Here is a 913129-nt window from a genome sequence, read left to right as displayed (position 1 = left end):
TGCACTGATATCTAGGGCTCGGATGAACACACATTTGGGTGGAGCTGGAAATAAAGATATAGGATATTGAACGATATTGATTTAAAATATTGAAGTGTCCGTCGTAAAAAAGTCCTGCTGCTCGATTGGAGCGAGCACCAGGGTGGAGTAGACGCAGCTCTGCTAAAAACTGTTTGGTTTTGTTCTCCCACGAACGAACGATAAAAATCACCCATGAAACGTCAGATGCCACCAAAATAGCACCACGCGGGTTATGTGGGGTTGCGAAGCAACTGATAGCTACAGGATTTGCAGGGTTGGATAGAGAATCAATCCGAACATCATAGGATAAAGACTCTATCCAAGACCTGCAAGGTTGAGTTGAGGATGAAGAAGGAAGAAGGAAGAAGAAGCGGAAGAGGAAAAATCGAAGACTAAAGGAAAAAATTCACGTGACCCAACTAGTGCTCACGTGACCCCTCCTATTTTGTGCGGAATTTTCAGCGCTTTCAACCTTCTTTCTCTCTTTACACTTTTTACCTCGAACGCATTTAATCAACCTCCAATTTCCTTTTTATCATAGGATGGCAGGTCATATTGGCGTACTAGAAGAAATCATGGGCAACTTAAGGCTCCTCTACCGGACTGGGAGGGTTCCGACTCTCTTGAGTGCAATGGTGGTTGGCGTCACCTGCTGCCCTGACATCTCTATCGGCTTAAATTAGACGTAGTAGTGCTAATACATGACCTAATATGACTTCATTTTACTACCGGATATGTCGTATACCTGAATAATATCGATATAGTACGCAATAAGTTAGACAAAACTTGCTTCATAGGGCAATGACAGGTCTGGACCAGTCTCAGTCCGAGCCCCGGCTCCGCGGGGATGAATACTGTGAAAGATAAACTTCCCAATTCAATCTTCTACTTGATTAAGGACTGAGCAGGCAGTACTAAGTAGGTATCCAACTGGTATTGAAGGGTCGTTCTTTGCCCCTCGCAGATTTCGGGCCGTTAGTCTTCTCCGCCTAGAATCTCCGCAACCCTTGTTCTCCTTTCCCCTTAAACCTTTACTTTCCTCAATCATTTGTATTGTGTCCATTCCTTCATCATGCCTAATGGCATAAGCAAGCGCCAGCAGCTGCGGAACGAGAAGACTCTCGCCGAGCTTGTCCGCACCGTCCCTGGCAACGACCGCTGTGCCGATTGCGATGCTCTAAGTCCAGGTATTTCCCCTGAATATCCATTGACTACACATGTAACTGACATTTTCTCATAGGATGGGCAAGCTGGAATGTACGAGTCTTCCTTCCCTCTGATTTTAGCTCCCCCCTCGAATCCATTTACTTATCATTTCTCTCTAGATGGGTCTTTTCCTGTGCATGCGGTGCGCCACACTCCACCGCAAGCTCGGTACTCATATATCCAAGGTCAAGTCCTTATCAATGGATACATGGTCGTCAGAACAGGTTGACGTGAGTGCGCTATCTAATCTCATGCCATTATTTCCTCGCAACTGACATGATCAAGAGCATGAAATCGCACGGTAACCTTCTCATGAACAAAATCTACAACCCCAAAAATGTCAAGCCACCGGTCCCCAGCGATATTGACGAGTCTGACTCGGCCATGGAACGTTTCATTCGACAAAAATACCAGTACCGAACACTGGCAGATGGAAAGCCCAAGCCTCCGAGCCGGGATGATAGCTACACCAATCGCCGCGAGGATTCTAACCGAGACGATGGCAACTATAGCAGACGTTACGAAGAATCCAGCCGAGACGAATTCGACTTCGGCAGTCGTCGTGATAGATCGAGACGCAACAGATCTCCGGACGACTCTCCCCCTCCGCTTCCACCTAAGACGGGCTCGTCGGGCTCGGGCGCGGCCAAATTCTTTGGATTTGGTTTAAGGGGATCTGCCTCGACATCAAATCTTCGTCGGGCTAGTAATAAACCTAAGCAATCGTCCTATGATGATGACTGGTCTCCTCCCCCACCGGTCAGGAAGACGAGTGGTTTGGGTGCACCGGTTATTGATGGAACAACAGCGTCGTTCGAGGCAAAGATGGCAGCGATGCATGATATGGGTTTCACCAACGACCGGCGGAACGAGATGGTTCTCAGGGGATTCAATGAGGATTTGGATCGGGCTGTCGAGACAATGACGAAATTGGGCGAAGGAAGCCAGAGCTCGTCACGCTCTCGGACTCCGGCGTCAGTCAACGGGGCATCTATCCGTCCCATGGCCGCGGTTTCCAAGCCAGAGACATCGAACAACCCATTCGACAGGACAGTCTCGAACCCATTTCCCCAGCAAGCTCAGTCGACGCCCTACAACCCGTTCGACCAGCCAACTCAGGCTCCGGCACCGACACAGGCGTTGGAGAACTCCTTCCAGAACCTCCAGGTCTCCCAGCCATTGTTCCCGCATTCGACTGGTGGATATCCGCAGTCAACCATGCCACAGGCTATGTATCAGGCACCATTTACCCCACCAGTCACCGCAACATTCTCGCAGAGTGGCTATGTTTCTTCGCCCCAGCCTTTGGACAACAGTTTCAACCCATTTTTCCCGAACTCAGCTCAGCCACAAGCTCAAATTCAACCAAACCCAGCACAGAACAATCCATTTTTTAACGCGACACAGCAGAATCCTTCTCTGCAGCCGCAACAGCAGCAACAGCAGTCGGCCGCATCTGTGTTCTCCCCACCTCAGCTACAGCATGCCAATACCATGCCCGCTGTTTCCTCCAACTCACCATATGGTACTTCTCCTTTCGGAGCGACGCAATCTTATCAAACCCAGCCACAGCAGCAGCAGCAACAACAACAACAAGTCCAAAATACTGGCCAAGCTTCCTACAACCCGTTCATGCAGCAGTCAATGGGACAGCAGCCTCCCCAGAATGTAGGCGGATTACAGAACCCATATCAACAGCAGCAACTACAACTACAACAACTACAACAACAACAACAGCAGCAGTATCAGCAGCAGCAGCAGCAGCTTGCTCCCCAACCTACTGGCCTTATGAACAAGAACAGCATTCTCAATCTGTACAGCCTCAACTCCACCAACTCCCCCATCTCCTCAATTCCCGAACAGTCTCAGTCTCAGTTCCAGCCAAACATGGGAGTTAGCCCTGTACCACCCCTCTCAAACTCTATGAACTCCACCCCACAATCCATGCCCGGTTTCAGCCTACAGACTCCCCCGTCTAATGCCTCTCGCAACCCCTTCGGCCAGGCACCAACCGGAGCTGGCTCAGGTCTAGCAGCGCAGGCAGGTATAACAACTTTCCAATCTCCAGGCTTGGGCATTGGAATGGGCACCAATGGTGCCACTACCCCAGCCATGGGATCCAACGTGGGTATGGGTATGCCAATTAACGCAACTGGCCCACCACAAACCAGCTCAAACTACGCCAGACCCCCTCACATGAGTCAACCAAGTATGGACATCAACGGCCTCCAATCAGGCCGTCACAGCCCAGATGCCTTTGCTAGCCTCAGCGCTCGCTACGGCTAAACGTATGGCCAAGCTTTTCGATGAAGTGAGATGAGAAATGGCCATGTTTTGCGCTTTTTACCACGGGCTTTACCATGGAATGACCTTTTGCGACCCGTTTCATCATTCATACGGATTTCATTGACTTCATATTGATACTAATCATTAACCCTCCTACTTTCCCAAGACATGGATCAACGAGATGTGAATATGCCTTGCTTTTTCATTTCCTCAAAAGTTATGTGCATCTTATAACAACGTGCTTTTTCTGTCTGGGCCTTCTGATTCAAACTTTCATTCTTTACTTTCCTTATGTCTTCTTCTTTCCTGTGATTTATTCTTACTTTATTCTTTATTCTGTCTTTTTTGTTATTTCCTTTCCTTTCCTTTCTTTTTTTTCTCTTAACCTTTATAGACTGTAATTTATCTTATTAGTTTTCTTCTTCATACACCCAGGCATACAATATACGTTGTACAGTGACTTGAGTTCTACTGTTGATATCATAATACTGTACATACAAACATCCTTGGGCTCTACTATAGCCCTGGGAATGCATAAAGCCCTGTTCAAGTACAATCAATCCTAAACTTGAAACAAGTAAAGCCATATTACAAGGGAGAGAAATGAAATCAATCATGTCAATAATATGTAGTATCAAAAATTAAGAGAAAAGTAGTACTTACTACATGTAAAACATGGTTAGCTCAAGACCATAACTCACGCTCAGAGAGCTGTCTCTTCTTCTTGGATGTACCCGGTTTACCACCCAACGAACGAGGCAAACTAGACGAAACCCAAGAAACAGCCTTCTCCCATGTACTCGGTTGACGGCGAGCAAACTTGCTCAAGATAGCTTCAGAAAGGGAAGGCGAGCTACTACTCCACGGCCAATTTCTGCTAGAAATAGCTGAGAAAAATGACGAGAAGCCCCTTTTCCAAAACTTGAGAGACAATGGCGTGGGCGCGGTGGGCTGGGGAAGCCGACTAGCGCATACCAATCGCTGACAGGGGGTTCGCTTTTCATGGCCTCAAGGATGCGCGCGACGCGCTTGGCAGAATCTGCGGAAGCCTTTGCCAGGCGCTTCTTTTGAGTCTGTACGCGCCATTTGTCTTGTTCGGCTCCGTTGACGCACCAGACTACGACGTCGCCGCGTCGGCGCCAGTCGTCGTGAGCGTCTGAGTTCATGATACGCTGACATTCACTATATGAAGAGCTTCTTAGAAGGTCCTTGAGAGTGGGTTCGAGCTGCGCGAAAAATATGAGGTAATCGGGCCATTCGTTAAGCTTCTTAGGACCTCTGCCTGAGTACGATGTGTAGAACTGGGGCCCCGTGTTGGCACTTGGGCGAGTAGGGAAGTAACGAAGACCGCCAGCCATGTTATCCTGGAGATAATGTTTCGGGTCATCGTAGAACTGGTCAGCATTATCCCGGTACACGGCTCTTTGGGTTTCGTTGAGATTGATGGGTGGTTCGCAAGAGAGGGCCCACGCGTCGATGGTTGGGTATATCAGATGCGAGCGCCAAGGGGTACTATGGCAGGGCATGAGGAAGCCCGCTGTGATGCCGCTCGTTGATGGCTTGGGCTCGTAGTTCACGCCATAGAAGGTTTTGGTCGAGGCAGCGTGGAGGTCATGTTGCTGGCGAAGGTAGGTCATGACTTCAATCACTCCCGAGGCATGGCGGGTAGTTGTGTACAGCGCAACTGCCAAGTGTGCAAGCACGATGAAGAGAAATATGAGTCTCCGGGGGGTGAAGTGAGCGCCATATGAGAAGAAAGCTGGCCAGAAAAATCGTACAAGGGGCGCCGCAGCCAAAATGTGTAGTGAGGGCAGCAATGGGTAGATGAAGCGCACTTCCTTGTGCGAGATGAAGGAGAGCGCGAATGGCATCAATAAGCATACCGTCGCCAACTGGACTCGAATTGAGGTTTGCAATTCGTCAGTGGCCGTGGAGGCGCGGGTCGTCAATGTTAAGTAGAGACCACAAATGGCGAAGGGGAGATATCCCAAAAGGAGGAGCGGATAGCCTTGCGTTGCGTAGTAATGCCAATCGTTCCGGCCATAGAAAACGGCTAACGACTGGACGATATTGAATTGCAGGAAACTTAGAGGTGGAAAGGTCCAGACCTTATAAAAGTAGCGGTCTGCAAGGGCTGACATAGCCAAGACTGTCGATCTGAGCCAGAGTAAGTTATTTAATTCTGGCTATATAACCAAGAAGAATATAAAAATGGAGCTGACTTACCCCAACATTAGGACCTCACGAACAAAGATTTTGCGGCGGCCCCAAGTGGTCTGATACAACGTAAAGCTGGCCAGGGTCAACCAAATCAAAATATTCGTAGGTCGGAGGATACATGCAAATGCGGCAAGCACTAGGCATTTGCGGAAACTATGCAATACGTCAGCAGCTGCATGGATGAACTGTTTTGTGTCATACATTACCTCAATAGGAGTGCGTGGTCGCTGCGGCCGTTGTCAGCCGAAGTGACTGACCATTTCCAAGGCCAGAGCTCCAATGCGACAATTGTAATCGTGGTCTCGAGGCAGTTCGACAGCGTTCGCGTGGAACAGAACCATTGCCATGGGCTAAGGGTCGTGGCAACTAACTATAAACCAAGTCAACACGCGTTATTCATCATAAACTCAAGTTATGAGGGTTTACTTACCGTCGCCCAAGAACCGCGTGAGTCCTCGCCATATATCTGGGTTGCAAGTTTCCAAGTGTAGAAATCTCCGACTGCCGCCACAATAGCCTGCGCGGTTTTGGGTGCCTGGATGAGAAGGTTTGCGCGTGTCGCAGGCGAGAGCTGGAGGATAGACGCGACGAAATCACCGACTTTGTAGATGGCGGCAAAGAGGAGAGGGTGCAAGGAGGAACGAAGGTGATTTTTCCATTCCTATACACTACCATTAGCTCCAGTAACATCGACCTCGCACCTAGTTACCCACTCACCCAGGTTATCCAAGTGCCCTGATCTTGTCCAAACGCAGTAAACCAAGCGGGCTCCAATGACTGGAAGAATTCATCCGGCTGGAAAAACGTTCGAACAACGACCGAATTTAGCAGGCGGAATGCGACTAGAAAGAGGATGACGTGAGTTTCGTTAATGGGAGAGAAGACGGGCGCGACGCGCTTTGAAGAAGTTAGAGACATTAGAAAAATGGGGAGCTTTGAGGCTCTACACAAAAGCCCAATCTCACGATTCTCACTGGCTCAGTTCAAAGCGTGCCAAACACGAAGAATGACATCAGAGGAAGAGCTTCGTGTTCCGGTTGCCGGAGAATAAAAGCTGATTGGAAGAAAATAAGGAAAATTCGAACAACTGGAGATGTTCAGGGATAGTTCTCGTGTAATCCTGCGCTTAGGGAATAGTGGAGGTCGAGGGATGAATGATGCTCGCGACAACCTGCACTTAGGAGAAATCACTTGCACTTAGCGGAATAGCGGAGTAGTACTCCGTATACGCCACTCTCCCCCTCCTGATTTATTTCACAGTACTTAAACTCCGAATTCCCTTCTTCTTTCTATTTTTCCTTCTTTTGTTCAATCGATTCTTTTGAAATTTAGATTTCATTTTTTCATTTTTTCATTTTTCCTTTCTTCCTTTGAAGTTTTAACATTGAATTTGGTTTATTCTCCAATTCTCAATTATCACATCTCCAACTTCTTCCCCGCAATTCATCATGACCTCCAACGGGTCCGAGGTCTTTGCTCACTATCACGCTGCTTCCAGCGACGCAGCAATTCAGGCTGAGAAGAAATATGCCGCTCACAACTATCACCCATTGCCCGTTGTCTTTGCTCGTGCTCAAGGTACTTCAGTCTGGGATCCTGAAGGTCGTCACTATCTCGACTTCCTCTCCGCCTACTCGGCTGTGAACCAGGGTCACTGCCACCCCAAGCTGATCGCTGCTTTGGTGGATCAGGCTTCCCGGGTGACACTGAGCTCGCGCGCGTTCTACAACGATGTTTTCCCTCGATTTGCCGAGTTTGTCACTCAATACTTCGGCTTTGACATGGTCATGCCTATGAACACTGGTGCGGAGGCGGTCGAGACTGGTATTAAGATCGCCCGTAAGTGGGGCTACAAAGTTAAGGGCATTCCAGAGAACCAGGCTATCGTATTGAGTGCTGAAAACAACTTCCACGGCCGTACTGTAAGTCTACCCCTGCCTATCTATGACGTGCTCGTGCAACCTTTAAAACAAAAGAAACGTGGCTGATCGTCCCTTGCATTAGTTCGCAGCCATCTCCATGTCATCGGACCCAGAATCGCGTGACAACTACGGACCTTACCTACCTGGTATTGGGAGCCTCATTCCCGGCACCGAGAAGCCCATCACCTACAATGACAAGGCCGCTTTACACGAAGCCTTTGAGAAGGCTGGCCCTAACCTGGCTGCGTTCCTGGTCGAGCCCATCCAGGGTGAAGCTGGTATTGTCGTACCTGATAACGACTACTTACAGGAGGCTCGCGCACTGTGCGACAAGTACAATGCGCTCTTGATCTGCGATGAGATCCAAACGGGTATTGCTCGAACCGGAAAGCTCTTGTGCCACGAGTGGAGCGGTATCAAGCCTGATCTGGTTTTGCTGGGCAAGGCCATCTCCGGTGGCATGTACCCCGTCTCCGCTGTACTGGGAAGGGAAGACGTTATGCTGACTGTCGAGCCTGGCACTCACGGCTCAACCTACGGTGGCAACCCTCTGGGTTGTGCGGTTGCCATCCGCGCCTTGGAGGTGGTCCGTGAAGAGAACATGGTTGAGCGCGCAGAGCAACTGGGTCACGTCTTCCGAAAGGGAATTGAGGATCTCAAGAGTCCCCTCATCCAAACCGTGCGCGGTAAGGGCCTGCTCAATGCTATTGTTATTGACGAATCCAAGACCAATGGGCACTCTGCCTGGGAATTGTGTCTGTTGATGAAGGAGAAGGGCTTGCTGGTATGTAATCTCTTTAACCATCATTATAATGCCTGTATGTTGTGAACTAACCATCTTTCCCCTTCCAGGCCAAGCCTACTCACGAAAACATAATCCGTCTGGCACCACCGCTCGTCATCACCGACGAGGAGATTCAGCAGGCACTGAAGATCATCCAGGAGGCACTGACTGAGCTCCCAACTATTAAGGGAAATATTGAAGAAGACGTGATTCCGCCCCTGGAGAAGAAGGCCAAGTTTAGTGAGAACTAAGACGACTTGTGAAACGGGATACAGGGACCAATGGCGTTCAACCGATTATAAATAGATTCGTCCTATACGATAGTCTGACGATGGAGCGAGCGGCTTCAAAAGGTTGAAGTTTCAATTCTAACCTTGCTTATGATACGTTGTACGTTCGTAGTTAAGCATCTCGGTACGGAGATAAATCAAAATACCGATTGGCCGATACCCACATGGACTGTAAACTTAGACCAATCATATTACTTCGGAGTTCATTCGAATTCCGATCCTCCGCTTTGATTTTAGGCGAGAGCGAGTACGCGGTCCCAAACTAGGCCAATGGACGACTTGACTGCCGTAGTAATCAATGTGAGTTATCCTTCAAGCTTCTGAGAGGCGTTGCTTCGTTGTTCCGCTCACCGTCCGTTCCCCCGTTGAACCATCCCGTAGATAACATGATTTAGCCATCAAATAAAATTCAATTTCTTCATTTTAATTCAACTTCCCTTCTTAAATACCTCAGATTTCATTTCATCTTTCTATTGTTGATCTACCTACTTCACAGAGTCCGTTTTCAGGGATTCCCTTCCCAAGCTTTGATTGCCCCACATTAGTTTGATGGATTCGCATCCCAACTCCGAATCCCTAAACTACTTAATCTCTTGTTCCCTTGAACAATTTTAGATCTAGACTTGGCTCATTCTAAATCGCCATGTCGGCGCCGGAGCCTTTACATGAGGTTGTCGTCAACGATGAAAAACGACCCGATAGCAATGCTTCGACAGAGAATACTTTGACTGAAACTCAAGAAAAGAAATGGTATGGGAATTTGAATCCGCTGCGATGGCAGACAATCCCGCCTGTGCCAAAAGAACGAACAGTTTCAAAAGAATATGGCGCTTCGTTCTTCAGTATCATTTCCTTCCAGTGGATGTCCCCATTGATGAAAGTCGGATATTTGCGTCCCCTCGAACTTCAGGATATCTGGACTGTGAACCCTGATCGCACAGTGGATGTTCTATCAGATCGTCTAGATGTCGCATTGCAGAAGCGCAACGAGAGCGGCAGTAAGCGCCCACTAGTCTCGGCCTTATACGACACATTCCGCTTCGAGTTCGTTCTTGGTGGCTTCTGCCAGCTCCTGAGCTCACTGCTTCTCGTTTTTGCACCCTATTTGACCCGTTACTTGATCGCCTTTGCTACAGAAGCATGGGAGGCCAAGCAATATGGCACCGCCGCTCCTCATATCGGGAAAGGTATGGGGTTTGTCGTCGGTATATCCTGCATGCAGGCCCTCCAGAGCGTATGCACAAATCAGTTTCTGTATCGCGGCCAAATGGTCGGTGGTCAGATTCGTGCTGTGCTCATTTCGCAAATCTTCAACAAGGCTATGAAGCTTTCGGCGCGTGCAAAGGCTGGAGGTCAGGCGACGACTGAGGAGATTGAGGCATTGAAGTCTACAAAAGAAGACCTTTTGAAGGAGGAGGGTAATGGTGGTAAAAAAACCCCCCGAATAAAGCCGTTGATGTTGCAACGGGTGTCGCAGGTGATGGACGTGGATGGAGTAATGGTAGGATCATTGCTTTGATGAGTATTGATGTTGACCGTATCAATCTTGCTTGCGGCATGTTCCACATGATCTGGAGCGCCCCGATCTCCATCATCGTGACATTAGTTCTGCTGCTTGTGAACATTGGCTACAGCTGTCTCTCTGGGTATGCATTGTTGGTAATCGGCATGCCACTGCTGACCTATGCCATTCGCATCTTGATCGTACGACGACGAAACATTAATAAGATCACCGACCAGCGAGTATCTCTCACGCAAGAAATTCTACAGACTGTGCGCTTCGTCAAGTTCTTTGGATGGGAGAGCAGCTTCCTGGGTCGATTGGAAGAGATTCGCACGCGAGAGATCCGATCAATCCAGACTCTCATGGCTATTCGAAATGCCATCATGTGTGTTTCCATGGCTATCCCGGTCTTCGCCTCTATGCTTTCCTTCATCACCTACTCTCTGACAAACCATGACTTACAGGCTGCTGCGATTTTCTCATCGCTTGCTTTGTTCAACTCACTGCGTATGCCGCTGAATATGATGCCTATGGTTCTGGGTCAAGTGACTGATGCCTGGACTGCCCTCAACCGAATCCAAGAGTTCCTCCTTGCAGAGGAGCAAAAGGAAGATATCACAAAGGATACTGAAATGAAGAATGCCATCGAGATCGAAAACGCCTCTTTCACTTGGGAACGACTACCAACCGACAAAGATGACGAGAAGCCTGGCAAGAAAGCCGCGAAATTAATTGCGGCTCAGGCGAAGATGAATGGCAAGGATGAAAAGAAAGAGGCAGTTGCTGCGGAGCCGTTCAAGTTGAAAAACGTCACTTTGGAAGTAGGACGAAATGAACTATTGGCCGTGATTGGAACAGTCGGTTGCGGCAAGAGTTCCCTTCTGTCTGCTCTGGCAGGCGACATGCGAGTGGTTGACGGTCAAGTCCGAATGAGCACAACTAGGGCCTTCTGCCCGCAGTATGCCTGGATTCAAAATGCGACAGTCCGCAACAACATTCTCTTCGGTAATGATTACGATGAATCCTGGTACAATCAAGTCATCGATGCTTGTGCTCTATCTCCTGACCTTGAAATCCTTCCCAATGGCGACCAGACTGAGATTGGTGAGCGTGGAATCACAGTCTCTGGAGGACAGAAGCAACGTCTGAATATCGCTCGTGCCATCTACTTCAACGCGGAGCTTGTACTTATGGATGATCCACTATCAGCTGTTGATGCCCATGTTGGCCGTCACATTATGGACAAGGCCATCTGCGGTCTTTTGAAAGATCGGTGCAGAATTCTGGCCACTCACCAGCTCCATGTGCTGAGTCGGTGCGACAGGATTGTCGTCATGGATGAGGGTCGCATCCATGCTGTCGATACCTTTGACAACCTGATGCGAGACAACGAGCTTTTCAAGCGATTGATGTCTACATCTGGACAAGAGAACTCGAATGACAACGCTGAAGAGGCTGCCGAGGAAGTCGAGGAGGAGGCTAGTAAACCTGATGCGGATCTAAAGGCAGCTATACCAGGCAAAAAGACTACTGCGTTGATGCAACAGGAAGAAAAAGCCACAGCTGGTGTTGGTTGGAAGGTCTGGAAAGCGTACATCAGCGCATCTGGCAGTTACTTCAATGCTTTTATGGTCATCTTTCTGGTCTGTATCTCAAACGTCGCCAGTATCTGGACTAGTCTGTGGCTGTCCTACTGGACATCTGACAAATATTCGCTGTCCACTGGCCAATACATAGGTATCTACGCAGGTCTGGGCGCTGCAAGCGTTCTTCTCATGTTTGCGTTCTCAACTTGGACGTCTATTTGTGGCACAAATGCCAGCAAGAAGATGCTCGCGCGTGCTATGTTCCGTGCCCTACGTGCCCCGATGTCTTTCTTCGATACTACGCCCCTCGGTCGCATCACCAATCGTTTCTCAAAGGATATTCAAGTCATGGACAATGAGCTATCCGACGCAATCCGCATGTACGCTCTGACAATGGTTATGATAATCTCTATCATGATCCTAATCATCGTCTTCTTCTACTACGTAAGTTATTATACCTCCTCAAAGAAGAGAACCCATGTGCTAATAATACTATATAGTTTGTTATTGCCCTGGTGCCTTTGTTTATCCTCTTTCTACTTGCTGCGGACTATTACCGCGCCTCAGCCCGCGAGATGAAGCGGCACGAAGCCCTCCTGCGATCAGTGGTCTATGCCCGGTTTGGCGAAGCCATCACCGGTGTAGCATGTATCCGTGCCTACGGAGTCGAGAACAAATTCCGCGATAGTATTCGCAGTTCTATCGACACCATGAACGGCGCTTACTTCTTGACATTTTCTAATCAGCGCTGGCTCACTGTGCGTCTGGACGCCGTGGGAACCTGTCTGGTTTTTGTCACCGGTGTTTTGGTCGTCACATCACGTTTCAATGTATCGCCTAGCATATCCGGCCTGGTATTATCATACATTCTGTCTATTGCACAAATGCTGCAGTTCACAGTTCGACAGCTCGCGGAAGTTGAGAACGATATGAACGCTACCGAACGACTCCACTACTACGGAACCGAGCTGGAAGAAGAGGCCCCCTTGCACAGAGACCCCGTTCCCGATAGCTGGCCTGAAAAGGCTCATATTAAATTTGACGGTGTAAAGATGCGGTATCGAGCTGGGCTACCGCTCGTGCTCAAGGGTCTTAGTATGGAAGTTCAAGGAGGCGAGCGAGTCGGTATTGTTGGCCGGACTGGCGCCGGCAAGTCGAGTATCATGTCCGCTCTATTCCGTCTGACTGAGCTGTCAGAGGGCAGTATCAAGATTGACGGAATTGATATCTCGACTATTGGCCTGTCTGATCTGCGATCCCGCCTGGCGATCATCCCCCAAGATCCTGCTCTCTTTAAAGGCACAATACGATCCAACCTGGATCCATTTAACGAACATACTGACCTGGAACTCTGGTCATCGCTACGCAAGGCCTATTTAATCGGAGATGAGACAATGGGTCTTGACGCAGAAGGTCTAATCAATGAACCTGCCTCCGGCACCGCAACACCGGCCACAGACTTCGATGCCAAACCTCGAAACAGACTGACTCTCGAGTCACCTGTTGATGAAGAGGGTCTCAACTTCTCACTGGGCCAACGCCAGCTCATGGCACTTGCTCGCGCACTCGTCCGTGACGCCCGCATCATCGTCTGCGACGAAGCTACCTCTTCAGTCGACTTCGAGACGGATCAGATGATCCAGCGCACCATGGCCCAGGGATTCCACGGAAAGACACTGCTTTGTATTGCCCATCGTCTGCGGACGATCATCCACTACGATCGCATCTGTGTGATGGACCAGGGCCAGATTGCCGAGATGGACTCTCCGCTTGCACTATGGAATAAGACGGACGGTATTTTCCGGGGGATGTGCGACCGCAGTGGAATTACTCGCGATGATATTTTGACCGTGGATTGAATCTGATCTGATAAAAGACGGCGTCCTTGCATATAATTTTTATTCACATAGCACATAATAATTCGATACCTAGATACTCTCGCTTCTCAATGCATCATATTTCACCTGAATAACAGTACATGGACTTACTCCTTATCTAACTCACATACAAGCTCCATCCCAAGATTTCTCATTATCCCCTCTACACCAGCCTCCTTCCACCCCTCGACATCTCTCCTATCCAACTCAACCTTCTCTTGCACCTCCGATAACCCTCCTACCGGAAACCCAGTAAATTTGATTGGCAAACCAGGCGCAGTCTCAACAACCCGCATCCTCAACCCAGTAAGCACACTTCTCAAATGATCAGCCGCTTTCCCACCCCCTCGCGATCCATACGACACAATCGCAGCCGGCTTCCCCTTCCACTCAAAGTAGAGATAATCAAGCGCATTCTTCAGACTAGCCGGTATACTCCAATTATACTGCGGTGTGACGAAGATGAAGGCGTCGTACTCGCGCACAACGGCAGACCAGGCTCGCGTGTGCGCTTTGCTGTAGTGGGGCGTAGGGTCTGCGGGTGGGAGGCTAGCTGGGATTACAGATTCGTCGTAGAGGGGCAGAGATTGGGCTGCTAGATCCAGGATTGAGAATGTTACGTGGCGGGCATCTGTGTCGTTGGGGGTTGGGCTTATTGGGAGCGATTTGTCTGTCGTTAAGACGTCATAGACGTATTGGCTTATTGTGGGGTTGATGCGAAGACTGCGGGTGCTGCTTGTTACAATGGCGATTCGTTTGGCCATGGTGGTTGATGATTTTGAGAAATAGGGTTGAGGTGGGTTTATCTGGACTCTAGAGAAGAATGAAAGTTTGGAATTCAGAGAGTGAGCAGGTGAGTAGGATAGAGCTGTTCATATACTTTTTCGGTGTGGAGCTAACGAATAAGCTTACGGTTTTTATATAGTTGCCTATTGCTATTATTAGCTCATAACTTATCTGGCAGCATATCGGCTTCTCGCCTATGTCAATCTAAGAATTTCAACGGCTAAAGTATTTCACCACTGAACGGGTCACACTACTGAACGGGTCACCCCACCAATTTTACGCGTCAGTCTGGTGTTTCCATTTTCAACTACCCACCATGCCCCCCCTAAATGCTCTATATGTCCAAGACAAACAGGATCAGGAGAATAGGGTCTTATTAGCTTACCAAGCTTACAAGAATGGCGATATATCATCAATGCGTAAAGCTGCAGCTATGTTTAATATACCATTTTCAACCCTCCAACGCCGCCATTCTGGTGTCCAATTTCGTCTTGAAACACACCCACCGCAGTCTAAACTGACTGAATCTGAAGAGGATTCATTACTTCAATGGGTCGTCTCTCTAGATGATCGCGGCTGTGCTCCTAGAACTAAAGATGTTGGTAGAATGGCTAATATCCTACTCGCCGACCGCGGAACCAACCCTCCTCTTACGATCGGTAAAAACTGGGTTACTAGGTTTGCGACGCGTTTACCTGAACTTAAGACGACCTATTCAACACCGCGCGATTTTACACGTGCGCGTCAAGAGGACTATAATGTGATCAATAATTGGTTCAAACTGGTTGAAAACACGATCGCAAAATATGGTATCACCACCGACGATATCTATAATTTTGACGAGACTGGGTTTGCGATGGGACGATGTGCGACCGCGAGAGTGGTTACTAGAGCTGGTTATTATGGTAAACGCGCAAAAAAACAGCCTGGTAACCGGGAATGGGTTACTGTGATAGAGTGTTTAGGCGCGTCTGGTTACGCACCTCCACCCTGTATTATCTTTAAGGGTAAGGTGATGATGCAGAGCTGGTTTGCTCCTGATCTAGGTTTACCACCTAATTGGCGTCTTGAGATTAGTCCTAATGGCTGGACATCAAATCAAATAGGGCTCCGTTGGCTTGAAAAGCTCTTTATACCTGCTACTGCTCGTACTAAAGGACGGTATCGCCTTCTGATCTTAGATGGCCATGGTAGCCATTTAACACCTGATTTCGACAAAATCTGCCAGGAGCATGATATTATACCATTATGTATGCCTGCGCATGCGTCTCATCTTCTTCAACCTCTTGATGTTGGGTGTTTTGCGGTGTTAAAACGCTCTTATTCTCGGCTGGTTGAGTCTAGAGTAGAGCTTGGTTTTTCCCACATTAGTAAAGGAGATTTCCTAGAGATATATCCTACTGCGCGTATTGAAGCATTTGCATCTGCTTCTAATGCGTTTGCTGCAACTGGAATCGTGCCACTTGACCCTACTAGGGTGTTAAAAAAGCTTACTATGCGCGTCGATACACCACCACCACCACCCTCTATAGGAAGCGATTCAAGTCGAAATTGGACACCTAAGACGCCTAGGACGCAGAAAGATTTACGACGTCAACACCAAGCTATATTACGCACTGTATCTCGAACGCCACCAACACCATCTAAGAGAGCATTAGACCAGATAGTAAAGGGTGCAAATTACCTATATCAAGAGAATGCTCTCTTACGCCTGGAAAACAGAGATTTACGCGCCGCCCATGAGAAAAAGAAAAAACAAAAAGAACGTCCGAATCGTCAATTAACAGTAGTAGGGGGTCTTACAATTCAGGAGGGATTAGACCTGGTTGACGCGTCGAATGGTGGCCCTAAACTTAATGATGCCAATTTACAAGAGGGCCAGGCGCCTGTAAGGGCGCCTGTAACCCAACGCCGGTGTGGGATATGTAAGACACCTGGACATAGGAGGGAAACCTGTCCTAGTAGGCCCATTCAGTAGTTTTTTTTTACTATATTACATAGTAAATAATGGAGTTATTGGGATTCATAAAAATAAGTGGGTCAAACTGACCCGTTCAGTAGTGTGACCCGTTCAGTGGTGAAATACTTTACCTATTTATGATGGCATATCTGTATTAATAAACTAGAAGGTCTAGACCGGATTAAGTTAGTATGAGACGTGGACGGTGGAACTACTTAGTACGGTTCGCATTACCCTATTCGGGTCGCAGATATCCTTTTATTATACAGTACAAATTCACCTGCTACTGTCCGGAGATGATTGTACCTTTTGAAAATAGAGATCCAAATAGGAAGCCTATTTTATAGCATAGAAAACACTTATTACCTTAAGTAGTCGGTTTCAGGGCTATGAATTTACATGGGTAGATAGTAATTTCGGTCAAGTAAATCGTTAAAATCATTCTAGTAAACATAACACAAGCATTATTTATTAAATATTTAAGTTATCATGAATCAAACCTCCTGGGGGTTCTGCTGGAATTGGAGCATTCTGGGACAGGGTCACTCCGGATCTGACGGATTGGAGTTGATCTGTAAATTTCAGAGTCAGACCGAAGATCAACCATTTGTAAAGGGAAGTCTAACCACATTACTTTCTCTTCTCCTGACCCGCATATCTGCCAGGTGGGAAGTTGTATTCGTCGTCCCAGTCTTCCTTGGCAGCCATAAGAGGCCCCCAAGTCTTCTGCAGATTTCGAAGATGTACCTTGAAACGCGAAATAGCAGAAGCGCTTTCTGAAATACTGGACGTAGCGCTAGAGACATTTGAGCCACTTGTAGACTTCGTGATGGATGAATTGCGCATGTTGTGAAGGCTCAGATAATCACTTGGGCAAAGGCGATATTGATTGACACGGTTTTATCCAGGTGTCCAGGTCAAAATTTCCTAGTTATAGGGGCCTCAAGTGCAAGATAGTGGTTATTAGGTGCTGTAGTCAACCTAGAATACTAGGGAAATGTAGCTTATTTAAGTCTTTGACTCTCATGATGTCAGGTTTTTTTTTTTTTAGTTCGGCTTTCGCTCGGCATGAAAATTCCTCACCAAAGTGCGGCCGAGATATCTCCATGTATACAATGAACAATGCGTGAGTTTATCATGATAAGGACATGATTTATTGCTGATATAGATTATATAAGCTTGTTATTTGTGGTACATATCACTAGCTAAGATAATCTGCTTTACCTGGAAACGGTCGGTGGTCTCATACACACCTTCCTACCCAGTACTCCAGGGCTATTTCAGGACTACAGTACTTGTGTCGGGTGAATGGATTATTCTATAAATGGGTATATGGCCCCAAGGTTAATTGATGTTGCAGCATCTGCTTCTCAATTGCCTAATAAACCCTCAAACCATGGAAAATCTACCTATCCATCCATGGATGGAACCCATCGCTGGGAGGCAGACAACAGAAGTATCATATTGTTATCTAGAGGCAATTTCGCCATGTAAACGACTTTCTAGGGCTCTTATCTTTGTCATTGAGTACAAAAAGAGGTCTTGTTTCAGTCCGACAGAGTTTCTGGCGCACATTAGCAAGCTCGATATGGATGTGAGGCCTCCACCAACGATGACGTGAATATACATTGATAGCTTTAATAATGGCGTCCAGAAATTTCGCCCATATGTTCCGCACTCGTGAACTAAATCAAACTAAATGATTAAATTTTCAACCCGAATAGTCACAAATAGGTGGGCGAAGCATAACAAAGTGGTAGATGCTTACCATCTACCTAGGTACTCACCCTCTGCTCACCCTTAGCTCACCCAGCCTGATCGCGCGGCATATAGGGTTTCGCGAAATCAATATTGAGTATTTTATCTCATAAGACATTTTTCAGGTGCTTATGCCTTTGAAATGGGGTCGTCAAATGTTCCGTCAGATAATTTTCACATTTAATACATTATATAGAGAGGACGAAAGAAGCTGGTGGGGGAAATCCTTTTTCGGAAATACTGTTTTCGCCTTGGTCAAATACTTCCATCATTTACATAGATACATGGTTCGCTTTGGCACAGTTCCCAAGGAAAATTCCCTCCCCTTAAGGATTCATCTTTCCCTTCTTTTCCTCCTGTCAGAATCAATCCCACCTCCACACGTTGTCCGGTGAAAGTGCAAGGCGTTTTGTTCATACATCTTCGATTGTCAGTATCATTGCTGGTACCCATTCTTTGATATACTCGTTATTTAGATGTTGACCCATAATTGTAATTGAGGCGATTCTTTTCAACCCAAGCTGATTCTTATGTTGAATGAGCATCCAACTTGTTCCTGAGGCTACAGGAGTTCCAAGTAAAGCTTCAAACGTCGCGCCACCAGTGAACTTCTTGCCGTCCTTATACTTTTCCCAATCAACATCAGTACCAGACTCGTCAAGCGCGGTTGGGAGAATTTCTAAGGTTTCACTGTTGACGATATGACTTTGAACTACATGTTTCAAGCTCTGGACGGAAGCTCCATAAATAGAGCACAAATTCTGCCATTCCAAAAATGACACATCAGACCACACACTCAGAGGAACCAAAGGATCAACCAAAGGTTTACCATCATCGCAGTTCTCAATGTAAGACGTATATGCGGGGCTTTGAGAATGGTCTGCTATGATAGTTCCACCGGGAAGGTTGTAAGCGTTGTTATAGAAGCCCCCAGTAGACTATATGATCGTTAGCAATGAACAGAAATAATTAGATGGCTTCTATGGACATAGATAATAGTACATACTTCGTACAGTACGTTGTTCACTTCCACGGATTCGTCATGTATCCACTTGATGAACCACGAGTTACTAGAAGAGATACCGAGGACGCGTTCGATGGGAAGAAGAGATGATTCATCTGCGGACATTTCGCTAACATCCTCAACATCACGAGCCCAGCCCCATGTGCTCAGCTCGGAATAACTTAGAAATTTACTTGCGATCTGTTGCGGCCGTTTCCCCGCTGGGAAACAATCGAGTGCCAATTTGTCGCTTTTCTGCATAGCACAAACCAGCAATTGACCCTTGCTCTTCGCATCGTCCCAGGTCAGCTTTTTACCAAAAGCTCGAGATTGGAGATCGGACTGCTCTTCATTACGCTCAAGCTGCTGGTAAAACTGTTTATCCTGGAAGGTGTTGTTTATAAAAAGCTTTCCAATGGATGAGTAGAATATGAAGACAGTTGCTGTAACGAGGAGAATTGTCTTTATCAGTCGGCTGTGAAGCAGACGGTTAAGCCTCTTTATTTCAGTGGTCGTTGAGTTCATACTTAGGCAGGTATGTAGAATCAAGTTGACCTGGATAAACGAATGAAAAGATTTTGCCCCTAATAATAGAAGCTGTGGAAGAGCTATGGAAGATTCTACTTGTTTATATAGGCATAGGTTTAATCTATTGTGAAGGAACCTTGAACAAAGTACTAGCATCGGATGGGGCCAACCATCAAGGCTGGCCCCAATAATCATGCCAAGTATGCGATAAAAATTATCTATGCCTGTACTTGGAACATTAGAACGGAAATATCGACCTATGGTTAGTATGCTCATACTACTCGTGGACACTCAGGATGACGGTATGAATATTTAGTGCGACGCTGAATGAAAATTTGAATATGAGTCTTTCAGGATTCTGATACATCAAGATTCAAATAGAAGCCTCCTTAGAAGGAATCAGCACTCTAAATAGGCATTCATCTAATATATGAATCCAATTACCGTATGATCTTCCAATCCTTGCACTTGGAACCTCTAAAGGTCCAGACACTTGTTGCTACTCACCTGCCTAATAGGTAAGGGAACAACATCACAGAAAATTAGTTAGCGCGATCCTTCCAAGTCCCATACATGTCTAAGTATCAGCAGTTCGCAATAAGCCAACACCAAGACCTCTTATGCAACTGCCAACTTCCTAAGCCACCTCCTGCCCGGGTCCTAATCCTATCTTTTGAAATTTTTGCTTTGGCCTAGTCCGCCGCTGTATAATGCTTCACGCTCCACTATGGCGGCCATTCAGATTGCTGCAGACCAGGATGTACCTGGTTTATATCTCTTGCTTCGGCCCAAACAATTCCCTGCGAGGAAGCGTTAGTTGGTCTGCCAACTTTTAGGATAATGGGGGACTGATCAGAAAAGGCATAGATAGTTGAATGCTATTATCTCCGAATTTTATACTTCTTATGTAGCTTTTGTACTACCTTGGTTAGATATACTCTAATGTATAGCCTTTTGGTGGCTTAAACCTAAGCAGTACTTCCTATTAATAACGTGATACATAATGACCATATACGTTTATCTGAATAAAGACATCTGATAACCTAAGCTAAGAAGGGCTAGTTTCGTCCTAGCTAAAAGCTTCTGTGACGACGCATAAAGAACCAGTATTTGGAAATGAGATTTCCTCTGGAACCATATCAGGACTCGCTAAGAAAACCATGGGAAAGACTCAGTAGTCTTGGGTCATAGAACCCTTGGGGTAACCAGGATCGGCTCATATGAGAACACTTATATATCTTTCATTATAGCCTGATTCCGACAAGTAATCTCCAAATTGCTCAATTTTTACAATGGAAATACATCAATTGCAGTCAGTTACGCCAGCACTGATAAGACATAATTGGGATTTGAAGCCAACTTTGTGGATTATCGAGATCAGATTAGATGGCCCGCCCAAATTCGCCCCCACGAATTTTTGTAGCAACCCTTCCCAAACCTGAAGCCAACTGTGTGGATTATCGAGATCAGATTAGATGGTTCGCTCAAATTCGCCCCCACGAATTTTTACAGCAAGCCTTCCCAAATCTGGCTGAATTGACCCATTGAATTATTTATTCAAGTGCATGGCATTGTCTGGTACGTTCACAAAATGACCCTAGGTTCAAATTTTGCCAGCCGTATCGAAGCCACCTTTCAAGGCCAATTACGCTGGAGCAACTGAGTAACTGCCATAGAGCATTAGGAAGACTATCAAATTCCCCCAAATTAATCACTACCTGGGATGAAGAGGCTACAAAAGGCCGCCTACACAATCAATTGGGCCATTTTTTTTTTATCTAAAGTCTTTAAAGCACAACAGATCGGGTTTTAATCCGGTGAATTTAAGAGTCATAATAGCAACTATTACCTTAAATCTGACATTAATCTACTTGACACAGCGAATATGAATGTAAAAGGATCCAGAGAATTGAAGACTGTGGATGAGGAACCATGACCAGGGTAACATGAGTGGCGGAGTGCGAAGATGAGCCTTTGCCTAGACACTGCGCGATATGTATGAGCTTGACATACAGTATAGCTTTATAAGACAAGATATGCCTTTAATTCGTGCGATATAGCGGATGGATAAACGTGAATATTTTGTCACAATTGAAGACAAGTTTGCCATTATCGATGATTTAACCCTCGTACTCCTTAGATTGCTGGCTGCCCTCTGCTCACTCCCAGTCACGCGACCTTAAATCAACCCTGTTAGGGTCAGGTGACCTAGGCTACATAGTGATAATGCATCATCTTTCACCACTCAACCTCTCAGCTTAACAACTGGTAGCATGTCCAAACAGTCCAGGAGTTATCCTGGGCTTACACCGAATTGACGAAGTGTCGGAACATGGATATTGCAATCGTGCAATACCATAAACCCGGGACGGAACAAACAGGCCCCCGAGCACGGGAGAACGACTATATTAGGAACTCAAGTAGCTACATGAATCGAACACATTTCACACCACTTTGCACAACGTATATACTAAGAATCTAGGACGAACCATACCCTTTTCCAGTGTATATAGTGCAACGTGTGAACCCTGTCCTTTCAACGTAGTTGATCGACACGAAGAGTAAAATGATCAATTCTACTAAGCTTCGACAGCGCTGTGTGACACGCCGCTGCAAGTCTTAATCTCAACACGTTCTGTGCATCATTCTCGCTGCTGCACCTACGCGTTTATTTCAAAACGATACGTATCGCTCGGCATCGAATAAAACGAATAGATTTTTGGATTATTCGAATTCGAATTCGTTTCAGATAGCCATTATTCGAATTCGTATTCGATTGGGGTAGCATTATTCGTATTCGATTCGTTTTATTCGTTTTATTTATTCTGCTACCGCCTATACTATGTCATGTATGCGCCCATATGTTCAGCTAAGGTATCAGTGGAGAGATTGTTCAGTCAAGTTCGGGATACAATTAGTGTTCGTCGATATTCTTTGAATGGTCAGACGATGAGGAAGTTAGTTCTATTAAGAGATTTATATACAGAGACTGTTTTTGAAAATTGAATGCGTGCGCTATTGTTTCTAAAATTTGAAAGGGTGTCATACCTTCTCACGTTCTACCAAATGAATGTCTATTATATAGTTATAACTGGAGTGACCTCCATTTGACACTAGTCTTGTGTCAAATAGAATTTCGACCGTCCAACCACCATTGGTTGACGAAACTGGATTGTCTATGTAGGGAGTAAAACCCGCTTAAATACACACATTGTGGATCCTGCAAACAGTACAAACATACCCCCTATATCGGTCCTTTGACATCTTGGTATGACCACGTGACAAATGAATCGAATATTCGATATCTTTGCCGAGCACTAACGATACGTCATCGCTCGTCCCCAAATCCCAAAAGTTTTTTATCCGAGAAGGAACTGGCCACGTAGCCGATCAGCGCAGCTCCAGTCATGGCGAATATCACCTTATCAGATCAGTAGCTCGAGCAGATTATCGCCCGAGCAGTGCAGACGGCCTATAGGGTCCACCCGGCCCACCTAGAGAAAATGGCCTCAACACACGACCTCAAACTGGAAGAGTCCCATAGTGATAATGCATCATATTTCACAACTCATCCTCTCGGCTTAACACTCACCCATTCTCACCTAGGCGATACCCAAATGGCCATTAACCACGCTCAAGTCACACACCGGTCAGTTAGTACTATGGACCTATATATTGAATGGCTACATGTGAAACGAGATTGTTGTATGTTTTATTTTTGTAATTTTTTGTTTTTTTATGCCTGGAAGAGAGAAGGTAATGGCGGTCAAGTAAAAATCAGGGATGGCGTGCATTTATGGTCAGAGTAAATGGACCTCCAGAGTTTGGAGCATATGAGGGTGTTCTTAGGTACCTATAAATCAGACAGGAGTCGCTACATACAGCTTCGGACTTCGGGAAAAGAGCCGGCTTGAAAAACGGAAGATGTCTCCGAGCCGATCAGCGTAATGCTATTGGTAGAACAAGCGACCTAAGGATCCACATAAAGGAAATGTCAAGTGAAAGGCGTCGGCAGAATGAGAATGGTCCATGTCCATCTATACTGGGGTATAAATAGTTTGGGATTGAGGCTATCTTTTTGAGCGAACGAAGTTGCGATACAGAATTTTTTCACAGTGCACGCAACCAAGGAGTTTTTTTTTTGACACGTCTTGGGGCATTATTGCTTCTAATCACTTGAAAAAATGGTTTGCCTTGATTCAGAACACGAATTGAAGAAACCATGGATCGAAACACCTTTGATTGAGTCAATAGCACTCTCAAAGGCCGCTGGATGGTAATATTGATCATTGATATTTTCACCAATCAATATAAGTCGATGCTGAAGAGGAAGTGTAGTAGAATCTTTCTCAAAATAGAGTCGCTCCAACCTTCTGGCTCATTTAAATCACGGTGAGTTCGCATTCAATGGCTATTATAGCTAGTTCTAAGAGGCAGGAAGCATAATCTAAACAGCTACAGGGGCATTGGAAACTTGATCCTCACATCCCTCTCTGATCCATTGAATATTGGCAGAACCCTGCATTTCTTCTGCTCCTCAGCAGGTAATGCAGGGCTTGCAGCTGTTATAGCCGCTCGGGATCTCGGCTGTTCTTGTACTGTTGTTGTACCCACTACTGCAGAGCCCATGATGATCAAAAAATTATATGCTGCGGGGGCTTCGGATGTTCTTCGACATGGGGCCAGCTGGTTTGAAGCCGACACGTTCCTAAGAGAAACCTTTATTGAAAATGAAGACAGCAAGTCTGATTCCATTACCAGGAATATCTACGTCCCACCATTCGATCACCGTGATATCTGGCGAGGCGCAGGGACTCTGGTTGATGAGTTAGTCAAGCAACTACCCCCAAGACACTGCAATGAAACTGCTAGCTCTTGCTCATTCCCAGCAGATGCAATCGTTTGCAGCGTTGGCGGGGGTGGTCTTTTGAACGGGATTGTTGACGGCCTTGAAAGGCATTTACCTCTTTATCAACCGACGGTGAAGAATGTTCAGATCATCGCTGTTGAAACAGCTGGAGCGGATTCGCTGGCGCACTCACTAAGCAAGGGTTCCTGGAAATCTCTATCTGCAATTACATCAAAGGCAATCACTCTGGGGGCACTCCGTGTGGCTCAACAGACGTTTAAAAACGCACACTCTCCTCCACCGGGTATCAAAGTCACCAGTATTGTGGGTACCGACGCTGATGCTGCGATGGGAGTTGTGCGTTTGTGTGATGAGCTACGGCTAGAGGTAGAGCTGGCATGCGGAATAAGTGTCCAAGTTGGATTGGATAGGTTAAGAGAGGCCATGACAGACCTAACACCGGATAGCCGAGTTGTTATCGTAATTTGTGGGGGAAGCGGTGTTACTTCTGAAATGATTGTGGATTACCGTCAGAGGCTTCAAAATGGTTGGAAATGAAGGATGACCAATATAGGTACGGTATTCAAGGCAGAATTATAGAATAGAATGAAATGGTGGTATATGAACAATATTTTGGGTCAACCTACTGTCTCCTTCACGGCTTCGGTCAGATGAAAACACAGAGAAGATCAGCGTGGTCCCTGTTCTAAGAATGACATTCTGGATATAAAAGAAGCTACTAATTTGGTCATCAATGGGCCATATGTGAAAGCATTCTTTTATAAAGATTGAAGCGACATAACCTTGAAATCTTGACACTTGAGGGCGATAAGATCGATATTATGAGTACCTGGGCATAGTCATTGACAAAAGACCATTGATTTGTGTATAAATTTTGATATTTCAAAGATACCGGGCCATATAAGAAGATCTTGTGGTCTGTAGGTAGAAATTAAATGAAAACTATGACTTGAAATGTTTGTTTTCAGCAGAATGAGAAAGAGTCACGCCAGCAGTAAAAGCATGACACATCTCTTCTCAATTACCAGACCGGCATCAGCCTCTTCTTCCATAACAGTAGTGAGTACAGTAATCAATTCCAACAACTCTAAATCAGTGAACCCGATAGACCTGTGAAACCCTTTGTTCCGAGGTATATTACGAAAAGTGATCAAAGTAATAGATGAACGCCCTGAAGAGATCACCCACTGCTTCGCCGCTTCCATCAAGCGCCAGCCAATTCCTTTGCCTTGGCACTTGAAATAAACCAAGACTTTGCAAATGTGCAAATTTTGGTCGGTTATGTTGCCATTGCAAAATCCAATTGGTAAGTCGGCATCAACAGCTACCGATGCGACCCCACACTTCATCAGCTCTTGATTTTCTTCAGCAGATTGCACACTCGCTCTAGCTAGCCATGAGAGTTATGGGCCTTGTAATAATAATTGTGTTGCTGAACGAGAAGCGGCGCATCTCTTGTTTCTGTCGGTCTGATTTCGACCAGACTCATGCCCCAGTGGCTGTGTAAGTGGGTCACAGGTATAATGGGGACTTTATGCTTACAAGTAAGCCATTGTTCTGATTCCGAGGTTTATTGTCAGCTTACTCGTCAGGGGAAATAAACGATGCAGGTATTGAATAAAGTTCGTGGCGTCGTAGGCTCAAATACTTATAGACGAGCCAACCAATGAATGTTCCAAACGTCGTAAGGTCCTTAATTAAAACACGTGAGCGAGGTAAAATACCGTATAAAATACAAGGGTAAAACAGGGTCCGTCGCTAAACTCACAGAAATCAACTAAACAATTATGAAACCACGTTCTTCCTTGATGAGACTTGTTCAATTACTTATACGCTCATATAACCATGCAAACATTATAGACTGAATATTGACTATAAGACCTGAGTAGAAATCTGATTCAGGGGCAATATACCCTCCAGTAATAGAGTTTCATCCGTATTACATGCCCTTTTGGGGAAAATGGAGTCGGAAGTAAGCTCAATCAAGTTAGTAAATGATCCTTCATTTGCCGGTTATTTCTGGGGCAGGATCTTTTCACAGCCTTGCGCGTCTTATATATGGAACCTATTCCCCAGAAGGATTTTCCTTCCAGGCCAACATCCGTTCTACTCATACCTAATATTCACGTTCTACACGACACCCTCTCTTAACAGAATAATAATATCCGTCGCCATCATGCAGTACAAGCTCCTTTCCACGCTTCTATTTATTGCTCCGGCTCTTGCCAGCCCCGTCGCCACCGAGACTGAATCGGCCGACTCTTTGGACATTGATCTCGGAGTTCCCAGCTCCATTCTTGCTGTTTTGGAAACTGCTATTCCTGAATCATTCTTCACACAGATCGAGGATCCAGCATACCAGTCCTCCCTCGAAAGTGACCTCGCAGCCGGTACCTACCCTGCCTGGTACAACAGCCTTCCCGAGAGCGTCAAGGCATGGGCTACCTCCTACGACAGTGATCTCTTCGGTAGTGATGTTACTACCACCGCTGATAACACTGCCGCTTCTACTGCCGCTGCTACTGCAACTGCCACTGGCGCCGCTAGCTCTAGTGCCGTTGCTACTGGAACTGCCGACTCGACAGCTGCTGCTTCCTCTGATGCTGCTACCACTGGCACTACCACTGGCGCTACTACCTCTGGTGAGACTGCTACCAAGTCCACTGCTTCATCGTCTACCTCTACTGGTGGTGCCCCTGCTGCCACCGCTGGCGTTGCTATGAGCTTTGCCGGTGCTGCTGGCCTGCTGGGTTTTGCCCTCGCTCTGTAAGGTATTTGATTCGTTCATTGACGTCTCAGAACATGTACAAAGGAGTGATGCCCCGTGGCTAACTCGACATCTGTTTTTATGTAATAAAAACCATATCCTGCATAATATTATAAATTTGTTACAATATTTGATCTGAATCAAATGCAATCGTGTCAATCATATCCGGAATATCCCAGAAATCCAAATCTCCAAATCCGAGCCCAGGAAACTAAAACAAATTGTGGTTAGAATTGATTCCACCATACTGAAGATATATTTCAATCGATGAGCATGACTTACTGCAACTCCAGAGTCCAAGCTAGACGCAATATCACTGTCAGGCATCCACTGATTCCCGGGGGTAACTAGTGTTTTACCGTCATCGGGTGAAAATTGCGAAGTCTTGGTAATATGCTGCTGAAGTAGCGTGCGGCAAGTCTGCATACTCTCAATGAGTGCCTCACGGATGTGTGTCCAGTCACCCTGATCCCCATGAGGCACGCATTGGATCTGAGCGAGAACACCTCCCAAGATGCAATACCGTTTCATGCTTGGGATCCCAGCTGCCAAGCTCTGGTACAATTGATTCCGTATTCTCTCAAGGGCTTGGATGAGTGGCGCACGAGCAGCCTGGGCCACTTTGTTCATTGCATCGGTAAGCTGAGACGAACCTGTTGGCTGCGTAGCGGCCTCTTCTTCGAATTGCGTTATTAGTTCTAGACATATCGTGATCAAAACGTCTTGTGAGAGGTGGCATTTGAAGAAACCTGCGCCTGATAAGGCTAGGCGGTAGAAATCTTGGTATGAGGTCAAGTCTGTGGCTGGTGCATCAGTGGGGGAGTCTCCGTATGAAAATATAATTAGCGCAGAGTCAAGACTGAGTTTTCGTGCAAGATATAAGCGTGGATCACGAGAGGCTTGAATTGCAAATGGGCGGTAAAGATATATCAAGAAACGGCGCAGCAGGGTATCCATGAGGTGATAGTGGAGTTGGGTTGGCCGAGGTCTTGAGTCGCTCGAACAAGCAGGGTATTTCTGGAAAAAAGCAGCTATTTCTTTGCATGATATGTTTAGCTCGTTGCCAAGCTTCAACGCATTCTCAAAAGAATGCTCATGTCCACACTCATTGATCGTTCGAGTGATCTGTAGTCGGATGGCGAAGGATCGTAGCAGAAGAATTTGTAAGGACGAATCAGTTAAAGAACTTTTGGGATGGGATGATATCGTTGAGCTTAGAGGGTGAAAGTCTTCGTCGTCCAAGTTTGAAGGAGGACTGGTATCAAAATCATCTGAACTTAACAGTGGAGGCATTGCGACGTCAATACTTAATGTCACATTGAGTTCTAATACAACCGCCCATATACGACGTCTCATCTCACATTCAAAAAAGGAAAGGCTCGGAAAATGACTTGGATCTCGATGAAAGCCTTGCCGTATTGCCAACCGCAGCAAAGTGCCAGCCGATATCCAGCTCGAGTCTTTTTCAATGGCATAAGCCTGTCGGCAAATAATCAGCAGACAATGCACCTGCAAACCAGTCAAGTTCATTGTCTCCTTCTGGGATGAGCCAGAAAGCCAACATTGCACCGCATGGATCCAGAGGTAAATCGGAAGGCCCAACTCATTCACAGGCCCTGGGTTGCAATAAAATACGGACCCAATCGCAAGAATCAATAAGAGCTTCATGATAAATCCCTTCGAAGCGGATGTGGGCGTCTTCCAAAAGCTCTCATATTCTTGGTAGAACGTAGGTACATGGATCACTCTGTACATGAATCCCAATGTGCGTAGGTAGTATTGCACCAGATCATCGCAGATTTCTCTTGAGGGGATCTCATTCAGTAAATCCGGTGCCGGGTCTGTCAAGAACTGGAGATTTTTCTTTTTAATACGATTTCTCAGCCCCCTAATTTCTCTGATCCGTTCGCCGACTTCATCTTGATTACCATCAGTACAACTGGCTGTGCCACGTGCCTGGCGCAGCAGGTGAAACTACATTGGAAGTTAGCATCACAAGATGGACTTCATGAACAGAATGATCTACCTGCTGGAAAACCATTGCCCAGTGGGTTGTGCCGAAAAGCTTCGTTTTCTCTCCAAAACTCTTGAGTCGAAGCTCTAGTGGTGGAATAAGTGTTGGAGGCTGTTCAGATTGACCAGACCTTGCAGGACGCTTTCCGTCTCTGATACTTTCGTTTCCCAGTCGCCGCACATCCCCACTATCAATGCGTTGTTGTAGATCTTGCACTTGCCCTTGAAGAGCAGAAACAGTGCGTTCAAGCTGCATTATCCGATCGATATCTGGGGTCTGACCAGCTACAATCCTTTGATCTTGTCCACTAGAGGGCGACTCATGGTCATTATCAGTAGCCGTAGATGGGCCCATTGACTCCAATCTGGCATCTAATAAAACTTTGCCTTCATCAACATACGAGCACATTGACGAGGACTGAACCTTGATGCAAGGCCTACAAGGAAAGCCCCGGTCGCATCGTATCTTTTTTGCCCTACACTGCTGGCAAGACAAGGCAGGTCGCCGGCGTTTACGTACTGGCTGAGTCTCTCTGCTTCTCATAGCAAAAAATTGAACAGATTGAAAATGCAATTGTTATGATTTAGTTGTCATCTGCTGAGCTGACGTCTTTTTCTTCGAAATTAACGTCCGGCAAATTCGGGTGTTTCCGGGAAATGGCGGTGAACACAGTCCATCTAGACAATTAATGAGAGATTGATCTAAGATACTTCGAAATTCTCGGTTGTAAATGCAGTTGATTTCACTAATAAGCTAAGGTAGTCATAGGAATGACCTCAGGCATAATCCTCAGATATATTCCTCCCACTTATGGGAAGTATGTCTTGATGGTCGACAACATGCCCTCATACGCAGTGCCATCAGGAGGCTCCATACTGAAGATATAGTCACCCCACCATGGCCCAGCAGACCACCACATGGCACCCTTCCAGTATTCAGAATTCTCCTGCATATAAGTCAGCATACCAGTGATAGCCTCCTTGCAATCAGTGTTGACGCCGCCAGCAAATTCGCCGAGAATGGCCTTTTTGTCTTCTGCCTTGAGCCATGCTGTCGCCGACTCAAGACGCTCCTGGCCGATAGTAGACGAGACGCAAGTTGCACTGGTACCTGAGCCATCTTCATCGAGGTACTGGTGCATCTCGTAGATGATCTTGTCCTCCGTGTCGGTGAGAGTAGACATGTCAGTGTTGTACTCCTCCCAGGTCCAGGCGCCGGTGTAGTAGTTGCCTTCTACGAAAATGAACTGCTCTGTGGCACCTGCAGCACGAATACCATTGATGGCGGCTTGGTTCAGTTCCACGACAAGGGACTGCGTCATGTCATGGTACTCGTTGTCTTTGCATGAGTTAATAAAGATAACCAAGAGGAATTTCCTGATAGAACTTACTCGTGTCGAAGATGACCTTAGAGTTCGACTTGAATTCCGCAGCAACAGTTTTCCAGAATGCCTCGAAGTTTGAAGTGCTGTTAATAATATCGCCATAGCTTGTGGTTCATTAGAGAAATCCGTTATCTTGGGGTTAACAGGCATCTTACTATCGACCAAAGTTCTGTGCGCAGATAACTGCATAGGCATCCTCTCCTGTGATGTAGCTCACAACCTGATAACATCAGCAACAAGCCCGCAATGTTTCTTGACAGGGATACGAACAGTCTCCAGACGGGACAGGTAGGTGCTATCGATTGACCCAGTCATCTCAGTCGGCACCATTCGTTCCATCAGGAATGGAATACGGAAGATGTTCATACCCTCATCAATCAAGACCTGGATATTGATGGTGGAGGGGAAGGTGTAATCAGTTCCCTTCAGAAACGATTAATCTACTGCTTTTCTCCAAGGGGATGAATAGGTCACTCACATAAGTGCCGGGGATTTCACCTGTGCCGAACTCTGCACCAGACTCATTGCTCCCAAACCCTTGCAATTTCATCAGTTCCGATCATGAATTTGTATACACAGCTGGAAACTTACATGTGAATGTGGAAGACTTCTTCTCGAGTGCGGACGATGCTACTGCCGTCCCAGCCATACCAAGGACAAGAGTATTGCTCAATCTCATGCTGAGGGGCTGAATGGAGTGACCAAATCGATGAGAAACTTAAGAAGGACCGAACTCAATGTGACTCGGTGGACCTGTTCTTCACATGAAGTGCTCTTTATACCTAAGTACCTATCCATAAACGTGTCAAGATGAGCACTGAGGAGTAATTCGGGGTTTCATCACACCACATTCAAGACAATTTCCGCACCTAGGAATAGAGATGTTACATAGTTTGTTGCAAACAATATGGAGGAACTATATGCCGGTCTATTCCTAAAAGGATATGAGGCCCGAAATGGCACTGGCAAACTCCGGCGGGGTATTGATCCTTGAAGCAACCACTAACTATCATAGTGAGTTAAACCTTGAACTAGGCAGCAATATTGCGATCAGTTTCCAATTTATTTCAATTACAAGGTTGTCTAGTTTATCTGAACTTGGACGGATGTGAGTAGTGCCTAGGTGTAGATAGCTAGGTGGATACCTAAAAGTTACTAAATACGATATTAAGCTTGCGTTTCATCGTCAGCTGCTATGGCCTATAGGGGCTCCACACATGGCACTTGAGAGTTTCTTCAGACCTCGGGATAGTATTATTGAGGTGCTAGTATTCACAGCCGCTTTGCAGAACTTCCGAGGTTAACCTGGAATGGCCTGTGTAAAAAGTACTGACCTCGGGAGTACATTGTCACTAAATAGGCAGATTCTGGCATTGGGAGTTATGATAAGGTCTGTTAAGCTCTAAAATTAAGCTTCCTGAACCGTTGAAGGATTGATCTTAGCGACAGATAACGGTGAGAACAATAGTCTATAAGTGCACTGACACCTAAAATAAGAAACAATATCCAAAACAATAATGTTTCAATATCGGAGAAATTTTAGCCGTGTATGTGTGTAAGAGAGAGGCGTAAGAGAGAGGCGACATTAAACTACAAATCTCTAATCGGGATACCACTTCCAATGAAGGCTAGGCCACGGTCCTTGGAATACAACCCTACTAAAAGATATGTCGTCACGTGGTCTACTTTCTATAGCTTCATGGAAGTCGTACTTCTTATCAAAACATGTCTACAGATAGCAGGGCCACACCTTGGCACCCTGTCACCTGTCAAAACACCCGGATCTCCGGCTATTTTATAAGATGAAACTTACGTTCACAATACTGAGTTTACAATGTAAAATATTCCAAGGCTTCAAGGGTGTTTTGGGTATCTCTGAGCTGTAAAGAATCTGTCTTCAGCGTATGTTAAAAGGGAGTGCAAAAAGACATTGTAGCCATCCCAAACACCGAACTCATGCTCCGTAAATCAAAACGCCGTAGATAAAAGTTGAAGAGAGTTTTTTAAAGGCTGAAAGACATAGATCGCTGCTTAGGGACTCTATTGCGAGCCTGAGCTTCAGTCTCGCGACTGCCAGTACCCATCCGACCCATAGCCAGAGTCTCAAGCGTAGCGGGCTGTCCACCCCAAATCAAGTTCTGGCTTCTTTTCTCCTGGAGAGATGGAATCCAATAATGCGTAACCAATGCTCCCAAAAGCATACAGCCGCTGAAAACAAAGGAAATAATGCCATGGTGACGGGTTGACGTTTCGCTTGGTCCGCTGATTTGATAGTACATTGAGGAGACTTGGATCAAAATTGAGCCGAGTTTGCCTGCAGCTGCACTGATTCCATAGCAGGTACCTCGATAGCGAGTCGGGAAAAGCTCGGCGGGTATCATGTAGGTTGTTGCATTTGGACCTTATATATGTCAGTGGATGTACTTTTTCTGCTGTGGCAGGTGGAAAATGGGTACTTACCAAAATTGAAAAGGATCTGGCCGACAATGTAGAGCGCTATTATTGCCGAAGTGCTCTCCTTTAAGGTGAAGAATAGACAGCCTAGGGCAATAAAAAGTGCGGCCAAAAGAATGAACATGTACTTCTGGAGAGCAACACGGTTGATGCGATAGGCGAAGATGATAAACATCAGTCCACCGACAAAGCTTCCAACGTTCAGAATGACCAGCCCGCGGGTGGAGCTGTCAAAGAACATTTGGTACACATTAGCATTTGGGTTGGAGTCGATCATCCAATACGGCTCAGAGCGGACAGTGTTGAGCTGACCCCATGTCTTCGCAAGAAACTGTGGACTCGAAAGACTGATGCCGTAGAATCCAAAATCCATCAACAACCATGCGAGAGATGTGCCTGCCAAAGTACGCCAATTGCCCTCTGTCCAGAAATATCGGATGATATCCGACTTTGCAAGACGCCAGTGTGAGTTCAAGGTAGCAGGTGACAAATGGGAATAAGAATCGGATTGGGAATACCGAGCTTCAAGGCGAGATTCTCCACTGGTCATCGATGCAATTGATGGTAGCTGCATCGAACTTCCGACAACGGTCGTCATCACTCCAATCCCAGTCGAATTATCGAAGATACCAGGGCTAGGAAGAGGTTCGCTGAATAGAGTTGTTGCGTCGAATTCGGCAGATGTGGGATCATCCTCAACATCAACGAGGTAGCGAGGACTCTCGGGAATAGCGAACCGGAATAGCGTTGCAATCACACCTGGAATGACACCGATGCCCAGGACCCAACGCCACATACTATCCACCACTTTCGTAGAATCTGCGCTTCCGTTGTGATGGGCGATGGCGGAAACAACAAGTGAAACGATATTTCCTGCGATCTGGCCGAGTGGCTGCATAAAGAAGACACTGGCCATCATTCGGGCTCGATGCTTAGTTGGAGCGAATCTAGTCATCCATGTCAGCTGTCTTTCTCATAGTCGCAGGGCATAGCATTTAAGAACGCACTCAGAGGTAATGACGGCGCTCAAAGGATAGTCGGCACCAACGCCGATACCAACACATAGTCTCCACCATATCAACCAAGCGTAGACGTTCATGCTATCGTTCTCGCCGCTGGACGACATAACGACTCCAACGGTGGCTGTAATCAGCAGCACCAGCTCGACACCATACATCTTCTTCCGTCCATTTTTATCAGCGAGGAATCCGAACAACACCATTCCAAAGAGGGTTCCGGCAAGGGTAGCGATGTTGAAGCAAGCATAGCGAACAGAGGAGGTATCGTCTCTCCAGTAAACATAAGCAATCATCGGCAAGGCCATGTTACTCGCAAAGAGCTGTAAAAACTTGTCAGTAACGTTATTCCATCAACTGGGCAAGCGACGCACCGTGTAGCCATCGAGGAAGAAACCTAGGCCAGCAACCAACACGACAATCCATTGGAAGCTCTGTCGATCGATAGTTTCATAGATCTGTCGTGTGCGCACATGGCGATCCTGTGGATAAGATGGAACTATTAGATTAAACCGCTTGATAATTTTCAACCGCCAAATGATTAGAAGACTTTAAATCCCACCTGTTCATGATCAAAGTCCCGTGCACGATCCGTCTTATAGAGACGGGCATGAAACTTGCCCATATTAATGTTGGACACGCAGTTGTTCAAGTTGCATAGTATGTGACCTGTCTGTTTAATGAGAGATGTAAAAACAACAATTGCGAGAGCTCGTGCTTGAACATTTATTTGGGGCGACCAATGAGGAAGAAAGAGTGAGGCTCCGCTAAGATTGATGTTTCCAAGATTTAGACCCACAGCGCAATCAACCAATTTCAAGCTGTCCTTGCTCCACGTGCAGGAGGCTATTTGACTGCGGGAACCCCCACTTTCTTACTTAGGAAACACGTGGAGCTATCAGAGGGCTAACGAATCCTACTTTAATGAGAGTTGGTTCTAACAGGGCTGAATTGCCGAAATTCATTCAAACTATCATCTAATAGTACACCACTCCGTATGGTATCATCTAAAACATCACACGATTATCGCTAAAAAAAACATACTCCATTATACAAGAAATCCAAGCCAAAATGCCGCCAAAACTCCGGAAATTACGTTCTGTTCATTAAAGGGTATTTAGGAAATCGCCGAATGCTTTCGAGTCTAGAAAGAATAAGCGGTCAGCGGGGCTTCGGGCGCTAGTATGAGGGATATACTAACCATCCTCGTTCAAGAAAGAGATTTGTAGGCTGCGCATTGAGATAAGAATGTCGAAATTTGGAGACAGTTCCAGCAAAAAAAGGCTTCCCCTTCTTCTTTGGGGGCTTGAAATCAGAAATGCAGTCCACTGTTTCAAGAAATTCTCATGTCAGCTGATGGTGAATTCACAGGTTTCAAGGTGTTCGCTTACTCGGAATAGACACGTAGCGCTTCAAGTCTTTGCGCTGTGAATTGGCGAAATATATCATCACTTGCTTGCCATTTTTTCCGCGCAGAATACGTAGGTTCTGGCTTATGCATTCCTCTCCACGACCTTTTGACTTCGCCTCGCTGATACCTGCCATCAGAATGATCTTCGAACAAAGCAACACCTCTTGGAATCGGCAGCAGTCTATATCTCGCTTGTTAGTCCATCATACTAACAAATTATTCCATCTCTATAGTCGCGTACCTTCCCAATTTTCAAATTGGTAAGATAGTTGTGTCATAAACACGATCTGGGCGGTCTGAACAGTTTGTTGATCCAAGAAGGAGATCCGGAGGGGGTACTCGGCAGAGTCTTTCGGATGTTCGATGTGAGGAAGTGGTAGTCGTGTATTATTGACTAAAGAGATCAGAATTCTCCTTTAAAACGAAGCGCGAATGTACTTGTTGTGACTTACATGCATGTGTAAAGGGTTTTTGCTGCCCCAATCCTCCTCCAAGCTCCAAACACTTCAAGGCACCCGAGGAATCCTTGCAGATATCAATGAATGTGTAAGCGAGTTTGAACAACTGTCCATTTTTCATGAAAGAACTGTATATGAACTAGTTAGCCGCGCGTAACGACAGGAAAGCGTAAGCAGGAATTGGAATTCTCACATGGTCACGGCGGGGGTCAAGATCAGTCGGACAACAACATCGTAAAGTTGCCAGCTTTCTTTGCGAAAGCTGGGAGAGTTGGGTGTAGGCAGCGCAATGCTGGTGGCAGTGGTCGACACGGTGAGTACTGAAGCCGCGCTCTCTCGGCGCGAAGAGAAGTTGCTTGGAAGCTGTTCAAGGGCCCGGGAAACTTCGTCCTCCATAGCCTTGTCGACTTGGTCGACAAATATGGATGGTGATCTTTCCACTTCTGTCTCTTCTGTTTCAATGGTATCTGTGAGGCTTGGTGTGTGTCGTTTGATGTGAAAGTATCCAGCCAGCTTAGAGATCGGCGCTGGAGGAGACATGCTGATCGCAGTGGGTATCAATGCTAATAAGAGATCTGGAAGGACAGGAAAGAGTAAAAGGTGGAGTTGTGAGTGGAGAGTGTGGATAGAAATGGGAAAAACGTGCCAAAATGACTGGCTCTGAAAATTCCCCAAATTAAAAAAGCCCACCCCACCATGTGGCATTTCACGTGGAGGCCAATTCAATCTGTTTGGAGGACTGCACTCAAACAATATAATTGTATTAGAGCTGCCGGTACGGTACTTGTAAAGATATATCAATAATGTGGATCCATGTCCTGTCGCTGAGATTTTACCCGAGTGCCTATATACCTGTATTAAGAAAGAACGAGAGTGAGATATTCGCACCGTTTCGATGTCTGCTAATTTACAGTATTTCCAATTCCATGGAACCTGTGGAATCCACTTGGACCTGAACCAAGTGCTGGAGTAGTCGATCCATTTAATAATTTATCAAGATCTTCCAAGGGGAAATGAAATGGAAAGGAGAGGATATTTAGAAGAAATGTTCAACTCCATGAACAAGCCAAAAGCAAACGTTAATTTTTATCATTAATTATGAGGTCATTTCAAGGTTTCTGGAAATCGCCGAAAGTCAATCTCTATCACGGCAACATTAACTTAACATCCTTCCAAAGTTAACTGAAAATAAGACAGTGGGACTCTGATCATTCAAGGCTTGGTATAAGTGAGTTGAAAGAAGATCCGAAATCCAAAGTCCTGCCTCTAATGCTATCGTTAATCTATCTTGCCTATTATGTTTGTACATCGGGCTTTCGAATTCGAATACCCTCACTCCATCCTAGCCAACCCTTTTGCGCCGGTCCACGTGCAAGACAGATCAAAAATGCAGCTCCTGCAAAGGCAACACTCACCGACCCAGACACTATCCATCCACTCTGATCATAGACTCTATTCCCAACTGCCGTTCCCATCAATTGTCCACAAAATGAAACAAACGTAAATGTAGTATTGAGTCTACTACGCGACTTGGGATCAATGCTGTAAATAGCAGCGCGATTGGCAACTTGGGACATTTGCAGACCAAAGTCTTGTAAGGCAGATTGGAGAACCGGGCCCGCAGCTGTAATAGTGCCCGTATAAGTGCCAATACAGATGCCAGTTATGACAATCGTCAGGCATATCAGGAGTGAGACTGTCACCACAAATTTATCGATGACGTAGCGGCCGAAAAAAGGTCCCATGATCATGGGCGTTAGTCCGGCTAGCGAGTATAATCCGATGGTGATCGTGCTGTAGTTGTATCGACCCGATAGGAGGAAGGTTAATGTTGTCCAGAAGCTGGTAAATGTCGCAGAGAGGAAAAAGTTCATGGATGCAGCTTGTACAAGGACAGGCTCTGTGAACAGGTATCGCACAATCGAGACAAGCATTCGGGGATAGGATAGACCTTTATTTGTTTGCGGATAATCAGGCATAAACAGCCAAAGGAGGAAAACAATGGTGTATTGAAGGGCTAGTGCTAGCCAGTATATAGTCCTCCAGGTGGAGTACTGGGCAACGATTCCAGATAGAAGACGGGCGAATAGTAAGCCAAGAACCAGCCCGGATGAAACGATGGATAACGCTGTCGCACGTCGGTTAGCGGGTGCAAGATCTCCCACTAAAGGTAGCATAACTTGAGGGGTGACGGTAGTGATTGAGCTCAGGTATGTTATCGCGAGGAATACGTTGAATGATCTGGTAATGCAAATTCCAATCCATAACGTAGCCGTCATAAACATTAATGAAAGGACAAATGGTCTTCTTCGGAGCAAGTCTCCAAGTGGGCAGAGAAATATTAGCCCAGTGGCATACCCAGCCTGGCTACATGTTGGGACCAATGAAGCCCGTTCATGGGTGACGCCAAAATACTGAGCTAGCTCATCTAGAAGCGGCTGTGCGTAGTATAGATTGGCAACCTTGAGACACAGAATTAGTCGTATTTCTTTGAAACACAGATAATGTGACGCATACCGTAAAAGTACCAGCAAATGCAAATAAGATGTTTATCCATACGTTAAATTTAGGCGGGTTCTTAGGGTCCCACCGACACCAAGGCGGGGCCCATAGGAGTGGATTGCGTGTTGACCTTGGGCTTTGATCTTCTGAATCTGAATCTTGTTTCGTTATCTTCTCATTTTGCAACTCATCTTCACCAGGAGTCACCGTCCCACTTGAAGGTGAATCTTCAGGAATGTCTTTTCTTTGCGAGCTCGGGTTCGGGCTTGGCTCCTGGCTCATTATTTCCGGATCCTGATCTTTCATTATACAATTCTATCAATTTCAGATCATGAGAGTCAATAATGAAAGAAAATACGAGTCATAAATTTGAACAAAGACCTTAAAGAGGAACAGAGGTCAAAATGATCTTCTACCCCGCGGGAATAGACGGGTGTGGGTTTAGCCTAGAGTGGGGTTGCGTTCTATGCGAAATGTTTCCGCACCCGGACATTTTCAAGAGCGCACACGGAGATACGGAGCACAGATGGGTACAGGGAATGAATCATACAAAAAATAACTTTTTTATGGTCTGCATTGAGTCTCTCTCTCTCTCTCTCTCTCTCTCTCGCGGGAAGAACAGCAGCCTTCAAGTTTCCTGATATCGAACAATGAAGTATCTTTCAACTTAACCCCCTTTAACTCTACAACTGCACATGCATCACCTAGTACATGCTAGTACCTATGAATGGGTATGAAATACTCTAGTTACTGTAGACCATATTAAGCTTGAATATAATTGGCAGAGATGAGATGTCTGATTCTTTGTAACTGTCATATATGAACATTGATATCCAATTCACGTCTAGAAATTCCCATAAGCAATATCATCTTCAAACCACTCCGGGCCTACCTCAAACCCATAACACCCCTCAAAGTCCGCCAATTTCATATTAAGCAACACAGCCTCCAATCCAATTTCAACTGATTTTGAAATTGTCTCCTGTCCCAAGTCCCTCATCCCTGTCAAAGAGCAATAAGGACACTGATCCTTGATAGCGTATTGTCTCAGACTCATGCCATGGCTCGTATTCGGTATATGCCGTTGAAGACACACTTCACACTGCGAACAAGAGATACAATATAGTCCTCTCTGACAAAACTTCTCACAGCGGCCGCAAATCTCTACATGTTGCGTGGTAACTTCGACGAGTTGTTGTCCTGGTTGGTAGATCCGTTCTCCCAAGTCGCAATCGATGCACATGCGACGATTACTTTCTGAGCTCCCTTTGCTTCTTTTTCGTCCTTTTTGCTTATCCGAAAATTTTTCTTCATGGCGGAGCTTCAGACAATATTTGCAGGACCAATAGTCTTTGTATCTGATTCAGTCAGTTTTGCAAAGACTTATACTGCGCTTTCAAAAACCTACTCCGGCCATGTTTCTGCAGTGCATAGGAAGTTTAATCTTTCCAATTCTTCAATATGGATGGTAGAATTGAGGAATTTGCTGGTTTCTGAAAGAGAAAGACGTGTTGGATAGTCAAGATAGCTAATAACATGCTGCTGTAGCTCAACAGGCAAGTGAAGAAGGTTGAAAAATTGTTGATCCTCCATATTAAATATTAGCACTGCGTAGATTTCGCAGATTGATGATAGAGACTTGAGTCGGTACAATTACTTATGTACACTCTCCATCTACAAAGTACATTTGAGTCATGTAGGTAGACTAAACGGTTAGGCATCGGAGCCCCGGATTTGGGCAGTAAAGCGTCAAGACAGTATCGAAGAGTCTCAAAAATAGCCGCTAGTGGGAATGTGCAGATACGATTGGTATTTGTTTTTCTTTCTCAGCCCGCAGAAGTGAACCAAAGTTCTTTGCAGCTTCTTGATAAGAACTGACGTTGCCTTCAATAGACAGGTCGCATATTACAGGCGTCTGCATGAGCAGAGCGGGGAATGAACAGTTCTCGTCTATGATAGCAACATTTGACGAAATAATGAGATCCTTTTTGGCCGATGAGATGTGAGTCTAATATAGAGTCTCAGGACTCGGGGTAAGATTTTTAATGCTCAGTAGACAAAAGATATAGCAAAGAGAAATATATCCTGAGGACAGCCTGCAACTTGAGGCCTCAATTGAGCATGTGTCAACTTTTAGAAGAGAGTGGAACCAAATCTCATCAGAATCAACAAATCGAATGCGTTTGCGCGTTATCTAAAGGACTGAAAGGAATGCTGACTAGATAAGCTAAACCAAATGCAGAATTACAGTCAGGGTAGGCCCAAGGCTTAGAATAGTGCGAAGCTGAATTTTCATCTCCACGATTTAAACTTACGAATCTACAGCATCTGGACAAAAGTTTCGTATGGCGCCCCACTTTGCCAAGAGAAAGATACATTCTGAGATTGTACCCTCAAATATATATCTCAGCATCATTTTCACCCCTGATGTTAAAACTGCAGCCATACACCACCTGTTTATTTATAAATTATAACATTATATGATATAAAGAATTGATCAAATAATCCAGATTTAACCTACACAGTAATATGAAACATACTACCCTCTGCAGCGATACGCGTCGCAGATGTGTTTTGTCTCCACTTTTTAGTGGAGCCATACAAAAACTTTTGTCCTAGAACTGTACTTGGTCTTCCTGCAAATACTTTGACCGACCTTCCTTTCTTCATCTTTTTACCGTTTTTCACTTTCTCTGTATTGAAGATTCACTTGATTCCATCAACCTATACGGACTCTTCGGCTTCATATCTCGGTTTACTGGCTTTATTTCTTCCTCAAGCTCAAACTTGAAGCTGAACCCTCAACTCTCTTTACCATTGACACTTCTGCGATACTCATTTTCAATCATGAGTAAAAAAGGTGCTCACTCTCGTTGTGAGGTTTAACTAATCAGTGATCGTGGAATTTTAGTAAAGTGGGCCCCATTTGAGCTCGTTCGGTTCCTGCCATCAGGCTAGAGAGAGATGGTCTGATACCATTATTTGGCTGCTCTTCATACCGTGGGACACGAGAAACTCCCGCCAGGAAGGAATCATTATTTTTACCTTGTCATCGGCAATTACCTGTTCGCATCAACATTACGCTGTCTTATTCCGTTGCCGCAACTGGGATTCCAGAAGGATCGAAGGCATTCATAACTGCTAGCTTTCTACAGCACTTACACTTGCTTTTTTCAGAGAACTTTGTGCAAATTTCAGTATCGAGTCGTGTGAAAGTCCGAGACTCTTTTGACTTGCTTATCCAGCACGAACGTCACCAGTATGAGTTCAATGCCGGGTGCGAAGACTGAGGATTCTGGACAGACGACCCACTTGCACTATTACAGACGGCGGGCCTAATTGCCAATCATTCTGAAATCCAACAGGCTAGAGAAGGAATTCTGACAAAGTGGCCAAGTCAAGTGAGATACTTTCTGGCTGTCGAAAGCTACCATTAGCTGTCAATTTACAAGCCTTACTAGATCCTGGTTTAGTTTCTTGGATTAGAAGTTTCCGCATCTCGATTAAGAATAGGACAATATTCATTATGCGCTCGTTATGACCCCTCCGTGGATCAGTAAATTCATGATTCCACTTTCTTTTCTTCATCTTTACCACATGTTCTAGAACCCTCGGGATTTTTAACTGCTCTAAGCTTACATATATGGTGATATTATGATATGGAATGCAATCCATTATCTAGTAGTACTGCGATATGCATTGAGTTTCTTCACCGACACCCCGCTCTACCGTCATAAGCAAAGAGAGTATATGCGAGGCTCGCTCTCAGAGCAAATACCTTTGACAGTCAGCCGAATACATTTTTGTATGTCCGACGATAACTTCAGTATCTAAGTAGATAGAATTCCAAGATGAAGAAGTTCAATCATCTCGCTTAATGACTCATTAGATGTTGCTTCTTGCCGTCTTCTCAACCAGCTCAAATCAGAAGGACCATTTAAGGGACCTTAATTGTTAGCAGCTCGTGCTGCCTACTCACTTTTACGCCTAGAGCCCCAACTTCAGAATGCGGACTTGGAGGATTCAGATAAATGAATCTAGGTTTGAATGCGGAAGTAAAGGCAAGCTGAAGCATACAGAAGACGAAGGTTCTGCATCAATGTATCAGCAATTGGATATCTAATAGAGTTCAAAAACCGGAGCCCTGTACATGCTTTTGGTCTATTAGACGAAGGGCCTTGACTGTGTTGATACCCAATTAAGTAAGGATAATCTTCAAGATTTCCGGAGCGTGGTGAAGTCCATAATGGTGGATGGAATTCACTTTGGGTTGAGAATTCTTAGTAGAGGGGACTTTGTGACCTATCGAATGACCAGTTGACAGCGTTGCTGGAGGCCTGACGCCATCCCGCGTAACCTTGGGTAAATGGAATAATTCTAGAATGCTTAGTCAACCCCTTGGAATGCTTGTCTCAACTTCCAGGGTTAATTTATTAGATCAGTAAATTTGATCAATTACAATTCCGACCGACTCGTCACTTGACCCCACCCCGTACGAGTTTATTTCGTAAATTGAACAAGTATTAAGCACAGAAATAAAGAATACTGTATGTTTGGAATATGATGTCTAAAAGATAACAATTCATATCGAACTAGCATCATTGGTCTAGTGGTAGAATTCGTCGTTGCCATCGACGAGGCCCGTGTTCGATTCACGGATGATGCATATCTTTTTGCTCCATATCATTTTTAATTAATCTTGGCGTTTCTTTCCCCCATTAAGATAATTTGCCTAGTTTAGGGTTCGTGTTTTATCTTTTTTTCGTTATTTTTCTTTTCTTTTTGTGGATGCATTTAGATCAATATAAAGGACTAAAACTTGACCTGCACTGCGGGGTTTTCCAATTTTCTCTTCCACACACCAGGAACCTCGGGGGACTTCAATCATTCTACTTTTGCTGTCACTACCCTGCACAATTACCCCTCACATTCCAATGTCCCTGCCCACCTTCGTACCTAGGTTACTTTGGTTACAGGTTGATGCATGTACCTGTAGGCTACGTGGTAAACTTCTTGGTAATATCCCACCGAAGTTTGTACAGGACTTCCAAGCCTCGGGGATTACCAGTATCTATGTACCTGATATATGAAGTAGCATTGCTACTCGGCCAATAACCAGGGTTGTAGTTTTGGATATTTGAAGATCAGGTCGCCTCGAGAATCATTAACTCTCAAGCCTATCGTTCAATGACACTGAGGAGAAAAGGTCAATGTGCCTATGTGTAACAAGTGGCCCTGGAGCTATTGGGAATTGATTGCATCACACCCTTCATTCAATTGGAAGCTGGAAACTCTGGAGCAAAAGGGCCTGTCACTGCAGCCGGACTTCGGGGCTCCGGAATATCTCCAGCTTCCCCAGCCCTGGAGGTTCCAAGGTTAGCAAAAGAACTAGACTGCGGGGTTAGTGCATATATTGCTCAAGGCATTCTCACACGGACTACCCAGGTAATTTCCTTCTATTTTTCGCTCGAAACCACATCTCATCTGAAAATATGGCTGTAGTCGAAGCTGTGCTTGGAACCAATCAGGCCAATATCCCTTCACGATACAGAGTGGAACCAGGCTCCTGCGATATTGCCATTGGTATCTACCCCGAAACAAGCACATCAACCCCCTCAAATCCCGACAATCTCGCAACAGACGTAATCAACAAAGCAAACATCGCTCTGGAAAAGAAAGATGCCAGCGCCCTTTCTGCACTATTCATAGAAAATAGCTACTGGCGAGACCACTTATGCCTGTCATGGGATTTCCGAACTGTAAAGGGCCGCGAGGCGCTAGTCAAATATGCCACTGCAAGCTCATCATCCCTCAACATCCAAATTGACCGGTCTTCTCCTTTTAAAGCGCCGCGTACTGGACCCATTGATGCCTTTGGAGATGTGCATGGAATTGAATTCTTCATTCTGGTTACTACTGACCTTGGCTCTGGGACTGGGGTTGTGCGATTAGCACAGCAGGGGGATCAGTGGAAAATTTTTACGATTTTCACTTCCTTGCGAGAGTTGACCGGCTATGAAGAGGTAACTGGAAGACATAGACCGCTTGGTGCTCTGCATGGAGCGCAGCATGGGAGGAAGAACTGGCTGGATCGGAGGAATGCAGATGTGAGCTTTGAGGAGAAAGATCCTGCAGTTCTAATAATCGGTACGTATTTGGTTTTGTTGATCAACGTGTATACATCACTGATGCAAGACAGGTGCTGGCCAGGGTGGCCTTACTGCTGCTGCGCGTCTCAAGATGCTAGACGTTGACACATTGATCATCGATCAAGAAGATAGAATCGGAGATAGTTGGCGACGTCGCTATCACCAGCTTGTTCTGCATGACCCTGTCTGGTTTGACCAAATGCCCTATCTCCCATTCCCATCGTCTTGGCCTGTTTTCACGCCCAAGGACAAACTTGCCGAGTTCTTCGAGTCCTACGTGAAACTGCTTGAGCTGAATGTCTGGGTAAAGACTGAGCTGAAGTCCTCAGCTTGGGATGAGAGCAAGAAGCAGTGGACCGTTGTCCTGCAGCGCGAAAAAGAAGACGGTTCAACTGAATCCCGCACTCTCCATCCGCGCCATGTTATCCAGGCCACTGGTCATTCCGGGAAGAAGAAGGCTCCTGATTTTCCTGGAATAGAGAACTTCAAGGGTTATCGCATCTGTCATAGCTCTGAATTTCCTGGCGCAGACTCGAATGCGAAGGGCAAGAAGGCTGTTGTGATTGGATCTTGTAATTCTGGTCACGATATCGCACAGGATTACTTTGAGAAGGGATACGATGTCACAATGGTGCAGCGCAGCTCAACCTGCGTCGTGAGTTCAAAGTCTATTACTGAAATATCCATGAAGGGTCTGTACGAGGAGGGTGGACCTCCGACGGAAGATGCAGATATCTATCTTTGGAGTATTGCACCCGAGCTGTTCAAAGCGCAGCAGCTCAAGGTCTCGAAAGCAGTGGGCCAGAACGATGCGAAAATCCTTGCTGGATTGGAGAAGGTCGGTTTCAAGGTTGACTCTGGCCCTATGGAGACTGGACTCATGATGAAATACTTCCAGCGAGGCGGTGGCTATTACATTGATGTAGGAGGTAGCCAGTTGATCATTGATGGGAAGATAAAGGTGAAACAAGGACAGGAGATAAGTGAAATTCTTCCTCACGGAATCCTCTTTGCGGATGGATCGCAGTTGGAGGCGGATGAAATTGTCTTTGCGACCGGCTATCAGAATATGAGGAGCCAGGCTCAAATGATCTTTGGAGATGAAGTCGCAGACCGTGTCGGCGATGTCTGGGGATTAGACACCGAGGGTGAGTTCCGCACTATATGGCGTCGCAGTGGTCATCCCGGTTTCTGGTTTATGGGTGGCAATCTTGCTCTATGCAGATACTACTCGCGACTATTGGCGTTGCAGATAAAAGCGCTAGAAGTAGGTATTGCTACCTAAGTACGTAATAGCTAGTCGAAATTCTACTATACATAGCCAGCTATAAAGGCCAATTCCAAGGTTTCTTAGTAAAATACACCTAAGCTAGTCTAATTATTTATTATTTACTTAGATGCCCCAAACCAGTTTTCCTGATTAGCAACCCACACCCCAAACGTAAGGACATGTGTATACAACCAAGTCTCCAACTCCTGCTTCTCTGCCGGCCCAGTGAGCTGCATACATGTCTCCAAACTGTCTATAATAGAATCCTTCCGCACAAGGATCTCCAATCCCGACCGTCGCATAGTAGTGATACGACTTTTTTTCTTCAAACTGCGATCAATCAAAACAAGCACAAAGTGCTCACCATCCGACTCATTCTTGCCACTCCGCTTCTCCCACTGCAAAATCATCCGTCCAGGATCGGTAGAATCCTGGTCCTCGTCATTCTTCATCGTAAATCTATAACACGGCGTACGCGCGGGCCCAGCCGTGCTCGCACTGACTTGCCAACTGCACCGTGTGTCGCGAAAGTATATAGTAGATGGAGTCTGGGCATTGCACAATGCCGCGACGATATCCTGATCTGCAACGTCGTGGTCTGAGTGATAATGGCCCTTTGTATCGCTGCTGCTGCTGCTTTGTGTTGTATCCGACGAGGATTGTTTGTGTTTGTAGACGGGATTAGAGATTGAAGTGAAACCTTCGGCGTGAGTCGCGTATAGATCACCCGAGCGGAGCTTGGGGCGATGATGAAAGTCTCGAGTTAATTTGCCCTTGCGGAAAGGTGGTTGCCAACATTCTAAAACGGCAATTGGGCGGTGATTTGGGAGGACTTGTTGGACTTGGAGGACGAGTTTGGGACTTAGGCAGAATGTGGATTTTGGTGGTCGACAGGCGATTTGGAAATGAGCTTGAATTTTAGTTGAAGAGGTTTGGCCTGGCCTGAATAGAGGTTATTATGAGCATTTCATCCAGTTTTCAAGCTTCAATATTGACGACCAAGCGAGTGGTCATACCTTTCATCCCCTCCTGTGTCGCTTTCATAGTTTACTGATATGGCCGAAGCACGCAACACGGGCGGTTGTAGGTAAAGGCTCATGTTGGAGATGATAGTAGGAAGTAAGCACGGTGGACTAAGAACTAAGGGTAGTCTAATCCTTTATGATCCCCTTTCTAATCCCTCACCGACTTTATTAAATAGCCCTCTTAGTTTCTTGGCCTTAGCTCAACGGTATGCGAGCCGTGTGGAGTTTCAGGTGTTCGGAGGCCGAGGCTATTTGCTTTTTTCGTAACGAACTTAGGGCAAATCCTTCTCGCATCGGCCTTCGGGTCAATATTTGCCAGCCTTGTCATGCTGTCATCCAAAAAGTACCATGGATTAGAGCCGCTTACCTAGTTACTAAGTCGACGGTAGCCAATAGCCTTATTATTAGGGCGAACCGTCTAAGGGTCCACAGTTCATAACCGAGTCAGGTCTTTTCATTTGCTCTTGAAGCGCCCGGGAATTCCCTCGTCATCAATGCAGAAGTAAGCAGAATAAGGAATAATAAGGAAGTAAACGGACTGACTCTTATTCCCGAGGTCCGTACTACACGAAAAAAATATTTGCGGAGATAATCTACCCCCTAGGAGCCGCTAAGAGTATGACAGGTGTTAAACTCCCAGGGCTGAAAAGATGGCGTAGATCAACTAGCCCGGATTATGTCATTCAAGAACACTCATTTAGCATTCAACGGTGGAACAGACCCAATGTGGAGGATATTTATAGCTTTTTCATGGACCTTTGAGCTCAAGCTTGAGGACCTAGGTGCTCGGGGCATTCATTCAGTCCGATGTTAAAGTTATGAAGGTATTAAGTAGGGTATCAATATTCCAGTGGCCAGGAGCGTAAAGAAAAACACCGAAATGACGTTCAAGGTGATGGGTCCAAGGATACCTATGCATCTGGCAGACCCTTTTGCGTGAATTGCGCAATTGATAGCGCCAGAAATGAGATAATCGCTGAAATAACAGAAAGGAAAAAACCGACAAAAAAAGGAAAACAGGAAACAGAAAAGGAAAAACCTAAATAGAGATTCCCAAGACGGATTATCAGGACAAAATCATCCGACCATACGTGTCAACAGTCAAACAATTGACTTGTCCAGACCTTGATATCAAATGGCTGATCACTGATCGCCAATTTAGGTCCTGCCAACCAAGTACAAATCCAATCTATTTTCATCCAGCCATCCATCGTATAAAGTATTCCATCATGGGGATCGTGTGATGGTGTGCTTAATGAGTCGTATTCGCGGTCGCAGCAGGGACAGAGGGGACAGGAAGTTCAGATTCTTGAGTAGCATGCGCTTCCTTTCCGACAACATGAGGTTGCTTTTCTGAGTAGTTGACTTCATGTTCCAAATAAGGTGTTTCGACATAGGGAGTTTCCACATAGGGAGTTTCCACGTACGGAGTCTCGACATAAGCAGACGGAGTTTCTGGCCCGTAGTAAGACTCGTATTGACTGAATTGTTGACTGGGGTTGTTGTGACCATAAGGATAGCCGCCATTCAATTCAGCTTGGGAGTCTATAATTGGGAGAAGACAAGAAGTTAGAAGAGGTGGAAAGCCAATTGTAATATGGGCTGACACATACATCGAGCTTCGACATCCTGTCCGCTCATGGACGCGTGTTTCAGATGTCCATAGTTCCGTTCCCGTACTGTCCTCATGTATTTATCTTGTTCGACTGATGCATTATATGCAGACACAGTAGTCTCTTCGGGGGGTTGGTAGTGCTTAAATAGGGCTGCGCAGACAGCTATAACGGCCAGACAGCACACTAAGACGATAACGATAATAGCGGAATTTGAAAGCGTCATTTTGACGTATATGTATATGTATATGCTTCCAAGGGTTGAAAGATATTCAGATATTCAGATATTCAGATATTCAAATATTCAAATATTCAAATATTCAAATATCCGGCCTCGTCTGTGTCGCAATCGGGATTGTATGTACAGCGTTATACAGCGTATTGGTATTTGACGTTCTCAGGTGGTCAGTGCATCAGTCGGGGGGTTGGTCGATATGCTACCTAGGTACAGGTATTGTAGAATGAAATCAAATTGAAGAGAAGACTGTATGTACAGGGAGTCGAGGGAGGAAATAGAGATAAATAAAGAGGGGAAAAAGAGGGAAAAAAAGAAATTGACCAAAGGGCAGGGATGTGGATACATGTATAAGAGGGAAAATCAGGCTTACGCTAACGTGGATGGTTCACAATCGCAAATCTGATGTGTTATGTTTGTCCAATCAATAGGCATGATTGGCTGGTTAAAAGCGCGTCCCTGGCAAACTCCGGGCCGAAAAGGACAATCCCTTTAAACCAAATCTCCGTATGGACTCCATAGTTACTCCGTATTAAACTCTCGGCTCATGGTTGCGGATCGGGCGGATTCTGTTGCCTGATTATTGGAAGTATAGGATTACACGGATTACGGAGTAATTATTGCTTCATTCTATTACATAGAGTACGATATAATAGATTATGGCAATATGGCATGGAGGTATTCCAACTAAGATAACCCCCAAATTTACCATAAATAGAACGTATATTTGGGACTTGGTTCCAGTACTTTTCCCAGGACAAGAAGTGGAGACAGAACAAGTACCAAGCCACTCACATCGTGATACAGCAACAGTGGAGCTGCCGTTTCAGAGTCGGTCGCAGAGCTGAATCCATCAGCCTTTGACCACAATCTACAAATTATTACTAGTCCAACTGTGTACTAGTATTATCGTGACTAAATACTAGTCACAGTTGACAACGTCATATGAAGTTCAGGCTGCCAGAGTAGGATGATCGATCAGGTTCAAACATAGATAACGATAACAAAAGCATGGAAAGAACAGAAAAGTAAATGCAGTAGATAACATGTAGAAAACAGGTTGAAGACCGGTGAAGGATTTACCCAAGACAAAATCTGAGTCAATCAAAACCTTGGAAGAATCTGTACATAATTCGAATCCACTTTACTCTGTGGTTCGTGCACATTCCAACCCCACTGATAGCCACATGGTACAACAAGCTTAATCAGGCAACAACAGCTCTGGTCATAGAAAAGGAGTTTTGCCAATGAATTGACTCAGAACAACTGGTTAGCTAAAAATCAATAGGATGTGTCAAAATGGAAGGATCGGCATTGATGGGCTTGAAAGGGTTAGTCAGCTGACGCAGCTCACATCTTGATTCATGCTTCTGCAAGCTAATCTACCATTCAAAGTTTCCATGGATCGGCAAGTTAGGCTCTCGATGAGTCCCAATAAAGTGAAGGTGTTCGGTTTCTCGGAAATCCTCTTGACTTTGTGAGAGATGGCAATGTTGGGTTAATTCTTATGGGACATACCCTGCCTTTCATTCGTCTTTATCCTGGTGCACTTTGCAGGTACTCGATACATTCTTTTCCATTGGCGACATGGAAGAGGACTGGCCTTAGTTAGTATCAATTGACTATCATTTTAGGTGGTGGTTAAGTACCTCTGGCTGTGAGTATCCAAGTGTATGGTCTTCATTTCGAAGCAGTTGAATAAGAAATAGGCCTGAGCTTGTGTCTCTGTCCTTAAGGGTGGCGAAATCAGCTGGACGGACGGCTTCTTGATTACTCCGACTTAGGGCTTCAAGGTTTCCAAAATAATGAGAAATCCGAGAGCTCTTATGACTAGCTAATCGTGTCTTGATCAGTTACTGGAATTTTTCATAGACCAAAAAAGTCTGTGGACCAGGACGGACCGTCCGCAAGGTTCCACACGGAATTGGAACTTGTCCAGCGATCAAAAAAACTTACAAGGAATAGATGCAATGGAATGTAGTATAGAGGAGGTGGGATAGTACCTGGTACTTATATATATATATATATATATATATATGCCTTTTTGCAAACAAGCAAAGTACTTGAGATATTCAGAAGGCCCGAGGGCTTGATCAGATTGCTTGAGGTTGAGTGATTTTCAAGATATCCAGTGACAGGAATGTCCTATTTATGCGGAAAATATCACAGCCTTTTCAAAATGTCCTGATCTCAATGTCATCACTGAGTAACGTGAAGAATGACCAAGTCGTGTTGTCGGCGCCTATACTTCCTTTGCTGCTGCGCCAGTATACATGATTTGCACATAAAAATTAATACACAAGGAAGCTGGCCAGTAGTGATTGTCTGTTTTCTGCTGGTGCTTGAAATAGCCAATCATGGCGAGCGTTTTGTTGGTATGGCAATCATGCGATGGCGGCCTCGGGCTACCTCGGCGAACATAATGGCACAAAGAAATGTAACAGCATTGATATAGTTATGCAGGACGGTGACTTCGAAAGCGGGGATTTATGTACTTTTTGGTCCTATCACATGTGTGAGCGTTCTGCAAGGTTATTTTCTAGGTATTGAAGACGTTTGGCGTGATAGCTTTAAGCGCCCAGTACACCTTGTGCAAATACGCGTTAGTTTGTTTCTCCCCCAGTTCCTATAGCTGCGAAATAAACATTTTCAAAAGACTAAAGACAGATTCAATGAGTTGTCCGAGGTATCATACCAGAAATTCCGTCGCTATTCAAATCGACTTTCTCACCACGATTGACAGCATACTCACCTATGAGCAGATCACTAGGCATATCGAAGTGGCGTAAGTTCTTCGAGGGGCTCAACTTCTAAATCCAAACTTCAAAATGGCTTTGAAGTTAAGGGTCTCGTACCTTAGATAGGATTATGAGAACGGGCGCCGAAAAAAAGGATCTGATCATTTTGATGCGGTGTTCTAGGCCATAAGACTGCGAAAAGCCGGGCAAGTCTCCGAAAAATATGCCCAAGTGTTCCTAATTCCACACTACCAACTAATTCCTGTCAGGGGTCTTATGGAAGCTCAAGATTTTCAAGGGTTGTTGGATGCGGGGATCAGGAAGCTTCTCATCTCATGGAAGGACAATATGTCGGACCAGCGAGGGCTCTATGGGTGCGTTATTGGTGCTATTGGAGAATCCACTGATCCTTTTACGATTGAGTTTGACTAGAGTGTCACTGGACTATTATGATATTGCTATTAAATCGTCAACACCCTATCATAGTGAATTTTGAGAGTATCCGCATCTCTTTACTCAAGAAAAGAGTAAATATATAAGAGCTTTAACATAAGGCTCCTGATATCAGGTTTTGTACTCCTCTCGTAAACTGGCGTCTCTCGTATAACTAGACCTTGATTTTGGGTTTGCGAATCATGCAGTACAGCTGATTCAGTTCTAGTAAGTCACTAAGCAAGATTCCGGATTAGTGAGAGACTTACTTTGCAAGCATCACCTCCTTCCACACATTCTATCTCTTTGATAAGTTCAAATCCCATCTTCTCATACATGGGCACATTGGGATACGACTTGGAGCTTTCGAGATAGCACGGTACACACTCTCGATCTGCCTTTTCCATAACAGTCTGCATGAGACGCTTACCGATCCCCATGCCGCGAGCCTGGGAGCTGACGGCTACGATATTGCAAAAATAATATCCACAACGATCTGTCCAGAGAGCTTCATGTGCAGCCTGTTGCGTTTGTTTCCAGACCCAGAATCGGTTGACATTAAGGCCACCACGACCAAGGAAGCGAATGTTGTTCATAAGCTGTCGGAAGGAGAGGAGCCATCCTTGTGCCCATATAGACCAAGTCTGTGGCTCAGAAGCTGCTCGAGGAGAATGCCACCAAACAAGACCGACGACAGTTCCTGGAGGGATCTGGAGTTCGCGATCTGTTTTCTGATTGCCAGTTGCGCGGGTGACTCTGGCGATGGAAATGGGCTCGCCTAAGTTAATCCCGTAATGAAAATGTGCTGCAAGTGAGGCTGCGTTTCGTTGGACACTGAACTAATCGACAACAATTGTCAGGCCTTTCTTAAACTGTCATAAATGGAATGAAATTGAATCGTTTAGAATTCCAAAGTTGTCACACTTGGGTAGTATTATTTCATACCTTGGATGGATCATTAAATGCCCACAGGAAGTAAGGGTCATCGGTGAATGCTCTCTGTACACATTCTACAGCGCCGGGGACATCAGCCTCAGTCAAGGGAACAATCTCGATTAACATGGTCTTTGCCTTGCCTCTACAGTCTCGGCTCACAAGGGTAGCTGATTTACAGCACGGGTATAGATAAGCGAGAACCGGATCTACTAGCCCCGTGACTGGGCTGAGACAATGATATAGTATAGGCGTGCGTATGAGGCCGTAGAGGATAGCGTGATAAAACCGCCATCTAAGTAAAGCTGAAGTGGTATGCAGCCACTAGATAAGGAATGGTAGGATGAGATAAAAGAGGTTGTAAGTTCTATGTGTATGTGCACCAGTGGTGGAAGGCTAGAAAGTTTTATTTCGGTGAATTGTTTGATTATAGTTTGGAGATTCTGGGGCGGAGAAGAGTCTATATAAGTAGGGAGGACGGAGTATTCAACAATTAATTATCTGTGATCCACTTGTCAATCTCAACCATTTAGGGACAGTTCTTCGGCAAAGGCGGGTGTTCAAAATAGGGCGTAATTTTTGGTGCTTCAGAGTATGGGCTCTCGCAATAACCGCCAAAAGTCTGGTCCAGACCAGCAAAGGCTCAGTCAGTAGCTTGAGATGGTTGATCTTGCATTTCTGTAAGAACGCGGGGTCGCCCAAGGCTTATGTGGGGACGCGCTATTCAAAATTGGGAAGGTGACCGCGCACCTTGTCGCCTGGTTTATCAGGCCAATAAATGATTACTAATATCAACGCGAAGGATGAATTGATCCCAATTCCAGCTAAACCTCAGATCTATTCTTTGGAGTACTTTTTCATACATTCTTGCATATTCCATCTTCATTGGAATGACAATGGAACCCAAAATTTCGCAAAATCCCCCGCCTCCAAATAGACGACGGGATAAGCCACAACTATCATGCAACTTCTGTAGGATAAGAAAGTATGACTCCTGTGTCTACTTTCCGATCGATCGTACTTTTACAGAGACGCCATATTAATTGATCCACAGATTGCGATGTGACCGACTTGACCCTTGCTCATCTTGCAAACACCGCGGGCTGCCAGCTTGTACTTATCCCGAGCCAAAACGTCTTGGCTCAGATCGTGTGGCCAAAGAGAAAAAGCAAACAAATGCTTCAAACTTGACAGACCGGATTGGTCATCTAGAGAGACTCATCACATCATTTGTGGAGAATTCCAACTCACCAACGGTGCTAAGCCAGATTGAAACCGATTTATCGAAAGACCTTGGAATCGAAGGATCCCAATTGGAGAAGATTGAGCCCACCAAATCCTTTGGCCATATCTCACTGCAGGGTAGCAAGGCCACATACGTTGATGACACCCATTGGTCAGCAATATTAGACGAAGTAAGTCGACCTTCCTCAGTCCTAGTCTTGTTGATTGACTGAAGGAGAGCCATAGATATCAGAGATCAAAAGCTTTGTCCAAAATGACGCTGCTAGCAGTAGTCAGGTGTCAGTTATGGCCGGTACACCAGACCTGCTGTTCCCAGACTGTGAATCCGCGACCAAAGAAGAGATTTTGGCCGGACTGCCGTCGAAGGAATTAAGTGACAGACTCGTAGCTGAGTATTTTCGCGGCAAACATCTTCCAGGTGCGATTGAATACCCTAGGAATAAATTGAAATGCAAGCTTACCTTCGCTAAAACACAGTGATTCACGGTCCGTCATTTCTTAGACATGTAATGAATAGCGTCTCCCCTTGGTATGATGAATACTTACTTTTTAAACAGTACGAAAGATTCTGGAAGAATCCTGGAGAAACCCCGATCATGTGGATTGGGAAACTATATGGCATCCTATGCGTGGCTATAACGTGCCAGGACAAGAGCAATCCAATCATACCAAATCTGACAGGCGTGCTTGAGAAGTACACCCATAAGATCAACCAATGTTTGATCATAGGAAAATACGATGAATGCCCACCAGATACAATCGAAACTCTTTCTTTCGCATTGGGCACTCGATTTGTTCAAAAGCAGGATCCAAATATTGGAAACTTGATCCTTCTTGGTGTTGTGATAAGAATGGCTCGGCGCATGGGCTACCACCGTGATGCATCATACTTTCCTAAGATTTCCCCTTTCGACGGTGAAATGCGACGAAGAGTGTGGCACTTGATCACGGATATGGATACTATGATGTCCCTTTCCGTTGGGCTCCCTCGGCTGTTGAAAGAGTCCCAATCAGATACCGCTCGTCCTCGAAATCTGCTAGATGAGGATTTTGACGAAGACTCGACTGCACTCCCTCCATCACGGCCCGACCACCTCCATACACCCTGCCAATGGTTACTTGCGAACAATAAGATGAATTCTGTTTTTGGTGCTATTGCCGATTTCTCAACCTCAGTCCGACTTCCAAGTTACGCAGATGCTATGAAGCTGGATAAACTGCTTGATGATACGTACGCTTCACTTCCAGAAAATCTCCATGAACGGTCGCTGGAAATGTCACTATTGGATGATACGCGTATAATCTTTCATCGTATATTACTCGCTCTTACTCGTTCAAGGGCAAAGTGCGTCTTGCATTATCGCTATCTAGCACCTGCAAGAACTGAAGAAAAGTTCTCATACTCGCGCGACGCCTGCGTTCACGCATGTCTTCACATCCATGAATACCATTGTCTAGTCAATAAAGAGATCCAGCCCGGTGGGCGACTCTTTTCCGATCGATGGAGGACAAGAGGTCCAATGATAAATGGCATGTTTATGTCGGCAACAACCATGCTCTGTCTAGAACTGAACTATGATATTTTAGTTGATCTTGCGGATTCAAAGCATATACCACTGGCTGAAAACTTGAGAATGCAAATAGTGGAGGCCTTGCAAAACTCATACCAACACTGGGCTGCATCTAGCGAAGGGTCAGATGGATCTAAAAAAACAGTTCAAGTTTTGGATTTGATACTCATTAAGATTCGTGGTCAGAAACAGACCACTCCATCTGGGCCTGCTGCGAGCATTCCGACATTTCCTGGCCCATTAACCCAATCAACCTCACCTGCCTGGCATGCATTGGATCAGGGGTTAAGTAATCCACTTGATCACGAGCCGTACCATTCTGCCCCATATTCAAATATGGAACCTGGATTTCTGGACCTGGTATGTACATTTGATTTCATGTGTTTCCAGACCAACCGCTGACTTTTGACAGACACAAAGTCTTGATGACATGCTGGGAGCTTCCATGAACTACCCCCGAATGTTTGATTATCCATTTTCATTCTGAAATGTGACTGCCTACCTTGATATTGTCATCTCCAGCAAAAATCTCAGCCATCGACTTCTGCTCCATAAGGTAGGAACATTGACCAGTTAGACTAATCTTCGGTAGTATTTCAAAGATACGCAGTAATTGGATGCAAGATCAATTTTCAATAGCGATCGATTTTTTTTCCTTTTTTTTTTTTTTTTTTGGTGGGCTTTGGGCGGCTTAGACTCACTTTTGGGGCTGCCTCAATGTAGACCCCTATGATGAGTCACGTCGCTAACCCCCTTCGGGTTCCCGCTATTGACATGAGGCCCTTAGCTCACAGCACAGTCGTAAAAGATGTAGGATATAACCTTGAAGAATCCCCCTAATATGAGTACTTACTCAACATTCATCATTCTAATTTTCGCTTGCTTTTTTTCCTTTTCACCGTTTTCCATATCCTAGATGGAAGAATGGTATGGCTACAGATGTTGAGACAAGGTTGACATACCTCCAATGGCAACCCAGTTATGCCAATACTCGCCCATATCGCATTAGTCAATTTGTTGGACGGAGAAAGCCAACCAAACAGCGTGAAAAGACGACAAACTTAGTATTTTGTGTGGCGGAACATGCAGAGACTATAAGAGACATCAGGGGATTGACTGAAGGTCCTCCATTCACTCTGGACACCAATGGCTTCGCCTATAGAAGGTGCCCCCGGCCGGCTCTCACCAAAGCATATGAATATTCGGACCCAAAAAATATTGAAAATATATTTTTGCCAGAATGCGAGGCTATTTTTAAAAAGGAGGTTGAAGGAGCTGATGAGGTAATGATATTCGATTGGAAAGTAGGTGACCACAATGCAACTTTGCCTCCAGCCACCAAAAAATAACAATCTTGGTAGATCAGAAAGAAAAAAAGTGCAAAAGAGCAACGACGGAGAAACCCAAATTTGCAAGGCTTCGCCCATCAGGTTCATATTGGTAAGTTACGGATCGACTATATCGAATCAGCATAGATGTTTGCTGACAATCTTCAAGACACACTTCTAACTCGGGACAAAATTGGAACCCCGATGATGGAACGTATTAGAAATCATCTTCCCAAAGAATCTCAATACCTTCTATCTGGGCGAGTCCGACTGATCAAGTGAGTAACAGTATCTACAGGATTCTAGCTCTTGTCTCCCCTCAAGGCCTATGCAGTCAGACTGCAGATTGAAAGAATAGTCCTGACTTGAGAAAATAGTCTTTGGCGACCAATTAGTGGGCCGATTGAGGACCACCCTCTGGCTGTGTGTGATAGACGAACCTTGGACTCGTCTAAATTGATTGAAACTGATATGATACGCGGTAATTATACTGGCACCATGCTCTATCCACAGTATGAGCCGAATGATACATGTCAATGGTACTATACGAGTAGACAGGACGTGGAAGATGTAATTCTGTTTAAGGGGTTTGACACGAGTGAGGACAGTGTTAAATGTAAGTGGCTGGCCATTCGTACTGTCGGTTTTTCCTCTATCATGAGCCATTACAAGCTTGTAGTATGGAGAGTCCAGATAAGGTACACCGTTCTGACAATATTTGCTGCAGATACTCCTCATACGTCCTTTATGTCCCTGAATACCCTAAAGATGCCGAGTCCTAGGGTCAGCGTCGAAGTGAGGGCATTGGTCTTTTCGCACCCGAAGTAAGCATACCCAGGTATATATGGTGCATATATATTAGTCTGACTGCAGTCAAAAATTACCTAGGTAACTGTATGTTGGAACCAATGGAATCTGGTTTGCTGAAGTGAATGAACTCGGGAAGTGAATGAAACTAGTGGAATCGGGGCATACCCGATTCCATCGCGGGAACTTAGAATGAACACACATCTTACCGCATAACTTGTCACACGTACAACATAGTAGTAATAGTGCATCAAGATCCCTGTGAACCGACACTGTATGTAGCAGATTTCCTTTCCCCGGTGGGGCTTCCCTAAAACAGCTACCGCCGCTTTAATGAGAGCGCTCAGAGTCAAGCTCAATGAGTAAATTTCAGTAGAATGCACTGCATTCCAGCAACCCCCATGTGTTAGGGAAGCACAATATTCTTGTCAAGAAGTTGAGCAGAATTTATTGCTAGAAAAAGAAAAGTGCCATAGCAGCACAGAAGTATCTTATAACTGGTGAGATAACTTTGGCGAGAGGATATATAACATCGCATCTATATTTTGACCAATACATATTTGATGACTAAAGTACTCAAACACATAAACAGCGGTATTCTGATCTCGTGTACTGTATTCACCTTCACAATTATTTATATATGGATAAAAACTACGCACCAGTTACCTCTTGTCATCCTGTGACAACAATATCTTTCATCAATCAACTCCACTCGTAAGACAGACCCTTACGCCCGGCGAATCTAGTTGCGGAAATGGAAAGAGAAGGCCATGTACAGGTCGAACCGCATCTTCGTTTGTCTCGTGAAGTATCATACGTGGGGCTAGCGGACCGTACAGCTTTCCGATGGTGTGGTAAATAGTCATGTCGACAAGACTGTCGAAATTGTGAGTCCCAAGCTGCTTTATAGTGGGTAATAACTTACTTCTTAGCCAGACATGCACGAGACCCTTTTGAAAATGGAACGAAGTAGTCGTACATTAGCTTGACTTTATCTTGGTTCCCCAGCCAACGTTCTGGCTCGAACTTTCTTGGGTCTGGGAAGATATCGGCATCCATGTGAATCCAGTGGTTCGTCATTGAGATAGGAGTCTGTGTGAATTTGTTATGAAATTAATCGGGATATATTGAAGGGTGACTCATCACTTACTCCCTTAGGAATTTTCCAGCCACTGCATTCCAGTTCGACGTCTGGTGACCTCCGTACTTGGCGGTGTAGTAGACCCATCGAAATTCTGATTATAAAATAGGATGAGTTGATTTCTTTTTGTTAAAGTGATAGCAAGTTACCTTAGTGCTTCTTGGTAACATGCCTTCAAATATGGCAACTTTTCTAGTTGTCGCCACGTGATATGGTTCTGGGTGTTCTCGTCATAGAAAGCCTGAAGTTCTTCACGAAGTCATTTTTCTATATCCGGATTCAGCCCCAGATATGTCACCAAAGTCACCAGTGTTGTGGAAACATTATGGGTTCCAGCTTGCTGGATCAACTGCCAATTGTAAGCCCAGAATCGAGTGTCTCTACTATGATATGGGTTACTCGTCTTACCTGTGATAGGCGAGAAAACCCGCCGTTGCCGAATATTGACTCCACCAGATCACTATGCACAAGATGGTCAAAGAAAGTGGTATCACTTCGATTCTTGGCCTCATCTGCTGGTCGAAGTCGAGATTTGACCATTTGCCTGCGAGCTTTCTAGCAAAGTATTAGAATCCAGACCAAAATTAATTATTATAGAAGATAGTTGCACTCACATCGTCCCAAATCCTCCATTTGGTTATCCTCTCAGATAAAGCCCTTACTACAGGCATTACCAAAAGCCTATTAACCAATCATTGAATTAGAAAAGACATAACAGCGGAAGGAAATGATGTACTTCGCAAACCATGGCATATGTGCCAGCAAAGGAATTGTCACAGCGCCCTTTTTCAGCACTTCAAACCTTCAAAGAAGTTAGCTTCATCCACATGATAAGGACAAACCCTTACCATTCTGCATTGAATGTAGGATCGTTTAGATAATCACTAGGCTCTTCAAACAGCATACAAGAAACGATATCTGATATATCCCAGTTGTCAAGTTTCATCCTATAGTGGTAAAGGACTTTTATACGCACCGGTCATAAGCGAGTTAAATGCATGGGTAATGTTGACTGGTATTCCCGTGTTTACAAATCCATTCAGTCGGCTACGCAACTGCTCCACCCGCTGGACAGCGCGTTCTTCGACACGTGCGATTCCAGCAATGGAAAAGAAAGGATTAAGAAGGGCTCTGGTGACGCGATGCATGTCGTGTGTGGTGGAAACGGCGACCATGTCTTCATTCAGAATTAGCAGGTTCTTTTCAATCTTCAATCTAGTAGCAATAATGGGAATTAAGTTACCCTCAAATCCAGTTCCTTCTGCAAATCTTGGGTAAGCTTCCATCTTTCGAACAGCACCCATGACAAAGAGCTCATGGTAGAAAACCGGGTCGCGAACGTGAATCTCGGCAGGTGTGATGCGTACGACTGGGCCTGCAGACAGATATAAGAAACTCGATTTGAATGTGTATGAAAGAAGTTCTAACCGTATTTTCGGTGCATGCGCTCAATCTCCATGTAATACTGTCCGGTTTGTACCCAGTCATAGTAGAACTCGTACCAAAATGTACTCCGGGCGAGTAAAGGCCCTGGAAAAGATGCAATTGGACTGAAATATAGACGGTGAACGACTAGACCAATGATGTACAGCGTGAGAGAGGTTCCAGCAAACGCAAAGCATCCCAATACTGAAGTGAGTCAAGCACACTCATTGTGAGGAACTAATATCTTGTCTTTTTTCCCCTTTCGCTGGGAGTTCAAGGAGAGAAAAATCTAAGCTTCGCTAAGTCACAAACTCACTGACGCGCTACCCAAATTTATAATTGCGATGGAGCATGAAAACTGGATCATAAATTTCACACATCCACGTTTCCTTTAGAGGGTAATGATATGTCGAAGTATGATTGAACTTAATGTGGAGGCAAGAACACCCCACAAATTTCGACAATTTCACCACATATCTCCATTTACTTTGTTCAAGCAGTGATTTCAGGATATCGCAGAAATTATCCATTCTACAGAAAAACACTATGCTGATAAAAACAGTTTTCTTAAATCTTGCAAACTAAATTGGACGCTTCTTTTGTTAACGGAAATTATGCGCTGATCATTAATCGATCGGCGCTTGATGATCTCAACGATGTCACGGAAACTCTCGCCCAGACTAGTTATTCCCACTTATTTCAAGATTAACCAAGAGCATGGACCACTCTCTGTCCAAAGATCTGGAGAACCCTGATTCAACATAGATCTCTAGTTCGATCAAGATGCCTACGCCCATTTTCTGATTTGTAATATGATTCATCACTTTCTACATCTTCAAGTCAATGTAACGCCTGAAAATAGTCACCGTGTCGCCAACATAGTTATTTGATTCCCGTGTAAAAAGCTCCGATCTCATCACGCAATTGCAACTAACTTCACGTAGACACTCGTGAGTGAGAACAATATGGCTTCTACTTCATTATCATCCTGGTTAATAATCAGTGTATTGAGAATGTTGAATTTCTTGTTGAGTTGTTTCCATCGATTGTTTAGAGTACCGCGATTACCACCTCTTGCCCCAAGTCATTATCAATGGCAGCAGTCGCCAATGGATTCTGGTTTGTGGTAACGACGTGCAATTGGAACTGAAGCCATTGTCGGATCCCGATCCAGCATTGAGAAAGGCGAAAATGACATGGACTTAATGAGTTCAGTGCAATTCCATTGCCGGGGACTGACATTAGCAGTACTGCACATGGCTCTGAAAGAAGCCTATATACATATGCGATATACACACTCAGTGATCTCTCACACCACCAAGTGGGATGATTATGGCTTTCCTTGGATTCAACATCAAGTTTTCTCGGGCAAGTGCGAACTTGAAGCCTGGGTATCTGGTATTATCAAAGTGGAAGTCAGTAGCCGACAAGCTTACGAACTGCGTGATGAGAGTAAGAAACGTTGCGCCGTCGATAATAAAGGCAACGCCCGAGCTTTCGCGACTCATTTAGCAGCACCGGTGGATAGTATGACCGACCTACTGGACACCAAGCATGTGCAATTTCTTTTTCACGCCAACCACATCCACTTTGACGGTATGGGGTTTCGCAAGTTCGTCGGTGACCTGTTGCGTGTTCTCGCAGAGGTTGTTTCTGGCAATATAACACCCTGCCAACACAATGAGACATCTCGCCCATGCTGCCATATTTGCCACCGTTCTGAAACTTAACCCACCTGGACCCGATGTGCCTGAAACCCAGACACACCTCGCACTATCTCCGTTCAATGGCCGGCATCACCTCACAAATGAATATTCCACCGGCATCAAGAATCTTTACTCTGTTTGCATCAGCACCACACCAATATTGTTTCAGAATATCAAGTCTTATAACGTCGTCAATGCGGGTAGGCCTGAACTCAATACTCTTCTGATTCGAGCATGCTCCGTTGTAAAGACTTCATACGAATTTTGGATCAACCAGCCATGTCAGCTACCGGTTTCAATTTCGATTTCAAATCTGATCGCGTACCTCATAATACGGTAGGCTATATCTCATTTACAAAGAATGGCTGAAATTTCTAATAGACTCGGTTTTTTAAATTACTCCAGTGGTGTATTGCCGCGTGATCATTTCACTGCACCGGTAAGCTGGTGCTTCATGAGAGTGGGCTCTACAGACTAGTAACTAAACTCCTGTTTTCTTTGAGCAGGTATTCGCTAGCGATGGCATTATTGAAGCATGCATCCCACGAGATGTTTACAAGAAAAATAGTCAAAATTCTATCTTAACAGTCAAAGATGTCCAGTTCTCATTGAATCAGTACCTACCATATATCTGTGAGTTCCGACTGTTGTTCAAACACAGATCTTGAAGTGCACCCAATACTACTAATATCTAGTGAGATAGTTCGTTACGGCTCGAAAGCTGGCGAGATTGCAGTACTATCTCAATTGATTATAACGATGCAAATTACAGCGAAGAAGACGTAAAGATATTTTTGAATGAGATGGTAGACATGATGATGCTTTTCAGAGGTTGATTTGGCTTTGTCAATTGAACAACTATAGTTATTGTTGGAGTATCGGACAAACGACATCCCGGTTTAAACTACATCACGAATCCCTGTTCAGAGTGCATCGCAAACGACAACTTTGAGCAGTATGCATTTACAACAGTGATATCCCGTTTTTATCGACTCTTCTGTTCTAGACGATAGAACATATTCGTCTCAGACAGAAGAGCAACTTATACAATAAATAGCTAGTCCTCACTATGAATGAAAGACCAGGCTTTTACAACCTGTCGCTCAATAGAGTGATATTAGAATATCGTAACTGAGAATAGTGTTCGAGTTTACTGTAGTAAGCAAGGAGTTGGTGAGCTCCAACTAACCACTACTCAACACCGTAGACAATCCACCGATCTAGTAGTGGATGCTACAATACTGAATGCTGTGGTTGTTGTGAAGTCTGGTCTTTCATTGACGGAGAGAACTAGCTACTTATAGTACATGATGGTTCCTCCATCCTGGACGAATGTAACCATTCATCCAAGACAGAAGACGGAATACCACTATCGTGAATGCACATCGCTCAAGGGTATCGTTTGTTATGAATGCATATCGTTCAAGGATGCTGTGATATACTAATCTAGTTCTTCCGAGTAAGTACGGAGTAAATCTCATACGAACGGGACACATAGGCGAACGGGACAACTAGACCCACTTATATATTTGAATCCCAATAACTCCATTAAATACTATATAATAGTAAAAAAACTATTAAATCGGTCGGTCAGGACAGGTTTCCCTCCTATGACCAGAATTCCTGCATATCCCACATCGGCGTTGGGGCGCCTGGCCCTCTGATGGTAAATTGGCATCACTAGGTTTAGGAGCAGTATTTAAGGCGTCAACCACATCCATTCCCTCCTGAATTGTAACCCCTTCTACTACTGCCATTTTTCAATTTGGACGTGCTTTTTGCTTCTTTTTTTTTCCTCATGCGCGGCGCGTAAATCCCTATTTTCCTGGCGTAGAAGAGCATTCTCCTGATATAGGGTATTTGCACCCTTTATTATCTGGTCTAATGCTCTCCTAGATGACGATGGTGGTGTTCGAGATACTGTGCGGAGTATAGCTTTATGTTGACGCCGTAAATCTTTTTGTGTTTTAGGGGTTCTTGGTGTCCAATTTCGGCTTGAATCACTCCCCCTAGAAGGTGGTGGTGGTGGTGTTAGGACGCGCATATTAAGCTTTTTAAGCACTCTAATAAGGTCAAGTAGCACGATTCCGGTCGCGGCGAACGCTTTAGATGCAGATGTAAGAGCTTCAACACGTGCGAAAGAATATATCTCTAGAAAATCTTCCTTATTGATGTGGCTGAAGCCAAGCTCTACTCTAGACTCAACCAGCCGAGTATAAGAGCGTTTCAACATCGCAAAACACCCAACATCAAGAGGCTGTGGAAGATGTGAAGCATGCGCAGGCATAAAAAGTGGTATAATATCATGTTTTTTGCATATCCGGTCGAAATCAGGGGTTAAATGGCTACCATGACCATCTAGGATTAGGAGTCGATACCGTCCTTTAGTACGCGCAGTAGCAGGTATAAAGAGCTTTTCAAGCCATCGGAGCCCTATTTGATCTGATATCCAGCCATTGGGGCTTATCTCGATTCGCTAATTAGATGGTAATCCAAGGTCAGGAGCAAACCAGCTCTGCATCATCACCTTTCCTTTAAAGATGATACAGGGTGGAGGCGTGTAACCAGACGCGCCTAAACACTCAATAACAGTAACCCATTCGCGGTTTCCAGGCTGTTTTTAAGCTCTCTTACCATAATATCCAGCTCTAGTAACCACTCTTGCGGTCGCACATCGTCCCATCGCGAATCCTGTCTCGTCAAAATTATAGATATCGTGTTTTCAACCAATTTAAACCAATTATTTATCACATCATAGTCCTCTTGGCGCGCACGTTGCCAATCGCGTGGCTTTGAATAGGTAGCTTGAATTTCAGGTAAACGTGTAGTAAAGTTGGTGACCCAGTTTCGTCCGATCGTAAGAGGGGGGTGGTTCCGCGGTCGGCGAGCAAAATATTGGCCATTCTACCAACCTCTTTAGTCCTAGGAGCACATCCGCGATCGTTTAGAGAGACGACCCATTGAATTAATGAATCCTCTTCAAATTCAGTCAATTTATGGTTGTTTGCGCGTATTTCAAGCCGAGATCGAACACCAGATTGGCGGCGATGGAGAGTCGACTTAGGTATATTAAATATAGCTGCAGCTTGGCGTATTGACAATATTTGACCATTTTTTAGAGCTTGTAAAGCTAACAAGACATTCCTCTCCTGTTCCTGTTTATCTTGAATGATAGGAGCTATTTTTGGAGGCATGGTGGGTAGTTGAAAATAAGAGACACGAGACTAACGCGTAAATTCGGTGGGGTGTCCCGTTCGTATAGGATTTACTTTAGTTACTCCGAACCGAATGTTACAGCCTTTGGCAGAAGCATTTCTGCCGAAATGCTTTCTGCCTTAGCGGTTATGTGTCGTCAACCTTGTTTCTCATGCGGCTGTCGCAACACAACCACTCCAAGAGAATACATAGATATTATAGGGGCATAAAGCGTTATCTATAATGTTAGAAGTGGGCGTTAGCTTCTCATCAACCTTATTGAAACCATCGTTGTACCGACCGATACATACATATATGGGTGTCGACTCCTAGGCTCAACTAAACTAAACCAAAATTGATACATAGAATACACCTGGGCATATAGGAACAACCAACTACGTTAGGTCATAAGTCTGTGTTGGAATATGGAACAAAGCAGTCATGTGATCAAATCGTCACTTTATAATAGTAAGCAAACTAAGAATGAAACTCAGACTTTACAATCACTTCAAGAGGACATATAGATATCATAGGAGCGTAAAGCGTTACCTGTGATAGGTGTCAGAAATGGGCATTAGCCTCTTGTTTACCATATCGAATAGCTATTCTACACTCGGTACTGGTGTACAGTCTGTACACACACGGGAATTAGCCCCACCCACCCCAAATATATATAATTACTTCAACCACCTATACTTACACCAATATTATAGCAATAGCTGTATAGTATATGTATTTATATAGGCAAATGACATGAGAACAGAATTTTATTCAATATCTAGTATAATATTCCCTATAGTTACGTACAGCGGCTAATCTACATGGCATAGACCTAATTATGCTATCAATCATCGCCTGTGGAATGGCATCCCAAGCTTCGCAAATACAGGCCTTAAAATAGGCCCAATCAGCTGCAGTTTGGCCCATTGCGACCAATTCGGGGTGTAGCTTTCTTAATTTACACTTTAGAAGATACCAACATGGTTCGACCGGGCTCATACCAGGCGATCGTGCAGGCCATTTTTCAAGACGAATCCTCCGACGTCGAAACCACCTTCCTGCTTCCTTTAATGTATGGATTTTAGTATTATCCTGCTAAAATATATCATCATCCTCATAGTGTAGTAAAAGGCCCTTTCCTAGGGCTTTAATGTATGGTTTACTAGTAACTCCTTTACCTTTAGACCTAGAATCACGCTCCATAACCACTATCTAGCTACCAAGGTAGTATTGGATCCCAGAACGAGCGCGATAATTAGTACCTAGATACAGTATTGGTCATCATTTGAATACTTGACTAACTATAGCAGCATGTTGGCTGAAATTGTGATAACCGGCCTTGAAAAGACCCTAGACTTCAGATGTATTAACGCGAGGAAATACCGACGATCGGAAAAGCAAACTCTCGGAGAGGATTGGGTATGGACGGCAGTGCCGTTAAGGTAGGCTGCAGCTTAAAGAGGTACATCTGCACCTGCCAATGATGCGATCTTCACTATGGACCAAATCAAGGTGGGATCCTCACATTGTGGGTTGAAGGGACACAAACACAGCCTATGAGAGGGATAGGTTTCAAGGTCGGTGATAAGGAGCAGCGGAGGGCATGTGTACGAAGGAGAGTAAATCCAATGAACGTGCAATACAATCTGCAAGGAGAGAAAATCCTTCCATCTTGTGAGGACAAGGAAGGACAAGGAATGCCCTCAAGGTGGGACAAGATGGGAAAGGGGCGATAATATTCAGACCTTGCATTCCAGCACATTTCAGATTCCAACAGGGGTGCGTTCATAGATTCCTTACAAAATCCAGATCTACGAAGCCTACGGAAGGAGGAAACCATTTGCAAAAATAACAGGAAGTTACTACCCAATTCTTTTTTCGCAAACACCTGTGCGGTGTAAATTACTCTATCACCTCTATTTCCATTTTTGAAGTCTGAAAGTCTGAGTGATGAGACTACCGCGGTCTACTTGGACTTGGAGTGCATTTCAAGTTGATACGGGATTGTTTATGTTTGGCGGAGTCCCAACGGTAATCATTCCTGTCGAAGCAGTCACTCAAGATCCTAAACCCTGCAAAACCAAAACCAAGAAATCCAACCAAGAATCCAGGCGCAAGAGTCTACGTCGTTCAATCTCCAACCTCTCTGATCTCTCCTCCATCTCCAGCCTTTCTTCAAACTTCTCCTCAAAAAAGGAATTAACCAAGAAAGAACTGCGGAGGCTGTCCAAAATATTTTGAAGGGTATCTTTACCCTTCAGCCCACGCATAGATGAGTCTGCATGGGCTAGGAGTGATTGGGGCCCAGGTGGCCGCATCAATCAAGAGCAGCGACGAGAAACGATCCCCCAAGATAGCACACCCTTCATCTCTACCCCCTTCGCCACACGAAGCCACGCGTTCCTTTGAATTTGACCCCTCCATCGGCGCCAAACCTCATTCACCGTTCTACTCTCATGCTGCGGCGACTGTGTCATACGAAGAACTTACTTTCACAACCAAGACCGCCGACCATGATGGCTGCGAGCTTCGCGACCTTGAGAATGCCGGACCATACAAACCAAGTCGGACAGGTAGCCCACGGCGATCCAAGCTGTGGGACAAACAAGAGAATCCACCACGTTCATGCTTTCACAGACTCAGCCACCGTCAACGGATGATCATCAAAGCCATCATTGCCGTCGGCACCGTGGGCACCATGATTGCAATCGCCCTAGGTATCACGGCGGCAGTTGGAGGAGCAACCTGGAGGGATGGTGCCTCGAAGGCATCACTTGGCGGATAAACATGGGAGTCGCAGAGTTAGTAGAAGTGGACGAGCATGGAATTGACCACCATAGTACGGATCTTCAGCGTTTTTCTTTTTCTGTGCACTGGTGGCCGATCAACATATTGGATGGAGGGATTTCACCCGGTCGCCTGAGCTCTTGAAGGAGCTTGAGAGCTCAATAATTGTCACTCTTTTCTTTCAATCTTTTTGCCTTGTTTGCCAAGCCTTGCGCGTTGCAATGGGGATTCACGATTTCATTTGTCGGAAGGAGTTAAATGCATTCGTTTTTATCATTCTTAGTAATGACATCATTCATCAAAATTGATAGATCAGTACGTATTGATAGTGTCAATAGCGAATACACAATCTAGCAGAGGATATCAAATTGACGACGAGAGGTAGGGAACGTACACGGAGCAACTTAGAACCGAGAATATACTGGTATATACGCTAAACGCAACATGATTGGTCTCCCAGGAATAACGACGGCCCGACCACGTGATCAAAGGCACCTACAAAAGTGAGAAATTTTCTCCCAACTTTCTTTTTCCTTTCCTCATCAAAAAAGCAACAGAGCCCGCCACGACCGTCGTTCTGTCCTCGTGACAAATTCCACGACGATGTGTTGCCTTCGATCCTGTAGAACTTCGGTTTTATAGGGTTGTTCGGCTCTGGAGAGTAATTTCCCAATAGGAAGTTTGTCTCCCTGATCCTCTTAAGTGAAGACTGTGGGAGGGGAATGTCGAAGACGGGATACACAACTCCTCTTATGGAAGGAGTATCTACATAGCGAGTCAATGGAATCTTCATTGCGTAGTCACTTGAATTAAGATCTGCTAGGGTTCCCTTCCATGCCAATACTGTAGTCCTGCTGCGGAGCTTGAAGTTCCGAAAGGGTTCTCCAGGCCACACCGATGCCCAGAAGCTCGGAGATTTTGAATATTTGTTTACTCACAAACGATACCGACGACGGTCAGTGCATGTCCATGTTGTCTTTTGACATCATTGGGAATCTCGATGTCTGGGATCTTGTCTCGTCTCTTGTATTTTGAAACTCTCAAAGAGGCGACGGGACGGAGCGAGGGTATGCATTGTGCGTTAGCTATAATCACGCCCCTGGGTGCTTGACAACGCGAATGCCGTCATGCTATTTCTCCGGTGGAAAAATGATTGGAAATAGCAGGACAATCGAAGCTCAAGCCTACTCCTGGTTGGAAGATAGTCTCCCTAATGAATTCTGTGATCCCTCGGCAGTCCTGGGAATGTTGCTCGGACTCGCTCCATCTACACAAGGAGCCGCACGGCCATTGTTTACCCTTCCAAACGACCACAGGGGGGGGTCCATACATACACAATGATGATGTTTACCCATTCTCGCCGACATTCTGATGAAACGCGGGCGGCTTGGCCCTGCGTAGCCGGGTTGATCCCGTGGACTAACATTCCAACAGGCATGGGATGATGGTCATCGCGAATGTAACGGAACTACTAAAAGCTCTAGTGATCTCCCACATCAAAAATGACAGAGCCTCTGAGGATCATATCGACAATTTTCGCCGTTCATTCGCTCTATCTCGTAAATCCATTTTTACTGTCACTCATTTGATCGAATATCGGACGTGACCTGTCCCTACCTTATCTGTAATACCTAACTTCTCTCAACCGCCATTATGAAGGGACTTGTTGGTGGTATTCCTCTGGCTCTGCTGGTTGCAGCCCTCCAGGCCCAGGCCATGGAGCAAGGCACTGTGAGTAAATCTTCCACGAGGACATGGAGATTATGATGTTAATATTGAAAACAGGGCCATGTTGATGCTGCTCTGCCCTACAAAGCTAAAGCCGGTGGCACTGCGATTGGAGGTCCTTCAGGCCATGACTTGGATTCAACCTTTGGCCCGCTCAGCAAAACTGTAAACACGAATACCAACGGTTATGAAAAGACGACAGACGACCACTCCATCAAGATCAGTGACAAGACCAGCCCTGCGACGTACGGTGTTGCTCTTGGTCCTGGCGCCGGCCCATTTCCTAAGCTCCCACCTGGCGGTGCTGCTGGAGCTGGTCCTTTCCACAAGCGCGACTGGCCTCGCGGTGGCACTGCCATTGGAGGCCCATCTGGTGATGATGAAGGCCAGAGCTTCAACTTGCCCATCACCGGTGTCTTTAACACTGAGGTGACTGAGATCAACAAGGACGATCACTCTATTAAGGTCAAGGACAAGAACATTAACGCTCCTGTGGTCATTAGCCACCCTGGCCCGGAGTTCGTCCATGGACCTGAGACTGGTTATCGCACAGCCTCTGGCGACGACGCTAAACCTGAACACTTCCACGTCCCTGCCACTGAGTACGGCAAACGTTGGGACGAATTTGGTGGAACCGCCATCGGTGGACCCAGTGGTGGTGATGGCGACAACTTTGATGAAGGCCATGGTGATGCTTCCCCGCCCCCATATGTCGGCGGAGGAACTGCTCTTGGCGGTCCTTCCGGCGATGATGAAGGCATTAGCTTTGGCGCCCCGGTGAACGTTGGCATCAACACCAAGGTTAAGGAGTACAGCAAGGACGATCACTCCATCAATCTGAAGCATGAGGATATTTGGTACAAGCGTGACTGGGACCCAAGGGACGGAACCCCCTTCGGCGGCCCTAACGGCCTTGACGAGTTCGGCGACGCCGCCCCATATGAATCTGAGGGCGGTGCCCCCAGCCGTGATGAAAGCCACCCTGGAAACCATCCAGACGTCGTCGGCGGCACTGCCATCGGCGGTCCTTCAGGAAATGATGGCGGCCAGAGTTTCAACATGCCCATCTCTATTGAGACCAACACTGATATCAAGGAGAAGTACCAGGACGACCACTCCATTGATATCAAGCACGAGGAAGTCTATGCACCACCACACTTCGGTGGCGGCCCCGGCCCCTACGTTCCCGAGGGTGGTATCTTGCCATTCGACCGTCGAGCAGTCAGAAACCCAGCCCCTACTGCTGACCGTGTCGCTGAAGGTCCCGGTGGTGGTGGTGGTGGTACCGCTGAGGGTGGCCCTTCCGGTGATGACGATGGAATCGATTTCAACGACCCCGAGAACCTTGGTATCAGCACAGATGTCGACGAGAAACACCAAGACAATCATGCCATCAAGATTGATGATACTGATATTCACGCCCCTCAACCGGTATATGCAGAAGTTCCTGAGATGCCATGGATGTCGTATCCTTCTCAGCCTAAGCAGCCACAGCCAGAGGCTCCTAAACCTCATGCTCATATCACTCCTAAGCCTCCTGTTGCTGAGCCAGCTCCTCCTGCTCCGGCTCCTGAGGAACCAGAGACACCGAAGGAAGCGTGGAGTGCTCCTCCGGCACCACCAGCGCCTGCTGTTGCCCCTCCATCAGAAGCTCCCCAGGAGTCAAAAGAAGAGTGGACTGCTCCTCCAGCACCTGCTGCTGCCCCTCCGTCAGAGGCTCCCCAGGAGCCAAAAGAAGCATGGAGTGCCCCTCCAGCTCCAGTCGTTGAGGAGGCACATGTTACCCCCGAGCCTCAAACTCCCCCTTGTACAACAAGGACTGAGGAGATTCTGCTCACTGTGACCAGGACTGCACACAAGCAGGTCCACCCGACTGAGACTGTATATGCAGAGCTTGTTCCCTCTCATGCCGTCGAGACCGCCCCGTCTGTCGCTGTGCCCGTGGCTAATGAACCCGCTGCGAAGGTCGTGGAGTCTACCGCCGCTGTACCTCCCCCGGCCGCAGCCCCAACGCCATTCGACGAGTCCCCTGGGTCTTCTTCCAGCTGGTCTCCTGCCTCCGCCCCAACCGACGCTTGGTCTTCTCCTCCCGCTCCAACTGATTCCTGGTCTTCTGCTCCCACTCCCACAGAAACTCCTTTCCAAGCACCAAAGGAAGAATGGAGCGCCACTCCAACGGGTTCTTGGTCTTCTGCTCCCACTTCAACTGATGCTTGGTCTTCTCCTCCCGCCCCAACTGATTCCTGGTCTTCTGCTCCCGCTCCCACAGAAACTCCTTTCCAAGCACCAAAGGAAGAATGGAGCGCCACTCCAACCGGTTCTTGGTCTTCTACTCCCACTTCGGCTAATGCTTGGTCTTCTGCTCCTACTCCTACAGAAACCGCCTTCCAAGCGCCAAAGGAAGAATGGAGTGCCACCCCAACCGGTTCTTGGTCCTCTACTCCCACCCCAACCGATTCTTGGTCTTCTAATCCCACTTCAGCTGATGCTTGGTCTTCTGCACCCACTCCAGCCGATTCTTGGTCCTCTACGTCCACTCCAACTGAAGCTTGGTCTTCTGCTCCTACTCCTACAGAAACCGCCTTCCAAGCGCCAAAGGAAGAATGGAGTGCCACCCCAACCGGTTCTTGGTCCTCTACTCCAACCCCAGCCGACTCTTGGTCCTCTACTCCCGCTCCAACTGATGCTTGGACTTCTCCCGCTGCTTCATCCCCCATTCCTACTCCTGAAACCCCTAGCTCTGAATCTGAGGCCCCATTGAGCCCCAGCGCCGCATGGTCCATGGTTCCCGTCAATGTCCCCACTAGCTCCATGGTTTCCATGGTCATGGCAACTCCATCCGCAAGCATGGCCGCCATGGTTCCTAACGGTGTTTCACCCGACCCAAGTTCGTTCGCCGGGCCCTCACCCTCCTCCATCGCTGTGTTCAAGGGTGCGGCTACTCATGTCACTGGTGGAATTGTCTCAGTTGCTGCGGCAGTTGTCGGTGTTCTTGCTTTCATCCTGTAAACTATCTTGGGATCTACCCCCTGTCACTCGTTGAAATACCTACTCATGCATTTTACTTATGTCATGTATTTCTGTATACTTCTGCGATTATCGCCCGCCTTTAATTTCTACTTCCCATTTCCGAGCTGCTGTGTATATTTACTTCAAGCATCATCATTATTCTCATCAGTCACACTGTCGTGGAATGAATGTTCAGTAAAACATATTCAAAATCTGTAGCTACCTTCGTATCTAATAATTCAATGATCACCACCCGGGATTTTCCCGAACGGAATATTAGGAGCTGCGAATGACTTGTACATGTCGTCTAGCACATCACGCTTCCTCTTACGATATTCTTCATCTTCAGCAGGTTCTGCATCCGGCTGCCCAGAAACCCAAGCCCGAATCGTCCCATCACCATGCGCAGAGAAAAGCTCTAACCCTTGACCTGACGCACCATTCCCTCCGTTGCTGCGCCAGGCCAAATCATTGATTCGCCCCGCACTGCCAGCAGTGAGCGCACCGGGCCGGCTTTGGGTATGTGATGTACCCACAAGACCAGGCACATGGAGTCGCTTGATGAGCGTACCCTCGGCAATCTCAAACATGTACATATCGCCCTTGTCGTCTCCATTCGTGAAGTTAGGCCATATGAAGCTTTCGTAGCCTGGTAGCATGAAACTTTTAGGTATGAGCAGCGGTGGTCGCTCTACTAATTGTGCAGAAACTGCATTTCGGACACGAGGTCCAAAGTGCACTAATGTGTTTGCGCCTGTGCTTGTATCCCACACTCTTATGCGGGAGTCTTGGCCCGATGTGACGAGTTTGCTGCCAGTAGACGTCCAGCGGACTCCTGTTACAGCTCCGTTGTGTGCACGGGCTTGTGTGGAGTACGCTGGTCGACTTACTGTCGCTGATGACCCGGGTGGTACTAATCCGACTGGGTCATCCATGTCAAAGCTTGCGATGGCAGAGTTAAAGCCACCGCGTCGGACATCGAATATTATCACTCTGTGGTCGACCGAGCCAGAAGCTAGCAGGTAGGGCCGATGCGGTGCCCAGTCTACTGACAGCACAGGGCCGGTGTGCCCTGGCAGACCTTGTGTCGCTAGTCCTGATCGTAGATCCACTAGGCGGACGGCGTTCTCTGATGTACCCACCGCAACGAGTAACGTTGAATGAGGCTTGGAGGAGAACGCATGCGCGTGTGGCGTGCAATGGAGCTTGAATGTGTGGACCGGCTTGATAGCTGCCGGTCCCAGCACTGAAAGCTTCAATGTCTGGTCATAGGATGTGGTGAAAATATTCGTAGGAACGGGGTCGAACGGGTAGATAGACAACGAAGTGATGGAGTGAGTATGCGCGTCCGGGTGTGCCGATTTACTGATTGATGCATGAGACCGGTGGATATAATTTAGCTCTGCGCCTCTCGTTTCAAGGTCCCAGAGATGGATAGATGGATCTGCGCCGGCAGAGACCATGCTAGTCTGGTTAGAGATGTTACATGCGGGGGTAGGTTGAGCCTACTATCTTCCTTCAAATTCATCGATTGCAAGGCAATTCACGCCGGATTTGTGAGCGTACGTTTCTTCTGGTAAGGATAAGATATTATGAGATTGATTGGCTTTGCGACTCGAGAATCGGATACCCGGGGCCGGTTCAATGTTGTAGATTAGCTGTTGAGTTTGATAGGAATTAAAAGAACTTGGCGTAATCGTCCCGAGGGATCTACCAAGTAGCTGGCTATTCATTAATTCATTAACGTTGATGCTCTGCTGTATAGGGTAGAGAAGTAGAAGCAGAATGGGATGCTCTAAGCTACTACTATGTATGTCAGTGACCTCATCGGATTAATGTTGTACCGGCGCATCTTTAATTTTGAATAATGCAATCTGCCGACTGTCAATTTTAACTTGAGGGTTTCGCCTGGCCAGATGTGACCAGAAATGCTCGAGGATGTCGACTGATGTCTATAGCCAGAATGAAGGCTCTCATAGAAAGCCTACAGCTGAGAGCTCCGAAGTCAGAGAAAATGTCGCAACGAGTCGGGCGCAGTCTCGAGTCAGGTTCAAGCTGCCAGACTCGCCGCCCCAAGCGCGCCCACGGAACAGCGGTAACAGGCAAATGGCAAATGTCTATCATGCTGTAGCTGGTATGGACCATCAGCCCGTTTATATTCAGAACAAGTCTAACTATCACAGGTCGTGTCAACAAAAATGGCTTCCACCCATCCAAACCCTATGCTTCACGGCACCACGACACAGCGTCGTCTGGAGCTCGAGATCTCCGCCCGGAAGAAATTCTCTACCGCTCAAAACCCAAGCTTCTGAAGAAAATTCTCGAAGACGAGTCCTACTTTGCACATGAAAAGCTCCCACCCAGCCAGCCACTACCGAACTCGAGTATCCTCGAGGCCATCCACGCTTACAGTGCCGACTTCTACCAAAGCCAGACAAGGAAGCAAGGCAAGTATGACCATCATACTATGGATGAGTCGGCCTTGCTTGCCATGGGAATTTTAGTGGAGGAGTTGGCGAAAGAAGAGATGGGTGAAACTGGTGACATGGTTCTTGTTGAAGGACAGTATTCCGACAACGAAGAGGGCGAGGGCTGGGCAACTGATGAATCTACTGCCTCGCGAATACCACGCAAACACAGGAAGAGGTCAAGACCGACTGCTGTTGACGGGCCGATGGCCTCGAATGACTCGTTGCAGGGCGTACGAAAGAAGTTTAAACGTCGCAGACACAAGCTTACCGACGCCAACACCGATTAGGAAGTACGACTGGAGGAAAATTCAGATCCAGGGGTCCTGAAAAAACCTTCCTACATCCACAAAGGCGAGGACGGCGATATACAAAATCAATCAAACCGGGCTTAGTCAGGTGCTGCATTGCCCTAAGCCTATCTTCTACTGACACCATGATGACATCGGCGTTTATTCCACCACGGTTGCACAGTCTCTGACTATATGGCATCTGATACAACCTCAGAAAACCTTCGTCCACGCGACGTTGTCCGAGGTGATTCGGGGGATTTGATCTTGTGAGACCTGAGGCTAGAATTTGATAGAGATTCTGCCAGTAACAGCGAGACTCATTGATAGCACTATGCAGAAAACTCGGTATTAGCTCAACCTGTACATAGTAGAGTCCAGCACCCACTTAATCAGCATTATCAATCTTCAGTCTAAATAGGTGCTGATCATCAAACAGACTCATTAGTAATATACCAACAATGTAAGATTGAATAAGTGAGAAAAGAAATGGTTATATGTAAAATTCTATGAAAAATTAAGTTGAGGTGTCGTGACTTGACTTGACTTCACTTTCTTCTATCATTACTTACCTCAAAACAGCAAACCTTGCACAACATAAGCTTCTTGGGCCGAGGAGTCAGTGGGTCGTGCCCATCAAACGGGAATATGGTACGTGGCACCGGCTTAGATTTCATCAAGCACTAGGTACGCTGACGCGTCTTTTTCTTCCTCCAGCCGGCCAAGCCCACAAAAACCGAGAAACTCGCACTAATTGTAACTCATCTTCGTTCATCCGGCACTTGCTTCACTCTGAAGGAGCTGGAAAAGAAGCTACCGGCCATTGCCTCCATCAATGGCATCCAAGTCAAGGAATTCATTCAGGCGCTAACGGATGAAGGCCAACTCCGAGTAGAAAAGATCGGCAGCGGCAATTGGTACTGGAGTTTTGACAGTGACGAAAAGCTTGAGCGCGAACGGCAGTTGGACCGGGTGAAGACGGAGGTGGAGAAGACCCGGAAGTCATTCACCGATCAAGAGGCCGCTCTAGCCACTGAGACCATGCGACGCCAAGATGAGCCGGACCATGCTGATGTTGACGAGCAACGACAGGTCTTACTTGATACGAAAGCTGAGGTTCAGGCTGAGCTTCTTCGACTTCAGACTGCAGAGTCCCAGTCCGGCGATTCGGTCAGCCACAAAGGCGTCAATCAACTTCGATCAGACCTTGTACGGTTCAGGCAGCAAGCCATACAGTGGACGGATAATCTACATATCCTTGAGCAGTACATGAACAAGCTGACCGGAGACCGACAAGCCGTTGATGCAGTCTTACGTGATTGTTATGGAGACGAGTACGTGGACGGAGAGGGTCTTCGAGAGCTATATTGAAGTAATATTGTATTCCTATTCCTGATATCTGAATCATATGAAGGATTAAGCCAAGAAAAGGCAAAAGCTTAGCATGATCAATCAACTTAGTACGTAAGATGAAACAAAGTGATAATCGATGCAAAAGAAGACTAGTCAATCCCGCGAAGCTTGACTTTGTGACACGCGAATTAAACACTTTCTCCGCCTTTTAAAGAACTGGGGCTTACCTCTCTCTCTCTACCTTCACTTCCTCTTCCCCCCCCCTCATATCTTCACATCCCTTCTACTCTTAATATTTCTCTTTCCTACTACTCACTCCTTGTTTAATACTGCATTTCCCCCCCCTCCTTCTCCCCTACCTATTTTGCGCCACATCTTTAGTACCCCCACATTCTTCAACTTATCCGACTCCTCTAGGCCTCCCCGGAAATTTCATTTGGCCCCTTCCAGACCTAATACTCAACTTATTCGCCTACCTCATTATTATTATATATACATCACGTCCTATATCTATACCGAATAGATTCTCGCCGGATACGTTCTCCGTCCTGGCCTCGTGCTTCGGTCGTATACCGTGGAACAATGTGGTCCTGTGGTTCTTGATAATACCCAGCCCTCTCATCCCCGGGGAATTTCTTCCGAAAATATAATACGCATACCGTGGCTTACAATTGAACGGTACTCGAGGACATATTCTGGACGTCCGAGTCCATTTCGAGGTCGATCTGTCTATTCTGTGTCGGTAGAATTGGACTAGGCAGCAACGCGCCTAGAGAGCGACCCAACTTGTTCGACACTTTTCACCGCGCCATTTTACTCCATCGATCGCGTTGGCCCAGGCCGTGCAGCTAGGGTGTTCCCCCCATCCCCTTTTCTCCTGTCGCCACGCTATCTTGTATAGATGCAGCAAACACTGACTGTGTGTCATGTCCTCCAACCCTCCATCCAACCCCACGCCGCTGGCCAGTCGAAATCGCAGCTTCTTCCTCTCAAAACTCCGCTCTCCTCTCGGCCAACGCAACCGAAGCATCACCGACTATTATATAGATCTCGATGATCCATGGCGCTCATACTTTCCGGGGGATACCATCAAAGGCACTGTCATCGTGACGGTCGTGCGGCCGGTTCGCATCACCCATATAGTTGTCTGTCTTCACGGATGTGTGAAAGTGTTCAAGAATGCGGTCCCTGCCGGGGAGAAGAACCCGGATCTAGGCTTTCTAGGGCCCGGGCGCGGTCGGCGAGGCGCAGAATATATGGGCAACGGTCTGGCGACATTGTTTGAAGACGAAGTCGTTCTCTGCGGCGATGGACGTCTGAAAGAGGGAATCTACAAGTTTCGCTTTGAAATGACACTACCGCCCTACGCGTTGCCCAGCAGTATAAACGTATGTCGCTATGAGACCTAATCTCTTCGTATCTGTGCTAACCGTACCATGCAGTTTGAACGGGGCGCAATCTCTTACTCATTAACATCCACCCTCACCCGACCGACCACTATGAATCCAACCATGACCTGCCGACGACGGGTCAATGTCCTAGAAAACATTGATATCGCATCATTCCCAGCCCCAAAAGCCCGCATTGTCACTCTTGAACCTGTCACGAAGCGATCAAAACCAAAAGGCAAAGCCAAAAGCCCGTCATCAACTCCATCAACGTCCACAATTTCAGACGCGACCGCGGCGCCAGACGATATATCTTCTATAGATATAGGAAGCTGCACAGTTGCTTCGATAGACCGCCCACCGCTGAGCCCCTCACCAAGCAATGTCAGTTCTATAAGTCGACCGAGCGAAAGCAGTCAAAGTTTCAGAATCACAAGTGAGCCGAGCACAGGAGGAGGTAATAGCGAAAGCCGTAGTGCGACGCCTTCAATCTCAGATAAAACCATCACGACAAAGACGGAGGTCTTACGCGCCGGCGTACTACCAGGGGACACTTTGCCCATCAAAGTCACCATCAACCATTGGAAACAGGTGCGCAGTGCGCATGGTATTGTCGTTACTCTATACCGACAGGGCCGCATCGACCTTCACCCTGCTATCCCTATTGGCTCTTCAACAGACGGGAAGAAGCCGGTCTACGAAGATTGCTACCCACGGTCACGAACTGGACTTGGGGGCCTGACTCTCGGCACCAGTCGTACCACCAGCACATTCCGCAAGGATCTGTCACAAACATTCGCACCGTTGATCGTGGATCCGAACACCATGACTGCCGAGATCAAGACCTCCATTCGAGTCCCGGAGGACGCATTCCCGACAATCACTCGTGTGCCCGGAGCCATGATCAACTTCCGATACTACGTCGAGGTTGCCGTGGACCTCCGAGGCAAGATTACTTCGCCCGATCGCTTTATCCCACGCTTCAATATGGTTTCAGGTGGCAGCACATTCTCGCCTAGCGGGCAGATTTTGAACCCAGCTGATGTGAACGGGGGTGGTATCACCGCCAATTGGGCTGGTAATATATTGGACACTGACCAGATTCGCCGAGAGAAAGGTGTTATCTCGGTAGCTTTCGAGATTGTTGTCGGCACACGGGATTCTCAGCGTCGCCAAGCTGCGTTTGAACGTACGCTATCAAATGCAGCAGAGTCTACGACGTCATATCCTTACGTTCAAACCAATAGTAATCCCGTGAATGGAGAGGAGTGGCCAGAGTCAAGCTCAATGCACAATTCACAGCTCGAATATACCGGGCAGGAGGGTTACGAAAACGAAGAAGAGTGGGGAGAGTATCCTGGAGACTATGGAGACTACGAAGACTACAACCAACAACCCCATCCTGTCGGCTCTATCGTCCCTCAACCAGAGTTAGAAGAACCTGTGGACGAAAAGACGAGGATGCGACGCCACGAAGAAGCTTTGTTGCCCAGCCAGCCCCCAGAAGAAGATGAAGCAGGACCATCCACGGCTGTAGATGCTCCGACCGCTCCAGTATTATCAGATGATCATCACCTCCAAGATTATCAGCATCTGCCATCACCAACAACCAACGGCCTATCGCATACAGTCCGTTCCAACGAGTCGCTTCAGACCGTAATTGTGCAAAATAATTATGCTGTTCCCAGCGAACTCTTTCCATCCGGTGAAGACAAACAGGAGCTGGAACGCCAGCGACTCATACAACAGGCTAGTGCACCTAGTGCGCCCGGCGCCCCTCCAGAAGAACCCAATGACAGCCCAGGCGAGGGCCCTAGTGCGCCGGTCTTCGACGAAGACGATCAACTCGTTGGCGGAACAGCGCATGCAGATGAATCTCTGCCTCGATACCAGCGATGAATCTATTATAATTTATTCGACATACACCTTTTTCCATGTATATTTGCATTTTTGAGGGATATTGCTCAGGAAGATACCAACTCGCATATTTTATGAAGGGCGCGAAAGCATGTAACAATACTGATATTTAACTTGAAATCTACTGAAGCGTTGAGTAGTCATGAGTTTATCATAATTTCTAATCTTTTTCTAATCTTTTCTTTCTTATCTACTCCGTACTTTCTATCTAATTCCGGTAGAATCTTATAATCTTGGGGCGCTAGTCTTGGCGCTCCCGACGTCCTCCAACTCCCCCTGTTCCTCGTCTCCTCTTCCCTCTTTTCTCTCAAATTCACCTTCACAATGGCTTTTTCCACCGGGTCGTTTGCGACCTTCCTGATTGTCTGCCGTAGGCCTCCCCAACCCTGAGCTACACGAGACAACAAAAACCTCATAGCTCCCCACACACCCCAGATCTAAAAAAAAAAAAAAAAAAGCTAACCAAACATGACACGTTCCAGCGACATGCTTCTTTCTGGGCATCGTTTTCTCATTGTTCCCCTACGACTATCCAGTCCTCTGGTCCGCAATCCCAACCCCGGATTCCCACTATGACTACCTTGAAGCCCACCTGCGCTTCCTCCACGCCTCGCCCCCGCTCATCCCGCGCATCCTCCACATAGTGATCTTCCTCGGTCTCGCAGGCCTAGTGACGAAGCTCTATCGCCCCTCCGAATCCAACATGCTCTTCGACGGCGCCTCCCTAGTTCTCTACATGTGCGGCGTGACCATCTACATCGCGAACATCGTCAAGGGCATGCGCCTTGCCACTGCTGGCAAGTATGGCGCCGCTCTGGCCACCAACCCGGATGACAGCGAGCAGATCCTCGGTCGCGAGGACTCACTTAAGGTGCTTTCAGCTAGTAATACTATCTTAGCGCTTGTCCTTGTTGGTATTCTCATCTTGCAGGCTGGTCAGTGGTATGCTGAGCGCAAGGATGCGCAGGATATTGCCAAGTTTGCTGCTAGCAAGAAGGAGGAGGAGAAGGAGGAAGTAGTCGTTCCTGTTACGGCTACTGCTACTACTTCCGGTGCTTCGACTACTAGAGCTACTCGGTCGAGTCAACGTAAGAAGAGCAACTGAGCTGCTTTTTTTCGTCTGCATCTCAAAATCCCCATCTCTGCTTGATGCCTCGTCTTGCTTTCTCAGTTCTCAGATCATCGCAAAGTTGTTATGATCCGTGCAGTTGTAAGATTTTTAATCAGGCTCAAAGAAAAAGAAAAAAAAAGCGCATCGGAGATAAAACTACCTACAATATCTTCAATGAATGTGCTTATCTTGTGGAGTTTTATCAGTGTACACCAAACCTTGTCTCAATCCACAATATAGGAAATAATAAATAATAGAAACGAAGGCGAAGATGCAATATTTTCAACGCTGGACGTCCTCATGGATGGATCTATGGACCCGTAACGAATGGGACAAAAAAATGATGGAGAATAATATCATCACATCGCAGAAGGGGAATCATTGTCATAAGGAAACGATATTAGAAAGAAAAAAAAAACACCAGTCTCAAGCATGAGCAAGCGACCAGGGTATTAAGCGAATGAGAAAGGGCTGCGGGGAAGATCGGGCGAACGAGGACTAAGAGCCTTTGCGAATAGGTCATCGCCTGATTCAGTACTCGAGGTACGGACGAGTGAGCTCATTGAATCTAGAGTGTTCATTGAGCTGAATCCATCAGGTCCGGAGTTCTGCTGAGCTTCCTGGACAGACTCGGGAGGAAAGTGAGCGACTGCCCTGAGAGACTCGAGACCTGATACGTGCAGTGGTGTGTTCGGGGTTGGCATGGAGTGCAGGGGTTGATTGGTAATATTGCGAAACGATCTGAACGAGGATACTGCTACATCAGGTGATTTAGGGGAGAGAAGGTGTTCTGGATCCGAGCCTGATATTTGACAACGATTAGCCTCCCACGGTGAGAGTTTGAGAATGGGAAAAGTATCACCTTCGTGAACAGACAATTCTCTCTCGCTAGTCTGAAGTTTCAACCCCCTAAGTTTGTCGCCAAGTTTTGTTCCGCTGACGGGTGATACTGGCGTGGCCGGTGCAGCGGGGTAGGCGTTGTTTGAGGCAGGAGAATCATGGCTACCTGCAACGCTCTCAGTGCCGTGTGCGGTGACCCCAAAGTTAGTCTCGATCCATTCCTTCTCCTGTACGGCCATGTGAAGAGCGATTCCCTCGGCATTGTTGAGAGCTTCATTCTCAATCTCATCTTCGAGAACGCGCAGTCGTTTCTTACCCCAGATGGTATGTAGCACACCCTTTTTACCAGCAGCACGGCCCGTTGCTCCCAGCTCGGGGGGAAATATGGCAGGCAGAGGGTTCAACTGTAGGGACTCGCGGACCTTTGACGACGGAGTTGCGGCTGCGTTGGCATTGTCGATTGACTCGGAGGGTTCATACGATAGTGTGACGACAGGGGGGATGGTGGTATGGGGCGGAAGCAAAAAGTAGAAGCGACGAGTGTGGGCATTTGGACGTTCATCAGCGGGGAGGATTGTAGTCTTTCCCGCCCACGAAACATGCCACGAGCCATCTGCTGAGACTCGGGTGAGATCATCATCTTCCCATTCTATCATGAGAACCTTCGTGCCCTCGTTACCCTTGCCAGCCTCGAATTCAAACCGGGCCATCGCAGTGATAGACAGAGTACCGGGGTTGGGAGCGCGTGGGGTTTCCATGTCAGCGAACTCGCTGTCTGGGGTGAAGGTGCGCAATGCTTGATCCATCATAGCGGCTCTGATGAGATTTATGTAGATCACAGAATTCAAATCACAGAATGGGTTGAGTCGGCGGCAGGATCACGGGAAATAGAGAGTGAGAGAACTGGCACTGGGGGGAGTGGCTGTTATGCATGCGGATGCAGAAATGGGTAGAGGAGGGGTTACAACTCGAGTTGGGCCGATCACAAGGGTTTGACTGGGTGGTTCGAATTTACTGTGGAGTTTGATCGCGTAGTTTCATCCTCTGCTTGTAGAGGTGGGAGTGTGAAGTGGGAGGGGGGTACATGATGCTAGTATTTAGCCTCTAATTATAGAAAGCGTTTCTTGGCAATGTATGTTTTTAAGCGCATCAAAGAATGCGCCCTACATTTTGGCATTGAAGTCTATAAAGAACGCTCTTTCAAATTTCGACTTCCTAATGAATATATTTTTAATATGATGTTAGCTGGAATGCCCTGTCTAGGACTTTTACCCGGCAAATTTTCATAGAAGGATTTCGCCACTGTTTACCTGCCGCATTCGGATCCATGGGCCTCTGCTTTGTGGTCAACTGGCCGAAACTAACAAAGGTTAGGAAAGGATTCTCAGGGTGAAGATATCTTGAAGTCAAAGGTTTCCAATTTTCCAATTCTTGTATCACCACCCGAGCAGCTATTACCTAGGTATAAATATCCAAGTAGTAAATCAAGATAGTCTTAGAGGTGGAGAGGTGGAATCGCATGGTATTCTTTGGTTGTCATGGACATCCCAATTGTCATGGACATTCCAAGGTTGAACTCTAGAATAATAAACTAGGCCGAGGTATTCGAGATTCGAACTGGCAAGATAGCATCAAGGGGGTTCTTTTGATATGCACCTGATTAGCTAGAGCCTGAGAGGCGATGACTTGTTGAAGCCGGATTCCAAATTGCAGTTGAGTAGCTAGATAGGTAAAGTTGCAACAGTCATGCCAAAAAAGATAAATATAGCCATTTGAAACTCCGGGATGCTCGTTAATTGACCAAAAGTACGTCAATATTGGGTGACTGAAAGCTCAATCATTATACAAGATGTATTGTATGGTATCATACCTCTTGTAATGAGAATTTCTTTCGGTTTTCGATCCAGAGGATGTTGATAGCCACCGATACGGGCTTATAAAGTGATGATCAGGGTCAAAAATAGACTCAATGGCGCTACATGATGCTATTCTTGGATTGAAGTAGTGGTTCTGTGATAGTGAAGGGTCAGCTTGGACCTCGGAGGATAGAAATCTCCGGGTGATAGTTGCAGGTCAAAATAATGGATCGTGAACGACACACTGGATAGGGCCACCCAATGTATGCGGAACATGAAGTGTGAGATGAAAATCGGTGGAGTCAGGGGTACTTAAGGTTAGTGTGAGCTATTTGATAGATCAAAAGATTGACTGGGTGCTCATACGATCTTTTTTATGTGAACTTAGGATTCGCTTTTGAAATATCTTTGTGGTATACCGAGAAACGATTTTCCAGCCGATAAGAACGTCCACGGGTGTCGAGGATTGCGTAAATAGTTGTGAGAGATTCTAGGATCAAAGTATCATACGAACGTGATATCCTAGGTATAGATAGCTATGCCTTCCTACTGAGAGATACTAATTGATATTGAGAAGTCAACGCTACTATGACGCCGAGTTCTATATATGGTATAGATAATATTAGCACGGAGATGAGTTAAATATGCAAGACTACCTAATACTTGGTCTTGGTACTACCCACGAACGTGGATCTATTGCTAAAAATAAAACACACTTCATTTGGACTCGTGCATAACCCGACATAAGTACCCCTCATTTCCTTAGTCAAGGGATGTCAGAAGACATGATGCGGTCAGCGGCATTAATTAATCTGTAAATGCCTTAGATATTTTTGTGGTAACCTTAGAAGGCCCAATTACTTTCCACGGTAAACGATAGTCCTCTTTATTTAATACGTGCCTCCGTAGATGAGCCTTTGAATGTTCAGAATAGATTTAAGCTAGATAAAGCAGCCATAATTCAATTTAATTGTCGTAGGCCACCAATCCTCTACCTAAATTAACACTCGAGAGTGATTTGGCTTGAGTCAATAGCAAAGACATTGAAAGCTGCTGGCTCCCAAGTGAATTGTGGATTGTGATGAGCCAAGTATTAACAGAAACCCTCGGCGGTAAGAACACGAGTTCAACATTACCACGTCAGCTATCACCGCACAGCTGCATACAGAATAAGAAGCAATTCAACAACTGGCTATAAGCAGGATCCACTGTCCGAGCACTTGTGGGGCCAAGTGTCACTTATCGTTCCACTATTCTAATATGGCAAAGCGCCGGCGCTTAATTCATTCGATCACTACTGTCACATCACACGCTGATTGGCGATTGATTCATGTATGTTATTCTTGTCTGTCCGTCCTTGTGATGGCATCAAGTAAAACCAGCCAATATAAACTCTTTCTATATTGAAACCCTATTCCAAATATATCATACCACTCATGTAGCTGCTTTGTGGGTTGCAAAGGCTGGTAAGGAGCTCTTCCCGGATCGAGTGACCATTCCAAGGTTATCTATATCTTTTGATCTGAGGTCCATGCACCAAATTATGAGCGGTATTCAAGTAGAAAACTCAGATACTTGTATTTATGGTGGGTGAAACGATCTCGGATGACTTCCAAATACGTAGTAGTTCTTCAAACAGAACTCAGGGGAATAGCCTTGGTACATACATACTTCCCCTGGCTCTGTTTCTTCAGCGATAATATGAAACAAAGTATGCTTTTGATGCCCAATAAAATGAGATCTTTCAGTTCTCCTACTGCAGCCCTCTGCACCTAAGATATCACTGGGAACATCAGCTTACCTCGAAAAAGTGGGAACTAACTTTTAGCTAGAGCTTAGAACGTGGTGATTGGTAGATTTAAGTGAAGTGGGAATCTCCTTTCACATGCATGACTTGAAAATGAGATGTGAATTAGACTCGAACAAGCTCTGTCCCCGAATTGAGTACTGAGAATATAGTAGCACAATCCTTAGATCGTACCTAGGTGAAGGTCAGACGCTAGGGTAAATGATACTGGGACCATTGGTATTTTATGTACTGTAATATTACAATGCATGGGTCCATTTGAGTCTTGTATAAATTCTGCATATCGAGTTATTAAATCCGTACCACTAGATGCTTGGAAATTTACGTGAGGGCATCATTGGCTATCAATGTGTCCCTAGAACAGTGTCTACCATCAGCTAGAATGCAGTATCTGGGAAAATTCTACGCCAAACACAAATTAGCCTCCACGGAACATCTCAAGCATCTTTTTACATACTGTAGTGAGGTGATTACTAGGAGTCCCTAATTAATTCTGCTCTCACATTAAATGTTATTTGCCTAGGTAGAGTTCCAAGATCCACACAACACAATTGCCAAGATTGCTATTCGAGGCGTTTTCAAGACCACCTACTGCATGCATGGGGCGAAGAATTATGATCTATGCTGGCATCACGACAAACTTAGAAGCAGCGGCAAATGGTAAATCTCACCGAGAATTTTATATGCACCCATGGTGGTTTGATACGGCCCGCATCTAAGGCTTGAGATAAACAATAGCTGACCGGAGAAACAGTGTTATGCATCTTTGAGAGCTCTGGATATCACACTGAAGCTTCACAATTTTGGCTTAGCGAAGTTTTCATCCACCTAGAGCCGCCCAGAGCCTCCCAGAGCCTCTTTACCGACAATTTGGACGATGTGAATCAACTAAAATTCTACATCCAATGGAACCTTAGAATGGATGACGCCAACACTTAATTTGAGTATACTCTGATAAAGAGTGTTGGTTTTTACTGGTCTAGGCTTAGTGGGCTTCTGGCTTATTGTATTTACCGGGGTCAACTTCCGCGGCCCCGCGTGAACTAACGGAGGCTCATTTCTAAGCTCTGTCCTATCCGCTTCATGAGTCAGTGTTGGTTTAAGACCAAGAGCGCGGGCCCTAAAATCTAGTAACGCTTCCGATTTGATACTTTTCTTTTATCCATCAATGACTAAATAGGGGCGAGGCTCTCCAACCCCCGTGAGTTGGCAATACATACCTAAGGATGGTGAGATACAGGGATGAATTCCACCTAACAAGCGCATCTAAGCCCAGTTGAGCTCTACGTTCCGATTCTAAGGAATTATTAAGAAACTTATAGACGCATTATGTATTGAAAAGGTATTGATCATAAACCCGTCTGATATTATAAAGTAAATTCAAGTCACCAAAAGACAAAGCGTACCATGTAAACAAATGTAAACGACTGCACTTGATGACCGAAATAGCTAGACCAGTCAGACAGTTCCAAAAATACTATAATTCCAGTTTTGAACAATAACGCCCCCCTCTACAACGCCCATGCCTCGCTAACAGCTTTCAAAATAACCCAATACAAGGAAAAAGTATCATCTCACGGCGTGCGCGAAGTAGACCAGAGACTAGACTTCTTTGGGCTCCTGGATGAGTTTGGGCTCTTTGGGCTCTTTAGGCTCTTTGACCTCTTTGGTATCATGGGTATCTCGGCACTTGCGACGCTTTCCCTTCGGTGGGGCATCAAGCTGAGTGCGCTTATACGTCACAGTGCGGGTGATAACTTGCTTGACACTGACTAGTTTCCCTGTGGCACTGCGTGGAGCTTCATTATAACGTTGCTTCCAATCATAAGCTGATAAGGGCGTATGAAGGGGGGTCGCGCTTGTTGGTGAGTCAGTAGTGGGCGAGTACATCGCCGATGTGGGGATGCGAAGACGACGGGGAAATGGAAAACCCCTTCTCGAAGATACCGCAGATCCGGGTGTCGGTGGTGGGAGCGATATAGTTGGTGATTGCGTTGAAGGGCTGAATTTGAACGAGCTGCTCAATGAGCTCGCAGGCTGAGAAGTTGGAGACGCATTCTTCGGTTCGAACTGGAACCTGTGGGTGCCTCCGGCACTAACGGGGCTAAAGACGGGCGTGAAGGCTTCCAAGAATTCTGCGTAAACCTTTGGGAGCTGGATGGACGAGTGCGGTGTAATTGGAGTGTCCGAATCCTCTTGTTTGATTGAAGAGGAGGATATACTGGAGACGGAGCCATCGTGGAGTTCCGATGGAAAGCTTGCACTCTTAGGTGTTTTGAGAGGAGGAAGAATTGGTTTGACGTTCGGCATGATGGGGTAAATAGAAATCAACAAATCTCTATTAGATAGCTCAGGAGTAGAAATAATTCCAAAAAGTAAGGCAGATTTGCGGGAGTTATGAAAGTCGTGGCAATTAAATGGAATAGGTAGTTGAAAGAGTCTCAAAAGTCCGTGCTCAGAAGTGTAGGACGGTGTATAGAACGACCGTCGACACAAGAATATAATAGGATATATCCTTGATAGGTTGAACAAGGAGTGTGAGGTAGAAGTTGAACGGAATTTTTTTGCTGGCCAGCAACAAGAGAGAAAAAGGGAAGGTGGAGGGAGAGAAGGAGTGTTTTGATCTATATAATCAAGGCAACTGTATGGAACCCCGATAAGTGATACAGCTCAATACCGTAAATACAGATCTGTAATATTTCATGTCAGTTACCATAATTAGCCAAGCTGAACTAGGCTTAGACTGGGTTCAGTGGGGGTCTACTCAGCCCCCCAGAATCCTTCCAGAAAATAACACGGCGGTAAAGTAGGCATCGGAGTAACTTACATTTTCAGATTGGTTTACTGAAGATCAAAATTTAAACAGAAAAGAAGTTCACCAAATTCAAAGAATGACAGGTCTAGCCTATCGCAAGAAATAAAGGGGACTCGACTGGAGCCCAGAGACGACTCAATCGTCTGAAAAAAGTAAGAAGCACAAGAGAGAATTGATATTTTCTGAAATTATCAGGGAGGTATCTAGCTGGTCTCTTATATCTCCTTCTACATGGCATTGTTCTGGCAGTCAAAACACTTCATCTGCGGCGCCAATATACACAAATCATTGTCGCGCGCAATCTGAAGCAGCAGTCATTGAAAGGCTTCAATAGCCGCCAAACAAGGCGACTGTTGTCACGAGCAACACTTTTTCACAAGCCACCTTTTTCGATATGAGGCCCTGCCTGGCTAGGGCGTTAACAGCTGCAGCTTTCCACGACGGCGCCTCGCTTTCAGGGGATAGTCGAGTCTTGAAACCTCAAAAAGCTGTCTCTAGACGCCTTTTTCAATTACATGCAGCACATTACTTACTGAATCTCAATAAATTTGTGTCAAATATCAAATTATGTGCGCCCTTCCCCACCATGGGCCACTAACTAAGTCCAGTCATCTACGGAACTTCCCTAGGACCCTGGTCACTCTTCGCGCCTCCAAGGTTCTTCAGGAAATGCATGAAATAAATAGCGCTGAAACCTTACTGCACATGTTTGGCCCAATGTGAATATTACTGCTTCAGATAACTTATCGTAAGAAGTTAAAGTGCTCTCTACCTATGGAGGAAGGATACGAATTTCTTGGCGCAACAATTTCAGCAACGGTGTTCTGAGGTTGACCTATGCCGCCAAGGCAATATTGATATCTAGAACGTAAAGGCGCCCACCCATCAAGATTATCAATGACCTTGGAACCCAGGCAGCTTTAAGTTAGACTGCTTACCTAGGTAATTTTGTAAATAGTTCTTATGGTATATAGTCTTAATCAGGCAGGATGTTCCATACATGTGTTTTCTAAGGTGAACACAAACCCACTTCCAAAATCACTCGTGGACCTCGTTATAACTAGGTAGTAGACTTTAGGATACCCTTGAAGATCTGGGCACAATCTCCAGAATTCACATAGATGTGTAGTCGAGCCAACTGGTATATTGACCTCAGACTTTGGCCCGAAAAGTTCCAATGTTTTAGATTTAAAATATGAATTTCCAACCCTGAGGTAATGTGACTTACAAGGTTGAAACACGGAACCTCGGGAATCTTGGAAGTTCAAAACTTTAGCCATGAGATTATATTTGTGTAGATAAGGTATGGAGTATTGTGTCAGTTTTATAATTTTTGAATTCAAAATAGTCAAAGCTATGCTTCTAGCAATAGATGACCGTGAACAGTATATAGATAAGCAAAGGCCAGCCAATGCCATCAGATACTTTAGAAATCAGACTTCACTCGATCCAAGTCCATCCCAGAGGTAACAGTAGTACATAAGTGGCAGAAATGTAAAAATATAAAAGGAAACGCCGAAAATGGGTTCGTATGCTGCAGCATCTAGTCGCGAAGTGGGTATAGTTCACCAGAAAAATAAGGTCGTAAAGCATGATCAGAGCCAGCCCTAAGATAAAAGAAAACGAACAAAAGGACAAATGAAGAAAATAGAACTAAAAGATTAAATAAGAACGAAATTCCACTCCTTCTTCTCCATAACCTTCCTCCAATGGACTTCTTGACGTTTGATCTCCCTTCCACCCAGAGTGGCACCAGTCCCTGTGAGAGAGAAAGGGTCGGATCTGTCAAGTTTTGAGATAGGACTTGTGAGAGAGGAGCTGTAATCTTCGTTACGCGTACCCTTCTTATAGCAAGGGGAATCTGAGAGTCGCCACACTTCATCAAGAAGGCGGCACAATCTTCCAAAGCCACCAAGGTCGATATGGTCACCCATTATCCCACGACGGTGACTAAGTGTGACCCGGAATTGACTACCCTGTGAAGAATTCACACCCGCCATGAGGAGTGGCCAGACAAGAGAGCGATCGAAACCTTGAGGTCCATAAGGAATATATTCAAGATCATCGTTGATCTTCTGGACGAGATCCTGAACTGACTTTTGGTGGCGGTCATATCCTGGTAACAAGCTGCACAGATAAATTCGAGCTGCAGTACGGAAAATTGATGAAATAATTTTGGTGAGTATTTGGGGGCATATTTCACCAGTCTTTGGTGAGTATGGATGCTCAAGAGTTGGATTTTCAGGCTCAGTGTACTGCAATTGTGCTTCTAGTGCCTCAACATGACTGTGAAGGGTCATGCTGTCAACTGTACCATCGTTCTTCAAAGATTCGAGGCAGGCAATCTCGGAAATGAGATAAATAATTCTGTCATCACATCCCATCAACTCTTGCAAGCCCAGTGGTTTCCCGCTCAGGTGGTGATTGCGGTAGGTGTCGGAAAACTCAGGACGACCTCCTGTCATTGTCGCACCGAGAATGTCAACCCAGGCAGCCAGTGCCATGCTGTGTATTCCATTGACATACTCGAAGGGATTTTCGTACAGGTGCATCTCTCTCACGATGTCTCGAATAACCTTGAGTTGATCTCCGCACGGCAGAATAACCTCATCAGATGAGCCTAGAGAGCAGTGATACAGGAGCATCGCAAGTGATCCATCGAGGACCTTCTTATATTCATCCTTATCCTGGGTGTCATTGACAACCTGTACTGAATCAAAAAGATCACGAAGGGCTGCCAGACGGTGCTGTATAATGTCTGTGTCGATTTCAGGTCCTGATAGGCCCTGTGTAACCTTGAGATGAACCGCTGCTCGACACAAGCAAGTGTGCAGGTAAGTTAAGCTGCTTGCCATCGACTGTAGCATGTTTTGGGAATGGACATGTCCTTGTGGATGAGCTCCCAAAACTGGAAATATTTGATGCATAACGTTGGTTGCGAAGTAATCAAGAAGAGGTCTATCCTTCTCTTCGACGGGAATGTTCATGAGAAGTCGCTGCTCCTCACTCTGATCGTCTTGGAAGTAATATGGAGTGGGATCCGCGGATAAGTAGGGGTCGATAAAGGCCTCAGGCTCACCGGTGAAGTAGTTATAAGGGATGCTGTATGTTTTTTGCTCGGGGGGGAACTCGAAGTATGGCGCTTGTGGACCGCATACATCAGGATTAAATGTGTTGAAGGTGGATGTGGAGGTAATATGGCTCATTTGAACATCTCCCACAAATTCCCGTCTATCCTCTTGAACTACCCAGTGACCTTGTTGATATGTTGCACTATATGGATCTGTCATGTCAAATACTCCGATGTGATTGGTAGGGTTGCTGTCATAAGAAGGGGACCTGGAAGGCGATGGCAGACATGGATTAGATCGTCGATACCGATCTATAAATGAGACCATTATTAGCATATTTCAGATACAAAATTCAAGTATTCATGAAGCTCACCAGAACTGTTTCCACTTCGCTCAAGGGACTTGGTCTGCTTGATCTTGTTCTTTATGCGCTCCTTTTGAATCCTTCGCTGCTCTGCATTTCCCCACCATGCTGGACGATTGTATTCACATGTCACACTGAGATTCACACAAGCACCGCATTTTCCGCGCTTTTCATCACACTTTTTTCGGCGCAAGCGACAAGTATAGCAGCCTACTCATTGTTAGAAATTAGTTAATGCATTGGAATCCTTTGGAGGAAACTTGACGTACCAGACCGAGATCGCTTATGCGCTCTATTGTTTGTCCGATCACCAGATGCATGAACTTGAGTAGTAGAGCAGTCGGATGAGGTACTAGATTTAGTCACCCTGCTCATCGAAGCGGGCATGTAGTTAGTCTTTGTTGATGTAGACATTGTGATTAAGAGGCGGTCGAAGTAGTGGTGAGAGAGTATGAGTTCCCAGTTTTAGGTGTATGGGCTGTATTATGGAAAGTCTGAACCAGCAGGCTTTTACCGTCTAAATGATATAGAAGGAATGAAATTCTTGGTTGGCCGTGCAACTGAATGGTGAATAGAATTCGGGATTGGTTACGATGGGATCAGAGAAGCTTTAAAGCCTAGATAGCTTTGTGGAATACAGTGAGCTGTTTCTATTTTGGAATTCTACGCTTTTGCACTAGTATAATCACTGCAGGTTCGGGACAATTGGGGGGTTGTGTTGGTGATTGTGGGGCTGGGATCACCGCATAATCTCCTCTAAACTAGAAAATTATACACGATGAACGAATAAAACTCCAGAGAAGGCATGCTAATGTTGCAATCAGGTGGTGGGAAGCTAATTTTGGGACAATTAGCCATCTTTTTTTAGTGTCATAGGGTCGCATGGCGGCATTGGCATCATGCACCTCGATATCGAGCCCCTCGAGGGATTGGCACGGACTGGGTAGAGATAACCCAGCTAGGGATGGCTGTTGTGCGTTCAAACAGGGGTGCATACAGGTGATCTATGCACACTCTCGCTCACTCATTGGATCCTGTTAACTTTCAGCGTTTTCTAAAAGTGATGTCCCACAACCAACGGCGCTCTGAGATGTTGGTTTTTGCGGCGGCGTGCCAAGTACAGAATTAATACTACATTTTGAACATAGAAACCTTTCAATGAGTCCTCTCAAGTACAGCCTATTCTTTAACCGAGTGAGAACGCCCAAAAACTCGAAAAATCTATCACTGCAGCTAAGCGTGTGATTCGAATCGACCGTACTGCATATTCTCCTGTTAAGTTGCTAAATCTAGAAAATGCCGCAAATTAAATATCGTACACTTTGTAGCCGTCAGACTGATGGGCCATTATGCAACATTGAATGGGTCTTCACAATAGGATCAGTCAACTCTAGAACTGTGGGGGGTATACCATTCCTCATACATCACTGGTTAGCTGACCATGCACAGCGGTGTGACAAAAAAGACGAAGAACGTCAAGCTTCGGTTCCTGAAATTTTGATTGGACAACCGGCTGGGTTCTGGAAATTGTCCATGCTTGATGCAGAAAGTAGGAACGCTGTCGGACCACTAGGATGTACCATGGTATGGGAATAGAGGTGTGATGTGATAAGATTGTCTTGGCGCATTTCCCCGACTTTTATTTTGCAAGAAATATCCTTAATTAGTATCAATTAGCCGCCAACACTAATCAGAATATTGGCTAATTTTCTTCAAAGTTTTCTTCAAAGCTTCCTTCTTAGTGAATTGATGATGCAAGTTGCATATGTTACGAATAATTTTGGTATAATCTTACTATTAATAAATTCGGGTAAATATTACTCGATGGTCTAGAATAGAAGAAAATAACACATATTAGAAATAGGTCAATGCCCAATGCCTTCAGGCATTTCTTCCAAATCCCCCCAAAAATTAGCTCATCTTCTGATACTTTCGCTAATGTGGAATAAAGGCTGTCTACACTATAGTTTACACCCACAAGTCTAGCTTATAGACTAATAAGCACTGGTATCTACATCAAAGACCTACAAGTAGTGGGGTCCCATGTTCAAAATTATAAATCCGTCAACCTATTTGTGCTGGTTTAGATTTCATATCGGAGGCTGGGCATCATCAGATTGACAGTATTCTCACCTGGGCACTCCGAAATTGCGCGTTATCTGTGGTATACCGAACTTCCAAGGTAAAACGTTGAATATCACACCCAACTGGCTGGTAAACTGTCAGAGCCCTGTTGCTTGGTTCATCTCATGAGAGGCTTCTTGAGTATATCAAGATATATATATACATCATGAGCGCCTAGGCATCAATAATTTATCCAAATTTTGGCCCCGAGGACCTCGGGACACATTAGGGCATTAGGCTAATGTTGAACCAAAATCTCTGCCCAGACTTAGCTCGCTATTTTTAAAATCAGTTTCTGTCAAGCTATAGTTATGAACAATGAATTGGGCTGCTATCTCGATTGGAATTCCATGTGCCCACAAGTACAGAGTACCTCTTGCTGCCTGGAGATATTGTAAAACCAACATAGTAGCCGTGGATATGCACTTCCACCTATAGATGCGCATGAAGTTGTCCAAATCCAGGTACGGTGTTCATTTTGGAATGACAAGGGTGATACGATACAACCTTCCAAGATTGAAAGGTTGGAACATAACTATCGTTTCACATAACCTGCAATCTGCTTTCTATTCCAGCATCATGTTGTAAATTCAATATAAATCTACATGTTCGACTCCGAGATCAAATAAGTTGTTGAGTTTGTGTTGGTTTTTTGGCATGTAGCAATGTAGATAATTTCAACTCAAAGATACTTTACGAATTTGCCCAAGATTGAATGTTGGATCCTGGTTACTGACCGTCAATTTGTTGTTGGGTAGGAATTACTCCATACAGCTTCTTAAGTAGACATGTATGCTCAACCACATAAATAGTGGCTTACTTTTCAGGTTATAATAGTAGTCTAGGAAATTGAGGATAACTTGTCTTTCCAAGGTAGCTCCATTCTACACCATTTATAAATTCTCATCGGCACATATTGGTCCAAGTAACAAGTAATAAAGATAAAAGGAGGTCTGAAGACTGGGAAAGCGTGAAGGCCTTGGAACAGTTACACCAAGATCCAGGCCTGACAGTCCGAAAAATCAATACCTAAGTCAAAGAATACTTGGTCAGATCAACATGCAGCAATGCTTCCCGGGCAACAAGATGGAAATTATCGAGCCCGAAGAACGCAATTCACGCAGTGTGGTTTCATGCTCGCATATCACATCGCGTTCAATATACCCGGAGCGGGGCCACATACAATACATCCAGTAAAAAAGAGTAATCAAATGACAAACCAGGGAATATACAATTACCATCGGAGGAGGGAACGTAAATATTTTTAAACATTAGTAATAGTACGAACCCAACAAGAACCACAAGTTCTATCTCCCTATCCTCTGAGCGTGGAGAAAAACCAGGAATATGACTCGGAGTGCAGGACCGAGAGCATCTAAATATCCCATTCAGGATAGCGTTAGTTAAGAAATTGAAGAATCTACAAGGCGCTAATTCAGGACTGATGTATGGTCGTCACAATGCCCTAAGTGGGTCCTGACCGATCAACGCCGCCGTCCGGTCAGCGCTAACTGCAGGCCAGTCACATTCCCCCGCCTCACCATCAACAAACTTTGAAAGACGCTCGGACTAAGGCTAGCCGTTATTGTTATACCTTTCAACATCCATAATCCAGTTTCAAACCCAGCAACTCTCGCTGTGTTTTGTCCTGATTGGATGACTATGCATGTAACGTGCTTAACAGCGTAAACTGCTGCAGGCAGATCACTCTCTATCACATCACAATCTATTCTCGTGTTCTTTGGCCACTCGGCTTGACCCTCGCGTGCTGAATGCCTGGACAGTAGCTCCCCGTTTCACCATGCACCTCACAGACATTTGATTCTGTTGAATTATTGGAGCCGGCCGACATTAATGGATGCCATTTTCGCCTTACCGCTTCCTCTAGCGCATAATGTTTCATGATTCCCCCCTTCGATCCGAAAATATACGGTACATATACCCCAAATCCCCACTTGGCCCAGTATTCATCCTTGACTCTTACTTTATCCTTTTACTGAATACACTCAGGTTCACCTGCTGTTTATTGAATGGCATACCGTTGACGGAAGCCAAATCATACTAATTTTTATTGTATCTGGTATACTATACAAAGGCCCGTAGGGTGGTAGACGTACTGTCAAAGGAAGCTATGGTGAGTAACTCATTTCTAAGTTGAGAAACAACATTCTTACATTACTAGGATTCGCTACGATCTCGAAGAAAGGCAGCGCCTGCTTCGATCAGTATGGAGAATCATGATCGGTTTTACCCTGCAAAGACAACATTTGTTCACAACCGGCTTTCCAGGACCACAAACTTTGATGACACAGATTATGAGGCTAGTGATTCAGATGAGGAATCCCTACGGCAGAGCCTTCAGTCGGTAAGTCTACCATTGAATGACGAACAACTTTTTATGATCTAACAAAATCTTCTCTAGCTTGGGTATGAAAGCAATACTACTCTTTCTTCACCGCCCTCAACACCCGACGATGCTCCAAAGAAAATGCATATCGCAGATGATAATTCAATGGTTGCAGGACCTAGTGGCCCGCATCTCTTCAAAGAGCCTCTTAGTTCTCGGTCATCATCTATGTATGAATCATCAGCTTATGAGCCTTCGAGCGATGAACCCTTAACGGCAGAGATACCGCTATTTTTGCAGCAATCTCCATTGATGTCCGGTATCTCTCGATCTGTGGATACCCCAAACCAATATCCGTTCTCTCCGAACACTCCCTATCGCTTTCCATTCTCGCCCAAGACACCAAAGGCTTTTAAGAATGTGCAACATCCCGATGTATCTCAGGTAGATGAAGAGGAGATCCTCAGTTGGAAGCCAAGCAAGGTTGCACACTGGCTTTACATCGCCAACTACAAGCCTTCCGTCATCGAGAATTTCATTGCAAATGACATCGATGGTGCTATTCTTCTCAGTCTGCAGATCAATGACTTGAAAGAGCTGAACATTCAATCATTTGGCATTCGTCACCAGATCATGGCTTCAATCAACCATTTAAAGAACACCATGTCTAAGGGCGGTGTCCTTCCTGAGCCTTCGCCGGCTTTTTCTGAAGATGCGCTTTCTTATCAAAGTGCCGGTTCAGACCACCCTTCTCTTCCAAATCGTTCATCTTCTCCGGAGTATCGCCCTGCCCCAGAACATCGTTCTTCTCCTGAGCACCGCTCTTCCTCAGAACAACGTTCTTACGTCATGTCCGTGTCCCCCAACGGTGAAGTTCTTTCTCGGCATCTCAATGGCCAAAATGGGTTTCAAGTAACTCCCGCGGAGTCTGTATCAATTGTTGGTATTGAGCAAATTCTACCTAAGCCGCACAGCTGCTCTAAGGGTGAGAACTGCTCAAAGTACCAACGGCGACAAAGAGAAATTGAAAGGATCGCTGCTGAATTTCCAGGTGCTATCATTCATGATGGTGCAATTATTTCTGGTAGCCCTGGAAATCCGGAAACAGCAAGAAATATGTTGCGGCCAAACTCCGACTCTCTACCATCAGTGGTGGCCTCCTCTGCTGCGTTCGCTTACACTCCTGGTATACGACTTTCGGAGGCAACGCTCAGTGAAGTGCAGAGAGTTGATCCTCAAGAAACTATTCGAAATTTCCTCAACTATCAGCATGTTGACGGTACATCTAAACCTGCGCCGCCTAACTTGGATACTTCTAACCTATTTCCTCCGAGGCCGTTCGAGGGGTTGTCGCCACCTAACGTGCACCCAAACACTATTGCGGCACACCTTCGCAGTCTTCCCAAGTTGACTATCCCAACTAGCCCTTTGACAGAAGACATGACAACTGCCGTCACCACCAACCACTCAATGAGCCCTGACAGAGAGTTGTATGGGTCCCCAACAGCGGTGCAGCAGTATGGCCCTTTCACTCAAGGCCGAAGCATGGATGTTTACCGCCAAGGAACTCCATTCTCTGAGATGGATGCTCCTATCACGGCTATCCCAGCTCAAGACCCTGTTATAAGAGATACCTCTCAGTCAGTGCCCCCGGATATGCAGTATGGAAACTTATTCCATCAATACCGGAACCCAATTCCACGTAGTGCTTCTGCTCGTCCCCGGCATCCTCAGTCTCTCGGCCGGGTCCAGGAGGGTAAACCACTAACTCCAATTGAGGGTCCCGCGGACTTGATCCGCAGCCCCCGTGTTAACCAAAACGGCTACAGCTCTTCCAAATCATCGCTTGCATCTGATCCAGATGTTACTCAAAGCGGATATATGAAGAAGCGCAAGACTACTCGTCTGTTGCGTCACGAATGGCAGGATGCCCACTTCACGCTCCGTGGCACCAACCTTGCCATGCACAAGGACGAAGCGGATGCTCGCCACATGTCCCGTGCATTGGATTCGTTTGACGTTGACGATTATGCCGTTGCTTGCTCGTCGCTGGCGACTAGCTCAAAGCTTACGGCTGCGTTCAAGAAATCCGTTCTTCGCAGTGGCAAGGACCTGGGCAATAGAAGTGACAACACTGCTTTCGCTTTCTCGCTCATTCCTGCTCCCAAAGAAAACGAACGTAGGAATTTGTTTTCCAAAGACGGTGCTAAGCCCCACCACTTTGCTGTTAAGTCTCGCGAAGAGCGGATTGATTGGATGCGAGAACTCATGCTCGCCAGGGCCCTCAAAAAGGGCAAAGAAAGTGGCGAAGAAATTCTTCTTAACGGAAACATGATTTGAATGACCTTTCCTTGAATCTCGTGTATCACTAACTCTCATTTTCGCATCTGTTGGATATTTGTCCCTCTTCCATACAATTTGTCCCCGTTGTTTCTTCGTGCATAAAACATTTTCACACATTCTTTTTGTTATTGGCCATGAATAAAGACGCATTGTCGCAGGTCGGCAGGAACAAACGGAATACCCACTTTGATTAAGATAGTTAGCTAAGTAGTTATCAGTTTCGAAAAATCACATTTACTTATTAATAAAGTCAATTCTTCAGTTTTTTTCGTATTTCCAAATTAAGTTCTTAGCAATTTATTTCTAAACCATATTTTATAGGCATATAGAGCGATTACCAGACCCAGTCCCCTTGGCTTGAGGCGAGGCTGGATCCCTCAGCGCCCATCTCCGGCCGACGAGAAGTTCGAAAAATATCACCCTCGATGTTTGAGATGAACCATTTCCCCAGATTTACTTTCAAGTAGTGAAATATTACACAAAATTCGTCTAAAGGCTACAAAGTATGGCGAATATCAGGGTGGAATGAGGAATTAGGCAATTTATGCACTCATGCTCTACTACTCGACTTCCAAGGTTTCCCGACATCTCTTTCTCAGGTCTCCTACATCTAAAATAGAATCATTCCGTCTAGATCTAGCTACTATGAACAGTGTACGGATTCTCTAATATGCAGCGGTATATATTTAAGCTAAGTTACATAATTCTATCTAAATTTATGCAAGTCTTTTATCGTAAAATCGTCATGACGGTAATTGAAACTTTGATAGGTTAGCCCTCATTCCATAGATCATTAAAGATATTCCACTTACCGATCAGTACCGGAATAGCCATAACCCAGAGCTCCACTGGTGCTGATTGAGATGAGAGGCTGGCTATTCTAAGGACAGGCTGAGCTGGGGCTGTATATGAAGGCAGATCCGGGTCCTTGGTACTGTCATCAAGTTTCTTTTCACGAAATTCCGTGATGGTATAGTTGAAGTCCTGGATCATGTTTTCTCTGTTGGCCTCTTTAATAGCCGCCCACCATACAGAGGCCATCTTTTTATATCCCTCATCCGTCGGATGGGTGCTATCGTTCAAGTCTTTGTGCGTGATAAACTTGCTCATGTCGGCCAGGACGATACGGTCTTTTCTTGCGCGCCGATAGGCGACAACATCTCGATATTGCTTGCTTATGCTTGTTGTTCGAGATTGTTGCTGCTTGTTTGGCAATAAAGTTGACAAGATGATGGTCGTTCCAGGGATCGAGTCGAATAGTAGTGTTAGGAGAGAATCCATTCGCTGCCCGGTAGTGCTGACCTTATGATTTTGTAGAGCATCGTTCGCACCGCAACTGTTAATCATTAGATTTAAGTAAAGGTCGCGTTATGTGCGTGGGTAAACTGACTTTATGAGTATCAGATTAGGTTTATGGGAAATTGTCTTCATGGCTTGTTTTGGTAGTTGATCTACTCTAAAGCCAACATGGCCTTCGTTATACTGTAGGACACCAAGTCAGATCTGAGGTGTAATAAGTTGATGCGATGCAATCACTTACATTGTCATTCATTGTCCCATTCTCCAGACTTCCGACCATCTCGACTTCCCAGCCAGAATATCGAAGCTGTTGTCGGATCCACTCTCGATAACCATTTCCATCTGTTGATTTCCACCCATTGGTGATTGATGCGCCGAGTGGCATGATCCGAAGAAGAAAGTCCGACCCATTGTGACGTGATAGCGTAGGGAAGTGTGAATCGGAACCAGATACTGCCACATCTGAGGGAGACAGAGATAATGCAGTCGTAAGTAGTGGTATAAAGGCCAGCGATAAGAGCCAAACAAAAGCCCAACGGGGCGTTACTGTAGTATGTTTCATTGAGGTAATTGTTCTGAGTGATTATGCGGTCGAAGGTCACATTTCTTGGCCATTTATTATTATCCGAAATGAGGGAAAAAAAGAAAGAAAGCTAAGACGGAGGATCTCCGCTGTTTACTTTATTTAGTATTGCTTTTTGCTTTGAAATTGCCCCACTTCTAGGGGGCTGAGGCTGATTAAATTGATTTTGGATGGTGTCATTATTCTCCAGTATGAATGGACCACAGTCTAGGTAGCCTCGCCAAATCTAACCGGAAATATATAGTTTATGACAAAACCACGGGCCATCCCTCATCACGTTAGACGAACCTTTAGAAGACTCCAATCTTAGTCATCCTTTGATCAGTCATGGTGCCTGCTTGAGTGCCTGAAACTCAAAACTTTATTATTCGCTAGGAAAAGCAGTTGAAGGAATATTCGGAATATGTATGCAGCATGCTTTCAAAGTGAGCCGTCCTATCAGAATCAGTGGAAGTTTCTGCCCGACTACACTTTGTGCGATTATAGCAAAGTCGAGAGAACTTTCGATTTTAATATCAACTGCCTGCCCTATTGAGGTAACACAGACTCTCATGGACGTCGACAGAGCACAGGGAGCAATTACCAAGAATCACTTTTCAGATCTTCTAGGCCCGCATGTAAGGTTTCCAAGTTGCTGATTGGAATTATCCATGGTTATACATCATAATCCTCGACATAACCCCGAAGGAATTGCCTTTTCCTTTTGATTTTGGTGATTGTTTTCCTAGCTCATGAAATGGTATGGAAAAGAAGAATCGAAATGAAGTCTCACAAGATATGACAGCCTTTGTTCCAATTTCGGCCCTTAACTAAGTACTCATTATGATTATGTCAGCTTCAAAAGTAGTATCCACTAGTTAACGTGAATCCATCGGTCGTTCCGGAAACCTAATCAAAATATCATCTCTATGGCAACCCTCTAGTTTCAAACACCATGCCAACAATTCGTTCAAAAAAAAAAAAATGAAAAAATGAAAAAATGAAAAAGAAAGAAATCTGTCGATCAGTAGGGCTGTATGGAACTGACCATTGAAGCTATTTAGGTATTAAAAAGGGCAGATTTCCCTCCGTCTTAGCTGCTCCTTGTCTATGTTGAGAGATAACCATGGATGGTTTGAATTAGTTAAAAAACGATCCGAGATTATGGTACCGTTCGGTCGATATCTTTAATTTTATGAATCTGGGTTCGGGATAGGGATAACTATAACTCAAAAAAGCTATCATATCTACTTAATACCACAGTTGGAGAGCTCTTTTATAAGCTAGTAGTCACGAATAGGTCACTATCATTGAATATGTAAGGGCTTTTGGGGTTTCTCTATCGCTATATATTATTTTTGAAGGCAAGGCCTTTAAAGCCACTACCGCAGAGGCTCCAGTGGCGGTGCCGGGGATTCTAAACAATTTGATCCCTTCAAAGGTTTTGTGCCAGGTAAGAATGACTTCAACTATCCATATGTGGGGTGGGGTAGTTTCCTCTTCCTCTGCTTGAAAAAGTTAAGCCACCTCGCCACTCGAGATGGGTACACAAAGAGATTTCATCAAAAGTGCGCAGAAGCTTCCTGAGGATTGAAACTCTGAGCCAGATCTCGATGACAGGTAAGTCATTTTGCAAAAAAAAAAAAAAAAAAAGAATGAGAGATGGAACTTTAAGCTGATGTCTTGTCGTAGTGATCTTGAGGCATAAACGGAGAGATGCAATGAGAGAACCAAGGACAATATCATGGTCTCACAGTTTCAGAACAAACTTGCCAGTTATAAAAAGCGCTAAGATCGTCGAAAGTAAAGCATGTTCAGTGAATAGCCCGCCCTCATCCTTTCCCCAGAGAATTTCAAATGATTGAATTGCTAAGTACTTTACGCGGATCTAAATGCAGAAAAAGCTACCATCTATCCGAACAGCTCCTTTAACAGATGACAATCTCCACTATGTATGTGTTTTATACCAAGATAATCAAACCAAGTTACTGGGTTCCAAGTTGCGAGCTATAAATGATATATTTAGATGGACTTTAAGTCCAGGCCAACGGCCTTGCATCACTCATTTTTTAAATCCACAGACCCCTGGCCAAACACCTGTCTCTGAGTAACGAAAAGATTCACTATACTAGATAACACTGGTTGTCCAAATGTCATCCTATCCATGGAAGATATGAAACAGCTAATGAATCCGGTGCCCTCGTCTTTCCCAGTCACATTTATTCTTGGTGTAAAACGCTATCCATATGCGGATAACAAATATTCCAGATCTCTCCAATCTTCGCTGGAAGTTCGTTTCAAAAGCGGTATAAGGTATTTTTTGATTGGAGGTGAATTCAAATTGGGTTAGAACAGGGAATATACGACACTGATGGTGTTCCGGGACTTGCTAGCCCACTCTTCCGGATGGGACGCTACATATGTATGCTGCTAGTAGTAGAGATCCCATCTATAGAAGTTTACCAAGTCGCACCATGAAAAATCTAACCCTCCGCGGCATGGAGCCACTGACTAGACAAAATGATAGCGACCTTGATAACCTAAAGTGGCCCTCCAGCTAAGGATGCTGATATCCTGCGGCTATATCTACCAAGAGACAACGAATCTTTTATCATGTTTGTCAATTATGATATAATGACTCAATCGATGTTTCAACTTCAGATATAAGACTGATAGGTATCGGGTGACTCGATCAAAGGAACAATTGTCAAAATAGGCAAGATTGGTCTATTCACATGACCCATTCTTATGTGGATTTAGGACAGATTTTGCACTAGTTAGGAAATTCAGTTTCATTCATTTATGGCATTCGAATGATTGGTCAGGTTAGATTCTCAAAGTTGACAACGATGTAGAATCACGTGACTGGCAATAGCCCTTGACTATGCGAAGACGATGGGAAATCCTGTGTCGCCGTTTTCTTCCCATGTATTCTTTAGAGATGAATCTTGTTTTGTTCTTATTGCCTTCCTAATTTTGTTGAAACATGAAAAGCTACAAAAACATTGCGAGTATTTCATAATCGTCAGGATCAATCATGACAAAGTTGCGTTCATGTTCATCTATATACAAATGCTAAATGTGACTGTACAAAATTCTATAGTTATAAAAATGAGAAAGATGATCATTTAGGCCGTTTCCGCGCCTGAGGAGTCATCCTGGTTTTCTCGGTGGAAGACACCATCTTCCTTGACATCGTGTCGGAATTGAATCTCCTCTTCCTTGAGCTCGGCCTTGAGTTTCTTGTTCGCGGTCCAGATGGGCTTGAGCTCAAACAGTCTGTCGACGTGTTCCAGGGGGATACCACTGGTCTCAGGAATAAGGAAGAAGGCGAAGAAGAAGGCGAGGAAGGACAGCGATGCAAAGAACATGTATACACCGTAGCCCATGGCCGCGAACATCTGCTCAGTGAAGCGAGACACCAGGAAGTTGAACAGCCAGTTGCTGGCAGTAGTGAAAGCCTGGGCGAGAGATCGGTAGCTAGGGTCGAAAAATTCCTAAACACATGTTAGTGATGGTTCGAGATATGGTTGAAGTGTTTGCAAACTTACAGAGTTGATGACCCAAGGGGTTCCGTTCCAAGAAGGAGTGTACACGGCAGTCCAGAGGTAGAAAAAGAAGATGGCAGCAGTACCACTGGGGGTCAGATGGGACAGCTTGTTATTGACGGGCTCGACAATGTAGATGTAGGCACCGATGAACCACATGCAGCATGAGCCGGTGACGGCACCGAAAAGCAAAAGCTTGCGGCGACCGAGTTGATCAACCAAGAGCAACAGCCAGATGACAGTCATGAGAGCCTTGACTACACCGAAAATACCAGTCATCAAGTTCACAGTGTTTGTGTCAACACCCAAACTCTATAAAAAGGGTCAGTCCCAATTCCATTGTCGAATTCAGGAAATCAAATTTGATTTAAAAAACTTACCTGGAAAATGGTGGGAGAGTAGTAGTTGATAGCATTGATACCGGAGCCGTTCTGCCAGAAGAAGAGCATGCAACCCAAGAACAGACGCCACATGAGGTGAGGGTGGTGGCTGATTGCCTGGAAGGGCGACCAGAAGCCGAAACCCACATTGGTCTTCTGGTGCTCATGGGCAGCGTCAATTCCAGCAATCTCTTCAGTGATATAAATATCAGTAGGGGTCAATTGGCGGACCCAGCAGAGGTTTTCCATGGCTTGCTTGCGGCGGCCGTGCAAAAATAGCCAACGGGGAGATTCCCGCATCCAGATAGAGCCGATGAACAGCAAACCCGAGGGAATCAGCTGGATAGCAAAAGGAATGATCCATTGCTCGCGGGTAGATGGCATATGAAGTTCAATGCCATACTTCAAGTAGCAAGTTAGCATCGCAAAACGAAAAATTGAAAATGGAAAATTTCAGGGGCAGTATGACTCACGTTAATCCAGAAGCCAACCATACCACCAATCTGCCAGCCAAGCTCATAGAGACCGACAAGACGTCCTCGAATTGCTGGAGGAGCCAGCTCGGCGAGGTATATAGGGACAATATTGGAAGCAACACCAGTACCGAGACCGGAGAGAACACGTCCACCATACAAGATACCCAGACCAGTTTTGGAAGAAGCACCACACTGGAGACCAGCACCTAGAATAAAAACAGCTGAAGCGATAGTCAAACACCATTTGCGGCCAATCCAGTGGCTAAGACCATAAGTGAAGATAGCACCGAAAAAGGCACCAGCAATGAAGAGCGAGACAATATTTTCACTGATTAGATCTGTTTGTGTCTTGGTCATCGTGTCCATGCCAAAATCGGCCTTGAACGATGAGAGTGTGATTGTTGTGCCAATGAAGGCACTAGTATAACCGATCATATTTGAGCCACATGATGCAATACCGGCGAGCAGGTAGATACGCCAATTGTAGACTGAGGGAGGTGTTGGTCGATCCTCAACCAGATGGAGGATACCACCCATAGCTGTTATATTATTTTATAACAAATACTTGTGGATATAGGTTGAAAATTGGAGATGTAGATGGAGTTGAGAATTGGGAATTGAGAGTTGAGAGGAAAAGAGAAAAATCTGCGGATTGAATTGATAATGAAAAAAAGGACGGGGGCCAGTAATTAACTTCACCGGTGAGGAGTGGATAATCCAACGATTCCCCACAAGCTCGCGTATGTCCTTCCCCGTCTCTCTGGGGCAGTATGGGGTTAGGTATAAGACTAAGGAAGCTTGCAGGGGGGGTCTGGTAAGAATTACGGAGTTACAAGGCTCTAATTACAGATTCGTACAGATTTCCACAGATTGCTCACAGGAGGTGGATATTACTTTGGCGCCGGGGTAGCGTTTTCCCCGGAAAGAAACGTATAGCCGGGATAAATGATTGGCTACTACTACTTAGCAGTATAGATACATCTGACTTTGTGGGGGGAGGAATTTCTTTTTTCTTTTTCTTTTTATGGAATAGTTTCAATTCCAAGAGATTAATAGATTGGAACGAGACTCCAGAGGAAAGGAGATGTTATTACTTGATATTGAAGCTCGGCCACTACGTTTACCCGCAAAACAAAGGGGGGATCAAGTACGAGCTCTGGGGGCCCAACTCGGATTTTCTCCTCGGTGGGAATCTAGGGGTGAGTAATTATGAATTGACTAATATAGGTATAATAACCCCAGATTAGACGGACCTTGAACTCTGCGGAGAAAAGAACCTGGGGGATATCGAAATTCCGAAATCAAAACCCCGCAAGTGATGACTTTGGGGTAGATTTAATTTGCTAGATACATCACTGTTCGGGGTTTAACTACGTACTCCATACATCTGTAAAGATTTTCGTGTCATTGATCTACATACCAACCTCGTAAGTGGCTAACTGGGGGAGAACCCTTAACCCTCAGTGAGGTCAGAATGTAGCCGAAACTCAAGGCGGAAGAACGGCAAAATATGAAAACCTTTCCACGCTAACTATGCCGACCTCCATGTCACGTGAATATGGAGTTCTAGTACGTAAACCTGTCATCATTGGTCACTGACGTGGAGAAAGAATATTGAATCTCAGTGGGGTAGTTTGACTCGCCCTCGGACAAAACCACATGTCTTGAAAGCCGATGCGCAGCATCATCTCGTAAGCGACCGTTACCAAGCTCCACCAAGAATGTACAATGCATTTACAGCATGTAGTTACATTTGAGGAGAAAACTCTTGAGGAGAAAGTCCTGCCAACATTATAATCTTGCTGTACAAGTCACTTTCCCTTTCTTGACCGATTTACTGTGGCGAGACGTGTTCCTCTACCTCTACCTGTCAGACTGTATGTCCCGTGGCAGCTATCATTGGCTGGGATGAGTCCAGGGCATGTGGAGATATAAAACCTTGGAATTTAAACTCGTCTGGCATTTTTGCTCACCGGTAAGATACTCAAAACCTTAGTATGTATGGAAACTCGGGCTATCTTTAATGATGGGGCTGACGCATGTCGGGCCAGGCTATAAGTGCGTATAAGGTATGGCGAGGAATCCACGTTTCGAACCCCCTATCTAAGTAGTGACAGTAGTAGCCAATACTACTGTACCTGAACTCTATCTAGGCAAGCTTCAGGCGTATCTGGGCAGCACCATTTAGGCGTAAACCGAAAGCAAAACATGGATTAGTAAGAAAATAACCTTTAACAAGGCATCTAGAACCCTGGAACATTAATTATTCTTGCTGCATAATCATCATAACTCAATAAATGGTCCTTGCTTCCAACTGATAGGCCCCTATTCCTTGAACCCAAAAGACGCGCGAGGGATGGTCAAGGAGCGCTATTTGCGGATCCAATGCCCTAGATATCCCGGTAGATCCGCATAAGCAATGTTAGAACATGAGCAGAACACGGGCAGAACACGGGTGGAATTCCTAATTTGATATTTGGCACGGGCCACACTGTGCATTAAACACCGTATTGAAATCCCATATTCCTTCCGTCAAGCAAGACAATGGAATATTGCCAATTACTAAGTAATCCTAGTTGGGTGGGGCCTGAAGAAAATCTGGCGGCTAGAAACGAAATAACTGGGCTTTAGGTCGTTTTCCCTCCTACAGAGTAGCTTGTATACTGAATCCGGATCGCTGTACAGGGTACGGGATAACTCCTTAATGCGCTGGGCTGATCATTGGAGCTTATCGGAACTTCGGCACATTGGCTGCAGGCTCTGTGATGAAACGTGTCGCAGGCGTCTCGTATATGCTCAGAATACCGCACATGGCCACCCATAGATTGATCCACAGCCACATGACTTCTACAAGCTCTCAGCAAGTGAGGGAATAAAATCGAGAACACGTTTGATGGCATTCTTTAAAATTATGGATTGGTGCCAGCGCTTTTTCTTCTCAGAAACACGCGCAGCATTGGAAATGTTGCCCGGGGTGGCCTCTTTATCTTTCTTTTGGTCAAAGATGAATTAGTCAGGCATTCAAGCCTTGAAATCAAATTTAATGAGCAGACATCAGCTCATACTTGCTGAAAGGTTTTTTTGAATCTACATTAAATAAGCAAAAAAGCTCCGGAACGGTCACGCTTTTCGGAAAATGTTACATTGATCGGATATTGTCTTGAATCAACAGGCAGCCGCACGGCATATATGTACGTGAGTGCTTCAAGTCGAGAACGCTGAGATACACATGCGCGGATTTTGTTCGAAGCGGCCTGTCTGGCTGCATTGGGCAGGTGGCCAACATCTGAATGTCTACTTGAGATATAAATGCTGGATTTGGTTTGTGTCTCCATTCCCGAGGTTATTTCGTCTTGACCTAGAGCTCAGTTAATCTGCTGGCGATGCAAGTCTTACTATTCTAGTCGCCATGAGTGTATTCCCTCCAATATTTCTTTGTTTGTTAGTCGTCGGAATCGCGCACTGGAGCAGATTTCGGAGTCTCGGGTGATTAGAAGGAAGCGAGAAAATAATATGGATATTTGGTTCATGAAAAAAACTGAAATCAGGTCGGGGAAACAGACACTTGGAAGATTAAACTACAAAATTTAGTGATGTGACCAAACAGATATTAGAGAGTCGTTGTCGGTTTAAAACATCAAGGTCAAGATTATAGCTTCTCAGTACTATGAGGCCTTTTGAGAGCGGAGAGTGCCATCTTGATCATCGCAAGCGATTAGAGACAAAACATAATCAAGGGCTGAGCTTAATGGTTAAGACATTCCTGACTTTAAAGTCTGGTCCTTATTGTGGCAACATCTGCTTAGGCCAATATGCTTTAGCACACTAAGTAGTCATTTAACTATGGTAATGCTACCATGCGTTTGCTGTAAAATTTCTATACAGTCGGACGTTGATATAGACAATAAGGGTTGCAATGGGGTTGTTTAATTGGTGGCCTAAATCAAGTCACGTGGGGTCGCGCGGCTTAACGACCGACACAGCTCACTCTATCAACAGCATTCGTGACATAATGCTGAATCGCTGATTCCAGTCGGAATGAATACCATATCGGCATAGCTTATGTGGACAGTCAGTCTCTTAGATCATGATCCCCATTTCAGCAAGACAATTACGATCTCGAACTCTTGTTTATTGACACCCCCCACTTGTGCATCAGTAGATCCCCTCAACTGTTGATCTGTGCAAATTTGCATTGCATAGACTTCAGCTGATCTGAGGTAAGATCTTGGAGTAACGACTTATCTTCGCCATAGTCAGCCGACTCGGCTCAGAATGGAGAAAGTATCACTATCCACAATTCAGAGAAGTGTGTGGGACGGACGGATACCTCTGCAGATTGTCTTAGCCCCTTCAGAGAGTCGAAGTTACAATAAGACCGATCCATATCTCGTAAGTTTTTCCATAATCACGTATCCTCTAATATTAGCTGTATTAATGCTTATCAGATCTCATTTCCTCGTATCTCATATCTCCCCTCTTTGTTACCAAGGCTCCGAGCCTTTTACTCATCTTCTTTGATCAATCCAAATTCTCAGCACCATGAAGGCTGGTTTGAATTTGAGGGCGTGCCTCTAAAATGGCACTACCCAGTTGGCCTGCTTTTCGACCTGTACGCTGGAGTAGATCCAGCCACCAAGCGAGCCAATATGGGCGACGATTCCCGAAACAGCCAATCTTCATTATCATGGACGTTGACAGTTCACTTCAGTGACTGGCCTTCTGAAGATCTCGTTCGCCTAGATCCAGACGGCATGGTTATGAATGACGCATTTATCAACAGCGTCAAAGAGGCAGATTTCCTCCGGAACGGCACAGCCAAAGGCATTATGAGTCTTTCCAAGGAGGACTCTTCAGGTCTCTGGCAAGCTGTCGAAAATGGTATGATAAAATCCAGAATTGAACAAATTGTATTTGCTAAGCTTAATAGTGGATCTCCCTTCCTTTCAACGCATCTCACATGTTCTCCTCCCGCCATTATCACAACCATTTCGCAATGTCCCGATTCGGATATTCTTGCCCCTACCACCTGATGAAGACTCTTCCTCACTAAAGGTTGTTCAGTCACCGCTTCCACCTTCAGTAGCGACTAATCTTCAGGCCAGTCAGGCAATCAGCCCTCGATCAAGTCCCAGTACGCAAGTTCAAACTGTGGGCGGTATCTTGAATAAGCTACTTCCCAACCTTTTTCCTAGTCGAAGAACACCAGTTCTTGCGAAGCCGGTATTACATGGTGCCGTACTTCCCATGTCAGCTCCAATCGAAGAGGTGGTGAGAAGCTCAGCTTATGGAGACGGGTGGGCATACTTGGTTGTTCGAATGATGGGATGATGGGATGGTCAGGCTAAGATGACATGATGAATAATCGACATCTTCTAGATAAAAAATGTCAGTCTGGTCTTATTATCAGTCTTAACTGACGATTCAACTCATCAACTCGGAATAATGCATGATACCAGTCTTTAATCTAGCGAGCAAGGCTTCCGTACGTGTATATAACATCCAGTGAAATCAGTGTCTACAGTTGTGAGAAGTACATTTGCCGAAGTCAAAATTTGCACTTCAGATCGTCGATACATACTTGAAACCCAGGTTGTCATGAGCACGTCATCCGTTTTTTCTCAGTAGATATTACAAATAATCGACTTTATCCGACTTCTTAATGCGGATTTGAAACGATATGTTGTCTTAAGGTCCGTTCGTGATCCCAAGAATCCGATTGCTCTGCATGTTGCGGCAAACTAAGATCTCCGAGTTTAAGTCAATACCATTGATCTGGAGGAATTTTCGTACCGTTCATTACAGTAATAGGGCTGCATGCATAATGCACTTTTTGAGCCCCATTATAGCAACATCTTTACCTTCGTGGTTCGGGGACCTACCTAATTCAGTACAGATATCTCCAAAATTTAATCTGGCTAAACTTGAGAATAGATATTTACGACTACAGCTGCTGATGTTGCCGTTGTTAGTGCCACTGCTCAGGTATTTTTAATCATGGTAGAATATGTAAGCTGCCAGCATTGAGCTGTCCAGGTAGCGTTAACCTAGTCACCGTATCAAGGCCGTGTGTTCAACAACGCTGCTCGTTACTTTGACCAGGGTGGTGCCTTTGCCCTGATAAGCCATTTTAGTAAATCACACCGATATTCAAGCGATGTTTGCGATGCGGTGAACGACTTGATCCGGAAGAGCCCAAAACTTATGATTGGATTCAAGCGCCATACTCTGGGTCTCCCGTGGCAATTACGCATGTGTCGTTTTCACCGCTTGTTAGTTTGTCCAGGTGTCAGCTTATTGGATGGTGATATCCCATGGCTGAAGGGGATAATTCGCCCGTGCGGAGTCTGGAAAGAGTGAAACAGGAATTATTCCTTGTTCATTGAGCTGCCAACGCGTATCTCACACCGAACCAACTTAAGATCTCAGTACAATAACGCCAAGAACAGGATGTCCCCCTAAGTGCTGACTTCAAACATGCTAGCAATGCCATGCACCAATTATTGAATTTCTGCTAACCGATTTTTCCTCTTCAGCTCAATCCCTTGGTCATCCTTCTAGAATAGAAAATAACAAAGAGAAGATAATCAAGATGAAGATGACAATTTCCATGAGAAATTTCTTATTTAACCCCGGCAAAAGTACACATTTTTTTTTTTAGTTTTCTAAACCTTCTTTAAATCATCTTCTACCTAGTAAGATACATTTCTTTGCTCTTTAATATGACGTCTTTGCCGAGGTGCAGCTCTACAGCTCAGGCTTCGAACCAAAACTGGGGAATAAGGCCAGTCTGCACATGTGTGGAGTGTGCATACTCCACCAAAGTTATTTCATCAGCTGTGAACTCTCAATATAATTCTCATCTCCAATTCACCTCAATTGAAAAGGACAGCACGGTGAAAACTTCATTTTTCCCAAACGATCAAGCGTTCGTTATGCAGGAATTCAACAATGGCAGACCAACTTTGTCTCCTCATGTAGACGAAAATCAACCAGCGATTCCTTTGGAAAGATATGGGACGTACGAATACAATGAGCTGTTCACAAATGATGTCCCTCTCATTGTTCACAACAATAATGAAGATTTGGGTCAAACTTTAGAATTTTCTCAGGAAGCTGACAGGGCCAGGTTTGTCACATATCTTGTGGACTTCATTCTTCCATCTTCCTCTAACCAGGTACTAGTGATCATTCACAGCCCATTATATGTAACTGGAAGGGATGTGGATACCATGGGACTTTCTCTCGCGACACTTGCCTTTGGCGGCATATCAAGTCAACTCATGTGTCCCCGAATGAGCTCAAATGTCCCCACTGTAACAAAACCTTTGGTCGTGGACGAAAAGACAAATTGCGAGCACATGTACAACTCGTACATGTGCGTACCCAGGTGGCTAGCTAATTTTGTACAGTGTTTCGGTCATTCTTCTTGGTTGGCTTTACAGTCATTGGGCATTTCAACTATTAAAAAAGAGCAAAAAAAAAAAACAGTTTTTGTTCACGGCGGGGAGTCAGCCTTCATTGATCCAGAAACCTAGTATCATTTTGATATTGCATTTGAACAATGAGCTTTTGGTCATATTTACTATCAAGCTTGCTTTCGTTGATTCTAAGGCGTATTTAAATCAAAATCTTGGAGAAAGAGAAAACGCTGCGTTCATTCCGAGCTTGAAAATCAAAGCAAGCCAGCAATTATATAATGGGTATCAAGTCAGACTTCGCTCCACTAAGCCTCAATATTCTGGTTCACGCCAGTTTGCAACATTTCAACTGCCAGAGTATACGCCTCATCCTTTGCCTTGCATTGAGAGGTGCCCCTAACAACCTCCTTATCCCACCCATGAGCACAGCCATCCATCCTGCAACACACCGTGAGTTTTCCTTCTATACCACCATCTAAACTACCAATTTTCTCTGCTAACTTCTCACCTTCGATAGCAAAAGAGCATTGCGCAGCTGTTATGATCAAAACATGATCTGGGAAATTCTGTGGGTCAGCGGACCCAGGAGACATTCGAAGATCTGTTGGATCGGCACCATTCATGAGAAGACATTTGTGACACAGATGCGAGAAAGATGGAAAGATCCTCCGCATAATGAAATTGGAAGTATCGGGCATGGGTTTGATCGGCGTTTCCAGAGCCATATCTGTAATTCCATAGAATGATATGACTGTATTGAAGATATTTCCCTTTTCTGTCGATTTGAATAATGAAGATGAGGAAGAAATTGCAAGGGCGATGTTTCCACCCGCACTGAAACCTGATAGTGACAGGTGGGATAGATCAAAGCGATCTGGTTGCGATCTTATCCAGGTCACTACATCCTCTGCATCTTCAAATGCTGCTGGGAACGGGTGCTCTGGGGCGAGTCGGTACTGAACATCGATTACTGTATAATCTGTTTGGTCTGCGATTAATCGACAGTATTCGTCATCTGTCCCGAATGTGCGCAGGACGAACCCGCTTCCGCAGAAATTTACTAGAACTGGACTAGGTGTTTTCTTTGAAGCTGATTTGTAGACATGAGTTTTAATGGTGCGGTCGCTTTGGCGGGATGGAATAGAAACTGTTTCATCTGGCTTTGGGTTGAGGTGAAGTCTGGGTTTAACAAGGCCACGAAGAAATAATGCGATCGCCTTGTGATAAGCATAAGCTAGACCCATATCTAGATCAAGGGTCGTGTGGGGATAACTAGTTTTTTTTCACTATGACCAAGGAAATGGAGTCAAAAACTAGATCCAAGTGTTACCAAGATCAAACAAGAAAAGGGAAACTATTTATATAGAGGAGTTGATCTCATTCATGTTGCGTCATTCATTCATTCGAGAGAAGATCATCGGTAGTAAACTACGTCATTTCAAGATTGATGCCCCGCAAAATCTCATTTAATGAAATCGCATATCACTTTTCCGTTATCTACCATTACCTTGATAAATAATGCAGATTTTAGAATATCACTTTCAAGCTCAGGCTTCTGTTACGTATGTTGTTAGTTAATTGCTTGTTATAGTATAAAGAGTTCCTATGTGGACACCGCCAGAATCTAACTATTAGCGTTGTAACTATTTACCTAGGTATTTACATACATCTTAGCCTTTTATTATGTTGAGTTTACTTAGTACATCATTTTCTCAGAATCCACTAGATGAGTGGACTATGTTTCACAATCATCACAGATATAGCCGATCAAATAAGTAAACCAACATGGTACTCCTTACACTCCTTATAACTCTCGTTCTACATCCTAAACGTCACCATTTATTGCAACAATTGGAAACGGTTTTATCTTCATCCACCTGAGTATCCTTTATCAGAAACCTAAATGATTAAATCCCTTCTTGTCATGCTACAACGTTCTTCTTGAAGAGTGTACATCATATATACGAGCTCGTGAAATGTTGGTCATTGATCGGTGTGACATTCTCCCATATAGGATCTTATATTGTGGAAGATTATTTGTTCCATTAGTGCGCGAAGATAAGGCTTCAGTGTTCGAACGACCATGGCGATATGGAGTTCAGAAACTATTAGGTAGGCACTCATGAAATCTACGTTCATTTTTATACTATATAGGTATAAGAAAAGAATGCGATCATTAGGGGGGTGTGACAAGTGTCCATAAAACTCATTTGCATATTCTGAGCAGTGCACCGCTTTCGGGGGTTATATCAGTAAGAGAATAGGGAGCAAACGTTACTATTTAAGGCAAGTTTCAGAGTAAGCAAGGTGTCGTCTCAACGCTGTAAGAAATTTATTTATTCTTAGACAGTTGACTTCGCAAAATGGAAGAATCGTTGAAAGCACAGTGAACATTACTTAAAAGGGGTTTAAGACGTCCAAGAATAAAACCCTAATTAAGATACTAGAAAAGGAAGTCGGTATCTAGGTATTCAGAAAGAGACGACATTCAAGGCTGAGCCTTGAGAATTTATGACGATCATTTATGGCTTGTCTCTGGCTCACCTGTGGACCAATCTCATCAATCGAACTTAGGATCCATACCGACCTCGGATGTCCCTTTTGAGATATGGCTTATAATCGAAATTGATGACCCATATTCCAGCTGGCATCTACTAGCATTTCTCAACTTGAGCTGATGTTTCAGCCTAACTATGAATGGCCAGTTCTACCGATGTGGGGTTTCGAGGCTATTTTCACCTAGCTGTGCTCGCTTTGAGAAAAAAGAAAGCATAGATAGCCTAGAAGAAAAAGCATTGCGCTGAACACCAAATAGCTGGGTTTAGTCGGAGCCGAAAGTTATGGCATACATCAAAATCAAGCCTCAGTAGCACAGGTCAGTCTCTGGGCAAGCTGATTTTTATTGTAATGGCATTTTAATATCAGTGTGGCTTGGCTGAGTTCGAAGGGGGGGGGCTTCGGCCGAAGACAAGCCACACGGATATTGCGATCCTCGTATTTTGTTCTCATCTGGAAACCAATGTTTTATCATTCCACGGTGCAAGGAGGCAGGAATCTATCGGCATTAGGGCTTCGGACTTATAGTCATGGAATTGATATTATTCAGGGTCGACTGGGACTCGGGTGTAATCGGACATATGAAATTGCAGGGAAGGGGGTGAGCGGTTAAATGATGAAATTCTCGCGTGGCGCATGGTAAATACCTAAGCGATCAAGCATTGAGTTTCTATCGCTCAGCCATGTTGCGGTGGCAACGTACAGAGGCTCTTCGGAATCTATGCCGGCGTTCGCCGTTGCAAAAAGTGATGGAGATGAGCTTCGCGTTTCAGACTGCGCTGTCTCGCCTATAATTGGTGTGGGCTAACAATGTCAAGGGATGATCATATGTAGTGGTTGATGATCTTTACCTGTCTAATAGGTATTGATAATCACTAGCGGAGACTGTGATACGTACAAAGTTAAATTAAAGCCAAGATGAGCTCTGATCTGCAAGATGCATTAAACCTGCGGACTTTTTGATCCTGCTAGTCTAAGATCTTGGCTGTTATGTTCAAAATAATGTAGGGCTGAGCTATCAACAAATGTACGGAGTACTCCGTATGACGAACCAAAAATGGAAGATTGAATAGTAGTACAACCACCCAAAATCAGCTGGACTTTCAACTTAAGGAACTCAATCACCCTGAGACATAGTCAAAGTCAAAGAGGACGAGGGAATACTATGTACAAAATTTGTAAATAGATCACTTAATGATCGCTTAGCGAACCTCTAGAGATAAGGTTGGTGGGCCTTGCATTGCGGGCCCGCTCCAAACATGAAGGCTGGAATGATCAAAGCTCAAGAACGCGTGGGAAAAGCAAGCTCATGATCTGAAACGATGGATCTCATATGGCTCTAAGGCCTTTGTGGTTAGCATACCCCAAGGCACTAGCCTAGTAAGTTACGGGTGGGGCGGACCGAAGCCACACCCAGAGTGTTTCATTTCCCCACGCTTCTAGGATGCTTCACATTTTGAAATCCGTCCTGGTTTCTTTATTATTTAACAATGAAGTATTCAAGCAATTATTGGGAAATTTGATCAATGAAGTACGAAATATCTAGGCAAAGATTTTCGATAGTGAAATATAGAGTAGGGTCTATCTAGTAGATGACGTAGAGTGAAGCTAAATTCATCTTCTGTGGGGATCCGGGACGTTACTCGTCACAGCCCATTTTTAGAGTGTATTACATATTCCACGTGCGCCTCTGTAGACCCTTGATCACTCTGAAACACAATCGCGTGTTCGCCGATCTCCTCTCCCTTAGTATTTGCTAAATGCGTCAATATTGGATGGTCATAGCATTCCGGAGATATTCATAATCACAAATCACCTGGTCAAATTATGAAGAGAAAGTAGTCTGTACGTACCTTTGTAGACATGAAACTGAGTCCCTTAATTCCCATACCCCGGTCTTCTGTCAATTGATGCAAGAATATCCCAAGTTGATAGGGCACTCAAAGCCCTAGAGTCGAGTATAGTGAAGAATGTTGAAAATTTGATTCCAGTCTAAACTACTCCAATCAGCTTACCCCGTCTATAAAATCTTCAATGACTAGATTCTATTATAGCCATGTGATCAGCCACGTTTATTCCTCTAAAAGCTCTAACTCTCTCTCTCTCTCTCTCTCTCTCTCTCTCTCTCTCTCTCTCTCTCTCTGAAAGAGAAAGAAATGGAAAAAAACGAGAAAAGGAAAAAAGGAAAAAAGGAAAAAATTAAAGCCAAATTACCACGCGAGACGTACATTGCAGCAACGCGCACTAGCTTACTTTACCGACAAGGATCTACTAAATCTGGATGATCTAGACCTCTAGACCAGTTTGAGACCTCGCGTGAAATGGCTTTTTATCCCTTGTTCGACCTCTCACTGAAAATCCCACCGTTGAACTTGCATAAACTCCCCTTCCCTCATTCCACGGTACATTTACTAGATCTGGTTACTCCCACTCTGAAACATGTGGCTCGCCATGTGCCGTATACAAAAATGTTGATCATTCAGTTTTATTGCTTCCCGTATTCAGCCGTACTCGGACATCGAGGACGCGATAGTTGTCCCCCCATGCATCTAGTACCTGCCTTATTGGCCGCAGTCTCTGACCTGCACCCTAATAGTCTCACCCTAGTCGCTTGTTTTGTATGAATCCGGTGCATATTCAGCCCTCCCCAACTATACTTCGTTATTTTTGGTATGAGTTTTCCTGCTTGGAAATTCCTGGCGGTCATCCGTTCTAGCTCTATTCGTCTCCAGCCTTACTGGAATGGTATCACAGGGTGGATCATCTCCACCTGTTTGCGATGCAGTGCATGCATCATGAAGATCCTTTCCTTCATTCCTTTCTTCTTTCGGTTCCACTTTGGCCATGTGGGCCATGCGGGCTGTCGTTAAGCTCGCGTGTTTCAAGGTATGCCTCTGGCTCGGACATAGCCTCGCATTGCTACTTAAAGAGCGCAATTCTCCTACTCAAATGCCATTATTATACAATTCAAGCTTCTCAAACAAGATCCTCCTCAATAGTCTATCAATATCCTCTAGTCAACTTACTAGATCATATAATCCGCTTTTACTCTACTGTCCTGTGAGATCATTGGCAAGGATAAACTTTTCTTCAACTCAAAATCATGTCTGTCCCAGAAGCTCAATCATCGTAAGTCCTGACGTCCACCTATTAAAGTGAAGTAAAAGACTAACGACGTCAATTACAGTTCTAGCAATGGCAATGGCAGTGGCAACACATCCAACATTCTCAGCCAAAGCAACGTCGTCAAGATCCAAAAAGCGAGCCGCACTAGCCTTGATCGATTTGTCCATGAATCAGCATCTGAGGGGCCCTACTATATCGGAGCACGGATGGCAGACCGATCAAATCACATCGACAGACTTACAAATCAATGCAATGCAATGAATGAAATCTTAAAGCGAAGGACCGAGGCCTGAACGTGAATAAGCTGTGGGAAGGGGCCTGGAGCTCCGGATCTTGAAATTTTCTAAAGCGTGATATCCTTGTGTGCATGTGTGTAATTAAATTAAACCTATTGAACTACTTGCTATGGAAAGATACCTTGTCAATTGAACCGAACGAAAAAAAAAAAAAAAAAAAAAAAAAAAAGATTGAACAGTGTTTCATATAAATTTGAAGATATATTGCGCGATATCTTCATACTTGGTGCTGGGGAATTCGTGGCCAGCTTCAAAGAACTTGAAAACCGCATTACCGCCAAGAACAGCTGTGGCATCTGAGACGAGCTCGTCCTTGATGATTATGGCATCGTTATTGCCACATAGAATATGAACCTTGTCAGCAGGTAGACCTGGCACTTTTTCGGTTTTGTTATCTGGCGAGAGGCTCTGTGCACTAAGATATTCTCCCAGTTGGGCCCATGTACTCGATTGACGTTCTGCCAGGAGGGGACCATGACGCATGCTGGACATAAAAGCATGCACAAATCCAGGGTGATTCTTCACCTGCCACGTAACAGTAGATATGGAATTGATATCAGGGTATTCCCTCGAGAGAATCTGAACGTCTGCTCCATTTTGTGATGGAAATTCTTCGGATAGTGCAGCTGACGCGCTAATCTTCTCGTTCTTGGGCTTAGGCTTCATCAAGGGACCGGCTTCTAGGCGACGGCCTGCAATATAACCCAGGATGCTGTCGGGTATAATGCCTGCAGTGTAGAGAAGACGGCTCTGGAAGGTTATCTGCGACTCGCGTATTAGGCCGGCCGGAGCGAGGAGAAACAACGCCGATAGGAGCTGAGGGAAGTAAGACGCAAACGCAGCAGAAATACCACCTCCCAGAGAGTAACCGACGAGGCTAAATTTGCCGGACTGGGCGCCAGTCCAAGAGATGGGCGATGAGACTAAAGCCAGCATGATCTGTGTCGCGAACAGCCGACTATCTTGGGGGAGATCGGCCGGGCAATCGGAGTACCCACGACCAAACCTAATTCACTGTCAGATCGATCTGTTTAAGTACCAGTCAGTCGGTGGGACAACATACAGGTCGAAAAGCATAACACGGCAACCCCGGTCAACCAGTGCATGGGCCAACCCGCCTAGTGCGATACATGGCGTGGTGATACCGTGTACGAGTAACACCTTAGGGCCATCTTCCCGACCCCATTCATATACCCTGATTGAACCATATGGGGAGGCGACATCGCGCGCACCGGGCAAAGCATCCAAGGGAAGAGGTAGTTCACGATTCTTTTCCTCCGTCAGCCCCTGAAGGAGTCTTTCGCGGGGTGAAGGCAACACCTTTACATCAGGTGCCGCACCACTCAAAAGCGATCGAAGCAGAAGTCCAAAGGTGAATGAAGCCCCTGTTACAGCTAGTAATGGGAGATGTGTTCGCTGATTCGTCCAGGAGTCGGTCAAGAAATCCAATGTCTGGTTGTACAGCGCCATGGTTACGGTATAGCTCCCCACTGAATCGAGTCAATGGGTGTGATTATGTATAGTATGAAGATATGATTCCCACGACTGGGAGCCCTGGATAATGAATGCTGCAAGCGCTGATGGGAATATGGAAATGAGGGAATGCGCCTTGTTGATTGTTGGGTAAAAAGATCAAGGCTCATCGATAAGATGGAGAAGTTGGTTACGTCATCAGACGTGCTGATTTCGAACTACGAATACAACAATACGTCCTGGTTGCAAATTGCGATTCAAGGTAATTAATAGTTCAATTTCATCATAAAATTTCATATAATCTAACCATCAGCTAGAAGATCCTCCTCACTAAGTATCTGGTATCAACTATCTGAACGCCAACTACTCCATACCCCGCGTCAGCAATATAATCATCCTAAAACAACCCGACTCAATTACTGCACTCAGCATATATATATAACTGCTTTAAAATAGCTGGAGTTCATATTGGGATAGACAATGCAATCCACAAAGTGTTATTAGGAGATCTGTTAAGATTAGCCTTGAGACGATGCTTGCATGAAATGTAGATTAATAAGTTGCAACACCTGAGCTCCCTTGCAGATTTAGCTGCACTTGTCTCTTGAGGAGGTGAAGGCCCTGAGGTAGAGAATATAGGGAGCTTCATATGCCAAAAATTCGTAGAAAAGAGTACAATTTTGGCATTCCCTCGTACGTTGTGGAAATAATAGATTTAGATTGATAGTGAGATAGCTGTTTCATATTAAGCTTATCCCATCCGTTGATGTCATTCGTCTAAGCGGAAGATCCTCGGCCCGCAGAAAAAAAAGGCAGCTTTAACCTTCAAGCTTCCTTCTTCAATTTCGATACAGATCTAAAACAGCTATATCCTTGAGTGATCAATTCCTGATCCCTCATATACACACTCAGTTATGTTCGATACAGTGTGCACATTGCCGCTCTCGTCGGACCTGTTCGCACAGGCTATTCACTCACGGGAGCCTGTCGTATCCGTCGGTCTAGCTAGCGGCCACGTCCAGACCTTCCGATTGCCATCTGAAGATGCTGACGAAGATGACACAGCGTCCAATTCATCCTCGCGCAATGGTAAGGGTCACATTGACACAATGTGGACCACAAGACGACACAAGGGCAGCTGCCGGTGCTTGGGCTTTGGAGTTGACGGAGATATGCTTTACTCTGCTGGCACTGACGGCCTGGTGAAGATTGCCAAGACTGAAAGTGGTCGGGTTGAGAACAAGATTGCAATCCCTCTTGAGAAAAGCGGGTAGGGCTTAGTAAAACTTTGCAGCACTTCATTGAAGCTGATATGTTTTCCAGAGCGATTGATTCTCCGACCGTGATTCACGCACTTTCTCCCCAGACTCTTCTACTCGCGACAGACTCCAGTGCTTTACATCTTTATGATCTGCGAATCCCTTACTCTAAAATTTCAGCTCGGCCTGAACAGTCCTACCATCCCCATGACGACTATATCTCATCTCTGACTCCCCTACCAGCGTCTGAAACTAGCACTTCTGGCTTCAGTAAGCAATGGGTCACCACTGGCGGAACAACGCTGGCTGTGACAGATCTACGGAGAGGAGTGCTAGTGCGCAGCGAGGATCAAGAGGAGGAACCCATCAGCTCGGCCTACATGGGAGGCTTGGCTTGCAGCGGAACCAGTCGGGGTGAGAAGATCATCGTTGGTGGATCCAACGGTGTTGTGACACTATGGGAGAAGGGCGCGTGGGACGACCAAGACGAGCGAATCTACGTTCGTGGTGGTGATGATGGCGGCGAGTCAATTGAGACATTGGCCGTCGTACCCAATGACCTTGGAATGGGCAAGATGGTTGGAGCTGGTCTAGCCAACGGATTAGTCAAGTTTATTCGCATTGGACCCAACAAGGTCGTGTCAGAGGTCCAGCATGACGAGACTGAGGGTGTCGTGGGTCTTGGATTTGATGTTGAGGGTCGCATGGTTTCCGGTGGTGGACAGATAGTCAAAGTTTGGCATGAAGCTGCCGTTGGGGGTGATTCCCTGGCCGGTGAAAAGCATGAGCTTGGTAGCGACGACAGTGATGATTCTGATTCTGATGACAGTGACCGTGAGGTTCGTCAAAGCGCAAAGGAGAACAAGAAGCGGAAGAAGACCAAGAAGGACCGCAGTGGTGGACAGCATGTCATGGCTTTCCACGATTTGGACTGATACTTCAAGACTCCATTATCTGATACCCACTACATACCACTACCCAGCATGGAGTATACATATATTCATCATCCACAACCGAGACCGACTAAGCTCCACTCGAAGTAGTCCGATTTGACTATTTCCGAGGTCTTAATGCTCCCTCGTGCTCGGATTAGGGGGATTTCCGTGATTCTTCATCCGAACTTTGCGGGGAAAGATTGATGCCTCGACAAGCCAATGCGAATATTCCAACTCAGAAAACAGAGATATTAAGGGTTTCGCAATTGATCAGTAATCGCAATTGACAGATTAGTAGTAGAATTGCTCAATATAAGATTAAAATAGAAACTAAAGCTTGATCGAAATGAGGCTTACCTGATCTACCACCCCACAGGCCCCGCGGCGACTTATGAAATCAGAGTGGGTCTTAGGAGAATAAATAAGACTGCGGCTCTCCTTCTTCTTTAAATATCTTAGTACATTTTTTTTAATTTCAAAATGGACGCATTCGAGTACACCCCCAATCCCGGCCGTGTCATATTCGGCAGTGGGACTCTTCAGAAACTCCCCGAGGAGATCGCCCGCCTACAACTGAAAGCTCCGCTGGTTCTTTCCACTCCTCAACAGGTCAGCCATGCCGAGACCGTGAAAGATGTTTTGAAGGGCCAGGTTGCTGGCATCTTCGGCGAAGCAACCATGCACACTCCCACAAACATTACCGACAAGGCACTCGAGTATGCGAAGGCACAGGGTGCCGACTCGGTCATCTCCATTGGCGGCGGAAGCACCATCGGCCTCGGCAAGGCGATTAGCATTCGGACTGGACTACCTCATATTTGCATCCCTACTACCTATGCTGGTAGTGAGATGACTCCCATCCTAGGCGAGACCGCCGACGGTCTGAAAAAGACTCGTTCTGACCCTAAGATCCTGCCTGGTACCGTCATCTATGATGTTGACTTGACCATGACTCTGCCCGCATCTATGAGCGCTACCAGCGGTGTCAATGCGATTGCCCATGCTGGTAAGTTATAAATACAAGCATCATAATCGTAAGCCTCAAGCCACTAATACAGCTTCGAAATAGTCGAGGCCCTCTACGCGCGCAACACCAACCCAATCATCAAGATGATGGCCATTGAAGGCACCAAGGCACTCGCGTCCGCTCTTCCAGAAATTGTCCAAAACCCCTCCTCTCAATCAGCCCGATCGAAGGCTCTATACGGTGCCTGGTTGTGTGGAACTTGCCTGGGCAGCGTGGGCATGTCTATCCACCACAAGCTGTGCCACACCCTAGGTGGCAGCTTCAACCTCCCCCACGCAGAGACTCACACTGCCGTGTTGCCCCACGCCATCTCCTACAACGCCCCCAACATCCCAGATGCCATGAAATCGCTTGCTGAGGCACTTCCCGAGAGCAACGGTGATGCGATTCACGGCCTCAATGTTCTTCTGGAGAAGTTGCAGGTTAAGCGCGGATTGAAGGAATACGGTCTGAAGGAGGAGGATGTCGACAAGGCTGCTGATATCGCTGTCTCAAACGCTTACTGGAACCCCCGACCGATTGAACGCGAACCCATTCGCGAGGTTATTCGTAGAGTTTGGGCGGGTGAACCCGCTCGTGCGGATTTATAGATAGCTGTATATATAACATGGATGATTTGATCAAAATATAAAATTATATATATTCACGGGATTAATATTGTAATTGTATCTTGGATATAAGCTTGAAGAGTTGACAGTTGGGCTCCGATCGGCTGCTGGTAATTGTTATCTCCGGCGGGCAAAGTGGGGGTTCATTTTTTCTCCGAACATTTTCACAATTTCGCACGTTCACTCAACCGTCACTTAAAACACCCCAACCCTATTTTCCGGAGAGAATGGGGTCAGAAATGGAGGCAGCACCCGTACTATCAACCCCCGACGATCGAATCCTCGAAGAAAGGGAGCCCGTAGCCGTGAGCACAGGGTCGCAACCAATCTCCGATGACGAACTCTCCATCACCTACGACATCGAGCGCACACTGAAGGAGATCCGTGATGCACGATACAAGCGCATTGCACTTCAGTTCCCTGATGATATGCTCCCGGATGCGCCTCGGATTTTCCAATTGCTGAGCCGTGGCCTCATCTCCGAAGTTAACATCAAATCAAATGACAATACCGAGGCAGGAACCATCACCGAGTCTGTTGCTCAACTATCTGTGGATCATACGGAGAAGTGGTCTCCTCGTCTTTATATTCTGGCCGACACCTCGTACGGGACCTGCTGTGTCGATGAGGTAGCCGCGGAGCATGTGGATGCAGACATCGTGGTACACTACGGAAGATCTTGCCTTTCGCCAACAGCAAGACTGCCAGTGATCCATGTCTTTACCCGCAAACCTCTGAACTTGAACCCGGTTGTGAATGCCTTTAAAGCGACCTATTCTGACCTGACCACCAAGGTCATCATCGGGGCAGATGTCACATTCATCGATTATGTGGCTATGCTACACGATCGCCTGGTCGAGGATGGATATACCAATCTGTTCGCTACAAAGCTGCTCCATGAACCCTCTTCACCTATTCCCAATCGTACAGTCCCCGAGTCTGTTAGTGAAGCACCGGAGACCTTGTCAGACTGGCAACTGTTCCACATCTCCGACCCACCGACTGCTCTTCTGTTAACTCTTGCATCTCGTGTTGCTGCCATTCATATTTATCCTACAAACAACCCGGGCAACGGCGATGTCAAGCCACTACCAGCATCCACAGCTGCAGCCTTGCGGCGACGCTATGCCCTGTTGACATCTTTGACCACGGTTCCCATCTGGGGAATTTTGATCAACACCTTGAGTGTGAAGAACTACCTACACATCGTGGAGCATGTCAAGGAACGAATTGCGTCAGCAGGAAAGAAAAGCTACATGTTTGTCGTCGGCAAACTGAACGCTGCCAAGATTGCCAACTTCAGCGAGATTGGTGGTTGGGTAGTCATTGGCTGCTGGGAGAGCTCACTTGTTGATAGCAAGGACTTCTGGAAGCCCGTTATTACTCCATTCGAACTAGAGCTAGCCCTGAAGAGCGATGCAGAGCGGCTGTGGACAGGAGCATGGCAGAGTGATTTCCAGGCTATCCTTGATCAGCCCGCTGAAGAGAAGAGCGATGAACAGAAGATGTCAAATGACAATGCAGAGTATGATGAGGGCGATATGTCAGAACCTGAGTCTGCACCTCCAGAGTTTGACTTGCGTACTGGGCGTTATGTTTCGCATTCACGGCCCATGCGCGATACTACACCATCGGTTTCTCAGGTTGATGGATCTTCTAAGCCATCTGCTGCTAGGGCTTTGGCTCGGAGGACTAAGGGTGATATTGCAATGATTGGTAACTCTATATCTCCAGCGGCGGAATTCCTCAAGTCGCAGCGCACATGGAAGGGACTTGGAAGTGACTTCGATATCCGATATGATGATGAGGACGGGGATGATAGCACATTGGTCAAAGAAGGGCGCAAGGGTATTGCTAGGGGGATACACTGCCGGTGGCTCAGATGAGAAGCATTAAGCATTCTCCATTATACATCTATCAACCAATCTACATTCATGACTTGAAATTGGCTACTTCGTTATAGTCTGTCCGAGACTAACCTTACTTTCACTATGACTTGAGATTAATATCACTATTCTCTTTTATTTCGCTGCTTATTCATTCTACTAATTATTTGATTTGAATTCATGGTATAAAACCGACTCTTCTAAAGAACTTGACTTTCCTTTCTCCACACCTCTCTGATTATCCCCACTATAGTGGATATTCTTCCACTGTCATTTACCTAAGTATGCGGTTTCCCTGATAAACTTCTCATTATGATATTTATGCCGTTGGACATCGACTCGAATAAGCAGCGAAGATTCCGCACCAACTACACGTGAGCACGAACTCTCATTTTCGGCTCCAATTTGGAAATTTCATTCCTTCCACCAGCAGTTGTGGCGTACAGGTACTATTATATCAGGTTTTATGCCTCCATATTCCCTCGTCATCATCACCGGCACTTTTCCTAACACTTTCCATCAAATCTTTCTATCGGTTCTGAGCAGTTTCCATCAGGAGTTTCCCTCATGGCGGGGCCTTCCATCCGTCCAGATGACTTGGAGTCCTTTAACGTTATGGGACGGCAAACTGGAACTGAAAGAGAATTGTCAGGAAGAGAGTTCCTAACGCATTGCCCGCCCGATATTCCTCCGCACCATCGCATACTCGCCCTTCTGACCATCACTGATGTTAAAAATATCGCATCTCCTGCCCACAAATCGGATGTATGGATTGTATCAGATTTCTACCTTTCCACCACTTACTTTCCCCTGGCTTTCCCACCAGTAAGTCCCTCTTGGTCTAATCTCTTTTGCGCTTTAGCTGATAGTCAGTACTAGTACGACCTAGCCAGCTTTGGATGACATGTGAGGATCCATCGCGTCTGGTAGACAAGTACACTGAGTATGCTCATGGTGAACGACGAGTCGTCCTCGATGCTGGAATGCTGCCAAAGATCGATGTCGCTCAGAATATTCGGGTGGTTTCCAGAGAGAACTTGTCGGAACGGTACCTTGGCACGCTTCGAGAGCAAGCTCAAGAGGCAGCAGTTAATGGAGAACACTTGATAATTCTCATCTTCGGCCATGGGACGACCACATACGAGGTGGCCACTTGCTACTGGTGGTTTAGTTATTGGAAAGGAGCCTATTTTTCAAATGAAAGATGTCCATAACCTGCTACAGCTTTCAAGCCCGGTCACTCTATTCATCACATCATGTTATTCTTATGGGTGGCTATTGAACCCTGATATTAATGTACGGTTCATGAATGCGACATCGGTCGCAGCAGCAGATGATTTCGGTGAATCCTCGTCATGGAGCGCTAGTGGAAGTGTTGGTCGTATTGGTGGTATGGCGCGGAGTTCCAGCCATTTAGCCTTATAGCTTGCGAGTAGAAGGCCTCAGGGAGGCTTCGAGTAATACAACATATGTCCATGATAGCGTGAAATGGATGGGCTTGCTGGCGAGCAGCAGCAGATATTCTTCGCTGCATAAGACGACGATTGGGAAAGCAGCTATAAGAAACGCCTAGGCCTTCCACTCGCAAGCTACAAGGCTAAATGGCCGGAACCCCGCGCCATACCACCATTTCCATCAGGGGAAGATGAGTTGAAGAAGCTATGTCTGCTGGACGGTCGACTCAACGGGCTCGTATTCTTGCACACGAATACCTGACGTCCTTCCCAGGGTTTGACGAACTCGGCCCATATATAGCTACTCATTATGGGTTGAAAGATATCCTGAAAGGTGTTTAGATGCTAAAGGACGAGCTAGGTGACCTCACGCAAGCAGTAGTCTATCGACTAGGCTCGATGCATGAAACCGACTACTTTCGGGAATTAGCTAGCGCAGACTTTCCGTCGATTTTCAAAATTGATATTCCTTGGGGATGGTTCAGAAATAAAGACCATAACCCCCTCTACGTCCGGACGAGGACTTTGCTTTCCGAATTAGAGGTGTTGACGTATTAATTCCCAGTCAAGTGGTCCACACGTGGGGACTTATTTTTGAGTGCTTCGTGTGTGGTACCGCACCTTGTCAAGCGAAATGAAAGCAATAACATTCCATATGTCACATTCACCAGAGGGATCCCAACAATGAACTAAGTTTCAGATCTAGTGGGAAGGGTAAAACTGTCTACAATGTTGGGGTTGAGAGGAGGAAAGCTGAGTATGTTGGTGGGAAAGGTTTGGAGGGCAGTGTGTGAAGAAAGCGCGAGGTCTGAAGTCCAAAATCAAAATGGGTAAACAAGGAAAAGAAGAAATTCCATCGCGCGAGTGAGCTGCGTGTTAATGACCATAAAAGCCTGCACATCTCTGTTTTGCTCATATTGAGTTATGCCAGCATTATTTTCAAGTCTAGCAGTCAACTATAACAAGAAGTACGAACCACTCCAAGCACTTGGAAGTGAGAAGCTGATAAATTTCAAATTTCAGTCACATCTATGAGCTGAGGCCAAATAGAATTTATTGAAAACTTGCAATGATTTGATATACCAAATTAAATTTCTCGTCGTGATTAGGTAGGATGAACGTAGAAGTTAGGGCTCTTTCTAGAGCTCCACATAGCCCGAGAACATATATAACCCGTTCAAAGGTATCAAAATTACCTGAGTATCCTCATAGAAATGAGCAATGAGCATGTTCTTAGATTCAAACGCTAATATAAATTCAAACGAACCCTAAAATACCTGCTCTAGCGCTGTGATCTGTGTTAGGGCCTGATATGTCAGGTGTCAATGTCAAGAATCTGGATGCCTGCGGCTGCCTCAAATAATCTACCCTCTTCCACAGCTCTCTTTTTCTTTCCCTCATAATCGTGACTGAAATTCTCACCTGAGGCTTTCCATTTATTTTCCCCCTCCCAAGGTCCTATCTCAGAGGCTTCTGATACCTATGGGGAATACTCCATAGCTACTACATCGCTATACGAAATTGCAGCTAAATCTACCATATTATCGTTACAACTGTCTTCAATACGGGATGATATAGCTTCAAATTCAGATTTAATTTCTCTGAGAACATTTTGCTCTCTCTACTCACTTCAACGGACCTCGGGAATTTCTCACTTCTGCATCCAACTGCCCAAAGCATCAACCAGCAATGTCATTGCTAACGATGCTCTGCGGGTGCCTCACCCGCGGGGAGGATACCCAACTGCCCTCTGAACCCAAGACACCAGGAGTGAATTCTCAGAATCACACTCGCCACGGTATTCACACAGGCCAGTTCATTCTCTCAGCTGAGGGCGGATTCACCCGAGCCTCAACTCCGAATCTGACGGGTTTGCACGGACCCCCGCCCGATGGCTCGGACGATGGGGGCTATGCAAGTGTGGTCCCGCTTCCGCAGTACACTCCGCGCCCGATGAGCATCAACGAAAAGACGCTTGAGTCACACCTACGCGATCCCCCAATATCGTCAGAGACTGGCTTCCAATATGAGAAGGATATCTATGATGGAGATGATACATCAGACAATTCTTCCGATATCTCTTACCCGAGTAGTTATGGTAATACTTCTACTGCAACCAGGGAAACTCCACCGCCTGCTTACTCTCCACGTCAATCGTCTGTGTTTACTCGTTCTCGATCAATCTCTGTGTCTTCCTCTATGGTAGTTCCAATCAATACCCTGCCTTTGGCTCGGGTGCATGATGGGCGAACGTCGGCACCACATTCAGAGGCGGATGATCAATCTATTCGTCGTCACCGAAGGACCTCATGGGAGAGCAGGTGATTGACTTTTAACCTTACGACTGTATGAAAACATACTTGCTTAATTTGTGCTAGCTGCTGGACCGCATGATACTCGAGCTGGACTCGCTTATCACAGCATTTTGCGTTTCTTTTTTGCTCTGCTGCCTCGCCTCTTTTTTTTTTGGTGCGACTCTACATACGATACTACGACTGGGTTAAAGGGATAAAGGGAATATTGGAATCCCTTGGTAATTGGGTTCTTGATCAATTTATTCAAGTGTGCTGGTGGTCAGCATTTGACATAAATATATGGATATATATTGGGTCACTTCGACAGAAAAATTCCATCACTACCGTCAAAATGTTCCAAGGCTGTGAATATCTTAAGAAACAATATTGGAATAATTCATGGATGTCAATGGTAATCAACGCAATAGTACCTGGGTGGTTAGGTAGGTATGGATGGACTGATTAATGTCCATGGTAACCCCTCATCACGTAACCTCCAGGGGTGCCGTTGAAAAAAGGACCCGTTGCGTGATAGCCCTGGGAAGAGTCATCCTTGTCAGGCTATGCTGGTGTATATCCCATCAGGTGGATAGCGTCGCCGGCAATATTCCGCAGGTTGTCAAGGTGTAGGGTAAAGGTGTCCGCGGGATTTCTTCCGGGTAAGATTGATTGCCCAAAAATCTCCATACGCGTCAAGTTGACAGTCTGAAGGTGCCCATTGGTGGGCCGAGGAAAAATTTGCTATCAAGATCAGAAAGTGACTTGAACAGAAATTTAACATACCTTAATATACCAGAGTTTGACTCAGGGTCTTTTGTCCCTGGTCCCATTTCCAGACTTGCATGTTTCCTGCAACTCTGTTTCTAACATGTTTTCGCCATGATATTATCATGACGGTTTGGCATGCTCCCTGGCTTCCATCTAAAAGGAGCTCTTTATCTCGAAGGAGCCGCGGAAATGACTCACTCCACCCAGTCTCGATTGAGAAGGTCGGCAACGTGGTCCGATTAACCCAAAAATACAAATCTGGCTGCATTTTAGATCCTTTGATGAAGTCAATTGTTGTGCCGACGTTGGAACGACAAAGCTCCACCTCCGCTCGACTGAGAAGATTTGCAAATTGCCACTCCATCATCTCGCTGTGTACCCAGCCAATATGGGCATCATGGACCTGAACCGGCATTGTTTTAATTCGGAGCTCAAACTCCGTTGAATTCAGGGTTTGACTAATTCAGATATATTAGCTTAAGATATTATTATAATATCAGGGTTCAACTTACCGGAATCGAAACTCATCGTTGACTTGAGCAAAAACTGTTTCTCCCCAAGATGGTGGTACGTCGGTAAAGAGGTGGTCATGCGACACCGTCAAGCTCAATAATAATCTGACGTACTTTTGGAAGCCCTCAATAGTATCAAATTCGTTCACCGAAAGACTTGTCAAGTAATTGTCATTCAAGTCTTCATCATGGTTCGACTCATGGGGGGGGGGGGGGGTTCAAATACGGATAGGGACATGATGAAAGACGAAGGAAATAGAATTGGAGGGAGCTGGTATAGTTCTAGAAAAGGAAGGTGCAGTAGTTAACTCGTCATGAAATGCTGACTAAAGAATTCCGTAGAGTTAGGCTTCTTCTCCCTTTCAGTTACGACTATACTATGTAGAAATTCCCTGCAGGCTTTCTTCAAGCTACATGGACCTATCGAGTCTCCACCCAGGAGGCCACTGTGGGCTGCCTTCTAGGCCCACAGTACCTAAATAGGCATTACTGTTGATAATATTCTTCTCGTAAGGATTTGGGTACTTGTCCCCGTCAGTGTTCCGTAAAGCCTGAAATCAGGATTTGGTATTCACCAATTGAGCCTAACGTTGGAATAATCTGACCATCCCAGCTCTGGAGGAACTCTCTGGAACATAGGTAACAGTTTTTTTTTTTTTTTTTTTTTTTTGGCTTGGTGTAGAAGTTCCTACATCTGTAGCCCAAGTGATGCTTTTGCGTAGTATATGATTTGTAGGTATATAATGGTAAAAACTGCCATCCAATCATACAATAACAGCCCGGGTGGTCTAGTGGTATGATTCGCGCTTAGGGCAGCAACTCCTAAGCACTCCTGCGCGAGGTCCCGCGTTCGATCCGCGGCTCGGGCCTGTTTATTCTTAAATCCGACATGGTGTAGTGGTTAACATCGTCCTCTTTCACAGGACAGCCCGGGGTTCGATTCCCCGTATCGGAGATTTTTTGCTCTTTAGTTTTTAAACTATTTTGAGATTTATTGTCAGTTGGAGTCGAAATTCTTTCTTGTGTTGTGGGAAGTTGAAGGCGGTCAGTGGATAGTTAGTGACAATATTCAATTACTAATATTACTTAGCTATCTACGGATTTTCTATCCTAACACGGAAGAACCCTAGATGTATTACTTACCTGTGGCTTAATACTGCCTCCAAGTTTCATTTGAATCTTTTTTTTACTCGAAAATATAAAATCATAGTACGGAGTATCATGCCGGTGTTGCGAAGTACTAACGTTTTTCTTTTGTTTTACCAGTGTTGACAGCGAACTACTTTTAATAACTACAGCGTACAACCTTGTAACTAGATGATCGACAAGATCAACGAACCCAATCCTTAGGCTAATTACTGTGCAGATCAGGTCGGACGCCTGATTAACACTCTAGACCATCCATGAAATCTTCTGAGAGGAATTTTCCCTTACATGGGCCCAAGAGACCGGGAAGATGCATATTGTTCCACTCCACTGGTAAAATGGAGTTCTTTATCAAGTAGCGGACATGTCAAATCGGAGCCAGGGATGTAAGGTGTATGGAGTGGACTGATACGAGGATTGCAGTACTTACTAAACTCCACAGCCAGAACCAGGCCCTTCTAGCTAGACCTGGCCTAACATTAGATTGGAAATTACTGCAAAGCAACTGAGTTTTCTCAAGAGAGCATATTCAATTGGTGGTGAGAATCAAGGGAATTGGATATCATTTATGGATTGCTAGGGTAATCTTCGTATCTAGGTATCCTTACAGAGTGGGGAGTGGGACTTAGTTTTTATCTTACGGGATCTATGAAACAGCCCAATCTAACTATACTCATGGATTCAATGGCTGAATTTAACAGACATGGATGAATTCTAGAGGGTTGAGAGCTGCTTACGGGGGACTGGTACTACCTCCGGGCTGTGAGGTTGTCTTGACGATTGGGTCCATGAGATATTGAGCAGCAAAAGTAAAATCATACAGGTAGAACAGTCGGAAAAGACCAGCCCAGATCTTGTTATTTTCTGGGATGATGGACATCATGCATCTCATCATTCATTTGGGACCAACGCCATCAAACTTGAAGGCGTATAATTCATGATTCGTAGTCTATTCGGGAGACCTGCATATTCTGCATCGTTTTGAAGGGAGTCGATAATACAAACTCGGATCTAGCCAATCTGCGCATTGGAGAAGTCCATTTCTGCTGAATATTAGCCCACATCCTCAATATTCGGCAACTAGCCAGATGATAACTCTAACATACCGGGATGCTCGGCCTGGAACTTCTTCAGAAGATCCATCTTCTTCTGTTCATCACTTGTCGGGCCACCGGCTTCCTTCTGTCGCTGGTCATACATCATCTTCTCCACCATAGCGCGGGTCTCTCCGTCAAGATCGCTCAAGCTCGAGTTCTCGGGTGTGATCTTCGTGACGTCGATCTTAGGAGCAGTCTTGACAACATGGGGCCACCACTCCATCTTATTCACCTTGTCAAGGTGCACGCTGACTTCCTTGCCGGGCGGGGTGGGTGTGGTTTCGAGGGTCCAAGAGGATTCATCGACGAGAATAGGATAAGGAAAATCACCCTGAATTATGTGGTCAGTGCCAAGTCACTTTTCTCCGATGATCTGCCAGCGTACCTCGATGATAGGGTCCTGTCCCTTGATGCCAACCTGGATCTTGCTCTTGGTAAGCACGACGACCATGTCGCGGCCCTTGATGTTGGCCGGAATAGGCGCTGTGAGCTCGAGGTCGCGAATAGTCTGGGTCCATTTGTAAGGCAGCTTGGCCTGCTCGGCTTCCTGCTGATCCTTGCGCTCTTGCTCCTTACGATCACGTTCAGCTAATTCTGCCGGGGAGAGGTTCTGTTCAGGATCGGCGGAAGACATGGTGTAGTGTGAAGCGTTGTTGTAGATGTGGGATGTATTTTGCCAAGAAAGGAAAGATGGAAGTTCGAGGAAGCTTGGACTTTAATATGATTGGTCACGCTTATTGATTTCTACTTCAAGTCTATTACTGGGCTAACTATACATTTGAACTAAGTGATAAGATATCGTTATGGTCAATGCTTTATTTGATTTCACTTTGAAAAGAAAAAAGAAAAATCCAATTGCATATATCATTTCTGCCCTTCAAAGGATCATACGATAACCGCGCTATACGCGTCTCACATTCTCCACTCCTTGCGTCACAGAAGACTGGTCTATTAGTTATGACATATCTCTATCTATCGTATCTTGACCCAGAAATCAAACTTCAAAGGAGCGAATGGTATCCACTTAACTTGATTGATCGACACCTTACAACGCTACGGAACTGCTGTCAACTTAGCACTTGTCCGGCGATGGCACTAACGCTGGGCACCAAAATACACATGCTCTTTCAAGCCTGTAGATGTAGGTCACACCGCTGCGACAATAGCATTGTGAGAGGCTGGCTGAAATGCAGTTTGAAACCCTTCAATGTGCTCTCTCGTATGTGTTTCGTATGCGGCCCCAAGCTCCCGGTATTGGAAAAAGCAAAGAGATGAAAATGGAGAAGATGTAAGCCGAGAATTATTTTGGCAGCTGGATTGAAAGCTGCCTAATGTGCCTAAATACGCCCACGAGTGTACATTAAAGACAGCTCTCCGGTTAATCATACGTGCAGTATCGGATCTACGAATGAAATATGTCGAATCCGACGTCCGAGATCTTTAGATCTTAGAGGACAGGACAAAGAACTTGTAAAATTGTTAATTGGTCGGCTATAAAATCGATACAGCTGGCCCAGCGTAATTGTGGCTGTATAATTCCAAATTCATATCCCTGCTCTAGCCAGAACGAACCAATGAAACAGAAACTCCAAAATGAATGTTATCCTTTCCCATACCTTTGCTTAACCCATGCAAACCAAAAAATAGAAACAGAGAAGAAAAAAGAAAATATAAGCACGAAAAGAAAGGTTCCGTATATATTCCGAGTGGAGCAAGACGGGAAAAAAGAATGGAGAATGGATCAATTCATTTCCTTCTTGGCCGCCCGTCGTTCATCCTCAAGTCTCTCTTGCTCTAAGATATTATTAGCTGATGATTTTGATCACCTTCCAAGGTTGGAAGGCGTGTTGTATTGTATATCGTACCTCTGATTCTGGCAATCTGTCGGTCGGTATCTTCTCTCATCTTTGCCCATTTTTGCTGGTAGAATTCAACACAGTGAACACCTTTGCGATCCTCCTCAACTCTGGGCTTTTCGGCTTTGACGATTGGGTCCATGGTGGATGATGGATGATGGATGATGGATGATGGATGATGGATGATAGATGACGGATGATGGATGATGGAAGGTGGATGGTGGATGGTTGATAGTTGATGGTTGATGATAGATGTATGAGGTGTGTGAGTCGAGAAGACGATAATAGTTTAGACTTCAAAGATTATCAGAATCCTTGTTCAGTGTAGATTTGAATGCTTAGAAAATAGAAAAAGCTTTGAGGTATAAGGAACCCCCTTTATATAGTCGAAAGGCAAGTACAAAGGAAAGTACGTAGATGATGAAATAACTAATAAATCAAAAACAAAAATAAATAATGATAAATTACAGGTTTTCAAGACACTGGTCACGAGCCACAAATCATACAATTAGTAATTTTTGCTTTCTAGATTGTACACAATAGACTCACCGTCTCTTTTTAACCCCCTGGATTCATTCCCGACCCGGCACTACGGTCCGTTGAACCTCTACCTAATCACTCTTGATCCCGAAAGCCCGAGATATGTACTGTGATTTTGACCATCGTCTAGTTATGGGCTAAACTATTCATCTAAAGTATGAATATTTCGAAAGAAACATTGACCTACCATCGTTCAAGACTGATCTGTGGGTAGGTACTCCTTATCTATACATCACACACTCCACTTCAAGTTTGAACTTCAGAACCTGGAAACACCGGGGCAAGTTGGTGCCCGGGTGCCCAGGTGTGAGTATTTTAGCACAGCCACACTGATCCAAGCTCCAAGAGTCCCTTCCCCACTTAGCGTATAGGATGCCAGTCAGTTCTGTACCAATCGGGGACACTACAAGCTTCCGTGCCAACCGATCTGAATTAACGAAAGTTGGGATCCAAACAGGATTGTGGGCTAATTGGTCCATGTGGAGAAAGCTACTCCGTAGAGTACAAGTTAAAGGTCCAAGATAAAAAGAGAGAGATACATAGAGAAGAAAAATGTGGAGTCAGCTAGTATGAATGAATTCAAGCCTGATCGCCGATCTACATAGACAGTGATACGATCTACACCGCCAATAAGACCCTGCACAATTGGGGCGTTGCATTTCCTTCTGTTTTTCTTTTACTTCTCTTTTTTTTTACTAAATCCACCCCACGTGGTTGCATGCCGCAAGGTCGCCGTTGACTCCAGTCTTGACCACATCACTCTATGCCCAGGTGGGACCAGTCACCAGATACGTTGAGACACGTACTCGAGCTTGCCGCTCTGTCACTTTGCAGCCTCATGCTTCTTTTTTACATCTTTGTTGACAGCTGGTAAGTGACGCGACACCGGCCCGGCTCTACCCCGGTTAATAGAATCTGTCGATCAGAGCCCAAAGAGTTATTATTATACTGCTCAATAGTCGGATTCACGGAGTTAGAGATCTGAATAAGGTTTTAAGGAACAGGTTCGGAATCTCTAATTTCTAGATTTACGGTTTGGTGATTGATTCGATGGAGTACATAGGATTACACTCTCCAATCACCTGGTTCTGTTGTAAATCGAACTAGGTACGAACCATCCCAAGATTCTCTTTGTCCTTAGAGTATTAGATACATTGAATCTCCATCTGAACTACTTAGGCATATATCAGAAGCAATACTACCTGTTTGAGATTAGGCACAATTAATCGGTGAACAGCAAAGCTTCCCTCATCAGACCCCCACAACACCAACCCTAACCTCAAGAAAAAGTCAACGGCCCGGAAATATGATCATCGAACCTAAATCCAAAATGCTAGAATACTAACTGATAAAAATACCAGAATAAACTCGAAACACACGTGTCGTCATACAAGCGGATGTAGAAGCTGTCCTATTCTTCAAGTGGGAAAGATCTTTTTTTTTTTTTTAAAAAAAAGGGACTTTTGCACGCTAGGGAGGTGAGCCGAAGCACAGCTCACGGCCCTAGCGTCGGTGCAGATGTTCATATTTGACCAAGGTAAAAGAAAAAAAAGCATAGATGATACATGGCCAGCTGAAGTGAGAAGGTACACGGGAGCTGCGCTTTGCAGCATCTGATTTTCGGGTGAGGGGATATGTTCGTGTATTTCCTTCACCGACCATCCTATGCACCCCGTCGCCCAATACACCGGATCTTCATGCTTAGAGTCGGGTCGGTTTCGTATTACCAGGCAGTTATTTGGTCGGAAAGCTTGGACCACTAGTGAGTCAGTGACTGCAATATATTCTTTCGAGATGGTACTTTCTTAGTCTTACGAATATCTCGGTTAATAAGAGATGTAGGAGTATGGAAAACTCCACCCCTGCTACCTGAACTGAATGTCAAGGTTGCCTTACCCTAGTAGGTATCCTGGGTGCTTTGGATATCATTTGAGTTGGAAATTCTACGTCACGTTAGGATATCGAGTCATGAGTATACGTTGAAAGCTTGAGGTTCGATTCATTAACTCCAAACAAGCAAAGCTCACCAAATTACAAAATGAGCAGGTCAGAATCGAGTCACATACGCCTATGAGACATGGATAATAAGGCAACCTTGAAACTACCTACTTTTGCAAGGACCCTCTTCACGTACTCCTTTCCAAGACTCTTCTTCCTCAATACGCAATTTTCGATCTGCATTTGGGCAATATTCCCTGTCATAACTAGGTACCACTCCAAATAAGGAGCTACCCCCGCGAATATCATATTGCTTTTTTGATTACCAGCACCGGCCTTGGGCACAGATCACACACTCGGACTTTGGTCACAATAGGGGAAAGCTCATAGCCAATGCCATACACAGGGGTCGTAATAAGGAAGAGATACGCACCTGCCAGAAACGGACACGATGAAGTACCAAATCTTGAACTTTAGCTTGATATTTCTGAGGTTCGGACCGTCCCATACCATTGTATGGCTCTCTTAATATGGTTTAGTTCCGATAAGATGGATTAGATGACTAGTTAAAATCTCCAATCAGCGATACTTTCAATGATCTGACAGGCTGTTAGCCAATCATTTTTTAGCGCCCAGGCAGATCCATGGATCTAATCACCTCATCGCAGCTTCGTGATATGTGAAGCATGCATGATATATGTCATGTGATGGTCAGAGCCCTCAGACTATCTACCTTGGAAGTGATGGACAATGCGGAGTAGCTCCGTAGAAGTCTAATTCATGTATGACATAATTTGTGTTTTTATAGGGTCAAACGGGAGATCCTTAGAACATGGAACAAGGTTGCAAGTCACTATCAATGCCTCGATAATGACATCAACATGATAAAGCAAGATACTTCTCAATATATTCCGGCATTCGGCTAGGTCAAAAGTTCACCTGAAGAGATATTAGCGAAAATCGGAGTAATGTGCTAGAGATATTCGGTAACAAATAAGAAGCCTCAGATTATATATGGGGCAGACGATTGTGGAATGAAAATAGAAGACCGCTGGGTTGGTGCCTGCATCCATTGATTAGCCATGTCGTCAGAGTGACTCGCTTGATGTAACTTGCAACTTGTAAGCTCGCTACTCTAAGCATTTCTGCAGTCTTGGTTTTGTTTGAAAGGAGGGGTCGATGGAATTAGAAAAAACGTCCGAGATATTACCTGCTATATCTCTAGTTGCTGCATGATATTCTGTTGAGGTATGTGCTTGATAGGGGTGAATACGAGGTGGTGATTCACTTTGCATGTGTAAGGATGGACTTAATATGCAAGGGTGTCAGAAAAAAGAAATTATGCGGAGAAAAGGGTAATTAGGATGGATGCAGAAGCATGATATGATGGCTGTTTTACTTAGGTATTAAGATATCCGGCAAATGAGAGACGGTGCTCATCTTTATCATACCTATCTAGCCCTAAATGGCTCACTAATAGCCAGAGAGGAGCTTCGAAAGGCTGCTGGCTTACTATGTGGCGTGCAGATAATAGTGGCACAGGAAATATTGCATTTGAGATCTTTATGTCTAAGTATGACTGGCTACTCCGTATCTGGTCTGTCCATCCCGAGGTCACGCCCAATTTTGAAAGCAAAATCCCTGAACCACATGACGAGGTGTATGTGGTATGATTGTTGCGGTCACACTAGGTTGATATGTTGGCCCCCGAAAGACTCACTAGTGCCATGAGAAAGAATTTAATTTGTTGCTAGCCAATAATCTCTATCAATGCTTTGGAGACGGCATTTGACTTCTGCTTCTGGTTTATGATGTCAAAGGGCAGCCGTAGATCAAACATGAATGAACATATTAGCAGCTTTTCCGATGAAACATGTATAGAGTCGTGAAGGGATGACTGTAAAGGCAAAAGGGCTGTGATCCAGTCCACCATCGGGCGGATGACCGCTCACTGTCTCATTCACATCTCAGTCTATTGGGTGTCTCTCTTGCTGATCATTCATTTGAGAGTGGCAAGCTGCTGTATATCAGAATTTGGATTTCTGAAACGCTGCACCACAGTATTTCAGATGATATGGGGGATAGGGTGAACAGCCATGATATCAATATGGGAATTATGATGGCTTTCATGAAGAGTATTCCAAGATTAGGTGGCTCAGATGAGAACGAATGCTGGTACCCACAGACTCTTTAAGTGCACTCAGATAACCACCAGAAGAGTGTGAGGGATTTCACTGCTCTACCAGTGCTTCCTTTCGGAGTTGGTACTATAATAGAGACCAAACTCTACCGAGCTTTTCATTGATGTAAATAGAGCTCCGTTTCCATGCCAGATGTCTGTTTTCAAGAGGATGAAATCCACAGGTGATGTGCTTTCTATTGTGGCAATAGTAGGAAAAGAGAGCTGGAGATAAAAGTGTGTGTTGGAAGGAGAGAACACTTCAGCATTTGAAGTGATTGAAAGTGAAATGATAGTTGAAGTTGAGGTGAAATCAAAGTCGATGCACTTTGTAAATATTTTGTCTAGCCTCGAGAAACCAGCCCATAACCCTCATTAGGAGACTGTGCTACGAAGGTTGTATTATCCATCCTATCTGAACATGCTGTTGTGGTTAGTTTAGTCTAGCGCTCCCATAAGTTGCTCTTCGGTCAACTCGGTAAAGTCATGATCATATGGTTTTTACTGATCTTAATCCATACTTATTTGATTAAAAAGCCCGAACGCTTTTATGGACATGTTTCTCTCCTTTGGCCTGGCTCTCCACAAGTCCCACACCCGTGTTGATTACATTGAGGGGCCTGCAAAGTTGAAGGGCCCTAGCCTACATGATGAACAATTTGCTTCAACCACACTGTATTCTTCTCCTACAAGTGACTACATTTTCGGGTTCTCCGAGGCCTATATTCCTCCAGGACGGTAGCTTGCGTTCCTTCCACTTCTGTTGGCTTAGAACTCACCCTCCTGCGTCGCATCTTCTTCCATTTCGACCCGGAAGTCTCGGTGGGACGCGAAGTAAGCCATGAAATTGATAATCTTCATGAGTACCTACTGTCTTTTGAATGGCTTTTCGGTATGCATCGAGTGACGATATCCTATCATTGACAGAAGTAATTCCTATATCCCGCGTACCGAGGATTGAACATGCTTTGGGCGGTGTCCAATATCACTTGTACAATTTGATACTGATATACCTTAGACGGTGCATCTTTGCCTTTGAACTGACCAAGAATGTGGAAATCAACTTAATAAAGGTTGTCGAGGACACGTTGCAAGAACTTCTCATCAATCATTTCAACATCTTTAGTCACGGTGGTGATGATCGTATCTGACATACACACAGGAGTGATTAGCACGCTTTATGAAACGAAAATTAGGCAGGATATACTAGTGACTCACCATAGTGAAGGATCCATAGCCACAATTGGCTCACCACCGAAATTTGGGTTTCTTCAATCGTTGCCCTTTTCTATCTCGTGTCTTTGGGTCTCGGTCACTCCATATATCTGACCTTCTTGCGATTGTTGTGGAACAGTACCTGTACGCCACAACCGACACCCCGGTTTCCGTCACGACGGAACTAGCAGATAAGATAGCATATCTCTAACACTGAGGACCCCGTCTTTATGTATTAAATGATTAGAATACGGTTTTCAAGTTGTAAAATACCATTTAGGTTTTTTTGGTTGATGCCTGAATCTTAACTTTTGATCCTTATTTTTTTTTTTTTTTTCAAATTTCCCGGGGTCAACAAATTTATTGAACTTGTCTTCACCTTACTTCCAGTGACTACCCTCGTTTTAGACCAGTGATCAGCACAATGCCTATCACTGATCCTACTGTTCGTGACTTCATTCAAAATGTGCAACCACCACAAGTCACCCCTCAGCGCTCTCACGACCCCTCCAACAATATGAAGCGTAGCGATCCCTTCCAATTTGGATCCCGATACCTCGAGCAGGGCGATAATGTGTTTGAATTTAATGCTTGGGACCATGTTGAACCCGATGACGAGTTCAAAGCTTTTGCCGAGGGCCAGTATGAGAAGCAGCGCTCAGCACCTGTCTCTGAATTCGACCAGAACCGCTTCAACAACGACCCGGCCAAATGGTGGAATTTGTTCTATAAGAATAATACCTCCAACTTTTTCAAGGACCGTAAATGGCTTCGCCAGGAGTTTCCGGTCTTGGCAGATGTGACACAGAAGGATGCTGGCCCTCAGGTTGTTCTGGAGGTTGGCGCGGGTGCAGGCAACACTGCCTTCCCACTGATCCAGAACAATGAGAATGACCAGTTGATGGTACATGCTTGTGACTTTTCCAAGTATGCTGTACAGGTTATGCGGGACAGCGAACATTACGATACCAAGCATATGGTCGCCGATGTCTGGGACGCTGCTTCTGTCCCCACTGAGGAGGTCGATTCTTTACCTCCTGGTCTGACAGAGGGCTCTGTCGATGTCGTTATTCTTATTTTTATCTTCTCTGCGTTGAATCCTAAGCAGTGGGATCATGCTATTCGCAATATTTACCGCCTACTTAAGCCTGGTGGCCGTGTCTTGTTCCGTGATTACGGCCGTGGGGACTTGGCTCAAGTGCGCTTCAAGAAGGGCCGCTATATGGAGGAGAATTTTTACGTTAGAGGCGATGGTACCCGCGTCTACTTCTTCGATAAGGAGGAGTTGGTCCAAATGTGGAGTCGCTGGACACCAGAGAACGGCCTACAGATCGATCTGGAAAAGACCGAGGAGGAGTCTCAAAATAAAATTGCAAATGGTGTTTTCAATGTTGTGCATATTGGCATTGACCGGCGACTACTGGTCAATCGCCAAACTAAGTTGAAGATGTATCGCTGCTGGATGCAGGGCCACTTCCAGAAACATGGTGGTGCCATTGCTGCCAAGGCAGAGACTAGCGAGTGAACTTGTTGAAAAATTATGATACCCAAAAGAAATTTTCAGTTCTTTACCACCATATGCTTCTGGCTAGCGGTACTCAGTTTTGCATTGGCCGAGTGAATCTCCAGCCACAACAGGAGATCATAGCATTCAACTTCGATGTCATACAACCAGCACTGTTTTGCCTTGTACGCTGATAGTGATTTCCGATGTGAAGGCGATCGATTCCAAATATATGGATCAGAGGAATCCAGGGGAGTCGAGAGCCAAAGACCACGTGGATGTTTCAGGTGTCAACCACTAGCAGGCTGTCCATACCACTATGTAATCAATGAAATATAGTAACTACGATTTAACATTGCCGCTGACATAAGAGTCTTGAAAGTTGTTGATAAGCCGTGGTTGGGAATGCTGATTTTGAACGATTGACGGTGAATAAACGTGATATATTTTCTTGCTTTCGCCCTCATTCTGCCAAAATTGATAGAAATTTCCAAGTCGACATGGATTATAAAGAATCGATGATCATGGTCGAGGTCAAACACATGTCCTATCGGATATCATTTCGACAGTGACCTTTATATATCGGGAACTGTAGGTCATATTTCATGGAAGGTTTAGTTGAGCTTTAGGAGAGAAGATAACATAGGCACATTAATTCCAGTGCATTTCTTCGAACTATGTTCTTAAATCGCGATACCTAGATATCTTTTCCAAGGTTAGATGTTGACCGAGAGATGGATAGATATTCTTCGAGTAGAGGCCAGAAGTTGGATCAGCTCACAGCAATCCTAGGAAAAGGATGTCGGCTTTATTTTATCATTAAGGCACTCGTAATGATGCTGATTCGCCATTATATTGGGGATATATTTCTTCCGAAAGGGGATCCAAGTTGTCACCCAGAGAAGATGATCAAATCTGAAAAGTACTTTTGATATCTTATTTTGAAATAAGATATCTCGGTAAAAGTGAGGATAGAATAAGATAATTGGATTTCTGGGGGATCTGATATCTATTGAACGGGTCTACAGTTGACCTTGGAAGTCCAAAGTAGAAAATCGAAGTCGACTCAAGGCAAATGGAAGATGAAAACAAACCAGATTCTTCTCCAAGTAATAAGATAAACCAAAGCACTTGATGAAAAAAGAGTAGGGAACACCATACCTAGGTAGTAACGAACTATGAAGACATCGATAATTTTCTAGGTAGACTTGGATATAATTAGGGCCTTGCTGAAAATAGACCAGCATGTCTCGCAGTACTACTACTCCTTATGACTTTTCTGCGGACTTTGTTCAGTTGACTCAGATGACTTTTAGGAATTCAAAGCAAACCGAAAGTAAGACTAAATATAACAGTAAATAGTAATAAATACAAGGAACTAGTGGCACTGTGCTGTTTGAAGTAAAAGAAACTCTAGAGCAAGCAAAGACGAGTCTTGAATTCTCCAAAATCCGACGAAAAGAAAAGGAATTTGAAAAGGTAAGAAAGAAAGATAAAAGAACAACTCCGTCTATGTCTAAAAAGAGATAAAAGCTATGTATATTTATTGAATGCCACCGATGTAGAATTTGCGGATTGAAAAGAAAGTTTGTCTAGGGGTTTTTTTTTTTAGATCTTGTCGTTTACCTGTCTCCATTTATCATGCTTATATGCCATAGAAAGGAAACGAAGAGATCATACGAAGTCCACCAAGTCTTGAACTATCATTTTATGACAGCAAACCGGGACATTCGCCTGCGGCACGCAGAAAAGCGCCTGTGAAAAGATCCTGCATAGCGTGGTAGTGAAAGAGGATACCTCCCAGGACTGCCAAATGCCAGATGTTGTGGCTGCCGCCAACGTAATCGAACAGACCGGGCTTCCACCGTTCGGGGATCTTGGAGGCGTAGATGCAAGCACCAACAAAGTAAACCATGATACTCTTCATGACGGGGGCATAGAAGTAGGTGCACCATTCAAAGCCACGAGTCCATGATAGTTGGGCAATGGGAGCGAAGCCAGTCAAGGCTAGAGTGACAAAGAAGCCGACACGGGCCCAAGCCATGTCGTGACGGTTGAATGTGGGGTGCCAGGGGAGGATGACACCACCGATACCCAGAGTCATGGTCAGGAGCATATAGGTCCAGCGCGAGACCGGCTCACAGTAGAAAGCGGTGTACTCAGTCGTCATGATCGAAGCGGCAACCAGCATTGAGATACCGGTGTAGTCGACGCAGGCGAAACGCTCCATCAGGGATTGGGAGGCGATGCTGTTCATGGTGTGCCAGATGGTACTGCAGACGAGGCATTTGCATGCAGCGAAGAAAAAGACGGCGGCGATCGTCACATCTGTGTTTGTGCTCATGCTGAAGTTGGTGTGAAGGGGATAGAAATAGAAGGCAATGGCGAGGACAATGATGAGGCCGATGACATGGGACCAGATGTTGACCATTTCATTAGAGAAATGGAAAGCGGACGACACACATTCCACCTTGGAATGTGTGAATCGGTATCCCCGCACTATGTGGGGATTAACCCGCCAAGGATCGGGAAGATCGTGATAGGTGATCAAACGGTTCTTCTGGGCCAAAGCAAGTGCAGATTCAATATTCTCAAGGACTGTGTCACGAGCATGGCGCGCTCGCTCCATTGCCTCGTCCACAATTTCTTGGGCATGTACCATTGTTGAATCCACAGCCTTCCACCCATCATCCAAGGTTCCAGATAGACCACGGCTACGGACGGTGTGTGCTCGAGACTCAAGTTCCGACAAGAACGACTCCATCAGGCGAACTCCGACATGTGCCTTTTGTTCGAGGGTTTCCTTGGTCGCCATCGCTTCGTTGTATCGATCCTCCAGAGTCTCCACCAATATCTTGGCACTTCTCTTGCCGCTACCCATGATTTCACCCGATGCGACAGAACACCGGTCTCTCACGGCCTCCAAAGCCGCATAGCCCCGCTTTAGACTGGCATCGATCGGACCCATGTGAGATTTGCGGTATTGTTCGATCCAGTGCATACGCCGTTCAAGTTCAGCAAGGAAGAGTTCGACCTGAACTATAGTTAGATCCAAATTCTAACATTGATTCCCGGAGAAAAATTGGAAACCTTACCCGAAGGAAGACGGTGTCTGGATCTGAGTAGTCGCATGATAGTTTCCTAGGGGCATGATTGGAGTGTCTCCGCCGATCTTTCAGAGAAATTTCCTCGGCTTCTGCGGGGGTTGAGATGGAGGACGAGATCGCCTCAGGATGGGATTCGACCGTCATAGAGGATACTGAGCAGGCCATTCTAGCCCGTAAATATAAAGTGAGAGTCAAGTAGTAGAGGTGTGCAGGAACCAGCGGACCCGGGGGTATCCGGGGTGAGACTCGGGTCTGGATAGATAGAAATGAGGGAAAGCACCGAGAGGACTCAAGAGAAGGATTCTGTTAGGGCGGAGTCTATATACACATAATGTAAAGTGTAAGGTGGGGTGGAAGAGGAAAAGGAAGAGAAAGAAAAAAGAGGAAGAGAAAGAGGAAGGTGGTGAAAGTAGAATTAGGCGAAAGTTGATTTCCCCAACCATCTGCGGCCGAGCATTCACATGGGCATCTGATTGATGGATCTTCCACTATCCCCTACTAACCCTCTTCTCCACTTAATCCGACTTTAATCCCTTTAGTTTTTCCCCCTTCCCAAGGTACCTTTCGCCACGAACGCCACCCATCTACCAACGTCAAACGTTAAGATGGCTATCGGCGAAATTGTCACCGAGGATTCGCTGTTACCAGTCCTGAATGCGAGCACCGAAACCCTCCTTCAGTGTCAGCATCTTCTGACCCTGCTTAATCCCGCCGGTGCCCCCGAGCCCTCCCAGCTCCACGAATTTTCGCTCGGCGTCGCAAAGCAACAGAAAGTGCTCATTTCTTTACTGTCGCAGCTTCGTGGTAAAAACCGCGACGCCATCCACAGTGTGCGCGAGACAAAACAGGCTACTGCTGAAGCCCGTCAGGAAATCGACCGTCTGCACCTTCAACTACAGAACTTGTATTATGAACAGAAACACCTGACCGGCGAAATCGCTGCGTGTGACGCTTATGAGTAAGTCCAAATCATGCGCTCGCTATTTGGGGATAGCCAACTAACTCTACTCTCCACCTGAAGTCACAAGTACCGTTTGCTGCCCTTGATTCCCGTCGAAGAGTTCCTTCAGATATTTCCCGAGCATGAGCAGACTAGTGAACATGATCTGATGATTGCCCGAATTAGCCACGAACATGCTGAACGGGAAAAACTCGAACAAGGCCGTCAGGAGTTGTTGAAGCGCAAACAGGCGCTTATTGCCGAGAACAAGAAACGCAAAGATGACCTCGCCAGCTTGGACAAGGATCTTGAAAAGTTCATTGATGTTCGCTACCTTCATCACTTGATTTATGGGTTCTTACTAATTTATTCCTATCATCCAGGCTGCCAAACCGATCCAGAAGATTTTCGAGAAGGAATACTAGGGAATCCATTCAGATTGTTTCAAAGGTTTGGTCGATTATGACCACCGCATTAATTCGGCGTTATTTGGACAGGATACCCATTTGATTTAGTGTAATAGGACATCAAAATATACTTATTTTGTCCGAACCTAGTTGCATCGCTCATTGAGTAGAGAACGCTGTGGATAATTTAGAAAAAAAGGTAATACCCAGGTAAAAAAGACATCGACATAGAAAATGTCATCATCGAACTATGCATGATTCCTCCAATATTGCGTTCATAAATCAAAAACTCACTCAGGGAGGGGTCCCTCCATTTTGCGAAAGTTGATCTACTCTAGTTGCACTCAATGCGGCAGAGCCACCTGGTCCCTTCTCCGCCTTCATCTTCCCCAAACACCAACACTCCTCCACTCAGGTCTGGTCTGGGCTGATCTTGATTTAGAATACAAAGCATGTCCCCGACATGACCGACACAAAGGGAGAAGGATCTGTGGCTTTGACCGCATCACCCCCAACATCTAGCGCCCAGCGCGTCCCACCCCCGAGACACCAGAGGCCATTCAAACACGATTCAGGGTGATCGCGGCTTTTTGGGCTGTGATCGTCTTTCTGGGATTTCCAATATGGTGGCAGACAACCTCAATCTACAGGGCACATCTGCCAATCCAGGATATGGTGGACTGGGCTGATGGCAAGGTATGGCTTCTCCCTAATACCAATAAATAATTGGGCAGCTCACTGACTACTCCAGGCTTGTCGTCCTGTCTTCCCTCTCGAGATCCATGTCGCTACACCAGCAATGCAATTGTCTGAATCTCAGCATCTTCTCCGCACAACACAGCATTCCCTCGACGATCTCAACGAGTTCGCCGCTCACCACCTCCGGCTTAAATTAGCGAACTACACCGGTTCTTCGACCGTACAAAATGGCGAATATATCTCAGACAGTGTCCACAATGGAGCTTTCGAGGGAGGGGATATCGCATTAACTGTTCGCGTTCTCCCCGAGGAGGGCCTGTCTGCCCCCAGATCTGAATTGCATTCGGATACTACTCAGCTTGATATATTCTACCCCCCAAGCCAGGTCCCTGCGCCGTCTTCTTCCAGCCCACCCCTCTCCGCGTACATTGCAGAAGAACTTCAGCGACTTTACGGGGAGGAAAAAGCCACTATTGCTTACATCCTCTCGGGAGAAACTACCGGACTTGATTCGGTCCCCCCTCAACTAGCAGAGAGTATCGGCCGACGGTTGCGCCGCTCGATGAAGTACGCGGATACCTATCATTTATCATTTTCTTTATTCACGCCAGGCCCTCAGCCCTCATCCTGGGATATTGAAGCTGCTGTTCAGGAGTACCTAAGTCCTCTCCTCCATGCATTTGCTCCTATTAGCAACTTTACCGTCGATACCCAAGTCCAGCTGTATGCGACATTTTCCCCCATGGCACCACCACCTGTCTACGATGAGACTGAAGCGGCATGGACTCTGAAGAAAGAGGATCTAAGTGCATTCATCAACGCTGCCGAGTGGCCACTGAATCCTAGTATTGGCAGCGGACCTACTCTCAACTTCATTCTCTATGTCCCGGATCCGTCGCAGGCGCCGCTGGTTGTTAAAGAGAATCGGGCCTCTAGCTGGATTGTTCCGCAATGGGGTGGCGTGTTTCTTCTCAATCCATCACTTGCCCAAACCGAAGGAGACACTATCAAAACCAACCCTGACCATCTTTCTCATGAATCATTGAGGCCTGCATTCATGACATTCTCCCACCAACTATTAACCCTACTTGGCACCCCTACAACTCCATCCTCTCTGCCTCTTCGCCTGCAAACACTGATCCGTGTTCGGGCTGCCGCTCTTCTCCTTTCTGCCTCATCTACCATGGGCTCTCTTGCCCGTCTCACAGAATCTCTCCCATCCATCCCCATCCCTGCTACCGTAGCAACCTCAGTCTCTACGACTCTCTCACATCTTTCTGCTACTTGCTCCCACCTTCGTGAGGGCCAATTCGAAGCTGGACTAGCCACGGCTCGAATCGCAGAAAAAGAGGCTGAGCGCAGCTTCTTCGAGAAGAGTATGGTCGGCCAGGCGTACTTCCCAGATGAGCACAAGGTTGCTGTGTATCTACCACTGCTAGGACCCATTGGCGTTCCCTTAGCCGTGGGTTTATTGAAAGAACTGAAACGAATTGTTGCATCGTGGAAAGCCCAAAGGCGCTCCACATAGACCAGTTACAGTTACAGTCACAGTCACAGCATCGTTGTCTAATTATAGAAGCTATCGTGTAAATCATCATGTAAATCAATATTTCTATACTCAATCGAATATGCTAATTTTGAATTAGACCTATGGAATATGCAAGTCCAATGACTCCTGAAAAGCATGCGCCAACCGATAAATATGCTTGCCTCAATTAATTAGAAATCCCCTACTCGAACTCACACAGATAAATGTCTGCCTCAAATAGACGCCTCCGTCACCTTGACCGTAGGAGGAGGCTTTTTTTCATTCTTTCCGCTGTCTTGAGTCTTGCCCAGCTGCATAAAGTCTGAGAAGGTTGTATCCGGTCGAGCAATGGAACTAGGATACGGCTCGGGCCCGAGAAACTTTCGTGACTGCGCGAATGCTGCTCCAGGCGGGGTGTACACCTTGATACTCTCAGTGCTGGGTTGGCGCTGTCGAGGGGGTGTAACAGGGTTTGCAGCCATAGGAAGCGGTGGGACCTGTTTATCCAGCTCTGGGATTCCAGAGAAAAGACTTCGCACTCGGGTTCGCACAGAGTGAGAGGATCTTCCCCCGAGTGAACTGCGTCTGGTCGGTGTTGGACGGAGGATAAATGGGCGGAGGAGGAAGTCCGAGCGGTAGGAGGTATCTTCTGACGATATTGGGTTGGAAATACGCAGTCGTTGGGACCAGTGGTGTGTCTGGTTTGGATCTTTCTCTTGAAGTTCTTTCTTCAAGGCACGGCGACGAAGACACGTGGAGATTAGGAGGGCGAGAATGACACCGAAGATAGCCCCTGGGAAAAAGCCTGCTGCTACAGCTTTGCTTGGGAATGATGGGCAGGAGGTGATGGTACTTGAGTTTGTTGAATTTTCAGAGGCGGAGACTGAAGGCGCAGAAATCGGAACGAAAGTCGCACCAATGATCCCTGTTGAGGTTGTTTTTGAGGTCGCTTCTGTGGTTGTTTGTGTGCTTGAAGTCTTTTTGTTCAAGACACAGGTACTTTCACCTTGGCAGGTGTATCCGAATGGACAGCAGGCGTCTCCACATGTCGTAAGAGAGTCGCCCAGCTTCGTAGTGTGGATAGGGCTTTTGGGATGGGCAGTCACATTCTGCTCCTGGATATCACATATTATCGGTGAGATGTAGTCGCAGGTAGAGCCGGATGGACAGCAGATGGCCGAGCTGTCATCGTCCAGGGATATACATGTGGAGGAAGAAGGGCAGCAGAATGTGTCCGGCAACTTGCTGCTACATGATTTATACGAGCTTGGGCAGTTTGAGTCTCTTGAGAATAGTTCAAAAGGCCCATGTGCGTAGCTTGACTCGATAAAAGTAATGAGAATCAATAGCAAAATAGTCATCTGTCTAGAGACATAACGCGTAGTCGGTGTTGCCATTCTAGCGTGAATATCTCAATTTTGAGACTGTTGAGACGACAATACAGTTATGAGATGAAAAGAGAGGGAAGAACAATCGACTCCAGGTCGATATGCACTTTCAAAATAACAAACACAGATATTGCCAGTAGAAAGAATGATGGGTTGACAAAGGAGAAAAGAAAAAAACTAGACGATAATAGGATTTACCGGATGGAACTAAAGTGACAATGGAACTATGAAGGCAAAGTATTTCAGGCCCAAAGAAGCTATTATAGGCGCCGAGCTTCTATAAAAGGAGTCTGGGGTTTCAAGTTGGACAATATGATCTTAGCTTGGCCATCACCCGAGCACTAAACCGGATCCTGTGTAACAGGCTATGTTGCAGAAATGGCAATCTCTGCAGCTGCAGTAATGTTTGAAGTGTAGATCAATAGCTCGGCGCTTAAAATGTTGGTCGATATAGAAGTAGTTATATGTCTTCTAATTGGTCGGGTTATGTAATATACGCTACACTCAATGAGGAAGTCTTATGTCGGAAAGGAAATTCTTCGAGGCTTCAATTGCAGGCGTATTAATTCCACCTTTAAATACATTATGTTTAGCCGACTTGTCCGGCCGGGCGCTTTGCGCGCGGCTTCGCTCTCTCAGGTATGATATACTCTTTTACCGGCCTCAATTCCTCGCCCGTTGCAGGAACTGATCGCGTTACTTTGCAGACAACTACCTCCGCCCTCTCACGCTTCCAGGTCCGTGGCCTTCACGCCATCCCTCAATTACAGCATGATGCTACTTTCCGAAAGGATGGTATCTCGGAATTCATGTCTCCGGAGGCCTTTAACTTTGCCTGGACCGATTACCAGACCCATCTCGTGGACAAGCTGAACCTGTTGACAGAAGGTAAGTTCCGGCTTCCTTGAGGAGTTACCTCCGAGCTCTTGAAGACAGGTTACCTGAGACTTCGATGCGAATGGAATTGGAATCTCATACTCTCTTTTCTCATAGACACCGTGGATGCGAACACCAAGCCCGGAGATTTGCTGGTCAAGTACTCCAAGCGCCCGGAGATGGCCTCTGTCTTCAACTATGCCTCAATGGCTCACAACAACCACTTTTTCTTCAACTGCCTGGTAAGCTCAACAATTGGCTTGCTTCTTCACACCGCACCATTTCAACTTGACTGATTTTCTTCCGCAGGCCCCAACTCGCACTGAGATCCCCGAGAAGTTCGCTATGAGCATCGTCGACACCTGCTCCTCCGTGGAATCCCTGAAGTTGGACTTCCTAGCCACCGCCAACGCCATGTTCGGCCCCGGCTTCGTCTGGCTCGCCAAGAACCTTGAGCGCGAGGGCCTGTTGCAGATCTTCTGTACCTATAACGCGGGCTCGCCCTACCCGGCTGCCCACGCCCGGCGGCAATCTGTCGACATGGCCACCGCATCACCCGCAGCAACCGGAAACCAATTCGCCGGCTCGATGGGCGCACACGCACAGAACCAGAAAGCCCTCGCACCCGGCGCGGTCGACCTGCAGCCCATCCTGTGTGTCAACACCTGGGAGCATGCGTGGATGATGGACTACGGTATCCGTGGAAAGGAAGAGTACTTGGAGCGCTGGTGGAACCGAATTGACTGGGAAGTTGTCCTGCACAACCACGATGCCGTTGGCACCTTGAGGTCTGCGCGGAGTTCGATTGCCCGTAGATTTTAAGGCGGCATGATATAACATTGGAAGCGAAGCCCTTGTCTGGATAATCTGTACTATATACTATCATGTTCTTTTCTTTTGGTGCATTTAACTTCTGAATTATGTTGAAATTGTACAGTCGGTTCCAAAGAAATGATCCGGATGTAGGTTTCAGGTTCATCTTATATAGCGATGAAAAGATATTACCGCTGATGGAGGCTTGTCAGTGAGAACATAATAACTGACTAACTAAGCGGGATTCATATATGACTAATCAATATAGTGCCGAACAACCTAGTTGACTGCTGTCGAAATAGAGTTGTTAGAAAGTGGTATATCTGAAAGATGTAAATATTCCAAATTCAGATGTTTTTCTCTTTAATTTATATAGTCAAATATGCCGAGGTTGTTCAATGTCACGGTCCTGTAGTGTAGCGGTTAGCACGCCAGATTTTGAGAAATCAAAAACCTTCTGGAATCCTGGGATCGAATCCCAGCCGGACCTGATCTTTACGTTTTTTTTTTTTGGGCTTCTGTGCTTATTTCTCCCAATTTCAACAACCATCAAAATTAACAAAAACAAGCTGAGTGCTATACCAATATCTGTACATTTATCTACACGTTCTTCAACCTTCTATCTACATCGTATAAGGTTGAGGTTGAGATAAAGGAACCTTGTAAGATACAAAACAACCCTGGAGCATTATATAGCTCTTTATACATTAAGTGGGATACTTTGTATACTCTACAGACCCTTACCATGCATCTCCTGAATACGTTTCTCAAACGCCTCAATCATGATCCCAGCCATCTGCCCCTCAACTGTACTCATAACAGTAGCATGCAACGGGTTCCGGAACTCGAATTTCACCTCAAGAGTCACCATAGTCTGCGGTCCGCTAGACGCATTCTCAGGAGAAACGGTCACCAACTCCCACCGAGTAGAGAGGTACTCAAAAATACCCTCGTTAGCGCCAGGGAACAATCCACTTAGTCCAGACTTACTGCTTACAGCAGCCTGACCCGATGCCGATTCTGCATACTTCGCGCCGCTGCGTGCTTCGACTACCCCGGTAGCTGGGTCACAGTCTACGCGTGACGTGAAAGTCTCGCTCAGCGGGCCGTAGCCGATAGTCAAGAAGGCTTGGGTTGGATAACCGGTTTCAGGGTCTCGGGCTGTGACAGTTGATGCGGTGAGGAAGGGGAGGAATTGCGAGTATGATTCCACAGAGGAGATTACTTTGAACAGTACGGCTGGTTTGTAGGGCAGTGTGCGGTTTGCGGTCAGGACGCGCTTAAGAGAGTTGTTGCCGTTGTTGTTGCCATTGGGGAGGAGAGATGCGAGGGATGAGAGATTGAATTCTCTGCGGGTGGTGTATGTGTTTCCTTTTGCTTTTAATTGTAGTTCTGGGTGCCGTTGTGTTGTGCTGATTGTTCGTGGTGTTACTGGTCCGCGCTGTGGGATTTGGGGCTTTGGCGGGAACGCGCTTGTATGACTTGAAAGTCGCAGAGTTCGGACTAGACGCATGGAGGGGATTGGTAGGCTTCAGAGGGAATTGTGGTTAAAGTTGCGATGAAGATGTCTAGATTATGGAACAACCTTGGAAAAATCGCCGTTCCGCGGATCGGCACTTGCAGCCGCGGCTAAGTAATATCAATACTGTCTAGGTAACACATTACGGTTCATTCTATAAGCTTCTGCCTCTATAATTTATACGATTCTATTAGACCAGGTCAGTCCCTATTCCAGAGCCTACTGATACTTACCGGGTACCGAATTGGCTCACTAGACAATTACCAAAGCGTAGAAGATATCTAGATGCCTATACTGGATACTTGGGGTGTGAGAATTTAGGTCAGAATGAAGTATCGCGATACGAGCTAGTGCTTATGAGTTTTGCACGGCTGAAACTCCTGTTCATCAAAGGTACTCCCTAGTTCCAATTCATACTGCTCCCCGGGGGCGAAAAGATTCGTTATATCCGACAATGGATACCTAGGTAAGTATTTGGATGTTCAAGTCACGCAATCGACAGAAGATCGCAACCTATTTAGAAGTCAGCATGCCTGCAGAAGTACTATATCAATATCAGCCCCAAGTTCGATACTTGTGCCGTCGGCAATAAATAGAAAATTGGCAAAGGGATAAAGCCTCTAAGATTTCCTGTAGACTATCTAGAAGTCCACTCTTTTTGACCAAAAATGCTCTTTGGAATTCTACTACAAGGCCTTTTCATATTCTTGGTGTTAGCCACTTCTCTACCCTCAAGAAACATCCAACCTATCGAGAAGCGTACTTCTCCCCAGATAAAAGGATACGACAGCTTACAAAGGACTCAGATCAAAGATGGACTCACCGATGCCCTCACAATGGCGAAGACTGTTCTAACCGCTGATGATGCCTCTGTGGACAATATCTTGAAGAAATACTTCCCAATCGCCGACAAGTCTAAGATTGTTGGTGAGTCTTATAATGCGTTCTTAATCTCATATCAGAGCTAATCAGTTTCTAGGTGTGTTCGAAAAGATTACAGGTGGGGAGTCGATGGAATATGAGGGCGCCGCTATACTCCGTCGCCTAACCATCGCTGATGACGACGAGGATATAACAGAAGAAGAAAGAGAAGACGAAGGAGTCCTTCTGAACTATAAGAGTATGAACGCGATTATGGTTCTCTTCCCGTATGCATTCGAGAAGGGTGGAATCGATAAAGGCTACACTGGCGTCGCTGCCGTGACCTGCCAAACTATTGGGAATCAACTGAGCGAGAGTATGGAAACAACAGGATCCGTGATCTTGCATGAGTTTATGCATTGGCATTACTTAACAGTTCCGCCGTTGAGTACTGAGGCAGATGATCTTGATAATGGTTATGGTCCCTATAACGTGAGGTATACGGTTCCTCGGGATCAGGCCATCAAGAACGCTGATAGCTTCACCTGGTTCGCGATTGAGACTTTTTGGACAAAGCACTGTAGCCATGAGTTTGAAGACCCCGATAATTGTTTGGAGTATGAATAGTCGATAGCATGTTATATATTGAGTGAAAATTATCGACAACTTTATACAAGTTCTTCTAGAGGCAAGGAAATGTACCGTTCATCCACTTGAATGATTGAGCTACATTTCGGAGGGCCCCGAAGGATAAAGCCCAAAGTCCATAGTAGATAGATCAGCAGATTCTGGGATCCATTTATCGCGATTTGTAGTTTCAACTCCGTACATGCGGCTGTCGTAAAGGCTCTGTAGTCAAAGGTTAGTCTTGAAGTGGCAACGCTATGAAGAGAAATCTTACCCAGTCCATCTGAGCAGGAGTATTGAGCATGTCTTCAATTACACCCAGTGACGAATAGGAGGGTGTTTCTGTCGATTGCATTATATCCTGCATTTCAGCGAAGGAGAAAGGGTACTGCTGCTGGTCCATTGTGGTGGGCATCAGTTGGAGGCCCACTATGAAATTGAACCCATGATTAGTGCTTCTGGTTCAAAATATGGAACAGTGCGACATACCATCAACTGAATTAGTTGGTTGCTCGAGGCTTTCGATCTGGGTACCTTTCACTCGACTGAGCATTATGCCCAAAGCGACATACGCACGCTGTACGTCGACAGACCGGCCTTTTTTCTGCCCAAATATTCCATAGGTTGTCTCAACCAATGCAAGAAGTTCTTTTTGTTCATGGACTTCCAAGCGAGATGAACTCCCACCTTCATTATCCTGTATCAATGCCAGACACAACACCATGGACGAAAGCATGAAGTCCGTGTTTTGGAGAGAATTGATCAGGAATCGATCGGTATACAACTGACCACCGGTTAACGACTCGATCCAAATCTCGCTATGATGTTGCAAAGTTTGCTTGGCCGCGTTTAGACAAACGTTTCTGGAGTAGCAATACTTGTCCTGCGTATCGGCCATGTACCTGCGATGCAGGACTATACGGGCTTTTTGATAGAGAAGTTCAAGAGCGTATCGAGAAATTATTAAAGATGACGGATCCCCTATTGATTCCGCCATGGGCCGTATCTTGAAGAATGGCGGAAGTCGTTTGCGCGCCTCATCCAGCCGACGATCGAGGGTCTTGATTTTATCGTAGGATGCGGGTTCTCGGGTATATGCCAGGTCAACAATCTCTCCAAAGACATCCATGAGATATGATTTAGCCTTTGTATATGAAGAAGGTGTCCGTTCTTCTATTGGCCTTGGAAATGGCAGTTTATTAGAGCTTTCGTCAAAGTCCGTGTCCAGAAGATTAGAAGGCGGCTCAGCATCGCAGTAAGAAGAAAGGATGGTTCGTGGAAGTCCAACTTGGAACGAGATGAGGACATCAAGCTGACAAAGGACAGCCCATAGGCGTCGACGCATTTCACCGGCCCATGGTGACAGGTTGGAATAGTGGCTTGGATCGCGATGGTAGCCCATACGCATAGCTAGGCGGATAGTCATGCCGAATAAATGTGAAACTCCTATCTGCGCATCTTGATTGCGATAGAATTCAACCATGGAATATAAGAACATGGCCTCGCATTTGTGTCTACCCGGTGAGAGGTAATTGCCCTGCACGAGACACTGAGAAGCTCGCTTCCGAAATACATCCCAGGTGTTCATTGGGTCTTGCATGTCTAGTGGTAGAGGTTCCTCACTTCGAATGTACACTACGACTGCTAGATTGATAATTGAGTACAGATATCCAATCCAGGTCAGCGACATATCGTCAGGATTGCTCCAGAAGCGTTCATATTCCTTGCGAAATGTGGGCACATGTATGGTAACTGGGTTTGGATTAGCAGTAATTCATATGATCTTCAATGAAATCTCACTCAATACTGGCTCTGTGGTCTTAAGGAATCGAGAGACGAGTCGATCGCTGATTGAGCGCGGCGGAATGTCCGACAGCAGTTCTTCCCTGGACACAGGCTTGCTCATTCCAAGCAGTAAAACGGGTGATGATTTATCATATGGATCACCCTCAAATCCATTCTTACTGTAAGTTTCTTCCTGCTCATTTAGGTATTCCTTTACTCCATTGATCTACGCCATGGGTCAATCAGCTCCATGTAGACAGACACGAAGGATGAAAACAAACCTCTTCCAGGATAACACGCCAGTTCGCACTGTCGATATAGCTAGTGACTTCATCCTTCACGACCAGTTTACCTGTATCATGAGCTGATGATCTTGTTTCGCGATTACTGGTGGAAGGTGGAGTATTATAGACTGCGACATTTTCTGGTCGGCCAGTATTGAAGTCGGTTATTTGCTCATTCGGTATCTGTATCTTTGCCAAAGACATAACCATATTCTCCAGGTGCTTCAAGCGGTCTTGCACCACTGTAGAACTAGAGCACCCTGTTTGGCTCTTGCCTCGAGGCCCGCGGCCAACAAAAGTGCATGAAGCCTCCTCGCCGCGCTTTTTACAATTAGTGCATGGATACGAGCGACAGCATTTCAGTCTAGTTTTGATTCTTAGGTATATAGCATATTGATTAAAATCATAGGAAGCTTACTTTCGAATTCGACATGTTGTGCATGAAAGCTGGACCCGAGTTCTTTTTTTCGGTGCTGAATCAGACCCCGCACTCGGGTCAATATTAATATGCGTAGTGTCAGACATGACAGTTGATAATGGACAAAGACTTGTGATATCTAGCTCAGGTCGATCAATAATTTGATGTTAAAAGTATTTGCACTGCTCGCAAGGGTTGATATCTCGCTGGCGCAAAATGGGATGAGGAGTTGAAGTGGCAAGTCAGCTCCCGCTTCGAACTGTTTGGTTTAACAATGCGGGCTCAACCTTCAAATATCAACTTATTTCTTATGTTCCTGGTTTTTTGTTGATATAGACCAGTGATGTACTTCTATCAGTCTCAATTGAGCTTGGGATACGAGTACATTCAAATTTCATTTTTGTACGGTAAATATATGTATTTGGACCATTCAATCGCTAACAGCCTTCGAGTTACCTATGTAGGGTTAATCATTGACAAAAGCGCCAGTCTCATGCCCTGGTGGTCTGTAGCCCACCTGAGTACCTGCACACTACTACCTAGGTACCACTTACTACAGACTTCGGGATATCTTCAGTACCTAAGTACCCAGGCAAGCTTGCCCAAAGATACACCACAATCTACGGAAGTAGCTCAACCTTCCTTCTACCTGATCTTAAGGGAGAACATATCCTCCATCAATCAACAGATCACTACCTGTCATGTATGTCGAGGCATCGCTAGCGAGGTAAAGGTATAATCCCTTGATCTCCCTCGTGTGACCCTGTCGTCCTAGAGCCGCCATACGATAGGCCTCATTAACAGCCGAGGGACCGGCCCCCATCTTGGTATCGAAGAATCCAGGAGAGACAATATTTACGCGTGCAAATTCACGCCATTCTCGTGCAAGTGATTTACCGAAATGAGTGACAAATGCTTTGGTTGCGTTGTACACAGGCTGATCAACTGGTACATTGACAATGTGTGCACTCATACTTGATGTAATGATGAGGTTGCCGTATCCCTGATCTTTGAATAGGCTGCCAACATATTTGGAGCAATGGACAATGCCATCGACATTCACGGACATCTGCGTACGGTACTCCTCGAGAGTTTGTTCCAATATAGGTTTCGATATAGACATTCCTTTTGATAGATTAATTAGTATACTGAAGGAGAAGTGACCTTAGAATGAGATAAATAATCACCCGCATTAGCAATAAAGACATCAATCGCACCAAACTCATGCACAACTTTGGCTATGGCAAATTGAACCTGAGCAGGATCCGAAACTGCTCCCAACATTAAATCATAAGCACTTCGTATTATTCTAGAAGTCTTTAGGAGACAACTCACCATCAACCTTGTAGGTAGATGTTTTAACATTATGCAAAGCAGCCAGGTCCTTAGCTTTGAGGATTGCAGCGTCATTCCTACAAGATTACAACGTGAGCTCACTTTGCTTTTGGGCAATTCACTGTATACTACTCACGAGTGATACCAAAAGGCAACATCAGCTCCAGCTTCAGCCATAGCCTCGCACACTGCTAAGCCAATTCCATCTGCAGCTCCAGTCACAACCACTACCTTCCCATTCAGCTTGAATTGGTCTACGGCGTTGGATGGGATATCAGGGACAGGACGAGGAAATCCCTCGCGGGCACGAACACAATCTTCAACGGTCATAGACATGTTTGCGTGTCTTGAAATATCGTTAAAAGCTCGGTGTATGTTTTGTGGGATGTATCATGTCTTTTGTAGAATGAAATCAGTTGATCGACCTCAGGAGATCAGGTACTGTGAGGGGTTGTACTGTCTACGTCACTTTCGGGGTTATCCAACTCCGAAACGACGAAAAATAAAAGTACAATGTACACATCCAAGTAAAAACGAATCAAATAAATAATAATGTCACAGTATGCAATAGTCAGGAGGTAAGCAGTAATTTAAAAAGGCTGTCTGATAGATAAAAACTTGCATTATCTAGATATTGAATATATAATCTGATGAATTATCGGTTACGAACTAAAATTAATATTTACTATATTATTTACCTCCCTTATTGGCTTGAATGCGGGGAAGCACGTGACGCAATAGGACACGCATGACTAATACTCCGCACATGTCAAGACTCCGCATTAATAGAGGATGAGTAAAGTGCAGCAGTCTGATCACGAATAAGCTACGTTTGTGAACCTCTCAAGTCTATTGTATTTGAATAATCAGCTCCCACTCACGCCCAAATTCAAAAATCCAGCGATATGGTAAAGATTGAAGCATTTGCAGTAGAACAGGTGTGCCTGAGTTACCCTAAACTTTTAGTCATGTTTTGTGATGGAAGCTGACATTCTTGTTTTTTAGTGGATGGATGAGTACGAGAATACAGCCAAGTACAACATAGCCGAGACCTGCTGTGCATCTATCTCCGTTGACGACCTCCAAGCGCTATCAGAGGACAAAGATACCAACCCATTAAGCCAACTACAATCTACAAAGCTCACATATGGGGCAATCCGTGGCTCTAAACGTATTCGAGGGATCTTGGCTGATCTATACTCCGTGAAAACACCAACGCCATTGCCAGCAAGCAATATTCTGATTACTGCTGGCGCAATCCAGGCCAACTTCCTAGCCCTGTACTCCCTGATTGGACCAGGTGATCATGTTGTCTGCCATTATCCGACATACCAGCAACTATACTCTATACCAGCATCACTAGGTGCTGATGTTAGTTTTTGGAAGTCGAAAGCAGCCAATGGCTGGCAGTTAGATTTGGAAGAGTTGAAGGGTCTGATACGTCCCAACACCAAATTGATTATCATCAAGTATGGCCCAAGCTGTAACGATCCTTGAACCATCTCTAACAATACGGTAGTAACCCACAAAACCCCACTGGTGCCATCATACCGCGGGAAGTTCTCCAGAATTTGGTCTATATCGCCCGCGAGTCCTCTATCATTCTCTTCGCTGATGAAGTATATCGGCCACTCTTTCACAATATCAGTCCCATGGACTCGCAGTTTCCTCCATCGCTTTTGTCACTTGGCTATGAACATACCATAGTCACAGGATCCATTTCCAAAGCCTACAGCCTTGCGGGTCTTCGAGTAGGCTGGATAGCCTCACGAGATAGTTCGATAATTGAGACCTGTGCTAGTTCTCGAGACTACACTACTATCTCAGTTGGCCAGATTGATGATGCCATTGCGAGGTTTGCCCTTGCACCAGAATGCATACATAATCTCCTTAAGCGGAATTTGGAACTGGCTCGAACAAATCTGGCTATTCTTGAGAAGTTCATTGAGTCACATCGATGGGCATGTGAATGGGTCAAGCCTCGTGCTGGAACAACTGCATTCGTGCGCTTCTCAAAAATGGGGAAGCCAGTGGATGATGTTGCCTTTTGTGAGAGGCTTCTTGAGAAGACTGGTGTGATGCTTGTTCCGGGAAGTAGATGCTTCGGAGAGGAATTTGCAGGATATGTTAGATTTGGGTATGTTAGTGAGACTGAAGTGCTAACCAAGGGATTGGATGCCTTGCGAGAGTTTATGGACACGGAGTATACACAACTGTGATTACTTCATTTTCCACAGCTATCACGAGAACCCCTGAATCATACGATTCAGTCATATCCTTTTCAACAGTTAATCACCCCCTGTAACCTCCAGTGTCTAATTTGGAATTCTGGCACATAAAAAGAAGTCTCATTACGCTAGAGATGTTACATGGTCTTAGTACCCGTGCAATGAGACACTCTATAGAGCATAAACATAAAGAAATGCACACCCAAGCTGAGCTTGCTCAGACATTAGCACAAATGAGGTAGAAATGAATATAAAAGTGATCTACACAGTAGAAGTGATCGGCAAGTATCCGAATGCGGCTAGTGCCAATATTTGGCGTGAGCCGGTTCAGCCGGGCGTGGAGCCAACCTTCCCAACGTACCCGTACCTCGGTACTTTTGGACATGGTGTAATCAATCCCTCATCTTTCGAATTCCAAGGTTGTTTTCTCATTGCATGATTTTTGCTTTTTCAATCTACTGCAAGGGAAATCTTATAATACCGACATAATTCTTAACTCTAAGACGCCACTTCTAAGGTCCTGCAACATACTGGCCAATAGTCTTTGATTATGTCGCTTACCGCCGCATTAGCTGGTATGTATCCCGGCTCCTTCAGGTAAATTAACCTGTTAATCACTCGATTTATCACAGATGTTCCCTTGAGCATTGCTCTTCCCGCCGCTGCAACAGCCTTGGCCTACCTTAACGCAAAATGCGCCCTCTACTATGACATGGGCCTTGTAGGCTCAGCCATCAAAATGAATGTGAAAATAAAGTTCGCCCAGCGTCGCGATCGCATGAATCTCTTTTACACCCTCGAGGATCACGCCCTTTCTCCCAAGACTGCTGGTAAAGCGTTTCTTGTATATAATGGCAGATCATGGACCTTCCATGCGGCGTACATAATGGCCCTACGATACGGAACGTGGTTCAAAAATACTCACGGTGTTCAGCAAAAGGATATTGTGGCATTGGACTTTATGAACTCCGATACATTCCTCCTCATGACTCTTGGTCTATGGAGCATTGGAGCAGTCCCGGCATTTATCAACTACAATTTAACCGGCAAACCTCTGACACACTCCATTCGTACATCGAGTGCAAAGCTGCTTATTGTGGATGAAGAGTTGAAAAGCTCCTTCCCACCAGAGCAACTAGAAATCCTCTGCTCTCCTAGTTTCCGCGATGGGAAGGGTGGAGTGAATGTGATTATCGCTACTTCTGAGGTGGAGGCACAGGTTCTGGCGACAGAGCCGGCAAGGGATGATGACAAGGTGCGAGGTGGCTTGGTGCCACGCGATATGGCCTTGTTGATTTATACTAGTGGAACCACTGGCCTTCCGAAACCGGCCATTGTAAGCTGGAAGAAATGCTGGACTGGAGCTGTATACTTCGGCGATTGGATTGATCTCAGTTCATCAGACCGCTTCTTCACAGTAAGATCATAGTGACTCTGCGATGTCCACGGTCAAATACTAACGATTTATAGTGCATGCCCCTTTACCACTCTTCTGCTTTTTTGCTTGGATTCATGCCAAGTTTAAGTTTCGGCGCTACTATAATCATCGGTCGGAAGTTTTCCGCTCGAAACTTCATGAAAGAGGCCCGTGAAAACAATGCAACAGTGATCCAATATGTGGGCGAGACACTTCGTTACATCCTAGGTGTACCGCCGGAGATCGATGCGGTTACGGGCGAGGACTTGGACAAGAAGCACAACATTCGATTGGCAATTGGAAATGGTCTTCGGCCCGATATTTGGAATCGCGTTAAAGACCGCTTCAATATCGAAACTATTGCTGAATTTTACACTGCCACCGAGGCGAATTTTGGTTCATGGAACAAGTCACGCAATGATTTTACCGCCGGCGCCATTGGCCGTAACGGATTTATTGGAAATAAAGTATTCGCGCATCGAACTGCAATCGTGTACGTTGAGTATGAGACACAGGAGCCATGGCGCGACCCAAAGACTGGTTTCTGCAAGAACGTACCCCGAGGCGAGCCTGGCGAGCTTTTATTTGTCATTGACGCGAATGACACCAGAGCCGAATTCCAGGGATATTTCGAGAACTCCAAGGCTACCGATAGCAAGATTATTCGCAACGTTTTGAAGAAGGGTGACGCGTATTTCCGCACTGGAGATATGGTTCGATGGGACTTGGAGGGACGCTGGTTCTTCTCCGACAGACTGGGTGATACATTCCGGTGGAAGAGCGAGAATGTCTCCACCAGTGAAGTGGCTGAGATTGTAGGCACCCATCCCGATGTACATGAATGCAACGTCTATGGTGTAGCTCTCCCCCACCACGATGGTCGTGCTGGGTGTGCTGCTCTTGTACTCAACCAGCAAATCGCGAGCGGCAACACATCCGATCCGGCACTGGAGCCATCTCGCCAAATGCTCGACAGTTTGGCTGCCCACATCTCCAAGAACCTTCCGCGCTTTGCAGCTCCGCTGTTCCTGCGTGTGATGCCACAGATGCAGTCCACTGGTAATAATAAGCAGCAGAAAAGTGTTCTCCGTACAGAAGGGGTGGATATTACGCAAGTTTCAAAGAATGATCGCCTGTACTGGCTACAGGACAATACATACACTCCCTTCGAACAGAAACACTGGGATCGCTTGAATGGGGGCCAAGTTCGACTTTAAGTGAACTTGGAAGTTGTTCTGTTGTTCTTCTCTCTTGTCTGTTTGAACATTATTTTCTTCTATGTTTAAACCCCTCTTGAGATACCCTTGAATAGAATTATCGCTATCTCATGCACTACCAGACATTTCAATTATCTATTCCCGAGGTCAGAATAACAATTTAATGTTTATATTGTTGTGGAAGGTTTAAGCTAAGCCTATTTGGGATAGATATCCACTATCGACTATGACGTCAGTTTACCGTATTTATTGTTACTCCATATTTATTCACTTACCTAGGTAGATATGTAGTATCTGACTCCTTACAGGGCTAGCTGTATCTAATCAAATCAAATTAGACATGAAAAAGCTCCAATTTCGAGACACCGAGAAGGAACTCTGACATCTTGCAGTTTTGGAGTATGTGGGTAATTGTTTTACTTACTACGATCTATTATAGCCACCTTCAATCCATTTCCAAGGTTATGAAAAGAGCACTAGAGGCAAAAATGCAAAAGACCTGAAATCTCAAAGATCCGTGAATGGGTTTAGGAAGAATGAAGACCTTGTACTTTGTGTCACTGCATATGCATATTGACACATGGATCCAAGGTTAGCCAATAAGATTGATCCACTTGAGCACTCCGCCAAACACCCCAACCTCCGTCTCCAACCTCTATGTACCTGCTGTCTATCAACAACCTCGGAAGATGCGACCAACTGCATTTCTTCCAGTGATCGCTCTGGTCTCCCAAGCGATCCTGACAGTAGCATGGAGTGATGTTTCTGATCCAAATCTTGTTTACCAACCTTATTCCCTCTTCGATGATCGACCCGCCGAATGTCCTCCATGCTTCAACTGTCTGCTAGACGCCTCCAACTGCACCCACTACGCAGCCTGCAATCAATACAATGGCAAATGCATTTGTCCACCTGGTTTTGGTGGAGATGACTGCTCTCTGCCTGTCTGCGGCTCACTCGCTGACGGCCAGAATCGCCCCCAGCGGAAAGGCCAGTCCTGTGATTGCAAGGATGGCTGGGGAGGTATCAACTGCAATGTCTGCCAAAATGATAACGCTTGTGATGCGATGATGCCTGAGGGTAAAGATGGCGCATGCTACAAGGAAGGTGTTACGATCAAGGAGAACTTCCAAATGTGTGACGTGACCAACCGAAAAATCATTGATCAACTGGATGGACGGAAGCCACAGGTGACATTTTCCTGCGAGGCCAACAATCATACCTGCAATTTCCAATTCTGGGTCGCGCAGAAGGAGTCCTTCTTCTGCGAATTGGATAATTGTAAATGGGACATGCAGAATGATTATGACGTCAACTCTACCAGCTACAAGTGCCAAGATCTCCGCTGCAGCTGTATTCCAGGTCGCTTTCTTTGTGGTGAGAATGGCTCCATTGATCTTGGGGACTTCCTTGACCAGATGATCAAGGGTCCAGCTACCTTCTCCACCAAATCAGACTCGAAAGGCAGCACAAGTGTTTTCTCAGAGCCCCAGATGAACTACTTGATCAGTAGTGTCTTTGGTGACCCGAGCATCTTTCTGAAATGTGATGCAGGAGAGTGTCTGTACAAGACCGATATGCCAGGTTACGAACGCCCTATCAAGCGAATCAACACACCATTGATTGCGGGTGTGATTGCAGGCTCTGCTCTTTTCGTCGTTGCTGTCATCTTAATCGTCTGGTACTTGACTCGCCGGGCTGCCAGCCGTGGCTACATCAACCTTTCTCTGTCAGATGACTCTGACGACGAATCGGCGAGACTTCAGGCAGAATACAGACCAGCCAGCTTGTCCTGGGAAAACGTTTCGTATTATCTGAATCATCGAGAAATTCTTTCTAATATCCAGGGAGCATCTCACCCTGGTCAAATCACTGCAATTATGGGAGCTTCCGGTGCGGGAAAGACGACTTTTCTGGATATACTAGCTCGCAAGAATAAACGGGGTACGGTGCAGGGTGACTTCTATGTCAACGGCGAGCAGATTGGAGACCAGGATTTCAAGAACTTAATCGGATTTGTGGACCAAGAGGACACAATGCTTCCGACGTTAACTGTGCATGAGACCATCTTGACCAGTGCCCTGCTGAGACTGCCACGGGATATGAGTCGAGCCCTCAAAGAGCAGAGAGTCATAGAAGTTGAGAAACAATTAGGCATTCACCACATCGGAGACCAACTTATCGGGTCAGAGGAAAGTGGAGGCCGTGGAATTTCTGGTGGTGAGAAACGCCGAGTCGGTATTGCTTGTGAGCTGGTCACCAGCCCCAGCATTCTGTTTCTGGATGAACCGACTAGTGGATTGGTATGTGTCTTCATCATAGTACTTACTCAGACTTACCGACTAACAAATCTACCTTTAGGATGCGTTTAACGCTTTTAACGTAGTTGAATGCTTGGTCACTTTGGCCAAAACCTATAATCGCACGGTCATTTTCACCATCCATCAACCACGCTCGAACATTGTGGCTCTTTTCGATCGATTGATCCTTCTTGCAAGCGGACGAACTGTCTACTCTGGACCTTTCTCTTCGTGTCAGCGTTACTTTGACCAAATTGGGTACTCGTGCCCACCTGGATTCAACATCGCGGATTACCTAGTTGATCTTACCATGCACGCTGGGGTTCATTCATACAGAGATGATGTGGATGGCTCCATCGACGGTCGTCCGCCAAAGACTGCTACGAGCAGTTTGAGGGGTATCAAATCTGTCGCCAGTGCATCTAACGTAAGCGTGAGCATCGAAGACAACGCTAGTGGCACTACGGAGACCAACTTGAAACCACCGAACAAACGGCGTATTTCTCTGAAGCAGCAGCAGGATAACCAACTTTATTCACGACGCAAGGAATCGGCTCGCTCTATCACATCAAAGTCTATTGCATCAAAGTCTATCGCGTCCAAGACTGATGAAGAGGATTCTGTACCCGATGTGACTGACACTAATAACCAATGGCTACGTCTTTCTCGCCAACAAAGCAATGCTCCCCCACAAATTCTTCTTGATCCAGACCAGATTCCACCTCCAGCGAACTCTGTGACCGATCTTGATATTTTGGTGGCTAGCTATGCTGATTCTGACGTATGCCATTCAGTTCATGAGGAGATTTTGGCGGCCGTTGAGTCTGCCCAGGCTGCAAATGGTTCGTCAAACTCGAACATCGTGTCTGGTCTGACTGGAGCGCAGTCGAAGAGCTATGCCCGGATCGGTCTGGCTAGGCAATTTGTCATTCTGTCGCAACGCACATGGCGTAACCTATACCGTAACCCTATGCTGATGCTTACCCACTATGCAATCTCCATTCTGCTAGCTGTGCTTTCTGGATATCTTTTCTATGGACTGACTGATGACATCAAGGGTTTCCAAAACCGCCTTGGTCTCTTCTTCTTTGTTCTTGCCCTGTTTGGGTTCAGCACTCTCACTAGTCTCACAACCTTCTCGACTGAAAGACTGCTATTTGTCCGCGAGCGTGCTAATGGCTACTACCACCCCTTTACATACTTTGCTGCCAAGGTCGTCTTCGATATTGTGCCACTGCGACTCTTCCCACCCATGATTATGGGTATCATTGTTTACCCTATGACTGGACTTATCCCCGCATGGCCTGAGTTCCTACGATTCCTGCTGGTTTTGGTACTGTTTAATCTTGCAGCTGCCACTATCTCGCTGTTGGTTGGCATCATATTCCGCGATGGTGGGGTTGCCAACTTGATTGGCAGTCTAGTGATGCTGTTCAGCCTTCTCTTCGCTGGTCTTCTGCTAAACCGTGAAGCAATTCCAGCATCTGCATTGTGGCTACAAAGTGTAGGTCTACTCGTTTACCCCCTCATGAAATCACCTTACTAAAAACCCTCTTAGCTTTCTATCTTCCACTATGCCTTTGAAGCTCTCATCGTTAACGAGGTCACTTTCCTCACCTTGATTGACCACAAGTACGGCCTGGACATTGAAGTTCCCGGCGCATCAATTCTCAGTGCATTTGGATTCAATACACTTGCCTATTGGAACGACGTTGTTGGCCTCGCTGTTATTGCAGGGGCCTGTCTTATTATTGCGTATGCAGCGATGCATTTCTTGCTTATTGAGAAGCGCTAGCTTCTATTTCGGTCGGCAATACCTGCCTTCGATCACTGTGATAATTTATCATTCACTTTCGGCTTTTTTTTTAGGGTATTATATTTCGTTGGCTTTACAGTTGATGTTGTGTATTGAAGTGAAGACGAACTCGCTTGTATCAAAGATTAAAGTGTATTTATTTAGGCTGGTCTTGACTCGGACTGAACTGAGTAGATGTATGTATATCGTGCCCTATGACCATGAATTTTCCAAATCATATAGAAAATAAGAATACACTGATAGACTTGGTAATGTGGAGACACGTGTTCGACGTCATACGGTTGGTCATCCAAAATGTAACCTCGACATGATTTTCCAAGCCCTGTACGCGCTTATATCTTCACTTACACCTGGGCCATTTGATATAACAAACTTACCCTCAGTGTCTGGTACAACATTGGAAAGTATATCTACTACAGTCTCCAGCTCCTCGGTTTGGTATTAGCGCACTAATACCCGCAGTTGCTGCCCACCGCCCGGAGCTCGCTAACCACCTCCTCACTTCCAAGGCTCTGCAGATTTCGTACTTCAATTATCTCCACCTGCCGCTCTAAATTCACGCAGGTCCCGATTTGTGAGTGTGGCCCCGATCTCTGCCTCAATTCTCTGCGCTCTTCCTTGGGCCGAGAACCCCACAAAACTATCTCCAATTCCGGCCTCCGGCTTGGAACCCCCGACTTACCTCCATCCTCTTTCTACTTGTCGAAGTGGTCATTAGCTAATAAAAAGGTGCTGTTTAGTAATTGAAATTTGAGCCATTCCTTCTGAGGAATCAATACCGTGCCCATGATGTCTGGCGAAGCGTGGCTTTACCTGTTGTCGGTGTTGATCAACGCCGTCAACCTCTTCTTGCAGGTCTTCTTCACGATCATGTATAGCGACTTGGAATGGTAAGTCTTCTGTCTTCAATTCAATCAGCCTTCGATTGAATAATCCTCGGTCTGGCTGGACACGATTAACTTGCGCTTCCCCTTTTCGCGTAGTGACTACATCAATCCCATCGATCTGTGCAACCGCCTCAACGCCTACATAATCCCTGAGGCTGCCGTCCACGGCTTCCTGACTATCCTCTTCATCATCAATGGCTACTGGGTCGCCATCGTCCTGAACTTGCCCCTTCTAGCCTACAATGCGAAGAAGTAAGTACCCTCCCGGCTTGAAGTCCCCCCCCCCGGCCGCACAATAACTAATTTTTTTTTTTTCGTGTAGGATCTATGACAACCAGCACCTGCTGGATGCGACAGAGATCTTCCGCAAGCTGAATGTGCACAAGAAGGTCAGTAGCTGTCTTGCCTCGCCCATGACCGATAATCGAAGCTAACTTGTGTGCGCGTATCTATAGGAATCGTTCATCAAGCTAGGATTCCACCTCTTGATGTTCTTCTTCTACCTCTACAGCATGATCGTCGCTCTGATCCGCGACGAGGGCCACTGATTTATTTCAGAGACCAATCATGCCATGCGCCATGGACCTCGCAACTAGCATGACATCGGCAACGTACTCTCAACGGCGTAGTTGCTTCTATATCATCTTACTAGTGCCTGTGATTTTGGCCTAATTATTGTTTGACACGTTACGAATACGCTCTCCAGCCAGTCTCCCTCCCACGGTTATCTGGCAGTTACTCGCTGCTTAGGCTGTCTGGTCAGGATGAATCTAATGTCTGATGTTTGTGCGCTACATTTTTTCTCTATCTTGATATAGAGGGTTTAATTCCGGGTGCAGTGACGATTAATAGAGATTATCTGCTGGCTATTTTCCGATGTGGCGAGTGATGGGTGATAGCATGGAATGGTTCGAAGACATCCTCTTCTGACGTCTTTCTCTGGTTTTATACTTCCTTATTTTTTTTTTCTATCCTTCGTGAACCATGCTATCTCGGCTTGTAAGTTGTATATACTCCTAAGCGGTTTGGAAATGCATCGCGTATGATACCCAGTCTTGTCTCTAATGTACGGAGTAGACAGAAGTAATTATGGAGCAAGCTAAGATTTGCTTGGAGTATCTAAGGTGTCTTTGTGATGTTTCTCTTACTTCTAAGGTTTTTATATCTTACAGGCTCTAGAGTCTATCTAAATAAATAAATGGCCACTTTAATTATTAAGCAGTTAATTTGTCTTACATCAATGGCGGTGGGCTACGCGCAACGGCAAAGTTTCACCGCCTACATACTCTCATTTCTTCATCTACTCACTCCCTCCTTCTCGTGCTCCACCATAGACAATATGGCGTCTTTACTAGGCGCTCACTATGATTCAAGCGACGATGATTCTATCTTGGTCAAAGCCCCCGATACCACTGCTACCCAGGTGATTGCGGCGCCAGAAGTTAATACAGAGGTTTGGTCCCCTACACCCCAGCACTCGCTATTGCAATCAATCCAATGGCACCAAATACACAGTTCTCTGATCGGGTAAAACTAACTACCCTTTAGGATCAAGAAAATTTGGCGTTGACCCTAGCCAACGCATCATCCACCGAGCTCACCTTCAACGCCACCTACGATGATTTGACACGGCCGGTGCAAGGCCCAATAAACCCTTTCAAAGGAGCCGGTCCTGGAAACGGCATTGCGCGCAAGAACCTTCCGACAGGTTTTGCTCAAGAAATAGCTATGAGCGAGTCGACCTTCAGGACGCAACATCAAACATTTCAGAATTTGGGATACGCCCGCAACCCGACCAGGCCGACTGAATTTGTTGGCGACATGGAAAACGTTGAGAAATATGGAGGCCTCAATGTTGTACAATACAAGCACAAAGGGGGAGTGAAGCGCAAGCGGGAAGCAAGGGGAAAGGCGAATATTCTCGAAGGCGAGGGCGCGTACCTTGGTCCGTGGGCAAAATGGGAGAAGGAAGATGAATACGAAGAGTATGAAGGGGACGCGGATCGCCCTCTGGCCAGTGATGAGGAATATGTCGAAGAGGATGAGACCCTTGCTACCGCGCCCGCTGCGGAAGGACCCGCTGGTATCTACCAGGGCGATTTGTCAAAGGTCGAACATACCGAGTTCCATGGCTCCGAGGAGCACGACTACCTTGGTCGTACTTATATGCATGTTCCTCGGGACTTGGATATCGATTTGCACAAGGAGGTTGGCAGTATCAAGAACTACGTGCCCAAGAAACTGGTGCATACATGGAAGTCGGAAGCCTCGGTCATCACATCTTTGCGCTTTTTCCCTACCTCGGGTCACTTGTTGCTCTCATCTGCTGCCGATGGAAAAGCCAAGATCTGGGATGTCTACCATCAGCGTGAGCTTCTGCGCACTTTCTCCGGACACAACAAGGGAATCACAGCCACAGACTTCGACCCGACAGGGAAGACATTCCTTACTGCTTCATTCGATCGAAACATCAAGCTGTGGGACACAGAGTATGGCAAATGTCTGGGTCGGTTCACAACAGGCAAGACAGCGCACGTAGTGCGCTTTAACCCAAACCCAGAGCACTCGCACGAGTTTTTGGCAGGCATGTCCAACAAGAAAATTGTGCAATTCGATACCCGCTCCGGCAAGCTGATCCAAGAATACGACCACCATCTAGCAGCTGTCAACACTCTTACCTTCGTGGACAACAATCGCCGCTTCATCTCTACATCCGATGACAAGTCCCTGCGCGCATGGGAATATGGTATTCCCGTTCCGATTAAGTTCATTGCCGAACCCTACATGTTCGCATTGAATCGCGCCGCTCCCCACCCCAATGGAAAGTACGTTGCATTCCAATCAGCCGATAATCAGATCTTGGTCTACGGAGCCACAGACAAATTCCGACAGAATCGAAAGAAATGCTTCCGCGGTCATAATAATGCTGGCTACGCTATCGATCTTCAATTTTCACCCGATGGCCAGTTTATTGTCTCGGGTGATAGCGGCGGCTATGTTTGCTTCTGGGATTGGAAGACTGGCAAAATGTATCATAAAATGCAAGCTGGTAAGGATGGTAGTGCAGTTACTTGCTTGGACTGGCATCCGCAAGAGACGAGCAAGGTAGTTACTGGTGGACTGGATGGCCTTATCAAGTATTGGGATTAGTCGGTTAATCTTTACCAACCTTCCTGGAGCCAGTACCTGGGTATTTTGGCCCTTCATCTTTCAATGGTCATGCAAGTGCAGTCTTGTCTTGTTTACTTGCCTACTCAATCTGTAGATAACCCTTAGTCCAACTACTAATGCCTAAGCATATGCATGTTTACCTCCCTTTTTACTTAGATTAAGATATTTAACATTATTGTTAACACTGGGCAGTCAGTCAATCAACAACAACCCATCGTATTATCATATTACTAAGTTTATGTACTTATGTATAGTTACGAAAAATCAACTAGTTCGGCCCTTTTGGCATTGTTTGTCCGTCGATCGTCCGTAAGCAACGGATTATCGAAGTAATTAACTAGCCCTAGTTAAATAGAGCTCGGATAGCTTGGTAAGCACTCAATTTTCGGTCTTTCGGAGGATGTAAATTTGTAATCGATCTATACCAAAGATCATGTCACAGGAGGATGAGGGGATCGAAGAACAGATCCCCAAAATTATATATCATGATGGTATAAAGAGAGGCTCCTGGGATCTCAATCTTGGAAGTCATTAAAAAACAAGCAACACACTTCACTGAACTATTCCTATCTCTATTGCAATATACTTATTATGCCAGCCACAGTCAAGTTTATCTTCGGGGGCGGCCTCATCGAAAGCGAGGCTTTATTCCCCTCTCTCGATTATATCAATGAGGTTTTGAACCTGGCAGCTAGCAGAGGAATCAAAACAATTGATACTGCCACAATCTATGGCAAGTCAGAGGAGCTACTTGGAAACGTTGATGCTAAATCCCGTTTCGCCATTGATACAAAGTACCCCGGTGGTTTCTCCCCTGTCCCGTCTACTAAAGAATCTGTTCTGGCTACTGTGGATCAGAGTTTGAAGCAGCTCAAAACAGATCAGGTAAATCTCGCACTACCTCCAATCTATCAGGCGGGACCTTTACTTATTGAGTCATAGATTGATGTGTATTATATTCATGGTCCAGATCGTCGAATTTCACTAGAAACCCTTCTAGAGGCCGTCAACTCCGCTTATCAGGATGGAAAATTCAAACGATTTGGCCTCTCAAACTATCTAGCTGAAGAGGTGGAAGAAGTAGTTCGTATCTGTCGCGAGAAAGGCTATGTCCTCCCAAGCATCTATCAAGGCAATTACTCTGCTGTTGCTCGTCGAGCAGAGAAAGAGATATTGCCTACCCTGCGGAAGCACAAAATTGCATTTTACGCTTACTCGCCAATTGCAGGGGGGTTTCTGACCAAAGACGTCGAGAACTTTGAAGTAGTTGGTGGTCGGTGGGAGAAGACTTCAAAAATTGGTGGAGTGTACCACAGGCTTTACAACAAGCCGGCCCTGTTGGAAGGTCTGAAATTGTGGGAGAAGATTTCGAAAGAATCAGGTATTCCCAAGGCTGAATTGGCATATCGATGGGTCGCTCACAACTCCGCTCTCAGCGGCGAGCTTGGTGATGGTGTGGTTGTTGGCTCGCGCACTATAGAGCAGCTCAATCAAACTTTTGATGGCCTTGATAAGGGGCCTCTTGATGTAAAGCTCGCGGAGCAGGTTGCGGAGGTGTGGAAAACTGTGGAGAATGAGTCTCCCCTGGATAATCTGAACGCTTGATTCCAAGATCCTTTCAGTCACCCAGTCTAGGGGTCTTATCACGTATAGTGTTCATATTTCGAATTAAAAGGATTTCTCGCTATAATTCAATGTACAGTCAATTTTCACTTTATAATTACAAGTATGGCAACATTTCTCGAACAAAACGAAAGAGTAATCGCCTTTTTCACGCTGAAATGTGCATGAACAAATCAGTTCTTTCTTGTAGCACGCGCCAAGAATCCTGCCAGCTGATGTATGGAGGATCGAATAAGGCCCATAGGCGAAAAGTACCGTGGATATTTCCACATGAGTACTGAGAAGGCGCCGGCAGTAGTGACCAGCGTTGTGACAAGACAAATTCCTAACGTCTGGCTTTGATGCTGTACAGCTCGGACAATCTCTGCGTACGGCTGGTTACTGAAACTGACGCGGGCATATTGGGTCTTCCAGCCCAGGAACGGAAATCGTTGGTCGATGGTTTCCTCAATTATTTTCCGCAGCTTGTATAGCGGTGACTTGACACCCCACCTCATCTCCAGATAGTTCTGCTTGGACAGGTCGTTGATCGCATGTGTGTCGTCACAGCGCTGCTTGGTGTACTCCTGGAATGCAGCGCCACGTCGCACACTGCGGGTGTAAACGCTAATATTGCTGTCATAGACACCAAAGTTATCCAGGAGCTCGAACAGAACACGAACATCTTCCAATCCGGCGTTCAGTCCCTGGCCATAGAACGGGAGTACAGCGTGGGCTGCATCACCTATAATGGCGACGCTAGCGCTGAAATGATGCGGCTTGCATTTGAGACTGATTAAAGGGAGATGAGGATTCAACGTGAACTGCTCGCTCAGCGCTTCTGGTTCAATAAGCTCGGGGCATATACCTGGGAAATGCAGGTCAAAGAATTCATGAAGAGCCTTTGGTGCGTTTTCTAAGGGGGCCAAGTGTGATTCCGGTGCGAACAATGTGCAAGTGAACGACTTATCTGCCGACGGAAGCGCGATGAACATGAACTCGCGGCCTGGCCAGATATGCAAATGATTTGGCGATATTGAGAAGTCACCATTCTCAGTGGGCGGAATGCGAAACTCGCACCACACTGTATCGATATACTCCTGTTGGTAGTCGACACGTGCGAACTTCATCATATGGAACCGGCTAGCAGAGTGCGCGCCATCGGCACCAATGAGATAGTCGAAGGACACCTCAATCTCAGGTACTCGTCCAGCCACACCGAGATCATCACACTGAGGAGTTTCTCCGGGAATACGGCGTTCAAACCAAGCCTTGTTGGTGTTGAAGTCTGCACCTGTCAGTTTGTGGTTGAAGAATAGCTTCACGTTGGGGCTACGCTCTAACTCATCGAGAAGAGCGTTGTTGAGAGAGCTTCTATCAACGGCATTAATAGCCTATATATTTTGCATAAATCAGATTAGCAATATTGCGTGGATATACGCGGTGGGTGCATCTACCCGGCCATGGATATCGTAGGCCTGAGCGGCCTTCCATAAAGTCCCCCGCTCTCGACCATGAATCATGCGCCCATACATGGGGATGGTATCACGTAGAATATCATCGGTCAGACCCTGGCGGTAGGACTGTCGAATAGAGTGAATTCCCCGTTCCGAAAGAGCCAAGTTGATAGACTTGGTGAAATTGAGTGGAATTGTGGTTGGGTCTCGGAGATCTACGGAGAAATGATTAGTACTTTGTCCGGCTAAATACGGCAATTGAACTTGTTGAGTGGCATGATAGGAGTATTTGCCATCGCGATTGTGGTAGAAATCAATATCCAGATCACAATGTGCACGTGAGGTTTGAACTTTGGATAGATCGCACTAGCATCGACTTCGATCCTGCCAACATTGAAGTTGACATAATGGTACTTGCCAGAAGTTATAACCAGTCAAAGTCATGCTTCAGGCTTTCTATATGTTGCGTTTATATATTCTTCGCATTATCACGAGAGAGGGGTGATGATAGCAAAAAACAGATAGATTTAGAACATACCTCCGCGCAAGTCATATACTTCGACCTGATCTCCTCGGGAAGCTGCATATAGCGCGGCCAGGGACCCCACTGGCCCTGCACCCACCACAACCACCTTCTGCTTAGGTGGAGCTGCCATAACACAGCTGTCGCAATGAAGAGAGTCGATTCCAGAAGCGAGAGAAATAAGGAAGCGAGATGAGAAGGAGGAACAAGGAATAACTTCACGTGATGTCGAAAGACAAATTTTAAAGGACCGATAAATTCCCGTGATTGGTTTATGGTCTGAGTGCCTTGTTGCCTTATTGCCTTACTGCCTGAAACATCACTTGACATACGCTAAGCCTATTGAAGACTAGGTAGTCCATTTCTCTAAAGTCTTCAAGTTCCCTCAGAATACATACTGAGTGACTTTCTTTTTACCTCTTAAGTTCCTTTTATCTGTGCCACAAAATCAAGATGGCTGTTGCTCCTCGCAAATGCATTGGCGTTGATTGCGGGAAAGACGCAGGAACCCTACAATGTCCAACCTGTCTCAAGAAGGGCACCGACAGCTTCTTCTGCTCGCAAGACTGTTTTAAGCGGAGCTGGGTAGGTAGGCGCACTTGAATAAACGCACATCTAGTGATCCTATAAGCATTTTCGCTGATTTGTTATATTAGAGCGAACACAAGGCCACCCATAAGACTGGTAATATTCTCACCAATCTCTTTCCTCCAAAGGTAGTTTCTGAACCTGATCCAGCTACCGGCAACTTCAATCCTTTCCCATCTTTCAACTACGCCGGATCTTTGCGCCCCGTATACCCGTTGTCAGCAACCCGCACCGTCCCCAAGTCGATCCCGTACCCGGATTACGCCCGTGATGGCATTCCCCGCTCTGAGCAGAAACTGTTTGGTCAACACAGCATCAAGATTTTGAATAAGGCGGAGCAAGAGGGCGTGCGCAAGGTTTGCCGCCTTGCTCGTGAGGTTCTGGATATTGCTGGAGCCGCGGCGAAGCCTGGTGTGACCACCGACTATATCGATGAGTTGGTCCACAAGGCTTGTCTCGAGCGCGACGTGAGTTAATCCATGGAATGGATTCATTTCAAGATTTATATATTGACCTGCAATATTTCAGTCTTATCCCTCCCCACTCAACTACATGCACTTCCCCAAATCTGTCTGTACTTCTATCAACGAGGCCATTTGTCACGGTATTCCCGACCAACGGCCCCTCGAGGATGGCGATATCATCAACATTGATGTGACATTATACCACAATGGGTTCCACGGTGATATTAACGAGACCTACTATGTGGGTGAGAAAGCTCTTGCAAACCCAGACGCTGTGCGAGTCGTCGAGACTTCGCGTGAATGTCTGGATCAGTCGATTGCGCTCGTTAAGCCTGGCATGCTTTTCCGTGATCCCGGTACCGTGATCGAAAAGCACGCCAAGTCCCGCAAATGTAGTGTCGTAAAGAGCTACTGCGGTCACGGCATCAACCAACTCTTCCACTGTGCCCCCAATATTCCTCACTATGCCAAGAACAAGGCCGTGGGTACCGCTAAGCCCGGTATGTGCTTTACCATTGAGCCTATGATCAACATTGGCACATATCGAGACCGTACATGGCCAGATGACTGGACCAGCACCACTGCGGATGGATCGCTTTCTGCTCAATTTGAGCACACTCTTCTTGTCACTGAGGACGGAGTGGAGGTACTGACAGCTCGTCTGCCAGGATCCCCCGGTGGTCCCGTTCCTATGCCCATCACAGAAGTGGCTGAGACTGAAAAGTAGATATGTACAGGATATTTTATGAGACATTTTATATCTGTTTAGATTTATAATACCCTGAGAAAATTTATGAACTTTCAATGTCTCTGATATTGAATTGAATATCGCTTAACGTCACAATTATACTACGTCAAAGATTATATAGCTACGCCAGTCATACTGCCAGTCTTTCCAAGGTAGTCTTTAAGTATTTTCGGCAGTGGTTGTTTAAGCTGGATCGGAGTTAGTTCTGTCCACTCATAGGCCTGGCTGGCCTCAGCATCGAAATGGGCTCTAAAGCAGACAATACACTGGCCTAGATAAGAACTAGGTCATGTGCAGAATTTGAAGTTATAAAGGACAAAAGGCTTACATAGTGGCGCTGGTGATAACAAGACGTAATAGCCACATAAGAAAGGCGTGTCTGGAAGTCGGAAGCGAGGCATTATTTTCTGCCGGAGTTGATCCCGTTTTGTATTGAGTAAGAACGTGTCTGCTGGAGAAAAATGGCATAATTGGAAGACTCAGGTGTTGATCTGATTTAACAGTATACGGAGAGGCAGACAAGCGTGACTTGACTAAGAAGGATGTGTATATAAGTGATACCTATGTTTCAGGGATCATCTGACTTCTTTTCTTCTATGAGCTTCTCCTAGGTCTCCTTCTTCATCTACCCCTCCGCTCCCTGCGTCCGATACATCGCTTTACGGGAAGCCCTAATTTTGGGACGATGCGCAGAATTCAAACAGACTCAAACAGACTCTGCAAGAATTAGAATCCAACCATGAATTATCACTTATATCTGGAGACAATTTTGTTTCCTTTGTTTTGGCTCTGATTTCCAATAACACTTCCTAATCTATCAGTTGTTCCTGTTGTCTCCACAGAGTAAGCTCGATTTGCTCGTTTGTCCTGCTAATTTCTGTTTTTTGTCGTTTAAATCCCGAAAAAGCTTGTTTTAAATGTTAGCATTCTGAGACTTGGACTTACTTCATGGGAATTCATAGGTTTTGCTTGGGGTACTATATAAATAGGGATCGAAAAATGATTTCTTTTTATTTGAGATGATTTGTTTTAAGTACACTGCTTCCATTTAACTGAACATTGGTCAGTTTCTAGCATCCCGATCCATCCTGGCCATTCCAAATAGCAGGTATATTTATATCGAGACCTTGACGGCTCCAAGCTAAATCCACAATCCTGGCTTTCACTTTCTGCGAAACAGTATTCCCTCTTCTCAAACTTGAATCTATCGACAACCAGTACGCGGCAAGTCCGGAAACAATAGGTGCAGCAAGGGAAGTGCCTTCTTGCTTAACCACACCATACTGGATGTCTTCCTCATTTGAGCTTGTAGTACTGCCTGCGGCACACTCAATACCTTCTTCTTTTGAGTAACGTTCCCCAGGTGCATAAACCGAGACAAGATCTCCAGTCTTCGAAAAGTCTGATACGTGACCATGGACATCGACTGACCCAACCACAATCATATTCTGAAGAGATCCCACCAGAGCAGCTGGGTAGTCTGTCACTTGCTTACTCATTCCTGGTCTCCAATTCCCGGCTGCTGCTACCATAACAACATCCAGGTCGTGGATCTCTTTAAAAAGATCATAGTAATCCGATTGTACCAGTGTTGAAAAAGGCCCCGTAAGCACATAGCTGAAATTAACTACTGCCATAAAGTTGGGGTCCTTTTCTCTCTCCTTTTTGATGTCCTTGATAATAGTTCTTAGGCCAGCTTGCAGCCAAAAGTCAGAACTTATACTTACGACAGGGACCATCTTGAGACTGGCACCTTTAGCCACGCCAAACATTTGACCCACAATCTTGTCTGCAACACACGTGCCATGCCCGATAGGATCATGTGTTGGCTCTGTGATCCAGCTTCCCCATGGAATAGACTCAAGGTCAAAATCAGGGTATAGCCATTCAATAGTTCCCTTTTGTACATCTGGAGGTGATGCTAATGTAAACTCGGCATGTTGAAGATTTATCCCGCTATCGTGGACATATACAGTCACGCCTGAGCCAGCACCACTCAGAAAAGCATAACCCGCGTTGGCATAATATTCCTCTGTTGGCTCTATTTCATCCGGTGATGAAACAAACTTCAGTTCGTCACCTGCTTCTTCTTGAAGAAGGAGCTGATACAAGTCTCGTTTGGTGGCACGCGAAGTTTCAAGATATTCGTACTCGGGAGTAGAATGGATATATCTGGTAATATTATCTGGGATTCTACCAAAATCGACCCTGATAGTCGCATTTGAAGATGTTTCGTTAGAGGAACTTGGAAGTGCCGTGACTGTCAAGGCGTGTATTTGCAGAAATATCGTCGTCAAAAGAGATGAGTGTGATAAAAGCATCTATAAAGCAAAGTGTGAGCAAAATCTCAATACTCCAGTATCAAATATCGCACGAGATCTTCAATATTATCATAAAGCTGGCATCATCATGCCCAGAGCCGGAATCGATGAAGCAACTCATACCTCCAATTGTTGAAGCCCTGAGCCTCTAATAGACGCGATACTTAGGTGTTATCTCGCGCCAGTTTCAACCTTGAGAGCTTCTCGATCAATGCCCAGGTAATAATCATTCATAATGTCCCCTGCTATATAGAAACTTGGAAAAGCAAATGCCGAAGGAAGAACTGGGGGCGGTAAAATATCTATGCAGAGGAGCCTCGTGGCCCCCAACTCAGGACCTCAGGAATATAATGAAACCTGGGATATGACATTGAAATAGAGTGCTAAAGCATTATATTAAGCCGCTGTTCGGTCGCGTAAATAAATAGTTGTTTAGAAAAATCTAACCAGTAAGCGCCCAGCCTGTAACATGTGCTTCTTTGAAACCAAAGCGATCCTTGATTAGGTAGAAAAGGATTTCTTAGGTGAGAAAACAAGCAGTTTTAACTATAGTTAGCTTTGATCTAGAGCGCTAACAGCCATGAAAGGCTTTCTAGATCTCGGCCTATCCCGTCGATCAATCTTGAAAATATAAACTAAAAGTTTTTGATCATCGGGACGATGTGAATGGAGATTCAAATCACTCTGCTCAATTAGCTCTAAACATGATCAAAAAAGTAAAACAATACAAGAATAAATAATAAAAAATTGAGAAATGATGTCAATGCGTGTGGATATCTCATGCCTCCGCGCCAATATGTGCCAATATAGCGGGACTGAGGATGATGTCTTGCTCAATACCTCGGGGCGCTCGATTTAAGATATTATCGAAAGGTATAGTTAATGGCCCGCCGGTAATTTGGCCGTCTTGGTATTGGGCCCTTTGGGTGCATTGTAGGACCTGTTGTGGACGAGATTTTGTGAACGGAGCGAGTGATGTATTGGGCACCTCGGACCAGACTTCGAAAGCCACATGAAGGACGGGGCTGTGCGATATGCTGATAAGAACGATTACCTTGGTGTTTGCATTACTATACCACCAAGCAGCATCATTTAGGAGACTGGCATAAGACTGCGAGAATCCGACTTCAAGAACAAGAGAGGGGTTGATCGTGTTCTTGGGAGCCATGGCCCAGGCTGGCTCTTTACTTGATGAATCTCCATAGATCCTGGTGGAACCAATTGCCTCAAACTCTCCATTCCACGTAGCAACACCCATAGAGCGCAGTTTCGTCTTTATTTCCTCGGCAAATCTCTCAGTAATCGATTCATGATCGCGTCCTGGTGATATCTTGAGTAATATTTCCGATTGCTTATGCACGATATGGGCTTGGACACCTTGAAAGAGGCCAGTGTCATTTTCAATTTTGTTGAGGAGTGGCGATGGAATGTTCATGACGTGAATAAATTGTGAGGACGGCGGCTTATCGGATTCAAATTGGTCTTTTAGAAGACCAATAGCCTTGAAGATGTCGTCGAGGGATGATGGGTGAATTTCACATGCATCTGGGGGTACAACAAGAACGCTCGGAGGATTTGCCCGAAGTTGATCAAATCGAGTCAAGTCAGGACGTATTTCTGCAGTAGATGATTGAGAAGACGCCCCAACATCACCGGCTGCAAAATCCTTCATATTGGTTAGCTTAGGTGGATCTGAGTCCGGTTATCGATTGAATTCCAAGGTATGAAGTTCGTTGATGAAGTTATATTCGTACAGCTGAGCGAGTCAAAAAGCACCAATTACGTCGAAAATGGGTCATTGATTGTGACTTTATAGAAGATCATAGCGAGTGGTTTTTATTAGTTGTTTCCACAGCTTAAGGATTTAGGTCCATGGTTCGCAAGTATCTACATGTTTATCTATTATCTGGTAGCTGTCTTATGATGTTGATCAGGCAGCGACGGAAATCCACCTGCAAAGAAATAGCAGCCGCCTTATAACCAAGAGTAATTTCCCCAAGCACAGTCTGTTTATTCCTTGGAACTATCACCATAATTCCCCCATGTCTACAACGTCCGATGTTTCAAAAACAACCCCGCAATCCATCGATTGCGCCAACTCGGCCGAGCACAAAGATGCTTTTAAAATACCTCATCACAGGACTGACATTAATTTTCATCTACTACCTTTGGCCGTCGAGCGTACCATACGAAATGGATCGAATGATGTTATCAAACCGATCAATAGGCATTTCTCTCACGGCTTCATATGAGTATGGTGCTACCTACCTTGAGTGGAAATGAAATCACACTCACAAAAATATTATAGGACTATACAGCTATATTCGAAAACAGACCTACGAAAGGCCATCACCTCCAGAGAATAGAATTTGCCTTAATTTCTTAAAGACACTTTGTCGTTTTGAGAAGTCTTGATTACAACCAGATCCTAAGTTAATCTCACGAATCGAATGAATAGTTCGGTGATATTTTATTGATTTTTCTTAAAATGGATTGTGCTAAGGAATAGCCTTAGTCGTCTTCGTATAGATTTCATAGTAGAGTTGAATAGCGATCAAACGCGTACACGAGATAGTAAGATTATCATCGTACTTTTTGCCATAGATAACTAATAGCCAATCAGAGCTATTTGTTATTGGTTGATAAGCATTCCAAGGTTGCTATCAGCCAGTCATAACTATATATTCTACTCTGATATGCTTTCACTCCTCCGACAGCACAAGGGATAAGCTTCGAAAATAGCAACAATACAGTAGCTAATTGGTGCATAGGTCTAGCTTTGGAACCCTCCAACACTACACCAATTAACTAGCAGGAGTTGTTGTACATTTACTTGGACTTTATTTAGTACTTATTGTTGCAAAGGGCAGCACGCAAGCAAGGCGGGGAATTTCACCACGTGACCCGTGAAGGGATTTACTCATATTTCCTGCGAGAGAATTGATTCTAGTTCTTACAGTTTTCAGTCTTTTAATCTCTCGCATGGTGGCCACGTCTGGCGATGGTTTCTGAATATATTCCCTCCGAGACATCCCCATTGCTGGCTCCCAGCAATGGAGCTGATATCCACCATGAATCAGAAGAGTCAGGAGAATCCGTTGAGGACCAGATTAAGGCGCCTTTCCCAGATGCAAGAAAGCAACTTAAGTTTATATTGCCCGCGGTTTCAATAGGAGTATGATACCTCTCTTTTAATCCGCCTCATTGGGCCTGATTCATCGCAGTAGCTCATATGTTTTCAGATCTTCCTATCGGCTGCCGACCAAACCATTATCATGGCAAGTTATGGTCAAATTGGGAGTGATCTCAATGCTCTCAACTTGACTAGTTGGATTGCGACTTCATACTTCCTCACTCTTACCTCATTTCAGCCGCTTTATGGGAAGCTGAGTGATATATTTGGGCGAAAGCATTGTCTCCTCTTTGCGTATGCGATATTTGGAATTGGATGTTTGTGTTGTGGACTAGCACGCAATATCAATGAGCTAATTGCCGCTCGTGTATGTTGGAGATCCCAACCCGTCATAAAATATTAATCATGCTAATTCGGTCTATTTAGGTCTTCCAAGGTATTGGAGGTGGTGGTATGACTACAGTCGTCAGTATCTTGATGAGTGATATAGTACCCCTACGCGAGAGAGGACTTTGGCAAGGTATAATTAATATCATCTGGGCTACTGGATCCGCTACCGGTGCACCTCTGGGTGGAATATTAGCTGATTATATCGGCTGGCGCTGGTCCTTCCTCGCACAATTTCCTCTATGTCTTTTGGCTTTTGCTGCGGTTTCATTTATGCTGAAGCTCCCTGAGCATGAAAGTGCTCACTGGAAGACTAAACTACATCGCATTGACTTCCTTGGTGCTATCGTCCTTGTAGCAGCGGTGTTCGGCCTCCTCCTTGGATTGGACCGTGGCAGTAATGTGTCGTGGAAGAACCCACTGACGACCATATCACTGGGCATCTCGGCGTTCATGTTTGTTCTATTCATCCTGGTTGAAGTCTACATTGCGGCTGAGCCTTTCGCCCCTGGCCATATCATCTTCAACCGCACCTTCTTTGCTCTTTACGCATGCAACTTCTTCAGTTTTGGAGGTTGGATGGCAGCAATGTTCTATATCCCGCTATATTTCCAGGCTACCGATGGGGTCTCTGCCACTGTTGCCGGCCTACGTCTCTTGCCAAGTATCCTGGCCGGTGTCTCTGGCTCCCTCTTTGCCGGATTCGTGATGAAACGGACCGGTAGATATTTCTGGCTTACAGTAATAGGCTACTCATTGCTCACATCTGGATGCTTTATTATTTTCCTTTTCTCGGGCGGCATGACGATAAGTTTAGTTCCAATGATTATTGGAATGGTCATGTCTGCCTTCGGAAATGGAATCGGGGTCACCACGACTCTGATCGGTCTAAGTGAGATCTTGGCTCATTATTTCTCCTCCGTCAAGTTTCTAACATTTTTACCAGTATCTAACGCAACATCTGAAGATCAAGCAGTCGTAACTGCTTGTTCTTATCTTTTCCGGTCTCTTGGCTCAGTTATTGGTCTTTCTCTTTCATCGACTGTTGTCCAGCAACTTCTCCGAGAGCGATTAAGATCCGATCTGAAGGGCAACAAAGACATTGATAGCATCGTGAATGGTGTACGACAAAGTCTCGACTTCATCAAGAAACTAGATCCTGATGTTGCCAGGATCGTCCGCAGTTGCTATGGTTGGTCAACAAACAAGGGCTTTGCCGTTACAGCTTCTGTCGTCTTCTTTGCCTTATTCTGCAGCCTTTTTATTCGTGAACAGAAACTCAACCGCTAGAGAATACCCTATCTCTCGACTAAAAGTTCTACATATCATTGGGGGACTATCTAGGTAGAACTAGAGTGAGACATATTACTTAGATTGATTATGCGCAGCTTGGGAGTTTGAAGTTCAGTATTATCGTGGATTTGTACTTGATTAAGTGGCAAGATTTCGCGAAATCTTTAAAATTTAAATTGATGCTTTATATTACTTTATAGAGATATACACCCTGTGCTATAGTTGTCTAGATAGAGAGTTAAGTTTGATAATTTAATTTGATAGTTTCGGAGTAGATCTCACCGCCCGCCATCGCGCTTCGAAATTGTGCCACACGTTCTTCGTCAAGACATCACTGCCTGATATTTGTAAGGATTACCTCCGTATTCAAAAATCTCAGATTTGTTGAAAAAATGATCCTCATCCCTATACTTTAACGGCGTCTGTGTAGCTTGTATCAGGGCAGATATTGCTATGGCTGAATCTCGCTCGGGGCCGGTGTCACTCGCGCGATACCGACCCATTCTTTACCTCTTTACTGGTGTTGCAGCTGCCTATGCCATCTTATACATTCACAGCAACATCATTTCACCAGTGACGGATGGCCCACTCCGCCGCCGAAATGCTGTCCGCCGCTCAAGACGCTCCGACGCAGACGAGCTTGGCATCACTCAGTCTCCCTCCTACCGGGCGATTACCCATCTCGAACAACTGGAACGCCAGAACGGAGTTTATGGGACATTTCGAATTGAAACAGAGGACGGAAGACGTGTGGAAAGTGGGCTTCTGCCTTCACTGCTTGCTACTCGCGACCAGTTAATGGAGGAAGTTGGTGTTCCACCAGCTCATGCAGAGCGCATGCGCGAGATGATGGAGGATACCTTTCTTGAATCTTTCCTCGCGTTAGACTTTCCTTCTTCTCATACCCTCCTTGATGATAGTGCCGAACGGAATTATCTGACTGAGCAGCTGCAGCGACGAGGAATATCGCGCGCGGGCATTGAGCGAGCTTTGATAAGATTCAACGATGATGAAAACTATGGAGACGAACTGCGACAAAGACGCCAGAATGGGGAACGTGTTACTCTGTCAACATCTACCTTTCCCGACGCGACTGTTCCTGCCGCAAACCTTGATGGTGGTGAAACCGTCGTTGATGACCAGAGTGTTTTCTCTTGGCGGGACGGAAATAACGATTCTTCGCCCACGCGCGAGGGCCAGAATCTTCTTAATTTGCTTTATCATATTGCCGAAGACCAGTCGCGGAGGGATGGTTACATTCATCGTGGGGTGACTTGTAATAGTTGCGGTGCCATGCCTATCCAAGGTATTCGGTATCGCTGCGCAAACTGCATTGACTATGATTTGTGTGAAACATGCGAGGCAATGCAGGTTCACATCAAGACACATCTGTTCTACAAGGTCCGCATCCCATCTCCATTCTTGGGAAACCCGCGCCAGTCACTCCCAGTGTGGTATCCAGGGAAACCTGCGCTACTGCCAAGAAGCCTTCCACGGCCTCTTGCAAATCGCTTGATGCGAGAGACAAACTTCGAAAACACTGAGCTCGATGCTCTTTGGGATCAGTTCCGCTGTCTTGCCAACTACGAATGGTCAGACGACCCTAACAAACTACACATGGCCATCGACCGTAAGACCTTTGATCGTTGCTTTGTGCCTAACACATCCATTCGTCCACCTCCACCGAGTCTTATCTACGATCGCATGTTCGCATTTTATGACACGAACGGCGATAATCTTATCGGATTCGAAGAATTTTTAAAAGGTCTGGCCAGTCTTAACAACAAGAGCAATGACGAGCGACTGCGGCGTGTTTTCCGTGGATATGACATTGACAGCGATGGCTTTGTTGAGCGAAAGGACTTTCTCCGAGTTTTCAGGGCATATTATACCCTTAGTCGGGAACTCACGCGAGATATGGTTGCTGGTATGGAAGATGATTTCCTCGAGGGTGGTGTTCGTGACGTGGTTCTTGGAAGCCAGCCTCTGAGTTCTGCATTCCCAGGGAGCATTCCTTCCGGCGAGACTTCACGTATAGGTGAAGGGAAGCGTGTCAATGCTAACGGTGACATGGAAATCGTCGACAATGAAGGGATATTGCGGCGAGACGGTGCAGACCTTGGTGACCGGCATTCGGTTGTAGGCGATGCTGCAATTAGAAACCAATTCGGTCGAACAAGACCGGTATTCCCCTCCACCTTGCAATTACCAACTACTCAGTCCGAGACTCGTTCGTCTCGACACTTCCGCGGGGATGATGCCGATGATGATGACGACGATGATGACGATGCTAGTGGGTCTGATGATTCCGCCTCGTCCGATGCTAGTGGCCTATGGCCAGGAACAGAACATCTCATTGAGGAAGATATCGTTGAGGCACTAGGACAGTATTTTCCGCCTCATGAAATCACTAGACCGATTGATAGGGCTCGGATCGAGACCGTCCTATCCAACAGGTTACGAGATGAAAATCAAAGACGAATTAATGACAGCCGCAGGAATGGAATCGACGAACGTTGGAGGCGTAGAGCTTTTTATACCGATGAAGAAGATGGTGCCACTGCACCAGATGGTTATGAAAAAGATCCAGCATTTGATGATAGGAGCGACGATGAAGAGTTCCTTGACGATTTACCGCCAGTTGAATCGCTTTTCCGATCACGCTCTTCTTCTAAGGTCCGTTTCCAGGATGATGTTATTGATGACTATGACGTTCGATCCAATCCTTCGACTTCTTCGCGAAGTGTTGGTGAGCGTTGGGGCGGGTTTGAGATTCCAGAGGTCGAGAAAGATGTAGGCAAGGAAATTCTCTACCAAGTTACACAACAGGGCTTCAACGAGCTGCTTGATGTTCTTTTCAAACAAAAGGAGGACTTGCTCATGGAAGCTTACCGGACACGCTCAGAACGTAAGACTTGGGCCCGTGAAATTGAGATTGTGCAAGCATCTGGTCCTCAGACGACTGCAAAAGAGCGGGATGAGAATGAGCTCCGTGCTCGCACAACTGAGAGATCGCTCGATGAACTGCTGAGACATACGGGCTATGGATTGCATAGCGCACCCGTGAGCACAGGTCCAGTATTGGCACCTCCATCTCCATTGTTCATGAATCAAGACGATGAGAATGATGATGTCCTCCCAGCGCATCTTGTCAACCCTGAGAATGACGAGAGTTTCGGACAATCTCATAGTCAGATTTTCGAAGACAACTCCGACATAGCTTCTACCACTGGCTCATCTAACAGTGATGATCAATCACAAATTTACGAGGTCGCTTCCTCTCATCAATCTGACGATGATGATGATGACGACGACGATGATGACGATAGCGACGATGACGAGAAACCTCCACACTACGATCCAACTCTTCCCCAATTCCGTCCCGATACAGTAACACCACGCCCTCGCCTTTCGTTCCGTGATGATCCTGTGATTATGGTGGCTTCACCAGTCTCGGACGATAGCCAATCCGGCCTCCCAGACCACCTCCGTCTTCAGCCAGATCACGCCATCCCCCTATCCCTTTCATCGCCACAGGCTGAAGCAACAGCCCCTAAGCCTCCTTCTCCTGTGCAAACACTTCCATCACCTCGAACTAAGTCGGCTCCATTGCCAGAGGCATCTACACTTCCTCGTCGACCATCAGACCGGACTCTTTCCCGATGGGCTTTTCTGAACCAGGTCGAGCTCGAGGCCAAGGAACGTGGTGGCAGTGGAGCGAAACTTAACTTTGAAGAGTTCTCGCGCCGTATGGCAGCCGATAAAGAACGCCGGCTGCAGTTTGTTGCAAGCTGGATTGAAATGGCCAGCTTCTAGCGATTTTTCGTGCATTATTATAAAATTTATCTCTAAAAATTGAGCAAGGGAATCGTGTCAACAATAATATTATTCTCAGGATTTGGCAATGAGACTTCATTGCATTGCATGTACTATACCGTATTATTATGATTATTATTGGCAGTCTACAAATATATCACTATCTAGTATGTCCCACGTTCTAAATGCCCAGAGAGACAACCAACAGGATGTTTAAGCACCAACTGCCAACAAAGAGTCAATCGTATCCTTGACGGTTTGGCTCAGTGGCCGATACTTCAGGCCCAATACCTCCACTGACTTCTTGTTGTCAATGTCAAAGACGGACTCAGGGTTAGGGAAATCTCCTTCCACGTCCTGGGGAGGAAGTTTGGAACCGAGCTCTGGATGCGTCTCGCGGGCAAGCTCGACAATTTGCTTGTTGTTGTAGTGACCAGCGGTAATGAAGAAGCGCTGGCCTCCAGCCTCGGGCACCTCGATAGCTCGGACATGTGCAAGCGCAATATCACGAACATCCACCCATATGATGACTTCGGTAGGAGCGATTTGTTCCTTCATCTTGCCCTGGATGAGATCACGGAAACGCTGGTTGGAGGTATTGACGGCATCTAGAGAGTTCAAATAGTGAACAATAGGGCCAAATACCATTGGAGGGTTCACAGTTGCAAGGTCGAAGCTGGGCTTCTCCTTTTCCACAAAATCCCAAGCAGCCTTCTCAGCAAAAGTCTTAAGTCAAGAGTTAAGTCAGCTTGGGTTATCAATTACTTATTACTCGTCCATTAGAACTCACCTTGCTAGCCAAGTAAGTTTGAGAGGGGTGCAAAGCCTCCTCCCAAGTAACAGGGTTCCAGACTGTTTCATTATAAAGCTTCGGGTGCTGCTTGGAGTTCAAAATGGCGGCGAAGGACGAAGTAACGACAACTCGCTTGACACTGGGTGCGTGGGCCTTGACGGCTTTCAAGATGCTGGTAGTTCCCTTTATAGCGGGATCGAGGAAGTCCCTGACAGGGTCCTGAACATTATTATGGAATGGGGATGCAGTGTGCAAAACATAGTCGAATGGCGGGTCCGATTTGACGGCCTTTTAGAAATCATTAGTTTTGAGCTCAGCCGTAACTTCAGTCGATATCCGATACCTCATCAAATGCTCCATCTTGAGCTATATCCTTCACAATCACATAGGAAAGCTTCTCTTTGGGAGTAGACGGGTGGGCACCGAGAATTCGCTGTCCCTTTTCATCCGAACGAACAGTAACCACAGTATCGAAGCTAGTAGAGATAAGTTTAGCGTTTGCAAAGATAATGTGGAAGTGACATATTATACCCATGTTCAAGTAGGATATCAATAATATGGGCCGCGATGAAGCCGCTGCCGCCTATTGGACGTAATTAGTTTCGTTGACCCAGGTAATACTGCAATATCATGCATTTGCATACCGGTCAGAAGAACTTTCACCATTTTGATGATTTTGACGAGAGTTATAATTGAATTATCAAATGTGTTTCAGAGCACGAAGCGATATCTTGTGGCCTTTATAGGCCTTTCAATCCCGTCATAGGCACTGCGTCATTAGTACTGTGTCAGTATCCACTGCCAAACACGCCACCGCGGTCCACTGAACATGATCCGGATGTGAACAAACAATTAGACAAGTAGCGGACTACTAAGGATAGTAAAGTTTACTCCACCTTCTTGGTCAGCTTCATCATGATCGGAGTAAACATCGGACTTAAGAGACCCACTTGGTCATCACAAACATGAAAAGGGGAATTGATAAAAGGGACATCATGCTGAAGATGATATATCAACACATTGCATGATTTAAAAGCTAATCATATTTAGCATAGCACCGCGCATTACTATCAGCGTTGCCTACTATTAACAGGTATATACCATGATCGAATCAATGTCCTATTGTTCACAGACGTCTGAAGGATAGAGTCTTTACTTTCCACAAGTCCAGCCTGGAGGGAGGTTACTCGACCTAAGCAGTTCCATTGTATCTAGCTATTGGGATATGACTCGCTTACTACAGTGAACCATGGCGGCCACATACTCCATATGTCAGTCCAATGTATTTGACAATAGATATTTTCCTACAGGAACGGTCTGATGATCAAGAGGACTGTGAGAGTCGAGGGCGACGAAACCAACCAACTCTATTTACAGGCGTCACTAACTGATGCGAGTTGACTCCATTTACAAATTATCGGCTCCATGGCAGTGCCCCCTCACCCCCAGCGGAGAGGCATTTAGAATAAATTCTATAAAACTTGTAAAACTAAGCTAGAAATCATCGAATCCTTTGGCCGCGTCAATAATATCGTTCGATTCCTATCCCAATACATGATTTCATTGACCAGGCTCAAATACATAGATGAACTAAATACACTCACACAGGTCTTAGGCATTCCCATGACCTCAAACTAGGCCGTTCCGATCTCTTGGATCATCATGACATTCCAAGTGCGAACAACCTTTTGACCCTGCACTGTGATTTTAGTCACGGTCTTACCCTTGCCCAATTTACTTTGATGCTGGCTTAGCATATACCCGAGACCGCGACCATTGGGAGAGCCCAGAAGTGCGTTGAAATTGTCAGTGCCAGGTAGGAACTCCTGTGCATCCTCAATCTTCGACCAATCCTCCTCATTCGCAGCAAGACCGCAGGCCTTCCGAATGACCGCCTTGGTAGCCGCATTATCGATTTCGCTCCGAATCATATACTTGAGACCATCAACGGACGTTCCTGCGAGCTTTTGCCACTCAAGGAAAACCACATCAGAAAATTTTGCCAGCGGTACGACATCGTCGCAGTCGTTTCCATCTTCAAATCTTTTTTCCCGGGGACTTTTATTATCGTTTGCGATGATAACGCCAGCCTTGACATTGTAGGTATTTTTATAGAAGCCGTTACTTGCCTGTAGATCAAATAATAAATCATTAGCTATTTTCAAATTTGGCTCAACTTGTACAAAGCTGGCACGGGATAAAATACCAAATATTCTGTTCCATCGACTGTGACATCTTGGTCTTGGATGAGTGTTATAATCGTGTTATCAGCTCGATCCAGGCCGATGGACGTGAAAACTGCGCTCAGAGATTTGAAGGTCTCGGGGTCATCAACTTGATCAGTCCAACCGTTTGTCTCCAAACTGTTGACATTGGTCCACTTGGATTGTGTCGGGGTACCAGTAAAGTCAGCCGCTATCTTCTTTCCAGCGTTCAGGGCCTTATCCCAGTCGGAATCCTCTCTTTTAGCAAGATGAAGGGGCTGGTCTCTCGGTACATGGGGTATAGCATAGCAGAAAGAAAAGAAGATAGATGAGACCAGAATCGCTAAACTGCCGATTCCCTCCTTAGACATGTTGTGGGCTTTGAGATTCATTTTCACAGCCTTAGAACTCGTAGGTCGGCAAGGATATTCTAGTGAAATAAGAAACTCGAATTGCTACATGGACTTTATATAACATTACTAGAAGGTCTCAGAACATACCTTCTTAAGTAGGTACATGATCGTCGCTTCGGTAATGGCGAGTATCTACTAAATACCCCGTTTTCTGGGCTAATGGTAGAGTAGAGTTTTACTAGTGATAAAAGGGGTTGTTTCATCGTAATATCATCTCCCGACTTTCCGTACCTTTTTCATCCTGCAGTATAGTGTTAGACCTCAGGAGTCATCGTAGTTGGTTCGATGCTTGAGCCAATTCTCAAAGTCTTTTGCTCAAGTTCTTTAACCCATGGACAGATACATATCACGATAATTCGAGTTATTTGCAACTTTTATCTTTATGCTTCAATGCGTATGAAGAATGAAAATGTACCTATAAAGGCCAAACTGTACTATTTGAAGGTTCCGAGGCTACCACATAGGTCGCTGATACCTACCAAGTATGTGGGTAATGTCAGATCACAGCCTTGCCATGTAAAGCCCGATTTCCTTGAAGCTCATGCTTAAATATGTAAGTCTACATGCAAGACCGAGACTTTAAGCTCTAGACCTGGTCAAGTATGGTGTGGTCTTATAGTTACATCAACCGTCGACATTTGTGGCAGTATAAGCGCTGTCCATTTCTTGAGTCATTTATACCTAAATAGTCTACAACATAAAAGGATTTCTGTAGCTTTAACCATCAAAACACTAACTTGTTGAGCATGTCAAATGAAGATAAGAATCGATAGGAAATTCAGCCCCAGAAAATCTTGGATTCTGTGGGTCCAGTAGCGCATGTTGGAAATGAGCTTATATCATAAGCTGCACGAACCTATAGATAGTAAACATGTACCCCACCGGGGACAGATAATCAAATTTATTTGACTACTCATACTTCGTAGATGGTGCATCGTAAGATTGTAAGCTCAGCTGTACTTTTGAGAGCTCACAAAATTGGGTTTCACATGGGGTACCACTTTGAATGACAGACTTGTTTGGACTTTCTTTGAATCTACAGAGTACTCCACACTGGATAGTGTCAGCAACTCCTGTCAGCAGCCCCTGTCAGATTACCTAGATACGCCAGCCTTTTGAATGATGGTACAGTAAGAGATGCTCCGCTATTCTTTAACAACTTCATAAATCGAGGGGCTTCCAAGACACTAATATTACCATTTAAGTGTAGGCACCAGGGAAGCGAATATCTAGTGAATTCAAGGTTACCTTTCAGATGGAGAAGACCTTGGGGCTGTATTGAGAGTCTGTTTCAAGATATCCCATTCAAATTGGATAGATAGCCTTGGGGCTCTTTAATATTACGTGGACGTGAGCCATAAAAATAGGATTTAGGTACTAATATTGAGTTACATACAAAATTATACCAGGCACTATATGAATGGATGACTTTCTAAGATACTATTGGAATATGGAACAAAGCAGTCATGTGATCAAATTGTTACTTTATAATAGATAGCAAACTAAGAATGAAAACCAGACTTTACAACCACTTCAAGAGGACACAAAGATATCATAGGGGCGTAAAGCGTTACCTGTGATAGGTGTCAGAAGTAGGCGTTAGCCTCATCACCTTTATCGAATAGCTATTCCACACTTGATACAGGTGTACCGACAGATACTATCAAACTCATGAAAATAGGCTTGCCGCATATTGAAGCAGATTAACCTTCGCCGATACTGAGACGGCTTTAATCGCTGCGGTGAAGTACGGAATGTCCTGTCCGTTATAGTCACAACTATAACCCTGAATACCAACAGTGATTATACCAAACCCGTCCGCACTCAGAACAGCCTGTTCAACAAGCATCGTCTCATCGACTTGTCCAAGGACTTCAGTGCTGCTGGTATTCTGCGCAAGTACCAGGTTAGGGAGATCGAAAAATCCCGCGGATGAATTTCCAATAGTGAGATTGAAAATGATGTGGCCCTACAGACATTGATCTAAATAAGTACAACCGAGATTTCAATATTACCATTGACTGGGAAAATACCATTTCGACCACAAAAAGTGTTGGGTTGTGGAGAGTGATTGTAGCGTTAAAGTTGTAGCCATTTACTGGAGGATTCAGGAGACTGAGACTTGTAATGTTGATTGCCCCTGGAGTGTTCGCCAAATCTGGGTGGAGAGTCAGCAATGAATTATCCAGACTATGTTTATAGATGTCAGTCTTTACCAGTGAAATTGTATCCTATCTACTATTAGCTAACATTTTCCACGTGTTTCATATAGAAAGCAGGACTGACCTTTCATTTTCATCATGTTGTGAATATTCAAATGAGCCGTGGGAAGAGAACCAATTTTCAAATCAGGTTTCCCTTTTAATAACACCGAAACGTTGTTGTCCGTAGCAGCCGAAGTAAGGACCTGTGAAAAACAGTCCACACATGTTAAATGCAGATCGTGGTCAATACTGATGCTTCCACCATCTTTGAGGTCGATTTCAGGGACTTGCAGAACTGCAAATTCCTGGTTATCGGCCGTATTCAAACTAGCATTGAAAGTTGAGAGTTGCCCACTGCCACTAAACCCGTTCATGCTGATCTTTTGAGACTGGCTAACATGGAAGGCAGTAGGTTGTGGGTTGCTAATTGTAAGACCATCTAAATCAAATTGATATTTGTTGATATAATCGTTTGCAATGTGAGGTACCCCAACGTAGACGCTACCTAGGTATCAGTGTATGTGATCTTGGGATAGAGAAAGAGACCTACACTGGAAGAATGACTATCAGAACTATGCAAATAAATGCCAATAAGTAAGCCCACCACCATCTTCGCAGATGTGTTTTTAGTTTCTGCCCAAACGTAGGTTTGTCTTCAGGTGTTACTTTTGCAAGATCTGTAGTGGACGCTCCCGAGGCTGGTGTATCGCTAGGGATTGACATTATGATATTGGGAAAAAAGGGACAGAGCTCCTGAAATTAATATTGATTTCTCGCTTGTAACAAGAACAGCATAGATTGTTGGGATGGCGCAATGGGAGAATGAGGATGGAATTTCACAGACACGAGGCATTGGCTTGAGACGAGATATTATCTTCATATGTATGACGTCATTCACATTCGACCTCCGAATTTCCATCTCTGCACCCTGCCGAGGCCAATCGGCGTGGCGTAGGTACTAGTAAGCGGCGGTTTTGGTCATATTAGCGATGGTGGTCTGAATAGAAATAAGACAAGAAATCTAGGGGAAAGGGATAATTCACAGTTCTGTGAGCTATCGAAATTAACCTACCTAGGGTATTTGTCCCTTTATACTAAAAGACTGTTGAAAGAGACAAATCAAATTCTATAATGAAGAGGAGACTCGGTCTTGAGCGACCTCCAGGGCTACATGTTGGCAGACTTTTTAAGGTTGATACAATATTGAAATCTAAAACAATTATCACATATAATTATGTGGAATCTATAATCTATAGCAAATATAAGATACCCTGAAAGTATTAACCAATTAGCGACTCACATTGAAATTTCAATGTGCAATATTTTCCCCTGCCAAATCACAGGCCAAGATCTACTTGGACTTCCAGAAGAACCAGCCAAAGGAGATGAAGAACTTGAAGCCTGCTGCCATCCAGAGCGCAGATTCCATACCACCACTGCTACGACTCAACCAACCACCAGCGATAGCACCAACCAGCAATGCGACCACACCTCCTATGCGACGGTTTCGCTTCGCGTTAGCCGTGGGCGCAGCCAAGAGTTTGTCATCTGTGGCAATATCGAAGTATACACTGGTCAGCACGATCGTAGGGATCTCGTTATATCCAAGGAGTCGACTGCTAGTCATGCTGCCAGCTGATTGGAATGCCAAGAGCGCAATAGGGATGAGCTCCAAGAAAAGAGGACCATGGTCAAGGGAGGCATCGCTTGAAGTGTGCGGAATCAGATCGGCCTGGATCAGAGCAACGGCAATGATAATCAAGCAGACCTGGGCAAAGAAAGAGAGGAACAGAGTACCGCGACGGAGGGGTCCGATGGATCGCATGGTGAAGTTGAAAAAGAACGCGCCAGTGACGAAGGACGCAATTGAGCAAAGGGATTTCAGCCAGCCCCAGGGCTTGGTAGTAGGTTGATTTGAGGCGCCAAGACCAAGGAAAACAGTATTACCTAATGCGTAATATAAGTTAGTTATCGTCGTACTTGGCGTGAGGGGAAGGGGGGTTGGCGAGAAGAGAGGAGGCGAGAGTTGTTGCCATACCAGTTTGCATGCCCAAGAAGCAGGACCAGGCATTGTATGCACTACTGTCGCATAATCCTGTCAAGAAACAGAGCAAGATACAGACCAGGTCGGCATAGGCGGGATCTACTGTCTGCTTCCATCGTCGCGTGAGGCCCGATTCTCTAGATTTCTCCTGTGAAGGGCTAGCCTCGAGATCGAGAGACGGCTGTACAGGCTTCTCCATTTTGTTTATGGCCCAAATTGGCACTAAGTGATGCAGCTCACAGTTGGTAGTTGAGAAAGTGAAAATTTTCAAGATGTCGCAAGGAGGCAAATGGCGTAAAAAAGAAAACCAAATTGCCCAAGTGAACCTCGGTACTTTCCCGCGGAACCGGAGCCGACCAACCGCTCTCTGTAAGCGGCTCGTAGGGCTGAGATTTTCCTGATATATTTAGGAATAAGGAGTCCTTTGAAGAGGGTGGAAATTTGAAGAGAAAAAATCAGGGTCTAGGGCAAAAATCCCTCGACACTTTAGTTATACTACGTAACTCGGGTATACGCGGGAGAATACATACTTTCCAAGACGAATAGAGTCAGCAAGTATAATACTCTGTGATAATATTAATTACGTTACATCTGAGTACTACCTGCGCTATGGAATTGAGTTAGTGCAGTGGTAAATCAGCTTGAGTTCTTGGGCCTGTCGTGCCACCTAGAAATCCAGGAATGTTCACCGAGTACTTCGTATAGATATAACGCAATATCACCAATAATTGGAGGGCACATTGAACTAGATTCAGAGGTTTGAACTCTTTAGGATTGCGTTCGTTTCGAAATTGTAAATATTAGTAGAATCCGAACTTTATAAGTTAGAAAAACTTATTCACTCTAATTGTATGAGCTTTTAAATAACAGCAGCCAAGGAACATGGAAAAGTTACTCAAGTAGGTATGGGCGAATTAAAGACGGTATAGCAACAGAATAAACTTGAGCAGATTGATCAGCATAATGCCACGCTGGCTGAAATGTAAAAAAAGGCCTTGGAATACAAACTTGGAAAACTCCAAAAAACAGGGGATATCGAGATCAGAGTCAACTATCTACTCATCAGCCATTATTCCAAGATTCACAAAGTCAACCTCGACCGGCTCTTTGTGTCCCACTAATCGATATATCCCATTGAGATCGCGATGGCGCCAGCTTCGGACAGCAGCGTAATAAATTCCATAAAGAAGACATCCAGTGGCGAACAATATAGCGACCCAATAATACGGGGCTATTTTCTCATGCAGAGGATATCGTCTAAGCAGCTCCGTTGTGCCGATAGTCTGACCATTTGAATTAATGGCGCTGACTTTGAAGAACTTTGAGCTGACAGCAGTAATAGCGATTTCAGTCTCAAAGCCACTTCGTGCGACCTCCTCAATCAACGAACACTGCATATCTCGCATGTCTTGGCCGTCACAAGCTTCGAGTCGCCATTGATCGACTTCCGTCGCGCCGTTCCAGCTCACATATACAGTATTTCCTGAGATGACTGCGTCGGGTAATGTATCCGGAGTGCCGACCCAATATCCCTTGTATACGCGATAGGAGACAACCCGACCAAAAGAGAAGTAGGCCGAGGCACCAAAGTGTACATCACAAAGCAAATCTCCATCAGCCGAGAATTCTGTGAAGGCGCCACTGTGTCCCCAGCCCACTATGACGTTCCCTGTATCCAGGATTTGCAAGTTGCCCTGCGAAAAAGACAGGAGCTCCTGCGGGTGGACATAGCTTGCCACTAATCTCGCTTGTCGTGCATCAATGTCCAGATCGATCCAAAGACCACGACTTTTCGATGCATCCGCATTTTTTTGGGGGGAGTTGGCGGCATTGTCGAACAAAGTCAATGAGCTACTTCCTTGCCAGCGAGCATCATGCTGCCATGCAAAGTCGGTGGCAGACCCATTTGACAGATCAGAAAATTCATTGCCCTTTCCCCCCAAAGTCCAAAGTACATCACCTGTGAAACTGTCCACGCAGGTGACAGTGTGAGTATGTCGACCGGAAATTAGAATACGGCCTTGGTCATCTTTGTCTGCGCTATTCAAATGGAAGAAGTCATAACTTAAGCTCCGTTCGGAGCCCCCATTCTCTATTGGCTGAAAGCTAGACTCGGGCGGGTAGAAGTTGGAAGCTCTCCATTCAAACAGGAGCTCTCCGGTGGCAATGTCAATTTCCTGTACGATGGAATCATACATCCAGCCAATTTCGGGCCCGCCAATGGATGTCAGGTTGTATAGAATAGGTTCATATACTGAGACAAGAGCGGTATCGTTACAAGTGACTGTAAACTCGTGTAGGTCGCCATCAATAGTCCCGACAGGGGAAATAACAAATCGTTGTTTGTAGTTTGAATCAAGCTGCGGGAAGCAGGAAAATTCCTGATATCAGTCTTTTATGCCATATGACGAAAAGCTAGATACGAGCAAACGATCTGGAAACGGCCAAGGGACTAGTCCTACCATATACCATGAACCCAATCCATGTCCTTCTTCCTCATCTCCTTCCCAATAAGTCAAATAATCCTGGCCCTTATATCGCTGCAATTTGAAATCTTGTGTTGTAGCTGCGTTGTGTTTCATCCACACCAAGTCACCCTGCGCATCAAGGATCATTGGACCGGGATGTGCAACAGAATCGCCTCTAGGAGCGAAAAAGGTAAATCGAGGGTCGCATTGTGCATCCGCTGGAGATATCTCCACGAATCGAGACTCCTTATCGAAGGACACAAAGTCCTGAGAAGGTCCAAAGCCATATAACCCTAGATCATACCAGCTCAGTCCTGCACGGAATCGAAATCGGATAAGTTGCGGCGCTAGAATGAGGTATAAAAAGATCAATCCTCCGATGACTGTCGGAACTAGGGCAATGAGGTAGCGGGGACGTGAACGGCCATGGTTAAGCCAGAAGCTTAGATGGAGAGCGGAATCCCGCATCAACATTGGCGAAGAATTGAGAAAAGGTGAGCATCAAGTAGTTAATTTTATATCAGGTTATAAATTCCGAGATAGCCGGGACGGAGTTGGCGGATCCCCATATAAATGATATGATACCTTTATGAAGTTTAATAGACGTCCGGATAGGTTTCTCATTTATATTAAACCCCTAAGCCCTCGACGCGTCAGTGCTACGAATCCTCCACCCGTGATGACTGCTTCCCGATATCCGGATTGTTAAAAGCATCAGAAATGCCGCCAAATGGATAACATTTCTTGAGCGTTTCCTCCTCTTGGCAGCGGTCAGTGGATATTGATGGTAGATATTGGGCCAATAAAAGTGTGTATTCCCTGAATTTTCTTGGATCGAGGAACTAGCAATACGCCCGCTCCACTCGTAGTTGCGTACACTTCTTCGTAATGGGCAGAATAAGCTCGGAGGCTTGGAATTATTCTTTTCATTTGATAAGCTTTCAGTGCTTTATTGGAAATATCAATAATATTATGACTCCAGAGCCGTAGACCCTGGAAATTGTTCACTTTAAATGAATTATACAAATTCAACATCGTTTAAAGATGTGATCTGAATATCTGCTGGCTCGGTGGATTCGACTCCTTTTTTCTTTCCATTATCTTTTTTCTGTTTGTGCATGTGCATGGATACAGACTCGGAGGAACCCCTATTTTCACTATTCTTCCCTATAGTTATTCCGTACTCCAAGAGAAATTGCCTTCCAATGTTTGTAATCAAGAAGGATTCAGAAGGTGGAGACGAGGAAAAGATGCTTAAATAATTATAACTTCGTGGCGCAGAAATTAAACGTAAGCACCAGCTTAATTCCTACGTCGTTGTCTGAGGACTGGTCAAAAGGACGGAGGACTTTGACGTGAACCGCATTATCTGGCAATACGGAATTATGCTCGGAATTATACCTTACGTAATCAAATCAGAATTCAACTGGCGACGGCGCCTCCCGTTTTGACTGCACAGAGTTAGTTAAGCTTAAACCGTCACTTGGCTCAATATTTAGTTGGCACTTAGTCTATTTAGTCACAGTGGGAGTCACACTGAATTCAAAAAGACGGTCACCATAACTACATTGGAGGGCTATAGTGCAACAGAGCTAGGGAAGTCATATATACTTGGAGGTCTAATAGGCTAAGTGAGTAGCATTCAGGTTGTTTCTCCGTGTATGCAAATTCCTGGCAATTTTCTGGTCTTGCTATGGCTACCTGGACTTTTAAAAATACAAGTTCATACAAGTTCATACGTTTCTTTCTTCCTTCAAAATTCCACTCGCCTGTTTCTCCAAACATATTTATTTTCCATATCTTTTTAAAATGTCTGGCTTAACTCTATAATCTGCCGAGGTATTGGCACTTTACTCATTGCCCTTGTGTATCCAGCACCGTATCTAAGCATTGTTCAGTTTTCCTTCTACGGGACCATTTCGCCCCACGGTCAGTTCCACTCTGCACTCACCTTGAAATTACACAGTACACCAGCATGTTATAGCACCTGGGAACAACCCCACAACAAACACCAGTAACCGAGTCAAAAGTACGGAATACGGTGAACTGTTTCATGTTATTTCCTCTCCATTTTTTCGCTCGGTCAATTTTACCTAATTCCCTCGCCCAAGTGGAATGCCATGTTCGAAGCGCTAATGTCTGATGGTGAGGTGCCAAGACTGCCAAGACTCGAAACACATGTCATCGATGTCACACTTCAGATAGGGTTCGCTTACTTACATGTGCATGGATTCTGCAGAGATCGAGATTCTATTACTAAGCAAGAGCTTGACGGGGAAGGAGATTTCAATTGAAAATGGTCCAGGGTTTCAGCTAGTTAACGAGAAATGAACATGAATGGAGACATTGACAGTAAAATACTCCATTTGTTCTCCATTATTTCTCCATTCGTTCTCCATTTCAATTAGATTTTTTCCAGTTTCATCAATGATCGGCATGCCAAGAACCCCACTTATATGGACAATTTAGGCATGATGATTGGCCCAGGCCTACCAATTTTCACTATGGACCCCCCCCCCTGTTCCTTCATAAGTCTCCCTAATTCATGCGTTTCCATTCTCTAGACCTTGACCGACTACTTCAAAATGTCAAGAGACAAAGAGCTGGTGGCCCATGAGGTTGGCGTAGATGTCACTGCCCAAGATGAAAAGGATATGGAGCGATTGGGGAAATCTCAGCAGTTCAAGGTCGGTAGGCCGAAAGCTTGTGGCGAGGTCGAGCCCTAACTGCGCGGGACTAACTGGCAACAGAGAAACTTCAAGTTCTACTCCATTTTGGGTTTCACTACGACGTTGATGGCTACTTGGGAGTCTATCCTACTGTGAGGACGAATATGCTTGGTTTAATATCATCTTACTGACTGCTCGCAGCACAAGTAATTATGGCTTGACAGATGGGGGCCGGGCCGGCATGATTTATGTCTATATTGCCTCTTTTGTAGGCTTTTTTGCCGCTGTCATTTCCATGGCTGAGATTGCTTCCATGTATGATCCTCATCTTCAGCCTTGAGTTTGGAGAACAATGGTACTGACAATAATAGTGCACCAACCTCGGCAGGTCAATATCACTGGGTAAGTGAATTTGCTGCACCAAAATGGCAGAGATTTTTGAGTTATCTCACCGGTAAGTTCACTTGATTAGAGTAAGCCACTTGAACGCTGGAAGCTTACATACCTGATATATGCAGGCTGGCTATCGGTGCTGGGATGGCAAGCTGCATACGCTAGTATTTGCTTTCTCTGCGGAACTTTGATTCAAGGATTGCTCGTCTTCAACTACTCTGGCGACACAGGTTACGTGTATGGCTATGAACGCTGGCATGGAACCCTTTTGACAATCGCGATCGCGGCCGGTGGAACCCTGATCAACACATACGGTGCAAAGATACTTCCTAAAATCGAGATCATCATCTTGGGTCTTCACCTTCTCGGCTTCGTGGCTGTTCTAGTCGTTATGTGGTCCATGACCAAGGAGACTTCTACGTCCGAAACTGTTTGGAAGGAATTTACCAACTCGGGTGGTTGGTCAAGTATGGGACTGGCTTGTTTGGTAGGCCAGTTGACACCCATCTTCTCATGGACAGGCCCTGATGCGGCGACCCATATGTGTAAGTCAGCTATATACGATCTCAAGAGCCAAGTGCTAACTGCCACAAAGCTGAGGAGGTCCAAAATGCTTCGTTCGTTATCCCGTGGTGCATGGTCTCGACTGCCCTAATCAACGGAGCTCTGGGCTTCGTCATCCTCATCACACTTCTATATAAAATGGGGCCTATAGATGATGTGCTCAATGCCGCAAGTGGATTCTCCTTCATCTCAGCAGTGAACCACGCTACCGACTCCGCAGCTGCCACCAACGGTGTAGCAGCCATCATCCTCGTCATGGAGGTATGCAGCGCAATCAGTATTCTCGCAACAGCTTCACGTCAGACATTTGCCTTTGCCAGAGACAACGCTTTGCCCTTCTCTCGTGCCCTAGCCCACATCAACCACCGCACCCAGGTTCCAGTAACCGCCGTCCTGGTTTCGACAATCATCACCGTCTTGCTGAGCTTGATTAACATCGGCTCCACGGCTGCTTTCAACGCCATTGCCTCAGTTATGATCGCAGCCCTCTTCATTACTTACATCTTGCCCATCTGCGCTTTCATCCGTGTTCGCTTCTTACCGGGTGGGATCCCGCGCGCGCGGTTCTCACTCGGCCGGCTGGGTTTGCCTTTGAACATCTTCTCTGTTGCTTATCTCTGCTTCGCTATCATCTTCACTTTCTTCCCTACTGCTGCTGATCCGACACCTGTCGATATGAACTGGTCTATTCTTGTGTTTGGCGTTGTGGTTATTTTCGCCATCGTGCAATATTTGGTTCACGGTCGACACACCTATCAGGCTCCTGTCACACAGGTGCGCAAGTCCATGTAAAAAAGTCATTTTGTGTTGGGATGTACAGAAATTCTTTTGTCCCGGTCGCAACTGTACAAAATAGCGTTTTTATGGAATGTAGGGCACATCATTGGACTGGCAGTATAGGCTGGCTCATACCCTAAATGTACATGCTAAATTTAATTGGCATCTGGATATGCCATATAACAACTGTTTGTTCGTCGTAACCATCAGACTAATGAAAAGAATTCGTCGCAAAGCTTAACATATCTCCCAATTCCTCAGAGTAATTAACTCCCAATGATGGTATCATATCAAAACCAGGCATAACAGTATGATCCAGCGTCATCTCAGACCAATGCGAACGTTCAAGCGATCGTACCGTTCTCCTTGGTCGACCAGATTGATTAGTCTCATCTTGTTCATAGAACGCTCGAATGATCGCCGTGAGATTAACCCCATTTTCCCGCGATGGTATATCAGGATTCCTTGGCCCTAGTAATTCAGCAGCCAGACACTTTTCTCTGAACTTAGAGTCCTCGGCATCGAGCATTGATTTCAAAAGCGATACACCCCGTTGCGCAATCATGTCTGACTCGCAACTTGAGAGAATTTCTATTCCATCTTTTATGAGCTGGCGGTGCTCGGTGCATTGGTGGTCGGGACCTGATTGATGGAACATATCTAAACATAATATGATCTTCTGATTCTCAGCTCGTCTATTCAGTATACTTCAGAGATTATTCATGGACTTACACTCGCTGTGACGCTGAACGCCTGATTGATCCACATCACAGGTCCACCCTCATGAGCTGCTTCCTTCTGTTCTTTGATAATAGTCCTCGAGGCTGCCACGCATGTCTTTCGTGTGAATTCAAACATAGGGTTGACGAAGCTCAGACTGAGAAACTTCCTATGGATCATAATCACCTTGTGAGCTGAACTGATTGCCAAGCTCCGTCGTGCCCAGGGCACGTAGCACGGCCAGGATGGATCTAATGGGACATTTTGCAAATAGTGTGGGAGGTGGGTTGCCAGCGTGCGTAGGCGACGGTCAAACTTAAGGACCTCTTCGTAGCGGGTATATAGAGTATTGCATGATATTAACTCATCCTGCAGCTCCGGCATCAATGCGGCTATATCATATTTCACGCGCGAGTAGCCGGTGACGGTCGGGTAGTCTTCGGGGAGAGCTGTTATCTCATCGTCGCAGTTTTGCGGCTTGTGGGTGTTGAAACTGAGGCGGTGGATTAAATAGCTTTCTGTAAATGGGATGGAGAACCAGTCTTGGATACAAAGTTGACACCATATTCGTCGGCCGATTTCCCGATTTAGTAGACCTGCTGGCTGGGTATCGTATTCGCTTCCGAGTCGATGTAAGCCGAGTCCCTGGGCTATGCGAACTGCCGAAGCAAGTAGTACGGAGAATCCATTCGAGTGACCGAGCATATGGACGGATATTGTAAGTGTTGCAATAGCTTCAACAGAGGAGATAGAGTGGCAGGCCATGTAGTCAGCATGATGGAGACATGCGATAGTTGCCTTAAGCCAGCGTTTTGATAGACTGTCTTGCTCGCGGCTATGGAAGCCCCATGACTGGGTAATTCGCCTCGGTGCACAGGTCATTGATCCGGTTAGAACTGCAAATAGAAGTGCGATCCACTGACCATCAACTCCCGGCCCATCTATCCGCCCTTCACCCTTTCTGTAAAACTCATCTAACTCCCTACGAAAAGTCCTTGCATGGAAAGCTCCATGGTACCATAGTAGACTCTCACAATGGTACTCGACCAACTGATAAACCTTTTGCTTGACTGGCAACAAAGTTTGACATATAGCCGTTGGCGACAGGCCATTCATACTGGTGTTTTCCCACTCGTTTCCAGTGGGGATATCTCCAGGGGAGCGCTCTATATTGCTCTGTCTTGCAATCTCATCCTGGTAGGTAGGATCCTTGCGACGGCCCCAGGCTAGGAACTCGAGAATAGTGGCGGCGTCCTCTACCTCATTCGAAGTATTTTCAGCTACATTATGTGTCGCATCTTGCACAGAAAGGGGTGAGGGATGTACAGGCGTCGATTCTACCGGAGAAAACGAATCAAGGTTGGAGCAACGGTCAGAGTCTGACCTGTGCGGACGTATTGCAGCCTCAGTGGCTTCTTGAAGGGCAGCTTCGAGTTGGTTGACCCGAGACTGAAGAATCTCAATGAGAGTCGAGGCATTAGTATTTGGGCTCGGCCGTGCCAGAATGGGTCGTTCATTTCGTGCCTCAGGCTGAGAAGTGCTGGGGCTTGGAGTCGGGGAATCTCGCTCGCGCGGCCGAGTGCATGATATTCCTTTTCTGGTGCAGTTGCGACATGGTAAGATCTTGTCACATTTGACTTTACGTCTTGTGCATTCTACACATGCCAATCGCTTTCTGTGGATGTTGAAGCTCATACCTAATTAGGGCTGTGTAGTGATGAAGCACAGTGTAGATGCTGGATTTGCCTTATCGGTGGCACAATTTGTTTCCACCAATGATTTTTCGTTATTACGCAGCGAATCCAACCGCCTTATTCCGCAAAGAGAAAGGCTGCTAGATATGCTGACAGCTGCTGGTGATACCGAATTGATGGAGAAAAGTAAATTGGATAGTCAAATCAAGACCTCACTAGGTTCTTATCAGCCCTTCGGCCGGCCGACGATTCTCGGCCGAACTGATAAGAACCATTCCTTGACCAAACAATTGATTATAATTTCTATCTCTCTATATATTGACTGTAAGTATTTCTTTCGTATGTTTCCCAGAATCATACATATATACGTCTATTGAATCCAACTCAGCTCAACTTGAACCATTCAAATTTGAAGAAAAAAAAATGTCTCAAACCAGATATGTGGACAGGCCGATTCCTCAAATCTCCCTAGCCGACTTCGAAAACCGAATCGAAGAACTGACCGCAGAGCTAATTGACGCTGCGGAAAATGTGGGATTCTTCACATTAGTCAATCACGGTATCACGAAAGAAGACGTTGATGCGATATTTGCGACGTCAAAATCCTTCTTCGACCTACCTGACGAAGCCAAAGCGACTGTTCCCTGGAACGCGAACAACGTCGGCTGGGAGAAGAACTCTCAGATCCGTCCATCAACCGGAAAACCCGACAGCAAAGAGTCATACCAAATGCAGTTCGGTGAAAACATGAAAGACCTATGGGTTTCTGAAAAGCATCTTCCCGGGTTTCAAACTACATCCCTTGAATTCATGAAGCGAGTGCAAAGTATATCGGAATGTCTCATGCGATGCTTTGCACGCGGACTTGGATTCCCAGAGGATTTCTTCGTTCAATGCCATGATGTATCACGACCAGACTCGCAGACCACCATGCGACTACTTCATTACTTTGCGCTGCCAGAGGAAGCAGATGGAAATGTGTATCATCGCGCTGGGGCACATGCTGACTGGGATTTCCTGACTTTACTGTTTCAGAAGGAAGGACAGAGCGGGCTGGAGATCTGTCCGGGGCGCGAGTCGGTCACGGAGTTTGGTATTGGGGACCAGTGGACTAAGGTGGAAGCAAAGACTGGGGAGATCGTTTGCAATATTGGGGACTTACTCATGTCTTGGTCGGATGATCGGTTCAAGTCGACATTTCATCGCGTGAAGGCGCCGTGTGAGGCTGGGGATTATTATGGGGACCGGTACAGCATTGCATTTTTCAATCAGCCTTGCAAGGATTCTTTGATTCAGGGACCGTTGAAGAAGTATCCCATGGTTACTGGGGCTCAATTTAATGAGAATGCCATGAAGAGAAATTTTGCTGCGCTGCAGGTAAAGTTGCAGGCTGTTGAGGCATAAATTGGATATGGGATTGTGATCGTGAGTATATGTAGCTTGCATAGGGTTCATCTGGGCGCTGTTTTTTTGTCAGTGACTCTAGCTCAAGGGCAAAGCTGTGGCTAAGCACATAGAAAATCAATCCGAGGAAATGAATGAACCTGGTAAAGCGTGTCAAAGTAGAAATGCAATAGATCATTATTATACTGTCATAAGTTTCCGAAATCCCACCACGTGGAAAACCCCTCCACATTTCCCAATGTGGATTCAGGTTCTGCAAAGCCTAGATTTTCCAGGTCAACATACTGTGAATGATCAGCCCATAGCCAGGGGGTGTTGGCCATGAGACTGTCTGCTGGTGCTACAAGCTTTTCTACGAGGTCCTCAGCTGTGCTTGCAGGTGATGCTGGTAGTGATGTGGCCAGCGGGCGACAACGAGGCTTTGGCGGTACATGAGCAGCCGAGCCTCCATCAGCCGTGTTGACCGTCACCTCTGGTGACATGGCGACGATAATTTCAAGCGTTGTAGTCGAGTTTTCCATCTCTTCCGGAATAGCGACCGGTGTGAGCGAGGAATGAAGTAAGCCACCTGTAGCATTCTCATATGACGAGGGCGAACAGTTGACTTGCAGAAGATCCCACATCAGAGGGATACTAAGATGAATTTTCGAGGGTTCCCAATCAAAGTCAATCTTTTCTGAGCCAGATGCTACTTGAGTCATTCGATCCAGTGTTTGGTCCTGGAGAATGTTAGCTCCAAATTTCTTTAATTCGACTTTCTGAATGTTTAGCCATACCAAAGCTTCACAAGCAGGTGAAAATGGAACAAAACTTTTCAAAAACTTCCTGCATTTTGCAAAGTCTATTTTGGACTTGTATTTTAACCTTGGGTCAGCAGCGCAGCAATAGTAGAGATGGACAGTTGCAGCAATGGCGGCTGCATGTCCAAAGAAGGGATCGATCAGTCGCATTTTTTTCTCAGTTACCATATCAATCATGCGAACAATCCAGGTTGCATGCAACAAGACCAACTCAGAAGATCTTCGCCAAAATGTATTGGGTATTGTCAGGTTTTCATTGTCCTGAGATGCGACTATGTAAAGGAAAGGGTGATTGAGTACAGTCAAGATGGTATGATAGGTGAATTGTAGTTTGAGCCAGGAAGCCCAATAATCTCTATTCCCTCTCACCTCTTCTGCTCTCCGTTCGTAGAATTTGACCGAGTCATATCGGTGACATGGAGAAAGTTTATTCTCGAGCTCTGTTAGATCAGACAGAACCATGGCATACATCGAGTCGTGCCGCCAGGGCTCCTGTAATTTATTCTGGGCACAATCTGAGACGAAGGTTCTTATCCTCGTCCAGACCCATCCGAAATGTAAAGCCAGGTTCCAGATTCCCATGTCACTTGAGCTGGTGCAGCCAAGCTCGTCATATGGTAGTGGTGGAGGATTTCCAGCCGTTGTGAAATTTTGGTCCTTGACATTGGAAACGTAAAAGGACCGCAGTACGCCCGATGGGACACTCAAAATACCATTTATCTGTCCATAGGCTTGCTCTAGAGTTTGTAAACTCCAGAATATTCGTTTCTTTCGCTCGGGAGCTGCGCAGTCAATGCCATATGACGATTCGAGATCTAGCATGGCAGAGCGACACAGTTGAAGTGCGAGGCCGAGGTGAAAGCGCCCAACATGGCCATTACCATCTATCAATGTCAGCAGCCATAAATACCTAGCACGGGATATTACCATACCCAAGAATGCAGAATACGAAAGTAGACATAAACTCTCGATCGTATCCAGTTCAACAGTTCCATTTGCTATACGAAGCATCACCAAAGTTCGTGCTGTGTCACCATAGTGTTGCAGATCATCTCGGTCTTGAGAGAAACGTGACGTGAGCGTGATGATACTGCAGGCAAGTTCTTCTGAGGTGGTATTGGCATCCTTGACTTCTTCACGGTCAAAGCACCAGATCGGCTGCCTGTGACAATATTGAAAATAGAGCTCTATAGCATGAAGAAGACAAGATTCAGGGTTTGTTTTTGAGTCCTCGAGCCCAATTCCCAGGAGGAAAGGGTCGTTCGAACAAGCTCTTTCTCCAGAAGAAAGACCCGAGACGACTGAGTAGGCTCGGGCTCGTTCAGGAATCTCATTAAATCCCTGATTCTGCTGGCCATTTAAGATCAGATTCACCTTCTCTTCAAGATAGGCTAGCCGATCAGCCTATCATATATTAGTTAGAGGACCATTCACTCCGTTAATCATAAGGGATCCATACAGATGGACCGCCACGAGAGCCCCTTTGGATTGCCGTGTACGAACATGCCTGATTAAGGCGGACACAGCTTGAACATGCCGGTTTTTCGGCCGGACACCTTGTTTTCTTCCTTCTATTTCATATTATGAGTATGAGATCCACAATTACGCTAAGCAAGCCACGGAGATCGTACCTGCAATTCAGACAAGCCTCATGAGAACGCAATCTACCACCACGACTGCCTTCCCTCGGCATTATATGGCCGAAAAGAAGCGCGTAGTTGGAGGGTTGAAAACAGGAGGCGACAAGTAGCTTGTAATTGCCTCTTTCCTATTGCTCAGAATAGGGTTTCAGTAGATAACAGTACCAAGATATCAGATCCGAAGTAGAAATGAATGTAAGAAAGTACGTAGAAGGGGGAGAAGGGAATGACGATGATAAGAGCGTGCGGGGAAGAGGGGGTTGTATGGTACCTTTTTTGGGCGGAATTGAACCGATGGTAATCTGAATAGATACAATCAATAGCCGCGATTGAGTTGTCATAAAGTGGCGTCGACCAACTGTCGCATATTTGAAATGGCCCGTACTCGTACTAAAAAGTGGAATGTAACTTTTTAAATTCGTGACTTGTTTATGCTTAAAGGGGAAATATGATCCCGATATTGATGCTAATACGCTACTGTTACAGGTATCCTGGCTGTATATCCATCAGGGTCCACAGTGCAACCAATGAAATTTTGTTGGAGGTCTTTATCTCGTATTGTAACATTTTGTGACTATCTAACCATGTAATCAGGTAATTATCAAGAATCTTAATCTGAGGACAAAAGATTGTCAGGATAAGGCTTGATAGGAGGCGATTCAATCGCCAATTGAATCAATCCTTGTCAGTAGTGGATAGAATATTTATTTCCGTAATTCATAAATGGAATTGAATATACTAAGAAGTATGACAATCATGATGCTAAATGCGCTAATAAATGCAATACGAAGATGAACTCAATCAATAAACGAGAGAAGCATTTCCGCTTTGACAAGCTGTTCCACCGCAACATCCGCTTGGAGCCTGCTTAGAAGTCTTAAGCTTATCACAGAAGTCAATTTCCATCTCAGAGTCAGCAGCAGTTTCAGGTAGGGTTTGCCGAGAAGGCCAAATCTCCCGTTTAGCTTCTTCTTCACGCTTCTGATGATCTATCACTAGACCTCTCACCAAGGACTGGAAGTAAAGAGGGGCCTTCTCCACTGTGGAGTCAAGCTCACTCAGATTGTTCTGGGTGCTAGTGTAGAGTTCCTGGTTGGCGAAAATAATGCCCTTGAAAGTCTTGGTTGCAGACTCGAAATCTTGAGTGCTTGAGGCCTTGTGACGGTAGATCTCGTAGCGAACCAAGGTGCTCGTGGCTGACATGGGTACCACACGTTGCATAGCGAAGAAGTGGGGCCTGATTTTTTGGAAGGGTCCGTAAGTAATGATCATGGGACAGGTTCGTGAATGATAAAAAACTTACGCGACAGTCAATGAAGCATTGGGGAAGTAATAAGTACGGGCATTCTTGAGGCCTTCCTCAGTATCAAGATTGGTCAAGGTGGCACCGGACTGGGTGTTCTGGGATTCATTGTAGCTATCAGCGACAAGCTTCCAGTTGAATGAACCCTCCAAATCCTCATTGTGGTCAAAATGGTAGTCGTCAAAGTTGATGTTCTTGAATTGCGACTGCAAGCCGTTTCCCTTCAAGTCATCGGCCCACGAGAATTTGGGCTTTTCAGCACCATCCAGGTTCACCCAAACGAAGCCATTATCGTCTGTATGTAAGTGAATAGTAAAGAGACCGTTCTGGCTCTTGTCAAAGCCATCCAGATCTTGGTATCCCGGTGCCTTGGCAAGTTTGCCATTGAGACCGTAAGACCAACCATGGTACTTGCACGAGAAGATTCTGGCCGTGCCCAATTCCTCAGTTACAACGGGGAAAGCGCGATGCCTGCAGACATTGTGGAATGCACTGATGTTGCCGTCGCGGCCCTTGACGACGATGAAAGGGAATCCGGCGATATCATACTTTATAAAGTTGCCAGTCTCAGGGAAGCGCATCTTATGTGTGGTCAAAAGCCACTTCTGGGAGAAGACTGCTCGTCGCTCGAGCTCATAATTGTCCTTAGACGTGTAAGCAGCAGCAGATAGAGGTGTCGTCGATGACATGTTGACTATTGGAAGTCTGGTGGAGTATATTCGTGGGAAAACTGAGATTCTCAGAATTTGATCCTATGAAGCTCAACATGGTTAATGGAACTTGTATATATAATTATCGTTATCTTTGGTATGTTGACGTTAAAGGAAGAGTCCGGGGTCAAACCGATCACGGGATCGGAATATGGAGGTCAAGCGTCGATACCGAATCAGCGTCGCGGGGCTTTGAGAATTGAACGGTGACCGGTTGGTACAGCCGGACTATATGAAACGCCACCGGGGCTTTTCGGCTCATACACCGTTCCTCTAACACGTTTCAGTCAACATTATTTGAATAAGCTGTTGGTTGTTATGCTTATCAGTGCTGATTCCTCGCGTATCTACAACGCAAATCTGCGCAACATTATACTGATTACGCCGTTTTTCAACTTAGGCGGTGCATTTTAAATTTCTTCCAAAATTAAAGCTATGGTACTACTGTTGGAACATATTCATGGACGATTTGCCAAGTGTCCGCAGCCAGGCGCCGGTTCATAGTGAAGCGCAAGAATACCTCATGCCGGCCATTATACCTTGCAATGTCTTCCTCGTTCGTTCCGATTGGAAGTCCGTCTCGTGGCCGGAACATACAAATTGGTCCGATACGCGCTTCTTCTGGGATAAATACTGTCGATGGTACCCTGTTTGGATTTTCAGGGATAGGACAGATAGTCGGAACATGTTCGGACTCTGGGTCTGCAAAAACGCTCAGATCGTATCCAGAACAACTGCTGCTTTGTCCTGGGCTACGGGATGGAGATCGCTGAGGTGAATCTGGAGCGTCGCATATTGGAGCTGTAGCATTGACAACTCCCTGATCCATGTTCATTGTCATTCCGAACTTTTCTTCTAACATCATCATTCTTTCACCAAAAGTTGCCGCAGAGACGGAGGTTGAGAGCCCCTGCACTGGGGTCGATTGGCGCAAAAGAGCTATAGCCTGACGTCGTATACTGGGTTCGCGACATCTCAGGCACACGAACCAGAGCGGAAGACCAACGCTCAGTTCGAATGTGAATGGTGGTTGTGTGCCATCCAATCGCAGAGAAGCATTGAGAACAACGCTACTCCGATCGATTATACTTTGGAAGGTTGTTTCATAAGTATCAGTAATACTCAGCGATGGCGATGAGCAAGTTGTGATGATTATGAGAAGCATATCGTAGTAATTCAAAAGAAGAGCACATGTACCTGTCTGTTGTGGTGGTAAGACTTTTTGTCTGTCATTCAGTGATTCCATCAAGTGCGTAAATTCAATGTACCAACGTCTGAGTCTAGCTGAGAGAATGGTTTGCTGGTCTTCCAATTCCCGTGGTACCCTATATGTGGATAGATTGAAGGAGCCTGCCTTTTGTAGATATTCATCGCAAGCCCGTTGTACGACTTGTATTTCTGTAGACAAGATAACGATGGCTTCTCGAGCAGACTTGAGCGCCTCTTGAGGCGATTTAGGGGAAATGAACAGCGATTCTACCGATGGGTTTCCTGCATCAGTTTGGAAAGTATTCGTTGGAATACCAGAGATAGGGGGAGCTATTGTTCCCAACCGAACGAAGATGGGGATGATTGTTTCCTCCAACAAAGAAGCCTGAGCAGGTAGGGCTCCGCAGGAAATCTGGGCACGTAAAGTAAGAGCGAGTTGCACGCCCTGCATATAGAGATAAAAGGCTTCTTCGGTTGCCCCTTGAATGGCTTCAATGCAGATGAACAAAATACAAGTGATCAATCCAACAAAGGTATCTATACGACCATCCTCGATCCGCCGACGCATCGAGGAGACAGAGCGTGAATACCAAGACAATGCGTCTCGGTGATTTTGATTGAGAGCTTGAAAAGTAACCCCACGAATGGAAGCGGGATTTGGATATGGTTCAGGACTCTCAAACAGCGCGCCAATAGATATGATGGCATCCCACACAGCGGGTTCACTCCGGCAAATCTGCGGGACAATAGTGCTCCAGAAACCAATATCTAGCCCACCACCAATAAAGGGTGCAGCTTGATGGAAATAATAGGCAAATGCGCGACGCTCTCGCCATACTGTGTTTGGTAATAGTGCAAGTGGGTTTTCGAGAATAGACAGCGCGCTTTCTTCATATTCACATTTGCGACCTGTAGAGGTACATCGTAGACAATGGGGTTTCTCTTCTCCACACTTGACTTTACGAATTCTAGGAAAACTTTTATTTAGTGAGGTTTCTTTTTGGTGATAACAAGGCAAGTACCTACTTGCAAGTTTTGCATCCACGTCTCGATCTCGTACGCTCAGGTTTACCACTTTTCTGCCCAGTTGATGGGGTGGGCGTCATTTCGAAATTTGAAACTCATCGAGTAATTGTCGTGATTGACGGTATTAATATTTAGAATTCATCCGGTGAATAGTCCGTATTAAAAGTCGCTCCCCACACGTCACGTGAAATATTTAGCCCCCACTGTAATAGTATTTCATGTTATCTATGATACATTCAGTGGATAACGTATATTACAGTATTATACTTGTTACTGAAATACCGACCTACGTGCCGTCTGACAAAATGTGAGCCCCCTTTACAGACCCCTGTTTTACGGCCGGGCAGAAACCTCTGGGATTCAATTCAAATTCAAATAGTCAAGTAGAATTCGGTATGACAGCCATGGGTTTTGAATTTTGATCACCTCTGCTACTCCATGGGGCATAGTATTAGCTAGAAACTCAAAGATTTAGATATCGAGACTTGCCTAGGCTTGTTAAGTAGGTATCAAAAGATATAAATAGAGTAGTATCATTACTTGGTAAATATGGGTAGTAGCTCTGGCAGCATCTCCAACCTTGGAATTCTTTTGCTTTTAATAGCGCCCACGAGTTCTCAATTGGATTTAAATTTGGCAAATATGGTGGCCATACCATCATGTTAAATTTTAGCTCTTCAAGTGTAAATAGCCCTTGATATGTTCACATTATGGACAGCATTATCCTGAAAAAAAAAATATTTAAAGAACAGTATCTGTGTCATCGCGAAGTAAAGTAGATAATATATCGCGATATGATCTATCAATAATTCTTGAAGAGACTCCTCCGTGGGCTGCTTCAGGGTCTCCATAAAGAGGAATAAGAGCAGTACGCTGTGGTTGCCCAGAAAATAAAGCCCAAGACATCTGTTTAATCAGAGCCCCACGCTTGGGACTCCCGAGACACTCAATAAATAGACTTGGCGCTAATCATTAGGCGAAAACTTTGATATCAAGACCATAAATTACCTTAAGATAAGGCCCTGGGCCTTTTTTTCTTCCGCCATTTTCAAATATTCATAGCCTGGCATAGACGCTGAAGAGAATCGCGGCAGATCTTATTATCAATGATAGTAAGGAGCTCTATAATAATAATAATAATAATACCGGGATTGTCATCAATAGCATCAAATATTCGCTGCTGCTCTTCTTCGGAGAAAGAGATCTCCGCCGACCAGAGCCAGGGATTCTTTGATTATCAACCCTTAATCGCTCTATTTTTAGAGATCTTTGAATCGTCGATAATAGCCAGGAAGCGCATTGAGAATACGATTTACCCCTTAATTATTGACCCTTTTAAGCTACCATATTCTACAGTGGGTTTGCAGGGTGAGCTATGGCTTTCGAACACGGGGTAGAGATGGTGTAGCAGGCATTATATACCATAAAAAAAAATGCAGATGAAGGTAGAAATAGAAGGAGAATCGCGAAAAGTCTCACTATTTTTATTACTTTCTTGTAGAGGTGGTCAGTAAAAGTGGTCAGAGCCCCTAAGTACAGGGCACGCAGGTCTCACTTTTTGTTATCCACTAAAGCTTTTGTCGCTGATGAAATACCCTCTGATATTACATAAATCGCGAAGTCTAGAAAGAGATACTGAGGATCCAAATCGCAAAGCAGAGCTTACTCATTGCTTAATGTTTTGGATTCCCACCACAACGCAGCCCTTTTGAAGCAACCCGAAGTGTAAGTGATCACTCCTTGATAGCAGTTTTTCATCAACAGCTTTGCTTGTCTCCAGTTGTTGCTTGACTATACCATCATGTCCATTCTCCGCGGCCAACGCGGCGCCCAGTCATGGTCTTTTTAGGTCGACGTCAACCTAGGGCCTGCGCCTCGGCAGCAGTGAGGAGCAGAAGTTTTAAATTCTCGAAATATCAAAATCGAGCAGAAATTGCAGATTTAAGGACCTAACTATAAGTAATTTGTAATTTTCCCCAGACCTTCAACTCTTCAAAGAAGCAAACCGAGGCTAAGGCATGATCGACCTGATAGGACATGGCGTCGGTCCTATAAACCCAGGCCCGGCGCGGTGGCGGGGCTGGACATCCGAGCTGATAAGCATGAAAACAGAAGGTGCTGTAGATAATATTCTGCATCCTTGGCCTGATCATTAAAGAACACGTCAGCTTGTATATTTTCTTTTTTTTCCCTGATTCTTCACTTCGATGATTGCTTACATATGCTGTCTTACCTCGGCATATCCGTACTGTGCTGCCCCGCATGGAGATACAGCACTAAGACCGCGTCCGTATTTTCATTCTGTTTAATTCCCACTGACTTATTATCACATAGTTGACATACTCATATCTCTGGTACCGCACAAAGCGACCGTGTACTCAAAAGTCAAGCTCAAAATCACTGGAACCTGGAGGTATTATTAGGGAAGTTGCAATATAATGAGCCCGACGAGTAACAATTACACTATCCATAAAGTTTTTCTCAAAAGAACAAGACAAGCATGTGGTACATGCCGGTATGCTTGAAGAATCGATTTAGTGGAATATGAAGCTAATTCCCCATTTCAGTCGGAAGAAGGCTCGTTGTCCTGGCGAAAAGCCGAATTGTTCGCTGTGTCAACGACTTGGCCAGCAATGTACATATGAGACCCAGCCAACCCCAAATAGACCTGGTACACAAAAGCCACTCTCAGGTAATGGCAATGGTCATGGTGTAGAGGTATGAGAATACAACCTAGTTATAGGAACACGGTTTGGCTAAAATAGAACGTAGGGAAACTATTCAGATCCCGCGAGCATAAAGCGCCTCCAGCATATCGAACAGAGGTTGGAAGAAATTTCATCCATGCTTCGGTGAGACTTGAATGTTATGTTTTTCAACCACCACCCTCTAACCGCGCACAGTTCATCTATCGGAAACCAAGAATCCCGTGCAGATGAATTATCCGAGGCTTTGAGAGAATATATGCCTTCTCGTGACGATGATGGAAACGAAGAGGTTGGAATATCCCCTGAAATAGCACCTTCGATAGGGCATCAAGATATGATGGCATAGTATGTTACAAGAAACCCCATCCTTCTATTCAGGCTCACTAAATGGCACCAGCTCTCCATTATCACCCGCTTTCATCGAATCTGAGGTACAAGTCTATCTGAATGACTTCCAAGACCAACCTTATTGCGTGTTTGATAAGGATTGGCTTCTAGAAAATGCGTGTTTGCTACCTTCAGAAGTTGTCTTTCCATTAGTCGCTTTGACTCGCCGACTTTCTGTCAATTCCCCCGGAATCCCAGGAAGAAAAATATCGACTGGCAAATACTGCGCTGAAAGAGCCTGGCGAATACTATCAACACAGTACAGAGATGGCAAAACCGGTCTCTCATTCTTGCAAGGTACATTTCTAGTCGCCCAGCTAGACTTCGCGGGTGGGAATGCTCACCGAGGATGCAATTCTGTTGCTCTTGGATTGAGACTCATTCAATCTGCTGGACTGAATCAGGGCAAAAATTTACCACTACTCAGCAAATCTGAAGGAGAGGCGACCCGGCGAATCATATGGGCCTACTTCATGCTTGATCGCGCATACAATGCATCACGAAATTATTCGCTGTGTCTTTCCGACAACCACTTTATACTATCGTATCCCTCCTCAGGTGGCTTCTCCAGTCATGGACCACTATATGAGAAATCCATCAAACAAGGACAGAAAGACGATCAAAACATCCTCGCATGCCTTCTGAAGCTATACTTACTGTGGGGCAAAGCAACAGAGTGGGTATTCGAGCCCATGGTCTCAAGCACCCTCCCCCCATGGCAAACAGGATCTGCCCTTTCAATTCTCGAGTCAGAATGGATGGACTTTGAGACAGAGTTCGTCGACACACACCGATACGTGAACGTTGATTTTAGACGCCGGGCCCGCGAAGATCCCAAATCACGACCATACTTATCCACCTGGCTATGTGTGCAATTTTTGTTTCATGGGATTCAATGCCTTCTTCATCATCCGTTTGTAACCATGATCAAACTGCGAGAGATGAGCGGAAACATTTCTGCCACATTCTTACAAAAGTCATTCGAGACCTCCTTACTTCATTCACGATGGATCGCCAGATTTATCCGAGAAATGTCCGAGGTCGACCTGCGACTCTGCGATCCATTTTTCGGATACCTCGCTGCGATTGCGGCTACAATTCAAGTCGAGCATACAGGAAATAAAAACCCGCAGGTTGCTATTTTAGTCAATAATGAGTATCATGTTCTCTTGGGTTTCATAACCGAGCTTTCAACCCAATGGGAAAATATGGGAGTCTTGGTAGGCCCTTTTTCTGCCTTCCTTGATAGATCTCTTATCTAACTCCCTTATTTAGGTGAATCGAGTAAACAAATTAGCTTCTAGACGCCAGAACCACGGATCTCTGTTCTATAATCAAGATAGGTATTCAGGTGCTCTATCTACTATTCCAACACCGTCAAATTTACCAAGAATGTCAACGGAGGATGAGGCCCTCATGTGGGATATTCTCGACCTTACTTCTTCATCTAGCCTTCCTGTGGCAGCAGGAGCAGCTGATGTTGTATCCGGATATGGAGAAGAACAGCAGTCAAAAACAATAACTAAAATTAACATTCCAGCACCGCCTATCCAGGCAGAACCCAAGCAAATCGTCCGTGATCCAAAATCAAATAAACCAAGTATCGCAGAGACCATCATTGGTGGACTTCCGCAGCTGGTAGAAGAAACATCAACTCCGCAGTGGCCGTTTGCAAGAAGTGGAAATATGGGGCCAAGTGCAGGTATGCCTGATATCCCGGATTGGGTGCTTTTCGGAGACTTCATAACAGATCATCCTTAAATTTCCAAATATCGCAGTGCAGGAATCAAAGAATCTGAAAGAGGCAGACAAAATGTGCTGAAGAAAAGAAAATTCGTAATTCATAATTGGGTTGGTGCATTGTTAAATCTGGCATTGTCTGGCAGAGGCCGCTAGGGCAGCATCGAATGTACCAAGCTCGCTGTAAGAAATTTCTCTTCTCTCTGGGCGACCACAGCTGCCATCTCCAGTAAATGCATTCTCTTGGAAACGCTCGTGGAATGGAGTCTGGAATTTCCACTTGTCGAGCAAGTCTTTTGGAAGACTACGCTGCAAGCTTTCAGCCACAGAGTTGATAGCATGCCACAGTTGGCCACATCGATCAAGACGCGCTTAGTTTTTCACTGTACTCCTGAGCTCTGGGCTGTGTTGGCTGCTCAGGGGTACCTTCTTGACATACCCACAAACAAGTTGTGGGATAGAATGCATCAGAGAATTCTGGGGCTGACCAAGGATCGAACGCCTTCTTCAAAATACGGGTGTAGATAGCATCGCTGTAGTCAAAGCGGATAACCCGTGAAATATCATTACTGGATCCATCTGGCACTGGAGGAATTGACCGATCGAGAACAGTCACGGAAGTATGGCCTTCTTTCTTTAGTCTGAGAGCAGTGCTGAGGCCGAAGACACCGGCTCTGAAGATCACGATGCGCTCATTTTAAGAAATGTAATTGAGCAGAACGATTGGAGAATTGTTTTCAGGATATTTCATTGAACTTATATCTCGCCCCTCACGGTCCGTATTTCGGAATTGAGAGCGATAGCTGCCGAATGGACCGTTGGTAAGAGACGGGTCCGGACACGGTCCGTCCGGTTAAGGCCTTTTAAAACCTCTGAACAACTGATTTTATTGTGCTTAGTTACATATAATTCAACTGTAGTTATTTAAATTATTTATCAGGATTGTTATCAATTAGGAAGCGACGAACGGTCGCTCTCATGCTCAGCCTTCTTAACATCATAAGGAAGTAAGAGGTTCAAGAAAACACCAACCACAGCAGCAGCAACAAATGGCGTCTCTACCACGAGATTGATGCCCTGTTCAAATCCTTGTAAGCTGACGTTAGACCCACTGTAGTCTAAGATGCTGCTGAACCACTCAGGTGATGTGATATCCATGAAGCCAATGCCCAGGGCCACTGTGAGAATGAACCGATTTCGCCTGGTAAATTCTACCAAGCTTAGTACTCGTACACCAGCTACCGCGATAGTGCTATATAGAAAGACTTGCATTCCGCCAAGAACGGATGGGGGCATGCTCCCAAAAACACTTCCGAACTTGCCAAAGATTCCCATCAGGATGAGAAAGGCAGACGCACACCAACCTGCTCGCCGGCTCTGGATTGCGTTCTCAGTATATTGAAATGAAGTGTCTTGTGAAAGTACTTACTGCACATCCAGTCAAAGAGATGACCCCGTTGTTTCCTGCTTGGCTGACCATCGGCAAACCCGTACCTAGAGCGCTAATAAGACTCCCAAGGCCGTCGCAAAGAATTCCACCTTGAATGCGACTGTTGAACTCGACGCCATCAATATCAACCCCAGATATCTCAGCAGTTGCTAGGATATCCGGCATGCAGCTTACTGCCTCGCAAACGAACATAATCAACAGTGGCAGAACTAGTGCCCCGTCAACCGATAGCTTGAAAGTGTGAACCCAGAGGAAGGTCGCGACAGGTGCAGCATCGATATTAGTACGAGACCAGTATCCTGTCGCTCCAGATATAGCACATCCAACAGCAAGTCCAAACACGACCGAAGCTGAGCGCATGATAGGAGAGCCAAAGAGCTCAACGATGACAATTGTCACGAACACACTGAATCCAAGCCCAATGAGTTTCGGGTCTCCCCTATTGGCGAATATTAGATTTGGGTCAAATGCTAGTTTAATGAACGACAAAAACATACCAAGGCAGTGGCCGTGGCGCTGCTGTATTCGGGCATAGAGCATAATAGCCCGTCCCACCATTACAGTTAGAACTTCCCCCAAAGTTCTGCATTCCACTAGAAACCAGGTAGACGCCAACAAGCAAAAGCAGAGTACCGGTGACAACTTTTGGGAATATACGATTCAGAGTTTTGGGCGGGACAAATGATAGCAGGATCTGAATCCAAACTGTGCAAAGAATGGTACCTAACATAGCCCCGTATGCTTCAGGGCACGGTAGTTTGGTCCCATCTGAAGATGTAGGACAAGTACCGTTTGCATATCGCATATCCGTATAACTGAAGGCAATGGCGAGGATGTCGAAAGTCGGGCCAACCACCGAGAGAAGTCCAGTTCCGATATAGAACGGAGTTTTGGCTAGATGAACACGAGTCACTTGGAGTGCCGTTGCAATTCCGGTGGTGATGAATGCAGCGGAGACGAGGTACTGGCTTTTTTCTGCATCTAGGTAAAAGGCACCACTAGCAATGGCGAGAGGAGGAGACACGATCGATCCGATCATGGTCAATGCATGCTGTAGGCCTAGGATGATTGTCAAGAGGATAGGAACCTCATCATTCAACCCGTAAAAGGGAGTTTCATAATCTTTGTACTTCTTGTTGAATGGCCAGATGTTCGGAGTAACGAGATATTCGTAGTCCTTTAATCATGTCAGTGACTGAATGGCTGGGAAAGTTCAACCTTTGATTGGCATACGTAGTCCCCGACCCATCCCTGTCTAGTTGTGAAGTACCGGTAAAGATAGTGCCATTTTGATTCTGAGCAGGGAAGGACTTCCATCACTCCTGGTCCTCTGTCAAATGCCTCAAAAGATGAATCGACTGGTGTGTTCAATGCGCCTTTTTCAGGCAGTCTTGGATTTTCATCCATCTGATTGGTCATGAGCGGAGAGTTTTCAATTCTAAATAGTAGTGGACATCTAATTGACCATGAAATCCTTCTTATATAACATCCTGTCAGCCAGGATCGAGTCTAGATATGTTGCTGATAGGGAAGTATAGTAGCATTGATTCCGATTGGACAAATCTCAATCTCGGGAGTCCTGATTGTTGATAAGAGGGAAAAGCTTGGCGCTCGGCCGAGGATTATGGAGTCGGTGAGTTCCAGGAACCAACGCACTGGGTCTCTGGTTTTATTCTTAATTCCCCATACCCGTGAGCAGTAGACTATTGGTTAGCTATCAATTCGCCCTCTTGTTCTTTTCACGTCAAAATGTCTCCCGAAATTGCTTCAGACCCTAAACTTTTCTTCAATGCTACCATACTTACTGTTAACGCGAGTCGCGAAGTGATCCTAAACGGCTTTCTTTTAGTAGAAGGAGACAGGATTTCGGCCATAGGGAAATGCCCATATCCTACGATCTTGCCTTCTGGAACTCGTGAAATCGACTGCCAAGACAAAATCATCATACCCGGGCTGATTAACACTCATGCCCATTTGGTGCAATCGCTGCTGAGAGGTCTTGCAGAGGATCTACCCCTTCATAACTGGCTTTGTGATGCAGTGTGGCCGCTCGAAGCAGCTTTCGACGCCGATGATGGCTACCACGCAGCCCGATTGACCATGGCGGAGATGTTGAAGACTGGGACAACATGTTTTCTTGATCCCATGTTGACATATCGCGCAGGATTCGATCGAGTATGCCAGGCCATGACTGAGATGGGAATTCGAGGCTGCTTGGTAAGTCAAAATGTATATCCACTGTAAGTAGAATTATGCTCATATCTATTTGTTTGTTTCAGGGAAAGCTGGTAAAATTTACGGAGACAAATCGGCAGCTGTCAATATCCGACCCCAGAGACCAAGATTTGCTTGCCATGTCAATCCCTGAACTTCTCAATGCGCACCAGAAATATCATAATGGCAATAACGGAAGGATTCATGTCTGGGCTGCAGCTGGCACACCCAGGGGCGCACCTATTTCTCAGTACCTCGAGCTGGGCGAAACATGTTCCAGTAACGGTATATCAGTGACAATGCACTGTGCTGAGGCTCCTCGCGATCGTGAGATCTACCATGAGTCATACGGCTGTAGCTCCATGGAGTTCATTCAGCAGGCAAAGCTATGTCCACAGTCAAACCCCGACCGGGTTGATAAGCTAAGCCATCGGCTAGTTCTCGCCCACATGGTTAATCTCGACAATGAGATTGATATCCCACTTCTTGCCAGTTCCCAAACTTCAGTGGCTCATAACCCTACTTCAAATTTGAAGTTGGCCTCGGGCGTCGCGCCGGTCCCTGCCATGATCTCCGGTCCGTCTGCGGTCAACGTATCGCTGGGAACAGACGGGGCCCCCTGCTGCAACTCCTACGATATGATCCAAGAAATGCATCTAGCGGGAATCCTTCACAAGGGTGTCAACCATGACGCCGCGCTTATTCCAGCTGAGACTGCCTTAGAAATGGCGACGATCAATGGAGCCCGTGCACTGGGTCTTGAGAGTGATATTGGCAGCCTAGAAGTGGGAAAGAAGGCTGACTTGGTCCTGCTTGATCCATATAGACGTGGGAATCTTGCAGCAGCTCCCTGGAGCTGCGAACATTCGGGACAAGGTGTGAGCCCCGCTACGGCAGTTGTACATGCATGCACGGGCCGCGACGTGGATATGACGGTGGTAAACGGTGAGATTTTGGTGGAGCAGGGGAGATTAGTGCATGGAGGGTCTGTTAAAGAGGTGGAGATTGTTCAATTTGCGCAGAGGGCTGTAAAGGATCTGTTGAGCCGTTGCAATGACGGTCGCGAAGATGTGGTTGGAGCAAAGCTTCAGAGTGGGTGGAATTATGTTTAGTCATCGTTCAGATTGGACTAGTGTAAGCGAGGGTGCGTTGCTGATTGGCTGGCTCGGGTAAACAGAGTCCGTGCTTTGAGTGATATGCGAGTTGTTCTGATGCCTCAAGCTTCGCCTCAACCAAAATAGAAAGTTGTTTGAAAATTCCAACAAATTGTATACTAGAGTTATGGTATATAAGATGATAATGAGACTGCCTTGATTTCTATATCCATAGAACTTCATTTCTTTTCAATTTTTTCACTTTTCAATTGTCCGGTCTTTTGTTCGTCCTTTTACTATGGCTCCTACAGCGACATCAGTTTCTACGGCTTCCTCTACAGCTACTGCTAGTTGCATAGCAAGTATGACTCCTGGCAAAAATGGATATCTTCCCCCAGAATCATGTGATGCCAATCTCTACTACGTGCCATCATATGCCGCTGCCATTGTATTCTGCATTTTCTTCTCTGCAACCACAATAGCACATCTTGTCCAAGCCATTCTCTACAAGAAGGTTCGATCAAATAACTTCACCATCTGAGCGCCGCTAACAGTAAGCAGGGATATGTGTGGGTAATAATCATGGGAGCAGCATGGGAATTACTTGCATTTATTTTCCGCGCTCTCTTGACACGGCATCAAAACAGTGCCACCTACGACACACTCTATACAGTCTTCTTTCTCCTAGCACCAATTTGTGAGCATTTTTGCACAAAAATCTCGGAACTTTCAAAGGTTCTTCATGCTCACAAATGTTACAGGGATCAATGCCTTTTTATACATGACGCTCGGCCGAATGATTCATTTCTACATTCCCGAGAAGCGATTTTGGGGAATCCCCGCCCCTCGCTTCGGTGTGATTTTTGTCTGCCTTGACATCGTTGCTTTCATCGTGCAAGCAGCTGGTGCTATGATGACTAGTGCACAGGGTGACGTGAAGGTCGTAATGAATGGATTGCATCTCTATATGGGTGGTATTGGTCTCCAAGAAGCATTTATTATTTGCTTTACTGTCATGACAATCCATTTTCATCGACGATTGATTCACATGGAGAACATTGCGGCGACCTTCAAGTTAACACAAAGTCCGTTTCCTTGGCGATGGCTTTTCTATACTATCTATTTCGCCTTGGTCATGATCACTGTATGTTTCGGCTCATATCTTTCTGATTTAAGTGCTTTGATGCTTGGATATATGCTTATAATACTGGACAGGTTCGAATCATTTTCCGTATTTCTCAATATGGACAGGGAACTTCTACATCAAACCAAGTTCTCACAAACGAAGCCTATGAATATGTCTTTGATGCTACTCCAATGCTCCTCGCATTAATCGCACTCAACGTCCTCAATCCGGGCCAGATTCTCCAGGGAGAGGATGCAAAGTTTGAAAAACTGAGCCGCGGAGAGAAGAAACAGAGGAAGATGATGGAGAAGATGGAGAAACAGAGCAATACAAATGGGTTGAGCGTTGACAATGAGAGGCAGGACACAAATACTTCGTATTTTCCAGTTCCTACTGAGAGCTACGAAATACCAACAACAGCACGTGATGGGTACTTCCACGCCTAATCGCGTAATTTTGTTGAAATGATAGTGATCGTCAAGTTATGCATTTGTTTGTTCGACTCGAGGCTTTCTCTTCCAAGATTATTACCAAGCGTGATAGAATTCGTTTGATCGCGACAGGCAGTAGTACTTCATGTAATGTAACTTCCATATACTATTTTTCTTCTCGAGTTCCCTCTTAAGGTCGCTTTGAATGGCAGTAAATTGATTCAATAGGAACGGGATCTTCGTTTGAGTGATCGCCTGGAGCGAGTATAGTGTTTCGACCAGTGCAATTGGGGCCACTTTTGATAGAAATAAAGTTAGTACCTAGATATAAGGGCAATCGATGCATAGAAGGGCACTTACGTGAATACACGACAGTATTTTTGGACGGAAACGGTGAAAACCTCGCTGTATATCTTTAGAAGACGTCAAATAAGCCAAGATTGGTACAGAAAACTTACTCCTCGTTAATTGCATGGCAGTCATCTAGATTAACCATGACTGCACGGCTGCTCTTGTCGGTACCAAGTCCAATCTACCAGGGTTAGCATATGAGAAAAACATTTTGACTAGACGCTAAAAGGTCAATACCGTTGTCTGCTTGACATCCTTCGCAGAAACCGAGAGGAACATGAAGCTCAGAGCAGCAATTTGCTTCAGACCGTACATGATAGAATCGAAACTAGCTTCCCAGAATCACTTTTGTGTAGTAGGAAATATTTGTTGATGCACTCCGTTCTCAAGACCAAGTACTACACCAAAGGATAACTAATTCAAAGGGTTTCAATAGTCTGACATCCCTTGCATCTATTCCGACTCCGAGATACCTGGAAGTAACTTCATAAAGAGTCCCTTTTTGAAGAAATACGTGGCAAGGGATGAAGACAGCCGCAAATCAAAGCCCTTGAATGCCCCCTTTCCACCCTTGTATGAGTTAGCTCGCGACATATGCTTGAAACCCCGAGCCACATAAACCACTGAGTCTCGGGTTTCAAACTTCGCGAACAAATTTTTTTCCGCCGCAAAATCGAAACAACATAGGCCGTACGAGCCAAATAGCAATGCTGCTACATTGAATGATCTCGATCACTGTGCCGAGCACGGAACCCACCACTAGTTCTCCATTCATCCACAATTCCAGCATAAACCGATGGCTCATAGACACCCGTCATTTCTCTCTTGAGCCCGCCACCCAAGCGGTTGGGGTTCAATCCCAAATCCTGCATGAGCATATCGTTATACTATCCCACGAGTTAGAATCGAGTTTACCAAGAAAAAATAAATGTTGAAAACATACGTGAATTGAATCCACCTCAAGACCACTGCCTGTGAGAGAGCCTAGAACCACATCTTCTGCAATGCTTCGGTCCATTGCCTTACGAGATAGCGTAGTCAAGTGGAGGACTCCATCATGCCTAGGAGCCTCAATCACCTCATCGTCAAACCCGCCGGTCAAAAAGGCCGTTACCCAGAGTGCCTGGACTTCGGCAATAATCGGAACAGTAGACGATAGTAAAACACCTACTATGGCAAATGACCGATCCCCACTAGCAACCAATTCTGGGGCTACCATGCGTCGAAAGAGGCGATACGGCAGGACATCAAGGTCATCTGCCCATGAGGGTGTAGATTGTTCAGCTCGAGGACATCCGGCCATTTTTAATGATTTCCAAATTCGTGGTTCCTCCCGCTGATCCATAATTTCCCAATGGTGAATATGAGTTTTTGAGACCAAGTCAAATGGGATCAATCCGTCAATAGTTTGCAAGCTCTCAAGATTGTCAGTGTCGTGTGAACTTTTATTCACAAGACTTAAAAGGCCAAGAGTTAGACGAAAGCTAGGCGGTTCAAAGTTAATGGGAACCACTGGCTTATATCCAGTAGCATGGACAACAAGGTCGACATCCGGAATCACAGTACCATCCGAGAGCGATACGGTAGCACAGTCAAACAAAGCTTCTCCATCAAATATGGCTGTGATACTTGACCGGTAAACCTTGACATGCGAAGACCGGATTACTTTCCACAAATCTAGCTGGTTGGCAATACCAATGCTGGCACCGCAAGTGTAAATGCTAATTGACGTCAGATGTCTAAATCATGTCAGCAATGAGCACATGCATACCTCCTATCCGGTCGAAGTTTTTGCATCTTTGAATCCGATCCGTACATTGCCCAATCCTCAATGCTCTGATTGATCGATTTCCAAAGTTTACGAATATAAATTCGACCAATGAAGTTTCCGTTAAGCACACGTGCTATCCAAGATCCTTTCAGGCACAATTTCCATCCTCGAACGAGAAGATGCTTTGGTGTTTCGTAAGAGCATGGATGAAGGTAATGGAGAAGTCTGGTACTCGTCGCTTTATCGCTCGGCCCAGTCTCACCATCAGGGAGAAGCGTAGTTGGCGGTACCATCCACGCTGGCCCTCTTCCATTTTCCCGGATAATCCAATGGACTTGGACTCGCTGCCAATCTACCATCTCCATATATCTGGCTTTATCCTTGAAATGGAGCTTGGCGAACAAATGAACCAGGTCGAACGAAGTCTTAGCACCACCATAGATCACAACAGAGGTCACCCTTGAGGAAATATTGGCTGGTAGTTGATGATCCTGAGTGTTCTCCGTAAAATCTGGAATGGGTCGATATCCTAGATTTTCACGCGCCCATTTACCGATGTCTTTCGCGTGGATAATGGGATCTCTGATTGTTTCTGGTTGGCTGATGATAGGAGTATTGGGTACGGAGGTCAGCCCAGTGGCCAAAATCAATTTATCGCAAATGATGGTAATATTCCGGGGAGTCGTTGTGGTGATAGTAATCGCTAAGCGCCACTCTTTGCTCTCGAGGCGACAAATGCTATCAACCTCGTGGAAGTTAAGTAACCCATTCGACCGATTCCACTTATATGAAGGCATACCTTCCACTTCAACCTGATATGTTGTTTCAATCTCCACTTTTCAATCCATGCGTGCAGATAGCGATTGATGCTCCAGCCAGGAATGAATGGGCCTCTTCCCTGCTCACTTGGATAAGGTTGAAGAGACATATCGCTGAACTCATATGAACCGTATGAGCTTTGACTCAGCAGATTTGGGTATAGGCGTTCCTCCGCCCATGTTCCTCCAGCATCTGACAAGGCATCGATTACCAGCAGCTGGCAGCCAGGCGCAATCAACGCGTTTTGCTTGACATTACTGAAGCATACAGGGATCTCTTCGATGATTTCGGCTTCTTTAAACTGGACTCCATTGTCGTAAACACCGGCGACCTCTAAGTAAGTTTTGGCAGTTATGAGACCGTAGAGGCCTGGATTTATCAGTATTTGGATTATATCATTGATTAAGACTGCACTTCGTACCTGCACCGACAATAACGACTCTATCCATGAATGGAGCTGTTGGAATAAAGGGTACAAAAATATGTGAAAGATAGAAATAGAAGTTGAAATGATGAAATTGAAATGATGGAATTGAAAAAAGAGTGGGTGCTTGGTCTCACGCGTTGAAAAGTGCAACTTTTACGAACCACATGAACAGCACCTGCCACTTTCTCATTCAAGGTAACTATTTTGTGAGCTATAAAGGGGGAAAAGATCCGATAGAAACATCCATCGCTATGTTGTTATTCACTCATGACTAGGGAAAGAGACAAGAGTAGAAGCAGAAGAGGGGACTAATCAGCACTGGGCTATCTCTAGACTGTCTTCCCTCGATTCAATCCCAGGCCATCTCATGACAGTAATTAAAATTATTCAATCTATAAAAAAGCTCAATTGGGGGGATCATCATCGCTCAATATGTACCGGCAGCTGATACAGAGCAGAAATCCTTATTTGCGGCTGGATGAAAAGAAGGATGAGGCGCGCTCTTTAATGGATTTTGACTTGCGAGAGATTTTCGAATTTTTTGTGTTCACGCGGTCAATGTCATACGGATTTTCATCGTATATCGTCTCGACACGCTCCAGTGCGGAATGAGCGGAATGAGAAGTATTCGACCTGGTCAGGGCTTCGATATCAACATCGACTTCAATATCGGTAGACTCCCCAGGTGTTTTGGGAATCTCTTTCTCGATATACTGATGAGGCTTCTCTTGAGAAGCCTCCTGAGCCTTCTGTGCCAACGAACGCATGAAGTTATCCGATTCCGCGGAATACTTGCACTTGCGACGAATAGCTGCCCCATATTTATAGAAGATAAATGGGAACGGAACGCAAATAAGAGCCAAGAATGCCGGGATACATGACGCCCAGTGAATTCCCAGATTGCGATACATGTAGGTCGTGAACAGGGGGAAAACGGCACCGAAAAGCGAACGGATTATCGAGTTCGCTGCCAGAACAGATGCGGCATAGATGGTGTATGCATCGATAAGGTAGTTCATGATTCCTAGGAAAACGAACACCATACCGAAGCCGAAGGGCGCTGTTGCTAGCACACACACAATCCATGGAATAGAGGTATAGTTAGTCCATGCAAACCAAAACAAACCGATAGGAATGGCAATTCCTCCGAACATTGTTGGCGGTAGTCGAGCTTCGGGTGGTGCGAAACCGTTGTGCTTTTTATGGATGCGAACATAGCGCTTATTGTCGTGCATGTTAATCCCGACTGCGATCATCATTCCGATCATGACAGCGAGGAAGGGCAAGCTTCCAATACCCTCGCTCCAGCCGCGAATCTCTTGGAAGACAATCGGGAAAGCATCAAAGAGCATGTACAAAGTACCGTACACAATGGCCATATAAGTTGATAGCAGGAGAACGATAGGTTCTGCGAAGAGAAGAATCCAGGGTCGTCGCAGTGCGGTTCCAAATGCAGCACCAGCGGTCACTGGGCCACGATCAATATCCAACTTACTGAGGTAACATTTTCCAGTGATTTGGGAAAGACGCTGAGCCCGCTTGCGAAGCAGCACGGGTGCATAGGTTTCTGGCACCACCAAGCAGTGAATAATCCAGATAACTCCAGTGAACATGGCTAAGAAACCTTGCACCCATCGCCATCCCGCATTCTCAGATATAAAACCACCGATGATAGGGCCGACTGAGGGACCTAGGAAAGGTGCGCCGGCAAACAGACTAGTGGCCAATCCACGCTGGTCAGCGTGAAAGATGTCTGCAATGACACCTCCAGCATTCGAGAAGGGAGACGAACCAAACGATGCGGCGAAAAATCGGATTATGACCAGACTCCAGATATTTTGACAGCCTGCTGCGCCTGCGCAGAATGCCGCGAGGGCGAAAAATGTGCCCATAAATACGTACTGTCGCCCGATAAGCTCACTGAGAGGGGCCCAGATCAGCGGTCCGACTGCAAAGCCTAGTACGAAGAGTGATACACCAAGAGTGGCGACTTCTTCGCCAACATGCAAACCTGTCAATATTTCAGCGATGCCTCCAGCATAGGCAGATGACGCAAGAGACACCGCAAGGGTCGCGAACGCAACAGTAATTGTGTAGGTCCATTTGAGGTTTATATCAAAGTTCATAGGGTTGCGAGGGTCATTTGGAATCCATTCGACGACATACGGATCGGCTTCAGTCCCAGAGCCAGCATAGTGATGATCGATTATTTCTGGAGTCACAACCCCTTGATCCACCACAATTCGCCAATAAGGAATGCGCTGTGGAGCCGGAGCCTCGACCGAGTCTTGATCCATCAGGGACATGACGGGTGATATAAAGAAAGAACTACTGTCGCAATCGCTTTTCTTCACAGCGAAGACGAAGAATTTTATTTCTGAAGAAAAGATTCCTGCGCACCCAACGACCTACTGATTATGTATGGTCTGATCTGCATTAATGTGAAGAGATCTATTGATCTTGATTGAACAGCCGTGGTGGATATTGTGGATCTTTTGTGCCGATTTTCCGGTAGTTACAAAGTATTAGACCTTGTATGATACAAGAAATTGTGAAACAGCGGCCCGCAGCCGAGGCTCTGTGAATCGGCTTACCGACACTTACAGAGAAAAACCGACCTTCGTGACAGACTACCAGCTTGATATTCGGCTTTGGCTTGTTGCCGACAATTTCAATTTCAGGTCATGATTGTTTCAGCAAGGTTAAGTATATTGACCCCTGGATTTGACAATGCATAAAAATGAAGTATAATTGATCTGGATTCAAACTGTTTCTTAACAGCTTACCAGTGGTCTAAGCCCACAGCTAAAAACAATGATGTATAATTTTTGACATGCTAACAAGTTAGTAAATATTTCCATCTAATAGTGGTCCTCAAACCATATGTTTGTCCAACAGTTCAAAGGTCCCAAATACAAACTTAAACCGGACCCCACTTCTCAGGAGGTACAGTGACCCACCACAGGGACTTACAACCAGTTCAACTGCCGTGTAACAACTGATACTCCTCCGACAAGTGCTGTGGCACCTGTGCATACAATAAGAGCGCCATACCCATTTCCATATTTTCCCCATGTTCTAGTATCGGCCTGGAGAAGTGACACGCTGAGTGGTCCACTGACTATGTTGCCAATACCGCGACCCAATTCCATGAACGGAAAGATCACAGTAGAATCTGAGCCGGGGCATGCTCGTTGAATGTCTTCAGCGATACCAGCCCAAGTTGATGAATAGCCACCAGCTAGAAGACCATATGCGACACAGAACACATATAGACAAGGTATGGAAGAGGAAAATCCCCATAAAAAGAACACAGCAAGGACAGTGCCCACCGTGGACATGAAGAGACATGTAGTGATATGGTATCGATCCGACAAGAAGCCTGCGATAACCGAACTGAAGACGGATGCGAGGTTGACGAGCGTAACTGTGAGCGATGACATGAACTCATTCGCCCCCAAGCTGCGTGCCTGCGATGGAAGGTAAATTGTTGGCAGAAAGAACCCCAGCGCTTCAATTGTATTTCCGAACTGATAGATGACGTATCTTTTGCTGTATAAAAAACGGAAGTTGAGTCTTTCATGGCAAACGGTTTCAGAGGGAGGAAGACGAGGCCGGTGGAAGTAAAGGAATGGAGCTGCAAGAATGAAGAGAGCCACTGCTGAAATTTGTAGTGTCGCTTCTATTCCATACTTTCCAAGCAACCATTCAATTACCAATGGAAAGATAACGCCTGAAATACCGGAACCAGCCTATCATCAAGTCAGCCAATGCACCCGTAAATCTCAGAACGATGGTCGTCACATACCCAGACAAATCCAAAGGCTAACCCTCGACGCTCCACAAACCATTCAGACATGTAAAGAATAGATGGCGTATAAGCCATACAGCCACCCAGTCCGAAGCCAACACCTTGGGATAAGATCAAATGGGTAACGTTTGATGCAAAAGAGCTCAGTGCCAATGAAAGACACATGATCACAACACCTGTTGTCGAAACCCATCGTGCGAGACGAGGCACTAGAATCATCGTGACAATCGCTAGTGGAGCACCAAGGTATGCAAGTCCCTATGTGTTTGATTTAGCAAATATCGTTGAGGAATAGTGATTGATTGTTTCTATACCATAGCGCATGTACCAATGATGGCAATGTTATTAGATCCTTCAAAGGGTTTGTGCGTGGTATAGTAATCTTGAAATATCCCAAAGGCGAAGGCGTACCCTATAAGTCAATTCGTTAGTCTTATGGTCAGCTTGATTAAACCAAAAATTCCGAGTACATACCCCAGACCAAGGCTTCTAGCATCGCAGAAGCTATGAGAAATAACCACGCCTGGAGGCCACCATCAATGCGAGGTAGTTTATGATCATCTGCGAGAGTTTTGATATTACCCTCCTCACACGAGGAGGCCGTAGTGCAGCTTGATGAGTACTCTTTGAATTCATCTAGATATTCTCTGGAATCATTGCTCTTGTAATTTTTCATCGGAGCCATATCGAATATAGAGGCTTTGTCGTCTTGTCATAAATTAATTGGACCTCGGAATTTTCATGAGCGAGACTCATGTATAAAGCAAGTAATATCGGGGAAGTCTGGGTATCACAGGCAAGATAAAGCTTGCTAGACCGTCAGATATGACGAATTAAACTAATTCAATCCGACTTCTCATTCAAAGGGGTTGTTATATAGCAGTGAAAGTACCGCAATGGCCATCCGTGCGGTCGATGCGCGCATCCACTCAGGGAGTAATGCACGTACGTAGCTTCATTCTCTAGATCATCCCCTTCGAGCTCCCATCCTTGAAACCTTGAAAAGCTCGTTAGTCTTTTTTCTTGCAAGATGATCTCTACTTCTTTCCCGGCTGGTTCACTTTCATAACTACTTTTATAATCGGTTTTTTTCCGGTTCTGTACATCGTAGTTTTCATATTGATTAGGATATGAGGATCGATCTACTAAAGTCAAAAAGCTACCCAGGCTCAAAAGAAATAAAGTGGTGACATAGTGGATCCTCAGCAGAGGTTGTCCGGGGGTTTAAAATGGGCAATGGAATGTGGAGTAGAGCCAATTAGGTCACAACCGATGCTGTAGCACCCAACTTCTGTTGATCACTCGGGAGTTGTTTTCAAGGTTAAATCATCGCCAAATTGGACAAGGATAAGCACAAGGGGATGGAACCAAGCACAAGCTTTTTCCCTTGTTTGGCGAGCTTGCGTTTCACATCAAAAAGCTTGGCTTGATCGTCGCTTGATCGTCGCTAAAATTCGTACCCATAAGGCTTCCGTTGCGTCACTTTGCAGCTCAAGTATGATGGAAGTTTTGGAAATTTCCAATCTTGATCCATTGAGTGCGTGTTAAGTCCGGGGAAATCCAATGAGGGATATCTTTTGATCAACTGATGAGGCCTCCGATAAACTAACATTCCGAGTTTGAGGTTCCAAGGAACTGCATGTGACGGCGAACTTTCGTGGAAAATTGCATGCTCAACATATTCAGACGAATATATAGTTCATGTTCCGTTATTGTGGTACCTTCCACCAAGTCCTGCAGGCCCGGGGCTTTGCTCCCGGGCTGGGTCAGTAGTATTACAAAAAACCTTGGAATAATTATACAAATTTTTTTCGACTTGTATAATATAAAGATTCCGGAGCTATTATCTCCCACCACACAGAGAAAATGCTGTGATTTATGCCACTACGGCATGAGTTCACATAGATAGTTACCCCTTTCTAGGTGCGGCAAGCCTGAAAGATAAGCATTTGAAGTGTCTACGGGCACCTAGGTACTATCAGTATGGCTACATACAAGATCGAATTCAATGATTATGATTATGTAATATGATTAGGTTTTCCATGCACTAGGGCTTCAGGGCTCCATATCAATGTATAGAGAGACGAGCATACGTATGTGTTATAGAGGGTATGCACAGCTGTCAAGTTGTAAAGTCATGCGGGCTTCATTGGGATTCCTAAACATCTTCCGGAGCCGATATCCATGTCACCGGGACCTCGCTAATAAAACCTATATTCACTTAAATCCACTCGATATCTAGACAACGATATTATATGGTTACCAAGGTATGTATTCAGGGTCAGTTCGGCTACGTTACAAGGCTGATAGGCATGAATAGATGCGAACGGAAAATCCAATTATGCACATTGGAATAAACCTTAGAAAAGAAACTGATCGGTACAAAGGTACCTAGGTATGTAAATTTATGTTCAAGTGATCAAAACTTTCTCTTATCAATGGCGTACCATGCTAAGTACAGGTGGACTATGCCCCAGGTGGTCAACACTCAAGGGGTGAAGAGAAAACCTTGCAGTCGTGTGATAGAATACCTAAGGGACAAGAAGACCGTTGAGGTGGGGAGCGGAGGTATGTGATCAATGCCCCCATCTAAGAATAGAAGTTGTTGATATGTTTGTTATGTTTACATTAATGTCGGTTGACTAGGTTATTACCGAAGCAGACAGCTATTGATATCGTTTCTGTACGTATATAATAGGTGTATGCATATTGGGTAAAAGTGAAGTTTCATTCTAAAATGCTCAGATGGAAGAAGATATAGTAGCTGCCATGCCAAGATCACATGATCTTGGTATGTCAGCTGATATTCGTTCCAACAATTAACTATATACAGTAAATTCTAGCCAATCAATCATAACTATTAGTTATTGTCGGTTGACTAGGTTATTACCGAAGCAGACAGCTATTGATATCGTTTCTGTATGTATATAATAGGTGTATGCATATTGGGTAAAAGTGAAGTGTCATTCTAAAATGCTCAGATGAAGGAAGATATAGTAGCTGCCATGCCAAGATCACATGATCTTGGTATGTCAGCTGATATTCGTTCCAACACTGGGCAAACTTAAAGAAGGGATGAAAAACGCGGTCAGAGCACAAAAGTCAAGAAAGAAACACAAACTCGTACAGCAGTCACAAAATCCAGTCTTCTGCTTTTGAAAACAAAGTCTCTCTGTCCCGCTTAGTCAGAACATTCAACCCAACCGATAGCTTGTAAATTAATGCGGTTGGTGTTAATCAATTGCTTTAACGCGTCGCAGGGTTTGTCCTTGGTCATCGCGTCTGCAGGATTCGAGTTCCCATCGATCCATTTGATCTCAGTGATCTGGCGATGTTTGTATGCTTGTCTAAGGCACATCACGTCGATCATTAGTCGTTTCTCTTGTGTGGAGTTCAGTCTCACAAGACAGTCATATAGCGACTTTGAGTTAGTGTAGAGAACTATTGGGATATTGGCCTATAGCATTTGGTCTAGAGTCGACTTTATTGCGAAAGCGATGTCTGAGCCATGAGCCATAGTGTATAGCTCTGATGCTAGGACGCTGCGGGTGACTCGTTTGCATTTGGTCGAGCTCTAGTGGATGGTATTGGCGTTTACTGTGGTGTCATTGTCTTTTGGAGCGTCTCTCTTATCGGCTAGCGCGATGATATAGCCGATCTGGGATGAGAGGTCTTTATTGTTCGCAAATGATGCGTCTGTGAAGACTACTAGCTGCAGGGAGTCTAAGTCTAGGTTGACAAAGCTAAGTCCTCTGGCGGAATTCTCTTTTTGCCAATGCAGTCGTTTGTTCAATAACCTATAATTGTCTTTGCTCAAGTCGGTCGCTTGAGCAGCGAATGCCAAGTCGAAAGCAGCTTCAGGTTGACATACTGAAGCTATATAGGCGCCTCTCGCGCGTTCGGTAATATATTCATCTTTGGTGTTGGCAAGGGAGATCTTATCGCATTGGCCCTTCTGCTTAAGGGTGATGCTTCCATCTGTTACCAATTCGATGACTCCACCATTGAATTTCAGTGGATTTTCAATGGTTAGTTGCTTACGCTCTTTTGCCGCGAAGTTTGCCTTTTATAGCTCCTGTTTTTCTGCTTCTGCAAATTCGTTATCTATAAGGATAAGAGTATCATCTGTTTGAAGTCCGACGATACCAAATCCTTTCGAATCTGTTGTATATAGAAGGCATAGGTCAAATGTCGACTGGTTTATTTTCAGGTTTATCAAATGGTAGGAGTGATATATCCTGAACCAGTAGTTTCCTGCTTCGGGGATGCCATAGAGTGGCTTGATGACCTTCAGAAGTGTGTTTTTCCCGAGGTGGCCTATCAGTTCCTTCGGTGGGCGTGCGTAAAATTCACGGTTTAGTGTGGTCTTTGACTGGATGTATACCTAGGAGATATCGCGGAGGAATAGCTTGGATTCAGCGGCAATGCCTTAGCGACTTACAGCGATGTAAAGGATTAGTCTCTGACTGACACATTGAATCGTTGGCGATTGAGTCAAAACCAGGTCTTTCTCTTGGTCGTTATATGCTTAAATGACCAGTCTTGATTTTTCGAAAGCCCGCTCTATGCCTTTATTCTTGATATCGTCAACGAATCTTGAATTAAATAGTCGTATACTAGGTGGGGCTTCTGTGACAAGCTCAAAGACTCCCTTTTCAAGTAACCCATTGATTTCTTTTTGTCTTGAATCTCGGAACTGAGTATTGGTGCTGCTCTCCTCTTGCAAAAAGATAGTTATGGGCGGAAAGTGTTTACGCGGGCGACCTAGGCCACGTTTTTGCGCTTCTTTAGGGATAGGGGCAGTTACAGGTATCGGGTGCTTACGTGGACGGCCTAGGCTACGCTTCTATGGCTACGTGGGCTGCGAGGGAGTAGGGGCAAGTTCTTGTTCTTGATTATCTACCCGTGTTCGGCCAGAGCGTCTAGGTTCTGGCTGTGATCCAGCGTGTTCAGAGAGGGTTTTAGTTTTGGCTTCTGGTGCCATCAGGTCGATTTCGTCTATTCCCTATGGTTCTGGGTTTAGAGTCGGCGATTCTGTGTAAAATGGTTTAACCACTATCGATCGAAATGCTGTTAGTCTATTTGGTAGTTTGACTATGCAGTTTTCGTCTTTAATCGATAGCAGTATATATGGCCTAGTCCAATTACCTGTTTTTCCTATGTTTCCTTCTCTCTAGACAAGAACTGGTGAATTCAGTGGCAAATCATGGATTACGGTTGTGTTTGGGCCGTTTCTCATGTTTAATGCATCAGCGATTTGGCGTTCTGCTAGGAGCTTCTGTATCTCGGCCATCGCCTTTCTAACTGCTGTAGCACGCTATGTGATTGATGGTAAAGGGGAATCTAAGTCAATCATTCAGGGGTATGCGCCAAAAACGAGTAGTATAGGGACTAAACCTCCTGGTCCAGCTGTGTCGTTAATTGCTTTAAAGGCCATTTAGAGGGCTATTTCTCGGTCGATTCTAGGGATTTCAGCAATGATAATCTGGTAGGCGCGGCATAGGGGGCCGTGGTATCGTTCAACCATGCTGATTGAGTTATACGCTTTAATAGGCACACTTCTTGTGTTTATGCCTATGGCTTTTGCATAAGTCTTGAATTCCTTACTAATAAAGTTCTTTCTAGTGTTGTAGGTGATCTAGTCTAGAGGGCCTAAATATATGTCGATCCAGCATGATCGTAGTTTATCCCAGGTGTTTTTGGCACTAATGTCGTCTAGCCATCGGCCTGATTGAAAGTGTGTTGCTTCGTTAATAATATGAAGGAGGGGCATGTTTACGATGTATATAATATCGACTATAATATTGAAGTTGAATCTTATGTCATCTGGGTCCTTTAGGGTGAAGCGGAATCTTCCTGGCGATTTTCCAAACTTCTGGCAGAATTGACAAAATTTGGTGAGGTATTCCAGTGCCGTGGTGTTTGTTTCATGGCCTACGTTCTAGAGCAACTTTTGGAGTCGGCTGACTGATGGATGGCTAAAGCGACGGTGTAGTCGTCTAAGCTTAGTATCGGTCAGGAAGCAAGGGTTTATGCTGAACGATATGCTGAGGTACGAGGAGAGGGGTGCGTCCTATAGCATAAAGGGGTATCTAAATCGGCGAATGATAGGTATTTCATTTTGTTTGCCTGGTTTTGAAGTGATGACTATGTTCCTAAGGTTGTTGTAGTATACTCCAAGGTTGTCCATGTCCGCTAGGCATAATAGGAATAGAGTGTCTGTATTAACGATATGGAATTGAACGTTGCTAATAGGAGTAGGGATTTTTGCTGATCCGATTAAAGAGGTTGTTCCAATTCCGAATTGGACATTAACTTCGCTAGCTATGGAGGGATCCAATTTGATGTTCTCAATCCTCTGAAGCGCTTAGAACTAACCAACTCCGGCTGTAGATTTTCTTGAGGCGCCGGTATCGATCATGATTCCCATAAATATTTAGGAATTATATCGGCTAGTGGGCGTGGTGGTGTAGCTGAATAGGTCAATGTCTTATAGCGGAGTGTCTCCTTATATAGGCGATGGTTTCTCTGATAACCAGTGCAAGAATGCTTTATTAGAGAGCTCTAAGCTTATTTCTATACCCTATTCAGCATTAATTTGGCTAAATAAAGTGAAGAAGCTATCGATTGGATCATATTCGTCTTCATTAGGGTCTGTTTCGTTGGTCTGGAGGCTAATTGTTTGAGCGTCAGCCAAGAGAGCTTCGAAAGCTTCAACTTGTTCGGTTTCGTCATTTCCTTCGCAATAGAGCATGTATTGCCTATATCTCCTGTTGAAATCGCCGTTTTTCTCCTTATTCTGGTTGAATCCTTGAAGGAAATTTTGTTTTGATTGCTTTTGTTCTTCTTCAGTATGTCTCCAAGATCGACATGATGGTTTTTGGCAGACATAGCATTTTCCCTATGGGTTTCTTTTAGTCTGATTCCTGGTGAGTCCTCTTCCTTGATTGCCGTCTCTATGGTATCGTCTATCAGTATAGAATATTTCTTCTAAGGCGAATGCTGCTTGCCTCTCGGGGTTTTCTTTCTCCCAGGTGGTGATTGATGACTATAGTTTATTAATCAATACCGCGAGGTCTTCTGGTAGATCAGAAAGTACGTTACTACACGCTAGGACTCCTCTATAGGCTATGATAAGCTTATTGATGAGGTTCATGTTGCTCCTGAGTTCTGGGTGAAGACCATGTCGCTTTCTAAGGAGGTCACTAAGCATGGATTGGAAATTCTGATAGATTGAGTTTAGGCTGTTAGAGTTGTTGTTTATCACTCTTTGTAGTATGATGTCGTTCCATTTGATCAAGTTTTGGCGGTAGAATTCGGGACCTTTAAAGAATTAGTGTAGGTGGTTACACGCTTCTTGGAATGTTCGCGAAGGTAAATCACTACTATAGTAATGATCTTCAGCAATTCTAGTGAGCATCGTTGGCAGTGCTGTGTTGTATCCGTCTAGTGTTATCCTAACTCTTTTGTAAATGGTGTAAAAGATTTTGAGCTTCCAATCAAAGCTGCTGTTGTCTGTCCCACTATATCTCTGTTTCTTAGTATAAATCTTTGATATAGAGTTGATCTCCTTAGTGAAATCAGTCTTCAACTTCTTGGTTTCAAAGATAAATGGACTAGTCTCTAGAGAAAACTGATTAGGAATGCCTAGGGTGCTCTATGGCAAGAATTCGTTATTTCCTGGATCGGATTGGTTGCTTCTGGGGGCGGAGGAGTTGATCTTTGGATCAATTGGCTGGTCCCTTTGGGAGGGGGGTTTTCCTTAAGAAGGTTGTTTCAATCCGTCGTAGGTCGGGTTAAGGCGTTTTCTGAGTTTCGCAGTGACCATTGGAAGAGAGAATTCTTCAAAGAAATCTTCTATATCGCTGTCTGTCCATAGGTGAAACTCTTCTTGCTGAGCTACCATAGATAGAAGGGCGTATATTGGCATTTTGCGATCAGGGCGGGGGACGAATACTCCGTGTTGAAGTAGGTTCGCCCGTAATGCTGATCGTCTTGATGGGGTCACTTGTTTAAAGTGCTCAGGTTCCCATTTTTCGAATAACTCGTAGTATAGGATCCAGAGGTTGTAATCCAGTATCTGGTTGTTGAAAATCATGTTTTTCTCAACGTAGTCATTCATCTCTTATTTTATAGCCGTTGACAAATCAATTTCCCAGTCACCATCATCGTCATCGACTGGTTGAATTGAATCGGCGGCGGAAAATGGGATAGATATGGTTGATCCGTTTTTATGGCAGCTTAATGAAGGTGATGATGGTATAATGATAGTAAACAGTGGGGAAAATAGCAATGGTGTAATGGACGGCAGGTAAGCCGGCCGGGTAGTATGGAAAGTGATATAGCGAATGAGTGGGGTGGTTATAGCAGTGTGTTCCTTAATATAGGGATGATACGGTGATCTATGAGATAGATCACTTATTGGGTTTTTGGTGGTTGTTTTGGGAGTAGCCTTTGTTTCAGGATATGCAGGAGTAAAAAGGTTGCAGAAATGAGGGTATTTTTGAGAACTGATGGAAATGGAAGAAAAATGAGGGAAAATGTGGGAAATATGGTGTTTTTCTGTGTTTTTGGACGTTCTTCATAGACCTTCGGGCTTCTATGAAGTGGGTTCTTAGCAAGATGGTGCAATTGTCGGCGATCGTTCAAGCCTCCAATTGTCACGATCTTCTCCTTCGACTGAGATATGGCAAGAACTTAGCGAATCTGGAAAAACAGCTTTTGAAGACTGTTCAACGCGCTCGAGCTTCGTAGATGCGTATTTCCTGATCTGTACGTCTACTGATCAGTGTCGGTTGACTAGGTTATTACCGAAGCAGACAGCTATTGATATCGTTTCTGTACGTATATAATAGGTGTATGCATATTGGGTAAAAGTGAAGTGTCATTCTAAAATGCTCAGATGAAGGAAGATATAGTAGCTGCCATGCCAAGATCACATGATCTTGGTATGTCAGCTGATATTCGTTCCAACAGTTATGTTCGCCAATTAATACCTATCAGCAATTCTGTTAATTAATCTAGTAACTAATACGCATTTCATTCGTTGATTCCTACGGGATTTGGTTCCACCTCTCTTCTAAAAGTTGATAAGTTCAACTGGTCACGTGAATAATATACTAGTTCTCATCTTCCAATGTTTTCGTTTAATCTATGTCATGATCTATATATTTCCCCGGTGATACCACCTTCTACTACCATCAGGCTCACCGGATAAGCAGTGGAACCGGTGGGCTCACATTTCGTTTATGGATCAAACTTATCAAGATCCATACTTATAAATTTTCGTGCCGAACAGATCCGATCTATGGATATACAAGGTTCCATACACCATCAACTCAAGAAGGCCAAATTGAATCATTATCATTTCAATCTAGTACTGTATAAATCTGAACATTTCAATAGGTATGGCTTATTATTTATATTGCTATTCATCGTAGATATGCAGAAACAGTTGATGTATTGATTGTATAGCTGATGACGCAATATGGCGTGATTTGGCCAGGAATGTCGTTGCTGCAAGTTTGCCGACGAGCCGATACCGCCGTACAATCACTAAGAAATGGTAGAGTATTGATAGTTTCAGGGACCGAGCCGACTGACCGATGTGGAGTCTACTATAGAATTACATTTTCACAATTGAGTGTAGGTATATAAGGAGGAGTCCTCAAGCAAACCTTAAAATTAAATAAATATTACTTTAAGTCTATTTGACCTCAACATTGAATAAACTCCTCAAAATGGCAACTCTTACAGAGAATGAGACCGAAACTGCTCTGTCTGGAGCTGATATCTCCATTTTCCCTGATGGCTTCAAGACTTCGGGACAACATCCTCCTATCTATTCACGAGTTCGCCCTTACACTGATTTTCCAAAGGTTCAGTACGGCCCTACTCTGTGGAAAGCAGAGGAGTATCGCAATAACCCTGAGCTCTGGAACCACAAATTCACCGACGAGGAAATTAAAGAGCTCAGCGATGCAAGCGATGAATTCATCAAACAGGGCATCCCATTGACCGGAATTTCTCAGGTGAGTTCTCGCAATATTAAGCTCAAGTAAACTTTCTAACGACACTCGGAAGGCTCGGTTCCCTCTTCCAAACCTTTCCAAGCGTCTTGGAGTGCTGCGGAAAGACTTGATTGATGGAAAGGGATTTTTCCTTTTCAAGGGTATTCCAGTTAACGAGTGGGACCTCCAAAAGTGTGCTACAGCATACATGGGTCTCGGCACCTACATTGGTTACTTCACAAGTCAGAACAGCCGTGGTCACGTTCTTGGCCACGTCAAGGACCTTGGGGAGGACCCAACCAAGACTGAAAGAGTGCGAATCTATCGTACAAATGCTCGGTATGTCAAATATAGTAACAGCCTTATAACATGCATCACTAACTTTGATTCCAGTCAATACTTCCACACGGATGGATCTGATATCGTTGGCCTTCTCTGCATCGCCAAGTCTCTCTCCGGTGGTGAATCAGACATTGTTTCAACACACTCTGTGTACAATCTGCTCCAGGAACGCCACCCTGATGTGGTTGAGACTCTTGTCAGCCCTATTTGGTACTTTGACCGCAAGGGCGAGGTCTCAGAAGGCGAAGAGGAATGGCTCCGCGGCAGCATCCTCTACCTAGAAAATGAACGGAGCGAGAATCCCCGAGTTTACGCCCGACTTGACCCCAATAACGTCACCAGTCTTTCCCGATACAACTCTGGCCCGGATGCGCGTATTCCGCCCTTATCTGAAAAGCAGAAGTATGCCATTAAGATTTGGGAGGAGACCTGTGCCGAGCTTGCTCTTCACATGGTTTTGGCACCTGGTGACATCCAGTTTGTCAGCAACTCTCATGTCTTCCATGCGCGTACTGCCTACACAGACCACCCCCATGATGCTGTTGATGAGAATGGCAAGCCTATCCGCAGACGCCACCTGATGCGTCTCTGGCTGTCTGCTCCTGAATCCGAGGGTGGCTGGAAGCTCCCTTATCATGATACTCTTGAGAAGAAGCGCGGTGGAATCCAGGTTAACAACAACCCCCCAACCTGCCCCTTGGATGCCGAATAAGATCTTTTGATTACCTTGCCTCTTCTCCAAATACCTAAGCTGTACATATTATTAATTTAGCATCAAAATCTCAATGTATATATTGTCCGAGAATACATGTTTCCCTAAAGTGTGGATCTTCTTTTCCAGGTCTACCTGGGCATTTCACAGTCTAAAATTCCAGATCATCAAAAATCAATTCTGCTGAGGGAATGGGAAAACCGGCAACCATGGCTCTGCTTGTGTAACAGGATATCCGCCGGCCCATGGCAAAAGGCCGGCCCCCTCAATTCCAGATCCGACTGCTGTATCTGCAGGTTGCCATGCCCAGCCAAGGTCTGACATGAACAAATTTTGAATCTCTTCGAGACTTGCCTGGCCTAGTTCTATATCAACATTTTGAGTAAGAGACCCATCTGTGGAACTATCAAAGTTAGAACTTGAATCCGGTCTCGAGCTGTTAGGTCCAGATGAGCTCGTCGTTGCCTTCTCCGGGGCGTGTCTTTCCGGTACAGACTTTCGTGCTAGACGAAAAATACTCAAGGGGTTAAGAACATAATCAGGTGCACTTTGAACTGGTGTCCCAGGAAGACTCTCGCTAGAAATTTCATAAGTCCAATGTCATAAAAAATTGGTTGTTGAGGATTCCCTACTTTGTTTCGTCCTCCTCTATCGGCTCGTACGGGTCGTCGGGTATGCTGTTCCTAGCTATCACCTCAGAACCAATACCAGATCTTTCGAACATTGTTTCAGCTGCAGATGCCTGATAGAAAATTCAAGTCAATTATGATAAAAATATAAAAAACAACCAGGGGTTGGTGCATCTGCCACGTACCAATGAGTTGGCAATAACGTAAAGACAGCCCATGGATTTCAAACATTTGATGTTACTCCTCAAATGCGGCACACTCTGCATCATGAGGATCTTGGATTCCTCTAAGCTAGGATCAAGAATCTGGGTCAAGTGGTACACAATGATCCGAGAGCTGTCGTATGTAATGGTGGGAAGCCATGAATCTGCTAACATTCGGGTCCCATGGCGGGCCGTCTCTCCAACTATGTTCGCAATGGTTCTTGCTGCATCGAACAATATCTTTTGTAAATGGCGAAGAAATACTTGCTGCTCTGGTGGAAATTCGAAGGCAGATCGAAGCTTATAAAGTGCCGGTGCACCCAACCGGTACAAATCGCATATTGTCTGATAATGAGCGCAGTGTAGAGCACACAGAGCGCCAAGCTGGGATGAGTCTTTTCGAACATATATTGAATCTGATGTGAACTGCAGACGTGCTGGCAAAGAATCATACCATGCGTGGCATTCTGCAGCTAGAATTGCAAATTCAGACTCAGGTTCCCAAGGTACCATAGCTTCATCGAGATGCTTGATATACCTAAGAACCTTCTTGCGAATAGCAATATGGCGTATGAAAATTGCCATAATTCCCATATTCGGCATCATTAAATTCAGTTGCTCATTTGGAATGAATTTCAGACAGTTTCCAGGGTCCAATATCTCTGTAGGATATGCGATTTTCTGGATGAAGTTTCGTTCGTTGCACGGAAGTTGAATCTTCATGTCCCTTTCATCAACTAGGGTTAATTGATCAACACCACTACCCACCAGAGCATCTGTCACATAGCAGCACCACATAAGTCGTCGGCGGGATTCCCGTTCTGTAACAGAAGGCCCTACTTCTGTGTTCTGGCAAAGAATATCTGTGTTATACTCTAGATTGATCTGTAAGGCCTGAGTCATGCGAGTAATGAGACCACTAAGCATAAATGCGTTAGCGAAGTTGCCCATCCTAATGGCATAATCGTGGAGTAAAACAGATGCCTATGTGAAATTTAGCTTCAGGGTTTGACTTGAAGATGATTTGAAGCTGACCATTAGGTTCTCGACTGTGACCGTGTCAAGGCTCTCGAGGATTAACCGCTGAGCTGTTTTTGACCACTGACTCCCAGCGTGAAGTATGAATCTTGGCAGAAGGGGAGCCACACTCTCGCTGTATGAAAGCGCATGGAACCTAAATTCAACTTGTCAATTCAAGATCGAGAAATATGCCAGTAAACCTTGAAACTAACTGGGCACCCAATGCACATATTATATGCAATAAAGCATGTTCCTGGTAGTTTTGTGATAAATCTTTATCGAATGTTTGCAAAAATGAAGGCCTGTGGATAAATGCAAAGCATCGCAAGGGGTGAATATTGTTGAAGTAGTCTTCCACCAAAAGCCCTACTTTCCATGGGCCAGGTAGCTGAGGAGCTGTAAGCCTAAAAACTCTACATCAGAAATGAGAACAAAATAAATGTAGCCAGTGACAGACCTACCAATTTAATGGTGAATTGGCTCGTCCAGTTACCTCTATCGAAGGAGACTGCTCATATGATATGTAGGCTGATTGCGGTGTGGCATTTTGTTCACTTGTCTGTACTGAAGAAGGTTCAAGCTGGTCGCTTGGTGAGTTTTCAGGCACCGAATATGGAATTTGAAGAGACGCGGCTTTGGAAATGGGTTCAACCCGCCGTATCCAGCTAGGCTGGGAAGATTCAGAATAGAAGCAGCTTTCGGCTTTGTCTTGACATCTTTTGCATGAAGGTCGCTCGCCTGAACACTTGGTCTTGGATGTGCGACATGACATACAAGATCGGTATGTTCGTTTTCGCTTTGAACTCTCCACCCTATCCCTTGCAATATCTTGGACTTGAGACTTTGGAGATGTGGAGTAGCCTGAGCATACTAAGCGTAACCGTACACAATTACCACATTCACCAGGATGTTCATCACATTTGACCTATTATAAAGAGAGAGTTAATTGGAACCCTGGAATATATCTAATTGTAGTTTTAACGATGGATCTCACTTTACGAGCTCGGCAAGTGCGACAACCTATTTACAAGTCAACCAGCAGAACTGCATTTTTACACAGGTTTAACTCACCAAATCGCGACCGTGATGATTTAGGAGTTTCACTCATGCTTGTTCTCGATTAATATCTGCGACTTTCTGCGAAGTCGTACCCTTTTTGCTAGGAATACATTCAATGTTCGCATCATCGGCAAAATAGCGGTTAGTCGGCTATGAAGCTGATGAAATTGATATGGGGAATGACACCATTATAAGGCGGTGAAATACTTTCTGCCGGGTTCTTCTAACCTGATATTTATTTTTAGGTTCTTCATGTCTTAATCCAGAGTAGTTTAATCTGGTGAACCCAATTTGGTCCATACAAGTGAGTATTATTTATGACAGCACGATTTTAACACACCTGGGCACTTCATGGACCATACTTTGAAATTAGATAATTTTCATCCTTGTAAGTGATCAATTTTCGTGTGCGGTGCCTTTTCTTCAAACCTTTGACGATGCTTTTATTCATGAACATCTATCACATTAATATAATTCAATCCCATCTCAATGTCTCCAAATCCAGGGAGCGAATGTATATGCGTTTTCTCTGGTGATTGGGTATGGAAATCTCTAGGTATACCAGTTTGATTGACGTCGAGAGTAGTGACTGATCTGGGGTTGAAGTTTTAGTACTTGTTCCTTATCGATTCGTTTATTTTGTAAAATGATAGTCTGCGTGGCATCCAGCATAAGTTTTGCCAATCACGAGGCCATTCTAACCATCAAAGGCACTCATTGCTACTTTCTGTCAGTTCCCTGACTTCAAAGCCGTGAAAAACCTCTTTCCAACTCAAATATACTAACGGGATAGTCAGAAAACGCTCTATTATACAAGATGAGCTAGACGCACTAGAGTTACTGGGAAGGAAGTAGACATACTAAGCCCCATTTTTCTACTAAGTTTTAAGAGTGTTTCGATTGGGTGCAGCCATCATTAAAAAAAGGAAAAGGGGAAAATAACAGATGGCTTTTTTTTTTTTTTCCAACAAAATAGCTACTGAGCCTGTTGAATATTCTACTTATCACACTCTATTGGCATTTGAGTTCTCAGGCTCATATCGGTTTCGGATTATGCGGTTCTACGCACTTCAGACTCAAGAATTTCCCGAGGGAAGCTATACGACTTATGCTCACAGACCCAACTTCGGGCATTATATAGCTAAAACACTCTAATAGGGTCGTTATTATGAGATGATTTCTCTTTATTGTATGTTCTTAGTCTTTGCCAGGGGTATTGAGGGAATTGGTCATAGACCAGTGGGCTCTTTGACAAGCTGTCCTAAACAGCTCATAGTCTCCTTCAGCGAAATCCCACACGTGACATGCTCCTGCGTCATAACAAGATCCCGAATAGATGCCACAGGACTATTCTCCATGATAAACACAGCTGGACTAGACTCTCCGTCAACCTCACAACAGGGGCCAGAAGACATTCCAAGAGCCCTTTCAATCTTTGCCAGCATGTCCGAGCTTAGTTCAATCAAGACTTGAATTTGAACCGTGAGACTCCCCTCCATATGAAATTGCCCAAATTTGAAATTTGGTAGCAAAAGGAATGGGGCAGCATAATGCGGAGGAATAACGAGGAGTAGTTGATAAAGCTGAGTGAAAACGGCACGATATACTCGATTAAGATGAGAGTAAGTAGACAAAATACTCAAAGCTGTGGAAATGTCAAGGCTTGCCTGATTATGGATCTGGCCTTGATTCACGGGTGATGCCATCACGGTAAGGTAGCCTGAATCGTATGAAGAAGCTGTATTTGCAGCATCCTCCATGTAGTTCTCCAATGTATCTACCGGTGCACATTTCATTTCATCAAAAGGGCTTTGGCTGATATCAACAGACGGGAAGCTGAATCTGTCTCTCAAAGTGACTAATTCACGCTGAAGAATCTCAATAAACTGTGTAGAGTGGTTGAGCATTCGAAAGATTGGGAGATCAAGCTTTCTAACCATGGGATTGATGTCTTCTCTCAACAGAGATGACGACCCAAAGATGAATTTTTCGGTCTCCAGGAACTCCAGATCATCAATCAGCTCCATTCCTAACCTCAAAAGGCTCTTCCGCAGACTGCACGAGTTCATAAAATGCGAGTCCACTGCAGGTTTTGGCAGCTCTTCGTCTCTCGTTGGTTGAAGACTGTTCTCCCAGGAAGATTCCCAGCCGGAATCGGAAAGAAGTATGGAATCTGGAACAATGCTATTTAGTCTCTCTGTGGATAGAGAAGCTGTTTCGATGCTGGTACTATTTTGAATGCTTCGGGAATAGTCTATCATAGGCGTATCCGAGAATGAGAGCTGGCTCCTGAGACGATGATCGGGTTCAAACATGAAATCATCTATCAAAGGCTATATTCATTTGATCAGATAAATATATTAGAAGAATAGTACGGAATAACCTACCACCTGGAACGGGGTTGCCGTCCATGGCGACATTTGATCTCCCCAAGGCTCAAACGGGAAAGTTCCAACAGGATGAGAAGCACACTGAAAGCTTTGATCTTCTATGAAGCGACTCCGTTCCCCGGTAGGATAAGGGATTTTCTCCGAATCACCCCAATAATGGAGGCCAAGATGATCGTGCCTTCGGCTAGTGCTGGAGGATATGCTTGGCTTCTTCACTTTTGAGATAGAGGGCTTGTGAAGAATGGGCATAGCATGTTGCTCGCTGCTTATATACCGGCCATCAAAATCTCTTGACAATGTCCAAGAATTGCTCTTTGACGGTAGATAATTTGTAGCAGGCTGACCGATATTGGTAGTACATACCACCTGAGCTTTGAGGCACCTCTCGCATGATCTGCCATTTCCTTGATCGCGTTCACAGCGGAGCTTGAATCCGCGACATCGATCACACGCAGATCGTCGAGACTGTCTATAGTTCATGGCTGAGTGCATTATGGGAATTGAGTTCACAGATTGTGTCTGGATTTTTCAAAGGCACACTGGTTCATTGGATAGATGGAGATGTTGTTCTCATTCTTGCACTTTCATATCACCTGATATTTGCCTGAGATGTCGCCTTGACTGGTTTGAATGCAAGAAGCTTGTAGACTAGACCAAGCACTCAGCTTAAAAATGGGCCGCTGCGTTCGAAACACATGTCCAAGGTACCTATGTATTGGATCATAAAACATGTGCGAAACATGGACTATCTGCAAGAAGCCATTGAGGTATGCGTGATTTGAAAACCACATGGATCCAATTTGTCATACCCAAGTATGATACTTATCTTGCTCGAGTGCTCGTTATTTCTACTAGATGCTACTGTAAAGCTAGCGTTGATTCTAAGTGAAATAGATACTGGCTCTTTAAATAATTTAGAATAGTGGGTGTAAATTTCGTTTCAATGAAGTTTAAGTTGGCAGTTTTCTGAGCACAGTTCCAAGGTTGAGTCTTAAGCCGAGCCGAGCCGCTTGAGCTAAAAATCTTAACTTAGAACTAGCTCACCTGGTAAAGGAAGATATGACAGATTACTGGCTATTATCTTTCTATGCAAATAAGATTGTCCTGAATCTAGTGAGAACAAAACTGATGCCCAACCAACACACTGCTCACTTTGTTTTCCAAATTAGGATGTTGAGACAGATGGAGGATAACGCCACGCGTTGATGTAAATCTAGGATCCCATGTGAGCAGCCATGGATGCGGTCTGACAAGGACAAGTTGACAACACATTGTGCAGGGCCCAGGTACTTGGTTTGGGAATTAGCGCTTGGCATCTAGGTAGTACACGCCCCAGCCGACCGGAATATCATAACTTCAACTAGGCAAGGATTAACCTGGATATCCGGAGAATCCCCGTCTTAATTAGTAGCCGGTTGCACCACCTTGTTCTCACATGAACCTCAACACGCCAATAGCTTGGCACTAGGCTGTTATAGTACTCAGGTTGCACGGCTCCTGCAGACTAAGCTCAGACTTAAATATGCATGTACGTACAAGGTCAAAAATACTGCAGGGCCTAGATTATTTCAAGGTTCAGGCTCCGGAATACTGTTTTTTGATCTATGGAGTTACTAGAAAGGGCTTGGTCCAAAATATCATCTCGCCATTCCCCGTCTTCCCGTGGGACAACGGCTGCACTGACTGTACTACCGCAGGCTATCTAGGTACTTGAACGGCTATTTACTCCCAGGTTCAAGGTTCTTTACATATACATATTTTCATAAACGTGCCTAGGCAAGCTCCTATCATAGCTTTCCAATACTCATGAACATAATTTAGACATAGCCTCTATCCTTTTCCGTTGAAAAATCCTACTAAAAAACTAACTTAAGTAGCTTTGGTCATACTACAACCATACATACATAGGGACTAGACTTCGTATTTGAACCTATAAATTTCGTACGGGAAGAGCTATTATTCACCTGTGTAATCAAATCACCCTTGCAAGCTTGGGTACGTTCGCTTGTTTTAGCGCAGACCCTAGTCATCTTTCTAAAACATGAGATGCTTAGATTGGACTGGATTGGCTTATGTTTTAGCAACGCCTCAAGAACCTTGGAATGAAGTTTCGAAATGATGTGCAGGGCCCAATGCAGATGCAGCTATAATTCCAATCCAGCAACACTGATGGTTCCAACCTTGGAAGGTACGGCCCGGCCAATCGTTGAGCAAGTATAACATTCAAGAGCAATAGTAGAATAACTGAGTAGAAGTGATAACATATGAGCATCATTAAATCGACAATAAATGAGGAATACGTTGCTCAAGGGTACGGATTTGATACAGACATTCTATGTTCAGTGACTATCAAGCAACTATGTACACTGCCTTAACATATTTTCACAAAATCACTTTTTGTTTAATGGTATATCGTTGCTGAAAATCAGGTAGTAGAGATTTAAGATCACAGAATCGGAGGAGCGACGAAAGATTCCGGAATGCCATCAAAAACCCAGTTAAGAGAGTCGAACACTTCTGAGAAGCCAGCTTCGCCAAAAAAGCCGCCGCTTTCGTCAAATTGGGCAGCTAACATCAGAGAGGAGTCTTCGAGAGAACTAGTTTGCTGCTGTGTCAAGGGGCCAGTTGTTGTTGTAATATCCTGGTTCGCTGCTGCTGCTGCTGCTGTATAATTATGTGAGTTTCAAAGATAGAAAACTTTGGATCCAAGGTGAGTAAATACCTTGCATTTCCTCTATCGTTTTGATAGGCCTGAAACGTTGTCTCCAGCGCCAAACGGTGTCGTAAACATGACTCATGCTCATCCTACAACGAACCTTGAGCTGAAGGGTATCGTCATCGGCGAGTTCTGGGCCAGTGGCATTCCACATTTGCGCAAGGATATCAGCTAGGCGAATGGGTCGATCGTGATCCATGACGCTGATTCTGCGAATAGCCGAGATGGCTCCATTGAACAGCAGCTTGCCGTGATTGAAATCAATATGCCGGCTGAAGCTACTCTTTAACAGTTTCATCAGAGCAAAGGCCGCCGAAACGATCATTTGAAGAATATAATTGGTGGAGTGGCTGATCAACTCGCCTGGCGCTGTTTCGAGATCAAGAACTCGACCCAGGAACGACGTTGTTGCGATGTACAGCTTAGTGAGGTCGTCAATCCGTGTGGTAGATCCGAGGAACAGGAAATACCGGAAGTGTAGTTCTGCTGCGCGTAAATGAATCCTGTTGATCGCTGTAACACAATGTTAGACAACAGTTCAAAAAAGATGGGCCAAAGTGATATACCTGATATTTCTTGACCAAATTCGACTTCCATCTCTCTCAATTCACTTTCAAGAATTTGCACAAGGACCAGCTTCTCGACGCTGATAAATTCTGCCTGCTCGGGTTTGCTACTATACAGGGATTTGGTGACACGATCGCAAAATTTCTCGATGCGTAGCCGAATGGCCAAGTCATCCGGTAGGTGATAGTCAGCATCTTTCAACGATGCTGGTTCCAGAGCCCAATCGTATATTGTACTTGGAGGCTGCCCATAGCCAGTCGCAACACTTATAGATCGTTATTTTCGGGTTGGCAAGTATTGTCATGCAGTACTTACTTCTGAGCAACTATGTTGCAGATGACCCACGTATGAAGACGGTCTTTTAATGCTTCACCTTGAACCTCCATCTGGAATGTGGTGAACTCCTCTGCTTGGACTGGGCGGTGCAGCCCTAACTGCATAGCTATCTGCATCATTAAGCCACTGAGCATAAAAGTCGTGTCTGTCCTTTGACTTGTCGTTGGCAGAGGCCATGTACACAAAACACATAGTGCCTTGACCACACGGTAGTTCTGCGGCACACTAGTGATAGTGGACCACAGCAGACGATTGAATGGACCTGACAGCGCACTCAACAAGCCAGGTTCACATGGAGACCTTCGACTAGCCACACAGATGAGAGTCCACGCAAGCAAGGGACATCGGTTCAAATAGGCCTCAGGTGGCTTTGGGGGGTTGAGAAGAGGAAGAAATGGATGGTAGTAAGTGAAGTATCTTCAATAAACGTTAGCCTTAGGTTCAAGCAAACGACCGAAACGTCCGGTTTCTTACTGTTCGAATAAGCGGGCTACTCGGGCTCGGGAGAGGGTGATGTCCTCCAGCCTCCATGGGGTGTTTTCTTCCTGTGACAGAATAGATCCAGACCTTTGCACGGTCAATGGAGTAGTGATAGAAGAGTGTGGTTCCACTGGCACAGATACTGGCCGAGATCGATTTAAACCAGAGGGATCCTGGTGTGCGAACACATCTGAGCATGGGGAAAGATCGTCACTGGCATGAGGCTCAGCTAGTTGCTCATCTGCATTGCTAGCTAAGCGAAGCCGAAGATCTGCGATCTCCTTCTCCATTTCCGCATTTCGCCTGTGTATCAATGAGTGAGGTGAAGAGCCAAGGAGCGATATGAGAATTTTTCACCTTCTCTTGGAGATCCGCTTAAATGACTGTTCAACTTTGCAGTCGATCCCAAGTCTACGGCAGCGCGAACACTCCGCAGCGGGATTTTGTACAATGTCACATCGGAGCTGTATAATTTTTTTTAGCACAATTTGATTGCTGTGATGGTGGGAGGAGTGCCCAGTTTAGCGTATCCTGAGTCAAGGTGGCATAAGTGACATGCTATACATCTAACTCACCTTCTGTTGTTTACATTCATTACATGCTTTTCGGCTTCCGCCTCGGCGCTTTCCTGTTACAGGAGGAGTTTTGTCCATTCCTCCGGAATCCGGGCTTCTTTTCATAAAATCAACCCCCGGGGGTGGCCCGGTTAGCTTGGGAGCCCGAAAGTCAGTGGGGGGATGAATTGTGGCCCATCTGGTGCCAACAAATTTCGGTAAGTAAAGTCCATTCGGTTCGGCCTGCGTTCGTCCGATATAAAACCCCATCGAACAAGAGCTTGTGCTCGTGATGCGCATCTGCCGGAAATCGGAGAAATCAGCAAAGCGCGGGGAGGTTAAATGTAAGCCAGGGATTTCTGGTGGAGTCCTTGTGTGGACGATGATTCGAGGTTGGAACGAAACTCGGCAGTTGTTACTGAGTAAGCATTATCACGTGATGATATATGAAGGAAATCATCTAGGCATGAATTCATTTGCAAATCAGGCCTTGGAAGCCATTTTCAAAAGTCAAGGCCATCTTTGTCTTAGTTTACATGGATCAGAACTAAGGACTATGTCAACCAGTAGCTGACAGGGTCGGGCTGTTATAGGTAGTGATGGCAGGGATACGACGTATCAAGACTAAATAAACACGGTGTCCAGAAAGAAATGGTACCTAAGTACCTTATTTTGGATTGAGTCGAGATTTCTTTCATGCGTACATATCATGATTTCACGGGCATCTCACTGTACCAAAGTAACATTAGCGATACCGTCGTGTAACTATCTCAAGACTATTTGATAGTGTTCCTACCTAGAGACACCGTGTCTGACATTATTGAGGCACGGGTTTTGGGTTATACATGCATTTAACACTGTATTGATACTACATTGATACCATGTCAAATCCAGGAAGCCATGTCATCTCAATGTTGAACCGACTTGACGTGATTTCATGAAGTACATAAACAGCTTGATTGACATAATGTCGACTAATGACATAGATAGGTATGCAATCATTCTGAGACAGAAAAAAAGAAAAAATCCCCTCCCCCCGGTATTGGAATATTGAATTTTGAATTCATATATGATGAATTGATGTCGGTGAAAAATATAATTGCTAAAATAAAAAACAATTGATGCTCACAAGCGGATTTGAACCGCTGACCTCGTGATTACTAGTCACGCGCTCTACCAACTGAGCTATGCGAGCTGGTGCTTGAGAAAAACGTCGAGCTTAGAAGTGATCAAGGATCTTATCTGATCAAACTAGATCCTTCCAAGGTTGCGTTGAACTAAACCAGACACACTAATGATTTCCTAGGCACAGGGAAAATTTACTAGTTGTACCTGTTACAAACCAAAATTATATATTTGTGTTTTCTTTCCTTTCCAGGTTTAGTTTACCTAAGAACAATCCATTTCCGCCTATTAAAACTGTGCTGTGACGCAGGCCTAGTGGGTTAACCAACCGAAAGCGGAAACCGGCACAGAATGTAAAATTTTTTGAAGAAATTTGCTTAGGGTATTTAAATTTAGATACGTAGATATCCTTCGATGGCTATATTGATGTCGTCTTGTATCTTACTCGTGTTGAACATAACAATCTGCGCAGTGCTGGACCAATATGTCGTTTAGAAATGCCGCCTCGGGACCGTCTCCGGCAAGCTGGTCCTCTACAGCTGTCGATTTTGGCAATGACACCAAGATGGTTTCTCAGGATCTGAAGGTTGCCGATATGGAGGAGAATCACACACCCGAGTCAGGACCGGGAGAGTTGAAGCGCAGGTTAAAAAGTCGTCACCTTCAAATGATTGCAATTGGTTCGTTTCACTATCCCTTTTGATATTGCTGTATAATGGCTCTAACGAGTAATGTTAGGTGGAACAATTGGAACTGGTAAGCTTTTAACCTTGGAACTGGTTTGATCAACTGAACCCAATATCTAGCCCTAACTTGTGTAGGCCTCTTCATCTCAAGTGGTACTGCAATAGCCTACTCTGGGCCTGTAGGAGCGCTCATTGCATATTCTTTTGTTGGCACTATCGTGCTCTCTGTTATGACGTCTCTCGGTGAAGTTACAACTTATATACCGATTCCTGGTGCATTCACTTCATACGCGACTCGCTTGATAGATCCTAGTCTCGGCTTTGCAATGGGCTGGATTTACTGGTTTAACTGGGCCTCTACTTTCGCTGTCGAGTTGACCGCAACAGGAACCCTTATTCAATACTGGGACCCAAATTTAAATATCGCAATCTTCATTGGAGTCTTCTGGGCTTCCATCACTGCTCTGAACTTCCTTCCTGTGGGATTCTATGGTGAAGTAGAATTTTGGTTCTCCACTATTAAGGTTGCTACCGTGATTGGCTTCATGATCTTTGCTATCTGTATTGATACCGGTGCTGGAGAACAAGGCTATATCGGATTTCACTACTGGCATAATCCCGGTGCCTTTGCTGAGCATGTGGTCGAGGGTGCTGTTGGTAAATTCGTTGGGTTCTGGGCAGTGCTGATCCAGGCTGGATTCTCCTACCAAGGAACAGAGCTTGTTGGTATCGCAGCTGGAGAGACTGAGAATCCTCAAAAGACTATGCCTTCCGCCATCCGCAAGACATTTTTTCGTATTCTACTATTTTTTGTCTTGACCATCTTCTTTATTGGTCTTGTGGTTCCTTATAATAATAGCTCGCTCACTACGGACAAAACTGACGCTTCCGCCTCGCCTATGGTTATTGCAGCCAATCTTGCTGGAGTGAAGGTACTGCCAAGCTTGATCAATGCTGTCCTTTTGACCGTCGTGTTGTCCGCAGCAAACTCGAACGTGTATAGTGGAAGCCGCATCTTGACTGGTCTGGCCCACGAGGGATTCGCTCCTAAATTCTTCACTCTTATCACTGAAAAAGGTGTCCCATATGTCAGTGTGGGCTTCACTGCTTTCTTCGGACTACTCGGATTCATGAATGTTTCCGACGATGCGGGAGCAGTCTTCAACTGGCTAGTGAATCTTTCTAGTGTGGCTGGATTTATCACATGGTCTTGTCTGAATGCTTCGCACATTGCTTTCATGCGAGCATGTGTTGCACAGGGAATCTCTCGCGGTGATCTACCTTATAAAACCATGTTTCAGCCTTACATGGCTTGGTACGGTCTGTTCTTCAACGTCTTGATCGCCCTCACCCAAGGCTTTACATCATTTATCCCAACATTGGACGTGACGAACTTCTTCATCGCTTACATTTGCATCATTGTGTTTGTTCTTCTTTATGTCGGACATAAAGTCTGGGCCCGGTCATCTTTTGTGAATCCTGCCGAGGCGGATCTGGCTACTGGCCGAATCTTCTTCCAGAAAGAGATCGAGATTCCTATGACTTGGTACAAAAAAGCTTGGGGCTGGGTAGCAAAATAAAATTTGCCATGAGAGGATATTTAATGTCAAGTCTATTTGTATATCAGTCCATAAGTTGATAAAAAAGGTGCACTGGTGGTAACTTCGCAAGTCAACATAAATTCCAATCTTCAGCATCGCTCTCATCCACATCAACTGGAAGTGGTAGGACAAAAAATCTATAGATACGAAGCAATATGAATATATCATTGGAAGATCCCTTATCGTGAGATCGTGAACCACTTCAAGAAGATCTCTATTGGTATTGTGTTCTATAATCATCAGGACACTGCCTCTTGCGTGAAAAATTTGTTAGGTACAAATATTCAATTTTCCCTTCGTCAAAACAGACATATCGAATTTTGAATATACCGAAATGGAACCAAACACGAATTAGATTCCGAGGTAGAGCAAAAGCTAAGCGCAAGAAATCCAAACGTGACACAGGCTTGACGCTTCATACAATGTCGGGATTGTATTTGTTGATAGAAAAGGGGAATGAAACTTATAGGGTGCTACGGCGGTAGGAGACACCTTCAATAGCGGGGAAATCAGTGAACCAGCTCACTTTTTCACCAGCGCCTCGGTTGATCAAAGTTGATGGGAGACTATGTCCCTCTTCGGAATCAAAAATAGCTTTCATAATGTCTTTCTTGCCGCTGCCGGTGGCAATGAACGCAATCTGGATAGCAGAAGTGACAACAGGCAGAGTGAGAGTGATGCGCTTGGGCGGGGGCTTAGGCGAGTCGGAGATGGCTGCGACCCAAGCGTCCTTCTCGCGTAATAGATCGTGGCCAGGGAACAGACTGCAAGTGTGGCCGTCAGGACCACAGCCCAACAGGATCAGGTCGAAGATAGGCAGCTTGACGCTATCCTTACTGGCAAAGGTGCGCATAAGATCCTCCTGGTACAAGTCGGCAAGTTCTTGGGGATCCGCATCTTGGTTGGCGTACTTTTGATCAATAGGATGCACGGTCGGAACTCCAAGCTCCGCCGGGATTTTGCTCAAAAGCTCCTGCTTCAACAGGGAGTAGTTGCTATCGGGATGATCAAGAGGCACAGCGCGCTCGTCGGCGAAGAAGATATCCCACTTATCAAATTCAGGAGTGTCTTCTGGAGTACCGTTGCTGGTAGCAAGTAGTGCGCGGGCCAGCACGGTGGGCAAGGAACCGCCGGATACAGCCAGGCGGAAGGTATTGTGGCGGGTTAGAGCCGCGGTCTGAGCCTGGAGAACATAGGGCCTTAATTTCTGAGCCAGAGCATCAGCATTCTCGAAGCTGTAAAGATTGGATTGTGTGCTGGCCATGGTGGATGAATGTGGTGAGTTGAAACGGAGAAGATCCGGTGAATGTTCGCTCTTGCAAAGTACGTGGGGTTGGGGCGGGATGACCAGGGTGATAATTTGGCCGCACAAGGTATTTATGGCTGAAAAGGGACAATATTTTAAGAGTGACGTCGTCTATACTCCGTATTCAAGCAGCTATCTTCGTTCGGTCTTTTGAATTGCTTCAATCCGGATGGTCGCAACATTGGAAACGTGTCACGTGGTATGATAGCAGTGACGTAGTTGATCGACGGATTGCGGCATCACGTGACATGCCCTCAAGTGTGCCTACATCATTCTCAAGCCTTCTTTGAATCCCCCTTTTCTTCTGTAACCTTGGAAATGTGTAGAGATTATTTCTAAACCAGAGCATGCCAATCAATTGCAATGATTGCCATTTATTCAATGCTCATGATGCTGAAATATATATCTACGGCTCTATCACTAATCGATCCTTTAAATCTTTCCCAAGGTCATTTCCCACGGTATCTTCCAAGATTGCGCATATTGACTCCGGATCTGATACTTGCTTAGCCCTGGAACCCTGAATTTAACTCAATTGAGAGATATGCATGATTTTAACCCAACCTTAGAAGTTGGCTTCAGGCCAGATGGCGCATTATTCCAATATTGCATCCTAAGAACTTGATATTTTAGTCATAGTGAGCTTGACTTTCGGCATATGCTTCAAGATCGGTTGGATTTCTTTCCGTTTCACTGTCAGTCTTCCTTCTTCTGACAATGGGCAAAGAGTCGAAGCTCAAAAGGTACATGTACCAGTAATAAGTTCCTAATAATAATCTTTAGTCAAATCGGCTCAAAAATCCGAATGGAAAGTTGCTATACTTACCGCTGAATAGTGCACCACCAATGATATTACCCAACAATGCGGGAACTATCCCCTTCCAGATGTACAGACCAACAGTGATATTAGGTGCCTCAAGCCAGATACCCAAGGGAATAAAGGTCATGTTGGCAACAACGTGATCGAATCCAAGCGAAACGAAGGCAAATACAGGCCACCAGATGCCGATGACTTTGGATGCAAGATCCCGCCCTTGCATGCCGAAAAAGCAGGCCAGACAAACAAGCCAATTACAGCCAATCGCCCGCAGAAATATCATGCGGAAATTGGGAGTCACTTGCTTTTTGGTAGCAAAGGTAATAACAGCAGATTTGAATGGGTCTGTGGCAAAGACGTTGCCATCTATGGAAAATTAGTTAGTATTCGATTGAAAAAATAAGGTTTCAAAGAAGTGCAACTGACAGCCGAAGATGATAGCTACTACGAAAAGGGATCCTGCCAAATTGCCGAGGAATGTTATGGTCCAGTGCATTAACATCTTCCACCATGGAAGTTTCCTTTGTAACGCTGCAGCAGTTGTGTACTGGTTGCGGTCAGAATGACTCAGACAATTTGAAAATACGAGGATCATAACATACCATGAAGGAACCCGTACAGAGATCAGCTCCCGTTAATATAATCATCACAAGTCCATAAGGGAATACAAGAGCGCTGATTGTGCGGATTAACCCAGGTGCATTTTCTTGGAACCATGGCGAGGCATCAGTACTGAGAGTGGTGCCACAGGCAAAGGAAAGTAGACATCCAGCAGAGACACCGCTCAAGAAGATTTTGTCTGCTCGCATATTACCCTTCATAACCCCAGCCCTTGAGACGGCCTCAATGACTTCCACAGGGGTAAATGAGTCAAAAGACGGCATATTGATAGATCAAGTATCCTTCTACTCAATGGAGTTGGGAAGAAAGACCTCTTCGCAGATCAAGAGGCTCGTTTGATTTTTTAAGCCTTAGAAGGTGATTTTTGCAACGCAGGAGAAGATGAATGAAAACGATTATCGGCATACTTAGGCAGTTTTGCCTGTTCTCGTCTGGTCCCGATTCCCGAGTGACTGTCATGTGACCCTACCTTTGAGATGTGCGTAATATTACTATTTTTCCTTCATGAAAAAGCCAACCGGATATTACTAATAGTTCAAGTCAAGTTCAACTTGTCCAAGTAGTTGTCGATGCAACGAGCTTAACCCGAATAAGCCATATTGTGGGGTGAATTGAAGCTTTTAATTCGTGCATTTTGTAGAACTCTAAAAGATGGATCCTAACCAAACTTTAAAACCGCCCTTTTAATTTCACCGCCTCTTTTTGGTAGATCGAGCTTTTTTAAGTGGATCTATTAAAAAATTTTCTACTCTGTAGACTCAGACTTATGAATGTGATCCGGATCCAGATCCGGATCCATCTTTCTGAAAAAAATTACTGGTGGGTTCCGAGTTGTGAAGATCTGACTGAACTAACATGAGGCGAAGACAAGGTCCACAATGCTGGAACAGTCGCAAAGAGGCCGGGGTGAAACAAAATGCGATCAAAGATAGGTGACCCACTTCAGCTTGTCTCTGCGGGAACTCACTGACGGAAATCTCAAGGCCTCAGCCTCTTTTCGAATCTGTACTTTCCCTTGAAGATTAACTAATTGCACTGTGGAAATCGTAGATGGTTGAGAAGTTGAACTTTTAGGATCGAGAAACATGACGTGAGATCCACGACAGATACTTCCAAGATTCAAACAAATGCTCATAAATTGGCCCCTATATTGAAGTTATTGATTACATCCTACATAATCGCAGTCATACAAAACAAAAGCGGTGAAAGACAGAAAGAGTTAAGCCACCAACAAAGGGCACTTTATTCCACGTGATTAAGATTAACTTTTTAACAGCAAGTTTAATTAATTAGCCAACATAATAAATAAATATTTACTTATCTATTATCTCCAACTACTTCTTCCTACTTAAGGTGGAATATATGCGAGTGGCCCACCGCAAAATATCATACTACTTTGTAAATCTGGTAAACCCCAATGTTATATATATCTCAACAGCTAGACTTCGAATTATTCTCTAATATCATAGTTTAAATATTTACTGAAGTTGTTGCGACAGCCGAGAAACAAGGCCATCAACAGACGGAAAGTGTTTCGGCCGAAAAAGCTTCTACCGAGACAGCGACTCCGGAACTGGATTAGTATATCACGGCATCCTTGAACGATATGCATTCATCGCAAACGACACCCTTGAGCGATGCGCATTTGCGACAGTAATGTCCCGTCTTCACCGTCTCTTCTGTCTCGGACGAATGTTGACATTCGTCCAGGGCAGAGGGGCACCCATATACTATAAGTAGCTAGTTCTTTCATCAATGAAAAAGCAGACTTCACAACAACCACAATATTCAGTACTGTAGAGACCACTACACTTGGTGGTTTGTCTACGGTGTTGAGTAGTGGTTCGTTGGAGCTCACTGTTCTCAGTAACGAGCGATTAGCTAGCTACGCTCGCTAAGCGAGCGACAGAAGTATCTATGTCAATTTTGAAAAATTATAATGTGGCTTTATCGAGATATACATATATAGAGTTAAATGCAAAATTAAGCCGTAATTTATGATATCATTATAATGTAATAGTTTAACATGCTTTAAACTCGATTAATCATTCTTTAAATACTTAACTATCGGTGCACAATAATTATTAGTCACACGTTATCGACTTTGTGGTTGTTGAGATATAACATTAAGAATTCTCGCATTTAGTATGGTGTTTTGTGGTGGACCACTCGCTTGTATGGGCCACTCGCATATGTTCTACCTATAGTAGTGACTTCGTTGGCTGAAATAAGGAGACACCATTGGACAATGTATCTGAAAGGTGAATCGTGCCAATACTCTTTCTTATTTGTGTTTACTAACACGTATTCTCAACGGGCTGGGTTATAAGCCTGAGTAATTTGGAAAATTGTCCAAACTTCTGAGCAGAATCCCAACCAACTGGGCAGGGTTATATGGTTATTAGGACTAATAACTTATAAATTGACCATATGTGTCGCGTAGTCTCTCTCCCACTACAAGATACATCGGACCGAAGAGGAGTGCCAAGTACATTCACAACCTTGCCTGGCATCAAAAGCCGACATGATGCGCCGAGTAATTTGAGGAAGAAGGGAAGGATTACTTGGTTCACCTGGATCTCTAGTCAAGAGTATCCATCACTAAACTAACCTTAACAATGTTTGTTTTTAGATTGATCCACGTCACGAAAGGCCATCATGACTTGATTTTACGATGAACGGCGTTTGAAATTTCCCCATTCAACACGAGAATACGTCTGAGGAGGACAGGTGATCAGGCCATTTTGACCCATTTTCAGCCATTGGGAAGGATCCGAGTCTGTTATTGGTTCACAGATCGGTGTTGAAACCGGGGAAAGACAATAGCCGACCTTTAATGACGCCTCGGCAACCCGGGGTAAAGGGGAACGCGGGGAAAACCCCCACAAGTATTATCGGTAACAACGTGGGGGCAAAAAGTGGTAAAATTTAAATAATTCGACCTCGCTGCTGTTAAGCTTCTGTGTATAGTGGTCAAGTTCAATATCAGTACCTCAATTATGTCTAAAGAAGAAACTTTTCACGATGAAGTGGCTGGCAAGCCAGTGGACGAAATGGTACAACGCGTAACGTTGACGGAGGAGGACAATAAGCGCATTTGTCGCAAGACTGACAAAACGATTCTTCTCGTCTTGATGTGGGTGTATTTCCTTCAAATACTCGACAAGTCCGTGCTGGGATACGGTGCCACATTTGGATTGAAGACAGACACTGGTTTGACTGGAAACCAATACTCCTTGGTTGGCTCCATTGCCCCAATTGCCCAGTTATGTTGGCAGCCATTCTCCTCAATTCTCATCGTCAAGGTCCCGCCCAAGATTCTTATGCCTGTGCTTTGCCTTGGTTGGGGGATTTCACAGACGTGTATGGCAGCATGTCATAACTTTAGAGAATTGATGGCCGCTCGCTTCTTCCTCGGGTTGTTCGAAGCTGGATGCCTTCCTCTGTTTGGTGTTATCACTAGTCAATGGTACCTTCGTTCAGAGCAGCCGATCCGTATCGCGGCATGGTACGGTACGAACGGACTGGCAACCATCGTGGCAGCTGCGCTATCATATGGCCTATCCCACATTAAGTCGGATGTGCTGGAATCATGGCAAATGTAAGTTACTGGATGCGAGACATTACTCTTTACCTTTCTAACTGTACTTAGAATCTTTTTGTTTGTCGGTCTCCTCACCATCGTCTCGGCACCGGTGGTATATTGGCGACTGGATAACGATGTATCATCTGCCCGTTTCTTGACGGAATTGGAGAGGGAACAGGGAATGGAGCGCTTACTTGCCAACCAGACTGGCACAGGAAGCAATGAGTTCAAGTTCAGCCACGTCCTGGAAGCAGTGTTGGAACCCAAAACATACCTGTGGATTGCAATTACACTGCTTCTCAACGTCGGTGCCAGTGTGACCAATACATTTGGTCCGCTTATCATCGGCGGACTTGGCTATGACAAATACCGGACCAGTCTACTGACAATGCCCTTTGGTGCGATGCAGACTATATTGATTCTCATTTCCAGTTATCTTGCCCAGACTGCACGGTTAAAGGGTGCAGTTTTCGCCGTCTTCATGCTTCCTGTAGTCGCAGGCTTGGCCATTCTGTACGCCATGCCTCGTACACAATCTGCCCAGAGCGGACTGCTCGGTGGATACTATCTGCTTGCATTCATGTTTGGTGGAAATCCTCTGGTTGTGACCTGGATTGTTGGTAATACGGCTGGAAGCACCAAGAAATCTGTGGCCATGAGTTTGTACAATGCTGCTAGTGCTGCTGGCAACATTGTGGGTCCTCTTTTGTTCAATTCAAAAGATGCACCATCTTATCAACCTGGTCTACGAGGCTGTTTGGCTATTTTTAGCGCACTGGTTGCTGCTGTACTCATTCAATGGGCCAATTTGTGGTATCTAAACAAATCACAGGCTCGCCGTCGTGTCCGCAATGGCAAATCTGCCAAAATCATCGATCACTCCATGCAAAGCCATTTCCACGGCATCGATGAGAATAAGACAGAGACAGGCGAGGAAGTAGCCCATGCAGGGGCAAATGCCGGTAAAGATCTCACAGATCGTGAGAATGATGAATTCGTGTATATTTACTAGGATGTTTATAACGAACCTTTATTATTCAATGAACATGCTTTACGATCAGCTACGAGATATCTCTACAAAATAATTTTCAAGTTTCAAAATTCTATAGTTATAGTAATGCCTTTTCCGATGTCACTATGATTCCACAGGCTTGTCAAAGAGCTTTTACAAGCTCCTGATCCTCAGATACGGTCAAATTTCTGAAGTTCCAGGTTTCATATTTCAGAAAATATTATTAAAATTCAAAAGATGAAACTATTGAACCCTTGCACCCCTCCAGGGCTTATATAAATTTGAAATAGAACTGGACTAGCACATATCCCAGAGCTCAGGTAATGTGCAAGGTACACGGGTATTTCCAACAGGGAAATAGCCACGCATGGCAGAATGGGCTGACATGGATTCAAAAGTAGCTGTCATACTCAAGGTAAGATTCATTGAGAGACCATACATACTGTGCTACCATAACCTGCTAAATATGGAGTTCTATCTAGTCTCGGATTCGGTCTCGGATTCGGTATTCCGTTTGCCCCTGCAAGTTTCATACCCAATATCCCAAAAATTGCTGCCAACATCCTCGTGGTGTTATAGATGAAAATTAAACACGAGAACACAAATCTAAAATACCACATGGATTATGCAAAAGCAGTGCATATCAACAAGAGATTAAGCTCATAGCGTCATATACTGCACAATGATTTGCCTGTTTTACATCAAGCCAACAAGTAAGATATCGGAGTCGGGTTTGATTCAATGCAATTTCAATCTTGTTCCAAGATGATTGTCCGATATCATGTCCGATCTACTGGTCTTCTTTAAACCTCGGTACATTGATATGTCCAAGACATCGCAGGCCTGGAAAAATATTCACTCAACATTGTTTCCTCGGCTTTTCAGGATTACTAAACTAGTTATATCTTCATTGCAGACCGACAGTCACACACTGGTAGCACCACTCCCTGGAAAATCCTTGAATCTCAACACCAACAATGTCCAACAGTCGCCAAGCTAGCAACGAGCCTATCGCCATCGTGGGGAGCGCTTGTCGGTTTCCCGGTGACGCAGTATCCTCTTCTAAACTCTGGGACTTGCTCAAAGAACCTCGAGATGTCTTGACTGAGATCCCAAGCAACCGATTCAACCCCGACGCTTTCTATCATCCTGATGGCTCCCATCACGGTACTAGCAATGTTAGACATTCGTATGTACTGTCCGATGATTATCGGTTGTTCGATGCCCAATTCTTTGGCACTATGCCGGTAGAAGCGAAATCTATCGACCCTCAGCAGCGACTGCTGCTGGAAACTGTCTATGAAGGCCTCGAGGTCGCTGGTATTCCTATGGAGCAATTGCAAGGCTCCAACACTGGTGTGTATGTTGGATTGATGACGAACGACTATGCTGAACTTGTTGGTCGGGATATCCAAAGCTTTCCTACGTACTTTGCATCAGGAGCGGCACGAAGCATCCTTTCCAACAGGATATCTTACTTCTTTGATTGGCATGGACCCTCTATGACAATCGACACTGCTTGCTCTGCTAGTCTAGTTGCTCTTCATCAGGCTGTGCTAGGCCTACGTAGTGGCGAAAGCAATATGGCTGTAGCCGCTGGAACGAACCTTCTCTTAGGGCCGGAACAATACATTGCTGAGAGTAAGTTGAAAATGCTCTCACCACATGGTCGGTCTCGCATGTGGGATAAAGACGCGAATGGCTACGCCCGTGGAGAAGGAATTGCTGCTGTTGTTCTGAAGCCTCTGAGCGTCGCGCTGGCCGACGGCGATCACATAGAGTGCATCATCCGAGAAACAGGAATCAATCAGGATGGACGTACCAAAGGAATTACCATGCCGAATCCTATGGCTCAGGCAGATTTGATCCGACAAACATATGCGAAGGCAGGACTTGATTTATCCAAGCCTTCTGATCGACCGCAATACTTTGAGGCCCACGGAACTGGTATGTGGAAGAGATACTGCAACTATGTTTGGTTCAACTTTGGCTAATCCCAACAGGTACACCGGCTGGAGATCCAGTCGAGGCGGAAGCCATCAGCAAGGCTTTCTTCGGATCAAAAGCCAACTACTACCGCAAGGATGACCAGGAGTCACCTTTGTATGTTGGCTCAATCAAGACAGTCATCGGCCATACTGAAGGCACAGCTGGTATAGCTGCAGTCATGAAAGCTTCATTGGCCCTGCAGCATGGTGTTATACCACCTAACCTTTTGCTCAATGAGCTTAATCCAAATGTGAGACCGTTCTACAATGACCTCCAAATTGTGACCGCTGCACAGGGATGGCCAACCCTTCCAAGTAAAGGGATCCGCCGTGCTAGTGTCAATAGTTTTGGCTTTGGAGGCGCCAACGCGCATGCAATTCTAGAGTCATTTGAGCCTTCCACTGTCACGGATAAGAAGCTTGACTCTGGCGCGTCTGTATTCACTCCATTCAATTTCTCTGCATCATCAGGAAAATCACTCGTTGCAACTCTTCAGACCTACTCAAATTACCTCAAAGGTAAACATGTGCCAGAGCTTCGAGACTTGTCATGGACCCTAAACTGTCGCCGATCCACACTACCAGCTCGTTTTTCGGTCGCCGCTTTGGATCTCACAGATTTCATCACCCAACTTGAGAAAGCGGTTGAGTCGCCAGCGGAAATTCTTTCGGCGACACAGGCCACAAGTATCAAGACGCCCAAGCTTCTTGGCATTTTCACTGGTCAAGGTGCTCAATGGGCTGGAATGGGAGCAGAGCTGCTTAACCAGTCCCCAATGGCTGCAGAGTGCATTACTCGACTTGATTCAGCTCTCCAAAAACTACCCCTGGATCATCGTCCCCAATGGTCGTTGAAGGAGGAGATTATGAAAGATGCTGCTGCATCTCGCATCGGAGAGGCCTTATTTTCACAATCTCTTTGTACCGCAGTTCAGATTATGCTTGTCGATCATCTCCGAGCAGCTGGCGTTGTCTTCAATTCTGTTGTTGGACATTCATCTGGAGAAATTGCCGCTGCTTACGCGTCCGGGTATGTTTGTGCCGAAGATGCCATGAAAATCGCCTACTATCGAGGATGGTCACTGCAGTTCGCTGGTGACAATGGCGGCGTTAAGGGCGCAATGATGGCAGTGGGCACCTCTCTTGAGGATGCAAAAGAACTGTGTGAGATGGCATCCCTTGAAGGGAGAATCTGCGTTGCTGCCAGTAATTCTTCTGCTAGTGTCACATTGTCCGGTGACGCTGATGCAGTCGAAGAGGCCAAGGAAATATTCGAGGATGAAAAGAAGTTCGCACGTTTGCTGAAAGTGGACAAAGCTTATCATTCCCACCACATGCTTCCTTGCTCCGCCCCCTATATTGAAGCTATACAGAAGTGTGGCATCAAGATTCTAAAGCCGACCAATGCTCACCCAACATGGATTTCTAGTGTTTATGGGAAGGAAATTGAAAGTGTAAACGATAACTTGGGTGATACTTACTGGAGTAACAACATGGTCAACCCAGTTCTATTTTCACAAGCTGTCAGTTTTGCCATTGGTGTTGGTGGTCCATTTGACATGGCCGTGGAAGTCGGCCCTCATCCAGCACTGAAAGGCCCCGCGCTACAAACAATTCAAGAGATATCTGGCTTGACATTACCATACTCGGGAACTCTCAGTCGAGGCCAAGATGCTCGAAAATCCTTTGCATCCACGCTCGGAGCTTTGTGGGTATCTCTTGGTGAGCAAGTTGTTGACTTTGCGGGCCTTCAGAGCAAAGTCACCCCGAATGCGCCACCACCAAAGCTGCTTAAAGATCTCCCCTCATATTCTTGGGACCATGATCGTCTGCACTGGCACGAGTCACGAATTTCAGCTGAATTCCGTGGTGGAAATCAAAAGTTTCACCAGCTCCTGGGTATGAAAGAGGATAGCACGCAAAAGGAGATCAGGTGGCGAAATATCCTCCATACCCGCGAAATATCTTGGCTGTCTCATCATCAAGTCCAGGGTCAGATGGTTTTCCCTGCGGCTGGATACATATCGGCAGCAGTAGAAATGGTTCTGGAGGAGTATGGACTGGAGTCTATTCAACTGATCGATTTCGAGGATGCGATTGTTGGACAGGCTTTAGTTCTAGAAGACAGCTCCGAGGTTGAGATAGTATTCACTTTGACTATTGTTGAGTCACAGGGAGAAACCCTGAGAGCTCTTTTCAACTGTTATTCTGACTCCAACAAAGGATCGTCGTCCATGTCTCTTCATGCCTCTTCTCATTTGAAGATTGTTCTTGGGGGCGCAGCTCAGGAAAGTCTTCCCCTTCCATATTCCTCTAATAATCGAGACCAATTCTTGGACCTTGACGAGGACCGATTCTACAATACAGTGTTAGGGCTTGGATTTGGCTATACTGGTCCATTCCGTGCACTCTCTGGATTAAGCAGAAAGATGGACGAAGCAACTGGCATGATTGCTGTGCCAGATAGAGAAGACGGCGAAAAGCCTCTACTTATTCATCCAGGATCTCTTGATGGTGCTATTCAATCAATCATGCTAGCATACTGCTTTCCAGGAGATGGCCGCATGCGCACACTCTATCTTCCCACAAAGATTGACAGAATCAGGATTAATCCACGAGGCTGCATGGATCTAGCAGGGCCAGGTTCATCTCTGCCATTCTACTCATCTGTCGCTGATGCAAGATTTTCCGAACTCTCTGGCGATGTTGATATCTATTCTTCTGACGGCAAATCTACAGTGGTACAACTGCAAGGACTTCACACTACTCCTCTCACTCCCCTCACACCAGCAGATGATGTTCTTATGTTTACAGAACTTACCTGGAACTCAGAGGAGCCCGTTGGGAATTATGGCAAGACCAGGCCTAACCTTTTGCCAGAAGACTGCTCGCTATCTCTGAGTCTGGATCGAGTTGCTCACTTCTATCTCAAGGAGCTTGACTCATCTTTCACCAGCACTGAGAAGTCTGTTGTTCAATGGCATCACGCTCATTTCCTGTCTTACGCGGCCAGTTGTGCCTCACTTGTTAAATCCGGAGAACACCCTTTTGGCAACTCGCAGTGGGCAAACGATACTGTAGAAGATATTTCCAAGATTTTTGCAGAGTAAGTATTGAAGCTGAACATTTCTGATATCGATTTAGATGCTAAATAGGACTAGGAATCCGGATAACATCGATCTCAAAATCATCCGCACAGTTGGTGAAAATATCAATGCAGTCATCCGTGGTGAGGGTAATCTTCTAGAAATCCTCATGACTGACAACCTTCTGAGTCAATTCTATGCTCGGACTCTTGGGATTCAATCTTATCTGGAAGAAGCTGGTCATATTGCGAGTCAACTTAGCCACAGATTCCCACACATGAACGTTCTGGAAATTGGTAAGCATCAAGAAAACCAATCGGATAGGCTGCATACTGACAATTTGGAATAGGGGCTGGTGCTGGTGAAGCAACTGAATATATACTTCGTGGAATGGGAACTGCTTTTAGCTCCTACTCATTCACAGACATTGTGGATTCTCAGTTTGAGCCTGCGCAAGAGAGATTCAAACAGCACCAAAACAAAATGGCATTCAAAACCCTCGACATCGAAAAAGACATCACAGAGCAAGAATACACCGGAGAGACTTTTGATTTGGTGGTGGCTTCATTAGCTCTCTACGCCACAAAGAGCCTTGAGGCTACCCTTTCAAACGTTCGACGCATGATAAAACCGGGTGGATATCTCCTGCTTCTGGAGATTACTGACTCAAGCGCCATACGTTTTGGTCTTGTTCTTGGTGGTCTTCCTGCATGGTGGCTTGGACATCCCGAAGGACGGACAATGTCTCCAAGTGTGTCAGTTGACAAATGGAGCGAGTTAATGCAAAAGGCCGGATTTGCCGGAGTTGATACCGTGGTACCACATAACCCAGAGTTTCCAGTACCGTTTTCTGTGATGTTGGCCCAGGCCGTGAACAACCAGGTAACATTTTTGCGAAATCCTTTGGCTGCAGACCAACAAACGCTTGACGTTGAGCGGTTGGCAATCATTGGTGGCACCACTCCATTGACTGCGAATTTGGTGTCTGGTATCAAGAAATCAATCGCTCCGCACTACACTCAAGTGAGTGTTTTCCCTTCTCTTGCCGATGTAATTCCGGATGAGCTTCCAGCCATGGGGACTGTTCTGTGCTTGGCAGATCTAGAGGGGCCAACATTCGTGTCGCTTACTCCAGAAAAGCTCAAGTTCTTCCAAGAGCTGTTCAAGAAATCGAAAAGTTTCCTGTGGGTTGGACATGGTGCTCAGGGTGACAACCCGTTCAGCCATATGTTTGTCGGAATTCAACGAACATTAGTCACGGAAATGATTCATTTGAGAATCCAATTCTTGAATCTTGATTCACTTGATGAAGCAAATGGAGATCTTATCTCGGCTAAGCTTCTCAATCTGGAAGCTGCAGATCTTTGGGAGCAAAAAGGACAGATGAAAAATATCTTGTGGTACACGGAGCGCGAACTCTGGCTGAAGGATGGCAAGTTCCTCATCCCTCGGCTCAAACTAAATTCGGAAAGAAATGACCGGTACAATTCCTCAAGACGACTTATAGTCAAGAACGTTGACCGCAAAGACTCTATTGTTACTCTCCGGAGGTCTGAGAACTCTTACCAAATTCTTGAAACGAATATTCCGAGCTCGCTAGCCCTAGCCAATCAAGCCGAGATTCAGGCTCATAGCTCCCTCCTTCGAGCAGTCAAAATAACTGAAGTCGATCGCCTGTTTCTAATTGCTGGAAATGATGCCAAAACTGGTGAAGATGTTATCGCCTTGTCTGAGACCTTGGACTCATGCACCCATGTCCCTTCAGGCTGGGTTGTTAGATGTGGACACTCTAAAGGTGAAGCTACCAAAACGATGATCAATCTTTATACCCACTTTTTGGTTCAATCGCTGTTCAGAGGTATCCAGCCAGGCAGCAAAATTGGAGTGTTGGATCCAGAATTCTCCATTGCAGCTGTACTTGCGCAACAAGGAAGCCGACTGGGTATACAAATGGTGTTTTTCACAACACAACAAAGCAAATTACCAGGTCCAAGTATTTATGTCCATCACCATGCCACGCGCCGTGAACTAGCGAGCAAGATTCCCAGAAATATTGCTCGACTATTCAGTGCCGGTAGCGGTGACGATACACTACTGTCATTATTGAAGAGCCTGCTGCCGGCGGATTGCCAAGTGGAAACCGAACAGACTTTGACAATGGAAGGATCATATCTTTCAAACCTCTCTCATGTGGATCAAGTTACTTCTCAACTTCAACGACTATGGATTCAAGCTCATGCTGATGATTTACCTGTTAACAATCACAGACTTCAGAGCCTGAGCCTTAGAGATCTCATTGAGAATTATCCACAACCAACCCAGCAGTCTCTTGTTGTGTGGGGAGAAGAGGCTCTACCTACTCAAGTGTGCCCTGCGACAAAGGTGGTCCAGTTCTCAAAAAACAAAACATACTGGCTTGTTGGCCTGACTGCAGGACTTGGCCTTTCTTTGTGTCAGTGGATGGTTCGTCAGGGAGCACGTTACATTGCTTTATCTAGCCGAAATCCCAAGGTTGACCAGAGCTGTATTGAAAATATGGCACGCGATGGCTGCACGATCAGAGTCTTTTCATGGTAAGTTCAGTGATGCTTTGAATTAAACTTACGTGGTCACTCACTCTTACCGATATAGTGACATTACGGATCGAGACTCAGTCCACAAGGCATACAGTCAGATTACTGATTGTATGCCTCCAATTGGGGGTGTTGCTCAAGGTGCAATGGTTCTTCAAGATACGATGTTCTTCGATCTGGATTTACCTCGATTTGAGAAAGTGCTTCGACCGAAGGTACAAGGAAGTATTCTGCTCGATGAACTGTTCTCAAAAAATACTTTGGACTTCATGATATTTTTCTCGTCCATGGCTGCTGTGACAGGAAATCCTGGTCAAGTCGCCTATAATGCCGCAAACATGTTCATGGCTAGTCTTGCTGCTCAACGTCAAAAACGTGGTCTTCCCACACATGCAATCAACATCGGTGCGATTGTTGGCAATGGATATGTTACCAGAGAGCTCAACATGGGCCAGCAATCATATCTTTACCGTGTTGGTCATACTTGGATGTCTGAGCAAGACTTCCATGAGGTCTTTGCAGAAGGTGTTCTCTCATGCTTGAAAGGATCTAGTTCTCACGACCTCTGCAGCGGTCTCAGAATAGATGATGATGACACTAAGAACTGGGTAACCAATCCCATTTTCCAGCACTTGGTCATCAAAGCCGATGCCTCTGTCACAATCGATAAAAAGGGCAAGGCAGGAGCTCCAGTTAGACTACGTTTGCTGGAATGCACGTCGATGGATGATGTCATGGAGGTTCTACAAGGTACTTAATTCTTTTCACAGCTTGTCTAGGAGAACACATATCTAACAGCTACAGATGGATTTCTTCTCAAACTCCAGGCAGCTATTCAAATTGATCCAACCCAGGCCGACAGTATTCTTGCTTCTAGCCCTGATGATCTTGGAATTGATTCTTTACGCGCTGTTGACTTACGATCCTGGTTCCTCAAAGAGCTTTCAGTCGATGTACCAGTTCTTAAAATATTCAATTCTGCATCCATACAGGATTTACTGAGCTTCTCTGCTGGTCTTCTGCCGGAAGCCTCAATTCCGATGATAAATGGCGATGGGGAAGCCCAGCCAAAAGTCTCAGAGCCAAACCAGTCAGATGGATCAACAGAAACCAACACCTCTAACTTCCACACACCAATGAACGGATCCACCTCATCAGAGATAGGTGTTGAGCCCAAGGGTTTTAACCTCGAATATCTTCCATCACATGCCAATGGGGGTGGGAGCTCCTCAGATTCTTTAAATGCAGGAGACTCCAGCTCAGAGCCTAACGATGTTTCTTCGTCCAGTTCTGTTGACGATGACTCCGAGCCTACCCAGAAAAATGAGATCCAGAAAAGAGTTCCGATGTCTTTTTCTCAGTCGCGATTTTGGTTCCTCAAGCTTTTCGTCCCTAATCAAACAACATTTAATGTGACGGCGTTATATGAGCTGAGTGGAAAGTTTAGACTCGAGGACTTTACCCGAGCATTTGATTTTGTTGCTCAACGTCATGAATCGCTGAGGACGTTCTTTTACTCTGATAATGACCAGCAACCTATGCAGGGAATTTGGGCGAAATCTCGCTTGCGTCTAGAGCACCAGGCTATCAATGACAAGAAGGCGGTCGACGTTGCTGTCGAAGAAATGAAGAAACATGTTTTCAATATCTCTGATGGCGAGACCGTTCGTGTTCAACTTCTTTCATTGTCTCCCGACAAAAATTATATTATCACAGCTTTCCATCACATTAACATGGATGGAATCAGCTTTGATATATTTTGGTCTGATGTAGACAAGGCTTATCGTGGCGAGACGTTACCCTCGGGTATTCTTCAATATCCGGAATTTACCCTGAGACAGATGAATGAGTATCAAGGAGGTTCATGGTCAAAAAGCCTTGCCTACTGGCGCGAGCAGTTCGTCCAGATTCCGCCGGTCATCCCATTGCTTCCATTTGCTCGTCGAGCTATCCGTCCAAACATCTCTAGTTTTGGATCTGACTATGCATCCATCGAATTTGACACCAGCATTATCAATGACATTGATAACTGCTGTCGACTCTTCAAGGTCACACCCTTCCATTTCCACTTAACAGTTTGGAAGATTCTTCTCCTGCGACAGCTCGACATTGAATCTATTTGCATCGGTCTCAGCGATGCAAACCGCACCGATGCTGATATTCTGCAAAGCATCGGATTGTTCCTCAACGCTCTGCCAATCCAAATGCATCGTCAATCCACGCAGTCATTCAGCGAGTCGGTCAAAGAGACAAAGAATGTGGCTCAACAAGCATTCCAAAACTCGCGTGTGCCCTTCGATGTGATTCTGACCGAGTTGAACGTTCCACGTTCTGCTGCGCATAACCCTATGTTCCAAATCTTTTACAATTATCGTCGAGTTGAAGAATTCCGCAACCTTTGTGGCTGTGAGGCCAAGGGTTCATTGTTAACTCTCAGCGAGACTTCCTATGATCTTCATTTGGATATCGTCGAGTTTGGCGGAGGCAAGGTTTCGGCATATATCTTCGCCCAGAAGGATCTCTATGGGCAAGAGCATGCGGAGATTCTTCTTCGGAGCTACTGCCACCTTGTGAAAGCCTTCACACAGAACCCTGCTACCAGGGTGGAATGGCCTCCGATGTTCACCAAAGATGATGTAGAAGAAGGGTTGATGGCTGGCAGAGGCATGTAAATGTTCACTCTTCCGTAGTATAAATTTTCTAACCGATTGGCAGGATCTGAGATGGAAGACCAGTGGCCACAAACCGTGGTACATCGGGTTGACGACATCTTGTCAACTCATTCTGATCATATTGCTCTGAAAAACGAGAATGAAACTTTTAAGATGAGTTATGTGGACTTACAAAGGCGGGTAGCCTTCATTTCGAACGAACTAAGTCGCAAGGGAGTTGATATTGGGTCCCGAGTTGCAGTTTTCCAATCACCCAGTACGGACTGGATCTGTTCCATCCTTGCGATTTGGAGGGCTGGTGGAACATATGTCGCCATGGACAAAAAGGTTGGACTTGATCGACTAGTCATGATCGCCTCAAGATCGGAACCTACAGTGGTTATCGTGGACTCATCAACAGCACCTGAATTCCCGCAACTTCACACATCCGCGCTGCCACTGAATATAAGTACTCTCAGTGCCTCCAAAATAGAGTCGGCTCCGAATCTCGCAACAGCGAACCAAGTTGCAGCTATCATGTTTACCAGCGGCTCAACGGGTATCCCGAAGGGTGTTCCAATTACGCACGCAGGATTATCCCATCATATCCAAGCTTTCAGCCACACATTGGGTATTGAAGAGAGAAAAGAAACCATTCTCCACCAAGCTTCATATGCATGGGATTTGTCACTTTATCAAATTTTGCTTTCGCTTTGCAATTGTGAGACTTTGATAGTTGCCAATAGTCAAACCCGTGGTGATCCTATTGCCATTTCCGAGTTGATCGAGAAGCAAAATGTAACGATGACATTTGCAACTCCGACTGAATATCTGGCTTGGACACGAAATGGTCGCACTAATCTGCAAAATTCCGTCCTGAAAACAGCGCTGTGTGGTGGTGAGACTTTGCCAAATGGTCTGATTCGGGATTTTCAGTCTCTCAAAAAATCCGATCTGAAGCTCTTTAATGTCTACGGTCCGGCGGAATCAACGTTCGCCTGTGCTATGGCAGAAGTTGATTACACGGATATTGATACTATTTCGGGCAACAATACTCTGACCCTGCGCACACTGCCCAATTATTCGGTCTATATTGTCGATGAAAATTTGAATCCAGTTCCCCTGGAGATGCCGGGTGAAGTGATCATCGGAGGTGCTGGAACTGTGAAGGGCTATCTCAATGACGAGAAATCCAAGGAGCGGTTCATGCCAGATCAATACGCAAGTTCTTTCTTCCAAAGCCGGGAATGGACAACTGCTCATCGCAGTGGCGAGCTTGGTCGACTCACCAAAAATGGTGATCTTGTTTTACTTGGTCGTATTGATGGTGATAATCAAGTGAAAATAGGTGGAATCCGTGTCAACGTGGAAGAAATCGAGGAAGTCATCGTTCGCACGTCGAGTGGCCGGATTTCTCAGGCTGTGGTCTCCCCTCGATCTGCAAACGAGCAAACCTTCTTCATTGCTTTTGTCACTTTGGCTGACAGCGATGTTACTGATGAGTCAAGACGGTTTTTGGAGGATTTCTCGAGAGAGTTACCGGTTCCGCAATATATGCGTCCTGCTGCCATGATTCATATTGACTCCATTCCGCAAAACAGTTCGGGCAAGGTCGATCGACGCGCCGTTAATGATCTCTCATTGCCACAAAACGCAGCTGAACACACCGATAATAATCATTTGGCACCATTGGAGGAAACACTGGAAAAGCTTTGGAAGGCAGCAATTCCTGACGATCTCAGCTCCCTTTACTCCATTCACTCAGACTCGGACTTCTTTCATGTCGGCGGAAGTTCAATTTCTCTAGTGAGCCTGCAGGCTCTTATCAAGAACAGCTTGGGTGTATCGGTGCCATTGTATCAATTGTTTGAAGCAAGTACACTGAAAGGAATGGCACATCGTATTCAGAACCTCTTCTCTGCCGACGCTGGGACTGCAGTGAATTGGAATGAGGAAATTGAAACTCTGCTTGGTTCTTCTACATCGCTGAATATCGATAGCAGCATTGCTCCTTCTAAAGCTTCTGTCATTGTGCTCACCGGCGCGACTGGGTTTATTGGCAGAGAGGTTCTACAAAATCTTATTGACGACGAGAAGACTCAGACCATATACTGCCTTGCTGTGCGAAAGCCAGTCGCCCAGCTTCCCGCCATCTTTACTAATCCAAAGGTTCATGTCTACAGCGGGAATCTCGGGACAGCCCGACTCGGACTCTCCGAGTCCGACGCAGTCTCGATATTTAACCAAGCAGACGTGGTGATTCACAACGGAGCCGATGTCTCTTTTATGAAGAGCTACCAGTCTCTCAAACTCACCAACGTTGCTTCGACAAAGGAGCTTATGACATTGGCTTTGCCGCGAAAAATCCCCTTCCACTTCATCTCTTCCGCTGGTGTTACTCGTCTCGCGAAGCAGGAGAGCTTTGGAGAGAGCTCGTTGGCTTCTTACCCGCCACCTGATATCACCGATGATGGCTACACAGCATCTAAATGGGTGTGCGAGGTATATCTAGAGCAGGCCAGCGAACGTTTCGGCGTCCCTGTCTGGATTCATCGCCCATCAAGTACTACTGGAGCCAACGCACCCGAGCTTGACTTGATGAGCAATATCATGCGATACTGCCAAAAGACCAAAAAGATCCCGGATTCAAACTCTTGGACAGGCGTTTTCGATTTGATCTCCGTGCAGTCAGTTGCTACCCAGATCATTGAAGCAGTGCATCTCTCTGGGGGATCTGAGGGAGAGAAGGCAAGTGTTCAGTTCCGCCATGAGTCTGGAGAGACTCAACTGGGGCATTTAGAGGTACAATCCATGCTGGAAAATGAAACAAATCAGCACTTTGAGATGGTTTCGGTATCTGAGTGGGTTAATGAGGCTGAAAGGATGGGGATGAGCCCTCTGCTCGGCTTATACCTGCGCAAGGCTTCTGGTGGACAAATCTTGTTCCCTAAATTGTTGAAAGGACAGTAGGAGAGTGGAACAGCTAGGTAGATCACTTTGTTCGATACCTGAGTAGTCGATGAAGAGAATGAGATTTTGCTTCGTATTGACGAGGAACTTGAGCTAGCGATTCTCAGTAATCACCTAGGTAACATTTTGGCCTCGGCCCTCTTGGATACTAGGCACTCCGGTTCAACCCTACAAGACTGGAATCTCTAGGTCCGATAATAGCCGTGAGCGCCGGTACCGGCTAAAAATGGTTCATGTCATAGGGAAATTCTTCAAACTAACCGGTTTTAACAAGTCCGATGTCGCTGAATAATAATTAATGGGGAAGTGGGGCGAATTCCCCGCCTATTGGCCTCAGGCGACAATCGAGGTAGCAGTTGCTTTGACTCATTGGTTCTTCAAGAAAACCTAGACTTTCTTCCAAGGTTACTCTCGTTCCTTCATTTGTTTCTCTTCTTTTTATTCTTTTCATTATTCATATTACTTCATTCACAATGGCTTCTAAGAACGAATCCTCCGACTTTGCCGTCAAGGCTGGCTTAGCGCAGATGCTGAAGGGCGGCGTCATTATGGACGTTGTCAACCTAGAGCAGGTATGATCTGAGATCAAGAATTGAATATACAAAATGATTGACAAGATACTAAAAACTTGAATTCGATTCCATAGGCTCGTATTGCTGAAGAGGCCGGTGCCGCTGCCGTCATGGCTCTTGAGCGCGTTCCCGCCGATATTCGCATCCAGGGAGGCGTTGCGCGCATGTCTGACCCCGGAATGATCAAGGAAATTATGGATGCTGTCACAATTCCAGTCATGGCCAAGGCTCGTATTGGACACTTTGTCGAGTGCCAGGTTCGTTTCGTTCAATGCACCAAACGCACGGACGCTAATTTATACTTGCCGTCCCACTTAGATCCTCGAAGCTCTGGGAGTGGATTACATCGATGAGTCCGAAGTTCTCACCCCAGCCGACGATGTTTACCATGTTACCAAATCCACATTCAAAGTCCCCTTTGTTTGTGGTTGTCGTAACTTAGGCGAGGCCCTGCGTCGCATTTCAGAGGGCGCTGCCATGATACGTACTAAGGGCGAGGCCGGTACTGGTGACGTTGTCGAGGCCGTGAAGCATATGCGGACTGTTAATGCCCAGATTTCCCGCGCTCGTGGTATTCTTCAGGCAAGCCAAGATCCTGAACCCGAACTGCGCGCTTTCGCCCGTGAGCTGGAGGTCCCCTACAACCTCCTGCGCGAGACTGCTGAGCTAGGACGTCTACCAGTGGTTAATTTTGCGGCTGGTGGTATTGCTACTCCTGCTGATGCGGCACTGATGATGCAGCTGGGCTGCGACGGTGTCTTTGTCGGCTCTGGTATCTTCAAGTCCGGTGATGCTAGGAAACGCGCTCGTGCCATTGTGCAAGCTGTGACTCACTTCAAGGACGCTAAAATTCTGGCTGAGGTGAGCGAGGGCCTAGGTGAGGCCATGGTTGGTATCAATGTGCAGAAAATGCCCGAAGCTGACAAGATGGCTGGGCGTGGTTGGTGATTTTTCCCGTGCTTCAGCATGAACTTGGGCTGTATTATGTTTGCCCTCCAGGGCTATTTTTTTTTTTTTTTACAGGACACCAAAACCAATTAGAAAGAAGAAAGAAGGTATTCCTGGACTCTGAACTTGATTACTGAATCACAGAAAAGGTACCTTACCATCTATGAATGAGACCAACCTGGCGTTAATGGTATTCGTTAAATAAAAATGGGATGAGAATGTCTTTTTGCCTAAAAGGATAAGGCATCCACGGGCCGGGGATAAATATGGATGCGGGGATGGTTTAATTGGTTTAATGTTTTTCCGTACTACATTAGGCAATACGAGTATACAGAAGTCTAGCTTCCAATTTCAGATTTGCTGCAAGGGCTATTGGTTTGTGGTTAACCATTAATAATCGTATTGATTCTCTGCTTGTCTTAGCCGGTGATGTAAGAGGTGGATGAATCACAATATACGCACCATCCTTGCATAGTCCTGAAGTATTATTGGAATAAGCAATTGTAATCTATAGTGGCAAAGGTGGTCTTGATATTTTTCTATTTTTCCGACGTAGTGTCGCGATTGAAATGCGCAAGTTATAAATAGCAAGAAAGAACGAGTGCCGCTTGCTCAACACATTAACTAATCAAAACTGAATCAAAATTATTCTTTTTCATCCTTGCTCCCTTCATTGAAAGGCAGCTTGATTCAACACAAAGGCTCTTGCTACGTCTTTTCCTAATATTGGACATTACTCAATATTGCACTCTCTTTCCCGCACTGACCCTTCGCCATGGTTTCCACGAACGTTCCCGGAACACAAACGGAGCCAAATATGAAGCCCGACTATGAGGTTAAGCTCTTGCTCAATACAAGGGCGGTCCTCACTTCAACAAACGAGCTAATTGACTCCGTTCTATCGACCTTCAATATGCCAACTACCAGTATGAAGCTGAATTTTCAGTTCCTCGACACGAACTCCAAGGATCTCTATACTGCCAGCTGGATAGCCCGCATTCGCAAGCCCGATAATCAGGACGACTTCGAGTTGACGTATAAAAGGCGTTACGCTATCTCGGGCGGTAACATTGATGCCGCTCTCACCGCGGCTAATCATGATGGCTTCAACGCTGGTAGCAAGAAATATAAGGCGCAAGTCGATTGGGGCTACAGCAAACAGACACTTTCTATTAGTCGCGATAAGACTTTCGCGGATCCTAAGAGAAGTAAAACGGACCTTCCAGGAACAAGCGACTCGCGTAAAATGCTGATCGATGAAGCGCCGGATAAGTTCGCAAATTGGAAGCTCGACAAATGGGGTACTACCGTGTTAGCAGAATCACGTATTTTCGGGCCACTTCTTACCAGGCGCTTCATTGGCTTGTGGAACAAGATGCCGCTAGATATCGAAATCCTGCCAATCCGGAACCTTGCAGGAACAGAAGTCGATTACATTGTTGAAGCTTCTTTCAAGACCAAGAGCCACACGACTGCTTTGACTGAGCAGAGTAATCTAGCCGCCTTCCTAAAGAGCAAGGATTGGCTTCTTGCAGAGGACTCGCTTAAGACACAGCTAATTATGGATCGTTATTGACTGGGAGAATGACCAGACTATTATGTACTCATTTTTGTTTCTTTTAAAAAGCCTGGATCTTGAGCTTTGAGCTTTGAGCGTGATATTCAAGCTTCAAAATCGCCGTTTGCTAGTAATACAGTATGATCAAAGGGTTTCCATATCTCAATCAATTCAAGATCATAGCTTTCGATTCACCTTCCATTCAAGTATCTAAAGTCCAAGCCAGAATCTCGTCTTCCCAACTTCAAACTCGCCACGAAGCTCCTCATCTCCGGTACCAGTCACCAACACCTCATAGTGGCCCTTCTCCGAGATCCACTGGTCACGCTGCTCGTCCCACCAGCTGGTTGCCAATTTCTTTTCAACAATAACCTGCACTGTCTTGGACTCACCGGGCTGCAAGAAAACTTTCTTGAAGCCCTTCAACTCACGAACAGGCCGTTTAACATCGGTAGCTGGGGGGACAACCCATAGTTGAACAACTTCAGCACCAGCAACGCTGCCTGTGTTGGTGACTGTCACAGATGCGGTGATAGGCTCACCAGATTCCGAATACTTCGGCTGTTCTGACACAGTCTTGATAGCCAGGTCGGAGCGCTTGAATGTTGTGTATGACAAGCCATGGCCGAAGGGGAAAGCAGGGGCAAGGTCGGCCTTCTCGAAGTAGCGGTATCCAACATAGATATCCTCTCCGTATAGAACGCGACCGCGCTCTGAGCGGAAGTTGATGTAGGATGGGTTATCCTGCAGACGGGTGGGAAACGAAATGGGCAGCTTGGCGGACGGGTTGACGTCGCCATAGAGCACGTCTGCGATGCCGTTTCCACACTCGCTACCGCCGAACCAGGCCTGCAGAAGCGAGCCTGCTTCTGCCACCCATGGCATTGTGACGGGAGTACCGGATTGGATGACAACGACTGCATTTGGATTGGCGGCTAGAACCCGAGTGATCAACTCGTCAGTTCCCGGAGGCAAGTCCATGTGCGCGCGGTCGTAACCCTCAGTCTCCCACTCGCCAGTCAAGCCCGCAAAGATAACGACCTGGTCAGCCTTGGTAGCCTGTTCGACAGCATTTGAAATCAGTTCCTCCTGGCTGACTTGGAGAGAGGAACCGAAGCGGAATCCACCCGGCCCAAACACAACAACGCCATGCCTGTCTAGATCTGAAGTGGGAGCGGTGCCGAACTGGAACAAGACCTTAGCTGTTTGGCCTGCTTTAAGCTCCTTCGTTCCGATTTTCTCGGCGGTAGCAGCGCCAAAGAAGGAAGATCCTTGCACTTGGTTAATGGTGTTGTCAACTACCAGCTCACCGTCGACATAAAGACGTCCTGTTCCGACAACAGTGACACCAAATTCGTATATGCCGCTTACTTCAGGGGTGAAAAAACCTTCCATGTCGACATAGTATGTCAGCGACTTGAGCTTGGGATTTTTATAGTCCATCAGAATTCCCAATGAGTCATCAAGCCGTAGCTCATCAATCAAAACGCGCTCCTTCCCAGCGCTTGAGGGTTCATTGTATACCTTGAAGGTGAACCCGTCCTCACCATTGGCAGTCTTAACCAAGGGACCCTTCATAAGAGGCAAATCCTTGTGCGAATACACACCCTGTGCGTATGTGACCTCGCCCTTGCTTTTCGCAGAGACACCATCGAACGGAGTCACGGTGTAGTAAGGGGCCAGTGACGCCGAGCCACCACCACAATAGGCGGCAATCTTGGCGTTCGGGCCAATAACCAGCAAAGATTTATCCTTCTTCAGAGGAAGGACGCCAGCATCTTTCTTCAAGAGAACGACTGACTCTGCGGCGGCCCGGCGCATCAGGGCTTGGTCCTCTGGTCGGTTCAGTGTCTTCTCTGGGGCTCTTTCAGGGACGCCCAGAGGCTCGAGCCAGTTCACCAAATTCAGGATATTGCGCACGCGTTCATCCAATGTATACGATGCGACCTTGTTTGAAGACATGGCATGTCCGAGAGCAGATCCACGCCAGCAGGTTGGACCCGGCATTTCAATATCGAGGCCAGCATTGATGGCCTCCGATGTGCTATATGTGCCAAACCTACAGTTCATTCAATTAATTAGTTTAAAACTAAATTCGGATGAGTTATGGAAAAGTGCAAACCTACCAATCGCTCATAATCAGACCATCCCACCCCCACTCCTTTCGGAGGATGGCATCAATGAGGTCTTTGCTCTCACTGACATGGGTTCCATTGACTTTATTATAAGAAGTCATGACACAGGCCGTGCGGCAGATTCGCATAGCAAGTTGGAAAGGAAGCAAGTAGATCTCGCGTAGAGCTCGGTCGGTGACGATACTGCTCACGGCCATTCTCTCGTGCTCCTGATCGTTGCAGACGAAGTGTTTCAGCGTAGCTGCAACACCCCTACCTTGGATACCTTTGCAGATGTGGCCTGCCAAAGTACCAGAAAGAACTCCATCTTCTGAGAACGACTCAAACCCACGGCCGCCCAGGGGGGACCGCTGGATATTGATTGTTGGTCCCAGCAGAATATGGGTACCTTTGGCAATTGCCTCGTCGCCCATTAGTGAGCCGATCTCGGACAGGAGGTCTACATCCCAAGTAGCACCTAGAGCGGTGGCACATGGGAAACAAGCGGCAGAAATTCCCTGGAAAAATCTAGTTCCACGGACACCATTAGGGCCATCTGACATGCGCAATGCCGGGATATTGAGTCGCGGCACAGAGACTGTGTGCCAAAAATCGCTTCCTAGAAAACGTAAGCCGTGAACGCAACAATTGTGGGCGAGATTAAGTGCCTACCAGCTGTGAGTGCAATCTTCTCAAGTTGTGTCAGCTCCTCAATCGTCTTTTCCACATCTATAGGAGCCATGATGTCTATGTTCCAAGCCTATTAACTGCCCCGCGTTGTGAAGGATGCTCGGCTTGCAGCGGTTAGTTGGTTGCTAAGTAATTTATATCAATATGATATATCTGCTTAACACGTAGAGTGTGGTTTTCTCAGACTCCTCTACAGCAGCAGGACGTTTAGCGATAATGGCTACCTAGGTAGATAATGAAAGGTGTCTGGACTGAGGGGAGCGGAGCTTTTGAAGCTCAACGGTGCAAGGTTCAAGTGGGGCGGTGGAGCCCTCAAGAACCTCCGATATTTAACCGGACCATACGGTGTTAATGAATTCCCGGCAGGCACACAATATCGTGATAAGAGCCGTGACTGTGAGATATGCTTTCCAAGGTTCCAAGGAGTGGGAAAATCGAGATTACGTAGGTATCTCTATAGACATATCCCTATAGCCACGGATAGTCCGAAGTCAGATAGCTACTAGGTCCTCTAGGTCAGTACCTGTTATAAGAAATGAAATATTTATTTAACGGCAAACTAAGGTATAAACGCCACCTGCACGTCATATGTACGGAATATGAACAATGGAAGTGATCAACGTTCTAATTTTCCATATTCCCATACTTCGTTTTTGTCTAAAATCACGTTTACTCCGCACAATATGAATAATTTCTAATGTAGATTGAAAAGAAGAAACCCCATTCAAGTAAAGGCAAGCATTTACATAGGTACGGATCTACCTAGATCAATATTAGACGGAAGGAACCTGTTGGGTCACACAGTGCAGCGCACCCCCCGTAAGCTGGATGGCGTTGATATATACTTGTCGAATAACTCTCTCAGGAAGTAAAGCCTGCATTATTTCCAGGGCATTTTGGTCTCTCTCCTCATCCCCAAACTTAGGAAGAACCAAACCGCCGTTCACAAAATAAAAATTGACATAGCTAGCGGCGAGTTCATCAAAAGGAGTTTTGTCCAGGATCTGAGGATCTGGTTCCTCAATAGTGTGAATCTCAAGATGTCGGCCCTTGGCATCTGTCTCGGTGTCAAGAGTCTCTTCGATCTCATCCAGCATATCCTTCCATAGGTCAAGCGCAGTGCCATGGGGTTTGGAGCAGACGATAACTCCTGGCCGGACAAACCGTGCCTCAACGTGCAAATTTTCATCCGTGACGTCGCTCCGTCGACTTGGGAGCCATATCACTTTCTCAATTCCCAAGAGGCGCTTCAATTCTCTCTCAATACTGAACTTGGTCATCATGGGATTTCGTTTGTCGCATATGACACTACATTCTGTGATGAGCAGTGTACCCTCTCCATCAGTGATTAGATCGCCTCCCTCCATGCAAATAGGGGAATCAATACGAGTGACCGGAGTCGGGTCAATATCATGATCGATAACCCAACGCGCAAAGTCAGAGTTTTCCTGAATGGCCCTTTTGTCCATGACCGACCATTGCTGACCGATGTATGTGCCATCATCATCTGCATTTTCTCCTCGCCACTCTTTAAAGCGACCGTTCAATGCAAATCGTTTGTTAAACCATGATTCTGTGGCTTCATGAACGTAGATTGGGCCTGTATCGCGAACCCAACAATGGTTGATGGGACATGGGATAAGCATAACTTTTGAAACATCCTTCGCAGCCATCATGATCAGAGACTCGGCCAGGTCCTTGTCCTCGGGGCGCACATACATGCGGACGGGTTCGAAGTCGGAAATTGCCGAGGCTAACTCGACTAGTTCATTGCAGACGGCATCATATTGACTAGGAGGTAAAGAACACCGAGATGGAAACCCCATCATCGTGGCCAGATGATGTTCGCCTTCAGCCGGGAGTATGTATTTCCCTTGTTGGTGGTCTTCAGTCTCGTCAGGATCATTTTGAAGGAGTTGGCGGTCTTTCTGCTGTGAAGGGAAGATTCGAAGAACCTTTGGAACGATCTTGCGTAGCTTCGATAAAAGCTTCATTTTTGAAAGTGCCGATCCAGGTGCTTACCGGGCATCCATGGATGACATGCCATATTTAGAATCATCTCGATGTAGACCAAGGTCAGAGCGAAAATTTAACTTGATTGGATTTCAAGCCGAGTGTAACAATGAAGAGACGGTATCACAATTCATCTTTGACCGCTTGATTAGTATTGAATCGAGACAGTACAAATTTAGGTGGACCCTGGCTAATGGCCAAACACGAAACCATGTCGGCAAGCGCCATAGTCGGCAGCAGAAATGTCCCTTGATATTAGGTAGTGCAAGTACGGAGTATCAGACACAGTGAGCAAAAAAAATATTCTGATTGCTTTGTCAATCCTTCTCAATAAGATTCTTGAAGATTGGGCCAATTGATTTCGCACTTTTCTTTAAAATCCTCTTCTGGTCATTTTTATAATCAACGTAAGTGACACCGAAGCGGGTTTCATATCCCTCAGCCCACTCGAAGTTACTTTTCAAGTAATTAGTAATTCTCCCCGTCGATTGGAAATAGAGGATAAGAAACTTACTCCAACAAACTCCACGCCATATAAGCGTGAACATTCACTCCATCACGGGTATACGCGTTGGCCATGGCATGGATGTAGTCATCAAAGTACTTCACACGGAACTCATCATTGAGAATCTGTTCCACTGGCAAGTCATTCTCACCTAACACACAAGTACCGTTCTCCGTGACATAAATTTTCGGATAGCCGTATCGTTCACTGAGCCACTTGAGCAAATGACGAAAGCCTAAGGCATATGGCCGTAACCAGGATGACTGCGTGACCGGTCCAATAGATTTACCGGCTTTATTTTCATGTAGCAGATCCACATTCCCCTCGAAATCATCGAGGTTGGGTTCGCTAGTTTTGGTGCGAACATAAGTTGTGCAATAGTGATTCATTCCGAAGAAGTCATTACTATTCCTTACAAGAGCAATCTCTTCCGGTTCCCAGGTAGGAAGTCGATTTCCGAGCTGCTTGACCATGCTATCAGGATATTTACCATGATAAATCGGGTCTGCAAACCACGACATAGCAAACTCGAGTCTACGAGTGCATGCTTCCACGTCAGCGGGGTTTTCAGGATCCCAAGGTTCAGCCCAGTCGCCTAAAATCATTAAGATGTCAGCTCCCAATCGTTTTAGCATTCCATAATTTTCTGTCTTTATACCATTTAGTGTGATTCCAATCTGGCCATCTTCTCCCTTGAATTCGTCGCGGTAGATCTTAACCACTGTACCATGGGCTATTAGGATATTGTGACCCACTATCCACGGCTCCGTTGCGCTATTGCCGATGGGACTCTTGCTTCGATCGCTTGTGCGACCAGGAGCAAACGATCCTGTGCTATATCCTAGCACACTGCTGCACCAAGGCTCATTGAATGTAATCCAATGTTTGACTTTTGACCCAAGCACATTAAAAACTAGTCGGGCGTAATGCGCGAAGTCGGCAACGAACTCTTCCTTGTTTAAAAAGCCACCATAGCGTTTATCGAGTTCGTCAGGGAGATCCCAGTGGAAAAGGGTGATCATCGGGGTGATACCGGCAGCAAGCAGATCATCGACGAATTTAATATAGAACTGCAAACCCTTTTCATTGACAGGGTCATTACGTCCGCCGAGAGGAATAATCCGAGACCTAGTTATTCGTTAATATCAGTGGAGGTCTAAGATGCCTTGTTCTCAAGCTTTTGAACATACCAGGAGAGTGAGAATCGATATGCAGGCGCACCACATTCCTTCAACAAGGCAATATCTTCGTGAGCTCGATTGTAAGAGGCGCATGCGACCTCGCCCGAGCTGCCATCAGCGATCTTCCCAGGGATCTTGCAAAAAGAATCCCAAATCGAGGGGCCACGACCATCCACATTGGTCGCACCTTCAATTTGATAACTGGCCGTTGCGAACCCCCAAATAAAATCGGGTGGAAGAGTGGACGTAGGGTACCCCATGATGAAGTGTACGTCAGGACTTCGCCTCAATTCGAACTGTTTTAGGCTTTAAATTTGAATTTTTCAGTTGCGGCTCTGTTTTAGTCTCTCTAGACTACTTCTCGCGAACTAGGCAGATTCATTTCAGCCCAGGCAGAACTATTAATGGACTATTTCAAGGTTAAACAGTAGACTTGTTTCGGCCCCTTGCCGAAGCATTCACTCCGCTCCGTTTATTTTTATTAAGCAGGTCAAAGCAGTAAACCAATAGTATCTGTGGATATCCTCTTAGTGAACAATTTATACTGGATGGATCCACTTAATCATTAGATTGGCTCCGGTCGGACATCTGAGCGTGGTGGCTGTACCTCGGCTGACTAATTTTTACCCAATGCCACAGTCTGGGTTCAAGATAACTCATGACTAGAATTTCCTATTCGTTTGTTGCTACTATTCCGATGAATCCGACCCCTGGCTTACATATGGTCGAGACCGGCCCATAAACTCAAATCTGATACATAACATGCAAGTCTCATGATGAGCTGTGTGCGTATTGGTCCAGAAATGTACTAAATACAATAGTTACCGCTGATTTTTGCTCCAAGTGATCGGCTTTTACCGTATGATATCGATCATCTAAGGGGCTTCATTGGCCAATTGACGGTCAAGTGGGGCCCATGACAACCTTGGAACGTTCTTTGGAACGATCAAGATTGTGATATTGATTTTCAGCCAAGTTTTCAATTTGAAGTCGGTTCCAAGATTGATTGTCAAGATTACGTTCTTTGCCTTGTTTCCATACCACATATCCAGAGTTCCTGGACAAAGAGGAAGGAATTGACAAGCAGAAGGATCATTGAAGATCCATGCTACGTAGGGTCCTACAGGATGGAACTAGTAGAGACAATTCCCACAGCTAGTCTCCATACTATGCCGGTACAATTATTTCAAAAATAAATCACTCCAGGCACCAAAAAACATAGTGAATTGGAATACAATACCATTATATTTTCATTTCAAAGAATTCAAACCTAAAAGCTTGATCGACGTTCAAATCCTGGTATATGGCCATTGATCGACAATGAAGACCACCTGCATACAAAGCGGTTTACATTTCAAATGAACAAAAATGAATTGCGATGGATAACAACCTTGGAAACCTTGAGACAATTAATCTTGAGACAATTCCTGTGCAGATGACATAAAACTTACCTTACCGAGGCTCCGAGCAGCAAATAGTACTATACCGAATTATAACTCTGCGTAAGTGGTATCTTGCCCTCCTGGTCTGTATCCGTTCTAAGCTGGCTCGGATACCAAATGAAAAAGACAATCATAACACTCGCCATCGGCACACTGTCGAAGATATAAATCGTCCACTCGTGCATTAATGGATAGCCATCATTACCAAGGGCATACTCCACAATTCTGAAGATAGAGCGTACAATGATCAGAGCACTGACAAAGTATAGCATATGTAAGAATTTCTCCCAAGAAAACGAGGTCGACTCATCTGTGGAAGAGCGACGAATTCGTTTCGCGAAAACGATGGCTGTCAACCAGAAAAGTGAAAATGAGACAAGTTGAATCACTAATCCGAGAATGACGAGAACCTTTGCCCATTTTGCATATCCCATCACTGAAAGAGAGGATGAGCTGCCCTGGACGACGAAGGATAGGACATCACCTGCCACAAAAGTCTTTGTCAAGCGAGAGACGCGGATTGGAGAAAGATGCTCCCCTTTCACGCGGCGCATGAGACGACCGAGGGTCATGTATATGGAAGCAGCAAAGAGCGTTGGGCCGAGTAGAATGAATATGTATGAAATTATGTATGGACCCATTGTTGTTGTGTTGTTGTGGGCAATGCAGCGGCCTATATAGCCGATTATCTCAACTGCGATACAGGGTTTAACACGATTTCCTCTCAAATTGGATATGGCACATCGAGAAGTGAACTTACACAATCCGCCAACAGTGAAAGGGATGCAAAATATGGTTTTAGCCTTCATGATCTTCCAGAGATGAAGGCATGTCAAGACAACAAATATCAGCATGAAAATGACAGCGGCGGGTATCGAGGGCGCATAGTCCCAAAATTTATATGAACGAGTAATGAGGGTGTGCATGTTGGACTTTGCGCGAACTTCGAAGGAGATAAGTTAGGATGTGCAAGAAATAGCTCAAGAGAAAAATTTGGAAGTCTCCGATGATTTTTGTAAGAGAAACTTATGCTCAAAAGAGATCTTTCAAGATTTGAAAACCTCCATCTCTTATACAAAATCATAGTGAAAATAACTGTTCAGTCTTTCTGTAGATGCTGAATACGCGTATAGAATCTCTGGTGAAGTCGAGATTTAAAGTTTGCCAAGGCTGTATAAGCTTGAAATAGAAGAGCTCGCTTATCTAGATCCAAAACCACTTAAGATCATACGCGTATCCGTTCCTAGGTTCAGTCAATTTCAGGCATCCACATAATGACAAAGATTACTAACGTGCCAAGAGTTTTTGCCTTTGCTCGAATACGCGTATAGAGATCAAGATGAAGAATAAGTAAATTGCGAATGAATGCTCTGGGCTATGTAAGATTTTATGCGGCCAATATATCGATAAGGAGACCCAAAACACACCATTAAATGTCAAGATGCAAAACCTCTTATATCTACTCAGTCATATCGTCAAATTCCCATCTCTCTGTGTCGATGTCTGAGCAACCACACGAGGCGTATCCCAGATGGACTTCGAGAGAGCAAACATCTTATCAATCTCCTGTATAGCGAAGCCTTGGAAGCTGAATCAGGATCCATACATGATACCTATTTTACCTCCGGAGACACAGGTACCCTCGTCGTGGCTATCACACTCCTTTTCATTTTTCGGTTTATTTTCACGATGGTATATACCGGCTTAATTTCCATTTCAGGTCCGTGCTACTGTCAATGCCGTCTCAACTTCGACCTGTTGATGTTTATTCTGGCTGAGGTGACGCCTGCTAGGATTGATACGATTTCCAATCATAAATATATGATTTTCAAACACGGCTAGTATAGTATGTGCATTTCTTCTTCCCGAAGACAAAGGGATGCTCCCTGCAGGCTTCAATTTCCCGAGGTCATGTACGCTACCTAAGTATCTGTAATAATTACTTAATCACATATCTACGTCTAGCGCTGTACCTGATAAACTCACAAATTTAGAGGTTCGTCTAGGTGACTCCGGGAAGAGTGATAGATAGGGACCATCGCGATCAGCGGCAAGACAATTTAGAGATACCAAGCTAATCGTGTTGATACGATGGACTGAAAGTGGTTTCAATCACGAGTGGAGCCCAGATTTACTGCAGTAATACTGCAATAAATCTTTGGCACCTAATTGGTTTTGTCGGTTGATAAATGGGGAACTACTTTAGGCAGTTCTGGAGTAGACTTGAATAATACACCTCTTACAACTCACAACAATACATTTACAAAGTAGATGCATATGAAACAGTAAGACGTGTCAGTATTCCGACAAATCGCTAATCTGATAAAATAAAAGCAAAGATCAATCTATAGTACAGTAATGACACCAATACCAACGAAACTACCAAGGTACTTTTTTTGCTGCTAAATACAATTGAATCAATAAATAGGGAAGTTTTTAACCAAGCTTTGGATAAATAACAAAAGATAATGTCAGTGAAAGCAAAAGCTAATCAATCAAGACCCTTGGAACGGCAGCCACCTCACATCTAGGGAGACATCTCCTTAATGTCAAATCGCATGAAACAAGTAGCACATCTGAATCCTGGCCAGATAGTAATTTGTGTGATTTGTCGAGTACCTCTATTAAATCCACCCAAAACTACATATGAAGCCAGTTTTCCGATTCGCGTGCCCATCAAGGTGTCGTATACATCCGTGTCGGGTTTCCAACTTTGCTTGTACTTTTCCTCTTCTGTGAAATCGTCATAGACAGATGAGCTGGAGTTTGTCCAGAGCCTCTCACTGATGTATGTTAGCGTCTCATAATTGACCACGTTTGTGAAAAAAATGTGTTTTAGACCTGCAAGGGTGAAGTCTTTCTGATACACCACCAGAGCTAGTTCGGCGAAGAATGGTCTGGGAGCTTCTCCAGCTCGGTGCTTGGTGATATAATCAAAAACAATCAAGCCTGGTCCAGTGTATGCTTGGAAAGTAAAATCATCATGCTCGATTACGAAAACTCTATATGCAGACTTGGACTGGCATTCAGATGCAGGTAAATATTCCGGGAGTCCGAGCTCGACAATCTGGTTGTGGTAAGTACCATCAATATCATCAGGCCTAGTGTGTACTTCATAAATCGCTTCAAGATCAGCATACGTCAATGTGCACTTACCAATCTTACAGTCAACATCGTCAGAGCTTTCTATCCATCGACGCCGTTTTGCCCCTTCTATTGCAAATTGTTTCTCAATTGCTGTATCTGACAGGGATGGAGGATAAAACATCAGAATTCCCTTGCTGGTTGGAGATAGTTCTGATTCTTTTTATTGGTGAATTTTGTAATTTGGGATCTTGGTACTGTTTAAGCTGGTATTCTGATATGGGTAACTCGACCCTTTTTTTATCTCTTGCTCGAGATTAGATGATATACTTGGCGCAGGAATTCATTCAATATTGACTTTATCCATGGATCCATCAATGCTTTCTTTTCGTAATCTAAGACTGCATTAGAGAACAAAGAATATCTCAAATGTTTCATTCCTTTGTAATACAATTAAATGGTGAGTTGAGAATGATTCCATTGAGGAGATAAATTGGTGCTCTGGAAAGGACAAAGACATTGTTCAGGAAGTCTGAACTCAAGAAAATTGCAACTTGCAACTAGATAAAACACAAAAATCTAGCTAGAGGTAGAGAATTTCAGACGGGCTTGGAACTTTGACTGGCAGGTTCCTAGCTATCGATGGATATCTCACCTTGAAAGACGTCTATAAGGTAGCTCTCAGAAAACCTTGTGAGTAATATGTCTATATGTGGTGGAAATATTTCGATCAGTAAAAACGGAAGACCTGGATAGTGCATAATTTACAAACATGTTTAAGGCAAGTAGGTAAATTAACTACTTGACCGAGCGAGGTTCTTCCCTCTTTTCTTCCTTTCGCTCTTCACATCTCTTAGCTCCAACTTACACAAGCTAAAAACTTCAAAAATTGACAGTCAAGACAGTTAAACTTCTTATTTCAACTCGTCACCGACATTTTCTCAAAGAATGACTCACCCAAGCAGATAAAATGCCATTTAATTGGTGCTGCAAACCCACGACCTATAGAATGAAAGAAGTTTATTTGCTATAATCTGGATTTTTACTGCCACTTGCTACCCTGCAAAACTTGTACCAGATTTTTTGTAGCCTTAAATGTAGTCGAACAACAAATAGATGCCTCTGGACACTGGGAGTCAAAATACGACCGTGATCGCTTGTTCCCAAAAGCTACCCAAGCACATAATATGAAGCATAAGCTGCCTTAAGTTTAAGTGTGAGACCTGTCGCCGAGAATGATGTTTCTTGGGAGCAGCTGATCAGCACATGGATGCTTTTTATCCTTGTCGTAAGAACTACGACTGTCGGATTTATAAAACCATTGGAATTAAGGGACTAGCGAAAGGCCATCTATTTCTTACAAAACCTTCACGTGCCTGCGAAACCAAGCTGAGAAGAAGCTTTTATGCCGTACAAAGATATACATGGCACTAAACAAATGCTCCACTTAATCTCATTTTCATACAACATATTTCTTACTTGACCCGGTGATTCTTCAAAGGTTCTTCATCTGAGTACATGGTTTGATCTCTTCCATTAAAGCCTACGCTCCCATAGGACTTAGCGACGAGAAGATTCCTCGTGCTACAGCTATAAGCAAAGAAGACCCTAAGAAATGGTTCCCCGATTCAGCAAGCCCATATATAAATCCCTGTTTAGTGGTAAAGTTTCAACGCTAGAGGATGGCTTACATAACTGCTTCTAATCTGTAATCGGTATTTTTTAAGATTCTATAAATCATTCTAATAGGTTGGATTGTAGCTGAAGTATCGGAATTGCTTGTCTAGATTTAAATTTAAGTGAATAAGCAGAGAAGATACAAGAAAGAAAAACCTTGGAAAGTGAGTGAGAGGTGAGAGTTTAGTAAAAGCTTAACTGGGGGTTGCTAATGAATTGTGCAAATCTCAGAAAGCCAGAAGCTCTTGCCATAGCAACCGTTCTAGTAAGCACTTCGTATATGGGGTTATCAAGAGCCTTGCGGTCAGTGAGATACATATGGGACATGCTATCTTCAGTACTGGCCCTCCAGATCAGCTTGCAGTTTTGAATTGCCATCGTCTCATGCATTTCTCGAACGTGGTTAGTGTTTTCTTGAGGGGCTGTGATCCGAACCACTGTTTTCAGACCCTCTAACAAGCCACGGGTCATCATCACACAGTCGATAAAAGCGAGATGGGGGCTTCCGTGAGAGGGAATAAAGGCATGCAGAGTGTTGTCGTTATAAATTGCGGTATGCTCTGCAATGAGATAGCCTGCCATCCCATCCTGAACTGCCCCATTCATTGCGAGCCATCTGGCCGAGTCGATACACTTCGCCTTGAGAGCACAATCCCAGGGAGTTCTATTCTCTACATTACTGGCACTCATGGAAAGAGAAGAGCGCTGGCGCAGCCAACTGAGGAACGCAGGCTCATTGTGGACTCCAGCGTGGTATGAAGTATCGCCGTATTTATTTTGGAAGTCATAGATGGGTAGACCAATCTTGCATAGCTGTTCGGCAACAAAAGGGGTCACAAAAGTACAGAGCTCCAGCTCCAAACCGGAAAGGATGTTGTGATTGTCGCGTGGGTTTCCAAACTCGTGGAGTCTTGATCCGGACAATCTAAATATAATTTTTAGGTTGTGGAGATCCTTGTTTCTCACAAGGATTTCTAAAGGGCTTGGCGTAATAAATTGGGCATTCCCTGGAGAAATAAGCAAATGAACAGTACTGTCTTCCAAGTGAGAAGTGCTCAGCAATCGCTCAAGAATGCGAGATGATCCAGAGAATGCTGCAAGTGCGACAAGGCTCCATCCGAATTGATTGGTTGCACTTTTTCTCATTGTCGGGTGTTGACTGCAAATCAGGTCAAAGCATTCAAGGCAGTCGTTGAGAACTGCCTCTGTAAGGGCATCATTTGCATGATCTAAGTTGGGCTGGACATGAAGAGGGACAATTTCACTAGGTAGCCGGTTGAAAGATTGAAGGGTACGGTAATCCAACCAGGGGATCTTACTCATTTCGGAATTGAACAGTCGGCTACTGGCTTGATAAGTTAGCACAAGTTGGGCTGCTTTCATGCTAGTCAGTCCAATCTTCCTGATATGACAGAGGCTATTGTGTGTTAACCGTGTGGAGAACGTGATAATTTGATTGAAAATCTTCCACACCATCTCATCTGATAGCTGATCAATCGTTTCGGGAGTTGACTGTATCCAGGTAGTAGAGTCTTGAGGGATAGTACAGTCAAAATATTTGACCTTAGTTTGGCTTGTACTTGGGGGCGAAGATAGCGCAGGGAAAGGCGCATCACCCACCCGGGCCATAACTTGGTTGGAGTGGATAAGTTTGAAGCTTTAGAAGGTTGTTTGATTTGGAATGATGATACTGGTATTGAGAGAATATGAACGATGAATAATGTATTTGAGTCGAAAATCGAGGCCTTTTAAATACTTCGGGTCGAGACATTCGAGTATCAATGTTTATTGTGAGTGTATTCTTAGCCACAAAATGCCTTGCAGAAAACCTCGGCTTTGACAAAATCATATACAAACAATGCTTGTGAACTCTTTATAAATTATTGAAAACAATTTAAACAAACAAACCTTAGATGATTTTTGCATTGAATATTTTTGGTCCTTTGATTAGGCACTTCAAAGAGAGGGTTCGAGTCGGACGAAAGCGTGACTGACGTAGATTTTATTTATGCGGAGAGCATCCTGATCAGGCCTAGCGTAGGTTGCATAAAAACTACTCGATAAAGTCACGTGCTTATAACAGCGGGGATCTTTTTTTCTTATCTCAACTTCTGCCCCTCTGCAACCACAATGGAACAGCTACGCCAACCTAGGAAGCGCTTTGGCGCCAGGCGTCCTGCCCAGAAAGATTCAAATAGCCCTGATGTCGAGTCCACGGCCGTTCAAACGGGTAGGATCAGTCAATGATCATCCGCAGAGCCAAATGTGATCACTAACAGTTTTTATTAATAGCTGGACCTCGACGGGCACCCCGAATACTGAATCAGGTACCTCCAGAAATTGTTAATGACCCTGAAATTCAAGCCGCTATTGAATTACTTCCCAAAAATTACCACTTTGAGATCCCAAAGACGATCCACCGAGTCCGCTCTTCGGGGGCAACACGAGTCGCTCTCCAATTCCCAGAGGGACTGCTCATCTTCGCAACAACCATATCGGATATCCTTACCCAGTTCTGCCCGGGTATTGAGACTTTGATCATGGGAGATGTAACATACGGCGCCTGCTGTATAGATGATTATACAGCTCGCGCCCTCGGCTGCGACCTTCTCGTTCACTATGCGCACAGCTGTCTAATCCCAGTGGATGTTACGAAGATCAAGACCCTTTATATTTTCGTTGATATTACTATCGATACAGCTCACCTGCTTGCAACCCTCGAACGTAACTTCAAGCCTGGCCAGAGCATCGCCACTGTTGGCACAATCCAGTTTAACGCGACCCTGCATGGCCTCAAATCTGTTCTGGAACGTGCTGGCTTCCGTGTCATAGTTCCACAAATCATGCCACTTTCAAAGGGCGAGATCCTAGGCTGTACATCACCTAAACTTCCCGAATCTGAAGTCGACGTTATCCTTTATCTCGGTGACGGCCACTTCCACCTCGAGTCCGCCATGATACATAATCCATCTATCCCCGCCTACCGCTATGATCCTTATTCACGCACCCTGACCCGTGAATCCTACGATCACGATGAAATGCACACACTGCGACGCGATGCGATTGCTTCCGCAAAGACCGCCAAAAAGTGGGGGATCATCCTCGGCTCGCTTGGGCGCCAGGGCAATCCTCACACAATGGCGATGATTGAGCGCCATCTGGCTGAGCGAGGTATTCCCGTGATCAATCTTTTACTAAGCGAGATCTTCCCCGGCAAATTGGCTTCTATGTCTGACGTTGAGTGCTGGGTTCAGATCGCTTGCCCACGTCTCAGTATCGACTGGGGCTATGCATTCTCACGTCCATTACTCACACCATATGAGGCTTTGATTGCTCTTGGTGAGCGTGAGGACTGGGGCAAGGCTAACAAAGGTGTATATCCGATGGACTTTTATGCCAAGGAAGGATTGGGCCGAACACGACCTGAGCAGGCTATCAGCTCCTAGTTCAAGGTTTTGTTGAATTTATGTGTTATCATGAACGAAGTATTTATTATACCCCAGACTACAATCTAAGGCGGCAGGGCTGTCTGATGAGAAAATGATTTGATGCTGTCTTGTGATCTCAGTCAATATCCTACGATGGAGGTTTCCAGGCTGAATGCAAACTGGCTTCGAAATACCCAAAGCGAAAAAGACAGGAAAGAAGAAGAAAATGGGCCAAAGGACCTTTCATCCCATCCTGTATTTGAGTAGTTGTAGGAATTTGGGTTGCGAGAGGATGGTTGCTACTGACTTTCAGAGCGAGAAGATTGGAACGCTATTAAGTAGCGAAATCAAGAGGAAAGAATTAAGTACCATCAGGCAACTAAACTTTGGGCATCCAATGTCCACCTGCGTCCATGTGTTGTTTGGCTATGGCGAAGGAAATTGGTTTTCACAGGCTTCACAATTCTATGTGGCGGGCTCTCCAGTGGTTTTTACCTTTCATGTGCTGATCTGTAGCGATAATGGAAAAAAACCCTTGTCAAATTTTTCACGCTTGAATCTGTTGCTAGTGACACGCTGTACTCATATGGCTTTCGGCAGCTGAAAGTATTTTAACCCGGTATACATTTCATAGTAATATTTGCGAAACAGGAGAGGGGAAAAGTTCACTCAAACTAACTCACCTGTTCACATCAATCAGGTGGTCATTAATTCGTCTCTCAAAACTAAATTTGATGGTACTCAATTCTGTTTGTTTACTTTCTGTTACTTATACCCCAGTATTACTATATTTGGTTAGCGCCAAACCGAGCCTCATTATGTCAGCAAAGGAAAAGTGGGGGAAAAAGAAGGAACCGTAACTCCGTATCCCGTATTTAATCAACAATCCAGCTTTCGATTGTTCTCACACAATGAAATATCAATAAAATCCCCCATTCAAATGCACATATAATTACTTCATCCTTGGACACTCTCCGTCCGCATAACCTTCGCTTCAATTTCCACCATGACTATCCGCGACGCGATAACCTCTAGCTCCCAGCCAACTCAAGGCGACCCCAACATCTCATGGCCGATCGAACGTCTCTCCAACCCCTCCGATGAATGGCATCCTTTATACCCCTCTGGCTCTGCTGACCACGACAGCAACCCTTCCTCTGAAAGCAGCGATGAATCATCCGTGGACAGCTCCATCTACCCCGATGGAACGAAATCGCTTTCTGGCATCTCTCTACGCGCCTTTCTGCTCGGTATAACCCTCAGCTTGGCTACTAGTCTCACTATCCTTTTAATGACTATCTTTCCAACTCCATTCTGGCGTGTCCCATCCTTCATCGCCACCCTGAGCCTCTTCCACTTCCTCGAGTTTTTCGTTACGGCCCGGTACAACACACACGCTGCGACAGTGAGCGCATTCCTGCTATCCTCAAATGGATGGGCCTACAATGTCGCGCACGGCTCTGCCATTGTAGAGTGTATCGTAACAAACTGGCTGTGGCCCGATTGGAGCAATCAGACCACTCTCGGAAAGTTATTGACGGTGAAAGAGCCGCTTTTCGGATCTTCAATCTCGCTGCCCCTCGTTGTAGGCTTGCTTATAACGGCTGTCGGACAGGTGGTGCGTACTATTGCCATGGCACAGGCTGGAAGTAACTTCAATCACCACGTGCAGTCTGAGCACCGGGCTGGCCATGTACTTGTCACGAAAGGGTTGTATCATATTTTGCGCCATCCGAGCTACTTTGGATTCTTTTGGTGGGGAATCGGTACTCAGCTGGTTCTGGGTAATGTTGTGTGCTTGGTCGCTTATGCTGCTGTGTTGTGGAGATTCTTCTCGACCCGAATTAAGCGCGAGGAGGCGTTTTTGATCCGCTTCTTTGGTGCTGAGTATGTGCAGTACAGACAGGCTACCCCGGTCGGTATTCCTGGCATTCATTGATACAGTGATTGATTTGAGGAGTATACTTATTCTCACATTCTAATGCCTCTGGAGAGAAAGTTGAGCTTTCGCTACATCGTAATATGGCTTGAAGGCGCATGCACACACCTTATTTTGCTTCAAATTATATTTCTATAGAAACTTAGTTATTTCTTAAATTTTTCTTACTCAAACTCGTCTCAGTAGATCCGTCATTGTATCGATTCGTAAGTCTAAGCTATACTATAAGATAATGTACGGTTGACATGATACCATTGTGAAATGAACCCCCTTTTAAGAAATGAGATCGTCCTTATAAAAATGAGAATGAAAAAAAGAAGATAGATGTACTGACATCTATGAGCTGGCTGCGACCGGCACGGCAGCCTCGGCGTCGGGAATTGGAGGCACGGCAGTGGCAGACTTGAGCTCGGGCTTCTCGAAACTCTTCATGGGGTAATAACCCCACTTCTCGAACATAGCCCGGTCCTCGTCCCAACCGCTGCAGTCAGTAGTCAACATTTTCTCACCAGTGAAAATAGCATTGGCACCGGCTTGGAAGCAAGCGACCTGCTGCTCTTCGGAAAGTGCGATGCGACCGGCAGCGAGACGAACAATGGTGGCAGGCATGACAATACGAGCTGTCGCAATAGTCCGGAGCACACGATCGAAGGGAATCATTTTGCGGTCACCGAGGGGTGTGCCGGGGATGGGAACAAGAGCATTGACGGGGAAGGACTCCGGGTGTGATGGGAGACTGGAAACAGTGTGCAGGAGGCCAACGCGGTCAGTGTCGGACTCGCCTAGGCCCAGGATGCCGCCCGAGCAGACATTGATGCCGGCATCGCGGACGTTTGAGATGGTCTGAAGGCGCTCGTCATATGAGCGTGTGGTGATAACCTTAGGGTAGTACTCGCGAGAGGTGTCGAGGTTGTGGTTGTAGGCTGTCAAGCCAGCTTCCTTCAGCTCCTTCGCCTGGTTCTGATCAATCATGCCTAGCGTCACGCAGACTTCCATGTTCATCTCGCGGATTCCAGATATCATAGCTTTTACATTTTTCAGACTAGTTTTCCGGCCGCGCATATCGCGCCATGCAGCACCCATACAGAAGCGTGTGCTGCCGTTTGACTTAGCCATGCGGGCCTTCTCGAGCACCTCGTCTACAGGGCTCATCTTTGTTGCCTTGAGGCCGGTGTTGTACTTAGAAGACTGGGCACAGTATGAACAGTCCTCACTGCAGCCACCGGTTTTGATGTTCATCAAAGTGCACATCTGAATCGCTGATGGGTCGTGGAATTGGCGGTGCACCGCAGCCTAGATGGGAGATAGGATTAGCCCAACTCTGAAATTCCAGTGTTCTGAATACCAGCACTCACTGAGGCATAGGTGAGGTGACTCAAAGGGGTGTTATAGACCTGGTCTACTTCCTCACGAGTCCAGTTGGTTCGTGGGGAAGTGGCACCAATAGCCTCAACCAGGACACTGGGGATGCGACTGGCAATTGAGGCAGCACTGAGTGAACTCTGGACGGTCCCGTAGGACCGAAGGGCCGTCCGTGGCAATGAGCGAGATAGAGAGAATGACATTTTTGTTGAACAGAGAGATGGAGAGAGGGAGCTTTCGGTAAGAAGTTGAAGATGTGGGGAGAAGAACAGCCTCGGTCATCATGCATGATATCTTGGTTGACCCCAACAAGTCAATCCATTTCAACTTTCGGGTTTTCAACTTTCACAGTTTATTTAGTAGTTATCAATTTAGTGCGTATTTTAATCAACTTAAGCTATTCACCATATATTAGTAGTTCAATATTAGTAGTTCAATATTGTTCAATTTCAATTCCCCACAGTTGGATCGACCAATGACTGTCTTTCTATTATAACTTGAGATCCAATGTTGAGGTTCTATACAAACTTGTGTACCTGTTATCTTCTTTTCTATTTAATTTAAATCTTAAATACACTCACAGCATCTAGGCAGCCAGGATGCGAGTGAGAACTATCATTTCACCTGATGAAGGCTGCGAGCCAAACTTTTTCGTTGGCTTCTCCAAAAGTACTTAGCCGAGGTAACAGCCCGAGAGTCAGTGAACCAAAATCAAAACAGTTTTTTTCTACTTTCTTGATATGAGAAATCGAAAGGCTTATGGCCCCACGTTGGTTTATCGATGTTCAATATCATGCGCTTGGTTGGAAGAGAGTAGTGACAGGGTTATACGTCAATTCCCTTGCGTTGAGTGCGCTAGGATCGCCTTTGGCGCATCCCGTGAGATGAGTGTCACATTGTGAGGTGATATACAAGTTCGAAGCTAGCAGATATGAGAATGGATTAGAATCATACTTGCATGCGTAGACATCGAGGGTTCGAGGATATCAGCCTTATCCATGTGTTGTGTTATACAACAACTTCCTGATTTGGACTCTTGCAGGTGACCAGGTGACTTGTAGTTGAGCAATTGAATTAGCCCTCATTTATATTGTTCCTCACAGAAAGGTATCTCCTCCACGTGCGTTGGCCAGCACATCAATATGGACTGTTAATTGATTCGAGTAATTTTTGTACGAAAGTGTAGGTTTTTTTGACTGGGAAACACATCCTTCTGGAGAATCCTGCTATGAAAACTAATGGGCAGGGATGAGCATGCCCGGGGTTTTCAATTTATACTCATTATGCATACGGTTGCCTCGTCCATCAATCAATCAGCGACAATATCGCATCCGGAATCCCGAGCAGCTTGTGCGCTGGCTCGCATATGGGGCGCATTGTATTTGATAAGGCAACCGAGCATACCCGAAAAGAGTGGAGTAGTTCTGTTCCTCTGCGCTACAGATTGCGGCTCTGTACACATATTTCTAAGACTCGCATCATATGGCATTTTCTCTAGTTAACGTGTTATATGCACTACTTTCTTGGCACACGTATCACAACCATTCAAAAATTGTGTCGAGATACTCAAACCATCTTTTCAACAGGCGTTGAAAAGGACATCTGGTACATGTTATCACTATATGGACCTGCGCATGTGATACCTATAAAGATGCCTTTGAAATCCAGCTTTAGATGGCCATCTCCCGTGGTTTTCCTTCTAGCACTTTCATAAAATCTGAACCTTCAAGACTTAGAAGGAAATAAGATTTTCATGAATCTCTCGTTCCCACTACAAAATCGACACAATGGACTCTTCCACAGAGACAACAGTAACCCCTTCAAAGGGTCCTTCTTCGAAGGAGCGTCCAATTCCTCAGAGAGGCACTGCAAATCACGGTAGTGGCTATTCCAGGTAGGTCTATTGCCTTTCTGCAGTTTCTACGTTTGGAGAAATTCATTACTAACAGAGACAGCAACTCCACGCTCCAGAGTACCATGAGTCAGGACTTGCAGGGAATTGGTGCTTGGGTTAGATATGAAATATTGCTCTTGAACTTGAAATCATTTCACTAATTTGATCAAGGTAAAATCCAAGACCTGACTTTGCCTCGGTCGACGGCATATCATCCGTGGGGGAATAAGAACCTAAGGAATGGCCACCACGGAAGAAACAAGGATGATCCAACAACTACGTGCTACCTTACTGCCAATTTCGCTCACATCCGAGAATAAGCATCCACTTGCATTTCAAGCTGCCCAAATGCAAGCTTCCCCTCTTTTAGCTCGCTTTTCATCGCGATTCATTCCTGTTTTTCTTATTACATTTCTTGCGTGCGACCCACCATATTCAATGAGATCCCCGACGTACTCCAGGATTGCATTAAAGATGCATACCTACTTAGGGGTACCATTTGTTAACCTATTTCCTTCCAAGGCTGGTATAACTACCATACCTTCCAGATGGGTCCATGCCATTATGTATATAGCTTCAGTAAAGCAGGTACCTGTGGTATTTGCGCATCAGAATGACCAGGCTCTCCCTTAACAGCTCTAAAACCACTATCATCTTAATCTAAGATAATTTGAGTAGCAATGTCTTTAAAAGTAATCCAATATTTAGGTGTTTTGTTTCGAAGTGTTCATTATTATGTAGAGCCTGAAATACAAGGCTGCATATCTAATCTAATCAGTTGTTGCCTTAAGGCACTAAATATGCATGAGACGCGTTGTTGGACGCGTCAATAATTGATTTATCAAATAAAGGAATATCATGAGAACTTGTTGATCCAGGGATATTGGAACGTCGCTTCTCAAAGTGCTTGTTTGGTTCCACAAACAGACTGACCCCCTCGGTCACCAGCTGCCTCACAATGTCTGTGGCAGACTCACAGTCGGACTACTTTGACGATGATGACTTCGTTATTCCCGACTATGATTCCGATGATTTGCCCACCTCTCGACCGACCAAGCGTCAACGTGTGGAACATCCGATTGGATCCAATGAAATTAATCACATTGTTACCTCTGACATGGAAGACAATGTGATAAGCGAGCCTGAATCACCAGAAAATCACGAGAAGCAACAATCGCGAAAATCCCGAAGCTTTGTCACCAAACACAGCAACATTCAGGAGAACATATTTGTCACACAATTGACGCAACCCTTCTCTAGCCCCGAACGGATACGAGGGCCGAAGTGGAAGAAGCCTGATCCCTCAGAACTCGAACTCTCTTCGCCAGAGAGGACCATCCTAACACCGGTGTTGAACAAGACAAGACCTCAGGCTGATCAACTCTCGGAAACCCAATTTTCAGATGACAATGATGCGGAAATGAGGGCCGCATTAGCGGCTTCACTAGACATATTCGAACAAGATTCACCAGAGAGGACCACCCCACCGACGTTAAACAATACAAACCCCCAGGCCGACCATTTTTCAGATAACGAGGACGAGGATATGAGGGCTGCATTAGCGGCTTCACTCGACGCATTCGAACAAGATCAAACTATAAGAAATGCTCTCCAACCATGTACTTCGAGCGCATCCAGCTCTCGGCCTGCTGTGCAGTCTCTTCAACTACAGCAACCTTGCTCGGAGAATGTTTCGTTTGAATTTGAGGATATTCCCGAGGACGCGTTTGACTCATCTCCATTGTCTCCAATAACACAGCCGGTTCAGCGGACCCCATTTCAAACTACTGCGAACCAGGCCAGGGCTCTTCGACAAAGCACTCTCTTCGGCATGATTGCACGGAACCCAAACTTATCATCACAGCAAGAACAAAATCGATTACCGTCAGAGAGGAACGAACCGCCAACCCACCATAAATTAAACCATGATGAACTCAACACGTGGTGGTACCCTACAAATATCGGTTCCATCCGAGACTATCAATTTAACATCACCCAGACTGGTCTTTTCCACAACTTACTGGTTGCTTTGCCGACTGGTCTAGGAAAAACCTTCATCGCTGCAGCAGTCATGTTGAATTGGTTTCGATGGACGAAGGATGCACAGATTATCTTTGTAGCGCCAACAAAGCCTTTGGTCTCACAACAGGTTTCGGCATGTTTGGAGATTGCTGGAATTCCTCGTTCAGAGACAACTATGCTTACTGGCGGAGCAGCACCTGGTTTACGTGCGCTAGAGTGGCAGAGCAAGCGAGTATTTTTCATGACACCGCAGACACTGATCAACGACCTTAAGACCGGAATTGCCGATCCCAAACGTATTATATTGGTTGTTGTTGATGAAGCGCATCGAGCCACTGGAGGATACGCTTATGTCGAAGTTGTCAGTTTCTTGCGGCGATTCAACAACAGTTTCCGTGTTCTCGCACTGACAGCTACTCCTGGATCAACCGTAGAATCAGTGCAGGCTGTCGTCGACGGATTGAATATCTCACGAGTTGAGATTCGTACAGAACATTCCATTGATATCCGAGAATACGTACATTCTCGAAACATCGAGATTGAGACATTCGAAAACTCAGAGGAAATGACGTTCTGCTTGGATCTAATGTCTACAGCTCTACAACCTCTGGTGGACCAGCTTCGAACGATGAATGCATACTGGGGAAAAGATCCTTTGATGTTGACGGCGTTCGGTCTCACGAAAGCGCGACAGCAATGGATGGGCTCCGACGCTGGACGAAGTGCCGGTTTTGGTCTCAAGGGGATGGTGAATGCTATTTTCACCGTTCTTGCAAGTTTGGCGCACTCCATCGACCTGTTGAAGTACCATGGAATCACGCCATTCTATCGCCATTTAATGCATTTCAAATCAAATATGGAGAGTCAGAAGGGCGGGGGCGGGAAATATCAGAAGCAAGTCGTGCAAAATGAAAGCTTCAAGAAGCTCTGCAACCACCTGGGCCCTTGGACTAAGAACCCAGAATTCATCGGCCATCCCAAACTGGAGTACTTGAAGTCCGTCATTCTGAACCACTTCATGGACGCGGGCGAAGGACAAGATAATGCCGACAATGCTCAGTCATCTACTCGGGTGATGATCTTCGTTCATTTCCGTGACAGCGCTGAAGAAGTGGTGCGAGTTCTGAAGCGATATGGCCCAATGATCCGGCCACATATCTTCGTGGGCCAGAGCAGTGCCAAGGGATCTGAGGGTATGAACCAAAAGACCCAGCTTCAAATTATCAAGGAATTCAAGACAGGAACCTACAATACGATTGTGGCCACTTCGATCGGTGAAGAAGGTCTGGATATTGGTGAGGTGGACCGGATTGTTTGTTACGACTCTTCCGCATCACCCATCCGAATGCTCCAACGAATGGGTCGAACGGGTCGTAAGAGAGCAGGAAATATCACTCTTCTGCTAATGAAGGGCAAAGAGGAAGAATCATACGCAAAGGCGAAGGACAACTACGAGAAAATGCAGGAAATGATCGCCAGCGGCACCCGATTTACCTTTCACGATGACCGATCTCCTCGTATTCTCCCTGCTGGTATACGCCCAGTCGTTGAGAAGCGGATAATCGACATTCCCCCAGAGAACTCCCAAGCAGATCTTCCCGAGCCCAAGCGCAAGGGCCGAGTGCCCAAGCGACCACCGAAGAAGTTCCAAATGCCAGATGATGTGGAAACAGGCTTCACTCGGGCTTCAATTCTGGGGGACGACGTATCACACAAGACGAAGGCGAAGCCAAAGAAGACCGATACGAAGAAGGCTGATCCAAAGAAAGCTGATCCAAAGAAGACCGATACGAAGAAGGCTGATCCAAAGAAGGCTGATCCAAAGAAGGTTGATTCAAAGAAGGCCGAACAAACGAAAGCCGAGCGAAAGAAGATTGCCACGCCAAAAATCCCATCTCACGCCCCTTCACCTGATCTGGTAGATATCCCACCTAAGCAGGTTGCTCTCACTCCAAAGATGCAGAAGTTCTACGAAGAATCTTGGCAGAGTTATCAGGCGACTGCACCAGCTGAAGCTAGTGTTGTAGCCACTATGCAGAGATCAGCCAGGCCTACGAAGAAGATACCGCATGGGTCATTAACGAACCGCATGCTTTCAACATTCAACAAGTTCAAAGAGCACAAGTCTGGGGATGGCTATCACTTTGAAGACATCCTGGCATCTCACGACTCCGCTTTTGAGTTTTGAACGTATTCTATGTCGATTATGGTCAGCTCCTCTGGTGCGAAGTGAAAAGGATTGTGAATGTCTTAGCTACGAGCAATTTCGGGATTTATTTCTTGCTAATACTGGTAATTTTAAAATTTGATACCCACAGCGTCACGATGAAAACGCAGATTTACGAGAAGACTACCGCATTTGTATCCAATAGCCCTATTAGTATCACTGATCAGGAACAAACTTCCCGGATCACCATTCATCCATGTAGACAATAGTGCAGTCCTGGGATTATGGCGGGATTCGAAGAACCAGAAAAGAGTATTGACAACTTTTGCTTGACTTCCACGTCATCCAGGGTTTCTGGATATAGATGCACGTATCTAGAGTACGTGATATCACAAATTTTTGGCCTAATAATGTGAATTTTTGATCATTTATTATTAAACAGTGAGCTTACAACCAGTTCTAGTCTGCTTGAATGAGATTTCGACGCCTTCCCCTTTCGCTGTACCCGTATCAACACAAAATGCTGCCTACATCACCATCCACTCCAGCTTCTAGTTACGCGGCCAAATTTCCTATCCCACAAGGAGCGCTTATGCTTCTGTATACCACACTTTCAGCTATCAGGAAATCAATTTCGAAAATACTGATTGACCTCCACAGCGGCGAAAACGACCAGCAGTATATAGTACTGCAATAGGGATGGTAACGGATTGACGGATTTTTTGGAATTTGGAATTTCATTATTCCAACGTACGATAGTTATGAAGGGGAGCAAATAACCAACTGAACTAAAAGACTACGACGTATGTAATCACCTTCACTCTCGCTTTAGCTCACTTTCTCATATTTATTAACTGCTCAAGTTCGAGGTCGGCACGGATACATATCCGTAAGATTTTGGATTATTCGTATCCGTAAAACCGTGCCGACCTCTAGCTCAAGTACTCTAGGTGCTACTATATAAGGAGGCTTCTCCCTCGTGAGATTATTCTCTTCTATAGTAATCTTCGATTACCTCTTCCACCCTGCAAATGACGTCACGTGAATCAGTCCCCTTGTCAAATGGGTGGTGGTTTAGGCTCGATTGGGCCTAGTTAGCCTTATTTGGCCCGGTTTGTAGGGTTTGCATTACCCACTTTGTATTACTATTTTAGGCGAACTTCATCTCTAGTTTAGTAATTCAGTTTTCATTCATTTGTGGCATTTGAATGATTGGTCAGTCCGAACCAATCGACTTGACACCCCTCAACTTCATTACCTAAAGATAACCTAAAGATAACCAAAATCGAGCCGTATCTGTATTAGCTAGCGGGTCCGCAATCTGGTATAAATGCTACCTTCTCCAAAATTTGAACCTGGAAAGATTCTATAGTAGCCAGCAGATTCTAACTTCTCTGCAACATCGCATACCATGGCAGCTCAAGTAGAAAATCCCGTTCCCAGCTATATTGCAGAGAAAGGCTCTGTCCTCCATGCCAATCGTGCCTTCTACACCAGCATTGCAGAGGCAACCGCCCGTGAAAAGGTCGAGGACTTCATCATCCCAATCAGGAGCGGAAAAGCCTGGGTGGTTCCCGCCGGGCACATCTGCCGCATCAGCACGCCTGAAGGTCCTCAAGTCGGTGATTTGAACATCTGGGGTCTGCAAAACCCTAGGGAGAAGTTCTGGGCGAGCAGAACGAAGCAATTGCATGCCGCTCACGTATCTACCTTTGATAGGTTATGGAGCTGTTTACCCTTTCTAAGGCCGATGGTTACGATTATAGCTGACACTCTGGGTGGGAACAAGTATGGGACTGATGCTGTCGGGGGAAGAGTGCATGATTTGCTGGGGACGAGGTGTGATCCTTATGGTACGTTCATTTTGACAATATTTAGCGTTGTGGAGTTGATGCCAATTACCAAATAGTTAACAAGATGTTGACTGGCGACGACTTTGATTATCACTGCCATTCAAATCTTACCAGGGCGATCATGCCATTTGGACTAACCGAATATGATGTCCATGACGTGATCAATCTATTTCAGGTCACAGGGCTAAACCAGGATGACAAATACTTCATGTAAGACTCTATAGTACTGACATTCTATCTGTTTACAAAGCTGACTGTTGATAGGCGACCTTGTCCGGCAAAGGCTGGAGACTACATTGAGTTCTTCGCTGAGATTGACGTCATCATGGCTCTGTCCACATGCCCTGGAGGTGACCTCTCAGCCTGGGGCTTCGGAGGTGGTGCGGTTGACATGCTCGCCACTTGTCGTCCGCTCGGGGTGGAAGTGTGGAAGATCACAGATGAAACTTTGCTGAAGGATTGGGAACCTTCTAAGTCGCCGGCATATAAGGGGCTCCATGGGATTAACTTGCCCACATTTTAGAAGCCGATATGGAAGCTCGAACAACTGCCTGAAAATAAGCTGAAATTCAGAAGTTACTGTGGTACGGAGCAAGGGACCATTGAGAGTTTCAAGACGTGAAGATTTATATAACTCTTGGGATTGACCTCGGGAGCCAAATTTAGAGTCTGGTTGAGATTAAAAACAACTGATCTCATACCCGGTTCCATCCCTGGACTCTTATAACATGGTTGCTTTTTTGCTATTGGTATAATCAACATATTACATAGATAACATCAAGATACTACTAGTAAACAAGTAAACCTCGTTGAGTGTCATCAAATACCCGTGGACATGAAAATAAGGCATTGCACACTTCGTCAAAAAGGTCAATCTACAGATTCTAGCGATTATGTTTTCGACTTTTATTGTTCTTGCTCCAACTTTAGCATGAGATAATTGCTAAAATACTCAAAATATTCAAAATATTCAGACCAAGATTGAAATTTCATCCACCTAAGTATAGTCATGCAATTATTATTCACCTTGTCCAGTGTCATTGAATATGTCTTTGACACAGACTCAGTCTTGGATTTTGGATTGAAGATCGATCTTGCCTTCACTCTTAACAACTCCTACTCGATCAAGACACATACGTGCCCGGACGTATGGATCCAACTTCCAGTAGTTAGACCGCAGACGTTCAATAAGATCGTCTCTTCGGCTTTCAACGGACTTAGTTAGTGACTCATCTTTAGAGTCGGTGACTTTGATCCAATCAATAGTCGCAGCAAGAAACTCTTCACTGATTTGGCGTCTTTCCTCGCAGAGAGCGTCTCGGGTCGTGGTATCCTCCATCTTTGCGTTCTCATTCTCTTCGGGCTCGATGTATTTGTACGTCCATTCGTCAGTACCGCCGATCTCTTTAGGAAAATTATCGCGGTCGATATATTTGGCTATATCGTCTGCCGAATTGGTGAATTGGACTTTGGCCGCAATTTCAGGATCCATCCAGCCTCGTATCAGTCTCCAGATGCCTGTATTAGATTCGTCAGAAGATACAAATAGAAAACTTCTAAGACCAGACCAACCAGAGAATGCCCACGGAGAATTGTGGATGATCATAGTGCCCAGACACTCTGGGTAGTTTGCCTCGAAACACTTTAGAACGAAGTTGACAGGCGGGTATTCCTACAGTAGCCAAGTCTTAGTAGTCGTACCTATGGAATCTTCGTTCTTTGCATACCATATTGGACAAAGAGAAACCAGTCATGTCGAAGATAGCGGCCTATGAAAGGGTTAGCAAACTCACTTTTGCAATAGTACGCGATCCTTACGGCTGTCTCCAATGGAGGAGAAAGATTGAGTCGCACAGACTCAATTAGATGAACAATGAAACGCTCAAGAGTCTCTTCACTCTGTGCGCCAGGCTTATGCAGCCGAACCCGAACAACGACAATTGGACGACCCGCCTTGTCAGTTCCGTGGACGTAACCCTTTCCTAGGCGCAATTGCGCCAAAAAGTCTTCTCCAGCCTTCTTCTCGCTAGGATCTGATTTATTTTGCGCTTGCTTCCATGCGTGCAGCTCACCCTTAACCAGTATGTCATCATCAACGTGCATCTCCTTTGCTCTCCAGACGATGGCTTCCATCATCATGAGGAAGGCATTGCTGATGTTCCATTTACGGGCGCGAAGGAAGCGCAGTAGTGTAGCATCTGGATGATCTTGCTTGAGAGTTTCGAAAATTGCACTGCCCAATTCGCTGGGGGAAATTGCTGAAAATGACTTTTGGAGTCTCTTTGTCTCTTGCGCACCGATTCCGGCTTGTTTCAGATCATCAAGGACTTGTTGCGAGCAAGGACTGAGTGCGGGTTTGCTGGAAACCTTGTTTTGTGCGGGTTCAGATGTCTTCTCGTCGACATCTCCGCTTGACGACTTATCGGCATCAGTCGCCTTGAGTACGATTGTCCACAGTTTCCGTAGCTTGGCTTGTTGTTCGGGATTCAGGTTCCCCAAAAAGCCAGGACGAGGTCCTTCTGTGGCCATTATGCGGGTACTTCGATGTTGGTGTGGGTTGATTGAAGATGAAAAGGGCGGTCAGAAATTGGCGATATAGCCCCGCTATAATGACGCTGATACCGATCGTTACCGCCTACAACATACCGTTGTGGCGTATGTGGGCCCTGGCGTCCTTAGGCGATCGTCCCCACCGGTTCCCCAGATCTCAAGATCTCACAGGCGTCAAGACTTTACTCTGGTGTTAGCATTGAATATGTCAACCTTCTAATTTTAGAACTTAGGCTATAAGTAGTTGTTGCTGTTATCACCATTTTATCATGATAGCAATCTTGGGGAAATTGTCATTTTGAATTCCATTCTGCTTCACAGAAACCACAAGTGCGATCAATTATATACAAAGCGTCCTCATACACCCGGTTATGCAGCCTCAACCACGCCCATGAACTGCGGTCTTTGACACGACCAAGGTCCTAGGTAATCGGGAATGGATGTATCTGTGGATTCAATTAAACTCAAAGTAAAGAAGCAACAATCCCGCAGACGCCACCGATCAAAGGGAGACAGCTCCTGGCCCGATTAAGCGAAGTCCACTTCTCCATCAACTCCAGGACACTAGAATCAGCCAATGGAGCAACTGGGAGGCCCAAAAGAGCGTTATTTGTGCTGGCCATCATCACGAGAGTAAATGGTACAATTCCAACAACAAAGCAAGCCGCTACACTGTAGAGAGCGCTGCGACTAACTCGTGCGTTCTTGAAGAAATGTGTCCCTGCGCGCACGGACCAGGCCATATACAAAAATGAGGCTGCTACAGTGACTGCAATAGGTGGAGCTCTAGCCTTTCCCGTTGCATAAAGGCAGCTCCATTGCTGAGCAAGCGTTGTGACGGTAATGATCTGTTCTCCTTGTGCTTGGAGCAGAGCAGGCATAGTTATTGTACTGACCGATGCAATTGTTCCTGAGGAAATGATTAGTTTCAAGTTTCTGGACCGGCTTAGGCATCAAGAAAGGCCATTGGAGAAATCATATCCAAAGTATGCTCCAATTCAAATTCCAAGTTCACGACATACCTGATAGCCATAGGGCACCACCTACTCCTATGGACTGCGCCAGCTGAAGACCTAGTGGGAAAGGGGCCATGATTTGAAGTTTGAGTTGATTTAGTAAATTCAGTTGTGCCCAGATGATGAATTAAGGCCTCAATTGACTGGGAAGAAACTTGCTACGGAGAAGCTGAAGAGTTGAAATTTTTTAATTTTCGAAGTTCCATTTTTATACACAAAAAGCAAGTATGGGTATGGGCCAATCTTCATTTCTGATATACGGAGTGTCAGTCGGCTTTAACGGCTTTTGTTGTTTTCCGAAAACTAGCATATTCCCGGATAACCAGCCACTAAGATTATACTCTGTACTACGACCATAATTTGGAGTGGGCCCATGTCTACAATTACCTAGAGTTAAAAAATTGTCTGCAGATTTTATTCAGCAAAATGACTGCATTCCATTGCGTTGTTGATTATTCTTGGTTTAAATAGAAAGTCCTAGAACTCGAAACTGAAATTGGGGTCACTCACCTGATATGTTTCTTCTGGCTTCTTACCAGAAACCCTTCTTGTGCATTGCTGACATTCACAGTCATCCTGAGGAGCATTCAAACGCAGCCAAATAGCAATGATATCGCGTTGAGCTGTTGTGGCAGCTTCAGCCTTGGAAACATCAAACGACTTTAGTTTTTGTGTGGTATAATAAGCCTCAAACTCATACCCATGCGCACTGGCATCAGAATAATCATATCCACGAATGGACAGTCTTCCTATCTGGATAATTAGCATGTTTAAAACCAGTGCAGCATGAGGGGCGAGATGTAACGAGCCGTCGAGGATACTGCATGCAGTTGATACCTCTTTTTTGATGAGATCTAATCTCTTACCTAGACAGGGTGGTAGATTTGTATCTGTACAAAGTGCTTGACGACGTAGCTCATCCATATCACCCGTGCCCTCGGTGAGACGGTTTGCTAGATGCTTGAAAAGACCAGGACTTTCTGCGAGTTGCTTGGAGATATCATCGATGAAGTTGATGAGTTCCTTTCTGCTCTGTTGGAAGGATTGTTCAAGGTACTCGATGCTCACCGCTGAAGGAGACGGGGGGTCAGACTCGGAAATGTGGGTGACTGGGATACCCGGAGAGGATGTCTTGGGAGAACTGATCTTGGGAGAAGACCCCCTGGTTGGAGACTTATTTTGAGAAGACATGGTAGTAGTTGTTATCGGGTTATTAATTTAAATTCGGTTCAGATGTAATTGAGATTTTGTTTGTAGCTTTGATATCTTCTCTGATAGTGGAGTACCCTCGTTTTATAATCGAGAGATTAGGTCGACATCGGAAGATTTGAATTGTAGTCTCGGGTCTTGAACAAAGCCCTATTGTGATTTCTACACAATAATGAAAGCAACAATGATCTTTGTTAAAAGGATGTGTGGCTTTAAAACAAAGCTATTGTCTGACTTCTGGCAAGAAGCTTAGAAATGCGGCGGGAAGAATACGCTTCAACAAAGAATTATAATTACGATGGTCAAGAATAATAGATTGTCATTGAAAGGCGTATCATGTCTTCCATATTATTTCCATGTTATGCTATCTCCATGATTATAAACAATTACAGTTATGGTGGGCCGGGAAGACAGAATTTCTATCTTTTTGAGATACAAATGAGCATATATGACTTGGCCAAAAAGAAGAGCGAGCCAATAAAGCGGAACAGATATAGTCCAATAGTCGCCCAAACAACGGCCAGAACATAATTCAACGTCCGTTTGGTAGGACCGGCCTGTCAAGAATTTCCGTCAGTGTTGTAATAACATAACTTCAGCAGATGAAATAGACTTACATCAAGGCACATCTGTTTGATGCCGTGGCTTTGGATCAAAAGCACCATGAGCAAATTACTGAAAATAAAAGCTCCAACAAGCCATGTCCGGAAAGCCTTGAACGAGTCATCAATACTAGGTTCATCTTCATCCGGTGGAGCTACGAATGGGGCTAGTGCTCGCTTGACCGTAGTCTCAAAGAGAGTATCGATATCAATTTGCGGTTTCTCCTCCTCTTCAACGAACGTTGATTTGGCATCCTTCTTGGTTTGCGCCTCGGGCAGTGACTTGCTCGTGTTGGCCACTTTCACTCCCAAGATAACGTCGTGCCAGTTGGAGAAGGAATATACCATTAATATGTTGGATGTGCACGTCATTCCGGTATAAGCGGCCCAGAAGGATGTGACAATGTGCCATGGATCCAGATATAAGAGACTTGCGACAAAGTGGGTTCCATATGTGCAAATTATAGTGAGCAAAATCATGTCGGAGCCTAGTGTATTCCAGGGCTTTGATATTATGGCGTCCTCATCCATAGCCCAGTCGATGGTACTGCTTGTTGTGTTTGTGCCGACCATGTAGAATGCCAGGACCGAAACATACAACTGGATGAATCCAAATATCATGAAAGAAAAGGTGTAGGCTAGACGGGATCTATAAAAAATGGATTAGTGGTGATTTGATAAGAACATACTTGTATACTAACCCTTGTGGCCGGTTCCCTAAGGACAGAATGAATTGAACCCCCACACAGATAACATAGCCATATTTGAAGAAGTTATGCACGATTGGAGTAGCTATATTTCCAAATGGCCATCCTCTATTTTTATTGGCGGGTGAAGCATCGCCTACTAGGTCAAGAATGACCCAATTGACTATCCAGAACGAAGCTGCTGCTTGTTAGTGATGGGCAAAATCTAGAAAAGGGATAACCATACCGAGAGAGAACCAATTTAGTACAAAACGAGCAACATTGTACACCATTTGAATATGGAGTAGCAACAAGGTGAAAATGTTGTGACGACTTTTGTAGATCCGAGCAAAATGAATAATCGCATAAAGATTAGCAGCAAAAGAGCCATTCAGCCATCGGCGTTGAAAGTTAATGAACTCTGCATAATCATCTGCGACTTCAGTTTCAGCTATTGAGGCTTTGACAAAGGTCAATTGCCACTTAAACCCGGCCTTGGCGATCAATTCAAAAGACAGAATCCGATCACCTGCCAAGAACATGTTTTTCTTGAAAATATTCATCCCTTCGATACCTTTTTTGCCGAGCTGCTTCGCTAGAGTCGGATCACCGTGTAGATATTGCTCCAGAGGTCGGCCCATGATGGCTCGATATCGGTAGGCGGAAAAAGCACTCGCGCTCACGTGTCCAAATACACTCTCTAAAGGCTTGTCGAGAATGTTGGACTCCATGTACTGGAAGTCTTGGGCAGCAACAAAGGGGTTGATTATGTTGCGCTTATGGCGGAGGGCGCGAACTTCGCCGCAAGCTCCACCAAGGTTCTCGTTGTTGTAAAAGGACTGCCATAGCGCAAGAAAAGATCTCCTGCTAGGCTTGGTACCGGCGTCAAGAAGAATGACTACCTCCGGATTGATTAAGCGACCGATTGCGTTGAAGATCCAGCGGTGCGAGTTGATCTTGTTGCTGCTTTTTTGTTTCAAGCAGAGGATCATCTGAACTGGTGGGAGATTAGCAGAGTCGTCACCGTTGGGTCGTACTAGTTGCTGATTTGGAGTGACCGAAAGCTGTGTTGTGTACTCAAACTACATCTAATGTTAGTTTTTTGCTCTTCCAAGATTTGAAGTTGATTCAATCTATGTGCATGTCTTACTATATGAGCTTCAACATCCTTGCCATCGATGGATCGCTTCATGATGCCCTCTTGGTAGATGCCAATGGTCGCCAATACATCGAGAACATTCTTGTCGCAAGGGTCGAATCCATCGAAAACCAAAGAGACCACAATCTTCTGCCATGTCGGTCCACCTTTATCCCAGAATTCTGTCTTCTTGATTTTGGTGATATCGCGAATATTCTGCATAACCGCATGCAAAGTTCGCGCTGTGAGAACCTTGTTTTCACTATGATAGGTTATGGCGATCAACAATTCTGTGTGTCGGTTATACATAGATGGTCGAAGGTTATATCCGTTTCGCATAACGAATTCGTCGGGATCGCATGTTGCCGCGGTGTCTAGTCAATCAGCCTCGGTTGGCAACCTTTAAACGCGACGGGGAAACACACAGCGAAGGTGAGAGAATTCTTCAGAAAACTCCTTAGAGTCGCGATACTCTGATTGTATCGCATTTTGAATTGCGCTGGGGACCGGGTAGTCTGCACTGAGCACATTATCTTGGCCCAATTTAATTTTTCGTGTCGGATAGCGGCGGACTCCTAGGCCCATTGAGCGTCGTTGAGGTACTGCATCGCCCATAGGCATAGATGAGAATCTTCGACTGTTTCGTTTGGTAGATCGGCGCACCCCCTGGAGCTCTTCGATTTGGCTCATCTAGACAATATTAATTAATATGCCTTGTAAACTGTACAAAAAATTCATCAGGTGTATTTGTGAGCGTACCTCGGAATAGACATTATCTTGATTGATGCTCTCTCGCAAATGTTGTCCGTGAAGTGAGGTTGTAGAACCATAGGGAGATGCCGTATAGGGCTTTGTGATGGGCATGGTGTATAGTTCCGCCCAAAGTCAAGTACGGAGCAAAGTTAGTCAACTGTTCCAAGTTGAAAGGTTGAATGGAAACTCTGGGAACCTGAAACAGCGGATTATTAATTAAGCGAAAATTCCGGGGGGAATGGTAAACTGGCAAAGATGAAGCTTAACTAGAGGGCGGAAAAAAAGTGAATTTTGAAGTTGCCGGACGATCGTTGCCATAAGAACAACTACAACAAAGCTCATGATCCATCAGACGACAATTTTCTGATACATTTAAGTAATTATGTCTTTCAGTCTTACCTAAATGGATTATTATTTTGTTCTTTTTTTGGAGGTAGTCTTTGATTGGAGGCTCATTGCGGGCCGTAAAAGGCAAAAGACGTACGTAATGGCCTCGTGGAACCTCGTGGTGGTTGAATCGGGATTTGGGTCCATATTGCATGATCTGGGATCTACAGTGTAGATAATCACGTAAGGTGTAAATAGTCAACCGTGGAACTCCATATTAGTCTAGCTACAGCTGAATGGAGATCTTCGTCCAAAGCCTGCATTTATTTAGCTTAAAATAAACCTCGCAGGATCTCATCGATTAGCGTCTCTGGGGCGTACCTGGGTGATGTGGGGGCTCATCTGCGGGTACGAGGAATCTTGAGGATTTGTTTTCAATTGATATGGACGAATCAAATGTATCTACTATATTTGGCCTTCCTGGTTAAATCTGTACCTAATAACCGTTAGCAGATCCTTAGCTTTGTTTAGTGTAAATGAAGTGTTGTTATTACTCCGCACTTATTGTAATTTCAGATCCTTGAAACAATACTAACCACAGTATAGGTTTATACTGGGAGTTAGATTTCCACGCAAAAGAAACCCATTCATCACTCGATTTTATAACTTCTTTCAAAAAACCATTTCCAGGATCTCCAATACTTGACCCTTTTCTTTGAGCGGAACTGGGTTGGTCTTACACCACCGGTCATCAAGGCTATGCTCTGCAAGGCCATCGAGTCTGTCGCGGCTCACTCACACATCCCTCAACGACCGTGGCATACCAAGCTCACGAATAATAGCATCCAGAACGTCTCCAAGGTCAGCTTTGGCAATGTCCACCGAACGCTCCTTCAAAACACCTAATACAGCCGGCTCATGAATAAGGAGTTTACGCACGTGCTCTTGACGGCCGCGGTTTGCATCGTACGCAGCGTTAAACTTACACACGGCTGGGAGGAGAATACAGCTAGTCTCACCGTGGCCGACACCCAGCGGCCCAAGCTGTCAAAAATGTAAGATTACTGTATCCAGAAAAAAGACAATTAAAGCGTTCCACATACTTGATGTCCAATACCATGGCTAGCTCCTAGCTCCACCGAACCACTTGTACAAGCTGCCATGGCATCAACAGACCCAAGCTGGCACAATAGGTAGGCATCATGATCTTTTTGGGTTTTCTTACACTGAAGCAAGCCTGGTACCAGTAGTAGCAGGGCACGCTCTGCCAATTTGTCCGATGCTGGCGATACACCAACCACTGCACACAGCGTTTCGACGCAATGGTCGACTGCACGCATACCTGTACTCAACCAGATAGAGTCGGGCGTTTTTGTGACAAGATCAGGATCAAGGATGACAAGCTGAGGGCCACGACACGGTGCTTGAAAGCTATACTTGCGGCGAGAGCGGTCATCAGTACCACCTGCAAAATCAGAGTACTCGCCAGCAGAAAGTGACGTAGGAATTGATATAATTTGGACAGACGGGCCAAGTATTTCCGACCGTCTGTTTGGACCTTGAGCAAGACTTTTGAGATCATCGGCGGTCCGTACATCATTAGCAAGAGCCTATGGAATTTATTAACGTAGCTATACATATGCGGTTAAATTAAGTGCGCACCAATGCGGTTATTTTCGCTCCATCAGTCAAGCTCCCCGCACCAAGAGTTAGGAGCAGATCAGCCTTCACATTTCTGGCATCCTTGACGATTTCCAACACCTCCGACCAAAGAGTGTGAGTCTGCATGCCGATCCGACGCCCTGCAACATTCTCAGGGCCCAGAGCGGCAATCAACCGATCTAGTGCATCGGTGTTTCGCGACAAAGAGCCTGAACAGATCACATAAACCCGCGAGGCACGGAAGGTCTCGGTGATGTGGTGAACCGCGGCAGCCGGGAATTCAATGCCGTATGATAGTAGAGGACGTTCGCGACCAGGGAATGCTGGGCGGACTGTTTCTGATTTTTTAGACATAGTCTTTGAATCTTCTCAGTTTTGGTATCAATGACTAGTTATCAAGTTCTCTAATAGTGTCAAAGAAGGATATCTTCTCGCTCTTCATTAGCATATGTGGGGTAATGTGAGTTTCCATCTCTCGGAGAGAAAACCTAGATTGGGTTCCTGACTAAGCTTAATGTAGAACATTCTTCTCCACTTCTCACTCTGTCAAATCAACTCTACTTGTTTCAGTAAACAACTATCTAGTATCATCCGTGGATCCGGATTCATTCAATTTGAAGATTTTTTTAACACAGTCACTGCTGACACAGGGATGGCATTCGGATCCATCAAAGCCGGATGATATATCGACCGGCACAGATATCAGATTCCTGTGGCCTTGATCCTTACCTGAATACCGCGCTTCTGTCTAGACGTAGATCTTCAAGCTATATCTTAGTCATCTATCTGATAGTGAGAACTGATTTTGTTCCACTCCTCGCCTGATGATTCCTAATACGTAAATGCCTGAGCCCACATCCTGATATGAACTTGGTCTAACTTTCCATTCACATCGTCCCGATAATCTTCAAAAACTTTTGGTGCATATTTTCAAGATTGATCAACAGGATAGGTCAAGGCCCAGAAAGCCTTTCAAGGCTATTAGCTTTCTTGAAAAATAGTTACTAATAGCTAACTAAGCATAAAGCTTCTATTTTCTTATTTAGCATCATATAATAAATCCTTCCTTTTAACAAATTTCGAAGTATTGTTTTGGCTTGAAAGAAGGACATTTTACGGGCTAGACGTTTACTTGTAGTTCTTTTTAAACAACTATCTACTTACGCTAACTAATAGTGGCTTAAAATACCGAGATAATAATTCATTTCAGTATCAGTCATACTAAATGATTTCAGGGTCTTCCTGGGGTCCTGAGTTGGGGGCCAAGGGGCTCCTCTGCATATGTATTTTAGCGCCCCAGTCCTTCTTTGAGCATTTATAGCTTGAGCGAAGCGATAAGCTATTTACTCCAACAGTAGCCTCGTCATGTGACCCCTTGGTAGCCTTTTTTTCCCTAATTGTGGATCCCAATACCTAGGTATCCAGCATTTATCCAATAGGAGTCGAATATTTCAGTTGCTCCAATCATAATGTCTGATCCGATGTGGATCTATTTTTCGGTCCAATCATAATTGTTGTACTTACGTGACCCGTACTACGGATTTACGCGTATATTTGAGACTCCGGGAAATGCTCACTCTTTCTGCCGTGGTTGTTTCACCGCCGGGATTGTCCAATCAGAGTCTATATTGAATATTGTATCCACTTTCATAGATTTAACCCGATTGTTGACTATACTCGCGTTTTTCATTTCATCTTTTCTATCTATCTTATATCATTAATCTTCTCTTTCTCCTACTTCCATCTTTCATCCTTTCCCTGATATTCAACCACTTCTTAATCTTTCTGGATGGATCCACTAACACAGAAGTGCACTAAGTGCAAGAAACACCTACCTCTTACTCAGTTTGTTCCAGAGAGGGGAACTAAAACCCTTTCGCAATGTGCATCATGTCGCGCTAGTAAAAAAGCTGCTGTTGCCAAGAAGAAGAGTAACGCCGCGAACACAGTTACCGACGGATTCCAAGTCTGTAATAGCTGTCACTCCTTAAAGCCTCTAGATCAGTATATCCCGGAATCAGGAAGACGCAGACTCAAGATTACAACATGTCTTACCTGCCGCCAGTATCTCAAGGCTTCAGATGTGAGAAGAGCTACAGCACTCCACGAACCTCCCCAAGTCGAACATCCTCCAGTTGAAGCTCACCCAGTTGAAGCTCCCCAAGTTGAACACTCCCTAGTTGAATTAGCTGAAGATCCACTGGCGATATTACCGTACGATCCTATTGCCGCTTTATAGAACCCAACAGACGCAGTCTCGCCAAGAGAGTGGGCAATGATCTTAGCTTTTCGAGAGGGGTTATCAGCTGAGAAGATGGATACCTATTTACACTATGATGAGACATGGTTTAGCATGAACGTGAAAGATAATATCTGTGCTCGGTGCCGTAAAGTTGACTTAGATGCTACTCAATGTCATCTCTTTAGCAAGGAGAATAATATGCACCCTGGCCAGCTACCAACCCTACCAGAGTTAACGCAAGTTGAGGAGATGTTAATTGCTCGTGTGCATGTTTTCATGGAAGTGCGACTCGTTCGGGGTCAACAGTTCAAATATCGAGGCCATATTGTCAACTTCCTACGGGATATTGGTAAAGTTTTTACTTAACTACCACTACTCCCTATTGAGCTAGATATCTTGATCCTTCGCCCTCCGAATTCAGATTCAGACCCAAACCTAGCGCGCCAATTTATACAGGATTTTCGAGTCAGACGTTTTGTTGTTCAGGATTGGCTATTCTTCTTGTAAAGAAACCACCCTGGATATCGGGGTATTCAAATATAAGAGGATCGGCTATCTCAACTGCCAATTGATGGTAATATCATGAATGAAATCCTAAGCCAGGATGGTATTATCTCTCACTCCTTTACCTCCGCCGGTTTAGCGTCAGGTCCTAGCAATATAGATGATCTAGAGGATGGGACTAAGTTCCTAGTGGTTGCAGCTATTCCAAATCTCTCTATAAGAGAAGCTGAAATAGACACTATTATTGATATGATCGCGCCAAAGAGATAACTCACTATGCCACCATTTCGTCACACACCTTTAAGTGAGTTTGACAACTCTTAGGCACTGCTCTCACTTGCATTCCCTAGTCTATACCTATATGGAGATGCGGAATTCACTACTCCAAGACAACGAACGGTCAAATATGAGGACTACATCACCTATCTCATGAAGCATTCTACTGGCCGATTTGCCCGTCATCCGAGGTTTCGATATGTCGCCTTTAACACAATAATGCGGCATAAAAGCTCTGTTCGTGCCGGATTCTTTGTTTCTTGGTCTAGACAACAGAATTTCTCACTTGAGGACTTATAAGCTATCTTCTTAGCCGAGGACGAGGAAATGCACTCAATAGTTAACTCTATCTCTCGATTTTCTAGCTTTATTCCTGGCTCTCGCCCTTTCTAGGGAGCTCGGCGTAAGGAGTTAGAAGCGATGATTCGACACCTTAGGCCATCATAGCTATTTATCACTATATCTGCTGCAGACCTTCATTGGGATGACCTGATGCAGCACTTACCAAGATACAATGAGTGGCTTCTTGCTTCTACTCAGTTACGCATGTCAATTGCTTGTGTCAACTTACGTGAAAACCCGCATATTATGGCCCAATGGCTCACGATTCGTTTTGAATGTTTTAAAAAGCATGTTATCAACCCTTATTTTAATGTTCAAGATGAATGGGATCGATATGAGTGGCAGGGTAGGGGTTCAGGCCATAGTCATAGGACGTATTGGGTGACTGGCTCTAATGGTCTTGGTGCTCCGCCTGACTCAGATAACTTGCTTTCTAAGGATAGTCGCGCCATATTTGTAAACTACTAGGGTATCCAAATATCTGCAGTGAACGATAATGTCGGCCTACCTGCTCCATATCGAGATATCTATCCTGTTATGCAGTTAGCTGGCAAGGACCAGCAAAACACCCGGTTTATGTTGGCAGCATTAGTTAGTCGTGTATAGGCTCATTGCTATAACGACTACTATCTACGCATCAATAAAATAACTGCTCAACAAGAGTGTCGATTTCGATTCCCATTTGAAGTCCGCGATATGCCTCTACTAATACGACCAGTAGGCTCGACATTCTGGCGAATGATGCCTATTCGAAACGATCCTCATCTGAACTGTTACTGTGTAGTGCTAAGTCTCGCGTGGTTGACTAATATTGATATTGCCCCTTGCACTGGCACCCGGGCTATCCTGAATTACCTAAGTAAATATATTAGGAAGGCTGAGACAAAAACCACTGCCTACCACTCTATTATGAAAGACATCGTTTCACACGTTCCAGCCGATTCTCAAAATCCACTACGCACAGCAGTAACTAAGCTTATGAACGCACTTATCAGTGAGAGGGATTGGTCCGCGCAAGAAGTCTGTCACATCCTGCTTGGGATACCGCTCCAAAACTCTAGCAGAATCACAGTTCATGTTGACTGTACACATCCAGATCACCAGGACAAGCTTATATGGTTAGTAATGAGGGCAATGAGGAAGATGCTATCACAGCAAAGTCTAAAATCAAGAGGTATCTTTCACGTCCTATCTCACTTGAGGATGTGTCTTACTTAACCTGGCTTCGAGACTACGATTGGTATAAGTATCGGTTAAGAGGGGTTCGTGGTGCAAAACCCCGTGTTTTAAACTACTACCCAGTCTACCGTGAGCAGGAGGAAGTTGCACGTGTGAAGCTTACTCTACATCATCCGTTCAGGAAGGTGAGTGATCTCCTTTAAATAGGAGCTCACCAGTTTAGTTCGTTTTCAGAGGCGTACAGCCATTGCCGGGTAGTGTATACCCATCCAGATGACAAATATGGCAAGGAGCTTGACACTTCAGAGGATGATGCTTTATTCGAAGATATTGATGATCCAATTGATAATCCATAAGGTTGGGAGATTCTTGCAGGAGATGCACCAATGCGAGATATTACACGTCGAGATGATCCAGATAGCTTAGGAAGCCGCGATATCAATCGCGGATATGACTGGAGCCCCTATATTAGGAAGTACGTTGTTGAAAACGACTATTGGAAGCAGCTTAAGGCGCAGTATCTGGTCGAGATGAGGAGTGATGTACTATCGACACCAGACGAGCTGAACACACAGCAGCGTCTTCTATATGATACAGTGACTAACCACTATATAAGCTTCCTGAATGGCTTTCAACCTTCCCAGTTGCTTATAAACCTTGACGGAAAAGCTGGCACTGGAAAGTCGTTTCTGATTATGCTCCTCTCGAAGGATCTACAAAATATGGCGCCAACTACGACTGGTGGAGATCAACTAAATCCAGTAAAGCGAGCTGCTCCGACTGGCGTGGCGGCATATGGTATTAGTGGTCAGACTCTGCATTCGATGTTCAAGCTGCCAGTTGTGCTAGCATCACAATATCAGCCACTATCACCTGGCCATTTATTATCGTTACAGTCCGATTTTCGACACACTACATATCTTATTATCGACGAAAAATCGATGATCGGTATCCCTGCCCTGTTTTGGATTGATCAAAGATGTAGAGAGATCTTCATGTGTGACAGTGATAAACCATTTAGTGGCTTAAACATCATTCTTGCTGGTGACTTTTATCAACTACCACCTATTATGTCGAAGGCACTATTTGACACACGTGAACTACCTACAATTGAGATGATAGCTGGCCGACAGGCTTACCATAGCTTCGATAAGACAATTGAATTAACCACAATCGTACGACAGCAAGGTGATGCAACCTTCATGTTCCGTCAGGCATTAGAACACTTACGACTTCATACTGTCACTAAGGATGACTGGCTATTATTATCGACTAGGGCACAGTCTGTCCTTACAGATGAAGAGATTCGACTGTTTGATACTGCAATTCGAATATATGCTACCCATGATGCTGTCGATGAGTATAATCTACGGCGTCTACGTGAGCTACGTTCACCGGTGATCAGACTAGACGCTATAAGTATAGGCCAGGGCGCTAAGACTGCTTCTAGCGATGATGCTGGGAATCTACTCGAGATACTTAGTATTTCAATTGGCGCCAGGATAATGCTAACCGAAAATCTTTGGACTGCATTTAGGTTAGTAAATGGTGCTTTTGGCACTATTACTGAGATTGTGTGGCCAGCTAGGACTACTGATCCTAGGTCAACACAGCCTTTAGCTTTGATGGTTCACTTTGACAGCTATACTAGGCCAGCATTCTTCACTGATACTGATAGGAGGAAGATTGTTCCAATTTTGCCATCCCGGCGGGAGTTTACTCTTAACTCTATAGCCTGCAGCCGTACACAATTTTCTGTAGTACTTGCATACGCGATAACTGTTCATAAAGCTCAGGGGATAACTGTGCTACGGGCAGTCTTGAACATCAAAAAGCATGACTTCTGTCCAGGTCTGGCGTATGTCGCCGTATCCCGTGTTCGTTCAATTGAAGGGATAATGTTCGATGAGTCATTTGACTTCGAACAGTTTTCGGTGCGGCACCATTTGTCACTTGAAATGCGCTTAGCTGATGCCCTTCGCCGACGAGCCCAGCATATTATTGGTAGTGTGCATACTCCTCCTGTTACCCATGCTTGGTCTACATCAGAGGGAGTCCAGCGATCTCCAGGAGCACTCATCCGGTCACTCCAGCAGCAACGTAGTCAACGCCTCCAAGATGACATGGATACAGACTCGGACTAGGGCTACAATTTGTCCGCCTCCACGGTAGTGGCCCCCGGAGGGAAAGGCGGTGGGATAATTTAGGCAGAAATAGTGAACGTTTCCCGGAGTCTCATATCTACACATCGAATCCGTAGTATATATCACGTAAAATACGTATAAAAATTTGGAATTCCCAGGTTCGGCGACCGATAAGGCGCGGAACATGGTTGTTCCGGTTATGATAAGGGTTATCCTTATGTTTAATTGGTCTAAAGAACACGGATTTGGCTAAATTCCCCGCTCAAGCTTCACCGAGGCATTTCATTTACGCCTCGTTCTAGTCATCTAATTTTCTATAATATTAGCTATTATGCATGATTATTACCTAGGCAATTGGTCCAAAAGTTCTCAAGGTTGAGACGGGGCAACACCTAGGTATCACGACTATGAAAGGCTCGGGGCCGAAAAAATCCTGGCTTATCACCAGCCAATATATCAAGGTATCTACCTAGTAGGCAGTATTTCAGATTTCCCGAGATTAATAGAAGGGATACGGGAGCTGAGTAACCTCATGAATATATGCTCGCAGCCTTGAAAAGATTGCCGAGATGTGTAAAAGTCAAATCTTCCTACTCAGATTTCTTAGTCCACTTGGTTTGGCCCCAAGGTGGTGTCCATGGGTAAGCCCTAGCCTGTTATAGATAGTAAAGAAAAATCTAGATAAATTTTAAGATTGATAATAACTTGGCGGGAGGCTTACTTGCTGACTTGGCTTGCCTTCTCTCAAAGTTCTTTTATTGCTATACACAATACTATAAATATGCTGAACTCTTTGAGAATATCCTCTATATTATTTGCTGTTACATGTTTTTTTGCCCGACCTGTTATAAGTCTAGCATTAGACAACTCAGTGAAATGGGCGTGGACTGACGAAAGCTGCAATGGTAAACTTGACGCCCTCAACGAGGCAAGCAAAGAATACTTTCAGCTTGCAAAAACAGCATATGACTCTTTGGGTGATGGAATTACAACCGTAAACAAGGCAACTTTAAAGACCTTTTTTGGAGTCACTGACACAAAAGGCTTGCTCATTCAAAGTAAGTATGTCCATTTAAGCTGGTGTGATTCAACTAACCAGATTCAAATTACAATAGGCAAATATGACACCCTTCAAAAACTTGGAGGTGGAGTAACTATTCCGTACTCAATCTACTGCGATGGTTCTGCTTTCAAGTGGGTTGACACCGAATGTGAAGACGGAGAAGAAGGTAGAACAACTCATCGATTATCCATGCCAAGTTTACCTCCTAATAAATAATTGCACAATATTCAGGTCAATGGTACGCGACTCGACGTGATCCTACCAAATCAGCCCCCGATATCAAAGGCAGCAAAGCGAATGATATCTGCGAACAAGTCGAGAATCCAAATGCTATAGGTTCGATCAGGGGCAACGCTCTGATATTATGCCCCCGTATATTCAACAAGCGGACAAATAAAGTATTTCACCACTGAACGGGTCACACTACTGAACGGGTCAGTTTGACCCACTTATTTTTATGAATCCCAATAACTCCATTATTTACTATGTAATATAGTAAAAAAAAACTACTGAATGGGCCTACTAGGACAGGTTTCCCTCCTATGTCCAGGTGTCTTACATATCCCACACCGGCGTTGGGTTACAGGCGCCCTTACAGGCGCCTGGCCCTCTTGTAAATTGGCATCATTAAGTTTAGGGCCACCATTCGACGCGTCAACCAGGTCTAATCCCTCCTGAATTGTAAGACCCCCTACTACTGTTAATTGACGATTCGGACGTTCTTTTTGTTTTTTCTTTTTCTCATGGGCGGCGCGTAAATCTCTGTTTTCCAGGCGTAAGAGAGCATTCTCTTGATATAGGTAATTTGCACCCTTTACTATCTGGTCTAATGCTCTCTTAGATGGTGTTGGTGGCGTTCGAGATACAGTGCGTAATATAGCTTGGTGTTGACGTCGTAAATCTTTCTGCGTCCTAGGCGTCTTAGGTGTCCAATTTCGACTTGAATCGCTTCCTATAGAGGGTGGTGGTGGTGGTGTATCGACGCGCATAGTAAGCTTTTTTAACACCCTAGTAGGGTCAAGTGGCACGATTCCAGTTGCAGCAAACGCATTAGAAGCAGATGCAAATGCTTCAATACGCGCAGTAGGATATATCTCTAGGAAATCTCCTTTACTAATGTGGGAAAAACCAAGCTCTACTCTAGACTCAACCAGCCGAGAATAAGAGCGTTTTAACACCGCAAAACACCCAACATCAAGAGGTTGAAGAAGATGAGACGCATGCGCAGGCATACATAATGGTATAATATCATGCTCCTGGCAGATTTTGTCGAAATCAGGTGTTAAATGGCTACCATGGCCATCTAAGATCAGAAGGCGATACCGTCCTTTAGTACGAGCAGTAGCAGGTATAAAGAGCTTTTCAAGCCAACGGAGCCCTATTTGATTTGATGTCCAGCCATTAGGACTAATCTCAAGACGCCAATTAGGTGGTAAACCTAGATCAGGAGCAAACCAGCTCTGCATCATCACCTTACCCTTAAAGATAATACAGGGTGGAGGTGCGTAACCAGACGCGCCTAAACACTCTATCACAGTAACCCATTCCCGGTTACCAGGCTGTTTTTTTGCGCGTTTACCATAATAACCAGCTCTAGTAACCACTCTCGCGGTCGCACATCGTCCCATCGCAAACCTAGTCTTGTCAAAATTATAGATATCGTCGGTGGTGATACCATATTTTGCGATCGTGTTTTCAACCAGTTTGAACCAATTATTGATCACATTATAGTCCTCTTGACGCGCACGTGTAAAATCGCGCGGTGTTGAATAGGTCGTCTTAAGTTCAGGTAAACGCGTCGCAAACCTAGTAACCCAGTTTTTACCGATCGTAAGAGGAGGGTTGGTTCCGCGGTCGGCGAGTAGGATATTAGCCATTCTACCAACATCTTTAGTTCTAGGAGCACAGCCGCGATCATCTAGAGAGACGACCCATTGAAGTAATGAATCCTCTTCAGATTCAGTCAGTTTAGACTGCGGTGGGTGTGTTTCAAGACGAAATTGGACACCAGAATGGCGGCGTTGGAGGGTTGAAAATGGTATATTAAACATAGCTGCAGCTTTACGCATTGATGATATATCGCCATTCTTGTAAGCTTGGTAAGCTAATAAGACCCTATTCTCCTGATCCTGTTTGTCTTGGACATATAGAGCATTTAGGGGGGGCATGGTGGGTAGTTGAAAATGGAAACACCAGACTGACGCGTAAAATTGGTGGGGTGACCCGTTCAGTAGTGTGACCCGTTCAGTGGTGAAATACTTTATCGGTGCCCTTAAAGACCAGGTGCAGACCACAGGTACTTCGTTAGACAGCATGGTGTCCCTAAGCTCGATCATTCTACACGAGATAACTCACCTTGCCCTTGGAAGTAAGTTGCAACTTTGAGTTTGAAGCGCTAGAGATTCACTGACTGATTTTATCTATAACTATCTATAGCTCAAGATATCAAGTACGATACCTTTGCTTGTATTCATTTAGCACTGAAATATCCCGCACAAACGAGGTATAATGCTGACACCTACGAGATTTTTGCCTTAGGTGAGACTTCGATCAGTTTTAGGAGAAGTCACTTAATCATTTGCGCTAACGAGCATCTTATAAGCGATGTATCTCAAGAAAAATGACTGGTCAAGACTTGGATTGGCGCGGCCGCTTACCTAGAAGCACCTGGAAATTAAATAAGGCCTTCACGACGTGTGATACTAAACGCAGGTGTCCTCTCTGACCCGAGTTATGTATATTGGAAGGAATCCGACTCGGGTCAGCTGATCTAGAGCTTGGGTGAAAGATCTGCAGGGCGAGTTTCTTATTTTGGGAGAATAGCTACACAGTAGGTATCAGAACCTTCGAAGTTGCTTCTCATTAGCAGGCAGGCAAAACAGTGTCCGTGGTATTGCTATTAAATCGGTTGATCAGTTAACCTTTAAGGTTGAAAGATGGATTTTTTAAATCAGAACGTGTCTCATAGACACTTAACCGATAATGTGGCATAGTAGGCACTTTCTTCCACAAAGACTCAAAGACTCCCTTCATTGGCTTGAGGCTCTCAGCACATTAAGGAGCTTGCCAGATGTAGTAGCTTCGATGCTAAAGTTCGAGGGTTTTCTGTTTTAATAAATTTATTTTAGACAATGGATGACGCGCGGCCACTTAACAGAGTTCGAGATACATGCTGGTTATCCAACTATCGATCAAGTACGTTGAAAGGACAGGGTTCACACGTTACACTAAATATACTGGAGTAGGGAATGGGTCGTCCTATATTCTTAGTATATACGTTGTGCAAGGTGGTGTGAGATGTGTTCGATTTATCTAGCTACTCGAGGTGCTGATATAGTGATTCCCCCGTGACTCGATCTACTTGTTCCGTTATGAGTAATAGTATTATCAACACTATAAAAAACCTATTGAGAGCTACCCGCTTAAGATATACGCTTCAGGACTGATCTTTACTCTAGCTAGCTAGCAGCACAACGAGGGCTCAGTTCGAAGTACAGCAACTAGAGTATATAATTGAAAGCCAGTTATGATTTAGATGTAAATAGAATTCCGGAGACTGCCATAATATACATGGGTATTCCACATCCCCAGTAAAGCTAGAGCACCGGCGGGCTAGAGCCATGGTGTTGGACGTCTCCAGCTGGGGACAAACCTTCTGCTATGACCATACTTCAAGACCCAACCCACAGATCATACCACAGAAATTGAAACTCATAAAACGACTTCTTGAACAAAAAACGTTCAAGTCTAGAAGATATCTTGAAGGAAGCCATACATGATGATTTGAGTGCCTTACGATGAATCTGTCCACACTAGGTTGAAGGTATTTTTGAATGAATTGTCTACACCCGGAGGGTCAATTTGGGAAAATAGTGTCAATTATTGCAGGGCTATCATAGATGCACCAGGGCATGATGTTGAGATCGAATCGGTGGTGAACAAAAACCCACTTCTAATGCTATTACCAACGTAACGATGTCGGTTGCTCATTTCATCCTTCTTCGATCCCCATGGCCATTGGCTGTTGTCAATTATGGATGGTAACGAATTCACGGATTGAATCCGTCAAATCTGTCAATTGTACCTAATGTTGTGAATCTGGAGTGGGAACATCGGCATGGTTGAAACCCAAATCAGCAGTTCTGCTGAGCAATATGGTGACCTTCATACAGTAAGCTACGGTAATTTCGAGAGAAATGGATCGAACTTTTGAGGATTATCGCCAATCGTTCGGGCTTGGCCTGACTCCGTAAAGTACCTCCGGAAAGCTTTGAGGACGGGAAAGATGAGGCTTCTGTGCAAGCAGTGGACTGATAATTTTGAAGATCATGGCCTTATCCAAGAGAAAAGGAGCTAAATCTAAAATCTTATTACCACTGGGAAGATATGGTTATTCGACGCTCTTAACAAAGAGGTTGACCTAGTTGATCAATCTGCTGGCTGGGTATAGATGCACGGGAAATTATTGCACTTTGCGACCTCAATCACTCATCTCATGCTGAAGTTCTTGATTAAAAATACGTACTGTATTGAACTTCTGCAAGCAAGGAAACTATTTTGATCTGAAATGTGGGCAGCCAACTCTTCATCAGTTGGGAAGTCTCTTCCTTCTTATATCTACTTGCCGGCTTCTACCATCGTTCATTTCGATTGTCTCATACCTTCTATTTTATTAAAATTCAGTCTTTAACTCCTCTGCCCCCGGGTTATAGATTTTATTTGCATTCGGTCATTGTGTACAACACACATTCCGGATATAGTCACTATAAGTACTCCACTTTATCCTATTTTAGAACTATCGAATATGGATATTTTTTCGCTTCAATCAACGTTCCTCAAGTACTTCTCTACTCTGATGTGCCCTTCAGTTTTCTTTTCTATGATCTTTCAAGACTACAAGGCGAAGTTCTATTCACATTAACTCCCAGATGTTGGATAGAGTGGTATTTAAGTAGGTGCTGGCCATCCCAATCAACATTTCTCTATGTATAGAAATGTCGTTATCACATCTTGGAAACTATCTGATCAAGATATTTCTTGGCGTTTGAAAGTATGTAGCAACTGTTGATAACTGGGATCTTTTGAAATTCGGGAATAAGAAGCTCCCGTAAGGAAGAAGGGTTTGAGATAACTAACCCCTTGGTATAAGTCCACAGCTAACTTGGGTCACCTATGATCTCATGATAAGCTCTGCTTAACTTTATTTTCCGGGATCGACAGCCATCGTTAAAAATGATCATGCCCTAGTTACATTCCCAAGTTCGGAGTTCCGCATACAAGCGGTTTCGAGTACGAGCCATCCTCAGAAGATAGATTGGTAGAATGAAGTCGAAATTTCCAGTAGCTATTGATAACTAAGCTCTCTGATCTCTGTATACGACGTCTAGCTATAGATTATGTCTATTGAGGCCATGATACCTCGGGCGGTAGTTTATAAGGTTGCCCAGGTGGTGGATGGCTTTGAAGGTCCACATACTTTCAAGATCGTCGAGTTACAATGCAAATTCCCGGTCCAATCGCATGATATTATTTACTCTAAAAACCGGCTGTTAAATCTACGGAGAAAGGGTCTATATGGAGTATTGTAATAGAGCTTGCGTTTACAGGTACGACTACATGCCAATGAAGTTGCCGGACACCCTGTTGCTTGACTAAGTAGAAGAAGATTTCTCATCCCTTTTTAATTACACTTCATAAAAAGGATTGTAGAATGTGAGATTACAAAGATTTTGTCTGACGTAGGACTTATTCTTAGTACCTAGGTAGCCATATAAGCTGATTTTTCCATGGCGAGATGATTGATCAAAGCCAACGCCAACCCATTAACACCATGGAGTCCGAAAAAACATTATCTCGACAATCAAGTCTAGCTGACACAGTTTCACTACCTCTGTGTAATAGAAAATTACCGAGTGTCTACGATGAGAAAGACTTTCCTCCCATGGATGGCGGTTTCCATGCATGGATGTTTTTAGCAGCTTGTACCATGTTCGATGCGTTAGTTTGGGGTAAGTTAACAAACGTCATGATTTTGTTTGGCGAAGCTCACGAAACGCTCAGGTTTTGCCTTTTCTTTCGGTGTTTTCCAAAACTATTATAGACACGATGATCGGTTTGAAGGATCGCCCATGATCGCCGTCATAGGAACTTGCGCTGCGGTTAGAAGACCCTGTTCCCTTGTTTATTGAACGTTCTAATAGGTTGTCTAGGGTGTCGCATATCTGAGCTGTCCTATAGCTATTGTTGCAATGATACTCATTCCCAGCATGTCCAGGTGGTTTTCGACAATTGGATTGAGCATAATGTGCTTCTCTTTAGCGATGGCATCCTTCTCGTCAAATGTTACACATCTTGTGCTCTCGCAGGGCATTGGCTTTGGTATTGGTGGCTGTATTGCATATAGTCCGTCCATCTTATTCATGCCTGAATGGTTTGATAGACGTCGTGGGCTTGCATTCGGTGTGGTGTGGGCTGGGTCCGGATTATCGGGAATTGTCTTTCCAATTGTGTTGGGGAAGCTTCTGCATCACCTGGGATTTCGAACAACATTGAGAATTTGTTCTGTTTTATTGTTTGTGATGGCCGCTCCATTCTTATACTATCACAAAGCTCGGCTGCCAAGATCAAGTAAGGTCGATCACAATAGGCTGAATACTCAGTTCATATTCAGCCGGGTCTTTGTTACCTATAATCTCGGGAACATTCTCGAAGCACTTGGATTCTTTCTCCCAGGAATTTATCTCCCATCTTTTGCGCACCGCATTGGCGCGACAGAGCTCGTGGCCTCACTCACGGTCACAGTCCTAAATTTGGCATCGGTTTTTGGCAGTGTTGCTTTGGGATTCTTGACCGATCGCTTTCATGTACTGACCTGCATTGCAATATCTACTGTCGGTACTGTGATCTCGGTCTTCCTTCTCTGGGGATTTTCAACCACAGTTCCTGTTCTGTTGGTATTCTGTGTCGCATATGGACTCTTTGCGGGTAGTTATTCAGCAACGTGGTCTGGGATGATACGCGAGGTTCAGAAGGTTGATTCAGCTGCAGATCCGACTATCATCTTTTCTCTCATTGCGTTTGGACGGGGAATTGGAAATGTTGTCAGTGGGCCTTTTAGTGAGTTCTTGCTGAGGAAGGACAGCAGGAATGAACATATGCTTGGGGCTTATGGCAGTGGTTTTGGGTTAGTTATTGGATGTACAGGTTTGACTGCATTTCTGGGTGGATTGTGTTTAGTGGCCCGGTTGTTCAAGTACATATAGTCGTCGTAATATACTCAAGGAGCTCCATTGGTCTTTGCTGAATTATTATGTGGATCAAATCGAATCATTTCCCATATTGTGGATCAACTTACAATGCATCACAACGATGGAATAGAATTTGAAGCATGCAGAGAAAAGGACAGTGAGAGGTGAACAATAGTTACTAAATACTGATCCTGGTACTTCGAATACTGAAATAGGTGGAGCGCATGGCCTAAACATTACCTATCGTGTTGATGAAGAACATGGTATGCTAATGGAAGTGGCTTGTGTCAACTTGATCTAGGAAGTGGGATTATAAGAACCAATCAGAAGAATTCACAATCTCAAATATATGTGAAGAGTGTGCGGAAGCTGACTAATAAAGAACACTAGACTAAAAAAGGATTGTCCATTTGACAGCTTGTGAAAATCACGTGATTGAGCACTAACTACCCGGGATAGCTTCGAGTTCCACCAGCTCTCCTACTTATTTGATAGTAACTGATGCCAAATGGTCGACTCTCGTGACGGCCGTAGTGACCGGCAACGCTCACCCTCCAACCATTCAGATCGTCATCGTGATCGATCACGGCGAGACCTTGAAGACGACCACCGAAGCTCTCGCAGGCGAGATTACGACCGCGAAAGTTCTCGCCAAAAAAGTCCACGCCGCCACTCCCACAGCAGGACCAGAGCAGAAAATGACCGTGGTGATCGAAGGCGAGATAGACGTGAAATAAGACAGCGCAGAGACCGCTCTTCAGATGACGATCGTCGGAAGCGCACCCATCGCAGTCGCCGTCACGAGGATCAGGATCGCGATCGGGATGATAACAGGTCTTCAAGAAGACGGCGAAGCCCACAATCCCGATCGCGCTCCCCACGACGGCGCTCTCCGCGACGATCACCAAGTCCTCCAAAGGCATTGCAACGACGCGGCCCTCTGCCTTCACAGTCCGACGCATTTACAGGGTCAGACATGATACCTTCTGAGGACGGACCTCCACCAGAAAAGCAGAAGCCCAACTTTAATAACTCTGGTCGTCTTGCCGCTGAGAGTAACACGGTACAAGTTGCGGGGGGAGCAAATGGACAGGGACAGGGAATCGTTCTCAAATATCATGAACCACCCGAGGCGCGAAAACCGCCGCCAAAGGAGCCATGGCGAATCTATGTCTTCAAGGGTCCTGATATGCTGGAAATGGTGGAGCTGGGTGGGCGGAGTTGCTGGCTGCTCGGGCGGGAGCATGTCATTGTGGACTTTCCGCTTGAACATCCCAGCTGCTCGAAGCAACACGCTGCGCTTCAGTTCCGGTTCGTCGAAAAGAAGAATGAATACGGTGACAAGGTCGGCAAGGTTAAGCCCTATCTCATTGATCTTGAGAGCGCAAACGGGTCTAGTCTCAACGGCGACCCTGTCCCAGCCGGCCGTTACGTAGAAGTGAGGGACAAAGATGTGCTTCGTTTCGGATTGAGCTCACGAGAATATGTCATGATGCTTCCGCCAAGTTGAAATGTCGGATTTTATGGTTTGGCAACCTAGACATAATTAATTGATATCCCAAGAAGAATACCCTTGATACATTGTGATTGCAATGAAAATGTCTCTCCAAAAATCAAAACAAAATATTATTCGCAAGAAAGCCGCAAAGAAACCCAAGCAGTAATCTGGTGCTAATTCACTTCTTGCTTTTGAGCCAATATCGGCTTGATATAACACATCCCATCCATCCACTCACTCCCTTGAACAATTCATGGAGAAGTCTTTCATCGATCCTCAAAACCTATAAATATCGCTATTACTGTTTTGACAAGTTAGTCATTCGTTCATTGTAAGTTATGCGGAATAGGTTTAAGCTGAGTACTTTACTTACAAAGGTCGAGTAAGATCATGTCTACCTTTTGCCTTGCTGTCAACCCAGACGCTAACACTCTTCGCAGAAACAGGAAAGACGCCATAGCCTCGACGGTCGATGATGACAGTCCCGATGCACCACCCAAGAATATCCGTCCATTCCGCCCCAGCATGATTTATCCCGACATACATCAATTTATATGTTGAAACGGTGTTGCTGATGATGCAGGCGAGACCCCAAGGGTGATGGATGTTGCCATATCGCACAAAGCCTGAATAGGCACAGTTAGTACAAATACTGTCCGCTAGAAAACGGTACCAACCAATACAGTTCCGCTTATCAAAATAGTCGCACTGCTCTCCGTAGGCATAAAGCCTGCGGGCACGCATCAGGATCGGAAGCTTTCCCTTGCAAGAGGGGCAGTCTAATGGGCCAGGCCCACCCCTAATACCGTAAAGGTCACCATAGAACACGCAGGGTTGGCCGTGGGCTCGTAGAAGAATCAAGGCGTACGCAATTGGTTTGAAAAATGGTGCGATGATGGTCTAGTCAGCTAATGATTAGCTTGAGACACCAAGGACAGCTCGTTAAACATACCTCTAGAGATTGACCAGGTTGCTGGAAACGAAATAAGCTTATCAGATCTCCAGCTCGAGCCCCTAATTCATTGACTTACAGTATCATGGTTGCCAACGAAAGTCTATGGCAAAACTTAGCATCCAATACCTAGATGTCTGATGATAGAATTCTTACTACTGCGTGCTTCGGGCTCTTTTCCACCAATGTCCCCTTGAATATCTTTCGCAAGTCGCCACCTTCTGCCTTCGAAACCAGGGAGAAGCGTCCTAGAAGCGGTACGTCAAATAGGGAAATTTGAAAGTCTGTCCTTTTAAGGTACTTCAGTAGAAAGGTTACATCTCCTCTCCAGTACTCGCCAAACAGGTAATACTCGGCACCGACTGTACTCCGTAGATGATCGACAAAGTCCTTCTGGAAGGCAGCAGAGTAGTGTTTGGCAGCATCGATTCGCATACCGTTGATTGGTAGCTCAGTTCCAATCCATTCCGACCATTTGAAGATGTCCGCTCGCACTTCCGGATTGGTGTGATCCAGGTTGGCAAACATCAGGTAGTCATAGTTACCATGCTCAAGGCTAACATCATTGGCCCATCGTTTGCAGGGACCAGGACCAGCGATCTTGTATATTGCTTGTCGATTCTGGAGATGGTCCCAATCAACCGCATTGAAATGTTCACGGCGATACTCCATAGAGCTATACTTCCCTGCACGACCAGGAAAGTCAAACCCTACCCAACCAGCGATAGTCTCTGGCTGTGAAATCTCAACATTGCGGTCTATCAGTCAAGAGTGAGAAACTTAGTACATTGGTTATTGTAAGAACCAGAAAAGAAAAATTCATACCCTCATTGTCGACCTTGATCGCTTGGAATCGCTCGGTGAAATCCGCGCCAGCTTTATGATTTAAAACCGTGTCCCAATAAACTCCTATACCTGTTTCCTGTGCTGCTTGCGTAAGTTCCTGCAGGTCTTCCTTTGGACCCCAGCGTGTGGCTCTGGCACCCTTTTGGTCGAATTCTCCTAGATCGTACAGGTCGTATACGTCGTAACCCGTTCCTACTGGGTTCATTCCCTTGCATCCAGGGGGTAACCAGATATTATCTACCCCTATATCTTTGAGATTTGGCAGTTCCTTCCTAAGGCGCCTCCAGTGGCGTTGATCTGCTGGAACATGCCATTCAAAGCCCTGTATCATAAGACTGTTCTGAGAAGTGGCCCATGATGGCTCCTTCTCTAGACTGTCTGCGATAGCTTTGGTAGGTTAGGTTATTAAGAACCGAAGAGATATCCAATTTCGAGAGGAAAAGTCTACTGACCTTCAATCTCCTGCCACTTGCTTGTCTTACGCCCCATTTTCAGATCGGAGGCGAGGATCAGAGCACTGCTGCCACTACGTGCCTTGACAGGGATTGAATCAATTCAACGTGACTCTACGTATGTCCAAGTCAACCAAGCAATATGGCGGCATTCTTCAATGTTCTGAGATATATTTAACGTGAGATTAGAGGATTCGAGAGGTAGTCACACTAATGCCCCTGCTGTGCGATTATACCTTGCCGAGGATGTCAAGATTTCACTCGACAATTAACATCGAATCTCCAAACACGTAAAATACTTGGATTAGAAGTACAACTTCAAATCCTTACTAATAACGCTTTTAATTTCTGCAGCATAGTACCTAGATAGAATCAATAGACTCCCCTGGTCAGTTTGAGGAGTTGGAAAGAACACTCAACCAAGTACCTGTCAAACAAGATAGCGAAATCATCAATGCTTTGAGACACTGTCACGAAGAATGGAATACGCACAGACACAGATATTAAGGGCTCAGATGGGCAAGGTCTTCCAACATGCATGGGCCCTACGAGGCGAAGCTGAACAACAGCGAATTAGTGTGGAAGTAGAACCTTGATAGTGAGAAAAGGCCCCTTATTCGGACAAACATAGGTAGACCGTTTGATGTATATAGATAAGGCCAAACGTGAGGAATAATACGGTGTTTGCAATAGTCTTGGCGCCGTGATCTAAATAGATTGGTTTTGATTTAAATTATACTCTTCTCTATCCGATCCGTGTCAATTTGGCAATTGATGGCCGCATGGTTACCTGATTGGAACCGATATTTTAATAAGCGGGCTACTACTAATAGTTATGGTAGGTCTTTTTGACAGGGGAACGGTGCAAGAACGAGATCTAGATGTCGACTTATCAAGCCTTCTCACCAAGACCAAACATCCTAGTAGAATTCTCCCAAGCTCTATCAGGAAATGTTAGCAAATGCTTCATCAAGTTCAATACTAGAAGTGACTTACGCTTCGCAGACCTCCTCGACAGAAATCTCCTTGACTGCAGCAATGACATGAGCAACCTGGGAAATAGCTACAGGCTCATTCCGACCCTTGACCATACAGCCCTTTGCCCATTTCTCCTTCTTGACAGTCTTTGGCAACTCAGGCGCGCCATTCAAAAATTTAGACGATGCATGCGACGGACGAATTTCGCACTGGAAAGAGAAAAAGTCAGCAGTGACAGATGAATAGTCGTGTGGAACGGCCTACCCAAGGTCCATCTGTCTCAATCTGAATTCGATTCAATGGAATAGCCTTCACGACTTCGAGGTTTTCGACTGTTTTCATGCTGCATCCGTTGACGCCAATGTCTAGGCCGAGGGCGACCAACCCTTCCATTTCTTCCATGGTTCCCGTGAAGCTATGCACAAGTCCACGCTTCGGAAGCTTATCAAGTCGAGAACGGATCAGTCGCTCAAAGTCCTCACCTGCAGCCCGAGAATGGAGAAACAGGGGCAACTGTATTTCAACGGCTAGATCAAGTTGCTGCTCGAAATATTTTAACTGTGATTCTTTGTCACTGTGCTCCAGTCGATCATAGTCAAGTCCGATTTCACCGAAGGCTACTGTCAAGCCTGACTCCTTAGACTCAATTGCCAGTTTGCGGAGCTCCTCCAGCATCTTGGAGGGACCATCTGGGTGTTTATCGAAATGATTTGCGCAACAGGGGTGTACACCAACTGTTGCATAACAGAAGCCCGCTAGAGGTATGTTAGACAATGAATTGAAAATTAGAACGAAGAGTGAAGAAACTGACGGTAATCACGGGCTATTTGAATTGCCGTGGCTGATTCAACAAGATCACTTCCAGTGACCATAAACTTCTCACATCCGGCCTCTTGAGCACGCTGAATCACATCGCCCAGGTCATCTTCGTGGGCCTGCTTGCCACGATAATTGCCCCGGAACATGGGATCACTCAAATTGATACCAATCTAGCAAGTGCCTCAGTCAGCTCAAGCGAACAAATCATCATCTCAAATTGAGAAGGATCCGAGAGAACGGAAGGTGCTAACATCAACATATCGAAGCTTTTTACTTGTCTCCTCCATGGCTGCGGGATATTTCCTGTCGATACAGGTAGAAAGGAGTGACCTGAATGAAGTTGAACGATTAAAGTAACTTGGTGTGGTATGCCCTGTCGCGTTGTGAGAAACACTTCAAGATAGCCGACTGAGCCTCGTTTGATCTCCTTTTGAAAACGTACTGATGCTGCAAAAGGCTTTTTGAGCGATTCTCCGACTACTTATAGTCGAACTGATACGCATCGAACAATAAATCAAGTTGTGAGTCACCTAAGCATCAAAGTACGAACGCGATAGTTGATTCGGGACTTAAATTAGAAATCTACAGCCACAGCAACTTTGGTGTGGCTCACCATGGTTGCCTTGGTGCCTTGGTGCCTTGATACCTTATATTCACAAACGGGAGAATTATTTTTTCCTAATAGAACTTCATCTGCGGATATATTACAGAAAACCAATTTTGAAGCACATCATAAATTGAAGACTGGCTCAAATGCAGGGTAATGACAACTTTTGAAGAGATGCGCTCACAATGGAGAGGTAAAGTACAGAAAGTATTCTCCGACTGAGGCAGACCCCTGCCAGAATCACAAGAACAAGATTGAATCAATGAATGAACACATTAACATCCTTCTGTCAAGACAACTGTCCATCGCGAATTCGCAGAATGAAATTGACCACGACAGCACATAGTAGTGCAACAGCAAGAACAGTAGGACCAAATCGATCATCGAAACCGCTTTGACCGCGGCGACGGATACTTTGAGCACGCCAATGGAATGTGAAGACGGCATATATCATAGCCGCCATGGCGATGAGAGTGAAGAGAACAGCGGAGATTCGGCCAATTCGATCACCAAAATTAAGAAGTCCGACAGCCAGGCCACCGAGGATGACGGTGAAGTTCAGCCATGAGAGGAATGTTCGCTCATTTGCGAAAAAGACTTTGGGCTCAACACGTGTTGGCAGTGCGATGAGCTTGCCTGAATGAGATTAGTTAGTTGATCTGTATATCCATAGTTTCAAACTTTGAAATTTCTGATAATGCGATTGAAGTGTTCAAGGCTTTATAATGGTGTCTGTATAGGCACTTCCAAGCACAATATTCCAAGGTTGTTTCAAGGTTCTAAGGTTACTATCCATGTACTTACCTGGGGCAGTTTCAAGAAGAGGTTGGGAAGACATGACGGGAATCTTTAGAACGAGAATATTATTCAATTCAACTATGGAAGAGGAGGTAGAGGCTGGTCTTTTTAAAAGCAATAGTCCATAAAACTAGAAACTGCCTACGATGCCACAGCTGACGAGTTCGATTAAGATGGAAAGTAAATATGCGAGGCTAAATGGTGGGCCCACCACGTGCATCAACCATTCGCTATGATTGAAAATAACTCACAGATAAGTTACATAAGTTATCAGTAGAAACAACGATCTAACTAGATATATGCGCCGGGCCTACTTCGGATGTTCCTCCCCGTAATAAGCGTCCACAGTGGATTCTTGACAGAATCCGTTATTGAGCACACGACCAATTGCCAGACTTGGGGCTTAATCCTTGGAGTGCTTAAACATCCTGGACTCAAACTCGCTGTCAAACTAATCGGTTTGACTTGAAGTTATTTCAGATCTCCTATCCTTAGTAATTACGGAATTTGAGGGTCTTCACTGTTTGATGCCTCGAACCCTGAAAATCTGTCCCATTTTACGTCGGCTATAAGCGGGACTTCAGTAATATCCGGGATCAATTTGAGCCCCATCGGAGTGGAGATTATTGCTTCTAGGCCTAGCCGACAACGCTATTCGATGGCTGTATTGGGAGCAAAAGTGAGTTTCAAATTTTGATTCGCCAGTGGAGTTGCCTTTGTTGTGTATATAAATGCTGATGGAAACTTCCGATACCACATGATACTTTGAGATCCCACAGTCGCGGCATTTGAAGCGGTAGTCGATCTTGGAAGTTCGTTGAGAGGAGATTAAAGAGGAGAGTATATTTTTGTGTCTAACAGGCTCTATCCCTCAAAAACGTTATGATTCAGTTCTACACCCATATCCTTAGCAATTCCCTGCATCTGACGCTCGAGTTCATCTTCCATACCCCTACCTAGATGCAGGAACTGGCGCACCTTGGTGAAGTAGAAGAAGATATCGGTAGTAAACAACACAAAGCGGAATATCAGATGTCGACCCAGATTGCGCATCTTCTCTGGAAAGGGTAGGTCTGGGGATTCTACCAACGCACGCGAAGCCCATAAACCGGTGATCTTGACCCGATTCACCGGCGATCCGAGAAACTGGTTGTTTCCCTGTACGATACGCAGATTCCGTCCGATGAAGATCAGCTCCTGGGGCCATTTCGTCTCATCACCCAGAACCTCACGGATGGCCTTGCGCGCAGCCTGTTGCATTTCGTATTGCCGCTCTGCGCGCTCCGCCTTACTCAGACCCTTGATGCCATGGTAAGTTGACATGTCACCGCCATTATAAGGGCGCATCAGGGTCGCCGAAGCGAAGATGTCGGAGTTTTTCACACCCCAACTTTGAGCGATCTCGCCCAGCGTTTTATTATCAAATGTCAGCAGCGCTTTCCAAAAGCGTGCATACTGGTGTCGAAAGCCCGGTTCCATGTGAATGTAAAGTCCATGGTCGATGAGGACCAGCTCAGGCTGCCCTGAGGGCTGGCGGCGGATGAAAATATTTCCAGGATGTGGGTCGCAATGTACCCATCCCCAAAGGAACATCTGAGCCGAGAATAAGTCGACCATTGTGGTCATCACATCTTTCAGAGACAGACCTAGTCCGCCGCGGTTGTTTCGGCCCCGCCAGTCATTACGTTCCGGCTTGACGTTCGCTGCGCTTGAATCCTGGAATCTATGTGTTGGGGAGTCCAAGGGCGTTCCATGACATCCTGGACTTCCCTGACGCCAGCCACCTCGCCACGACCGTGTGATAGCATCCTTGTCCCAGAGACGTACCCCTTCAATCCACTCAGCGGTCATGACTCGTTTCGAGGTAAGCTCCCGGTATACTTTGGGGATGTACACCCGATCGCGCAACCGGGGCTCCCCTGCCACCAGTCGAGCCATGTTCTCTGAGTTGGTCGCTTCATTTTCAAAGTCGGTCTCCAACGATAATCTTTCGGTGATATATGGTACCAAGCTGTAGAATGGAATGTCGAACAGTTTACTGTAGATATATGTGACGGCCCTGGTCGTTATTAGATTCCAATGCTTGGAGCTCTCGCGAGGGAAACTTACTTGAAAGCCCACAGATCCCAAGCCAACTGTTGTACGATCTCCCGCTTCTGAATCTTGATAGCCACCTCCCTACCATCATGAAGACGTGCCCAATGTACCTGAGCCACACTAGCACTTGCACGGGCCCTACGTTCCATCACACCTTTACCAGGCTCTCCGGTAAACGAGACACCGAATACCTCCTCGGGCGACTGGCCAAAGTCCTCCCAAATAACCTTCTCAACATCCTTCCAGTCATTCTGCGGCGCATCATCGAACATGCGCGAGAACATTCGCTGGAATTCTGGTGGCAGAATCGCCGACTGCATGCCAATTGCCTGGCCGATCTTGAGATAGAGACCACCATTATGACGTAGCAGGTCCGACAACCGCTCCGCATTACGAGCATGTACAGCAGCGATTGAGCTGGCAAGTGGAGGGTTCGGTCGGAAATTAATCTTGTAGTCTAGCGCAACGAGAAGACCCAAGGAGAAAGTCCGGGTTGTACGGGTCAATGACGAGGCGTAGAACTGCTTGTCGATTCCGTAGATAATGCCTGTGGTCAATGACACGTAGAATAGCCGTCGGAGCCATTTTAGGGTGCGGGTATATGTCTTGGCTGGTGTGGGCTTGCCTAGGGAGCTTGGTGTCGGAGGGACAAATGGTTGATACTGGCCGGCGTGAAGTCGGCGGAATAAAGCGCGTCGGAGTGAGACTCGTGGTGCGACGGGTCGCAAAGAGCCAAGTAGCGTCGCGTGCGCCATGATCAATGGGTAGGGGCTATCAGCGCATTGTGTCCTTTATTATTCGGATGAAACCTGTAGGAAACCTAGGTTGAGGGTGAAATTTTGAAGTGGAAAGTGAAAGGTTGCGGAGTTTAAGATGATGACTTGATTTATGCGGAGTTCGGAGAGAAAGTAACGCCAAAAAATGCTATTTGTACGCAACACATCCTCTCTTGATATTACAGATATACCTGTACCACACAATATGACGTTGGATTTATCATTTACAATTCATCGCTCTTGAGAGTCGACTGATTCCATCTTATTTCACGATATGAAATGCGAAGAAACAGCGAACTGTCCACCAAGAAGATATCTAAGCTACTTATATTTCCCCTTTGATAGACGCAGCTCTACGAAGGATTTCATGCATTGGGTATCTGAGCTGATGATCATATCTAGCTATCCAGCAGAGGAGGTACTTTCTCGCACAAGTACTCAACAATAGCGTCAGGACCGCGCTCGACCTGCAAGCCGGTGGGAATAGCATGCAGCTTTATGTCCGGATTGATCGACTTGGCGATTCCATGGATCTGTTTGGCCTCATCGGCTGTCCACATCGATGCGCTGAACTGAAGGTGATGTCAGACATGCTCAATTTGATGGCCGAAAGGAGACTCACCAGGACGTCCGGCATGTGCTCCTTCACCTTAGGCTCCACTTCTTCAATTTCTGCCTGATTTTAGTATCAGCTCGTCATTTATCCTGCTAGACACATACTCTCGCAGTTGTCGACATGGATGATGGTGTACCGGTCACTCAACGTCTCGGCGAGACGACCGATGAGTCGTTTGGCACGCTCCGGTGCAGTATTGACAGTAACCAAACGGAAAGGACCTTTAGGATCAGACATAATGGCGATATAAACTGGAAGAAGTGCAATCAGCGAGATGGCGCAACTTTATCGCATTCTATGATGAGCATCTTTCTCCCACAATTTAGTGGAGAAGCTAAAACCGGGGTCAGACATCTTCCGCCGATAAGAAGAGTTGCTTTTCCCTCTTTTTTTTTGTATTTTGACAATTGCTGAGTAGAATACATCATGTCGAAGATAGCATCTACTTTTACGCGTGGGTTTCCAAATATTATACTATATATTCGATCCAACTGATGATATTCAGGCCTGGTGCGCTTCATTCCCAAGTCCAACCCCACCAAAGTTCTTATCGGCGAGCCGGTTGATGCGCAATTGGATGTGGGGTTAGCTTTGTATCAGGGCAAGGAGGTGGAAGTTCGCCCATTCTCAGGCTCTTCGGTCTTGAGACCAGGTCAGGCGACCGGAGAAACTGAGAGTATTGCGCGTATCTTGTCGCCGCTTGCTCAGAGCGAAGTTGGGTCGATTCGCTGCATTGGCTTGAATGTAAGTGACGTTCTTGTACTCCCAAGGCTCATCGTGACGCTTTGTGTTAATCCAAGTTTATATAGTATGCATCGCATGCAAGGGAGATGTCCCTTGCGATCCCAGAGGTCCCTACCCTGTTCATTAAGCCTTCCTCATCTCTTGCCGATCCATGGCCTTCGCCCACTGTTCTACCCAAGATCACCCAAGCGGATAACACTGGCGATTATGAATCTGAAATGGTAATTGTCATTGGTCGTGATGCCAAGGATGTATCTGAATCTGAAGCCCTTGACTACGTCCTGGGTTATACTGCCGCCAACGATGTATCTAGTCGCACCTGCCAGATGAATCAGAGCCAGTGGTGTTTCTCTAAGGGATTTGACGGCTCTTGCCCAATCGGTAATTATTACTACTATATGGTTATACCTTTTAACTAATTCACTCATCACAGGCCCGGTTCTTGTCTCCACTACCCTAGTTCCTGATGCAACGAAGTTCCAGATCCGCGGCCTGAAGAGCGGCCGCGTGATGCAAGACTGTCCCTTGACGTTAGTTCTATTTAGCCACTTATAATAGCTCTGGCTAACTGATTACTAGTGACTTGATTTTTACCGTTCCCCAGCTGATTAGCTTTCTTTCTCAGGGCACTACATTGCCCGCTGGCACTATTATTCTCACCGGCACCCCGCCTGGCGTTGGTGCGGCCAAGAAACCGAAGGAGTTCATTAGCGCTGGAGACGAATTTGCAGTGGAGCTACTGCCCTACGTGGGCACGCTCATCAACAAGATAGAGCACCAGTAAAAAGGATAATGGGTAGATTGTTTGATGACGAACATCTTTATAGATATCTATTGAGAGCTTTGTCGGAATAAAATCAAAGGTTTTTCGATTTCTATGTACGTGACGTTACACTTGATCTGACTTGACTTACCAGAATAATGAAAGAGTACTTTTGTGGCCTGATCACTTCGCCATTAGCCCTACTTCTTCGTGTTGCTTCTATTCCCATATACGGCCTACTTATCCCGGTTCCTCTAACTCTTTTATCTTGTCCATTTCCTTTAATATGCTATCTTGAAACGCTGTTCTGCTGCTCATCATAACAGTAACTTAGTTAGTATCTTCTTCGTGGGTAAAATTCGGGGAAACCCCTAGACCTAGGATACCTCAACCGCAAGAACTTTAGGGCCTGAGCACATCTAGGTCCAAGCACAAAATCATCCAGTAACTTCTAATGTAGAATTCACTCACTTCTAGCCGATATCAAAGCGGGATTAATTGCATGATGTACAAAGTTTCTCATTCTCATTCCAAGGTTCTCTTCAATGGCACACTGTCACCATATGACTCTCACTGGCTGATCTTGTCCCTAAGCCCACCGATCCTGCACCCTGGATAACCCACAAACTTGCGAAAAGACACTAAGGAGGTAGTGTTCTTTTTGGTCCTCTCTGTAATTCATGACAATTTCAGAAAATCGCGCAATTTCCCCGCTTATATCTCTCAACTGGGGAAGTAAACTAACGGCCTCCGCCACTGACTAGCCCTCTGCTAGCTTGACAATAGCAGAATCTCGGCTTACCTTAATACGGAGTGCCGAGATATACAGAGTACATCTCACATCTTCAATAACCTTGACAGATGTGTGGATTAGATTTTGATCTTCTACTAGGTATGAAAGGCTACATTAGCGGAAACTAAAGCCTCTTCATCCCATGTAGAGCATAACAAGATCACCTGGTACAATTGCCGGTAAACCCCGCATAAATGGAAGATGATCTATAGGCCGATGCCCATGTGCATATGTCAGGCCCAAAACCTCCTTGGCCATCATGACACCTACCTATCACAACCCCAGTACATCAGAAAATCAATCAGAAAATCACCAGCGCCCGCATGGACCTACAGACCTTGCGGGGTTCTTAGTTCTGACCTGCAGGGCATGTCCCCGGATCCTTTCTTTTCTTCCAAGCCTTTTTCCCAATTAAATCTTCCATTCTACTCTTCGTAATTCATTCCAAGGCTGATTCTCACGCCTAACATGCACTTCCCTGCTTCTTTACCTGCGTTATCCCGGCATTCAAAGCTTCTCTGTCCGTCATGACTCTGGCTTCTCCATCTAAGTTACCCTTAAAACAAGCTTGCGACAATTGCAGGCGTCGCAAGATCAAATGCTCGCGCGAACTACCATGCGATAAATGTCAGCGCTTGTTTCTTTCATGTTCTTATAGCGATGTACTTCGTCGCAAAGGTCCTAAATTTCGAACTCTGTATCCATTAGCACCTGGGCATCCACTTGCCACTGGAAATTATTCAGTTATACAACCGTTCTGTGCTATGCAAGACGGCTGTTCAGATGCTCCGTACTTTGGGCTCAATGTGCCCTCTTCTCCCACTCCACCGCCCTCGGATACCAGTGCGCAATTCCCACTGTATTCAATTTGTGATGATGTTCCTCAGTCATCACACACGGAGTCGGTATCGTCGCCAGACTCGATCGATTTTTCAGGAGCGTCAATCTTAAGCCCAACCCTCCCTCAGGCAGGCCGTTTATCACCTGAAATATTACTGGCACATTTCAATGCTCACCAGAGATATCTACTCCCCATTATGCCAGTCGTATATGGTGAGCGACTGCACATGGACTGTCAGCAGCCAGAATGGCTGTCTCCTCAACGATACTCATTTCTAGCCTCCCTCTGTGCAGCAACGCATATTCAACTAAAGCTAGATGATACTGTTCCATCACAGGACTTGGATGGCTTTCAGAGGTGGACTGGCTCTCACCAACGTATTTCTGGAGAAATGCTGCTGGAAGAGGTTTTGCGCGCTAGACGTGAATATGATATTGTGGAGGATAGAAGCATTGAGAACCTTCTTACCTCTTTCTTCTTATATGCATCTTATGGAAATATGGACAAGCAAGATCACGCGTGGTTTTATTTGTGCCAGGCCACATCAATGGCGTTTACTCTGGGCCTTCATCGTGAGTCGACCTATGAGGATTTTACCGTCGAGGAAGCTGAGGAACGACGACGGGTTTTTTGGCTGCTTTTCATCACAGAAAGGTGAGCAGCTCACAAAGAATATCCATGAATATACCAAACCCTCATGCTGATTTAAAAAGGGGATATGCACTTCAACAATCAAAGCCTCTTATGCTGCCCAGATCTATCCAGAAACCCCAGGCGCTCTGCTCTGAGAATCCAATTCTAGCGTATGGCTTCGTCAACCTAATCAACATATTCGACAAACTCACGGCCAGTATCTATGATGGTGTACTGGAAGCTCAAGATTTTGATATTCTCATAGTGCAGCAGTGGCTGCAAACTATGATGTGGAAGATACCAGTCAGCAGCCCACAGCCAAGACTTCAAGACAACGCGCTCTTATCTTTTCATCTACCCGTAATGTCGGAAAAAGCTTCCATGCGCGTCATAAGCATCGTATCCCCGGGATCTACAGATCCGCATAGCATAGAGATGGTAAGTGGCCATTCTCACCCTAATAGCTAGGTATAGTACTGGAATTAATAGGGTGGATCTAGGAGCAAAGGACATTTAATGCGGCCGCATCTATCAACGTGAAAAGTTCGTTTGATCAAAACTTTACACAGCCGATAGTCGATCCTCGTGAGCTTCTGTGGAGTATATTACAAACTGTTTCACAGATTCGGGGCTCGCCTTCGTATCGATTTCCGGTACTTTTAGAACGCTGCAAGGCTTTACTTGAACTCAATTGCTCGGTAGCGATTGGGAATCCTTTACCTTCCTTTGCTACAACTCTACCTAACCAATCCACCGCTTGGGCTAGAGAGGCTGGAGAGGCTGGAGATGGATGCGACTCGGTTGGGGTTCCTATATATCAACCAAATCTTGACGTTGCTGGTGAGGGTGAGGTTATTGAGTCTCACCTTTCTCGGAGGATTGGATGTGAATTTCATGATTGCATTCCGCCATAACTGTAGGCAGAGAGCTCGTGTGGCTCCAAATACGCCACTTGAAAGCTTTGGAACCACTTCTGAGCCACAGTAGCAGTCGTTTATGTATAAATCGACCTCGATAGCCCAAACCAAATATCTTTTCTCATCTCCATTCTTATCTAATATCTACAAAACCCCAGAGTAATATAGTGAATGGATCGTACCTTAGTAAAATTCGTATGTAGTAAGTGTGCTTAATCAAGAAAATCCAGTTTCATTCGAATTACGTCTCAAAAGCTGAACGATCCACTCTTCCGCTTTCCATAAGGACAAATCACAAGTGCAGCGACAAACACCTCAATTGTGATGTCAAAGTCCACTTGAATCATGTCAAACCTCAGACTAAAGATGGAGGTTGAAGACAAGCCTGTACCCAGCCCATCGCTATCCTGGCCAAGCGACGATATATTTCTGTAGATAAGATGAATATTTGAAAAGTCGCGTGAGATCTACGTCCTGCTCGATGCGGACAAGTTTCACTCCAGTCGTTCTCGTCAATGAATCATCAAATGCCATGATCATATAGGTAGAGAAATTGAATATCAATCTACAGCACTTCTGAAGTCATATACGCATACCTGGGTCAGAAAGGCGAAGCTAGGCAATGAATGCAACGAACTCTTTTAATCTATGGGTGGGGCCCTAAACAACATTATCGCCCTGCAAAGCTGCCATCAGCAGATCACTTAAGTCTTATCTAAGTAGTGGAATCATAGTTTGTGAATTTATAGGATAACTTTGCAGACTTTGGCATTATACTCACCTTATACTTGATAGTGTTCTTGACCTAGATTAACGTCGCATAGCAGAGGTATTCAATGATTACTGATTTGGTTGAAGGAAGCTTGCATAGATTTTAGTACAGTTGCTTTTAGAGTCTCAAAGGATCCTGAATCAGATGGCAGCCTACAATCATTGCTCGAATTTGCTCCATCAAGTTGTCCAACAGTTTAAGCCAACGGACACGTTGGATCTCTGCTTAGTCATTCCGCAAGACCTCGGCAAGAATCCCGAACATGGTTCCGACAAGTTTGTTGGGCTGGAAGTCTCACGATACTCAATTATTCAGTCCGAATTAACAAGAATCAAGCTTTATGTTCGCTCGAACAGCCGCCCGGAGTGCCATAGGCATCCGTGCGTTCTCAACCGCGCGAGTTTGCCGAGGCGAGCTAGCATACCAGGTCTACGGGCCAGAGGGCGAACAGGCCGTCCGGGACCCCATCGTGTTCCTGCATGGTCTTTTTGGCTCTAAGCAGAACAATCGGGGTATCAGTAAGTATGTTTTCAGCTCTAAACTGTATTGATGGATGCTTGTGCTAAATCTTGCCTTAGGGTTCTGGCTCGGGACTTGAAATGCCAAATCTTTACGCTGGTATGTTTCGGTCTTATCTTCCGATTATTGGAAGATAACGGCGAGGACTTTACATTGGATTATGTATTGACCTGAAATTCCAGGATTTGCGCAATCATGGTCAGTCCTTCCATGCCCAGGAACATAACTATTCCGTTATGGCCGAGGACGTGCAGGAGTTCATGCAACAGCAAAAGCTAGACAAAGCTGTTCTAATGGGTCATTCAATGTAAGTTCTGCTGAGATATTGTGTCTCGTGAGGAACACAAACTTGAAGATCTGTTTTTCAAAGTTTCCTGCTGGTGCACGATTTATACTAAATAATGAAAAGGGGCGCTAAAGTTGCGATGACGGTGGCTCTCAACAAGCCAGAAACCGTGTCGGCTTTGATTCCAGTTGACAACGCCCCAGTCAGCAAAACTCTCAAGAGTGACTTCCACAAATATGTCCGAGGAATGCAGCACGTGGAACAAGCTAGAGTTTCAAAGCAGTCAGAAGCTTACAAACTCATGGAGCCATATGAAGAGGTGAGATTTGATTCATTCTAAGTATACCGCGTCCTTTCGAGATGGAAGCTGACTATCAATGTTCAGTCACTTCCTATTCGCCAGTTCCTACTCACCAACATGGTCCGCTCTGAAGAGGACAATGTGTTCAAGTTTCGCGTGCCATTAGATGTCCTTGGTCGCTCGCTTGATAATATGGCTGAGTTTCCTTTCGATTCGAAATCCGCTCAATATGATGGACCTACGCTATTCGTCAGGGGGACAAAGTCTCGTTATATCACAGATGATACTATCCCTGCTATCAAGAATTTTTTCCCCAGGGCAGAGGTTGCGGATGTTGAGGCAGGACACTGGCTTATCTCGGAGAACCCTGAAGCCTTCCGCAAAGGTGAGTTCTCCCGATCCACTCGGCTCATAGAACTTATGCTAACCTTGTGTTCCAACAGCGGTGGTGAAATTCCTGGGATCATCTTAATCTTCTTCGCAAGTATCAAAGATTGAAATTTAACTAATTGATAGACAGATAAATTGATAGAATAAAATCTGCCTTGGCTACCCTTCAAACATTGGACATAATGCTTGCCTATATCCTCCAAGATTTACCAATAAAAAGAACAAAGCGTAAGTATACTGAAAGTACAATGATTTCTATCGACTTTGGACAATCTACATTTACTAATAGTAGGCTCACCATTGTTTCACCACACGCTGAAACCGAGGTGGCTGGCGCGTGAACTTCTCAGGTGTATCACGGGCGCCTTCTTTCCAGTAGTCGAATTCCATCCAAGCATTCTCTGGCATCTGTGCTTCTGTAGCCTCCAAGAACTGCCCCAGATCGGGACATAGAGGAACGACACCTGTCTCAATAACGTACTGGTCCCAAAGCTTAAGCAACATCTTCAGCTTCTCGGGCTCCTGCTTCGAGAGATCATGCACCTCGCCCGGATCTTTCTCGAGGTTGTATAGCTGCCAGAGTTCAGGGCCCTTGGGCTTCGGAATAAACACAATCTTCCAGTCTGCACAGCGCAGTGCGGCCCGACCGCAGGTTTCCCAGCCTTGGATGAAATCACGCGGGTGGATACGCTCAGCCTCTCCTACGGCCCAGCGGTAGAAGCTGCGGCCACGCATGGAGACCACCTCACGACCCTGATATGTTGGGGCCGGGTGCTTTACCCCTGCCATTTCCAAGATAGATGGAGCCAGGTCCATGACTGTTGCGAATTGATCGGTAATTCCTCCTTTGGGCGTTGTGGCATCGCCCGGCTTCAAGTTTATGTTTTTCGGGAAACGGCAGGTGAAGGGCACGCGCACACCTCCTTCGGTTGTGTAGGCCTTGTACAGGCGCGAAGGGGCAGTGGAGGCCTGCGCCCAGCGCGGGCCATACCAGATGAATGAGTTGCCAGCACCCAGATTTTCCAGGCTGTTGTCGTAATACTTCTGCAAGTGTGGCATCACGCCGTTTTTGACCATGGGGTAGGCTTCATATGCCGCACCCTCAGCACCATTGTCAGACATGAAACAGACAAATGTGTTATCAAGCTCGTCAATGGACTTTAGGTAATCGACTACCTTACCGACGTTGAAGTCGATACACTCGACCATGCCTGCGAAGACTTCCATTGCTGTCGCAGACTTCTTCTTCTCCTCCGGCGTGTATTCCTCCCACGGCTTGACTTCGTCCGCGTCAACAGGGTATGGCTCGACATCGTCACGGATCATTCCTAGATCCTTCAGACGCTGCAGTCGCTTCTGACGCAGTATATCGGGACCTTCGTCGTAGACACCACGATAGTGATCGATATATTCGCGTGGTGCCTGTAAAGGCCAATGTGGTGCTGTAAAGGGTAGATAGCCAAAGAAAGGGCGATCTCCCTTTCCATCTGGACCTTCACTGCCGCCGGATTTCTTCCACTCGCGCAGGTAATCGATCATTTTATCACCATATCCGTTGGAAGAGTACCAGCCCTCTGGAAGATAACGCACATACTCTCCATCTTCCATGTGCAGACCGATGTAGCTCGCTTCAATGAATGTGGGGATCAGATCCTCGTCGCGAAGCTCCGGTTCAAAGGCATAATGGTTCGAACATGCAGGGAGATGGGCAAAGGATCTGGTAAACCCTCGCTTCTTTGGTGATCGCTCTGGAGTTAGGCCCAGGTGCCATTTGCCTGACATGACAGTATGATATCCTGCATCCTGTAGGAGCTCTGGCAACGCAACGACCCTCTCATTTAGATATCCCTCATATCCGGGCATTCCTCGTTGTGGTGCGGTACTCATGGCTGAGCCTTTGGGCCCGTTTTGACCAGAGATATTTGTCCATTCGATCAGATTACCGAGGCCTGCTATGTGATGATCTGTACCAGTCATGATCATAGCACGGGTGGGACTGACATCCAATAAATATATTAGCTATCGCTATCTAGGAAATTCAAAATCATACTTACGAGCATGCTGCCGCAGCATGAAAATCCGTGAATCTCAATCCCTCTTTAGCAATCTGATCGACGTTGGGAGTACGAATCTCTCCACCGAAACATCCCACATCAGAGAATCCCAAGTCATCGGCGACGATAACTAAGAAATTGGGACGTTTCGCCATGATTATAGATTAAGGGTTCTAAGAAATGAGAACAGAGAAGGTCAAATAACAAGGGGAGGAAGAGGAGAGAGAGAACATTTATACAAAAACAAACAAAAACTATGCAGTTTAGCACTACGCGTTATCATACAATCTTTAACTATTCATCGTCGTCAATCGGCCCTCGGCTGCAAGAGAAAGTGGATTATGTGGATCTGATCCAACTTGATAACGCGGGGAAGCTAACTATTTACCCCTCGCGCTACGGAGTATAATCATTGCTCGTCACATCTCTAGTAGAGCTTCTTTCATTGACATCCAAGCAGATTAGCTAACTAATCTTGAACTTATCGTAGCTACTCCTTAATTGAATCGTCCATTATCCCTCGAAATCGGAATGTCCTAGTGTAACGCTCCTGTATGGCGTGATCACTCCACTGAGTTACGCATCGGCTCTCGGCTGCCTTCAATTATTGTATACAAAATGCCAAAATGAGATGAGTTATAGACCTCGAAACTGACCTCTGGAGCTCTTGTGTCATCTCGTAAATAAGCCATGTACGGAGGGTAAGATATGGACGAGAATAGCCCGCATTGACGGAGTACCTACTAAAGTGAGCACTACAATCTGACGTCAAATACCTATTTTGTACTAGATGTTTCATTCTGGTCAGTCAGTCTTCTCGAAACTACCTTTCTTGAAATGAGAATTCGAGAGCCATCATACCTACATACCTACCTAGGTACCGAGAAATTACACGTGGACCTAATCTTCATGTTATATCATCGTCAGAGTATCCGGAAGTCCCTCAACAGGTTCTCATTCCAGGTCTTACTTTTGTAATCAGGGAATTCAAGCTATTCACATTTTATAGTCAGGACTTTACTCACAAGGCTATCTTTCTCTATTCAATGGCTATCACCACTTTTTAGTTGGCAAGTTTACGATGCCGAAGGGAGAGTATTCCTCGTCCTGTATGGACGTTGCTAAAGCTCTGGGGGCTATAATGTTGACCGTCATAATTGTATAATTGATGAAACATTCCACTGGTCACAAGTTGCCTTCGAAATATGTAGGTAAGGGAGTCTAGCTACCTAGATATTTATGTAGATAGGTATGCCTATGTTAGTAGAGATCTACAAACAGCTAACCTTAGAAGTAACGCAAGGAATCCATGAAAAATGTTACCTAGGTACAAATTAGGGATTCCAAGGTTGATACATCAACACTAGAAGCGGCTTATTGACCCCCTTGATCCATGAAAATCAACAACCATTATGTTTATTTGGGTATCGACAAATTAACTAAATACCTTCCACATTCAATGGTTTTTATTCAGGCATGTCTGTATAATTATCATGCCTAGTCATAAAATCCAGAAAAATTCTTTCAACAATATCCTTGCCATCTAAGCGGCTGTTTCTCGCTTTCTCGAGGGCTGGAGGGCTTATGTTGCTGAAGGTTCAATGGGCGAATACAGATCTGTGAATATTTTCGGAGAGAGGCCTTTGAAAGAAGACTGGAGCTCAAGAATTTCTCTCCATGGTTTATCATTGAAGCTGTCAACAAGCCCCATAAAGGCATTCGCAACATTGCTGTACAGATTACCACAATTTTGAGGTTTGCTGGAGTGCCTAGGAACTTCTAATCGGAGCCGATCATCCTTTTCGTCTTATTCTTATGTGCAGCTTGGTTCATCATAATATTTGAACGGCGAACTAAAGAATGATAGGTACTAAGAGACGTGATCTACAGTCGGGTAATCGACATATGTTTTTCTTTGTTCTATCATGACATTACGTGACAACAAGACCTGGCATTTGAAAAGCTTCACATCTGCTTCTACTCTCTGTATTATTCTTCAATATATTCCACTGCAGTTCCAAACAACGATTCCCAGAACTCTTTTCCAATTTCTCTGTGTCGAGACACAAAGAAATATCCCTGTAGAATTGGCAATGCACTAGCCCAATCTTCCACACAAAGTCGCCTCGCAAAGCTCTGCAGACCTGATACCAACCATTGGTGACATCTTAACCCTGTAGTTCCGAGAGCACCCAAGAAATACATCCAAAATAAGAGCTCGGGGGCAGTCTCCTCAAGAAGTGAAATACCCACTTCCAAACTGTACCGAACGCCTTCAATAGCATATTCCATGCATGGCTTCCCTCGGAACCCCCATATCCGGACGGAAGAATATAGCAAAATAGACACTCGGATGACTTCGTCCAAAGGTTTCAACGAGTATTCGTAAGGCATAGAAGATAATCGATGGACCAAGAGCAGTAAATAATCATTCTCTACTGCCATAAGACGGCGATCCGCCTCGCAGATGGCCTCGAATAGAAGAATCAGTTGTTGGAATGACTTGATAATGCTTTGAAGTTCTGGACGTATGTCTGCAGACCATGCCGAGTCGAAAAATCGGTTCCCGATCGGACAGGATTTATTGCAGAGACGACTCGCCTCGGCAATTATGGACTTTGTTAGGACTCTATGCTCCCATTTCTCGCAAATTTCAAATGTGGGAGGTCCTTGCTTCAGAAGTCCAATTACAAGATCGCAACTGCCAATAGTTAGAGAGATTCTCTTCTAGAAGGAACTGGTAAATCTTACCAATATATTGTGGAAAGAGTATGCTGTGAAAAAACTTCTAGCCCTCCCATTGCATGTATGATCTTCTTGAGACCTTCTGCATGAGCCTCGACTGCAGGTACGTTACCTTCCGAGCCCTATAGATCAAGGTCAGCAAGCGCAGGATGTTCATATTATCTCAAACTTTACCTCAATGCAAAGCAAATGGGTTACCACTAGGATGGTCAACTCCGAGTAAACCTCCTTGGGGCTTTGTAATATATTTTGAAGTGATCTGAAAGTTCTTGAACGCAGCCGGAGTGCATCGTGGGCAGATCGATGCACAATATGTGAAGGGGCCCCCCGCACCCACAGACCCGTAGTTCGGCTGGAAGCGCTCATTAATAGCATCGCCTCTATCAACGCTGGTTGATTAATTGCCTTCTTAATCATCCAGCTGGTCATATCGGTTGAGCTTAATGGGTAGCATGCTTTGGAGACGAAATGACAGTCTGTCAGAATGGTTAGATAGTGAATATTTAAATGCGGGGCAAAATTAAGGAGGCAATACACTCCATCAATACTGACAATGACGGAGATAGTAGTCCATAGATTTATCCGTGGACAATGATAGAGAAGGAAAGGCCTTTACAATGCCTGTTTCCGCCGGTTGATATACTAGAAGTTCAGATTTGATCGACCCTGGTCGTTGGCTCTTTTCGCAACGGTCGGAAACTGCGGCAATTGAGGACTTAGAGCTTTTGGAGACTTTGGTGAAAGGAGGGGTTACAGAAGTCTTGAACTTCTCCTGCTCTGTTTCTTTCTTTAGTCGATGATATCTCTTGCGTATGAAGGCTTGTTTGGCCCGAGATGAGGCATCTTGAGAGTTTTCTTCGTGGTTCACCCACAAGAAATCTCCGGCTGGTTGAGCTGCTTGACGTGAGGCAGGGTTACTTGGTGCAGCACGCATAGCAAGTCTTTTTGGTACTTTACCGCGATCGGATGCCATTGGTGAGTTCTAAAATATTTGGTGGGTTGAATTTGGAGGATCTTAAGGTAGGGGGGTAAAAGGATGGTTAGCCCCCACAAGTCTTTTCTTAAATCCTCGTTTTACCTAACTTTTATCAAGATCTATCCATGCATGTACACGAAATGTTACAAATCTTTGATCTATGGATTATGCTGACGGGTTTAAAGCAGGAATGTGGCTGATGCATAAAAAGTTAAGTTTAAGCCACCTCCTGGACGAACCTGGTCCATTGTGATTGCATTTGATATGATGATTCTGGTCTACTTGATCACCATTTTAAATCTCAACTAGAAGGTATTTACGTTGTCAATCATACGCCATTTAACTGTTGATGTATTTCTATCTCTTATGTTGGATCAATTCTAACGCAAATCACCTTGAATAGGGGGCAAGTTACCGTTTTCGGATGTCCATTGGAATGCCACAACCATCTTCGGCCATAACGCTCTTCGAAATCTCGAAGCTGATGGATGCTCCAAAACATATCCCTGATCCGGTGAATTCTGATCATGGTTATTTGTAGATAGTGCAGCCTAGTGAGGCTAAGCACGCTGAATGCGGTAAACAGCTCATGAGCATCTTTCTTTAGGCCCCGGGGGGATATCCTTTCCCTCCCTGCTCACCTTTAAGAACCAGCATCTAGAATTTGAAGAGGGGTCGCTTGTTCCCTATATTGATTGCGTCTATTATCTGTTGAGAGGCGCTCGTCATGGTGAGGCCGAGACACTACCAGTTCTTGACGGCGGCAGCTACTATTGCTTTCGGGCTATGGTTCCTGACATCCAGGCTGCGTGTACTTCAGATAGACTGGGGAAAACATTCTGGTATAGACCTTTTTGACGGAAGCCTACCACCAGTGCCAAATTATGACCCCGAAAATGAGGCGGAACTGTATGATACGGATCCCACTGAACCGGAATCTGGATATCAGGCGACAACAACGGAGAATGAATTAGTAAAAGCTCCAAGTCCCACATCAGCACTAGAATGGAACTCTGGTTGGGATGACCAAGAACCATGGCCCGAATGGTCACAGACGACTACGACAACAAGCTCCGAATCGCCTCAGCCCACAACCCATGTTTCACAGGAGGAGTTGGAGAAATATCTTCATGCTATCTTGGATTACAAAGACACTTCATTTGAGCAAGTTCCATGTCCAGTAAATATTGGAAACCGATACAAGGAGCTACAGGCTACCGCCAGTGGTAATGGACAAATTCGATATTTCTTTGCGCTGGATCTATACCAGTCAGCCGCGATTATTCCACGATTATTCAGCAGTATTATCGAGGCGATCCGATTCCTAGGCCCGGAACACTGCGCCATCTCCATTGTCGAGGGTCGATCCGAAGATGGAACATACGAAATCCTCGCAGCCCTGAAGTCACGCGTAGAGGTCATGGGTGCGCATGTCTTCCTCTCGACTAGCACAATCAATCCATTGAATGGCAAATTGAACCGCATTGAGGCTCTGTCAAAACTGCGAAACAAGGCTCTGGACCCATTGAAGGCCCAAGGTCCCTCTGGTCTTATGCCAGAGTTGGCAGACATGTACTCGCCCGAAGCTGTAATCATATTCATCAACGACATCGCTTTATGCCCGGAAGATATTTTGGAGTTGGTGTTTCAACATGTCAATCAGGAAGCGCACATGACGTGCGCTTTTGACTGGATCTTTAACGGAACGCTGTTTTACGATTCTTGGGTTTCACGGTCGTTAGTCGGGAATACCTTCTTTGAAGTGCCACACGACGGGTCATGGGACTACAGCAAGGACATGTTCTTTGATGATCCAGAGAGTAAGAGTCGGTACGAAGCATTTCAGCCTGTGCAGGTTTACTCTTGCTGGGGTGGTATGGTCACCTTGGATGCGGTCTCATTTGCAGAAGACACTATCAAGTTCCGTTCATCCGAAGAAGGTGAATGCTACATGGGTGAGCCCACACTATTGGGCAAGGATCTATATCGTTTGAAGCTTGGAAAGATTCTTGCTATCCCTTCTGTCAATGTTGCTTACTCGGATAAGGAGGCTGTGGGAACCAAGTATGTTCGAGGGCATGTAAGCGATCATGTCAATGTCACAATGTCGGTGATGCATAAGGAGGAAAAGGTGAAGTGGAAAGTGGCCCCTCCTGGCATGGTCAAGTGCCTTCCCAACTTCAACCAGCCTTCTTGGTCAGAGTCAATTTGAAATATCCCCATATTTTCAGTCTCTTCTAGGGTTGACTATCATAAACAGTATCTTTTCTGTGTCCAATTTCTGCTTCCATGTACATATCCTGCATCTCAACTTTGGAACTGGAGGATGTTCTTCTATCTTGAGCATTTTTAATTCAGATTATGACATATTTAGTGACTGAATATTGGCTTTTTAATAAATCTCTTTATTTTCAGCAAATAATTGATGTTTGGAGCTGAACTCGTATTGACCAATCCTGTCATGACGTCGATGATAACTAATCCCCTCCGACCGCCCGGCAGATCTTCACCATCCCACCTTGTATCATCATCTACCTGGGTATATCACCGCGCATTCACGATGGCTGACTCTCTCAATCCACCGCTCTCCTACGAGGCTTCGGCCAGTACAACTCATCAGCATGAAGCTACCTCTCTGCCATCAGAGGTTGTCCAATGCCTGAAGAACTCTCGTTTCGTATGCGAGCTTCCAAGCCACTCCCAATCACCAATATACTAATCCTCTCCTCATAATTAGCTCCATCTGGCCACATGTGATAATGATCTTACTCCCCATATCTCCCTTATGTCCTACACCTACCTTCCCTCGACCCCCTACGATCCGTACCCCACCATCATCATGACCACGAACCCCACATCGCGCAAAACCAACCACCTACTTTCCAACCCGCGTGTATCGCTCTTGGTCCACGACTGGGTCTCTCATCGCCCACCAACCCGGACTCCGAACCCTGGTGGACGTGATGGGTCTCCCCCGCCTGCTGCCAGCCGGTCATCGTTGGCCACCATGTTGCTCAATCTGAACACTAGTGCTCTTTCCAGTATCTCCACTACTATTACCGGTAACGCACGGTTCCTGGAGCCCGGTTCGGAGGAAGAAGATTGGTGTAAGGAACGGCATCTCGAGAACAATACCTTTGACGAGGAAGAGATCAGTATGTTTGGTCAACGACAGCCCCAGGACCCAAGTCAGCGTCGGCCTAGCCTGGCTATTGACGATGATGTTCGCGTAGTCATTGTACAAGTTCGTGAGGGTCGCATTGCAGACTGGAAGGGTGGAGTTCGGGACTGGGTCTTGCTTCCTACGTCAGAGCAGGAGCAGCTAGTCAACGGGGTGTAGTTTGAAACTCCTAATTAAAACAGAAAGGATACTGTTATTTAAGTGAGTACATAGATTAGGATTAAATGAATTTGATTTTGTGTCAAATTCTCCTGCACTATAGCATAAATCGAGAGCGAGAGAAAGAGAGATAAAATGCGGACAATGGGTTTAAGTCTGAAACCTATTATAGAGTAAATACTGACAGCGGGTGTTTCAGACTTATTGGTCTTTGAATCTAAGCGTTATCCGCTTATCATCTGACTCGCAGCTTCTCCGCAAACCTAAAATCCTATTAGTTTCTTAACTTCACAACTGGGACCTCAATCTTAATCTCAACCCACATTAACCTATATAACCCAGCCACCATGAGGCTCGCTCACCTACATCTCCCTAACACGACTCCATTTGTGCGGGTATCCGAAATTCAACAAGCCCTCACAACCCGCCTCCTCACTCACAAAAAGATTGCCTCACCAGGCTCAATATCCTCACAAGAAATATCTACAACCGGCCGATTACCCTCAAATGCCTACCCACCACCCCCAGATTCCACAATTATTACGTTCACTCCGAATCCCGTGTATACAACAGGCCGCCGCGACTTGCCACCGTCAAACACATCACCTCCATCCCTCGTCAACATATCATTGCCACCTCCCCTTGAGCCCATTCGGTCAATTCTGACACCAGACGGATCTAATGGCTCCAAGGCAGAATACCATCCTACACTACGCGGGGGTCAAACAACATACCACGGCCCCGGCCAGATGGTCGCATACACAATCCTAGATCTCCGACGTTTAGGACTCTCTCCCCGGTGTCACATCCGCGTTCTAGAAAATAGTGTGATCGATCTACTCAAAAGTTACGGAGTAAATGGTTTCGTCACGGAAGATCCAGGCGTCTGGGTTAACGACCCATCTCTGCCCGCGGATCAGCTTCCGAAAAAGATCACTGCAGTCGGTGTGCATCTCCGTCGTAATATTAGTAGCTTTGGTGTCGGGCTGAATGTTACCGAGGAGCCGATGTGGTTTTTCAAGCAAATTGTTCCTTGTGGGTTGGACGGGCGAGAAGCGACGAGCTTGGAAGGCGTTGGTGTGCGAGGGATCAGTGTCGATGAGGTGGCGCATGGGTTTGTCGAGCGGTTTGTTAGTCGTGTTAATGAGGATTTTGCATGTAAATCCTCTCGAGAGAAGATTGACGAGATTTATGCTGTTCAAGAATCAGATCTCCTTCTTCATAAGTAGGTAGTACCTCTGCTCCATCCCCATTAATATGCCTCTGACCTATTGTGCTTACCTAGGCATTCATGAATGATCACTGCCCAGGAGGAAAATATATCGCTACCTAGGTACGAAGTCATCCATTTCCGAGGTGTCGATGTTATACTGGCATGATCAAAGGCAACGTTTAAAAGCGTGATTAAATGTAGACCTTAGAAAGCTGGCTTACCCGTGAGCCAAACCAATTCATTCTAAAACTACTAGTAAGTATTCCAAGGTTCAAATGTTGTGATGGCAGAAATAGAAATAGTTAGCGATATAGATCAGAGTCATGTGATATATTAGTCAGCACTGAGTTCCACCAATCACAGAGTGTCTTCTGTCCTTTCAATGGAGTAATGCGTATGCACTATCTAGATAATATTGACCAGATTACCCTTGAGCAAGGTTGTCGCACGCCCTCATTGACTGATACGCGTAAAACTCAGATCTTAAACGGAATTGATCCGAATTGACTGGATTAATTTCCAATTGACCTTAATTCACGTAAGTATCCATCCATCTATCTGATTCAGCCGCCCCCATTTACGAAGCTCCTCCGCCCGCGTGTTCATCGCTGACTGTTTCATCTTCTCTTTCTCCAGTCAATTGCGCTTCCTACTCTCTCTTTCATTTTTCCGTGAGGTGTTGATATATATATGTTCGTCGGCCCATCGGCGAAATGTCCTCAAAGTCGCGATTCACGAGACTAGACGCCTTCGCCAAAACCGTCGAGGATGCCCGCATTCGGACCAACTCTGGTGGCATTATCACTGTCGCCTCATTGCTAGTGGTGCTATGGCTAGTGTTTGGAGAATGGGCAGATTATCGCCGAATCGTTGTACAGCCGGAGCTCATTGTTGACAAGTCGAGAGGTAAGAATTATCGGACAGTTTGCGCTCAAGTGGTAGAGACGGCATTACTGACATGGACGACCGAACTGAATAGGCGAGAGAATGGAGATTCATCTAAACATGACTTTCCCGCGACTGCCCTGTGAGCTTTTGACTCTGGATGTCATGGATGTCTCGGGAGAACAGCAGGTTGGTGTCGCGCATGGTGTAAACAAAGTTCGCCTGAGTTCTGTTGCCGATGGTAGTAAAGTCATTGAAGTCCAATCTCTGGATTTGTAAGTTTACATATCCAATTATAATATTTTGATCTTTTGCGCAGCAAAAATCCAATGGAATCAAGCTGACACCATGTTACCTCGTTTTCTAGACACTCTCCTCAAGACGCTGCCCAACATCTGGATCCTGATTACTGTGGTGATTGCTACGGAGCCCCATCACCAGAAAACGCCATCAAGCCGGGTTGCTGTTCGACCTGTGACGAGGTTCGAGAGGCTTATGCGAATAAGCAATGGGCATTTGGTATCGGAGAGAACGTAGAGCAGTGCACTCGCGAAGGATATGGAGAGCGACTAACAGCACAGCGACGAGAGGGCTGCCGTGTCGAGGGTGTACTGCGCGTAAACAAGGTGGTTGGCAATTTCCACATCGCACCAGGCCGCAGCTTCACGAACATGAACATGCATGCGCACGATCTCGAGAACTACTTCCTGCCGGGCCAATCAGCAGAGGACCAGCACACAATGACCCACCAGATCCACGAGCTTCGATTTGGACCTCAGCTCCCTGCTGAACTAGCTAGCCGGTGGCAGTGGAGTGATCACCATCACACCAACCCGCTTGACGATACGGAGCAAATAACCGCTGAGCCTGCATACAACTTCATGTACTTCGTCAAGGTTGTCTCGACCTCCTATCTCCCTCTTGGCTGGGATCCGTCATTCTCATCTGCCATCCACAGCGCCTATGACAAGGCCCCTCTTGGCTCCCATGGTCTTGCGTATGGCTCTCAAGGTAGCATTGAGGCCCATCAGTACTCTGTTACTTCACACAAGCGCTCACTGATGGGCGGTACCGATGCCGCTGACGGCCACGATGAGCGCATGCACGCCGCTGGCGGTATTCCAGGCGTTTTCTTCAACTACGACATTTCCCCCATGAAGGTGGTCAACCGCGAGACTCGGCCCAAGACCTTCGTTGGCTTCCTGACTGGCGTTTGCGCGATCATTGGTGGTACTTTGACGGTCGCTGCAGCCTTGGACCGCGGATTCTACGAGGGTAGCCAGCGTATCAAGAAATCGCACTCAAGCTAGATTGTCTTCTTAATGATATTTGGCATATTGACTTGCTGAAAAGTCTGGTTCTTGTAGCATTTCGGGATTGAAGATATTCAGGAAGTGTGGCGTTTTTGGGATACCTTTCATACATTGTTTTCGTTCTTGACTTTTTACCCTTTGTTCGCATGTATGTATTCTCTTAGATAGTTGGGTGATTTCAACAGGGATGCACTATTTTTAACACGATTCTTCTACTATTTTGAAAATCTACAAAATATCCAACTCAGTAACGACTATACCTGAAAAGAATGGGTTCGTTCCACCTGTGGACACAGTTCATCACTCATTCTTCCACAAGACATGAATCGATGCCCCACAATGTCCCTTGAACTTATCTATCAAGACAGGGACATTGTTCCTGAGGTCCTGGCACTTTCTAGACACGCTATTCAGGTACCAAGGCGGGCCGCAGCGCAGGCCCAAGGAGAACCATTCTCTTCTACCGGAAAGGGATAAAGGTTACAACAACATCCCAATGTAACAACTTGCTCAGTAAGCTCGCTTGCAGCCAGAGCTTCCGCCGCCCTGTCAATTCAGATAGTAGTAAATGATTGGGTCAATTGAGGGATAGAGACTCCAGTTTTAACCCAGACGATTGTGCAGGAGACTTGACAGCTCCCTGCCCGCATTCCACAACGATCCTCATCATGGAACGGGGTCTAACTGAACCATTGGAACCATGGTATCTGAAAGACCCAGGGTTACAATTCTGCCATTTTAACACCTGTTTCTGTGAATCATACGACTTACCCTTGGGAATATGCTCTTTGCAGTTGGCTCTACACTCCTGATGAAGGGAGTCGAGGGATACACGCCTTGTTACCATACCAGTAAAAAAGGAATTGGAATGTGATCAGTTTGGCTCAATTATCCCCACAGGGTCTAAGTTGGATCCTTGAATCTTCTTCATCTTCTTGTTCACGGCTTTGTCTTGTCAATTTGATAGTGAATTGAACAGTGAACACCTATTGAATCCATCGGTGTTTGATGATCAATTGATGTTATTGAGCACTCTGAGCACCTATCAACTTGGAGAAGCTCATTACTGGCATAACTCTACATATCTTGGCTAAGAAAACTGCTATACTGCCGGTCATGCTCGTAATAGGCCAAGCATCTCGCCCATCATGGGGTGGATTGTTGACGATGGCTCTTCTTGGAGCCTCAAGAACAACATGGGCTGTAGAATTGGATATTGAAAGTGGAGGTCAGTTAGCCGGCGCGCATATCTGATACGATCTCTAACTTAGGCTCATAGATTCCCTCAAAAAGGCCGCGAAGGCAGTCGCCACAAATATGATGACCTATTATACTGGCATGAACCCCGGAGATAACCCCGGTAACCTTCCAGATCCATACTACTGGTGGGAAGCTGGAGCGATGTTCAACAGCTTGATTGACTACTGGTATTTCACTGGCGACGACACATGGAATAATATCACCACACAAGGACTACTCTGGCAAGCTGGACCCAACGCAGCGTTCATGCCAAACAATCAGACCAAGACAGAAGGAAATGACGATCAAGCCTTTTGGGGATTCGCAGCTATGTCTGCCGCAGAGCGCAACTTTCCCAATCCCCCAAGTAGTCAACCACAATGGTTGGAAATGGCTCAAGCAACATTCAATACCCAGGCCGCGCGGTGGGATACTTCGACATGCGGTGGAGGTTTGCGATGGCAGATTTTTACATGGAACAATGGATACACCTACAAGAACACAATATCTACTGGCGGGTTTTTCAATTTGGCTGCACGCTTGGCGAGGTATACTGGCAACAATACGTATACGGAATGGGCTGAGAAAGCGTGGGATTGGACGTATGACGTCGGCTTCATGACTCCCGAGTACCACTTCTGGGATGGCGCGAGTGATTTATCTAATTGTACGGACATGAACAAGATCGAATGGACGTATAATACTGGTGTTTTCCTGCTAGGAGCAGCAAATATGTGGAATGTGGTGAGTTTTATACCAGCCAAGATGCGATACTGAGAATTTCTTCTAACACGGACAACAGACGGAAGATCCCAAATGGAAAGATCGCATCACGAAAACACTAAAGGCAGCAGATATATTCTTTGAGAAGGACGTCTTGCTTGAACGTGCCTGTGAGACCGTCAATACTTGCATGGTTGATCAGCGATCTTTCAAAGGTTATCTAGCCCGATGGATGGCCGCCACGACTCAGGTAGCACCGTTCACTTACGACTTGATTATGCCCAAACTCAAGGCGTCCGCCTCTGCAGCTGCTAAGTCTTGCAGTGGCGGAGAGGCAGGGACAACATGTGGTCTCAAATGGACTGATCAGAAATGGGACAGCACGAAAGACTTTGGACAGCAAATGGCTGCTCTGGAAGTTATTCAGAGTAATTTGATTACTCGCGTTGATCCACCTGTTACCAGTGACAACGGCGGCACTAGCAAAGGTAACCCTAGTGCCGGTGGCATGCCTCAGCAGCCGAAGCCCCATGCTCTTTCATATGCCATCACAACTGCCGATAGAGCTGGCGCCGGCATCCTGACATTAATGATGATCGTCGCTATTGGGGGATCTGTTGGGTGGATGGCCTGGGACTGACAATTTTCTGTTTTTATATCCCTTGCTGGCGTTTTGCGAAGACTAGCTTTCAAATTGATATCCCTTCATCCAGTTGAATTACAGTACTAAGGATTCAAGATCAAGAATAGCTGTGAGATGTTTGATATATGAATTAAGAAATATAGCGACCTAATAATGGGCGTACTGATAGTATGGGCTAGTCCTATCCCAACGGGGTATATGCAGCGCTAGAATGGGGGGAAACCCAGGAAGAAAAAACCAGAACCCATTATACACATCGCCCCGCCGTTCATCATGTAAGTTAGTATGGGAGGGTTCGTAAGAATGAAAATGATAAAAACGCAAGGAGAAAGGAGAATGGCAAATCGTGGTGGCACATGCAAGAAGGAGTACACATTAAATAAGTACTAATCAGACAGAAAAGAGGAAAGGACATAAGTGGGAGAAATAGATTTAATCGAGATCCCAAGGATCTGATTTCTTGGATATTTCTGCATTCTCATATTCAGAAGATTCGCGCTCCAAGGGGAAGCTGAAATCATCGATAAGAGGCGATTTAAGAGGCTGAAATTTCGAGCTCGACTCGAAGTTAGAGTTGCTGGTTTGGTTAATGACAATGCGCGCGGCAATGTGCATTAATATTATAAAAAGAGAGATCGGTGGCACCAGAACAAGGGTTAGCGCTTTGGAGACCATTGATACAGCCTCCTTAGTTGGTGATGGCGGCCTGTATAAAGTGGAAATGGGCGGCATCGGGGAGAAATCCCGTGTTCGTGTTGCTCGATTTCGCCGACGGAACTCGACACTCATGTGGGTAAAATCTGTGGTGGGAGATGTCTCTAGAGATGTATCTTTCTGTGACATCTGATTGCTCGAAGGGATGCTGAGAGAAGACGTTGAGATGCATTCTCGGGTTGGATATGGCTTGTCCGAAACGCTATGACAAGGAGCTTCAAGATTTTGAGTCAAAGACAGCTGACTGTCTCCAGAAAGTGGTATTGTAGACGATGCTGAACTAGTTTCATAATGCTTCTGGGCCCAGTCATCGTATTCCACGGGAGTAGCGAGATCCAACACAGAAGTTGATCGAGAGGGGGAACCAGCAGAATGAAATGAATCGGGGCTGGATGCTACCGAGATGTAGTTATCAGCTTGGGGTTTGGTATCCACTCTGGATATGCCCTCCTCCAATTTGATGTCCTCCAACTTGATTTGGTGACCAATTTCAAGGTTCAACTTGGTCATGGCTCCAGTTCTAGGTGGAGTGCTAGCCGTTTTAGCATTAGCCTCTACCTTCAAGTTGGGCTCGTAAGTCGCTTCCAAAGCGGGGCTAGTTGTTCTAAATTCATCACATACTCGAGGATGGTCGGCCTCGGATAGATTAGTAACAGCAAGACTGTCCATCTCAGCTTCAACACCGCCGTTTATTCCATCCAGAAACGGAATCCCAGCGGTCGCTTCGTCTATGGATGCAACGGCCGCTTTCACGATAACCTCCGGCTTAGATTTACTTTCGTTTTCAGATTGAAGCATGACATGTGGCTTAGTCTCAGATACAGGCTGAGATTTGCGTTCAGATTCAGCTTCGGCTTCGACAATAGCGTCGAGCTCGAGCTTTTCCGATTCAAACTCGGATGTCGGTTCAGTGCGTGATTCTAGGACAGAAGAAATCTCGGCAACTGCCTCGCTCTGCCGAACAGGGGTCGCATCAAATTTGGCTCGCAAGCTGGTAAAAGTCTGGGGTGTGTCTGTCACTGATCGTTTAAGAGGTTTGATCTTCGGAAATTCACATGCGCTAGAAGTAGATGGGGATAAATCATCAGCAGCAAACGTTTCGGATTTTTTGCTATTGGCTCCGAAGTAGGTCACTATACTTTCGTCCGTAGTGGTGCCATCGGTATCCTCTCCCGCACTGCCATACTCCGGAAATTCCAGTTTTATTTCTGCAAGGGAAGCTTGGCTCCTCCCTGTGACCAAGGATTTCCGTTTGGGTTGCCATGCTTTCTTGCGCCTGGGTGCTGTTGCATACTCGGGGAGATCAACCGTAAACGCACGTTTGAAGGGACATGGCGTGACCTCATATCGCAGAACTGTAGGTAACGCAGTCTTCAAATCCCCCACCAGTTTTTGATTGTCTTCAGTCTCATGTGGCAGCTCTATGCGGTAGTAGGTAAGTGGGCGAATGCGCAAGACAAACTTGGACACCCCATCTACACACCAGCACTGGGAGTTTTTCAAAATGGCGTGAACAACGTTTCCACATTTTAGGAATGCTGTAATTCCATGGATCCTTTCCAGCCTCAGAGGAGCGGTTGCGACAGTCCGCTCTGCAGCAGAGCGCCAAGGCAGGGTCTCAATGGTATCAACGGGGTAATCGAAATCGGATGGGGCAGAACTTGAAGGGATTGGGACTAGGGCTCTAGGCGCAAAGTGGACGATTTTAGCGGAAGGATGATAGAATATGACATTTTCCGAAAGATTTGGCGCCGGTGAAATACGTTGCGCGTGAGGGTTTAGCTTGGGTGGAAGGGTGGCCGAGCGCCGGATAGATTGGATCTGATCCTGATCCAGATCCAAGAACTCGCTAGGAGACTCGGGCATTATAAAGAGGCTAGACAGGCAAGAAGGTATACATGAGTGGGACCCATGAAAGAGAGTGGACGGGGAAGAGACAAAGAAGGAGAAGGTTTGCTTAGAAGGTTTTCTTAGTAACTTTCTTTATCGCATTTTCTCCAGTTTATTTTCCCAACGCGCGGGGACGCATAGTGGCCTTATTGCCTTGTTGCCTTGCACTGACATCACAGTCAGGTGACTCTCACGGTCCACATTCTATTTGGATGCCTACACACTTCACTCTGCGAACACTTTTCAGAAGTTTCTGATATTCATGAAACTTGTTTTATTGAACTCCACCAATATCAAAAGGCTTTGAAAGTCCACTGACTTGCAAATGTCAAATTTCGAGCCCAATGCCGTCATCCGCGGCTTCCAGCTCACGGTGGTAGGAAGTACGTTTCCCCAAGTTTGCATTGCGCGACCCTGAGCCATTCAAGATCGGAGCTCTTGGCGGTTTGAGACTCAGATAGCTATTGATATCATGTACATTTAAGAGATGCGAGATATAGCTATTAAATGCGTTAACGGCTGCTCTCTTCAATGGCAGACAGGACAATACCTTCCGCGTTCTTCTATCGAGTTGTAATGCTAACTGATTTGATCTTCTCTTCATAGCTGTGCGAGCCTTGAGAAATCCTGAACTCTTCAAATATGATCATTTTCGACAGGCTGCTCTGGCCATAGCTGTGGGAGTCATTATTCAACTTATCATTCAGATCCCAGTAGGTCTCGTGCCCTCTTACTCTTTGTGAAAAACTTCTGACTTTCTGCAGATAATTGCCTTGAAGTTCGGTTTGTATATACTGTCATGGATTATTAATCTTGATCGTTCGACCTGGGATGAGACTCTTCTTAGTGGCCTAAACTTCCTGAGCAAAACTGTGCTTCAAGTCCCATTCCTGTTAATGACCTTGATGAGCTACGTAACACCTACACTTGATGAGATGTAAGTATTAAGTCTCCTGCTCATTCAACCCTGCTTGAAGCTCATTATCCTGCTAGATTCATGGAATCAATTCAGTGGGTAGACAAGACATACACCAACAAGCACAAGTCTGAAGATCCCAACACTCTACGTGCTATGTACTACCCCAACTTGGTCCTTTTCAAGAGCTCTAGGGGCCCCCGCTCTAGCCGGCCCATGTCCGAAGCCCTCATGGCTTTCGCCCACCGGTATGGAAAGAAAATGGGAATGCTACTAGGTGTTTACTTGCTCTCTACGGCCCCCTTGGTTGGTCGCTTTGTAATGCCAGCCTTGAGTTTTTACACTTTCAAAAACTACGTTGGCACCGTCCCAGCGGCTGCTATTTTCGGTACAGGCCTCATTTTGCCCAAGGCATATCTTGTCCTATTCTTCCATACCTACTATTCGTCGCGTAGTCTTATGCGAGAGCTTGTGAGTTTGATTCCTTGGGATTTTTTAATCGGACCTATCTGACAACTTCCCAGCTCGAACCATATTTCCGCCGAATCAAGTTCACTCCTGAGCAAAAAAAACTTTGGTTCCGTGATCGCGAGGGTGTTCTATTTGGCTTTGCCTTTGCCTTTACCATTGTTTTGAAGACACCTTTCATTGGCGTTCTTATGTATGGTGTTGCCGAGGCTTCTACGGCATATCTCATCACTAAGATCACAGACCCCCCGCCGTCTCCTACTGAAAGTGAGGGCTTTCCGGAAAGCCAGGTGAAATGGAAGAACAAGCATGACTTCCTACGCTTGTCCCTTGATCAGTTAGACAAGCTTAATGAAGTGACTGACAAGGTTCCTGCTAAGGATGAGTCTTCCATTCATACGGAGAGGAAGTTCATTTAGAAGACTTAAGGCATAGACAGGAGGCATGGGATCTGCGAATGCTGGAACTTATTTAGGAACCTCTATTGTAAAAATAGAAATAATCCCGTCATATCACTCCTCGTCTCCGATTTGCTACCCAATACCAGCTTCCAAAAGGTCGACAGTGTCCATGCGCTTGGAGTCTTTGTGCACTCCCAATCACTGCAAGCTATGAGGACCCATTCTAAGATACCAGCACAGTAAAGGGCAACACACTGAACGATCCAGAAACCGCGAATTCCTCAACGATTGAAGGCAGGATAGATGCCCAGAGGTAGCGCAAATCAAGATTAACTCACTATATCAACGGTAGCACCGAGATTTTGGCGTCTCGTACCTCGAAGAATACCACCACAGCTTCCGTTAGTTCCATCAGCAATCTGGAATAGGGCCACCAAGAGTATGATGTCCGCTACCAGCTCTACAAATTGAGTGTCATTGTCGGAGATTTTGGCAAAGTGGTATCGAGTACTTATCAGAATAGCTAAAAAACGCTAAAGAAGACGGCTAGAATAGCGGATGAGTGGGCAGAATGAACGGCACCCTTTGCATTCCGCGATCCCAGCAAGTTACCAATGCGAGAGGATGTTGCAACACCGACGCAGGGAATTGTGTTCATAATCTGATCGGCCGTCATTATGACGCTCTGGGCAGGTAGTGACAAGGTAGGCGACCTGCTACTAGAGCGACAATCTCTAATCTCAGGACGGTTTCTGGCCGAGAATTAGGATGCACAATTGATACTTTGTACCTGCATCATAAGGTTCTAAATTATGGTAACCAAATCGAGTGGCACGTACTTTTGTCGCATGGCCAATTGCGACTCAACTTCCTCAATAGTGCAGTCAGCAACAAGACCAAGATCAAGATGTCAGCAACTCGGTGATTGGTTAGTTCATATCGGCAAAGAAGCCTGCTATTTCAACATTAGAAGATGCTGGCGATTCCAATATTACGTCACTTTCCTATTGTAAAGGATGGGATATCCAGATTCCAACTTCCGAATCCCTGTACTGGAATAATGAGAACGAGACGAGGTTTACCGCAGTGTACAGGCTCCTTCCCCAGAACGCATTGTTTACATCTACAGATGGAAGGTTGTCGGAGCGGTGACGTTCTTACGGTGCATATGCAACTAGTATTCTCGATGGAATAGATCTAGGTGCGTCGATGCGAAGTTGTAAGAGGAGTGTTATTCAATCTTGTCCTCGCTGTAACTAAATAGATAAAACTCGCTAGATTCACTTCCATGTCGGACCAACAGCATCGTAACCATTCTTTCTCATTAGCCCTGTGCCCCACTTTGGTCTAGTGGTATCGACAAAGGTGCAGACCTACATCTCCAGGGCTGTGATGTATGTACATCATGATCAGATCTAAGGCACATATTTGGTGCCTAAGTGGCTGAGGAGGAATTTGAAAAGTTTCTCTAGCTTGTTGTTTCGACCTCTCCATTGGCACAGAAACAGACAAAAAGCCATCAATAACTAGTATGCATACGATCATGGATACATCTTGTGCTTGCAAATTCCTCAAATTCAGTACCGATACTAGCTAAGGGTCGATATACTCCTTAATTAAATCAGGAAGCAAAGAAGACTATCTAATTGAAATGGTATAGGTATCACCACCAACTAGCTCACTTAACACATATCGGACGAATAATTCCATTGGTGCCGTTTCTGCGTCTTCAAAGCTCCAGATCGGCGAATATTGTAAGACCAGTGCCTTTCCATCATATAAAGCTTGAATAATTCTCGCCTGCCTATCACCCATACAAGAGAGAACCAAAACATATAATTTTTAGATATGCATCATCACATCATTACACGCAAAAGATCTTACTGGATGAATATGGCATGTGCTGAACGGCTTATGATTCACTCGAAGAAGCATCGCATATACGATAACACATAGCTCATGTGTAGTGATTCCACGACCTGTCTTGGTGGGACAAATAGTAGATATGCATGATAAGACCGAATGTGGTTTGCGAGGGTGATCGGTGTACCAGTAATGACTAACCAGTTCCCACATTGTTGAGGGAGTAGGAAAGTCCATATCAGAAGGGTCGTTTTCTTTGGGTGGAGGACTGTAAGAAGGTTTTTAGTCTAATATACATATATAGAGCATGCATAGACTTCTTTCCAAGGTTGTAGTATACTCACTACCAGTCTATTTGGTTTTTAAGGTCAGTGAGTGTGAAGTACTCGAATGGGCCTTGCCTAAAAGCGCGTAGGTGAGTATCGACAACACCCTCTAACTCAGTGACTAGGCTTTCAGGATCCCGTGCTTGATCAAAATCGGAACGGTCCTCTTTTCTAAGATTCTCAAGGATTGGTGCGACTTCAGAGGGGTACTTCTCCAAGGCCCTATCCATGATATCCCGTACGCTAGGAAGATGAGACAACTTCATAGAGTCTCCCGGGTCCCATTCTAGATGCATAGGGTTTAAAGGGTACATTTGAAAAAGTTTACCTGGTTGAGGTTCAAAGAAGCACGGGTTAAATTTCAGAATTTCATATTTCGCCGTATCCAAGGACACTTGAAATGCTTGGATTTCAAGTGCTTGCAGAATTTCAGGAGAAGGGAAGTCAGCCTCAAGATTATTAACATGTTGAAAGAGGGACCAGAGAAAGGAATGCAGTTGTGCTTGAGATAGTGTCATGTTGACGAAATGAAATCAAGTGAATGAAGAAGATTGAAGTAGAGATGATATGAGAGGAAGAGGCGGCGTAGATAGCTCAGCATTTGTCAAAAAGTGGAGGATGGATGAGTTACCTCTTTCGTGGTCTATTTGATGTCGTGATTAGTCCGTAATATAACTTAAAAATGTCTAGCAGTGCTCCACGGAGTTGATTGGTGCCTATGTTAATTCTGCGTATCCACGCCATTTGACTAATGCTTCGTGCCACTGACTACTTCTAATTCTATCTGTTCGTGCTTATAATATCTCTTTCACTTCGTATTCTAGTTCTCCCTTGACTACCAGCGGTGAATCGTCCACGATTTATGATAGTAATAGGTCTGTTGTTGTAGATCTTATCAGGTCGATATGGAAGACTAGGTATGTGTTACGGGATGAATACAGAAAGTGGTACGCTGTAGAGACCCGATTTTAAACAAGAATCTAATTCAAGAAGGTAAGTGCATATGCTCTGTATAGGAGCTAGAAGAATAGTCCCTATAAGGGACTAGGCATACTATCGGGTATTTACCCGTCACATTATCCCCCTCCTTTCCAAGGCGTAGACATAGTGGCCGCGAGGCTTGTGGGTAAATATGTATAGATTAATTACTGAGAGATACTGGGAGATATCTACAAACAAATTAGGCTATCTAGATAATTCAGACCAAAGTGAAAATTGGAAGACACTGGAAGGTTTCGATAGTTGAAAGCTATGCCAAGTTGGTAATCCCTATAACAGCCACTCGCACCTTATGAGTTCCGGCATAACTGTCACGGGGCGGGCAGGTGAGTAGAATTATACTAGAACTGGACAGACAGTATTGCATTAACTGGCAGGCTAAGACGAAGACGTAGCTTGAAGAGCTACATTCAGACAAGGTTCTGAGTTTACATGAGGTTGCGGGTCACGTGGCCCGCACTATCTAATCAATCAGTAGTCGTCTGAGCTGGCACCGTGACAATAACACCCTAAGACATAAACACATGCGAGATTGAAAAGAGTTCCGTAAGAAACTAGCGGATCTCGTCATCTGTCTCGTGTGACTGATCTCGTAAGGTCGCTAATGCTGGTCGCGTAAACCTATGATACTCGCTATCTTGGTCCCGATAGCGTTCACTGATCACTTCCTCAAAGCTTCCCTATTCACGGCCCTTCTAATCCATTAGACTCTCTACCTAAAACCAAATTCTCTTCTCGCAGTAGCCTGGGAACCATTCACAGAATAATGTTATGTCGATAACTCCCCTTCTCTTCGCCATCTTCTTAATTCTTTTGATGGTGTCTATCACATCCTTGTCCTCGAAATAGGGAGCTCCTAGAGACCCTGGTTCCGGCATAGTCGCACTAGAGAGAGACGTCTATGCTAGTCTTGTAGGCTGGGTAAACATAGGATCCTCTAGTAGGAACTTCACAATCATTTCTAATAGGGACTGGACCTACCTAGGTGGTAGAGGGGTACCTTGCCATAGGGCACTGTCGGTTCACAGGGATCTCGATGCACTATTACTACTACATTTATATGTAGAGTAAGTGTGCGGTAAGATGTGTGTTCATTATAAGTTCCAACGATGGAATCGGATATGGCCCGATTCCATTAGTTCTATTCACATCTCGGGTCCATTCACTGCAGTAAACCAGATTCCGTTGGTTCTAACAGGCACTCTTGGCCACTGGCGACTAAGGAGTTTCTCAATCTCCTTATGACCATCTTCGCCAGACGTTTCTGACTAAATCCGATCTGGTTCGCGATACCCTCTAAAGGAGGGCAGGACAGCACCAGGAGACATGCTGTCCGCACTAGTTGGTATAGACGATGGAGTAATAGGGCTCATATTGCTAGAGGTCGATGATGAACAGGTAGACAAATAAGAGTAACACGAATCTAAGTTGAAAAATGTAGTTCCCATGGGCCAATCAAAACCAGCTCCCGTAGTTCGCTCGTTTCTGTTAGCATGCTTGCTAAGAGATAACGTAGTAGCTAGAGGCATTCGTGGCACAGCGCGACCATTCTGTATCTTTGCCTAATCAGTCGTCCGGTAAAAAAAACTCATCTACTGATTTCAACTGAAGCTAAACCGCCGCTCCTAAATGGATTCTCGGGGTCAAGCTTGTCTGCCACTTTTCTGATGACCCAACTCTTTCTTTTCCTCCCTTACTTCACTAGCGATTTCTCCATTCGTAATTCTTCCTGCGTATTCAGCAACCTGCGTAAGTCACCATATGAAACGGGGAACGTTCTAGGCAGCACGGTAGGAAAGTGCAGCTCGATTCAGCCAAGAAAAACCAACCACAACCACGAGGGAAGCTCAATGAAAGGAGGGAGTCAAAAAATGAAGAGGTCTAAAAGGGTGTTTATTCTGTAAGTAAATATCACAACTTCTAGATAAATGGTACCACTCGGTTCTGCTGTCACAGACCGCTTTCTCCTTCATACTACTGTATATCCCCACTACAATAGTTAAGGACTGTATATAGTGGGGAAGCAGTTAGTATTATGGTTTATGAAGGCGGTGTGAGGTCAGAGTAGCGGCGGCAGTATAGCTGGCGAGTATAGATGGGTTAGCCCATTATGTTCCATTCCCCTGTTGTTAGTGCAGTTCCGAAACCTAATTCCTATCTGAATTGACCTGTGCATTTTACTGCACTGCCGACGAACGTTCCCCGTATCAGGACGTATTATACCAAACATCCTAAGCGCCGCTCCCGATGCCGCTCCCCTCACTTCCTATATTCTTGGCAGCTCAGCAGCACTCGCGCAGCGACCCTAGCAAAATTGCTGTCATTGACACCACCAAGCAGCAATCCTTCACATTTACACAGCTTCTAGAAGATGTCGATACTCTGCGAAAGAAGATTCTTGATCTTCTAGGATTAACGGTAGATCTAGACGAGCGGCGCATTGCGTTCCTAGTCCCCAGTGGATACGACTACGTTGTTACACAATGGGCTATCTGGGCATCTGGCGGCGTGTGTGTACCTCTTTGTATGTCATCCGATCAGATTCAAGCCTGATATACCGTGAACTAACATAGCCATAGGTACAAGTCACCCAGTCAAGGAGCTTCTATACGCAATTGGCGACTCGGATCCGTCACTACTTATTATTCACCCAACATTCGAGAAAATAGGGCCATCCTTACGCGAGGGTATCAAGGCCGAGCTTCCATTCATGGGACTTGATCCAATTAACACCAACGATTCACTCACTCTACCCACATTCTCGCCTTCGTTCTCTCTCGACCGTCGCGCCCTAATCATCTATACATCTGGAACAACGGGCAATCCTAAAGGAGGCGTGTCTACCCATGAAAACATCACATTCCAAGCATCTTCTCTCGTCAAGGCTTGGGAATATAGCTCGTCAGACCATTTGATTCATGTGCTTCCACTCCACCACGTCCATGGTATTATCAACGGCTTGACGGCAAGTCTTCTCAGCGGCGCAACGGTCGAAATGCACCCGAAGTTTGATCCAAAGGTTGTCTGGGAGCGGTGGTCTGATGCTGGCTCTTCTACTTTGTTCATGGCTGTGCCGACAGTGTACTCCCGTCTAAACGACTACTTCAATGCCCACATCCGCGGTACAAGCAACGAAGAAGCTGCTCGAACTGGTGCGCGCAGCCTGCGTCTGCTTGTCAGTGGGTCAGCGGCCCTGCCAACACCCATCAAGACTGAATTCGCTGAAATCACCGGGCAGATTCTACTGGAACGCTATGGGATGACTGAGATTGGTATGGCGCTTAGTTGTGGGTTGGATCTAGACAAACGCGTCGATGGAAGTGTTGGTTGGCCGCTCCCTGAAGTGCAGGTCCGTTTGACGGAGAAAGAGACCGGCCGTGTCATTGATGGAATCGATGAAGATGGCATGATTGAAATCAAGGGTGGCAACGTGTTCCGAGAATATTGGCGCAAACCCGAGGCTACAGCGGCAGAATTTACGGACGACGGATGGTTTAAGACTGGCGATGTGGCAAGACGGGACTCTACGGGCGCTTATTTCATTCAAGGGCGTGCATCTGTTGATTTGATTAAGTCTGGTGGATATAAGATATCCGCTTTGGATGTGGAGCGCAAGATGCTCTCGTTAAAATGCATTCAAGAGGTTGCTGTTGTTGGACTTGCGGATCAGGAATGGGGCCAACGAGTGGCTGCAGTGGTCAAGTTCCGTGAAGGGGTAGGTTTTCGAAATCCGAGACTATGATATATTTATTTTCCGCTGATTGCTTTTTTAGACTGCGCCGCTGGAATTGCCTGAGTTGCGTGCCAAACTGAAGAGTGAAATGGCTACATACAAGGTCCCGACGGTTTTGAAGGTTGTCGATGGCATTGAGCGCAATGCGATGGGCAAGGTGAACAAGAAGGTCATTATTCAGAAGTATTGGCCGGAACTTGTCTGATTGACATGATGTGCGGTAATTCAGTAACGGGAAAAGATACTAAAGGTACTATAGATCTTCAAAGTCTACCTAGGTAGTTCATATATCAACCATGTATAGTTTATATTTAACGAAACTGAAATTACTGCGGGTTAAAGTTCCACGCGTTTATATTGTACAAGATTCGTATATGCTAAAAGGTACTGTCCTTATGGCGCATTGTCCAATGAGCTACTGGCAGCAGCACCAGCACCCTTCTGCTGGCGCAACTTCTCCTCGAACTTGGAGAATTCATGCATAGAGATCACTTCTTCTTCATCCATCACCTGTTCGACGCCCTTAACCTCCTCAATCTAGAAAAAAGAAAGACATTAGTATAGATCTCGGTCCGAACAAGCAGGAAACTCACATAATGCATCAACATCGACTCAATACCATTCTTGAGCGTCACAGTGCTGGAATCACAAGTTCTACAGGCACCACGCAGCTTCAACTTCACGATACCGTCGTCAAATCCCCGGAGCTCAATATCACCGCCATCCTCTTGGATAGCAGGCCGGATGCGGGTCTCCAACAGCTCCTTGATCATTCCGACAACCTCATCGTCATCTTCGTTGTAGGCCAATGAGTCTTCCTCTGTTCCCTGGCCGTTCTCACCATCAAGGCTTTCGACTACTGATACGATAGTCTCTCCCGAAGTCACGGCCTGCGTGATGAGACTGAATACTTCGGGCTTAATGTGAGCCCAGTTGACATCGCCAGACTTGGTCACTGTAATAAAGTCTGGTCCATAAAAGACTGAGGTGACACCTTCAACATCAAACAGCTTTGCAGCGAGTGGAGAGGGGTGAGGGGGTGCGATGGTTGATCTTGGGGAAAGGTATTCGAGGAAAGAAGTCGGGAACTCTTCAGGAAGAACTCGGTGATTGGGGATAAATTTCAAAGCCTAGTTAAAGGTAAAAGAAAAGTGTCAGAAGTGACATAATTGAAAATTTGTACGCCTGAATTGGAAATGATCACTAACATCGGGATTGGGGGTGTTCTCGGTTTGGATGAAGATAGTGCGCTTGTTTGTGGGCAACAGGCCGTTCATGCCAGTCTGGGACACGGACAGTTGGTGTGACTGTACTGATGGTCGGCGACGAGTCTCAGAGGCTGTGATGGTGGGCAATCGAGCGGCATTTGATACATTTCTGCAACCAAGTACCGCGGGTCTGATGGACCGGCTGCCAGCTCTCGAAACGGGAGCAGCCAACCGAGCGCTCAAAATTGTGCGACGGAAGATGTTTGTAGATGATAAGCTTGCTGCCATCTTTGAATTTCCACGGGTGAGTTGAATCAAAAATGTACAGCACAAGATAAAATGTTGGACATCGCAAGTCCAAGGCTCTGACGCAATTCCATGGTCACGTGATAATGGACAATTTGAATGACAAATCATGTGTCCAATCAGAGGCAACTAGTTTGAATGCCGTAGTATGTTTATGTGCCGATATTCGGACACTCTCTGTGAAGGGCATCCGGTCAAAGACTTCAAGCTGTTTAGCTGTACTGCTTGAACTGAGAACATGGTAGAATTGGGAGGCAACTTTTCATACTTGTTGAAACACTGAGTATATACTTAGGTAGGAGGCTATGGGTGGTAAAAGGGTTTAGTGCTCCATATCAGGTGATAGCTTTGTTATATTTGAAAATATATCACTATACATGACCCAACTCACCTGAAGTCAGATGAGAGAAAGCCAGCGATGCTTGATGAGCAGTTTTGATGTGCATCTAGAGACATGGGCCCATTATATACTGCCTGGAATTCCAGGCACCAAAGGCCTTATCGCAATCTTCGGTAGAACATTTAGCGCTAGAATTTCGTTCTATTGGAGTGCCCTCTCACATTCACATGGAAATTCAACGTGCCATATATTCGCTATACTGAAACTATCTACTTGAATAGTTTTAGAATGTCCGGCTCCTGTGAAGTCTGTTCTTTGGAGCCCTTCAAGTATCGCTGTCCAACATGTGAAGTAAAGAGGTAATCCTTCAATTCTCCACGCGCTGCGCAGAGTTACTTTTTCAAACAGCTGCTTAATTAATTTACTACCAGCTGCTCGCTTGCATGCACGCAAGCCCATAAGATATACTGCACTCCCAAACCTGTCCTACCAATCGAGAGCCAACCTCCTTCAGATACAAGTCAACTTCAATTTCAAAATGGAGAAAGTCACCAAGCTACAGCTAGCTCAGCGCCAAACACCAAGCAGGACAAGAGCCCCGCTGGTGGAATAGATAAATATACAGAACTCAAGGAACTCCTCGACCGTTTCCCGCAACTTCGCTCCCAGCTACGAGAAATATACGAGGCCACGCAGGAAGAGAAATGGGTAGAATGGTACAGGCCGCCTATGCGAGGTCGCCCATCTGCTCGTGGAAGATCACAAGGCAAAAAGAGCAGGGGACCTTGGACAGCCGAGAAAGGTTTCAAGCGCGGCCTTGGGAAAGTGCGGAAATTTAGACAGGACTGTGATGATGAGGAGGAGACTGGGACTCCTGCTGAGGCGTTTATGAGATTTTATGACCTGGCCATTGAAGGTATGCTGCCTAAATGAGCTCAACAGATTTAATTGGGTTGGACAAAAGTTTTTTATGTTAATGGAAGGTTCGTGGCAATCTAACATCATTGCGGGACAATAAGATGGAAGATGGGATACCCTGTCATGTACGATTACGATGATATTGCATTTTGGAGTTTTCTCAATACTACAGCTTGACCAGTTTGCAAATATGTTCGCTGGGGGAATTGACCTCATGGCTTCCGTTTCAAATCGTTAAACCAGGCAATGGGCGCAATGAATGCAATGAATGCAGGCCGAAATAGATATTTACAGTCAAGCGAAAGCGGCCATTTCAATAATCTCCCTCAATATCATTGGGTTATAGGCCCTTTTATGAATCATTAGATCCATGAGACTTGTATCTCCTAATCTATGATATCCATCTTCACTGCTTCGTCGATAGCCGTGTTCTCGGTAGCTGAAGTCTAAAGCTCGTGATCGAAGGGCTTGCGTGCCCACACACGTCGTCTATACAAGTCAGTATCGATCACACGGCCGATAATAACTATAAACTTACGCTCGCTGGTAAAGGTGGTAGCGTGGGTTTTTCAATTCAGCACGCATCTTAGCCACATACACGCGCACCTGCTCGTTCGTCCACGGCTCAGGCTTGCCGAACTTTGTCAGTAGCCACATACACCACCCTTCCATACCAATCATCCAATGTTGGAAGTTGACAGTTCCAGCTTCCTTGAACTTTTGTTCAAGGGGCCAGGGTCCAATTGGCCACTTGTAGTTCTTGACGTTGAAGTCCACGAATCCGGCCTTGGCCATGGCGGCGTCCATTGTGTCGACTGTATCGCAGTCACGTCCAGCTGCCAGGCCACATGCTAGCATGGTAGGGCCCCAGTTGTTGAGGACGCTATCACTATCTGCAGGCAGACTGCCGTCATCACACAAGATGACCGGGCTGGCTTCTATCTGTTCAATCCAGCCTCCTGGTTGAAGTTTGCTATGAGCAAAGTCGTTAGGATACTTGTTAATTACAGGAGGAATGGGATGGGATGGTTTACTCGTAGCACTGCTTGTAGACGCGATCCCACTCCTTTTGATCAAAAGATCCGATCATGATCCGCATGTGAATCAGGTCGAAGGGCTGTTTCCAGGTCCAGTCTTGTAGAATATTGTCCACTTCCAATACACAGTTGGGCGGCGACCAGGTCACTGGCGGCGGGAAAAGGTCGACGCCACGGACCGTCGCTAAGAATTGGTCAACTTTCCGCACAGGCGTAGAGGTATGGAGTTGGTAGCATACCCTCTGGGAACATGTCGGCGACATCACTATCAAGCTGTCAGTCCCAAAATCCAATTTTACTGATTTAGATTTGAGCATACATAGCCCAGACGCCTTTTCCAGTACCAATATCGAGAATGTGCTTCGGGTTGTTTCCAATAGGGGCCCGGAATAGAGGATTCTCTCTTTCTGAATCCAGAACCATTGTTAATAGATGTCTAGGACTGTTAGTATAGCTATTTTCATTCATAAAGACGGGCTCAGGCATACACGACTTCATAGGACTCGAACATCTGATCATCGGAAGGGATCCTATATCAGCGGTTAGAGGATAGATTCTGAGGGAAATATAAGGTTGTCCATTATTATTTTTTTTCTCGTACAAATACTCCTTGTTACTCAGTGTTTGGTATCTGTGGCACGATCAGCAACGACTTTTTAGAATTCTAAAAGGATACTTACCGTCGGCCATTCTCAATCAAACCTCGATAGATCGAGGAACCGATGGAGGTTGTTTCCCTAATCTGGTGAGAAGCGATGTACGAATTGAATGCTATCACACACTTACGACTGCCAGTCATCAGGGTAGTAGGCACCCTCGGCGGTATAAACGTCGACGTCCTACTATCTGTCAGGAGAAAGACGACAAGAATGAAGAATATCAGTACATACCACAGCAATGTGTTGATCGGCCATGATTTCAGTATCTAAGCAGATAAAACCAAGAAATCAGAGAAATTGAAGGGATTTAAAGATGAACAGTTCAACAAGTGGCGGCCTATTTCCTTCTATTTTGGCTTCTGATAGTATGCCCCGCACTAACCCTAATTCTGAGATATGATTGATTAGAATGACCAAAACATACGGTGTTTCTTTACTTTTACTCAATGAGTATAAGTTGTACTTGACTATATAACTTAAGCTATATTAGCTTGACGGGGAAAAGGGATTGCCAGTTCCGTAATGAACTTGCGGTATTATCCAATCCTTTTAGCCCTAATTGGTGGGGTTTGTCAATTATCATGGTAAGCGCACGGAGTATACGTAGTACGAGGTACTTTGGCTAAGTCTAAGTGGAGGGCATTTCTGATCTACTCAGAAGGAAGAGGGGAAGAGGGGAAGAGAGGAAGAAGAGAGAGTCCCGTCCTGCAAATGTTTCCTTTACTATTTTAGAATTGACCGCTCTTTTCACTTCTCACATACTACACATCAAATTACTTTCATATAGTTATAAGCTGCAGAAGATTCTTCACAATTATGCAATCGTTGCCACGTGTCAAACATCCCCAAAATATATCAATTTCAGCCAACCAGAGTTGCTGAAGCGGAAACAGAATCCGAAACGTAAAAACGTGAACAAAAAAACAAGTCGCTATTTAATGCAATATCATAATTAAAATCTTTAGTAGTTCCATTTTAGGCCCATCGCCAGCCAGATTCTTGGGAGCCTTGGAACTGTAACAGGCTCCTCTTTCCTCGTGGTGCGAATGGGTTGATTTCTCGTTTCGTTTTCTCCATGAGAAGCTGCTCTGCAGCTTTCACGTCGATACCCTCGCCGGTATCGGTGATCTTCAGAGCCCACTTCACGTCTTCTTCGTCAAATCCAAGTTCTGTCACCATGCGTGTAATGGCACGGTCAACTGGGTCTTGAATTTGAGGTCGTAGAGGTGCTGGGGCAAGAGAGGATGTTGAGGAGTTGGATGGTTGAGATGATGTAGCTGAATGTTTAGGGGTACGAGGAGCTGTGCTGGAAGTGGATGTAGATGCACGATCGAGTATCAGCGCTGGTACGGGTGGAACAGGTCCACTGGAGGTCCCGTTCAGGTTGTGGAGGACAGTACTGAATTGAGACATGGGACGCTCATCGGCAAGTAGGATGTCCAGCTCATGAGGCTTGAAGCTTCCTCGCAACCGACGGGTTCGAAGCTCGAGCGAGAATGCGCATTGTCGTTCGCGGTCCTGCTCGCGTGACTCTGAGTCCCCGGAGGATAACTCGTGGGGGCTAGCAGTGTCAGGGGAGGCAAAACGGACATTGTCTTCGTAGACAAGAGAAAGAGCTTCCTTCAGGAAGGATGCCCTGGTCGTCTCAGTATCTGTCAGTTCCCACTTAGTGAGACCAGCCGCCTGAGCTGTCTCGAATGTAGCAAGAGTGGCCTCTGCGGGACAGATAGAACTGAGAACCAAGACTGCCGACATACCGAGAGTGAGAATGTAGGATGTCCATTCCTCTATTCGTAAGGATTAGCATAGTGCGTTGAGTACGGGTGTAATTTGAACTTACCAAGAACAGTCTGCTCTCTGTTCGCATCTCCCTCAGGCACATCCATGCCGTCATAGATGCCCACCTTACGAGCCTCAATGCATTTACCGTGCAAAGGCTGCAACAAAACTGCCAGGCAGGTCCAAATTTCCGTCATGTCATAAAGCTGCTTTGGCGACAGGCCCTCAATATTTCCAAGACCAAATCCCTTTGGCGGCTCAAATAGAACTTTGTTCATGCCAAAGGGCTCTGTCATGGTTGATGCGGCGCCCGCAAAAGCACGAGCCTTAGCGCCACCCTTCAACCAGTCTACTTGGCCTTCCAGGTCTGCCTCGCGACCCTTGCCGCTACCGAAAATGCGACAGAATGTCCAGATGCGCCAGAAGGCATCATCGACCTCTTCGGCACGGGCGTAGTCCATGCCCGATAGGCCGCGAACAGTGTCATGACGCAAGAATGGAACACATCGAACCAGCATCATAGACTTGAGCTTTGCTAATGCATAGATATCCTGGGCATATCGCTCCAAGTAGGTGGTGGGCGTATACTCTGGTACCTGGGCGTCTGGATCACGGTGCAGCACCTCAGTGTCCCATGGAGGACTCATCTCGCGCAGCTCCCAGGCAGGTGGTGACATCTTGAAAACGGCGCTCTTGATTAGTGACATCTCTTGCTCTTTAAAGACACGGTAGAATTGACGGTTGACAATTGCCAAACTGAAGAGATCATCAAGGGAAGTCGCATTTTGCATCAGTGTCATGATGATGTGATCTGGTAAGTTTTCAGACCAGTTTGCAATAATGAATTTTTGGCTAAACAGTGGCTCCATCACCTGTTGAAAAGTAAAAGGTGTCGGTGGTGTGGCATCCAGCTCGTAGACAGGGTCCAAAGCGATCTGATTGCTAGGTTTGGGGATAGGGATGGCTGAATGTGTTTGATGAATGCTGTCAAACGTAACTGGGATTTTTTCTTCCTCTGAAAGAGTCGCTCGTAGTTCCAGGCTGGGCTTTTTGGAAGGTACTGGCGGAACAACATTGCCCTCCAACTCCGCGTCTGCAGTCTGCCTCTGGCGATCTGACGGAACAGAACCATAAGGCGGGGATAAATCGAGATTGCTTGTTTGTAATCGTGGTAGTTGTTTACGCAAACGTTCTCGTGGGTTTTTGATAGGGCTGGAGATGGCTTCGTCGTCGGACTTGGAAACAAAAGGCAACGAGTTGGATCGCTCACTCAATGGCTTAAGCGCTCCTTCGATTACCAACGAGGCTTCCGATCGTGAAGCTAGCATGCTCATTCGAATCTCCTCCACTCGAGGAAGGGACTGTTTGCGATGAAACAAACTGAATGACTTTTTGAGCTTCCACTGTTCGTCTTTTCGCTTTTCCTTTCCATCACTAGGCTGACGGGAATGGCTGCTTGAATATTTCACTTTGGATAAGTCCTTCTTGGACTCTTTCTTCGAGAGTTTGGGTTTGCTGTGCTCTTTGGGTTTGCTCTGCTCTTTGGGTTTACTGTGCTCTTTGGCCTTGGTGTGCTTGTGTCCCTTCTCTTCTCGAGCTTGCTGGGCCTTCATCTCGTCAACTCGGCTCGACCTGCTCTTTTTGGGTGTCTGTGGCAGCTCTGGAGACAATTGGGAGTTTAATCTTGAATATGGAGATTTCATTGGAGGAGGTAGAGGTGCGCGTCGCGTTGCGACAAGCTCGCCGTTATTCCGACTGATTTGGAGTGGCCCGTCTAGAATCAACACTGTCTTTCCTTCCTTCTCAAGATCCGCCAGCGTAGCCTCCAGCTCCTCTGCTGCCTGTGACATTGTGCGGCCATCACCACGCATATCAGTCCGGCTTGAGTTCTGAGAAGGTGCCGCTTGGCGTTCTTGATGATGGCGATGTCCAGCTGGTCCTGCACTTACATGATATGCGTGGTCGGCTGGTCTCCAGTGTGGGTTTAACATCGACTGCTCCTCCATTTGAAATGCAGGAGAGAAAAGTGAAGGCTGTGATTCATACTGGCGGATTGATAAAGGGTTGGGCTCAATAATGGGCTCGAGAGATGGTTCAAGGGGTAGAGGCTTGTTCCTCCAATCTTCTATTGTTACTCTCGAGGTAAGTGAGTTGCTGCGACTCGGCCTGGAGAAGCTAATTCGTCTCGATGGGTGGCGTGGTATCGCTGGTGGTATTCGTTCTGCGCTCGACGACTTCATTATCTGTCCCGTCGATATGCTACGTGATAGATTTTGTGAAGGCCGTGCTGCGGATTGAGGGCGTGTTGTAGATAGAGTCCGTGAAGTCAGTGGCCGTGAATTTAAAACCGAAGCTGCATCATCAAACACTCCAGCAGCAGCAGGAGACATAATCGAGAAGGCATCGGCTGAGCAGCACCTGCCTGCTTCATCACCGCCCACATATCCACCATCAACACTCATGAATGATGCCCGCCTGCTGTAGCAGGACGACGCTCCATCGAAAATGTTCTCTTCAGATGAGTTGTGAATCTGCAATTCAAAAGAAGACTCATATCCATCCTCTCCAACTGCAGCATCCTCCGAGTTCATGTACAGACTGTTTACTCGACGTTCAAGCTCATTGCGAAAGTCGGATGGTGTCTCGGTCTTCTTCATCTTCTTTTCATACAACCCCACTGGAGGAGCCAAAGAGATGTTGTTTGTAAGCTCTGGGAAAAACCGGGCCAAAACAGAAGCAGAGCGGGCAGATGGTCGATCCGACAGTGGAGAGATATCAGAATCGTCAGAGTCGTGAGGAGAATCCAGGTAGGTGATAGTAGGTACAGATCCTTGTGGAGAGTTGTCGTCTGCAAAGGCCAGGAATGATCTTTGACACGGAATTCTAGGAGTTGTTCCCATGTCCACCTCACTGAATGCAGAATTGGGAACTGATGGCATACCGAGCTTTTCATGAGCCTTGGATTGGCTCTTTGGCGGGACTATCAGCTTCATCTTCTCTTTCTCTTTTTTTGAAGCTTTGCCCCCGTCAGAAAGCCATCTTGGCTTGTCACTTGAGTCCTCCTCCGCCTTGAAAAAGCTTCCCTTGATCTTTATCGGTGGTGGACGGCGTGTCTTCTTCCTCCAGTTTGAGAGAGGCGTGGAAACCATCTTGCAAAACTGTTTCCCGCTTCGATAATTCTAATTAAAGTGTGGCGGCCGAGGGCATTGTCGAATGTCTTTGTTTAATTCTATATTTGCATTAGATCCAAGCCAGTAATTCACTGCTCCCCTTATCAAAGAACTTACTATATTAGAATGTCTTGGTAAATTCGTGGACTTGGCTGAACGGTTCTTTGTATAAAAACGTGGTAAGGAAACAAAAACGGAAACTTCGGAACTCGTAGATCTCCCTGAATTGTTTATAAAACCTTACTTTGGAAAAAAGCGGAAAAAGAAAAGAAAGATTACATGTTTTTTGGGGCAGGTCAGAAGCATTTTCCTTTAGGGGAGTAGGTGAATGGGGGCGATGAATCAAACGCATGTCTATAGCCACATGGCTTTTCGGCCCCGGAATAGTGGAGCCCTGATTGCGCAAAATAGTAGGCCTCGATATGTATGGGCTGTCGAGTCTGCAGGAACCTCTCCAACTGACGGAGCACGGCCTTGCGAAGCACGGCCTTACGGAGCACGGAGAATACAGTGAACCGATGTTGGGGCCAAATCTGCACAAGTGCATATTCCCGATACGGAATTTCAGGAATGCCAAGTACAAGCTACAATAATAGATGTTTTGTAGTCTTTTATATATTCGATAATGTGTTGTAAAGTACTCTTAATTGTCCACGTCGTTGTAGAAATTCTGCTGGAAATGCAATATTTACAATCTCACGTCGGATATGCATGTATGTAACCTGAAGAATCTCGTAGGCAAGCACGGCTTATCAAAGACATGCTGTCAGGGGTAGTCTATGCATGAAAGAGCAGGTTTATGGGAAAGGGACCAATAGATTGACCACTTTTGCTTGTAATCTCCACTACTTTCATGAAGGATGATCCTGGATTGGTGCTAGTGCTGACTACAGACTTAGTGCTAAGACTTTTGAATTAAAGTGGAGTTTGCATATCATACTCCACCTCTAAAAAAAAGTCATGTAACTTCCTAGTGCTAGTAGTAACTAGTTCATCACTGCAATGTACCTTATCAGTCTTTATTGACCCCTGAACTAGGTCGTGCACAGTTATTCGCCACAGGAAGAGACGCCGTTACCCGAGATACACGCTTTGTTGACACTTTCTATACCAAATAAGGTAGTTCGAATCGAGGGGAGTTATCGCCCCCAAAAAGGGTCAGGGATTTCCTGTGGTGATTGATATCTCCCCATCTATTACTGTGATATGGAGCCTAAGAGGCATCATCTTTCAGATTCTGGAATGGGTTTTCACCCGGATTTTCACGGAAGATCATCAGCTTATTACATGTCTCCTCCGGAATCCACAACTGAGGTCAGATCATGGAACAAGGAATTATAGACTACAACCACATATCCACCTACCCACATTTTGAATGAAGCCCAAATAAGCAGCCTTTAGGTCTTCAGCGTCACTTAGTTTCATCATATCCACCCTTGTTATGGTCAGCTTACAGTTGGACTGTCACTGGCACTGGCGGATGACGGGGCAACCAGCATGGGGGCGAGCAGCACCTGGGTAGCTTTGTACTTCTGTGTATGTCTCTAAAATCTCAATGATTAAACCTTGGAAGTGTCTACCAGTTGCCTAGGAGACGCCCATAAGTGTTTATGATCCTGTAGCTGCGCCGCAATCTCTTCTGGATCAATCTTGTCAATTATCTAATGATAAGCCCTGGTTTGAGATAAATATATCGCAGATCTGGCATCAACAAAATATTGAACAATGGGACTTGTATTAGGGAGTGGAAATCTAGCTGACTACCTACGAAGTCACACAAGTGCTTATATGACGAGCCTTTTCACGTAAGCCAAGTATTTTGAAGTGGACAGGGATACATGTGCATGGATACCTAGACAATGAACACCGAAGTATTAACCTTCCAAGTCGAGATCATTCCAAGTTTGACCAGCATGACGAAACATCAGCCCTTACGCTGACAAGGGTCTCTCACGAGTGATTTGTTTTACTAGCAATGATCCTTCTCAGTTAATCCCACTAGATCCTCTAGAATCCAAGATATCCAGATAAATGAAGGAATGGAGTCTACTGTCCCGTCCGGGCCAGGATCCCGTATATTAGATATCAGAGGCCCCCCAAGCGCCACTTGAGATTTATAATTACACGGCTCGGATCAATTCCTCCCTGTCAAATAGCAGTTCAAGAGTGGAATCCATGAATAATAAGAACCTACTGCAGATCAGCTGTAACTAGCTCACTCTTCCCCGCATTGCCAATGCCATCAGCTTCCTTCCCATCAGCCATGGTCAATGTGGCAGCTATTGAACCTCAGCCAGTTGCATTTCCCACTTGACAAGGGTCTTAAATTTAGAACTGTTTGGGTCAGAGGGTTGAAGTTTGAGTCAATTTCTAATAAAAGTGGTGGATCTCAATCCTCTAGGGCCTTGTTCGATGGCTGGGAGTCCTTCAAGTTTCAAGTTCTTCTCGAGCCGAGTCAGAATTTCTCCAAGCCACCATGACCATAACTAATAGATATATTTATCTGCGAGTCAAAATTCCTTCTTAGCTTCTTCCCTCCAGCCTTATATATTCGTAAACTGCTTGAATATCTATAATATCTTTGGGCCATCTTGAACCACAGAAATCGCGCGTTCCGTGACAATGCCATCGTCCACAAGTTTCTGGACAAAGGCCAGGATCCAGTCATGGCAGGTAAGTGCCTATATAAAAACTCAGTCAGAATCCTGTGCTTCTTGTAATTCTTATATAGCACATACTAATGGGTCAGAGAGGTCGAGATTGCTTTTAGGAGGCTCAACTACTAAAGCAATCGACTCCAATTGGTCCCGTGCAGTTGTATCCATTCCTTCATTCCCATTACCCACTGTATCTTTGATGCACTGATCTTCCACCTCCCCAAGCGGCAGGGTGACGTACTTGCGGTTGTCTGTTAAGAAGTTGTAGTTACGCTTGAATTGTAGACAAAATCCGGTGGTAGGATTCCCAGTGACATGAATCACCTTTCCTACCTCGCCGGTATCGCCTGTAGGAACAAAGATAGCTTGATGAGCGGGTTGCAATCCGTTTGAGAATACGGCCAGATAGATCAAGCGAGGCATCTTGATGGTCACTTCTAAATACAAAAAGTTTCAATATTCTTGCTCCTTTAAGGAGAGAATGCAAGTGTTATTATGGCCGATTACCAACCAGGTCATAAAAACACGATATCCTGGTTCTTAGGGTGTAAACAGAAATAAAGGCATCACCACGACGTACGTTGTAGATATAACCGAAATGAGGGGTATGCCAAGTAGAACGTATCCATGGATCTGTTGAGCGGGACCTCGGAAGATATGCTTCAACTTGTATGATTGACTAAGTTAGAGAATAAGCGGAGAAGTTCCAAGGTTGAAGTCAGTCATTTATACTCTATGATTTCAGCCGATGGTGGTCAAGCTCGCCGATGATATCAACACCTGCCCCTCGTCGCTTGAAGAATAAATTCTATCCTCATTCCAGACTGGTATTCGTACGCAGTCTTTTTGAGGCTGCTTTGCTAAAGACTTCATGACGCAATAATTCCACTAAGGGCTCCGATGAAAGTGACATTCCATTTCATTTCATTCTCGCGTTCTGACATGGTATGCGGTCAATGCAAACTAGACCGAGCCTACATATGAAGTCAGGTGCATCTATCCCTTCTACGCCCTTGAATTAGAAGATCAGAATGAAATTTACCTATAGAATACTGACTAGCGAAGTAAAAGAGACTCCTGCTCTAACCTAACAAGCCAGTGCTAACTACAGGTTCCAAGGTTCCTACCTAGGTATGAATTAACATTCTTTATTGCCGAAGTATATAAGTACGACATGAATCCAGTATGTACCTAGATCGAATCGCATGTCAGCCCGAGACATGGAATTCTTGAATCATAAAAGATATCTGTCTCTTCAGATTTCTCATGATAGTAACAATAACTTCAGTAAGCGATGTGAGGTGGATATCGGTTGAAGATAGCCGTTTTTCAATCTAGATGATACTGAGTGGAGACAGAAAGGCCCGCAAACACAGCAAACTTCCCGCTTTGGGCTGAAATTGCGGAGAAGTAAACAAAGTCCTTTTGTTTTGTTTTCAATTTTCACCTTCTTTTTCTAATCAGCGATTTCATGTCTTTCCTTTTGTTTTGATTATCTCGGATTCATTGCGCAACCCTTGAAGGGCAAAGAGGGCGCCTGTCTAAGGGATATTCCAGGACCTCTAATAGGTGGGTTCCCCTTGCACCATCGTATCCAGGGCACATTTCTTATTGATCGCAATGAAATGAAATGAACATATTGTGCTGACTCTCCCTTTCAACCAGCTCTGAGACTCAAGTTTACCAGCTCGCTATGGATGCCGACTCCACTCCCGTACAGCAGCACTCCTCGCGCAAACATTTACGCAACAGCGACGAAGACAACGAATCGGACCTGAGTTCCGATGTCTCAGGACGGTTTGACGATGCCGAGGAACTGGTCATAGAGCTAGACAGCTGCAATTCCCCGTCGGCAAAATCGTCCAAACGGCGTCGATCGAGCGATTGGCCGTTGCCAGATGAGGCCGCAGACTATGGACACCATGATCGTCGCAACGTCCAGAAAATGGGAAATCCGACGATTAGCTACAGAGCCTCACCAAAGGCATCACCGCGTATTTCAGTCGCATCTTTTCGCAACAGGCATAAAGCAGCATCTTCAACCAGTCCTCGTAGCCGCCTAGGCCGGCGTTCACGTTTCGTCGAGGCGACAATGAGCGACAGTGTCAGTGAGAAGCCACCTAGCATATTCTTTCGCGAAGGAAAAGGGAATGGCCAGAATCGAGGATCAGGGATCTTTCGATTTGGTAAAACAATCGCAGCAGCCTTTAATCCGTTTGGAGTCTGGGGCAAGCACCCGCCTGAACATGCAGCCAAGCCTGAGTCCGAGACGGACGCCCTTACCCAAGCTGAAGCGGCATATGCCGAACTAAAGAAGGCAGGCTTTAAAGGTACCAATAAAGGTGCATACACGCAAAAACAGCGTGTCGACCCGGCCATAGCGGATGAGACCTGGCAGGCAATTGCAGATAAGATGGGCATGAATACCGCGATTGGAAACCCAATGCCCAAATCTAATGATCAAAATAACCATATCACATCTCCACGGGCTGCTTCTAAGGCTCATAAGCATTCATCCCATGATTTCTTCCTTTCAAGCCCACCGTCACTGCCTTTTATCAAACATGAATCGACCGTTCCGTCGACATATCCGTACCCTGAGCAGTCCCAAGACTTTGAAAACAACATAGTCAGACGACAGAAGTCCCGCAAGGAGCTGACACGCCAGGCCAAGCTTCTCAAGAAAGTTAGCAATCTCGAGGACAAACTAGAACGCGCACGGAGAGAACTTCGCACTCTTGCTGGCAACGAGGTAACGCTGCCCCCCGTTTCTAAAGAGACAAAACATGTCGATCTGGAAATGGATCCAGTTGTTTATCCTCGGAAATTTGTTCCTGGCGCACTGCCCAGCCTTCCGTCAGAACGACTTCTTGACCAACAAGATATCCTTGCCGATATGCCCCAATTCGACGTCGAACAACACACCGCTTTCACCCCGATGCAAGAAGGTAGCGCGTGCCTCGAAGAAAACCAATCAGCTTATAGCACAAAGGTGGTCACTAAGTCCCCAAGACGGCGTGAATCCCGACCATCGATCCTGGGTAAGGAAAGCTCTTCCCTTAAAAGGAAGTCTCCCGATCCTGAACCTGTCGCTAGTCGGAAACCTCATCAGCCCATCCCGACGGGCCACCTGGACGAACAACCAAACGAACTCGAGCAATTAATCGACGCCGGTCTCCTCAGCCCATCACGCCAAGCAAAATGGCAAAAATCCGACGCCGGCGACAGCCCGGGAACGGTAGAACGCACAAGAAGTGAGAATCAGGACGGCACTCCAACAAAGATGTACACCCAATCCTGTCTGTCTTCTCCCAACCAAACTCGCCCGTCAACTGTCAGATCTCCGCTTCTGGTCCGTACGTCGCGGGGCTCGTTTGACTTGCGCTCTATTTCTATTGACTCTATTCCGGATCCAATAAGTAATGATCTTGTGTTTTCGCCATCCCCGCCGCCCATTGAAACCCATCAAGCCTTCTATTTCCAACAGCACTCTCAACTTGATCCAGGACGTACTGCGCATTCGAACTTTAGTCCCAGTCAAACACGGGGCTCCAAGTACGATGAGGAAGTTCCTCCTGTACCTCCTCTGCCGAAAGAACTTCCCACAGCTGCCTTCAAAGAGAACAAATTACCCAAGAAGAAAGCATCTGGAAGAAAGGCTACGGCGCTTTCTCCACAGAATTCGTCGGTACAGAATCAACATCAAGCTCAACAGCCTGCTTTCCTGTGGCCGGAGGACTGTTTTTGATACTCTGTTCAACGTGGTAAAGAGATATGTGGTGGAATTTGACGTTTCGAAGGTTTTGGTTCGATCAACGAAGTAATTCCTGCTGTTCGCTAGGCGTGAGTGACGAGGTAATGACTTGCTATGGATACCCTGGAGTTTATGTCTTAGGCTTATTGCTTTAAATCTACAATTTTGATATTTCAATGCCTCACAATCCAATTAATTTTTGAGTGGACATAATGACATCTGTAGAAGTATTTTATAGCCTATGGGGCGGGTCCCCCGCACTCCCACACATCATCTTTTCTCCATCTCCAACCATGTCCAGTATCGCAGCCTGGGCTTTGCCCCGACTCGGTCAGCTTCTTCCAATCGATGAGGAGTCACTGTCACAGATCATAGATTACTCTGCCAGTCTATCCAAAGAGGCCTGTGCCGACCACCTCAAGAACCTCCTTGGAGACTCGCCCGCAGCTCTAGAATTTATCTCCTCGTTCAACGCGCGCCAGAATAGCCGACCGGCGACCTCATCTACCCCTCCTGTCCAGAATACGCAAAATAATGCGCCGCCATCAAATAATGAGCGACCGAGGGGAAAGAAGAAGAAGGAGAAGAAGCCGCTACATAGCGCAGGCCCAGTGCGCCGACCAGCGAACTATGGTGATGTGGGAGGAGGCTACGTGAAGGCTGACAAGGAAGAGGACTATATGGCTGCCAACAAACGGCCCTCAAACCCCAGTCTCTCTGCGCCAGGCCCCTTCATATCCTCCCAATCTCAATCAACCCTGTCTGCTCCCACGCCGAAACAACCTCCCTCCGCTTCCGGTCCCTTGCTCTCGGACATGCTTCCAAATGTGCGATCAAAAACGAGCAAAACGAATCGAAATACTGGAGGTTCAGCAGGCCAATCAAAAGGCAAAGGCTCTATCACTACAAATGATATTTCTGACCTGACAGCTGCGATCGCCGCATTAGAAGTCTCAACAAATCCAACCCTAGGTACGGGACAGCGACAATGCTCCTGCTACGCCACCATACACCCCCTCTTCGACCCGGCCCCGAACTGTTTGAACTGTGGGAAGATTATATGCTCATTGGAAGGGTTGCAACCATGCTCCTTCTGCAGTACGCCGCTCCTCTCCGCAGAAGAAGTCCAAATCATGATTCGTGAACTACGAGCGGAGCGTGGACAAGAAAAGATGCGCGCTCACAATGACGGCGCTCATCACGATTCCGGCCCTAAACCGACCGGATCTGCGCTCGCGACACCGAACAACCTGGATGCAGCCAAAGCCCATCGCGATAGATTGCTCCAATTCCAGGCCCAGAATGCTCGACGAACAAAGGTGGTCGACGAAGCGGCTGATTTCGAGACGCCTAATGTGGCTTCGACGCTCTGGATGAGTCCGGCTCAGCGCGCACTTGCGCTGAAAAAGCAACAGCGCATTCAACGCGAGATGGAGGAAGCAGCACGTCCAGAGTGGGAAAAGAAGAAGACTGTCATGAGCCTTGATATCAAGGGTGGCAAGGTCCGCAGGGTCTATCAATCTTCCGTTGTTGAATCAACCCCAGATGTCATTGAGCCTGATCCTGTGGATGTTGGTGCCGAAGGGCCGTCTGAAGGCAAGGGACATGCTTTCAGTCGAAATCCGCTTCTTGCCGCTGGAGGTTTGATGCGTCCTGTTTGGCGCACTCCAGAAGCTAAGGCTGTAGATGGAGTGGATCGGGCAGAACGTAAGCAGACATGGCGACGTGTGCAAGACGATAATGAGGATAATGAGCAGTGGATTTTAGATGGGGGAGTTCGTGGACATCAAGAAGAGGAATCAATATAGCCTAAACTAGATACTAAATTTTGTATTCTGCCATGTCCAATTAGGACCTTCTGATCTGTTAGTGTCACTACAAGATATACACCTCATACTCCACATAGCCACTGCTGGTCTAGGCCGCGGCAAATAACATTGGAAAGAGAATCAGGTTATAGCAAACTCATTTGTCGAGCAGCTGTCATAGCGGCGAGAATCTAGCCAGCTTATATTTCCATATCGGTAAACGTGCTCCAATTATGGTTAGTAGTTCATATTAAAGAACCTTGGAAGTAAGCTATCTACACTCTAGTCATCCATGGTATATTTTGGGCAATTCCGAGACCATGGACGGATTATTACTTGTAAAATACGAAGTAAATCATACCATCGACTGTAGATATCTGATATACTTAGGTATTAAAAAATGTAATCTGGATCATCATTTCGTTAATAGAGTATATCACTGCTCAGAAAAGTGTCCAGGACTTGAAGAAACTCTGGATGTTGAACGCTAAAAGGAAGAGTATCCTTTATGAATATCGCTAGATATCATATTAAGCAGGGAGTATATGTATTAGATATTCTCCAAGGATGTAGAGTATATCTAGTTTCCCATGAATAGATAGCCTTATAACTTGTGGAATGTAATTATCAAGTATGTAACATGGCTCAATGTTTCTCATTACTTAAGTTGAAACGGACAAGCCTGTTTCTAACGTTGATGAAAGCTAGTGGAATATCGCTGTCCACCTGCAGTTGGGTTCAATTCAACAAGAGAAATCAGCATCCTTATTTGTGTCCATGAGTAGGTAGCGCACTAATATTAATGATTCTAGCTAGGTAATGTTAGAGCTGAGGTCACCTGGGTGTCTGTCTAGGGAAACAGGTCCTCTCTTAAGTAGTATGTATAAATTCCACTTCCAAGGTTGAAACTACCACATAGATATATTGTGCAAATGAAGCTTCGAACACAGTTCCAGAGGTCTTACAACTATGAATCTTAGGACACTTTTTAAAAATCAACCTTTTGGACAGGGTATCATTGATATGTGAAAGCTATACATGTTACCCTGCATTCTTCCAAGGTCCTCACCTAGGTGACTATAGGTACCTGATTTCTTCTGCCTGAGGCTTTCTATTCCAGTGTACAGTTGTTTAAAAAGGTCTGACCTGGATGTGTTTGGCCCATAGAAATCCTAGATTCAAAGGTGTATCAGGGCATTAGATAATGCATTGGAACTTAAAAGGCCCATAATTTCACTAATACTATCATCATTATTAGGCCTTACCACGAATAGTTATATTAAAGTCAAATACTAGGTGTATGTAAGCAAGTTGAGAGCGGCTTACTCCACGCTTTATGCGCACGCACCTTAAAATAGTACATTGCTTAACTCACCGCGCATTTCCTCCTCCATTTTGATCAGACAGTTTCATCTCCCCAACTACCACAGGATTGAATCAACATGGTCCTCGAAAGCAAGATCGAGATTGATGCCCCACCTGCCACGGTGCGCGAAGTGGTACGCGATCAACTTGATTCCCACCTATCTATGAAAAAGGGGTTGAGATATTGGGAGTACTAGTACTGACACTACCTTCTGTCTAGCTACTCAACTTCTCATCCTTTCCCGAATGGCATACCGAGTGGCTAAAGAGCATCGAGATCCTGGATAAGAGCAAGACTGGAGAGACCCTCACAGCGGGTGATAAAGTCAAAGTTTGCATCGAAGGGTTTAAGTTCGTGGCTGAGATCAAGGTGAGTACCCCTAAGGATTATTAGAAGCAAAGTACTCTGTCCATAGGGCTGACAAAAAGGCTTTTTATAGGAGAACTCTGAAGAATTATTCTCGTGGCAGGGCCCACCAGTCTTCACTATTGCTGGTCTTCATGGATTCCGCATGGAACCTATTAAGGACGGCAAGGCGACCTTGTTTACACAGTCGGAGGACCTGAAGGGTCTGTTGTCCTTCTTGATGAGCCCTTCGTTCCTTGGAAAGAGGATGCGCGCCGACTATGCTGTTTTCAATAAGCACCTCAAGGCCCGCGCCGAGGCTGCTGTCTCTTCCTCGTCCGAGCCAGCTTCTGAAACTGCTGCTCCCCTTCCCGAGTCAACTTCCACTTAATGTGGCGTTAAGCCAGGGGTGATCTGCAAAGATGTTGATGTTGTTGAGCACAGATATCGCATTATGAGCACGCACCTCTGGCATGATTCTTATGGACTTGGTTTCGTTCCGCCTTTCTATGTATACCCCATTTTGTGTGTAATTTCCCTAGCTATATGCTTTAAATTGACTTTGAACTTCATTATAATGTGATTCCTCTCTGCTGAAAACATCCTGTCATTCAGTTGCCGGGTTTAGGAATTTCGTCAAAACAGTCGGGACATTTGGCCTTTTAGCCCCCAAACAAGAAATCTCCACCTCGATATTAATCCTGCAGCGATGAGTGGCAATTTGAAACCAAAATACATATCTGCAGGGCCACAACGTGGCACGATACATTTTACGAAATATATGGATAGAAGATGCGTCACATCCATACTGAACTCCCGGACGTGAACTAGGTCCTGTTCTAGTTGTAAGGCCGCGTACATAAGTTCTTCCGGCTATTATTTAAGCATAAGTACGCGCTTATGTAGTATTTATAGAACTCTCAAGTTAATTTAGATCATCATTCATGGTACCTGCTGACCTGGATTGTGGACCCTTGGGTATCTTAGCAAAACCCATTACCTCCCTTCTTCCAACAGTAAGTATCCATGGATGCCCAAGTGTGTCGCTCACTGTAAATATGGATATTATCGAGATAATCAGGATAGCTTCCAGGTCAAAGGCATTTTTGTGTGCATTCCAATGTTTATACTGATTGAAACTACTGCAAAATTGATATATCCAAGGCTATGTTTGAGCCCTAGAGTTACTCAGGTAGGTATATATCTGTGGTCTGGGAGTAATAATACTCAGTAAACATCCATCAATTGTACCTTGGTACCTACCCAGGGGAAACCTTCCAGGATTGCCCGGGTGGAATTGAGTTGAATAAGGGCAGTGGACCTTGGATATGTCTGTAGAATAATTTGCTTTCTATCTCCAAGCTCCATCTCCCAAGGGAGAGATTGATAATTCCAGCTCCAGTAATAAACTCAACGCAAGTAATACCCAAGGCCAATAATATGTGTGCCGATACCCTGGATCTAGATACCCATATCGATTTATTGTTATCATGTAGATCCTGGAATTGGATCCCAGGATTGACTCCGTCTAAAGTATTTAGGCACAACTGTCGTATCCTGGTAATAGCTCAGAATGCCGTGAATGTCCTCCGCCTTTCCTACTTCTGCCAAGACCAGGCGTTTCCACGAAGGAGTAGAATAACAATGGATCGACAAAGCTTAATACCACCTGCTGCTGCTACCTATGCAAGGTGGGCACTGGGAAACTACCAATCTGAATAGTGCGCTGATAGCATGATTTTTCGATTTACAGACATGGCATCCAGTGTCACGAACCCGGATATATTGTTTCTCTTTAATGTAGACTGGCTTGTCACGAAACTCCTTTACGCACCAGTCCCAAGCCGCTTCACTAATGAGAGGACCGCTGATCATAACGGCTTCTGCTAATTTAACATCGTTACAAAAGGCCTCATCACACTAGCCAGAATATTACTTCAATTTGCTCATCACAACTACCATAGCCAGCTCGCGAACCGTTGCTCCAGGCGCTTGACCATTCAATGCCATTCGCAAAGCAGGATTCGGATTGAGCTCGTAATGAATTGGAGTGCTTCTGAAACTAGGGAGTGGACCTTGGCTCCTATGATCGAATAAAATGGTGGTATCATCGGATAGATCGACCATACCGTCTCTTAACTCTTGTGTCATTGCTAATAGCGCTTGAATTTGAGAGAGAATAGTTATCGTGGTGATGGGAATCATGGAGAAAGATGAAAAAAGAGTATCCGAATCTGACCATGCGTCGTCCATTTGTTTAACTGATCATTTGACTAAATACTCTACGACTTGCTTGTATCAACTAACTACCTAGGTTGTCCCGGAGAAAGATTAAGATTAGTACAAGGCTAACAGCTACCTAGTCTGGTGTGAAGTATTCTTATAAGAGTTCGAGACTTCGTAGGATTGGGTCATAGACTATATAGTACTCTGTATTCGAGGGCTGTTGTTTTATTGTCGCGTAACTTCCAAGGTACCAAGGCCACCCAGAGAAATGTGCCTCGCGAGTTTAATGATAGGTAACGGTATATCGCATCACGGGTGTCCTCCTTATATCTTTTCCTAGACAGAAGCAGGAACTGCTTCTACAGGGCATCTGAATCAAGAGTTATGGGAGCTCTGATCTCAATGTCGTACAAATGTCATAAACGGTAATGCGCAGTAACACCCATGAAGTCAAATAGGTATAGGTCTAATATTAATGCCGAGGCAGAAAATTAATGTAAAAAAAGCCCATCACGAATGGCGCAAGACAACACCAACGGTCTTCGTCCCCTTATATCCAGTTTCCAATCATACACAAAAAGTAAAGCCGAAGTAAAGCCGCAATCCGAAAATATACGGCCTTCCTCAGACCTCACTTTACAAAGCGAAGGCAATGGCACCGGCGAATAGGCCGGCAGCAGCGGCCGGGCCTGCGAAGAGAGCAACGGCGGCACCAGTGGAAGTCTGCGCGGCGGAGGAAGAGGTGGTAGTCGAGGTACCAGTTGAGGTACCAGTAGATGTACCAGTAGAGGTACCGGTGGAGGTACCAGTAGCAGCAGTACCAGTAGTGGTGGTGCTATCAGATGTACTGGTGGTGGTGGTCAGGCCAGAGGCAGTAGAGGTGGAAAGACTAGTGGTGGTGCTGCTGTCAGTGGTAGAAGAAGAAGAAGAAGAAGCCGATCCAGTAATGTTGAACTGTCCAGACTGAGCGAGGATTCCAGAGCTGGTATCGGTGACGCCCAGCAGGTTGATCTGGAAGCCGTGACTGATTTGCAAGTTAGTGTCCAATCGCCAAAGAGCCTCATAGTCATGTGCTTACCCGTCAGAAACACCGCTGACGCTATCAATGGTGTAAGAGCCCTTGGAAGTTTCAACGTCGGTGGCGACGGTCTTGCTCACAGTGGGGTAGACTGCGTTGTTGACAAGCAAGATATCAAACTTGGAGGCATCAGAGCTGTCTATTGTTAGTGATGCATAAACGTATATCAAAAGTAGCTGAACATACTCGACAGAGGTCCACTTCACAGTGAGCGAGCTTGAAAGAGCGACATCCTCACCAGTGGTGGGCTCAGTAACCTTGATAGCTATAAAAATTCATTAGAAAATCTTCGGCGCAAAAGTACAGACGGACCTACCAGCAACGGAGAGGGCCAAAGGCACAATAGAAGCGAGTGAGAAACGCATATTTACGAGATGCGAGATTATAGCGAGTGGATAAAAGGTGAGTTTAGATAGAAGAGATTCAATGTTAAAGAGAGGAAGATTCAGATCTCTAGAAAGAGTGGGAGTGATAATGCTAATTAAGTAGAAAAAGACACGGCAGAAGTCATGCCAAGCGATGATCAAAAAAATAATAAAAATTAAAAGTAAGCATGCAAGGTGGAACGAGGTTCAGTAAACGGGTCTAATAATATCTGAATCAACTTTGAATTACTGGCATTGCGCGGAGTACCGAGGATGATATTGCGGAAATGACTGTTATGCTGTGTCGACGTTCGTGAACATTCACTCCAGGAACCACCTACGTAGGGTAACCATGGACCCTCAAGTCGAAAATCGAACTAGTTTCAGAATTGACAGTTGAAAACTCATATTCAGCCAGGAACAGCGGAATCCGCATCCACAGTTACTAGGAGAACGCCCCTTCACGGAACACTCTGTATCCGGTCTCCGTACGAAGGTAACAATGAAATTGAAGGCCATATACAGCTCTATGCCGTATCTTGAATTAGATGATTGGGCCGATAAGAAGTATAACCATTAGTTGGATTTAGCGCAAAAAGACCCTGTGCCAAGGCGCTATGTGTATTTGGCTATACTATATCAAGACAAATATCGCATTAGTTACTGTACGGGCTGTGCGTTGGTGGTATCACAGCCGTGCCAACTTGCAAAATTTTAGGTGTGTAAATTTGCAAACACAGAGTGTAAAATACATAACACTCCACTAATCAGGTAATCACTCCACAGGGTAATCACTCCACAAGGTAATCGTTCCTGTTAAACCCTGTAAGGAAGACCTACAAAATTTGCCAGTTATTTGCCAGTTACTTGCCAGTTTAAGCATTTCTGAAAAAAGGGGTTCAGAGATAAGACGCAATTTCCACAAAAAGCCCTCAATCAAGTAGATAAGACACCAGTTTAAGTCCCTTAAAAATGAGTAGCTCTTTTATTTCTGTCCAATAGGTGTTAAACAAGGGTAGTATTTACCCCACTCAGAGTGGAGTGCCCAAGTGTGCTATATTAAACCTCATTTCTTTACAGTAGATTAATCATGTCTTTTTGGTAACGGAGTACGGGGTCCGGAGGAACTTTGGACGGTCAACGGCGATTACAAACCAAGTCCAGTAAATTCCGTAAGTCATCACTTAGCTAACGCAGGAACAGACCATTTACTAAATAGGAAGAGGCATAGCCAACTGTTTAGCGTAACTTAGGGGTTCACTTCCGAAGACTAAGTGGAGCCGGAAAAAAAAGAAAACTAACGATTCATTGGTCGGGATTCATGGAACACTTCGGATATCTTAAGTGAGACATCCATGGTCGTTTCTCCCTATTTCAGGAACAGGCAATTTTCTGGTCTTTTTCCACAATTGCCCCAGACGTGCAGTGCCTGACACCTTAACGCTCCAACCATTTCTGCTATTTCGTTAAGGACAGATAAGCGCTAAAGCCATTGTATAGTTTCAATCTAAATCATCGCTTGAAAGTGAGAAAATACCGGAATTTCGGATGCATAAGTTGAAAATATTATCTTAAATCCGTGGTTGAAAAAACTACTTTTGAGAGAATTTATGGCTGTAGCCTTGGCTATATCAACCAAGGACTGAGAAAAGTCTAGTATTTATAAATATCGACGTCACTACCAGACAGTGTCAGCAGCCACAAGTGGAGAAGGAAAGGATAGTTCGTACAAATTTGGATGCAAGTTCACAGTGCTTGAATCAACCCAGACACTAACACTCATTGAAGTGACCGGAAAAATACCGTAACCCCATTTGTCAATACTGACTGGGACGTGATGGTTCCCCAATATGTCAATCCAACTCTGACTCGTATTCCATACACCGACGTACATGCGTTTCTTTGCGGGCCCTGCATTGCTAATGCAACATGCAAGGCCTGAGGTGTGATTGGCATTACCATATCGAACAAAACCTACAACTTGGGTCAGTTGGGACGAGCCTGATTTTAAAGGGGTGGCACACACCTATGCAATTTGGTTGGTCGAAATAGTCTTCTTGTTCACCATATGCATATTGTTTTCTCGCTTGAGTTAGAATGGGAAGTTTACCGCCACAGGATGGGGTCATCAGTTGCTTGACATTAGCTCGAATCCCATACATGTCACCGTAAAATATGCAAGGATGCCCATCCTTCCGGAGAAGAATTAACGCGTACGCTAGTAATTTGAATGATGAGGCTACAGGTGTCTGGAGATGCGGTTAGTCACGAAGGCCCCGACATGATCAAGTCGATGAGATTGTTCCCCTTACCTCAAGCATCTGCCCAGGTTGCTTCAAGCAGTCAGCATACATCTTATGTACGGTGATATATAGTTCGACTGTACTTACTGTATCGTGATTTGCAACAAAAGTCTTTGATGTGGCATTGATTAGTGACATCGGGCACGGTGAGCTTCAGAATTACTTACCACAGCTTGGTCCGGCCTGGTCCGTACTAATGTATCATTGAAAACACCACGAAGATCTCCGCCTTGTATCTTGGATAATTTGGAGAAATTATAGACTAAAGGAACGTCGTACGCGGCAATCTTGTTCTCGACATCATCTAGATACCGATGAAGATCTCGTAAGTTTCCGCTCCAATATTCGCCTATCACAAAGAGGTCCTTGTTGGCAGTTTTTCGAACATGGTCAACGAAATCCTTCTGGAAGGCAGAAGAGAAATGCTTGGACGCATCAAATCTCATTCCATGGAGAGATAAAGTGTTCGTAATCCAAGTGCCCCAATTGAGGAGATCTCCGCGGACTTCGGGATGCGAAAGATCTAGATCGGCAAACATCAGATAGTCGTAGTTTCCATTTTCATCGGAGACATCTGCTGCCCAGTCCTTGGCCGGCCCAAGAATCTTATAGATGGCCTCTTTCTTGCTCTTTTCATCCCAGTCAACGCCGCTGAAGTGTTGCCAGTGATATTTCATAGAACTATATAGATCACCACGACCGGGAAAATTAAATCCAACCCAGCCTTCTATGTCTGCTGGTTCAGATATTTCAACATCCCGTCCTGGAAAAGAAATAAGATCAATATCAATCTAAATAAACGAAAAAATGCCAAGATAACACTTACTTTTAGGATCGACCTTTACGGCCGGGCATATCTCCGGAAAGTCCGCGCCAGCCTTGTGATTGAGAACGGCGTCCCAAATGATACCAATTCCCATACTCTGGGCTTGATGCACAAAGTCCTCAAGCTCTTTCCTGGTGCCCCACTTGGTAGAGATGGATCCCTTTTGATCAAACTCGCCCAAGTCAAACAAGTCATAAATGTCGTACCCATTACCTGAGGGGTCCATGCCTTTACATCCTGGAGGGACCCAAAGCTGATCAACACCAATGGCTTTAAAACCTGGGAGGGCAGCTTTGAGCCGATTCCAATGTCGCTTATCAGAGGGCACATGCCATTCGAACGCCTGCATAATTAGCGTATTATCTGGTGCAGTCCACGAGGGGAGCCGATCCAGATGTTTAGCGGCATCTTTCCATATAGGCCAAATGTCAGAAGCTGTATCGAATGAGAAGCTCTGAAAATAACCTACCTTCTCTCTCAAGCATCCGGCTGTTCCGCCGGGGGCGTAAGGCATGATATTAAAGAGAACATTCTGTAATATACAATATTCCAATGTCAACGATTGTTTCTGCTCTTCTCTTTTCTCCCTGTATTTGAATGTGAAGATAGGGTAAAATAGAATAGATGCCAATTTTAATAGAAGTGATTAAAGGGGCTGATTTTGCGTAGCCAGGCCACGCATTCGCATCCATTGTAATGGGATTGTACTTATTCGTATCCCTAGAATAGAATCGCATGGTCGTTGAAAATTTCAAATTGTGGGGCTTTCCATGTTTCACTTTACCAGATATTACACGCTCGTATTGGCCACCCAAAGTAGCCCCTGGCTACAAACATGATTGAAGGACGCTGAATAGTCAGAAATAAGTAATATACCCTTAGGTAACGTGATATTTGAAGGTTTCGATCTTGTAACAAGAGAGGGAATGTGTTATGTATGTACAAAACAAGTTGGCCGATATAGACAAAGCAAAAAAAAAAACCCCTTGAAAAAAAACAGACCCGCGCAAGAAAAATGATTCAAATGTTTGAAAGCCATGCCGATCGTGGAAAGATGGATGAAGAAGCAGAATTTGGTATATTAGAAAATGTCATCAGCGAGTTCCGAACATTGGAGATCAAAAATGGAAGAAGTCCTTGTTATGCTCAAAGAATCGTCATGAAGGCCATCGCGGTTGAAAGCAAAGCGACCCAAATAGCATAATCAGAAGCGCCTTTGTTCAGGACCCCAGCACTGTAGCGAGACGTTGCCAGGTCTTCGTAAGAAATGTTATTGGAAGAGTGACCGCATAGTCCACTGCCAGGCATCAAATAGGTGGGGTAAAACACATGGGGTAGTCCCTTGTCCAGAGTCAGTTCGATCTCTGCGTATTCATTGACCGTGTAGTTGGCGCAAGTCAGGACGTCTGTGACAGTCGTATTTCCGGCGTAGGTGTTGGTCAACTTGAAGTCGTAGGAACCGCCATTTGCTCCCTGGTTGTTTAAAAGCATGATCATTTGTTGTCCTTCAACACCCTTTGTGAAAGCGATCTCACTACTTCCTTGGTAGATAGGGTAGCTTGCAGTGTCCGCAAAAGTAGGCGATAGCTTATTGGCCTGTCTCCGAATGAGATTGAGCGTCTTGATGAATTTATAAAGCGGCGCATCGGTATTGTAGCCACCATCACTAAGCCATATAGCCTCTCGGTTCCCTGGGACACCGTTTCCACTGAGATGTTGTTCCTGTCCCTGGTATATTAATGGAACGCCATCGAACAAAATTGTAAATGCCAGGATGTTTTTGGCAAGCTAGACAGGTCAGTTAGACACGGGATTCTGAGGGATGTTTGTTGATGGATTTTAGCTTGACATACCGACATATCCTTAGTCTTGCTGGCAATACGGGCTTGATCGTGATTTTCAGAGAACATGGAGAGCGCTGTAACGTCCGGACATGACGACTTCATCACTTGCGAAATTTGTCCGAGCCTGGAGACATTTCCAAGTGTGAAGGCCTCCAGCATGGCGTAATAGATCGGGTAATTGGGAAGACTTTCGATATATTTTTCTTGATAGCTGCAAATAATGTTGGGATCTTGTTCCAGGACTTCTCCAGTCATGAAACCGCCAACCTTGTCGCCAAAATTCTTTAAAAAACTCGGGGTGACGTGCTTGGCGGCATCGATACGCAGCCCATCAATGGAATATGTGTCGATTGCGGACGAGGCCCAGTTTTCCAAGAGTGTCTGAACGTCCTCGTGCTCTGTATAGAGATCAGGCAAGGCTACAGAAGTGTCACCCGTTTGACAAAGCTGTGCATTTGTCATATTCTCCCAATCTGTAATTTTGCAATACGTGTGGAAGTAGTCTGCGTTGTTGAAAGGCTTGAAGACAGAATAATCAATGTGCGTGGCCGGGTTTTCTCCATTAGTGATATATGCCATGTTGTTAATGACAGTATCCATCAACAAGTACATGTCGCGATCGTGAAGGGCGGCACTGAGGTCTAGCAAGTCTTGCTTCGTTCCGAAGTTGGTGTTGAGAGCATTAAAGTCCGATGGCCAATATCCATGGTACGCTTCACCGTACGAGACGCTACCAGCAATGTTTTCAATGATTGGTGAGATCATCACCGCGTCGAAACCCATTCCTTGAATGTAGTCCAGGTGATTGATCATGCCTCTCCACGTTCCTCCACAGTAAAGCCCTGCTGTGGTATTGCACGCATGTGTTGTTGAGCCGTCTGTACGAGCGAATCGATCCGTCATGGTTTGATACACCGATCGTCTTTTCCATTCTGCAGTGCTTGCAGCTAATGTAGAACCAAAGAAACCAGTGACAGAGATGAATCCTGCCCAACAGCAGAGACTCGGCTGTAGTAGCATGTCGCTGATTATCTTTTAAAAAAACCCCGCCAAAGTGGTATTATAAGGAAGTTGATGCAACAGAGGTGTGAGATACAGGGGAAAGCGAGAGTTTGAGTGGGACAAGCGTGAAATAACGAGAGTTGTCAAATAGAAGGAGTCTGAACGAGTGGCTGGCCTATTGGAGTTAAAAAAAGCATTGGTCTGAAGTCTGAGAAAGCATAAAGAAGGAATGTTCAAACAGATTAAAGAAAGTAAAAAGCGCTAGGGGTGGAGAGCAGGACAAAAGTTGGAGGTAAGTGAAGGCTAGCCAAGGAGTGAAGAAACCAAGAGGGGCAACATCGCGTGAGGCTTGTCAATACAAGCCCTAAGTCATTTTAGTGCCTGCAGGCCCGCGATTCGAAGAGGTATTCCTTGGTTCAAAGGCCAGTCTAGCCGAGTGTAGGTTTAGATACTCCGCACATGCATCGCGTGGCCCGTCGGGATTAACTTTTTTGCTTATCTAATTCTGGATAAATCAATTGTTTCCATGAAATTTATCAAAAACATCCATATAAAACCCGAATGAGAGACAGAGAAAAAGGGACATTGTAGGGGGTATTCTAGGGTATAGGACGGTTGATGTGTAAGGGGTGGGGAAATTAAAGTATAGTTCGTCAAAAAGCTTGGAAAACAGCATCCACTGATCCGAACTAGTTTCAGATATCAAAATATAACGGAACATCCGGCTATCCACCCTTGAGATATTGTATGTTTCTGCCATATTTTAGCACCTACAATGGCAATTGGAGAGCAGAAGATCGAGGATTTTAAGGAGGGTTGTGGCAAACGAGGAAAACAAAGGTCACAATCTGAGGGATCATCCCGAGGTCAGGAACAAGAGTCGAGCCCGGCCCATGTTAGCTGCTGATTCGTGATATTAGGTACCAAGGTTTCTCCCCTTGTCCACCTACCCTGGTCAGACATTTAGTCTCTGAATCCACTTCACAATAGCTATGAATCCAACTGGGCACCGTTGGGACACAAAATGGAGAAAAGACTGAGACATTGAACAAGTGGAACTTGGTTTCGGCATACCCGAAGCTGAAAGCCGGGGTTCAACGTTCAAAGTGAGGGGACAAACATCCTTTTAACCTTGATAGATTGAGATTATAGATAAGCATGGGAAGGGCTACATAAATTGGCTATTTAGAAGTGTTTCGAATGGACGAACTTTACGGATGTCAGAACCTTGGGAGGTATGGCCACTCGAAAACAGAAGATTGAGTGGAGAGCAATAAGAGACGAGCCTTGCGCACCTGGGGGTGTAGCTTTGCAGATCTCCTATGTCTGTTGTACAGGCCCTTGGGACCTTATCCACTAGCGCAGAGGTTCCTGCGTCTGGTGGCTTCTACGACTATCTTGAACCAATGGAACAATATTTAGGTCAATTTTGGTGGCGTACGGGTTTCAGGGGGCAGTGGTGCTACCTATTAAAAAGAAATCACATATCTCTGAAAGTAACTTGCATTGCATCTATATGCATGCATGTTGGAAGGTCACAATGGATGCATAAAGTGAGCACTTGCATGAGACTTGACTCGGAATGGATCCCACTTAGATTGTGAGTGGGCATATTGTCTACATTGACCCCTTTTCATGTTGCACGATTACTCTTCTACCACGTAGTGAAAGTAACATAAAATGAAACTGGCACCTATACCAATCAGGCCAGTTCAGAGAAAAAGCATGTCTGATAGGGCTAGCGTATTTAAGTCGGGCGTGGTCCGTACTTTTAAGGGATCGCCATTGGTTTCGATTGACTTCGGTAACAGTTTTCTGGTTTCCGGAGTAAAGCCGATCAGACCTAGATAGATGTATCTGTATTTACCTCGGTATTTATGTATTTTAAGTGAGGCTTGAAAATTACTCGGTTGGTACTCCACTATGTATTTGTATTTCAGGATTAAAATCCGACTAATCGGTTAGACCCACAGATGGATTGCGGCCCGTATCTTGTATTCCCTTCTATCGTGATATCGAGCACGAGGCAAATCTTACTGCATTTGAGAACCTGCGTTTGGACGAAATTGAAATTAGCTTATCTACCTATGTAACAAACCTGAATTTTACCGCGCATGAAATGGGGGAACTTTGGCGCAAGTCTCTCGGTACATTATATATCTAGTGAAATAAGTAAATCAAATAATGAAAATGAAAAGGGGAAGTCTCCGATATGAGGTGTGGGCGAAGATGGATCCATCCAAAAAAAAAAAAAAAAAAAAGAAATGGGGCTCTCAAAAATAAATTATTATGAATATAGCAAAAATAGAAAAACTAGAAAAAAATGCTACACCCTAGTTAGGCCAGATACGAGAACAACTCGCCTCATACCCATTTTGGACAATTGAAGCGGGATTTAACGTCTTCAAACCAATGGCAGGTTGCTTAATTCTGCGGTTCAAAGGCAAAATAGCGAGATATGTAAGAAATAATAGATCTATCAAATCAAAAATAGAAAATCAAATTTCAAATCAGGGCTTGGCGGAGGGCGAACCAGGCTCAAGTCGACCTCTTTACAGGTCTTTTACAGGAGGTCTCTTCTAGCAGCACGAGGTATGCATTAATGCCAAGCTCCTATTCTCTGGTCTCGCCTCGTTTAGCTGGTAAATTATGTCTCATCCACCCGTACTAAATCTATTCAGCCAGTTATTTTTATCGAGAGCTTCAACTGCAAGCCACTAGACTGACCGCGTCTTAGCAAGGTTTGGCTATGGGATTGAACCCTTTTCTTTATCTTAATCTTTTTCTTCGTCTAACACTTATCCTCCTTGTTGCATCTTTTCTGTCACCTTCTGCATTTTATTGAATGCCGTCCACTCGTTTTTGACAAAAGAAGCTATTTTTGGCCATCTCAAGATACTCGTGCTATACGTATCTATTAGCTAGGAACACCAAACGCCTGTTCCCTGACTGAAAACATCAGCCCTACAACCTCCAAATCTACCAATTTCTAGACCTTCCAACCGGTGTGGTGGGTATATAGAAAGATCGCATATCACCGATAATCATGGGGTGGCTGCGCTCCAGTGGGCTCATTGCCCTACTCGCAGCGACTGCAACAGCTTGGCCGTACGACCCAGATTTGACAGAATACAATCTGAACGAAAATAAAACAGCAACCAATCCTGCAGACTACTATGGATACTGGACCGGTCACGATTTCCATCCTTCCCCAGAAAACTGGCGTGTCCCATTCTACACGCTATTCTTGGATCGTTTCGTCAATGGTGATCCTACAAACGATAATATCAATGACACGTATTTCGAACATGACCTGAATTCAAACCAAATGCGCCATGGTGGTGATGTGGCTGGACTGCTGGATACACTGGACTACCTACAAGGAATGGGAATTAAGGTTAGCCCTACAACTCTGAACTGTGACCGCAGCGGAATCGCTATTAATGCAACGAAATTACCTAGGCCCTCTACATCGCCGGAACCTCCTTGATGAATCAGCCTTGGGGATTCGACGGATACTCAGCTCTTGATACCACCTTGCTCGACCAACACTACGCTACTATTACTGCGTGGAGAAATGCCATCACCGAGATTCACAAACGTGGAATGTATGTTGTCTTTGACAACACAATTGCAACGTAAGTGCTTGGTTTCAGTACCTAGGTATGAAGAATTGAAGTGACTAACGAGATGCTTTCTTAGCATGGGTGATTTGATCGGATTCGAAGGCCATCTTAACACCACGACCCCCTTTTCTGAGAAGGAATACAAGACTGTCTGGAAGACTAATCGTCAATACGTTGATTTCAATATGGGAGAAACGTACAACAAAACCTGCAACTACCCTCGATTCTGGTTCGAAAATGGATACCCCGTTGTGCAGACACAGATTCAAAACTTGGTTGGCTGCTACGACAGTGATTTCGATCAATACGGTGATGTCGAGGCTTTCGGTGTGTTCCCTGATTGGGAGCGTCAGTTGGCCAAGTTCGCCTCCGTGCAAGATCGTCTCCGTGAATGGATTCCGAGCGTGCGAGAGAGATTGATTCGTCACTCCTGTATCATTATCCAATCGCTGGATATCGATGGCTTCCGTTATGATAAAGCTACGCAGTCAACAGTAGATGCTTTGGCAGATATGTCAGCAGCCTATCGAGAGTGCGCGCGAGAAGTTGGCAAAGAAAACTTTTTCATTGCGGGTGAAATCACTGGTGGTAACACCTTCGGATCCGTGTACCTTGGACGAGGCCGGCAACCCGATCAGCGTCCTGGCAACTACACTGATGGTATGCTCATGACAAACGAATCGTCGTCTATATATTTCCTCCGTGAACAAGGCAAAGAGGCTATCGATGGTGCGGCCTTCCACTACTCGACTTATCGTGCCTTGACCCGATTTCTTGGTATGGACGGTGAGCTTTCAGCGGGTTACGATGTGCCTGTCAACTGGGTTGATGCATGGCACGATATGCTTGTGAGCAATGACCTTGTCAATGCCAACACCGGAAAATTTGATCCCCGACACATGTTTGGTTCTACCAACCAGGATGTTTTCCGTTGGCCTTCTGTTCAGTATGGTATCGAAAGACAGCTCCTGGGTTCATTTGTGACTACCTTGCTTATGCCTGGAATCCCACTTCTCCTGTGGGGTGAGGAACAAGCTTTCTACATTCTTGATGCTACTGCGGAGAATTATATCTATGGTAGACAGGCTATGTCAGCCGCAACGGCCTGGCAAACTCATGGCTGCTTCTCCTTAAACTCTTCTCAGTACTACAATTGGCCTATTGAGGCTGCCCGTCACGGTTGCAGTGATGACACAGTCTCATACGACCATCGTGATCCCACTCACCCACTGCGCAATATCTACAAGCACATGTATCAACTCCGTGAACAATACCCTGTATTCAATGACGGTTATGCCCTCGGAAACTTGTCAAACATCACTTCCTTTGTGCAATATCCCGGTTCAAGTGGAACACCTACAGAAACCGGAATGTGGTCCGTCATTCGGAGTGCTCAACTCGACGTCCAGGATCTTGGCTCGGCTGCCGACAACCAGGCCATCTGGCTTGTATACCAAAATGTCAACCGTACCCAGGATTACACGTTCGACTGCACTAATATCAACACTTCTCTGGTATCTGCTTTCCCGACAGGTACCAAGGTCAAGAACCTCTTCTACCCGTATGATGAGTTGACCCTTATTGATTCCCCGAAGAAAACATACTACAATGGGTCTCAAAAATGGAATGGTTGCTATCCCAACATGACTATGAAAGCGTACGAATTCCGCGCATACGTTCCTTATGATTCTTTCAAACTTCCGAGGCCCATGGTGACCAAATTCACACCCGGTCATGACTACCCTTTGAAGTCAACAGTGGCTCCCAACCTTTCGGAAGACGTTGAGATCGAGTTCTACTTCTCACAGGTGATGGAATGTGATTCCATCACCAATGGTTTGTCGATGAATTCCTCGACTGAGATAGGGCAAATCCCAGAAATCAGATCAAGCACTATCAAATGTACCAATATCACCACTACTTCGACCACATACACCGGTCAAATCCCTAGCGTCTGGAAGTGGTCGGCAAATTTGACCAATGTTTACAACGGCGTTCATCGATTGACCCTTACAAATGTCACCAACAATCTCGGAGATGATAAAACCAACGCAGTCGACCACTTCTTGTTCCGCATTGGCCAGCACGATAATCCTATGGTCTACTCATCCGCCAACTATTCCACCAGTCTGCTTCACCGGGATGCCAACGACACTCTTTTCATCGAGCACCACGCTGCAGGCGCTGATAAATACCGTTATACCACCAATTGGGGTACTTCGTGGTCGAAATGGATCACGTATAATGGAGGCAATGACACGATCACTGAACTTGCTTGGACTGGATCCAAGAAACAGGACTGGAAGGGTGATCACGTTCGTGTAGAGTACTGGAGTCACTGGACCGGTAGCAGCGACTATGTACAAGAAGGTGATACCAACTGGGGTCACTCAGTTTCGCGTCGTTGGCCGCATGCCTGGTTCAATGGTCCTTATAACCAGTATGGATACGACGGCGGTCTAGATTCAGACATTAAGCTTGACACCAAGGACGGGATTTGGAAGTATCATTTCACATATGAATGGCCAGCTGTCGGTCAAGTTAATATCTGGGGCATGAACCCTAACGGAAAGCCGGACGAGAGCTGGGTGTTGGGTGATGCCGATGGTGATGGCATCTTGGACAGAATGCCACCATCTTCCCTATCAACTACTGTCATCAACATTACCGAGCCTCCACCATCCCCACATCTGTCATGGCAGGTTAACATCAACGATGGCAGCTATCGCTTTACTCTTACACCCGTTGGATCGCAGTCATGGCAAATCGCTCTTTACATTCTCTTCTGGATCATCCCACCCATTACCGGTGCAGCATGTGTCTACATCTTTATGAAGTCGTTCTACAAGGTCAAGTTCAACGAAGTTGGCATCAGCGAGAAGCACAACTTTGCTCCCATGGTGTTCTTGAAGAAACTTAAGCCGTTCGGTAGTTCGACCGATGGATCTGGAAGCGCTCTTACACGTTTTGGCAACAAATCTGGTTTCATGCAGAGTACCACCGCTTTAGGGGCCATGGGAACTGGCAAGCGTCGCACCGTTCTGATCGCTACTATGGAGTACGACATCGAGGATTGGGCCATCAAGATTAAAATTGGAGGTCTTGGTGTCATGGCACAGCTGATGGGAAAGACCCTTGGACATCAAGATCTGATCTGGGTCGTTCCTTGCGTCGGTGGTATTGACTACCCTGTTGATCAAGTGGCGGACCCAATGGAGGTCACCATTCTTGGCAGCAAATATCAAATTCAAGTCCAATATCACGTTCTTAACAACATCACTTACGTGTTGCTCGACGCTCCAGTGTTCCGCCAGCAGTCAAAGTCCGAGCCATATCCCGCTCGTATGGATGACCTTGACAGTGCAGTGTACTACTCTGCTTGGAACCAATGTATTGCACTTGCGATCAAGCGTTTCCCCATCGATCTTTACCACATTAACGATTATCACGGATCTGTTGCTCCACTTTATCTCCTCCCCGAAACCATCCCCGCCTGTCTCTCTCTCCACAACGCCGAGTTCCAAGGTCTTTGGCCAATGCGCACCCAAAAGGAGCGTGATGAAGTTTGCAAAGTGTTCAATCTTGACGAGGAGGTAGCTCGGCGCTACGTCCAGTTCGGTGAAGTTTTCAATCTGCTTCACGCAGGTGCCAGTTATCTACGTGTTCAACAGCAAGGTTTCGGAGCTGTCGGTGTGTCTAAGAAGTACGGTAAACGATCTTACGCTAGATATCCCATTTTCTGGGGTTTGCGAAAGGTCGGTAACTTGCCCAACCCTGATCCTTCTGATGTTGGTGAATGGACTAAGCAGCCCACCAAGGAGGAAGATATCACAGTTGATCAGCAGTACGAAGCTGGCCGCGGTGAACTCAAACGACAGGCCCAGGAGTGGGCAGGTCTGCAGCAAAACCCAGACGCTGATTTGCTTGTTTTCGTCGGTCGCTGGTCTATGCAAAAGGGTGTTGATTTGATCGCTGATGCCATGCCTGCTGTCCTCGAGTCCCGCCCCAATGTACAAATCATCTGCATTGGTCCAGTTATCGATCTTTATGGAAAATTCGCTGCTCTGAAGCTTGGTCGCATGATGGAGGTCTACCCTGGTAGAGTCTTCTCGAAGCCAGAATTCACTGCCCTCCCCCCATTCATCTTCTCTGGCGCTGAATTCGCCCTTATTCCGTCCCGTGATGAGCCTTTCGGTCTTGTTGCCGTCGAGTTCGGTCGTAAGGGTGCCCTCGGTATTGGTGCCCGTGTCGGTGGTCTTGGTCAAATGCCCGGATGGTGGTATAACGTCGAATCAACCTCCACATCGCACTTGCTCACGCAGTTCAAGTTGGCCATCGAAGCTGCATTGAACTCCAAGGAGTCTACCCGTGCAATGATGCGTGCCAGATCTGCGAAGCAGCGTTTCCCCGTTGCCCAGTGGGTCGAGGATCTCGAGATCTTGCAAAACACCGCCATCGAAGTTCACAAGAAGGAAGTGGCCAAGGGCCACGGTCGCCCTCTTACTTCAAACGGTGGTTTCGGTGCTATTGGTACCCTTAAATCCCCTCCTCTGGGTGGTCTCAGCCCCATGCCTCCCTCACCCGGCCCCGGCTTTGGTGGCTTCCCTCACTCCAGAGATAGCAGCTACTCCAACTTTAGTCAGGTACTCGAGCTGGGTCCTCAGAAGCGGAGCACCATTTACAGTCGAGACATTAGTCCTTCAGATATGGAGAAGCCGAAGTCTGGTCTTGGCCGCTCTCTCTCCCTGGGTGTGCGTTCCGGTCCTGGTCACCGGGGCCGTCAGGGCCGCCCACAGCAAGAGGGAGGTCTTGAAGAAGGAAACGAAAGCTCCGTTGAGAGTGATTACGAAACCAGCGACGATGAAATAGGACACAGCATGTATGGCGATGATGAGTACACCCTCACACCTCAACAGGTTGAAGAAGAACGACGGGCACAGGCTGCCCTAAGAAACCATGGCAATACTCTCGCTGGTCTCTCTCAGTCATCGAGACAATACAGTCAGGACTCTTTGGCACAGCCAAGGTGGCCTTTACCTCCCTCTAGCCCCATCACACCTCCAGTGGCTACTGACTCCCTTCTCCTGCCTCCTCGACCTTTGACTGAAAGTCACAGATATAGCAATGCGTCTGTCCTGTCCCTTGATTCCGTCGTTGGTGACAAGAAGGACTTCAAGCTGCAGAAGGTTGATCCCTTCTTCACTGACAATACAGGCGAATATTACCACAACTTCGAGGACAAGCTGAAGGCCCTAAATGGTTCCAACTCGGAGAGTCAGCTCTGTATCGAAGAGTTCTTGGTGAAGAGTGAACAGGAATGGTTCGACAGATTCCGCAATGCTAAACTGGGTCGCCACAAGTCACCAACACCATCCATGTACCGCGGAAAGCACAACGCATCGCCTGCCGTCTCTATGGTTAATGACGAGGCATTCTCTCACATCGCTGATAGTGATCCGGAGTCTGAGGACGACGAGTTCCTTTTAGGAAAAGACTACATCGCTCCCACTGGTTTGAAGAAGTGGATGCAGATCAAGATTGGTGACTGGCCCGTCTACTCCATCTTCCTTGCCGTCGGTCAAATCATCGCCGCCAACTCTTACCAGATCACCTTGTTGACTGGAGAGGTTGGTGAAACCGCAGAAAAGTTGTATGGTATCGCGACTACATACGCCATCACCTCTGTCCTTTGGTGGCTTTGTTACCGGTACTTCAAGTCTGTCGTGTCTCTGTCTCTCCCTTGGTTCCTCTATGCTCTTGCTTTCCTCCTGATCGGTTCCGCTCACTGGGTTGATGATAGCTTCAACCGTGGATGGGTTCAAAATATTGGAAGCGCTATTTATGCTGCGGCTTCATCCAGTGGATCGCTCTTCTTCGCCTCCAATTTCGGCGACGAAGGTGGTGCTCCTGTTGAAACCTGGATCTTCCGTGCCTGTATTATTCAAGGTGTCCAGCAGGCATACGTTATCGCACTTTGGTACTGGGGATCTACATTGAGCCAGGCATCTAGCTCTGGTACTTTGGATTCCGACTCTATGATTTCAAATAGCTGGAAGATGTCTGCTATCTGCTACCCGATTACTCTCCTCCTTTGCGCAATCGGTGTTCTCATGATCTTCGGTCTACCTAACTACTACCGCCAAAAGCCAGGAAAGGTTCCATCTTTCTACAAGTCCTTGGTCCGCAGAAAGATTGTCCTGTGGAACTTTGTTGTCGTCATCCTGCAAAATTTCTTCCTAAGTGCTCCTTATGGTCGTAACTGGAGCTTCCTTTGGACCTCTGCCCACACCCACGGATGGCAGATTGTTATCTTGTGTATTGTATTTTTTGGCTTTGTTTGGTGCATCTTTCTCTACATCATCAGCAGATTCTCCAAGCGCCACACCTGGTTCCTGCCTGTGTTCGCCTGCGGTCTCGGTGCTCCTCGTTTCATCCAGATCTGGTGGGGTGTCTCTGGTATCGGTTACTACTTGCCCTGGGTGGCCGGTGGGTACACTGGTGGAGCCCTTGCATCCCGTAGTCTATGGCTATGGCTGGGAGTGATGGATTCAATCCAAGGCCTTGGATTTGGTGTGATTCTTCTACAGACCCTCACCCGTGTGCATATGTTGTTCGCCCTGATTGCTTCTCAAGTTATCGGTTCCGCTGCCACAATTTGTGCTCGAGCTTTCGGCCCCAATGCAACTGGCCCCGGTCCTATCTCTCCTGATGTAACAAAGGGTGGCCAGGCCTTTGCAAACGCCTGGTTCTGGGTAGCTCTGTTCTGCCAACTGCTTTGCTGGTAAGTTCTTTCTAATCACTATTTCATCTTCAAACCCGAGAACATATGGCTAACGATATCACCTTATAGCGGCGGCTTCTTGCTTTTCTTCCGGAAAGAACAGCTCTCGAAGCCTTAATTTTTCCCACATGATTTTGCATTGCATCTAGAGTTGATTTACTTAGAACGTCCAATCGCGAATTTGTGGGCTGTATATCTGTCACTACTAAAGCTTGTTACGATTTCAAGCCGTCACTCTCTTTTGATTTCTTTCCATATATCACATCACACACACGCATCATGCCTTGGAGTGATCGGCTCCATATTGGCTTGACGACTGTTCATCTGCATCGGCTGGCTTGCTGCATTACATGGATCTCGACTTCCCTATCTCTATTCCATCCATTGAATTATTCACTCTTTCTTTCCTGGCGGTGATGTTGTTACTTACATATAGCACTTTTTCTTCCCCCCCCCCCCCCCCCCCCCCCCCCCCCCTACCCTTACCTTACCTACCAAAGCATTTTATTTCCAAGGTTGCATGTAATGTTACTATGTATACTTGAGACTCATTTACAGTTCAATACCACTCTACGGTGGAAATGCCATACAATGTTTAACTTTTTTTGCATTCTTAAATATGTAAACTACACTTCTAAATTCCACCTCTATGTAAACTGCGGATCATCGTCATGCGGTTGGGCAAAAACGTACTCGTAATATTCATCGACCTGATCGCAAAGATCATTCTTATCTTCCCAAGTTTTGAAATCAAATGGGAAATTGCAAGTAACCCACTTGGCTTCTTCCCAGTAGGCCTTCTCGGCATCCCAGCCAAACCGCCGTATAGCATCGGCGGGTTCAGTCCATATGCGTCCGAAGGAGCCATCAGTGTTCGTGGTAGCGGTACTTGAATCGCGGTTCGGATTAAGTATTCCAGTTCCCACGTTGAATTTTGGATAATTTGCATGAATGAAGAACATCCGGGGCGCCGGGGCGATGGATGGATCTTTGACACGCCATTTGCCCTGCTGTGTGAGGGCGTAATCTTCGCGCGGATCTGATTGGGCCATGCCAAAACCGACTAGATTTTCTTTACCTCGCGAATGCCCGATCCTCTGGACACTTTCACTGACAGTGTAGAAGGGTTCACCCATTACGGAAGCAGCCTGCAGAAATGTCTCTTTGTCGCCTTCGCCAGGGGCTCCCTGGGTGAAAAGTCGATAGTAGTGAGATGGACCATAGTAGTTGTAGTAGGCCGAGAGCAAGAGAGACAGGAAGTGGGACTTTTTGGACACGAGGATGAAACCGGTCTCTGAAGACTGGCGGGCTATCATGGCTGGAACCTCTTGATTTGAAACCTTGTAGTAAATAGGAGCTGTCGAGGAATACCAGAAGTCGGGCCAAATTACCAAACCAGTGGAATTGAAGGGGTCCGAGTCGAGTAGCTCCTCGGGTTTGAAAAGAGGGAAACAATCCGCATCCATCCAGACGACCTCCTCAAAGGACGAAAGGAGAATTGCAAAGACCTTTATTTGAAATTGCTGCTCAATTTGGGTCTCTAACACGTCGCTCAGCACGAAGCATTGCGCATTCAATGCCGGAAGCACCTCGTCACAGATCTTTTTTTCGTACTCTGTTGCATCGTGCATGTACAACTCAACGGGTAATGTCGATCCTGTCCGGCGAAGCATACGTAATGAGGCAACAAAAACAGGTAGATACTCTCTACCTGCAGCAGATACCAATCCTCGCGTCCCCGCCGTGTGAACAGGTTTTAAATCATCCTTAGCACTTCGAATATCCTGTATAAAAGAAGAATGGCTGGAGGTCATCGCCCACTCGCACTCTTCTGTTAATTGCAACAGATCAGGCCGAGGAATTTCATTTTTGGCATCGAAGGCTAAGGCGCCCACCCCAATTTTATCTGTGGAAGGTGGGCAGAAGGGATTGTGAAGGTTTAGAATTGGATGAAAGGCACTCCAAAACTCCATTTGTCGGTCTACCAGAGGATGATCGATAATACGGTCCGGTATTTTGGGGGCCGGGGCTTCTTTATTCGGGGTATAATATAGGTATATAATGCATATTGACAATGCAATGACGGCGAGGACGATAGGCTTCGCCCGCGCCAGCCTGATCATTTTGATAGGCCGTGGCGAGACTGGTTATAGGATCCTTTGATTTGCAGCTTATTGTCGTATATACAGGCTTGGATCGTTGAACGTCCGAATGTGGCGCCCCTAGCCGTGGATTGCGAAGTTGTGAGAGGAGGGCCGAGGCTTGGTCAGTAAACGGATGGAAGTGGAATAGCCTCTGACTATTGTTGGCTTTGGAAGAATTGAGCAGACATTGCGTAGAATTGTGATGACAAATGAGCACAGCTCAATCAAATAAGTTCAGAATAATAAGGTCCGGAACAACTTCATTCATGGTGCCACGGATGTTGAGAACGTGACATTGCTGCCATTTTTATTAGGCAAGACTATATTGACACCTTGAAACTAGAGTTTATGCCTCAATAATTAGGTGTCAATCATACTGAACTCTGTATATGGATAACTTTTTGAATCAAGGGCCAAAGACTTGAAATTATTAGTCGGCAAGCAATAAGATGAGTATAAATGCTGTATTCATAGCACCTTCTTTCTCATTAAGCCCACAGGTGGGAACTTCCTCATAATGAAGAACAAATCTCGGTATCATTTCCGTGGATCCACATTGATAAGGATGGATCTAGAATATCTCGCCCGAGAAAACGAATCTTGAAACTAACTTCTCCGCATCTCCGCACAGTGATTTTCGAAAGGAAAATGGCGAAGCCAAATGAGGACACAGAGTTTAAGGGCCCTGCAAAATATCATGCTGGCTGGCGACGTGTTGTTCGAAACTTTAGTCCATCGTGCGCAATCCTCCTCCCCTATATGAGGTATATAGGCTAAGACTGACAACAGATGGTTCTCAACAACAATGGGCACGGGTATTGTTGCGGTCTTATTCCATTCAATACCCTTTCATAGCCCGGTCTTGACTTATTTCTCTATTGTCTTTTTCGTGCTCAATGTGATCATCTTCTCGTTGGCCTCAATCACCTCTATCCTTCGATACAGTTTGTATCCAGAGATCTGGCGAGTGATGATCCAAGATCCTATCAACTCAACATTCCTGGCAACTATTCCAATGGGATTTGCAACACTAATAGAGATGTGGGTTTTCATCTGTGTTCCACGCTGGGGAGAATGGGCTACGACGTTTGTGTGGGTGCTATGGATGATTGATGTGGTAGCATCGGCCTCTGTGACAATCTCGCTATCATTTGTCTTGTCAGTATCAAAGTTTTCAGATATAAGTGACAAAATATCTGACTTTATAACAGAATATCTCAACGCCACATCGTATCGTTAGATCGCTTTACTGCGCTTCAATTACTACCCATTGCGGCTACAATGGTCGCAGCAGGCGTGGGTGCTAAAATCGCCGATATTCTGCCAAATCATGAACATGCAACTGCGACACTCCTGGTTTCATTCATTCTCTGGGGCATGGGTACCCCTCTGGCAATGATCGTGCTAGTAATCTACTACCAGCGATTAGCAGTACATAAACTTCCCCCAAGGGAGATGATAGTGAGCTGTTTCTTACCACTGGGACCTCTTGGATTCGGTGGCTTTGGGTAAGTACTTCTGTGGATCTTACAAGTTTATTTCGAAGGTTGCTTATCTGTCATAGGATTTTGTATATTGGAAAAGTAGCCCGCGTGCTCCTCGAGGACAGCAATGTCTTAGATCCCGTTGCGGGACTAATACTATATGTTCTGGGTGTTATCACATCACTACTGATGTGGAGCTTTGGAATTACATGGCTTATATTTGCCTTGGCGACAGTCTTGTACAGCACCCCGTTTCCTTTCAACATGGGATGGTGGGGATTTACTTTCCCACTTGGGGTTTATGCTGCAAATACAATCCAACTCGGGATTGAGTTTGATATGATGTTCTTTAAAGTATTCGGAACTGTGAGTCTGTTAACGATCATTGAAATTGTTCAAGACTAACAACTTTCTTCAGGTCTTAAGCACTGCTGTCCTACTTCTCTGGGTACTGGTGGGGACAAACACATTACTTGGAGCCTGGCGTGGAAATCTGTTCTATGCTCCCTGTCTCAAAAATTTGACTTTTAAAGATAACCTGGAATAGTAATGATGCAGTCCCCCTCAAGGCATAGCATTTATTTAGAGTGAAAATAGAATAATCAATATGTACTAGGCTAAAAGGCTATGATTGGTAAAATTCGAAATAAATACCTGGGAAAGCCTGGATATAGATATATTCATACACAGTACCTTGAATTATAGTTGTAGATCAGGTACTTGACGTTAATCTACCAGAAAACGTAGCCGCTGTGGGGCGGAAAGCGTCGGCTATTCATGGCTAACTGCCCATTCAATCCCCTCCAACTTTCCTTTCAGCCACCCAACACCAATTATTCATGACATTTGGACTTTCTCGATCTTCCTTCCGTGATCTGTCGGATCCATTCAGCCGGTCTTAGAGTACTAGAATATGGATGGGGCTAGGCCAAACCGCCCAGATCGGCCGTATCAGCGCACCTACAAAGCATGCATCCCTTGCCGACAGCGCAAAGCCAAGTGTGACTTAGGTACCGGTCCGGATGGATTACCGACGGGTCCACCATGTGCAAGATGTCGCAGGGAGATGAGGGAGTGTGTATTTCCGGAGAAACGCGCTTGGGAGAGATCCCGCAAACGTAGTACGTGATGTTATCTGTGCGTCGTACGACTGTTTGACTAACGTCTCGTCTTAAGCCCGGTCTGAGGAAGATCAAGATAATGACTTATCACCGAGCAGTCGCACAGTATCAGATACACCGGAGAGGGCAAATGGTCAACCTAAGTATGGTAATTCTACTCTTTACCCGGGTGCGAGGGCCCCATTCCACCAATCGTGGATGTTAAATGGGCACCAAGCATCTCCACAAAATGATCAACGTTCCCAAATTGGTATTAGTCCAACCTCAGTATCAGACACCACAACTAGCAAGTCCCCGTCGCAGATATATCGTGACCGATATCGGTCAAACTCTACTTTGGCCAATTCCATGATGCGAACGGTCGTCGCTAGTGGGAATGATGCTCTCAATATCTTATTTGAGGCAGCTACTGCGCATGAGCAGGAAGGCAACTCCTCTAATGAATTAAGCCCAACAACCGAAGATGGCACACGACAGGGAAGTTTGATCTCCCAAAAACGAGCCACTCCAAAGGAAAAAGAAAGTCCAATCGCATTTCAATCCGGTCCGCGAATTGTACCTCAGCTCAACGTGTCAGATGTTACGCAGGAGACTCTCCAAGTATGGGAGGCTTGCCGTTTTGTCAAAATGGGTTGGTTTTCTGCTAGAGAAGCAGTCACTTTCATCGACCTGTGAGTTTGATCGCTTAAAACAGCAAGCAGTACATCCTTGAGTAATAGTTTACTTACCCCAACATAGCTTTTTCAAGAACATGTCTTGTTTGTCTCCTATATTGACGGACTTCTATTCAAGTCATCAAAATCACTACTGGCTCATTACTCGAGAGCCTGTGCTTTGCTCTACCATTCTTATGATCTCTTCACGCTACCATATCCTCCCTGGAGCTAGTGGCGAGTCAAGAAACTTTTTCATTCATCATCGGCTCGGGCAATATTGCCAGCAGTTAACCATGCGATTAATATGGGGGCAAGAACAGTCCACAAAATCCAAAATTAGAAGTCTTGGTACAGTCGAGGCACTTCTACTAATGTCCGAATGGCATCCCCGCTCACTACACTTTCCGCCTGAAGCGGATGGTTGGGATGACGACCTAATCGCAACAGCTCCTAAGCCACCTGAGAGTGCAGAAAATAGTGAATCAGCCAACCGATGGCTTGATGAAATGGTTGAGACGTCAAGAAGATCAGACCAGATGTCGTGGATGTTACTTGGTTGTGCCCTTTCCCTCTCCCACGCTTTAGGCCTTTTTGAGACTGAGAACAACGACTCAGCAGAAGAGGAATATCAGTGGAAGGAGCTCATGAATATTCGCAGACATAGAGTTCAGCGTCTACTCTATGTCTATATCAACCAACTTTCCTGGCGCATCGGGTGTGTGTCGCCTATTCCTCAGTCGCTGAACCATGCGGTTCTAAGCGGGCGCAAGCCTAGAGGGCTAAGTCAACCGGGCAGCACTTGGCTAATCTTCATGGACTCTTGGATCGAGCTCACTAAACTCGCTCAGTCAGTCACTGACATGTTTTTCCCATCGGCCAAATTTGCTCGTCAACAAATATACAGCGGTCGTTACGTCGGACTACTCGAGCATATTCGACCCCTGCTTAACCAATGGAAAGACAAGTATCTGCAGCCAGGTCTCCTGGACACAGCATTCTATAGTGACTTGTTCATTGAGTATCATTTTGTACGTGTCTACACTCATTCCGTGGGGATGCAGGCAGTTGTCGAACGGGCCGTGGCCGACGCAGATTCAAACTTTGATGAAATGCGACCAATGACAATCGACGCGACCGACTATGAATATATTCAAGAAGTAATTGATGGATGCTGCCAGATCTTACAGGCAGTCACCAATTTGGCCGAAACAGGCGCGCTGCAATTCTCACCTGTTCGTATCGTCCTTCGATTCCTCAGCGCCTCCATCTACTTGATGAAAGCACTCAGTATAGGCACTAGGGAAGCAATACTGCGAGATTCCCTTGAAGTGCTGGAGAAGAGTATTATTGCGCTCAAGTCCAATGCATTGGATGATGTCCACCTCAGCACCCACTTTGCAGCGCTGTTGGATATCCACGTCTCACGTCTGCGCCGCAACCTCCTCGCATCCTCTAGAAATATCAAAAACAGTCGAACGCCTCGTCGATCACCAATGGGTCCCCCGCCATGGCCGGGCTCTGAAGATCGGACAAATCAAGTTAATACACCTGTCTCCCAAGATCTCACAGAATTGGGATTCAATCCGTCTTTTAGCGGTGGGGCTGATGACTGGTTGTCTCTTCCTTTTGATCCGTCTATGGCCCCATTCAGTACTTCCGCAGCAGGGCTGGGAGCGTCTGGTGGTCAGTTTCCAATGTATGAAGGTGGTGGATTGGATTTCATCTGGAATCTCCCATCCTGAGTACACATCTTTTCCAGTTGCGATGATACAATACCCCTTATGCATACCCATTCATAAACAATAAATAAATTACGTTTGAAATGATCTTGGCTGTTTTTATGTCACTCTTTTTCTAGTTATAAGCCAGCTAGAGAACTACTACATAGATACCTAGGTAACTTCACACTAACTATATGGAGAAAATGCAGTTAACATTACCGATGGTAACTTCAGCCGACAGATGAACGAGCTCTTTGTTGGTGGGCCTGATCTAACTAAATAGAGTGAGACATACGGTGAAGAACCCCATTTAGGTATGCTCTGAGTAGATAAGTAGTCATTAGCCCTGAGGTAACCCCGCATGGGCATAACAGGAGAAGCAAAATGAAAAATAAAATTCAACCACTCACCCTTCAATTTCTTAATTACTGTCTATGTTCTAATACCTAACCTAGGTATACTCGAAGGATTGGCCTTACACATTGCACTGTCCTGAGAATCACCGTCAAATCATTGCAAAATATTGTATCACATTGATTTGATGACACACATTCCTAATTTGGCAAATGCATAGCTTGCTTACCTAGAGGTTACAATGTTTAATCCCGAGTTTAATCCCGAGTTTAATCCCCGGACTTAGGATTATCTAGTCCAAAGTACTGAATATTGAAGTCGTAGAACATACTAGAGTCGGACCATTGTCTCCATCAGGATATCAGCTCAATAATCTCAATGCTTATTGAAGTGAATACCGGGGCTAGCTTGTGTGTAGCCTAGATTACGAAACGGATGTGGATAGGAAAGATATATAAGAAGTCATTTATTCTGCTCTTCCAAGGCTCCCTTATTGGCCGTCTTCCAAAGTTCCTTTCGAATCATACCAGTTCTCGCTTCCATCTCAGACATCACGATGCCTAAGGTAGACAGACCCTTCTCTCCAACAATCTCCGAATCTAACAAAATGGACTAGATTATTACTGTTCTCTGCACCCTGGTAGCTGCCGCAGTGGCAACTAATCCGACCATAAGTTATGGTGGATCCTTCTATAATGATTGTAGCAGCGTCAGCACCAGTGCCAGCGTCTACGATGGATCCTGCGTCAATATCGAAAATTTCCCCCTCAAGTCCTTCAGTGCCTACATTGCTTCTGGCACTTGTCCTGATGGAACATCTGCTGTGTTCAGCACTTATACTGCCTCTGGTTGTGATAACTCGACCTTGTATGAGGCTGTCAGTGTGGACAGTGACAAGCAATGCTTTGAGGCCGATGTCACTTTGATTAGCCTGAGTGCTGCTTGTGTCTAGATAGGAAAATTGTAGCTGACTGGCGGATGTAATTTGCCATTAGATATGAGTCATCTTTGGTCATATCTAGGTAGCTGTGTTTGTATTCTTGATGTGAATTTGGAATTCGGGAACGCCGATATTAGGTCAAAAAAGACTCCAGACTGCATACCTAGATTATTCAAAAGTTGTGTGGAATTTGAAGGTTGATGTCTACATGCTAGTAGGTGGGCCACCTGAGCATGGTTTAATTGATTGAGCCTTTGACTTTGATTTGATGATTAGTCTTTCCGGTCTTAGTAGTAAATTCCTAGTTTCAATGACTTCCAGGTTGACAAACGCTTATCCAAAGGGCCGATGTGTGTTACTATCGACTCTTCTCTCGGTCCCATTCCATATTACCAGCATGCTGTAGCTTACGCTCTCGCTCGCGATCACGTTCTAGACCTACTCGCCGGCGTCCAGTACCCACCAATTCCTTCTCTTTCTCGCGTGGATCCACTACCATCAGGGTGTCAAGATCATCTCTATGGTCCTGTTTCCATTTCAAATCTTTACCCAAAGTATCTTTGCCGAATCGAAGTTGGTGGGACAACCAGCCCTTGTCATCGTCATTGTGATCATCCGTTGCCGCAGTCTCGTCATCATCCCAGGACTTGCAGGATTGGCAATTGACGATAAAATGAAGGTCGCAAAGTTGCTCTTCTTCATCCTCAACTTGCTCTGGCTTATGAGTAACTTCCTTCCCCGATTTTGAACTGACATTCTTAGTTGCGTCGGCCGATTGCAACTTAGCTTTGAACGCATTGAACATGCGTAGTGCTTCAGATTCTGCGGAATTCTTAGGTGCTGTGCCGCCACTGTTAGCGGAGCCTGGGGGAGGTCGCCTGCGGGCTCGAGTCGCAGTGCTAGGCATCATTTCTTCGATGGCTGATTTCTTTTTCCCGGTATCAGAAGGGCCCGTGTCGACGGTGCGACGCATGGATGCCATGAGGGACTCAATCTCCGCATTTGTCCGTGATAGCTTGGATTCATTTTTCGGTGGGGGACTGGGCGAGCGACTTGGTGATTCGAGGTTCTGAAGTGGCAGTTGGCTCACTGGGTCTGGGCTCTTAGGACGTTTTCTGCGTTCCGCTGATGGAGAGCGCTGTGGGGAGGGAGATCTCGGTCGTTTCCGCGGCTGTTGGGATTCTGTAGGTTGTGATTTTGAGGTTTTTTGCACTTCCATTGTCGCTCCAGGCGCATCCGTGACGAGCGTCGCGTTATATTTTGGCTTAGCCGGCCGTATGGGCATGTCTTCGTCGCCTTCATCACCAAAGCTCAGCAGGGTTCTTCCTTTTCCTGCCTTCTTCTTTTTCTTGGGAGCTTGTTTCTCGCTTGGCATTGCTATTGATGAAGCAGACATTCTGTCCTTCAACTTGCCTGCCAATGGACCCAATTCTCCGACCTCGCATGATGTCACCTTCACTGGATACACAGGCCGCTCAGTGCCCTCAATGCGATCCGCATCCGCGATCTTCAACACGTTAAAGATACTATCTCCTTCCAACCGTCCGAACATTGTACATTGCCCATTCATCTCTGCCTCGGTGTTGGCGAGTGTGATAAAGAACTGACTGCCATAAGACCCATCTTCACTCTTGGCCATTCCGACAAGTCCTCGCCTGTTGAAACGCAGGCGACTGTGTATTTCATCTTGGAGAACAACCCGCTCTGTTGGGTCGCGGGCTTCAGGATCATATTCGAATTCAGGATACTCGTAGATGGAGGTACCACCAGACCCAGTACCTGATGGATCACCGCCTTGAATCACAAAGTCAGGCACCACACGATGGAATACTGTTCCGGCATAGTAATTGTCCTTGCAGTGTTGGAGGAAGCTTTTGCAGGTGAGAGGGGCCTGGTTTGCGAACAATGAGATTTGAATGGGTCCAATGGTGGTATGTAGAGTCGCTGATGCTGTAGGATTTGGTTCGTTGGTGTAGGAGCTTGACATGGCGAATGGTGGTCGTAGGAGCTAGTGCACGAAATCAAAGAATGACGATTGAAGCAATCAGTCAAATAGGGTCACGTGATCGATATGGCTCCGAACTATGGGAATCCAACGTTGTTTATAAATTTAGAATGCCCTCTACACCAGACTCAGAAAACTTCTTATTACCACTAACTCCATTTAAATCTAATTTTGATCCTTATTTTGAAGAAGTAGAAAGCGGTGGATTCAGAGAAGAGCCCACGTGTGTAAGAAGCAACAGCTCTGGAGAAAAGAATTTAAATAGAATAAGAGGGAGAAATCGTAATTATCAAGAATACGGCTGTATTGATGGCCTTCTGGTCCACGTCTTCTCCGTCAAATAAGCAAATTTCAATTCTTCGAGTAGCTTACCTTGATCTTCTCTCTCTCTCTCTTTCTCTCTCTCTCTCTCTCTCTCTCTCTCTCTCTCTCTCTCTCTCTCTCTGTCTTCTTCTCATTCTTTTTCTCCCTCGACCTAGGTGTACCACAATAGAGTATTCTATTAGAAGACATAAACTATGATTCTCATCTAGATGGGTATTAATATATGAACGAAAGTATGATTATCTCTAATCATCAAACACACTCTTGCGGAAAAATGCCACAATCTTTCGCGCAGCTTCTTTGCCAACAAGCGGGTCCAACTGATCGAAGTCCATATTGGCAACTTCGGTCAGGTTCTCTGTCTCTAGAATTAATCTCTCAAGAGCCTGGGGAGTTACACCCGGAACAGCTCGCAGCATATCTTGTGGAAGCTGATTAAAGATACGGGTCTCGATTCCAGATACACCCATAATACCACTGGACCCAGCCGCAGATTCAGAAATGTCAATGTCAAGTCCTATCTGAACGGAGCGAAGAGGGTCAGGCTCCTCAGAATTCTTTTTTAGCTCAGCAAAGATCTCGGCTGTTTGGTATGGAGAGGAAGACCAGACAATCTTCAGCCTGGGAAAGGCAAGGGTGAGAAGGACAAGCATGTGCTGAGCAGATTTTGGGTTTGATGAGTTAGCAAGTGCGCTACTGCTGGTTGCTTGCCCGCTGGATGTGAAGCCTGTTTCTGTCACGAAACTAGTAGCTGATGTTGCAGAGGCAAAAGCATCAAATGTGAATGACTTATTTTGGTCAAACTCAATCAGCAGCACTGGGTACTTGTAGTGCTGGAGCATTGTTTCGGCCTGGTTGTAAAGACGTCCATTCCGGAGAGATGAGATTAAGTCAGGAAGGGATTTGCGCTCTACGGCGATTTCTGGAGTTAGAATGTAGTCTCCCACTGTCAGTTGGCAGGGGATCACAACCATGTTGTTACCATGCAACAGGGACGGGAGAGCACTTCTAAACTCTCGCACGTCGACTACTACCCTAGGAGGGGTAGCCGTGGCTGTTAATCGGCCTCCTCCGGCAATCCGAGTGTTGACAGTGCGGAGAAACTGTTCTTGCGGGTCTTCGGCGCGTTTATCATGTGTCAATGTGACAGCCATGTTCTGGAGAGGTTAGCCTACCTGCAAGGAGACTGAACCCGTGATACTTACACCCTTTTCTTTAATCAGCTTGGTGAAGGAGTCTTTTTCTCGCCGCACTGCACTCAGATATCGTTGTTCCTCAACAGACCCACCGTAGTAAATAAAGTAGACTTTCACATTTCGTCCTGAGTGAGAGCTGCGGTATACTTCTACCCGACGAATGAAGGCGGCATCTGGCTCATACATGATAATGTATCGTGGCCGAGCTTCTTCCAAGATGTGTTCATCCATGTCCCCATCGTATGAATGTATCATGACCAAATCGTCCATATCATAAAGCTCGTAATAATCGTCCATATATTCCAGATCATCAATAGTGATCTCTTCCTTCTGAGTTTCCTCTACCTCTGTTGGTTGAATTTCATTGAGTAGGTTGATCACTTGATCAGGCTGTTCCACCACAGTCTGTACGCTACTAGTTGGCACACGTCCCGCTGCAGAATTTACTGCGCCTCCTCCGCGAACTCGACGGCGCTTAGGTGGTGGGGGTTTTCCCTGTGGTCTTGATGGAGTTGATGCTGACCCGTTAGGTCCACCGGAACTCCCTTCAACTCCGGGCTGAGATAGGTTTTTGTTGACATTAGATAGTGAGCGCTTCCAATTCAGATAGTCACGTAATCGGCGTCGCATCATTACCTCCGCCGATGATTGTTCTTTTTCGTCATCTGAGTCTTTTGATTGGTGGCCAACTCTGGCGTGCATGCTTCCAATAAATTCTCGAAGTTGACGACATATCCGTTGATCACTGCACATGATCAGGATTGTGCTATGAGATTCATCTCCACCCACTGGATGAACGTAGGCATCATACTCGATCTCCTCAAGCACTTCTGCTAGAACTTTCCACTTTGGTAGGGGCTCAAGAACGGATTGTAGCTCTGCAGCAAATGTAGTTGAGAAAGTAGGGCGTGACGAATCATTGCCAATTCTTCCTTCATACGCCCTCGCCTTGGCTGTTTGAAACATGACGTGGGCTGCATCAAGGAAGAGCCAAGGTGAATAATTGTGCTTATTCGAACCAGGCGGGGGTGAGTGGGCTGCCACAATGGTGTCCAGGTACTTAACAAAAGATACCGAGTCATAAGTGAGTAGAGCATGAAGAATCGCTCGAAGATCAGAAAGATCGCTAACGATCTGTCTTGTTCTGTAGCTGACACGATGCCAGATTGGATCCATTTGCCGCCGTATTGATACATCGAAGTTTCGATGCAAAGCACTATCCAGCGTCCATTCCTCCATGTCAAGACCAGTGTTCGATTTTCTGAGCTCAGTAATACTGATCTCCACACATTCGAGGACTGCATTCTGAATTTCTTGCATTTTCGAGCTCATTGGGACCTCTAATTCGATCACTTCAGCCTTCCGATCTCCTTCCAAAGCCTCAGCGACAGATACGTGAAATCTGGGCCAAAGTGATGCTTTTCGCAAGAAAAGGTTACGAAGCATGTTGGCTAACGGGGCAAATCCCGTGGTAAATGGCTCGGGAGAATCAGAGAAAGCTTTCAAGAAACTCTGCTTGTTCGCATGTCGGTAAATACGAACGATGAACGCCTCCAATGATGTAGCAACGACTCTATTACACATATCAGTCCTGTTAAATACTGAAATGATGACCAAGTCTTACTTATCAGCATGTAGAATAATCATGCCTGAGACTTTCTCAGCGTCGAGAAGTCCTATTAGATGAATTAGCTCACTTCTCTTCCTTCATGACCTGACGCACGTACCTGATAGCAAATCAACCACTAATATTCTAGATGTGACGCTCAGGATCCCACCTTCGGCATAGATTCGCTCTCTGTTTTGTAATACCATCAGCTCCTTTCGGCAACCAACAAGAGACAACATATACGGACCGCGTCGATATAGTCGCTTTCTCAGTGTTTATCACTTTTAACCCCCTAGCATTCGGAGACTTGCTAACAGCATAGTGCTCAGCGAGCGCTATTGATATCCTGTAAGCGGTAGTCCAGACGCAGATCTCACACACATACCCTCTCCGATCCAGTCATTCTCCCTATTATTTGCACCCACCAGCAATACCAAGTTATTACCGGCCGCATCGTAAAAGTGTAGGAGGTTCGTGATAAGATGAAGTAGGCCTAGGCCACGAGCAAGGATAATCAATTCATCCTCGGAGCGCAGTTCGTTGAAGATGTCTTGCTGATATTGCTGGACTGCGAGTCAGTGATCGATATTTAAATACGTCAAGAAACTCCGACCCCTTACCAGAGGCAGTGACAACTTCACCGGCGCGTTTGTTCGTTCTGGGGGCATGATGAGCCCTTGGTGACGCGTCGAGGAAAAGGGCTGATGAACGTCATTAGATAGTCGCGAGATCACGTGTTTTATGATACATGTCAGACTAATTCGTTAGTCATTCATATTTGTTTAACTAGTTTGCATTAAATAACTAAGTGATGCGTTTTAGAGATTAGACCATCAGGCACATTCTCTTCTATGAGCTTCTCCTAAGTCTCCTTCTTCATCTCCCACTACCCCTCCGATCCTGCGTCCATTTGGGGAGTGTCTGGTTCGCAGGTAGACCTATCCCTCAGTTCAATACCTAGGTACCTCATTGATAGTTTCTAAACTTCGACACATCTACAAATCTTAATGTCATACCATTGAAGACGCAAAGGTAAACCGTTCATTGCTGCAGGGACAAGACCACTTGTCCGATTCGAATCAAGCTTGTTTTCTTGATTAATAGCAAATATTTTCGTTCTCAAAAGACCAACGCCCCGTAGCAAACGACAGATTCTATGGATTTTTTGGCTTTTTGGACCTCAATCTACCCATTAGTATCGATCATATCCAGACGACCGCGTTGCGGATTCAGGACCATATGATTTGGGAGGATCATGATCGGCTCCAAGCCAACCACCCCACCGACTGCTGGTGTGTCGGTTGGAGCGGTTCTCCAGATCATCATCATCAACTACGTCAAAGGAATTATCACTGCGGTTCTTCCGCAAAGACACACCGCCACCACCATAGGCGAGATCTTCTGTGTCGTGGTCGTTGTGATCCATCGATTGTTCCTCCCTTGCCAAGGTTGATCGCAGAAAATCAAGCACCTGTCGCTGAGACGAGATATACTGCGCCTTTTCGATGGGGGTCATGGATTGAATCTGCCGTTGGAGCAGATTTCCACTAGCTGAAAGCTCCTCCTGTTGCTCTTCATGAGACTTGCCTGTGGCAGTGACAGAGCGTAGAGCCGAGGTCATATATGAAGTCCAGTCATTTGATGTGGTGTTAGAAGGCTCCGCAGTAGCGGGTAGGTTGAATCGAGACAGCAACGACTGAGCATAGGAGACAGGCCCGCTGGGAGATGGACTTGGAGGTGCTTTTTGCTGGTGAGGGAGACCGAGAATTTTTTCCCGAAAAAGATCAACAACCATGTAGAAGTACTGGAGGCCTAGCGCCTTGGCCTGTGCATGGGTGTGACCGATAAGCTCCTCAATTTCTCGCTCGTGGTGTTCCAAGAAGGGATCCACATATTGTTGGTATATTAACCGTGCGCCTTGGGTTTGGGGCAAGACAAGATAGCCCATAAAAAAGAGACGAATCCAACTATAGAATGGGAACCTGGATGGACATTGTCAGATTATACATGCCTTGGTGGGTCGCAAAAACTGCATCATACCATCCGATAATAAATACTGTCCAGGATTCCGCTAGCAAAATAACAGACAGTACAACCCAGTACATCAGCCATGGTGCGAGTTGGGAGGGATCAGACGAGCGGAGTGCTTTATAGGATGCAAATACGGGAAAAAAGATGGTGATGACGGAGCTGTCAGACAGCAGGAGTTAGATATTTCCATTTTCACAGGATTTGGTAGATGATATACGCACGACATCAAGTCCGCAAGAAGACCGAACATCTTAGAGAGCGGAAGTGGAGAAGAGCACGCGGGGTTGGTAAATCAACGGTGGAAGTGCGGAATTCCCTCTCCAAACAGGGTTTAAAGAACTATAGATAGGAACTTAGAGGGGGTTGAAGTCTTATGTTTTATAATTAAAGGTGATCCCCGTTCTGTAGAGAAAGAAAGGGGTGGTCCAGTGGAGATGGATGTGAAAGAAGAAAAGTGAATCCACTTGTGACCCCGGATCAATTAGCGTTTCGTTTGACAACTTGACGTCACGGGACATCAACTACAAAGGAAAGATCTCTTATCGATAAGCCGCTCTTATCGCGCTCGCGCTCAACAATCCATCTTGAACACCAAGTTATTGTCAGCCTAACAATGCCCAGGGTCTTTAATTCTTTCTTTTACGGACCCGCTCTTCTGAAGTTCTGATTCATAAGCAATCTCGACTTGCATCACGTCTTTGTGTCGATCTTAAACACATCCTGTTTACTGTCTCACGCTCTCCAACATTGTCACGAGATTAGCAATGTGCATCGCCTTAATCTCCACCGCTCATCCGGATTACTCACTGATCATCATTGATAATCGAGATGTATGTACTAGTTGTTGAAGATCGCATTAATTCAGACTAATATTTCCTAGGAATTTCTCCATCGACCAACCTCGTTGCCAGACTGGTGGGAGGAGCCATTCGTGCATGTTCTAGGCTCACGGGATCTAGCCCGCTCCACTCAAGGCACCTGGATGGGTGTTACAAGGCAAGGCAAAGTGGCCGTTCTGACGAATTATCGTGAGCCTACGGCCACTGCTGCAGTCGGGGCGTATAGTCGCGGTCGAATCGTGAACAGCTGGCTGACTGCTTCCCCCAACGAGAAGCATTCGACCCACAGCTTCGTGCAGGCAATGGTCAATGGCCCTGAAGCCAAAAGTGTAGGAGGTTTCAGCCTAGTCTGTGGTCGTATCAACGAGCCACTGGCAATTGTGTCCAATCGTTCTTCCAGCATGAATCATATCACCTGGGTGGCCGCCGAAAAGAACCAAACCCTCGGCCTCAGCAATACAAGCGTGGATGACCGTTCTTGGCCCAAAATTATTAATGGAGAAAAGCTTATAGCGGCTGCTATTGATGACCATGTGCAATCGCAAGAAAATGAGGATGTTTTAATCGAATGTCTCCTCCGCGTTCTAAGCACTGATACCCTGCCAAAATACGAAGGTCCTACTCCAATTGATACCGATGCTTTCAGCATAAACTTCCGCAAGAGTATCTTCATTCCTGGCCTCGGAATCCAAGATCATGATGATCGTAAGGTCGAGGAGAGTTCTACAGGACATGGTGAGGGTGAAACTGGCAAGTCACAATTGAATGGGCATCTGGACCAGAATTATTCCAGCGGACCATACGGCACACAGAAGCAAACTATTCTTCTCGCGCAGGCAGATGGTCGCATACGATATTTTGAACGGACGCTCTACGATAATAATGCCAAGGCTATACCAATTGGACAGGGTGACCGAAACTTTGACTTTTATATTGAAAAGTAGCTCTAGTCCCACGCGGTCTTAGGAGGGCTCAAGGGCATACATTGAACTGTCCAGCTTCATGAAGCGTTTTTAGTCTTTTGTCTTTTGAGAGACACACATGCAAGTAAGCTTGTCACTAAACGAACTTATTGAACTCCATTTATTTTCTTTTCTATGATTAAGGAAATTGTAGATTCGACAGATTTGAAGGCCTGAGGATTTACCCCTGGCTCCTCTAAACATGTAGAACTACCTGCCCTTACCTCAATAAATGACTGGGTCGGAAATCAAGATTTCATCAGATTTTAAGTAACTCGCCAGAGAATGACCCAAATCAGGGCAGAATCAGACTACTTAATTAGTTACTTGATTGATCATACTAGGAAGTATGGTCACAAGACTGCTGACTTATTATTGTAGGTATGGGGAGGATGAAAAAAATAACATTCGAAATTTCAGAGTTAGACCCAATATCTAGGCATGAATTATCTACACAGTAAGAATCTAGATTTGGCCCGATGCGATCTGAAGTGATAAGCCTATTTACATCCACCAACATATTCAACCTTCTAGCCAATCTTCCAAGGTTGGATTACATGCAGAATCGGCCATTTGTAGAATCAGTTACAACACTTATCACGCCATAGAAATATTCGTTCTTAGCATTCTTCTCGGCTCTCGAGTCTCGGCTTTCGCTTTCTACCCCTCAGGGGAGGAAATGATCTGAGGCTCATCATACCGCACTAGATGGCGTGCTTGCATCGTCACAAACCTTGACGTGAACAGACCTCTGTTGAATTCACTACTATCAAACACCAAATTACATGTTCTTCCCCACCTTCTAATCAGTTCATGAGCCGACTGATGTGCGTGAACGTTGTTTTCGCGCAAGCTATACTAGAGATGTAGTGATCAGAACCCTGGAATAAACCGAATCTCCCGCAAGCATCGTATGAAAATTGAAATTATATAAAACAGTAGACGGAACGATCCCCGTTTTCAGATCTCGAAGAATGCAAGGCTTCTACAATTTATCTTACATAACCCTGGATTCGAAGCAATTTGTCCTCTCACCCCCTTGATCGGCCTTCACTTGATAGAATCAAGCACTGATCAACACGGTGTATTGTGTCCACGTGCAGCTATGTTTTCAGGCGTCATCAAGGCACTTGCCTTGTTGAGTTCATACCTCACTGTAGGTGGTGATGCTATCACTTATTCTCCTTTGAAGGCTCCGTCATATCCATTGGCTGTGCGCAGCCCATATCTGTCAGGTGTGTTGATACTATGCTTTCCGTGAGGAATGGATCGACTTTGCTAACTGATCGAAAGCATGGATACCAGGAAACTCGGTAGCATCATTTCCAAACACCAATGCGCAGTTTTGGTCCGGCAATAGCCTCATTTGGACTGTGATAGCACGTGTGGATGGCACTACGTACAACCTGTTCGGCGTGGCTAGCCCTAATAGTGGCACAAAATCAGCCACAGTCACTGCGGCCACTTACACATCAACCCATTCGACATTCCAGGTGACTGCTGGATCGCGCTCATTTACTCTGGACTTTTTCTCGCCCGTATCGCCAAAAAACTATCTGCGTCAATCGCTGCCATTTTCCTATCTTACAGTTACTCTAGCTGCTGGCTCTTCGAGTTCTGTGCAAATTTACTCTGATATTGACTCGAGCTGGACTGGCCAAACAAGTGATTCTAGCTGGAGTTATTCCACAAATGGATCGACAGATATTTTTCAGATCGAGACAGTTGGCGCGTCCACCTACTCTCAAAATAGCAACTCACAGGCTCTATGGGGAAGCGCTGTATACGCCTCCCGCCCGTCGGGGAGCAGCAGCCTTTCCACTGGAGCCGGTCCTCGGGTTTCGACGAGAGAGCTCTTCGTCAACAATGGAAAACTGGATGGCAACCATGCAAACTGGGCTTCTGGATCAGTTGTAGCATTTGCCCACGATTTGGGTAAAACTGCTGCTTCCTCGGCAGTTACTTTTGCGATTGGTCATGTCCGCGAAGAATCTATCAACTTTCTGGGGACTACGCAGACTGGGTACTATCGAGCAACTTATGCTGACACAGTTGATGCCGTCTCACACTTCCTCGATGACTATTCGGCCGCCAATACTGAGTCTACAGCTTTCGATAAACTGATTCAGAAAACGGGATTGTCCAGCTACGGGTCAAACTATTCCGATATCCTCGCACTCACTGTGCGACAAGTCTACGGTGCCATCGAAGTGACAGTTCCTCTCGAATCGTTTGACACCAGCAGCACCCGCGCCTTTATCAAGGAGATCTCAAGTGATGGAAACATTAACACCATAGATGTGATCTACGCAGCATTCCCAATCTTTTATGTTCTGAGCCCCAACTATATTAAGCTGCTTCTCGGTCCAGTATTCGAATACCAGGCCAGTGACGCTTACTCCAAGTCATACGCAGTCCATGATTTGGGTGCAAATTATCCAAATGCAACAGGCCACCTCTCCAACGGCGAGTCAATGCCAATTGAAGAGAGCGGTAATCTGATTCTCTTGACCTATGCTTATCAGAAAGCCAGTGGGAACACAGATCTCTCGACAACTTATGCATCCCAACTGAAGCAGTATGCAGAATATCTCTATGAGCATGGTTTATATCCAAGCTCCCAACTATCTCTAAATGATGCTCTGGGTGCACTTGCAAATCAAACCAACCTGGCGGTCAAGGCTGTGGTTGGCCTTGCGAGCTACGATGCATTGTTTGACGAAACAACTTACACCACTACTGCAAAAGAATGGGGTACAAAGATTTGGACAGACCGCCTCGGAACTGACGCTAACGGCACTCACTTCCTGATCCAATACGATACAAACCCTTGGTTCCTTGTCTTCAATCACTATGCGGACAAGTTGTTTGACTTGAATGTCTTCCCCACTGCGGTTTATACAGCCACCACAAAGTTCTACCCCACTGTACGGGAGACCGCAGGTGTTCCACTGGATGGCTCATTAGGCTGGGGCCAAACAAACTGGCAGTCATTCGTAGCGGCGACAGTCACCGGAAATGCCCGGGACATCTTCATCAATGATCTTCACGCCTATATCTCGAATGGACTGAGTACAGCTCCTTTCTCGGATCGATACTGGGTCACTTCCGGTAGCGGGCATACAGCTGGACAATCCTATGATTTCCGTGCTAGACCCGCAGTTGGCAGCCACTTTGCTCTCGCAGGTTTGTCTAGTGCTAACATTTGGTCTTCTTGACTGGATCGTTGAGTTTCAGGGGTATAAACCTGAATACCACTTAGCTTGGACATAATGACGGCTCGTTTACACCTCAGCTATCGGTTAGTTTTTTTCTCATTCGTGACAATATTTCAATACAGCTTTTTTTGTGTGTATATTTCTCTCTGGTAGACGCATACTACCTACCTGGGTAGGTAGAGTCTAGCGCGTAATATCTCAAGTTAGAGACTTTATATTCCAAAAAGCTACTAAATCCTGATGTCAGCTGAAGCGAGCAAGCCATTGTGCAGCCATAATGTTGAAAATAGGTTTATAAGGGAATGCGTGGCGATGTATGGCCAAGCTCATATCAAGTCCGGGGTAAGAAGCGAGCATAAGCCTTCGAAGGCTGTCAGCTGACCCACATAATATATATCATTTGCTTCTACAACTTCCTTGGCTATAACCGATACGCTTCAAAAGTTGACTCATCTTTTCATTCACATCTTATCCATAAAGAGAAGTGAGCCAGCCCTGAAGAAGCCTTTCACAAACCTACCTAGGTATCTAGTTAATTTCTTAACCTCGAGATAAATATACGTGACATAGTATTCAAATACTAACTTAACACCAGAAACTATTGCCATATTTGAAATATGGCAACACAAGTGGCAACTGGTAATCAACTGGAATTGGTGACCTCTTCTCATGGCTATCATTGATCCACGTTGGTCATGTTGGTCGTGGTGGTATTTTGTTCTTTGAACTGTGATACTGCGAGATATCTGTGAAGTTGGGGTGAAAAGTGAGTAGACTGGAAATCTGATAGATACCCGCTACTTATATACTGAAATACTTTGATACGATCAGTTTACTATTCGTAAGCTTTATCATAGCTTTATATTCCTGTAGCTTTTTGATAAGGACGGAAGATTGCCGGCTGCGGAAAGAAGTCCGTTCCCTATTGACATTGGAGTTATTCCGAGGTATCACTCCATCCTAGCATTGACATCTTCTTCAACTATCCCAATCATTTGGAATTTATCATGGTACTTCTATCAGCCCAACAAGTCACGAAACACAACTCACCTGGGGACTGCTGGATTGTGGTCGACAAACAGGTATGGGATGTGACCGACTTCCTCGATGAACATCCTGGCGGCCCCGCAAGTATGACGATTCCAGATTTTGGACCTCAGTATCTATCCTAATCAGTATATCAGTCATCTTGAAGCATGCAGGCCGCGATGCAACTCGGGCATACGCACAAGTCCATGCCTCAAGTGTGCTTACATCAAATCTTCAACCGGACAAGCTGAAGGGTGTTCTCGATGAATCTACAATTGACGCAAACTGGACTAAGCCGCCAATCAAAAGCCCGCAAATGCTCTTGGAAGACAACAAGCCGTATCTGCACACTTTAATCAACACCCACGACTTCGAGGTTGTAGCGTCCAAAACTGCTGACAAGAAGACATGGGCGTTCTACTCGAGTGCAGCCACAGACCTCATCACTCGAGACGCCAATAAGTCATATTTTGATCGCATATGGTTCCGACCGCGTGTACTGCGAAATGTTCGATCTGTCGATACCAGGACTGATATCCTTGGTGGTCACTACAATCTGCCGCTCTTCGTGAGTCCTGCCGCTATGGCCAAACTGATTCATCCTGATGGCGAGTGTGCCATTGCACGGGCGTGTGAGAACAAGGGTATAATGCAAGGAGTATGTGTTATTCCAAAATTGTGTCACTAAATGCTAAAGTTCGCTCAGATTTCCAATAACTCTTCCTACACAATGGAGGAACTGCGAACAGCGGCACCATCAGCAGACTTCTTTTTCCAGCTATATGTCAATCGCGACCGAGAAAAGTCAGCTGCTTTACTTCGTGAATGCTCTGCAAATCCCAATATCAAAGCTATCTTTGTGACGGTAGACGCAGCCTGGCCTGGTAAGCGTGAGGCTGATGAACGCGTCAAAGCCGATGAAACCCTCTCTGTGCCCATGGCCCCATCAAAAGTACAAAATGATAAGAAAGGCGGCGGTCTAGCCCGAGTAATGTCTAGCTTTATCGATCCAGGCCTCACATGGGAAGATCTGAAATGGGTGCGTCAGCACACTCACAAACCAGTGTGTTTGAAGGGCGTTATGTCTGCAGATGATGCCATTATGGCTATGAAAATAGGACTAGATGGAATCCTGCTCAGCAATCACGGCGGCAGAAATCTAGATACGAGCCCACCATCCATCGTCACGCTGCTCGAGATCCATCGGCGATGCCCAGAAGTCTTTGACTCAATGGAAGTGTACGTTGACAGTGGCATTCGTCGTGGAACAGATATCCTCAAAGCTGTGTGTTTGGGTGCAACGGCCGTTGGAATGGGTCGAAGTATGTTGTTCGCTACCAATTATGGACAAGATGGAGTTGAGCATCTGATTGATAGTGAGTTTTTATCCTGTAGAGTCTGTTATACTAAGCTGACCTCAATACAGTTATGCGAGATGAACTGGAGACTGCGATGCGAAATATTGGAATTACCTCTTTAGATGAGGCGTCTCCTGACTTTGTTCACACTGGGGATATAGATCATTTGATCTCTGTTTCAAGCTCTCACCCATACGCTCGAGCTATAGCGAGAGGCCGGCGCTACAAACTGTAGATTATCTCTTAAGGAGTCTACATAGGAAACACTACAGAAACACAGAATTTCTCTTAACTTCTTTGAACCCTGAGTGAGGCATCCATTGATTTATATGACATCCGATACGCAGGAGGATGATTTGACACCTAGGAAGTAAAATATAGATGCGTCTATTTGAGAAACTCTTATGTTCACCAGGGTACTGGTTTTAAATGAAAAAAGCGGAGGTCCACTAGTTATACTGAGTTCGCCAGCAGCAGTCATTTCTCTATAAAAATTTTTAATATTAAGGCCTTGGAAACTTGTGCCTTCATATCATATCTTCTTTACTCCATACGTGATCCTCGGCTCGGCTTTCTTTTCACCCCGCAAACGTTCAACTTACGATCGGCTGTCTATTACTAATTTAAACATTAGTTAATCCTATCTCGGCAATCTTTTATCTGGATCAACACAGCAGCGGACTATAGTCCGAAATAAAAGGTCCCAATCCACTTTACGGATGAAATGCTATAAAGTTCTCCTAGTGAACACACAACATTAACATTGGAATTATCCCTCTACACAATGGAAACTTCTCGGCGACCCTACCTGAAATCACTTGCCCAACGCGGCTTCGTCCAAGGTGTCACAATCTCTGTGCCGGGAGACGACGGCCCTGATCTCTGCCACTACTTCGGCGGCGTCCGCTATGCACTGCCCCCATCACAGCGATGGCGACTTGCCCAGCCATTGCCACCAACATTCACCTACGGCACCCAGGAAATTCCAGGTAAATGTGACGGCGGGGCAGGAGTATGTCCACAGCCAGCGTTCTGGGACATTGCACCCGAGAACGAGAACGAGGATGCATGGACAGAAGACTGCTTTCAATGTAATGTATGGGTGCCGATAGGAGAGGCGCCGCAAGACGGGTGGCCCGTTTTTATATTTATTCGTAAGTTTTCAACTGCCTTCTTATAATTGGATATGTTTTGATTCTTTGCAGATGGCGGTTGGCTTCAATTCGGCTCTCCTAATTCTTTCAACGTTGCTGCGCTGATTGGCGAAACCGACTTTAAGTGCGTGATCGTCATGCCTGCTTATAGGGTGAATCTCTTTGGCTTCTTGTACTCGGCTGAGTTGGAACTGGACGCTGCAGAGGCAGGGGAAACAGTTGGGAATCATGGCTTCTGGGACCAGAGACTTGCAATGGAGTGGACGAAGGAGAATATTCACTTGTTTAGTGGCAATGGAAGCAACATTACCATCGCTGGTTACTCTGCAGGTAAGATATATCTGCAATGATCGGATAACGCGTGGCTACAGATTTCTTAACACTATCAATTCAGGTGCAAATTCAGTTTTCCATCAATTGGCCTATGATCTACGCCAGCCAGATGACCAGTCAATTATCCGACAAGCATGCATCTGGTCCAATTCCCCAGCAGTGCAACCAAAGTATCCAAAAGAAACCCAACTCCAATTCAACGAGCTACTGGCGGCACTGAGCATTTCGCCGAATCTACCCGCAGCTGAAAAGCTGTCTCTTCTCCGTTCTATCCCAGCAAAAAAGTTGATAGACGTAACCAAAACACTGGAAATGCACCAATTCCGCCCAACATCAGACACAGGCTTCGTTAGCGCAACCTTATTTGATGCCCTAGACAATGGAGATTTTGCCCGTAAATTACTGGAGCGGAATATCCGGTTGATTCTGGGCGAGTGTTGCGACGAGCATTTCGTCTATAGCGTGTGGTACCCTCCAAAGGCCGATACCCTACCTGCCCTTCGCAAGCGTCTTATTGCAGACTATCCAGAACGCTTCGTCGATGCACTTCTGACGCTGCATTATCCGGATGGAAAGCTACCATCCGACTGCAGAGATTGGGTATCGGATGCATGGGGGAAGATATATGCCGACATGCAAGTCCACGAAATGCAACGCGGGTTCATTTACGCCCTGACTTCTAATACGGGCGGGGTGGATGCTTCACGGCTGCTACATCGATATCGGGTTGAGTTTCGCGCGAAGTGTGTGGATAAGTCCTTTCCGCCGGAGTGGGGGGTTACTCACTCGTCTGACTATCCGTTGTGGTTTTGGGGTAATGGGGATGTGTTGAGCTCGGATGAGAAGAAGATTGCTCTGGAGGCTTTCGTCGGTCCGCTGAGTCGCTTCGTTCAGGGGGTTGCAGCTGGCGCTGATGAATTTGGCTGGAACACGAGTGGTTGGAAGGGTATGCGAACCTTGAAATCTGATGGGGTTGTAGAGACTAGAGAAGACCCGACATGGGAACAGGGCGTGAGAGTTTGGAAAGGACTGAGAAAGGTTGATGCAGCTACGTAGAAGACTGTGCACTAGAACAATTTCGCAATCTTATGGATAAAGTGATACTGCTAGATTCTGAAACGCCAAATCCAAATAGCCTAGTAAATCTTCACATAATCGTGCATTGGCCTCGCTGGCATAGCTCGAGGTATGACAAATCTCCAGTTAAGTTGGAATAATCGCCTGCTTTGCGCTTGACTCCTTCGATCTTGATTTGCTGCTCTCCTTCAGCGTGCCACCATCTCAACCGCTGAACCCGGATGGTCTGAATATCGTAAAACTCAATCTCCCACTTCCCGCCACTGACTGAGACAGCAGTGTCCTCGGCCGGGAAATGGAATTCAGGGAGGTAGATCTCAGTCGGTGCATCTGTCCGTGTGGCTGATGGAGCGGTCAGCGACATGCTGAAGATGCAGCTCTTGAGATCAAACACATGGTTTTCTAAGGTGCTGTGAACGTATATTGGGCTTGGACGAAGATATGCCTCTGCCGCACGATATCCCTTAAATGCCCGTTCCGCCTTTGATTGAACGCTGGAGATGGAGGGTGCTGCGAGAGCACCTTTGAGATTGTGTGGCTCAACTCCTGGCTCGTCTGCACTATTGTGGCTATCAGAGTACGCTGGAGAGGTGGGGTCTAATGAAACGCCAGCGCTAGATATCGGGAGTTCCGAATCGTCAGAAGAAAAGATTGACAAATCCTCTCCATTCCACTGATCTCCCCACTCATGATTGTTCTGGGCATTGTTAGCCTGGATTTAGTTTCTAGGGAGAGTGGAATATATACCTCTGTCTCATACACCCACAAAGTGAATCCATTAGAAGTGCTGCCCTCAAGGGCGAAATGATTAGCGTCCATGGCACTGATCTGACTGCTGTAATCACCGGTCTTGTATGCATGCTTGTCATCCATATCATAAGGAATTCCGATTTCGGTGAAAACCAGGGGGTGGTTGCCCATGTAATTGAAACTCTCATCACGGAGAAATTTGAGCTGATCACGCAAACAGTTTCGAATCGCCGTTTCGCCGAATTTTACTGCAAACGCCGGCGCTAAGTATTTGCCCCGAAGAACACCGATGACATCTACATTATACAAACGGTTCCTGTCATCGTTAGCGGTGGGTGGAACTGGTTTCTTGAAGCAGTACTCACCAATGTTTCGTCAAAAGCGTGAGACCATCATAATAATGAGCTGCATGAACCATATTTGGATCATCATCGATGGTTCCTTTCAGATCAGGCGGGATTTCCATCACAGGGGGTTGGCATAGTAGAATGGCTTCCGGCCACGAGCTGCGAATAGCATCCCGATACGCCCTGTAGTGTTGCATGAAGTAAGTATTCGTGAATACCTCATAGTTTAATGGATCCCCTGTGCTTGGTACTTTCGAGAAGTAGTCCTTCTGTAGCAGTGTATCGGTTTCTGGATCCCATACACCATGCTGGGCCCAGATACATTCTCCAAGCTTCCAGCTAGGGTCTCTTTGCCAGCCATATTTGCTGTCATCATAATCGGCTGGCAGCCAGGCTAATTCTCCTTCTGGATCCACAAGCTCTCTGCCCGTTTGGGTTGGGCCAAAATTGCCAAAGGCCCAAGTTGTTTGTTCACAAGCTCTTCCAGATCCAGTTAATATTGCTTGAAACGCCGTTGGGGATGTTCCAAGCTTCAGCTGCTGGTCCGCTGGGACCACTGAAATATCCTGGAATCCAATCAAGCCACGATGTGGCTCGTTCATGGTTTCCCAGCCAATGATCACATCATGTTCCAGATCCCCAGCTTCGTGAATCTTCTGCGCCAGATGTTTACAAGATTCGATGAAATGACTCTGAAGGTAGTCTTGGATGTTCACACCGTCGATTATGGCCTTTGGCGCAAAGTCTCGTCCAGCCCAGAAGAGCGTGAAGATGGTCTGGCAGGCAAGTCGGGTGTAGTTTGTGCTCCAAATCATTTTAGGATACTCAGCCGGGATATCATATGTATTGTGAACAAAGGCAGCTCCAGTCTTCTTGAAACTTTGAGGATTCAGCCCCGCTGCATACAGCGTCCACAAGGGAGCACCTGATCCCCCTGAGAACCGGGACCACTTATCGATAGTCAGTATTTCTCTCGCCAGGTGAATCGTATAGAACTTACGACATCCTGATGCGGGTCCATGAAAACATAAAACTCATATTGCTTCGCGATACGAAGGACTTCGATAGTGAAGGCAATCCATTCATCGTCATAGATCCCAGGCCCAGAATGCTCGATGGCTTCCCATGTAAAGATGTATCTGATAGTATTGTATCCCAGCTTTCTCAACCGTTTGAAGTGTGTATGCGAGTCCTCAATAGAGAATGGCCGTCCAACAAAGGAGACGTCGTCCCCCTCGAAGAACTTGTCTCCAAAGTGAGATGGGATATCCGGAGTCCTGGGATACTTGGCATCGGCAGCCACGTTGATGCCCCTCAAAATGATCTCCCGATCGTGGGGATCTCTAAAGGACTTGCCATCGACGCGGAGCCGCAGCACCATCTTGGTGATTCTCGGATATCGTGGAATAGAAGGTTTGGTGATCACAAGGCGCAGGAGAATGAAGATGACAAATATAACATCTAAGCTGGGCAAGCCTTTGTGAAATAATTCCTATTTATGTTAATCAAAGTCGATCAATTCAGTCTCCAGATTACACTGATCATGCGGGGCATTGCGGTCGGACCCAGCTGGAAGACACCCATAAAATATATCAAACGACTGACCTTTTGAGTGAGTTCAAATTATCCCAAGTTTGAAAAGGATAAGGGGCCGACAATGAGTGTTAATAGGGTACAATAGCTACTTCGGTAGATGGTGATTGCATACAAGTGTGGAGGTGAAGGTGCCGAGTGGAGAGCTTGGAACGATAAGAGTACGATAAGGCATCATCACAACTCTACCGCTCATGTATACTGCCGCTCTCATTTGGTTGAAACTTCCAAAGATAAAATAGACACTAGATATAGTAAAGTATTTAAACAGATAGATCCATCGACAGGACCTCGGGATGACGCATGTATAAAATCATGGCAAAATATTTCACAGACAGATAACATAAATAACTATACATATCGACCTTAGCTTCGTTCGGCAATTTGATCCTCTGTCCATTCCCAGAGCTTCTTGGCTATATCATGTCTTCGAACAAAGGCTGTACCCTTACTGCGATTCCCAACGGGTGTATAGTAAGCACCATTAGACAGGTTGTCCAATGGTGCGGTAGCAGCCCATAGGGAATTGAGAGCGCCACTGGCTACATTTCGGAAGAAAATAGACTCCACAACTGACAGAGTATGCTGCACGTAAGAGCTGGTATATTTGACATGATCGTAGAGAGGAGTTTTGACCACGCCCGGGTGCACAGCGACAGACATGATCTCTGGATACCGACGGGACAACTCAGCAGCGAACAATATATTCGCACCTTTCGAGGCGCCATAGCGGGTCCAAGTACTAGCCTCTAACAACGAGGATGTAGACGTCATTTCTTCAAATGAGGTTGGACAGACAACATGGCCCACGGAAGATAAAGTCACAACGCGGACGTCAGGGGTAGATCCACTCTCTCGCGCACTCATAACAGTGTGCTGCAGCGTAGGAAGAAGCAATTTGGTCATCAGGAAGTGGCCGACATGGTTGGTACCGAGCTGGATCTCAAATCCATCTTCAGTCTTTGTGGCCGGATTGCCCATTGTCCCTGCATTGAGGATCAAGAGGTCTAATCGGTTAGTATCAGCTTGGAACTGTTCCGCAGCTGCCCGGATGGATTTAAAAGATGAAAGATCCAACGGCAAGTATCGAATGTCAATTGGAGTAGATAATTTGGCCCGAATCGATTCTATTGCCTCTTTTGCCTTGCTTTCTGTGCGCGCAGCCAGGTAGATGCAAGCAGGCTCATGCTTGGCTAGCTGGAGGATAGTTTCCTTGCCTATGCCGGCATTTCCTGTATGAATGGTTTAACCAAAGCCAAGCTATTGCGAGAAAGATAATGATAGACGTACCGCCTGTGACAAGAATGACCTTTCCTTTCAGACTTCCAATGTCGCGCTCTGGCTTGAAATATGATCCTGCTAAGCCGACGGTGGCCTCATTCAGAGTTGGGCCAATGCTTAAAAATGACTCTATGGGATGTCTCAGCGCGTGGGTTACGAACCCAGTCGTGGCGAACGCATCCTTCAAATCCATTGCTTCGATGAAAGGAAGAGATCAAATAGACCTCGGTGGGTTCTTATCCTCCGATAACGAATCGGCTCAACTTGCACCGGAACTCTAAACAAAGATGTATGCACGTGACTATGAAGAGAAAATATATTCCAAGGCTATTTTATTAAAAGTATTTGCTCGTCTTCTATGTCTATATCTGTGAAGGAAAATGATATCCGACAGCTGAACATAAATTTGGAGGCGTTCAAATTACGGATGGATGTTCTTGGTAACCTTGGAATCTATCTTCGTAGTACACACACAAATTTGTTTATTTAATCTTGACTCTACTAGGTTTTTGATGGTTAAACACTTGGAATAATTTTTTAAATTCTCTGTGATGTACCAAGTAACGTATCTCCAGATCTTTCAAGGTTTTCACCGATTTAATCCTAGAAAGTGTCAATCGGAGGATCTATGAAATAGAAAGCCGAAGAAAGCAGCTTCAATCTGGCATTGGATATTTTACATGGAAAACAGGGCGTTCAGTAGAACAGAAGGATTAGAATTATTCGAGCAAAAAGGAAGGCAAAGCTGGTATTTCGGTTCTGACTGATTTAACACACGTTGTGAAAAAAGGGAAATATCAATATTGACCGCCATAAATAATACCTTATGACGTTGCCAGGTTCCCCCACTCGGCGCATCTCCGAATAACGGCAATTGATTCCCCCACCTCGAAACAACCGAAGAACATAAATACCATCTCTGAGTATTCAAACTTTGGAACCATCATACGCAATTTAAATCATGGCGCTTCGATGGGGTATCATGGGTGAGACTATGATATATCTAATCAATTCATCTGAATAATGCAGCTAATACACTTCTATAGCCACTGGCGGCATCGCGAACAGTACCATCCCCCTCGCACTAGACGGTTTGATATGAACTAAAAATATTCCAGGGTTCGTTCACGATCTGCTCAAAGATCCTAAAGCTCGCGATGCCTCTGATGTCGAACATCAAGTCGTAGCTGTTGCCTCATCCTCATCTGTAGACAAGGCCAAGCAGTTCATCTCGACCGTCGGCATCACCAACTCCTGCGCTGCATACGCCTCTTACGAGGAGCTTGTCACGGATTCAAACGTAGATGTCATCTATGTTGCTACTCCTCATTCCCACCACTACCAAAATGTAAGGCTGGCACTGGAAGCGGGCAAGAATGTCCTGTGCGAGAAGGCTTTCACCGTAAATGCAGCTCAGACCAAGCTCCTGATTGAGCTTGCTCTCAAGAAGAAGGTTTTCCTCATGGAAGCCGTCTGGACTCGTTATTTCCCTTTAAGTATACAAATTCGCGAGTCCATCCAGAAGGGCGAGATCGGTGAGGTTCTCCGTGTCACGGCTGATACGAGCTTTGGTGAGGATGTTGAGAAAACTTGGGGCACTGAGCATCGAATGGTGAACCCAAAGCTGGCTGGTGGCTCTCTTCTTGACTGTGAGTATTTTATTCTACGAGATTTGCCACATCGTACTGACCTATTTTTCTTCTCTTGGTTACAGTGGGCATTTACTCTCTAACCTGGGTCTTCCAGACTCTATACCACACCTTGCCCCTAGAGCAGAGAAAGGCACCTACGGTTTTATCGCAGATGACGCCATATCATCTCACAGGTGTAGATGAGTCCACCACCATCTTGCTAAGCTTCCCAAACAGTACACCTGGAAATGGCATACGCCGATCGCAAGGTGTGGCTATGACCAACATTCGCGTTTCAGGTGATCCGGATGACAAGGGTGAAATTCCCCAGATTCGCATCCAGGGTACCAAGGGTGAAATTCAAGTGTTTGGGTTTCCATTCCGTCCGACAAAGTATCGTGTTATCCTCAAGGGACAGGGCGAAGTGCGCCAATTTGAGCAACCGTTCCCGGATGATGGCCATGGCATGTACTGGGAGGCTGATGAGGTCTTCAGATGCCTGAGAGATGGAAAGGTGGAGAGTGAGGGTCTGCCTTGGGAAGAAAGCCTTGTCATTATGGAGGTAATGGATGAAGTGAGACGGCAGGGCGGATTGGAGTATCCTCAGGAAATTGAGTCGACCGAGTATCCACTGCAACTTTAGAGTTGATACAAGCAGCAACCTCACTGAGTAGGACTGAACAATCATGTGCACTGAGTGTCACATGATACTCATTGACCAAAGTTTGAGCTACATACCTTGATCAAATACAATACGTTAGCCTCCCTTCGTAGGCCGTTTACAATTATCTCGTTAATTAATGCCGGATCTCACTAAATTGGTCATTCATTTCTAGGAGCCTCACTCCCGTTGAGGGACAATTTTACTAAGCATTTTGCTTGATTGGTCCATCTATCTATTAATTCTTGTAAATAAATGTTTATTTAAACGGTATTAAATAGTTAGTACATAAGCAGCCTATTTATGGATCCAACTACCTACCAGTCTTCCGTGAATTTGATTAAGCAATGTAGAATTGATTCGATCTCAACTCTTCTAATTATACGTGAAATACTCTGTCAAAACCAAAATCTAAAATCTATACCGTTCTTACAAAACTTAATAGCGTAGTTTAGTACTAACCTGTTTGGATATGGAGCAGCTATAACTAACATAAAATAACCTCCGGCGATTCACATGGTGCCATGATGAAGATGGTACACAAGTCAATTGAACCTAGATAATATTGACTAACTCGTGCTTTAAAGCGTCACATTTATGGACTTTGCTATTATAATGGGTTGTTTTAGCGACAGGCCGCTGAAAAGATGCGGAGATCAATAGAAAAACAAGAACAAATGGGTATCGGTAGACGCTAGAAATGCATTTGGAAGGGAAACAAAACAAAATACCAGCAGGAGTAGCGGGCAAGGGAGGGGGCAAAATGCCGGGACCAAAAAAGAGGGAATTCTAGGACCTCTAGTAGTTGACGAGGTCCTCGTCACTCATAAAGTGGTGAAATCTTTGGAGCAACTCTGCTTCCATTCGTTCTCCACCCATTGGGCCGGACAAAATTTCGCCGACGATATCCGACCCTTGGGGGGGGGGGGGGGGGGGAAGTCAGTCTCCCACACAGGCACGCCTGCACCCGCCTTCATGTGGGCGAGGACCGCCTGTCTAAAGTGCCAACGAAGTAAGCCATCTGCTACTCGGTCGGGGTCACTAGGTACTCTGCAGGCCGGATCGAGGATATTCCCATCAACTTCCTCACGGTCGCCTTTGAAGTCGATTACTCGATAATTATCATCAGGGTTGACTATGATAATGAACTTATCAAAGAGTTTATGAACGTCTCCTTTAAGAAGGAGCCCATTCTGGATGGAATTCATATCCGCGCGATGATTATTAGTATTGGTAGTGGTGATGAACCATGAGAAATCCCCTGCACTCTATTGCGCTGATCGCTCCAAGGGGAACACGTGGGAACCTTCAAATATGTCCCACTCCTCGCTGTCACCAGGATCACCGACCATTGGGTTTACCTTGAGGGAAATCATGCATTTGCCGTCTCTGATTCGTAACCCGACTTGGAAAGCTTCTTCTATTGGAGTATTGTTTCTTGAAGGTAGGCGTCTGAAAGAAACTTCACGTGTAAGGAGGACTTCGCCTGATGTGGGAAAAACACTGTATGTTCCATGGTCAAGAATTTGACGAGTCGGATGGAGCTGAGCTCCGGTGGTTGCTTCAAAGACAGTAGGGGCTGTCTTCTCTAGTATGATATCGAGCATATCGAAAAATACTTTCTTGATAATTGATCCACGTTGGTCGAAAGCACCCAGATTCTCACCAGTGATTCCATGGAGAATTATCACGTTCCGCATGATGACGAAACTCCCAACAGCGCTGAGTTGTGATTTTGTGCGACTAGAGAGAGGTTGAGACCGGGAACAACTAATGTGAACTTGAAGCGGATGGCCACAATACTGAATAATGATGTATTCTGTACGCAGGATGTATTTTGTATGCAGATGGGGATGAGGAGCGAAGTTACGTGAGCATGAATTGATCATAGCAGGGACTGATCCCATATGGGAATTGCGTATGTCTACTGAGTGCTTGATAGGTACCCTGAGTAATCAGTGAGCGAATAGTGAGCAGCTATCTGTGTCATGTGCACACCCGACTCGTTTTACGAGTCGGGTGTGCACATGACACAGATAATCATGATCACTAAGTGCTCATATATCACGTGGCGGTAATAAGCAGCTCCGTGAGCTTGAGCCCAGGCTGAAATTTACTCAGTGCGCCTGACCCTGGGTACGTAAAGCTATCTATATTTGATCTAGTTGAAACGTCCCAAAATCTATCATTTATAAAGAGCTGGACATGTGTTTCAGCACCATTATACAGCTGTTAAACCAAGCGCTCCACGGTCAAGCTGACCTCGCTTGCGTCACTTGCTTTAAGCAAGCCACCTTGAATCTTCTTCGTCCACTTAGCAGACTCATACCGGGCTAGGATGAATGTTATGCGAGCAAAGACGTGTTCATCGGCAGATTCAGCAACAACTTTTGATGGCGTACAAGTCCATCGCCCAAAAGCCCAGTTGAGGATATAGTACTGGGGCCCTGAGTCATCTCCTTGCTGTCTAGATGAGGGTTCGTCTGAGGTTTCAATGGGTGGAGTCTGAGATGAAGAGCGGATAATTCCCTTGATGCGATAAGCCTCGTCTTTGGGTGCGGAAGAAAGCAGCTGTTCCAAAGCCGACACGTCGATAGTCTTGTGTGGGGTAGATGACTTCAAGACAACAGATAAAACCTCCACCTCAGATTGATGATCGTGCTTGTGCTCGTGGTCGTGATCATGGCTATTTTCAGCTACCGATGCATCAACATTCTCTTTGGTGAACAAAGCACCGTCAATGCCCAGCAAAACATCCTTATCAACGAAGCCCTTATTCGACTTGACGTAGGGCGTCTCAAGGCCCAAGTCACCCACACGGTCTAGACATACATCGAACCGCTGTTCTGACACAAGCTCCCATTTGTTAAAAATGATGAGATCTGTGTATTTAGCCTGCAATTTGGCCGTGTATGAAGTGTCTTCATATCCCTCCCAGTTTTCCACGTCGATGACACTAATGACTCCATCCAGCACATAGGCGCCGCCCTTCTCACGCGCTAGACGGTTGACTTCCATTGCAAGTGTGGCAGGGAATGCGCTTCCACTGGTCTCGATCACGATTCGGTCTGGGTGGACCTCTTCACGTAGCTGATCAAGAGCATCACTCAGCTGCCCTACGAGATTGCAGCAGATACAGCCGTTTAGCATCTCGCGGACACCAGAAATTGATTTCGTAGAGGCTAGTTGAGAATCGACTGCGACATCGCCGAATTCATTTTTAAGAAGAGCCAGGCGATAGGTTTGCGGTAGTTGCGGGATGAGGTTTAGTAATAGAGTCGTCTTGCCAGAACCGAGGAATCCGGTGAAAATAGTCACTGGTATGGGCGCCATAATTTCAAGCTCTTGATTGAACGAGAGAGAAATACCAAAAAATCGAATCTGCAATCAATATTTCTTTTCTACACCGAGGCTTTCGTCAGGCCATATCCCCGCCTTACTGCCTTGTTCTCACCGGATTCACCGCCTACCTATAAATGCAAGCATTAGTCATCGAGGGCATATTTATATAGTTAACTAGGAGATCATCATTTGTGTTTTTGAAAACACGGCATCAATGAAGAATGATGACTTTATACTTTATTTGACATCAGACCATGGCGTATCAATACTAGATATCAGCGACTTGGATAGACATGTACGAGGTGAAATTGCCAGAAAAGGACACTGCTGGCGCTATCTAAATACCTAGGTAGTTACTCATAGCCAGTTGGTTACTTCAGATCGACCCACTAACCCCGCATTGTCTACTCCACTCTGGTGATATCTTCATCAAGAATGTGCTAGGCACCAGCCAGTATTAGGCAGCAAAGGACTTTGAGATATATATCAAGAATTTTCTACTGCTACCCAGCGTTGTTGAATTAGAAATTGTGTGAATTGAGTATCGATTAGTAATTTACCAGGAGAAGGGCTATTATTAGTAGATGATCAATTTTAATTTCATTATGTTTTTTTACCTACATAGTAGATAGCTGAAGGCCACTGATATAGTTCACTGATTTAACCAGCTATATAGTAGATCCTTGTTGCACCTCCGTGAGTGGCACCTTCTATAGGTAGCCGTTCATTCTCAGGAACACGACAGCCAGTAAGGAGAACGTTTATTTTTTCGGCAAGGATTGTAGCAGTGCTTCATGTTCATTGGCGAATGAACTGCAGAGTCTGGCATGCTTAGGATAGGGACGACAATTCTTGCATGAAGTAGCTGAAAGTGTTGAATACCGAGTAAGTTTTGTAACAATTCAGAAAATGGTAAGACAATGAATTCCTATGAGTTATCATCAAAGAATGATCTCTTGAATAATACATATTGTGCAGCAAATTACAAGAATTTATTTATTGACATGTCAGATTTCTAGTTCATGCTAGGCGGTCAGAGTAACCTCGAGATCGTAGATCTTACTGCGGCTCCTCTTTTCTTGTTTCTCAGACGACCACCCAGTCTCTCTGTCCCGGTTTCCCCCTTTCGGTTCATTGAATATCTTTCTCCGATTGTGGTCAGATTCTGAAGGAGAGACAGGGTGTATTTTAGCCTATGTGAGTTTAATCCATACCCCCGACAAACGATGTAAATATCGACGCCTGTTTAGTGCGCAGCCCTAACGCGTTCTCTTTTTACAACAGAAATAGACTCATCACTTTATGAACATTTCTCTCCTTCCACACTTCTAAATATCCCTGTCAATCACTACACGTTCTTGAACAGCCCACTCTGAGTTTCACGATCCTTCGTCCTCGAAGACGCGTCGATACCCTCTGCACCTCGATCTTCATCTTCCAATTGAGTCGGGAGATAAGAGTCAATTTTTGTCTTCAAGTACTTTTGCTGCACTTCCTTCGTTTTCATTTCAATCCCCTCGCAGTTTCTCCGAGGACTTACTTCAAGCACGCTCTGCAAGAATCATAACGCTCTCTGACTACCGATTTCCTCCCAATCTCTTCCGGAGACTACTCTTCTTCACAATTTCATTGATCGAGTGTTGTTGTGGTGGCCGTTTACCCGGGTTATCGCCCTGGTGATATTTCGTCTCATCCTCGAGGTATTTATACCCTGGTTCCTCCCCACCTCTGCTGGTTCTCAATTTATTTTCAAGCTGACCTCGGGTCCAATCTCTAGACCCTCATCGCGTATTCATACTCTGCTATTCGAAAGTTTCTTGTTCAGCATCATATATCCCGCATCATCATCGGCCGTCTTTTTTTTTACTTTCCTATCACTAGCGCTTGCATCGACCTCTATTCATCATGGAAGCAACTCAGGAGTCTACTCAGCCATGTGCCGATCCCCGTCGCATGGGTATGCAAAATTCTGGCCTTCAAGAAGACGACCTCGCAGATATCATCTGTATTCTCCACCCAAACTCACATTGTACCCTCGATGTAGTAGCTGCAACAGCAGCTGCTTACCCCCAGCATATTCTTCAAAAAGACGTGGTCGAATCCAAAACAGCGGCGCTAGATGTGGCTCTGAGATTGTCGTCGTCAGTGCACGACGTCAATTTAGGATTTTGCTTCGGTCGCAATCGAGACCGTTGCGATGTCCTTCTATCGACAGACGACCGTGCCAAGCGCATCTCCAACTGTCATTTTCGAATTTACTTGACAAGCGACGGCATCATTATGTTGCAGGACGTGTCAACTAATGGCACCATTGTAGACAACCACCGCCTACGCAAGACTCAAAAGGACAACAGCCGTATGCTCACCAACGGCTCTGTCATCCAAGTGGTCACCGGCAGAGAAGGCCAGGACGAGCTGCGCTTTGTTGTGCGTATCCCATCACGCGAAGGCTTCGCCAGACAGTACACTCAAAACATCCTACAATATTTCGAGTGTATTCAGCGTGCCGTAACAGGTGCCCAGCAAAAAAACCGACAGGCCTCGGCCTCCGTTATGCCATGGTCGGTCTCCAATGCTTATGGCATGCATTGGACGGGTGGCTCGACGTATAACGTAACCGGCCAAATTGGAAAGGGCGCGTTCGCAACCGTGTACAAGCTAGCCACCAAGCAGCATGGTGCCATATTTGCCGCAAAAGAGCTAGACAAACGGAGATTCATGAAGAATGGCATTTTGGACCAAAAAGTCGATAACGAGATGAAGATTATGAGAGATTTGCACCATGTAAGCAATTCATCGCCTCCCAATTGCCTTTATATCTCTGATCTAATATTTTACAAAGCCCAACATCGTCCAATTCATAGACTATCATGAACATGACCGGTGGATCTACATCATCATGGAGTACGTTCCCGGCGGAGAGCTGTCCACTTGGCTTTCGACTGCTGGAAAGATTCCGGAGGAGATGGTCCAAACCATTACTCGCCAACTTTTGCGAGCCCTGCACTATCTTCATGCCCGCAGGATTACCCATCGTGATGTCAAGCCGGATAATATCTTGATAGCCTCTCTTGACCCGCTTCGTGTTAAGCTCTCCGACTTTGGGTTGTCAAAAGTCACTCAAGAAGAATCTTTCCTCAAGACATTCTGTGGCACACTCTTGTACTGTGCACCAGAAGTCTACCCAGACTATGATACGTACCGGCGTGGCGAGGCCAGGAAAAGACGCCGTGTAGGAGACCCGTGAGTTATTTGTCGATTTATTCTTCCAGAAATCATTGCTGACTATCAGTTCAGACCTGCGAAACCATCGCCATACAGTCAAGCCGTAGACATGTGGTCCCTCGGCGCTGTTCTCTACCATATTTTGTGTGGAGTCCCGCCATATTCAGGCCATTCCGAGGATCGCGGCGCGCATATGCTACGTAGCATCATGACTGCGGACGCAGACTTCGGGCTTCTGCGCAAAGCAGGCATATCCGAGGCAGGTATTGATTTCATTACCCGTCTTTTGAATCGCGACCCCTCCGCGCGCCCAACCGAAAGAGAATGTTTTCAACACCAGTGGATTGCCAACGTGGTGGACGTAGATGATTACGAAGACAGTGACATCGTGTCCGAAGCGCATGATCATCTTTCAGTCATTGGAGAGGATGCTGAGGATGAACTCGATGCCTCTCAACTCTCCATCCATGACAGTGCCTTTGCGCACACATGTGAACCCGATGATTCGGGCAGCAGCGAGACGCTCTCTAAGAGACCGCGAATCGATGATATCCCGGCAAGCATTCGATATCCGTCTCTTCCACAGATTGAAAGCTTTCAGGATGCTCAAGTAGTTGCCGATAATCAGGCACGACGACGGCTATTTGGTGAAGTCACGTCCTCAGCTCTGCTAAATTCTCGTCAGTTTGACGCCTGGGCTTCCAACATTGATGAAGTTGGGGGTATTATTTCTTCCGGTGAGTCGATGAGCGATGCACACAGCGTCCATTCGATCATCTCCCTCCCGGAAAATCCCTTTGGCGGCACTGCACCAAGCTTGATGGGAGCGGAGAATCTCGTTGGACGGCTGAACATGCACTCTTCGAATCCTTTCTTTTCCCCTCCGAACCACCCTGTTAACGAGAATTCACCACGGAAGACCATACCTGGACATCAAAAGGAACCCGTGGATGATACAGGTAGCCCGCCCCGGGATGATAACATTCCACCCACTTCCAGTGCCTATGACACGACTCCGAAAGCACGAAAGACCAAACCCTATCGAAATATTGAACCGGAGATACCGGAGACAGCCAGCGAGCGGTCCAGCGGTAAGAGTGCACAACCTAGCCGTCACGGTTCCTCAAAATTTGGTGGTGATGGGGGGTATGACATTGAATTTGCAACTACCCTCGATGCTCAGACGGGCCAGGTAGTCCTTAATCAACTCCGCGAGAGTAGGATCGAGCCGTCTGAGCCGATAGTTCACCAGCCCGACCTACCTTCTGCCTCGACCAGCGTGTACGATGGCGAATTCGCCAAACCATCCAAGCTTCTAGGTCGACTTAAGAGTGTCCCAGGTTCCATCTTGGATGTGAACATACGAATTGACCGTCGCTGGACTTCGTGGGGTCGCGGAATGAACAACACTTATCGACACGAAAACATCATGGACAGCCGTATTCCGGTCTACGCTCTTGAAATCACTTTCTGGGCCGCTGGGATCGAGCCTCTCGTTGCCAAGGGACATGACTGGATGCATGTCCCCGGTTTGTGCGCTGTAATCTCTACCAAAGCGCGCAAATGCATCTGGGTTAATGGTGTTGAGCTACGGCGCGGTCGGGACGAGGGGTCTCATCACGCTTTTCCATATGGCAAGTTGTACACTGGTGACATCATAACCATCTATGAGCGCCAAGGGGTGTATTTGAGTTTCGAATGTGAATTCTTCCATTCGGATAGTGTCAGAACTCGACCAGCGGACGAGCCCAAATTTGAAATACAGGACTCGATTATCAAGAAAGCATCAAGTCTACCTAAAAAATGAACTATCAACGACAAGTCGATTTAAACTACTGGAAACTCTCTGCTCTTCTGAGTTGATTTAATGAATCCAATTTCAATTTATCTGAAATGGAAGCCCCTTGTATCTGGCCGGTACCTGTTTCATTCTTTGCCTGTTGCTCTGAATAGTAGAGTCACAGAAAAACGGTGACAGATTATGAATATTATCTACTAATTGTTTCTTTCCATTGGTTTCTAAATTGGGCATTCCGTTTCACTTGTATCGATTTATATCCCCGTAGTAGTATTCCGCAGATATCGGAGTGCACATACATCGGCCCAAGTGGCGGAGATCTGCCCCTTAGCACCTTCTCGTGTCTTCAACTTTTATCATTAAATCATAAAATCACACCTGTTGATACTCCAATTTCTTGAAAGTTCAAATCATCCTCAAGCTCCTTTTACCCATGAAGATCCCCAACATAAAACGATGGGCCTTCAATTGAATCCGCTCACTCACCCGCGCAACAGTCTGCCCCACCTCCAAAACGCGTTCGACGCTGGCATCATCGGGGATTCACAGGGTGTTCGACCTGTCGACGCCGTCATGTCCGCTGTGACAAAGCATATTCAGCCTGAAATAACTGCAAACGGTTGAAACTTGAGTGCGATGGAACATAAGGTCGCATGACCTCCAACGTCTATGGCCCAACACAGTATTCCTCGAAGGGAGGAAGGAAATCAACTTTAGTCTCTGAGGCTACAGAGACAGCACATCTGACGAAACAGGACCCTTCAAGGCAGCCTTGTCTACGAATTCGTCAGCTCATTCGTCCGCCCAATTATGCGTACCAAACCCAACCAGCTTGTCCGCCCTGCTACAATGCGTGCCTCGACGAACGCTATTACACCTATTTCATCGATCAACTATCGATCCTCCTTATAATACACGATAATTCTGTGAGCGCAAACCCTGACCGCATTCACTTTCCAGATTTCGCTCGTCCCCGTCCATGGTTGGTGCTATGCAGGCACTGGGCGCATTGCACATGGCCAACTCTTCGGTCGGGGTTCAAATCAATAAGCATTTGCAGCAGGCTATGAGTAATAAATATGGAGAGGTTGTGCAGTTGTTTCGAACTCGACATGTCTTCTCTTGTGTCTCTTCGAGTTAAGCTCTTACACACGTAGAATGACTGGGTTTACATGGTCACAGATGATGGATTCACAACATCAGAACTAAGTCGTACATCTTAAGGGCGCACGTGAAATATACAACCTATCATTCACAGGTATACTGGCAACAACTCCTCGAGGATCAGCACGTCTTAGAGTGTAATCACCCTCTCCGTTCCTTGTGATTTTCCTCGGGGTGGATGACACCGAGTCTATCTCCGCCATCCATCCCTGACAATCCACGCCTGGAATTACGACAGCCTTGGTCTGAAATAGAACCAAGGCATTGTGTATAAAGATATCTTCAATCGACTGGTTGTCTGGCGGGCCAGCACACCTATAAGCCTACAACTGCCTGGGGAGATGGGGCTGGACGAGAGTCTACGCCAGTTGGCTACCTTATTGCTGCTCATTATCGCCGGTCAAGAGACGCGGGACGAGAAGGAACATCAAGTCATTCGGCAAACCATACAGGATCTGAACCTGTTCAGCTTTAACAATGCTGACAAAGCGCTTGAGCTTTTTGAGGGAGCTTGGCTCAAAAGACGCGGTTGTGAGACTCTGGATGAAAATCTAATCGAATATTCATTTGCCATGAGAGTAGTAGCCCTTCTTTCAAATGTTATATGACTCCGAGAATAGGATGTCCGAGTAGACTGGACCTTGCGGACGAGATATCCATCACGGTTGACAGCAACTGTATCATAACACGCATGATCTAGCGTTCATCCTTCTGGTCTCGTCTGGAAAAGCACGTAAATATAGCTAGTTCTTCACCACGGTCACATTGTGGGGTATTTCAAGTGGACCTCAGCTTGCCTCATATACCGCAAAATTACACCATAGCGTATGAGGAGATGGAAGTTCCCGACGTCAGACCACAGATATACGAATCCTTTGGAGCAATAACCTCAAAAAGACCATCAACCAAACTATGCCCGCGGCTATTGCGGAGTAGACGGATCGAAGACCTCGAATTCCACTCCTGTATCCGGAGTTGATCGCCTCTCGCTTCCAATGATAATTCGAACGTGGAACCTTAATCATCTTTTCCACTTGATTTTCTCACTAATCTCTTATAAGATATAGCCAAGTATTACTCCCTAAACTTCCCGCTTAGGTGGGGCGGTTTGATAGCGCGGAACCACTGCTGCGAAGTTAAGAAAGGGTTTTTTTTTCCGAGCTCTACAAAGCTATATCGTCCGATAATTTATATTTATCGCAGCGCAGGTTTTTGCCACAGGTTTAGCAAGCTCGTTATTCTGCTTCTCCTGCTTTTTCTTTTCTCCTTTTTTTGCAGCTTTGGCCTCTGTCCCGTCAAATCGAGCCGATATGGCGCAAGCGGAGAATGTTTTGAGCCACAGCAGTGAAAGCGGCTTCACTGAAGGCGAGGGAACCAAGGCTCAAAATGAGGCCCAGAATGATGCAGAGTTGCTGGTGAGTTCGATTGAGAAATAAACCTTGATGTTTTCAAGTACAGGTATACTGATGCTCTATACCAGGAAACCATGGGCTACAAGCCAGTATGTTATACGCATTTTTCACTATAATAATGATTCAAGACTTACTTTTCGCCTGAGTAGGTGCTTCACCGCACATACACATTATTCGAGAACTTCTCGACAACTTTTGGTAAGCTTCAAGTTTTGATAACCATGAAACTCGCATTAACATGTCCCAACAGCTGCACTGTACTTTGTCGGCGGAGTGCGGGTCACCTACAGCACTGGAATCGCCTCTGGTGGTAATCTGGCATACTGGACCAGCTACCTGGTTACCATGGTCTTCACTTTCATCACCGCTGCAGTGGTTGCGGAAGTGTGCTCGGCATCACCATCCGCAGGATCGATCTATATCTGGGCTGCCGAATCTGGCGGTCCTCGATTTGGCCGTCTACTTGGCTTTATCGTTGCTTGGTGGAGCACCACAGCTTGGACTACCTTTTGCGCAAGCAACACACAATCGGCTGTCAACTATATGCTGGCAGAGTTGACTGTCTTTAATGTAGACTTCCCACAAGATACTGATAGTGTCAAGTTCCGAGCGGTTCAGTGGATTTGCGCTGAGATTCTCCTTGCTTTAGCTGTCCTGCTGAACTTGATGCCTCCCAAGTACTTCAAATATGTCTTTTGGGCATCTTCTGGAATCGTTTTGCTGGATTTCTTGTTGAATCTGATCTGGCTCCCTATTGGTACTGCTCAAACGTGGGGTTTCCGTTCTACTCACGAAGCTTTTATGACCACTTATAACGGAACCGGTGCGCCGGCTGGCTGGAACTGGTGTCTTTCTTACCTGGCCACTGCTGGTATCCTTATCGGATTTGATGCCTCCGGTCATGTTGCCGAAGAGACTAAGAACGCCTCGGTGACAGCTGCTCGTGGTATCTTCTGGAGTACTGTTGTCAGTGGATTTGGTGGTCTGGCTACGATCATTCTGTTCCTGTTCTGCGCTGTATGTGCCTCATTTCACAGATTACTATTTTCACAAGCTAACATGAATTTCTAGCCCACTGCGGATGTTCTAATGGAGTTTGGGTCCCCACAACCGTTTGTTCCGCTCTACGCCGTCGTATTAGGTCAAGGTGGTCACATCTTCATGACCATCATCTGCACCGTTGCGCTATGGCTGGTAAGATATCCCGCAACCCCACTACAAACCACATCTAACATCTCCCAGAACACCGCAATCGCAATCATTGCAGCCTCTCGTCTCGTCTTCGCCGTCGCTCGCGATGGCGTCCTGCCCTTCTCAAGCTGGGTAGCCAAAGTAGACGGCGGCCAACCACGCAATGCTGTCCTCGTGATCTGGGGTGTGTCAGCCCTGGTTCTATGCACGATCCTCCCCTCAAGCGTGGCTTTCACATCTCTCGTCTCAGCAGCCGGTGTTCCCAGCGCTGCTGCATACGGACTTATCTGCCTCGGTCGACTTATCTGTACCCCGAACCGATTCCCGAAGCCGGTGTGGAGTCTTGGTCGTTGGAGCAAGCCTTTCCAGGTTATTGGTGTTTTCTGGAACGGATGGGTCGTAGCCGTCTTATTTTCACCATACGAGTGGCCCGTCACTGCAGCTAACTTGAACTGTCAGTTATCTCATTCGTCTTTTCTGGAAGTTATATTCTAACACATTTCTTATAGATGCACCAATCATCATGGCTGGTGTCACGATCTTTGCGTTGGTTTCCTACTTTGTCATGCCTGAAAATGCATGGCTTCCCAACGAGCGTCTTACGCACTTCATTGATACCAAGGGTGCCGCAGAATCGGTTCAGGAGGTCGACCACGATGAGGCCGAGTCGAGCTCTAGCCATTAATCTCTAGCAATATAAAAGGAGGTACGTACATTTCTATCATCCTCCTACAGTCTGTCACATTATTACATGCTCTAACAGAGAACAGAAACGACCAAACAGCCGTTCTAAAAGCTTTCTTTTCCCATATTTGCAGGGGGATATGCCATATCCCTTCTTGCTCACTGCTTCTTAATGCGTTTATTTCTACAGTGATAGCCATCTGGACAGAGATGTATGGCAGCTCCACATTTAATATACGGATTCTTAAGGCCTAGTCATTGAAGTTTTAAGGCTTATGAGTTCAAATGTTAGATTCAACGTCTCTAATAGTAATTTTACCTTGTTTTTCAGGCTCCCAACAATATGATTTCATATCTGCCGGTGAGTCGAACTGGGATCAAAGATAATCCACTAGACCGAGGTCTGTTGACATCATTTCTTCTTTCCGATCACGAATCAGATCTTTTGTAGTTATCTCGTCAAATGGCATTATAGAAGAGAATTACACATTAATGCATATATGATATGCAGAATATCTTGAATTGCAGCTTAGGGTTTCGGAGCTTGTATACCAAGGCAGTTAAAAGTGACGTGAAAGCCCCACATCTCCTACTCTTCAACGTTCCACCTAAACAACCCCTCACGCAAAGTAGACCCAGGTTAGTGAAGCTACACTTCAGTTGAGAGATTGGGTACAGACTTTCTAAAACCGTTAATTATAGCCTAGCTGGCCTGAGACATTTCACCATGACGACAGACACTACCACCTATAAGCTCAACCGTTCGTCCTTCCCCTCGCCATGCGATATCTCTCAATCTAATATGACTTCCAATAACCAGACACCATGCTTCGGGTCAAGGACCCCAAGCGATCACTGGAATTCTACAAATTCATCGGACTGAGTGAGATCTTCAAGATGGATTTTGCCGAATGGAAATTCACCAACTACTTCCTTGGTTATACTGGTCCTGCATCTCTCCAGGGCAGTGACCGCCACTTCACGGACCGCAATGCCTTGATAGAGCTCACCCACAACTACGGCACGGAGAAAGATCCCAACTACAGCGTCGTCAATGGCAACACCGAGCCATATCGGGGCTTTGGTCACATCTGTATCTCAGTGGATAACATCGAGGCTGCCTGCCAGCGCCTCGAAGATGCCGGATATCCCTTCCAGAAGAAGCTGAGTGACGGTCGCATGAAGCACATTGCCTTCGCCAAGGATCCAGATGGATACTGGGTTGAAATCATCAGTCGTGCTGATGAGGCCCTGTCTACCTCTACTGACCCCGGAAGCTACCGTCTCAACCACACCATGCTGCGTGTCAAGGATGCCGAGAAGAGTTTGAAGTATTACCAAGAGAAGCTTGGTATGACCTTGGTCCGTACCAGCGTGAATGAGGCCAACAAGTTCAACTTGTACTTTTTGGGCTACCCCCGAGCCAACCCCAAGATTCAGGAAGGTGTCCGCAATGGTGTTGCTGAGTGGGAAGGCCTGCTGGAACTTACGTGGAACTATGGAACGGAGAAGGAGGAAGGCCCGGTCTACCACAATGGTAACGCCGAGCCTCAGGGCTTTGGCCATATCTGTAAGTACATGTTGTCTCTTTCCAACCTTTTTACCGACTAACGCTATCTAGGTATCACTGTGGATGACCTTGATGCGGCTTGCGAACGCTTCGAGTCCATTGGTGTCGAGTTTAAAAAGCGTCTGACTGATGGCCTGATGAAAGACGTTGCCTTCCTGTTGGACCCAGACGGATACTGGATTGAGGTTCTTCAGAACGAGACACTGAAGCCTAGATCTAAGTGGTAAATACCTATTAAATAAATCCTGTTATCTGCCAAGAATGTAGACCCGTACCTTTTGCCTAAGTTGGTAACCGGGGAAGCTGGGAAGCTTCAGGGGTGAAGAGCAGAGGAAATAATAGAGTTAATTTAAATTTGAGGGATCGATTTGAGTTTGGCAATGTCACAGCCATAAGTCTTGTTTCCTATATAGGTAATAAGTTTACTTCTATCCTCTAGCCCTTAGACCTCGGGAGTCAAATATAACTAGGGCTTCATAGTGGCCCCGGAGTAGATCTAGATGTACCCCTTTTCTCCTCCTCCATCTACACTATGCAGGTACCAGCTCCACTTTCATCTAGCTAAATGTCGTCATTATCTACATATAATATTGGATTGACCAGAGACTTTTCACTAATTAAGTAGCGTGAATGTAACCTACTGATATGTTCAATCTCACTGGCTCATTGCGAGCATCCGATCTTGTTCCACTCTTTCCAAGATGTAGTACTTCCCTTTTTTCCAGACTTGCTCCAATTTTACTTAGATCCACCATAGAATTAAATCGTAAATTGTCTATAGAAGAATCCTATGTAATCTGTTAGTGGGTATGTGGAGATGAAAGGAAATTACAAAATTACGACGAACTGAGAAAAAGAAAAACATTCGATTTCCTAAACCGATTCCTCCTTCTTATCTCCACCCCACTGTCCGATTCTTCTCAACTCAAAATTTAGGACTGTCCTTACACTACTTCTGCCGAGCATTCCAGGTTCCTTATTGAAATCTCCTTTCTTTCTCATGGTTGTCGGTTGCTGTCATGAGTTGGGATCAGCCTGTCCACAGGTATGTGACTTGACATGCCCCCTTCCCTTTCCTGTCTTATGCGGGGAGTTCCATCTCACCCTTAGCAGTGATAGCCCTATGTTCCTCTTTTTACTCTTTAGTACTGTTAAACATGCTCCACAATGCTAATTCATCCCACCATGTTCAGCTTCAACCTTTATCCGAACGGTGAACCTCAAACTCCCACGAGGACTCCGAATACTTCCTCATTTGACTCTTTCACTACCCCAAAGCTCGAGTCCAGCTTTTTTGATCCCCGAGTCACTTGGGATACCGCTGATCCATACGCCTCGAGCCCTGAGTGTCTTCGATCCCCACAGAAGTTTGGCCTCGGCACCCCCTTGAATGGCCTACGGACGGAGCTAGATCCCCAGCTGGCAGGGGATGCTCTCTGCAAGAATGGAAGGTCTTCGGATCAGACTGACACAGCTCGTCGGGTTCGACCCTTGAAGCCATTGCCAGATCCCGTCGAGAATCATCCCCGAGTGGGTTCAGCCAAGTCCGCAGCCTCGATGCAAACTCCCCCACCGACAAGCGCCTCACGACGAAAAATCTCCGAATTCGACCTGGAGAAGAGTGTTGGACGACGAGCTACACCGCAGACAGAAAGCCATCTCGAGACCCCTAGTCGGTTGTTAGGAGCATCTCCAAGCATGTTTGCCAATCTTCGGTCTCCCGATCTCTTTCAGCTGGCTGCATTGGAACCAACTGGCTCGCCGCTCTACCCGCAACAGCGTCTCTTCTGGGACCAAGATCATGAGTCTAATGAGATCCCGCTACCCGGCACAGGATCTGACAAGGATGCCATCGACTATACTAGTATTATATCTGCCCACAACTCTCACAGGGACTTAATACCCCAGCTACCAGCCATCGACAGTTCAATGGACCTGCCAGAATTCGACCCATTTCGCCTCTGTGCTACTCAACCGATAGATGCTGCCGTATTCCCCGCTCCTTTCTCGACCTCTCCACGCCGTCCTGCCATCGAGGATCCGGCTATGTTCTTGAGCTCACCAGCCCGACGGTTTGGTGGCCCCCAGATGACGCCAGAGCTAGGGCTATTTTCCGGAAAGAGGAGACAACCGTATCACCACCAGGTTGAAGAATCGAAGCGTGAAGAGCTTCGACGCACACATGAAATAGGCCGTCCGCTCGTCGAACCCTCCAGTCTTCTTGAAGATAACGACGATATCACACCGAGAGGTATTCGGCCTGGACTCACTCGAAGTGCAACACACACTGCAATGTACTCCCGTGGGATTCGCAAAAGCCCATCCAAACGACTAGGCTCGCCCACCAAGGCATTACGTCCTGCCCACATGACACGGTCCAGTTCCAGTTCAGTTAGCAGCTTACCTGCCCGCTCACAGTCTGTCGTCCTCCGTATTGGACGGGATGGCCGTGCAAAGACGGAACTGCAATCCATGCTCGATGGACCGACAGGATTGACTGATCCTCTGACTGGAATGGACCTTGATGGCTCGGCCACTGAAAGCGAGTGTGACCCTGCCGAATATTCTGAATATCCCGTCTTGCCTCGTTCACATTCTTCTTTCGCCCTCTTTGATGATGAAGGTCGTCGGTCCTGGAGTGATTCGGGCTCTCGCCCTCTTTCAAAGGGATCTTATACCTCGGCTGTGGGCTCAAGTCACTCGGGCCACATGTCTCCATGGCAGAACTCTTCGCGTGCCCTGAATGATCGATTTGCCTCTCTGGGATCTCCTGAAGCTGTCAAGCGCACCCCCAAGCGCCATTCGTCTCTATTTCATTCTGATTCGTCATTTCCCCGGGGCAGTGTTGCGTCACAGTTGCTACCCGGAGAGGAGGAGGACAAGGGCGACGCCCAACATGCTCTTCGCCAAGTCTTGATGGATCGTGCCCGGGGTCCTCGCCCCTCTACCGCTAGTAGCTATCGAGGACAACTCACACGATCATCTTACTCGTCTGCACACCTGCGCTCCTCCCCTCCTCGATTCAACAGCGACTTCGACATTCCCTCACGGTTGTCAAATACCTCGCCGGTGACGCTTGTCGACCCTGAATTGACCACTCCCCATACTGACCGTCACACTAATCCGAGTAACGGCACCCGCTGCGTTTGCCACTCCATCGAAAATGGCGGCCATCTCATGATTCAGTGGTAAATCTTTCCCTTTTTTTTTCATCTTGACTCATATCCTGACCTCTCCCAGTGAATCCTGCACTTACTGGCTGCACACAAAATGTGTCGGACTAGAACGTGCGAATCTGCCTTCCTTCTACGTCTGCGTGTTCTGCGATACCAGTAACGACTATCAAACTTGCGGAGGGCCTCCATCACCCTTGGCGCATAAGTCGTTTCGGTTTTAAACTCTTGATTGAGTCCGAATCCCGACTTAGCATATCTTTTACGACCCCATTTTCCTATGTTTCATTATCATCCCGATTATCCCCCACCCGGGCCCTACTTGCATCAGCCGGGTCGATTCCCGCTTCCTTTGTTTTGATTACTTGTTTTCTTTAACTATGATACCTATGTACTATTGCCACATGATAGGCTGTTTTCTTTATCTATTTTACCTTTTTTTTCACTTTGATAATCAAATTGATTCAATAGAATATTTTATAAAATTTGGTTCCTGCATTGTTGGTTCTGATTGGCACGTCCTTATCGCTCTCACCGCCTTTTTTTTGACTCCAAAATTATTTCTCCCCGCACGAAGACTAATAATTTTAGTTTGACTCATTGCAGTTTTTATAGTCATGTCTGCCTCTCTTCCTGGTAGCCGGGACCTCCCTGTGTCCCAGTATGACTTGAGTACTTACTGGGGTCGTGTTCGCCATGCTGCCGACCTTTCTGACCCTCGGTGAGTGCTTCTCTTGCCGGCAGACACAATAGCGACTAACCGTACGTTTGCAGCACGCTGCTCGTCTCCTCCGCGGGCCTGGAGCAGTCAAAGAGTATTATCTCTCTATACAAGCAGAACAAGATTCCCGCGATGACTCCAGAACTCTGGCACGCAAAGAAGGTCGTCGATTCAACACTTCATCCCGGTATGGAGCCTGACTGGGATTGGACAAAGGCTTCTTTTCGTCGCTAACTCTTCGTGAAATTTTTAGATACCGGCGAGCCGGTTCTGCTTCCATTCCGCATGTCATGCTATGTCCTCTCCAACTTGATTGTCACAGCTGGAATGCTCACTCCCGGTCTGCAGGTGAGGAAACCGGCCCGGTCCACTTCCCGATCAATCGGTACATTGCTTTACTAAACATCAATTCACAATATAGACTACCGGCACCCTCCTCTGGCAAATAGGTAACCAGTCACTCAATGTAGCGATCAATAATGCCAATGCCAACAAGTCGACACCCCTTTCGACATCTCAGATTGCCAAGTCCTACCTCATGGCCGTCTCGGCATCATGCTCCGTCGCACTAGGATTAAACGCCCTCGTCCCGCGCCTAAAAAGTATCTCACCCAACACCCGTCTCATTCTCTCCCGACTCGTACCATTCGCTGCCGTCGCCAGCGCTAGTGCCCTGAACGTGTTCCTAATGCGCGGCGAAGAGATCCGCCAAGGAATCGACGTCTACCCCGTTCTCTCTGACGAGGAGCGTTCCAAGCGCGAGGCTGAAAACGCCGAACCAGTCCAAAGCTTAGGAAAGAGCAAGAAAGCCGCTACCCTGGCTGTCGGTGAGACTGCTATCAGTCGTGTTCTGAACGCCACTCCCATCATGGTCCTCCCGCCACTTATCCTAGTCCGTCTGGAAAAGACCAAGTGGCTAAGCTCTCGCCCTCGTATGATCCTTCCCGTCAACTTGGGTCTTGTGTTGACTACTTCTATCTTTGCTCTGCCTTTGGCTCTGGCTGCTTTCCCTCAGCGCCAGGCTATCAACTCTGATAACCTCGAGGAAGAGTTCCGTGGTCGTGGCATGGTCGAATTCAATCGCGGAATTTGATTATAAAATATTTCTTACCTCGCATCTAAACTTTTATGCATATAGAGAACTGCGGAGTGGCTACTTGACTGTCATGTATTAGATATGAATGATTCTAGACGGAGGAAGTTTATAGCATTGAATTGAAACATAAAAACCTCCATACTGTAATGAAAAGCATTACAACCTACATACGCAAAGAGTTGAAAAATTGAATGTAAGAAAACGGGATCGACACTTCCAATTCAACTCACTCTCCACATCCTATCTTCTTCTCTTCAAATCCCTCATCTCTTTCCATTCTTTCCCCACTCCTTAGCCTTGAGAAATGGATTTCGATGACTGGATCAAACACGAGCTCCCAGATGACTTTACTCTCCTTCATACCTCCTAACGAGGTACCGCGTAAGTCTGGTGGGATCTCCCAGATAGAGAGAATCGACCACCAACACGCCGAGTTTGCTGACCTGATCGCACAACAAAAGGGAAAAGGAGTAGCTCGTGGAATTTGCGAATGTCCCGATCGTAAAGATGATAAACGCTTCGACTTGTGGCGATTCACAGGTCCTGTTGTAAGTAATATCCTTTCTCTCTTTCACTTCAGTTACACTAACTCTTCTAGGCTATTCCAAACTGCGCTGTCCGTTGCCCTTTTTGTGAGTTTTCGCCTGGTGTCGTGCGAGGAACACAAACGTGGTTAATGGAAAATTCAGGGCCCGAAGCATCAACTGGCACATTGAGCGATACCATGCGGTAAGTTATGCCTTTTCATTTTGATATATCATCCGCTAATATACTCTAAAGGTCAGCTTCTATGGTACGTATACTCTGACAAGTAAAATCGTTGAGAGCTACTTCGCCTACCTCGAAAACAAAAAATTCAAGGAGATAGAAAAACTTTAGGAGTTGACTCGCCTTGGAAAAGAATAAGGCGGGTAAGTTCTACACTCGTCACGGCTGATTGAAAGAGCACAACTTCAATTGATCAAAAGAAGCAGTATTGCGAAACATCTCGAAACTGAAATCCAGATAACCACCCATTTTGTTTCCCCTTGAAAATGCAGATCCAAATATCAATGGCTTTTCATCTACCAGTCCTGTTCCCTGTTCAGTAAGAAATTTACACCTCCTCCTTCTCCTGGAGGGAATTTGCTTCAACGCGCTTGTTGTAATACTCCAGCACCTTGGCTCCCCACATCCTTCCCTTTATATTCGCTCACATAATCAGGCCAGCTCTTCATTTCTTTGGCGAGATTCTCAAGCTCTTGCATCGGGAGCTCTTCAATGGGCGTCAGATACGTCTTGACAGCGAAGAGGAGTGCACCGGTGCGTGGTAATCGGCGAAAAGTCTGTCTCTCGCGACGGATTATTATCTCGTTCGGTGAGAGTTTGCAGAGCTCTTTCTCGCAAAGTGCTCCGGGGCGGTAAAGAATATCAAACAGATCTTCGTTGGGTTTCTTCACTTCAATGAAGTAGTTGGACCGTTCCATTGGTGAAGTTGGAGTGAGGCGGCTTAAGAATCTTTCAAATGGGAACATGTCAGTATTCGGAATTTTGAATTTCAACGTTGATTTCATTGGCACTTACTTGCACACTGAGCTACCTACTTGCTGGTGCCACAGAGGTACTGGATTGTGTAGTCGAGAAATGGACCATCCAATGCGCTCTTCTACCGTCCACCCAGTGGGGAATAGACTCGCACTGGCTGCCAGGTAGTATTCTCCTTCGTCATTCTTCAAAAGAATACTCAGGTCTTCCATCGTGAGACGAACTGCAGCCTCCAGAGCTTCGGTGTTGTTCTCAATCGAAGAATCCCCGCAGGAATCAATATCGAACTTCTCTTTCGTCATCAGATTTTCAACCCATTCTTTCTCTCCCTCAGTCACCTTATGGAATACATTCGGAAACCGCTGACAGAGAAACTTTGAGACTTCACCGAGAGCTTCCTGGCAAGCATCTATCGACTCAGGTAGACAGCGTAAGACCTTGTCCCTCTTCTCTCGAAGCAAATGGTCTCGTACTCGGTGCTCTGCCATGTAGTTTTTGTCCAAAGTGAGCCAGTTTTGAACATCAAGCTTCCGGATATTCATCATGATGCGGTATCTCTCTCGGCCTGGAATTGGTTGTGCCGGATATGGTACCATCTTCTTCACTTCAGGACTCTTGATGCCGTCATGCTTCGGGAACTGTGATCTACAGAATGTTGATACCCAACTGAGACCTTTTCTGCTATAACGGATGATGACAAGAAGAATGACGATTGAGATGGTGACCACGGAAAAGGCTGACATACTTGCTCAATGTGGCAAATTGAGTCTCGGTGAAATCTGAAGTATCAATAACCAGCTCTAGAAGTTGAATTGAATGATAGAATTGAACTTTTATAAAAAAGAATGAATAGTTATCCAAACCCCATAAAGGCCAGGTGGGCAGACATCTATTTAAGTAGTTGGAATTACCATAGCAATTACTACGTAATTGCAGCCTTGTCAACTTCAGTCCACTCAAATGATCACCAGACGGTAAAACCTGTCAGCAGCGCTAGCATCAGCAACGAAACGGATCCACGAAGCAGTTGAATTCCACATTTCCCAATCTAGGCTACAATGTACGGAACTGCCGTGATACGTCCAAGGATTCCCCGCAAAATAAATAATAAAGCGCCCGTCCTCGGGCCATTTGTTGAAACGGCCGGCACATGATACACGATGATGACGGGTCCAGTCCATGCCGGCGATATCAGCTCCGCTCTCTTCCAAATGGGGGCAACAGAACCATGCCGCAAGTGGTCATAGGTACCAAATTGCAGATATACCAATTTGTAACGTGATCTAGGTCAAGCTCGTGTATACCCCGTTTCCCCCGTCCGTGCGCGGGGATTGCATATGCCCCAAGCACGAACTTGTTTAAACGAGAAAAGAAAATTCACAAATCCCAACACTCGTACAACCCTTGTAAATCCGGGATCTCAGTCTTCCCACTAACCAGCACAGCCGCAGTTGGGCTTGCGCGTGAAGCGAAGGATATCACATTGTTTGATCTGAGTCATGTCACCAGCCTTAGGGCTACTTTTTCCCGCTCGGGTTCTTGGATCGTCACGGCCTCTACGACATCCGACTGGCTAGGATAAATAATATTGGCCCCCCTGTGCGCATCACTGCTTTCTCACCAAATTGAAAGTCTTCAGGAGAGGTCCTGACGTATCATATTTGGGCTGTGGGGAGTTTTTTTTTTAATCCAGTACATTTCACTTCCGCGACCCCGAAATCCCAAGACAAACTCGCTTTCTATTTGATATTTGTATCCGGCGACTAGTTCTATTAACATGCCTGTTCACACAAGCCCCTGGTCACGTATCTGGCACAAACCCACCCCTGACCGATCTCGGTTTGTCAGGCTTGAGTGCAGGACTACTTCAGGTACCATCTGCCGTCACAATGGTTTAAGACAAATACGGCACAAAGTACGGAAGCATGGTGCTTTTTGCCGGGCGATCAACAGGTCCAGAGCTATAGTATCTCCATAAATACAAATTTGCCTTCAAAGATCCATTCCTTCTTACTTGGGTTGTTCTTGTAACACGGTCCCACACCCTCTCAGTCCCGCTGCAACCGCTATGCGCAAAGCGCGCTTAAGAAAAATAAAACAAAAGGAAATCCTTCTGACAGGAAAACAGTTCCTAACGCACCTCGCATCGTCATTTAAACTCATTTTCAACGTTCTGTACTAAACCTGATTCAGTGGGGTACGTCGTTTCCGCGATATGTTTCCATGAAATTAATTTTCAGGCCTCCGCTCCCATGAATATGATCTCTCAACTTCCTTTTGTTTTGTTTCTTGTTGGCTCTTCGAAAACGAGCTAACGCCCAGTTATCACCCGGTTGTTTGCCAGAATCAACACCAGTTTATTTCTTGATGAAAACTATCAGGGGTTCCAACCTTGGAAGTTTGATTGCAAAGAAACCTGATTTTCTTTCTCAATGAGATTGAAGTGTCAGCAGAAATTTAACTCGCCAGATTTCCTCTTTTACTTCGGAAAATATACCCTTCATGCATATGTACTTAGGTAAGATTCACAGCGTCATCGAAGCTTGTTGATATAGATCCAATACCGAAGGCGGGTACCGCGGTATATTTAATTGAAAAAGGGAAGCTGCAACTACTGTTTGAATGCTTCTTGAAGAATTGCTTGGGCAAATGATCGGTTCAAGCCTTTGGAAGCGTTCATCTTAACGGCTCAATTGATCACCGATTTCTAACCTTGGAAAGAACTTTACAGGGCACCTACCTAGATGATCATTTAAGGATAATGAGGCAAGTCGTACACGGGAGATGACCGCGATCCGATCTAAACACATGGGCCTTACAAGTCTAGCCCTCGAGAGGCTGGCTGAATATTTATGAAGGTTCGAACATTCCAGGTTTGTATCTAGTTAAGGTTTATATACATCATATCTTCCGATGTTGACCAACGTAACCTCTAAGGCTTGGAAGGGAACTAGGTACATTGGCATTTGGACAAGATACGCTCGTCGACTTCAGCGCACATGCATATCTAGGTACCTGATGTAAGAAATATGCACTGTTAAGTTTTGAAGCTCTCATATTAGAATCACGCGTGGACTTACAAGCTTTAATAAATGCTACAATACACTGAAAATGGGAAGATACTCTTGGACGCAGATATTGAAGAATCTATATAGAAGGGAAAGCGACGCCGAAAGAGGAAAGAGAAACGAAGGGTAAAGCACTAGTCCACTTGCAGCATAGTGCGTACTCTATCTCCACCACAATTGGTCCAAGGTAGGTAAGGCGTAAAGGTGTCTTTCATAGGGCGTGGTTTTAACATATAAAATTTGCAATTCCAGTAACGACTTCCGTTAGAGCTTCACAGCTCTCAATTTCAAGTTTTCTAATTCCAATCATGGCCAACCCTACTATTCGATTCGCTACACCGGAAGGTAAAAGAATTTCTCTCCAATGTACCCACAGAGTCCTGAGGCCTGATGTAATAAGACGTTCCAATCATCCTCCAATTTATCCGCGAACTGGCCGACTACGAAAAAGCCCTGCACGAAGTCGAAGCCACGGAGGAATCTCTTCTAGCCACTCTATCATTCCCCGGCTTCCCGGATACCGCGCCTAAACGGGGCTCTGTCTACACAGCCCTAGTTACCCCGGCGCCGACTCCGGAAGCTCCCGAGCCCATTCCAGTCGGTATGGCTCTCTACTTCTATAATTACTCCACTTGGCGCTCCGCGCCAGGGATCTACCTAGAAGACCTTTACGTGCAGCCTAGTGCGCGTAGCCATGGTTATGGATTCAAATTGCTCAAGTTCTTGGCAAAGCAGACTCTTGAGATTGGTGGACGTCGATTGGAGTGGAGTGTCCTTAACTGGAATCAGCCTAGTATTCAATTTTATAAACAGGTTGGAGCGAAGGCGAAGGATGAATGGACTGGAATGGTCATGGAAGGTGATGCTTTGCATCGGCTGGCGGAGTAGACCGCGGACCTCGGAATCTACATGGCGGCGATATCCAAAATGTATTACAAAAGTTCAAATAATAGATCTCAGATTTCTGTCAATTGTGCGAGGAGGAAATACACTCAATACAAACGATCTTGGGACTGATTAGATGGGTGCTTTTGATGTCACATTCATCCCTAGGTATAACCTTGAAAGGCAACCTTTGGAAGTGGCTCCGTCGTTACTGTACCTTTATTTTAACTCCATCCAAGCAACGTAGATCAATAGTACTCAAACCATCAGTCCTGAAGTGTAAATCTTTTGTCCAAGAGACTAGATGCCAGGCAGAAGATTCTTTGTTAGCCCAACCATGTTCTTGCTCTTCCCTTTCTCGTCCAATGGAGATCGGGTTCTCCTTGCCGTGTCAAAGAGGATTTCCCAAAGATAATTTATTACACAAGAAGAGATGAAAGACAGTAATCTCAGAGCTCGAAGATCTTACCAGAAATTGGATATGCCACTTTCCTGAGTCTTCCATATTTACCCTAGTCAACCAACCCCCTTTCTCATACATCATGTATAGCCAAATAAGTTCCTCGAGGATTGTTTTGATTGAGGATATGGACAGAGATTGCAGCGGTCCTTTTGGTCCAAATCGCACGTTTGGCTCATCAGCTGAGCGTGCCCGGCGCAATCTCAATGCAAAACTTGCAAATCCTCTGGCTGGGTTCAGCCATGCCGAGCTGCGCAAACAAGGTCGCAGCTTTGCGATTGCCAATGAAATAGGTGATGAATCTGACATCCGTGCGTTTGAACTGGGTGCTGTGCTGGCCCAGTCTCCAGAGCGATATCCCAATGTGGCCGACTTGACGGGCCAGGAAAAAGAAATATTGCGTCGGGAATTTACTCACCGCTGGTCACAACCGTGGAAAATGTATGCAGTCATAGTGCTTTGCTCTTTATCTGCTGCTACCCAAGGCATGGGTATGTACACTCGAGAATGACCCATGAATTAGATAGAACAGAGGTTGAAATGAGAACTCTTACACATCAGATGAAACGGTGGTTAATGGCGCTCAAATCTGGTATAGACACTAGTTCGGAATTGCAGACAATAGTTCAAGAAGTACCTGGTTAGCAGGACTCGTAAACTCAGCCCCCTACCTCTGCTGTGCATTCATCAGCTGTTGGCTGACAATACCATTCAACCACTGGTTCGGAATACGAGGAACAATCTTCCTGACCTGCTTCTACAGTGCGATCGCTTGCTTTTGGCAGGGGTTTGTATCAACTTGGTGGGCCATGTTTGCAGCCCGCTTCGTATTGGGCGTCGGAATCGGCCCGAAATCTGCAACAGTACCCATTTATGCTGCCGAGACAGCTCCTCCCACCATCCGTGGTGCTTTGGTCATTCAATGGCAGATGTGGACAGCGTTTGGAACCATTCTCGGGTACGCAGCTGACCTAATTTTCTATCGGGTCTCGGGAACTGCGATTGCAGGTATCAATTGGCACATGATGATGGCGTCGGCAATGTTTCCTGCGCTGATCGTTTGCTGCTTTGCTTTTACCTGCCCGGAGTCTCCGCGGTGGTATATGGCTCAAAAGCAGCATCGTCCAGCTTATCAGTCAATCATTTCTCTGCGACACCATAAGATTCAGGCTGCTCGTGATCTGTTCTATATGCATGCTCTCCTGGAGGCAGAGAGCAGCATGAAGCTTGGACAGAACAAGTTGTGGGATATCATCAAGGTTCCAAGAAATCGAAGAGCTATGTTGGCATCAGAGATTGTCATGTTTATGCAGCAGGTGAGACTAAATTACCCGTATCATCAACATTCTGGTCAGTAGGCTGACCCTTTCTTTTTAGTTTTGCGGAGTCAAGGCCATTGTATATTATTCATCAGAGATATTTTTGGTGAGTTTTTCACAAAATCGACTTTGAGATATTTGATACTGCTGACGAAGAAATAGGAAGCCGATCTTTCTCCAGTATTAGCACTCAAGGTTTCATTAGGCTGAGGCGTAATAAACTGGCTCTTTACCATCCAATCGATCTTCGCCATGGACACATTCGGACGACGAAACTTACTACTATTAACATTTCCGCTTATGTCACTTGCCATGTTCTTCATCGGATTTAGTTTATGGATCCCAGAAACGAGCCATAACACTCGAATAGCCTGTATAGTCTTGGGGACGTATCTGTCTGGTGCCATCTACTCCACAGGCTGCGGTTCAGTTCCAACTACCTACTCCGCCGAGGTATACCCCCTATACGTGCGGCCCTTCGGTATTTCAATCGCAACTGCCACAACATGGTTCTTTAATTTCCTGCTAGGGGTAACATGGCCCTCTCTCAGAAACAAATTTACTGCACAGGGAAGCTTCGCTTGGTATGCTGGGTGGAATCTTGTGGGATGGTGGCTTGTTCTTTTGTTCGTGCCGGAGACGAAAGATAAGAATCTCGAAGAGCTTGATCAAGTCTTCTCGAGTTCAACTAGATTCCATATTCGGTGTGGTCTTCGTCAGATTAGATACTTTGTTAAGCGGTATATTTTGCGGCGGGATGTTGAGCAGGTGGTCTTGTATGAGCACGAGGATACAGCATCCCGGGAGCTTGGTTATAACTCTTGAAATTACCCTAGATAATTAAGCTTTCTCATGCCTGTTTGATGCAATGACCTCGGGACAATCGGATATGACATGGGCTTAACCTTGGAAATATCCATCGTATATATCCGGTCCATGTGCCCAGACTTGAACACAATTTCCACACCTCTAGAGCTATTTATACATTCGAAGGTTAACTACTAGGCTTAGAAGTAGACTTCATAAATAGCCATTTCTGTAGGGCGTGGTTCAATTTCTCCGCAGTTTTTGTATTGCTGTTGTTCGGGAATTAGGCAATCGGAGATAAGACAATCATCAGTAGTGACGGACTTGATAGATCCCATTGACATCTCGATTTAGTTTCATTTGCTGGAAACTTGCAGCTTTAGATCGTTTCGATCATGTTTGAAATAGACCCTAGGGTTGTCGACGTAAATTTACAGTGTGTCAGTCATCTAAGATTGACTACTTGGGAGGAAATAATTCTAAAAAGGTGATATATTCGAAGGCCGGCCATTGTCGAGATTGATAAATGGAATCCTAGTTTTGTTTGCCAGAGATTTCACCTTCTAAGATTGCATTCCTTATAGAGAGACTACCCAAAGCAACTAACTACTTAAGTAGATGTTTGGAGCATATATGTCCCCGGATTTAGGGTAGGTAGCTCGAAAACCGAAACAACTACAGATGCACCGTGAAATACTCCCGTGTAATACTCAAGCGTGTTTAGCTCTAGAGGCAGTAAGTATTTTTCTAAAACCCGACGACCCGTTTACTCGTTTTTTGTCCTCTCCCTCAATCTATATACGAGTACAGTAAGCACTGGAGGCGCAAATGAGACAGGCACTGCTCGCATTGCAGTAGCTTATTGTACCCAATATAGCCGCTGACTGGTACCTAGCACCTAAATATATAATTTATGGCGCTGCTGATGCACTTTTACCAGTCATTTTGAAAGATGAACTAGATCCAGACTACTATGTGGCGTGTTTCAAGATATATAATTGCTGAGGAGAAACTGTTTCAAACATGACAGGTATCTAAAGGAGCTTCTGGATATGTAGTCGAGACTGTAATAAAAGAGGAAACTCCAATAATATGGATTCTCATCACCCAAGCTCTGGGGTACGCACTGGGCAAGAAGCCTTTGGGGTTCACATTGCGCAGTGTGCTTATGTAATACTCACGACTCAGCTCTATCGGTGACTTCGCCCAGTCCATTTGTGACTGTCATCGTCAGACAGTCTCAAACGGACTGGGCGAAGTCGCCGTTACTTAGTGAGCCAAAAGTGGCAATCACTGAGGGAAGGTAAAACCAAAATGGCAAAGGAAGTCCGGTACCTGGGTATTAAATAGAGAAATTATTCAATCTGCCACTCAAGGGAGAACATCGAGTCAAACTCACCTAGATAACAAGGATAATGAACCGAAACTAAAAGTACTTTCTAATCAGATAAGTGTCTAGCTAATACATCTGTTTAATAGTTAGGACAGCAAATACCTGGTTACTTGCCCAAGATATCGTCATAACATCCTTTCTCAACCTTTTGAAGAATTGTTCCAGCAAGTTGAATATCGGCCTCCTCGGCGGAGATGCACCCGGCCACTTCTCCTAAATGTTGACCGTTGATGATTGCTGTAGACTGGTAAGTGGCTTCGTTGGGATCTGCCCGTTTTCCTATCATTTTAGGCACTCGCTGGTGCTTGAAAATCAAAGTGCCAGCATGCTTGAAAATTGCCTGCGATCTATTGCGAGGATGTTCTACAGACACTTGGTCTGACAGAATGTGGCGCAAATAAGAGAGTAGCCCAAGTTTCTCCAAGAAAGCCCGACAAGTCTCGATGTTACCTCCCGAGTCAACGAAGATCGCACCCAGAGTGCTCTCGGTGATATCAGAAAAAATCTTATCGCAGTGTAAACGTGCGAGAAGATCCCAGGGATACGTATTGGAATTCTCCATTTCTGCTCTGATTTCTTTGCGCAGCTCATTGTGTCTTTTCCAGCAAGACTTGATCGAAAGTCCGATGTGCGACCCTGTGTAGCGGAAGTATCGAGTTAAATTATGTCTGCTTTCCTCGTTCACGGTTTCGTCAAATCCAAAATCCATGCAGCAAAAGCCAAGGAGGTTGGCATTGACTACGGCATGCTTGAGCATCGTCATATAACCTTGAGAGAGATCCTCGGAGCGATCACGGAATATATCCACCACCACTGTGTCGAGAACCGCATCACCAAGCCATTCGAGTCTTTCATATGATGGGCTGATGTGCTTCAAGGAAGAGTGGGTGAGTGCTTCTAGTAGCATAGAACCATCGAGGAAATCATATCCAATAAGATCGGTCAAAACCGGTTCGATGAATCGACCACTTGGTGTCAAAGTCGGGAAGCTGTCAGTCAGGATTTCGACATCTGGTAAGAAGCATTTGAGACAGGCCTGCGCTTTCAACATTCCACCATCAAGCAAGGCCGCACCAATCAAGGACTCGACCGCGTCTGCCATTACTTTACGGGACTGGGTTTCCGTCTTGGGCGGGGCGGCCAATTTCATCGAAATGCGAGGGGCCTCCCACTTTTTGGGAGTGAAGCGATCTGTCAAAATAAACTTATACAGGCCAGCATGGATGGCAGCATAGGCGAGTCGCTTATTGTTGACAATAGCATCCCGACTAGCGGAAAGCTCACCCTCAGTCCATGTTGTTCGCTGAAGGAATTGTTGACAGGCAACGGTGAACTTCAAAACAGAATCTCCATAAAATTCATACTTCTGATAGTCAGTTTCAGCCAGTGCGTTCGGAGCCGTGATGGCTGTGATGACATGGGCCAAGTTTTGAATTCCCACCGTCTTGAGAAAAGTGTTATTCAGCTTCTCGGCTACCATGGTGGCTTGAATCCGGTCCAAAATAGGCGAGATAAACCGGCCGAAGATTGCTTGAGCTGCGGGCAGCTTGTCCACAGTACAGCTAGAAGCAGGTATGGTGTATTTCTTCAAAGCACAGCGTGTATTATCTGGAGGGGGAGGATGAAGGTAGTTGCGGCGCTTGGGTAGCTGCTCGCAGGCGATCTCAATGTGAGACGCTCCCTTTGGCTTAGGCGAAACAACCCATTCGTGGAATATACGCGGTTCGCTGTATTGAGCCCCATCTCGAAGGATCCCAATCGGTGATGAAACTGGATCTCTGGCATACACATCGATAGCCTGCTCGACTGCATCGTATTCATCGGCCCATTTCTCCAATTCAGTCAGTTCAATGTCTGGGATGAAAAGGGCAACATAGTCTCTCTCAGATCCCTGCAGCCGCGTCGACGTGGCCTGCAGATACTTAGCGGTAATTCTCCTCATTGCTGTCAGAACTTCTGCTTCTACTTCGCCAATGGGCGTCGAGTGACCAAATTTCGCAATGTATATCTCGTTATTTTCCCAAAACAGGGTGATGGTTGGAGGCAAGGCCACCAATTTCGGGAGTATCATCGAAACCGACAAATCTTTGTTCACCGATCCATCACCATTGATCATAGAGATGGATGTTCGATGAAGATTAGGTGCAGACCAAAGCTCTGCCAGCTCCAAAAAGGGATCATATTTCCCGGAGTAATCCATAGTTGCAGGCAAGCTCTTGTAGTCAACTTCGGTCCATCCATACTTGGACTTAGTGGGCAAACCACGGATTTCAGGCAAGTTAGTGTCTTGAGCTGAATCTAGTTTGGGCTTGTTTGCCGGAGGCATGAGACTTTCGTCATCTGGGCCACGCTTTGTCGTCAAGCTTGAGCTTAGCATGGATTTGGCCGAATTCAGCTGCAAATCATTTTGCGTAGACTCATTGCGGATGGAAAGACGTAAATTTTGCTTTTTCTTTTTCTTAGTAGCTTTTCTTGAAGGTTTTGAAGGAGAGAGTTTTGCCCTACGAACAGGTTTGGGGTTGTCGTCCTGAATAACAGTCGATCGTGGTAGTTCGTCATTATCCATCCTGTTTGACTTGCTGGAATAGAAAAGAGGCAAAAAAGGAGTCAAAAAGCGAGGGCGAGTAAGCGGGAAGAAGAGCAGAAGGATGCGAAGAAAAAGGGATAACAGAGGATGAAAAGGGAAAAAAAAGAGATGAATAAAGGATGTGATAAAAGAAAAAATGAGTAAAAGAGATACAGATTTCGAAGTTGTAATTGTTCATATCTCACCCACCGGAATAATCTTAGTCCGTCCGAAAAGATACAAACGCCAATTCGAAATTACGAGATTTCTTGTTCTAGCAACACTTCAAATATTGATTTTTTTTTTCTTTTGTTTTTGAATTGCGGTTTCATTCGGGCTTATTTTTCCCTTTTACCATGTCATCTCCCGTCCGCGTCGCGTCAGTCGGATGCTGTCATGGAGCTTTGAATGAGATCTACGCGAATATCTACAAGGAGATGGAAGCTAGGGAATGGGACAACATTGACTGTGTCATCATTGGTGGTGACTTTCAAGCTCTTCGAAATTCTAATGACGCGACTTGCATCTCAGTTCCGCCCAAGTACAAACAAATTGGAGATTTTCATGAATATTACTCAGGACAGCGCATTGCGCCATTTTTGACAATTTTCTGTGGTGGTAATCATGAAGCCGGAAATCATCTCTTTGAGTTGTACTATGGTGGCTGGGTTGCTCCAAACATATATTATCTGGGAGCGGCAAACGTTCTTCGTTTGGGCCCTCTTCGCATCGCTGGCATGTCTGGCATCTGGAAAGGCTATGATTATCGCAAAACCCATTTTGAGCGTATTCCTTACGCCTATGGCGATACTCAGTCTATCTATCATATCCGCGAGCTAGATGTGCGGAAGCTTCTTCAAATTCGCACCCAGGTTGATCTTGGCCTCTCACACGACTGGCCTCGGGCTATTGAGAAACTCGGTGATAGCCAGTCCTTGTTCCGCATGAAGAAATTTCTCCAGGAAGACTCAATTCATGGTCGTCTCGGAAGTCAGGCTGCCCGAAATGTCTTAGATCGTCTTCGCCCGGCCTACTGGCTCTCCGCCCACCTTCATGTTAAATTTGCACTTACGATGGGACACGATGGGTGCCGCCTTCGAAAGGTTCACCCAGGTAATAATAAACCTGTAGATTGGGGCTACGAGGCTGTCGAGCCCAACGGCGAAAACTCCATCGAAGATAATACAATTGACACTCCTGTCACCTCTTTGGTGACTGATGTCGATACGAAAATGAAGAATGTGGATAATGAACCCATTAAGAACGATGATGAAATCAACTTGGATTCTAGCAGTGAATCAGAGCATGGCTCCCCCGTTGCCAAAAGAGTTACTCTCGAAACCAAGGATGATATGTTTGCTCCATCCAGCACGCCAATCATCCCTGACGATATTCGAAGCAAACTACCAGCCAGTCTCTCTCGCCCTTCTTGGCAGACTGAACAAAACCTACCCACTAAGCCCTCAATACCAGAGGCTATTCGCAATAAGGTGACCAAGTTCATGGCTCTCGACAAGCCTGGCGGCCACGGACCTTATCTTGATCTGATCGAAGTCAATGCCGTATCTGAGCAAGGCGAAGTCGCACTTGAGCGCCCATTCCGTTTACAGTATGATCCAGAATGGCTTGCCATTACTCGTGTCTTCGCAGAGGATCTCAAACTCGGTGACCGCAGCGCCAAAGTCCCTGATGACCTAGGCCAGGCTGCCTATCTTGACTCCATTATTCATGCAGAGTCGTGGGTAAAGGAAAACATCATTGAGCCCGGCCTTCTAGATGTTCCTATCAACTTCACTATCACTGCCCCAGTGTACGACCCGTCTGTTCCTATCACAACCAACGAAGCTCCTCCTGAGTACAACAACCCGCAAACTGATGAGTTCTGCAAGCTCCTCGGTATTTCTAACAAGTTTGTCCTATCCGATGAGGAGCGTGCTGCTCGAGCCGAGGCTCACGCCCAACTTCCAGACGAGCCTGAGAGATCCTATCGAGGACATGGAAGGGGCCGGGGTGGTCGAGGACGAGGAAGTGGTCGTGGCAATCGGGGTCGGTCCAGATACTAAAACTGATCTTATTTTATGGTAAATATGAATTGAAATAACATCATTATCAATATTGAGACAATGGTGAATGTTAGTCACGTGATAGGCGTCGATAGTGTAGCTTATGTAAGTCAGAGAGGCTGCCCTATCATCATGTCCAATAATCACTCATTGATCGACGCCCCACTTATCTGAAAAGGACGCAAAAAACGGACAAAATGACGTATTACTTAAAAGTCATCTAATGAATGTGAAAATGATTGTAAAAGGAAGAGAAAAAGAGTAATTGAAGAATTCTAACATAATCCACCCTTCCTAAGCATAGAAGGTATAAAGCTTGTATGGTAGATTGTTTTATCGAGCGCCGTCTGTGACTCGAACCACCAATCGAAGCGTACTACTTACATTCTGAAGACTCCGAATCTGGTTTGAATATCTGGTTCTTCTTTACCACCCAGCGCTGCTGCCAGACCCAAACCTAGTATGTTCCTAGTCTGAGCTGGCGGAATAACACCATCATCCCAAAGACGAGCAGAGGAGAAGATGGCTTCAGACTCATGATCTATGCGAGTCTTCAGAGCAGGATCGGCAGATTTCCCAACGGCTTCCATTACGGAAGATAGCTGCTCAGAGCCCATGACGCCGATTTTAGCATTAGGCCACATGAACATCATTCGAGGGGAGTAGGCTCGACCACTAGGATAGCAAGGTTAGAAAGACATCTAAGAATGAGTAGTCATTAAGAAACTTACCACATGCCATAGTTACCAGCACCAGCACTCGAGCCGAAAACTACTGTGAACTTGGGAACATCAGCACAAGCCACCGCAGTCACCAGCTTAGCGCCGTTCTTTGCTATTCCACCCTTCTCAGCATCCGCGCCCACCATGAAGCCTGATATATTCTGTAGGAAAACAAGTGGAATGCGTCTCTGAGCACATAATTCAATGAAGTGTGCACCTTTGAGGGAAGACTCCGAGAACAGGATCCCGTTATTGGCGACAATGCCGACACGATGACCGTGGATGCGTGCAAACCCAGTTACCAGTGTGGTACCATAGTCGCGCTTGAATTCAGAAAATTCACTTCCATCAACAATACGTGCGATGATTTCATGGGCGGGGATCTGGCGCCGAAGATTGGTACCCACAATGCCATTCAACTCATTAGGATCATAAATTGGCTCTTTGATAGTCTTTTCAGCAGACGAAAGGGCATTGGGATAGTTAAGGTTGTTAACTGAGCGGCGAACAAGAGTGAGAGCATGCGAGTCGTCCACTGCGAGGTAATCTGTCACCCCAGAGATGGTAGAATGTAAATGGCCTCCGCCAAGGTCTTCCGCAGAAACAACTTCACCAGTTGCAGCCTTGACAAGAGGCGGACCAGCTAGGAAAATAGTTCCTTGATTCTCCACGATTATTGTTTCGTCGCTCATAGCAGGCACGTAAGCTCCGCCAGCAGTGCATGGGCCCATAACTACGGACAGCTGAGGAATACCAAGAGAGCTCATGCGCGCCTGATTGTAGAAGATACGTCCAAAATGCTCCCGATCTGGGAACACATCCGCCTGGTGAGGAAGATTTGCACCACCCGAGTCCACCAAATAGATGCATGGCAGTCGATTCTCTTGCGCAATAGCTTGTGCTCGAAGATGCTTCTTCACTGTGATTGGATAGTATGTGCCCCCCTTGACAGTACTATCGTTGGCGACAATCATACACTTGACCCCCTCGACTGCACCAATTCCAGTGATTATCCCACCGGAAGGTACATCTTCGTCATCATAGACGCGATGACCTGCAAGTGGGGACAATTCCAAAAATGGTGTGCCGGAATCAATCAGTGCAGCAACACGATCTCGGGGAAGCATTTTACCACGTGCGAGATGCTTGTCTCGGGACTTTTGAGAACCACCCTGGGCGATTTTCCCATGTAGGCTGCTCATTCTGTCCAGAAGTTCTTGCATTTGTCGAGTATTCTCTTGATACTCAACTGATGACGTGTCTACTGCAGTTGGGAGGACAGATAGTGCGGAAGCATGATGAGGGTGTGTGTAGTTCGCGATTGAACGACAATTTATGCGAGTTGTGCTCTTGGTTAAGCCTTTACGCGAAGCTAACTGCAATGCGGCTGAAAAGAGTGAAGGAGATCGCATTTTAGGAGTGGATGATGGGAAAAGAGAATTTTGTAGTGAGTGCAATACTTGCTGTATCGAAAAACGGTATGAAAAGATGTGAAGTTCAAATACTACTTCCAAAGAAAAAGGATGGATTTCCCCGCATTTAACCTGCAGAATGCGGAGTGGCGACGTTCGTTAGCCGCACATACCCGCTTATAAATTACCTTTATTCCGGCATTGCTACAGTAACTAGTCATCGAAATCAGTTATACCAGAACACTCTTACGGCTTAATTCCTGGAAGAGAAGTGCAAAAAACGCCGGGAAACTAGGGTTCTGCCATCGGAAAGTAATGAAACCAGTGGGAGGGTGTTATAATGGGAATGAGAAGCTATCATGACTTGTGATCCCGTGATGTTGCCAAGAACGAGATCCGAGGTCTAATAGATCCCGAGGTCTAATAAGAAGAGTAACATACACAAATGACCCCTGAGCCCTTCAAGAATCTGTTGATCACAAATGATCAGACTAAACCACTTCTGATATAGTGGAAAGATCACTGTTTGCAGCCATCATTATTATGACTGATTCCTGTTTGCATCTTTTTGACCTGATATTACTTACGTTTGCGCTTTACATCTTATCCTATATATATACGACCTGAAATCCAGAGGTCTAAGGGTCAAGCCAATCTAATCCACCTCATCTTTACCATACCTTTGAGATATTATTTGCCTTCCTTTGCTAGCAGTCTGGCATCGTATTACCCTTTACCATATCGGCCTAATTAAGCCACCCTGACCCACTAATTCCCTAATCCGGGATTAGCTTTCCCCATTGGATATTCTCCAACCGAATCAGTCTTGGAATATAACCGATACGTATTACGTTTCTACCATTTTATCACTCTATAATTCCAGCAAACTCAAACAGAGGGAGAAAATCTTTGCCTGATAGAGGATCGAAATCATCAAACCCCCTGACTTGATAGCGGTTTGCCATGGAAGTTGCTTGTAGGATAAAATGGAACCCTCTAAACTCCTTATGCAGACATTTCATCATTTTTATACCTTTATCTTCTCGATTAATATCAGTAGGCCGGAGGACAGATTGCACAGCCGGAAACTATCAATGAAATATTGATCCAAACTTGTGAGATTTTTTGTCGCTCAGTTTCTCTGTTTGAGTCAAAGATTCCAAGAGAGTGGGGACAGTATGGGCAAGTTCAGGACATCTTCATCTTTTTTGTCGAGGATGTATATTTGAATTGTAAACGCTAGAGATTAGGCATCACCCACTGTCGCGCTTAAGGAAGTTGCTTTGAAGCGTTTATTTATGGTCGTCACGAGTCGCTGAAGCTAGGTGAAGGGAGTTAAGATTTTCAATAAAGGAACCAATATCATGTCGAGGGGAGTGTCTATGATGGTAGAAGTTTTTCTAACTTTTGCCTTCATAGGGAAAATTCAGCCTGTATCGATAGAGGCAGCAAGTGTTCTGATTTCATCATTATTTGCGCGCTTTGCCACCTTGTCAGCCAAATTTATCTTTCCAGCAAAGTCCCCATTTTTGAATATTATATCAAGGAAAATTTCGGCTTCAGACTTCGGGTTGGTGTGACTGTTTGTTGGTGTGACTGTTCGGCAGACGCTGGTAGTTTCGAAGTTTGTCTTGTATAGCTTTTTTTTCGCTTGTCGGACTGTGGTATACGGCGACGGCGCCGAAACAAACAGGAACTTGTCCTGCTAGATAGACGTCATGGTAAATCCTGTGAGGAACATAAGTGGTAATTTAATCAGTACAGAAAGAGTTGATGTGAAGGAGGGCTATAGAGACTCATGACGCTAAGCTAGAAGGGACATGACGAGACCTAATAGTGTAACTCGTTTAGGCAAAAGTTTCCTTCTCTACGCTCTACAAGTCTTTATCATAATTACATTAACACTAGCCACGCCATCTATAATGCAATCTCCAGTGCAATCTCTAACAGTAGCGGCTACTAAAAGGCGGCGGCCAAGTACATAACAAAGCCAGTGAGTTCGGAGAAAACGGGAATGATATCTCATTTATTGAATTTTTTTAAAAATAATTGCTTTAGACAATACATTTTGCTCCGTTATTTTACTTCGTTATTTTAGTAGTAATAGTATTTGAAGTTTGACTTCCTCAATTTAGGGCTATCGACTTGTAATATAGAGTGATACGTGATACGGGTATTTAAAGATTCTGCCAGGTATAAAATACGTATTCTGTTTTCAGTTTTATGGGCTATCTTGCGGTGGCCGTTATGAACCTCCGTAAGGGAGAAATGGGAGGAGGGGCACACGGCAGCATACATAGGCTGTTTCGTATAAATTACCTTCTTCGACGTTTCAGTATTATTAAAATACACGAAAATACAAAAACAATTTAAGAAACTTTTGTTTATTGTTTAAAAATTAAGTAAGAAGAGTGTAAAGGTATGACTGATTTTGAAAACAACTGTTTCTTGAATTTCCTACCTATGTAGATCTATCTTCTGCCTCATTGAAATTCCCCTTTGAAATTTATTTACTGTTCGTTTTTGCTACATTTTATGCAAAAGATGGGAGTTCAATAGCGGTGAGATATATTAACCAATCAGGGGCTCGTTTAGGGTTACTCCGGTGCCGGGATGACCTCGAGATAATAATGCCTGGGCCGGCGAGCTATCATCATTTTCATACACAACGCCGTACTCATTATTATTCAGTGCCGGTTTTGCACTCCTGAATTGTCTCGCTATAGTCCCGACTTCCTAGACCTCACGGTCATACCCCCAGATTAATATAGCATTACGAGTATATGACGACGTAAGGATCCACTCATAGCTTAGCCTGACTCCGCTAACGAAGCTATGCGCAGGCCGCTGAAGAAAGGGAAGAAGGCGTGCACGGAATGCCGCCAGCAGAAGGTTTGGCTCAGGCTCCAAAAATCTGAGGACCAGTACGGGCTAATTCCTGTTAGGCTAAATGTGACGTCTATCTTGACCCTGATCAGCCATGCTCTCGTTGCCGTAAGGTCAAGGCGACATGTATAATTTCGGACCCCTTCAAACGAGTCCACAAACGGAAGTATATATTCATGCTAGATACCTAATGTTGAATATTCGTATTAATACTCCTCGGGCGCAGACGTCTTTCGGACCTAGAGCGTGAATCAGATGAGCTTCGGCGGAAGCTGCGGACTTCTGAATCAACAGATCCTCATTCATCGCCCATTTCACTTTTGACAGCTGCAGCTGAAATGGGCATACGGACTGGCCCTGGAATTGACGTGGCTTCTGTTCCGTCGCGGGCTCCCACTGATTCTTATACTTCGCAGCTGAGAAGTTTAACACATGAAATGCCGAGACCGGTATTAGGGACTAATACCACAAAAAATCGGAATCTCAATGATATCCTGGTCACAAGTGAGGAGATTGATGATCTTTTTCAAATGTTAGTTACGACGCTTGCCTGTTCACTTTACCAAAATTTTCCACTAATTTTATGTGCAGCTTCTTTCGATATTATGCCCAGTTTCTCCCTATTCTTGACCCACGCAGCCAACCAAACAATTTTTATGCGCAGTCTCCGTTCCTTTTTTGGACAGTGATTGGAGTTTCATGTCGCTCTTATCCTCGGAACCCAACATTGTATCCAGCTCTGGCCCACAGTATCAAAGAAATGGCATTTCTATCAGCTTTGTCAAACTCTCCGCCGTGGCATACTATCCAAGGTCTACTGATTCTACTCACATGGCCATTTCCAAAGGGCGATCACCCGGATGTGACATTCCCTTTGGGAGGGTTTTTACTTCATGTTGCTATGCAGAATGGTCTTCACATTCCTATGTCAAGCCATGAATTTTCACGCAGTCGATTGCCCATACCGTCCGAGAATGATTTACTGCGTCGGTCAGAACTATGGGCGCATTCAATAATTGTGTATCAGCGGTATGATCCTTTGGTATCTATTAGAGAATGACTAATTTGACTAACTTTTGGGAGCAGGGTCTGTGTCACAAAGGGACAATTGCCACGAGCTAATCAGGCGCAAGATCCTTCACATCGTCATATACTCCTGGAGAACATTGCACCATGGATGACGCTGAAAATACGCTGCCAAGACCTCATCTCACGATGCAGTGTAGCGGTTCTTGAGAATGGTATACGCTCTATGTCACCTGACCAGGAACGATCATTAGACGTTCTACTCACAACATTCGAGGGCCACTTAGATGATCTTGAGCCCCAAGCTGTCACAGGCATGTATCCCTGAAACCGAAGCCGAAATTACGTCCAATTCTGACTGGGTTGGAGCAGATGACGAAAGATTCGACATATTTATCTGTCGAATGGCTATCCAGAGTTTTCATTTTTTCAAAGTTCAAACGATTTTTTCCAGCAACTGCTTTCCACGCATTCTTGTAACCGCATGTAATGTGATTGACAGCATTCAATCCCTCACAGTCCGGGTATCCTGTCTGGCGATGGTACCCGTTCAGATGTGCTTTGGGCTCTTAATAGCGTCGACCTCATTGTTGAGAATTCTCAAGAGTAGCAGTGGGTCCAAAGCTATAGAGGCTATTCGTGCCCGATCCTCACTATTTACTGCAATCAACCTAGCAAAGCAGATGTCTGTTGATAGCAATGACCTAGCTGGAAGAACAGTGACCGTGCTGAACTCGATCTGGAATAGTCGCAAAGCATTTCGCAAAGCTGACGGATCCGAGTACCTTGCTTTGCGTATACGCAGTCGACTGGTACTGAGCCCCGTTCTTGACACTGTCTGGTGGTGGCGAGATGAGTTCGATCCACAGTCACGGGCCAGGGGAGGCCCGGAGCCGGCTGAAGGTAGTGGCTATTCTCGCTCACGTTTGAATGCCGCGACTGATATGGGAAATGTAGCACCGGGTATTGATCCCAAATCTGATAATTCAGTACCTGCTGGATCTTCCAGTACTGTGCCAGATTTGAATTCGTTCCATGTTGATGAACAATTCCTGACAGACTTTGAATGGGCCTTGGGTGACGATGCACTGTTTTCTCTAGATTCGCTTCCCTTGGCTTGGTCATCAACTAATACATTACTTTAGATAAAGTACCAGTCACACGGTTCTTACCTAGTCATGTTACTTAAACAGATTTTACGATTTATTACGAAACACCTGCAGCAGTGCAGTAGCAGTAGCACGGTACATTTGTTAACTATATTCCAAGGTTCCCTTTTCGAGATTTGATTTTCCACTTTGTCCTCCAGCTCTAGTAGTCATCATCAATTGACCTTGCAAGTCAAATGGCTGAATAGCACATCATAACCGAGTGGAGTCCTGACTTATCAGTTGAGGAGTACGTATTAAGTGAGAGAGACTGAAGCTGAAAGTGAGAGTGAAATAATCACCCTCACTGAAGCCTTCTTTTAGGCCTCAGTTTCCACTCATGTCGTTGTAACTTCGGTATTGAAGACAATGTTCAGGAAACAGATTCTTCTACTTAATCGTCACTGACTGTCCCTTTCTAATTGAGAGGTGCCATGCATTCACATCTTATTCCCTACTACATTTTTTTTCTTATTCTTCTGTGACCACCTGCATATTTCCACAGCATAATGTCTGCTTTCGTCATTGTTTAAGTTGTTCTTTTCTTATTTCAGAGATTTTCCAACCTTTAATTTGTGAATACTATGAGGTCTTACTTGATGGCATCTATTTATATTGTCTCTAGCACTATTTCAGCAGGGATAGCACTATCTAATAGTCTTTAAATATTTATCGGTACACCTGTATCAAGTGTGGAATAGCTATTCGATAAAGGTGATGAGAGGCTAACGCCCACTTCTGACACCTATCACAGGTAACGCTTTACGCCCCTATGATATCTGTGTGTCTTCTTGAAGTGGTTGTAAAGTCTGGTTTTCATTCTTAGTTTGCTATCTATTATAAAGTAACAATTTGATCACATGACTGCTTTGTTCCATATTCCAACAATATTCAATGATTATTACAGTAGTCATGCATTAGCTTGGTCTCACCCTGTCTATTTCACTCAGCTCCCTGGTCGCGTGATGCTAAAGCGGCATTCATCCATTTCTCAGCTGATACGGAACTGACTACCAGCCATACCTCTATATACATCACCTTCCCAAATACTCTATCACATTCGACCACAGTGGAGAACAGGACTTTCTGCTCAGCCGTACTTAAGCCACCTATGGAACGCGGCCAATAGTCCAAAAACCCCTATCACATAGCTCACCCCAAAGCAGCGATAGAACTCTGCTTAGGGTGGGGGTATAGGTGAGCTTGGGTGCCCTCTTTTCATAATTCTGCTGCATATCACCATGCATTCGTTCGCCAGGGTTTTGAAAAAAGAACAATTGACATATCGCATTCAACTAATCATTAACACATGTATTTCCGTAATCGCTGGAATGCTCTTTATATCACAAGGCGCATCGCCGCTAGAGCCCAATTATTTCGAGTCAGGTGGCATCTTTTTCTCTTAATTAACTATTACTGTAAGTAATTCGGGAAAAGTATGAGTAAAGCCTTGGAGAGAACTCATTTGTTATAATAGTTTAACCTAGTGGCCCGCGGAATGATAAATTAGATCATGATTAATGCTTAAAGCCCTGAGTTCTGTAATATTTCTCTTTCTACCAATATCTTAGTATTGAACATGTATGGTCAGAGTTCAACAAGTAGTATAGGACAAATGGTATGAGATGGGTTAGCTAGATTAATCGCTGACCTTCGAAGGTAGCCGAAGTTAGTCCAAGAGACGTGGGATTTTCGTGGGTCCATCTATAGATCGAAGATCATCGACCTTTCCAATTTAGGCGTAGCATATAACTATGTTCGGAAAGGCAGCGAACTATGCCTAAACATGACATGTATTTACTTTCCCTATATAGTTTTTAGATAGGAAGGAGCATAGTAGTGGTGTATAGCCTGTACGGAAGTCTCCAATTTTTGAACTAAACCACCTCTGGAGTCGACTGTGCCATTTCCATCCATCATTGATCGGTTACTGAGCCAGCTGCAGGGATGATGAGCCAAGAGTACTGTGGAGGAAATTTCGGGGCTGACGCAGGTCAGTCGACTCCAACGTCAAGCATCGCGACATCCAGCATTACAAGCTGCTCCACAGCACCGTCTCCAATATCGACTGCATCACAAGAATCCACTCTATTTGAATCTGTTGACGAAGCCATGAGCTGTGAGGGGATTCAACAAGAAGAGGGCTTAAAAGAGGATTTCGAAGAGAAGCGTGAGCCCAGCCAGCTGAGTTCGTGGGGCCTACGCCCTGTATGGATTCGGGAGGTGGGATACCCAGGTTTAATCCCGCCAGATATCCTGGAGCTTCTTGAGGAGGACAGCCACGGTAAATATACTCACGATGCAAGAGATGCTCAGAACTAACGAAATCAGACCATGTCCAATACATCGGGCCACTGAGCAGCCTCTTCTGGCTAGGGGGACTGGATGAGCTTTCAAAAGCCGCCTTGGATTCAGCATATATTCTGGAAGATGAAACTATCAGAGTACCTCGCGCTGCACGAGTCGACTGGGTGTTGCCGTTTTTGTTCGCCGAGGGCAAAATCTCCGCGGACATGTTTAACCGCGCGACAGGAGAGGCCCTTTGGAACCCCTCTCCATTCATTCGCCCAGTCGTACTGGATTCTATCCCTGCGATGGTCACAACAACTATCACATGTATGAGCACGAACGAATTATACCCCTGCGCCCGCATGCGAGACTTACCCTCCCATATAGAGGTGGCCAAACTTCCAAAGATGAAAGGGTCCGGAAAGACTGTAGACACCATCCGTCAATACTCTCAGTCGCTGGGTGGCAATTTGATTTTCAGAGTCGTCACCAGACCGGCGCTAGCTTCGCTGATGGCGTTCTTTATCCCAACTCTCTCAAGTAACGCATACGACAATGAATTTGGACCAGGGATCTACGCATCAAATTCGTTGGACTGGGTTCTCAAGTTTGGTAGAAGGGCAGGTGCCCTGATGATTTTTAAAAACACCGATTTCAGAGGGCTAAAGACATGGGAGTCTAAGGGCAAGGAGTGGCAGGAGGTGATCGCCACTTGGACTCGGCTTCGGCTGAGTGCCCAGCCCCCTAGTGAAGAATGGTTGTCGTCAGATGTGATCCTTGGGCCTATTTCAGACCCTCACAGCAACAGTCCAATGCCTGTGCCTTCTGAATATGATCAAATTGTGGCTACAAGTTACGCCAGTTGTGGTGCTTTATCGCGCTCACTGGCACAAATTTTATTCTTCGAAGAGTAGTTTAAACTTCGGAAATATCGAGCTCCAGTTTCGTGTCTTCTTGAGTAGCCCTTTAAATATCGCGTAAGCAAATGAGAGGTAACTGGACTTTGGTTCGTAAGTGAGATTCCATCTCTAACGTGAAAATATTTTCTAACTACAACCTCAACGGCCCCATCATCTCTAGGTCATCATCGAGGCTTTGTCCATGATAAACAGTGACCAATTGCTTAAGATGATTGATCGTGCATGCGAGCTGGTATGCTTTTTTTTTCTTTGTAGGTGTGGTGTTTGACCCCTGCTCACGATATCCCAAGCCCCGCCAACGGGAGAGTGCTCAATCCCTCCAGCAACCGGCCAATAATTGTCACCCGGCTTGGTTTCTCTCCCGATACGATTCGTGGTCCGCCTCTGCCCTTCGCGCTGAGGCTCTCTCGCGCGATTTGATCGTGACCGGTCTTCGTTTGAAGGAAGACCTGATCAGCCCATTCAAGCTCAATGTCAAGGCATATGTCGCCGAGGACAGTGATAAAGGTAATTATAAAGGAACAGGGGATGGAAGGATGGTATAGGAGGGTGGATGGTTGTTGAGATGCTTGGTGAGGCATGGGCGCTGAGGTAGATGTTGTAGCCTTACAGCTCATACAATTCGAAGGGTAAGACACCAATGATCCTAGAAACGGATTCCATAAGCGACTCTATCTCTAAGGGACTTTGATCCTTACAATATCCTCACTCATAGATATGAGCATTGGGTCAGGTTGGGTTGGGTAAATTGCACGTTGATGCTCAACTCCAAACCTCTGTCAAGTCCCAATCAGGACTAGCATTACTAAGGTTATTTTTCGACATACTCATGAGCCGCTGAGATGTAATGCGGAAACACTACATATTTCTACAACAATTAGAAATCACTCTTGATATAACTATTCAATCTATTTTCATCCTTGCTATCGTGATTAGCTGTTACAGAATCGATTAAGTGCTTAGAATGCCAGTGGAGGGGCATTTTGAAGGAAAAATCTCGCGCTTGACAGATTTATATACTCACGTGCGAAAAACTGGTGTAGTAGCTAGACATGGCTGAATATAAAAAGCAAAAACAAAAACATACAACAGTCAGGATTCGCATGTGGTCACCCACCATACTACTAACTGACCGGCGTGTGGCTTAAGTACGGCTGAGCGGACGGGAAGCCCTGTTCTCCACACCCTGTGGTCGTATGTACTTCCAGTGTTCAAAATGAAGATTATATGGAGCGAAGCAGTGAGGTAAGCAATGGTTGAGCGCCGCTTTAGTGTCGCGCGACCGGGAGCAAGATGAGTTTGTTGTGTACAATACTCTCAAGTCCGCCTTCACAGCATTTCCCACGTCTAACCCCCGAAAGGAGCCGAAAGGAGCCGATGCGCCGTGTTACTCAGCTCAGCTCAGACTTGTTAATAGACACATGAAATGAATTACACGGTGATGTGGGCCGTGGGTTGAACTGAACGGTGGGTTGAACCGGCGACATGCTAGCTATTATTCCCAAAATCACCGGTCCTAAACTTTTGAACGTCTTCCTCGTTCGGTTTTAAAATGGCTCAAACGGGTCTGGCTCAAAAGAGACAATGCTAAGCGCTATTATGCTACTGTGGCAGAATCATCTACGTGACTACAACTTAGCCGAACTGTGACGGTGTAGGATACAACAAGAGGGACTAGATTGGGAGCCGCCAGAAGCCTGAGAAGGGGACTCTCTACATAAGTTGGCTTGGCTAGCGGTCAGGGATCACCGGAGTCGGTGAGCCGACCAAGGATCGGCCTCGAGATGGTAGCGAATACCGATCTCCAGAGGCACCAACGATCACTGGGGGAATAGGGATTCCCTGGGTGAGTTAGTTAGAGATCTGTCACTTCCTGATGTACTTAATTCCCTGAGGTCTTCGGACTCTCGAAGGACTTCAAGAGTTGTTCTTGTTTTCAATTACCCTAGTGGGATTGAGCCCTATGGGACTTCACACACATCTGTCCTCTGGTAGCCTTCTCACACTAGTTCTTCTCTTGTTTACGGTAGCCCAGCTGCATTGGACTCTAACCCTTGCAGTATGAACGTGTTTTCTCTCTTGTAAAGAGTGTGACTTGATGACCCCAAAGGTTTTACCACTTACATGATGAAGGCCTTAAAGCTATAGTTACCGATATGGATGGGGGACAGATCAGAGGTAAGTTAGTAGATAATAGCCAGTTATCAACTATATGTTCTATTAATATTAGCTAATTACGGTTTAGGTTTTGGTACATTCCTATAGGATTTAGATCCTGAGAGAAGGTCCTATGAGTGGCAGTGCACAAACATCATGATTTTCTGTCAGGTTCATTTTAAATCAACTATTCATCAGATGATTGATTCTATATAATAGCGGCCAGCCTTATGTTGAATCACGAAAAATACTTGAGGCGCTTCCTCACTGCCAAACAGAGCAAAATTACAAGGCATTACTTATAAGGATTGAAGGTATAATAAGCTATGAAGTAGTTAAACTTCTTTCAGGACTATAGAATGGCTAGTTTCAAGCACTGGGCTAAGAATAAAGAGCACTCAATCATTTATGCTGGCCTCTGTATGGCGTGCACTCGAATGTATCATAGCACTCTAGTTTTCACTTTCGCCTTTCACCTTTCACTTTTCACTTCAACTATCACTCTCACTCTCACTCTCACTCTCACTCTCACTCTCACTCTCACTCTCACTTTCACTTTCACTTATCACACTCGGAATGTTGTTTTTGTTTTTGTTTTTGTTTCCTCAGTCGGGGCATAGCTTGTACATAGACATTTCTGAAGTAGAAATTCAATATCATGTTCACTCTTGTGAAAACATAACTAGGAATTAACTGTTGGTTAAATTCACTTCTTGAGCGCGTACCTAAAGTAGAAGGCAAAGAACCTCCTTCACCTTTCTTATTTTCTTCCTTCATCACCACCCACCTCTCAACTTCCCAAAATCTCATCCTCTAATAGTAGCTTTCAAATCTACTATAATGGATAGGCGGTGCATTTACTGTGGAGGTGACCATCCTCTTATGTATTGCGTCAATGCCTTGGAAACGATGCGAGAGATGGCAATTCACTTGCCGGACGATATATCACTTGATACAATCTTTGATATTGTCGTGCTTATGGGACCTGCCCGTGTTAATGATGCCTACAATGTCATTGCAGCCGGTATTCGTGATGAAGTCAGTTGCCCCCATTGCATTCAACGATTTGCGGCATTTCGCGCTGAACGGGCAATGATTCTGAACCTTCCCGGCCATTGTGCCTTCAGAGAACGGGGTAAATCTACTTTGAAGCTTTCTATGAGTTAAGAAGGACCACACATACTAAATTCCAAATAGCAACTTATGTTTTGCATAATTATCGTCCTGCCCACGTTCCTGCTGCCCTAAACTACGGTCTAGCTCTAATTTTTCCTGCTGTGACCGTCACCAATCCTACAATTCTTGCACCACGCTCTACAGTCCCGTCTACTGCAGCTCAAACATCTGCAGCCCAAGCCACTGCCCCAACGACCAACAATGACAATATGGGCCAGTCTTCACATCAGTAGACTGTGAAATGCTGTTACGCACTCTTCATGAACATCTTTTTTACCCAACCTTCATTGTCAGCTTCGACCTGACTGAGAGGTGTAGGACAAACTTTTTTCCTATCATTTTCCTTTCAATCGTTTGTATGATATTATGGTCGTTTAAAGTTGTTACTGGCTTCCAAGTGGTTTCAGAGATCAGAATCTGATTGTGATATCCAGCTATGAGCACATTTAATTCTTTCTGTATAAATTTGAGTGCAGTCAGCCACTTACTAAATTCATCAGCGCTGTTCCTGATAATATATGAGAGTGTGATCAATCTTCTAAGGTTGCCGAGGCGGAACTGATAGTTAGACGAGGTATGTAGGTGATTGGGTAAGAATGACCACCCGGACACATAGTTATAATGCAGGCTGTGAAGGTAATTAGTGTTTTATCTAACATATTCAATGCTCTAATCTCTGATAAATGACTGAGCTCTACATTTTAACTTTGACCTCACTGCGCAGTCGCGATGGCTTTCCCATAAAGATTTATTTGACAGGATATGAGTGAAGGAGAGGATGATGAGGAGAAGAGTGATAGGAATTCCGATTGGAAGGATACCTATGATAAGATTGATGAAATGGCTCTGGATATGGGGCTGAAAGTCAACCTTGATCCTTGAAAGGGAGACCTGATACATGTTGAGGTAGGTGAAGTCGCAGTTAACTGAAGCTGTATAGCGGATGTAGACCTTCCCTGGAGGTATATATCACAAGATCACCTAGACAGTCAACTTCCCCAGAATCTTGGAGTCATAAACGTTAAAAGTATAAGCCAAGGTTTCATGTAGAACTATATTTTAACAATGCTTAAAGAGACAGAATATTGGGATTCAATCAATTCCTGTGGACACCTTCAAGACCGAGGTGGGACCTCGGGAGTATTGAGAACATACTTAATTTACACAAGTCAGTCAACTCCAATCGGGTGAAATATTTGCAGGTATTCAAATAGTACCAATAAGATTTACTTTCAGCCGGTCGCGAAATAGACAATGTAATATAAATCGAGGATGTATGTGATTGAATTAGAAGACGTATATCGAAGGGATCGGGCGGTCATCTAGTTGATCCGTACCGAAGCCAACAGGTTGATCTGATTAATTGGAGCACCATCCTCACCATCAACAATACTCGCTCCGTTAGGTTGTGATTTGATTTCATTAACAACAGCCTTGACAACACCATCAAGCCCATCACTCTCGCTGCCCGGCTCTGCCAGCGGAATTTGTGGCTCCTTTGCGCATATATCGTGCATGTTCAATGGAGCTTCGACAGACTGAGAGATCAGCGCCAGCTTGGAAACTAAATTCTTCAGCATTCCCTCTGCAAGCTCACGCGACATAGCGTGACTAGAGAAGATCATTTCGATACGGAGTTGTTCACCAGCAGGAGTAGCTAGGATGGACATATCGCAGGCGTCTGGAGCTGGACAGACAAAGCCAGGCGTGCAATTCAGGATGTTCTCGAAAGGAACCAATTGACCTGGGGCAGCATCCTCGCCGCCAAATTCCTGGTATTGGAAGACTGAGCTGAAGCGCGTCGTTGGTGCCCATTCGGTGCAGTCGTTGATGATCTGCTGGAAGCCCATGCTCTCGTGCGGGATTGTGTCTGTCTGCTGCTGTTGTATGGCATCCAACAGGTCAAGAATAGTTTTCATTGCCTTCATGTTGGCTCTCACGGGGACAATGTTCAGACAAGGTCCCACTATTGATTCAACGCCATTAAGAGGCAGGTTGCGCCCGGATACCATGTGTCCGTAAACCACGTCATCTGTTGCTGCCATCTCGGCTAGGACCAGCGCCCAAGCCGCTTTGACAACGGTAGCAGCAGTAATGCCGTGGTTTTTGAATGCTACCAGGCTTGTCATCTCTAAGAGCATCGTATTAAGAACGTTTGTGACGGAAGCCTTGCTGTGAGAGACGACGGAGGTCATTTTAGAACCCCCAAGCAATTTTGTGAAGAATGCTTGAGCACCATCACTAGTTAGCAGTTGCAGGCGAACAAAGTCGGTGAATTGTGGTCGCTTGGCCAGCCTTTCACCACGGTAAGCGGCCCGCAGATCCTGCATTAGGAGAGGCATAGAACCACCGTCGTACTGTGCGTGTGAGATACGCATAATCAGCCGGTGGTGGATAGCGTTGTTCTTGATGAGCATGAACCGGACTATAGGCTCTCCTAGCTGGGGTGATCGGGCAAGATCTTCGCGTATAAAGGACTCGGTTGGATCTTCTTCGTCCTGGGTGTGTAGGCAATATTCAGGATTGATCGAACGGAGCACTACCTGGATCAACTGAGAGCCCGTTGATACAAAGATTGTGCGGAGAATATCATGATGTTTCACGATCTGCTCACATGCAGTCTGCAGTCGGCGGAGGTCAATGGGTCCGGTGAAATCAAAGACGAGATAATTGCTCCATCCACGCGTTTGGTTGAGACCTCCAGTGATTGCCAACTTTTGGAAGTCGGTGGCTTCCAGGACATCTTGCACCTGGGACACATCTACACCAGCTTGAGGGATCACAATCTCATCGAGAAGTTTGTACTTAGGGATCGATTCAAGGGTGGAGAAGGGCTCAAAGCTCTGCGGCCACTGCTTGTGCGACAAAGTATCAACAGTTGCACTCATGGTCTCTAATGTTGGGTGCTGGAAGATGGTGGCTGCGGACAGAGGAATACCCCGGGCACGCGCCGCGGAGGCCAATCGCATGGCAGTGATGGAGTCTCCACCTAGTCGAATGAAGTTGTCGTTCAGGCTAATCTGCGCAGAGGGCATCTTCAAGACCTCTCCCCACAGCTGCTGCATGGTGATCTGCGTATCGGTGGTGGGTGGGCGCGAATCCCCGGTTACCCCAGAGTACTCGGCCATCTGGCGATACGTGAATTCGCTTCCGATATGGATCAAAGCCTTGCGGTTCGTCTTACCAGATGGCATCTTGGGGATATAATACACGGGAAGATAAGCACTGGGGATCATATGCATGGGAAGGAATTTGGCCAGTCGGTCTTCAAGGCCTGAGAGGGAAGCCAAATGACGCTTGCTGAGTGGAGCAATAATGGATTCTGGCTCCTCGAGTGCCTCCTCAGGGGGAACCGGAATAAATGCTACCAATCTAGGCTTATCCGAGGCATCCTTGGGGCAAAGGATGTCGACGACAGCATCAGGCTTGTTTGGCAGGCTATGCTTAATCTGATACTCAATCTCTCCCAATTCTACACGTTGGCCGCGCAGCTTTATCTGAGTATCCTTACGGGATTGGAACTCTAATGATCCATCGGGATTGTAACGGACTAAGTCGCCCGTCTTGTAGACGACTGGGGGTCTCAGCTGATCACCCAAGTCCATCAGGAGAGGATTCTTGACAAAGGCTGCCTTCGTCTTGACTGGCTCATCAAGATAGCCACGGCCGACATTCCAACCCTCCAGAAGTAGCTCCCCCACGCTACCCACGGGTACCAGCCGGTGGTGGTTGGTGGGCATTACAATCCACGCTACACCAGAGCATGTAGATCCAACATTACGTGGACTAGTGCTTAGCGTCACATCAACATTGGCGGTTGATGCGACGCAGCATTCCGATGGCCCGTAGCTATTGACTAATCGCACACGATGTCCCCATATTTCAACATGCGATTTAGACATGGCTTCTCCAGCCAAAATCAGTACCTTGATAGTGGGAATGTCGTCAGGGCTGAGAAGATTGACAAACGAAGGCGTGAGAGCTGCCCAGTTGGCTCTTGTCGCACGAACAGCCTCGGCAACATCACGTTTCCGCTGGTCCTCGGACGCGACGCAGATACATCCACCGACAGTCAGTACGGTGAGCGTCTCAACAATACTGGCATCGAAAGTAAAGGAGGCAAACTGAAGGGCTCGGGTGTTACCATCGATCAACATTGCTGGTGCATGTGTCGCAGATCCGCTGGCATAGTGGCCGTGTTGAATTATTGTACCCTTTGGCTCTCCAGTTGAACCACTTGTAAAAATAACATAGGCACTATTTTCTGGCTTCACATCGACTGGAGCTGGCTCTGCAAGAGATGTGTCAGGGGTGTTATCGTCTAGAACCACTATGGTATATTCGTCGCCCATGCTGCGGCAAAGATCATACTGCTGAGGTGAACAGACAATTTTCTGCGCTCTGAGCTTCTTGATCATCAGCTGGATACGGCTGGCAGGCTGCGAAGGGTCAAGGTTGAGGAATGCACCGCCAGCACGCATAACACCCAGCATGGCCGGAATAGCCCAGCGACTCTTCTCGAAGCAGCATGGGACAAACTCTTCAGGTTGAATATTCAGCTGATAAAGTCGCCGCGCGAGACGGCTAGAGTGTTTTTCAAGGTCGGAATATGAGAAAGAGCCGTCCCAGGAGCATACTGCCTCATTTTCAGGGTGCTCGGCAATGCGTTCCCCAATAATCTCATGGATAGTCTTGTGGATAGGCTTTGGAATATGTCTATTCCACTTCCGGATACTCTGCTGGTCCTGGGTACTAATCAAAACCAGCTCATTGAGCTTTTTGTCTGCCGTGGAAGAGCACATTTGATCAAGAATATTCTCTAGTTGGCCAAAGATGCGTTGCACAAGTTCTTCGGAGACAAGACTGGAGTCATAGTGAGCTGCACAAATCACTCCGTTGGTCTTTAGACTGCATTCCATAGTGAGAGCGTAAGTGCCGAAGTTTGCATTGGCCTCAGAAACAGAGCGCAGGTCAATTTCATCTGTAGAGACGTGTTTTGGATTGAACGGTTGCACTACAAGGAGGGTCTGGAAGTCACAGGCTGCGGCAGCATCCTCGCTCACACGCCTAATGTGCTGGAGACCAGTCTGTTCGAATGAGATCATCTCCGTTGACTGAGCCTGCACCTCGCTGATGAACTCGTGAATTGTCAATGTATCACTATCAGGAGCTTTGATACGGATCGGGACTGCGGCAATGCCCGGTCCAAAGAGTTGGGATGCATTTGCAATTGGAGTATTCCGGCCAGAGACGATCGTGCCAAATACTACATCGGTTGATTCCGAGTGAGAGCCGAGCAGGAGTCCCCAGGCGGCACGGATCATCGATGCGAGAGTTATTCCAGCCATATCGTTGTTACGGGTAAGGGTCATATCATACTTCAGTGAAGCATCGGCTACGGGCTGCTTGGCTGTAGAAATAGCCCGAGGGAACTCCGTCTGAGTGGCACCTGCGAGGTATTCCTGCCAGAAGCTCCGAGTAGCATCAACATCGGTCTTGAGTATATGATTTATAAATGCCTTGAATGTGGAATCCCGCAAGAAAGACTGATTCTTATACGCCCTGTTTAGGCGATCAAAAGTCAATTCCAGAGTCCAGGCATCATAAACAGCATGATCTTCAGTTCAATTAGCATTGAGTTAAATGTATCACTCTTGAGTGGGGATCACTTACGAACGGTCCAGATAAATGTCCACCCTTCCTGATCGGGAACAAGGCCATACCGAGTGAGAGGCTCACCAGCCTTCATTGTGCGCAGCTCTTCCTCTTCCATGTAGGTTTCCAGGCTTTCGGCGATCTGCCAATCAATGTCCCCTTTGACAACAGCCTGTAGTGGACCAGACTGTTCTGGATAGATGATGCGAGTCCGAAGAACGGGATGCGCGGTCACTACTTCCTGACAGGCGCGCTTGAAAAGATCAATAGCTATAGCTGGACTCAAAGAGAGCGTATGGCGGGCCACATATGCGCCGTCCCTGCTATCTGATAGGGACATCAAGCCCTCCTGCATCGCGGTACACGGGTACAGGTCCTCAATCATCGATTCAGTAACCTGACACTGCACGGCGGCCTCTTCGATAAGACTCTCGACTTCCTCATGAATCAGGCTGAATGGAATATCCTCGAAAAGTTCTTCAATTAGTTCTGACGTGACCTCAGCCATATCATCCAGTACAGGGTGGGTAAAAACATCTTCCGTCTTAAGCCCAATACCCACGTTGCGGGTAAGGTTGATGAGTTTCATGATATCAATGGAGTTCCCACCTAATTGAAAGAAACTATCGTTGGCAGAAATTTCATTTTCTTCCAAGTCCAATATATCAGACCACATGCGACGAAGTGCTCTGCCAGTGTTTGTGGTGGGCTCCTTGTGCTTCTTCTTTGCTGACCCCGTCAAAGCCGCTAATGTCAGTGTGCACGCAAACTCACTGATGGCTTTGCGGTTCGTCTTTCCAGATGCAGTTAAGGGCATATATTCAAGCTTAACCACGGTAGCTGGAACCATATAGCCTGGGACTGTGCCGGCTAGTTTGGCTTTCCATCCTGTCAGTCTTGATTCAAGCTGCTGAGCAAAATCCTCATTAACAGGATAAAATTTATCGCCAAATGCCTTCTTCAAGGAAACGAATGCAGCGAGCATAGGCCGATCAGTCTGGTCCACGGGCGTAACAAGGCTGACCGCGACCTCGGTACCATGAGGAAGTGCTTGTCGAAGGTGAAATTCAACTTCTTCTAGCTCAATTCGCTGACCCCTAAGCTTGATTTGCATGTCTTTTCGACCCACCAAATTGATGCGACCATCAGTACCATATCGGACCAAGTCTCCGGTCTTGTATGCGCGCGATGGTGATGTTGTGCCACGCATCTTCCTCAGCCACAAGGTGTCAGAAACGAAAATCCTAGCCGTCAATTCAGGTTGGTGGAAGTATTCACGACTGATGATCGGTCCCTCGATGACCAATTCACCAACTGCTCCAATTGGAGCGAGCCGATCGTGATCTGTCACATCCACAATCCAAGTCACGCAGCCAGTCGCGGTTCCGATCGTCGACCGTTCGACAGCGCCTGACAAGTCCCCAGTCACACACACGGAAGCCTCTGAGGCACCGTACATATTCAACATATTTACCTTGCTGCGCCAAGTATCCAGATTGTCTTGTTGAATTGGTTCTCCAGCCAAGACAAGGGTCTGGAGTTGCGGAATATCATCAGGCTTAATTGATCGTAGGAATGACGGGGTAAAGCACGCCCAATTTGTCTTCAAGTCGCGCATTGCGCCGGCTATTCGTCCCAGTCTATCCTCCTTGGAAGGTATACAGACACATCCACCTTGTGTCAAGGGTGTAAATATCTCAAAGGTGCTAATGATAAAGGTATAGGTTGCAAATTGAAAGGTACGGGTGTCGCTGGTAATGTTCAAGTCAGCAGCGTGTCGCTTAGCACTGGAGCAGACGGCGCGGTGCTCTTGCACTACGCCTTTTGGCTTGCCAGTACTTCCGCTAGTGAATACTAAAAATGCTGTATCGCCAGGGGTGGCACGGGGAGGAACATCGGAGGAAGAAGTAAGACCGAGGATAATATCTGCGTCGACCGAAATGACTTCCTCTACCAAGCTGCCTATCATATCTCGATGAGATGGAGCTGCTAGTGCGACTTTCGCATCAACTTCATGTATAATCGTTTGCACACGGTCTATTGGTTGCGCCGGGTCAATACAAACGAATGCGCCACCAGCCTTCATACAACCAAGCATAGAGACTACGGCCCAGAGGGACTTGTCAAAACAGACAGGCACAATGACTCCAGTACCAACTTTCTGGGCGATCAAAAGGTGCGCCAATCGGGATGAATAGTCGACCAATTGTGCGTATGTTACCGAGCCATCCCAGCACTCCAGCGCCATGGCTTCGGGGTATTCTTGTGCTTTCTCGTCAATGAGATCATGCAAGCACGCCTCAAACATTTCTGGAAGCGTGGTATTCCACTCTTCGATTTGTGACCATGACGCCTCTCTGAAGAGATCTACTGCGCCGATTTTGATTGGGGGTCTATCTGCGACTATACTGGCCATATGGGCCACAGCCTCAGCCACTGCGGTGGCCACATTTTCGCCGATGGTATTTGAGTCGTAGGCTAAGGATGAATTATCGGAAATAACAAGGATAAGAGAGCACTGCAATATTTAGCAGCTAAAAAAACGAAAGTGTAACTTGATATTAGGAGCTTACCAATGTCTTTTTCAGGTCATCCATAGAGGGATTCACGTTTCTGCACACAAGGGTATTGACAAGATTTGATGCAATGTACGTAGAAATAGGCAGACTAGTTGGCTCCTCTGAGTACCCTGAGACTTGTAGCGCATTCAGCTCAGTGGATGCAGGGATCTCGCCATAGCAAATTGCAGAACGCTCATTATCATCGATCAGACCAAATGCGACACTATCGCTGCCAACGTAGTATCGTAATACGACCGCCCACGCCTGCAGCAATACAGCGCTGCTGATCGAATCAGAGACTGAAAGACCCAGTGGGATTGATTTGAGCCCCTCATCATGTAGATTTTCAGTAGGAAAAAGACATGGCACAATGTCCAGCGAGCTCGACGTGAGTTTTAGCATGGCGAACAAAGAAGTTGTATAAAACAGGCAATATATTGGCAGAGTTAAGATGCACTTGTGCAAATAATAGCTGTTTACCTTGGAATAAATTGGAATATGAATGAATCGATCAAAAGGTAGAAATTATCCCATCTACAAAACAACTGCCGTCTGGATCTACCACTTCATCCACAGTTCACTTAGGAAGAGCATCTTCCGGTCTAATCAAGGATTGACGTAGGAGAACCTATTTTTGGACATTGACCGAGACAACCTGAAATCAACAAAACAGGGTACACTGACAGGGGCGAAGCTCAATTAGAAAATGGAGTTCATGATACATTGATGAAGCCGAAGTGGAGAATATATAGACCCACAACTACCTGTATTTAATACAGCGATAATACCGCACTATGTAAATATTTAAGTGTATTTCAGTTACGATCTATACGATCTAGGTCATTAAACTCAATAATTGTTTAGAGGAACTTGCTCCTGTCATTCTCGTTCTCTAGTACCTTTGTCATTCATCAGATAACAATATCTTCCGAATTCTAGTTCTTTTTCCGCCCAACCCCGCTGAACCCCCACCCCGAAAAACCATCCTTGTTTGATGGAATATTATGTGAACATATGGCCCGGGATCCATCAATTATTTGCTCCATGTAGATCACTTTTTTCTTCCACAGCACGGAAAATACAAATTAGCATGCCCCCATCGGTTGCGCCATTGACTTCGTCGACTGCTCCCCGATCTTGGAAGTGAAACATTTACGATGTGAGAATTATATAACGTGTTTTAGGAAGTTACTGCAGATAAGTAGTTAGATTAATCTAGGATTCACCATTCATCTGCAACATCTACCATGCAGAATACGGGAAGTGGCCTAGTTTTTCAAGCAATATCGACCACAGAACATACCACCGTGTTAAGTCCAGGTCTTGGGCCTGTGTCACACTGCAACACTGTTTAAGTCGCAAATTCTTAACAATAATATTGGGTGGATTTTGACACTCCCGAAATTCTTCAAACACCCGCAACGCCACTAAAGCCATCCCCAACTACGTGGCTCGCCCTGCAGGAATTAAGCTACGATACATATCACATGATCTCCATCATGTAGAACCCTAAAATCACTGAAATGTGGACGAAGGCTTTTCAGTTTTCAGGCCAAGTATCATGGTGGGCAGCCTTACAGCCGCAAAAATTGGGACCAACTACTAAGGCGCGTTGACGAAATTACCGATTTTCCCTGTGCTGTCTTTGTCTTTGCCGAGTCGACCGATGCTTACTCGGATGCTAAGGTTGTGTTGACGATGGGGTACGCTCAATAGAAAAATCTATGACGCAAACCGAAAGCCAACTCGGAATTCTTATGTGGGTGGATCGATCCAGAAAACTTCGGCATTTCGGGGTTTGACGGGCTATGGCCGACAAGCTTTTGTTATCCACTACGATCATGTCCGCAGAGTATTCCAGTCGATAATATGCTCGAATGGAACCCCAAGGAATGACGAAAGCCTGTTTGCAAGTTCCTGAACAAACCGGTCCCTGCTAATGCCTTCCGTAGCGTCAATGATGCTGCAGTATTCAAATCAAAATCAGATACCATCATCATTTTTATTGCGACTGGGAAAGAAGCTGGCAGCTTATGGATTAGGCCTTACATGCGTTACTTCGTCACCTACTTCGCTACGCGATGCTTTCCTGGCCAGTTCCACCTATTTCTGGGATATTATCATTCTTCAGCACCGAAGTTGTACTGTTTGTACAACTAGAAAAAGCCTCAAAATATTATTTGTACAAAGTAGTTCAAAATCCAAGTCCCTGTTTTTAACAGTATTCACCTCATCGCCCCACCAGCTTCTAAATATATCAATTCCACGGCCATTCACCACTACAATTAGTGGGGACCGATGCCCAATTGCACGTTATTTTAGTGTCCATCCCAAACTCATTACCCGGACACTAGAGCGCTTCTCAAAACGTCAGTATGCCAAATCTTAGCTTAAACTTAGGCGCCCAATAAAGCTAGATTATGGAGCTCGCTGCTAGGTAGGACGTAGTTTATAAGTGACAAAGTGTATTTTTGAACTTTATGAATTAATATGGAGCTTCGGAACCATTCAAAGCTCTCATTTTGCTCAGATGAAAGATGGAACCTGAAAGGTTAGGAATTTTCTTAGTCCCTAGGACTTTGCCCACCTAGGCACGTTCATTTGAAATACCCAGGCGTTCCCAGGCGTTCCCAGGCTCATACCTAGCCACCTATGTGCCCAACTGGGCAGGCTCTCAAGGTCCTTTCTTCCGATATACCTACGGTTTTTTTTTTTTAAAAAAAAGGTTTATCGACCAATTACAGGTCATCTTCCAACTCGTCTGATAGCTGTTTAGAATGCGAATCTTGATACTGGATATATGATTGCCCACTCCAACTGCTCACATGTGTGAATAGCTTTTGCTTTACAGCCTGGGTGTTGAATTCTCACAAAAAGTTAGATCAGAAGCCGAATGGAGTTTATGAGCGAATGAGACATCTCGTTTCAAGCAGACTGGAATGCCTCCCTGCCGATCCCAAGGTCCAATATAACTCATTCCGTTTTCTACAGTAATTCCGAATCTCTTGAATATAGTTGAGGAGAGCGTCCCCATCAAATAATTCAGATTCATTTAGCGATCAAACAGGTAAGTAATATATATTCTTCCCCACTTCTTAAGTGGCTCGGTGAAATAAAGCTTTCACACAGGAGCTGATTGTGCATGCAGTGTAGATCATCAGGGATGAGGAAGGGCGTAAAAAGATCTAATATGCTGTGGATATGTCCTTGGTTGGAAAAAAGGATCTTATGAGACGATAGAAAATAAACTATTCTCACTAAGTACCGGAAGTATTGTGGTAATATTGGTAATAAAACCATACAAGATCCTAAAAAAAGTCGCTATATGGCGCTAGCCTGAATAGGTTGCGGCTCCACGCGGCTTCTTGTTTATGCCTCACATTCTTAATCCAGTTCCAACTGCACCTAGACAGCGTCTTGTTACAACTGAGGTTTCAATGGACTGCACTTAGACAACGCCTTGCTACAAATGAGGTTTCAATAGCAACTATAAACATGAATCTCCTGTCTTACAACTGTCAAACTAGATCTACCGTGTTTACCCGCCAACAGGACATGTAAATAAGTAGTAGTTGGGATTTGAAACAAACTCCATTATAATAAACCCACTTGTTCATCGCAGATCTTTTTTGATCAATGGATCTGGTACGTAGTTTTAGACTGGATGATAAATTTTTCAAGACCTATTGTCGCAATTCATTGCCAATTATTGACTCGGAACACTTGCCCCATGAATCCACGTCAAGATGGAGTCATATTCCGTCTGATACCGGTTGAACCGAATCAGCACATCGCTAGAAAAGTGTTGATACGATAGCTTGACTCGAATTAAATTATTCTAGTACTGGTTCAACTTATTGTGTTGTCCCACGATCTTTGCAAAGCCATTGAGTGGCTCAAATGCTGAAACTTATGGATCCAAAGTGTCTTTCAACTGGGACACTTCACCTTCAGTGGTGTGCAATCTGTGTATACACTTAGCACATCTTTGGATCGAGAAGTAGGAGAAGTATTGTGTGTCCGATGTAGAAAAAACCCACATATTATGGTGGGCCTGTCCTCGCATCTTCCTATCTTCTTCAACATTTCATACTTCTCATTTTCTCCTTCTCCCTCTCATAGTCTGCGAGACTGCCACCTGTCTGGCAATCGCCCAATACTCATTATTCTTTGCTCAAAATGCCGTCTACTATAATCAATGACGCTAGTCGGCTTCGACACTTGTGGACTCAGCTGGTGACTGATATAACACCGTCTCATCTTCCCTCTGGTCTCTCTTCGCAAACGCAGACCAAGTCAACTGTTGGCCAACTCAATATATCTATGGATTTCAAATTAATCCAGAAATGTTGCAAACATTGTGACATCTCTCCTCTGGAGGTTATCAAGGCCGCTTGGACTGCTGTTCTACACTCATATTCCGGGACTGACAATGTCATGTTTGCGGGAATTTGTATGAACCCAAGATTGGCAAAGCAGTCTCAGACTGACATGTCTGTTTTTTTGGCTCATGTAGAGAAAGACAGATCCACCGTCTCTGTCCTCGACACGATTCAAGAGCAAGGCTCCCTACAAGCCAAGTCTATGGTCTCCGTCTCCGAAGCATTAGACATTCTCTGCACATTGGAACCCAAGCCGTGTAATTCTGCCATTTGGCTTAATAATTCACAGGATAAGCTTCAGCTACCTTTGGCTGAAGTTGTGAATGAATGTAATGTAAGTAAACGGATTGGTCCAAGGCCTAGCTCAAGTGCTAATGAATGGTAGTTCGACTACGTCGTTCAGATTGATTCGTCATTGTCCAAGTTGGACCTCATCTACCACAAGCCTCATGTCTCTGGTGCTCAAGCTGAATATATTGCCACTACATTCACCGAATACCTCCAGAGCATATGCATGGATCCGCTTCAGCCGATTTCCAACATCTGTCACCCGAGTGAGCTGGACACATTGCAGATCGAAGCTTGGAATCGTATTGTCCCATTGGAGAAAAAGTTCTGCATTGATAAATTGATTGAGGAGGTCGCTCAAAAGACTCCCGATTCTCCTGCGCTCCTTGCATGGGACGGAGAGATGTCATATCGTGAGTTAAATGAAGCCTCAAATAAGCTAGCTGTATATCTCGAGTCCATTGGTGTTCAGCGCGGTGAACTTGTCCCAATCTGCTTTGAAAAGTCTATATGGACAGTCATTACCATGATTGCACTATGGAAGCTTGGCACTGCTTGGGTACCTCTGGATCCGAAGCACCCTCGACAGCGACTAGAGACTATCATCATATTATCAGAAGCCCGCACTGTGATTACTTCGCCGTCAAACAAAGCTCTGTTAGAGGGACTCGCATCACAATTGATTGTGCTTGATCCCTTCCAGATCCAATCTGCTCATGAGGTGAAATTCACATCTCGCTCACAAGCGAACGACATCTCATTTGTAATGTTTACATCTGGGTCCACAGGCAAGCCGAAGGGTGTTGTCCATGACCATGCTTCTGTCTCTTCTAGCGCATTACATCATGCAGCTGCTATGAACATCTCAAATAATACTCGCGCCCTCCAATTTGGTGCATACACGTTTATCATCAGCACATTCGAAATATTTACTACATTAATATTTGGCGGATGTCTTTGCATTCCATCAGAATATGACAGATACACTGATATCCGTCCAGCCATTCGCGCATTCGATGTTAATTGGTGTATCTTCACTCCAAGTTTCGTCCGCTCTCTTCACTATGAGGATATTCCATCCTTGAAAACTCTCCTCGTGGCTGGTGAAGCTGTGACGCAAGATATTATTGATGCATGGGTGCCAGTGACTCAATTAATTAATATGTATGGTGCGTCCGAATGCAGCGTCGTGATGGTTGAACCCATGGCGATCAATACGCATAGGAGTTGCATTGGCAGAGCTACTGGTTGCATCTCATGGCTTGTTGATGTTGAGGACCATGACCGGCTGGTCCCCATTGGCGCCATCGGAGAGCTCGTCATCGAAGGTCCTACATTAGCTCGTGGATACCTCTCAGATTCCGAAAAAACCAAGGCCGCGTATATTGAGAACCCAAGATGGGCCCGCCAGTCTGCTGCCTCCCGCCGCTTCTATAAGACTGGTGATCTGGCCCGCTACGGTGACGACGGCCGCGTTTACTTAGTCGGCCGCAAGGACCTACAGGTTAAGATCCGCGGCCAGCGGGTTGAGCTGACCGAGATTGAGGCTCATATGCGTACTATCAACAATCAAGTCAAGACTGCAGTCTCTATAGTGCATTCTGGAGGCAAGAAAATTCTTGCAGCCTTTATATCCAGCCAAGGCGGATTTGATGCCGAGCTTCCTCATGCGTTTTATTCTGCTCCAGTTGATAAGACAAAAATCACGTCTTTGGCTGCCGAGATGAGCCAGCAGCTCAGCCAACGGCTACCACCGTACATGATTCCATCGGTCTTTATTCCCTTGGCTTACATGCCACTCACTGCATCTGGAAAGACTGACCGCCGTCTCATCGTCTCTTTTGGCGATAGTCTCTCTCTCGTTGAACTTGCCGCTGTCGCCGGTAATGGAAACGTTAGCAAAAGCCGCCTGCCGACCACAGAGACCGAGACAGCCCTGCGACAGATGTGGGGTGATATCCTCCATTACCCAGTGGAAGATATTGGCGTCGAAGACAATTTCTTCCACCTTGGAGGTGATTCCATCGAGGCCATGAATTTGACTCGGCGTTGCCGGGCCGAAGGTTTCCAGCTTCATGTTGGTGAGATATTGGAAAATCTTGTTTTGAGTGACATGGCGAAGGTTATGGTGTCTGCTTGTGCCTCCATTGCATCTGCTGCTGTTCCATTTGAGCTTATTAGCAAGGATCTTGATGCTGTTCGCTCAACCTTGGTTTGCTTGACTGGTATGTCCGACAACCTCATTCAGGATGCCTATCCCTGCAGCCCTCTCCAGGTCGGTCTTATGGCACTTTCTAATAAGATTCCCGGCTCTTATATTGCTCGTCACACTTTGGAGCTGCCTCAGAGCCTGACTGTCAACCGATTCAAGGAAATCTGGGGTTTGATTGTTGCTAATAACGACGTTCTTCGGACTACAATGGTCGAGACAGAGGAATACGGCATTTTGCAGGTAGTCAACCGTGCTGGAATCATGTGGGTCCATGGCTCAGACCTAAATGACTATATTAAATCTGACGAAAAGCTTCCAATGCAAATGGGCGACTCCCTCATCCGCCAATGCATTATTTCTGGGTCAACCACCAACACTTTCGTGTTAACGATTCACCACTCCGTTTACGACGGAATGTCATTGGAGATGATTTTTAACGACCTTGTTGAGGCCGTTAAAAGTGGCGAAGCACCAGCGGCCCGTCCTCAATTCAGAGACTTTTTGCAGCACACGATTGAAAACAACAACAGCAAGGCCACTGCAGATTACTGGCGCGCGGAGCTCTCTGAAGGGAATATGGCCACTTTCCCGGCCCTTCCATCTGCGACTCATCAGCCGCTTGCCAATGAGTCGCTTGTTCACACCCTGCAGCTTGACCGCAAAGGCCCATCTGATTTCACGACGGCAACAATCATCCGTGCTGCCTGGTCATTGGTTCAAGCTCGTTATTGCGATACTTCTGAGATCGTATTTGGCTACACTCTGAGCGGAAGAAATGCCCCGATCCCCGGTGTTGAGGACATAGTCGGCCCTGTCATTGCCACTGTACCTATCAAGGCTCAGGTTGATGGGGAACAGCCTGTCGCTGAGTGGCTTCAACAAATTCACTCGCACTCAATTGAGATGGCTCCAGCCCAGAACTACGGCTTACAAAACATTGCGCGTCTCACAGAGGTGCCGCTGCCGCTTGCAATTTCCAGAGTTTGCTTGTCATCCAGCCTGCCACCTCTGTCCCCAAGGACAGCATTATGCAGCCTTTTTCCGCTCCCAAAGCCAATTTCAGCACTGTGGCCTTGACTATCGAGTGTAGCTTGGCTGTCGATGGCTCTGTTGAAATCCATGTTCATTTTGACAATGTGGTTATATCGCGTCCTGAAGTAGTGCGCATTGTGGCGCAGTTTGAGCATGTCCTGCAGCAGCTCGCTTCGCTGCCCACCGGAAAGCTATCTGAAATCGAGATTATCAGCCCTCAGGATAAGGGGGACCTGCTTCAGTGGAACCGATCCGTACCTGACACCGTCAATGATTGTATTCACAATCTCATCGCAAAGAACATTTTATCGGAGCCTGAAGCCCAAGCTATTTGTGCTTGGGATGGAAACGCGACATATAGCGAGCTAGACTATCTGTCATCCAAGTTGGCCGGGCAATTGATTGAACTCGGCGTTGGTCTCGATGTCTATGTTCCGCTCTGCTTCGAGAAATCAATGTGGACCATTGTTGCGATGATCGGAACACTAAAAGCGGGCGGCGCCTTTGTGGCTATGGACGCTTCCCAGCCCCTAAGCCGTATGAAGATGATGGCTAGGGAAGTTAATGCCCGCGTTATGCTCTGTTCAGAAGAACAGCGTAACAATTGCTATGAGATAGTCAAGGACGTCATTGTGGTTGGTCCTAAATTGACCAAAATCAATACTCTCTCGCCGCCTCCTACTCCAGTCACCAGCGCAAATCCTGCATACGTGATTTTCACATCAGGATCCACTGGAACTCCCAAAGGTTCCGTTATTGAGCACCGGGCCTTCTGCACTGCTGCCATCTCTCACAAGGAGGGGTTGCAGATGGGTCATCGCGTCCTACAGTTTGCTTCATACACTTTTGATGCCAGTATCCTTGAAATTCTATCCACACTGGTGCATGGTGGCTGTGTCTGTGTACCCTCAGAATCTGAGCGCCGCGGAAATATTGCTGAGGCTATGACTCGCATGAATGTCTCCTGGGCAGTACTTACTCCGTCATTTGTCAACACCATTGACCCTAGTACAGTCCCAACACTCAAGACGCTAGCTCTCGCCGGCGAGGCTATGAGTGCAGCTCACGTGGCCGCATGGACCCCTTATGTCCAGTTGGTCAATGGATACGGGCCATCAGAGTGCTGTGTCTGCACTACATCGAACCGGAGTGTTTTACCTGGTACAATGCCTAACAACATTGGTACTGCCGTGGGCTCCGCTAGCTGGGTGGTTGACCGCGAGGACCATAACAAGCTCGCTCCGATAGGTACCATTGGTGAATTGCTTGTTGAGGGCAACATTCTGGCGCGACAATACCTCAACAACCAAGAAAAGACCAACGCTGCTTTTATCCAGCGACCTTCGTGGCTTTCATTCAATCGTTGTAACCGTTTGTATAAAACTGGTGACCTGGTCAAGTACGCCCAAGACGGCTCTCTTCTGTTCATTGGCCGCAAGGACACACAGGTTAAGATTCGTGGGCAAAGAGTTGAATTAGGTGAGATTGAATATCACCTCACCTTGCCAACTGAGGTATCTCAAGCTGTTGTCTCCTACCCCAAGAGCGGTCTCTATGCCCACAAGCTTGTTGGTATTCTCGGGCTTTCATCCACGGCAGGTGAAGAGCTGACTGCTGTGCCCAGCGATGAATATGCGCGGTCAGGCTTCCAGTTGTGGGACCTCAGTCAGAGCCTCTCAAAGGTCTTACCTGCTCACATGGTCCCTACGATTTGGATCGTGGTGCGCAAGATTCCCAGCTCTTCCTCCACCAAGATCGACCGAAAGGTGGTGGACCAGTGGCTGGCAAAGCTTCCTTCTGAATTTAAGCCCACTCTGGCTATCAAATATGGAGGTCCAGTCACTTCCACTCTCCGGGCCGACGAGACAAATGCTATTGCCATTAGCAAGAAGATCAACAGCTTACTTAGGCGAGAAGACACCACATTAGAGGGCCATGACTTTAATCTATCTTCCATGGGTATTGATTCTGTCCAAGTCATCAGCTTGGTCAACTTCATCAAACAGACCTATGGGGTCAAGGTGGATGTGGTGCGCGTTCTTGATGGTGAGATGACCGTTCGGGGCTTAGCTGCCTGGATTGAAACAGAACTCTCCGGCTCAGTCCAAGGAAAACAGCCCGCCTTTGACGCATTGAAGGAGGCCGCAGCTTTGGTGAAGGAAATTGTTAAAAATCAACAGGACCAAAAAACTGTCTTCGTGACTGGTGCGACCGGCTTCCTCGGCACACAAATTTTACGCCAACTATGCAACCGCCCGGATGTTGGCCGTGTTATTGCTCACGTTCGCGCTGATAGTCCATCTGACGCCTTCAATCGAGTAAAGGATGCCGCTATACGTGCACAGTGGTGGTCTGACGATTATCTGACGAAGTTGGAAGTATGGTCTGGTAATTTGGGCTTGCCTCAGCTGGGTCTGAAGCCGAAACAGTGGGCTTCTCTAAGCGGTGAGAGCCCCAACGAAGGCCTAGTCCATGCCATTATCCACGCGGGTGCAGCCGTCAACTGGAATGCAGGTACCGAGATCTTGTGGGCAGCAAATGTTGACTCCACGGCCGAGTTAATCAAGGCAGCCATAAATTCTCCCGCTCGCCCTCGTATGTCATACGTCTCTGGTGGTTCCCGCTGGCGCATCGGGGAGAGTGACGAGGATCTTGCACGTGAGATCGCGCATGCCAACGGGTACGCTCAGACCAAGTACCTCTCCGAGCTTCTGATCAAACAATTTGCTGTTTCGCACCCTAGTCAGTTCGCGCTTGTCAAGCCTGGACTCATCCTTGGAACACCCGAGGAAGGTGTAGCCAACACTGATGACTTTGTCTGGCGATTGGCATCTGGTGTAGTGGACGTACAGTCATTTAGCGATGACTATGGCAGCTCGTGGATGTATGTCACCAGCAGCACTCGTGTGGCTGAAGAGATTATCCAGCAAGTTTTCTGTTCAGTGGATTCAATGAAGACAGTGACTTATATGACGGAGGGTATCACCGAGCATGAATTCTGGGAAATTTTCCACAGTGAGCTAAAGTATCCGCTCCGCAAGGTAGACCATGATACCTGGTTGGAGACAATGAGAAGCTCAATCCAGAAAGAGGCCAACTCGCATCCTCTCTGGCCCGTTTCGCAAGTCTTTGACACATTACAAGGACGTCTAGGTGGTGAGCCTCTCCAGGACGCCGGAATGGTGACTCCATCACAAAAACAGCACGTCAAGGCAACAATCCGGAAAAATATTCAGTTCCTCGTCGAGGCAGGCTTTATTGCCAACCCGAGTGGCAAAAAAATGGAGTATAGGGCCGACAGAGTGTTCCAGAGATCCGGCAATGTGTGGAAAAATGCGAAGCGAATGAAAGGGTTGAAGAAATGAACAAATATTGACAGTCATGACTGATGCAACTTTGTCGTTCCACCGGATTTATTCTAATGACCACCGAACTCTTTCTGTATAATAATCAGTATAATATTCTTTGCAATAATGCAGTAAATAGGCGTTGATTTGCGTTATGAAACCTTTTCAGTGGAGTTGGTCACAGATTGATGATCTGAAGCTGTAACATGGAGTCCACACGAAACCAAACTTCAATAAAACCAAGAACATGAACTGTGGACCTCGTTTAATTGCACCAATTGATTCATTACCCATAATTAAGTCCAAGGACGATCATTCCACTGGGCCATACATAAAGCAGGTCTCCCCTGGTACTGGACCCAACTTTTCTCTTCCGTAAATACCTCTCCACCTAGGTACCCCCAAGCTTACTAAACAATCCCTTTATCAACATGGACGCCTTTGCACCAGCTCCAGCTCCTCCTACAGAGCTTGGTCGTTATAGAGTGCTCTCATCGACAGCAGGGATTCGCGTGTCCCCTTTGCAACTTGGAGCGATGTCGATCGGTTCGGCATGGTCATCGGCAATGGGCACGATGGACAAAGAAGCTTCATATAAGCTACTGGATGCGTTCACAGAAGCGGGCGGTAACTTCATCGACACAGCGAACAACTATCAGAACGAAGAATCGGAAACTTGGATCGGTGAATGGATGGCGGCACGCGACAACCGCGACCAGCTGGTCATTGCTACCAAGTACACAGGCGAGTATAAGGCATACACAAAGGGTAAGGGTAAGACGGTCAATCACGCGGGAAATCATAAGCGCAGCCTGCACATGAGTGTACGTGACTCTCTGCGGAAGCTGCAGACCGACTACATCGACATTTTGTACGTTCACTGGTGGGACTATCTTAGTTCCGTCGAAGAGGTCATGGATAGTCTCCACGCACTCGTGCAGTCAGGCAAGGTTCTGTATTTGGGAATCTCCAACACCCCAGCATGGATTGTCAGTACAGCAAACACATATGCGCGCCTGACTGGGAAGACACCTTTCAGCATCTACCAGGGCCGGTGGAATGTGTTGAGCCGAGACTTTGAACGCGAAATTATTCCCATGGCGCGGCAATTTGGAATGGCTCTCGCACCTTGGGATGCCGTTGGCGGAGGCAAATTTCAAACCAAGACGGCCCTTGAGAAGCGAGCAGCCAGTGGAGAGGGACTACGAAAAATGATGGGACCCGATCAAGACGATGATCAGGTGCGCATGAGTGAGGCATTGGCGCAGGTAGCTGCGGAACATGGAATTGAATCGGTAACCGCCATTGCGCTGGCCTATGTACTCTGCAAGACACCAAACGTGTTTCCGCTTGTTGGCGGCCGTAAGGTCCAACATCTCCACGACAATATCAAGGCACTGAGCATTCGACTCACTGAGTCACAGATCGCTTTCCTCGAAGCTGTTAAGCCACTTGATTTGGGCTACCCCCAGAACATGCTAGGCGAGGAGCCTGGACTTTCAGGGAAGACTAGCATGGCCCTGGCACCATCGGGGCAGTTGGCATTTGTGCGATATCCTAAGGCGATTGGATACGAATAATTTATGTCATGAGAAGAAGTCTTGGTAATAATTCGAAATTTCCGAAAATCATAGAAGCTAATAGCGCCGAAAAAAAGAAAGAAAACAAAACAAAACAAAAACACTTGAAATATATTTTATTTTCTGATAACCCTGAATCCTTGGAGGGAGTGAGATTTATGTGGATGATTAGTCATACTTTGTCTGTTTGTTTAACCTTGTGAGATTCAATGAACTCCTTCATCTGAACTGCTATTCATGTCTACCCCTTGAACTCAACTATTTTTATCCTTAGAATCTGTCGATCTCCACAGACTGACGTAAACTTCCCGCTTATTCAAGCTTTGGCCCATCTTACTCGCTACAGCAATCGTGGAGATTTGCGGGAGATCTGCGCATGGATCAGCCTCACTGCAGGTGTTAAACAAATATCTATTATCCCAGAAGAACACCTCGGCGAGGATGTATCCGCTCAATTCTTCTGAGAGTACGGAGTATGAGTCCAATCAACATTCGGAGTAAAACGGAAATACGGGATTGTTGGATCTCGTGGCTGAGACTAGCTTCTTCCAGTAAGCACTTATGCTCATAAGTATTTCTCCGTAAGCGCACAAAACAACCCCTCTTTACCTTTCAGATTGTACAAATCGCATTTCGTACCTAAAATAGTACGCTCTGGTATATTTGAGTGAGAAATGTCGCAGCAAAATGATGGAAGAGGCTATCAACCACACCCTGACAGCACAAGGCACCATCCCCAAAATCAAGAGAGCTATTCGTCCGGTCGGGGGTATGATTTTGCATCCTTAGAGCAAGCCATAGCATATATGCCGCCAACCCCTGTCACAACACATCAGCGAATGGGATCAAACCCGCACGCAAGTCTCCCTGAAAGACCTCGATATCCATTTACCGGTCTACCTGCTGGATATCAACGACCTGCCGCTCCTTTTACCACTTTGCCCGCTGGATACAAAAGGCCTGCAGCCCCGTTTACTAAATTGCCTACTGGGTATCAACGCCCTAGCTATCCATTTGCTAGTCATAATTCGTCACCGTCTCCTCAGCATCCGGGTACAGCACCTGCAAGCCCTCCCTATCCACATTCTCCGGATTTATCGTCAGCTCCCAAACCTGACCCTCCACCGCTTCCTCCTAGAGTACCTAGGAGAAAGCCTGTACCTGTGTCCCACATACCGATTCAACAGGGCGGGCAAACTAATACTAGCCACTCTACTCCGCCTCCGCTTCCACCAAGAGATGCGGCTGCCTCCAAGAGTTCCGGGCCGCCCCTTGTGCCACCCCCGCCACGAATTTGGAAGTCACCAATACTCACTATATGTTTCCCAAGATACTCCAAGATCTACTCAAGCAACTTCTTTGAGTTATAGTTGTACTGACACTGTTGATAACGTGATATCTCAGCTTGATAATCTTAATATTGGACATATCTCTCAACCCTATGTGCCGAGGCCCGAGGATGATGATCATGATCTCGATCATGTCGAGTATCCACCCCTCCATATATCTGAGCCAAGACCAGATGGGCCGCCGAATGAGTTTCTCCAGGAATGTCCTGGCTCGCGTCAGACGGACTACAAGGCTTTCTGGTATCGATTACCGTCAGCTCCTGAATCACTTGCATGTTCTTTCTGTTATCAGAAGCATATTCAACCAAGCTCCCTGGGAGATCAATTCGAAAAGGTAGAGTCTTCGGAGGGAAAATGTCGTTTTAATGTACCCCGTATCCTCCTACACTTCTGGCCCGATGCTCAGAGGACCCAAAGCGTTAATGCCCTCGCGGAATTTATGAATATAAGACTGGCAGTTCCGGACTGCAAAGGATGGAAAGGTGTTAAGCAGGGCGATGGCATCAAGTTTTTCTCTCCTACATCAGACCCACCAAAGGGCTTCGTGGCTTGCGAAGCCTGCTATGAGGATCACGTACTAGGTTCTAAGTTTTCTAACAAATTTGTACCGACGCCATATCCTCTGCCTGCTGGTACTACTTGGAAGTGTTGCTTCTCTGGGGCACTTGTCGCCAGAGCACTTCGAAAATATGAGCATGTCTATGATGGGTGGAATCTTTGGGCAAATGAGGCAAACATGCGAATCTTCCTGCCGGTGTGTGACGGGAAGCCCTGCGCACCGAGCAGCAGAAGATGGTTCCTTCTACGCGGAACCGGGGCCTTTGCCTGTGAGGCCTGTTATCACGACAAGGCCGGTTTGACTAAATACGCGCAGGACTGGGAACTATTTGATAAACGCCCAGCCCCTGGGGCGCTGTATACTTGCGGTCTCAAAATTATTCCAGTATTGGTTGCATGGCATACATCAATGGGGCTTCGGAACTTATATTTCGTCCAGAAAACAGCGACGGTGCTGGCATCTGTCGGTCCTTGTTCTCCAAAGGGGTCTCAAGGTGTTATTTGGTATTCACTGAAAGGATCTTCAGCCGAATTTGCTCTGTGTCCGGTTTGCTACAAAGGAATTGCTGAGCCCATGGGAGTGGGCAAATATTTTGAAGTGAGGCCTGCCAGCCCCGGTTGTACCACAATTTGTGATTTCACAGCCGGTGGGCCACGATCCTCCGAGTATTTATTCCGCTTTGCGGAAGCTCTGGATACGGGTGTATGGTCTGCGTTTTCTACGTACGTCGAAAAATGGGCATCCGTTCCCCCCTGCTCAAAGGATAAGTTAGGCCCTGGAATATTCTACGGATTTGACCAGGGCTTTCCTGATATTGCTGCCTGCAAAAAATGCTACGAGGAGGTGATTTCGTCGTCCCCCTTCGACTCCTTGATCGTACGTCGCGATGAGACCATGCATGATGGAAAGCCTCTACAGGCTCTTTGTAGTTTTTTCTCTCCCAATATGCGATCACGGTGGAAGTCCGCTTGTGAGACTGGGGATTTTGATGGTTTCATGGCATATGCCACGGCACGGATCAAAGTATGGTGTGACACAGTCCCAGTATATGAAATGTTGTTCGCGAAACAGAAGATGGCTCAACAGCAGGCGATGACGGCCGGCCTTGCTCAATTAGAGTATCAGGGTATGGAAAATATTGGACTTGCGGTGAGGGGCTACCGGCCAGACCATCGGTATGGGAACAGTTCCATAGGATGGCACGACACCCAGAATGGGGCCACTGCAGCTCAATACGGCCAAGATATGATGTCCGGCTTTTTAAAGTCTACTGGTGGTGATGCATGGGCGACAATAATAGAACTAGAGCAGCGGTGGCATTCAGTTATGTAAAGCATGAAAGAATGGGCAAGGTCAAATATCCGGTGGTTTGTTCCATTTCAAGTTGAGAAGCCTTTTAAAGTTAGAATTGTACAAAACTCTGACGTCCTGTTGACTAGAGATGTAACTGTTTCTTTATTATACCTAGGTATATAGCACTTGAGTTGATCACTTTCAATTATCAGTTATATTGCTTCTGCCTAGATTGAGTAACTGCCCATACGCTTCAAGGCATTGGAATTTTCACTGATGAGACTAGCCACTACCCCACCCAAGCGACTGATAATTTGCGACTATAAATCCATTCGAGCCAGTGACGAGCCCTGTAAATTTGATGGATTCAAGCCTTAACCTTGGAAGTGACTTATGCGGCGGTGTAGGTGCAGTTCTGCAGATCCAGACTGGCCAGGTCAATAGTGTAAGGAGCACCAGCGCCTGTGCATGCAAATCAGTAGCTATTTACGGAAACAACCAAATTATGGCTACTTACTGAGTGACAGGGTATAGGCAACAGTGCAACTGATGCTCTGGTCAGCAGCCAAGGTGTCGGCATTTCCCTGTCCCTTGAGAATAGCAGTCACACTCTGGACCTGGGCGCCATTGGGTGCCACGAGACGCGAAGGGGCCGCTGAGACAGCGATGGATAGCGACACCAAGGCTGCGAGGATTCTTTGGAGCTGCATGATGAAGATTGCTTCGTTTTATTGAGGGTATTTGGATTGATAGATGGCAAGATAGCTTGACGATCAAATGCTCTGTCTTTTGCTGTGCTAGATCAACAGGAGGAGGGACACTTGTGTCTCTTAAGTACTGCATTTTCCCTTCAGGTGAATCCTATCAAATGTGCGACGGGTATTTTGGGTAACATTTGGAGGTTGGTACTGTTATATTCGTGCCGAATATAAAGCTAAACAGGTCTCTCAAGAAGTGAATTAAGACACCGGTGTGAAAACTGATCCATAGAAAGGTAACATCAGTGCCACCCATTTCATGTTCAAAGGCACCTTTCACTTCCAGCAAATTTGTAGGGAACTTAAAAGTACCTGAGGAATCTTTAATCGGCTCCAAAACCTTCCTCAAGTAGAAATGAGGTAATTTAGTTGGTGTATACTTGCTGATTTAAAGTTATTCAAGTATCTAGTGACTGGAATTGTAACCTAAAGAGCAACTGATCTTAACCTTATGGAAACCGGGGGATATTTGATGCCTGATTTCAACCTTGGAACGTTGGAAATTTTGCAGTTATACCTTCTTCACACGCTCCAAGGTTCACCACCTAAAGTCACAGAATCTCTACCAAATTGTTGAAGTTGAACATTGGAATATGAATATCACTGTCCATCTAGCTTTTCTTAGTCAAGCCAAGCTCCCGAGGTCTAGGGCTGGCTAAAACATTCCAGGTACCTAAGAGATATAGGAAAATCACTTGGGAATTATTTCCATCTTGAAATGTTATAGGATTGTGTAGATAGACTAAGGCTGTGTTCCTCACTAGAGCACAGTACTATCAATAGGACAGTCGAAGTGGAATGACTGCGGTTGCAGCGAACAAGTGGTTCCGCCTAATGGAATAGCTACATTCAGATTATATCCTTGCAAAAAAGACACCTGGGGAAGAAGTGGAACTCACTGCAGAAATTTCCAAGCTGGAATCCAGTCAGAGTGCATGTCACCACATTCTCTGCTTGTCTCTTTACTATATATGGACCTCGCCAATGTTTCGGCGTATCGACAGCAAGTAAGCCTGATTGGACAGAATTCGAAGGAAATATGCCCACAGAGCTCACTGGGGCCGCCATAGATGACAGTACAATCACACCAAAGGGAGCCACCAGTTTGAATATAGTGTGATACTTCATAGCTTAAGATTGAGGTTCTTGAGATTTTTTTCCCTGGTGTAAACCGTAGATATGATGCAGCGTTTATCAATCAGGAGGAAAAATATGCCGTAGTAATACTCCTTGTGCGCTGTATTCTCAGGCCGCATGATTAAATCCGTGAAATGGTGCCGATGGAACGGACATGGATTGAAGCTTTACGTCATTCATTGCTTTTGATACTTTGGGGTTTGACGTCCTCCCAGGGGTTCTTGTATCACTGTTATTTCTTGTACTGCGTCAAGTCAAGTCAACTAGTTCTCCTGGAATTCTCCAGTCCAGGCTCTCATAAGTAGTAGCTAGATATTATAAATTGATTAATTCTGCAACATACAGGCCGTGGGATCGAATCCAGTACCGTCATCATTACTCATATTTAATGCGATTGCTTTAGCCTACTGTGTCAATAAAACTTTAATCTTTCAGTTCATCAGTTTAAGGCTTGTTAGTGTAACACGGGAAGCTTAGTTTGCAGCAGCATGAAACCCGTTAAACTGTAAAAAGTCTCATTCAAAGTTGGTGATATGAATTTTTTAGCTTAAGTCTATGGGATGTTGAATGTTAGTATCCACGCAAGTTGCAAGTCTTACTTTCAAAGGTTGGAGGCACACAGACTAACTCTTTTTAAGTTTGAATTACACCTAGGAATATAGAACAGAGATGTAGGTATTTTCATGGTTCACTGTTCGTGTCATGCGAACCTTTCAAACGCTGGAGACCCATGGCTCTGGTCCACGGGTCTTGCCGCACTATGTACCTATGTAGCTTCTAAGTAACCAAGAAATTCAAGGTTCAGGGTTCGCCATGTTTGAACTGAAGCTATAAATTTATCTCATCTCAATCATGACAAGTCCACAAAGGTCGTAATTACCATTAGAGTTGTTTCTACAGTATGTAGGGAACGAAACACATTTCCTGGCAGCGCCAAAAATTGCGAAAGACAAGATGAGTACAATGTCAGATGTGCCACATTTTAGAGCGGCAGATACCAGGCAGTTTTATCTGATAAAGATTTTTGGGTAGTAGCGTCTGAGCCACCATTGTGAAGTAAAGCTGATAATGAAGAACATCAGATGAATTGATACCAACGCAAAGATAAGAACAGTAGTACACCATAAAAATATATTAATCATGTTAAAGCCATCTTTGGGAAACTTTTTGTGAAGAAGCCAAAAGAACAAGGGGCGAAGAAACTAATAATGATCACAAGAGTGCACCATTGTGAACTGAAGCCGTCTGAAAACAGCTCGTGAGCAAGACCTCCTCATGCAGCATACTATTTGAAAGAATCAATTTTGAGTATTGTTGGTACTATCATCTCATGCTTATCATGGGATCACTCGCCGCTTATCGGGTGGGAAGCCACATGCTTATCATGTGACTTCCAGGTACCATATCCATAGCAGCAGTTTCATGATAATCAACCACTTCTTACAACTTACAACTACCGCACGTACTACACGCAAAAGTAGACCACTTGCGGCGTAAGCTGAAGTCCGATAGCAAGCTATTGTAGATACCCACGACCTGAGTATCCCGACAAGTATATAATGTAGGAAACACAAATTTAAGATATCTAGAATGGTTGGAATGAATACTTACCAAACTATTGTATTGTTGAGGTTGTTGACTAGACCAAATTTTTATTCCCTCGACGGAGAGCAGAATCTCTCACTAATTAGCGACAACGCTGTTCATCATAACATAGTTGAAGACAGCACCGATGAGAGTTCCTATCATCTGCATGATAAATTGGGTGGCTGCCGGTGGCCGCTGGAGCTAGTCTGTCCTTCCTTCTTCTCTTTCCTCTTTTTCAAATCCATCCTCTCTTCAGCAAGATAATCCATAGTAGTCCACAGATCCTTTGAAGTGCCGTTCAGGAATTTCCATTGGTCAGCTGAAATAATACACTCATCTGGCAGTTCAGCAAAAATACTCATTGGGCGCGTACGACTTGATAGACCCTTTGGGTATTTGCGAAATGTGAATTGAGTTCCCTTAAACCGATGGCCGTTCTTTGAGGTTCCTTTCCACTCCCAGTCTGTTTTTGAAGAACTTTCCTTTCCACTCTTTATCGCAGTCTTTCTGAATTGGCTCTGAAGATCTTCGGTGTCGCCAACCATCCACACTGTAGGTCTACCTCTTTGAGTTTGACACCTTTCGATAGATTGAGATCTGGACTTTTTAGAAGTTGTTGGACTGCGAAGAACATATTCCCATCTATCTTCACGTTTACGCTTCATCGACGTCCGAGTATTCACCATCACCAACCCTGGCTCACTTTCTGCTGTGTCCTCAAGGACTCCAATATCATGATAGAACAGCATGCGCTTTCGAAAATCTTCACTAAGAGTGGGTTTTGTGAGATTCCAATAAAATCCCCAGTTTGTACCTTCTGAATTCTGGTCATCCATTACACAAGGCTTCGCAATATCGAAGTATGTGTGGGCGGCTGGCAAGTTCTGGAGCTCGAGTTCAATACGGCCCATCCAATAGTAGCACCTCGCAATACTTGTTTCATGTTTAAGCTCTTGAGCAATTTTCAAAGCTCCTTTGCACTCTCTCATCGCTTGGTCAAGAAGGGAAATTCCTATAAAACTGATAGCCATAGCGAGGGCGTGGGAGATTTGAAAATGGGCCGCTGGTGTGTCCAAATTGGCTTGTACCATGGGTTGTTGTGAGGCTTCAATTAGTCTTAATATGTCCTCCCTCTGCTGCTGTAGCTTGCCAATATCCACCTTTAGTTCTTGAAGATCGTTAGCAATCGTTATTGTAAGTGTTTCCATGCCGGATTGGAGGTCTATGAGCTCATCTTCCTCTTTTTCCTCGTAGATGTATGATAGCTTGGACATCGCCAGCTATGAAATTTTAATTTATTTGAAAGATTGTACCAAAGTTAAGGCGCTGCTCATATCCTGAATGTCAATTGCGAATGGGCTACGGAACTGGATCACTGCCTATTTATGATATTTCCACCCGGGATATGGATGAATATGGTGATTCACTTGACCTTATATTCAAAGAAGGCTTTTAGACTGAAATATATTACCAACAATAGATCTCACACTGGGGCAGCCAAAAAGGATCAAGACATTCAATGCCCTTTATTAACAATCACCATTGTTCGGTCTCTTTATAACCTATAATTAGGCACTAGGTGAGCTTCATACTAGGTTTCAGATTTTCATGTTGTTGCCCACCTGGGCATGTTAACACTTACTCTTATCACCAATTTCAATCTTTTATATGCATACCTAGGTAATATTTGAATACGAATTTTCGGATGGCTCGTATTCCTCGTTGCCTTGTTGCCTGGTATATCGGGCGTCAATGTCGGCACCTATCAATCTTATCAGCCAAACTGGGGAACGATGTCATCGGAATAACTCCTTCATGTTGTTGAGCAACTCTCTATTGACACTCTACTTGTCTGAGACTGTACCTTCGAAATATTAACAGAATGGTCGTTTTTGTTGATTTGGACAGCGATGACTTCACCGAGAATCTCGGATCGACATTATCTTTGGAGAATCCTTTCCCATTCAAGTTGATGGTTGCGCCCAATGCGACGGCTAAGTCAATCGATCTATCCTCTTTGTCAACCGTATTAGATGACAGCCACAATGCAACTCATACCCAATCCGAAAGCCCCACGATATATATCCCGAACCGCAATGCTTTCTCCGCATGCTTGAGCTGCTATCCGTACGTGGGGCCACCCTCCATGTTTCAATTATTCACTAACAGCGACTAACTAGCATTGTCAAGGAGATTGCCCGCTCTGTTGACCTGAATACCCTTCATGCACTCGCATCTACATGCCGCCAATTTCAAGCCAACCTGACGCAGTTCCGGCACCAGCTAGTGCGCGAGACCCTACGTTGTGAAAACGAGTACCCCATAATCGGAGACGACCTGTTCGCAGAAGGTACCATGAACGCAGGTGAAGACACACATGTTTCGCGATCTATAGGGAGAGGAGGAAGAACCGAGACTGGTCGCTTGACGCGCGGGCAAGTGCGCGCATGCGCCCGCGACATGGTGGACGAATGTCGACGGTGTAGTATGATCATCTGTAGGGTAAGCATGAGTTGTCTGACATTTTCATGAAGTGTTACTAATGTTTCTAACCATAGAATTGTACAGCCAAGCCCCCTTCCCAAACTGCCCTTGAAAGACGCATCCGTCGTATATGTCAAACCTGCCGCACTGCACCTATTTCCTCCCATATACATTGCATTCCAGACAAAGATTTCTCGGCAATTGATCAAGGCATTCAACACATCATTGCTGCGACTATCTCACAAAATATTTGTACTTGCGAGAATGTCGTGTGGCTGTGCAATGGATGCGGCCAAACCCATAGCGACGACACTATCTACCGACGTATATGGACTTGGCGAGAGCGATACTCTACTTCCCTAGGCGAGGGTCTCGGCACCGGAATCGGGGTGGGCTCCGAAGGCTTAAAGTGTGGGCGCGGTGAAGGCTGTCTAACTGCCCAAGAAGTCGAGGTCGATACGGATATCAGTACTCTCACTGTGAGTGACCATGATGAGCCAGGATATTTCCGACAAGAGACCGTAGGGCTTGGCGGGAAGCTCAAACAAAAAGCAAAGCACCGCTACTTGGTTGGTGCGTGTGTGCCGGAGTACGAGGATGAACTTACGGATTTTCTCAAACGAGAAAAGAGTGGTGAGCATCGCGCTTGGTGCGCCTGGTGCAAGAGATTGATTCTGGCCAAAAAAGAACTGAATTTGTGATATCAATCCCAACTAATGCCTTTTACCGCTCCTATGCAGTGTTTTTGGCAACTTACTCAAGCACTGAAAGCCGATTTTGAAAGAGAGTGCAATCTTTGGCCTTTTCGAATTTTAACACCATGTCATTTGCCATTCTGGCAAGGAATCAAGGGAATAGCTATTGATACTGATTCCTTATGTGACCTTTCATGAATTTTGAATGGCTAGCTAACCTCGGGATGCTGCTTGTGTAATGTCCTGAGCCCTCCAGAGCTCCGGACACAATACATAAGCTGGACATATGTACAGTGCACTTATCATTTTTGCATTCAATATGAGCCCAGCTCTCCTTTGGAGTCGTTTCTACACTACTTGTAACCATTTAGACCTCCAAGGATTGGATTATTAGGCCGTTTAGCCCAGAACCGGTAAAGAATTAGTGAACTACTAGTTAACGAAATTGCTAACTTGATAAACGACCCCACCACTAATTATCGATCTGTGCCTCGGAGCTTAAAGCATCCTTGCCCCACATCAGATTTCACTCTCTGGAAAGACAGACCAAAGCCATAATTTGATTGCTATAATCAACTCAGACTATCCCTGCTATGGACAATTTAAATATTCACAGGAAGGTACTCTTAGAGATTGCCTGCTTCAATGAGCAATCGGCTATCAATGCTATGAAAGGAGGAGCTGATCGCATTGAGTAGGTCTTCGGAGCCTTGATAAAAAGTCTTGGAATACTAAATCACAGCAGATTATGCCACGATTACGCTTCTGGTGGGCTATCGCCCGATGAAACGCTATTAGCGAGACTGAAGTCACTTGTCAAGATCCCAATTTATGTGATGATCCGACCGCGGCCTGGGAACTTTTGTTACGATAATGTAAGCTTTGAAACCATGAAGTCTACTCTGACGAGTCTGAAGAATGCTGGGGCGGACGGGTTTGTCTTCGGTATTCTCAACGAAGGCCCATCAGACACTTCTGACGCATCATGGGTTGATGTTGCCAGAAATAAAGAGCTGGTGCAACTCGCCGGTGGGAAGCCATGTACATTCCATCGAGCATTTGACTGCATCGATGAAGCTCATTGGGGTGGCGCGCTAACGGAGCTAATGGAGTGTGGCTTTACTTCAATTCTTACCAGTGGGCCATCTGGAGAACAGGCTATTGATTGTATCGATGCACTTGCGCGTCTTTGTGACGAAACAGTCAGACCAGAGATTATTATTGGAGGTGGTGTGCGGTTTGACAATGTTGGAATTCTGTGGCAGAGAACCCATGGGCGAGTTTTTCACTCCAGTGCTCTAGGGCTTTCTAGTGAGATTGTTGAGGCCAACGAGGTGAGAAAGCTCAGGGAGTCGCTACGGCAAGCTCCCAAAGGAGATATTCAGGGGCAAAACTTTGTTGGGGAAATTTGAAAGTGGAGGAATATAGCCTAGACAATCCATTCATCATGCCACGAATAGGCAATGGGGTTTTTCTAATTTTCCACGTGCGGAGGAATTATGCATAAATCAATAAATTAATGTCAAATCAAGACTGCCTCAGCATTTGAGGTTCTTTATTTAGACTAGCGACCTCCGATCTGCAAAAGTTTATTGTTCTTAAACTATCTTAATCTTTCTCTTACTTGTAGAGAGTAGAACTGAACTGTCGGTGAACTCGACTTGATTCGGCAAGATCCCCGTGGTTCCAGAAATCCGCACTCACCCGCTCCTTGATATTTGAAATCTTTGAAATACATTTTTCTGTTCGTTGCTCTTTTCCCACCAGTTTTTATATCTCCAATTACTAAATTTCAACCATGTGTCAACAAGACTTACTACATGCTTTCCTAAAGGGACTCCCCAAATGCGAGCATCACGTTCATCTCGAGGGTTGCATGTCTCCTGAACTTATCTTCCAACTCGCAAAGCGTAATGGCATCAGTCTGCCTGATCCAGCAGTCCAGCCAGCATTTGAATCAGTTGAGACTTTATCTACTCGCTATGAGCACTTCTCTTCTCTGGATGATTTCCTCCACTTTTACTTTGAGGGCATGGCTGTTTTGTGCACCGAGCAGGACTTTGCTGACCTTGCCTGGTCTTATTTCGAAATCGCCCATGCCGATGGTGTACACCACGCCGAGGTATTCTTTGACCCGCAGGTGCACCTCGACCGTGGAATCCCCTACGAGACTATCGTCGGTGGTTTCTCAGAGGGCTGCAAGCGTGCCGAGCGCGTGCTAGGCCTCAGCACACGGCTAATCCTGTGCTTCGTTCGACACTTGCCTGTTGCCTCAGCAAAGAGCGTTTATGATCAGCTTATCAATGCTCAACACTTTGAATCTGGTGTCGTTCACGGTCTTGGCTGGTCTTCTAGCGAAGTCGGTCCTCCCAAAGACATGTTCCGCGACATTTACGCGCTAGCTAGGGAAAAGAACATCCCCCTTACTGCCCATGCCGGTGAGGAGGGTGACCCGACATATATCAGCACTGCCCTTGAGCTCGGCGCCACACGTATCGATCACGGTATCCGCCTCGTCGAGGATGAAGAGCTCATGCAGCGTATCGCTCGCCAGGGAACCCTGCTGACCGTCTGCCCTCTGTCAAACGTCCGCCTCCGCTGTGTGAAATCTGTCTCTGAAGTTCCTATCAGGAAGTTCCTTGAGGCTGGTGTGAAGTTTTCGATTAACAGCGACGACCCTGCCTACTTCGGCGGTTACATTCTGGACAACTACTGTGCTGTCCAGGACGCTCACAATCTTTCTATCCCCGAGTGGCGCACTATCGCTGAGAATAGTGTACAGGAGAGCTGGATTGAAGACTCGCGCAAGGCGGAGTTGTTGGAGAAGATTGATGTTCATGTCAAGAAGCATCTTACTTTGTCTGTTTAAAGTTTTCTTAAGCGTGATGCGAGTGATCTTTCTATTCGATACCCGGTGATTCAACATTATACGAGTTTCATGTTCTTTTCAACTTATACATGACTCTATCGAAAAGCATATAGAGCATATCATAATGTTATGGTTTTTTCAATTTGTGATAGAATATGATAAATTTGACTGATATAAATAGCGACTACCTGATTAGCTAGTTATAGTAGTACGAAAAGGGTTGAACTATCCAAAAAGTGGACCGAGTTATAGGGTATAGGTGTATCAATTCTTGAAGAATCTTCAATGACGGAGGACCTTAAGAGTCATGTATTCAGCAGCGTCCCAATATAGAAGCTTAGATGGCCAGACTTTTAAATAGTAGTTATGTTGGTTTGACTCTCAGTTTTCAGGACAATAATAGCTAGACAATTTTCTGCCTATGAAGCTACTATTCGCGAGATTGCTGAATCTGATCAACCGCTACTCAGTACCTTCATTGTATAGCTTGCTTCTAAAATAACTAGCCGTTATCAGCCACTTGATCAGGGGGTTATTCGTATATAGGAAGCATATTAACGAAGAGAGTAGGTTCGCTATATAGTTCATACCTAGGTAAGTATGATGCTGAGTCTAATCCATTAGTAACAATCAAAATTCTTTAAACTATCGGATAGGCAAATTAAGCATAGGGGTAAGGATTTCCGACCAAACTGTTGCGACAGCCGAGAAACAAGGCCATCAACAGACGGAAAGTATTTCGGCCGAAAAAGCTTCTGCCGAGACAGTGACTCGGGAACTAGATTAGTATATCACGACATCCTTGAACGATATGCATTCATCGCAAACGACACCCTTGAGCGATGTGCATCCGCGACAGTAATGTCCCGTCTTCACCGTCTCTTCTGTCTCGGACGAATGTTGACATTCGTCCAGGGCAGAGGGGCACCCATATACTATAAATAGCTAGTTCTTTCATCAATGAAAAAGCAGACTTCACAACAATCGCAATATTCAACTAGTAGGAATCCACTACCAGATCGGTGGATTGTCTACGGTGTTGAGTAGCGGTTCGTTGGAGCTCACCGTTCTCAGTCAAGATATTCGAATATCGCCAAGCGAGCGACACAAACTATCTCTTATTGCTTTAAGAGAGGACTTCAACTAGATCAATCTAGATCACCATCTGTATCTATATCTAAAGACCTCCGAAGTTCAACAATTCAGTCTGATATCATTCAAGATATGGATCATCTACAAAGTCAGTATTTAGCTATTCACGAACCCATAGACATTCATCAGTTTATAGATACACAAGATGAAGAAATTAGACCTAGGTAGATGAGATTAAGTTAGATGGCTTTATCGCAAATCTACGGTCTAAGCCAGGCATGTGATATATAGAATGATGTTAAACAGATATTGAAGATATGGCATGATTTACATCAGCACTGTAAGCGTACTGGAGTGATCTGTTTGGTGCGGATGAAAATCATCGAATTACTTGAAGGTGGAAGAATGCGTAGTGTGCTAATTTCCCCTAATAGCTCCCTTATAACTATTTACATTTGATTCATCGAAAGAATTTCAGGCTCGAAAAAGTACTTTAATAGTGAAATCAGTGAAATTTTCCCAGGTTGAAAGATTTCAATTTTGACTTCATTGCAAATCACGTGGATCGTGAAGAAGAAGTTCGAAGTTCGTCGATAACACAACTTCATTCTTAAAAGATCTAAAGAATGATGCAGCCCCACGATTCAACTAGTTCACCAACTCGACGTGGCCGGCGAATTGCGTGTGAGTATATCGGTATTTTCACTACAATACCCAAGAGCTGACGGTACTCTAGGCCGGCAATGTAGACAGGCCAAGGTGAGAACGGGGTTGTGAAACGCGACCGCGCTGAACACAAACTCTTCGACTCCCTGAATTGAAGCTGAATTAATCGTAGATTCGATGTGAATTACTAAATGGCACAACACCCTGCACAAGATGCGGTCGAATGGGCCAGACCTGCCAAATTGATTCTGAATTTAAAAGGGTCAATAAGCGCGCGTGGGTCCCTCGGCTTTCCCGAAATTCAAGAGCAAGGCTAACTAATCCTGAAGGAGACTTGAGGAATTGGAAGATGAAGTCCGTCAGCTTCGATCATCAGTGTCTAATCTTCCAATCGCGCCTTCACAGTCTGTCCAAAAAAGGTCATTGTCGATTAATCGGTCTCTCAATCGTGGCTTGGAGGCTTCACATTCTACACAAGCTAGCCACCCAGTAGCATCACCAGTTCCACTAAATGATGAGATTAATACAGCAGCATGGGCTTCTACATCAGTACCAGATCTAAGATACCTAGAGAATGTTCGTCTCAGCTCATCAAAGATCGAATCTCTATTTCGCATGTGAGTATGCAATCGTCAAGTGCTTCCATTGGCAGATGGCTTATGGACCATAGATACTTTACCATTTATCACCCATTTATTCCTTTGTTGGATGCCTCTGTGTCTCCAAATGAGTACTTCAATAGATGCCCACTTCTATTTTGGGTGATCATCTATATTTCATCACGCCATAACATGGCTGAGCCTCATTTGGTGATTGAATTAGCATCTCCGCTGAAAAAGCTGTTATGGGAGACTATCTCAACACCACCACATAACTGGTACATTGTTCAGTCGATCTCTCTTCTTTCCATGTGGCCAATTCCTACTTCTTCCCTCTCAACCGATATGACACCAGTTCTAGTTAACATTGCCCAGACAATCGCCATGCAGCTTGGATTACATCAGCCAGAAGCAATCCAAGATTTTTCTCGGACAAGGAGGAAGTTAAGCCCCGCAGAAATTTGTGAGGTGGCGCGCACATGGTCTGTTTGCTATATTTCCAGCCAAAGGTAAATAAATCATCTGAAATCTCTCCCCCGTGTGAAGGAATTATTTTTTAAGAAAAAAATCAAATAAATTGCAGCATATTCACCAACTATGGCCTGACATTAGCATCCTCTGATCAAATGGTTGATCGTATTTGTGATGAAAAGAATACATATATCATTCCCGAGGTCATAAAACATCAGCTCTTGATATACCGATTTTCAGGCCGAGTGAGCAATTACATGTCAAACTGTTTTCCTCGTTCATCCCAGTCGGGAGAAAACTCTTCCGTATTGGGACTTTTAGAACAAGAGTTTGCAAGCCTCTCCAGATATTTCGGCGACACGATTATAGGTAACTTTCCAACTCGACAACTCCAAACACTGCTGTATATACAATTTGTTAACATTCAAGCCAATAAGTTGAAAATGAGATTTTGCTTAGTGGAGTAGGTCTCCAGCTCTACGTTTTCTACCTTCTCGACTCTGGAAAGTCTCTCAACCGCAAAGTTGGACTCATAAGAGCCTTCGACATGTCCAAAGACTTGCTCAACAAACTGCAACAACTCGATACCACGTCCAATTTTATGAAGCATTGCCCCTCAGAGTACTTCCGTACAGTCTTTCTGGCAGCTGTATTTATCCTGCATCTTGCAGACTCCAGTTTTTCGAGTATTCTCGATGTAGAAGGCGGGAAGATTGCATTCAATACTGCTCTTTTACTCATGCGTCGGACATCATTAGAAGACAATGATATGCCAGGGCGGATTTCGAAGATTCTGGCACAGCTGTGGAGTTTACAAGGAAGTTCTGAACAGAGTAAACAGGAACCTCACTTGAAGCTTAAAACCAGGCTTTCTGCTAGCCTAGTCCACGATCAAATGTGGAAATGGAGGGAGCGATTTGGTGGCCAGAGAATCATCCAAACACCTTCCATCAATCAAACAGAGATTCCTGTTCAAGGTATGTGATGTGATGCCCGGCTTCAAAGTTTTCTTTGGATCGCTTTACTCATGGCACCAGAAACAGAAAATCAACCTGACAGGAAGGGATTAGAAGAAAATGCAGACATCTCCCTGCCATCGAACACGGTGAATCTCCTTTCATTCGAGGATGTGTTTAATGTCGAAATGATGTCCCTTCTCCCCTTTGAGCTGGATGACTTCTCTGACATTGGCACTAGCTTCTTTTCCCAAGACTCAATTTAGTCATAGCTACATTCATTTAACTATGTATTAACAGCCATCTATAAATGGTGTCTTTGTTTCAATTCCGTCATTCTCAATATCGTGTGATATTCACTTCGCTGTTACCTAATGGTTCACCAAGTGTTACTCGACCCTTGTTGTGAGGTTACAATAAGAACGTTGAAATATTAAGGATTGGCAGATCAAAGTTACCTAGCCATTAAAAGAGAATATACCAAGCTGTATAAATTTTCAACCTTGGAATAGCCGCAGCGAGTGGGCCAGTCAAAAAATACATTAAACATTCCCAGGTATTTTTGAAGATGAGCAGTAAGATTCAATGGAGATTTCTCAGAATTTAATTTATTTCATTGGGATGCAGTGACATCCGCCAAGGGAGCCATCATGGCCCTCAGATTAGCCATTGGATTTTATCAAGGGTCTGACCAACAGGGAGTCTCACGAGATCTTCCCCTGACCCAGTAAGCTTGCGTGATCATTCTACACCTAGGTAGTTTCGGCTGGCAGCATCTAATCTTTTTTGTATAACAAACCAAGGAGATTTTCTATGCCCACACCGGGCCCCACGAGGGTCCATGGGTTCAGGGGTTTCCCATGAACATATCTAGGCAATGTTCCCTTGTTCCAAGGTTTTTAGTGGTGTCTAGATGGATAAAGGTGAATTGCGACTGCTCTGAGAATGACCTTGGAGAATTGAAAATGGTTTAAAGATTCCAGTTAATGTTTTTCAATGGGAGATGAAAAGAAAGCTGTCTTAATTAGAGGAATGGAACGCATTTCTCTCCGTCAATTTTGATAGGTGTTCCAAGGAGATTTGAAGCCCAAAACCTTGCCCCATGTGTGAAAAGCTGGAAAGAGAGGTAGCCACATAGACAATCAAGTTTCTCCTTACCAGGCTGTGCAACGGACCTTGGGAGTTTGGTTTTTGGTATGCAGGTTCAGGTGCTGTATGTGCAACGTCCTTATCTTGTCACTGAAAAAGCGGGACTCAATCTAACTTGAGATAGTGCTGACCTCGAGAGTCCAATGGAAGTTTTGACATGTTCCTAAGGTAGCAGTGATAGGATAAGGGGCAGTCCAATTAAAGGAAGCAATCACACTATGAATGCATCTGCGTGAGGAAATCGCGGCAACCTACCTTGCGAAGAAGAGCCCAAGCCATATTCTCACGTATCAGGAGCTGTATGGAGGCTTCTAGTTCAGGTTCCGTGCAGAAAATTTTTATCATAGCTTTCTGTCATGCTCATGTAATAATTTTAGAATCAGTATGCCGGATATATCAATTTAAGTTGCGGAGAATTTTGTAAGATGGATGTTGATCTATAAAATCACTGTGTTCGGCCTCTTTCAGCTGCGGCATTTATATCAACAGCCTCCAAAGGGAATCACCGGAGTTTTGTCAATCAGAGCCCGCCTATCTATTGATTGGACCTAAGTTTCCTCAGTCCTTGTAATCATGCATCTGGTTTGGTTCTCGACGCTCCTTGTTCTGGCACAGCAGATCTGTGCTTTGCCGACTGAGATAAATAGACCGAGCTTGGAAGTGACCTTGAGCCAAGTGGACGGAACTCGAATCAAGGCAGTTGTTCAAAATACTGGGGATGAATCCTTAACCTTCGTGCATCTCAACTTCTTTCGAGATAGCGCTCCTGTGAAGAAGGTCAAGGTTTACCAAAATAGTATGGACACTAGTTCAAGATCTGCCTGGTGTGTTGCTAATAATTTTTCAGACTCAGAGGTGGCATTCCAGGGGATAAGACGGTCATTTAGGTTTCAAGGGCTCACATTGGAAGCGCTAACCACCCTTAATGCTGGAGAGGTCTTAGAAGATGAATTTGATATTGCCGCAACAAGTGATATTGCTCACGGAGGATTGATGACTCTACAATCTAGTGGTCTGGTGCCACTTGTCCAAGATGGAAATGTATCAGGTTATGTGTCTTATCACTCTAATGATCTAAGTATCGAAGTGGATGCGATGAAGGCATCTCAAGTGGCCAAAGCTATTAACCCTCTACACCGCCGCACGCGCGAGAGCTGCAACAATACCAATCACAATGAAATGCTTGATCTCGCGCTACGCAACACAGTTGCTGTCGCCAATGCCGCGGCTAATGCCGCTCACAATGGTTCAGCTTCGAAATTCAAGGAATATTTCAAGACAACCGATGATTCAGTGCGGAAGGATGTGGTAAAAAGGCTGCGCGCAATTGCAAAAGAAGCACAGTCGACGAATTCAGGGAGCACCACTTATTACTGTGGTGATGCATTTGGTTATTGCTCGACAAATGTACTCGCTTACACGCTCCCATATCAAAACGTCATTGCGAACTGCGAAATCTGGTATTCATATCTGCCAGCCATGGCAGTGAAATGTCATCAACAAGACCAAGCTACCACTGCTCTACATGAGTTCACTCATGCACCGGGTGTCTACACGCCTGGAACAGAGGATTTGGGATATGGCTATTCGGCTGCTACAGGCCTCAGCAGCAGCGATGCTGTGATGAATGCGGATACATATGCTCTTTATGCAAATGGTATGTTTTGAAAAAAAAATTTCGCCTTTTCAAGATCATTCAAAGCTGACTCTGTTACAGCGGTCGTTCTAGGCTGTTAAGGATTAGAGTATAAGTGGGGTATTAGTAGATAGTATGCAGTATGCAGGACACTAGAAGCAGGTTCCCTGGATCTTGCATGAATATGCGGAATTAGGCAAGCAAGTCAAAACGCCTAAGTCGAGGAATCCTGTCTGCACACGAGTGACACGATGTAATTAATCTGCCTAGTAGCTGATCTCAGTTGGAATGAATTATTCGAATTATATCGCTTGTTGTTCATCAATGAGTTATCTGGAGTTCTGATTTGTATTCGATTGATAGGTAAGTCCAGTCAAGGCTTACATGCGGTATATGATAGAACCGTCGGCTACAAAAACCGGCATTGTTATTTACGGTCCAGGATATATAACCAGTGAAACACTTCAGGAGTATAGGCGGACGAAGAGACACGCCCAGCAGGTGCTTTTAATGGGGTGCGCGAGCGGAGTTTCCAATACATCCCCAGAAGAGGAAGGTTGTCAAACCGCAGAGTCGAATATGAAAGCGCGATCCATGTGGTGTCCTTTCGCGTCAGCGGGACCAAATGTAAGGCAAGAAGCTCCACTGGAGAAAGATTGGTGACGGGGTTTGTGGATAGAATCTGTTCAACCGTGGGACAGAGAGATTCAGCGTCTGTTGTCGAGATTTTACGGTCGCTACAGGTCGAAATGGCATCGCTAGTGCTTTTGTCGAGAATGACATCAAAAGGCGCGAAAGGAGAAATGTCAGAGACATCGTTCCACGAGAGAAGATCAGCGCGGTGCCAATGCATTGCTTGGTTGGGCGGAGTTTTGCATTCAGCTTCTAGACCCTGTCGAACAGCCTCGGCGGAAAAATCTACATTCTGTTTAATCGCAAGTGAGTGTCTGCGCCTGGAAATAATGCCAACATGAGATATTACTTACCACGATGCCATTGGCCATCCATTGCCGATCAAGACAAGCATCTCGCAGTTTTGCGCCTAACTGGGATAAGCCAGGGCCTAAGTGCAAGACCCGGGGTCTTTTGCTTTCTACCCCTGTGCATTCCAAGCTAGCCAAGGCTGCCTCAATTATCACCTCGCCCGAGTTGAGCCATTCGCCCACGTCCTGGCCAGTCGCGAACCGAACATCCCAAAATTTTGGGTCATCATAGTCTGGGGCTCCAGTAACCTTGGTATGCGTTCGGAATTGTGCCATGCTTTATCCCCATTACTTTGGATGGAATCGGAAATATCCCAGAAGTCATGTGACCAGACATCGGGTTTTATACTTCGCATTATGTGAACTTGATTTTTTCTATTTCTCTGGAGTTCTGGTCAAATTACTGTCTCAGTTTCACTTTTGTAATTTCCAATTTCCAAAATTCCAGCCTTTTACTTCTACCTTGAAGCTTCCCTCGATGATTGGTTGATCGTAAAAGAATGTTTGGCCCTGACATCACCATCGTGTCGCAATCAAGATTGAACTTTAAGCCAAAATGGTCTTTATAAACAAGCAAGGTCTTATAAGTTGGAATTTAAACAATCCAGTCTTTACAATAGAAGAGAAAATAATGTCTAGAGATCCTCCAAAGAAAAAAGTGGCTATAATTGGCACTGGGGGTGCAGGAATGGTAGGTATCCATGAACTATTACAGGTATATAGACCCTAACATTACACAGTCATGCGCTTCAACCCTGGCAGATCACCCGGATCAATTTGAGGTGACCATGATCGATGTTGAATCTCATACCGGTGGCCAAGCTACGTCAATCTCCTTAGATAAATCCAAATACGGCGCGAGCTGGATGAATGAAGGAGTGCAGGGGGATCTCCAATCTTCCGTCACACATTTCACTTCTTTCAAAGATACGGCTATGAGCCTCAGCCAGTCAAACTCCAGGTCTCTTTTGGAAAAGGTGGCGATGATTTCTGGACGAATGTTTTCCCCAGTCCTCTTGTGGATCAACACTCACAGGAAATTAAAAAGCTTGGTCGGGTCTTGAAATGTATCAAGTACCTGATGCCGCTTCTTGGCCTCTTGCCAGTCAAGCTTATTCTGAGAATTTTCTGCTTCAGTCACCAATTCAGTAACAAAATGGTTCTTCCGCTGCTGGCCTTGTTCCTGGGTACTGGGAATCAGACTGTCAATGTGCCCAGCGTACTCTTGGAGCGTCTGTTTGATGACCCACAAATGAAATTGTGGGATTATGATCCGGATACTCTATTGCCTAATCTGCCGACCATGTACACTTTTCCCAACCTAGGAGATTTCTATGAAGACTGGGCAAAGGATTTACGCGCTAAGGGGGTCAAAATGAGACTCAACTCAACTGTGACGATACTCAAAAGAGACAGTAAAGATATTATTCTTGACATCCAGTCAAAAGATAATGATCATGACCAGCGTTCTTCACACCCATCAGCCGAGATATTCGATGAGCTAGTCTTCTGCTGTCCAGCAGATCAAGCAAAACGCCTCCTTGGTCAGCATGCTACCTGGCGTGAAAGGTATGTTCTTGGGGGTGTGAAGTTCTTCAATGATATCACCATCACCCACTCAGACTCAAGCTACTTTCAAAGCATTTTCCAAGCTCAATATGACCCCAGCCTGTGTACCAAACTATCATTAAAGAAAAGAAAAGACCAGATTTCGTTTGCTGAACAGCAACCAACTTGCGAGAAGGATGGGTGGCAAGGGTTCCAGCCAATGTACTATACGCACTCCCTCGCAACAGAACCGGAGAAGATTGAGATGGGATTTGACTGCACAAACTACCAACATCAGTTCCGTGACAGTCTAGGAGAAGGTCAACGCCCACTACCCCACAATCGGCATGTCTTTCAAACCATCTTTTTGAATGATCGAGAGAAGAATTTGTGGACATGGGATAAAATCGACGAATCAAAAATTATCAGCAAGAAATGGTGGCACCAATTTGGCCATCGGTGGCAGCATTACCTGCGCGTTGTGCCGGGAATGATGTTTATTAATGGTCAAAATCGGACTCACTTTGCAGGTAGCTGGACTTTAGTAGTAAGTGAGGTCGTATTTTTTGACCTCTTTTCCTCGATGCTAATTTCTCTTGCTCAGAACATGCATGAAATAGCCTGTATTTCCGGTATCGCAGCTGCGTATCAACTAGGTGCTACATATGAGCCATTTGATGATCTAGCGGAAGAATTTTTTGCCAAATATCTACTCGTGTGCCATGGAACGCGATACAAGAAAGGAAAGGCAAACACAAGATGATAAGTCTGCTGCTCAGGTGGGACAATGTAGCCAATTTATTGCAACCCTTTTTGGTTAGATACTTATAGTACATATCGGAAGCTCTCTATCTCATGATCTGTCTTATTTGAAAATTCGTCTTGCAGCTCTTCTTCTTCCGTCATCTCTTGTGATAATCCATAAAGCTGGTCTCGTAGTCGGTTTTACCGATGTATACAGACATATCAAGAAAAATATACCGAATACTAAGCCAGACATGGCTGCTTTGATATCGGTCTATTGTAGCCGGTTAGTTTTTGAGAGAAAGCCAAGAAAAAGTGAACAATATCACTTACAGGATATGCGGGTTTCTCAGAAGGGACGAAAAAACTGAGGCCCGACAGTATTTCCCACAATATTTCCCACACAGTATGCCACGAACATCATGGCACAGACTGTACTTCTCTTGGTGAATCCAGCTACGTTTGAGCTGATAATGCCGAGGGAAAGTCATACTGTCCTGAAATCCATTTGGTGAACTGGGTTCCGGCGATCAAGTTATAAAATGTGGATTGCACCACGACTGCATTGCCAAAGAAGAAGATGTGATTGGTTTCGAAATGGAAGGGGCCGGCTTGTGGGATACGATTCCGACTATTGTGGTGAAAGGAGTGTGTAACTATGCGGATAGCCATAAAAACAAGAAGTGGCAGCGTTATGCTGCTGCCACCGCTGCTACCTGTACAAAAGGTATACTGAAGGAATGGTTTGGAAAACGCGTCGAGAATAGATTAGGTGATCAACAATATTTGTCGTTTGTTCCGATCGGTCCTTGCATTGAGGTGAAAGGGCCAGCAGGATGCTATACCTTTCCTCTCTTGCCTGGTCAGATGTTGGATGGCGAGTCGTTGTGACTCGAGAAGACTTTTGGCGGTCGGGGTCGACGAGCTTGCACCAGCCCCTGCGGCAGTCATACTGGTGCTACAGGGCTGAGAACAAGTTATCTGGGGAGGAGAGTAATGAGAAAACAGCCTTACGAGTCCAGGGACCTTGTAAGGGAAAGTTAAAAAAATTTGGTTGTGTCGTGGGGAGTTGCGAAGTTCGCTTGGAAGGGTGAGATTAGGGTGAGAGAAGCTATACCAGCAGACTTAGTATTATTTTGCCTACTGTGGAATATATCAAGACGTGGGTCACAGAATCTCATAGTATTCTTGTGAGCTAAAGCATACTTTGTTTCATGGCATAATGATACAAAAATTCTTCCCAGGTATACTAAGGTATACACAGAATTTCAACAAAAACGTCTCTTTCAGCAAAGAGGTACCCATCGTCGGCAGATATGATTCACAGTCCATTCAGGCCCAAGGTTGAGTGTTTCTTTGAGGTCTTGGATCTTAGGAAGTCTATCTTGTTTCATCCTCTTATGATCGCCTTGGGTATCTTCTTGTGCGACTCGTTTTTGCCCAGGGTCGCAGCGATATGAAGGATCTTTAGGAGACGGCGGTGGAAAGGGGTTATCATTTTCAGACGGGAAGTATGGAGGTGGACTCAGCGGTGGCTTAGGAGATGTATATGATGGTGGCGGCTTCTGGACATAGAGATTGATAGGGTTGCACAGTCCAGGAGTGAGGTAGAGATCGCGGAGTTTCACGAGGTTCGCCAAAACCTCAGGTCGTATCATCGCAGCCCGACTGCTTAAACTTCCGAGTGTAGCGCGGCGAAGGGTGGCCATTGGCGATCCTTTCCAAATCTTAGCAGGAGTAGCTCTAACCCATGCCATGTGTCAAGATATGGCTAATCTTATCAATCATCATGATGATTCGAGATGAGCATACCAAAGTAGCAACGCCTGATGTGATGACAAGGAGATCACTTGTGCAGCTGCCGTTGGCATTTGGATGAGAAGGGCTTTGAGTTCTGAGAACCCAAAACCAGCAACAATAATGGAGGAGAAACTGGTGATTCCACCATTGCAGAAGTTGATGCAAAGCATAAAGAGAACAAGAAACCAAGTCTGTGGATTCTCGATAGCCATAATTACCTGGTTCCATTTGAATTCTCCAGTATTCATGACTCTAGTCTTGTTCTTCAAAGTTCTCTGGATCGCAATCGCTTTTTCAGTCTTATTAGAGAATCTTACCTTGGCTGGTGAATCAAGCAAGACTATTGCAAGCAAAAATCCGTAGGCAGAAGTGATAGCTCCAAGAATCAAAAATAGGAGCTGTCAGTTGTACAAGGTGCTGCTGTGGATTTGGCCAATTCCATACGCAACGACTCCCACGACAATTGTGACGATACAATTCCCGGCAAACCAAGCTGCTTGGCGTGCCGGTTGCTTCTCTCTTATAATACATTCCTGTGATCATGGCGAATCCAGAAGCAATAGACGCCTCTCCGACTCCGAGAAAGAACCTCACTACCATTAGTCCACGGAAGCTAGTGCAAGTAGCATGGTACATCAAAACTCCACCCCAAAGGAAATCGAACTACTAAGTATGAGCTAGGCCAGCTCCAAGTTAAGTATCCGAAATAGAAGATGGCGGATGCCCAATTATGCTCTCTTCCTTGAAGTCCCTCAATTAAGATTTTAGTCTGGATTCTCTCAATTTACCTACCCACCTCAGTAAACATATCAAGTCTTCCGTGAGGCTGAACAAGGTTGCCTGACTCAAGCCAGCTTGTCCATATGTTGTAACATGTAACAAAATCCCATGAGATGAACGAGCCTAACTCGGCTTCGTTAGAAATATCTCCATCACATAGGATTGGAGAGTATATCACAAGAGATCCAGTTTCCTGAGAACCTTTCTTTCGATCTCGGGTGTAGCATTTATGTCAAGGACTTGACTAATGTTGATACCATGGGAATAATGCATGGCTTCGCTCTTTATCATATCGAAAGCGACAGGGTCAGTGTTTGGAGAGTGTTGTTGCTTTTTCATATTTATCACAAATAGTTGTTCTCCTAAGCTACTCAAGTTTCATGTATTATATACTAGATAAGGTGAGGGCCCAAACGCCTTGGTCTATAGATGGCGAAAGTAGATAATCAGGGCTGAAAATACCCCAGACTATCATCATCGGCAGTTTAGCCAATATGAGATCAATATCGGCAAAACTAGCTCCAGAGTAACCAAACTTCAGTCGGCAACCAACTTCCTTATCGGAAAATTAAATACAGGATAAATTGTTATCAGACAAGCTAAATATAACCGACTGCGAGTGGCAGTGCTTCTCGTGGCATTCTCCCCGCAGATTCAAGGGTCCACCCTTTTGCCGAGCTCGACAATCAGATGAGCTCTCCAACTCATTACTTGCCCGCCCGCTATCATCAAAATTTACGCGATCTAGTTGACCATCGGCAAACATGATGACGTTGATTAGTTTATATGAACTGTTGATAGGAACCGAGGTGCCGCGAGATCTTATTAAATCCTCTTCGCTGTGGCAACTTCAATACCTCTGTTTTGAAATTTCTCCTTAGTTCAATTCTTTTCTAGCCCCGTTCAAAATGATTGCCTCGACCATCAAGATTGAAGATGTCCGAGAATATGTTGACGATGTTATCGCGACTTTAAATGAATCGCTTCGAAAAGTGAATCACGAGGTAGGTATCGCTTTCCTGTGATATTTCATTTGGTTCCTAATAATTTATTCGATTTGGTCAAATCCCGAGCTCGCCTATGAGGAGCACCATGCTCATGATACAATCTGCGACTTCCTAGAGACGCAGGGATTCACCGTCAATCAGCATGCATACGGCCTGGATACTTCATTCGAAGCTTTAAGCGGATCAGATGGACGACTTATCAATTTCAACGCCGAATACGATGCTCTTCCGGACATAGGACATGCCTGTGGCCACAATCTCATTGCTACCAGTAGCATTGCCGCCTTCTTATCCCTCTCCTTCATTTTGAAAAAATTCCAAATACCAGGGCGAACTCAGCTTCTGGGCACTCCGGCTGAAGAGAATGGCGGTGGAAAAGTCAAGCTCATCGATGCAGGAGCCTATAAGAATGTTGATATTTCACTTATGGCGTGTGTACTTTCTTTCTCCTATTACGGTGTTATACTAACCTGAGTAGGCATGGAGGGCCTAAGAAAATTTTCGCCGACCAGGAACCCTCAGATGGAATTGCGGGGACTCTCATGAATGCACGCAAGAAGGTTCATTGCGAGTTTACTGGAAGAAGTGCCCATGCAGGAGGCAATCCTTGGGATGGAATTAACGCACTAGATGCTTTAGTCTCAGCATATAACAATGTTGCTGTCTTACGACAGCAGCTTCTACCCGAGCAACGTATCCATTGTGCATTTATGGACACACCCAAAGTAGCAAATGTGATTCCAGCTTATACTAAGGCGTTCTGGCAAGTACGAAGTCCGTCTCTCAAGGGGCTCAACAATCTTGCGCTCAAGGTGCGCAATTGCATCGAAGCTGGAGCACTCGCAACTGGATGCCAGGTGGTTATCAAAGAGTTAGTGGGATCTTCACTAACTCATCAAGAAATTCACTGATTATGGTATTTTAGAGAAGAACTTTACACTGAAGTGCGCTTGAATGATACTCTGTGTGAGCGATATCAAATCCATATGGGCGAGTATGGCCGAAAGGTGATCAAACGTCACGATAAAGTCATTACTGCATCATCCGATATAGGTATGTTGATGTAATAAAAATATATATATATTTTTTTTCACTTTTTGGTGAATCTGGACTAATTGGAATGCCCTACCAAGGGAATGTCAGCTATGTGACACCCACTCTCCACACCATGTTCGGTATTCAAACACCGGACAACACCTTTCCACATCACCCTGCTTTTACTGCATCTGCAGGAACAGACGAAGCGCATGCAGAGGCTGTGATCGTGGGTAAGTCATTGGCACTCATTGGGTGGGATATGATCACGAATGATGTTCTCTTCGAAACCACACGAAGTCAGTGGCAGGAAGAGATCTGCCGTGAAGATTGAAAATAGCTTTGGAGCGAAGTAAATTAGGACATCAGAGCCTTATATATTCTTGTTATGAATTTTCAAAGAGCCGAGGTACATAGTGCTGACTTCTGCCTTGTCGCCTGAGGCCACAACCCCGGCATTTTTGCTAAAGTTCTCCGCTCAATTGATCTAATCTTAAATCTTCCTCTTCCCCATACCCAATCGCATCCCCATGTCTTTAAATTGAAGTATGTTTAGACTCTAGAGTTGGGGAATAATATTAAATTTTAATGTCCGGACGGAACGCACCTCGCTCAAAGAAAGGTCCGTTCTTTTCCTATAGTTACATCAAGAATTGGCCGATTGTTTCCTGAGCTAATCCTTGTCATCCAGGCTGCAGTACTTGCCGTCGACGCAAGGTAAAATGCGGCGAAGAGCGTCCAACATGTAGCCGCTGTCTAAATCTTCGCCTCGCTTGTGAATGGGGAGTTCCAGTGAAGCGTGGTCGTAGTGCACAAATCCGACATCTACAGCATCTACAGCATCTACAACCAGCTCCTGGTACATCAGAGACAGGAGATTCTCCTTTGAAAATTTCAAGAAAAGTCATTCTCAATGGGCACTCTACATTCTCTTGGCCAGGCGATGGCGTGACATTAGAAACACCCTCGACCACAGAATTTTACCCACCTTTCACCCACATCCGAAACTCCACGCCCCTCTACCCCGTATTGGGTGGCTATGAAATCATATGCGCCAATTCTTTAACGCTTACAGAACACGACCAGAAATACTTTGCATACTTCCCAGAATCATCCATCATTCATTATTATATGAAAGGATGGCGTTGGAGCAGCTTCAACTACCTCTATCAGAGCCCTGCCTCAAATAATAAAGTGATTATGCGGATGATCATAGCTCTATCTGCCAGTGATATGCACCGGTATGGTCTTGTTGTTCGCTCCCCCGGTCGACCAACGGCCGAAGACCATGGCCGATATCATTATAGTCTGGCTGTTAAGGAGTTCCGACAGCTACTAGAAACTCCCCGAAGAGATGTTTCTGTGGCTGAGCTGGAGATGATTTTCGCGACAATGTTTTTGATGATCACTTACGAGTGGCAGTTTGGCCACTCTGTACGCCATCTTCAACTCCACTTGGATGGTGTGCGTTCTCTTCTTAAGTCACATCCGCAGTTATTTCGCCTGAAGGATGTCAATGACGCTTTCTTGGCTGAACATTACAACCTCCTCCCTGATGAGAAAAAGCCCGTTTCCAAAGTCTCATTTATTCCAGAGCAATTCCTTTTATGGACTTTGTATGTCGTTCTGCTTGCCACTCCATCAACGAGCCTTTCACTAATCAAAGTGATAGATACATTGACGCAAGTTGCCGACCCATGGGGCTGACAGAATCCTTATACGATTATGTCATGCAATCAAACAACCCAGCTCTATACCCGGACCATCTACATAAATGTGCTCGTCTTTGGGGCCGATGTTTCTATGGTGAACAGTATCCCGATCAGGAGGTTTTGGACGACATCGAAAACTATCGGGCTTTAGAGCTATTGCATGCCGGCATGTGCATGCGATATCAAACTATGAAGGTACTCATGAATCCAAGGGCTGGACCCGATTCAAAGGACTCTATCTTCCGTGAGATCATGTCCACACGAGATGTATGTTTTATCCTCTCTTTATGTGTGAAACTGACTAATTGCCCCAGCGATTCTCCGATCTCTTCATCACCGCCAGATTTGCCGCTGGCGTTTCAGCTCGACGAACGCTGAACACTATTTACATGGCGGTGTGTACATTCTACGCGCAAGTTCTCCTTCATCGACGCCTTCTCTGTCCAGAAAGTCTTCCCACCTCGCTCCACCGGCAGGCCACAACCGGTATTGTGGATATTGCTTCTAAGCAATTCGCTTCCGACCCTCGTCTGCTACGACGCCTCCACTGGGCTCTTTTGACAGCCATTATTGAAACAGATAACACTAATCACCGCCTGTGGCTCCGAGAACGCCTTCTAGAATTTCGCAACTATCATTCGGAATACATGTGGGCTAACGAGATCGCTGATCAGATTCTGGCGCGGCAGGACATCAGCAAGGGCTGTTATGTGAACCTGGCGGAGCTGCTCCTTCAACGGCTCAATGATGTACGATTTGTACAATGAGTCAGTCGCCTTTCGTTTCTCTGTAAATATATTAAAATATAATTCTTGTAGACGTCCATGGTTCGATAAGTACTTCATATAGAGAAAACTGTTACCATCAAAATAATCAATTCCATTGATATGCTTTTCGGGTCTACCCAGGTAGATTTGGATTGTCGTTGCCTTGTGGTGTTCCGGGCTCTAAAAGGTAGCGTAGCTTGTCAACTGGCGTATTGTTGCCCGTAAGCACAGCCGCTCGGGCCACCCGTGGCGCATCTACTATGTAGATTAGTGTATGTTGCGCATTTCCCCACACTGACGTCTGCGCTATGAACGTCGCGGAGCAGGTGCTGCAAGTCCCTGGAAAAATATTTTACGGTATCAAGATCACTCTCCAGCTTCTCTCTAACAGCTCTTACACAGCTTCTTGAAAAAGGGCTTACCTAAGCGGCTAATCATGGCTGCCGAAGAATCGCAGGCGGATAAAATATTAGCCCTAGCCGTGGACGAGCCTTTCTCCGGTGAATAGAACGGGTGAGATAAGCTTGAAGTGCCGTTTACCATCAGGGACCTCGGTATGGACAAAACCAGGAGGATGAAAACGATGAAGCAGATGAAAGAGGTGAAAGATATGCTCTTGATGAAACTTTTACAATGTTTTTACTATCGAATACTCTATCGTATGCCTGCGCACCAAGAAAAGCTACAGCCACCTGGCCCAAATAAGCATAAATTCTTGTACTTTCATTGGTCAATTTCGGGCCCTTAGTCAAATGTGGGGTTGGCTGCAAATGCAGCCCATGTCCCAATAGGAGTACATGAGATTATTACTTCGGCTGTAGCGCTAAGGTGGAGTTTGCATGGTTAATTGTCGCGATTAAAGTCACGCTAGTATCTACGTTGGAAGACCTATTGTTGCAATTGGATATTGTTACATGATCATTTCGATTCATCTTGATATAAGCCTATACACGAGATTTTGAACAAAAAAAAGAACGACCTCAAGAGGCATAAAAAACATTGGTTATCGCTAAATCCATCAAATGCAATGTCAGATCTCCTTTTCTGGCATTTATAGCTTCTCCTGAGCACGCTGGAAAGAGGAGACAGGAGGGGCCGAGTTGGGGTGGGGGTGCCACTTCTTCAGGGCCATGGTGACGTTGTACTCAAGGTCGAGGGTGGCCTTGGGGTCGTTGGTCTTGGGCTTGAACTCAACAACGAGGTCATCCTTGACGGCGAAGACGGAGTCATCGACAAGGTGAGGGTCGGTGGAGGGGTACAGTTGGTTGATGACGGTAGCGTATTCGGGGTGGGTAATCATGAGGTGAATGTGAGCCGGGCGCCATGGGGAGCGGTCCATGAGGTTGAGAAGCACACCAGCGGGACCGTCGGTGGGCAGAGAGTACGCAGTGGGGTGGTAGCAGTAAAAGAAGTACTCGCCGTTCTCGTTGGTCTTGAATTTGCCGCGGAGGTTGTTCTCAGTCTGGTCAGGATCCTGGAAATCGTACAGGCGGTTGGCGGAGGCCTGCCAGATATCAATAACGGCACCGACGATGGGCTTGCCAGTCTCCAGATCAGTCAGACGGCCGTGCATGTAGGTGACCTGGCCGTTGGGGAGGGGGTTCTGGATGATGGAGTCACCGAGCTCACGGAAAGGAGCGTTGGGAGACCAGAACGGGCCCAGAATAACGTTGGAGGTGGGAGACAAGCCCTGGTCAGTGACGATTTTGTTGGCGATCTCATCGACCAGCGACTCCAGACCGATCACATCACAGATACGGTGACACTCGTTACGAATGGGAGTGCTGATTTGTCCAATGGTGTTGATGAACTCCACACCCATCATCCACTCGGCAGAGGTGAGGTCAACCTCACGAGCAAAGTCGTGAATGTGCTTGATGAGCGAGCCCAGAATGACACGAGCACGCTCGGGAGTGTTGGGTCCCATCGAGTTAATGACATAGGGAGTGAAGTTGGGGTCGTAACGTGATTTTTCAGCCATTGTGAAGTATGAGAGTGGAGATTGTAGTATAAAAACAAGAAGTTGATGGAGTTGATGGAATGATAGAAGAATAAAGGAAGAAAGGAAGAGGAAGGGGTCTTATATAACTCTAAAATCGCCTCCATAATTTCCCTACCCCGGATGACTATTTCGGACAGTTCTAATGGTCTATGGCGGACCGTAGTGTCGGCAGTGACATTGGGGACAACCATTCGGCAGCGGCGACATTGCAACTCCCGTTATTCCGGGATTGTGTTTTACTCAGATCCCGTGGTATTCACTCTTGCCACTAACATCCACTTCAATCACTTCAACCAATTAATTCCAATTACTCCACGCCTGATCTCAAAACTATGACGATCACAATAATGCCCCACCAATTCATAATGTGATTTTCTCCGGAGAAGGTAAAACGCACCAAACGGTACGCGTGCCGCCCCTCAATGCCGGGGAACCACCCCGCATCCACTGGATAAAACTTCTACGGGAGCGTCTATATTCTGTATCCTTGACTCGGTATATACTTATCATATGATCCCGTCGGCTCTCTACACTCGGCCATCTGCCTCACTTACCCGCTCAATTCGCGCCTTCTCTCAAAGCTCAGCCGCCGCCATGAAGCACCATCTGATGGTCGGGACGTGGACCGCCCCCGGGCGTATCTACACTGTCCAGTTCGATGATGAGGAGCTAACTTTGACTTTGGTCAAGAAGACTGAGATCCCAGAGGCAGAGCCGATTTCATGGATGACTTTCTCCCACGACAAGAAAGCCATCTATGGAGCGGCTATGAAGAAATGGAACAGCTTCGCTGTCAATAGCCCGACTGACATTGTTCACCAGGTGTCACACCCTGTTGCCGGACATGGTACGTGCCTGGATCCATTATCTCAAAAAAATAAATAAATAAATAAAAAACAGCAGTTGAAACCAGAGCAATTGACTGATTTTTGCTTCCAGAGCTCGCTGCCAACGGTGACACCAACACTCGCGCTATTTTCGTTCTTGCTGCTCACAAACCCCCTTACAACGTGTACGGAAACCCATTCTACAACTATGCGGGGTACGGTAACGTCTTCTCCGTGAAGGCTGATGGAGCTCTTGATGCCAACGTTCAGAATTACGAGTACGATCCCAAGACTGGTATCCACGGCATGGTCTTCGACCCTACCGAGACCTACCTGTACTCGGCCGATCTGTCCGCCAACAAGATATGGACACATAAGAAAGATGCCGAGACAGGTCAATTGACTTTGGTAGACTGCCTGGAGGCTCCAGCCCCTGGTGATCACCCTCGCTGGGTCGAGATTCACCCCAGCGGTAAATATCTATACGTACTCATGGAGGCCGGAAACCGCTTGGGTGTGTACGTGATCGATGAGCGTACCCACAAGCCCGTCTTCACACACATCACATACCCATTGCTTCCCTCTGGTAAGTGAAGTTCTCTTGCTCTTTCTCCATTGCATGATTCGTGAAATTTGAACAATTGCTTTTCCTAACCCTCTCTCCAGGCTTGCCACCCCGCAACAAGTACCGTGGCGATGTTACTTTCACCACCAAGAGTGCTGGATATCTCTTTGCAACCACCCGTTCCAATCACTTCGATGTGACTGGGTACATTACTGCATTCAAGCTGGGCCCCTCTGGTGAAATCGAGCGCCAGCTCTTCATCAACCCTACTTCCACCAGCGGTGGCCACTCCAACGCAGTCAGTCCTTGCGATTTCAGCGACGAGTGGGTCGCTCTCTGTGATGACCAGCTGGGCTTTGTTGAGATGTACCGCTGGCGCGATGAGAAGTTGGGTCGTGTTGCGCGCGTAGACATTCCGGAGCAGGGCTTCGGTATGAATGCCATCTGGTACGACTAAACCATGAAAACTCTACGTAGGCTAGATGCATTTACTTTTTAGCCCAAAAATCAAGAAACAATAGAGACAACAAGCCCACAGCTCATGGGAGAAAGTAGTCCGGGGTTTGGGTTTTGCCACCTAAAACTCGGGGAAATCGGCAGTGAACATCGGTTGCTTGCTTTCCCGGAGAGGGGCAATTTGGGTCCATGGATTTATTATACTACCGAGATCTACCTAGATATTTAGATCATTCAATTATTTTATAGATTCTTTCTTTGATCCCTTCTTTGACTTCTTCTTCCTCCTCACCCTTTCTCTGTTCCCTACAACCCCGCCATTATGCCTACTGAAGGCCTCCTCTACGTGACAATGCAGCCCAAGGGCTTGTCCGACACTCAATTCCACGATTGGTACAATAACGAACACGGTCCACTGCGCCTACGTCTCCCCTTTGTAACCAATGGCTTCCGCTACCGTGCAAAGGACGGCGAGAAACCAGAGTACCTGGCTTTGTATGATATCACTGACATGGACGAGTTGACCCGCAAGACCTACCTGGATTTGCGAACAGATCTGATCAAGACAGAGCGTGAGAAGAAGACAATGGCCCAGATCGATGTCGGTAGACTTCTGTACGATCTGGTAGAGGAGCGCAAAGTGCCCGGTTTCGTCCCGCTGGAGAACCGAGCCGACACCGATGATTCCGAGACCCGTGGGAACGTCTTGGTCGCCGTGACCACTGCCTCCCACCCGGACCCCGAGAAGCAGGCCGAACTTGAGCGCTGGTATCGCGAGGAACACTTTGAGATGCTCTCCCGTGTACCGGGCTGGCGTCGCAGTCGTCTTTTCAAAACTGCTGCTATCGACTCGGCCGCCCCGCAGGAGATCATCGCCCTGTACGAGTATGCTGCTGTGAACGGACTAGGTGGCGAGCTCCACCAGGCAGCCATGAACACTCCCTGGCGCCAACGCCTACAGACAGAAGTAGTCACCTCTAAGAAGCGTCGTGTCTACGAATGGTTCTACACATTTGGCCCTGCCCCGCGTGAGTTGAGCTCGATTGCCAAGTCGGATGTTATTGGACCCTGGTCGTCCAACGATGGCAAAACTCGCACTTTCCCTTCACCTACCCGCCCTGCTGTGGAGTCTTTTGTAACAACCGCAGATGGCGTTGAGATTCCCTATCGATTGGAAGGTAGCACTGATCCCTACGCCCCGGTGGTTGTGCTCAGCAACTGCATCTTGGCCGACTGGAAGATCTGGGACCGCTTCGTTGATGCTTTCTTTGCTCGCAAGCAGAACCAGCGCTACCGTGTCTTGCGCTACTTGACGCGTGGCCGTCGCTCTCAGAGTGGTGAACAGGCCGTGACAATCGACGTGCTCGCCTCAGACGTGAATGCCTTACTCGAGGCCCTTCGCGTGCCACCCAAGGCCGCCCGTCTGATCGGAGTTAGCTTGGGAGGTGTGACCGTGCTCAACACATCGCTCCTATACCCCGAGCGCATCGCTGCCTTTATCGCCTGCGACACCAACTCATCCGCACCAGAGTCCAATCGCAAGGCATGGGGTGACCGAGTCGCCATGTCAGAGAAGGAGGGCGCTGTCGACGCCGAAACCAAGGAACCAATCGTTGGTGAGGAGCTTGCCGAGATCACTACTCGACGCTGGTTCGTACCAGAGTCGTACGAGACCCAACCCGAGGTGCTGGATGCTGTTAAGCAGGCTGTGATCAACAATAGCTTGAAGGGCTTCGCACACAGTGTGAATGCTCTGTGTGCCTATGACATCCGTGACCGAATGGCTAACGCTACTGTGCCTGGCCTCTTTGTTGCTGGTGCCAACGATGGTGTCCTTCCTCAAACTATGCAGAAGATGGCGGCTGATCTTAAGGGTGGTGCTGAGCTTAAGATTATTGAACGTGCTGGTCACTTGCCCATGGTTGAGCAGCCTGAGGCCTTTGCTGATGTCGTCACCGAGTACCTGGGCAAGATTGATAGATGATGATGATATATATATATATATATATATATATATAAATGTTATAAAAACTTTAGAGTCGCCTCCGCTTTGAGCTAGGCGATGGAATAAAATTTGAAATAAATACAAATGAATACATTGTTTCTCATATTGAAGATCATTTCGGTGAATATAATTTAAATTTCAAAATCCAAGCAAGTTTCAGGTTATAAGATTTTAAAGACTGGATATAGGGCTGATAGCTGTTGTATTATATTAGTATTTAATATTTAGTAGTATATCCATCGGGTGCATTATAGTGGACTGCCATGTGCCAGTGCGGTATCCGAGATCGACCAAAAGCGCAAGTTCCCCACCCTCTGGCCTTCATCCTCGGACGCACCCTCAATGTCCATCTAAACCTCACTTCACCATGCCTGAAAACAAGGTCCCACAGCCGGGGCCAGCTAAACTCAAGCGCAATGCTGGCCCTGATGAGTGGCTGGAGGCTGCCAAAAACTGCAAGTACCTATCTGAGGCTCACATGAAGCAGCTGTGTGAAATTGTCAAGGAATATATGATGGAAGGTAGGCGTGACCGATGCCACTCCTTTTGAAGCAACTGATGTTGATGCGGCATGTTACAGAATCAAATATCCAACCCGTTTCAACTCCCGTCACCATCTGTGGTGATATCCACGGCCAGTTCTACGATCTTCTCGAACTCTTCCGCGTCTCTGGTGGGATGCCTGACGGCACCGAAGTTGACGCTCCCAAGACCTCTACTACCGTAATTACATCCGCTGATATCGAGCCACCTTCCACCATCACAGATCCCAAGCTTCGGAAGAAACTACGAGGTAACAGCTCCGGATCGAAGGAGGACGATGAAGAGGAATCGGAATCTGCTCCAAACCCGCCGAGCGGGTCGTCAGGTCCATCACCAGATGATGTGCGTCTTAATTCAAACTTTGTCTTCCTAGGAGACTACGTGGACCGTGGATATTTCAGTTTAGAGACACTGACCCTGTTGTTGTGTCTCAAGGCGAAGTGAGTATTTTGAAAACCACCCCTAATCAAGTGGAATTATCAATGCTAACGCTAGTTCTGATCAGATATCCAGATCGCGTCACTTTAGTTCGCGGAAACCACGAATCTCGCCAAATCACACAAGTATACGGATTCTACGAAGAGTGCTTCCAAAAGTACGGGTCGGCTTCAGTGTGGAAGGCTTGTTGCCAGGTCTTTGATTTCATGACTCTAGGTGCTATTATCGATGGCAAGGTCCTCTGCGTTCATGGAGGACTTAGTCCTGAGATTCGGACTCTAGACCAAGTGCGCGTGGTGGCCCGCGCACAAGAGATCCCTCACGAGGGTGCTTTCTGCGATTTAGTCTGGTCAGATCCAGATGATGTGGAAACATGGGCCGTTAGTCCCCGAGGAGCAGGTGAGTTCCACAGCACTAATTTTACTGCATATACTGATGTCAGACGCAATAGGCTGGCTATTCGGTGGTCAAGTGGCTGATGAGTTCTGCCACGTTAACGATCTTTCTCTGATTGCGCGTGCCCACCAGCTAGTGAATGAAGGATACAAGTATCATTTCGCCAATCAGAACGTCGTCACTGTGTGGAGCGCACCCAACTACTGCTACCGCTGCGGTAATCTAGCCTCTGTGTGCGAGATTGGCGATGACCTGAAACCGACGTTCAAGCTTTTCAGTGCAGTCAGTGATGATCAACGACATGTACCAGCCCAGCGGCCAGGTCGCAGCGAATACTTCCTGTAACATCTGTTTTCTCTTTTATTTGCAACTAGCTTTGCACGGGCGCCGGCGTTTGGTTAATGGAGGTAATGACCAGCACATTACATTATGGCCATCATGATAGAGAGACGAAATGAATCCAGTGAATAAAACATTTTCAAGCATACCACGGAGACCGCGGAGACTTCACAATGGCATTGGAATTGACTAACGTGTTTCTCGGCCAACCCGTTATCCTGGTTAACCCGTTACCCCATCTAAATAAATAGTCTCCGTAGTGACCCTGTGTTTTCAAACACACACCATGCCACCAATTCGCCTTGAAATGGAATAAAAACTGATAGAGCAAGAGGGCTGTATCGAATTAGCTCTAAAAGCTGTTAGAGATGGCAAATATCCTACTATCGCAGCTGTTGTACGGTCATTTGGCGTCCCACGTTCAACTTTTGTCGATCGGCTTGAGGGTGTTGAACAACTAGCTGTTAAATGGTCAGCTCAACATATATTTTCTAAATTTGAAGAGTTATCGATGGAGGAATGACTACGCTCTATGGAAACTAGAAGAGCAGCTCTTACCTGTGCCATGTGTCAAAATATGGTCAATCTTATCCTCCGATCGCGGATTTCATCCACCTTACATTGTCTTTAAAGGAAAGGTGTTTATGAAGCATTGTTTTAAGGAAAAGGAGCCTAATTAGAGCTTAAATAAGAGCTTTAATGGTCGGAATATTGATCTGAGTAGTGTCGGTTAGCTAAAGATGTATCTTATTCCTAATATTAGGAATCGAAGAGGTAAAACTGCCTTCTGATCCTTGATGAGCAATCCTCTCATCTAACACCTATTTTCGACAATCTTTATAAGAAGCATGATATTATTACTGTATATATGCCTCTATATATATCATATCTTTTATAGTCTTTAGATATAGGCTACTTTAGGCTACTAAAAAGATATTATGGCGGTCGTGTTGCGGAGTTGATGCGGTATAGAATTGATAAAGATGAGTTCCTTCAGATCTTCCCTGATGCATACAAAAGAGCTTTTAAGATAGATACTATAATATGTAGCTTTAAAGCTACTAGTTTAGTACCTTTATGCCCATCAGAAATGCTCAATAAGCTAGATATTCGGCTTGAATGTCTGCCAGATCTAGAATTACCTTCTGATTGTCCTATATCTTCTGGCTCTGACAGCGACGACAATACTACTTGGAGCTTAAAACGACTTGAAGAATTTAAATCTCGTCTCAATTCTGCTCTAGGGCTCTCCTCTCATTTAATCCCATCTCCTATTAAAAGGAGGTGGGAGACGTTCTCCGATCGCACTACCCGGACGGTCCACCACCATATTTTTCTGCATGATCGCTGTGGCCATTTAGAAAGATGATAAGAAACAGACGAAAAAAAAAAAAAGAATACTACTAAAAAACCAGTTGGCTTATTTAGGTGGTTTAAGAGGTTTAGAGGAGATTCAGAAGCCTGTCATTGAAGAGAATGGTGGTGGAGAGAAATAAATATCTGGTGCTGAAGCTGCTCAGAATGACACTCTTGAGACTGAATTGCCAGTTTTACCCCCTGTCCGACGTCAAATTAACTGCTCAAGGTGTCATAAGAAAGGTCATAGTATTACTAAATGTCAGAATCGTGTTATTTAGTCAATTTAATTATGTTATTGTGCTTAAATATGGAATTGAAATTTATGCGTTTTTTTGAAATTCTGATGGGGTAACGGCTTAACAGGGATAACGGGTTAGCCGGGAAACACGTTAATTATCTAGATGATGACCAACCGTCAAACCACCCGATTAGCGTATCGTACTCTGTACTCCCCTCTTTTATGCCGGATTGGATCTTAAGGCCTAGAACACGTCAGCATGCAGGGGAGTTTCCTCATATCATTCGAAATCAACAAATAGATGACAATTGCGCAAGCGGAACTATTCCGCTAGCTGAGATAAGATGATGTGATCTGAAACACCAGTGATGAAATATTGTACTATGGAAGATGGCATCATGAAAGTACGAGATCATTATTCATTCGCAATTCCTCCGATAAAGCATTTATAAGCCCATTGGAAGTCCCTCTCGGCCTCATTTCTTACACATCAACATTTAACACCAGCTCTCCAATCAGCTATCACAACACCCATTCTATCTATACTATGTCTATTAAGAAAGTCGCAGTTGCAGGAGTAAGTCCATCCTCCAGGCTAATTCCCGTCTGAAACAATTCGTGTACTGACCTTCAACAGGGTACTGGTAACCTCGGACCTGCCGTAGTCAATGCCCTCGTCGAAGCAAACCTGGAGGTGACTGTGCTCAGCCGAACCTCGTCGCACAATTTCGACCCCCGAGTCAAAGTCCAGGTCGTCGACTACAGCTCCGAGGAATCTCTGAAAGCCGTTCTGTCCGGTCAAGATGCCGTTATCAACACTCTCAATGTCGGTTTCGTCCCTCGCGACGTTCATCTGCGTCTCGTCGACGCAGCTCATGCAGCCGGCGTCCAGAGATTCGTACCCTCTGAATTCGGCACAGACACTTCAAACCCTCTAACCTCTAAGCTCCCCGTCTTCGGCGACAAGATCGCAGTGATCGAGCGCCTCAGAGAGATTTCAGAAAAAGACAAAGCCTTCACCTGGACAGCTCTCATTACTGGTCCTTTCTTCGACTGGGGTCTCGAGAAAGGTTTCAGCGTTAATCTAAAGGGTCCTTCTACCCTCATCTTCGATGGGGGTGATGTCCTCGTTAGCACAACCACCCTCGGTGGAATCGGACGTGCCGTCGCCGGGTTACTTGCACACCCTGAAGAAACTAAGAACCGACATGTCTATGTTTCTGAAGCAGATGTTACTCAGAACCAGCTGCTAGAATGGTCTGGAAATGCGGATAAGATCGAGCGTCAACCTGTTAAGACTGAAGATCTGGAGACCCAGGCTTATGAGGCTGTTAAGCAGTCGCCTCCTGACTTTGGCACTTTCGCCAGCAACCTTATTCGACGGGCTGTCTATGGCGGTGAGAAATATAACTCTTTCTTTGCCAAGCCAGATAATGAGGTGTTGGGAGTTCCTAAGTGGACTGAAGCTCAGATCAAGGAGCTTGTCAAGAAGAATGCCTAGAGTAGATTACCTTGGCATACTTGCAGATATATATACAGATCAAATAAGAATTATAAACTCCGAACCCTAAAGGGTTCCAATAGCACAATTACTTTGGACAGAATTTTTGAATACACGTGTAATGGATGTCAATCTTAACAGGTCTCATCTCAATTGCAAATTTTTCGCTCTCTACCTAGTTAAGGCTAGGCTATTCTTCTTTCCCTACTTTCTTGCTGTTGCTGCCTCAACCCTATCTTCTCGACGCTGAAATATGGCCCGATGATGACTGCCGTGCGCGATGAACAAAAACTCATGGCCATTGGGAAGGTTCCCGAATGGCCAGGGAATATTGTTCTTACAGATCTTTGCCAACGCCGCCACAACCTCTTCTTGATCAATCCATAAATTTGTGTCGACGCATGAGACAGCCCAGTCGTGCACGCTCTCATCAAACAGCGCACCATGCAAGCGTGCCTTGCGAACGTATCTGACAGGCGAGGAAGGCATGACCAATTGCGCATATCTCTTTGTCACGGTCAAGTCAAGGTCACCAGGCCAGTTTCCCCATGCACGAACAGCAGCACGAATTGCATACGGATGGGGGCTTAGAATGCCGTAGCACATGGCAGGTTTTCCATGGCGCACCATCCGGAGAAGCTTGAGACAAGAGATTAGGTTATCGTGAGTGGCGAGAATAGATTATCATGATAATACCTTGGTTGCAACACCCCAATGACGGCATTTGGCGTTGGCACAAAGACTAGTGACCCAGACGACATTGCGACCTTTGTGATCCCATCTTGTTGCGACAAGGTATCCGAGAAGATGCCCTTGCTCTCTCATTTGGATGAGGATGTTGTGACCGTTCGGAGGCAGGAATTGGTGTTTGAATGCCAAAAGGCCCATGGTCACTTGTTGACCTTGCTTGAATGGCAGAGGACCAATGGCCACTTTTTTATCTAGGAACATAGCACTTGCATTAATTTATAATCATTCACCAAACCATCTGCTTTCTGCATTCCGTGCCAGTAACATTGAGTATCCACAAATGTATTACTGTGCCTGCAGTGACCTACTATCCTTGGTGGTAGGGCACATCTTCTGCTCAGCTATTGGTCCCCAGACGCCATAATTTGAGGAGAAAAGGTTGGCTGCATCCTCAACAATGTCATCAGTTATTTGGTTGCCTTCAAACTTCAGATATTTCTCATTGCTGAATCCGTAGCGGAGGTAATCCATGCTGCAGAATATATGTGAGCAAAAAGTGAAAATGTAAAGGATGGATAGGATGTTGAATAAGACATGGGATTGATGTGTGGCGTTGACATATTTAAGAACTAAGCCAATGTGGGCGAAGTACGTCAATGCCATTACTTCATACTGCCACCCCCGGATATAGCTACTGAAACTACCTAGACAACTAACAGTCAATAGACTGTATCTTTTATTTCTCATCTCAATTGAAAAATAATGTTTATTCCATAATTAGGTATTAGCTAACCTAATCTTCCGCAGGAAATGCACCCTCGGCTTGCATTTTCAAAGCAACTTGATCAACATCTCTCCAAACACGAATCAAGTTGCCTCCGGCCACTTTTTCTGCATCCTTATCACTGACTCCACGTCGCAAAAGCTCGGCAATCAAGTCAGGGAACTTGGACACATCTTCCAAGCCTTTCGGAACAGTGGGTATTCCGTCAAAATCACTTCCCAGGCCAACATGATCGAAGCCAGCAACTGTTCCGATATGCAAGATATGCTCCACAACACGCTCAATAGTCGCATTAGCCGGATCCGCAATAGGCAAGCCATCGGCACGATCGGTAGCTGTGCAAGAAATGAAATCTGGGGAGAAGTTTACCATAACCAAAGAATTTTTCTCACGCACTAACTTCAGGATATCGTCGGGCACGTTTCGTGGATGTGGACACAGAGTATAAGCGGAGCTATGGCTGAAGATGATAGGTGCACGGCTTCCTTTCCAATCGTCCTTGCCAGCACCCAGAACATCGCGCATCGTATCCACGCTAACATGAGATAGGTCGATGATCATGCCAAGTCTGTTCATCTCGTACACAACTCTTTGACCGGCTGGACTCACACCATGCCAAAGGGGTGTTGACTTCTTAATCCCTCCGCCTTGGAGCTCGGTCACTGCGGCATCGGCATAGCGGTTATGGCAGTTGTGGGTAAGGGTGGCGTAGGAAACGCCCAGATCATAGAAGATTCGAAGATGCGCTAGAGAGTTTCCGATAGAATGAAGGCCTTCAATGCCAAGAGGTGAAATGATCTTTCCTTCCTTGAAGGCCTGCAGAGCAGTGGTTCCATTGGGAGGTGTTGAAAATGTGTCTGGATAAGCCCGCTGGATACGGGACATCACGTCCACTTGCTCTATTGTCTCACGCACACCTGGAAGTAGGTTAATTTACATACAGAAGCAGTGCATTCACACATTAGAGACTTGCGACCTACTTGGGGCGTATGTTACGTCCGAGAAATCCGACCAATCTTTGGGGCAAGGAACAAAGACACTCCAAAATGTTCCGCCAACTTGGCCCTGCTTGAGACGAGGCAGATCGACATGTTTAGGTAGACCCCCATTGACAAGATGCTCTGTGAAATTAGAATCGTAGATTCTATTACGATAGATTTCTCGAATCATGATTGGAAAATCATCATGTCCATCTGCGCTGGAAATCAGTATCGAGATATCAGATCAGTCGGATCAGAATTGAGCATACCGATTAATGGGGTGTGTTCCAGGATACGATGAACTCTGGTCTCGATGCTGGGAGGCCTATGGCCATGCCAGATGAACCGACCACCAAAGAACAATATGCAAATAACTAGAGCCCAAATGCGTCGACGTTGTGATCCCTCAGCTTTCGAGGGAATGGAGGCAGCTGACTCTCTAACTAGAGACTCGTCCTCTAAATCTAGTATTCCTTGTTTCTCCATTTTAAATGATGAAAGTGGGAGGAGGGGAAGTGAAGTAGTACTTGTGAGCCAAAGATAACCCCGATTCTCCGATAAAGTGATAACGCGATAACAACCACACCATCAATGCTTTTGCGCTTTCTTAGCCTACAAAGTTAACAATCGTTATGGAGTCAATTTATAGATCTATACTGATGACTGGTATGGACTGTCCAAGTAGTATTCATATGTCTTTATTGCCAATATCTACTAGAGTAACGTCACCAAACCCCGCTGCGGGACGTGGAATCTTCCTTAAATGACTTGCTCCACTTTAACTTCTTTTTCTCCGTCTTTTTCGCTTCAACATTGGGATTAAAAACAATATTGCTATAATGGCCACGCCAGATGCAAATGACGGTATGTTGTGTCTACCCAGATCTCAATTCCATTTTTGATGGCGCGTTTAATGGAAATCTGAGCACTGACCATATCTGCAGGCCTTTTGGCTGTCTGGCACGCCTATCGTCTTCCTCTCGTCATTGCTTTCTCTGTCCTGTTTGTCGCATTCCGCGTTTATTGTAAGCAGTCAAAATCCAAGACGCCAACATCCGCCTCTGTTCCATCCTCGCCGCGCAGCCAACCCGAGAAACCCAAAATTGACCCGCTGTCCGAACAAATTTCGATTGAAAAGAGCGTCGAAAAAACTCGCATCAAGTCTGCGACCAAAACTGTAACAGGGCCGAAACGCGTTCAGGGCAAAAAGCCTGCCAAGACGACTGATGGACGCTCCGGAGCAGGCGAGAACAATCAGCCTGCAACCCACATTCAACCGCTCATTTTCTTTGCCTCATTGACTACAACAACTGAACGCTATGCGAACACTCTGCTGGAATATCTGCGTGCTGCAGCCCAAGAGCAGGCAGATCCCGAGAACCTGGAACGAGGGCTTTTGCCTCCGCAGATTCACGATATCTCGTACATTGACTTCGATGAATTCTTCCTCTCGACCCCCAAGCCTCCCTCCACCTCTCCCGGTACCCGCTATCTCTATTGTATTCTGACACCTACTTACAATATTGACACTGTTCTCAACACCTTCCTCGGTCATCTGGACGAAACACACAACGACTTCCGCATCGATACAGCACCTCTCTCTCAGTTGGCTGGATATTCCGTATTTGGCTTTGGTGACAAAGAGGAATGGCCCACCGAGGAGGAGGGATTCTGCACACAGGCCAAGGAAATCGATCGATGGATGGCGAAGCTGACTGGTCGCAAACGCGCTTATCCTCTGGGAATGGGTGATATCAAGAGCGATGCGGAGGTTGCACTGAAGGAATGGTCAAATGGTCTCACAGACATCATGCGCGAAATTCTGTCAAGCGGAGGACTTGGAGAGGGTGTGATAGGTAGTGGCGATGCCTTGGAGAGCGACGAAGAAGATGTGGAGGATGACGAAGATGCCCCCAAGAACACCACTATGGTCGATCTTGAAGATATCAAGATGGGTGGAGACTCCCCTGCTCCCATCCCTATTGATTTTACCACAGGCGGCAAAGTTGTTTTACCCGATTCTATCGCCAAGGAGATGGTTCCCAAGACCTCGCCTACTTACGCGTCCCTGACAAAGCAAGGATATACAATTGTTGGCTCTCACTCTGGCGTTAAAATTTGCCGTTGGACCAAGTCAGCTCTCCGCGGTCGCGGCTCTTGCTACAAATTCTCTTTCTATGGCATTCGCTCCCACCTTTGCATGGAAGCTACTCCATCGCTATCTTGCAGCAACAAATGTATCTTCTGCTGGCGTCACGGTACCAACCCAGTAGGAACGACTTGGCGATGGCAGGTCGACTCGCCTGAGTTGATTTTCAACGGTGTGAAAGAAGGCCACTACAAGAAGATCAAGTTGATGCGAGGTGTTCCAGGTGTTCGAGCGGAACGATTTGCCGAAGCCATGCAAATTCGGCACTGTGCCCTGAGTCTGGTTGGCGAGCCCATTTTCTATCCCCACATCAATCGTTTCCTAGACATGCTGCATGAAGAGCGTATATCTAGCTTCTTGGTTTGCAACGCCCAACATCCAGATCAGCTCGAGACTTTGAAACGTGTCACTCAGCTCTATGTCTCCATAGATGCTAGCAACCGCGAGAGTCTACGTAAGATTGACCGCCCGCTGCACCGTGACTTCTGGGAGCGATTCCAGCGCTGTCTTGATATTCTCCGAGAAAAGCGTCATGTGCAGCGTACCGTGTTCCGATTGACTCTGGTCAAGGGATTCAACGTTGACGATGAGGTGATTGGATATGCTAATCTCGTTGAAAAGGCCTTGCCGTGTTTCATCGAAGTCAAGGGCGTCACCTACTGCGGAACAAGCACGAGTGCCGGTGCCGGGTTGACAATGCAGAATGTGCCATGGTACGAAGAGGTTTCTGCCTTTGTAGTAGCTTTGAACGCGGAGCTGCAGCGCCGGGGCTTGGGCTACGGCATTGCTGCGGAGCACTCTCACAGCTGCTGCGTTCTGCTTGCCTCGGAACGCTTCCATGTCAATGGAAAGTGGCACACTCGGATTGATTACGAGCGCTTCTTTGAGTTGCTTGAAAGGGAGAAAGCCGATGGCACCTCATTCACACCTGAGGATTATATGCGTGAAACGGAGGATTGGGCCCTCTGGGGAAATGGTGGCTTTGACCCCAACGATGAGCGATGGTATCGCAAAAACCGAAAAGATAGAATCGCTGCTGGTGCCCCAGTTTCATGATTCACCTGACATCTGCTTAGCTCCTAACTACCTGACATCCCGAACATGTTCGGACGGCGCTTCGTGGCGGAAGTACCAGTTCAATTTGAATTCTGGGGCGAATCTTAACCTTGGAAGTGCATCATGAGGTCTTCAAACGGGGTATTTTGCACACTGTCATATGCTGACTGTAGTATTCAATGATTGCTGTCCTTCCTAGTCTACAGTTTATCCATATATACACTCAAAAGCGTTAGATTTCACGTGATAATAGTTCATCGTCGGTACTACGCGCGATAGTCTTTCCCTTTCGCTTTCTGTTCGTTCCTAAGTACAGTCGATTAGATTTCACACAGAGGATTGACTTCTGCAAACGTAAGGAACATGATAAGATGAGATTTACAGACCGTGATAGTGTCTGTTGTCGATCGAGAGTATTTAAAGGACGAGTGCCATAGTCAGGACCGGATTCTTCAAATTGGAGGAATTTAGCCTAGGTTGAGCGTCAGAGCTGTGCTGAGATGAACCAGTTGAGCCAGTGAAAAGAAAATCATATATTCGATGATAGTTTAGATAGGATGTATCCACTTGCACAGGATGAGCTCTAATTTTTTCATTATAACGAGTTTTGTTATTTTACGAGGTTCTATCAATAAGACCTCTTTTCGGAGCGGATATGTGACGCTCACATAGTCCAGCTTCAATAAAGCGCGCCAGAGCTATGGACTGTAGATTAATATTTAATATTTAGGCCAATGCTCCCGAGAACTTTAGGGCTCCATGCATAAAGCTTGGCCTTCCCATCCCCTAATAAGTAAGTTTTTTTCAGTGTAGAGTTCTGAAGAGATGATGATCATTTTCATTAGTATCTGAGCCAATTGGAATTCCTAAATTGTCATGTATATCATGGCTATCCATAGGTATTAAAATCCAAGTACATAGCCTTGGAGGTAACTTATATCAGAATAACAACCTTGAAACAACGTCACATTAGATGAGCTGTGTGTCGATCCATGAGAGAGTTCCTGGAACTGTCACAGAGCCATTGATTGGCTTGCCCTCGGCTGTTTCCTTGTCAGTATGGATAATCTAGGGTGATATAATGTCAAAAACTTACCTCCGCTGGTAGTCAGGTAAAGGATGTGCTCGTTAACGGGCAGCCGACCAAACTTGGCAGCAGACACACCTGCCAGAGTGGTGGAAATGTTGCTTCCAGCGAGAACCTCGGCATCAGACCAATCAGGGAAAAAGACACTGAGCTCATCCATCTGGTTCTGCGCCATGAAGATGGTGTTGTCACTCCGGAAGATAAAGTCGTCGGCCTTCGGGACGTTGTCGACGACAACTTCAGATTCACCCGAGGGGACACCCGACTCTGAAATCTGAATTCGGTTCAAAGTACCGACTGCTGTGTTAGACCAGTACAGGTATCCGTTGTGAACCTTGATGCCGTTGACACCAAGGTTGGTTGGCGGGTTAGGGATGGAGTCAAACTTCATCTTCTCATCATTGACGGCAATGTGGTAAGCGCCAGTAGTTGTGTCAATGTAGTACACCCAGCCATTGTAGGCATCTCCAGCAAGGATGGCAGTATCAGAAAGGGTAGTAAGGCCGTTCAAGAAGTCCGAAGTCGTCACATCAACCAGCTTCTTGACTGTCGGTTTTGTGACGATCTTGTGTAATGGGCCGATGAAGGAAAATGCGCTCAGGTTAATTTCCCAGATGCTGTTGACGCCCGAAGTGCGCACGAAGCTCTCATTGTTGAAGGATGATGTGATTACGTAAAATACGTCGGTCGTTGTTTCAGAGATACCTAGACAGCCCATGTAGGTATCGGCGTCCCAGGAGGCGATTGTGATTGGGTCTCTAACGCCCAGAGGGTCGAGTAAAAGTACCTCAGGGACGTCGAGGCGCGACACAAGAATGTCACCATTGGCTCGAATCGCAAGGTTCTCTGCCCAGGTTCCGTTGCCAAAGCTGTACAGAGTGTGGACATCAACGGTAGGCAAAGTTTCTGTACATTTGAGGTAGCCGAGAGCAGGTGACAGCAAAGATAAAGCTGTCAAGCCTAGAGAGAAGAGACGAGGCATAATTGTTAAAGGGCTTGGTGTTCCGAGTTCGCGGTTGCTACGGAAGTCCCAAAAGGAAGTTTATTGAGAGACTATATACGCTGTGTCGGGCAAGTGTGAGCCCCTTTGTCTTGGAACTGCCTAGACATGAGAAAAAAGTATCGCAACTTCGCACCTTTGTAGTTAGTAGCGCCGAAGAATTGCTTATTAGCGCTCTGTGGCATTCCAAGGTTGATTTGTAACCATTACCTACGCTAGCTTAGACGTTCTAGTCAGGCTACCTATGCAGGTAGAATTTAAACCCTTACATATCCCGTAATTGTGGACCTTAACGTCAAATTCGGCGTATTATCAGTTGAAAGGATCTACGGTTAACGGCTACAACGGCATAGCCAGCCTTGGAGTACATACAAATCATACGATCCACTGTGGCCAACCTATGACCCACTCAAAGTAGTGAGATGCAAATTCATATAGATTTTAGCTATTTTGAGTTATAGTACTTTCCGTGAACGTTAGTACCTTCAGTCGATGGTCAAGATAATCCTGGATGCTGATTTTGAATGCCATTCCTAGAAATCGAGGTTGTTTTTCATGGCTTTCATTGCAGTATGGAGTACACCGCTTCCAGGTTTTTTGAAGCCCATAACGCCATCATGAATCCTGCGGTGGTATCTTGGCAATAGGTAGGCCCCTGAGTGGCTATGGTATTGCCTCGAAAGCTAGGTATGAAACTGCTCCTTGTGCTAGTTATTTGAATATAACTTTTTGTTCCCGCCGGGCGTGGCAGTGAATATAAGTACTCGGAGGGGTTCTGGGTGGATTGAACTAACATGACGATCACTTCGGTGGATCTGCTTGATAGACATTGAACTCCGTTCCTGCATTAGTGATTGCAGATCTCGATGGGCGATGCCATACACTCGTTACAAAGACGGTCCAAACGGTTTAGGTCTTTCATTGGCGTGACCGCGACCTCGGGATGTTCTGGGATATAATCCCGAGGTATGGTGGGGTAAGTATAAGCTACGGACAAAAGAAGAAAAGAACAACAAAAATTGGCGAGGTTCGGGAATTAAACAAGTATACTCCGTCAGACAAGTCAGAGCCCCGGTAAAAGACCCACCGGGGCACGCTTTCATACTCCATTGTTGCAGGCTCCTTCCACATAAAGGTAGAAGGCTTGCATGATCGACCTCAGACCCGGGACCAAAAGTTGTAAACACATTGATTTTTCTTTGATTGTTTAGGTATATTGAGTCCTAGGTTTTTCTTTATCTTGTATCTGCAAGGTAATCTGAGCAATTAGAAAGACGTGAAAAATTATACCACTTGATTGCGAAGACTCCGTAAAGTAGCTGACTCCAGGATCTTCCTCCGAGTTTACGTTTCAAGAAAAAGGTACATATGTCCTTTGTGGTTCTAGTGGGAACCAGCTGATGACTTGGGTTTCATAAGGCCTAGTGGTACTTGGCCTTTTGCGGAAGATCCATAATTTACATAGGACCACTCTCACTTTGACAGAGGGAAAACATAATTCATATAGAATCTTCTAATACCATGTAAATCCTTCCCATCATACCCCCGCGTGACAAGAGATGTCCTCTGACGATATCGGTAAATTCATTATACAAAATTAACAGCCGTGAATCCAAGCTCACTCTTCCTAGGACGACCAGCGCTTGGTGTATGCTGGGCACTTGCCACCATCACCTTGATTATTACAATCGCAAGACTTTACACTCAGGCAAGAATCACCCATCAGCTTGGACTGAGTGATGCACTACTAGTACTATCAACAGTAGGTTATTCTCTTATACCTGTATATTATTATCTGATTCGGACTAACTGGTCAGTGTATCGTTATCACCTTTGCATCCCTCATTTCAGTCCAGTTTCACTATGGCTGGGGCCGCCATCAAATCACTCTCTCAGGATACGATCAAATGATGGCACTTAAATACAACTCCATAGGCCAATCTTGTGGTGTCATGGGATCTACATGTGGTCGTCTTAGCACTATAGTGCTCATGATGAATCTGTTCGCCATTAATCCGAAGGTGCGGCGTCTCATGTGGGGTATTTTTGCGGCTCAGATCATTACGAATGGTGTTACCGTTATATGCTTGTATGCACAATGTACCAACGTGGTCTTACTCTGGGATAAGACCGGTAATGTGCCCGGGACATGCTGGAATGGAGATGTGCAGACTGTAAGGAGAATCAAGGCCTTGCCTTAAATTGCTGTTGCGATTCCTGACATTTTTAGTACTTGGGATATGGACACTCGGCTTTCAATGGCTGTACTGATCTTTTCTTGACTTTCTTTCCCGCCTACATGATCAGCACGCTACAAATGAATCGTCGAATAAAGATCGGTGTTTCAATTCTCTTGGGTCTGAGCATAATGTGCGTATTATCCTGTCTTCTGTGGATATTGAACCTCCTATCTTATTGGATTGTTGCTGATCTTAGGACCTTTAAGGGCATTTATCGCTGTCATTATGAAGATCGTCGAGTTGAAAGCACTTTCTAACAGAGGTGACTATACTTGTCAGTTTGATACCCCCCTTCGTGGAAGATGGATGCTAACATATTTCTTTCAGACAACACGGTTCCTCTATTTACCTGGGTGCTGTATGTAAACTCTCCGGAGATTCCATGTGGATGAATCTCAAAAAACCGTCCTCGTCCAAGGTTGCTAACTTTTATACGAAATCTCAGAGCTGAAGCATGTCTATTGAACATTGCCGCATCGGCGCCTATCCTTCGACCATTTTATAGAAGGATAATCGGAAAACCGACAGGAATCACAACACACGAGCTGCAAGAACATAGCTATGATTATGGCTCAAAAAGCCATATTTCATCACGGCATCAAACCACATCGAGGTTTGATGATGCTCCAAGCGACCAACAAGCCATCTTGACAGATGAATATTATTCAACACGGAGAAACGATGCCTACAAGATCAAGGTCAACCATGAGTATTCAGTGAAGAGAACCAGCGCATCGCTATGATAAATTCCGAGAAGCAACAATAACTCAAACCTGGACATATACAGTGCTTGGAGAGAACCGCACCGCATTCTACTCTTCTAATACGCCATACATGATACATCACGATACGAACATTTATCCATCACATCTGAACAAAATTTCCTTTTTTCAAAACATCCTGACTTAGATGTCTAAATAAACCACTCCAGCTGTCTTTTCAGCCATCTTTCTTTCTCCACCTGGGTACCTACCTAGGTATAAATCAGATAGATCCATGAGTATAGTCGTGGAGATCTTGAAGTAGCCTTAAAATTACCCATATCCTTCAATTAATCCAGTTGAACAAGTTACGAATGACCCGAGGAGTTCTGACTCCTACGTAATCAACTATTTATTTAAATAATAAATGCTCGAATATTTCTCAACGAATGATGACTCAGCAGGATTCTAAGTCCGCAACTAAAATCACAGCGACAGCCATTGATTGAGCTTACTTGACGTCACCTGACTTTCAATTGATCCCCTCTTCATTATTGTTCATTTCTCTCAGTTGACATCGTCTCCCACTTTTACCCACTCCCACCTGGGTGGGCACTTTCTCGCACTCCCACTTTCCCCCTTTCCCAACTACACACTTCCAAGGTTCTGAACAACCATGACACAGCCCAGCAAGTCCCCTGCGGGGGTTCTGCAGATTTCGGCTGCAGTCACTCAAAAAGGCACCTCTTCATCACCGAAGAAAGCTCCTAAGCCTCCATCCCAACGTTTGAAGCTCATTATTCGTCGCTTGCCTCCAGGGCTGACGCGGGCAGAGTTTGTTGAGACACTGGGGCTAGAATGGACGGCTGGCGCAGGGAAGGTGGATTGGCTCGAGTTTAAAGCTGGCAAAGTGTCGAAAGAGTAAGACTTTTCAATTTGTTTTCGTTCCATCTGTACTTGGTTTCTGACACGAGCCTATCTAGCGCTGCCAAACCTTCTCGTCCATCCCGTGCTTACATTCATGTTACGTCCAACGAACATATCACTCCGCTATCAGACCATGTGCGCCAGCTCTTGTTTCAAGATGCCCGCAACACCATGAAAGATCCTATTCTACTTGGACCTCCGATTTTGGAATTCTCACCCTACGCCAAAATCCCCGGCAATGGAAGTCGCAATCGCAAAGATGCCCGTGAGGGTACCATTGACCAAGATCCTGAATTCATTGCTTTCCTGGACAAAATGACACAGCCAATTAGCAAGGCGACCCCTGTTGATAACGCGGAAGGCGACGAGAAGAAGAGGGATAAGAAGGATAAGGTTACGACGCCTCTGGTCCAGTTCCTCAGAGACAAGAAAGCAAGCAAGGCCAAGGACAGTGCAGCATCCAAGTCCTCCAGAAATGCGCGGTCAGAGAAGGAGTCCAAGCCGGAGAAAATCCAAGCCAAAAAGCTTTTACAGCGGTCTGACAAGGAAGTAGCCGCACCGACCGCTGAGAAGAAAGGCAAGGGCGACAAGACCAGCAAAGAGTCTGGAAAAGCAGCCAAGCAAGCCACTGTTGCGACAAGCAAATCTGGCAAGGCTAGTACTCCAAGTATCAACAAGGAGACAGCAACTCCTGCCCTGCCCGAACGAAAGAGAGAACGGGGCAGCGTTGCTGTGGCAAAAACCCTCATTCAACGCGATCTCCAAGGAAGCTCATCCCCAGGTGGGCGACGACGTGGGAAGGGTGGAGCAACTGAGACTGTCTCTCCCAATGCCGGTTCTCCCAAGACCAATTCTCCCAAGGCTGCTACTCCCAAGAACGGCTCCCCCAAGACAGGTTCTCCTAAGACTGCAAACTCGCGAGATTCATCAGCTCTTGCGACTGACAAACCTAAGAAGGAGCTTGTTGTCAAAGCAGGCAAAAAAACTTTGCCCGGAGCCTCTTCTACGAAAGGAAAGGAGAAGGAAAACGAGGCTGTGTCTATAAAAGCACATGAGACTTCTAATGCTCCTCCCCCAAACACGAACTCGACCACAAACGCAACCCCTAAATCATCGAAGGCTAACAAGTCCAAGCCTGCTGCAGCTCCTTCGCCCACTGCCACTCAAGCCTTCCTCAAGTATCTAAACCCATCTCAGGGTGTGACTGAGGCTAGCTTGGCAGCGACATTCTCTCCATTCGGTGCTGTTATCAAGACGGAGATTGATAAGAAGAAAGGATTTGGGTATGTGGACTTTGCGGATCCATCTGCATTGCAAAAGGCTATTGCTGCCAGCCCGGTGACGGTAGCTCAGTGTCAAGTGGTAGTATTGGAGCGCAAGGCGAATCCCGGTGGAAAGGCACAGCCGGGTTCCGGGTCCTCTCATCGGAATCGTGGTGGTCGAGGACGAAACAAGGGACCCAAGGGAGGAAATGAAGCTGCCCCGAGTGCAGCAGAAACCTAGTAATGTGAGATACTTGAGTAGCATTCCATAAGCATACAAAGATACGCGATATGATAATGATCATGGGCTAGTCAACGGCGTTCGTCAAGGGGAATAGAACATTCCGCAGAGGACATGGGCTAAGGTGAAGCAAAGAGACAATTTTTACAGGTGGTTCGAGGAAAGAAGACGAAGATATTCAGAAGCGAAGAAATTTTTATCAATTGAACTAAAAAATAATAACTGCACAAATGTCTGCAAAATCTGCAGATTTTGAGGAACCTTTCAGACCTCCTCGACACCCACCAGGACCGACCGACCGAAGTCAGACATCGAGACCAGGTTAAGATCATCACCACTTCCTAGACCGAAACACGCACACTGCAAGCAGCAGGTGTAACAGTCGAGTCGGAAGTAAAAAGGCTTCACTTTAGGGCATCGAGGACATATAGTCATCAGCAAGGGTGGAGATTCTGTGGCTCTTATAAAGAGTTTAGAAAGGAGACGTCTACTCTAAAGAGATTCTTTGAACTGTGTGGAAAATAAAAGTCAGTAAAGGCTCATAGTGTTGACTTTTGGGGGGATTGAACATACGTAGAGTCGCTTGAAGAAGAGAAAAGCATTGGGGGAATCGGGGGTATTTATACTACTAAAAATTGGCTAAGCGATGTTTGCCTGGTTTGTTTACTGACAGTGAAATTTTCGATTGGCCAATCAGGTATACTTCTTTTATGGGTCTGGGGCATTTTTTCTTTCTGTAGATCCACTATCATTAGGATCTCTGATTGGTTGTGGGAGCTCAAGCTCTTTGATCTTGTTTTTATTACTTCATACCGAGGTCTTATTCGTTTCGGATAAATAACTGTCCGAAGCAATTTGACTCAGTATGTGTAGTCTTATCAAAGTGCATCTAATTCCATTTCGTGGATTTGAATGTTATCATCACTGCTAGTTACATAGGCAAAACACGACCGAGCATATAGAAATGGAAGACGCGACATCATTTGCCGGTGACCGGTGTCGGCCTGGAGAACCTGGATTTCCGTTATGGGACGGGTTTGAAGTTTCCCTATACTGAGCCTGACCAATCCGTACCATGAGATATGAATATACAACTCAAAAGAGCGATGATAATCATCGCTATTTCCCACGAATCAATCCCCGGTCAACTACAAGATTACGGAGGCGGAAGCGGACACGGATACGGATGTGTTATCAATCCCCACCCGGCGATAAGCGCTCTACGTAGCCATACTATCAGCGACACTATAAGAAACGAGGAGATAAAGCGAGAAGAAATGCGTTTCTTTTGCATAATGATTATTCCATTTAATATCCAATCGTATTTGACATAACTACCTCTTGAAAATGTCTGGCTGGAAACACTTGAACGTTGCTGTTGTGGGTGGCGGCATCGGCGGCATGTCAGTCGCTATTGCTCTACGTCGTGCCGGTCACGATGTCACTATCTACGAGAGAGCAGACTTTGCAGGTGAAGTGGGTGCTTCCGTGTCTTGTGCAGCCAATGGCACCCGCTGGCTGCATGAGTGGGAAGTCGATGTTGCTAAAGGTGATCCTGTCGTTTTGAAGAAGTTGATCAACCGTGACTGGAAGACGGGAGAACCTGTCAGTGTTTACGACTTGAATGATTATGAGGAGCGTTGGGGATATGTATACAACATGTTTCACCGACAGTATATGCACTCCATGTTGAAGGACTCTGCGCTAGATGACGATGGAAAGACTGGCACGCCCGCTAAGCTGGAGGTTAACCACAAAGTAAAATGCAGCTTACAACTACTTAAAGTAATTTGAGCTAATACTCTATAACAGTGCAAATCTATTGACATGAATACAAACACAATCACTTTCGAGAACGGAGTGACAGCGCAACACGACCTCATCATCGGTGCTGACGGTATCGGATCCGCAGTACGAGGTATCATCGGTATCAGTCCCGCAAAGCGTCCAGCTGACCAGCAATGTCTGCATGCAAACGTAACCACCGAAGAAGCGGTTCGACTAGGCTTGGTGGATTACTCGCAGGACAGTGCATTAGAATATTGGGGCGGCCAAGAAGGCAAGTGGGACAAGATCGTGTTGTCTCCCTGCAACGGTGGCAAACTGCTATCATACTACTGTTTCTTTCCTCGTGAAGTCAGCGATTACACGACCCAGGCCTGGGGCTCAGAAGGCCGACCCGTTGAAGACTTGCTGAAGCCCTATCCCAACCTTGACCGCCAAGTCCTCGATCACCTTGCCATTGGTCAGGAAATCCAGCCCTGGCGACTGTGGGTCCATGATCCATACCCTTACATCTCAAAGGGCCGTGTCTGTCTTCTGGGTGATGCGGGACACCCAATGATGCCCCATCAAAGTCAGGGGGCGTGCCAGGCTATTGAAGATGCGGCTGCCTTGGGTATCCTTTTCAACAAGAAATACTTCAATGGCGACGTTGAGCAGACTCTTGAGGTCTATCAGGAGGTTCGTTTGCCCCGAGCTACTCGAGTTCAGGCCGCAGCAGCCAAGGCAGCTTATAACATCAATGAGAGAATTGGTAAGAACTCCACCGTCGCAGCAGACCAATGCATAAGTTTATTAATATTGATATTGCGAAGGATTCTCCGAAAATAAGAATATCCCCACCTATAAGGTCGAAGACCCAAAGAAGGTGTTGACAATTGAAGAGATGAACGCGTAAGTCTCTTCACCTTGGATTCGAATCTCTGCCTATGCTAATACCATAATCCAGATATGATATGTACCGAGATGTTGAAGAGAAACTGGCCGCAAAACGTGGCAATCAATATAATGCCCAGTTCCTCTGCGGATTACCTATTGGTCTTAAGCTTCCTAGTGGAATTATCATCGGAGCAGCTGCATAAACAAGCTGTTTCCTTCAAATGTTCAACACAAATATCCCCTTTAAGCGTACGGCGAGAATGTATCATGTCCAACTGAATCTAGGGTGACAACTTCAACTATATTTCATCACACAGCATTGACTCTTGAATTTTCAATAATAACTAGAGCTTCAATAACTGTATGTGGTTAGATCAGGGTTATAAGGATGGAAATTGGCAGGTTATCATATATCCACATGCACGTAGACGTCGGTATTTCGAGTTATAGACGGTGCTCGGTAAAACTCAACTATCATACAAGTTTTATAACTATGAAGGAATCTTAGATTCAGAACGTTAGTTAACTAGTGAAATGGGGAACGCTCTAGGCAGCACGGTCGGAAATTGCAGGTCGATTCAGCTAGGAAAAACCAACCACAATCACAAGGGAAGGCTCAGTGAGAGTAGGGAGTCAAAAAGTGAAGAAGTGTGTAAAGTTGGACGTTCTGTAACTATCACAACTTCTAGATAAATGGTACCAGATGGTTCTGCCGTCGCAGACCGCTTTCTCCTTCATACTGTATAGGGCTCCCCACTACACTAGTTAAATCTAACTGCTGTTATTTAAGAGCGTATGGAAGCTGACTAATAAAACGAACTAGACTAAAATAGGACTGGCCATTTGACAAGCAGAAGTTGGCCTGCTGGACTTCAGCTCTGCCAAGAATAGCATCAATGTGAGCATGCTCTGATAACAATGAGTTCGACATCTTTTGGCGGAACAAACTCAGGGACCCAGGTTGTGACCAACCACGGAGTGATGATCCATTTCTCATCTGGTTCGTAATAGAGCCCTTTCTAACGGAGCCAAACTGATTGACAACGGCTGCTTGTCTAGACCGACCGGGAACCCCACAGCAGAGGACAGACCATGGTTCGTTTCGCCCCCTCACAAGCTAAATAGCCCACCACTAACAACTGCGACAAGAGGTGCTAAGGTCTCTGGCATTCCCGCAAATGCTAGACCGGAGAGACAATATCGAGCGCTGTCATACCAATACCTGCCAATGGATTTTGGACTTGGAAAAGTACAAGTCTTGGAGACAGTCCCGCGGTCTACTGTGGATCAAGGGCAAGCCGGGTGCGGGCAAGTCAACACTCATGGCATTCTTGCATGACAAAGTCGAGAAATTACATGACGGGAGTCAGGGCATTTGGCTCGACTTTTTCTTTACCGCTCGGGGCACTGAGATGCAACGCACACCTCTAGGGATGTTCAGAACGTTGCTAAACCAGATTTTTGACCGCGACGTGACTGTGCGCCCTCGAGTGCGTGAAACTTATGAGCGCCGATGTATGCAGTTTGGGTATGGTGAACGTCAATGGGAATGGCCACAAGGAGTGCTAGAAGAGTTACTTATAAGTGCTATTCTGGACTCGGCTAATCAGCAGCCCGTGACCATTTTTGTGGATGCTCTAGATGAGGCTGGGGCCGAGTCCGCTCAGTGGCTTGCAGCGTACTTCCATCGGCTTATTGATCGCGCACAGAGAAAAGCGTTACCTCTTCAGATCTGTATATCATGTCGGCACTATCCGATTCTAGAAAATGCCCGAGCTATAGAGATATATGTTGAAGAACACAACCATGAAGACATCGCCACATACATCAAAGACATCCTTGCTGACTCGGGGGTCGGAGACGGTCTCGGTCAAGAGATGAGAGACAGACTGGTAGAGCAATTGATCCAGCAAGCTAATGGGGTGTTCCAATGGGCCTATCTCATGGTGCCTCTTATACGACGGAGGATGTTAGAAGGAGAGTCATTTGATGACACGTGTTACTGGTTACGCGATATCCCATCCGCCTTAGAAGACATATACATCTATGTTCTCAAAAACACGATAGAGGACAGAAACCATGGAGAATCGCTCCTCTTGTTCCAGTGGATATGTCTCGCTGAGCGACCCCTGACTGTGACAGAAATGCGGTATGCCCTAGCAGCCAATAAAGCTAGAATGACATCTTCCCCTATAAGGACATGGGAGAATATCAACGGGTTTATCGAAAGCGATGAGCGCATGAAACGAAGGATCAAGGCTCTATCTGGTGGACTAGCTGAAATAGTCTTAAGTGGGGACGGAAAGGAGACCGTACAGGCAGTACACCAGTCGGTCAACGACTTTTTACGCGTAAAAGGATTACAGCTTCTATATCGTGCTGTCACCGCCAGCAGATCATCTTTTGATGATAATAAGGTTCTCTTTCAATGCCAAGCAGCCCTCTATCGATCATGCCTAGTATACCTAGCCACAGCAAACTTACCTCAAGATTGTAGCAGGGAAAGAAGAGAGGAGATTATTCAGGAGCACCCATTACTTAATTACGCCACCATCAACCTATTCATTCATGCAGAAAATGCCGCGGAATCTCGACAGGACGTAGTACAGAATGAATTCAATGTGCTACAGGAAGTAATAAGTCGATGGGTCCAGATTTATAGGATCTTGCATCGGTCTTATATACGATGCCCAGCGAAAGGCACAACATTATTGCATATGTCTGCAGCTGCCAATCTTGTCGATGTTATGGAACGTTTGTTGTCGAACAGTACGAATATAGCGATGAAAAATGAAGATGGAAGCACGGCATTCCATTCAGCAGCACAGTGGGGTCATATACCAGCTGGCAAAATACTTCTGGAGAAAGGAGGAAACTGTGAGCGAAGAAATCGAAATGGAATGACCCCATTACGTGAGGCAGCCAGATGGGGGCGTGTGAAATTTGTCGAATGGCTCCTATATGAGGGAGCGAACATTGGAAACTTGAATGATGTGGGAAGTGCGCTACAAGATGCTTCTGAAGCAGGGCATGAAAGTGTGGTGGAACTGATAATTGGAGCTGGAGCAGAGGTTAATGCCCAGGGTGGAATGTATGGCAATGCCCTCCAGGCTGCTGCATACGAAGGACGTACCAAGATAGTGCAGATGCTACTCGACGCTCACGCCGATGTCAATGCCCAGGGTGGAAGGTATGGCAATGCCCTCCAGGCTGCTGCATACAGAGGAGATGCTGAGATAGTTCAGATGCTACTCGACGCTCACGCCGATGTCAATGCCCAGGGTGGAGAGTATGGCAATTCCCTCCAGGCTGCTGCATTCGGAGGACGTACCAAGATAGTGCAGATGCTACTCGACGCTCACGCCGATGTCAATGCCCAGGGTGGAGAGTATGGCAATTCCCTCCAGGCTGCTGCATTCGGAGGAGATGCTGAGATAGTGCAGATGCTACTCGACGCTCACGCCGATGTCAATGCCCAGGGTGGAGAGTATGGCAATGCCCTCCAGGCTGCTGCATCTGCATACAGAGGACGTACCAAGATAGTGCAGATGCTACTCGACGCTCACGCCGATGTCAATGCCCAGGGTGGAGAGTATGGCAATGCCCTCCAGGCTGCTGCATACAGAGGACATGCCGGGATAGTGCAGATGCTACTCGACGCTCCCGCCGATGTCAATGCCCAGAGTGGAGAGTATGGCAATGCCCTCCAGGCTGCTGCATTCGGAGGAGATGCTGAGATAGTGCAGATGCTACTCGACGCTCACGCCGATGTCAATGCCCAGGGTGGAAGTTATGGCAATGCCCTCCAGGCTGCTGCATACGGAGGATATACCAAGATAGTGCAGATGCTACTCGACGCTCCCGCCGATGTCAATGCCCAGGGTGGAAGGTATGGCAATGCCCTCCAGGCTGCTGCATACGGAGGACGTACCAAGATAGTGCAGATGCTACTCGACGCTCACGCCGATGTCAATGCCCAGGGTGGAGAGTATGGCAATGCCCTCCAGGCTGCTGCATTCGGAGGAGATGCTGAGATAGTGCAGATGCTACTCGACGCTCACGCCGATGTCAATGCCCAGGGTGGAATGTATGGCAATGCCCTCCAGGCTGCTGCATACGGAGGATATACCAAGATAGTGCAGATGCTACTCGACGCTCACGCCGATGTCAATGCCCAGGGTGGAGAGTATGGCAATGCCCTCCAGGCTGCTGCATACAGAGGACGTACCAAGATAGTGCAGATGCTACTCGACGCTCACGCCGATGTCAATGCCCAGGGTGGAGAGTATGGCAATTCCCTCCAGGCTGCTGCATTCGGAGGAGATACTGAGATAGTGCAGATGCTACTCGACGCTCACGCCGATGTCAATGCCCAGGGTGGAGAGTATGGCAATGCCCTCCAGGCTGCTGCATTCGGAGGAGATGCTGAGATAGTGCAGATGCTACTCGACGCTCACGCCGATGTCAATGCTCAGGGTGGAGAGTATGGCAATGCCCTCCATGCTGCTGTTGTATCTATATATGGAGAACATCCCGAGACAGTGCAGATGCTACTCGACGCTCACGCCGATGTCAATGCTCAGGGTGGAGAGTATGGCAATGCCCTCCAGGCTGCTGCATATAGACGACATACCAAGATAGTGCAGATGCTACTCGACGCTCACGCCGATGTCAATGCCCAGGGTGGAGAGTATGGCAATGCCCTCCAGGCTGCTGCATTCGGAGGAGATGCTGAGATAGTGCAGATGCTACTCGACGCTCACGCCGATGTCAATGCCCAGGGTGGTGAATATGGATCCCCTCTCTTGGCGGCCGCTTATGGGGGCCATATTGGTCAGGTTCAAGTTCTTCTGAACGTCGGTGCAGACTTTTTATTTGTAGATGAGTTAGGCCAGACACTCCTTCATGCTGCAGCCTCAAGAAACATGCTCCAATTTTTCTATCGATTTCCGCTGCTCACATCTAATATCAATATCCGGGACAAGCTCCTACAAACTCCTCTGCATCTGGCCATTTATCTCGGTCACATCAGATTCGCCTTCATGCTTCTTGACCTTGGTGCTGATCCTTGCATTCAAGATGGCTTCGGCAGAAACATCTTGGACTGGGCGCTGGGAAATCCAAGTCTAATACAGCAAATCCTTAACAAATGCCCTCACATTGTCTTAACTCCTGATAAGACTCAAAATTTGACCGTTTCTCAATCGATTCTTCACACCTCGGATATGCTTCTTCGTTCCAAGCTGAACTCCCCATGGCCTCTTTTACAACAATTAGGTCGCTATTTCTTGTTCCTCAACGACGTGGATAATGCGCGCTATCTTTTCCAGCTTCATCTATCTGGTGAGGCTTTTGGCACTACTGTATATCAGATTATCTGTGACTTATGTGAACGTCGCATCACCGGGTCTCACTTTATATGTAAATTCTGCGCCTGTGTGGTTCTCTGCTCGTCCTGTGTACGGAGACACCAATACCATGGCCGATTACACACGCCTCAAGAAAATCAAACCCTTGAAGTGTCCGGTAAACCTGCAAATGAGTGTCGACTCACTGGGTCAGCACCAGAGCACTTGAGGAAATTCTTGATGAATCATATACATAATGATGATGCTCTAAACAATCAAAAAATTGAGGTAGAGCCATTACACGATTCTTACCCGGCACCGATAAAGGTAGTTTCACTTTCAAGTGCTTCTTTGGGTCTATCAATGATGGTTTGTACTCTTTTGTTCGCGCTTTTAGCAATTTTCTTGGGATATTGTTATTCTTAGATCTATGTAAATGAATTTCTCACATTGATCGTTTCTGGCTTGTTGTGATCGAAGGACGATTGCTTTCATATGCAATATATACTGAGCTATTTGCCTTCATTATTTGCCAAAATAAATGGGTTCTGTGGATTTTATACTGTCAAGAAGATGCTAGTATCTCCAGCATTTCATATTCAGATTTCCTAATTTTCGGAAAGGCTATGCAGAATCTCTAAAAATCAAGTATGTCTACCTAAATATCCAATCCGCCTAAACCTAACTGGGAGAGATGTGAACCGTAATAAAAACCGGACATTCAGTTGGTATAAGTGATTCTAGAAGTTGATCTTCCCGTTGGAAGGCTAAAGTAGTCTTTTGGCACAGTGGGCGGTTTGTGTTCTCTAGCATAAATCATTACACTAACCTATTTATCACATCCAGAGTCATTTTCCAGGTAACATCCATATTAGGTGATATGACTAAAAGCTCGACAGATTGTGAGGATAATGATCTCGCAGATCGGCATTTTACTCCCTTATATAGTATCGAGCAGTCTTTTTAAACTAGCTTTTAGTGACAAGAGCTCGTCTCATACTAGAGGTCATGACCTATGGTCTGGAATTCACCCTAGAAGAAGATAGCCATCTCATCAACCTTGGAAGGTAGAGACTGAGCTTCTCCAATAGGTATTCATAGAGGGCTTCTATCGTTAGTGGTGTTACCGTTCGTCTACGACCTATTTAAATTTAAGGCGCATATATACTTCCAAATTGCCGGAAGTATCTGCGAACATTAATGATCGTAAGTTTGCTATATTCAGCTTCAGCGGCCATCTAGGACGTGGTGAAAGACTGGCTCTCTATCATACCACGAATAAAGTGAAGTCTCGAAGCATGAAGCCTTAGAGCCATATCGTTTGAATTGAGCTGGTGTAACCACCGAAGACGCGCGCGAGTGTTGAGCGAGGGAAGAAGGAGGGTCACGGAGGTAGCATCAGTATAGCAGACAATAATTGCCGTTTCAGATTCGTATTTGTGATACACATACTGTCTAGGAAGCAGTAAGGAAAGCGAGGTGACCGCGATTTTACCATTTGACTAGGGTGTTCCAATTACTGTTCGGAAATTAAATAGTACTAAGTAATAGCGTGGAGATATAAATGATGTTGAAAACTACTATATTAGATTTGTATAAAACAGTACTAAGATTCATTATTCGTATTAGGGCTTTTCTTTTATGCGAACAGGGCTTCACCAAGGCGGTAGTGAACAGTCTTGATCTGAGTGTAGTTCTCCAGGGCATAAGAGCCAAGTTCACGACCTATACCGGACTCCTTGAAACCACCGAAGGGAGCCTGGTAGGAGATCAAGTTGTAGCTGTTGATCCAAACGGTACTACAAAAACAATTAGTTTGATGAGGTGGAACGAAAAGGGTATAGACCTTACCCAGCCTTGAGGGCGTTGGAAACACGGATGGCAGTATTGACATTCTGGGTATGGACACCAGCAGCGAGACCTGGGAGATATAGTTAGTTTTGGTCTTGATATGGATCGTATAATTCTCACCGTAGTTGCTGCTGTTGGAGATCTTGATAGCCTCGGCTTCGTCCTTGAATTTCTGGACTACGATGACAGGGCCGAAAATCTCCTCTTGGGCGATTCTCATGTGTTGCTCGACATCAGTGAAGATGGTGGGCTTGATGAAGAAGCCCTCATCACCGTGGCGCTCACCACCCAGGGTGAGGGTGGCACCCTCGTTCTTTCCATGGTCGATGTATTCCATGATACGGTCAAATTGTAGCTGGGAAACCTGAGGACCCTGGAAGGTGTCCTTCTCGAAGGGGTTTCCAAGCTGGTTCTTGGCAGCACGCTCCTTGAAGCGGGCAACGAACTTGTCGTGGATGCCTTCCTGAACCAACAGACGGGAACCAGCACAGCAGCACTGGCCGTGGTTGAAGAAAATACCAAAGTTGACCCATGAGATAGCGTTATCGATATCGGCGTCATCGAAGACGAGATTAGGCGATTTACCACCAAGCTCCAGAGTTACCTTCTTCAGGTTACTCTTAGCGGCAGCCTGCAAGATAGTGCGACCGACCAGGGTCGAGCCGGTGAAGGCAATCTTGTCAATGTCCATGTGGCTAGAGATGGCGGAACCAGCAGTGCGACCAAAGCCAGAGATGACGTTGATGACACCGGGAGGGAAGCCGGCCTCGACAATCAACTTGGAAGCATAGAGACCAGACAGAGGGGTCTGCTCAGCGGTCTTAATGATGACGGTGTTACCGGCGGCAACAGCGGGACCGATCTTCCAGGCCCACATGAGGATAGGGAAGTTCCAGGGGATGATCTGACCGCAGACACCCACGGGCTCGTGGCGAGTATAAGAGAGGGTCTCGTTGTTGGTATCGATAGTCTGACCGTGGATTTTGTCGGCCCAGCCACCGTAGTATCGTAGACATCCAGCAGCGTTGCGGACATCGCCCTTAGCCATTGTGACGGCCTTACCATTGTCCAGCGCCTCAATGGAGGCCAATATCTCCGCATCACGCTCGAATAAATCAGCCAGCTTGGTGAGCATGCGGCCACGGTCAGAGGGGGTTACGTCATGCCAGACACCCTCAAAGGCTGCGCGAGCGGCCTTGACGGCGATATCGACATCCTTTTCGGTGGCTTCGTGGACAGATGTGATAACTTTCTCATCAGTGGGATTGATGGTCTCGAAGGTCTTGCCATCAACGCTCTTAATAAACTCGTTGTTGATGAACCTGAGAAGCTATGAGTAAATAAGGGAGAGAGGTAAGTTGGGGTGGGGGTGAACACGCACAAGCCCAAGGGCTGCTCATAAGTAACGTTGGGGGTCTTGATAGTAGTGGAGAGGGCCATGGTTGTACAAGGGGGTATCACGAAATTGGAAAAAAAAAGAGAAAATGTAAACCAGCAGCAATTGTGAAAGGGACACCTTTTATACGAAAGATAGAACCAAGGAATTCTGCGGGGTCAACGCCACAGCTTTAAATTTGTGATTAGTACATAATAGGTACAAACGTGGTTAGCCAAATCTCACCAATCTCGATTGTACCATAAAGGTACCATTTCCCCTCTTCCACTTTCGGCGCTACCCACCTCCGTTTTTCTTCTATCCAGTTTATATCGTACTTTTGTCAAGCTAGTTCTATCCAAATATTAACTATCATTACCGAACTGATTATGAGAAAAGCAAAAAAAGACGAATTGAAACGCTTGACAGAAGTGCTGTGCTGTAGTGATGTTTGTAGGTAAAACTCAACCATGGAAAGGAGTCAAGACTCGGCTATTCGGTGGGGCCAATGTCACAATGACGACAGTGTGACTGTCCGCTTTCTCACCTCAGAACTGAATCGGCAGAATATGGGGAAACCTGTTGTGGGGAAGATCTCGGGTGGGTTTACCCCGAGGATGAGTAATCACGGCTATTATTGTTAGTTCTCAGAAGATGGACTACTTATGTACTTTATGTGCCATGTATTACGCTTTTCATTTGAGATGATTTGAAATGTTCGGTACTTGGACACCCTGTGTAGAAAAAAATACGAACAGCGGAGATGTTTCATCTTCGAGGTGGGCAACGAGAGTGGATGTGAGGTAATGCCGCCAAGTCAAACTAGCCAAAATAAGAAAGAGATACTCAAGCAGGATACAGGATGCCGAGGTAGTGTTCGGGGAGTTTCAGTTTAGCCAGATGTAAGCTAGGTATGATTTTGATAACAATCAATCTAATTTAAGAATCTGGGTATGTGAATCCAAAATGCAGAGTGTATTATTTAGAAAGCTTCAATATGTTGCCTAGCCATACATTTCACAACTTTCCTCGGTTCAAAAATCGGACTGGAATGTCAACATGCCTTGCACGCAGGTACTCCGCGACATTCTTACCCAGGAAATCAACAGTCGTCGTGACACCAACACCCCGATCCAGAATATTTCGGAACAAGAAATGAACAGCCTGCAGACCGGGAAGTTCAAATCGCTCAATCGAAAGCTGAGCCAGTGCCATATCTCCAAGAAGCTGCCGTACCGTATCTACAGATAGCAACGCTCGAAGCCAGAGATACTCGTCGCGGTGACGAACCCAAAAGCCGCAGTTCGCATCCGAGCCCTTGTCTCCAGACCTAGCGTGTACAACCCATCCCATTGGACCGCCAGTAGTAGGACCAAATTCTCGTGTGAGATCTACTGGACGATCTGTCAGCGTTGTGGCCAGCGAAGGCTGCCGGGATGGGTAAGTCTTTGTTAGTGTTGGGGGCTGAATATTCAGAACCTGTGCCTCCACAGTGGGCTTCCAGGGTATGTGGACACGATGTTGAAGGGCGGTCTGTGAGAGCAACGTCACGTAGTACTCAAACACAGGCCGAGGAAAGCCTTGGCGTAGATCCAGGTTGAAGGTGGCACCGGGGTATCCCTGCATGACATTGTCGGTGATGGGCTTGATGAATCGTGCCGGCCCAAGGTCCTCTACTCGTTGAGCCTGAGCGACGATTCTCAGAGGTACAGTGGCTTGATTTTGGTTCTTTGCATCCGGTTGGCTGGACCCGAGTAGATCAAATTTGAAAGAAGTGAATCTGTTCGAATACGGCGCAAGCAGATGACGGATCTGCGTCTCCAGCATTCGAGCTTTGGCTTCAACATCCAGTCCTGTCAAGAACCACCACGCCTCCGCCTGAAATCCACCTCGTGCTGTGATGCCGACTTTCGTGGTTGGTGGGGGTGGGCCTGATCGAACTCCGTGCATCGCGACTCTGTTGATGCCACGCTGCTCAAATTGGATGCCATCTATGATAGCAGTCACATCTGAGTTGAAATACCAGGGCCCCTGAATCTCGTAGAGCAGCTGGGAGGTGCAGGTCTCAACACTTACCGTGCCTCCTCTCGAGTGCGCCTGCTTGGTGATCACAACATCGCCTTCGGCAGAGATCTCTGCGATCGGGTACCCAATGTTGGACCATCCGTCACCACTGTTTTCCAGAGATTTGAAGCCTGTGAAGTTGCCACCGCATACATAGTTACTGCATTCAATCAGATGGCCGGCGACAAGAGCATTAGCCAGCTTGTCCAGGTCATCGCTTTGCCATCCGTGAAACCAGCACACGGCACCTATGACGAGCGAAGCATCTGATACACGCCCACACAGAACAATGTCTGCTCCTTCGGCGAGTGCAGCTGCGATTCCCAGTCCACCAAGATAGCCCTGTGCGTATATTGGTTCAAAGGCCCAATCAGTGAGTCGCTCGTTTGTGTAGATGTTACGGAACTCAGACTGGCCATCAGTAAGCGCTTTCTGAATAATTGGCAAGACTTCATCGCCAGATATCCAAGCCACCTAGAGCCAAATTAATATACCAAACTTATTGGGGAGGAAAGCGTGAGATGATCAACCTTCAATTCCAGTCCTTTCGACCGAATCACATCTTTGACTACCTCATAAAGACCCCTTGTATCTGCGACTCCAGCATTGACAACCAACTTGATACCATACTTCGCCAAATCATCCAGCGCAGTTTCCAGTGCCTCGAGAAAGTTTGGATCGTATGCCGGCATCGTTGCGTCAATGCCAATGTGATCAACCCGCCGACTAGCAGCGCTGGACATATTAGCCTCACTCATGAAATCGCCGATAATAACATCCACTGGGTCTGTTGGATAATAACTCGCAAATTCAGCGATAGCATGGCGTCGATCGGATGTAGATCCTGACGCGCCTGGAAGTACTTATTTAATACTGGCGTTCAATATTTATAGATGGACTATTTACCTGCAATGCGAATAGGTCGGCCGGCGAAGGTCATTCTGGGGTTTGGTCTACTCTTTGCAAAGTTGATTATGAGTTTAAACTGTTGGCAGAAGTGCACTTTCCCCTCAGAATTTATACTTAGGTTGTAAACTACTTCTACTGGGGATTTCACGGGCACCGAGGCTGCTCGGCTTCAGGATGCGGGGCTTTACATCATGCCACAAATCTGGGAAAGTTGTACATCTATAAGCTGCCCGGGTAGCGAGGAAATCTATTGTTTGGATTGAATACCATGAGAATAATAGAAAGATACTGCGAAGTAGTATTATTACTCTGGAGGTGGAGTCCCAGAGGTGGACAAGAGTCGTAAGGAAAATAGACTCATTTTGGGTTCATTTTATCTATGCAATCATAAAGGATCGTATCGTTGAGTCCAGGCGGATCTCACTAGTGCCTAATAATTTAACCACCGCTAATAAAACAGCTGAAATGTGAACAGAAAGTCATGTGTTGTTATGCTGTTAAAGATTAGCGTCTGCGCCTGGAACTCGATGTCATCGGCTCAAAGGCATCGTCGTCATCATCATCGCTAGGAGGACTAATGCTGCGAGTTGATCTACTGGGACGGCTGGCCTGAGATCCAACAAAGCTCAGTGTGGTTTGAGTCGGCTTGACGGCACGAGCATTTGTTCGGCGGGTGGTCGGGGCTGTGATCGTAGCCGAAGATGGTGCAGGTGATGCCGCTGCGCGTCCTCCGCGGCTTCGCGTGGTAGTTGCAGCTGTAGTGGCTTTGCGCCCCCTAGACGCAGCAGTAGAGCGGGGCTGCTTGACAAATAAAGCCTGGGAGTCATCATCATCGTCATCATCATCGTCATCATCATCAGAGATGATAGTGGCTGCTACATCGTCGTCGTCGTCGTCGTCATCCAGCATAATAACGTCATCCTCAGCGACTGATTCAACATCGGAGGGAGGCTTCTTCTTGCGCCCTTTGATGGATGTGGTAGCGGCTTTCGGGGCTGTAGTTCGAGTACTGGTAGCAGCTGCACCCCGACCTCCACGACCTCTGCCTCGACCACGAACCGAGGGTTTCGCTGAAGCACGACCGCGACTTGCGACTGGGGCTGGGCCATCTTCAGATTCTTCGGCGGGATCTCCATTTTCGGTGTCTGAATGAAGAAGTGCGCCTGGTTGATCCTCCCACGCGCCATCAAAATCAGAGTCCCAGCCATCTGGCTTGGGCTTGTATCGCTTCTTCCCTCGACTGCGCTTTTTGACTCCCTTAGCGAACATTTCTTCCATCTGATAGCGGTATTTCTCCATAGCTTGGGCCAAGGAGCTTTTAGCCATCTCCTCGTCGTCCATTTCGTCTTCATCTCGATCCAAAGTCATGAGGTGTTTGATCTGGTTGTCAAGAGACTCATTGACAAACATTTCCATGGCATGTTTATCATCCTTGTCAATAAACTGCGCAACCGCATCGCCAAAAGTATTTTGGGGAAGAATACTCAGCGACTGTGATGCAAGGAACTCCTTGACTAGCTGCTCCACTTTCACGGTGTCCAAACCAACCAGATGCGAGACATGTGCCTCTTCATTGTCTGTATCTTTGCTTCTGGTTGCAGACTTCTTCTTCCGATGGAATTGTACCACGTCATTCACGTTTGCCACTCTACCTACAAAGCGGTTTGAGAACCGTTGTGGATTTTCGCATTCGTAACTCCCACCGTCGGGTGTAGAAATTTCAACTCGAAGTCGGATGAGTGGCAGAGGCATCTCAGGTAGATCTTCTTGATCACCAGATTTATCTTGTGACTCCAGCCATTCTGCTTTGGCTTCCTCAATCAATGCCTCCACTATTGTCATAAGGAAACGTGTCACCTCTGATCGATTATTGTCGTTCCGTAGTAGCTTTTGGGCACCCTTTTCCTGAGACAATACGATTTCCCGCATCACAAAAGGGCGAACCGTTTTTAAACGGATGGGCTCAGACTTGAACTCTCGACCTGTAATGCTTAGTATCGCGACGTCTTTCGGCACGGCCTCTCCCGGGCAGAGGGATGTCGCGACCGATGATCCCGGCTGCATGACATGGAACCCCATTTCCGGATTAAGTCTGGGGTTAATCAGACACTCGTGTTCATGGCCCCAGACAATCATATCCATAAAACCTGGCAAGAAGTTCTCGGGAAGGTACCCCGATTCGGTATAGGCATGGTGGTTTTGATGCACTGACATCAAATTAAACCAGTCATCTTTCTGGATGGATGGCTGGAAGAACTTGACCTTTCCATCACGGAAGGTGCGGAAGAGACGCTCATCGCGGACATTGCTCATTCCATACAGTGCAAGCTTGGTACGACCCTTTTGGAGCAAAACGGGTTTGATCTCGATATTATCCGATTCAGGAGTTCTTCCATAGTAATTGAGCAGGCCAGATACCTGTAGTAGATCCAGTGCTGCGAGATGGCCCTCGCCAGAAGGATCATCATGGTTGCCATGAATAGAGAAGATCGGAATGGCAATATTCATGTCTAGGTCCTCATAGTTGACATGGTTGAAGGCACCCTGGAAATTTTCGCTGGCATCACTAAGTAATTCCATCTCGCATGGCTTGTCTCCGAAGCAGTTCATGCGAATCGATCGCATCACTTGATACATCGATTTACGCGAGGGCTTGTTCTCATGGAACAGGTCTCCTGCTAATAAGACCATGTCGACGTCTTGCTCCTTGGCTAAGCACATGACCTCATGGAAGGTCTTCCAGCTATCATCACCCCGGATGGGATCTCGCTCGTTGTAGCCGACATGGTTGTCAGTCGAGACAAGAATGCGGATAGTTTCCGCTTCTGCAAGAATGGATTAGACTCAAAAAGAGAAGATTAGGGAGTATTTGAAGAGAGCTTACCATTGATGCTCGGCATAATCACTAGCAAATCACACTCGAAATTTCAAAAACGAAGAAGCCAGAGGCTGTCGCCTTTGGTTGACTCAAAGTGATTAGGTGAAGTTAAACTACGCGCTGGAGCCTCGCGTAGTCACGTGATCCAGAGCGCGTCAAGTGTTCGCATAATATAATATGACCACTTTCAACGCGGACTGAATAGAGACGGAAATATACGGAAATATCAGATTCAAAGCAATATCAAGCGTGAGTGGTCATTCTGACTCATACATGATACTCGTTAAAAGCCCCAATGTAATACATACTATTGAAGTTTTCCCAAATCCGGGTAGACATAAGAATGCTAGTTTCAGCCGCTCTGAGTCAATGAGTCGCCCGCTTTTCGCCTCCGCTTTCATTTCGCTTTCCTGTTCCTCCTCAAACGCCTCACCTACCACCCTCACGCCCTCCAACTTACACTCCTAGTTTGACTGGTCCAGGTTTTCGTGCTGGAACAGTCAATTTCAACCTCGCATCTCTTTCCCGACCTTTTTATGCAGCCAGAGCCTACTCCCGTATCTCAACGTACACCTGCCGTTGACTTAAACCGAGCCAACGTCAGTTCTCGCCAACATGGATATGATTTCGAAGATCGGCCAGTCTCTGTCCCTCCTCAGCGTGATGAGGTCAGAGACTTGGTCGGCGTGGACTTGCCGGTACCCGAAATGAATGCATCTATGAGCGCATCTAGACCAACCCCGCCCTACTACCCGGCGCCATTCAAGTTGCCCATTGAGTCTTTACCAAATGGTTTGTGATGTCGAGCCCTCCCAGTCCAGTATATGACATTAATATCGTGATTCAGAGGTCTTAACCCACATTTTATCCCATCTTCCCCCTGATTCCCTTTCGGCTATTACCTTAGTGTCTCGCCGGTTTCATGCATTGGTCACCACTCCTCATGCGTGGAGAATCGCATTTTCACGATTCTTCCCCGGTCCTCAGGTGTTAGAAGATGGACGTTACGCTAGAGATGAAGCGGATGTGGCGTCTGATAGGCGATTCTTCACGAGACTCACTGCGCTGGCATCCTGGAGAAGCGAGTACATCATTCGTACTCGATTGATGCGCTCCCTATCTCGAGGAAAGCCAGCGCAATTTCAGCCTTCCAAGAAGAGTGGTACTGTGCGCTCGACAAGTGTTCGCAACGGCAGTGCCGTGACAACTTACACATCGCAGCTGCTCTTCCCAGTAAGCCATATCCACGGGTCATTCAACGGCTCTGTTTCGAACTTCATCCACGCTGCATCCGAGCAAGGTGTCGCTTCTGCTAGTGATCCGTCGACTGTCAAAGTAGGCACCTGGGGATTGTCTGATTATCAGATATTTCGTCACTTTGCAGATCAGTTCCCAGGAGATTCGCAGTATGGACTCGGCCCCGGTGAGATCGTCGGGGTACCCAATTCCATGGATGTCAGCCAACCTTTCGGTATGATCTACGGCGAGGGATGCCCGTCGGGTCGAACCTACTTTATATCGAGTACGGAGCAACGAGGCCGTTTCCTTGGGATATCGGATCTGGGCTCACTCCCCCACCTTGGTGTTCCTGCAGTCAATATGATTACACAGGTCATCTGCTCAGTCTGGATTGCGAAATCACCATCTATTCTCAAGACTACTGGAGGGCTTATTGCTATGATGTCTGGTTCATCTTCAGGTGTCCTCTCGGCTTATGCGATTGGCCCACATCCGACTTATGAGAAACGCTATGAGCGAGGCCAGTTGACTGCGAAATGGGTTCTTTGTCCTGGTGTACCTATTATTGGCATTTCTGTGGATGATAACTACAACCCTAAGCGACGTGCACAGCGAAGAATATGGGCTGTCGCCCTGAATGCGCTGGGCGAAATATTCTATCTGACGGATCTTCCGCGCCAGCCCGAGATCTCACCCACGGCCAAGTTAAATGCCGAGCAAATGGATGAATTGGCGTGGAAAACCGGTCGAAGTGTGCGCTGGGAGCTCAACGAACTGAGTCGACGTGTGGCTTACCCCGATCCGTTTAATCAGGAGCTGGTTGATGGCAGTTACAGTCCTCGTTCATCACCAGATTCAATGGGTCTTGACGTTAGGCAATTAACCGCAGAAACGAAGGAAATTGAAAAGTTCATGTCTTTCAAACCGAAGCATTTCCGTAAGGTCTGCAAGAGTTGGAACATGCGACGCGATCTCCACGTTGATTTTGCCGGTGACGATGGCCTCGGGTCTGGTGAATCTATTATTGTCATTGCTCGCGGTGACGGTGAAACCGAAGAGGCTTCTGTTCGACGATATGTTCATGCTCTATCGAAATCTGGCTTAGCACCATCAACCATGGGTGAAGGGGCAAAGCAAACTTCCATTTTCGGTGGTCCAGTGAATATCCCTACATCAGCATCTGGTGGCAACCCCCGCTTAGTCCAGTGAACAGCGAATGGCGTATCTCAGACTTCCTTTTCGGTGACCACAAATTGGTGGAAGTTACTACTAGTGCTTTGGATAATTCCACACTCGCTACACTCACAATGCCGGAAGACCCACTCCTGGCAATATCAAGTTCTTCGTTTTCCTCTGCCACATCCTCGCCAATGATTCCGCACATGGAATATCCGCGGTCGAAACTTGATGTTCCGGGGCAGCGTGCACGATTCTTGGCTGTGGGGACTGCCACGGGTAAGGTCTTTGTGTGGGACATTCGCGCACTTGCCTCAAGAAATGTGGAAATCATCAATTCCATCTCGCCTTTGCGAATTATCCAGACCGAGTCACCCCAGGTTTCTTGCGTGGCGTTGACATCGCTCTATCTGGTGCATGGCGGTAATGATGGACTCGTACAGGCCTGGGATCCATTAGCTTCCTCTACACGCCCAATTCGCACCATCAACTCTCGATTCTCAACCAGAGCTCGTCGTCGGCTGGTGCAGGCAGAAGCTTCTATAACTGGTGTGGGTAACAACTATTATGCCGCGAGCGCCATCTGCCTCGATCCAGACTCAACGAGTCTCCGCGGCATGGTCTCTCTTGGCACCCACCTTCGTTTCTGGTCGTACAGCTCAACTTCTGCCGACCAATACAAGACGAGTAAACGCCAATGGCGTCGGGCTATCCGTGGTAGTAACCAAGCCGATGCAGGTCAGCGTTTCTCTAACAGTGGGCGTGGAGCTATCCACGACTTCATTGAAGACGAACGTGTCGAAATTGTCAGACAGCAGATTGAAGATACACAGAAACGAGCGCACTTGAGCACGCGTTTCGGTATTGATCTTCTTGGACCCGACATTGACGATGATCAGCTTTTGGCTTATGCCCAACTCCTCAGTGAAGAAGCCTATAATGGCGACGTCACAAAGCGAGGTGAGCAAATACCGATTGCCAGCTCTGTCAGCACTTCTGCCAGTGATACGATTGGGCCCAGCTTCAGTGGGTTTGGCGAGGTGTCGTCCTCTTCTTCCCCGTATCAAGGTTCCGTGAATGACGAAGTAGATGATGATCTTGCTGAAGCCATTCGCCTGAGCCTGCTGGACGAAAAATCTAGCTCGCCACCTCTGGAACAGACACCTTCCATCCCTATCAAATATGCAAAGGGTGCGAAGCGACCACCACTGTCACCCGACTCGGCCGATGCCGAGAGCAGCCAGCAAAAGGAAATGGATGATCTCGAATTTGCAATTCAGCTTAGTCTAGCCGAGGATCAAAGCCGCGAGCAGCAAGAATGGGAAGAATTTCCAGTCCTTGCCCAGGCTTCATTGTCGACTTCTCAGTCTTCCGGAAAGGGCAAAGGAAAGGCTAGAGCTGCCTAAGTGGAATTTTAATGATCTCAAATAGTATTAGAATCCTTGATCTTTTGACATTTTTGAGATTTTGAATTCCGGTGGGAGCTATCTCATCGAAGACCTTTTTTTACCTTTTTTGTACTTTTCACTTTCATTTTGGTTTTGTATTTATGATATTTGAATTATTTTCTTTTAATATCGAATCCATGGTCTCAACTAGAAGCTGGAGGTCTCAGCAGAAATTTCAACTCTTAATCTCAAGCTTGGATATCATCTAGGCTAGATATAAACTCCCCTAATTGAATACGTGTAAAAATGTACGAAATAACTAGCTAAATTCCAAAAATAAAAATAAGAACAAACGATGCACTTCATAGTGTTTGAGCCTGCGGTCCCGGCAAAAAACGATTATCCACATGGACTCCCAACCTCGTGCATGGGGATGTTTTCACTTTGAGCCATGAGAACTCGTTATGAGATAATTCATTCATTCCATGACGGATAGCCCGGCTAAACACTTTTCCGCTAAGAATAGTCACTCCGGTACTTCCTTTTCTTTTGTCTTGATATTGTATTTTGTGCACTCCCTGATTGATTGCATGTAAAACTGAATTAACCATGATACCTACTAGGTAGCTATAAATGGCAAGATCCGTCTCACCTAGCCTATCTACACCGACAACGTTTCTTTGTACTTCCTCTTTTTCTTCATCATTGCCGGCGAACTGAATTCCAGTCAACCTTCAATGCATCCTCTTCAGGACTGAAGGCTCCAAGGTTGTGAATGCGTCATCGAGAATATAGAGCTTGGTTGTGCTTTATAGATACACAAAATGGCCTTAAGAGTAAATAGAAATCCTATATACGAGCCAGCCAGTCACTGACCCAGTGGGTTTGAGAGGATTTCCTCACAACCGAAGCCGTTGCCCGAGATGTAAACCAAGAATGTTACCGAGTGCATACTTCGGGTGTGATGGAGCCTCGCTGTTGTATCCTGACTGGAAACTATGGGTTCAGTCTGCTCTCCAGGGCTTCATCGGCGAATGGACAGCATCTATGGCTACACACATCTGTTTGAAGTATTCGCTGCTAGTGGGAAATCGGCCCACTAAATAGAACAATTCCTGCAATTATTGAAGGCACTGCCCATGTGTACTTGAAAAGCAGGTTGAAAATAAAATGGCCCCCGGGGCTCCATTGCTGTGAAACTAAGTATATGAAGCTATGATTTGTAATGATCAAAGCTATGCATCGGCCACACAGACACAACAGACAATGTGCAGAGAAGAAAAAAGTAAGATACCAAGGTAATCATTGACAAGAAAAGAAAGTCTCCATAAAGAAGTTTCCGAAACTGGTGTAGGGTGCATGGGGATTTAAAGCAAGGATGCAAGGAGCATGAAGACGCCGCTCAAGCCACCCAAGGCAAGGGAAGCACCATTGACATTAGCGGCATTGGGGGTCGACGTGCTCGTGGAGGCAGTACTAGTACCGGTGGTTTCAGTGCCGGTTCCAGTGCCAGTTTCAGTGCCAGTTCCAGTTCCAGTTCCAGTTCCAGTTCCAGTGCCGGTAGAGCCAGCGGTGGCGGTGCTAGTGCCAGAAGCAACACCAGTGATACTAGCGGGGCTATTGGCAGTGCCGTCTTTCACAACGCTGAACTGGACACCAGTAACCTTGGCGCCGGTGTAGTCGTAAACGGTCTCGGGGATGGTGGTCGCTGTGACGGATACAAGGGAGCCAGTGGAAGCACTGGGCAGACCACTCGAGATGTAATCTGAGACCTTAGAGGGGGCATCGGGCAGATCCCAGGCGTTGTAGAATTTTCCACTGGTGATGATATCGGCAGCACAAGCGGGGGCTTTGGCGCTGGTCTGGGTTCTGTTGCTGGACTCAATGCGGGTCATATCCAACTTAGCAAACTGCTTCTGCAAGTTGGTATAATCAATCAGGGTGGTGACAGTGTCTGAGTCGTTGATGGCAACAAGACCGTAATTGTTGGACTCCTGGGTCCACTCATAAACGAGACCACCAGAGAAGGCCTGGGTCATATCCTCGCCGTACAGGGATTGCACCTCAGAGAACTCACGGGGTGTGACAGCGTTGCAGCCGTACTCCGAGAAGAAGACGGGGAGAGTGGCATTGGAGAAGTCCTCGGTCAGGACATTGTAGCCGCTGGAGGTGTATGAAGCAGCTCCACACCACGAATAAGAGTTCAGACCAAAGAAGTCAGCCTGAGATTCTGTCGAGTTTGAAAGACTGCACTCGAAATAGGCGGTAGTGTCTGCCAGGACGGAACGAACATCCGCGGCACTATATCCAACAGGAATTGCACGATCGACATTCTTGGCGATATACTGCTTCATATCACGAACGACAGCGCGGACATACCTGGGCGCAGTCCAGGTGGCATCTTCGTTGATAACCTCGTTTCCGGCGAAGAAGCCTAGAACATTGGGGAAGTTCTTGAAAGCCTCAATGACACCGAACACCTGCTTGTAATATCCAGCGGTATAGGTGGTCCAAGGTTCGACACGGTTAAGAGAGCCGGTTGAGAAGGGGCTGTTAACATCGAGGATCAGGTAGATACCAGCAGCGTTGAAGATAGAGGCACACTCGCTGTGATCGAGACTGGGCTCCAAGTTGTAGACACGGATAGTGTTGATCTGGTGGAGATCAGTGGACTGCTGGATCGGGTGAATTAAACGAGGCTATACTTACACCCAGGCGCTGCATGAGGGCAGCATCGCGCAAGCAGGCAGCCTTCTGACTCAGAGGGTCCTTAGTACTGGAAAAGCCCGACTCACCACCAGGCTGGTAGCTAGTGATACACTTAGGGAATGGCAGATATACTTCGGGATGTGGATTTCTTACTCAACACCGATGATCTGGAAACGCTCATTGGTTTCAGAATTGACGAAATCCTTTCCACTGACAATAAGTGGGGTGACAGCCGCGGCAGTACCGGCGAGGGCACAAATGGCCGTCAACAGACTTTTATAAAACTATATCGCATCATTCTTGTCAGTTGGCGAATATCACGGGTAATCTGAGGGTCAAGCATACCGCGATCATTGTGAGTAATAGATGTGCATATAAAAATGTGAGAGTAAAAGTACGAGAGGTTGGAGAAACTGAAGAGCGATTGAATGTTAATTTGAAAGAATGACTGCGCCAAACGGCGGAAAGAGCGAGTGTAGATGGTTGAAGCGGCGAAAGGCAGGCGCAAATAACTCGGGCAACGGTCCCTTGTTATGTATAATTGGAAGGGGAAAAGGAGGTCAGGCAGAGTGAGATTGTCTTAATGAAAAAAGCAAGATCAACGGCCAATCACTTGTAGTGGAGAAAAATATTAGGGCCAAAGCACCCAAGGAACCCCCAGTGGAGATTCATTAGTTAGTTTCAGGGTAAAACGGGGGAACATAAATGGGTCAAATTGGTACTTGGCGGGTACCTGTCTCACCTATGAGGTTGCCTGGAATACCGAGGTATCTTACAGTTCCTAACTATTACTGGTTTTGTCTCCACCTGGGTCCTTCGTTCTTTGCAGTCAAATAGTCGTCTTTAGGGCTTCTAATTCAGTTCGCTCTAAAATACATTGTATAAAAATCCCTCTTCCCTTTGCTCCCCAGTGAAAATGCAAGAGTCAAGCAGATGAGGGTGGTCATAGGAAGAAAACAAAAGTCATGGCACCGAGAGATAAGGCCGCGTCCGCTACTCTCGACCAAGATCCAATCAGTACATATACAGGGAGGAAACGGGATATTGGAGTGGAGAGGGGACTTGAATGGTTTGCAGAGGGCAGTCGAAAAGGAACAGGAGGGAAAAGAAGAGGATAATTAATACAGCCAAGGCGAACCAAGGAAAGCCACCCAACAGATTCGTGAGGTCAAGACATCTTCCATCTAGTCGATTTACTCGACTCCGTGGTTGTCCAAGCCGCTTTCTCCAGTGAAAGTACCCAGGTTGAGAGTGGTGTCCATGGCGACCATCTCGGCCAAGATCTCGAGTACTTCCTTGGGGACAGTCTTGTCGTAGATCGAGATCAGGTCCTTGGGCTGGGGATACACCTTCAGCGCCTTGTAGAAAGCCAGAGCGGCCTCAACCTGTTCTGTGCCTATATCAAAATACCCGTCAGCATCAATAATTGATTGTCGCGTGCCCCCTTGGGACTGAGAATCACGTCGCATCACATACCCTCAGTGCAAAGTCCCTCACCCTTCGCGACCTGGCTCATGAAGTAAGACTCCTTCTCTTCCAGGTCGGTGGGGAATCCCTCCTCCTTGGCGCGTTGCACAGCGGCCTTAATTCCTTCGCGCTGCATAGCACCATGGGCCTCGACCTCTTCCTGCACAGCCTTGGCAAGGCGGCGGTTGTTGCGCTTCAAGGACTTACGGAAATCAGGGTCGGTCTGTCGCTTGTGATCGAAGTAAACTGCATAGGCTGGAACCAATTGAGATTGAATGATTAGTAAATATTGACCTTGGAAGATACAAAGATGCTCTTACCGAGCAGTCCGGTCAGGATCGTGCCAGCCGAGGCGGCTACCAAAACAGATGTCCGCATAATGTGAGAGGGGGGATATTTATGCAGGGAAGGCACAACACAAAGAAAGAGGCACAAGAACCAAGCTGATGGGGTTGGATGGAAAATGACGAACCATCGGAATCCGAGGTGTTGTTTGATAAATTTGAAGGGGATTTATGTTCTTCCGAGTCAGTCTTTCTTCCGGCTACGTCAGGGACTTGGTATCAAAATGAGTGAGAATTAACTACTTAGGTCCTATATCGCTAATGAAGTAGTTAAGATTGGATTTTGGTAGTATATAGTAATTGCATTTGATGGAGCCCTAGAAGCCTTAAAAGACAATGCATTGAGCAATTGAACAATAAAACACAAAGTACAAATACAAAGTACAAATACAATGGGAGATACTACCTAAACTCCGAATTATTCTATAAATTTCTATCACAATGTAGTACGGTATAGTTGAAAAGTAGGAGTGTCACTAAAACTAAGAAAATATTTCAATTTTTTTCCATATCAAAATTCAATATAAACATGGAATGTTGCGGCACCGCAATATCAAATTTACAGATGGAGACACTTGACCCGTTGCGGATCTCCCCAACTCCCTTCAACCCCCCATTCATCATCCATCGTTATCAACTGATACAACATGGAAGGCCGAGGACTGACTCTACGGAGTAAATCTCGTCGCCAACGTCCTCAAATAAGTGCCCCTAAACCAATTTCTGGTCCACTCCCTCCAAATACCAGAGCCCCCGATGCCGGTCAAGATGCCATCTCCGTCGGTCGGGACCGAGCCCCTCAAAATGATGCCACCTCTGATTTGGTGAAAAGAAGATACTCGACAAGGTTCAATACGCTTCCAGATGCAGAAGGCAATGCTCCTCCAGTTCCGTCCCTACCGCAAGTTCCCGTGGGATATACTGGGCTGGCTCCAGCCGGAGTTTCAAGGCTGCCATCACCCGCAGATGGTCCAACGCCCGCCCCGCGCGTTGACCTGAATGCGCTCCGAGATCCTAGCCTGCCAGTGGAAAGATGTATGCGACACAGATTTTTATACTGGCTTTATTATGAAAAGCTGCTGACCTGTATCCCTTTTAGACGTCGCTAACCTCCTTGCCAACGCGTCGGAGGAGGAAATCCAGAAATACCAGCTGAGTCTCAGGAAAGTCAAAAACCGGACCTCAACCGACCTGCAACAAAATGTGTACCAGAACCGAACACAATTTATCAAGATCAGTAAAGAGGCGGAGAAGCTCAAAGATGAAATGCGGACACTTAAAACTCTCATGGCGGACTTGACCACAGCACTTGGCCAAACCTCTGTGGGCAATACTCCGAACCCCATGTCACCGTCTGATGATCACTTTCCTAAGCGCAGCTCAAATCGAAGCTCTGTCGCCAATCTTGAAAGTATGTGGAATGTTCAATTACAGACATTGTGGAAGACAGTGGAAGGGTCTCAAAAGTTCCTTCCAGCGGTTCCCGGACGTCACATCGTACTGGAAACTGGAAACTGGGCAGAGCTGGACTCAGCCACCTGGAAGCCCAAGCGACCTGTTCATATCGTCCTGTTGAATGATCATCTGCTGGTAGCTGCGAAGAAGCGGAAGCGGGTTGACCAGAACAATCCAAACCACCGCGGCCCGGTTCCAACCAAGCTTGTCGCGGAAGAGTGCTGGCCCCTGCAGGATATTGACATGATCGACTTGGCCGCAAACTTAGGAACTGGTGCGGCGCGCGAAGAGGCCCTGGACCGGGGCATTGGTAATGCAATCAACATTCGTGTGGGATCCAAGCCGTTCACATATCGCCAAGACAAGCGCGATACATCTACCAAGAACGAACTACTCGCGACATTCCGTAAGACTGTGGAGGATCTGCGACGAAACTTGCGATCCGAGAGTGAGGCTGCCAGCAAACCCATGGAGGCGTATGGATATCTTACCGGACGGCATCTGTCCTATTCGCAAAAGTCTGAATCATTTGACATCGCAGAAATCCCCCGCGACAAGTCTGGTGTGCGTATTGATGTCAATGGCAAACAACAGAATATCCGCTGGGTGGAAGGGCAAGTGGATGAGCTGGATATCGATATTGCGTTGCAGAGATTTGAGGCAGCAGTTTCCACCGTTGAACGGCTGCGGAAGCTGGCAAAGGGTCTCAAGGGAAATGCGATTGCCCAGGAGGTAATCAATGTCAAAGTGGATGGGCGAGCAACAAGACTTGGGGGCATGCTCTCCCGTGCACTGGTGGATACACACTCGTTCCCGATGAAGACCAAGACCAACGTCATCTGGCTAAGTCGTTTGGGATTCGAGGATCAGGCACGAGAGACCTATCTCAAGACTCGAAGTGATGTTATTGCTAAGCGTATCCGGTAAGTTCTTTCCTCCTCTACTCATATCTAGTTTATCAAGCTAATATAACTCATAGCGCCTGCGTCTTTGAGGGTGATCTGCCCCTCTACATCTTCCAAATTTCTTTCGTCTACTTTTCCCTAATCAAGAACACCATTAGTATCTACCAGACATGCTTCCCAGGTGTGATGAGCAGTTCTTGTATACGATGGGCCAAGGAGCATCTGGACGGGTTCAATGCTCTACTCAGTCGCCAGCTTAGTAGTGTCCAGCGTGGCACTTCTGTCTGGGAGAAATGTCTTGACATTGTACACCAGCATGTCGACATGTTGACTGAGGTGGGTGTTGATTTCAAGGACCTTGTGGCACGAGGACTGGAGGAGCAGGGTGAGCACTTTTCAGGCCGGACTGTTCAACCTGGCGAATTGACACAACCGGCGGCGCCAGGTATTATCTAATTTTTATTTACAATAACCCCCCACGAATATGAGTCTTTTGTGTCCACTCAATTCCAAGTGAATGAAGAATTTGATTTAGTTAAATAACTAAACAAATAGTTCAACTTTTTCTTTCGATCTCTATTTGTCAGCAGCACGTGCCGTGATAAACCCTCATTACTTTTGAGACGACCTACAACTCTATATTAGCACACGCCGATATCCCCTACGCTGTTAATTTGGCACTGCACTGTTAACTTTGCCAAATCAACAGTATATGAAGCTATAATTGGCTATCACTTCTTACTAGGCTATTTGATGATAAATAGTTTTGCAACGCACAACTTTCACTCCCCCAAGTCTTGCACTCAACCCTTGAACCTTGAAACACCGCAGAGAAATGTCAGGTGAAAAAGTGAGCACAAATGATAATGATTAGGCTGCTTGTAGTATGACGCTTTAGTTTGATCTCCATGTAGAATTCAAAAAACAAAAAGTGAAAAGTAAAAACCGAATTGCTCCCGAGGTCTTTCATCTAAGTCTCGTCCTCCATTTCAGCCTTCATTTCGTCCTCCATTTACTCATCCTTGACTTCTGCCTTCATTCCTTCATCCTTAGTTTCTTCATCCTTGACTTTTTTTTTTTTTTTTTTTTGCTGAATTGCATCCTCGCCTCAGCTTCGTCTCCTTCCGCATTCTTGGTCTTCTCCTCAGCAGAAGGCGCCTCCTTTTCAGCTCGGATTTGAATCAATCCCATCAAAGCTCTGATAGCGGCAAAACGATTACGAGAAGTTTGATTAGTGATGCCGAGGATCTCGGCAATATCACCATGGCGGGGCTATAGAATCAGTGTCTAAGTTAGTCAAGACCAGGAAAATTGAATTAACTATGTGAGATCGGGAAGAGCAAAGTGAGGTTAAATGAACTTACAATGACATTCGAGGTTGTCTTGTAGAATGCCCAGAGCCGGAAGAGATTTTTCTCCATCATGGTGGCATCGCTAGGGGTCATAATTGCTGGAGCGTCATTGGGCAAGACAGGACGGGGGGCTCGCGCACTCTTCTTTTTGATTCCAGATCCAGAGCTTTTGGTAGGATTGATATTGATCTTTGGTGTGGAGGGAGCCATGGTCTTAGCTGTTTTTGTTAGTTGGGTCAAGTGGCAAGATATCAATAGCATCAAGCCTACATGGAGAAGATGCCGGGGCTAAGTGGATATTGAGAGTAATGGATGTTTGCGAAGATAAAATTGTAGTGGAGGAGGTTTGATGAGAAGAAGTTGAGGTTCAAGTAAAGATGTAGAGGACAGGTGTTTACGAAAAATGAGAGGTTATAGTCACGAGATCTAGTGGAGGAATAAGAACCCGGAAGAGAAAATATAGAGATTTTCCATGTGAATGGGGATGGCTCATCCGATACCTAATTTTCAAGGTCGAGGTCGAGACTTACCGAGGTCCTTCTCCCTTGTATGTGTTGGGATAATGTCTAGGGAAACTTTGAAAAAGAATAAGATAGATGTTCAATTGATTCTTCCTCTTGGAGTTTCTCAAGCAGAGACCTACATAATGGGTCAAAAGTCTGCCAACACTTCCCGTGTTTTAGCGCGTTTTGGTCACGTAAACTCGCATTTTGTTTTATTTTAAAGCCCCAGAAAAGGGCCTTATACCACACTGTGAGAATGATGATATATTTCAACAGAATAATGCTAAAATCCATGCATCAAAGGAAGCAGGAAGGTGGTTTCGACGTTGGAGGATTCGTCTTGAAAAATGGCCTGCACGGTCGCCTGATATGAGCCCGATTGAACCATGTTGGTATCTTCTAAAGTGTAAATTAAGAAAGCTACACCCTGGATTAGTATAAATGGACCAAACTATAGCTGATTGGACATATTTTAAGGCCTGTATCTGCGAAGCTTGGGATGCCATTTTACAGGCGACGATCGCCTAACTAGGTATATGCCGCGCTAATAGCAGCTGTACGCAGAGCTGGGGGATATTTTACTAAATATTGAATGAAATTCTATTATTCTGTCATTTAACAATTTAAATATGTAATTTATATAGCTATATCTATAATAATTAGAGAGATGTCAGTGTTTGAAGTCATTATATATATTTGGGGCGGGGCTTATTTTTGACTGTGGGCAAACTTTTGACTTATAACGTATCCAATGATATTTGATTGGAAGGTATGATAAATAGATATCAAGTCGCGTTAGCTCTCAAGTTTTGATAGAGACCCTTTCAGTCCTTTGACCAGAGAAGGCAAAAATAAATGAAAAAAAAGTCAAAAAGTCAAAAAGAAGCAGCAAATCTGAACCAGATTGATGCCGGCATCCCATTTATTCGGACCTCACCGTCGACTTGCTGGCTTCACATATTTCTCAATTCTGGGCTACCTCCTCAATCCTCGAAGTTCTCAAGCTTAATGGTGACCTTAGCATCTTCGATGACCTCGTCATTTTCAACATGCTTTTCAATGGATCCAAGAAGATCAGCGTCAACCACTTCCTTTTTCTGAATTGTTTTCTCAGTGGAGGTCTCGGATTCCTCAGCTTGACCGAGTTTCTCTTTGGTATCCTTATCTTCGCCCAACTCGATTTGCGCACGCTTCTGAATAGCAGCAACGAGTTCCTTCGTTTTCGCAAGGCGGTGTTTGGAAATTGCCGCGGTAATGCCAAGAGTACCTGCGATTTCGGCGTGGGTAGCCTATGATAGCAATAGCATTAATATTATAAGAAATCTATGTAAATTGAAAATAGCGCATATGAAGCGAGGTAGAAAAAAGAAGTTGGCAAAAGGAGTGAACCTACGGGAGAGTCAGCGGTATGAAGGTAACGAGCCCAGAGCCAGAGGAAGTGCTTCTCAAAGATGGATGCATCCTTAGGGGTCAAGATGGGGTTGATAGCCTGCTTGGCCTTGGGAAATCTACCACGTCGGGATTTGGCTCCAGCCACTGTGGCCGAAGGGTTCTTGGGGATGCCCATGGTACTATTTTGGTCAGCGAACCCATAAAATAAGAAATCAATATCAATAGGACTACTCGATCGCTGGTTGAATTCTTGAGTAAAGAATTCAAAATGAGGAGAGGATGGTGAGGAGGGAGGGAGTTGTAGGATGAAGAAATGATACTTCAAGAGACGGCTTTTTATTAAAATGCCACGCACTCCGAATAGCGTTGAAGTTTTGCTGAAGAATTCAGAGTCTGAAAAGAAGATGAAGTGAAACTTCGGAGAACGGCGTTTTATTAAAATGCCACGCACTAATACCTCTGATTGCTTCAGGTGATAGTACTTTTTGGCCGCTGCCTAAACTTGTCTTGGCGTGTCATTACTACAAGTGCGTGTCAATGGAAGTATAAAACGCCATTATTTCTGCCTGAACATCAGCATACATACATATACCAGAGACTCGAGTCTATCTTACACTAGCTTGGAATTATCTATCAATCATTTATGACTAGTTATAGGACATTTTCAAGGTTCTGGATCCATAAACATCTTTGAAAGATCTGTTCGTTACTACTATGATTTCAAACTAAGAGAACACAGATTCTTTGATGCAATGATCTTGTCGCAATAATTACCTAGGTATATTCTTTTTACTTAGGTATTTTTGTGAGCAGAAAAATTATGCGAGTGATTACTTCTTCACATCCAGTAAGCTACTATGAAGTAGAAAATAATTCATATAAGAAAATAATCGGCACTGTTAACCATATTGTGCGAAAACTATCGCTCTGAATATCGAAGTTCATCGGTCACTATAGACGCAATAGCTTCTTCACTCAAGCTCCATCTGGCTTCTTTACCTAGATCATTAGATAAACCACCTAAGCCTCAATCTGGTGAGCTGAATCCTCCACGTCAGCCTCATACTCGATATCCTTGCCTCCCTTGCCTCTCTTGTCTCCCTGGCTTCCATGTTTTTCCTGAACCTCATCGCGTCCCTGCTCCTCATTTCCAACTTCCTCCAAAATCTTCTCCTCAGCGCGTTTCTGGATACCTTCGATGCTGAGCTTGACAGCATTGAAGCGATGCTTCGACACACTCGAAGTAATATCCAGACACTTCGAAATCATGACGTGGCTGGGCTATACAAATAGGATCAGTACCATACCAAGGTAGCTTGAAAGATAGAAAGCCTACAGAGGCATCGGAAGAGGTCTTGTAGTAAGCCCAAAGCCAGAGAAGGTTCTTCTCGACGTTAGTGGCGTCCTTGGGAGTCAGAATTGGCTCGACTTCCTTGACGATCTTGGCACCTTTGGCGCCAGATCCAGAACCTTTGGCTCCACGCTTGTTGCTTTTAAGGGTGGTGGACGGAGTCTCTGGGGCAAACTCGGTATTGCCAGCTTCACAAGCTTCGCCAGTGGTCACAACCAATTCAACTTCCTTTTTGACCTTGTTGGCCTTGGTGGACTTACCAGGTCCAGAGCCCTTGGCAGCACGCTTGCTTTTGGCGATGGGAGGAGTCATGGTCGTTTCTATCTGAGTTAGTGAAGCAGGAACAAGATTATGATATACTTAATACTTACAAAGAGGGTAATTGGGATGAAGAGGAGAATGTATTGGATGGAGATTTGTGGAGAACAGAGGGGTGGTGGGGTGATGATGAAAGGAGAATTAAGAAAGTGATATGGAGGAAAAGGACTTCTTAAATAGTATCTCAAAGACCTTAGCACGTGCAGATCATCTCTAGGTATGAAAAAGAGTTGATTTTGTTAGATTGTTGCGATTCTTTCTACCACTGCTCTTCTAAGGTTACTTTCGCTGGCTCGAGTCTTCATCTCAGTTTCTTCCTGCACTTGAAGAATACTCCCCATCCAGAGTCTTATCTTTAACTTCTTCGTATTGTTTGGCCTTATCGTTTATATTTTCTTCCCCAATCTCGTCTTCAGTATTCTCCATTTCGTTCTCGATATCTTTCAAGGTGCGCTCCTTAATTGGTATTTTCACGTCAGTTTAGGCATGGTACGACATTCATTAGATAATTCCTAGACTCTTTGCAGCTAGATCATGGCTGAGCTTTAGACAATGCAAAAACATATAGGGGCTAAATCAAAATGAGTCCAGAATATCCAATATGAAGTTAGGCAAACTGAAGATAACTGGAAGACAATAAAGAAAGATGTTTCTTATCTGGGTTGTGTTGTTGGGGATCAAAACTCGTTGGGAAAACTCCTTTTTGAAGAACACTTCCGCTTGAGACTGAAGAAGAAAGCCATGCTTTCTTTGTTAGAAAAGAATGTAAGGTACCAATATCATACCTGGAAGAAAATTACATGATTTTTGGCGTGAGAAAGGGCTTGTGGAGAAGAAACGCCCATTCGGTGTGATGAGGAAGGGCGAAAACAGAAGCATCGAAGTGAGATGGAGAAAACCCTTCATGAATACCGATTTCGCTACCTAAATGAGCTATTCTCTTTCTGTTGAGTGCATTGTCACCACCAGTCAGATCTCCCTAACTGGCTCCAGACGTTTTATATTATAAATTATCTCAATCAACTTTAAACTATGGAAGAGAACATAAAACATTCTCATTGACGATAAATCTCCAAGGATCATTTGTATTTTCACTCTCACTTTGAATCTCACTTCCTTTTGCCCAGGGACCTCTAATTAGGGAATAGTTTAATATAGTCCACCGGTTCTGTAACAATGATATTCGATAACGCTAGCGGTGCTCTTCAGAGTTCATATAGATGCACTTCCTCGAGTCTTCATGCCGGTTTGCTCTTGGACTTAAGCTTCGTTTTCCATTTCCTCATCTCCTATTTCCTTATCCTCCATCGATTCGACCTCCGTAGTCTCCTCTACCTGAACATATTTAGCCTTCCCTCCGGCCTTTCTTTCATCCTTATCCACGTCATTCATGGCGCGTTGCTGAAGTTTATTGACCAAGATCTTGATATCAGTGTAAGCATGGTTTGACATTGCCTGAGTAATTCCAAGGCTTTTCGCAATCAGAGCATGACTTGGCTATAGACTCGTCAGTATAATAAAAAGGTGTGAATTAGAATAAGTGAAATTTGGAAAATGGCAAAACTAAAAGACCTTACCCGAATGTCTGATGATGTCTTGAAAAGTGACCAGAGCCATAGGATATGCTTTTCTATGCGGGTGGCATCGTCGGGGATCAAAACCCGTTCGGGAAACTCCTTCGACTTTCCAACTTTATCACCGCTTAATCTGAGGGATGATTTCTGTCCCAGATTCGGAGAGTGACGCTTGCGCTTGAGAGTGGTTGGAGGAGCCATGCTGTTTCCGTTAGTTATTAAAGTACGATATATCAGGATTATCAATAATCACATGGTGGATCAGGATATTGATGTGAGCAGGGGTTGTGGAGATGTAGAAAAGAAATATCAGTGGGCTGGTAAATGAAGAAGGAAGTGACCCCGGGAGAAAGATTTGTAGAGAAGAACGTAGGCGGGGTGATGGAGGGAGAAAAAATAAAGCGAGTGGAAGATACGTTACTTTGTATTTAAATACGCTACTAGTTCTCGAGACAAATATTTGCGCAAGATAGAGACAGAAAGACATGCAATATAAGTGGTAATATCTAGATATTCTATCAAGGTACAAACTACACACGTCATGCTTTTCAGGTTCGATATATATATTATATCTAGAAAGTTGCCGAGAGCCTCGTTTCATGGTATGAATAAGGTTACTTATCTAGGTATAGCATATGTCAAGATCGAGTACTCGCACCAAAATTCAAATACCTAGTTATACTTGAAAGTTAAATGAAAATGAGCTGTTCTTAAAGAGAGCCAAAAGATACAATTTACAATCCCACGTGGAACTTGATAACATCATTATACCATATCAGGCTTAGCTCCAAGGTAAACCTTTTCAAGTGGGTCTGACAAACCCGTCAGATTTGTTTGTGATAGTATAAGATATCGATACAGGCTCAATATCGGGAAACACAAAAAGTGGAAGACAACTTCTTCGCCCGTCATTCCCGAAACTGTTTCAGACTTTCAGTACTCTAGCAATATGGCGAGTTATGGTATCGGGTTAAAGTTTTTCTTTTACGATGTTAGCAAAGTTGGTACTGACACCGATCCAATATACGAGGAGCAACTCTCCTCGACGACCCACCCACTCTATATCAGCGAGCCGTACTTACAGAGGCAGAAGCTACCCAAATCTGATCTGCCTTGATATTGACCAACATCTCTGTTGAAGATGCAATGCAGCAGCAGCTTGGGAATTCTACACCAAACGTCGGGCTAGCGGTGATGTTCAGTCTTGCGGATCTCATTAAATGGTACCTTTATCCTCTAAAAAGCTCGGGATGAAGAAAATATATTCAAAAGAAAAAAAATCAGTTTTTAGTCACCTGCGACGATCGCTTTCGGAGGATCTAATACCGTAAAATGAAGGTACTAGTGACTCGACTTAAGAAGAAGGCAAAGACAAGAACAGTTTAGCCCATGGGAAAGGTGGACAACATTGGAGCAGACTAGGGCTTTTTATTATCTCTATCTTTCATATGGCTCATATTTATCCGGAAAACCGACTCAGACTCCGAATACGAGGTCCGTATATTCGCAACAAGATGGGAGACACCATGATCAAAGCCGACAATCCAGCGAGCAGAGTCGCCGAATAATCAATGTTCAATGTATCATACATCGGCCCTTCAAACATTGGAAATGTAGCACTCACCAGACTGCGCACCATAACATGAATGCTAATCGCCGACACGGTATTGGTCAGGTACACATCGACAATGTACACAATCCCAGATACGAAAATGATCTGTAATGAGAACCCGATGAAGAAGCAGGGAATGACCTGTACTATCCAGGGTGCGCCACCGCTCCAACCGAACCAGATCAAAGACGGAGGTAGTAATACGGCTCCCAGAATCATAGGTGGTAGCCTATCTTCAGGTTGAATGCCGATCCCTGGCTCAGACTTCTCTGATTCCTCGCCAATTGATCGATGCGCTGCTACCCACCGCCGTTTATACCAGGTCATAGTGAAAAGTGCGAAAATGCCACATGCAGATAACAAGCCAAGTCCGACAGCAATGAAAGGTAACGATGCAATAGATGTACTCCAGCCTCTCTTCTCGAATGCCTTGGGGAATAGTTGGTACGAGAGATACAGCGATCCGTACACAAGTGTCAAGTAGATCGTGATCACGATCAAGATAGGCTCCTGACAAAACATACGCACAGGCTTTGTGAAGTATTTCTGGAAAAGTACAACCGGGTCTTGCGAGATCATCTCGGCACTAGCACGCAGATTATTATTTCCAGTCTCACGGCGTAAACGGGCTGCGCGCTGCATGAGGATCCGGTTGTGTGAGGATTCCTTCAGTAAGAATATGCACAGGATAGACACAGCTCCGAATAACATCAGTGTCACCCATGCTGTCCAACGCCAACCAATCTGATCAACTATAAAAGCACCTGCAATAGGACCGACTATGGATCCGAAATTCATAGTTGTTGCAGCCACTCCTACGGCTGCGCCTCGAGTTATCGGTCCAAATACATCTGCCAATATGCCTGATCCAACGGCTAGCCCTCCAGCCCCGAATGTGCCTGCCAGAAATCGACATATCAAAATCGTGGCAACGTTTCGAGCCAAGGCGAGTGGGATCTGGAAAATTGCGCAGCCTATCAGTGACACAACTAGTACAACTGCGCTCCCCATAAGCTCTGCCATGGGCGCAAAGAGCAAAGGGCCAACTGCGAATCCGGCAATGAATAGTGCAACACCTAAGCTCATGATTTCCACTGAAACACCATACTCGCTAGCCGTGACACTAGCTGAGGAGCCAAAGATGGACGATGCAAACGCTATACAGAAGACAATAGATAATGGTGCCGAGGAGCGAAGGATCTTGCTATGTTCTGGCCAGTTCTGGGGATTTTCGGGATCATCATTGCCATTCCAGGTGACAAGTTCGTATTTCAGCTCGGGTGGTGAAGTTTCGTCCTGGGAATCAAATTCTTTTTCATTCGGTATAGCGAGTTCGTCGGGTACAGAAACGGGAATTAAGTTGATCGCTGTAGGATGACTCGTTTGTCTCTCTATAGTCGGCTCCATAGTAGCAGGAAGTCATGAATAATAAATCGGAAAGCCATTTGGCGTTGGAAGTTTTTCCATCTTCTATCCTTTTCTCACTCTTTTTTTAAGTCTGGTAATCAGAAATTAGCGCAAACTCATCAACCTGATCCACTATGCGGATCTTCTCCGATAAGCTAAAAGCTTTGCCCAGGTAGAATCAGACAATTCACACTACGGTACATCATGAATGTTCTTGTCTCTGAAAGTACTTTGTAATTTACAACGTGGATATATATCATAATATATGATATAATATATGAGATATCTTGCTGGTCCGACCTCTTGTCAAACGAAATGTGATTCTTCATTTCGATGTTCATTATTACTTAGGGCTTCGGCGAGGATAGGGGCTCGGCATTCTATCCGAGATTTATCAGGCCGTGCATCCGACGTACAGACACTTGAAAGCTCTAGATTCAGAAGTTAATAATCACTTCCCTCATGATTCATTTCCTAGTTGCCATTGTTTCTTATAAACAGTTTACAGGCTTATGCCTAATCTACCTAGGTACTTGACTTTATGCATGAACGTGGAATGTAGATTGCGTATTAAGCATTAAAAGTGCTTGATTTCGGACAGAGAGCTACTTTTTTTGTTCATATAGCGTTGTTGAGACGCCATATCCCTGAAGACTTGAGAATAAACTATATTCGAAAGTGAAAACTGTTTCTCCAGCCGCAAAGGCGCGCTGGAGCTGGATATCGATGATTTGAGAAGTCGAGACGGTAAAACAAAGATCGATCATAATAAGCCTCCCTCTTAGAGAGCCCGGTATGGGGTTCTCGATAACTGGTGTGGCTCTTCCATGATCTTAAATATGTACCAATTGCAGGCATGAATAGCTTCATCCGGTGTTGTTCAACGAGGGCCTTCTTGCGTTGACCAGAATAGACCACCGTCCAGCATCGATATCAGATCGATCTGGTCCATGGTAGGTCGTACGCCCACTTGTAACACATCGCGTGCAACAGCCTTAATTTGACGCATTATAGACTGCGAAATGGCCCAGGTGCGACCAAGCGATTTGAAGACGCCAATGGTAAGCCCGATACGGTCACGGCTGGGATCAGGCATCTGACCTGCCTTGATAGAGCAGGCTGCCAGCTGGACAATGGAGCTGAGAGTAAGAGCGCAAATAAAAAATGGTGTATGACGTTCCACAGGCATGCGGATGGCTGCTAGAGAAGACAGCTCACTAGCAGCTTTCATCGCCTTTATGGCATGGACATGATGAGAGAATGCGGGAATGCTGACAGGCCCAGATTGACCACAGATCACCTCTGCGGCAACTGCCGGTGATGACAAGAGATCTGATCGCGGGAAATTCAAGTAGATGGACGCGCCGTTAATGATCATTGTAGCCTGGAACATGATCTCATCCACTGATCCATCCGGACGCAAGAGCTCCATCTTGGATTCAGGAAGGTGATGAAACCAACTGGCAATGCGTGCATCAATGGCTTCGACATGATTTTGTTGGCCCTCTGTCATTTCCTGCGTTGCGACCACGCGACCAAGGACGCGTACTGCCTCAATGCGATAGGCATACGACGAAAAGTCACGGTCTTCATCGGAAAATACACGCTCGTCAAATTGAGCAATGCTTGGTGGCGGCGGTGGTACCAGTCCGTCTGAATATATACGTTCTTCGCATGGAAGTCGCACTTCTGGCGGGACTAGGTTGGTTCGGTACACGCGCTGGACACCAAGTGCCGTGAGTAGCCCCTCAATAACGAAAAGCTCCCACCATGTGCGTCGCATGCACTCGGCACGAATAGGGTCGCCATTGCTGGCTGAATCAGCAAAGCTTTCTTGGTGCATCCCGAGCTCAAATGCCAGGTCCACGGCGTTGGCTAAGCATATTCCCGCTTCACCTCTTTCATTGCGCGAATGTAACACAATGGCAAGTAGCAAGAGCGCTTGAACTTTTTCCACTGAAGTTTCTTCGTTTTGTACGTCTATGAGGACTGTAGGGCGGTAAAATTCACTGTTAGCTGCTGGTGTGAAGTGAGAAGCGATAAACTTCATCACCTGCTCCAGAAACGGAGGAAAGTTTCCGCGCAAGAAGAATCGCAGTGGTGGAAGTATCGGATGTGCGGAATGGAAGTATGTATAATAAATATCAAGCAAGTAGCCATCACCTGCTACCGAAGAGGCGGATTCTGGTGTCAGTGGTCCAGTTCCTAGTCGCGGAGTAGACAACACTGACACCGGTAGATCCCTCATACTAGGGCTCGTCGAAGTGGAGAATGGGGCGGTGGTGGATGCCGGTGTATGCTGAAAGCCCGCCTGAATACTCCAGTCGACAGGGGCTTCGACAGGGGCTTCGACAGCGACCGGGTCCATGGGCGGGTCTGAGTATTCTGGTTCAGCGCGTCGCTTCTTAGTGAATCGACTTTGATAGCCTCGGCGCGATTTTGTGTAAAGACATTCAGATCCATTTGTGGCGCAACGACCACAGATAGGAGTCTTTGCATCACACCTGAGGTGCTTGTGCCGACACGCAAGACAAGCTAGCAAAGATGGACTAGATTTAGCTGCACCGGGTCCACCATCATTATTCGGAGGCTGCGGTTCTATCATGGCATTCATAAAGGCATAGAGTTGTTGGGGTAGAGTAATGAAAAGAAGTTGGAACTCATGTTCTTAAGAATACGTTAGTCACGTTAAGAGGGGAAGCTACCAGGATTCCCTCCCCGACTTGTGATCGGCGCTAAAATCACTTAATGACACGTCCATCTTCAACTTCTTCCCTACACTCTGTGCCACGTACAGTTCTCTTTGACACATCACACACGTCTATTTTCTATTTTCTGTCCTTTAAAGCTCCACATTCAGCCAATTCCAGCCAACTATCCTCCTCCGGCCTTTGATCCTGTTATCCAACACTTCTACCCACGTCTCCATCAATTCCCATCATGATCTCCGACGGCGACCTCTACCGATTGGCCATCTTTCTCGGCTCGTGCGCTATGATGATGATTGTCCTCTACCACTTCCTCGATGTGAATGCCAGTGAAGAGACAGAAGCTGTCCCTGTCGGAGCTGCCCAATCAACCAAGAACACCGAACCTGCATCATCAGAAAATGCAGCTGCAGCGAAATCCAAATGAGAGAGCAAATGGGCCAACCAGGGGGGAATGGACAGGATTCCAGTTCTGCCTAACGTGAGAAAGAAAGAGAGACAGAGATGAAAAAGTACATGTACAATACCCAGACAACTACAAGTGCTAGTCAATTCTTCTAGCGATATACCAATTGGCTCTTGAATCGTTATTTCAATTTTTATGCTTCATGAATCTGGTCGTTCGCAGAAACAAAGTAACTATTTTGTTTGAGGTAAAACGCCAAACTTGTTCCATAGCAACCCTTTGCCATTAACCCCCATGTGCACCTAAAGATGCAGGAACCAAGGGTGATAGGTAAAGGGGGAGTGGTGGGGCAATGGAAAAATAATATGGAATGTAAAGGAAGATAGCCACCAAGAACCTCTTCAGTTAATGGTGTACGCAATCTCCTCGGCCTGGGCCATAACTAGACGTGCTGGGGTGGACAAGCGACGGTCGCTAATATCACAATCCGGTCCACTCTCCTCCTTCCAAGCAAATCCTCCACGCTTCACTTCCAGTGCCTTCTCCTTCCAAGTGACAATTCCCCGAACTCGGGCGAATGCGTCAATGTTACTGATATCAGCGGGGAGAACTAGAGATTCTGGGCGTGCATTCTTGTTCGACGGGCCGAAAGTAGATTTTCCACCATTTTCGCCTTCTTGGGGAGCCATATAATTAGAGAATCCATCAAGGACTTAGAATTTCAACTTATCCTGAAGGCTCACCAGAAGCAGTCACCACAGGGCCATCTCCAAGAGTCCAGGCTAGAGAATTTAGGTGCTTCTCTTGGACATGCTCAACCATTTGAGTGTATGCCTTTCCATCTGTATCTTCACAGTCCTTCCAGCGACACATGAAGTCATTCATAAGGTGAACCTTGCGCAAATGTTGGTCGAGTGCGAGTAGATTGTGAAGTTGTGCTGGACAGTCATTCCATTGGCAATCGAAGGTTTGGTAGTTTGGAGAAGCTACGGCGGGAATTTTATCTGCCTTCCGGGTGCGACCTGTTTTCTTCACAGGCATACTATGCTTTGGAGGGGTCGGGATCATCACAATTGACTCAAGAATATTCTTTGGTGGAGACCGGTCAACAATTGGTTGTCGCGACAAGGGAGAACGTGTGGTGATGGTGGTGGTGGGTGCTTTGGACGGTTGTTGCTTTGGTGTAGAAGGTCTCTGTGAAACTTTTGGCACTGGAACTTTGTGACGTGATAACTGTGGCACTGAATATTGAGGTAATGAAGAATGAGGTAGTGAAGATTGAGGTAATGCAGATTGGGGTAATGCAGATTGGGGTAATGAAGATTGAGGTAATGCAGATTGGGGTAATGAAGATTGGGGTAATGAAGATTGTGGTAATGGGGATTGTGGCACTGAAACCTTCGGTGATATGCGTCCAAGCTGTGGTGTTGATACTGTGGTAGACTGTGAAGGCAGGGTGGGAGCTTGAGATGAACTCGCCAAGTCGGAGGAAATATTTGTTGTGAGGGGAGTGGAATCTTGATTTAGATTCAATCGAGGGGATGACGAAGCTGATGAAATATATATGGGACTGGGGATATGGGGAGGAGGATTGAGGGACTGCGGTGCGTTGCGAGGGTCACGTGCAAAAGAGTCGACCAGATCCCAACGAAAAGTCGCGAGATCCGAATTTGAATCCACCGCGGAAATGGTTTTGCGCAAAACGTCCAGGTGAGCATTAAGAGGTTTTTCGGTCGGATGTTTCGCAGCAGCCCTCAAAATATCCCGGGCCATGGTGGCAGGATTGAGTCTCCCAATGGCACGATCTAAATCTAGAGGCTTGACAATATCAATACCGTTGAGATGATTGCTAAATGCCTTAGGATTGAGGGTCACTCTTTTTGGCTTGATCGTTCGGTCTGAAACATGGTCAATTGGTCGCTTATTTGACGGAGAACTACGCTGCACATTGGGTCCTTGCAGCCTGGCTACTTGCTGAGGCATAGATGCCGGAGGCGCAACCATGGGTGTGTTGATCTTCCGATAGTTCTGCGCGGAGCCCATATAACTGGGATGGCTCTTAACTGTTGTTGTCGCTGGAGGCTGTCCCACTAGGGGACTAGGAACGGGTATTTGGGCAGGCAATTTGTAGCGAGGATGCAATTGAGATACCACATGTGGCAGTTGATACGCAAATGGCGGCTTCTGGGATGGATGCGAGTACACAGGTTGTGGATTCCGGATCTGACTTGGAAGTTGCCCCTGCTGCCATTGCGCCGCTGGTTGCGACGAGACTAATTTAGAAATCTGCGGCGGCGGTGTATGCATCAGCGGCTTAGTGAAAGATGCTCGAAAATGAGTGGGTGGATGCGTATACGGAGTAGTAGTAGGTCCTAAGAAATGACCAACTGGTGGCTGAGATGACGCCTGACGAGAAATATCTGAGGGCTTCACCAACTGCTGGGAGATTTGTGTCTTTGTGCTGGTTTCTTGTGCAGAATAACCGTCTAAATCTATCGGATGTTCTCGCACATCTTTTGTTAAATGCTCCATCAAATTCTCAAAACCCATGGGCGGTGCTGCCTGCTCTACTCGCGCAACCGCTGGGGCAACTGGGTGAGATTGAGCCAATGCCTGTGCCTGCTCATGCTCCTGCTCTGCTCGCACAATTCGGAGATGTCCTTGCCAGTTCCAATGGCTATCACCAGCGGCGATGCCATTGCTGGACATATTGGCCAGCGAAGGGAGGGGGAAGGTAAATTCAAGATCCGGAGTTCTTTTGAGGGATGTCAACGCGCTTCGATTTCAAGGACAAAGAAACGCCAAAAAGAAAGATGATGGCGCAATATATAATGACCAGAGCAGTGTGTGCAGTGCAATTATCATCTAATGCATGTCAAGCTGCAATACAGGGACGTACCTACGACGTAGGTAGGCAATGAGTCTAAAAATTTACGCGTTTAATTCAAGCCGCGTGTTTTCTGCCGCTTTCTGATGACGTATCAGCCTGAGGCAAGGTTTTCCTTATGTCATTTAATCCCTAATTTGGGAAATCATAATCTAATTGGTCAGCTAAAAGTCGACTACTGTTATCATGTGACCATGCATATCACGTGGGAGTTTCCACATCAAATCAATTTCGCCCATAAAATGAGCTTCATTTTCCAACAACCTTCCGACCCTTCACCCAACTTTTACTGCTAACCCGACCATGTTGAAATATGTTATCTTGTTCAGCCCACAATGTAATATTTATATGGGAACTCATATTCTCGCACCATTTTTCTACTACAACCAAATCTCAACCCCCTTCCCTCCTGCTCATCATTAGCCTAGTAATTATGTCCTGACTCCTTCTGCTCTCTGGTATCAAGGTACCTTCGATAATTTGAAGCATCGCCGAATTATCTCCTCGTCAATCCCGTCTCGACGGACTCAATGGTTGAAGAGGTAAACGAATGGCGTAGAACAATCACCAGATCACACTTGCAGACCGTCCTGGATGCCTTTGGGCGAGGAAGTTGCCGGTTTGAAAGTGAGATACATTTCTTAGTCAAATATTTATTAAGATATACGGAGCCTCTAGGTATCCTAATGGGAGATACTCGTCCAAATCTTGGTCTTAATCAAACCTCTCCTAGGTACCTTCGCATACTAAATTTTCCATGCCGGCGAGGCATTCCATACTTGAAGTACCGCTGCCAAGGTGAGTAATTTCAATCTGGAGGTCATATAGATTTCAAGGTTTCGTCCACGAGTCGTCATTATAGAAGATAACATTGGAATATATTGATCCAAGGTTCCAAGGTTAGGTCTGAACACTGGGCAAGCCCTGGGGAACTGCCTATGTACCTACATGTCCATGTAGATACCTAAGTAGATGCCTAGGTCAACAGATACAAAGGCTAGAAGAGAAAGAATAGGCCTAAGGTACCTAGATTGACACATTTCAGTCGATCACCAAGAATCGTATTCTGTCGTTGAAAGGTAGTACATATGTAGACCGAGAGAAACCTGAACTTAGTATACAATAAATATGAAACATCAAAGAATATAGGCACCACAGAAGGAATAATAGAAACAAAAATGGCATCATATCGTACTTCATCAGGAAACACATCAAAAAGACAAATTGGCCAGGGCCACGCTCGCTGGGAAGATCGAATGGGCGGTACAAATCCACACCCGCAGTCCAGATGAATATGGAAGGCAGTTCATGCGCTAGTTGTGGCTGATACACTTCGACCATGCAGGCAGTCCACAGCCAAATCCAATGAACAGATAAAGTAGGAAGACCACCACGACACCAAGAAGCGTCATCAACTTGACGTTCTTCCACCACATACGCCGCCGTAAACCACGACTGCGGATACGGAAATCGTGTGCACTCCCACCGAGACGATCGGTCTTGTCGACTAGCAGATCGATCCGCTCGCCACGCTCAAGCACACGCTCAATGTTCTCCGTCATGATATCGCGAACGCTGTCAATCTCACGTCGGGCCGAGGCGAGAGAATCAGCTGGAGGGGCCGTGTTATATGTCTGCAACAGAGAACGGATCTCTCCGTTGAAAGCAGCGCAACCGTAAGCTGGCAGTGACGAGAAGTCGGTGCTGGAAGGTGCGTATGTGGATAGGAATTTCCGCTTGATCTCAAGCAAATAGGCAAATGGAATACGACGGCCTTGTTCTGCGGACGCTACAACCACGAAGCTTAGGGGTGCAAAGGAGTCGGGCTCAGAGCGGGTGTTTTGATCATCGGCCGCTCCACCTGATGGGGAGTCGGCGATGTAGTGAACAAAGAGACGTTCATGGGTGTAGGTCAGCTTCTGGGGCTTGTCATGGCTGATTTTTGGCAGGATGATCGATGCTAGAGAAGACGCAGTTGTTGTAGAGGAGCCAGGAGCCGAATGCTCGGCTAGGATGGTTGTCCGATGAGCGATACAGGAGCTGGGATCGACGGTCAGTTGGGCTGCTAGATTTGCTATACCTAGGTACGGAGTACTATTGGGGACTCACTATAGCAGAATGCTCGGAGATTTCGAGGAAGAAGCCATGATGAAACACTTGTGTAGTTCAAGAGACTCTGACGAATGAGAGTGAAATTTAGATGCGACGAAGAACGTCGATTTAGAGGCTGTGACATCAGGTTTAGGGAAGAGGAATGCTTAGTCATGATACCATCATTGGACAAAATTTAAACTGAACTGTATCAGCACCTAGGTACTCCATTGGTTCCTCCTACCTAGATACTCCACGGCATGATGTACTGTGTACCTAGGGGGGTATGTAGCTCTACATCTAACGTTGGAAAAGCAAACATGCTCTCCATCTCCATACAGAGGGCCCATTGCTTGCATATATCTCCGCACCAATCAATACATCGCATTCAATGCCAAACTCGAAAAAAGCAATCGGGAGAGATAGAGGAGAAAATTCTACCACTCATCAAAACGTGTATCAAAATTTGTACACGAATCCGGGAATTTGGAACTTTTCATTCTTTTCATTCTATTGGCGAATTAAAACAAATACCCAAGTCTTGTTCAATTTCAGTGTTATTCGGGACGGGTATGTTGGACAGAAAGGTATGCGTAGATAAAAACGCCATGCATCAAATAAACAAAATACCCGTAGGTATGTAGACAAAAGCCACCTTTAGATTACACAAGGGGTCGAACTGGAGATAAAAAAAAAAAAAAAAAGACAAAGGAATGGCAAATTATCCTGGTCATGGAGTATTAGGTATTGTAGGATTTGCCAAAATTTTTGCATCAGTATCATCATCAACCTCCGCAGCTGGTCTCCGTTTCTTGAGATCTCTCTTTTTCTTCTTCTCACGCGTAGCTGCGCGGAGTTCATCAGCTCCACTCTGGCCTCGACTGGATCCACCCAATCGGAGATCTTTGACCTCCTTGATCACTTCTCGGAAGCCTTCTTCGATGTTGTTCATGCGAGCGAGGACTAGTTTGCTGAGCATGTCTTGAGTCTGACTTGGAGAATCACGATGGATATCGCTGGCGGGAAATCCTAGCCGGTTGTGGAATATGGATGGTACATGTCCAGCAAAGCCACCAGCGACTGCTTTGTTGTCACCAAGATCAGATCCTAGATCAAAGAGCATGGAACGTGGTCGCCGGGGCCGACTATGTGAATCAGACAGGTAGATGCTTTGTGGTGCAGACATTTGGTGTATTCCTAGTGATGCATTGCGCGCAAAAGACATTTTGAGAGATCGTCTTTTCATCGTTCCTTGATCTGCTGATGAAGCGATGCGAAGGTTACTTTCCTCGTCAGAAGAGGACTCACGACGTAGTCGTGGAGAGGTGGTAGGGCTTCCAGAATCATCATCTACTGATCCAACTGGATTGTAGAGAATGGTGACCCCAGAAGCGCTCCGATCGTGATTAGGGCGTCGGGAGGGACTGTTACGACGTGACAAAATCTTTGCCGTGGATGGTCGAGAGCTGTAGAACTTCGGTGTCGTTTTCTCAGTGCTTCTGACATGATCAGAGCTGTCAGGATTACTAATAGACCCCTTGTCCGACTTGTCAATAGAGCCTTCATCATCAGTAGTGAGCTCATCGTCTCCCTCAATGTCTGTGTGCGGAGAGGGTTGGCGTGAACGTTTAGCAGCAGCGAGCTCTTTTTGACGAAGTTGGACCGAGCTCCCGAAAAAATTGACCCGATCTTCAGGGTTTGATGTTACGGACCGAGTGGTCTCGGTAAAATCACGACCGTATCCGGTCAATGCTTTTCGGAAGGGGAAACGAGGTCGAGGCGTAAACGTTTCGAAACGACCAACAACCGAGTCTGGTTCATCTGGAGCAGGATTTGGTCCAATATCCTGCATCCAATCCTTGATGACACTGTTTGTTTTCTTGCGTATTGTACCAGGTCGCTCCTGAAGCTGCTCGTGGCCATCATCAAATGGTCTCCGGAACACTTCGTCCAGAGCTTGGTCCTTCTGATACGTGGCAACTGATGGCTCTCGCACTAAACGCGGTGGCCTTGAACTGAACGCTCGGAACCGGCCACGCCATTTGGAGCCTGAAGAGTCGGTACGAGGTAGTGGCTCGAGAAGATCCATAGTTTCTATCACGCGGGCACTCAAAATCGTCTTCTCATAGAGGCATATGGTGAACAAGATTGGCAGATGTGTGATCTTGATGATAGTTCGGTTGAGCTTGATAAATTGGCGAAAAGGCATCGTATATCGGAGAGGTGTGACTAGCCAAGCGATGACATTGGCAGGGGCCACATATGAGAACAGGGCATCTGATTTGACCATTGAAATGGTATTGACGGCAAACAGGAATTGGTGCTCCTCGTTGGCATTCTGAACAATCCTCATGAACGAATTTGTGAGGACAGTGATCAGGATAGTCACAACGACAAAGTGACAGATGAAAAGGAATACTGTCAAAATAGTCCTACCAAGCCAGTTGTATTCGTCCCACATGCCCCAGGCTGTGGGGGTGAAGCCCATCACCATTTGAAATAAGCCGTATGCCACAGCTTTGGGGGAATCATCATTGCCAAAGGAGAGGAATGCGATGAAAAAGCCGCTGCATGCAATTACGATCAGCACAATAACGGCGATCAAATCCGCCGCCATGATACGAAACGCGATCAGCAGTTGCGAGAAGTAGCGATAGTGGTCGAGAACAGAAAACAAACGCGGAAATAGAAGCACCGCATTCGCAGCCAGCATATCGTACGCTTGATCAGCCATCTGCTGATTCCGTGGATAGGTCAAAAAGGTACCGTAAATACGAAGACAGTAGTAGCAAAAGAGGAGAATCAAGATCCCCACGTCGAATAGATTCCAGAAGCTCATCAAATAAAGACTGAAACCTTGCTCGTTGAAGCCCACGATTTCGTCAAGCATAAAACCTGCACTCCAAAACCAGAACACCACCTCCAAGGATGTTATTTTTCGGCTACGCTCATTCAAGACGGCTAAGAATAATCCGAGGAGGATAGCAAATGACAGGGTAGAAAGGAATTGACGATATCGCGGCACTCGTAACCTGGAAAGCTTGAATAATGAGGCTTCTCGGGGGTTGTACAGTGTCACCGAGCGCCTGAAACGAGGGTCTCCAGGGCTATGGGGTTGATTGCCAGGATGATTCCCCGACGTGCCATAATTAAGATTATTTGTTGATGGATTCATGGGTCGGTGGAGATGATCAGCAGCTGAATGGAACACAATAGTGCCAGCCCAAATGGCCTCCAACTGCTGCACCACCACTGGATGTGCCAGAAATCGTTTCGCTTGTGCGCGAATGGCCACCTCGAGACAGGAAATACGAGCGGTACCAATAGGCCGCTTCCCCTGTGCACCCGCAGTCCACGACGAGGGATCCTGGCCTTGAAGCGGGTAGAACTCATAGGACAACGCGTCGATCAACTCCCTAGTTGTGTATTCTCTCAATAGCTTGATAGCAAGCAGCTCGCTCACCATTGCTCGTGTCTGACTGGCACCGCTGTTTCCAGGATATAGATGGACCTCTTTTTCGAATTGCAGACAGTTGGCCATGAGAGCGTAGAGGGTCGCTGGCGAACGAGAAGCCATGACCTTTTGTTGAATAGGCCTGACCATGAATTGAGAGACCTGAGGAGATCGCAGCTGATCCCAGGTCAAGGTAGTTTCGCAACGAGAGACGATAAGGGGACGGATGGCATGGGTAATGTCGTATACAGGCAACGTATCTGGATATGAAATGTGGTCAGTCACAAATAGCACAAGCTCACGGTCGCTGATATGGTACCTAAATGAGAGGAGGAGAATATGGGCAGGAGGGGAGCAGACTCCAGTGGCACATCGCCATCCTCGCCCTCCTCGTGCATCCAATCCTCGTCCTCATGCTCATCTACACCTTCCAGCTCCTGCGCCTCATCTTCACTAGTGTCATCGACATCAGGAGCTCGCCTCAGAACGCGTCGCCCAGTCGTTCGAGTCCAAGGAGAGTTTTCGGTCGCAACTGGGGTGTTGTTATATGACAGCTGGTCATTTTGATTATGCCGACTTTTCTGATGGAACAGAGAGGCAAACATGGCGATAGACTCAGGTAGGGGCGAGTGGCATGGCTGGGTGGCGATTCTATGTTTCTAGAGCATCGCAAACCAAGAGAAATTAATAAATTTCATTAGGAAGGTGATAAGGAGCGAAACATGGATAAAGTTGCTCTGAAGTGAAAACAAGCGATTACGCTGAGCCACTTGGCCTGCGCTTTTTTAATTTTTTTTCCCGGGGGGCTGATCGCGCGCATGAGGGGAGTAGAGAGGTTAACGTCATAGGCGAGAAAGAGACATATGAACACCTGACCTATTCCAGTTTGCACCATAAAATCTGGATTTTGTGTAAGTTCAATATGTATCACAAACTATGCCATGATTTTAAATTTACTATCCCTTTCTTCTCATTTTACTGTCATAAACTCGACTGTTTGCTCTTCTCGTTTCACAACTTATCTTACCTTATCAGATCTCTCACCGCCTGCAAGTCTGCAGGGCTCCGATGCTAGTTCTATAAAAAACACGTTAGAGATTGCTAGTATATGAAGTAGTCTTGACCACTATGTAAGCTTTTAAATGACCATATCTGCTTGGATTAAATTTCCAGTATAGGTAAATATGAGTGCATATCATAGATCCACAATATTTCCGCAATTTTTCCTTATACTTCATACAGGCAGTACAAATTTTTTCATAGGCGGTCAGGGCATTTACCGGGGACCCACCTTTGGCACGAAAATTTTACTCGATTCTGCCACAACCCCCAAACTCTTCTTCTCCCATATCTCAGCTTATTGCGGCTGCTATCGCATTATATCTTCTCCAACCTTGGAAAAAAAAACATCAATCTTCTACGGACACAGAAGCAAAAGTCCTGTCGTTGAATGCTGTGCTAAATTGACTTGTACTCGATCAGATTCGTCCTCGAGAGGACTTATCCCCTCTTTCTTTCGCCTTCCACGAGGAATTGGCCTATACAAGCCCCCAATTGGGCGGTTAATTGGACTCTTATTCTAAAAAAGAACTTCTATTCACAATGGCTGTTGTTATTCCCCCGGCCATGATCCCCATCCGGGGTGGTAGTGACCGACTCGTCGCTCTTGAGCTGCAAGATGGCACCGTCTACCAGGGTTACAACTTTGGTGCGGAGAAGAGCATCTCCGGTGAATTGGTCTTCCAAACTGGTATGGTTGGCTACCCTGAATCGGTGACTGATCCCTCATACCGAGGCCAAATCCTGGTTATCACTTTCCCCCTTGTCGGTAACTACGGTGTGCCCTCTCGGGACGAGATGGATGATTTGCTCCAAACTCTGCCAAGATATTTCGAGTCGAACCAGATCCACGTTGCGGCATTGGTGGTGGCCACCTATGCCGGCGAGGATTATTCGCACTTCTTGGCGAAGTCCTCTCTAGGCGAGTGGCTCAAGGAGCAGGGTGTCCCTGCCATGCACGGTGTCGACACTCGTGCCCTAACCAAGCACATTCGTGAGTCGGGTAGTATGCTCGGCCGCATGCTGCTCCAGAAGGCTGGCAACACAGCTACTGCTGCGGATGACGCCAACTGGAAGTCGAGCTTCGAGGAGATCGAATGGGTGGACCCCAACAAGAAGAACCTTGTTGCTGAGGGTGAGTATTCTGTCAAGACAGCGATGTGAAAGACAATTGATAGCTGACGAGTACTTTCCGCAGTATCCATTCGTGAACCCCGCCTTTATTCCCCTCCTGCCAACATTGCTCTGAAGCACCCCTCGGGCCGCACCGTTCGGGTTCTGTGCTTGGATGTGGGTATGAAGTACAATCAGCTGCGCTGCTTGCTTGCCCGTGGCGTCGAGGTTATGGTCGTCCCATGGGACTATGACTTCCCCACCCTGGCTGGAAAGGACTACGACGGTTTGTTCGTGTCCAACGGTCCCGGTGACCCTGCAACCCTCACAAAAACCGTTGAGAACCTATCAAAGACACTAAAGGATGCCCGGACGCCCGTCTTTGGTATCTGCTTGGGTCACCAGCTTATTGCCCGGTCTGTGGGTGCCACAACTTCCAAGATGAAGTTTGGTAACCGTGGCCACAACATTCCCTGCACCAGCATGATCTCTGGCAAGTGCCACATCACCTCCCAGAATCACGGTTATGCCGTGGATGCCTCCAGCCTTCAAAATGGCTGGGAAGAGCTGTTTGTGAACGCCAATGACGGAAGTAACGAGGGTATCCGCCACACCAGTCGTCCTTTCTTCAGTGTTCAGTTCCACCCGGAGAGCACTCCTGGACCTCGTGATACTGAGTACCTCTTTGATGTCTTCATCAGCACCATCCAAAACACCATCGCTTCCGCTGATGCTCTTACCAAGCCCGTGGACTTCCCCGGCGGTCTCATTGAGGACAACCGCAAGGCTGCTCCCCGTGTCTCTGTCAAGAAGGTCCTGGTTCTAGGCAGTGGTGGTCTGAGCATTGGTCAGGCCGGAGAGTTCGATTATTCTGGCTCCCAAGCCATCAAGGCGCTGAAGGAAGAGGGAATCTATACCATTCTCATTAACCCTAACATCGCCACCATTCAGACCTCCAAGGGTTTGGCTGACAAGGTCTACTTCCTTCCCGTCAATGCTGACTTTGTTCGCAAGGTCATCAAGCACGAGCGCCCTGATGCCATCTACTGTACCTTCGGCGGTCAGACCGCTCTCTCGGTCGGTATCCAGCTCAAGGATGAGTTTGAGGATCTCGGTGTCAAGGTTCTCGGTACTCCCATCGATACCATTATCACCACTGAAGATCGCGAGCTGTTCGCTCGCAGCATGGACTCCATCAACGAGAAGTGTGCCAAGTCCGCTTCTGCCTCGACACTGGAGGAGTCTCTTCGTGTTGTGGAGGATATTGGCTTCCCCGTCATTGTCCGCGCTGCCTATGCATTGGGTGGCCTTGGTAGTGGTTTTGCCAATAACATGGAGGAGCTAAAGGAGCTCTGCACTAAAGCTCTGGCCGTCAGCCCCCAGGTGCTTATTGAGCGTAGTATGAAGGGTTGGAAGGAGATTGAGTACGAGGTCGTCCGTGACGCCCAGGATAACTGTATCACCGTCTGCAACATGGAGAACTTCGATCCTCTTGGTATCCACACTGGTGACTCTATTGTCGTGGCCCCCTCCCAGACTCTTTCTGATGAAGACTACAACATGCTGCGTACAACTGCTGTGAATGTCATTCGTCACCTCGGTGTTGTCGGTGAATGTAACATCCAGTACGCCCTTAATCCCTTCTCCCGGGAGTACTGCATTATTGAGGTCAATGCTCGTTTGTCCCGTTCTTCGGCTCTTGCCTCTAAGGCTACCGGATACCCCCTCGCTTTCATCGCTGCTAAGCTGGGTCTGGGTATTCCTCTGAACGAGATCAAGAACTCTGTGACCAAGTCCACCTGTGCCTGCTTCGAACCCTCGCTCGACTACTGTGTGGTCAAGATTCCCCGCTGGGATTTGAAGAAGTTTACCCGTGTCTCTACCCTGCTGGGCTCCTCGATGAAGAGTGTTGGTGAGGTTATGAGCATTGGTCGCACCTTCGAAGAAGCCATCCAGAAAGCCATTCGCTCCGTCGATTTCCACAACCTCGGTTTCAACGAGACTGATGCCCTCATGTCCATCGATGAGGAGCTCCAGACTCCTTCCGACCAGCGTCTGTTTGCCATTGCCAACGCCATGGCCCAGGGTTACACCGTCGATGATATCTGGAAGCTGACTAACATTGATAAGTGGTTCTTGTCCCGTCTGAAGGGTCTGAGTGACTTCGGCAAGTCCATGACTGCTTACAACGCCACCAACGTGCCCTTGTCCATGGTCCGTCAGGCCAAGCAGCTTGGTTTCTGTGATCGCCAGCTCGCCAACTTCCTGAGTTCTAACGAACTGGCTATGCGCCGTATGCGTGTCGAGGCTGGCATCACGCCCATTGTCAAACAAATCGATACTGTCGCTGGAGAGTTCCCAAGTCACACCAACTATCTCTACCTCACCTACAACGCCTCTCACCACGATTTGTCGTTTGATGACCATGGCATCATGGTTCTTGGTTCTGGTGTTTACCGTATTGGTTCGTCTGTCGAATTCGACTGGTGTTCCGTGCGCACTATTCGCACACTCCGCGAGCAGGGTCAGAAGACTATCATGGTCAATTGTAAGTTTTTCCCTTCATATTTTCTTGCATTGCTTCTTGTATTCTTTTTCTTCATCTTTGTTTCATCTTGAACCACTGATACTAACTTCTATTCTTCGTTTAAAGATAATCCTGAGACCGTGTCGACTGATTACGACGAGGCCGACCGTCTTTACTTTGAAAACATCAACCTGGAGAGTGTGCTCGATATTTACCAGCTGGAGACCTCGAAAGGTGTTGTGATCTCAATGGGAGGTCAAACTCCGAACAATATTGCCTTGCCGCTTCACCGCCTTAACGTGAACATCCTTGGTACTTCACCTGAGATGATCGACGGTGCCGAGAATCGTTACAAGTTCTCGCGTATGTTGGATCGCATCGGTGTTGACCAACCGGCCTGGAAGGAGCTTACCAGTCTGGATGAGGCTCGTGGGTTCTGCGACAAGGTTGGCTACCCTGTGCTTGTGCGTCCCTCCTACGTGCTGTCTGGTGCTGCCATGAACACTGTGTACTCAGAGCACGATTTGGAGAGCTATCTGAACCAGGCTGCTGATGTCTCTCGTGACCACCCCGTCGTTATCACTAAGTACATTGAGAACGCCAAGGAGATTGAGATGGATGCTGTTGCCAAGAATGGTGTCATGGTTGGCCACTTTATTTCGGAGCACGTTGAGAATGCTGGTGTTCACTCTGGTGATGCCACTCTCATTCTGCCTCCCCAGGATTTGAGCGCCGAGACAGTTCGCCGCATCGAGGAGGCTACCCGTAAGATCGGTAACGCATTGAACGTCACTGGTCCCTACAACATTCAGTTCATTGCCAAGGACAATGACATCAAAGTTATTGAGTGCAACGTCCGCGCCTCACGTTCGTTCCCCTTTGTGTCCAAGGTTATGGGTGTGGACCTGATCGAGATGGCTACCAAGGCTATGATTGGTGCCCCCTTCGTTGAGTACCCGGCTGTGACCGTTCCTAAGAACTACGTCGGTGTCAAGGTTCCTCAGTTCTCTTTCTCTCGTCTTTCGGGAGCCGACCCTGTGCTTGGTGTTGAGATGGCTTCTACTGGTGAGGTTGCCTCATTCGGTCGCGACAAGTACGAGGCCTACCTTAAGGCCCTGTTGTCCACTGGCTTCCGCCTCCCCAAGCGTAACATCCTGTTCTCTATTGGTTCTTACAAGGAGAAGCTTGAGATGTTGCCTTCCATCAAGAAGCTGCACCTCCTCGATTACAACCTGTTTGCCACATCTGGTACTGCTGACTTCTTGAAGGAGAACGGTATTCCTGTCAAGTACCTTGAGGTTCTTGGCGAGGAGGAGGACATTAAGTCCGAATACTCCCTGACTCAGCACTTGTCAAACAACCTTATCGATCTCTACATCAACTTGCCGTCTAGCAATCGCTTCCGCCGCCCTGCCAACTACATGTCTAAGGGTTATCGCACTCGTCGTATGGCCGTTGACTACCAGACCCCTCTGGTGACAAACGTCAAGAATGCTAAGATTCTGATTGAGGCCATCGCTCGTCACTACCCTCTGGAAATCCAAACCTCGGACTTCCAGACCAGCCACCGCACCATTGTTCTCCCTGGTCTGATCAACATCGCTGCCTTTGTTCCCGGTCTCGCCACCCCTGGTTCCAAGGACTTCGAGGTTGTCAGCAAGGCCTCAATTTCTGCTGGTTTCAGCATGGTTCGTGTTATGCCCGTTGGAGTCAACAGCTCGGTCACCGAAGCTAGCGATCTCAAGATTGTCCAGCAGAACGCCCAGGACAAGTCATTCTGCGACTTCAACTTCTCGGTCGTGGCCACTGCCACCAACTCGGAGCAGATCACTCAAATGACTGGCGATGTTGGCTCCCTGTTCATTCCTTTCAACCACTTGTCAGGCAACATCAACAAGGTGGCCACCGTCACTCAGCACTTCGGTGCCTGGCCCTCAAGCAAGCCTCTGATCACCGATGCCAAGAGCACTGACCTTGCTTCCATTCTGTTGTTGGCTAGTTTGCACAGTCGCAACATCCACGTGATGAGCGTTACCTCCAAGGAGGATATCAACCTTATTGCGCTCAGCAAGGAGAAGGGCCTGAAGGTCACTTGTGATGTTTCTATCTTCTGCCTCTTCCTCTCTCGTGAGGAATACCCCGATTGCACTACTCTCCCCACTGCTGAGGATCAGAAGGCTCTCTGGGACCACCTGAGCACAATCGATATTTTCTCTATCGGTAGCATTCCCTTCCAGCTCGCTGGCAAGGATGCTAGCCCTGCTGCCGGTATCGCTGAGTCCTTGCCTCTTCTCTTCACTGCCGTTTCTGAGGGTCGCTTGACTGTCGAGGACATCAGCTCCCGTCTCTATGAGAACCCCAAGAAGATCTTTGAGTTGCATGACCAGTCTGAGACCTCCATCGAGGTCGAGGTTGACCGTCCTTACGTGTTCCAGAACCACGAGGCCTGGTCTCCGTTCAACGGCAAGCTGATGCGCGGCTCCGTCCAGCGTGTTGTCTTCCAAGGCAAGACTTCGTGCCTCGACGGCGAGCTGTCTCCCAATGCTACCAAGGGTGCAGACATGTCCACTCACCGGATTGTTCCTGCTTCCCCTATCCAGAAGCCAACCACTCCCATGGTTCGACCTGAGAGCTCCCTGGAGAGACATGTCTCTATCTCTGGCACCCCTGGCCCTCGCCACCGGGCTTTCGATTCCGTCGTGCCTTCTGTTGGCGAACTCGGCCCTCCACTTTACAGCACCCCCTTGTCCAAAAACACACCTTCGCTGCAGGAATTGCTCGCCAACTCTCCGTTCAAGCAGAAGCATGTGCTATCCGTGAACAGGTTCACTCGTGCGGATCTCCACTTGTTGTTCACTGTTGCCCAAGAGATGCGCCTTGGTGTTCAGCGCCAGGGAGTTCTTGATGTTCTCAAGGGCCGCGTGCTCGCCACTCTCTTCTACGAGCCTTCGACCCGCACTTCGGTCTCGTTCGATGCCGCCATGCAGCGCCTGGGTGGACGTACCGTCACTATCTCCACAGAGCACTCTTCTGCCCAGAAGGGTGAGACTCTTCAGGATACTCTCCGCACTCTTGGCTGCTACGCCGATGCCGTGGTTCTGCGCCACCCCGAGCCCAAGAGCACTGAGATCGCAGCCAAATTCTCCCAGGTCCCTGTCATCAACGGTGGCAACGGCTCTATCGAGCACCCCACTCAGGCCTTCCTAGATCTCTTCACCATTCGTGAGGAGCTCGGTACCGTCACCGGCTTGACTATCACCTTCACTGGTGACCTTAAGTACGGCCGTACCATCCACTCCCTCATCAAGCTGCTCCGCTTCTACGATGTGAAGGTACAGCTTGTGTCGACAAAGGAGCTTGCCCTCCCCGAGGAAATTCGCCAGCAGATCAAGGCCTCTGGCCAGTTGGTCCTTGAGGCTGAGGAGCTGACTCCTGAGATTGTTGCATCCTCCGATGTCCTGTACTCTACTCGTGTGCAGAAGGAGCGCTTCTCTGACCTCGCTCAATACGAGCGTCTGAAGAACAGCTTCGTTATTAACAACGCTCTGCTCAAGCATGCAAAGAGCCACATGGTCGTCATGCACCCGCTGCCACGCAATGCTGAGATCGCTGAAGAGGTCGACTTTGACCAGCGCGCAGCTTACTTCCGCCAGGTATGCTACACCCCCTTATTCCCCTTGCTCTACTTGAGAAGCATGCTAACTTTATCTATAGATGAGATATGGCTTGTACTGCCGCATGGCGCTGCTGGCCCTGGTCTTGACTCCTTAATTTCCCTGCACTTATTTTATAATGCTCTTAGACCGGGAATCCTAAAAAGCGCGCCGTCCTTTTCCTCCCTTATTTCTGTTATTTTCTTTTTCGAAATACTCTGCCTGATTTGTGTGGATATCATTTCCGTAGCAGCCGTCTCGATAAAACGCGAGCTGTTTAGATTAGACGAATCTCCGTTCCATGAACTCGATGATCTCATTCTGTGTATTTCTGTATCATATGTGTTTACATGGATTATGTTATGTGTTATGTGTTATGTGTGTTATGTGTGTTATGTGTGTTATGTGTTACGTGTTATGTTTTGGCGTGAATTGCGTTTTGTGTATTTTTTGGACAGGTTTTGGTTTTTGGTTTTGGTTTGGATGGATTGGTCATTCCATTATTTATTCATCTTCTTAATTCACTTGCCTTCTATAATTCGAACCTTCAAAAATCGGAGTGTTGCTACGAAGTATACGTATTTGAGCTATTTTGGGACTTTCCCCACTTTCTTTCCATTTGCGTAGAAAGAAATATGGGTCGTTTATTGGCCATTTGATTTCTACCTCCACTGTTACTCTTGGGGTTCATAGCTTAAAATCAATCCCTGGTATTTTCACTTAATTTTGGAACTTGCAAGGTCATTTTCAAGGCTCGATCACCATTAGAGTACTGGACAGCTGTTTCACATTCTCATACAGAGTTTACAAATAGGTCACTGTTAGTAGAAAGAAATGAAAGTTATTAGAAAGTAACCGTGTTTTTTTTTTGATCCAAATATCTATTATTACCAAGGTTTAGAAATTCCTAATTTCTGAAGCTCCTGCATAATGACGTGTGGTCGGGTATATTCTGGCTCGAAAATATCATGCAAAGTACCCATTCCCAGCTTAGGGAAGTTAAGTGAATATCGTGTTGGAATTTCACCAAAGTCATATAGAAAGTTCGTTACCTCATCTGCGAGAAGGGCGAATCTCCCAGGTTGCATCTGATCAATCTCCATAGTGATTCTCACGGCCGGTCTTAGTGATCTATCGCGCTTAGTCCAATCAAGCTCATCCCGCATCCGCTCCAACAGCCCAGACCATAATCCTTTATCGTTAGGAAACCCAAAGGATCCTAGCTCAACAGAGCGTAGTGAAGATGACGCCGAATTAAGCAGATCAATTAAGTCTGACGTGTTGACGCTAAAATTAGAAAGACCAAAATGATAGAGATTTGGCCATTGTTGGACAGGGAGGATGTCTTTCAAAGGAATAACTGGATCCCCATTTGAATCGTCCAATGCCACTGTCAAATGGATGTGAGTCAGTTCCTTCGCCAAGCTGATAGCCTTGGAGAAGCATTCGCTGGTGAAACCTTCATAGTCATAGACCCCGTTGTATCCAACCAGGAAGGATAGGTGAAGGTGACGAAAGCCTGGGCGTTTCATGATAGCTGCGAAATAGTTGTACTCTTCACACGGCTGGGCAAAAATCATGTAGCTTATCCCAGTGGGGAGTTGTTTTGAATCGAAGCATAGTTCAGAAACTTTATGGTCCTCGATCGTTGATAGAACGCGAAGGACAATTCTGGCCTCTCCACAACTCCTTATACTCTTCTTTTGCCTCTGATCACACCAAAGGGTTGACAACCATTATTTGAGTCGGAGAAATTTGCCATCCCGTGGAATAGGATAGTTGAAGCCATAAGGAAATGCTCGGATCGTAGGTGTTTGATATAGTGGAGAGAAAGTGCGGCCATGCGCTGCAGGCGTAACGGTCACTCGTCTCAGCTATGGGAATCGCTCTAAGCCATAAATAAAGGCTTTTTCATCATCCCGAGATTCGATCACCACTTGCTGGTCATTGAGAACTTGCGAATATTACTTTCAGCAGTCCTTTAGAGGCATCTGTGCATCCGCCTGCTGCTGGCGAGCCATATGGTCGGGCCTATCCACGTCGCGGGATTTCCGCTGTTTCATATTGGGGATGTTGTTTTTACATTTCTGCAAGAACCACTTAGGACATCCTTCTTCGTCGTTGATTTGCAAGTCCCTGCGATCGATGTACGGTTTATAATCCTCCCAGGACACTGGAGCCGAAACAAAACGTGCGTCGTCCCAAATAATTTCGGTGACCTGCTTCCCGAAGACTGGATGATTCGATACAGAGCGCAAAACCTTGATATCCAGCGAATTGGCTGAAAGAAACACGCACGGGAATGACAGTAGCGTCGCCTCGCCTAGTAGTTTGCTTGCCAAGCGCAAGGATTTGAGATCTCGATTTGGCAAAAATGATGAGACCAACAACAAAACCTCAGCAGGTAATTGAAGAAGCCCGGGACTTATTGTCAATGGGGGCTGACGTTCAGGGCTTTGTGCAGCCATTGTAAGATCGTATTTTGGGCGGAGTGAAAATGATAAAGTGCGGGCGCGGATAAATGCTCTCTTAAATAGACCTTTTGAACCTTAGGTATTGTAAACTGCTATACTAACTAGGTAGGATTCCGTGTCCAAAATACAGCTTTGGGAGACTACCTATCCATGAAAGTGAACACCTGAGCGATAATACCTATGTACCGTTTTTTCCATGCCAGTTCTTGGCTTTCCCTTTCCGTATTAGTGCTCACCACTTCGCTGCTTTTGCTCCCTGAGTAGAGCTGAGTACGTGTCTGGGCATTATATAAGCTCACTAATCTGCTCGGGAATTGATAGGGACACTCAGTGAGCACTCAGTGAGTAGTTTGATTCACTCAGGGAGCATTCGGTGATTACTCAGTGAGCGAGCTGAGTAAGTACCTCAATAAAATGTAACACGCTAGTCCCGTCCCTTCTCACGTACACTGAGAAGCCTGAAGGATTGGGAATCCATACAGGACCAGAATGACAGAGATGTGGAAGTACCATCGGAGACGGTCCGATCAAAGGCGATCTATCATGTTGTACCTATGGGATTGATAGTAAGATGACGATGATCCTCGTCCCTTGAAACAAGACCCTGACGTCCCAGGAGGGAAGGGTAAGGGGATAGGACTCGTCACTCCTCTTATGTATTTAGATCTAAGGCCGTAGCAACCTTGAAGGGGTCTTTAATAGTTGTTCTCAGTATCAATTGACCCGACCACGATCTACCAAACCAACTCGTATTCTCCTTTCAGTAACAGTCATTCCAACTATCGTTCTCCTCTTGCTTACGGTCACCCAACCGTATCGTCATTAGTGACATCAGCTTCCGCCTCAAGCATTGCTTTTATATTTAGCGGCCCCATTGCCAAGACACTAGTGCGCATCATGAGTCGTCTAAAAGGACAGTCGTTTCTCTCAATTAGTAAACAACAACAACAATCAAGTGATTTTTATAATCCAAGTATCTTACTATTTGTTCCCTCAAGTGTCCCTGGCCATCTCTCCTGATTGGTCCCATTCACCTGTTGTATACCTCGGATCTCTGGATCCATTTCATCTTGGTACTGTATAACCATAGCGGAATTGTGTTGGTAACCAACACTTTCATTCTAACAAAATCAAATACTCAAAAATACAGACAGAACTAGCATAATTTATGCAATTGTGGGGATTTCTATGTAAGCCAGAACTAGTAGTAAATGGCAGTGGGGAACCTGCAGGTGGAATCAGCCTTCGTCACATCCAGCTTCCAAATTATAGCTTAAAATAGTATAGACTGTTCTGTTATCGAGTTTCGAGATATGTACTCCGTAGTTTCTCTTTGTAAAAGATAGAAAGCTCTTAGAAACCAATTTCGAATCTAGCTGTATAAATACATACCTCTTCCCCGTCCCCTCATGAACTCCTTATTTGATAACCACTCTCAGTCATTTTCCGATCATCTCAATCACTTAGCAACTCCAAACATAAAACCCTCTTCTACCGACAAAATGGTTAAGCTCAACATCCTCTCTATTGTCTCCGTAGCTGCCTTTGCCTCTCTTGGTGCGGCTAAGAACTGCCAAACCCAGTTCGATTACTGTTCCTCAGCTCTTCTCACCCGAGGTTAGTAAAGAAAATTATATAAGTTGAGTTACGATAAAGAAATTTACTAAATTTATATCAAGGCGACTACGACATCCAGATCCGGAATGCGGTTGCAGAGGCCCAAGACGCATACCTTGGCGTAACCAGAGACAACGCCTTGTTCGCCTGCCTTGGAGGCTCCAACGGTGAGATCAAGGTTATCGAGAAGTGTGGATACCAGTGCAAGAACGGAGGAGACGGCCACACCGACAGCTGCTAAAGACCAAGTTTCAGTCAACAGACCTTGATTGAAACCTTCTTGGGCTCCAGGTCTTACCTTCGCAAACACTGGAGAATTTTTTTCTGTTACTTTGATATAAGGTGCTGGCATGACTGGATATAAACCAAGCCGCTCTATACTAGGTAGTTTCATTTTGTCAGAGGCCTTGATAGGATCAAATTGTGTACATATACACCATGAAACTGCCCCAATAGCTATACTACCCAGAATTGTGTTTAGACTTCTGTCGCCTATCGAAGCATGCTTTACTAGATGCAATAAGTTCATCGTGGAGCATAGCAGCCCACTCAGAGATTTGGGTAGTAGAGGCTCCTCGCCTTCCAGTAGCTATGTCGTCTTGGTCCGTCTCTAAATATTTGAAGTAAATAGCAACCGGGAAATCTAACCATTTCCAAGACCTGGATAATAAGGCCCCAAACAACTCAAATTCGCTTCACCAGTAGATTGACTATGTCTTGATTATGAGTTCTGTCAGTGAGGAGGTGAAAATGATTTCGATGTAGGGCTGGGGACGTCGAGGGTATTAGGGAAATGCACAGACCAGTCTGTCTGTTTAACAGAATATTTCTGGACTTTTTGAATTTCTAAGATCAGCACCCCACCTGTAACCCGTTCGAAAGTAAATTATGACATTTTTGAAAAAACCCGAAATTAATTACACCTGTCCAGATAGACCTTAATAGTTTTTTTTTCCCTAGTCTTAATAGAACTTTCGGGGTTTCCGTCAAAAAACCGCATGTAAATAATAAAAATGTAAAGGGCTAAAGCTAATCTTAGATTCAGAACTAGCTAGGTCACAAACTGTGTACAAAATCCTTAAGGGTCGGCGTCAAGGATGAAGGGTCCTCGAGTCACGTGATCTTACTACAGTAAAAGTGGATAATGGGATCCATATGGCAGGCGCCCGTTGCAAAAAGTGGGTCTAGTGGCCGGCCAGCTCGGTAACTAACGTGTTTCCCGGTTAGCCCGCTACCCCATCTAAATAAAGTAAATCCTATGGAATTACTTTAAATAGTCTCTATAGTAACCCTATGTTTTCAAACACACACCATGCCACCAATTCGCCCTGAAAAGAAACAGAAATTGATAGAGCAGGAGGGCCGTATCGAATTAGCTCTAAAAGCTTTTAAAGATGGCAAATATCCTACTATCGCAGCTGTTGTACGGTCATTTGGTGTCCCACGTTCAACTTTTGTCGATCGGCTTAATGGTGTTGAACAACTAGCTGTTAAATGGTCAGCTCAACATATATTTTCTAAACTTGAAGATTAATCGATGGAAAAGTGGCTACTCTCTATGGATTCTAGAGGAGCAGCTCTTACCTGTGCCATGTGTCAAAATATGGCCAATCTTATCCTCCAATCGCGGATTTCAACTACCACCGAGAAACCTTCTTCTGTTGGTCAAGACTGGGTTACTGAGTTTATTAAACGACACCCAATTCTGATCTCCCGTCGATCATGTCCATACTATCATAAGAGAGCTTTAGCTGAAGATCCCAGGATCATTTTAGCTTGGTTTGAGTTGGTTGAAGAAACCATTAGCAAATATGGTATCGATTCTGCCGATATTTTCAACTTCGACGAGTCAGGTTTCGCGATGGGGGTAAATACGACTGAGAAAGTCATTACATCTGCTGAATATCATGGTCGGAGAGCTGTCTTACTGTCGACAGACTACGTCTGAAGGACAATTCTACGCATTCCACAATTTCAGCCTGATGGGAGATTACTCGACCAAGTCAGTATGAATAGGTAGTGGAATAGGTGCATAGAAGTGTGTTCACTCAAGTCTAGCTATCAGAGGGTAGATATATCCTTCCAGAGTGGAACCCTCGTGACCTGCTTACTGAAGCTGGTGTAAGAGCTCCAAGTTCCAGCGTCAGACCGATGTGATTACGTACATATGTTCCGACAATCTTTTTGGTGTATTCTCTAAAGGTCATTTGCCGTTCTCGGATTGTCGATCAACTACGTTGAAAGGACAGGGTTCACACTTTGCACTATATACACTGGAAAAGGGTATGGTTCGTCCTAGATTCTTAGTATATACGGTGTGCAAGGTGGTGTGAAATGTGTTCGATTCATCTAGCTACTCGAGTTCCTAATTTAGTTGTTCCCCCATGACTCGGGGGTCTGTTTGTTCCGTTCCGGGTTTTGGTATTGCAGGATTGCAATATCCATGTTCCGACACGGATACTAATGGTTAAGGTTCGAAGGAACCATTTCAATCGGTCCTTTAGTTCTCCTTTCCATATGTTCTGTAGGATCTCTACTTCCTATGCCAGGTAGATGAATGATTGCCAAGGCAAATCACGCTACCCCGCAACTTCCAGTGTTGGTCCTAGTGTGGCTTATGGCACATTTGTTCCGACACTAGAGCAACTTTTAAATATCAGAAGTTGGGATAGCTAACTACAACAGGGGTTTTCAATCCGGTGGGTAGAATGAGTGAAAGGATAGCAAAGGTAAACCGGGTGTTCATGATCCATTAGTATTTCGATAGTGGTAGGGTTGTTCATGGCGTCAGGCATGAAGCTTGTCCAATGGTAGAGGAGAAAGAGCACTGGTCCTACTCTTTCCTCTCAAACCATTCGATGGTCTTAAGATCAATCCGGTTGGAGTCAATGAGCTTCGTGAGTGCATCACAAGGAGCGCTCTTTGTCATTGCGTCAGCTGGGTTGGTTTTACCTTCGATCCAAAGTACTTCCATTTGCTTGTGTTCGTATGCTTCTCGGAGTGTAACGGGTCGATACCCGATGAAATGCCCAGTCTCTGGATAGACTGCGCTCCTGGCATTTGTGCGGAGCCGGACGAGCCATAAGAGCATCTAGTCCCCAGGATCCCTTTCCCTTTCTTAGTTAATTCTTCTTATTTATCAATCGGATCTCTGCAGCGTACAAATTCCTGCATTCATCCCGTAACAGAAGTGACCTCACCTTATATCGAAGACCTCTTTCTTTCCTATCCACATAGGCTGGTATGAAAGCTCCAATTCTTGCTCTAGTGAAGAGAAATAATTGAAGAGCCAGCAAAATAATGACTTTAAGCAAACCCGGTATAAAACGAGGATGATCTATTTGCCATAATAATTAAATTGTTCTATAGAAATATTTCTTGGCAAAGCTATGATTTGGAGACTATATTTTTAATAGTTCCTTCTACTGTCAATGACCTCTTAATCCACTGCCTTGCTATTTGTTTTGACTCATGCCATAGATTAGAAGAAGGGAAGCCAAACTCACGTTAAATACTTCTTTCCGATCGTCTAGCATAATGCTAACTTGCATGTCCTCTTCAAGCCCACCAAAAAACCGCTCTGCGAACGACACAACTGATTTCACCACTGGTCGTCCATTTTTACTGAGCCGGCCTCGCGCGGAAGCAATGTACCAACGAATAAAGTTCTTGATGAGCTCATGACTCGGAGGATTGGAACCCAGACCCATTTCGTAGCCTCGTACCCCGTTTTGTTCAATAAACCTAGAAGGAGGTTAGTTTTCCCTTCCACTTAGGGCTAATTGCATCGCAATTGAGTGAGACCTTACTCCTTCCATAGTTTCGCGTGGTACATCCTTTTGGTAGTAGTGATCCTCTTTTCTTTATCTCGAATCGTATCATCATGTGTGTATGCTCCGAAAACATAACCGTTTTTTTCTAATTGTTTGCGGCATTTCTCTTTAGTGATCTCATCCCGTTTAGCGATTTCATCCTGTTGAGTAAAGAAGTCTTTCCTACCCATGGCTAAGCGAATACGAAGGAAAACGCTAAGATAGAATTGAAAAACCAAGTAATGGATGGAGGGATAAAGTAAAGCTAAGTGAGTTGTCATGAAAAGGGGATATAGTGTCGATTTATACCTGAGCTTCTACGCATAGGCATCTCTGAATAAGAAATTAGAAGGACATTTCGCCGGCGCCACTGCTTGACAGAGAAGACCTGTGCCTTTCATTTTTGAGTGATCTCGTTCTAGGCGGCACATTTTTGAGGGGAAGACGAATTAGAATGAAGCAACTTCAGAAACGGAGGCATGACTAGGGCCATCAAAAAGTAGTTCATAAAATTATTAAACCGCATTATGGGGCCGAGTGCTCCTTTGGGTATGGGCTGAGCGTGGACTGAGTACTCAATAGATGCCTCTGATCAAGGAGCAGCCAATCACAATCACTGAGCCTACTCTGAGCCTGATCCTGAGCGCCCTCATAAAAGCGGCGGCACCTGAAATAGGAAAGCCCCACCTGTCATGGAAAAAACGGTACATAAAGCTACCTAGGTATTATGGAAAAAGAAATTCTTTTAAAATATTTTGATAAATAGGAATCAACTATTATGAATCAAGAAGAAAGGAAGGGGATTTTTGCTCGAATCAGCCCAGGTGCTGTTGAAGTCAGGTTTCAAACATTTCAAAAAGACTTGAAATTGGCTTCTAGTAGATTAGTACTGACCTGCAGTGCCAGGCTGACAAGTCAAAAACTCCTGTCATCAACCAAGAGAAACACTGAACGTTAGGCAGGCGAGAAAGTCCAAGGGGAATTCCACTTGCATCGTGTCAACCAGATGCACGCGCGAGAATGTGTGATGAGACATAATTTTATACAATCCACTAACCAGCGAAAGGGCTCGTATTTCCACTATATGAACCATGTATTAGCAGTGGATGAGAATGAATCATAAGCCCTCATACCGTGGAGTTCTGTCGGAGGAGTAAAGATTACTATATACTGCTACCAGGCTTTCGCCCTCTTTTCAAGGACAAGGTGGATACTCCACGAGAAGGTGTTTGCTGAAGCATCAAATGGAAGCTATTTCAGGAATCTTGGATATGATTACAAAGTTGGATGGGGCCTTGAAGGGTATATCCCAGGTGGTTTGAATGGATGGATGTGAGGCAGCAAGCACACTTAGACATGTGCACATGTGCAGAGACGAATGTGCAAGAAAGTAAAATACCCAAGAAGAGGGAAGTCCAGGTAAATATACCCAGGTAGGCAGTCAGTGGAGCTAGAATAGTAGTTAATCTTCCAATATTCGCATTTAATGTGCTAGGCAACGTTAGTTGATTGAAAGTGAAAGTTAAGGTTAAAGTGAAGTAAAGGTGGAAGCGATCTGCCCAGCTGAACTCCACGGGTGTCTCCGTTCATATTTAGTCATCAGGCCTATAGAATTCCTTTGTAGCTATGTAGATATCTGAGATTACCTAAAATGCTAGATACATGGATATAGCATAGTTATACCCATGGACCCAGCTAGAAATGAAAAGCAGAGTAGTCTCGAGGTCCATTCCAGGCGTGAAGAATAAAAGATAAAAATATGTCATTTTGTCTAATATTCGTCCCAAGTATAGATAGCAAGGGGTATCTCGAGATGCGTTCAAGGTAAAACTGTTAGCAAATGAAAAGACAAAGGAGATATAAGAGAAGCAGCGCCAAAAGAATGAAGCGAGTGGGATATATTGAAGGAGCAAAATTGGTAGCAAGATAGAAAAGGGGAAAAAAGAGAACTCCTGGCTCAATGCTCTAATCAGACAGTCTATAGAAGGGAAAGAATAGAAAGAAAAGATAATAAAAGACAATAAGAGAAAAGAGCGGAAAGAAAAGAACTGATTGATCATGAGGCACTAAGCCCGGTAGCAACATCTACAAGGCTTAGTAGCCTCCGTTAAACTCACGCATTTCTCGAAGAGCTACTGCCCGGCGCGAAACGACGTCTTCACGGCGTACCACGTTCCGTAGTGCCTCGCTGGCTTGGATCAACCCGTCGATACTGATAGCATGATTTGTCATCTGGTGGTTGATGTACGTGTATAGAGCCGCGGGAGTCGAGCACGTGGTAAGTAGCTGAGGTTCGTTAAGCTTGAGAAGTGCCAACGCGACTTGGAACAGGAATGTGCTCCCGCCTCCACTGCCGGAGACGGAGAGGTCTTCGGGTGTTAATGGGGGCTTGTCGCTGCCTTCTTTGGAACTGTCATTGATGACGCTGGTGACATTGAGACACAACACTACATCCCACACTCGATACAAAGCCTCTGCAGAAAGGCAGTCTGTAAAGACGGACAGAAACCACTGGAACGTAAGCGCTTCCAGTTCAATCCCCAGCTCTTCTAGATGGGCCGATAACTTGGGTAAGAGGTCTGAGATGTATTGTCGCAACACCACTTGATCGGCTCGAGAAGCCAAAAGACCATGATCATAGTAATGCTGAGGCAAGATAATCTCGATCATAGAAGTCAAAATCCAAAATGCATCTTCGGCCGTAGGCATAATGAGGAGGAGAGATGCGGCGATAAGATTCATGCCCTGGCAGTATCCGACCTCGGAATTGCGGCGTGAATATGCCAAAAGAACCTCTTTGAGCTTACTAACACCGGGCCCTCTGCGGAAAAACACATTATCAGTCAGGGTGCGATGAATATCCATATCGATCTGAGCGACAATGGAAGGGTCGGGATCTGTTCCACCGACTCCTCGCACAAGTTCATCATAATACCCGGGGATGCGCATTGCAGATGCACCGCTACATTCCGACCAAACTTTAGCACGGAGAGGTACTGGAATACCACCGAGAACAAGAGTTCGGAATTCGCGCCATTTCGCGCGCCCGACCTTGCCCTTGTTTCCCAGTCCAGAAATACCAACAAGCTCCCCGTCAGCGAGAGTTGCTTCCGGTGTATCAACTGCAGTGGAGGATCGGTCTGAGATTGCCGCAGCCGCTTCACCTTCCTTTCTACGCTCCGCACGAACTTTGCGGAAGAAATCGTTCCATCTGACGGTACGATCCCGTTGCAGCGTATCATGAAGCTCGGTAAGTTGGTCTAAAAGCAATCTCACTGGCTCGGTTTCAGCAGCATTAAGTTTGATTGTCGATTTTGTAGCAGAATCCTCTGAAGCTGTAGAAGCAAACTCAGGATGATCCGCCGTGACTGTTGATGTGGAAGGCGATGGCTGTACACTAGGGCTGACAGATAACGTCCCATCTTTATCCACCGAGACAGAGGAGCTGTGTGGGCGACTTTCCGAGGCATTGGTCAGAGAAACGATTGGGGCAGCCGAAGGAGTATGAGAAAGAAGTTCCGTCGGGCGAGATGGGAGCCTCAGATAATCCTGCCAGCGGCGAACTCCACCTTCGGCCTCATCAGGTGAGGCAATAGGAGATTGAGAGACGCTGGTCAATTCCGGGGTGGCATGGTCCGGAATATTTTCTTCAGGATCCGAGTCACTGCGAAGGTTTCCAAGTGTCTCAGCAATGCTCATCCGGGATTTATGGCCCTTCACTACAATAGCCTCCCTCTGGCGCTTCTTGCGACGTTGATCGTAGATGAAACCAAAGCGATCGGTAAGGAATTCGCTGTACTGGGTGTTGTTGTATATAGGTGAAAGGGTAGGTGGTCGAGACTCCATGGGCAAAATGGCATCCATCTCGACGGGGCCAAGATTGGTCGAGCTTCGCTCTGCATTATCGGGGGTTGAAGCCTGTGATAAATTTACCGCGGTAGTTCTTCGAGCAGCTGGACGGTTGATTTTCACTGTCCCACTTGTCCCACTGGCAGATCGGACCGAAGGCATACTCGCATTACTACTGATTCTTTTCAAAGCGGCCACCGCTGACATTGAATTCATCGAGGCACCGGATGCTGCCCTTCTGTCCTGATTTTGTGGCGTTTTGCTGCGAGTGGTTTCGGAATCGCTGTTGTCCTTTTGTGTGCCGGCAAATAGCTTAGCAGTCCAAGAGCCCAGAGACCGGGAGGATTTGCGCGAATGAATGCTTGCATTATCGCCGTTTGTCGAAACACTAGCAAGGCGTTTCCCTAATACGTCGGCTGCTAATTGGCCACCCGGAGGGTGAAAAAGATGGTCATCAATAGCCTTGCGTTTACTTGCAGGGTTACTAGGCACACGAATGCGCTCAGTATCTTCCTCGTCGATTTCTCGCATGTCGCTTATCACACTGCTAGCACGACTGGTCTTTCGACTAGCGTTGGTTGAACCAAAGAAGAAATCCCCCCAACCGCGTAGAGAGCCCGTTCGCTTATGGCTGAGGGTTCCGTTTAACCTGGCTTCTTGTTCGATCCGATTCGCGCGAATAGTAGCTTGTTGATCCGACTCTAGCTCTCCTTCAGCATGCGACCCTACTTCATCTGACATCGCCTGAGACATGAGACCATTGAGACCCCCTGAAGACTTTTGAGAAGCTCGATCCCCACTGTGACAGCTTTCCCTATCTGCATCCGAGGTAGCGTCATCCGGCGGGTTTTCTAGCTGATAAAGACGGCGTTCGATATCCTGATTGGAGATTGACACCTCTCGAAGCATCCTCTTCAATTCTCGCTCCCTGGCATCAGCGCGCTGCCGCAGGACTGAGATCTCCGCATCGCGTTGAGCCAGGTCGCGCGCGAATTGTCTCACAATCTTCAGAGACCCAGTGCTGGCAATCAGACGCTCGATATGCGTGTCATCCGCCAGGTGTAAGGCCCCTGGAATATCGCGCATGGGAACGGAATCATCGAAGAGAGCAGCCCGACCAGAAGTATGAGAGACACCAGATGTTAGGGTTGCCAAAGTGGCTTTACGCCCACGTCCAGTGCCATTTGTCGCATCTTTTCCCTCGTGCTCTGCCCGCAGCGTGGTTTCCAATCCCCGTTTCAAGGTGGGGGAGCCGTCAAGCGGGGAAAGGGATGGAAATGACGTGAGATCAGTCGTGGCATTGGAAGAAACCGAATGTCGCTTCTTAGACCTCGCACGAAGTGTTCTTGTTCTTTGGCTCCTGAAACTTCTGTTTGATGCCGAAGAAGCTTGGGACGGGGAACGCCGTTGGATTTGAGGATCAGACTCCGCCATATCTCAGCGACTGATTGATGACGTAGCGGTCGGAATTGGTGGTTACGGACTTCATGAATGCTCAAAGAGATCAAAAGAGGAGCTAAACAATAATTGCTGGAACTGCAAAGAGACTTTGTAAAAGTCTTTGTGTTCGTGTGTGGCTTTCCTAGGTCGCGCGGGTCTGGGCGATCCTAGCCGATCTTCAGCAAATCTGTGGAATGCAGGGAGATCGACCACTATCGTCAACGGCGCAATACGTTAGATTTATTTCAATATTGGAGGGAAAAAATACCAAAACAATGAATACTCAAAGTGGATCTCCAATATGTGCCCAACGAGGCCAGAGAGAACATCATTTCAACTAAAACAAGCTGCACATGACCTGATGACGTTATGAATCACGTGACAGTCCTTTAATTTCATGTGTTAGTCATCAGTCATGTGATATGAGCCTAGGCTCTCCACATAAGTTACCGAGTGGGGAAGTAAGCTCCTAGTACTACGTGAAAACAAATGTGATATCTAGTCTTCTTTTCAGCTCACATTCTCAATTATCTCAATACTTGCAACTGCTATCCTCCGGGCACTCCTAAATATGTCTGAAAAAGCAAAACAGCGTCTCCAGGCACTCAGCCAGCAGCTGGTTGAAGGGATTCCAGACGAAGGCACCTTTGAAGACATCCCCAAGATACGACATGTTGCACCAAACTCGGCAGGACCGTAAGTGGCACTTGGGAATGAATATGCTATGTCATCATGAAAGTATGAGATGAAAGAACATTTCAATACACAGCATATCAAGAGCCTTATAGCTATATCAACATGCTTATTATTTACTCTAGTCGAACAAAGGGCAAAGTGGTCATAGTAACCGGTAAGAGTTAAAGGCTTTGAGCTCAATAACCAAGAATTTCTAACCCTTTGCCAGGAGCAAACTCACCGAGTGGAATTGGACGATCCAGTGCCCATCAATTCGCCAACAATGGCGCCAAAGCAGTCTACATCTGCGACTACAACGACTTAAATTTACCAACTCACAAACGAGAGATAGAGTCTCTCTACTCCGATGTCGATGTCCACACACGAAAATTTGATGCAGCAGACGAAAAAGCTGTGATCTCAGTCATTGACGAGGCAGTGACAAAGTATGGGCGATTGGATATATTCTTCGCCAATGCCGGCATTGTAGGTCAGCCGAGGCCATTTACCGAGATTGATGGGGATGAATTTATGAAGACTATGAAGACGAATGCTCTTGGGTAAGTGAAGTGTCTTGACAATTTCACACCCGTGTGAGAGTCTGTTCAATTAACAATGAATAATCAGAGTCTTTTTAGCAGCTAAGCATGCAGCCCCAGCAATGAAAATAACCTCAGAATCTAAACCCTACCCAAGCGGATCCATCATCTGCACTGCGTCAGTAGCAGGTCTTAGATCCAATGCCGGATCTACAGATTACTCTGCCTCCAAAGCGGCAGTTGTTTCCATTGCTCAAACATGCTCTTACCAATTAGCCGGTACAGGCATTCGTATCAATGCTATATGCCCCGGTTTGATTGAGACGGGCATGACACAACCGTTGTTCGACAATGCTCGAAAACGCGGTACCGAGCGTAAGGTTGGACAGTTGAATCCCATGCAGCGTGGAGCTGTTGCGGACGAGGTTGCGCGTGTTGCGCTATTCCTTGGTAGTGATGAAAGCAGCTATGTTAATGGTCAGGCTTGGGCTGTTTGTGGTGGTTTGTCTGCTGGACATCCTGTTGTGCCGGGGAAGCTGGCATAAAAATGCCCTGATTCATCTATGCCATGAAATACCACCGTTCAAATCTAGAACATGCAAATCTCGATAATTAAAAATACAGACATCTTTCACTGGCCTGGATAATATTGACTACTGTAATAATGGGAGTAAGAGGACAAATGAAGTGGTAATCAATTACGGCGAGTCCATTTTTTTAAATACAGCAGGGGTGGAAACGCCCCCTGTGGCAGTAGATGAGTCCAGTTCATCGAGAACAAACAAAAGAAAGCACGTGTGTGACACGGTAGTGACTGAGGTAAGGAAACTAGATGTGTAAAATAGTTCTGTGCCAAAGGAAGTGCCCCCTCTAGCATATCGGGTCTATCAACAATTGAAATTGTAAGATGAATAAGTATAATGCCAAGGTGCAAATCAGGACATCTCAGAGGGCGTAATAGAAGTGAAGAAATGCCCCTGGATGAGAAAGGAATCGAACGATAAACATATGGCCTCAGGTTATGAGTGAAAACGGAGGAATAGTTGAAAGGCCAAGGGGGAATAATGGAGTATCAAAGCACTCGACACAGTGAAGAGGGTGAAAAAGACTGTGCCAGACAAGCAGTGAGTGTGTCTGTCAGGGTCAAGGCATCAGTTGGGATGGAGATATGTGTCAAAAGAGAATTTACAACGCCAGATCGCAAAAGGGGGGGAAAAAAATAAGATCGTCTCAACGAAGCGGTGCATTGTCCAAGGCTGATGGAAAATGTTTAAGAGATCACACGAGCAGCACGGGGCTGCATCAGATCTTCACTAGCCTGCTTGGATAGAGTGCCCGTCTCAGTTTGCTGGTCATCCAGATCAGCCTCAAGGGCATGCTCATCGTCATTTTCCACGATCCGGGTCGGGATGTCACTGACGTTGTATTGCTGGCTAGATCGCTCGGGGAATGTTGAGCTGCTGATCATAGACATGGATGTGCTTGATCGGTTGTGCACCAGATCAGGGGTAGGGGGAATGCTGGAGCGACGGTGGCCCGGATGCAAGGAGTTTTCAGCGTCGCTGACTTCGCTGTTGGTGCGAGTTGTGCGACCACCCTGGCTGCCATATTCGGAGCCCAGGCGTTGCTCACTCTGGGTCTTAGCGTCTTCGTCGTCCTCGGCATCTTGAGCCAGATGGAGGCCCTCGACGGCAGCAGCGCACTGGTCGCTGATGCTGCGAATAATATCGGCAATGGCGTCGGTCTTGTCGCGGAGGTATCGGTCGGCAACGTCTGTAATGCTCAGGCGAGCGAGGTTCTTGTGGCCATTGCCAAGGTTCAGCAGATGCTGTTCTAGATCGGGGCTCATGTGATTTACCGGGGACTTTTGACTGGGGCCACTGCTCTCCCGTCTCATGGACTCTCTTGATGATACAACCTCCACCTTCTTATCAACATCATCTACGGCATCTTCGTAACCGTTCTCGACTATGTCGGTAATCTCGGAGATGCTGCCAATGGAGCGCACGATGTGCTCCATGTGGTGGCTCTTACCGTTGATCAGACTGCGCAGGTGCAGAACCACACGCTGGGCATCGTCTCGCTCGCGGGAGAGGGTAGAATTAGTGTGCGACAAAGCAGAGATAGCCTTCTGGTTACGCTTGCGCTCACGCTCTAGTTCCTCTGCAATCTCCTGCTGGAGAACCAGGGCCTCCAGAGCGTCGTCACGCTGCTTCTCGGTTCCAGACAGACGAAGTGTGAGACGAGCAACGTCGTCCTTCTGCTGGTCAATGAGACCAGTGAGGCGGCGGTTCTCACGCTTGTGATTCTCAATCTTGTTCTTGAGTTCAGTGGTCTCCTTGGTGAGCTGCTCAGCAAAGGCCTGGAACTTGAGGAATTGCTGTTTCCAGGTCTCGAGCTCCTCGACCAAGAAGTTGTTGCGCTTGGTAACCTTGCTGAGCTCAGTGTCCATGCGGCCCTTAAGGTTGATAAAGTCCTGCCAAGCTTCCATAGCGTCTCGAGAGTACTGGTTGCGCTCACGGACAATCTCGTTGAGATGGCGCATCGAGACCTTGGCCATCAGGGGCTTCTTGACGGAGCCTCCGAAAATGGCCTTCATGCCAGAGTTACGGCCAAGCTTTTCACAGACGTGATCCATGACTCCCATAACGGCGTCCTGGTTCCACCAGTTGGGGTTCTCAACACTCTCAACCTCGCCACGCATGACGATTATCTGACCAGCGGGAATGAGCTTGCCACCGGCATAGGCAGAGCGCAGGTGAGACGGGACCCCCGAGGGCGAGATGTCACCATTCAAAGCCTGGGTGAGGCGACTGATGAACTTGGTACGCTGACCCTGGCTGAGAACATTGGGTGGGCTGGAGGTGAGGACAAAGTTGCGGTCCAGGTCAATCACCAGGGCATCAGATGGGGCATTGAACAAGGTACGGCACTCAGCAGTGATACCCAAAATGTAAGGACCAGGCTCCTGAGCGAGCTCCTTGACGTGGCGCGCGTGGACCACGGGAACGTAAAGACCGCTCCACTCATACACACGAACGCAGTAGCGGACGGTCTCGGCGGCTACAGTGAGCATGGCTGGGTAGTGACTGACAAAGACAATACGGCGAGTCGGAGAGACGGCGGCTTCAATCACACCGACAATGTTGGGGATCGAAAGACAGTTGAAAAGGGGCCACATGGAAAAGTTTTGGAAGCCAGTGGGGGATGAAGGGAACTGGTAGCAAAGGGCGTAGTCTTTCATATCAATACGGACAAGGTCGTTTAAACGGGGTGCAGGGAAGCTGAGAATGCGCGAGACTTCTTCGGCGTGGAACAGGTTGGTAGCTTTGTTCCAGTGAATCCACATCCCCCGCAGATAATCGCCCAGCAAGTCATACAGCGGGTAGCGGGACAAGAAGCTCAAACAGTAGGGAATCCAGTAAACTTCATCAGGGTTGTCGTAGAAATCGACCTCGGTCTTCTTGCGAACCTCACGAATGGTCTCAGCACGCTTGTCATCCGCACGGGACCATACGCGCAGCGCAATACCGTACAGAGTGTGAGAAGAGTCCTGTTGCAAAACGAAAGCATGGTGGGCGCAATGGGGCTGACTCTTGCCAGTACATATTTCCACATCATGAGGGAAACAAGCCTATAAAATAAGAGTCAATGCTGCCATAATCTTGCCTTTTGCATTGGGACCAAAGCTTACCCTCATGGCCGAGTGTAGAGAACGGGCGACTTCGTTATCCTGTTCCAACCGCGGGCTACTGCCCAGAATCTCTGGAAGCCAAAATTGACCAACAGCACCCTTCATGTGGCCAATCTTGCCCTGCTCTGGAGCAGGCGCCTTAACCCATTGGGATGGCTCTCGGCCAACACCGCAGACCATGTATGCATGAGTAAGAGTTTTTGGTGTACGCTGGGTGGTCTTGACGTTCAGAGTCGAGGCAATCGGTTGGGTGATTCGGGAGTGTAATGACGATGTGCGACTGGGTACGACCAGCGAATTTTCCCCTTCGCCGCGTGTCACTGGACGGTCCCTTGTCACTGGGCGGACAAAGGACGCAGTTTCTCTTAGAGAATGACCCATTGTTGCGTGTACCGGGGATCGGGTCAAATATCGGGAGATATAGATCCTCTGGACGCAGAAAAGAAAGGAGGAAAGAACACCGAGATTACCTAGATATCAAGTAGAGTTAAAGAACGGGATTGAATAGGGCTAGAGGCCATGGGAGAACCAAGAATAAGCCCTGGAGTTGAGAGAGAAGAGAGTTCAGAGGGGGCAAAATGGAAGAATAGGAGAAAAAGACACTAAAGCCGAAAATGGATTCGCTCCTAAAGTCGAACGAACCATCATTGTGTTGTTCCTCCCCACTTTAGCCGTTTACTTAATTTAAATTAGAATTACCGTCAAATAGATGATAAATGAAAAGCGGAGATTTTTAGGGTAGAAGCGTCAGGGGTAAAAGGCACTACTTACCCGAGGAAATCCGGGAAAATAGTACATAGTAATACATAGTAATAGTGCATTGAAAGACAAGATTAAAATGAAATCGTAATCATACAAATGTATGCATTTAATCACCTTCAATTGATACATCCAGTTCTGCATACTGCAGGCTCGAGTTTCAAGTTGACCGCCTCTTTTGACCTCTTCTCATTCCCCTCTTCTCATACATCCCAGATTCGACTAATCAAATCTTTGTCAAGAATTGGCTAATCACATTGTTTAAAAACAATGAAACCCTTGAGAAGACCGTTTTTAATACGCTACTACACGAACGCAATGCAAGACATCATCCTAGGCTGTCATGTCTCGCCTGCAAGCGGCGAGGGGAAATAATGACGCTTCTCGTATCGACAGAGAAATAGGCTTGTCTTGTCAATCAAATATTAGTCCAGGTCGGGACTAAGTGATTGTCAAAATTACAAGGTTCTGGACAGAAATACAGGACTGCGTACCTGATTGCCTTCTGTGTATGGCTTGAAGGCTGGGGCAAAATGCTATGTATGCTGCGTCCCGTCCATCGCTTCCGGATCGCTGAATGGTGCATTTCCCCTGACAGACCCACGTTCAATTAAAACTGGATCGTGCAGTCTTCAAGTCCCCCTGGATTTCCACCGGGACTTCCTACCAGTTCTAGCCCTGAGGGGCTGGCGGTTCACATCTTCAGACATCCATTGTGACAGAAAATAACAAGGGCTGGGGTTGAAAGGTGAGACGTTTTCATTGCAACGTTCCCTGTCAACTTTGTATCATCTTACTCCACTGTCAATTAACTTAATCCAATGCAGGATGGCACTGGGCACTGGGCATGGCGCATGTCATTCGCGGAATACGAGCCAGATCCACGTGAAACGAAACCGGCCCAGCCAACCGATCCGCCCTTGAAAACAGTGGAAAAGAGGAAAAGAGGAAAAGAGGAGAATACTCGCGATATGGATCGATCTGACTAATCGACCCTTCGAAAAACCCACTGGTTCCATCGCTTAGTACGATATGCCCCATTCTTCGTACTTTTGTCAATTTCTCACCTCTCAGGAGATCAGGGGAGAGAATTTCCATAGATCCTTCTACTTTCGCACATGAGCTTGATAGGTGCATTGTGTGGGATGCCAAGAAATACTCTCTTGTCACTTTCTTGTGTTGGAACCTAAACTCGTTCGGTGTTTCGTCTTTATAATCAGTCCCAGTTTCCAGTACCTGTGAACTATGTATCCTAGACAGTTTATTGTATGGTGGCTTGGGCCATTACCAATGTACCTTGGACATTATACCAAGTACCTCCACTTGGACCAAGAACTTAGAAGTCTAATTTTCAGTAAAAATAGAATCCACGGTTCACGCGAACCTGATCCATGGATTCATGCTCGATGCGGCGGGGCTCATCGTCTCGACTTCATAATTCCGCCGTTCTAGGTGCAGAATATCGATGATATGTGGTCCAATCACAAATCTAAATTGTAGAAAAAAGAGGGGAATCTTGGATTTGGATGTCAACTATGGGTTTGCAGTGTTTTCAACACTTCACCTGCATTGTACCTGTCACGTTGTAAAGTTATTACATAGAATAACATACGTAGTTTGTAGCATACTACTCCCTTGCGTCCATGGAAATCTAGGAGAATGCAATGCCTTAGGCTTGATTTTGAGCTCAATTATTCTGCCTCATGCTGACAAAGCAGTAGGATATGTTTACCCATATTGGCCAATAAGAAGCTTTCATTTATGGTCATCTACTCAACTACGAGTCAATCTCCTCGAGCCACTTCTACCACTCGCCGAAATCTATGCAAATGAATCACTTTTATTCTAGTTCAAGTAAAAATTTACCCTAGTCTTGGTGAATTATTGTTAATCTGGCAGAATGGGTTCGGATACGCGCTCAACATCTCAAGAGCCCTTCGCAACGAACGCTAAACACGGAAACAGACTCCAACAATGCCGACAGATCCGAGAGGAAGCTCGAAGAAAATAGCCATAGGATATGGGGCTGGATAATCTACCGCTGCACATACGAAGGTAAGAAGGACTGGGGAGAATCTATGAGCCGCCTCCGCTTTTATATCGAAGACTCGCTGAGATAACACAACGGTCTCGATATGCTCGAGAGCATTGAGTACCAAGTTTGTGAAATCAGGCTACTTTTGACAGAGCTCATCCTTTTATCGTCTGCGAGCATCTCGAGGAATGGACTGTTACAGCACCGCAGTGGGAACAAGGCACTAATGCCAAGGAGTTGTAGCGTTATAACTAACTACTGTCTATATGTTGATTAAGAAGCTATGCAGTCTGCCACTAGAGGGACTGTTCCTCCGGATGATATTCTAAGTAGTGGATTCGTCAAGTTAATTTGTCTAAATAGGTTGAGTAGCATGAGACCGGAGCGTACGGAAGATCGCGATGAACAGGATCTTTGTTGGATGCGGATCACTTATTATGACCTTATGAGCACTTGATATGCCCTCTTTCGGCGACAGAGCGCTTGTTACACGGAGTATCGAATGCCGCCAGAGATTGGATGACCGTGAAGGAGGATACTATTATCAGGTATATAATTTTTACGGTACCAAAGACAGAGCTCTAGAGACAATACTAGCGAATCTTGAATTCTGACACATCATCTTATTATGTATGGGTATCTCTATTCTGCTAGATCATCTATGCGAAAAAAAAAATAAGATAAAACCAAAATAAAATAAAGAGCACTCATCGAAATATGTAGACCATCCCCGCCCGATCAACACTCACGATCATGCCGTACGGCTGTCGCAAGACTGCAACATCCTGAATGATATCCAAATGACTCTTGAGAAGCTGCTGCTGCTGGAGACTAATGACTGTGCTGCGTGGTGGACGGGGACTTGCACCCTTACGAGAGCTCTGGTTCCCTCCATTGCTAGTACCAGGCGTATTTGGGAGGTGTTCCGTCAGGATCAGTAGATTGGCTCCAGGCTGAGTTATCTCATAGCGTGGCTTCACGGCTGTATTTCCATCCGAGACGGCATCCATTCCGCTGACAATCCCTGAAAACTCTGGTCGCGCGAGATCCCAGAATCTAATCTTTCGGTCGCAGCTTGCTGACAAGATGTATCCACATCTACTACTACTAGACTTTTCGTCGTCAGGTATGTTAAGACCAACAGCAAATGCCCATGTTCCCAGTCTGTCACCAATCGGCGTATTTGTAGGCGGTGCCGAGCCGGGCTCTCCAATGGGAGGCGGCATACCCTCTCCAGCTGAATTGGCTTTGACAAAACGGCTGAGCATGCCTTCTGGGCGGTCCTCGTCAACAGGCCATGCCTCGAAGTCCTTTGGAGTTGTTCGGTGCGGGCGGTTGCTGGCAGCACGCGAGCTGCGGTTATTACCATTAGGAGCGCCGTCATTTGTACCCAGGGGAGTTGCCTGATACACCTCCCGGCAGCGGAACTTCTCTATGTCCCACACGGTGATTTCGTTGCCATGGCTTCCTCCGCTGGATACACAAACCCAGCGTCCGCGGGGCTTCACGGGGTGTAGTTGAATTCGGTGAATCGATCCCCAGCCTGGGATTCCCCAGGCCTTCAGTCGCACGCGGAACCGGAGATCCCAGAGATCCAAAATTCCATGAGTGGTTCCAACAAGCAGCCAAGTGTGCCTGCGGTCGCAGCAGAAAGTAGTTGGGGTGCCGTGGTGTACAGGGTTCTCCAGTGTGAAGACCGGTAACATGGTTTTCATGTCGAGTGCCAAAATACGACAGGTGTTTGTAGCAACGAGGAGAGTTGACTGGCCCTCGTCGCGGAAATGCTCAATCCAAACCGCGTACTCAGGTGACCCGTCCTCCGCGGTCGGTAGTTGGTACTCCCGGACAAGTTGAAGTTTACCGTACCTGGCAGTCTCGTTGACTTTCTGGTAGTCAACTCTAACGGCGTGGATGCTGCCATCAGTGGCACCACTGACGAATGTATAGGTATTTTCAACAAAAGTCAACGCCTTCACATGCGCTCCAGCTGCGTGTCGATGTGTTTGACGGGATCGGGGTGTCAGATTTCGCTCGAGGCGAGTCGTATCCCATATCTTGACTGTGCTATCATCAGATGCAGTGACAAAGAAGGAGTGGTCTGGAGGCACTGCAATGCGATTTACCGGCCCACTGTGCTCGCCAAAGGTTGTCACCAGATCCCCTTCGGGCCTCCATACTTTGTTAGGATCTTGCATATTAGCTTTACGGATTGGCTGCCGAGGATCCAACTCCTTGACATAAGGCCCCAGATCAAACAGATCGGTCGGATAGTTTTCTGCAAACACATTGTCCAAAAGCCGGAGGACCACAGGGTCATCACCGGCGTATGAATGATTGGCACGATAGCGGCGTGCAACATCCTGAACCGGTTTATGTTCATAAGCCTGTGAGAGAGCGGAGTGTTGGGGTATGCCTGCTCTCTGAATAGGTGCATCAACCTTGCCAAATGCATTTGCAGGACTCGTGCTCGTCTCCGCGAGTGATTTCCCGGTATCGCTGCGATTTAGAAGACTAATAGCGCTAGGTTTCCGTTGGACTTTATCGGATGCGTCCCGCAAGGAAAGCGTATCAGTATTTGTGGGAGTTATAGATGAGCTTTCTTGGCCTATACTCAATCGGCGACTAGGGGGATGAATGGCGGATCCAGGTGGAGATAATGTTTTATATCCAGAGCCAGCAGCGGGGGCCGATGTTAGTGGCGGAGAAGAAGCCGAAGAAGTAGCTCCGGCATCCAAGCGACTAGGGTGTGGAAATTCTATCTCCTTGTGGAGTTGACTTCTTGATCGCATGTGTCTGGAATGAGAAGGTGGCGTGCGTTCAATTGTCGTCGAAGCATCAAGCAATGCATCTGCAATAGTTCTGGGTTTCTGTTCTTCGGGCTTGGGACTTTCATTTCCGTCTCGAGAGACATTGCGCGACCTCTCGTTGAGATTTTTGTCGAAGAAGACAGTCTGAGGAACGACATCATGCTGGGTCAAATTGATGATATCATTCAAAGAAACAGGTCGTTCGATATCGCTAGCTCTCATTTGCCTTAGGGAGACTCTCCAAATGTAGTCCTTCAGGGCTATAAGCTTTGGTTCATCCTCTGAGCTCATCCCGAGGTTTCGCAATCGGGATAGCCACTGGTCATCTTCTTCGTTTTTTGGCTGTGCATTCAAGGATAATGGACGTGCTGCCCGGAAAGCTTGGGACCCGGGCTCTGACAGACTAAATGCTCCATCTCGGCTCGCTGATTTCCAGAAGATGCCCTTGTCAGTTTTGGAAGCCCAGGTAAAAGCCATGTCAAAAATGTTTCTTGAAATGGGCCGTTTGAGAGCATCATAAATTTCCACCTCAGTAAATCCGACAATTTCCACTTTGAGAAATGGCCGAATGAGAGGTGTGAGAATAGAGTAGATATCCGCGACAGACAAGAATTTGGTTGACTTGACCACCAGATTCACAGTAGCCTCACGGATCCAGATGTTGGGGTGAACCAGAAACCCAATAGTAATGTGGAACAAATCCCATATTGTAGAGCGTTGGAACAGACCCAGATCAGCCATCGCCGCGAGGGAGCGAATCACCTTTTCTACGACAAACTCTTCGGGTTCCGTCATGGATTGGATCATCAGAGGTAGAAGATATTGCTCCAAGCTAGTGCTTCCAACGTAGGCAGCAACGCCGACCACACTTTCGAAGAAGGCGCATTTCAAGATCCAATCTCGATCGTTCAAGTAGGTATTCAGATGACTAAGAACAACTTCGTTTGACTTCAGATTACCGAAAAACACACAGAGGCTGGACACAGATCCCAAGAACGCCCGGCGAACTGATGCATCTGTGTCCGTGAGAAGTGCCTTGGTGTGTACCTCAAAATATTCTAAAAGATCAATCCGAGCCACATCATAGAGATTGTGGTAGGTAGCTTCTTCTGCCCATCGAGGCTCAAAGCCAACTGGAACCAGCGATGCTAGGCGGGTATCAGAACGCAACGCCTGGATCATGTCCAAAAATCTCAGCGAAGATTGTGCCAGAGAAGCGATGCAAGAGGCGTATGCCGCACGGACCATGGCACTGGGGTTGCTCTTAGAAGAAATAATAAAGTGTTGAAGCCGCGGGAAAATATACTCTGAGAACAGATATGCATTTACTGGGGAAACAACTCGGACCATTTCCAGTAGCTGAGTCAAGGTTCGGATTGCTGCAACCTTGACAGAGTCAGTCCTGTCAGCCAGGAGAAACATGATATATGGGAGGATGCGGTCGAGTTTTGCCTCGTCCGACAATCTTTCTGCCAATGCCAAAAGGATATCACAGGCTTTGATTCGAGCTGAAGCCTTGGCTGTCGTTCGCAGATTGGAGACCACAAGGGTGAGAAATATCAAAAAACCCTCGTCTGTCTGTAACTGGGGTTGTGTTGATTGGTGATCACCGCTTGGCAGATCGAGCTTCACAGGGAAAATCTCCCCAGTGAGTCGGGAGGCTTCAGAACTCGATTTAATTTGAGTTCCTGGAACGGAGCTACCGAGGAAGTATGAGATTTTGTCAAAGTCCAGGCACACTCGCTCTATTCTGTCATCTGTCTCGCCTCTATTGCTTGATTCTGCATCCACCTTTGTCCTCCCCGAAGATGGATCAGTCATGAGGGACATATATTGGTGAAGAAAGCTGTAAAAGTATTCCGGGAATGCCTTATTCTTCCAGAAATTGAGATATTGTTCAGCAGAATATCTGGACTCTGCGTTCAGCTGGATCATATGCTGGATCAGCTCCCGAATCTCGGGGTCTTCAATTTTGTTCAACTGGCTATGCTCTGGGCTGTATTCACCTTTCCGATACTTATACATTTGACTGAGCGTAAAGATCGGTGACTCGAGAAAGAGTTCTGCAATTACACAGCCGGCACTGAAGATGTCCATTGCCCAGTTAACATGACGGTCTCCAGGCTCTTCCCCAGCTACAAGAAACCTTTCAGGAGCAAGGTAGCATGTTCGTCGTCCAGATGTGTCGAAATAGAAAGAAAAATCCGCTGGATTATCCTCTGGAAGGAAGGTAGGCTTGAATGAGGAGGAAAAGTCAGAAAGATAGAGCCAGTTCCATGAGGTGACCAGGACATTTTCTGTTTTAATGTCACCATGGAATACATCCAATGCGTGACAGTCACGCAAAGAGCACAGGAGCTGAAATGCGATCCATTTCTTCTCAATATGTTCAAGGAATGGGCGAGTACTATAGACCAATTAGAGCTCACGCTTCAAGATCCATGGATTAGATAACCGTACCTCATTCGATCATAGAGAGAACTATGTATGTATTGACGGACAAGATATCCACTGGGACCTGTCTCCAGGATCCTTTCATAACTCAATGCATTTGGCACATCAGATAAGAGTTTACGTTCACCTGCGGGGGATAGTCAGCTCGAGTCAACCCAATTTTGGCCCAAGACAGCACTTACGAATAATTGCCTTCACATATGGCTCCAGCGGCATGGTCGGGTATGGTTTCATGATCACCTTGACGAAGACCAGGCCATTCTGTTGTCTGGCACGGATGCTTTTCATGAACCTGCCCCCACCCATGGACTTCTCATACAGTAAATCTGATAGCTCCGGGACATCGATCCCCGCAGACCCTGCTGAAAGGGTGGTGAGGGAGTAACCTTGACCCATTATTTCGCATGAAGCTCATCTCCCTTACAAAAAGAGTGAAATGTACGGAATAGAACGATGATAAGCGGTCATTTGACGCGTATGCACGTGACTAAAAGGCGGTCAGTGATGTTACTTCAAGATCTCAATCTTGATTGCTTTTCTCAAGACCCTGAACGTAGATTTTATTCAAACTTGATTTTATTTGAATTTTGATTTCTTCAATTCTCTCAAACATATCCAAGTCAGAGAATACCTAAAATGAGGAGTCATACTGGAATAGACCGCGGGACATGAATGGATCAATGGCGGAGTCACTCTATATATATTCACCTGCCCATCTTCCAACCCCTGAAGGGTCCGAGGTTCTTTGAAAGGTTGTTCTTGTATCTATGGATTCTAAGCACGTGAGGTTTTCTTAAGATTCCATGATCCCCCTCAAGTGCTTCAACCTTGTGTTTATTTCACAATTGTTACAAGGCTCTTTTTCACCTCGATTTCTTCTGGAGATATTCCACTCTAATCGGGGCTGGCAGATCCAAGTGCCAAACTTGGAAGGTTATATCTGCGATTAGTGTGACACCTGTTAGGCAGCATGATCCTCGGCCAAACCTGCCGAGGATTGGGGTACTTTCTTTCTCAGTTGATGTTAAAAATACGCAATGAAAGAAAGTTCAATTATTCAGATAGTGCCCAAGCCAGACAGAATGGTTAACATCGACGCTTTCTTCGGGGATCGGTGGTAGTTGTGTCTTGTATGAGTACCTAGGTAGCTCGGATGCGTAGTCACCTCTGGCACGAACGCAAAATATCAATCACCGGGGCTGAAGACCTCATTTCATTGGAAGAATCTCTTTAATTTAATCCTGGGTTGGACGAATATCGTTCATACTGATGTCAACTGGGGAACTTTGGATATTTCGGTGAGGAACCCCTGTCGATGACGGCCTTTTTTATGGAAAATGGATAAGGCAGATCATCTACTTTGATTAAGTGGCTTCATATTTGTGACGATATGCATATTATACATAAGGGTGGCTGAATTGATTGGATGGCAAGGTCCGGAATCAGAAGTAAGTCACATTCGTGGAGCGGCTGCTTGTGACCCCGCAATTAATTTCCACGCTCCGTAGCTATCTCTCAATCTTGTGATGGCTGCATGGAGATCATGTTTGTGTATCTAGCAAAGTATCAAGCATATCCCGATGTCACTTTTCTAACCCCTTTCAAGGCTGATGCTTCACATCACCGAGAACATCAATCAATCATAGTTGCTCTTGATTGTATTTCTTCGTTACATACGGATCAGTATAATCTGATTGAAAACAAAACAGTACCTCTTGTTTTAGGCTTATTGCAATTGTAGTTTACGTTAAGGGGTTTCGATATATCCATGCCACATGGCCGCTCTGGATTATGTAGATTACAATCTTCTCCGAGCTCAACACTTGACGTAGTTCCTGCCAACCCTGGTCTAGAGATCACCTTCTCCCGTGTTCTGGAACAATTTGGTGCTTCCATATGACAGCTGACTTGACAGCTGACTTCATTGTTTATGATAATTTCCGCAGATAATGCCTCGCGTGCGCACTGACCTACTTTGCATAGCAGCCCCAGAGCATAACTCATGCTTATTCTTGTATGTCGATCAGGATTCGATGCATAAGAAAATAACTCAAGTACATGCTTGTAAGGCTGCTAGCCTACCACTAATTAATTCCTCTGGATCCAACTATTTCCAGGGCAGGATTCAATACATTGATTGAAATACATTGTCTAGGCCCTAGGAAAGAACAAATCTAGACCATGTGGAACGATATGAGCGACAACTAGCGCATTGAATAGACTCGTGGATATGATCGACGCGTTCGGCTGGAGAAAGGGGCTTTTTTCTATGAGTTTTGACCACTACCTCTATGGTAAAGCCACGCACGACCATGCATGACGCGACTTGCCCTAATTTGGTGAGCGGCATCCACCTCTTCTTCATCTTGAATAGTCAATTTTTTCAACATAATGCCTCATTTTGCTTTCTAGACCTTAGATGTTAATTTGTGCTTGGATGACTGTTTCTCATGTTTTCACTATCCAGGGAAAGCTTTTGTTCAAGCTAGTAAATGGGGATAATTTATGAAAGCAAAGTAAAGATTGATCGAGCAGCTCAGAGAGACCGGCATACAACGGCAATCGCGGTGGTGGACCTTTGCAGAGTGATTACCCCTACGTCGTATCTTCACATCTTTTCTAGGCGGCTGTGTAGGTTACTGGCCAGCAATCACCGATACCAATGTCCCAGTGTTATGCAGCCAAGACTTGGAGCCAATATACCGGGCTCTTTCAGTGCTTCTCTTTGGCTATCGCTCAGCACCCTGCAGATATGGGACGCGACGCTGTTGGCTAGACCAGTCCGGCGGTGATCGAAGGGATGGTTAGCCTTTCCCAGGGCCACAAGTGGCAGCCGCCGTTGCGTTTATTCGCAGGACATTGAAGTGTTTTTTCTCCATATCACTTGTCAAACCGAAGAAAATGCCACTTTATGCTGGTTGTATTCCCTGATTTTATTGATTTTTATGCCCCACGTCTTCTCTTCCAACCCCCGAAGGAAGCGATGTACCTTCTGCTTTATCCCGAAAGGGAAAAGATAATGAGCGATGACATGTCATTTGTAGAGGGGCACATCGGGCATTTTCTCGCTGTTCTCCGGCGCTAAATTCTGGCGTAGGACTTGCAGACTTAGGCTGCTATTATCAAATCTAGTCCGAATAGCCCCTCAGCCCTTAGTTTCCTCCCTCCCCACTCACTTATCCACTTGTTTTTCCACCGCGTTTGATGAGCACTTTCGACTTAAATTCTGCCTTGTCTTATGGACTAGTGAATATTGAACCGCCGAGAACTCAATGCGGTATGATCCTTTTTTCCCAATGGTCTTGTGCACACTTTCTCAGCCACCGTTCAAGTATACCTACCCACCTCACCTACAACCGTTGACCTGTTACTTATAATTGGCACCGTCGCGACCTCTGGATATATGTTATTTTACTCATAGAACTCAGTTGGTTCTACATCGATTTATCCCTTATATTTGACGCATAGTACTGGGATTGCCTTCATTCAATATGGATCAAACACCCGATTCAATCTACCACTCCTCCTCCACGGTACCGTCTCTACTGGACGATACTCCTTCGCTCGATACACCTTCCGCTTACTCTTCCCCGGTGTCTGCAACAACCTCTCACGGCCAAGCTCCCATCGGCTTGGGCATATCTGGCTTGGAGCCCACCTTCAACAACTTGAGGGCTTTTTCCAATGCATTCGATTTCTCAGCAGCGCCTTTAATGTTGAATCAATTCCCAATTTCAGGGAGCTCGTACAATGAACCTTCAAAGTCCAATGATTTCCCCGATGCATCTTGCTACGGACTCTTTCAAGATCCCTCCTATTCTCCAAGCAGCTACTATAGTGCTCAGGGAATGAGTGCATCTCCCAGCTATGACTCCACATTCGGAACGTTTGTAGGGCAGATTCCTGGGAATTGGGGTCCTGTACTACCCACAGCCCCAACAACTCCAGAAATTGCTCCTCCATCGACAGATTGTCTCACTGGGCGCTACTGGAATCAAGCCTACGCCCCCGCCGCCATGAACACTCTCGATTTGCCAATTGAGAACGGATTAAATATCGACACAGGCTGCTTTATGACTACACCCCCAGAGGAGACAGTATGTAAGAGGCCATATGTAATTGTCTCTAATCCCGCACCATTACCGTCTGATTATCCGAATGTCCATATCAGTGGGGAAACCACCGAAAGCCCCACCAGCCCACAAACCCGTAAACCCAGCACCTTATCCTCAGAAAGAACGTCAAAGGTTTATTTTTGCAGCATATGTGGCAACACTTTCACCAGACGGTCAAATTGTACCGAGCATGAACGGAATCACGATCCCAAACGCAAAAAATCATTTCCCTGTGGAGAGTGCCATAAGACTTTTGGAAGGAATGCCGATCTGAAACGGCATACAGATACTGTGAGTGGAGCGTTCAGGAAATCTATGTCACATTACTGATTATTGATCACCTGCAGATCCACCGTGGCATCCGCAAGTATCATTGCAGGTCTTGTGAGCGTAGATTTACAAGATTAGATGCGTTGAACAAGTAAGACTAACACTTCTCATATTCCAATTGATATGCTAATCTGTATGGCTCTAGGCACTCATTAGAGTGTGATTATAGGCTCTCATCGCCAGACACAGCGCAACGAGTCCCTCTAGAAGGAATAAAGAGCTTCAAGGATGCTTCTGCTCAACCATCAAGGCTTACAGCATGGCGGTGATGGATTCTGGCTCAAGGCATGGAAATGCTTCTCATTGGATCATTATAGCATGGCACTACGCCCATTTTTCGGGTAAATTGTCGGATCAAGCATAGTACCCAGATATTTGGCTGGGCCCTCACTTTTCGGCGTTGTGTTCCTTTTTTTTTTCAGCCACTTTCGGCCAACGAGTTTTTCTTTACGGAGTATACTGTGCATTATGGATGGATCGCGGTGGCTCTTTTTTCGGCATTACTAAAACTTACATTCTACAACTAAAGAATAACATTAATTAGTGATTATTTCTCTCTACATCAGTATTTACTTGATCAACATGTGTGATATTACTCCACCTTCATAGGCTGGCGCGCGGTAAAACGGAGTCGTCGATTATCTGGTGGAGAACAGAACAGATTGCACCATAATTTTCACTATTTTCTTTCTTATAACCCATGATCCACGTATCAACCAAGTATTAATTTTTTAAAAATGATTGGACCAGATGATATAAAAACTATTAGGGTATATCATGCGTCCAGAATTGAACTGGATTACAAGCGAGGCGCCGGTGTGATTATAGATGTCGACCATTTTTTGAAGGTGCCATGCAATAAAAAAGGAGTCTACCCCACCAAGAACTCAGTAGAGCTCCACAAAAAACAGTAGAACGCACCATCTCCCCTGGTCATCTTCCAACTCGCTTGCTGCGGTCCACTTTAAGCCTGATCACACGCTAAGATACGGGCGGGAGGGGATCTTCCTTCGGCCCATGGCCCATGATCGGCGACATTATGGGAACAGACTTCAAATGGGGCACTGACCACTTTCGGGGATGTTATCCCGAGGGCCAGCGCTTGTCCTAGGCTCCTCTGTGGCTTGGATAGTCTTAGGGCTGGCTCAATTGGCGCGGAAAATGAGGAGTTGATTGATTTTTTAACGTTTCTGCAGACTCTTGTGCAGATATCTTCCCTGTATTCTGCATTTTGTACCTCCTTGCATTTAGATGTATTATCTCTGCTCTTATCATATTTCCAGAGTAGCTGACAGTCTCCAGGGCTGTTCCTGGGGGTTGATAAGTCTCAGATATGAGGTCAAACCAAAGTCGTATGAAAGATGATACATACCCTTGTAGGGTCCGATTATCGCCCTTTGGAGGATCCACATAGCCAATCAAATAAAGTAATGAGACGTATTGCTACTCTAATTTTTTTTTCTTTTCTTTTTTTCCTTTTCTTTTCTTTTCTCTACTTAGCCTGCTAGTCAGTCTATCTTTGAGCTCCTCCCTATTATTCCTTTTGTCTATCCCCCTAGAAGGTAAAATAGATAAGGAGAAATACGGAAAAAGTACGAGCAATCGGAGAAGCTTGAAACCGACTCCATTATTTGTACTTTATCATCACTTTTACGCTCCACTTGCGCATATCCGAACGGGACTTTGCCGAGGTGGATGCCAGATGTGGGACGATAATTTGTCAGGATCGGCAGGGAGCTATGACCGCCTATGGGAAATGAAGCCGTTGCGCTACTCCGCGTAAAAAAGAACAGGAGATTGAATTAGCCGATCCTTTTTAGGATGAGAAATATTTCGATAATATGGAGAAAATAGCAAGAATTTAGCTGATCTGACCAATAAGCGATTTACTAAACATTAAGAAAATTAAACATCTCGCTTCAGCCCCCTTCACCCTTCCACCCCTGTCGCGTTGTCTCAATTCGAGGGACCGGCCGAGACCTCGCTTATCCCCTCTTGTCGCATCATAGTCGATTCACTGACTCAGTTCAGACTAACTGATGTGGATAACTTATCAATCCTGGTTCTATTAGAGCATTTAAGGGGGAAAAAAAGGTAGATCCCAAGGATAACTTTGGATGAAAAGATTTAAATAGTTAGGGGTGGATAATTGATCAAGCAAAAATGGACATAAATGGTTAACTACGTATGGTATGTAAGTGGCTTATGCCCGGATACCCGGACTAATATTATATTCCGTGAATTAGTATCCTCGTTCCTGCATCACTTGGTATGACATCTATTTACTTATCCAACTATTCAACCTAAAGTCGATCGACTGATTTTCTCAAATTAATTGAGGTGAATTGTGTATTTACAAAGCTCGACTGTTGATAGAACAAGCTTTGGTCAAAAGCTAAATATACTAGAAGGTAACCTTAAAGCCCGTCCGTAGAACTTTGAAATCCACTATACCATCTTGGCCACTATATGTGCTGAGCTGCTCGTATAATTGCGAGTAGCTCTCTTTATCTTGCTCGCGATAGAGGAATTCTGCTTCAGTGGGAAGGAAACTCTAGTCCGATCAATTAAATATCTACAGCATCAGGTCCTTGGGATTTTGGAGGCTTTGTGCCCACTGGCGTAAAACTAGAAGTGGAGTCTGAGAGAAGATCATCATTCTCGACGTTTGCTGCTTGAGCTCTGCTGCTTCGTTAGACAATAGGTCAAGCTTACATTTCATGATGAGATCGAGTACTTACGCTTTCAACTTTCTCTCCTTATCATCAAGACTTCGAATTATGAAAGTCACAAGTATTAAGAAGAAAGACAAGCAGCTCACGGTAATAAAGCCCTTGTGATATTCTGGAGCATCAACCTGCTTCCATACTAAGAGAGGTATCCAGGCTTGGAAGACATAGGCCATTTCGTTCATGCTTCCAATGACAAGAGAACGCTCCTCGTTGTCTTCTGAGCAGATTTCATGAGCCCATCTATAAGAACGCTTCATTAGATATCGCTTTGCAGGTAAAGTATTGAGCTGACTTACGCCATGCACAGGCCGCTGAGTCCGAATCCAGCCCCAGATATGATGTAGCAAGTCCATTTCCATCCGATTGGGATATTCCACACTGACAAAGACACGTAGCTTATGATATTGACACACTAGGATTTTTTTAAGTAAGAGTTCTGGAAATGAACAGGAAAATTCAACTCACAGCGCCGAATATTATAGGTGGCCAACGTTTTCCATTGAGGAACGAATCCGATGACCCTGTTATGGTCAGCTTGCAGTCTTTGTGTAATGGTAAGGTCACTTACAGGCATAACAGAGAGTGGTCAGGACCTGGACTGCATATGTGGCCGTAGGATATGCATTGATTTGACCTACACTGTATTTGGGATTCTTGGAGTTCTTGAGGAATCTTGTAACGATCATAAGTCAAGGCAGGATATGGGATAGAGTCCAGGGTAGACTTACTGTTGAAAGACTGGCTGACCACCTGCACCACCATTGTTGAACAAACTAGTGACTGTCAGGTAATTGAAGAAAAGCTAATGACTGATCTCGGGAGCCGTGAAATTGACTTACATATAAAGCAAGGTTAGGAGATAAATATGCCAGGAAGAGAATATCCTTATCAGTTTCTGCTTGGTGAATGGTCCTCTTTTCTGCCTTCCCTCAGTATCCATCCGAGTTTGTGCCAGTGCAACTTCCTAGTTTTGAGTATTGGTATCAGCCCCCGTCGAGAAGCACGCGGTGTTTGTCTGCTCTTACCTCCTTGCTAAGATACCATGGACTAGAAATTTCAGGTACGTCGGGCAAGATAAAAAATCCCATGAGAGCCACCGGAAGGGAGATGCACCCATCGATCAAGAAGAGCCTGCATTTTTTAGATTAAGGAACCTTACATATTTTCGATTTCAATAGATGAGACTTACCATTGCCACCCCTTAAAGCCTCCTCTTCCACCTAGCTTGAACACTCCATCCATGAGATAACCAGAAAACATACTGGCTATGCCACTACTTGCGTGGAAGATGCAAGATCTTTTGGCCAGCTCTTCTTTGCGGTACCACGAGCCAATGATATACTGCATACCAGGATAGAAGGTACTTTCCGCAAGACCTGACCACTAGTCAGTAATTTATAGGTATATGACAGTGTATAGCTTGTCCTACTTACCGACAAAGAACCGGATGACATAAAACTGAGTCGGAGTGTTACATCTCGAGAGAACAAAGGTTAGAATGGTCCAAAGAAGCTAGGCATTTTTAGTATAAGATAATTATGAGAGAAAGTGCAACTTGGGCCGTACCTCAGCAGCTGGAATCCAGTATCTTGGTTTGACACGAGTTAACAGCAGGTTACTTGGAATCTCGCCAATCACATAACCCACGGTCCAACATGTTTGCATGTAGTTGAGTTCATTGCCATACAACCCCAAATCCTCTTTCCTGTCAGGACTGTTAGATGCAGATCTTCCGCTGCATAAAATGCGATCAAGAACTTACATTCCGGATACAAAGGCATTATTGATGTTTATCTGATCAAGATTCTTCACGAAGTATCCTGGACAAAGCGAATCAGCCTATACTACAGAGCGATCAAGTTAGAACAATGTTTACCGAGTGAAGCAAATGTTAAAATTGCAGTGTCCAACTTAAAGAGAAGGTGGCGTTCTTCAGGAGGTTTGTCGAAGGTATCCCATATATAGCTGACCCATTTTTTGCTTTTCTTCTCTGTTGAAGGTTGGGTCGACTGATCGGTCGCCCGTACTTCTATACGGGAACTGGACATGACGAGTCCGAGGTTCCCTGAAAAAACCAAGGGAGAATCTGAAAGAAAGAGAGCAGTTTAACTTGTAGCCTTATTACCTTCGAGCTGAGGTAAAATACATAAATTCACAATACATAAACTCGCACTGTGGGCCCGGAGACCTTTTATGTAGGCAAAATGCTGCGAACACGATGCATCTCCAAGGTACATAATGACGTCGCCAGTGCCACGACGAGAAATGGTAGTCGCATGGTAAGTGTACTGCTCCCGGGGCCATGACGATTGGACAGGAAGGCAGCATCGTGAGATTCAGCCTGTACTTCTTGTTCCGTGCTTACATTGGTGCATCCTACCGTATCTTCGGCAAGGGGATTTGAGATGCAAATCATCGAATTACGGTCGTTCTTGTTCGCGCAATTCATGCGAGGTGGCCATCATAATATTAAGCCGGAGACAGCTGATAGATAAGGTGAGAACACGCGTTCTGGTTTTTGCAGAGTAGAGATGCTCTCTCATGTTGCCATTTCGCGTCAGGTGAACACCATCCATGAATCCGAACCCGAACTCGCCATACAGCCACTACCATTTATGTACCTGGGTATGAGATCTGAGTCCTATATACAAAAGCGTTCATTTATCGGATTTAAGGAAAGATAGTGAATTTTAGTTAGCCAGTTAACATTCAAGAGATGAAAAAGATCGAAAATATCATGAAACTTAGAATGAATATATGGTTATGATACTTGACTAGTACTGGGTGATGACAGTTTGTATATGCTATGCTAGCAGAGGAAACGAGTTACAAAAGTACTTAACTAGTGACTATCCTTCTGACCTCACTTAGGCAGTGTTATATCAATAACTTATACAATATTTCGCTCTTAAAGCCCTAATACCTAATACATAGTTCATGCCGAAGCTGCTACCTCGACTGCTCCGTAAATATCAGGAAAGAGTACCTTTAGATGCTCAATCTGGGCTTTTTTAGCTTCAAGCCAGACAGCAGTATGGCCTTCAATCGGAGGTAAGTTCTGTAGTGCCCTCTCCTTGTTTACCCAATCAAGGAGATCTATCACATAGCCTTCCTCTTCACCCTTTAGCGAATGGAAGCTTCGCCCATACCCTTTGGTCTTGATTTTTTCTTGATATTCAGCTCTTTGTTCGTCGACGGAAGGTAGATTGATGGCTCCAGAAAGGAAGGCAGTAACTGCAATCGCCTGGAATTCAAAGAGCGAGAACGTCGCAGTATAGAATGGAATACCAACAAAGGCCAAAGTGGGATCAGGGATGTAAAAAATGTCGCGATGCAGGTTATGGACTTGGGTTCCATCTGATATAATCACAGATTCATCTGTTGAAATCCTGGTGAGAGTTTCGTCGTTGTACTGAGGCAGGAATGGTAGGACCAGCTGATATCCTGTGGCGAGGACAACTCTGTCAATGTTTTCCAGGGTACCGCCTGACTTCAGGTGTGCAATCAGCGGTAGGTGTTCTCCTGAAGCATTTTCTGTGATCTCAAATTCGATGACTTCTTCAATTCTCTTTGTCTTTTCAGGGAGTGCGGCGGCCGAGATATCAAAATAACCGTTTCGGGTGCTCTGGTGAACTGTCCGAGCTTTTGAGCTGATTTCTTTAGCGATATCCAGCGAAGAAACTCCGCCTCCGATCAGAAGTACGTTCTATAATTATTTGAGTATGTGAAGACAACTTTAAGCGGGCCGAACGAACCTTGTCCGAAAACCCTTCCGAGTTTCGGAATGACTTGGAATGAGTAATGACTGTGGGCCATTTTGCTTTGGCTTCAGCTAGACCCTTGATATCAGGGACCAGAGGGACATGATAATGGCCTGACGCAACTACGACAGCATCGAAAATCTAGGTACGTGTTAGTGATGTCCAATCTTTTGTCCCTGAAAACAGCTGAGTCTTACTGCAGATTCTGACTTCTCAGTCAAGTTGCCAGTCTCAGGATCCTCATGCAGTGTGGTCCAAGTAACATGCCACTCTGACCCTTCCTTGTAAACTTTGGTCACTAGCGCACCATAAATGGTCGCAGCATCCACACCGGCCGTCTTCGAAGTATCCTGGATGTAGTTCAGAAGCACGTCATGCGTCACATATGGTGGGGTATCTTTTGGCCAAGAATTCAGTGTGGTTTTGAGCAATGGGGTGGAGACATTGTTCGTAAGGCCCTCATAACACGGTCTATCCAACTGTTAGCATCGAATTGCGAGGATTTTTAAACCCCATATCACTCACCCAGGCGGAGCATGGATTAGTTCCTTTCTTTCATTGCCTTCTCGCCCATCTCTCCCAAACTTAATTGCATCCGATGGGTGAATTGATGGGTACACAGCTTCGATTGGCACTCGCTTGTCATAAAGCCTAACAAATCGATTAGAATTGTCCTAAAGCTTTGCAAGATCAAGAGCTCATACCAGTTTCCTCCAGCTGCCTTACTTCTTTCAAAGACTGTGACCTCTAGACCGGCTGCTAGTAGGTGACCGGCACTTACAACGCCACTGATTCCAGCGCCAATCACGGCAACACGCTTGATATTTCTGTCAGTCATGATTAGATGCTCAGGTGACCTTTGAAAATGCGTTTGATTTCACAGGATTTGGAGCGACAAAGTGGAATTCAAGACGGTTAAATGAAGTATAGAACGCTGTCGCCACTGTTGACCTATCTGAGCCAAGAATTCGCAATCGGAGCTAAGGCCCCATAATCTTCTCCATGTTGCGTAGACCATAGACTTAGTATTTTTTCCCGTTTATTCTGACCCGAGGTTTTGCCAGTTCTGACATCTATCTAGATGCACTGGGAATTGATTGTGAATCAGGGTTTGGTATACCGAAAACGTGACTTTGCGGGCTGTGATTTCCAAGGCTGTGAAACGCTTATTTAGGCACATCAATAGTTATAGGTACTTACACGCCAAATTGTTGACATTCAATTCTTATCAGAATAAATGAGGGGTAGACAACAGCCCACTTTGACATGTTATGAGGGGCATTCGTCTCATTCAGTGTGTTTCGCGGAAGGCGTAATGAGCCACGACAATGATGTGCTTAAAACCCTGGACTCGCCCATTTCTTAGCAAAGACTCGGATTTTTCAGCTAATATAGAAAATGGAATTCTTTAGTACTTGCAGGTAAGATCAATATGCTTCTAAAGAATTCGTTCAAACTTCCGGTTTAAGCTCGCTATAAATGTGATCAAGGAAGAAGAACGGAGTTCCTTCTATAACTAATCATGTCAAAGTGTATATATATGATAACAACATCATCGATTTAAAAGATAATCATGAAATCATTTGATATTTGGCACAATGAGCTTTTATGCTATCAAGTTAAGTTGTGAAATAGCCCAGGATCTAGTACTCGAGAATAGCCCATGTTTGTTCGTCCATTGTCGAGAAGATTAGACCCGCGTCCAGAAGTTCCTGCCCAGCCCGAGCCACATCGGTGACAGGCAAGTGAAGCTTTGAGGCAAGTTGATGCAGGTGTAGACCTGTGTCGTCCTGCGGCTCAGTCTTGAGCATCTGGTACACTCTCTGTGCAACCGGGGTCAATTTGTTCAGGACAGCATTCGAGCCGGCGTTGGCATCATCACCTGCTGCTCCATATGCACCAGCATCACCACCAGCAGAAACACCTCCAGGGGGCCCACGGGTGAAGAATAAGTGCACGGCCGTAGCCTCGAGGGGATGACAGAGAATTTCATTGAGGTCCTTCACTGGCCGCACACTGTGTGCACCGATGTATCGCTTGTTTCCGAAAGACTTGATGGCGCCGAAGACACGAGCATAGCCGCTAGTTGTCAACTCATCTTTGGATTCGGTCTTGCCCTCATCCATATCCATACTATCCTGGTTGGCCTCGACCCACTTCCTGACTTCAATCTCTCCAGTGCCATCATCCATCTTATATGTGTGATTTGTGCTCTGGTGGCTGATGTTGCGAATCTGACTGACGAAGAGCACGTTGGCCACGTCTGCGTGGTCGATCTGGTATGGGGCGTCTGGGTATGGCTGCGTGGCATCTAGAATTTGCTTGATCGTCACCGGGCGCAGGGTCTTGTTATCACGATCGGCAGACTGATGGTTTTTTAGCAATTATTTGCAGATAAGTGGTTCGCTTGATCATACCTTTCCTCCAGAAGGGCTGTTCGTCTCTCCAGGCATAAAGCCGCCGCCGCCGCCAGATTGGCTGCCGTATGGGTTGTTGTTGTAGCCACCGTCTAGTATCAACAGGTGATCAGCTGCATATCTCAAAGTTCGTAATAGCCCAGTAACGTACCCATTTTGTGTGTTTTGTGGTGATAAATTTTGTACTCGGAATGATAAATCATTTTACGCGCGAAGCAACGCGTCGCGGGGATATCTGTTTGCATTGTTTGCATTGGCATATTCACCGCTTTCGAAGTCGTTCAACTTTTTTTTTTTTTTGCGGCAGATCAACTTATCTCTCAAGAAAAGATACCCACCTGCTGGAAAGAAATTTTGAGCGCGGGAGAGGTTTTTGAAATAAATTGATCCTCTTCTCAATTAGTGGTGTCCTCTGATTGAAAATTCTGATTCTTTGATGATTTGAGCTTCATCCATCAACCCCATTTTCCGCCTTATTCGGCAGCATATCGTTTCGAGATAACATCATGCCTCACCGGGCACGCGCAGCTTCTCCGGCCCTGTCGGAGAACGAGTTCGATATCACAAGTGCGCTATTTCAAAACAATGATAATGACAACGACCACGGTACAGGCGTAAACGCCATTGCTCAACACAAGCCCGCTCCCGGTCAGGCCCTCGATTTTTTAGGAGAGGACGACGAAGATGACGGAGATGGAGCCTTTATCGCTTCACAGCAGGCATCTGCAAACCGAAAGGGCGCAAATCTAAAGGGTCGCACTGTGAAGAAGGGCGGTGGTTTCCAAGTCATGGGACTCAATTCCAACCTGCTGAAGGCTATTACCCGTAAAGGATATTCAGTCCCAACCCCCATTCAGCGAAAGACCATTCCGGTAATCATGGATGACCAAGATGTTGTTGGCATGGCTCGAACTGGTAGTGGAAAGACTGCGGCTTTCGTCATTCCCATGATCGAGAAATTGAAAAGTCACAGTACCAAATTTGGAGCCCGTGCTCTAATCATGTCGCCATCTCGTGAACTAGCTATCCAAACCCTTAAAGTCGTGAAAGAGATGGGACGTGGAACAGATCTGCGAGCTGTTCTCCTTGTCGGTGGTGATAGTCTCGAGGATCAGTTTGGAATGATGACGGGCAATCCTGATATTATTATTGCGACGCCCGGTCGATTCTTGCATTTGAAGGTAGAAATGGATCTGGATCTGTCCAGCATCCGCTACGTGGTTTTTGACGAGGCTGATCGGCTGTTCGAAATGGGTTTCGCTGCGCAATTGACGGAGATTTTGCATGGTCTGCCCTCCAACCGACAGACTCTGCTTTTCTCCGCTACACTTCCCAAGTCGCTCGTTGAGTTTGCGCGTGCAGGCTTGGAAGAACCAACTTTGATCCGTCTAGACACGGAAAACAAGATTTCGCCCGATCTTCAGAACGCTTTCTTTTCGATTAAGTCATCCGACAAAGAGGGTGCTCTTCTTTACATCCTCCAAGACGTCATCAAAATGCCCACCGGCCCTACGGAAATTGCTAAGAAGTTTCAGGAAAATAAGGGAGGATTCAATGACAGAAAGCGGAAGAGAGATTTGGAGAAGGGCGTCAACTTCAAAGAATCACCGACCAAATACTCGACTATCGTTTTCGCTGCGACGAAACATCATGTGGACTATATTTACTCTCTCCTAGTAGAGGCAGGCTATGCCACCTCTTTTGTCTACGGTTCGCTGGATCAGACTGCTCGTCGAATTCAGGTGCAAAGCTTCCGACAAGGAATTACCAATATCCTGGTCGTCACTGATGTGGCTGCCAGAGGTATCGATATCCCGATTCTTGCCAACGTCATCAACTACGATTTTCCATCTCAGCCCAAGATTTTCATCCATCGTGTTGGTCGTACTGCCCGTGCTGGTCGGACGGGTTGGAGTTACAACCTTGTTCGGGATGGAGATGCCCCGTACTTGCTGGACCTCCAGCTCTTCCTGGGTCGCAGATTGGTTCTTGGTCGTCAATTTGGTACAGAAGTTAACTATGCTGAGGATGTGGTTGTGGGGTCCCTCCCTAGAGACCCGCTTTCTCGCTGCTGCGAGTGGGCCAACAAGGTCTTAGGTGAAAACACCGACATCTCATCTCAACGCCAGGTATCCGTGAGGGGTGAAAAACTCTACATGCGCACTCGTAACGCTGCTTCTACCGAAAGTGCGAAGCGCGCCAAACAGCTCACCGCTACAGAGAACTGGAACAGCACCCATGTGCTCTTCAACGACGAGCGAAATGATTTAGAGGCTGAGCGAGAGAAAATGCTGGCCCGTATCGGTGGGTTCCGACCACAGGAAACAATCTTTGAGATTCATAGCCGACGTGGTGGCAAGAATGAAGCCGATGAAACTCTCGACACAATCAAACGTCTTCGCACCAACGTCGAAAAGAAAAAGCAACGCATTCAAGCCAAGGAAGATGCTATGAAGTCAGAGCTTGACCTTGGTCAGACTGGGGAGGACGAATACGAGCAAGATGAGGATAAGGACATGGCTGATGAAGCCGGGGATAACATGTCCATTGCCTCGGAGAATGACCTGGAAGTTACGTTCTCTTCCTACTCTCAACCCAAGAGTAAGTCCAACGAGGTGTCTGCGACAGCATTCCAGAACTCGGACTATTTCATGGGTTACACACCCAACAACAACGACCTCGCAGAAGACCGGGCATACGGCGTCCATTCGGGCACGAACTCGAACTTTGCTCAGGCCTCACGTAGTGCTACCATGGATCTCAACGGTGACGATGGCCAGCGACACTTTGGCGAGCAGCGGTCGACTATGCGTTGGGATAAGCGACACAAGAAGTACGTGGCGCGACAGAACGACGAGGATGGATCCAAGGGCGAGCACCTGGTCCGTGGTGAGAGTGGTGCCAAGATTGCGGCCAGTTTCCGCAGTGGTCGTTTCCAGAGCTGGAAGAAGGGCAAGCGCATGGGTGCGATGCCTCGTGTGGGTGAGGCCGAAACACCTGGTGTCAGCTTCCAAAGCTTCAACTCCAATGCGGGAAATAACGGCAGGTTCCGCCACACCAAGCAGCAAGCTCCCAAACGGGCTGACCCATTACGACATGACTATGAGAAGATGGTCAAGAAGAATCAAGCAGCTCGTGAACGTCAAGGTCCCGCTGCTGGTGGCAAGAGTGAGATTCGGTCTAACGAGGACATTCGCAAGGCGCGCAAGCTGCAGCAACAGCGTCATGAAAAGAACGCGCGGCCTGCAAAGAAGGGCAGACGATAAATGGATAAAAGGCAGAAAGGCGTTTTTAGTACATTCCTAGTATATTTGCATTGGAGATACCAAATGATCTTTTTCGTTACAGTTACAGTTACAGCTTCACTAAGGCTACTCTAGTACAGTACCTAAGTATAGAGAAGTCCAAGGATCGAGTGAATTTTCAACTTGCCTACACTCTTACAGTCATCAGCTTTGCATTAAGCTACCGAATCTTCTCTACGGTATGCGTGAGTACGGGGTTTTATTCTTTTATTACCCACGAGGTTCCCCATTAATCTCCGTTTTTATTCAGGTTGTATGCTAGTACAGCCTTGTTAAACTAGCTCTCGGCGAATTATGGGATCTACATTGATCTTTAGGTAATTAATTGCTTCTACTTTAACTAGTTTCTACTTGATCTATGAAAAGGGGGATGACTAAGCTGGAAAAAAGGCCAGTCCGGGCCAGAATGTTCAAAATGGTTCGCACTATTGAATCCCAACTTGAATCGTGCATGAACCGAGACTCAGACCCCTTGCTGGTCCGCGTGCCTCATGTTCCACCGAATCCACTCCCTCCAAGCCTTTTTGGATGGGAACTTCTTCTTTTCCCCGGCAGCTTCCGGTATTCAGCTATCGGAACGTTAAGGATGGACCATGCAAGTTCCAAAGGGATGAAGAAAGTGCAGTGGTGCACGCGCTGATCGACGGACGCCGAGAACTGCAGCCACATCTTGTTGCTGCCGTCGGACTCCCCGGAAAATAAAGTCCAGGTCTTACAAGACCCTGATGATGCCACCCAATCTACATCCAGTGCAACAATGTTCAAAGAACCCGTTCTCAGTGTTCAATATTGAAATTCAACGTCATCATTGGAAGCTAATCCTAGTGTCGATCCATCAGAAGAGAGTGACTAAGGTCAAAAAAAAAAAAAAGAAGAGAAAAGAGGACCCTCTCTTCTTCTCCTGCTTCCCTGCAGCTGTCCGGTTATCGTTCATGGCAGGCCACACACATTATGAGACCTTTTTCCTTTCTTTTTTTCCCTCTTTTTTCTTACTTTTTTTACTTTCCTTTTTCTCTAACGACCTTGATCTGCCAGACGTCGGACCCGACTGCAACAGTAACCCCTTGTGTCACGGAGCATAAACCGGAAGATCTACTCAGTCATACAGAGTCCAGTTTTCCCCTGGTGGAGCCAGGGATCTTTTCCATATACACGGAGAATAACATATTAGAATTCAACCAAGGTTTCCCCACGAACTGTTCCGTCATTCCCTTCTTCAAGTTTTTGTCAGTCTAACCTGGTACCTCAGATCAGCACCATAACACATGCAGGGACGTATCTAGAAGGGGTTCAACCGTATCTACTCCGGTTGATAGATACCCAACTCAAACGTAAAATCTAGACTCTACTACCTATTCTATTAGTATAATTTATTTCGTCCTCCCCGATGGGTTACCTTGATTTGATTCCTACGAACCCCCTGCTGCAAAGAACATACGGAATGCATAATTCATTGCCGAGTCCGAGACTATTGGAAAATAGCTGCGGGCACCGACGTCGATCAGTCAATCTCCCTACCTTTTGCTTCTTGACCTACTTCGCTGATTGGTATATTGTAGCCCCCTCATTTTATCCTCTTTTTATTCTATCTATTTTATTTTGTATTTTTCCATCAATTTACATTTACTTCGCTATATTTCCCATATTTCCCGTATTTTCCCATATTAAATTATAATACGAAAGGTGTCACTGACAGCAGCCTCGTTCCCCCTCTTCATCTTATGCAAGCCACTTTCAGCCTAAAAAAAATAGTCCCAAGAGGAACTCTAGTACTTCCTTTTTCTGCCTTTGCCTTTTAGGTCCTTTTTTGCTTTTATTTTATTTTTCCCTCTTTGCTACTCCCGTACTTTCGGAAAGAAGGGGAAACATCCCCTCCCGAGGTCCCTTTAACGTGATCTACGGAGTATATATCATTCCCAAGGTTTTACTAGTCAATCTGCACTTCTTATTCTATCTAGTTATCGGAGATTCCTCATCTAGTTCAATTATCTTTGTGGCTTTTGCCCAGGTGCTCTATTTCAATACCTCATTTCATGTTCATTCTAGGCCTTATCTTATAGGTACAAGCCCTATAAAGGGAAATGTAGGTATCAAGCCAACCTTGGAAGGAGCACATGACCTGGAGAAAAACAAAACAATGATGACTTCCTTGAATCTTACCATTCGACTAGATATTTGGAAGAGGGATATACAACCTTGGAAAGGAAAACAAGGAGATCAAAATCCTACTATCCGGTATAGTTCACCGTTTCTTCGCCTTCATTTCTTCTTCATTTCATTTTCTTTCCTTTTTTCTTTCCTTCCCTTTTTGGTCTCTACAGCTGCAGCCAATGCCGGAACGTGGGTCTGGATCAAGACACAAGAGGTAAGGCGTGGGCAGGGCTTTGACATTGAATGCACCTGCAACCTGCACCTTGATCCTAGCTCGATGATCGACCGCCATGCAATAAATGGCCCTGGGAGGAGAAAGACATGCGCGGCTATGAGAAACCCTGCTGTCATGATCTGGAAATCTCCCGCTGATCGATGCAGCCTATTTTCTGACTCCTCCAATAGCAGATCTCTCTGCCCTGGGGTTATAAGCTTGGAAACCTCCTCTTGTGGCCTGAGCCCTGCCTTGGATGACGACTGGATCTTGACCCTTTTTTCCCTTATCCATTCAAATAGTCACCATACATTACACACTCACATACGGACACATAAACACACATACACCTACATACGCCGCATTCACTCACCTACTTTTCCTTCTTTTTGCCCCTTCCCTTCTCTTTCCTCACTCTCCCCCTGCTCTGCTGACGGCTCTTTCAAGCCTTTATTTTACTTGGTATCTATTCGCCAGAGATAATGCTGCCTTCAAGTGCAGAGACGAGAGCTTGTGGTCCTCTTTTTTGAAAGAGTTGATGTGAAACTGAAGAATTCGATTCTAAATTCTAACTATCACAATTTGCCTCTCGTGGGCTCCCTGGTCGTTGCCTGAAACCCGATGCAACCCCTCGTGCTTCACCCACTGAGCCTCACCACCACCCAGTTCGGACAGCCCCGGTTCAGCTCGGGCCCAGAGCGCCGGCTGTTGAACCGATCCTGGTCGTCCAATGCTCGAGGGCGTAGCCCTAGGGCTTCTTTCACCCGTCAATCTATGTCTGATTCTCCGACAGAAGAGCCCTCGGTGACACCCAGGGAATCCAATCCTGTAGGTTACCCACCAGCTTCGTCTCCAGTTGTAACACCAGCTGGTGAAAATACCACTCCTACTTCTATTTCAATTTCCCATCCATACAGCGTTTCTGGTCGCTCTCAGCTGCTTGTAGGGTTGAATGACCCTCCATCGGCAACTCTTCCACTGAGATATGGCGAACAAGCCCCTCCAGTATTTGTGGGCTCCCCTAGACTTCCACCCGCAGCACCCCAATATCCACTTCCTGCATTAGACCCATCTTTACCGAGCCCAGTGAGCCGATCTTTAACTCAGAAATCGACACGGCGCACCAAGGCTCATGTGGCTTCTGCCTGCGTTAACTGCAAAAAGAAGCACTTGGGATGTGATCCAGCACGTCCATGTCGACGATGTGTGCTCTCTGGCAAGGCCGTAAGTTTATCAATCTCAGGCTCGATCGAGCTATAGCCTATTATGAAGCTAACTATTACAAAGTCCTCCTGCGTGGATGTCACGCACAAGAAGAGAGGCCGACCACCTTTGAAAGCGGAGGATTCCTCTCTGCGCTCTTACACAACGCACGTAGACAATCCAGCTGTGCCCGCTGAATCCCACTCATCTACCGCAGCACAGAGGACTTCTTTACATCGAACGACATCTTCCCGGGAACTTCGGCCCATGACCGATCTCCACGCAGCAGGGGACCCTGGTGGCGCATCAGGTATGCGAGTTCCCCAAGGACAACTACGGCACCGATGGTCTGCATCTGTCTTTCCTCTCACTCGTCCCATGGAATATTCTCAGCATATTCAGGCGCCAGCAGGCCGCCGACCATACACTTCATCCGGACCTCCTTCTTATCCACCTCTAGCACCCCCACCTCATGCATTTGTTACAATTACAAATGGGTATAATCCACCACTTCCGACAACAGCTGTGCCTCCTGGAATGGAAAGACGATATGCACCATATGCTACCTCTGCCTTACCCCTACCAACCTCGCCACCACACGTGCCTACGGGCGTGCCCTATCTACCATACGAGACTCCTTCCAATCCTATTCATCACCCTATGCACGACCCTCGAATTTCTGGACCCCGTGATCCGTATGTAGAATCACCAGTGAGACTTCCACCGATACACCAGGCAACTGCCAGTCCCGGACCTCCAGGACCCCCACTACCTGGACAAGTTCCATCTTCACACCAACCTCCATCTCATCACCATGCTCACAGGCTGAGCGACCCATACCCTGCCAATTGGACATCTTTTGGGCGAGAACAGGGTCCTCGGCACCATCGGTCAGAAAGCATCCTGCAGCGGCCATCCACCTCGATTTTCTCCCATTCTACCGGGCACCAACGCTCAGTATCAACAACGGATCCATCACTATTAGATCCGGTCCCACGACATCTTGGCCCAGTTGATCTGTCCCCTTCTATTACTCAGGGCCACTCACCCACAGTGACAACCCGTCCCGCTCCACCAAACGATCCTGAAAGGGATGAATCAAGACCTGTCAAGAGGCGAAAAATGGCCTTGGATGACATGGTCAATGGATGAAACTTACCGTCGATCTTGATTTCCGTCCCTTCCTGAGGATTATTCCCATCTCAACTGCCCTGGCGGCCTCCTTGTACTGTATAATTCACAAACTCTCGTAGCAGGGTCTACAGGGACTGATACCCCTTTCAATACGGCGCTTCGTTTGCTCTTTCGGTCTCATCAGAATTTAGTCTTGCGTTCGATACAGTTCATTCCTTTGTCTTTTCATTTACTTGAGCACTTCCAACACCGTGCGTCTCATCTCCATCCAGACTGCAGTGACCTTATCTGTTCATGTTTGTTAGTTTTCGTCTCTCGTTGCATTCGTCAGATCTGCTTGCATTATCGCTTTTTTTTTGCTGTCGTGGAGGACATTTTATTCTGTTTGTTCTTGGTACCGGTTCTTTCCTTTTCTCGCGAGTACCCCCTATAGTTATGCAGCTTTTGACTGGGAAGACTTGGCACGGCGTTTTTCGCGGAATGGAAAATAGGGGAAAGGTCGCTTTTACTTTGATTTTTTTGTTTGTGTTTTGTCGCTTTGGATTTGGATTTGGGTTTGGGCTTGACAAATATCCTTAGGCAGGTCAAGATGTTTTCATGAAGCTGATATTGTAATCATGATCAAAAGCACTTTGGACGCTCCAGGTAGTTATACTAAGCTTCGGACCTGGCAATTGACTATATTGAACATTTCCATTGAATGATAACTAATACTGAAAGTTCATAATACACATCAGACATGAGCTCGGGATTAATAAAGCTAAAATTATACGAGTGCAGTTGATGTTCGAACGGAGTATCGCACCGCTACCCAATATAAAAAAGATTAGAGGAAGAGCCATTGCCCAAAGCGCTGGACTTTCTCAAAAACGCCCTTCCGATCAGGTTCCTCGACGTCCTCAGGTCTATGATTATCATCATCACCGCCATCATACCGATCAGTCCTTAGATCCATCTCAGCCGTGCGAACAAATCTGGTCCTTTTGATAAGTTTCCAAGCGACGAACATGATGAACATGATAGGGAGCTCGATGTAATACGACACGAAGTCCACGCCCTGGAAGTAAGGGCTAAAGCAGCTCCATCCTTGGACGAGGATTAGGACTAAGTTTAGACCTGCGGCAATTATGGGGCCATAGGGGTATGTCCAGTTTTTGAAGGGGAGGAGGTGCTCTAGACCCTGTGCGCGGATTGCGCTGCGGAAGCGGAGGGAGGCGATGCAGATGCAGATCCAGGAGAGCTGGTTAGAGACACCGACAATGCTGTGTAAGTTGTTAGATAATGATTTTCATATAAAACCACACCTGGGTATGTAAAGGGTCAAGGTGTAACATACTTCTGTAGCCATGACCACAATTGGCCAGCGCCGATGTAGCTTGCGCCGAAGCACAAGCCACTAATCACCGAGGTGGCGAGGACTGCGATCCAAGGGATATGGAAACGATTCAGATTGCCAAAAAAGCGGGGTGCGTAGCCGTCTACTGCGAGGGAGTAAAGAAGGCGTGAGCCAGCAAAAAGAGCATGGTTTGATGCTGAGATGACAGAAGTCATGATTACGGCGTTGATGAAGCTGCCGGCCACATTGCTACCGACTTCTTGAAAGACGATGGTGAATGGACTTGTGGCAGTGGTTTTCTCCGAAAGACCTGGGTAGGTGTAGGGGACATTTAGGCCAACCATGAGAATGGAGAGCATGTAGAAAAGCACGATTCGCCAGAAGACGTTGCGGACGACTCTGGGCATTGTCTTTGCTGGGTTTTTAGTCTCTCCTGCTGTAATGGCGATTGACTCTGTTCCACCGCTGGTTGGAAAGTCAGTTCAAGATTTTATATAAGTGTTCAGGAGAGTCAATGAAGCGAAACCTACAAGGCAAATGAAGCTGTGACGAATACCGATGCAAATCCACCGATGCCACCCACAAAAGGCGCTTCTCCGAGGTTGAAATACTTGCCACCAATGTATTCATGGCTAGTGTTAGCACCGCAGTTGACAACAATACCGATAATGATAAAGATCTGGAGAGGTCAGTAAATGAGCACGGTGTGATTTGAGATGAATTGCGAGACATACGATGATTGTAATGACTTTGAGTAAACTCAGCCAGTATTCAACCTATGATTCAGTGAGCCAATTAAACCCCTATTCTTGCATAGAAGAATAAAAACATACCTCGCCGTAAACACGGACGGAAAGCATATTCAGCGCAATAACAACAATCAAAAAGATCAAGCTAATAGCCCACCCTGGAAAATTATCGGTCCAATATTGCAGCAGAAGCTGCAAAGCAATGATATCCGAAGCTGTAGAGACAGCATCATTGAACCAATAATTCCAGGTCAAAGCAAAGCCCAAAGCATCGTCGACAAAGCGACTATAAAAATAGGATCAGGTCAGCATTCATAATTTCCAATATAGGGCAATATCATGCTCCAAGGCGACGGACGTACCCAGCAAATGTACAAAAGGATCCAGCAATGGGAATGAAAGAAGACATCTCACCCAAACATAGCATTGTCACAAAGACGATACCACCACAGATGGCATAGGCTATCAGCATTGACGCAGGTCCGCCTGTAGCGAGGGACTTTCCTGAACCCAGGAATAAACCAGTGCCAATTGTACCGCCAATGGCGATCATTTGCACTTGCCGGCCACTCAGCTTTCTGGCTAGCCTGTCTCCATTCACCAGTGGATGAATGGAGTGGACATCGTGAGCGAAGTCATTTTGTGGGTACTTCTCAGGGTCGGACATGGCGACCTGAATCCTCCCCTAAAGAATGTATGTAGCAAGAATAGCAGAGGAATTGAGCTGTTATTTAGTTAGATACCTAGGTATGAGCTTTCGGCCCAGTTAGGGCTTACTTCTGCCTTGCATAGACTTACCTACTCGAAGTGATCTGGTAGCACGTGATTCTACCCCAGACTAATAGAAACCCACCATGAACTCACGTCCGGAATCTGCTATGCTCATGCTTTAATATCAAAATCTGCGATGTGAAATGTACCAAATTTTCCACATGATGCGATGGCGTGCTTGCATACCCAATAACGCAACATAAAATAGTAGGGAAGGTAGTATTGAGAACTTGCCATTACGAAAGATAATCCTTCGAGGCCCACTTTTCAAAGTTTGTTGTTGCCCCAGAGTTCGATCGTGTATGTAAGAGGATTAGTCAGATGATCTTGAAACTAACTACCAAATAACTAAATAGCTAATCTAATAACGTGAAATAGTACCAAATCTAAATGACGCATATAATTGTTCGTTGAAATATATAAAAACATAAAATAATATACTCTATGTGATAGCAGAACGGCCGGAAAACACATGATAGGCATGGAAATTTGATTGCTTTTAAGAGTCCTCGCTAGTGTATGATCAGAAAATATATAAGATGCCCGGCACATGCACATTAGCCCAGCAAGCCACTTGCCAGCGCCTCCAGGTCGCCCAGAGTCTCGATCTGAGGCGCAGCCTTCTTGTTTCTTTTTGGATGTTCATCGCTGTCGCTGTCGTCCTGTTTGGCGAATGAGACACGCGCCTTTTTGGTGGGGCGCGGTGCTTCGGGCTCGGATCCATCATCCGAGTCCGAGTGAAAGCCAAGGTCCACCATAGGTATGTATGGTAGCTGCGCACCGTGCTCCTCCTCTGCCTCCTCGTCGATAAGAGCACGCTCGCGAGCCTTGCGCTTCTCCTTCTTCTCGCGGCGCTTCTCGCGGACAAGCTCCTTATCGTCGAGATCGGCGGCACGTACGCGCTCCGTCTCTTCGACCAAGAAGCGTTCGCGTTGTGTGCTGGCGTCGCCGCGAGCCTTGAACGTCTCCTCGTCTTCCATCTCGTACACCTCGTGGGCGTTGCCCTCGTCGTCGTAGATAAGCTTTGTACCCTTGCCCTTGAACTTGAGTAGCTTCTTCTTAGACTTTAGTAGCTTCTCGCGGCGCTTCGAGTCGATGATCAGCGGCGCTTGGCCGTCGATATGGACAACCTTGACTGCTGGTTGTTCCTCGCTTGAGTCGTCAGAATCGGAAGAGACTTCGCCTAGCTCGGCGTCTCCGGCCTCGAATCGACGCTTGACGGACAGGAAGTCGGCATCCTCGTCAGCGTCCTCTCCAGCACCAGCACCGGTACCAGTAGCAACCATTGTGCCATCGTCGTTGATGAGTTTAGAGTAGTGCTCAGCCAGCACGTCTTGGTTTCGTCTCTCGAACATGCGGTCGTAGCGGGTGCGTACTTGGTTCTCATCCTTCTTCTCCTTCTTGGGCGCATCGGCGTCCGAATCCTCCTCACCACTAGATAGATGCGCCATCTTCCACGAGGCATTCTTGCGCTCCTTGGTGTCGTCTCCCTTGATGAACTTGATGCGAGGGGCACCGGGGAGACCCAAGCTGGCTGCGAAATCCTCCAACGCGAGCTCTTTGATGTTAAAAATCTCCTTATCTTTTTGCACGTAGACTGACTTGGCGTAGGAGATGAAAGCTTTTTGACCAAGGTATTTCAACTCTGGGTCCTTAAAGCACATATTTTGTAGCTGATGCTTAATAGTCTGTTGCTTTGCTGTCTTAATATTGATTCGTTCGATGGGGACTTTCTTCTGCTCGAGTCGATTCAACATGCCCTTCTCCTCGCTGGGATCCAAGAATAGTACCGCACGACCAACTCGCTCATATCGGGCTGTTCGTCCGACGCGGTGAATGTATGTCTCGGCATCTTCAGGGCAATCCATCTGGATGACCCAGTCTACAGCGGGGAAGTCGAGACCACGCGCGGCAACGTCAGTAGCGAAGAGCACTGAGTGCTCAGACTTGGAGAATTTGGTGGTAATGTCAAGTCGACCGCCCTGCTTTTGGCGGCCGTGCAAATGCATCAGCGGAATACCTGGTTGGAGGTGGCGCAACGATTCGTACACGAACCGAACCTGTTTTCCAGATGACATGAATACCACGGTCTTGGATTTGAGATTACTGCGAATGAAACTCCACAGGGTATCGAGTTTTTCAGCGAGAGGTGTAATAACATAATGTTGCTTGAGGGTCGCTGGTGTTGCGGCGGCAGCGGCTTCGTGAACAGAGACATACTCTGGGTCCTGTAGACTCAAACGAGCCAAATCGGAGATCTTCTTCGTTTGCGTGGCACTGAACAGCATGGTCTGGCGCTCCTTGGGAAGGTGGTCAATGATGGCATCTATTGTCTTCTGGAAGCCCATATCCAAAATTCTATCCGCTTCGTCCATCACCAACAGCTGCAAGTTGTGTGTCTCAAACATAGCTGTTTGATCCAGATGCTGAAGCATACGGCCGGGTGTGCAAACTAAGATGTTCATGCGTCCCAGTCGATCTTGTTCCTCGCGCAGACTCTTTCCGCCGATGACCAAACCAGCAGAAAAGCCATGGTACCGACCAACTTTGCGTAAAACTTCGAAGATCTGAATCGCTAGTTCTCGAGTTGGAGATAGAATGAGCGCACCCAAGCCATCGTGTTCGGTCCACTGCTTGCGGTACAGGTTTTCGAGAGTGGGGACAATGAAGGCGAGAGTCTTGCCGCTGCCGGTCTTTGCAGCACCGAGGATATCGCGACCCTTGAGGGCATGGGTGATGGCACGCGATTGAATGTCGGTCAGGGTTTTGAAATGAGAGGCTGCCAACCCACGCGCAGTGGGATCGGAGAGCGGTAGATCGGAGAAGTTCTTGACAGAATCTTTGAGGTCGAGGTCTTCAACACGCTGAACGAGGGTAGAAAGTTCCTCAACACCTCGCTTGCGTTTCAGCGTTCTGCCAGAATCATTAATTTTCTTCGGTCCTTTCTTATGAAATCCATGAGCAGGGGCCATGATTGCTGTAGTAAAAGTTGCCTGGTCGTCGAAATCGAAATCAAAAACCCGCGTTTCTCCAACTTTTTTTTTTTGATGACTCAGCACCCGATAAGAATGTCTATCCACATTTACCAGCTCTTATCTCTTGTTCGCGCAGCTCTCTTCTTCTGCGCAGCTTCAGAATGGCTGACGAGGACCAAGATATTTTCGACTCACTCGAGCGTGAGGCTTCAGAATTCACAAAGGTACATACTTCAATGTCTCTAACAACGCCCAGACCTCTTGCTAATTCGTTTCTCCAGGATGCGGAAATCGATCGCATTCGCAAAGCGTTCTCTCTCGATGCGTAGGCAGCCTGCCCCACAATCCTAGGGTTTACTGACAATGGCATCCGTATAGCTACGCAGTGCTAGATTTACAGCCTGGTGTTTCTGAAAAGGACATCAAAGTTCAATACCGCAAGAAGTCCCTTCTCATTCATCCTGATAAAACTAAGAACCCCGCCGCACCTGATGCATTCGATCGATTGAAGAAAGCACAGACAGCCTTGCTAGACGAGAAGCAGCGCACATACCTGGATGAGTGCATCTCAGATGCCCGACGATTGCTCATTCGCGAGCACAAGTACACGATCGATTCACCCGAGGTTTACACCGAAGACTTCAAGGTTGAGTGGCGCGAGAAGACTATCAAGGTCTTACTTGAAGAGGAAGCTCGTCGTCGACGACAAGCTAAAGTGCGCATGCAGGAAGAAGGTCGCGAGAAGCAAAAGGAAGAAGAAGAAATGGATGCGCGCAAGCGTAAGCGCGAGCACGAGAAGAATTGGGAAGACACTCGTGATGAGCGCATCGGCAGCTGGCGAGAGTTTCAAAAGGGACGCAAGCCTGTTGACGATGAAAAGAAAAAGAAGAAGAAGAAACCGAAGATGTTGGGATAATTTCTTTCGTTTCTTCTTTCGGTTCTTTTTAGCCGTTGTCTGCTTGATTGTGCTGCCAAAAGCTCTCCACTTCGTTCATGGGATCTACGCAAGCACAAATCCAGCTTGCCAAGTTTGGGTCGACTACGCAGATCGAATAAATGGGTGCTTTTTACCTGGTGGAGTTAGCAATGATACCCATCATATTCAATGTTCCTATCGTGTGCTTACTAGTTTACCACTCTTAGAATGGTGTAGTAGCTCTTTATTTACCCTATGGGACACTAGGTTGACATTTTTAAGTCTTCGATTCAACAAATAAATACTGGAAGGATGACCGTCTACTCCTTAGCACTTGCCCTCACCTTCTGCACTCTTTCATTGATATCCACGTACTTCTTTGCTACCTGCTTCATTCCATTTTGCAGAATTGCCCCATCGGCAGCTCCGAGAGACCAGACTGCACCCATAGAGAACCATCTCTCTAAGAGATCCATACGAGAATTGAGACCACCGATTCCAACCGGTTTGCCCACCTTATTAGCCGCCTCGATGACCTTGACCACCGAATCTAGGTAGACCGGCTCATCATACTGTTCTGGGATTCCCAAATCGCTGCATAGATCATAAGAGCCAACCAAGACGCCGTCAACGCCTTCAATTGCTAAAATCTCTTCTACCAGCTCCACAGCACTAGTAGTCTCAATCATAGGAATCAACATCGACTCTTTGTTCAACACTTCATTCTGTATCAACGTTGGCACATGCTGGAAATTGTTGATAGCCAGCTGATTCGTGCAGCCACGAATGCCCAACGGCGTATACTTGGCGTATTTCACCAAATCCCGCACCTCCTGCACAGTTTCGATGTGAGGAATCACCACGGCCGAAGCACCCGCGTCGAGAATGCGACTGATGTGCCAGTGAGATTTGGAAGGGGAGCGCACTACGGGTGAGATGCCGACATAGTTGCACGCTAGAATGAGCTGCGACACGGCGGGCATGTCTAGCGAGGAATGCTCCATGTCTATGAATAGGCCGTGGAAGCCAGCCATCTTGGCCATCATGGCTATTTCATTGTTGGCCACGTATCTGATGCACATGAGAGGAGTGATTTCTCCGCTCAGAGTCCGAGTCCGGAAGGGATTTTGGATCGAGTATGCTGTGCATGCTAGGGATGTCATGATGAAGAGAATGAATAAAAAACGACAGACCTGAGTACATTGAAATGCATTTATAGCGGGGTTTTGTACTTTGTACAGAAGAAGGAAGTGTCAAAACATCATCCGACGAATCGAATAAGGGTTAGATTTGCTCATCTTTATGACTTATTAGCCTTTGAATTGAATTATAGAGCGAGTACTCAAGATGAGTACTAGTATTTCTAGATCAAATCTAAGATTATGTATGATCAGTTAACAACTGCTATATATATCGTCCCTATATCGGAGTTTCTTTCATCCATGAGTATCTATGAAATTCCACCCAAATAAGCCACAACAAACTCCGAAGTATGCTGTAAGCTCCCAATCTGACAGAATAACATTCAATTCCATTCTATAACCTCTATCTAACTCCCATAATATCATTACATATTAGATCAATTGACAAAAAAAAACATCACTTATTATCAGCATTCCCCACCTAGAAATAGGATTAGATCGTTCTCCCCGGTCAAACCCACCCGCCCCGCTCCAATCTCAATTGATCCAACACTTCTCCCAACACACACAATGGTCGAGCAAGTCATACCGGATGGACATCCTGCATTGCTAGCCCACCGGGAAACGCGGTCCACGCATGCGCAGGACCATTTGCGCCCCTTTGCACCGGTATCAGGCCAACGCGGGGTCGACGACGCCCCCGCTGTATATACCACACACGCGACAGATCAGCAACAGCAAAATGGCGAACAACCAGACGAGCCCATCCCTGCATTACCCATTGTGATCGCGCGCATCCACGCTCGCGTGCAGGCTTTCCTGGCCGAGTCGCACCCGCCCGGCTCACTGCTCGCCGCCGTACAGCAGCAAACTCGCACTTCGCTGGAAGTTGTTGCAACTGCGTTGCAGCGGTATAAGATTTCAGAGCTTTCGCTGTCATATAATGGTGGAAAGGACTGTCTTGTTTTGTTGATTCTGTTCTTGGCGGGATTGCATCCGTATACGAATCATGAACAGACAGAAAAAGGGACGTCAGAATCAGAATCAGAATTAGAATCAGAATCACCCGTTATACCATCCATCTACGCTCTCCCGCCAGATCCTTTCCCCGCCGTCGAAGACTTCGTTCTCACCTCCGCAGAAGCCTATCACCTCTCCATCACTAAATATACCACCGCACCACCAACTTCCACGCTCCGCTCCAGCTTCGAAGATTACCTGGCGCTACACCCGGGGATCAAAGCGATATTCGTGGGTACGCGCCGAACCGACCCGCACGGTGCGCAATTGACGCATTTCGACCGTACCGATCACGGGTGGCCGGATTTCATGCGCATACACCCCGTCATTGACTGGCAATATACGGAGATCTGGTCTTTCATTCGACATCTAGGGTTGACGTACTGCTCGCTCTATGATGATGGGTACACCAGTCTTGGTGGGACGTCAGATACTCTTCCGAACCCGCGGCTACAGAAAGGGGAGGGTTATTTGCCGGCTTATGAGTTGACGCATGCTTTGGAAGAGAGACTTGGGCGTAACTGATGGTGGACTTGTATAGATCATTCTCATTCTAGCTTTTTTCCATAGATCAATTACTGGAATTTATTTTCGAATATTGGTTGTTTTCGGTAAATGAAATTAGCAAATAGAGTGAGAAGAGCAAGCATTAAACCTATATAAGATTTGCTGAACACTACATTGGTGGTGACAACGCGTCCTGCACAAAGGGCTCGAAGTCACTCCGCAGCTCCAACACAGCTCCTCAAGGGTCTTTCAGTTGCCCAGAAGTACAATTGAGGAGTCCCTACTCTCAGTCAAGGTCTCAACTTACGGCGCATCAGTATCATCAATGTATCGCATTACCCTGCTGCGGGAACATGTACCATATAGAGATAGTTCTGACTGATGCCACATCTTGAATGGCATAACGAAAATAGGTCGATTATGGGATGCTAGGGGAAGAATATAAGGGTGAAATTACCTAATTTAATGGAATAGGGCGAGATATGGAGTTCCAATCGGACTTACGTCTCTTCTGGAGTAAGAAGACTTCCTTACGGGGACGTCATCCAAGGTTGCAGAGTTCTATAGAGTGGTAATTCCGGTGTTAGCCTATCCATCATGAATAATTGGAGTGAAAAGACAAGTGATTTTCATTTTTGAAATGTTGATATTGAACTAAGCTATTGAAATCTTGGGGACAACTTAACTTCTGCGAGCTCAAAAACATAAAAAAATGGAAATAAAGAATCTGGGTAAGAGGAACTTGGGTAAGAAAGCATGCAGTCAATGACATTCGATAAGCCAAGCTGGGAACAGCATCCGAAAAGCTGGATAACAAAAGCTGGATAATAGAACCGCCTAGACGGATATTTTTGGCAGATGTAAGCGGAAATATCGAGATACTCGACATTGATAAGGACATTTGGCGCATTGCTCTGTGTTCTGGTCTTTGTATTCTAGTCTCTGTGTTCTGAATCCTCTTTGTTCTGAATCCTCTGTGTTCTGAATCCTCTGTGTTCTGAATACTCTGTATTCTGGAGTCTCTGTGTTCGGGAGTCTGATGGGTTATCAAGTTTTTTTGGTGTATTGTTAACTTGCGAGCCAATGTTTTCGGGGGTATGTGATTTTCATCTTGTTTTTGTGCGTTTCATAAAAGTTGTTCACTCAAAGAAAAACGGCGTTCGCAAAAGGAAAAAAAGACAAAGCATACCAGGCACGTTCTTAGATATCTGGGGATCCAAGAGAACGAACACGCAGTCCGAGAGAACGAACACGCTGTCCGCCACAGAAGCGATCCCCGAGAGCAACGCTGTCTTCGAGGGGTCGGAGAGGACGACTTTGGCTAGCATCATAAACCTCCGAGGCCCGGCGGGTTGACTGGGTGCGGCGAGGAAAGATGCAACCAGGAGTTGGGTATTGCTGGTCATAATTGGTGTTTTGGACGATATGGCTGAAGGCCCTCACGGAGTTTTCGTTCTTGCCGATAGTACCCTTGACAACCTTGCTAACAGCCTCCACGACCTGCTCCTTGACGCCCTCGCCGGAGGACTCATCGGTTTCGCCCGAAGCAGAAATAGACTCACGCAGGTTGGATGGGCGCTTTGGGTGGCTGTGCTTGTGAGCTTGCACCGACGGCGACATAGAGGACTCGGGAGTCCAATCAGAGCGCACACTGGTGCCCACAGCCGGCGACGTGGTATCGGGGGTTTGCCCCGAAAGCTCAGCGTGCACGTAATTCGGCGCAGGGGTGAAAATATCCCGAGAGTATTGAGGAGCAGGGGAAAATGACCGATGGGCCTGTTGCGAAGTATTTTGTGAGCTGCGGTCAGGTGACAAGGTCACCGACTGGCTGTATTCATATGCCCGGAAATCGCGGCGCTGGGCATTTTCCGCCTTCAAAAGCTTCTGCTCGCGGGTATCGGCGAAGCGAAGAGAAAGTCGAGCAACGCCTCGCTCGTCCAAGCCCTTAGCACCTTCATGGTGGAAGCTGTTAATTGCCTCCTCTGCCAATTCCCGATTTGCGAACCTGCATAAGTAGGTCAGCAAACTGTATGTGCCTCTCTAAATACGTCAGGTGAACTTACTTAGCGAAACCGACCTCCTTGCTCACACCGTTTTCATTGCGGCTAATCTTGACAGACACTACCGGGAAGGGATAGAAATATTCTGCAAGGTTCTTTGCGAGAGTTAGTATCTTCAATAATAAAAGAATCAAATAACTTACGGATTCCATCCACCAATGCGGAATGTTAGTGCAATAGATGTTTGTTGAAGTCAGATCTGCCAGGGCGGCCAACCGGTCATTGCGAGACTTTTGGGCAAAGCTAGCCTGATATCCTGCCCAAGTGAATGCGCGAATTGCGTTATCGCAAGCAAAAAAGTTTTCGAACATCACAAAACCAAATCTGATATTCCCTGTTAGCATGGAAAAAGTGTCGAATAGGGAAGGATGAAACGAACCCTTTGCACTGATTATTTGTGTAGTCAATGATAGCCTTGCAATTGACGATTGTACCGAAGCGTGAAGCATAGGCAAGCAGAAGGTGATCTGTGGTCTCAGGCCGGAAACCACGGATGTACACGTTAGTACCACCCTCCCGATTTTCGAGTGAGCTCGACAAATCCGGACGACGCGACCAAATGGCTCGGACGGCATTAGGGATGGCCGGCTCGCGATCAACAATTTCCTGCATATCCCTCACGACATAGCCGTCAGGAGTGAGTACGTGCTGCCAGCGGCTTGGACGTTGATAATGAGGCTGCTGGTTCTGGGGATATCCACCGTAAGATCCATTGGGGATGTTATTGTGACCACCTACAGCTGATTCGTAGCGCTGATGCTGGTGGTAGCCAGCATGGGTTCCGGGTGCGTAGAAATCATAATATTGGCTGTACTGATATGGGACACGGGCGTCCTGGGGATAACCATAGGCAGTCTGATGTTCGAACTGACCATACCACACATGTTGCTGAGGGGTCCAAGGAGTCCAAGGAACCTGAGTATAGACGTTCTGCTGGGGGCTCTGCTGAGAGCGCATAGAGACCTGACGAGGGTCAGTAGGGCTACTCACCTCGCCTTGAGCCTGGTCAGCTCGACGGTGAGCCTCGTCAGCCCGGAGTCGAGCCACCTCGTCGGCTCGGTGTCGAGCCTGGTCAAAGGGGAGCGGGTCCCCACTAAAATTACCCTGGGCTTGGTCAGCTTGGCGAGCCTCGTCAGCTCGGAGTCGAGCTATCTCGTCGGCTCGGCGTCGAGCCTGGTCAAACCCGAGACTCGAGTCTCCGTTAAAATCGCCCATTGCGAAACCTAAAGTTGATGTCAGCCATATGTTCTATATTACGGGAGGGGCAGACATGAGCGGTCAGATGAAACAAGGCCATACCTCCACGTCTCTCGGACTGAAAACCCCAAGAGACAAAACAGTTGATAAAACTGGTTGGCGGTCAGATATGGACCTGTGGTCTGCTAAGAGAGTTAGCTCATGATGGTGATAAAGGGGGTAAACCTAATAAAAACATCATAATTGGTAACTTACAGAAACAAACTAAAAAACCTTGTGGAAATAAGATCTGTCAAAAGACGTGATGCTTTTGAAGTAAAGAGGGGGAAGAAAACTAAGAAACAAAATGTTTCGAACTTATGGAGAAGGGTAGAAATTCTTGCGTAAACAATTCGGGAGTATGAGTAAACCTTTGGGAAAGAAATAAGGGGGAAAGGGGATGGGAAAAGTAGAAGAGGTGAAGGAAGAAGAGGAAAAGAAGAATAGAAATGTGGGAGGAGTCGCGCTATAAACCCTCAGCACCACTAGTGTGGGCAGAACAGTCCTCCGCCTCGTTCTTCTTATGCTGACTCAATGATTAAAGGTCAGCAGGAGTAGTGAGTGACTCCACTACTTGTCGAAGCACAAGTATTATCCTTCCTCTGCAATCGTTATTGACAAGTACAATAGTCAAGAATGATAGGAGCCATTGAAGCCACTGAGGCAATTGAGGCAATTGAGCATTAATTGAGCATTGATTGAAGCTGGTAGAGAGAATTGTAATACTTATTGAGACTTGTCATGTAACCACTTGTAAACGATAGAGAAGTCCTTCCCACGGTATTCAGCCTCCACTGCATTATAGACTTCACCCGCTTTGATTCCTAGGGCTAGTGAAGTACCAGATTGTTCTGCAGCAGCGAGGGCAAGACGGAGGTCTTTCTTCATCAGACCAACACCAAATCCACCCTCGTATCCACGTGATGCGGGCGCAGTCTCGACAACACCCGGTACGGGATTATTGACCTCTGAAGGCCAGCAACGCCCAGTAGATGAATTGATCAACTCAGCTAATGCTGTAGGTTTCAATCCCAGTCTCATACCCAAGTTCATGGCCTCGGCCGTTGCAATGTTGTTGATTGCTAACATGTAGTTGTTCGCCAGCTTGCCTGAAACGCCAGAGCCCGGTTCACCGAGGTACCATGCCTTCTTACCCATGAATGATAATATACCGCGGATACGTTCGATCAGCTGGTCTGATTCTGAGAAAGCACCAAACATGAAGGACAATGTTCCTGCTCGAGCACCGACGACGCCCCCGGACACAGGAGCATCGACAAATTGACCAGCCTGGATCGTGTGGATCTCGTTTGCTATACCCTTTGATGTATCGGGGTCAATCGTTGAGGTATCAATAAACAAACGCTCCTGGTCAAGGGCTGGGAGCTCGCCACCCTTCAAGATAGACTGATACACGTCAATGACATGCTGGGGTTCAGGAAGACTAGTAATCATAACAGTCTATCAGATTCCAATAGGGAAGTTTAAAGTCAGTGGCTGAACAGATGTGACCAACATTACATCGATCCCTACATGGACAATTCAATCAGACCAATGATCATACTCACCGATTTCTCTGCAACCTCACGCGCGTTCTTCGCGACCTCAACGCGTGTGATACCAGCACTTGTACTATGTGTAGCCTCTCGAGCCTCTGTCACGAAGCTCCGAACGGCCTCCTCATTGACATCGCGCACAATCAAGGTGTCTTCAGCAGGGATCTTGGCACGAAGGTTCTTGGCCATTTGATAGCCTGACATGATGTTAACCGTGATTCTGACTGGCATAGGTCCTTTCTCGACTCTACCCACCCATCTGTCCCAGTCCAACGAAGCCCCATGTTGCGTTGCGTTGAAACGTCGAGGAAAAGGCTCGTACAGAGCTTAGATGGGAGTTGGCATAGCGTCGGACGATCATGTGGGGCCGAGCGGCTATGGCGTATGAAGATACGGATATGATACTCATAGTCACCAAAGAGGCAATTCGTGGAGAGAGAATCAATGGTACTCTAGTTCACGGGAATGGTGAAATACTTTTGAGAAAGAAGGTACTATATTTGATATATGCCAGAGAAAGAGGGGAAAGTGGAGGAACGCTCAACTCCACAGGCCGACGCTTTCCGCCGCTACTTTTGCGGGGAAGTGGAGCATCATATGATGCCTTGGATCTCAGGCTTGCTAACGATATAAAAAGCTTCAATCAATTCATATGGGAAAGCAATGGTGAAAAATATGGTTGAACTATGCAGTGATGGTCTGAGGCTCTTGGTTGGCAAAGTATAATGAAGACATGATGTTGAATTTGTTGAGTCTTCATGGAACTCCATGTTATAATCCTTGACTAGGACTTATCAGCATACCAACAATCCTTAGGAGGAACTTGAACTGATCTTAGATATACGCTAGTACATAGAGAAGTGATTGTTACTAAATACGATTTAGAAGTACGGAAAAGAGCGAATGATACAAGTCAAATATTGATACTGAAGTGTAATACTCGTCATAAAAGCACCATCAGTCATGGAGTAGTGTTATACAGATAGCCCATCCGGAATATGCGCGCAAGTAAGAAAGACTCTCAAAAGGGTATGTATAAGGTCGGATCCAAACGCCTGAGAAATGCCCAGGCTGAGAATTCAGCAGAAATGCAAGGCGGAAGAATTTAAATCAAAAGCTCTACTTTGAGCTGACTACCTCGGCGAGGCGGGGTGGCTAGTTGGTCCAGTCAGGTACTCCTCTGGCACTTTTGGAACTCGAGGAGAGTTAGCTGCTTGGGCCAAAGCGCGATTTTGTGCGCGGAGAAGGTCACGTTGTCGCTCTTTCTCACGGTTGTTGGATGTTCCACCCGTGAGACGGCGCATGCCGCTTCGGATCATCGACTCGAGGGAGTGTGGGACTTGAGATCCGTCTGTTGCGCTGCGAACCATTGGCGGCATGGGCGGGTGCAGTTTTTTGCCTGATGCGCGTTCATCCATGTCTGAGTGTGCCTCTTCGACTTCATCGTCAGAAAGGAACGCAGATTCGTGAAATCCGGCCGGGGCAATTAGGTTATGTGGAGATGCCGATGTTTGGGTGTGGATGAGGAGATTGTTAGCAGGGGAGGTAACAGAGCGAATGTGGGAGGCTGGTCGGAGGGTTTGTGTAGAGCTTGAAGGGGATACTGCCACCGACGTGGAAATTGAAGGCCCATCGAAGCGGAAATTTGCCGGTCGGGATTCGGCAAGGCCATTGTGGAATGAAGATGTGGAGCCGGTACGCGCAAGAGACTTTCGAAGAATGGGTGCGGTCTGCTGGTCGTAGAGATGGGCGTTCGTATCGACGTAGCTCCCAGTAAATCCTCGTAGCATTGGCGGTGCCATCGTGTTAATAGGAGAATGATAAGACTCTGTTTCCTCGAAGAAGTCATCCATGCTATCTAGTTTCTGAACAATATCACCCATGTTTCCATCGGTCTGAGTGTCAATCGATTTCATTGTATCGGCCCTCACGGGGAAGAAAGAATCGTTGTACTCATCGGCGCGGAATTCCACGTCGGGAGTGATTGTGTCCTGAACGGTCATATTATCGGCTTCGGCACACGTGTAGAATACGGCGTGGACATTGTGACGCGTCATTCTCGACTGTGTTGCTGGCATTGGAACTGACCACCCTGTGGGTTCAGGAATACCGTACAGACTCTGTATCCGCTCGTATTCTTTACGAATGGCACGTGATGACGTGGCTGACGCCATGCTCATCCGTAAGTGATGATATTCCATCGGATTTCCAGAGACCGTCATAATATGATCCAAAACTTCAAGAGCCTGGGGGCACAGTTTGGTTTGCAGGAGTCTTAGCAATGGAGAGATTAGGTCGGGACCGTGGCAAGTGACCTCGCTGCGGCGCATGTCAACCTCTGGTATCAAGACACAGAGAATCTTCATAGTTTTAATTCGGAACCAATCGGTCGTGTTGGTAAGGAGGCCCATGAGGAAAATGAGGCATTGGAAATCCAGCTGTGGAAAATAGTAGGACTTGATTTCCGTAATGATGTGCTCCAAGAAGATAGCTTCCGTCTTGTACTGTTGGTTCGCAAACCCAAATAGTGATGCCGCAAGTCTAGGGCATCGCTCATTCTCTGCAACTCGTGCAAGTAAACTAGCATGCGCAATGGGCTCTGGATCGGTGAAACCTTGATCGAAAGACTCGAGGAAGTAGGGCAGATTGGCAAGCACAGTGGAGAGATGTCGAGTCCCATCGCCAATGAGCTCGTTGTTCGGAAGACCGCTTAGTCGATGAAGCGCGTGCAATGTGCTGTTGACTGACTCCGAGGATTTCAGTCCCTTGAATATCAGGTCATGAAGACCATCAAATCCACCTTCCCATTTAGGCGGCCGTCCTTCAACTAACTTTGCCACAACGAGCGGATCGCTTAGATCAACTAAGTCAAGAAATTTCTCCAGCATGCCTAGCGTTTCGATAAATTCCCTTTCATGGATGGTATTGAGACAGGCGCAGGTAGTCCAGAAAAGTTGTGGGTGCTTCAAAAGGTCTGCCGGAGCCAGTGAGCTAATGATGATCTTCAGCGTGGTGAGAATTTCCAGAGAAAAGGTCTGATAATCTGTCTCCTCATCCGCAATTGTGTTAGAAAGTCGAGCGAGCATGTCAGCTAGCATCCGTGAATCCAATGAAGTCGAAATGCATCTAAAGATCTGGAATGAACGACATGCTAGATGCCGCACGGGACAACAATTTGCCCAGTTCAACGCTTCCTTGGCCCAGAGCTCGCCCACCCCTTCGTGGGCAATGCTGAAGAACTTGACTACATCGCGTGTGACAGTGGCCATGGATGGGGGTACTCGACGATCTTCGGCTTCCTCTTCTTTGCCTTGATTCTCTTCGTATTCCCAGACGACCGCAGGGTCGCTCTGACGAATTGACTCGACAAGGTCCTCCATGGATTGACGAGGACCTGATGGGTCTGTGTCCTCCAGCTTGGTAGAAACCAGCTCATGGATAAGATGTACCAGCATCTCTCGAGCTTGCTCCTGCACAGTGACTGTGTAATGATCCCAAAGGATGAGTACCACGTGGAGAAGTTTGATTACATCGTCCATAGCGAGTGTGACGGGTGCCACCATAAGGTCAACTAGGAAGATTAAAGCTACTTGTCCGAGTGCTAAGCCAGCCTGTTTGTTTCCTACAGGGAGCACGGTCGCCAAATCTGCGACGTAAGGTACAGTTTTGATATCCGGAGGGGGCGGCGTAAGGTCGTGTCGCTCCTGGACCATGTTTTTTGGCACTATCTGCAAGAGAAAGAACTCAATGACCTTTGAGCCTGCTGGGGTTCCTGCGAGGAAAACGACAATCTGCTTGGCATATTCCACAAAGTTCTGTTCCTTGCGTTCCAGACAAAGACTTATGATGAAGTCGAGGACCAGCTGAACGTTTCCTCCGTGAGGTCCTGTCGCCAGCGCTTGCCATAATGCTTGAACCTGGTTAGGAAGAACTGCGCTGCAGCGAATGGTGATCTCAAAGAGGTTGGCCAGAAGCATATATGACCGGGCTGTAGGGCCACCATTGGGGTCAACTTGAAGTTCCATCACCTGAACCCAAGGCAAGATAGCAGCAACCATGTTGCGCTGACTGTCAGTGCGAAGATTGCGAAAGTGCAGCGCGAACTCGGAGAACAGAGTAAAAGCCAAGTCAGCGTGCTGATTCGCTAGCCGCTTAGATGTCTCGAACTGAGCAAGCTTGTATACGGCTGTTGTCTTGTCCGAAATGCTGATATCGAAATCTTGAAGGCGAGAATTCTTCTGGTGCCGCTCTTCAAGTCTTCTGAGAAGCTTAGCCGACTTCATTCGGATTTCACGCTTCTCACTGCCAAGTGTCACGAGTACTGCACCCAGGATCCTCCAGAATCTCAATGGGTAGTCTGGATGCTCAATAAGGACTTCGGTGACGACCTCGAAGTAACTCCCAAGTGCCTTGGGTCGCTCGGTGATATAGCACATCTCAATCGATCGCTCCATTAGGTAGGAATGTTCCTTGTTATGGATGATCAGGTTTTTCAGAGCGCGGCGACCGATAGAGTGCCATTTGTCACTGATAGTGTTAAATATGATATCAATCCATGACAACATTCGACCCACGTCGAACTGAAGCACAGAGCCGCTGTCGGTAGTAATGCTAATCGGGCCAGCCTAGTAAAGTATAAGTAAGAATCTACAATAAGTGCATAAAGAACGGAAAACATACGCAGAGAGATGCCATCGCACTCAAGGATGCAGCCCGGAGATTTTTCTTCTCAATTTCCGTAGCCGCAGCAGCATTTCTCATCTCGCCGCCTTCACGTGGTTGAGCCGGAGCATACTTTCTCATACTCTCTTCCCTCGCGGCTATCTGTTCCTGGTTCGGGGAGTAACCGCACCAGTCCTCCATGAGTGAGAACGCAGATTTTCTGGATTCAAATGGCATCCATCGAGAAGGATCTTTGGTGCGGTTGACGCCTTCAAACAGCTCTTCCATCAGCCCGCAATAATGGAAACGTAGACGCTGGAACTCCCAGTCACTCTGAACGTCAACATCACTCAGGAAGAGTCGGATATCTCTTGCGTAAGTGACCAAATTGTTGACGACCCAGTCGTCATTGTAAACCGCCAACTCTCTGAGGAAATGAGACGTGAGCTTATAGACATGCGTGACTTCAGTACGTAGTCGATCAGTCTTTCTGTTTCGGCGGGGACTGCTAGGTGTGCGAAGATGAGTGCCAATGCGCATCTTGGCCTCTTCGTTACAAGTGGTGACCGCATATTGGAGAGATTCTAAGAGCGTGCGGTACAGGTTGTTGTGTATTGACCCTAAGGCAACAACAATAGCGTTTCTGATGGAATCCCGCTCGGCGGAAAGTAGGGGAATCACAAATGCAAAGAGACTTCGGGCAGAGCTGATCTTGTTCTGAGATTGTGACCCCTTGGAAGCTTTGCGTGCATGTTGAGCATTCGCCAATTGGCTTTGTGACTGCGCACCAACATTGGTGACCGTGGTACAAGCCATGACCAGATACAGCTTCCACTGTTCAACCAGAATCTCAGCGGTCATGTTACTCCGGGCTAGCGGACGACTTTGGTAAGCATCGCCGGCGGGGTATTGAGGAACTCTTGTGCTTTCAGCAAGCGTCGAAATAATCTTATGCATCTGGACGAGACGTGCACAGACAAGTTCCCTTCCCAGTGTCATTGCAAAGGGACAAGTCTCGAAGCTGACACGAATGATGTTAGGGAAAACTTTAGCCCATAACGTTGAGTCGTAGGAAACTTCGCTGCTACATAACTCGATGAGGGTGCTTTGCGAGGCGCTGTTCCTCTTGCCCTTAAGGATGCGACTCCTTTCTGCAACTGTAAGACCTTTATCGTTCACGTCTAGGATCTTTTGAGAGCCAGTCTCGAGAATTCTGATGATTCTTGTGTTCTCTTTGCCAAGCGCACCGTCAAACTCAGTGATCAAGCCCAACACATTGATGGCAAATGCCCGGACTCTTCGTGATTGTGAACACAAGAAGAAAAGTCCGTGAGACTCGATCTCCTCCACCTGGGCTAGAACACTGTTTAAATCAAGGTGCAGAGCTCGACTACCCGAAGTAGACTTTTCTAACTGATCAGATGCTGCTTCTTTCGTTTTCTGCTTGATCTCATCTATCCAGATTCGCAAAAGCTCAACATAGAGCCGCAACGTGGACTCGATATGTCCAGGTCCCAGCATCCCCTCATCAGACAGGGTAGAATACCGCGCATCAAAGCTGAAGATGAATCTGGCAAAGCCAATTGTTACTTGCTGGGCATGAGACTGTCGTGCAATCGCCTTGAGCGAGTAGGCTGAAGATACGGCGATGTTTGTCTGGACATGGGCTGTTCCAGTACATAAAAGGTTGATCAACGAGTTGAATGGAATATGATCGGAGAGGCATCGAGGCAAAGCCTGCACTGCTACATGCAGAAGATCGTAGAATCCTTGTTTTTGGTCTAGAGTTGTGACATGGTCATCACCACGACGGCCGAAACTAAATGCCTCGGTGATTGGGGTTTTAGGGGTCGCTCCGCCGAATTTCTCATCCAAAGCAGCTTGTCCTCCAAAAGTGTTGTCACATAAGATCGTAATTTTGCCAAGGACTTCGCAGAAGCGAAGATAGTACTCCTTTACATTATCACTCAGTCTCGACATGTTGACCGGGCAAGACGCTGTAGGGTCGAGGGTCTGCGAAACGGTCGCCACCTTCGGCTCCACCAGCAGTTGTGGACGATGGAAGTAGACAAGAATCGAGGCATCCAAAAATGGATTCGGAAGTGAGCCTGTGGGGAATGGAGGACAGAGTTGATCACTTGTCTCCAGGTCAGACATGGTCGCAAGAAAGGCACGAATACCGATAACCATTTTCTCTGGCTCCATCTGTTCGATCTTCAACTCTCTTCCCGATAGGAAAAGGTCTGAGTTGATCAAGGGGAATATTATGTGTCTGAAACAAACATCGGGATGCTTGAACCCGATCATTCGAATGAGTTGGATCAGAGGGTCTGCAAAGGCCGGCTCTGCACTCAAGTAGGTCCGTTTTCCCGTTGGAAGGGCAATTTTTGCCACTTCTTCCACCTTGCGAAGAGTTGTTGTAGGTGAGTCTGAATAACGAAAGAGGTAAGTCCAGACTAGCCGGCAGATGGCCTGCAGTGCTGGGGCACGACTCGGGCGATCCTTGAGCCGGGCAGGCAAACTCGAGATCATCGAGAGCCACTGAGTTGAGAAATTCTCCTTGCTGGAGACGCAAAGCAACAGAACATTCAAAGAGAACGCAGAAGACCAATGACGGGGTTTGGTGAGCAACTGCGCCAAGCGGGGATGGAGCACATCCAGGAATTCCTTCCATCGCGGCAAAGTGAGATCACAGACCGGATTAGCAGCCACCGGAAGAAGTAGCTTCTCAATCACATAACAGTAGGCTTGCTTGATATTTTGTCCATGAGCATTGACGAACAAGCGTGCGAGGGACCGCAGAAAGTCACAAGATTTGACCCAACCCTCTGGGCTTGTGGGGAGACACAGGTATCTCATGCCCAGAATAAGTAGCTCGGCTTTTGAGTCGCTATCACGGTTTGGGCCCCGAGCCAATTCATCTTTCTGGTACCGATCAAGCTCGTTTAAAAAACGGTTGGCCACGTTGACAAAATTCGCTTCGCTCATGATACCCAGCACTTGACCATATATTCTCCAGTTTGCCATCCGCAGGGGGGATACGGAAAGGTGATCAGGGTCAACGGTTTTGATCTGGCAAAAGACGATATCTTCAAGACGGTCCGCCATTTCTGGTGTAATCGAGGCCAGGCTGCTCTGTTTGTAGATTTCAATCAAGACCCTGCAAACTAGATAGACAGAAACAGTTGCCCGTCGCTCCACCAGAACCACATCGTCCTGACGTGCAAGTAAGGGTGTTGGCTGTGCTCGATCTGAAAAACTGGGTTGATCTGCTGGTGATTGGGTCGGCTCCGTGTTACGACGCTGCATAGGATGGCCATTCTCCGTTATTATCGGTTTTGGCTATATTTAGGAGGCCCAAATTAGCGGGGTCAGGTTCTTCCACGAAGACGAAAATGAACTCTTACCAGATCGTGGGTGCCTTGCCTTGCGACAATTGCTGCATCTCCCTTTGATTTTCGCCATAGCATAATGGTATCAATCAATGGCTTCGGTTTCTGCCTGGCAATATGTCCCAAAGCAGAGATTAGCTGATCGAAACTTGGGTCTGCCCCAGGTCCACAGGTTTCTTCGACAGGAGAATCTGACTCCCCCAGCTTCAAAATAGTTTGGTTTATCTTGTTGTCGGCTTGACCCACGAACTGTCGGAACCTTGTCAGCAATGTTGTTTGATAGCATCTGCAGGCGCGTGATCTCACCGAGTTGAACAAATGATGTAGCGCATATTCTCCGACAGTCTTGATTTCCGCATAATTTTTTGATTGCGAGCGACTGTGAGATTGATCCCTCCGTCCTGTTCCTCCCGAGTTCATCCGCTTGTGAAGCAGGCTTGCCGGGCTCACGTCCATTACTTCGTCCACATCGTTGTCCCGTATAGTGCTTAATGTCCCTTGCAATCCATAACTTACCGAGCCTCCTGGACTTGAGTGATTAATATGGGTATCAAGCTGATCTAGCTTTGCCGATATGCCCTCGTCAAATCCTCCGCGACCGAGAGATGCGATCAGCTCTGGACTTAAAGGGCTGGTGGAGGTAGTTGAGCCAGCCATGCTCGTGTTTCGCGAATGTTGCATGCCATGAACAATGGAAGTCTGTCGGTGATGGCCGTACGAGTTTGACGGTCGTCTTTCCAATCCCACGTCATATCCTGCAGGGCGACCGGTCGAAACGTCTGGACTTTTTGACCCGGAATGGCCACGGCGAGGTTGAATGGCAGGAGAGAGGTTGGAAGGGTCTACAGCTCTCCCACGAACAGCAGAGGGTTCACGACTGTGCATTGGGGTGGACTGAGAAGTTAATGTACCTCGCCCCGGCAGGGACACGAGGTTGTGGTGTGACGTGGGTTTGAGATCGTCAGGGAGGAGGGGCAGCATAGAAAGCTGGGCAGAGCCAGTGGATTTGGCTGAATGAGAAGCCACTATATTGAGAATGACAGGTCAGGGCTCCGGGGGCTTTTTCGTATGAACAGGCTCGCAAGGGAGGGGACGCTGGTTCATGCTAGAATAGCTTACTGGTATCAGTCAACGACTCATTGCTTGAGTTTTATGCGGGCTGCCGTATTGGAATTGTCAGCAGTAAGCAAGAGGCAGTAACTGAACATAGTTCAATCCATCAGAAAGGAGGTGGGTTTTTCTATGTCTCCATAGAGACGTGACGATCAGCTTTGTAGATGTTGATTCGGGGACTACGGCTGCCAACCTTTTTTTCCTCACCGTCAGTCTCCAGGTCATACTTTGCCCTACAAGTGTAATTTTGTACCATTTTTCCTCTAATTTTATATTTTCTTATTTGTTCATAGATCACAACATGTTGCTAATTTTAAAGTATACATCCTTACAAAAATAGTTGATTTTCTTGTAGCATCGGGGCATTTAGGTATGGAACCTAATCAGGCGCCTTTAGTGTGCGGACTTAAGCTGGGTCAGATCCAAAGACTGTACTCTCTAAAAACTATCTTAGTAGTACCTAGGTATCAGATGGAAAATAACAGATGTTAAATATAAGGAGTATTTATTAATATCAGTCAAATGATAGTGATTGAGATAAAATGTCCCATCTGATAAATATAGAAGTATTAATTAGAAAATAGATAGCCAATCACACGTGACACTTATCGAGATCCCGACGCCTTAGCCATGTGGCAGCTTATAAAAACTAAAGGACTGTCGAGAACTCTGTAGAGTAGTGAGGCAATCCGACCTCTTTAAGATCAAGACCCAAGCTAGAGCATTTGTCCTCCAAATATTGGTCAAGCATTGGAATCTTGGAATAGACACTGAGGATTTAATACTCGATTCAGAAATGGTCACTATACTTTGAGATTGGTATTTATGAAGTGTTGTTGGATGTACATTATACATTAAATACATTCTAGGAGGGGTGTATTCCATGTTACAAGTGATAAAGGACGAATGCCAATCTATAATAAAGGTCATCAGGTCCACCAGTGTTGTTGACCGCCTATTTGTCAGCCTGAGGCACTATTCATGCCTCAGGCAGAAACAATGAACAAACTAACATGATCTAGTATGAAAATCACCTCCATTTTTAAACCTTTGAGGGTATGCTAGTTTCATCAGATGGAAGCAATTCTAAGCTTTGATTCGATTTCTACCAGACATCAACAACCCTTTAACTTCAATACGCACGTGGGATCGTGGGGAAATATAGGAGAGTTTCATGATGGCGTTTCCCCACAGAACAACCACTTAAGACTATATAATATAATTCTCGGCTGGAAATATGGATCACTTGGACATGGTCTGTTACCTAGATAGAGAATAAGGAGGGAAATGGGAGCTACCTAGGTCACTGTAGGTGTATTTGCAACTGATTATTAATGATTAACTAGGTAACTATCTCGAACAATATCTCGAATAATCAATTATCAAGGAATCAAACGAAGTCATAAGTATAAACGACACAACGGGTATACCTCATCTACGGATACTATTAAGATCATGTATTAACTAGGAAATACGGCACGGTAGAGTAAAGACAACAATAGAATCTCCCGGAAAGGCCTGCCGAGCAGCCTACCCGAGGGATGTCTGGGGACATTGACATAACCATACCTAGGTAGATCAGATGATTCAGATCATCCCAGGTAAACCGTAATTCATTAAATTCTGGGCTTTGCCCCACGAATTTGTATAACCTTGGAAGAATTAAGTTCTCTTTCACTCTAACTCGTTCATCTCTTATCCTTCCTTACTCATCATATCTGCCAGCCGGACTTGTTATCGAACATCTCGGCACGATCCACTTGTGTTTCCCGAACTCCGAGTGATCAGACCACATATGTTCCTTTAACAAGGGTCTTTCTACTCTGTCACATTAGGGGGCACATACTTTAGGGCTTGACCTATATCCTCATCTGGCGGACTTTCTCTGAGATTCCCCGAGTTTTTCCCCGTCCCCCCCCCCCTCTCCCCTCTTGGGAACGCCATCTTCCAATCTCAGAACTTGTCTTGATTCACTTCTGGGTAATTACCATCTCCCACCATGGCGCAACTCGACACCCTCGATTTGATCGTCTTAGTGGCTCTTTTGATCGGTAGCATCGCCTACTTCACCAAGGGCTCCTACTGGGCCATCCCTAAAGACCCCTACGCCTCCTCCCCCATCCAGAATGGCGCCGCAAATGGCGGTAAGACCCGCAATATCGTTGAGAAGATGGAGGAAACTCGCAAGAACTGTGTGATTTTCTATGGCTCGCAAACTGGTACCGCTGAGGACTACGCCTCGCGTCTGGCTAAAGAGGGTTCTCAGCGTTTCGGGTTGAAGACCATGGTTGCCGACATTGAGGATTATGATTACGAGACTCTAGACACCTTCCCCGAGGACAAGGTTGCTTTCTTCGTTATGGCTACCTACGGCGAGGGCGAGCCCACTGACAATGCCGTCGAGTTCTACCAATTTCTCACCGGTGATGATGTAGCCTTCGAAAGCGGAGCCACCGCCGACGACAAGCCTCTGTCTTCCTTGAAGTATGTCGCCTTCGGTCTTGGAAACAACACTTATGAACACTACAACTCCATGGTCCGCAACGTCGACGCCGCCTTCACTAAGCTCGGTGCTACTCGTATTGGTTCCGCTGGTGAGGGTGATGACGGTGCCGGTACTATGGAGGAGGACTTCCTCGCCTGGAAGGAACCTATGTGGACTGCTTTGACCGAATCTATGGGTCTCGAGGAACGTGACGCCGTCTACGAAGCTGTCTTCTCTGTCACTGAAGATGAGTCTACCTCGCCCGAGGAAGAGACTGTTTACCTTGGAGAGCCCACTGCTGCCCACCGCGAGGGTCGCGAGAAGGGTCCCTTCTCCCCCCACAACCCGTATATTGCTCCTATTGTCGAATCCTACGAATTGTTCAACGTCAAGGACCGTAACTGCTTGCACATGGAAATCAGTATCGCCGGTAGCAACTTGAGCTACCAGACCGGTGACCATATTGCTATCTGGCCCACCAATGCCGGTGAGGAAGTCGATCGCTTCCTCAAGGTTTTTGGTCTCGAGGACAAGCGTGATACTGTTATCAACATCAAGGGCATCGACGTGACCTCCAAGGTCCCCATCCCCGCCCCAACCACCTATGATGCCGCTGTTCGTTACTATATGGAATCTCTCGCTCCCGTTTCCCGTCAATTCGTCTCAACTCTTGCCGCCTTTGCCCCCGATGAGAATAGTAAGGCCGAAATCGTTCGTCTGGGAGGTGACAAGGACTACTTCCACGAGAAGATCACCGCACAGTGCTATAACATCGCCCAGGCTCTCCAGAGCATCACCGACAAGCCTTTCTCCGCCGTCCCATTCTCGCTGCTCATTGAAGGTCTCAACAAGCTCCAGCCCCGTTACTACTCCATCTCCTCTTCGTCTCAGGTTCAGAAGGACAAGATCAGCATCACCGCTGTGGTCGAATCCGTCCGTCTTCCCGGTGCTGCCCACGTAGTCAAGGGTGTTACTACCAATTACCTCCTGGCACTCAAGCAGAAGCAGAACGGCGACGCTTCCATCGACTCTTATGCTTCTAGCTATGCCATCTCTGGTCCTCGTGACAAGTACAACGGTATCCGCGTCCCCATCCACGTCCGTCACTCCAACTTCAAGCTCCCCTCCGACCCTTCCAAGCCCATTATCATGGTTGGTCCCGGTACCGGTGTTGCTCCTTTCCGTGGTTTCATTCAGGAGCGCGCTGCTCTCGCCGCCAAGGGTGAGAAGGTTGGCACCACTGTTTTGTTCTTCGGATGCCGCAAGTCTGACGAAGACTTCATCTATCAAGACGAGTTCAAGGTAAGATCTCTTTTTACCCACTTTTCTGCACATGGAACAAATTCTAACTGTTTCAACAGAAATACCAGGAACAGATGGGCGACTCTCTCAAGATCATCACCGCTTTCTCTCGTGAAGGCAACGAGAAGGTCTACGTCCAACACCGCCTGAAGCAAAATGCCGAACTAGTCAGCGAGCTGCTAAAGCAAAAGGCCAACTTCTACGTCTGTGGTGACGCCGCAAACATGGCCCGTGAGGTCAATATAGAGCTCGGCCACATAATCGCCCAGCAGCGGGGCTTGCCCGCTGAGAAAGGTGAGGAAATGGTCAAGCACCTCCGGAGTAGCGGAAGCTACCAGGAGGATGTCTGGTCATAATCTACCTAATTGCATGCAGCTTCTGTTTCCGTTTTCTCCCCTTTAGCTGTTCTCATCATATCCGCGTCACGTTTAGATGATCCAGCATATATGTTCGGCTTTTTTTTTTTTTTTTTTTCCAAAATAGCCTTGTCGGTTATTTGATACCTTAGAATTTGTATTTCTTATTCTACTTCTTCTTTCTTTCACTATTGATCTGGACACTTTTTGCTGGTCCCTTAACCTTCTTTCTTGCTAGGAGCGACTGCTTATGGTGCGGGGTGAATGATGAAATAGAATAAAAAATGATATAGAACGTTCAAATTCGACGTCTCGGTTTTGTTAATAGATCAATCCCATCCAGGGATTCCACAATTTCTTTCTTGATCTGAGGCCAGATTGTTGTCTTGCGTATCAAGTGATTCCACTTCATCGTACAATTCGAGACTGTCGTTCTCAATGCCACAGACACCTTTTTCAAGGTTGTATCGAGACGTTCGTTGTTGACTCAAACCAACTTGGTCGAGCTCAACTGACAACAAGTGCTAGACATGAGCCTTAGGTATGCCGAAACAGTGTATCAAAGGATTTTAATCACCTGGGCAGTAGCATGATGGGTTACCACTTGAGTGAAAGAAGAAGAAGAAGCAGGTAATATCCATAATCAGGCTCCAGCACCTGGCTTAATCAATTCAGCAGTTCAAGGCCCTAAATATTTGGACCGAATGCTCATATTATGACCCCTAGAAACAGATCCAACCTCGTTGATTGTGTCAAGTTGGTATTTATTGTAGAGAAGAGTTTATAATACCGAATAGAAATTCTAAATGATATGGTGCCGATTCAGTAGGTATACTTCAGGTAAAAGTGCTAGAATGCCGAGGTATGGAGTGGAGGTGTCTCGGCTCCCTTGGAATCGGGGAACTCAAGGTTGAACGTCAAACATCACAAACACAGGTCTTTACACTCCCGCCTACCACATCATCTTCATCTCAACTTTTTTAGATATATACACACAATCTAAAAACCCTTTCCTTTAAGTTATCCTCTATTTCATCGAGCCCGCCACACTCCTCTGACCTTGCGGTTCAGCCCCGCATCGGTCCAACCAGGCGCAAGCTCGGTCTCAACACGGTTAACGACAAACCACACGCCGTAAAGCGACCATCAATATGGCCTACGTTGTGCCTATCCATCGCGCAAGTGGCATTCGCCATGCTGTGAAACTAAACTTCATAAACTCGGAGGAAGAGTGCTTGGTGGTCGCGTGAGTGTAAAACAAACCACAGCTTGTTGAAGATCGGAGATCAACTAATTCTTGGACAATTCTATAGCAAAGCGAACCGTCTAGAATTCTACAGTCTCACTCCCGATGGCCTTACCCTCACTAGCGCCCGCTCAATCTATGCGCAAGTGACGATGCTTGCCCGCCTCCCAACGCCGGCAAATTCAACGACTGATCATCTTTTTGTCGGTACAGACCAATTGAATTACTTCACGCTGGTCTGGGACAGCACAAAAAATGAAGCTAAAACAGCACGCAGCTATGTCGATATCTCTGAGCCGTCTTCTCGAGAATCTCAAACAAATCCACGATGTCTTGTTGACCCGAGCGGACGGTTCATTACACTTGAGGTCTACGAGGGCGTGGTTGTAGTCATTCCTATCATAGAGCCATCGAAGAAAAAAGGTCGAGTCTCGCAGGCCACCTTGGAGGCAGGTCCACCCCAGGTTGGAGAATTGGGCGAATTCACTGTTTCACGGATTGATGAATTGTTCGTCCGGTCATCAGCTTTCCTGCATTCCGCGTCCAATCTGCCTTGGCTAGTGCTGTTGTATGAGGATCACCAGAAGAAGATCAGACTCAGAATCCGGGAGTTGGAGTATACCCGAGCCACCACGAGTGGTGCTGCGGATGCGACTTTCAAAGAGGTTCAGGATAAGAAGCTGGAAGGAGGAGTCTTTGGACATGAACTCGATCTGGGATCCTCTCACTTGATTCCTATCCCAGCCCCATTAGGTCAGTTTCAAGATTTCTCTTCGCGTGGTCTTTGCTAAGATTCGATTCAGGTGGACTTATTGTCCTGGGAGAAACAACGATTAAGTATATTGACGACAACGCAAACGATCTAATCTCGCGCGATCTAGAGGAAGCCACTATCTTTGTGGCATGGGAAAAAGTTGATAGTCAACGTTGGCTGTTGGCCGATGACTACGGCCGCTTGTATTTTCTGATGATTCTCTTGAACAATGAGGGCAATGTCGATGACTGGAAGCTTGATCTTCTTGGGAGTACATCTCGTGCCACTGTCCTTGTCTATCTAGGTGGTGGAATTGTCTTCGTCGGATCACACCAGGGCGATTCACAAGTACTACGAATCGGAGATGGCTCTTTTGAAGTCATTCAGACCATCTCAAACATCGCTCCAATCCTGGATTTTACGGTGATGGACTTGGGTAACCCTAACAGTGAGAGCCAGACACATGAATTCTCATCTGGCCAAGCTAGAATCGTGACAGGTTCTGGAGCATTCGATGACGGGACTTTACGAACCGTGCGAAGCGGAGTCGGAATGGAGGAGATGGGTGTCTTGGGTGAAATGGAGCACATAACAGACTTATGGGGACTGCAGGTGTCAAGTGTCGATGATTTTCTCGATACTCTTCTAGTTACATTCGTGGACGAAACGCGTGTGTTCCGTTTCAGCTCTGATGGAGAAGTTGAGGAGTTAGAGAACTTTTTGGGGCTGTCGCTGGGTGAGAGCACCCTGCTGGCCGCCAATCTCCAGGGACGCCGAATCTTGCAGGTTACAGAAAAGAGAGTGGTCGTTACGGATGTTGAAAGTGGAATGGTCGCATTTAATTGGACTCCTCCGACACAGAAAGCCATCACCGCTGCATCTGCCAACGATGAACATCTGGTCCTCGTCGTCGCTGGCCAGGTCTTAGTTTCGCTTGATGTCAGAAGTGATGTACGACTTATCACGCAGAAGGATCTTGGCGCCGACCAGCAGATCTCCGGCGTTACGGTGCCTTTCAATCCGGCAGGCATCTGTATCGCCGGATTCCCTCAACAAGCCAAAGTATCTATCCTTAACATTAGTGACCTATCCGAACTCCTGAGCAAGTCGCTAGGTGAGGCTGGAGAGGCATTTCCTCGGTCTGTCCTCGTGGCTGAAGTGCTCGAGGACAGCGAGCCAACACTTTTTGTGTCCATGGCTGATGGAAGTGTAATGACATTCTCATTGAATAACGAAGATTATTCACTCACAGGCATGAAAAAATTAATACTGGGATCTGAGCAACCGACCTTTAAAAAGCTACCCAGAGGGGATGGCTTGTACAACGTCTTCGCCACATGCGAGAACTCTAGTCTGATTTATGGCTCTGAAGGCCGTATCATCTACTCTGCTGTTAACTCCGAGGAGGCTTCTCGGATATGCCATTTGAACACAGAGGCATTCCCAGGATCTATCGCCATGGCCACAGCCACTGAGCTCAAAATCGTGCTTGTGGATAAGGAACGCACAACCCAGATCCAAACACTTCCCATGGGAGCTACCGTGCGCAGAGTAGCCTACTCGCCTTCTGAGAAAGCCTTTGGAATGGGCACTCTTGATCGCAAGCTGGAGCATGGAATCGAGATCGTCAAGAGTCAATTTGTGCTGGCAGATGAGATAATGTTCCGACGCTTGGACGTATGGGACCTCAATCCTAATGAACTGATTGAGAGCGTGATTCGTGCTGAGCTCCCAGCCGGTAAGGATCAAAATGGCCGAGACCTCGTAAAAGACCGGTTCCTTGTCGGTACGGCGCTTATGGACGAGAGCTCACAAGAGACTATCCGCGGGCGGATCTTAGTTCTTGAAGTTGATCATGGGCGCAAGTTAATCCAGGTTGCTGAACTACCAGTCAAGGGCGCATGTCGTGTGCTCGCTATGATGGGTGACAAGGTTGTTGCGGCGCTTGTCAAGACAGTAAGTAGATATCTTTGGTCTCGTGTTCAACTTTGATCACTAAGTCTTCTTTCTAGGTTGTCGTCTTCAAAGTTGTCAGCAACGAGTTTGGCTCAATGGAGCTTGTAAAACTCGCTAGTTATCGTACCTCGACTGCACCCGTCGACTTGACTATCGTCGATGATATGATCATTGTAGCCGATCTCATGAAGAGTGTTTGCCTTGTCAAATATGTGCCGGGTAAGAACGGTATCAAGGATTCCTTAGTAGAAATCGCTCGCCACTACCAGGCTATCTGGAGTACAGCAGTCGCATCCATAGGCGAAGACACTGTTCTCGTCAGCGAAGCCCGCGGCAACCTGATAGTCCTATCTCGCAACAGCGAAGGTGTTACCGAGGCAGATAGGCTTCGGCTTATTCCGACAAGCGAGATTTCGCTTGGAGAGATGGTCAACCGAATTCGTACCATCAATATTCCCCAGCTATCAAGTGTCACCGTGACTCCGCGAGCTTTCTTGGCAACAGTAAGGACATGATCATTGATTATTATTCACGGCCAGTCTCATGCTAACTTTACCAAAGATCGAAGGGTCCATCTATCTATTTGCCGTAATCAACCCTGACTACCAGGATTTCCTCATGACCCTCCAAAACTCAATCGCCAGTCATGTCAAATCGCTCGGTAACTTGCCTTTTGACAAGTTCCGTGCATTTCATACACCATCTCGCTCGGAACAGACACCCTATCGATTCGTGGACGGTGAACTCATCGAGGAGTTCCTCCGCTGTCGTCCAAGCATGCAATTAGAGATCATGGAAGATGTCGGCTCGAGCGATGTCGAAGAGGTCAAAACGATCATCGAGGCACTGCGGAGACTGCATTGAGAGGTTGTCATGATTATGATCAATGATGTTTATGAGGGGTAGTTGAAGGAGACCGTTTCTTTTCGAATGTGAAATAGTGTCGAGAAGCAATGAGACTTCGTTCATTACATAGTTCTTGCAGTAGAAACTATAGATGCAATGCATGAAATTAATATCGGATTAGATTACAGAGTAATAATAAATACAGATTCGAACGCGTACACAAAGTCTATAGTCTCATTCCGGCCAGCGAATTCCCCAGGTTATACCGAGCCAACAAGAGCCAGAAGCGATTGAGAACTCTTCTTGGGTGACGAAAGCCAAGAACGTCTAAGCATTCTTCTTGTCATCCTCATCATCACTCCAGTCCAGCAACTCTTTAATCTGATCCTCAGAGAGCTTCTCAGCGCGGCCTCCCTCCTTCTTCTCCAAGTTCTTCATATAGCGCTTCTGGCGCTTACGGGCCATCTTGCTCCACTCAGGAACACCACTAGCCTCGGCAGTAAATTCATCATCCTCCTCGAGTTCGTCTTCGGTGTTCTCGACCTCGCCAAGGACCTTGCCACTTTCACCACCGCGCAGGGAATTGGCAGACACCTTGGCTTTCTTTCCACCGAGCGCAGCCTTCCGCTTCTCCTCCTTCTCCTTTTGCAAACGGCGATCGCGCTCTTGCAGCCACTTGAACAGTTTCTCTATATAGGGGCGCAGGATGAGGTAGACGATCACACTGCCGATGACCTTGGTCCAGCGGCGTCTGCCAACATCGGCGAAGGAGTGGTAAAGATTGCGGCAGAAACGCTGGACAGCTGCGATGAGAACACCAAAGACCTGGTTGAAGAAATCCTTCGCGGCCTCCACAGCAACGTCGCTGAGGTCTGGCTGGTCGTTCGCCATTGTGTTGGCCATTGTGGGTATTATTGTTTTTTTTTTTTTTTCGGAGACGGTCAACCGCGGGGAGGTTCGGGTAGCTGTAGATGAAGAGTTGTCTTATTGGCGACACATACAAGAGAGGAATTGAAAATGGGGCAGACTTCGTGAAGAAATGGCAGAGAGCTCAAATTGCTCAAGAGATGCCAGATGTTCTTTCCTTCTTCCACGAGGAACCGAGGATCATTAATCTAAGCTAATTCAAATGCGGATGAAATCCCCGCTTCCGGCTCGGAATATTATTAACCCGATTATTCATCATCACGCGTCTGAGGCCAATCAGCGGCTCCAAGTGGGACGCGCTGTAGAGCTTCACATTTACGCTCCGTCTGTCAATCATGCCTCTGCCGGACGAGAAAAGCCTTGAGGAAGAGGTGAGTTCATTCTACGTATGTGATTCTCCCAGCTGTTATCTGATGGTTTTTACAGCGGTTGAAAGCCGAACTGTGGCGCGTTGTCACCGACATTACAGATGAAGAGACCGTTAAATTTGGCATAAGTACAACTCCTCAGTTTATCTCGGCCCTGACAGAGCTTGTTTGGATACAGCTTGGTATGTACACTTCACACGCTATGCAAGACTGCAGCTTAATAGTCCCGGCTTTCCATGGGACTGACAATCATCCACAGAGACAGCGAGTATCGATATTGAATCATTTGCCAAGTGAGTTTCTTCTAGGACCGTCCAAAAGACCTGGCTTTATTTATTCCTAGATCCTGTTACGCCAAATGATACTGATTAATTCTCATCAGACATGCTGGGCGGTCTAAAGTGAATATCTCTGATGTGATGATGCTGGGTCGTCGCAACGAAGGAGTCAATGCTATCCTCCGCGCATATATTGAATCTCGAGAAAACAATCAAGAGAAAGAAGCCTCTTAAATGCAATGATACCCTTCGATGGCTTTGTGATCTTACTAGATCACTATGGAGATACATTATTCGTAACAGCCGAGTTCGATCTGCACCGTTTTGAATTGTGTTTACATGATCATCTTGGTGTTATTGTGTTCTCGTTCTTTCCTCAGTTTCGACCGAGTGCACTTTCATCATCGTTTAAGCGCTCTGTTTTGATACATGGTGTCTGATTCTAGCGAATCCTGTGAGAATTTGTGGGATAACCTTATCTGTGGCTTTCTATGAAAGACTTGTATTTTCCAAGAGTCATTCATTATTGCATTTGGATCTGTGTCAAATTCTTCTGGGTTATCAGAACTGCCATTTCCAGCTCCGAATCGAATAGGGAGCTAGTGACAGAGCGTGTGGGAAGGGCGCTTCGGACGCTGATTACCAGTGCATTCCCAGGATAAGAGACATCAAATATCAAGACTGACCTCTGGAATGTCTTCTGCCATTACCATAGCTTTTCGTTGCAGGTCTATCTCGCAAGCTGGGCATTTAGACTCGATAGATGACTTGAATAAGAAGTGAATTTGAACCGTCAGATTTTCCGCTGCACTCACTCAGTTCCTTAGCCGCGCGACGCTAAAGCAGCACTCATTCATTTCTCAGCTGACACGTAACTGACTAACAGCCGTGGTCTATGTGTCACATTCCCAACTTCTCTATCATATACGACTACAGGGTGTGGAGAACAGGGCTTCCCGTCCGCTCAGCTGTAATTAAGCCATCTATGAAACGCGACCAATAGTCCATGCGCCCTCAGCACCCAGCTCACCTTAAAATAGCGAGGGAAACTTCGTTAGGGTGATTTGGGTGAGCTTAGCCCCCCTGCCCTAGAATATTTACTCTGTAGATCAAAAGATAAATTAACCCCAGGTAGGGCAATCCTCTTGCCCTCGCATACTTCTCCGGGGCGCCCATGAATGCTGTAATGAATTTTGACGCTAATCAGTTCTTGTAATCCCACTTCCTCGCCCAAGTTGACATAGTCAAATGGACAGTCCTATTTCAGTCTATTTCGCTTTATTAGTCAGCTTCCGTGCGCTCTTCACAGCCGTTAGATTTACTGCTGCAAACACACACATATTTGAGATTGTGAAGTCTTCTGATTGGTTCTTGTAATCCTACTTCCTCGCACAAGTTGACAGTTACGAGCCCGGATCGCCGTTAATTTACCCTGTCTGTACCCCGAAAACGAAGAATATTGGGGAATTATAGATTCTGTACGCGTCTACCTCAGCTCACCCATATCCCGCATCTGGTAGTTAACTCCGCAAAAAAAACACAACAACACCTTTTAAATATAGTGAATTACCTAAATAAGTAAGCGGGCTAACTCAATAAAAAATAGGCAGCCTCTGCTGCCTATGATACTAAATGATGATTGGTGTCTGAAAGTGGAGAATATTAAAGTCTTTTATCAACTGGTCATAAATACTCAGCTCTTTTTCATTTAACTTGGATTTTTCCCCCCGTAGAATAACTCATTCAACCAATATTTTCTTGGAAACATGGAGTTCAAATTACCCCATCTTCCAGTGAAACACCGCGAATTCTTGAACTATGTTCATTCAAACCCCGATCCCCCAATGGCGGACCTGGTTATCCAGTTCAACAATTACGATGCAGTTCTGCGTAGGATATATGCGCAAGACCCGTCAAACTCGATTTTGAAAACCCCTCATCTCAACGTCGTCCCCCTATATGATAAGTCTGGCTCTACAGATATTCGTATTCGAGCACGAGAACTTTCGTCCGAAACACCCGAGCAGAAAGAAAAATACATTCTTCCTTTACCTAATGATTTACGGAAGCCAAATGGCTCACAAGCAGTGGTAACAACATTGGCCGAATTCAAAAACAACTTCAATATCTTCACAGAAGGTGCATTGAATGATATAGACTGGACGAATATAGTTGCTGCTGGCAGTTCTGTTGTCACTCCCTTATTACCTGTGCCAGAGAAATATCACGGTTCCAAGCGTAGTCTTCGCAAATACTACCATGATGTGTTTACTCCGGCTTCTGATGTGGATCTCTTCTTATATGGTATGACCGATGAACAAGCTCTTACAAAGATTATGGAAATCGAAGATAAGATCCGAAACACCATTCTTTACGAAACAACAACGATCAGGACAAAGAACACAATCACAATTGCCTCGCAGTATCCAAATCGGCATATACAGATTGTTCTTCGAATCTATCAATCCTTGTCTGAGATACTTACAGGGTTCGATGTGGATGTTTCATGTGTGGCCTATGATGGTCAACAGGTCTATGCTTCGCCGCGTGCTATTGCAGCTTTTATCACGCAGGTCAACCAGATAGACCTGACCCGGCGCTCTCCATCATACGAAAATCGACTATCAAAATATTCGCATCGAGGATTTGAAGTTTTTTGGACTGGCTTAGACCGTTCAAAAATAGACCCGGTAAGATGGATCTATTATTCCTAACCTAAATAGACCGCTGCTGCGACTACTCTGTATGAAGGTTTGACTAATATATTACATAGACCATTTTCGAGCGAAGCTTTACTAGAACTCAGGGTCTTGCAAGACTCCTAGTGCTAGAAAAACTCCCTAAGCCTGAAGATCGAGACAACTATCAGCTGAGAAGGCGCATCGAGCGTGGCCGGCCAGCAGGTAATATCGGCACAATGCGACGTTCACGGGGAGCTTTGAAGGGGAACATCAAAGACCAATGGGATGACGAAGTTCCTGACTGGCAAGAACAAGATCAAGTCTCGAGCTACCATACTTTTGTGCGAGCTACCCTTTCAAAAAGATTCTTCCAAAAACATTGAATCTTTAGATAGGTTACTATATACTGACTTTCAGACAGACAATTCCATATGGCAAACGTTTCCACGCAAAAAATATTGAAAGGTTGCTTTACGCCAAAGACTTACTTTTGAATGCTCAGTGGAACAAACCAAAAAACCGGGGAGTTTATCTTCACCGTCATCCAGCATTTTTTGGTGACGCAGAATATATCTTCCATGATTGCTGCGGTTTTTGTCCTAAGCCAGTCACGGAGGAAGAAACCAAAGTTCTTGAGGAAGAAAGCAAAATCTATGTTTCGGGAGAGATTTCCTTTATTCAAAATGATCCTGGTCGTCAAGAGATTGGAAGCTTTAACCCCATCAATGATACTGATTGGATCGGTATCTAGCCCCTATAAGCCCATCCATGCTGGATCAAATAGCTAACCTTGTTTCCAGAAATGGCATATATCAGCGATACTGAGAGACTATGCCATGCAATTGTGTTGAATGATATGAAGGGTGTGAAAGCGTGTCTAGAAGCAGATGGTGGTGACCCAAATCGACGTGACATAACAGGTCGGACACCCTTGCATTTGGCCTGTATTTCATCAACACCTGGAATTGTTCAGTCTCTTGTTAATAGCGGTGCTCGGCTCATTTCACGCCTAGTAAGTTTTTTTCTACCTTGTGTATCAAGACATTTGCTGATGAGATAAGTTCGACGGAAGAACTGCTCTTCATCTTGCCGCTGCTCGAGGAGACATCGAGATCATTCGAATTTTGCTTGAGAAGAGTAGCGAAAACGAAGAGGCACAAAAGACAGAGCCCAAAAAGCCAGAAGATCATGAACTGCTTGCCACAAACAGCGACGGAGACAAAGAGGATGAAGATAAGGATAATGAGGAAGATGAAGAAAGTGAGAATGAGGACAGTGAAGAAGACGAAGAAAGTGAAAATGAAGACGATGACTCCTATATCAAAGTTGAGAGAATTGATGATGCTACAGAGGAAAATCTACTTGAGCCAGATATCTACGACATCAACGCTACTACATGGGATAACCATGTTTCTCCATTGCACCTTGCTATACTTCATGGTCACACCGATGTTGTGAAGGAGCTTGTCACATCCTTCAAAGCTGATGTTTCAATACCGATTAAAACGGTGTACGACTCCGAAAACCAGTCAATTCTGAATCTCGTTCTCGCTCTTACACTGCCACTTCACAAAGCTCGTGAGATGTCACAGACCCTTCTTCAGCTCGGAGCATCAGTTGCCCAAGCAGACGCTGAATATAAAACACCACTTCACTACCTTGCTGCTTCAGATAAATCGGAGCTTCTTGATACCTACCTTGAAAATGATAGGCCAGCTGTACAAAGGGCTCTGAATCACTTTTCGATAATTGGCCTTTACAATCCAGGTTTCTATTCAGTACTGGTAATGGCACTTCGTGCAAATAACCCTGTGTTTGCAACAAGGCTATTGGATATAGGTGCAGAGCCAGAGGTTGAGTTCAGCGAGATTCTGAATGCTATCAAGAGATACCTTCCGCGAAATCCACTCGACGAACATTCAAATTTCAATCATTGGCAGCCAATCTGGTTTGCTATCACAAAATATCTTCCGTCATTTGCTATTGACCTTATTGCCCGTGGTGTCAATATAAATACGGAAGTAAGATACTTCAATGACCACGAGACAATTTTGGAGACCACGCGAAAGACTCTAGAAAGACTCAAAAAGTTTTATTCTGGTAGGATTGACAGGAGATGCCGGATATCTAGCCCTATGAATTTTACAGGTGGTGACGAATCATATATTGCCAAGTTCCAGCCAGGGAGCTACAAGATGTTTATTGCGAAGGGAATTCTCCAAAGAGCACGACAAACCAGTTTATCCGCCGAGAAGAGCCACACTGCGATAGCTCGTCAAGCTGATGAAGAAGGAACTGTTGAAAAATACGAAGTGATCGCCCGCTTGATTTCAGAGTACGCGGCTCTCGAAAATGAACTTTTGAAAAGAGGGGCGAAAACTTTCTCTGAGCTTCACCCAGAGAAGGAGAGTCGGGGCCATGATGCTTGCTCTAGAAACAGTGATGATAATAAAGAGGATGGTTCTGTCAAAGATCCTCTTAGAATCAGATTCAAGTTTCACGGCACATCTAGCACTACATATGGCCGTGAAGGATATTTGGAATTGTAAGTGCCCATGCTTTAAATGTGGGATCTATATGACTAACCGAAATTGAAGATTTGAAGCCTCTTGGAACGGAGATATTGATACGATACGGAAGCTAACTCTAGGGCTTTGGGGGTCCTCAAACCCACCACTTGAGCTCGCTGTTAATGACGACCGTGGGCTAACATGCCTATCTATCTCTATCTTGCGTGGTCATCTTGATGTCGCAAAATCCATTCTCGAGATCATCGGTACTCAATATAAACCGACATTCACAACTCGGCGATTCGAAATCGATATAGAGAATGATGACTACCAAGATGAAGAACTTCCAATCACCAGCATTGTTCATGATGATACCTTCACTCATGATAATATTGGAGAAGCGGTAACTCACGCCGAAAGCGATGTGTTTCCTATTGCTGCACTGAACAGATGCTTTGACATTTTTGGGTATATGAGTGAACAGCTTTCAATGGATATTTCCGGATTTAAGTCAGCCGAAACTGAGGGTAGCATCATGATGTTTGCTATCTATAAGAACGATATCTCTCTTTTGGACTTTATCTTGGAGATGAGGATGCGCATTCTCATTGAATCTGAGTTTGATGAGGTGATTGCCTGGCTTCCGGAGGATGAATTTCGACTTGCTATTTCGCTAGGCCGTACTGAGTGTCTTGCCAAGCTTATTCAAAGTACTGGAATTGGATTTCCACTTGCTATACTAAGCATGAACTCAGATGTTGAACCTGAGCAAGATGGTCTTTCCTACCAAGGTTTATCAGTCCGCGGCCAAAAGCGCTCCGACTGGGCCAAGATGAATCGAGATACCTTACCCGAGCTACAGGATGTGACCTCACCTCTCTTGCATTCAGCTCTGAAAGGAAACCTTGCGAGCACCGAATTCTTCCTTAGCACCGCTCCAGCTCGTTACTACATTGGTTATCTTAACTCGCATCTTGACAATGCGGGTGTGAAAAGACTTACCCGTTCTAAGCATGGCGTGGAAGGGTCCGTGCATAATTGGCTACAAGCAGGAGGTATGTATCACCACTCTTATAAGCTGATCAATCCGACTGGATATAACGGGAGGCAAAGCTCAGTCACTTCATCAAGAATCGAAGGGTGGTGCCAACTCTATGTTCAGCGGATCTCTAGAGGCCATGGGAAATTTCTCGAAGTACTTTTTTCTAATTTTTTTAACAGATAATCTTGTGCTTCATTGCGCCATTTTGTGTGATATCAATGAGAATTCGGAGCATCTAGTACGGTATCTGGTTGATCATCACCCAGAATGTTTGGAAGTTCGATCTAAGGAAGGGTATACTCCGCTTGCCCTTGCCTTCGCGCTTCACCGGATCGCATTTGCCCAGATCTTGATCTCCGCAGGAGCAAATCAGGCCGTTCGTGACAATAAGGCAAAAAATCTTCTTCATCACTGTCTCGTTAAGCTTCAAGGTGAACCTCACTTAGAAAGTGAAGGCGTGAAAAAGCTTGTCAATCTCCTAGACAAGCAACACGTCTCGACAATGCTAATTGAGCGTGCCGGTAAGAGCTCAAGAACACCCCTTGGTCGCTGGCTACAGTCACTATCGTCTTCATTCACCGAGAAGTCTAGTGAGATAGCAAGTATAGTGGCCACAGTCCTCGATCTAGCCAGCTCCACAGACCAAAAGCTCTTAGATGTCTTCGATGGATTAGGAAACACTATAACTCACCAAGTCGTCAAGCAAGGACTTCCTTATGTGTTAGAACAAATCCTTGATCGCCGTCCTGATTTATTGTACCGTGAATCCGCAGTGGGAACCACACCTCTTGAGATGGCAGTGGATAAATGGGTTAACAAAATCACTTCCCATCCGCCACTCTGTCCTGATATAGCTGATCGTGAGCTGAAATATCTCCTTCAAGACAAGGGTACAGAATCAGACGAAGACATTTTAGTCCGAATTTGCCGGGAGCGGGCTCAGAAGCGACCTGCAAAGAGAAAACTCGTTAGCCTTTTTGAGGCGAACGAAATCACGAAGAGGTTGGCAGTAATGAGTTCATCGTCCAGACTTATCAGCAATAGGGTGGAATCTGCTCACGAATCTTTTTCGAGCCGGATGAACGAGCTTGACCAGTGGATCGAGATGGTTTCCCTCGATCGGGCGCCTCTGTACTGGTAATTACAGATCAGAACAGTACTACCAACGGTTGATTTTATGTATGACTGGAGAGTGGTGTTGAAGCTACTCAAATCGAGTCTAATAAGCCTGAATTGCCTATTTTACCACCTATCCAACGCTAAGTTACTTATTCTGGGTGTGGAAAGAAAGGGCATATATATATTCTCAGTGTTGTGATCGTGTTATTTAATTGAATTTACGTTAATTCGGTCTTTAGATATGTGTTTAAAAATGTAGTTGATTTTCAAATTTGATGGGGTGGAGTATCTTTTTGTTTTCCCTCATATTCAGTGTGTATGCATCTGCTTGTTGAGTGAATGCCTGGATTGGTGGCTTCGCGAATGGCTGCAGTAAGTCGTCGATCGATGTGTGGCTATAGAGGCTTTCAACGTGCAAAGTGCGGTGCGTTATACTGAGCACAGGATGTGATGGACATGAGGAGATGAGAGAAGAAGAATAAATAGAAGGCCTCAATTCAGGGGTCATAATAGTCCTCGCCACAGGCGTCTAAGTCATAATAGATAGGAAGCAGGAAATAGGGGCAGTATTAAATACTAGACAATGAGTCGATAATACGGCACAGGTCAACGGTAACGAGGGATCAGACACGGCCAAATCGCTATCGATTCTCCCTCTAAATGCATCTGATATCCCGCATCGTTCTAAAAATGTAGACGCCGCGAAAGATGAAATGTGGACACAAATTCAATAATAATACAGTCGTGGCCCCCCAAAGCATCACATTTCCTCCAACGACAAATCATCTGAGACCTGACAACATGTCACCCTTAGTGGTGGCCACACTTAACTCAGGGTTATTTGGCCCTGTGCCCATGAAAAACTGTTGCCGCATGCTTACCAAACTCGGGAAAGAGTTTGGTAACTAGGGATAAAATCATCCTAGGCTAATATAGTAAAATAATAGACCTTGAGCGCTCCCAATTGTCCAGAACTAACCCAACAGCCGTCACGAAGGCAGTACATCCAGATTCCATCTAGTCTAGGCACTTGATTCTAGCCATTTAATAGGCAAAAGCCAAATTTCCCCTGCATCAAGAGCCAACAGTCGGCAAATCTCTTGCATATCTGAGCAATGAATCTCTCCAATTGAATCTGGGATTAATATCGCCACTTTGTGTGGTTCTCTGTACCCTTAATAGGGCGTTCAAGGGCCTTGTCAATCAGTCTGTCAAGCGAGACTTGCGTGATTCCATATTTGACTGCAGAGGTCCATATTCTGATATTATTCGCTGTGTTTGATAAGCTCGCGATCTTTGGGATCGTGACTATTATATTGGTCTCTGGGATGGATGTACCTTGGTTGATGGGTTATCCGCCATCGTCCTCGTCGTTATCGATCACGCCTTCAGCTGGATAGTAGCTAAGTGGCGGGAGAAGTGGGAGACACTGGTCTGGGGGAGGTGACACTGCTTCAACTATAGTGATGGGTTGCGATTGTATTAGTTTAACACATTAGGGAGATTTGATGTTGTGTTGGAGTTCAACACGATATGGGGATTGGACTCGGTAATAGAGGTTTTGGTAATGGATTGTGTTAGTTTTCAACGCCTTTTGTGGGGTTGGAGGGTCAAAAATCTTTTTACGTTCTCGAGTTCAGAATGCGTCGTATGTTACGATTTCCAAGATTCCATTACCACTAGTTGTATTGAGAAGAAAGAAGGTTTTCCTGAGCCCCTGGTCAGACAGATTAGGTGGACAGTATTCATCAAGATGAGATTGAGAAAGTGGGTGTGTGTCAGTTCTCATCCATATGTGTGTTCAATCTATTTATCCCCTTGACTGGCAAAATCGTCCAAATTTGCGCCTTGGCGAAACCTGAAACTATCCCCTTGACTGCTAAAAAATATTCCCTTCCTCACTAGCTTTTGTTTCCGCATTTGGGTTAGTCTCCCCGGCCCGGCCCGCCATGATAAATTTAGCCCCACTACGTACATAACCTTCTACTGTCGCGGCTTCCTCTATCTTACGCACCTGCCTTCAGCTCTCTGCTTACCAAATTCTGACTATTAGCCGCTAGAACTCTCGCACCATGAATTTCCTGTTGAGTTTATTTCCTCGGCAGCAGCCAAAGCGAACACAAATTCAAGACACTAGCTGGGTCTGGGCCATGGGTATGTTCTTTTGCCGATTCGTTTCTCGAGCCTAACTAGATCTCTCTAGAGCCCTCGTTTTGCCCACGGGAAAAAAACAGTTGCTGAGTTGAGCGGAATCCTGCAGGAGTATCGATTGCTCAGCTGCCGCGGAACACCAGCTTCAGGAAAAACAACCTTAGCACATCTTTTGTGTGCCTTTTACGAGCGTCAAAATGTCCCCGTGGTATTCTTTCCGTCCTGGGTGAACAAGAAACTATCGTTGGATCCCAATCACTTTGCCACTATGATCATTGAAGCTGCTCGGCAGAAAGGGCACGAATTCGTCACATACTCCAGTCTCTGGTGGTCAGACCTTGTTATCATTATTGACGAGGCCCAGATGTCATACGACGATCATGGGTTATGGCTCGGACTGATCAAGTCGGTAGGAGGGATGAGTAGTGGCACCCGGATTGCTTTGTTTTCCTCCTACGGCAGCCCTACAGGAGGCCCCTCGTCAGCTTTACCTGGCAGTCCAAACGTCATTATCGGCGCATTTCAACGAGTCTCGCTGACTCCGTCGATCATGAGCTTTTCCCCAAATATTGGGCTTTTCTATACCCGTGACGAATTTGACGATATTGTCTCTCGGGCTTGTAATCAGTGCTCTTCTTTGTTGCTTGATCACACAGCATATGACTATTTTTTTTGACTTTACCAACGGGCATCCTGGCGCTGTGGACGGCCTGTTATGTTATTTGAAGGTATGCTTCATTTATTTTTCAGATGTCTATAAAATATTTAATGGCTGTTATTTGGTCTAGGTCTTTCGCTCGGCTTTGAAGCACGAGAAGAAGGAGATTTCTGCCGCAGACATCCGCGTGGAGATGGATAAGCCACAATCCTTCTTCGACTACTTAAATCAATTTGCGATAGGGCGGTCATTTCCGTCCGAGGGAAAGATGACACCGCAATCAGCGGATATTCTTCGAAAAGTCTTAGTTGAAGGAAGCATCGAGCGGGACAACAATGAAGGAATTCGGCAATGTTATGAGCAGGGCTGGCTCCATGCTGAGCTTTTACAACTTGACAAAGAACCGACATGCATAATTCCCACTAAGCTACATGCTAAGTGAGTACTAGTCTCTTCTGATCTAAATTCACCTTTCCATAACATAGAATAGGTTTATTGAGTATAAATTCAAAGATAAACACGCCAATTTCCCCGATGCCGATTTCCCAACAATTCATGCCCTCACAGAGGCTGTCCTGCGTCAATTCTCTCGTCGAAACCTCAGGTCCGTGAAGCGGTTTGGGATCGGCGCGGTAAATCGGCCGGTAGAGGCTACGTATCAAGATGAATTCTATCGATAAATTCATGTGGTCCTCGGATATTCAATGGATGTTAGTAGCGAATGGTCGGTAGATGGATTTGGCAAAATTGACTTTCGAATTGGGGCAAAGAAATGGGGGATAGAAATCCTCAGAGAGGGAGATCATGTAAAAGAGCACTGCGAGAGATTTTTGCCTGGGGGGACTTACTATCATTGGATACAAAACGGCCATCTTGATGACTGGATAATTGCTGATTGCCGTACCTCTCTGCCACGGGATATTTACCCTTATTCAAAGCTCTGGCGCGGATTTTTCTATGTCGATTTCTCGGCTGTGGAGATTCGAGATCACAAAAACGAAATTGTGGTAGATCTTTTCCCCTTGGTGTCGTGATATAGTCTTCAACTAGCTCAGCACGGAAGATGGTTGCTGTGGTATCCCTACCCCATCCACTCATGGCGGTGTCTCTTTAACCATGCCGGGTGGATCTTTCGTTGGTGCTCTCACCTCTAGTATTCTGATTGGCTGGCTGGGTTATAAGTCTGCCATTGAAGTTGGCTTAGTTGTATTAGACATGAACTTGAAGTAAAATCAACAAATGCATATCATTAGCTACAAAATTTGCATCATTATTGACGAGGTGCCTTTTTTAACAAATCCCCCAAATTCTAACAAGATTCTCCGACTGCCCTCGGGCGACTGGTACAAAAAGCTAGCACTATCTTGCTAAATTGCTCCTCCTCCTTCTTTTCCCCTTTCTGCTGGATCAGCCCCGGCAGCTCTGTCTCTGTGAACGTGCTTGTCCTTAGACCGTAGACAGCACCTAGTCGTAAAAGCTACGATGTTATTTCCCTGAATTAGGCTCTCAATTGTCGCTGGACTCGGAAACCCCCGCTCTCACGGAACCACGACAACACGAAAACCACTCCTCACTGGGTTGTCAATGGCGGCGTGTTTGGGGGTTTGGCACAAAGACTCTCCTCCACAGTTGCTTCTGTCAGTGGTTGAGTGGAGTTCACGGGAGCCAGCTACCACTTTTCAATGTCGACACACTTGGCCTTAATGCTAAGAATGATCATTGTTTTAAGAGGCCATATCGGGAGGGCACCAAACTAAGCTTCCTAAAGAGGCCGAATGTACCAGGCTTACGATCATCAATATTCGGAATAATTTACATCGTGGAACTATTTACGCTTCCTTAAACGAACCGCAACGTCACCAGTGATGCTAGCCCAAAACATGTCTATTCTGATATGGGCGAATAAGCAGGGCTGCCCTATCTCTTGGTCATGCAGACAGAACTATGATGTGCTGTTTTTCATTTGCAGGGAGGTGTAACTAACCAGCCCACATTTAGACACTATAATGATATGAATTTTATTTGATAACTAAACCGAAATCATATTAGCATAAGATGAATACGAATGCGAGGTGTAGGGAATCAGGACGGCTCTTGGTCTCAGCTGGCTGCCTATCTACCTAACGAAATTTCGGGCAACCAGTATCATGTGTCGAATAATGTGCATTTATTGGCCATCGGTACACACACCCTGTCTTACCGATATTATGCTGCTCAAACACCAAGCGTAATGGACATCCATCCCTCAGCTTAAGTCTCGACTAGAACTCAGAAAGATTATCAGTATTATGGACTCGTTACCAAATTTCCCACCAACTCAGAAGTTTAGAGCATTACCATGTCGACATGTAGTATTGAAGGAAATCCAGATATGTACGGACTCGGAATAAGAGTGGGATTTTATTTACAATGGTTTAGCCTGGTTCTCGCTGATTTACTTGGCTTATACAAGGAAATCACTGGAATTAGGTTTACTAATTATTCTTTCGTTGCTGCCGAATTTCTCGCGATTCTCATTTAGCTTTCGTAATCAACCATTGAGCCTCTTGATATTTACATCGCGCTGTTGCTGTGCTTTGGTGCCTATATGTTTCTCGTACCACTCTTCATCTGGCGTGTCCTTACTCGATTCAAACCACTATGGGATCCAATAAGGTGGCCTGCATTAAAAGCGAGCAGGTTTAGTGATCAGCTCACATATATAGTGCTTGCTGCGGTATCTTCATTTCAAGTGTGGTTTTGGACCACAGGAAGCCTTAAAGAGTCCTCCGACTGCAAGCCATATGCTTTCATTTTTGCGAAAGTTACAATGGACAGTACGCTTCTTCGGGTGTGCAATGTACTATTGAACTCGTGTCTTCTTGCTATTGCAGTGGTTTCATATGTCGCCTTCGCAAAAATCGATGAAATATCTGAAAGAAATGAAGATATCGAAAGCCACAGCATGGACACGGAGAGTATTCAAAGTGGTACGGAAAGCGATAGTCGTGGTAAAGACAAACGGTATGTTCTCTATTAAGAAGAATCCGCAACCAATACACAGCCGCAAAACTAAATCTTTCAAGAATGATCCGACTTAGAACACTTCATTGGCTATCACAACTCATAGTTAGTATTATAGTCATCGTTGCCGCAGAAATGACAATTCATTGGAATCACATTAACAAAGTCAATTCCTTAAACTCAGCCGGGCAGACAATTCCTCTTGCTATTGGTGCTTTAATGATGGCCCGTATCATTTACGCATTCAGCTTCAAGAGAGAAACAGGGCGGACTAGTACCACACCATCCATTGGTGGGCCTGTAAGTCCACAAGGTCCCACGAGTATTCCCGGCTGTGCGGGCCTAGAAGGCATAGCGGGTCCAGCAGGCGAACGGGGCCCAGCAGGTGTAGCAGAAGCCCTGGTATTTTAAATAGCTAGTGCAACATAAAAGATATTGCCAGATCTACCGGAGCCATTCTAGATGGTTCCATTACAGTACTTTTACATATAGATACAGTACTATAAAAATGACTACGGGACTGCACAATCATTACATCAATAATCAATTCGCCAGGTACTGAATACCGTCTCCAGCTCAAGTGTTTACTCTAACCTAGGGGTTGCTGGAATAATAGTTTAACCTAGTGGGGTGTTGTGGAACCCGCGGAATGATAAATTAGACCATGATTAATACTTGAAGCCCTGAGTTTACATCTATTCACCATAAATTTAGTTCAAATCTTACTTAAAATAGGAATAAATGTAGAATTTGATCGTATATTAAATTTTTTTTATATAATTATAACAAATTAAATCATTTGTATTATAAGGATGATACTTGGAATGTTTCGCTTCAAACACACTTAAATAATATAAGAAATTTAATACCTTCAGTGGCATGACTACCCAATTACACACTATAAGCTTTCTACTGTATTTCCATATCACCACATTTGATCACCGTCCGGGAGCCACTGCCGTGGAGGTGGAGAGCGCAGGGACCGTCTAGCCTGTTTTGCCGCGATAGCGGCAGCGATTATAGCATCGTCCTTATTGTGGGATGAGATCAGTCCAACTGGTCACTGATAAGATTGGAGTGGCCGTCCTTCGGTCGTCCAAAAGAGAGCGACTGCAAGCGAGTCGGGTGGTGATTGATTCTGGGATTCTGGGCCAAAAGGAGTAATGCTCAAAGTGGGAATTGAACCAGGAAGGATCTTCAATCCAGTGATGTGTTCAACAGAGTCGAGGAGAGGGAAAGGGGAAAAGAAACCTGTATTATCGACATCGGTCCACTCGTCGTCGCCAAGGGATAGGCGCGATTTGAGTTCACATCTATTATTGACGAAGAATTTATCCCCGATACGCTTTTGAGGATCGAAGGAGGACACATCTGAGGGACTTTTTCGCAACTTTGCGCTCGATAATGTCGCTGTTATTCACCTGCTAGTGTTATGAGGAGATTCCGAACTCGCTGTGTGTCATGGTGTTCCCGCCTGCTCGGGCACCCGAACCAGCAAAGAGCAAAAGAGTGCTTCTAGTCTGGACACGTTCCCTCTCATGTTTATAGTTATGGCTGTCATTGATAAAGAGGCGATGAAGAAGAAGTTCAATGTCTTTTTCTGTGACCATAAATCGCTCCCGAATCTTTGTTAAGAGATTGTACTTCGCTATAAGCGTAGTTCTTATGAACTAGATATATTAGTTAGATTTGCACCAAGTAAGGATTTCATGGACTTAATTATATTCAGAATATCGTCCTTCACATCACAAGGAACAGATTTAGAAGTTTCTTGTTCCCAATTTGAGGTAAACCCGATGAGATTACCACAAGCTGACCTCTGAGATAGGAGTCTTTTTGCTGATGCAATAGTCCTTAGCGAAAAGCTGTAGTTGCTGCAGAGTTGGATCAGGCTTATAGGGATCAAAAAGCTTAATTTGCTGAGTAGTTGGATCGGACTTGAGTAGATTACGGGAAATCTTCCACCTATTCCAATTATTAGAATAATTTCCTTGGGTGAGGTTTTAGTGATATTCTTTAACTCACAGCTTCTAATTTCTCACAGTATTCTCGTATTTATCGATGATAGCAGGTGCGAGTTTTTTATGACATATAGTGTTCTCTTCTTGTTCTCTTGTGTGCTGGTACTCAAGTGTAAATCCACGTGATGCGGCAAGTGCGGCACGTTTAACGGCAATCCTCTGGAGATCTTCGAAACCGGACATCTTGGAACAGAAAGTATGCCAGAGCGACAGGAGGGCCTAACTAGGGTTTATTTATCTTTGAGACTACGGAGTCAAGATTCTAACTTCTAAGCCAGAGGCCCGGGGTCCTAAGCTCACCTGATACTCACCCTAAGAGAATTTCTCACGCTGCTCTAGGGTGAGCTGGGTGCTAAGGGCTTATGGATTGGCGGACGGGAGGCCCTGGTCGTATGTACTTTTAGTCTTCAAAATAAAGATTATATAGAGCGAAACAGTGAGGTGAGCAATCGATATGTGTGTACTAGGACGAAAGCGGTTTTGAACTATCTCTTAAAAAATATTAGGAAATGTGAGACTGAAAAGACTGCCTATTATGATATGTTTAAAACATTGGAAGCATTATGTCACGAGTTAATACCCGCATCCGCTCCTGACGGTTATTAAAAAGCTTATGAATGCTTTAATCAGCGAGTGCGATTAGTCTGCTTAGGTATGCCACGAAGTGGGTACAAAAAAGACATTCCAATAAGGCGAAACTACAGCCTACACTATTTCTTCATTAAGCTTGTATTTATCATTTTAGTGAGTCTGACTAGTAATCCCTGATCGACCAATTTCCGGCCGGCGTGATATCACTAGCTTCAGACCTGCAAGCAGCAAACCCGTATTGGATCTGCAGGGGTTCTTATCGGTAAATCCCCGGTTCCATAGGGACGTCTCCCGGTCAAACAAGATCAGTCGCTCATTGCTGAAACAGGAACCAGACTCTTCCTGTTGAGTGTTTGTCGCAGAGCCCTAGAGGAGTACTTTCTGAGTGGCCTGAACCTCGAATAATAGCTGTCAAAATGTGCTAAGTTACACAGTGGAAATCAACTGCGGCTGTCATAATTTCCCTGGAAAGGGAGCCTTAGAAAGACCACATGGAACGATCAGGAACGAACGTGTGGAGGCAGTATCCATCTCCATAAAGGTTATAACGTAAATGAGAGTAGGAAGTGGAGAGTCTTGATTTTTTGCATATCGTCATTAAAGTGGCGGCAGTGGAAGATCAACGTATGACAAGCACTCAAATGCCCAAAAGGGCAGGATTCTGACCGCCATTGACATCATGGGATCCTGAAGCAAGTGTGGCTAAGCAAATCAACCTTCTCCATTAAACCGGGGTTCCCATGAGCTCCATCCATTGTACATCCACTGATCTTCCCTCACAATTTAAGGCCTCTGCATTTTATTCAGCCCTGAATCCTGTTACCTTAACCATTTTTCTATATTCTCTAAAATCTTGACCTTTTCTCACCTATACTCCTGCTACATTCTACTACACAATATGGGAGCTGGTGGTGTTATATTACGCTTCTTCGGTCTTGCTATCCGTGCGCTGCAGTTCCTTGACTCCGCAGTCATCCTCGGCATCTTCTCTTATTTCCTTGCCATTCTTCACCACCATGATCAGCCTATAGCACAATGGATAAGGGCCGTTGAAGGTCTATCTGGTGCTGCCACTCTCTATGGCCTGCTAGGCACTTTATTTGTCTGCTGCCTCGGCGGCGTGACGTTCTTTGCCTTTATTGCCGTCGTGCTAGATGTATGCTTTGTCGGAGCCATGGTCGCAATTGCCGTTATGACTCGCAAGGGTACGCAGAAGTGTACGGGCACTGTCAACACGCCGCTCGGATCTGGTCCCGCCAGTGACGATATTGCCAAGTTGAACAATGATCTCAGTTACCACTTGTCCTGCGAATTGGAGAAGGTCACGTTCGCAGTCTCAATTATTGGAATGTAAGTTATGACAGTATATACATTTTACTTGGCTTTTTCTGACCCTTGCTAGCTTCTTCTTCTTGATCTCTATTCTCTTCACTGTGCTGCTGGCACGCCACCACAAGCGTGAGAAGCGCTTCGGTCCTTCTCCCACTAATGGTTACACCTCCGGAAGTCGCAGCAAATGGTTCAGTCGCAACAAGCAAAGCCCAGAGACAGCTCCCGCAGATACACTGCCTGTTTACCCAACTCCAAATGAAGTGGAGATGGGCCACGATACCAAGAGTGAAAAGAATTGGTTCGGCAAGAACCATAAAAAGAACGTTCTCGCCGATGACACTTATGCCACTCCTGCTGAGGGCACGTATGGCTACGGTAACTCGGCCTATACTGGCAACTACTAATAGTCAAATCTTACGAACTTGGTGCTGGGTATATAAATATCCAAGAGGTTTTGATGTTTACTCCATGGATTTCGTCATTTCATGATTGGAGAAAATGATTCCATGATCATGCTTTTCGATGGCTTTACTTTTGAGATTGAGATTATATGCAACTGATTTTGGAATGTATAATCATCTTGCGAATGATAGTAGCGATAGTTTATATAGCTTTTGCGGGAACAATAATGATAATATAATATCCACTGACATTCACAAACTTCAAGCGAGCCGGGTGTAAAAAGGTAATATGCTAGGTTATATTGTTTGAAATTCGCTACTACTACTACTAAAGTACATTATCGGGTTCACATCCAGAACAGTGGATACCGAGGCCACACTACGACACAAGTCATTAAGGCGGAACAACATGAGATATCAACAGAGAAAACAACGCCAGCGCCAAACATGGAGAGCCCATGAAATGGTCGAGAAAGAGGGTTTCAGGTCACACCGACCCAGTCGGAGTGCGATTGATTGTACACTTACCAAGCGGCTCTGACAATGCCACCAGAGCGGCACTCAGTGCCACGAGCTACAGGGCCCATGAAAACGGGATGACTGTGGTCACACAGAGCCCAGCTATAGCCATCTGGCGAGCAGATGATTTCCCCATCTTTACATGTGTAGGTGCCGACGTAGCTGGAAAATGCGTTGTTGGTAGAAGCTTGGGTACCAGCCATGGCTTGAGCTCCACCCATAGCCTTTGTTCCATCGACAGCCTTTGCTCCACCGAAAGCCTTTGTTTCATCGACAGTATCAATGCTGTCCATGGCTTTAGTTGAGTCAACGGCCTTGGTATCTTCCTCAGCCTGGGTAGCTTGCTTAGCCTTAGTGCCCTCAACATCATTAGTTCCGCCAACACGAGAGCCACCAACGTAATCACCAAGGGCAGATGTGAGGTCAGCCAGGAAATCATCGCTGTTATCGGTACCATCGTCATCAGTATCGGTGCTATCACTAGTGGTGGCAGGAGCGGTACTGCTTGAAGTGGAACTAGCAGGGGCAGCAGCAGCTTCGGAAGACGATGAGCTGGTAGGCGCAGCAGCAGCAGGGGCAGCAGCAGCTTCGGAAGATGAGGAGCTGGTAGGCGCAGGAGCGGCGGGGGTAGCGGCAGCTTCGGAAGACGAAGAGCTGGTAGGCGCAGCAGCGGCGGGGGCAGCGGCAGCTTCCGAAGACGATGAGCTGGTAGGCGCAGCAGCGGCGGGGGCAGCAGCAACTTGGGAAGACGAGGAGCTGGTAGGCGCAGGAGCGATAGGAGCAGCAGAACTAGAAGAAGAAGCGGAAGTGATAAGGGTGCTGGGGGCAGCAGCGACGGAAGAGCTGCTGCTGCTGGTAGTGGTGGAAGAAGTAGAGGAGCTGGATGAAGACGATCCAGAGGAGCCAGAACTGCCACTGCCTGCAAGGAAGGGAGCAGTACCGGAGCACTTGTATCCAGTACCACTTGCGGTACCAACGACATTGTCACCTGGTTGGGGGAAATTCACTGGCTCGCCCTCAATGGTAACGCATCCAGAAGCCTGACCGGCATTAGCAACGAAAAGCTCAGGCAGGCTACCAAAGCTGGTAAGAGCCTTTTGCACTTCGCGCTTGTTGTAATCGCTTTGGCCCATATCTGACATCTCATCCGCAGTCATGTCCATGGCCATTGGCTCATTAAGAGCGTGGTAGCCGCCAATCTTCTTGACAGAATTGCCTGCTCCAATCTTATTGCGATTCGAGCTGCCGCCGATGGAAACCATAGCACAATTCATATACATCTCACGGTTACCAACCTTGTTGAACCAAGTCCAAGCAAGAAGGGCATTACCAGAAGGAGCATCGGATGGAATCTTGAAGTCGTACTTCTGAGAAATGGGGCACTCGCCGAGCATGGACTCAATGACATGGAACGTCTTTCCAAGATCGTATGTCAATGCAAGTTGACAAGATCCACCAGAGTGGGTGGCACTTCCTGACAGCTCCATGGTATATTGTGAACCAGGCTGGTAGGTAGCCTGTGAGACAAAGGTGTCGTGGGCATATCCTTTGCAAGGATAATCTGAGCCTGACGTTGAGAGTGGATTGTTGTAAGAATAATCCTTCTGCTCTGACGACGCTGTATTCAAAGGACTGCGAATGGGATAGGGCTTCGACATTTGCATGTGTGCTGATGCCGTGCTGGCTAGCAGACCAAAAACGAACGATGCCTTCATCTTGGTGGAATACCGTGAAGTGATGGGATATCAGATGAACAGTTGCACAAACAATCAACCACCAGGGTTCAATTGGACTTTTCTTCAAATGAAACGCACACACACACTCACACTGAACGGAAAGGAAAGTCTTGGATATCAATGTTGTTAGTTAAATAGTCTTGAAGTATAGCACATTCTCAAGAGCTGCCATGAGGAATGGAAAATGTTATCTTTACTCCATGTTAGTCAGTGTTGATGTTCACTTGATTCATCAACAGCGCAACGCCAGGAATGCTGCTTGTCATTACCACCTGGCAATACTATACAGTCCAATTTCCATCTACGTTGTCTGTACACGAAGAGCCCTATACCCCATGGACTCTGCATCATAGATGTGTCTCTTTTGCACATGAACTTCTTCATATTATTCTCCCAGATACTAGGATTTACATAAACCCTCAGATTCCAGATGTCAAATTCAATAGGCAGTAAACATTGAGCCTACATTCCTTTTGTATTTATTCTCCGCAAGTCAGGCTTTTTGAAGGATCCAGAATGTCGGATCACTATCTTGTCCAAAAGGTGTCCATGCTCGATCCCTGTCTATTCCTTGTAGAAACCACAGGACCATACCTTAGAGTCTACTTTCAGGCATGTGCACTGTCCCTCTCAGAACCGGTTTGAAGGCTTGAAGCTTCAAGTTTGGTAGATCTCACCCCAACAAGTAGAATCCCTTCTTGCTCCCTACATGCCAATTAGGTCACCAATCATTGACAATACTGTAGTTGTACATATGTATAAGCTTTAAACTGTTCCTACAGTTCTAACTTCTAAGAACCCCACCTGGGATTAAGTCGAACTTCAGCAGATTGGTTGTAACCAACTTGGCCTTACTCATATGCTTTGTATACTTCCTGGTACTGAACGATCCACTCCCCAGTTTCTAGGAAAATGAAAAGATTTTGTTGTCCAGAAAGACTTAATAGCTTATTATAGCTAACACCTATTACTAAACTATGTAGCACTTAGCTAGGCAATATCTTCAGACTTTTACTCCAAGTACTCTGATCTCCTTTGAGCCTCAAGATGTGTTATATTTAGTTCGTGATGACATCTCCAAGATCTACCCGTCGCGTCGGCAGAGCGCGTCATCCCCATCACAATTTTCCCTTCACATCACTTAATGACAACCAACACAGCAAGACTCATTAAGTCCACTGGATGTGTCGGTCTGTTGCACAGCTTCTGCGTGCTCCACATGTCTCCCCGTATTCTAAACTGGTGCGTCGCCACCCCTCGTCACTGAAGATCTCCGATCGATCGAGGGCTGTGGCGAACTTCAGATCCGTCGGCGTTGGTCATGTTCGTCATGCGTTCCTTGATTTTCGCGGCCATACATTCGTTGGCCTAGCCGCGTCTCATCGACAGTACTCTCAAATTCCTACCTGCACGATGAAAAGTTATACCTCGTCAGATACCATGGCGGACATACTCGGGACAGCTGACATAAAACAAGAGATTTTGGATGAGAGTGTTGGATCGCCTGCTGGTCAGGCTGCAGCCTCCTTAGATCCTGAATTCGATGAAGCCGTTCCTATCGATCCCGAAGAGCTTAAAGAGGCACTGGGGCGACCACCTCCAGTTCATAGCAGCTACCTTCCTCTACCATGGAAAGGGCGCCTGGGATATGTAAGTTGCGCCACTAAGAAACTAGCTACGCAATGGTGTCTAATGTCTGCAGGCCTGTCTAAACACGTACCTTCGCTATGCCAATCCTCCTGTGTTCTGTTCCCGGACTTGTCGCATTGCTTCGATTCTCGAAAATCGACACCCACTCCAGGATCCAGATCAGCCTCCACATCCGACGAAGAACCGACCAGATCGCAACCAACCGGCCGATATAGCGCGCGGACAAGCTTTTGTGGAGGCATTGGCACTGGCCAATGCTAGCGACATGAGTAAAATACTACGTTGGAATGACAAATATGGCATCAAGTTCATGCGGCTTAGCAGTGAGATGTTTCCCTTTGCAAGCCACAAGGAATATGGTTACAAATTGGCGCCGTTTGCTTCCGAGGTGTTGGCTGAAGTAGGCCGTGTAGTCGCAGAGCTCGGTCATCGAGTGTCTGTTCACCCTGGCCAGTTCACCCAGCTAGGCACTCCGAGAACCGAAGTCGTGGAAAGCTCGTATCGGGATCTTGAGTATCACTCCGAGTTGCTGCAGCTGCTGAAGCTGCCCCCTCAGCAGAACCGCGACGCTGTTATGATCCTGCACATGGGCGGCGTGTTCGGAGACAAGGAAGCGACCCTGGATCGATTCCGTGAGAACTACGCGGGTTTGTCCCAGGATATCAAGAACCGACTTGTACTTGAGAACGATGATGTCAGCTGGTCTGTTCATGATCTATTGCCTATTTGTGAGGAGCTCAATATTCCGCTTGTCCTCGATTACCACCATCACAATATTATATTTGATGCGAATGAGGTCCGCGAAGGTACGCAAGATATCATTCACCTCTACGATCGTATTGCCGCAACATGGTCTCGCAAGAATATTACACAAAAAATGCATTATTCCGAGCCTGAAGCATCGGCCATCACACCCCGCCAGCGTCGCAAACACAGTGCTCGTGTGTCAACTCTCCCTCCATGCGCCCCTACGATGGATCTCATGATTGAGGCGAAGGACAAGGAGCAAGCTGTGTTCGAGCTGATGAAGACATTCAAGCTTCCAGGTCATGAACTGGTCAACGATCTGCTCCCACACCTACGAACAGACGAAAACAAGACATTCAAGCCACCGCGCAGAACCAAGAAGAACGGCGACTTTGTCGATCTTGAAGGCTCTGTGCCTCCACCCCAGATCGTTTCCAAAGAAGAAATGGGCATGGGTGGACCCGAAAGGAGAGTCTACTGGCCTCCAGGAATGGAGGAGTGGTTACGACCTGCTAAGAAAGCCGTACGTCCGACCAGTCCAGGCAAGGGAAAAAGAGCTTCATATAAGAAGGCGAAGCCGAAGGAAGACAGTGGACTTGAGACTCCGAAGATAGCGACCAAGACTGCCCCGCGTACGTCTTCTCGCACTAAACGCAAGGCCGAGCAGATTGAATTGACTCCGGAATCATCTGAGCTGAGTGATCTCTCCAATACGCTGGAGACTCCTAATTTGACTACTGTGTCAAGGCGAAGTACTCGGGCTAAAAAGATCAACTACACCGAGGACAGTTAGCACATAGGTGTTTATATATATATAGAGCTGTATTATATTGCATAGGAAGGCGCACTTCATTAAATGTACAAGTTTTCCCTTGAGATTGAACGTAATAAAATCAAGAACCGATCAATTCCATGGTGATCTCAGTTAAACACATAATTTGGAATAGCACTATCTATCTGGAAAGTGCACAATGGAGCGCAGGCTGAGACAAATTGGCGTCATTGTTCTAGCCCGCAATCTTGAAATTCGATTCTTTTCTCACTTGTCATCTATCTTTCGATACCTTCCTCCTTTCATCTATTCTACTATCTTTTTCTTTGTCGCAGGTGTAACTACACTCGACAGCTACTAAGTACTTAACAACTAGTCACTAGTTCCCTTGATATATCCGAGACCCTGGCGCCCAAATCGCGTTTCCGGTGGTCAATCCTCCGCCCCAGGCCATTTCTTTCCAATACTACAGCCCCTAGGCTATTCCCCTCATTGCGTGCCTTCATCCGTCGCCAGTCGAAACCGAGCACAGTTGCGACCGTCCTCCGTATCCTCGTCGGCCCTCAGACCACCCGCCGAACCCAGAATCGTCTTTGGAACCTCCGCCACGAGACTCTCCCCGCACTACGACACAGAGCTCAATCGCGTATCTACCAGGCGATCGTCCAGCGACAGCAGCGACGTGCTGTGTATAAGCGCGGACTCGGCCGGGTCTTCCTTGCCCTTCTGTCCCGACGGCTGCGGGGGAGACAAGGAGATAACTTCTTGACTGGTCGTGCGAGAGCTATTCGCGGGTCCCGGGATAGGGCGAATGTTGTGAAAGCACCGATGTCACAGTCATCAGCATGGGGTGACAGCGCTTCAGCCCCTGGCAGCAAGCGAAAAAAGGCCTACGAGTGGCTGAAAGCAGCAAATGAATTGGGACAGGCATACACTTCACGATGGACTGCTCAAAGGAATGGAGATGACTACTATAATACACCCGGTGCATTTCCTGATGTTGAGATCGCTCGATCGGGCGACGAGCAGATGGTCCTTTTTCCAAGCTACGCTAGACAAATAACGCCAAAGAAAAGGGACAACAAGGCTCGCGAACGTCGGGATTCCTGGACTGAAACGTTGGATGATTACCGTGGGGTCTCTGCAGAAGATGGTGATCGGGACTGGACCGAGAAAGAGATCGATAATGCTGTGGTCGAAGTCGATGTACGTGGCTGGATTTATTCTCCCAGCAGTGGGCCAATGAGTCGGAAGCATCGATTGATGGTCAAGCTGGCTAGGACGCTGAGCGGTATTCCAGTGCCTACAGATACACCAAATGACGATAGTCCTGACAGAATATCAGCCAGACGAGAGGATGAGGATGTGAAAAAAGAGATGAAGGACTTGGTTGATGCTGCGGAGCATGATGCAGATCAGGCTTGGAAAAACTCCAATGAAGATCGAGGCCGAGCAGATATAGGTCAGCCCATGCAATGGAGCAATGACCAGATATCTTTAGCCAATGCGCATTTGATGGAGAGACTGCGACCGTTTTTGACGAACCCTGTTGCTGTCACACCTGTAACCATCTTCTTTTTCAATGAAAGTGAGAGTGAGTCCAGAAATATCATGACAGATGAATCCGGTCACTTTACGTTACGAGCTCCAATGCCCTTCGTCCCGACTCACATTCGTGTGCTTGCGTCTGAAGACCTTTCTGCTGCGAGGCAGATTGAAATCATTAAACCGGTGGGTATCAGCCTGATCAGCGATATCGACGACACGGTGAAACACTCGGCCATCGCCAGTGGCGCCAAGGAGATGTTCCGGAATACATTCGTTCGTGAACTGGCAGAGTTGTCAGTTGATGGAGTCAGTGATTGGTATACGGAAGTAGCCAAACGGGGTGTGGAAATGCACTACGTTTCCAATGCTCCTTGGCAGCTATACCCTCTTCTAGAACGATATTTCAAGTGTGTTGGACTCCCACCAGGCTCGTTCCATCTCAAACACTACACGGGTATGCTACAAGGCATATTCGAACCCACGGCCGAAAGAAAACGCGGGTCACTGGAGCAGATCATGCGAGACTTTCCAGAGCGCAAGTTTATTCTTGTGGGTGACAGTGGTGAGGCTGACCTCGAGGTTTACACCGATCTCGTTCTACTTAATCCAGGCCGAATCCTGGGAATATTCATTCGTGATGTCACCACTCCGGCTCAGCAGCCGTTGGCTCAGCTAGGAGTGAATAGTGGCCACAGTCGCAGCTCACCACAGCTTGCAAATCCACCAGATAGAAAAGCAAATGCACCTCCGCTGCCCCCTCGTCGGCCTCCTACTGACAGCTATTCCAAGAACATCGAAATCGGTGATTTGATTGATCTCCGGGTCGATGATGATGCCTTGGAGAGTAAGAAACCCCCACCAGCTAATCCACGAGTGCCTCCAACCAAACCCACGAAGCCATCTTCACTACGCACAGCGACAGAGGCAGCGAATAAAGATGCCAGGCCACCGCCGGAGGTCATTCGACGCAAGGCAGCTCCCCCATTGCCACCCCGACAGTCTTCCACAGCGCATACAGACTCGCTTATTGATCTCGATACCCCCAAGCCGCTCTCTCGCGTCCATACTGAACCAGTTGTTCATGAAAGAGACCAAGATACGACAACAACATCTCGATCCAGACCCCCACGTCCACCTCCACCCCGACGCACGAATACCACATTGTCAGCTACCAGCTCCGCAAGCAACACAGCTGCATCTCGACCTCCAACCTCACCACCAAAACAATCATATCCGGCATCCGCAGCTCAAGCCGCGCTACAGTACGCAACGGAGCGTCTGAATCTTTCCGCCGCGCCAATACCGTCAATCCGACCATCTGCCTCAAACCAGTCTTTAGCACGTTCATCCAACAGCTACAATGACTCGGGCATGCCACCCGCTCCACTGCCTAATAAACGAGAAGAGCTATGGCGACGCCGATGGGAACGGGCAAGTGATGCCCTAGAACGACATGGAGTTATTTTGGGCAGTTGGCGCGTCGGGAGTGAAGCCAAGTCTGTTTGTATATGGCTGATCGATGAAGCAATGAAGGAGATCAAGGAAAATGGTGTGAATGGTGGGCGTTAAGCTGTTTTCCTACTTAGTGGGGTTTAATTTCTTTACCGGCTCTTCTGGTTGTATATGTAAGAGGATATGTATCCATAGAGCAGGCCCTTACTGAGATCTGGATCTATAGATGCAATCCATTAAGTAATCTATAATTAAGCGGGCAAATTGCGGGGAAACTTGAACCGTACTTTTACTCCGCAGATCACGGGAATCCCCCGGCGGCTCATAGGCACATTTAACCCTGTCATTCCTACTTCAACACTTCCTTAAAATTCTGTACTATACTTTATTATGGCGACCCTTTTGAAAACAAGCTCACTGGGACAGATCCAAGGCAAAACAGCCGATAGAGTAACTCAATATCTGGGAATCAAATATGCAAACCTCAAAGATAGGTTTGCCTCGGCCGAACTCATCACATCCCAAAACGGCATCTTTGATGCCACAACCGACGGGTGAGCTCGTCCCATCAATAATTTCAATGATACTGTTGTAACTGACACTGAGTCCAGGCCAACTGCCTTGTCGCCTCCAATTGGATGTGATATCGAATTGAGCCATGTTCAGCACCAACTGCCCAAAAAGGATCTATCTCAGTCCGATCTTGATTGTCTCAATCTCAACATTGCAGTGCCTTCCGATGCCACACCGGAGTCAAAGCTCCCGGTTCTCTTCTTCATTCATGGCGGTGGCTTCGCTATTGGGGCGAATTCATGGCCTCAAGCAGAGCTCGCACGGCTAGTGAAGCTGTCAATTGAGAAGGAGCTCCCGGTAATCATTGTTGCGATCAAGTAAGCGATCCAGGATGGCCTGCAATTTCTCGTACTACCACTGACAATTTCATAGCTATCGTCTCGGAGCTCCAGGATTTCTCACTTCTGAAGAGCTACGCAGTGCAGGGTATCAATCGAATAACGCTCTTCGTGATCAGCGTGTAGCTCTGCAATGGGTACAGAAACATATTAGTGATTTTGGAGGAGACCCAGATAATGTAACCGCAGGAGGAAGCAGTGCAGGAGGAGGTAAGATTCATACCATGGCATTGTCTAAGACTTGAAGACTGACTAGTTACAGCATCGGTGACTTATCAACTGCACTCGCAAACACCTCTCTTCAAGCGTGCGATTGCAATTAGTGGAACATCATTGCTTCTTCCCGCGCTGCCGTATCCTGTTCACGAGGATAATTACCAGAAAGCTATCACTGCCTTGGGCCTTCAAAATGCGACTGCTGAGGAGAGAGTTAAAGCACTAGTAGAGATGCCAGGCTCAGATCTTGTCAATAAGCTCCCACCTTCAATACTGAGCATGCCTGCTCTAGACGGTGATTTTATCCAGCCAGGTGTGACCTATACCGAGTTGTTGAAATCAGATTCGAGTATTCTTCCTGGCAAGCGTTGGTGCAAAGATCTATTCATTGGCGATGCAGCAATCGACGTAAGTCTATTTTTGGTTACAAAAAGAAAGATGTACTAACACTAATCTATTCCAGTCCAGTATTTTCGAATTCCTCGCACCGCAGATAAAAACCAACTGCGCAAACAAATTCATAACCGCCATCCACAAAGTGCTCTCCTCATATCCAGAAGAGGCAGAGCGTATTATAAACGCATATGGAATTATAGAAGACCTCCCAGACGAGGAAGCAAGAGTCCTAGTCCTCAACTTCTTAGCTGGTATCTGTTTCCACGCACCTGCACTCTGCTTCGCTCAAGGCTGGAACGGAAATGCGTATGTATACCACTTCAATGAAGGGAATCCATGGGAAGGACCTTGGAACGGCCATGCAAACCATATACTTGACGTGATCTACCTGTTTCAGAATCTGAACGAGTTCCTGAGTCCTGAGCAGCAGGCTGTGGCAGTTGCATTTGCAGAGGATGTTTTCAAGTTCTGCCATGGTGTGGAACCTTGGCCTGCAGTATCTGGGGATATTGATACTGGGTTCTCGGCTCGTGTTTATGGGCCTAGTCAGCGTGGACAAACTATTGGCCTGATTTCAGAAGCTTTTGGTGGTGAAGGTCTACGTCGGGGTGTTTTGTTTGAATGTGCTAAAAAGGTGTCGCTGGACGAATTGGCCAAAGTTTTCGGGGAGATCACATCTAGTTGAACTATCATATAACTATGGTTGGCTATGATCTGAATAGAGATGAAATTAAGAAGTATCATATGGATTATAGATCTTTGGCCGCCCTGGTCAACAGCCGATCGGCGATAGTTGTGTAATCAAAGCTTTAATACAAGTATTTAACACCTTGCCGAGGTTATTGGTGCAGATTGGCTAGGTTTATCGTCAATAAAAAACAATATTACCGTATTGTGTCGTATGCAGATCGGTATTTCCCAAGAATGCATAGGTTCACTGTGCAGGTCGATGGGGCTCGGCATATCATCGCTTCCATTTTCCGCCGAAGGCGATTTATTATACCTTTAAATGACAAGTCTTCTGCATATGAAATCTTCCATCTTCAACATCCCGTATAAACCCCTTTTACAACATGTCGAAGATCTATCGCTCTTTGTATCCTGATCTGCAGCTTGAAACAGTCGACCTAGTCTCATACCTTTTCTCCAACCCTCTTAATTCGCCAGCAGAAAAGCCATTGTTTATTGACGCTCTCTCGGGTAAACAATATACGCACGAACAAGTCCTCCAGCGCATCCGATCTCTAGCAGGTGGTCTTCAGAAAAACTTTGGCCTGCGACGTGATGACGTGGTCACACTGTTCAGTCCGAACTCAATTGAGTATCCGATTGCCTGTCATGCAGTTATTGGATCTGGGGCTATTGTTTCTCCGACAAGTGCAGCTTTGTCGAGTCTAGAACTCAATGCTCAGCTCAAGACAAGTGGAGCCAAATTCATGATTGTGCATTCTTCTTTGTTGGAGACGGCGCGAAAGGCTGCAAAGGGTACTTCTGTTGAGAAAGTCATCCTTCTAGATGGTCCGTCCCTGGTTGATGGACAGTCGACCTGTGAACATCTAGCCAGTGTGTTTCCCCCAGGCAAGCTCACTGCAGTTTCACCCGAGGAAGCGAGTCGCAAAGCTGCCTTCATCTGCTTTTCCTCTGGCACATCTGGTCCTGCCAAGGGCGTTGTCACAACACATCAGAATATGACGGCAAACTTACAGCAATGGCGAGCATTGATGCTCGATTCAGGGAGCCCGTCACAGCGGGTCGAGCGAAACTCAGCCATCGCCTTTCTCCCTTTCAGTCACATTTACGGACTTAATCTGTTTATATGTCAATGCTTGATCTGGGGCACACCCGTGATAGTTATGTCTAAATTTGACTTTGACGTGTACCTTGGCTGCATTGAGAAATACAAGCCTGGCGAACTCTCCATCGTGCCTCCCATCGCGTTGATGATGGTGAAAGATGACCGAATCGCCAAGTACGATCTGAGAAGTGTCAAGCGGATCCTCTCAGCGGCTGCGCCGCTTACAATCGAGCTTTCATCTGCGTTGGAATCTAGGTTCAAGTCGATTTATCAAACGGAAGTGTTCTGTCAGCAGTCGTGGGGTCTCACGGAAACATCTCCTATGGCAACTGCTTTCCCTAATGACCGCATAGATAAGCGAACATCTGGAGTCGGCTGTATCAGTCACAACATGGAGTTTCGATTTGTCGACCCTGATACCATGTCTGATGTTGTCACAAACTCAGATGGATCAACCCAACCCGGCGAGATCTGGTGTCGAGGTCCCAACGTGTCTCTGGGCTACTTCAACAACGAGAAAGCGACCGAGGAGGGCTACCACACCGACTCCGATGGTACCAGCTGGTTCCGAACAGGTGACATCGGCACCATTGACCACGAGGGTTACGTAACTATTCAAGATCGCATCAAGGAGATGATCAAGTACAAGGGTCTTCAGGTTGTTCCTAGTGAGCTGGAAGGGAAGTTGGTCGATCATCCGGATATCGAAGATGCCGGTGTTGTCGGGATGTGGGTTGATGAAAGAGCTACTGAACTACCTGTTGCTTTTGTGGTTCTTAGCCGTCAGGCCATGACACAGGATGTTGCAGCTGTTCTTGCTGGCATTCATTCATGGCTTAACCCTAAGATCGCTCAGCATAAAAGACTTCGCGGGGGCATTCATGTTGTGGATCAGATTCCTAAGAGTCCTAGCGGGAAGATTTTGAGGAGGCAGCTTAAGCTTATGCTGAAAAGCAATAAGCCGAGAGCTCAATTGTAATTTACTTAGAAACAAATACACGAACATTGAAGTGTTATTGGTTAAAAGACATATATCGTAAGTTCGGGACCCGCGGGACCCGCGGGCTCCGCTCATCGCTGGAACCTAGAGCATCCGATATATAGGGGATTATGACTACGTAGATTTTCTAGTCTATGGACCTTTCATTTAACGGTATTTCCTGCTCAAATTTCAATATTCGATCTCTAATTCTTCCAAGGTTTGAATACACAGTCGCTGTCCTTCCCATACAGTGTAAAGTAAAGATTATACTTCATGAACTCGTTTTATCAAAGCCGAAACTGGCTTGGGTTCCTACGTCGCAAAAATGAACCTACAAGGCCGAAATTAGTGGAGTTGAGATCCTCCAAAATGTTCATCATGTTCACCGTTTCATTCGCCACATTCACAGTAAGATTTGCATCATTTTCCTTCTGAGGTTCGCTTATCAAGAATAATTGCTCCAGGATATTCTCATGTACTGCTTGGTATGGTTGATTCATGATATGCCACCAATCACAAAGATATAAAGTGTTACTCATACCTCTTCAGACTGTACCCGTCACTCCAACAGCATTGGAACGCAAAGTTGGCATTGCAGAAGACAAGGGTAAGCATATTCCCCCAGAGTTCATTGCATATCAAGTAGCTAACAAAGCACGAAATCTTAAGTCCAATCATGGAACTCAATTCTCCTAGCATTATATTCTGCTTCACTTCTAGCCTTCTCTCGTATGTCCCAGCTGACCACTCCTTATTTCTATCGCTCATAAATCGTTAGCTGTCGTCGGCTACCTAGCTGATCGAGCTCAATCTCGACGATGGCCGCTTCTACTCGGACTGGTTGCACTGGGAGCTGCAACCGCCTTACTATGCATCGGTACCCACATCGGTCTCTGGATTGCAGGCCGCTTGTTCCAAGGAGCTGCCTCTGCAGTCGTATGGACTGTTGGTGTCGCTCTTATGGTTGACACTGTAGGCAAAGATGGCCTCGGCCAGGCAATTGGGTATGTGGCTATGTCACTGAGTTTGGGCACAGTGATAGGTCCTCTTTTGGGTGGAGTCCTCTACGAATATGGAGGGTATTATTCTGTATTTGGACTCGCCTTTGGATTTATCGGCATCGATATATTTCTTCGATTGGTCTTGATTGAGAAGAAACACGCCTTGCCATGGATAAAACCAGACGAAATTCCGTTGCCGGTTTCCGACCAATATGATGCCGAAAAGGCACATACGAGTAACGAGGTCGTTTCCTCGGTTCTTGTCAGTTCTTCTGTGACAACAGAAGAGAATCCTTTACCAAGAAGCTCTATACGCCAACTAACGTCTCTTTTAAGCTCCTGCCGTTTGATCGTGTCGCTGTGGGGGTATCTAGTCGTCTCTCTAATGCTCTCCTCCTTCGACAGCGTTCTCACAATATTTGTTCAAGAGGTATTTGGATGGCAGCAGACGGGCCAAGGACTAATATTCATTGCTTTGATGATCCCACATCTTTCAGACCCCATCACAGGAATGATAATCGACCGCTTTCCAAAGTCTCCCCGCTACCTTGTTTCGATCGCATTCCTCTGCGCAGTTCCGCTCGCAACACTCCTACGCCTCGTGAAAGAAAAAACAATGCACGATAAGATCATTTTGTGCGCCCTATTAGCTTTACTGGGTCTCTGCATTGCCGTCGCCATGACACCACTTATTGCAGAAGTGTCTTACGCGGTACAGGAAAGAGAGGATCAGTGTCCAGGGATATTTGGCGAGAGCGGGGCTATGGCTTTGGCATTTGGACTTTCAAATATGGGATTTGCGGCTGGCAGTCTTGTTGGGCCGTTTTTTGCTGGCTTTATCAAGCAGAGTGCTGGTTGGGGTACAATGGGTTGGGCTATGGGGTTGATTGCTGGCGTGTCTGCCCTTCCTATTTTCTTATTTATGGGGGGTTGGATTCTGAGAAAGCCTTCAGCTACTGTATGAGTAAATCCTGAACGAATTAATTTAATTATATACCTGTTGATGATATACTTGAATTGCGTCAATAACACCAAGAGCCATGGAAATGGACTGCTGCCTCTCGGATATGCATATTCAACGATGGCATTCACTCGATCAGCCCCTGCAAATACCAAGACTACTAAGATGAAAGCTACGCCAACCTTGGAAGACCAATACCCATCAATAATATAACAGTGTTACCTCAGGTTTATATCCAATAGATTGCCGTACTTTGACGCTTCCAAGACTTTGCTCAGACCGGTTTCCCCATTGTTCTCGTCATTATCCTAGTTTCTGCAATAAGTATAGTAGTTTGGACATCGAATCATCGTCTGTTTACTTTGCAGTAAGCCTCCATTTTTGTATAGTATTCTGCTCTTAACAGTCTAGAAGCAACTTCAATATTGGAGGGTCAGATTCCACCAGAATATAGTAGAAAACTGACTGAACTACTAAGTACTTAAGAGAAACTTGATTCCAAGGTTGTATCTTAATGCCTCGTATAATACTGCAAGCATTAAACCTTGATAATGGCTGATTTTTAGCGGACCAATCAGTATTCAATGCGGCTATGGCGACCTTCTTGAATAGCTCCAGTGCTTATAATGAAGTGGGCGCACAACAGTAGATCCAAGCTACTCTTATCAACAGGCACTGGATTTCTATGTAAGTGCTTGGACCCAATGATTTTGCTGGAACTAAGCACACCTGAGCACTCTCATCTGATCAGTATTTACTGTGCAGTCAAATATCACTGGGAAAGCGCGTATAATTCCGTTGAATGGCAATTTCCAAGGTTTTGAGAATGGAATATGAGTATAGATATCTAGTATTTCCACATATCCGCAGGATTCGATGAGATAAAAGATATTTCAGGCACATCAGCTGCATATATGTATTAATTGAAGCATTTGGAGCGGTTCTTTTGAGCCTAGGAAGTTGGTCTGTTTTGTTGCAAAATTATTTTGAAGATTGTTCAGACCCTTGAGTCAATGTTCCTGTGAAGAGCTAAAGCTCATCTTAGATTCAGAACTAGCTAGGCACATGCTGTGTACAAAATCCTTAAAGAAACGTAAACAATTCGGGGTGGAATCGTGAGGTATGCGGTTGGTGGGTCGCGTGGTACAACCACTTGGTAGTTCACCAGGATTCAACCTGTTACATATACCATCAATGCGTAAAGCTGCAGCTATATCTGTCGCTCGAAAGGGCAATATTCGAATATCTAACTGAGAATAGTAAACGTTGTGAGCCCCAACAAACCGCTACTCAACACCGTAGAAAATCCACTGGGTGTAGTGGATGCTACGATACTGAATACTGCGATTGTTGTGAAGTCTGCTTTTTCATTGATGAAAGAACTAGCTACTTATAGTATATGGGTGCCCCTCTGCCCTGGACGAATGTCAACATTCGTCCGAGACAGAAGAGACGGTGAAGACGGGACATTACTGTCGCGAATACGCATCGCTCAAGGGTGTCGTTTGCGATGAATGCATATCGTTCAAGGATGCCGTGATATACTAATCTAGTTCCAGAGTCACTGTCTTGGCAGAAGCTTTTTCGGCCGAAATACTTTCCGTCTGTTGATGGCCTTGTTTCTCGGCTGTCGCAACAATAATAATCTCAAGGATTCGTGCAACGACCTAGGATCCTAGGACTCCTAGATAGTTGGCTAACAAAAAGAAATTGAGCTCTCCGGGAAACTATCGGAGTAGGTCAGGGCTAGCTCCTAGGAGCCAGGTCTGGAAGCCAATTGTTTCCGCCTTATAGCATTTTCCAAGAGTCAGCGTACATTAAATTGCTGATAGTAGTGTTAAGATCTTTGTGCTCTTATTAGCAAGCCAACTTGTCATTCGCACTCCCTTATATTATAAAGAATGGCCCATCGGATGGGAACTAGCTATAAGATTGGAGATTGATCGTGTAAATTCGTCTAATGCCTAGGCTACATGAAGTGCTTCCTAGGAGCTTACATCCCGAGATAAGAATTGATAGACCAATCAAATAAAATGCGTAGTAAGATTATCCCCTGAACAGAAGTGTGCTCCTAGGATAAACGACCATTCTAGTGAAACCCGACATTTATTAATGGGATAATATGAACAGCCTACATAAAAAGGGACGGGACTAGCATGTTGAGGTACTTACTCAGCTCGCTCTGTGAGCGAATCAGGCCGCTCACTGAGTGCTCACTGAGTGAACCAGACTACTCACTATGTGCTCCCTAAGTATCTCCTGATGACTACTCAGTGAGCAGATCAGTGAGCTTATATAATGCATAGACACGTGCTCAGTTCTACTCAGGGAGCAAAAGCAGCGAAGGGGAATGCCAAGAGCTGGTATGGAAAAAACGGTACGTAGGTACGTGAGTGACGGTTGTTATCCATGTTTATACCTACATAGTTCAGGAGAGATGGATGTAGTACCTAGATACATCTGTGCTTTTGTCACCCACGAGTCAGTTCCAAGGTAAAACATTGGCATAATGACACTAATGGATCCATTCCGCGAGCCTTGTCACCTTTGCGTATATCAGGTGTAAAATTAATTTTCAATTCGGTTAGGTGACCCGTGGACTGTTAGGGAATATCGTAAGTCTGGCAAACTAATAATAAAAGAGCAGGATTGGTCTTGTAACCGGGGTGGTCCAATCTATACTGAGAGCAGCACTTGAAGGCTCTTTAAGGTTTCTACAGTCGCGTATAGTCATTTTCCCTATGTACCTAACCAAAACGTTCCAAGATATTTCCAGCAGAGAGCTGCCTATAGCAATTTGAGCAGTAACAACTGGTAGTTGAGTCTATTGAATCCATGGTTGGTAGAGAAGAGATGATTTGAATACGGATACGCGGACGCGCGAATGTTGACATCTTTGCGAAGACGCTAGGCCTAATCTGATGAGGCCCTTGGCATTTTACGCAAATAAAAGAGTCAATTCCTCCCCCCCCTCAAAAGCAATTTCTGGAGATTTTCAAAATTCATCCTTGAAGTTCAAATCCAGTACACGTTGGTATAAAAAGATGCTAGAGTGAAAGAAAAGCCCCTATTTATAGCAGTAAGTGTTGCTCACTTGTCCTTGCCCCGAGCTCACCCATGCTCACCCAAATCACCCAAATCACCCTAAAGGAGACTCTGACGCTGCTATTGCTGATTTAGGATGAGCTAGGTTGCGAAGGACTCACGCAAGTATTATCCAGAAGATAGTCTCAGACTAAAACGGCTCGCACCATGCAAATTATATAATTAGGTCATAAGACCGTTCGAAACAAGTAATTAGAAAACATTGACACTTTTTTCCCTCATTTTTTGGAATCTTAGGGGAGCTTTTCTCTTCTTTTTTTTTCATATTTTCTTAAACCAACAAAAAATTTGTGACTACCTGCTTGAGACTGTCTATACGTGAGGAAAAGCGCCCCTTTAGGCCTTTACTAAGCAGCACTTGACTTGTTCATTATATGAGTCCGTGCTGTATGTTTTTGCCTCTAATATAGTACAATTTTCAGTATATTCACACAACAAGGCAGATATTTATTATGGCTTCTAAAAGTTTCCGGTCCGGTCACTCTAATAGAAGGTTGATCCGTCAAAAACAATATCGCCGCAAAATAAGTCTGATGAGAAAAGCGTGCGAGTACAGTAGACTCTGTGATGCAGATGTATGCGTTAGTATTCGAGTCAGAGAGACAAGCCAGGTGTATATCTTATCTGCAGATACTTCGGGGTTCTGGGCTTTTATTACCTCACAGCTAGTATACTGCCCGAATATCACCAACTAAAGGAAAGCTGACTACTTAGGGAACCTACTACCCAGCCCCAAATCTGATGACAGACCGAGAATTGGAACAAGAGAAGCCGCAAATTTCATCATCGCGCGATAAATAGTTCGCGACACCAGAAGGACTATATCCCACGGTGACAATAAACAAATAACAGAGGCAATGTTCATACTAATACCAGAATAGATAAATCTAGGATCTATGAAAATATTCCTCTCTCTATATGTTTACTAATTAAGATCTTGCTCCGTAGGTCGAAGACAAAGGTACCCATTCAATTTTAAAACACAGACTTCCAAGTCTTAGATCATTGAGTTCCCGTCATGTTAAAGGTCTAGTAATCAATTGAATAAATCAATTAAAGGTAAAGAATTTCAAAGCAGAAAGTTGTTGGCAAAAGGTCTGGGAAAAGAACGATTTTTTCTTTCTCTTATACCATTGAATAGACATAAAAGAGAGTACAAGGCTCTAAGGATCTTCTCTATATTTGTAGAATAAAACTGAATAATGAGTAGTTAAAATGCAAGGGTGTAGTGGGGGTGTCAACTTGGGCGAGGAAGTGGGATTATAGGAACCAATCAGAAGACTTCACAATCTCAAATATGTGTGTGTATTCGCAGTAGTAAATCTTACTACAGTAAAGAGCGTACGGAAGCTGACTAATAAAGAACACTAGACTAAAATAGGACTGGCCATTTGACAGGGGAGGTCACCCGACACTAGTGGAGATTGTGTATTTAAACATTCAGTTGAGAGATTAGACCATCAGACTACCTTTACCTTCTTGAGCTACCCCTTGGTTCTCCTTCCTTTCTCCCACATAGCCCCTAGAGGACGGACTCTGACTGCATCTACCATACTCCATGATTTAGCTAGGTTCGCAGACTGGCTAGGACGTCCATGTTCCCCGTATCAGTAGGTACTATTGAGTATAAAAAGGCCCCACATGACATAACCTGTCCCGCGGCCCCACATTCTGAAGTACGGAGTTCTGGCGGTAGGATTATTAGCCGGCATTTTCACTGTTTCTCTATTTTCTCGTCTTCTAGCACTAGGTTCTTGCTGCTTTGCATTCTCAAATAATGGCTGAAGTTCATCACAAAGCCTTGGACGCTACCTTTAACGGTGTTGTGCGGGATGAAGGTGTAGCTGTTCATCAATATCTTGGTATCAAGTATGCCAGTATACCAGCTCGGTTTGAGAAAGCCAAGCCAGTGAATAGTTTTGGGGGGACTATTGTAAATGCTTCCAAATATGGGTATGTCATTCCACCCCCGATGAGAGGAATAAAGCTTACCCTTCTATAGTCCAAGATGTCCGCAGATGGATGTGGATGTGCGCCATCTACTTCGGATCCCTGAAGACTTTGTCATTGAACCAGAGCTGGAGGATGAATTTGAATGTTTGAACTTGGAGATTACCTGTCCTCCGGTTTCTCCAAACACTGCTCTTCCTGTTGTTGTCTGGATTCACGGTGGTTCTCAGATCGTCACCTTCTGCTCTGCTGCATCTAAGATTTGCGGTTCGTTATAAAAACTTTGTTAAATACTGAGTATAGATCAACTAATAATAAATCGAGCAGATCCTACAGTACTTGTTGCTGATTCGATCAGGGCTGGCAAACCTGTGATCTTTGTTTCTGTCAATTACCGCTTGAACATCTTTAGCTTTGGAGATGGCAAGGAAAAGAACCTTGCACTGAAAGACCAGCAACTTGGTATTGATTGGGTGCGCAAGAATATTGCTTCTTTCGGTGGTGACCCGGTAATATATATTTTACTTCGGTTCATGAAATGATTTGGCTGATCTGCTAGTAGAAAAACATTACACTTGCTGGTGAGAGTGCCGGCGCCATCTATGTTCATGCGCATACCATCACTGGACCCCCCGTCAAGCGGGCGGTATTGGCATCGGGTTCTTTGTACCTGTCATCTCCATTACCAGTGGAGCGAGGCAATGGACTCATCAAGACTCTGGAGGCCAAAGTACAGGAATTGGGTCAGCCTTCTCTGCGAGCATCGTCAGTGCCTGTGCTGGTACAGGCACTGAAAGAATGCAACGTTAACACGATGTGGATTCAGGAGGAACCTCAATTGGAAAACTGGGAGACAAGGTCGGAGCAAGTTGACGAGCTGATGATCGGCGACACCGAGTATGAGGTAAGGATTGATATCATTCCCTTCCCTATAATCAGGTGCTAACATGTTATACAGTCGGTGATCTGGCGCAATGGAGTCGAGCTTCTCGACGGAGAGACTATAGTCTCTGCATTTGAACAAGATGAAAAATGGGGAACCAAACTACGCAAGATGTATCATGTGGTAGCAGATCGGCCAACAGCGGCCAAACTGGGTGCCTTGGACATCGTGAATGATGCCCGCTACACACTTCCTGTAGAAGTGGTCTCGAATAAGGTCCAGGCAGCTGGAAATTCTGTATACAAGTATGTAATTGACCAGCCTAACCCCTGGCAACCATCTAGTCGCGCTCACCATGCGGTTGACCTGTTATTCATCTTTGGAAGCCTTGATCTCTCATTCAATCCAGCCGCAGATGCTGTTGGCCGGGAAATGCGACAGCGCTGGATTAGCTTTGCATCGGGGGAGGCACCTTGGTCTGCAGAGAATGTTTTTGCTTACGGCCCTGTTGGGGATTGCAAGGAGATTAAGAATGATCAGTTCGCGGTGCGACGGAGAATCGAGCACTGCAAGGTGCTGCAGGAAGCTGGAATGAACGTCTACATGCCCATATTGGGCTCTTTAACTGCTGGTAGAATTAACCTTTTGAACTAGATAGAACAGCCTAAATACATTTCAACGTTCAGACCTCATCTATTCTCCTCACTGGCAATTTACTTTCCAAACTCCGCGTAACTCCGCGTATAATTTCATCCGGTCATACAAGGCCGAGTTCCGTATAGTACAACGAGCTGAAGAACTTCGGCAAATTCTCAGTTATTCTATTCCTGCTCAGCAAATTCATGAATGACCATACGACCGATCTCAGACCTCCAGTGGCAGCATTCTTGTTGAAGCTGCAATGTGGATCGAAGTATAACAAAGTCCCCACGTTATTCTCATGTGGGGTCAACTCAACTTCAACCACGCTTGAATATTTCTCCCCCACCGGGGAGATCGGTAAAGTGGCTGACGACATGCCGATTCCCGTCTCTTTGTATGCCACATGATGTCAGATCCAACCCCCTATACCAAAATGGGGTCCAACCCCGTAACATGGGGCTCCGCATTTCTTGACCCCACAGTTTCTTGCTTCCAAAATTGAACGTCCCAGAATCTTGGAAGTATTATATATAGGATGTGTTCCCCAGGAATGATCTACCATCTCATATCCTAGTCACTCTATTCTGGTTTGTTTCAGTCATATTTAACATCATGCCTTCAGCAACCACAACAACCACAACAACCAAGGTCTCGGATCCCACAGAGTACCAGAAGATTTTCCACTGGGCCGAGACACAGAAGGATGCCACTGTTCCTTCATTCAAAACACGAAGAAATGACCCTTACAAGGTATGTGGTGATATCTTATCATCCAGCATATTCCCTGCTAACCCCGTTCCTTTGCAGTACCAAGCCGGCTTCGGCAACTCGTATGTGCTTATCCCCTGCATCTAGCGATTCAACTGGCTGATGTGAGATTTTTAATCCGACCAGATTCGAATCAGAAGCTGTTCCTGGTACCCTTCCACAGGGCCAGAACAGTCCCCAAAATGTTCGCCTAGGACTATATGCCGAGCAAATCACTGCCACTGCTTTTGTGGCTCCCCGAGGTGCTAACAAGAAGGCGTGGCTGTACCGTGCCCGTCCCGCCGTTGCTCACTACGGTTTCGTATGTGTTGTTCTTGTTCGTCGGGCGATCTGGACTAATAGTCTTTACAGACAGAGTTGCCCGATAATGAAGACACCGAGTCTAACTTCTTGCCTCTGAATCCCCGCATTCATGTCTCTCCTACCCAGCTGGCATGGCACCCTATTGACATCCCCGAGAATGAAGATGTGGACTTTGTGGATGGTTTGAAGACCTTCGCTGGCTCTGGTGATCCCACGCTGCGCGAGGGTCTAGCCACTCATCTCTATGTGGCCAACACTAGCATGCAAAAGAAGGCCTTTGTCAACTCCGACGGAGAGTTTTTGATTGTCCCGCAGCAGGGTGCCCTCGATATTCAGACTGAGTTTGGCCCCCTTTATGTGCAGCCCGGAGAGATTATCGTCATTCCCCGTGGTATTCGATTCCGTGTTGAATTACCCGATGGCCCCTCCCGTGGATACATCCTTGAAGTCTGGGGTAGCTACTTCGAGCTTCCTGAATTGGGTCCTATCGGTGCTAATGGTTTGGCTAATGCCCGAGACTTTTTGACTCCCAACGCTCATTATGAAATCGCCAAGGAAGATTGGGAGATCGTCTATAAGCTCGGTGGCAAGTTCTTCAAGAGCACCCAGGGCCACAATCCATTTGATGTGGTTGCCTGGCACGGAAACTATGTACGCCTTTTATCTTAGCCCGTGGAATCTTTTGTCGCTAACTTGCTTTCCAGGTTCCATATAAATATGATATGACCAAGTTCGTCAACATCGGCTCTATCTCTGTCGATCACATCGATCCCTCAATCTTTTGCGTTCTTACAGCGAAGTCTCGTGACGTGACAGCTCCATTGGCGGATTTTCTCATCTTCTCTCCGCGATGGGATGTTTCCTCACGTAAGTGCTCAAAACTCAACACAAAAAAACTCTCAACCTAACACGCGTATAAGACACCTACCGTCCTCCATACTACCACCGAAATGTTGCCTCAGAGCTGATGGGTCTGGTCTACGGCGATTATGGCGGTCGGTCAGATGCCTTTAAACCCGGCAGTGTGTCATTCGAATGCGGAAGTAAGCTCCCAAACTCCAATCTCTTCCCCCTCTTTTGTTCCCAAGCTCACAAATAAACAGTGGTTCCTCACGGTGTCGCTTACGAGGAATTCAAGGCGGCGTCTGAAACCGCACAGCCAGTGATGCAAATCTCCGAGGCCTCAATCGCCATCATGTTCGAGTCTAGTCGACCATTCACCATTACTGATTACGCATGGAACAGCAAGAAGAAGCACGAGCATGAGCCTAAGATGTGGGACAGCTTGGTAAATCACTTCTCCGAGCATGCAGAGGAAGTTGAAAGACTCCTAGCTGCAAAGGCGAGGGGTCTTACTATCGCTTAAATATGAGCTTGAAGATACCCAACTGTGGGTTGAGTGAATTATCAGCGGCTGCTATTATATATAGGGGGATCAATTTCGGATCCCTTTTGTACTTGTTCTCTAGCGAAACAGATTGATTAATATGAAACCTTGTCTCCATTTTCCAATCCAATCTCATCCTAGTTGCCAGCCAGAACTGCCCAATCACCCTCCACCCATTTAGACTTCATATTAACAGCTTCAATCTTCCATAAGCCATCAGCACCATCTTTCACCAATTCTGCCCAGTAAAGACTACCAGTCAAAAGACGACTCTGATCAGGTGCCATCCCCTTACTACCGGGAAAGTGTTGCGCAAGTGCAGACGCTGTCAAAGTAGCCTTGTCTCCCTCAATATTGATGCGGATGTTCGTGACAAAATGGGTTGTGTCCAGCTTGGAGATCAGGTCGAAGCAATCGGTATGGATGGCAGGTAGACCCTGCGAGACACGGCCATTTATGCTAAAGCTGGCGTCTAGAGCAAAAGCTGAATCGAAGAGTTTACTGTCGTTCGTATCGAGGCCGAGGATGCAGCGATACAGTGCGTCAGTTATGGCGCTTCGATCGTCAAGGGGCGGTGATAGAGTTGCAGGTAGGGAATAGGATTCCATTTTGGAGTAGAATAAATGTTCTTGGTCAATCTGATTGCTTTTTGCTGTTTTATCTAATGGCTTTTATAGCAAGGACTATGAGGGGGGTTTTCAACTCTCTTAACACCGATTAAGTCCAGACGGCGTTAAGAGACTTTTCCGGGCCTAATCAGACATCTTCAGTTGTAGAATTAATGTACAGGTGCACTAATTACTTCCTGTAATGGATCTAGTTAGGAAAGTGGCAGTTAGCTGATAAACCTTGAAAGATGTAGAAATGTGAGTTGGTAATCTAAGAGACCCTGAATCCCTGATTCAATACGCATGTATTATTGAAGTGGATACTTCCAAGTTTTCGTATGGAGTGTCACGGTACATACGTAAGGTTCAAAATGTTCAAGAGAGCGCCCGCACTTTATCATTTTCACTCCGCCAAAAATACAATCTTACAATGGCTGCACAAAGCCCTGAACGTCAGCCCCCATTGACAATAAGTCCCGGGCTTCTTCAATTACCTGCTGAGATTTTGTTGTTGGTCGCATCATTTTTGCCAAATCGAGATCTCAAATCCTTGCGCTTGGCAAGCAAACTACTAGGCGAGACGATGCCACTGTCATTCTCGCGCGTGTTTCTTTCAGCCAATTCGCTGGATATCAAGGTTTTGCGCTCTGTAGCGAATCATCCAGTCTTCAGAAAGCAGGTCACCGAAACTATTTGGGACGACGCGCGTTTTGTTTCGGCTCCAGTGTCCTGGGAGGATTATAAACCGTACATCGATCGCAGGGACTTGCAAATCAACGACGAAGAAGGATGTCCTAAGTGGTTCTTGTAGAAATGCAAAAACAACATCCCCAATATGAAACAGCGGAAATCCCGCGACGTGGACAGGCCGACCATATGGCTCGCCAGCAGCAGGCGGATGCACAGATGCCTCTAAAGGACTGCTGGAAGTACTATTCGCAAGTTCTCAATGACCAGCAAGCGGTGATTGAATCTCGGGATGATGAAAAGCCTTCGTTTATGGCTTAGAGCGATTCCCACAGCTGAGACGAGTGACTGTTACGCCTGCAGCGCATGGCCGCACTTTCTCTCCACTATATCAAACACCTACGATCCGAGCATTTCCTTATGGCTTCAACTATCCCATTCCACGGGGATGGCAAACTTCTCCGAGTGAAGTATTAGTTGTCAACCCTTTAGTGTGGTCAGAGGCAAAAGAAGAGTATAAGGAGTTGTGGAGAGGGGCCAGAATTGTCCTTTGCGTTCTATCAGCGATCGAGGACCATAAGGTTTCTGAACTATGCTTCGATTCAAAACAACTCGCCACTAGGATAAACTACATGATTTTTGCCCAGCCGTGTGAAGAGTACAACTGTTTCGCAGCCATCATGAAACGCCCAGGCTTTCGTCACCTTCACCTATCCTTCCTGGTTGGATACAACGGGGTCTATGACTATGAAGGTTTCACCAGCGGATGCTTCTACGAGGCTATTAGCTTGGCGAAGGAACTGACTCACATCCATTTGACAGTAGCATTAGACGATTCAAATGGGGACCCAGTTCTTCCTTTGAAAGACATTCTCCCTGTCCAGCAATGGCCAAATCTCTATCATTTTGGTCTTTCTAATTTTGGCGTCAAAACGTCAGACTTAATTGATCTGCTTAGTTCGGCTTCATCTTCACTACGCTCTATCGAGCTAGGATCCCTTGGGTTTCCTAACGATGAAGGAGACTGGTCTGAGCTGTTAGAGCGGATGCAAGATGAGCTTGATTAGATTAAGCGCGGTCGATCACTAAGACCGGTCGTGAGAATCACCATGGAGATTGATCAGATGCAGCCTGGGAGGTTTTCTCTTCTCACGGATGAGGTAACGAACTTTCTCTATGACTCTGGTGAAATTCCAACACAAGTATCTTTACTTAACTTCCCCAAGTTAGGAATAGGTACTTTGTATGATATTTTCGAACCTGAATATACTCAACCACACGTCGGTATGCCGGAGCTTCAGAAATTGGGAATTTCTAAACCTTGGTAATAATAGATATTTGGATCAAAAGAAACACGGTTACTTTCTAATAACTTCAATTTCTTCCTTCTAACAGTGACCTATTTTTGAACTCACTATGAGAATATGAAACAGCTGTCAAGTACAGAAAGTAATATTTTGCAGTGTCATCTTTGAGCAGCTGAGACGACGCCTACGCAGTTAAGCCACAGCAACGCAAATATACTCGTCCGCTTGCAGACCGGAGCAGTCGGTCTTGACCGCTGGGTTCCAGGCGTAGAAAGAGGACGTTGAGATGCCGTATTCATTTGCGATATCAACGCATGAATCATCTGCAACAACTTTGTAAAACTTGTCACATGTAGAAACCATGCCTGTTTGAATGGGGTCTGCCGTTGTGACGCCAGTGGTGGTGGATTTCACGCCAACGCAGACGTACTCATTTGCCTGCAACCCAGAACAGTCCGTGTTCACCGCTGGATTCCAAGCGTAAAAGTTGGACAATGAGACTCCGTGATCATTGGCAATATCGTATCACGAGTCATCGGTAACAACCTCGTAGAACGCATCACAGTTAGAAGCCATGCCTGTCTGAATGGAAGATGGCGTTTTGATTCCGGACATAGTGGTGGTTGTGGACCCAGTGATAGTTGAAGACCCGGCAGTAGTTGAGCTGGACTTGACACCGATGCAGACGTACTTATTTGCCTGTAGGCCAGAGCAGTCCGTTTTCACCGCTGGATTCCAGGCATAAAAGGATGATAAGGATATTCCGTTGTCGTTGGCAATATCGTAGCACGAGTCGTCCGCAATGACCTTGTGGAACTTGTCGCAGGTAGAAACCATGCCTGTTTGAATGGGAGATGGTGTTGAAAAACCAGTTCTCACGGATGTTGAATTAGCTACTGGGGTACTGCTGATAGGACTACTCGAGACTGATACGAAGCCTGGGAAGCCCACTGGGTAGCCACCCTCATATGTCGAAACACAATAGTATGTGCCAATGCTCATCCCGCTAAAGTCACTCTTTACCGACGGTTCATGGCATAGAACTCAGCAATCTAAACCTCCTGCGAATGGAGTACGCTAAAGCATGTGTCGTACTTATTTCTTGGTGCGTACCATTTGGTGCAATTGGCAATTTCACCATTGGCGCGAGGAATGGGTGTGCTGACCACACTACTACTGCCTTTAAAGAGGAATTCTGGCGTTAGTTTAGACCTTTATAAAGTCTATTGAGAAGACTTACTAGTAGAGGTAGGAGTTGAAAGTTGGACGCAGTAAGAACTACTGGGCTGCAAGGTGCATGGGTATATCACAAAGTCCGAGCTAGTAGTAGTCGCTGAGGTGGAGGACATGGAGGAATTGGAGGTCTGGGCCAGAGAGGGGTTCCATAGGATTATCTCCTATTTATTTAGATGTAACTATTAGCACGTGGGCCCAACTTAGAGAAGAGAGTTAAGGAAACAAACCTCATTTGAAACACTCCACAGCCAAGCCTGATTCCAACAGTTGGTAGCTGTGTTGTCGGTAATGTTTGGAAACCACGTGTATCTTGAATGATGGTCAGCCTTTGTGGTACTAGTAAGATAAACTCAGTATCTTACCCCACGCAGTCTGTGCGGGTTCCATTTGCAAGTGGGATAATTGGACTTGACCCGGTTGGCCACACACGAGCAGGTTTGTTCCTAGGTAAGGAAGTTGAAGGAGTTTCGTCAAAGGTCGCGGTTGGAGTAGATGACACTCCATACCCTACAGGCTCCACGCAATAATATGTGTCAGCCAATAAATTTGTGCAGTTCAAAAAGAGCTCAGGATTTAAGAAAAGTCTGTAAATATTAGCTCTATGTCTCTCCTCCGGCAGCCAAATTAAAACCTCACAGATCGCTTCGAGAAATGCTAAATTTATCAGCCATGGTTGTGCAGGTCTCATCCTTGCCAGCCTTATAATACTCGGCACAGCGGGATTTGGTGCCCTCTCCAGTGGGTGACAGAATAGAACTGGATTTATTAGTACAAACAACATTTGAATGAAGAAATATTCCATGGTAAGATTTACGCCGTAGTAGTCACAATAGTAGTCATGCCACTGAGAGCAAAGCTTCCTATTGGATTGGTCACACAGATGGTAGTATTGATTAGACTTGCAAGGTTGCTATATTTCTAGAATTAAGCAAAGAATAGTCCTATTTTGGGAGTTTTCACATACGAGCAGACGGAATTGATTCCAGAGTTCCAGGAAATAAGCTGAGCCCAAGTGACATCTTGTGACTGCCCAATTCCAGTGCAAGTATCTCCACTTTGAACAATATAAGTCGTGCAGTTTGAACTTGCTCGAGGAAGTACATCAAGGGACGCCTACGCAATGGCGGAGCAAAAGAATGTAAAGATAAGGCTCTTTATGATTGTCTGATTCTCTGATTGAAGAAAAGAGCGTACTTGAGAAGAAAGGAATGGCAAGACAACCTGTGGACAAAGCAAAAGCCAGGGTCAAAGGAAAGGAAAGATTGAGATCTTGGGTGGAAGACTTGAGCTACTAGTAATATCTTGAATCGCTGGCCATCTAAGAGCTTGTGCCAGCCTCTATTCTACTAGCTCGTTCTATTGTTACAGCTTGTAATTCCTCCGTTTAGTGAATGAGACTATTGTATCATCTAGTATCACATACTTTGCATACACAGGGCTCCCAAAACCCTGTCCCATGAAGTTTATATTTTAATTATACCTGGATTCGGAAGCGAAATCCGTAGTTGAAGCCGAATGGCTACTAAGCCAGCCGGAGATTGCATGTACGGGGTCTTTTTATATTTCTTTAGGTAAAAGATCGTCGATCTCTGCTCAGAAGCTAGATAAACAATCATTATGGATGTACAGGTGTTAAGGGTCCGGAAAGTTTTAGTGTGAGACAAAATAAACGGATCGAGTTTAGCGCGGCTTAAGCTCCATCTCTTAGCGTTGCTTTTCTTTTGTACTTTGTAGATCAATCTTGGAACCACTTACCCACTTCGGCTACAGTATCGGAGTTCGTGCTCAAATTGGATATTTTTCTCGTCAATTTATGCTCATCGACGTGTTGAAGACTGAATCCGAAAGTTGATTTCCCTTCGCTAAGAAAATGCCAAGTGCGGGAAGATTAGATGTATGTTTTAAGCTTGAATTGGAACCTTGGAAGAGTAAGGCAAGCTATGCCTACCTCGCACTTCAGAGCCATCCGCACCTCCTGCCTGATTTGAATATAATGAATTCGAAGATGATTTCTGTGGAGATGATCTGGCTGAGTGGAGTATAGAAACCCTTGGAAGAAAACCCGAGCATTTTGGCACTAACTACAACTATCAACTAACAAACATGGATTGTCTGCACACAATCCTTCTCTGAAGATCATGATTGCCATTGGTGGCTGGAGCTTCAACGATCCTAGCACATGGTAGAGTGTTTTCTCGATATGGTGTCCAGTGAGACCAACCGTGCTACGTTCATTCAAAATCTTCTTGGGTTTCTATCCGAGTATGATAATGGCGTCGACTTCGACTGGGAGTACCCAGGCGCTGATAACCGTGGCGGATCTGATTCAGATGGCGTGAACTATACCGCATTTCTGAAAGAGCTGCGTGCTGCCATTAATGCTGGCGGCAAAAAATACATCGTGACTTTCACTGTTCCTACATCATACTGGTACCTCCGTCACTTTGATCTCAAGGCAATGACCGACTACGTTGATTGGATTAACTTGATGGCCTATGATCTACACGGACTATGAGATAGTGACAATCCCATCGGTAACCAAATCCTTGCTCATACAACCCTTACCGAGATTGATCTTGTCTTGGACCTCTTCTGGCGTGTAGAGGTTGATCCTTCTGCAATTGTACTTGGATTGGGCTTCTACGGGCGTTCTTTCGAGCTCTCCGATACATCATGCTAGAAGCCAGGTTGTGCGTTCAGCGGTTCTGGTGCGAAAGAAAAATGCACAGATACTGCGGGTATTCTTTCTTATCTAGATATCCAAGAAATCATTGATGACGCTGGCGGCACTGCCTATCTATATGAAAAAGCCGCGGTCAAATATATGATCTACATCAATGACAACTGGATCTCGTTCGATGACTCGGGAACATTCAAGCAAAAGATCGACTACGCCAACAAAATGGGCCTATCAGGATTGATGGTATGGGCTATTGATCTCAACGACAATTATCTTGGGGTCCTGAGGTCGATCTCGGACTCGCAGTATATTGAGAACGGGCGGAACATACAGGGTTCACGATCTATTCCCATTTTACTTCGTTCGCCATGCCAAAATTGCCGAGCAGACACAGGGCCAATACAGAAATCCTAAATCCTCCACGATTGATATCTGAGTTTCCCCGTCAAGGTCCTTCTTGTGATATAAGCTTCCATACGCAGAAAATAGAAGTCAAAAATCTTCCTCTCAATATCTGCAATTTATGTACTTAGCCCCTATTTTTTTTCCCTGAGATCACGAGGTAGTAACTCCCAAGCTTCCTGAAATCTGGGGTCCATTTAAACCTAGTTCATAAGTATATAATCAGAGATCACAACTGTAAATGTACTGAAGGTCGTATCTTGGCGTCGGCCTATCGGTGTACAATATAAGCCGAATGCCGACAACCTTACCTCGAACTCGCGCTTTCGGTCTTCCGCAACAAAGGCATCTATCTTTTTCGGCATTTTCGAAAACCGCTAAAATGCTATTAATACTGCATGGAAAAGCCACTTGGCCGGAGTTCATTTCGAGCTCATCTATGCGAACACTCTCGAGGACTATTCAGCCCTCACAGTTATAGCCTCCTAACTTTATATACGGAGTACAAATAACATTGAACTATCTTTGTAATTTGACACCCCTCTCGCCCTTACCTGATCTCAGTCCAAGATTTATCTACATCAATATCAAGATAACATCTCAAATGGGAGGTCCCTATGAATCTCCAGCCGCCTCGTTAGGCGGGCGTCCCTCCATGCCAGCGGACATCATCGCCTGCGCCATCTTCATAGCCATCTTCGCTGCCATAGGCGCAGGCCACATGAGTATATTCCAAATAAACTTAGCGCGCGGACACAAGTTCATCGCATCAGGCGCCTCATTTGGATTCTGTTTCTCGCGGGTAATAGCGAACATCCTCCGAGAAACATGGGCATGCTACCCGACGAACGCCCGCATAGCCATCGCAGCACAGATCTTCGTCAACGCCGGTGTGCTGATCATCATGATTATCAACCTAATCTTCGCACAGCGTGTTCTCCGTGCTGCGTTCCCGCGGATAGGATGGACGCGAGCAGTTTCTACCGCGTTCAAAGCGATGTACGGCCTTGTCATAATCTCTATAATTATGCTCATCACCTGCATTATTCAGAGCGCTTATTCCCTCAATGCGAATACGCATCGTATCGATCGCGATATTGAGATCTATGGCATGACCTACTTCCTTGTTATTGCGTTCCTTCCTCTGCCAATTGTGTTGACGGTCTTGTTTTCTGGGCGTGGTGCCAAGGCTGAGCAGTTCGGTACTGGGTCCTGGAAGGTTAAGACTGGCATCATCCTCGCTGTGTCTGTTCTTTTGACTCTTGGTGCTGGCTGGCGCACTGGTACTGCCATGATGCCAACGACGCTCGCTACGAATCCGCCCTGGTACTTCCACAAGGCTTGCTTCTATGTTTTCAACTTTGGCATGGATGGCTCGGCTGTTGGACTTTACCTGTTTGGTCGGGCTGATAAGCGATTCCATGTACCGGATGGGAGCTCACAACGACGAACTTATGATATGGTAGAAGAGAAGATGGAGGAGAAGGATTTCGTTTAGATTATGGTGGTTGACTTTTTGGACACTCTATGCATTATGTGGCTTCTGCATATACCCTATATCTATAAGCAGATTGCTTTAGATGAATGTTTTCCTGTTATTTACTGACAGTATTTGATTTTTACCTAATGGCATATCTTATTGAACTGAATGATCAAAATATCCTGCTTTAGCTCGAAGGGTAATCTTCTACCGTAAGTTTGGGTATTGAGCAGCCCTGAATGCTCAGTTCACTGATCAACCCTGTAAATCATCTCTCGAAGGAATAAATTAAGATTCTCGCACAGGGGTCTTTTATTTTCATGAGTGGTATCAACAGACAGCCAGGCGTCGAACCATGAAGAATTAAGTAGGCAGTGAGGGCCGCGTTCGTACACAACCCCCCTTCCTCCGCTAACCCAGTAACCCCCAAAAGCACAAGCATAAGATCTATCACAGGAAATAGTCGGGTGTGCGTCGCGAAACCATCGGTTCTCCTGCCCGGGGGCAGGGGTCGAATTGTAGACTAGACCCACGTTAGCATGGTGTTCAACCGAATGAGACCGGAGGAATACGTACAATGTGTACTTCAAATGCTCATCAATCTCCATAATGGCGGCCTGGTTGCCACAGCGGTAACAGTAATTCGGTGCTGTAATGATAGTCAGTTTTCCAACCTAGAATTGTGTCAAAGCTGTACGCATTCATACCCGAGAAAATGGTCACCACGTTCCTATCCTGTGACCAGTTATAACCCTCCATGACCAATTGATGCGCACGAGCCACCAGAGTCAAGCCGTTGTTGTGGTTGAATGCTTCAGAAATGTCTTGTCCGAATGTGTATCCCGCACCACGAGGAGAAATTCCCCATCCGCAGCGATCATCTGGATCACTCCAAAGCAAATCACACATGGGCCCCTCATGGGGAACTTCTTGAATGCGGTCCAGGGATCGGATGTTGTCCAGGGTGTCAATGGACGGGCTCAGACCACCGTGAAGACAGAAGATCTGGTTTTCAATGAGTGCAGTGAGAGGGAGGTAGTCGAAAAGGTCTGTGAAATATTTCCACACGTTGGCGTTACCATATTTACGAAGACACTCGTCGTAGAAGCCGTACACCTGGGTGATCTGACGAGATTCGTGGTTTCCACGGAGGATAGTGAGACGCTGTGGGTAACGGATCTTCAGGCAGACCAGGAGGGTCACGGTCTCGACGGAGTAATAACCTCGGTCGACATAGTCACCTGTGAAGCAAAGATTGATATTAACATTTGAGGGGCTTAAACATCAGGGCGCGATGTATCTATGTTTACTCCGCCCCACAACTGCAATTAACAGCGAGGTATGAGATCACTTACCCATGAAAAGGTAGTTTGTGTCGGGATTGGGACCGCCGATGCGGAAAAGCTCCATTAGGTCGTGAAACTGGCCGTGTATGTCACCGCAAACCGTGACCGGGCATTTCTGGGGTTAGATCGTTAGTGATATGAGTGGGACCTAACCCGACCGGAGCACTCCGCAAAGACCTACCACTGGCTGAACATTTGACTCCTCCTGCAATACTTCTCGGGCCTAGAAAAACCATCAGTTCCGTTCGGATCATGCTTGGTGTCGTAAAAGCAACGCACCCGATCGCACAGCCGCCGCACGTCCTCCTCCGCTAATTGCTTGCACGTCATCAAACTTTCGATCCAGCCATCCAAAGTTGGTATGGAACCAGGATCGCTTGTTGGCGACAGGTGGTGTGGCTCAGGCGAACGCGCAGTGTCAATTTCCATGTTGTTATCCATGGTGGGCACAGCTGGCTGGAAATAGGAGGGGCCAGCTGGGGGGAGGGGTGGTCTTGTGAGAAAAAGAGGTACCGGGCAGAGAGTGGGGATCGGGGGGCGATGCAAATGGGAAGATTAAAACGAAAAAGACAATTCAGTGTAAAATTCCCTCAAAACGAGAAAGGATGAGGATTGGGGATGGGAATGACTTGAGTAGGAGAGGACAAGGAAAGGGAGAAGAGGGCGATGCGGGAAGGTCAAGTTTGGAGGTGAATCTTTACGCCACAATCACTAGCCACACCGCTTTCTCTTACGTCGAGACGTTTTGTTTCTTTGAACAATGTGCTTGTTTTTGTGCTCCAGACAATCTAATTTTGAAATGTTTGATAGATTTTCAATTCAAATCTATTTCTTCTGATCCCATTACCATTTATGTAGAGTACTTGGGTAGCTTGGGAAGGTAATCCCACCAGATTCGTTCGATGTATACAGATGCAAACTCCAACTCCATTGCTAAGTGTCATTGTGAATTTCATAATCATAATTGTCATTCCCATTTCAAGCTACTGATGATCGTCACTTTCTAGCTAGCTAGATAATGTCACCGCCGAACCCACCTCCAAAGCCGCCGCCTCCGTTAAACCCACCCGGGCCACCCCCAAACCGGTCACCAAGCCCATCAAGGCCTCTCCCCGCTCCAGGGCCGAAATGTCCTCGGTTGCGACCAACAGGAGGTTCGCCAGGCATAACAGGGTCATATCTGGCACCGGGTGGTGCACGTGGGTCATAGCCACCACTGCCACCGTGTCCAGCAAAGAGAGGATCGTCAAAGGTTGGATGCATACCACCACTGGATCCAGGTCCCATTGTGCCTCTGAGCGGATCACGAGGACCCATTCCTGCGGGGTAAAGATCTCTTTCCCCGATATTAAAGCCCCCTTGAAAACCTGGAGGGTATGCACGCGGGGGACGATTGATCTCAAACTCGTTTTCAAACCCAGGCGCGGGGAAGTCCACTGTTGGCCTGCGTGGCGCAACTTCCAACGGGTCATCGTATGGGTGAGGCCGGGCAGGCTGCGGAAGGCCGTCATCATGAAGAGGGTCCTGTGTGCGTCTATACTCAGGTTGCTCTCGATAATTTTGGCTTGGGTCTTCATAACCTTCCTTGTATAGACCGGGTGCAAGCTTCTGGATCACGTTGATTTTGAGTAATCCGATCAAATCAGATAGTCGGGCTCGTGAGATAAAAACATCCTGCAGTGCGCTGGCAATGCTCTCTGGAGCTGACACTGGGAGCGCGGACGGGGAGATATAGTCTTTCACGGGGAGATCGAATGAGCTTGTGCGGTCATCTCCCAGAGCCAGTGCAAATACCACAGCATTATTTCCAAGTCGACTCACTTTGAGCAGATATTCCATCGAAGACTGTGTGTGGGCATATCGAAAGGCAAAGGTATCGTTAGCATTCCATTCTGCGGGGAGGGTGGGAATCTCTGTAGCTGATTCTATTACAAGTTAGCAATCAGTAGAGTCAAGAGAGAGTACCAGGAAGATCCATACCTAAGGTGTGGTCTTCTCCGAGTCCCACTAGCCTAAAGTCGACAGCTGTCATACAGGCATGACCGATCAAAGCCACGGCTTCATAGGATGTTTTGAGACTCGGCTGCTCATTGTGGAGTGCATTGGCCGCGACACTAAGGACGTGGTCCAAGCTCAGCGCATCTTCACCTGGCATTTTGAGATGTAAGGAACTGAACTCAAGGGTTTTAAAAGAATGGCAAGGTGTTTAAATGTGTCTTGCTCAGCCTCAAACTAGGTAGTATTTCACCTACGTAAGTCAACACGGATCAACTTTGATCCCGTGAGTTTAAGCTTATCTACTCTTATCAGTGACGACTTTTGGGCAGAAACGCTCAGACTATGTCCCATAGGTCCTCATAAAGAGAGGTCAGATTCATAAATATTCGATGAATTAGGGCACAAAAATAGAGTGTAAATAGTTATTAGTCTCAAATTACCAAATCAACCAATAAGAACTGTCTATTTACATCAGAGTAACGTTTTATCTGACAAGTTATCGCTCAAAACCTGCCCATGTCTAGTCCAACTGACTACAAAATGGCTAAGAAATAGATTACCCAGGCAAATCATTAAATTGATAGTCCAATTCTACCTAGTTAAGTCATGGAATGTTTCCAAGGTTCTCAAGTCTGGAAGTTTAATAAACGTATCCTTCATAGCTAGTAGACCGGATATCTGGATTACTCTAATTCTAACTAGCGCACAGCTCTAAAATATACAATATTTACAGAGAGAGATTGTCAGAAAGGTATCACTCAGATCTGAATCCCATAGCGCGAGTACGGGAAATCCTCCAACGAGGTCAAACGCTGGCCCCATCCATCACCAAGACTCCCCACTGCCCCTGATTCCGTCTTTCCGTCCTCTTTGTGGGCACCAGTCCGACCAGCGAGAACCTCTTCTTCCTGGTCCTTGTAGGTATCCCAAAGACCAGGGTGTGGAACCCAAACGACCTGCATTCCTGCACGGCGACCAGCCTCCACTCCTGGAACAGCATCTTCAAAGACAAGACACTCCTCTGGCTTGATCTCTGTTTCGCCCTTGCTACGCAACTCATCATTGATGGTTTTCAGCGCCAGAAGATAGATATCAGGAAGAGGCTTGCCCCTTCCCTTCTCGATGCGCGGGTCATCTCCAAGAACACGGTTGACTTGAGGGAAAGCAGTGAACAATTCTTTCAGATGGTCTGTTTTCAATTTGAAGTTCTTGCCGTTCGAGGAAGATGCCAGCGCGATGTGCACAGGGTGATCAGTAGACCGAGTCGCGACAAGGTTAGCTAACAGCTCAGGGACTCCTGGAAGAGTCTGGGATTGCGGGAAGTACTTTTCTCGCAAGGCGTCTTGCTTGACAGCAGTCTCCTCGGGTGAAATGGGGAGTTGAGCCCACTCGTGGAAGATCTTGCTGGCCTGAATAGCGTGTAAACATTGGGTCACCTCGGCTATTGATCGAACTAGGTCACTTACCTCAGGTTGTGGGCGCCCTTGAAGCTGTGCTTTGATTGACCAAGGAAGCATTGGCTTGCCGTACATCTGCAGAACCTCGTTTGTGATCTGTGTGTATTTGTCCTCGGAGTCAATTAGGAGGCCGTCCATGTCGAAAAGACAGGCCCGGATACGGGGAAGACTGCAATAGAGTTAATGATGATACATTGGGATACAATCAAGGCAGTTCACTAGACTAACCCAGTGCTTGAAGCCATGCTGAATGGTTGTCTAATTATGGTGTGTTGCGGGACAAATAGGTTTGGCGATAAGAGCGTGGGGCTTATCGGCTATCAGTCCCGTGATGTATCCACCAGCTCTATATATTACTCTTCAGGGCTGAAAGCACATATATGCTGTAGATAGTCCAGCTTACGGTCAGTACAGACTTTTTCTTACCTAAAGTTCACGAACTCCCCCATTACAGCTCATCTCCCTGATATAGATAACCCCTTCAGTCGTCCTAGTAAGAACATGCAGTATTCTATATCTCATCAATATAAACCACACACAGATTTACTTCGTCCAATTCTAAGGTTTGGCATATTATTCTAATCAACTAAGATAATATTGAAGCTATGTACGTATTATGAACATATAAATTCACATGTCGACGGCGAGTCCTCGGACCTCGGCTGAATATGACGTGGATCATCATTGGCTAGAATCTGGGGTACCACAACTTTATCCCTAGGGCTGTCACTGCTTTCACTATTCACTACTTTTCGATCCGCGTGATTACTTCAACCATGTCATCACATATGCTGACTCGCGCTGAGGTTGCTAAACACGACACTGAAGATTCACTCTGGTGCATAATCGATCATCGCGTCTACGATCTGACAGACTTTGTTGATGCTCATCCGGGCGGGTCTGTTGTTCTTGCTCAGGTTGCTGGTCAAGATGCTACAGCCGATTTCTACAACTTGCATCGCCAGGAAATACTTGAGAAGTACCGTGAGCAGCTTTGTATTGGGATAATCGAGGGCGAGAACCCTGAGGTCATTGATCCAACGCCCGGAGCGCTAAGTCCAGTTCCATACGCTGAACCTCTATGGTTACGCCCTCAGTTCAAGAGCCCGTATTATAAGGAAAGTCATCGGATTTTACAAAAAGCTATTCGTGAATTTACGGATAAATATGTCACGCCTGAGGCTCAGGAGAAGGAGAAGGATGGCACCTACATTAGCCAGGAGCTGATCAACCACATGGCTGAGACAAATGTGTTAGCCATGCGTCTTGGACCTGGTAAGCATCTACACAATCTTTCACTTTTAGGTGGCGTGGTTGATGGCAAGGATTTTGATTATCTACATGATATGATTGTTACTCAGGAATTGGTTCGGGCTAATGCTCGAGGTCTGTCTAATCTTCCAATCTAGAATCGAGGCGAGGTATATTGACTATATAAAAGGGTTCCAAGATGGCAACATGGCAGGTATGGCTATCAGTCTTACGGCGGTACAGCAGTGGCTGCGAGATCCTGTTCTCAAGGAGCGAGTGACTGCCGAGGTCTTATCTGGACAGAAGAAATCGTGCTTAGCCATCACTGAGGCCTTTGCGGGCAGTGATGTCGCAGGACTTAAGACTACGGCCCAGAAAACACCGGATGGGAAATACTACATTGTCAATGGAACCAAGTGAGTTTTCATGCTAGCTTTTGCTCTTCTTAACGCGTAGACTGATACTCAACTACCAGAAAATGGATTACGAACGGGATGTTTGCCGACTACTTTGTGACAGGGTGTAAAACCGAGAAAGGCTTTACGGTTCTTTTGATTCCTCGTGGTGAGGGCGTTGAGACCAAGCAGATTAAGACATCCTACTCCACAGCTGCCGCAACTGCCTTTGTCCAATTTGAGAATGTGAAGGTTCCCGTTGGCAACTTACTTGGCGAAGAAAACAAAGGCTTCATCGTGATCATGAGCAACTTCAACCACGAGCGATTCATGATGGTCGCCGCAGTAGTGCGAATGTCGATGACCATTGTAGAGGAGTGCTTGAAATGGTGCAACCAGCGCATTGTTTTCAATAAAAGGCTGGTTGAACAGCCAGTCATTCGTCAGAAGTGAGTATTTTTGCCCGTTGCTTTTATTTGAGAACCAATATTAACACATTGGAAACACCAGACTTGCTCGGATGATATCTCTCTCTGAATCCAACCAGGCCTGGCTCGAATCCATTGCATACCAGATGTGCAATATGAGCTATGCTGAGCAATCAGCACACTTGGGTGGGCCAATCGGTCTCCTCAAGTCTCATGCGACACGGGCTGCACAGGAGATTGCCGACCATGCCACAAATATCTTTGGCGGCCGTGGCCTAACACAAAGTGGTATGGGCAAAGTCGTGGAGATGTTCCATCGCACGTACAAATTTGATGCTATTCTGGGCGGGACCGAGGAGATTTTGGCAGACTTGGGCGTGCGTCAAGCGATGAAGAATTTCCCCAAAGCGATGCTCTAGATTTGCATCAAGAGACTCATCAGATACTAGTAGAAGGGTTCTTTCAACCGTATACACGGTTGGAGCGGACGTTGGGAGCCTTGATAAAGGCTGAAAAGACCCTTTGAATCAGAGGGCTAATTATTTGACTTGATCAGGATAAATTCAAGATTCTTGAAATTTTACCATCACAAGATGAAAGCTGTTTGGATATTTGGCTATTTGGCTATTTATTATCATAATAATACAAGGAGCTAAAAACAAGGCTTAAAAATGAGCAAAGAATATCATTCATACTAAATTCTTTCTCTTCCAGATCAGTGACTTTTGTAGCGACCCCTTTCTCTTTTGGAACTCTCTTCTACCACTTGTTTGCCCTCAGGCTAACCTTCCCCCTCGTCCACCTCCATTCAAGTCACAAGTTCTTCCAGAATGGTATGAGGCTTGCTAAAGGTCTGTTCGAATGTGCGGTCAACGCAGTCCCAAGTGGGTTGCTCCGTCGCATTGAAAGGTCGGGCAACGTCCCGGGTGTACGGAATCGACAATACACGCACCTCTCTGAGCACACAGCGGCAAAGAAGGCATGCAAGATCGTATCAACAGCCTGGTTATATCCAGAAGTGAGAAGGACGTCAAGGTTAAAGCAGGCTATTATTATAATAATGACGAAGATAGGCGAAGAAGAGAGATCAATATTGGTCATTCCAGAGATCCAAACATCGATGTTCACGGGGCTGCTTGAATTTTCAGGAAAATAGAATTTTCCTACAGAAGCATTTGATCCAGCGACGGTGGAAAATTTCTGAGATTCATGAAGGTTGTCCTATTTATCCCAATTCATGCGGTCGACTAGGTGATGGCCCTCTGGGTTGATGTCGCTAAGGTCATTTTCGTCGATTTTGGAGAAATCCATAGCCTGAGGCACAACTTCAGTATTTGTGAAATTCCCGCTCGTAGTTCTCCATTTTCATGGCCAGATAGCGTGGTTGATGGGAGAGGGAAGAATTCAATAAGGAGATTTGATAAGATGACAAGCTCTAGACACCAGGACGAGAAGATGAATAATTAAAGAAAAAAGATTAATAACTCACTTGGATTGTTAATCAAGTGAACGAAATTAGGAGATAATAAACGTCGAATTAGTGTAGATGAGAGACCTTCGGCGATAAATTGGGATATAAAAGGAAGGAGTTGGAACAGAGCTGAGAATGATCTCATGTCATATCGTGGAAGAAATAGTAAAGCGAAATATTAGCCAACATATAATGAACTGGACTTGAAATTGAGCAGCTTGGGTATTAAGAGTGAGATTAATTGAATATAGTCTCGCTGGTATTAGTTGTATTAGAGATTATCATTTAATAAGACTTTGAATTTGTTTTGTTTTGGACATATACCTAGGTAGTTTTAGATATTGAGGTGACTTAGGTGAATAGAAATAGTACAGACAAGGCCTTTAAAGTGATATCAAAATGATGATGATGTCTGGAAAATTTCAGTTACAGCTAATTATAGATCAACGATCTTCTTGTTTCCTGGATATCGAACTACAAGATGGGTCAATTATATGAATTATGATAGATTATGATGTGATGATCTTTTGAGAGCAATTATTCCTTCGCTAGATTACAAGATCTTGACCCCCTATGATGATTCATTCCATAGCATTGCTAGTTAAATAGATTGTCAATTTCTCCAAATTATGTGTGACATCTCCTCTTTTCGTTTCTGCTTTTCTTCCAATGTCTGATCCCAGCACGGTTCATCATCATTTTTTGGTGTTTGAGAGCTTTATATTTTGGTCGAATGAAATGAGTACCTATTTCTTCTCCCCTATGGTACGCTGTTGCATACTTCGGCCAAGGGCAATTTGACTTGACTTTCTCTTATTCACTTTTTTGTTGGATTTGACCCGCTTGAGCGCGCCCTCGGGGTCATCAATGAAGGTTTCGACGTAGATCGGGTCCAGGATGTGCTTGCAGATGTTCTGGGACTTCTAGGTAAACGGATGAGCTAGCATACCTTATAAGAAATTTTGTCATTCACTTACTTCTAGCGACTCGCAGACACTGATGAAGCGAACCAAAAAATCTCCAGTTTGGGTTTTATTGTGGTTTTGTGTTAGCGGGCACCCAATAGTATGGCGAAGAATCATTGCCTCCTAAGAATTAGAAGATATCAGTAAATGTACTTCTTGATTAAAGGTGAAAGAAGGGGAAATAAAGCCTTACTAGAATAGTCCAAGCTGTATATTCAACGCTCTGAGGAGTTGCTCGTCCAGGAATAAATGGCACAAGGGCATCCTCTGGGTTGCTACCTTGCTTGTCGGTCTGAATGGCACGAATTATCAATGCTACCATCGTGCGCTTAACTTCCAGAGTCCTAGGAATGGTGGCATCAACTGCTTCCCCATTGTTGAACTGTAGAGTCGATCTTCGCGCTTCTTGAAGGGAGCACGACTCAGTGTTCTTTCCGAACCCTTCCAGAGTTAAGCGGTGAATGAGTGCCATAGACATTTTGTTATTGTGAGTCTTAAGGCTTGTCAAGTCCTCGGGTAAATGAGGAGAATCGGAGAGAGTGACAGAAAAGTCCTCCGTGGTTTTACCAGGGACCCAGATCTCATTCATTAATGCTGACTTGACTGGACTGCCTGATTCACTTTGGACTGGGTTTTTTTTGACACATTCATCCTCAAATGGACGTTCAAAAAGCCAAAGGTCATCCGGGTCGATAGTTTGGGCACCAATGCTGTGATACTCCATTGTAGGCTGAGGCATGAAATCATTGTTAGTGAAAGTCCATAGAAATTCTTGCTCGTAGTTTTCCATATCGAACGTTGAGGCGGACGGGAGGAGGAAGAGAGAAGGAAGAAGCCAACTCGTAGATTCGACGAGAAGACTTGGAAGCTCTGGACTAGAACCTATCCATGAACACGTCAGGACGGGAATATGGTGGACCTTTACTTGAATGCCTAGTCAGGCGGAGGATATTGAGAGATGACAAACGTGTGTGATGATAAAGACGCGAGATTAAAGGTGAAATAGGATGAAGGTGAAGTAGGATGAAGGTGAAAAAGGATGAAGATGAAGTTATGATGAAGGCGAAGTGGAATTAAGATGAAGTGAATTCAGCCAAAACTCACTTCTTTAAAAGTCCAGAACTGAAGTGATAAAACTTCAACTAGGAAGTGATGGATATCACAATAACCTTGGAAATGTGGGAAGTGGTTTGTAGATGAGATCTCTTTTAGGGATGAAGTGGGATGGAAGAGGGAGAGAATAGAGCTGAAAATACCTTCTTGTATCTTGGAAGAGATATTAGCGCGAGTTGCTAGAAACGAGACTGGAATGAAAGAAGTGAATGATGACGCTTTTCAAAATTAATGGTGCTTCCTTAATGAGTTGTATATTCGCTCCAGGTATGAACTTGGGGATTGAACTTGAATTTTAACAACGGGTACAGTTAGATCATTGGATCTAGTATACCGATATTTATTGATAGGATCTTAAATGTGTTTGATTCGGCCTTAAAAGGTTTTATGGCGAGGTTAGGTAGAAGTAGTATATTACATACTTTCAAATTGATATCAACATGTGTTAGCATCAGTTATGTCTCACCTAATTATTCGTCAGATACCTGATGTCATTGGCTACGAATAGGATACACATTGAACTTGTTACCACATCTATCTACCTGCCCTCTTAGTTCTTGATGAAGCTTTCATAGTTCAAATATGCCACCATTTTAATGGGATCAAATGTCATTCATTCCTTCGATTGAACTTGATGAATAGTACAAACACTAGGTGTGAGATCAATAGATCTAATATCACATTATGAGACGTTGAATCTGGTTCAACGAGGACTTGTAGGCTCAGTCAGGGGCTAGATATGGCATGGACCAGACTTTTAAACTGTTATCCACCCGTCTCGGTAGAGGAGCTGTTTCACTTAACAAGTCATCGGATGGGTGATGTCGTTGACCAGAACAGGTTGCCAAAACAGATCCCATAGGATGGAATAAAGTGCTTGTTACCGCATCTGCCATTTGTTAGTGAGTTTTTTTCTGAACAAAAAAGATTTATTAATATACCATCATGCATCTTGAATTCCATATCTGGATCTTGTCCTCCTGCGGAATATATTGGGTTTTTCCATACTCTCGTGATACCATCCTTTCCACCAGCCCAGACCTCATGAGAACCATCAGGGCCGGAAGAAACAATATCGATCTTCATCCGCTGGTTACTAAGGGCATTGCGCCCCTGAAGATATCCGAGCATTTGCCCAGTCACTCGAATATCATAAACGAGCACTCCGTCACTTTTCCGTTCCGCGATATACAAGTACCGCCCACAGGGACTCCAGACAAGTTGAGTGACTCCTGTGCCTCCAATGCGTCTATCTGCCTTTGTTCTCGCAAGATTGAAAGTTCCCAATGACTCCCCGGATCCGTGTGAGCTGTAGAGCCCAATGTGCCTAGTGAAGGTACCGGCGGCTAGAATACCGTCTCCGGAAGGATTGACTGCCATTGCAGATACGATACCCTTCATACCGACTCCTCCTCCCACAATCTGCTTTCGCTTACTTGGAATGGTTGGAATCCAAGAAACTGGACCATCCGACCCCGTACGAGACACGTCGAAGAGACAGATAAGGCTATCTGATCCAGTGATAAAGTGAGTTCCACCCAATGACGGGGGATAGACCATAGAATGAGGAGTAATAAATGCTTCAGTTGTGGGGTTGACCAGCGAGTAACTTGCAACATTTACCGGGGAAAAAGCCGACGACAGCCTGATGGGATGATCTCGAACAGATGAAAGGAAAAGAGCAGTTGATGAATCCTGGAGATTGTAAAAAGGATAGATCGCTGTAGCGTATGTTGGCTCAGCCGAGGGAAGTGTCGAAAATGGAGAGAGATGATGAGGTGTGTCGGTCTCTAATAGGTCAGGTGGCCTAGTAAGGTATGAGACACTGATCCAAGTGTAATATGAGAGGGTGCTAGAAGATGGATGGCGATAAAGCTTTCAATGAAACCATAAATTGACGTACAAGATGTATGACCTGATATGGTGATCGGACGAATTTGCAATAATCGTGGTACCATCTGGGGTCCTATTGAACGAATGAGCATCGATACCTGTTGAGAAAGCATAGACAGCTTACCATTCAATGTTTTTGAAGTGATAAGCTTCAGATTCAGGATAATCCAAATTTGTCGCTGCAGCATCAGCCGGGGCATTCGAATTTGATGGTGTTGAGGTAGTCGAGGCCACACAAATGGGAGGGTATTCGTTGATCTCGTCACAAGCCATGTCAAAGTATAGAAAAACCAAAATGAAAAATGATTGCCTGATCGATTACCATGTGACCAAATCAGACTGACGTGCGCTCTCAACTTAAGCGACACAAATTTGTTGATGTTTAAGCATCTATCAATATCTCAAGTGGTTCAAAACAAAGCCTGAAAGTTTGAAACTAGTGGAAAGATATCCGACGATAGATAATCCTAGCCACACTGTGTTTGGCAGACTGAAGGATACGATTCAGTGATCGATTTTGGGACCTGATATCTGAGCTTTGAGGTATGAATTAATTTCAGAATTTTGGGAATGTTAGACGTGAAATCTTTGAAATGTATGATATGGCTGTACTCTGTACTAGAGATGACGTCGGGTCGGCGAAACTAATATCCCGAGCCGAATCTTATCGGTCGACTTCGACTTCGACTTTCAATGCTTATTTCTAGAAAAAGAACATTCTTGCAAACAGACCGCCATGTCGCTGTTCGCCCCTAAAACTGCTGCTCCGTCCACTGGCGGACTCTCCATTAACACCGGTCAGGCAAATTCTCTATTGTGAGTTTACAGACCTCTCCTTCCTTTGTCTTCTCCCTCGGCCTGCCTTTCTTTACACTCTATTCAATTCCGCAAGACCAGCGCTTGTTGCGCAATTGAAAGAAGTCAGATCGCTATCGAAATTGATGACCAAAGATACAAGAACACCCGCCGAATACAAGCTCTGGAGGGAAAGAGATGGCGAATTTGTGCGAGCTAACAGCAGAATCCATTCACAGTGGGAATGCCAATACAGCAGCCCCGTCAAACCCAACTCCCGCTGCCCCAGCTACTGGAGGCCTCTTTGGATCAACTCCTTCTGCCCCAACAACTGGAGGTCTCTTTGGATCAACTTCTGCTGCCCCAGCTACTGGGGGTCTCTTTGGATCAACTTCTGCTGCCCCAGCTACTGGAGGCCTCTTTGGATCAACTTCTGCTGCCCCAGCTACTGGAGGCCTCTTTGGATCAACTCCTGCTGCCCCAGCTACTGGAGGCCTCTTTGGGTCCGCTCCCACTCCCTCGACAACACAACCCAAACCTACAGGTAGTCTGTTTGGAACAGCTCCTACAACGTCACAAGCGCCAACCACCGGATCAAGCATGCTTGGCGGTTTAGGTGGCCAGACTACCACGGCTGGTGGCGGTCTGTTTGGTAACACAACAACACAAGCTCAGACAAAACCAGCCCTGGGTGCCCTCTCAGGATTGTAAGTGAAGCCAGGTTATCCAATTATGTAACTTTCTCGATACTAACTATTTGAAAAAGTGGTTCTACACAAAATCAGCAACAGCAACAGCCACAGAAACCCAGCCTTAACCTCTTCGGCAATCAAAACACCGGACTATCCACACTCCAGCCTCTGCAACAGCCTGCAGCTACAGGAACTGTGGTTCCAGGAGTGAAGATTGATCTTAGTAACCTGCTCCCTACAACTAAATTTGAGAGCTGCGCGGACGAAATCCGCAATCAGATTGAAATAATCGATAATCACATTCTCAACCAAATGAAGGTGTGCCACGAAGTCTCGGATATGCTTCCCACCATTGAGCAGGAAAGTTCTACGATTCCCAACGATGTGGATTTCGTGCAAGGAAAGCTGGAGACCCTCCAACATGCCTTGGAAAATGACGCCAGCGACATTGATCATCTGCGTGGCCTCGTGGCTCGAGATGCGGCCGAGGCGCAAGTCGCGTTCCGTGCCATCGACACATTGAAGCTCCCTCTGCAATATCAGTCTGCAGGTGGTGGTTGGTGGTCAGTGCAGGATCCAAAGGTTTCTGATCGCCGATCACTGCGCTCTACTCGAAAGAACACATTGGCTCTGCCTGATGACGTTGACGGTGACCCTTCAACCGCAACTGCTGTCAATGGGGTGCCAGTCAATTTGGTTGACTACTTTTCACAACGGTCGGACGAGATGGGCACTGTTCTGACACGGTATAAGGGCAACTTGAAGGAAATTGAAGATCACCTCCACGGGGTTGAACTCACACTAGAAAGACAAATTAGCGAGTTTATCAGCTCCAAATCGCGCGATGGTATGAGTTCTGCGGCGCCTAGCTCTGTCCTCAACGATCTCACTGCGGTGCTGGCAGATGTTGAGGCTGGTATCATTGGAGTGGCTAGCCGACTGGGCGGTGTATCTGAACAAGTACAGGAATTGAGCCTAGGGCCCCTGTCGAGAGGAGATCGACTGGGATTGTGATTGGAAAATTTGCCATGTGCCTCTGTGGCCCTTTTACTCTAGTAATATTATCCTCTAGCGCTTCAATAGCCCAAAGTAAACCCAGCCAATATGGCACTATGATCGGGTAATTTTTAGTCACGTGATTTAGTGATAATGTCGGATGGAGGTCTGACAAACCAATTAAGGTGGATACGAATAGGCAAATAGGAATGGAGCAAATTGTAGTCAAATTATGTATGTGTGTGTGTGTGTGTGGAACGGCCCAAGTTGGCCATTCCAAGCTGACGATAGTGCACTAAACTAAAACAGGAATCGGGCCTTTGACAGATAAGGAAAGGTGCAACGCGGCGCAAAAAGCCGCCACTCTTGCGTGATCGCCGATAGCTCTTATTTCTAGCTCCAATCCCCCTGGAAGATCAGCATAGACAGGGTTCTTAGGTGCTTTATCCCTGTCAATGTTGCGTAGATCCGGCATTAGCTCATAGCCAAGGCAGCGGTGAAGATACAGATCTGATAGCACATCTTCAGGAACGCTAAGATTATTCGGCAGAGATGGCAAATTCTGGCAATTCACGTCAGCAAAATTGCGTGATCAAGGCCCCTCGCTTTGCCTCAAATTCCTGTGAGACTAATTGACTTAGTAATGCAGTTTTATAATCATAGTGCGAACCAAGAATGCTTGTAGGTGATCACGTTTGCAAATGGCGCAATCGCCGTCCAGTCCCGGCGGCGTAATATATACTCTTCAGGGTCATTAATCCAGCCAGGATCTGGCATTGACTCACGTTGGCACGCAATCGTTGGATTTTTTATAAGCTGTCTCCGCCGTGAAACCTTGACTCCACATCTTTAAAAGACATTTGCGCCTTATCCCCTAGACGTCTTCTCTCACGCATCTCATACTTCCATACCCCCACGCCAAGTATTATCCATCCTCATATATCCCGAAGTCTGTCCTTTTACAACTACAATATGGCTCCATCCTTGGAAGAACCGATTGCTCACTCAGCTTCTGGAATTGTTGTTCCTACAAAGGATGTCGCTGATGGAAACAAATTCGGATATACTCCTGGACGGACAGCCGTGGAAGACCACACCAACTATAAACATGCCGATTTTCTACCTTCATTCCCAGACCTTCACTGGCCTGCTCTAGAAGAGATTCCCTATGAAGACCGGGGCCTCAAGGGAGACCCACAATTCCGAAACTTGCTGCAAGGCGCTACAACAGTTTTCGACTATAATTCTAAGATTGGCACAGAGATTCATGGTGTGGATCTTTCAAATCTCACAGATGCTCAAAAAGATGATCTTGCCCGTTTGATTGCATACCGCGGTGTGGTCTTTTTCCGAGACCAAAAGAATTTCGACATTGAAGCCCAGAGAAACTTGGGACGCTACTTTGGAAAGCTCCACAAACATGCAACCACCGCCGTTCCTCAAAAGGCCGGCTATGAAGATGTGCACGTTGTGTACGCCGCAGACAATGCAGGTGATAACCGTGCTTTGTTTAGTCCTAGCTTCTTGTGGCATTCAGATGTTACTTATGAATTACAACCTCCATCTTATACATCTCTCAAATTGCTCACCGGTCCTCCTCGGGGAGGTGGTGGCGACACTCTCTGGTCATCACAATATGCCGCATATGATGTCCTATCGCCATTCATGCAAACCTATCTGAAGAGCTTGACAGCTCTGCATTCAGCAGATATGCAAGCTGGTGACTCGCGAGCTCTCGGTCGACCAGTCCGCCGGGATCCCGTCACCACTGAGCACCCTCTTATCCGTACAAACCCTGTCACAGGCTGGAACGGACTATTCTACAACCCAGGCTTTGTTACCAAAATCATCGGTGTTCCCAAGGCTGAAAGCGACGCTATTCTCAAGTACTTGACCGATGTAGTTGCCACAACTCCAGAGTTCCATGCTCGATTCCAGTGGAACAAGGATGATGTTGCGTTCTGGGATAACCGGTCAACGAACCACTCTGCCTCTTATGGTTTCAATCCTCATCGTCGACATGCAGTGCGAGTTTCAAGCCATGCTGAGCGGCCTGTGTTGGAGGAAACAGGAAAATCACAGGAAGAAGATTTGAATGCATTGTATGGTCTGCCGGTTGTCAATAAGGATGGCTCACGACAGTCGAACTACAATGATTAGGGATGACAGAGTGTCCATCATGCTTTACCGGTCCATTTGTTTCAACATAGGCAGCGTCTTTATCATTAGCGGAATTCTAGGTGTTAACCTTTTTTCACTCGTACTTTTTCTTTAATTCATTTCCTGGAGTGTTGTTTGGATAATGACTACAGAGTATAACAGCTTAAACTCCGCTAGAAGTAAAAAGCGAGTATATCTCACGGTGGCCATTTAACAAATATAAGTTCCCCGAATCTCAGCTGCCCTTACAACTTCCATAACTTGCGTCTTAAATTCAACACGAATCAACTTTCAAAGGCGTCATATTTATTAGCATAAGGATAACCTTGAAGTAGCTCATAGAAAATGTGTTCTTAAAAAAGATCTAGGTAAATGATATCTTGCTCAGAAATTGAAATAATTATGAACGTAGTTAGGGTAATGGGGTCACATGTCACATGTGTCGATTTGTCACTTCAACCGGTCCACCTCAAGAAACTCTTGAAGATTGTTCAATTTATTTTGTCAAGTCTATCGGGAGAATCCGACAATGTTATAATGGACGAAGTTGATCAAGATCTTCTTCTATACGCTCGCTCCCATGCCATCGCTGCCGATAGTTCTAGAACTGGCCCAGCCTGGTTCTCACCAGACTTGAGACTTCATCCAGAAGAGTGGGACGACAAAATTGACCATCGATTCAAAGCAATGTACAACGAGTTTAATCACAATATTAGGACTCAGAAGCTTGACATCAGTTTGAAATCTGGGCGTCTTGCGTACCAGGCCATGAGAGAGGAAACCACACCACTTGAGGTCAATTGGTCCAATTTTCTTCCCGAAGTCCCACGCCATAAAACCCTCACACTGGAGGAGCCTGTTGAAGCCAAGGAGAGAGACTTAGCCACCGACAAGAAAGAGAATGGGACTGCTTCTCACCCAATATCGGTTCTTACCTCTCCGTCAGACTCACCAGTACCTGGGCCAATTATTCCATACTCATCCCCATCACTGCAAGCTAAAGAATTCCCCACAAGTCCGCAAGATATAAGCTTCTATGATTTATTTCCTAGTACACTTGGCTCTTTGCCCGCATTCATGGCATCAAGGGGAGTGAAGTTGACAAACAGTTTATCGTCAAGCCCATGCTTTACACCTTCAAAATCAAAAGATGATGATACCCAGCAATCAATACTTGCAATATCTTCAACTTCCCGCCATGTGGCTCTGGGATCCATTCCCGGACTGAACCAATACAAAGCCATTCCATTCCCCAAGAAGTCTACAGAAGATATAATCCTTTTTCTGTCTACAAAGCTCCTCAAAAGCCATGTTCAGATTATCCAACATTTTGAAAAGTACCAAACCCCTCCCAGGATAATCTATCGAGACCACAGTTGCCCTGGAATACCATTCAAAAATGACCCCAGCACAACCTCGCTATCAGCCCGTAATCATGAACTAAATACCACACCCGAGGAAGCAAACATAGTTATATCAGCAACAACGGGAGTTGTCCTCACAACAATCCAGGCACTGACACAACTTTATCTTCCAGGTCATTCATCAACTGACCCCCTCGTCCGTTCGAACAAGAATATCAACTCCCCCATCCTGGAGAAGATCTTCCGTCTAGCTCCCCGTTATGAGCAAATCTATATTCTCTTCGCTCATTCTGCGGGACCAGCAAGTACGGTGACAAGCCAAAATACAACAGTCAAGGTAGACAGACCACTGGAGGAGTCCGTGCGGTCCCTGAATATGCTATGCGCCTCTCTCTCTACTCAAACCACGATTATCCCGCTCACGATCTGTTCCGATCAGTCAACAATGGCAGAATGCATCCTCTCTCTGGCATGCAAACATGCTCCCAACATCAAATCAATTCATCAATTCACAACCATTCCTTCTGAGAGCAACACCCAGCTTAAGCTGCAGCAACTGATAAAAGAAGACGAGACAAGCTTTGAGATATCTCTCCGTCAATCAGGGCTCAACCCATTTGCCGCGCGAGTGGTGCTAGACTTGATGGAGCTTCAGCAGCGATCTGAGGCCTACTTCAATATTGAAAAGTACCAGGGATCAGCAAGATCACATGTTGACGAGAATGAAGCCATGTCATACGCATTGGCTGCGTTCATTGACATGACACATGCGGAACGAATGGATATGTTTAAGGATTGGATCGGGGAGCGTGTGTTGATTAGACTATGCCATGTGCTCAGGAAGAGCGGAAAGGCCAGGAGCAGAGATTAGGATTACAGTATATTGTTATATTGAAGTACTTTGCTATAACTTCCAAGGTTCCGTTGATATAACTCAAGACCTCGAGAATATTGCTGGGAATAACCAAAGCAGAAGTAGTATGCTACTAGTATTATACACAACCAGCCACTTACACCCAGGTACCTAGATATCTTGGGAGATTAAGATCAGGAGCGGAAATTCCCACCGAAGATGGAATCTGTGAGGGGAGACGGTTATATAGAAATTACTCAACTGCCACCTTAGCTTGCAGCACAAGGAACCGGCAAGTTGCAATTGGTTTTAATAATACAAGTAGACAAAGACATGCAAGAACCAAAGCCAAACCAGCGCTTCAAAAATTCAGTATGCAAAGGGAGAGAGGGAGAAAGAGAGAGAAGGATGCATGCCTAACAGGCGCGCATTCCTCCTCCAGGATATATTGTTTATTTTTTAGGTTGTTCTTCAGATCTTTTGGAGGCGGTTGAGCTCGTGACTTCGCATTGGGATATAGTACACGTCGTGTGCCCTCAACCATCCGCTTCGCGATTTTACAGCTGATCGGAAGGTGGTAGGCAGGGACGACAAGGGGTAGGAGGCGAAAGACAAGATAAAACGATGTGTGCTACATCAATTTACTCGTTGATCTTGGCAAGAATCCTGAAATTATAGTTAGCATTGGGACTCGGGTATGGATGGAGGCTTGATTGTGAACGTACTCAACATCACGGAACAGAGTGTACTCCTCCTCACCGACCTTGATGGGGCTACCACCGAACTAAAACGATGAATTGAATCAGTACAAATGTATTCAAGAGGGAAAACGTGTGTGCCAAAGTCCATGGCGTCCGATGCAACACGCGGAAGAGCTCGGAAAGAGCAGTTAAGCGAAACATACCTGAGGAATCAGAACTTTGTCACCGGCAGCGACACCCATTGGAATGCGCTTGCCGTCCTTGTCGAAAGCACCGGGGCCGACGGCTAGGACCTTAGCCTCGTTCTGCTCCTTGACGCTGCTCTCGGGGAGGAAGATACCGGAGGCGGTCTTAGCCTCGGGCTTGATGCGCTGGATCAGGACGCGGTCCAGGAGGGGAGCAAGGCTCTTGATGTTACGGAGGGCAGACTATTGAGACTATTGTTAGTATGCTGGCTAAGGAAGAGAAGGCGTTGTTGGTCGGGGACAAGAAGGGAAAAAAAGCGTGGGTAAGTGCTCGAAGGAATCCCAGCTTGAAATATGACATTTGAGGGCATAAAATTGAAGGATCGAAGCTATAAACTTACCATTATGATAGAAGGTAAGATCTTCAAGCTAGGAGTGATGTGCTGGGGATGGAGAAAGGAAGAAGAAGGCGTCCGGGGGAAGAAGATCTGGACTTTGGCCTGGAGAAATTTCCAGAATGCCAAGACCGCAGCTTCACCCGACAACCCGACGCCATCGAACTCATACACAATACAATGTATTTCAGATGAGATTCCAGAGCTTTAATTGCCGATTTATATTTTACTAATATAATAACTCCTCCTTTCACTACTATCCCCTTGAAATATGTCCATGTTTCCAATGTTACCCCAGATTACACGACTTGTTCGTTCTCCCGAGCTTCCAGATACGACAGTCTTAATAGGTCGATTTTTATTTCGTTCGCAAATTAGAAACGCCATGATATCCAAGCCGTCCTAAGATGAACCCAAAGTCATAGGTATTAAAAAGCAGAAACCAGAACTACCATCTTCGCCCACGTCCTCGGCCTCCATAATTTCCACGCTGGTCGTAGCCGCCACCTCCGTATCCCATCTGGCCTTGACCTCCCTGGCCAAATCCTTGGACCTGGCCTTGTCCTTGACCTCCAAATCCAGGTTGACCTTGCTGACCGCCCCCAGGCTGTCCCATCATTGCTTGCGCATGCTGCATGAACGACATTGGGTCCATGTTAGATGGGTCTAGTCCTTGAGACATCATGGAGGCAAGCATGCCCTGCATCATATCGGGCGACATGTCTGGTACACCAGACATACCAGCCATAGGTGCAGGAGGACCTGGCGCAGGAACAGCTGGTGCACTGGGCATTGGGGGCATTCCCATGCCAAGGAAGGACTGCATATCGTCCATCTGTCTCTTTTGATTCCCGACATCTTTGCGCACTTCCTGCTGCTTTAAGCAGTAGCTAACCCATGTAAACTCATCGAAACCATAGTTGAAGTAATCCGAAGTATCAGTGCCGGGCCGACGCCAAGGCTTGTCGTCAGCTGGGAAATCCGCATCCATGTCCGTGGCCATGATCGGCTTCCCAGTTGAGGGGTGCACGGGGTTATCATCAACGTCAATTGTAGATGTGTGAATTGCTGGATATTCGGAGCCTGGCTTTTGAGACGTGGTAGACTTTGCGGCCGCAGTAGTCGCAGGAGCTGCAGTTGGCGCATCAGGACGTGGAGTGGCAGGAGTGGCAGATTTTGAAAGGATCGATAAATCTGCAGAAGGTGTTCGTTGCGCTTCTTGTCTTAAGCTAGCATGGCGAGGATGGGAGCTTTTGAAGGTCAGGTAAACAGTTCAATGCCGCGCGAGGTGTAGAATAGTTGCTTACAGCTCTGGAGGAGGTGCATCAGCGGATGCCTCTGTGATGATATTGAAGTCATCCTGGAAAACTATTAGCACAAACACCAGTCAGAGAGGTGTTGAGGTCAAACCTCGTCATCCTCGCCTTCCTCCTCGTCTTCTTCATCGACATCAGGTTCCTCTTGTTGAACTGGAGTTTCGTTATATGATGGCTGAGTTACTGGCACCGAATCGGCGGGGTCATAGAAGTCGTCTTCCTCGTCATCCATGGTGAGTAGTTTTCAATGCCACGGATCTTTTAAAGGAAGAATGACACAACAGAAAAGTGAAGCTCCGTAGGTCGCATTACAAGGCCGAGTTTGGTCTGTTTGCATGCTTACTTAGGAGGACCTGGGCTTTCACCGCCTTTGTCGCCTCTGGACAAACCCAAGCTATTCGTCTATTCACAGACGTTGTATCGCTTTCTGGAATCGATAGTCACTTTAGTCCCATATTGCAATCTTCTGACAATTCTCTAGATATCTGCCACTATATCCAATACATGGGCTTCCGATCGTTCTGTTTGGCTAGCAAAAGAAGTGGGGCTTGTAGGGGGAGTTTTTTTTATAATTGACACTTTAGAGCTCTTTTTCAAAAGAATTGACAGTGTATTTCGACAGATTACTATCCCACACAACTGCTGCTTTGAAATTGTCACGTATACTGACCTTCAACCTGTTGAACCTGCCTAGAGTACTCCGTAACTGACCACTCAATTCCAATCTTTATCACTTGTTTACTTATCGGCCCCAGATCTTCTATCAAGTCACGTGCCAAAGACGTCAGTCGAACTTCCAGCAGTTCACTTGAATCTAAACTCAGCATCCCAGCCGTGAGAGCGATATCAACACTAGAAATGGCTGATCAAGGGAATGGTGCCTCTGCGCCCCGGTCTTTCACCGGTCAAAGTGCCTCAGCCGAGGAGATGCTAAAGTCGCAAACCGTCGGTCTTGTGCATCTGTCCGACTTTCGCAAGCGTCGCGCAGAAGTTTTGGAACAAAAGGAGCGTGAGGCACACGACAAGTCGCTTGGGCGACTCGCGTCTGGTAATTCAAGAAGCGCAACACCCTCTACCGGAGAAGTGACTGACGGGTAAGTTCCAAGGGCCACATTATAATTCATGAACGCTTAAGCTGATCATGACACATCAGGTCTTTAACACCGAAAAGTGACGGACCCCCCAAGAAAAAGAAGAAGAAGCCCCTCGCAAAGAGCAAGCTCTCATTTGGTGACGATGATGATGAAACTGGGGATGATTCGGCCACAGCCACCCCGCGCGATTCAAGCGTGTCACGATCAGGCTCAAAACCTCCCGGCGAGGAGAGCGGGGCGTCGACTCCTTACCGTATGAAAGCAAACCCGAATGCGCCACCCCCGCCGAAAGCATTGACTAAGGCTGCCCTGGAAGCCGAGGCACAATCCCGAGACGCACTCCGTAAGGAATTTTTGGTTATACAAGAGGCTATAAAGAACACAGAAATTTTGATTCCTTTTGTGTTCTTTGACGGAACAAGTATACCAGCTGGATCTGTCAAAGTACGGAAGGGAGACACCGTCTGGCTATTTTTAGACCGTTGTCGTAAGGTCGGCGCGGAGCTGGGAGTGCCTGGAGCCAATGGAGCCTCAAAGGCACGGAAAGATTCTCGTCGAGAATGGGCACGCATCAGTGTCGATGACCTGATGCTAGTCAAGGGCGATATAATTGTACCACATGTAAGTTCTCTCGGCGATCTATACCTATCTTATCAAGACTAACTTGGATGCAGCATTATGAGTTCTACTACTTCATCGCCAACCGTGTACAAAATTTTACTCGAAAAGGTGGCTTGCTCTTTGATTACTCTGAAAAATTGTCTCCAGCCAAGTCAAATGACAACCCCTTAAGACGTCCCAATGACGAGAAATTAGAAGGTTCGGACAACGACGCCGCAGATACAAAGGTGGTAGACCGTCGCTGGTATGAAAAGAACAAGCACATATACCCAGCAAGTCTTTGGAATGAATATGAGGCTGGAAAAGAGTTTGAAGAGAAGATGACTTGCACACGGCGTGATGCTCAAGGAAATACATTCTTCTTTTAAAAGTTGATATTTCGTGTTGTATGATAAACCAGCTTAATGAATATGATGAAGTTGCTGAGGTGAGCCGAAATATTGGCCTCATGTGACCACCCACTTCCTTTCCTTATCCTCCATATAATATACCTTAGCTAGCCCAACTCAACATCACATCATGGATTTTCATCTGCGATGTAACGCCCTTAAATGCAGGGTCCAGTTGACGGAAAAAGCGGTTGTAACCACCTGCTCGTGAGTCGGGCGAACATTACCTACGGACGGGGTAGCACTGATTAATGTAGGCACATATTCTGTCTTGGGTGTGCAGATAGCCTTTGCCTTTCACATCCAACTGCACACAATCGACGATGTCCTGCCTGCCAAACGGTCCTTTCCAACCCCGATGATGCTGTTTCAACCATCCTGAGTCCCACAGAGGACTACAAAACGAGTGTGCTCAGCGGCCTCGATCCAAACACAGTTATGGAGTGTGCTGGTCGGGCACTAGGATTCTGGGCATACCAGAGCACGCAGGAAATGTACCTTCATCCGCTCTATACTAAGGTACAAGCTAATGATGGTATGTAGATTCTACCAGGAATATCTGGGAACGAGTCTTACCGAAAAGTATACCAGCATGAACTTGCAGATAAATAAGTTCATTCATAATGCCAACTCCGAGATCTCAACTCTTCACAGCAAAGTTTCAGGTCAGTTAAGCGAGCCTCTGTTGAAGAATCTCGCTAATCGTGTGTGAACAGATCTGCAAGCAACCCAGGAACAACTTCAGAAGAAGAACCAAGAGCTTATAGATCTCTATCGCCAGAAATCAAAAAAGCTATCCCAAGTGACAAATCTCTACAATCTCTTGAAAGCCCGCGCCATGCGATCGCAGATGCAGACAACTGCCTCAAATACAGCCTTAGAAACTTTGCAAGGCATATCATCACGAGATGGAACCGCCACGCTAATTGCATCCGCTAACCCTTCACAAATGCCTGCACTCATGAAGCCACGAACTCCAAGGGCTCCTTCGTTTCCTATCAGCCCAGAGGGTATTGAAAGACTACATCGTCATCAACGCAGCGGTACTGGAAGCTCGAGGGGATTGAAGACCAGCGATGCAATCACAATGCCACCTCCGAAGAACTGGTTGAACCCGGGTGGCTACAATGGTAAGGCCTCCACAAGTTCTTCAAATTACCAGCATCATACACGGTACCAAGCTCAGATCCCAACTGGTAATACACAGCACCGTACCCAACTTCCCCACGTGTCTCGGTTGCCGACGGCTCTATCTTCGCTCCCACCGGACGATGCGATCCTTGCTCAACTTGGAAGATAGTTATTGTTGTAATGCATTTTTATTCCATTATTATGTGCTTACCCTTATTTCTTTAACTTTAAACGTTGATGTTCATATTTCAATATTTGGAGTGCTGCGCTTGGGCATATGTCCAGCTTGAAGACCAATAAACTGAAATAATAGATGGAGTAGTTATTCAATATCGCAGCCCTAGTTGGAATCATTACAAGGTTTGAAGTTGAGAAAGTACTAGAGGAGTAAATGGAGGTGGTCAACCTAGATGTTACGGAGTAGCCCTCACGTGATTTTTCATCGAGTTAGGGTTATCTACCATCACCACATAATGTCAAGACTATTCTACATATAATTTTGTCACAAATCACAATGCTTCCAAGTTGAATTTGAATAATAGCGATGTTATCGCTACAATGGTCTTACGATGTGCCCTAGGGGCTTATAACCAGAGCAAAGCTTCCACTTTCCTTCCTCTTCCTTCCTTTCTGCCTTCCTTCCTTCCTTCCTTCCTTCCTTTCTTTCTTTCTTTCTTTCTTTCTTTCTTTCTTTCTTTCTTTCTTTCTTTCTTTCTTTGTTCATCGTCTTTGGTGAAGCTATGTGGCTCTTTCTTAACTCATGAGCATGCCAGCTTTTTATGTTTTTGTGTCAGTGAAGAGTCTCCTATTCATCTGCGGGTAATGAGACCTATCATCATACATTTTTGTTAATTCATTCCTTGGGACCGTCACTCTATCCCACATCCACATTTCGTTCTACTTATGTCAAGGCTCTTCCGTAATTAAAGCCTCATCTTTCATCTCCAATCTCCACACATCTATTCATGTGTTATGTAACTACGCCCCTCTCATTTCTTAGTACGTGACCATTCGTCGCGTGGCACTGAAGCCATATACCGAGATAACTTCTTTTCTTCCTGAATAATGCCAGAATTTTACTTGGTGCTCGTCACTTTCTTTATGACCAATAATGCTGTTTTTATGGTGACACTCTCGTACAAGGTTAACACTAGCACTGTGTCTGAGGCGGTACTTGAGTCTACTTGACTACCAAGCTCACTCACCTGTAAGTATATTAAATAATACCTTGCTGCTCATTATGAACTTTGACATTATTGCATTCAACTGTGCGAAGTCTCGAACGTCACTTGTAAGCATTTCAACTCCTCAGGGTTCTGGAAATGCCTCCTTTGACTAAATAAAACTAAATCTTTCTACAGTTGTCGAGGTGTGTTCACCTGAAAAGTTTCATTGTTTTATCTTCACTTTTTTAGATTGTTTTAACTGCATCGGTGTTGAGACGTTTGAGCAATCACCTCACACATATGTGGAATATTGAAACTTTCAGAGTCGATATCATATCTTTCCCATATGTTGAAACGTCCTTGCTTCCATAGGCCAATTCCAATTCCAAGTCTGAGCAGATTCATCTACGATAGTGGTCCATCCACAAAAGCAAATTGCAAGTTCAAAAACGATGAAGACCTCCATTCTCGGATTCCTCGTCTCAATTTCGGCAACACATGGAGATTTGAAAGACACCCACCGATAAGCTTCTCTATCCATACTTAATTGTCGTGAATAGCACTTTGGAAAGCTCTTGAGTCCGAATCTCTCATAGTAATTGATGATCTCATCGAGTTCAGCGATGACAAAGGGCTCAAAATGCAGGGGATATCGGCTTATGATCTTCACTCTTTCTCTCAAACACGACCACCAAACCTCCATCGAGCCAGCTGAAGAGGCCACCAAGTCTCCATCAAGGGATCTGTCTACCAGTCATACACGTCCTTCGAAGTCAAGTAAGACTTGTATGTCACAATTACATTATAACTTTTAACAGAACAACCATATTCAGAGATTAGAAGAAATCATCAATCTCAGATCATACAAACCTGAACTACCACGTCAAATCCAAACTGAATCCACACTTAGCAAACGAAAGGCAATCTCAATCAAATTTACATTCAGACCAGGATAGAGTACTTAAATACTTTCATGTTGGATCCTCCGCTCGCCCGGAGATCTAATCTCGGAGCAGCGGAACTTAGACAACGGAGTTAGGGGGCCAACACATTCCATCCCCACCACGATCCAGCCCTTTTCTCGATCGTTCCTGACCCAGATCGGTGGGGTCCAGCTGTCACTGGAATCTGGGGTACAGAGACTAGCTTGAAGCTATAGCTCTAGTGGAGTCGTGTATTTTTCAAATCACGTGCGTATTTTTGGATATATACGAAGTCAATTTCGAATATCGAACATAGTGGACTGTCAATCCTGACTAGGCATTATTACTATTAATTAAGCTACGAGCTGACAATATTTGAGAGTGTTATCATCAATTGATGTATTATCCGATGGGACATCACGATCTAAATATCCCCCGGTAGCTGAACATAAAAGGAAATCTAAATTCATGTACGTCGAGCACCAAAGCATCCGGTCTTTTCATCCGGGGGGAGGAAACGCCATAATACCCTCAACTAGCAAAACAGGCACTTTATAACACCAGCAGGGGGGAATCAGGCGATCGACCATCTCGACCACACTACACACTTGGGTTCCCACATACATTTCCCTCGGTTTTTAAAAAGAACAAAAAGGTCCTTTCCAAAAAGAGGATCCGAGGACCCTCCGCAAATTTCATATCATGCCATGCATTATACCACAAACCAAGGCAACGGATGGACGCTGCAAGAAACAAACAAAACAAGACGACAAACGTGAAAAGGGTGTCAGGTATAATAAATTTATGCGCCGAACTCCTTAATGTCAGTCTTCTTGCCCTGAAGGGCAAGTGGCACAATGCCGCTGACGTGCATCTCGGGGCCGAAGACGTGCATGTCCAGGCCGAGCTCGACACCGGCGGCCTTGATGTTCTTAAGACCCTCCTGGTAGTTGGGACCCGCACGACGGACCCAGATCTGGGTCTTGTGCTCGTTGAGAGTGGGGGCAACATCACGCAGGGCACGGATAACACCCTTGAAGGTGCTGGCGACGTTGGTGAAGTTGGCAATACCACCACCAATGAAGAGGACCTTGCCCTCGGGGTGGGTGGGGGCACGCAGCATCAGGTCGAAGACGGTCTTGGCGTAGTTGTAGGTCTGAGTCTCGGTAGGGGCACCGGAGTACTCGCCGTAATTGGCCAGCTCGCTGACGAAGCCAGCGGAGGCAATAGCGTCAGCGTAGACGACGGAGGCACCGCCACCGGCAACAAGGGTCCAGACACGGCCACTGGCGTTGAGGACAGTCAACTTGAGGGAGGCACCAGTCTTGGCGTCCATGTCGGAGATGAACTTCTCCTCCTTGGTCATTTCACGACCGAAGGGGGCGGGGAACTCCATCGGCGGACCAGCGTCGATGTTGACCTTGCCGTCGGAGGGGACAGCGACTGAGATACCCAGGGCAGCGGGGCTGCGAGCAACAGCCCACTTGTTGCCACACTCGAACTCGGCGGTCTGGTCAAGCTTGGCAGCCAAGTCAAGGAAGTGCACATCAGCGGAGGTAGCATCGGCGTTGGGGATGACAACGAGAGGGTTGATCTCGAGGTAGGTGAACTGGCAGTCAACGTAGACAGCGTAGAGGCGCGAGATGAAGTCCACGAGGACGTTGTGCACACCCTTGGGAACCTTGCTCAGCAGGGCAGTGGCGATCTCATCGTTGGAGGGGTAGTTCTTCAGGTTGACGGGGATGAGCAGCTTCTCGGCCTTGGCATCAACATCACCGACATCAACACCACCCTCGTGGGTGAAAAGGATCCAGTCACCCTCACGGACGGAGTTAATGTTGATGTAGTACTCAGTCTCTTGGGGGTGGGGCACGAAAGGCTCAACAAGGAATTGACGCAGGACACCGGGGACGGTCTCGACGAGAACCTCCTTAGTGGCGCGAGCCTCAATCCATTCACGAGCCTCGGCCCAGGTCTTGTTCAGGCACAAGAGGCCACTCTTGCCTCGACGCTTGATCAATTGATCGGGCTTCGCCACGAACTTGGAGCCATCGACCAACAACCACGGGTAGGTGACCTCAGCCTGGTCAAGGACATCCTTCACTGTCTTGTCCTCGGGGAAGTGAAGAGAGGCGAGACGAGCAGGAGGGTTGTGAGTTTTAGAAGGTTCCAGAGGAGTAGGCTTAATGACGGGGGCGCGAGTGAGGTGGTAGTTGAGGATGGCCTTGCCGTCGGCCTCGAGAATAGACTTGGCGGACATGATGTGTGTGTTTGCGTGTGTTGTTTAGAGAGGAGGATTAAAATTGAAGAAGAATTCAAGGAGGGGGGAGGTTTTGAGAAATCCAAGCCAGCTGGTCTAGGAAGTACGGGGAGGGAAAAAAAAAAGTTATACTCAAAATTACACCGTAGAATTGAGGCAAGACTCCACCGTATGTTGAGGGTGAGCTTATGTAGATTCCTTCGTTGGGAAGTGCGGAACAGGCCCTTACGTTTCTGATACCGGTATTTTACATTCTCATACCATCCCATCCCACTTTCCCAATATTCATATTTTTTCTATATTTCTATATTTATTTCTGCTTTTGTGGAGTAATTCGGCCTTGCTAAAAGACCCAGTCCCAAATGGCCCGTCAGCTCCGAAAAGTCCCCGGAATACCTCGTAACCATTAGTCTTGATACCAACACATCAGAACCTGGGGGCGCGGGGGATAAGCAGATTGGACGATGCAAATATGTACAATGAGTTGTCATTCAACCTCACCCGAAACATGACTGACATGTCATGCTTCGATAACCGAAATGATACTATTTATAAATAGTGGTTACGGCGGTTAGATAGGTTCAATTGCATACAGAATGAATGTAGGGCTAGAAATTGATGAATCCACGGGTATAGTTCTGTATTGTAAAAGGAATACAGCCCTGCAGGATGGTGGGGTGTACAGTATTGATGTTACCCAGTATTTTGGGGACTGTGTTTTTTTGTTGAATTACGTGAGGAGGTATACACCGTACCTGCGAGTACTCTGACCCCACGAGAACTTTTTACTCTTGACCCCCTCCCTTTAATCTTTTTCCATCTTCCTCTAAAAAAACACATCTTGCTCTTTTTTCACTTACGCAGCGGGTGTAATAACACATAGGTCAGTCTTCTACCTCTCCCTCCACTATCTCACCTGTTCACCAAGCCTTCTTCTCATCTCTCATCTATCAATTGAAGCTAACGTTCACCCCAATTGATCTCAGATTTCATCATGTCTGCTAACGACAACATTACCCGATTCAACCCCCCAAGCCGGGTCCTCTCTCCCTCTTCTCACGCCCTTTTCCACGACAAAACACGATGCTTCGTATAGTAAGTTACGAGGTCTGTTCAATCAGATGGACAGGAAGCTAACGGGAAACAGTGGCATGCAACCCCGAGCTGTGCAGGGCATGCTCGACTTTGACTTCATTTGCAAGCGTACCACTCCCTCCGTGGCCGGTATTATCTACACCTTCGGTGGTCAGTTCGTCAGCAAGATGTACTGGGGCACCAGCGAGACCCTCCTCCCCGTCTACCAGGATGTCGAGAAGGCCATGGCCAAGCACCCTGACGTCGACACTGTTGTCAACTTCGCCTCTTCCCGCTCAGTCTACAGCTCCACCATGGAGTTGATGAACTGCCCCCAGATCCGCTCCATCGCCATTATTGCCGAGGGTGTTCCCGAGCGTCGTGCTCGTGAGATCCTTGTCACTGCACAGGAGAAGGGTATCACCATCATTGGACCTGCTACCGTCGGTGGTATCAAGCCCGGTGCGTTCAAGATTGGTAACACTGGTGGTATGATGGACAACATTGTCGCCTCCAAGCTGTACCGCAAGGGTTCCGTCGGATACGTCTCCAAGTCCGGTGGTATGTCCAACGAGCTCAACAACATCGTCTCCCAGAACACCGACGGTGTCTACGAGGGTGTCGCCATTGGTGGTGACCGTTACCCGGGTACCACATTCATTGACCACTTGCTCCGCTACCAGTCCGAGCCCGACTGCAAGATCCTACTCTTGCTCGGTGAGGTCGGTGGTGTTGAGGAATACCGTGTGATTGAGGCCGTCAAGAGCGGTGTCATCAACAAGCCCATCGTTGCTTGGGCCATTGGAACCTGCGCCAGCATGTTCAAGACTGAGGTGCAGTTCGGCCACGCCGGTGCTTCTGCCAACTCCCAGCTCGAGACCGCCGTTTACAAGAACGCTGCTATGCGTGAGGCCGGTATCCACGTCCCCGAGACCTTCGAGGACATGCCTGCCCTCTTGAAGAAGGTTTACGATGCCGAGGTCGCCAAGGGTACCATCACCCCTGCCCCCGAGCCCGCTGTTCCCAAGATCCCCATTGACTACTCCTGGGCCCAGGAGTTGGGTCTTGTCCGTAAGCCCGCTGCCTTTATCTCCACAATTTCCGACGACCGTGGCCAGGAGCTGCTCTACGCCGGTATGCCTATTTCTGATGTCTTCCGTGAGGATATTGGTATCGGTGGTGTCATGTCCCTTCTGTGGTTCCGTCGCCGTCTGCCCACCTACGCCAGCAAGTTCCTCGAGATGGTTCTCATGCTCACTGCTGACCACGGTCCCGCCGTGTCTGGTGCCATGAACACCATCATTACTACTCGTGCCGGCAAGGACCTGATCAGTGCTCTCGTCTCTGGTCTGCTGACCATTGGTTCTCGTTTCGGTGGTGCCCTGGATGGTGCCGCTGAGGAGTTCACCAAGGCCTTCGACAAGGGTCTCAGCCCCCGTGACTTCGTTGACCTGATGCGCAAGGAGAACAAGCTCATCCCCGGTATTGGTCACCGTGTCAAGTCCCGCAACAACCCCGACCTGCGTGTCGAGCTTGTCAAGGAGTTTGTCAAGAAGCACTTCCCCAGCACCAAGTTGCTCGACTACGCTCTCGCCGTTGAGTCCGTCACCACTTCCAAGAAGGACAACCTGATCCTCAACGTTGACGGTTGCGTTGCTGTCTGCTTCGTCGACCTGCTCCGCCACTGTGGTGCCTTCTCCGCCGAGGAGGTTGAGGACTACATGCGCATGGGTGTTCTCAACGGTCTCTTCGTTCTGGGACGTTCCATCGGTCTGATTGCCCACTACCTCGACCAGAAGCGCCTGCGCACTGGTCTGTACCGTCACCCCTGGGACGACATTACCTACCTCCTCCCCACTCTGCAGAAGGGCGGTGCCGAGGGTCGTGTCGAGGTCAGCTTGTAATTTGTTTCTGCGTGATAAAATTTGCAGCGCCATCCGCTGGTGGCATACAAGTCCGTCCCCTGATTGGAGGACGGTGGAGTTTGGATGGTTGAATCACCTTGGTTTCTTGTTTCTCTCAGCAGTGTTTTATGTTGTATACTGCGCAGCGACCCTTTATAAATTTTAGGGCATGGCCGGGTTTGGCGGGGTAAGAGTTTATTATATGCAGAGTGACTCGCCTCGACATGGAAAACGGTGAAACGCCCGACTACGGATCTGATTTCTTTTTTTCTTTGTTTAGATGACTAGATATCATTGGGACCTAATGAACGTGCCCTTTGCATGATGAATATAAGCATTTATAGTCAGTTTTTATCATTTTATTGTAGCTGGTAGTAAGATAGCTGAGCTGGATAAGTGGATGAATTAGAGCCGCTAGAATGACATCAATCAGGCCATGAAATCTTGGAACCTGATCGAAGAAATCAGAATTGAAATATCGAATAATCAGATTGGGTCCTGAATGTGGAAGCCTGCCCCGAGGCTTGTCTCCGACCCCCGAATTGCCTGCCACCCTTGACTTCCTAAAGTCCGAGTCTTCGCTTATGAAAGCATCCGCATCTCGGGTATTTCCTAATTGGGCAACTATACTTTGTTTACTCCGAGATGGAGAGGAAGGTATATAAACCACAATTCCAGGCAGCTGGAAGAGAAGTTATTATTCTCATCGATCCAACCATAAAACCAGGCACCTGATCTAATTTACCAACTCTTACCTCACCTCACACAAATCTAAATTACCAATTCTCACCTCACCTCACACAAGTCTAAATCATCTTCTCCATCCTTCTTCCCCTTCTCTTTCACATCCTCCACACTTCTTCAATAATGGCCAATCGACCTAACGCTCCCCCTGCTCACCAAATTGGTCTAGTAAGCTACAACTTCAAAATCGCATGTCGAGAGTCACTAACAAGAAACCAGGACGGTCGTGAAACCGATCTCCTCCACTGGATCTACCAGCGATCAGACATTAAACAACTCCACGGAAACCCGACAGCTATCCTCAAAGCGATCGACGAGTACAACACCAGCCAAAACTTGCTGATCAATGTTGGCGCAGCCAAAGGCGCAGTCATCACTGACCTGGTTACGTCGCGCAAGCCGTCGTTGATGATCGAGCTTGGCGCTTACGTGGGTTACTCAGGCATTCTATTCGGCAACGCGCTGAAGTCCCACGGCGGGAAATTGATCAGCATTGAGATGAACCCCGAGTTGGCTGCTGTGTCGAACCAGCTTCTGGAACTTGCAGGTCTACGTGATACTGTACGTGTCATCGTTGGATCGAGCGCTAATGTTTTGGTTGACCTTGTTCGCGAGAAGAAGGAGTTCTCTGAGGTTGACTTTGTGTTTGTGGATCACTGGCAGGACGCCTACTTGCCTGATATGTGGCTGCTGGAGGAGTTGAGCGTCCTTGTTCCAGGCAAATCGGTCGTCGTTGCGGATAACGTTATCTTCCCTGGCGCACCGGCTTATCTGGAGTGGGTTCAAGCAAATTCGGAGAAGAGGAAAGAGTTGCTGAAGAAAGCGGATGTCGGATCTCTTGTCCCGAACCCAGATCTTACCTTTGAGACTATTGTTCATGAGTTTCAGTTGAACATGGGAGAGGTACGTTTTCTCTGTTGGATATGATTATTTATCTGGGTTGATACTAACGAGTTGATTTAGGCTCATTCTTTCAAGGATGGAGTTTCTGTCACAAAGATTCTTTGATAGAAGTTGAGATAAGCAGCGAGTGAAAATGACATGACAGTTCGTCAACTTGCCTTTCTGTGATGGATAACAGGCATCTGTTCTGATAGTAGAGGCTTTTCATTTGATAGCAAGTAATTGATAATATCTTCTTCCAAACTTGAGATGACGGTGAAGAACGAATTTGACTCCTAGAATCCAAGGTTGCTCATTAAGCGACAAACTTGGGAAAACGCATAAACTTTATTGGTGCAGCCTTGAAAGTTTACTCGACATTGGCTGTGAAATGTAACTACATCTATACCTAGGTAGTAGATTTTCTTTCCCAGTTCTTGGCTTTCCACTTCCGTGTTAGTGCTCAGTGCTTGCCGCTTTTTGCTCACTGAGTAGAGCTGAGCACGCCACGAACGCCAAGAGCAAGTCAGTGACCGTTGTTATATAATCATGCAACCGCCGTCACTGAGCGTCACCTGATCGTACCTGATCATCACCTGATCATCACCTGAGTAATCACTGTGCAATATCTGAGCGATCTGATTCGCTCACTGAGCAGGCACTGAGGAGCTGAATAAGCCACCTCAATAAACTGCGACACGCTAGCTCCATTAGATTTCACCATTAGATTTCACCGTTGCCCCACCAACAAAAGAGGTTGCCAAAAAGAACAATAGCCATTTCTCCTGGGAGTCTCATATTGGCTTAGTGGCGACTCGCAGTGGGCTTCCTTGAGTATTTTATTGGTCCATCATGTTTTGGAATTATGTGCTCCTAGGATCTTAAGTGTTTACAATAGAAATCATCTATGTGTGTTTGTCGTGATTCGCTGGTGTAATATTATTTAATTTTAGCTGACACAAATGCTCCTGGGAGCAGAAACTCAAATCCTGGGAGCAGAAACTCAGCTCCCAGGATTCCACTTTCGCTGAAATTCATATTGGTCTGTCTTATCTGTGAAAAGGTAGATTATAGATCAATTCCACTAAATAGCCCTCTCATGGCGAGGCTGTTTATGCATGACAGATTTAGACACAGCTTCTACAAACCAGCGAAATAAGAATAGAGTACTGTAATTGATCTATCTGTAGTGATATATTCTATGTTAGTCATATTTCACTGAAGATTTAAATTGATAAATTTGGAATCAAGAGCCGAGACTTGATTGAATTCTTTTCGGTAAATAGTAGAATAAAAACCTTCGGTAATTAAATGATACAGTGCCGTCTGATAAAAATTCGCACAAGGTACAAGCCCCACTTATTTACTGCCTGGCAGAATCTTCAAATCTTCAATCATATTCAGTATTTAGTATGCCAACCATGGTTTTTTATGACCTGAGCTACTCTTCGCTGCATAGTAAGAGCTAGCTTTTCCATAACATTAAACCCAATATTAGACCATGCTAGCTGAGCAGTATCTACTAATAGCTCTAGCGTATCGTCATCATTAGGTAAATATATTAGCTCAGGACGTAATCTTAATATCTCTGCCTTTAAAAGCGCCCATATATTCTCAATAGGATTTAGATCAGGCGAGTAAGGTGGCCATATCATTATAGTCAAGCCAAGTGACTCTAGTGTCGCCTGAATAAGCCGCGCGGTGTGTACAGGAGCATTATCCTGCTGAAAAATAGCACCTTCAATACCATTCATCAAGGTCGGTAAATATCGACGATAAACAGCATCAATAACACGCGCAGAAATACCACCTTTAGCAGATTCAGGGTCACCATCTAGAGCAACTAGAGGTGTGCGTCGTAAAGAGCCAGAAAACGCACCCCAAAACATCTGCTTAAATTGTTTACCGCGCGCAGGAATCTGTAACAGGCTGGTGCCTGCTTTAGCATTCATGCCTGTGCCACTCATGCTCGTCACGTGCCACCCGCACCCGCATCCCTTATATTGCCACATGTCCATAGCTAGTCTCTCTCTCTTCTCTTCAAGCTTAATAAAGACAGTTTGTCGGCATCACTAGTTCTGCATTCAAGATTAGTATTAGCCCTTCGCATATACTAGTAGTTCGCACTCGCACTTGAAAAGGGAGACCGACGAATCCCTACCGAATCGAACCTGAAAATAAGCCTATCCGAGTGCGACTTAGATGAACGAAATCTTCTACGCTTTAGGAAAAGGACATGGATTCTAGACAACGAACCACTACGCACAACCTTGATCTAGAAGGTCCACGATTCCTACACGACTGGACATCTAGGACGGGACGCAACCTATACGATACTGGCCTGTAGATTATTTTGGCCAGGAATGACGAACGATGTACGGAGATTCTTAAGGAATTGCACGATTTGCGGACGAAACACGATTTGGAGAGATTCGAAGCAAGGCCTACTTGTCACGGAGTTGATAATCTGGAAATCATGTGACCGTTATGTAATACCCACAACTACTTAACCGATCCGTACCCGGATCCCCTATGATTCTTTCAAGAATCAGTCTTGAAATGTTATCGAGTTCTTGTTCCCATCCTTGTCTTCTCTGTAAAATCCAGTAACCCTTACAAATGCTAATCTGCATTTCTTCTTCGAGGCCACCAAAGAACCGCTCCGCAAATAACAGAACTGATTTCATGACTAGTCGTCTATTTTCACTAATATGTCCGCGCGTGGAATGAATGTACCAACGAATAAATTCTTTGATGAGTATGTGATCAGGGACATTGGTTTTGTGGTCTATTTCATCGCTTCCTTTCCTATTTTGCTCGAGGAATCTAAAAGCAGGTCAGTTTTTATACACGTATCATTCGCATCAAAATTAGTGGCAGCATACTCTTTCCATAGCTTTGCATGTTGCTGGTATGTCCTCTTAGTCTTGGCCAGTCTCTTATCTTTATCACGAATCGCATCATAATTTACATACATTCCGAAAACGTAGCCACTTTCCTGCAATCATTTATAGCGTTTCTCTTTTGCGATATGGTCTCGTTGACCATGATATTGTCTTTAGCCCATGGGTGACTGGCTAAAAAAGTGCAGTCACGAGAAATCAAGATAAATGTATGAATGAGAGAAAGAAAAGTAGTTATGATGATGCTTCAGAGAGGGGTTTTATTTCAACTTATATACGCCTAGTTATGCCTGGGTCTCTCCGAATGAGCAAAATTTCCCCTACCCCCTTCATGATCAACGATATGGACCCATTCACCTTTTTGCGTCATCTTGTGTTTATGTGGAGGGAAAGATTTAAACACCTCTGTAACCTTGTTTCCACTAGTCCTCTTTAGGTGTAGCGTGAGAAAAGACTGAGTGCTCAATAAATGGCACTGATCGATCTCTGAGTAAGCAGGGAGCAGCCAATCATGCTCACTGAGTAGTCACTGAGCGTTCATTGGGCCTCAGTGATCTGTCACGTGATGAGACCTGAGCAGCTTACTGAGACTGAGCCCGGACTGAAATTTACTCACTGAGCTTGACTCTGAGCGTCCTCATTAAAGCGGCGGTAGCTGTTTTAGGAAGGCCCCACCGTGGAAAGGAAATCTGCTACATACAGGCACCTAGGTAGCTTTCCTCCAACCCCAATATAGTTGCTCATTTTTTGAAGCAAATCATTTGTCCTCTTGAAGCATGTGTTTTTAGAAGGAAATACCAACAGATACCCAATGAAACTATCTAGGTAATTACCAAGTCGATAGCTAGTCCTGCAGACATTGATACATTCTGTCACGGTGCCAGCTCAGACGACTACTGATTGATTAGATAGTGCGGGCCACGTGACCCGCAACCTCATGTAAACTCAGAACCTTGTCTGAATGTAGCTCTTCAAGCTACGTCTTCGTCTTAGCCTGTCAGTCAATGCAATACTATCTGTCCAGTTCTAGTATAATTCTATTCACCTGCCCGCCCCGTGACACTACGTAGCTTCTACCCTATACTAGAGCTGCCACCCGCCAGCATGCCCCGTCCTGAACCGCCTTTGAACGCCGATTCTATTGAAGAATTCCTGGCTCACGTCCAAGAACACCCCGATGTCTGGGTGCTGTACCTCCGGACTATGGAGGGCTACTCTCAAGAAATTGAGAAAGATAACCAAACCCTCCGCCAAGCCGCGACTGAAAGCGAGGAGACTCGGCACCGCAGGGAGGGTGTTATTAGATATCAGGAAGAGCGCATCAACAGCTTATACGACAAGATTGTTGGGCTCGAAGTCGAAAAAAATCAGATCCTGAACTCCGCCCTGCCTGCCGTACGAACCCCCCCCGACCGAAAACACTCCTGCCCAAGGTATTAAGAACCTAGCAGATATCCCTACGCGAGAACTTGCACCGACTCCTACCCTGGGTCCCCGGTCTGCCTCCCTTAGTGAAAGAATCCCTGACCCGAAAGAGTTTGATGGAACTCGCAGCGACCTCCGCCGCTTTACGTAGTAGATCTATGGCAAGATGAACGCGAACCAGGACCGTTTCCCGACAGCCACTGTCAGACTTACTTATGTCGCGGGGAGACTCACTGGTAAAGCGTACGAACTAGTACTGCCAAAGATCTCGTACGGAGTTCCCTAGTTTATAGACTACCCGCAAATGCTTGAATATCTCGAGAAGGCCTTCGGCGACCCTGATAGAGTCCAGAATGCCCAGAACCGCTTATACCAGCTCCGCCAGAAGAATAACGACTTTAACACCTTCCTATCCGAATTCCAGCGTTTAGCCCTAGAGGGCGAACTACACGAAGAAGCTCTAACTCCCCTCCTGACACAAGCTATCTCGAACGAGCTCCAGGATATGCTCTTGCATAACCCAGCTCCGTCCCGCTAGTTTCATAGCTATACAGCCCATCTTCAGTCGCTCGATAACCGCTTCCGCCAACACCAGCAACAGACACACCGTGCCCGCCAACCCACGCCCTTAGGTAGTACACCCCGGGAGAAAATCGCAAGGACCTCGTACGCAGCCGCCGCGACAACGAATATATTACCTAGGACCCTGACTCCCGCCTAAGGCCCTAGCGAACCTATGGATCTATCTAAGGCCAAGCTCACCCGGCGTGACTGGGGGGAGTGCTTCAGATGCGGATCCAAGGATCATCTAGTCCGGGACTGCCTGCTACCTGACACCCGCCCCCGTTCCCCTGCCCGCCTATATTCTAGCCGAATAGAGAACCCCGCCCAGGCTGACTCCGCTGCCTACGCTGAATCTGCTGAGTCTGACTACTCTGTACTCCAGCCAACAAATGGAGTGAGCCTGGCCTAAATCGCGACCAGGTGAAACCCAACCGCGTGCTCCGCCTATCCGCAGCTATGCTGGGAGACTCTATCGAAGAAGAGAACCTCCGCGCCGACGCTTTTATCCTGCCTATAACCCTGACCCAGAAAGAGACCCAGATCCCTACGTACGCTATGATAGATAGTGGTGCAGAAGGGAAGAGGTTCGTCGATGAAGATTGGGCCCGAGACCAGAGCCTTATATTCGAAACCCTGAAAGAACCTATCCGCCTGGAGGCCTTCGACGGCCGAGAGCCCGAGAAGGGCCATATCACCTATTTCGTACGAATGAACATGAGGGTAGAGAACCACTACGAGAAGAAGGCCCTATTCCTTGTCACGAAAATCGCTCACTACCCTGTTGTACTAGGCCTGCCTTAGCTTAAGATCCACGATCCTAGTATTCATTTCGCGAACCATACCCTCGAGCTAAATAGCCTGTACTGCCAGAAGTTCTGTAACACCCCTGGTAGGGCCCCGAAGATCCGAGCCCTACATGATGTCCCGAAGAAAACCCGCCCTATAAACCTGCCTGATCGCCCCTCTGTCCTAGAAGGCCTAGATATACAGTCTATAAGCCTAAGGGCCTGCGCCGCGTACGCCCGAAGCGAGAAGGGCTATCATTTGTTCTCCGCGTCTATAGAGACACTGGACGAGATACTATAACCGAAACCTGACCCTGCCCTGCCTGACGAATTTAAAGACTTTGGAGATGTGTTCTCCCCTAAGGAAGCCGAACGACTGCCCCCGCACCGACCTTACGACCATGATATTCGACTAATAGAGGGGAAGGCCCTGCCATTTGGGCCCCTCTATGCTATGTCCCGCCCTGAGCTAGAAGCTCTGAAGGAATGGATCTCCGAGAACCTAAGGAAAGGGTTTATCCGCCCAAGCTCCTCGCCTACTGCCTCGCCTGTCCTATTTGTGAAGAAACCTGGAGGGGGTCTCCGATTTTGTGTAGACTACCGAGCCCTTAACGCGATCTCGGTCAAGGACCGCTATCCCCTGCCCCTGACTAAAGAAACCCTGAACCAGTTAAAGGGGATGAAATACTTTACTCGCCTAGATATCATCTCTGCCTTTAATAACCTTCGGGTGAAGGAGGGGCAGGAGTACCTGACAGCGTTCCGTACGAGATTAGGTCTCTACGAGAGCCTGGTAATGCCGTTTGGCCTAACAGGCGCCCCTACTATATTCCAGAGATTTATCAACGATTCCCTGCGAGATTACTTAGACCTGTTCTGTACCGCATACCTTGACGATATACTGATATATAGTCGTACAAGGGAGGAATATATCGGACACGTCCGTAAGGTCCTCGCCCGCCTCCGCGAAGCAGGGCTATTCGTGAAACTAGCTAAATGCGAGTTCTGTGTTTCTGAGACCAAATTCCTAGGCCTGATTATAGGAGGCGAAGGAATCCGTATGGACCCTGAGAAGGTCCGGACGATCATGGACTGGAAATCGCCGACGAACGCGACTGATGTCCGAGCATTCCTAGGATTTGCTGGCTTCTACCGACGCTTTATAAGAGACTTCTCGAAACTGACTGCCCATATGAACGAACTCACAAAGAAGGATGTTGCCTTTGAATGGACTCCCGCCTGCGAAGAAGCCTTTAAGACCCTAAAGACAGCCTTTATATCCGCCCCGATCCTGGCACCATTTGACTGGACTAAAGATGTGATCCTGGAAACCGACGCGTCTGATTATGTATCTATAGGCGTTATTTCCTAGTACGACGAAAAAGGAATACTACATCCCGTTGCATTCTTCTCTAAGAAGCACTCAGCAGCTGAGTGTAATTACGAAATCTATGATAAGGAACTTATGGCTATCGTACGCTGTTTCGAAGAATGGCGCCCTAAACTTAAGGGCACGACCTCCCCGATCAAGGTTATCACAGACCACCGAAACCTAGAACACTTCATGAGCACTAAGTTACTAAACCGCCGACAAGCCCGCTGGTCTGAGTTCCTGTCCCGTTTCAATTTTACGATTATCTACCGCCTAGGTAAACAGGGCGCGAAGCCTGATGCACTGACCAGGAGGTCAGAAGATCTACCTAAGGAAGGGGATGAACGACTAAAGCACCAGAGTCGTATAATCCTGAAGCGCGAAAACCTGGACAGCCAGATCCAAGGAGAACTAGGAATACTGACCCCGCCTGCCTCACCACCGCCTGACTCCCCTCTAACCCTGAAACTAGACGCCCTGATAGGCCTAGAACCTAACCCGCCTCCACCTGATACAGAAACAGTAAGAAGTGTACGCTTCGCAGACAAACTACAGCTAGAACTACCAGTCGCTGTGAAGGAAGCATACGAGTCTACCCTATAAAGAGACCAGATATTACAGTCAATCCTAAGTGCCCTGGACGAAAAGAAAACCCAGCACCCAGATATCACGCTCGCGCACTACGTGAGAGATGGGAACAACCTGCTATACCAAGGACGTATTTATGTCCCAGACAACGACGACCTTAAAGCTGAACTAGCCCGACTCTGCTATGACAACCCAGCAACAGGACACCCAGGTCGCACAAAGATGTACGAGCTTATATCTCGCGAGTACTACTGGCCGAACCTCTACCGTTATGTCGAGCAATGGACCAAAAACTGTCATACCTGTCGCAGAATTACCCCGTCCCGAGAAGCCCGTCAAGGAGTCTTACGACCACTCCCGATCCCTGCCCACGCCTAGCTAGATCTGTCAATAGACTTTATCACACACCTGCCCGAGAGCCAAGGATTTGACGCAATCTTGGTAGTAGTCTGCCGCTTGACTAAAATGAAACACTTCCTGGCCTGCCACGGGACCTGTAACGCTGAAGACCTCGCCTGCCTGTTCTTGAAACACGTCTAGAAGCTACATGGACTCCCTCGTACAATTGTATCTGATAGAGGCCCCCAGTTTATAAGCCAGTTCTGGAAACACCTGACGACCCGCCTAAAGACTAAGAGCCTGCTATCCACTGCCTTTCACCCGGAAACAGATGGACAGACCGAGCGAGCCAATGCTATCCTGGAACAGTACCTCCGAGCCTATACAAACTACCTACAGGACGACTAGGCTAACTGGCTTCCGCTAGCCGAATTCGCCTCTAACTCTGTACGAAGCGAGTCGACTGGCGTCACCCCGTTCTTTGCTAATTACGGCCAACACCCAGTCGTTGGATTCGAGCCTGTCCGCCTGAGTAATCACCCCGCCGCCCGCGATACAGAGAGGTTCGCGGCTCATATGGAGGAGATCACGAACTTTGTACGAGCCCAGATCCTGGCCGCCTAAGCTCGCCACGAAGAATTCGCCAACCGTCACCGCCAGCCTGCCCGAACGTTCACTAAAGGACAGAAAGTCTGGTTAGACGCCCGGAACATCAAGACCCGTCGCCCCCAGAAGAAATTAGACTGGAAGAACTTAGGCCCCTTCGAAATCACCGAAGTTCTAAGCCCGTACGCCTGCCGTTTACAGCTTCCCCCTGGAATGATGATCCACCCAGTATTTAACGTCTCCTTATTACGCCCTGCCGACGACAACCCGCTTCCCGCGCAGCAACAAGAACCTGCCCCACCTATCGAAGTCGACGGAATCGACGAGTGGGAGGTAGAGGAGATCCTAGACTCCCGCTGGGAGAAACGTGGTCGCCGGGGAACACCACGTCTAAAATACGTGGTTAAGTGGACCGGTTATGATGACCCAACTGAAGAGCCTGCTGCTCACCTAGAAAATTGTGGACAGTTAGTGAAGAACTTCCACCTCCGCTACCCGTCCAAGCCAGGTCCTGTCTACGCCTCTACGGAGCTCGGCTCTAAGGAGGGGGATACTGTCACGGTGCCAGCTCAGACGACTACTGATTGATTAGATAGTGCGGGCCACGTGACCCGCAACCTCATGTAAACTCAGAACCTTGTCTGAATGTAGCTCTTCAAGCTACGTCTTCGTCTTAGCCTGTCAGTCAATGCAATACTGTCTGTCCAGTTCTAGTATAATTCTATTCACCTGCCCGCCCCGTGACACATTCTCTAGATTGTCCAAATGATCCCAATGGTTGCTCCGTTTAAATATCTTCGAGGTCAAATATGATGCACTGATTTCTTAAATTGACCAGCACCTTGAGACTACTACCTCGACCAACGTACAAAATTAGACAATGATACCTAGCGAATATCATGTATGTCACCTGAGACCATCAATTCATCTGCTGAGAATTGACCATGTCTATATGTATCAGTGATCAACCATGATTACAAGTATAGCGCAGAGAAAATTGGGCTTACATAAGTGGGGTTGTAGAAGACGGTTATAAGGACAAAAAAGGGTGGATTATTTTATATCCAAGACCCTGTGGTGCAGTTGGGAGGATGCTAACAAAACAGGTGGGACTAACCTTTAGCAGATGTCCTGGCGACTGGACATAGCACACAGAGGTCGGTGGTTCGAGTCACAGACGGCGCTCGGGAAAACACAAACTGTCATACAAGTTTTATACCTCCTTCTAGGCTTAGAAGGAGGGAATTTTGCTAAAATTTTCAAATTGCTCTTTTTCTCCTCAGCTTCCAATCATTTTCGATTACATTCGACAACTTCTGGAAAACACGTCATTGCGTCAGTTTTTACGTTCCCTCAATCATCTAACTTTGATGAAGCTATCTGGAAGTAAACAAGGGGAACTCTTTGTAATAACTACCATGTGTCTGTTGTGGTAGCTTTGGGGTTCGGCCCAGATTCCACAAATCGCATTCTCTTGCCTTCATTTTCTAATTATTAAATGTCCATTAAATGAGTCTTGGGAAACATGTCACTCTGTCGTCTTTTTGACTATTTTCATGAAGATATGATATTCAGTAGATAGCACGGATGATCTACCCGTGACATGTCAGCCCCACTTATATACTCCAGTGATATTGCCATTTCACAGATTTGAGCTACTTTTATGGCGAATTTCATGTTGCGGACATTGCAATCCCTACATCGCTGGAGTACGAGTAAAATTCTAGATGCGATTAATTTCCCAAAGCCTTTGAAGCTTTGGAATAATACGTATCACGTGATCAGCCACTTTCCATTAGCACGCATCTTAAAATGACCTCATGCCTTGAACTAAATCCTCATATTAATCTTATCTCGGCACATCTCATGAGATTATTCTCTCCAAATATGGAGAAGTAGATATTGAGAAGTGGATATATTGCCTCGGTAAATGACTTTTTATGTAATGACGCGTAAAACTTCTTGAAGAAATTAATTAGTTCAAGCTTTTCCTCCACGAAGATAGTGAGGTCATTATAAATTAAATTTCATGAACATATATTCGTAGAAAAAGTTGTATGTGTCAATATTGTAATGAAACTTTCCTTGGAAGGTTAACAAGGTTGAAATTGCTGATCTCCACGATGGCGGAAATAGCTACGATATATATCGCCTCAGGTGCTAATCGATTAGCGAAGTTTTCGGAAACCCACCGATGTTTACCCAAATCAAAACTGCACAGGTGCAACTTGAACCTATTACCGATGTCACACGTATTTTTAATGTTTTCACATTCCGAGGTCTATTGGCGTCGATCCATGGACTGGAAATACCCACTATCTAGTCCAATCGGACTTCATGTCAACATCACATCTCAATTCTACATTCCTTAGATCCTGAATTCAACTCTCGCCAATTGCTAAGGCTTGAGATAAAAGACGCGCTACTATACCTATCCATTCAGTTTACCTTCTAAACATCTCCTCGCGGATGAATACTTAGTAAGAACAACACGTCAGTATCCACCAACCTTTACCAAAGTGTGGGTGATCCTGGTCACCTCTCGCTCTTGATGGCTGAGTAAACCCACCCAAATCACAGTGCAGTTCTACGAAATTCATCGCTAAAAGATTGAAGCGAGGCTTCCCGTCTCTATATCTCAGGGGGCTTCAGCGTGTCCGACTCAGACCCTATGTCTATCACACTCTTGTGCTACGATTACAACAGGGTCATGACTGGGCGTACAAAAGGAGAGGCAACATCCAGTCTACATCAAGATTGTGAGCCAGTTCTTGAGACGTTTGCTGCGAGTTTCTCCCATGCAGGTACAGTTGTCTCGGATCTAACAGGAATAGTCTTAGAACACGCTAGCAGTGCAATTTCGACTTCAAAGTCTCACAGGTCCAGGTACACTCCGGGTACATGCATCTAAACTTTAGCTAACCAGATTCTTCTTTCAATCCACAGAATCGGTCTATTCCTTCCTACGAAAGCCTACACGTTATCAATTGGATCACTGGATACTGTCTTTAGTTTCGACCTCCATTTCCCTATCTACTACAGGGTCATATATCAGACATGGAGATAGGTGCAAATTTAATAACAAACATTGTTCAGGGGTTCGGATGGACTGACAGGGTGGTCTCGCATCTGATGCTACGCTGGGAAAGCTTCGGCCGCCACTAGTAACTATTGACAGTCTTCCCCAGATATTACTTCCAAAGCTTGAGCCGGCACTTTTGTGATACATAAATTATGTTCCGGGTACCTTACATGCTTCAATTTCTGTTCAAGAGATTAGATGACGATGTCTACTATAATTTGATATTTACTGATATCATCGTATATTTGCAGCAATTTCCGAGTGAAGGCATTTGCACGTTAACAAAAGCGTTCAAGTACGGGGTTCTTCAAGATTATCAAATTTCATGAGTCTTATTTGATGTCGTACAACTATTTATAGATACTACATGTTTATAGTAAACTATTGGTAGTATCTAATTTCCTAGACCGACATGGCTCAGACTCTATTGTACAAACAGAAATAGCATAATTTGATGTAAAGAATTATTCAATTAAACAAGACAAGACATGTGAGATGGTCACCTGGTAATGAGCTTCAGTAATCAATTGGCAGTCTAGGTTGGGTTGGGGTCTGGTGAGTAAATAACTGCCCCAACACAAGGTGCTAGTGCCTTGCAATCGTTACCTGGTAATGAATTCCATCGGTTTTCACACACGCTTTAGCAGAAAAAGCGGAAATTGCAGTCCCCCGCCCTTTAAAAGCTGAGTCTCACCCCAACTTTTCCTTCTTCCCTCTTCACCTCTCTTCGCTTCCTTTCCCTACCTTACTTTTCTCTACACCACACTCGTTTTTACCCAACCTACTCTACCACGATGTTCACCATTAAGAAGCTCGTTGCCTTCATGGCACTCTTTGTCTTTGCTTCCGCTCAGCTTGAGAAGCTGCCTGCCTGCTCTGTATATATTCTTTGCCCTGATTTTTCTCCCACTTTTTCCTGTCATTTCTTCTTGACTAACATTCTATCAGCTGCAATGCTTTGTTAACGTCCTGAACTTCGATGGCTGCGGCGATATCCTTGACTTCTCTTGCCACTGCTCAAAGGCTGACTTGCCCGGCAAAATTACTCCTTGTGTTGAGAAGGCCTGCCCTCTCAAGGATCAATTTGGTAGATCCATTGATCATGTTCTGGAAGTTTCTTCCTGCTAACCCAGCATTCAGTTGTTGTTGATCAGGTCCAGTCCGTTTGCGTTGGCGCCGGACATCCTATCACGCTGCCCACTCCCGGTGCCACTACTGCCGCTGATGTGACTACCAACGTTGTGAAGCCTACATCGACTGAGTCTGCCACTTCTGTCGTTACTACTAGCACCAGTGTTTTGACTTCTGGTGTTGTGACCAGCTTTTCTGAGTCCAATTCGTTCTCGACCTCGCTGTCCGACGCTGGTGAGACCGTTACTGAGCCTTGCACTACTTCTGGCACTCTGACTGCCGGCACTCCCATCATCGCCACCCCCTCGGGCTCGGCTAATGTGAGCACCCCCCTGGTTATCACTAAGGCTACTCCGACTGTTGTCACTATTACCCAGTGCTACGGAACCGGCACTATCAAGACTTGCCACCCTGTTGAGTCAACTGTTGCTCCTGTCGCTCCCACTGTTGTCACTGAAACTCAGTGCTACGGAACTGGCGCCACCAAGGCTTGCCATGTTTCTACCATTGCTATCACCGGCTCTGTGACTGGCACTATCGGTGTTGTTGGTACCGAACCCGCAGTCACTCATTCGGCTAGTGCCTCGAGTGCCCCAGGTTCTTCTACCATCTCACCCACTTTCAACGGCGCAGGCGTTCTTGTCCAGGGCAACATGGTTGGCATTGTCGCTGTGTTCGCCGCTGCCGCTTACTTCTTGTAAGTGGTGAGCACGTGGGATAGTTCACTCCGATCACACTTTATCAAGTCGTGATTCAGGGGCATTTGTTTAACTTGGGGTAATTCTTTTCGTCCTTGAGGAGTTTCTGGGGATCATTTGTCTGGCATTTGGGAGTTTGTAATTATCCCAATTCGGCTTGGTTTGTTTTTCCTCCATGCCTGCTAGTTTGAATTGAAAAGTTATCCAACTCGTTTTACTCTTGTCTTGTAGCCTGTAGTGTCTAGTCTATATCTTGTGTTGCCTTCCTTGAAGGTGTAGTATTTTCTCGTTTTTTCTTTGAATACGATACGCTTGTCTCTTGTCACTACGTTAGTCTGTGAGTCCACTTCCACAACGCACATAATTGATGATTACTAACAGGGTTAAGTAACTAAGATCAGAATTTATTTATCATTACAAGACAATTATCTTCGCACCCGCAAGCTCATTTACTAAATTCCAACAAACCGCCCCACCTCGTCAATATTATCTTTATTCGACATCCCAAGCCTTGATCAAAGGTCGGTACTTAGCCTCCCACATCTGCGCGCGAATCCACTCCTTAAGCTCCGAATCATCCACAGGAATCCCCTCCTCTTGCGCAAGACCCTCCCGAATCGAACACTTGATGACAGCAGCAGCGATATCCACACTGATTTCCCGCACATCCTCAACGTCCGGAAGAAGTGGTTTAGACGGATCCACAAGCGCAGGGGAACGTGCCTTGAGAGCCTCAACAGCTGACACAAGCATCTTCTTGGACATCAACCGACTTCGCGAGAGAACGGCTCCAAGACCGATACCAGGGAAACAGGTGGAATTATTGCATTCCGCGATATCGTACTTTATACCTTCGTATTCCACAGGAGGGAATGGACTACCTGTTGCGACTAGAGCTCGGCCGTTAGTCCACTCATACAGATCCTTGGGCTGCGCTTCGTGGAGACGGGTCGGGTTACTGAGCGGGAATACAATTGGTCGGTCAACGTGCTTGGCCATTTCGCGGATGATCTCTTCTGTGAAGGCGTTCGGCTTTGTGGACGTGCCGATAAGGACATGCGGTTTCACGCGCTGGATAACCGAAATCAGATCACGGCCGTTGCCTTCAGCCCACTCGCTGTCTTCTCTTGCAAAGTTGGCCTGGGCTGGGGTCAATTGATCACCGAGGGATTTTACAAGGAGACCTGGTTTATCGATACACCTGAATTGGATGCATTAGCTGGTGGACGTGCTGTCATAGTAAGGAGTGCATACCATATCTGCTTCGATGCCTCCTCCTTGGCTTTGTGCGCCTCTGTCGCGATAGTGTCGGCGATCTGGTCTGCAATTCCTGTACCAGCTGTACCAGCGCCAAATATGACCACACGAATGTCGGCAAGCTCCATGTTACTAATTTGCAATGCCGCCATCATGGCAGCCAAGGTAACGCAACCAGTGCCCTGGATATCGTCATTGAAGCATGAGATCTGCGATTGATACTTGTCTAGGATCCGCCGGGCATTGTGCAGCCCGAAGTCCTCACTGCCAGTGTCAGAGAAATATATCTCCTTGAAGCAGGGAACTATCATTCACTCACAAATGGATGTAAGCCTTTGGAAACCGCCGTCGAGCAGTCTGGATAAATTTATCCACGAATTCATCATACTGTTTGCCCTCGATCCGATGCTGGCGGAGTCCCATGTACAGCTCATCATTGAGCAGGTCTTCGTTCTGTTAACCTTCTATTAGCACACTTCCCATATCTTCACACACATGCTTACATTAGTGCCACAGTCCAAAACAACCGGCAGCTGTCTCGCTGGGTGGATCCCAGCGCAGAGAGTGGTGATTACCAGCTTCGCAACGGATATCAAGATAGCACCGATGCCCTGATCACCTATTCCAAGGATCTATTGCAGATACATCTACATAAGCAATGCGTTATTTCGTCACAAAAAGGCATCCTTACCTCTTCGCCATCACTAACAACAATGTAATCCACTTCCTCAACGTTCCCATAGTTGGCAAGACACTCTTCAATAGAATCCTGATCTCGTATATTCAAGAAACAGCCCTCCGGCCTTCTAAACAGGCGTGAATAGTTTTGAATCGCATCTCCTTCAGTAGGCGTATAAATGATACTAAACATCTCTTTGATATGGGTCTGAAGCAGCTACTCAATACTTAGTTCCATTGAACTGTGTATAATTTCGAGAATTCTCTCACCTTGTAGTATAACACTTCATTCTGCACCTTCATGCTCGCCATGAACGTGTTTTTCGCTAAATCATCGTGTCGACTGCTGTATTGTTCGTAAGCACGTTGAACCTGCTCATTGAGAGTCTGGACGTTTGGTGGAAGTAGGCCATTCAGCTTGAAGACTTCTCGTTCGTTGTCAGAGAATGCTGATCCTTTGTTGAATCGGGCATTGTAGAGAAGGGTTTCTCCCTGAATTCTGTCTTAGTATCACTATCCTTCGTATTTTTGGGATGCAAATTACCTTGAATGGACATTTCAAGGGCCCTGAGATCGAGCGGGCAAGATGTTGGAACTTATAAGCGGCTGACATACTGACTCCGCTTGAATGTTGTGATAAGGAATTTGGTGCGGGGGATGGAGTGGCTTGTGAAGGCTTTCCGAGGTTGCGCTGCTAAGGTGAGAAAGATACAGTCAGCTTTAATTAAGTCAGGACTTTTTTTCGTTAGCTCATTCGCAGTGTTTAAGTCTAGTTCAAATATTGGATCCAAGCTGTGATGTCATCTCTTCCAAGATTCCTGATAACTGTACATAAACACGTGTTTTCAACCTCAAGGGTGAACCGTGGTTAGATAATTTCTTGATCTGCGAATACCTTATATTTTATTGAAAGATCATCAAAGTTTATTCGACTACCATAGTCTACGTTTTCTGACCTCTCCACGTTTTATAGAAGCTCTTATCGGCGCTATCTATCTCTTATCAGAATGTGACAAGATAGGCCTCAAATAGCTACTTGGACTTCATAACTTCCAAGCCTGTAGATCAATCTATTGCGAGTTAGTCTATACTTTAAATGTGAATATATGATTTCTAATGCCTTCAATAATTTAGAATATGCATCATATCCCAATAATATACAAAGATTGACTTGTGCTCATCTATGGTAGTTTTTTTTATCTGTGAGGAAGGTGTAAGATATACATGAAGTACAGAGGAGTCCATGGATGTGAAACCTCAGCGAAACCAACCTAGTTTTCCAGTAAAAGTCTTTTATTAAATTATTGAAATACTTGAGAATAATTCAGAAACTATTATAGTCGCTTGTGGTGGTGGTATTTGACCTCGAAGCTGATGCATTTATCATTGCGCCAAATTTTGAGGCTCTACGCATTTAATTCCTGTACTAGTTAGCCATATAGCCTCACATGCTATAGATAAAAGTAAATCTAGTTTTGAATAGTAAGCACCATTTACTTCCAAGGTAAGTTGAAGAAGATTTCCTTATTCCGTGAGTTTTCAGGGAAAAAAAAGTGATGCTATTTTTGATACAATACAATCACGAATAGCTTTATTCTCGAAAGATCAAACGGGAATAGTAGTATTTTTTTCTAAATTGGCAAAAATTCATTCATCCTCGAGGGGCCTAAAGGCGTGCTCTTGGACTGAAGCTATAACTTTGCACCCTCCACACTATAGTTCCAGGTCCTAAGCCTAGCTACTTTCGATCCCCCATATTCGCTTTGTTACTTTCTCCCCGAAATTTCAAAAATGGTGTTAGGGGGCATCGAGCCTGGGAATAGCATGGAACATACGACAATACCCCTTGACCATGTCACCCGTGGTGATAGACAATTCCCGGTTAGGAATTATGTAGGTAGCATATTTTCTCATTCTTATCATTTTGACCCACGAATACACCTTGGTCTCATACTAATCGAATGAATCACGTAAACATTTGGACAGTTATATCGGTCGGTTATATCAATCGAGTTGTGAAGGGTTGACCATTCCCGCTCCCCAGGTCTGGCTGCAGAATATCACGGCTCTTGAAGCCTTGGAAGCGCAGTGAAAATTAAAGAGGATTTAATTCATGTCTTGTGGTAGATATACAAATTCAAACGCTGCAATTGATATTTCCATACCAATGACGCCACTCCTTCTCAAGATCCAAATAACGCCAGTACTTCTTCAAAAAACACCTTAAGAAAGCAGGTACTCCACATGGGACTGCTGCTTCACAAAGCTGCCCTTGAGGAGCACAGTCAGAACCTCAATGGGTGGGTTGAGGTTGAGCGTATTTGCGCGGCGCCACCGCTTCAGTCGGTCAATTCCAATGCAAGGCTGTATAAACGTTAACGTCCGCTTGTTACGACAGACTGTTGAAAAGGCTCGGTCACATACCCCATATTGGCCAGAAATATCAAAGTGTCGTAGGATTTTCTCCTCGAGATCCAGATCTCCTTGGTGAACTGGAGTCAAAAGTCAGTTGAATGAACCTATCTCAAATTTGGCTTAACTGGCCTCGTTTTGTGCCGCGGCTCTGCTCCTCTTTCTTCCAATAACGTTGGAGGTCTTTAACGCCAAGCTTTAGGGCCTGCTTATCTTCTTCAGGCAGTGACTCGGCCGAAACCAGCTCGCTGGATTGAAGCTTGGACGGCTTTGCCAAAGTTTTGTCTTGTCGTGATTTAATTATAGGGATTTGTTGATCAGAATTAGATGGAGCGGACGAGTCAACAAGGTTAGCCTTGTTGTGTACTGGCGGGGTTACCGATGGTTTGGTCACGCGCTGGTTACCAAACGAAAGGGTACGCTGCGCAGCAGCTTGGCGGGTGCGAGGCATGATGTTCAATTTTAAAATAATTAGAGAGGCAGTTGAATTGTTCAAGAAGTGTGGAGTATCTCGGGATCTAGAGTTGAGGTCGGATGTCGTACATGATGTTAAGTGGAGCCAGCGATGTCGTCATTGGATGTTGCCTGGTGCAACCAATTAAAAACACAAAGGAAAAATCGTTGTTACAAGCTCCAATTGTTAAGAAATACCACATAATACAGACAATTTTAGAGTGAACTAGTCATTGTAACTTCTGTACTTCAGCTGCTTAATTCATTTATTTTTTATATATGTATATTTTTTTTATTTTCTTCATTTTTTAAGATAACATATACGCAACTTGACAATCAGGATACCGCTTTTCTACCGTATTCGAATCACAGCAAGGCTATAGTAACCTGAGATAACGTCGTATTTTTGTAGTATTTTTGTAGTATTTATCTAAAGAATACCTAGGTAAGTATCTTAGTCAGTTCACAGGTCAGTTCAGCTCAGTTTTTAGGTCAGTTTGGCTCCCAAGTCCGTTAAGGTCAACAACACTTTTCTATAGAAGTTTCATCTTATTCTATATCATTATCTTAGCAATACTGCTATTTTAATATTGTATTATCGAAGATATCATATCAGCCAAGATTTCATTTGAATTCTCTACATAGGTAGAGTCCATGTCAAAGCCCGATAATTCCATCCATTAATCTATAAATTTACCTAGCTCATGATGTATTTATATCGGAGAAATAATATGTATACAAGGCTGAATAGATAGAGCCAATGGGAGGTTGGGGCGCCTTGCCTCGTCTTCCCACCCCACATATCTTTTGTTCCCTTGGATCCTTGGAAAGCCCGCTCTCCTTTCAATTTTCAATCCTGATTACTTTCTCCCTTTTTTCCCTTTTCTCCATTTTCTGTCTCTGTTTCTGAGCTCGATCTCCCCGATCATACTGCATACCTACCTCTCCCGAGCTCTATGCGATAGGGCCTAGATCTAACTCTCAGGTTCCCCACATCCTCGCACCGTCCCCACCTCGTGCCCATGGTGGTGCGGGAACTGTGATATAGAGATGGCCGCCGCCTTTGTGCGCGTTTCAGGCCCAGCTAATGGAAATTTCTTGATAGGATACCCCGGGATATCTGCGACGATGGTAGGAACCCCATCCCACCTTCCCTGGCCGTTCGCGCGGCTAAGCGATTAGCATTGAGACTGACTAGTGTTTATTGTCTAGCCCAGAGTCGAAGGTAAGGTCGAGATTCGGCCCAGCGTGGGCATTTCCGCGCCAGTCAATATCTCCCTCGTGACCATTTCCCTCATCCGCCGCGAAACTATACACCCGTCAGCCGACTCCGTCACCAAGAAGCGCCTTGCTCCACCTCGCAAGGAGATCACCGATATCGTGGGCAAAGAGATGCTGTTATTTCGCTGCCCAGCTGGCCGGGAATATGAGGAGGTTATTGCGATGGACTTGCCATTTGTTCTCTTCATTCCCTTTGGCCGTGGTGGTCGCGATTCCTCTCGCCGAGTACCGCCAGCGAGCTTACAGCTACCCAGTCGCACCGCCGAAACATATTTCGAAATGGTGGTGACTGTTCAGCAGGGCCACTCGGAGCAGCGAAAGTATACATTTCCCGTGCCCCTTGCGCGTTACGATACGCTGTCCACGTTTGGCATGTATAATCGCCCGGAATCGGCGGAGCGCGTATCCGATCACCTGGTCACACTCGCAATTTCTTTGCCACGCTGGTCTTATGGTCCCCTGGACCCTGTAAGCGTGTATGTCAAACTTTCCCCCAATCAAGATTGGATGAGCAAGGCCCGTAAGGTGTCCATCAGTAAGATTACAATTGGTATCGACGAGGAAATTATCTACAATCACGAGGGCGACGAGCCCCAGCGCAAGGTCAAGACTTTAGCCAGGAAGACTGAAAATGTCGGTGTTAAGCTACCCCAGTCGGGATATCTCACAAACATGGGGTTGGTATTTCCTGCAAAGGACATGCGAGATTCAGAAGGGATTCTACCGCGAAGTCGTGCGGGGTTCCCAATGTACGGTGTTAATGGGTTCACAACAACCGCAAGTCTCTATAAAATTGAGTATTATCTCACGGTCAAGGTAATTTGCACATTTTACTTGGAACAGCTCCGGCCTACGACTAACCACGCACAGGCTCATCTGACATCCGCAAGAGATATTATCATCCGCCAACCGATCGTAGTCTGCCCACTCGACCATGCCGGCTGCAAAGAAGAAATGGAAGCGATTGAACAGGCCGCTCGCGACGCGGCCCATGTGAATCCCGACAACCCGATGTTGCCATTGCCGTCGATTGTACGAGCCAGCGACCCCAATGCCCTCAGCCATATTGGCGTCGCCATGGTCGGCAATCAGAAGAAATTGCTGATTGACTGAACTTTTATCTTTCAGGCAAGAAGTATTTGTTATTGAATCAGGGACGTCGTTCATTATCGAACCGTGCTCTCAATTAATCTCCCGTACCAACACGGAGACTCCTACGCTTATATCGATCATTCCTAACACAGGAACGAGCCATATTTACCTGTGGTGATCCAGCACCATATCATGTCATAACGATTGCATACAGCTTGGAGTTTGTTGCATCGCATTTGCAAAAGTCTGTTCATGAGCGGGAGAAACGGGGTGTTAAGAACCTTGGAATTAGTATCGCTATGAAGCTGAAGCTTTGCGAAATAATATTAGCCTAGTCGGAGAGTAGGCCTAGTCTTGAATTGTCCCATTATTGGCTTCAGGCCTTACGAAGATGGAGTTAGTCCGTTTGAATTTCCTTCGGAGTGATTTTTGGATATGAACGAATAGAATTCTTCAGCATTCAATTAAGAGATCTCCATTATGTCTCTAGATGTCTAGTAGTAGACAATATGTTCATAGGCAGCTTGCAATAAAAAAAAACAATTGGGTATCATTCAGGGGGAAAAAACCACATAGCCCCCCTATCCTGCTATGCTCAAGTGTCCCATAGCCTCACTCAACAGGTCTGAATCAACCCGCTTCTGATCTTGCAGTTTTGTCTTATAAAACTCTGCTATAAATGTTTGAAGAATTTCATAGACGGTTTGCGCCTGGCTCGAGGAGAACCCCCATGTTCCAATCGCATTGTCTAGACTGTTCAATATCTGGGATATTTAGCTCTGCCTGTCCCAGTAATGGATTATTGCCGCGACCTACTCCGCGGAGGGTTTTGTTAGCTTCAGACTCCACTGAGTCTGACATTATGACTGCAGCGAGTGATTTGGTTGGGAGCAGTTTTAATTAGGTCAAGCGATAGTTCAAGTTGGTTGTGATAGCGCACTGTGAAGGCGGTGTAGAGTGACAGAACCGGTTGTTCAAGTAATAAGTGGGCGGCGCATAGATCAAACTGATGACCAAATAGTGGCTAATATTATATCCCAACACACTATTAGAGTAGTAGTTAAAGCAATGTAAGAATGAAGCTATTTATATTTTTTCTCTCTATTTTTTGGGAAACATCACCAGCGCACTCGACAGTTGATATAGTAGCTTATCGATAAGGATACGCCCCACTTTTCTTTTGATTTCTTGCGAACTGCAATCCTCCCCGACCCTATTTCTAGGACCGTAAGAAGAATGGCAGACGCAGAGGAGGATGCCATTCATGGCCCATCAACCGTGGAGGCCACACAGGTTGAGACTGACCTGTCAGACGAGACCCAGGACTTTCGACTGCTAAACCACCTCAATTTGTACGTTCAGTCATAAGCTACGACGGATGCGTTGCATAGTCCCTTGGATGTGAATGCTTAATACTGATTTGTTTCTGTAAAGCCTCACAGACACATCTTCATCTAGTCTTCCCCGCCGCGGCGAGAAAGACTTTGAACCCAACCCAACCGAATTCCAAGCCGATATCCTCTCAGCTTCACGACAGGCCATGCACAATGCGCTCTCACACCCGCGTATCCATAACCCGAAGAATCAGGTTGTGGGAATTTATGCGCCAGATGGATATGTACCACCGCAGCCCAAGTCATCGAATCCGGCGTATGCTAGTAGAGGCCCGTCCATCTCGCCAGATGCCTGCGTTTACGTGCCTACTCCGAAGGGCCAACACTTTAAATCGATTGGACAGGCTGATAAGTTGAATCGCGTCTGGCTGTTACCCGAGGAGGGATTATACTTGCTAGAGCGAGGAAGTCTGGATATTCGGTGGCCAGACTCATTGACTGGATGTGAGGAAAAGAATGATTCAGGTGAAGAGAACAGTGCTTTACCTGCTATTCCGATGAGTCTGCAGGCCGCGTATTCGTGCTTCGTCGGAAGGGGTGGACTGACATTGGAGCGATACTCCGTATACACGGGGTTGAAGCGTCTCGGATATGCGCTTACACGAGCACCTGGCTGGGATGATGCAGGTGTTCCAGAGAACACAAGCGACAATCAGCTCGATGCATACACGAACCCGCAGACACGAGGTGCCGGCCTCAGTGGAATATTCGGCAGCCTGTTTAACTGGATCCACGATCCCCTCTCCACAGCTTCCACAGCGGCTGGCCCGGTCGTGGGATGCGGAATTCATCGTAATTATAGTGAGTTCCACTCTTTATTCCAGTGCATGCACTTTCTCACAGGATCAATAAAGGTGACGTATACCGTAAACTCGCCATAACTCCTTGGTATGACCCAGTCCTCGCTCAACAGAGAGACGCCCTCGATACCGCAGCTCCATTCAGAGTTGTATTCCATGCCTACAAGCCCGCAACACCAATTAAGAAATCCGCCTTCCCACCCCCCGATTTCCGCATAGCAGTCGTCAGCTCCCGCGAGCAGACTACCATCCCGACTCTTTCTCAGCTTGGCGCTTTGCTAGAAAGCACTCCGCTGAATCCTCCACACGGGGAGAAAATGGAGCGAATGCTCTACATGCGTCTACGACATGGCTACCGCAATGTTGTCATGGCTGTCGTTGATCAAGGTGTTGTTAGTTATATACGGATTGCAGATTCTGCTTTTGGGAATGAAAAGTTGTACGATGTGAAGAACGTCCCTCGTCCTAAGCGTCATGGGAATTACAAAGGTTCGAGGAAGCTATGATCCAGTTTGATACCCAATCAATATCAATGAAGTGCCATTTTCGGCGCATAGTTTTTTACCTTCTACCTCGTAGTTGATATAAGTCTTATTGGGTTTAAATCTTTCTCGGCTAAGAGCTGCTAGATATGGTCTCTCAAAGGTTGTACGTCTCAGACCGACTAAGACCCCCATGAAAGACACAAGTGTTATCAAGAGGCACATACTGCCGCGTAATAACCTTCAGTGCCTCCTGTGCAACTAGTCCTCCCAGCAAAGCAGCGATATTATGCAACTCCCCACCCTCAGCCCGACGCAATTCCTGGATACCCTGGTCAATACTGAGAAGTTCAGCCGGTCCTAAAGGCGTAGAGTCATCGCGAGTCAATAGAGCAAGAATGCGATCTTTATGCGCAGCCCAAAGGTCATCGTCATCAATGTCACGATGGCTACCGTGTATCTGATCCTGAACCTCGCCTACGACAGCATCCAGAATCTGACACGCGATAAACACAGATACCAATGATTCTGGAATTTTCAGTTGGCTGCGAATAGTCTTCAAAATTTTCGCGTCGCTGTCGACGCTAAGCTGTGGAATACTTCTTCCGCGTACAAGTTTGATATGTGCTGCGTTCTTGCAAAAAACTTCAATTTCCTGTTGAGAGATGGACGTGGTTCGAGCGAGCTGGGACTCGAGCTTCCGCACTGTTGCCGTAACTTCTTCCTTGTCTTGTCGTGCTTTCGTCTTGTATATGTTCTGCAGCGCAACGTAGTCTGCCGACTGGGATTTCATATCGGGCAATGAGCCGGGTAGCGGCAAGACGTTATGCACATTGTAAAATGTGCTAACAGCTGATGCGATGACCCAGAAATCAGGGGACTGGGCCGTCAGTCGCTGGCAGTGTTCCGTTTCGAAAATCTCACGGGTCGAACTGCGCAGGTTAAAAGGAGATATGGTTTTCAAAACTGCGGCGACAGCCTCGTCGAAGTTCTCTTCGCCACCTTCTGCATTGCTGGTGCGGGCATTTGAGCGGACGAAGTCGCGGAATTCTGTTTTCTCCTTGTAGCTGGACGGGGCAATGCCTGCATGTGCTTGCTTCCACTGCTCGAGGAAGTGAAGCAAAAGGAGGATGTATGGAACATGACCGTGGATGTGATCGTCCATACTGTCTAGATCGAGAGCTGAAGCTGCGGTTACGAGCTCGGGCCACGGATTCAAGAGACGAAGGTCTTGTGTTGACTCTGGATCTGGGTGAGTTTGCACAATGGGAAATTCCGAGGGCAGTTGGAGTGAAAAAGTGGCACAGAACCCGACGGAGTGCAGGTACAAGACTGGGATGCTCAATGCCTTGGCACTCTGGCAGAGCTGTCCCATTGTAGAGCTACTCGTCGGACCAGATATTATCACCAGATGAAACCGAGGAAGAAAATCAGGATCAAAGAGAAGGTCTTCAATGTACTGTTGATGTGGATTAGCACTATTCTCGCTTTGGTGAGAAAGATCCACGCGAACCTTCGTGTAAGAATAACCCTGAACATCAGGGTTGAGTTCCTTCAGCAAGCGACATGTTTCATCAGCGCGTGACTTGCCGAGGGACTCTTCTTCGAGAAAGAAGTTTACTCCCAGATCAGCTTCGGTTACTGTTGCTGGGTCCACAATAGTGAAGCCACCGATGCCTGGCAGAACCAAGTTCTTCAGCGCCTCAACGCCAGCTACGCCTGGGACTCCAGTAAGGTCGTAACCTAGAGGACCATCAGAGTTCACAAGCAGCACTCGAGCATCCTCTAGTGCTTGCTGGCCAGTTGCGGCCCATAGTCGCAATTGGCGATCGTATTTGCGCTCCTTGGAGGTTGGTCCCTTTAGGAGGGGAGAATCCGCCATGGCGAGATCTGCGATGATAGTGCGTGCAAGAATGTAATTCTTTTTTTTTAAGGAAAATTGATGAATATCTAGGGAATCTCAATTGAAAACAGACACCAGCGAGAAGATTAGTTGCTGCCTTACTGCACTGCGTTAGGCTTGCAACAAGGTACTCTTTTGTTCATGTTGTCGTATAATATCAAATATGACTAATCAATATCTGATGCCAGATGTTGAAGGCTCACAAATAAGTTTGAAACACTTGATATATAGTATTACTCACAAAAGAGATCCAGACTTATAGTAAGTAGATTTCTTAGAATCAACGCTATCAGGATGATCTCTATAGTCCTGGATTCTTGATTGAGTTAGTAAGATAATAGATTCAAAGTAAACATCATACTAAAATTTGAAGTTAGGAGTTTATTCAGCGGCATAACTTGAATGCCCTCATTGTTGGAGTGTGGACAGCAATTTACCTAGGTTACCAGTATAGTTGAGGCATAATTGTCAACAATTTTGAAAAATTCACTGAGACTCATAACTAGTGCTATAGTTAGATATCATAGTCTTGGCCCAATTAAAATCTCCCGCGAATGACGCTATTCCACGGACCGCTCAAGCCCGGGAATTGAAAAAGTGGGGTTTAGGAAGTAAAGAGGATTGACTCTTTCAGGATGAGACAGCTTTTGCTTTTTTGCTCTCCCCATTCACTACGTCCACTTCGGCCTTCTGTGTCCCGCGTACATATTTATTCTCAATTACGACTGCTTCGCCAGCTATCACGCTTTCAATCCACCATGTCTGACTCTGACATCGAAGCTTCCAAGCGGGCTGCCGCTAAGACTGCCGTCGCAAACCACTACCCCAAGGATGCCCGCTGGGTTGGAATTGGTAGCGGTACGACAATTGTCTACGTTGTCGAGGCTATCATCGCCCTCGGTGTCGATACTACTCACACCCGCTACGTGCCGACTGGCTACCAGTCCCGCCAGCTGATCCTCAACGCCGGATTGACGGCTGTCGAGTTCGATGGTGTCCCCTTTGGCACAGTGCTGGATGTGGCCTTTGACGGTGCTGACGAAGTCGACGACGATTTGAACTGCATCAAGGGAGGTGGCGCATGCTTGTTCCAAGAAAAGCTAGTTGCGATGCAGGCAAAGGAGTTCATTTGCGTTGCTGGTAAGACTCGAACTGTTGAACGTCACCGGGGTTTTATAAATTATATACTTACCTTTCCTTTCTCTTGCAGACTCGCGCAAGTTACAGTCCCGCCTCCTCACAAGCTGGAAATACATCCCCATTGAAGTCGCTCCCATCGCTGCCTTCCGTGTTCTGAACAAGCTCAAGGAACTTGGTAGCATTGACCCCGTCATCCGCACCAATACCGATGAGAAGGAGGGCCCTCGCAAGACTGACCAGTCTTTCTTCCTTATTGACGCTCCGTTCAAGCAGCTACTGAACAAGACCGATATCGAGGCTGGTAAGGATGGTTCTGGCAAGGATGGTGTGTGGGAGGTGAACCTTCTTGCGCAGAAGATTAAGGAGATTGTTGGTGTGCTGGATGTAGGTATCTTCTCTGGCATGACTGGACCCCAGGCTACTGCTGCTGGTGGGGCTGGTGGGCAGCGGCCAGTAGCGGCGTACTTCGGTATGCCAGATGGGTCAGTGTCGATGCGAAAGGCTGAGTAGGTCTGTTGATTTTGGACTAGATTTGAGAACTATATAGAGTTCTGTCTATGATGATGTATATATTTCCTAGATGATACCAAGATTTGATTGCTTGCTGAGGTTCTAAGGTCCACTTCTTACTGTCATGTTTGATTATTGGGTTCATTAATTCATGGGTTGTATCATAAAATATGGGTTTAATCGCGATACATGAGCCCAGTCACCATCAGAGGTTAAGAAAGGACCATGATAAACAGAGAAGACATGGACTACTTGGCGCTTTTTCCCTTTGCCTCCGTCTCAGCCAATTCGCGCACAAAGATCCGCACCAGTCCGTCTGCAAGATCGTCATTACCATCCTCAAATCCAGGGCTCACGGCAATTGCCAAGTGCTTGCCATCACCGCTGAAATCAAGGGCAGCGACACTCGACTGGTACTTCTGGTACTGGCGGATACGTCGCTTGGAGATTCCATCCCAGAGCGCAACCACACCGTCACCACCACCGGATGCGAAAGACCCATGAACAGGGTGGAAGGAAAGCGCATTAACCGGGTAAACGACATCCACATCATCGTCAACCTGACGATGACACTTGAAGGCGTACTTTCGGGCCTGAGACTCAGCGGATGGATCGAACCATTCCACTGCCACGCGGCCCTCAATGCTCGAAGAGGCATACCCCGCATCATCCGGCATGCAAGCCACACACCGGGTCATAAACTTTAGGCTACTCTCGCGTCGTTGCCAAGGTTCGACATTCACTACTTTATTGTCGTCAGACGGCGTAGTCAACAGGGCCAGTGTCTCAAGTTCGTAGATGTGGAGAGCGCGCGACGCCATAGCGACGACGAGCTTGGTGGATGAAACAGACAGCGAGTAGGGTTTCGAAGGGAGTGGGATGACAACATGAATCTGGTCCGGTCGGTGAATATGAAGCGTAGAGTCCCAGGAGCCGGAGATTAAGATGTTATAGTCGCGGCTGTAGACGACGTTGCGCACGCCAGCTTCATGAGTGCTCAGCACAGTCTGTGTTGATGTGTTGACGTCAATTCTACTCAAGTCAGCTTCCGAGTTCATTTTCAGTGAACAAATCAGTCATTTAAAGCGTGGGCACAGGAACCTACTTTCGAACATCCCAGTCGAGTCCGGCGACAAAGATTTCATCTTCATTTGCGCCAAAGCAGACATCGAGTACGGGCGCGCGGAATTCTAGCTTTTGCAATAGTTTTCCCTCTCCTACAACCCCATTCTCATCACGCAGTTCGTACAGGTAAACATTCTTATCCCATGAAGACACAACAATACGCTTTGAGCTGGGATCCGGGGAGAACTTCACAGCGGAGATAGCATCGGTGGGAGGCGATGCCACAGCAAATTGGTCTAATGATAGTCAGAAATGAATGGGGTAGAATCAAATTGCGACTGGGAGGAACTTACGCGACATCTCGGAAGATTGTTGGAGATGGAAGAATGGTGGTGTCGTAGAGCTCCCTTTAGGTCTTTTTTTGCCTAAATTCACCGCATTCCTACACCAATCAAATGCCATTTTCCCCTCTCAAGTCTCCACTCATCTCTGTCATCATTTCTGATAAGAAAAAAAGAAGATTGAGACTACACAGCACACCACAATACCCATAATGCCCTTTGCACAGCTAGTCATAGGCCCTCCTGGCGCAGGTAAATCTACCTATTGCAATGGCATGCACCAGTTTCTTGGTGCAATTGGCAGAAAGTGCTCGATCGTGAATCTTGACCCCGCCAATGACAAGACCTCATACCCATGCGCGGTGGATGTGCGCAATCTAGTGACTTTGGAGGAGGTTATGGATGAGGAAAAGCTAGGTCCTAATGGAGCTACTCTATATGCACTTGAAGAGCTCGAGGAGAATTATGAGTGGTTAGAGGATGAGTTGAAAGGGCTTGGTGGTATGTTTGGCCTATTTTAACCAACCTTGCCTGAACTTGCTGACTTTCTTGATGTATGAAGAAGATTATGTCCTTTTTGACTGTCCTGGTCAAGTCGAGCTATTCACAAATCACGACTCATTGCGAAATATCTTTTTCAAGATCCAAAAGCTGGGCTATCGGGTGAGATTACCAATCTAGACATCTGGACCTTTTTCTGCAACTTGATTGATTAACGTCTACTTTACCTATCACAGCTGATAGTTGTTAACCTTGTCGACTCTTACGCACTCACTCTCCCCTCAATGTACATATCCGCCCTCCTCCTCTCCCTTCGCGCCATGCTCCAACTAGATCTCCCGCACCTGAACGTTCTCACCAAAATCGACAATCTCTCCAACTATAATGATCTCCCCTTCAACCTTGACTACTACACGGAAGTCCAAGACCTCTCCTACCTCCTGCCACATCTCGAAGCCGAGTCATCACGCCTGGCAAACGGCAAATTTACCGCTCTAAACAGTGCCATCGTGGACTTGGTCGAGGAGTTTGGGCTCGTCGCATTCGAGACATTGGCCGTTGAGGATAAGCGAAGCATGATGACTCTTCTACAGTCTATTGACCGAGCCTCGGGCTATGCATTTGGCTCGGCTGAGGGCGCCAACGATACCATCTGGCAGGTTGCTGTGCGAGAAGGAATGAGTGGGATGGATATCAAAGACGTGCAGGAACGTTGGTTGGATTCAAAAGAAGAATACGACAAATTGGAACACGAGCAGCTGGTCGCCGAAGCAAATATGCGTGATGAGGCAAACGAAGCTGCGAGTGCTGCAGAGGCCACCATATATGGCGACGAAATGGATGATCTTGAGGATGACGAAGAGCTGGCACGGTGGAAGGGTGCACAGCCAGATAGCGGCGTTAAAGTGCGACGAAAAGGACAGGCATAATTCTTAAGCCTGTTCCAGAATAATCTAGACTCAGATCACGAAATGTATGAATGATATCGCATCTTAATGAATGTGAATGCAACTATAGGGTATCTTAATTGTACAAGTATAACACCAGAAGCCAACAGCGGCCAAGTAAATGCTTCAGTAATCTTCATCATCAATCAACATTCCCTCGTCCTCACTTTCATCCATGATGTTGTGCATCACTGGTATATTCATGGCCTTGGTCTTGTCACTGCTCTCAGCACCTCCGATCAGATCCCCCAAAACACTGCTCTCTTGTACTCCTCTGACTCGTACAATCTCTTGTCTTGCGCGTCGAATAGCCTCTTCTTCGGCCTTGCGCATTGTTCCTGATACCCGTAACACGCGGAATACGCATGCTCGTTCTCGACCTCCATTCGGTCGTTTCTGGCCAGATGTTGCGCCGCCAGTTTCTGGTACGGCGGACATATATGTGAGCGCAGACCAGACGATGCGGAAGGAAGCACGAGGGCAGCGGATGATAGCCGTTGAGGTTGCCGGAGAGAGATATTTTACTGGAAAATAGTTAGAGCCACGAGCTTGAATATAATCGTTCAGCATAATTCCATGGATCGAGAACAGTAGAATAGGAAATATCATAGGCTCAGTGGAAACCATGGAAAGGCTTACGGCTAGAAAAAAGTCTTACCATTGACTCCTCCAGCTGATGCACCTCCTAGTTTGCCAATTCCCCAGTCACCATATAGCTCTTCCACCTCTTCACGCACCATCTTAACCAACAGTCCAGGTGTTAGCGCATCAGAGGTCGGAGCATGGATGGCTAATTGCGCTGAGGTTTCAGTGGTAGGTTTTGAGGGCCAGGTTAACGGATCTGGATAGAGAATGTCTAACAGAAGATATCGATTTTTAAGGCGGACCATTCTGAATGTGAACCTAGTAAGATGGCTGGAGGGAGTTGTAGATGTCGTGAGATTTGAGTTGGCGAGAAAAATGTATGAAGACCTCGGGAGATCCCGAGGTCCTTATCGCTTATCGCGAACCCCACATGATGGAAGGAAGGGTTATAGATAGCCGGATGTGTCTTCCAGAACTCAGAAAGATATAAATCTACCTAGGTAAATGAAGAAATCTACCTTAGCTCATTAGGTACGGCCTCGAAAGGCACCGGGGGCGGGCATCAATTCAAATCATGTCGTGATCGTGATCGTCAAAATATGACAACCAGATCCTCTGCTATTTCCCTAACACTGGGAATGTTGAAGAGTTTGAAACTATCAGCAAACCTGTCCAAGTGTAGATCAAGCCTGCTATACACTTGGGCAGTTCGGGGGCTTGAACATCACTTCAATTGCTCTAGGGTGATATTAGTATTCTGTCTAGCGAGAGCAGTTCCAAGGCGTGAGATGAAATATATACGAAGGAATACTTGTATGAATTGAGCCTCAAAGCTCATGGAGTTAAAATTTATATTAAACGCTGCAGAATGTATGCCCAGATGATACCCTATAGATTGAAAATAAAACGAAGGGGGTGAGTAAAGTCAATTCTTACCCGACAACAGATGGTTGTATTGGCAATTTAAAAGTGAGATGAAAGTGACCAAGTCACTTATGGAACCCATAGACGCATGAAGCCACCGACCTCTTGGCGACAAGTCACGCAGCTGCCGTAGTTGTTCATGGCTAGGCTAACGCGACACTCCTCGCAAATACACAGGCATCGACAAGGCCAGGTGATGATTGACCGAGGGCTGGTTTGACAGACGACGCAGGGTGGTCCATTTGGCCCCAGGCCTGTTGCGCCAGATTCCCAAGTGCTGGAATCAGAATCAGGCGAGGGCACAGCACGGCGAGAGAGAATTAGATGTTCTAGTACCTCGGCTTCTTCTTCTGGAGAAAGTTTACGCTTGTCGGGATCAGATCGGGTTACAGCATGGCGGTGCAGCCGAGATGACAGAAGAACACGGGATCTCTCCCTTTCAACTTGTTGTTTGTATCGGCTACGAGTCATGATGCGATCAGAACTTTGTCTGGAATTGAGACCGGAGTTGAGATGTGCGGCAAGAATGCGTGCTTCTTCGCGAGTTTCTCGATCGCGAGGATCAAGCAGGCGGGCAAGGGTACTGATATCCATGAAATTGTCGTGCATGGGCGAACTGTCTTTTTCGAAGCTGGGAAAGGGGTTTATTTGAGTGGGCGTGCGACGACCATCTGATATATAGTCTTCCCAGTCGGACTGGGAGGCATTGGTGGACATCGATATCACACTTGTCACATCATCGTCTTCCACAGACGGTATATAATCAGGAGTGTGATCTTGATTGCCCCAAGAACCACCAACCTTCCACCAACCATATAGCCTCTCGTCAAATCGACGTTGTTCATCCGGTCCCTCCGATCCTTGCCTAGCATAACTCTCTCGCTTTCTCATTTCCACCTCAAGATCAAAATCGTGGTTTTCGGGCAGTTCAAGTTCACCTTCATCGGTCAAAATCCAAAAGTCCAAGCTTCCTGGTGAGGATGGGTTTCCAGATGGCCGAGCTTCGCGAGATCCAGATAGCCGTTTCAGCCATTGTGGCCGAGCTTTGATTCCTACACGGTCAAGGACTAGACTAAATCCGCACGCAAGCCATCGTACAATAAGCGAAAAGATGGATCGGAAATAAGTCAATCCATGCCACATTCTGATCGATGCTCGTGCTGCGCCAACACCTCCTTGAGGTCGCATCGATCTTGCTCCATTTTTAGACTTTTCAATCTTCTTTTCCTTGTTGTATCCACTTTCCCATTCCCCAGGCCGGTCTGGTATATCAAAGCCGGAAATTCCCGCAGTCGCAAAAGAAGAGCTATCAGCCAGATGTGTCCAGTTTTCATATGGCGAGTTTCTCTTTCTGGAGGCCTCGATCTCGGCAATGCGGTCTTGCTCCAACCAAGTCATTTGTCTTGCAATCACTGCTTTGCCTTCGTTCAAGAATACCGCTTCACTAGCAGCCGTCAATGCAACATAGCCAATACGCAGCAAGGTCGTGTAGAAATCTTCATGTCTATTTATGCGAATGCCGCGGATCTGGTTAGATCCTTGCATATTTTCGTGGGCCATCACGAATCGTTCCCGGAGGGAGATTGGTGAACCGTCCTCGGAAGATAGTGAAAAGGCAGTGATTGTTACAGCCAATCCATAGATCGCAAGGCATATGAGTATACCGAGAAATACCAGGAGATGAGGAATAAAGCCAACAATGCAGACAGTCGGGAATTTGAGAACGCCTGTCTCAAGACTGACGGGTGGACCACTCTCCAGACCCCAAGACATGGCTGCCATGAAGCAGGTACCCCATAGCGCAGTGTTGAAAAGACGATATCGACTCTGTTTTCCAAATACATCAAGAAGATGCGAGGTCAGGTTGTTGCAACATGAGATAAGCACGATAAGCAAGAGCTCTGGGGTGACATTCATGCGTTCCAAGACTTGTGCCCTCGTCAAAAGATGGAGAGGTGAATTATCACCAGAGTTGGCATCATCCAATGGACTTTTCTTCGGAAGACCAAATAATCCCAACCCGATCGATCTTCCTATCATGTTTTCAGCCTCGGAAAAAGCGAGGGAAAGTTCGAAGATAGACATGCCCGTCTCTGTCATGACAGGTCTGCCCTGTAACGCGCAGGAAAGAGTTTCAACAAAGTGTCCCACGCAGAATATCACAAATATGGGCCATAGGAGAGAGAAAGAACCGTAAGGGATACTGGTGCTACCTCCTATCAGTCCCATCTTCACGGTACTGCAGGCCTGCAGATCAGATTCCCAGGGCAAAAGAGTTGAGACCAAAGAGTGGAGGGAGCCTCCGCTACTAGCGTAATCGAATATCATTGGCTTTCCTGGCTTTCCATATCGCATTGAAGAGTAGTCTGGGGATGTTTGACACTTGATCGCGCGTAAGAGGGATAGTATTTGATAACCGAACAGCATTATTGGGATGATGCGTAGTGCCAATCGCCTCTCCCAGCCTAGTCGCAGATGTCGCCTTGTGGATGCGTAGATAGTGATGCGATTCAAAATCAAAGCCTAAACATGATCAACAAAGGTCTCATGCGGACACTCGTGATGTACTCACCTCCACCAGGCAAGCAAACGACCAGACGCTTGTCAAATATCCGAAGAAACCACCGACTTTGCGCATCGTATGCATAAGTTCAGTCAAATACCAGCTGTCCCCCTGTGCCACAGCCTGGGCAGCACCCTCGCCCGCCATATCCGCAGCGGCCTGTGCTACTGCCACCGCATCGCTTGCCAAAGCGGCTTCTGCACTAGTTGTGACAGGCCAGAGATTAAGACTCATATCTTCGATGCCAGCTAATCGTCCGATGTGTCGAGGAACCGTGCTAAATGCAAAAGTTTCAGCGTGGTGTAGTGCGCGAAGGGGAAATGAGAGTATGTCGCGCGGCGACGTTGGGAGGTAGGTGTTCCGGGTTGTCGCGGCGGAGACTGTCGCACTAATGTTTTCCAACAGAGATGCCGTGGATGTGCTCGGCGCCGCTGATGGGCCAAAGGTACCAGACATGATATGCGGTTGTCAAATAGTCTGTTGGTCGCCACTATCGATGATCCGGGGAAGGTGCCAAACTATGGAAAGCCCCAACGTCCCTCTCGCGTGGTAGTGGCAAGAACGAGCGATGTCAGCGATCGTCACGTTTTGATGAACTGATCTCAATCTTAAGATCACATAGGGAGATTGCAGTGAGCATCGCTCATAAGGCTCCTTATTATCTGGAGGGGGAAGTGTTGATAGCGCCAGAAGGTCCCTCTGGATGACTCAGCACGTTGCCTCTTTACGAATGTACTTCCAAGTGAATTTTAAAATCAGTTTTCTACCATTTTACATGATTTAACATGTTGTGAAACTCTAGTATATGAATCATATATAGTAGATGATTTAAAACATTGATGTCTCAACACTAGCTATAAAATTTTTTGTAGCCAGGGTGAAATGTTGTAATTAAGTAATACCTATTTACAACATCAATCCTATAACCATGGCCCATAATGGAATAGTTATGGAGCTAGTTATGGAGTGTTGAGTTAAATGATTGATCTACCATCCATTTTAGACATTTCGCCTTTGGAGATATGAAAGGCGAATGTTTTGATGCTTGGATGGGGTATGCTTGATCGTGTAATCAAACACACAATGAGCGGAAGGGGACCTGGGTACGGTGCTCAGGTGAATAAATCATACTAGTTCTTATTAATTCAAGGTCATATTGATATCGCCTTTCATGCCCGGTGAATCCACAGATCCTTTGTCATCGTCATTCCTCCGTAAATAGGTCGTAGCTCATAAATATATATGGTAGAAAGAAAGCCATATTCAACTGCTTTTTTTTAGTCAAAATGGGTTAATGTGAAGGTAAAGGTACGGTAACGCACACTACAAGAGATGCTTAACACTCCAAGTAGTCGGCCGCCATCAAAAGCTCCAGGCAGAGTTCAACGGGGATAGGCATATCAGACACCGAAGTCTGGTCCCGCATTCGGTAATTGTAATGGAGATACTCGCAAACTTTCTCAAGGATGATAGAACTAAAAGAAATGGTTGATGCTGGTTCAAATAAGACCCGATGCAAGGGGAGATACGCACTCAATATTCTCCAGCTGACAACGGCCAGATAGCGCCTCGCGAAACTGGTCTATTAGATAGGCTATGGTTAAATCTGTGAAATCAAAGCTGATCCCTCAATAAAGGCTTACGTTGGGTGTTCAACATGCGTCGAATGGTGCCTGAGATGCAAGCGACTTGGCGTGGAATAATGAATTCAAATGCATCACTCGAAACCAAAGTCACAAATGAAGAAGAGTCATTTTTAATTGCACTGGTATTGTTAATTTCAGCCATGGTGATCAGAGGTCGTCGAGTCGCGTAGATCGAAAGAGGTGTGTAGATGGAAGTAGAATGAAGCGATTGGAGAATTGGTTTGGCCGAGCTAACGATAAGATAAGATAACATAACATTGGAGTGATAACAACCTTCAAACATTGCTGAATATCTTCAACGCGCTTCAGCTCCTCTATATCAATTAAATGGACTAAATTGATATCCGTCCTGAAAATGAGCTGTGCTCACACACGTAAATACCTAAGGGTCTCCAGATATTTCTCCCATACGGTCTCAACTCTCACCAACAGAATGAGATCTCTACCAGGACACCAATACTCATCTTTGGCTCCTTCAAAGACCAACCTGTACTCTCCTGTCTTTAAATCTTCGAACAGGCTCTTTGGTCGGAAATGCATGATCACTGGGGGTACATCAGGGATTGGCTTTGCTATTGCACAGCGATTCTTAAAAGAAGGTGCTTCCTCGATCATCCTTGTCGGCAGATCAATAGACCGTCTTGAAGCAGCTGCATCCCAACTTCGATCTTCGGTTAAGAGCATCTCAAATAATGATACAGAAAGCGACAACTCAGACACTGACTCTAGCGATGCTCACGCCTCTGAAAAGATCCGCCTGCTTGTGGGAGACGTATCAGATGTAGGACCATTGATGCGCGAGCTTGAAAAAGAGTTGGTTAGTTATCTTACGCTGCTCAGGACCACACCACTTTCGTGTTGAATCTTGAAAGCTTTTATATTAGTATATTCTAACCTAAATACAGGCAAGCGTAGACATACTCGTCAACGCAGCAGGCATATCCCACAACAACATCCTCGCCAAATCTGATGTTTCTGACATCTCGAAAATACTACGCACAAATTTGGAAGGTGCTATACTCACCTCGCGTGCATTTATGCGTGCCATCATCCGAATTCGAGTGCGTCATCGCGGCGAGGCAGCGAGACATAATCCCTCCAAGTGCATCATCAATGTGTCCTCACTGCTTGCCCTCAAAGCAGGGACTGGCGCAGTACCATATGCTGCGTCCAAAGCTGGGCTCTTGGGATTGACACGGTCACTGACCGTTGAGGCATCAGCATCTCTGCGCAATGTGGCAATTCGGTCAAATGCAATTGTGCCGGGGTATATTGAGACCCCTATGATTTCGAGTAAGTTGGAAACAGCTCACTATTATGATGATTAAGCCGATTGACTTTTGGCTCAGATTTCTCGGATGGGGAAAAGGAGAGATTGAAGGAATTGATCCCGCTTCATAGACTCGGTGATCCACAGGAAGTGGCCGACGCAGCTGTTTTTCTTGCGCAGAATGAATACGCAAATAACTGCGTTCTCAACCTTGATGGAGGATTGAGTGCGGTCTAGAGTGTTCGTTACTGCGCAGATAGATGCCATATGGTCGGTTCCATCCTTAACATTAGCTATCTACATAGTATCTACGAAAATCTTATTATTGAGATTACAACGGGCAACAATCTTGGAAGAACACATGGGCAATTTTTAATGCCTTCAAAGGTTCTGTTGAATTACTCCACCATCCCAAGGACAAAATCCACAGGAAGATTGGAAAAGTCTGTTAGTTTGAAGTTAGTTGAGAGCAAGGATGATGCCCAGAGGCAGTAGTTCGAGAAGTGATATCAAGAAAATTATTTTGGTTTTCACAGCCCAAGGATATTGATGAACTCAAGTGTTTTTGTAGATGGACCTACTACATGACTATTCACCAATACGGACGAGCGGACGTTACAACGCGACCTATAAAATGATGCACTTTTTTCTTTATTAAACATCCATATTCTTGGGCTGGACATATACCAGGGAGGGATATTCTGAGGTCATGTATTGCTGATTCAAAACTATCAATCTCGGTTACTCCTGGCTGCCTTCGCAGCCAGGCACCTTTATACCCAAAAGATTAATCTTTTTTCATTTCTTAACAGTCGGTTGTGGTTCAGAGGCTACAGATCTGAGGCTTTTGAATTTACACGACCAGCACACTATGTGTATCTTTCCAACCTTGCAAGGTTATACAAGGTTTGTTGTTGACCAGTCAAGGTATTTCTCACTACATTGACTACCCTTAAGAAAGTGAATTGACGCTGTAGGACTACTAGAAGTACCATGAAGGTTGTATCTTTTTGTATTGTGCAGCAGGGGTTTTGATACCACAATTTCGATCTATTTTCACTACTATTTACGATCATTGTTTTTCAGGCACTCGTTCTCTGCTGATTAGAGAAGTATTCAGCTTCATAATAGTTCTTATCTGGAAAGTATCCAGCAAGAGTAGCAGTCGATCCTAGATCTCACTCTTTGCTTAAAATGTTGGTACAGTCCAAGTCACAAAACGCAGACTCTTCCATTAGCTGCTTCATTGTTAATTCAGCAATGTTGAGCTTGCATGCATGCAGCGTCCAGGTCCTCTCATTCAGTCGTTACGATAAAAAAGTTTAATCAAATTTAGCCATGAATATGTCGCAGTGCGGACATTTGATTTGATAGGCTATGAAATCTAGAAGCTTAAAGGTATCTGATAAAATGCATAGTTGTTCACCCAGTGCTTGTGCGCCATACTAGTCGATGATCAAAACACCATCATCATCATCGTCATCCAAGACAATAGGTTCATTGCTCTGGCCATCAGACACAGCTGCACCTGCAACCTTCTTGGCAGCAGGAACACCCACACTCTCATCTTCATTCTCACGCTTTCGTTTTCCTATGGCAGTTGAGCCGCTAGTCAGATGTATCTCATCAGATGTGGGCTTAGGAATCTGTTTGGGTTTGCGAGGAATCTCGAGAGATCGAGTAAGAGCAACTGGTTTAGATTCATTGATGGTTTCAGTCCTAGAAGATAGTTAATCACCAGGAAATCAAGTGTTGTAGATGGATAATTGTCTACCGGGTAACGATGCGGAGCTGCAGATCCACACGGGGGGATCTTTCTTGGTCATCTTCGTCCTTAATAGTGATAGAACTGTCATTATCGAGTCCCAGCTCAGAGAGCTTCATGACTAGGTTTTCCTCCAAATCAGGGTCGTAGATGATCTCAGAGCCCTTGTTAATGGCAATCTCTTCGCCGTAGCCTAGCTCCGCTCGGAGGATGTCCTCTACGATATCACCGAGGGTTGCGTTCGTTGCGTCGATGTTAACCTCTCCATGTACGACTGAGCACACTGGGCAGTCTGGTCTGGGAGGGTTCAAAGAATCGGAGTTCAACGCACGGGCTCCAGATCTCTCAAGGAAAACCTTTGACCACCACTATTAGCGATGTGCACTGTATACAAGGGTACTAAGAATAACTTACCATTTTAGCGTTTGCTAAGTCATCTTGGAGGACCTTGAATGCCTGCAGGACACAGAGACCTGCCGTCATGGCATTTGTAGTGGCAATTGCGGGAATGATGTTGCCAGCCATTTCTGTGAGTTGTTAATGCTGTGCATCTGATAATGCTTGAACAAGACGTACGTTTAATATCGAACTTTGAAGACGGCTCGATGCCAAAAATAGCACCACGCAAAATTGCTGTGGCAGCAACGAAATCTAAAGTATCAACGTCATCTTTATCAAATGTTAAAATCGGAGCGGGCCCATCGGGTGAGGATATTTCCTGAAGCTTCTTGAAGCGTTTGCTAAGACGATACAAGCTACGTGGGGTTAGTTTCGTTAGATGATACATAATTCATTGGTGAACTGACCTTTCCTTGAATACGACAAAGGCTTCCGGTGGCGTCCATTCTCGCTGGTCAATTGCAGAGATTGTCGGTTCAATAGAGCTGGACTCTTTTTGGAGCTTGTCATAGTCAAGAGACTCTGGGGGACTGCGCTCTTTCCACATGTCCACGCTGCGCAAGCGCTCAATGTCGTCCTTGAAGACCTTCTCAAAAATCTTTCTCGGGAACTCATCTGAGCCCATGGATTGTCGAATGTCTTTAAGCGCCCGTGCCTCCTTCTGCAATTGCTCGAGTTCTCCCGCTGCTCATCAATTAGCCTCGTATGCCTTATTTAATCCATAACCAAGGACTTCACGAACCATTGTCAGCTGTTTCCACAGTATCAAGTTCATCTGGGCTGTCCTCGCTGGTCCCAAACAACTCCGGGAGAAGGTAGCTCTTGCCCCATACAATACAGTGGATTGGTTGGGAGGGTGTGGTCCGGATCGTACATATGGGAAACGACTTCGGTGTTTCTTTTGGGTTGCAGTCATAACATTCGGTTTCTCCCTATTTGAATCAACAATTCATTCCATATTGCCTCGATTACAACGATATTGCGTACCTTCACAATGACTTGTACCTGGCCGTTGAAGCCCGTGGTGCCGCTTTCAATCAAAGGCACAGCGGCAGAAAGACACATAAAATTCACATGACGGCGCGCAGCAAGATTATCAAGCGCATTGAAGACAAGATCGAATGATTTAAACCATTCAACGTTGAAGCGCTTTTCCGTAATGTTCGCATGATATGCCTCAAGCTTTGCGCTAGGCCGGAACTTTTGCGCAGCTTCTTTCGCAACCTGGGATTGAGAATATATTATGAGCTACTTGTTCAAATGCGAAAGCGATGCGTGCGATTGTGGTTTGGAGGAGGGCTAGGAGGACTGCATCATAGAGGACCGGGAGGACGAACCAGAGCCTTGGACTGCTTGATGTGTTCATGACGGAATAGGAATTGCCGATTCAGGTTGCTCAGATCAATCGTATCCAGATCGACGATGTGGACCTCGCCAAAGCCAGTCATAACGAGGTTTTTTAAAAGTTCACAGCCGATGCCACCAGCACCGACCAGTAGCACACGCGACTAGTTCAGGGAAGGAGACGTTAGCTTTTAATTATAGAGATAGAGCAGAGCTAGAGCTTCAAGGTCCTCTATAACTGGTATAAGTACCTTCTTGATGGTGTCGGTAAGCTCAGCTCCGAGCGAGCGCTTAACCGAGCTTGCCATCGCGAATGCGCGTGGACGTAATTCAAGAGATCTGGGAGTCTTGGGATGTTGGTATTAAGAGAATTAAGAAACACCTCCGAGCAATAAAGTAAGGAAGCTAGAGAAGTTAAGAAGTCGGATGTGAGGTGGAAGAGAGAAGCGCGTCCGGAAGAAGAGACCGAGATTAGGTTCGCTTCAATGACGGAGTTAACGAATCACCTCAGGGCTTCTACCTAATATTCTCTATTTTTATTTAATTTTTTTTTCTTTCTTACTGACCTTTGCTGACCTTCTTCTATACTTGAGATGTGAAATCAAAGAATCCAAATTTAATTACTGATTTCTATAGACTTATTTTGTAATTGCTTGCCCATGTGGAGATTAGGTATGTATCCTCCTGGCTATTTGCGGCTATGTACAGTAAGAGCATACCCATACACTCCTAAATGTGGTATTATTTGTATAAACATTTCATATACAAACCATCTGGACAATTGGATTTTCCAGGCTTTTCTCCTGGACTTCTTAAATATTTCTAGACCCCGGAGAAAAATAGACTAATCTCCAAGGTCATCACCCCGCTAGAGCGGGACTTTTGCACTCAACTACTCCGTACATCTATTCCTGTCACTTCTATACTCAACAACTCGGAGGATGTAAAAACAACTCAAGGGCCAGGTATCTGGGTAGTTCTACGAATATTGAAAACCCTCTCAAACGAGCTACCTTTTCATCATAATCAGGCATTCGCCACGTATTGATTGATTGGAATTCCTAAGGTACATACTCCGCAATCCATTCCAACCTGCATAACTAGTGCAACTCCTTGGAGTATAAACTCAGCAAGCAATAGTAGTTTGCAGTCTTGAATACCATGTATATTTCATTCAATCCATGTCCATGGATTTTCTGGTTCCCCCTGATTACATAAGGCGTTTGATATAAAAAATAAGAATGGTGGCGAGCCTGAAGAAAACCGCTTTTACATACATTCATTCAATTCCAGGCCCAGAATATTCCAGAACAAGAGTTCAGGAAATCAGAAACATCATTGCAATACTCAGTTGCGAGTTTGCATCATCAAGTTGGCAGATCCTTTCTTGTGACACATCTTAGTCCCTATTTTTACATCGTCGGACCCACCGACTAAACAAAAGGGATAAGATCAGAGCAACAGGAGTGCGGCTTGAACTTATTTTTCGATCTGAACTTCATTTGAATAATACATTCTTTGATCATGCCCTCCCTGGAACCAATTCCCACAGGAAAAGATGCTGCCGTTGACTCAGGGTCTGACAACGAAGCGGACCCAGAGCTGGTTGAGCTCCTTCGTCAGCACTTGGGACTGAGTGGAAACGTCAATAAAGATCTTCCACCCGAGACTAAAGTGCTTGAGAACGCGCAATATGTTTTTGATAATGCCATTGATGTGGCCATCACCCTTGCACAGACAAAGGAAGCCGCCGAAACTATATGGCGTTTAATGCAGAAGAAGGCCTATTCGACTCAGACATGGTCAGATCATGACCTACACCCTCAGTCAAAGGATGAAAGTACAGTTGATTTCATCTTCACTATGGACTTATTGAACTTCAGCTTCTGGTCTGAGGAGAAGGATGAGTCAAAGCGGTTTTGTATTGAATATCGTGGAAAAAAGTGGACAGGCTACTTGAGTTTGGTTGCTGCACTGCAAAGAGCTCTTGATGAAGGTACATATGTACTCTTAGATGACTCTGCTTCAGATGCTATTCTAAAGTTTGATGAAACTGACTATGTGGGCCACAGATATCCCTATAACTACCCCTGACTTTTGGGTAGACGAGGACAAGTGTACTGATGAGGTTCTGAGACACGTTTTCCGCTCTGCAACCGATGAGGAGATGCCTCTATTCAGTGAAAGAGTGGAATGCTTGCGTGAGGCTGGCGAGGTCCTTTGCGATGTAGGCATATAAATCCTAATCACTTACCATTCGATAGCTAACCAGAGTATGTCTACAGGAATTCGGAGGTAGCTTTGCAAATATGATCGAAAGCGCCAACTTCTCAGCTGCAGGCCTTGTCAATCTACTTACCGAGTGTTTCAAGTGTTTCCGCGACGAGAATGTGTTCCATGGCCGGAAAGTACGCTTGTATAAGAGAGCACAGATTCTCGTTGCAGACCTGTGGGCTTGTTTTAACGGCGAAGACTTTGGCGAATTCCACGACATCGATAAAATCACCATGTTTGCAGGTATGACTGTTTCTACCTCGGTGTTTATCCATTCTCCTAATGCAATACAGACTATCGCATCCCGCAGATGCTGCACCAACTTGGGTGTCTCCGCTACTCACCACCACTGGAAAGCCATATTCGCAGGCTACAGCCCATCACACCAGGCTCAAACTGGGAGATTGAACTCCGAGGCACAAGCATTTGGTGCGTGGAGCTAATCAAGCGTGAGATCGAGAAACGACACCCTGAAGTGAAGATAGCTGGGAAGATAGGCTTGTCAGAGTCTGAAGATGATTCTCAGTCGGACCAGACTGCTGAAACTGACCCAAAACCTCCCAGAACATATGGGATCAATGCGATCCTGATAGACTTCTTCTTGTATGACACGATGAAGAATCTGGAGGCGGAGCACAACGAGGGTATTCCTCATCATCGAACCAGAAGCATTTGGTATTGAGGCGCAATTTGGCATATGGTGTGGAGGCGTTTTCTTGGAGCTATGGGCTGTCATTTCATTTACGGTAATCAAGAATACAAACATACAACTGATAGATACGATTTTGTCAATAGAATCAAAAACATATTGGGATAGATTAAATGTAGTCTTATTCATTAGGGTATCAATACTATCTGTAATGCCTTTTCATAGATCTTTGATTCACTCAAATATAGTTGGTCATCGTGCAGCAACTCGGGCTGTCTTGCTTTGCGTACCCCCAATTCGGGCCATGATGTCTAATTTCCACTCAGCAAAATCCTCGCGGTAATCATCACTTAGCCAGTCAACTCGGTCTTGCATCATAGTCCCTAAGCCTGGCAGAAGACAATCACGAGGAGCGCGTTTATTTCGTGAAGAATACGACTCTCTGGAAGTATCTTGCCTCTTGGGCAATTGAACGCCTCTAAACGAGGCATCTTCTTCATCGAGATTTCGGTACGAGCTTCCCTCGTCATCTTCACCATCCAAGTCTCCAGCGAGCGGGATGTTCTCGAACCATTCTTGCCCACCTGCCCAACCTTGTTCCATGACCAAGGAAATCCATTGATCAACGTCGTCGCGATGTCTTTTCTCGGTTGCAGGGAGACCAAGACAAGTCAGAGCTGTCTGTCGCATTTCGGTGAATGTCTTCTTATCCAGCTTCTGTGCGCCTTCCGCCTGCTCGCCATCCGATGAAGGGGCTGGGTTTCGTCGGCGGGCTAGCACTAGGAAGTAAACGGCAACGACCATGGCAAATACCAACTCCTTGAAATCTTCGTCCTTTTCTGTGTTGGAGTTTGATAAAATGGGTTCTAAAAAGTCCATCGTCTCTTCATCGTAGTTGTCCTCATCTTCATCATTGGACATGCGAGATGAGAGATAAAGAATAGAAGATACACCGGAAAATATATGAGGTGGCAGAGTCCTTGATATGGGAGGCCGAGACCAGGTATTTGTTCGGGGAGCGGGAGTGGAAAGCATTTTGCAGACTGTCCGGATGGCTGTCATTACCCACGCCGGGGCATCTGCAATGACTGTCGAGGAAGAGGTGTCATTGAGTCGAGATGTTTTGGCTTTGCGGACAGACTTAGATGGTGATCCTAGATTGTTGGCGACACTGACGCTTCTCTTCAGCGGTGTAGTTTTAGAAGGGGTGTTCTGGAGACCTCGGGGCGTAGGGGCGACTTTCGAAGGGCTACGTCCAACATCTAATCTCTTCGTTGGTGTAGTCTGTGGGGAGCCAGAAACGCTAGCTGATCGCTTCATCCCAGCTGAGCTGGCGGAAAGAGACCGGTCCAAGAATGCGTAGAGCTTCTTGTATACGCGGGGAGGACATGGCGGGCGGCCGAGTGGTGGCGGAAGTTTGAGAGCTCGACTTAGTCTGGTAATTGGGAGGTAAAAGGTTAGCCCCGATGTACATCCTAGCCACTAATTGGGTTGACAACATACCTTCTGCAAGCAATCTCCGCGCAGGCATAAAGCCGGGCGATTTCCTCTTCTGGCTTTAGACTGCTGGTGAAGCTTCGGGATTGAGCAACGAGGTTTGTAGCCAGACTAACAAGTTCTTCTGGTAAATCATTGGCATGAGTTGGAATCAAAGTATTCAAAGCTTGCTCGACCGGTCTGCTATTCATGGTGATATACTTGCTTTAGACAAAGGCGGCCGAATTGAGATGGAAGGAGCTTGCTTTATTGACTAGAAAGTGAGCTGAATTCTTCGAGGGTGGTGTCGCAATGAAAAAAGAGTTAAACTCTTTGATTATTTCAAATTTGAAGGCGACAAAATAGTTATTCATAGATTGGGGTCATTAAAGAGCTGTAAACAATTCTGTCGAGACCGCAAGCTCCATGACTAAGCTTATATCTAGCCCTGGATTAGACCGCCCGCAACACCTTCAATTTCCCCAATTGTCATTGCACCTCAGTTCAATATATTTCTTCGCCAAAATGTCTGTCACGGTAAGTAAAACACTATTAGATATTTGACCAAATGCGGTAATCTGAACAATACTAATTCTCACACTTCTAGCTCCATACGAGTCAAGGCGATCTGAAAGTTGAGCTGTTCTGTGAAGCAGTCCCCAAGACCGCCCAAAACTTCCTTGCCCTATGCGCGTGCGGCGCATATAATGATACACCATTTCACCGATTAATCCCAGGATTCATGATCCAAGGTGGCGACATCTCCTTAGGACCAGCTGCAAAACCTTCAAGCTCTACAAAACCAATACTCCCATTTGACATCCCGAAAGGCGGCACATCCATATACCACCCCTCAGCAATGAACCAAGAGATTAACTTACCGGCTCTACGACACAATGCGCGCGGCATTCTTTCCATGGCTTCTCGCCCAGTCAAAGATAAAACAGTACCCGGCTCACAGAATGCGACTGGCACGACCGCAAATGGCAGTCAGTTTTTTATTGCCTTTGCGCCAGCACCGCATCTTGATGGAGCTAGCACTGTCTTTGGAAAAGTCTTGAATCTGAGTGCACAGGATGAGGGCGGTGATGTGCTCTCGAAGCTCGAAAAGGCTAACGCCAAGATCGATAAAAAAGGAAAGGTTTCACAGCCCAAGGAGGGTGACGAGTTTGAGGCTCTTCGAATTAATAAAGTTACGATCCATGCGAATCCATTTGCGAAGTGAACTGTCTACTTTACCCTTCTTAACATGGGACCGATTCAACAAATCGATCTAGTTCCAAGACAGCCATGCCGAACGGAATCAACTCCATATTTGGAAAACTTGGGAGCCCTGGCTTTATAGTTTCAGCCTTTTTCCAAGGATTATCATGTCTATGAATATGGCTATCAATGAGAGAACGAGAAGGAAAATGACTTTTTAATAGACCCGTCTCAAAACCCCCATCATCACTGGATATCTATGAGAAAGGTTGTACATACATACCGCGAAGACGCCGTTATGCAACAAGAAATAAAAGTGTAAAAGAGTCTCATGCATCATGAAAATAAAACATATCAAATCGTGGCCGGGTAACGTTAAAGGGTATTGTCTATTCCTTCCGCTCCTCCTCCTCCTCATTGGCAGCCTTTCTCTCGGCGGCCTCAATTGCGGCGTCCTCCTCGTATCCCTCAGTCTTCATGTCAGTCAGACCAAGATCGTCCTCCTCCTCCTTGGTGCGAGTGTATTCCTCAATGTGCAGCTGTGGGTCAGCCGCAGGTGCGCAAAGATCCTGGACATAACTGTTGCCCATTGGGTCCTCCAGGGTAATGGTGAACTTCAAATCTCCGGCAATGGCAGCATCCAGTTTATCGAAGAAGCGAGTCCATTTATCCTTTTCTGAGGTTTGCAAACTATCACCACTGTCGGCACCTGCAATATCGAAGATTTGACCATGGAGCTGTTCCTTAATCTCTGACAACAAACCCTCAACAGTAGAGAACTTGCCTCCCAGGGTACCGGGCATGACAGAGAGTTCGAGCTCGTCACTCTGCACAGCGCAGGTATCGGACTTCAAGATATCGCGAGAAAGGTCGACGACCTCCTTGACCTCAAGAGTAATCCGCTTGCCCTTCTCTGGGACTTCACCACCAGTGCGTACATCGCTGCTCTTGAGACCACAGTGCTCACAGACGTTGGACCAAAGGTAAACTTCCTTGAAGTAAGGAATATCCACTCGCTGCACATGGACTGTGCATGGCTTGGTGCACCCAGGGCACTCTGCAGGAAGGGCGTAGACCTTGCCGTTAACAATATCCAAGTCCTCGGGGTTTCCAGACTCGGCCTGAGCCACACTCTCAAGCTGGGCAGCCTCGGGATCACCGGTAATACCCAGTTCCTCGTTCTGCTCGTGAGTGCGATAATAGTGTGCACGGCGGTATTTCTTTCCATCATGGAGGATCGGGGCAATGTAGGAGTTTCCAGTGGGATCTTCGAGTGATATGGTGAATGGGAAACCCTTACGATCCATAATTTCCTGGAGTTTGACAATGAGGGGCTCGAGGGCTTCGTAAAGCTCGGGGGCTTGAGTCTTGCGAAGGGGCTGTTCGCTCGACAGGTTCTCGTGAATGCGTTGAATCACACCCTCAATATTGGTGAGCTGGCTCTCACCCTTGGGCATCTCGATACCCAAAGATTCAACCTTAAAGATGGAAATATCGCTGCGAATGACCTGACGTTGAAGATCCTCCTCGTTCTCGACTTCCAAAGTGTATTTGCATCCTTGCTCCTGAATCTCACCAGCTGTCTTGACACCGTTGTTGCTAAAGTTGCAGTGCTCGCAATAGAAGCTCTCAACGATGATGTCTCGGAAGAAGGGAACTCGCAAGAGCAAGAGTCGTGTAACTCCCTATATCGGTTTAAAACATTAGTATAAGGCTAATTAGAATAGTTTTAGAAAAACTCACATTCTCATGGCAGTTCATGCACAAGGATTCCACCTCCATAACGCCGGTTTCGTCGTTTTGAACGATATCTCCAATATTCTGGAATTGCGACTCAGGCGCAGTGGTCTCGGCGTCGGTAGACATTCTGCAGCAGTAAACCGGACTTTCGGTTAAACTTGAGGGAAATAATGTGAAAATTTTTGTGTAATAAGAAGGTAAAGCTTTCCTTCAAAATACTTGCTACAAGACAAGAAGTGAAGAAATTGAGACCTACGAGTCACAATCAAGCCCAAAAAAAAAACAACCTTCTCACCGCCCGCCGAACATTCCAGAGGGGCTTATGCATGAGGGGTACATAATGCAGCTGACTAATGGAGGGGTCAGTTATGCACACGCTTATCTAACATCAATTTTTTCATTGCAGTGTTCCTGATCTCATAATTCTCCATTACAGATCTGAATGAACTTTCAGCCAGCATAAACTAGATTATAAGTTAGAGAAGATACTCCTTCTCAATTTGACAAATAATCTAAGGTGGTATGAAGCCCAGATCTATCATACTTCATAGATCCCGATAACTAAATAGGGCCTCACTAGATAAGATCAGGTGACACCCAAATATGATTACGTGATGCTCCTCGACAAGACAAGATCCTCTTTGCTTGCAGGAGACCAAAGCTTTTATATTCTTTAAGCTTGAAGTTTTCTCATATAACTTACTTCGTAATGTCAAACCATACCGTCGAGTCATAATGGTAGAACCCAAAGCTGTCCAGGCTGCGTTCGCAGCCGCCAATCACTTTTTGAACCCAGTCATTAATCGAGGTATGCCATATCTAAACTGCTTATATGATCTGCCTGACAAAGTGAAGATGAAATTCAAAAGTCTCAGGGAAAACAGATACTAGAGATATTGAGTCAGAGTTTGGAAATTTTAACAGAGAACGAAGGCCCTGTGAGAACAGCAGTCATCTGCAAAGCGCTTGATCTTCTGAGTCATATTCACACGGCATTTGTCGCCCCGGTAGTGAGCCTAGAGGATTTGCAACAACCTGAAGTCAACCAAGATCCTTCTCTTGAAGATGCAAGACGGCGTCGCACTCTTCATGCGTTGCTGGATCTCATATCACTTGAAGGAATCTACCCGTCGCTCTCTTCTGGCGTCGGCATTCCTTTGCAGCAAAGAGTGATATCTGTACTACCTGCTGGAGTAATAGCAAAGCAAGACCAGATGATTTCCAGTACCTCACCCCATAATCAGGACCTCTTGCATCTGGTCATGGAGGCTTTGCTCAAAATACTTGAAGACGAGACACCAAGCATACAGCCCGTGATCCGAGGACGTATTCTGAGCGACATTATTAGCGGCATAGCTGATCTGGCATTCAATCCAAATGTTGGTACTTGCGACGATCGAGCAAAACTTGAAAAATCATTTTCTAAAATCATCGATGAGTATGTTTTATCAAATGCCTACCAAACAATACTTTTTTTCAAGGTGCTGATAAAGGTTTAGGACAGCGAGTGCAGTGCTTTTGCCCACACTTTCAAGCTTTCTTCAGTCAGAGACTGTGGCATGGTTCAAATCAACGATATCGAGTCAAATCTCCCAAGTTCCACTACGCTCTGGTGGAGTCTTGCAAACGATCATGTTTATTGTTTCACAATTCACCCCATCTCTTGGACAAGAAGCACAAAGCGAACCATCAAATGGGCCTCATTTCACAGTCCAAGCTATTATGCAAATCTCAAAACTCCTATCTTCAGTTCCACAGGGTATAGAGCCGGCACTCTACTTTACAACTATTGCTCCTCAATTACTAGAACTCATGGATGGTGATGATCTCGACCTCAGAAAAACTGCTTCTTATGCCATTGGCAATGGTATACTAGGGAAACGCTCTTATGGTGCTCCAGGCACAATAGGACACTCGATTTTCATTGACCCTGTCTTCGGTGCACTTACGGCGAAACTCAATGATGCCTCAAGACAATGGATAACTCCCACCTCTGAAAGTCATGAGTCCAAATCAGGTAGATCAGAAAAATTGAACGCTGTTCTTGTGGATGGGGCTGTGGTTGACTTGGCAATGAACAGGCTAATAAGTCTGTCACTGCAACATCCAAATCCAGGTCTGGTAAAGAGAATTGTGTACCCGATTCTCATTCCTCTCTGGGGTTTGGCTTGCTATTCGCAAGAGCAGCAACTTAATAGCCTTCATAATAAAGTCATGGAGTTGCTGAAAACCTACTTTAGCATTTCTGCTGGTGTCCAACCCTTCAAAAAGATCATTGGTAATCTTCTTTGGGATGGTGGATTAGATTGGACATATACCATCGATTCAAAAAGAAGAATTTCATTGATTGCACGCCGTGAGCAAGGAGACCACTCAAATCTCATTCGACTGATTGATTCCCTTGATCGGCGCTCAGATATCTTTGTCCAATTGCTGGGTTCCGATCCCAGCATTGAGGAACACACTAGTGACATGTTCCTCTACGTGAGCCAGATATGGCTTGTGAAACCCCACAGCTCTGATGAGAAAATCAAAATACTCGGCGAGCAAGAAAACATCATCCAAAAGTTGGTATGCGCCAAAGTTGCTGAGAAGTTACTCAATAACTTCAAGGACACATTATCTCGTCGTCCACTTCGTGTTCTCGAGCTCATCAAGCAAGTAATTGATGGAGAGTTGCATGAATTCACTGCCCGGCTCTCAAAAACACAAGCAGGGAGATCCAACAGGCCATCATTATCATCGCTGTCAAACATTGTGTCAGAAGAAAGTGGCAATAACGAGGGTATATCCGAAAAGGACGCATCCGAGTCGCTATCGACCGCGTTCAGTTTACTATCGACTGTTCTTGCATCTCCAGAGTTCTCAATTTCACAGGAAACCCAAAAGCTATTGGAGTCAATTAAAAACCACTTGGATCAACTCATACCGATGCTTCCACCATTACTCTCAAAGCCAGCAACGACCTCGTCTATGCTACTAGAAATCCAGCTTATGTCTTCTGGGCATGATGAGACCAAGCCACCACCTCCACATATCTCTGATCTTGAAACTCATCGTCAAGCGTTGACAAACCTCAACTCTGACCTGCCACCCGTCCAGGCAGAAGGCTTCTCACTCTTATCTAAGCTTATCAAAAATTCATCACCCGTCCTTGACATTCCCTCGACGCTGACGTTGCTTCTGTCTATCATCAATGATATGTCGGGATCAAGTTCAAACGATGAGTTCATTTATCTCAATGCGATCAAACTCATCGGCACATTGGCTTCGCGCCACCCTCGCACCGTGATAAAAACACTGGTAGAAAGCTACACTGACAAATCTGAACAAAGATCCTTGGATCAGCGACTCAAAATTGGCGAATCATTGTTACGAACGGTGCAAGATCTTGGTCAAGGACTAAATGGTGAGACAGCTCGAATCCTTGGTGAGGGTATGATCACAGTTGCAGGACGACGTGGTTACAAGCCACAGGCCCAAACAGATCGCAAAAAGCAAGCAGAAAAAGAGAGGATGCAACATGAACGAGAGGAACGCGAGAATAGGGGACCGACTTTGCCAGCCGGATGGTCAATCCCATCAGAACCAAGCTCTTCAAAGCGCAAGCTCACCCTCGATGACGATTCTGATACCGAATCACCAGAGAAAACATCACATGCTGCTAACATTGTGGCTGCTTGGGCAGCTGGTGCTTCTTCAGACGAAGAACCAGATGATCTGCGCGTGCGAGCATCGGCACTATCGATTCTTGCATCAGCTGTTCAAAGCAATATCATTGGCCTAGGCTCTGCCATCATTTCCTCGGCCGTGGACCTCGCACTGGCTACACTTACCCTAGAATCGGCTCCTGAAAGCGCCATCTTGCGCCGTGCGAGTACTATACTTCTACTAGATATCCTCAAGGCACTAGATACAGCGCGTGAAAATCGCCATGGGAAGGATATTGGATTTGGCTTCACTCTGGCCGATGATTCGTTTCAAGCTTCGTCCAATCGGCAAAACCCGTCTTCCATCGGCAGTATCCCCTCAATTTTGCGCAAGCTCGGTTTCGTTGAGAGCATTGAGCTCGATGATATCGTTCGCGGAAATCTACGTTCATTGATTGAAAGTCTAGAGGTTTGGTTAGAAAAGTCCATCATGTGGGGAATCGGTCAGGGTAACGAGGCAGGGGAACCAAGAATGGAATTGGGAGATAGAATCGCTGGTCTTAGTGTTGATCCTTTGGCTGGAAGAGGTTCCACTAGACCACGCATCGAGGAGATAGAGTAACTTTATGTTGCAGAATTCCCGTAGCTCCCAGATTTAAATTCAGGTATAAATTACTAGAACTGGTGGGAATGCCCATCGCTACTTCAAACATCCAAGCTATATATTGAATTGCATCAAGTAACCCCAGCGCCCACTCAAGATATTAAGGCAACGATACTAGTAATGAAGGATTCGTACCCGGTTTATTAACAATCTTTTTCCCATTCCAATTCCTCTTCTTCCTTCCTTCTAAGGTTAGCTCTCTTTGCCAGTTGGCTTAGATCAAGTGTAGTATCTATTCTTTTCAGTTTAATCTCTGAAAGCATTCCATTGTATGACACATTGATTATCATAATTTTTGATAACAGCGCCCAGCCTCTGTGCTTGCGCATACTGGACGCACTGTGTTACTGGGCTTACACTACCCCCGGTTGATGCGGACCTTCTTTCATCAACTGCTTCGGATTGTATGATCGCTTGAAGAAGACTTCCATGTCTTAAATGCAAAGACAGTAGTGACGTGTTGGATGAACCTATCGTGCAGATCACAACATTTATCGAAATCTTCAAATTGTTCAATAAGAGGAAGGCTCCGCAGTCACTAGGATTCTACTTCAAGAAAATAACTAGTGAAAGATATCAAGAACCAAACGTCGTAGAATGATGAAGTAACATAGCTAAATTTCAATCATAAGATACTAACGCTTCAAAATTGGAGGCTAAGAGCTATAATCAGCCTATAAACATCATCAAATGTGGAATAATTAACCGACAATGAACCTTCACTACAAGCAATAGCGTAGACATCAGGTCGGTGCCGAGTTGTAAGAAAAAAAATACAGAGCTATTAATGTGCATCCGATGAAATCTCTCCACCAGTCTGACTTGGACGTCCAGTCTCTTTGAATATATCGAAACTTTGCTGCAACCAACTGCCAGCATCGGCAATCGCCTGACTGAGATGGAAGCTATCCGCCCCCTGGCCATCATGTACTATGGGTGGTATGGATCCACTCAAAGATTGTAGGGCAGTGAACTGGGTAGTCGATTGGTTCAACTGTGTCTGGTCTGACTGCAGGCCACTTTCATGTTTTTTCGAATCTTCCATATTTGATTGAAAGGTGTCGTGGTCCTCATTCTCTGGGTTTGTGGGTGACTCCCGAGAAGGTGGCCGGGCCTTTGCAGTCTCGCTCTTATTCGTCCTCGACTTTAGGGGACTAGTTTTCTTGGGAGAAATCAACCGCGCTGCATTTGGTTTCTTTTCTGTACTGAAAGTGAAAGGTGTGGCTGCATCAATCATGCACTGCGTGCTCATAGCTTGCACTCTATCACCTTCAAGAATTTTGAAGCTTCGAGGAAGAGCTCGCTCTGAGGTATCGGGGCGGAAAAGAGGAGTTTCATGGGCAAGTAATGAATCGTTTCCAACGTGCGCCATTGCAAGCTGCGAGGGTGGACTCTCATATTGCTGTCCGGGGCTTTCTAAGTCGTTTTGAAAGGATTTTTGGGCGTACATCAAGGCAGCCTGTGTTGAAGGTTGCGTATCATGGCTAGTATCTGAGCTCTGTTGAGAAGCTATGTTTGGCACAGCCGTGGAGTGTAAGGATTGGATGCGGTCGGAGGCCCCTGGTAGAGCCGGAATTTGTTGGGCAGATGGCAGCTCTTCGTATGTATTTGGCTCTGTTAGGGTTTGTAGGTATGTGCTGGAACCGGCATAATCTGTATCGTCGGCAAATCTCAAACTCTTCGAAAGCTGAATGGGCCGTTCTTCTTCCCTCAGAACACGTTCCGTATTTTCCGGTCCAAAGTCAGTTGAGCCATGATCGATCGGTTCATCTAAATCATCGGCTCCTCGATTTGTTATATTTTCTTCAGACGGCGGAGGTATGGCACTATTTTTCACAGGGGAATACTGTTCAACCTGGGGGTTTGAAGTGTCGTTGTATCGCTGTCGGTACTCAAAACGCGGCAACTGTGACGTCGAAGCGATAAGCCTGAACGAAGACGTTGCTTGATTCAACATAGGGGGCATCTCCGGCTTAAGTGGTGATACTTTAGATCTCTTTTCGGTATTCAGGTGAAATGATCGAGTCTGTTGCGTTGGACCATTCACCGCTGAATTGACAGGCTGCTCTTCAATAGTTGTATTTTTGGGAGATCGAACCTGCGAAGGAGAGGTGGGAGACCTAGGCACATCAGAATGCAATTTAGTCCGTCGTGCTTTGATGTCTATTGATCCATGTCCGGCCTTGGGCGTTGGAGAGCTAGGAGGGTCAAATCTTGTGAAGCTCATATGTTTCTTATCCTTCCTCAGCCAGTCCACAGACTTATGCTCAGCAAAGCTTTGTTCATCCACAACCCGCGGAGAAGATCGCTTGGATTTCTTCAACTCACGCGGCGATTCATTTGTCTCAGTTTCTTGTTTGAGCAGCCTCTTCTGTGTTGATTTAGAAGCCAAAATGAAGCTTGTACCCTTATTCGACCGAGCTTGGAGCTGAGGATCAGCAGCTAGATCTTCCCGATACTTCGACTGTCGCAAGTCCGTTTCTTGCACCACATAGCCAGCCCCATTTTTGCTCAGCCTTATATTCGGCGGAGACGTCCTAGTTTCAGCCCGTGTCTTTCTCGTTTTTTGCCACGGATTCTTCCAGCCTCTATCAAACGGCCCTCGCAGCGACGCTGACAGCATAAAGAGTTGGCTTCCTTGTAGATACGTTTCAGCGATTTTCTCGATTCTTTGGCGCTTTGCAGCGCGTTCAAACTCATCTAGCTCATCATCAGAGCCGAGGAGGTCATCTGACTCTATGTCAGAGACCGGAAGCGAACACGATTCGAGCGAGATTGGAGAGACGGGCCGCGGGTATGGTGGCATCGAGATCGATATGCAAGTTGTTCAGATCTGCAGGCAGTTATGTACTGCAAGGAAGCAGCCAGACAAAATTCCTGATGGGTAAATTGCAGCATTTCTGGTGGAGTCAAAGATTAGGCGCCCAAAGACAACACTTAACGCGTGATAACCCCAGCAACGTACGTACTGCGGAGATATTATGTAATCCATTTCCAAACCAGCGTAGTAACTAATATTGACAGCATATTCAAGGCTTTCTAACGGCATTTTGGTTAGGAAATTACCAATAAAGCTACTGGGGTTACAGCAAGAATGTCCACTGTTCTCTAATATATAATATTATCATTTCATAAAACCTTGGGAAGGGCGCTCTATAATCCCAAATTGCTTTGAACTATGCTACTAAAATAAGACTCGGGTTATCATCGGGGACAGGCGTTGAAATAGCAGGCTGCACAGTGAAATGGCCCATATCAAATAGGGCTTGCTGCCACTCTGGCATTCCAGTACCCAGGACGAGGAAGTAATTGGTACCATCGGGAAACCATCTTTCCCGACGCGTGAAAGCTTTGTCACTCCCTTCAAGAGCAGCCCTACTGGCGCGTGTAGTTCTTGCACGCTTATCTTTATGACCAGTGCCCTGCTCTTGTGACCATGCTGCATGCAAGTTGTCTCGATATACCTTTAGACGACCGTCAAATACCATTATGCCACGGATATAAGGTGCAAGATCTTCAGTGATTGGGCCAAATCCGTTCTCGAATGAGGTTTGTAGTGGCATGATGTAGTGCGCTCGCATTATTGGTTCAAACACCTTTTGGAACTGAGCTTTGTTGGACGGGTAGATAGAGCGACGAGCAGAGTCTTTGGTCCAGCCATTGAAGATTCGCGTCACAAAACTTGATTCGAGGTCTTCGGTTTTTGCACGGAAGGTTTGAGAGAGCAAGGCGTCAAATGCGATGCTGATGTCCTCACTCAATGATGAATACTCTGGTAGCAGATCAGCTTGAAGGAGGGGATGAGCCTCAATATAATTAGATCGATGTGATTCTAGCATTGGTGGGAGACTAGTGTCAAATATATCCTGCGATAAGGTTAGGTCGAGGTCTAGTCGGTCAATCGGGTATATTCTCACCTCCGCCGTGTCGAGAGAGCACCCAGAGGAAAGGATGTCGAGTGCGCTCCTCATATCCAAGTAATCTTCTTCACGTTCTAGCATGTTAAATTGCTCCTGCTTTGAACTCGACTGAAATTCCTCCGAAGATAATCTCTCCACATCGCAACCACCAGCGACATCATCGAAATCTTGAATCTTGAGTCTCCACCAATGAAACCCATTTCGGAGAGCTTCAATCTCTTTTTGCAGTGCATTTTCGCCCATGAATAGATCGCGATTGAACCAACCCATATGCTCATCGTATGTGTTGAGACTGAGAACTCTCACCCGATCTCCATTCTGATCGACGGTTGATCCTGGAGGCCATTGCGGCAGTATCCAATCAAGGCCTGATTTCTCACTACCAACACCTATCTGGCACCAAAAGTTAAGGTCCATCAACGACCGTCGTATGTTCATACCAGAACTGATATAAAGATGACTGACAGCCTTACGCTTTAGAACGTGTCCTTCATGGGCGGCAATGAGTAAGAGATAGTCGACAACAAGGTCAAGGGGCGGAGGCTTATATCGTAAAATAGCGTGTACGGACATGTCGGGAAGAAGACTCTCGTCGTTGCAGGTAATGACGATGGGCCGGCGCGACTGGCTGATGAGTGCCAATACTCCAGTCCAAAACTGCTTGTCTTCATCGAATAAAATATCGGCTTCCTCAATGAGAATCAATGATTGCTTTTGTTCTCGAGGTTTCTTGGTAGTGATTTCTGGAGGCTCGCTCGGTTTTTTTGGCTCCTCTGGGGTCTTCGTGATCTTGGATGGCTGGCCTTTGAAGAAATTCATCAAGGGATTGGACTTAGATTCCCGAGGCTTGGGTAAAGGCTCATCAGGCTCATTGAGAAGATGAACAAGGTGGTTCTGTGTCATGTCACCGACTCTCTCCAGCATATCTCTGGCACTGCGACGACTACCAGCATTAATTTCGAAAACTTCATAGTCAAGCTCCTTAGCAACAGCATACACTGATGCAGTTTTGCCACAACCTGGTGAGCCAGTAATAATTATTGCATTGGCAAGGCTCTTCTCAATTCCATGTTGCATGCATAACCCCATGTCTCCAGATCGTATAACAGTCTTTTGTGAAGATACAGTGACATCGCCTGCTAGCTCATCATCTGAGCCCGGAAAATTATCCATTTCGGAGGCCTCCTCACCACTTGAAACAATGAAATCGTCAAATTCATCGGTTTTCTTCGCAATCTTACGCTTCCTGCCGCGTTTTGGTTTTGGGTTTACATCTTCCTTAGATGACTTGCCCGTGTCGACGGCCGTAACTTTGAGCTGGCATAGCCAGTCACGCAGCAATTGAAGTTCGCATCCCACTTGTAGAACATCTTCAGCCGTTTGAGGCGCATATTTCTGAGTCCAAAGTTGCGATTCGTATTTTCCACAGTCAAAGGCAGAGACAGATGAGAGTAGAGATGAACGAAACTTTTTGATTAAAGGCGACGAATAGCTAGCTGAGGGGCGATTTGGTATAGACCAGGACATTTGACTGTCGATCGCTCTTCCCAAAACCCCTCCACTCGCAATATGTTTTCCGGGAATACGAAGCTCGGGTTTGGGGTTGCCGGTCAAATTCAAGTCCAATTGCGCAGCCTTGATTGCCGACGCAGTGCTAGTGAGGAATGCGCTCTCGTCATCTCGCACATCAACGGCGCGTAGTTTGGCTTTCTTGTGGTCTCGGTCGACTGGCAGCTGCTGGCCTCTGGGTATGTTCGAGTCATCAGGTGTTACATGAATAAAGCCTCGCGGGGGCCAGATGGGATGAAAGAGTTCAGTGAATTTTTTCTTAGGTCGACTAAACGAAGAAAACGGTGCAGGTGTCCCAGGTACACGCTTGCGCTCTGGAGCAGATATTGTGGGGTTTTTAGATGCTGTCGAGTCTTTGTCTTGGTTTTGTGATAGTAGCTCAACTGAATCGTTGAGTGAAGGCTTGTTCAATGATTTCTTCGCAAAAAAAGGATGGGTCGGCTTTGATTGCTGTTTCACGATATTCGGCGGCGGTATGACAGGGAGTGAAGGAGGGAGTTGTGTCCGATCACCGCAAAGTATATTATTGATTAATTGGCCTATATTCCTTCCAGGATCAAGGCTATATTTGATGACCACCAACTTGCTATCCACTTTCTTAAGTCTCCCCTGTTTGCCAGGTTTTCGTTTCTCGAGATGAGATACAGGTGTTGCGTCGAGGGGAGGGGAGCTGAGAAGTCTCCCATTGAGATTCAATTTGAGAATTTTCTGAGGCTTTTCAGAGACATTCACTGGGGCATTGCTCTCCTTCGACTCCGATTTCTGGTCAAGGATTCGGTTGCTGCTATTTTTTGCTGCTATCCCAAACCCTGAACAAATCATCAGTTTCCTGCATTGTAGATTTAGAATTTAGGGCCTTACCTGGTTGGAAGAAGGGGTGAACTGTCTGTCGCTCGCCCTGAGCCATAGCTAGCGGTGGATTGGACACGGCTGTATCCATGTGATTGGTGTTTACGTTTGAAAGTTCATTGAAGGAGTAGGATAGAGTGGTTTAAAGTCATTGAAGACCAGGATCAGCGAACACCCAGGCCAGCTGCTCCAGAAGTGAAGATTGCAGGCCTGAATGATAACTAAAACGGTTATCGAGACGCTCGACGCGTCGCGCGGAGTGTAATCGCGGATTATGTCAGCGTAACTAATTAGAGGATCCGCCTGAGTGGGTCGGCGTCGGCGAAATTATTCTGCCGAAAATTTTTAGATTTCCCCGTTGCAGCTTTGATAGACTGTCAAGCGAGAGGAAATTAAGACGCTGTCGAAGTTTCAACTTGTCTATCATGGATCTTCAATCTCCATCGGTCCTGGCACAATTGCCTCACCCTCTACATGCCTCTACCGGAAAGACGCGCATTGGCGATGTCTACAGCCTCGCTGATGCGAAAAAGCGCAAACGTTATGAAGTCGCCGTGGCTGTTGACGGTGAAGCAGTCAACATCTATAATGTGCGAAAATCAATCATTCTGGTCTAATAATCTGTACGAATCTGACTTTTTTATTTTCTCTATATAGGTGCAAACGCCCAAGCTTGTGACCTCATACGCTGTTCCACCTCAGTCTACTTTTTCTTGTCGGCCTTGTTCCGTGCGCCGCAAGCTCTCGAAGAATTCAATAGTGAAGAGACAGACATATGCTGCAGTGACAAAGCCAGAGCATCAGATTAAATGCTTTGTGGAGGAGATTGGTAATGGCACAAGCTCGGCATCGATTTCTTCTTCTGCCGCCACCATCACAGACTCGCGCAGCCCTACTATATTTGTCGGAATTGTCCCCTTTGGTGCGGACAATGATATTGAAGCCGATCTGTTCGACATCCTTTCTGTTCACGAAGATGGTCGCGTCCGCAGATTTTCGTCTGACTTGAAGACCCAGCGATGGAGTATTCAGCACAGTGAAATTTCCAAAGTCTCTTCCACTCACGAAGTCAACTCTTGTTTCTTGATCGACCTCGACGATGCGAAAAAGGCCCTGTTCAAACGACGACAGGACTTGGCAGCACTTGCTCTCGGCGATCGGATGGGATCCGAACTGAACGAACCATCTATCTTAATAGTTGTGTCACACCCCAAGGCTGCTGATGCATTTGCATTGAATGATGTGATTGTTCAGATCTTCTCGGTTCCTGCGAGCCCACAGTCTCGATCCAACGAAGAAAGCCAACGTCTCCGGCATCTTCAGACAATTAATGTCCCTGCCCCTAGTGGACTTGACCGGGTCAATAGCGATGGCCTTCAGTGGAGTTTCCATTCGGGCTCGGCAGGCCTGCAGCTTTCCTTTGAGAAGGGATTTGTGAGCGTCGATATCTCACAATACTCCCCGAGCGTGACCTCGCAATTCATTCTCGATGATCATTTCTCTTCTGTCATGCGTATTTCGCCACAATGCGTTATTGGAGCAAGTGACTCTTTAGTTGCAGTATATGATACGCAGTACCAATCTGCCCAGCGCAGTATCCCCGCCAAAGATGTCCTCTCTGGGTCTGCATCGACCTCAGATGGTCCCACAATCTTCATCAGCTATTTCGCGAAGCTTGGAATCGCGGTGGCCACCAAGAAGAATACTCTGATTGCTTTCGATCTGACCTCTCTCAATATTAATACCAGTTCAAGTCTCAAGAGGTCACGGGATGGTCTTCTTATTGATGCTATTGGTCGAGGTATTGGCTCATCTGCTGCGCAGTGGGATATGGCTTCCAAGAAGCACCGCTCTAAGAACATGACTTCTCTGCACCTTACTTCACCTGATCAGATAGAGAAGTGGAACCAGTTGACCAAGGCCGTGGACGAAGCGACCAAGGCTCAGGATTCCGATAAATTTGACCAGGCGGTGCTCAATTACTTCTCTTCACCACTACCCAAGAAAGGCACCTATATCAATCCAGAATCTACTCTTTTCCTGCTCTCGAAGATTTTTGCAGTCAAGGAATCGGCTGTCAATGATGATGTTTTGTCGCCTTCATCGTCTCAGTTGCGTGTTGCTATATGGCCTCAGGCCACTTGCCACTGGCTAATTTTACTTGGCCACATGTCCGTCGACAATGTTGAAATTGCTTTACGACGATCCTACAAACCCCGTATTCTCCCGTCGCTACCCACAGGATCTTTTGTGCAGGCTGTCATTGAATTTGATTCAACCTTGAAACACATCAACGCAGTCCTTTCGGGTCCGTCTGTCTTCACCTCCGATGAGCTGGCCTATGGCCTGAAGTATTTCCTGAATCTGGCCCGCATGCATTCCGGTCCTTTGGAAGAAGCCGCTCGAGCTCTCACCAATGGCGATGTGGACACTCCCACTCAGGCATTAATCCAGCCGAACGGGGATATGGCTAGTGTTAAACAAACTTTCCGAGGCTTGAACATCTCTCTACAGAAGATTCACTCGCAGTCCCTCCCCTCTATCGTGCAATCTCTCCGCTCGAATCTGTCACGGGTGGATCTTATTTCCATGATTCACCATCTTCGTCTTTCTCTTGCCACCGGTGGCTATACCTCCCGTTTCACTGAAAACCCACCTACACCCATCACCCGCGACCAGATCACCCCTACGCTGTCACTTAAAACTATCATTGATCTCATTACTGCTTCAGTCGATGCTGTCGGCCCGTCTGGATGGATCTCCGCTCTTCCCACTATCAACGATATCGATGATGATTCAGCCTCTGCTATTGCCGCAGCCAGCCGTGAAATGGAACTCATCTCTGACATGAGATCCGAGATCTCAGCTGCCCTTGCGGGTGTGGAGGAAGCCACTTATCTGTCCGGTATCCTCCGCGAGTATCTCTGCTTCGCCGAAAAGGTCACAGCTCCACGCAATCTCAAGCACGTTGAGAAGGCTACATCATCACTTATTCGTCACGAAAGGCTCAATGGCGCCACTCTCATGGTCTATTCTACCCCTGAGGCAGGAGAGGATGGCTTCGAAGGCGAGACTGGTGGTAAGATGCTGCCACTCTCGATGAAGCCTCCCTCCAAGAAAGTCTCGCGCACCAAAGTCAAGAAATCGACTGGTGAGAAGAAAGATCGCAGCGGTCGTGAGATTGGACTTCTGCGTCGTAAGGCCGTTGGCAAGTACTCATTTGAGCGGCTGGTGCTTTAATGAAGCGGTTCTGCTCATGCATTGGTGGGATTAATTTTTTTGTGTTATATTATAAAAGCCATTTCCGGATCAAGTACAAAAAAGGAGTTTAGACGAGGTCAATCCATTCATTGAGTTTCTTCGCTATTTAAGAATTCATTTTAGTATATAGTCCTTAATGCCGACCTCATAATCTTCCAATAAATGTTTAGACACTCTTGTTGTTGATCTTGAGGAGCTCGACCTCACTGCAAAACGATTAGTCTCTATTAAGGTCAGATGGTTTCTCAAGCAAGAACTTACAAGATGAGAGTAGAGTTGGCAGGGATTTTGCCATTGGCCCTGTGAAGAGAAATGATGTTAGAATATTTTCAATCGACATAAAAGTGTCATCGACCATCCATATGAATGATCGCCTGCGTAGTTATATAATCACGTACTTGTCACCGTAAGCGTGATCGCTAGGTGAAAAAGATCAGCAAAGCACTTTACATATCTGTGAAAGATTACTCACGGAGAAATAGTCAAGATGGACTTCTCGCCCAGGCTCATCTGCTGAACACCCTCATCCCAACCTAGTGAAGAACATGAGCAGTCCGATCAATTATCGAATAAATCAAGTAACAAATAAGCTTACCCTTGATGACCTGTCCAATGCCAATCTGAACATTCAAAGGGCCACGTCCAGGGGTTCTAGAGCTGTCGAATCTATCATTTGACAAAGGTTAGCATGTTGAATACGAATATTGGTATATGACTACGTACTGCTTGCCCTGAAAGCCCTTGTTGGCCTTCTTAGCATCGTAGAGCCAACCCGTGTAGTGGATAGAGACCTTATCACCTGAGGCAGGGGTGTCAGTACCGTTGCCACGAGTGATAATCTTTCTTTCGACACCCATGATGAATTATGGTTTTGGAAAGAGGAACTATGAAGTATTGGGAGGTGAGGGAGGGAGGTTCAAGTGAGTTGATGCTGATTCGTAAATTTTCTCGAAGTGGGGAACGGCTGACATCAACAGAGCAACTATTAACTACACACTAAATACAGTCCAACCAGACATGCATTCGAGATTTATAAACGCCTTTCTCTTACTACACCCATCATTACTGCCATTTACTGGGCTAAGTAATAAGTAGTACTAGGCATCTACTTGACTCCAAGAATCCAAGGACCCAATGTTTGGGTTTCTCCAAAACATAAATCTGGATCACTCCTGGGTCCAATAATTCAGATTCTTTTATCACAGAACTTGGCAGCCTTTTAACATACAATGCTCAGATACATTGAATACAAAATATTGAATCTTGGAAAGCGATACAAAGCTCATTTCCAAGATCTTCCAAGGTTGACTTGCTCACAATTATACCAAGCCCTCGTCTAGTAGCTTCCAAGTCTCTCTATATCCAAATAGCTGAATCCACTAGCAAACATCCACAAGTATCATCTATGTATTTCCATAAGCATAAGACCACTTGGGCAAGGAAAGTGAGGGCGTACCTACCTACCTATACCAGAGCTTAGCCTACGTAACTACACGCCAGAAGCTATCCAAGGCTTGAGATCTTTCGAAGGGTGAAATCCTAGAAATGCATACATAAGTACGTCCACGGCTACATAGGTAGCTTTACGTACCGTTTTTCTATGCATGAGTGGGGCTTTCCTATTTCAGGTGCCGCCGCTTTTATGGGGGCGCTCAGGGTCAGGCTCACTGAGTAGATTTCAGTTTAGGCTCACATTCACGGAGCTGCTCCTGTCGACTTTACGTGGAGTAGTTGACTGATAAGGATTGAGTAGGTTGATTGATTGAGATTACTAGAAATTTACTGTGTTAACTAACATGTTCTACAAGCAAACAATACACACAACGCTCTGCTTCACAAAAATGAAGAAAATCTATTTCGAGTTCGAGTACTCAAGGATGAACTCGAAAACTTGAAAAACTGATAGGAAATGGACATGAGAAAATTTATTCAGGTTCAGAAACGCTAAACTTCGATCCTTAGTTTGATATTTCGGAAGAATGTTCCTGAGGTCGTACAAATATTAGACATTTGATGCCTCTACTCAACAGCTACATATTAGGACTGCGGAAGGGCACTACTACTGCCGCGTAATAAACAATGCACTTCGCTGGATATTTTGTTGCCTTGAAATGAATGCACGATTATATGCCCTTGGACAATACAAACCAAAGCCAAGGATGGTAGTATGTTTCATCATCCACTGGATCTAGGATCGTTGGCACATACTTTGTGGACCACTCCTCTTGAACATTGTCATCGAAATAATTATGATCAACCCTTAATCGTCGTAACTTGCAACATTCCCAGTACGCAGGATACCACCAACCTCGATAATAGTAGTATCGGCTCCGTACTTAACCACCAAACCTAGGGATATTATTATGACAGGGGGCGGACGATTGAAATATATGGCGCGTATATTGCTTGATGCCCCGTTGATAGCCCTGACTTCTGCTGGTGCAGGGAGAGCAGAGACTCTGTTCTCCCTAATGAAGCTGGACTCTGGAAAGATCTGCATCTGCTTAGAGATGGTGCCTAGATTGAAGTATCCGTTATCGACCTAGAATGCGAGCGCAGCAAATTAAGAAACTTGAGTTTATGTTTTGGAATTTTGGGTTGAATAACTAGCGGAAGAATCTATCGCGTGTATTCACGTATGATAAATTCAGCTGCTTCGCCAAGCTATAAACCATCGGATAGTGTTCACATATCACTTATCATATTTTTCTTTTGGCTATCAATTTTTGAAAAAGCCGCCTAGTCATTCCTCTTACTCTCAAGACGCAATAGGTACCTTTCAAGTCGATTTGATGATATACAAGGGTGCTCCATTTAATGATCACTGATTGAGCAAATGCATAAGCCTAATAAAAAGACTTAAATTGGAAATACACAAGGACAGACAGCTCAACCACAAAAAAGGAAATTAATCTAAAGGTCCAAGGGTGTAATTCATAATATCTGATCTGGAATAACATCATCAAAGGAACAACATGAATTAGTCAACATCCATCTAACCATACCTAGGTAATTGCCAGGCCTAAAATTAGCCGCTACTTTACTTTTTTGTGATCATGGAACTAACTTGGAAAGAGCATACATACTCCCTGTCTGATACTCAGTGAGCAAAAGTAGCGAGGGGTGCTGACTAATACGGAAGGGGCCAAAAACCGGCATAGGAAATGCGGCAGCGGCACTTTCATCTTTTAACATCTCCATGGATAGCTGAGCACAGCATGCAATAATTATGAGACCGGATAGGGTCACGACTCACGGGCAGTTACCAATGATCCATGCTCATCTATATTCAGATCATTCAAAAGTACACAAATTGCTACCTACCTTACGCTATCTAGAGTAAACAGCGCTTGGAGTGAGGGTAATCAGTAAGGGCCAGATATTACTATATTAAGAGCGGTATGATCATTGAGAAAACAAACTCGCGCAGAAAGAAGGAGAGGATAGAAAGGGTGCTTATAATTCAAAGTATAAAGCCAATAGCTTGCAATAAGGGGTAGCAATATTTGAAAGGACTTGATACATCAACATTCGAAGTATGGCGATGTTATCGAAAGGGCGGTGAGATAGAAATTATAGCTGAGACCAATTGAGTCCAAGCGTACTGATTTGAGATGGCATATGAACTTTCCTTTAGAATCAAGGTATGCTAGCCAATCAACAAACTTGAATCAGGCAAGATATTGTGATTCTCCATAAATCCAAATTTTGGGGCAACTTAGGAGTGGGACCTGGACAACGAGGCATTAGGCCTGAAGATGAAATTCAGCCAATCAGATCGAAGAGAGACGGGTCGTACTGAACAGTCTGGGACGATTAGTTACTAGCGGGAAGTTTGATTGGAAAAGCATTGATTTCTGTTGAAAGTGATGAAAGTGATGAGTACTATAAGCTCGATAAAAACGTGAAGTGTAGGCAGTAAGCAAGTGCTCAGTGGAGTAGACGGCCCGACACCGCCATCTCCGCACTTTCATCTATCCACATCTTTCACAGGCATCTGTGTTACCTGCAGGGCTGATGTTGTCATGTTGGACTGATCTTTCTTTGTTTTTTCTGCTTCCCATATTATTGGCGCGCGAACCGGTATCCGAGACGCGCGCAATCATAACAAACATCTCCAGAAAATGAGCACTCCATGGCTGGACAGCCTTTCCGACGACTGGTCTGTCTCTGAGACTCATACAACCCCAGTATCGAAGGCACTAGTGCCACAATCTTCGCCTGCTGTCCAGAATTCCCCTAGTCGCATTCCTGTGCCTGCCCGCCGATCCGTGCAAAACCATTCACATTCGCCAATCGACAAAAAGGTTACCCGACCATGCCATTTTTATCATCGAGAACCACCAACTCCAAAGCGCCGGACTCCCATTACCCCCAAAAAGTTACGATCACCACTCCCCGGAGAAATTAAAGCCTTCAGCCCCAAGCCCAGCAGCCGTAGATCCAGTATGAGGGTGAGTTCGAGGCTCACCCCCGTTGCGGCTGAGAAGAAACCGAAGCCGCCAACCATGGACACACACTCCCCTCTACGATCGGTGTCCAACGTTTCCAACAAGTCGGAGTATGATACCACAAGCACTGTCCAGATAAAACCGAAAAAGGGTCGAGATGAGAGAGGGTCGACACCCGAATGGCGAAAACGATTGGTGCGCGGAGAGTTTGGGGCGGGAGAACAACGCGATCTCTTTGCGCCGATCGGTCTGGAAAGCGTGTTCAAACCTCCCACGCCGGGATCAAGTGCTCAGAAAGACTTGAATCCATTCACTAAACAAGAGGACCATCTTTGGGATTTCACAGACACGACTTCAAGACGGAGTAGTACTGTGGATGATGATGATGTTGACGCGGATGAAGAACGCGTCAATGATGAAAACTATACTGAAATGGAGTCGCCATTCGGGACGGTCAACGTGCGCAGTAAACCCAAAGAGCTCAACAACGATGAGAATTCGGCTGTCGACCAGGAAGGGTCATCGCAAGCAGAAAATACGTCAATGCGAACCGCCAGCAGGTTGGAAGATCTTCGCAACGAGGGCATTACACCAATCACCTTTACCCAGCCCAATACACTCGAAGGAAACGCCCCGTCTGAGTTGGTCAAGTCGGCATTGAAACAAGTCACAAACAAGCTGGCAAGCTTGTCAATAGATAATGGCAGCCGACCAGGTTCATCAGCAAGCGACAGCTTCCTCTTCAACAACAACAACAACAATAACAACAAAGACACCGAGAATGGAATTGATGGATCATCACAAGAAGATAGTTTGTTAGACTTGACGAGCCAGTCCTTACCGCAGGATCTGTCAATGGGCACCGTGGATTTCTCTAGTCGACGCCCAAGTAGCCGCCCTCTCCCCGGCAAATTCTCCCCTTCGCCCTTTCCTTCCCAGAGCAAGTCTTCCGCAACCCTTGCCAACACAAAAATACGAAGTTCCCCACTATTCAACCCCTCGCATGGGCACGGATCACCTGTTCTTCCTCTACCCTCTTCCTCTCACGTTCGCCCATCGACATCGGGAGCAGCAGATGCGCCAACGAAAGACATCGCCATGCCATCATCTGGTAGTCCTCTCAAACTTTTCGGTGAGCATGACACCTTCACAAACAACAGACTCTTGCGGCGGATGAGTCAATTTGAGGAAACATTCCACGATGGGTCAGATGGTGAGGATCCACCATCACCTTCCGAAGAAGCGCGACGGAAGGGTGAGAACCGCAGCTTTTTGAACATGAGAAATGAGCCACTGAGAGAGATCTCATCAATATACAATGAGCGCCTCGCATCTCGCAACAGCGGCCGCCCTCAATTGAACCGATTTGGTGACGGGGAGCTAGACCAATTCGACTTTTCCGACACGAGTCCTTATGGGAATAAACTAGTTTATGAATCGAAAGACATTGAAAACCGCCCAGCTTTTCGGAAGAAGTCATCGGGTCGACAGCAGTATCTTCATCGTGGCTCGCAGCAAGAATCAGCATACGGCTACAGATCAAGCAGCTCTGGTTTCACTCGAAAGCCATCTAACTGGTCCCGCAATAGCTACAATACGCAAGATGCCACTCGGTCCTCTCGGGTCAACAGAAAGGAGAATGCTGCCCCCGAGGCTAAACGAGTCCCCAAAGCAGCATCAGACCCGAAACCGAAGCGCCGCCGAACAATTATGCAGGACGTCAGTGCTGAGTCTCATGAGAATGGAGACCAAGCTTCGAAATCAGCCAATGGGATGTCATTACTTCAAAGAAGCCTAATTAAACAAGGTATCCAGCTTGAGAACAGTGACTTCCTTGCTCCCCCCGGTGCCTCTCTGTCTATTCAGAGGCCTCGAACCCCCACTCCCAGCCAAATAAAGCTGGCAAATGAAGCAGCGCTAGCGGCTAGCAGGAATTACTCGGAATCAAACTACGATAACATTGACTACTCGGACTCATTTACCATGGACGGGGACATTCCATTCGTGAAAATCACCGGTACCAGTGATACTTCGCGGAAAGGATCCATTACAACCCAGGATTACTTGAATGAAGCCACGAAGATCATGGATTTAATTCGATCCAAGGGTCGGCGGGCCGCCGGGATGACCAGTCTACAGGAGCGTGAAGGAGACAGCGAAGATGAAGAAGATGCTAGCTTTGAGGATGAATCTACTCAAGAAGCATTTTCCCGTCCCCCCAGTCGGGATGGGATAGATCTTCGCAAGATACGGGAACAAAAGGAACTCAACCCGCAAATACTCAGTTATCTAAAAATGTATCAAGAAAAGGATGTTGAGGGGAAAGTTCTTGGAGAAGGGGAACTTCATGAGCCAAGACAACCCTCTATCTCAGGTCCGAGAAAGCGAAAACCTAGCCCAACGGACGACGTTGCGGAGAAGATTGCCTACGACCTGATGACAATCAATACTCAAATATCCGGTTTCAGTGTCCGTTCCTTTCCGACCGGCTCTTCCCAAAACTCCCAGGCCAAAGGCGTGTTGACATCTGACGTTCTCTCACATTTGATCCCTGCGCAAGTGAATGGGTTTACATATGACCGCACGAAAAATCAATGGGTCAAGGAAGATTCTGAACATCCAACATCGCCATCTGCAGAAAGCGACGAGCATGATCCCTTCCAGGACATCCCAGATTTGAGTGTGGATGAGCTCCAGGAAATGCTGCGTGTCCACGGCCTTGACTCTTCTACGAAGAGTTTGCCTGACCAAAGCCACGACCTGGACGTACCTAAGCTCCGCACTGAGAAAGCTCATGAATTAAATGTGCCTCATCAGCCAGCTGCAAATTCTTCACCGAAGAAGGCCGATGCTCGTCCTCCCATTGGTCGTGAAACCTCGGTGGGAGGTGAGATATTCATTCCACGCCCTATCTCCCGCATTGAAGAGCAGAGTGAAGAAGCATCAGAAAATCTTAGTGTTATCCACAGAAAAGATTTACTCGATGTCCAACGAACCCCTACTCAACATTTCGAGAATTCGCTGGTCCCCATTGGAACCTTGGGCCATGATAACAGCTACAGTTTCCATCTTAGCCCACTGGCAGACTTCTCAGTCAACCAATCAGACCATCATATGAATCTCGAATTGAGTTACGTGGCTCAGCGTACGAATCCCCAATCTTTAAGACAGGTGCATGGTACTTTTGCCCTGGCCATTGAAGAGCTGGTCAAGCATATCACTGCTGCTGCGCCAAACGTGACATTCTGGGACGATCTTCGTCGATTGGTTCTTCGTCAGAAAGGCCTAATCACATTACACAAGTTGAATGATTTCTGTCCCCGTCTCGAGGAGCTGGATGTTTCTGACAACGAGATTGGCCAGTTGAGTGGAATTCCCCCCCCCTGCGAACGTTGAAGATCCCGAGGAATTCTCTCTCCGAGCTCACTGCTTGGGGTCACTTGGTCAACCTACAATATTTGGATGTTTCAGGAAATGAAATAGAGACTCTTGATGGGTTTTCAAGCTTGATTCATCTCCGAGAATTGAAAGCAAACAACAACAACATCCGCAGCATTAATGGGATTCGTCAATTGAACGGATTGCTGACCTTAAAGCTGAGTAACAACTCGATTTCGACAGTTGATTTTGAAGGAGCTGAGCTGTAAGTTCTATCAATTGTATTTTCACAAGTAGATGCTAACTTTGGTTTCTTTTCAGAAATCGGCTTCGTGATCTTGACCTGAGCCATAACTGTCTTACATCCGTTCGAAATGCTGAATGGCTTCCATCTCTTATGACCCTTGACCTCAGTGCAAACAGCATCGAACGATTTGAAGTTTCAGCATCGCTAATCAGTTTAAGGACATTGAAACTGTCTGAAAACTGCCTCGGTTCATTTGATCTGAAGGACTTTTCTTCTGTGAACCTCTTGTACCTTGACCAGAATTGCTTGTCGAATATCATAGGGCTGGAGCACTGTCAAAACCTCGACGTACTCTCTTTGCGAGAACAGACTCAATCATCAGGGGTCGCATCAGAACTGACCTTGGACATTGACCTTGGCCTTGTGAAAGACGTACGCAAAGTATTCCTTTCGTCTAATCGGCTTTCACCTCGATGTCTCTCTCCGTCGTTGCCCTTGCTACGACTCCAGCTTCTCGACATCGCGTCATGTACATTGTCAAGTCTTCCAAGCGATTTCTCAACAAATTTTGCGAATGTCAAGGTGCTGAATATGAACTTCAACTCCCTTACGGATCTGGAGGCTTTGGTCGGCATGAACTGCCTCTCTAGGCTCATGATGGCTGGCAACCGACTCGCAAGAATGAGGCGGGTTTGCCAGATTCTCAGCCGATTAGGAAGAACGAGTCAGGTCAAGCAATGTTCCCTTCGAAAGCTCGATATAAGAGGAAACCCTCTCACAGTGGGCTTCTATCCTCCGGCTCTGACTGGAAACGGAGCCAAGACCGCCCGGAAAGAGACCAAAGAAGACAAGGCTATTTCACAAGACGGCCGTCAGGATCTTTCCGAGGCTTTGGCCAATCTTGATCAGAACGATCATACACAACCGGTCATTTGGGACAATGGTGCAAATACCATAGATCTCGATATCAACGATCCATCAACTCTTGCTCCCGCAGACCCACAGGCAGATCAGAAATACCTCATCCATTTGGATCGGACCACACGACTACGGCGCCGAGTATTAGAGCTACTCCTCTACGCTGGTACCGGTGGTTCACTGCAAGTTCTAGATGGATTGGACCTTCGTCCGTCTCTAGGCGAGGAATGCCTAGACATGGCATCGGCATGGAACCGACTTGAAAAGATTGGTGTTCTCCGCAGGAAAGCAATCAAAGACAAGTGAAACCAGGGATGCTGGGATTAATGGATGAATTTAAGCATTGTGCAGCGTTGAATGGAGTTTTCATTTTTTGGTTGTGAAAATAAGGTTTCGTAGTTTAGCGTTGAGTTGCACATGCATGGTATCGGAGTTATTTCATTACTCTATGCCTTAACTAGTTGAATTACCTGGAGCCAGAGCGTTATCATTCAAATGGAGTATATGGGACTGAGTTCTATTGTTTTTGCAGCCGGCTTCTCATATGCCAATACTGGAGTCGAAACTTGAGTGGTTTTCAATGGTGGAAATTCAATTTAAAACTATAGATGAGGAAGCTTCGACTCAACAACATAAATAGGGGAAATGGAGGGGTAATGAACCCATGCAGCCCGTTGACCGCGGTGATCTAGCAGAACAAGTTAGTCATTGACGAAACAGGGTGCAAGATTCCCAGATACAACGTACGAATGCAACAGGCCTAGCCCGACAACTAGTCCATCTGTATCTGACTTTCCGATCAAAGGTCCCAACAGTGCCTCCGATTAGGTTTAAAAGTCTGAGCTTTGAAAGACACTACTGTATGAGGTCCAATGTCCATTCGAATCGGCAGGATGGGGATGGCGTGCCAGGTGCCTGAGCGTATACTGCACACTCACCAAACAGCCTCAAAGGACTATCCAATGTGAGCATTAAGGGTTGCAACACATGAGGGGTTCAGGACTTTCCACTTCATCAGGAAAGTCAGAGTATAATGAGACTGAGTGAACGTGCGTCAACGGACTTCACTTCTCGACAATCTTTGAGACTTCTCCTATAGGATAAGGCGAATAGAGAGGATGCTAAGGTGGTTTGCTTCCTGGGCTTGCCACCCTATCACCAAGAGCATACTGTCATTCACCATCATATCTTCTGAGCTGACCAGTGAAGATAAATTGGGATTAAACGCCCTTTCGTGCTGCAAGGTGACTTGTCCTAGTAAAGCCATTACCCGCAAATGTAGACCAAAGGCGACTATAGAGCAGATGATTGAAGGTGGAGAACGCAGGCAGATAGATTTAGATATGGTGGAAGGTAAGGTAGCAGATTTAGAGTGAAAAATTAATCAGCCTGGCACAATTGGAGTATTATAAGGCTATGGAGATCTGACAACAATACATCAAATGAAGAACTTCCCGCCCGAGCCCGAAAATGAGACTGAAGTGAGCGTGCATCACTTCGCTTTCAAATCTGAAAGAAGGGACTTTAGGAATAATATATAGCGATGCTATAACCAAGATGGCGGTTGAGAGAGCGAGAGATATGTGCATGATCTGTTTCCCACTCGGAGGTATATTTCCCAAAGAAAACAGTTTATCACTATCCAATCCACTTATCAATTTATAAGTTTTTTTCGTATAAGCTGGTGACGGATAAGAGGTCCAGCGTTCGACCATAGTTGTGTTTTGGTTGTAGTTTTGTGAGAATAGGTACTTAGGTAGAGGATGATCGTGCATAGAGAGAGGGAGAGATGCACCTACGTAAGAGTACCTAGGTAGAGGAAGGGTGAGGGAGAAAGAGGCTAGCCTTTGATAAAACTGGAATTACATCAAATAGCACTGCTTTATATTACCAGCTTACTATGTTAAACTTCATCTAATATCGGATCCAGTGCCTTTTTGTGATCGGTACTCGATCTTTGGCCTCCATTCGAAGGACCTGGACTACTATCGTCCTTTGCACCCACTTCTTGGCCTTCCAGAACAGTCTGGAAGGCCGCACGCCTCGGTAAAAGATAACGTACATCTATAAATCGCAAAACACAGGTCATAATAATAACGAGGACTAGCAGTGCCAGAGCAGATTGCCAGCCATACTTATAGTATGGAGCCTGAGAAGCAGGCCAGACCAAGACCTGCGACCAAGCAGAGATAGCATAGTAACTTGCGACAGAAATGCCCACAATGAGAGTACGAACCTCTGGATCCTGGGGAATGATATCGGCGAGCCAAGCGAAGATAAGCGGCGCGGTACCAAGGCATATATAAGAGATGAAGTAGGACGCATATGCGCTAGACAGAGGAACCGATGTCGGGTGAGAAGTCCAGATGCTCATGATAATACAGGGTATGATGCCGATGACGCCCTGTGCAACAATGAGAGTCCAGCGCGTTCCCAAATAATCAGATAATAGGGCCCAGATCCACACGAAGACCACGTTGATAGCCGATCCTGCAATTGGGATCGTATTGATCTCGGTCACTTTCCATCTTGCAGTACCGTCTGGGTTCTTGAGGGACTTCAGGAATAGAGAAAAGTAGACATAGCCGTAGGTGCCAAGCACCGTGGCAACGTAGAGGATCGTGATGAAATAAACCACCCAGCCGGAGAAGGTGCGTTTGACACCAGCCCAGGACATTTTCTTCGGTTCAGCACGGCCATGTCGAGCAAGTCGATCCATGGACAACTCGGCATGAACCTTCTTAAACCAGAATGCACGCGGGTTCGGCTTGTTTGGAAGATCAGGGATCATGAAGAAGCCCGCGAATCCCCATACAACCGTGATGATGCCATTGATTACAAAAAGCCATCGCCACCCAGCCAGGCCACCGCGTCCACCTAGCGTGTCAGAGATTGCGGCCTGCAAAGCGCCCGACATCATCTGACCTACAGCTTGACAGGAGTGATAAAAACCCATACGCTTGGCTAGCTCGGTAGGAGTATACCAGTACACTAATCTCAATATTAGTGCTATGCACGGAGTTTTTGATGGATCAAAGATGTGACCATTGTCTACTTACTTAATAAAGTCATCATTCCAGGCCACGCACTGCTTTCGCACAGGCCGAGAAATACTCGTAAGACATATATCTGTTTCGCACTTGTAGTCATGGCAACTAGTCCGGTGAGCAGACCCCATATTAGCTCCAACCCAGGTAGCCAGAAACTGGGCCGGACATAAGTCAAGATGACTTGCGAAGGGATGAGCATAACGCAGTAGGCGGCATTGAAATATGTTGTGAATCTGATTGATTAGCCTGGATCGGTGGATGTTCCATATTGATATTTGGATAATCATACAGATTCAGCTCATTATTGTGAAGGTTGAGATCTTCCTTCATACCCGAAACGTAGGCATTGTTGATATTCTGCTGATCAAGATATTTGATCACTGTATATAAGAGTCAGCACTCAAGCCAAAGAAATTCACCACTCTTTTTCAAATCGAATCATATGTGGAGCTAAGTACCTTGAGACAGACAGCCGAAAGTCAAGAGAAATGTATCCAGGCGTCGAACAAGAGCTCTTTCATCGGGTGTCCTGTCAGGGGATTCCATGTCACTAGCTGGTACAGCCATATAGCCAGATCGCCAATATACCCAAGGTCTCATTTTGAAAAAGGGGGACTAAGGTCCTCTTGTACATATGTAGATCACCGCAGGTATGTACTAGGTGAAGGTGAGGAGTGAGGAGAGATAATTCCGATAAGCCCTTTCCTATATCAGACTGATAAGAGCATATCTGAGCTTGCAAGGTGATAAGAGGTGAATAACCCAATAAAATTCTATTTTGAGGCTGTATTGAGGTTAGATCAAAGCTCAACGCCAACCCCTCATTAGATTGACACTCAGGAAGGTTGATACGAGGTTTTCTTGACGATAATGGAGCGTCAAAGGTACTTTTGGCGAAGCTGTACTTATCTTCTACGATAAACATCTCTCTTCCCCGCACGGCTTTCTTCCCGATTATCTCCAGACTTCAACCTCCGACTATATAAGTATGAGCGTAAGAACTGATAGCTTACCCGTCTTATCACACCTAGGCAGCATTGAATGTGATTCGTCATGGAAGAATCTAGCCAAAGTCTCCCTCGATCAAGGTCCTGTTTAAGTTATTGGCAGCGGACAACTCGTGCATTTCCTTATTTGTTCTCAAATCAGTCAACAGCACCCCCATCAGCCTGTAAATATGTTATTATTGGATCCGGGATATGTGGAGGGCTCACTGCTTTTGAGCTACTAGAGGCTGGTGTCAAGGGTGAGGATGTGGTGATCCTAGAGGCGCGCGAAGCAGCCAGTGGAGCAAGTTCACGGAATGCGGGCCATGTCCGACCCGGTATGTTCTATTTACAGCCGAATAAGGATTAAACCTGACAATTTTCCGATTATCAGACGCATTCAGGGGCTTCAGTGCTTATTCCAAAGTGCACGGCGTAGATCAAGCCCTGAAAGTCATTGCTAATGAGAGACTGGTACTGGAGAAAGTGAATGAATTTGTGAAGCGGCATAAAGTGCCCTGCGATTTCAATTTAACGGAGACATTTGATGTCTGTATGACTCCGGAATTTGCTGCATATGAGGCTGAAAGTCTAGAAGCATACAAGCAGGCAGGAGGTGATACCTCGCATATCAAGTTCTATGACGGGAAAGAAGCCCAAGAAAAGACAAGGATCCCAGGAGCTGCTGCTGCATATGAATGGCCAGCAGGATCAAGCCATCCGGCAAAGCTTGCACAGTTTCTCCTCCAGTCTGTTATTGAAAGAGGTGGATCATTATATACCTGTTGTCCAGCGACAGACGTGAAACAGAACGAGTCCAAGCAAGAGTTATGGGATGTACATACACCCCGCGGCGTCTTGACGGCTGAAAAGATATTCCACTGCACTAATGCGCATGCAGCCCTGCTGCTTCCACATCTGAAGTCCTATATCTTTCCAAATCGCGCACAGGCTCACTCTTTAATACCGACGCCGGCCTTCGCAGCGGAGAAAACGTTACAAAGTACCTTCTCCCTTCGCTATAGCCTTCTTCACTTTTATTCTCTGATACAGCGCAAGGGTGACGGTACACTAGTGCTGGGTGTCTCGCGATCAAACCCAACCCTGAGTCCAGAGACATTGGCTAGCCGCTTCAGCACTGACGACAGCAAATTCAATGAGGAAATTGCACAGGATGCTTTGGATAGCTTTGGCAAAATCTTTCCTAGCTATGGCAATGCTGTGCATGGTGAGGGCCTGGATCATGCTTGGACTGGAATTATCGCCATGACAACTGACTCTGTTCCCTTTGTTGGGCCAATCGACTCGCTTCCTGGACAGTACATATGTGCTGGATTCAACGGACACGGTATGTACAGACCCCTTCCCAATTCCCATTCCCACAGTTCTTTGGAGTTAACAATTGACTTTACCAGGTATGGCACGCATATTCACATGTGCCCCAGGCGTAGTGAAGCTTGCCCTTGGGAAGCTATGGGATGATACAGGTTTGCCAGAATGCTTCCGATTCAGTCAGGAAAGACTTGAGCGGCTTTCTAGTGGGAATTTGCCATCTGTTTGGTAGTTAGCTTGTTTTCACGGAGATGTTCACACATTGAACATGTAACTAACTTGGGCCTTGGGTATCAGTGGATTGAATTGCTGTAACGAAGGGCAGATACAGAGGACTATCCTCGACTCCGACATTCTGCTGAGGCATAACAGCAAGGAACGGTCCCAATCTACCTTGACTATACCAATCACCTCACTATCACGCCAACTAATAGTACCGTCGATTTCACGGCAACGGAGCTGGCTCACCACTACAGATGTGGCCTCCTCATAGCTTTGAACTCTTCGATACTTTTTTTCTAGGCAAATTTGTCGGAAATAAAAAGACACCTAGAACTTGAACTTTCTACTTTTCCATTTTCTTCTTTCTCTCTTTCACTTCAATCTGTATTCGCTATTTATTAACTATGAATATCGAGCCCGAACTGACCATTCAGCAGCTACAGACAGTTGCTGAAGCAAGCCCCCTTCTGATAATTCGCTAGTGTTTCGTTGATGCAGAGCCTGTTGCAGGATGTTGGAATGACTGGTAACTCCGTCTTTATGAATAGAGCAAATTCTGTCTTCTCACTTTGTACAAGTAGCCGGTTGAAGTATGTGAGGTAAATTTAATTGAACATAGTATATAGTAACTAGTGTTTACATCAATCAAATCCCATAGGAGTCAACGAATGAAATGCGTGTGACAACGATTCCAAAGTAAATACGGGAATATTGACTAACTATACCGAACCAGATATTTAAATATAGAACGAAATTCAACGGATTACCAATTACCGTCTATTCTCTAATAATGCATGTTGAACTTTTGGATAAGGTAATCGACGAAATAGAAGATTGATTGATTGAAGTATTGACCTCGAGGATATAACAAATGCAAACCAAACAAACATAATGACTAATGAAGCATTCGGACAATATAATCTAGTCATGTGATATCTAGCACGTGACTACAGAGCAAACATTTATTCTATGTCCACTAGCTTGTAGAAAGGTTCACATCTTTTACCACAGCTTATGTCTAGTTTAGTAGTTCAAGTGAACTATGGCTCCAATTGACACTCCTCAATTTAGATTTCTAAATGAAGCTGCTGGATGGTTAAAGTCTCGCAGTCCATCAACATCAGCTCATTTGCTAGATGTACATACTCGGATGCTTTTGGAGGACTCGAAAGCACTCAACGTACGACAGAAAAAACACCACTGTGGAGGATGCGGTAGCATTAGACAAGCAAAAAGCAAAATAATTGTCCGTCCCAAAGGCAAGCAGTCAAGTGGAATAATCTACAAATGTCCGCGCTGCAGTCAAAGAACAGTTTTTTCAAATAACCGAAAACCTCGAGCTTCATCACGTGTTCAAACAAGTCAAACATCTACACCTAAGCCTGAGTTTCATTCTGCGACTGCTTCTGTTTCTGCCACTACCACCAATACCTCGATTTCAGAATTGAATGTTACGCAACCAGATACCCAACCAACCACCAACGCCAGCAGCAAGAAACGAGCGAAAACACGAAAAAACGTTGGCTTGCAAGCTCTACTGGCCTCGAAAAAACAAAGCCAGACTTCTCTTAATCTTCTTGATTTTCTTCAATAGCTTCAATCTCCATATCATCGGGTCGGCAAATCTTTGTTCCGGGTGGGCTAAGATATCGCGGGGCACCTGGACAAGCTCCAACCAGCTTCAAGCTTCCTAGTTTCGCTGTGCGTCGGCACCGAACTTTCTTCATCCACATCATCATGTCGGACTACTCAAACGATGATGACCATGACCCTCGGATTGATGCGCTCCACGAAACTGCTTTGGTCACTCTCGATACCTTGGTTAGCTCCTGCAGCCAGCAGATGGAACCGTACCTGGCCAACACCATCCAGTCTGCTCTTCGATTCCTGAAATATGACCCCAATCTGGCCGAAATGGACGAGGAAATGGGGGGTACGCAGGATGTGGACAGTGATGACAGTGGATCGGACGATGATGACTTTGATGAAGAGGATGGCTATAGTGATGTCGATGATATGAGCTGGAAGGTCCGACGATGCGCAGTCAAGCTGCTCCATACCGTGGTCTCCAATCACGGTAGCAGCCGTGCTTTCGAAGAATCTACTCTATACTCTCAAGTCGTGTCGTCTTTGATCTCCCGCATCACCAAGGAGACGGATGAAGGCGTCAAGTTGGAGGTGGTTTCTACCCTCACTTCACTAGTTCAGAAGACCAGTGAAGGCTCCGTGATCATCACATCTGGTAGTCCTCTAGAAAGTGTTGGCGGCTCCCGGAACTCGCGCAAGAGGAGACGACAGGATAGCGATGCCAATATGATGGACTTTGAGCCCGGTGCTGGAGCATCGTCTGCCATTGACTCTCCTGTCATTCCTTGCTCCCCCAAATCCGGGTCGCAGTCTGACTTAATCAGTGCTGTTCCCCTGATTATCCAGAGTCTCACCAAGGCCTGGAAGAAGGCCTCAATCACTCTGCGACAGGCGATAATTGTTCTATTAAAAAGCCTGTCATCGACCCGCTATGGCGGCCTGACAGACCACCTGCCACAGATCGAACTTCTCATTGCGGATGTTCTCAAGAACTCCTCCGCCGCTATTACAACTTCCCATGTCGGTGCTTTTGCTAGCACTGGCAGCCTACATATTGAAACGTTGGGACTTATTTCTACCATTGCGGAAACTCACTTTACCGAGGCTCTGCTTCCATTCCTTCTCACCCTCGTTCCCGGCGTTCTTGAATCTGTCACATGGCTGAACTACAAGGTCAGCAGCGCGGCACTAGGCGCCGTGGAGCAATTCATTAAAACATTTACACCTCCTCGGGTGTTGGCCAACTCTGCTGATATCTCGTCACAACTAGCAAGCCTTTATGATGTCGTTTTTGCCCGAATCACTGATACAAGCGCGGATCTGGAAGTACGCCAACGGGCCATTCATGCTTTGGGTGTTTTGTTGGCACGTACTTCAGGAGATCGGGGCGCTGAGTATCTCTCGGCGGATCGTAGATCGAAGGGCCTTGTCATTTTGGTGGATCGGGCCAAGAATGAGACCACTCGTGTTGCCGCTATCAGCGCTATCGACGATGTCGCTGTTCTGGCCACCCGCAAAGAAGATATCAGCAGTGAGCTGATCAACATGATGACCCTAGAATTAAGTTCCAATGTACGGAAATCGGATCGCGCCCTGCGGAGCTCATGCCTAGAGGCTCTGCGTAGTATTGCCATGAATACCATCACTAGATCTCAACTCACCATCGATACCATCACCTCGCTGGAGAATGACCTCCTACCTCTCCTCGCGGCCCCATCCCCAGACTTCCACATTATTACGCCGGCGCTGATCATCGTTGCTCAACTTGTTCCAATCAATTCGAAGACCATTGTCAACGAAGCTCTGATTTCATCAGTATGCTCTATTGTAAAACAGCCGCTCACTGGTACTGTATTGAAGGCCCTGCTTCTTCTAGTCAAGGTTGTCGGTGATGAGGGCGCCGGTGCTTCGCTGATGCAGAGCCTGCTGCAGAATGTGGGAATCACCGGAGATTTTGTCGTTGTGGGCAGAGCCATTGGTACTCTCCTGGTCCACGGTGGCCCCAGTCTGGGAGTCAAAATGGATGACTTCTCCACAGAGCTTAGAACAACCAAGGATGAAAACCGCAAGTGCCTTGCCCTTGTCATTCTGGGCGAGATCGGATTGCGGATGGGCGCTGAGTGCTCCCTGGCACCCAATATCTTCACCGATCATTTCACTTCGGAATCTGCTCATGTTCGGTTGGCTGCTGCTACCTCACTTGGAAATGCCGCCGCTGGCAATGTCGAACCCTACCTAGACATCATTCTTACCGGTCTGGTCAAGTCCAATGAACAATGCTACCTCCTTCTTAACTCTGTGCGGGAGATGCTACGTCACGTTGAAGTTATTCGTCCTGATCTTGCTTCCTCCGCTCTTAAACTCTGGCAGGCACTTCTCGTTGTATCTGGAGAGGAGGAAAACCGCGCCGCGGGTTCAGAGTGCCTTGGCCGACTTGCCCTAATTGACCCACCCACCTACCTTCCTCATATTCAGGTCAGTCTAGCCCCATATATCTGAGGATATCTCCAATACTAATGCTATTACAGGAGTGTCTTTCCACTTCTGACACCGCCGTGCGTGGGGTATTGATTTCGGCTTTCCGCTACACGTTGGCTGATTCGAGTGAGAATTACAAGGATTTACTGGGACCACTGATCGTGCCTATTTTGAGCAAGATGCTTAGTGATAGTGACCTGGGCAATCATCGCCTGGCTTTGACCGCTCTAAACTCTGCTATTGTCAAAAAGATGGATTTGCTTCGTTCCAGTCTCAACGAACTACTGCCAATTGTATTTGGAGATACCCATATCAAGCCCGAGCTGATTCGCGAGGTACCGATGGGTCCGTTCAAACACAAGGTAGACGATGGGCTGGAACTGCGCAAGGTAAGTGTTCAAATTTCATACTTCGTTGATATTGTCTAATCCATTCCTAGACTGCCTACGAAGTTCTTCACGCATCTTTGGACACACCATTCACAATATCTCATTTCTCTCAGTTTTTCAACCGCACTGTCAATCGCATTCTCGCCGGTATTGAAGACGAGCAAGATATTCGAACCATCAGCAACTTGATGACCGCCAGACTGATCTCTATTGCTCCCAAGGAAATCGAGAGTCGCTTGGATGCCTTCTCGGACGGCTACCGCAGCGTGCTGTCTGTCCGGCTCAAGGAAAACTCCGTGAGACACGAGGTGGCACAGGCTCATGAGGCATCGTTGGGTGTTCTCAAGATCACCAAGCAACTCAGCAAGGCACTCCCAGGTGCAGAGGAATCTCCTGATCTGCCGAAATGGAAGGAGTATATGCGCTGGGTCCGGAACAGCTTTGAGACCGCTTTCAACAACTTGGATTAAATCGATTGATCCTATCGGATACGCATTGTAGCCAGTTTACAACACTATCTTGCTTCTAGGAATGTAGTAGTAAACAAAGTTAAGACTAGCCTAGGTTTGTTTCAATTACATAACCAAGTGCAACTTACTTCCTCGTATAGCAGAATCAGCCTAATAACCAAATATTTGACAGGTATAGACTTCCAAGAATTGCTTGAAACACGTAATGCAATAAGAGTGGATGGTAAGAGTGGAGTATTAGGGGTCTGACTTCCCCCTTAGGATAGATTACTCCAGTCAGGCTAGTTATGCCCAAGGATTCAGAATGTGAGAAACATGTGGAGAATGCAACTATGAGTAGTACATAGTACACAGCCTCTACTACTATTGAATATTCCAAAATTCTCCGATTTGTATTTAGATATGGCTGTGTCGCGTGATCGATGTTCTTATACTCAAACCAGATTATGGGACTTGGAATCCACTCACATCAGTGAACCGATTAAATGCATAACCAGTGATATTAATGTGGGGATTATCTTAATGTAGGGTCCAAATCGTCACATCCACAGCCACTATACAGCTGGCTGTATAACCACACGGCTCTAGCTCCTCCATCTTACTTTGACTGGCTGCCGAAGAAAGAAGTGCCTGGGTTCACTGGTATCGAAAGAATTCAACCAAGCCGCTGCATTATGACCCAACGAAGGACCCGCACCATCTCTCTAATCTCGACCGTGATATCATTGAGCCGTTGCGTGAGACCTTGAAGGATGGCAAGGTGTCTATTAAGCATGTTTTTCTGCTCAAGTTAGAAAGCTTTAGATACGACATATTCCCACTGCGCAAAGAATCTCAACTCGGTGACGTGATCAGAGAATCTTATTCAAACAATAAAATTCCAGATGATGTTGAAAGAAGACTGGCTGGTCTCACCTGTAACGCAGACAGACTGTCGGGCACCCCATGCGGCTTTGATACTTATGCGAATAACTTCACAGCTCGCGGCGGGCTTGATATTAGAAACGTATACACGGGTGATACATTTACTTTGAAGAGTATTCTGGCCAGTGCCTGCGGCGTTGCACCCTTGGTTGTTGATTTCAACCGATAGTGGCTGCACCATATCTACGAGCCATGTATGCCCCAGGTTTTTAATGTGCTGAGCAAGATGCCCAGTGCGCCAGAGAAGGATGCCAACGACTACACCACCTAGCCGTGGTTCTCAACCTTCATGCAAAGCATCACGGACAACTACGACAACCAGGATTGTCTGCTACCTGCGTTGGACTTCGATGACAAGGTGACTGACGACAACATCACAAAAGCCTGGCAGAAGAGGTCTGGCAAGGGTCCCAAGAAGTACAACTTCTAGGGATACCCCGAAGTCGAGCTCCGTGATTACTTCCTCAAGGCTTTGCAAAACGCAGAGGAGAAGCAAGAGCGCATGTTCCTGATGCACCTCACGGGCCAGAGTCACCATCCTTTGGATATGCCACCAGACGAAAAATACGAGGAACTGATGCACTCGAGCGTGTTCAACCACAAGGTGAATCGGTACCTCAACACTGTTGGCGTCACAGACCGATGGCTTGGTGAGGTTATGGACGTTCTTGAAGAAGCTGGGATTGCCAATGAAACATTGGTCGTCTTAGTCGGGGACCACAGCATATCTCACGTCGAAGACGCCGCCGTCACCCCCTACGACAACCCCCCATGTAGCAAACTTCCACGTTCCACTAGTATTCTCGCACCCCCAGCTGCCACCTATCAAAGTCGACAGCCGCGTAACATCAATGCAAATCGTCCCAACAATCCTTGATTTGCTAGTTGAGTCCGGCTCTTTAAGCCAAGAAGAAAAACACGCAATCCAGGATATCCTCCCCCTCTACGAAGACCAATCTATGATCAGAGATCTATTCCCCGAAAAAGACGGCAAGTTGGACTGGTAGTTCATAGTCATAAACACAGGCGGTACCTGGCTCGCAATGAGATCAGCACCAAATCCATACAGACTGATCGTTCCTCTAGTACCAGACGTGCCATGGCGATTCTCAGATGTAGATCTGGACCCCAACGAGACACATACCCTCCAATCATTTGCTCTGCTCCCTCTTCTGTCACAGGTGGAAAGTTCACATGGGGAAGAGGCAGCTCAGTGGATCAGGGATGCTGCTCATGTTGCGCAGTGGTGGTTGACTGAGAACCGGGCTCGCTATGAGTATACTCCTGAGTCTTGAAACAAAATTTCTAGTATTGCATATCGTTCCTGTTCTAGGGAACTTGGCGTTAAGGGATTCTAGCTATCTATATATCAAAATACCTGATTAACCTAAGAGCGATGAAAATCTTAGTATCGATAGGGTTTAATATGAATGAGTTGCTGCTGTATTTTTTTTGGAAGTGATTGGTTAGACAAAGTGAGGCAGGCTTAATTTGAATGCAACCTCTGGGGCTGATGCGAGAACTTTCCCACGTTCTGACCCTTCCAAGGTTAATTCGGTCCTTCGAAGTAGAGACAGAGGAACATTTACCATCCTTCATAGCTTTTATAGCTAATTTCCCAGCATCCATGGGAGCATCGACCGAAATAGAAGTAGTACCTAACATCGTATCTACTGCATATACTATACCGCACCGTCTATGGTAAACCAAACAATGTAATTCTCGGGTTGCCCTCATCCAGCGATATCACCGAGGACATGCTGATTCAGTTACCGCATGGCCATCCTACTAATTAAGTATGTGTTCACAGCTGAGAGGGGAGCTGAAATTTTGGCCGAGCACGTCGAAGCGAAGGTCTACACGCTGGCATATTAAGAGACATTTCGTAGATTCTATCTTTCATATATGATGGCTCCTCTGTAATAGTATGTTTTCTGTCTGCATCTTTTGTAAGCTCCAGTAGCTTTAAACTCTTATTGTCTCGATGGGATCAAAAGAGCGAGCAAGCATACTTTTGTGCTCTGTAATGAGCTTTATACGCAAATTTTATCGTAAACGAAGAAATAAATCAAGACAGGAAGCACTGATCAGCCACGTCTCTTATATTACTAGAATTCCCTATAATTATTTGGCATACTTATAACTCAACTGATTCTAGATTGATTACATCACTTGATATAGTTAAAGTTAGCCAGAGTAAGAGAAAATGTGATGAATCTAGATTACATTGCATCGCGTGGCTTTACGCTTAAGTACCCAAGATACACGAGAATAAGATGATAAAATTACATATGCTATAAGGTTCTCTGACATTGTTGTAGAGCAATTTTCAAACCATTTAATGATATCAGTGTGAGCTTCTACGTACATTGGCTGCAGATCTGGATTGAGAAAATGCTTCAGTCCCACTTTCCCAACTCTCAGCTCGTGACCCATGTTATACGAACTCGAGTCCATATCCTAAGGATCTCTTAGGTGACGGAGCCTCGTTAATTTCTCGAGAAGCAGCTTTTTGCCTTCAGCTAAGCACTCTAAATGACTGATTCAAATTGCACTCCTTCTGGTTGGTTGTTTTTGGATACCGTTACCTGGTGTTCTGGTGTAAAGTTATCCTGAATTAAACCTTGAAAAGTACCTACCTGAACTAAGAATTGGAAAAGTGAAATAATACTACATGAGAGGAATCCAGTAAAGACCTCAAGACGTCCTCCTATCCTCGTAAAACAATTCAGATAAACAGTGGAAACAAAAGGTATCTACAAATAAAGTGAAAAAGCTACGAAGCATAAATCATCCATCAATCGTTGGACTCTGAGTTTGAGACCCCATGACACCTCGCCCAAAGAAGTCACTTACAACACCAAAGCGATCCCGAGAGCGTTCCAACTCAGACTTGAACAGATCATGCTGATCAGCCGAATCAACTTGACGTTGACGGATAGCACGGAGGGTAGCATTAGTTGGGGCGCAGACGGGGCATTGGGCATCATCGTCGACTCGGTTGAGGCAGCGTTCGTGGAAGGAGTGGCGACATAGGAAGTGGACTGTAGGTAGATCCAGGGTTCCGCCGCATGATTGACAGCGGCGGGATTGGAAAGCGATAGGTTGGGTGGCTAGGTTCTGGAGTTCTTGTTGCTTGGTGGCTGTTTCAGATTTGTAGCTTGCAATGAGACGGCGGTTCTAGCAACAGTTTTAGTATTAGAGGCGTGAGGGGGTGGGGGCGGAATTGAACGTACGGTTGATATCTCTTTGCGCTCACGCTCGATGTTGTCGCTGAGGTACTTCTTTACGCGGCCCATTGTTGCGACGGCATTGTTGCTGAGAGCCTGGATTACTTGTAGTGGAGAGAGAAGACCTTCCTCGTCAATGCGATGCAGAACCACATCCAGCTCGTCACCTGCTTCATCTAGGACCTGCGGGCTAGATGCAAAATATGTCAAGGCGTCGATGTATAGCTGAGGCTCATCGGGGCCGTAACGTCTCAAGGCTGTGATGGCCCCTTGGGTATCCTTTGCCGAAGTAAAGGATCGAAATATATCCAATCGCAGTCCCTCTTGCTCACGCACCAGCGTTGATCCTTCGCGGAAATCAGACAGATCAGAGATAAGTAGGACGTTGGAGGTAGAAATGGGAATCTGGAACAGAGTTAGTTAGTCCAATTCAGTAAATATTGCGTGGATTCAACTTACGTCTTTGCCTTCGATTAACTTCTTTGCCTTGTCCTCCCAATTTTGCTTTTCAGTCACATCTTTCTTGCCCTTGGCGGTGTCGAGATACATCTCAAACAGGGTGGTAAAGAGGTCAATCTTGGCCTCCTTTTTCAGTTCCTTCTGCTGGACAAGCGTTTCTAAGAAGTTGATGAATTCCTTCGGGTGGTCTACAAACGCAGAAAAAGCAGTACGGGGCTTCGGGACATGATATGATGGCGGCTCAATAATGGGCGTTTCCTCGGGGGCAACGACAGTCTCTGGGGCAGACTCCTGATGAGGAAGACTAGGAAGATATCGCAGCGGAAGAATTCCTGTCAAGCTCTGCATCGCGCTAGTAGGTTCCAAAGGTTGTGCTAGCTCTGGTTGAGGTGTGATAGGAGTTTCGATTACAGTTTCGACTGCAGTCCGTGGCTGGTACTTCCCCGTGTAATAGATTTTGAAGAGCTCGGTTGTTTGTTCAGGACAATGTGCCAGCAAAACCCGCGCATATTTCATTAGGTTGTGATAAGCCTGAGAATTTCAAAATTAGCATCGCATTCCCATGGCAATAACAGTTTCACCCACCACTTTGGGTTCCAGTCGCCAGATGTAGTTCACTGCTTCATCGTAGTTCTTTGAGTCCTCAATCAGGATGTCAACAACCATGTCGTTCTCCCCGTGCTTCGTCGCCAGGTATGCTGCTTGCTCATAGTATCCACCCTGACGACACATGGCAATCGCGGTCTCCAGATCAAACTTCAGTTCGCCAGGAGCTTTGATAAATGAGTCTAACTTTGTCGTGTCTTTTAATTTCGCGTAGCAGTTAAGAAGAAGGGTTGTATGATCGACTGTTGCGCGGCCGTGATCGTGGAGCTCTTCAAGATACTCAATCAAGTTGTGAATCCGTTGTGTGTCCAAGTACTACGTTCCTAATCAGCATCCTTACGTCTAGAAACGCTGCAGAACTAACCTTGCGAATGACTTGAGAAGGCTCAGTATTGTCAATGGCGCGAAGATACTGCTGCATAGCAGTATCATAGTCACCACGCTGGTACAGGAAATCACCATACTTGCGATAGATAGCATTCTGCTGCAAATAATCGATCCCGATCTTCTGGGCAAGATTAATGGCGAGGATATAGAGGTTGCGATCGTACAGGATCTCAAGTCTTTGCTGCAAGCTTTTCTCTCGATAACGGAATACCTAGCTAACGTTAGAGCCACGAAGACGACGATGGGGAATAAAATGGAAAGTACCTTTCCATCTGTAGTGAGAAGGAACAAATCCCCCCATTCCATGAAAATCTGCTTCATCGGAGAAACAAGAGTCTCACTATGGGCAATGAATTTCAGATCGGTGTCCAGTAATGTGAAGGTCGTAGTGCCAAAGAGACTGTCTGCAGGATTGACGTACTTCCGCAAGGAATCGGTCTTTGCAGCACCAGCTTTCGGCGGACAAACCAAGGCCACATAATCTCGGAAAGAATTGATAGAAGTTTTGGGACCTTCAAATGCATAGCTCGGGCCACGACCACGAGGGCCGTATGTATAGACTGAATCTTCTCTGGCTATGAGAATATCACCAGAATCACTATCGAGCGTCATACACCCCAGGCCACATCCTGTATCCTCTAAGATACGAGCAGGCTGGCCCTGGCCCCTTCCAGCGATGACCTGAGTTAAAATTCTACTTGTGGTTGCGATATACAACACAGTAACTGGCCCATACTGTGTTTCAAGACCAGTGATCGGCTCCTCAGACTCGAAAACTATGCGCTGGCGCGCGCCACGATCGTGAATTAAGTCACCGCGAATAATAGTCACAGACCCATTCGCAAATCCAACAGCCACCTGTGAGAGGTCGTCGAGTGCCGTAAATGCAGATATCTAGACCTCCGTTAGCTGACTAGAACTTGGTCGCAGGAGGAGGGATTCTTGCGCACCGGAAACTGGCGCCGGGCGTTCTGCACCGACACCGTTGATAAACACCGCGGGTTGCCGCCTTTTGTCTCTGTATCCAAGCCCCAAACTTTCAGAACAGGCTCATTAGACAAATCCTCTGCCACAGTAACAAGAAGCGCAGTCCCATCGATCTGTTTCATATGCGTGATCGAGCCAGTATCGTGGGCCTTGAACGAGCGTACGACTCGGAAGGTCGAGGAGACAACGTGTACAAAACCATCTGTGGTACCGAGGAAGAGATTTGCTGATCCAGTACAGAGGCTAGAAAGATCGCTCTAATTGTGGAAGGGTCAGATAAGGCAAGAACGATAGGTTGGGGTATGGTATGGCCTTACACCGAAGAGCGCGGCACTCTCCTCTGGTAGCTTTACCGGAGAGACGTCGATGAAGTTGAACGCTTTCCACTGCGTTACAAGTCAGTATAAGTTCCATAATTTACGCGAAACGGCATCCGTACTGATGTCAATGCCATTTTGGCTGCTGGCCATGAGCGATGGTGACGAAGTTGGAGATGCAGGAGCTCCCCGCGGCGCTCGGGCCACCTGACATATACAAACCCTTCAAAAAGAGAGAACACTCATAGGCATTGTAGCATTCGACCAAATTGATTGTTCACTGCCCTAGTGCCATTTTTGCCAACCTGCTTCTGAAAATTTTCATCTGGCGGGATTTTCAGTCCACTTGAAAGGACAGTAATGATATCAATTTCAACTTATTTATGATTATCATATACATCGGTACTTCCAACATCTGCCTCAGATCTAATGTCGACACCACTGCTGACAGAGCCCCCTTTCCACCTCCAGAATCGGACTCGTGGGTTGAATTTGAGAAGCTCTTCTGCGGTAAACTCCGAGATCATTCTAATGGTATCGTCGGGTGCTATCCCCATGTAGTTTCCGGACTAGAGCTGCTAGGCTTCCCAGATTCAGTCTTCCGATATTTCGTGGACCGGGCCCATCGAGGTTCCAGCTTCTTGCCGAAGCTCTTCGCCTACAAATCTCTTACCAACGCTAACTGCCCTGACTCGAACTTAGCGCGATGACCCACCAACTTCTGGACTTCTCATTCCTCAGCGAGTTCATTTGTCAAGGAATACGCCGTTGTCGACTTTGAGTGAGCCCCTTGGGCTTTCAGATGATGTAGCAGTGCTAAAGGCTCAGCTATACCATATCTGGTGTTGGTGTGGTGGCAGATTCTGGTGTAGATGACTGCAGGGATTTTTCCTACATAAAACGCGTCATGTTGGGTCACTAGATTGGACCCTAGTATCAGTTCTCTAGGAGCGTACCATGAATTTTTCATCATTTGTCCGTTGATAGCTGGCATCCGCAACTGGGGAGTTTTTTTCCATTTCGTGGTCGTGCTGATCGCCTCTAAGTAGACTTCCTCAAGATCGAAATGACGGTTTGTTTACACTGCTCTTTCTACAATGCCCACGGATCTTGCGTGTGTCACTGGAGCGAAGCAATGGTATGTTCCCACGGACTGGAGCGTGCTTTGAGGCTCTTCTCAGTGAGGTGAGATCCGTTGTCATTGTAAACATTTGCAGGCCAGCCATACCTCCCCTCTACAGTGTCCAAGCGCTGACGCATTGAGCCGCCAGGCGTTGATTGTACCTGGGAGAGATAATAATCTGAAAGTGGGTAAATCTTGGAAATTATATTGATAAAATCAATCAGAATCGAGTGATATAAGCCTGGAATGCATGACCCCGCGGGTATGTTTGAATGAGATTAGGGTAAAAACCAGTGGGTATGACAGATATAACAGTTCAAGCGAAGTATGAATTAAACCACTAAACTCAGCTACAGAAAATCACAACAAGAAAAGAAACGATCCGAAAATCATTAGGTCATATCCATGTAATCCAAGAGCAACAAATTTTATGCACAGGGAAAGATAAGAAGAAAGTACATGAATAGAACATGATTTGAGCAACGCATGACCAATATAAGAACCAATGTACTAGGTTAAATAATATAAACCCGCGGGTAATGCAATATGAACGGGATGGAAAGAGCAACAGAAAAAAGATAGGGCTGTGGTGAATGGGGAAAAAGGCATGGGTGTTTAAGGGTCTCGACCCTTTTCACCTCCCCATGAAACGCGGGGACGGTGACGGGAGAAGGCTGAGGTGGAGCCAGATGAGGAAGACTGTTCGCCGCTTTGTGGGGAAGATTGTTCGGATGGTCTGACTGCATCTGCGAATTGGACGCGGCTTGACATTTGGCTGGGTTCTTCGTCGTCTTCGCTGTCGGTCTCTTCGGCCATGGCTTCCTCTGAATCTGAGTTTTGTCCGAGAGCTGCGAGACGACGACGTCGCTCGGCTGGTGTTTCGCCGGTGTCATCTTCGGCCTGGCGTGGCGGGGCTGTGATGCCGGCGGCCTGGCGGAGACGAGAGGGGGAATTCGCATGGTGCCGTCGTCGTCGGAGTCACGACGGGAACGCATGCGGGCTTGAGGAGCTGGGCTCAGGTGATTGCGGCGGTCTTGAGCGGATGTACCACGTCTGTACCTGGCAAAGTGGTCTGCCACATTGGGTGTGGGGCCTTGGCCGTCGTCCGTATCAGACTCGTCTTCGCTGAGCAGACTTTCCGTTAAAGAATCGACATCATTGCCATGCTCCTCTGGGATAACACCCGTTGAAGGAGTTACGGCCGTAGCGGCCGCGGCAGATAGACGGCGTTCTTGCCTATCTTCTTGCTTGACTTCCTCTTGGGCTGCTTTCTGCACGGATGGGGGAGCATCCGATGCCTGTACAGCCTCGCGACGACCCTTGGCGTCCATACCTTTGATTCGCTGGAAGAATTCGTGCTTGTTCATGCGCTGGCCCTTGTGGGTAATACCTTGGTTGTCTACCTCCCGACTCTGGGCCAGAGTAAACCGCAGGCCATCGTCGGTAGCCCAGTCGTCTGTTTCGGTTCGCGGTGGAGGTTTATTCTTCTTCTGTGCACCCTGAGATGACTCTCCTTCCTCTTCAATACCCAGCCAAGTACCCATGCGAGTGAGACCACGTCGAATAGGATCCTGAGAAGCTGGCCCAGCCTCTTCTTGCGGCTTGGGCTTGGGCGCCTTTGGTGGCTTGTCACCATCTGGGATGGTGTACTTCTTGATGACTTCACCGTCCTCGTCCTCAACGATGATAGTGTTGCCGAACTGATAGGCATGTGCAGAGCGATGTTTAGCAGGCTTTTCAGCAGGCTCAAGCTTTGGCTCCTCTTGTTGCTCTTTGCCAAAGCCTTTCCAGTTTACCCACCGTTTGCGAGTCTTTTCGTAGGGGTGTCCAGCCTTTTCATCCACAGCCTGTTTGACCTCTTCACCTTCGTCCTTTTCATGGGGACGGTTGGGAGATGGTGCAAGCTTGCCTGTCCGGTCCTCCTTCAGTCGTTTTCGCTGCGTAGATACGTGATGTGCCATCTCTTCCGGGCTCATGTTGCTGGTATCTGCGGCTTGGAGTACATTGCCTTCTTGATCCTCTATGATCAGGTGGTGTCCTTCTTGGAAAACTTCCACATCTGGCTCTTCTTCGATCGCATCTTCATCCTTATCTTCTTCTTCATTTTCAACTCGTCTCTGAGGCATGATGGCCGACTGGCTGATTGGTCCGCCAGCGCTGTCGCGCTGACGGCGTCTTCTTCGCTTCACAGGGGCGCGATTGGATGATTGAGTACTTTGTGCCTCGCTTTCATCGTCTTCGCGCACACGACGGAGGAAGTTACCTGGCAATCCAATCGGTGGAAGGGTACCGGGAGGGTATTCAGGCAGTTGCTCACTGGAAGAACCCTCCAATTCGTCAGCTTTCCGGAAAGACATGGAGCCCTTGGCTAGTGATTGAACACGCGGCAAGCGGTTCATCCATGAAGGGCCGTCCTCGTTGGCAGTAGTGTAAGAAAGTGTGATTGTCATAGTATTGATGCGCTTTCCAAGTGTAAAAACGGCAATGGATGATCCGTGGACCAAGATGGATGATATGACCATGAAACTTGTGATAGGCCAGATAAGGTGGATGAGATAGTAATTCGGGTCCCCTTCAACAGGCAGATCGGATTGAGATGACGGCTGCGTGTTGCCATTTTCCAATTCAGCGCGGGCAAGAATTGCAGCGAAGATAGCACCGACACCAATTGGACCGAAATGGCCGGCAAAAAGGGCTTCTCGCCACGTTTTGACATCTGGAATGATCGGTTTCAATATGAGCATGATGGGAATGCGACGGAAAAAGATCACCAGTAAGGCAATCACCACCAACCTCCACGGAACAAGTCCCAGTTCGGGGGCGTTGTAGTCCTGCCACGGAATGATAGCGCCAAAGTAGACAAAGTATGCCAGATTGAGCAACAAATCGATAACGTTGGACACGTGTGACTCCTCAGTTTTCTCCGTAAACCAGCCATCGTTACTGAACCCGACACCGCACGAGAAGCCAATCAACAGATCGTCCATTCCCAAGAGACTTCCAGATCCAGCGCAGAAGACTGCCAACACAAAGTAGAATACGAGGAAACTCTCTCGGTCAATCAGTCCCTTACGCTCCGCCAGTCTGATCGCATGTCGCGCCAAGTAGCCAATGATGAAGCCGAATATGGCACCAAAGATACACTCGTACAGAATAGTAACACAGAACCAGTTCAACGACACTTCGCCTGCATTAGGTCGGTAGTGCAAGATGTAGTAAGAGAGGTAGATAAATGGAAAGGCCATTCCGTCGTTACACCCGGACTCAGCGGACAAGAGATCACGCAAATGCTTAGGAACCCGCTTGGCGAACTTACCCTTACCTACGACAGAAGAAGCCAGGACAGGATCAGTAGCAGTGACGCAGGCAGCGCAGACCAGACTATCCAGCCAAGTAAGTGGTGGAATCATCCACCACACGAAGAGGCTGGTGATAAGCCAGCCCCAGGTCATGACAGGGAGTAGCAGCAAGACGACAGACTTCCAATGACGCTCCATGTAAGCCTTGGGCAACTCGACACCGACGGCAAAACATTGCACTACCAAAACAATGCGCGAACACTCAAGCGTAATTTTGTCAACATTGCCCCACTCGCTGGGATTAAACAAATTGGCAGCATGCGGACCGAAGATGATACCGCAAAGCGTAGCGACGGTAGCTTCACCAATGTACAGCTTTTCCTTCACGAAGAGCGAACACAACATGAAAAGGCCGGTAAATCCACCTAGGATAATGTACGCCACATGGGGCTTGTCGATGTCCAGGTGCTCCCACGCCATGACGAAAGGTCGGATTTAACCCCAGATTTCAATCACGCCCAGCTTGCTTCTTCAATGGAGTTTCTCGTATGAAATTCTTCCTCCAGGTATGCTTATCCTGGCCACGGATGGCAGTAATTCAATGACCGGATTTGATATCCTCCTCAACCGCTGATGGTCTCTTTGTGACTCTGCTTTCATTGGGGTAGGTGGGAGTGGATCAAGAGACAACTCGTCGTGCCCTGTAGGGCTGAATGTAAGGGTACTAGCACACTAGAGTGGGAAACTCCGATTCGTTTAACGGTGAACGCCGGGGCTGGATTGTCCGAGTGGGGGCTAATAGGAGGGAGTGCTGAGAAGGAGAAGGCAGCAGTATTATTGGGAGGAACAAGCAGCCTTATAACCTTGGAAGCCTTGTCGGTTTGAAACAACGCTCAGAAGATAAAGAGAAGAACAGAAAAATCTTGGAACCTCTTGGCCGGAGCAGAGAGCCAAATACGGTGCATCCAGGGAAATTAGGGAAATTGAACAGTATTCTTGGAACGGGCGGGATTCGTCAGCCCAGACTTGCGCCCCACGTTGAAGCGGAATTTGTCTTGGCTTGGAGCGGAGAAACCAGGAACAAATGAGTTGAGAGGAGTCACAAAGTGCGGAGAGAACCGTTTCAGGTTGTTAATTTGAAGAGGAAGAGGAGATACGAACAACCGAAAGATTAACATAAAAATGTACGGAATAGGAATGACGGATATTCCCATTTTCTTTTCTATTTGCGGCCAAGATCCGCGCTTTTTTTTGGAGCAAAATATGCCAAGCCACTATAGGTCAATGCTATGTCTGTGATTAGTCTGTTAAGATATCTCCATCTTATCCACTCTTTAATTACGTCATTGTATATATTCTATGTTACAACTATGTATACACAAGTACAAGTACGGAGTACTACTTGATGATATGGTAAACCGAAATAATATAGCAATTATATAGGTAGTTATAGTTCCCAAAGATTGCCAATTACATGGAAAGGTAAATTGGAATGTGTACAACAATCCAATCAGCTGGATTGCAAACCGGAACATCAACATCAAAATGGAACATGAGGGCCAAGAGGCAAAGACTGGAGAAATGCGGGGGAGCAGGGAATATAAAACAAGAACAAGCAAACAGGAACGATCTGACCATTATTGGCTCCAACGCATCCCGCGCGTAACTCGGAAGTAAATTTACTCGCCTGTCGGCATACTTTCCACTTCATCACTCAACTGTCGCCAGTTATCAGCCTGCAATTCGGAATACTTAACTCGCTCCTGGCTCCAATCCTGATGCAGCCGACTGATATGGTATTGACTCTGTTGGAAGTGGAAGAGTTCATCTCGGATACACTCCTTGATGAATACCCCCCGCGCATGCTGTTCCACAATAGATTCCTTGTCCTGCACGAAGACCCGGGGTCAGTCAGATGAAAAAAAAGTTTAGTATACGGACAGCCATACTTTGAAAATAGAATCCTCCACTTTCTCAATCTCTCCGGGTTTTGCTGTCCCTGCCGGACGCGCCCGCAATTCCTGAAGTTTGATCTTATTGGTCTCAATACGTCGCTCCAGCTGGGGAATGTTGTTGCGGGCGTATCGGTCTCGTCTGTCAAACATCTCGCGCACACTGACCAATCCGTCACGCTGACGCTTAAGATCCTCGAGGACACCTTCACTCCAGGCCCGCGCTTCATCCTCCAACAGGCTCTGGCTGGCAGAAAGATGTCGAGCAGTGGCTGTGATACCCACATTCAAGGAGGGGACATCATTGGAATCAACGAAGTAGGTGTCCTTGGTCACTTCAGTCAGTGACTGCAAAGCCAATGAGAATCGCAGGTTGTCGGCGGCCAGGCCATCATTGCGCTTGGCCAGTCGCTCAAGCAGCGTGCAAAGGTTAATATAGATCTCAGCAGACCGCTTGACACCACTACGGACGGTGTCAAAGGTTTCAATGAGGGTTGGGGGTAGGGAGTCTTCAAGATCAGGTGGTAGTTCCCGACCAATGAATTCGTCTTGAACGGAAATGGTGGCCTGTTTACGCCAAACGGATAGTTCCTGACTGCATGTAAGAATGCGCATTCCATACGAGGCTGACTTGACTTACGGTAGGGACGGTCAAAAACATAACAACCAATTGCTCCTGGCCAAGAATAGGATGGCGAACGAGGGAGTTGGTAAATCTAACCAGTCCACGACGGCGCTTCTCGAGGAAAGAATTGGAATCCGCTGTAAGGTGAGTACCATTCACTTCAAAAAGAGGTGAGCAATCATTTTGGACCGCTTCAAACCAGTGGACATACCTGAAACCCGCTTAGGCGGAAGAAGAGGCAATTGCCTGAAAAGAAACCGCTTGTGAAGACAGTCCAAAAGCCAGACAAAGTCACTGTACCGACGAACCACAGTGCTACCCCGGCGGGCTGACTTGATTTCATAATTGCGATGCTGGAACATGAACAGTCCCTCTTTCTCGGGAAGAAGATTGATCGTGACAGACTCCTCCACTTGCGGATTTGTAGCCCGAGTAATACCGGCTGGTCGCCGCCGCGGTTCGCTAGGATCTTCCACAGGCGGACCGAACGAATCTAGGGTCGGCCGCGGTGCAGCAGTATACACAGGCTCTTCCCCAGATGCTCCGCCGAAGTTCCCACCCCAGCCGGATCCAACACTACTAGGTAGCACAGCCTCGTTTCGGCCATTCGCGCGCTCTGGCTGAGCAGCCACTATAGTAGGAATTGGTTCAACAGGTTTGTCTGACCATGCATTTATCGTAGAACGCACGCTGCCATATCCATTCAACGCACGCTGGTCAGCGGGAGCGGCCAAGTGGCTATGGTTCCGGTGCATTTCCGGGGTTCCCCATGGATCCGACTCCAAGCCATTCAGCGACTCCCGTCTTGAGCGCCGGGATCGGGCTGAATTGGGCTCCTGTAAAGGAAATGGTTGTAGCTGTGTAGGGGGAGTACTCGGACGTTCCTCCTCAGGCTGCTCAAGAGTTGACTCAAGAGTTGATGACGACTGGGAGATCCTTTGTAGTCTGTCGAGAAAACCACTGTTAGGAAAAGGAAGCTCTGGGAGCGAGGCGCGTCAGCTGGTGGACAGAAGATAGTCGCGACGAATCGATAGGTTTATTAGGGCTAGAATTCACTCACTCTTTCGGCGATCATCGACTGCGTCAAACGATAGGTCCTCGCCTTCCTGCGCCAAACCAACTAGCGCCAGCAACACATTGAACTCAGCGCGACCCAGACCGCCAGAGCTCTCCTGATCGGCGGAGACAACTAAATTAAGAATTTTGGCTTGTTCCGATGCGCTCAATTCACTGCTAGACAGGATTTCACGCACAGAGGTCAATCCGACACCAGAGCCGACCGTATCCCCACTGTTCAGTATCAGATCGTAGGAATCAATATAGCTATCAGGGACATCGGTGGCGGGGAGTAGGGTCCGGACTAAATTCTTGCGAGCGTTCCTCTTCGCGGTGTTGTTTTGAGGGTTCCAGGGTGAAGAGGAGCTATCGTCGCCATCGTCATCGGCAAAAAGAGACGAGCCACCAGCTGTATCGTCTGCGAAGAGGGAAGACTTTGACCTCTGGGTGGAATTCACCGCAGAGGTATCATCGGGCGATGTTCCAAATAGGGACATCGTTTGTAAGATGATCGCGCGGGTTGGGTGAGTTCAGGTGGAGGTGGTGACAATGACGAAAGCCCTCGACGATCGGTGGTCGGTACAAACGCAGTAAAAGTCCGAGCTTCAGATCACCACATCAATCGCGTACCAAATAGCAGAAGAGAGATCAATCTTTCCAAACGATAGAAGAATATGAATTGGTAGGGGTGAAGTGGTAGTGAGCGAGATAACTATTGATGGGTCCAAACCTCATGACTCCACCCACAAACAAACCATGCCTATTCGACTCTCTTGCTTGTACTCCGTATTCCGTGTACAGTTATCTTTAGCCCCATTTGGATTCACATAATTGATTGAAGACTGTCGATCTGACATTCTACTCTGACTTCTTCAAAAGGGCTTCAAGAGCTCCCAAAAAAGCGCCTTCCAAAGTTCTTCGTTCAGAACATACCTTCCGACATCCCCTCGTATCAGCACATTCCCGACTCTTGACGTCCACTTGAGAACCCCTCCTAACAATTGCACATATGAGTCGTGAAAGACACATGAAGCCTAGTGTATGTCGCTTAAGACTAGCTAGTCTATTTGTCGAGCCAAGCGAACTGAGGCTATGCTATAAAGGGAATCTATGAGCTGGCAGTCCACGAAACAAATGTCATCATTCCTACCAGATCTTGATCAATCTGAGAGAAGAGAGAAAATAAGAGAAAGGAGAAGACAGAAGATATTATAAAAGAGATGATAGAAGAGAAGAAGAGGTCTTATGCTTCTTAGAAATGAGAACAAAGAATTCAATAAGGTGCAAATGTTCTATCAATAACAAACTACACACATACCCTTGGCAGTCACATATCAAGCGCTTGAACGCTAACCAGATATAATATATAGAGTATCTAGTAGCATTTTGTATACTTACTCACCTTTCTTTCTTTATCGATTCATGTTTATAGCGACTCGAGATTTTAAAATGCTCTAGTATCGGAACATAGATATTATAACCCTATAATACCATTACCCAGAATAGAATAAGTAGACCCGTAAGTCACAGGATATCAGTACCTCGATGTCATGGCGTTCCAACGTGCGAGAATTACATAACCATCCCACAACCACTGAAAACCCGCATCTCCTTCAGATCTACTTCTGATTCCTTAAGAATTAGTCTTGAATGCATTATACCTTCTTGGCTCCGTCTTATCTATCTCAGAAATGCTCTGTCATCGATTGTCTTCCGTCAAACATTCACCCTGTGTAAAACCAGAAGACCGTCCCCGGAAAATATGATGCAGTAAAGTTACGGCTCGATACTATCAAGGCATACAGTAGTAGATCTATCGAAGTTTGCAAGAAATGGAAATTCTTACCAAAATAGGACTAGTGCTAAGTTCCCTTAGTCAGCCGAAGACATAGTGGGGCTTCTCTCTCTTGTCTCTTCATCCTCATTGGCTTCGTCCAATCTTCTAATATGGACTCGGTTGTATTCGAGAAATTTGAAGGCACCGAAATTAGCGACGAGATCATCAAAGATGCCGCCAAGTTGTTCAGTTCAAGCTATGGCGTATGGGGCCTGTTGGCTGCGACCAAAATGGGAGTCTTCGCTAAGCCAGGTAGGTTACTCCCTGTACATGACTTATATAGTAGATAGTATATATGTATACATCTATATATATTAATACAATGTTAGGTCAACGTGTCCGTATGAGCCTGAAAATCCTCAAAGAGCAGTGTCTACCTACATCAAATGCATGTAACACCTATGTCCGTGTTAAAGTATTCGACAAGCTTGCCGGCAATGTTTTCGCGACGCGCTGGGTCTATGAAGGCCGCAACATGTGTTGGATTACGCAGCTTTGCGTTGATCCTCAATTCCGTGGCCAAGGTCTTGCCACGAAGGTACGAGGATTTCTACTAAATGCCGAGTAGCTATTTGCTTATTTGTTTCCTCAAGCTTCTTACCAATCTACGTGAAGGAGAGCAAGATAGAGGCTTCGGACTACTCAGTTCCCATCCCGCCGCCATTCTTGCCGCCCTTCGGGCATTTGGGCGCGGCCCAGAAGAAGTTGACCTTACCATGACTCAAGAGCATGCCGCATCCATCATGGCTTCTTCACCTATCAAATATGTCCGTACGGCTCGTTTACATGGTTCGATTTTCGATGACAACACACACGACGGAACTGTATCGTGTGCCGACACCCAATTTTGGGTAGATCATGAAGAGCCTCTGGAGACTTTGGCAAGTGTTCGTGCCAATGGTATTGTGTGGCCATTTGGAGAGCTCCTCGAGGGCCATGAGTTCCTGATAATGGTCAAGGCTAAAGTGAATATGAATCGTCGGACAGCCATGATCTCTTCTGAGTTCTAGAAAATTTTCGGCTCAGTTGGCTGTTAGACTCTATTTCCGCCGGTGGTACCGTTTTGCTCTTTATATCCTTTCAACTTACGTGTTGCTTTGTGGCTCCTTTTATGGAGCGCTCTCCTTAAGAGCTGGCCTCTATAAAATCTTCAATACATGCAGCTATTATTCCAAAGAAGTCTGATTTTGAAGATCTTTAGAGACTTGCCGTCCAAAGCGTGTAATTCACGAAACAATAGCATGGTGGGGCCCGAGTACTCCTTTAGGTATCTTTAGGTATAGACTGAGCATAGACTGAGTGCTTAGTATATACCTCTGATCAGTCTCTGATTAATCCCTAAGCAATCAGTGAGCAGCTAATCACAATGCCCACCAATGCGGCAATTGACTCAATGAACTTGTCGACGACATCATGTGAGCGACATCTTACTTTGATGTTCCGACGTCCAAAATCGATGGCCTACTTTGCCTAGGTGTGGAAGGGCATATGACTTTGGAATCTAGGAGTTGGACTGAATGTTTCAGTATGCCGTCAATGAGAGATATAGATTAAAATATAGATTCAAAGATAATCAGCTGGAAGGCATTTCATATTGCTCTAGGCTGGACTATTCCTCCGGTACTTGCTTTTACAGCTCAACTGTTTGGGTTTCGATGTACATATAAGTAATTCAATCATATTAGCCTCTTGCAATCTTCAGTAAACTGTCGAGTATGTCTTTCTAGAGCAGCAGTAGAGAAAGACAGATCTCTGTGTATAAATCATCACAAGGCCTGCAGACCTGAACTCGACTTCGCGACTTTGGTTTATAGCAGATGTCGATATTAACCCTGAGTCAACTCTATGTATGAGGCCCGATGCTGGAAGCCTCTCGTAGGAGATACCATTAAAGATTATGTCCAATCTTCTCAAAATCAAGTTGGCCAGTAAGCTGACTGCTGCTGCATCCATAGACTTGAAAAATGGCGTTGTTGTGATCAGAAGGCCGGACATTAGGAAGTTGAGGAACTCAAATCCATCCACTAGATTCAAACCACACAAGGATTGCACCACACTGAGTGAACAGCCACACTGTTGTATATTGAAAACGTTGGAAGGTTTTGCTCTTCTTAAATCTCCCGATATCTCATCAGACCTAGGTAGTCGAAACATCAAAATCTGTGATGTTGCCTGGCATCATAGGAAGACCGTACACTCCTCCATGAAATTCTTATTTTCAGAACCTTCCTCTGTTCCCTTGACCAAGCTGTAGGAGTGTGTATCTTGAAATCATTCCAAACATTGTATGTATGCTATCAAAGCGACGCATATCCACTTCTCTCTCGCCTTGTCGAAGCAGCATGAGCACGCACACGTCGAGACCTTCTTTACTCAGTTTGATCCCAGTTCTTGATCGAATAGCTTCGTAGCCTAGAGATAGAATTCAACACGCTCAGCATCTTCCTCGGTCGTTTGTGCTGCATCGACATAGGAGCCGGATCGTTCATTTCTCGTCAACACCTAAAAAGTCAGCAGATGAGGCATTACATATATTATAACTTCAGAAGAGATAGAACAGGCCTCAGAAAGTGGCTTGACTCAACTTCAGAGTATGGAGATCGTTGGTGTTTTGCCACGATCATTTGGGCTCTAAGATTGGATGAGAGGCATTTACGTCTTTCCTGGCTATACATAGTAAGGCACGTAAGAGGACGAGAGATATTCAACATGCATAACCTTGAAAGCTGATTGGATCTACAGACAGAGTGCTTGGAGATGCAGGAGGGAAGGGGAATCTTTCATAGGTGTGAGAAACCGACCTCCGAATAGACTAGATAGATTGATGTAGACGAGGATCCTAGAACAATAAGCAGAAGGTGGATTGAGAAGTAAAATAGACAAGGATATCGCACAGTAGCATCAAGGCTACTGCTCGCACATCAAACAAATCAAATAATGAATCACACAGACCTCGGGAACATAGGTGCCCAGCTCTACTAAGTAAACATTCGCGGCATCAAGCATAGGATTTAAGCAGGAAATACGAGAAAGCAAAACAAAAAGAGCTAAGGCAATAGTAATACAATACTTAAGAGTCAAGACAGATACAAGTATCCCATGTTGTGGTCGGCATCGTGTCTACACTCTCATCCAAACAACCTTAACAATGACGTAAAAATCTATGCGATATGATTTCCAAAAGCCTCATCTATTTTCTTCTCTACTCGCAGCCACAAGGGCTGTAGAGCAATGAAAAATGAATGAGTACTAAGGAAGTAAACTTTGGAGCAAAAAATCCCCTGCCCACCCGCGAGGGCAGCCAGGAGTAACTGATGATCGATAGTTTTCAATCAGCATTACATAACCTCGGAATTTTCCTCACTGGTATACGTAAAGCCCATGCATATGGATGCTTAAGAAAGAAAGAAAGAGGAAAGAGGAAGGTGGGACCTGGAGATGTAGGTGAAGTTCGCGCTAGTCTGTGTTGGGTGAATAGTCATCATGTCACGGGATGTAGCTGCGGGCAGAATAGACTTGGGCAGCGAGGCGGTGTACCTAGTTCACCTTGATACAGACGAGCTAGGGAGGGAGAGGTCTACCACCTGGGCAGAGGCATGTATGAGTTACCTGGCTGCGCATAAGAGTTGAGAAGATAGTATATGGCATATGGGTTGAGGAAAATGTGTAGATAGTAGATCATCTCTAAAACCTCACATTGAGGTCATAGATCTAGAGACAAGAGGAGGGCATGGAGTTGCTTGCAACCTTCAAATGTTAGAAGCTTATTAAATTGACAGTATTGAAGCCCTGGAGTAGTTAGGGCATACATGTAAAAAGCAAGAGAACTGATTCCCAGTTATGCAGCAGTCCTGGAGTTGGCTTTCGTAGAGGTGAGATAGATTGAGCCTGGGCTGGAGTGTTGCACATGTAGTAGTTAGGTAGCTAGGTAGCATTTAACCAAACAAACCCAAGCTACAGATCGTTCCAAATTCAGAAGTGTCGCCAGGGCATGAACCTGAAGTCAATGTAATTCAATATTGAAGTGATATTCATCTCCGCAACCAAAAGCCAAATAATGAAACAAGATCACAACCCAGCAGCCACACACCACACCATAAGCAAAAAGGTAAATCCTAGATCAGAAATTCAGAGTTCAAAAGCAGTCGCATAAAGATGACAGCCCATAAGATTGAAATTGAAACCAGCTCGGTATCAATATCATGATGATGATCGCTGCTAACGAAGTGCATATAATAGTCCAAAAAGAACGATAATAAGAAAAAGAACAAGGACAAGAACAAAAAAAAACATTGGAATAAAATGATGACATGGCATTCGCGTGTCTATGACAAACTTCAATTGGATCGGGGTATCGAAGCAGTTACCACCAAGGTAGGCCGAGGTAGATGGGGGATAGATAGATAGACAGTGAAGTGGGAGATGGAGATCGGATGGTGATCACCTCGGCCTAGGTCTTGGTCTTTCATAACATATAGAAACATAGCCGCATACAGTGAGCAGACAATGGAAGTGAGATAAAAGAAAAGGAAAGAAAAGAAAAAGAAAGAAAAAAAAAAACACTAAGATAAAAAAATAGAATATCAAGAAATGAAATATAGTCGTTAAGTGGTCATCATCACGGAATGTTCAGCCCGCTCCTTCATTCGAATCGCTTGTGCCTCAAGGGAGCGCGCCATCAGTTTTGTCACTAGAGTAATGTTAGAGTAGTAGAAGGCTTGGTGGAAGAAGATGTCATACCTGGCCATACAGCTGCCTGATCCAAAAGGCTTGCTGTAGCAATCAATATTTTACACCCGTATCCTCCTTCCACCGCACTAGGCAGTCGTTGCATCGTACTAAGAGCCGACATCGAGTTGTTCTTTTGCATCCTATGCTGCATCTTTGTTTCAATATTTTGTAGGATATCCTTAATCTTCTCCACGAGCTTGCATTCCTCTTCTTCGAGCAGCATTACTCCCGGCACCTGGGTCAGATCGGTATAGTCACGACCCAAGATGCCGAGATATGGCCCAACTCGTTCCTGAACAATTGTGATCCACTCTGCCAACACTTGGGCACAGTCAAAAGTACACAGGGCACACTGAATGGGAAGTTCCCGCGAGGAAAACTCGGCATAAGTGTTGCCCAGACGATCGGACATGGAAATAGAATCAGCAGCGTAGAATGCTGCTTTGCGCAGATGCTTCTCTCGCTTAGATTGGCCAGCTTTGTACGTGCCGGACAGTTTTTGCATCGGCTCCTCTTGCGTCGGAGTCTTTGAGATGGCAAGGTCACCAACACCGAGGTCGTTGATCGATTCTCGGCGGTTGTTCAGTGCACCGGTCAGAGTGGGGTCAACCAAGTCGTTCATCATTGCTGTATCAGCAGCATGTTGAAAGACCTCCATACCCCGCGCGAGCTCGTCAGCCATTCCGTTCCAATCGCGCTGCCAAAAGGCTTCCTTACATCGACCGAGATTGACGAATAATCGAACGTAAGCCAGATCCAGCAACGGAATGCTGTCGGCAGACAGTGGCCCAGCGCCAAATGGATTCGGTCGCTCGAGACTGTGGACTGGGTTGCTAGCCCACGCAGTTTGCCAGGCTCTCAATGCCGGTTCGATGTGTGATTGCATGGCTTCGGTTTCTTGAGTAGTCCACTGTCGCCCCATGTGCCTTTGTCGGGTTTCCCAAATGTAATTGTGCAGCGAGTAGATCAGAACAAGACAACCAAAAGTACTTGGCTGGCTCGCATTGGATGGCTCATCTTTATTGCCATTGTAGAATAAGTTCGAAGATTGATTCTGCTCTCGCTGGCTTGCCGTCAAAAGAGAAGTCAAGGCAGACGAGAATGAGACGCTCTTTTTCGAGGCCGTCAATCCCCCTATCTGCTTCCATACATGAGGGGAATCAGCCGCCCACAAATTCTCTTCACAAGGCAAGTCAAGCCGAATCTCAGAGTTTGTCAGAGCTGGCGCATGGTTATAGGCCGACACAATGAAACTAGAAAGCGCAAAGATGGCAAAGAGTGTACGTTTCCGTTCTTCCACGATCTTCCAATTGAGCCATTCACGTCGGTCTTGGGGCTGACTATATGACGACGACATCCAATTATCGGAATCATTCAAGCCATTAATTCCGGGGGTAAGATGATCTTGGGGCAAGCTTTTGGGGTCCAAGTGGTGGGTTAGTTCAGCTGCACGTGCGAGGCTCACCAAAGCGGCACAGTGGGTACTGGCGATATCTGCAGATGTTTTATCGGCACAGGCATGGCCATATATCACATTCAGCAACATCGCCTGTACCAACCAGAGTGGAGTATTTTGAACAGAATTGTCGTGGGAGTTATTGGAACGCTTTAGAGCTGCAGACATGTCGGCCTTTCGACGCTCTTCAAGATAGAGTTGAATCATCTTCTTGGCTGCTTCGAACAAATCCTTGGACGCGGCAACCTCGTGTTCATAGAGAGCACCGATTGCAGCAATAGATAGAATCAGACAGCCTCCTCCTCCGGAAACGCCGGTAGAGCTGAGGTTGAGATGCCCGCTGGGCATGCGCAGATTATTCGTATACTCGGGGGCCTGAAAATTGAGAGTCGGGACGTGGAGAAACGGCATGTGCGGATGAAAGTAGGAAAGGTAGGCGGAGATGTAACGTTGGATGTCGGGAGTACTAGGTAATGAACCAAAATTTTTGAAGCCAGTGGAGCGGGCGAACAGCTCACGACTGCTTAGGAGGCCACTTGCGGGTTGAGAATATTTGCGGTGATTGAAGCCAGTGGGTTGCGACATGCTCGTTAATAGAGCCTGTCGTGTGGAGTCTGTAAATGAATCCGTTGAGATTGAGGAATGTTGATTTCGTAGGGCACTATTCGGGAAAGGAACGTTGAGAAGATTAGGAGATTCTCCGCTGGTTGCCATAGAGGATGAAAACATACTCTGCGAATGACCCAAGATGGGTTGGCCCACCGAGGTCATGGATGGGGGTGTGGCGTAAGTCTCCACGAATGGGTTCTGATTCATCAGTGATTTGGGCGATACAGTTTCCGGCGGAATACCAAATTCATTGAGTGTCGTCGGGGAGAAGTCGATGGCGAACTGATTAGCTGAAGCCGAAGTATGAACGGGAAATGGGTTGTGCCAGCCATTGGAAATGGGGATACGGTTGGGACCATCTATCATGGCCTCGCTGATACCACTCTGGCTACCCGTGCTCATCGCCGAGGGCGACGACTCGTCCACAACTGAGTCATTGCCGTTGCCCAAAGCCACCGCTGTGTCAAATCCGTTCATCCAGTCAAAGTTCATCTCGTCATCCATCATAGGGTCGTTCGAAGGGGGCAAACCATGATGGTGGTGGCCAAAGGGGGAGGAGGGGGAGTCACCAAAACCTTGGGGGGAACCTGCAAAGTGTAACTGCGCGGGGTTGATTGTGCTTCCATGTCCCATGAGCATACCATCGATACCCATGTCAAAACTACCGTAGACGGGAGCCGTTCGCAGTCCACCAGACATGTTCATGGGGAGTCCAGAAGTCTCAATCTTAGACAAGCCATTCACTGCCTGGTGACCCGAGCCGAACCGATAATCCATAGACGAACCGACCGATGAGCTCAGGCTCGGGTGATGGTAGGGATGCTGTTGTTGTTGTTGTTGTTGTTGTTGTTGGTGTTGGTGTTGGTGTTGTTTGGGTGTCGAGGAGGCAATGCCCGTATTAGCAATGCCCGCACTAGCGATACCCAGGGCGTTACCATCGACGTGACTAATGGTATTAGCTCGAGGGCGGACCGATGAGTTGTTGGCGATGGAGTTTTTGCGAACCCGATTGGCCGCAGCACTCGTGGCTGTACCAGTGCTTTCCCGACGAGCATTTCTCGGGCGAGAGGATGGAGTGGTTGTCATATGCAACTTCTGCTGATGTCGCAGCAACAAGTCGCGGCGAGCAAAGCATCGAGAACAGTCGGGACACTCGAATGGCTTTTCCTTGGTATGCGAACGCTCATGGCGCTTCAAGTGTTCCAGTCGTGCGAAGGAGCGACCGCAAGTGGTACAGCCATGCGGCCGAGGCTTGTCTGTCTTCGGAGGAGGGTGATTTCCATGGGCTTGGACAACGGTTTCACTCTGCTTCTTGTTCTCCTTGGCTGGAGCTAACGATATTTGTTCAGAAAAGAGAACTCTAGGGGACTATCGTTCGATTGACATCGTGTGATTTGTGGGACTTACCGGGCATATTGGGAATTTCGTTGATACTGGCTAGGTCCAACACTTTGGGGCTATGTTTTTGACTCTGACCGACCATAGCATCCAAAGGCATAAAGAATTGAAATGAATATGGATACGGACACCTCACAGACCTAAAAGTAGGAGCTCTAACGGTCCCTGACGATGGAGTATGGAAGAAGGTGGTTTTCGACGATTGCGGGGGAAATGAAGGGTCTCTTTATCGTCACAGATGACGATCAACGAAGCTGTTCTGTGAACGATGAAATAAACCAATGTCGCATCAATGACTATACCCATCAGATGAAATCAGGTTAGCACTTTTCGCTTTGAACAATTACGTCGCGCCAACCTCGGCTCAATGAACCCAAGGTAATGAACGAGGGCATTTCTGGACGAGGCTGGAGTGGACGAAACCCACCAAGACTAGAATAGAAGTTGTCGAGGGCTTGTTTCTTTTGGAGATAGCTTTTTGAAGAAAAAGCTACTTGAAAAGGGACGAAGCTGGAGGGTGAAGTTGGAATTAGCAAGGCAACCAAAGCATGTTCCACCGAGCGGCCGAGGTAGCCTTAACGGTCGCAACAGGTCAAAAGTCGCAACATACCAAAAGGTACTTGAAAAAGTGAAATTAGAATGAATCTCAAGCTCCTCGAGTATCCATTGAACGAGGGAGGAGGAGGGGGGGGGGGGAAATAGTCAGCCTTCTTCTCTTTTCTATCGGAGCATGCAAGTGGATCCGGAGATAACCGAGATAGCGGACAATTGCAGATAGGCGCAGAAGAAGTAGGGGGAAACAGGCCTGGAGAAGTAAAGATGTAGAAGGGGAAGGAGGGTAGAGGATAGAGGTTGGAGGTTGGAGACTAGATAGAGATGGAGATGAAGAGAGAGATGTTGCATATCTAACATAAGTTCGTGGCAGTAGCAGGTGTATGGCGATACGGGGGTTGCTCTTAGTGGGCGCAGGTACATGGTACAGACCCGCAACGACCACGATGACAGGTCCAGACCTCTGTATGAGCCAATAATATACAACCGTAGACTCCACTTTGAAATATTACCGTCTTTACATACAACCAATGATCTCAATACGATTACCCTGTACCGAATGCGGTGTGGTCTGAATCTTGGGCACACGCACTGACCCGGTGTAGTAGTTGCCACTGATTTATTACCACCTAGTGTACTAATAATGCTAGATTCTTATATGTTATATGCTATATTTTATACTATACTTTCTCTCTTACTACATATTGGATAATCTAGATGAGATAATAAATTAAAGCAAATATAAATATCATACAGCCGAGGCAAGTATACAGAATGTGCAGTTCCACATTCTACACCTCGGAAAAGGACCTAAGAACATCAGTGGATCCAAGTATCGTGGAACAAATCAAAATGAAACGCTCTGTTTAGGCAAAATACACAATACCGTATTTAAGCATCTCGTGATAGGGGATTTGATCGGCAGTACGGAATACGGAGTGCCTGTAAAGAAGGCAGTGGATATTGGACGGAAGGATCCGCCAGTGGATATTCAGCTCGTGTGGGGGGTTGCAAGAAGAGATGAAATTTAAGAGTCTTGATTCTATGGATACCTCAGGTACTACTAGATCCATTATATGGAAGTTGAAACGGAAAAAAAGCCGCCCAGCGGAATGCGGGGGATTCCATGCGGCTGTCTTTGTTCGGGTACACGCGGTGTTATTCTATTCCCTTACTACCACTGCAGACAACTACGTACATTAATATATTAATAAATCAATACACTAATACATTGATACATTAATACACTAATGTGGGATGATCAATGATAACCTCTTTTGTTTCGTTCGGCTCAGCCTCGGTCTTCGAACTTTGAACTTTGCTATTTTCGATGTAATTTACTTTTTATTCTTACTTCTTACTTCATCCAGGATACTCCGTAAAGAGCCCCTAGATATTGAAATCAGTCCAAGCCATTACTTACTGGCCCTAGCCAAGCTTCTTAGGCGTAAGCTCGGAAACACTAGCCGTCATGTCCCATTCCTTTAATGTTTGAGTGCTCTGCCTGCCAAGGTTCCTGATTAGTCAATTCCTGCGACATCGGTGTCTTCTACCAATCTAGTCCTCAATTCATCTATTGCATGACTATTCAGTACCTAGGTATGTATCAAGTACAAATTATTCTGTATAGGCGTTACAAGTTACTTCACTATTGATCGAGAAGTACGTAGGTATGATGGTTCAAATCAAAATCAAAATCAAAATCAATAAAGCCACCACAATTCTCCGATTCTCGATACTACTAAGTAGATAGCACTATCCTACATATGGATCACCAAGTGGCCTGTGCATGATGCATGGATAACGCCCTCAGGGCTAGTTCAGTCGTTTCTCCTCTTTCCCTCCCCTTTTTACTCCTGTCCCTTTCTGGGCAATCTATACTAGATTTGATGATTGCGCCAAAATCCATCTGGGCCCATGAAGAAACCCGGGTGCCGGACACTAACGACTAGCTCAGCTTAGTATTGGATAGATGTGTCGATCTTAAATATTGACAGGTCTACTACTAACTCCCTTCAGCGCGATAGTCCGTGCCGAGAGCCCGTCTATGGCGTAGTACGGAGTAACTCCGATTATTTCCGTTTCTCTCATTCGGTTGCAAGGTTGTTCGGGAGCTTTAAGGTCCGAGACATGCGATTTCTAATACTGTCCATGATTGTCTGAGGCTCGTGGTTACGTAGTGGTCCACGGTATCCCATAAACGCTCCGTTAATTGCGGCAGAAGAGGTTTCCGGATTCTGCTCAGAATGGGACATGCAGGATGTGGGTCGATCATATATGCGGATACGTAGTTGGAGGTTGGGAACAGTTAGTCCAATCCAGGATGAAACATAAACGGCAAGCTATACTCTGTAAGTATTAGAAGTGGATCATTGACCAGTAAAGGTGGAATGAATTGAGCTCAGATCCTCTGCTTACAAATATTGTAGCCTCAGTAAGTAGTAACGAACAACAATTTACCTATTGAAGTAAGCGCTTAAGCTCGGCAGCTTACTGGTGAGGAGGGGCCCAAGAGCCATGTTCAGGCCGTCTGTGGCCATCGTGAGATAGCGGATATGTGGAGCAAGAATAGGATTAATAATGAAAGGAACTGTGGTTGATCTTACCTGTTTAGGAGAACTCTTATTTCCGGTGTGATAAAACGGTGAGAAAATGGGAATTAAGAATGAGGTCCACCTTCATTTCCCAGCCTTCGCTCATTTTGCGTACTGAGAGGAAGACTGTATTAGAGCAATCGCCGGAGAAAAGCCGGTACATAAATTCAACTCATTGGCCAGTCTTTCTGCAAGACCTGTACTCGGCCGTACACTATCATACCTATTTAGTAAGTACTAAGTAGTATGATCATGGAACGTGCGGATGGCGAGAGCGGCTACTAGATCTGATGTGATTGACTGGTTTCTTTGTCATACATTAGCGGTATTTGAGTATTTGGGTATTTATGTATCTATGTATCTACGTATCTATGTATTTACCAATGGCAATCATATCTTCCACACCCTTACTACATCAGATCTTGAGGGAAATTATCTTCATAGTTTATTCTTAGTATGTTATGTACATAACACCCCTCTAGCTCTCATAATCATCTGAAATAGGCTTCTCACAGATGAAACACTAGACAAGCTGGCCTAGAATCCCTGCATGTCATAGCTCTTTCTATGAGGTACTAATTTCGATGTCGCATCGATTATTAGCTTAGTTTAGCCATAGATAAATAGTAATTCAAAATTTCTACTATAGCACCTAGGTACTACATACTTCCATAGACTCCAAACTTTCAAAGGTTCTATCTACATAGGTACAGGCGCATACCTAAACACACCATACCGTATCGCCACGCCTTCACTGACAACGATCGTGTCCTCGATCGCCTATGTCCACAGCAATATGCAAGTTATAAGCAAATGTGCACGGTGACAGGCCCACTCTCATCACTGGCCACTAGACTTCTTCCACCGTGCAGGATCATAGAACCGACTGGCTCAGCTTGCATCAGCACCCGAGTCAGAAGTGAGAATAGCACGGACTTTTCTCCGTACATGTTCACTGCGCCTACATACCAATGATATCATAGAGATTCAAAATACCTAAACGGACTACTTATGAGGTGAACATAGTATTTGTATTCTACATCCATATTTCGCAGATAATGGAAAACGAACTCAGATGTGGAAGGAGTACAAGTCTAGGTCATCGGGTACTTGTCCGGAGTACTTATTGCCGGACTTGAGCTTACTGTAAACAAGGATGTTCTGCATTAGAGCTGTCGGCCGCTCCGCCTCCATTGCCTTAGCCTCGTTTTGTCCTGGCCTTGGCAGCTTTGTCCTGTCAGGCGACGGGGAATATCGAGAATTTGAGGAGCTGTTCGTTAATCGGCTAATTTTTCGGTTATCAATGTGAAGAAGAAAAACATTGAAATTGATATCGATATTGACATTGCCTTTATCTACTGAGCGCCAGGAAATGTAAAAGGAAATGTATAAGAAAATATACGGAATAATAGCAACGGCTTTTGCTCATTTTCCTCGGTATAAATGAGCAAGACTCCACTGTACTCGAATGGTATATGAGTAGGACATCACACATAACTTTTGGGGTTTCTTTATTTGATGGGTTTTGATCTGCTCCTAGACACTGATGGTCTTGAAAACACTGTAGAGATATTCCAGTTAGCAATGAGCAAAGTTAAAAAATAATACACGGCTTCACGTACCTAAATCCAGCTCCTCCAGTTGCCATTAGCGTACCCGGCATCTGGGCCTGCCAGTGCACTTCTTTGACAGACTCCATATAATGCACGAACAACAGCTGGGGCGGAATATCCGCGATACCGGCCTGGCGACTCTCCTCGTCGTCCAGTTCAACCGCGAGATCCCAGAGCGTGACCGTGTTGTCGGCCGAGCCAACCGCGACAACACTGTCATCCGACGGGTGCCACTCAATGCTAGTAACAGGCTCCTTGTGGAAGTCAAACGACGCGACAGGGGTGGCACTGATCTGGGACGCGGGAGCGGCGGGATTGGGCTTCCAGTGCCGCAGGTCCCACACAGCCCATTGGCCATCGTCCGAACCAGTGGCGAGCAGGTGGAAAGTCTGGTTGGCCCAGCTCATTACATTGACGTCTGTTTTGGAGATCTGCACGTCCACGGCGGGCTTGCGCGACTTGGATCGCACATCCCAAACCTTCACGCTGCCGTCACTGCTGGCGGAGGCGAATACGTTTCGCTCGTTGGGAGACCATTGTAGCTCCTCGACGGAGGAGGTGTGGGCGGAGAAGGGTCGATTATCGGTGACCCAGCCACCACCCTCGGTACGAGAGGTCACGTAGATCAGACCGTCGTTGTCACCAGTCAGAAGCTTGCCAAGAGGCTGGAGTGGAGACCAGTCTAGAGCATAGCCCTCGGATTTGTGCATGCGAAGAGTGGAAATGGGCTTGTTCGCTGAAGGAGTGATAACAGTACCCGGCACATCGAAGCTGGAAAGGTGGCTGGTAACGTCGTGGATGAGGATTTGCGAGTTCTCAAGCATGGTGGCCGTTAGAGTCTGTGGTGGCTTGGAGTAATCTGCTGACTGGGAAGGAGTTTGGTGGCAGCGAATACGGTTGGTCGTAGAGCCCAATGGGATAGACTTGTGTTCGAGAATGGGTTCGCCCATGTCGTCGTCGGAGTCTGATTCATCGTCTGATCCTGCGTTCTCACGTTCCATTCTACTCAGACCACTCATCTTGAGAACCATAAGCTCGTTGTCCTTTGTGCGGCCACCGTCTGCCTGAGTACCGGCGACAGCATAGACCGTCGCAGGAAATGTCTTGCGATTGTCGCCAAGGTTGTCGGGGACAATATCGAACGACAGACATGGCCAAGGTGTGCTAAGAGTGTGGAGCATATCGTATGTAGAGGGATCTGGTGACAGAGTCTCTCCAGGTGCCAGTTTTGTCCGTCCAGGAATAAAGGTTTGCTTGTCTACCTCCATAGCGGCCTCTGTTCTATGATTAATTGGCTACGCCATTGATGAGATTATAGAGATGCATACCTCGCTCCTCTTCCTCGCGCTCGGCATCTGGACGACCGTCAACCCCAGCCTCGAGGATCTCGTCCTCACTCTCAAATTCATCCTCGAACTCATCCTCGAACTCCCCCACTTCATCTGGGGTTGCGTCGACCATTGGGCGGTCGCCAGCCTTAAGGGCGGCCGCCTGATCGTCAAAAGCCTCAGCAGCTCTCTTCGACATTGTAAGGTATAAAGAGCTCCCGACACAAAAGTGTGGACGTAGTTATGAGGGGCAGTAGTTATAGCGATAAGAAGTTTTTCATAATTTTTGGGCGGAACTTGCACTAAACCTATCGGGGACTAGCGTAGATCCCAGTGTGTACCGCGTCGTGAGCTGAATCCCAGTCCAGTTGCGTTTGGTTGACTGACCTTTCAATCTTTCCTGTTCCTGCTTGTGTCAGCTTTCGTCTGTCTCACCTTTTCTCTTCACCTTTGACCACTCCCCTTTTCCCTTGAAGGTCTTCCGCCGCTTCACCGCTACCGGTTGTTTACGTTTCCCGTCCCTTTTATAGGTTCCACGATCTCCCCCTCAGAGTCGCAGATCTTCGACCCTCGTCGAATCTCCAGACTTCCAGATTTCCAGATTTTATTGATTTGAATATTCTAAATCAAGTGTTCGGGATTCGAACGTGGCATATCACATCTGACAAGAAGCGAGAATTCGCAAGGATTCCATAAGGTGGTGGGTGACCTATCACAGATCTCCTTTCCCCGCAGGGTTCTAATGAATGTCTTGAACAGGTCGCACCCACAATATCAATTTCTCCCTGACACAAACCCCGTTCATCATGCTGGATCCGCTGCAGCAACCTAATCTTGAGGTTTCTGCTGCTGCGGAGCCGCAGGAGGTCGATGTCGCATCCCAGTCAGAGATGTCACACCCTACAGAACAGCCATTGGAGCCAATCGAACAGCCTGTTCCCGCCAGCGCTGAGGTCGAAGAAACACCATCTGCATACCAAGGGACTATGGACCCACCCCTCCGTCCTGTAGGCTTGGACCATGGCTACAACAGCGACTCCAAGGCTCACTACCACTCTCGATCCACCGACCTCCATCACTCCGCAACCGAATACAACCCCCAAGATGTCGATCACGCGTCCCGTCTAAATTACTCCCCTTCTTTGAACCCACAGCCTCAGCTACACGCGTCTCGACCGAGCTCTAGTCGTTCCAGTGGTCCAGAACGACTCGGCCTGTCGCAACAGCCTGAAGTCGCCCAACGCCAGGCAGGTCAGTCCCAGTCTGCGAAGAACAGCGTCGTTATCAAAGTCGGCATGGTTGGTGATGCTCAGATTGGTAAGACAAGTCTGATGGTCAAGTACGTGGAGGGCAGCTGGGATGAAGATTATATCCAGACTTTGGGTACGTGAAAATACCCCTACTTGAAAATGATTGAAATACTGACAGTCGACTCTGGTGCGCAGGTGTGAACTTTATGGAAAAGACTATCTCAATTCGCAATACCGAGATTACTTTCTCAATCTGGGATCTTGGGGGTCAGCGCGAGTTCGTCAACATGCTGCCGCTTGTGTGCAACGATGCCGTGGCCATACTGTTCATGTTTGACCTGACCCGCAAGAGCACTCTGAATTCCATCAAAGAATGGTATCGCCAGGGCCGGGGCTTCAACAAAACCGCTATTCCGTTCCTGGTTGGAACCAAATATGACCACTTTGTCAACTTTCCTCGTGAAGACCAGGAAGAAATCTCTCTCCAGGTATGATATGCTCAGCATGTAACCTGCGTGCGCAACTGACATTTTTCCAGGCCAAACGATTTGCCAAGGCTATGAAGGCTAGTTTGATCTTCAGCAGTACCAGTCACAGCATCAATGTACAGAAGGTTGGTTAACTGAAATTCCCCTGTATAGTGCTCAAGAACTCACTAACTCCCTATACAGATTTTTAAAATTGTCCTCGCAAAGGCATTCGATCTTAAATGCACAATTCCCGAGATCGAGAATGTCGGCGAGCCTCTGCTTCTGTACAAGTCAGTCTAGGTATCGAAAGCGTTTCTCTAGGCTTGTGACGACTATGTACAATGGGACGAAGTGATGCTCTTGACGATCGATCCTGACTCCTGACCCCCTGAGGTCAACCTTCCATTCTTTGAATCTTTATTTGGCCCTTATGATGTATTCAATTTTATTATGTCCAACCTGGGCAGTCGTCTCTGGCTTTCCTGGATGAATTGAGACTAAGCTGGCGGTAGTTCTCATTACTCTGAGGATTTAGTATGACGATGGTCTCCTTTCCATTTCTTCTGTCTTTATTTCTTTAGCTATCTTATGTTCCATTGTCTGGACGTACTTAGGTCTTTTCGTGTCAATTTCCTAAATGGGCCTCTGCCTTGAGGTGTTTTGGTGTCCAATGGTGACATGGTGAAAATACAATTCCGTTTCTATTCCATCAATTCCTGTATTCATCTCTTATATGTCAACCGTTATCAAATGATATAAGATGCCGAGCCATGGTCCACTTGAGGCGCAATAAGGGTCCAAGAACCGCCTCTGTCCCCGACGCCCCACTAGACAACTCTGCCCCCATTGGTGATCGTCGCGATTTGTCTTTGATACTCTCTTTTCTTCTTACTCTGTAAAGCTATTCAGCAATATGACGGAGGAACCACAACTAGGCTCCATCCAGGAGCGGATTGCGGCCTTGAAACTGTCCCAAACTGCCAACTCGTCAGGCCCTGAACCACCTCTTATCCGCCCCGCCGCACCACGAAGCAAATCAGCCAACAACCCACCGTCTTATAATGTTACTGGCTCTGTACTGGATGCAGCTGTGAGCGGAAATGAGCCTGCTCCGCGGCTGCAAAAACAAAAACCACCTCCAGTACCAACCTCGAAGCCAGAGCTGAAACCCAAACCCAAAGTCCCTCCCCCTTTGCCGACACGGAGATCGGAACGCTCACAGCCTCCTCCTCCTCCATCGCGCTCTGCTGCGCTTGAAGCTCTTGAAGCTCCTGAAGTTCGACCGACACTACCACCACGTAGACCTACGGATCCACCGCGAAGACCGTCCGTCGAATCAGTCACATCCAATCTATCACATTCGACGATCGCCACAACAGCCACCCGAGGAGCATCAACAACTTCTGTTAACTCACATGGTAGCAATCGTATAAAGGCCCCTGCCTGGGGCGAGACAGACTTGCCTGTGCTCCCACCGAAACGTATTAGAGAGGAGCTGCCAGAGGAGATACCACCACCGCTCCCCGAGTCTAAATCATCAACGTTTGGCGGGCTGAGTGCGAAGATATCGGGATTGCGGGGTAGAGGGACTTCGCCCGCGCCTTCATCCTCATCATCACGCTCTGGTCTGAGCCTAACCAACTTTTCTTCGAGACCTGATACGTCTTCATCTCCTGTACCACCCCGGTTGCCCTCACGCCGGCCTTCTGGGGTAGAAGCGGTGGAAGAAGAAGAAGAAGAAGCCCCTCCTCCTCTGCCCACCCGACCCTCCAGGCAAGAGACACCGTCTTATGAAGTAGAAAAAATACCACCAAGTCTGCCATCCCGGCGACTACCCCCACTTGTGAATGCTACCGATATTAATAATTTACGTCAGTCTGGGTTTGGTGGGCTGAATGCGAACCCTAGTCTACCTGTTAGGCCGAGAAGCACACCAAATGGAGGTCCGCCACCAATTCCACATGGATCCCGTCCAGACCTGTCAAAATTGCAATCAACTAAGCCCAGATTTAATCCGCCAGCCACAGCCACTACCGAATGTATGGTTTGTAGGGACTTCAGCGGCCCAGACAACCATGCAGCGCAATATCCACGCGAAACACTACCAACTCAAGACTTGCGATGGCTAGCCAACGAGCTTACCGCTCCATTCTCATCAATGACAGATAAAGCACGAGCGATATTCACTTGGCTTCATCATAATATTGCCTACGACGCATATGCCTTCTTCAACAATTGCGTTAAAGGATCCACGCCAGCAAGTACTCTCTCCACCGGCTTAGCAGTATGCGAAGGATACGCCGCGCTATTCACTACGCTAGCCACCCACGCCGGACTGGAAGCAGTCCTAGTAAGCGGCCATGGCAAAGGATACGGTTACACACCTCTAGCACCAGGTGAATCCCCACCACCATTCAGCACCGGACACGCCTGGAACGCAGTTCGCATCGACGGCGGGAAATGGAAGCTGATCGACACCTGCTGGGGCGCGGGATCTGTCGACGGGGCGTCGTATAAAAAGGATTCAACCCAAGCATGTTCACAATGTCGAACGAGGAATTCGGGCTAAAACATTTCCCCTCCAACCGAGATTATTTCTTCCTTGAAGACCTCTCACCCCCATCGTGGGAAGAATACATCACTACAAACCCGGACATGCCAACCGGTCTACACCCAATCAAAGGGTTCAGTGACCTTGACAAACACGACATAGGTCGCCGCACCATGCAACCAGCCAATGGTCACCTCTCTATAAGCAGCACGCCGAGCCCGGTGCGCTTCCAGTTCGGACTGAAATGCGAGCACTGGACTCTTGCCCGACACAGTCGCCAGAAGCCAGGTCTATTCCTACTGATGATAAAGGGTGTCGATGGACGAAAGGACGAACGCCTTCCTTTCAGACATGTACCCGGCTCTGGTCCCGGAGGCGGCGGCGAGATATGGTATGTTGACGTGCCTGATGCGCGTATGCTCGGTGCACCAGGCCAGAAGCTACTAATTGCCGTATTATCTACGTTTGGCGATCGACATGACTGCCGTGGCCTTACTATCGAGGAGTACGAGGCTCAAGTTGGTAGAGTCGGTATGTCATATGCATATGTCGCCGAGTGGGAGTTGGTTAGGTAGATGAATACTTTCCCGTAGCCACCACTGCGCTTGTGTATATATTTAAATACCTTGAATAAATGGTATTCTAGCAATTGATATCTTGAGCTTAGCCAGATAGACGAGCTAAAGCCCTATTCTAGTTGGGCTTGAATTACTCATCAATACTAACACACAACATACAAAGTAAAGGTAAAAGTGAAATATGAAATTGAGAGTAAAAGTAAAGATACTACCTAGGCAGATGGATACCTTCTTTGATTTTGAAGCGGGTTTGCGCATGAGTTCTTCTTCCTAGAGCTAGAGGATGATAGATTACTCGAAGATTACTCGAAGAGCGTACCGGGAAACGATCATGGAGCGTGTGATAGCGGCGTCTGCAAGGCCAACCATCCTTAAATTCGTCTAGAAAAAGTTCAGGGCAGCAGTCAGCAAGTACTATGGCTTGACTGATCTGACCGTTTGTCCCGATGATACATCGTATTGTCTTGTTCTCAGGGTCTTTTCTAAGCTGTCAGAGGGAAAGCTGTCCACATTGTGCCAAATAGCTTGGACTCCTATGAGGTAGATCACCTCTCTGAAGGTGAATTCGAAGTTTGCCATAATGAGAGAAATGACTAGTAGCCAGAAGAATACCTTGACTGATAAAAGCAAAGCAAGGGAAATGGAAAAAGACCACTTAAGGGACCATTCCAAGAGTCGGAATCACTAGAGCCAATACCAAAGCAACTACCGACCTGAATATTGCCAATAGCCAAGCAGATATGGCAGATCGATATAATCAGAGAAAAAAAGACTGTCAAGACCCTGGCTGGAATCCACCTGCAAGGGATCAAAACTCAAGGTATAGCGGCGATAAAGCCAAAAAAAGCCATAAAGAGTGCCTGTGACATAGGAATCTTTTGAGATTCCGTATCTCAACATCAACTCTTTGAAAATTCAAGATCAGAAACCAAAGGATCAAAAAGAGAGCTGCACTAAATCGACCAAATTGTGGATTTGTAGCTGGTTGAGCACCTAAATAACATGATCGGATGCGCTGGGGCCAAGTTGGCCCAGAGCTCGAGCACCACTAGAAACCTCTAGGCTATGTCTCCAATGTTAGTTTGATATTCAAGATACTACCTAATTGGCTGAAGATATTAAACTATTAATTACTACCTAAGTACTTGACAAGACCTTTTGAATTTCTCCAATAAAATGATTCTATATTCAAATAATTAATTTGAAGTCTAGTCCAGAGGCTTTTTTACCTTCATCTCGGGGGTCCAAAAATACGCTTTAACCATGTAGACTTCTGTTAAAGGTGCATTAGATGAAACGGATTATCTAACTAGGTACCTAGGGGTGCAGGGATGGTCGACATACCGACATATGATCTTGTATATATAAATATAACTATCTATTCAAAATTGCTACTATATTCTGAGCGTCTATAATTTTGGTGACTTCGTAAAATACCACTTCTTTGAGAGAAAAAATTTAGCAGAAAGCAGCCAGCTCTTTACTAGATTACAAATTCAGCTTATTTCCATGAAATTTCCTTTATTTGAGTTGGGATCAACATTTCATGTATCGAAATCAGATGATCATAAAAGTTAGGTTTAGTGTAAGGCATCAAGGCTGAAGGCTGGGTAAATGGGTAAATGGTTAAAACCAAACCAATGTTTTCTGGTTTCTGGCTTGGTTTCGGAATCTTGACCCAAGCAAAACCATTGCTCATATCTGGTTACTCCTATCCTCGTGCTTGTACCTTCATAGATGTGAAAAGTCCAGCTCTTTCCGAGGTTGGAAGTCTGAGACACTGAAACCCCTGGACAGAATAGCAAGTATCGTATCTTGGTTCAGACGTAACTGTCCAAATGTACAATTAGCGCGCCAGGAGCTAAGTTTGCAGACAACCCATGGCACTGGAGATGGTGAACGCAGGGTAAATGATCTACAATGAAATATCACAAGAGGCAGGTGCTCATAGAATACCGTAACATTTGAATATGCTAAGGTTTGAGGCGGACGCCCAAACCGCATACAATGCTTATCTCAATATATATACTCGATGAAAATTACATCATTGAAAACTTCAATGTGTGACCCCATTTCTCCAGGTTACACGAGCCGTTTGAATTGGACTTGCCCAATCTGGAATATGGCTCCGTCCACAATACCATTTCAACGGGGAGGACGGAACATCCCGACTCACGTGGAGAAGTAATTAGCCGAGCCCCTGTCATACTATTCAGGTTTGTTTTGGGTAAAAATCCCGCATTTTGTTCAGCTGGGGCCCCGGATCCAACGATCGTCTTAGATAGGCCAATCATATCAGTCAAAGTGGAGCATCTCGTCCAATCAATAACTGCAAACGGCGAACGGAACTGAGAACGTTGCATTTCATTCAGTTCAATTTCAATATTATTATTCTTTTATATTATTCTGATTTGGATTTGTTATGGTTTCGGCCCCAATTTGTTCGTTTCCCCCACACGGAGTTCCCCGTACCCCAGGACCCAGATAAAGAGAAATAGATACATTTAAGAAGCTACACTTCCGGCCATTCTACTGGCCTTGCTTGTCTTCATTTTCCCTTTCACTTTCACTTTCTACCTGAATATTCATCACCCATCATGAAGGGGTACCATATAGGGAATATTTACTTCATTGCAGCCATCTCCGTCATTGGAGGTGGCCTATTTGGTTTTGATATCAGTTCTATGTCCGCCATTCTTGGTACGACTGCCTACAAGTGCTACTTCAATAATGGCCCCGAGGGTCCACCCTTCAATGATAACGAGAAGTGTAGTGGCTTGAGTTCACTGACCCAGGGTGGCGTTACTGCTGCCATGCCTGCTGGTTCGTGGCTTGGTGCCCTTGCTTCTGGTTACATCTCAGACCGCCTGGGCCGTAAGTACGCCATCATGTTTGGATGTATTTTCTGGTACGTATGCAGGGGAAGCTGGATAAATATCGTTCTTACTGATCTTGCTTAGGATCATCGGTTCCGTTATTAGCTGCGCCTCTCAAAATATCGGTATGCTCGCAGCTGGCCGTGTTATCAACGGTCTCTCAGTCGGCATTGAATCTGCCCAGGTTCCCGTCTATATCTCAGAGATCTCTCCTCCCTCTAAGCGTGGTCGTCTCGTCGGCTCCCAGCAGTGGGCGATCACATGGGGTATCCTGATCATGTACTAGTACGTGGCTGACTCATCCATCATAACCCTAACTCAAGCTGATGATCTTTCAGTATCTCATTTGGATGCTCCTACATCGGCGGCAATACTGCCACAACTTATAGCACTGCTGTCTTCCGTATTCCCTGGGGTATCCAAATGGTCCCAGCAGTCCTCCTCTTTTTCGGCATGATCTTCCTCCCGGAATCTCCTCGCTGGCTGGCCCGCAACGACCGCTGGGAGGAGTGCCAGGAAGTTCTAGCCCTGGTCCACGGTAAAGGAGATCCTTCAAGTCCCTTTGTCTTGGTCGAGATGCAAGAGATCAGAGACATGTGCGAGTTTGAGCGCCAAAATGCCGATGTCACCTACTTGGAGCTCTTCAAGCCGAAGATGATTCACCGGACCTTGACAGGTATCTTCACTCAGATCTGGTCTCAACTCACCGGTATGAATGTGATGATGTATTATATTACCTACGTCTTCTCGTACGTCATTCCTGATCAAAAATATGCGATATATTCCATATATTGACTGTTCTTTTTTTTTTTATAGTATGGCAGGTTATACCGGCAATTCCACCCTCTTGGCTTCTTCCATTCAATACATCATCAATGTCATTATGACATTTCCAGCTTTGATCTGGGTTGATCGTTGGGGTCGTCGCCCAACTCTCCTCATTGGAGCTACCCTGATGATGATCTGGATGTTCGCCAACGGTGGCATCATGGCCCGGTACGGCGTGGTTGTGCCGGGCGGTATTGACGGCGTAGTCGAAGAATCCATGCGTCTCTCCGGGGCGCCGGCTAAGGGATTAATCGCCTGCACTTATCTTTTCGTGGCATCCTATGCGCCTACCTGGGGTCCTGTATCCTGGGTTTACCCTCCCGAGTTATACCCACTGCGAGTGCGCGGCAAGGCCGTGGCCCTGGCGACCTCAGCAAACTGGGCATTCAACACAGCACTAGGACTTTTCGTACCATCAGCGTTCGCAAATATCCGCTGGGAGACATACATCATCTTCGGGGTATTCCTGGCTGCCATGTGGCTCCACGTGTTCTTCCTCTTCCCAGAGACGGCAGGCTGTTCTCTTGAGCAAGTGGAGTCCATCTTTGAGGATCCCAATGGCATCCCCTATATCGGTACCCCTGCCTGGAAGACTCACACTGATACTAAGCGCACTGTCGCAGCTGAGTCAGGTGATGTTGAGGTTCTGGGTGAGAAGCTGGGTCACAAGTCTCTCGGCACGACTACGACTACCAGCCACGCAGAAGAAGCTTAATTTCTTTGAACCTAAAAAGGTTATTCCAATGTTGCTTCTTATTAGAACTTCGCTATGATGAGTTATGTAAAAAATACTACTGCCCAGTATACCCTGATTATCTGTGGGTCCACCATTTTTGGGCATCATTCGTTGATGTGGAGACTTGGGCATAAGTTATGCAATTTATATGGAGTGCGGATTGCTCCTTCTTTCTCTACTCTACTTTTAATGAAAATGAATATGAATATGACGAGACTGAATTGAAATGGAAAGCTCCATACTTGATTAAAACGTTAATTTCAATTGATACCCTAGCTAGTCCGATTCTATGCGAGTGTAACTATACACTCCCGACAATTCTCAGGCCAATTGAATCATATGAGTTACCTACTTCTGTACCTTGTCAAGTGATGAAGGTTCTCCGGACCTAGATAGCTAAGCTATATGGATCCATGGATGATGGACTTTGGTATAGTGGCACCCTATGATGCAATGTTCAAGTTCTTGACTGAGCATTCTCGGCTTAATGGTATGTTACACGAAAGTAAAGTATACAAGCTTCTTAAGAAGAGTTAACATTAGGCATAGCCTTCAGCAATACTGCCATATTCTCAATTTATACACAGTTATCGTCA

General features: G+C 46.2%; 342 protein-coding genes across 342 annotated transcripts; 173 read left to right on the top strand and 169 right to left on the bottom strand.

The window, feature by feature from the left end:
- Positions 1–1093: 1093 nt before the first annotated feature.
- N7495_006780 (uncharacterized protein) lies at positions 1094–3513 on the top strand (the record flags this gene model as incomplete). The annotated part of the gene is made up of 5 exons (XM_057209431.1): positions 1094–1208; positions 1262–1278; positions 1347–1457; positions 1513–2895; positions 2965–3513. 5 exons carry the CDS (start codon positions 1094–1096, stop codon positions 3511–3513), a joined length of 2175 nt encoding a protein of 724 aa, XP_057063205.1.
- Positions 3514–4197: 684 nt separating this feature from the next.
- gpi10 (putative glycosylphosphatidylinositol-alpha 1,2 mannosyltransferase) lies at positions 4198–6651 on the bottom strand (the record flags this gene model as incomplete). The annotated part of the gene is made up of 6 exons (XM_057209430.1): positions 4198–4390; positions 4489–5670; positions 5740–5886; positions 5940–6103; positions 6164–6394; positions 6451–6651. 6 exons carry the CDS (start codon positions 6649–6651, stop codon positions 4198–4200), a joined length of 2118 nt encoding a protein of 705 aa, XP_057063204.1.
- A 530-nt stretch (positions 6652–7181) lies between these two features.
- Positions 7182–8690, top strand: car2 (ornithine-oxo-acid transaminase; the record flags this gene model as incomplete). The annotated part of the gene is made up of 3 exons (XM_057209429.1): positions 7182–7655; positions 7738–8439; positions 8508–8690. The coding sequence occupies 3 exons, from the start codon at positions 7182–7184 to the stop codon at positions 8688–8690; spliced, it is 1359 nt and encodes a 452-aa protein (XP_057063203.1).
- A 682-nt stretch (positions 8691–9372) lies between these two features.
- N7495_006777 (ATP-binding cassette transporter YOR1) lies at positions 9373–13678 on the top strand (the record flags this gene model as incomplete). The annotated part of the gene is made up of 3 exons (XM_057209428.1): positions 9373–10156; positions 10180–12263; positions 12320–13678. 3 exons carry the CDS (start codon positions 9373–9375, stop codon positions 13676–13678), a joined length of 4227 nt encoding a protein of 1408 aa, XP_057063202.1.
- Positions 13679–13803: 125 nt separating this feature from the next.
- Positions 13804–14460, bottom strand: N7495_006776 (flavin-dependent quinone reductase; the record flags this gene model as incomplete). Its single annotated transcript, XM_057209427.1, has 1 exon — positions 13804–14460. The coding sequence occupies one exon, from the start codon at positions 14458–14460 to the stop codon at positions 13804–13806; it is 657 nt and encodes a 218-aa protein (XP_057063201.1).
- A 2612-nt stretch (positions 14461–17072) lies between these two features.
- Positions 17073–17288, bottom strand: N7495_006775 (uncharacterized protein; the record flags this gene model as incomplete). Its single annotated transcript, XM_057209426.1, has 1 exon — positions 17073–17288. One exon carries the CDS (start codon positions 17286–17288, stop codon positions 17073–17075), a length of 216 nt encoding a protein of 71 aa, XP_057063200.1.
- Positions 17289–18613: 1325 nt separating this feature from the next.
- On the bottom strand, positions 18614–19728 carry N7495_006774 (uncharacterized protein; the record flags this gene model as incomplete). The annotated part of the gene is made up of 2 exons (XM_057209425.1): positions 18614–19138; positions 19207–19728. 2 exons carry the CDS (start codon positions 19726–19728, stop codon positions 18614–18616), a joined length of 1047 nt encoding a protein of 348 aa, XP_057063199.1.
- Positions 19729–23915: 4187 nt separating this feature from the next.
- On the top strand, positions 23916–25138 carry N7495_006773 (tryptophan synthase beta subunit-like PLP-dependent enzyme; the record flags this gene model as incomplete). The annotated part of the gene is made up of 2 exons (XM_057209424.1): positions 23916–24007; positions 24193–25138. The coding sequence occupies 2 exons, from the start codon at positions 23916–23918 to the stop codon at positions 25136–25138; spliced, it is 1038 nt and encodes a 345-aa protein (XP_057063198.1).
- Positions 25139–26777: 1639 nt separating this feature from the next.
- On the top strand, positions 26778–27371 carry N7495_006772 (uncharacterized protein; the record flags this gene model as incomplete). The annotated part of the gene is made up of 1 exon (XM_057209423.1): positions 26778–27371. One exon carries the CDS (start codon positions 26778–26780, stop codon positions 27369–27371), a length of 594 nt encoding a protein of 197 aa, XP_057063197.1.
- A 118-nt stretch (positions 27372–27489) lies between these two features.
- Positions 27490–29925, bottom strand: N7495_006771 (uncharacterized protein; the record flags this gene model as incomplete). Its single annotated transcript, XM_057209422.1, has 3 exons — positions 27490–27579; positions 27651–29342; positions 29395–29925. 3 exons carry the CDS (start codon positions 29923–29925, stop codon positions 27490–27492), a joined length of 2313 nt encoding a protein of 770 aa, XP_057063196.1.
- Positions 29926–30190: 265 nt separating this feature from the next.
- Positions 30191–31445, bottom strand: N7495_006770 (glycoside hydrolase family 5 protein; the record flags this gene model as incomplete). The annotated part of the gene is made up of 6 exons (XM_057209421.1): positions 30191–30720; positions 30773–30870; positions 30922–30986; positions 31037–31189; positions 31245–31303; positions 31358–31445. 6 exons carry the CDS (start codon positions 31443–31445, stop codon positions 30191–30193), a joined length of 993 nt encoding a protein of 330 aa, XP_057063195.1.
- Positions 31446–32769: 1324 nt separating this feature from the next.
- On the bottom strand, positions 32770–34861 carry N7495_006769 (phosphate transporter; the record flags this gene model as incomplete). Its single annotated transcript, XM_057209420.1, has 5 exons — positions 32770–33167; positions 33227–34167; positions 34228–34559; positions 34611–34718; positions 34799–34861. 5 exons carry the CDS (start codon positions 34859–34861, stop codon positions 32770–32772), a joined length of 1842 nt encoding a protein of 613 aa, XP_057063194.1.
- Positions 34862–35610: 749 nt separating this feature from the next.
- N7495_006768 (uncharacterized protein) lies at positions 35611–36226 on the bottom strand (the record flags this gene model as incomplete). Its single annotated transcript, XM_057209419.1, has 3 exons — positions 35611–35828; positions 35889–36041; positions 36100–36226. The coding sequence occupies 3 exons, from the start codon at positions 36224–36226 to the stop codon at positions 35611–35613; spliced, it is 498 nt and encodes a 165-aa protein (XP_057063193.1).
- A 68-nt stretch (positions 36227–36294) lies between these two features.
- N7495_006767 (uncharacterized protein) lies at positions 36295–36645 on the bottom strand (the record flags this gene model as incomplete). The annotated part of the gene is made up of 1 exon (XM_057209418.1): positions 36295–36645. The coding sequence occupies one exon, from the start codon at positions 36643–36645 to the stop codon at positions 36295–36297; it is 351 nt and encodes a 116-aa protein (XP_057063192.1).
- A 755-nt stretch (positions 36646–37400) lies between these two features.
- Positions 37401–38889, bottom strand: N7495_006766 (MFS transporter; the record flags this gene model as incomplete). Its single annotated transcript, XM_057209417.1, has 2 exons — positions 37401–38567; positions 38623–38889. The coding sequence occupies 2 exons, from the start codon at positions 38887–38889 to the stop codon at positions 37401–37403; spliced, it is 1434 nt and encodes a 477-aa protein (XP_057063191.1).
- A 5210-nt stretch (positions 38890–44099) lies between these two features.
- Positions 44100–46041, top strand: N7495_006765 (flavin-containing monooxygenase; the record flags this gene model as incomplete). The annotated part of the gene is made up of 2 exons (XM_057209416.1): positions 44100–44754; positions 44807–46041. The coding sequence occupies 2 exons, from the start codon at positions 44100–44102 to the stop codon at positions 46039–46041; spliced, it is 1890 nt and encodes a 629-aa protein (XP_057063190.1).
- A 104-nt stretch (positions 46042–46145) lies between these two features.
- N7495_006764 (uncharacterized protein) lies at positions 46146–47125 on the bottom strand (the record flags this gene model as incomplete). Its single annotated transcript, XM_057209415.1, has 2 exons — positions 46146–46968; positions 47043–47125. The coding sequence occupies 2 exons, from the start codon at positions 47123–47125 to the stop codon at positions 46146–46148; spliced, it is 906 nt and encodes a 301-aa protein (XP_057063189.1).
- Positions 47126–48303: 1178 nt separating this feature from the next.
- Positions 48304–48890, bottom strand: N7495_006763 (uncharacterized protein; the record flags this gene model as incomplete). Its single annotated transcript, XM_057209414.1, has 2 exons — positions 48304–48596; positions 48665–48890. The coding sequence occupies 2 exons, from the start codon at positions 48888–48890 to the stop codon at positions 48304–48306; spliced, it is 519 nt and encodes a 172-aa protein (XP_057063188.1).
- A 3354-nt stretch (positions 48891–52244) lies between these two features.
- On the bottom strand, positions 52245–53131 carry N7495_006762 (GNAT family N-acetyltransferase; the record flags this gene model as incomplete). Its single annotated transcript, XM_057209413.1, has 3 exons — positions 52245–52283; positions 52339–52908; positions 53015–53131. 3 exons carry the CDS (start codon positions 53129–53131, stop codon positions 52245–52247), a joined length of 726 nt encoding a protein of 241 aa, XP_057063187.1.
- An 832-nt stretch (positions 53132–53963) lies between these two features.
- On the top strand, positions 53964–54459 carry N7495_006761 (transcription factor; the record flags this gene model as incomplete). Its single annotated transcript, XM_057209412.1, has 2 exons — positions 53964–53974; positions 54057–54459. 2 exons carry the CDS (start codon positions 53964–53966, stop codon positions 54457–54459), a joined length of 414 nt encoding a protein of 137 aa, XP_057063186.1.
- A 384-nt stretch (positions 54460–54843) lies between these two features.
- On the top strand, positions 54844–56220 carry N7495_006760 (fungal specific transcription factor domain-containing protein; the record flags this gene model as incomplete). The annotated part of the gene is made up of 1 exon (XM_057209411.1): positions 54844–56220. The coding sequence occupies one exon, from the start codon at positions 54844–54846 to the stop codon at positions 56218–56220; it is 1377 nt and encodes a 458-aa protein (XP_057063185.1).
- A 2395-nt stretch (positions 56221–58615) lies between these two features.
- On the bottom strand, positions 58616–60553 carry N7495_006759 (uncharacterized protein; the record flags this gene model as incomplete). Its single annotated transcript, XM_057209410.1, has 9 exons — positions 58616–58630; positions 58685–58829; positions 58879–59045; positions 59503–59649; positions 59709–59775; positions 59831–59896; positions 59943–60012; positions 60071–60469; positions 60523–60553. 9 exons carry the CDS (start codon positions 60551–60553, stop codon positions 58616–58618), a joined length of 1107 nt encoding a protein of 368 aa, XP_057063184.1.
- A 1222-nt stretch (positions 60554–61775) lies between these two features.
- Positions 61776–62249, top strand: N7495_006758 (uncharacterized protein; the record flags this gene model as incomplete). Its single annotated transcript, XM_057209409.1, has 1 exon — positions 61776–62249. The coding sequence occupies one exon, from the start codon at positions 61776–61778 to the stop codon at positions 62247–62249; it is 474 nt and encodes a 157-aa protein (XP_057063183.1).
- Positions 62250–67692: 5443 nt separating this feature from the next.
- On the top strand, positions 67693–68205 carry N7495_006757 (uncharacterized protein; the record flags this gene model as incomplete). Its single annotated transcript, XM_057209408.1, has 1 exon — positions 67693–68205. One exon carries the CDS (start codon positions 67693–67695, stop codon positions 68203–68205), a length of 513 nt encoding a protein of 170 aa, XP_057063182.1.
- A 1655-nt stretch (positions 68206–69860) lies between these two features.
- CweA (uncharacterized protein) lies at positions 69861–72944 on the top strand (the record flags this gene model as incomplete). Its single annotated transcript, XM_057209407.1, has 2 exons — positions 69861–69938; positions 69993–72944. 2 exons carry the CDS (start codon positions 69861–69863, stop codon positions 72942–72944), a joined length of 3030 nt encoding a protein of 1009 aa, XP_057063181.1.
- Positions 72945–73183: 239 nt separating this feature from the next.
- On the bottom strand, positions 73184–74407 carry N7495_006755 (WD repeat protein; the record flags this gene model as incomplete). Its single annotated transcript, XM_057209406.1, has 1 exon — positions 73184–74407. The coding sequence occupies one exon, from the start codon at positions 74405–74407 to the stop codon at positions 73184–73186; it is 1224 nt and encodes a 407-aa protein (XP_057063180.1).
- Positions 74408–75050: 643 nt separating this feature from the next.
- Positions 75051–75702, top strand: N7495_006754 (uncharacterized protein; the record flags this gene model as incomplete). Its single annotated transcript, XM_057209405.1, has 2 exons — positions 75051–75078; positions 75128–75702. 2 exons carry the CDS (start codon positions 75051–75053, stop codon positions 75700–75702), a joined length of 603 nt encoding a protein of 200 aa, XP_057063179.1.
- Positions 75703–76350: 648 nt separating this feature from the next.
- On the top strand, positions 76351–77073 carry N7495_006753 (putative GAJ protein; the record flags this gene model as incomplete). The annotated part of the gene is made up of 2 exons (XM_057209404.1): positions 76351–76353; positions 76420–77073. The coding sequence occupies 2 exons, from the start codon at positions 76351–76353 to the stop codon at positions 77071–77073; spliced, it is 657 nt and encodes a 218-aa protein (XP_057063178.1).
- Positions 77074–77981: 908 nt separating this feature from the next.
- Positions 77982–80342, top strand: rim8 (pH response protein PalF; the record flags this gene model as incomplete). The annotated part of the gene is made up of 2 exons (XM_057209403.1): positions 77982–78443; positions 78498–80342. 2 exons carry the CDS (start codon positions 77982–77984, stop codon positions 80340–80342), a joined length of 2307 nt encoding a protein of 768 aa, XP_057063177.1.
- A 342-nt stretch (positions 80343–80684) lies between these two features.
- On the top strand, positions 80685–81465 carry N7495_006751 (putative secretory component protein shr3; the record flags this gene model as incomplete). Its single annotated transcript, XM_057209402.1, has 2 exons — positions 80685–80730; positions 80843–81465. 2 exons carry the CDS (start codon positions 80685–80687, stop codon positions 81463–81465), a joined length of 669 nt encoding a protein of 222 aa, XP_057063176.1.
- Positions 81466–81923: 458 nt separating this feature from the next.
- On the bottom strand, positions 81924–83117 carry N7495_006750 (uncharacterized protein; the record flags this gene model as incomplete). Its single annotated transcript, XM_057209401.1, has 1 exon — positions 81924–83117. One exon carries the CDS (start codon positions 83115–83117, stop codon positions 81924–81926), a length of 1194 nt encoding a protein of 397 aa, XP_057063175.1.
- A 4459-nt stretch (positions 83118–87576) lies between these two features.
- Positions 87577–88284, bottom strand: N7495_006749 (uncharacterized protein; the record flags this gene model as incomplete). The annotated part of the gene is made up of 1 exon (XM_057209400.1): positions 87577–88284. One exon carries the CDS (start codon positions 88282–88284, stop codon positions 87577–87579), a length of 708 nt encoding a protein of 235 aa, XP_057063174.1.
- Positions 88285–90450: 2166 nt separating this feature from the next.
- Positions 90451–92638, bottom strand: N7495_006748 (Zn(II)2Cys6 transcription factor; the record flags this gene model as incomplete). The annotated part of the gene is made up of 3 exons (XM_057209399.1): positions 90451–92171; positions 92234–92434; positions 92494–92638. The coding sequence occupies 3 exons, from the start codon at positions 92636–92638 to the stop codon at positions 90451–90453; spliced, it is 2067 nt and encodes a 688-aa protein (XP_057063173.1).
- Positions 92639–96479: 3841 nt separating this feature from the next.
- On the top strand, positions 96480–99035 carry N7495_006747 (SAM and PH domain-containing protein; the record flags this gene model as incomplete). Its single annotated transcript, XM_057209398.1, has 3 exons — positions 96480–96482; positions 96531–96713; positions 96771–99035. 3 exons carry the CDS (start codon positions 96480–96482, stop codon positions 99033–99035), a joined length of 2451 nt encoding a protein of 816 aa, XP_057063172.1.
- Positions 99036–99767: 732 nt separating this feature from the next.
- Positions 99768–100722, bottom strand: N7495_006746 (putative esterase; the record flags this gene model as incomplete). The annotated part of the gene is made up of 4 exons (XM_057209397.1): positions 99768–99799; positions 99851–100374; positions 100429–100520; positions 100579–100722. The coding sequence occupies 4 exons, from the start codon at positions 100720–100722 to the stop codon at positions 99768–99770; spliced, it is 792 nt and encodes a 263-aa protein (XP_057063171.1).
- Positions 100723–104027: 3305 nt separating this feature from the next.
- Positions 104028–105840, bottom strand: N7495_006745 (sugar porter family MFS transporter; the record flags this gene model as incomplete). Its single annotated transcript, XM_057209396.1, has 4 exons — positions 104028–104396; positions 104451–104759; positions 104828–105229; positions 105301–105840. 4 exons carry the CDS (start codon positions 105838–105840, stop codon positions 104028–104030), a joined length of 1620 nt encoding a protein of 539 aa, XP_057063170.1.
- A 3738-nt stretch (positions 105841–109578) lies between these two features.
- Positions 109579–110634, top strand: N7495_006744 (autophagy protein 5; the record flags this gene model as incomplete). Its single annotated transcript, XM_057209395.1, has 3 exons — positions 109579–109695; positions 109752–110184; positions 110234–110634. The coding sequence occupies 3 exons, from the start codon at positions 109579–109581 to the stop codon at positions 110632–110634; spliced, it is 951 nt and encodes a 316-aa protein (XP_057063169.1).
- A 2395-nt stretch (positions 110635–113029) lies between these two features.
- N7495_006743 (alpha/beta hydrolase) lies at positions 113030–113968 on the bottom strand (the record flags this gene model as incomplete). Its single annotated transcript, XM_057209394.1, has 1 exon — positions 113030–113968. The coding sequence occupies one exon, from the start codon at positions 113966–113968 to the stop codon at positions 113030–113032; it is 939 nt and encodes a 312-aa protein (XP_057063168.1).
- Positions 113969–118383: 4415 nt separating this feature from the next.
- Positions 118384–118699, top strand: N7495_006742 (uncharacterized protein; the record flags this gene model as incomplete). Its single annotated transcript, XM_057209393.1, has 2 exons — positions 118384–118409; positions 118468–118699. The coding sequence occupies 2 exons, from the start codon at positions 118384–118386 to the stop codon at positions 118697–118699; spliced, it is 258 nt and encodes an 85-aa protein (XP_057063167.1).
- A 186-nt stretch (positions 118700–118885) lies between these two features.
- Positions 118886–120172, bottom strand: N7495_006741 (alpha/beta hydrolase; the record flags this gene model as incomplete). The annotated part of the gene is made up of 2 exons (XM_057209392.1): positions 118886–119708; positions 119766–120172. 2 exons carry the CDS (start codon positions 120170–120172, stop codon positions 118886–118888), a joined length of 1230 nt encoding a protein of 409 aa, XP_057063166.1.
- Positions 120173–121089: 917 nt separating this feature from the next.
- N7495_006740 (WD40 repeat domain-containing protein) lies at positions 121090–122369 on the top strand (the record flags this gene model as incomplete). Its single annotated transcript, XM_057209391.1, has 2 exons — positions 121090–121445; positions 121499–122369. 2 exons carry the CDS (start codon positions 121090–121092, stop codon positions 122367–122369), a joined length of 1227 nt encoding a protein of 408 aa, XP_057063165.1.
- A 480-nt stretch (positions 122370–122849) lies between these two features.
- On the top strand, positions 122850–123986 carry N7495_006739 (maleylacetate reductase; the record flags this gene model as incomplete). Its single annotated transcript, XM_057209390.1, has 2 exons — positions 122850–123375; positions 123439–123986. The coding sequence occupies 2 exons, from the start codon at positions 122850–122852 to the stop codon at positions 123984–123986; spliced, it is 1074 nt and encodes a 357-aa protein (XP_057063164.1).
- Positions 123987–124231: 245 nt separating this feature from the next.
- On the top strand, positions 124232–125890 carry N7495_006738 (2-(3-amino-3-carboxypropyl)histidine synthase subunit 1/2; the record flags this gene model as incomplete). Its single annotated transcript, XM_057209389.1, has 1 exon — positions 124232–125890. The coding sequence occupies one exon, from the start codon at positions 124232–124234 to the stop codon at positions 125888–125890; it is 1659 nt and encodes a 552-aa protein (XP_057063163.1).
- A 567-nt stretch (positions 125891–126457) lies between these two features.
- Positions 126458–127315, top strand: N7495_006737 (uncharacterized protein; the record flags this gene model as incomplete). Its single annotated transcript, XM_057209388.1, has 3 exons — positions 126458–126715; positions 126784–127052; positions 127123–127315. The coding sequence occupies 3 exons, from the start codon at positions 126458–126460 to the stop codon at positions 127313–127315; spliced, it is 720 nt and encodes a 239-aa protein (XP_057063162.1).
- A 1718-nt stretch (positions 127316–129033) lies between these two features.
- N7495_006736 (uncharacterized protein) lies at positions 129034–129669 on the top strand (the record flags this gene model as incomplete). The annotated part of the gene is made up of 1 exon (XM_057209387.1): positions 129034–129669. One exon carries the CDS (start codon positions 129034–129036, stop codon positions 129667–129669), a length of 636 nt encoding a protein of 211 aa, XP_057063161.1.
- Positions 129670–130199: 530 nt separating this feature from the next.
- On the bottom strand, positions 130200–130821 carry N7495_006735 (uncharacterized protein; the record flags this gene model as incomplete). Its single annotated transcript, XM_057209386.1, has 2 exons — positions 130200–130379; positions 130432–130821. The coding sequence occupies 2 exons, from the start codon at positions 130819–130821 to the stop codon at positions 130200–130202; spliced, it is 570 nt and encodes a 189-aa protein (XP_057063160.1).
- A 2254-nt stretch (positions 130822–133075) lies between these two features.
- N7495_006734 (NudC domain-containing protein) lies at positions 133076–133795 on the bottom strand (the record flags this gene model as incomplete). The annotated part of the gene is made up of 3 exons (XM_057209385.1): positions 133076–133107; positions 133171–133492; positions 133547–133795. The coding sequence occupies 3 exons, from the start codon at positions 133793–133795 to the stop codon at positions 133076–133078; spliced, it is 603 nt and encodes a 200-aa protein (XP_057063159.1).
- Positions 133796–134902: 1107 nt separating this feature from the next.
- N7495_006733 (uncharacterized protein) lies at positions 134903–135159 on the bottom strand (the record flags this gene model as incomplete). The annotated part of the gene is made up of 2 exons (XM_057209384.1): positions 134903–134955; positions 135027–135159. 2 exons carry the CDS (start codon positions 135157–135159, stop codon positions 134903–134905), a joined length of 186 nt encoding a protein of 61 aa, XP_057063158.1.
- A 4936-nt stretch (positions 135160–140095) lies between these two features.
- On the top strand, positions 140096–140416 carry N7495_006732 (uncharacterized protein; the record flags this gene model as incomplete). Its single annotated transcript, XM_057209383.1, has 2 exons — positions 140096–140106; positions 140212–140416. 2 exons carry the CDS (start codon positions 140096–140098, stop codon positions 140414–140416), a joined length of 216 nt encoding a protein of 71 aa, XP_057063157.1.
- Positions 140417–141313: 897 nt separating this feature from the next.
- Positions 141314–142414, top strand: N7495_006731 (tRNA(Thr) (cytosine(32)-N(3))-methyltransferase; the record flags this gene model as incomplete). Its single annotated transcript, XM_057209382.1, has 1 exon — positions 141314–142414. The coding sequence occupies one exon, from the start codon at positions 141314–141316 to the stop codon at positions 142412–142414; it is 1101 nt and encodes a 366-aa protein (XP_057063156.1).
- A 1687-nt stretch (positions 142415–144101) lies between these two features.
- N7495_006730 (hemolysin III family protein) lies at positions 144102–145665 on the bottom strand (the record flags this gene model as incomplete). Its single annotated transcript, XM_057209381.1, has 2 exons — positions 144102–145427; positions 145489–145665. 2 exons carry the CDS (start codon positions 145663–145665, stop codon positions 144102–144104), a joined length of 1503 nt encoding a protein of 500 aa, XP_057063155.1.
- Positions 145666–146105: 440 nt separating this feature from the next.
- N7495_006729 (uncharacterized protein) lies at positions 146106–146865 on the top strand (the record flags this gene model as incomplete). Its single annotated transcript, XM_057209380.1, has 3 exons — positions 146106–146458; positions 146522–146765; positions 146824–146865. 3 exons carry the CDS (start codon positions 146106–146108, stop codon positions 146863–146865), a joined length of 639 nt encoding a protein of 212 aa, XP_057063154.1.
- Positions 146866–147310: 445 nt separating this feature from the next.
- Positions 147311–149074, top strand: PIG-S (GPI-anchored transamidase GPI17; the record flags this gene model as incomplete). The annotated part of the gene is made up of 3 exons (XM_057209379.1): positions 147311–147423; positions 147498–147543; positions 147599–149074. The coding sequence occupies 3 exons, from the start codon at positions 147311–147313 to the stop codon at positions 149072–149074; spliced, it is 1635 nt and encodes a 544-aa protein (XP_057063153.1).
- Positions 149075–149307: 233 nt separating this feature from the next.
- On the bottom strand, positions 149308–150471 carry N7495_006727 (uncharacterized protein; the record flags this gene model as incomplete). Its single annotated transcript, XM_057209378.1, has 1 exon — positions 149308–150471. One exon carries the CDS (start codon positions 150469–150471, stop codon positions 149308–149310), a length of 1164 nt encoding a protein of 387 aa, XP_057063152.1.
- Positions 150472–151047: 576 nt separating this feature from the next.
- On the top strand, positions 151048–152160 carry sod4 (mitochondrial 37S ribosomal protein mS42; the record flags this gene model as incomplete). Its single annotated transcript, XM_057209377.1, has 4 exons — positions 151048–151101; positions 151170–151350; positions 151456–151580; positions 151648–152160. The coding sequence occupies 4 exons, from the start codon at positions 151048–151050 to the stop codon at positions 152158–152160; spliced, it is 873 nt and encodes a 290-aa protein (XP_057063151.1).
- Positions 152161–152881: 721 nt separating this feature from the next.
- On the bottom strand, positions 152882–153664 carry N7495_006725 (ubiquinone-binding COQ10-like protein; the record flags this gene model as incomplete). The annotated part of the gene is made up of 1 exon (XM_057209376.1): positions 152882–153664. One exon carries the CDS (start codon positions 153662–153664, stop codon positions 152882–152884), a length of 783 nt encoding a protein of 260 aa, XP_057063150.1.
- A 674-nt stretch (positions 153665–154338) lies between these two features.
- N7495_006724 (uncharacterized protein) lies at positions 154339–155158 on the top strand (the record flags this gene model as incomplete). The annotated part of the gene is made up of 2 exons (XM_057209375.1): positions 154339–154597; positions 154650–155158. 2 exons carry the CDS (start codon positions 154339–154341, stop codon positions 155156–155158), a joined length of 768 nt encoding a protein of 255 aa, XP_057063149.1.
- A 99-nt stretch (positions 155159–155257) lies between these two features.
- Positions 155258–157660, bottom strand: N7495_006723 (putative C6 transcription factor; the record flags this gene model as incomplete). The annotated part of the gene is made up of 6 exons (XM_057209374.1): positions 155258–155380; positions 155433–155587; positions 155648–156910; positions 156959–157169; positions 157225–157548; positions 157646–157660. 6 exons carry the CDS (start codon positions 157658–157660, stop codon positions 155258–155260), a joined length of 2091 nt encoding a protein of 696 aa, XP_057063148.1.
- A 640-nt stretch (positions 157661–158300) lies between these two features.
- N7495_006722 (short-chain dehydrogenase) lies at positions 158301–159316 on the bottom strand (the record flags this gene model as incomplete). The annotated part of the gene is made up of 4 exons (XM_057209373.1): positions 158301–158770; positions 158833–158916; positions 158981–159057; positions 159117–159316. The coding sequence occupies 4 exons, from the start codon at positions 159314–159316 to the stop codon at positions 158301–158303; spliced, it is 831 nt and encodes a 276-aa protein (XP_057063147.1).
- Positions 159317–159885: 569 nt separating this feature from the next.
- On the top strand, positions 159886–161199 carry N7495_006721 (putative aminotransferase; the record flags this gene model as incomplete). The annotated part of the gene is made up of 3 exons (XM_057209372.1): positions 159886–159918; positions 159986–160449; positions 160500–161199. The coding sequence occupies 3 exons, from the start codon at positions 159886–159888 to the stop codon at positions 161197–161199; spliced, it is 1197 nt and encodes a 398-aa protein (XP_057063146.1).
- A 559-nt stretch (positions 161200–161758) lies between these two features.
- On the top strand, positions 161759–163842 carry N7495_006720 (uncharacterized protein; the record flags this gene model as incomplete). The annotated part of the gene is made up of 3 exons (XM_057209371.1): positions 161759–161783; positions 161841–162625; positions 162679–163842. The coding sequence occupies 3 exons, from the start codon at positions 161759–161761 to the stop codon at positions 163840–163842; spliced, it is 1974 nt and encodes a 657-aa protein (XP_057063145.1).
- Positions 163843–164531: 689 nt separating this feature from the next.
- N7495_006719 (putative ATP-dependent permease ADP1) lies at positions 164532–167937 on the top strand (the record flags this gene model as incomplete). The annotated part of the gene is made up of 3 exons (XM_057209370.1): positions 164532–166145; positions 166204–167646; positions 167701–167937. 3 exons carry the CDS (start codon positions 164532–164534, stop codon positions 167935–167937), a joined length of 3294 nt encoding a protein of 1097 aa, XP_057063144.1.
- Positions 167938–168744: 807 nt separating this feature from the next.
- N7495_006718 (cornichon family protein) lies at positions 168745–169393 on the top strand (the record flags this gene model as incomplete). The annotated part of the gene is made up of 4 exons (XM_057209369.1): positions 168745–168848; positions 168942–169097; positions 169168–169234; positions 169301–169393. The coding sequence occupies 4 exons, from the start codon at positions 168745–168747 to the stop codon at positions 169391–169393; spliced, it is 420 nt and encodes a 139-aa protein (XP_057063143.1).
- A 791-nt stretch (positions 169394–170184) lies between these two features.
- N7495_006717 (WD40 repeat domain-containing protein) lies at positions 170185–171995 on the top strand (the record flags this gene model as incomplete). Its single annotated transcript, XM_057209368.1, has 2 exons — positions 170185–170298; positions 170394–171995. The coding sequence occupies 2 exons, from the start codon at positions 170185–170187 to the stop codon at positions 171993–171995; spliced, it is 1716 nt and encodes a 571-aa protein (XP_057063142.1).
- Positions 171996–172607: 612 nt separating this feature from the next.
- Positions 172608–173621, top strand: N7495_006716 (aldo/keto reductase family protein; the record flags this gene model as incomplete). Its single annotated transcript, XM_057209367.1, has 2 exons — positions 172608–172901; positions 172959–173621. 2 exons carry the CDS (start codon positions 172608–172610, stop codon positions 173619–173621), a joined length of 957 nt encoding a protein of 318 aa, XP_057063141.1.
- Positions 173622–173812: 191 nt separating this feature from the next.
- Positions 173813–175731, bottom strand: bna4 (kynurenine 3-monooxygenase; the record flags this gene model as incomplete). The annotated part of the gene is made up of 3 exons (XM_057209366.1): positions 173813–175012; positions 175076–175290; positions 175614–175731. The coding sequence occupies 3 exons, from the start codon at positions 175729–175731 to the stop codon at positions 173813–173815; spliced, it is 1533 nt and encodes a 510-aa protein (XP_057063140.1).
- A 320-nt stretch (positions 175732–176051) lies between these two features.
- On the top strand, positions 176052–177377 carry N7495_006714 (methionine aminopeptidase MAP1; the record flags this gene model as incomplete). The annotated part of the gene is made up of 3 exons (XM_057209365.1): positions 176052–176183; positions 176255–176653; positions 176715–177377. 3 exons carry the CDS (start codon positions 176052–176054, stop codon positions 177375–177377), a joined length of 1194 nt encoding a protein of 397 aa, XP_057063139.1.
- A 1091-nt stretch (positions 177378–178468) lies between these two features.
- On the bottom strand, positions 178469–179719 carry N7495_006713 (uncharacterized protein; the record flags this gene model as incomplete). Its single annotated transcript, XM_057209364.1, has 1 exon — positions 178469–179719. One exon carries the CDS (start codon positions 179717–179719, stop codon positions 178469–178471), a length of 1251 nt encoding a protein of 416 aa, XP_057063138.1.
- Positions 179720–180497: 778 nt separating this feature from the next.
- On the bottom strand, positions 180498–181391 carry N7495_006712 (uncharacterized protein; the record flags this gene model as incomplete). The annotated part of the gene is made up of 1 exon (XM_057209363.1): positions 180498–181391. The coding sequence occupies one exon, from the start codon at positions 181389–181391 to the stop codon at positions 180498–180500; it is 894 nt and encodes a 297-aa protein (XP_057063137.1).
- A 1329-nt stretch (positions 181392–182720) lies between these two features.
- Positions 182721–184529, top strand: N7495_006711 (putative MFS multidrug transporter; the record flags this gene model as incomplete). Its single annotated transcript, XM_057209362.1, has 3 exons — positions 182721–182894; positions 182962–183219; positions 183279–184529. 3 exons carry the CDS (start codon positions 182721–182723, stop codon positions 184527–184529), a joined length of 1683 nt encoding a protein of 560 aa, XP_057063136.1.
- A 456-nt stretch (positions 184530–184985) lies between these two features.
- Positions 184986–188348, top strand: N7495_006710 (EF hand domain protein; the record flags this gene model as incomplete). Its single annotated transcript, XM_057209361.1, has 1 exon — positions 184986–188348. The coding sequence occupies one exon, from the start codon at positions 184986–184988 to the stop codon at positions 188346–188348; it is 3363 nt and encodes a 1120-aa protein (XP_057063135.1).
- A 213-nt stretch (positions 188349–188561) lies between these two features.
- On the bottom strand, positions 188562–189807 carry N7495_006709 (SDR family oxidoreductase; the record flags this gene model as incomplete). The annotated part of the gene is made up of 5 exons (XM_057209360.1): positions 188562–189074; positions 189139–189429; positions 189485–189617; positions 189673–189724; positions 189786–189807. 5 exons carry the CDS (start codon positions 189805–189807, stop codon positions 188562–188564), a joined length of 1011 nt encoding a protein of 336 aa, XP_057063134.1.
- A 968-nt stretch (positions 189808–190775) lies between these two features.
- N7495_006708 (uncharacterized protein) lies at positions 190776–191716 on the bottom strand (the record flags this gene model as incomplete). The annotated part of the gene is made up of 2 exons (XM_057209359.1): positions 190776–191270; positions 191348–191716. The coding sequence occupies 2 exons, from the start codon at positions 191714–191716 to the stop codon at positions 190776–190778; spliced, it is 864 nt and encodes a 287-aa protein (XP_057063133.1).
- A 1711-nt stretch (positions 191717–193427) lies between these two features.
- On the bottom strand, positions 193428–194685 carry N7495_006707 (DUF3712 domain-containing protein; the record flags this gene model as incomplete). The annotated part of the gene is made up of 5 exons (XM_057209358.1): positions 193428–193727; positions 193792–193916; positions 193975–193989; positions 194045–194463; positions 194513–194685. 5 exons carry the CDS (start codon positions 194683–194685, stop codon positions 193428–193430), a joined length of 1032 nt encoding a protein of 343 aa, XP_057063132.1.
- Positions 194686–195313: 628 nt separating this feature from the next.
- On the bottom strand, positions 195314–196205 carry N7495_006706 (YoaK family protein; the record flags this gene model as incomplete). The annotated part of the gene is made up of 2 exons (XM_057209357.1): positions 195314–195909; positions 196001–196205. The coding sequence occupies 2 exons, from the start codon at positions 196203–196205 to the stop codon at positions 195314–195316; spliced, it is 801 nt and encodes a 266-aa protein (XP_057063131.1).
- An 856-nt stretch (positions 196206–197061) lies between these two features.
- On the bottom strand, positions 197062–198948 carry N7495_006705 (arylsulfotransferase family protein; the record flags this gene model as incomplete). Its single annotated transcript, XM_057209356.1, has 2 exons — positions 197062–198387; positions 198469–198948. The coding sequence occupies 2 exons, from the start codon at positions 198946–198948 to the stop codon at positions 197062–197064; spliced, it is 1806 nt and encodes a 601-aa protein (XP_057063130.1).
- A 2111-nt stretch (positions 198949–201059) lies between these two features.
- Positions 201060–202892, top strand: N7495_006704 (uncharacterized protein; the record flags this gene model as incomplete). The annotated part of the gene is made up of 6 exons (XM_057209355.1): positions 201060–201161; positions 201225–201295; positions 201345–201458; positions 201515–201597; positions 201662–202081; positions 202132–202892. The coding sequence occupies 6 exons, from the start codon at positions 201060–201062 to the stop codon at positions 202890–202892; spliced, it is 1551 nt and encodes a 516-aa protein (XP_057063129.1).
- Positions 202893–203480: 588 nt separating this feature from the next.
- Positions 203481–205292, bottom strand: N7495_006703 (uncharacterized protein; the record flags this gene model as incomplete). The annotated part of the gene is made up of 2 exons (XM_057209354.1): positions 203481–203519; positions 203610–205292. The coding sequence occupies 2 exons, from the start codon at positions 205290–205292 to the stop codon at positions 203481–203483; spliced, it is 1722 nt and encodes a 573-aa protein (XP_057063128.1).
- A 422-nt stretch (positions 205293–205714) lies between these two features.
- On the top strand, positions 205715–206695 carry N7495_006702 (isopenicillin N synthase family dioxygenase; the record flags this gene model as incomplete). Its single annotated transcript, XM_057209353.1, has 1 exon — positions 205715–206695. One exon carries the CDS (start codon positions 205715–205717, stop codon positions 206693–206695), a length of 981 nt encoding a protein of 326 aa, XP_057063127.1.
- A 188-nt stretch (positions 206696–206883) lies between these two features.
- N7495_006701 (putative C6 transcription factor) lies at positions 206884–209188 on the bottom strand (the record flags this gene model as incomplete). The annotated part of the gene is made up of 5 exons (XM_057209352.1): positions 206884–207414; positions 207472–208379; positions 208428–208899; positions 208955–209066; positions 209127–209188. 5 exons carry the CDS (start codon positions 209186–209188, stop codon positions 206884–206886), a joined length of 2085 nt encoding a protein of 694 aa, XP_057063126.1.
- Positions 209189–209936: 748 nt separating this feature from the next.
- On the bottom strand, positions 209937–211127 carry N7495_006700 (aromatic ring-hydroxylating oxygenase subunit alpha; the record flags this gene model as incomplete). The annotated part of the gene is made up of 2 exons (XM_057209351.1): positions 209937–210372; positions 210439–211127. 2 exons carry the CDS (start codon positions 211125–211127, stop codon positions 209937–209939), a joined length of 1125 nt encoding a protein of 374 aa, XP_057063125.1.
- Positions 211128–211581: 454 nt separating this feature from the next.
- N7495_006699 (uncharacterized protein) lies at positions 211582–213463 on the bottom strand (the record flags this gene model as incomplete). The annotated part of the gene is made up of 2 exons (XM_057209350.1): positions 211582–213325; positions 213384–213463. 2 exons carry the CDS (start codon positions 213461–213463, stop codon positions 211582–211584), a joined length of 1824 nt encoding a protein of 607 aa, XP_057063124.1.
- Positions 213464–214124: 661 nt separating this feature from the next.
- On the bottom strand, positions 214125–214429 carry N7495_006698 (uncharacterized protein; the record flags this gene model as incomplete). Its single annotated transcript, XM_057209349.1, has 2 exons — positions 214125–214341; positions 214392–214429. 2 exons carry the CDS (start codon positions 214427–214429, stop codon positions 214125–214127), a joined length of 255 nt encoding a protein of 84 aa, XP_057063123.1.
- Positions 214430–215821: 1392 nt separating this feature from the next.
- On the top strand, positions 215822–216437 carry N7495_006697 (Zn(II)2Cys6 transcription factor domain-containing protein; the record flags this gene model as incomplete). Its single annotated transcript, XM_057209348.1, has 4 exons — positions 215822–215898; positions 215951–216101; positions 216156–216235; positions 216287–216437. The coding sequence occupies 4 exons, from the start codon at positions 215822–215824 to the stop codon at positions 216435–216437; spliced, it is 459 nt and encodes a 152-aa protein (XP_057063122.1).
- A 1-nt stretch (position 216438) lies between these two features.
- N7495_006696 (fungal specific transcription factor domain-containing protein) lies at positions 216439–218239 on the top strand (the record flags this gene model as incomplete). The annotated part of the gene is made up of 2 exons (XM_057209347.1): positions 216439–217698; positions 217754–218239. The coding sequence occupies 2 exons, from the start codon at positions 216439–216441 to the stop codon at positions 218237–218239; spliced, it is 1746 nt and encodes a 581-aa protein (XP_057063121.1).
- Positions 218240–219166: 927 nt separating this feature from the next.
- On the bottom strand, positions 219167–221075 carry N7495_006695 (uncharacterized protein; the record flags this gene model as incomplete). Its single annotated transcript, XM_057209346.1, has 4 exons — positions 219167–219595; positions 219648–220107; positions 220166–220845; positions 220902–221075. 4 exons carry the CDS (start codon positions 221073–221075, stop codon positions 219167–219169), a joined length of 1743 nt encoding a protein of 580 aa, XP_057063120.1.
- Positions 221076–221417: 342 nt separating this feature from the next.
- N7495_006694 (uncharacterized protein) lies at positions 221418–224548 on the top strand (the record flags this gene model as incomplete). Its single annotated transcript, XM_057209345.1, has 6 exons — positions 221418–221885; positions 221948–222988; positions 223212–223490; positions 223538–223673; positions 223738–224120; positions 224192–224548. The coding sequence occupies 6 exons, from the start codon at positions 221418–221420 to the stop codon at positions 224546–224548; spliced, it is 2664 nt and encodes an 887-aa protein (XP_057063119.1).
- A 341-nt stretch (positions 224549–224889) lies between these two features.
- Positions 224890–227923, bottom strand: N7495_006693 (uncharacterized protein; the record flags this gene model as incomplete). Its single annotated transcript, XM_057209344.1, has 8 exons — positions 224890–224938; positions 224992–225065; positions 225122–225216; positions 225642–225771; positions 225828–226605; positions 226656–227401; positions 227455–227843; positions 227896–227923. The coding sequence occupies 8 exons, from the start codon at positions 227921–227923 to the stop codon at positions 224890–224892; spliced, it is 2289 nt and encodes a 762-aa protein (XP_057063118.1).
- Positions 227924–228365: 442 nt separating this feature from the next.
- On the bottom strand, positions 228366–230207 carry N7495_006692 (MFS transporter; the record flags this gene model as incomplete). Its single annotated transcript, XM_057209343.1, has 1 exon — positions 228366–230207. One exon carries the CDS (start codon positions 230205–230207, stop codon positions 228366–228368), a length of 1842 nt encoding a protein of 613 aa, XP_057063117.1.
- A 663-nt stretch (positions 230208–230870) lies between these two features.
- Positions 230871–232397, bottom strand: N7495_006691 (uncharacterized protein; the record flags this gene model as incomplete). The annotated part of the gene is made up of 4 exons (XM_057209342.1): positions 230871–231653; positions 231710–231970; positions 232027–232124; positions 232187–232397. 4 exons carry the CDS (start codon positions 232395–232397, stop codon positions 230871–230873), a joined length of 1353 nt encoding a protein of 450 aa, XP_057063116.1.
- Positions 232398–241452: 9055 nt separating this feature from the next.
- On the top strand, positions 241453–242776 carry N7495_006690 (TauD/TfdA family dioxygenase; the record flags this gene model as incomplete). The annotated part of the gene is made up of 2 exons (XM_057209341.1): positions 241453–241743; positions 241796–242776. The coding sequence occupies 2 exons, from the start codon at positions 241453–241455 to the stop codon at positions 242774–242776; spliced, it is 1272 nt and encodes a 423-aa protein (XP_057063115.1).
- Positions 242777–242950: 174 nt separating this feature from the next.
- On the bottom strand, positions 242951–245400 carry N7495_006689 (Zn(II)2Cys6 transcription factor; the record flags this gene model as incomplete). Its single annotated transcript, XM_057209340.1, has 6 exons — positions 242951–243353; positions 243409–243518; positions 243591–244592; positions 244644–244782; positions 244841–245032; positions 245090–245400. The coding sequence occupies 6 exons, from the start codon at positions 245398–245400 to the stop codon at positions 242951–242953; spliced, it is 2157 nt and encodes a 718-aa protein (XP_057063114.1).
- A 1516-nt stretch (positions 245401–246916) lies between these two features.
- N7495_006688 (Zn(II)2Cys6 transcription factor domain-containing protein) lies at positions 246917–248569 on the bottom strand (the record flags this gene model as incomplete). Its single annotated transcript, XM_057209339.1, has 2 exons — positions 246917–248020; positions 248075–248569. The coding sequence occupies 2 exons, from the start codon at positions 248567–248569 to the stop codon at positions 246917–246919; spliced, it is 1599 nt and encodes a 532-aa protein (XP_057063113.1).
- A 1954-nt stretch (positions 248570–250523) lies between these two features.
- N7495_006687 (fungal specific transcription factor domain-containing protein) lies at positions 250524–252466 on the bottom strand (the record flags this gene model as incomplete). Its single annotated transcript, XM_057209338.1, has 5 exons — positions 250524–250741; positions 250800–251306; positions 251360–251625; positions 251676–252113; positions 252171–252466. The coding sequence occupies 5 exons, from the start codon at positions 252464–252466 to the stop codon at positions 250524–250526; spliced, it is 1725 nt and encodes a 574-aa protein (XP_057063112.1).
- Positions 252467–252486: 20 nt separating this feature from the next.
- Positions 252487–253000, bottom strand: N7495_006686 (uncharacterized protein; the record flags this gene model as incomplete). The annotated part of the gene is given in 3 exon segments (XM_057209337.1): positions 252487–252640; positions 252662–252734; positions 252748–253000. The coding sequence occupies 3 exon segments, from the start codon at positions 252998–253000 to the stop codon at positions 252487–252489; spliced, it is 480 nt and encodes a 159-aa protein (XP_057063111.1).
- A 1339-nt stretch (positions 253001–254339) lies between these two features.
- Positions 254340–256121, top strand: N7495_006685 (Arginine permease CAN1; the record flags this gene model as incomplete). Its single annotated transcript, XM_057209336.1, has 3 exons — positions 254340–254535; positions 254594–254611; positions 254677–256121. The coding sequence occupies 3 exons, from the start codon at positions 254340–254342 to the stop codon at positions 256119–256121; spliced, it is 1659 nt and encodes a 552-aa protein (XP_057063110.1).
- Positions 256122–256605: 484 nt separating this feature from the next.
- N7495_006684 (6-phosphogluconolactonase) lies at positions 256606–257406 on the bottom strand (the record flags this gene model as incomplete). The annotated part of the gene is made up of 1 exon (XM_057209335.1): positions 256606–257406. The coding sequence occupies one exon, from the start codon at positions 257404–257406 to the stop codon at positions 256606–256608; it is 801 nt and encodes a 266-aa protein (XP_057063109.1).
- A 671-nt stretch (positions 257407–258077) lies between these two features.
- On the bottom strand, positions 258078–259149 carry N7495_006683 (formate/nitrite transporter family protein; the record flags this gene model as incomplete). The annotated part of the gene is made up of 4 exons (XM_057209334.1): positions 258078–258214; positions 258275–258631; positions 258692–258812; positions 258868–259149. 4 exons carry the CDS (start codon positions 259147–259149, stop codon positions 258078–258080), a joined length of 897 nt encoding a protein of 298 aa, XP_057063108.1.
- Positions 259150–261885: 2736 nt separating this feature from the next.
- N7495_006682 (putative MFS transporter) lies at positions 261886–263484 on the top strand (the record flags this gene model as incomplete). Its single annotated transcript, XM_057209333.1, has 2 exons — positions 261886–262487; positions 262539–263484. 2 exons carry the CDS (start codon positions 261886–261888, stop codon positions 263482–263484), a joined length of 1548 nt encoding a protein of 515 aa, XP_057063107.1.
- Positions 263485–264461: 977 nt separating this feature from the next.
- N7495_006681 (uncharacterized protein) lies at positions 264462–276752 on the top strand (the record flags this gene model as incomplete). Its single annotated transcript, XM_057209332.1, has 7 exons — positions 264462–265431; positions 265488–268578; positions 268634–268854; positions 268908–271131; positions 271190–271881; positions 271936–273795; positions 273847–276752. 7 exons carry the CDS (start codon positions 264462–264464, stop codon positions 276750–276752), a joined length of 11964 nt encoding a protein of 3987 aa, XP_057063106.1.
- A 473-nt stretch (positions 276753–277225) lies between these two features.
- N7495_006680 (pyridoxal 5'-phosphate synthase subunit PdxS) lies at positions 277226–278272 on the top strand (the record flags this gene model as incomplete). Its single annotated transcript, XM_057209331.1, has 3 exons — positions 277226–277324; positions 277399–277581; positions 277643–278272. 3 exons carry the CDS (start codon positions 277226–277228, stop codon positions 278270–278272), a joined length of 912 nt encoding a protein of 303 aa, XP_057063105.1.
- Positions 278273–279047: 775 nt separating this feature from the next.
- N7495_006679 (uncharacterized protein) lies at positions 279048–279848 on the top strand (the record flags this gene model as incomplete). Its single annotated transcript, XM_057209330.1, has 1 exon — positions 279048–279848. The coding sequence occupies one exon, from the start codon at positions 279048–279050 to the stop codon at positions 279846–279848; it is 801 nt and encodes a 266-aa protein (XP_057063104.1).
- Positions 279849–280040: 192 nt separating this feature from the next.
- N7495_006678 (beta-glucosidase) lies at positions 280041–282686 on the bottom strand (the record flags this gene model as incomplete). Its single annotated transcript, XM_057209329.1, has 3 exons — positions 280041–281889; positions 281957–282563; positions 282617–282686. 3 exons carry the CDS (start codon positions 282684–282686, stop codon positions 280041–280043), a joined length of 2526 nt encoding a protein of 841 aa, XP_057063103.1.
- Positions 282687–283407: 721 nt separating this feature from the next.
- Positions 283408–284628, bottom strand: N7495_006677 (agmatine deiminase family protein; the record flags this gene model as incomplete). The annotated part of the gene is made up of 1 exon (XM_057209328.1): positions 283408–284628. The coding sequence occupies one exon, from the start codon at positions 284626–284628 to the stop codon at positions 283408–283410; it is 1221 nt and encodes a 406-aa protein (XP_057063102.1).
- A 336-nt stretch (positions 284629–284964) lies between these two features.
- On the bottom strand, positions 284965–286593 carry N7495_006676 (Beta-glucosidase 1B; the record flags this gene model as incomplete). The annotated part of the gene is made up of 4 exons (XM_057209327.1): positions 284965–285103; positions 285162–285747; positions 285811–286280; positions 286343–286593. 4 exons carry the CDS (start codon positions 286591–286593, stop codon positions 284965–284967), a joined length of 1446 nt encoding a protein of 481 aa, XP_057063101.1.
- A 1220-nt stretch (positions 286594–287813) lies between these two features.
- Positions 287814–288701, bottom strand: N7495_006675 (RTA1 domain-containing protein; the record flags this gene model as incomplete). Its single annotated transcript, XM_057209326.1, has 2 exons — positions 287814–288469; positions 288536–288701. The coding sequence occupies 2 exons, from the start codon at positions 288699–288701 to the stop codon at positions 287814–287816; spliced, it is 822 nt and encodes a 273-aa protein (XP_057063100.1).
- Positions 288702–290302: 1601 nt separating this feature from the next.
- On the bottom strand, positions 290303–291043 carry N7495_006674 (uncharacterized protein; the record flags this gene model as incomplete). Its single annotated transcript, XM_057209325.1, has 1 exon — positions 290303–291043. One exon carries the CDS (start codon positions 291041–291043, stop codon positions 290303–290305), a length of 741 nt encoding a protein of 246 aa, XP_057063099.1.
- Positions 291044–292719: 1676 nt separating this feature from the next.
- Positions 292720–294165, bottom strand: N7495_006673 (uncharacterized protein; the record flags this gene model as incomplete). Its single annotated transcript, XM_057209324.1, has 1 exon — positions 292720–294165. The coding sequence occupies one exon, from the start codon at positions 294163–294165 to the stop codon at positions 292720–292722; it is 1446 nt and encodes a 481-aa protein (XP_057063098.1).
- Positions 294166–294666: 501 nt separating this feature from the next.
- dph1 (2-(3-amino-3-carboxypropyl)histidine synthase) lies at positions 294667–295982 on the top strand (the record flags this gene model as incomplete). The annotated part of the gene is made up of 2 exons (XM_057209323.1): positions 294667–294766; positions 294829–295982. 2 exons carry the CDS (start codon positions 294667–294669, stop codon positions 295980–295982), a joined length of 1254 nt encoding a protein of 417 aa, XP_057063097.1.
- A 988-nt stretch (positions 295983–296970) lies between these two features.
- N7495_006671 (protein-S-isoprenylcysteine carboxyl O-methyltransferase) lies at positions 296971–297903 on the top strand (the record flags this gene model as incomplete). The annotated part of the gene is made up of 1 exon (XM_057209322.1): positions 296971–297903. One exon carries the CDS (start codon positions 296971–296973, stop codon positions 297901–297903), a length of 933 nt encoding a protein of 310 aa, XP_057063096.1.
- A 336-nt stretch (positions 297904–298239) lies between these two features.
- On the bottom strand, positions 298240–299468 carry N7495_006670 (biotin synthase; the record flags this gene model as incomplete). The annotated part of the gene is made up of 2 exons (XM_057209321.1): positions 298240–299196; positions 299259–299468. 2 exons carry the CDS (start codon positions 299466–299468, stop codon positions 298240–298242), a joined length of 1167 nt encoding a protein of 388 aa, XP_057063095.1.
- Positions 299469–301052: 1584 nt separating this feature from the next.
- N7495_006669 (uncharacterized protein) lies at positions 301053–301320 on the top strand (the record flags this gene model as incomplete). Its single annotated transcript, XM_057209320.1, has 2 exons — positions 301053–301159; positions 301215–301320. 2 exons carry the CDS (start codon positions 301053–301055, stop codon positions 301318–301320), a joined length of 213 nt encoding a protein of 70 aa, XP_057063094.1.
- Positions 301321–302117: 797 nt separating this feature from the next.
- On the top strand, positions 302118–305369 carry mph1 (3'-5' DNA helicase; the record flags this gene model as incomplete). The annotated part of the gene is made up of 1 exon (XM_057209319.1): positions 302118–305369. One exon carries the CDS (start codon positions 302118–302120, stop codon positions 305367–305369), a length of 3252 nt encoding a protein of 1083 aa, XP_057063093.1.
- A 1390-nt stretch (positions 305370–306759) lies between these two features.
- Positions 306760–307724, top strand: N7495_006667 (urea carboxylase-associated family protein; the record flags this gene model as incomplete). Its single annotated transcript, XM_057209318.1, has 3 exons — positions 306760–307201; positions 307258–307411; positions 307466–307724. The coding sequence occupies 3 exons, from the start codon at positions 306760–306762 to the stop codon at positions 307722–307724; spliced, it is 855 nt and encodes a 284-aa protein (XP_057063092.1).
- A 540-nt stretch (positions 307725–308264) lies between these two features.
- N7495_006666 (CRAL-TRIO domain-containing protein) lies at positions 308265–309730 on the bottom strand (the record flags this gene model as incomplete). Its single annotated transcript, XM_057209317.1, has 4 exons — positions 308265–308719; positions 308774–308873; positions 308929–308970; positions 309020–309730. The coding sequence occupies 4 exons, from the start codon at positions 309728–309730 to the stop codon at positions 308265–308267; spliced, it is 1308 nt and encodes a 435-aa protein (XP_057063091.1).
- A 485-nt stretch (positions 309731–310215) lies between these two features.
- N7495_006665 (anthrone oxygenase family protein) lies at positions 310216–310843 on the bottom strand (the record flags this gene model as incomplete). The annotated part of the gene is made up of 2 exons (XM_057209316.1): positions 310216–310661; positions 310774–310843. The coding sequence occupies 2 exons, from the start codon at positions 310841–310843 to the stop codon at positions 310216–310218; spliced, it is 516 nt and encodes a 171-aa protein (XP_057063090.1).
- A 401-nt stretch (positions 310844–311244) lies between these two features.
- On the bottom strand, positions 311245–311958 carry N7495_006664 (uncharacterized protein; the record flags this gene model as incomplete). Its single annotated transcript, XM_057209315.1, has 1 exon — positions 311245–311958. One exon carries the CDS (start codon positions 311956–311958, stop codon positions 311245–311247), a length of 714 nt encoding a protein of 237 aa, XP_057063089.1.
- Positions 311959–312395: 437 nt separating this feature from the next.
- N7495_006663 (CAZyme family GT2) lies at positions 312396–315266 on the bottom strand (the record flags this gene model as incomplete). The annotated part of the gene is made up of 7 exons (XM_057209314.1): positions 312396–312533; positions 312594–313227; positions 313280–313463; positions 313512–314346; positions 314415–314776; positions 314828–315092; positions 315162–315266. The coding sequence occupies 7 exons, from the start codon at positions 315264–315266 to the stop codon at positions 312396–312398; spliced, it is 2523 nt and encodes an 840-aa protein (XP_057063088.1).
- Positions 315267–316154: 888 nt separating this feature from the next.
- Positions 316155–317498, bottom strand: N7495_006662 (iron-containing alcohol dehydrogenase; the record flags this gene model as incomplete). The annotated part of the gene is given in 4 exon segments (XM_057209313.1): positions 316155–316263; positions 316282–316526; positions 316586–317092; positions 317145–317498. The coding sequence occupies 4 exon segments, from the start codon at positions 317496–317498 to the stop codon at positions 316155–316157; spliced, it is 1215 nt and encodes a 404-aa protein (XP_057063087.1).
- A 1435-nt stretch (positions 317499–318933) lies between these two features.
- Positions 318934–319752, top strand: N7495_006661 (uncharacterized protein; the record flags this gene model as incomplete). Its single annotated transcript, XM_057209312.1, has 2 exons — positions 318934–319358; positions 319410–319752. The coding sequence occupies 2 exons, from the start codon at positions 318934–318936 to the stop codon at positions 319750–319752; spliced, it is 768 nt and encodes a 255-aa protein (XP_057063086.1).
- Positions 319753–321623: 1871 nt separating this feature from the next.
- On the top strand, positions 321624–322043 carry N7495_006660 (uncharacterized protein; the record flags this gene model as incomplete). Its single annotated transcript, XM_057209311.1, has 2 exons — positions 321624–321872; positions 321906–322043. The coding sequence occupies 2 exons, from the start codon at positions 321624–321626 to the stop codon at positions 322041–322043; spliced, it is 387 nt and encodes a 128-aa protein (XP_057063085.1).
- Positions 322044–322073: 30 nt separating this feature from the next.
- Positions 322074–323831, top strand: N7495_006659 (uncharacterized protein; the record flags this gene model as incomplete). Its single annotated transcript, XM_057209310.1, has 1 exon — positions 322074–323831. One exon carries the CDS (start codon positions 322074–322076, stop codon positions 323829–323831), a length of 1758 nt encoding a protein of 585 aa, XP_057063084.1.
- A 6893-nt stretch (positions 323832–330724) lies between these two features.
- Positions 330725–332156, top strand: N7495_006658 (uncharacterized protein; the record flags this gene model as incomplete). Its single annotated transcript, XM_057209309.1, has 3 exons — positions 330725–330902; positions 330955–331052; positions 331104–332156. 3 exons carry the CDS (start codon positions 330725–330727, stop codon positions 332154–332156), a joined length of 1329 nt encoding a protein of 442 aa, XP_057063083.1.
- Positions 332157–332649: 493 nt separating this feature from the next.
- N7495_006657 (putative FHA domain protein SNIP1) lies at positions 332650–333651 on the top strand (the record flags this gene model as incomplete). Its single annotated transcript, XM_057209308.1, has 1 exon — positions 332650–333651. One exon carries the CDS (start codon positions 332650–332652, stop codon positions 333649–333651), a length of 1002 nt encoding a protein of 333 aa, XP_057063082.1.
- Positions 333652–333915: 264 nt separating this feature from the next.
- N7495_006656 (alpha-amylase) lies at positions 333916–335926 on the bottom strand (the record flags this gene model as incomplete). Its single annotated transcript, XM_057209307.1, has 8 exons — positions 333916–333940; positions 334013–334265; positions 334317–334539; positions 334592–334612; positions 334671–334694; positions 334748–335349; positions 335417–335824; positions 335890–335926. 8 exons carry the CDS (start codon positions 335924–335926, stop codon positions 333916–333918), a joined length of 1593 nt encoding a protein of 530 aa, XP_057063081.1.
- An 855-nt stretch (positions 335927–336781) lies between these two features.
- On the bottom strand, positions 336782–337973 carry N7495_006655 (3'-5'-exodeoxyribonuclease; the record flags this gene model as incomplete). Its single annotated transcript, XM_057209306.1, has 5 exons — positions 336782–336830; positions 336886–337076; positions 337132–337622; positions 337679–337856; positions 337938–337973. The coding sequence occupies 5 exons, from the start codon at positions 337971–337973 to the stop codon at positions 336782–336784; spliced, it is 945 nt and encodes a 314-aa protein (XP_057063080.1).
- A 609-nt stretch (positions 337974–338582) lies between these two features.
- Positions 338583–339131, bottom strand: N7495_006654 (Vacuolar transporter chaperone 1; the record flags this gene model as incomplete). The annotated part of the gene is made up of 2 exons (XM_057209305.1): positions 338583–338929; positions 339098–339131. The coding sequence occupies 2 exons, from the start codon at positions 339129–339131 to the stop codon at positions 338583–338585; spliced, it is 381 nt and encodes a 126-aa protein (XP_057063079.1).
- An 824-nt stretch (positions 339132–339955) lies between these two features.
- On the bottom strand, positions 339956–341943 carry N7495_006653 (ABC1 kinase family protein; the record flags this gene model as incomplete). The annotated part of the gene is made up of 2 exons (XM_057209304.1): positions 339956–341150; positions 341201–341943. 2 exons carry the CDS (start codon positions 341941–341943, stop codon positions 339956–339958), a joined length of 1938 nt encoding a protein of 645 aa, XP_057063078.1.
- A 419-nt stretch (positions 341944–342362) lies between these two features.
- On the bottom strand, positions 342363–342817 carry N7495_006652 (uncharacterized protein; the record flags this gene model as incomplete). Its single annotated transcript, XM_057209303.1, has 3 exons — positions 342363–342536; positions 342587–342636; positions 342685–342817. The coding sequence occupies 3 exons, from the start codon at positions 342815–342817 to the stop codon at positions 342363–342365; spliced, it is 357 nt and encodes a 118-aa protein (XP_057063077.1).
- A 189-nt stretch (positions 342818–343006) lies between these two features.
- Positions 343007–344108, top strand: N7495_006651 (fumarylacetoacetate hydrolase family protein; the record flags this gene model as incomplete). Its single annotated transcript, XM_057209302.1, has 5 exons — positions 343007–343034; positions 343086–343324; positions 343390–343705; positions 343758–343854; positions 343904–344108. The coding sequence occupies 5 exons, from the start codon at positions 343007–343009 to the stop codon at positions 344106–344108; spliced, it is 885 nt and encodes a 294-aa protein (XP_057063076.1).
- A 1299-nt stretch (positions 344109–345407) lies between these two features.
- Positions 345408–347268, top strand: N7495_006650 (putative C6 transcription factor (AmyR); the record flags this gene model as incomplete). The annotated part of the gene is made up of 3 exons (XM_057209301.1): positions 345408–346375; positions 346435–346792; positions 346855–347268. 3 exons carry the CDS (start codon positions 345408–345410, stop codon positions 347266–347268), a joined length of 1740 nt encoding a protein of 579 aa, XP_057063075.1.
- A 1115-nt stretch (positions 347269–348383) lies between these two features.
- Positions 348384–349621, top strand: N7495_006649 (uncharacterized protein; the record flags this gene model as incomplete). Its single annotated transcript, XM_057209300.1, has 6 exons — positions 348384–348565; positions 348622–348661; positions 348745–348869; positions 348972–349167; positions 349234–349534; positions 349593–349621. The coding sequence occupies 6 exons, from the start codon at positions 348384–348386 to the stop codon at positions 349619–349621; spliced, it is 873 nt and encodes a 290-aa protein (XP_057063074.1).
- Positions 349622–349833: 212 nt separating this feature from the next.
- On the bottom strand, positions 349834–351748 carry N7495_006648 (arylsulfatase; the record flags this gene model as incomplete). Its single annotated transcript, XM_057209299.1, has 2 exons — positions 349834–351535; positions 351594–351748. 2 exons carry the CDS (start codon positions 351746–351748, stop codon positions 349834–349836), a joined length of 1857 nt encoding a protein of 618 aa, XP_057063073.1.
- A 1834-nt stretch (positions 351749–353582) lies between these two features.
- N7495_006647 (uncharacterized protein) lies at positions 353583–355311 on the bottom strand (the record flags this gene model as incomplete). The annotated part of the gene is made up of 2 exons (XM_057209298.1): positions 353583–354315; positions 354887–355311. 2 exons carry the CDS (start codon positions 355309–355311, stop codon positions 353583–353585), a joined length of 1158 nt encoding a protein of 385 aa, XP_057063072.1.
- Positions 355312–356041: 730 nt separating this feature from the next.
- Positions 356042–357526, top strand: N7495_006646 (glycosyltransferase family 69 protein; the record flags this gene model as incomplete). The annotated part of the gene is made up of 1 exon (XM_057209297.1): positions 356042–357526. The coding sequence occupies one exon, from the start codon at positions 356042–356044 to the stop codon at positions 357524–357526; it is 1485 nt and encodes a 494-aa protein (XP_057063071.1).
- Positions 357527–357874: 348 nt separating this feature from the next.
- On the top strand, positions 357875–358654 carry N7495_006645 (pyridoxamine 5'-phosphate oxidase family protein; the record flags this gene model as incomplete). Its single annotated transcript, XM_057209296.1, has 2 exons — positions 357875–357991; positions 358052–358654. 2 exons carry the CDS (start codon positions 357875–357877, stop codon positions 358652–358654), a joined length of 720 nt encoding a protein of 239 aa, XP_057063070.1.
- Positions 358655–359001: 347 nt separating this feature from the next.
- On the top strand, positions 359002–359883 carry N7495_006644 (lipoyl(octanoyl) transferase LIP2; the record flags this gene model as incomplete). The annotated part of the gene is made up of 1 exon (XM_057209295.1): positions 359002–359883. The coding sequence occupies one exon, from the start codon at positions 359002–359004 to the stop codon at positions 359881–359883; it is 882 nt and encodes a 293-aa protein (XP_057063069.1).
- A 697-nt stretch (positions 359884–360580) lies between these two features.
- N7495_006643 (retrograde cargo receptor ERV46) lies at positions 360581–362062 on the top strand (the record flags this gene model as incomplete). The annotated part of the gene is made up of 3 exons (XM_057209294.1): positions 360581–360773; positions 360847–361027; positions 361120–362062. 3 exons carry the CDS (start codon positions 360581–360583, stop codon positions 362060–362062), a joined length of 1317 nt encoding a protein of 438 aa, XP_057063068.1.
- Positions 362063–363181: 1119 nt separating this feature from the next.
- On the top strand, positions 363182–364667 carry N7495_006642 (glycoside hydrolase family 76 protein; the record flags this gene model as incomplete). Its single annotated transcript, XM_057209293.1, has 3 exons — positions 363182–363293; positions 363345–364048; positions 364107–364667. 3 exons carry the CDS (start codon positions 363182–363184, stop codon positions 364665–364667), a joined length of 1377 nt encoding a protein of 458 aa, XP_057063067.1.
- A 435-nt stretch (positions 364668–365102) lies between these two features.
- N7495_006641 (uncharacterized protein) lies at positions 365103–367250 on the bottom strand (the record flags this gene model as incomplete). The annotated part of the gene is made up of 1 exon (XM_057209292.1): positions 365103–367250. The coding sequence occupies one exon, from the start codon at positions 367248–367250 to the stop codon at positions 365103–365105; it is 2148 nt and encodes a 715-aa protein (XP_057063066.1).
- Positions 367251–367599: 349 nt separating this feature from the next.
- Positions 367600–369077, top strand: usgS (transmembrane protein UsgS; the record flags this gene model as incomplete). The annotated part of the gene is made up of 5 exons (XM_057209291.1): positions 367600–367657; positions 367881–367987; positions 368039–368211; positions 368268–368661; positions 368715–369077. The coding sequence occupies 5 exons, from the start codon at positions 367600–367602 to the stop codon at positions 369075–369077; spliced, it is 1095 nt and encodes a 364-aa protein (XP_057063065.1).
- A 62-nt stretch (positions 369078–369139) lies between these two features.
- On the bottom strand, positions 369140–369735 carry N7495_006639 (transporter; the record flags this gene model as incomplete). The annotated part of the gene is given in 3 exon segments (XM_057209290.1): positions 369140–369313; positions 369398–369592; positions 369604–369735. 3 exon segments carry the CDS (start codon positions 369733–369735, stop codon positions 369140–369142), a joined length of 501 nt encoding a protein of 166 aa, XP_057063064.1.
- Positions 369736–370901: 1166 nt separating this feature from the next.
- On the bottom strand, positions 370902–371766 carry N7495_006638 (uncharacterized protein; the record flags this gene model as incomplete). Its single annotated transcript, XM_057209289.1, has 2 exons — positions 370902–371190; positions 371459–371766. The coding sequence occupies 2 exons, from the start codon at positions 371764–371766 to the stop codon at positions 370902–370904; spliced, it is 597 nt and encodes a 198-aa protein (XP_057063063.1).
- A 2728-nt stretch (positions 371767–374494) lies between these two features.
- N7495_006637 (acyl-CoA synthetase) lies at positions 374495–376185 on the top strand (the record flags this gene model as incomplete). The annotated part of the gene is made up of 3 exons (XM_057209288.1): positions 374495–374771; positions 374827–375962; positions 376021–376185. 3 exons carry the CDS (start codon positions 374495–374497, stop codon positions 376183–376185), a joined length of 1578 nt encoding a protein of 525 aa, XP_057063062.1.
- Positions 376186–376373: 188 nt separating this feature from the next.
- Positions 376374–377476, bottom strand: N7495_006636 (NifU family protein; the record flags this gene model as incomplete). Its single annotated transcript, XM_057209287.1, has 3 exons — positions 376374–376517; positions 376574–377110; positions 377189–377476. The coding sequence occupies 3 exons, from the start codon at positions 377474–377476 to the stop codon at positions 376374–376376; spliced, it is 969 nt and encodes a 322-aa protein (XP_057063061.1).
- A 646-nt stretch (positions 377477–378122) lies between these two features.
- N7495_006635 (zinc finger HIT domain-containing protein) lies at positions 378123–378767 on the top strand (the record flags this gene model as incomplete). Its single annotated transcript, XM_057209286.1, has 2 exons — positions 378123–378193; positions 378266–378767. 2 exons carry the CDS (start codon positions 378123–378125, stop codon positions 378765–378767), a joined length of 573 nt encoding a protein of 190 aa, XP_057063060.1.
- Positions 378768–379198: 431 nt separating this feature from the next.
- Positions 379199–380703, bottom strand: N7495_006634 (class I SAM-dependent methyltransferase; the record flags this gene model as incomplete). Its single annotated transcript, XM_057209285.1, has 10 exons — positions 379199–379241; positions 379291–379725; positions 379787–379973; positions 380029–380054; positions 380109–380225; positions 380278–380319; positions 380391–380420; positions 380470–380526; positions 380576–380628; positions 380680–380703. 10 exons carry the CDS (start codon positions 380701–380703, stop codon positions 379199–379201), a joined length of 1014 nt encoding a protein of 337 aa, XP_057063059.1.
- A 720-nt stretch (positions 380704–381423) lies between these two features.
- N7495_006633 (uncharacterized protein) lies at positions 381424–385376 on the bottom strand (the record flags this gene model as incomplete). Its single annotated transcript, XM_057209284.1, has 2 exons — positions 381424–382235; positions 382289–385376. The coding sequence occupies 2 exons, from the start codon at positions 385374–385376 to the stop codon at positions 381424–381426; spliced, it is 3900 nt and encodes a 1299-aa protein (XP_057063058.1).
- Positions 385377–387967: 2591 nt separating this feature from the next.
- Positions 387968–388477, bottom strand: N7495_006632 (uncharacterized protein; the record flags this gene model as incomplete). The annotated part of the gene is made up of 2 exons (XM_057209283.1): positions 387968–388078; positions 388136–388477. 2 exons carry the CDS (start codon positions 388475–388477, stop codon positions 387968–387970), a joined length of 453 nt encoding a protein of 150 aa, XP_057063057.1.
- A 1270-nt stretch (positions 388478–389747) lies between these two features.
- N7495_006631 (putative nuclear RNA binding protein) lies at positions 389748–391802 on the top strand (the record flags this gene model as incomplete). The annotated part of the gene is made up of 1 exon (XM_057209282.1): positions 389748–391802. The coding sequence occupies one exon, from the start codon at positions 389748–389750 to the stop codon at positions 391800–391802; it is 2055 nt and encodes a 684-aa protein (XP_057063056.1).
- A 299-nt stretch (positions 391803–392101) lies between these two features.
- Positions 392102–393616, top strand: N7495_006630 (C2HC5-type zinc finger protein; the record flags this gene model as incomplete). The annotated part of the gene is made up of 1 exon (XM_057209281.1): positions 392102–393616. One exon carries the CDS (start codon positions 392102–392104, stop codon positions 393614–393616), a length of 1515 nt encoding a protein of 504 aa, XP_057063055.1.
- A 1442-nt stretch (positions 393617–395058) lies between these two features.
- Positions 395059–395718, top strand: N7495_006629 (SRPBCC domain-containing protein; the record flags this gene model as incomplete). The annotated part of the gene is made up of 3 exons (XM_057209280.1): positions 395059–395115; positions 395202–395351; positions 395422–395718. 3 exons carry the CDS (start codon positions 395059–395061, stop codon positions 395716–395718), a joined length of 504 nt encoding a protein of 167 aa, XP_057063054.1.
- A 1541-nt stretch (positions 395719–397259) lies between these two features.
- Positions 397260–397478, bottom strand: N7495_006628 (uncharacterized protein; the record flags this gene model as incomplete). The annotated part of the gene is made up of 1 exon (XM_057209279.1): positions 397260–397478. One exon carries the CDS (start codon positions 397476–397478, stop codon positions 397260–397262), a length of 219 nt encoding a protein of 72 aa, XP_057063053.1.
- A 711-nt stretch (positions 397479–398189) lies between these two features.
- N7495_006627 (GPI anchored serine-threonine rich family protein) lies at positions 398190–398996 on the bottom strand (the record flags this gene model as incomplete). The annotated part of the gene is made up of 4 exons (XM_057209278.1): positions 398190–398577; positions 398632–398766; positions 398818–398896; positions 398948–398996. The coding sequence occupies 4 exons, from the start codon at positions 398994–398996 to the stop codon at positions 398190–398192; spliced, it is 651 nt and encodes a 216-aa protein (XP_057063052.1).
- Positions 398997–400674: 1678 nt separating this feature from the next.
- Positions 400675–402639, bottom strand: N7495_006626 (alpha-amylase; the record flags this gene model as incomplete). The annotated part of the gene is made up of 6 exons (XM_057209277.1): positions 400675–400970; positions 401023–401245; positions 401309–401329; positions 401387–401410; positions 401467–402062; positions 402126–402639. 6 exons carry the CDS (start codon positions 402637–402639, stop codon positions 400675–400677), a joined length of 1674 nt encoding a protein of 557 aa, XP_057063051.1.
- Positions 402640–403271: 632 nt separating this feature from the next.
- Positions 403272–404989, bottom strand: N7495_006625 (alpha-amylase; the record flags this gene model as incomplete). Its single annotated transcript, XM_057209276.1, has 2 exons — positions 403272–403913; positions 403979–404989. 2 exons carry the CDS (start codon positions 404987–404989, stop codon positions 403272–403274), a joined length of 1653 nt encoding a protein of 550 aa, XP_057063050.1.
- A 3028-nt stretch (positions 404990–408017) lies between these two features.
- On the top strand, positions 408018–415496 carry N7495_006624 (uncharacterized protein; the record flags this gene model as incomplete). Its single annotated transcript, XM_057209275.1, has 4 exons — positions 408018–408368; positions 408434–408609; positions 408674–415378; positions 415448–415496. The coding sequence occupies 4 exons, from the start codon at positions 408018–408020 to the stop codon at positions 415494–415496; spliced, it is 7281 nt and encodes a 2426-aa protein (XP_057063049.1).
- Positions 415497–416025: 529 nt separating this feature from the next.
- N7495_006623 (alpha-mannosyltransferase) lies at positions 416026–417501 on the bottom strand (the record flags this gene model as incomplete). The annotated part of the gene is made up of 1 exon (XM_057209274.1): positions 416026–417501. One exon carries the CDS (start codon positions 417499–417501, stop codon positions 416026–416028), a length of 1476 nt encoding a protein of 491 aa, XP_057063048.1.
- A 1036-nt stretch (positions 417502–418537) lies between these two features.
- Positions 418538–419553, top strand: N7495_006622 (uncharacterized protein; the record flags this gene model as incomplete). The annotated part of the gene is made up of 4 exons (XM_057209273.1): positions 418538–418680; positions 418734–419030; positions 419087–419372; positions 419425–419553. 4 exons carry the CDS (start codon positions 418538–418540, stop codon positions 419551–419553), a joined length of 855 nt encoding a protein of 284 aa, XP_057063047.1.
- Positions 419554–419919: 366 nt separating this feature from the next.
- On the top strand, positions 419920–422525 carry N7495_006621 (uncharacterized protein; the record flags this gene model as incomplete). The annotated part of the gene is made up of 3 exons (XM_057209272.1): positions 419920–420127; positions 420183–420798; positions 420866–422525. The coding sequence occupies 3 exons, from the start codon at positions 419920–419922 to the stop codon at positions 422523–422525; spliced, it is 2484 nt and encodes an 827-aa protein (XP_057063046.1).
- Positions 422526–423414: 889 nt separating this feature from the next.
- On the top strand, positions 423415–423810 carry N7495_006620 (uncharacterized protein; the record flags this gene model as incomplete). Its single annotated transcript, XM_057209271.1, has 2 exons — positions 423415–423423; positions 423475–423810. The coding sequence occupies 2 exons, from the start codon at positions 423415–423417 to the stop codon at positions 423808–423810; spliced, it is 345 nt and encodes a 114-aa protein (XP_057063045.1).
- Positions 423811–424156: 346 nt separating this feature from the next.
- On the bottom strand, positions 424157–425785 carry cwc27 (putative peptidyl-prolyl cis-trans isomerase; the record flags this gene model as incomplete). The annotated part of the gene is made up of 1 exon (XM_057209270.1): positions 424157–425785. One exon carries the CDS (start codon positions 425783–425785, stop codon positions 424157–424159), a length of 1629 nt encoding a protein of 542 aa, XP_057063044.1.
- Positions 425786–426372: 587 nt separating this feature from the next.
- N7495_006618 (ssDNA endodeoxyribonuclease RAD1) lies at positions 426373–429600 on the bottom strand (the record flags this gene model as incomplete). The annotated part of the gene is made up of 7 exons (XM_057209269.1): positions 426373–427284; positions 427333–428896; positions 428948–428999; positions 429051–429121; positions 429180–429267; positions 429318–429495; positions 429553–429600. The coding sequence occupies 7 exons, from the start codon at positions 429598–429600 to the stop codon at positions 426373–426375; spliced, it is 2913 nt and encodes a 970-aa protein (XP_057063043.1).
- A 524-nt stretch (positions 429601–430124) lies between these two features.
- Positions 430125–431213, bottom strand: N7495_006617 (HVA22/TB2/DP1 family protein; the record flags this gene model as incomplete). The annotated part of the gene is made up of 3 exons (XM_057209268.1): positions 430125–430914; positions 430973–431122; positions 431185–431213. The coding sequence occupies 3 exons, from the start codon at positions 431211–431213 to the stop codon at positions 430125–430127; spliced, it is 969 nt and encodes a 322-aa protein (XP_057063042.1).
- A 514-nt stretch (positions 431214–431727) lies between these two features.
- On the top strand, positions 431728–432746 carry N7495_006616 (NRDE family protein; the record flags this gene model as incomplete). Its single annotated transcript, XM_057209267.1, has 2 exons — positions 431728–431793; positions 431844–432746. The coding sequence occupies 2 exons, from the start codon at positions 431728–431730 to the stop codon at positions 432744–432746; spliced, it is 969 nt and encodes a 322-aa protein (XP_057063041.1).
- A 1123-nt stretch (positions 432747–433869) lies between these two features.
- On the top strand, positions 433870–435982 carry N7495_006615 (glutaminase family protein; the record flags this gene model as incomplete). Its single annotated transcript, XM_057209266.1, has 2 exons — positions 433870–433999; positions 434058–435982. The coding sequence occupies 2 exons, from the start codon at positions 433870–433872 to the stop codon at positions 435980–435982; spliced, it is 2055 nt and encodes a 684-aa protein (XP_057063040.1).
- Positions 435983–436989: 1007 nt separating this feature from the next.
- On the top strand, positions 436990–438604 carry N7495_006614 (FMN-dependent alpha-hydroxy acid dehydrogenase; the record flags this gene model as incomplete). The annotated part of the gene is made up of 4 exons (XM_057209265.1): positions 436990–437113; positions 437167–437669; positions 437718–438387; positions 438438–438604. 4 exons carry the CDS (start codon positions 436990–436992, stop codon positions 438602–438604), a joined length of 1464 nt encoding a protein of 487 aa, XP_057063039.1.
- Positions 438605–439153: 549 nt separating this feature from the next.
- Positions 439154–440912, top strand: N7495_006613 (putative carboxylesterase; the record flags this gene model as incomplete). Its single annotated transcript, XM_057209264.1, has 3 exons — positions 439154–439523; positions 439575–439853; positions 439918–440912. 3 exons carry the CDS (start codon positions 439154–439156, stop codon positions 440910–440912), a joined length of 1644 nt encoding a protein of 547 aa, XP_057063038.1.
- Positions 440913–441003: 91 nt separating this feature from the next.
- On the bottom strand, positions 441004–443411 carry N7495_006612 (sterylglucosidase 1; the record flags this gene model as incomplete). The annotated part of the gene is made up of 4 exons (XM_057209263.1): positions 441004–441630; positions 441681–441999; positions 442049–442980; positions 443031–443411. 4 exons carry the CDS (start codon positions 443409–443411, stop codon positions 441004–441006), a joined length of 2259 nt encoding a protein of 752 aa, XP_057063037.1.
- A 578-nt stretch (positions 443412–443989) lies between these two features.
- N7495_006611 (putative short-chain dehydrogenase/reductase family protein) lies at positions 443990–445097 on the bottom strand (the record flags this gene model as incomplete). The annotated part of the gene is made up of 2 exons (XM_057209262.1): positions 443990–444855; positions 444914–445097. The coding sequence occupies 2 exons, from the start codon at positions 445095–445097 to the stop codon at positions 443990–443992; spliced, it is 1050 nt and encodes a 349-aa protein (XP_057063036.1).
- A 768-nt stretch (positions 445098–445865) lies between these two features.
- N7495_006610 (Gfo/Idh/MocA family protein) lies at positions 445866–447178 on the top strand (the record flags this gene model as incomplete). The annotated part of the gene is made up of 4 exons (XM_057209261.1): positions 445866–445890; positions 445951–445971; positions 446023–446553; positions 446619–447178. The coding sequence occupies 4 exons, from the start codon at positions 445866–445868 to the stop codon at positions 447176–447178; spliced, it is 1137 nt and encodes a 378-aa protein (XP_057063035.1).
- An 842-nt stretch (positions 447179–448020) lies between these two features.
- On the bottom strand, positions 448021–449103 carry N7495_006609 (uncharacterized protein; the record flags this gene model as incomplete). The annotated part of the gene is made up of 2 exons (XM_057209260.1): positions 448021–448457; positions 448503–449103. 2 exons carry the CDS (start codon positions 449101–449103, stop codon positions 448021–448023), a joined length of 1038 nt encoding a protein of 345 aa, XP_057063034.1.
- A 325-nt stretch (positions 449104–449428) lies between these two features.
- N7495_006608 (GTP-binding protein) lies at positions 449429–450529 on the bottom strand (the record flags this gene model as incomplete). The annotated part of the gene is made up of 1 exon (XM_057209259.1): positions 449429–450529. The coding sequence occupies one exon, from the start codon at positions 450527–450529 to the stop codon at positions 449429–449431; it is 1101 nt and encodes a 366-aa protein (XP_057063033.1).
- A 1914-nt stretch (positions 450530–452443) lies between these two features.
- Positions 452444–455570, top strand: N7495_006607 (CAMK family serine/threonine-protein kinase; the record flags this gene model as incomplete). The annotated part of the gene is made up of 3 exons (XM_057209258.1): positions 452444–453322; positions 453381–453781; positions 453836–455570. 3 exons carry the CDS (start codon positions 452444–452446, stop codon positions 455568–455570), a joined length of 3015 nt encoding a protein of 1004 aa, XP_057063032.1.
- Positions 455571–456214: 644 nt separating this feature from the next.
- Positions 456215–456702, top strand: N7495_006606 (C6 transcription factor; the record flags this gene model as incomplete). The annotated part of the gene is given in 2 exon segments (XM_057209257.1): positions 456215–456547; positions 456559–456702. The coding sequence occupies 2 exon segments, from the start codon at positions 456215–456217 to the stop codon at positions 456700–456702; spliced, it is 477 nt and encodes a 158-aa protein (XP_057063031.1).
- A 201-nt stretch (positions 456703–456903) lies between these two features.
- N7495_006605 (transcriptional regulator family TF) lies at positions 456904–457333 on the top strand (the record flags this gene model as incomplete). The annotated part of the gene is given in 2 exon segments (XM_057209256.1): positions 456904–456991; positions 457002–457333. 2 exon segments carry the CDS (start codon positions 456904–456906, stop codon positions 457331–457333), a joined length of 420 nt encoding a protein of 139 aa, XP_057063030.1.
- A 702-nt stretch (positions 457334–458035) lies between these two features.
- N7495_006604 (putative amino acid permease) lies at positions 458036–460013 on the top strand (the record flags this gene model as incomplete). Its single annotated transcript, XM_057209255.1, has 7 exons — positions 458036–458140; positions 458206–458226; positions 458287–458335; positions 458388–459154; positions 459209–459331; positions 459380–459782; positions 459838–460013. 7 exons carry the CDS (start codon positions 458036–458038, stop codon positions 460011–460013), a joined length of 1644 nt encoding a protein of 547 aa, XP_057063029.1.
- Positions 460014–460739: 726 nt separating this feature from the next.
- On the top strand, positions 460740–461809 carry N7495_006603 (lactoylglutathione lyase GLO1; the record flags this gene model as incomplete). The annotated part of the gene is made up of 3 exons (XM_057209254.1): positions 460740–460773; positions 460833–461582; positions 461634–461809. The coding sequence occupies 3 exons, from the start codon at positions 460740–460742 to the stop codon at positions 461807–461809; spliced, it is 960 nt and encodes a 319-aa protein (XP_057063028.1).
- Positions 461810–462767: 958 nt separating this feature from the next.
- N7495_006602 (PHD finger domain protein) lies at positions 462768–464774 on the top strand (the record flags this gene model as incomplete). Its single annotated transcript, XM_057209253.1, has 1 exon — positions 462768–464774. The coding sequence occupies one exon, from the start codon at positions 462768–462770 to the stop codon at positions 464772–464774; it is 2007 nt and encodes a 668-aa protein (XP_057063027.1).
- A 598-nt stretch (positions 464775–465372) lies between these two features.
- N7495_006601 (sideroflexin family transporter) lies at positions 465373–466569 on the top strand (the record flags this gene model as incomplete). Its single annotated transcript, XM_057209252.1, has 3 exons — positions 465373–465476; positions 465530–465702; positions 465947–466569. The coding sequence occupies 3 exons, from the start codon at positions 465373–465375 to the stop codon at positions 466567–466569; spliced, it is 900 nt and encodes a 299-aa protein (XP_057063026.1).
- Positions 466570–467702: 1133 nt separating this feature from the next.
- N7495_006600 (heme-dependent oxidative N-demethylase family protein) lies at positions 467703–468839 on the bottom strand (the record flags this gene model as incomplete). The annotated part of the gene is made up of 2 exons (XM_057209251.1): positions 467703–468069; positions 468136–468839. The coding sequence occupies 2 exons, from the start codon at positions 468837–468839 to the stop codon at positions 467703–467705; spliced, it is 1071 nt and encodes a 356-aa protein (XP_057063025.1).
- A 2633-nt stretch (positions 468840–471472) lies between these two features.
- N7495_006599 (GNAT family N-acetyltransferase) lies at positions 471473–472052 on the top strand (the record flags this gene model as incomplete). Its single annotated transcript, XM_057209250.1, has 2 exons — positions 471473–471509; positions 471565–472052. 2 exons carry the CDS (start codon positions 471473–471475, stop codon positions 472050–472052), a joined length of 525 nt encoding a protein of 174 aa, XP_057063024.1.
- Positions 472053–472636: 584 nt separating this feature from the next.
- Positions 472637–473867, top strand: N7495_006598 (Major facilitator superfamily domain general substrate transporter; the record flags this gene model as incomplete). The annotated part of the gene is made up of 2 exons (XM_057209249.1): positions 472637–473000; positions 473173–473867. 2 exons carry the CDS (start codon positions 472637–472639, stop codon positions 473865–473867), a joined length of 1059 nt encoding a protein of 352 aa, XP_057063023.1.
- A 213-nt stretch (positions 473868–474080) lies between these two features.
- N7495_006597 (Major facilitator superfamily domain general substrate transporter) lies at positions 474081–474653 on the top strand (the record flags this gene model as incomplete). Its single annotated transcript, XM_057209248.1, has 1 exon — positions 474081–474653. One exon carries the CDS (start codon positions 474081–474083, stop codon positions 474651–474653), a length of 573 nt encoding a protein of 190 aa, XP_057063022.1.
- A 1481-nt stretch (positions 474654–476134) lies between these two features.
- Positions 476135–478594, bottom strand: N7495_006596 (putative RNA helicase/RNAse III; the record flags this gene model as incomplete). The annotated part of the gene is made up of 1 exon (XM_057209247.1): positions 476135–478594. The coding sequence occupies one exon, from the start codon at positions 478592–478594 to the stop codon at positions 476135–476137; it is 2460 nt and encodes an 819-aa protein (XP_057063021.1).
- A 356-nt stretch (positions 478595–478950) lies between these two features.
- On the top strand, positions 478951–480657 carry N7495_006595 (RNA lariat debranching enzyme; the record flags this gene model as incomplete). The annotated part of the gene is made up of 1 exon (XM_057209246.1): positions 478951–480657. The coding sequence occupies one exon, from the start codon at positions 478951–478953 to the stop codon at positions 480655–480657; it is 1707 nt and encodes a 568-aa protein (XP_057063020.1).
- Positions 480658–481037: 380 nt separating this feature from the next.
- On the bottom strand, positions 481038–482791 carry N7495_006594 (putative 3-methylcrotonyl-CoA carboxylase, beta subunit (MccB); the record flags this gene model as incomplete). The annotated part of the gene is made up of 2 exons (XM_057209245.1): positions 481038–481332; positions 481389–482791. 2 exons carry the CDS (start codon positions 482789–482791, stop codon positions 481038–481040), a joined length of 1698 nt encoding a protein of 565 aa, XP_057063019.1.
- A 2835-nt stretch (positions 482792–485626) lies between these two features.
- Positions 485627–487848, top strand: N7495_006593 (putative C6 transcription factor (Leu3); the record flags this gene model as incomplete). Its single annotated transcript, XM_057209244.1, has 6 exons — positions 485627–485683; positions 485737–485843; positions 485904–486209; positions 486269–486706; positions 486764–487017; positions 487076–487848. The coding sequence occupies 6 exons, from the start codon at positions 485627–485629 to the stop codon at positions 487846–487848; spliced, it is 1935 nt and encodes a 644-aa protein (XP_057063018.1).
- Positions 487849–489963: 2115 nt separating this feature from the next.
- N7495_006592 (uncharacterized protein) lies at positions 489964–491054 on the top strand (the record flags this gene model as incomplete). The annotated part of the gene is made up of 2 exons (XM_057209243.1): positions 489964–490135; positions 490183–491054. 2 exons carry the CDS (start codon positions 489964–489966, stop codon positions 491052–491054), a joined length of 1044 nt encoding a protein of 347 aa, XP_057063017.1.
- A 3003-nt stretch (positions 491055–494057) lies between these two features.
- Positions 494058–494626, top strand: N7495_006591 (uncharacterized protein; the record flags this gene model as incomplete). Its single annotated transcript, XM_057209242.1, has 2 exons — positions 494058–494334; positions 494415–494626. 2 exons carry the CDS (start codon positions 494058–494060, stop codon positions 494624–494626), a joined length of 489 nt encoding a protein of 162 aa, XP_057063016.1.
- A 1089-nt stretch (positions 494627–495715) lies between these two features.
- Positions 495716–503011, bottom strand: N7495_006590 (uncharacterized protein; the record flags this gene model as incomplete). Its single annotated transcript, XM_057209241.1, has 3 exons — positions 495716–500010; positions 500067–502566; positions 502622–503011. The coding sequence occupies 3 exons, from the start codon at positions 503009–503011 to the stop codon at positions 495716–495718; spliced, it is 7185 nt and encodes a 2394-aa protein (XP_057063015.1).
- A 3777-nt stretch (positions 503012–506788) lies between these two features.
- N7495_006589 (uncharacterized protein) lies at positions 506789–513888 on the top strand (the record flags this gene model as incomplete). The annotated part of the gene is made up of 3 exons (XM_057209240.1): positions 506789–507325; positions 507377–510445; positions 510472–513888. The coding sequence occupies 3 exons, from the start codon at positions 506789–506791 to the stop codon at positions 513886–513888; spliced, it is 7023 nt and encodes a 2340-aa protein (XP_057063014.1).
- Positions 513889–514301: 413 nt separating this feature from the next.
- On the top strand, positions 514302–515450 carry N7495_006588 (putative aryl-alcohol dehydrogenase Aad14; the record flags this gene model as incomplete). Its single annotated transcript, XM_057209239.1, has 1 exon — positions 514302–515450. The coding sequence occupies one exon, from the start codon at positions 514302–514304 to the stop codon at positions 515448–515450; it is 1149 nt and encodes a 382-aa protein (XP_057063013.1).
- An 806-nt stretch (positions 515451–516256) lies between these two features.
- On the top strand, positions 516257–518690 carry N7495_006587 (uncharacterized protein; the record flags this gene model as incomplete). Its single annotated transcript, XM_057209238.1, has 2 exons — positions 516257–516750; positions 516902–518690. The coding sequence occupies 2 exons, from the start codon at positions 516257–516259 to the stop codon at positions 518688–518690; spliced, it is 2283 nt and encodes a 760-aa protein (XP_057063012.1).
- Positions 518691–519042: 352 nt separating this feature from the next.
- N7495_006586 (uncharacterized protein) lies at positions 519043–519361 on the bottom strand (the record flags this gene model as incomplete). The annotated part of the gene is made up of 2 exons (XM_057209237.1): positions 519043–519113; positions 519169–519361. The coding sequence occupies 2 exons, from the start codon at positions 519359–519361 to the stop codon at positions 519043–519045; spliced, it is 264 nt and encodes an 87-aa protein (XP_057063011.1).
- A 2930-nt stretch (positions 519362–522291) lies between these two features.
- N7495_006585 (uncharacterized protein) lies at positions 522292–523407 on the bottom strand (the record flags this gene model as incomplete). The annotated part of the gene is made up of 1 exon (XM_057209236.1): positions 522292–523407. The coding sequence occupies one exon, from the start codon at positions 523405–523407 to the stop codon at positions 522292–522294; it is 1116 nt and encodes a 371-aa protein (XP_057063010.1).
- A 608-nt stretch (positions 523408–524015) lies between these two features.
- N7495_006584 (uncharacterized protein) lies at positions 524016–525318 on the top strand (the record flags this gene model as incomplete). Its single annotated transcript, XM_057209235.1, has 3 exons — positions 524016–524264; positions 524303–524635; positions 524692–525318. The coding sequence occupies 3 exons, from the start codon at positions 524016–524018 to the stop codon at positions 525316–525318; spliced, it is 1209 nt and encodes a 402-aa protein (XP_057063009.1).
- Positions 525319–525905: 587 nt separating this feature from the next.
- N7495_006583 (copper homeostasis protein CutC) lies at positions 525906–526724 on the top strand (the record flags this gene model as incomplete). The annotated part of the gene is made up of 2 exons (XM_057209234.1): positions 525906–526006; positions 526058–526724. 2 exons carry the CDS (start codon positions 525906–525908, stop codon positions 526722–526724), a joined length of 768 nt encoding a protein of 255 aa, XP_057063008.1.
- Positions 526725–527110: 386 nt separating this feature from the next.
- Positions 527111–528181, top strand: aah1 (adenosine deaminase; the record flags this gene model as incomplete). The annotated part of the gene is made up of 1 exon (XM_057209233.1): positions 527111–528181. The coding sequence occupies one exon, from the start codon at positions 527111–527113 to the stop codon at positions 528179–528181; it is 1071 nt and encodes a 356-aa protein (XP_057063007.1).
- Positions 528182–531556: 3375 nt separating this feature from the next.
- N7495_006581 (uncharacterized protein) lies at positions 531557–532231 on the top strand (the record flags this gene model as incomplete). The annotated part of the gene is made up of 2 exons (XM_057209232.1): positions 531557–531986; positions 532047–532231. 2 exons carry the CDS (start codon positions 531557–531559, stop codon positions 532229–532231), a joined length of 615 nt encoding a protein of 204 aa, XP_057063006.1.
- Positions 532232–533687: 1456 nt separating this feature from the next.
- On the top strand, positions 533688–534851 carry mep20 (uncharacterized protein; the record flags this gene model as incomplete). The annotated part of the gene is made up of 3 exons (XM_057209231.1): positions 533688–533910; positions 533962–534771; positions 534832–534851. 3 exons carry the CDS (start codon positions 533688–533690, stop codon positions 534849–534851), a joined length of 1053 nt encoding a protein of 350 aa, XP_057063005.1.
- A 326-nt stretch (positions 534852–535177) lies between these two features.
- On the bottom strand, positions 535178–536009 carry N7495_006579 (uncharacterized protein; the record flags this gene model as incomplete). The annotated part of the gene is made up of 2 exons (XM_057209230.1): positions 535178–535675; positions 535737–536009. 2 exons carry the CDS (start codon positions 536007–536009, stop codon positions 535178–535180), a joined length of 771 nt encoding a protein of 256 aa, XP_057063004.1.
- A 355-nt stretch (positions 536010–536364) lies between these two features.
- N7495_006578 (putative flavin-containing amine oxidasedehydrogenase) lies at positions 536365–538044 on the top strand (the record flags this gene model as incomplete). The annotated part of the gene is made up of 4 exons (XM_057209229.1): positions 536365–536424; positions 536474–536710; positions 536770–537828; positions 537886–538044. The coding sequence occupies 4 exons, from the start codon at positions 536365–536367 to the stop codon at positions 538042–538044; spliced, it is 1515 nt and encodes a 504-aa protein (XP_057063003.1).
- A 139-nt stretch (positions 538045–538183) lies between these two features.
- Positions 538184–538516, bottom strand: N7495_006577 (uncharacterized protein; the record flags this gene model as incomplete). Its single annotated transcript, XM_057209228.1, has 2 exons — positions 538184–538283; positions 538359–538516. The coding sequence occupies 2 exons, from the start codon at positions 538514–538516 to the stop codon at positions 538184–538186; spliced, it is 258 nt and encodes an 85-aa protein (XP_057063002.1).
- A 106-nt stretch (positions 538517–538622) lies between these two features.
- N7495_006576 (uncharacterized protein) lies at positions 538623–538916 on the top strand (the record flags this gene model as incomplete). The annotated part of the gene is made up of 1 exon (XM_057209227.1): positions 538623–538916. The coding sequence occupies one exon, from the start codon at positions 538623–538625 to the stop codon at positions 538914–538916; it is 294 nt and encodes a 97-aa protein (XP_057063001.1).
- Positions 538917–539311: 395 nt separating this feature from the next.
- N7495_006575 (uncharacterized protein) lies at positions 539312–539782 on the bottom strand (the record flags this gene model as incomplete). The annotated part of the gene is made up of 1 exon (XM_057209226.1): positions 539312–539782. One exon carries the CDS (start codon positions 539780–539782, stop codon positions 539312–539314), a length of 471 nt encoding a protein of 156 aa, XP_057063000.1.
- A 1731-nt stretch (positions 539783–541513) lies between these two features.
- On the top strand, positions 541514–545126 carry N7495_006574 (uncharacterized protein; the record flags this gene model as incomplete). The annotated part of the gene is made up of 8 exons (XM_057209225.1): positions 541514–541609; positions 541679–542043; positions 542091–542483; positions 542538–542665; positions 542746–542880; positions 543339–544263; positions 544320–544626; positions 544674–545126. 8 exons carry the CDS (start codon positions 541514–541516, stop codon positions 545124–545126), a joined length of 2802 nt encoding a protein of 933 aa, XP_057062999.1.
- A 133-nt stretch (positions 545127–545259) lies between these two features.
- N7495_006573 (uncharacterized protein) lies at positions 545260–545564 on the bottom strand (the record flags this gene model as incomplete). Its single annotated transcript, XM_057209224.1, has 2 exons — positions 545260–545465; positions 545549–545564. 2 exons carry the CDS (start codon positions 545562–545564, stop codon positions 545260–545262), a joined length of 222 nt encoding a protein of 73 aa, XP_057062998.1.
- Positions 545565–546177: 613 nt separating this feature from the next.
- On the bottom strand, positions 546178–547107 carry N7495_006572 (putative catechol dioxygenase; the record flags this gene model as incomplete). The annotated part of the gene is made up of 1 exon (XM_057209223.1): positions 546178–547107. One exon carries the CDS (start codon positions 547105–547107, stop codon positions 546178–546180), a length of 930 nt encoding a protein of 309 aa, XP_057062997.1.
- Positions 547108–547638: 531 nt separating this feature from the next.
- N7495_006571 (lactonase family protein) lies at positions 547639–548977 on the top strand (the record flags this gene model as incomplete). The annotated part of the gene is made up of 3 exons (XM_057209222.1): positions 547639–547975; positions 548068–548541; positions 548622–548977. The coding sequence occupies 3 exons, from the start codon at positions 547639–547641 to the stop codon at positions 548975–548977; spliced, it is 1167 nt and encodes a 388-aa protein (XP_057062996.1).
- A 321-nt stretch (positions 548978–549298) lies between these two features.
- Positions 549299–550960, top strand: N7495_006570 (putative alpha/beta hydrolase; the record flags this gene model as incomplete). The annotated part of the gene is made up of 1 exon (XM_057209221.1): positions 549299–550960. One exon carries the CDS (start codon positions 549299–549301, stop codon positions 550958–550960), a length of 1662 nt encoding a protein of 553 aa, XP_057062995.1.
- A 388-nt stretch (positions 550961–551348) lies between these two features.
- sitA (TOR signaling pathway phosphatase SitA) lies at positions 551349–552703 on the top strand (the record flags this gene model as incomplete). Its single annotated transcript, XM_057209220.1, has 4 exons — positions 551349–551502; positions 551562–551964; positions 552030–552361; positions 552414–552703. The coding sequence occupies 4 exons, from the start codon at positions 551349–551351 to the stop codon at positions 552701–552703; spliced, it is 1179 nt and encodes a 392-aa protein (XP_057062994.1).
- A 2138-nt stretch (positions 552704–554841) lies between these two features.
- On the top strand, positions 554842–555795 carry N7495_006568 (aromatic alcohol reductase; the record flags this gene model as incomplete). The annotated part of the gene is made up of 2 exons (XM_057209219.1): positions 554842–554871; positions 554932–555795. The coding sequence occupies 2 exons, from the start codon at positions 554842–554844 to the stop codon at positions 555793–555795; spliced, it is 894 nt and encodes a 297-aa protein (XP_057062993.1).
- A 204-nt stretch (positions 555796–555999) lies between these two features.
- N7495_006567 (uncharacterized protein) lies at positions 556000–557016 on the bottom strand (the record flags this gene model as incomplete). The annotated part of the gene is made up of 3 exons (XM_057209218.1): positions 556000–556434; positions 556492–556736; positions 556854–557016. 3 exons carry the CDS (start codon positions 557014–557016, stop codon positions 556000–556002), a joined length of 843 nt encoding a protein of 280 aa, XP_057062992.1.
- Positions 557017–557278: 262 nt separating this feature from the next.
- Positions 557279–558735, bottom strand: N7495_006566 (putative dipeptidase; the record flags this gene model as incomplete). Its single annotated transcript, XM_057209217.1, has 3 exons — positions 557279–558186; positions 558250–558462; positions 558519–558735. The coding sequence occupies 3 exons, from the start codon at positions 558733–558735 to the stop codon at positions 557279–557281; spliced, it is 1338 nt and encodes a 445-aa protein (XP_057062991.1).
- Positions 558736–559088: 353 nt separating this feature from the next.
- Positions 559089–561454, top strand: N7495_006565 (flavodoxin and radical SAM domain protein; the record flags this gene model as incomplete). Its single annotated transcript, XM_057209216.1, has 2 exons — positions 559089–559113; positions 559194–561454. 2 exons carry the CDS (start codon positions 559089–559091, stop codon positions 561452–561454), a joined length of 2286 nt encoding a protein of 761 aa, XP_057062990.1.
- A 969-nt stretch (positions 561455–562423) lies between these two features.
- N7495_006564 (uncharacterized protein) lies at positions 562424–563523 on the bottom strand (the record flags this gene model as incomplete). The annotated part of the gene is made up of 2 exons (XM_057209215.1): positions 562424–562497; positions 562551–563523. 2 exons carry the CDS (start codon positions 563521–563523, stop codon positions 562424–562426), a joined length of 1047 nt encoding a protein of 348 aa, XP_057062989.1.
- Positions 563524–565100: 1577 nt separating this feature from the next.
- N7495_006563 (uncharacterized protein) lies at positions 565101–565742 on the top strand (the record flags this gene model as incomplete). Its single annotated transcript, XM_057209214.1, has 3 exons — positions 565101–565119; positions 565146–565303; positions 565398–565742. The coding sequence occupies 3 exons, from the start codon at positions 565101–565103 to the stop codon at positions 565740–565742; spliced, it is 522 nt and encodes a 173-aa protein (XP_057062988.1).
- Positions 565743–567158: 1416 nt separating this feature from the next.
- On the top strand, positions 567159–568912 carry N7495_006562 (putative nonsense-mediated mRNA decay protein Upf3; the record flags this gene model as incomplete). The annotated part of the gene is made up of 2 exons (XM_057209213.1): positions 567159–567403; positions 567466–568912. 2 exons carry the CDS (start codon positions 567159–567161, stop codon positions 568910–568912), a joined length of 1692 nt encoding a protein of 563 aa, XP_057062987.1.
- A 230-nt stretch (positions 568913–569142) lies between these two features.
- N7495_006561 (uncharacterized protein) lies at positions 569143–569408 on the top strand (the record flags this gene model as incomplete). Its single annotated transcript, XM_057209212.1, has 3 exons — positions 569143–569233; positions 569258–569305; positions 569326–569408. The coding sequence occupies 3 exons, from the start codon at positions 569143–569145 to the stop codon at positions 569406–569408; spliced, it is 222 nt and encodes a 73-aa protein (XP_057062986.1).
- Positions 569409–570259: 851 nt separating this feature from the next.
- On the top strand, positions 570260–571776 carry N7495_006560 (FAD-dependent oxidoreductase; the record flags this gene model as incomplete). The annotated part of the gene is made up of 4 exons (XM_057209211.1): positions 570260–570670; positions 570725–571448; positions 571510–571588; positions 571644–571776. 4 exons carry the CDS (start codon positions 570260–570262, stop codon positions 571774–571776), a joined length of 1347 nt encoding a protein of 448 aa, XP_057062985.1.
- Positions 571777–572491: 715 nt separating this feature from the next.
- On the top strand, positions 572492–577150 carry N7495_006559 (uncharacterized protein; the record flags this gene model as incomplete). The annotated part of the gene is made up of 4 exons (XM_057209210.1): positions 572492–572573; positions 572633–572668; positions 572723–576994; positions 577041–577150. 4 exons carry the CDS (start codon positions 572492–572494, stop codon positions 577148–577150), a joined length of 4500 nt encoding a protein of 1499 aa, XP_057062984.1.
- A 739-nt stretch (positions 577151–577889) lies between these two features.
- N7495_006558 (uncharacterized protein) lies at positions 577890–578159 on the bottom strand (the record flags this gene model as incomplete). The annotated part of the gene is given in 3 exon segments (XM_057209209.1): positions 577890–577934; positions 577953–578062; positions 578090–578159. The coding sequence occupies 3 exon segments, from the start codon at positions 578157–578159 to the stop codon at positions 577890–577892; spliced, it is 225 nt and encodes a 74-aa protein (XP_057062983.1).
- Positions 578160–578560: 401 nt separating this feature from the next.
- On the bottom strand, positions 578561–580212 carry N7495_006557 (aldehyde dehydrogenase family protein; the record flags this gene model as incomplete). The annotated part of the gene is made up of 4 exons (XM_057209208.1): positions 578561–578720; positions 578773–578842; positions 578893–580094; positions 580154–580212. The coding sequence occupies 4 exons, from the start codon at positions 580210–580212 to the stop codon at positions 578561–578563; spliced, it is 1491 nt and encodes a 496-aa protein (XP_057062982.1).
- A 952-nt stretch (positions 580213–581164) lies between these two features.
- Positions 581165–583151, bottom strand: N7495_006556 (acyclic terpene utilization AtuA family protein; the record flags this gene model as incomplete). Its single annotated transcript, XM_057209207.1, has 3 exons — positions 581165–582685; positions 582742–583064; positions 583118–583151. 3 exons carry the CDS (start codon positions 583149–583151, stop codon positions 581165–581167), a joined length of 1878 nt encoding a protein of 625 aa, XP_057062981.1.
- Positions 583152–583624: 473 nt separating this feature from the next.
- Positions 583625–586020, bottom strand: N7495_006555 (MRX complex nuclease subunit; the record flags this gene model as incomplete). Its single annotated transcript, XM_057209206.1, has 2 exons — positions 583625–585945; positions 586005–586020. 2 exons carry the CDS (start codon positions 586018–586020, stop codon positions 583625–583627), a joined length of 2337 nt encoding a protein of 778 aa, XP_057062980.1.
- Positions 586021–586534: 514 nt separating this feature from the next.
- On the top strand, positions 586535–588446 carry N7495_006554 (F-box protein; the record flags this gene model as incomplete). Its single annotated transcript, XM_057209205.1, has 2 exons — positions 586535–586790; positions 586846–588446. 2 exons carry the CDS (start codon positions 586535–586537, stop codon positions 588444–588446), a joined length of 1857 nt encoding a protein of 618 aa, XP_057062979.1.
- A 98-nt stretch (positions 588447–588544) lies between these two features.
- Positions 588545–589819, top strand: N7495_006553 (uncharacterized protein; the record flags this gene model as incomplete). Its single annotated transcript, XM_057209204.1, has 1 exon — positions 588545–589819. One exon carries the CDS (start codon positions 588545–588547, stop codon positions 589817–589819), a length of 1275 nt encoding a protein of 424 aa, XP_057062978.1.
- A 1349-nt stretch (positions 589820–591168) lies between these two features.
- Positions 591169–592864, bottom strand: gel2 (1,3-beta-glucanosyltransferase gel2; the record flags this gene model as incomplete). Its single annotated transcript, XM_057209203.1, has 4 exons — positions 591169–592455; positions 592511–592610; positions 592664–592794; positions 592856–592864. The coding sequence occupies 4 exons, from the start codon at positions 592862–592864 to the stop codon at positions 591169–591171; spliced, it is 1527 nt and encodes a 508-aa protein (XP_057062977.1).
- Positions 592865–593703: 839 nt separating this feature from the next.
- On the bottom strand, positions 593704–594355 carry N7495_006551 (TOM complex receptor protein TOM20; the record flags this gene model as incomplete). The annotated part of the gene is made up of 3 exons (XM_057209202.1): positions 593704–593906; positions 593987–594232; positions 594298–594355. The coding sequence occupies 3 exons, from the start codon at positions 594353–594355 to the stop codon at positions 593704–593706; spliced, it is 507 nt and encodes a 168-aa protein (XP_057062976.1).
- A 613-nt stretch (positions 594356–594968) lies between these two features.
- N7495_006550 (exocyst subunit EXO84) lies at positions 594969–597137 on the top strand (the record flags this gene model as incomplete). Its single annotated transcript, XM_057209201.1, has 3 exons — positions 594969–595356; positions 595421–596699; positions 596756–597137. 3 exons carry the CDS (start codon positions 594969–594971, stop codon positions 597135–597137), a joined length of 2049 nt encoding a protein of 682 aa, XP_057062975.1.
- A 579-nt stretch (positions 597138–597716) lies between these two features.
- Positions 597717–598243, bottom strand: N7495_006549 (uncharacterized protein; the record flags this gene model as incomplete). The annotated part of the gene is made up of 2 exons (XM_057209200.1): positions 597717–597953; positions 598046–598243. The coding sequence occupies 2 exons, from the start codon at positions 598241–598243 to the stop codon at positions 597717–597719; spliced, it is 435 nt and encodes a 144-aa protein (XP_057062974.1).
- A 1276-nt stretch (positions 598244–599519) lies between these two features.
- On the bottom strand, positions 599520–600103 carry N7495_006548 (uncharacterized protein; the record flags this gene model as incomplete). The annotated part of the gene is made up of 2 exons (XM_057209199.1): positions 599520–599825; positions 599930–600103. 2 exons carry the CDS (start codon positions 600101–600103, stop codon positions 599520–599522), a joined length of 480 nt encoding a protein of 159 aa, XP_057062973.1.
- An 845-nt stretch (positions 600104–600948) lies between these two features.
- Positions 600949–601591, bottom strand: N7495_006547 (uncharacterized protein; the record flags this gene model as incomplete). The annotated part of the gene is made up of 2 exons (XM_057209198.1): positions 600949–601209; positions 601265–601591. 2 exons carry the CDS (start codon positions 601589–601591, stop codon positions 600949–600951), a joined length of 588 nt encoding a protein of 195 aa, XP_057062972.1.
- Positions 601592–602857: 1266 nt separating this feature from the next.
- On the bottom strand, positions 602858–603372 carry N7495_006546 (uncharacterized protein; the record flags this gene model as incomplete). The annotated part of the gene is made up of 2 exons (XM_057209197.1): positions 602858–603094; positions 603175–603372. The coding sequence occupies 2 exons, from the start codon at positions 603370–603372 to the stop codon at positions 602858–602860; spliced, it is 435 nt and encodes a 144-aa protein (XP_057062971.1).
- Positions 603373–604630: 1258 nt separating this feature from the next.
- Positions 604631–606190, bottom strand: N7495_006545 (uncharacterized protein; the record flags this gene model as incomplete). The annotated part of the gene is made up of 1 exon (XM_057209196.1): positions 604631–606190. The coding sequence occupies one exon, from the start codon at positions 606188–606190 to the stop codon at positions 604631–604633; it is 1560 nt and encodes a 519-aa protein (XP_057062970.1).
- An 880-nt stretch (positions 606191–607070) lies between these two features.
- Positions 607071–608795, bottom strand: N7495_006544 (Zn(II)2Cys6 transcription factor; the record flags this gene model as incomplete). The annotated part of the gene is made up of 1 exon (XM_057209195.1): positions 607071–608795. The coding sequence occupies one exon, from the start codon at positions 608793–608795 to the stop codon at positions 607071–607073; it is 1725 nt and encodes a 574-aa protein (XP_057062969.1).
- Positions 608796–609130: 335 nt separating this feature from the next.
- On the top strand, positions 609131–609325 carry N7495_006543 (dolichyl-diphosphooligosaccharide--protein glycosyltransferase subunit 4; the record flags this gene model as incomplete). Its single annotated transcript, XM_057209194.1, has 1 exon — positions 609131–609325. The coding sequence occupies one exon, from the start codon at positions 609131–609133 to the stop codon at positions 609323–609325; it is 195 nt and encodes a 64-aa protein (XP_057062968.1).
- Positions 609326–609705: 380 nt separating this feature from the next.
- N7495_006542 (uncharacterized protein) lies at positions 609706–609993 on the bottom strand (the record flags this gene model as incomplete). Its single annotated transcript, XM_057209193.1, has 1 exon — positions 609706–609993. The coding sequence occupies one exon, from the start codon at positions 609991–609993 to the stop codon at positions 609706–609708; it is 288 nt and encodes a 95-aa protein (XP_057062967.1).
- A 37-nt stretch (positions 609994–610030) lies between these two features.
- Positions 610031–612013, bottom strand: N7495_006541 (uncharacterized protein; the record flags this gene model as incomplete). Its single annotated transcript, XM_057209192.1, has 1 exon — positions 610031–612013. The coding sequence occupies one exon, from the start codon at positions 612011–612013 to the stop codon at positions 610031–610033; it is 1983 nt and encodes a 660-aa protein (XP_057062966.1).
- Positions 612014–613504: 1491 nt separating this feature from the next.
- N7495_006540 (synaptobrevin family protein) lies at positions 613505–614338 on the bottom strand (the record flags this gene model as incomplete). The annotated part of the gene is made up of 2 exons (XM_057209191.1): positions 613505–614231; positions 614301–614338. 2 exons carry the CDS (start codon positions 614336–614338, stop codon positions 613505–613507), a joined length of 765 nt encoding a protein of 254 aa, XP_057062965.1.
- Positions 614339–615012: 674 nt separating this feature from the next.
- On the bottom strand, positions 615013–618341 carry N7495_006539 (ion transporter; the record flags this gene model as incomplete). The annotated part of the gene is made up of 2 exons (XM_057209190.1): positions 615013–618055; positions 618097–618341. The coding sequence occupies 2 exons, from the start codon at positions 618339–618341 to the stop codon at positions 615013–615015; spliced, it is 3288 nt and encodes a 1095-aa protein (XP_057062964.1).
- A 997-nt stretch (positions 618342–619338) lies between these two features.
- N7495_006538 (bifunctional carbamoylphosphate synthetase/aspartate transcarbamylase) lies at positions 619339–626206 on the top strand (the record flags this gene model as incomplete). The annotated part of the gene is made up of 4 exons (XM_057209189.1): positions 619339–619930; positions 619994–622456; positions 622562–626088; positions 626150–626206. The coding sequence occupies 4 exons, from the start codon at positions 619339–619341 to the stop codon at positions 626204–626206; spliced, it is 6639 nt and encodes a 2212-aa protein (XP_057062963.1).
- A 769-nt stretch (positions 626207–626975) lies between these two features.
- On the bottom strand, positions 626976–627668 carry N7495_006537 (uncharacterized protein; the record flags this gene model as incomplete). The annotated part of the gene is made up of 1 exon (XM_057209188.1): positions 626976–627668. One exon carries the CDS (start codon positions 627666–627668, stop codon positions 626976–626978), a length of 693 nt encoding a protein of 230 aa, XP_057062962.1.
- Positions 627669–628058: 390 nt separating this feature from the next.
- Positions 628059–628556, bottom strand: N7495_006536 (uncharacterized protein; the record flags this gene model as incomplete). Its single annotated transcript, XM_057209187.1, has 1 exon — positions 628059–628556. The coding sequence occupies one exon, from the start codon at positions 628554–628556 to the stop codon at positions 628059–628061; it is 498 nt and encodes a 165-aa protein (XP_057062961.1).
- A 1508-nt stretch (positions 628557–630064) lies between these two features.
- N7495_006535 (uncharacterized protein) lies at positions 630065–630420 on the top strand (the record flags this gene model as incomplete). The annotated part of the gene is made up of 2 exons (XM_057209186.1): positions 630065–630179; positions 630242–630420. 2 exons carry the CDS (start codon positions 630065–630067, stop codon positions 630418–630420), a joined length of 294 nt encoding a protein of 97 aa, XP_057062960.1.
- A 5665-nt stretch (positions 630421–636085) lies between these two features.
- N7495_006534 (TBC domain-containing protein) lies at positions 636086–639274 on the bottom strand (the record flags this gene model as incomplete). The annotated part of the gene is made up of 1 exon (XM_057209185.1): positions 636086–639274. One exon carries the CDS (start codon positions 639272–639274, stop codon positions 636086–636088), a length of 3189 nt encoding a protein of 1062 aa, XP_057062959.1.
- Positions 639275–639702: 428 nt separating this feature from the next.
- N7495_006533 (SDR family NAD(P)-dependent oxidoreductase) lies at positions 639703–641039 on the top strand (the record flags this gene model as incomplete). The annotated part of the gene is made up of 5 exons (XM_057209184.1): positions 639703–639741; positions 639795–639976; positions 640099–640130; positions 640185–640515; positions 640583–641039. 5 exons carry the CDS (start codon positions 639703–639705, stop codon positions 641037–641039), a joined length of 1041 nt encoding a protein of 346 aa, XP_057062958.1.
- Positions 641040–641764: 725 nt separating this feature from the next.
- Positions 641765–644569, bottom strand: N7495_006532 (DENN (AEX-3) domain protein; the record flags this gene model as incomplete). The annotated part of the gene is made up of 2 exons (XM_057209183.1): positions 641765–644128; positions 644189–644569. The coding sequence occupies 2 exons, from the start codon at positions 644567–644569 to the stop codon at positions 641765–641767; spliced, it is 2745 nt and encodes a 914-aa protein (XP_057062957.1).
- A 3120-nt stretch (positions 644570–647689) lies between these two features.
- Positions 647690–652639, bottom strand: N7495_006531 (ubiquitin-binding serine/threonine protein kinase VPS15; the record flags this gene model as incomplete). Its single annotated transcript, XM_057209182.1, has 3 exons — positions 647690–652196; positions 652250–652370; positions 652426–652639. The coding sequence occupies 3 exons, from the start codon at positions 652637–652639 to the stop codon at positions 647690–647692; spliced, it is 4842 nt and encodes a 1613-aa protein (XP_057062956.1).
- Positions 652640–655734: 3095 nt separating this feature from the next.
- N7495_006530 (uncharacterized protein) lies at positions 655735–656957 on the top strand (the record flags this gene model as incomplete). Its single annotated transcript, XM_057209181.1, has 3 exons — positions 655735–656649; positions 656706–656779; positions 656858–656957. 3 exons carry the CDS (start codon positions 655735–655737, stop codon positions 656955–656957), a joined length of 1089 nt encoding a protein of 362 aa, XP_057062955.1.
- A 2298-nt stretch (positions 656958–659255) lies between these two features.
- Positions 659256–661468, bottom strand: N7495_006529 (putative MFS transporter Liz1/Seo1; the record flags this gene model as incomplete). Its single annotated transcript, XM_057209180.1, has 13 exons — positions 659256–659373; positions 659430–659660; positions 659717–659832; positions 659886–659941; positions 659989–660092; positions 660149–660193; positions 660260–660384; positions 660446–660551; positions 660610–660796; positions 660854–660932; positions 660987–661125; positions 661183–661240; positions 661297–661468. 13 exons carry the CDS (start codon positions 661466–661468, stop codon positions 659256–659258), a joined length of 1536 nt encoding a protein of 511 aa, XP_057062954.1.
- An 887-nt stretch (positions 661469–662355) lies between these two features.
- Positions 662356–664019, bottom strand: N7495_006528 (putative FAD dependent oxidoreductase; the record flags this gene model as incomplete). Its single annotated transcript, XM_057209179.1, has 5 exons — positions 662356–663126; positions 663176–663322; positions 663379–663652; positions 663707–663832; positions 663886–664019. The coding sequence occupies 5 exons, from the start codon at positions 664017–664019 to the stop codon at positions 662356–662358; spliced, it is 1452 nt and encodes a 483-aa protein (XP_057062953.1).
- Positions 664020–664824: 805 nt separating this feature from the next.
- On the bottom strand, positions 664825–665753 carry N7495_006527 (uncharacterized protein; the record flags this gene model as incomplete). The annotated part of the gene is made up of 3 exons (XM_057209178.1): positions 664825–665547; positions 665599–665690; positions 665750–665753. The coding sequence occupies 3 exons, from the start codon at positions 665751–665753 to the stop codon at positions 664825–664827; spliced, it is 819 nt and encodes a 272-aa protein (XP_057062952.1).
- Positions 665754–666104: 351 nt separating this feature from the next.
- Positions 666105–668864, top strand: N7495_006526 (ATP-dependent RNA helicase DBP10; the record flags this gene model as incomplete). Its single annotated transcript, XM_057209177.1, has 1 exon — positions 666105–668864. One exon carries the CDS (start codon positions 666105–666107, stop codon positions 668862–668864), a length of 2760 nt encoding a protein of 919 aa, XP_057062951.1.
- A 3025-nt stretch (positions 668865–671889) lies between these two features.
- sclB (uncharacterized protein) lies at positions 671890–673623 on the top strand (the record flags this gene model as incomplete). The annotated part of the gene is made up of 2 exons (XM_057209176.1): positions 671890–672492; positions 672556–673623. The coding sequence occupies 2 exons, from the start codon at positions 671890–671892 to the stop codon at positions 673621–673623; spliced, it is 1671 nt and encodes a 556-aa protein (XP_057062950.1).
- An 808-nt stretch (positions 673624–674431) lies between these two features.
- Positions 674432–676357, bottom strand: N7495_006524 (amino acid permease; the record flags this gene model as incomplete). The annotated part of the gene is made up of 6 exons (XM_057209175.1): positions 674432–674867; positions 674942–675406; positions 675472–675620; positions 675676–675717; positions 675775–675976; positions 676053–676357. 6 exons carry the CDS (start codon positions 676355–676357, stop codon positions 674432–674434), a joined length of 1599 nt encoding a protein of 532 aa, XP_057062949.1.
- Positions 676358–677018: 661 nt separating this feature from the next.
- Positions 677019–679433, bottom strand: dbp4 (RNA-dependent ATPase HCA4; the record flags this gene model as incomplete). The annotated part of the gene is made up of 1 exon (XM_057209174.1): positions 677019–679433. One exon carries the CDS (start codon positions 679431–679433, stop codon positions 677019–677021), a length of 2415 nt encoding a protein of 804 aa, XP_057062948.1.
- Positions 679434–679597: 164 nt separating this feature from the next.
- N7495_006522 (uncharacterized protein) lies at positions 679598–680352 on the top strand (the record flags this gene model as incomplete). The annotated part of the gene is made up of 2 exons (XM_057209173.1): positions 679598–679761; positions 679815–680352. The coding sequence occupies 2 exons, from the start codon at positions 679598–679600 to the stop codon at positions 680350–680352; spliced, it is 702 nt and encodes a 233-aa protein (XP_057062947.1).
- A 320-nt stretch (positions 680353–680672) lies between these two features.
- On the bottom strand, positions 680673–681515 carry N7495_006521 (HpcH/HpaI aldolase family protein; the record flags this gene model as incomplete). Its single annotated transcript, XM_057209172.1, has 1 exon — positions 680673–681515. The coding sequence occupies one exon, from the start codon at positions 681513–681515 to the stop codon at positions 680673–680675; it is 843 nt and encodes a 280-aa protein (XP_057062946.1).
- A 549-nt stretch (positions 681516–682064) lies between these two features.
- N7495_006520 (FAD synthase) lies at positions 682065–683039 on the top strand (the record flags this gene model as incomplete). The annotated part of the gene is made up of 1 exon (XM_057209171.1): positions 682065–683039. The coding sequence occupies one exon, from the start codon at positions 682065–682067 to the stop codon at positions 683037–683039; it is 975 nt and encodes a 324-aa protein (XP_057062945.1).
- Positions 683040–684221: 1182 nt separating this feature from the next.
- On the bottom strand, positions 684222–686296 carry N7495_006519 (uncharacterized protein; the record flags this gene model as incomplete). The annotated part of the gene is made up of 4 exons (XM_057209170.1): positions 684222–685026; positions 685085–685176; positions 685225–685405; positions 685461–686296. 4 exons carry the CDS (start codon positions 686294–686296, stop codon positions 684222–684224), a joined length of 1914 nt encoding a protein of 637 aa, XP_057062944.1.
- A 747-nt stretch (positions 686297–687043) lies between these two features.
- Positions 687044–688234, bottom strand: N7495_006518 (uncharacterized protein; the record flags this gene model as incomplete). Its single annotated transcript, XM_057209169.1, has 3 exons — positions 687044–687778; positions 687886–688070; positions 688129–688234. 3 exons carry the CDS (start codon positions 688232–688234, stop codon positions 687044–687046), a joined length of 1026 nt encoding a protein of 341 aa, XP_057062943.1.
- A 772-nt stretch (positions 688235–689006) lies between these two features.
- Positions 689007–696908, bottom strand: N7495_006517 (putative cell morphogenesis protein (PAG1); the record flags this gene model as incomplete). The annotated part of the gene is made up of 4 exons (XM_057209168.1): positions 689007–692498; positions 692554–695877; positions 695943–696176; positions 696234–696908. The coding sequence occupies 4 exons, from the start codon at positions 696906–696908 to the stop codon at positions 689007–689009; spliced, it is 7725 nt and encodes a 2574-aa protein (XP_057062942.1).
- Positions 696909–699039: 2131 nt separating this feature from the next.
- Positions 699040–701183, top strand: cprA (NADPH--hemoprotein reductase cprA; the record flags this gene model as incomplete). The annotated part of the gene is made up of 2 exons (XM_057209167.1): positions 699040–700827; positions 700887–701183. The coding sequence occupies 2 exons, from the start codon at positions 699040–699042 to the stop codon at positions 701181–701183; spliced, it is 2085 nt and encodes a 694-aa protein (XP_057062941.1).
- A 1151-nt stretch (positions 701184–702334) lies between these two features.
- On the top strand, positions 702335–706003 carry N7495_006515 (DDB1/RSE1 family protein; the record flags this gene model as incomplete). The annotated part of the gene is made up of 5 exons (XM_057209166.1): positions 702335–702421; positions 702462–703182; positions 703233–705139; positions 705196–705642; positions 705701–706003. The coding sequence occupies 5 exons, from the start codon at positions 702335–702337 to the stop codon at positions 706001–706003; spliced, it is 3465 nt and encodes a 1154-aa protein (XP_057062940.1).
- A 309-nt stretch (positions 706004–706312) lies between these two features.
- On the bottom strand, positions 706313–706876 carry N7495_006514 (uncharacterized protein; the record flags this gene model as incomplete). Its single annotated transcript, XM_057209165.1, has 1 exon — positions 706313–706876. The coding sequence occupies one exon, from the start codon at positions 706874–706876 to the stop codon at positions 706313–706315; it is 564 nt and encodes a 187-aa protein (XP_057062939.1).
- A 371-nt stretch (positions 706877–707247) lies between these two features.
- N7495_006513 (CENP-S family protein) lies at positions 707248–707792 on the top strand (the record flags this gene model as incomplete). Its single annotated transcript, XM_057209164.1, has 4 exons — positions 707248–707283; positions 707339–707462; positions 707540–707573; positions 707663–707792. 4 exons carry the CDS (start codon positions 707248–707250, stop codon positions 707790–707792), a joined length of 324 nt encoding a protein of 107 aa, XP_057062938.1.
- Positions 707793–709324: 1532 nt separating this feature from the next.
- N7495_006512 (uncharacterized protein) lies at positions 709325–714932 on the top strand (the record flags this gene model as incomplete). The annotated part of the gene is made up of 7 exons (XM_057209163.1): positions 709325–710248; positions 710332–710580; positions 710661–710982; positions 711040–711251; positions 711301–712784; positions 712837–713866; positions 713925–714932. The coding sequence occupies 7 exons, from the start codon at positions 709325–709327 to the stop codon at positions 714930–714932; spliced, it is 5229 nt and encodes a 1742-aa protein (XP_057062937.1).
- A 2050-nt stretch (positions 714933–716982) lies between these two features.
- On the top strand, positions 716983–718399 carry N7495_006511 (ATP-binding protein; the record flags this gene model as incomplete). Its single annotated transcript, XM_057209162.1, has 4 exons — positions 716983–717064; positions 717145–717668; positions 717850–718157; positions 718210–718399. The coding sequence occupies 4 exons, from the start codon at positions 716983–716985 to the stop codon at positions 718397–718399; spliced, it is 1104 nt and encodes a 367-aa protein (XP_057062936.1).
- A 2386-nt stretch (positions 718400–720785) lies between these two features.
- N7495_006510 (uncharacterized protein) lies at positions 720786–721133 on the top strand (the record flags this gene model as incomplete). The annotated part of the gene is made up of 1 exon (XM_057209161.1): positions 720786–721133. One exon carries the CDS (start codon positions 720786–720788, stop codon positions 721131–721133), a length of 348 nt encoding a protein of 115 aa, XP_057062935.1.
- A 3099-nt stretch (positions 721134–724232) lies between these two features.
- N7495_006509 (uncharacterized protein) lies at positions 724233–725070 on the top strand (the record flags this gene model as incomplete). The annotated part of the gene is made up of 2 exons (XM_057209160.1): positions 724233–724684; positions 724737–725070. The coding sequence occupies 2 exons, from the start codon at positions 724233–724235 to the stop codon at positions 725068–725070; spliced, it is 786 nt and encodes a 261-aa protein (XP_057062934.1).
- A 521-nt stretch (positions 725071–725591) lies between these two features.
- N7495_006508 (putative extracellular protein) lies at positions 725592–727301 on the bottom strand (the record flags this gene model as incomplete). The annotated part of the gene is made up of 1 exon (XM_057209159.1): positions 725592–727301. The coding sequence occupies one exon, from the start codon at positions 727299–727301 to the stop codon at positions 725592–725594; it is 1710 nt and encodes a 569-aa protein (XP_057062933.1).
- Positions 727302–728504: 1203 nt separating this feature from the next.
- On the top strand, positions 728505–735699 carry N7495_006507 (uncharacterized protein; the record flags this gene model as incomplete). Its single annotated transcript, XM_057209158.1, has 8 exons — positions 728505–728972; positions 729025–730507; positions 730868–733597; positions 733925–734045; positions 734103–734381; positions 734437–734612; positions 734665–735026; positions 735082–735699. The coding sequence occupies 8 exons, from the start codon at positions 728505–728507 to the stop codon at positions 735697–735699; spliced, it is 6237 nt and encodes a 2078-aa protein (XP_057062932.1).
- Positions 735700–736087: 388 nt separating this feature from the next.
- N7495_006506 (acyl--CoA ligase) lies at positions 736088–737788 on the top strand (the record flags this gene model as incomplete). The annotated part of the gene is made up of 1 exon (XM_057209157.1): positions 736088–737788. The coding sequence occupies one exon, from the start codon at positions 736088–736090 to the stop codon at positions 737786–737788; it is 1701 nt and encodes a 566-aa protein (XP_057062931.1).
- Positions 737789–738160: 372 nt separating this feature from the next.
- On the top strand, positions 738161–739756 carry N7495_006505 (uncharacterized protein; the record flags this gene model as incomplete). The annotated part of the gene is made up of 5 exons (XM_057209156.1): positions 738161–738199; positions 738256–738276; positions 738341–738398; positions 738512–738520; positions 738570–739756. 5 exons carry the CDS (start codon positions 738161–738163, stop codon positions 739754–739756), a joined length of 1314 nt encoding a protein of 437 aa, XP_057062930.1.
- A 4879-nt stretch (positions 739757–744635) lies between these two features.
- Positions 744636–746345, top strand: N7495_006504 (uncharacterized protein; the record flags this gene model as incomplete). Its single annotated transcript, XM_057209155.1, has 5 exons — positions 744636–744811; positions 744861–745075; positions 745136–745317; positions 745371–745712; positions 745767–746345. The coding sequence occupies 5 exons, from the start codon at positions 744636–744638 to the stop codon at positions 746343–746345; spliced, it is 1494 nt and encodes a 497-aa protein (XP_057062929.1).
- Positions 746346–746945: 600 nt separating this feature from the next.
- On the top strand, positions 746946–748770 carry N7495_006503 (putative homogentisate 1,2-dioxygenase; the record flags this gene model as incomplete). The annotated part of the gene is made up of 7 exons (XM_057209154.1): positions 746946–747083; positions 747141–747163; positions 747228–747402; positions 747453–748055; positions 748109–748271; positions 748325–748447; positions 748508–748770. The coding sequence occupies 7 exons, from the start codon at positions 746946–746948 to the stop codon at positions 748768–748770; spliced, it is 1488 nt and encodes a 495-aa protein (XP_057062928.1).
- A 158-nt stretch (positions 748771–748928) lies between these two features.
- Positions 748929–749399, bottom strand: N7495_006502 (nuclear transport factor 2 family protein; the record flags this gene model as incomplete). Its single annotated transcript, XM_057209153.1, has 1 exon — positions 748929–749399. One exon carries the CDS (start codon positions 749397–749399, stop codon positions 748929–748931), a length of 471 nt encoding a protein of 156 aa, XP_057062927.1.
- A 430-nt stretch (positions 749400–749829) lies between these two features.
- On the top strand, positions 749830–750210 carry N7495_006501 (F-box protein; the record flags this gene model as incomplete). Its single annotated transcript, XM_057209152.1, has 1 exon — positions 749830–750210. The coding sequence occupies one exon, from the start codon at positions 749830–749832 to the stop codon at positions 750208–750210; it is 381 nt and encodes a 126-aa protein (XP_057062926.1).
- A 65-nt stretch (positions 750211–750275) lies between these two features.
- N7495_006500 (uncharacterized protein) lies at positions 750276–751153 on the top strand (the record flags this gene model as incomplete). Its single annotated transcript, XM_057209151.1, has 2 exons — positions 750276–750362; positions 750422–751153. 2 exons carry the CDS (start codon positions 750276–750278, stop codon positions 751151–751153), a joined length of 819 nt encoding a protein of 272 aa, XP_057062925.1.
- A 432-nt stretch (positions 751154–751585) lies between these two features.
- On the bottom strand, positions 751586–752230 carry N7495_006499 (LysM peptidoglycan-binding domain-containing protein; the record flags this gene model as incomplete). The annotated part of the gene is made up of 2 exons (XM_057209150.1): positions 751586–751831; positions 751940–752230. 2 exons carry the CDS (start codon positions 752228–752230, stop codon positions 751586–751588), a joined length of 537 nt encoding a protein of 178 aa, XP_057062924.1.
- Positions 752231–753261: 1031 nt separating this feature from the next.
- On the bottom strand, positions 753262–753648 carry N7495_006498 (uncharacterized protein; the record flags this gene model as incomplete). The annotated part of the gene is made up of 3 exons (XM_057209149.1): positions 753262–753385; positions 753444–753489; positions 753594–753648. 3 exons carry the CDS (start codon positions 753646–753648, stop codon positions 753262–753264), a joined length of 225 nt encoding a protein of 74 aa, XP_057062923.1.
- A 1160-nt stretch (positions 753649–754808) lies between these two features.
- N7495_006497 (glycoside hydrolase family 18 protein) lies at positions 754809–755723 on the top strand (the record flags this gene model as incomplete). The annotated part of the gene is made up of 3 exons (XM_057209148.1): positions 754809–755059; positions 755150–755252; positions 755310–755723. 3 exons carry the CDS (start codon positions 754809–754811, stop codon positions 755721–755723), a joined length of 768 nt encoding a protein of 255 aa, XP_057062922.1.
- A 592-nt stretch (positions 755724–756315) lies between these two features.
- Positions 756316–757209, top strand: N7495_006496 (uncharacterized protein; the record flags this gene model as incomplete). Its single annotated transcript, XM_057209147.1, has 1 exon — positions 756316–757209. The coding sequence occupies one exon, from the start codon at positions 756316–756318 to the stop codon at positions 757207–757209; it is 894 nt and encodes a 297-aa protein (XP_057062921.1).
- A 432-nt stretch (positions 757210–757641) lies between these two features.
- Positions 757642–758978, bottom strand: N7495_006495 (serine/threonine-protein phosphatase; the record flags this gene model as incomplete). The annotated part of the gene is made up of 6 exons (XM_057209146.1): positions 757642–757714; positions 757768–757840; positions 757899–758432; positions 758547–758652; positions 758719–758760; positions 758817–758978. 6 exons carry the CDS (start codon positions 758976–758978, stop codon positions 757642–757644), a joined length of 990 nt encoding a protein of 329 aa, XP_057062920.1.
- A 570-nt stretch (positions 758979–759548) lies between these two features.
- On the bottom strand, positions 759549–760692 carry N7495_006494 (proteasome inhibitor PI31 family protein; the record flags this gene model as incomplete). Its single annotated transcript, XM_057209145.1, has 2 exons — positions 759549–760462; positions 760518–760692. 2 exons carry the CDS (start codon positions 760690–760692, stop codon positions 759549–759551), a joined length of 1089 nt encoding a protein of 362 aa, XP_057062919.1.
- A 601-nt stretch (positions 760693–761293) lies between these two features.
- Positions 761294–762237, bottom strand: N7495_006493 (haloacid dehalogenase superfamily protein; the record flags this gene model as incomplete). Its single annotated transcript, XM_057209144.1, has 3 exons — positions 761294–761944; positions 762002–762161; positions 762221–762237. The coding sequence occupies 3 exons, from the start codon at positions 762235–762237 to the stop codon at positions 761294–761296; spliced, it is 828 nt and encodes a 275-aa protein (XP_057062918.1).
- Positions 762238–762768: 531 nt separating this feature from the next.
- N7495_006492 (acyl-CoA dehydrogenase family protein) lies at positions 762769–764485 on the top strand (the record flags this gene model as incomplete). Its single annotated transcript, XM_057209143.1, has 4 exons — positions 762769–763378; positions 763434–763659; positions 763719–764087; positions 764149–764485. The coding sequence occupies 4 exons, from the start codon at positions 762769–762771 to the stop codon at positions 764483–764485; spliced, it is 1542 nt and encodes a 513-aa protein (XP_057062917.1).
- Positions 764486–766662: 2177 nt separating this feature from the next.
- N7495_006491 (uncharacterized protein) lies at positions 766663–767292 on the bottom strand (the record flags this gene model as incomplete). The annotated part of the gene is made up of 1 exon (XM_057209142.1): positions 766663–767292. The coding sequence occupies one exon, from the start codon at positions 767290–767292 to the stop codon at positions 766663–766665; it is 630 nt and encodes a 209-aa protein (XP_057062916.1).
- Positions 767293–768337: 1045 nt separating this feature from the next.
- On the bottom strand, positions 768338–769781 carry N7495_006490 (uncharacterized protein; the record flags this gene model as incomplete). The annotated part of the gene is made up of 4 exons (XM_057209141.1): positions 768338–768504; positions 768557–769422; positions 769519–769581; positions 769633–769781. The coding sequence occupies 4 exons, from the start codon at positions 769779–769781 to the stop codon at positions 768338–768340; spliced, it is 1245 nt and encodes a 414-aa protein (XP_057062915.1).
- Positions 769782–770244: 463 nt separating this feature from the next.
- On the top strand, positions 770245–772009 carry N7495_006489 (uncharacterized protein; the record flags this gene model as incomplete). The annotated part of the gene is made up of 3 exons (XM_057209140.1): positions 770245–770324; positions 770543–771010; positions 771070–772009. 3 exons carry the CDS (start codon positions 770245–770247, stop codon positions 772007–772009), a joined length of 1488 nt encoding a protein of 495 aa, XP_057062914.1.
- A 954-nt stretch (positions 772010–772963) lies between these two features.
- N7495_006488 (TauD/TfdA dioxygenase family protein) lies at positions 772964–774151 on the top strand (the record flags this gene model as incomplete). The annotated part of the gene is made up of 1 exon (XM_057209139.1): positions 772964–774151. The coding sequence occupies one exon, from the start codon at positions 772964–772966 to the stop codon at positions 774149–774151; it is 1188 nt and encodes a 395-aa protein (XP_057062913.1).
- Positions 774152–774688: 537 nt separating this feature from the next.
- On the top strand, positions 774689–776386 carry N7495_006487 (uncharacterized protein; the record flags this gene model as incomplete). The annotated part of the gene is made up of 1 exon (XM_057209138.1): positions 774689–776386. One exon carries the CDS (start codon positions 774689–774691, stop codon positions 776384–776386), a length of 1698 nt encoding a protein of 565 aa, XP_057062912.1.
- An 871-nt stretch (positions 776387–777257) lies between these two features.
- N7495_006486 (GroES family chaperonin) lies at positions 777258–777658 on the bottom strand (the record flags this gene model as incomplete). Its single annotated transcript, XM_057209137.1, has 2 exons — positions 777258–777497; positions 777656–777658. 2 exons carry the CDS (start codon positions 777656–777658, stop codon positions 777258–777260), a joined length of 243 nt encoding a protein of 80 aa, XP_057062911.1.
- A 439-nt stretch (positions 777659–778097) lies between these two features.
- fip1 (cleavage polyadenylation factor subunit FIP1) lies at positions 778098–779197 on the bottom strand (the record flags this gene model as incomplete). The annotated part of the gene is made up of 3 exons (XM_057209136.1): positions 778098–778899; positions 778957–779009; positions 779060–779197. 3 exons carry the CDS (start codon positions 779195–779197, stop codon positions 778098–778100), a joined length of 993 nt encoding a protein of 330 aa, XP_057062910.1.
- A 626-nt stretch (positions 779198–779823) lies between these two features.
- Positions 779824–782369, top strand: N7495_006484 (Zinc finger RING-type; the record flags this gene model as incomplete). The annotated part of the gene is made up of 5 exons (XM_057209135.1): positions 779824–780059; positions 780137–780671; positions 780734–781016; positions 781353–781604; positions 781786–782369. 5 exons carry the CDS (start codon positions 779824–779826, stop codon positions 782367–782369), a joined length of 1890 nt encoding a protein of 629 aa, XP_057062909.1.
- Positions 782370–785091: 2722 nt separating this feature from the next.
- Positions 785092–786549, bottom strand: aclA (putative ATP citrate lyase subunit (Acl); the record flags this gene model as incomplete). Its single annotated transcript, XM_057209134.1, has 1 exon — positions 785092–786549. The coding sequence occupies one exon, from the start codon at positions 786547–786549 to the stop codon at positions 785092–785094; it is 1458 nt and encodes a 485-aa protein (XP_057062908.1).
- A 994-nt stretch (positions 786550–787543) lies between these two features.
- Positions 787544–789527, top strand: N7495_006482 (uncharacterized protein; the record flags this gene model as incomplete). Its single annotated transcript, XM_057209133.1, has 2 exons — positions 787544–787644; positions 787697–789527. 2 exons carry the CDS (start codon positions 787544–787546, stop codon positions 789525–789527), a joined length of 1932 nt encoding a protein of 643 aa, XP_057062907.1.
- Positions 789528–790394: 867 nt separating this feature from the next.
- N7495_006481 (O-methyltransferase) lies at positions 790395–791279 on the top strand (the record flags this gene model as incomplete). The annotated part of the gene is made up of 3 exons (XM_057209132.1): positions 790395–790439; positions 790491–791174; positions 791235–791279. 3 exons carry the CDS (start codon positions 790395–790397, stop codon positions 791277–791279), a joined length of 774 nt encoding a protein of 257 aa, XP_057062906.1.
- Positions 791280–792553: 1274 nt separating this feature from the next.
- Positions 792554–793120, bottom strand: N7495_006480 (uncharacterized protein; the record flags this gene model as incomplete). The annotated part of the gene is made up of 1 exon (XM_057209131.1): positions 792554–793120. One exon carries the CDS (start codon positions 793118–793120, stop codon positions 792554–792556), a length of 567 nt encoding a protein of 188 aa, XP_057062905.1.
- A 10491-nt stretch (positions 793121–803611) lies between these two features.
- On the top strand, positions 803612–804649 carry N7495_006479 (proline-rich antigen; the record flags this gene model as incomplete). The annotated part of the gene is made up of 3 exons (XM_057209130.1): positions 803612–803695; positions 803766–803930; positions 803951–804649. 3 exons carry the CDS (start codon positions 803612–803614, stop codon positions 804647–804649), a joined length of 948 nt encoding a protein of 315 aa, XP_057062904.1.
- A 489-nt stretch (positions 804650–805138) lies between these two features.
- N7495_006478 (NAD-dependent malic enzyme) lies at positions 805139–807194 on the bottom strand (the record flags this gene model as incomplete). The annotated part of the gene is made up of 7 exons (XM_057209129.1): positions 805139–805847; positions 805901–806167; positions 806223–806356; positions 806407–806535; positions 806595–806798; positions 806852–807073; positions 807126–807194. The coding sequence occupies 7 exons, from the start codon at positions 807192–807194 to the stop codon at positions 805139–805141; spliced, it is 1734 nt and encodes a 577-aa protein (XP_057062903.1).
- A 1610-nt stretch (positions 807195–808804) lies between these two features.
- N7495_006477 (putative DNA polymerase delta subunit 4) lies at positions 808805–809444 on the bottom strand (the record flags this gene model as incomplete). Its single annotated transcript, XM_057209128.1, has 3 exons — positions 808805–808945; positions 809006–809073; positions 809126–809444. 3 exons carry the CDS (start codon positions 809442–809444, stop codon positions 808805–808807), a joined length of 528 nt encoding a protein of 175 aa, XP_057062902.1.
- A 1052-nt stretch (positions 809445–810496) lies between these two features.
- Positions 810497–811840, top strand: N7495_006476 (arrestin C-terminal domain-containing protein; the record flags this gene model as incomplete). Its single annotated transcript, XM_057209127.1, has 2 exons — positions 810497–810577; positions 810659–811840. The coding sequence occupies 2 exons, from the start codon at positions 810497–810499 to the stop codon at positions 811838–811840; spliced, it is 1263 nt and encodes a 420-aa protein (XP_057062901.1).
- A 1215-nt stretch (positions 811841–813055) lies between these two features.
- Positions 813056–814519, top strand: N7495_006475 (tRNA-splicing endonuclease subunit SEN54 family protein; the record flags this gene model as incomplete). The annotated part of the gene is made up of 3 exons (XM_057209126.1): positions 813056–813171; positions 813254–814014; positions 814068–814519. The coding sequence occupies 3 exons, from the start codon at positions 813056–813058 to the stop codon at positions 814517–814519; spliced, it is 1329 nt and encodes a 442-aa protein (XP_057062900.1).
- Positions 814520–814652: 133 nt separating this feature from the next.
- Positions 814653–816377, bottom strand: N7495_006474 (NEDD8-activating enzyme E1 regulatory subunit; the record flags this gene model as incomplete). Its single annotated transcript, XM_057209125.1, has 1 exon — positions 814653–816377. The coding sequence occupies one exon, from the start codon at positions 816375–816377 to the stop codon at positions 814653–814655; it is 1725 nt and encodes a 574-aa protein (XP_057062899.1).
- A 779-nt stretch (positions 816378–817156) lies between these two features.
- N7495_006473 (ribose-5-phosphate isomerase RKI1) lies at positions 817157–818048 on the top strand (the record flags this gene model as incomplete). Its single annotated transcript, XM_057209124.1, has 2 exons — positions 817157–817538; positions 817609–818048. 2 exons carry the CDS (start codon positions 817157–817159, stop codon positions 818046–818048), a joined length of 822 nt encoding a protein of 273 aa, XP_057062898.1.
- Positions 818049–818296: 248 nt separating this feature from the next.
- N7495_006472 (WD40 repeat domain-containing protein) lies at positions 818297–819473 on the bottom strand (the record flags this gene model as incomplete). Its single annotated transcript, XM_057209123.1, has 3 exons — positions 818297–819080; positions 819154–819409; positions 819467–819473. The coding sequence occupies 3 exons, from the start codon at positions 819471–819473 to the stop codon at positions 818297–818299; spliced, it is 1047 nt and encodes a 348-aa protein (XP_057062897.1).
- A 193-nt stretch (positions 819474–819666) lies between these two features.
- N7495_006471 (GTPase GPN2) lies at positions 819667–820884 on the top strand (the record flags this gene model as incomplete). The annotated part of the gene is made up of 3 exons (XM_057209122.1): positions 819667–819955; positions 820017–820117; positions 820192–820884. 3 exons carry the CDS (start codon positions 819667–819669, stop codon positions 820882–820884), a joined length of 1083 nt encoding a protein of 360 aa, XP_057062896.1.
- A 144-nt stretch (positions 820885–821028) lies between these two features.
- N7495_006470 (Rpp14/Pop5 family protein) lies at positions 821029–821792 on the bottom strand (the record flags this gene model as incomplete). The annotated part of the gene is made up of 2 exons (XM_057209121.1): positions 821029–821426; positions 821561–821792. The coding sequence occupies 2 exons, from the start codon at positions 821790–821792 to the stop codon at positions 821029–821031; spliced, it is 630 nt and encodes a 209-aa protein (XP_057062895.1).
- Positions 821793–822480: 688 nt separating this feature from the next.
- Positions 822481–825430, bottom strand: N7495_006469 (putative ubiquitin-protein ligase (Asi3); the record flags this gene model as incomplete). The annotated part of the gene is made up of 2 exons (XM_057209120.1): positions 822481–824934; positions 824984–825430. 2 exons carry the CDS (start codon positions 825428–825430, stop codon positions 822481–822483), a joined length of 2901 nt encoding a protein of 966 aa, XP_057062894.1.
- Positions 825431–826310: 880 nt separating this feature from the next.
- Positions 826311–826762, bottom strand: N7495_006468 (elongin C; the record flags this gene model as incomplete). Its single annotated transcript, XM_057209119.1, has 3 exons — positions 826311–826449; positions 826508–826556; positions 826618–826762. 3 exons carry the CDS (start codon positions 826760–826762, stop codon positions 826311–826313), a joined length of 333 nt encoding a protein of 110 aa, XP_057062893.1.
- Positions 826763–827053: 291 nt separating this feature from the next.
- N7495_006467 (SDR family NAD(P)-dependent oxidoreductase) lies at positions 827054–828127 on the top strand (the record flags this gene model as incomplete). The annotated part of the gene is made up of 3 exons (XM_057209118.1): positions 827054–827437; positions 827526–827913; positions 827970–828127. 3 exons carry the CDS (start codon positions 827054–827056, stop codon positions 828125–828127), a joined length of 930 nt encoding a protein of 309 aa, XP_057062892.1.
- A 1208-nt stretch (positions 828128–829335) lies between these two features.
- On the bottom strand, positions 829336–831706 carry N7495_006466 (E1 ubiquitin-activating protein ubaB; the record flags this gene model as incomplete). Its single annotated transcript, XM_057209117.1, has 9 exons — positions 829336–829609; positions 829665–830023; positions 830070–830182; positions 830232–830410; positions 830462–830738; positions 830797–830986; positions 831042–831278; positions 831392–831562; positions 831650–831706. 9 exons carry the CDS (start codon positions 831704–831706, stop codon positions 829336–829338), a joined length of 1857 nt encoding a protein of 618 aa, XP_057062891.1.
- A 1216-nt stretch (positions 831707–832922) lies between these two features.
- N7495_006465 (queuosine 5'-phosphate N-glycosylase/hydrolase) lies at positions 832923–834354 on the top strand (the record flags this gene model as incomplete). Its single annotated transcript, XM_057209116.1, has 4 exons — positions 832923–833394; positions 833471–833625; positions 833684–833915; positions 833966–834354. 4 exons carry the CDS (start codon positions 832923–832925, stop codon positions 834352–834354), a joined length of 1248 nt encoding a protein of 415 aa, XP_057062890.1.
- Positions 834355–834573: 219 nt separating this feature from the next.
- N7495_006464 (uncharacterized protein) lies at positions 834574–836009 on the bottom strand (the record flags this gene model as incomplete). Its single annotated transcript, XM_057209115.1, has 2 exons — positions 834574–835756; positions 835825–836009. The coding sequence occupies 2 exons, from the start codon at positions 836007–836009 to the stop codon at positions 834574–834576; spliced, it is 1368 nt and encodes a 455-aa protein (XP_057062889.1).
- Positions 836010–836322: 313 nt separating this feature from the next.
- Positions 836323–837022, top strand: cyp5 (uncharacterized protein; the record flags this gene model as incomplete). The annotated part of the gene is made up of 2 exons (XM_057209114.1): positions 836323–836334; positions 836405–837022. 2 exons carry the CDS (start codon positions 836323–836325, stop codon positions 837020–837022), a joined length of 630 nt encoding a protein of 209 aa, XP_057062888.1.
- A 367-nt stretch (positions 837023–837389) lies between these two features.
- Positions 837390–838866, bottom strand: zpr1 (zinc finger-containing protein ZPR1; the record flags this gene model as incomplete). Its single annotated transcript, XM_057209113.1, has 2 exons — positions 837390–838685; positions 838744–838866. 2 exons carry the CDS (start codon positions 838864–838866, stop codon positions 837390–837392), a joined length of 1419 nt encoding a protein of 472 aa, XP_057062887.1.
- Positions 838867–839475: 609 nt separating this feature from the next.
- Positions 839476–843012, top strand: N7495_006461 (RTP1/Tango6 family protein; the record flags this gene model as incomplete). The annotated part of the gene is made up of 3 exons (XM_057209112.1): positions 839476–839548; positions 839596–840178; positions 840240–843012. The coding sequence occupies 3 exons, from the start codon at positions 839476–839478 to the stop codon at positions 843010–843012; spliced, it is 3429 nt and encodes a 1142-aa protein (XP_057062886.1).
- An 826-nt stretch (positions 843013–843838) lies between these two features.
- Positions 843839–845860, bottom strand: N7495_006460 (uncharacterized protein; the record flags this gene model as incomplete). Its single annotated transcript, XM_057209111.1, has 1 exon — positions 843839–845860. One exon carries the CDS (start codon positions 845858–845860, stop codon positions 843839–843841), a length of 2022 nt encoding a protein of 673 aa, XP_057062885.1.
- Positions 845861–846230: 370 nt separating this feature from the next.
- On the bottom strand, positions 846231–849483 carry N7495_006459 (uncharacterized protein; the record flags this gene model as incomplete). Its single annotated transcript, XM_057209110.1, has 2 exons — positions 846231–849296; positions 849352–849483. 2 exons carry the CDS (start codon positions 849481–849483, stop codon positions 846231–846233), a joined length of 3198 nt encoding a protein of 1065 aa, XP_057062884.1.
- A 334-nt stretch (positions 849484–849817) lies between these two features.
- On the top strand, positions 849818–852632 carry N7495_006458 (uncharacterized protein; the record flags this gene model as incomplete). Its single annotated transcript, XM_057209109.1, has 2 exons — positions 849818–849982; positions 850050–852632. The coding sequence occupies 2 exons, from the start codon at positions 849818–849820 to the stop codon at positions 852630–852632; spliced, it is 2748 nt and encodes a 915-aa protein (XP_057062883.1).
- Positions 852633–852819: 187 nt separating this feature from the next.
- On the bottom strand, positions 852820–853510 carry N7495_006457 (FKBP-type peptidyl-prolyl cis-trans isomerase; the record flags this gene model as incomplete). The annotated part of the gene is made up of 6 exons (XM_057209108.1): positions 852820–852859; positions 852915–852953; positions 853052–853072; positions 853126–853186; positions 853249–853319; positions 853377–853510. The coding sequence occupies 6 exons, from the start codon at positions 853508–853510 to the stop codon at positions 852820–852822; spliced, it is 366 nt and encodes a 121-aa protein (XP_057062882.1).
- A 3267-nt stretch (positions 853511–856777) lies between these two features.
- N7495_006456 (uncharacterized protein) lies at positions 856778–860500 on the top strand (the record flags this gene model as incomplete). Its single annotated transcript, XM_057209107.1, has 1 exon — positions 856778–860500. One exon carries the CDS (start codon positions 856778–856780, stop codon positions 860498–860500), a length of 3723 nt encoding a protein of 1240 aa, XP_057062881.1.
- Positions 860501–860879: 379 nt separating this feature from the next.
- On the top strand, positions 860880–861953 carry N7495_006455 (uncharacterized protein; the record flags this gene model as incomplete). Its single annotated transcript, XM_057209106.1, has 1 exon — positions 860880–861953. One exon carries the CDS (start codon positions 860880–860882, stop codon positions 861951–861953), a length of 1074 nt encoding a protein of 357 aa, XP_057062880.1.
- A 1597-nt stretch (positions 861954–863550) lies between these two features.
- Positions 863551–865246, bottom strand: N7495_006454 (uncharacterized protein; the record flags this gene model as incomplete). The annotated part of the gene is made up of 4 exons (XM_057209105.1): positions 863551–864638; positions 864707–864930; positions 864987–865077; positions 865156–865246. Coding segments are annotated over 4 exons (1494 nt in total), but the record flags the coding sequence as incomplete, so codon positions are not given.
- A 504-nt stretch (positions 865247–865750) lies between these two features.
- Positions 865751–867247, top strand: N7495_006453 (NAD(P)/FAD-dependent oxidoreductase; the record flags this gene model as incomplete). The annotated part of the gene is made up of 3 exons (XM_057209104.1): positions 865751–866021; positions 866078–867031; positions 867099–867247. 3 exons carry the CDS (start codon positions 865751–865753, stop codon positions 867245–867247), a joined length of 1374 nt encoding a protein of 457 aa, XP_057062878.1.
- Positions 867248–868974: 1727 nt separating this feature from the next.
- On the top strand, positions 868975–872161 carry canA (putative cullin binding protein CanA; the record flags this gene model as incomplete). Its single annotated transcript, XM_057209103.1, has 3 exons — positions 868975–871299; positions 871353–871691; positions 871742–872161. 3 exons carry the CDS (start codon positions 868975–868977, stop codon positions 872159–872161), a joined length of 3084 nt encoding a protein of 1027 aa, XP_057062877.1.
- Positions 872162–872691: 530 nt separating this feature from the next.
- Positions 872692–873356, top strand: N7495_006451 (uncharacterized protein; the record flags this gene model as incomplete). The annotated part of the gene is given in 3 exon segments (XM_057209102.1): positions 872692–872877; positions 872892–873233; positions 873255–873356. Coding segments are annotated over 3 exon segments (630 nt in total), but the record flags the coding sequence as incomplete, so codon positions are not given.
- Positions 873357–873374: 18 nt separating this feature from the next.
- Positions 873375–874092, top strand: N7495_006450 (uncharacterized protein; the record flags this gene model as incomplete). Its single annotated transcript, XM_057209101.1, is given in 3 exon segments — positions 873375–873492; positions 873529–873873; positions 873884–874092. 3 exon segments carry the CDS (start codon positions 873375–873377, stop codon positions 874090–874092), a joined length of 672 nt encoding a protein of 223 aa, XP_057062875.1.
- A 36-nt stretch (positions 874093–874128) lies between these two features.
- N7495_006449 (uncharacterized protein) lies at positions 874129–874380 on the top strand (the record flags this gene model as incomplete). Its single annotated transcript, XM_057209100.1, has 1 exon — positions 874129–874380. One exon carries the CDS (start codon positions 874129–874131, stop codon positions 874378–874380), a length of 252 nt encoding a protein of 83 aa, XP_057062874.1.
- A 1495-nt stretch (positions 874381–875875) lies between these two features.
- N7495_006448 (tethering complex subunit PEP5) lies at positions 875876–879208 on the bottom strand (the record flags this gene model as incomplete). The annotated part of the gene is made up of 9 exons (XM_057209099.1): positions 875876–876265; positions 876322–876720; positions 876775–877305; positions 877360–877695; positions 877745–877978; positions 878032–878661; positions 878718–879011; positions 879072–879140; positions 879194–879208. The coding sequence occupies 9 exons, from the start codon at positions 879206–879208 to the stop codon at positions 875876–875878; spliced, it is 2898 nt and encodes a 965-aa protein (XP_057062873.1).
- A 1601-nt stretch (positions 879209–880809) lies between these two features.
- Positions 880810–883973, bottom strand: N7495_006447 (Na+/H+ antiporter Nha1; the record flags this gene model as incomplete). The annotated part of the gene is made up of 2 exons (XM_057209098.1): positions 880810–881094; positions 881136–883973. The coding sequence occupies 2 exons, from the start codon at positions 883971–883973 to the stop codon at positions 880810–880812; spliced, it is 3123 nt and encodes a 1040-aa protein (XP_057062872.1).
- A 1199-nt stretch (positions 883974–885172) lies between these two features.
- Positions 885173–887623, bottom strand: mvp1 (sorting nexin Mvp1; the record flags this gene model as incomplete). The annotated part of the gene is made up of 5 exons (XM_057209097.1): positions 885173–885382; positions 885443–886036; positions 886086–886228; positions 886282–887049; positions 887131–887623. The coding sequence occupies 5 exons, from the start codon at positions 887621–887623 to the stop codon at positions 885173–885175; spliced, it is 2208 nt and encodes a 735-aa protein (XP_057062871.1).
- A 1450-nt stretch (positions 887624–889073) lies between these two features.
- N7495_006445 (GNAT family N-acetyltransferase) lies at positions 889074–889973 on the top strand (the record flags this gene model as incomplete). The annotated part of the gene is made up of 3 exons (XM_057209096.1): positions 889074–889215; positions 889293–889501; positions 889557–889973. The coding sequence occupies 3 exons, from the start codon at positions 889074–889076 to the stop codon at positions 889971–889973; spliced, it is 768 nt and encodes a 255-aa protein (XP_057062870.1).
- A 3594-nt stretch (positions 889974–893567) lies between these two features.
- amdX (putative C2H2 transcription factor (AmdX)) lies at positions 893568–897257 on the bottom strand (the record flags this gene model as incomplete). Its single annotated transcript, XM_057209095.1, has 3 exons — positions 893568–893653; positions 893704–897090; positions 897167–897257. 3 exons carry the CDS (start codon positions 897255–897257, stop codon positions 893568–893570), a joined length of 3564 nt encoding a protein of 1187 aa, XP_057062869.1.
- Positions 897258–901839: 4582 nt separating this feature from the next.
- On the bottom strand, positions 901840–903443 carry N7495_006443 (ribosome biosynthesis protein RRB1; the record flags this gene model as incomplete). Its single annotated transcript, XM_057209094.1, has 3 exons — positions 901840–901864; positions 901926–903192; positions 903245–903443. The coding sequence occupies 3 exons, from the start codon at positions 903441–903443 to the stop codon at positions 901840–901842; spliced, it is 1491 nt and encodes a 496-aa protein (XP_057062868.1).
- A 607-nt stretch (positions 903444–904050) lies between these two features.
- Positions 904051–905264, top strand: N7495_006442 (Spg1/Tem1 GTP-binding protein; the record flags this gene model as incomplete). Its single annotated transcript, XM_057209093.1, has 4 exons — positions 904051–904627; positions 904690–904982; positions 905033–905107; positions 905166–905264. The coding sequence occupies 4 exons, from the start codon at positions 904051–904053 to the stop codon at positions 905262–905264; spliced, it is 1044 nt and encodes a 347-aa protein (XP_057062867.1).
- Positions 905265–905877: 613 nt separating this feature from the next.
- N7495_006441 (uncharacterized protein) lies at positions 905878–908090 on the top strand (the record flags this gene model as incomplete). The annotated part of the gene is made up of 2 exons (XM_057209092.1): positions 905878–907475; positions 907499–908090. The coding sequence occupies 2 exons, from the start codon at positions 905878–905880 to the stop codon at positions 908088–908090; spliced, it is 2190 nt and encodes a 729-aa protein (XP_057062866.1).
- A 294-nt stretch (positions 908091–908384) lies between these two features.
- N7495_006440 (uncharacterized protein) lies at positions 908385–908672 on the bottom strand (the record flags this gene model as incomplete). The annotated part of the gene is made up of 2 exons (XM_057209091.1): positions 908385–908474; positions 908529–908672. 2 exons carry the CDS (start codon positions 908670–908672, stop codon positions 908385–908387), a joined length of 234 nt encoding a protein of 77 aa, XP_057062865.1.
- A 2018-nt stretch (positions 908673–910690) lies between these two features.
- On the top strand, positions 910691–912512 carry N7495_006439 (sugar porter family MFS transporter; the record flags this gene model as incomplete). The annotated part of the gene is made up of 4 exons (XM_057209090.1): positions 910691–911001; positions 911054–911254; positions 911308–911718; positions 911786–912512. The coding sequence occupies 4 exons, from the start codon at positions 910691–910693 to the stop codon at positions 912510–912512; spliced, it is 1650 nt and encodes a 549-aa protein (XP_057062864.1).
- Positions 912513–913129: the final 617 nt, after the last annotated feature.

Source organism: Penicillium taxi (genome assembly GCF_028828555.1).
Source record: "Penicillium taxi strain IBT 34144 chromosome Unknown utg000004l_segment0_segment0, whole genome shotgun sequence".
NCBI lineage: Eukaryota > Fungi > Ascomycota > Eurotiomycetes > Eurotiales > Aspergillaceae > Penicillium > Penicillium taxi.
This window is presented reverse-complemented; position numbering and strand designations above follow the sequence as displayed.